General features: G+C 48.5%; 2 protein-coding genes and 3 long non-coding RNA genes across 8 annotated transcripts; 2 read left to right on the top strand and 3 right to left on the bottom strand.

The window, feature by feature from the left end:
* Positions 1-199,219: 199,219 nt before the first annotated feature.
* On the bottom strand, positions 199,220-206,322 carry LOC127493223 (uncharacterized). The gene is made up of 2 exons (XR_007923341.2): positions 205,927-206,322; positions 199,220-199,941 (listed from the first exon to the last, which is right to left on the bottom strand). It is a non-coding gene; the product is annotated as an uncharacterized lncRNA (long non-coding RNA).
* Positions 206,323-250,290: 43,968 nt separating this feature from the next.
* Positions 250,291-312,802, bottom strand: LOC127493224 (uncharacterized). 4 transcript variants are annotated; one of them, XR_011388858.1, is made up of 5 exons: positions 311,279-312,802; positions 300,576-301,188; positions 259,835-259,954; positions 256,575-256,700; positions 250,291-250,844 (listed from the first exon to the last, which is right to left on the bottom strand). It is a non-coding gene; the product is annotated as an uncharacterized lncRNA (long non-coding RNA). The 4 variants fall into 4 exon arrangements; XR_011388856.1 differs by lacking the exon at positions 250,291-250,844 and having other exon boundaries at positions 256,406-256,700; positions 311,279-312,800; XR_007923342.2 differs by lacking the exons at positions 250,291-250,844; positions 300,576-301,188 and having other exon boundaries at positions 256,408-256,700; positions 311,279-312,722.
* Positions 312,803-312,879: 77 nt separating this feature from the next.
* GMDS (GDP-mannose 4,6-dehydratase) lies at positions 312,880-942,308 on the top strand. The gene is made up of 11 exons (XM_051855925.2): positions 312,880-313,106; positions 444,660-444,704; positions 452,201-452,288; positions 453,336-453,445; positions 592,912-593,104; positions 594,360-594,464; positions 624,291-624,418; positions 820,813-820,931; positions 838,911-839,007; positions 941,542-941,610; positions 941,877-942,308. Exons 1-11 carry the CDS (start codon positions 313,005-313,007, stop codon positions 941,937-941,939), a joined length of 1,119 nt encoding a protein of 372 aa, XP_051711885.1. The 5' UTR covers positions 312,880-313,004; the 3' UTR covers positions 941,940-942,308.
* On the top strand, positions 770,281-787,896 carry LOC138849846 (uncharacterized). The gene is made up of 2 exons (XR_011389069.1): positions 770,281-781,895; positions 782,866-787,896. It is a non-coding gene; the product is annotated as an uncharacterized lncRNA (long non-coding RNA).
* A 9,338-nt stretch (positions 942,309-951,646) lies between the features above and the next one.
* FOXC1 (forkhead box C1) lies at positions 951,647-955,865 on the bottom strand. The gene has a single exon (XM_008274294.4). The coding sequence runs from the start codon at positions 955,148-955,150 to the stop codon at positions 953,465-953,467; it is 1,686 nt and encodes a 561-aa protein (XP_008272516.4). The 5' UTR covers positions 955,151-955,865; the 3' UTR covers positions 951,647-953,464.
* Between the last annotated feature and the right edge of the window lie 76,409 nt (positions 955,866-1,032,274).

Here is a 1,032,274-nt window from a genome sequence, read left to right on the forward strand (position 1 = left end):
GCTCACTCCCCAGATGGCTGCAGTGGCTGGGGTTTGGCCACGCTGAAGCCAGGAGCCAGGAGCCTCTTCCAGGTCTCCATGTGGATAGCTGGAACTTGGGTCTTGTTTGCTGCTTTCTCCAGGTGCGTTAGCAGCGAGCTGGATCAGAAGTAGAGCAGCTGGAACTTGAACCTGCACTCATCTGGGATGCTGGCATTGCAGGCACGGCTTTGCCCGCTAGGCCACAGTGCTGGCCACAGTACTTCATTTTTTTTTTTTTTTACAGGCAGAGTGGACAGTGAGAGAGAGAGACAGAGAGAAAGGTCTTCCTTTTTGCCGTTGGTTCACCCTCCAATTGCCGCCGCGGCCGGCGCACCGCACTGATCCGATGGCAGGAGCCAGGTACTTCTCCTGGTCTCCCATGGGGTGCAGGGCCCAAGCACTGGGGCCATCCTCCACTGCACTCCCGGGCCACAGCAGAGAGCTGGCCTGGAAGAGGGGCAACTGGGACAGAATCCGGCGCCCCGACCGGGACTAGAACCTGGTGTGCCGGCGCCGCAAGGTGGAGGATTAGCCGGCCAGTACTTCATTTTTTAAATGAGAAGTGGTTGGTGATTTTTTCAGTTTTAGCTCCTCACTGACTTGGGGGACAACAGGACATCAAGTACAAGTATTAGCATGATTTTGACTCTTTTGGAACATGTAGGATCCCCCCCTCCCATTTTTGGAGGCTTTGTGGAATGCTTATAATCTTATCCATTGGTCATAAAAATGAAAGTGATAAATTTAATTATTTGCTCAGCATATACCAATTTTTGTTATTTGTAAAGTTTGTTTAATAAAGACTTCGGTGAAAGCGGCAGATTCGCACGTCTCACGAATGTAGCTTTCAGAGGCCCTTGCCACAGAGGAGGAGGCGGGATGGAGACTTGCAATAGGACTTGTTGAAAATCCATACAAGGATGGTCCCCGATTTAAGATGGTTCAACTCAGGATTTACCGACTTTATGATGCGCATTCAGTGGAACTCAAACTCGAACTCGGAGTGTTGACCGTGGATTCCCCACGTGCTGCTACGTGGTTGGATCCTCTCTGTCGGTGCCAGACAACGGCACTGAGCTACAGAAGGACACACCTGGTGCTGGGCCGCGCACCGTGCTGCTGAGCCTGGATGCTTGGAGGGGCGCAGGTGGATGTAACGCATCTTCCACTTAGGACATGTCCAGTGTGCGGCGGATCAGGCCGTAACCCGGCCGTAAGTCGGGGTGCATCTGTTTCGTCCTTTCCGGGATTAAACAAGCGCCTTGCCGGTGCCGCGGCTCACTAGGCTAATCCTCTGCCTTGTGGCGCCGGCATACCGGGTTCTAGTCCTGGTCGGGGCGCCGGATTCTGTCCCGGTTGCCCCTCTTCCAGGCCAGCTCTCTGCTGTGGCCCGGGAGTGCAGTGGAGGATGGCCCAAGTGCTTGGGCCCTGCACCCCATGGGAGACCAGGATAAGTACCTGGCTCCTGCCATTGGATCAGCGCGGTGCGCCAGCCGTGGCGGCCATTGGAGGGTGAACCAATGGCAAAGGAAGACCTTTCTCTTTGTCTCTCTCACTGTCCACTCCGCCTGTCAATAAATAAATAAATAAATAAATAAAAAATAATAAAAATAATAAAAAAAAAACAAGCGCCTGGCTGCGGGCTGATGGTTCACCGGACATCGCCATCTGCTGTGCTGTCTGCTGTCTGTTAGTAGGCGGCGTCTGGCCGAGCCTCCTGCTCCGGGGCCTTGCAGACACGCACAGTATAGTGTGTTTCCAGTAGCTCCACAGCAGACAGGGAGAGCTACAGAGGGCCGACTCGGTCACACCACGGCACCGCACCTGCCCTCCCTCTCTCCACCTGGACGCAGGAGACTCGGAGGAGCCCACCCGGCCTCGACCTCGGAGCCTTGGCAGGTGGGCACTGCACCCCCTCGCTCCTCCCCGACCCGGGGTGGGGGCAGAGGTCGCAGAGCGGACATTTTGAAAGTGATTTTCTGTTGCTGAAAAACGTGTGGTTTATCACAGCCCTCCAGAAGTGCCGGATGATTGGGATTACCCCCTTTCTCCTTTCCTGTGTGCCTTCAATTAGCTGAATGAAAGCAAACCCAGGGCTTCAGAACCCAAAATAGCTGGAGAAAAGTGACGCAGATTTCAGCGAGATGAAAGAGTGGAACCCAGAAGCCTAATTAAAAGCAACTGAGCAGCCAGTATTCGATCTGGAGTTTACTCACCTGAAAAAATAAACCAAGGGCTCTAGTGGCTGTGCCGCGGGGCTGCGGGGGGCGGGGGGCTTAGCTGGCCCCGGCGGGTCACATGAAGGCCCGGCCGCGAGGACAGAGCCACTCTGTTCCTTTGCTCTCGGAGTCAGGGGGAGGTCAGCCAGCGCCACCCTGGGGCCCTGTGACAGTAGCCAGCTGAAGCCCTGGCCCGCGGTGGCCAGGACGGCATCCATCCATCCTACAAACACTTCGCCTTTTGTTTGGAGATGGGAACGCGCGCGGGATGGGTTAAACATCACTTCCCACCTCTCCTCGTCCAGGCTTCTCCCTCGGCCCACACCCTGGCTCCTGCCGCCTGCCCCCTGCACCACCTTCCCTAAAAGCAGGGCCCGTTCCGTGCAGGCCGCGGATCGACTGTTTTTCATGGCAAGCGGGATCAAGGACTCACTGAACGGGTTAGCCTCCTCCACCACGCGGCAGCTTCTCTTGGTTTTGCCATAAATCAAGGCCCAAGGTCAGGCAAGAGACGACAGAAATAAACGAGTCCCTCTCCCTTACACTGCATATTTTTAACCTACAAATCAGCTCCCCGAGTGGAATTTGGCAAATAAAAACAGCTTTCACGATCCTTCTCAATGCAATAGCCGTCTTGTCTAAGATTTTATTTGGAGGCCAGAGACAGAACTTAGCCTCATTTTCTTGGCCCTTCATGCGGCTGGGGGAGCCGTCCCTGTTTTTTTTTTCCCTCTCCCAGTTTGCTATTCATTACCTTGGGCAGGGTGGGAGGTGGGGGATGTGGAAAGATGTATATGGTGTCTCCACACAAGTGAAGTGTTCTGTGACTGCCTGGGGAGCAGCCTGTTCCGAGAGCAGACCCTGGACGCTTCCATCTCTGCAGGGGCACGGCTCTCCTGTCTGCTCCCTTTGCCGACGCGGTCTCGTGACCTCCCGTGACCATCAGCACCGGAGATGCACTCCCATTCAGCACGAGAGCGTGGATTCCAGGGGTGCCTCCCGACGGCGCTGCTGCTGTCCTCCCCGACATACGTGGGCCGCACTTTGGGGTCAGCACGGACCTCAACGGTGCCGGGTACTGCAGAGACGCTTCCTCTGAAGTGCGGAAGAGATGGCCCCTACGGGAAGGACCCAGCCTTAACGGAACCCAGTGCACGGACATAGGGACGTTCACCACGCTCCTGAGTTCTGCTCCTTCGTCCTCGTAAAGAGAAGCTGCGGGAGGCCATGGATTTGGATGAGTTCCTGTGCTGGGTCCCAGAGGCCACTCTAACGTGGGGTCGTCCGTGTCCAGCGGAGCTGGTGTGCTTAGGAGTGCACATGTGCATCCCTGGCTGAGTTTAGGGCCCTTACAGCTGCCACGCTTCAGTCAGTGTAACCCCGGCTCATTCCACAGGGAGGCGCTGTAACCACTCAGCTTTTGGCCCCGCCGGGTCTCCTGCCTGGTAGCTTCTTCCCGACCATGCAGTAGGCTGGAGCTCTTGGAGCCCCTTTGGCTCTGGTACCTGTCCTGCCGTTTCCCAACACGAGAGCTCTCAGGGCCGGCATCGTGCAAGAGGCCACCTGCTTGGCCCAGTGATTTTTTTCCTGTTGTCTCTCAGACCTCGTGGGCAGAGTTAATCCGTCCTACGAGGGTCTCCCCATCCAGTCTGCCCAGGAGTTCCCCCTTTGCCCCATGTTGTCCTTACTGTCCGGGCCCAGTCACTCCCTCTGCTCCCGGCACACCAGGTGAGTCTTCTTCCACCAATGCCACTCACTGCCTCGCCGGACACCAAGCCAACGGGGCCGCCCATCCTGGCCTCGACCCCCCACACTGTAAGCTAAGCAAACCTTGCTCTCCTTCCTAGGCTCGCTCGCTGTCTCAGGCATGTTGTTGCAGTCAGGAAAAGCGGAGGGAGACAACTGGCAAGCATCCAGGCGCTCCTGGGAGATGGGACCGTGCACACGTGTTCACTGCCACACCCCAGGACGCAGCCTGGTGCCTGATAAACAGGAAGAGCTCCCTCAGCATTGACTGGCTAGCTTAATGGTCATGACTGTATACAGGGAGTCAGCGTGGTGTGGCTCTGAACCGACTGATCGCTTCTGAAAACTGGGGCAGCAGGTGCGCCGGGGTGATTGTGTGATTCGGTGAAGACAGAGCGGCTCCCGAGGTGCCCTGCGCTTAGGAAGAGCCCCATCAGAAGTGCCGTTTTCAACCTGCACTGTCAGGGGCTAGAGCAGCAGGGGCTACAGGCACTCGGGGAATTGCATGGAACGGAGTGGTCTCCTCCTCCGTGTGCGAAGAGAGCTAAGAGTCGTGGATCAAATGCTCTTAATAACTGGCCACAAAGAACATTCGTCTTAGGATACCGTGGCTTGCAACATGTGGGTCACTGCCTGCTCTGCGCTGCCTCAGCACCACCAAGCTCTTCATACAGACAGGAGAACATGAGGGAGACAAAGACACCGTGCTAAGTACCCATCCTGGGACGAGGACACCGCGGAACAGGCATTTTCGGCTGCACCAGGCACTGAAATGTCCAAACTCCAGCCTACTCTTTTTGGATGGCCTGCGTACCTTATGGCTACCACACAGAACCTGAAAGAAGACAGACAGTGAGATGGAAGGAATGGAAACCAGGACCCGAAGTTCAGGAGTTTCCACTGGAACCAGAATCTGGCAACTGTGGCCCATGGGCTAAATCTGGCCCACCACCTCTCTCTAAATAACGCTTTAGGGAAATGCAGACACGTCCATTTGTCTGTGGATTATCTACACCTATTCTCTCTGTGTGTGTGTCTTTAAGATTTATTTATTTGAAGGGCAAAATGAGAGTGAGAGAAAGAGAGAAAGAGAGAGAGAGAGAGAGAGAGCACTTCTCTCTACTGGTTCACTCCCCAAGTACCAGCAACAGCCAGGACAAGGCCAGGCCCAAGCCAGGGCCCGAGCGCTGCCTTCCCGGCACACTGCAGGAAGCCGGATCACGGGTAAAGCAGCTGGAGTCGCACCAGCCCTGCACAGGGGATGCTGATGTCACACCCAACCTGCCACGGCATAGGGCAGCCCCTCTGACTGCTCTCGAGTGACAGAGCACGTCGCCTAGGAGAGCCTAAAACACTCTGCATCCAACTCCCCGGTGAGAAGAGAGGGGCACGGAACCCCCAGGGCGTCACCCGCTGCAACGTGGCAGGCGGCACAGGGGGCGGCCGGAGGGCCGGGGAAGCAAAACACAGCCTCCACATCTATGATCTTCTCAAGTGTGTGTGTGTGTGTGTGTGTGTCTTAATCTTTCAAAAACTCGGTACACCAGCTCAGGCCAGATAACTCGTTCCCAACAAACGTTTGTTCACAAAAAATCTCTTTGGGGGCCCTCAAGGTTCTCAAAGGCTGCCTTTCCTCTGCTCGGTAAAAACAAACACAAAGAAACCGATTTTCAAAGGCTGTGCGAGGCCTCAGCACCCTAAATCACCGGTCCTGGCCCCCGTTCACAGCCAAGTGGCAGGCCCTGTAATTTAGCTGCAAAACGGCGACGTGAAACCTGACCTTGAGCACACAGAGCTCCCCTTTCAGCTCCGTGGGCCTCTGGGGGACGTTTATGGAAACAGTGCCCCAACACAGTCCAGGCCCTGTGCCACAGGCAGCCGCTCCCTTGCCAAGGCCTGCCCCTCATGCCAAGCTAGGTTTACAGGTTATCACACCCATGCTTCCCCACAGCACCCTCTCCGGCCGTGGTCCCCTCACCATCACAGAAGCAGGAAGGTCTGTGAAGGCAACCAAGGAGAACAGAATGAAAGAGCAAAGGAGTTGAGGAATGAAAGCTTGGGGAACAACCCCTCAGCTTTTATGTTCCTCAACTTTAAAAAAGAGGCCATGCATGGGGCTGGCGCTGCGGCACAGCAGGTAAAGCGGCTGCCTACAATGCTGGCATCCCACAGAGGTGCTGGTTCGAGTTCTGGCTGCTCCACTTCCGATCCAGCTCCCTACTAATGTGCTTGGGAAGGCAGTGGAGGATGGCCCAAGTCCTTGGGCCCCTGAACACACTTGGGAGAGCTAGATGAAGCTCCTGGCTTTGGCCTGGCCCATTTGGGGAGCGAACCAATTGATAGAAGATTCTCTCTTCTCTCTCTCTCTCTCTTCTCCCCACCCTCCTGCCCCATGTCTCTCCCTCTCTCTCTCTAACTCTGCCTTTCAAATAGATAAATCTTATAGGAAAAAAAGAGGTGATGTGCACACTGACTACCCAGAGTCCAAGGCTGCTTGTGGGTTATTTCCTGCCTTTCACGCACTCTGGCTGGGTGTGACCATTTCTTCGCTCAAAGTGACGGTCTGTGATCTGAAATCCCGACCCCCTCCTGGCATGGCACCCCATTACCTGATGCCCTGTTTAGCCCCTCGAGGCTCCTCGCTGTAGTAACTGCTGATGTGGAAAGCACTACCCGTAAACATCGCTCGTAGCTGGCCGGCATCAGGGCTGCTAACCTGGCACAGAGCTCCCCTATCTCCTTAAAAGATAGGTGAATTTCCTGACCAAATCTGTCTGGGGTTTAAGAGCAAGTTTTATTTTTCTTTTTGAAGATTTATTTATGTATTTGAAAGGCAGAATAATAAAGAGAGAGAGGAAGAATCAGAGAGAGAGAGAGAGGGAGAGAAAGAGAGAGAATCTTCCATTCACTGGTTCATTCCTCAAATGACCACAACAGCCAGGGCTGGGTCAGGCTGAAGCCAGGAGCCAAGAATCCCATCTGCGTCTCCCACGTGGGTGCAGGGGCCCAAGCACCCGGGTCATCTTCCGCTGCCTTCCCAGGTGCATGAGCAGGGAGCTGGATCAGGAGCAGAACAGCGGGGACTCAAGTTGGTGCTCCAGTATGGGTGTCAGTGCTACAGGTGGCTGCTAGCCCACTGTGCACAAAGCCAGCCCCTGAGGGACAAGCTCTGATGATCACCCCCAGGCTCACTTCCTTTGCATGAGTGTCAGCAAGAGGAACTCTTGGCGAGGGATTTATCTCCTCGTGTTCACTGCAAGGCCTCTCCATGGACTGAAGACACCGGGCCGGTGTGCGCACTGTCTGGCAAGTGTCCTTCCACTCTGTGAGTGACATTTACCTCTGCCTGTGAGATTTCTAGAATCATCATGCATAATCAGAGCCACTGATGGTTCAGTTCACAGACCCTGACTTCAGTGTTGGTTTCGGAGCGGGCCTTCCACCCACCGAGATTCTACAAATACTTACTGAAATTTCTTCTGCTATTTGTAAGGTTTAAGTCTTGACACTTTATCTCCTTATTCCATCTGGAATTTATTTTGATATTTGGATTAAGGTAAAAAGCTCACTTAATTTTTTCCAGATAAGTAAGTAATGTTCCTGAGATTTCATAATCTTCTCTTTCCCTGCCCGTATGAAATGTCACATTCATCGTCTGCGAAATAATTATATATACTGCTGCCTGTCTCTGGATTTTGTGCACAGCTCCTAAATCCAGGCTGCTTCTTTTTGCAATGATAGAAGCCAGTTTTAATAATAGCATTCTAAATATCAATACATTATATTAAAATAAACTCTCCTCCTTTTCATATATTGCTTTCGATATTTTTAGTTATTCTTCTCTAGTTATTCTTCCAGTTGAAATCTTTTTTAAAAAGACTTATTTATTTGAAAGAATTACAGAGAGAAAGAGGGAGAAGCAGAGTTTTTCCTTCCCCTAGTCCATTCCCTGGATGGCTGCAACAGCCCAGGCTGGGCCAGGCAGAAGCCAGGAGCCAGGAGCTCCTTCTAGGTCTCCATGTGAGTGCAGGGGCCCAAGGACTTGGGCCATCCTCTGCTCCTTTTGCAGGTGCATTAGCAGGGAGCTGGATTGGAAGTGGAGCAGCTGGGACTCGAACCAGCATCCATAGGGAATGCGGGCGATGCAGCAGTGGCTTTACCCACTGCACCACCATGCTGGCCCCCCTCCCGATGAAATTTATCATCAGGTTTTGAAGTTAGAACTTGGCTAGGGGCGTCGTTGAGGCGGCGTTCACACTTCCCACTTGCTGAGGGTAATGTACACGACACACAGGGCTTCCCGCCCACAACATGCTCTACTTTTCCATTTGTCCACTTCCTTTGTTGGCCACTCAATAAAGTTGCTAAGATTTTAAATTTCTAAGGATAGGTCAGCATTGTAGCACAGAGGACTAAGCCGCTGCCTGTGACGCCGGCATCCCATATTGTGTTGTTGTTTTCCAGTCCCAGCTGCTCTGCTTCTGATCCAGCTCCCTGCTAATGCACCTGGGGAGGCAGCACATGATGGCCCAAGTGCTTGGGCCCCTGCATCCCTGTGGAAGACCCAGAGGAAGCTCCTGGCTCCTGAATGTGGCCTGCCCCAGCCCTGGCCATGGTGGGACTTTAAGTGGAAAACACAAAGAGGTTTCCTGATTGGAGAATGTAATGGGGGTTCTTATTGTCAACTTGGCCGGGCTATGGGGCCCAACTTTTGGTGAACCCTAATGCAGAGGCTGCTGTGAGGGTGTTTGTTAGATCTGATTGACATTTCAATTGATAGGCTTTGTATACGCTGATTAGCTTCCCTGATGAGAGTGGGCCTCGTCCAGTCAGGATGTTGAGAGCAGAGGCTGGGGGGCACCCCCTCTCCACTGGACTTGCAACTGCCAGCCTGCCCTGCGGGGCCACACATTCCTATGGGCCAACTCCTTAACATAAAATCTTGCTCTCCTTCAACACACACATGTGCACACACACACACATACACACACTCGTCACCCAGTGTTGCTCACACACTCAGTAAATTCAGTCTCCCTAAAGATTATCCTCCCGCCTCGGTATCACTGACTCGTGCCCTTCCTAAGCCTGCCACTCCAAGATGATTCTTTCGCATCACTGAACTGTGGGAGAATCTTCCTTTTTGTCATTTTCCCCCAGTCTGGCCTGACTTGATGCTACTATGCTGCACACCCAGAAAGAGATGAGTTTGACGATGAACGTGGTAAGATTGAGTGGCAATGCCAGTGGACATGGGGCAGTCGCAGCAGGGGCAGGACCATCTCAGGGACTGGGCCTTGCTCGGGAGGGGTGGGGGCCGCTGTACAGCCTCCACTCCTGCCCGTGGCTGTGCCTCCCATGCAACCGTGAGCGCTCCGCGTCTGCCCGCCTGCGTGCCTGTGAACAGAAGCTGCAATTTATCGTGTGTAGGAGAGATATAGATAATCACTGGGGCCAAAGACGGGCTATGCATATTTCTATTTAGGAAGAAGAGGAAAATACAGGGCCGGTGTTGTGGTGAGTGGGTTAAGCTCGTTCCTCTGACGGTGGCATCCCATATCAGAGCGCCAGTTTTGAGTCCTAGCTGCCCTGCTTCCAATCCAGCTCCCTGCTAATGCACCTGGGAAAGCAGCAGAAGATGGCCAAGTGCTTGGGCCCCTACCGCCCATGTGGGAGACCCCCAGATAGAGTTCCAGGCTCCCGGCTTCAGCTTGGTCAGCTCTGGCCATTTGGGCCATGTGGGGAGTGAACCAGTGGATTGACGATCTCCCTGTCTCTCTGTCTCTCCCTGTCACTCTGCCTATCAAATAAATTAAAATGCATGTTAAAAAAAAAAAAAAGAGGAAAATAAACTTAAAGATCAACCCCACCCAAGGGCAGGGGCTTCAGAGGACGGTGAGAATATGGAGGGCACCAAAGCAGACATCTCCCTTCCAGGACTCCAAAGGGAGGGGTGGGGTGGGCGTGAGCAGGTGGGGAGGCCGGGTGTCCCCATGCACGGCTTGTGCACCTCTACCACTAGGGCCTCCGGGTGCCGCCGGTGCTACGCGCTAACCCTGGGCCGCCTCCTCATGGAGCAAGCACGGTGTGTTTCTAAAAGAGCTGGGTCAAAGCATCCTCAGACAACCATCCTAGCGTCACCACATCCAAGGTGACAGTCCACCTTTTCCCCGCCGCCTTCGGACGCAGGCAGGAAGCGGAAGTGCTCTCTCAGAATGGGAGCAGAGCCGAGGGCTCCTCGCTGCTGGGGGATGAAGTCAGTTTCCAAACCTGGCGGGCGCCCGGCCCCTTCGCGCCCTCCGGGTCCCCTCTGCTCTCCAGGGTGTGTCTCCGGATGCTTTGGAATTTGTTCTATTTCCTTAAGCCAGGGAAGGACCTCCGGATGTTTCCATTCACTTTATTTTAACAGCGTTTTTTTTTTTTTTTTCCTTCTTCTAATGATTTCTTTTTCTGGAGCTATTTCTACGTGAAGGAGCTGTGGCGTAGCGTTGGGAGGAAGCCGTGCGCCTGTGGCCCATTTTCTCCGATTGGTTTCAAGTAAGAAACTGCAGCCTGCCAATTGTCAGGCGAGGGCTGGGATAAGGGGCCCGTGGCTCCAGAAATCCCTAATCCCCCTCTTTCCCACCAAGCCCGGCCCAGGGAGTCTGGCTGCCTTATTAGAAGCGACACAGGAGCTTGTGTTGCCCCAGCACGACACGTCTCCCGATCGCAGTGAAACCACGGCTGCTGTAGCTACTGGTCTAACACCCGTCCCCGAGGCGGGAGGGTCAATCTCAGGAACACGGGACCTGCTCGGGGCTAGCGTCTCAATCTGTTCTGTGCCCCTGTCTCAGAATCCCTGACCCTGGGCAGTTTCCACACAGTTACCGACGCTGGGAAGTTCAAGATCAAGGAGCTAGCTAGGAAGCGTAAGGAGGCAAAAGGGGCGCTGAGCTCATCCTTTTAGGAAGAAGCCGATCCCATCCATGCAGCTGGAGCCCAGGGCCAAGGCACCTCGCACAGCTTCTGCCTCTTAGCACACACGGTGGCCACTCAGTTTCAACCTGGGGAGCCAGCGTTGTGGCACAGCAGGTTAAGCCTCCACCTGCAACACCGGCATCCCCTGTGAGCATCCCTGCATCCACATGGGAAACCCAGATGGAGTTCGGTCTCCTGGTTTCAGCCTGGCTCAGCCCTGACTGTTGTGGCCATCTGGGGAGTAAATCAGCAGGTGGAAGATCGCTCTGTGTGTCTCTGCTTCTCTCTGCAACTCTGCCTTTCATATAAATAAATAAATCTTCATAAAAATAGTTTCAACATGGAGCTGTGGTGGGGATAAGCATTCAAGCAAGCAGCTGCTTCACAGCTTCGCGTGGATCCTTGCAGGTGCACAGAGGCCCCTCTTATAAGGGACCCAAGCTGCCCTTACTTATTTTAATTTTTATTATCTACCGTCATTTTATTTTAAAGACAGAAAGACAGACTCACAGAGAGACAGATCGTCCTTCTATTGGCTCACTCCCCAAATGCCTGTAACCACCAGGGCTGAGCTGGGCCCAAGCAGGGAGCCCAGAACTCCACCCTGATTTTCCACTGGGGATGCAGTGACCCCGGTACTTGAGGCATCCCTGTGGCTTCCCAGGGTGCTCGTCAGCAGGAAGTCGAATCAGAAGCTGAGTAGCAGGAACTCAAACCAGGAGTCCAGTCTGGGATGCGGGCATCTCAATGGTGTCCCAGCTGCTACTCTGAATGCCTGTCCCCAGGCTGAGTTTAATGCTCAGCTGTCACCATCTGGAAATTCTCCACAATGTGAAAACAAGTGGCCCTGGCCGGCGCCGCAGCTCACTAGGATAATCCTATGCCTGCGGCGCCGGCACACCGGGTTCTAGTCCCGGTTGGGGCGCTGGATTCTGTCCCGATTGCTCCTCTTCCAGGCCAGCTCTCTGCTGTGGCCCAGGAGTGCAGTGGAGGATGGCCCAAGTGCTTGGGCCCTGCACCCACACGGGAGACCAGGAGGAAGCACCTGGCTCCTGGCTTTGGATCGGCACAGCATGGGCTGTAGCGGCCATTTGGGGGGTGAACCAACAGAAAAGAAAGACCTTTCTCTCTCTCTCTCTCTCTCTCTCTCTCACTCTGCCTGTCCAAAAAATAGAAAGAAAGAAAACAAGTGGCCCTGAAGATTAGGGAGCCAGCCCCGGGCCTAACTCCTTCTTGTTCCTTGACGCCCTGGTGGATGGCACACACGCAGCGTCTTGAACACCATGGCAGACAGAACTCACAACGATGTACCAGGAAGGGCTAACGTTGGCATCAAGCAGTAGGGAAGACCAATTGCAAAGGCAGCTCCTGGACGTGGGGGGAATGGCCACCACTGCACATTCTCAGGAAAGGGATGAGGGAGCCCTCCGGGGACAGCCCTTGCCAGGGACAAGGTGGAGCGGAGGGAGCGGCTGGGCTGTGTCATCGTGGCCATGCATGTGCAGGGCGCTCGAGGGCTGCCATGGCCTCCTGCCTGCCCAGGGTTCAGGGTAGGCTGCAAGCTCAGTTATCAGACGCCGGCTGCCCCAGGAAGGAGACGTGAGCCCTGGCACGGCGGCTCTTCCGGCTGCGCAGGGCTTCTCAGCAGGCTGATTTTGGCTGCAGAGGTCACTTACAATGTCTTCATGGGTGTGTTGATGGTCGAGACCAGGGAGACACTGTCCAGTGGGTTAGCGGCCGGCGTGCTGCTCCTCAGCCTCCGAGAATGACTGATCCCACACGTCAATCGCAAGAGACGCAACAACCTTGGCTCTAACGTGTGATCCAGACAAGACCAGGGCTGGGCTGATGGTGCGCACGGCTCCCAGCGCTGGGGGAAATGCACCCTGTAGACCAGAATTCGAAGAGGAAGGCAGGAGGACCCCTGTAGACCAGAATTCGAAGAGGAAGGCTGGAGGACCCCTGTAGACCAGAATTCGAAGAGGAAGGCAGGAGGACCCCTGTAGACCAGAATTCGAAGAGGAAGGCAGGAGGACCCCACAGTCCAGGCCACTGCAAGAGGTCAAGTGGGAACAGTAGACGGGCTCCCTTCCAAATCTCCCTACTGGTTTCAGGGACTCGAGGCCAGCCCTGAGCGGGCGGCAGTGCCCCTGGAGTCAGACGAGGCTGGCTCACTCTTAAACGCTGAGCCTACTCTCTGTGAGCAAACTCAGCACCACCCTTCCTTCCTTGGTTGGCCAGAAGGGCCGCTCCCCAGCAGGCATTAGGAGTCTGAAAGAGAAGCATTCCTGTAATTCAGTGGCTGTCGCAGGGTCTGGCACCTGCTCGTGTGGCTTACCTGTGACTTCAGCCATACTCACAACTCACCCCTTAAAGTGTCACATCACGTTGTGATGCAGGGCTTGGCTGCGCCCACCCAACCTGGTGACTTGGTGGATCTGCTAGAACTCAGAGGTGATGGACAGCTCTGCCGTGGGTCACCTGGCAATGCGTTTTGGCACTTGTATTCTACCAGGGCCTAGTAACTCCTCAGGAGTTATTTTCTATGAAAGTATAATCTCTGTCTTCGAATGACATGACCCTGATCCCAAAGGGACTGTTATGGTTCTCCAATCAGGGCTTGTCTTGTATCCCACATGGCATCTTTTCCCACACAGATAGCTTTATACCACGGAGTGTGCCACGTTGTATGGCCAAGTGACAGGGCCACGGCCGTGCACCCCGGTCTGCTCTGCACTCACTCAAAGCTGACAACCCCTTGTGTCCCCTGGGGGAGTAGATTGAACTGTGTCCCCATAAAAGATGTGCCAAGTCTTGACCCCTGGAGCCTGTGGATTTAACATTATTTGGTAATAAGGTCCTTGAGATCCAAGATGAGATCATTCTAGATCACTTAGGGTGGGCCCTAAATCCAGTGACAAAGGTCCATATAAGGGAAAAGAGAGATTTGGAAACAGAACCACACAGTGACAGTGACTGTGAAAGCAGAGGTGGGAGTGATGCTACCACACGCAAGGACCATCAGGAGCCATCTGAAGCTGGCAAGAATCTCTCCCCGCAGGCTTCAACAGGACTGTGCCCTGGGAGCCCCCTCGGTTTTGGACTTCTGGTTCCAGAACTCCAGGAGAACATGCAAGTCCTGTTTTAAGCCACTCTCCCACCACGGCATCATGTGGTCCCTTGTGACAGCAGTTTTAGGAAGCGCTAGACCTGGTCTATAGGCCGAGGATGGGATGTTGTCTACAAACCTCTGACACCTTCTGCTTCCGTGGTAACAGCAGATGTAAGAAACAGTAACGTGTGTTCAACTTTGGAGAGACGTCTTGGCCTGCTCAGCCCCTTCCATGCCTGGGGTTTTCGTGGACGTGAGTGCCCTAGCTCATCATCATCGACTTTATCAGCCCTCGTGTGGAGTGCATGTGTTTCTCCACCATCTTCCCTATAGTCACCCTAGCTGTGTTTCTGCTCGAATTGGCAAGGAGTCCTCAGTACAAGCTTAGACAGCTGTCCAGATGTTCCAGGTGTTCCTAGACTATCTTAGCACAGACCTGCACAGGTATGCCCTTGTCTGTCCCAGAAGAATGTGGATTGTTTCTAATCCTCCTTGAGGAAGGGAAAAGACTGTCAGTGGCCACATGGTCCATCTGCTTTTGCAGAAATACCACATCTGGCACAGCAGCTGGCAATTGGGCCACAGGTTGGTTGGGTTTCTGGGAATCCACTGCCACCTGTCAGGCTCCATCTCATTCTTTGGATGAACAACTGGTGAGTTAAATGGGGAATCGTTTGAGCATGACAGCCCCTACGTCCTCTGCACTTGTAAGGGTGCCGTCCGGCCTGGCCTTCCCCTAGGGCGCACCCTTCTCTCTGATTTCGTCCCCTTGCAGGAGGAAGGGCAGTTTCTGAGACTTGAATTCCACTCTCGCCTCTCTTACTGCTCTTACTTCACACTCAAGCAACCGAGGTGAGAGACGTGCCAGCTATCAAATACGTTCCTTCTAATTTTACGTTCAGGGCTGGGGAAATGGCTGTTGAGGGGTCTGTGCCCAGTGGACTCACGTGACCCGGATCTGAGCCAGGACTCTATCTGTTACATGGTCTCCATGTGCCCGGTGCTATTGAGGTGGGAGAGGAAATTAACAGTAACTTGGATCTTTGTCCAACCTTCCTCAAAATACGTGGGCAGGCCGACTCGCGCATGGTTCAGGTCCCTTTGGAGAAGGATAGGGAGCCATCGCCGATGCTTGCTGGTGTTATAGGTCCTCCCTCTGCAGGCCTGGCCCTCTCCACTCAGCGGACTATGGGCCGGCTCTGGTCTGTGAGCCGGCAAGGGCATCTGCACGGTTTATCAGGGCAGCCATCTCTGCCCGCGCGCTCATCTAGCCTCTGGGTCTGCTGGTTTGTAGACGGAGCCCTCGGTCTCCCTGTCGGCTCTGCCGGGCACACTTGCCTGAGGGGTGTTGTAATCTATCGTCATCTCCGCAGCTGCTTCTCCAGTCCTGGCGCTCCTTGACAACCACGGATCCTGGCCTCTGCTGTGCCGGGGGCCTCCCGCCTGCTGCCATTAGGGAGCCCGGCTCTGAGGCTGCTTCTGCGGAGCCAACCCTGGCCTGTGGAGGAAGGTGCCATGGAGCTTCCCGGGGAAGCCGTGAGAGGTCCTCCGTGCTGCAGAGGACGGAGACGCCTCTGCCGAGGCCCAAGGAGGTCCGCTCCAGCGGGTCCGCTCCAGGAACCTTCCTCACCCCTTCTTCCTTTGTGTGCTGTGGCACCTCTACTTCCGTTGGTGTGGACCACTGCTCACCAGCGCCACCTCTGGGGATGCCATATATCACTACCACTATTGTGTACTAGATAGCACACAATGCTAATTATGTCATCATTGTCACAATAACAATAATTATATGACAATAAAACTTTTAAAATGACATGTAATCAGTGTTAGAACTAACAAATAATGATCATTATATATGATTACGTATGTATAGTATCATACGTGACAATTATGCTATAGCAGATTAAATATAATTACATATTTCATTTCATGACATGTAATTATGTGTATAGTACATTGTATTATACTGCGTTTGTGAAAATTGGCCGAAGCGCTAGTAGAAGCTGTGCCATACGTTACACAGCATTGCACATATTATGCAGTTATGTATTTTAGATTGGATTATAGGATATGTTATGTGCCATTGCCTTTTGTTAGCAGATACTTAGTTGTTAGGAATCAGAGTGTCCCAAGCTCTTAGCAACGAGGGTGGACACCCATCACTTAGCGGGCTGTGCTCTGACACGTGCGTCCTTGGCAGCACTGTTGTGTGTGAATATCACTGAATGCACACTGAAACGGCCACGAGACCACCAGGCCCCGGAATCCGACAGGGCCACAGGGCCACAGGGCCCCCCCGTAGCCTGCTGCTGACCAAGGTTGCTACGTAGCACGTGCTTGTACTTGACTCGGGGAGAGAGTGACCAGAAACTGCATTTGACCTTGGCAGAGTCTATAGGAATTTCAGAAAGTGTTCCCCCAGTTTCCATGAATTTGAGACTGGATCCTGGCAGGAAAACAACGCATTCCCCTACTCTAGGCAAAGCCGGTGCCAGGCAGTTGGGAACACATTTCTGCACATTTTTCCAACACCCTCGTTGGCTCGGGCATTGGCAGCACACGGCTGGGCCGTGACAAACAAATCTGGCAAGCCACAAAGCACAATCTCCCCCCCAACCCAAGGAACACACGATGTCAGGGTTCCCAGTGGCTCCAGCACACGGGGAGGGGAACAGCTCCTCCACAAGGCTCTGAGGGTTGCCTCTCCCAGGCGTCTCATGTTCGGGGTCAAGACGGTAGCTTTTTAGTTTGATTCGTTTTAATTTTCGTGTCTCATCCCACTTACATTTTGCCCAGGCAAATTGCAAAGCTGGGCTTTGTTCTCTCAGCACTCTCTGGCTGGAAGATGGAAAGAGTGGGCAGGAGCTAGCCCGGGGTGAAAGTCAGACGGAGAGCAGACACCAGCGCCGCTGCTAGCTAGCGCTCGCTCTTTAGTTTCTGGGCGCGGTTCTCCGGGACAAGGGAAAGACTGGTTCATTCTAAGCCCACAGATGGCCCTGAATTCCAAACCTGTCTAATACAAGTTGTGCAGGTTTGCCGAATAGTCAAAATGTTGAAACTTCAGTTCTTGGGATGTAAGTCAGGATCCCACACAGCGTTGGCAGGAACACTGCTGTCCCCCCAGTGTCCCCCAGTGTCCCCCAGTGTGGGTGACAGTATGCTTCTCCCTGACTCTCCTCTCTGCGCAGAGGGAAAAGGCATCGGCTTCTGCCCACTACAGAGGAGGCAAACACGGTTCTGGAGCCTGACATCTGTGAAGGCACATGTGAGCCCTTGCCTGCCCTGTCCCTCGCTCACTCTGACCGGCCACTTACACACACAGCACACCTGCCTGCTCCCCTCTCCCACCGACCTGCAGCTCCTAGCGGGTCCACAAATCCAAACGCTGAGTTAGGCTGGAAATCCAGCCTCTCCGAGGGGGGGTGACCCATGACTCTGCATTCTTTGATTGACCTTGTTTTGCTGCAGTTGCTGTGCATTTTAGCAGCAGCATTTGTCATTTTTTTAAAAAAGATTTATCTTATTTACTTACTTGAAAGAGTGGCAGAGTGAGTGAAAGAGAGATAGAGAGATCTTACATCTGTTGCTTCCCTCCCTAAACGACTGCAATGGCCAAGGGCTGTTTGAATCTGAAGCCAGGAGCCAGGAGCTCCTTCCAGGTCTCCCACGTGGATGGCAGAGGCCCAGGTACTCGGGCCGTCTTCCACTGCGTTCCCAGGTGCATTAGCAGAGAGCGGAATTGGAAGCAGAGCAGCTGGGACTTGAACTGGCGCTCGGATGTGAGAGGTCAGTGCTGCAGGCAGTGGTTTAACCCATCACAAGGCCCAGGACTTGCTGTGTGCAACTTCCTTTCTCCCTGCTTCTCTGCTGAAAGCCCAAGCCCCTGGTCTTTCGCTCCACAGGTGCCCAGCTAGCTGTGTCCCATCCAGTGCCTAGCGCGGAAGGGTGGCTGGCTCGTTTCCAACACGTTGGAAACCAGGAGAGAGGCAGACATGGGGATTTAATGCAGTGAGTTGTTGAATTGTGGGGCAATCCTTGTAGCCTTGCCCGGATTCTACACAATGGTGCGTTTTAGAGATAGGAAAATAATAAGGGAAAGATGAATACATCAGGAGAGATAGCATCAGTGCGCTGGCGCTTGGTTAGAACAACAATGGGACAAGCAGGAGCGCTCTGGGAAACCCCGGATCGGAGGCCCAGCTCAGGGTTCCAGGGCTCTGCCTTTAACTTTGCTCTGAGCCGTGACATGATAAGGAATCTTCCAGCGGCTGGTCCCCCTCTCCTGCCCTTAATTCTCTTTTCTTGGTTTCTTTCTCACCTTTACCGTTCGTACTCTACTGTGCCACGGGAATCGGCTTCGGGGTTGTAACTCGGAAGTGCAAGCATCAGAGAAAATCCTCCAGTGGCCGTCACCAAGGTGACAGTCGGGGTCTTACCTGCCACCCTTGGCTTTCCCCTAATGGCTCCTCATGTGGGATCTGCAGCCCTCCACCAAGCAACTGCTGTTTCTGGTCAGCTTTTCTGACGCCTGGTTTTAAATGCCAAGCAACCAGCCTGCATTTCCTTCCCTGAGCTCAGGTTGCTCATCAGCTGCGCCTCCTGGGCAGGCTCCCACCGCCTGCACTGGCACCCGCCTCTTTCTCGGGGCCATGAGTCATCAGCAGAGATAAGGAGGCCCATTCTTCCCCGTCTCCACACACAGACAGACCCCAGGTTTACAAGACGTCCTCGGCTCCCAGTCTCTGGCCAACAGTGTGTGTGTGTGTGTGTACACGTGTGTGGGGGAGGCACAAGCCAGGGCAGAACACAACAGAAATACAGAATCCTCTTCCTTCAAGCACTTACTATTTAGTGGGGGTAGACAAGATGGCCGTAATAATACAGCAAACAAACAGAGGAAAGCTGAAATAGGAGAATAAGAAAAAACATAGCAATGACAACAAGAGTTGAGAGATGATTAATTGCCAAGCATGTTTTGTAAGACATCTTATTCACTCTACAACCTTGTAAGTTAGGAACTATAATTAGTCCTATTTTACAGATACAACAAGTGACTTGGCCCGGATTGTGCACCCACCACACAGAGGTGACAACGGGATCTGGGGTCAGCACTTAGAGCCACTGCCACGCGCTTGCCTTTGCAGTGGCCGCCAGGAGGCAGTGGAGTCAGGAAGTTGCCATTCTGGGCCGAGCAGGTGTCTAGGATGAAGCAATGGGAAATCCCGTGCATTCTGATTTCTGGCTTAGCACTCCTTTTTGAAATTCCTTTTGTTGTACAGTAATTTCAATTTTGTTCTCTCTGAAATCAGGACTTAGAAAGGTCAGAGAAAGAGACGTCTGGAGCCCGATGAACGCCAGCAGTGCTGGGGGCGGATTTGACGTGAAGAAGGGACAATCAAAGGCTCCCCAGGCCCCTGGCTCTGGGTGTCTGGGAGTGTGGCTTTGCTGCCAGAATCAGGAAGAGGAGTGAGTTTGGGGAAGGATGACCTCAGCTGTGGACAATCCGAGGCTGAAGTGACATCAGAGCCAAGTGGAGCAGTGCGGTCAGCAGCCTGGAGCGCAGGGAGGCTCATGGCCACCGAGACAGCCTTGCTGTGTTCTTTCTCTTTATTTCCAAGAAGCTCCATCCTGACGCCGATCCACTTGCTTGGGTTTTTTCCTTCCTTTCTGCTAAAGATGGCCACCAGATTTTTCCAGAACCATCCAGATACTTCCACAACCCCGACACACTTGGAGTCCCGCCGGCACAGCCCTGTCTCCAACACAAGCTTGGTAAAGCCACCCCTCCCGGGGCTGTGCTGCTGACGGCCCGCCAGCAGCTGCAGACTCCCTTGGCATTCTGGGAGGCGGCTGGTGACCGTCGCTATCTGCACACAAGGGACTCCGACTTCTCCAGCTCCAGTCAGGTCTGTGATGATGCACTGTCCAGCAGGGGCTGCTGCCAAATCCAAGCAAACACACGGTGACAGTTTCCCTTCGCAGATAACATTGTGTGTGTGGCTGGCTGCTGGCTGGGAATGTGGAGCCCGTCAGGGCCGCTGAACTCACTCGGAAAACACAGCCCCAGCGTGTGACCGCACAGGCGGCTCTGGCCAGAGGCTGGGACCCAGGCCCTGTGGCGGTGGGAGCTGTGAACACAGCAACTGAAATGTGGGCCCTGTCAAAAACACTTCATCCATTCAGCCTGCAGCCCTCAAGCCCCAGAGGCCCCTGTGGAAGTCTTTCAGGCCTGGGACACCGTGAATGCGCTTCCTGTGTTCCAGGGTCACCCACCGCCCCCTCCAGTCTGGACAAAGCTGGGATTCCTCTTTTGAAAAATGAGTTAGAGAAACACAGTGTTAACAAAATTATTGGGGCTGTTCTTGGGAGTGAGCTCCGGCCCCGGGACCCAACAGACCAGACAGACCAAAATGGAGTCCCTCATGATAAATGTCACACAATCAAAATGAAAACTGTACGTAAAAGCTGTGGCCTGGGACGGTTGCATCCCATATGGATGCTGGTTCAGGTCCTGGCTGTTCTACTTCTGATCCAGCTCTCTCCTAACGACCTGGGAAAGCAGTGGAAGACGGCCCAAGTGCTTGGGCCCTTGCACTCAAATGGGAGACCTGGAAGAAGCTCCTGGCTCCTGGCTTCGGATCAGCCAGCTCAAGCCATTGCAGCCATTTTGGGGAATGAACCAGCAGATGGAGGACTGGTCTTTCTCTCTCACTCTGCCTCTCAAATAAGCAAATCTTTTTTTAAAAAATGAAAACTGTAAGGAAGCAAGTAGACCCTCAAACTTCAGCAGTTTTTCCTGACAACAGGAGACTGCGGCCCACCTGAGTTAACTCAGGAGGGAAACCTTTACAAATGGGTAATGGGAAGCGACCTCAGTTAACCAGCCAGCCGTCCCCCGATTATTCTGCTCCCTTCCCTAACGCCGAGTGCAAGTCCTGGCTGCTCCTCTTCCAATCCAGCTCTCTGCTGTGGCCTGGGAAAGCAGTGGAAGATGGCCCAGGCGCTTGGGCCCCTGCACCCACGTGGGAGATCCGAAAGAAGCTCCTGGCTCTTGGCTTCAGATCAGTCCAGCTCTGGCCGTTGCGGCCATCTGGGGAGTGAACCAGTGTATAGAAGACCTCTCTCTCTCTCCCTCTCTCTCTGCCTCTCCTTCTCTCTGTGTGTAACTGTGACTTTCAAATAAAAAAAAATTTTTTAAAAATCATAAATGGAAGAGTATAAAATTATATTTCTATATATTAAGAACATGTGGTCATTATAGTTAAAATATAGTACAATTATAATTACTAAGAATAAGAAGTACTTCAGAGAAAATATAACAAAATGCACAGGACTTGCATGCTCAAAACTACAAAATCACAATGGAAGAAATCAGAGGCGACCTAAATAGGTGGAGAGACATGCCATGCTCATAGGCTGGACGATACAACATAACTGGAATGTTAATTTCCCCAAATTGATGTACAGGTTGTTGTAGATTGACTGAAGCCCCCAAAGACGTCCAGATGCTAATCCTTGGCATAGGTTCATGTTACTTTACATCCTGAAAGTGACTTTGCACACGTGATTAAGCTAAGGATTTGAGATGGAGAGATTTTCCTGAATTAATCGGTGGACCCAAAATGTAAACACCAGAAAACAGGTTGCCCTTTAAAACCTACAAAAGAAACCGGCCCTGTTGGCACCTTAATTTTATCCCAATGAGGTTGATTTCAGACTTCTGTCTATCAGAACTTTAAGAGAATAAATCTGTGTTTTTTAAGGTATTAAGTTTGTGATAAGTTCTTATAGCATCAGCAAACACAAAAAATCCTTATCAAAATCTTAAAAAAATTTAAATAAGTTGATTCTAAATTTAGATATAAATTTACATGAAAAATAAAAGGGTATGGAATAATAAAAAGCAGTTTTAAAGAGAAAAATCATAATAAATTAATCTACTCAATTGAGTTTTATTATACAGATACAGTAATCAAGGCTGTGTGGTATTGAGACAGACACATAGATCAGTGGAACAGACCAGAAAGCAAAGAAACTAGAAACACATCAGTGCCACCAACAGATATTTAACAAAAGTGAAAAAGCAATTCAGTATGGCAAAGAGGCTTTCAGCAACAGTGCTGCAGCAGCAAGACAAAAATTAAGTGAGCCCTGACCCAGCCTGCGTATTATAGGAAACTAGTCAAGAGTCCACAGCCTTATAAATATGTGTATTATATATAGTCTTATAAATGTATATGTGTATAATATAAAATATGAAATTTGAAGACAAAATAGGGAAGTCTTTGGAAACTAGGGCTAGGCAATCAGTTCTTAGAATTGACACCAAACGGATCATTTATTAAAGAAAAAAGTGATACATTATACTTAACCAAAACTGAAAAATTTTACTAAGTGGAAGCCGTCTTAAGACAGCTTAAGAGAATGGAGAGGCAAATCACAGGCTAGGATAAAATATTAACAAAACACACATCTGACAAAGGACTAGTGTCTACAGAGAGCACTCAAAACTCAGCAGTACGAAAATAAACAAGCCCCTCAGAAAATGAGCAAAAGTCATGAAGAGACATTCCACGGAAGAGGATGCACAGATAGCAAATAAGTCAATGAAAAGATGTTTTATATAGCTAATGACTGGGGAAAACAAATTCAAACCATGAAATATCACCACCCAGCTATCAGAATGGCTAAAATATAAATAGCTACAACACCAAATGCTGGCAGGAATGCAGAGAAATTGCATCATTCATATATTGCTGGCGGCAATGGAAAACTATACAGATGCTTTGGAAAACAGTTTGGCAGACTTTTAAAATCTGAATACAAAACTATCACACAATCCAGCAGTTACAGTCCTGAGCATTTATATGAAAAAAGAGGAAAATTTATGTTTACACAAAGCCTGCACATGAATGCTCATGAAGTTTGTTTATAGTAACCCCAAATTGGAAACAACTTAGATGTCCTCGTGTGGATGAATGGTAAAACAAACCACAGTGCATCTATACCACGGAGTACCACTCAGTAATTACAAAAACAACTATTGACATGTACAACAATCTGGGAGAATCTCTACAGAGCTATAGCAAGAAAAAAAAAAAAAAAAACAGTTCCAAAAAGTTAGCTACTCTGCGACTCCATTTACATGGCAAAGGAATAGATATCTAACTGTGCAGGAGCAACAGGAGGTATCCTGGTGGTTTAGCCCACGTGCTGTATCTGACAGTGTCCATGCAAATATCATGGTTCTAACACTGCACTCTGCTGTGGTTTCCCAAGATGTTACCATAGAGGGGCCATAGGTAAAGGGTGAATAGGAGGGCAATCGCTTACAACTGCAAGCGAATCTACAATTATTCCAAAATTAAAAGTTCAATTAAAACAAACAAGTCAGGATTTCCCATTTCATTCTGACCTGAAAAGACTCTGAAAATCATCATTGCTACCATTTTCATTATGACAAAGCTGGATAAACTGAAATTAACCACTTTTCTTGGACCCATCAGGAAAATGAAGTAGCAGGACGAACTACCACCTCAAAATCTAGAGAAGCAAGTGCTCACAGAGACACATGGCCAGATTTGCTTACAAGAACAAAAGCTGCGTGAGTTGTAAGCCGTCAGGAGCAATTAAACAGGAAGCTGATGAATTACTGGAAGCTGAATTTATCATCAGAGTAAGAAACTCCTGGAGAATCAAGTTTAAGTTGGCCATTACGTTTTTATGGCTTTTACCTCCAAGAACTCCACATTTTGCAAGATGAGGGTCCAGAGGAAAGATCATATAAGGTATAATGCATAAAGGAAGAGATATCATGCTGAAATAATCCCAGAACCTTCTCCAAGGAAAAATGACTTTGTAGGAGCCTTATCCCATATTCCAGAAAGAAATTCTTCCCACTTAAACCTCCTCCAGGTTTTCTGTCTCACCTAAGGTGGAAAAGTATAGTCAACAGGGGTACACAGTACAAATGTAATAAATGAAAATGGTTATAAATATGATAAATATTGACCCAAATATGTCAATGATCATTTCAATTGTAAATGGTCTAAATCTTGTGAGGTTGATTTCTTTTCTGGAGGAAGAGTGTGGTGGGGGCAAGAGGTGCGGAGTCACCACACAGACCTCAGAAGTCAGGTGAAAGCAGGGCTGAGGAAAGCAACCTGCAGACTCATTTATTTCAGTTGGTGCAGCAGCTTATATAGCCAAGGCAGCCAATCCAGTCAAGGGGCGGTCTATGCCCCAACCAAACACACCCTGTTGCCAGGCAGTTTCCGAAGCCATGCAGTCACAGCTTGTTGCCAGGCAGGCTCCATTGTCATGTGGTTTCTAAAATCATCCAATCACAGCCTGTTGCTAGGCAGCTTCTGTTGCCAGTGGCCATCTTGGCATGGCCTTCTCATTCCATCACATTAATAGAACAATTAAAATACAGAGATGATCAAAATAAATTTAAAAACAACCCTCAAATATATGTGGTCTACAAGAAATCCCCACTTGAAATACAAATGTGATTCAGACAGGTGAAAAAAGTATAGGGATATAAAAATATGAAAAAATTTTGAATATGAAATACGGAAAAATTGACTAGAAAATTTTGATTGGTAAGACCAATCAAAATAAAGTCCAAGGACTGTGTGTTCAATCTAGTAGTTAATTCATCAATAAAGATGCCCACATCCCATATTACAGCACCTGGGCTCAACTCCCAGCTCTGACTCCTATCTCAAGCTTCCTGTCAATGCATACTCTGGGAGGCAACTGTAATGGCTCAAATGGTTGGGTTCTTGCCAAATGCATTGGAGACTTAGATGGAGTTCCTGGCTTCCAGCTTTTCTTCCAACTCCCCATGCAGTGCAGACATTTGGAGAGTGATACAGCAGAAGGGAGCTCATTTTCTCTTCCAGCCCCCCAAATAAGAAAAAAATTAAAGAAAGCTCAAGTACTATTATCATTCAAAGAAGCCTTTAAAACAAGGAAGAGTATCAGGGACAGTGAAGAGCATTACATAATGACAAAAGGGTCAATTCGCTAAGAAGACAAAACAACCCTAAAAGCTCATGCACCTAACGGAAGAACATCAAAATACATAGGCAATGGACAGAACTTAAAGAAAAAGGAGTCAAAGCCACCGCTGGATTTGCAGACTTTAATAGTCCTCTACTGGTGATGCATCAAACAAGATGGCAGAGCATCAGTTAGGGTATGGACGACCCAGTACTCCAGTTAACTTTACCTAAATGTCATTTATAGACAATTATATATTTACAGACATTTATAGAAGACTTTACCCACAACAACAGAACCCACATCTGCTCTTAAGCTCACATGGAACATTCACTAAAACAGATGCCATTCTATGCCTTGAGGTATACTCTAACAAGCTGTAGAGAGTAGACACAATGTGAAGTGTGCTCTTAGGCCACAGTAGAAATGCACTGGAAGTAAACAATAGAAAAATAGCTAGAAAATCCCCAAATACTTGAAAATCAATAACAAGTTTATAAATAACTCATGGGTCAAAGAAGAAACTTCAATAGGATTTTAAATTTTAAACTAAATAAAAAAGAATATGAAAACACTACCTCCTAAAATTTGTGAGAGGCAGTGAAGGCAATGCTTAGAGGAAAATTCATAGCAGCAAATCATGCATAATCATACAGTAAAAGAGAAGAAAGTGCTCAGATCAACAAGTTAAATTCCGTCTGTGACAAGTAGAGAAAGAAGTACAAATTAAGCTTACAACCAGTGGAGGAATACTTCCCAACTCATTCTGAGGCCAGCATTGCTCTTATCCCAAAAGAAGATTACAGACCAACATATTATGATGATAGATACAGAAATCCCGAGTACAGTATTAGCAAATCAAACTGGAAGTGTATACAAACAATTATGCACCATGACCAAGTAGGACTTATTGCAGGTACCCAAGACTGGTTCACTATTCAAAGTGCAGTTAATGTAACTCATCATATAAACATGCTTAATCATATGATTATATTATTTAACACAGAAGCGTATCTTATAAAATCCAACATCTATTCATGCTAAAAAAAATCAATAAACTAAAAATAAAAAGAACTTCCCCCTAAGATTAGTACAAAGAAAGAATGTCCTTTCTCACCACTTCCATTCAACATGGTACTAGAAATCCTAGCTAATGCAATATGAGAAGAGAATGAATAAATTATACATACTGGAAACCAAGAAATAAAACATTTTTAAACTCAAATTTTCTTTTAAAAAACACTCCTGAAAGTACTACAAAAATATCCAAGGTCACTGTACAAACAGCCAACAACAAGCAATTAGAAATTGAACATAAGGAAATAACTGCTTTTGATAGCACCAGAAAGGAAATATTTAGATACATCTAACAAAATAGGCACATGCTGTATATAAGAGAAATTATAAATCACTGATGAAATAAATTTTAAAAATTTAATACATGGAAAGATACTCCATATACATGGATTAGAAAACTCAACAGTATTAAGATGCGAATTTTCCACAACTTGATCTACATATTAAATGTAATCTCTATCAAACTCCAGCAAACTATTTTACAGTTAGTGACAAGCACCCTGTAAAATTCATACAGGAAGACAAAAGTCCTAGAATAAAACGCTACTTCTCAAAATAGCCCACGTCATCCAACACGAGAAAAGTGCAAGGTCCTGTCATCTTCAAGAGAAGGCTGAGGAGACGTGTCGCATGGTACACGGGCGGGATTCTGGAACAGAAAAATAGTGTTAGGTAAGAACTAAGGAATTCCGTACAAACTGCGGACTTTGATCAGTTATATTGTCTCAGTATTGATTAATTTTGACAAATATAAGATGTCAATATGGGAGAAATTGGATGTGGGACGTATGGAAGATCTCTGTGCTATCTTCAGAACTTTCCAGGACATTGAAACCGATTCTATAATATAAATATTATTTATAAAGATTTTAAAGTTATTCGTTTTCTGAAAAAGCTAATTGCTTATATTAAATGTCAGCAAATAAGATAGCTTTAAACGGACAGATGATTACATAGTTAATCATAGAAATACCTTCTGTGCAAGTTAACAAATTATCCACTGTCCATCAGTTTAGCTATTTTTCTAAAGATTTATTTATTTATCTGAATGGTGGAGTGACAGACAAAGGGAAAGACAGGTAGAGATTGAGATCTTCCATCTGTTGGTTTACGGCCCAAATGACCTCAACATCTAAGGGCAGGCCAGGCTGAATTCAGGAGACAGGCATTCCATTCGACTGGGTCTCTCCCACGGACAGCAAGGGCCCAAGCACCTGGGCCATCATTCACTGCTCATTAGCAGGGAGCTGGATCAGAAGCGGAACAGCCAGGACGTGAACCATCATTCTGATATGGGTTGCCAGCATCACAGGTGGCGGCTTCACCTGCTGCGCCATAATTCTGGCCCCTATCTATCTTTTTGAGCCTCACCCCCAGCTCAGGCACTACAGTCAGAAATGACCCCTGCCGAAGTTTTTGCAGCTCTGGGTGCCCTGAGTTAAGATGATGCAAGGCCCCTCTTCCTTGAAAAGCCACAGACGTATCGTCCAGCTACACGAATACACACAGTGCTCTAAGCTTGGAGTCTTATCGTTTGGTTTGGCTTTAATATATTGATTGGAATCCCAAACATTTTCAATCTGTGAAGCAAGAGAGCAGAAACCTTAATAACCTCAGGGTATCACACTGGTCCTGACACTCTCTGGTCAACATCCTGGTTACAGAAGGCTGTAGAAATGCTACCGCGGTTCTAAAGAGCCTTTTATTAAAGTGACAGGATCTCCACCTCTTTCCCAGGGTCCTGTTTTTCCCACGTCATGGGAACCCTGAATAGTCAGTGCCTCAGCCCTGGCACTCACATCATGTAGAAGTGTTCTCAAAGCCCTATCCACGGAGTGGACATTTGGCACGGTGGTTAAGACGTCACTTGGGACACCTGCATCCATGTCAGTGCCTGGGTTTGCGTCTCCGCTCGGCTCCCAATTCCAGCTTCCTGCTAGTGCATCCTGTAGGAAGCGACAGGTGATACTTTGAGTACTTGGGACCCTGCCACCCTCATGGGAGGCCTGGATTGAATTCCAGCTCCCAGGTTTGGCCTGGCACATTTCCAGCCAGTAAGGGTGTTGAGGGAGGGAAATAGTGGATAGGAGCTCTCTCTCTCTCTCTCTCTCCCTCTTTCCTTCCCTTCCTCTCTCTCTTTCCCTCCCTCCCTCCCTCCCTCTCTCCCTCCATCTCTGTGCCTCTCAAATAAATAAATATTTCTTTTTTTTTAAGTCCTCTCCTGTGTCAGAACTCAGCAGGGGCCAGGGACAGGCTCAGTTTATTGGACATTTGAGTAAGATTTTGTTTGAACAGTCCCTCTCATTTTTCAGGAAGGAACTCAAAGCCCAGGGGAATAACCAGCACAGCTCTCGGGCGCTCATCACGGCCTTCTTCCCAAGTCCTCATTCAGGATGTCAGGTGGGTAACTTACAATCAGCCTCGGGGCAAGCTTTGCACCATGGGAAAGGGCAAGAGCTGTCAACCAGGATGTTCCCACCCCACCTCGGCCCCTCCAAAAGCCAGCTGTTCAACATGTCCAGCATACCATTGCCAAGGTCCACAGCCAGCGTCACCTGTGGGAAGGAGTTGTGAACTCTGCATTGGAATGACCCCTGTATTGTAGCTGGGGTGAGTTTCCTGAAAGGTAAATCCAGTCCTGTCGTTCACTTGCTCAAAACTCGCAGGATAACATCGTGACTTTGATAGCTTCAAACGGTGCAGGCGCGGTCTCCTGACTCTGAATGGGGTGAGGTGCGGTGGTAACCCCAGCCTCTCTGCTTCTTCATGCCCCACGCTCCCTTTCTGCACAGGTTCTCCTACCATTCTTCAAGTTTGAGCTCTCGCAGTCCATTTGAGCCCTTAAAGACCCAGCAAGTCCTGCTCTGTTGGAAACCATCTTCCTTCCTTTGACCTTGGCTCCTGTAACCACAAAACAGAGTTTTGTGACTTCCTTGTCTTCACCCATTTCCCTCACCCCGGCAAGGTTAATTTACCCCCATTATATACTCTGATAACAACTCTACTTCCCAGTACTCTAGCTATGGCGGTTCCAATCGTACATCCATTCTTGTGATTATTTGATTAATGTGTCTCTCTCCCACGGGAGCAGAGACTGTGTCCAGTTTGCATAGCATAGCGTCACTAGGGCCCAGCACAGAGCCCAGCATCCAATAAATACTCACTCATTTGTGGACTAGATCAATGAGTGAAAGAACTCTCCACTCAACTGTATTCCCATGAGTGACCATGTCCTGTGGGTGGGAACGCAGACTAGCTTAAAGCTGGGGAGAAGACCCTGGAAAAGATGGCTCCCGTTGGGTAGAAAAGCAGAGAACCGGGGCTTTAAGAAACAGGCATACAAGTTTCTGCCTTATTTACAGTGTGTGATTGTATCAAGCCCCAAACATGGAACAGCTCTTGTAGTTCAAGGTGTCAACACGTGACCCGTGTTTCTGGAAACTCACATGCTTTCATTTCTGGTAAAGCTACACTCTTATTTGAGGCTTATCCTGCAATAGCTGATCCACCACAATGTAACGGGAGTAGAAAAGCACCTGATTTTAGAACCACAAACCAAGAGTGAAGCCCACCAGCCTTCCCACAATAGAATCATGGAGCTGGAGCTCCGGTGGGCTTCCTCAGCAGCCCCCGCCCCCGCCCCGCCCCCACGCAAAGCCTGCAGGAGCACAGCCCCGAGCCACTTTTGAGCCCAGGCACAGGCTCTGGAAAATGTACTCTGTGTTCAGTTTACTGACAACAATAATTAATTAGTGCTAAAATGGGAGCCGAAACGCTCTTTGTTTGAGGCTTGTTTCTTCACTCATTTTCCATGTCCCCCAATTAGGCAACACTTGTGGGTGGGAAGTGCTTTTGCTTTAAGGAATTAGTTAAAAATAAAAAGGACCATTTTGCACAGTGCGAGGAGAAGCAGTTCCCCTCCACCCCAACAATCACTTCATACATTCTCATTGCTGTCTGCTGGAATCATTGAAGATTTTGCCAATTGGCAACCACGGGTATGCATTTTTAACTCACTAGGGAGTACAGCAAGGAAAACATTTTTGTAAGGCTGTTTAAAAATTATTTGCAGGGGAAACAATTAAAAAAATGTGTGGCCATTTTCTTGATGTTAAAGAAACGCTCTATCCAACATCCAATTCCAGTGGGCCAACTTTCTCCCGCAAGATTTACGAAGCAGATGCAGCCAAGCAGACAGAAATCTAAATAGTAACATGTTTCACTTTAATAGAAGTTTAATTTAATAAGAATAATACCCAAAATACCCAGACAGCTTTATAGCGCTAGTCATGGTATCCCATTTTCACTGTGGAGCCCTCGGGATGATAAATATGTTCTCGGACCTCACCTCCAGAAGCCGCCTGGTAACCAGCTGTCAGGATGGCTCGGGTTGGGCCTTCAATCTTCCAGAATTCATTGGGAATTCCATTTCCCAACAACCACACAAATGCCGCATCTCCAAGCGGATGCTATGGTCTATTCAGAAATCCCACCTTCTTGTTGCGTAAATCTGAAGTTTGAGAATAATCCCCTGCCTATCCCTACTGACAGCCCACAGCTCGGTTTCAAAGTCTCCCGGCAAAGCTGTGGGAAGGTTTCATTTTCATTGTTCTTGGGGATAGAATATCTAAAAACAGCAGAGACCCTTTATGAAATCACCCATTGAGGGGCCGGTGCTGTGACGTAGCGGGTAAGGCCGCTGCCTGCAGTGCTGGCATCCCACATGGCCGCGGGTTTGAGTCCCGGCTGCTCCACTTCCCATCCAGCTCTCTGCTGTGGCCTGGGAAAGCAGCAGAAGATGGCCCAAGTCCTTGGGCCCCTGCACCCACGTGGGAGACCTGGAAGAAGCTCCTGACTCCTGGCGTTGGATTGGCGCAGCTCCAGCCGTTGCGGCCAGCTGGGGAGTGAACCAGTGGATGGAAGATTCTCTCTCTCTTTCACCCTCTGCCTCTCTCTAACTCTGCCTTTCAAACAAATAAATAAATAAATCTTTAAAAGAAAAAAAAAAGAAAGAAAATTGGGGCAGTCTAGAGGGATGTCAATATTCTAATGTGTGATCGTCTGACTTCCCCTTTATTTTTTAACAGCTATGTATTAGGACCTAGCGTTTGGTCCTGCAGTGTATGCAAATCAGCGGAAGGTGGGTTACACAGTGATTCTTTGACCAAGGGGTGTGCTGTAGCTCACAGTTGGAGCTGAGGAAGTCCGTGTTTGAGCTCCGTCCTTTTTTTTTTCTTCTCTTTTAAAATTTTTTATTTAATTTGAAAGGCAGAGTTACAGAGAGGCAGAGGCAGAGAGAGAGAGAGAGAGAGAGAGAGAGAGAAAGGTCTTCCATCCATCCACTGGTTCACTCCCTAGATGATTGCAATGGCTAGAGCTGGGCCGATCCAAAGCCAGGAGCCAGGAGCTTCTTCTGGGTCTCCCATGCGAGTGCAGGGGCCCAAGCCTGTCTTAACTCTGCATGGATTCACACTTGGGGTGTATCTGCTTCGGGAGGGCACGTTTGTGGCATGTGGTTGTTCCTTGCTTTACATAAGGCCTCAACGACCACCCTTCTGTCTCGGCACCATTTCCTGTAGAGATCAAACACAACCTCAAATCTTTCTCAACACACCGCTCCTGAGAGACACCACCAATTCACCAAAATGAGCTTGACAATAAAATCCACCTACCACTTCCTCATCTATCTAGTTAGATCGTTTAAACAAAACAAAACTAATCACTGGTATTTAAAAAAACAACAGGTATTTTAGGGAAAGAACTTTGTAGTCCATTATTTAAACAAGACAATCATGGTAGGCCTGGCATTGTGGCATAGCAGGTAAAGCTGCCACCTGCAACGCTGGCATCCCATGTGGGCGCCGGTTTGTCCTGGCTGCTCCACTTCCCATCCAGCTCCCTGCTAATGGCCTGGGGAAAGCAGAGGAAGATGGTCCATATGCTTAGGTCCCTGCCGTCCATGCAGGAGACCTGGGTGAAGCTCCTGGCTCCTGCTTTGGCATGACTCAGCTCTGGCTGTCGTGGCCATCTGAGGAGTGAACCAGCGAAGGGAAGATCTTTCTCTTTCTCCTGTCTCTCTCTCCCCTTCCCTCCCCCTCTGTAACTCTGGTAACTCTTCCAAAAAATATATATATTTTAAAAAACCAATCATTCGTTAACTCCTTATATGCCTGCACCATGACTATGTGCTCACTGTGTTTAAGTTGAGCTATTAATAGTCCTTAAAAACCCATGTGAAAGGTGGTCTGCCTTTTCCGCTAGGGTGAACGCTGCAAGCACAGGGCAGTAATGTCACGGATTCTCATTCACTAAGTCAGAAGCATTTCGATGATCCAGAGTTCCTGGAAGGGGAGCTGAGAGCATCCCAAATGCCTACACAGCCCAGCATCCAAGAAATACTCAACTCTTTGCTGACTACACCAATGGGACAAAATCAGGGCTAGCAAAATGCAAGAGTGTGAGGTTGGGCTTCCAAGCACTTTAATTGCAATTAGAACCAGGAGAGCGTTTCAAAGTGCACTTGCTAATCGAAAGTTTATCCAAGCCCGGGAATGCTTCGGTCAGCAAAACTGGACAGGAAAACCTCCTGAGAACAAGCTGTCTCGTAAGATTTCCGTTGCCTGCTGCTCTAGCCGGGCTGAAAATGCCTGCAGGGCAGTCTCTGGAGTGGTGGTTTTGGCACTTCTTCCCCCAGATGCAGCCCAGAAGTGCAGGAGTGCACAGAAATCCAGTGTCCTGGGAGGGGATTTGATTAAATGTTTTCAAACCTCAGGAAAGGGGGAAAATGAGAAAAAAAAAATCAGTTCAGGTAGAGTTCAAGTTTTGGGGTCAAACTTCTGAGACCCCTGGGACTCTTTTGTAGTGAGGCCATTAACTCACTCCTTGAAATTGTACCCCGGAGAGCTTATCAAGAGCAACAGTGCGGCCTCTCAGCGCTGCCCTTTGTTTTGTGTGGTCCGTTTGTCACCGAGTGAACCCAGCATCGCGCGCACACTGAGCCCAGTCACACAGAATCCCGCCTCATCCGGCGGCAGATGGCGTCTCTTTCTCCACACTTCCTCCCCCTTCCCGCTGGAAACCAGAACTTCAGACGGCTGACCCCTGCACAGCTCCGTTTTTCCTGGGGAGACAGCCACGTTTCCAGCTGCTTTTTCACATGGAAACCTTGAAAGGCCCTGGACGACACCACCGCCACCCTCCCAAGATGCTGATGGATGAAGCTGGGAAAAAAACCAGTCCAGGATGTGCTTGCAAACAGCGATTCCGGGGTTTTAACCTCGTGTTGCACCCTCGTGGGGCGGCCATCTTTCTGAATAGAGATCACCTGGGGGCAGGAGTAATCCCAGAAGCCACGGCTAGCGGCGTGGGCACGGCCACCTCACCACCGGCTTCTCCTCTGGGCTCCCAGCTCCTCCCCTGGTTGGGTCCCGTCTCCCAGGGACGGGCCCAAGAGACCTCGATTATTCTTTGCAAAAGAAAGCTCCACATTTCAGACCAGACTTAGAAATTCTTTCCTGTAGCGATTAGATAGTAAATATTTTCAGTGTTGCAGTCTCTGTCACAATCACTAAATCCTGCCATGGAGAAAGCAGCTGGTAACAATGAGCCGACAAATGTGTTCCAGTAAAACTTTATTTATAACAATGGATTTGGCCCATCAGCCAAGCTTGCCCCTCCCTGTTTTGAGGGATTCCATTTCTATCTACTTGTTGTTTCTCAGAAAAAGGAATTGTAATGACAAACGACAATTCCCAAGGATGCCCATGTAACCCTAGACATAGGAATATTCATCTGCGTGGCCAAATACTTGCACATCTAATGTTCTTTTTTTTTTTCTACAGGCAGAGTGGACAGTGAGAGAGAGAGAGAGAGACAGAGAGAAAGGTCTTCCTTTTGCTGTTGGTTCACCCTCCAATGGCCGCCACGGCCGGTGCACTGCACCTATCCGAAGGCAGGAGCCAGGTGCTTCTCCTGGTCTCCCATGGGGTGCAGGGCCCAAGCACTTGGGCCATCCTCCACTGCACTCCCGGGCCACAGCAGAGAGCCGGCCTGGAAGAGGGGCAACTGGGACAGAATCCGGTGCCCCGACCGGGACTAGAACCTGGTGTGCTGGCGCTGCAGGCAGAGGATTAGCCTATTGAGCCGCGGCGCTGGTCACATCTAATGTTCTGAAGGGGACAGGCTTGCGGAGGGAGTGCTTTGGCCACACTGGCACCTGAAGCCCGTAGGCTCCCATCTTGCTGCTTTCTCACCCAGCTCGCTGACGAGTGCTGTTTTCAAAACTTGACCTTGGCAGCAGAGGGGCCACGGGGCAAACATTTGTCATCTGTGGTCTCCAGGGAAATCTCAGTAAAGGATCTCCACTCCCCACCCTCTGCTAGACACAAAACTTCTGCACCCCCCACTCCGACCCACCCATCCGGTGCAGCTGAGCACGGGCGGGACTCCAGGACGTGTCCAGAGCTACCTATCCCAGGCTGGTCCAAGGCCCATCCTGACCCCACTAGGGTCGACCCGCCCCCTCCCTTGCCAGAAATACAAGTGAGAGGGGGTCAATGGGAGGTCAGTACACTGCGCCCTCCTAGCCACGGCAGAGCCTTCATTAGATTAGCATGTGCACGTTGGCCTTGCAGGTGAAATTGATTTATGCCAGGCTTGCAGGCCAGGGGCTGCCCAGGCTGAACCGGCTGTGTGTGGGAAGGCTAGGATTCTTCTGGGGAGAAATTCAATTTGAGCGCGCACCCTTTTCACCTCTGAGGCGAGCCCCGGGGCCACCTGAATCAAAACCAGATGGACTCTGGGGCGTAAAGACAACAAATAGCAGCAGAGCCGAACCCTGCCGGCCCGCGGACCACCGGAGCAAGGGCGCGGCGGCTCCCCGCGCTCCCGGACGCGAAGGAAGGCTCCCAGCTCAGCGCGGAGCGCAGCCTCCACCCTTCTGCTCCCCCCAGCGCCCAGGAACATCGCATCCTCCTAAGCGGTTCTGTGAGCCGGCCCCCGGGCAGCCCCGAGCGCCGTGCCCCTCCTCGCCGGGCCTGGTTTGTTTTGGCAGCTGAGCAGGTGCCCTCCCAGTGCTGAGATCTGAGCTCGCTCCCAGTCAGCGGTGACCCGGAGTCTTGGGTGGCCGCCTTCACACGCGCACTTCCCCCGTCAGCTGATCCATCCGCCACCCACGCACTGGACCGGGCAGAGATTCCTGAAGGAGGGAGCGCCGACCTCCCTTGCCCCCGCCCCCCGCCAACCAGGCCCCCTGGAAGAGCCAGGGCCCAGGGCCGCTTTGGAAATCGCGGGCTCCTGCTTTTTCATAAACAAGGAGGGAGGGGAGCCTTGAAAAACGCGAAGTCTGTGAAACATTAGCTTCCAACTGGTCCTTGAAACGGGACCTGGTAAACACAGGATGGCTTAGATGTCTAGAAGCTTCTCCTAAAACCGCCTTTGAAGACACAAGAGGGATCAGCAGGTTCCTCTTCCGGGACTGGGCATTGCCAGAGGGCATTTCCACCCGATGGCCAAATCTCCGTGTGCAGTCCTGGGTCCCCGACGACACTAAGCAGCCAGCTCCCCTGGTGCAGGGAACACGGCCAGGGAAGCCCCCAGGAAGGTGGGGGCCGTGGTTTCCATTCACTCCAGGCACAAGTCCACCTTTCAGATTAGGGCACAAATCCTGCTCACCGGCCAGCATCTATTTCCACAGTGTTGCCAAGCTCTGACCTTGGTCTTGGTTCTTAGTCATCATGGCATTCCTGCTAGTGGCAGAGTGAGCACTGGGCAGTGGATGAGGGGTAGGCACAGGTGCTGAACCCCTCAGCCAGAGCCCCCTGCTGGGCCTGGCCACCTGCTGTCTGCTTCTCCCAGGAGGCAGGGTGCTGAGGTGCTGAATGGGACGGTGCTGTCTCTCTGCGTGCCCAGTTCACCTCATCACAAGAGGTAAGAGGAACACAGGACCCTACCCACGGTGCATCCTATTTCTCTGTCCCAGACACCAGGTTGTAAGAGATGAGTAAGGGGAACATACTACCTTGCCCACTCCAGCAGAAGGTGCAGGTGTTGCCAGGCAACCGTTGCTAGGCAACCAGGATGCGGGGAGGGGGGAAGCAGGTGCATGAGCAGCATCTCTCCCAGGCAAGGTTTCTGGGGAGCTGGGCCCAGTGCTATGGGTTTCCTTAGAACTGGAGTTGGACAACACTGGAATCATTTTCCAGAACCCGAGTGGGAGTGCCAGGGAGCAGACACTCACAAGTGCATGAACAGACATGCACATACACACACCACACACAGAACACACATTAATGCCTGAGGGATCAGAAATGACACAGCACACTCATCACATATATGCGCACACACACACGCATGCACACACTAGACATATCAAACACAATCTGTATGCAACAGAGCAAATTTCTTAATATCACATTCCATGAACTTTTTTTTTTTTTTTTTTGACAGGCAGAGTGGACAGTGAGAGAGACAGAGAGAAAGGTCTTCCTTTGCCATTGGTTCACCCTCCAATGGCCGCCGCGGCCAGCGCACCGCGCTGATCCAAAGCCAGGAGCCAGGAGCCAGGTGCTTTTCCTGGTCTCCCATGGGGTGCAGGGCCCAAGCACCTGGGCCATCCTCCACTGCACTCCCTGGCCACAGCAGAGAGCTGGCCTGGAAGAGGGGCAACTGGGAAAGAATCCGGCGCCCCAACCGGGACTAGAACCCGGTGTGCCGGCGCCGCTAGGCGGAGGATTAGCCTAGTGAGCCGCGGCGCTGGCCCACATTCCATGAACTTCTTTAAGTACCTTCGTATGGGTACAGCCCGGTTGCAAAGGTTGCTCCCCCAGCTCCGATGTTTAAAATCCCAACACTAGGCGGCACCGCGGCTCAACAGGCTAATCCTCTGCCTAGTGGCGCCGGCACACCGGGTTCTAGTCCCGGTCGGGGCGCCGGATTCTGTCCCGGTTGCCCCTCTTCCAGGCCAGCTCTCTGCTGTGACCTGGGAGTGCAGTGGAGGATGGCCCAAGTGCTTGGGCCCTGCACCCCATGGGAGACCAGGAGAAGCACCTGGCTCCTGCCATCGGATCAGCGCAGTGTGCTGGCCACAGTGCGCTGGCCGCAACGGCCATTGGAGGGTGAACCAGCGACAAAGGAAGACCTTTCTCTCTGTCTCTCTCTCTCACTGTGCACTCTGCCTGTCCAAAAAAAAAAAAAAAAAAAAAAAAAATCCCAACATTAGCCTACGCCCCTCTGAAGTTTCAGATCTCTGTAACTTGTCCTCATAGACCGTTGGGTGCATGGGAGGTAGCAGACAGAGTGAGGAGAGAAGTGGAAAAGCCAGTTAGTGCTGGTCCAGGCGGCTAATGATGACAAACACAAGAATGGGAGGCAAGGTCACATCATCAGGTCAGGTCTCTGCTGACAGCACCAGAGGCTGGGCAAGTTTTAAAGTCCCCCCCCCCCCCATGACTGCATTGTGCCACTGAGTTTAGGCCCACTGGACGGCATGAGTATGAATGGGGCGTCCAGTGGACAGCATGGCAGGCAGGAAGGGACCAGATAAGTGTGAGCATTCGCATGAGGAAAAATCCAATTAGTGACAAATCTCAGAACTCAGTTGGAAATCTGATCTGGGGAACCAGAAGAGACCTACAGAGAGATGCTAGATGATAGATAGATAGATGATAGATAGATAGATAGATAGATAGATGCTAGATATAGATAGAAGCTTAATGGATGATAAATAAATAGATTGATGAGAAGGATTGAAAGATAATAGAAAGATGATTGATATATAGATGATAGCTTAGATGATGGACAAATAAATTGATATCTATGGTAGACATAGGTAGATAGAAGATGATAGATTAATAGCTGTTAGGTATAGATAGAGATGCTCAATTGATGATAAATAGATGATAGATGAGATTAAAACTTGATTAATATTCAGATGATAGATAACTTACAGCATAGATGATGGACAGACAATTCATAGATAGATAAATGATAGAGTGTGGTTGAGTTAGGAGTAACATTTAGCTCTCTTTAATGTCTGAAGTCATGTTCCCAAATTAAAATAAGTTTCTTTGCTTAACTACAAGCAGGAAATGTTAACAGTCCCGGGGAACCACCCTACTTAGGCGACAGAGGGCACCAGCGACCCTACAGCGAGCGAAGAGTGTGCTCACTCAGCTAACCTGCGATTGTTTTTTTTTTTTTAACTTTCCAAAAGAAAGAAAAGGAAGGAGAATGGTAGGGTGGGAGGCGAAAGAAATTCCCTCCTGAAAGTTACAGTAGGACTTACCTAGAAAGCTATAAACCTAGAAAAATGTAAGCCCAACGCTGGTGGCCTGTGTCCTTCCTTAGAGAGCTCTGCAAGTAGCCACATCTAGAAGGCTTTAAGAAGCTGCGTGGAGAGGTGGCTGGTGTGCAGTTTGGACGCCGGCTGAGAGGCCCATAAGTCCACACCCCAATTCCTGGCTTTGAGTCCCAGGCTCTGGCTCCTGATTATAGCTCCCTGCCAGTGTAGACCCGGCCAGGGCTCAGGGAACTGGTGTCTGTCATTCACGTGGGAGGCTTGCACTGAGTTCCCGGCTGCAAGCCTCAGGCTCAGCAAGGGATCACTGTGGACTGTGGGGAGTGAATCAGAGGATGGCAGTGTGCCCCCACCCCTCTGTAACCAAGAGAGGTGATGAGTAGTCATTCCACTACAAATACGTGCAGGAGTAGTTCAAAATGTTCATGGAAGCCCTCATGGAAAATGTAATTAAGCAATAAGTTTACTTGGATGCCAAACTATTTTGAAATCCATACATAGAGGGATCTTCAAAAAGTTCATAGAAAGTTACATTATGAATAAAATGATGCAACAATTTCAGGATTTTTGCACCAAAGGAACGTTCTTTTAATTTTGTTTTGCCATGAACTGCTTGAAGCCCCCTTGTATATCAAAACGTCACTGTGGAGAACTCACACGTACGTAGAAATGCATTTCCAAGAAAGGCAGAGAAAAGAAAGGTGCTGGGAGTCGGACTTCAGCTGAGGGGGGTGAGGCTGGCTGCAGGGGAGGGGTGCTGCCGGGAGCAGGAGAGGAGGGGTCTGTGGACCTCACAGCCCACAGGCCATCAGCCCATTATTTGAAACTCATGGATCAGGTGGTGCTGGGAGAGGTACCATCTGTCAGAAAGCGCTTCAGGTTCATATATATATATATATATGTTTAAGGCTGTGCTTTGCAAAGGTTACAGCTGCCAGCGTCCCTCTGTGGTGGCTGGGCCCGAGTCTGTGTTTTCTGCGCCGCCGCAGGTAGCATTCGCATCGTGCGCTGAGCGCAGTCGGCCTCCAGACCTTGCATTTGCTAGGTGACATTACAGAAACAATTCACCGAAACAGACTCAGATAAGCTAGCCACGTGCTGAACCATGACCCGTGGACTATGCGTGTTTTTTTGTTGTTGCAGATCAAGGTGAGGCCCAGGCAGAGAAACTTGCCAGCAGCCACACGCGTGCTTTATGGAGCTGGACTTGGGGAACTTTGACCTGTATAAGTCCCACCACAGAGCCATCCGGTTTCGTTATTCACAGGGGTGGGCCCTCATTTCACACTCAACTCACAGCGCTGACAATGCTCCCACCTGATTCCCCGCATGTCTCATCTGTGCATGGCACCTTTCTTTTCTTTAAACGAGTCTTTCGCAGCGTTATTGAGAAGAAAAATTCCTAGTTGATATCCTGGTACGTTCTGAAGATGCAGGGTGCAGTAAGGCAGTGAGAGATTCTGGTGATTTAAATGATTCATTTGAGAGCGAGAACTCCACTTGCTGGTCCGCTCCTCCAAGTGCCCAGGGAGGCTGAGACCAGGAGCTGGAAAGAGCACCCAGGTCTCCCCCACGGGTAGGCCAAATGCCCGCCCTTCCACTTTTAAGTTTTAAATCTAAACTGACTGTTGTTATTTTGGTAGAATTACCCCTGTCCCGAATGGTGTACCAGCTACCTCAGCCCTTTGTGTAATCAGGGCGTGTGCGCATGCACACGGCCATATGCATGAGTGCACCCCATTTTCAGGTCGGGTCATTGGTCTTCATGCTGTCTCTATGAGGGTGCTGGAAGCAGCTCAGAGCAGGATTAATGAATGAGGTGCCCAGCTCACAGGGTGCCAGGGAAGCTGAGTGGCAGTGCGGGCGGGAAGAGCCAGTTAGTCACCCGTGGAAGAGGAAGAGGACTGCGGGCAACTTAACCTTAACATCGCGTTCTTTTTTTTTTTTTTAAGATTTATTTATTTATTTGACAGTCACAGTTACACAGAGAGAGAAGGAGAGGCAGAGAGAGAGAGACAGAGAGAGGTCTTCCAACCGCTGGTTCACTCCCCAAATGGCCGCAATGGCTGGAGCTGAGCCGATCTGAAACCAGGAGCCAGGAGCTTCCTCTGGGTCTCCCAGGCCGGTGTAGGGGCTAAGGCACTTGGGCTCTTCCACTGCTTTCCTAGGCCACAGCAGAGAGCGGGATCGGAAGTGGAGCAGCCGGGACTTGAAGCAGCACCCATATGGGATGCCGGCAACGCAGGTAGCAGCTTTACCTGCTATGCCACAGCACTGGTCCCAAAACCTCATTATTTTCAACAGCAAGACTGAAATAATTCCAGCCCTGTTACTGTTACTGTGACTATCAGAAGCTCACAGTTGGAGGAGCTGGCCTTGTGGCGCAGCCCGCTCCACTGCCAGCTGCGAGGCTGGCGTCCTGCGCGGGAGCACCGGCTGGAATCCCGGCAGCTTTCCACTTATGTGCCGGGGAATGCAGCTGAGATCGCCCAAGAACTTGGCCCCTACCAGCCACAGGAGACACACGGATGGAGTTCCAGGCTCCTAGCTTCAGCCTGTTTAGCCTTGGCCATTTGGGCCATGTGGGCAATGAACCAGCAGATGGAAGGTCTCTCTCCCTCTCTCTCTCTCTCACTTTCTCTCTCTTTCTCTGTGTCACTCAGCCTTTCAAATAAATAATTAGTCTTTCTAAAAAAATCATAGTTGGAATATACTTTGTAAACCTCACATTACTAGCCATATGTGTATATAATTATATATCATCATATACACATTTACATATATATTATAATAAATACTTAGATGATACATTTTTATTAATTTGGGGAATTAAGCCACTTCATTTCAGAAGGGCAAATGAATTTTGTGTCTTTGGGACACTCCCCTTGTTAAAAATGTAACTGATTTTTCAATTATTTTCTAAGATTCCCATTGATAAATACAAACCTCAGATACCTCCAACAAAAGCTCATTGTAAGGAAAATGGACACATCATGAACTTGAATCAGCTTCAAATTAACACTAGTTTTTCAAAAACGTGTGGGGTAAGACCACATCGCTGAAGACACATCACTTCCATCTCAGAAGGTGATATCCTAGCTCCTCTCTTTGTTCTTAGCTGATGGAATGAGTGACAGAGAAATTCTCTGTCCTTTCCAGGAAAATTCACGAAATTCAGGAAACTCTAAAAGAGCAGCAAAATGATCACGTGGGCTCGGAGCCTTGGAGCCGAGGCTGCCAGGTTCCTGAGAAACCTGAGTCACCGTGTGGACACGCCCTGAAGGTGAGCTGACGGGAAGGGTGCCCACGCCGGCCTTCTTCTACCTCCACTTGCCGTCCTGAGCGTGGTGCTATTCTTCCAGAAGCCCTTGCTACTTTCTAAGAAACTACTCCAAGAACATAATAAAAAGTGTGGACACGTTTTCCACGCAAAGATACTTATTCACGTGCTTGTCAGCATCACACAAGAGAACACTTGAATATATTTATGCATGCACAGTACAGTCATCAATATGTTTTTTCTAAAAAGAGGTAATTTTTTTCTTTTCTTTTCTTTTTTTTTTTTTTGACAGGCAGAGTTAGACAGTGAGGGAGAGAGAGAGAGAGAGAAAGGTCTTCCTTTTGTTGGTTCACCCCCGAAATGGCCGCTATGGCCAGCGTACTGCGCTGATCCGAAGCCAGGAGCCAGGTGCTTCTCCTGGTCTCCCACGTGGGTGCAGGGCCCAAGGACTTGGGCCATCCTCCACTGCCTTCCCGGGTCACAGCAGAGAGCTGGACTGGAAGAGGAGCAACCGGGACAGAATCCAGCGCCCCGACTGGGAATAGAACCAGGGGTACCGGCGCCACAGGCGGAGGATTAGCCTAGTGAGCCAAGGCGCTGGCCAAGGTAATTGTTAATATGGTAAACATTTCACATTACATTATCAGATGAAAAGGGTAAGACAAAGTCAGGAAAGCAATGATTCTAATTTTATGCATGTATTTGTGCACCAAAAAAAAAAAAAAGGAAAAAATGTGTATACAAATAATAACAACTGCTATCACCAAGTGATGAGGAGGAAACTCAATTCAATTATTGCATTTCACTATATTTTTGTACAATTCCTACCATAATCATATATTACAATTGCAAAAACAAAAAAACAATTTAGGTTTTTTTTTTTTTTTTTTTTTTTTTTTTTTTGTCAAGGAAGTCTTGTCCAAGGTTGTGAGTTCTAGTCTGACTCATTCTGGACAAATTAGCAACATTTCCTGAAAGGTGACTTGTTTGAGTTTTTAAATCCAAAAAATACTGAATGAACTCATTCTGCATGCCAACTGCTACACCAGGAACTTGGGTTTGGGAAAAGGAGCGTAATGGACGAGGCTCCCTCTCAAACAGGGAAGGGGGGGTGTTCTGCTATTGCTTGGGTCACCCCACTGAGCCTCAGCAACTGCGATCGATCATTGCGTAGACGGGAGAAGCAGGGCCGTTTGATTCTCTATTAGAGGCTTTGACTTGGCCACTGTGAATTCCTCCTTCAGTTTCCTGACTTTCGGGCGTCCCCTTTCTGAGTCTTTTGGTCCATTTTAAATGTGCCCTGACAACTGAAAACAGTGGTTTTTTTCCTCTTCATTAAAGATATAGGACGCTTGCATGGACAGTAGAACACCACACTGGCTTATCTGCTGTCAGAAAAAAGTGCATTCACTGGGCACCTGTTACCATTCTGGATGGATCAGCGTTTGACCAATCACAACGGCCGGGATCTTATCCCAAACAGCGCACGAAAGCCGGCCGTAATTGTCCCTGATACTCCCAGTTCTTCACGCTTTTTGCAGTCCAAAAATGATGATGATGATGTGTCATCTGGGTTTATATGATACTTTGCAAAACATTTTCAAGACAGGCTGCTTGCACATCCTACTCGCAGTTCAGAATCAACGTCTCTCACAGAGTTAAAGGTGGCACACAATTGATAACAAGTACCCTCTCCCCCAACTTATTACAAGTTTAAAAGTCTCAAGAACCAGTTAGTATTCAGCAACCCCAGGAAACTAACAAATAAAATCCTTGGGACGAAGCCATGCGACAAATACACTGCATTTAGCAAAGAAGTCTTGCAAACGTTCTCCCTGTGTGTGGTGAGCATTCTTCTTCTGTGTGCAGACCGTCACTCGGGCGCGTCTCCAGCTTTAATTCATCTCAGTCCCTGGGGCTGCGTTAAGAAGCGGAGGCCAGGAGGTCCGAGGGGGGCTCGAGGGTCTGCATTTTCAGAAGACCCAAGCTGACGCCGATGTTGCCGGCCCCTGGGCCACGTTTTCTGAGTAATGAGGATCTGCAGATTTACCTCGTGGAGAGAAATAGTAGCATGAGAGGAAATCCCGAGCTATCAAAATCTTTTTTCAAAAATAAAGAAATCTTTCAGAGCAAAATCACATGGCTCAAGGAGCTCCTGGAGGTGTGCTTCCCGGCAGGGTCCCTGGAAGGTGGAGCGGGTTGAGTCCCGGCTCCAGCCCGTGGGAGTCGAGCTCGTTCCAAGGCCCCGGGGGTGGGAGTCGCCGTGAGCGAGGGAAGACTCTGCGGGCCAGAGCTCTGCAGGTGGGTCGTGCACACAGCCTGTCTTCAAACACACAGGCCAAGGGAGCTCCGGAGAGGGAACACGTTTTGCAAAATTCCATATAAACGTCGGGTGATATTATCATCATCCCCATCGCTATTTCACACACGCACTGGGTCCTGAGGCAGAGTCCTAGTGGGTGTGGGAAGAGACACACGATTCCTATTCCAGAAATCCCTGGATGGGACTGAAGCACTTCACCGACGCGTCTGTGGGCTGGAGGCTTGGGCCGCGGCGCAGGGAAGAGGGCTGCGCGTTCAGGCTCACTCTCGCTCTGTCCCCCAGCCTCCCAGGGCGGGCTTCTCCTGTGCTCCAGCCTCCGCCTGCCTCCCTGTGCTCACCCATGGCTGCCCCGACCTTGCCCGGGCAGGGAGAGCAGCTGAGCTGTGCTGCTGGGCGTTTGTGACCTATGTGAGTTCCCCCGCAGCTTTCATTCAGACTCCCTGTTGGCTCACGCTCCCTGCACATCCTGGAGCGCAAGGCCGAGCAGATCTGCTCATCGCGTCAGCTTTGAAAAGATGAAACAGGGATTTTTAAAAAGGTTTGGTTATGTATTTGAAGGCAGAGTTACAGAGAGAGAGAGAGAGAGTTTCCATTCACTGGTTCACTTTCTCAAATGACAACAGCTAGGACTGGCCAGGCTGAAGCCAGGAGCCAGGAGCTTTCTCCAGTCTCCCACATGGGTGCAGGGCCCAAGCACTTGGGCCATCTAACACTGCCTTTCTCAGGTGCACTAGTAGGGAGCTGGATTAGAAATGGGGCAGCCAGGACTCTAACCAGTGCCCCTATGGGATGCCAGCGCCACAAGAGGCAGCTTTACCTGCTATGCCACAGTGCCAGCCCCTAAAGAGGAATTACAGTTTAGATTTTTAAAAATTTTTTAAAAGATTTATTTACTTATTCGAAAGAGAGAGAGAAATAGAAAAGGATAGACAGAGAGATCTTCTGTCCGCTGGTTCACTCCCCATATGGCCAGAACGGCCAGGGCTGGGCCAGGCAGAAGTCAGGGGCCAGGAGCTTCTTCCAGGTCTCCCGCATGGGGAGCAGGGGCCCAAGGACTTGGGTCATCCGCACTGTGATGTCTGCATTGCAAGCAGCAGCTTAACCTGCTACACTGTAGCACTGGCCCCTAGATTTTTAAAAAATCCATTCTCTGTCTATTTATCTTTCCACATATAATGTGTGTGTATGCATTTATTTTATCCTGCATTTAAATTTTTCATGAGATCAACATGTCTCAGCCTTTGTTGCTACATGTGGATCATGTTATTTTATTCTGTTGCTTTTATCTGTATTGTGAGTTGCACTAATGTGATGTGTCACATGTGGATTTCTGCTGATCTACGCACTTGTCGACCGGCTTCCAATATAAATGATGTTTTCTCAAGAGTGAGAACTCTTTTGTTTGCTTGATTGTCTGATTGAAACTATTCAGAGGATGGAATTATCTTGCTCTTGACAGCTGCCTTGAACTTTATCTGATTGGGTGTATTTTGAGAACTGGGAAGAAGTCATTGGGCCCCCCAGTCCAAGTTCTTATCAGTGAATTGTCAGCTGGAATCAAAATGGATAGAAAATTTCAGACCCAATGTTTAATACAATTGGCTCTAAGAAGTGCACACTCTGGTGTGTCACTCCCTATTTCATATTTATTCAACAACTAGTCACTGACCACTTACTAAGAGCCAGAACCTTGGTTACAGCAGCGAATTAGACATCATCTTGACCCTAAAGATGCTCACGGCCTTTAGGCTGTGTGTGTGCCAACGTGTACATGTCTGTCCCAATGTAGGGGTGTGTGTGTGTGTGTGTGTAGGGACAGCTAGAGTGTTCACAGGGTGGATGGATAAGCAGCCTTCTTGCAGAATGAACCAGAATGTAGCCAGGGAATGCTGAAGAGAAATGAAGGTGCTTCCCTTGGACCACAAGGTAGAACAGAGGCCCATGGTCAGACCGACCCGGAATGAACGTGGCTCTGATTGAGGGGCGGGAGGCCCCGTGGGCATCTGAGCAGAGACCGGGTCACACCCCTCAGGCCCACGTCCCGAGAGAAGCTGCACACCACACCCCACTCACTCGCCTCGGCCACAGTGACAACCCCAGGGGCTTGTCTGCTTGGCGGAGCTGGAAACATCCTGAACTTTGTCTCCACGCCGCTAGTTCCTGCATGGTGCAAGCAAGAGAAGACACAAAGGGACCTGACTGTGGCAGCGGTGGGACACGGGGCAGCTGGCCTCCACGTCCACTCAGACCAGAACGACTTTGTGAACCAGCACTGCGCCTGCCTTCAGTCCGGGACGTGCGGCAGCACTGTGAAGCGTCCTGGAAGAGGCTGCCCACGCCCACAGGGACCCCAGAGCACGCGGGCTTCTGTCCTGCACTCTCCGTGTAGACAGCGATGTGCAACACCCAGTGGGGCTGCCTGGGTGCACTTCCCGGAGCACAGTGACGCAGAGACCCACGGCGTGTGCGATGAAGGAAGCCCAAGACGGCCTCAGAAATGGCCCGGTAGAGGGGGAACGGGGGCAGGAGGGGCCGGCATTGCAGTCCTTGCTAAATTTAATAGGACCAGCCAAGTAAGAGAAGTCATTATGGAGAAAATGTGGAAGCCCAGCCAAGAGTTGGGGTGATGGAAAATTAAATATAGCTGAAACATAAAATTTTACAATATAGGGATTGTAGTATGATTGGATGTCTTTCATAGTTTAAAAATTCAGTTCAATGGACCATCTCTTAGCGCTATCCTGAAAGCTTATATTTTTGATTAAAACCATAAAACCTATCTTAGAGATTCAGGAAAGAGTGTGCATACCTTAAACCCAAACATTCTACCACCTGGGCCACTAGTATTCTCATTTTTCTTCCATCTTTAATTTAATTAAAGCAGCCACGGCCAAGCTGGAATTCTCGGATGTCAACTTTGTGTAGAAAATTCAAAGACATTAGAGACTTTTTTAAAAAAGATTATTTAAGAGTTTTGCACCTAAGATATTTTTTAGAGGATGGAGGCCAGACCCAAACATAATCAAGGGTTTGGAAAAATGACCACGACTATGCCTGGAAGCGACTGGAGGCTAAGTGTGGACTGTCTCCGGCATGGCCCCCGTGGACGGGCTCGTCTGCGGAGGTATGCTGTGGGAGGGAGGCGGGAGGTGGGAGGCGGGCTAGCTTTGAGCCCTGGCTGTGGTCCTCTCCAGATGTCGCTCTGTCCGTTCCCATCTTGTCGCTTTCCTGGGCTCAGACAGAACCACAAGCGCTCCTGTCGCTATACTGGGTTGGAGGATGAGGGAGCGCTGAGGTTCGGAATTACTGACACCAAGATGTCACACTGGAGAGCATCGTGCGTGCTGAACAAGGAGCCCAAAGGAACAAAGAAAAGTAATAAAATAATAATCATGGTTATGAGCTGTTCAGCAAATTTCCCTGATAGATCAAATAATAAAAGTGCTTCTCAAGAAACAGCCACCCAATTGGGAAGGGAAGTCGTGGCCTTCAGTCGGTTCCACGAGCACTCATTGAACCCCTTTGCATTCAAAGCTCTGTGAGAAAGAGCGGAGCGAGGAGAGGCATCCCACACCCACACGGTCACACTGCTGACGGCTCTGTCCCCTCTGCCTCGCTGTACCAGGTGCTCCAGGCATAGACCCCAGGCTGTGAAGTTGTTAGCACAGAGTTCTCACCCCTGAGAGCCCCGTGGCTGTGTGGGGATTGCCTTTCTCCTGCCGCTTTGTGAACCACGTCAACTCGCAGGATGACAGCGTCCATGTGCAGCACGGGGATAGATCTCTGAGATGCACGCGCTCCGTCCGCTCATCTGGGCACGCGAGCAAGAGGAGCAGACCCTGGGGCTGGCACGTGGAACAGTGGGTTAAGCTGCCGCTCAGGACACCAGCATCCCATCTGAGTGCCAGTTTCAGTCCTGGCTACTCCACTCTCATCACAAGCAAATGAAAGATCTCTCTCTCTCTCTCTCTCTCTCTCTTTCTCTCTCTAACTCTGGCTTTCAAATAAATATGTCTTTGAAAATTTTTTTTTAAAAAAGAGGAGCAGACCATGTAGAGAAGACAGAATTTCTAGCAAAAAAAAAAAAATGAAGAGACAAGAATGAGGAAGAAAATTATCAGCCATTTCCTTAGCATTGAACTGTAAGTAACCACAAATAAATTCTGGCATGACACACTTTCGTCTTCTGTAGCTGTCTTATCCCCCATGTACAAGGATACTTCAAAAATTCATAGAAAATGAGACTAAAGGACAAGTTTCTTTTAAAGCTGTTTTTTTAAATCCATGCATATAGTAATCTTCCAAAAGTTCATGGGAAATGCATATCATAAAAAAACTGCATGAACTGCGAAATGCTTTTGAACCCAAGCAACCATCTTTCAATTCCAATTTTCCAAGAACTGTTTAAGGTATCCTTGTACGTTAAACAGAGCTGCAATATTACACCCCCATCAAAAAAAAAAAAAAAAAAAGAATGAAACGCAGTTAAGTTTGAATTTTAAATACAGTTATTCATTCTTTAACCCAAATTCAAACTTTAATGTGTGTTGTGAATTTTATCAGGTAGCTCTAATTAGAAGTTAGGTTTGTATTACTAACTAGGATGTGCCAAGTTCACCAGGGAGTACCCAGCCGAGTGTGTGAGGCAGCCCTCTGCTTCCAGTTCTTTCTGGGTTCCTGTGTTAACTCGGTTCGACTGTTCAAAGCTTTCGTTTTTATCCATCTTTCATTTAAACCAAACATCTGGTTGTTTCTTTGAAGAAGTTTAGTGGCTTTTTTTTTTTTTAGTTTCTACTTAGCTGCCTCTCATTGCTTTTTGTTTTGCATTTGGCCTTTATCAGATTCAAAGTTTCATCCTTGGTCTTATTTTCTGAAACTCCGGGTACTGGTGACCCACGTCAAGGTGCCTCGTGGGAAATCAGAGGCTGTTAATCAGATGGGGCATTACCTAATGCACCCTGGAAAATGACTCATCATTGACTGAAAAGTCTCTGCTGGCAGAGGAACAGCGGACCTGGCCCTGGGAGAACATGACAGCAGTCTCAGCAAGTCTTCGCACAGACACTCGGTGTGACACACGACCTCTCTGAGCAGCGTCCGAGGAGTTAAATTCATCTGGGCGGTCAGAGATCATTGCACGCCTGCAAGCAAGGCACCGTGCTAGGCACGACGGAACGCGAGAGGCTGCTCCTGCTCTCAGAGCTGGGCCATAGCTGTGTGCCCAGCCTGGTGGCTGCCAGCCACGGGTGGCTACTTGAATTTAAGTTAATACACACCACGTGCCCTGCTACCTTCATTTCAAGTACTCAGTGGCCACATGGGGTAGGTGGTGACTGTCAGCGCAGATTGTAGAACGTTTGCAACAACGTCAATGTGTTTTGCTTTTTAAAGAGATTTATTTATTTATTTGAGAGGCAGAGTTACGGGGGGGTGGGCACACGGAGAGAGAAGTCTTTCATATACTGGTTCACTCCCCCAGAAAGCTGCAACAGCCAGTGCTGGGCAAGGCCAAAGACAGGAGCCAAGGAGCTTCTTCGGGGTCTCCCACACGAGTGGCAGGGGCCCAACACTTGGGCCGTTTTCCCTGCTTCCGCAGGGCCATCAGCAGGGAGCTGTATGGGAAGTGCAGCAGCTGGACTCTCTAATTGGCTCCCATGTGGGGTGCTGACACTGCCGGTGGCAGCTACCCACTGCACCACACTGCCAGCCCCCTAGAACACCAGTTCGGCAGTCACACTGGACGCACCCTAGTGCCTCCAGAGCGGTCTCAGCTTTGCATCAATCCTACTCCAGAAGGTCAAGTTGTCCCCCCTGAGACCCACACACACCGGAACGTGCCTGAACCTGCACGGAGCCCCTGTGGGGGGCTGAGGATTCTTACATGAGAAAGGAGCGGTCCTTCCAGACGGCCCTGAGCTGGGAACGCCAAGAACACAGAGAAGAGGGAGCTGTGGGTGACTTCTCATGGAATCGCCTCCCCCAGGAGAACTCTTTCGACACCACCCTCAGCCTTCCAACATCGAATCCACAAAACCTCGGCCTGCAGCAGCTAAGTGGAGAAACACAAGACAAGAAAAGCACAGATAAAGTGCACGCGTTGGTTCTGAAACATGGAACACTTTCAGGAAATCCGAGTTTAGAAATAAAACAGGGGGCCGGTGCCATGGCTCACTTGGTTGGTCCTCTGTCTACGGTGTCAGCATCCCATATGGGTGCCGGATTTTGTCTCCTCTTCCAGTCCAGCTCTCTGCTGTGGCCCGGGAGGGCAGTGGAGGATGGCCCAAGTGCTTGGGCCCTGCACCCCACGGGAGACCAGGAAGAAGTGCCTGGCTCCTGGCTTCGGATCAGCGCAGCGCTTGCCGTGGTGGCCATTTGGGGGGTGAACCAACGGAAAAGGAAGACCTTTCTCTCTGTCTCTCTCTCTCACTGACTGTAACTCTATGTGTCAAATAAATAAATAAATAAATAAAATCTTTCAAAAAAATGAAATAGAAGACTACGATGACTTGATGTGGACTCCCACTTTGCCACCCCTACAGGGAGCTCGACAGCTGCCTGCTGACTCCGCCCCAAGGACACCCGAGACCCTCACCCAGAGAAACAGAGGAAACCTCTCAGGCCCACCCAGCATCCAACCATCACCACCATCTCTTTTGGAAAGATCCATGTTTTTAAAAACATCTGCCGATTTTTCACTAAAGCCAGAACATGAGACATTGAATGTTGTGTATCCCCATAAATATTTCTACACCAAATGAACCAAGCAATAAAGTAAATTTATTAAGCACTCACTGTGTCAGGCATTGCTATAAGAATTTGCCGTGTATTAACTCACTCAACCTCTATCACAACTCTATGGAATGAGTACTAGTATTATTATACATTGCGCCAGCCAATAAGCTATTATAAACACTGATTATGAAAAAGTATCAAGAAAACATGCTGAGTGTGTGATCTCAATTGCATGAGCATGTGAGGTCCAGGAAAGAAAATTTAGAGACAAAATAGATAAGCCGTTGCCGGACTATGGAGAGCGTAGAAAGAAAATGCAGCTGTCTCTTTCTTGCGGGGTCATTAATATTCTTGCAGCTGTTTTTGTACGACTCTGGGAATACATGAATTAAACACTTCAAATGGATCAGGTTTATGGGATGCAAATCATATATTAATAAACAGCCTTAAAAACACGACGATTATGGCTTCATGATCAGGTACAGATCGGGGGATGGAAGTAACTATACATCCAAACGTACTGCAAAAAGTTTGTAAAAGTGAAATTAAAAGATAAGTTTATTTTGGTGCAAAAAAATTAAAAGCCCATTCCTAGTTTTTGCATAATATGCATTTTTCATGAACTTTTTGAAGAGCCTTCAGATGTGTGTGGATTTCAAGGTTTTTTTTTTTTTTTTTTTTTGGCACCAAAATGAACTTCTCTTTTAATTCGATTTCTCCACAATTTTTTTAACATACTCACACACTCATGTTTTAATGTGTTTACAAGAATATTGTTTTGTACGAGTTTTGGTGTAAGGTCACCTCGTTTAAACAAACAGCACATTGACAGGGCATCCCTGTGGAGCGGAGGAGTAGCGTTGGCAAAGCGAGGCCGGGCACTGCCCGGCGCCCTCTGAGCGGGCTGTGACCGCCGCATTCCCTCATTTTGAAAAGAAGGCGGAAGACGCTGCGCTTATTCCGAGCGTGCAGGCCTCTCATCAGGTGGGACGCCCTGGTTCCCTGCGCTGTGTAGAAACCCGCATTAGCAGAGGGGAGTCTGGACGGCGGACGCACAAGGGCCGGCCCGAGCGCTTGGCTCTCCACGCGCCCTTCTCCTCCGCTCCTGGGCTCCGTGATGCTGGAGCCGGGATTGCCAGCCCCGTTCTGCTTCCTCCAGTCGCTCTGTGGTGGGCTGTGCCCACTGCAGAGGCTGGGGTGACCAGAAGACGCGGGCGCGGGGAGAGAAAGCACGGGGCCTTCCTGTTGGCCTCCTGGCGGCTGGCGGCCCTGCTGAGTGCCACCCCAACCACACTTCTGCAACCTGGAAGCCCGCCTGTCTTGCAGCCGCAACCTGAAGCTTTTCCAACACTGGCCGGGCCTGTGTCAAGCCTGCTGGTGCCCCCTCCCTTGTGGAAATGAACTTGAAGATACCGGGAGCAGGAACCCTTAGGGGTGTTTGGACTTTTCTGATCTGAGTCGGATTGAATTCTGCCGCTCCCCTTTCTAATACCTATGTTGGGGTCTAAGCCCCAGCACCTCAGCACGGAGCTGTATTTGTTTTTGTTTTTGTTTTTCTTTTTTTGACAGGCAGAGTGGACAGTGAGAGAGAGACAGAGAGAAAGGTCTTCCTTTGCTGTTGGTTCACCCTCCAATGGCTGCTGTGGCCGGCGCACCGCGCTGATCCAAAGGCAGGAGCCAGGTGCTTCTCCTGGTCTCCCATGGGGTGCAGGGCCCAAGCACTTGGGCCATCCTCCACTGCACTCCCTGGCCACAGCAGAGAGCTGGCCTGGAAGAGGGGCAACTGGGACAGAATCCGGTGCCCCAACCAGGACTGTGTGCCGGTGCCGCAGGTGGAGGATTAGCCTAGTGAGCCGCGGCGCCAGCCTGGAGTTGTATTTGTAAATAGGGTCATAAGAGACGGAATTAATAGTTAAGATGAGGTCATTTAGGTGGACCTGGTCAGTATGGCTGGTGTCCCTGTGAAAAAGGGAGACTGGGCACAGACAGACAGCCAGCGAGAGCGGCTATGTGAAGCTGATGCGTCCATAAGCCACGGGCACCAAAGGTGGCCAGCAGACCACCAGAAGGGATGGGAGGGGCACGGGACAGCCTCACAGCCCTCGGGGAGAGCCAATCCTGCCGATTCCGGCCTCCAGCACCGCGAGGAAATGCCATGCTTAAGCCCCTCAAGTTAACAGTTCATTTGTTAAGTGCTCACGGTGTCAGGCTGTGTTCTGAGAATTTTATATATGCTAAGTCATTTAACCCTCTTATCAGTCCTATGGCGTAGGTATCACCATTACTCACCGTGCCAGTTATTAAGCTACGTAAGCATCAATCATGAAAAAAAATCAAGACCCTTGAAATCAGTATGCAAAGTGAAGGAAGCTGGTCGTACACGGTGTGACTTCCCATCCATGAAGTCAGAAATGACCAGAACTGGCACTCTTAGACACAGCAGATGAGTGGGTGCCACGGCCCGGGGGGCGGGGGTGGAGGGGAAGCATCATTACAGCGGCTCCAGGCAACCGAGTCAGGGTCCTCCTTCCCTCCTTCTGAACTTAGTAATTCTGGCGTCTGCCCTGCAGTCTCTCGATCCCGGGAATTGTATCTGCTGGCTGAAGTGATTGTCTCCGCGATCTCGCTGTTCTTTTTCCATTTAAGTTTCCTAGTGAACAATTTTAGACCAAGCTGAAGCCCCGCGATTTTAAATTCTATCGGCTCAAGTACTTTGTAAACTTTTTTTTTCTGGCTTTATTGAGGCATGATTGACAAATGGAAATTGCAGGATCTGGCGTGGTAGCACAGTGGGTTAAACTGCTGCCTTTGAGGCTGGCATCGCATATGAGTTTTCATATAAGGAAATCAGTGTGGAGGAGTTAAACAACTCGCCCAAAGTCAAAGGGCCCATGTGTGGCTGTAGGAGCCTAACCCAGCACATGGCTGCATCACCACGGACTTGAAATTTGACTAAATTGCTCACTACACATGTATTATATAGGGGAGAATACCCTTTCCTTGCAAATATTTGTAGGAATTGGCATAAGCTCAGGTCCTCCAAGAAGAAAGGTCTCTTTGAGTAAAAGTCGACATTGAAACGACCCCGTTTCTGGCCGGAATGGCCCAGCCGTGTACCTCTGGAGTGCTTGGCCAGTGACTAGGAGTAGCTTGGGGCAAAGCAACCTTGTATGATCACAATGATGAGCTCAAGGGCACTGCTGCTTGAGGCTGTCAGTCAACTGTGCCCCAGCAGATTTTCTTGAAGGAGAAATTTAGGGGAGACATCGCCACGGTTGCCACGTTAATCCACGTCCTCATGCCGCTTAATAGAGAGTAGCTACTCATGGCTCCGGTGGACTCTGCATAAGAGGATTCTAAGAAGGGGGAGGGTATTGGCCCTGGGTGGTTAATTTTTTGTGTCAGCTTGCCTGGGCTACCAGGTGCCTAGATGAAACGCCATGTCTGGAGGTGGCCATTCATTCTTGTGCCCGTGGTGGCCACACCTCTGTCTTGCCTTTAGAAGGCTGCTCTAGGACTGGCTCCTTTTTTTTTTTTTTTTTTTTTTTTTGACAGGCAGAGTGGACAGTGAGAGAGAGAGACAGAGAGAAAGGTCTTCCTTTGCCGTTGGTTCACCCTCCAATGGCCACTGCGGCCAGCACGCTGCGGCCGGCGCACCGCGCTGATCCGATGGCAGGAGCCAGGAGCCAGGTGCTTTTCCTGGTCTCCCATGGGGTGCAGGGCCCAAGCACCTGGGCCATCCTCCACTGCACTCCCTGGCCACAGCAGAGAGCTGGCCTGGAAGAGGGGCAACCGGGACAGAATCCGGCACCCCGACCGGGGCTAGAACCTGGTGTGCCGGCACCGCTAGGCGGAGGATTAGCCTAGTGAGCCGCGGCGCCGGCAGGACTGGCTCCTTCTGAAGGGAATGGGAACAACAATACCCCCAGCGGGCCCCATCTGCACCTCCTTTGTGCTAAGATGGGTCGCTTCGCTGACTGCTATACTCCATGAGGTCCCACACCCGCGGCTCAAGCGTTCTTTAAGCTCCTGGATAGCAGCTGTGGCTGGAGCCTGAAAGCAGGAAAGGGGACCGAAACCCGGAAGAAGCTCCACCCACGTGCAGACATTGGGGCCCAGGATGGAAGGGCTCCAGTGAGAATCTTGCTACCAAGAAACTGATTGGTGTTGTTGAGAAATGGTATAAAACCAATGGCTGAGCACAGCTGTCCACCGTAGGGACACTGGCCACTCGGAGGCAGTGGTAGCTAAACTCTCCTTGGTAAGCTGGAGTTCAAGTACTTAAGCCCACGGTGGTCATCCCATTCATGTGCCCCCTGCATTTGCGTCCAGCAGCCTGCGGCAAAGCTGGTCAGCCGGGACGGGTGGATTCACTTGCCTCACCCTGCGTCCTGTGATTCAAAATCCTAATGCTTTGTGCCTGCTCCAGACATCCTGGTCTTTGGTCTTGCCTTTCTTCTCCTCCCATGCCACTGACCAGCTGGGGAAGCCACTTGTCACTGTCTAGATGACGGCATATTCTCACGTCAGGCCACTTCCCCTTCCACGGAAAGTGGAGGGCCAGGTGTGCCACTCAGCACTCAGCCCACTGGAAGGCTGCTCTCTCGACACTGCCCTCAGAGAAGCCACCAGCCATTTTCTGCTTGCAGTTTCGTACCAAATTGAACCATGTCTAAAACACTCATCCTGTATGTGGACATAGAGGACCCCCACTGGCTGCAGGTATGAGCTGAGGGCCGGAGCTGGACAGCTGTGGGCTCCCTGCACTGGTGGCTTGCTCAGACTTGATCCCAGGTGGATGTCGCCATCTCATGATGGACTACTGCTGGGCCCTTCCAGTATTCTGACTTAGTAGGTCTGATACACGCAGCTGTAGTGGGCATTTACCCCGTGGTTGAGCTTTCCATCTCACCGGAGCCTGGTAACATACCAGGAGCTGTTCTCTTACAGGTGTGCTGCCCTTGGCATGACCCCACGCCAGGACCCCAGGGATACATTCTGGCTCCTCCCCTGGGGCTCACCAGATTCACACAGCAATGACCCCACTGACAACTCCAGCACTACAGAGTCTACCATCTTGGATGGTCCCAGTGCAGGACAGAATGCTTTAGAGTCTGTGCCAGTTTGGGGCTTCCATTCAAAGCTGGCAGCCTCTGATGTCATCCAACACGTGGGCCAGGGCCTAGTCTTAGCGTACGGTGTTGCCTGTGGCGCTGAGAGAGGCCGCCAGGCAGTCGGGACGTGGTAGGTTATCTACAGGGAATCTGCATTCCCCTCTGATCACTGGACATCGCAAAATCTTGCTCATAGGACAGCCCCCCGAATTTTTATGTGGTTCATCTCCTATTCTTGTTTTGGTGCCAAAATTTTGAAATCCATGCATTGGTTTTTCATAGTACGCATTTTTCGGGAAAGTTTTGAAGACCTCTTGTATTTGCAAATGGAGTTGCTACCAGATTGAACATAACGTACAGATGCTACACTCCAGACAGATACAGAAAACAGAAGAATTGTGCGCAAGTTCACAGAGAAAAGCCACAGGGCCAGAGCTAGGACCCTGTTCTTCACGATGTGATGTGCAAGTTTACGAGACCAGCAACGGCTTGTGCGGCGAGCACACAGACACTCAAAACCTCATTCACTATTTCCATCCTTGACTGGGGACCTACCTACCTTTTTTCTTATTGGAGAGATTTTTTCCATCAGGATTTGCCACTCTGATGGTCACTGGCCATTTTTTTTTCCTTTTTAGCAGGAACACTGGCCTTGTCTATGTCCGGTGACAAAATTACCTTGATATAAACCATATGAAAATACCACGAAGCCAAAGGGCAACACTGCTACCTAGAGCATGCTTTGTTGAAAACCATGGGGTTAATATTGTGAAAAACATCTCTTCCTAAGGCTTGCTTTCTCAACACAGGCTACCTGATTCCACTCTGTCCTTTGTGATGGCTCTACCCCAGCAGTCAGGATACTGATTTGTCATTTGATACAATCACCAACTTTAAAAAGGAGAAAGGAGATGAATTTGGATCACATGACATCTGGGGTCTGGTTAGCACTGACCTGGAGGCGGTTCAGAGTCGGGGGTCTCTGCATCCATGGAGAGGGCCCGTCGCCTCAGTCTCTCGGCGCTGGAGAGGTGTCCCAGAGGTGTGGAAAGCTGCCTCTCTCTCATCCCCCCTTTCTCCATCCCGCGCCACAGACTACCTCCCACTCATCAAACACCCACTGCTTTCTTCTGCCAGCAGGAGAGTTATGAGGTGCGGCACACTCGGTAGGCGGTTACCCAGTTGCACTTGAGAATGTTCATTAACTGGAACAGGCTCGTTCTTCCAGGAAAGTCATTGGAACCCGGACTGTGATGACCTCAGGAAATAGAATGAAACAAAGCCATGCAGAAGTGTTCACTTTGCTCCCGAGCAGGGCAGCCCTCTCCCGGGAGAGAGTGGGAGAATCCATGGCCTCGCCTGCCTGTTCCCTTCAGTGTCGCGCGTGGTTGGATCTCAGGGAACCTCAGAGGATTTATCAAAGACCCTTAACTGATCTGTGGGGAGACTGAAGCTGACCAAATTCAAAAGCAAAGCGAAAAACCTAGAACTTCAGCTACCTGGGAGGTTTTATCTAGTGCCCACTTAAAGTTGGAGTGTTTCGGGTCCAGGTAAGGGATACTTTGTGTATAAGACATGGAAGTTGGATGGATGTACAGCCAGATATCCTAATGATAAATGTTGGAAGTATTCTAATAGTCAAAGAAAAACAAAGAGGCAAGGTGAAAACCAAAGTCTGCTTTTAGTGGCCTATGTAAAGCAAGGGCATTCAAGGAGATGACAAAGATCCTTCTAGCTCTGATGCTCTGTTTCCTGATATCCATGATGCATTTAAAAACTTACTAATCGAAATGGAGCATAATATAAGTGCAACGCACTGTGCATCGTTCAAACAGCCAATGCAGGAATATGGTTTGATATTAATGATTTAGACTGCAAACTGTTCCACATATGGGCTTAAAATAATTAGAAATGTTATCCCCTTCAAGTGCGCTGTGCCTCGGCTAATCTGGGTCTTTCTTTCTAAGCCTCAGAATAGCTCCATTTCCAGAAACCTCATTTGAGTTCAGTTTCCCCTCTTGGAGTAAAGTTTTATGGCCGCGAGTGACTCTGAGAAGGACGTCATTATATGTACACACACATACCTACGGGCCATGTTGGAACTTTCGAATTTCAAAGCCAGAACAAAGACTGTTTTGCAGTATAATGACGTATTTACTCGTATTAAAGTGGCAGACATACTAGAATTTTTACAACATTAAAAATGAAATGGGATTTTTTAAACCGCAAATAATTTATAGTCTTCAATATGTCTCAGCTGTGTTAACGCAGCGCCAAGACCAACGATCCAACAGAAAAATGAGCAAAGGGTATGTACAGACAATTCACAGCAAATCAAAATAATTATCTCTTAAACATCAGGAAACATGTGCACCGCACTTACTATAAGATAAATGCAAATTGAAACTATACTGAGAAGTCCTTTATCATAAATCAGATTGGTAAGAATCCAAAGGTGGCTAATACATCCCCTGGCGAGGCCACAGCAGACAGGCGCTCTCAGACACCGCTGGTGGGAGTGGGAGCTGCTGCGGCCCGGCCATCAACATTGCACATGTGTGTTATCCTTCAGCCTTCTGTGACTTTATACTGTACATATACTTGACACATGCGAAACAGCATCTATAAAAGCAGCGTTCTGTATAGTGACAAGCGACTGGAAGCATCCCAAATTTCCATTAATATGGACTATTTAAATATAGCATGATAATCCAGTTATTTTTTTAAAAAACGAAGGGACATTTGGATGAGGAAATACAGCAATGCATGGAAAGCACACACTATCGTCTGTATGAGGCACACCACGAAATGCACACAAGAGCGACATCTGCTAAGTCGACATGAAGTCTGAGGTTTTGGAGCGGACATGCAGTTCTAGCGACACCCAAGTAACAGGCCTTCAGAAAGCAAAATGAGAAGGCAGCAAAAGCTTAGAACAACGTTTGTCACTGATACTCAGCCGCTGCCTTCTGAATATTTGTCCCCAGACATTAATTCAATAGGAGATGTGAATTTGCTACAGAGATGCTTATTTTGGTATGTATAAAGCAGTAAACAAAACAGAAACAGACTAATGGTCAAATACGGGCATGTGGCTGAAACTACACTCAGTGTTCATTCAGTCTAACATCATGTGGCCCCTACAGTCGTTAAAATTATGGAAAAGAATAAAATTCCTCCCAAATGTTAAAAGTAGAACATGCGATCCAGCTTGCTGCTCATGTGTGGGAACACAGCAGAAGGTGGCCCCAGCGCCTGGAGCCCTGCCGCCCACATGGGAGACCCAGCTGGAGGTCCAGGCTCCTGGCTTCGGGCTGGCCCCCGCCTGGCGGTGATGGCCATTGGTGAAGCAGCAGTTGGAATCTCTGTGTCTCCATCTCTCTCTCTCTCACTGTCTCTCTCTCTCTCTCTCTCTGGTGCTCTGCCTTGCAATAAATAAATAAATAAATTTGTCTTTAAAAAAAGGCAGAAACCAGTCATGATTTTCCTGATGCTCTGTTTTGCAATCAATCAATCAATCTGGCTTTAAAAATAAAACAGAATACCAAGCTATATATAAACTGCAGTTAAATCAATGAAAAGTATTTGTTCATAAGGATAATGTAAACCATCAATAATAAAATAATGTAATAATGTAACCATCAATAATTAAAGTGCATTGTTAGAGTAATAGAAAAAATGAAAGGGCTATCCATATAGATATGCAAATATCTCTAGCTATGTAATTCTGTGCAAAAAAAAATGAAAAATTGTGGGATTGTATGTTCATTTTATGTTAAACTGAAAGGACAAATAAGAATGCTTGCTTGGGTTTATTAATATATTTAAAACTCTGGAAAGATGTACAAGAAACAAAGTTTTATGGGAATGAAGCTGATAGCAGAAAGAGGTAGCAGGAAGACATTTAACTGAACACGCTTTCTTACATTTGATTTTGAAAACCATGAGAATGTGTTCCTAATAAAAATATTAAGTATCTTAAAAATAGAATCATTAAGGAATGACTTTGATAAAAAGCTCAAAACTCTCTATAGCTATTTAATTTTGCTTAACCTGAATTTATAATGCAATATCACATACTAAAATCAATAAGCTTTTTATAGCGATTTTGTAAATGTTCTTTTAAAAATTCTCTCTCTTTCTTTCTTTCTTTCTTTCTTTCTTTCTTTCTTTCTTTCTTTCTTTCTTTCTTTCTTTCTTTCTTTTACAGGCAGAGTGGACAGTGAGAGAGAGAGACAGGGAGAAAGGTCTTCCTTTGCCGTTGGTTCACCCTCCAATGGCCGCTGTGGCTGGCAAGCTGCGGCCGGCGCACCACGCTGATCCAAAGCCAGGAGCCAGGTGCTTTTCCTGGTCTCCCATGTGGGCGCAGGGCCCAAGCACTTGGGCCATCCTCCACTGCACTCTCTGGCCACAGCAGAGAGCTGGCCTGGAAGAGGGGCAACCAGGACAGGATCCGGCGCCCCAACTGGGACTAGAACCCAGTGTGCCGGCACCACAGGCGGAGGATTAGCCTATTGAGCCGTGGCACTGGCCAAAAATACTTTTTATTTTTTATTTAGACCTAGAGTTAACAATGACAGAGTCAGTCAAGGTATCACAATAGTCTCCTATCGCAATCTTACAATTGTCTCCCAACCTGACTGCACCTTGCCTTGTCCCAGGCCACTCTCAACTCAGCAACCAGAATCAGCCTGCTAAAAGTGTAAATAACATCATGTCAGTCTTCTCTCAGCATTCCCACGGTTTCCGATGCTGCTCTTAGTAAAACCCTTAGAATGGTCCTAGTAAAGTGGTCCCTGATATGGACACCAGTTCGAGTCCTGGCTGCTCCTCTTCCAATCAGGCTCCCTGCTCAAAGCCTGGGAAAGCAGTGGAAGACGGCCCAAGTGCTTGGGCCCCTGCACCCTCATGGGAAACCCGGATGAAGCTCCTGGCTCTGTTTCTCCCTCTCTCTTTGTAACTCTTTCAAATAAAATAAATCTTTAAAGAAACAAAAAAAAATACAAGAACAAGAAGTAGAAGGAGGAGAGGAAGGAAGGAAGGAAGGAAAGAAGGAAGGGAGGGAGGGAGGGAGGGAGGGAGGGAGGGAGGAAGCAGGCAGGGAGGGACCAGCGAAGTGGTTCCCCAAGTATCAATGTTGCGGCTCAGTAGGTTAAAGCTACTATTATGACCTGGTGTCCCATATCAGAGTGCCGGTTCAAGACCTGGCTGCTCCGCTTCTGATCCAGCTCCCTGCCAACGTGCCTGGGAAAGCAAGGAAGATGGCCCAAGTGCTTGGGCCCCTGCCGCCAACGTGGGAGACCCACATGGAATTCCTGGCTCCTGGCTTCAGCTTGGCTCACATCTTGCTGTTGTAGCCATTTGGGGAGAAAACCAGCAGATGGAAGATCTCTGTCTCTCTCCGTGTCCTGCCCCCCCCCCCATATCATTCTGCTTTTCAAATCTTTACAAACAAGTGACCTTGTGCCACGTATCACTCTTGGCTCCAAATGCACTTTTTCTTTGCCTGCCACATGTCACTGGCGCAGGGTCCTGCTGATATTCTCCTGGCATAGCACCCAGTTGTGTCAGCAGGGAACACTGAAGAGGGGAGTAAAAAAATACCGTGGTCCTCCGTCCAAGCCGTAGCAAAACGCAGGTGGTTCAGATGCAGGCCATCTGCTCCTACAGCCTGCACTTCCATCTTTGTCTTGTTGGTTTGCAGTTGCAGTTAGGCCCTGGGCTAAACTTCTCTCCCAGCTGCTGAGAGTCATTGCCAGCATTATCTAAGAAAAGATACTTAACAAACGTGGGAATCACCCATCTGGATCCTCATTCAGATTGGGCTTTGACAGTTGTCCAAAGAGAAAGCTTTGGGCGGGCACTGCAGTTCAGCCACCACTTGGGAGATCCACATTCCATGCTAGAGTGTTGGTTGGAGTCCTGGAACCTCCGCTTATGACCTAGCTTTCTGCTATTGCATCCTGGGAGGCAGTGGATGATGGCTCAAGGGCTTGGGTCCCTGCCACCTTATAGAAGACCCAGATGGAGTTCTGGGTTCCTGGATTTGGCCTGGCCCAGCCCTGGCTGTTGTAAGCATTTGGGACGTGAACTGAAAACGAAAGATATATATCACAAATAGATACAAATAAACATCTTTTTTTAACAGGGGAAAGCTTCAATGGTTTGCAGCAATTCTGACATGAAGTATTCATCCCTGCTCTCTAGCAGGAAATGACGGGGACTACGCTTCGTGAGCGTGATCGCCACTGGCAGTGTTAATTTAGTAATCTGCTTTACAGTGTTGCTGCGGATTGCTTGCACACTCTGGCTCCCGAAGTCGCAATACTTTCTGAACTGCTTACACAAACTGAGATGGCTACCATGTCACTCGGTGATGCAGTCTCTGGGGACCTGTATACATCATCCACTATAAACCGAGGGGGCACAGGCAGCACACGACTGTACTGACTCAAGTCAAGAAACGGGAGCTCTGCGATCCCCTCCTCCGCTTTGTACCGCTGCTCGAAAGCTTCCTGAGTCAACACAGCACAGGGCCCTGAGATCACACCACCCGGTGTCCACCTGCTTAATAGCTCGCTAAAATCCCCAAGAGAGAACTCCCAATAACTAGCGGACCACAGTAAAACACCATAACACCTGTAACACTCAAATGCTTCCAGTTTTACAAATATATAGACTATAGGGCTAGTGCTATGGCTAGCAGGTAAAGCCACCGCTTGCAGTGCCGGCATCCCATATGGGCGCTGGTTTGAGACCCGGCTGCTCTGCTTCTGATCCTGCTTTCTGCTATGACCTGGGAAAGCAGTAGAAGATGGCCCAAGTCCTTGGGCCCCGGCTCCTGCATGGGAGAATTGGAAGAACTCCTGGCTCCTGGCTTTGGACGGGTGCAGCTCCGGCCATTGTGGCCAAATGGGGAGTGAACCAGTGGATGGAAGACCTCTCTCTCTCTCTCTCTCCCTCTGCCTCTCTTTCTCTCTCTGTGTAGCTCTGACTTTCAAATAAATCTTTAAAAGTATCTTTCTATCTATCTATCTATCTGACTATTTTCTTTATGGGTGCATTTGCAACCAAGTCATCACAAGCTCCGGGACACTAATTTTGTGCAACATATATTTTGGAAGACACCACTGGGCACACCCAAATCCCAGTTCCGAGCGCCCGGGTTTAAGGCCCTGCTTGCTTCAGGGTCCAGTTTCCCACCAAGGGGCAGCGTGGAAGGCAGCGGCGATGGCTCAGGTGCCTGGGTCTCTGTAACCCGGTGACATGGCTGGAGTTCCTAGTTCCTGGCTTGAGCCTTGCCGAACTCCTGGCTGCTGTGGGCATTTGAGGAATGAAGCAGCTACGGGACAGCTCTGTCTGTCTCTCTGCCTTTCAAATAAATATATTAAACAATAAATACTTAAAAAAAAATCTGTGATGTCTTGGCCCAGTCTGACACATCCCAGAATTACTCTGTGATTTGCTCTAATAATTTTTTTTTTTTGACAGAGTTAGACAGCGAGACAGAGAGAAAGGTCTTCCTTCCGTTGGTTCACTCCCCAAATGGCCACAATGGCTGGAGCTGCGCTGATCCGAAGCCAGGTGCCAGGTGCTTCCTCCTGGTCTCCCATGTGGGTGCAGGGCCCAAGCGCTTGGGCCATCCTCCACTGCACTCCCTGGCCACAGCAGAGAGCTGGCCTGGAAGAGGAGCAACTGGGACAGAATTTGGCGCCCCGACAGGGACTAGAACCCGGTGTGCCAGTGCCGCAGGCGGAGGATTAGCCTAGCGAGCCGCGGCACTGGCCCCGCTCTAATAGTTTTGTTTCTTACAATAAAATATTGCCTAGATGAATGAGTCTTTACATCTTCCAAAAAGCAGTGAGGTGGAGATGAGGCTAAAAAGCAGTCCATGAAAGAACAGGTCTTCAAAGAAGGAGGTACCTTTCTCTGAAGGGAGGAGAGAACCTCCACTTTGACTATGACCTTGTCTAAACAAGATAAGAGTCGGAGAACTCAAGGGGCTTCCATAGCCTTGGAAACTCATGACTGGTGCAGAGGGAGATTACTGATGCCATAAACAGGAGTGTCAATTTGTAAAGTCAACAACAGGAGTCACTGTGCACTTACTCCTCATGTAGGATCTCTGTCCTTAATGTGCTGTACATTGAGGCTTAATGCTATAACGAGTACTCAAACAGTATATTTCACTTTGTGTTTCTATGGGTGTGCAAACTGTTGAAATCTTTACTTAATGTATACTAAACTGATCTTCTGTTAAAAAAAAAAAAAAAAGAAGAAGAAGAAATTATCAATTCCCAACTTGACTCTCACTGGGATTAAACATGACAATATGTCTGATCTGATTTCATCATCATTTAAAAAATCGTCTATTATTTTTCACTTTATGTTTCTGTGTGGTTGCAAACTGTTGAAATTTTTACTTAATGTATGCTAAACTGATCTTCTGTATATAAAGAGAATCGAAAATGAAAACAAACAAACAAACAAACAAACAAAAAAAAGCAGTCCATGTCACTTTGCCCTTGCTGGTCTCTGAAGTTCTGTGTTGGTACCTGCCCACCACCGAAGAAAATAAAATCGCCAGGGCCCAAGCCAAAGACGTGTTCACCGAAGTGATATCAACAGGTACGAGATGTCACGCTTTCCCCACTTCTGCATTTTTCCCCATGTGTGCTTTCAAAATTGGCCTGGTGCCTGCAAGCAGCCTGTTTGGTCCCAGAAGTTTCTCCGAGCCCATCCGATCTGCACAGGCAGGCTTGGACTTGGCTGCCTTCACTCGACGAGCGTGCAGGAACGAGCGGCACGGGGCAAGAGTAAAAACGCTAGAAAATCAGTGATGGGCTGTGGGCGTGAGGAGGCAGATGTGAGGCGGCGGTGTGAAGCTGCGGAGTTTACAGCCCAGATGGCCACCCAAGGCCCTGTCCCACTTCCAGCAGCTCACACCGGATCACCAGTGAACCCGTCATCCAAGTTCAAGTGGCCAGCAGCAGCGGGGGGGGGGGGGTGTCTTCCCACTTCTTCAGTGGATAGACCAGGAGTCACAGACAGAAGGTGGAGGCGGGGAGGGGAGGGGGAAGAGGAAGTGATGAAGAGACGCTGAGCGAGGTTCCATCTGCGGTTAGCTGCTCAGCTGCGCAGGCCCCGTGTGCCCTTTGGGTTTGGTTTGTTTTCTCTGGGAGGTTCAAACATGCACACAGAGAGAATCTTCTCTAAAAGTTACTGTCACCAAAATTGAAGGCATTTTCTTTTCTTTTAGAACAAATAGTTGTTATTTGAAAGGCAGAGTGGCAGAGAGAGAGGGAGGGACAGAAAGAGAGAGAGAGCGTCCATGCGCGCCTTCACTGCCCAGTGGTCACAACGTGGAAAATGCCGCGGAGCCAGGAGCTCCATCCGGGTCTTCCACGTGCGTGGTAGGGGCCCAAGGCCTTGGGCCACCGTCCACTGCCTTCTCAGGGAGCTGGATTGGAAGTCGAGCGGCGGGGACTTGAACGGACGCTCATATGGGATGCCAGCAACAAGAGCAGGAGCTCAATCCACTGGGCCACCACGCCAGCCCCTGGAGCCATTATCTGAAATGAGTCCGGGCTTTAAAAAATGATCAGAATGGACCCCAGAATAGGAAAATGTACTCAGACCAATTAACAAAGAATCAAATTATTCACGATCTCCCCACAATGCACTTAACCTGGACAGTTTCACAGATTTTACCAAATCCTAAGGAATATGTCACTCCAGACCTATGTAGCTTGTTATAGAGCACTCAAATTCTTTTCACACAATGGCTATAACACGAGAACAAAACTTTCCAAAAATTATCACATAAAAGATTACGGGCCAATTTTATTTATGGGTACCTATGGGGGAAAACATACAATATGCAAACAAGGGCATATGGCCCCACGCAACGTGCTTTGATCATGTGAAGGGATGAGGGGTGAGGAGGTGTGGTCTCCTGTCCCTCACCCTTGGAGATGCCGCAGACAACGTGTTAGAGACGAGAGACTTGGGGAGGAGTACTCTGGTGTCTGTACTGAGGGGCATTTGTGTCACATTGCTAGAAAGGGACCAGCCCTTACTGGGTGCAGTCAGGGCCCATAGAATACCAGTATTGCAGCAGAATCCGGCTTCAGCTCTCTCTTGCCGCCCACAGCTGAAGGGCAGCAGGCCTCCCCTGGTGAGACAGGGTCTGATTCCTTTCAGATTCGGAGGTTCAGATCTTGCTGAGTTGTCCTGTGGAGGACACAGCCAGCACTGACCCAGGACAGGTGGGTAAGTGTCCCAGCTCCTCCTGTTCCCACCCACCATGGAAAATTCCACCGGTGTTGCCCTTTGGTCAAACCCACAACTGGAGCCCAACCTCCCCGGACACAGAACAGGCCACGAAGTGTGGAGAGTACATCTGAGCTGACGGCCAATGCAGCCCAGCCCAGGCAGGCGCCATCGGCACCCCCGACAGGCTCATCCGACCCCCACAGCGGCGTCGGTCGCTCAGAGACTACACCGCTGAGAGCATTCCAGACACGTCCCCCTGGTGCTTACAGAGTTCGCTCTCTTGCTGGGTGTGAGCTACAGTCACTGGGATGCTGAGGTTCACAACAGAGAACCGGTGCACTCATAGGGCTGCAGAATCACCCAGAACATCTCCAAAAGGAAAAAAAAATTCTTAAAATTCTGATGAAAGCCAGAAAAGCATTTTTAAATAGGGATCTTGTTTAGACACCCCTGAAAATCCATGTTGCAATGATGTGTTCACAAAAGCCAAATCTCACGCTCAGGGCTCAAATAAAATGTTGCTTATGAAAATATTTGTAAAGAACTAGGCACATATAAATTTATATTACTTGCTTATAAATTCCAAAGAAATGCCTTAAGTTACTATTTTATCAAGCAAGTATTTAGTAAGCACCTACCAAGGCCTTAGATATATAAACTTGAAAAGTCCCAGCTTTTCAAAGAATTTACACTGTAATAAACACAGCGTCAGCAAAGCATGGCTTGTGGGCCAAATTGTTTTTATGGTTTTAAACAATTTTTTTAATCCAAAGAATAATATTCCATGACATAAAAAATTATACAAAATGCAAATTTTAGTGTCCATAAACAAAGCCTTATTGGAATGTAGCCACATACTTTGTGTACTCATTGAATATTGCAGGTTCCTGCTATACCGGCAGAGCCGAGTGGTTAAGACAGAGAATATGGGACTGGCGCTGTGACTCAGTGGTTAAACGGCTGTCTGCCTCACCCGGATGCTGGTTCGAGTCCTGGCTGTTCCACTTCTGATCCAGCTCCCTGCTAGTGGCCTGGGAAAGCAGCAGAGGATGACCCAAGTGCTTGGGCCCCTACTCACGCGGAAGACCCAGATGAAGCTCCTGCCTCCTGGCTTCTGCCTGGCCCAGCCCTGGCTGTTGTAGCCATCTGGGGGGTGAACCAGCAGATGGAACACCTCTCTTTCTCTCTCCGTCTCTCCCTATCTTTCTGTAACTCTACATTTCAGATAAATAAATAAACCTTTAAAAAACTATCATCATCTCTATTTGTCTGCTTTTCAAATAAAATGAAAATAAATAGAAGAGGCAATGATTACCCGTGAGTGCAGGGGTGGAGTAGAAGAGCAAGCAAAGGAAGCAAGTTTGCCCTTTAGGAGCTGAGCTATGGACACCACACTGCTCAGGACAGGGACCGCCTCTGGCCAGGGTTTGCCAGTGTTGGTGGTGGGCTGCCCGAGACCCCTGCACACGGCGGTCCATTTTCCCAGTCCTTGCTCGGTTGCTGGATGAAGGATGGCTGCACCTTCTCTGGGTCCTGCTTCTGCCTGTGGCAATGCCTGACTCACTCAGAAACTGGAACCAGGCGGCCTGACGTGCTCTGCTCGCCGGGTGGCCATCCACCGGCTACACTAAATAGACCCTCATAGGACTGGGGCTTTTATGGTTGGAAGTTACTGGAAAAATAAATACTTAAATGAAAAGAAATAACAATTGCAAACCACAGCCTGTTACCTTGTTACAGAAACAGCAAGCGGTATTGGGTTATCCCAGAGCCCGAGGGGGTGACGCTGGGAGCTTCAGGGAAGTCATCTCCTACTCACCGAGGGACTGAGACAAGACGCTAACACCGGACACTCAAGGCAGCCAGGAACAATGGGCCCTTCAGGGTGTGCCCGGGACAGAGAGCTGGATGGAGGCCATGAGGACAGTGCTGCTCCCCCGCTCCAGCGACCACACGAAAGGGGAGGAAGAAGGCCTTGTGCTGACTTGCAGTGGACGAGTGGTTCTGGCACAGACTCGGGTGAGTGTGCCCGGCACTGGCTATGTCCCCACACCATCCGCGTCCCCCGCCTCACCACACCTGATGGTGACGGACGCTGGGGAGAGGGAAAAAGCTCACGCTGAACTACTGGAAGGATTCTCCTGGAGGAACCGAAGCGAAGCCAAGACTTGACGCAGAGACAGGATTCACGTGTGAGCTTCAATCAGAAGGCACTCCGAGGGCTTTGGAGTGTTCCTGGCTGCTACCGGAGCCCCCGAAGGCCAGCCACAGGCGGCCTGGCAGGGGGCTGAGCCCCTGGCCTGCAGCTAAGCCCTGGCCCTGGTCCACACACCTGCTGCCCAAGGTGTTCTAGAACATATCAGCCCAGGACAACTCAGCACAGGGCCCGGTGCATGTCTGTTTTCTGGAAGACATGCCTCCCGTTCAGGCCCCGTGGGGATTATCAAAGGTTGGCTCAGGCTTGCCTGGGCCTTGCCTGAAGGGGACAGCCAACTAGTAGCAGGGATAGCAGGACTAGAGTGTTTTCAGACACATCTAATAGAGGGGATCATTTATTCCCACTGTACAGACAAGACCACTGAGACCCAGAGAGGCCCGGACACCTTAACTAGTAAGGGGTGGAGCCAAGGGAGGGCTGGGTCTTCAATGCCAAGTTCTGAACGTTTCCATGTCTGAGGCTGCCCGAAGACACGCTGGGTGTAAAATCACAGCAATCCAAAGGAGTTCATATGAGAAGTTACTCCCCAAAGAGCGAGATTCTCCTTTAAGGAGGGCAGACTTGACAGCAAGTGAGTAAGTAATAATCAATAATAAATAAATAATAAGGAATCCCACACAGTTCCCGCATCACCAGTCCCTGGCATTGTTTTGATTTTCACTCACCAAACAGGCGAAGCCCCTGCATGGAAAACGCCCCTGTTTCCCATCTTCTCAACAGGGCCCCCCAGTAAGAGAGAGGCAGAGTGCGTAATGTCTCAGTTGGCAGCTGGGATGAGCCTAATTTCCCGTGAGCTGGGGAACGACCTGTGAGCTATTATTAACCTTTTCTTTGGAAATATCTGCAGTGAATGAATTTGCATTTTTAAAATTTCTTTATTTGCTTTGTTTTCATTTAAGCAATTCCATTGGGAACCTCTGTGCTGAAGCAGGTACCGTTTTAGGATTTCCTCGTTTCTTTAAAGCCGTTTGCCTTCTGGGAGTCAAAGAGCCAGGCTAACCTGCACGCTCACCACGAGAAGCTGCAAATACACAGCGACCCATGCACACCATTTACTGAGTGCTTGCTGTCTGGGGACGCCACCAAGCCTTTCTGAGAATTGAACACACTCAATTCCCTCTGCAACTTACGAGGGCATTTTATCACCTCCAATTTTGCAGATGGGAGACCAGACGTTTGCAACTGAGGTTAAGGGACTTGCCCAAGAGCACACAGCTAGCAAGCGGGCAGCCGGAATTCACACTGCTCTCCCTGGCACCAAGCTTTGTGAAGAAAGACTGGCTCTCTGTGCACCTGTACCCAAGGCGGGGCCAACCCTGGGCAAGGCTCCCGATCTCCCCCTTTCTCACCGCCACCAACTGGTTAGGCGCCCTACAACTTTGGGCTGTGTTTTCTTTCCCCCCCCCGGACCTGCCCAGTGAAATCACTTTGCAGGCTGGGCCTGAGGGAATGCAAACGCCCAGCAGGCTTAATGTGTTCCGAGAGATTCTAGAGGACAAAGTCTCTGGGCAGACATCAAAGGCATGGGAGTGGTGGCCGTGGAATTTCAGGCCTCAGTGAGCGGGGGGTGGGGGTGGGGTGGGGGGGTGGGGGGGGTGGGAGGGGAGTAGGAGAGGTAGGAAGATGCAGAGGTCACTCCACAGAGACCGCCCCACGTGGACGGGCCCTGCCCACCTGCAGTGTCCTCGCTCTGCATCACCCACTCCCAAAATGCGGCGAACACAGATGGCTTCCGTAGTCATTAACAAACTCTTACATAGTATCCATCCCACACCGGACGCACTTCTCAGCACTCGGCAACTAGTCATCACCGCTTCCCACTGTTCCCACGGGGTAGGTATCGTCATTCCCATCTTACAGATGTTGATGGGAAAGGTGGCGCGTGAGAAGAGACGGGGGGGGGGGGGCGGGGTAACTCGGAGGCTTGTGGAAGGGAGAGTCGGGTGTCCAGGTGAAGGCATGACGTGAGGGGTGACACTGGCCAACTGACACCTCTGCAGGTGGGACTGCATGCAGAAATGTCTCCTTAAATAACCCCGAAACCACTGAGTGGACCCCTGAGCCGCGGCCACTCCATGGGTTCTCAACTCTGAGCATTCTGCAAAACAATACCGTAAACCCGTAAGACACACGACAAATAGAAACATCATGTGATATACAAACAGCAGAGAAAGGCGCCTGGCCACTGCGGTCAAGAATTACAACAGAGCTGGAAACGCCAAACAATCGGTCACAATAAAGACAAGGAGGCATTTGGCCTCGTGGTTAGATGCTGCTTGCAACATCGCACCCCCTATTAGAGGACCTGGGTTCAAGTTCTAGCTCTTCTCCGGATTCCAGCGTCTCCTACCGCAGACCGTAGGACAGAGCGGTGACGATGACTCCAGTAGCTGGGTCTCCACCGCCCACGTGGGAGACCCGGATGGAGCTCCTGGCTCCTGGCTTCAGCCCCTTGGCTGTCGTGGGCATCTGGGGGAGTGAACCGGTGGATGGGAGCTCTCTCTCTCTCTCTCTGTCTCTCCCCCTCAAATGAAATGAAACAAAATACTAAGAAACCAAAGACACAAGGGAAGTGAGAAGGAAACACGAGGTTCCACGGGGCACAGCCCGGAGAATTCTGTGCTGCCGTGGGAACTGGAAGCGGCCGTCACAGGAGCAGCCTCCCAAGGAAGCAGGCTGCTGGGCCCCGCGAGCTGGGAGAGCCGGGTCGGGCGCTGGCTCCACTTCTCCACGCACCCGGGACAGGAGGGCCGGACCCCGGCCTCCCTGCCAACCCTTCACGCGTGTTCACTCCCAAGCCTGAGGAATTTTTTTGAGAAGCAGTTAAAGAAATGGGTGTTGGTAGAGGTGAGTCCAGGACAGGGCCATGTAGGTTATGGCGTGAGTCCCATTTATCATTTCCCGTGACAGCTTTAATCCTATCGGCGTTCCTCACCCTGCTCATCAGAGAATTTTTTTTTCATGAAAAACAACAAATAGCTCATTTTTGAAGCACTTAGATGCTTTTGCGACTCTGCGAGCATTACGGAAATTGTAAATGATAAGGCAACTAGGAGCCAAGTTTAAGTTTTATGTGACTTTCCGAGAATTCCATAGGATGGGAACCTGACCCTTCGAGAGTTAAAAATGTTGCTAAGAAGGAGAAGCCTCGGTGCACAGGGGCCAGAGCACATTAAATCATCTTGGTGGTGCAATTATCTCCCAGCAAAGATCCAGGGAGAGGAAGGTCAGGCTGGGGGGTCAGCGAGGGATAGTGAGGGAGACTGGGTCATTCTTGTTAAAAATCAAGCAACTGGCTTAATGTATACTGTGGGGACAGGGGAGAAGAGAAGGAGATTTCTCCTTGTCATATGCTGAGCATTCAGAATTCCGCTTGGAGCAAAAGTAATAAGGCATTCTGGGAAAAAAAAAAAAAAACTGGCCATCCAGCATGTCTAAATGCAAACATGTGTGTTCTTTATGTCCTTGCCTCATTTCCACTTCTGTTCACGGGGACTATTTTTATGTGCCTTCTCAGGCCTTTTCGTTCTCACCGGCACAAAAATGTGTCAGGGGCCAGGCACCGTGCCCGTGTTCGCAAGTGCTTTTAGATACCATAAAATACTTCGCGGCTTTTTCTCGGAGGGTGAAGCCCCAGCAAACAGCCCAACAAGAACGTTAATTTACAAGCCTCAGGCTGAAGCATCCAAAGGACCGGAATATTTTGCTGCTGCTAATTTATATCTCTTAGAGTCGTTAAACTGAAAATGAGCCAGGGGGACGTTCCGAAACTGCATTTCTCTCTGTGCAATCCAGGACCAAATGTGGCTCCATCTCGAGGAGCCCGTGCGCTCCCGGCACAGGGGAGCATCCTTGCGGTGGCAGCATTAAAGGTCCTTGCTCCCTACAGAGGCTTTTTCCAAGCAGTGTTGAAAATACGTGACGCTGTGGTGTAGTGGGCTAAGCCTCCGCTTGCAGCGCCAGCATCCCACATGGGCTCTAGTTCCTGTCCCGGCCGCTCCTCTTCTGACCCAGCTCTCTGCTGATGACCTGGGATGGCAGTAAATGACCAAACTGCTTGGGCCCCTGCACCCACTGGGAGACCCGGAAGAAGCTCCTGGCTCTTGGCTTCGGATTGGCGCAGCTCTGGCCGTTGTGGCCATTTGGGGAGGGAACCAGCGGATGGAAGACCTCTCTCTCTGCCTCTCTGTAACTCTGCCTCTCAAATAAATAAGTAAATCTTTTAAAAAAAATACATGAGGTTGATTTAGCCAGGATTAGAGTTTGCTTTTCTTAGAGGAAGAGTGGAAATAAAAACAGTTTCTGCAGTGATGTATACGAAGACATGGATGGCTTTCTAAACTACCACGCCGGGAAAAAGAAACCTTCCCCGCACAAAGTCGACTGTGTGGCTGACCCCATTTACCGGGAGTTCTGGGACAGGCCAGATCGTCTATTCTTGGAAAAAATCAGAAGAATGGGTCATCTGGGTGGAGGAAGGAGAGACTGGCTGGGAGGGACTTCAGGGAACATTCTAGAATGATGGAAATGGTTCATGTCTTGAGAGTTTGGGGTGCACATTTCTCAACATTTAGCAAATAAACACGTGGGATGTACGTTTCGTCCCATGTGAATTTTACCTAAGAGGAAAAGCAACCACCACAGCTTCACACCTACAGAATCCAGTGCCTGGCGCTTGAAGGAGATGGGTGCCCGTGCCTGATACTTACCCTGGAATGCATCTGAGAAATGAGATGGCTCAGCGGGTGAGAGACGCGAGCTGAGGCAGGGTTGGTGAGCTGTCAGGAGGAAAACCTATGGCGTGGGTGTACGGCTGTTCCTGAAAAATCCTCTCTATCCGTTCACGGGGATGCGAAGTCTCTCACCTTCACTCGTCAGGGCCAAGTGCGAGCAGGTGCAGTGAGCCACCAGGCCGGCACACAGCCTCACTGGGACCGTTTCAGACACACCTGACCGTGGGCCTGCCTTGGGCATGGCTCCTCCGCACTCTACAAGGCCAGGCTGAGGGAGCCCAGGGGGTACTTCTCCATTACCTCCAACGGTGTTCAAAGCCCTCACAAAGCCACTCAGAAGCCATGCATGGGGCTGGCGCTGTGGTGTAGCAGGTAAAGCCACTGCCTGCGGCGCCAGCATCCGATATGGGTGCCGGTTCCTGTCCAAGCTACTGCGTTTCCAACCCAGCTCCCTGCTCATGGCCTGGGAAAGACAGTGGAGGAGGGCCCTGGTGCTTGGGCCCTGCCACCCACTTGGAAGACCCAGAGGAAGCTCCTGGCTCCTCCTGGCTTCGGTCTGGTCCAGCACTGGCCTTTGTGGCCACCTGGGGAGTGAGCCAGCAGATGGAAGATCTCTCTCTGTAACTCTGATTTTCAAAATGAATCTTTTTTGTTTTTTTAAAGCCAAATGTACCCCCTTCCTCCAATGTACAGACTCGAGGTTTTGTGCAGCAAAGCATGGATATGAGAGTAAGCTCTGGGCAGTAATTTGAGGGTGGGTGTCTTGGGGCTGAGCCTCCCAGAAAGCTTTTTAAAGAGCAAAGACCCAACAGGCCTACCCTTCCCCCCGTTTCAGCCTTGTGTCCCATTTCCTTCCTTCTTCTGCCTCCCTCCTACCTGGAATACAATTGCAATGCCTGCAAGTGCAGCAGCCATCTTACAACCATGAGGATGGACTTCACATTCCAAGGATGGCAGAGCAGGAAGGCAGATAGAGCCTGGGGGCAGGGGCGGGGGGTAAGGTTGCCTAACAGTTAGCCCTGGGCTGACAGTAATTGCGTGTGGAGTACGAGGGGTCTTCAAAAAATCATGATGGACTATGTGTATGATTGAAAAAAAAAACTGCACGGATCTCAAAAACTGTGCAACAAAATAAGCTTACCATTTATTTTCACCTTCCCTTAACGTTTAGAAGTAGTCTGATAAATGGGAGGATCTCAGCGTCTACCTCCCTCTCCCTTCCCAGCAGATAGTTCCACTTGGTAAGCAAAGCCACAGGGCCCTCCGAAGGCCTGGTGTGTGGGGTGGCTACAGGGGCATCGTGAGGACAGTAGCAGCGACTCTGCCCGGGCACTGGGAGTCACTGGGCAGTCACTTCATTCTGCAGCCACGGCTGCTATGCCCAAGCCCAGGTTCTTAGGCCAGATTTAAAGTTAAGGGTTGGAGCAGAGTGCATTCACACCCCACGAGAACATAAGCAGATACGGATCTGAGCCTTTCTTAGGCTCCCAGCAATGGCTGCCTTCCAGCCCAGGGCATCCGCCAAATGTTCATCTGCTAGACCGTGTGAAAGGACGGGCTCACTGAGCATCGGCTTCGGCGTGCAGGACACTTGAGAAAAGGGTCTTTCAACATCTGACAGCCACCTGTCACCACCTCCTCTGGGTGTGGTTTAAGCCTCTGTCGCCGAGAGAGGTGGCAACACGCACCCAGTGACACGGCAGCAAACAGAGGGAACACAGGCAGCATGCTTGTGTCCACACGGGGAAGTCACTGCACACCTGCTTGCTACACATCCTAGAGAACTTGGCAAACATCTCTCAAGGCCAAAGCTTGTCCCACTGCAGCAACTAACAGCTAACACGATGTGAGTGGCTGTGAGTGTGTACATCTGAAAGTCCCACTCGATCACTTCCATGGTCAAACCTGCTTTCTGCTCAGATCTGTGGCTCAGATGGAAACAGATGGAACAGTATCAGACAAACACCGACTGTTTCGCTTTGGTCCTCCTTTGTGTTTGAAAAGAACAGCTTCTAAAAAAGTAGAAAGCCACACTTCTTTAGCTTTACAGCTCTTTCTCTGCCTTACTTACAAAGTCTGAGACAAGGCCTGTTTGAAGCAGACCCAAGTGAACACGCTAGAACATCTTGGCACTAGGTAGTGACGTTTTGGCTGGTGAGAGCTCTCACGCAACAGCCGTGTTCCCATGACAGTATCACGGAGCTGGAGAGGTCCATATCGGCTAGCGACATGGTAGACCATCGTAAAGTTGGAGAGCGACGCTTGCCTCACGTGCGGGTGGTGACGCTGGCGCAAGCTTGTCCTGTGTACGCACAGCACGGCGACGCACAGGACGTGATAAGTGACGATGCTAACAAGCGACCGTGGTCCTGGGGTGTGCACTTCCCACACTGCGCTCTGTTGTTACTTTGAGTGTGCTCTTACTTACGAAGAAGCTTCCTGCCACCTCGTCCATCTCAAGTTTGCATCTCTTGATGTGTTTGATTCAATCCTGTGTGGTTTTGTTCTTCGGGAGCCTAGAAAACAGTAAGTTGTCCCACGTACAAATGCAATGTCCCCCAGGTGTGTTGTGCCCACCTACAGCACATGATGGTTTGCACAAGATCACCTAATGACTCATTTCTCTCTACCTCTGGTTTATTTTTTTAGCGAAAGAGTTACAAAGAGAGACGAACAGACAAAGAGAGATCTCCCATCTGCTGGTTCATTCCCCAAACAACACGACAGCTGGGGCTGGGCCAGGCTGAAGCCAAGAGCCAGGAACCCCATCAGGTCTCCCATACGGGTGACAAGGGCCATTTTCTCCTGCTTTCCCAGGCTCATTAGCAGAGAGTGGACTCGAACCAGTGCCCATATGGGATGCTGGCATCTCCGGTGGAGGCTTTACCCACCAGGCCACAGCGCCAGCCCCTTGATTGGGATCTTGTTGTGCACTTTGAAAAGTAGCTTCATCAGATCTCAAACCCTTTTCAAGGTAGTCAGAACTATAAATAAATCCCAAGTGGTTTTTTTTTCAGTTTTTGAATCTAATTTTCCCATGCCCTTTTATTGTTTCATTTTTATTTAATTTATTTATTGGTAAGGCAGAGAGAAACAGATAGAAATTTCCCATTCACTTGTCCACTCTTCACAACAGTCAAGGCTGGGCCAGGAGCCAAAAGTCAGGAGCTAGGAGCCCATTCTGGGTATCTCATGCAGGCGGCAACGACCCAAATATTCCAGCCATCACCTGCTGCCCCCTAGGGTGTGCATTGACAGGGGCTGGAATTCGGAGTTGAGCCAGGACTCAGATCCAGGCCCTCTGATCTAGGCTGCAGGGGTCCAGGCAGGACCCTAGCTACTGGACCAAACACCCACTCTACATCCCAAGATAGACAGCGAGTTCTTCCGCCCCACCTCCCCTTCTGACTTGGCCCATGGCGTCCACGGGAAACTGGTCTCCACTGCGTCTGTAAGGATCACTAAGCCACACGTAAGCATTCTCGGCAGTCAAGGTCATGACCCAGGGACCAACGCCTGGGCACCATCAGCCTCGAGCCATTCACAGACGTCTCCATTCTGCCTTCTGTGGAAGCTCCCACGAGTGTCACCAAAATTACTTACAACTAGTCCCGTGTGTAACTCAGAAAGGGCCTTATCCACAGCCCAGAGAGAAGTCCACAAAGGATGACATGTATTCTGTGTGTGTGTGTGTGTGTGTGTGTTCCCCTGGCATACACAGGTTCTTCTCCACCGGGTGTATTTGGTAAATACCTTGGGTAGTTGCTTGCTTTTTTTTTTTTTTAATTCTGCCATCTTACCCTGTGCCTGAAACAACTGTAGGTGCCCAAGAAAGGAAAGCAATTGAGTTGGGAATAGACTGGTTATCAGCACTATATTTTCATGAGAGAGAGGCAAACTGTCGCTCTGCGTATTAGACACGCCAGTGGGCGGGGCCGAGTGCGGTCGCGTCCGTTCCCATTGCGCCTTGGCCGTGGGCTGCCCCTCCTTCGCTCCCGGCTGTGTCTGCGTGTGTGTGTCCTGCAGGGCAGCCAGCCGGTCTCTGCTCCCCTCATCTTCCTGTCATCGGTGACTGGCCTTCATTCTGGCAGCTTGTTGGCTGCAGACGGAGCGCTCCTGACAAATTCTGCAGAGATGAGAACGTAGCCAAGAACTGCTCCTTAGTCAGTTAAAACGTTGCATCCACAATAGCCATCAGCGGGGGAGGGGGTGCTGTGCAGGGCCGTCTGGGTTTCCGGAAGAGTGCAGAGTCAGCCCCTCCTGAAGTCACGCCCTCCATCACAGGACAGGCAGTCTCAGCGTCGCCCACTGTGGCTGTGAGCGATTGCCTGGTGCCTGGGAATCACCTTGACAGCCAAGGCAAATAGGCCAGACCCCAGACACGCCGTCTGGGATCTGAACTGTCCGGAGCAGCCGTCTACCCAAGCTGCTAATTCACAGTGATGCCGACTCACAGGCAAAGCATTGCGACGTCTGCCTCAGCTCCCGAGAGCCTGCCTCTGGTTCCTTGGTGTGTGTTACACGGCGACGGCACGGGCGTGTGTCCTAAGCATCATCCGCTTACGTTACGTGGCGATGAGTTTGTGACTTAAATGCAGGGGGAGGTCGAAACGATTCTCTAAGGCTTTTTGTAGCTCAATTCCCAGTTCGCTGTTCAGTGTGAAACACCAGCTCTTCGTTCTGGTGGGCGTCAGCAGACAGGACTGGTGCTCCTCCAGCCGTGTTTCCCTGGCCGCGATGATTTAGGAATTTTAATAAACTACAATCTGAAAACTCCCAGGACACGTCGTGCTCTTCTAGGGAGAGGACACGAGGACGACTCTCGACCGGGACTGAATTATGTCCTGAAAATCCACAGGCCAGGATGTCAGGAGCCACAGAAATCCCCACGGACCTGGAATCGCCGGCTTCCAGCGCATTTGTAAATTTCATGTAACTTGAGAATGTTCACGCACACACAGAGGACGGAGCACCAGAAAACACAAATCAAGGGGCTTCACCCCAAACTCGAACTTCCACCAAGACGTCTCTGCATAGGGATTCCCGCTGCATTGCTCACACGCTGGGAAAACCGCTGGCGGGCCGTTCCCCGGGCTTCCTTTACGAAACTGCTTCCCAGAAGCTCAGGTGTGCGACATGAATGGCTTGGGTGAAAAGCAGCAGAAATCATGGAGGCGGCAGTGAGCCCGGTGAGCTTGGATTTCTGGATATGTCGGCAGTGGGCATCGTTCAAAGATCTCCCTAAACTTGGAGTTCCCCCACTTGGTGAGGGTCATTTCTCTCAGAGGCCACCAGCATCCAGCTATGCAGAGAGGGGGCTAAAACACTCGGAGAGTAGAAAAATGAAAAAGGAGTTAAATTGCTAGAAAATTAGCAAACCATCCTATGCGGATTGCATTCCTGTCTCTTTGCATTCCTGTCTCTTTTCCTGAATGTGACGCAAAACCAGAGGCTGCCTGTGCCTGGGTGGGCAGACAGTCGCTCAGTGAGTGAGCTCCATGGTGCTTGGGAAGGACCTCGGTCTTCAGCAGCGGGCTCACCCCGGGCGAGGTCAGGCACCGACAGCTCCCTGCTGGAGTCTCTTTTGTTTCTCTTTTATTTGTGTTTTTAACTGGAAGGCAGAAAGAGGGTGAGAGCCCAGAGACAGACTCAGAGAGGTCTTCCATCCACTGGTTCACTCCCCCAAATGCCCATTTCCAACAGCTAGGGCTGGGCCAGGCCGCAGCCAGGAGCCTGGAAGTCAGTCTTTGTCTCCTGCTTGAGTGGCAGAAACGCCAGTACTTGAGCTGTCACCGGCTGCTTCCGAGGGTGTGCGTTAGCAGGAAGCTGGCACTGGATGTGGAGCCAGGACTCGAACCCAGGACTCAGATACAGGATGTGCCCAATACCCACCCCACCCCTGCCAAGTTCTGGAGGATGTGGGGTGCAGGAGTTCATCAGGCAAAGAGAGGAGGAAGCAGCCATCCCCAGGCAGAGGGACCAGCATGGACAAGAAGGTGAGACTGGGGTGGGCCTGCCTTGGTGAGCTGGAGGGGCCGGGGTGTGCCTGGGAAAGAAGGCAGCTGGGACAGCTGGAGCCAGACACGCCAGGGTCGCGGGACCACATCAGCCCCGCGTGTTCCTGAGGACCGGGAGAGCCGCTGCCAGCCTTGTGTGCGTCCCCCACCTTCACTGAGGTTCAACTGACAAGCAAACTGTGTTTCTGGGGTACCATGCGATGCTCTGATACACGCACGCACTGTGAAATGACTGCCACCATCTGTTGACACTGCGTACGTTCAGTTTTGCGAGTGCGACGCCAGGAGTGACACTTCAAGCCACAGAACATCTGGAGGACTCCGTGTGTTAGCCGTCCCTGCTCCCCTCAGGCCTGGAGCTACTGCCCTTCCTGCCCCCACCAGAACCCTGCTGGGAAAGCCACTAGATGCTCAAAACCTGCTTTCTCCATTCCTGGTTGGATCCAGGAATTAGGGCTGTTCGGATCGGCAGAAGCTGATATACGTTGATCTCTTCCACACCTGGGGCTAACTTCCCCCAGGACCAGGAGCTACCCTGCATGGAGAGAGGCTCTCTCTCCTCTTAGTGTGCCTGGTACAGGTTGAACAAGAAACAGTGAGGGCAAAAGAGGGGGCCGGTAGTTTTCAGAGAACACACACCTAGTGCTTTTCCCAGTGACATGACAGCCATCCGTGCACCTGCTGTGCTCTTCCAACTTTGTCTATGCATCCCCTCACCAGCCTCCAGTAATCAACACTCAAGTCAGTCCTACGCGCAGTGTGATAGGTTTAGTATTGCAGAATTTTTTTCAGAGGATCTCACATTCACATAGACTTTACTCTGGAAAGAACTGGGCGTTTGAGGTCTAGGTTGAGCAGGTAATAATTGTTTCCAAGTTTTTGTTTTTGTTTTTTTGAAAAAGGTTTTCAGATAAACAAAACTGTCATTTAGCTACTGACGGTTATTTTTTTGATCAATCTACATTTACAATCCATCGCATTATTCAATCTATTCAAGACAGTGGCTTGTTAGCAGGAAGAACTTACCAGGCTCCAGTGTTTCCTCTCCCTCTTTCTTCATTTATGAGCCCAGGGAAGTCAACCTCTTCGGACCTCAGCGTGTTCATCTGCAGAAAAGGAATAATCATGCTTGGATCTAAAGGACAGTTTTTTAAAGACTACATCTCTATATAAACTCTCTTCAATTTATACCTAAGATGTGTTATTTTATTACTGTATAAATGCAAAGTCTTACTACTGCTAAAACTTTCCAAAAAACTCCTGTGGCTTTGTTAACATCTACTGCATCTTTAAACCACTTGTCTAGGATCTTTTGTGCCATGAGCACGCCTTCCAGCTGGTCACAGAGGCCTGAACTGTCGTTGTATAGAGACTGATGAGTATGGTGTAGGCAGGGACGTGCTCAGACATATACGCAGTGATCCCTCTTTCTGGGAAAAGTATTTTATTTATTTGAAAGGCAAAGTTATAGAGAGACATACAGAGAGAGAGAGATCTATCACTCCCCAAATGGCCGCAACAGTCAGGACTGGACCAGGCCAAAGCCAGGAGCCAGGAACTCCATCTGGGTCTCCCATATTGGTGGCAGCTTTGTGTGCTTCCAAGAACTCAGGCCATCATTTGCAGCTTTCCCAGGTGCAGTAGCAGGCAGCTGGCTGGGAAGTGGAGCAGCTGGGACTTGTAGGCGGTGGCTTAACGCACTGCACCCCAACGCCAGCCCCTAGCTGTGGTCCCTCAGTGAGTCATTGCACATCCTATAGAGCCACGCTCAGTGTCAGAAGCCCCCGACAACGTCACCAAGTGCCAGGCCTGTCCCAAGCTTCCCATCAGTGCCGGCGCTGGACTCCTTTAACAGCTTTTCTCTCCCAAGTCTCTTCTCGCCCTGTGAGCATGCCCCTCAGAGAGATGGCACAACGCTGGAGCCCAGTGGGTGCTGCGGGTGGGCAAGTGTTCTGCCTGCCGCCCACAGTGTCTACACACTGTGCCTGCGCCAAACGCCCCGCGGGAGCTCGCCAGCCCTCCAAGCCTCCCGAGGCAATTCAGATCCCAAACACACGCAACAGGAGAGTCATGCTGCAGACACTGCTGGATGCCTTTCACTCCCAAAATACCACGGCCTGACCACACGCCTTCCTCCCCACAAGGCCAGCAAACCCACAGCTGCTGGGGGCTGCCCTTGGAAGCCACCGGGTGCAGGCCTGCAGCAGGGGGGCGTGACCGAGCTGAAGGCGTGGGAGCTGCGCCCCGCGTGGAACCTGCCCTGGGCTTGGTCTCTCGCTTATCTTCCTGCGCTGCGGGAGGCTCCAGCCCTTTCTCTGAAGGTCTTTGCCGGACCGCAGAACCAGAGCCCTCACCCATCAGATGCCATTGCTATAGCCCCGCCGGCTTAAATCCTGGCCCCACTGGGCTCTCACTCCATGGGAACTGGTAACCCAATGGGCAGATGGTGATTTTTGGACGGGCACTTCTGTTGGCTTTGGAGAAAACTCTCCAGGCTAGCAGTGACAAATAGTTTTCCCTTTGCTCAAAGCCAGAGTTGTGGTTGTTGTTTTTTTGTTTTATTTGGGGGGGGGGGTAATTTGGAAATGGTCAAATTTTCAGATGAATTTTCTCAGAGGGTCCAAAAGGCAACTGCACATGGGAACCATGGTTGTCTGTTCCCAGGGTCCTCAGAGGGACTGATAAGGAGATCGGTGGCATGGTTTGAAAATATTTCCCAGACACCGTGTGTTGGCAACTTAATTTGAAAATATTTCCCAAATACCGTGTGTTGGCAACTTAATACTCCCATTCAAATGGTATGTGGAGGTGGGGACTTCGGGGAGGTGACTGGGTCCCAAAGGGTGTGCCCTCGGGAGTGGGAGGGAGTGGCTGCGTGCCGAAAGAGAGCCTGTCTGGGCCCTTGCTCTTCTCCCCGTGCCGTCTGCCATGGCAGTGCCCAGCAGGAGGGCCTTCCCCAGCTACTGAGCAGGGGCAGAGCCACGCTCTCCCACCTCCCTGCCCCAGACGCGTGGCCATGGAAACTGCTATTGGGCATACACCACTTGCACTCGGGTATTTTGTTATAGCAGCGGGAGAGGGACTAAGATGACGTCAGGTGCAGGTACCACCGACTTCACACTGCTCTGCAGGCCCGAGAAATCGGACTTCTTGGGCGGGTGGGACGCGAGAATGAGCTCCCATCGCTGGGCCTGGACTCCTGCTTTGATGAGCGACCCTGCTGTGCAGCCACGATCTGCGCCGCCTTCCTCCAAGAGGAAGGAACAGCCGTGCACTTCTGCGTCGCGCTGGGCCCTGTGGTTCCTGAGGCTCTACCTGCCTCCCCGTGAAACTGACAGCTCTGCAGGTGGATGGTGGTAGTTACCCGGTCCTGTGAATATACCCTGTGCGTCAGGACTTGAAATAGTCGACTTAAAAAGGATTAAAATGGTACGTTCCATGTGATATGCATCAATATGTCCTATCCTGATTCATTCTCCTGCCACTGGTGTAGAATTCTGTTTTCCTAACAGAAGAAAATTCAACTAATCTTTCCGATCCTCATTAAAATATTCCTGCCCCATTTAGGGGTATCACTTCCTGACGTGCTGTCAAGTGTTTTCTATCCCAATCTCTCTGTCACTCTCTCTCTTTGCCTTTTCACATAGACACACAGGTGCACGAGACTTGTTTTTGGTGGAAAGAGCAACGAAAGAATCATCCACAGACATGGGAGAGAGGAGGGCTGGGCACGTCGGAGGTCTGGAGCTAGCAGCTTTTCGGACAGATGCAAGTGGCTAACCAGGCACCCGCACGCCGCTCCTGAGAAGAGCAGCCCACAGCTCTCAGGTGCTCGGGGCTTGTGCGTCATCCAGGCTTCTCAGGGGGCCACTGAAACTTCTTATTTGCTGCTCAGAAATCCTGCAGAAGCCGTTAGCTTATGTTAATGTCAGGCCACTGAATTCCTTCCTGATGACAGAGCCACTCCGAGGGGCCAACGGCTCACTTCACACCAGGGATGCTCCAAGGAGAGCGACCCGGGGCCAGGCTTTCCCCAAGGGCCCCTCTCAGCCACCCCGCCTCGGTCTCATGGTTTGAGAACTCCTATTGGCACACCCAGGACTTCCTGTCTTGCTTTTGAATTGTGGCGGCTTGAGACCGTCACGGTAGACAGCAGAGGTGGCAGGTCACATCTGAAACCCGCATTCCTGCCCTGACACACGGCAGTCACAGGGGAATTGCTGCAGCCGATTTCCCAGCATGCAGCTTGAGAAACTCTTGACGGAGGGATGGCTTCCCAACAGAACAAACACAGGTGGGATGGGTCACATGCTCACCAGCACTCTTGTCTGGGCAGCTCCTCTGGACCGCACACATCACGAGAGCAGAGCAAATGTACCCATTTGAGAGGTGGGATAACTGAGGCCTCAGGACTGAGGCGTGAAACCCAAGTCCCCATCTCTGAAGCAACGCTTGCTCCCATACGTGCATTTAAGGTGTCTGGGGTTTTCCTGGACAAGCCTAGATGGTTCCTCAAGACACTACTCGACGTTGAGCTACCACACCTGGAGTTAGGGACGCCGCAGAAGGAGCAGGGCTTTCCTCTTCGAGCCCAAGGCAGATGCGGAATGCCACTCGCTCCTCTGTCACGGGGGCACTCGCGGGGTCATTTTGCCCATGACTTCCCTTGATGAAAATACCCCCAGTCGCTGACATGTAGTGAGCACTGAGTGTGGGCAAGCATCGCGTTCTCACAACCACGCCATGAGAGGCCGTTCCCTGATGCGGACTACCGGGAACGGAGCAGGAGGCCCAGGGGCTGGGCAACCTGCCGGGCCTGGCCAGATCTGGAACGCAGAGTGCAGTTTCAAAGCCTGTGTTCTTTTCTTAAGACTTACTCTAGTTCTTTGACAGGCAGAGTGACGGAGAGAGGGTCAGAGAGAGAGAGAAAGAGATCCTACATACACTGGCTCCCTCCCCAGAAGGCTGCAAGGGCCATGGCTGCATCAGGCCAAAGCCAGGAGCTGGGAACTCCACCTGGGTCTCCCACATGAGTGGCAGGGGCCCAAGTACTTGGGGCATCTTCTTCTTTTTTTTTTTTTTTTTTTTTTTTTTTTTGACAGGCAGAGTTAGACAGTGAGAGAGAGAGAGACAGAGAAAGGTCTTCCTTTTTCTGTTGGTTCACCCCCCAAATGGTCGCTACAGCTGGCACACTGCTCTAATCCAAAGCCAGGAGCCAGGTGCTTCTCCTGGTCTCCCATGCGGGTGCAGGGCCCAAGCACCTGGGCCATCCTCCACTGCACTCCCGGGCCACAGCAGAGAGCTGGACTGGAAGAGGAGCAACCGGGACAGAATCCGGCACCCCGACCGGGACTAGAACCCGGTGTGCCAGTGCCTCAAGGCGGAGGATTAGCCTAGTGAGCCGCGGCGCCGGCCAGGGCATCTTCTGATGCTTTCCCAGGTGCATTAACAGAGAACTGGATCCATGGAGTTGCAAGAGGAGACTTAACCCACTGTGCCACAATGCCGGCCCCCAAAGCCTCTATTCTTAACCAGTGTTACACATATGTCAGTTTTATATATGTTTTATAAGCACTCACCATCTCCCATACACAGAAGAGCCTGTTCTATTTCCCCTTCTCATCACATCCTCATTCTCTGTCCAACAACAAAGTGAGGTGAGTAACACACACACACACACACACACACACACCAGGGTCCATCCCGGCAGGGTGAGGGAAGAACGTGACGTGCATCGTATGTGAGCACACCTGCGTGCGCGTGGGTCTCTGTACGGAGCTACAGGTGTAGAGCCAGAGCCGCATCACTTTGCAGGTTATTCTACTCCGGAGACCTCTGCAGTCTGATCTAAACCCCCAGGCAGGGACAGGCAGAGCTGTGGAGACTTGGGGCATGCCTGTCACTCATCAAACCGGTGTGTTGGCCTCTCTTTCTGCTGGCCAGCACCAAACTCGCCCTCAGAGCGCCTTCCAGATAAGCCTCCAGATGCACAGGACGGGCCAGCCCTCGGGTCGCAAGGTGACAAGGAGCAGACGGCCACAGGTGGGCGGGGCAGTGGGTCCTCAGGGAGAGACAACTCCGAGGCCGGAGCGGTGCGCATGCGCCTTCGTGTTCCTGGCGTCCATCGCCATCCCCAGTGCTGTGCGTGTCAGGCATGGGGCGAAGCGGCGGGCACACACGCACGGAGCTTCCGGTGGCCTGCCGCGTCCTATTCTGACTCTGACCTTCGGTGCCTCAAGATCCTGGGTTTCTTTATCCCTTGTGTCAACTTTTGCCCACAAGAGAAGCGTGGAAATTGTGTAAGCCAGGAGTCATCTGAGGTCACCAGGTCCTCTCGGATTCAAATAGAACTGGCCAAGGCTCCTTCCCACATCCTGCGGGAAGTCCAGGGCCCCATCCAAGATTTCTGCACACTCCCTGGGGGTGACATTCCCATGGTCACCTCTTGTTCTCGTTTCCCGTCGGGCTGACCTCCAGATCTCATTCACAGCTCAGCCTCTGGGACACGTCCCTTCTCTCTGCGCCCTGTGTCACCCCAAACCTGGCCGCAGACCTTTTCGCGACTTCTTCACTGAGCTCCGTCTATTTCAGGGCAGACTTTCACTCAAGATTCAAGAAGATGGAGATGGGTGCACCCCTGTGACTCCGGATAAAAAGTCGGGCATCGCTTGTGTCACCTGCAGGCTGCCCTCCCCTGTCGTCTCTGCTGTCCGTGGTGGTGGGAGCACCCCCGCCCCGGCTGGTGTTGTTGCTGCTTTCCGCCCACAGTGCCCTGTTCTTCTCTCCTGCCTCGCACTTTCTCCATTTCTTCATCAGTCCCCAGCCCTCCCGGGCCATGTCCTCATTTTCATCAATGGACACGCCCACGTGTATCTTTTCCTGAGCCGTCAGCTCTCTGTAGGCGAGGGATTCTGCAGGCAGTTAAAGCAACAATTGCTCCCCTGCCTTTGCCAGCAGGACTTGTGATGGCCTTGGCAGAGAGAGGGAGGGAGAGAAATGAGGACGAGTTGGGGTGGACGTAGGGTGAGAGGGTTCTGGCAACTCAGGCCGTGGACCTACAAGTTCCAAGGGGGAGGTGGCCAGACCACACAGCTGGTTTGTAAAATATCAGCAAATGCTTGATGGATGAGGGTCACGGGGAAGTGCTGGGCCAGAAACACATGGAGAAACCAGCCCACCATGCAAGTGCTTACTGCCTGCGGCACACAGCCAGGAAGCTCACTTCCCAGCGCCCCAAGGTCGGGGAGGGCTCCGAGGCCCCAGTGCCCCACTGTGCTGCCAACACCAAGTAGGGGCTGGAAACACCAGCATCCATAGCAGAGTCCCGATCTGAGCCTGATGCTCCGTTTGTGATCCAGCTCCCTGCTAATGCAGCTGAGAAGGCAGCAGAAAGCAGCCCAAGTGCTCAGGCCCCTACCACCCACGTGGGAGACACAGATGGCCCCTGGCTTTGGTGTGGCCCAACCCCAGCCATTGTAGTCATTTGAGGAGTGAGCCAGTGAATGGAAGCCTGATCTCTCTCTCTCTCTCTCTCTCTCTCATTCTGCCTTTCAAATAAATAAATAAATAAATAAGTCTTAAAAAAAAAGGAGGGAAAACAAGACTGCTCACTAGAGGAGACGGAGATGGACAAAACACCAGGCCATCTGAGTACCAGTTTCTTCCCTTGCATTGGCCTCTCTGCTGCCATCATGGAAACTGTGAAGTGAGCAGAGACGTGAGGCCAGCAGCTTCTCCACTCTCATTCTCCTCATTGCTACCCAACACCACAAGCACTCAGCGGGTCTGCATTGGATCAGGCCCTCAATACACTGGACACAGTTGATTGCCTGAGCTCCATCCTCAGTCGCCCCTTCACCTCCTTAGAGGACTCCCGCAGCACCGAGGCATCCACTCCACATACCAGGACATTGTCTCCTGCCCCACTGTCACAGTCCAAGCAAACGTGTCCCCTAAATCCACCTGTTGAAACCAAATCTTCACTGTGATTAATCCCCTGTGGGATAGCATTCATAACCTCTGTGATAGAACAGCCAACGGGCCTCTGGGAGTGTTCCAGTCCTTGTCAGTGGGATTCAGTCCTTACAAAGGAGACCTGAGAGAGACCCTTCCCCTCTTCAGCCACCTGAGGACACAGCCAGAGGCAGCCACCTGTGAAGAAAGTGAGGAGCCACCAGGCAGCAGACCTGCTGGCTCCTTGATCTTGGATTTCCAAGTCATAAATCTGTGTTGTTGACAAGCCACCTGCTTCAAGGTATTTTATTATAGCTGGACTGAGCAGACCAGGACACCCCAGAGGGAATCCCAAGTCACCTCAACCCATCCCGTTTGCCCCATTTGTCCCGGGAGAGACTGGTAAATGAGGGGACCCTGCAAGGGGGCCACCTTTGAGATACTCCCTCTTCTCGGGTGGCAGGTGCTGGAACCTGCAGCTGTTCTGCAGGTGCCCAGAGGGTGCCAGGGCAGGCATGAGGGGAGCCTGGGTCCCCAGCGACAGCTGTTCTGTATGATTATAAATTACAGGCTTGTTCAAGCCAGTCTGAGCCGGAGCTTGATGTTGTTTATGACTGAAAGCAGCTACTAGAGACAGAGTACAAGAAGTGTTTTTGCAGAATACGTATAGATGACCCCAGCGCCTCACAGGTGCAGTGGGAGCACGTTGGGATTGTCATGAGGATCGGTGATGTCTTGCGATGCATGAGACAATTCTGCAGAATCATCAAATCACATTCTGCAAGATTCTAGGATGTTCTGTTGTACGGCCACATAGGGAAGAGGCTTGCGTACAATGCTGTAAATGCCTGGACTTTCTCTCCATCTCACACGTGCCACAACCCCACCTTATCCATGCTTCCACTTGCCAAGGTTTCAGTTACCCATGATTCACCACAGCCCAAAAACATTAAATGGAAGAGTCCACAAATAAACATTCCCATGTTTTAAATGACTTATGTTACAGTATATTGTTATAGCTTTTCTATTTTATTATTAGTTGCTTGCTTCTGTGTGTATACTTTATAAACGAAGCTTTATCTTAGTTACATGGGCACAGGAAAACACACAGGATACACTGGTTTCAGTACTATCTTTGTCTCAGGCATCCACTGGGGGTCCTGGGGCATCCACTGGGGGTCCTGGGGCACCCACTGGAGGTCCTGGGGCACCCACTGGGGGTCCTGGGGCACACTCCTGTAGGTGTAGGAGATCCCCATGAGCTGATGCACAGTTATCACATACACATGAGGACTTTTCTCTTTTTACTGCTGAAATAGTAAGATTTGAGCATCGTGTTTTGGAAAATCAGCTGAATCTTTGCAAAGCTACTCGGTGTATTTGAACCCGAAATACAGCCACGTGTAATTGTTCTCATTGACACTGACCTCATGAGAGAGAGAGAGAGAGAGAGAGCGAGCCCATCTGGCAGTTCACTCCCCAAATGCCCAGCAGCCTGGAACTGCATCCAGGTCTCCATGTCAGTGGCCGGTACCCAAGCACTTGAGCCACCCCTGTCGCCTCCCGAGGTGTGCACGAGCAGGAAGCCGCATCAGGAGTCGGAGCTGGAATTCAGGCACGTGCCAGGCCTGCAGGCACCCCACGCAGCACCTTAAGCTCTACTCCAAACACCCGCCCCCGGCTTTTCCACTGTGTCTCCTAATACAGAACCACCTGGGCACTTAGCAATTGATCATTACATGCATTCTTAAATACGCGTGTAGGTGGGTTGCATTAGCTGTGAATTCCTCCCATGGGACTTTACAGAATAAAGGAGGTGATGGGAGTGATGTTTCTAAAACGGATCAAATTGTTTGAGTCTGCCAACAATGCGTACTTGCATTACCTCCACAAAACTGGGGAGGGAGGCGTCTTGGATCTTGGAGGTGGAGCTGAGAGCCACTAGATCCGAGCATTCATGAGGTCTTTTCCAAACCCCCAGGTTCCACAAAACTGCTCTACTATTAGATGAAACAAAAAATCTTGGGTCTCCCAACCATAAATGGTAGGCAGCTTCCAAAGGTTTATATACTTATTTATATTTTTTATATATAAACAGTACAGATTGGCCCCTTTCAGCTTGAACTTTTACTACAGTATGCTGCATCAAAAGACACTTGGTAAATATTGCCCGATGCAAGAGACGGGGCTTCCGGTGCGTATCTCATGTCGCCGGATTGACCTCTTCCTTAAAGTCAAGATAACTCTGGGGAAATCTGACTGCGGAAAGCACTTTGAGATCCTCCCTACCTGACCCCCCAAATCCGGTCACAGTTACCCCACCCACTCTGCTGCTCTTTGTACTTAGCGATGGCAGTCCCAGAGGCAGTGAGGTAAGGAAGCCCCTGCCTCTGGCTTATGGGAGAGAATCACGTCCTTCAATTCACAGCTCCCGCTGAGTGGCCTTGTGTGGGTAACTGGCAATCAGCCACGGAGGAAGCACGCATGCCACTGAGATGGGCACTGCAACAGCCCAGGGCTTTGGAGTCTTGGGGGACCCAGGTAAGCAGTTGTGAGCACACCGCTGCCCAAGGCGTGAGCTGCTGCCTCCTGCTGAGATGAGCCTGGACCTTGCACAGAGATGAGAGGGCGGCCACTTCTCATTCTTCAAATTTCACTCTGAACCGCAGCTTTCGTATGACTGTTAGAATCGGCCACCCTCTTATCAAGAGACTAAGGATGCATCCTAAAAACCTGACCTCTTCTGGAACAGGTAACAGATCTGTAGAGGGCTAGTGAAAAGGTGAGTTCATGAATAGCGTGTGTGTGTGTGTAAGTGTGTGAGTGTGAGTACGTGTGTGTGACTGTGCGCGTGTGTGTGTAAGTGTGTGTGTCAGAGTGTACGTGTGTGTGACTGTGTGCGTGTGTGTGTGTGTGTGTGTGTGTGTGAAAGCTGGCTGCAAATCAAAGCTAACAAACCCTGGCTTCCTAAATGGCGCGATTGCCGGAGGTTCATGTGCGCTCTCGCTGGATGGGCTTGGCGCGGAGCTTGGTTTCCGTTGGCAGGAGGGAGTTAAGGAAGAAGCCGCCAACAGGGTTTTCAGCCAAGCAGATAATAATCAGCGTGCTCCACCTGAACCTGGTGCCTACACAACCACTGCAGTTAACACCTGGGAGGCTCCAGGACTGGCGGGCAGCAGATGGAAAGATCTGGAGGTGGGAAAAACACGTGGAGGGGCTGGGCCCTCGTTGACAAACAGACTCCGATGGCAGTCCCAGGAGATGAAGTAACCAAGGAGAGCAATCAGAGTGTGCCCCGGGGCACAATTCACACGGAAGAGTCTAGACGCTCTGCAGTCCACAGATCGGTCAGTCGGGGAGAGGGCGTGAGAACAACAGGACGCCGCCCGCAGGGTCCCCTCGCACTCGCCCCTTCTCTCCCCTCTGCCTGCTGTCCCTCGGCCACACTTGGACTCACTGGGAGTTTTCCTGCTCGGCACGCACAGTCCATGCCGCATTAAACCCTCTCCTGGGAAGGGACCTGACGTCAGCTGTTTCCCCCGGCTGGAGTCCCCCGCGCCCACTCAGAGAGCTGCCTGGTGGGAGTCTGCTGTGCTACCCGGGACTCGGCCCGGGAGGACCTGCGGCTCTGCGCAGCCCCGGCCGAGCTGTGCTGACGCTGCCCAGCTGTGAGGCTGACACACTGCGAGGAACCTTCTGGAGCCTTTATGCAGACAGCGGGTGGGCTCCAGCCAAACCGAGCGGCACTGAGCCTGGTTAATAACTAAGGAGACTGTTGTCTTTTGAGGGGGCGGTTAGGGTTGGCGGCAAGGGTCGGGGGAGCCTATGAGCAGTGTGTCTCACTTGCAAGATGGTAGAGGCTTAAAAAGAGAAAAACAGCAAACAAACAAATAAAAAAGAACCCAAATGGTAGAATGGACAAGTAGGATTTGCATGATTTCTGCTCAGAAATACCCCTGGGAATAGAAAACCGGGCTGTCACTGCAGACATCGTGTTTGGAGAACTCAGGGACATGGCGGGGGGTGTTGGGCTGGGTCTGCCAACGGCCCAGGAAGAGTGCCCTGTGTTCGCAGCCAGGCCCAGTGGAAGGAGGAGGCCTTCCCATGCCTGCATATCCACCTGCACAGCTGCCTGTCGGAAGTTTGTGTTTTCATCCTCATAGCCTTAAGACTTGCCTGGGGTGGTTTAATCAGGAAGTCTTTTTTTTTTTTTTTTTTTTTTTTTTTTTTTACAGGCAGAGTGGACAGTGAGAGAGAGAGACAGAGAGAAAGGTCTTTCTTTGCCATTGGTTCACCCTCCAATGGCTGCCACAGCTGGCGTGCTGCAGCCGGCGCGCCGCGCTGATCCGAAGGCAGGAGCCAGGTGCTTTTCCTGGTCTCCCATGGGGTGCAGGGCCCAAGTACTTGGGCCATCCTCCACTGCACTCCCTGGCCACAGCAGAGAGCTGGCCTGGAAGAGGGGCAACCGGGACAGAATCCGGCGCCCGGACCGGGACTAGAATCCAGTGTGCCGGTTCCGCAAGGCGGAGGATTAGCCTAGTGAGCCGCGGCGCCTGCCAGGAAGTCTTTAAAATTCAGAAGATACAGTCTGTTTTCCCTGGACTTCATAAATATAATGTGACTGTAGAAAAAGTGTACCTCCAGAGAGCCATTTGTCAGAGAAAAATAAAAATCTCAGTTATATTCACAACTAGAAATCGTATCGGCCAGGTTTGTTTTTTGAGCACACACATATACAACAGTACTTCAACAAATTCCATTTGTGGGAAAATGGAATTCAAAGATAAGTTTATCTTCATGCAAAACCAATTTAAATCCATGCAGACAGGTCTTCAAAAAGTTCATGGAAATGAATATTCTGAGAAAACTACGTGAATTCATTCTCCATGGACCTTCTGAGATTGTTTCTTATGATTTCATGATTTTCAAGTGGTACGCTCACTACAACATTTATAAAAGAAACACACCAGAGATTTTATTTATGTCATTAACCAATAAGGGGATCTGCACGATGTTGACTTAACACACACGGTGGGTGGGTGGGGCAGTGGCAGTTAGGAAGTTTAAAGGAACCTACATATAGATACAAATTTGTCAATGCCCTTAGGGACACTCACGGATTATATCATCACTGGACACAATTCGGTATTGCGGCAGAGTGGGTTAAGTCGCTGCTTGTAACACCAGCATCCCACACGGGAGTGCAGGTTCAAGTCACACCAGCTCCATTGCCAACCCAACGTCCTGCTAATGCACCCGAAAAGCCAGCAGATGATGCCCCAAGTAGTTGGGCCCCTGCCACCCTGTGGGAGACTCAGACGGAGTTCCTGGCTCTTGGCTTCAACCTGGCCCAGCCCCAGCCATGCAGGCATCTGGGGAGTGAACCAGAAGATGGAAGACCTCAACCTCATTCTCTCTTTTCCCCTCTCTCTCTGCCACTCTACCTTTCAAATAAATAAATATTTCAAAAACTCATTTGCATTACTAAGCAATGGCTTAGAATGGAGAGTTTGAAAATAGTTCATAGACAATGAAAGTCAGGGGTAATCCAGAAGGAGAAGCTACAAGGACACCCACATTTTGGCTCCTTTTAAACTTTCTTTTTTTTTTTTTTTTTAAAGATTTTATTGGCCGGCGCCGTGGCTCAATAGGCTAATCCTCTGCCTTGCGGCGCCGGCACACCGGGTTCTAGTCCCGGTCAGGGCGCCGGATTCTGTCCCAGTTGCCCCTCTTCCAGGCCAGCTCTCTGCTGTGGCCAGGGAGTGCAGTGGAGGATGGCCCAGGTGCTTGGGCCCTGCACCCCATGGGAGACCAGGAAAAGCACCTGGCTCCTGGCTCCTGCCATCGGATCAGCGCGGTGCGCCGGCTGCAGCGGCGGCCATTGGAGGGTGAACCAACGGCAAAGGAAGACCTTTCTCTCTGTCTCTCTCTCTCACTGTCCACTCTGCCTGTCAAAAAAAAAAAAAAAAAGATTTTATTTATTTATTTGAGAGGTAGAGTTACAGACAATGAGAGGGAGACAGAGAGAAAGGTCTTCCTTCCATTGGGTCACTCCCCAAATGGCTGCAATGGTTGGAGCTGCACCGATCTGAAGCCAGGAGCCAGGAGTTTCTTCCAGGACTCCCACGTGGGTGCAGGGGCTCAAGGACTTGGGCCATCTTCTACTGCTTTCCCAGGCCACAGCAGAGAGCGGGATTGGAAGAGAAGCAGCGGGGACTAGAACTGGCGCCCATAGGAAATTACGGCCCCACAGGCAGAGGATTAACCTACTGAGCCACAGTGCTGGCCCCTCATTTTAAACTTTCCAAAAATTTTCTATTATGGGGGTGGTATAGTTTTTAATTGAAATTATGCATTCCTGGTCAAAAGTTACTTATTGTTGGAATAAGAAATGACTGGACCAGCATTGTGGTATAGCCAGTTAAACTACCACCCGTGTTACCAGCATCCCATATGGGCACCAATTTGTGTCCCGGCTGCTCTACCTCTAATCCAGCTCTCTTCTATGGCCTGGGAAAGCAGTAGAGGATGGCCCAAGTGGTTGGGCCCCTGCACTCATGTGGGAGACCTGGAAGAAGCTCCTGGCTCCTGGCTTTAGCCTGGTCCAACCCTGAGTCATTGCAGCCATCTGGGGAGTGAACAGCGAATGGAAGATCTCTTCCTCTCTCTGTGTCTCCCTCTCTGTCTGTCACTCTGACTTCCAAATCAATAAATAAATCTTAAAAAATTAGCTCAACAGTAAGTATTCTGAAATTTTGGTTGTATATCAGTGAATACAAAGAAAACCTGTTCCCATAAATAAGTGGATGGTAGGGAAGGATCTGTTGATGGAATATCACTCCTCAATTCTTTGAACTTCTCCTGAGTATATGCCAAAATTACTTTATTATGAATATTAAATTTATTCTTAATTGCCCAACAGTTTCCAGTCTAATTAAGTCTTATTTTATTTTTACTAAAAGCAAGGAATTAGGAATAATCTGATTTTGCCCTTTCATCGGAATCAGTTACTTTCTTGGGGCCAGCTTTGTGGTATAGTGGATTTGTTTTGTTTTGTTTTGTTTGTTTTTTTTTTTTTTGACAGGTAGAGTGGACAGCGAGAGAGAGAGAGACAGAGAGAAAGGTCTTCCTTTGCCGTTGGTTCACCCTCCAATGGCCGCCACGGCTGGCGTGCTGCAGCCAGCACACCGCGCTGATCCGAAGGCAGGAGCCAGGTGCTTCTCCTGGTCTCCCATGGGGTGCAGGGCCCAAGCACTTGGGCCATCCTCCACTGCACTCCCAGGCCACAGCAGAGAGCTGGACTGGAAGAGAGGCAACCGGGACAGAATCCGGCGCCCTGACCAGGACTAGAACCCGGTGTGCTGGCGCCACAAGGCGGAGGATTAGCCTGTTGAGCCGTGGCACCGGCCAAGCATAGTGGGTTAAGACACTGGCATCCCACATGGGCACCAGTTTGAGTCCCAGTTGTTCCACTTCATGTCCAGCTCCCTGCTAATATGCCTGGGAAAGCAACACAAGATGAAGCTCCTGGCTCCTGGCTTCAGGCAGGCCCAACTCTGGACATTGTAGTCATTTGGGAGTGAACCAGCAGATCTCTCCATTAACAAACGGTACCACAAAACAGCTGTGTGATGAGGAGGTGATCAAAGACGGTGCAGCCAAAATAGATAAAGTTTTTAGAGGCATGTCAGGAAGTGAAGGAGTAAATTTTTTGTTTTAGATTTTGTGATACAGTTCAGCTATTTCACCTCTGTCTTTGCTTAGAGAGCTTAGTAACCATATTACTTCTGTGATGCTATGACATAGATGCTTGGACTTGCTCCTGTTTCTGGACACAAGCTCCTGAAATTCTTAGGATCTCCGGAGTGATGTGTGTCTTTTGTGTGTGAATGAGGTGACCGGGGACCCCTGGACAGCCTCAGGATGGAGGCTGGTTGCCAGAGACGGTGAACCTGTGATGACAGGCTGGGGACTGTCAGTGTCACTGTTGTACACAGGGTCCTCCCCAGGCGCCAGGGTTGACATCTGGGGGTTTCTGGATATCTGAACACACAGAAGCTCCTGGAGCAGGGTGTGCCCCGGGCTCCTCCTCCCATCCGCACCCCACACCTTCCTCCGTCTCCTGCATAGCAACCCCACACCTTCCTCCGTCTGTCTCCTGCATAGCAACCTTTAGAAGGAATGGGCGGATGTGAGTGGCGTGCTCCCCTGAGATCTGTGAGCCACTCTAGCCAAGTGGTCAGGTCCAAGGAGGGGGTTGTGGTGGTGCCAGACAGCGAGGCCTGCCCAGGCCCCAGGCCCCTGACCTTGTTTCGAGAAAGAATTCAGGAGCCAATCCAAGAACAGCAAACAGGGAACAGCAGTGTTTTCCTGAGAAAGGGAAGGTGCTTACTCCACAGACGGACCAAGAGGGCAGTGCCTCCTGCCCTGGAATGTCCTCAGCGGATACTGCTCGTTCGTTTAATGAAAGGGAGGCGTGTTCTAGCGGGGGAGGAACAGTCATGATTCTCCTAGGAAGTGGAGATTCTCTGGGACCGAGCTTCCTCCCCTTTCTACTCCTCCTGTGGCCCCGTGGTTCCCATCATGGCGTAGTTTCGGGGAATCCATTGCTATTGTTGGTTACTTGAGCTGATGTTTCCACATTTTGTCTCCTCTCCTAAGAACCTAGGGTTTTCTTCTGTATTGCGTGCTGGATACTATACCACAAAATTGCTTGTAGCAAAGATAATTTTTATTTTAAAATTTATTTTAAACATTTATTTATTTATTTGAAAGGCAGAGCTACAGAGAAAGAGGAAGAGATGGGGCCGGTGTTGTGGCGTAGAGGGTTGAGCTACTGCCTGCAACACTAGTTCGAGTCTCGGTTGCTCCACTTCCAATCCCGCTCCCTGCTAATGCGACTGGGAAAGCAGCAGAAGGTGGCCCCTGCGCCCGTGTGAGAGACCCAGAAGAAGCTCCTGTGAAGTATCACTGGACCAGGTTCCAGAAGAAAGAGCTGAGCTCAGCTCGTGGGGTCCCCTTTTCCCTGAAGGTATTTGCCTGCTCCCCTGAGAAGAGCTGAGTACTTGAATGAAGCCACTGACTGCCTCCTGGGGATGCAAAGGTGTGTGTGTGTGTGTGTGTGCACCTACACAGGAGTACATGTGTTACACATGGGTGCACACGTGCATCCAGGACACAGCCATTCGGGGCCTCAGATCCAAGTGAGTGAAGATGGGGACAGTCGTAACATTGTCCCTGTGATGGGAGAGCTTCTGTGTGGCTCATGGGTCTGGAGGTTCACAGTACAAGCTCACGCAGGCGCCACTGGTGGGGCCGTGGTGATGGACTTCTTCCTGGCACAGGGCATCACGTGTGTCTCTCTTCATAAAGCGACTGAGATTCATTCATGAGACTCCACCCTAATAACTGGATTCAATCCAGTCACTTTCCGAAGACTGAGCCTCTGGACACCACGACTGGATTAAATTTCCACCTCTTAGTGCCATCAACATGAGACTTTGGGGTTGAATCCCTGTGTTGGCGATGAGGGGGACACGAAGTTCAGGCCATGTTTGTGTGGTTCAGCACCTCCAGGTGTGGTGAAATCATTGTTGCCATCCCACCGTGGACAGGGCTTCCCGGAATGTTCATAAACGTATTCAGCATGACGACCCCAGGTGGCAGTCACAGGGCGTGTTCCTGCTGGCACTGGAAGTGCATGGAGAAGGAAAGAGAAACACACTTTGAAAATGATGGAGTCGGAAGCGAGTCTGGGGGGCTGGCATCGTGGCACAGCGAGCTTAGCTGCCATCTGCAGCACCAGCACCCATACTGGAGCACCTGTTTGAGACCAGATCCCTGCTAATGCGCCTGGGAAGACAGAAGACGGCTCGAGCACTTGGGCGCCTTCACTCTCATGGGAGAGAGACCTCAATGCAGCTCCAGACTCTGGCTTGTGCCTGGACCAGCACGCGCTGTTGTGGCCATTTGGGGAGTGAACCAGTGGATGGAAGAGTCTGTCTCTCTCTTTCTCTCTCTCTCATGCATGCTCTCACTCTTGCTCTAACTCTGCCTTTCAAATAAATAAAATAAATCTTTAAATAAAATAAGTAGTCCTCAAATCTTACAGCTTATAAATGAAAGTTATCCCAAAATTTGACAGCAACACTAAAACTGACAGCCTATTATCAATGAGTTAAAAACTGAAAACAATTTCAAACTATTAGTAAGAAACCAATTGTGATCAATTGTGCTAGAAGAAAGAATTATCTCACCATTCTCTCTAGATAAATATATTCCAAAATGGTGTGCAAAGATATGAAACCAAAAATTATAAGGGAAAAAGGTTGAATGGACAACTAAGTGCTAATCTTATTTTCCCAGATTTTATGCTGTTTGTGGTATTTTGCAGGCTTTGAATATTTGTAACTCATGTGATTTATCATTCTAAACACAAAACCTTATACTCAAATTTGTATGTACACAAGGCCGACACCATGGCTCCCTAGGCTAATCCTCCGCCTGCGGCACTGGCACACCGGGTTCTAGTCCCAGTTGGGGCGCCAGATTCTGCCCCTCTTCCAGTCCAGCTCTCTGCTGTGGCCCGGGAGTGCAGTGGAGGATGGCCCAAGTGCTTGGGCCCTGCACCCCATGGGAGACCAGGAGAAGTACCTGGCTCCTGGCTTTGGATCAGAACAGAACCAACAGAAGGAAGACCTTTCACTCTGTCTCTCTTTCTCACTGTCTAACTCTGCCTATAAAAAAAATTGTATGTACACAAATACTTCAACAATTTTATAGATAGTGCACAATATCTCGTAGTTCTGTTCTCCACAAGTCTTGGGAGTCCCCTTGCATTGTTTTCGAAGAGGGCTCCCAAGGTACGGAGGAGCCAGCGCCTGCCAGCCTAGATCTGAGCGTGTGTGTGAGCAGACTGAAGGCTTCCTCTCACTGCTGCTGCAGTGGAGCCCCCTGGGCTCGTCTAACGTGATTTCACTGCAGTCATCTGTCAGACGAAGGCGTCAGCCTAAACCGTCTAAGGTCTATTGCAGCTCCAAGTCAGTGGCCCTGGGATGCTGTGAACAACAGAGGCAAGACCTAGGAGGGCTGGAGCTACAGCACGGCCTTGAGAAACCACAGGACTTTGTTTGATGAGAAAATGTGGCCCAGAATGAAGGAAAAGCAGAGACAGGACAGCAGAACGGAACGAGGCGGTGACTGAGATTAACCAGGAAGCGTGGACACGCAACAGGATGTGGGCAATCTGGTGAAAGTCCCTGGACAGGACCCTCAGGGAGGGTGGCCAAAGCCAGCTGTGTGACTCTCAACCCAGCTCCACCTCAGTGGTGTGCAACGCTTACCACTGAAGAAAACAGAAGCAATGTCTTTGGTTAGAGCTTTGGAGTGCTGTGGCATTGTCTTTCCCAATTCCCGGAGGTTTGGAGTTGGTGTTTTTGCATAGAAGTAGGCCAGTAAAAGTCAGACTTGGGGGTGGGGGGTGGGGAGAAGTGGTCAGAAGAGTTGGGGATTTTTCTTTTTTTCAGTATGATCAGATGCAGGAGAATGGATGTTTGAGAGCCGCTGGTGTAGATCCGGGTTTGGTGGACAATATTGATTAAGGACCAGAGAGTAAATGTTTCCTTTTTTTAGATTTATTTGTTTATTTGAAAGTCAGAGTTACAGAGAGAGAGAAAGAAAGAGAGAAAGAGAGAGAGAGAGAGAGAGAGAGAGGTCTTCCATCCGCTGGTTCACTCCCCATATGGCTGCAACAGCCAGAGCTGTGCCGATCCGAAGCCAGGAGCCAGGAGCTTCTTCCTGGGAGGCGTTGGTAGTATAGTGGTGAGCATAGCTGCCTTCCAGGAGCTTCTTCCGGGTCTCCCACACAGGTACAACGGCCAGAGCTGTGCCGATCTGAAGCCAGGAGCCAGGAGCTTCTTCCGAGTCTCCCACACAGGTACAGGGGCCCAAGGACTTCTACTGTTTTCCCAGGCCGTAGCAGAGAGCTGGATTGGAACTGGAGCAGCTGGGACTCAAACTGGTGCTCATATGGGATGCCGACGCTGCAGGTGGCGGCTTTACCCGCTACACCACAGCATTGGCCCAAGAGTAAATATTTTCAACTTTGGGGAACTTGTGGTCTCTGCCATAGCTACTCACCTCTACTGTTGGGGTAGATAAATGGCCATGGGTGGTAGCTCAACTAAATCTCTACTGTTGGGGTAGGTAAACGGCCATGAGTGGTGCCCCTAATATGTGGCTCTGTTCCCACACCACAGTAGTGTGGACCCTAGAACTTGATTCCCATACCACGTTCTGTGTTATGAAGCATCCTTTCTTTTGTGCTTGGTAACTACTATAAGATATGAAGACTGGCTGGTGGGCCGTCAGCTCCTTTGGTCACCCCTGGTATGGAGTTGGGTTTGGATTGGAAACCTGGATCTCCTCCAGCCGGATGGGCAGCTTTCGGCAAGTCGCTTAGTCCATGTGTCTCAGTGTCTTCAAATGTGAAATAGGGCACCAGTGCCCGGGACATTGGAATGCTGTTAGCATTAAATGACATTAAACGGCACTCAGCACAGTGAGGTGGTGGCTTCCACATATCTGTGCGTGCGTAGCTCACCTCTCTTGATGGCACACGTCCGAATCATGAGCTGGTTGCAACCCTCTGGTGCAGACCCTGATGCTCGGGTGGTCTTGTTGCCCACCCTCCCCTCTCCTCCAAGAACAGGCAGCAGGTGTTGCCCTTGCTCCTAAAGACGAGACCCCAGGCCCCCGCCGCGGAGGAGGCAGCAGTCGGACACGCCGAGCTGAGCCCTGCTTCCCGGCCGTTGCTCTGCTTGGGTTCTTCCCTGTGTCCTTGGCAACATGCCGCCACCTCGCTCTGACAGCTGACAAACTGATCTGACAGCTGACAGATTAAGTCAGCCCTTCCTAGACAGCTTGGCCTGGGTGGGTCAATAGCATGCTGCTTTCTTCTTCTTTCTTTTTCCTCCTCCTCCTCCTCCTCCTCTTATTTAGGAAAAGTATTTATTTGAGAGAGAGAAAACAAGGGGTGGGGAGAATGTGTTCCCATCCATTGGTCCACTTCCCAAATACCTGCTCCAGCCCCCAGGTAGGGCTGAAAGTGGGAGCTGGAACCCAGCCCGCTCTCCCCGTCGGGTGGCAGGGACCCCATCACGTGAGCCATCCGCCCAGCCTCCCAGGGTCTGCAGCAGCAGGGACCCCATCACGTGAGCCATCCGCCCAGCCTCCCAGGGTCTGCAGCAGCAGGGACCCCATCACGTGAGCCATCCGCCCAGCCTCCCAGGGTCTGCAGCAGCAGGAAGCTGGAGTCAGGAGTGAGCCTGGTAGAAACCCAGGCGCTCTGAAGTGAGATGTGGGGGTCCTAACTGGCGCCTTAGCCACCAGAACAAATGCCCACCCCCTAAGAGCATGCTGTAATTAACAGCATGTAGGACGCCTGTGTGTGACAGCCTCCGCTCACGAAGAGCCGCCCTAGCCTGAGACTGGCTCAGCCCCTGCTGGGGGCAGGGAAGGCGCCACCGAGTGGGAGGAGGGAGCGCGAGGGAGCCTCAGCTGGATTCCTCAGACGGCTCAGACAAGGAGCCAGGGCCGAGCCACAGTGAGGGCCTCCCGGTCCGGGACCCTGCACACTGGAGAGGGTCACACGAGCACCGGGTTCCAGGAAGTGCCCTTTGCCTGCGGCGAACTACTTTCAGAGCCAGGGAGCAAGCTCTGTGTTCCAGAACATTCCTCCTCCCTTCATGCCTCCTCCACAGCCTCCAGCGTAGAACCGCCCCAGCTGTGCTCTTCAAGGCACAATCAACCCCCCCGCCCCGTGGCCCCCGGGGCCCCAGAGGCCAGCGCTGGCTCCAGCACTTCCTGATGCAGGACCTAAGATGCTGGAACACGCTGCCCGGGAACCTCAAGTGTCTGCCTCCAGAAGTCAAGGGACCGTGATGCTGGGACAGGGAGGAGTGAAGTGTTTGTTCACCACTTCCCCAGTCCCTTAAATAAAAGGGACAGAGTCTGACGCAGAATACGGAATTCAAGGGCATGCATTTGGCCTAGGTCTCATCTTTCATGCATCAACGGCACTCCCAGAGGTAGTGGTTGCTGTTCCACTCCCACATGAATCAGTGCAGGCGTGGTGAGGGTCACGAACTTCCCCAAGGCCCCAGCCAGGAAGAAACAGATCCAGAACAATCCAGGGAGGTCAAGCCCAGGTGCGGGAGGTCCAGAGACACTGCCGGAAAGTGGCCGCGCGTGCTTTGTTTTGACCGTCAATCTGCGGCGGCAATTTCTTTTTCCCTGAATTTTCCCTTTGCAAGGCAAGCTTCCCAGAACCGGGCTTCCTCGTCCTTCAGTTACTGCTCAAGACCCTGGATGACACTGTCTTCCATGGAGCCCGTTATCTGGGTTGAAATCTCCGCTTCATGGCGGAGAGTGTCACAGACGGCTCCTTGTGGCCCAGTCCTCAGAGGCAAACGCCCTCCCGCCCCACTCCCCGATTTCTCTCTCTTCACTCCAGCCCTGTCCCCGTCGCCACTCCGAAATCTATTCTGCCTCCTTCCTGCCTGGACCAGGGACAAGCTGAGCTCTCCCCCGTCCCTCTCCAGACACAACAGAGATGAGAAGGCTGCAGCAGGTGGCGTCCATTGGACTGTCTTCCCGGTTAGATTCTCTCCAAGCTGTCCGACGTCTCTCCTCCTTGGAGGAGTTCTGAACGTGCATCGAATCTGCAAACCCGCAGGAAAAGTCAACGAAGGCGGCCAGCTGAGAGCAACTGGCAACCATTTCCCAGAGGCCAGTGCCAGACACGGTCACGAGCCACAGAAACATGGCGGCTCACGGAGGGTAGAGTGGGTTTCTCGTCCCTGCTTCCCTCCTCGGAAGATGACAACAGTGCAGGAGCGCAGGCTGCCATTAGGCCAGAACCCATTCTCCAAATTCCTCACCCTCTTTCTGGATCCTATATGCAGTCTTTCAAACTCTGCGCACTCTGGTATTGACTTCTATCCCCAATCCAGGGAGGAAATCCTACGTTACCACTGGAATTTCCGAGCCCCTTCTCCCCACCGCTCCTTGGCAGCAGGTAGCATGGGTGCGTCCACCTTAAGGAGCCTTGAGGTCTGAAATGACAAGACCCACCTGGGCTAAGACTCCTGTGTCAGTGCCAAACGGCTGGGCGAGAGGAACATACTGCCTCCCACGTGGGCACTTTGCGTGCCAGGGGTGTCCGTGCAGAGCCTGCTCATCACAGGGAGGTCCAGGTGGCAGGATCCGTCCCCGGCCTCCTCCCCTTGCCGCCAGCCCCCCAGGTCCTCGCCGCTGACTCAGCTCCCCCAACTCCCCCGTATATTTTCCTCCCAAGTTTGTCCAAAGGGCCGTGAATAAAAGCTCTCCTTCAGCGTTTCCCTCACGGCCCAGAGAGGGAGCAAGATGAAGGCCCTGCGCCTGTTGGCCCTGCCCGGAGGCCTCCGCCGGGTGTCCCGCTGGCAGCAGGATGACAGATGGCGCCCCTTCCCTTGTGTGCAGGGGTGCTGCCTCGGCCTGATTCCGTCCAGTTAGCAAAACACAGGGAGCGGCCAAGACAAACAGCCGAGGTATGAGAGCTCACAGCCAGCGATCGCCGCCGTGTGAAGCGGCCCCGTGGAACGAGACATCAAGGATGCTGCCTGGAATAGCTTGCATGTCGGACATTCTTTCCCAGTGGAAGCGCGGAGGGAGGGCAGCACCGCGGCCGTGTGGGAGCCTCGGGGGCTGGGGCTGAGGAGGACAGATGACCCCAAGCATCCCCCCCGGGGAGTCGGCGGGCAGTGCCCGTTCCTCGCCCACCCTGTGCCAACGCTCCCTGCCACCCCCATCAAAAACGCACGTGCTATGAATAGATCGTATCAAAAGAGCCCTTGTAGTTATAATCGTTTGCATCTGGCTCAGCACGAGAGGTCTGTGGTGCTGGCCGGGCCGGGGGCAGGCGCGGGACCTCGCGGCAACTGGCAGGCGGACGCTTTAGAGTCTTTAATGCCGTGCTGACACGGAGGATCGGGACAAGATGAATTTTCTGCTCGGGCCCTCAGCGAACGCTGAAACCTGGTCATTAAAAGCCAGATGACAACTGGAACGCCGTAATCCCTGGAAGGAATATTTATTTGGTTTTTAACGTTTTCGGATGAATCTGGTTTGCAGAAAGTGAGGACGGCCAGGAAGTCAGACGATGGCATCATTACATCGAAACCATTATACGTGTGCTAGCCGATTATGTAATCCTATATGGAACCCAGGACCAGAAAGGAGGACCAGCCCCCAGACCCAAGGCTCGTTAGGGCACGCCTCCTCCCACGACTCCATTTGTGGTTGCTGCGCACCCTAAATATTATTAATGGCCCAAAAGGGCCTGGAGCTTGCAAAGCCTGGCCGGTACCATTCCAGCACAGCCCCCGTGAGAGTGAATCGGATGCAGCGGCACTGGGTAGATGACTTTTCTTCGCATTCAGTGTGCTGAATCTGAGGTGATAAAGTAGAAAGAAAAGGACAAACACAGGGCCGGGTGCTTTTCTGAAGCTGCCAGCGAGCTTGCTACAAACACACTTTCTCACCCACGGCCAGCGTGGACATCTCTGCTGGCGGGCAGGTCGCACCTTAGACCCCCGACGTCGACGTGGGACGTCTCCCGCGTGAGCGGAGGGTGCTGGGCACGCGACAGGTAACGCCAGCTCCTCTATACAACGCGGCCAACACTTCCCGCACAGTCTCCCGGTGCTCCCAGCCCACTTCCCTACCTTATTTCTCTTTCCTTTCCAGAACTCCAAGCAAGCATTCTTCTGTGATAATTTTTCTCCTCAAGGAAAATCGATCATTTTTCTGAGTGCACCAGAAACAAGCAGCCCAGTCTGATTTACAGCCCACTCCCTCCCACCAGGACCACCAACCACTGGGCCCTGGGGTGTTCCTAGCTTGTCTGCGGATGGGAACAGGCTCCAGCCGGCAGGGAAGCCTCGCGGCCATTCAGGCGCGTCCACTGTGAGAGCAGTTGCTTGAGTGCGCACGTTTCTGAACACGTGTCAGCCCAGCTAGAAAGTTCATGTTGGAAACGGATGGAAACCATGGCCATGGACGAACTCTCCCTGTCTCTTCTCCATGATCAAGTCCAAAAGAGCAGAGGAAAGGAAGGTCCCCCAGTGTGTGCTGAGCGGACGGGGCGTCAGGGCAGACCATGCATTGAGAGCTGGGAGTGGGTTTTAGGGAGGAGCTGATGTTGGAATTCCATGTCCTGCCCCTACACTGGCTGTTGCCAGCTCCTGTCTCTTCTTTTCATTGTTGGCGAGAGAGGGAGGGTAGAGAGGCTGTGAGAGAGAGAGAGAGAGAGAGAGAGAGAGAGAGATGTCTCATCTGCTGGTTTGCTTCCCCAGTGCCCGCAAAACCCAGAGCTGGGCCGGGCTGAAGCCAGGAGCCAGGAGGATCTCAGTCTGGGTCACCCAGGGTATGCATCAACAGGAACTGGAACTGGGAGCAGAGCTGGAACCCGAACCCAGCACTCCGATGTGGGATGCAGGCAACCCCAGCAAAATCCTAACTGCTGTGCCAAACGCCCATCCTACCAGTTTCTGCCTGATCTCAGGCAGGTGCTGTCTCTCCACCCAACCCCAACCTGTCTCCACCCCCAGCTGCCCCGGCTCATAGTCAACAACCTCTTAGCAAGTTTTAGACTTTGTTGCAGCTTTGATGTGTTTAACAAATATCAAGAAAAGAACTTTTTTAAAACACAAAAAAATCTTACAGCTGCAGTTTTCTTCCAGGGTCATCCTGTGCAAGGAATTCTTTCAGTTTCTTATCTACTTGTCCCTTGTTGACTATGTCAGGAAGAGCAACATGGCCAAGACGGTACCTGAAGCTCATGAGTTGGACAAACACCTGCCCATTTTGTCCTCCAGCCAAAGCTGGGAGTGTGGAAAGCAGGGATGCAGAGGGCGCCCCAGGACGGCGGTGCTCCAGCAGCTCGCCCGTCTCCAGCATGGACACTGTGCCCGCACATGTTTTCTGTCCTGGTTCACATAGGTCCACGCTGCAGCCTTCTCCACACTGCCCCAGGCCTTGGGGGACTGGCAGGTGCAGGCCGCCCCGGTGGGCTCCTTGCTCTGCAGCTTCCTGGTGCCTTTGGCCATGGAGAGCGAGGCCAGGGCATCTGTGCCCCCCCGGTCCCCGTCCTGAGGAGTTATTCCTGGCGGGCTGTGTCCCTGGCAGTGACCTCTCAGGTCTTCTTGGCATGGCCTCCTCCGCAGGACTCTCCCTGCACGGCCCCATAAGCACCAGCAGCCTCGCCCCGTCAGGTGCCGGGTAGAAGGCCCTGGTTAATACCGCAGAATCCCTGCCTCCTGCCGTCAGCTCATCAGCCACCTCCCCCTGCAGTTCCTCTGAGCCACCCCCACACACTGGACCGTCCTGGGGCTCGGGAGGGTTACCCAGGGTTACAGGAAAGGAAGCATCCAGCTGCTCCTGTGTGGTCCTTGCGGATGGACAGGGCTGAGGGATCCTGCTGGAGAGCTCTCGTCACAGTCCTGGGCAGCCTAGCTCCTTGCTCCTGGCTGGCCCTGCGCTGCTGAGCCCTGCTGGCCTCCTGCCTGCAGGACTGGAAGACCAAGGCTGCCCTGCAGAGTGCTGAGTGAGTGATGCCGAAAATGCGCAGCTCCCAGGCCTGATGCATTTTCCACAAAGGAGCCTCAGGTGGACTGGGAGGCAGGCATTACCCACCGCACCCCCTGAGGTCCCCCCAGCCCGTCTCCCCCACTCCAAAGGCAGCCTTGACACCTGCTCTTCACCCGTACTCTGTTCTTCCCGTGTCTGAACCGCCCGCTAGGCACTGTGTGGCGTCGGCCTCCGCTGCCTGACATCACAGCCATGCTGTCGCGTGTTCTAGGAGAGCAGCTGTGTCATTTCCACATGGGGGCTACGGAACACTCTGCAGCCATGGACACACGCACCCCTGCCATGGACACACGCACCCCTGCCGTGGACACACGCACCCCTGCCGTGGACACACGCACCCCTGCCATGGACACACGCACCCCTGCCATGGACACACGCACCCCTGCCTTGTGTCCAGCGGATCGTATGGGTTTGTGCTGCACGGACTGCAGACCCAGTGTTGGGTCTTGGGTCATGCTCATGCTTGGCCCTGGAGATACTGCCAGACAGCTTCTTGGAGGGAGTGTATTGGTCTTCACTTTAGATAGGTTTATCTGTCTAACCCTCTCTTAAGTATATAGGTCTGTTGACCTTTCCTTTAGAATTCGGGGCCGATGAAAGGCCCTGGTTTAAGGCTGTAATGAAGAGGTTTCTTCCCCCCAGGATCCCAGGCAGACGGGGAAACTCTAGCAGAGCTCGTACCAACAGGCAAGTCTGGAGTCTGGGGTCAGGATCAGGACCAGCTTCTCCCCGCCCGCCTGTCCTCAGCCGCATTCACCCCCAGACAGCGCTGCTCAGAGCAGACAGAGAGGAGCTGGGGTGGGGAGGAGAAGGACGGGGATGGAGAGGAGCTGGGGTGGGGAGGAGAAGGACGGACAGTGCACGCAGCCCAGCACAGTGTGGACGGCGGAGCGAACGTGAGAGCGGGCAGAGGAGCAGGGTGGAGTAATTCTGGCCCTGAAGCTGTTGTCTTGTCAGAGTGCACGGCCCTGTGTGCTGGACAGCGAGAGAGGGAGTTTCTCTATCTAAAGCAGCCCCAGAAGAAAGGTGTCTGCTACCCTACACGATCTGCCCCAGAGGAAAGTAAGGCACATCATTCCTGAGGGAACGGGTGGGGCAGGGACACAGAAAGGTCCGGACCCGCTAGGGAACGGTGCGTGGAAAACCACTGCAGAGTCCCCGCCCCCCACCATCAATTAACACTGTTTTATTGAGAGTTACTGATAACCTCTCCACCTAGGAGTTAATCCCTCTTGTTTCATTTTACAGTATAGATAACTCAGTAAGGGTTATTAACATTTTTTTCACAGTTCTAACTCCCTATAATTCTTAGTGCTGCTATAACTGATTATCTCAAATGGAGCAGTTTTAAACTACTACTGGGACAGGCACATTGGGGTAGCAGGTAAAGCCACTGCCTGCAATGCCGGCACCCCATATAGGCGCCAGTTCGAGTCCTTGATGCTCCAGTTCCAATCTAGCTCCTTGCTAACGCACCTGGGGAAGCAGCGGAAGATGGCCCAAGTGCTTGGGTCTCTGCTACCTGCATGGGAGACCAGATGAAGCTCCTGGCTCCTGGCTGCAGATTGGCCCAGCTCTGGCTGTTGAAGCCATTTGGTGAGTGAACCAACAGATGGAAGATCTCTCTCTCTCTCTCTCTAACTCTGCCTTTCAAATAGTAAATAAATAAATCTTTTTGAAAATCAACAAATAATCTCACAATTCTAGAAGCCCGGTTGGCTTCTTTTGGCGGCTCTGGGAGGTCCTGTATGCCAGGTCTCTCGGCTTCCGGTAGTTGCCTGCAATCCTTGTGTTCCTGGAATTGTGGATGCACCATGCCAACCTCTGCCTCTGTCTTCACCTGGTGTCTCCTGGTGTGTGCGTGTCCACATTTCTCTCTTCTTTCAAGGACACTGTCGCTCCCCCTCTTCGCGGAGGAACGACACTAGACCCTGTGCTGTTCTTTTGTCTGCTCGGCCCTTCCCGGGTTTGCTGCTGGTTCTTCCCGGGTTGGCTACCGTCCCTTCCACCTCCGTGGAAGGGCGGTTCCCCCTGCCACTTTCCCCACTTCCGCGGGGGAGTGGCACACCACCGCCGGCCGGCTCTCTCGGGGGCTGCACAGGTGTTCCTTCAGATAGATGTTCCCCTTAGATGTTCCTGGTGCATGTTGTCTCTCTCCTCCTTTATAGTCCTCTTCCACCAATCCCAACTCTGCTACCCACACGCCGAGTACGCTGCTCTCCTCCAATCAGGAGCAGGATCAGCTCCTGCTGTTCATTGGTTGAACTGGAGGCAGCTGTGTAGAAGCTGTTTCCTCCTCTCCCAGCGCCATATTGTGGGAGAGCAGATGCATAGAATAAGTCTTAATTCCAGTAACTTAGTCTAGTCCGAGTTGCTCCCCACAGACACCACTTGGGACACCCCACTCCAAGGTGAGCTCATCTTAAAATCATATGCCAGGGTCTGTTCCCAAAATAAGATCACACTCACATGTTCCACGTGAACATGAGTTACAGATGGGGCATTTTCCAATCCAGGATGCCCCTACATGACCCACCCCCCCACCATGATCCACCTCCCTACATGGTCCACCCCCCCACATGATCCACTCTCTCTACATGATCCACACCCCCACATGATCCACTCTCCCTACATGATCCGCTCTCCCCACATGATCCACACCCCACCATGATCCACTCTCCCTACATGATCCACACCCCAACATGATCCACAACCCTACATGATCTACCCCCCACATGATCCACTCTCTCTACATGATCCACTCTCCCTACATGATCCACACCCCCACATGATCCACCCCCTACATGATCCACCCCCCCACGTGATCCCCCCCCCGACTTCAAGGTCAGCTGCAGAATCCCCCCACAGAGACATGTAGGAGCATAGTTCTTGTTCTTGGGAAGGACTCCGATGTGTGTAATGAGCCTTGAGCTGGACCAAGAATGTGAGCTGGGAGTAGAGAGGAGGCTTTGACCTTGTCTGACACACGCAGCTCTTTCCTCATAACTCAGGGGCAGGAGGACTTGGGTGGGGGGACAGAGGACAGCTGTCGTAATGCTGGCCGGAGTCTCACTGCCCCGAGAAACAGCTCATAAACCTGAGTCAGCAGTGCGCAGCCAAGGGGAACACACAACCTACCCACATCCAGGAAGAAGCAGAGCTCCCCTGTGTTTTAGGAGTCGATCAACAGTGGCAGTGGCACCACAGCTGGGGCCCAGAGCACCCCGCATGGAGGGGAGGGGAGGAGAGCACCTGTGAAGACCCCTCAGACGCTCCACACCGGCTGTCACTGCCTTTGACTTTACTTACTTAAGAGGCCGAGTTACAGGCAGAGAGAGACAGAGAGAGAGAAAGGTCTTCCATCCTCTGGTTCCCTCCCCAAATGGCCACAATGCCGGAGCTGGGCCCATCTGAAGCCAGGAGCCAAGAGTTTCTTCCTCATCTCCCACGTGGGTGCAGGGGCCCAAGCACTTGGATCATCTTCTACTGCTTTCCCAGACCATAGCAGAGAGCTGGGTCAGAAGAGGAGCAGCCAGGACATGAAGCAGTGCGCATATGGGATGCTTCTTCGAAAAGTGGAAGTGATAAAGTGGCAGGCGGGTTAAGGCCTGATGTGATTGCCCCATTAGGAACCTAAAAAGAGGGAGCCTTTGAGATGGGAGGTGTTTCTCTAAGAATTGCACACGGCACAGGAATGAATGATTTTCTGTTTCAAAAACAACACTTGCCAAGGGAAGGTGCCACCTTGGTGGACGCCGAGCCCTGCCAGCTCAGCTGACTCCTGGGTTCTGACCATGTCGCCAAGCTCGTCTCCTCACCTGGGGCTGTCCCAGTGGGCAACGGGCACGTGCTGAGTGCAGGCTGCAGGCTGCAGCTCAGAAAGGAGCACAGGCACACAGGGAAGCCGGCGCGAGGACGGCAGGAAACTCCCACTGTGCGCCTGTCCCTGATCTTGAGGTCGAGCTGCAGCTCACTCACGGGGCACCTGCGGGTGCCGGTACCTGAGAGGGGGATGGGTTACTGCCCTGAGCACCCTCAGACAGCCCACGGTGCACCCGTTTTCACTCCTGCCTTTAGTGTTGGAGGTACTGGCTGGGTCTTGGGTTGGACACCAAATGTGGTTGTTGACATGCGTCCAGAGGCCCTAGCCTCACCCTTAGCTCCTAGAATGCTCACACCATGAGAGACACACAGGGACTCACAGGGGCTGTAGCACCCTCTGGCCAGAACCACCCAGACCCACTCCTGGGTGTCGGTTAATGAGTGGGTGTGGCTGGCCACAGGGTTTAATTGGTTTGCTCTTTGCTTAACTCAGAAAGTTGAATTTGTAGACGTGAGGTGTAATGCTGATACCAGTCCCCTTAATTAATCATTGCTTTCATGGTGTCTTGAGATCTACAGGCTATAAAGGTAAGCTGCCTAAGCTGTGTTTGTGGGGCAGGTGTGGTGGCATAGCAGGTTAAGCCATTGCCTGCAACACTGCATCCCATATCTGAGTGCAGGCGTCGCTCCACTTTCTATCTAGCTCCCTGCCAATGCGCCTGGGAAGGCAGCAGAAAGTAGCCCAGGTGCTTGGGCCCCTGCACCCATGTGGGTGACCCAGAGGGAGTCCCTGGTTCCTGGCTTCAGCCTGGCCCAGCCCCAGCCATTGCAGCCATTTGGGGAGTGAACCAGTAGATGGAAGACCTCTCTCTCTCTCTCTCTGCCTCCCTTTTTCCCTCTTTCTGTTGTCACTCTGCCTTTCAAATAATTTTTTTTAAGAAAAGGATATGTTTGAGAAAGATTATGTCACCTCAAGTTGGAGACAAGTGAAAAATCAAATATAAGCAGCATCCACTTGAAAACAAAATAGGACAAATCAAGCGCTGGAGATGGACACACATGGCCACAGGTTCTGGGGACAGGTGTCCGTGAGGACAGGGTTGAAACCACCAGACCTCTTTTCCCTCTGACCTTTCCCAGAGGGCAGTGCCTGCCAAGCCCGCCCCCTCCGCGGCACCAGTAAGGGCCATATCCTCAGCAAGCAGGGCTCTGGGGACAGAGAAGAAACCCTGGGGACATGCTGGCCCTCAACAGCCCCCAGCAGTCCGAACCGGCGCAGCCCCCGAACTCCAAAACGGCTCTCTCGGGGGCCACGTGTTTACTCTGCTGAATCCCGTGGTTTCCTAATTTCACACCAAGCCAGAAAAAAGGGACAAAGGGCACTGCGAGCCCAGGGCATTCCTGCCATACTTCCCAGCCATCGAGGGCTAGGCAGCATCGGCAATTGTGGGAAAGCCTCTTCTCCGGAGATTTCCTACCCCATTGCTTAAGGACCGCGGTCTGGAGTCCGTGCCTACATGCTAGATAACGCATTCCTGGCGGCCCGCTTGCTTGCATTTCAAAGTTTTCAACAGGGACGCTTCATCCCACAAAACCTGCTCTTTTTTTACTTAGCTCTGGGCTGCCTTGGAGGCCAACAGCTCCAGAAAAGACCTCTCGCCTCCCCTCCCCTCTCCTCCTCTCTCATTCACTCCCATCTCTCCTCTCTCTTCCTCTCTCTCCCTGCCTCTTCCTCTCCCTGAGCCCCGCTCCCCTGCACCACCATCCTGAACTCAGCACCCCTGCAGCGCAGCCCCAGCCCTGAGCGGCTAAGCCCAGAGTGCTCTAAATAGAATGCAGGCGGAAACCACAGAAATGAAGACAATTAGGGTAAATAGGAGCCAGCGAGCAAATCTAGCTAATTTGTATCCATAATATCTGGGAGTGACACAGTCGGCTTCAATCTGAGAGACAGCTTGCACACCACACTTACGTTTCCACGGGGACTGCCTTTTGCTTTTAATTATTGTACCTTAAGAATTCTTGCTGTAATTTGGGGGTTAGCTTGTAGTTCTTGAAGAAGAAAGAAAATCCAGTCCATAAATCCTCCTGGATTCCACTGCTTCCAATAATACGCTTTTGTGGCCAAAGTCACCCTGGCCAGAGGCCGCGGGGGAAGCGGCCGGGGGGACTGGAGGAACGGGGGCGCAGCAAGCATGGCCCCCGCTGGCAGTGGGCTGAATGGAAACTCCTTGGCGAAGAGCCGGCTAAGTAAGACGTGGAAGAAAGGCCTTGAGAATGGAATGCACAGGGACTGCAAAAAGTTCATGGAAACTGATTGAAAGACAAGTTTGTTTGGGTGCAAGAAAAATTGAAATCCATGCATACAAGGGCTCCTCAAAAAGGTAACGGAAAATGTGTTTCATGAAAAAAATAAAAAAGGATACATGGGTTCCGAACATTTTTTGCCGGGGCCATCTCTGCGGCATGGTAGGCTGAGCCTCTCTCTGCCTACAGTGCAGCACCCTGTATGGGCACCGGTTCAAGTCCCGGCTGCTCCTCTTCCGATCCAGCTCTCTGCTATGGCCTGGGAAAGCAGTGGAGGATGGCCCAAGTGCTTGGGCCCCTGTACCCACATGGGAGACCAGGATAAGTACCTGGCTCCTGCCATCGGATCAGCGTAGTGCGCCAGCCGCAGCACGCCGGCCGTGGCGGCCATTGGAGAGTGAACCAACAGCAAAGGAAGACCTTTCTCTCTGTCTCCCTCTCTCACTGTCCACTCTGCCTGTCCAAAAAAAAAAAAAAAATGCACTGTGAAGCTCACCCTGTTATCATTAATTGTTACTCATGGTGGGAGGTGGGGCGAGCCCTTGATCCCACCCAGTTGCACAAGGGCACCCAAGGGACGCCTACAGGTTGTCCTGCACTCCCCCACCCACGCCCACAGCGGAGGAGGGGCTGCAGCCCGAGCCCCCCACTTGGTCGTGTTGCACACTCAGCCGCACTCCCTGGCCAGCAGTGTGCTGTGCCTTTCATTTCATACACTGATGCTTCGACAGTCGTGGTGCCCCTTCCAGGGTCAGCTCTCTCCTAGAGATGGTAAGCAACTCACCTGCAAGTTCATCTTCTAAATCTAGTGTGCACAACCCATCAGCTCCTCTGCTGAGTCTCCCCCCGCACACCGCGGCCCACCTGCCTCCGCCATCCCAGGGCCAGTATTCCAACCAGCTGGCCTTAGCCTGCTGCCCTGCAGAGACCGCAGCAAAGCCTCTTACCTGCTTATCCCCAACCCCGTCTCCTGGCCTACCCTGGGATTACCCCCATGCCCCGCCATGGCCTGTGTGCCCTCTGTGAGTGATGAGCTGTCATGCGCTGATCTGTTGGCCTCCCCACACCAGAATAAGAATAGCACATATAAGCACATTTAATAAGCACAGTAGGCACACAACAGCACATTTAAGGAATGAAACACTGTCCACCTCTCAAATTGACGTGTGTGTGTGTGTGTGTGTGTGCATGAGTGTGATGTGTGAAAACAGGCACTCTCATAGCTGTCGTGGGGATGTTAGCAGCACAGTGTTTTCCAACTCTGTTTGGCAGAGGTATTTGAAGCCTTGCGAATGTACATGAGCTTTGACTAAGCAATTGTACTTTGAGGAATATATCCTGGGGGGGGGGGGATGAAAAGACTCAGTAAAATGATCTTTATGAAAGCATTGTAACAGGAAAAAATCAGAGAAGGGAGGTTGACAGCTGAATTATCTAGTGACGGATGGCTGGGTGAGCGGATCATGGCACACACAGAACAGGGGCTGCCGCCCTGCTGCACTCCCTGGCCACAGCAGAGAGCTGGCCTGGAAGAGGGGCAACCGGGACAGAATCCGGCGCCCCGACCGGGACTAGAACCCGGTGTGCCAGCGCCGCAGGCGGAGGATTAGCCTAGTGAGCTGCGGTGCCAGCCAATGCTCCCATTTTTAGGACCGTTTGCGCCCCTTCAGGCCAGTTGCGAAGGCCTTGGACCCCACGGACAGACATTTCTAGGCCGAAGAACAGGCCCCAAGCTTGCTCAATGTGTCCACTCTTTGGAAGCAAGACTCTCCCAGGGGAGGGCCGTCATCTAGGGCTGATCCAGTCTCGCCTCTGAAAGCAGCAGAGACGACAGCTCGAGGCTTTAAGAAAACCAGGCTGAAGCAAACACAAACAAGCCAGCCCGGTCTGTAAACACGGACATGACAGCCGTTCCTCAAACCGCCCCCGACTCGCTGCAGCCCGACAAGTGAGCAACAGCGCTCCACTCTGTGGCAGGCAGAGGCTGTGGGTGCTGAGTGCAGACAAGTGACAGAGACACGACTCCATCTGCCCAGTGCAGGGCAACTGGGCATCTTCACACCTGATAAGGCATAGCTGCAGGTGAGAACCGAGGCAAGTCCCACTGATGGGCTGTGAAAGTTAAGCCTCAGTGTTCAAATCTGCAAAATGGGAATCATGCTTGGGGGAGATGCTGTGAGAACCACACCCAGGAGGTAGCCAGGCCAATTACACCCCCGCAGTTCTGCGAGGTGCCCCACACCCCACTGAACAAATGCCTGGCGCCTGTCAGGGCAGCCAGATCCAGACTTAGAATCGTGAGGTCCATCGGGCAGTGCTCCAGAGAGCCCCAGGTGCTGGCGGGGCCCTCCTTTGGGGCGTCTGGTCTCCCAGCACTGTGCCCACCATGTGTTTATGAGGTGGAACCGCTTGAGCTGGCTGAAAGGACACTTTGTGATGTGCCCATCATCTATGCTGACCAGGGCCATAGGCCTTCAGGTCTTCACAGCTTAAAAACAAAAAACCCCACAGAGACGGGTTAATGGACAGAGCACCCCTGCACTGGGCCTGGCCCCAGAATCAGATCATGCTCGTGGTTTGTTAGCTTCCGGCGTATGTGCACAGCTAAGGATTTTTAAAGTTTTCTTGTTTATTTGTCTATCTTGCCTTTTGTATATTTTAAGAAGGTTTATTTATTTATTTTTTTTAAAGGCAGAGTGACAAAGAGAGGGAGAGACAAAGAGAGAGAAGGATCTTCCGTCCGCTGGTTCCCTCCGCAAATGACTGCAGTGGCTGGGCTGGGCCAGGCAAAGCTGAGATCCCAGAACTCCATTTGGGTTCCCCTTGTAGGTGGCAGGGACCCAAGCACTTGGGCCATGTTCTGTGCCTTCCCAGGGGCCTCCCTCTCTGTAGCTGTGCCTTTCAAAATAAACAAGCACAAGACACGTACTGGCTGGACCCAAAGGGCCTGAATACAGCAGCTGAGCTGCAGCCAAGCTGGCCAGCGCAGTGAGGCATGGGGGGCCGCAGCAGGGGAGGCGCCCTGAGAGTCAAGGGGGACGGGAAGGACGGTGTTCCATCCAGCAGCCAGGATGCCAGCGGGGGCACCTGCACCGCATTTCGAAGTGCACGGCTTCAGGCCCTGGCTCAGCTCCTGATGCCAGCGTCCTGCTGACGTGCACCCTGGAAGGCAGCAGGTGATGGCCCGGGTGTTTAGGTCCCTGCCCCCACACGGAGAGCCAGACTGAGTTCCATGCTGCTGGCTTAGGCCCTGCCAGGCCCGATGCAGGCATTTAGAGGGTGAACCAACAGATGGCAGCTTCCTCTCTCTCTCGCTCTCTCTCTCTCTCTCCCTGCCTCTCCAATAAATAAACAAACTGTTTTTTAAAAATAGCGAGGATGCAAACGGCAGGTGGAGGAGGAAAAGGCGAGAGTCATCAGAGCATGGTGACATTAAAGCCGACTGTGCGCCGGCGCCGCGGCTCACTAGGCTAATCCTCCGCCTGCCGTGCCGGCACTCTGGGTTCTAGTCCCGGTTGGGGAGCTGGATTCTCTCCCGGTTGCTCCTCTTCCAGTCCAGCTCTCTGCTGTGGCCCGGGAAGGCAGTGCTTGGGCCCTGCACCCGCATGGGAGACCAGGAGGAAGCACCTGGCTCCTGGCTTCGGATCAGTGCGTAGTGGCCATTTGGGGACTGAACCAGCAGAAGGAAGACCTTTCTCTCTGTCTCTCTCTCTCACTGTCTATAACTCTACCTGTCAAAAAAAAAACAAAAACAAAAAAACAAAAACAAACAAAAAAAAAACAAGTGTGCTCATGGAAGCTAAAGGCAGGAGGCGTCGAGGAAAGGGGGTCAACTGCAGAGAGACCACGAGAAGTCTAGAACCCCGAGCTGTAGGCAGGGGAAACGCTGGGCTTTGTGACGTCACAGAGCTGGGCGTGTGGGTGTCTTCAGTGCCTGCGGGACAGGACCAGGACTCAGGATGGTGCCTTCTTGTGCGTCTCACATCTCCTCCGCAGCTTCCGCACCACGGAGAGACCGGGGCCGAGACCGCGCTCAGCGGGCCGGCGGTTGATTCCTCTTGGGAAGATGAGACGGAGTCACCGGGTGGGTCTCCTCACCGATCCTCCCCGAGCCGGCACGCGTCGCGCCCTGGGGCGCAGGAGGAATACCAGCAGTTGCACATTAGGAGCCAAGGATTGAGCTTTCTTTGGAAAACCTTGTTCAGCCCAGGGCCAGCCAGAGCAGGGAAGCCACAGGTCCTCCTGAAGATCCCGACACCCTACAGAGAGACGAGCCCCACCAGGGCAGCCAGGACCTGCGGTGTGGACCGGTGTCCATCTCCATGGGGCCACGGTGGCAAAGCGGCTCTGTCCCGGGAGAATGACGGGGCTGCTCGGTGGCAGACAGTCTGGGCTGGGGTGTGGGCTCGTCTCAAGATGGAGCACCTGTTGTGTGACACCAGCAGCTCTGAACCTAGAGACGGCAGGAGCCCCTGGGAGGATGGGCTGTCCCCCTGCCCTGTGGTGAGAAGCTCCAGCCTCAAGAACACAGAGCTCAGGGCTCAGGGCAATAGAAAACAGGTGACCCCTGTGCCAGACGGTCTGTCGATCAACCAGGCCAACGCACAGTCAGCCCCCCGTGATCACTGCTTGTCGCATCACACGAGATCCATAGCCTTTAAAGCACCACATTAAGTGAGAGGCATTAAGATGAATTGTGGGGGCGATGCAGCGGCCCCAGTGAGGTCGTAAGGTGCAGAGAATGTGGTCAGGGTCTGAAGGGGTGAGTGAGGTTAGACAGGCAGCCTGGTAGGCACCAGCCTTCCAAGTAGGACGTAGGCCTGACCCGAGGCCATGGAACGATCTGGACGCAGGTGGCTGTCATTGCCTGAGATGTCCCACACTTAATCAGGTTCAGCCATTTCCTTTTAAGATGTGAGAATGGGGCTGGCGCCGCGGCTCAATAGGTTAATCTTCCACCTAGCGGCACCGGCACACCAGGTTCTAGTCCCGGTCGGGGCGCCGGATTCTGTCCCGGTTGCCCCTCTTCCAGGCCAGCTCTCCGCTGTGGCCCGGGAAGGCAGTGGAGGATGGCCCGAGTCCTTGGGCCCTGCACCCCATGGGAGACCAGGAGAAGCACCTGGCTCCTGCCTTCGGATCAGCGCGGTGCACCAGTCACAGCGCGCCAGCCGTGGGGGCCATTGGAGGGTGAACCAACGGCAAAAATAGGAAGACCTTTCTCTCTGTCTCCCTCTCTCACTATCCACCCTGCCTGTCAGAAAAAAAAAAAGAAAAAAAAAAAAAAGAAGAAGATGTGAGAATGGAATTCAGAAATGCCATTTGGCTCCCGGGTGTCTCGGGCGAGTTACGCCCAGGGCGAGCTTGCCTGCTGGTGCTTGTCCAGTTCTCGTCACACGGTTTGGGCTTTTGTTCCATTAGAATCCAACAGCATGTTTGAGATTTATTAATTATTATTATTATTATTATGGGCCTCAAATTTTGCTACTTGCATGGAAATCCCCACTATGAGGTTCTTTCTACTTCCCAAGGATGCCGTTCCTGTCAGCTCAGTTCAGAGGTTGGAATTCCGAATGCTCTTGACACGGGGGTGCCAGATACCTGGCGTGGAGGTCTGCAGGGTAGAGATCGGCTTCCAAACCCTGACAAGCAGTGGCTACCAGAAGTACACCTTCCTGGGAGAGGGCGCAGGAGGCCCGGCACCAGCTTCCTGTCTCGGCTCTGCGACCCCATCGCCCCCCTTGTCGTCCCGGCTGTGGTGCAAGTGTTTCCAAATGACCTGAGATGTTTTTCTCTCCTCTGTGTTGTTTGTCTTGAGGTAGACTGGGTGTTAAAGATAAGCCAGGCTTGGAACCAGAGTCGGCACCACATGTGACTAGTCACCAGCCATTTGTGCAAGGAATCCGCTTCACTCCTCCCGTGTCCCAGAGCGCAGCCTGCCCCCACCTCGTCCTCCGCGCCGCCAAGTTCAGTTCTCCGTGGCGCATCCGCCCGTCTGCCCCCAGTGGGGAGTGAATTCAGCGGGGGTCAGGACACTCTGCAGGTGCACAGGGCACTGCTGCACAGCCGGGGGCTCACACTGCTTCCCCTGCCTGCCTCAACTCCCTCTTCGCAGCACGGCCCCCATCTTCAGGGAAAACTCTGCAACCAGCACACATTGGCATCTTTGGCAAGTCAATGGATTCTGGGTGTCTGTTTTCTTACTCATAAGAAAAGGAAGGTGGCAAACACAAGGCAAGCCTTCCCTCCCCATGTCCACGTTCATGGCAGACATCACTAGTCAACCATGTCCCTGAGCTTCAATATGAATGCAGAATCCTTCTCGACCCGTCTCCAGCCAGCCTCTACCAACCGTTATCAGTCTTTTTAATAAAAATCATTTGCCATCCTGGGACTAGGCTTCCCTCTAGATCTGTCTATTGCAGTGTTACATGAGTGCAAGGGTAATATAGCATTCAGAACGTGGGCCAGGCTGACTGAGCCCGACAGATATCCATGTTGTTGTCAACAGTGAATGGAAACTCATCTACTTTTTTTAAAACCATTGCATACTTTCATTTTTAGTAAAATGCCTCTAAGATCAATGATGCAGCTTAATGCTCTTTGAGTAGGACAGTGAAATTTTTATTTTTCTGGTCATATATTTAGAATCTTTTCCCAAATGAGAAGTAGCTTTTTTTTTTTTCCCTGAAAGGCAGAGCAAGAAGAGAAGAAGAGATTTTCCATCTGCTGGTTCACTCCCCGAAATACCTCCAACACCAGTGCTGGCCCAGGCTAAACCCAGGAGCCCAGAATTCCATCCAGGTCTCCCACATGGGTGTCAGAGCTAAGTGCTTGACCATCACCATTGCCTCCCAGGGTGCACAGTAAGCAGGAAGCTGGGTCGGAAGTGGACCAGGCAGAGCTCAAACCAGGCACTTCCTTCTGGGATGTGGGCATCCCTGCTGGCGGCTTAGACACTTCGGCCATCACACCCTCCCCGCGGAAGTAGCTTCTCGTAACAATCATTTCGTGGCTCCAATACTGATGTCCAGTTACATTATCCAAGTCCGTTTTCTTCTTCCCTTTGGAAAATTATACAAAATTTAGAACAATCCGATTAAAGGCAAACAACAACTAAAGACAAATCTGTCCTCTGTGAAATGAACTTAGTAGATCTGGTAGCCCGTGCACTGTAAGAAAGAACAGAATCCTGGGTCGCAAACTCCTGGACCCACCGAGAGGAGCTTTGAGGTGTGGCTCTCAGAGCCGCAGGAAGCCAATGGACCACCTGTGCTTCTGGCTTTGGCCGTTGGTGAGTCTCGCTCTACGAGGCTGTAAACTTCTCCAAGAGGCACTGCTTTACTCATCTCTGAGTCCCGAGAGCCTGGAATGTTGACCAGCAGCCGCTGCAGGTAGGACGGTTTTTGAGTAAATCCTCCATCACTCAGCCTTCCAGAAGCAAGCTTGAATACACACAGGGGTTTGAGAAGGCAGCCCGCCCTCTGGCCGAAAAAGCATCGCCATTGCTGTTTCGCAGCAAACAGATCCCAGGAGCCCTTTCTTTCTCGGGACGCTGTTCCTGGAAAAGTGAGCGGGAACATTGCTTCCGGGCTCCGCTGCAGTTCTGCTGGCTGATCCGATTTGCAGACCTCCAGCGGCATTCGGTGTCCAGAGGCAAGGGGCGGGGAGCTTCTTCTGGAAGAATCGATATCAGATGCTGGGGCCATCCCAGACTCTGGCCCCTGGGCAAAACACATGAACTTGAAATGGCAAACCCCCCAAGAAAGTTCTTTACAACATCTGGGCACCTTATCAGGGATTTATCAGGCTTTCTCCAGTCGATCCAAGCCTCGTTTTAATGAAAATCACCTGTTGATGAACAACCGATGCCAAGAATTTTTCCTGTTCTTCTCCCCCTTCTCCTGCCTCTCCTTCTTTTTCGTCTTCCCTCCCTCTCCCTCTCCCTCCCCAGTTTTCAACTCTGAGAAAGTTAATTCTGAAATAGTGAGCAAGCCCCACCTTTCCATTCCCGTTACGTACGCTGTTATTGTCAAACATCTGTGCTTAGGTTAACCGCTCAGGGTCAACATACTGTAAGTCTAGTGCAGGCTCCATCATCACAGCTTGAACTGTGAGGCTGAATTACCCTTGACTTTTGCAACTGGGTCCTTGGCTAACACAATATAACCTTTCAGTCTTAATTTGCTTAGGTAAGAAAGATTTTCATACATTTTACTGATTTTTAAGCTGGTAATTTTATACCAGTCACGTATTTCAATTAACTAATTTTTATTCTTCTGTACTTGTGCCTCGAGATGACTTAACTCTAGAAATCGCAATTACAAAATTAAAACAAATAACTATATTCCAACAGAGTCCTACCCATGACATAAATCAACAACCTTTGTTCATAGCCTTGGGGAGAAATAATGCTCTCTGAACGATCAAAATGCCATTACCATCACATTATCATATACTGCTTTGCTTTTCTGTTCCACCCTGACTCAGTTGGTATGTTTTGTTTTGTGATTCCTTCATTTGCATGAATAACTTAACATACATTGGCCGCTCAATGAGCCAAAGAAAGAAGGGAGCAGGTGCAGACTAAGTAGGGACACCTGGACCTCAGGACTGCAAGTTCTCAAGGGTGTAAAGACGGAAACTCGAGAGCCCCAATGGCCTGGAAGACAAAAGATGTCAGAGCCTAGAAAGAGAAATTAAAATCCAAGGACCTGGGCAGGCACTGGGCTGGCAGTTAAGACACTTATTAAGATGCCCGTGTCCCTTGTCAGAGTGCCTGGGTTCAATTCCTGGCCTCACTCCCAATCCCAGCTTCCTGCCAATAGGAACCCTAGGAGGCAGTGGTGAGGGCTCAAGTAACTGGGTTCCTGCCAATAATGTGGACGCTTGGATTTAGATCCCAGCTCCTGCTTCTGCCTTGGCCAGCCCAAGCCATTTCAGACATTTGAGGAGTGAGTCAGTGTGGGGAGCAATCCGGACTGGACTAAGTTACTCGAATTAGGACTTATTCTATGCATCTGCTCTCCCACAATATGGCGCTGGGAGAGAAGTAAACAGCTTCCGCACAGCTGCCTCCAGTTCAACCAATTAACTGTAGGACTTGCTCCTGATTGGAGAGCAGCGTACTCAGCCGAGTTGGGATTGGCGGAGGAGGACTATAAAGGAGGAGAGAGACGGCATGCACCAGGAACATCTATGGGGAACATCTAAGGGAACCCGTGCAGCCCCCGAGAGAACCGGCCGGCGGGGTGCCGCTCCCCTGCGGAAGTGGGGAATGCGGCCAGGGGGAACTGCCCTTCCACGGAGGTGGAAGGGATAGTAGCCAACCCGGGAAGAACCAGCAGCAAACCCGGGGAGGGCCGAGCAGACGAAAGAACAGCGCAGGGTTCAGTGTTGCTCCTCCACGAAGAGGGGGAGCGACATAATGGTGCCGTGACTCGGATAGGAAACCTAGCTTGGATAGGAAACCTAGAACGGATAGCAAACTTAGGAGGGAAGAAACGGGAAGAACTGGGAAATTACCGGAGAGAGAGATTAGCAAACAGCCTAGGGAAAAGCCGGACGAAAAAGGAGCCGGAAGAAGCTATTGAAAGCCTAGGCATAGACTCGGATACGGACTACGGGGGGAAGCTGGGAGAAATCTCTAAGGTCGAAAGCGAAAGGGAAAGCTAGAACAAACAGACTCGGACGCGGACTGTGGGGAGAGGCCAGGAGAAATGAGGGAGGAATATCGTTGGAGGAAAGTTTGGGGAAACATACCGGGTAGAGAAAAATGTTAGGGAAATTGAAGCCGCAGGGGGCAGGCCGAGGCGGAGACGAAAGCCACTTTGGGGTTCTCAAGTTAGCCCGGGAATAGGAGGCGAAAAGTTGAAGCCAGAAGCTGAGACGTAAGCCAGATTGGGATCCGTCTGATTAGCCCGGGGAGCAAAGGACGGGAAGCCAAATCGTGGGGCGGAGACGTACGCTGGGTTGAATTCGCCAGGCTAGCCCGGGGAACTTAGATTGAATCCTAGTGGCAGAGACGCAAGCTACGCTGTGTTACTCGCGGAAGCCGCCGCGTGCAGAGAGAGCACGGGGCGTGAATAGATAGGGAACGCTGGCGTAGGCCGTGGTTCAGACGCGAAAGGGTTAAGCGTGGAGACCGCGGACCGCGCAAAGCCGGGAAGCCGCGCAGAGAGGCGCGCGGGCTGAAGCGGCGCAGAGCCGGGAACCCGCCGGCGGGGCGAGGTGCCGGAAAGCCGCAGGGATAAGAGAAACAGAAGTTTGGAAGTGAAGTAAAAGAGAAATAGGAATGTTGGCAGACAGAAGTAAAATGGGAGAAATAGAAATGCCCGGAGATAGAGAAATAGAGAAAAATAAGGCCTCCCCTCAACATGCCAATTAGAAGGCTTGGATTCGGTCTGCCTAATCAAGTGAGGCGATGAGCACCTGCGGGCAGCTAGCAGCTTATGAGCTGCAGGTCACCGAAGATAGGCACGAACCAACACTAATAAGTCTCCCCCACAATAAGGCAATGAGAAGGCTTGGATTCGGTTTGCCTGATAGGTTTTGTAAGTCCCCTGCAGGCAGAGCAGAGCATGCGCTGCAGGGCACCGAACACAGGCATGCATCAGCGCCTAAAAACCTCCTCACAATGGCGAAGAGAGGACCCGGATTCGGTTTTCCTGATTGATAGGACTTGTAAGAGCCTGTGGCAACTCTAGCAAGTAGAGCAGAGTGTGTTCCGCGGGACACCGAAGACAGGCGCGTATCAACGCTAAAAAATAAAAAGAAAGGGGGATCTGTGGGGAGCAATCCGGACTGGACTAAGTTACTCGAATTAGGACTTATTCTATGCATCTGCTCTCCCACAATATGGCGCTGGGAGAGAAGTAAACAGCTTCCGCACAGCTGCCTCCAGTTCAACCAATTAACTGTAGGACTTGCTCCTGATTGGAGAGCAGCGTACTCAGCCGAGTTGGGATTGGCGGAGGAGGACTATAAAGGAGGAGAGAGACGGCATGCACCAGGAACATCTATGGGGAACATCTAAGGGAACCCGTGCAGCCCCCGAGAGAACCGGCCGGCGGGGTGCCGCTCCCCTGCGGAAGTGGGGAATGCGGCCAGGGGGAACTGCCCTTCCACGGAGGTGGAAGGGATAGTAGCCAACCCGGGAAGAACCAGCAGCAAACCCGGGGAGGGCCGAGCAGACGAAAGAACAGCGCAGGGTTCAGTGTTGCTCCTCCACGAAGAGGGGGAGCGACAAGTCAGCAGCAGACAGGAACGCGCTCCCCCTCTTCTCTCTGCTGGGATGGTGATGGGTATCATTGCATATTCGTCCACACCCACAGAACGTCGACCACCAAGAATGAACCCTACTGTAAGCATGGTGGTGGGCGATGACGATGCATGAGAGTCGGCTCACCGGTGGTGACAAGTGTACCACTCTGGTGGGGGATACTGATCGAGGGGGGAGGCTGTGCCTGTGTGAGAGCAGGCAGCACAGAGGAAATTTCTGTACTTTCTACCGGATTTTTCTGTGAACCTAAACTACTCTGAAAAGATAAAAGTCTATTTTTAAAATAAATCTAACATTAGTCTTTCTAACATAGAATAAGCCAAAAACATACAAAAAACAAGTACAGGTACATGTTTAGATAGGAAATGTGACATCGTCTGTACAGTAGGAAAACTCTGTTCAGCAATATGAACTTCACTCACTGTTTCCTGTATTTATTCAATCAATAGTAAGTATTTTTGAGAAGCCAACTGGTCAAGTAAATGTAAAAATGTCCACTGAGTATACGAGTGCATTGAATTTTAGAAATAAGATGAGGAGTGGTGTTCAGAAGACAATTGGAACTCGTGAAGACCTCAGGGTAACAAACGTAAGAGAATATAGGACAGCGGGATTCAGTGTGACCCACCTTCAAGCCTGTAATGAACTCAGTGTGTCCTAACTGATACAGCAGGTGTCGTTATATTTGAAATACTTGGGCCGGCGCCGCGGCTCACTAGGCTAATCCTCCACCTGCAGCGCCGGCACACCGGGTTCTAGTCCCAGTCGGGGTGCCGGATTCTGTCCCGGTCTCCTCTCTTCCAGGCCAGCTCTCTGCTGTGGCCCGGGAGTGCAGTGGAGGATGGCCCAAGTGCTTGGGCCCTGCACCCATGGGAGACCAGGATAAGTACCTGGCTCCTGCCATCGGATCAGCGCGGTGCACAGGCCGCAGTACGCCGGCCGCTGTGGCCATTGGAGGGTGAACCAACAGCAAAGGAAGACCTTTCTCTCTGTCTCTCTCTCTCTCACTGTCCACTCTGCCTGTCAAAAAAAAAATACTATGAGGTGTAGTTTGAGTTTTTCAAAAAAATTATAAAATCCATTAGGTATAGAATTTTTCATTTCTGATCTCTTTTTTGTTTATGTTTCAAGCCATTATATTATCAATATTGTTTTAATGTTCACATTTTTCAAGACTTTTTTTATTTATTTGAAAGTCAGAGTTATAGAGATAGGGAGAGACAGAGAGTTACAGAGAGAGAGAGAGATCTTCCATCTTTTGGTTCAGAGAGAGAAAGAGAGTCTATCTTCTGGTTCACTCCCCAGACAGACACAATGGCCTGGATTGGGCCAGGCGGAAGCCAGGAGTTTCTTCCAGGTCTCCCATGTGGGTTAGCAGGGGCCCAAGCTGTGGGCCATCCTCCTTTGCTTTTCCCAGGCCAATAGCAGGGAGTTGTATTGGAAGTAGGGCAGCCGGGACTCAAACCAGCAGCCATATGGGATGCTGGCATCTCAGGCGGTGGCTTTACCCGCTACACCACAATATCAGCACCTGACATACACAGTTTTTGAATTTAAGCCCTCAGAAGCCTTTTTGGCCACTAACTGCTCCTCAGTAGTACTTCCTTGCTTCCTTGCTTTTATTTATTCTTTTTTTTCAACTTTTATTTAATACATACAAATTTCCAAAGTACAACTTTGGATTATAGCGGCTTTTCCCCCCAATAACCTCCCTCCTACCCGCAACCATCCCGTCTCCCACTCCCTCTCCCATCCCATTCTTCATCAAGATTCATTTTCAATTATCTGTATATACAGAAGATCAACTTGGTATATACTAAGTAAAGATTCAACAGTTTGCACCCACACAGACACACAAAGTATAGAGTACTGTTTGAAGACTATTTTTACCGTTAATTCGCATAGTACAACACATTAAGGACAGAGATCCTGCATGGGGAGCATGTGCACAGTGACTCCTGTTGTTGATTTAACAACTGACATTCTTATTTATGACGTCAGTAATCACTTGAGGCTGTTGTCATGAGCTGCCAAGGCTATGGAAGCCTCTTTCACAAACTCCAATCTTATTTAGACAAGGCCATAGTCAAAGTGGAAATTCTCTCCTCCCTTCAGAGAAAGGTACCTCCTTCTTTGATGGCCCATTCTTTCTACTGGGATCTCACTCACAGAGATCTTTCATTTAGGTCATGTTTTGCCATAGTGTCTTGGCTGTCCATGTCTGAAAAACTCTCAAGGGCTTTTTAACCGGATCCGAATGCCACTAAAGAGTTCAACAAACACAAAGCAAAAAGACCAGAGCTCAGCAGGAACACAGGCAGGGGCCACAAGCAATCAAATGACAAGACGTTAGCTCCACCCATGTACAGGAAACTGGGAGACAGCTGCTGACCGAGCACACGCACACTGATGTAAAGAGACTTGGAGTGGTCTTCTGCAACTGCCACGTGGCCAGCCCTCACGCCCTCCCCGAGCACAGAGCCTGGCTGTTCCGGAGGAGCAGCGCACAGAGCGGCACGCCCCGAGAGAGCTTGGGCATCAGTGCATCAGCGCTGTTGGCAGCTCCTGGCCCCTGCCGCCTCCACCGAGCACAGAAGCTGCACGTTGGGCAGTTACTGACCGGAGTGTGTAATGGGATCCACATTTCCATAGCTTGGATTTAGGGTCCCAGTGTCCGCCTGCAACAGAACAGTGTTCGAATTGGATTTGTACAACCAAATCAGGACTTTCTACCTGCTCCCTGTTTGCGTCATTGGCATATTTTTCTCAATGACACCTGAGCCACCAGGTCAGCATTCATCTTGAGTTCGGCATGATTTTCCCCCACCAGAGGCCAAGCCCCCAAGGGCACAGTCTAAATCAGCCGTGCACTTCTTGACTGGTCCTGACGGTGGGGCACAGGGACTGGGAGGAGGCATTGGAAAGAAGTCTTCTACTCTGAGTCCTGGGAGAGGGGCGGGCATTCCCAGTCACCGTGGAATATTAAGCCATAAAAAAGAAGGAAATCCTCTCATTTGTGGCAACGTGGATGCATGTGGAGAACCTTATGTTACCTGAAAGAAGTCAGGCACAGAAAAGCCAGTCCCTCATGTTCTCTCTCACGTGTGGAATCTAAACACGGACACCTCATGGACACCGCAGAGTAACGGTTCCTGGTGCTGGGAAAGATCAGGTGGGGAGTGGAGCCAGGTTCAAGGGCACAGGTGGGTCGAAGGAGGCCGCTGGAGAGGAGGAGTAAAAGTCCTATAAAGTCCTACAGCACAATAGGGCAATTATGGTTGATAACAACTAACTGCTTATTTCAAAATAGCTCTTAGAGAGGATTTCGAATGCTCCCAAGACAAAGAAATAATAAATATTATTTATTAATAAATATTATTTATTAATAAATACAGCAATTAGTCTTAGATTATCACTACACATTGCATGCATGTATTGAAATGTCACACTTCACCCCATAAATATGTACAATTGGTATTGTCCCATTAAAAGTTTTAACGTTTAAAAAATATTTATTTATTTAATTGAAAGACAGAGAGAGGGAGAGATAGATAAATCTTCCATACACTGGTTCACTCCCCAAATGGCCACAATAGCCAGAGATGGGCCGATCTGAAGCTGGAAGCCAGGAGCTTCTTCTGGGTCTTCCAGGTGGGTGGCAGGGGCCCAAGTACTTGGACCATCCTCTGCTGCTTTCATGGGCGCGTTAAGCAGGGAGCTGGATCAAAGTGGAGCAGCCGGGACTCCCACCGTTGTCCACGTGGGATGCTGGCACTGCAGGCAGGGGCTTTAACCGCTACACCACAGCTCCGCCCCAAAAGTTTTAACCTTTTTTTTTTTTTAAAGAAAGAATGAAGCCTAGAGGCTCAGATAGAGGGGAACATAATTCTTAACTCCTTAGCTTCTCTGGGACAGGATGGACTTCCCATCTTCTCCTCTGGAGGGAAGGACTCCCATTCCCCTCTCTCCAGAGTGGAGACACTTGTTAGTTGGCTGATTTGTGAGGGGACCTCTGCCTCTCCCGGGTGGGTCCTGCTCTGCCGTCCACACCTCTGCCTAGGGCTGCTGGGCAGCTGCCCCTTCTCAAAGCCCTTGTAACTGGGGGCTCCACACTGAGCTTTTCGGATACAGTTGACAGTTTCCCATCCCTGGCCGCCTCCCATCACTGCATCCACTCTCTGGTGAGCGGTGGTGGGGGAAGGCAGAGGGTAGAAATCTGTGTGCCAGAACGGCCTGCTCACAGGGGCAGCCCTGGAGGAAGGACCGGGTGGAGGGTATCTCCGGGAGCTGCCTGTTCTTGTCTCTTGCTTTCTTGCTTTTTCCTATTCGTCCTAACTATACTTACATCCCTGTCCCCACTCTATGCAGTGCACGTCCTGCTGTCAGATTCACTGTCTTCATTCCATTCCCGTGTTTTTAAGCTCGTGTTTATATTTTACAAAGTGTACGTACTTTCACATTATACAAAGTTCAAGTGAGGGGCCGGTGCCGTGGCATAGCGGCTAAAGCATCCGCCTGGACATTGGCATCCCCTGTGGACGCCAGCTCGTGCCTCAGCTGCTCCTCTTCAAATCCAGCTCCCGGCTAACGGCCCGGAGCAAACAACAAAAGATGTCCCAAACGTTTGGGTCCCTGCCACCCGTATGGGAGACCTGCAGGAAGCGTTCGGTTCCTGGCATCAGCCTGGCCCACTGCTAGCCTTCGTGGCCATCTGAGAAGTCAACCACTAGATGGAAGATTTCTCCCCCCACCTCTCTCTGTAACTATGACTTTCAAGGGAATAAATAAATTTTTAAAATAAAGTCTAAGAGTTACAAAGAAAAAGAGTCACAAGATACAATGTCCCCGTGAATTTTCCCTGGCCCCCCAGTCTTACGGTCTCCTCCAAGAACCATTGCCCACAAACGAACATGTGCCAAAGAGCAACCTCAGGGACTCTGCCGTACTGAGGCCCCGCTGCCCGGCACCTCCTCTCCCAGGGACCGGGTTCAGCTGGTTACAGCCCAGTGGCAGAAGAAGCATCCAGAGACCAAATGCAATGTACAAGCCTCTGCTGGCTCTGTGATTCGAATGAACCAAGAATTAAAAGATACTGGTGAGATCACTGTGCACTGTGATTGGCTGTGGGATGAGACTCGGGACTCGCTGTCAGCATCTTCAGGTGGGAGTGGATTCATCTCTCTGCATTCGGGCACCCTCATCTTTTAAAGATATAATCTAAAACCTTCATGAATGAGAGTCCTGAGGTCCCACATTCACTTCAAAATGGTACTGGATGGGAGAGATGAGATCAGGGGAAGGTTGAAACAAGACTGGCCGTGCATGGATAATTGCTGAAGATGGACAATGGTAGCTGGAAGTTTTGCAAGTGCTTACAATTTTCCATAGTAATCCTCTTTTTACAAAAGCACAAAGCTCTGGCTGAGTGTCGTGGGCACTGTATCGAGAGAGCATATTCGTTCTTGCTGTCCGCGCGATCCACAGCGTTGGGCACAGCTGGCAGAGAGGGAGATGTGGCGGCAGGAGTGGGCACACCCTGGGCTGACAAGGGATCAGGGAGCCGAGCGGCCCTGACCCCGTGGAATTGACTTGGCTACTCTCTGCAGCATGCCACGCTGGGTCTTGGGCTCAGATGGAAACCATAAGCGGCATCCTTTGCGGTGACCCCAGCTTTGAGGTTCCTGTCGTTTTATGGCAGGAGCAGGTTCCCACACCCTGGCTTAATGTGAAACATGCACACGCATCGCTCCCGGGATGAGAGCTCGGGAGGCGGCCTTGCTGTGTCCCTGCCCCGGAATGCGGGCGGTCGCAGCAGATGGGGCCGAGCGGGGCTTAGGACTTCGCCCGGGAGTGAAGAGATGATTGGAATATTTACTTTGAAAAGTGGCCTCTGTAGATGGGAAATGATTAATTCACCAGGAGGAATTTTATATTCTACAGGGTAATACCCACAGAAAAGAAAGGGCCTCTTTGAGCAAACCAGATTGAGGAGGTCCCCCTCCGCGTCTGGGTCATTGCAGTGCCTCCCTCCCACGCCCCCGGCTCCAGCCTTTGCAAGGAGGCGCGGGGGAGGGAGCCATGAAGCCCAATTTACCTGCCTGGAAGGTTGTGAATCAGCGAATGACATTGCCACGCAGGTGAAAAGACAACCTTAGATGGGTAAAAAATACTCAGAAATTCATACCTCTTAAAGGCTTAATGCCCAGAATATGAAAAGGATTCCTACAGCTCTACACTGCAAACACAAACACTCCAGTTCTTAAATGGGCAAAAGGCTTGAATCGACTGTTTCTGCAGAGAAGACACACAAGTGGCCACAAAGCATGTGGCAAGGTCTCAGTGCCGCCACTCGCCGGGGAAGGAACTCTGTCGCAGCAGAGCTGGAAACCGTCCCAGAAGGCAGCACCTGGGCCGGCGTGGTGCTGCAGCAGGCTAGGTCACGTCCTGCAACGTTGGCATCCGGATCAGAGCACTGCGTTACGTCCTGGCCATTCTACTTTTTTTTTTTTTGACAGGCAGAGTGGACAGTGAGAGAGAGAGAGACAGAGAGAAAGGTCTTCCTTTTGCCATTGGTTCACCCTCCAATGGCCGCTGCAGCTGGCGTGCTGCAGCCGGCGCACCGCGCTGATCTGAAGGCAGGAGCCAGGTGTTTCTCCTGGTCTCCCATGTGGGTGCAGGGCCCAAGCACTTGGGCCATCCTCCACTGCACTCCCGGGCCACAGCAGAGAGCAGGCCTGGAAGAGGGGCAACCAGGACAGAATCCGGCGCCCCGACTGGGACTAGAACCCGGTGTGCTGGCACTGCAAGGTGGAGGATTAGCCTAGTGAGCCACGTCTTCTGATCCAGCTCCCTGCTAATGCGCCTGGGAAAGCAGCGGAGGATGGCCCAAGGGCCTGGGCCCCTGCACCCACATGGCAGACCCAGAAGAAGCTGCTGGCTCCTGCCTCTGGCCTGGCCTAGCCTGGATGTTGCAGCCATCTGGGGAGTGAACCAGCAAATGGAAGATCAATCTCTCTTTCTCTGTGTCTCCCTCTCTCTGTTTTACTCTACCTTTCAAATAACTAAAATAAAATTGTTCTTTTTTTTAAAGAAACAACACACAGAGACCCTTCCACAAAAAGCTGTCAGCTGTCATCCAGGCCCACCCTGATGTCCACCAACGACGTGGCTGCTGGAGTACATGAGGCTGCCTGTGCCCACTGATGTGGCGTGAGCCCAACCACGCATTCCCAGTCTCCATCAAAGCCCCTACCACCTGTGCGAGCCCAGGTCAGTCTGTGCCCTGGCCCCTGGGCATGGCCAGAGCCGGATTCCAGGTGTCGCCTGCAGTCCTCTGCCAAGGACATAGACCAGCGTGCACAAAACCCAGGTGGTGACCCCCTGGGGAACGCCGACCCTGTAATCTCACTCATCCTCCAATGAGACGGCAGCTAGAGCAGCAGCCACCTCCAGCAAGAGGTCACTTAGGTCCCCCTCAAACAGTGCAGGCTGAGTGGGGCGGAGCCAGAATCCCCCAAGAAGTGCCCGGCACCTTCCCGGGGACCAATCCGGGTGACAGCAGCTGCTGGGCCCTCCGAGGCCACCCTGTCCTTGAGCCTCCAGGGCTGCCCCCTACAGCAGCCCCACAGCCTTCAAGACCCCCAAGTCTCAGCTCTGGTCTTCCTCTGAGCTCTCGTCTTTAACCTAGAGCTCGGACTGCCCCTGAGTGTGTGTCTCTCTAAACTGGACGTCTCGGGGACAGAGGCTAGTGTTCACACGGGCATCATGGCTGTGGCTCGGCACAGGGAGGCACAGAGCTGTCTGTCAAGTGTGTGACGGATGAGTGGGTGAGCAAGTGCATAGCTGGCAGGGCCCTGATACTGGACAACAGAGGTATAACATCACACAGAATGGGGGACACAGCAGCTGCACCCCCACTACGTGTGGACCCTTAGATGACCCCCCATCTATATCCACTGATTTAGCATTTCCTCAAGTGGGTTCACACAGGGCATCCAGTTCCCCCAAATTTCAGACCAAGAATGCCACTCATCCAAGAAGCCCCACCCCCTCACCCCAGTGACTCTTCGCGAGTGACTCCTGGCCGGTCTTGGGCATGCCTGTTCCTGCATGCGCTCTGCGGAGATCCGATTCTAGGAACAAGGTCCTCTCTTGCACGGGTGTGGGTGGCAGGGGTGGGGCGGGGCGGGGCAGTGCCTAGAAGGGCGCTAACTCTTGATTCCATCTCCTCTGCTGTCACGCCAGCTTCTTCAAATACCTCCTTTGTGAGTTCAGTCAGAACCAAAAAAGCGAACCATGCGTTCTCCTTTCCCATGTTCTGAGCATTACATTCGTAAGTGGAAAGCAGGATTGGCCATTGTGTTCCTGCCTTTTCTGGGAAATGTCTGGGAGCCATTTGAATTGCGTATGAAGCACAAATCAAAGAGTTTTCCGGCGCCAGCACGGTGGAGCAGCCGGGTAAGGCTGCCACTTGCGATACCGGCATCCCATAGGAGCGCCAGTTTGAGTCCCAGCTGCTCTACTTCTGATCCAGCTAGGAAAGCAGCGGAACATGGTCCAAGTGTTGCACCCCTACCCTGCACGTGGGAGACCCAGACGGAGCTCCAAGCTCCTGGATTCAGCCTGGCCTGCCCCTGGCTGTTGCACCCATCTGGGGAGTGAACCAGTGGATGAAGATCTCTCTCTCTCTCTCTCTCTCTCTCTCTCTCTCTCTCCAAGTCTGCCTTTCACATAAATGAAAGTTTTTCAAAAGATTTCCCCAAATCAGAGAGGCTTAGCCATAGTGGATTGTCAACACCAATTCCTATATGGATTTAAGTTTGACTCGAAATTTTCCCCTGAGATTACTAAATGCGTCTTGGAGTCCCTGGCCAACTCCACTGGGTATCTTTTGTGCTAATATGGAAACTACAGTCAACTGAACACTTGTTTTCTTTTTAGCAAATGAGCATGTGTTGAAGATTTTTTTTACTATCTAATAAAACCAACACAAAATGAATTTGCTCCAGTGCTTCCTCACCCTTTAAAACTACCAAACCCGCCCCCAGTGGGTGTCATTCTTTACTTGGCTTCCTGCCTGGACCCTAACTAGCTTATCAGCTGGATCACGGCAGGCAGCCCCCGGCCTCCGAGCCTCAGCTGAGAGCGGGTGTCCCTCTGTCTGCCGGTTCCAGGGGTGCCCGTGGTAGGGACGGAGACTGGGACTGGTTTGCGTCCCCAAGAAGACTTGGCCACTGTGGGTATTGCTTTTATAGACTCTGGTTGTTTCAGACTTTATGTTTTTTATTGCATTCCTCTGCAATTCTAGCAGCTGTTTTTGTCAAGAGTCTTAATAAAGTTTGAACTGCTAAATGAACTTTATGGAAATTGGTCACAGAAGTCTATGAGGCTCCTTTCAGAAAACCGGCAGCTAAATTGCCCCTGGGCTCCCTCTCATGCTCACAGTGGTGACAGAAGAAGCCCAACGGGGTGAAGGGAGATGGCTTGACCATCAGTTTCTAAGTAGATTTCCAGACTAGATTTCTAATCTTTTAGCTCTGTTCATGACACTTGTCAGATACACTTGGCTGCAGAACCCAAATTATGAAGATGTTTTAAGAACCCATACAGTCGGCCGGCGCCGTGGCTCACTAGGCTAATCCTCCGCCTAGCGGCGCCGGCACACCAGGTTCTAGTCCCGGTCGGGGCGCCGGATTCTGTCCCGGTTGCCCCTCTTCCAGGCCAGCCCTCTGCTGTGGCCAGGGAGTGCAGTGGAGGATGGCCCAAGTGCTTGGGCCCTGCACCCCATGGGAGACCAGGAAAAGCACCTGGCTCCTGGCTCCTGCCATTGGATTAGCGTGGTGCGCCGGCCGCAGCGGCCATTGGAGGGTGAACCAACGGCAAAGGAAGACCTTTCTCTCTGTCCCTCTCTCTCACTGTCCACTCTGCCTGTCAAAAAAATTAAAATAAAAAAAAAGAACCCATACAGTCAACTCACATTACTGTTTTGCTTTCTTTAAAAATATTTGTTTATGTATTTATTTGAAAGGCAGAGCATCAGAGAGAGAGAGAGAGAGAGAGATAGAGAGAGAGAATTTGCTGGTTCACTCCTTGAAATGGCCACAACAGCCAGGACCTGGGTCAAGCTGAAGCCAGGAGCCAAGAACTCCATCCGGGTCTCCCACAGGGGTAGCAGGGGCCCAAGTGCTTCATCCGTCTTCCACTGCTTTCCCAGGCGTATTCGCAGGAAGCTGGGTCAGAAGTGGAGAAGCTGAGACTGGAACCGGCGCTCAGATACAGGATGTTGGCATTGAGGAGGCATCTTTACCTGCTGGGCCACAGGCAGGCTCTGCTTTCGCTTTATCTCACGATGTTTTCAACTTTATAAATCTAGGAAGAATGAGAGACGTAGTAAAGTTCCTTGGTCTAGCAGAGGGAAATAAAGCACATGGGATACTGTTCGCTTCCCTCTCCTATTGGTTAGTGACACTGAAATATCATTCAGTTTGTGAAGCATATGCATTTGGCCCTGACGTTAACGTGAGTTGACAGTGCCTATAGGAGCCAGTGAGGAACTCAAAACCTGTTATAGACCTGCCTTGAACATGATGGTTTCTCCTCCAGTTCACATGCCAGTGTTATGGAAGAATAATTCCCCAACAGACCAAAACTAACTGTTCGTCTCTCGGAGGTGTGACTTCACACATTTCCATGAATACAGCAGACTCCCAGAGCAATAAAGCGAAGTGTTTCAACAACCCCAGCCAGTGGCTGAGCACCCACCCGCCCACCTTCCTGCACGCTAACGGGTCCTTCTCGGGACATCTCTTTGAAAATTCGTTTTGCCACCCAAAGTGAGAAGTTTTTTGTTTTAAATACATTATTAGCAACACTGCAGCTAGCTGAAATGAAATATTTCTGTATGGGTGACTCAGTGACTCTGGACGAGGCACCCTTGACTTGTAAAGCATACAATGAGGAGGCTGGACAAGACGGCCCCTAGAGACCCTCACCGGGCCACTGCGGGACACAACGAGAATTCCAGGAGACGAGAGCCAAGCTAACGGCGGTCACCTGGGAGGGAGGCGCTGATCCCCGGAGGCGTTCACCAGAGAACAAGCAGACGCGTCCACTGTTGCAGGTGGACACAGTCAGCAGGATGCCCACTCAGGTGCTGGGCCAAGCGCCCCAGCACTGTGCCGTTCACACAGTCTGTGGCTGCAGGGTCAGCCCCGAGTCCAGCTGGCTCTCTAGACACTCTGGACAGCCACACCCGACTTTCATGGGCTTTTGTTCGTCAGAATCTGTCCCAGCCCAACCCGAAGGAGGGGAAATGGAATCATGACGTCACAATGGGACCCTCACCAGAGGCGTTGTGGTTCCGTCCTGGTTACCATCGAGACTCGGAGGGGAGGTCTCTGGATCGGTCTTGCTGTTTACTCAAATGGCCCGATTCCGCACACATCCTGAAGTTCTGATACGCTGAGCCCCGGGCTTCCTGTGGCAGTGGTCACTGAAAATGAGCTTTAGCTGGCCCAGGCTTCCTCTCCCGTCACAAAGCACACAGTTCCCCACAAGGAACAGTGGAGGGCGCTGTTGCACTTGGTGTGCTTCCCCGCACCAGCCTCAGGGCTCTTTCCCATCGTAATGTGAACATGATGTCCAATAATGAAAACAATAACTATACCAACAGCTTTTCCCCAGAAGCGGAGGGCTTCTTTTTCCCAGGGTGTGAACGTGGGCCCCTCTTTGTTGCAAGATAAATGAACGGACTTAAGGTATTGAAAACCACTTTCAGGATGAACGTGGACTCCCAGCCCTGTGAGTTGACGCCTTGGACTACCGTATATTGGGAGTTTCGTTACTGGTCATTGCTCGGCAGTTTGGAGATAATAGAGCAGCAACGAAACTCAGCAAGCAGCAAGGGGAACATCTGGCCGCAATCAGCCGGCCCAGGATCAGGAAACAGGCTGCCTGACAGCGTTTCACAGGGGCGGGAGCCTGGCAGGAGTGATAGAAAGACACACTTTTAAAGCGAGTTGTGACAGCTGAATATTATTTTCAACCGCTGCGCTTTAGATCTGGGCTCGGCACTTCTCTCTTCCCTCCCTGGAGCTGAAACTCCAGGACCCAATTTAATTCCTGCCTTTTCCTTTCCCACACTCTGCCTCGGCATTGCCTTTGCCTCGACAATACCTTTCTTGTAGTTTCTTGCTCACTGGACGCCGCCCTGTGCTGCACAGGTAACTTAATAAATCAGTGTGCGAGGCGAGAGCACGCTTTCGGCAGGCTCGAAGGGCTTACGAGAACAACGAAGGAAGCCTGGCCTCAGCTCAAGCACATTTGCGTGCGCCCCCAGGAGGGGTGCCAGGCGAAACATGGGACGTGCACTTCGATTTGAATTTCAGATAGACAACAAACAGCTCTTGATATAAGCATGTCTCATGTGATATTTGGGATGTATTTGTGCTTTTTTTTTTTAAGACTGTGTGTAATCTGAAATTCAAGTTTAACTGTGTTCCTCAGATTTTATTTGCTAAGCCTGGCAGCCCTAGCCCTTAGACACCAGCGACGCCTGGACTGAGAGCCGCTACAGTCTCCACAGATCTTCCAGGTTGCAAATCCTACGTGTCTGTGTGGCGGGGAAACAGAGGGAAAAGTGTCTGGATTCGCCTACGCCTCGAAACACGCCTGCTCTGTGGCTTTTGACGGAGTCAGGAGACAGACTTTCTTCCCTCCTAACCTGGAGAATACCCTGTCCCCAAAGCCAGATGAGATCGCTGGGCTGATTTAACATTCTCTCTGATGGAACACTCCGCTCAGGGAGTCATGTTTCTGCGAAGCCTGGCTGACAGCTAGCAACAGGACTCGGGCACTGAGTGAGAATCAGCGTAGCTTCTTCCTGCCCAGCCCAGGTAGGAAGCTGGGGGTGGAGCCAGCAGCCCACATCAGGGTCACCCTCACCTGGCACCGGTTCCTCACGCATTCTGCTTTCACTTTGGTCCTCTGAGCGCAATATCCAGCTTTCTAATTTTTTTTTAAATCCCGGGAAGAACCAAGCATGGGCTGGGGGGGTCTTTAGCAAAGAGGGCTTCCGACACGAAAGAGCAAGGGATGACGAGCCAGGCCGTCCCCACAGCCAGGGAAACACGGATTTCAGACAGCGGGCAGCAAAGAAGAGGCGACGTGAAAAGCATCGCCCTCCTGGAGCCCCGGCCATCCGTGCTCCCTAGGGAGCCCGGCACAGCTGGTGAAGATGGCAGAAAGGAATGCTTGGTACCCCACGAGAGCGTACATCGGGATGGCCATCATGGAAAACCACTTGGAGGGTCTTCAAGAATAAAAATGGAGCTACCGCATGGCCCAGCAATGTTTCCTAGAGGAACACTTACCTCCGAGGAATTTGAGGTGGGGCTGTTGAAGCGATGGCTTTGCCCCATGTTTATGGCAGCCTCACAGCAGCCAAGACATGGCGTCAACCTCAGTGCCCACTGACCGATGCATGGGTAGAATGTGACGTACTATGCACAATGGAATGCCGCTCAGCCCAACGAGGAAGGGAAGGCTGTCATCTGTGACACCAGGGATGAACCTGGAGGACAGCATGCTTAGCAAAATAAGGCAGCAAAGCAAGACAAACGCCCCCGATCTCACTTACACGTGGGCTCCAGGGCAATGGAATTCAGAGAGGCGGGCAGCAGCTTGGTGGTTGCCAGGGGTTGGGGTGAGGAGAAGTTGCAGCAATGTTGCTCGAAGGCTACGGATTTTTAGTTAGTTGGGAGAAATAAATGTCTGAGATCTGTTGCTCTGCGTGATGGCTCTAGTAAATAGCAATAGATATTTCAACATGTCTAAGAGTACATTTCAAGATTCCCACCAAAAAAACCTAAGTATACGGGGCGGTAGACATGTGCACCTCATCTACTCAACACACGTTACATACATTTACTACAACATCATGTGTATCCTGCAAATAAATCAAAATCAATGAAAGGAATGAATAAAAACTCACTTAAAGAGAAATTTTACTCTAGGTGCAAAAATATTTTCAATTAAAAAGACAAAATTGTTGATTTTTCTTTAAAAGACGCGCACGTGCACGCACACCAGAGAGCAGCCCATGGCCGGAGAGCAGCAAAGCTGGCTGCCACGGCAGGGGTTGGCCTGGCAGTTGAGATGTCCGCACCCAACACGGGGTAGCCAGGTTCAAAACCCACCCCTGTGTCCCAGGTCCAGCTTCCTGCTCATGCAGGCCCTGGAGGCAGCAGGGATGCGATGGCTGGGTCTCCCCCACCCACGTGGGAGACCCGGATTCAGTTCCCACCTTCCTGCTTCCGGCATTTGGGGAGTGCACCAGAAAACGGGAGCTCTGTCCGTGTCTTTGTGCCTCTCGACTTATACATTTTTAAAAGATTTATTTATTTATTTGAAAGTCAGATTTACACAGAGAGAGGGAGAGGCAGAGAGAGAGAGGTGTTGCACCCACTGGTGGGGTACTCCCCGTATGGCAACGGCCGGCGCTGCGCTGATCTGAAGCCAGGAGCCAGGAGATTCTTCCAGGTCTCCCACATGGGTGCAGGGGCCCAAGGACTTGGGCCATCTTCTACTGCTTTCCCAGGCCACAGCAGAGAGCTGGATTGGAAGTGGAGCAACCAGGACTTGAACCGGAGCCCATATGGGATGCCGGCACTGCAGGCGGCGGCTTTACCCGCTACACCACAGCGCCGGCCCTGACTTACACATCTTTGAAAATTAAAAAACAAAGATAAAAACCTGTTGTTGCTGCCACTAAGCACCCCACCCGAGAGGCATCAACTGGAGCCATCAGGGAATGAGGACTAATCTTCTGAAATCAACTGTCAATTAAACAAAATTGGGTTTATTTGAGCTCAAGACAGTGAGCGAGAACACTGCCTGGACAGAACTACAGAAGGCCAAGGTCAGGAGTGAAGCATTCGTGGCGCTCTGGTCCGGCTGCAGGTTGTGCAAGGCGGGTCACTGAAAGCAAGGGACTTGGCAGCTCCATGAGGCGACTTGAAGCAAGTCTTGTAAGTAGTCTTTGTTCTGATAAACAAGCTTTGCTTACTAGATCTGGGCTGATTTGCCCAGGTGAACAGGGTGGCTTCTCCAATAAGTTGATAGGAAGAAATCCCTAAAGCAAATAGTGAAATTAATTTTTGATTTGCACCCTTATTTTCTCTGGGCAGAATTCCCAGGAAACAAACTACTGGACCACACTGACCCGGGAGGCCTCAGTCTTGTCTTCACAGCGCCACCTCTGGTTGCAGTGGCGCCAGGACACCCGACACTTTCTACAACTTTCCATGTGAGGGTAACACTAGCATTCCCGTTTATTAGTAAGGAAACAAGCCTACAAGATAATTGAGGGATGTGCAAAGCCCTTTGGGATAAACGTTTGGAATTTTCCTGAAAGAGAAAGCCCATTCCTTGTGTAACATGAACGGCCACGGCGGGGAGTTGAAAGGTACTGGTTGACGTCTGTAGCCCTCTGGTTCTAGGAGAATGTGGAAGGTGTGGGGGTTGGGCTCCCACAACCTCTATCCGGAATCTTTCCTGCTTTTGGATGCCCCCTTCAAATTCAGAAGGCCCCAGTTTCTACCCAACAGACGTTGACAGTCCGATTTCTCCACTTGACAACGTAACTCCACGTCTACTCTGCCTACTGGTAGTAAGCGGGATGCTACGGGCACCCTAGGCCCCAGGATCCTTGGCCCCAGCTTGGAGCTCAGGAGGTCGCCCTCCCTGCAGGGTGGGCTTCATGGGAGGCAGGATATGGATGACTGTCACGTTAATTTCCTAAGGAATTAAATGGTCTGAGCACTGTAGCAACTTTCCTTCCCGAGTATAATCCATCAGAAACACGGCCTGGATCATGGTAATAGCAAGTCCCAAATTTTCAAAGTAGGACATGAAATTGTATCTCAGTGACTTCCTCTGACCCAAAAGAAAAATGCAAAGCTGGCCTTACTTGGTTTATCTTCATGTTAATCATGAAGGAGGAGTGTGTTTAAAACACGGAGCAGATTAATGCCATTTTTCAACCTTTCCCTCACAACGTTAGGTGCCTCTTGGACTACAGTGTTTGTTTAAATCATCAGCTCCACTGACCTTACTCTCGATATTTATTATGCTTTGGATGAAATAATATTGTAGGAGTTCCTATTTTTTAAATTCCATACTACCATAAAATATACACTAGATCTATCACTATTTCACCAATCTGTTCATGACTTTGAAATCATAAATGGGTTAACTTCAAACCTTCCTTTTCTGAGAAAAATAAGATAAATTCTTTCTCATTTACTTTGGAAAGTGCTGGTTTCTTTGTTTTAAATATGCAGCTCAGATTTATGTTTTCTTTTAAACAGAATTTTCCATTTGTCTCCTACCTGGCCTAGACAGTCCTCTCCGAAAAACAGCACTGCGTTTGGACAAATGCTGGTATCGCAGATTAAAAGGGGATATAATTTTTATCCGTAACAGAGATTTTCCTTATCTCTTAACAGCAGCAAGAGAATCTGTGCAAAAGGTTTAATAATATCTTTCAGCATATTTCATGATAAAGAAAAATTTTAGCCAGTCACTAACAAATACCTAATATGCTGTTGGACCAAGTAGTGCCCAAAGTAAGCAACCTAAAATTTGCCATTCTTTTTTTTTTTAAATATATTAATTGATTCATTATACTGGGAATATAGCTTATTTATATAGCTAATAAAGCAATGTGAACATAGGTGTGCTATAAATTCATAAATTGTTAGCAACACTAAAGCTAATTGAGATAAATTAGCTGTATTTTGCCTGTTAAGATAAATGATGAGGGGTAGGTATTTGGCTCAGCAGGTAAGACGCTGCTTGAGATGCCTATATCCCATATCAAGTGCCTACGTTCAAGCCCCATTCCTGCTTCTGATTCCAGCTTCCCACTAATGCACACCCTGGGAGGCAGCCGTTGGTGGTCCAAGTGTTTGGGTCCTTCCACCCATGTAGGAGATCTGGACTGAATTCCAGGCTCCTGGCTTCCTCCTGGCCCCACCCCAGCTGCTGTGTGATTTGGGAAGTGAACCCGTGGATGGAAGATCTATGACTTTCTGTATGCCTCCGGCTGGCTGCCTTTCAAATAAATAAAAAAATAAGTAAACACATTCTTAAAACTGTGAACATCTAATTTAAAATCAAATAACCAGAATGGTTGGTAAACCTATTATTTCTCCCCTGTCCAAACAAGAGGAGCTCTTTATGGTTAAATGGAGTCCTAGATTTTGAAACTATGACTAGTGTTACAATAGCAATGCATTGTCACCTTTTAGTCATTTATCATCCTTTAAAGGCATTTCTCTTACAACCTGATACTGCAGATTCAGTGCTCATGTGCTATGTGTATATCTGTGGTTTATGCGTAAAAGGGGGAGCTTTTTAACCACCACTTTGCTCCCCTGCCGCCAAGAACTAATCTTTACTCCATTGGAGGCGCTATAATCCCTGTCGACTTTGAAGATTTGAAAATGTGGAGAAAGACAGTAGTCCCCAAACTCCCACTATTTTTCTTGATTTAAAGCCTAAAGAATGGGCCTAAATTAGAATAAATACAAAATTATTCTACTGGGGCTTGGGTGAGAAAAGAGAAATCTTCAGTCCTGAGCTTGTTTTGCTTAGAACTGCAGTGAGTATATTACTGGCTGAAAGAAAATACTGGCCTGTGGTACTCCCCCTACACGTGACCACACACATCAGCTCATTTTTGTTCAGACTCATTCCCTCACTGAATTATTTGCCCAACAAGCCCTGTCTTAGGGGGTAGGGATATAAAGCTGAGTAATACTCAACTTGAATTTATGCATTCTGCTAACAAGACCACAAACTTTAGAACTCATCAAACAGTAAATGTATCTACACATTCAGAAATACCTAGGGTCTAAGAAGGAAGGTGTCCAGATACTCCTTGATTACAGTGGGGGTTATGTTCAAATGGACCCATCCCAGGTCACAATATCCTCAGTGGGAAATGCATTGACTGCACCTGGTCTCCTCCCGCACCTCCTGGCTCAGCTGCCCGGCACAAGCGGAGCGTCAGTGCTTTCCTCTCGTGACCTCACGGCTGCCTGGAAGCTGCACTTGCTGCACTGCCCAAAGGATCAGGCCTCCCAGTACCAGCCTGGGAAAGACCAAAACTTACAATTCCACATACCATTCCTACTGAATGCATGCAGCTTTCACACCACTGAAAAACTGAAAAATTGTAAATTAGGTCAAACACTATCTCTAGTACTGTTTATAGAAGAGAAAAGACGCAGGTTATTGAGTGACAATGATGATGAATTAGAGCCCAATAACACTGTTTGTCTGTATTGACATTGTCCATTCTTTTGACTAAGCAAACGCACAGTCTACCTCCAGCCAGCCACTAGCTTGTGAACCAATCCGCCTTAAAGCCAATTTGCCAAAATTCAAATTCCATTAAGGAGCGGTGAGATGGTGTCTTGTGGAAGTCAGTTTCTACTTTGATTTTAAGTAGGTATTTCCACCAAGTTTAAGTGCAAATACGCTTTCAAACGGGAATAGGCACGGCTGTAGCTGTTCAGAGCAGTTGCCTTCTCCATTTGTTTTTCTCTCCAGGCACCCTTTGGTTAAAAAGTGCACTTCAACATCGGTGATGTAGTAGGAGTACTTGCAGCTTTGGCAAGCTCGCCGTTCGCCGAGCAGAACTCTGCACTAGCACACCATTTATTTCTGAAATGCTGGCAAAGCTGAAAGAGGCTTTAGCTTCACGAGGGCCAACATTTTTTCCTTAGGACAATTGTCAACACAGGTAAAACAGCTGTGTGCAAATTAAGAGGAATTAGCTATTGAGTCAAATTCCTGTCATGCAGGGATGAGTTTCATTGACTCAGGCGTACCGTATTCTAAAGTTAATAAAAAGCAGTATCTCCCAGATGAGACCCAGGGACACTGATGATAGCATGTGTGTGATCGAGCGTCCATCTGAGAAGGAAGGAGGGAAATCACATCATCGCTAACGAGGCGGCTGCTCCCACTCCTGCTAATGAGGGCCTGGGGCTCTAGCAGTTACGTGGTGGGAGGCAGGTCAACACAGATGGAGATGGGAGGACCAATGATAGCCACATGACCACCAAAAGGGGCGCTGACGTCCAACGTTATTGCCAAACTCACAACGCGGTCTCCATCTTCTCTATGATTTAATAGCTGCAGAGTACGGATATTGTGAGAGACAATTTGGAGGGTTCATGCATAAGTATTGTAAGACGTCCGGGAAAAGAAGTCCCCTCCGCTAACTAAAAAGAAAATACAGCTTTTCCAAACTTTTCACTAGTTGGTCCAGATTTTAAACTTGGCTACTGTCAATGAAGTAAGAATTAATAATGATAACCAGGGTTTGCTTTGTGCCGACGGGTGAGCTATAGGAGAGGGGTGTAGGAAAAAGACAAAGAGAAGAAACAATGAAAGGTCTGGCATGGGAGTGGCTGTAAGAGTATAGGTGACTGCATGCCAGAGAGAGACAAAAATGCAGTCAACAGAACCCCAAAGTTTACTGCTCCGCTTTGTCTTTCACGCCTGTGGAAGCAGTTTGGAATTCTCAGACGACTCTGCTGGGCTAAGCAGCTTAGCTTTCTGTAGAGAGAAGAGAAGCAAGCTGCACTGTGTCCCTAAGAGCCTGGTAGAACAGAAAGACTTTCGGAAGCCCAAGTCCCCGAATACATCCTAACTTCAGTTGGTGATGCCCTCCCCGGGACACATCCCATTAGCTTTGCCTCAACACGTCCATTCCCCGGTTGTAGACAGAGTCCATGGAGCTTCTCTGACCCAGATCCACCAGGGGCTACATCTAGACGCCGGTTTCAATGTGAGAAGTGTTTCCATAAAGGTTTTCAGACCACGACGGGTCAATACTTGACAGTGACTGAGAGCTCTGGCCCACCTACTTAGAAGGATGTGAATTTCAGAAATGGCTGTAGGACAACTGTATTTGCTGTTTTCATTACCACAACAAAATACCTGAGGCAGGCTAACATTATAAAGAAAGGAAGTTTATTTAGCTCACAACTCTGGAAAGTCAGGGTTCTAAAGAGAATTAAACTGGTAGTGAGAGAAAAGAAGAAAATTGATGGGACAGGAAGAAGAAATGGAGGGAGAGCAAGAGAAAGATAGAGAAAAGGCAAGAGGAACAGGCAAAAATGAGCGTTCTGTGTCCAGCAGGGCCCAGTCTTGTTCCCAGCCTGGGCTCTTGGTGGGCCCATAGCTGTTAGGCCCGCCTGGCAGAACCTGGAGTAGTAACACAGAAGCACACGGCACAGTCCACGTTGTCTTATTGTGCTGGGAGCTCTTCGCTTCTGGAAACAGCTGAGTGGGCAAAATGGCACCCTTTCCAGAAATAACACAGTGCGCGTCTGGAGGAAAGACGCTGTGAATCAAGACCCCAGGGCACAGCGAAAGAGGAAAATGGATTTTGGAAAGAAGGAAGGAGAACCGTTTTATGGAAAAATTTCAAATATTTACTAAGGCACAATAATACCATAAACCTCCATGTGCCCAATGTACAGTTTCAATAACACAAGGGTACTCCAGAAAGTTCATGGAAAATAGAATTGAAATGTAAGAGGGGTGTGTGTGTGTGTGTGTGTGTGTGTGGTGTGAAACATTTTTGGGATCCATGCGTAGATTTTTCATAATGTGCATTTCTGGGGATTTTTTGAAGCAGCAGCATCAGGAACACATCACCAAACTGGTTTCACCTGCACCCGTTCCTGGACACCCCCCCACCACCACCACCACTGTGCCGCCCGCCACCACTTCACCCTGCCCCAGCGTCTTGAAGCAAATTCCTGACCTCATACCATTGCCTTCCTACCACTTCAACGTGTAGGAAAAAGACAAAGGATCGTTCTGCTCAGGAAAGCTGCATCTCCACGCCAAGGGAAGTCAAACTTGTAAAAAAGCAAACGAAAAGCTATGAGAGAGGAGGGCGGAAAAGGGATTCAGTGCTAGGAATTCTCAGATGTCTGTAACAGGTGACTCTTTAAATTTGTCCTGAGATTCCATCACACTCCTTTAACCAAAGAAGTCCTGCGGTAGAAATCAGCCAGGGTGCGGGGAAACGAAGCGGACGCTGGCTGAAAACCTGCCGACCCCACAGGGTTAAACATGAAAGAAATATATTGGAGCTGCACTGGGCCGTGGTAACAACACTTTTTAAAATATATGGACCATGACCATATTTTTAAAGTTTGTATTTATTTTGCTTCGTTCCATGAGAAGTAAACTGGGATATTCAGTTATAAAACAGCATTTTATTGCTCCTCGGTCATTCCCCTAGAGAGAAAAATAAAATTTCTTTCCCCCAAAAAAAGTGATAAATGTTTAATGAAACATCTAGACTTTCCTTCTTAAAGGTGTGGTGTGCCTTTAGTGTGTTTTTACAAGCATCTGCTGTCTCCCACCTGAGCCTCGCTGTCGAGGTGTGGGTGTGGAAGAAGAACAAACACTTGCGTCTCCGGAGACAAGATTTACCCTTCAACTTGGTCCCCTCGGGACACAGGATTGCTCATCAAAGGAGAATTCTGCCACTCGGAAGGTTCGTGGATTGCCCCGAAAAAACACCCACTCGGAAACGCCACGTCAGAGTTTGGAATGTCATATTTAGCTCCAATTGCTAGTGAGTCAGAAAAAAGGTAGGTGTAGTGCCCCCACCTCTCTCTCTCTCTCCCTCTCTCTCTCTCTCTCTCTCTCTCTCTCACACACACACACACACACAGAGAGAGAGAGAGAGAGAGAGACACCCCAAAGGTTTTTCCGCATCAGGTGGAATCTGCTTCCAGAGCAGAATGAAATAAACCCCAAAGGCAGGAACCTGTTGCTTAGCACAAGCGAAGACGTCCAAGCCAAAGAGGGAAAACTTGCACAAGGCCGTTCTGGGTTTCACCAAGGCTCAAACCTTCCCCAGTGAGATCCAGGCAGTGGCCCTGCTGACACAGCTGTGCACACACCCGTCCTGTCTCCCGCACTGCGCCTGACGGATGCGAACTCTTATTGTGGGGCTGACGTGGTGCAGCAGCCAGAACCCTGCTTGTGACCCCGCATTCCCTATCAGAGCGCTGCTTCAAGTCCCGGCTGCTCTGCTTCCCAGCCGGCTTCCTGCTAACGCGCCTGGGAAGGCAGCGGGGAGATGGCCGAAGTGCTTGGATCCTTGCCACCCAAAAGGGAGACCCGGATGGAGTTCCTGGCTCCTGGCTCTGGCTTCAGCCTGGCCAGCCCCGTCTGTGGTGGGGAGTGAACCAGATGAAGGAAGATCTCTCCTTCTCTCTCTCTCTCTCTCTCTCTGCCACTTTCAAATAAGTAATCTTTACAAGAAAACTGTCAACGTGACTACCTGTACCACAAATACAAGCTCTAGACTCAAAGTGCGCCTTCCCCCGCCACGCACACACACTTCCCTTTTATTCCCTGCCGTGGCGTTGTTTGCTGCCTTGTGTTTGTACCTCTGGTTTCCATCAGATCAAAGTGAGGGAAGACTGTAAATCTCTGTTCTGTGCAGATCCGGGGCAGCTGGGCCGCGCCCCCCCCCCCCCCAAGGACCACACTGCCAAAGCCACTAGGCAGCCCCGGGTGGGGGCGGGGCGGGCCAGGCTGGGCAGGCGGCCGGAGGAAGGAGACTTTCTTGCCTAGGACCTGTTAACCTGAATGTACTTTCTCTTTCTCGGGTTTGTTTTCTCAGCTGCCGTACACGCTCTGCTCTGGTACCACGAGGGCTGGCGGGAAGCAGCTTCCTGCGAGATCTAAGGGTCCGTTTTAAAGCAGTGGTTTGGAGCCGAGACGAAGGGCGCTCGGTGAGAGCCCTGTGCCCAGTGCTCTCTGTTTTGCTAGTGCGTGGCAAGGCGAGCTGTGCAAACAGCTCGTATTGCACATTCCACCTGTGGCGAAAGCAGACAAGGGCGGCTCTTGAGCCCTTTTTCCGCCTCGATGACTCGTGTCTTCCCACCACTCTCCCTATTCCCCCGTCACCCTATTTTTCTAGCAGACGCGCACGCGCACACACACATACACACACTCATCACCATTCATAACCCCAGGGAAAATATGTCTTTTCCCAAAATACTTCTTCTTTACCATGTCCTGTGACTCACCCGCTTTTCCGCAGGAGCCCCCCGCGCTACGTAGCCGGTAGAAGGCTTGTGACTGCTGGACACTCAAAGAAGGGTTTTATTCAGCCTTTTCCTCCCTGAGCAAACATTAGTGAAGCGGGCCTCCAGGAACCTCGCTCAGAGCACTCCACTGGCGCCCGAGGAAGCGACACTCAGCGGGCGGCCTGAGCAGCACCCCCCCTCCCGTGGGCGTCCAGCCTTGGGCCTCCTCCTTTCATCTCAAATGCAAAATGGTCCTAGAGATTGCAAGGACAAAGAGCCCCCTGCCTGTCCCCTTGTCATGCTCAACCAGCGTGGACAAGAGGAAAACAGCGGAAGGAGAATACAGGAGGTGACACACAGCAGCTTTGCAAAGCCCCTCGTGAGGGGAGGGGCTGAGGAGCCAGGGCCACCTGCCTGCAAGGTGACCGGCTGTCTCTCACAGAGGCAGCAGAGTGACGGCCTTCAGGTGTCCCGAGGGGGAAGTCAAACCCGCCCCACCCAACCAGATCTTGTATTCCGGGGGGCGTCTTCCCGTATTGGAAATGACAGGTGAGTAGGAAGAAATGTCTCCGTGCCTCTGGTGGTCAAGGCTCGGGGACGCACGAAGAAGAGAGAGAGAGAGGCGCCAGGCGGAGAGGGCCGAGACGGGGAGAGGCTGCCGTCGCGGGTGGCCCTGGCTCCACCTGTCAGGACTCGGCTCCCAGAAAGCAGAAGCGGAGGAGAGCGTGCAGTCTTCTGGAAGGAGACCCCCCACCGCATCTCGCCAGACGTTCCGGGTTCACGTGTGGGGAGCGCAACGCGTAGGCTGCGGGAGGCAACCCTGCTCCTTCTCTGCAGGGAGGCGGTCACCGAGGCGGGAGGCCGCAGCGCCTTTGGGAGGATCGCGTTTCGGGAGAGGAGCCAGGAAGAAGGCATCACCTGTTACTCCGCGGAGCCATCCTCTGGAACCTCCTGCTGCGTGTCCCCGACAAGGCGGCAGCGGCCTGCTGGCCTGGGGGCCGTGGGTGCCGAGACGACATAAAGCTCTCCGCAGCTTGTGGTGCCGCTGGTTTTTATGGTAGAGAACGGCACGCCTCAGTGGGGAGACAGGAGAGAAACCGCAGCCGTGCATGCCCTCGGTGCTTCTAATGGTTCATGGTGACTTTATCAAAGCGACCCAGAACAGGGGGGCTGTTTTTGCGGGGCGGGGAGATGGCGTTCTCCCTAAATGAAATATCTGTGTTGGGCAAGCTTCTTGAACTAAAGGTTGGGTGTGTGTCCGAGTGCACAAGTGTCTGTGGCAGAGAGCCAGGCCCCCGCCAGCCACACATCCCGAGGCTGAGACACCATGGGGGTCCCGGCCACTCAGCCCTCTACTCACCGTCCCCTCCCCTCCCCCCTCTGCTTTTCTCCAAGCATCCCTTCCATATACCAGGGGACTTCCAGAAACTTGTGGGGGAAATGGATTTACAAGATCAGTTTAGGGGCTGGCATTGTGGCACAGGGGGTAAAGCCTGCACACAACACCAGCATCCGATCTGAGCACCAGTGTGAGTCCAGGCTGCTCCATTTCCCATCCAGCTCCCTGCTGATGCCCCTGGGAAAGCAGAGCTTGGGCCACTCACATGGGAGACCCAGATGAAGCCCCTGGCTCCTGGCTTTGGGCTGGTCCAGCCCTAGCAGTTGTAGCTATTTGGGGAGTGACCCAGCAGACAGGTGGACGTTCTCTCTCTCTCCCTCTTTTCCTCCCCTGCTCTCTGTCACTCTGCCTTCCAAATAAATAAGCAGATTTTTTTTTAAAGGAGGAAAAAGGGATGTTAACTTTGGAGCAAAACAAGAAAAGAAATCTGTGCACAATGTTTTCTTCTCAAGACACATCTTTCCATGAACTTTTTTGGAGATCCCAACACTGAGGGGCGGGGCCAGGGCGGGGCCGGATCCTGTGTGGAACAAGAAAGATGGATGGGCTGTGGCTCCTGGAAACCCGACCCGGCTGTCGCCTCGTTCTGCATGACTTGCAGGTGATCTGCACAGGCCGGCCAAGACCGGCGCAGACCGGCTGACTGCACCATCCTTCCTCATTCTCATGACACAGGTCAGGGCATGGCAGGTGAAGACAGGGGCAGTGAGTCGAAAATACAGCTTGAAAGGCTCCCTTTCTCTGATTCCCGATCCCCTGACAACGACCCATCCAGTAGGAAGTGTGAGGCTGCTGGGAGGGAGACAAGCTGACGGACGGAGTGAATCAGAGGCTAAACCACAAGCAGGAAGCCAAGGCTGGACCCAGGAGCACGCGGCCGTTGCCAACTTTGAGCCCCGCCCCGAGCCTGCGCTGTCACCAGCTCCTGCTCTCGAAGGGCTTCTGACAGACAAGTGGACAGGCATCTCGATGTTCCCCCGGGGGACTCACCCAACTCCAGAGAGGGAGGCAGGGCACAGGGCAGGACCATCAGCGCCTCCCCCTGCCGGGCACAGCGGCGGGCTCTCCGGCCAGATGCCCTCTGGGAAATCTGGTGGAGCACCAGACACAAGCCTCCTCTTTCTGCTGGAATTGCCAGCTGCACAGGTAACAGGAGGCCAGAGCTCTCAGCAGCGCTCCTGAGAGCAAAGCCAAGAGCGGGAGGCCTGGAGGGCAGAGGTCAAGTGCACACGCCAACACCCTGGAAGGCACTGGGCTTCAGTGATGCCCAAGGTCAATCCAACACTGTTCAGTACATTCCCTGTTTGCCTTCTTCCCGCTTCCGTCACTTGATCAGGCTGGCCCAGGGTTCCTAATCTCAGTGTGCACACAGAGCCATGGGAAAGCATGGGAAAACTGTGAAGCAATTGCAAGGCCTGCCAAAAAAGCAAAGGTTAAGCCTCGTCACATTCCACCGAGCATTAGCGCGGAGAGGCCGGTGCCAAAGCCCGCGGCAGCCGGTCACTCACGAGGCCTTCGCTCAGGGGGGAGGACACGCAGCAGCAGGTGCCTCCCCTCCACGCGCTGCCTTTCAAGTCGAGAGCAAACCACACTATGGCGCAGGTGCAGAGGCAGGGTGGGCCCACCTCACGCTGGGAGAGGACAGCACTCAGAGACTCTGGTGGACGACAGAGAAGGGGAGGAGGAGAGGTGCGACGGAGAGCTCAGGTTCAGGGGCAGCTCAGGTTCCGTGTGCAGCTGTCTGTAGGCCATGCAGGTGGCAGGGTGGACACGGCATGTCCATATAGGAGGACACTTTTCAAAGTTCCTGGAGGTTAAGACACCACTGGCACAGTGGGTAAGACATCACTCAGGATGCAGCATCCTGTACCAGAGGCCCCGGGTTCAAACCCTAGCTCCACTCCCCGTAGCGGCTTCCTGCTAATGCTACCCTGCGAGCAGCAGGGAGGGCTTAAGAAGTTGGGCCTCTGCCACTCACACGGGAGACCTGGAGTGAGTTCCCCACTCCTGACTTCGGCCTGGCCCTGGCTGCTGCAGTCATTTGGGGAAGTGAACTAGAGGATGGAAGGAGCTCTCTCTGTCTCTCTGCCTTTCAAATAAACAAACAAAAAAGTTAAAGTTCATAGAAAAGGCATATTATGAAAACACTGCATGAATTTTAAAATTGTATGCATTAAAGTAAACTTGTCTTTTAATTCCATTTTCCCACAAACTTGTGTGTATTCTCACACAACTCCTAAGGTAGAATGGAGGGGCCTGCGTCATGGTGCAGCGGGATAGGCCGCCAGCAATGCGCCCGGGAAAGCTGTGGAAGACGGCCCAAGTACTTGGACCCCTGCCTCGGCCTGGCCCAGCCTCGGCTGCTGTGGTCATTTGAGGAGTGAACCACAGGATCAAAGATCTCTCTCTCTCCCTCTATAGCTCTCTCTCTTTCTTTCTCTCGCTAACTCCCTTTCTAATAAAATATAAAACAAAATCTTAGAAAAAGATGAGGAGGGATACAGAGGATGGAGATGGCAGGGTTGGAGTCAGTATTTGAGCAATGGGAGCTGGGCTTGGCTGACCTCGGGGGCAGGGATGCGTGAGGCTGCCCAAGGACGAGCACGAGAGAGAAGGACAGCACGGGCAGCCCTTGCGGCACCGTGGCATTTAAAGGGCACAACCAGGGAAAGGGAACAAGGAAGGCAAAGAAAGGATGGCTGAGAAGGAGAGTGGAAATCAGTGGGCAATGTCATGAAGCCAAGCAAGAAAGCATTTCTAGAAATGAGAGCCACTGGCAGCACCAAACACCCAGAAAGGTCAGAAAGTGGGGAAGCTGGGGAACATCCCCCGGATCTGACGGCCCCCTGGAGGGCTTCCGTCATCCGGGTGGCGCAGGTGGAAACCACACCACACAGCAGGCACTGGCCCTCCCAGAAGTGGACATGCTGTCTCTACACAGACTCCAGGGCGGGCAGCACTTAGCACGTTCAGGACAACGACACCGCTTCACATTTGTCTCTGGTCACACCATCAGCTCCTCCAGGCCAGGGACTCTCTTCCTTGGACGCTGTTGACTTAGGGTATAACTTACATCTAGAAAACGTTTACATCCGAAGGGTACAACTCAGTCCATGGCTACATTTGTGTCTACCTGTGTGAGCCTCACCTGGATCTAGGACCCCAGACCCCTATTCCATGACCCTGCTCAGGGGTCACTCTGCTGACCTCTGTCACCACAGATGGGTTTTGTCTGCCTTTGAACTTGATATAAATGGAGGGGCCAGCGATGGGGTACAGTGCGTAAAGCTGTAGCCTGCAACACCAGCATCCCAAATGGGTGCCAGTTTGTGTCCCAGCTGCTCCACTTACAATCCAGTTCCCTGCTAATGGCCTGGGAAAAGCAGCGGAAGATGGTTCAAGTGCTTGGGCCCCTGAACCTATGGAGGTGAGATCCAGGCGAAGCTCCTGGCTCCTAGCTGCAGCCTGGCTGTTGCTGCCATTCGAGGAGTAAACTAGCAGATGAGAGGTCTCTGTCTCTAATTCTGACTTTCAAATAAATAAATAAATCTTGGGGCCGGCGCCGCGGCTCACTAAGCTAATCCTCTGCCTTGCGGTGCCTGCACACCAGGTTCTAGTCCCGGTCGGGGCGCCGGAGTCTGTCCCGGTTGCCCCTCTTCCAGGCCAGCTCTCTGCTGTGGCCAGGGAGTGCAGTGGAGGATGGCCCAAGTGCTTGGGCCCTGCACCCCATGGGAGACCAGGAGAAGCACCTGGCTCCTGCCTTCGGATCAGCGCAGTGCGCCAGCCGCGGCGGCCATTGGAGGGTGAACCAATGGCAAAAGGAAGACCTTTCTCTCTGTCTCTCTCTCTCACTGTCCACTCTGCCTGTCAAAAAATAAATAAATAAATAAATAAATCTTTAATTATATATCTAAATGGCGTCTCAGGCTCTGTATTCCCTGGATATGTCTGCTTGCACTCAACATCTTGTCTGGGTTCGTGCATGTAAGAATTGGTTCCTTTATGTTGCTGTAGATTGAATGAATATGTCACAAACCATGTGTTCATTCTTCTATTGCCTGACACTTGAGTTGCTTCCAGATTGTGGTTGTTAAGAACAGTGTTGGGGGCCAGCACTGTGGCATAGCAGGTAAAGCCGCCGCCTGCAGTGCCAGCATCCCAGGTGGGCGCTGGTTCGAGTCCTGGCTGCTCCATTTCCAATCCAGCTCTCTGCTGTGGCCTGGGAAGGCGGTAGAGGATGGCCCAAGTCCTTGGGCCCATGTGCATGGGAGAACTGAAAGAAGCTTTTGGCGCCTGGCTTCGGATTGGCGCAGCTCTCGCCATTGTGGCCATTTGGGGAGTGAACCAGCGGATGGGAGACTCTCTCTCTCTCTCTCTCTCTCTCTGCCTTTCAAATAAAAATAAATAAATAGATAAATCTTTAAAAAACAAAAATGAACAGTGCTGCTATAAGTACTCTGGTCTGTGTCTTTCAGTGGACACCCAAGAGCCCTAGGTTTGTCCCTTGATCCTTTGTCTGTAGTACTTCTCCCCTATCCAATGTGCATTCAGTACAGGAGATACGTAAGTATTAGTTACCCTTGAAATCATAAGCAATTTTTCAAGAAATCTCTTGTAGGAAGTTACATCTAACGCCATTTAATAAATATCTGTGATATCAAGTCTTTTTTAATCAATTCCCAAGCAATGGTATCAATCAATTTGACCTAAAGAAAGACAAAAGCACAAATAACAAAAGGTATACGCCTTTCTCCTTAAAGAAGGCAACATGATTGAAAATATGCAATTACAATAAATGTGGCAAACACTCTGTAACGAATAAGGCAGAATATAAGGAATTCATTGTCAAGGGAACTCACCAATTAAATCTTCTGTTGTGCCAAAAAATGGGTTGAAACACATAAAGCATACTTCAAAATATTGCTGGGAAATGGTATCAAAGGACAAGTTTATTTTGGTACACAAAAATCTGGGAAGCCCATGCATGGTCTTTTCAAAACATGCATTTTTCATGAACTTTTTGAAGAACCCTCAGACGCATGAATCTCAAAAAATTTCACACCAAAGTAAGCAGAACTTTTAACTGAATTTTCCACGAACTTGTTGAAGTACCCTCATCTCGTACCCTGGGTTGGAAGGGGATCTGGATCAATGTAACTATTCTTACACAACAAGTATGTTCAGGAAGGACCAGGGCCTCAACAGGTGCCCCAAGAATAATATGGCAAGTGCCCCAGGAATAATATGACAAGAAAGTCACTTCACCAATCAGGATGCCAAGTTTTTGTTTTTCTAGTGAGCACCTGCTTCAGTGTTCGCTGGAGAGAAGAAGCCAATGCCATGGGAAAGCCAAGGAAGCCCAAGAAAGTCAGCTTTCATCACAGGGAGAGCTACTCCTGGCTGATGCCAGCACGGCTTGACACTGGTACCACTTCCTCCTCCTCCCCTCTGGGGACAGAATGTGACCACAAGCTTGGCCTAAGCTTGTGAGAAAAGACACGAAATCTCACCTGAAAGAAAGGATAAAAGGAACAGCAAGAGAATATCACTTCTGGTTTGGACTCAAGCCCTTTCCTGCATTCCAGCTCTCCCCTCCTAGCCCCCTGCCCAGCCTTGCACCCTGAGGCATGGATGAAATCCAGCCTTGAACTCAATAGGATTTATTGGTGTTTTCCTAAGTCTCCTCCTTCCCCTTGGAACTCTTTCCAAGGGGTGAGGGGAATGGCCCCCTGCCTACTAGCTTAACACATCAATGCAAAATGACTGCAGAAATCATTTAGGCAGGGGGTGCTGATGAGGGTGAGTTCAAGGCCACTAACCCTCTGAGCAACAGAGGCCAAGTTGAAAAAGACAAGAACACAGAGAAGATGGACCTTTGGAGGCTGGATCTGTCCCAGAGGGACCCAAGGAGTGTGTCTCTTCTCAACAGCCAGCTCCTCGCATTCAGATGTCAGCCTAAACACAATGTTACACTCCTTTGCTCTCTGCCTTAATGAGACGTGAGGGCTTCAGTAGAAAACAAAGTGGGGCCGGCGCCGCGGCTCACTAGGCTAATCCTCCGCCTTGCGGCGCCAGCACACCAGGTTCTAGTCCCGGTCGGGGCGCCGGATTCTGTCCTGGTTGCCCCTCTTCCAGGCCAGCTCTCTGCTGTAGCCAGGGAGTGCAGTGGAGGATGGCCCAAGTGCTTGGGCCCTGCACCCCATGGGAGACCAGGAGAAGTACCTGGCTCCTGCCATCGGATCAGCGCGGTGCGCCAGCCACAGCGGCCATTAGAGGGTGAACCAACGGCAAAGGAAGACCTTTCTCTTTGTCTCTCTCACTGTCCACTCTGCCTGTCAAAAAAAAAAAAAAAAAACACACACACACACACACAAGGTGGGGGTGGAGGAACATTGTCTCACCTTGGTATAAGGCTCTACGAAACTGGCCATGCTGCGGCAGACTAGGGGCTCTGTGGTCTGTTCCCTAGAGATGCAGAGGACAGCTTCACTGGACACTTGTCCCTGGACCAGCAGAAATCCCACTGGGTATTCCCAATGCCAGGGACCCCATTTACACTGGGTGCCCCTGCAGGACAGAATGGAATGAACATTGTGACTGTCAATCTGTTTCCTTCTCAAAATTGGCCTAGTGTCCTGAACCGTGCAGGACACTGCTGGAATTTAGATTGGTCATTTTGTTGTCTTGGTCAACTTACTCAAAAGTGTCAGGGTCACAGTTCCTGTGTTTTGGAGCTTTGAAGATGCACACAAGGACAGTGTAAGCTTTCGGGAGGGAGGGCAGGGAAGAAAGACTGCCAGCAGCAGTGAGAATCAACCTCTGGTCAAGAAATGCTCACCCACATGGGAACCCCAGCTGACACACCCTGCTGCCCATGCCTGCTCTGCAGTCTCTAATGGTCACTACCCGATGGTTTAGTTCTTGACTAAGAATTCACAGAGAATGCTGTAGCTCCAACTAAAAGCTCTCTAAAGGACAAGCACACAACAGGGCAAGAAGTAGATGAATAAATAATTTCTCATTTGACTGAACAGTGCCTGCCCCTTTTCTTTTGTTATCCTCAGTCACATGTGCTCAAGGTCTGTGTCCCAACAAATTAGCCGTATCTTAAGGAAAATATATTTTCTGTTAGCATTAAATAAAGCTCCTGCTTTATGGAGCTCATCTTCAGGGAAGGAAGCAGATTTAAGCTTGATAAAATGTGCTTAATACAATCTGGAAGAGGCTGATGGAGGCTGTGATGAGAGAAAAACAAACCCAGGGAGGGCGATGGAGTGGCAGAATTTAGAGAAAGGTCAGAGTAAGCGCCCTTTGTAGTTAGAAGAAAGTGGGGGGTGGGTAAGGCAGAGCTGGAGGAGGAGCAGTCTCGCTCATGGGAACAGCCAGACAGAAGAACAGCAAGAAGGCAGAGCAGCTGGTGTTGTGCAGCAAAATGAGCGCCAGAAGAAATGAGGGGGAATCTGAATTAACGGGTTGAAATGTCAGTGGGATGGGGGTATTACCGCACCTGGGGATCAGCGAGAAGGTGGTGGGCAGAGACAAATAGACACACAGACAGGCAATAGAGTAAGGAAGAAAGAACCAGCCTGTATACAGCACCTAAGACCACAAAGCGGGGGAGATCACTTAGGCAGAGAGTAAAGCCAGAGACAAAAAGGACCCAGGATCACACCGGGGTGCTCCCCACCACTAGGGTTCAAGTTGGAGGAACAGCAGTCACCAGAGGTTAAAAATTGGTGATCGGAAAGGAAAAAGGAAAACTCGGACAATATGGGACCAAATAATAGTTTTAAAAAATGTGAGAGAGGTTGCAGGGACCAGTGTTGTGGTGCAGTGGGTTAAGCCTCCACCTGCAATGCCAGCATCCCATATGAGTGCTGGTTCAAGTCCCAGTTGCTCTGCTTTCAACCTAGCTCCCTGCTAATATGTCTGGGAAGTGCTTGGGCCCCTACCACCCATACAGGAGACCTAGATGGAGCTTCTGGCTCCTGGTTTTGGCCTGGCCCAATGCTGGCTATTGTGGCCATTTGGGGAATGAACGGGTGGATGAACAATCTATCTTTCTTTCTTTCTTTCCTTCTTTCTTTCTTTCCTTCTTTCGTTCTTTCTTTCTTTCTTTCTTTCTTTCTCTCTCTCTCTCTCTCTCCCTCTCCCTCTCCCTCCCTCTCCCTCTCTCTCCCTCCCTCTCCCTCTCTCTCCCTCTCTCTCCCTCTCTCTCTCTCCCTCTCTCCCTCTCCCTTTCCCTCTCTGTCTCTCTCTCTGTCTCTCTCTCTCTCTCCTTCAAATAAATAAATACATCTTTAAGAAAAGAAGAAGTTACAAAATGAAGGAAATGATGGCCAGAGTAGTGGCACAGCAGGTTAAGCTACTGCCTACAAAGGCCGCGACCCATACTGGAGCCCGATACAAGTCCCAGCTGCTCACCTCTGACCTAGTTCTCTGCTAATGGACCTGAGAAAGCAGCAGGTGCTGGCCTGAATACTTTGTCCACCCACATGGGAGGCCACGATGGAGTTCCTACTCCAGGTCTCAGCCTGGCCCAGCCTGGCCACTGAGATCATTTGGTCATTTAGGGAGTGAACTGGTAGATGGAGCATGCTCTCTCCTCTCTCTCTCTCCCCCCCCCCGTCCCCCCACCACTCTCTTTCAAATAAATAAAACAAACATGGAGGAAATGGAAAATTATACCAAATTGTGTACTTCTTTAACTGTAGTTAGACCTGGATACTTAGCAGAAATTATCCTGAAATGAATACATTGAACCTGGAATTTCAATTAAAAACAACCATCAATCTTGTTGGCATTGATGAAATTGGAGCTTTCTAGGAAAAAATTAGAATTTCTGAAAACTTGGACTTACCAACAACATTTAGAGAATATTTAAAAATGAGATGAGTGGTGATATTGAGGAATGCGATTTTTTTAATATTATAAATGGAACTTGTCATATTTAGAAAACGTGAAAAACCCCATGAGCCAAAATTTTCAAAACAATCAACAAATGATGTTAGAAAACCATACTGGAGTAACAGAAAGACAGATACAAACCATACTGGAGTAACAGAAAGACAGATATAAACCATACTGGAGTAACAGAAAGACAGATATAAACTATACTGGAGTAACAGAAAGACAGATACAAACCATACTGGAGTAACAGAAAGACAGATATATAGGCCAGTGGGATAGAACAGAGAACCAAGCAAGCACTCGCTTATGGAATCGAGGAGTTGTGATGAGGGTGTCCCGATCATTCCGTGCGCAAAGGACAGTCTTTTCCACAAAAGGTGCTAGGAATGTCGCCTCCACAGCAGCAGCATGAAGCTGGGCCCTTACGTTACCACACGTACAAACTGAACTCAAAATTCTTCAAACACCTAAACATAAAACCATGGAACTCTCAGAGGAAAACCAAAGTAAGAATGGAAAAATTGAACTACATCAAAATTTAGAACATCTGTTCATCAAAGGACAAACAATTAACAGAGTAATAAGGCATCCTGTGGAATGGGAAACAATTCTTGCAAATCACGTGAGTGCTAAGAGGTGAGTACGCAGAATGTATAGAGAACTCCTGCAACTCAAGAGCAGGAGAAAACCAAGAACCCATTTAAAAGCAGACGTCTCCAAAGGATGTTCCCAACCAGGGAACAACTGAAAAGATACCTTATCTCACTAATTACTCGGGAGAATCAAATCACAGCTATGATGAGGCAGCCTACGCCCATTAGGATAGTTCCTATCAGGAAAAAAACGTAAAATGGCAAGCGTTGATATAAGGATGTGGAGAAATGAGAATCCTTGTGCACTGTTGGTAAGATTCCAAAAGGATGCAGCCACTTAGAAAACAGTAGGATAATTCCTCAGAAATTTTGAATTACCATTTTCAATTACCAAAAGTGAAAATAGAATTTAAAAAATGGGCTTCCACTCTACACTGAAACGAATCAAAAGGAGGAAGTCAGATACCGATACACCAGTGTTCACTGGTGGAACGTTATAGCAATATTATAGGGGAAACAGCTCAGTGTCCACCAACAGATAAATGGATAAAGAAAATATAATGGGGGGGGGGCGGCACTGTGGCTCACTTGGTTAATCCTCTGCCTGTGGCGCCGGCATCCCATATGGGCACTGGGTTCTAGTCCTGGTTGCCCCTCTTCCAATCCAGCTCTCTGCTTACGACCTGGGAAAGCAGTGGAAGATGGCCCAATTGTTTAGGCCCCTGCACCCACATGGAAGACCCCAAAGAAGCCCCTGGGTCCTGGCTCCAAATCGACTGAGCTCCGGCCATTGTGGCCATTTGGGGAGCAAACCAGTGGATGGAAATCTTTTCTTCCTGTGTCTCCCTCTTTCTGTCTAAACTCTACCTCTAAAATAAATAAATAAATCTCTTTAAAAGAAAGGAAAGAAAATGTAGTATATACATCCAAGAGAATACATATTGTTTTTTTAAAGCTTATTTACTTACCTGACAGAGTGATGGGGCGGGGGTGGGGGGACATCTTTCACCCACTGGTTTACTCCACAAATGGCCGCCAATGGCCAGGGCTGGGAAAATCAGGAGCCCAGAACTCCATCTGGGTCTCTCACATGGATGGCAGGGACCCAAGTCCTTGGGTCGTCATTTGTTGCCTTCACAGACACATCGTCAGGAAGCTGGATCAGAAGTGGAGAAGCCAGGACTCTAACTGGCACTCCAATAGGGGATGGCAGAGTCGCACAACACCAGGCTTGGAACACACAATGTTTGGTCTTAGAAGGAAAGGGGGAGTGTGCACTTGGCCCTCCCCTCTCCAGCAGTCTGGGTTCAACTTCCAGCTCCGGTTCCTGAGTCCAGCTTCCTGTTAATGTAGACCCCTGAAGGCAGCAGCAAGGACTCAAGTGGCTGGGTTCCTGCCACTTGAATTGAGTTCCTGGCTCCTGGCTCCAACCCAGGCGCAGCCTTGGCTGTTGCAGGCATCTGGGGTTGAAAAAGAAGATGGCGGCTCTCTTGCTCTTGCTCTCTGACTCTCAAATAAAACATTTGAATTTTTTGGAAAAAAAAAAGGAATTCCAACATCTATAACATAGATGAACCTTGAGAACATTATGCTAAGTGAATTAAGACAGCCACAGAAAGGACAAAACTACAGGATCCCGCTCATTTGGGGTATCTGGAACAGTGGAAATCATGGAGACAGAAAGCAGAGCGTCTGGTTAACATGGGCTAAGAGAAGGCGATCAGAGGGATTTTGCTGCACGGATGCAGAGCTTCTGTTTTGCAAGGAGAAAGGAATCCTGGAGATGGATGTGGCGATGGCTGCACATGAGAGTGCATCTCACACTGCTGAACCCTACACTTAAAAACGGTTCAAATAGAGACTTGTACATTATGTGTATGTCACCAGAAGGATAAAGAAGGAAATGTCATTCAAGGGTAAAAAGTCCCACTCAAAGTACAAACATACCAGAGGATTTTAATGAAACAGAATAGCAAATGCTCACTGATATCATTTTAGTGTCTATGACATGGATGACTTCATGGTTCCTGACTGCAGGGTCATTGTTTTGCATTTGAGAGGTAAACCAGTGGATGGGTGCTCTCTCTATTTGTCTGTTTCTCTCTCTCAAGTAAACACTTTTTAAATCATCATTGGTTTAACTTTTATGAAGACTCAAAGAAGATATTCATTTGTAATTATCCAAAAGCTATTTAAATACACCTCTTTATGCATTTAAATTCCTATGTGAGGATAGGTTTTCTTCATACACTTCAAACAAAACATTTTACAATATATTGAATTACAATATATATATGAGAATCCAACAGTCTCTGGTAAAGCAAAACACTATAGAGATTTTTCATTTTGGAAAATCTAGTCACTTTTCATAAAATATGTCATTTAGCTCAACATGCAATCAGCATTTTTGTACAAATTATTTTTATATGAGTTAAATATTTTCAAATTTAGTTATTCTGAAGTTTAATATAGTCCATATCTATTCATACATTCCACATGAAGACCAACTCCTTGGGGGTTCTCAATAGTTTTGATGAGTGAAAAGCTGTTCCCAGAAGCATGTCCGGGTTCTTGACGTCATTACAAGAAAGAGTTCTTGGCTGCATCAAGGCTGCGAGGAGCAAGCAAGCCAAGTTTACTGCAGGTGAACAGTGCACGCTCAGGAGAAGGGAAGCAGCCAGGCTCGGCAGAGAGAGCGCCTGCCCCCAGGCTCGGAGGACTCTCCCTGTCTTGCAGCGAGGGGCAGCAGTGTTCATGCCACAGGGAGGAAGGGCCTGGGAATACGGCCGCATTTCCCTGGAATCAGGGTGCCACTGATTTTCTTTCCTAATATGGCCTTTTTTTTTTCTTCCATCAGGGTGATTTTGAGATGGGTCATAACCTCAACCGCCACACTAATGATCTTATAATGAGCTGAGGGTTAATGAAGGAATGATAAGGCTGAGAGTGTGGCTTTTCCTGGGATGTTTGCCAACCCTGTAGTCTTTTTTTTTTTAAGATTTTTATTTATTTATTTGAGAGGTAGAGTTACAGACAGTGAGAGGGAGAGACAGAGACAGAGAGAAAGGTCTTCCGTCCACTGGTTCACTTCCCAGTTGGCTGCAACTGCCAGAGCTGCGCCCATCCGAAGCCAGGAGCCAGGTGCTTCTTCCCTGTCTCCCACATGGGTGCAGGGGCCCAAACACTTGAGCCATCTTCTACTGCTTTTCCAGGCCACAGCAGATAGCTAGATTGGAAGAGGAGCTGCCGGGACTAGAACCGGCGCCCATATGGGATGCCGGCACCACAGGTGGAGAATTAACCTACTGCGCCACGGTGCAGGCCCCTGTAATTTTTGAGTTATCATGATATGCAAAGCCACTGAGCTTCCCAGGACGTCTGACCTCTGCTCATGTCTCCCAGTCTGCCTCTTCTAACGAAGGGGTACCAAGACCAGAAAGCTCGAGAACTACTGACTTGGTGAAGCCTTGCAGAGGTCAAGGCACGGAAGCCTGCTTCCCTGACTCCTCTGTCGCTGAAAGACCACAGCTTTAACTAAGAGAAGTAGGCAGCCCCAGTGTGGGGGCCGGAAGTCGGACACGGCACCGTGGGGCTGAAAGCAAGGGTCCAGGGGCACGCAGACCCGCGGAGCCTTCAGGCAAGGTTCCGATTCTTGCCTCTCCCACGTCCTGGTGGCCCCAGCGCTTCTTGGCTTCTCCCTCTGATTCTGTCTGCATCTTCACCTGGCCTTCTCTCCGTGCGAACTCTCCCGTCTCCTCTCTTTTGGGAGAACACTTGAGATTAGATTAGGGTAAGCAGTGCTTGGTAATTATACTCATCAACTTTTCTTTCATGAAATCTAAATAACGTCAAAAAGGAACCCTTGATTCCTCACATGTGCTTTGTGGCTGCTTTCCCGTCTTTCAGGGGCAAGGGGGTGTGTCTGGAACCCGGCTACGGGGCTCAGCCTGGGACCCATCAAGTCTCAATTACACACCCACAGGGACCCAGCTGTGCCTTTAGGCTCCCGTTTCCTCATCCGTAATCCTAACAGTGGTATGACAGAAGGTGTAACAGTGCCCACCACGTAGGATTGTCATGAGAAGTAACGAATCCAGAGAGAATCACTGACACTTTTACATTGAGATCGCTCACAGTTAACAAGACGACGTGCAGGACAGCTGAGGGAGTCGCTCGCTGGGATTTGCACTGATACCATGGAAATGATGGGCACGGCGGAAGCGTTTCAACCGTCAGCCAAGTCACAGACCCCTGGAATCTGGGCACCTGCGAGGGCTGGAGTATGCTGTGTTCCCTCTGAAAGTCACGTTGAAATCTGATTGGATTGTGATGCTGCCGGAAGGCGGGACTTAACAGGTGCTTAAATCGTTGACTGGATATTCACACCTTCCATGTGGGAATGGCTTAACCCTCACCTGCCTGGGTTAGTTCCTCCAAGATAGGTTTTATTTATTTTTTAAGATTTATTTATTTATTTGGAAGGCAAAGTGATGGTGGTGGGGAGACAAGAGAGAGAGAGATTCCAGCTGCTGGTTCACTCCCCAAATAGTTGCAACAGCCAAAGCTGAGCCTGGCCAAAGCCAGGAGCCAGGAACTCCATCAGGGTCTCCCAGTGAGTAGCAGGGGCCCAAGCACGTGACCATCTTCTGCTGCCTTCCCATGCACATTAGCAGGAAGCTAGATCAGAAGCAGAGCAGCCTGCACTCAATGTGCGATGCTAGCGTAGCAGGCGGGAGCTTCACCTGCTGCACCGCAACGCTGGCCCCCAGAGTGGGTCGGTACACAGCCAGCTTGTCACCTGGTTTGTGTCTTTCTCAAACTCAGCCTAGTACCTTTCCAGCAAGGTATGACAGCATGAGTCCCTGGCCAGATGCACTGCCTGACCCCGAACTCCTAGCCCCTAGAAACATGAGCTGCATAACCTTCTCTCCTTTATAAATCACCCAGCCTCGGTAGTTGCCCATAGTAGCAGAAAGTGGACTGAGACAACACCCAACAAGGCATCCGTTTGCATCAACACAGTGGAAACCACATTTATGGTTCCGAGGTTTCCCGGGGGGGGGGGGGCAGAGGTGCTCCACCCGCCCCTCCCCAGACACATTCCCCACACCCCCAGGCAGCTTCTCTGAACAGTCCCCAAAGTCAGCCGCGTCCCTCTCAGGTTTGCTGCTCCCTCATCAGGCACGGCCTCCCTCTGAAAATGAATAGTATATATTTACGGGGGAAAATGACAGCATGTTTTCTGTGAATAGCTACATCATTTTTATTCCACTTCCCGTTTCTACCATTTGCAGTATTTATAAACTTTTCCATTTGATCCTTTTTTTGGACGGACTGCCCGTTTGGAAAAAGTGGAGGGACAACAGCTAAATAAAATGGAGTGCTTGGGAACCAAGGCTATAAACAGTCTCATCATCACTGCCCTCCTGCCCGAGGGTGCAATCAATGAGCCACGTGGTGGTGGTGGCGACGCAAGGGGCCTGAAGACGAGTCTGTGTGCAGAAGCGCGATGCAGACCCGCACAGGGCAGACAGCACGTGCAACGCGGGGAGCGCTGCTCTTACTCCGCATTCATTCACAGTCGTTCCAGTGTGTGTGTGTGTGTGTGTGTATGTGTGTGAACATCAAACCGGCTGCCCAGAAAACAGAGGCTGGACAACAAAGACTTTAGTAAATTCCCAGAGGAATGCAGAAAACGAAGGCCCTTCAACAGCTGTCTTCAGATTGTCTCTAAGGAACGCATGGTAGCACCCGGCCCTGAGTAGTAGGAGTGGGGAAGCGACAGAAAGCCAGTGCGTGGAGAGCAGCGACTCCAGGCGCTTGTCTCACCAGGGGCCTTGCCGATGGCGTGTTTCTCAAGGCGGTGACTCTCTGTGCCTGGAACAAGTGATTCAGTGCCTTTCCCAGAATGACTTTTCAAGCTGGCTTCTTTGCTGGATGGCAGACCCAACCCATCCATTTATAACATGCTAATTTCAGGGCAGAGTGAAAGCTACTGATGCAAAGCTAGCCCAGAACCAAAATAGAACACACTAATACAGAACGCTTGTGAGCGTTCCTGCGCAAAGCGGCTTCTGGCCAGAAAGTCTTCCCTATAGCTGTGACCCTTCAAAGGAAAATGCCTGATTTTATTGAAATCCCTCTGTGTTACATCACGGGACACAGTTTGATTCCTTTATTGCTTTTTTTTTTTAAATCTTTCTGACCTTTAGGAAGAAAAAAACACCTTTAGAGTTGGCTCCCAACACAGTAAGCACAGAATAACCAATGCCCGGAGCACCCAAGTTAAAATCATGCACTGCCGAGTCACTTGCTCTTCGTAATGTCATTTACTTTTTAAAAGTCCCTCCGTGGCCAGGCCAGGAGTTGCACTTTAGGTGAGAGGACCACGACCTTCCCGGATAACCAGGAGAATGGAGAGGTGTCACGTGGGGTGGGCACCTTGCAGGATGTGCATTGCCCCAGGATCTGAGAACTGGGGGGCACTGAGTGTTATGGCTTAGATGTGATCTATCCCCAAGTGTCCCTGCACTGGCAGCTCAGACCCTGCGATGGTGTTGAGAGGGGGTACATCGCTAAGCCCTGAGGCTCACTGGAAGGTGCTTGGTCCTGGAGGCTCCCCCGTTAGAAGTGACGAGCGCCCTCTCCAGGCGTTGGGACGGGGTCTGTTCCCACAAGAATGGGTTGTTACAGAGTGAGCTGGGCTTTCTTGCTTCACTCCCTGGCCCCTGCTCACTCAGACGCTCCTTCCCCATACACCAGCTGGTCCACCAAGTGCTGACGCAGCCAGGGACTCTCGACAGACACTGGGGCCATGCTGTTTGGACTTTCCAGCCATCAGAATCATGAGCCACATAAACCTCTCTTCCATATAAAGTAGGCAGTCTTGGGTATTCTTTTATAGCAACAGAACGCAGACTATCACTCGGAGCCTTCTCCCTGACCAGCAGAGGCTGCGAAATCACCTTCGGGATGCAGGACAAGCGAGCAGGGCCTTCGAGAGGGCACCGGCCAGTAACCAGCAGGTGTTCGCACACACTCAGGTGCGCTTCTGGAAGGTATACAGACAGCACACGCGCCCCTCTTAGAGTTATTCAAATGAGTAGCATGGAAGTCACAGCAAAGCATTTAGCCCTATTAAGTCAGTGAACCATTTATCACAGAGAAGGGAAGGGAATTGGGGGTTAGCATACTTCTAAGCATTTTATTCAAGGGAGAAAGATGAGGGAAAACACATAATATATCTTAGAACAGTAATGTCCTGTTATTGTTAAAAACTGCTGGGACCTCATTAGAGCCTATGAAAACATCGTCTGTACGTACTGAAAGGTAATAAATCGCCAATCGCCAAAAAAGAAAGTGGGCAAAGGGACGGAGCAGCAAGAGGGGAGAAGGGCGGGGGGAGAGAAAATAAAACCCAAAGGAATATTACCATCTACCTGTTGGGTTTCTCACCAGGCTATGAACCAGGAATTTCCACGTCTGCTGCCAACTGCTTCCCACAGCAACTGTGCGAGCTCAGTGGCTTGATCCCAGTTGGTCAGGTAGGAGGCTGCATTAAATATTTTTAAATAATTATCAATAACTGATCGATTTTATTCTCTCCGAATTTTTCGTGCTATAACCCTCAGTGGTCCCTGCGCCTTCCTCAGACATGGAAATTCCTCTCCGTGAGCTCCATCCTGTGAGCAAAGCTGAGCCAATTCTGAATAACTGCGTAGAGATTAGGCAGCGAGAGTCCAGTTGCTCATTCTGGACTAAGCATTGTCCCTGAAGCCAGGGTTACTGACACACGGCCAAAGAGCATCTCCCAGGCAGATGCCTTCACACGATTACACCATCTGCACAGCTCATTTGTTCTCTCACAGAATTGGAAAGGGGTCCCAGATAATAAGTCACGTTGCCCCAGAGCACAAAGAGAAGCATTACAGCATCAGCAGTGACCCACGTGGGCCGTGCAGACGGGCGGAACTTCCCCCGCGATCACGGGCGCGCACCTCTCAACAGAGCAAAAAGCTCCTGACAGGTACAGAGCACACGAGATTCTGTATTCAGTAAATGTTACCCTTTTTGTCTTTTTTTCTATTAAAAAAAAAACTTCCTCAACTGTCCAATCTGAGTGATGCTGTAAAGCCTTCAACATCTGGATGGCTTTTGCATGTGCAGGGCAAGATATGGTCCACGTCGTTTGTACTTCGTAGTGGTTATTGGCTGTGTTTTAAATACCCGACACTTCTCTGAATAATCACACGCTGCTTTCACAAACTTACCCACTGTATAAAAAGCTACATTATTAAGGCCGGCGCCGCGGCTCACTAGGCTAATCCTCTGCCTTGCGGCGCCGGCACACCAGGTTCTAGTCCCAGTCGGGGCGCCGGAGTCTGTCCCGGTTGCCCCTCTTCCAGGCCAGCTCTCTGCTGTGGCCCGGGAGTGCAGTGGAGGATGGCCCAAGTGCTTGGGCTCTGCACCCCATGGGAGACCAGGAGAAGCACCTGGCTCCTGCCATCGGATCAGCGCGGCCATTGGAGGGTGAACCAACGGCAAAGAAGACCTTTCTCTCTGTCTCTCTCTCTCACTGTCCACTCTGCCTGTCAAAAAAAAAAAAAAAAAAAAAAAAGCTACATTATTAAATAAAGAGCTATGAGTTTCACAAGAGTGACTCCTTCGAACATTTAAACACTGACTGATATCCATGATTAGAATTCTTACAGTTGGTTAAACGGTCCAAGTTTTATTCATGGTTTCAACAAGCAAACTGAGAAGGAGAGGCAGAGGCGGGCGTGGCAGCAGAGTGAGTTAGGCCGCCTCCTGCAGTGCTGGCATCAGCAGCACCTGTGTGTGTCCTGGCTGCTCTGCTCCTCACTAACGCACCTGGGAGAGCACCGAAGGTGGTCATGTGCTTGGGCCCCTGCGCCATGTGGGAGACCAGGATGGAGCTCCAGGCTCCTGGCTTCAGCCTGGCCCAGCTCTGCTGCTGCAGCCATGGGGAATGAACCAGCAAACAGAAGATCTCTCTCTCTCTCTCTCTCTCTCTCTCTCTCTCTCTCTCTCCTTTTCTCTGTGTGTCACTTTGCCTTTCAAATAAATAAATTAAATCTTTCAAAAAATAAAAAGGAGGGACATTACGCCTTTTTACCCTAAAGTAAATTTAAAATATATTATCTCAAAAACTAAAAAATGACAGAAAGAAAGGGAGGGAGAAGGAGAATGGGAGGGGAGGGAGGGAGGAAAAGAATATCATTATGTTCTTAGAATTGTATCTACAAACTATATGGAATCTGTTAAAGCTAATTAAAATTAAAATTAAAAATTTTAAAGAAACAAACGTGTTATCAACCAAAGTGCCTAGGCCTCGGCTTCTTTAGCTTTTCTGGGTCACAGACCCCTGCGACAGTTTGGGGAAACCTACGGATTTTTAAATTCCAAAACTAAAATACAATGAACTACAGAGGAAAGCAAATACATTCCCATATAATTATAAAATATTTGTATGCAATATAGTAATATGTGTTTCCTCACTAGTATATTGAATAACAAGAGGTCAGACGAGTACCATCGTTTCAGAGCAGAGAGCACAAAGGGTCATTGCGAGTCCTCTACGACCCCTGTAAGCAGACGGGGCCGATTTCTCCTGGCGTCACAGTTGCAGGCTCAGGGAACACTGTGGTTGCTGCTTACCTTCGATACAGAAGAAACGCGCAATTTCAGTTCGAGGCTAACCAAAGTCACGCTGTGTGTATTTTCCCCCATACAATTGTATGACGCCTTGGAGACCTGGGTGCCTGGATTGAGAACTCTGGTAGGGCAGGCACTGCGATGTAGCAGGTTGAATTGCCTCTGGGGATGCCTGTATGCCCCATCAGAGTGCTAGTTTGAGTCCCAGCTCCTCCACTTCCAATCCTGCTCCCTGCAAATGCACCTGGGAAGGCAGCAGAAGATGGCCCAAGTGCCACCCACATGAGAGACCAGGATAGAGTTCTAGGCTCCTGGTTTCGGCCTGGCCCAGCTCTGACTGTTTCAGGCCTTTTGGGAGTGAACCAGCATATGACAGCTCACTCACTCTCTCTCTGCCTTTCAAATAAATAAATAATTTTTTAAAAAAATTAAAAAGAGAAACATTATTACAATGACTATAGTATGGATTAGTATACTTATATCTAAATTGGTTCACTAAAAATTTAATTCCATGGATTTAAATGTTTTCCATTATTAGTCTTATCTACATTCTAATTTTTTCTACAAAAAAAACTTCACTCACTTAGCCACAAAAGGCAGGACTGACTTCACAGACCAGCCGTGACTGCAGACGTGAGTTCTGAGAGGAAGACGGCGTTTAGGAGCTTGCAAGGAAAGTGGAACGATGCCAAGTCATCTCCCCAGGCCCTGCTACAGCTGTCCTTGACCCACTGCTTCAAAAGTTCTCCGACCACTGGCTTCCAAAAACCTGACGTGGTTGACCTTCTGTCACCTTAATTATCTTCTTATCGGTATCAGAATGGTGCTTAGCTAGCAGGCTTTATCTTTATTGAATCACCAATTTAAGTTCACTTATTAATTCTTGCTCTGAACAAGGCCTGGGATGGTTTTCTTAAGTCTAAAGCCCTTCGTTTATTTGGGTTATTGCAAAATTTCTCTCTCATCAACCATTAGGATGCATAATACTGGGGCAGGCACTGTGCACAGTGGGTTCATCTAGCAGCTGATGTTTACTGAAGCACAGTTCACACAACAGCCACGCTACGGAATCAACCATGGGTGAGTGGGTTTAAGAACGTGCTGTACACACACAAGGGAATATTACCCATCACGCAGAAGGGATACACTCCTGGCATTTTCAGCCACACGCGTGAACATTGTATGATGTGAAATAAGGCACAGAAAAGACAAATAAACCAACAAAGAATAAACCAAAGATCTCAGAAAGATGATCTCCTTCGGATACACTTCCTGTTCTATTTGCCTTCCACAGTACCGTTCAGGTAAAGATAAACACCACCCGGCTGTTTTTGTGCGGCTTGGTTATCTCCTGTCTCATCCTCCCAGCACTGCAGTTCTCTAAGCACGGTCCTCAGACTGGCTTCTCCGCGTGGGAGCTCGGGAAAACTGGACATTCTCTAGCCCTGTCCCAGACCAGCTGGAGAAGAAACTGCAAGTAGGTGGTGCCACCCGTGTTCTCACACATCCACCCACATCACCACGTGACTCATGCATGTTCAAGTTCGATGACCACCCTCAAGGACTTTACTCTTTATTTCCTGGCACCTGAAGTTAGGATTTTAAGATTGTTAATCATTGAGGATGAAATAAGCAGGAATGAACACTTGCTAGAACAATTTCGTCATGCTCAGACATAATCCACCCTCGGAGTTACCATACACGTGCACTAGCGATGAAGACTGAACGTATTTATTCAATCACGTCACAAGACTAGGATGTAACCGAGAAAAACCACACTTTACCCAATTAATTTACAACATACAAGGAGAAGAACGAGTCATAATAGGGCAATGTTGGACCAGCGTTGTGGCACAGAGCTACCGCCTGCAATGCCAACAGCCTGTAGGGAAGTGCCAGTTCAAGTCCCAGCTGCTCCACTTCCAATCCAGCTCCTTGCTAATGTGCCTGGGAAAGCAGTGGAAGATGTCCCATGTGCTTGGGTCCCTGTCACCCATGTGGGAGACCTAGATGAAGTTCAGGGCTCCTGGCTTTGGCCTGGGCCAGCCCCACCCATTGTGGTCATTTGGAGAGAGAACCAATAGGTGGAAGATTCATTCTCTCTCTCTCTCTGACTTCCAAATAAATAAATCTTTTTTTTAAGCTAGGGAAATGTTTAAGAAGAGAAGTGCTGTGGCTTGGGCGATTTGTTCCCGAAGCTCTGAGTTCTGTGTCCCAGAGGCTTGTTCCCCCACGTGCTGGAGCTGGGATGTTTCAGCGATGGGGACCTAGAAAGAAGTCAGGTCTTGGAGGCCCCACTCTCAGCTGGGATCGACAATGATCTCATGGAATGGATTAATTCTGTAGAGATTGAGTCGTTATAAGACAAGGTCTCAGGTCTCTTTCTCTCTCTCGCTTTCTGTTCCCACCAAATGATCCTGAAAGATCTCTCGTCTCCCACCCACTCCCACCATGCTGTGATAGGGCCAGAGGCTCCCACCAGAGCTTAGCAGCTGCCAGTGCTGGACCTCTAGCACTGTGAGCTAACAAATCCGTTCATTTGATAAAGTACTCAGCCTCAAGTATCTAGCGACAGCCATAGAAAATGGATTAATACAAGGGGGAAGGGTAAGAAAGAGATTCTAGGCAACACTAATTGTTAGCATTAGACAGACGGAGGTTGCTCTGCACAGCAAACATTTGGCTGTCTCCATCCATGCTGGTAACCTGCTGCAGGCAATCGTACACCAGTACATGAATTCCTTTTCTTAAAAAAAAGATTCATCTATTTATTTGAGAGTTTCAGAGAAAGGGAGGGATGGAGGGAGAGAGAGAGCAAGCAAGCTTCCATCTTTTGGTTCACTCCCCAAATGACTGCAACAGCCAGGGTTGAGCCAGACCAGAGCCAGGAGCCAGGAGCTTCAGGGTCTCCCAAGTAGGTGCAGGGGCCCAAGCACCTGAAAATGCCAGGAATGTATCCCTTTTGCATGATGGGTAATATTCCCTTGTGTGTGTACAGTACGTTTTTAAACCCACTCACCCATGCTTTCCCGGGCCACAGCAGGGAGCTGGATTAGAAGTGGAGCAGCCGGAACTAGAAATCCCTCAATGCTCTACCACAAAACATGCGGATTTAACCCAAACGTGCTCTTCCTTTCTTCTTTTTCCTGATAGAATGAAGCAGGTGACCCCTTCTAGTCCAAGGCAGATGCTGGTCCTGGGTGCCAGAGACACTCCTCCCCTGACCACAGGGATTTCCCTACTGTGATTCTTCTCTCTCTCTCTCTCTCCTTTTACTTCACTATTTCCTTCATTAAGGGCTCATGACCACACAGTCATGCACTCCAAAACCCTTCCTCTTTAAACCCTTAGCCCTGAATTTTACCAGCTACTTTAATCCCATCAATATTTGCTACTCTAGTCTAAATCCCCAGTGGTCTCTGTATTGAAAGATCAGATCCACAAGGTTCTATTCAGTAATTCCTTTGTTTTCACCTCCTCATTCCAGCATGTTCTGTGGGGCTTGTTTTTGCTCCCATCTGAAAGGAAGACGGCGTAAACACCACAGCATATCTGCTCACATTTAATTATAAAAATACACAAGAATGAGACAGGCGTTGTGACAGTGGGTTAAGCCACTGCTTACAACACTGGTATCCCACATAGGAGCCCTGGTTTGAGTCCCAGCTGCTACACTTCCAATCCAGCTTTCCAGTTAATGCACCTGAGAGGGCGCAGATGATGGTTCAAGTACTTGGACCCCTGCTATCCATATGGGAGACCTGGATGGGTTTCCAGGCTCCTAGCTTCAGCCTGGTCCAGCCCCAGATGTTGCAGCCTTTTGGAGAGTGAACCAGTGGATGGAAGATTATCTATCTATCTATCTATCTACTCTATCTCTATCTATATCCCCTCTCAGTCTCTGTCTCTGTCTCTCTAACTCCGCCTTTCAAATAAATAAATACATAAGTCTTTAAAAAGTAATACAAAAATGGTCTCCTTTTAGCCATTAGTTTGTTCATTCTTCTGAACCAGTTAAACTTTTTTTTTTTATTTGACAGGTAGAGTTATAGACAGTGAGAGAGAGAGACAGAGAGAAAGGTCTTCCTTCCGTTGGTTCACTCCCCAAATGGCCGCCAAGGCTGGCACTGCGCCGATCCGAAGCCAGGAGCCAGGTGCTTCTTCCTGGTCTCCCATGCGGGTGCAGGGGCCCAAGGACTTGGGCTATCCTGATGTTGCAGTGGTTTCATTCTGAGATGAAGAGCATGGTGGGGGCAAGAGGTGCAGAGTGACCACACAGACCCTGGGAGTCGGGTGAAAGCAGGCCAGAGGCGAGCAGTCCGCAGACTCATTTACTTCAGTTGGTACAGCTGCTTATATAGCCAAGACAGCCAATCCAGTCAAGGGGCAGTTTATGCCCCAACCAATCACAGCCTGTTGCCAGGCAGGCTCTGTTGCCAGGTGGGTTTTAAAGCTGTTCCTGAGTAACTGATGCTCGCTTGCCAGCAGCCATCTTGGCATGGCCTTCTCATTCCACCACATCCTCCACTGTCATCCTGGGCCACAACAGAGAGCTGGACTGGAAGAGGAGCAGCTGGGACTAGAACCTGGCATCCATAGGGGATGCCAGTGCCACAGGCGGAGAATCAACCAAGTGAGCCACGGCACCAGCCCCAGTTAAACTTTAGAACTTGATCTAAAGCTCCCCACGTCCTTCAGCTCTGTCCTGGAGTTCTCTCTCCTCTGTTTCCGAGCTCCGTGCTTCTACTGGTCTCCTCCTGATGGTCTCCCTCCCGTTCCTTCCAAAGGGGAAGCAGTAGGGCAGGAGGAAGGGCAAGGCCCGGGAGGTGCTTAGTTGGCAGGAGTGCCTTCACCTTCTAGTACAGGGGACGTCAAACAGTGCACAGAGAACACCGTGGGCAGCGCGTCAAGTCAGCTGTGAGTCCCCACTCCAGAATCAAAGGGCCTAGGGTGGAATCCTGCCTGCACCTTCCCATCCAGCGTCCTCCCAATGTGCCTCAGAGGCAGAAGGTGACGGCGCGAATACCGGAGCCCCTGCCACCCACATAAGGACCTGGCTGGAGTTCCTGGCTCCCAGTTTTGGACTGGCCCAGCCCCAGCTGTTGCCGGCATTGGGGAGTGAACCAGGAGTTGAAAGATTCTCTCTCTCTCTCTCTCTCTCCCTCTCTCCCCTTCTTGCTCTGTCTTCCAAATTAATAGGAAGGAAAAGATAAACCTTTTTTAAGTTCCTGGAAAAGTGGAATTAATAGAGAAGCATATTTTGGTGTCACACATTTAGAATCCATGCACAGTTTCTTCATGATATAGGAATTCTCCATGAACTTTTGAAACAGCTTCACATGGTGACCCCCTTACCCATGAGAGAGATGTTCCAAGCCCCAGTGGTTGCCTGAAACCACAGATACCACCAAACCCTACTGTACACTGAGTTTTCTACTACACACACGGAGCTATGATAAAGGTTAATTCATAAATTAGGCGAGGAAGAGATGAACAACGGCAATAATGAAAATACAACAATTACAGTAGTACACTGTAATAAACGTTATTTGAATGTGGTCTCTCTTGAAAGAGTCAAGACAAAAATTACTATTTTCAGGCCACAGTTGACCGTGGGTAGCTGAAGCTATGGGAAGTGCGATTGTGGGTCGGGGGTATCACTACATGCAGCACGCTGGTCTTGTGGACATGCAGAACTACTGTTTTCCCGGTGTGTGTGTGGTTCTTCACATTCCTCCTAACTGGCTCTCTCCCAGACAGCCTCTGCTTCCTACTTTAGCCACGAACAACAACCCCTTTACTCCGTGTTCCTGATGGCTGGGTCAACACTGACTCTCTGCTGGGGTCTCTGCACGCAGCCCTAAGACACGATTCCAGACTTCATCTCCACCGGGGAGGTGGACTAGAAGCCCTAGACGGCCTACCCTGCCCACCTCCCCTTCAGAAAAGGAAAATAAATGAAGTCTGGCTAAATGTGAAACAAAAGAAAGTCGTATTTTAATGAATCAATATGCTGGCACTAAAGTGAAGAGTCTATCGGACTTTGCAGCTTGGAACTGTGAGTTTCCAGTTTCAAATTAAGACCTTGAGCCCGGGAGCCATGGAAAGTCAGCAAGATCCAGACCAGCCTTCGCCCAAAACTATGTCCTGAACTCCGATGACCTCTAGTTTCCATTCGAGAGCTGCAGAGTGGCATGAGAAACAGGAAATTAAGCCGTCAGCCCACCCAAGGTGGAGAGACTACCACATAAAGTGAGGCCTATAATGTCTATAGCCCTGGTATAAGGGTAAATGAGAAACAATCCCAGCAAAGAAAGGGAACGCAAGAAACTCGCCTATCTGGAGAAGTCTTAACTACAATCCCCCCGCATATGGGTTTCCAGCCAATACACACTACATTGTGTTTTGAAAAAACACAGACAACTTAACTCAAATGGTTCCCAAGTTGGCCATGCCCCCGGGCAACTGGTAGAAGAAATCTCATATATTCTCAAAAGGAACCCAACCTCAACACGCGTCTCAAAGAATTCCAACAGATAAAGTTTCAAGAAACATAAACACAGAAGGAAACGAGGTACTGTTAAATTCAATTAAGTTTTGCCTAAAATTGCCTGCATGTATATTTGAAGTTAAAGGGGTCTCCGTACATAGTGAACTTAGCCGAACTTGATGTGTAAACAGACTGCAGCCTAACCTGGAAGTATACGCTTGTAACAAGTAGCCAGGTTTTGGCCAATCACAGCAGCTAATCCTCCCGCTAATCAGAAGTTGAAAGCCGCCCAATATGTAACGACGTCAGGCAAAGGCCAACTGCAGCCAACCAGGGTATTTCTGAAGGCCACTTCTTTTTCTCTGGCTGCAACAGTAGCCTGCGCAGGAGGTGAGACAGAACATTCTGAACCTGATTCCTGAGTGATTTCTCTTCTTAGATAAATTCTATTAAGTTGAATTTGTCTAGAATTTTATTTTTAAAAGTACCATGAAGATAAAAGCAGAACATAAATAAACAGAAATCACTCACACACACACATTGTAGATTAGGTCCTCTGGAAGTAGCCACAGGGCCAGAACTTTGGATACAAAATAGTTATTAGGGATCCAGCATTGTGGCACAGCGGGTTAAGTGACCACCTACAACACTGGCATTCCAGATCAGAGCGCCAGGTTTGAATCCTGGCTGCTCCACTTCTGATCCAGCTCCCTGCTAATGTGCCTAAGAAAGCAGTGGGAGACGGCCCAGGTGCTTGTCCCCTGCCACCAGCCTGGGAGACCTGGATGGAGCGCCAAGCTTCTGGCTTCAGCATGATCCAGACCTCCTGTTGTGGCTATTTAGGAAATGAACCAGAAGCTGAAAGATTTCTCCTTTCTCTCTGTGTCACTCTTTCAAATAAATTTTCAAAAAAATCTTTTAAAACATTTATGAGGATTAGTGACTGCAAGGTTAAGCAAAAGGAGAACGGGGACTGCAGTGAAGTTCTGACACAACCTTGTCCAACAAGCAGCAGAGAGCGCGGACGAGAATATGGTTCATCAGTTGTCCTAAACCTGGTCAAAACTGATGCGTCATCGGGGCCCAGTGCAGCCACAGGCAAAGCCGCTCACCAGAGATGGGGGCTGCCAGCTGGCTGCGCGTCTCCCCACAGTCAGACTGGAAGAGTTGGGCATTAGTTCTCTCCTTGAAAAGGACTGGAGGGGCAGGCATTGTGGCACAGCAGGTTAAGCCGCTGCCTGCGATACCACATCTCATATGGGCGCCAGTTCAAGTCCCAGTGCTCCACTTCCAATCCAGCTCCCTACTAACGCACCTGGGAAAGCAGTGGAAGTTGGTCCAAGTGCTTGGGCCTCTGCAACCCATGTGGGAGACGTGGATGGAGTCTGGGCTGCTGGCTTCAGCCCGGCTCAACTGTTAGGCAGGAAGTCAGAAACTGAGCCTATGTGTGTGTGAGAAATCCCGGAAGACCAGCACCTACTGCAGGAGCTCCAGAAGCCCAGCATCTTGCCCTTCAAAGTCCTGCTCAGACCCTGATGACCTTCCAGGGGGTCCTGCCCCTCCTACCTGGCCTGATAAACATCCTTCCTCTAACTGGGACATGCCAGCCGGGCTTCCCCTGTCTGATAACTTCAGGGAAAAACTCAGAAAGTAATTTTTCATATTTACACCCAACAAGTCCTTTGTTCAGGAGAAGAAGGGGGAGGGGGGAGAAAAGGTGGGAAGGCAAGACCCATCCCCTTAGAAGCCCCAGCCTAAATGTGAACTGCGCACTCTCTCTCAGGTCCTGTCTGGAGAGGCGCCCATCCGTTCTTACGGATGTCCCTGCCCTGATAAACCTTGCTACTTTGCTTTCCGCTGCTCTCTGTCTCACGCCTGAATTCTTTCTTGCGCGAAGACAAGGACCCTTTGCTTCTCCGGTAACACGACCAGAACAGCTGTGGCCATTTGGGAAGAGAGCCAGCAGATGGAAGGTCTCTCTGTTTCTCCACCTCTCTCTGTAAGTCTGCATTTCAAATGAGCAAATAAAAATCTTTTTTTTTAAAAAAAAGTATTAGAGATGCATATCCCTGTGTTGAATAGAGAGGTGGATGATTGGTGATAGACAGAAAGAACGAACAGATCAGGAAAATATTTTCAATATAGAAATTCTCAAACAGGTGTGGGCCTTGTGGCACAATGGGATAAGCCACTGTTTGAGTGCCTGGGATCAATTCTCATTTCTGATCCCGCTTCCTGCTCATGTGCACCCCGGGAGGCAGCAGATGGTGGCTCAACCAGTTGGGTCCCTGAGTGCCTGGATGGAGTTCCTGGCTCCTGGCTTCAGCCTAGGCCCTTGCTTATGTGAGGATTTGTGAATGAACCAAAGAATAAAAGATCCTCTCTCTCTCTCTCTCTCTCTCTCTCCCCCTCCCTCCCTTTAAAATAAATAAAACTTTCAAAAAATAAATTATCCAATAGAATATAAAATAAGTATTTTAATGTTTTTAAAAATATTTTATTCTTTTAGAGATCATTTTTGAAAAGAAAGCATTTTAAAATTCTATTTATTTGAGAGGCAGAGAGAGACCTCTCATCTGCTGGTTCGCTTATCAAATGCCCACAGGATCCAGGAACACAATCCAGGTCTCCCACATAGATGACGGGGACCTAATTACTTGAGCCATCATTGCTACCTCTCAGAATCTGCATTGGCAGGAAGCTGGAATCCCAAGTTGGAGTTGGGAACCAAATTCAGATATTTCGATGTGGGACATGGGTATCCCAACCATCATCTTAACCACCAGGCCAAATACTCAGCCCACTTTTAGTTTTGAAATGATCAAGTATATCTGCAAAGAGAAACAAACGTATAAAGTAGAACCTCTAGAAATGAAAATTATAATATCTGAGTTTAAAAATTCATTAGAACTGCTAAATAGCAGATTATGCACAGTGAAAGAAAAAATTACAAAATTAGAAAATAGGTATGAATACAGCTTCCCAAATGCAGCTTGGAGAAAGAAAGAGATGGAAGAGAAAATGAAAAGACGCAACTTGTGTCAGAGTTTGGTAAGAGAGAGAATGAAGAAGTGATACTCAGATAATGACTGAGAACTTCAGTCTCGTTGAAAGACTTAAACTTTCAGATCAAGGAACTCAAATCAATTCCTCGTGGGACAAGAGAAGATAAATCCAAAGGCTGACATATCATAATCTAACTGAAGACCATCAAAGACAAACAGAATGGCTTCAATGCAAGCCAAAAAGAAAAGTCAAAATCCTTCAAAAGGAAGGAATTATAGGAAAGATTAACTTTTTATCAGCAATCACCAAAGCCAAGAGAAAACAGAACCATTTTTCAGCTGAAAGGAAATTACTGTCATCCTAGAACTCCTCATAACATGTCGAATTATTTTTTTAAGAATTAAAATAACCATTTCAGACAAATAAAACAGAGTTTGCCCCAACAGATCCTTATGAGCATAAATGTTAAAGAACACAGGAGTATATTAGCAATTAAGATAAGGCATACAATGTTTGATAATCCTACTGTTAAAAACTTACTTTCCTCAAAAGATACCTTGAAAGGAGTGAACAAACAAGGTCAAGAGTGCAAGAAGATGCTTGCAACACATATAACCCACAATGTCTCTCTTTAATATGTAAAGTGCTGCTACTGATAATTAACAACAAGAGAACCCAGTAGAAAAAATGAGAAAACAACTTGAACAGGCACTTCACACAATAGAGCATTGAAATGGGTAGTCAACATATTTTTAGATACCAAAGTTGACTGGTGATCCAGGAAATGAAAACTAAAAATCACAGAGAGACACCACTACACCAAGTTGTCAAAAATTTTGAAGTCTGCCAAATTTTGAGAATGCCAAATATTGGCTGGGATGAAAAGCCACTGACGCTTTCACACACTGATCTTGGAAGTGTGTGCTGAGAACAGGATGTGACGGAGATAAGAACAGAGGGCTCTCCTCAAATGGGGCGATTCCAGGCCATCATTCTGAAAAGCTTTAGCTGAGACTGAAGGATGAGGAGGAGCTGAGCAGACCCAGTAGTTCCATTCCGAGAACACTCTGTGAAAAAGCCTGAATGGCTCGGCCCGTCTGAGGTACTGGGAGAGTTCATCTGGCTGGGACAACAGAGCAAGCACTGGATTAGGCTGAAGAGGCCAGCAGGGGTCATCCTTGTTTTTTCGACTCTCTACGGACTTTGATTATTATCCTAAGACCCATGGGAAGCCCTGAAAGGGTGTGACAGGCAGATGGCATTATATTTTCATTTTTCCAAGTTGCTCAGGTCAACACTGGGAAAATGGTTTATGTGTGTGTGTGTGTGCACACGTGTGTGCAAGAGATGATACTCAGGTATCTTTCACAGTGGCCCAGGCAATTAATAATGCTAGCACAGCCTAGGGAGAAATAAATTATGAATAATTAGGATGCAATATCAACAGATCTTGGTGATAGTTTGCAGCAGGTGGTGAGGAAGAAAGAAAACATAAAGGAGTGCTACTGGCCTCCGGAGTGAAGCTTGCAAACGCGGCTGCATCGTGACGCCACTCACTCCGGGCACCCTGAAAGGGAGGCAGTGAGTGACGTCACACCTGTTGGTTTTGAAACACTTCTTTGGACGCCAAGGTAGCAGGAGTCAGGAAGGACCCACACGCTGCAGACGCTGGATCCAGGGGTACCGGGTCACGAGAGCAGAGGGTCTGCCTGCATTCAGTGCTGTCAAGTCAACAGGTGAGCACTGGCTCGGTGAGCGTATTTACACCAAGGCAACTGGCAAAGGTGACTTCAGGGCGTGTTTCTTTTTTTCCTTTGGGGAGTTGGTTGACAAACGCAGACCAGCAAACCACTCTCGGGATCACAGAGCAGAAAGTGGCATCAAGGCGGAGAATCTGGGAGCCTGCTTCCCGCAGCGAGAGGTTCTCTCGGCTGCGCTTCATTAAGCAGCAACTCATTTTTCACACACAGCTGACGTTCTTAGCAGGGCACTTGTTCATGCCATGCCCATAAAACCGCCACTCACGGACAGTGAAATGACTGCCAGACGCTTCAGACGGACTGGGGATAATTTTATAAGAAAAAGAGTCTGAAAGAAAAGTTTGTCAAAGAAACCTAATTCTCCTCCTGTCTTTGGCTTTGGTGGTATGGCAAGGAATTTGAAAAAAAAATAGTGGTATGTGTTTGTATGCATGTTCTACTTACTGCCTTGGGGATCATTTGTACCTGCTCCTCGGGAGCCTTGTGGCTGGTGCCAGCACTGCACACCTAGCACCAGGTGGCTGGCCTCGTGCACACCTAGCCCCACCTGACCTTCCATCTAAGCACCAGCAAACAGACACGAGTGAGCTGCCCTGCCAACAGCCTGGATTCTACCCCTGAGCCACGCACTTCCAGGCAGCGCATGGACGCAGAGCGTCAGAGAACACGGCAGCTCAGGAGTCTGACAACCGCAGCGAGATGTGTGGAGCTCATGCTGCTGGGAGCGGGCTCCCAGGGGCTGCAAAGCAGCAGTTGTGCATGGTGCTGGGCGTGCCAGCCGTGGGGCCCCTCCAGAGGTAATAGCTGTAAGGACGGCGATCGGAGCACCTTCCTCTGGCTCAGGACTGTGCACACTCCCCAGCAGTTTCACACACAGTTTCTCATTTGTTTTCTTCCAGCAGCTCTCCAGAGTTGAAAGCGCAGTGTTCTGATCTTCCTCTGTTTAACAAATGAAGTACCTAAGACTTGGAGAGGAGAGCTATGGCTGTACCATTCCAGCCCCTTTAAATTAATGTGGACCACCCAGTCGCACTGTGCGAGCACTGGGTAAAAATCACTCCAAATATTTCCCATTTCTCTACCACCCAACATCTTTTTGTTGGCGTCTCTGATTTCCTAACCTCTCCACCTTCCCCACCAGTCTACCAGTTTGGATTCCAGGAAATGATATATGTGTATTTGCACATATAATGGAATACGCAGTTCCCTATATAATTGTGCTATTAGTAACAGCGTGCATTTTGCCTACTGAAAGCTCTGAAGCAGGCTGCTTCTCTCTAAGACACGAAGTAGGCTTCCAAGGCACATCCATCATATATGTTAACATGTTTAAAACATTCTCTTAAACTAACTTTCTTCTGAATATAAAAATATGTTCACGTAATTAAATTTGGAAAAATAGCTTTCTTCTGATTATAAATATAAGACATTTATTCCTATTGTATAATTTGGAAAATCGGGAATAAATTGTCATATATCATGAATATTCAAGGAAAAACAATTGGTGTAATGGAAATCTCATCAGGACAAATACATAGACGTCCAAGATGGTGAATATCTTAAAAGTACACTCATTAGGGGCTGGCGCTGTGGCGCAGCGGCACAGCGGGCTAAGCTACTGTCTGCAGCACCGGCATCCCATCTGGGCACCGGTTCAAGTCCCAGCTGCTTCACTTTTCATCCAGCTCTCTGCTAAAGGAAAAGCGGCAGAGATGACCCAAGTGCTTGAGCCCCTGGCCCAACCCTAGCTATTACAGCCATTGCGGAGTGAACCTGAGGATGGAAGATCCCTCTGTGTGTGTGGGTGAGGGGTAACTCTACCTTTCAAATACATTAAATAAATGGTTTTTAAAATGTACACTCATCGGAGTATATAAATAATAGTACTTTGTATATAATGAATATTCATACATATACATATGCATATGGACATCTGTTCAGTCTCATCCTACAGACCTTAGGGGATCCCAGGAAGAAGCACCGGAACTTTTAAAATCCATAATGACTTGGCAGTCAGCACCGTCCTTGCCTCCTGGAGTTCACTCCTGTGTAGACCCACCAACCTGAGTAGGGCTGACCTGTGTGGCTGGTAGGATAGCCCAGATACAGCAATAACGAAAAACAATGTGTTCACGTGGAACAGGTGCATGTCCTTGTTCCCTTGCAGATTACACACTCAGAAACACCAGCCTTCGCGTGTGAGGCAGCCCTAACGGCAGGGCTGCCCGTGGTACACATGGCTACTCGGCCCACAGCCGTGGACGTGCGCCATCTTGGAAGCAGATCCTACAGCCCCACTGGAGTCTTCTGAGTACTGCAACCCACGCTGACGTCCTGACAGCAACCCCGCGAGGGACTCTGAGCCAGGACCACCCAGCTGGATCAACTGAGTTCCTGACTCACAGAAGCCGTGAACTACTACACTAGCAGTTGGTTTAAGCCACCAAGGTTTGGAGTAATTTATTATGCAGCAATAGATAACTAACACACTGGCTTTAAACCAGACAACTTAAATCCAGGCTCTGTCACCATCTTGTGAAACACTCTTCATTTGTTATTTAAGCATTCTTTAAAATAGGGCTATTTCATCCATCTCAAAAGAATTGACTTAAAGAATAAAGGGCGTGGGGCTGGTGTTGTGGCACAGTGAGTTAAGCCACCGTTTGTGATGACAGCACCCATACCCGAGTGCTTGTTTTCTCGGCTACTCTGCTTCTAATCCAGCTCCCTGCGAAGGCACCTGGGAAGGCAGCAGAAGACGGCCCAAGGGCTTGGGTCCCTGCCACCCAGGTGGGAGACCAGGAAGGAATTCTGGGCTCCTGGCTTCAACGTGGCTCATATCTGGCTGCTGCAGCCACTTGGGGAGTGAACCAGTAGATGGAAGATCGCTGGATCTGCCACTTATGTCTCTTCTCTGTCTCTCTGTGTGTATTATTCCGTCTTTCAAATAAATAAACAAGCAAATCTATAGGAAATGGAAACAGTGAGGACCGTGCTTGGCACAGAGTTGGAGTCCCTTGGGTGGCCCGTTCAGGCCAGTTTGCCCAGATCTTCCTGGAAGTCAGCACTGAAGACCAGTAGTCCCAGGAAGCATGAGTTGCTTGGCTCTCCCTAGTATTTGCTGTAAACCAGAGGAAGGCGAAAGGTGGCAGTGGCAGTTAGGAAAGCAAACAGACTGGAAGCACGGGGTGGGCCTGAGCCACGCCCTGCTCCCTGCATGAGGCGGGAGATCCTGGCTAAGGACTGCAGCACCACATCCCTGCCACTCAGACACCAGGGTGTGTGCTTCTTCATCTTCCAAGAATGGGACGCAGCCCAGCCCGCACCAGAAACAAGAGCATTGCAGGATAGCTCTCCAGACCCTGGTGAAGGACGTGGAGGTACTGAGTGGGAAATGCAGCCCCACCCATGGTGTCAATGGTCACTCTTCAGTCCAGATCTGACCTCCACGGCCCTCAGCAGGCAGGGTCTCCAGGCAGCCCCAAGTGGGCCACCGGGGCCCAAACACCTTCCAGGCTGAGTCCCCGTCCCAAGGATTCAGCTCCTGGCTCTGCCTGGAGTTCGCCCTCTGGGTCTCCTTACACTCGGTGCAGCCCCACCCATCCACCTGCCTCTCATCAGGTTGATGACGAGGAAAGCCTCTCTACAAAGGTCTGCCGACCCCCAGGACGCTCCCCACAGCACTCAAGGGTGCCCTGGTGACACCACGTCACAGGTCACGTGGCGGGGCCTCCAGGACGGCCTGTGCCCACGCCGAGCGTGACCAGCGCCTGGCGATCTGCTTGAGCGTGGGACTGTTCTTGCTCACCCGTCTCTACTCAGTGCCCACCACAGTGCCTGGCACATCACAGACGCTCCGCAAATGACCCCTGACTGAGCGAACACATGCAGATAGATGCCTTTCATTCCACCACGTTTGGTTTTCCAAAGACTGACATCTGGGAAATGGTACGACCTCCTTTTGCTCCTGGGGAGGGGTCACGGCTTGCAGCAGCTAATGGGCCAACAGAGGGAGGGGACAGCAAAGACCGCAGAGCTCATCCTCCCGCAGGACGCCTGGAGGTGGGCGATGCCTGCAGACAGCACTGGGAGCGCGGGACTCATCAGGCCCGGCGTGGCAATCACTCTTAAAGAGCTCCCTGCCCTCTGTCTACTCCGATTGTTTAGAAGTCAAGGTTAAACTAATGAGTCTTGAGTGAGAGGCCTCACTTTAAAGCCAGTCGGACGCAGGCACGTGATGGGCCTTTTGACGAACTCCAGGGCTCATGGATTCTCCCTAACGGGAGCTTCTGCTCTCAGCTACCACGTTACCCACCCTAGACACGGCCCGGCTGGTCGGGGAGCCTGCGAGCACAGCAGAGATCCATCAGCCGGCAGACGCTGGACTGGCGGAGCTGGAGCGAGCACAGAGCTGCCGTGGAGGCGGGGGGCTCCCGCCTGCGTCTCCTTGGAGACGAGCAGGAGCATGTCTCCCAGAAACCCCATCACCTGCACATCTGGTTTAGTGCTCTCTCTAGCAGCCTGAATGCGGCGGCTCGCTCCTCTCAAAATCACAGGCAGTAGAGGAGGAGGAGGTTTAGCAAACGGACTCTGCTCCATCTGGGAAGCCAGAGGAAAAGAGAAGAGAGACACAGAGGAGGAGGTGGAGGTTTGTGCGGAGGGCAGGGCAGAGCCGGCAGCTGCGGGAGAGCGCCCCGCAGCTCAGGCCGGGAGGCTGACCCGGAAGGCGGGCCCCTGCACGCTCCCATGCTCGCTTCGCTAGGAATCTGCTACTCTGCAGCTCCAATCTGGGAGCCAGCGGCATGCTGCATGTGGCTCTCCGGGACAGCGTCATTGTCGGAGCACATTAAGTGTCAGACTGGAGAGCTGCGGCCGCCTCTGGTGCTCAGAGCACGGAGCTGACGTTGATTGCGTGTGCCTGCGCTTTCCCGTGTGTTCTTTAACATGATCCTTGCAACAGAGCGTTAGGAGGTGCTGTCACCCCTGCTGTATAAATTAGAATCGGCAACTTACGCAAGTGCACACAACGAGGAAGTTGCGGCGTGAGGGTGTGAACCTGGGGCTCCTCCCATCGTCTGTCTCTTGCTGAGAGCCTACCAGCAGGCGCCGACGCCTTAGTTTTTAGACCTCGTTCCGCACAGGGCGGAGTGGCTGTTTCTAGCTCAGTGGAGATTTTGCTGGATCCGTAGCCACCCACAGCAGGTTATTGGTCAGAGCTAGCCACTCTGCTGGACTCTTGCAGTCCTGCCTGCTACTGTGTTGGGATTTAGTGTATTTTCCACAAGGCAGAGCATCAAGGTAACTACATAAAACTCACACTCACTTAGGCCTCTCTCTCTTTTTTTTTTTCTTATTTCGAATTTGAAAATCCCAATCCCCCTCTGCTCACAGGGCCTTGTCTGGAATTAACCAGACAGAGTGATATCCTTACATTGTCGAGCGGGTGCAGAGTTAAGGAAGCGAATTGAATTTACAGGGGTAAGCTTCTCTTGCCAGGAAACTCATCCAGCCGGAGTTGGAAAACCAATCCTCAAGTCTTGGGAATTAATTGGCCCGTTGGCCAAAGCCATCACTCTATCAGCCAATTAAGGTACTTGGAACAAGAGCACACTGTCACTCAGGGCCAGCGCCAACCCCACGACTTTGCCCCTCTGTCTCCAGTGGCTTGAGTGAGTTTCCCTCCTGTCTGCTGGCAGAATCAGAGCTATTAAAGCTCTCCGGGACACAGCTGCCCATGCGCAAGGAAAAAGAAGCCGCAGATAGTTCAGGGAAACTTGAAAAAAGTTTTCAAGGAATGTCCTCAAGGAGTTTGTGCTTTTCTGGAAAGAGACAAAGAGCAGGGGGTTCTGCAGGCCAGCTGCTGGCTTGACATAACGTGGTAGAAGACATGCACCTTCTCACCATCTGTCCGTACACTATGCAGAGGAGCAATGCTGTGGACCTGCGCCAATGCTGCTGTTCCTGTTTTCAATGTCACATGCTGGGGTTGACCACCAGGCACTGGAGAGGCTCCTACAAAGAGCTCACATGACACTGAGTGCAGGTTGGAATCCCGATGGCCTCGTTCTCATCACGAAATCTCGGATTCTTGGGACTTCCATGCTGTCAACCTTGGGTTGCGAAAACATTTCAATGAGAACTATTCCAAACACTTAGCACGTAGCCTGTACTAAGCAAACATTAGTAACTTACTACTGTTCTCTGAAGACTTTTCTAAATCTTCCTTAACTCAGGCAAGGGCTCCTCTCCATTTAAAAAAAAAAAAAAAAGTGGATTGGGCGTTTGGCTTAGCAGTTCAGCCGGGGTTGGGATGCTAGTGTCCCATACTGGAACACCTGAGCTCAGTGCCAGCTCCGGCTTCTGACCCTCACCTCCTGCTAACGCAGACCTCGGGAGGCAGCAGGGATGACTCAAGTAGCTGGGTCTCTGCCCCGACTGGATTTCATTCCCAGCTCCCAGCTGTAACCTAAGCCCAAGCCCAGCCCCAGCCGTTGCAGGCATTTGGGGAGTAAACCAGCAGACAAACACACACACACTTTCTCTCTCTCTCTCTCTCTCTCTCTCTCTCTCTCTCTTGTTCTCACTCTGTCGCTGTCGTTTTTGCTCTCACTCTGTCTCTCTGCCTCTTGAATACACACTTTAAAAAAAAGTATAAAACTGGATACTTCTGTGAACTCCAATTCCTGATAATTATTTTCTAACTTACACCAGTGCCAATCTTAAATTGGAATACGTGGAGACCAAGGGTTGCTCATGAATTGCAGAGTGTGAGGGCTCAGTCGCTTAGGTAAGAAGGCAGGAGTTTCTACTGATACATTACCCGAGAAACAGGGAGCTGGCGCACTGGCAATACATGTTGATCAAACAGAACACTGGAGATGCTCCAATCATTGGAAGAAAAGTGAAGGTGTTTTATGAATTTTATTATCTGGAAATTTTCTTTGGGCTCCCAGAGCCTCTGTAGACAGTGAAGAGAACTCCCCTACAGGATCCATTGGGACAGTGGCCCACAGATGCAATAATAACCAGGCCATGACAGACTCAGCATGTCTGAAGCCAGCCGAACACGCTCCAAGCGACAGTTACCCGCACCCAGGGCTCACTGAAGCAGCAGGCCATCCGCCGGCCGAGCGGTGGTACCACTACACTGTGTGTCGGTGTGGTCTGGTCGCCTGGAACAAAGCGACGCGCGGTGTTCCACAGCCCAAGACGGATCTCATGTTATCCCTGACGGTCACCCAAGATTTAGGACGCTTGGTTTTGTCCAGTAATAGTAGAAGAATGGCTTCCATAATGAGGATTCTTGGAGTAGCCCTGGAATTCTTCTTTTCCAAGCCAAACATGGAGAGTCTTACAGGGAAAAAGTCATCCCTGTCCATTTCGCCCGCGTTCCTTGACTCCCTACCTTCATTAAAATCCTCATCCTAGTCACATTTTCTGATGCTTTCCCTTTCCCCACATCGGCCCTGACCGTCAAACCACTCCTGGTGAAACAGGTGTCCATTCAATCATGTATTTATTGAGTTCCTGAAGTGTAAGTGAAGTGAGTGGGCACAAGGGGACTGCGCTAAAACTGCATGGTGGGAAAACTCATGAGCACTGATAAGCTTCAAGTGCTTAGTGACAAAGCAATTGGTTTACCATGAGGCCAAGTCATGTGCCAAAAACTTTGAGGACCTTAGCAGAAAGGATGGAAAATTCGCTTGTAGGAAAAGCGAGCCAAGAAAGCAGACTGCAAACTGTTAAATCAATCAAAGGGATTCGTGGCTGTGCCAAGCATGTCCATGAACTACAGGTGCTCTGATTGCCTGCTGCCGTGTGCAGCCTCACGCCATGGGGGCCTGGCTGTGCTGCCAAGGCCAGGCTCCTTCCAGCACCTGCTTTGCCCCAGAGGACTCTCCCAGGTGAGCTCTGCATTCTTGCTCCGTCTACTGCACTCCAGTGCTAGGAACGGTCTGTGTGGAGTCAGGGGCCTCACATCCAGATACCAAGGGCAGGTGTCCACCAAGGGGGGACAGGATCCTGTTTGAGAGGACATCACTCAGAATGCCTAAGTCTCACAACAATAAGTTTTAAAGACTTCAGTTTTAAAATTTATTGCAGTTGCAGGTTGAAAACTCATGGATTCCTTCATTAGCATAGAGACAACCGCATTAATTAAAATACCTAATGACGTAATAAAAGTAGGCTGCTACTGTGACCATTGCTGTCGATATCCATGAGTAAAGCACGTGAAACCTGAACTTGAGCAGAAGGCCTGTTCAGTGCTGCCCTTCCAGAGCAGCAAAAGGTCAGGCAAGAGCTCTGTCCGTCTCTCGGCCTCTCTCCCATCCCTCCTGCTGAGAGACTGGTCCAGGCCCTAGGTGCCGGAACTGGGAGGGAAGACAAAAGCAATGATGTCACCTTCATTACCAAACACATGGTGCTAAGAACTCCACTGCGTCTGTTGGTTCATCTATTCCTACTGGTAACTCTATACTGTCTGTGCACCTGCTCCCAATGAAAAGTCTGGGTTTCAGGGTAACTGGCCCCCAGTGAACCAATTTGGGTCCAGAACCGGAGTGACGGCTGTATGGTTCACAGAACAGCCGTTTTATCGATGCCTCTCCAGCTTTAATGTGTACTCAGGTCACTTGGGGGAATGCTGCCAAAATGCAGACAAGTGACCTATCTGGTCTGGATTTAGCCTGAGATTCTGAGTTCCAAGAATGTGGTTGCTGTCGACCTTGGGTCACGCTTCGAGGAGCAAGATGTTACATGGTGCTCCTTCCCCTACGTCCACAAGGATCCCCACAAGTGAGAAAGGGAGGGGAGCAGAGGAGGAAGAGAGAGGAAAAATGCCATCCTTTCTTGTGCAAAACATTCTCCTGTTCCTAATGTCTACACAACAATGCGCAAACCCACAAAGTTTTTTTTTGCCATGATATTTCTTAGCTAAGAACTAAATTCAGGCTCTGTGTATCTGTGTGTCATTTCTTTAGTGGGACACTTTGATTTCAACAGATTGACCCAATTTTGCATGGCTTTTGTGCAATTTTTTTTTTTTTTACAAAAGATTCATTTATTGAAAGTCAGAGTTAGAGAAAAAGAGTTATCTTCTATCTGTTGGTTCACACCCCAGATGGCTGAAATGACCAGCACTGGGCCAGGCCAAAGCCAGGAGCCAGGAGCTCCATCTGGGTCTCCCACATTGGGAGGGGGCCAGGCCATTAGCAGGAATTGGATCAGAAGTGAAGCAGCAGGATACAAACTAATGCCTGCATGGGTTGCCAACGCTACAGGTGGCAGCTGAACCCACTGTGTCACAACACCAGCCTCTTTGTGCAATTTTTTTTAACCAGAAATCCTGCTAGACAAATTCTAGAAGAGTTGTAATGCTGTAATTTTTCATATTAAGAAATCAGCCTCCAGGATTAAGAACTGGTCAGACCCACCCCGCCAGATGAAACCTATGGGTGTGGGAACAGACGGCACCTGCCAGGCCAGAGGACTTGTATGCATTGTTCCACATCACTGTACAGCTGAGGACGGCCCAGAGTCATCCACCAGGGCCTACACTGGCCTTTGGACTCACAGCCCTTCCCCCTGGTACTCTCCCCACCACCACCCTGGAGTTCTTTGGGGACACTTTGTGAAGATGAGTTTCACTCTCATGAAAGCCTCAAGAGTGAAGTTAGGACATGGGGGGACAGGGCAGAGAGATCTGAGATTCCAGCCCCAAGTTGGGGACCAGAAGTAACTCAGGAGCACAGCCACGTGGCTAGGCCTGGACAGCAGCACGCATGACCCGAGTCAGCTTCCTCTCCCTCGTGGACACCCTGTCTCTCCCCACACCCAGAGCTGACAATTGGAAGGTGCCGGGCGTGGACTGTACACCATGAGCTCATCCTTCCGGGAGGAAACAAGAAGTGCAGTGAGGACCACCAAAAGATGTGCTGAGGACGGGGCAAAGACACATGGTATTTTCATCCTGATGTTCCTGGGTCTGTGGCTGGAAATTTTAGGGAGTGACTCTTCCATGAAATTGCCACCAATTCATCCATTCCTTCAGTCCTTCCTGAGTACCTCTATGTACAAGGAATTGTGCTATGTCTTGGGAATATTACTTTTAAGATTTATTTTACTTATCAGAAAGGCAGAATGTCAATGATTCGCTCTCCAAATGGCCACAATGGCTGGGGCTGGATTGGGCAGAAGCCAGGAGCCTGGAACCCCATCCAGAGCCCAAGCACTGAGCCATCTTCCACTACTTTCCCAGGAGCATTAGGAGCGAGCTGGATTGGAGACAGAGCAATCAGGGCTCGAACATGTGCTGCAACATGGGAAACAGAGGTGGGTGTAGCATGGTCCCTGGGCTTAAAGACTTTGGGAAGGAAAACACGCAACAGATAATAGGGGCACGTTATTCTGAGCGCAATGATAAAGGCACGCTTGGAAGCAGGCAGGAACTAGAGAGAGCATTGTTCCCTGAGACCTACCACGTGTTGAGAGCTCCACACACTTTCCTTCAGGGCTTGGCCATCATGTTCACACCACCTCGATCTGGAAGATGAGAGTAGCCCTGAGACACACTGAAGGAAGCCCCAAGGGCTGCTCCTCACTGGAGGCCAAACCTGCCCTGGCTCCTCTGCTGCCTGAGGGGTCCTGCATCCCAGCACATCCCCGCCTGCGCTCTGTTGCAGCTCCGTGCTGGGGAGCTGGGAGCGTTCACTGCATGCCACTATTAAAAACCTCCTAACTCTGCAAATGGGAAATAAGCTGCATGATTTGCAGCAGATTTGTCCAGGTATCACAGCTCCAAGAGATGAGACCCAGATGCACAGCCAGGCCGACCCAGTCCCACATTCGTGCGGTGTTCCCTTCGCAGTTACCTTGTTTGTGTTCTGCTGTGCAGTCCCCAGGAAAGGGCTCGTGACCAGGACTTCCTTGCAAGCACAAGCCACAGCAAGAGCAAACACACAGAAGTAGGAAAAGGCTGTTCCATATCACACACTAAGAAGCATGGAACAGGGGGCCGGCGCTGTGGCATAGTGGACTGGCACCCCATATGGGCATCGGTTTGCGTCCCTGCTGCTTCTCTTTGATCTAGCTCTCTGCTGTGGCCTGGGAAAGCAGTGGAAGATGGCCCAAGTCCTTGGGCCCCTGTACCCACATGGGAGACCCAGAGAAAGCTCCTTGCTCCTGGCTTTGGAGGAGCCCAGCTCCGGCCATTGCGGCCATTTGACAAGTAAACCAACCGATGGAAGATCTTTTTGTCTGTTTGTAACTCTACCTATAAATAAACAAAATCTTTAAAAAAATAAAGAAGCATGTAACAGCATGCACATCTAAGTGACAAGTTGCTCTTGTCACTTAGGCATCAACAGAAGCCACTTACTATAGCACAGCTCCTTGAAATCATTCCCTCCTCACCTTCCTTGTAGGAAGGCTGTTTTTACTCAGATTGGACTTCCGGGTTTTGCCCCACTGATTGGGCTAAGAGATGGAGAGGAGAAAGGCCTTGAGTGCAGGTCCACTTCAGAACTGCAGGAAAGGTGAGATGGGAAGGCAGGAGAGGGTGCAAGCAGAGCCTGCCCTGGGGGAGGGACTGTGAGCAGAAGTGGGGAGCCGCAGGGGAGGGGGACTGGGAATGACAGGAACAAGTAGCCAGAGCGACCTTACATCAGGGATGGATGAAGGAGACTGGAGGACCCTTGCTGTGCACAGTACAAACAAGACCTTTGGTCAAGACCTACCGGGCCTCTCCTGTGCTATTAGAAACCCCCGTGTGCTTCTCCAAGCCCGGCCCCCTACAGGGGCATGGCCTCAGGGCAATTCAGTCCACTTGGGCTGCGCGTTGTTCAGAGCATGCTTTGTCTCCAAGAGACCCCACTCTGCCCCAGGAAAACATACAGTGGAGAAAACCACGTGGCCCGCACTGTCCCTGCGCTCACAGCAGACAGCCAAGGCCACAGGCAACCTCATGGCAGGGCCCAGGCATTTCAGAGAGAAGAGAGAGCACAGGGAACCGTTCACAACCAACCCACATCCAACCCATGGGAGGACTTTGGGGTGGTTCCCTCTTTTTTGGCAATCGCCAATAATGCTCCTAAGAACACTTGGGCACGAAGGTTCTGGGATTCATGTTGTTCACTTCTCTCAGTACATAAGAGTTGAAGTGCAGGGTAGCATAGCATCTCTGTGGCTAAGCGTTTGCACCTGCTCTGCGCTCTCCTCATTCTAGTGAGCTTCTGCCCTCCTCCCTCACAGCTGCTAGGATGCTAAGCCTCCTGAGGGCGGCCACTTGCGTATGTGCTGTTAGCAGAGTTATCTCCAGCATTCGGTATAAATGACTGAACAAATGAGCAGAGACCTGAGAGCAAAACATCCCCTTGCACTTGGGGAGCCCCCATTCAGGACACCTGCAGCACAGGGCACAAAGGCTTAAAGGTGGGTGCTGAGGTTGGAGAGGTAAGAAACAGGTGAACTTGCCAAGGTGGTGAGGACCAATTTTAATAGTAGGCAAGCAGGTTTGCGGGGACGTTTGTCGGCACGTTACAGAATTCCAACTCCAAGGAGCCTAAGCCAGAGACTCTACTGGTTCTCAGGGCTTGAAGTCCAAGGTAAGGGGTGGTTTCACCCTCATGGGATCCAGAGACTGGATGATTCTCTCTCTTTCCCTCTTGCTTCACTCACTCTCTTCCCCCAACACACCTATCCTGTCCCCACCTCCGCACACACATCCTTTGGCTCACTTTCCTGAATTAGTGTCTTCGTGGTTGAGCCATTTCCTTGCAGTAGTAAAAGGTTCAGTGGGAGTTCCCAGATTTTATTCTTCTCCATCAGAGTTCCTGCTTCCCCCCAAAGACCTCTGATGACCCCAGGAAGGTCTGAGTCTTGTCCTAGACATTCCACAGGGACGCTATTCATCCCTTCCAGGAATCAAAGACACCCCCCCAGAACTGCATGGAATGTAGTGATGGGGTACAGGTGTGTGCATGTGTGTGTGAATGTGTGTACATGGGGGAGTGTGCGTGTGTGTTTGAGGCACTAGGTATAGGTGTGGTACATATTCAAGGAATGTGTGCATGAGTGTACTTGGGACATACATACATGTGCATGTAAAGGTACCCTGTATAGCACATGGTTGTGTCTGAAGAGTATGTGCACATGTGTGCATGCATGGGATATGTGTGTGTAGGGATGTGTATGTGCATGATTAGTGTATGCAGGCATGAGAGTACAGGAGTGTGCACACAGACTGTGGATCACGCATGTGCTCGTGTTGGTGTGGAGCTGTGTGTAGGCACGAGTGTATGTGTGTGTGAATGTTGCATGCTTGCAATGGGTGTGCAGGGCAGCATGGGTATGAGTGTGTAGATCTGTGTGTGTAGATAGGGTGTATAGGAGGGTGTGTACAGGCTGTGTGTGTAGGTTGTGAGTGCCTACGTGTGGAAATATGGGTGTGGTTGGATATGTGTATGTGTGTGTGTAGCTTTAGAGTGGGGAGGGGGAGATAGTTTCCAAGAGGGAAAGAGCAGAGTGGGACAGGGACAGGAATGGCCCTTCCAGCCCCATGCAGTAACCTGATCACAGCCGTGCCCAAGGCAGCTCCCGGGTGGGGAGGCAAGAAGGGAGAACAACTCCACTGAGTCAACTCCAGACAAGAATGGAGAGGGGAGGAAACAGGTGGAGGGATTGAGAGGGGGAGAGGGGAGCACCTAGTGACAGGTGTGATGTGAAGCGGGACCTGCAGAAGTCCCAGGGTGCTGGCTCAGGAACTTGGTGTGGCCCCGCATTGCTGATTGAAACAAAGAAGAGTGGGATGGCAGCAGGCTTAGCACATCTGCAAAGGAAACTTTGGTTTCCTTGTTTTGTTATTCTCTTAACACACATTCTGACTTACGTCTGAAAACTGTGATCCGTAAATGACGTCATCAGAGCTGCTGAGAGGACAGACATACAATTCCCTTTTCTTAGAGGCTAGCAGTGAATCACACAGCACAGAAGAACACCCTGGGATGGCACACACACACACACAGTGAAGTTTATTTTTAATACACGAGGATGCTTCAAAATGTTCACAGAAAATGGAGTTAAAAGATAGGCTTCGGGCCAGCGCTGTAGCACAGCAGGTTAATGCCCTAGCCTGAAGCACCAACATCCCATATGGGCGCCGGTTCAAGACCTGGCTGCTCCATTTCACATCCAGCTCTCTGCTATGGCCTGGGAAAACAGTAGAAGATAGCCGAAGTCCTTGGGCCCCTGCACCCATGTGGGAGACCCGGAGGAAGCTCCTGGCTCCTGGCTTCAGGTCGGCACAGCTCTGGCCATTTTGGCCAATTGAGGAGTGAACCATCGGATGGAAGACCTCTCTCTCTCTCTCTCTCTCTCTCTCTCTCTGCCTCTCCTCTCTCTGTGTAACTCTGACTTTCAAATAAATAAATAAATCTTTTTAAAAATAGGCTTAGTTTGGCTCACAACAATTTTGAAAATGCATATTATGGAAAAAAAAACACATGGATTTCAACCATTTTTCCACCAAAATGAACTTGAATTTTATCTCCATTTTCCACTAACTTTTTGACATTCTCTCGTATATGTACACATTTGAACATCTGCATACATGTAATAAAATGAAGTTTCAGGAGTAAAATATTGCCTGCATCACTCCAATGTCTGCCTGCATGAGCACGGGGCCTCCTCTCCCGTGTGCCCCTCCCAGGTATGGCCCTTATCAGGATGCTGGCCATTGAATCTAGGACCCACTCACCCGATCCGGGATGGCCGCCTCATCGTGATCACATCTGCAAAGACCCTGTTGCCTAGCAACGTCACAGTCACAGGCTCCAGGATCAGGGCATGGCATACCTATCTTTTGTCATCCCAGGACAGGTAGATAGACAACAGATAAGAGTTTCATTTATATATATTCGAGTGGTTCAGATTGCACCTAGTGTCCAATTTTATTTTCCCTTCTTTTAGTTCTGTGAGTATCGCAACTTTAGCAACTGTGGCTCACCAGCATTCATTTTACCGTATCAGCTGGGGTCACAAGCTCACAAAGGACTACATTTTTAAAAGATGATTGTCAAACCAGATGCCAGAATGTCACACAACACACCCCGTAATTCAATCCATAAACCCCGGGGGCTGCATGTTTAGGACAGTCTTATCGTGAAAATATTGTGTGTAGCTCCCTGTGGCCTTCCCCAGGCTGGGGTGCACAAAGAGCCCCTCTGCTGTCTGCACGGAACATTCCAGAATCTGGGCAGAACAGACAAGCCCTTGCTTGAAATCTGTGTCCTGCCAAAAAACAGTGTCTGTGCCCACAGTCCCAGGAGCATGCAGGTCCAGGGACACAGCCCGCCACCTGAGGTGTGCCTGTGGAGAAGAGATCTTCAGAGTGTCCTGTCTCTTTAATCTTCCATTCCTTGTTGTGGAATAAATGCTGATATATATATATATATATATATATATATATATGATGAGTTCTTTTGGGGCCAGTGGGAGAAAAATATTTAGGTTTTTTTCTTTTTTTCTCTGTTTAATTTCCAAAATGCAAAGAGTCAGAAGAAAGCTTTCAGGTCTCCTTATATCACAGATTGGCTGGGCAGATGTTTGCTACAGTGGGAGTTGTCGCTCCCCCTCTTCGCGGAGGAACGACACAGGACCCTGCGCTGTTCTTTTGTCTGCTCGGCCCTTCCCGGGTTTGCTGCTGGTCCTTCCCGGGTTGGCTGCCGTCCCTCCACCTCCGTGGAAGGGCGGCTCCCCCTGCCACTTTCCCCACTTCCGCGGGGGAGCGACACACCGCCGGCCGGCTCTCTCGGGGGCTGCTCAGATGTTATCCGGATGTTCCTGGTGCATGTTGTCTCTCTCCTCCTTTATAGTCCTCTTCCACCAATCCCAACTCTGCTACCCACACGCCAAATACGTTGCTCTCCTCCAATCAGGAGCAGGAGCAGCTCCTGCAGGTTATTGGTCGAACTGGAGGCAGCTGTGTAGAAGCTGTTTTCTCCTCTCCCAGCGCCATATTGTGGGAGAGCAGATGCATAGAATAAGTCTTAATTCGAGTATCTTAGTCTAGTCCAAGTTGCTCCCCACAGGAGTGAATTAAATTGCGGTACTGTGGGTATAACACGGCACACCCAGAAGAGAAGAAAGAGTAGAAGATTGTTGGAAAAGTACAAAAGATGGAAAAACCAAAGTTTTTAGTAGGAAAATATTTAAATTAAAATATTTAAATATAGTTAAATATAAGGAATATGTCTTTCATATTAATTGATCGACTGTCTCCATTTGTAACATTTCGTTTTACTCTGACACTGCAAATTATGTGAGTGAGTCTATAAAACAGCTAATAGGCAATGGTGGTTATTTCTGCAAGCTGGCCATATTTCCACCAGTGTGCCAAATTAAAATAGAAATTACCATTTTCACTTGCAGAAAGAGTGAAAGTAAGCCATTACACCTGCTTTGCCAGCCACACTGGAGCACACTTAGCCCAGGTAAGAAGGCAAGCTTACATAGAGCTTCTTTTTTTTTTTTTTTTTTTTTTACAGGCAGAGTGGACAGTGAGAGAGAGAGACAGAGAGAAAGGTCTTCCTTTGCCATTGGTTCACCCTCCAATGGCCGCCGCGGCCGGCATGCTGCAGCCGGCGCACCGCGCTGATCCGATGGCAGGAGCCAGGAGCCAGGTGCTTTTCCTGGTCTCCCATGGGGTGCAGGGCCCAAGCACCTGGGCCATCCTCCACTGCACTCCCTGGCCACAGCAGAGAGCTGGACTGGAAGAGGGGCAACCGGGACAGAATCCGGCGCCCCGACCGGGACTAGAACCCGGTGTGCCGGCGCCGCTAGGCGGAGGATTAGCCTAGTGAGCTGCGGCGCCGGCCACATAGAGCTTCTAATATCTGGCGGTGTCTGATTTGAAAGGTTTTTGTTTCATTTTGTTTTTACTTTGTGTAAATGCTTTTTGGCTTTTAAAATGTGTTTTTACTTTACATATATATATATAATAGTTCAATATTTATTCATGCAGTGACTAACATAACCAAATTATATGAAGAGTTAAGGAAATACTCCACGTGAAAATATTTTTTCCATATCTGGGCTTTTTTCTGAATATATCAGACAGAGAATTTTTTTACTCCAAGAATCTGCATAAGTATATCAACATTTATCTTTTTTTTTTTTTGGTAATTCTGTTGAAATCTTTATTTAAAAAAATCTTGCAATACAGCATTCCTTTGAATAAAAATTCCACTAATGGACCAGAATTACGTAGGAAATAGAATGAGTTAGGACTAGTATTATTCACTTATACTCAGTTTAATACCATATTATTAAATTTTCAGTTCCTATTATTAAGATGGCATTTACATCCTGTTCAACTGCCTGCATTTAAAAAAAAAAAATCTGTTCCTTAAAATTGCGATGCCCAATTGCAGAATAAACTATAATGCTTAGAATCAATTGCTTCTACTACCCAACAAAAATACAAAGTGTAATGTACACGGTAAAGGTTGCAGGGAACAGCTGGGAAATATTGCTCTCTTGATAGAAGTTACCTTAATGTGAAATAATTCCCAAGCCAGAATATCAGCTTTTAAATGTTGCTTTTCTGTCCCCTGGGCAAGATTTTACAATTCTGTGTCTCACCAATAAAAATTACCTCAGTTGTTTATTTACAGTTATTACTGTCAGTTGCCAAACCAATAAAATATATTAACTCTTATTTATCACAAGAAATCTGTGTGGTTTTATAGACATATCTGGTAATTTTTCTATGCATTTTATAGGTCTGTAACCAATACTAAGTCTCTAAACATCTAAGACAGCTTTGCCCTAAGGCCACTGTGTCCCAGCTGCTACATTAAGCGTTAGTCACTACTTATTTTGTAAGATTTTTTAGTGTCATATGGTTTACGACTGTGCATTGAGTTAGTATTCTATGCAGTCATGAGTGGGTGCCTACTAGGTGCCAGGGGCCATGTCAGGTTTGGCAGATAAAAACAAGATCTTAAGGGAGACTCTTGTTTCTTGACCTTGTAGACAGTGCAGTCTGTCAGATACTGAAACGTGAGAAAGGGGCATTGAGGACTGGCCTAAAGCTGCTTCCATTCAGAGTGAACTACAATCTGACCTGATGAATAAACAGCCCATAATCTGCTCTTGTAACAAGTAGCAAAGTCTCCGGCAATCACAAGGTGCCACTGTTCAAACCACGTGGAACTGGGACCGCTTGGCTGTTTCTGTACCTCCCTCTCGTCTTATGTATGTCACTTACTTTTCTCTGGTTGGAAGTGTAGCCTGACCATGAGGCGAGAGGGTATTCGGATTCTTTTTTAGTCTATACTGCTGCCCATTCCTAGATTCACAAATAAAGCCAATTAGCATCTACAAAGCTAGACTGGTTGCAGTCCTGACTTTAACAGGGTTCAGTTGCAAACTTTCACTTTAATGATCATTTTAAGTAAAACACTTTACCCAGGCATTCATTTTGGCCCATTGCCAAAACTGAAAGACAGTCATATTAGGATTTAAAGAACGCTGCGGGGAGTTTCACAATCCAGGTGACAGAATCAGGTCACATCTACAAGGGACTGGGGTGACAGGGTTACTGGCAGCCTAGCTTGTCTGGCATGTACACATAATTACATGATTACATGGATACAAAGTCAAGGACACTCCTCTCCTCGGTGCTAGCTGGATGCGAGTAAGGCATTTATGTTTAAATATAATTGGGCATTTTTATTCAAGACTCACTGAGCAAGTCAATGCTGAACCACTGCTCTTAGAGGAAATACAATCATCAGTCCTCAGTATTCACAGAGGACATGGTGGCAGCACCTGTCTCAGGTACCAAAATCTGTGAATGCTCAAGTCCTTTAATTACTTTGGTTGAGTATTTGCAAATAATGTATACAGTCTCCCTGCATACTTTAAATCGTCTTTAGATTACTTATAATACCAATTCAATGTAAATGTTATGTAAAGAAAATAATGATCTAAAAAAGTCTACACATCTTCAGTTCAGATGTAACTTTTTGTTCAAATATTTTCAATCTATGGTTGCTTCCATCCATGGTCATGGACCCCCATCAATATGGAGGGTTAATTGTATAGGCTTAGGTTCCTGTAAGCAACAGGAACCTCGTTTAATGTACGTTTCTCTTTCAAGATGTCTTCTTTAAGGTATTTCGCTGGTTCATTAGCACTGAGCTCCCAGTCAACAGCACTTAGCTTACACCTGAACGAAGCTTCTCCAACACACACACATTCTCTGTAAGGCACAGCACAGCCTCTCGCACTAACGAACAAAGCATGGGGCATTTCAAACAGAATCCCCAAAAAGGCACAAAAACGCAGGAGACATTCACTCAGCAGGCCACAAAAAGGACACATGTGTGTAGTATTAGAGCTGAGACAAGAAGGCACAGCAGAGGCCGGCGCTTTGGCGCAGCTGGTTAACGCCTTGGCCTGAAGCACCAGCATCCCATATGGGCGCCGGTTCAAGACCTGGCTGCTCCATTTCCCGTCCAGCTCTCTGCTATGGCCTGGGAAAGCAGGGGAAGATGGCCCAAGTGCTTGGGCCCCTGCACCCACATGGGAGACCTAGAGGAAGCTCCTGGCCCCTGGCTTTGGACTGGCGTAGCTCCAGCCATTGCGGCCAATTGGAGAGTAAAACATCGGATGGAAGACCTCTCTCTCTCTCTCTGCCTCTCTTTCTCTGTGTAACTCTGACTTTCAAATAAATAAATAAATCTTTAAAAAAAAAAAAAAAGGCACAGCAGTTGTTCAGCCTCAGCTGGAACCATACACAGCAGACAACTCCAACCTTCTCTTCCACAACGCGCCTCTTGAGTCGCATGTCTAAAGTTCTAAACTGTTTTTCAGTCTTATCAGGATATGCAGACCTGAGTCCATATACATCCTGTTATTGGAGGTTTATCCCTATTTGCAGATGTGTGCTAATGTTCCAAAATCAATATGTTTTTCTATTTCTTATGGTGAATCACCACGTAGTTCAAAACATACTGAAAAACAAGTTCCAAAATCAAAATGGAGTTAAGGAAACAAATGGACTGGGTTTGCCAGTTTGTGGTATGCTCTATACACACCTAGCACTTTCCAGTTGAACTAGAATCAGTTATGGAGCAAAACTGTGCCACACCTCTGAGAACAAATAAAGAGGAGTTAAAAGAGAGGAGAAATGACCACACAAACACAAGAAAAGGGCAAGCCATTTGGGAACAGAGGGGTTGGAGTTGTGGTGGAGAGGGTTAACCTGCTGCCCACAATGCCAGCATCCCATGTTGGAGCGCTGGTTCGAGTCCTGGCTGCTCCGCTTCTGATCCAGCTCCAGGCTGATGCACCTGGGAAACCAGCAGAAGATGGCCCGAGTACTTGCCATCCACATGGGAGATCCAAATGGCGCTCCAAGTTCCTAGCTTCAGCCTGGCCCCATCCTGGACATTGTGTCCATTTGGGGAGTGAATCAGTGATGGAAGATACTACCCCCTCCTCTCTTTTCTCTCTCTCTCTCTCTCTTTCAGTATAACTCTGCCTTTCAGAGAGAGAGAGAGAGAGAGAGAGAGAGAGAAATGAATGAAGGGGTTAATGGATGAGAAAGAGACTTTGTTCATCAAGGATGTGCAAATTATATTTCATGTCAAGTCAAATACTTGAAGAGCCCATGGTGAACAGCTCCTAGCAGTGGGAACATATTTGAAAGGTGTCTAGGTGGACTCTATAGTGGCTCACTAATGTGCTGTCCCATGTGAGTATCCTACTAGGAAATATCAGATGAGACCTCAAATATGGGCTAGATAGATGTGAAATTACTGCCTTGAGAAATCGTATAATTTTCAACATAAACCTCTTTACCCAAGAGTTCACAATGCCAGCTGTCAAAACTAAATAGAAATGATAATAATGATGATAAAAACCAAATTGGTAAGAAAGAAATTTTTAAAAATATCCTTCTGTCAGCTCAAAGAAATTAAAAATTCTTTTTCTCTAGGTTTCACATTCATCTATTTTTTCCCATAAAGTGTCATAGCCCAATAAGTACTTCTACCGTAAAAATCACAAAAATAATTTCTACGCAGTTTTGTTTTCAATCTTGCATTTCTGAAATGAATCCAGAAATTAAACATCGACCACGTGTGTGTGGAGTTCAGATCCTGAACACACACCTTTCAGGGATTTCAGAAACTTCGGCTTTCTTAACCAGAGGCCGTGTGGGTTACCTTTCCCTCTCCTGTTCACCCCTTTCTCTGTAGCAGGAAAATGCATCGCGTAGCAGAGCATTTGCCCCAAACCAATTTTTCCAAGTTTCATGGTCATCATCTTCCCTATTCCTGGAACAGAGCAGTCTTGCACAGTTTGCCAGCAGTAATCCAGACGTGGCTTGCTAGTCACTTCCTAGTCAAGGCTGTCATGCTGACCAATACCTGGTTTCCCACCGCTCAGCCCTGCGGATGGATGTGTGAGTCGGATGCAAGAGAGAAGGGTTTGTGTGCAGCCTCAATTACCAACCCCCGGCTAGTCAGGAGAGACAAGAGTGATTGGGATGATGGTTTTTGTGGGGAGAAAAAATGGAAAATTAGGAAAGCAGGAACTAAATAGGAGACTGGCCACATGTGAAAACACGTCTCTCTCTGCAGGCACCAGGGTGGGGAGCAGCGGGGAGAGGCAGACGGGGCTCAGACGGCGGGGGCCAGCTTTGTCCTTCACCGGCCAGCATTGGCTCACTTCCTGGACCATTCAATCCATCTTCGTTTTCTTGGCAGTTGACGTTTGCCTGCAACAAGGCATTCCTAAAACGATGTGATCCAAGAATGTCTTTTATTTACATTATGATATTCAACACAGCCCTTAACTTAACTCATGTTTCTTAACTCGTGTAAGTAAAGACATATTAAACCGCTCATTTTAACATAAAGCAATATTCTATGCCCTGATCAAAGACCTAACTGTTGCCTTCCTTTTGCCTGGTCAATTTCAGTGTGAAGTACTACCTCCGGGAATTAGTAGTTTCATTTCTGAAAGAAAGAATAAGGAGAGAAGAGTAGGCAGTGAGCCCAGACTTCCAGAAGGACCTGGCTGTCATGTTTAGAATCATCATCCACAGATTCGGTGACCACTTGATTCATCCAGCTGGGTTGCTTTCCTTAGTGTCGTTTTTGTCTCGATTTGGGGACTGCTGAGTGTCAAAGGGTGAATTTCTTCTGTAAAACATTAAATCAACTGTTGGTTCAGAGCAGGGAAACTTTTCTGGCTCAAATTAGACGGACATATCCGTTTATGCATAATTACTGGAGATGTTGGCACTGAAAAAACCCGGTGAAATTATGAGCTTTTTCTTAAAGCTCCAAAGAGAAACACTGTAATATATTTGTTGCCCTCTCTCCTCATGACCTTCACATTCCATAGCCATCATCAGCAAAAATCAGAGACAATGTGTCCATCACATACTCATCCTACATCTGAAAGTGGCAGTCACCACTTTCTGACTGCACGCATGTCTGTGTGTGTGTGTGTGTGTGTGTGTGTGTGAGAGAGAGAGAGAGAGAGAGAGAGAGCGAGAGCACTTTGCTGCATCAGCTATGTCCATGACTTGACAGATTGCTGATCATGCCTCAGCCGTTCTTGTATGTAGGCATATACGTGTGTGTGCGTGTGTGTGTGATACATGTAAACAGACAAGACCTGGGCTTCAGGCGCCTGGTTTGCTTGTCCTGAAGGTTCACTGGCCACCAGCTGGATTGCACTGCTCGGTCTTTCCACTGAGTAAAGCTACTGGGAAAGCCATTCATACCAGCTCTGTGTTTGGAGACGGGAACAAGATACCATAATTCCAGCTCAGCAGAGCATGGCCAGAACAGATGTACATTACCCAGAGTGCAGGAAGGGCATCTGGCCAGGAGCAGCGCATGACGGAGACAGGGAGCTCTTTCTAATTGCCTGGGCACTTTGTGGGGCCTCCCTTCCCCTGAGGGGGCCTGCCAGCCTTACCCCAGCACAGCTAATTAAAGCAGCAGAGGCAGTGCTGTTCAGTTACTCGGCCCCTTACTCCTTTACTCACGTCGCATATATGAAGACCTACTCAGTGCCACACGGAGTGAGCTCTAGAGACACTGCAGTGTCTCACAGGCATGGTCCCTGGCTTCACGAAGCCACAGTTCAAGAGGGAAGAACGGCTGTCAAGCAGTTGATAAATGCGTACTGCAATAAGCAGAGAGCGCTAGGAGACCATTGCATCCCTGTGTAGCGCTGACCTTGTGCTAAATCCTCAGGCCCTCCTGGCACCTGAGATGCAAGATACGCTACGTTAAGTAGAACACTGGCCGTACTGGAGAAATCGTTAAGGAAGGCAGCAGGACAGAGGGCTGCTTGCAACTTCCAATCAAAGGCAGTGGGCGCTAAACTCTGGTCTTCTTCAGAATTCTGTCCTTCCACTGGCTGGATTCATAGCATCGCTTTACGTGCCTACAGTGTGTCAGAGATTCGAAGCACATGGTACGCTGAGTCAGTTACTGGATTTCTCCTTTTTACTTTTTGTCGAGGAGAGCAACGCGCTAACTAAGGTCCATTTCATCTTCGCAGCCATCCTGTAAAACAGACAAAGCCTGGAGCATGTTCTAAAGAGAGAAATGGATATTTTGAGGCTGGTGACTCGCTCAGGTCTATGCAGCTAGAGAGTTGGGGCCCGGGGTCTTCCCCTCTACCAATTCTCTACCTAAGTCATGTGTCAGATTGTATTAGACTGACTACATGCTTGCATAGCATGCCCTGGTTGTTTTTTGATTGTTTGTTTGTTTGTTTGTTTTGACAGCCAGAGTTAGAAAGTGAGAGAGAGAGAGAGACAGAGAGAAAGGTCTTCCTTCCGTTGGTTCACCTCCAAATGGCTGCTACGGCCAGCGCTGCGCTGATCTGAAGCCAGGAGCCTGGTGCTTATCCTGGTCTCCCATGGGGTGCAGGGCCCAAGCACTTGAGCCATCCTCCACTGCACTCCCTGGCCACAGCAGAGAGCTGGACTGGAAGAGGGGCAACCAGGACAGAACTGGCGCCCTAACCAGGACTAGAACCCAGAGTACCGGCGCCACAAACGGAGGATTAGCCTAGTGAGCCGCGGCACCAGCCTACAGTTCCTTGTTTTTAAATGAAGTTGTGCAAGAAAAGATGGAAGAACCAACAAATTAAAACATAGCACTTAAATATGAATTAATGTTTGACATCACTTGGGAGAGGGAGAGATAAACACTCTGTTTTCGCCAGGGACACATGCTGCATTTATTCTACGAATTTATAAGTGAATTTACACTCAACCCTTTTCCCCGTAACTCATGATGGCCTAGGGAGAGGTCAGCGGCTTCTGTCCTGCTACTGTGTTTACAGTCCTGTGGAGCACACACCTGGGCCGCCATACATCTTGCTGCCTGATGCTGTGGAAAGCTCAGTCCCAAACGCATGCACCAAGGCAGAAAGTTGGGTGAAGGTGTAATGCGAGTTTTTCAAAAATAAGGACCTGGTCAGAGCTGTAGGCCTTCAGGTGAGTGCAGCAAGATCCAGGAAAAGGAGTAAAATGGGCTTGGCCTCAGCTGACACCCAGTAGGCTCTATCTATGTGCAGAGCTCACTGTAAAAGACAGTGTTTGTCCTTGAGAACGCATAGCAGGAAAGACAAAAGTCTTACACATGCATATTGCATACGCAATGCTTCTTTAACAGACCCCATGCTCTATCCCAAGTAGTTCTCATTGCAGACAACTAGTGATAGGTCACTTGTCAAACAGTTTTACCAAGTTTAGCCTCAGAGAGTGGCTGGGAAAACTAGGAAAGACATGTTTCAGAGCCAGTGTTGTGGTGGGGCAGGCTAAGCGCCAGCCTGTGAAGTGGGCGTTCTATGTGGGTGCCCATTCGCATCCCAGCTGCTCTCTCGCTTTCTCTTTTACTCTCTCTCTCCCTCTCTCTCTGTAACTGTACCTTTCAAATAAATAAAAATAAATCTTAAAAAAGATATATTCATATGACTATTTATTTGTTTTCTTTTATCATCATCATCAGTATCATCAACTTATTATAGTAAATCAGATAATTTACGTGATGATACTTTTACCACTGACCATTTAAAATATTTTATATGAATTTTCATATGGCTTGTTGATATGAACCCTTACAAGCTGGCAAAGATTTAGGGCCGTTTCAGTGGTTGACTGGATTGACTGTGCTTACAGAACTCCATTAAGCTTGGGGGTGCCTTTTCAATCGCTTGTAGGGCCGTTGTTGTCCACCTCTCAGTACCTCTACATATCCAATAACCTCATTCAATGATATTTTCTCCAAATCTCTTGCCATCTAGTAGGTACTCAATGTATATTACAAGAAGGAATAAATCTTACTGCAGTGTCTCATGTTCCTATGGTTGTGAAGAAAAATAGTCAAGGAACCAGCACACTCACCAGTGTTAAGAATTGTGTTCAAGGCTGGCGCCGCGGCTCACTAGGCTAATCCTCCACCTTGCGGCGCCAGCACACCGGGTTCTAGTCCTGGTCAGGGCGCCGGATTCTGTCCCGGTTGCCCCTCTTCCAGGCCAGCTCTCTGCTGTGGCCAGGGAGTGCAGTGGAGGATGGCCCAAGTACTTGGGCCCTGCACCCCATGGGAGACCAGGAGAAGCACCTGGCTCCTGCCATCGGATCAGCGTGGTGTGCCAGCCACAGCACGCCGGCCGCGGCGGCCATTGGAGGGTGAACCAACGACAAAGGAAGACCTTTTTCTCTGTCTCTCTCTCTCACTGTCCACTCTGCCTGTCAAAAAAATTAAAAAAAAAAAGAATTGTGTTCATTTAAAAGAGGCCCTGGCGTGGGCACTTGGGGCAGAGATTAAGAGACGACTTGGGATGCCTGCATGCTACATCAGAAGCCTTGGGTTTGAGTCCCGACTGCTCCAATTCCAGGTTCCTGCTAACGTGCACCTCGGGAGGTAGCAGACGACGACTCAAGTACTCAGGTCCCTGCCACTCATGTGTGAGGCCCAGACTGAGTTCCTGGCTCCTGACTGGCCAGGCCCATGCCCAGCTTTGCAGACATTTGAGGAGTGAAGCAGCAGATGGAAGAACTTTCCCTCTCTCTCTCTGTCTCCCCCCACTTCTGTGTGTGTGTGTGTGTGTGTGTGTGTGTGTGGCTTCTTTTCAAATAAAATAAGTAAATGAGATACTTCTCATGAGGGCATTGTATAAAATCTATAGGAAGAGTTGCAATAGTGAATACTAAAACTAACCCTGGAAACAATGGGCTAGAGGTCAAGTCTGAGAAACACTGCATATGCTGACCTCTGATAAACAGCACAGGTTCTGAATGTCTTAGAGCAGCAAGCTTGTTTAATCACCTGCTGTGACTTGGATTAGTTTGGGCACCCCCACAAGGCCCATGTGTTAAAAGCTTGGGTCTTATGGTAGTGACACTAAGGCTGGGAACTTAATCAAGTTATGGTGTCCGGAGGTTGGGAAGTCATTCGATGGGCTGGATTGTTAAAGTGATGCCTCCATAACCAAAGCATGAGACGCTACACGGGAGGTACAGAACGTGACGCCCTCTGCTGCCTCAGGACTCTGCCAGCAAGGACACCATCACCACAGGCCCAGCCGATGGGATCACTGGGTCTTAGACTCTGAGCCTCCAAAACTTGAGGCAAAACGAATCTTCCTTCATAAGTAGCATTTTGCTCTAGTGAGAAAGAAGCCAACACAGTCCTTGAAGATGGATTTTTTTTTCTGTCTTTTTGCAGAGAGCCATTCTAATTGAGGTCAGCTAATATCTCATTGTGTGTGTGTGGTTTTTTTTTTTTTTTTTTTTTTTTTTTTTGGACAGGCAGAGTGGACAGTGAGAGAGAGAGACAGAGAGAAAGGTCTTCCTTTGCCGTTGGTTCACCCTCCAATGGCCGCCCTGGCCGGCGCGCTGTGGCTGGCGCACCGCGCTGATCCGAAGGCAGGAGCCAGGTGCTTCTCCTGGTCTCCCATGGGGTGCAGGGCCCAAGCACTTGGGCCATCCTCCACTGCCGTCCTGGCCACAGCAGAGAGCTGGTCTGGAAGAGGGGCAACCAGGACAGAATCCGGCGCCCCGACCGGGACTAGAACCCGGTGTGCCGGCGCCCAGGTGGAGGATTAACCTGTTGAGCCGTGGCACCGGCTGGTGTTTTGTTTTTTATGTTATTTATGAAAGGCAGAGTGACAGAAAGGAGACGAGGGGGAGACAGGGTTATTCTATCCCCAGGTTCACTCCCCAAATGACCACAACAGCCAATGCTAGGACAGGCTGAAGCCAGGAACTCCATTCATGTTTCCTACGTGGGTGACAGTAAGTACTTGAGCCATCACCTGCTACTTCCCAGGCACATTAGCAGGGAGCTGGAGCAGAAGTGCACTAGCCAGTGCTTGAACCAGCACTCCCACATGCGATGCAGGGTGTCCCAAGTAGCAGCTTAGCCCACTGCACCACAACACGGCCCCATGACTGGGGTTTTACACTTCCTTGAGGATTAGGGATGTTGAGAATTTTTTTTATATACCTGTCGGTTATGCGTAGGTCTTATTTTCAGAAATGTCAGTTAGGATATTTTGCCTATTTTAAAATCAAATTATTTGCTAACAAATTCTTGCATGCATGTGGAGAAATGTGAGCCCTTTATACACTGTTAAGGGAATGTAAATTAGTGCAACCAATATGGAAAACAGCATGGAGGTTCTTCCACAAACTAAAAATAGGACAACTTTTCCATCCAGCAATCCCACTCCTGGATATTTACCCGAGGAAAATGAAATCAGCGTGTTGAAGCGATAACTGTGCTCAGATGCACCGCAGCACCTCTCACGAAAACCAAGACAGGGAACCAAACGAAGGGTCCACCAACAGATGAGTGGGTAACGAAAACGTGGCGTACAGACACGATGAAATACTATTCCACAATAAAGGACAGCACAGATGAACCTGGAGCACGGCACGTCAAGCGAAATAAACCAAGGCACCGAAATACAAACAACACGAGCTCACTCACCTGCGGAATCTAGAACTGCTGATCTCATAAAGCACAGAAGACAGAGTGGTGGTTCCAGAAGCCGAGAGGGCAGGGGGGGGGAGAGAAGAGCCTGGTCAAGGGGTACAAAACTAAAGCAACACAGGAGGGATGACGTCCGGCGCTGCACTGCACATCCGCACGCCTATAGTGAGCTGTTCATGTATTTCAAAATTACTAGGAGAGAGGGCTCTGAACATCCAAACCACAAAGAAGCAGTTTGCAGTAATGGGTATGCTAAATATCCTGATTTGATCATTACACGATGCATAACATATAGCGAAACCTTGCACTGTTGTCCCCCATGAACACAGGCAATTATTGCTCATCCATCAAGAATAAAAAGGCCAAGCTTTGGAGCCAGATAAACTTACATGCAAAAAAAAAAAAAATAGAATTGAATCTTCCCTCCTTCCCTCCTCCCTGCCTCTCCAGTCCTCTCCCTGCCGCTCTTTCTGTTTCGGAGCCCCCGGAAGAGTAGGTGAGGAACACTCTTTATTGGGGTAATTCTAAGTCTAACAAACACGGCTTGACAAGTGAAGGGGATGCTACGGAGCAGCTACGCCTTCCTCGCACCCCTTAAAATGCCCACGCGGGAATCTGCTGTCCTTGGTGTGAACAAGACAACCTCGCCTCATACTTAGTGCACGTGAAATGCTTAGCACGGGGCCACACAGAGCCAGGGCTTGCTGAGTATTGTGCACTATTGTCATCACATTCCTCTCATTGTTAATTACTGAGGTCAGCCCCAGGCCATCCTGGGGTGACCCTTCTTTGCAACTGTCAACTGCTGCATGCATTCAGAACAGTCTTCTGGGTGGGGAATAGTTTTGAATCAACAACTGAACTGGCCGCCCCTGGGGCATGCTATTTTTAACACTTTTGAAAATGACCTCTCTTGCTATTACGCGGGTGGGTGGGCAGCTGTTTGCAATTAGAGCCATATATGTGGTCCGCAGGTATGCCAGGTCTGGGGAGGTTGGCTTTCCCCGCGATGTTTTCAAGTCACTCGCTGCCACAGCGCGCTCGGCAGCCAAACCACACCAAATGGAAATGTACTAAAAGCGATGGGCAGAGCGAAGCGCGCCCTGCAAAACAGAGAAGTGACTCACGCTTGTAAAAGATCATTGCCATGGTAATTCTTTACACACACTGCCCGTCTTGGGGAGGGCTGTCAAGGCATTGCCATGAACCCTTTACTGGCCCGTTGTTGAGAATGTTGGCTCTTTTTTTTTTTTTTTTTTTTTTTTTTTAACCATGGCTCTTTTCTCGGTGCGGTCAGCAGACAAGCTGGTGCTGAAAAGAAAGGCCTTCTCAGTCCTGCAGGAAGAAAACCTCCTTCCTTGATTGCCACAAACCACGCTCAGCTGCACGAGGGCAGCCATCAGACAGTGTGTGTGCAGAGATTGTTTTGGGTTTTCTTTTGCTTTGCTTTAAAATCATGAGTGTTTGAAACCAAGAAAATAGTTATATAAGAGATTTCTGGCAAGTATGCCCTTTTTTTCATCATGGCAAAAGCTGTCAAGTCTTAGAATGTGGAAAGAGTGGCTTGGAGAAGTCCTTATTGGCAGCCTCCCGTCCTGAAGCCCGGTGCCCTCACCTCACTGCTCCCTACACCCTTGAGTGCCCGACGTACCCATCCAGCTGCGGTGTGTGTGGTGTGTATGTGTGCTAGATCTGTGTGGTTTATGTGTTTGGGTGCAAGCGGCATGGTATGTAACTGTGTTGGGTGTGCACGAGGGGCGCGTTGCGGGGGTGTACACACAGATGTGGCATGTTGGGTGTGTGTATGCTGGATAAATGGAGAGAGGGTTTTAATGAGGAACGAAGGCTTCCCATCACAAACAGGAAGTATTTCTACCCCAAATAAAAAATGGGACCTCATGTTTACCTCCTGTGCTCTGACACTGCCCGAGCCAAATCTTCGTACTCCTCCCCTATTCACTGCCCCCCCCCACTGTGATGGCAGAACCTGGAATACTAACACCTGCCAATCGACTGAAAGTTGCCAACTGACTTTTCTGTATTTTCCAGAGTCTTCAAAAAGTTCATGGAAAATGCGCGTTATGAAAAATTTTTTTCAAAATATTTTTGCCCCCTAAATACACGGATCTATTGATTCCCCTTTTCTGCAAAAATATTTTTAAATATTTAATTTTTTTCATTTGAAAGGCAGAGTGACAGAAGGAAAGAGAGAGAGAGAGAGACTCTTTCATCCGCTGGTTCACTCACAACTCTAATGGCTGCAACAGCCAGGACTGGTCCAGATTCAAGCCAGGAGTCTGGAACTCCATCTGGGTCTTTCATGTGGATGGCAAGGGCCCAAGCACACAGGCCATCTTCTGCTGCTTTCCCAGGTGCATTAGCACAGAACTGTAGCAGAAGCGGAGCGGGTGAGACTTGAACCAGCTCTCCAATATTGGATGCTGTCGTCACAAGCAGCGGCTTCACTGGCCTGTGCCACGACACTGACCGCTCCAGAAAGTACACCCTTATCTTATGCTTCACTATCCCAAATATGAAAACTGTCCACCTTCTTCTTGTTTAACGACCTCTTACTAACTTGCCACATTCATTGCCCGGGAACAAAGGAGGAAGAAGTGTAGAAGAAAGGGAAGTGGGGAAGAGAGACCTATCAGATAACACAGTGGTTCTCTATGAAGACCGAGAACCGGGAGAGGGCGAAGGCGGCGCGTGTCTGCGGCATGGCCTGCACGCGCACCGCCCGGAAACCCAGAACAATTGCCTGAGTGTCTCTGAGGATAAATGAATTAATGGCTCCAGAACTGTCATCGCCCCCTCACTCACACGTTCTCACCTGTGACAGGCTGGCTGGCCCAGGTTCGCAGGTTCAAAGCCGGCTTTGTATACCCACTCCCTGGTGAAATGCGCTCAGTTTTCCCCACTTGCACATTTTTACATAATTGTTGCATGTTCTTGTGCTTAATGAGAATAACATGACCCTCATGGAAGGAAGCCCCAGGTGTTCTGGAACAGTGGTCTCTCAGATGAGCGCTGTGACGGGGAGACGCCAACACGGGGCACAATGCACTAACACACACCCATGCACAGCCTCCCCTCCGTCCACTCCGCCTGGGCAGAGCCACATCTGATTCTGCCGATTGCCAGTGGACTGGCATCAGTGACGGCGGCAAGAAACTGAGGGCTTGTGCCGTGATGCTGGGTGGCTCATAAATTCCTGTATGAAATAAACTTCCAACCTCTGTTTCCATCTGCCTAGGGATTTAGAGCATATTCAATAGAGTCATTCACAGAATGCTAAAAGGCAAACCCCACAAGCCCAAACGTGTGAAGTGACTTGTCGGGGCGGGGGGGAGGGGGAGTTCAGCATGTTGTGAGGAACCAGAAATCATGCCCTTAGCACCCAGCCTCCAGGGCACCCATCAAGAATGGGAGGGCAGGGGCTGGTGTTGCGGCAACAGGTTAAGCCACCCCCGTGCCACCGGCATCCCATGTGAGCACCTGTTCTAGTCCCAGCTGCTTCACTTTCTATCCAGCTCCACACCAATCCCCCTAGGAAAGCGGAAGAAGATGACCCAAGTGCTTGGGCCCCGCACTTTCGAGGGAGACCCACAGGAAGTTACTGGCTCCTGGCTTCTGCCCGGCCCAGCCTCAGCCATTGCAGCCGTTGCAGCCATTTGGGGAATGAACCACTGGATGGACGATCGCTGTCTCTGTCTCTGTCTCTGTCTCTCTCCCTCAACCCTCTCCGCTTTCTGTAACTCTTTCAAATAAATAAGTAAATCTTTAATAATAATTAAAAAAAAAAACACAAGGGCACACATGATGGAGAGGGAGCTGGCTCAGGGCTACTGGGGGATGGGAAGTCTCTAACAGGGACTCCCCTTAATGAGTCACTTTGAAGCAGACCAGTTAGTGGTGCCGCCTCTCCTGCCCAGCCCTTCCTTTTGCCCACTCGAGGGCAGAGAGAGTTTCTTGATTTGTCCAGAGTAAGGACACACACAACAGTTAAACAGGGTTTGCCCAAACAGATCTCGTTCCTAATGCGTTTCCCCTAAGATAACCAGTCTGCCCAGTAAGATACCCTCTCTCATTTGGGGGCATGTGCACCTCATTGCCTGGATGAGGAGAAGGGAGAGAGTATCAGCAGGAACACTGCGACTTGAAATTAGGCATTTTGAAACTCCTGTGAAATATGCGCGTATGAGTCCGTCTCACCCATAAAAAGAAATATGAGAGCAAAGTTTCCTTCTTTGGGGGAAAGGAGAAACAGGCCAATATATTACAGACTCCGAGCGTAAGAGGGTTTGGCAAATACAGACCAGTCTGTCTGCTTTATTACTCTGGAGGTCGTGTAGGAGCGAGGTGGGTGGGAGAGTGTAACTTCTTCCTGTGCTCCCTCCACACGCGGCGTGGAACTCAGTGTCGGCGGAACCCTAGAAACCAGCGAGCCCAGAGATATTCTCCAGACACGGGGCTGCGCGCTCCAGGCCCAAGGAGAGAGAATGAAAAGGCAGCATCTGCAAACATCACTCAGACATCTGCAACCAGCAAAGCCACAGCTGTTCTCACCCCAGAAGTTCTCTACAAAGAAACCTGCACACATGCTCGGACTTCCGCTGCAAGGTTCCTCCTGTGCTCTGAGTGTAACAGACAGCCTGAAGATCTCAGTCCAGTTCTGATGTCTCCCTGCCCCCGGTTGACCTCGGGGTTCCCTCTCCTGTGGGATCTCACGATTTTCGTCCCCTCGTCACACAAACAAGAGAGGACTTCAAAACGTTGGTAGAAAAATGGAATTAAAAGATAGATTTGAGTTCAACAGAACTCCATCCAGGCCTCCCATGTGGGTGACAGGGACTCAAGGACCTCTATCACGTGCTGCCTCCCAGGGCGCACATAAGCCAGAGCTGGACCAGAGCAGAGGAGTCAGGACTTGAACCGAGCACTCCAAAACAGGACACGGGCAGCCCAAGGGGCCAGTTAAGCCACTGTGCCAACGCCCACTCCTGAAACACCTCTTTTCTGGAGTCTCCTTTCTCGGCTTTTCTCCCCTGAGATTGTTTCCAGCAGACATACAAGAATGTGGAAGATCAAGCAGACTGACGGTCACTTATACAGACCAGAACCCAACTTCAGATACCCACTTGAACACCCTTGAACCCAAGTCTTGAGAAAAATGAACCCCCAAAGTCTAGCTCTGCAAAAACACTGAGTTAGGAACTGTGTCTGATTTATTTTGGGGTCCCTAGTAGGTTTTCAATAAAATACTTTGAGTAATGTCCATTTTTTTCCATACACTGAGAAAAAACCTTTTTTTTAAAAAAAAAAAAAAAGATTTTATGGATTTGAAAGGCAGAATGAGAGAGAAAGGCAGAGGTAAAGAGAGAGGGGGAGAGAGACACAAGGGAGAGGAATCTTCCATCTGCTGGTTCACTCCCCAAATGGCTGCAACAGCCAGGGCTGTGCCAGGCCAAAGCCAGGAGCCAGGAGCTACTGCCAGGTCTCCCACACAGGTGCAGGGGCCCAGGCACTTGGGCTATCCTCCGCTGTCTTCCCAGGCACATCAGCAAGGAGCTGGATCAGAAGCGGGGTGGCCAGGACTCATCTGGATGCTGGTGTCACAGCTTTGACTTAACCCTCTGTGCCACAGCGGCAGCTAGAGAAAAGACCATTATGCAGCATTAACATGTAAATCAGAGAAATTCCGAGTTTGCCTTTGCCAATAAATTGTTCCTTCTCATCTTAGTCTGTTTTGGGCAGCGATAATAAAATACCTGATCTAGGGCGATTTATAAAGAACAGAAATTTATTTCTCACAGTTCTGAAGGCAGGGAAGTCCAAGATCAAAGTGAAAGACATTGGGACTGGCGCTGTGGTGCAATGCCAGCATCCCATGAGTGCACTGGAGGGAGCCCTGGCTGCTCCGCTTCCAATCCAGCTCCCTGCAAATCCCTGGGAAAGCAGCAGAAGACGGTCCAAGTGCTTGGGCCTCTGCCACCCACCCAGGAGACCCGGATAGAGTTCCAGGCTTGCGGCTTCGACCTGGAGGGCCAGGCTGTTGGTGGCCATTTGGGGAATGAATCAGCAGATGGAAGATCTTTTTATCTCTCTGTCTCTCTCTCCCTCTCTTTCTGTCACTCTACTTAAGTAAATCTTAAAAAAATCAGAATAAAGCAAAGGCGTCTGGTGAGGGCCCCTTTCTGCATCCTCATATGGCAGATGCAGCAGGACAGACAGACAGACTAGAGCACCAAATGCCCCCCCGCCAGGCCCTTGCACTCCAACCAAGGCACCTAATCCCACTCACGTGGGAGGATCCCTGTGGCTTCATCGTCCCTTACTGAATCTGGAGCAGACACAGCCCTATCACAGCACCTCTAATTTCGTATCTGGACAAAACATTCAACATTTGGCAGTGCAAAGTGGTCTAAATTCCTCCAGAAACATAAAGCAATTCAGAATCATGGGAACACTCCTCATAACGAGAACTGCCCCAGAGTCTCATATAAATACCCACTCCTGCCATGCACTTTATGAAAGCATTCAGACCAAAAAATATTATCTTAATGGCAATGGTTGAATAAAATAGACATGAGCTTATCCTGTAAGCCACGTTTTTGCAAAAGGCCAGATAACAACTATTTTAGCTTTTGCAGGCCTTTTGGGTTTTGTCACATTTACTCACATGATCAATGAAGCATGAAAGCTCCCATAGTCATGGACTATGTGGCTGTGTTCCAATAATACTTTATTTATAAAAACAGGTGGCAGGCCAGCGCTGTGGTGTAGCAGGTAAATCCGCCACCTGCAGTGTCAGCATCCCATATGGGTGCTGCTTCGAGTCCCGGCTATTCCACCCCTGATCCAGATCTCTGCTATGGCCTGCGAAAGCAGCAGAAAATGGCCCAAGTCCTTGGGCCCCTGCACCCATACGGGAGACCTGGAGGAAGCTCCTGGCTCCTGGCTTCGGATCAGTGCAGCTCCAGCTGTTGCGGCCAGTTGGGTTGTGAATCAGCAATGAAAGACCTCTCTCTCTGCAGGTCCTTCTCTCTCTGTGTAATTTTGACTTTCAAATAAATAAATAAATCTGAAAAAAAAAAAAGCGGCAGCTGGAGTTGGCCCATACACTGTCACTTGCCCATTCTAATCTCAATGACGCATTGAGCCAAGGGACACCTAGACAGTGGCACAGCCAGACAGTGGGACAGAGAAACTTCGCAGCAGTGTGAACAGAAAGAAATGGTAAGAAAACAGTATCAGTTTGCAGAAGATGATAAAATGGTCTTACCAAATAAAAAATGCAAAAGAAAACTGACCTTCAATATGGGCAGGTCTTCAAAAAGTTCATGGGAAATGTGTACTGAGGGGAAAAAACCTGTGCATGGATTTTGAAATTTTTTGTACAGAAAGACACTTATTTTTTAATTCCAGTTTTCCATGAGTGTTTTTGAAGTGTCCTGTTAGTCAATACCGTATTTATGAGAGTGGCGATTTGGGACAGAACCTGTGCCCTTGAAGAACACACAAGTGCAGGAAGTCGATGCATAGCTGTGCGGCATACTTCCGCACTGAAGTGCACAACAAAGGTTATTCAAACACTGGGGAATTCTGTGAGTATTTTTTTTCCTTAATAGAGGTTTGTCCAGATGTTTCTGCAGAGTGTGAACCCCTGGCCTAGATGAAATGTACATTCTCCCAGCCCTCTTCCATATTCAAGAAAGTCGGGCACCAAAAGTACCACTGAAATTTCAAAGGCCAGACTTCAACTCCAGAGTGCCTTCAAATGCACGATTTGTGTGACCACAAAAACAGCTCACCATGTGAAGGGAGTCCTGATGGCAGATCTGATTTCTCGTTGGCCTGTTTGGTTTTGCTTTTCTGAGGGTAGCCAAAGTTTCCTTAGGTTTCAACATTTCACAAAGCATTTCCAGCAACTCAGGGTCTTTTTGGAGAGGAAAAATATGACTCAGTTTGTGAAGCCGAGGCATGTATGCGAGCACGTGTGCACACACACGCGTGTGCCATAAGTAAACAGGCATGTACCGGGACTCTTACGTATGTTGAAAATCCGCCTTTTAAAACCTCAGCTTTCCCAGAGTTTCCAGTTTTGCCGTTAAGCACAGCTTTGGCTGTTGTGGGTCCTTCTGCAAATATTCATTATCAGATCAGGAAAGGTTCTTTCTATTCTGAGTTTTCTGGGAGTTTCCATCCTGAAGGCATTTTGAATTCTGCCCATTTTTTCCCCTTCATCTATCCCTTGATCTTAGCCAGAAGGCTGAGAAGTGATTCCCCTTCCTCTATCAAGATGATGCTATGATTTTTGCCCCCTTTTCCCTAGTAATCTAAAGAGCAACATGATTGAGTCTCAAAAGCAAGCCACTCACCCTAATCCACTGTTGGTGAGAATGCAAACTGGTACAGCCACTATGGAAGTCAGTCTGGAGATTCCTCAGAAACCTTAATATAGCCCTACCACACGACCCAGCCATCCCACTCCTCGGAATTTACCCAAGGGAAATTAAATTGGCAAACAAAAGAGCTACCTGCATCTCAATATTAATTGCAGCTCAATTCACAATAGCTAAGGCATGGAATCAACCTAAATGATCAATGGAAGACTGGATAAAGAAATTATGGGATAATACATAGTGGTAAAAAAAAATATGAAATCCAGTCATTTGCAACAAAACAGAGGAATCTGAAAAAACATTATGCTGAGTGAAATAAGCCAGTCCCAAAGGGACAAATAAGATATGTTCTCCCTGATCTGTGACAAATAACTGAGCACCTAAAGGGTGCTTAATACTTGATACCATTGGTTGAACTCCTTACTTAACACAGAATTATTCTTAGGTGTTTAAATCCAACTGAAAATTGATCTCTGTTAAAAATAAGAGTAGGAATAAGAGAGGGAGGAGATGTACAGTTCGGCACACATTCCCTTGGACTTACCCCTAAGGGTAAAGCTAAAAACTTGCCATGGAACTCCAAATTCCATTACGTTGGCAGGTACCAATGCCATCAGTTTAAGTTCATAACTGATCACAAAGATAGGATTAAGTGTCAAAGGGATCGGGGAATAAGACCAGTGTCTGCTAATAATAATCGATAGAATTAAAAAGGAGAGAAGATCCAACATGGGAAGCAGCATACACAGCAGACTCATAGAATGACACATGCCCTAAACAGCACTCTGACCTCAGAATCAGCCCTTAAGGCATTTGTATCTGGCTAAAAAGCCTGTGAGAGCATTTCAGGCATGGAAAGCCAAAACACTGTGGCAAAAAATGACCTAAATGAAAGATCCCTATGAGTGAAATCCCCGTGGAAAGAAGGGGCCAGCCAAGAAGGAGGTACCTTTCTCTGAAGGGAGAAGAGAACTTTCACTTTTTTTTTTATTTGACAGGTAGATTTATAGACAGTGAGAGAGAGACAGAGAGAAAGGTCTTCCTTCTGTTGGTTCACCCCCCAGATGGCCACTATGGCTGGTGCTCTGTGCCATTCCGAAGCCAGGAGCCAAGTGCTTCCTCCTGGTCTCCCATGTGGGCGCAGGGCCCAAGCACTTGGGCCATCCTCCACTGCCCACCCGGACCACAGCAGAGAGCTGGACTGGAAGAGGAGCAACCAGGACTAGAACCAGCACCTATATGGGATGCCCGTGCCGCAGGTGGAGAATTAACCAAGTGAGCCACAGTGCCTGCCCCTGAGAACTTCCACTTTGATTGCAGCCTGTCTAAAAAAGGTCAGAGTTTGTTAACTCAAGAGGCTTCCACAGCCTTGGCCACTCATGACAAGAGCCTTGGGTAATTACCGACGTCATAAATAAGTGTCAATTGTTAAATCAACAATAGGAGTCACTGTGTACTTGCTCCCCATGTAGGACCTCTGTCCTTAATGTGTTGTACTATGAGAATTAACAGTAAAACTAGTCTTCAAACAGTACTTTATACTTTGTATGTCTGTATGAGTTCAAACTGTTGAAATCTTTACTTAGTATGGAGTTTATCTTCTGTATATAAAGATAATTAAAAGTAAATCTTAAAGAAGAATGGGATGGGACAGGGAGTAGGAGATGGGATGGTTTGTGGGTGGGAAGGTGGGTATGGGTGTAAGAACCGCTATAATCCAAAAGTTGTACTTACAAAATTTATATTTATTAAATAAAATCTTTCTATAAAAATAAAAATTAAAAAAAAATTTAAAAAGCAAGCCACTCTGAATTCCTGGAATAAGCCACTCCTGTTTATACATGGCTGGATTAATTTGCTAACATTTTGTAGGGAATTTGGCATTTTGTAATTGTTCTGTTTTATAATGTCTTTGTCAGGTTTTAAAATTCAGGGTAGGGTCTGGTGTAGCAGGCTAAGCTTCTGCCTGCAGTGCCAGCATCCCATATGGGCGCTGGGTCAAGTCCCAGCAGCTCCTCTTCCGATCCAGCTCTCTGTTATGGCCTAGGAAGGCAGCAGATGATGGCCTAAGCACTTGGGCCCCTGCACCCATGTGGGAGACCCGGAAGAAGCTCCTGGCTCCTGGCTTCGGAACAGCCTGGCTCTGGCCGTTGCGGCCATTTAGGGAATGAACCAGAGGATGGAAGACCTCGCTCTCTCTCTCTCTCTCTCTCTCATCTCCCTCTCTATGCCTGTAACTCTACCTCTCAAATAAGTAAATAAAAATCTTAAAAAAAAAAAAGAAATTCAGGATATACAACACCTAAAAAACAGAAACCATTCTTTTTTTCCTATATTCTAGAAATGTTTATATAGCACTGTTATGGCTTCTCCTTTAAATGCTTAAAAGAATGGACTGGCAAAAACATCCGGGCCCAGTTTTATCTTATGTTAAGATTCTAAGAAGTCATTACTCCATTTATTTCACACTGCAGCCAAAGTCTACACAGCTATAAAGCACAGGCTGGAATGCTCAGACCTCTGAGCACCTCCCCACGCCACCCAGCCCCTCCCGGCCCTCACAGTGTGTGCGACCGGGCCACCTCAGTGCGACACAGCTTCACGGTCAATTCCCCCAGCTCAAGAGGAACCCTAGGCCAGTGGAACAGTTTGCCCAGACAGACTGACCGACATGCTTCCCTCTCGGCTGAACTCTGGGATTCCAATCTTAGGAAGTTACAAGGGACAAGGGCCAGGGCCCCTGCGTCAGCGAAAGGAACCCCACTCCGACAGGGTTGCAAACAACCACAGGGCCTCAGGGCTGATGGAGGGGGCGATTGCTGTGAAGAAGGCTGCCCCACCCCCGCCTCAGTGTGACAACCAAAAATGTTCCCAGACACAGCCAAAGGTTCCCTGGGGGGACCCACTAGGCCCAAGCTGAGAACCACTGTTTTATCTGAAAGGTCACTACTCTTGCTCTCTTGGCAGAGGAACTGGGACATTTGCAGAGTGGACTGTTCTGTCACCCGCTGGCTGTTACACACATGTGAATGACACCTTCGAATATTCTCCTGCAGGGAGGAGCCAGCGCTGTGGCACAACAGGTAAAGACCTGACCTGAAGGGTGGACATCCCATATGGGCACCAGTTTGAGTCCCAGCTGATCCACTACCGATCTAGTTCTCTGCTATGGCCTGGGAAAGCAGTGGAAGATGGCCCAAGTGCTTGGGCCCCTGCACTCACATGGGGGACCTGGAAGAATCTCCTGGTTCCTAGTTCCTGGCTCCTGGCTTCGGATCGGCTCAGCTCTGGCTGTTGCAGTCATTTGGGGAGTGAACCAGTGGATGGAAGATTCTCTCTCTCTCTCTCTCTCTCTCTCTCTCTGGCTCTACCTCTCTCTGTAACTCTGTCTTTCAAGTAAATAAAATAAATCTTAAAAAATTTTTAAAAATTCCTATGAAGGTTTTTTTAAAAGATGTATTTGTTTATTTGAAAGGCAGAGTAACAGAGAGAGGGGGAGAGACACAGAGAGAGATCTTTGATCCGCTGGTCCTTGCCCCAAATGGCTACAATGGCAAGAGTTGGGCCAACCAGAAGCCAAGAGCCTGGAACTCCCTCCCAGTCTCCCACATGGTGACAGGGGCCCAAGTACTTAGATTAACTTCCACTGCTTTCCCAGGCGAATTAGCAGGGAGCTGGACTGGAAGTGGAGCAGCCAGAGCCTGGAAACTGCAGCCAGATGGGATCCCATATGACTGCCAACACTACATGCAACAGCTTAACTTGCTGCCCCACAACACTGGCTCCTCTTAGAAAGATTTTCAAATTAGATACTATAAATCAAATTTCACCAGTGAGTCCAGTTTGAATCCTAGGTATGCCTGTTTTTCAAATGTGCATTTGATTTGATTTGATTTTTTTTTTATTTGACAGATAGAGTTAGATGGTGAGAGAGAGACCGAGAGAGAGACAGAGAGAAAGGTCTTCCTTCCGTTGGTTCACCAACCAAATGGCTGCTACGGCCAGAGCTACGCCAATCTGCAGCCAGGAGACAGGTGCTTCCTCCTGGTCTTCCATGCGGGTGCAAGGCCCAAGCACTTGGGCCGTCCTCTACTGCCTTCCCGGGCCACAGCAGAGAGCTGGAAGAGGAGCAGCTGGGACTAGAACCCGATGCCCATATGGGATGCCAGCGCCGCAGGTGGAGGATTAACCAAGTGAGCCATGGTGCTGGCCCCTCAAATGTGCATTTTAAATACAATAAAAGCTTACATTCACGTATATGGTTCTAAAAGGAATAAAGGTGCTAGTTTAAAAGACCTTCTTTGAAACACTAAGCTGGTTTCAGTATCAAATGTGGTTGGAGAAAAAAAGACACAGAGTTTTGAAGGAGTCCTCTGGAAACATGTATTGTAATTGGGACACAGATGTCAAGGAAACAGCTCTCCGCGCAGAAGAAAGAGCAAGATTGAGAAATAACCAGCCACTGTGTTCTCCACTTTTGCAGAAATGACCAAGGTCACTGGGTTCTTTGCTTCTTAGAAATGACCAAGGTCACTAGTCTTGCTCTCTCAGCAAGGAAATTAGGTCATTTGCAGAGCAAAGCTAAGAAAAAAAAATACAGTCCTAGCTCTCTGGTGGGGGTGGGGTGGGACTGTAATGTTGTGCTATGCTGGTCGTGGGATGTGTGTCACCTGGCAGGGGTATGACCTTGGACCTAGGACTATTCTCTTCTGCTCAGGGCGGTTCCCAAAACGGAGCTCAGTGGAAGACTTTCATCTGTCCCCTGTGGCCGCAGGAGGCCGGAGCACCAGGGTCCTGAACAGAGAAGCTAAGTGGCAGGGTACAGCATGCACCCTAAGGCTCAGCCACATGTTGGACACCAAGTGTAAACGTTCCATCGCTGGATTCTCAGCTTCAGGAAAGCTCGGGCACTGCCTTTGTTGTTGTTGTTGTTGTTTAAGATTTATTTATTTGAAAAGCAGAGTTACAGAGAGAGAAAAGGAGAGAGACAGAGAGAGAGATCTTCCATCCACTGACTCACTCCCCAAATGGCCACAACAGCCAGGACTGGGTCAGGCCAAAGCCAGGAGCCAGAAGCCAGGAGCCAGGAGCATCTTCCAGGTCTCTCACGTGGGTGTAGGGGCCCAAGCACTTGGACCATCCTCCACTGCTTTCCCAGGCGCCCATATGGGATGCTGGTGCCACAGGGGAAGGCTTAGCCCACTACGCCAGAGCACCTGCCCCAAGCCACTCCTTTCATAAAACCCTCACTATTGCTATAGTCATCAGCTGACAGAAGACAAATATTGCTCTCTGCCTAAATACGGTGTGGTGGTTGCCAGATATTTTTGCTTTTTAATTTTTGACTTAATTTGTATTTGAATCATTAGTGCTTGGAATTGATACACGATTCAAAAATTGTAGAGAACAGTTCAAGTTCTTTCCTTCTGCCTTGCTCCTCACTGTCAGTTCCTTCTGCAGAGGCCTTGGGCACTTGCCATTGGCTGACATTCTTCCTCTTTTAATATAAATGGGAGCTCACACTGCAATATGTGGTACACCTTGCATTCTCACTTCCTAACACACCCTGGAGGGCACTCATTTCAGTGCAGTTTCCTGATTTTTTTCCCATAGTGGCAAAGTTTTTGCATCTTTAAAAAAGATTTATTTATTTATTTGAAAGTCAGAGTTACAGAGAGAGACATCTTCCATCTGCTGGTTCACTCCCCAGACGGCAGCAGCAGCCAGGGTTGGGCCAGGCCAAAGCCAGAAGCCAGAAGCCAGGATCTTTTTCTGGGTATCCCCATGAGGGCGGCGGGGTCCAAACACTTGGGCCATCTTCTGCTGCTTTCTCAGGCCACTAGCAGGGAGCTGCATCAGAAATGGGGCAACCGGGTCTGGAACCAGTGCCCATATGGGATGCTGGTGCCACAGACAGCAGCTTTACTCGCTACAGCACAATGCCGGCCCCAGAGTTTTTGCATTTAAATTATTTCCAAGCCTTGGTTATTATAATAATTCATTTTGTAGATATGTTGTTTGTAAGTGTGCAAATAAAGCTTCATATTAAAATCTTTGAAGTGCAATTTCTGGGTCCAGGTGTTTGCAGTGTTGATAAGTAAGAACAAATTGCTCTCAAACAGGAATGACAATCGGTTTACATTCCTGAAAGGAGTAAGACTTCATGTTTAAAAGGATTTTTTCTCCAACAAAGCTGTGGATGCTTTAAAATCTTTGTCAAGCTGAAGGGTGGGAACTGGTGTTCTGAGGAAGGAGCTGGTCATCAGCTGGAAAGGTGGAAGCTGATGGACGTGGCATGGCAGCTCACCGCGCCACTCTGTCCCGGCACAGACTTGAAGCTTTCCAGAGTGAGAAAGCTCGCTTGCAGAGCCGCCTGTTGGTATCTGAGTCCTGTCCTTACCATTTCCCATCTTTCTATTGTGTTGGCGAAATCTTCCCACTGGTTTCTAAGTAGAGATTTAGACAGGGTCGTGTGTCACATAGTGATGGATGTGGTGTGAGGACTGTGTTGTTGGTTGATTTTGTCCCGGTGTGACTACTTACAGTACTCACACAAACCCAGGTGGTGCAAGGCACTCACTGGATCAGGCCTCCTGATGTGATCAGCAGACACAGTCCATCCAGACGGGTGGGTCTGCGGCCAGCTCAATGTGACACACAGTTTTGTCACCACCTCGTCCTGCTAAGTGGGTGCTCACTCAAACTTGTGATCAGGAGGATGTGTAGTAAGTAGATCAGCCAATAACAGTCACTTCTTACCATTGTCAAGTATGGTGAGCTGCACAGACTGTCTATGCCATACTTTTACATAACTGGCAGGGCAGTAGGAGTGCTTCCACCAGCACCACACACACACACACACACACACACACACACACGACACAGTCTTGCTGCGACACAGTGCCCACTTCAATGTCACCAGGCGACAGCTCCTTGTAATCTACGGGACCACTGTGGTACAGGGAGCCCCTCATTGACTGAAATGCAACTACACAGCATGAGACATTACTAGGAAATGAACCCTTTGCTTGTGACACAAGGAAACTTTTAACTTTTCCTACTTTGGTCCTTTGAAAACTTTCAAGATTTTTTTATACATATTTGAATTTAACAATCTCTGTGTTACTACTTCAGAGTTTTGTGTGGTAACTAGAAAGACCTGTCCCACACCAAGACTGTTACAATCTTCTATGCTCTCTTACAGGATTTTCATGGTTTCTTTTTGTTCTTTTGTCTTTGCTTTTCTTTTTACACTTAAAGCTCTGGTAGATCTGCAATGGAGAGGCAGCTAATATGTAAGACAGGGACCCAGTTTTATTCAGATGCTTATCCTGTTATCCCAGCATCATTTATTATAGGATTCATTTATTCATCATTGGTTGTACTTTTATCACATAATGAATTTCCGGAGTTACAAGGGCCTGTTATTAGGGCCAGTGGCTCCCACAGTTTATCGCTAAAACTTGTGACTTGTTTTTTTGACTAGTACCACCAGAACAGTGATAAACAATGATGCTAAGTAGTCATTCCTGTCCTTAACTCTAATGCGAATACCTTGTATTTCTCCATGAACATAATGTTGGCTTGAGATTAAAATAGGTATTTTTATTTTTAGAGGGTGGGAGAGAAGGAGATGGGGTGGGAGAGAGAGAAGAGATAGAGATAGAGAGAGAGAGAGAGAGAGAGAATGAGAATCTCCTATCCACTAGTTTACTCCTCAAATGCTTGCAACAGCCAGGACTATGTCAGCCAGGAACTAATGTTAGCAGCCAAGAACTCAGTCCAGGTCTCCTACATGGGTGGCAGGGACCCAGCTATTTGAATCATCACCACTGCCACTCAGAGTCTGCATGAGCAGGAAGCTGGAATAGGGAGCCAAGGCCAGAAATCAAACCCAGGCATTCCCATGCGGTATGTGGACATCCCCAGTATCGTCATGAGAGTTCAGACAAATGTCTATTCCAGTCTTTTATTTTTTTAAATACCCAGCATTTGCTAATTTCTGAAATAGTCCCCAAATCTTAAACAAATAGAAGTGGTTGTGTGGCCATTACGTTGTCATGGCAGCAGTTGCTGTAACCACTCAGATCCTGGTCCAAAGTGGGTCAGGAGTAAGCATGAGGGCTTTTGCCTCCGGGCGGTCATGCTGGGATCCATGCCCCTCCCATGTACAGCGCTAGCACCATTCCCAGAGCCTCGGGGGCCTCCCAGGGGTCTCTGCATTGGGATGCAGAAAAAGAGAGAGAACATGCAGCAAATTGTGTGCGAGATGTTCTGTGGACCAGGTCTAGAAACAACCAATATCACTTATTTCAAGAACGCCTATCTGCAAGAGAATGTGAGAAACAGTGCCCAGTTTTGTGTTCATGAAGACACAGGGTTCGGTGAATGTATTGCTGTGTCAGTTACTCCTATTAATGACCCACATGTGCACTCTTATGAGTATAAATATGTTGTTTACTGGCTGGGTTATGCCAGTAACCTAGACTGGCCAGGTTATGCTCTTACTAGTGACCCAAACAACCAGTGCAGATTAGAGGAACAGCTCTATTTTGGGCATGGAAAACCAAGACACTGTGTCAAAAAATGTCTTACATGAAGGATCTCTGTGAGTGAGACCCCAGTGGAAAGAAGTGGCCATCAAAGAAGGAGGTACTTTTCTTTGAAAGAAGGAGAGAACCTCTACTTTGTTTATGGCCTTGTCTAAATACTGACAGAGTTTGTGGATTCAAAAGGCTTCCATAGCCTAGGCAGCTCATGTCAAGAGCCTTGGGTGGTCACGGATGTCATACATAAGTGTGTTAATTGTTAAATTAACAACAGGAGTCACTGTGCACTAACTTCCCAGGCAGGACCTCTGTCCTCAATAAGTTGTATTATGAGAGTTAACTGCAAAACTTGTTCTCAGACAGTTTGTGTGTGTGTGTGTGTGTGTATGTGTGAACAGTTGAAATCTTTACTTAGTATAGAGTTGGTCTTCTGTGTACAAAGTTAATTGAAAATGAGTCCTAATGGAGAATGGGACTGGGAATAGGAGAGGGAGGAGGAGGAGGGGCGGGAGTGTGGGTGGGAGGTCGGGTATGGTGGGAAGAATGACTATATTCCTAAAGTTGTACTTATGAAATTTGTATTCATTAAATAAAAGATTTCCTTGGGAAAATAAAAAAGGAACAGCTATGCTCATTTAATGACTCAGGGGCCCACACCTGCTAAGAGACCATCTGATACGTGCTTCCATGATAGCTGCGGCAAGTGCTGTGGTTTGTCTCCTAAAGACCGTGTGCCGGAAGCTTGGTCCTGTATGGTGATACTGAGGTAGGGTCTAGGGCAGGCTTTGGCTAAGGGGTCAAGTCACCACGCGGACGCTTGATCCCGTACTGGAGTACCCAGTTTGGGTGCTAGTCCCTTTGCTTCCAAGACACCTATCCGCTGGTGCATACCCTGGAGACCGCAGACGCTGGCTCAAGTCCTCTGGCCCAAGCCTGCCATTTGGGAGACCTGGCTGGAGTCTGGCCTGGCGCAGCCTTGGCTGCTGTAGGGATTTGGGGAGTGAACCAGAAGATGGTAGATTTCCCTCTGTCTCTTCCTCTGTGTGTCTGCCTGCCTTTTACATAAATTCCAAGTAAGTGAATGAAAAGATTTTTTAAAGAAAGAATAGGGCCTGGTGGAGGGTGATGAGGTCGCGGGGTTCCCACCACCAGAGCACTGATGCTGGTTTTGAGGCGTGGGTCAGCGCTCATGAGAATGAATTGTTGGAAAGCGAGTTTGGCCTCCTCCGTTGACTGCCTCGCCTGCCATCTCCGTGTGAGCTTTTGCCCCCTTCTGCTTCTCCATCATGGTTTTTTTTTTTTTCAGTTTTATTTATGTATTTGAACGCCAGAATTAGATCAGAGAAACAAGGTTGTGAAAAGAGCGAGGCGTGGTGTGGTGCCACCATTTCTTCCTCCTCAGGCTCTGGGCCTCACACAGAACTTCCACCAGAGCCATGCTGGGACAGAGCATTGGGAGGTTCACAACTGCCGAGGTTCGAGGTCCGTAGGAGCCGCGAGGAGGAGGGCCCCGGGTGAATACGTCATGTTCAGCAGAAAACAAGTGGAGGTTGCCAATGACGATGAGTTTGTATTTTGGATCTATATTTGCTGCACCTTCCTTTATAGTGTGATGCTCACTGCTAACAAATAAGGATGCTTTAGGTCACACATTTAACAGATCATGAAGAGCATTTCAATGGGTACAGTCTTCTTGAAAACGGCTCAAACTCTTGAACTAAGTAGATATGTTTGTAAATAAACTTAGGACGTGAATGCTTCATGCCCCTTCTCTGATGTGGGGAATATGATCATTGAGCATGTGCCTACTTTATTATTTGGATAATATTTTTTTTAGATTTTTATTTATTTATTTGACAGGTAAAGTTACAGGCAGTGAGAGAGGGAGACAGAGAGAAAGGTCTTCACTCCTTTGGTTCACTCTCCAAATGGCGCAATGGCCAGAGCTGCGCCAATCCAAAGCCAGGAGCCAGGTGCCTCTTCCTGGTCTCCCATGTGGGTGCAGGGGCCCAGGGACTTGGGCCATCTTCTACTGCTCTCCCAGGCCATAGCAGAGAGCTGGATCGGAAGTGGAGCAACTGGGACTAGAATCAGCGCCCATGTGGGATGACAGCACTGCAGGCAGAGGATTAGCCTAGTGTGCCACGGCGCTGGCCCCTGGATAATATTCTTAGTTCTTTAATCAAGATATTTATGATTTAGCTTATTATATGATCTTAAACTCTGAGATTTTAATTTTTGGTATTTTTTGGATTAAGACATTGTGGGAGATTTATGATATAAAAAAGAAATGCGAAGTTAAAAAAAAAAAAAAAGAAAGGCAGAGTTGCAGAGAGAAAGGAAGAAACAGAGAGAGAGATCTTCCATCCACTGATTCACTTCACAGATGGCCACAATGGCCAAGGCTGGGCCAGGCTGAAGCCAGAATCCAGGAACTCAATCTGGGTCTCCCACATGGGTGGCGGGGGCCCAAGTCCTTAGTGCATCTTCCACTGCTTTCCCAGAAACATTAGGGGAAGCAGCTGGGACTTGAACCTGTTCTCACAGGAGGTGCTGGCATTGAAGGTGGAGACTTACCCTACTGTGCCACAGCACCAGCCCCTCCACCGTGATCTGATGTAGACAGGGTCCTTCAGGATGCCAGCACCATGCTACTCGGACCCTCTACCCTCTAGAATGGCAAACGAAACAAATCTCTTACTGTATAATTTACCCAGCTTTGGATGTTTTGTTATCATAACACAAAAGGAACCACTAACGGAGTTAAGTAAAAGACAAGAAAATCAGACAGCATGTTGACCAAAGCAAGGCAAACAGCATAACTAACCACCAAAGGAAAACTAAATTCAGTTCTTCCGTGAGCTTGTACATGAAGGTACGCTAGATGTTACTGTGAGGTACCACCCCATTCTTCGTGCACAGAGCTACAAATCTGTGTCCTGTGTGATATCCAATCTGTGCTCGCTGTCACACCCAACACATATTCCCTAAGTCAGAAGACACTGAAGCTCGCTCATTCAAGGACAGCAGAAGGAACTGAAGACACTGCTAAAACTTTCACACCACGGTCTGCGCAGAAGGCCACGTCAAGAGCGTCAACCCCCAAGCCACAGAGGCTGTCTACAAGGAACATATCTGTGTTTATTTGCTGTAGAACTAGTAAATCAACCCTTATATACAACTAAACCATTCCAGAAGTCTCCATCCCAGGAACAAAAACGTACTGTGCTAAAGCTTTTATTTCAGTTAGAATCTGTCAAGTGCCCTGCAGAGGCCAAATCTGTTAGCAAAGGTTGAGATTTGTGGAAATTAAATAAAAGAAAGAAAGGAAGAAAAGAAGGAGGAAGGAAGGAAGGAAGGAAGGAAGGAAGGAAGGAAGGAAGGAAGGAAGGAAGGAAGAAAAGAAGGAGGAAGGAAGGAAGGAAGGAAGGGAAAGAAAGAAAGAAAGAGAGAGAGAGAGAGAAAGAAAGAAAGAAAGAAAGAAAGAAAGAAAGAAAGAAAGAAAGAAAGAAAGAAAGAAAAGAAATCCTGTTAGTCCATTTTCAATAGCCTTCTCTTCCCTTTACTTCCTTTATTAGGAGAAAACACGTGTATTCCAGGGATAACAATCAGAAAATATAAATCAACTTTCTCCAGTTCTTAGAATGGGGATCACTTGGAGTCAGTGCTGTGGCACACCGGGTTAAGCAACACCAGTTCAAGTCCCAGCCACTCCACTTCCAATCCAGATCCCTGCTAACATGTCTGGACAAGAGGCAGAGTGTGGTGCAAGTGCTTGGGCCCTGCCACCACATGGGCGATCAGATGGAGTTGCTAGCTCCTAGCCTCGGCCTGGCCCAGTCCCGACAGCTGCAGCCATTTGCGGAATGAACCAGTGGATGGAAGATCTCTTTGGCTCTGTCTTTCCCTGTGTCTGTCACTCTGCCTCTCAAATACATAAAAGGATATCTTTAAAAGAAAATTTTTAAAGAATGTGGGTCATTCACTTTTCTGTTTCAACCATTATTTGAGTTTCTAACCAGCACTTTATTGGCTGTTACGTAGATCAAAACAGGCCGCCAGGAGAGGAGAGTGGAATCTGGGATGGATTATCTTGCAAGGTTTGTCACAAAGTGTGCACGGTGGGTATCTCCAGAGTCGTCATCCCCCATCAGTCACCACTCTCCTCGCTGCCGGCTTTTCGGGGGAATATTTGGATACAGTGACTACTCAGCAGGAGTTTGGGCAGATGATCTGGAGCGAGCTGCTCTGTGGACGCTTGTGCCAAAGAGAGAGGGGAGAGGAAGGCACTCCCCTTGATGTCCGGGGCTCACTTGCTCTTGCCTGCCACGTTCAGCCCTCCTGGTGTGATGTCGTGTGCTCCTTCTGGCATTTATCGAGAACTGCTGTGTGCCAGACTCTGCCAGGTCCTGGGGCCACACAGAAGGCCCAGCAGGGCCCTTCCAAAGACAGGCGCTCAGCAGGCCTCTGCACGGCTCCGTCCTCCATCCACAGGGGTTCCCATCTCCTGGCCTTCTGGGGCTGTGGCTCTAAATCAAGCAAGGACCCTCCTGTTGAGAAAGTCACAATCGGGGAGGAAAATGAATATGGCAATGAGCGCAGCCGGCAGGCACTGCTCTCAGTCCTCTGGGGGTTGCCTCCTTTTTGTTTCCAGATTCAGTCAGAGTGGGCCAGAATCACAAACCTGCACTTTCTTGTCCTCCTGCAACACTCAGGGGTCCAAGATGGCCCCACCACAGACTTCCTTCCTGCTCGGGAAAGCTCCATCGCGGCCTCCCAGCTCTGCTTCCAGTGCTAACACCAAGCCCTCATGTTGCCTTGTCAGTCGTTGCCCATCCCTGCCAGGGTCTGCAGGGTGCCTCAAAAGAGAGGTACTTGGGTGGGCCATGTGGGTCAGCAGGTTAAACTGCCACCTGTGGCGCCAGCATCCTGTTTCCGAGCAGCAGGTTCAAGCCCCAGCTGCTCCACTTCTGATCTAGGACTCTGCTAATGCACCCGGGAGAGCAGCGGAGGATGGCCAAGTAACCTGGGCCCCTGAATCTGGGAGACCAGGATGGTCCTGACGTCAGCCTGGCCCAGCCCTGGCTGTTGTGGCCATTTGGGGAATGAACCAGCTGATGGAAGATTTCTCTCCCTCTCTCTCTCAATCTTTCCTTTCCTCTCTCTCTCAATCTTTCCTTTCCTCTCTCTCTCAATCTTTCCTTTCCTCTCTCTCTCTCTGTCTCTCTCCCTCTCTCTCTCAATCTTTCCTTTCCTCTCTCTCTCAATCTTTCCTTTCCTCTCTCTCTCTCTCTCTCTCCCAAACTCTACCACTCAAAAAAATATAGAGATTTTTTTAAAAAAGAAAAAAGACAGATAGGTGCTCGACTGACTTCTCTGCCACTCTGTCCTCAACCCACAGGGGTGCCCATCACCTGGCCTCCCCCCGGGTGTGGCTCTGAGACATACATGTACCTAAACACCACATGCTACCCCGAGAGTACGCGCCATTTGTAAGTGTAAGTTAAAAATCCAGAAGTAAAGGCTCAGCCTTCCCTCCCTGGATGCTCTTCCGAGGCCTCACTTCCCGGAAGACACCCAGCTTCAGAGCCTTCATGGAACTCACGTGACCCAGGTCTTCCCAGACCTGAGGATTCCCCGGGTGGCTTGGCTGTTTTCCTTTCCAATCCCAGAAATACAAAGGCTGTGTTTCTTCTCCTTTCCGGGGCACTCCTGCCGTGACGAGCCCAAGTCTTTGAACTACCTGGCAAGCAGCACGCCCTTTTCCCAGATGTTCCAGCAGCTCATCTTGTGGTCTTGAATCCGGGCCACAGCTTCGGGTTGTGAAAGCTGCAGATTACACAACACCAAGAGTGGGACTGCTGGGTCAGAGGACAGATGCACACTTTATTTCACCGAGAAAATGATGGTTTTCCAGAAAGGCTTGCGTAGACCAGTGTGCACTCCCATGAGCAACGCCCTGTCTCCCCACATCCTTGTCAATGCGTGAGTCATCCATCCTTCTAATTGTTGCCACTAGGATGGGTGTGAAGTGGTTTCCAGCACTATTATTTCTAGAGCTGGCCTCCTGGTGACATTTAGAATCTGTCTCAGTCATGGACTGGTAGGGATGTTTTCCCCCCAAATTCAAATATTGAAACCCTACCCCCCAGCAAGATGGTCCAAGGAGGTGGGGCCTTTGGTGGGTGATTAGTCATGAGGCTGAAGACCTCCTGATGGGGTTAGCACTCTTATAATAAAAAAAGTGAGAAGAGAGCTTTCTCATTCTCTTTCCCACAACAAGAAGTCAGCTATCTGCTAACCCAGAGGGCCCTCACCAGAACCTGACCACTGCGGCAGCCTGAGCTCCAAGCTCATCTTCAGAACCATTGGAAATAAACGTTTGTCTGCTGCAGTGTGTTCTGTGCTGCAGCCTGACCTAAGACAAGGGTCAGGCCTTAGGGAGTAGCTTGGAGCTAGGCTTCGCCCACGTGCTGCACTGAAAGGGTAACACACGGAAGGTAATCACACGTCCCCCCAAATGTGCCCTTTTCATGCACTCCAGATGCATCATCTTCTGGGTCCTCACAGCCGCGGCATCCAGCGCTCCTCCTGTGTGGGCTAATGAGGACAGCACAAGGAACAGGTGCCATGGAGGATAGGATAGTCGGTGACACAAGGGTAAGCTTTGCACTGAATTCAGCATCAGTTTCACTTTGACGGATGATTTAAATTATCCAGGGCATAGCAGTTAAGACACCACTTGGGGGGCCGCCGCTGTGGTGCAGTGGGTTAACGCCCTGGCCTGAAGCGCTGGCATCCCATATGGGCGCCGGTTCGAGACCTGGCTGCTCCACTTCCTGTCCAGCTCTCTGCTATGGCCCAGGAAAGCAGTAGAAGATGTTCCAAGTCCTTGGGCCCCTGCACCCACGTGGGAGACCCGGAAGAAGCTCCAGGCTCCTGGCTTTGGATTGGCGCAGCTCCAGCCGTTGCGGCCATCTGGGGGAGTAAACCATCGGATGCAAGACCTCTCTCTCTCTCTCTCTCTCTGCCTCTCCTCTCTCTCTCTCTCTGCCTCTCCTCTCTCTTTGTAACTCTTTCAAATAAATAAACATATCTTTAAAAACAAAAGACACCACTTGGATGCCTGCATTCCTTATCAGAGTGCCGGGTTCGAGTCCCAGCTCCACTCCCAATTCCAGCTTCCTGCTGCTGTGACACTGGAGAGGCAGCAAGTGGTGGCGTGGGTGCTTGGGTCCCTGCACCTACGTGGGAGATGCAGACTGAGTTCCTAGCTCCCACTTCAGCCTGGCTGAGTCCCAGGTCTTGTAGGCATTTGGGGAATGAACCAATAAATGGATGGAAAATCAATCTCTCTCTCTCCCTCTCATTCCTCAAATAAATAAATTAAAATAAATTTTGATGTTATTTATTTATTTGAAAAACAGAGTTACAGAGAGAAAAGGAGACACAGACAAAGAAAGAGGTCTTCCATCCACTGGTTCACTCCCCAAATAGCTGCAACAGCCAGGGGCTGGGCCAGGCTGAAGGCAGATCCAGGAACTGCGTTCAGGTTTCCCTCATGGGTGCAAGGGCCCAGGCACTTAGGCCATCTTCCACTGCTTTCCTAGCTGTACCCTATCAGAGTGGAGCAGCCCGGACTCAAACTGGCACTCATATGGGATGCCGGCGCTTCAGGCCACGGCGTTAACTCGCTGCACCACAGCGTCAGCCCCCTAACATGAATTCTAAAAATCAATTATCCAGACCACTGACTTTTCCTTCACCTACATTTATGTACTCATTAATAAATCCTTGTGATACTAGGCCTTTTCCTATGTGCAGGGAATAGAAACAAAGCAGACAACAGAGGGACCTGAGTGACTTGGCTTCTACTGGAGAAGAAAAACGCGACTTTAGTTCACAGCAACGCTGCTGGAAGTACCCTGAGCACCGAGCCTCGGATAGCCTCTGCCCAGCGTACAAGCTGATGTGAAGCCGCTGTGGGCAGCAGGTGCAGCTGGGGTGATGTCTTCATGGCCCAGATGTGGTAGAGCCATGCAGCTGGGAACACAGTGGCTCCCACTCCTCGCCTTCTTACCCTTACCCTCCTCTGATGCCTGGAAGTCCTCAGTGGTCAAGCACGGGCAGGGCCTCAGATTCTCCCAGTGGGCAGCACAGGGTGTCCACCCTCTGCTCCTGCCGGCCTGAGGCCTCTGTTTTCCCTGCATTGTCACGTGGTCTTCCCTCCACAAGCGCCTGTGTCCAAATCTCTTCTCTTTTTTTTTAAGATTTATTATTTATTTGAAAGAATTACAGAGAGGCAGAGAGAGAGAGAGAGAGAGAGAGAGAGATCAATCTTCCATCCTTTGGTTCACTCCCCAGATGGCTGCAATGGCCGGAGTTGCGCCGATCTGAAGCCAGGAGCTTCTTCTGGGTCTCCCATTTGCGTGCAGGGGGCCAAGCACTTGGGCCATCTTCCACTGCTTTCCCAGGCCACAGCAGAGAGCTGGATAAGAAGAGGAGCAGCCAGGACTAGAACCGGCGCCCATGTGGGATGCTGCCACTGGAGGCGGCAGCTTTGCCCTCTACACCACAGCACCTGCCCCAAATCTCACCTCCTTATGAGCACGTGGTCATACTGGATCGGGGCCCAGCCTACAGACTTCATTGTAACTTAATCAGTAAAGATGCTGTCTCTGAATCAGATGGTGCAGAGCACATAATTCCAGCCTCCAGGCAGACACCGCGTGCACATGAAGTTCCACTAAGGCGAGGCCGTCAACTGCCCGAGGAAGGTACACAGCAGGCAGGAACTCACCGGAGCCAACAGCACGTGCGAAAGCAGCTCGCCTGAGCTCTGTCGAGGTTTGCTTCCTCAGGGAGATGGGAGCTCCCTCAGGGAGACGGGCGCAGCCAAGTGCAGCTAATGCCCTTCCCAATTCATACAAGAGAATTCAGTGGAACGTTTTACCAGTGTTTTCTCCAGGTGCTTAGAAGGACTGACCCAGTTTCACATACAGAAGAAGCCCAGTATGGAATGATAAGAGGTTAAAAAAAAGGGGCGGGTGGCTGAGGACTAGTGCTGTGGCCTAGTGGGTTAAACTGCCGTCTGCAGAGCTGGCATCCCATATGGACGCTGGTTCGAGCTCCACTTTGGATCCAACTCCCTGTTAATACCCCTGGGAAGGCAGCGGAAGATGGCCCAAGTGCCTGGGCCCCTGCACCCAGTGGGAGACCCGGAAGAAGCTCCTGGCTTCGGATCAGCTCAGCTTCAGCAGTTGTGAACATTTGGGGAGTGAACCAGTGGATGGAAACACTCACTTTCTCTCTCTCTCTTTCTCTCTCTCTTCCTCTGTAACTCTGCCTTTCAAATATATATATATATATATATATATATATACACATGTATGTATATATATCAAATATACACACACACACATATATATATATATAAACAAAAGGAGGTTAAAAAAAAGTAGGATGAGGGGACTGTAATAGAAAGCTGATGTGGTCAAGGGGCCAGCATTGTGGCACAGCAGGTTAATCTGCCACCTGTGTTGCCAGCATCCTGTGTGAGTGTCAGTTCAAGTCCCGGCTGCTCCACTTCTAGCCCAGCTCCCTGCTAATGCACCTGGGAAAGCAGTAAGATGTCCCTAGTACGTGGGCCCCTGCCTCCCAGAAGGGAGTTCTGGATGGAGTTCCAGGCTCCTGGCTTCAGCCCAACCCAAGTCATTGTGGCTATTTGGGGAGTGAACCAACAAATTGAAGATCTCTCTCTCTCTCTCTGTGTGTGTGTGTGTGTGTGTGTGTTCTCTTTCTGTCACTTTGACTTTCAAATAAATAAAAGTAATCTTAAAGTAAAAGAAAGAAAGTTGATGCATTGATGTGGTCAAAACAGTAGCTAAAAGTTGCTTCAAAATGTATGAAAAAATGGAACTAAAAGATATGTCTATTTTGGTGTAAAAGTATTTTCAAATCCATGCATTTTTCCATACTACACATTTTTCATGAACTTTTCGAAGACCCCTTGTATGCATGGAATTCAAAAAATTTTTTGCACCAAGATAAACTTACCCACTAATTCCATGTTCCCATGTACTTCTGGAAGTTCCCTTCTTGCAGTGGCAAAGTGCAAGGAGCTCTTCAAAGACACCCTGAGGGAGAGTTTTGCGGCATGGCAAGCCCGCGAAGACATGTGCAAGCCCAGAAGCCTAGCCACCCAGGTTGTTCGATGGTCTGGGGGAGGGGGGAGAATGAACCTGAAGTGGGGGCAGGGTCTGTGTTCCAGGTGAAAGAAAGCATTTGTGGATCAATCAGAAACTCAGCAACCCTCTGTCCCCACTTGATAGTTCTGAAGCGCATACTAACTGTGTAAGTACTGGGGCCGGAGCTGTGGCACTGCGGGTTAAAGCCCTAGCCTGAAGCGCCAGCATCCCATATGAGCGCCGGTTCTAGTCCTGGCTGCTCCTCTTCTGATCCAGCTCTCTGCTATGGCCTGGGATAGCAGTAGAAGATGGCCCAAGTCCTTGGGCTCCTGCACCCACATGGGAGACCTGGAGGAAGCTCTTGGATCCTGGCTTCGCGTCGGCACAACTCCGGCTGTCACGGCCAGCTGGGAGTGAACCATAGGATGAAGACCTCTCTCTCTGTAACTCTGTATTTCAAATAAAATAAAATAAATCTTCAAAAACATTAACTGTATTTGTACCACATGCAGCACTATTAAGAATGACGATGACTGGACATAAGCTAAGTATTCTATTTTAGTTTATTTATCTGACAAAGTAAGTGACAGGTGGATAGAAACAGGGTTCTCATCCACTGGAACACTCCACAAATCTGACAAAGCAGGGAGCCAGGAGCTCCATCCTGGTCTCCCACATGGGTGGTGAAAACCTGCCTGAGCCGTCACCACTGCCTCCCAGGGCCTGAAGCGGCAGGAAGCTGGAGTCAGGAGCCAGAACTGAGACTCGATCCCAGGTACTGCAATGTTGGACACAGACCTCCCAAACGCTATGCCAAATGCCTACCTCATAGGGTAAACCTTGACATTTCCTTTTCAACTTTACCCATTTTTTATAAAGATTTATTACTTATTCAAGAGTAAGAGTTACAGGGAGAGACAGAGAGAAAGAGGTCTTCCATCTGCTGGTAACGCCCCAGATGACTGCAGTAGCCACGGGTAGGCCAGGCAGAAGCCAGGAGCCAGGAGATTCATCCAGGTCTCCCACATGGGCAGCAGAAGTCCAAACACTTGGGCCATCTTCCACTGCTTTTCCCAAGCAACTTAATAGTATAGTTTACTACCATGCCTTAAAAATCAAGAAAAAACAACAAATAAAAACTCATGCATTTAAATACTGCAACTTAGCAATAAATAATCCAATCAAAAGTGGTAAAGAGATGGAGCCGGCACTGTGGCGTAGCAGGTAAAGCCACCACCTACAGTGCTGGCATCCCATATGGGTACCGGTTCAAGTCCTGGCTGCTCCACTTCTGATCCAGCTCCCTGCTAATGTGCCTGGGAAAGCAGAAGAAGATGGCCCAAGTGCTTGGGCCTCAGCACCCAAGTAGGAGACCTGGAAGAAGCTCCTGACTCCTGGCTTCAGATCAGCCCAGCTCCAGCCATTGGGGCTGTTTGGGGAGCAAACCAGAAGACAGAAGATTCTCTCTCTCTCTCTCTCTCTCTCTCTCTCTCTGCTTCTGCCTCTGCCTCTCTGTAACTCTGCCCTTCAAATAAATAAAATAAATCTTTTTAAAAAACTGGTAAAGAGTTAACAAATATATTTTCAATGATATCCAAAAGGCTAGGAGTCACGTGAAAAGAGGTTCAGAACCTTAGTCATTAGGGAAATGTAAATCAAAAGCACAATGAGCTACACCTCACAGCCACTAGGCTGGCTTTTAGCAAGTATAAATAAATAGGAACATGACACATAGTCAGCAAGGATGTGGAGAAACTGGGATCCTGGTACGTTGCTGGTAGGAACACAAAATGTGGCAGCTGTTGTGAAATGCAAATGGCTACTCTAAAGCAGAATTAGCATAAGACACAACAGTCTCACTTCTGGACAGATGCCCAAAAAAACTGAAAGCAGACAGTCACTCAGATGCTTGTATACTGATGTCCTTAGCAGCATTAGTCATGTAAAAGGTGGAAAAAACTTAGAGAGAGGGGTTTTTTTTTTTTTTTGGATGATCAAACAATGGATTATTACTCAGCCATATACAGAAACATCATTTTGATACATGCCACAACATGGATCAACATTATGAACAAATCAGACTCCATATTGCATGATGTTACTCATACATTTATGTTAAGTACCTAGAGGAGTCCAATCCGTAGAGACACAAATACAATGGTGTGTTTGGGGGGGTTTTCTGCTGCTTGTTTTGTAAATTTTTTTTTGTTTTGCTTATTGAAAAGACAGAGGCAGAGGGGATCTTGCATCCACTGGCTCACTTACGAAATGCACACAGTAGCTGGGGCTGAGCCAGTCTGAAGCCGGGAGGCTGGAACTCCAAGCTCTGATCCGAGTCTCTCCACTGTGGGGGCCAGGAATCCACGTACTTGATACTCCACCCGATGCCTTCCAGGGTTCACATTAGCAGAAAGCTGGAATCCAGGACTCCAACCAGGCCCTCTGATACAAAATATATCCTAATCCCTGCCCCGGGGAATCACTGTTTAGTGGGTATAGAGTTTCAGTTTTGCAAGACGAAAAAATGAAAAAATTCTGGAGACCAACAGCGGTGATGGTTGCACAATGTGAGTATACTTAATGCCTTGAACTTAACACTTAGAGACGGTTAAAGCAGTCAATTCTAGTTGTGCAATTTTACTACAGATTTTTTTAAAGCTGCTCTCATTGCTTTGTGGCAGAGAAAGGATGGCTGGAAGCAAAGACCTATAGAGAGTGCTGGCGATAGGCTAGGCAGGAAAGAACAGCTTAGACTAGGATTGTGGTGTGGCTGAAGGGATGATGGTGTAGGTTTGTGACACCCCAACATTGCCCATTAAATTATTCCTGAAAATCATATTTACTGTGCAACAACACTAAGAGCTTATTCCCCATTATTTACAAATGAAAAAATAAGTCGTACTATGCTGCATGGCGACCCTTAACCCCTACTTAGTGTCCTAAGACACCACCGCGACACAGTGAAACGTCCGTGTGACTCGTGGAAGTAATCACTACACCGCTAGGATGTGAAATTCTCAGAGCGTCGTTTCCTGATCTCCAAGTCCCTGATTGGACAGTCACACGGTGCATACTGATTTGTAGGTAGTAACATTACAGTCTACATGCCATAACATACATGTTCTGTGTACACAGGCCAGCAAACAGCAATGGATTCATTTGTCAGAAAAAATGCAAGCGGCAGCTTGCAGCGGAAAGGCGGCTTCCTATAGTGAATTCGCCACAAGCAAAGGTCCCGGTGCCTGGGGCACTGGCGGTGCCGGTCTCCTACCGCACTGCTGTGGCCGCCTTGGAAAGGCCTTGAGCTGCTTTGTCACCACGGTGCTGAGCTGCGGAACCTGGACTCTCTTACTTCTGCCTTATTATTTGGATTACTAAATTTCCAAGTCACTTAAGCCCAGAAATGCATACGTATTGGTTTACTTGGTGGTTTTCCAACTGACATTAGCAACATCTTCATGCTACAGTAGACCTCTTAATTTCACTGTCCAAAGTTTCAGTTCCTCACAGTCAATTGTGATATGAAAATGTAACACAGAAAATTCCAGAAATAAATAATTCATATGTTTTAAATTGCACATCGCTCTGGCTAGGATGATGAAATCTCATGCCACCCCATCTGTCCTGACCAGGCTGGACAAGACAGCTCTGCCCCCTATTCTAGCTTCCTGCTAGAATAGCAGGTGACAGCTCAAGAATTAGGGTCCTCACCAGAAGGTGTCATCTGCATCTGTCTACCCATCTGTCAGTCATCTGCCTGTGATATCCATAACTGTGAATGAATATAAGCCAACAAATCAACATAAATACAAATGTTTTTAAAAACAATTTGAGGCCGGCGCCGCGGCTCACTAGGCTAATCCTCCGCCTTGCGGCGCTGGCACACCAGGTTCTAGTCCCGGTCGGGGCGCCGGATTCTGTCCCGGTTGCCCCTCTTCTAGGCCAGCTCTCTGCTGTGGCCAGGGAGTGCAGTGGAGGATGGCCCAGGTGCTTGGGCCCTGCACCCCATGGGAGACCAGGAAAAGCTCCTGGCTCCTGCCATCAGATCAGCGTGGTGCGCTGGCCGCAGCGGCCATTGGAGGGTGAACCAACGGCAAAGGAAGACCTTTCTCTCTGTCTCTCTCTCTCACTGTCCACTCTGCCTGTCAAAAAAAAAAAAAAAATTGAGTCCCTGCCACCTACATGGGAGACCGGATTGAGTTCTTGGCTCCTGGCATCCGTTTGGTATTTGCAGACATTTGGAGAGTGAATCAGTATCTCTCTCTCTCTCTCTCTCTCTCTCTCTCTCTCTCTGTGTGTGTGTGTGTGTGTATGTGTGTGCCCCTCTCTTTTCATCACTCTGCCCTTGAAATAAATAAATAAACTCTAAAAAACCCTGATACCATCATCTTAGTGAGTAACAGTTTGAACTAATGGGTAAAGTAGTACAAATACCAAGCACTCCAACTAGACCTTAACCACTAAGTAAGAAATCCTGGGATATCCTCCAAGAATCTGAAAAAGAGTCCAAGGAGACAGAATTACTGAAAATAAGTTGTGTTGCTTTATGGATAGAAACCAAAATATATTTTAACCCAAAATATTTGATTTGTGTGCTCAGACACACTTTTTGTTATCCGTCCCTAACTTTGTATACTACAAAAGTTATTTTTAAGTTTAAAACTATAATTAAATGTTTTAAAATGTTATACAGCTCTTAGGTTTTTGTTGGGGCTCATTTTTATTTTTTTAACTAGAAGTTTTAAAATCTTCTCTAATAATAAAGATCTGCCTGTCCTTGGGCATATGTGCTACACTTCTAGTTACGTGCAACGTTAAATGTGCACGTGGTATCAGCAGATTCTTCCGCTGTTACAGTTTACTGGATTTCCCAAATCGCCACCCCCACACCACCTCACCGCCACTGTTACTTTTTCGAGGATCCAGCCCATTAGAACTGCACAGATGCTGCTTCTATGTGTTCCTTTCAGGCATCCCCATCGTTTGTAAGTGCTCTGTTCATAAAACGAACACAAGGGGCCAGTGCTGGGGCGTAGCAGGCTAAGCCTCTGCCTGCAGCACCGGCATCCCATGTGGGCTCCGGTTTGAGTCCCGGCTGCCCCACCTCCAATCCAGCATCCCTGCCGATGGCATGGGAAAGCAGTGGAAGATGACCCAAATGCTTGGGCCCCTGCACCCATGTGGGAGACTGGAAGAAGCTCCTGGTTCCTGGCTTTGGATCAGCCCAGCTCTGGCTGTTGCAGCCATCTGGGGAGCGAACCAGCAAATGGAAGACCTCTCTGTCTCTCCCTCTCTCTGTAACTCTGCCTCTCAAAAAAAAAATAAACAAATCTTTTAAAAAACACAAAAATAAACTTAAATGCAGTGATATTACAGAGGTGGTAGAAAAATAGATAGGGTTAAATTCAGTTCCCTGATAATGCACCTGGGAAAGCAGCAGATGATGACCCAAGTACTTGGGACCCCATCACCCACATAGGAGACAAAGATGGAGTTCCTGGCTCCTGGCTCCTGCTTGCTCCAGCCCTGAATGTCATGGGCTTTTGAGAAATGAACCAGTATATGGAAGGTGTGTGTGTGTGTGTGTGTGTGGTGTGTGTGTCACTTCCTCTCCCTTTCTGTCATTGTGCCTTTCAAATAAATAAATAAATTTTTAAAAAGAAAACATTTGGTCAAACTAATTGCCCCAAATGTGTGGTTCAGAACATTTGTTGGGGAGTAAGCATGCGCAGTAGGACATGTACAGATGCAACCCTGTGTGATTCAATCAATGCACACCATTAAAGCCAAGTCCTGTATCAATGAGGAATGAACTGAAAGTACCAAGAATCAGTTTAATTAGGAATTTTAAACTGCCCTTCCACCCAACATTGAATGCCAGCATGAAATATAATTTGTTGATGTGAGTACCACCCTCTTTTCCTGATTTTGTCTCCACCGTGTGTGTTTTAAAAATGAGGGGAGATGTTGGCATAGCCGTTAGGATGCCAGGGAGAGACGCCCACTGCCTCCCACTGGGCGGGCCTGGATTTGTGTCCCAGTTGTGCTCTTGACTCCAGCTTTCTGCCAGTGCACACCCAGGGAGATAGCAGTGGTGGCTCAAGTTCCTGGAAACCTAATACCATGCGGGAGACCTGGTTCTTGCTTCTGCACTGGCCCAGTCCCAGCCATCACGAGCAGGGAGTAAATCGGCAGATGGGAGATTGTATGCGTGTTTGTGTGTGTGTATCTGTCTGTGTGTCTGTATTTCAAACAAATAAATAAATACCCTCAATTTAGAAAGCTGCAGAGACATCATTTAGCCTAACAGCTAAGATGCCAACAACTCATGCCGGAGCACTTGGGTTCTTGACCCAGCTCTAGGTCCTGATTCCAGTTCCTGCTAATGAAGATTCTGGAAGGCAGGAATGATGGCCCAAGTGCTTGGTCCCTGCTACCCACATGGAAGACTTAGATTGTGTTCCTGGCTCCTGACTTCAGCTGGGCTCAGTCCCAGCCCTTGCAGGCATTTGAGGAAAGACCCAGTGGGTAGAAGCTCTCTCTGTGTTACTCTACCTTTCAAATAGGAAAATGTAACTAAAAGTCACATATAAAAGCACATTTATGTGAAAGCTATTAGTAAAAAGGAAAAGAGATTGAACCTTGAAATGATAGTGCCTTGCAGCACCCTGCTGAGTGATTTATGGCGTAATTCTCTAGGAAAGAAATGGGGCCACACAAACAGCCTTCATCCATTGGGCCAGCAGGTGGCGGTGTTGACTGCATTCCAGCACTACCTGGGGTTGGCTGGACCTCATCCTTGTTTTCAAAGAGTAATTCCCAAGAAATACAAATGAGTTCATCTTATCTGTGTTTTGAAACTTTCAAAGATATTGTTCCACCCTATCAGGGACTACTGTGAACTCCCTTTGTAAAGCCTGATGATCCATCTATTTCTCTTGGCCCTGGATCCAGCATTCAGCAGAAGGGATGTGTTTCATTTCCCAGTGTTAGTTAACCTGTGCCTATACTCTTTATCTGTTCCCCAGCTAGAAAAGCACCACTGTTCACCTTGCCCAGGTCAGAGCTCTGGAACTGCGTGGGAATTTTCCTATAAACAGGATACGGGGCAACATGCGCACGAGAAACACAAGTTCGTATTTGGAGTTAGAAACACGGACATGGTCCACAGGCTGCTCTCAGATTATATGCACGCTCCCTCTGGTAATTCACATCGGGACCCTTCCACAATCTCTTTTCATTGTGTCTTCACTTGATGTATCCGTACCTATGGATACTAAATGGAACAATCTCTGACATCAGGACTTGAAATCATGCCAGCGAGAAACTGAAATGGGTCACGTTGTTAGTGACACACTCAGACTCGGAAGTACTGCTGGATGAACTGACTACAACTTTCCTGTTCTTTTTCATTATCAAAGTTTTCAAGTTTGCATTGCTGAGATGCTGGAGGAGTTACTCATCTCTTTCCTAGGGAGTGTGGTTGGCAGCCGTCTCTTAAAGGTTCACAGAGTAAATGTGTCAGGCCGTGGGGGCCAAGAGTTAGGGTCGGGGCACTTACACAGCAGTCTCTCTTAGTCCACGGTTTCACATTCTGTGGTTTCAGTTACCCATTGAAAACAGTAGTTTGCAAATAAAAAACAGTGGTTTGTAAAAGAAAAATTAAATGGAATGTTCTAGAACTAATTCATAGGTTTTTAAATGACTTCCATGACAATACATTGTCATAACTGTTCTATTTTCTTATTAATTATTGTTGTCCATCTCTTACTGTAATTCATAAACTTTAACACGTGTGTGTGTGTGTGTGTGCGTGCGCACGTGCGTGTGGCTAGGAAAAAGCATAGTACATGTAGGGTTCAATACTATCAACAGTCTGACATCACTGGAGGTCCTGGACTGCATCCTTTATGAATAGCGGGACTACTTTATAACCATTTGTAAATGCAAAACCATCCTTAGCTCAAGGCCAGATTTAGCCTGCAGGCCAAAGTTTGTCAGCCAACTCCGGAAGGACAAACTGTCTTGGCTGTTTGTGTATTCTCCCAGCCACGTCTGCAGTGCCAATCGGAAAGGAAGATTCTAACCCTGTGTTATGTCAGAGTTCTCTGACTTGAAGATTTTCCTCTTTAAAGCTACACAAATGAATTTTATACTAATCTTTTATATTTTGAAAATATGTATTATTATCATTAAGAAATAAAAAGTTCTAGACCCAAGTCCCCTTCCTTCCCCCCCGCCAAAAAAAAAGTTGTTCCAATAGACACTCACAAACGAGTTCTTGGGGAGCATGTGGAGAGGTGGAATGACAGGGGGGACCAGCGGACTGTAGGGAAAGCAGCCAGACATCCCCAAAACAAGTGACAGACGTGCCGCACACAACGCAGAGCCCACAGCTGACACGCTGTGGTGAATGCCTTAGAGTATCTTTAAGAACTTGGTGCTTGGCAGTTACTGACAGTAAGGAGGTCACTGCAGGTCAGGACAAAGGCCAGGCCGGTGCCGATGCCTCTCCTCCCTGGAGGTACAAGGGAATGAGGACCTCAGCTGCAGTGCTGACTTAGAGTGCACTGCAAGTGTCAGGTTCACATTGCTTAGCCTGGCAGTTAGCCTGGTGCTTAGCCACAGGGGGCTCAAGTCCCAGCTCTGGCTCCTGACTCCAGCTTCCTGCTTATGCAGATCCTGGGAGGCAACCATGAAGGCACAGGTGGGTCCCTGCCAGCCACGTAGGAGACCTGGATTGAGTTTCCAGCTCCTGGCTTCGCCCTTTGGAGAGTGAAGCAGTGATGGGAACACTCGCTCTGTACCTCTCACTCCCAAAGAAATATAAAGAAAAAAAAAAAAGTTCAGCAGGAAAAAAAATAAAATGAAAAAGGAAAAACATTGGTAAGAATGTCAAGTAATAAAAAGAAAAATCATTAAGAATACAAGATAGAGAGAATGGTTGGGGACATGGAAGGGAGACTGACCCGTGGTGACCCTACCTTCCAAGGCTTCATGGTCATGCTCACATGGCCCTCTAGCGAGAGGGGAGGTCATGGCCCTAGGTCAGCCGGTGTCTAGAACCTTCCCCCAGTCCCAGGATCCACAAGCCCAGGCCCAGGGCAGACCCCCTGGCGAGATACCTGGGGCCACACTAGCAGGAGTGCCCCTTCTGGAATCTGTCCCTTCCAGAAGCACCAGCCCCCAGGGCACCCCACCTCCCTCAGCCTGCAGGGAAGGGACAGCCTCACCTCAGCCGCCTTCTACTGTATTTGGGTAAGCACTAGAGGAGCTAGCGCTGTTACATTTATTTAGGGGAAAATCATGGAATTGGCTAACTGGTGTTGTGGCACCTCTGACCACTATTAATACCTGACTGACAATCAACTTCTGTATGCTGGTTCTCAGTTTTCATTTCAACGAACAAGGACTGTGATTACAGCTAGTGGAATAAAACCTCTTTAAGTATCAAAAATAAAAACCCATAAAGGAACTTGAAGACGCATGTCCATGAGGGCCCAACTGGGCCATGAGGGGCCTTCAGTGCCATCCAGTGTGACCCTCTGATTCACAGATGGGCACAGCACAGCCCAGAGTGTGGCTTGCCTAAGCTCTCCCCAAAGGCACTGGCTATGTGGGATCAAGCTGGAGTCGCGAGCAGACCCAAGACTTGAACCCAGGCACTCCAAAATGGCAAGGATGTCCCAGTTGGGGTCTTAATTGCTGGGGTAAAGCTTGCCTGAGTGCAGCAAGTTTTGAATTCATTCATAGCTTTTTCATACTATGCATTTCCCATGAGCCTTTTGAAGAAACCACCTATGCATGGTTTACAATTTTTTTTGGCACCCAGATGAATGCATCCATTTAATTCCATTTTCCATGAGCTTTTTGACACGCCTTCACATGGCCAGTGTGCTGAGGAGTGAGCGTGCTGGTGCCTGCGGTAGGGCTCACAGAAAGTTGTTTTTCTTTCAGTGGCTGAGTCTGTAATCACAAGATAGAGGGGAAACACAGCCTGACCTGAATGTCTTCTAGGATTGTCCAGACACCTGGTGAAAATGCAAGTTGAGGGATACAACGGTCACTTCCCCAGGCAGGGTATGGCACGAACTGCAGAGAGCAGAGGGGAGGGTGGCTTGGCTCTGTCGGCCTGCAGGTGTCCAGGAAGTAGAACTCTGCCTCCTCTGGGTGGGGACCAGCCCCACCGTGCGTGAGGACCTCTGACGCAGATACAGCACAGCAGCTGTCTCACTGCCTCTGCCCCAGCCGGCCAGCCAGCCTGGAAGTGTTCCCTTCAAAAGGAAGCATCCAGACAGCAGGCATCTCAAGGCTGGGATCTCCCAGCACCAACAGCACAGCAACCCTGTCAACACACAGAGCTGAATGCCTGCGTCGCCTCTACGGAAACATACCAACCTGCCACGTCGTAGTCAAGTCCCCGTTGCTGGCTTTAAGAATTAGGGCTTCTACTCCACAGGTCGCGCTGACTGCTCAAGGGGTTCTGAAGGGGGTCTAAATGTCTGGTGGTGGGAGTCTTCTTCCTACTAAGTCACATGGCCTTGGAGACCGCCACCTCCTTGTTATGCAAGCTCTCTGCTCATCCACTCATTTAATCCAGAAACAAGGAGCATGATGGCTTGTTAATTTTATACTACTTAACTTTTTTCCCATATGAAAGCAGGTAAGTGCCAAAACCATGCCGAAAGCAATGTGTGCGCTGTGCTCTGGAAGGCAGGTCAGAAACATTACCTCCCAGCAGGTGGTCCTCTTCCACAGGGGGCAGGAGCCCACTGCTGCCCACCACGGGAACAGTCGCTCATGCCCCTTGAGACTGGCTCCCAATATTTCGTATCCCCAGACTGGCACTGCCTGGCTCCTTCCAATCACGTGACCTAGCCATTGTCTGGGCCATTCAGAGTCCACCCCAGTATTGTCCAGCTGGGGCTGGCCTGCAAGAGTAGTGTCTTCTTCGGTTGTGGGGTCTTTAAGATGCGAGATTGGTTGGATCTCTTGGGCTCTGTGACAAAGCTTGTTTGGAGTAGAAGAGAGATGCGGGGGGGGGGGGGGGGGGGATGAGAGAGGTCATGAGACCAAAAGAGAGGAGGAGAAAGAGGACAGAGAGGAAACAGAATGAGGCAGAGAGACACGAAGAAAAGAATGAGAGAGGTGGGAGGGGAAAGAGGGAGGAGAGTTGAGAAGAGAGGAGAGAGGAGTGGGGAGGAAGATGTGGGGAAAGGCAAAGGGACAGGGAGATGGGAACGGAGAGAGGAGAGAAAGAGGGAAGAAAGGGAGCGAAGAAGACAAGAGACGGGGAGGTGAACGGGAGAGGATGGAGCAGCCCCAACCACCCTGCCTCCCCCTGTCCTGCCCAGCTGAGCCAACTGATGAAACTTCTGGTTGAGCTGCTGTGACTTGGGATCCAGTCCCTGAGAGCGGAGTCCTGATGAGACCAACTGCTGCAGAGCAGGCCTGCGGCAGCCGCAGCTGGTGCCACGGGACCGGAGAAGGGAGCAAACCTCCCCTCTGTGCATCCCATCCCCAAAAGCCACCTGCCACCTCTGGCCTCGGGGAGGAGAGGCAGGCGCAGGCGCAGGCGCAGGCACCTTGCTGGTCTTTCCTGGGGAATTCCTGAATGAGGGAAGGACCCTGCAGAAGCAAGAAGGCCAGAGGGGCTGGGGCTGGAGCCTGGAGTCGGGGCACTGGTGAGGAGGTGAACCGTCCTCACGAGTCAGCACTGAACTGCTGAGGTCAGTGTTCAAGGACTCGTCACTGTAAGAGGCCTCCTCATCAGAGACCTCATTTTCCATGGTCATCCACGGTCTAAAACGTAGAAAGTTCCAGAAGCTGACCAGTCACGAATTTTTAACTACATGCCATTCTAAGCATCTTGATTAAATCTTGCATCATCCCACTCCACAGCAAATCCACCCACGTGTTGGTCACTTAGCAGCCACCTCGGTCACCGAATCCACTATTAAGGTACTGCAGTGCTTGACATAACAGCGGCCCCAAAGCACAAGACTTGTGATACTGGCAATTCAGATATAAAACCCATGAGAAGCCATAAAGTTCTTCCTTTAAGTGAAAAAGTGAAAGCTCTCTGTTCAGCAGGGAAAGGGAAAGGGAAAAGGTCATGCGCGGAGGCTGCTGAGATCTATGGTGAGGGTGCGTCTTCTACCTGTCAAACTGTGAAGAAGGAAAAAGAAATGTGCAGGACTTTTGCTGCCACACCTCAAACTGCAAAAGTTATAGCTACAATGCACGGTAAGTAAATAAGATGGAAAAGATATTTGATTACAGGATTCAGATTGTCTACAGTTTCAGGAGTTCACTGGGGGTCTTGGAATATATCTTCTAAGGATAAGGGGTGACCACCATATATTAATCAACCCTGATGAGGCTGTTCCCATAATTATCATCTAATGGAAATGGAAATGGAAATGGAAATGTATCAAAATGCAAGACATCTGCTCAGTTGACTACTGGTTTCCCCAATTTTTGTTTCAAATTAAATTTCATGTTGCCAAATATTTAGAGATTTTTTTTCCTCTATTTTTTTTTTTTTTGACAGGCAGAGTTAGACAGTGAGAGAGAGAGACAGAGAGAAAGGTCTTCCTTCCGTTGGTTCACTCTCCTAATGGCCAATACAGCCGGTGCGCTGCGCTGATCCGAAGCCAGGAGCCAGATACTTCCTCCTGGTCTCCCATGCGGGTGCAGCACTTGGGCCATCCTCCACTGCACTCCTGGGCCACAATAGAGAGCTGGCCTGGAAGAGGGGCAACCAGGACAGAATCCAGCACCCCAACCAGGACTAGAACCTGGGGTGCTGGTGCTGCAGGTGGAGGATTAGCCGAGTGAGCCGTGGTGCCGGCCATATTTAGAGATATTTATGTTGGGGTGCTGTATATATCCTACACTAGCTATTGTTGAGAATAATTTATCTGTAATTTGTCTCTACGAAGTTCAGAATGCTCCATTAAATTCTAAAGCAAAGTTTCCCAGGCCTACATTGCTCTGTAATCCTCATTTGAAGCCTGTATCAAACGTAATTTGATTGCCAGAGCAACCCACTTGGCAATGAATAGAGGAGTCCTCCGGAACATGCAGAAGTACACTCACTGGTATGCATCAAACAGTATAATTCCAATTGCAGAGGAGGTCTCTCCCCACCGAATTTGTAGAGGTGGTCCCAGAAGGCTGGAAGGGCCCAAGGGTTACCTGTGGGTTGTTAGAAATACCAACCACCTCCCTGTAGGCTATGTTTACTTCAAGGAAGAGGTTGACCAGAGGGACAGGATTTACTGAGAAGAGTATCTTCCAGCAAGTCATAGGAGTGAAATCTACGTTCACAGTGACTCACCTTGAGTCATTCGGGGTAAGACAGGATATTGGCCATTGTCCTTCTGCAAAGTTTCACTGATCTGAATTGGGGGATTTTTCTGTCTTCATTTTTTGTTCTCTCTGTGTGTGTGTGTGTGTGTGTGTGTGATGGGATGATCTTTTTCCCAGTTATGGACATCCACAAGTATCCTACTGTATAGGTGGGTAGTAAATGAGTGGGTCACCTAGCTGTGTGATCTGCAGGACCACAGCTGACTTGCAATGTAATGTTATTTTTGTTTTAAATTCCTTCTAACATATTCTACCTCTTCCAGGTATTATAGTTCAGCTAAGGGAACAATTCCTTATTCTAATCTGTTTTTAAATTATCTTTCCAATTTCAGGTTCAATTCCATTGGCAAAACAAGATGAAAAGGCTAGAGTTACATCACCATCTTCTCTAATGTTCAATGTTATTCAAAGTCGTTTCTAGCCTAGACCAAAAATGTCCTACAGTTTCATGTTTTTGTTTGAGTGATGAAATTATGCCCCGACAGATTTTTGTTGGAAGCCTTTTGGGTATGGTTTTTAAGAGTCCTGTATTTGGGCCTTTCCTTGACCCTCAGGTTTAATATGTGAAGGCAGACTCTCTGGGGCCTCTTCTGCATCAACCAATCAACTTTTATCATCCAGATCTAGCATCTGAGTTTCTAACCAACTTGTGTACAAGTTGATATAGGTCAGGTAACCTTGGGTCACAGGCCCCCAAATGAATTCTACATTCTTCTGTGAATATTTGCTGGTCTTTTGGGGTGTGATGAAAATCTTTAGTTATAGCTCTTAATTCAGCTCAAGTCCAAGGTTGAAATTCTACAGTTGCCTGCATGCCGGGCTCTTGGGAGGCATAGATAGACTCTTAGAGGCAACTGGCCTTGAGTGGTTATAGGAGGATTCTTTAGACAAGGTAGGGGATGTGAACCAAAGGAAGATGGAGAAGGAGGTGTGAAAGGAAAGACGTCATAAAGGGAAGAGGTCAGGAATGAAAGAGGGAAGAACAGCCAGATACAGGAAAGCCAATGGAGACGAAACAGGGGTGGGAGATTTCTTAGGAAGAGGCTCTTTGTTCTGGCTTAAGTTGGCCCAAATGCTCCTCAGTTTTAGTCAAAGAATACTTCAGTGAAGCAATTTTTGCTTCAGAATTTTATTTGGAGGCCTCTGCGTAACAAACCTCCCCCCATCCCACCCCGGACAAAAAATGACTTTCATTGAGTCTGCGGAATGCTGTTTTCCTTCCTTTCAGATTAACCAGTTTGCTCAAATCAAATGTTTTCTAGAGTAGTCCCTCAAAGATGCGATGATTCCTGATGAAATTACACCATTTAGAGAGAGACTGTGAGATAAGGAGGATACTCAGAGAACGTGTAGGAAGCAGGAGGTTTCCAAGATCAGGGAGAGGATGTAGACTCAGACAACTTCGTGAGACCTGGCGGTAGTCAGTGGGAATGCACGGCTTGTGCGTCTGGCATCTCAGTCCTAGACAGACAGTGAGCCACCTCCAAACGCGGACTCAACAATCTGCTCCTCCTGGAGGCAGACAGCCAGAAAGAACACTGTGGATCAAGCCAGGCAGGCAAGACCTCTCAAGACAGACTGAGAGGGCCGGTGCCGCAGCTCACTAGGCTAATCCTCCACCTTGCGGTGCCGGCACATCGGGTTCTAGTCCCGGTCGGGGCGCCGGATTCTGTCCCAGTTGCCCCTCTTCCAGGCCAGCTCTCTGCTGTGGCCCGGGAGTGCAGTGGAGGATGGCCCAAGTGCTTGGGCCCTGCACCCCATGGGAGACCAGGAGAAGCTCCTGGCTCCTGCCATCGGATCAGCGCGGTGTACCGGCCACTGCGGCCATTGGAGGGTGAACCAACGGTAAAATAAGACCTTTCTCTCTGTCTCTCTCTCTCACTGTCCACTCTGCCTGTCAAAAAAAAAAAAAAAAAAAAAAAAACAGACTGAGAACCCCAGCCAGCTTTATCAGTTGCCTGCAGCAAAACGTGTTCACGTGGATGCCAGTCCAGTGAAAAGTGAGGGTAGCTCAGAAAACAGCCAAGTAGGGCCTGTGCCTGTGTTCTGCCCCTGACTCTCCTTCTTAGGACAAACAACACTTGCTAGACGACACAACACAACACAACTCAGCAAAATGGAAGACAGCAAAGTGGACTGACGAAAGTTGCCCTGATTCCACGAAGGAGGCCAAATTAATGCGAACCACTCCCTGGGTCTTAGAAAGCCCTAGCTGGAGCTGATGTATGGCGTAGCAGGTTAAGCTGCTGCCTGCATCCCATATGGACAACAGTTTGAGTCCCAGTTGCTCCATTTGCAATTCAGCTCCTTGCTGATATCCCTGGGAAAACAGCAGAAGGCGACCCAAGTGCTTGGCCCCTGCCATCCATGTGGGAGACCCGGACAGAGTTCCAGGCTCCCGGCTTTGCCTGGTCCAGCCCTGGCCATTGCATCCATTAGGGGAGTGAAGCGGTGGATGGAAGATCTCTGTCTCTGTATCTCTTTCTCTCTCTTTCTCTGTAACTCTGCTTTTCAAATAAACCAAATAAAGTCTTATGAAATAACAAAAGACCTGAGTGCCAAGCTGAGCATCATTAGTCAAGGAACTTGACACAGAAAGAGCAGAGTTTAGACCCAGAGCTGACTTACCACACTGACAGCAGCAAGTCACAAGGGCCTCTGTGGAGACCAGCCCTAGTCAAAGGCTGGCCTTCATGCAACAGGGAGTGTAGAACATGTCTTACTGGAAGCTCCACTGTAACTGGAAATAAATGAGAACAAAGGCTATTTATTCAGTGTTTTTCATCTCAGGAGAATCAGCCACCACACTTGTGTTTAGGCGGAGACTCAAAGGCAGGCAGAGGGACTGTGAAAGCTTTGTAGTGGAAAACTGAGGCTGTCAGCGCGGGAAAGCGTGAACCAGGTAAGTTGAAGGGGGTCATCCCATTCAGGGCATGTATTAGCTTTTCTCGACTGGTCCTTGGTAGGCAGCAGGGACAAAAGCAGGGAAGCTGCCAGTGACTCATCAAGTCCCAACCATCTGGAGGCAAGAGCTACCGACATGACTACTTGGCTTCCTGGCTGGTGGCTGCAGACTGCTGTCAGAGTTCTGTTTTTATGTCACCAGTCATCCCTTGGAACCCATGGGGCAAGGGTTCCAGGACTCCCTTCCCACCACGGACGCCAAAATCCACAGATGCTCAACTCCCTATTATAAGATGATGCAGTCTTTGTATATAATCTGTACATACTTTTAAAAAAATCTCTAGGAATAACACTTAACACAGTGTGAAAGCTAGTAAGTAGTTATTAAACTTACTATACTGTTTAGAGAATAAGGAAAAATAGTCTAAAATTTTAAGTACAGATACATTTTTGTAAAATATTTCTGATCCCTGGTCAGTTAATCCCATGGAAATGGGGGGCTGGCTGTAGTTTGGCAGTTGTCCACTGCTGTGTTTAGTCTCTCAGCACATGGACTTTAACCCAACAATTCTGCTCCTACATAGAATTATGTACAGTTATGAATGTCAACATTATTTTAATAGAAGAAACACTGAAGGCAACCAAAATGTCCACCTTAAGAGCACAGCCTACAATGGGATATTTCTAAGAGATTTATTTTTTATTTATTTGAAAAGCAGAGTCACAGAGAGGGAGACAGCACTTCTATCCACTGGTCACTCTGCAGATGCCAGCACTGGGCCAGGTCGAAGCCAGAAGCCAGGAGTTTCTTCCAGGTCTCCCATGTGGGTGGCAGGAGCCCAAGCACTTGAGCCATCTTCTGCTGCTTTCCCAGGTGTATTAGCATGGAGCTGGATTGGAAATGGAGCAGCCAGGTCTCAAACCGGCACCCGTGTGGGATGTCAGTGTCACAGGCAGCGGCTTAACCTACTATGCCACAGTGCCGGCCCCTACAGTGGAATATTAAGTCCACATCCTTTTATATGTGTTATCTGAGCTCAGCAGGCAGAGCTCATCACACCGTATCCACTTTCAAGTCCAGCTCCTCTACTGTTCTCCCAGGATTCAGAGCGAATTTAACTTTGTTCTTCTTTGTGTCCTCTTGATAAGCACTGGCCGGTGGGGAATGAAGCACAGGGCACTGTTCCTCTCCAGGAAGATGACAGGCAGTTGTAAAACAAGTTGGCCCCACACTGCCGGCCCACTTCCTGATGAGACAGAAGAAATACAACACAAGTTGTCACACAGAGTAACGTATTTGCAGCGAAGAAGGAGACACGTCAATCATTTCCAAAGCCATGACTGCATGAGAAGCAGAGTCAGGTGTCTTTTATTTGGAGGGGCAACGAATCCATGGGGGAGGGCTTTTCATCAGGTGTGGGATGAGTACAGGTCTACACAGGTGCAATTCAGAAACAGGCCTCAACAGGCTGTGCAATGAGGCTTCATCTGCTCCTGGGGTGGAGACCATATTAGAAATGAAGCAAGGGGTGACCTCTAGGTGACCTCGAGGGTGCTCCCTGGCCACTGTGCAGGTGTTGCTCTGGCAGTCTGGACCAGTCGGGGGGGCGGGGGATTGTGACTGAAAACCTGACAGCTTTGCAGAACATCAAGAGCTTTCAGGGCAAATAGAAATGAGCCACCATAGAGTCTTTGGAGCCGCTCAGGGCATTAGCGAGTGACAAAAGCAGTGCAAAGTTTAAATGTCACCAACAGAACACCCAACTCAGGACATGAGGAAAACTTTATTCCTTGATGGATCTGGACACTAGGCTACATTTACAAAAGAAAAATGAAAGTTAAATCCAAATTAATTAAATAAGATCTTTGACGTATTATCCAAATGAAAGGGTGAGCAGAGAGCAAAGTATTAGAGGACTATCTTGTACCTGCCACTTCGTGGTGCCTGTTTCTGGTTTTTGTTTTTTAACAAACTTTCAAAGCTCTAAAACCTTCCTCAGTCCAAGGGCTATATAAGAACCAGTCACAAGCTATATTTGGGTTCACAGGTGCTAAGAGTAAATGTTCATTGGCTTCTTTCTAAATATGCCATTGTGGAGAAATATCTACGTAAGAATTTGTACCTGTCGTTGGATGGGTATAAAGGATAGTTCAGCCACCTGCTAGTATACCTGAGAAGGAGGAGGATGCCCAAGTGCTTGGGCCCTGCACCCACGTGGGAGACCTGGAGGAAGCTCTGTGCTCCCAGCTTCAGCCTGGCCCAATTTAGGGAGTGAAACAGGAGATGAAAGATCTCTATCTAGCCCTCCCTCTGTCTCTCTGTTAACTCTCCCTTTCAAATAATTTTTTTTAAATCTTAAAAAAAGGATCTTTTCAGGCAAACCAACAGTCTAAGAAAAGAGACTAATGTGACTCCTGAAACTTTGGAATTAGAGTTGTTGACACCCAGATGGCTACGGGCCCAGGGTACCAAGGGATGCTATGTTTCGTGATTGGGACCACATGTTGAAAACTGCTGCTGGGGGATGGGCACCTCCAAGAGCCTTCCCTTGGCTGCATCTTTCAGAATCTTCTCATCACAGGGAGCAAACTCCTAGGCATTCATGCCCCTCCTAGCTGCCAGAGTGTCAGGCGCTGCATAGCTGTCACACGGAAATGTCACCGTCCCACCGACTCTGAGGACAAAAGGAGGGGAATGTTGTCAAGCCATTACACCCTGTAAGAAGCAGCCCTGGAGCAAGAAAACTTCTGACTGAGAGAGAACTGTGTGTACCCTTCCCTGGCAAACGTCCTGGTACTGAAGCCCACTGAGCTGAGCGGGCCAGGAAGTAGTAAGAGGACAGCCCCTGTAACCCGGGCAACCAGTTCAGCAGATGTTTGAACCTCATCCTTTTGTGGTGGGTTCAGTGTGTTGGCCTGTGCCCATTTATCATTGTTTATATCACACTACGTGTGTGTGTGTGTGTGTGTGTGTGTGTGTGTATTTCCCCTGGGGTTAAAGCCTAATTTACTTGTCTGTGGAGTTAACATATCCTAGTCACTTAGATGGGTGCCGCCGAAGCCCCAGCAATTGCTATTATTATTACCATTATTCATAACGCCTGGGATGGGGTGGGCATTCAGTAGGAGCTCAATCAACACTTTCTAAATGAATGAGTAAACAGGCGGCATGTCTCCTGGTCATGAGCCCACTCCTCCAAAGGTTCTTGTAGTTTGCCCACTGCCTTTGTAAGAATGAGTTGGGACAATGCAGACCCTAGGTGACTGGCTTTGGAAGAGTGCCCATGGCAGGAAGAGCCAGAGCCTTCCTCCATCCTAATACCCACCCAGGGGGTTCTTTGAGAGCCAGACAGGTAAGCAACTCCTTCCCAAGGAAAAGATACCCCTTTAGGGTGTAATTGAAGGCAGAGGCCCAGGAAGCCTGCCCACGACTGTGTTCGTGACCTTGCTGCCCTGGACGTGGGTCGTGTTTCCAGTTTAAACAGCCTGGAGGGGAAGAAGGTGGGTGTAGATGGGAGGAAGCAGCAAAGAGAGTGGGACAAATCAGATATTTTCAGAAAGAGGAACACAGCGGAGAGCTGGCTGCAGGACTGTATATGTCCTCTATGAGAAAGTTCTAAAAAACGGAGGAGGAGAAAATGGGACTGGGAACAGAGGGGCTACAGATCCACCGAGCCTGTTGCTCATCAGACACAGGTAGTCAAGAGACCTGAATACATGAGCGTGAGTTCTCCTAATACCTGCACCCAGCCTGACTGAGAGGAGTGGGGCTTTCCCACAGAACACGCCCAGGAGCAATGGGAGGGACTGTAAAACAAGCATGGACATGATGTCTACACTCAACAAACAGGCTAAACTACTGTAAAGAGGTTTTTTTTAAAATAATTTTATTTGCTTATTTGAAAGACAGAGAGAGACAAATAAAGATCTTCTACCTCTGGTTCACTCCCCGTATGCCCACAACATCCAGCGCTGGGCCAGGCTGAAGCCTGGAGCCTGGAACTCACCTGGGTTCCCCACATGGGTAGCAGGAACTCAAGTACTTGCGTAGTCACCTGCCGCCTCCCAGGGCGAGCATCCTCGGGAACTAGAGCAGAGCTGGCACTCAAACCCAAGCACGTTGATCGGTCATCTTTCCCAAGCGGCACCTTAACTGCTGTGCTGGGTGCCCACACTTACCATACATTTTTAATAATAACTATCCAATTTTCCTTAAATAGTACTATTAAAACTCTGCCCAAAGTGATAATTTTTTTAAAAAAAAGATTTATTTTATTTATTTGAAAGTCAGAGTTATGGAGAGAGAGGGAGAGACAGAGAGAAACAAAGGTCTTCCATATACTGGTTCACTCCCCAAGTGCCTACGTTGGCCAGGGCTGAGACAGACCGGAGCCAAGAGCTTCAGCCAGGTCTCCCCCATGGGTGGCAAGTATTTGGGCCATATTCCCTGCTTTTCCCAGACCATTAGCAGGGAGCTGGAGAGAAAGTGGAGCAGGGGCTGGCACTGTGGTGCAGCAGGTTAAAGCCCTGGGCTGAAGCTCCAGCGTCCCATATGGGTGCCAGTTCAAGTCCCGGCAGCTCCGCTTCCAATCCAGCTCTCTGCTGCGGCCTGGAAGGCAGTGGAGGATGGCCCAAGTCCTTGGGCCCCTGCACCCACGTGGGAGACCTGGAGGAGGCTTCTGGTTCCTGGCTTTGGATCAGCTCAGCTCCACCTGTTGCAGCCATTTGGGAAGTGAACCAATGGACAGAAGATCTCTCTCTCTCTCTCTCTTTCTCTGTCTCTACCTCTCTCTGTAACTTTGCCTTTCAAACAAATAAAATAAATCTTTAAAAACAAAAAAGGAAAGTGGAGCAGCCAAGACATGAACCGGAGCCCATATGGAATGCCAGTATCACAGGTAGCGGCTTTACCCACTTTACCAAAAAGCCAGCCCCCAATTATAGTTCTTTTAATAGATTATTTTATTCTGATATCATAGAGGTTCTATAGTACTCGTTAATTTTCTCACTCGTTCATTGAACTTGAGGAGTTGATTTTTGCTCATTTGTCTCTCTCTCTCTCTCAACATTTTGGGGACACCAATTACCTTACCTCTAAGTCACACCAAAGGTCCACGAGATTGTTTATTCTCTTCTCTTTCTTTCTGTTAGTTATATTGCCATTTTTTAAAAATTTGTTTTCAAGATGAAATTTCTATTTGGTTCTCACTAATACTTTTCATTTTTCTTCTGAGAGTGCCTGTTTTCTCATTCATTCCTCATTTTCTTTCACATAATTAAATACAGTTTACAGGCCTTTTTATCAATAATCCCAATGATTTGATCATCTTGAGTGGCTGTCTCCAGAGATTCTCTTTCCGCTGAACATCATGTCTTAGGTCAGGCTGTCATAACAAGTCACCATAGGTAGGGGAGCTTCAACAGCAAATATTTATTTTTCAGAGTTCTGGAGGCCGGGAACTGCAAAATCAAGAAGCTAGCAGGTTTGCTTCCTGGCTGACCGGCAGTCTTCTTCCTGCATCTTCACATGGCAAGAGAAAGAAGCAGTTCCTATTCTCTTCTTATAATGATCCCGTTCATGAGAGCCTTCATCTCCTGACCTAACTACCTCCCAAAGGCCCCACTCCTTGGACGTCAACACACAAATATGAGAAGGACACAAGCATTCTGTCCGCAACACAACGTGAATGCTGCGTCGTGGAGACTCTCGAATCTACAATATTCCTCCTGATGGTCTTCGTTCATTCGCTTACGCCCTTCGCCGGATTCAAGCTGTAGACTCTCTGCTGGGAAGCATTTGGAGTGAGCGGTCATCCACTCTTCCTAGAACCGATAGGGGCTCCCAGAATAAAGGACTGTCAGTACTCAACCAAGGAGAGTCCTGGACAAACTCTGACAGACTGGCCACCTAGCAGCGGCTCCAATTCCAGATGGGTTCTCCTAGTCTTAGCCGCATTGTTTGGAGTCTACTCCACGTGTACACAATGCACACATGTGACCCAGAGACTAGTCAGAGATTGGAGCAGACTTTAAACACAGAATCCTTGCAGGCCAGGTCTTAACCACATCCAGGTTCCTCCAAGAGTACAGGAACAGCACTGCCCTCATGGCATTCTCTTTCGCAGAGGTTCCTGTGACAGAGCCATTCAGGATGTGCAGAACATGAAAGAGCCTGGACCCCCACCCCACACACAGGACAGGGCCTGGACCCCTGACCCCCACACAGGATGGGACCTGGACCTCTGTCCCCGACACAGGACGGGGCTGGACCCCTGCCCCCAACACAGGACGGGGACTGGACCCCCGCCCCGCACACAGGACAGGGCCTGGACCCCTGCCCCCCAACAGGACAGGGCCTGGACCCCTGCCCCCAACACAGGATGGGGCTGGACCCCTGCTCCCCAACAGGACAGGGCCTGGACCCCTGCCCCCCAACAGGATGGGGCCTGGACCCCTGCCCCCAACACAGGATGGGGCTGGACCCCTGCCCCCCAACAGGATGGGGCCTGGACCCCTGCCCCCAACACAGGATGGGGCTGGACCCCTGCTCCCCAACAGGACGGGGCTGGACCCCTGCCCCCGACACAGGACGGGGCCTGGACCCCTGCCCCCCAACAGGATGGGGCCTGGACCCATGCCCCCCAACAGGACAGGGCCTGGACCCCTGCCCCCAACACAGGATGAGGCTGGACCCCTGTCCCCCAACAGGATGGGGCTGGACCCCCGCCCCGACACAGGACGGGGCCTCACCACGCTGATACTTTCAGAAGCAGCAGTTGCCCCTCATACCACCAACACTGAAACAAGCCCAATTGGGCCCTTTTGGACTCTGCAGGCAACAGATCCTTCATTTACAAATTTTCCCTAAGTCTATTTTTTTTTTAAGATTTATTTTATTTATTTGAAAGAGCTGGAGGGAAAGGTAGAGCCAGAGAGAGATTGAGATCTTCCATCCACTGGTTCACTCCCCAAATTACCATTAATGTCCAGAGCTGAGCTGATCTGAAGCCAGGAGCCAGTAGCTTCTTCCAGGTCTCCCATGAAGGTGCAGGGGCCCAAGGTCTTGGGCTGTCTTCCATTGCTTTCCCAGGCCATAACAGAGACTGGATGGGAAGAGGAGCCACCGGGAGTGAAGTTAAGACTCAAACCAGGCACTCTGACGTGGGATGCAGGTGCCCCAAGCCCGAAGTAGCATTTTTACCACTGTGCCAAATGCTGACCCCTGCATTTCTTTTTTAATAAGTACAGTGTTAAGTTTTTTTTTTCTTAAATTCAAAAGGTATTTAACATAACAATCTCTCTCATGTATGTATGTATAGTATGTGTATTTGGTTTTTTGATGTGTTCTTAACTGTTTTAAAAAAGATTTATCTATTTGAAAGGAAGAGTAACAGAGTGAGAGACAGAGACACAGAGATATCTTCCATCTATTGGTTCACTCCCCAAATGGCCACAACAGCCATGGCTGGGCCAGGCCGAAGCCAAGAGTCCAGCGCTCCATCCAGGTCTCCCACATGGTTGGCAGGGACCCAAGTACTTGGGCCATCTTCTGCTATTCTCCCAGGTGCATTAGCAAGAAGCTGAATGGGAAACAGAGCAGCCAGGAATCAAGCCAAATCTAGAATATGGGATGGTAGCGTTTCAAGAAGTGGCTTAACACACTGCATCTCTATACCAGCCCTTGTGTCCTCAGCTTCTAACAGCGTTTCACTGATGTCAGAGAGTGTGGCCTGAGGAATTTCTAATTTAAGTTTTATTGAGGTGTTTTTCATGGCCTATTAGGTAATCAGTTTATATAAATGTTACATGAACATTTTAAAATATTAACTATAAAGCTTAAAGATTTCACAAAAATCTGTTAGAGCTAATAAATGAATTCAGTCTAGTTGCAAGATACAAAAACAACATGCAAAACTATGTTACATTTCTATACAATAACAATGAACAATCTGAAAAGGAAATCAAGAAAAACAACTCCTTTTACAATAGCATACAAAGAAACAAAACTCTTAGGAATTAACATAATCAAAGAGGTGGAAGATGGGGTCAACGTTGTGGTGCAGGGTTAGCTGCTGCTTGCAATGCTACCATCCTGTATTAGAGTGCTTGGTTCAGGTCTTAGCCGCTCTGCTTCCAATGCAACTGAGAGGGCAGCAGAGGATGTTCCAAGTACTTGGGCCCCAGTCACTCACGTGAGGGAACCAGATGGAGTTCCAGTCTCCTGATTTCCACCTGACCCAGCTCTGGCTGTTGTGAACTAGCAGATGGAAGACCGCTCTGTCTCTATTTCTCTCTCTCTCTCTCTCTCTCTCTCCATCACTCTACCATTTAAAATAAATAAATAATTAAATATATAAATAAAACTTTATTTAATGTGAAATCAAAGGAGAGAAAGATGTGTACACTGAAATCTATAAAACACTGCGGAGGAATCAAAGAAAACAAGTAAGTGGGAAGATAGCCCCTGCTCATGGATTGGAACACAATACTGTTAAGAGACCAGTACTACCAAAGCAACTGCAGGGGCTGGAAAAGGTGACGGTCCCTGGGTTGCTCACAGGTTCACCAGAGAAAGGCGTAACAAATTCACTTGGTGACCACTTCATGGCACACAGTCTTCAGCATGCAGAGCTGAAGGCACAAAGCAAGCCACTGGCTATTACACCGAGGAGGAAGTGTAATGAGGAGGCAGGGCAGCTGTGCAGGAATGTGACTGACAAGAAGCGCAGGAGCCACTGGAAACAGACCAGGTGGGAAAGCGCAGATTCACCTCGGCCCCTCTGCTGCAGCCCTTCTCCCTCCCTGGTCTGGGGCGGGGTCCTCTGGAATGAGTCTTGCTTCCCTGATGGCCAGCGGGGATGCAGAAGGGGAGAGACTGGAGTCCTATCTTTAAGCTCCATGGCTGTCTGAGAAGAAGGGGACAGACTGGAGTCCTATCTTTAAGCTCCATGGCTGTCTGAGAAGAAGGGGACAGACTGGAGTCCTATCTTTAAGCTCCATGGCTGTCTGAGAAGAAGGGGCTATGTGGCCCACGACTCACTTTAGGAAAGAGGGATTCCAGTTTCTACGGCTTGTCTTGGCGGAACGTGAGAGTGAAAGACAGGAAGGCCGGAGCAGAGTCGATCAGAGATCTTCATTGTGAGCTATGGTTTTCCAAGCCTTCACAGATGTAAGCCTTATTATAAATCTGCGGCGCGCATTTAGCCTCGCAGTTAAGATACTCGCATTCCACATCAGAGTGCCTGGGTCAGATTCCTGGCTCCACTCCTGACTTCAGCTTCCTGCTAATGCAGACCCTGAAAGGCAGTGGCTCTACTAACTGGTTCCTGCTACCCCTGTGGGAGATGTGCATGGAATTCCCAGCTCCCCGTTTCACCCAGCTCAGTGAGCCAGGGGATAGGAGTTCTCTCTCTGTGTCTGTCTGTCTCTCTGCCTCACAAATTAAAATGAGCTTTTCTTAACTTACTACAAATCTGTTTTATTCAAAACAGTTTGGTACTGGCAGAAGGACAGACCAATTGGCCAAATGAATAGAATTGAGAGAATAGAGGTCCTTAAATGAACCCTTTCATCTATGATCAATGGATATTCAAGGAAGATGTGAAGACCGTTTTTTTGTTGTGAGCAGTGCTTCAAGTTTTTAAAAACCTCTTTCGTTGTAATATTTAATATACAAGGGTTGGCATTGTGGCATATTGGGTTAAGCCACCACCTGCTATGCTGGCATCCCATATGGTTATCCATTCAGGTCCAGGCTGCTCCACTTCCAACCTTGCTCCATTCTAATGTTCCTGGGAAAGCATCAGAGGATGATCCCTGTTCCTGGATCCTGGCTCCTGGCTCCAGTCTGGCCCGGCCTTAGACACTGTGGCCATTTGGGAGTGAACCAGTGAATGGAAGACCTCTTCTCTCTCTCTCTCTCTTTCTCTCCCTCTCTCTTTCTCTCTCTCCCTCTTTCTATAACTCTGCCTTTGAAATAAATAAATAAATATTTAAAAATAAAAAGATATGTCATACAGCAAGCAAATACATACACACACAAAAGTATATGCGGGCTCTTCAAAATGTTTGTGGGAAATGGAACTGAAAGATAATGTGAATATTCTGTGAAAATTCTGAAGCCCTATCACATATGTTTTTCTTATATTAACTCTTGTTTGTTTGTTTGTTTGTTTGTTTCAGTTCAACTGAAAACTAGTATTGTTTACTTTTCCTTCAGATTTATCCAGACATTTACCTCGTTCATTGTTCTTCATTCTTTCCTGCAGGTCTGGGACTATGATCTTTTGCCTGTAGTACATGCATTAACATTTCCTTGATAGGGTCAGCTGAGAGCGAACTCTTGGCTTCCATTTACCTGAAAAAGAATTTTTAAAAACTCATTTAAAAAAACATTTCTTGTTTGTTTTATAACCAGAATTGGCAATTATTTTTTTTTCAGTGTATTGCCTCCTGGTTTAAACTGTTGCTATTGAGAAGTTCAGTTGATAATATTCACTCTAATCAATAATGTTTTGAAAGTAACTCTTCTAAGATGTTGTCTTTGTCTTTCCTCACTTTTATCAATATGTGTTATTTTAATGTGATACTTATTTAAGGCTGGATGAAAATATTTTTTATGTGTAGGCTTCTTGTATTTGTGAATAGGTAGTCCTTAGTTCTAGAATGTTCCTAGACTTCATCTCAAACACTGACTCTCTCATTCTCTTTTTCCACTTCTTTGGAAATCCAGTTAGACATGTTAGAGTTCATTTTATTTTCAATATCTTCTAATCCTTCTTTCATATTTTGCATAAAATTCTGATTAATATTGTAACCTGCATTTCAATTTACTAATTTTCTCTACAGAAAAGTTGAGTCTTCTGTTAAAAATCATCCAGCAAATATTTAAAGTTCAGTTTTCTACCTTTTGTTCTATTTGGTTCTTTTTCAGATTTCCATGGTCACTTTTTATGGGGTTGCATTGTCTGCATACATATTTTTTTCCTTGAAGCATAGTGAAAATGACTGTTTTACAACCTACAGCTGATCATTTCACTACATAAAGTCTTTGCAAGTTTGATTTGCAAACTGAAGTTTCTCTACACTTTTCACCAGTGATACAAGGTATCTGTGTATGCCTCATTATTTTTTATTGTGTGTTAGGCAATGTCCATGAAAAATTATTGGTGCAGATTTTTTTTGAAGGCTGAGATACAGTAATCTCTATCTGGTGCCAGGTTCCAAGTGGCTCTACCAGTCTGGGATCACTTTTATGCTGTTGTTTTTACATTTTAAACAAAGCTACCAAAATATCAATTATATAAAACTTGCTTTTAATTATCAGTTACATAAAACTTGCTTCCTTTACTTAAACATATCAGCGACTTGAGGAAAATGTTTGCAACTCTGTAAGCACCTCCAATGTCAAGATATATAACGTTTTTATCGAGAAATTTCTCATGTCCATTTGAGGTCTTATCTCCCCCACAGTCATCCCCAAAGAGTCACTAATGTGCTCCCTGTCATTACAGATTAGCTGAGACTGCTCTAAAATCGTATGTAAATGCAGTCATGCAATTTGTACTCCTTTGTGTCTACCTACTCTTGTTCAGCACCATATTTTTGAGATCTACCTATGTTGCTAAATGTAGCAGTAACATGTTCTTTTTCTATGCTCAGGAGTAATTCATGATATAAATATGCCAAAATTTATTTATCCATTTACCAGTTCATGGACATTTCAACAGTTTCCCCAGGCCTTGGACATTATGAATGACTCTGAAATACACGATCAACCTTATTCATATAAATGAGCAACTAACAAATGTACATCTTTGTTTTTCTTGGGGATAGAGCTACTGGGTCAGGTGGTAGGTGAAGGACTAGCTTCACAAGAAACTACCACAATGCTTTCCAAAGTAATTCTATAAGAATATACTTGTCGGTTTATTATTCTTCTTCACTCATGCATTCATTTTTCACACACACACACACGCACACAGAAAAGAGCTCTCATCCTCTGTTCAATCCCCAAATGCCTGCAGTGGCCAGAGTCACACAGAATTGAAGCTGGGAGCCAGGATCTCAATCCTACCCCTGAGTAGGTGGCAGGACCCCATACATGTGATCCATAACTTGCTGTTTCCCAGGGTGTACATGAACAGGAAGCCAGAATGGTGAATGGAGCCTGGACTAAAACCCAAGCACTCTGATACAGTATCCAGGAACATCTTAACTATGAGACAAAATGCCTACCAGTAAGTTCACCCTTAAGAAGTTCTGACCATGTAGAAGAAATGTTTATGCTGCACCTTCCTGTTTCTCAGAGGTGGGTATCCCTGCCCTCTAGGATACCTCAGTTCAGTTTCAGAACGAGTTTTCTTATAGATGCCTGGTGAGAGCTCACTGACGATTTACTATAAAGTCTACCCCTTTTCGCCCATTCTTAATTTTCATCCCCTTCTTACACCCATGATAATAGCATTTGCTTTCTGTCACCTGACAAGGGTGTCAGAACCAAGAGTCAAGTTTCCAGAACAGCAAATGCCCTTGGATTCCTGGGAGCTCTGTGCTCTGCTCACCTCCCTGAGCCCCACCCCTTCGATTTTAGACTGCCAATTCCTTACATCTTGGCAGATTTTTGATGACTTCAAGAAAATGTCTTTTATATAAGCATTTTATCCAAAATTTTAAATGGTTTAGAAGTAGTTGGATAATAACTTTAATAATAATAATTTAATAAGAAATGGTTTAGAAGGGTTGGATAATAACTTTTTTTAAAGATTCATTTATTTATTTGAAAGTCAGAGTTACAGAGAGAGAGAGAGAGAGAGAGAGATCTTCTATCCGATGGTTCACTCCCCAATTGGCCGCAATGACCGGAGTTGCGCCAATCCGAAGCCAGGAGCTAGGAGCTTCTTCCAGGTCTCCTGCGCGGATGCAGGGGCCCATCTTCTACAGCTTTCCCAGGCCATAGCAGAGTTGGATCGGAAGAGGAGTAGCCGGGACTAGAACCAGCGCCCATATGGGATGCCAGTGCTTCAGGCCAGGGTGTCAACCCACTGCGCCACAGCGCCAGCCCTGGATAATAACTTAATACATATCAACAATCTGCATTTTTATTTCACTTCCTCTGATATATCGCAGACAGATCTGTTTTATATTCTACTGATGTTTCTAAATTGTTTGAATTTTTATAATGAGTATGCATTCATTTATAATTAGCAAAAATAATAAAGATTTTAAAATTTGAAAAATATTTGGTAATAGTTATTTTTAAATTTTTCTAAAAGTAATCTATGCTTTGGTTTCCTAAAGCATCCTTAGGGAAAACTATGAAAAGTATTTTCCTATTTACTTTTAAAAAGCAAGCTAAACTTTGTAACTTGAAATTTGAAGAGGGGTACAAGCAAGGGTTGGTTACCCAGGGTAGCAGATAAAAAACCAGACTAGTTGTTAAGGGTAGAACTGTGTGCCCCCAATGGTTATGTTGAAGTCCTAAGGTTCCATACCTCAGTCTATGAGCTTATTTGACAATAGAGTCCTTCCAGACAAGATCAAGATGAGGTCATCCATACTGGTGGGCCCTTAATCTGACGGGAGGAGAAAACACAAAGCCGAAGACATACACACAGCAGCACATGAAGGCAGAGAGTGAAGGTTTGCACTCCCTCTCCAAAGGGGATGGGAGAGTCTCCCCAACCAGTGGTGATGGGAAATGTGTGCATCCATAGGGGAAAGAATAAAACTGGATCCTTACCCAACACCACACACAAAAACAAGCTTAAAGTGAACTAGAGGCCTTAAATGTAAGGCCTGCAACTACAAAATTCCTCAAAGGAAATAATGGAAAATCTTCATGACACTGGTTTGGGTAATGATTTCTTTGATACGATATCAAGCAAGAAGACAACAACAGCAAAGACAGTTTAGCGGAATTGTGTCAAACTAAAAAACTCCTGTACAGCTTAGAAAATAATCAACAGAATGAAAAGGCAACCTGCAGATTGGAAGAAAACATTTGCTGCCTTACATTTGATAAGGGGTTACTATTCAAAATATATAAGAACTTCCTAGTAGTCACAGCAAAAACACAAACAACATGGTTAAAATATGGGCAAAAACTTAAAAAAAAAATAACAAGTGTTCCCAAGGATTTGGAGAAATCGGAACACTTGTATATTGTTGGTATAAATGTAAAATGATACCATTACTATGGAAAGCAGCATGGAAGTACCTCAAAAAATTACAATGAATTCCTTATGATCAAGCAAACCCACTGCTTGATATTTATCTCAAAGAATTGAAAATAGGGCCTTGAAATATTTGCACTCCTCTGTTAATTGTAGCATGATTCACAATAGCCAAGACATGGAAAAAACTTAACTGTCCATGATGGATGAACAAAAGGAGAAAGCATGATACTGTATACATATGATGGAATGTTAGTCCTAAGAAAAGAGGAAAATCCTGTCATAGGCTTCAGTATAAGAAACCATTATGGTAAATTAAATAAGCTAGTCACAGAAAGACAGACATTGTTTGACTGTATTTATATAAGGCATCTAATCATTAAGCTCGTAGAAACAGAAAGTAGGATGTTATGCTAGTTGCCAGGGGATGGAAGGATTTGGAAAACAGGGAGTTGCTGTTCAGTGGGCATAAACTTTCATTCGCGCAAGATGAACAGCTGCTACAGACCTGTTGCACAACGTACACATAGTTAGCAGTATTGTGCTGTGCACATAAAAATCTGTTAAAAGGGTAGGCCTCACGTTTTGTGTGCTGTACCACAGTAAAAATGGATTACGAGTGGCAGACATCCAAAAGTTCAACAACTGTTGAGAAGGCTATGAGGAAACAGGTATTCTCTTATATTGCTAATAGGAATACAAAACTGTACATTCTTTATGGATATTTGGCAACATTTAGATATTTTATATACACATTTCCTCTGTACATCCTTTAACCCAACAACTGTGTATAGAACAAATGGTATTTATAGATGTTTAAATTGAAATAGAAATCATATTTTTATTTTTTACATATTTATTTGAAAGGCAAAATGACAGAGAGAGAGAGAGAGACTGAGAGAAAGAAAGAGAGAGAGGCAGAGACAGAGAGAGATATTTTCTATCTGGTGGTTTACCGCACACACACACACACACCCCCAAATGACTGCAACAGCCAGGTCCAGGCCAGGCCGCAGCTGTGAGCCAGAAACCCAACCTTGTTCTCCCACATGTGTGGCAGGGGCCCAAGTATTTTGTCCATCTTCTGCTGCATTAGCAAAAAGCTAATTCAGAAGTGGAGTAACTGGGACTCAAACCAGCACTCCTATATGGGATGTTGGTGTTGCAAGCAGTGACTTAACCTACTGTGCCTTAACACAGGCCCCTAATTGTTATTTTACAGGAGGAAAAATAGTACAGGGGAGATATGGAGAGAAACGAGACAACTGTTTGATACATCTGTGCATGACTTTTCTATTGCTGAGACTGAAGCCATAGACAACAGAGGACCCTGCTTCCCTTAGCTGCGTCACTTACTCACAGCTAATGCTAGTCATTTGCCTGCCTGCTGTGTGGTCACTTGCTATCACATAATAGCTGGCTTTGCTAAATATCTGCTGAGCAGTTTTTCTAGGGTACCTGGTAAAACCAGACACAACTGGCTACGGCCAACATTGCGACAGGTACCAGCACGGATCAACTCAGGCTGTCTGGAGAGTTAAAATGTCGAATGACACATCTCTGATGAAGTCTCAGGGGCCATCTTCAAACACATCAAGTATGCCAAGGCATGATTTGTTAAGGCATGTGCTCTCCGGACTCCTTCACCCTTTCCTCTGCACCTATCATGTTCAGTCACCTAGTTTGTCCACTTACATCCCATTCACCCCAAATCCATAAATTCCCAAACCCGTATCTGAACAAGGAGATTGATTTGGGCTTTAATATTATCTGCCCCTCTCCTGCAATCATAGTAAATTTTCTCTTTCTCAGAAGACGAAATCTATCTTTTACAGTAAGAATGAGCATTGTCTTTCTGTAGAACAAATTACCACAAGCTTAGTGTTTTAAACAACACAACTTACTAGCTTGCAATTCTGGAGGTCAGAAGTCAATAGGACTTACTATTGCTAAAGGTTAAGCTTTTAGAGGCACTGTGGAATCTATTTCCTTACCTTTCTCCGCGTCTATAGACCACCGGCATCTCCTGGCCCCTTCCTCACCTTCAAACCCAGCAACGGTTGATCAAGTCCTTCTCTGCCATCTGTTGGGTTCTTTCCCTTCCATTGCCCAATTCCACTTCTTTTTATTTATTTAAAGGTTTTATTTATTTATTTGAGAGGTAGAGTTACAGACAGAGAGAGGGAGAGACAGAGGGAAAGGTCTTCCATCTGATGGTTCACTCCCCAAATGGTTGCAATGGCCAGAGCTGGGCCCATATGAAGTCAGCAGCCAGGAGCTTCTGGGTCTCTCACTTGGGTGAAGGTGCCCAAGCACTTGAGCCATTTTCCTCTGCTTTTCCAGGCCACAGCAGAGGGGTGGATCGGAAGAGTAGCAGCTGGGACTTGTATGGGTGCCCATATGGGATGCTAGTGCCAGAGGCAGAGGTTTAGCCTACTATGGCACAGTGCCAGCCTCCTCCTCCTCCTCTTCCTCCTCCTCTTCTTCTTCTTTTTTAAGATTTACTTATTTATTTGAAAGAAAGGAAGAGATCTTCCATCCCTTGGTTCACTCCCCAGATGACTGTAAAAGTCAGGATTGGACCAGGCCAATGCCAAAAGTATCATCCAGGTCTCCCACATGGATGGCAGGGATCCAAATACGCCAGCCATCTTCTGCTGCTTTTGCAGGCCATTAGCAGGGAGTGGGATCAGTAGTGGAGCAGCCAGGACATGAACTGGCGCCCACATGGAATGCTTGTGATTTTACCCCTATACCACAGCTCTGGCCACTCAGTTCCACTTTTCAGGAACCTGATGATTACACTGAGATCAGCGGGGTAATGAGGAATAATCTCCCCAATTTAACATGCACTGATGAGCAGTTTTAATTTCACCTACACCCCTAATCCTGCCAGGTAATCACACATATTCATGAGTTCCCGGGATTATGACATAGACATGTTGTGGCACTCTTACTTTGCTTACTACCAAATGGTTTATTTGACTTTGGAATCATCTAATCTTTTACAATATTTTTAAAGGATTTTTAAAATTTATTTTTAATTTTTTTGAAGTTTTTTATTGAGCCCCTGAGTTCTGGATTGCATGTTTTCTTTTTTAAATATGTATGTATTTATTTGAAAGGCAGAGTTACACACACACACAGAGAGAGAGAGAGAGATCTTGCATCTGCTTGTTTACTCCCCAATTGGCCCCAACGGCAGGAGCTGGGTGGGCCTGAAGCCAGGAGCCAGGAACTTCTTCTGGGTCTCCCACATGGTGCATCCTCTTCTGATTTCCCAGGCACATTAGCAAGGAGCTGGATCAGAAGTGGAGCAGCTGGGACTTGAACTGGTTCCTTTATGGGATGCCAGCACTGCAGACAGAAGCTTAACCCTTTATACCAAAGCGCTAGCTCCAGATATTTTTTAAAACCTCCTTAAATTTAAAATAAAATATAACAAATGAAATTAAATGTAAATCTAGTTGGAAATATTAACATCTAGACTGTTCCAAGTCATTTTATTTTATTTTGAATTTGCTTTTTATTTCTTGGAAAGGGAGAAAGAGCTTTCATCTGCTAGTTCACTCCCCAAAAGGCTGCTTCAGCTGGATTAGGCCAGGCCCAAGCCAGGAGCTTGGAATCCATCAGGGTCTCCATGTGGGCAGCAGGGGCCCAAGTCCCTGGGTCATCACGTGCTGCTTCCTATGGTAGACATTAGCAGAATGCTGGAACCACCCATGGAGCTGGGACTGGAATTCAGGCACTCAGATGTGGGATGTGGGTGTCCTGAGTGACATCTTTACTGCTGTGCCAAAGGCCCAGGTGATTCTAAAACACAGTAACATTACATCGTAATGGAATATATCACGAAGAGGGAAAAACCACTACAAAATAATTCAGCTGCTTTCAGTAATACTATGGGTGGTAGCTACTCTTGTGTGTCTTGTTTGGGTTAAAGGAAAGGAGTAATCATGTCATGCTCTAATTATACTTCCCAGTATCCTTAAGAAGCAAGGTTCTCCTGTGTGGAAAATGAGATGTAAGCTCAGAAAGGCTGAGGAAAACCCTGGGGGCCTTATATGCACTGAATGGTCAGCATGCACTCAGAAGGGCTTGGAAACAACAATCAACCCAACAGAAATGAGTCTCCTTCCAGTCTTGACTGCAGTTTCTATACATCATTTCTCATGAAAAAGAAGCAGGGTTTCTTAGGGGAAAAACAGCTGACATCAGACATCAGGTGGGAATATTAAAGATAAGTGTGGAAAGGGAAGCTCAACAGAGGCTGCTTGGATTGTGTCAAAAGTACTCAGGAGCCAGTGTGGAGAGGCCAAAGATGGGACAATTTGATCATCAATAAGAATAATACTAGCAATGAATAAAACATAAAAAACATACCTAAATCTACATATTCAAAAAGATACTCAAAATAATAATCATAAGAAATGATAAAAATACAGTATAATTTTGCAACACTTAATCCATGTAGGTAATGAGAAACACAGGCATCACAGACACATGCATACATTTAGTCAACCACATTTTATGTGCCTCCTTACGCAGAAGGAACATCACACATCTGTCAGGTATTATGCCATATAAAGAATAAAGACCTAATTTATCAAGGCTTTAGATTCAATTGCTACTTTATATTAAGTTCAGAAGATGGGGAATGCTATTAAACCATACCATAGAAACACAGTCAGCAAATTCAAGCTATGGAAAAGTCTATGAGTTGTGCAACCCAGTGTTTCATCCAAAAATTCTACAGAAAAGAAAACAGATGAATGGGAGACTTATAGGTTAAAAGATACTTAACATATGGGGCCAGCATTGTGGTAGAATGGGTAAAACTGCCCCTTGAGATACCAGCGTCCCATATGGGTGCCAGTTCTTGTCCTGGCTCTTCCAGTTCTGATCCAGTTCCCTGCTAATGGCCTGAGAAAGCAGTGAAAGATGGCCCAAGTGCTTGAGTCCCTGCCACCCATGTAGGACACCCAGATGAAGCTCCTGACTCTTGGCTTCAGCCTGGTTCAACTACAGGCTGCTGCAGTCATCTGGGGAATGAACCAGTAGATGGAAGATTCTCTCTAACTCTGACTTTGAAATAAACAAATCAATATATTCTTTAAAAAAATTAAACATTTATATTAACCTATTACCACTGTAGGCCTTGTTTGGAATCTGATTAAATCAAACCGCAAGGGTTCTTATATTTTAGAGATATAGAGATACATAAAAAAAGTAGACTTAAATGATAGAATGTTTTGGATTTTCTTTTAAAAATACAGATAAGAGGAATTAAGTGGGGTGCAGGTGAAGCGAGATCACTCCTGGATGAGAACTGCTGAAACTCTTAGGTCCCTAAGAGTTCTTCACACTATCCTTTGTCTTAGTCACTTTGGCCTCTGTAACAAAATACGACAGATGGAAGGGATTCAACAACAACTGTGTTTCTCATGGTTCTACAGGCTGGGCAGTCCAAGAGCCAAGCACTGACAGACCCACTGCCTGGCGAGGGCTCTGCTCCGGCTTTGTGCACAGCCAGCATCCTCTAACTGAATCCTCACAGGGTGGAGAGACAAAGAGGGAGGCAGAGCTCCAACCCTATCCTGAGGGCTCCACCCCCAGGATCTATCTTTCTCAGAGGCTCCATCTTCAAACAGTGTACCTCACATTGCTGGTTCGGGCTCCCACACACGAATCAGAGCACACACGTGCAGTCCATGGCAACTTATACTTACAGGAATAGAAGGATTAGTAAAGATCGGCCCCGAAGAGAAAAAGCAACACATGTGTTTTGGTTACCTTAATGTCTTCCTTAAGACACAAGCCTCTGACTTAAAGAAACTGAAAGTCTCTTTCTCCTTCTTGTCGTCCTGGACTTCAACGGCAGCTACACGACCATCAGCATACCCAGGCTTCTCTCTTGTTTCTCTGCCATTCTCAACACATGGTTTCCACATCATTGTTCACACTGGTTACTCATAACTCTAGCCATTGATATCCACATTCTAGCCAGTAAGACTCAGGAAAGGGTGAAGAATGGTAGGTCTCTCCTTTCATGACTATAATTAAAAAAAGGATTCTCTACTTTAGGTAAAATGTTCTAAGAACTCATTACCAAGGTGGATAGAGCCCAGAGTCCTGATATCTTGGCTGTCTCTTGCAAAGTGGGAGGTTTCTCACATTTCCACCTTATGGCTAATATTTTCTGGTAGCAATAAAATTGAATTTCACACTTTTTTTTTTCCAATAGTCTTTGCCAGTATGCAGGCAGAAACACACCCTGGTATTCAAATAAAGTAACTTCTGGTGTGTGGAAAATGGCAAGCCTTATCCCATAAAACTTCAGAACTGATCTAAAACTGGTGTAAGAACTCCTAAAGAACTTTTACATCATTAAAAATGGAGTTGAACTATTAAAATGAAAATTTCAAAGACCAGAGATCTTTGACATCGGTGTGTTGATATAGGTAAAGAAGACTCGGCGGTACCACCTTAAGACTGAAATAAAACAAAGTTGATGGTTACGTGTATATCCATGTGTGCTTTTTCCTGGATTCTCATCATCTTTCATTTTCTTGTTCCTGGAAAAGGCGTACTCAACCCGAAGGCTCTTTTTGTAATAAGATCTTTCCAAAGGTCTCTGGTTCAATGGCACTCAATAAATCTGTTAAAATAGTAAAATTGAAAGCAACATTTTTTAAATGCCCCAGAACAATATCCTGTCTCACAAGCTTTAGGATTTGTACTCAAGGAAGAGAATATTTTGTAAAACACCAACAGAGCTCAGTGCAGCGTGCTTCCCAACAGCCCAGAGATTTCCAAAAGCCCACTCCTGGCGAGTAGAGCCAAAACTTTCTGAACAGCACAATGATTAGGTCATTATGGATAATCTGGTCCTTGATCCAGTAGTGATTCTCCACTGTCAACAAGTTGATGATGGGTAGGCTACAAGAAACCATAAAAAAGAAATAAAAGACATTCCAATTCCTTCGAGTGTTGCATACCTCATTATTCTAGGCAAAGATGACACAGCCATCTGTTACAAGTTTTTATCTGAATTTCAGAAGGGCAATAACATGTATGCTACAAGAAATAGAGTATTATACCTATTTGTGGAGAACATACCCTGCTTTCCTTTTTTGGGAAACTTTAACTGAAATCTTTTGTTTCCTTAAAAACTTGAACTTATAGGTTTCTGAGTTGTAAGCCATATTCGTCACTGTGAGGGCCCACTCCTACCCCCACACTTGGAAAAAAGTTGTGCTACAGAGATGCAGAAAGATATCTTGCTGAAACTTCCCTTTTCTAACTATAGCAAACTACCCCCAAAACACAGCTACCATTAACCTTACTCCAAGGAATTCACTGCTAATTCAGCTGCCATGGAAACAGTCTATCCATTACATTGGAATAAAAAACCCAACAGTAGGGCCAGCGGGTTAAGCTTCTGTTTGCAACTCCAGTTCCAATCCAGCTCCCTGCAAATGCACCAGGTAAGGTAGCAGAAGATGACCAAACACTTGGGTCCCTGCCATCCTGGACGTTGCAGCTTTTGTTATATCAAGGCTGTTGTACTTGATAGCAGACATGCTTTACGTATCTGTTCTCTTCATTCTCTCAGGAAACTGCTGTTGGCAGGAACACTTCCTAGTGAGCTCTTCCATCATAATAGGGGAAAACCCTGCTATACCTCATAAAGTCACTTTAAAAACACCTGTCCATTGGGGCCAGCATTGAGGCACAGCTTAAGCTACCACCTGCAACGCCAGATCCCATATCAGAGCAGCAGCTTGAGTCCCAGATGTTCTGTTTCCAATCCATCTCACTGCTAACGTGCCTGGGAAGGCAGAAAAAGATAGCCCAAATACTTGGACACTTGCCACTCATATGGGGGACCTGGATGGAGATCCTGGCTCCTGGCTCCTGGCCTTTTGCCTGGCCCAGCCCTGACTGTTAGAACCATTTGGGGAGTGAACAAGTAGGTGGAAGAGATTTTTTTTTTAAGATTTTATTTACTTGAGAAGCAGAGCTACAGACAGTGATAAGGAGAGACAGAGAAAGGTCTTCCATCCGCTGGTTTACTCCCCAAATGGCTTCAATGGCCAGAGCTGAACCAACCCGAAGCCAGGAGCCAGGACCCTCCTCCGGGCCTCCCATGTGAGTGCAGGGGTCCAAGTGCTTGGGCCATCCTCCATTGCTTTTCCAGGCCTTAGAAGAGCTGGACCAGAAGAGGAGCAGCCAGGACCAGAACTGGGGCCCATATGGGATTTATCTCTGTGTCTCCCTCTCTGTCTTTCGATCTGCCTTTCAAATAAATAAAATAAATCCTAATAATAAATATAGATAATCTGTCCATCACTTTTGGTATCTTAGCTCGGATTACAGGCTAGATTTTACAGCAACTACAAAAGTCTGTGGATTCTCTAGCAAAAGTAGTCATGGACAACTAACTAGCCCTAGCTCTGGTAGAACAAAGTGAAGTATATAGAGTAATTAATGGAATCTGTCACATTTACTTTAACAACAATGTGATCACAGAAAGAGGTCTTGCAAGGATTTATATCCAAGCTAAATGCTTCTATAATTTTGCTAAGAAAGTCTACCAGCTCCCACGATCTGAGAAACAACAGAAAATGCTTTCCCATTCCTTAGATGGATACCATTGTCTTTTTCTAATTATGCTCATCTGAATTGCCAAATGTGTTCCATTCGGAATTCAACATCTCAGAAAAATCATGATCATTCAGGGATCTAGCTACTGTCAGTAACCGATTTTAAAAAAAACCCTTCAGGTTTTTGTGTTGGATCCATTAGATCAGTTAGCCAGAGCTTTTTGTTCCTTTTTGTTCCAGGCCAATAAACCAACTCAGCTCCTTCCACCTCCCATAAAGCTTTGCAGATTAAAATCTCTGAGATGGGAATGACATGGGGGAAACAGGCAGGTAATTAAGTATTAATAAATAAAGCTGAAAGAATTCTTTTCATAATGTCTATGTACCACTGCATTGTAGCTCCACCCCCTTACCTGTCAATCCAGTGTGCCCACTTTCCCATGATGCACCTGTGTCTCACCTGGGATAGGAAGGAAGAGATGCCATGATGGCCATATGGAAGTTAGCCTACACATGGAGGCACCATGAAACTCCCAGAAAGCCTCACACATATAAACTCCATCCCACTTTTATATTCAATTAGGGAATCATCCCCTATTTCATAGAAACAACTTTAGTTTCTTTAATCCATTTTGTTAATTATTACTTTGTGCATATTCTCAAATATGACATTGCAGTCGAAGCCTGGATAATGTAACCAATGTTTCCAATTGTGTCTTATTACAAAGAGAACATATTCTTATTGAGCTTACATATATGGCTATATGGTCATGAAATACCTGCATATTAATCATAGCTTTTTAAAATTATTCTAATAATTCCAATATCTGGCTTTCCTTGGGATCATTTTATTGTCTATGTTTTTCTTTTGTTATTTTTAAATCAGAAGGTATGCTATGCCTAGTAATTTTTCAATGTTAGCAATTGTGTATGAAAATTGTTCGGTATTTTTGATTATTTCATCTACTTTCCAAGAAGGTTTACTTTTTTCTTAGCTAGTAGATAAAGTGGGCAAATACTTTGTTTCACTTAGGTGCTGAGGGGACTTTAGGCTTGGATTAGTTATATATCAACTCTCTTTCTTTGAGCATAGCATATCCAGGTATTCCACCTGAGGATCTATTGCATCCTGACTGCTAAGACTATTCTTCTCGGCACTGAGTGATTATCAATCTTTACTCTACTTTTCAGAGTTTTTGTTTGGTCTCTAGCTGCCATTCCAATTACAACCTGAGAATTCAGGGAATGTCTTGAGAAAAATCCAAGGAGTTTCCCATCTCCATTTTGTTATTAAAAAATCTGGCCTCTAAATCTCTAATTTTATCTTCTGGGGAAGAGAGTGTAGAAGGCTTTACTGGTTGTTCTAACTTCTTTCCAGTTCCTCTGCCTGAATTCTAATTTTTAATTTTTTTTATTTAACAGACAGAGTTAGACAGTGAGAGAGAGAGAGAGAGAGAGAGAGAGAGAAAGGTCTTCCTTCCGTTGGTTCACTCTCCTAATGGCCAATTCGGCCGGTGCACTGTGCTGATCCGAAGCCAGGAGCCAGGTGCTTCCTCCTGGTCTCCCTTGCAGGTGCAGCACTTGGGCCATCCTCCACTGCCCTCCCGGGCCACAGCAGAGAGCTGGACTGGAAGAGGAGCAGCTGGGACTAGAATCCGGCACCCATATGGGATGCTGGCGCTGCAGGCGGAGGATTAACCTAGTGAGCCATAACCTAGTGAGCCATGGCGCTGGCCCGGTGAATTTTTGCTTTTGTATTCTATCCTTGGAACTGAAAACTGTCCTCAGGCAAAAAGGGCTGCATGATTTCAGCTCAGTTCTCTGTGACTCTCCTTTCCCTGGTGTTTTATTCTTTTTGCTTCAGCACTTCTTTGAGGCCTTCATTCTTTTCCAAACATTAAAAAAAATTGAAATGTACTTTTAAAAATTCATGAAAATGGAGTTAAAAGATGTTTATTTTGGTGCAAAAATGTCTGAAATACATAAACAGTTTTTTCATAATATGCATTTTCCATGAACTTTTTGAAGTGCTCTCATAGATGTTGATCTAATTTTGCCAGCTATTCTTGGAGGAAGCATTGTTTAGTCCAAACTATTCCATCCACTTGGAGGGCAGTTATCTTTTTTAAATAGGAATTTTATTACTCTACTCAGCTAGAGTTCCTATTGCCTACAAAATAAAATCCAAACTTTTTTTTAAGATTTATTTTATTTGAAAAAGTGACAGAGTGAAAGGGAGAGACAAAGAAATCTTCCATCCTTTGATTCACTACCCAAATGCCTGTAACAGTCAGGAATGCACCAGGCCAAAACCAAGAGCCAGGAACTCCATCCGGATCTCCCTTGGCAGCATCCCAAATCCTTAGCCCATTTTCCACTGCTGTCCCATGTGCAATGCTACTAAACATCTCGCCCATAATCATAAAGCCATACGTTAGCAGGGAGCTGGATTGGAAGCAGAGCATCTGGGGCTCAAACCAGAGCTCCAATATGGGATGAAGGTAGTACAGGAGACAGCCTACTCCACCGTGCTGCAATGCCAAGTACAGGAGACGGCCTACTCCACCGTGCTGCAGTGCCAGTACAGGAGACGGCCTACTCCACCGTGCTGCAACGCCAAGTACAGGAGACGGCCTACTCCACCGTGCTGCAATGCCAGTACAGGAGACGGCCTACTCCACCGTGCTACAATGCCAAGTACAGGAGACGGCCTACTCCACCGTGCTGCAGTGCCAAGTACAGGAGACGGCCTACTCCACCGTGCTGCAATGCCAACTGCCGAAACCCAAACTCTTCAGCAAGTTACACAATTTCTTTTTTATCACCCAATGCTAGTATGTATTTCTAGCCTGATGTCTTGCATCTCCCTCTCATTTACCCTATAATTCAGTCAAAATGAACTGTTCATCCATCATTTTATACACCATGCTTTTCCATCTTGCTTTTGCACAAATGGCTTGCCAAGAGATTCCCTTTTTTTTCCTCTTCCCAGGTTACTTCTGATCATGAAAGTTCGTCTTAAATGCCATTTCCTCTAAGAAGCTTCTGCCAGTGCTCCTACACAAAGCTAGATATTCCTTCCTTTATATATCTATGCCTGTGCTGTTAACACGTGCTCCACCATCATATACACTAATGCATCTATCTTCTCCAGTAGATTCTGAGATACTTGAATGCAAGTGGATAAAATGATTGCTGATAGCCTCTGTGCTCAGCACGGAGTTTGTCATATAATAAACCCAACTTTAGAAGTCCTCATCAGACACTTACATATTTTTCACCAAGAGTCTTTCTGGGTTTTTATTGCTATTTTTCCCATTTACCCTGCTTATTTTATGGGACTATGCACCTGGATTTCTATATTCCAAGTCCTTGCCCCCACAGAGATCAGAATTCAAAGCTGAGGCATAAATACAGTGCACACGTGAGAACAGGATTTACTTAAAAATGAAAGAGTGACTATACATTTACAATGAGTATAGGCAACTCCACACGGAGAGACAGCTGTTATGGGAGGACCAGCGAGTTGTCTATGAGCAGGGAGTGTGGCAAGAGGCCAGGGAAGGACCAACAGCAAAGGAGAAAAGCCAAAAGGCAAAAGGGCCACCCCTTCGTGTAACAGTCTCTTTTATGGAGGAGGGATGGTCCTCTAACGGAATATATAAACAGAGCAGAGTTTGGGTGGAGGTTAATGTGTACAAAGTTTTCTTGGAGTTTCGTGGTGACTCCATGTGTAGTTTAACTTCCACATGGCCATAATGATATCTTTTCCTTCCTGTTCCTGGATAAAACACAGGTGTATCATGGGAAAGTGGGCATATTGGATTGACAAGTGAGGGGGTGAGGTTACAGTTCAGGGCTCTGCAGAAATTAAGATGAATCTTCTATTTATTCTTCTGTAATCTTCCTGACTGATTGATTCCCCTATATAACTTCCCTCCATAACTAAACATTACTCTAAACATTATATATATATAACATATTATATATAAGCAAGGATGCGGGGAAAAAGGTACCCTAATCCGCAGTTGGTGGGAATGTATACTGGCAAAGCCACTATGGAAAACATTATAAAGATACCCCAAAAATCTGAATATAAGCCTACCATACGACCCAGTCATCCCACGCCTAGGAATTTACCCAAGGGAAATGAAATCAGTAAACAAAAGAGTTATCTACACCTCCATGTTTATTGTACCTCAATTCACAATAGCTAAGACATGGAATCAACCTAAATACTCATGAACCAAAGACTTGATAAAGAAATTATGAGATATGTACACTATGGAATACTACACAGAAGCAAAAAAAATGAAATCTGGTTATTTGCAACAAAATGGATGAATCTGGAAAACATCATGCTTAGTGAAATAAGCCAGTGCCAAAGGGAAAGCTACCCTATGTTTTCCCTGATCTGTGAGGACTAATAGGGCACCTAAAATGACACCTGTAGAAGTGAAATTGACACTTCGAGAAAATATGACTTGAGCTGCCCTTGTCAAGGAACAGTTTCATTTTGTTGTTGTTGTTGTTGTTTCTGTTTATTTTCCTTCATACTATTTGTTGAACTCTTTTACTTAACATTGAGTTAATCTTATGTGTATAAAGTCAATTGAAAGGCGAACTCAAAAGGCTTCCATAGCCTTGGCAACTCATGACAAGAGCCTAGGGAGATTACTGACGCCATAAACAAGAGTGTCAAATTGCTAAGTCAACAACAGGAGTCACTGTGCACTTACTCCTCATGTAGGATCTCTGTCCTTAGTGTGTTGTTCAATGTGAATTAATGCTATAACTAGTAGTCAAACAGTATTTTACACTTTATATTTCTGTGTGGGTGCAAACTGTTGAAATCTCTACTTAATATATACTAAATTGGTCTCCTGTATATAAAGAGAATTGAAAATGAATCTTAGGCCGGCGCCGCGGCTCACTAGGCTAATCCTCCACCTTGCGGTGCCGGCACACCGGGTTCTAGTCCCGGTCGGGGCGCCCGATTCTGTCCCGGTTGCCCCTCTTCCAGGCCAGCTCTCTGCTGTGGCCCGGGAGTGCAGTGGAGGATGGCCCAAGTGCTTGGGCCCTGCACCCCATGGGAGACCAGGAGAAGCACCTGGCTCCTGCCATCGGATCAGCGCAGTGCGCCGGCCGCAGTGCGCTGGCTGCGGCGGCCATTGGAGGGTGAACCAACAGCAAAGGAAGACCTTTCTCTCTGTCTCTCTCTCTCACTGTCCACTCTGCCTGTCAAAAAAATTAAAAAAAAATTTAAAAAAAAAGAAAATGAATCTTGATGTGAATGGAATGGGAGAGGGAACGGGAGATGGGAGGGTTGCGGGTGGGAGGGAAGTTATGTGGGGGGAAAGCCATTGTAATCCATAAGCTGTACTTTGGAAATATATATTTATTAAATAAAAGTGAAAATAAATAAATAAAAGAAAGAAAGAAAATAGATTTCAGTGAAAAATAAGAGTGGGAATAAGAGAGAGATGAGGAAGTTTGTAACCATAAAGCTGTAGAGTTCTACATACATTCCTACAGATTTATTTGTAAGGGTACAGTTTAAAACTTGCCATGAGACCCCAAATATCATTAAGCTGGGTGGTAAAAATGCCATCCTAATTACTAAAGTGACCATATTAAGTGTTAAAGTGACCATATAGATAGGATTAAGTGTTAAAGGGATAATAAAAATAAGATCAAGTGTCTGGTAATAATAGATAGAATTAAAAAGAGAATGTTCCAACATGGGAAGCAGTCCATACATCAGACTCATACAATGACAATCGCTTTAAATAGCACTCTGATCTCAGAATCAGCCCTTAAAGGCATTCTGGTCTGGCTGAAAAGCCCATAAGAGCATTTCAGATATGGAAAGCCAAGATACTATGGCAAAACAATGTCCTACATGACATGGTCTCTGTGAGAGAGACCCCAGTGGAAAGAAGTGGACATCAAAGAAGGATGTACTTTTCTCTGAAGGGAGGAGAGGACTTCCACTTTACTTATGGCCTTGTCTAAATACTGATGGAGTTTGTGGATTCAAAAGACTTCCATAGCCTAGGCAGCTCATGTCAAGAGGCTTGGGTGGTCACTAACATCATGCATAAGACTATTAATTGTATTAACAACAGGAGTCATTGTGCACTAAATCCCCATGCAGGACCTCTGTCCTCATGAGAGTTAACTGTAAAACTCATTCTCAGAGTTTTGTGTGTGTGTGTGTGTGTGTATATGTGTAAATTGTTGAAATCTTTACTTGGTATAGAGTTGGTCTTCTGTGTATAAAGTTAATTGAAAATGAATCTTAATGAAAAATGGGACTGGGAATAGGAGAGTGAGGAGGTGGTGGGTGGGAGTGGGGGTGGGAGGGCAAGTATGGTGGGAAAACTGACTATATTCCTAAAGTTGTACTTATGAAATCTGTATTCATTAAATAAAATGTTTCGAGGAAAATAATAGATGGGGCCAGCATTGTGGCATAATAGGTTAAGCTGCTGCATATGACATGGCATCTCTTATGGGTGCCTGTTTAAGACCTGGCTGCTCCACTTCTGATCCAGCTCCCTGCTAATGATCTTGGAAAAGCAGTGGAAGATAGCCAATTGCTTGGGCCCCTGTCACCCACGTGGGAGACCCAAATGAAGCTTCTGGCTCCTGGCTTCAGCTTGGGCCAGCCCTGGTCATTGTGGCCATCTGAAGAGTGAACCAGCAGATGGAAGATCTCTGTGTGTGTGTCTCTTCCTCTCTATTATGTAACTCTGACTTTCAAATGCAAAAATAAATTGTTTAAAAAATATTTAAAATAGAATTACTGTGGGATTCAGTGATTCTACTTCTGGGTGCACACCACCCTCCAAAATGAAATCAATATCTGAAGAGATATATGCACTCCCATGTTCACTCCAGCATTATTCACAATAGTCACGATATAAAAACAATCTGTTTTTTGATGGATGAATGGATAAAGAATATATATAATATAAATGTGTGTGTATATATATATATATATATAATTTGATCTTAAAAAATTAGGTGATCTTGCCATTTGTAAAAACATAGATGATCCTGGAGGATATTATACTAAATGAAACAAGTCAGTTTATATCTGGAACTAAGAAAGTCAAATACCATAAACATATTAACTATATTTGCTTTGTCACATATTTCTTCATCCACTAATCCACCTTAGTTTTTGATACATTTCAAAGTAAATTTCAGACATTAAGAGACTTTGCTCTCAAGTGTTCAGTATGCATATAAGTTCATGTTTGCAGTTTAATTTCTGATAAAAATAATGTAATACACAAAGCTTTTATGTGTATTCACTGATTTTTAGAAATGAATACATAAGTCGAGCCCAAGTCCCTAGTGAGATACAGACTATTACCATTACTCAAAACATTTTCTCATGCCCTTCCCCAGTCTCCACTTCTCCCAAAAGAAAACACTGTCCCAATTTTCTTCCACCACAGATGAGTTTTTCAGGCACTTATTAATTCATACCAATCTAGACTATTAAGTAGTCTCCTAATTGGTTTCCCTGGCCTGAGTAGGATCGTTCTTGCCTATTACAATTCACCTGGTCTCCAGATGCTACAATAATCTCCTACACCTCCACCTTATCTTGCCACCCCACCTCATCCTGTTTCATAAACTGTCCATTGCCTATGAGAGCCAAGCTGCACGCTTATCAAGACCGTCCCCCAGTGTGGCACCAGTCTATTTTTAGCTTCATCTTCACCACTCCAGAAGCCTAAAACTTTGAACCTCTCTCAAGGCATTATACACCGCCTTGGGGTTAGCGCCTTGAAAATGGAAGTAGTGTTCTAAGCATCTTTTTATCCCCACAGTATGTGAGAATACTGCCTGGCACACACTTGGCAGCCAGTGGTGTTCATGGAATCCATTGATGGTAAATTTTTAAAGGGGGATGAATGAGTCTTTAAGTCTTCGGCACTACCTTGGCATGAACTTGGATTAGTTCTGTGCACTGTGTCTATCCCATAAGAATGTGGTGAGGTAGCTGTGCACAGTTCCCCAAGGGATCCTATAAGGTTTAGGGATCAGAAAAAAAAAGAGAGAGAGACAGTGGATAAGAGGAAGAAGCCTTTGAAAATGTTCGGTTAGGATTCTAAAGTGTAACCCTATGCCACTAATGAGGAGATTGCAATTTTTACTTTTCCAAGCCGGTTTCTGAGTTGTCAAATTAAAGATTAATTTTCTAGTTATAAATATACAGCTTGGAGTGGTGAATTGCAACCTTGGCTGCAGATTAGAAGCACCTGGGGAGCTTTTAAGACCTAGCCGTACTCAGACTCCACCCCCAGAGATCTGATGCCGTTTGTCTGGGGTTCGGCGCAGGCACTGGTGCATTTTTTAGAGCTCCCAGGCGATTTTAGTGTGCAGTCATCATTGCTAGATGAGTGGTTCTTACACAGCTCCACCTCCCATGCATGGTAAGTACATGGGCAAATTTACTGCCACCTGCCTCCCTCTGCAGACCCAGAGGGAAAGGAAAGAGAAAATTCTGAGCCAAGAAGAGAATTAGATTTTTTACCACTCCTGGCAGAGTATGGCATACGTGTACCACGGAGAAGAGAGATGGGTTTTTCTAGCAGCTACAGGCTCTCGGGGAGCTGAGCCGTTACTCTTAGAGTGGGAGGAAGCGTAGGTTAATAGCTGCCAGGCAGGACAAACAGCAACAGTAGGGTTCCTGCCATTCCTACTGCTTCAGATAGTCTGAGACTGGGCAGCTGCATCACAGGGAATGGACTCCAGGGCCAGGGGTAGGAGGTTCTCAAGCAAAAATAACCATCGACCCCTTTAGAATACAGAAGCTGAAGTCCACCAGTGCTTGTATCCCAGACGGAAAGCTGGGGCCTGCTTTACAGAGAGGCCAGAGCAGATTGTGTCGGTCAAGGTTCTCCTTAACAGAAGCTCATGGGGGCTCTCCAGCCTTCCCACTGCATGAGTTAGTGGTTCTGCACATGCCAGTTAAACTGGGGAGAGGGCATGGGGAGAGGGCATCTGTGCTGGACTGCATCGCCCCATTAAGTGAGTTTCCACTCAACAACCAAAAACTCAAAAGCCTCCTGCCCTGTTTCCCCCGTTCCTTCCCTGACACTTCTCAGGCCCTGGTACCTGAACAATGGGCTCAGGCCACAAAGTTGTAGTCCATCTTCAAGTGCCTGTTTTCTTAAAAGAGCAGCCTAGGGCTTAGTCACACAGTTGCAACACAAGGTAAAACCCAACCTGTGGAACCAAAAGAGTGGAACAAAGGCCAGAACTTAAAGGCCGGAGCCCTTTCAGTAGCAAGGGGTCCCTCGAACAAGGCTATCCAGTACTGAAATCCACCTCACTAAACCTAATCACAAACCTCCCATTCCAAGCTCCTACAGTATCAGCTTGCCTCGCCGGAACTTCCACAAGCCAGTTTTTCTTTCCTAAAGCGTAAAACTGCCTCTGGAGCAGCTGGGTCATGAACTGGCTCCCATATGGGATGCCAGCATTACAGGCAGCAGCTTTACCTACTATGCCACAATGCCAGCCTCCCTAGCTGCTCCACTTCTGGTCCAGCGTCCTGATTAAGCTCCTGAGAAGGCAGCAGAATATGGTTAGAGTGCCTGGGGCCCCCTACCCACCTGGGAGACCTGGATGGAGTGCCTGGCTCCTGGCTTCTGCCTGGCCCAGCCCGGGCCATTGTGGCCATTTGGAGAAAGAATCAGTAAATGGTAAATTTCACTCTCTCTCTCTGCTCTAACTCTGCCTTTCAAATAAACCAATCAATTTTTTAAAAAGGTCAAGGCAGAGGTAAAAATACAGTGCACAAATGAAAGCACAGTTTATTTAAAAGAGGAGGAGGCTGAATGTACATTGATGTGTGAGTGTGGGTCATCATACACAGGTGTGCCATGAGCGGGCCAGATGTTACCTATGAGGAGAGAGAGAGAGAGAGAGAGAGAGGGAGGGAGAGAGAGAGAGAAGCATGCCCAAGCAAGGTCAAGAACAAAAGAAGAGCCCACTCCCCATTGTCAGTCTCTTTCATGAGGTAGGGAGTGATGTATTAATGAATGAACAAACTGGGGGTTGAGCCACACCCGGTGCACGGGAGGATTTCTAGGGCTTCTGCGGTGCCTCCATTCTGAGTTTGACTTCCACACGGCCATTGGGGAGTGTCTTCCTCCCTGGTCCTGGATGAGACACAAGTGGATCCTGGGAAGGCAAGTGTACCAAAGAGACAGGTGAGGGGATAGAGCTGCAGTGAGGAGCTGCAGAAATTCTAGCTCATCTACCCCCAAACTAACTCCTTGCCTATTTTCTCCATATCAATTGTGCATTATTTTCCCAGGGAGTTTTCCTGGGATTCCTTAACTTTTGTCACATAAAATCTACTGTCACGTATCCCTTACAACTGTCCTGTCCCAAGACAAAGCCACCACTTTGAATTTCTGCAGTTGATGCCTGATGCTCACCTCTTTCCTCACCTCCTGCAGGTGGGAAGTCTACCTGTGAGAACAAGTAGCTGATTTTCTCTCTCTTTACAAGTTTGTCTTGCGGACTAATTTCTGACCCCTCTCTGGGTGGGACAGGAGGAGCAGGGGCAGCAGGACGTTTTTGCTTCTTTCAGGGTAGCATTGCTCTCTGTAGGTCTGGTAAGAGTTTCAAAGTGTGGTTCCTTATCCACGGTTACCTTGTTGTGGGTGACACGGCCAAAATTCAGATTTCACTCCAGCCTCTGCGCATGCGGCCAGTCCCCTCCAGGTTACTTTGCTGAGTGCCCGCTGTACCCCCAGGCAGCTTTTGGCTTCCCTGCTTATTCTTGTGCAAGCCTTGCATAGCACCCACAGCACCCATTCATGCGTGGCATGCCTTAATGGAATCTGGGAGCACAGACCCCTCTCAACACAGTGGAAATGACTCCTTGATTTCCGTGCCCTAAGGACTCCCACGACAAGCTAAACTCGCACCACTCCCATTCTCTGGTCAAGAGGCAGGAAGAAGCCCGTACTCTGTGTCTCCCAAGCCATAAAGCAGCCTACATTCCGGGGATCCCATCAAAGCTCTGTCTCCTTGGCTTTGGGAGAGCAAAGGCAATATCACTCTGCGCCCACCCCCGCCTCAGCATTTCCACATTGCCAGATTATTAGCGGGCTGTTACCAAGGGCAGGTTCTGAAGGCAACAAAGGCTCACAAACCACTGGTGATTCTCTCCAAAAACCCCTCTCAAGGTTGCTTTCCCTCACTCTTTTGCGATCCTTTGTGCTTTTCACATGGGCAGAGCACTGGGGCTTGTTCTAACCAGTTTTTTGCCCCTGCTCTCTGCATGCCTTGCACAGCCATCTGCCTTGGAGTTCATTCTGACCTACAGTGTCCAAAGGATCCAGGCTATTAGCTACAAGTTCTCTTGGAACGTTCCATTGCCTGCTCTGTGTACTATGACATCTGGGCTGAGGCAAGTGGACTGATGTCTTTTGAGGAAGATGACAGAAGGCAACAGGAAAACAGAACCCACACGGCGAGTAGGACTTGCGCTCCAGTTCGTATGTGATTCTGCTACCAGCAGAGTCCCCGCCTGCAGTCTTTTTCTCAACAGCCTACCTACTCTGAGACTGAATTGAAACTACGCTAATCGCATAGTTTCTCTCAGGAGGCACACGTAGCCCTTTATTCTAAACATAAACCATCTTTTCCAAGACCAATTCTATTCTTCGCCCGTTTCCAGGAAGGAAGGAAGGGCCAGGGTGGGGGCTCCCCAGAGCTACGTGCAGAAGAGGCAAGGCTGCCCTAACACACAGGAAATGCCAAAGTTGAGTGAGCAAAGGCAAGATTTGAGCAGGAAATCTGAGAACCCAAATGTCATGAAGGAGCATTGCCAGGTTATTAGGGGGCTGTTACCAGAGGCAGGCCCTGAAGCAAATACACGAAGCAAAGCAAAAATTCACAACCAATGTGGGGAGCAACTGGGAGCAACTCGGACTAGACTAAGTTACTGGAATTAAGACTTATTCTATGCATCTGCTCTCCCACAATATGGCGTTGAGAAGGGAGAAACAGCTTCTACGCAGCTGCCGCCAGTTCAACCAATAAACAGCAGGACCTGCTCCTGATTGGAGGAGAGCAGCGTACTCGGCGTGTGGGTAGCAGAGTTGGGATTGGTGGAAGAGGACTATAAAGGAGGAGAGAGACAACATGCACGAGGAACATCTAAAGGGAACATCTATCTGAAGGAACACCTGTGCAGCCCCCGAGAGAGCCAGTCGGCGGTGTGCCACTCCCCCGCGGAAGTGGGGAAAGTGGCCAGGGGGAACCGCCCTTCCACGGAGGTGGAAGGGTCGGTAGCCAACCCGGGAAGAACCAGCAGCAAACCCGGGGAGGGCCGAGCAGACAAAAGAACAGCGCAGGGTCCTGTGTCGTTCCTCCACGAAGACGGGGAGCGACAACCAAGAGTCTAAAAGTTGTGTGTGAGAGAGAGAGAGAGAGAGAGAGAAGGAAAATGATGTTTGTGTATTGACAATAATTTAAAGCACTTTTGTGTTTACTATCTGTACCTTAGAAACAATATAAGAACATTATCCTGATATATTTTCAAATATTTTTATTGGTGTTTAGCTGTATCTGTCTCTAATACTGGTCAATGGCATTTCTCTAAATACTTGTTGTATTTGGTATTTTTAATAATTTTGTTTCACAAAATTGCCCACAGTCTTTTTCAAAGTGGTGTTTTGTGGTCAATAGCATTGAGGTCTTATGGAGTCCTTCAGCTGACCTCGGTAAATCATTTTATTTCAAACTGAGAAAAGCTTTCTCCCAGGAGCCTGAGAAATGTGGTAGTCCTAAGCAGAAGCTGAAATGATGGCTATGTTCCATTCCCATCACGTTGGTGTTCACACGAGCAAACGTTTCAGTGCAAGGTGGCCCACAAGTTGGCCCAGCTGCTGGCCTCTCACTGCTCCATCTTCACAGCTTTGGCCTTGCCATGAACTCTAGATCATGAGAGCTCACCTCACCATGATGACACAGAAGTGTCAGCTGTGCCGAGGCCCAGGACTCCCCTGCATTAAAAGCTACAAACTTCCGTGGAGGAGGCAAGATGGCGGAATAGGAAGGGAGCACACTGATAGTCCGGGGAGAGATAGTTTAATAAAAGTGGAGATACTGCAGGTTCAAGGAAGAGTAGGGGAGGAAACAGCAGAAGAAACTCTTCCGGAATGCGTGATTCACAGCGGACCTGCGTGGAGAGTGTGAGAGCCCACAGTTCGGGACACCAGCGGCAGACTCAACACACCAGCGCTGGAACGCGAGGTGAGCTGAACCTCAATAGCCCGAGACACCGGCAGGCAAGCGGAGAGAGGAGACTAGAGGGAACGACCCCCGGGGGGGGGGGGGGGAGTTCACCAGGCTAACTGGAAGAGAGAGAGAGAGAAAATTAAAAAAAAAAAAGGTGACTGGTACGGACACGGGTTTCTCTCTCTCCGCTCACCTCTCAAGGGCGAGCAAGATAAAGAGCAGGCGCCATCTTGGACATACGTCATAAGCAGAGCGACCTCAGGTCCGCACCGGCCCTGAGCCTAGCAGAAAAACCTGACGCTGGGCGGGGCAAATTAACAGGAGATTAGGACCTAGTAAATTTGTGGTGCTACTGAACTGAGACTGTGAAAAAAGAGACGGTGGGGGAGAGAACTCACGGAATTCACGTGAGCACTCTCCAGAGACGCTACAATTCCGTAACTTTGGCAACCCAGTGGGAGACTGAAGGAGAATTTGAGCCCACTCTGAGGGCCGAACAGATTCCCTGTGTGGTCCTTGGGAAAGAGCTTCCGATCTCTGGCTCCTGTGGGTATATCATTTGCCTGCTAACTACCTCCAACTTCGTTCAGCTGTACGGAATTACTTCCCTTTTGAATCAAAAAAAGAAAGAGAGAGAGAGAGAGATTTACCACGCCTAACCTGGGAGTGTCACCTTTGGCACACCAAACAGAGCTCTCAGGCCACACCCATCTCAAGCCCTAAGGCTCCATCAAAAACAGATAGTCCACTTAATCTAGAGTCATAGTATAACAAGAAAAAGCACCACAGTGAAGAAACCAAATATCTCCAATATGCCAAATAACAAACGCAAAAACCGAGGTAATAAAAACAAGGAAGTCACCATGACGCCCTCAAATGAAAAAGACACCCCAATTCAAGATTATGAAGATGATGACATAGAAGAAATGCAAGAAGCAGATCTCAAAAAATTGATAAGAACATTAAGAAGCTCTCAAAAACAAATTCTTGAACTACAGAAATCCTTAATGGACAAGGTAGAAAATCTCTCTCGTGAAAATGAAATATTAAGGAGGAATCAAAATGAAACGAAACAACTAGTACAAGTACAACAGGAAACTGTGATAGTGACTGAAGTGAAGAATTCAATAGATCAAATGAAAAACACAATAGAGAGCCTTACAAACAGAATGGGTGAAGCAGAAGAGAGAATATCGGACTTAGAAGACAGAGAACAGGAAAGGATACAGTCAGACCAAAGAAAAGAAGAGGAAATTAGAAATCTAAAACATATTGTCAGGAATCTTCAGGATACTATTAAAAAAACCAACATTCGGGTTCTAGGAGTTCCTGAAGGCATGGAGAGGGAGAAAGGATTAGAAGGCCTTTTTAGTGAGATATTAGCAGAAAATTTCCCAGGTTTGGAGAAGGACAGAGAAATCCTAGTACAGGAAGCTCACAGAACCCCTAATAAACATGACCAAAAGAGATCCTCACCACGACACGTTGTAATTAAACTCTCCACAGTGAAACATAAAGCAAAGATCCTAAAATGTGCAAGAGAGAAACGTCAGATTACTCTCAGAGGATCTCCAATCAGACTCACAGCTGACTTCTCATCAGAAACTCTACAAGCTAGGAGGGAATGGTGAGATATAGCCCAGGTACTAAGAGAGAAACACTGCCAGCCCAGAATATTATATCCTGCAAAGCTATCATTTGTGAATGAAGGTGAAATAAAGACTTTTCATAGCAAACAGAAATTGAAAGAATTTGTTGCCACTCGTCCAGCCCTGCAAAAGATGCTTAAAGATGTGTTATACACAGAAACACAGAAACACGGTCATCAATATGAAAGAAGGTAAAGGAAGGAAACCTCACAGCAAAAGATCACAGGGAATTCAAAGCATATATTAGAACTTATCTTTGGCAAATGGCAGGGCAAAGTTACCACTTATCATTAGTCACATTGAACGTGAATGGCCTGAACTGTCCAGTTAAAAGACACCGATTGGCTGATTGGGTTAAGGAACAAAACCCATCTATTTGCTGCTTACAAGAAACACATCTTTCCAACAAAGATCCATACAGACTGAAAGTGAAAGGCTGGAAAAAGATATACCATGCCAACAGAAATGAAAAAAGAGCGGGTGTAGCCATCTTAATATCGGACAACATAAACTTTACCACAAAAACTGTTAAGAGAGACAAAGAGGGGCACTACATAATGATTAAGGGATCAATACAACAAGAAGATATAACAATTATCAATGTATATGCACCTAACTACAGGGCACCAGTTTATCTAAAAGATTTGTTAAGGGACTTAAAGGGAGACTTAGACCCCAATACAATAGTACTGGGGGACTTCAATACTCCACTCTCAGAAATAGACAGATCAATAGGACAGAAGATCAACAAGGATAAAGCAGATTTAAACGACACTATAGCCCAAATGGATCTAACAGATATATACAGAACTTTCAATCCTACAGCTAAAGATTTTACATTCTTCTCAGCAGTACATGGAACCTTCTCTAGGATTGACCACATACTAGGCCATAAAGCAAGTCTCAGCAAATTCAAAAGAATTAGAATCATACCATGCAGCTTCTCAGACCATAAAGGAATGAAGTTGGAAATTAGCAACTCAGGAATCCCTAGAGCATACGCAAACACATGGAGATTGAACAACATGCTCCTGAATGAACAATGGGTCATAGAAGAAATCAAAAGAGAAATCAAAAACTTTCTGGAAGTAAATGAGGATAACAGCACAACATACCAAAACTTATGGGATGCAGCAAAAGCAGTGTTAAAAGGAAAGTTTATATCAATAGGTGCCTACATCAAAAAATTGGAAAGGCACCAAATAGATGAGCTTTCAATTCACCTCAAGGATCTAGAAAACCTACAGCAAACCAGACCCAAATCTAGTAGGAGAAGAGAAATAATTAAAATAAGAGAAGAAATCAACAGGATTGAATCAAGAAAAACATTACAAAAAATCAGCCAAATGAAGAGCTGGTTTTTTGAAAAAATAAACAAAATTGACACCCCATTGGCCCAACTAACTAAAAAAAGAAGAGAAAAGACCCAAATCAATAAAATAAGAGATGAAAAAGGAAATGTAACAACAGACACCACAGAAATAAAAAGAATCATCAGAAATTACTACAAGGACTTGTATGCCAGCAAACAGGGAAACCTATCAGAAATGGATAGATTCCTGGACACATGCAACCTACCTAAATTGAACCAGGAAGACATCGAAAACCTAAACAGACCCATAACTGAGACAGAAATTGAAACAGTAATAAAGGCCCTCCCAACAAAGAAAAGCCCTGGACCAGATGGATTCACTGCTGAATTCTACCAGACATTTAAAGAAGAACTAACTCCAATTCTTCTCAAACTATTCAGAACAATCGAAGAAGAGGGAATCCTCCCAAATTCTTTCTATGAAGCCAGCATCACCTTAATTCCTAAGCCAAAGAAAGATGCAGCACTGAAAGAGAATTACAGACCCAATATCCCTGATGAACATAGATGCAAAAATCCTCAATAAAATTCTCGCCAATAGAATGCAACAACACATCAGAACGATCATCCACCCAGACCAAGTGGGATTTATCCCTGGTATGCAGGGATGGTTTAATGTGCGCAAGACAATCAATGTGATACACCACATTAACAGACTGCAGAAGAAAAACCATATGATTATCTCAATAGATGCCGAGAAAGCATTTGATAAAATACAACACCCGTTCATGATGAAAACTCTAAGCAAACTGGGTTTGGAAGGAACATTCCTCAATACAATCAAAGCAATCTATGAAAAACCCACAGCCAACATCCTATTGAATGGGGAAAAGTTGGAAGCATTTCCACTGAGATCTGGGACCAGACAGGGATGTCCACTCTCACCACTGCTATTCAATATAGTTCTGGAGGTTCTAGCCAGAGCTATTAGGCAAGAAAAAGAAATTAAAGGGATACAAATTGGGAAGGAAGAACTCAAACTATCCCTCTTTGCAGATGACATGATTCTTTATTTAGGGGACCCAAAGAACTCTACTAAGAGACTATTGGAATTGGTAGAGTTGGAAACATACCAGGGGATTCCAATTCAATCCCATCAAGGTGGCATGTGCCAATGCCATCTCACTACTCCAAGTGATCAATTTCAGTTCACAATTGATCATAATGAAAGGACTAAGAGTCAAAGGGAGCACATAAACAAGTCTAGTATCTGCTAACACCAACCGATAGAATAAATAAAGGGGAGAGTGATCCAACATGGGAAGTGAGATACTCAGCAGACTCATAGAATGGCGGATGTCCTAAATAGCACTCTGGCCTCAGAATCAGCCCTAAAGGCACTCGGATCTGGCTGAAAAGCCCATGAGAGTATTTCAGGCATGGAAAGCCAAGACACTCTGGCAAAAAGATCTCTGTGAGTGAGATCCCAGTGGAAAGAACAGGTCTTCAAAGAGGGAGGTGCCTTCCTCTGAAGGGAGGAGAGAACCTCCACTTTGACTATGACCGTGTCTAAACAAGATAAGAGTCGGAGAACTCAAGGGGCTTCCATAGCCTTGGAAACTCATAACTGGTGCATAGGGAGATTACTGATGCCATAGACAGGAGTGTCAATTGGTAAAGTCAACAACAGGAGTCACTGTGCACTTACTCCTCATGTAGGATCTCTGTCCTTAACGTGCTGTACACTGAGGCTTAATGCTATAACGAGTACTCAAACAGTATATTTCACTTTGTGTTTCTATGGGGGTACAAACGACTGAAATCTTTACTTAATGTACACTAAACTGATCTTCTGTAAAAAAAAAAAAAGAAATTATCAATTCCCAACTTGACTCTCACTGAGATTAAACATGACAATAGGTCTGATCTGATTTCATCATCATTTAAAAAAAATCATCTATTATTTTTCACTTTATGTTTCTGTGTGGGAGCAAACTGTTGAAATCCTTACTTAATGTACACTAAGCTGATCTTCTGTATATTAAGATAATCGAAAATGAATCTTGATGTGAATGGAAGGTGAGAGGGAGTGGGAAAGGAAAGGGTTACGGGTGGGAGGGACGGTATGGGGGGAAGCCATTGTAATCCATAAGTCGTACTTTGGAAATTTATATTCATTAAATAAAAGTTAAAAAAAAAGCTACAAACTTCCTTCCCTCCCTCCTCCCTCCCTCCCTTCTCCCTCTCTCCCTCCCTCCCTCCTCCCTCCCTCCTTCCTTCCTTTTTAACATTTATTTATTTATTTGAAAGGCAGAATTAGGTAGTGTGAGAGAGAGGAGAGAAATCTATCTGCTGCTTTCCCAGGCACATTAGCAGGGAGCTGAATTGGAAGTGGAGCAGCCAGAATTCAAACCGGTGCCCGTATGGGATGCTGGCACCGCAGGCGGCAGCTTCACCCACTATACCACAGAGCAGGGACCCCGCCCTTTTAAAAAAGGAGATTTAGTATTTATTTGAAAGGGAGCAGCAATAAAGAGGGAGAAACAGACACAGAGAGATCTTTCATCTGCTGGTACTTTCTAAATAGCTACACCAGCCAGGCTGAAGCCAGGAACCAGGAATTGCATCTGGGTTTCCCATGCCATTGGCAGAAACCCAAGTACTTAGGCATCTTCTGCAGTCCTTCCCAGGCACATTAGCAGGAATATTCTTTTGGAAGCACAGTAGCCAAGACTCAAACCAGCACTCTGATCTGGAATGCCAGCATCACAAGCAGCAGTCGAACCCACTGGGCCACAACACCAGCCCCCACAACTTTTTATCTGACTTCCTTCCTCACTCTTTCAGCCTCCCACATGTCCAGGGGATAGCACTAGATGAGAGAAAGATAGTGGGAATCACACATATGATTCTTATTACCACTGGATAGTAAACAGAAAGTGGTAAAATTGTTTATAATGTACTTTAATTCACCATATCCAAAATATTATCATTTGAATATGTAACTTGAATTAGTTTGGGCTGCCACAACAGATTACAGTTACCTGAGTGGCTTGAAAAACAAACATTTATTTCTCACAGTTCTGGAGGGTAGAGGTCTGAGTTCAGAATGCCATTCTGATTGGTCTTGCTAAGGGACCTCTCCTTCCATGGTGGGAAGAGGGCCAGAGAACAGTCTGGGGTCTCTTTTATGAGGGTAATTCAAAAAGTTTGTGGAAAACTGGGGACCAACATTTGGGGCAGCAGTTAAGTCATAGCTGGGGATGTCCATATCCTATTTCAGAGTGCCTGGTTCAAGTCTCAGCCCCTCTGTTTCTGATCCAACTTAATGTGGATCCTGGTTAATGTGGACCCTGGGTGATAGCAGATAATGAATGGCTCAGGTACTTGGGTCCCAGCCACCCACATAGGAGACCTGAATAGTTCCTGGTTCCTGGCTTCAACCTGGCCTAACCCTGGCTATTGTGGGTATTTAGGGAGTGAACCAGTAAATGGAAGATCTCTCTGTGTCTTTCAATTTGGAATTAAAATATATATTTGATTTGGTGTCAAAATTTTTGGAAACCCATACATAATTTTTTATAATATATATTTTCTGTGAACTTGGAAGACTTCCTGTATGCATGAATTTCAAACACTTTTGGTATCAAAATAAACTTATTTTAATTTTCTTTTCTACAAGCATTTTGAAGCATCCATAAAGGCACTAATTCTATTCAAGAGGGATTCCACCCTCCTGGCCTAGTCATCTGCCCAAGATCAAAGGCCCTAATCCTTAATCCCTGCACATTGGGGGTTACAGTTTTTTCTTTCTTTTTAAAAAATATTTATTTATTTATTCATTTGAAAGGCAGAGTTACAGGGAGAGAGAAAGAGAGAGAGAGAGAGAGAGAGAGAGAGAGAGATCTTCCATTTGCTGGGTCACTCTCCAAATGGCTGCAATGTCTGGAGCTGAGCCTATCTGAAGCCAGGAGCCAGGAGCTTCTTTTAGGTCTCCCACATGAGTGCAGAGCCATCTTCTGCTGTTTCCCAGGTGCATTAGTAGGGAGCTAGATTGGGAATGAAGCAGCTGGGACTTGAACTGGCACCCATATGAGGTGCTGGAGGTGCAGGTGGTGGCTTAACCTGCAAAGCCGTGGCACCCACCCCAGGATTCAGGATTTCAACATATGAATCTGGGGGAGGGACATAAACAATATGTCTACAACATAATCAATATAGATATTACTAACGAAATGTTTTTATTTTATATTTAGTCCTCAGACTCAGTGTGTGTTTAACACTTAATAGCACATCTCAATTCACATGAGCCACATTCGGGGTCTGGGAGTTCTAATCGTGGTCCACAGCCCACCACGGGCAGCATTACCTAGAACCTTGTTGGAAATACACAATCTTGGGGCCGGTGTTGTGGTGCAGCACGTTAAGCTGCTGCTTGCAACACACCAGCATCCCATATAGGAGCACCAAGTTAGGTCCCGGCTGCTCCACTTCCAGTCCAGCTCCCTGCTAATCCACCTGGGAAAGCAGAGGAAGATGCCACCATGTATGAGGCCCAGAGAGAGTTCCAGGTTCCAGGCTTTAGGCCTGGCCATTGTGGAATTTGGAGTCTGAATCAGTTTCTCTTTCCTTCTCTCTCTCTCTCTCTCTCTCTCTCTCTCATTCTGTCATTCTATCTTTCAAATAAAAATAAATCTTCACACACACACACACACACACACACGTGCACGCACACACACACACAATGTCAGATGTCATTCAAGACCTACTGGATCAGATTCTGTGGTTTTAACAAGACCCCCAGGTGACATGGCTGCACATTAAAGTTCGAGAAGCTCTGGTCTGAAAAACACAGTCAGCTCTAAATCCCACGTATCTTCCACCTTTTCCCGAGCATCCCTTTTCCTGGTTGGTCTTTCTGAAACTTAGCTTTCTCTGGTGGTGCTGCTCTTCCCTGCTGTGCCCTCACTCCAGGAGCCTAAAAGCAGACGTCCTTTTTGCACCCACGGCTGCTCTTCCTCCGGCCTCTCAAGGCTCTCACGGCTTCGACTCTCAAGTCAGCTGAATACCCACCATCTCATTTGCTCTCTGTTGCTGCCCTTACCTGGCCTTCCAGTCACTGCTGCTCCTTCCTGGCTCTCCATCATTCCATGAATTGCCAACTTCAGCATCCAATGACCCATCCAACGTCCTTATTGTCTACTCAGCACTTGCAACACCAGTATCTCATTGCGGAGCACTGACAAATCCTAGCTGCCCATCTTCTGATCCAGCTCCCTGCTAATATGCCTAGAAAAGCAGTGGATGATGGCCCAAGTATTGGGTCCCTGCCAACCACATGGGAGTCCCAGATGGACTTCCTGGCTCCTGGTTTCAGCCTGGCCAGCCTTGGCTGTTGTGGTCATTTTGGGAGTGAACCAGCAGATGGAAGATCTCTGTCTCTCCCTCCATCTCTCTCTCTTTCTTGTGCTGCCTTTGCCTTTTAAATAAATATATACATTTTTTAAAAGATGTATATCTATTTATTTATTTTTAAAGATTTATTTATTTGAAAGGCAGAGTTACAGAGAGGCAGAGGGGGGGGAGTCTTCCATCCAATGGTTCACTTCTTAAATGGCTATAACAGCCGGAGCTGGGCCAATCTGAAGCCAGGAGCCAGGAGCTTCCTCCGGGTCTCCTACATGGGTGTAGGGGCCCAAATGCTTGGGCCATCTTCCACTGCTTTCCTAGGCCATAGCAGAGAGCTGGATCAGAAGTGGAACACCTGGGACCCAAACCAGCGCCCATATGGGATGCTGGCATTGCAGGCGGCAGCTTTACTCACTACACCACAGTACTGCCCCCAAAAGATGTATATATTTGGACAGAGTTGCAGAGAGAGAGAGAGAGAAATCTTCCACCTGCTGGTCCACTCCTCAGGTGTCCACAACAGCCAGTGAAGGGCCAGCGGAAAGTTAGGAGTGAGGGTCTCCTATGTGGGTGGCAGGGACCAGGGACACAAACACTTGGGTCATCATCCACTGCTTTCCCAGGCCATTACCAGGGACCTGGATCAGAAGCTGAGGAACTGGGACATTAACTGGTGCCTGAATGTAGTTCTGGTGTCATAGGTAACAGATTTACCTGCTACACCACAATGCCAGCCCCAACAACTAAATCTTTAAAAACACATACAAACGAAAGGAACTGTTGGGTCTAGCAATGTCTCTTGACCCAGCTTTCAGGATTGCAATAAGTTCACACCCAATGAATTCTGTATCTTACAGGTATTCCAAGGAATAACAAGGGTTTCACTCTAAGGTTCATTATGATAGTTATAGTTAAGGCTAATTCACTAAACCATATTGTATTTTTCTTCACTAATTTTTAACTTACCTCTCATTCCTGGAAGGTTGGTAACAGAATGGGTCATTTCATTTCACCCTTTAACATTTTTTCATGATATGATTTTTTTTTATCACCACCTAAGTCAGAATGTCACAGGGTTTTCAATTCTGCAATCTGTGATAAGTGTGGAACTGGAGCCAGAGTAGGCACTTGGAGTGCTAACCTGTCCATTTCCTCTTTGCCTCTAATCCCTCCAGAAGGGCGTAGTCTCACTTCTTGCTGAACGCCTGGAAAGACCCATACTGTATTCCCTTGGGAGCCTACTCAACCAGCAAGGCCAGCGCAGGGGAGGGACAAGCACCTTCTCGCCAGCCTTCACCTTCTTTAAATGGACTACAAGTTACATCGGTGTGAGACAGATTAACAAGAGAAAAATATGTTAATCATGTGCATACACACAGGAGTCCCACATAGATATGAGACTTACCGAGGGCCAGATGATCGGAGCTTATAGAGTATCCCAAGCTATACAGACAGGAAAGGGGGTTGAGGGCTTCTCGGGGTCGGTGGTGGAACACATAATGGAGGGTGGGGAGAGAAAAAAAAATGTTATGTTGAATGAAAGTGACTTTTCGATGCAGATAAGAGTCTCCTAGGTGAGAGTGTTCTGTGGAAGTAGCTTTCTTCCTGGTCAGCAAGCTCACTAATGAAAAGTTTCCTTTATGGATGGAAATTTCTCTCTACAGAAGGACAACTGTTCAGAGCCAGTCCTGTGTCCACAGTTTCGCAAATTAACAGCTCAAAATAATCAATATGCCAATAAGGTATATTTTTGGGGTGGTGTGTGTGTGTGTGTGTGTATTCAGGTCTCCCACAGTCATATTTTAGGGTGATGCATCCTGACCGTCAACATCATCAGTATTAACAACTAGGTATCACAATGCATGGAACGCAGTAGGAACTTTTAAAGACTGGCTGAGTGAAAGTTAAATAAGTAAAATATTCTATCAAAATTTAAGTTTGTCTCTTTTGTCTTTCTTGGACTTCTGCAAAAAGAAACCTGCTCAGCATTTTGCCTACAGCCCTGAAATGAAGAGAAAACTAAAGAGGACTCCTCTTCCCTCAACTCAATGATTTTTTTAAAATAAGTTTTAATAGGAGCACTTGGTTTAGTTCTTTATTTTTGCAGTCATTTTGGTGACTAGTCTCTGCATTTTATGCAGGCAGGAGTGAGGACAATAAGCTGAAAAAGCCTTCCAGGAATACGGAGCGGGGACGAAAGAGCATTCTTGACCTTGAATGTCATAATCCAAATGGATTAATTTTTAAGCTACCTCCATAAAACAGAACGACTAGTTAGAAGAGCGGCATTATCTGTTTCTCGTCAAGACCCACTAGGTAAGTATTTACTGAATATCTGCAGTGTGTGCTGGGTGTGTTCAAAAAGTCCAATGCCAGTCCTGAGGAGCTGGTAAAGCCAACGGTGGCCTCCTTTCTCCACAGCCTGAATTTAGATCTGTTTTGGTTTAGCATAACCTAAGAAGGCTTTCCCAGGAAACACCAATTTCTAGCATTTACATTGCCTTGGAGCTTTGAATCAGGAGGTAGAAAAAGGCAGTTAGAGAGGTGTGAAATTTTTTAACTGAGTAAGAGTTTCCATTCACTTTGAATTTTCTCTTTCCGTTTTTTGCTTTTTCATGGTTTTTTTTTCCCCTTTCCTTTTCTCTAAATACCATCAAAGGTTTATACTGAATTCTAAAGAGGTTCCTATACACTTTGCAAATATAAATGGAATTCCCAGCCTGGCAGAGTGGGATGCACGCTACTGTGAGTAAATCCTGTAGAATGCCTGCCCTTTACTTTCTCACTGCCCTTTCTGTGAATTGTTTCCAGGGGTTTTGAAAATGACAGGCAGGAGCTTTTGAAAAGTTGCAATACCCTTTCTTAGACGACACTTTTTTTTTTTTTTTTTTGACAGGCAGAGTGGACAGTGAGAGAGAGAGACAGAGAGAAAGGTCTTCCTTTGCCGTTGGTTAGACGACACTTTTTTTTTTTTTTTTTTTTTTTTGACAGGCAGAGAGGACAGTGAGAGAGAGAGACAGAGAGAAAGGTCTTCCTTTGCCATTGGTTCACCCTCCAATGGCCGCCGCAGCCGGCGCACTGCGCTGATCCGATGGCAGGAGCCAGGAGCCAGGTGCTTTTCCTGGTCTCCCATGGGGTGCAGGGCCCAAGCACCTGGGCCATCCTCCACTGCACTCCCTGGCCACAGCAGAGGGCTGGCCTGGAAGAGGGGCAACCAGGAAAGAATCCGGCGCCCCGACCGGGACTAGAACCCGGTGTGCCGGCGCCGCTAGGCGGAGGATTAGCCTATTGAGCCGCGGCGCCGGCCAAGACGACACATTTTAAAGCACACATTTTTCATATTTTCGATGAGACTCCTCTTCATTTAATGTTATTCACTCAGCACTACTAGTTTTTGAAATCCTGTGGTTTAAAAATGGATAGCTTTCTCCTGCAGACGAGTTTCATGGGTTTTCTCAGGATTGACTTGTGTGACATAAACGAAGCATTAAGGGAAAGTTTCAGAAACATTGTTGGTTGGGAATGTCAACAAACACGAGTGATATTTGGTCCACTCTATGTCTTGGATGATTTAAAGTTATGCTAATAAAAACCAAAAACAGGGGTCAGCATTGCGGTGTAGTGGGTTGAGCTGCCTCCTGCAATGCCGACAATCCTAGATGAGCTACAGTTTGAGTCCTGGCTGCTCCACTTCCGATCTAGCTCCCTGCTAATGCATCTGGAGTGTGCTTGGGTCCCTGCACTGCGTGGGAGACCTGGATGCAGCTCCTGGCTCCTGGCTTTGGCCTGGCCCAGCTCTGGCCTTTGCAGACATTTGGGGAGTGCACCAGTGGATGGAAGACCTCTCTCTGTCTCTCTCTTCCTCCTACGCTACTCTGTACTCTGCCCTGCAAATAAATAAAATCTTAAAAACTGCTCTAAAAAATAAAGTATATATAAAATATATATACTTCATATAAAGTAAATCTGTGACAAAAGTGGAAAGCCACAGAAAGGAGCACTGATTAGAAGAAAGAACCTTCAGAAAGATTTAAAGATCAAATTATGCCAAAATGCAACAGTGTGAAGAAAAAACAAATGAAGATGTGGGAATATATAATTTGTTTTTTTTTTTATTTTCTAGCAAGAATCAATAGGAAATATAAGAAAAAATAAGTTTCAATTCACAAAGGTAACATAGAAATTACAAAAACTTGGCATAAATCTAAGAAGAAAAATATGACTTTATCAAAAATACTTTGAAGTCTTTAATAAATAACAATTCTATAAATATTAATATTAAATGAGTATTTTATATTAATCTACACATTAAATGTTATTCTTCCTCCAAAGCAACAGAAAAATTTCCCAGAGGAAAAAATTTGACAAGAAGATTCTTATTTTTCTTAGAATAGAAAATGCTAATTTCACATAAATACAAATTTTTTAAGACTTATTTATTTGAATGACACACACACACACAGAGACAGACACAGTGAAAGAGCAATATTTTCCATCTGTTGGTTCATTCTTCAAATTGCTACAGCAGCCAGGGCTAGGTCAGGCTGAAGCCAGGAGCCAGGAACTCCATACTGGTCTCCCACGTGGGTTGCAGGGACTCAAGTACTTGAGCCGTCATCTGCTGTTTGTCCAGGCACATTAGCAGGGAGTTGTATCAGAAGTGGAGTAGCCAGGACTTGAACTGGCCCTTTAATATGGGATGCCGCGTCCTAAGTAGTGGTTTAAACTGCTGTGCTATAAATGAAAAGAAATTTGTAAATGAAGTACCATAGTACAGAAAATGTGACAATTTTTTTAAAAAGCTACTACATTAAAAAGAGTTTCAGGGCCAGCATTGTGGTATAGCAGGTAAAACCAGAGATACCAGCATCCCATATGGATACCAGTTAGAATCCAGACTGCTCCACTTCCAAATTTAAATTAGTGGGGCCAGTGCTGTGGTGTAGTAGGTAAAGCCACCACTTGCAGTGCCGGCATCCCTTGTGGGAGCCGGTTTGAGACTCGGCAGCTCCACTTCTGATCCAACTCTCTGCTATGGCCTGGGAGAGCAGGCCCAAATGCTTGGGCCCCTGCACCCACATGGGAGACCCAGGAGCAGCTCCTGCTTCTGGCTTCAGATCTGGAAGATCTCTCTGTCTCTCTCTCTGCCTCTACCTCTGCTTCTCTGTAACTCTGCCTTTCCAATAAATAAATAAGTAAATCTTTAAAAAATTTCAAATTAGTAAGGAATAAATAAAGAGAATGGTTTGAGATATTTGACTATAAACTTGAGAAAAGACACATTTTATTACATTTTATATAAAAATACAAACACATTAGAAATATAGGGGCAGTTCTATAATCTTGCTATGGCAATATCTTTTTAATTAAATTACTAGAAACAAAGCAACGTGCAGAATGACTTAATGCGAGGAAATATTTGTAACATGATCTCTTCAAAGAGTTTATGGAAAATATATATTTTCAAAAAACTGTGCATGTACTTCAAAAGTTTTTTGTACTAAAATAAACATATTTTCCACAAACTGAAGTTCCCTTGTATAAAATGACAGTGTTAATACTAACCTACATAAAGGGCTTCAACAAATCAAATCTTTTTTAAATATATTTTTAAAGACGTATTTACTTACTTGAAAGGTAGAGTTAGAGTTAGAGTTAGAGGTAGAGTTAGAGAGGGAGAGAGAGAATCTTCCATCTGCTAATTCACTCCCCAAATGGCTATAACAGCTGAGGTTGGTCTGGGCTGAAGCCAGAAGCCTTGAACTCTATCCAGGTCTCCCACGTGGGTACAGGGGTCCAAGCATTCAATCTTCCACTGCCTTCTCGGGCACAATTACAGGGAGCTGGATCAGAAGTGGCACTCATATGGGATGTTGGTGTTACAGGTGGCAACTTAACCCACTGCACTACAAGACTGACCTCTCAACAAATCTTCAAGAAGATAAACAGCCTAAGACGAAAGTGGACAACACATATGACAAGGCAATTTAGAGAAAAAGAAATAGAAATGGTGAGAGAACAATTGGGAGAGATAACCAAAAGCATGCAAATTAGAGCAGCGTGCCACTTTCACCATCTGATTTTAAAGAATTCCAAACTGAACAGCCAGTGCTGGGCATGGCTGGACCATCGTGTAAGTGGAAATGTAAACTGTAACTTCCTTTGCTGAAGGCCACTGACACACCCTGGAGTGCAGTACTTGACATATGGTGGGCAAACAGTAATTATTTGTTAACTTAGCAAAGAATTGCTTTCACGAATGAAAGGAGCATGGACTTTGCTTTTAGACAGAGTTGAGTTTCTTTCCTGGCTCTGACATTTATTTACTGAATAACCTTTAAGCAGTTAACCTAACTTCCAACTCCCTTATCTAGAAAATAGAGATAATTCCTACCATGTAGGATTGTGAGAAATACTGAAAACAATACACGCAGTGTTTCTTTCAACGACAGCCAAACTGTAAGAGCTAATATAGAAAAGACTTTCTTTTAGGCCTCATGATTTCCCTGGCAACCCAAGAGAAGTTCCTTTCCTCAAAACTTACTCCGGTTCTTTTTATGTTCTCCTTCTTCCACATAAAGCCAGCTCCACATGTAAGTGCAGTCTGTCCAGATCTGATCTTGTGCTGCCAATTGAGGGTGATGTTCACGACCACATGAGGGCTTCAATAGACTGGCCTGTCATGCGTTGGATTGAGTCCTCGAAGATGATAGACTTGCCTGTCATGCATTGGATTGAGTCCTCGAAGATGATATGTGTCTAACTCATAACTCTGACACCCATAAATGTAGCCTTATTTGGAAATAAGTTGTTTGTAGATGTAATTAAATTTAAATGAGTGGTGTGGACCCCAAATCCAGTATTCTTATAAAACGAGGGAATTTGCACACAAGCACACACAGGGAGAACATCATGTGACCACAGAGACAGATATTGGGGGGGGTATCTCCAAGCTGGAAGAGGTGAGGAAAGTACTGCCCTCGTGCCCTCGGACAGAACCTGCCCTGCTGACATCTTGATATCAGACTTCCGGTTTCCAGAACTGTGAGAAAATGAATGTCTATTTCAAGTCAGGAGTTTGTGGTATTTCTGTAGCGCTGGGGTCTACTACTCACCACAAAAGGTCATTTGACTCCAATTCTGGGCTTGGTAATGATCTGTAGAAAAGACAGAGACAACATCCAGTTTGGGATAATTATGGGTAAATTCCCTAAATTATATTTTTGGTTCTCTCATACCAAGGTAGGCTTAAACAAGGGAAGAATGTTTGTCTTGGCCAATTTGTGCTGGTATAACATAATACTAATGACTGGGTGACTTATAAAAAACATAAATTTATTTCTCTTGGTTCTAGAGACTGCAAAGTCCAAGGTCAAGATGCCAACAGATCCAGTCCTTGGTCCAAGATGTCCTCATATGGAAAAAGACCTTAAGAGAGACAGCCCACATCCCAAAAGCCTTTTTTATTTAAGTATTAATTCATTCATGAGGGCAGAATTCTTGTTACTTAAACATCTCCTTTTAGGCCACAATCCCTATGCTGTTGCATTGGAGATTAAGATTCTAACATTCAAAGTATAGCAATGTTTGAACGTTACATGAGTAAAAATAACAAACAAAACAACATGCTTGTTCTCTCGGGTTGCTTGGTCTCAGTGAGAATAGTTAAAGGGTAAACTTCCAAACAGAAAGTTCTAAAGACCCAACACTTGCCTTGGCAAGGTGTTAGATGACTGTAGATTCCTAGTGACCATTAAACTTCTTCTGCTATTGAAATGGTCATTTGGCCTAGAGGTTAGGCCACTGGTTGGGATGTCCACATCTCATATCAGAATACCTGGATTCAAGTCTTAGCTCCACTCCCAGTTTTCTGCTAATGTTCTCCCTAGGAGGTGGCAGGTGATGGTTTAAGTAGCTGGGTCCCTTTTACCCATAGGAGACCTAGGCTGAGTTCTCAGTTCCCAACTTCAGTCTGGCTCTACCCTGGCCATTGCAGGCATTTGAAGAGTAAATGAACAGATAGCATTTCTGTCTCTCTCTCTCTGTATCTCAAATACATTTTTTAAAAAGCAAATACATTCTTGCACTATGGCTGTCAGTATTTGGTTGCTTGGAGAGAAGTGTCTATAAGAATGCATTGAGGGGCTGGCACTGTGGCACAGTGGCCTCAGTCTGCCTGCAGCACTGGCATCCCTTATGGGTGCAGGTTCGAGTCCCAGCTGCTCCACTTCTGATCCAGCTTCCTGCTAGTGGTCTGGGAAAGCAGTGTGAGATAGCACAAATGCCTCAGCCCCTGCACCCATGTGGGAGGCCCAGAAGCAACTCCTGGTTCCTGGCTTTGGACTGGCCCAGCTCTGGCCATTGTGGCCATTTGGGGAGTGAACTAGTAGATAGAAGACTTTTCTTTCTGTCTCTCTTTCTTTCTGTAACTCTGCCTCTCAAATAAATAAATAAAATCTTAAAAAAAAAATGAGCCATGCCTTCTAGGTTCATGCTAGAGTCCCCATTCCTTGAAGCTGAGCTAGCCTTGTGACTTGCTTTTGATCAACAGAAAGTGACTGTGTTAGTCCATGTTTCATTGCTATTACCAAATATCAGAGGCAGTCTAACTTATAAAGAAAAGAGGTTTATTTTGGCTTACTGTTCTGGTCCATGATCAAGGGGTCAAATCTCGTGACAGTCTTTTTGGCAGAGTTGCAAGGAAGTAGGGGGCATCACATGGCAAAAGACAAGGAATACCACGTGTGCCTGTCTTCTGGTCTCTTTCTCTTCTTAGAAAACCGCTGGTATTTAATCATGAGAACTCTGCCACGGTGACCTTTTCTAATCCTCTTCACCTCCCAAAGGCTCTATCTCTAAACACCATAATTGTATTAACTTTATACCCTCTTAATACCTCACAGTGAGGATTCAGTTTCAACATGTGAATGCTTCAGGGACACAAACCACATCCAGACCACAGCAGTGACTGAAATTACTGCATGACTTCTGAGTTTAGACCATATGGAGCCATTCAGTTTCCACCTGGGGTTGCTGGAATGCTTATTCCTGTAACAATCCAACTACTTATGAGATTCCCACACTGTGATGGAGTTACAGGAAGATAAAGAAATGCTCATGAGGCACGAGGTACAGCAGTTTGAACACCCCGTGGGATGCCTACGTCCCATGCCTGGGGTTGGGTCTCACCTGGGCTTCTGCTTCTGACCCAGCGTCCTGCTAAGATTCCTGGGAGGCAGCAGATGGTGGCCCAAGTGCTTGGGTTCCTGCCAGTCACATGGGAGACCCAGATGGAGTTCTTGGCTCCTGGTTTTGGCGTGGCCTTGTCCCAGCTGTTGTGGGCATATGGGGGCAAACAAGATTTCTTTTTCTCTGTCACTCTGCCTTTTAAGTAAATAAGTAAATCTTAGAGAGGAGAGAGTAAAATGCCCATTCTTGTCCTTGCTTCCCAGTTAGCCCTTCTAAGACTTGAAAAATGTGGATGAAGATGACATCTTGGACTTCTACTTTTTTAAGATTTGTTTATTTATTTTGAAAGTCAGAGATAGAGAAAAAGAGGGAGAGACAGAGAGATGAGAAATCTTTCATCTACTAGTTCACTCCCTAGATGGCTACAATGGCCAGCACTCGGCCTGGTCAAAGCCAGGAGCTTCATCTGGGTCTCCCACAAGGGTGGCAGGGGCCCAAACACTGGACCCATCTTTTCATGCTTTCCCTAGGCCATTAGTGGAATGTTGGGTCAGAAGTAGAGCAGCTGGGACATGAACTGGTGCCTATATAGGATGCTAGTTTTGCAGCCAGTGGCTTTACCCACTATGCCACAGCACTAACCCCTGTCTTGGACTTCTAGATCAGTCAAACCTGTAAATGATTCCAGCTCCAAGTGTCATAAGATTGCAACAAGAAGCATAATCCCAAAAGACAATGTCCCAACTAACTCAGGCAACTACGATGGATAACAACGATAATGTTTTGTTTAAACCATCAAATGTATAGTATTCAGAGAGAAAATGTGATAGGAAGGACTTAGGGTCAATAATTCCCTAGTGTTTATACCTCCCTGAGATCCCCCCATAACTTGCTTTTAACCAACAGAATATGGCAAAGGCAATGAGATGTTAGTCTCTTCATCAGGTCGCGTTGCATAAGGCCCCCATCTTAACTTATTGGATTGAGATTTTCATCACTGTCTTGAGGAAGTGAGTAGTCATGTTGGTCATAGGATGGAACTGCAAGTAGTCTCTAGGACCCAGGGCAGGCCTCTGAGTATTACCAGAAAGCTAAGGCCTTCAGTCTTATATCCATGACAATGAATTCTGCCACTAAGCTAATGAACTTGGAAGCAGATTTTTCCCATCAGACTCCAGATGAGAATCAACTAAGCTGACATCTTGACTGCAGTGATGCGAGAGCCCAAGCAGAGGGCCCAGTTAAGCTGTGACCAGATTTCTGTGTATTGTTAAGACTGTTAAGTCCGTGGTAATTTGTCATACAGCACAGAAAACTAATGCAAGGGGTGAGTATATTTTGCATGAGGAAGGGATGTGAATTGAGTGGCCCAAGAATGATCTGAGACAGAGAGATTTCAAAGCAGGCCACTATCAGCTCCTTCTCTCTCCGTATATTCACGATGCTCCTCACAACAAGGGATGGAACTTAACGCCTTCTCTTTGAGTTTGGACTGGTCTTACAGTTTCTTGACCAAAAGAATGTGATGAGAGTGATGTGCCAGGACTTCAAAGCTAACCACAAGGAGCCTGGCAGTTTCTTCCTTTGTCTTTTAGAATCCGGCCTACGGTGCAGGCACCCTGGGTTCTAGTCCTGGTTGGGGCACCGGATTCTGTCCCAGTTGTTCCTCTTCCAGTCCAGCTCTCTGCTATGGCCCGGGAAGGCAGTGGAGGATGGCCCAAGTGCTTGGGCCCTGCACCCGCATGGGAGACCAGGAGGAAGCACCTGGCTCCTGGCTTCAGATCGGCACAGAGCACCGGCCGTAGTGGCCATTTTGGGGGTGAACCAACGGAAGGAAAACCTTTCTCTCTGTTTCTGTTTCTCTCTAAATCTGCCTGTCCAAAAAAAAAAAAAAAAAATCGTTACTCTTGGTAGATCTGACACCCTGTACTCATGTAAGCTGTCTACTATGCTGAAAGAACCATATGAGGATGCCAGATGAAGAGAGAGGCTTCAGATGAGTCTAGCCTTCAGCCTTTCCCACCAAGGCATCAGCCTGTGAATGAAGCCTTTTTAGACCATATTAGCCACCACTTGAATATCACCAAGTAACCTCAGTTGATTTTTTTTTTTTAATATGACAGGTAGAGTTATAGACAGAGACAGAGAGAAAGGTCTTTCTTCCGTTGGTTCATTCCCCAAATGGCCGCCACGGCCGGTGCTGCACCGATCTGAAGCCAGGAGCAAAGTGCTTCTTCCTGGTCTCCCATGCAGGTGCAGGGCCCAAGCACGTGGGCCATCCTCCACTGCACTCCCGGGCCACAACAGGGAGCTGGACTGGAAGAGGAGCAACCGGGACTAGAACCCGGTGCCCATATGGGATGCCGGCGCCAACCTCAGTTGATGTTTTGAGGGACAGAAAAGCTGCCCAGCAGAGTCCTGCCTAATAACTGATCCATAGAATATGAGCAATTTGTTATACAGCAATCCAGCAGGATCTGGTTGGATCTCAGCCAGGAAAGGCAGCAAGCCATCAGTACTAAGCTAAGGATACTTCCCATTGGAAGTAGGCAGGAGGGACTCGTAGAATCATTCCACCCATCATTTCTTAGTACCTGGAGTTGAATCAACGGTCTGGCCCAGTCCTTCACTGGCTAGGGGAAAGGAATTATACATGGCTCTACACTCACCAGGATTTGCCACCTCATGCTCATTTCCCTGAACATTTGCTGAATACTCATGCATTGGGAGTCAATGTGTGCTAGGATGACTATTTGCTGTGGCAGTCATTTTTTTCCAGGAGCACAACTGATATTGATTTTGCCACTTTCATCTTTGTTGCTTCCTGGAGGAATGTTTTGTCCTCACCTGTGCTGCTTTTTGATGAGGTTCAAGAAAAGTAGTTTTTGTTTTGTTTTGTTTTAGGGTTTACAGTTTGAGAAGTTGGAACAAATTACTCTAGAGCTGCTTCTGAGGATTATCTAAGGAAACCATCCACATTAATATCGACAGTCTGTCTTCTAACAATTAGGACACAACCCAGGATAGAGACCGGATGCTCTTCAGCACTCTCATGTCCTGGGGGAATTCCCTAAGGCTTACCTCCTAGGAATGGACAGAGGCTCTGTCTTGGTGGGAAGGGGGGAGTCATTTTAAAAAAAAAATCATTAGGATTGGCCAGCGCCGAGGCTCACTAGGCTAATCCTCCGCCTTGCGGCGCTGGCACACCGGGTTCTAGTCCCGGTCGAGGTGCCGGATTCCGTCCCAGTTGCCCCTCTTCCAGGCCAGCTCTCTGCTGTGGCCAGGGAGTGCAGTGGAGGATGGCCCAAGTGCTTGGGCCCTGCACCCCATGGGAGACCAGGAGAAGCACCTGGCTCCTGCCTTCAGCTCAGCGCGGTGCACCGGCCACAGCACGCTGGCCGCGGTGGCCATTGGAGGGTGAACCAATGGCAAAGGAAGACCTTTCTCTCTGTCTCTCTCTCTCACTGTCCACTCTGCCTGTCAAAAAAAATTAAAAAAAAAATCATTAGGATCAACATGCTCTTTACTGTTTCTCTAAGGAGGTCTAGCAAATTCTCCAGTGTATAGGATTCAAGGTGCTTGCCTTTATAATCCTAGCTTCCTTTGTTAGCTGTGCAGATTAGGCCCCTAGCCAAGACCTCTTCTAGGCATCAAAGTACTGGAAGGCATATTGGAAGCCATTACTAGTTCAAGTGGACTCAGCCTGGAACAGTTTGAGATTTATGACAGCATCTTGAATATTTTAAACATGTTAGTACAAAACGGTAAGGTTTCTCTGGCAGTAGATGCTTAGAATTAAAATTGAGACCAATATCTTAACCTTGAGGCAATTCTGACATATTATAAGGATCAGACAAGTAGCCAGGAGCTGGAAAGTTTCCAGCGGCACTCAAGGGTGTTTTATTACCTCATCTAATTTAAAGAACAATGTATTACTTCATCTCTAGCATTTTAAGTTACTGTAGATTCACTTTTATTGAGTAAGGCTTTAAGACATGCCACAAAAGGACTGGTGGGCAGGTATTTGTTCTCAAGTCCTGAGAGGAGAAAGCTGAAAATGGGAGCCAAGGCGGACTCAGAGCTTCACATACTGTTTCCTTCTGGATTTGATGCCACTAATGGAAAAACAATTCTGTGTTCCTTGAGAGGAGACTGTAATTAGACAGTACATCAGTGAGTCCAAAGCTTTGCTACCTGGGTTTGTGTGCATTGAGAAATCAAGATTACTAGAATGGAAAACCTTCCCAATGAATAGTTTTTTTTAGCTTGAAATCATTGGTCCAACAGTTGAAAGTTAAAAATCTAAGGAGCTGGAGACAAAGTGACTTTAAGAACACACACACCCTTCTAGAGATAGAAGTAACTGTGGGATCCAGGGCTCAGACTTATTTGTTATATTCCAATTTGTTTGTTATATATTGTTATAGTACCTGAAGGCAGACAGCTGATAAAAAATTAAATGAATGAAGATGTGAGGGAATTAAATGTATTCAGTTATGTTGACTACATAATCACATCATCCAAAGATTTGTCGTGTGTATTCCAAAGTTGAGGAGATAGATTCCATTCTGTTTCTAAAACCCCGTTGCTTCTGTTATGCATTCTAGGGAAACAGATTCATGAAATGTAATTCTATTCCAATGGAAAAACAGGGATGTCAGTTCCTTTGTACCCAACTGAGTTGGAATTTTACAAGGTTTTATTTAAAGATCCAGTGCTTCTATCCTGATTATTTCCTCAACTGGAAAATTGATATAAATCCTGAAGTGAAGGGAAGCTAAAAAGGAGGTGGCCTCTATTTCCCTGTTTGTAGTCTGTTGTGCCAGCCTCTCTCTCTCAACCCTAACGCAGTCCTGTGACCATCTTCTTGGCCTTTAAACTTGAGTTAAGAGTACTGAATCTGAAGTGTGAATCTTGTCCGTATAATCAGGTCAGCATCACCAGTTTCATGGATAAGAGAGCCAATTGGGAAGGCAGAAGGCCAAGGTTTAGAGCTGGACATGGAAATCAGTATAGAAATTTCAAGCAGACATGGATTTATCACAGAAAATTACGTTACAAATCCTTGCAAGAAAACACTTCGGCAGTTTTTAAAGAAAACTAAACATGCAATCACCTAGGACCTAGAAACTACACTCTTTGGCAAAAATAAAACTTAGGTTCGCACACAAAAATGTACACGAATGCTCACGGCAGTTTACTCGCCACAGCCCCAGACTGGAAATAGCCCCCATACGCTTTGGTAAGTGAATGGTTGAACAAACTACGGTACATCCACACCACAGAATACCACTCAACAATAGAAATGAAAGAACTACCAGTACACAGAAGTTGGCTGACTCTCCAGGAGACTTAACCTGAGTGGAAAAAGTCAGTCCCCAACGGCTGCAAAATAATTCTTTTTATGGAAACAGAGGATAGACTGGTGATTTCCAGGGGTTAGGAATGGGGAGGGAGAGGAGTGATAAGGTTATAAAGAACAATATGAGGGGTTGGCACTGTGGTACAGTAGGTTAATCCTCTGCCTGCAGTGCCAGCATCCCATAGGGGTGCTGTTTCTAGTCCTGGCTGCTCCTCTTCTGATCCAGCTCTCTGCTATGGCCTGGGAAAGCAGTAGAAGATGGCCCAAGTGCTTGGGCCCCTGCACCCGTGCGGGAGACCTGGAAGAAGCTACTGGCTCCTGGTTCCAGACTGGCTCAGCTCTAGCCATTGTGGCCATTTGGGGGATGAACCAGTGGATGGAAGACCTTTCTCTCTGTCTCTCCCTCTGTCTGTAACTCTACCACTCAAATAATTAAAAAAAAAAAAAAGATGAGACATCTGTATAGTGTTGGATCTATTCCATATCTTGACTGTGGTGGATGTACAAAACTACACATACAACCGTGTAGAAATAAACATACACACATATACACAACTGAGTACAAAAACTGGGGAAATCTGAATATGATTTTATCAATATCAATATCCTGCTTGTGATATTGTGCTAGTTTTTTAAGATGTGACCATGCCACTTGAGTACAAAGATCAATTTAAAAAAAATCTTTACAAGTAGTGTAGGAATTGGAGTCAGAGGGTCACCACTGGCAGCTGATGTCATGGGCATATCACCATAGCTCTAAGTCAGAATTTAGGAAACTACTCCTGCTGCACTGCTGCCTTCCCAATTGGCTCTCTTATCCATGAAATTGGTGATGATGACCTAAATTGGAGTCTTGCTGCCACAAACGCTACTAGTCAGACCAGAAGTAGAAAGATAATTGCTATTTCACTGCCGCCTGCCAGAGTGTGCAAGCATACATCTCATTGGTAGAACTCAGTTCACTTCTAATATGTCAGATGGAAAATGACCTGGGAAATGTGGGTTTTAGCATATGGAAGGCGAGAAGGCCATAGTATCTAGCATAACTAACCACTAGCCATATGATTCTGTGTGAGTTGATTAATCTTTCTGATCCTCAATTTCCAACTCTATAAAATAGGGTTCATTACCATACTTATCCTACAGACTTGACTGAGATATGATACACTGCCTGGAACTCTTACATGCTTAGCTAATCCATGCTAGTCATTGTCATTGTTTTTCCAATTTGAATTATAGCAAAAGATTAGTAAATGTTCCCTACGTGAAAGGCAAAGAAAAGAAAGATAAAAAAGGAAAGGAGATATTTTGGAGGTGAAGGAAGAGTATTGTTCTTCAATACTGGGCATCTACTCAATGGTAAGAAATGAGAAATAAAGATGTGACAAAAGTTGTTCAGCATTAAAGCACTATTTAGTATGGTTGACCTCCATCCGATCAGAAAACTTGGAGCTGGTGGCCTTCCCCTTTGTCTCCATACTTCATATTATGTTAAGTGAATATGAAAACGCTACGAAAGTCATAAAATTATATACTATTATACCCTCAGACTGCAGCTCCTTGAAAAATATTTGTTCTCTATGTGCCCTCAGAAGGAAGCTGAATATGTTTTGGAATTTAGTGATGTTTGAGGGTGAAGGTAGGAATGTCACCAGTTAGCTACAAAATTTATTTGCTTCCTCTAAAACACACTGTGATTTTATTGAATATTATATCCAAGTATGTGTCAGTTAAATGATATACTTGCTGCCATAAAAAAAAAGATGATTTGAAAGGCAGAGTTACAGAGAGAGATCTTCCATCCATTGGTTCACTCCTCACATGGCCTCAACGCCGGGCTGGGCCAGGCCGAGGCTATAAGCCTGGAACACCATCTGTGTTTCCCAGCTAGGTGGCAGGGGCCTTAGCACTTGGGCCATCTCCGCTGCTTTCTAAAACACATTAGCAGGGAGCGAGAGAGAAAACAGAGCAGCTGGGACTCAAAATGACATCCGTATGGGATGCTAGTGTTATAGGCAGCAGCCCGACCCACTACCCCAAAGCGCAGGCCCCTTGTCATCATTTTTCATTGGCTTTTTATCAACTCCTGGAGCATGCTTCTTCAACTTCAGCACTGCTGACATTGTGGCCTAGATGACTGTTGAGGCAGGCTGTCTGGGGCATCGAAGGACACCGGCCCAGAAATATGGCCTCTACTCACTAGATAACAACAGCACACCTCCAGTTGTGACAACCAAAAATGTATCCAGACATTGTCACACGTTCCCTGGGGGGCAAAATCACCCACGTTTAGAAACTACTCTATCAGAGTAAAACACAATGAGGCCATGGGGCTCCCTACCTTCCAGTAGTAGCCTGTAGATTTCCTTCTAGTTCATGTAATCTTAGCGTGCCTCAGACACGGACTTTAAGTTGCCTGAATAACGCTGGGGAAATAGCGACCAACCCCTCTATCGACCTCCCTTTGCCAAACAAGCGAACAAGAAAACCTTATTTTCCTGGTAGCTGTCTGCTCTGGGCTGATCTGTGCCCTTCTCCCCATTCACACGTTGAAGTCAACCTTGGGTAATTAGAGATAGGCGGTCTAAAGATGTAATGAAATCAAAATGAAGTCATTTGAATATAACTAGAGGCCTTAAGAACAGGAAGCTAGGACACAGCACACACAGGGAGGAGGCCTGTAAACACGAAGATACCTGTTTATAGCCAGGGAGAGAGGCCTCAGAGGCACTCAACCCTGCGGACACTTTGATCTTCTCCAGCCCGCGCGCTGTGGAGAAATAAATCTGTTGTTCAAGCCACCTTTTCTGTGGTACTTTGTTGTGGCAGCCCTGGCAGACCAACAAACTGTCTTCAGGGTTTTCCAGAAAGACACCCTTCATTGTTGAACCATCCAGCCATCTCTGACATAAAGATGTTCAGGCCCTAACAACACTGATCATCTTCCCGTGATCTCTTCCACTGTCCTACTTCCATCCAGGACAGGTGAGCTTCCAGGGTCCAGTGCAGTAAGAGCAGGTCTCAAAGCTATGGAGTAAAAGTGGCGTATCTCCTAAAAACAGCACTCTCTTGACAACTGCTTCTTTGAAAATGCTAAAGCACTCATCGACCTCATTAATTTATGAGATATTTACATGAAAAGAATCACAATTTTATAGATAATCTAATAGATTTCAAAGACCTTCCTTGATTTTAGTGAGTTCCTGTGGTGCTTAGGGTCTCTGTACTCATTACTCCAGGGTGGCCTTCCATTGGCAATAGACATCTTTGCTGTCATTCTTACAGGTGAAGCAGGGTGTGAAACCAGAGGCGACCACCTATGCAGCTAGAGTATTCCTGAGGGCTTTTGGGGAACGGGGGATCTTTGATCTTTTTTCCGATTTTCCGATGTCAGATCTGCAGCACGACCTGCCTGTGGGTCACTGCCCCAGTAACTCAGGTCGCGATCTACTGGGAGGTGGAACAGGAGTCTGTCCGGGCAGGCAGAGCGGCGAAGGCCGGTCGGTTCTCTTCCACACACCTGCTGCTCTCCCAGCGCAGCTGCCAAATGTAAGCCAAATTCGGAAGGCACTGGGACGGGCCGCACCTCGCGTTTAAATTACTCTTTGAAATTTGCCACGTCGAGTTTCTGATTCGTGCGGCTCTTTCGACATTCCGCACGCGGCACACGGGTGGGGCCCGGCCTTGGACTAGTGCACTTCAAATGCACTCTCGGCTGGTTCCAGGCCTGAGGGACACGCCAGGGCCAGAGGGCCCGCCCAGGTGTGCAGTCAGTCACTGCCCACAGCCCTGGCCCGCTCCCAGGCCTTGTAACGCAGCCTTCCTTCAAGCAATGCGACCCAGAGCGAGCCACGCCACAGGACTTGGGTATCCAAGGCCCGCGACGCCCGGAGCGGAACGCAGAGCGTGTGGCCAGCTGCGGGTCCCCTCAGCGTCCTCGGGTGACGCTCGCAGGCCCCGGAGGCGGAGGAGGGCGCAGGACGCGCGGCGGGCGTCTGGGCCGCCGGGGGTCCGCCGGGGGTCCGCCGCCTCCTCCCTCGGGCTCGCCTCCTCCCTCGGGCCGCCCTGCCCCGCTGCCCCGCGCCCCGCAGGCCGCAGGCGCCGCCCTTCCCGCGCGCCGGCCGGCGGGGGGCGTGGCGAGGCGGCCGCGGGGGCGGGGCCTGCCGCCGTCACGGCGCCGACCGACGCGGATGACGCGGCGCCCGCCAGGCCGCAGCCGCGCCGCCGGCCGCCGGGCCCGCCTCGGCCCGCCCCCGGCCCGCCCCGCCGGCCTCCCGGGCGCCCCTGTCAGACTGTGGCGGCCGGCGGCGCGGCGCGCTCTCCACGCCGGCAGCTCCGCGAGGCGGCTCGCGCGCGGCACACCCCCACGTCCCGGCCCGCGCGCCCCGCCCTGCGCTCGGCCCCGCGGCCGCCCGCGGCTCCATGGCACACGCGCCGGCTTGCTGCCCCAGCCCGCGGGGCTCGGGGGACGGCGACACGGGCAAGCCCAGGAAGGTGGCGCTCATCACTGGCATCACCGGCCAGGTGAGTGCGCCGGCGGCGGCGAGCCGGGCCTGCTGCCTCCCGGGCACGTGCGGGCGCACGCCGGGGCTCCGGGAACACGCCCCGGGCGTCCCGGAAGGTGTCCGCCGCCGCGGCCGGGCGGAGAGTGCGGCGGGGGGCGATCGCGGCGGCGGCGCCGGTCCTCTTCCGGGCGGGATGCCTGCCTGCGGACGCGGCGCGCACGCCCGGGCGGGACCACCCGCTCGCACCTGTGCGCCGGTGCCCGGAGCCCGGGAGTGCGCCTGGGTGTCGTTCACTGCAGAGCTGTGCCGGAAGGGAGAAGACCGGTTATCAGTGAAACGAATCTGTGGGGTTGTCTTCGTTACGTCAGCGCTGTGTTACTTGCCGGGCTTAGAAAGCGAGGGAGGGGTCTGCCTGGCTGTTTTGGTTCCCCCTCACCAGATTTCCAGATAAAATGGAGAAAAGAGACTAGTGCCGTGGAGTCACCGCCCAAGAAACGTCAGGAAACCGAGCAGAACTCCTCCAGAGGCTTGTGAGGGCATCTGAACACCTGAGATTCAGGGTCACTCATTTTGAGGTGTGTACACGCAGGCTGCTCTCAAAGAGGCCGGGGTTCACTCCAGAGGAGTTCCTTAGAGCCTCAGGTGGAGCTGGCCTGAGCTTTGGCTCCCATGCAGGCCGAGGGGGACAGTCCCCACCAACAGGCAGGCTCCCCATGCTGCAGGCCGAGGGGGACAGTCCCCACCAACAGGCAGGCTCCCCATGCTGCAGGCGGAGGGTGACAGTCCCCACTTGCAACAGGCAGGCTCCCCATGCTGCAGGCGGAGGGTGACAGTCCCCACTTGGAACAGGCAGGCTCCCCATGCTGCAGGCGGAGGGTGACAGTCCCCACTTGCAACAGGCAGGCTCCCCATGCTGCAGGCCGCGGGGGACAGTCCCCACTTGCAACAGGCAGGCTCCCCATGCTGCAGGCCGAGGGGGACAGTCCCCACTTGCAACAGGCAGGCTCCCCATGCTGCAGGCCGAGGGGGACAGTCCCCACTTGCAACAGGCAGGCTCCCCATGCTGCAGGCCGAGGGGGACAGTCCCCACTTGCAACAGGCAGGCTCCCCGTGCTGCAGGCGGAGGGTGAAAGTCCTCACTTGCAACAGGTAGGCTCCCCATGCTGCAGGCCACGGATGACAGTCCCCGCTTGCAACAGGCAGGCTCCCCATGCTGCAGGCCGCGGGGGACAGTCCCCACTTGCAACAGGCAGGCTCCCCATGCTGCAGGCCGAGGGGGACAGTCCCCACTTGCAACCGGCAGGCTCCCCATGCTGCAGGCCGAGGGGGACAGTCCCCACTTGCAACAGGCAGGCTCCCCGTGCTGCAGGCGGAGGGTGACAGTCCCCACTTGGAACAGGTAGGCTCCCCATGCTGCAGGCCACGGATGACAGTCCCCGCTTGCAACCGGCAGGCTCCCCATGCTGCAGGCCGAGGGGGACAGTCCCCACTTGCAACAGGCAGGCTCCCCATGCTGCAGGCAGAGTGTGACAGTCCCCACTTGGAACAGGCAGGCTCCCCATGCTGCAGGCCGCGGGTGACAGTCCCCACTGGCAACAGGCAGGCACCCCATGCTGCAGGCCGCGGGTGACAGTCCTCACTTGCAACAAGTAGGCTCCCCATGCTGCAGGCCGCGGGGGACAGTCCCCACTTGCAACAGGCAGGCTCTCCATGCTGCAGGCCGCGGGTGACAGTCCTCACTTGCAACAGGCAGGCTCCTCATGCTGCAGGCGGAGGGTGACAGTCCCCGCTTGCAACAGGCAGGCTCCCCATGCTGCAGGCAGAGTGTGACAGTCCCCACTTGCAACAGGCAGGCTCCCCATGCAGCAGGCCAAGGGTGACAGTCCCCACTTGCAACAGGCAGGCTCCCCATGCTGCAGGCCGAGGGTGACAGTCCTCACTTGCAACAGGCAGGCTCCCCATGCTGCAGGCCGCGGGTGACAGTCCTCACTTGCAACAGGCAGGCTCCTCATGCTGCAGGCGGAGGGTGACAGTCCCCACTTGGAACAGGCAGGCTCCCCATGCTGCAGGCGGAGGGTGAAAGTCCTCACTTGCAACAGGTAGGCTCTGGATTATCTCCTGGGGGTGGCAAGTGTAGTGCGGAGGCGGAGGTGATAATCACAGCTGCTATATACTGCACTGGCATAGTCCAGTCAGTCGGTTACTGTTAGCTCATTAGTTGTGGCAACAAACTGCCCGAGGGTGTACTTGCATTGTCTCTGCTTTATAGATGTGGAAATGGAAGCATGGCAGTTTGTGTGATGTCAGACAGCTGAAGTGTCCACGTGGGATTGGAACTTCTGTTAAAGTTGCCTAGCCTTGCAGAAGGATAAGTTGTGGGTGGCAGACACAGTCACAGAATATTAGGCACAGTTTCAGCTACTGGAGGCCTGGTCAATTTCTGGTTTTTCATGTCTCTTGGTTTGCCTATGGCAATTGAAATAGGCAAGTGTTTGAAAACTGGAAAGAGGTTGGTAGGGCAAGGATCTCAGATTAAGGAAGAGAACACCTAAATTCAGGCAGTTAACGCAGGTCACGGCAGCCAGCATAGTGGCTTGGTGGGTTAATCATCTTGTGGTGCAGGCATCATCCCATATCAGAGTGCTAGTTTGACTCCCAGCTACTCTGCTTCCAATCTAGCTTCCTGCTAGTACACATGGGAAGGTAGCGGTTGATGGGCTAAGTTTTGGGGCCCCTGCCACCCACATGGGAGACCTAGATGGAGTTCCTGGCTCTTGATTTTGTCCTGACTGAGACCTGGCTGTTGTGGACATTTGGAGAGTAAACCTGCAGATGGAAGATTCTTTGTCTCTTCCTATCTCTGTCACTCTATCTTTCAAATAAATAAATAGATCTTAAAAATAAAAAAAGAAGGCTTAAGGGCCTATATATTGACCTCTCCTTTTTTTCTATTACTAGGAACCTAAGTGCAGACGATTCATTTTTCCTAATTTCTCAGACTGGCTCTGAAACTCACATGTTTACCAAATTTACATAATCTCTTGAAAGCAGATTTTTTTCAGTATCATCAAGAAATCAGTTAAGATGTTGATGGGCTATATTAGTATGGCTTATAATAATTTAAGTATGAGCCACTGCAAGTAAGAAATCTGACCTTATTTAGACCATTAAAAGTGGTCAACTGGTTGGTACTGAGTGGCCAGAAATGTGTGGATGTGGCCTCTTCCTCTACTTTGTCGGTAGACTGTCCAGGGGAATGTTCTGGAAGCATGCTCAGCATACCATCCCCTGACCGTGATGTTTTCTCTCTCCGCTTCATCCCATCTGTAGATACCTGCTATCTCAGTGTTCATAACTTGCTTCCTAGATCTGTCTTCCGTGCCGTGTCCTTGTTTGACGTTACACTGGCTTCTACAATCCCTGCATTCTTGCTGTCACATAAATAGTTGCTGATGGAGCTTGTTCTATGCTTTTTGTTTCTCTCTTAGGACAGTGACTCCCGACCTGGGTATCAAGGGTCTCTGGAGGACTATGACATTAACATAGAGTCCATTCCTTATTGCACATTTTCTTAATACAACTGGATGAGAAGTTATCCAGCTACCCAGTCTGCTGGGCACTTTATATATAGCCCTGCCTATGAGGCAGGTGTATCTTGTATCCCCATTTTACACCACAGTAAGTGAGCTTAAGTATGTTCTTTGAGCTCATATACCTCATGGTTGGCAGAGCTGAGATCTGAACCCAAGAGTCAGGCTCCAGAGTGGTTGCTCTAAACCATTTTGTTGAGGGCTGGTTTTGTGGTGTAGTAGGTTAATCCTCCCCTGTGGTGCTGGCATCCCATATGGGTGCTGGTTCATGTCCTGGCTGCTTCTCTTCCAATCTAGTTCTCTGCTAACAGCTTGGGACAGCAGTGGAAGATGGCCCAAGTGTTTGGGTCCATCACCCACGTAGGGGGCCAGAGGAAGCCCCTGGCTCCTAGCTTCGAATTGACTGAGCTCTGCCATTGTAGCCATTTAGGGAGTGAACCAGCAGATGGAAGACCTCTCTCTGTCTCTGTAGCTCTGCCTGTCAAATAAATAAATAAATCTTTAAAAAAACATTTTGTTATTCTGTCTGTAGTATTAAGTCACAAGGCAGAGAGAGAGAACTTTTATTCTATAAAGAAACCTCAGATTCAAGGGCCACTGCTCGGCATTTTGGCTGTCAGGGCAAATGTGCCAATGGGCTTAGATGGGTGGTCTCAAATTCCTGCTTGAGAGTAGTTCAGGCAGCCAAGGTACCTCTCTTATGCTTCTTTAGTATGTAAGAGTGTTTCAGAAAGATCATAGAAAAATGGAATTAAAAAGTCAGTTTATGGCTGGCGCCGCGGCTCACTAGGCTAATCCTCCGCCTTGCAGCGCCGGCACACCGGGTTCTAGTCCCGGTCGGGGCGCCGGATTCTGTCCCGGTTGCCCCTCTTCCAGTCCAGCTCTCTGCTGTGGCCCGGGAGTGCAGTGGAGGATGGCCCAGGTGCTTGGGCCCTGCACCCCATGGGAGACCAGGAAAAGCACCTGGCTCCTGGCTCCTGCCATCGGATCAGCGCGGTGCGCCGGCTGCAGCATGCCGGCCGCGGCGGCCATTGGAGGGTGAACCAACGGCAAAGGAAGACCTCTCTGTCTTTCTCTCTCACTGTCCACTCTGCCTGTCAAAAAAAAAAAAAAAAGTCAGTTTATTTGGTGCAGAAAAAAATTAAAATCCACGTATAGTTTTTTCATAATATGCATATGAAATTTTTGAAGTTATACTGTTTACATATTTTTGAAATATATATATACTTCATATGTAAATATTTATATACTTGCATGTACTTTTGGAAGTGTATATGCTTAGGCTTCTTATTCTAGCTTTTTCTTCCTACCTATTCTTTTTTTCAAATATTATTTGTTGATTTATTTTATTTGAAAGGCAGACACATATATATCCAGAATTCTCGTTCTTTGGTGTACTCTCTAAATGGTCATAACAGCCAGGGCTGGGCCAGGTGAAAGTTAGGAGCCGGGCACTCAATCCAGGTCTCCCATGTGGAGGTAGGGGCCCAATTGGGCAAGTCACCTGCTGCCTCTCAAGGTGCATATTAACAGTAAGCTGGAATGGGAAGTGGAGCTGGGACTTGAACCCAGGCCCTCCAGTATGGGATGTGGGCATCCCAAGTGGTATCTTAGCCACTGCACCAAATACCTATCCCTCCTACCTATCCTTCCTCCTACACATTCTTTTTTCCCTGCACTTTTTTATCTACTTACTTTTATTTTTTTGACAGGTAGATAGAGATCTTCCATTTGGTGGTTCACTCCTCAAATATCCACACCAGTTGGGTCTGGGCCAGGCCAAAGCTAGGAGCCTAGAACGCAATCCAGGTCCTCTACCTGGGTAGCAGAGACCCAAGTATTTGACCTATCATCTGCTGCTTTCCAGGTGTGCAGAAGCCTGGAACTGGAAAGAGAGTAGGGACTCTGATACGGGGTGCCATCGTCCCAAGTTACATCTTAACCAGTGTGCCAAATGCCTGCCCTCCTACTCACCTTTTTTTTTTTTTTTTTTTTTTTTTTTTTTTTTAAGATTTTTATTTATTTATTTGGGAGGTAGAGTTGTAGAGTTGCAGAGAGTGAGAGGGAGAGACAGAGAGAAAGGTTTTCCATCTGCTGGTTCACTCCCTAGAAGGCCACAATGGCTGTAACTGGGCTGATCCTAAGCCAGGAGCCAGGCGCTTCTTCTGGGTCTCCAGTGCAGGTGCAGGGGCCCAAGCACTTGGGCCATCTTCTGCTGCTTTCCCAGGCCATAGCAGAGAGCTGGATGGGAAGAGGAGCAGCTGGCACTAGAACTGGCACCCATCTGGGATCCTGGCACCACTGGCAGAGGATTAACCTACTGCGCTACAGCACTCCCTCCCACCCCCACCCCTTGATACAATAGCTGTGAATCCTTTTCCAAAGTCTATACCTTCTTAAATTGCCTTTAAGTAAACCCAGGCTTTGGCTCCCAGGCCCTCTGCCAGCCATCCCCATAGCTCACCTCCATTGTTAATGATGATTGCTGTTCTTTTCTGTACTCACGGAAATGTTCTGGCTGTTCTTTGAATACTCTGGCCTTGTAACTCTCTGGAGTCATTATTTGAGGCTGAATGGACAAGGCTTATTCCTTTTAACTTGACTAAAAGCCTTAGTGTTCTCAGACTTGTCCTGCCAAATGCAGCCTCTTCAGGAACTTCCTTTATGTTTGTGTATATGCAGTCTCTGTTGCTTGCATAGGTCATTTATATATCCTCCTTCTTTCAGATTGTAAACTGCTTTGAAGATAGAAATCTCATTTTCAGCCTGTCACTTCTCTAATGGCTTCACCTAGAGGACTTAAACATTTCGACCTATTTTTCTGTTACCAGAACACATCTTCACTCTGTGTCTGCAGTGTGCAAGTCCTGGTTTGATGCTGGTGTGGATATCAAGAGATGTAAGGCATACTTTCTGCCATTAGGACCTTATAGTCTTCGAAGAGCATAAGACAGTGCACATGAAAACTCAGAACATAAGAAAAATTTAGTTTGGCACAATAATGTTAGGGGTCAGGTGAGTACTTCATCCAGCCTCTGGAAGAAGTCATTGGATGTGAAAATAGAAGATACTTTGTTCTGGATAAAGAGGAGTGTAGAGAGGGGAAGTTTTCAGGGACAGTGAGGACAAATCTATAGTAACAATGGTCAGAAAATGAATGTAAAAAATTATTTGTGTCACTTCTAAAAAGTAGCTTCAAAAAAAAAAACACATCATTGGACAATGATAAAAAAAAAATGAAGACAACCTAGAGATTGCAGTGAGAGCGGTAGAAAGATGGAGATAATATGTCAAGATGCAAAGTGGAGGTTGAGTGCCATCAGTTGCATGCAACATTCAGCTTTGAGCTCTCTGTTGGGATGAAGTAGGTAAGCAAGTGAGGCACCTTATTAATACCAAGCTCTCACAGGGATTTGACTTTTTAATCCAAAACTTAGAACAACACGACAGAAGTTACGTATCTAATAGTAGTTCTTAAGAGAACTGTATTCATATGATACTCCTTGTAACTCCTTGATGATAGGGCAAAGTACGCTAGGGAGCAGCTTTGGAGAACTGAGTGGTTAGAGTGAATAGATTTTTTCCTTTTGTATGTCAGTCACTGTAAGCTGGTCTCTGCCAGGAAAACAGCACATTGGACTGTCGGTCACTTTGTGCTGTGTGTTGGGAAGGGGAATCTTATACTCTGAATGACAGATGTGTTTGCTAGATGGTAGGGTTAATATTGGTATTTAAATGTGAAAGAGTTGACCTGGTAAGGCTCTTCCCACCTGCCAGCAGGCTAAGATTTTCCTAAGGAAGTGGATTTTAGATCTGGTCAGGCATATAAACAAGGGCAAATTCAAGGTTCCAGATTTCTGTGCTGCGAAGCACGGATGTCAACCATTTGTCAAAGAGAGGACCAGCTCGTCACAGTCTGGAGGGTGGGATTCGTAGGTTAGACAAGATGTAGCTAGCTGAGTCTTGCCTAGATGAAGGAGGTGGACCCCTTTGCATACCAAGATCATATTTTGTTTCAGTATTTTTTGATGGCTTCCCCCTCTCCTCCCACTAGTTTCATATGAGCATAGTCTAGCTACTGTAAAGCAACGTGGGCCTTTAAAGAGAGCACATGTAAAATAGATCGCCTGATTTACTAGATTCACATGACTTACACAGATTTCATCATCATCATCTTCTTTTTATGTATTTATTTGAAAGGCAGAGTTACAGAGAGAGAGGAGGAGAAAGAGATTTCTCTCCGCCAGTTCACTTCCCATAGCTGCAATGGCCAGGGCTGGGCAAGGCCACAACCAGGAGTCAGAAGCTGCTTCTGGGTCTCCCATGGGGGCGCAAGGCCTTGGACCATCTTCTGCTGCTTTCCAAGGCACATTAGCAGGGTGCTGAATTAGAATTGGAGCAGCTGAGATTTGAACTGGTGACCATATAGGATGCCGGCACTGTAGTGGTAGCTTAACTTGCTGCCATAGCACCAGCCTCTTATCTTCTTCATTTAAGAATTGATAGAGGGGCCAGTGCTGTGGCATAGTAGGTTAATCCTCCCCCTGTGGCGACAGCATCCCATATGGGCGCCAGTTCTAGTCCCGGCTGCTCCTCTTCCAATCCAGCTCTCTGCTATGGCCTGGGAAAGCAATGGAAGATGGCCCAAGTGCTTGGGCCCCTGCACCCACATGGGAGATCAGGGAGAAGCACCTGGTTCCTGGCTTCGGATCAGCATAGATCTGGCCGGGGCAGCCGTTTGGGGAGTGAACCAATGGAATGAAGACCTTTCTCTCTGTCTATCCCTCTCACTGTCTGTAACTCTACCTCTCAAATAAATAAAATCTTAAAAAAAAAAAAAAAAAGAATTGATAGAAATTGTTAGATAGATGGAATTGTTAGAAAATGGTTGTCAGAGTGGTTTTACTTTCTAATAGATATTCAGTGCTATGATTTGGGTGTTAGTTTGGGTGTCTCCCCAAAGGCCCATATTGAAGACTTGGTCCCCAAAGTATTGTGCTTCTCTCCTAAAAGGGTAGAAATTCAATCTGTTTAGTGGTGTTTAGGGGTGGGGTCTTTGATAAGTGATTAGATTGGGTTAGATTGAGTCATGATGGCTTTACAAGGAGAGATGGACTATTTTCAAAGGCTGCTATGTATTTGAGAGCTGCGTTGCCCTGGGTGTTATTAACATGATCAGCTTGTATGTTCTGGTAGAAATGTGGAATAGTGGTGGATCAATAATGTGGATCAAGGGGGTGAAGGGCTATGTTCTCTGAGGCCTGGCGAATCCCCAGCATTTTCCTCAGTTGTTCTTTGAGCATTTTTACACGTAAGAGAGAAAAATGATTAGAGCATAGTTCCTTTCCCTGCCCATAACCCCATGCTTCTCCTGGAGGGTCCAGAGCAAGTAGCCAGTTCCTGTGATCCTCAGAGGCTGTTGGGTCTTGTCTGGATGGGCAGAAGGCTGCCTGCATGAAATGTAGGCTGGAAAGTCCTGCGAGCACATGGGTAAGTGGATAGTCAAGTGTCCAGTGTGGAGGAGGAAGGCAGTGACCCTACTCCCGCCTCCCTGTCAGGTACTAGCACTTGCTCTGTCCTTAGGTAAGTTAACTTCTTTTTTCTAATGACACTTTCTTTGGAGTACTGTCTGTACTTTTTTTTTTTGACAGGCAGAGTTAGAGAGAGAGAGAGACTGAGAGAAAGGTCTTCCTTTTTCTTTGGTTCACTCCCCAAATGGCCGCCATGGCTGGTGCCCTGTGCTGATCCGAAGCCAGGAGCCAGGTGCTTCTCCTGGTCGCCCATGCGGGTGCAGGGCCCAAGCACTTGGGCCATCCTCCACTGCCTTCCTGGGCTGCAGCAGAGAGCTGGACTAGAAGAGGAGAACCGGGACAGAATCCAGTGCCCCAACCGGAACTAGAACCTGGGGTGCTGGCGCAGCAGGCGGAGGATTAGCCTAGTGAGCCGTGGCAGCGGCCTGTACTTGTTTGAAGTCCAGATTAAATTATCCCTTGGCGACTCAAGTTTCCCCTCTTCTAGATTTTGTTCCTCATTATGAACAGAGAAGGCTGTCTAAGCCTGAAATTTTTTTGTCTTGCAAAAAAGGCTTTTGTCAAATAATTTTGATCTGCTTTTCTTGCAACTTAGTTAACTTTAAAGAGATACTTCCTCCACTTGAGTAGCTTCCCCTCTCTTCTGACAAGCATTGCATTTGGACGGAACGGTTTTTTTATTTCTCACCTTTCTTAGATTTCTAAGTAACAGTTTATTGTTTATTTTAAAAATTTATGTTTATTTTCATTTTGTTTTAAAAGGCAGAGAGAGATATAGATACTGATTGATTGTCCATCCATTGGTTCAACCCCCGAATGCCTACAACAGCTAAGGCTAGGCCAGGGCGAAGCTAGCGGCCTGAAACTTGATCTAGGTCTCCCGTGTGGGTGACGGAGACACAACCACATAAGCCATCACCTGCTGCCTCCCTGGGTGGCATTAGCAGGAAGTTGATGGAATGTGCAGCGGCTTGGATAACCACTCTTGTTTTATTCTTTTTCCCATTTTTAATTTATGTTTTCTCCCAGAAGACATCACATTGTGATGCAAATTATCCTGTTCTAAATAATGGAAGTGTCAGCAATCACAGTTAATGAATTGAGCAAGTGTTTGAGTGCCTATTGTGTGCCAGGCACTGGAAATACACCAGTGAACAAAACACTCAGGTCACCATTCTTGACATTGGTGTTCTAGTGTTTATGATGAGAGTAGTATTTAACAGGTGTTGACTTTGTGTCATGCACTGTTCCAGTGCCTTCCGTGCTCAAACAACAGAACACACCTGTGAGGAGGTTAAGTGTATTGTGTGAAGGTCATGTGAGTCATCGTTTGTAGAACAGATTTCTGGTATAAATCTCAGTAATTTGGTTTCTATTAAGTTTTGGAATTAGTACCAACAAATAAGTTCTGATGAGAGAGAATTGCATATCAAATAAAAAAAAAAGCATTTCCAAGAATGTTTTGCAGCTTTGGAAAGGTGGATTTAGAAATGAAAAAGCTTGCATTAATTACTATGTTACATTCCCCCACCCGTATCTTACTTGTCATGTCATTTACTGTAAATGCATTTAGGTGGTATATTTAGTCAATTCTTTGGAATATTCATGTTCAAGACTGTTCAGCCTGTGGGAAGCCTGGGATCCCTGCCTTGTGGTGTGAAGGCAAAGGAGTTGGGTCTCAAGGCCAACCCGAGTTTGGATCACTGCCCAGCTGCTTACTTCCCTCTGCCAGTTGGAAGGGTAGGTCCTACCCAGTAGAGGAAGTAAGTCTGCCACATAATGGGGCCCTTCGCCCCATTACTGGAATGGATCCTCCCTCCAAGTGATATCAAAATGATAACAGAGAATAATAGATTTCTGACTTCTAGGCTAGAAAGTTGAGTGTTAGAGATATGCTACTTAGCCCTGCTCTGCATGCGCAATCTTATCTGGGAGCAGAAAGTTCCGTGCATTTGTAATCAACACTGAAGCCGTGAAGTACAGGGAGGCCAACAGATTTGCTGTCCCGGTGAGTCTACAGACTCTGTGCACAGCAGATCCCAGAGCTGGTCTTATCTTTAAGAGGATTGCGGACAGTGACTTTCACTCTAAATCTTCCTTGCTGGGATTTGTGGTCCTAAGATGAAAGGGTTGGAATAATTCGAGATGAGAGAGATGTCTTGCGTACTGTCCTACTTGGATCAACAGCCTTTATGTCTTCACATTACATGTAGTTAATTGAAAGCGCTGTGGCCTGAGAGTCAGAGGCTGGAGTTTAACTCCAAATAATTGTGTAATTTTTCCAAGTCAGTTTCTTGACTCTTGTGTGAAGGGTTACATGGTGCTTTCTAATGTCTATTCTGAACCTAAGACTCTGTGACTTTAGGATGGCATACTGCACTATAATTATGCATAAAATAGAAAGTTATGTACATACCTCTATATTTAAGCAGTGGGCTCATTTAATATCCCAGATAGAGTCCATAGGAGAACTTTGTATTAGATGAAATAATTAACTGTTTACTGAATTAAAAATTAAGTGTGTGAACTAAGAAGAAATTCACATGTATATTTTGTCAGAGTTTGTAAGGTTAGAATGTGAAATAGCAGCTGTGTACCTTGGTAGAATATACCAAATAAATGAAGTGATTTTTTTTTTTTAATGAGGAAGGATTTTTGTTTGTTTGTTTCTAGGTGATTTTTTGGTAGAGATATTAAAATATATATGAGCCTAGATTTTATGTAGCTGAAATTGTATTCATTTAGTGGATATTTGTTGAGATTTATCATGTGTTGAGCTGGGTGCTGGGAATACAGCAATGATCAAGACAGACGTGATTTTTATCTTCAAGAAGCAGATTGTTTTGTGGGGGATAAGGAGTTAGATTCTAATATTGCTATGAAAATAATGAATTATTGTATTACAAGATTTATCTTTTATTTTTAAACTTTTATTTAGTAGATATAAATTTCCAAAGTACAGTTTATGGATTGCAATGGCTTCCCCCCCCATAACTTCCCACCCACCCACAACCCTCCCATCTCCTGCTCCCTCTCCCATTCCATTCACATCAAGATTCATTTTCGATTATCTTTATATACAGAAGATCAATTTAGTATATATTAAGTAAAGATTTCATCAGTTTGCCCCCACACGGAACACAAATTGCCAACTACTGCTTGAGCACTAGTCATATCATTAATTCACATTGAACTACGCATTAAGGACAGAGATCCTACATGGGGAGTAAGTGCACAGTGACTCCTGTTGTTGACTTAACAAATTGACACTCTTGTTTAAGGTGTCAGCAATCTCCCCAGGCTCTAGTCATGAGTTGTCAAGGCCATGGAAGCCCTCTGAGCTCGCCGACTTTGATCTTATTTCGACAAGACCATAGTCAAAGTGGAAGCCCTCTCCTCCCTTCAGGGAAAGGTGCCTCCTCCTTTGATGGCCCATTACAAGGTTTATCTTAAAACTTTTCTAGAATGTCATGATTTCATGACATTAGTTGAATGTTTCTTATCATGGAAGTTTCTGGTTACAAATGCCATCTTGTTAAGGGGTTGATTGTGAACGTTGTTACAGGAAGCTGAGCTGCTGATGACCACCAGTATGCTCCTTTATTTTATATAGAGAAATGGTTGGATGCTCTTGTATGTATTCAGTGAAAGCTGTTTAAATCTTCCTGTTTTCATTCTTATTTTCCCATCTTATAAGCTCTGTTTCCAGTTGGAGGCCTTACCAGTTATTTGATCACATATTTACATTCATGTTTATGGAAATGAATAGTAGACCAGGGACAAACCTTTGTGATGATCTAATTTAGAGGGCAGGTCCACTGACAGGTCGTATCTGTCTTTTTGGCTGATCATGGAAGATCTGGAAAACTAGATAAGAGATGTTTAGACTTGAAGCGAGCAGTATGAGGTTAGAGACACTGTAAACACGTGGAGTTTAGTGAGGTATAGCGCAGTGCCAGTGCCCAGCACATGCTGTTTGTGAAATGGTAGTTTTTATTGTTTAGTGTAGATGAAGAGATATGAGAGAAGGATGGAGAAGAGGTGTTGTGGGAATGCGTTGCAGTTGAGTGTGCAGAATGAATGTTAGTACTAAAAGGAAGGAGACAGGAAGCAATGTGCTCAGTTCTACCAACCATTGCTGATGTGAGGTGAAGGAGTGACGCGTACTTGAAGGTGACCCTGTAGGAGAGGAAGCCAGTAAGATGGGAGATGATCCTGTCGGGTGGATTTTCATTAATATTCTTTTTTTTTTTTTTTTTTTTTTGACAGGCAGAGTGGACAGTGAGAGAGAGAGAGACAGAGAGAAAGGTCTTCCTTTGCCGTTGGTTCACCCTCCAATGGCCGCCGCGGCCAGCGCGCTGCTGCCAGTGCACCGCGCTGATCCGATGGCAGGAGCCAGGTGCTTCTCCTGGTCTCCCATGGGGTGCAGCACTTGGGCCATCCTCCACTGCACTCCCTGGCCACAGCAGAGAGCTGGACTGGAAGAGGGGCAACCGGGACAGAATCCGGCACCCTGACCAGTACTAGAACCCAGTGTGCCGGCACCGCTAGGTGGAGGATTAGCCTAGTGAGCCACAGCGCCGGCTCAGTAATATTCTTGGCAGTGGGACTGCAGTAGGCGAAACCTAGCTATTGGCTAGCAGTTTTCCTGCCAAATCTTGTGATACACCATAAATAGTAACTCAAGAGTTTATATGAAGCCACCATTGAGATAACTGCCTTCTAGGATTTTTTTTTTTTTTTTTTTTTTGACAGGCAGAGTGGACAGTGAGAGAGACAGAAAGAAAGGTCTTCCTTTTACTGTTGGTTCACCCTCCAATGGTCGCTGCGGCCAGCGTGCTGCGGCTGGTGCACCGCGCTGATCTGAAGCCGGGAGCCAGGTGCTTCTCCTGATCTCCCATGGGGTGCAGGGCCCAAGCACTTGGGCCATCCTCCACTGCACTCCCGGGCCACAGCAGAGAGCTGGCCTGGAAGAGGGGCAACCGGGACAGAATCCGGCGCCCTGACCGGGACTAGAACCCGGTGTGCGGGCGCTGCAAGGCGGAGGATTAGCCTAGTGAGCCGTGGCGCCGGCCCAGGATGTTGTTTTGATGTTTGGTTATGTAGAAGTGAATTATATGGAGTTGAGGTTAGAGGATTTTTATACATAGAGGCTTTCTTTGCTGAAGAATTTTTGCCTCACTTCTTTCAGACCGTACATTTTGGGGTTTAAAATCATTTATATATGGATTTAGGGGAGTCTTAGACTTTCATCTTAACTTTTTTTAACTTCAAGGGTGAAAAAATGAAGGTACTTACAGAAAAGATTTGTGCTCACCAATTACTCTACACTTGGAAAATTTACCACGAGAGCTTTGTTGTATTGTATGTATGTTAATGCTTAAGCATAGGTTTTGGTTAAAATGTGAATGAATTGCTAGGTCATATTTAACATAAGATGTTCTGTAATTCAAAGTGAAAAAGCCTCTAATTTGTACCTTTGATTTTTTTTTTGGAAATCTAATCATGATTTAACCTCTAATCATGATACAGCTTTCACAAAAGACATTGGTTTTTTACTGTTTCTTTTTTAAAACTGTGTTTTTATACCTGTTCACCTATTCTTTTTTTTTTCTTTTGTCTTAGAGCACTCTCATTTTCTGACTGAACTCTGATACTGCCCACAACAGCTGGGACTGGCCTGGATTGAAGTTAGAAGCTGGAAAACAATCCTGGTTCTCCATGTGGTGGCAGGAACCAAGTCACTTGCGCCATCATTGTTGTCTCCCAGCAGTGTATTAGCATTGTGTTCCTGTATTAGCAGGAAGCAGAATACATTGTATTAGCAATGCATTCCTGTATTAACAGGAAGCTGGTGTCAGGAGCCAGAGCTGAGTATTGAACCTCCTCCAGTTTGGGATGTGGGTGGCTTAATTGCTGGACCAAATGGTGCCTTTTACACCTTTTCTTTAAAAAGGATTAATTGGCCGGCACTGTGGCTCGCTTGGTTAATCCTCCACCTGCGGTGCCAGCATCCCATATGGGCACCGGGTTCTAGTCCTGGTTGCTCCTCCTCTTCCAGTCCAGCTCTATGCTGTGGCCCGGGAGGGCAGTGGAGGATGGCCCAGGTGCTTGGGCCCCTGCACCCACATGGGAGACCAGGAGGAAGCGCCTGGCTCCTGGCTTCAGATTGGCACAGTGCGACGGCCGTAGCGGCCATTTTGGGGGGTGAACCAATGGAAGGAAGACCTTTCTTTCTGTCTCTCTAACGCTGTCTAACTCTGCCTGACAAATATAAAAAAAAAGGATTAATTGGAAATTTGCAGGTATATGCAAGAACTACAAGTGTTTTTTGATGGTGATTATTGATAAACATTGAGTGCGCTAATAGTGTTTTTGGTGGTTAATATTGATAAGGGTAAGCATTTGTAGCTTGTGGTCACATCCCTCAGAATGTGATCTTGATCACAAGGGACCCATAGGTCAGGGCCGGAGTTGTGGTACAGTGGATTAAGCTGTTACTGGCATCCCATGTGAGTGTCAGTTCAAGTCTTAGCTGCTCCACCTCTGATCCAGCTCCCTGCTAATGTGGCTGTGAAAGCAGAGGAAGATGGCTGAAGTGCTTGGACCTCTGCTACCCATGTGGGAGACCTGGATAGAGATCTACTGTCCTGGCTTTGGCCTGGCCCAGCCCCAGCCATTATGGCCATTTGGGGAGTGAACCAGAGGATGGAAGAGCCCTCTTCTCCCTTTCCCTCTGTCACTCTGCCTTTTAAATAAATAATAATAAATAAATAAATCCTAAAAAAAAAAAAAAAAGACCTCTAGGTTGAAATGCAAATATGGAATATTCCCATTTGTGTGAACCTAGTCCAGGAGAAGGACAGTGGGAATTCTGTCGAGAATTGTGGGAAACTTGAGGTTTTGCTTTGCTGATCGCAGAAAGGCACGGCACTCCTGGGTTACTGACAGTTTTAGCACAGCATAGCCAGCTGCATAAATCCCAAGTTTGCAGCAGTCTGTTTGCACGGCATCCTCTTGCCCCCCTCCACCCCAAAGCCCATGAGAGCAACACAGTGGTGGTGGTTGTGCTCATGCGGTGGGTATATACCATAGTTGGGAAGCCTGAGGTTAAGAACTTTTATTTTTAAACTAAGAGGGCTGCTGGTAAACCTACCTGGCCTTTCCTTGAGGGAGCCATCGTCTGTCTTCCTCTGGAAGCAGATCTTCCCTGTCTAGAGAGAGCCACCATCTGCATCGCAAAAGGCTGTGTGCAGATTTCTTGGTAGAGGTGGCACTGAGCAAAAGTTGTCAGTGCTTCTGCTCATACACAAACAGAAATGGGGGACCAACAGAGGTTCCTCTGTGACTGAAACCCAGCGCAGCACGGCTTTCCTCTCACTTCCGCATGCGTTTCCTCGGGGAACTCGAGCTTCGCTTTGAATGCCCTTTTCTTTTGGCATGAAGAACAAAATGATAAGACCTGCACTCAGGTGCCCAGTGTGGCATGGATGAATAGGCATTGCCCCGGGGCGATTTTGTGCTTTGCTGTGTGTATGGAAATGAGTAGTGTAGTAGACTTCCTCTGATGAAACGTTTAGTCCATTCGATCTGATAGCCTGAGTGGGCTCAGCTCAGAAGAATGCTCCTGCAGCCCTGGAGAGCTGCCACATCCACGCTTCCTCTACAGGTGACCCAGTGGGACGACTCCAACTCAGTTGGCCTGCAGGCTTCCTTGCCCCACGGGACTGACTTGTTAAAATGTACCCACTGAGGAGTCATCAGCTTGTTTTATTAATTTTAATGCCCTCTCTTGCTTCATTTTAAACTCATAACTGATTTTATACTCTCTCAACTTCATTTTGATTACTCATTTTGAGAATGTTTATCTTGTGTCTGCCATGTGCTATCAAGGTAAGAAAAGATAGGTCTTTTCAGATTTTCTTAAGGTTCGCTAAGGTCTTGTTTTGATTTTCATTGAATTTGGATATTGTCATTGGAAGATAGTCCAGAATTTTGTATGTATTGTTTGTGTACTCAAGGAATGCTTTTCTCCCACGTAGATGAGGCCAGAGATATGATAGGAAGGAAAATAAAGATTGTGAGAGCTGCGGGTTGACTTGTTGGCTGGGTGAACTAGGGAAGAAATAAGGGCTTTGCTTCATTTATTGAGTTTGTTACTGTGGTTGGCACCAGTGACCTTCACTTTGCTTTTGTCCAAGAGGACAAGGACTGTATTTTACTGCTGTGTCCCTAGTGTAGTACCAAGATATGATGGGCTGTCAATAAGTATTTGTTGAATGACATTTGAAGTTTTGTTTTACATAAAAATCCTGAAGGAAATAGAGTATTAAAAAAAGACTGGAAACGTGAGTGTACAGTCTCCTACTTTAGATCTGCTTTAGAGCAGGATTGAAAAGCTGTAGACCTTGAGCCAAATCCAGGTGCCATCTGTTTTTGTAAATAAAAGTTTTAGGGGAGCATGGCCATACTTACTGGTTTACTTCTTGTGTCTGGCTGCTTCCACGTGGAGTTGGTGAGCTGTAACAGACCACGTGGCTCACAAAGCCAGAAATGTTTGCTGTCTGGCTCTTTGCTGAAAGCGTGTGCCAAGCCTTGCTGGCAGCTGCTCTGCTCCAGTGGACAGTTGGATTGTTATGGATGTAGGTGACACCGCCAAGTGGGAGAGTGTGGAGACAGAAGTAATGAGAGACGGGGGACATGTTTACATCAGGATTGGGAGAGAAGGAAACCTGTTGGGGGTGGAGGTTGGGGGGCAGGGGGAAGGCAGGAAACAGAATACTGAGCGACATCGTGGAATCTGAGGGAGGCCAGAGATGTTTTGTTGGTGGAATACACATAATATTCACCGTTAGTGACACTGGTACATGCACAGGGCTTTTACAGCCATTGCTACCATCTAGTTGTGTAACGTTTCTTTACTCACCCCCAAGTGGAACCCCGTGCCTATTTAGAGTCACTGGCAACCTCTCCCCCTGTTCTGCCCTGTACATCGTCCTGTTCTGGGCATTTCACTTAAATGAATCACAGTATGTGGCTTCGGGGGGTGAAGCAAGGAAAGGTCCCTCTGCCTTCACTCAGCAAAGTTGTGTAGTTTGCTTTCTGTTGCTACAGCGTAACGCCCCAGACTGGGTGTTTTATAAGGAAAAGAGGTGGATTTTTCTTCATGAAAAATCTTCAGTTGCATCTGGTGAGGACCTGTGCTGTTGCATCTGGTAAGGACGTGTGCTGTTGCTTCACGGTCGTGGCGCAGAGGGAAGGGCAAGCAGGTGCCTGGGAAGAGGAAGCAGGAGGAGGCTGAGGAAGCTGACCACTGTCCAGACTCGCTCAGTATGCCGTTAATCTACTTGGGTGCCCCGGCCCCATGACCCCAGTGGTGTCCACTACACTCCACCCCCAGTACTGTCACGTTGAGGAATTAAGCTTCAGTGTGAATTTTGGTGGGGACAAACCGTAGCAACAATTCCTGCAAGGTTCATTGTAAAGTTGGTTGGGAAAAGCTAGACATTAGTCTGACATCTCTTGAGTGCATTCAGGGCTGGGGAGAGTTTTTGTTTTTCCTTTTTTTTTTTTTTTTTTTTTTTTTTAAGATTTTATTTATTTATTTATTTGAGAGGTAGAGTTACAGACAGTGAGAGGGAGAGAGAGAGGTCTTCCGTCTGTTGGTTCACTCCCCAGATGGCCGCAATGGCCAGAGCTGCGCTGATCCGAAGCCAGGGGCCAGGAGCTTCTTCCAGTTCTCCCACGCGGGTGCAGGGGCCCAAGCACTTGGGCCATCTTCTACTGCTTTCCTATGCCACAGCAGAGAGCTGGATTGGAAGAGGAGCAGCCGAGACTAGAACCGGTGCCCATATGGGATGCCGGTGCCGCAGGTGGAGGGCTAACCTACTGTGCCGTAGTGCCGGCCCCAAAGATTTTGTTTTTCATAACAAGGGGAATAGGCTTCTCTGTGTTAGAAGAAAAGGCAGTGGAGAGAGGAATGTGGTTATGGAAGAGGCGGGCTAAGAGAAGGTCACAGGCACTCAGCAGGCACCGAAGAGTCCAGAGGTGGGCAGGCACACCCCGTACCGTGTGGGCCCAGTGGCATGGGAGCTTTCTGTGCTCTGCAGCGTGATTTCGGGTGTTCCTGGTTGTGTAACTTCTTCAAGCTGCACAATAGCTTTTTAAATTTTTTTTATTTATTTGAAAGGCTGAGTTCCAGAGAGGAGGAGAGAGAGAGAGAGATCTATCTGCTGGCTCACTCCCCAAATGGCTGCAACGGCCGGGGCTGGTTCAGGCTGAAGACAGGAGCCCTGAGCTTCTTCCGGGTCTCCAACATGAGTGTGAGGGCTGAAACACGTGGGCCATCTTTTGGTGCTGTCCCAAGGCACATTGACAGGGATTGGGATCAGAAGTGGAGCAGCTGGATCCTGAACCTGCAACTATGTGGGATGTGGCTTAACCTGCTACGCCACGATGCCAGCCCCTGCACAATAGCTGTCATGGTTCTTTGAATCAGTTAAATGCAGACCAGTCTTTAGGGCTTCCAAGTAAGAATTTTAACTGAACAAGGATGGAAAATGACTGTGTGTGATGGTGGGTGAGGGCTGGGCAGGCTGATGACAAACTAGATTTTGAACCCCTTTAGGAAACATGACAATAGATGTGAGTGGGTCATACCGGTGAGGTTGTGAACTGATTAAGGTGGTGTACGTAAATTTCATGGCTAATAAGTGCTGGGAAGTAAAGTGTGTTGTGGTTGGATGCTTTAGAAGTTGCCGTGGGAACTGAGATACGGTCATCTTGCTGGGAGAATGAATGAGCAGGAGTCTTGAGTGTCAGGAGCTCCCAGATTTTTGAATTTTATATAGACTAAACACTAGAGGTTTATATTTGGTGACCAGGGTTTTTTGAAAATGAGATTTCTAAGAGTAGCAAGTTACTACTTGCTGTCATGTTTGTTAATTAAATACAATTTACACACTAAAATGTAAGATGGATGTGCTGCTCTCAGGACAGAATGCTCCGATTATATACATCTAACACTGGAAGGATTTTAGTATCTTTTTCTCTTTTTTTTTTTTTTTTTGGAGAATAGTTCAAAATTGTGCCATCGATTGGCAGTAATCCATAGACTGTATTTGTGAACCTCCAATTCTTAGAACTCACATATGTATTTCCTGGGGGTCGAGATCATGTCTTGTAGCTGTCGTGGCCACTTTCTCCGGACTCCAAGGTGGGACCCGTGATCTCGTGCACCAGTGAGCTAGAGTAGAGCTGAACGTTGGGGCCCAGAGCTGTCTGGATGAATCTGTACTTCGTGATACTGAGCAGCATCAAGTGTGCTTGGCAAGCATTCGTCATATGGTTGAAATTTCGTTTTTTAGCCTCTTTCTTAGGCGTGTAGGGCAGACTCCTGAGGTGGTGTTTATAGCTCACAAAGAATGCCAGCTGGAGCTGGTGGGGTCCGAGTCTCCAGTGAGTCTTTCCCGCTCTGTTTCTGCAGCTGTCCCTCATCTCTGAGTGTGTTTGGAAGCAATATTCAAATTATTATGTAGTTACAGCTTTAACTTGGTGACTTGAAACTGAAATCAAGTTTTGGGGAGTTTCTGAGTGGTAACAGGTGTTGCAGCTTCAAGCCGGTGCCTTACTTGTTGCCCCTTTATGGTGTTGACTGAGGCATTACGCTGGTTTTGTGAGTTATTCAGTCCTGGGCCTGTGGAGCAGGGTGGGGTGTGGGGAGGAAGGGGTGGCAGGAAAAACCACATTAAATCTATTCAGTGAATTTCTCAAAGTAGAGGGGAAGATTTGGGGGGTTTGTTTTGAGGGGAAGTGATAATACATAATGGGTTTTGCAAAGTTTTGCTTTTCTGCTTTTAAAGGTAAACCTTGAAAAGGAGAAATGGGAGTTGAATGAGTATTGAAGTCCCTGTTTTTCCTTTCTTTTAGCTTTTACATAGGCTACAGTGTTTTTTTTTTTTTTATTTCACCCCTATCCATTTTGCTATTTTAACTAATTAAGGGAGTTTTGAATTATTTTAACTTACATAGTATTTTCTTCCCATTGAGTTGTCTTTTAATCTTTACTGATGTTTGAGCATATAGGTTTTAACCTATTTAAACATAATCAAAAGTTTATACTGTTGTCAGGCTGTTATTATGGGAATTTTTATTTTAATTGCTAAAAACAAGGGAGTATTTTAAAAGGAATTCTTTTATCTAGACCAGGAAAATGATTGGGACTCACATGAGAAATCTTAGAAGGTTCTCTTTAAGGGGCACAGTGGTTAGTGCAGGGTTTAGGGTTGGGTCCAGGAAACCTGAAGTTACTATTTAGCTCTTTGAAGGGCTCGGATCACTTAACCTTTGAGTGCTGGTTTTTCTTCTCTTTAAATATACATTTCAGGAAATAGATGTGAATGTATATATATATAAATGGAGAATAAAGGAATGTAAATTTTCCTTTGGCTTTTCTAAGTTAAAATTTGCATTGTGGTATAGTGGAAACTAGCTTTTAGTAGGATACTGACTAATGTGGATGTTTATTTTTATAATTTTTAAGACAAAATTAAGTGTTTCTGTATGTGTGTATTTAAGAGGGACACATGTGGACACGCACATACACAGACTGAGGGAGCGCCCACCCTCCAGATCACCCCCCAAATGCCTGCAGTGCTGGGACTGGGCTGACGCTGAAGCTGAGAGCCAAGAACCTAGTCCAGGTCTCCCACGTGGGCGGAAGGGTCGTAACTGCTCGAGCCTCACCACTGCCTCCGAGGGTGCGCGTTCGCAGGAGGCTGGAGTCAGAGGAAGGTGTGGAGCCCTGGCATGCTGATTGGGACCCAGCTGTGTCTCGACTGTTAGCGCCTGCCCCATGGTGTGGACAGAGTTGAATGTTTGGGTCTGGGGAAGATTGCAGGAGTTAATCTGCTGGTATAGCTCAGCTGTGGGTTCCGCAGAGGGGTCTCCAGAGGAGACTCAGGAGGCTGTAATGGAAGAGGCAGTGGGGCTGTGCCTGGGATCTCGTGGGACACAGCCCCGAGGAAGCAGTGAGGCTCGGGCTCCGTGCAGCAGAGGCACGAGACAGGACAGCCACGTTACAGTGCAGTTTTCCCCAGACAAACCACCAGGCATGTGGTGAAAGATCATCTGTATCACTTGACAGTTTTGTTTTCAAGTTAACTGCAATAGGATTGGATTAATAGGTGAATATTTTATCATGGGGGATTTGGGCAAAGTGCCCATTTCTCATGTCTGAATCCTGGCCTTGAAATTGAAAGAAATCTTCCTAAAGGAAGAACCAAATGAACATTAGTGTGATTGCTGACCTCCGTACTTGGTGCTGCGGTCAGACTTCTGAACCTATCTGCACCCCACGTATCTGTACCAGAAAGTCATAAAATGTTATTTCTACAGGAAGTATGAAAATACATTGCACAATGGCCCTCAGGAAATGGGACAGCGGGAGAACAGAAGGGGCCGATTAGGTCCTCAGCAGTGGCAGCAGAGGCTGGGTCCTCAGGACACACACTGTGGCTGTGTGGAATAGGGAAGAGAGATGACGCAAGCCCTTGGCCCAGCTTCGAGTGACGGCAGGAGGAGGGTCAGCAGCCACTCAGCTGTCAGGCCAGGGGATAGACTCATCCCTGTAGCACACTGGAAGACCAAAGTGGTCTTCTAGGATAATGATGTTGCCCTTTCCGGAGGGCCACTGTGCAAGGTATTTTCATTTGCCATGGTGGGTGGGGAAGGGCTGCTTTAAAAAATTTTTTTAGGGGCTGGTGCCGTGGCACGGTAGGTTAATCCAGCACCTGCGGCGCCGGCATCCCATATGGTTGCCGATCCTAGTCCTGGCTGCCCCTCTTCAAATCCAGCTCTCTGCTGTGGCCTGGGAAAACAGTAGAAGATGGCTCAAGTCCTTGGGCCCCTGCACCCATGTGGGAGACCTAGAAGAATCTCCTGGCTCCTGGCTTCGGATCAGCGCAGCTCTGGCCGATGTGGCCATTTGGGGAGTGAACCAGCAGACAGAAGACCTTTCTCTCCGTCTCTCCCTCTCATTGTAACTCTACCTTCCAAATAAATAAATAACAAATCTATAAAAAAATAAAATTTTTTAAAAAGGCTTATTTATTTGAGAACTAGAGCTCCCATCCACGATGGCCTGGGCTAGACTGGGGCCAAAGCCAGAAGCTGGGAACTCAATCCCGGTCTCCATATGGATGGAGGAAATCTGACTACTTGAGCTGTATCACCATTGCTTCCCAGGGTCTACATTAGCAGGAAGCTGGAATCAGGAGTGAGAGCCAGGAATTGAGCTTAGGCATTCCAATGTGCGATGCAGATGTCTTAATCACCAGGCTAAGTGCCTTCCCCAGCGGGGCTACTTAAAAAAATGCAGTTTGGGACAGTGTTGTGGTGTAGTGAGTAAAGACACTGCCTGTGACACCTTATGGGCGCTGGTTTGGGTCCTGGCCATTCCACTTCCAGTCCAGCTCTCTGCTAATGCACCTGGGAAAGCCGCAGAGGATGGCCCGGGTGCTTGGACCCCTGAACCCACGTGGAAGACCTGGAAGAGGCTCCTGGCTTTGGATCAGCCTTGCTCTAGCCATTGTGACCATTAGAGTGAACCAGCCTATGGAAGATCTCTGTACATTTCTCCTTCTCTGCCTTTCAGATAAATAAATCTTTTTTGAAAATGCAGTTTATTTCTCTTAGAAGAAGTAGTTTTGCCTGTTTAAAAATGGACTGTGGTCAGTGCAGATCATTTAAGGTGTTGGTGAGGTCGGGTTGGAGCGGGCAGTGAACAAGGAGAGGTTATACGGGTAGAGGAAGAAAGAGAGAGGTGGGGAGCCCGGAGTACTTAAGCATAGAAGGGTGGTGTTGGCATTGTAGTCTTCATTTTCCTCTGTAAGTGGATCCTTTTTGATCAGTGATGAGATACCATAAGCATTTGATCTTGAGTGACACTGATGTTGACACAGCCTTGTTTAGTGTACCCAGGAAAGCCGAGCACGCTCGGGCGGGCATCTGCCTTGTTTCTTTTGGATGACTTGAGGCTGTGCAGTGAGGAGGGGTGCGTTTTGTCCAGGTTCAGCACTGAGGGGATGTCTAGGGAGCTGCGGGCTTTCCTGTTTCTTGTATGTTGTGGCTTTCACTGAGGATGTGTGTTGATTCCCCACGTGGCTGAGAAGGGCCACACAGACATGAGACATTGAGACAGGTAGAAGAGTCTGCATTTGGAAAGAAGGTGGTGAGTTCTGGCAGCTGCATGGCGTAGGAAGGCCCTAACCCTGTCTTCTCACTTGCTGTGCAGTCGCGGAGAGTCAGCTGCCCCTTGACCCAGCAGGCTTCTGTGTGGAATAGCCGTTCATTCCAGAACCCCAAGGAACTGAGCCCTGCTCTGTGCTCTCCCCCCGGCCCTTCATTCAGCCCCAGCTGCAGTGAAGGGCTGAGCTCCCCAGTGTGTCCAGTGCAGTCTCTGGTGTTTCCTGCTGACCTGGCTCTCCTCCATTTGTACTCTAGGAAGTACTGAAATTTCCACCAGATCTGTGAGGCCTCTAGATTTGGAGCTCATTCCAAAAGAATGCTTTTCTTTTTGGTGTTTTGACCTTCAATTTCAGTCTAGTCTAAAGAAAAGTTACATTTTTGCAAAATGGGGAGGTTCTCTAAAGCTAGCTGTGATGGTAGTACAGTAGCATCCTTTGGTCAGGTTGAAAGTCTTGGCTGTTCCTTTTTCAGTGGTTTAGAGTGGGGTTTAGACCTTGCTGGGTTTTTTTTTTTTTTTTTTTTTTTTTTTTTTTTTTCATTTGACAGGTAGAGTTACAGACAGTGAGAGAGAGAGAGACAGAGAGAACGGTCTTCCTTCCACTGGTTCACTCTCCAAATGGCCGCTACAGCTGGCGCTGCGCCCATCTGGAGCCAGGAGCCAGGTGCTTCTTCCTGGCCTCCCATGCGGGTGCAAGGCCCAAGCACTTGGGCCATCCTCCACTGCCTTCCCGGGCCACAGCAGAGAGCTGGACCGGAAGAGGAGCAGCCGGGACTAGAACCCAGCGCCCATATGGGATGCACGCGCCGCAGGTGGAAGATTAGCCTAGTGAGCCATGGCGCCGACCCCTAGACCTCGCTGTTTTAAAACATATTCCCTGGTTCGTTCAAAAATGAACTAGGATTGGGTACTGCTTATTTATGGGACAGTGATAATGACCTGAAACAAAACACTCTTTTTGCATAAGATTTATTAAGAATGTTTAAAACCCTAAATGCATATTCACTATAGGAAAATTGGAAAGGAGAAACAACCCACATCCACAATCCCCTGCACTCAGGAGTAATCTGTTGGTGTCACTTTCCCCCACTGTTTGGACTGATTTTTGATTCACTTCACTGTTTTTCAGCAAACACTGAAAATACTGGCCCAGAATTGGGTATCAATCTTGTCGTGGGTCCAGGAGCTTTCCTAAATGGTTTCCTGAGTCGGCTGACTCGAGTAGCTGACTGAGTTCAGGGGACTGACTCTCAGGGACTGAGAACGTCTGGGTGCAGAGGTGGGGAGAACACCCGCCTCAGGAGGTCCTCAGTCACCCTGCCCAGTCACAGCTGTCGCATTTGCTCGAGTGTTTTAGTCCAAATGTGAGCCCTTAAAAACTGTCTCCTGCCATTTTTAGTGAGATAATGTGATTCAGGGGAAATAGAATCAGAGTTGATTACTTTGGACACATTTTAGAAATTCCTGTGATGTGTACTGGATTGTATTTCTGGGCACTCCTGTCCCATTTCTACTTAGCCTGATGGGGAGATTATAGTACCTTTGTTACTAGGAATATTGCTCCTATGTGTTTATCGTTTAGCTTTTGTTAATATGCTCTGTGAAAGCACTTTATTAGCTAAGGTGCTGTGGAGGATAGGATTGTAGGGTAACTTTGCATTGGAATTCAACGTTAATCTAATTTTGACCAATTATTTAAATTATTCAGGGTATAATGTGGTTAATCGCTCCTTGAGGTACCAGCATCCCATATCAAAAGGCCTGGGTTCCAGGTCCAGCTCTGCTCATGATTTCAGCTTCCTGGTGACGTAGACTCTGGGAGACAGCAGGAAGTGGCTCGAGTGCTTGGGTCCCTGGCACCCATGGGTGAAAACTAGATGAGTTCCAGGCCCTTGGCTGTGGCCTGGCCTAGTCCCAACTATTGTGGGTATTTGGAGAGTGAACCAGTGGATGGAAGATCTTTGTGTCTGCATTTCAAATAATAATAATAAAAAAGGCCAAGAAGATATCTTACAAATCTCCTACAGTTCTAACAAATTTTGTCCAAATTTGTGAACTATATTTTGGGGTTCCCCTATAGATGAGACTGTGGTTTCATGGGTTTTAAATTATTTCTACTGCAGATTGGGGAATCTGTACCCAAGGCCAGTTTGAAAAAACTGCAGTATGCTGTTGGTGGTGCTGAGATGGGGTGAAAACTGTGGTGGCCTCTTGTCCTAGGTGGGTTGGACAGAGAGGGCCAGTGCCCAGCTGAAGGCTGAGGCTTTGTGTGGATTTCCCCGCCGAATTCTTCTCTTGAAGGTCTTGTCATGTAGCCATGGTGATGTTAAAAGTCTTGACTGCTAACCTGTGAGTCAGTTGCTTAGAAACTCTCCCTTACATAATTATTTTTCTCTCCCTCTCCTTTTTGTTTTCTCCTTCCCCTCTAGTTTGTTTGTTTTTGTGAAAGATTTATTTATTTCAAATTCATAGCAACAGAGAGAACAAGGGAGGATACAGAGAGAGATCTTCTGTCTGCTGGTTCACCCTCCAAACAACTACAACAGCCAGATCTGGACAAGGCTACAGTCAGGAGCCAGGAACTCCATCTGGGTCTCCCACATGGGAGGCAGGAATCCGAACACTGAGGCCATATCAGGCTTGCCTTCCCAATCCTGCTGCATTAGCAGAAAGCTGGGTTGGAGGACTCAACCCGTCACTGTGATATGGGATGCTGGCTGCATGGTTTAAGTTGGTGAGCCACAACACAGACCCCTCCCTCCCCTCTGTTTCTTCCCTTTTTACCTTTTTTTTTTTTCTTTTTTACTTTTTCCACCCTTTCCCCTTCAGGTTAGGTTAGGTCTTCAGGTTGGAGACGGAACTCCTCGTCACCTGGGGACTGGAATAAGGTGACATGTGAGCTGCAGTGACAGTCTGTGTATTTGGTCAGGAGATTTTATGGAGCAAACAGTGGACTCTTATTTAAATAGTTCTGGAAGGAGCATTACTGGTGTTTGTAGGCCCTGGTCCAGATGGAAACTGACACTTTTGTGACCCACCCTTCTCATTTGACTCTGAAACATTTCCTTATGACTTTGCATTAGGGCTTACTGTCGTCCCCTTCTGATCTCTAGCCTCCTGGGTAATTGAAGTGCTTTCCTACTTCCTTTGTGCTGTGCTGTTGGTCATCAGGGTTGGTCTATAGCAAACACACTGGTCCGGATACAAGGGATCTGGAAAATCCAGGAGTTAGCAAATGATTCATCCTTTGCCCAGAATAGCACCACCGGAGTGAACCTGAGAAGAAGACTGTCCTACAGGGGTGGGAGAAAGTACAAGTTGGAGGGCCAGTTTGTGCTCTTTGTTTAATATGATCAGTTGGATAAAGGGTCATTGTTAACTTCAGTGCAGACACACCTGCATTTGAATCTGCTCTCTGCCTTGAGGGAATTATTCAACTTCTGTGCCTCAGTTTTCTTTTGTGTAAAATGGGGTTAATAGTACTGCCTGCCTCATAGGAGCAGGTTAAGGCACACCGCACCCAGCACTTAATACTCATCAGTGTTTTACTGTGAATGGTCCTTGAATACCTGCCTACCTCGACCCAGCATTCTTTTCCTGAAGACATGCTGTAATTTTACAGGAACATTCAACTAACTCCTCTTTGCGTGCCCAGCTAAAAATGTTTTTATGGAAGTCCTTGATGTTAGTCAGCAAATGCTGTGTTTCAGATTTTTATTTATCAAGATTCGTTCTAAGATATAGTACCAAATTCATACATAAAGTATTTCTGACCCTTGATCTCCTTTTTCCTATAACTGTAAAATTACACATAAAATAGTTTAAAGCAACTTGGTACTCTTTTAGGTAGGAATAAATGTGTTTCTTATATAAGAGCATTAACATTAAAAACTTTTATGTAGGAAACAGTTTGCAACTTGAAAATGGTTTTCAACTTTCTGGCATATTGCCAGAGTTCCCAACATCCTAACTCAGCCGGAAATGCAGGTTGTCTGAGCCTGGAGCCCGGGGTCCCTCATGCTCCCTGGTCAGGGTTCTGTGCAGAGGTCCCTGCGGTGAAAGCTGGTGAGGATGACACACAGTCCCTCGGCAGCGGTGTCAGCAGGGATGGACAGTTTCAAGGGCTCCATAAAGCGTATCTGATAACGTGACAGATTATGTATAGATAGATGCACACACAACAATTTGATGTTAAGGAAGTGTTTTGTGATCGTGGTGCTAGCCTGTCTAAACTGCAGGCCCCTGGGAGGAGCTGATGTTGCGGCTGCAGTTAGGAGGCTAGGCAGTCCGGGAGAAGTGTTTGACTGAGTGGATGGCAGCACCCATGTTATGGAGGGGCATGCACTTCAAGTCTACTGATCCCAGCGCTAATCACATGTAGAAATGACCTTCACGGCAACATGTGGACTGGCGTTTGGCTAAACATCTGGGGACCATTGCCTGGCTACGCTGACAACATAAAATGAGCCATCGCAAGGTCTTCATCTCCGCTGTGTTCATTCCTCTGTGCGCCCCCCACCCCCGCCCTGCTGCTCGGCCTGCACTCAACTCTGAGCTGCCCTGACCTTCCTCACTGTTCCTATCAGCTGGTGTGGTGTTACTGCCTTGCTGGAGCACTCAGGGAGCCAGCTTCTGCCCGGTTCCACATGAAGGGTGCCTGAGTCAGTGGACAGCAGAGAAGTCTGAGCCGGAGGGTCTGGAGAGCTGGAACGGAAGCCGTGGGGGAGAAGACTCCGGACTCACAGACACATCACGGTGTGATCAGCACTCCCCAGGAATCCCAGCTGCGGAGGGCAGGGCAGCCTGGAAGGTGTGGTCTGTTGATGGGTGTGGTCTGCAGGGTATTTGTTACTGGTCTGTGCCAAGATTAGGAGCAGGTTTAGAAGCTTTTGTGGAATGTTGATGTTCCAGTGATACTCACATCTGATCTTTTTTCTCTTAAAGGTTTATTTATTTATTGAAAGGCAGAGTTACAGAGAAACAGAGAGACAGAGAGAGATCTTCCATCCACTGTTTGCTCTCCAAGTGGCTGCAAAAGCCAGGGCTGAGCCAGGTCAAAGTCAGGAGCAAGGGGCTTTGTCTTGGTCTCCCACGTGGGTAGCAGGGTCCCCGTCACCTGGACCACCTTCCGCTGCCTTTTCAGATGCATCAACAGGGAGCTGGATTGGAAATGAAGCAACAGGGACACTAACTGGTGCTGTACAGGATGCTGGTGTTGCAGTGGTGGCTTAACCCCCATGCCACAGCTCACTGCACCACCATGCCAGCCTTTTAAATTCACTATCCATTGTCTTCTACAGAGGAAGTAGGTCATGATGGATTAGAAATTTGAGAACGTTGACAGCAACAGTTAGCTCTTCTCTGCAGACCAGTTGAGGAGCACTGCTTTAGAGGATTCTGTGTAAGACAGCTGTTTAGTACCATCTGTGGGGTGGATCCCATGCTGTCTTCCCGTTTAACATATCGCCCTGTTGACTGCTGGCGTAATGTGAGCGTGCTCTCCAGTTAGAGAATTCTGTAGGGACTCCACTTTGCAGCTCCTGGATTATCTGGCTTTCCATAGATTTTGTGTTATTTTCAAATTTTATAAGTAGCTAATTTAAAATATAAAGATGGAAATGGGTGCACATTTGCTTTCTCAGTGAAGCGGCCTACAGCCAACCTCCCGTATCAGTGCTGGGTTCAATACTTGCCTTTGGCTCCTGACTCCAGCTTCCTTAGCTTCCTGCTCATGTAGACCCTTGGAGGCAGCAGTTGTGTTCCTGCCACCCGAGTGGGAGACCTGGATTGAGTTTCTGGTTCCTGGCTTTGGCTTTGGTTCCAGCCCTGGCTATTACAGGCATTTGAGGGATGAAACCAGTGGAAACAAGCTCTCATGTGCTCATTCTTGCTCTCTCTTTCTCTTTCCCCCTCCCTCCCTCCCTCCCTCTCAAATAAATACTTAAAAGTTTAAATGACAAAGAAGAGTGTTCTGCTGACTTTTTGTTTCATCCCTGCCCCTACTTCCCAGTTTTCTTTTATTGGAGGAGTCACCTTTCTCGCTTCCTTGTGTTACTGCATTTCTGTATCAAAGAGTAGACAGTGGATATACTCCATGTCCTTCAGATAATCTCTGTGCGAACATTCTGAGTTTTGGATAAATATGGGGCAGCAGTGTAGAAGTCGGCTTTGCTGTGCTGATTATGGGATATGGAGCATTTTCTTGTGTTTAAACCAATAGCTGTCTTTTAAATAAGATATGAGGAGGGAAAAAATACAACCTTTTATGTACACTGGCTTATCATTGGGATAGGAGCACTATTCTATACAAACTGCAGAGGTCGGCAAGAATGAGTTGTAGATAGAAGGATATCTTCCCTCTGTGTCATGTCAGCTTCAAGGGGAGGTCTCAGGTTCTTAGTTAGTCTCCACTGTAGCAAGTAGAGAAATGTACCGCAAGGGCCCTAAGTGCTGCCTTGTGGAATACTAACTAATAATTTCAGCCCAGAAGGTTTTTGATGTGGACAGATTATGACCTTGGCTATGTTATAATCTCAGCAAACACCCAGAAAGCATTTGATTCAGAGTTTTGTTTCCATCATTAATTTTCTTGGATTTTTTAAATATTTATTTTATTTGACAGAGTGAAAAAGATCTCCCCCAAACAATTAACTCTATAGTAAGTAAAGATTTCAAAACATTGTATGAAAAAAAAACATGTTCCTCAACAGTTGAGGCAAGGACTATTAAAAGTCATTGCATCTGGAAGTGTTAATTTCACTTCTGTAGATTACCTTTTAGGTGCTCTATTAGTTATCACAGATCAGGGAGAACATATGATATTTAGCCTTTTGGGACTGGCTTATTTCACTCAATATGATGTTTTCCAGGTTCATCCATTTTGTTCCAATTATTGGATTTCATTTTTTTTTTTCTTTACTGTTGTGTAGTATTCCATGGTGTAGATATCCCATAATTTCTTCATCTAATCTTCAGTTGGTGGACATTTAGGCTGATTCTGTATCTTAGCTATTGTGAATCAAGCTGCAGTAAACATGGGGGTACAGATAACTGTTTCACATGCTGATTTCATTTCCCTTGGGTAAATTCCCAGGAGTGGGATGGCTGGGTCATATGGTAGGTCTATATCACATTTCTGAGGTATCTCCATACTGTCTTCCACATTTGGCTGTATCAGTTTACATTTCCACCAACAGTGGATCACCGGCATTTGTTGTTTGTTGATTTCTGTATGAAAGCCATTCTAATGGGGGCGAGGTAAAACCTCATTGTGGTTTTGATTTGCGTTTCCTTGATGGCTAGTGATCCTGAGCATTTTTTCATGTGTCTGTTGGCCATTTCAGTTTCCTCTTTTGAAAAATGCCTGTTCAAGTCCTTTGCCCATTTCTTAATAGGATTGTTTGTTTTGTTGTTTTTGAGTTTCCTGATCTTTTTATATATTCTGGTTATTAATCCTTTATCAGTTGCATAGGTTGCAAATAATTTCTCCCATTCTGCTGGTTGCCTCTTCACTTTGCAGTACAGAAGCTTCTCAATTTGATATATTCCCTTTTGTCAATTTTGACTTTGATTGTCTATGCCTCTGGGGTCTTTGCCAAGAACTCTTTGCTTAAGCCAATGTCTTGCAGGGTTTCCCCAATGTTCTCCAATAATTTGATGGTATTGGGTTGTAGATTTAGGTCTTTAATCCATTTTGAGTGGATTTTTGTGTAAGAGGTAAGGTAGGGTTCTAGTTTCATACTAGACATCCAGTTTTCCCAGCACCATTTGCTGAAGAGACTGTCCTTGCTCCGAGGATCGATTTTAGCTCCTTTGCCAAAGATAAGTTGGTTGTAGATGCTTGGATTATTTTCTGACATTTCTATTCTGTTCCATTGGTCTATCTGTTTTTGTACTGGTACCAGGCTGTTTTGATTATGACTACCCTGTAGTATGTCTTAAAATCTGGTATTGTGATACCTCCTGCTTTGTTTTTATTGTCTAACATTGCTTTAGCTATTTGAGGTCTCCTGTATTTCCATATGAATTTCAGCATCATTTTATGTATGTCTGAGAAGAATATCCTTGGTATTTTGATTGGTGTTGCATTGAATCTATAAATTACTTTTGGTAGTATGGACATTTTGATGATATTGATTCTTCCAATCCATGAACATGGAAGATTTTTCCATTTTTTTTGTACATGTATGTATTCTTCTATTTCTTTCTTTAATATTTTTGTAGCTATCATCGTAGAGATCTTTGACATCCTTGATTAAATTTGTTGTAAGGTATATGATTTTTTTTTTTTGGTAGGTATTGTGAATGTGATTGATCTAAGAAGTTCTTTCTCAGCCATGGCATCGTCTGTGTATACAAAGGCTGTCGATTTTTGAGTGCTGCTTTTATAGCCTTCCACTTTACCAAATTCTTCTATGAGTTCAAATAGTCTCTTGGTGGAATCTTTTGGACCCCCTATATATAGAATCATGTAATCTGCCAATAGGAATAGTTTGATTTCCTTCTTCCCAAATTATATCCCTTTGATTTCTTTTTCTTTCTTAATGGCTCTGGTTAAAACTTACAGGACTATATTGAATAGCAGTGGTGAGAGTGGGCAGACTTGTTTGGTTCCAGATCTCAGTGGGAATGCTTCCAACTTTTCCCCATTCAATAGGATACTGGCTGTGGGTTTGTCATAAATTGCTTTGTTTGTGATGAAGAACGTCCCTTCTGTACCCAATTTGCTTAAACTTTACATCATGAAAGGGTGTTGTATTTTATCAAATATTTTCTCTGCATCTATTGACGCAATCATGTGGTTTTTGTTCTTCAGTTTGTTAATGTGATGCATCACATTGATGGATTTGCATATGTTGAACCATCCCTACATACCTAGGATAAATCCCAATTTTCTCTTCAACGCTGGTATGGAGACTCTTGGCTGGTGGGGTCCTAAGTTGTGTACGTCTTCACCCTCCACGTAGGTCCACTGTATTCCTCCAATTTGTGTAGAATTTCTTCTGCTGTTTTCTCCCTAACCCTTTCCTGAGACTGCATCTTGCGACTTTTTAAAAACTCTCTGCTCCTAGACGTGAGCAGCAGCCTCCCTCCCTTCTCTGCTGTCGTAATCCAATCTGGATATTCTTTCTTCTGCCTCTCTAAGTCTGTGCTTAAGGCTTTCCACCGTATTTTTTATTTGTTCTATTGAATTCTTCATTTCCAATATTTTTTTGATTTCTCTTTAAAATGTCAATTTCATGGAAAAGATTTTCATTCATGTCGTGTGTGGATTTCTTTAGTTAATAATTTGCTTCTGATTACTTCTAAGTCATCCTACAGTCAGTTTTTTGAATTCTGTTTCCAGCATTTCTTCAATCTCTTCATCTTCACATTCTAGTACTGAAGGGTTGTTGTGTTCTTTTGGGCTGTCATGCTGTCTTCCTTAGTCTTGTTTCTTGAATTGCCGACTTATTAGTTGTCATTTGTGGTGATACTTGTTTTATTTTCCTTCTTTTTCCCTGTGATTGTTTTATCTTTGGGCTATGCCTCTGTTGTCAGTGGAGTGTCTGCTCTTTCAGTGAACACCCAGAGGTGTGTGCTGCGCGTGCTCAGGGACCTCTGTCAGTGCTCAGTGTGAGGAGAGTGTCCAAGGTGACACCCAGGTTAGGCATGGTAAATCTCTCTCCTCTTCTTTTTAAGTCAGAGGGGAGGTTGTTCTGCTGTGTTGGCATATTCTCACACTCACCTCCTCTCCTCAAAGGAGACCAGTGCCTGGGCACTAGCTCTAGTCGGTACAGTTTTCATCCACACTGCCACAAGAACCCCACAGAGGATCCGTGCAGTCCTTGGTGTGAACATGTAATAACGACCCTCACCAGGGAATCGAGGAGCCCCGAGCACACGGAGCCGCCCACAGTGACTCCCCAGAGTCCCAGCCACACCCTGCACCCCCCCACACAGCCACAGTGTTCACAGTCCCAGCACACAAGGCTCCCACAGTCACGAGCACCCAGCCCCTGTCAGTGCTCCCACCAGACGCAGGCGTCTCCTCTTGGCTGGCCACTGAGTGTGTGGACATGAGCTGGCACAGATGTCACATTTGTCCAAACTGGGGCCCACCCTCTCTTGGCTAGTAAAGGACTGCGGTGCAGGGGTGCTGGGTGCTCAGAAACAGGCCCCACCTCTCTTCCCCTCTGGGTTGGCAGGTACACTGTCCCAACAGGGCTCCCAGCTGGACACACGCCAGGCTCTCTCCACAGCTTTATTGCCAGTGGCTCCGGCCGCTGCAGTCTGGCCTCACCTCACTCCAAGGCTGGTGCTGAGGTTCTCGGCTGCTGGGGTCCTGAGTCGTGCACATCCACACCTTCCACATGGATCCAGTGTCCCTCTAATTTGTGTGAAGTTTCTTCTGCCATTTTCTCCCTAACTCTTCCCTGAGATTGTACTCTCTCCACTTTTTTTTTTAGCTATTTTCCCCTAGAATAGAGCATTAAGCTCCCTCCCTATTCTGCTATCTTCTCAGCAACCTCTGCAAAAGAGATCTTAATCCATTGTTTCACTCCCCAAATGGCCACAACATCTGGGGTTGCACCAGGCCAAAGCCTGGAGCCGAGAGCTCCACCCGTATCTCTCATGTCAGTGGTAGGGGCCCAAGCACACATGGACCATCTTCTGCTGCTTTCTCAGGCGCATTAGCAGGGAGCTGGATCGGAAGTAGAGCAGCCAGAATTTCAACCAGTGCTTGGGTATAGAATGCTGGCTTGAAAGTGGCTGCTTAACCTGCTGTGCCACAACACCAGCCCCCACTGTTAAAGTTAAAACTAGCTGTTCATGTTTGGAGATACATCCTACAGTGTAGCATGGGTATCTGAAAGCAAGGACTTGTTGAGTAATGGTGGTAGACATTGTTTTGCACACTTAGGTGTTTAAGTGTTTAAACTACATCTTTGAAAGCTCACTACTAATAACTTTGAAGACTAGTTACCGGGAGAAGTATGGCTAATGGAGGGTGCACAGAAGTGCGGAAGTTGGGTGGAAGCAGCAAGGACATACAGAGAGTGTAGGCTCTCCGTCAGACTTTGGACCTTGTGACCTTGAATAAACCTTACCCTCTGTGAACTCAAGTTTCTTAATCTGTTCAGCTCTTAATTGCATGTTGTTGGCATATCGCACAGCCCTCCACAAAGCTGTGGTATTTGTGATCTGAAGTACTTTAAGATATATACACAGGTGTTGGAGTTGAGGCACTGTGGGTGAAGTATCCACTGCCAGCTTCCTGTATCAAGTTCTAGCCACTCTGCTTCCAATCCAGCTCCCCACCAATGTGCCTGGGAGGCAGCAGAAGATGTTCTAAGTGCTTGGACCCCTGCCACTCACAAAGGAGAACCGATGGACCTTTTTCTTTGGCCTGGTCCAGCTTTAGCCATTGTTTCTACTTGAGGAGTGAACCAGTAGTTAGAAAAATCGCTTTCTTTTCTCTTCCACTCCCTCTCTGTTTCTATACAAATAATAAGACATCTGTTTACAAAAGTACACACTAAGGGGGCCGGCCCTGTGGTGTAGCAGGTAAAGTCATTGCCTGCAGTGCCGGCTCCCATATGGGTGCTGGTTCAAGACCTGGCTGCTCCACTTCCAATCCAGCTCCCTGCTATGGCCTGGGAAAGCAGTAGAAGATGGCCCAAGTCCTTGGGCCCCTGCTCGTGTGGGAGACCTGGTAAAAGCTCCTGGCTTTGGATTGGCTCAGCTGTGGCCTTTGCGGGCATTTGGGGAGTGAACCAGCTGATGGAAGACTCCCTCCCTCCCTCCCTCCCTCCCTCCCTCTCTCCAGCCCTGCCTTTCAAATAAATAAATACATCTTTTAAAAAAATACACATTAAAACACATAAAAGATTCAAAGTTACAAATGTCCATGTTTAAATATATTGAAGAATCACCATTTAGATAGGATAGACATTTAAAATTATGTTCATGTCCTGTATTCTCTGAGGTGGATTTAAAGAAAAAGCTCTCACTTTCCGTTCTGGCATGCAAAGTAGGGCACCTTAGTATATCTACAAAATAAGTCATTACTTTCTCTCAAAGATAGGCTCACAATCCAAGAAACGATATAAGATCAAATACTGTGTAATTCCTTGGTGATCTGATCCAAATGGTTTGTCTCATCTTTCACTTCCCATGGGCAGACATATTGCCATCCCTTGCTTTTCCTTATTACAGCTGGGAGGGACTTCCTGTGGATTCTAGGCACAGACAGATGGGATTCGTTTTTGGCATCTACCGCTTTACTTCCTGTCTGTGTTGTCAGGGGTGGGTCCCCTAAGTCTCTTTGCCTTTTTTCCCTTGAGATTCTCACCCCACTTCTGCAGGTAGTGTTAAAGGTTGGGTAAGCAAGAAAAGGTTGCACTGGGCTGGGTGGTGCAGTAGAACAGCCAGAGGGCGAGTGTGGTGAGGCGACGGTGATGTCTCTGTGGGGCTGGGGGCCTCCCCGGGCGCGAGGTGAATGCCCCCTTTGCCAAGCACTTCTCAGCCTCTCTGGAGCCAGAGAGCCTTGGTCATTTTATCTCCAGACCCAGCCAGAGTAGTTCCAGACACCAAGTAACTTGGGAACAGTGCTGCTTGACTTAGTTTTTCTCGAGCAAAGCTCATTTCCTTTGATTCTAAGGATGCCCAGAGCTCTCACTTCTTGTTTGGCTTTGACTGCAGTTAATACAGTGTATCCAGGGCCCTGGGAGGTTTGGGCGCGTGCCCTTGAGCTGGCGACCTGTATGAATGCTCTGAAAGTCCAGGTAGTACCAGGGAAAGCCGTTTTACTCATGATCCCAAACTACCCGGATTTGACACCGCAGCTAAAACACAGAGAGCTTGCGTGTGTAGGCTCTGGTCCTGAGATCTTTGTACCTTTAATCCTCACAAGGGTACTGTTAGCTTATAAGCCATTTGCAACGTTATTTCAAGCATATTGTGATTGCTGTTTAACACAGGATTGGGAGAACTTGCCCAGTAAGAAGCTTATTTCAAAAGTAAGTTCTTGAAATTATGCATGTATCTCTCTGACATCAAACCACAAAAATAAACTCCTCTTAATACTGAAAATATGGTTTTATGTCATATGTAAATATTATGCCATATTATGAAAATATTATACTTTGTTAAAAATATACCAGGGGTTGTATTGTGGGACAACATGGGTTACAGCACCCTGTAGCTTCTGGCAGAGAGTAAGGTGAGGGGAAATCAAATATCCAGAGAGAAGAGGAAGTACAGAGGGAGGGGCCTGTTTGGGGTTGGGTGGTAATTAGGGAAGAGGGGAGTAGGCTGGGTGACAGAGCAGGGGCGAAGCACAAGGCACAGAGGCTGCAGTGGATCACTGAGTATCCCGCCGTGGGCCCCAGAGGCTGCAGTGGATCACTGAGGATCCTGCCGTGGGCCCCAGAGGCTTCAGTGGATCACTGAGAATCCTGACATGGCACAGGAGCTGCAGTGGATCACTGAGAATCCTGACTTGGGCCCCAGAGGCTTCAGTGGATCACTGAGAATCCTGACCTGGGCCCCAGAGGCTGCAGTGGATCACTGAGAATCCTGACATGGCACAGAGGCTGCAGTGGATCACTGAGAATCCTGACATGGCACAGAGGCTGCAGTGGATCACTGAGAATCCTGACATGGCACAGAGGCACTGTTGTCCGATAATCTCTGTCCCTCTGGCTGCTACAGTGAGCTGTTTACTGTTGCTAACAACTCAGAGCAGTGGCACGTCTAGCCCACGTTCCCCGTCCCCCCACCCAGACCAGACCAGAGTGTCCCTGGGGCTCCCTGGCTGGTGCAGGAAGCCCCTTGAACTTGGTGTACTACCTGTGGCGTGGGCCCTGTTGCAGTCTTAAGGACACAGCAGGGGGTGGGCTGTGACCAGGGGAGGCGTTCTGTAGTGACTGCTGAGTTTGATTTCTTTGTAGAGGGTAGGAGTCCTGCCTGGCAGGCTTTTCTGCAGGACGAAAGCCAGGTGAGAAACTGCCCAGGCCCCTTCAGCTACCTCAAAGCAGTCTGGTATACTGGGAGCATACGTGAAATGCACTGTGCAGTGGCTTCTCACAGAGGGGCGTGAAGAACCTCAGTGATCCTTTGTTGCATCCTTAGAACTGGAATGTTTGCATGTGAGAGTTGACTGACTGGACTGAGTTCTGTTTTTTTTTTTTCCTAAACTTTTATTTTTTTTGCTCATTTAATTCAGTTCATTTTAACTGAAGCCTGGCTCTTTTCCTTACACAAAATCTGAATGTGAAATACATGTGGCCAGACATGCTCTCAAGCATGTTCACCCTCACCCACGTTTGTACTCACACGCACACATGTGCACACTCACAGTGTCCATCTCAGTGGTTCACAGGTCTTAGAGGCATGTGTGTGTTCCTCTGGTTAAGGCAGAATCTGTTTTGTGCCAACTTGAGCCAGTGGAGATCATATTTTTGTTAAGCTTTTAAGAATAATTTAGAATAACTTCAAAATCATTTAAGAATAATAAGATTGATTATTATTATCCTTATAGTATTTAAAAACAGGCACATATTTTTAAACTTTTAACAGCATATACTTAGAATTATCTCATGATATAAGTAGCACATGTTGCCTCCTTTGGTGCGGTAAAGACACTGCTTGGGACACCTACATCCAGTGTTGGGGTGCTTAGGTTTGAATCTCATCTCTGTTTCCAGTCCAGCTTTCTGCTAACGCACACCGAGCAGGGGACGACTCATGTGACTGGGTTCCTGCCACCCGTGTGGGACAGTCGGATGCAGTTCCAGGCTTTTGGCTTTGGCCTGACTTAGCTTCAGCTGTTGTGGTCATTGGGAAGTGCATCAGCAGGTGGAAGCTCTGTTTATGTCTCTGACTTGAAAATAAATAAATTGAAAAATCATTGTAGTCCCAAATCAAAAATGATTCAGAGCAGCTTTATTTATTGCATTAAACTTATTAAGAAAATTTTCAGATGTATAGAACAGAAATCATAGGGACCAGCACTGTGGCACAGCAGGTAAAGCTGCCACCTGCAGTGCTGGCATCCCATATGGGTACCCATTCACGTCCAGATCTCCCTCATGGGTAGCAGTGACCCAAGTACTTGAGGCTCCCAGGGGGTGCATTAGCAGGAAGCCAGATCAGAAGTGGAGGACCTGGGTCTTGAACCAGCTTGGTGATATGGGATGTGGGCATCCCAAGCAGTGACTTAACCGCTGCACCAAACACCTGGACCTGGAATTAAATGTTTGCAGGTGAGTGAGTCCGTTGTAGGTTAGGACACTCAGTGCCCTAACCTGTGACCAGGGCAGTCTGTCCATGTGCCTTTTTTGTCCTTTCGATGTAGCCTTGGTAGTTTTTGCTTAGCTGATATCTGGGATGACAAGACCATCCATTCACTTTCCCTGCCCTAAATCTGGAATCAGTTCTTTCCAAGGAGCCCAAGGGTAGGTTTATTTTAATTTTGGAAATTTTTAATGAAAGTTAACACTGTACTTTTAGCGTGCTGTTTCTGTAGAGTTCTCATTTTGGTTGTTACCATGCAGACTAGGGAGTGTTGTCTCTATTTGGCCAGCAAATCTATGATAGCGCCTGTTGATTAAGCTTGAGTTCTAGTTTCCCTCATCCCTGTTCTCAGTGAGGACCCCATGTGCCTGCCTTTAGTCCTCTTATGTGCTTGTCCAACACTCTCCAGTCAGTCTCCAGGTGGGGGTTAGTTAGGGGGGCGCTCCTCCCAGTGGCCACCATACTGGGGCACTGGTCAGGGGTCCAGCTATCTCTTCTTGGCCCATGATTTTGTGTTTTCTCCCACATGTGCTCCTTCCCCACTCCCACCCCATGGCAGGACTCTTTTGTTTACCCTGGTGACAAAATCATTTTGTGTTTTATTTGTTCTTTTCAAAGTGAGTTCATATCAGATATCTTATTTAATTTCTGCAACTGCATTGTCAAGACCATTGGGGTCTGTGTTGTTATTTTCATTTCCCGAATGAAGAAAATTGAAACCCAAAGAGTTTAACGGGCTGAAGGTCCCACCATTAGTGAGTGACAGATTAATGAGCAGCTGGAATTGGAATTTAGAGCTGTAGAGTTTTTCTACCATGTTTCATTGACTCCAGTAAATCATGGTTCACTCCTCCACACTTAGAACATGTTTGAGGCGCTCTTGAGTCAGGGCTGTCTAGAAGGCTCTCGGGAGGGGCGTTTGCCCCTTTCTGGGGAGCATGTGCTGTGGGTTACAGCCTGTGATTTCCGATGCCTTGAACAGAGATTGGCGGTGGGGCCCGCCCTCCCTCGATGGAGTTCTGTAGTGTGGGGTAGTTTGCATTTCCCTGTCCCCAAGATTCTTGAGTCACTTGGAGAAGGAATCAACTTAGGAAAGGGAGGTTGAACAACTGTATGAGCGTTCAGAAGAAACGCTGAGGAAGGATGAATTCTTTTCTTTAAAAATGTTCTAACAGTGGGGTCAGTGTTGTGGCACAGTGGATTGAGCCTGTGCCAGCATCCCTGGTGAGTGTTAGTTCAAGTCCTGACTGCTCCATTTCCAATCCAGCTCCCTGCTAATGCACCTGGGAAAGCCATGGAAGATGTCCCAAGTGCTCTGCACCCATGTGGGAGACCTGGATGGGGTTCCTGGCTCCTGGCTTCCTCTTGGTCCAGCTCCTGCTATTGTGGTCATTTGGAGAGTGAACCAGTGAATAGAATATATCTGTCTCTCCCTCTCACTCTAACTCTGCTTTTCAAATAAATAAAATAAACCTTTAAAAATATTAAACAGTATTTTTTACAGAATTAGGAATTAACTGTCTTTTACTTTCAGGAGGGTGATCATGTGTTCTCATGGTCTGTAGTCTATCTGTGTAGGTATCGCAAGTCCAAGGTGATTGCCAAGCTACTCATAAGTAATAAGCTAAATATTTCTAATTTAGTTTTTTTTTTATAAGATTTTATGTATTTATTTGAGAGGTAGAGTTACAGACAGGTAGAGGGGGAGAGAGAAAGAAGTTCTTCCATCTACTGGTTGCCCCCCGCAAATGGCTGCAATGGCCAGAGGTGAGCCGATCCAAAGCCAGGAACCAGGAGGTTCCTCCGGGTCTCCCTGATGAGTGCAGGGGCCCAAGCGCTTTGGCCATCCTCCACTGCTTTCCTAAGCCACAGCAGAGAACTGGACTGGTAAGCCGGGACTAGAACCGGCATCCATATGGGATGCTGGCTCCGCAGACAGAGGATTAACATACTGAGCCACTCTGCCGGCCCCTCTAATTTAATTTTGTAGTACGTTTGATATAACTGGAAAAGGTGATAACAAAAAGTCAAAGAGTAAAAAGACCTTTGATCACAAAGATTATCATGGATGTTGTCTCAAGAAATTACATTTTTATAGTAGTTTTATAGTTTTTATTCTCTTACCAAACATGAGTTTGGGGCTTTGCCGTTTTCAAAGAATATGCATTCAAGTGTAAACTTTAGTTGTATAAGGAGTTGTCTGTAACTTGTGTTATTATCTAAACATTGTTAATATGTTCTTGCTATCTGTGCTTTTGATTTTCATTGCTTTTTCCTGGCAGACAGAATTCTTTGAAGGTAGTCTGCAAATGCCTGCTATGGAGGCAGCTTTGTCTAAGTTCAGGAGGATTCTGAATCGCTAACATCTTTGTGTGCCTGCCTACTGAAGTCCTGGAGAGAGACCTGCTTGAACTCTAGCTTTCTCAAATAGAAAATAATACTGGGCCACTTAAGGAATTAGTTGAAGTACTGCTATTTTATAATGGAATCCATATGTTTATAAAAAAGTTCATGTCTGAGCTCATGTAACTTTCTTTATCATGTCGCAAAATATCACGTCTAGTTGGCATTTTAGTCAGTTTAATTGCAGAGAAAGATAATAGAGTTTCCAAATTAAAAACTGGTAGATACTGTAATATTATTAAACTACCCACACACTTCTGTATTTGAGTGAACTGTAATTTAAAAGTGAAAGGTTACATTATTAACAATTATTGAGAGTTTTTTTTTAATTTTAGGTGTTTAAACTGGGAAAGTTATAGGAAACTTGTATTTTTTGAATGCTTACATATTATGTCTTGTATAAGTTCCTTCTTTGGCTTACCTGAAAGATTGGAAGTCATTAATTTGATAGCTTTGTTTTCAACTGGAACAAATATTTCATGAGAATTTAGAATTCTGTCATTTTCAATATTCATTTTCACTGATGTCTGCTTCCTAGCCCTAGAGAATAGATGATTTTGGGAATACTGCATTAAAAGTTTTTTTTTTTTTAATTTTTGCTTTACTTATTCTGTGGGAGTTTTAAAAATATTTTCTGCCTTTTTTGAGAAGAAGGTTCTCACTGAAAAGGATAGTGTGGTTTATTTGGGCGTCTTTTGATAGATCCTATTAAAATCATATATAACATATATCTTTCAATTAGTAAATGTCTAAAGTTTAACATGTAAATTAGGGGAACCAGTGCTATGGCGTAGTAGTTAACAGACTGACCACTTCTGTGGTCAGACCTTTATTACACTTTTGTGTAATAAGAGCTAAAGTGCAGCCTTGCATAGTTTCTAACTGGTTACTTTGATGTCATAGTTTGCTTCCTCAAAATGTGGAAAATAGGAAATACATATTTGAAGTAATTTGTACAAATTTAGTATAATTAAAAAAGGAGGGTTAGGCATCTTGTCTGTATAGATGTATAGATATACGAGTGTCACCTTTGTATGTGTCCAGGCTGCCTTGTTTAGGAATTGTGTCATGTTTTCTGCTCAGTATTTGTGTCCTGATTGGTAAGGAGAAGGTGTTGTATCTTCCTTTACCTGGGTCTTGGCTGGACCACTGAGTTCAGGACCCCCTTGTCTTGCCTAAAAGAGGTGAAGTATCTGCCTTAAGCCTCATGTAAACACTGTGGTAAATCATTTGTTATAGCTCTTAGGATTTCCAGCACCCAACCCGGACACACGGTTTTCCAGTGACTGTCTTACTAGAGGTTAAGTAGAAGTTTTTCTTGAATGCACTCCTCTGATTGTGTGTGCATTTGTTTGTTAAAGATACATCATAGGCAGGGTGTGAAGCTTGGCTTTTATGGTTTTACTTGGCACCGACAACCTAGAACAAGTGTGTTGGATCTGCCTTTGAGGCGGGCTTGGCTACCAGACACCTGTCAGTGATGTGAGACTGCTCCCCCTAGAGGAGGACGAGAAGCTAGTTCAGGAGTTAGAGTTGAACCATACAATCTGTGGCTCAGACTTGTCGATTTCCTTAACTAGCAGCATCCACACACCCACTTCCCCAATGTATATTAATTCTGGGCTCAATATGAGACTACCAGTGCACTTTTTGGTCTCCCAAGGATATTCAAAATAAGAACAAACTAGAACAAAAACAACACCTTGCCATATACCAGTACTAAATATTGCCATCATATAAAATTAAATGTATTTATTTTAACACCAGAAAATCACAAAATAATCTCGAAAGTAGAAGAACTTATAGGAAATCTGTGTGTGGAGTTGTCATAGAGGTAACACTATTTTGATTTCTTTCACTTTGTTATGGCCTGGTTAACACTTAATCACTTAATCATGGACCTGTGCTGTTAACAGTGAAGAGGGTGGAGACCTCAGACCACAGTGACCGTGAAGTGATAAGGGGCTTCCAAGCTGACCTAAGTTTGGCTTAGGAAGATCCCTGCTCTTCTTGGGGCAGGCCTGTCTAGGTTGGGCTAATGTCTGTGCCAGTGGCACAGGTTGCCATTGCCCACAACGGTCTTTCTTTTCCTTCAATAAGGATGGAGACAGTGAGTTTTCAGATCGATGTTTCATACTTTTCTTAATGTAGCCCATTCTAGAGGCCTTTGAATTCAGTGAGTGTTGGTTATTTAACAAAAATGTGCAGATTTTAGTTGAAGAAAATAGTAAAAATGGTCTTTCTAAAATTGTGGCTTCTCACATTACCACATCTTGGGCCTGCTATTTTCTACAGCACTTGTATTTCTCTTTGGGTTTTCAGCTGCCCGGAGCTCTTCCACAGTCTGTACTGCATAAATCCCTGGGGAGTCTGATCAAGCATGCGGACAGCTCCCTTGGAGCATCTAAGCTACATGGATGTGACCAGTACCTCCTCTGTGGCCTTGTAAAACTGTGGGGAAGGCCATGCACGCCGTGTGTGCAAGCCTGACTGCTTCTCATGTGGCTGCAAGATGTGCAGAGTGGACCTGGATTAGTAGCTTACATTTTCTGCTCAGTCTTTGTCATCTGCAAAGCTAGGAATGTTGACTGCTGGTAGGCTAAACGCTACAGTTCAGAGGCGATGCATCTGGAAGCACAACAGGTATCCTGAGAATGATGGTGGGTCCTTTCTCACCGGAAAAGGACCCACCTGTCTATCCACCTTTCCCCAAACTCTGCCTCCCCTACCTAGCACATATATATTTGTGAATTATATATGCCTAACCTGCTGGTTCTCAAGACCCTATTTTTGAGGAATGTTCTCAATTTTTTTCTACCCAGAGTGTTTTCTTTGTGTGATGCCCTCTAGTCCTTAAGGAAATTGCTTGTGGCAGTGTTTCCCTTGCACTCTGCCCGGGAGAATCTTCGGATGGACAGGACTGTGATCTCCAGAGGGGAAGAGGAGATTTCATGTCAGAAACATCTTGACGATGGTCTGCTGGTCGCTCTTATTGAGCATCTGTTAGGTGCTTTGAACAAAATGGTTTGAGGAATAACGCAGACAAGCTAATGGGCAATTCAGTCAGGATACAAGTTTTGTAAGTTTGGTCACAGTTCTAAACTCTGTCATTATAGCCCCAATGGTTTTTTCTTATCATGACAGTGGACACTTGGGTAGTTCTGTCCAGTAAAACTTCTGTTGTTCCTCAAGGGTGAATCCCTGTGTTGGTTGGGGTCAGCACATACTGAGGTAGAAGGTGACAGTTCCTGACTTTCATAGCGGTAACTGTGATTCTCATTGAGTTCTGGCAAACATAGATTAGGGAGTGCTGTGTGGGACTTCTGGAGCAGCTGGGGGAGATGTATGTGCCCCGTTTGCCTTCTCCTCCCCACTTCCTGCTTTCTGCTATGTGGATCTGCTGTCTGTAGCTCCAGCGCCAATTTTGGATGACGGTATAACCTGGGGATAGAGGACCAGAAAGATAGAAGTAAGCCTGTTTTCTGATACCTATTTTTTTTTTTTTTGACAGGTAGAGTGGACAGTGAGAGAGACAGAGAAAAAGGTCTTCCTTTGCCGTTGGTTCACCCTCCAATGGCCGCCACGGCTGGCGCGCTGTGGCCGGCGCACCACGCTGATCTGATGGCAGGAGCCAGGTGCTTCTCCTGGTCTCCCATGGGGTGCAGGGCCCAAGCACTTGGGCCATCCTCCACTGCACTCCCGGGCCACAGCAGAGAGCTGGCCTGGAAGAGGGGCAACCGGGACAGAATCCGGCGCCCTGACCGGGACTAGAACCCGGTGTGCCGGTGCCGCTAGGTGGAGGATTAGCCTATTGAGCCGGGGCGCCGGCCCTGATACCTATTTTTTTAAAAGATTTTATTTTATTTATTTGAAAGAGTTACAGAGGTAGAGACAGAGATAGAGGCCTTTCTTCTGCTGGTTCTCTCCCCAGATGTCTGCAATGGCCAGAGCTGCGCCTCTCCAAAGCCAGGAGCTTCTTCCAGGTCCCCCACGTGGTCACAGGGGCCCAAAGACTTGGGCCATCTTCTACTGCTTTCCCAGGCCATAGCAGAGAGCTGGATTGGAAGAGGAGCAGCCTGGACTAGAACCAGTGCTCATATGGGATGCCGGCACTTTAGGCCAGGGCTTTACCCCGCTGCGCCACAGAGCCAGCCCCTCTGATACCTATTTGATCAATAGCCATGGACTGGCCACTGCCAGATTTCATTAACAGGATGTGTATTGTGCTGTGACTGGCTGGACCTGACCCTGAAAGAGGAAGCTTGTGTTTTCATGGTCAGTTTGAGCTTGTGGCAGACTGAGAGTTCTGTCATGGAGTAGACTTTTAGGAGTGCAGGTTTTTTGTTTTTTAATATTTATTTATTGAAAAAGCAGAGTTAGAGGGAGAGGCAGAGAGAGAGAGAGAGAGAAAGAGCAAGTGAACATTTCTGTACATTATTTCACTCCCTGAATGGCTGCATCAGCTGGGGCTGGGCCAGGCCAAAGCCAGGAGCCTGGAACTCAATCCTAGTTTCCTATGTGGGTGACTGAGGCCCAAGTACTTGGGCCATCTTCAGCTGCTTTCCCAGGTGCATGAACAGGAAGCTGGATCAGAAGTGGAGCAAGTAAAATAATCAACCTAAAGTTGATGGGCAGTAGTATATCAAATAAACTGATGCTGTGATCAGAAACCCTTCTTGTCCATACCCACACAAAGGCCCACAGAGCAAACACCTGAAGATTAGACTGAACCATGGAAAGGAGCCAGCAGTTAAGTTGGTGGGGACCAGCGCAGGAGCTGGGAACAAACAGCAGTGTAAGAACTTCTTGGAGAGTTCTGTGTGCAAGGACCACATCCAGTGTCTGCAAGGCCTGTTTAGGTGTTACTCCAATGAGAATTGGGAACAAGTGGCAGGTTTTAACTAGAAGAGGATTAGGATCTGAGTTGTTAATCTACATGGCTGCTATGTGAGAAGATGGTTTGTAAGCGGGCAATAGTGGATAAAGGGAGACCATCAGAGGATGTTATCAGAACTGTCTGATAACTTGGGTTAGAGGGAAAGGTAAGCAGAGGTCAGGTTCAGGACACATTTCAGAGACAGATTGTGTGGAATTTGTTATGGGGTTGGTCTTGAGGTAATTTTTCTGTGAGGGGAGTTTCATATGCAACCACTGGTGGCTTGAGCAGAAGTTGAGTAATAATAGTAGCATTTAGAATCCCAGACTGTACAACTGTGAGTTGGTTAATTCAGCTCAGCTAGATGCTACCAGTTTGGTTTTCACCAAGGCATGTTGGAGAGTCAGCTTTGTCATTTGTAAAATGGTGATCTTAGATTTACCGTGGGGATTACAGGGAAAATTAAATTAGAAAAAATGTTAGTGTTTAGAACAATACCAATCAGATAGTAAATGTTCAATACATATTAGTCATAACTGATTTCCTTTGTCAGACTGCACATACAAAGGATTCCAGTATTAGAAAAAGTTCTTCGCCAATCCATGCGTACTTTAGGTTGATTATTTTACTTGTTTTATTTTATTATTTTGTTTTACATTTTTTTGGTTTATAGATTGATTTTTGTTATAGAAACTGATTATCACTATAGCTTGAGGTCTTGTAGTAACGTTTGTAAGAAGTGACAGACATGGCTCCCAAAACAAGCCTGGATTAAAAAAAAAAAAAAAGTAAAAGAGTGCCCCAGTCAAGCTGTAGGCAGTCTGAGTACTTTGCCTCCTTTGGCAGGAGAATAATGAGACATATTATGTGGTGGTCCTGATTTTCTTCTCCTTTTTTAATAAATTCATTTATTTCAAAAGCAGAGAGAGACACGCACAAAAGAAGAGCACCCTCTGCCCTTTCACTCCCCAAAGCCCATAATAGCTGGGGCCAGACAGTGGTGAAGCTGGGACCTAGGGATTCAACCCATCTGGGTGCAGGGCCCAGTTACCGGAGCCATCACTCTTGTCTCCCAGAGTCTGGCAACTACAGCTGGGTATTAAACCCATGCACTTTGATATAGAAGGAAGGCATCTTAGCTGCCAGTGCCTGGTGTTCTAGCCTGATCCATATCAGTGATAAAGGTACCCTGTCTGCTGAGGTAGGTCTGTTCCTGTGACAATGGTCATGTTTGGTTCTTTGCCACCTGTGATAGCAGCCACTGGCCACACAGAGTTACTGAGCTTGAAATGTGAGTTGGAAAACTAAATAACAGAATTTTAAATTTGATTTTGATTAACTTTTTAAAAATTTGTTTATTTTGAAAGAGTTAGAGAGGAGGAGAGGGGAGAGAAGTCTTGTATCACTGGTTCACACTCCAGATGGTCACAACAGCCAGCGCTGGGCCAGGCCGAAGCCAGGGGCCAGGAGCTTCACCCAGGTCTCCCATGTAGATGCAGGGACCCAAACACTTGGGCCGTCTCCCACTGCTTTTCTCAGAAGGAGCTCGATCAGAAGTGGAGCAGCCAGGAAAGAAACCAGTGCCCAGATGGGATACCAGTGTCACGGGCTTTACCTGCTGTGCCACAGCTTCAGTCCCCTGGTTTTGTGGCTGTTGGATTGGATAGCACAGCTGTAGAGCAGAGGGTCTATAAAAGCAGGAACTTGCCTTTTACTACTGTGACGACATGCCTGGATAACACACGGCATATTAACGTGTCAGTGAAGACTGGTTAAATGAGCAAAAGGATGCCCTTTAATGAAAAGGACATGTGCAGGAAAAAAACAATTGTAGATGTTTGCTATTTTATTGAAGTATTACAGTAATAGTAGGATGAGGAGCACTGAACAAGATTTTGGAGGAAGAAGGAGATGATTTCACAGTGGGCAAGGGTACTGGTGTTTTTTTTTTTTTTTTTTTTAAGATTTATTTTATTTATTTGAATGACAGAGTTAGAGAGAGAGGTAGAGACAGAGAGAGAGAGGTCTTCCACTTGCTGGTTCACTCCCCAAATGACATCAGTGGCCAGAGCTGTGTTGATCTGAAGCCAGGAGTCAGGAGTGTCTTTCGGGTCTCCCACGTGGGTGCAGGGGCCCAACGACTTAGGCCATCTTCTACTGCTTTCCCAGGCCATAGCAGAGAGCTGGATCGGAAGTGGAGCAGCCGGGACTCAGTGCTGTGTCCCTATGGGATGCTGGCACTGCAGGCTGGGGCTTTAACCCAGTGTGCCACAGCGCCGGCCCCAGAAGAGTACTTTTTTTTTTTTTTTTTTTTTTTTTGACAGGCAGAGTGGACAGTGAGAGAGAGAGACAGAGAGAGAAAGGTCTTCCTTTGCCGTTGGTTCACCCTCCAATGGCCGCCGCTGCAGCCGGCGCACCGCGCTGATCCGATGGCAGGAGCCAGGATCCAGGTGCTTTTCCTGGTCTCCCATGGGGTGCAGGGCCCAAGCACCTGGGCCATCCTCCACTGCACTCCCGGGCCACAGCAGAGAGCTGGCCTGGAAGAGGGGCAACCGGGACAGAATCCGGCGCCCCGACCGGGACTAGAACCCGGTGTGCCGGCGCCGCAAGGTGGAGGATTAGCCTATTGAGCCACGGCGCCGGCTCCAGAAGAGTACTTTTTGATACAGAAATTACTTCCACCTGCAGAAAGGCCGACACAAAGGTAGTCAAGGAAGATGCGCTCTGTTGCCGGCCAGTCCACAGTTCTGGCGAGCGGAGCTTGGTCCTGGGTGCTCACTTGGCGCTTAGAGAACCTGCTGTGAAGATAGCCTGTTGAAAGGAAGACAGCCTGAGGTGCTAGTTTTGTAGCTGCCCCAAATGAATTTCCTTAAGAGTTTATGTCATCCACGTTAAAGACTTTATTTTTTTGAAAGTTGTATTGTTTAGAGATACCTGAACTTGGCTTCAGGGGAAATTACACCCTGCTCCCATCCCCTTGGAAAAATGTGAATTGCTGATGTGTGTTGGGCCACAGTAATTTCATCAGATAAGTTGTGTTCTTATAAATCGCATTTGCTTTCCTAAGAAGTTGCGACCTTTCCGTTTCCCACGCCCTGTGTTGTTGTGGAGATGCCTCTTCCCTCCTTGTGTTCTTCAGTCCTGCTACCCTCTGCCTCACCGCAGGTTTGCTACCAAAACGCACTCACCTGTGTAAAACCATGGCACAGTCACTAAGCTAGTTTTTGTTCTTTGCAGGTAAGTTAGAAGCTTTATAAAAAACGCAGTTAATTTTAGAGTTAACCACTTGCTCCATATCATTGCATAAAACATTGTTTTAAAAATCATTTTAAAAAGTTTTGACACATAAAACAAAAATTGTAGCCTAAAATGTCCAACAGTATTCACACTGGGCTCCCACAGTGGGCCTACTGTACTGTGTCTAGAGAAACTTGGCATTTTGTCTAAGAATAAGTCAATAACAGGAACTCCATCATAAACGCTCTGATTTCCTGCTCGTGCACGACTCTCTGCCGCTGACTTCTCTAGGCTGGAGCACACAAGTTTAAATGACAGCTGGCAGCAAAACCTGACAGGGAAGGCAGTATTATTTTTAATTGGGGAATTGTTTTTCATAAATTTCTTTTCTTACATATTCTTTTCCAATTTTACAATCATTTTTCATTTCAAAATTGAATAAATGTCCTCAAAGTGACAGGATAAATTACACTGAGTCCATGAATGTTAACCCCCCCAGCCCCCCGTGCCGTAAAATAACTCCAGCACATAAGCATCAGCCTTTTATTAATTGGACATGCCTTCAAAAATGAGGAAAAGTAATTTATGTTGGCAGTTTGATTAACAGGCTTCCTATGAACATGCATTCCTATCAAGTTAACGAGTAGGAACCCTTCAAGGCACACCAAGAGGAGTTCTTAGGAGCCTTTGAGATGCGCGCAGAGCAGAACCGCCATGGCAGGAGATGCCCGCCCCACCGAGGCGCCTCTGCTGCGTGCTGTGACGGCGCCCTTGGGCGGGCTCCCTCAAGGTGTGGGAGGCCCGCACTGCTCCTCCAGGATTACGCCCACAGGCTGCCGCCCTGCTAGCTTCCGCGGCCACTCCAGCCTCTGTCACTCTAGTCCAGAACCAAGCTTGGCTCATTTCTGTTGGAGCAGGGAGGATGTCAGGGCAGAAGTGGCAGTGAACAGGTGCATGGTGCCGTGTAAGGTTCAGTAGTGCCGTCTGGGCTTCCTTTCTTTCAGATGTAGGCCACAAGTCTAGTCTCTGGACCTGTGAGCTGCTGTGCCTGTTACCTAGTTTCTATCAATTTTCTCATTCTCCTCCTCCCAGACTAAGTGGAACAGGGAGAATTAAGAGGTAGCCAAACAAACATTTGTGTTGGAAGCAGGCATTCAAGCATACCAGTGTCAGAGAAAATTGTATCTGTCTGAAACAAAACAAAACAGAACAACAACAACAAAAAGAAACTGATAACTTGGCAGACAGTGCTAAATGTACATCTTTGCCACCTGGAGACAGCTAGGTGCACTGTCATTTTGCCATAATGTAATTATGTATCTAAGGTTGTACCATTTAGCAGTGATAATAATGGTTGACAGAGATAGCATTGGAGGGACTAAGGGTAGTTACATAGGATCAGTACTGCCAAATTGTCATATCACAGGCAGGCAGAATATTGTGTGGGCTTGTGTATTACGTATACAACCAGAGAAGTCCAAAAGGCTTTCTTCCTGAAACCCTGAAGCCGTTTGCTTTGTTCGGCTTTCCCTCCTGGACTTCGCGCTGGCTTCCTTGCCATGCTGTGAGGCCATGCGCATGCCCCAGGCTCCAGGTCTTTCTCTTGCCTGGATCCTGCTGTGCAGAGCTCTGTCCCTCCACACCTCAGCTCAGCTCTTGCCTCAAGAAGCATGCTCTCCCTCCCCATTCCCTCGCCCAGCTTTGTGTTTCTCTGTAGCAGGTTCATCATCTGACACCTGTATTTGTTTCTTGTCTGTGTCCTTCACATAGATCATAAACTTCCTGTCTAAGGACTTGGGGGTGTTTACCGCTGGAATCTCCACTTGCCCGCATAGTGTCAGACACACAGTAGATCTGCATTCATCGTTCAGTGAGGGAATGCTTGTGTTCTCAGGCCACTTGTACCCAGGCTGAGTCCCCAGACGACAGTGCTCGGCTGTATGACATACAGTCCCAGAACCCTTCTTACCCACTATATTCTGGGATAGCATTTGCTCTGTGGCTTGGGATTTTTACCCTCTGTTTTACAGAAATCCTAATTTTTCAGACTTTTTGTTTCTTCTTTTTTAACAAATATTTTTGTATCTGCTCTGTACCTAGTACTATTTCTAGTTGCTACTGAAAAGCAGGTGAGAGTTCTGCCTAGAAGGAATTTGTATTTGGATGAAGAAAACTGAAATAAATGAAGATAGTTTCCACAAATGATAAACACTGTGAAAGAAATTTTGGGGGTAGGGATGGAACTGGGCTTGGGACTGGGAGATCGCATTAGACTGTTAGCAAGAGGCCTTTTGAGGAGGTAGTATGGGAACCGAAGGTGGAGAGAAGGAGCCAGCAGCTTGAAGGACATGCATCAGGCACTGGAAAGACCTGGCCAGGCGCTGAGTAGCTTGTATTCTGGGAGCAAAAAGAAGGCTAAAATGGCTGAAATACACACAAGGAAGGGGATAGTAAAAATGCCGAAAGACTGGAGCCATCTGAGGGACTGCAAGTAAGCAGGGGGTGGGTTGTGTTGGATTTTGTAGGTCATAGTATCAGGTTTCTGTTTTATTCTAGTTGAAATGGGAAGCCAATAGAATGACATCTGATTTACATTTTATAAAGGTTTCTGGCTGCCTATGAGTTGTTGTGTCAGAGAGTCAATTTATTTTGGGTTCTTGTTAAGGTCTAACAGAGATTTTAGTATAATACTTAATTTTTATTGCCGTCCATAAAACTGGAATCTTTCATTAAATGGTTTTTAGGAAAATCTCAATTAGTGAATAAACAACAGCACGTATTGTGGACATGAAAGTTAAAAACACAGTGAATTAGTTTAAATATTTTTGCCCTTATGACCAATAAGAAATGAACAATGTTGGATTATAAAGTCTTTTATACGGAAGTAGGAAATTGCATTTTCAAATATATGAGGTAGGGAAATGAATGAATGGTTAGAAATTAGGGATTGAATTTTATGAGTATAAAGAACTGTATGTTCTCTCTCCAGGGTAGCAATGACAAATGCTTGGTGTAAGGATTGTGGTGGGTAAGCGGAGCCATTGCCATGCCTGAATTCCTGACTCCGCGAGAGGCCCCCACACTGCCTCTTCCGATTCCGGCCGAGAGTGGCCTTGCCCATGGTCCAGAGGCACTTCTACAGACAGACGCGTATCATCCTGCTGACTCAGGGGCAAGCTCATCCAAGTTCAAAACGCTTGGTTTTTCTTGCACTTGATGAGCAGTCTCATGAGGTGTGGAAGGTAAAATAGCTCTGCTGTTTTGTATTTTTATGCACTCATGATTTGTTTGGTTCTGTAAAATCCTTAGGCCAGTACAATATCAGGTTACTTCCTCCGTCCTTATCTGAAGCTCTGCTTTTCTCGATTGCTCTGTTTCCTCATTTTAAAAAGCGTTTCTGATCCAGTGATCTCTGGAACATGATTAAAAATCCATAGAAGTGTGGACTCTGTGACGAGTTCTCGCATGAATCTACATTTTAGCAGAGAAAACCAGAAGGGAAGCACCAGGTACGCTGGTTTATGGCAGTGCCCTCGAAGCCTCTGAGCATTCATAGCTGCTTGCTTTCCTGTAAGAGGCAGGCAGTGATGGCCACCTGTGAAGAAGGCAGCTGCTTTCTCCCGGAACTACGTATCTGCTCAGGTGTTCTGTGTGCACGTGTGGATATGCTGTCCGGACCTCTCATCATGGACAGGAAGCTTCCTTTTTTTTCCCCTCATTTCTCTCATCTGCCAGTCAATGCAGGCAGTTCCATGGCCCTTCTCATCATCAGTTACTGGGGCTTTGGGGTGCTGTGCATTATTCCTAGGAAGTGGACGGGGATGAGAATGTTTAGAGAGGTTACTTTTGTGCAGTGTCTCCCTAATGATACATGACAGAGCTGGGATTTGAACCCAGGTCTTCTTACTCCAAAGTGTTTTCTTCCCCCAATACGTGTGTTCTGAACAGCTTCTTGAAGAAATGGATGACAGACTGGGGTGAGCTGCCTGATGGCCCTGTGGGATGGGCCACAGGAAGGGTGGCTTCTGTGAGGGGCGCCTGCCTTAGTCCTCCTGCCCTGCTGCAGACCTGGCGGGAAGACGGCACCGCTGTCTCTCAAGGCTGTCTGTCGGGGTGGCACCTGGCATGGCACCACTGTCTCTCAAGGCTGTCCGTCGGGGTGGCACCTGGCATGGCACAACTGTCTCTCAAGGCTGTCTGTCGGGGTGGCACCTGGCATGGCACCGCTGTCTCCCAAGGCTGTCCGTCGGGGTGGCACCTGGCATTGGGAAACAAAAGGCATGCTGTCTTGTAAATTGCAAGGAAAGGGGGTACTGATGTGCACTGAGGAGGACGTGCAGCCCTTGTCTCATTGTTAATTTGTTTACGGCAAGGCCCGAGCATTTTTAGCGCCAGCGCTTGCCCATGCAGGCAGATGGTGCAGGGCCAGGCAGGCTCTTTTACGGGAAATGTCATCGTTTTTATAGACCTGGCCCCTGACGTGGTCAGGTTTAGCAACTCACCCAAGACCACACAGGGAGTGGAGCTGGGGGAACAGCTGGCAACAAAGCCTCCTCCTTCCAGCCAAATGGTCTTTCCCTGAAACTACCTACCTTCCCCAGGAAACTAGTCTTTTAATAGCAGTCCCCGCTCCACCAAGAACCCGGCAGGAGGGTGAAGAGAGGCATGGTGAGAGCCTCCTCTGCACGCAGTGTTTCCACTTGGTGAGCTGAGCTGTGTGGCCTGCAGTCGCTGGGCTGAGTCGGAAGCGTGGATACACGGCTGGGGAGGGGGAGCTGGTGGCACCCCGGCCTGGGACAGCTCCCTGTAAAGTCAGTGGTGGGGAGCGGGCTTGGGATGGATGTGTGTATTTGTAATCACCTTGCCTTGGTTCTTCACAGAAGAGATTGGGGGAATCGCCTCTCCTGGAGGTGCTGTGTCACTGCTGCTGGACCCAGTGCCAGCTCCCCAGCCTGTTGACTGTTAGAAGGTTAACTTGTCCCTGGCTTTTCTTGGCAGGTGTCCATGTAGAATGCACTTTTATGTAGTTGTATGGTGGTCTTTGTGTAACGCACCCTGGTTGTGAGGCTAGTGAGTTTCAGGTCAAAGGCATGCTTTGGGCATACTCTGCCTCATAAACATTTGATCACTTCCCTTTGGAGACTCTTGATGTGCATGTATTTTTTTTTTTTTTTTTAATTTAAAAGTTTCACTTGAGAGGCAGAGTTCGTTCGCATCCACTGGTTCCCTCCCCAGGCTGAAGCTGAGAGCTGGAACTCCCACCTGAGTGGCCATCACTGTTACCTCCCAGGGTCTGAGTCAGCAGGAAGCTGGAGTCCAGGGCTGGAGCCAGATATTAAACCCAGGCTCTTTGAGTAGGACACTCTGATGTGGGCATCTTAACTGATGTCTTAATCACTAGGCCAAACACAAACCCCAGTGGACATAATTTGATGTCAAACAGAATCACAAATATCTGTGTCCTGAAGCCTTCCTCCTGACAACAGGTTGCCTGCCTCTTATTTAGCTTTTTTCTGTTTTCTAACCAGTGTGTCTGAATACCTACTCCCATTCTTCTGACAGTAACGGCTATGTCCTTTAGTAGTTAAGCTCACTCTGTCCTGAGCTGCCTGAAACTAGGTAGATGGTGCATAAGCCAGGTAAGCCTGTCATGGAATCTGTAGCACCTTTGAACTTGTTTTGGATTCATTGTTGAGTGCAGGCATCAAACACTGTTGAAAAAACAAGACATTCCAGAGTCCTGCTCTGGGTGAGTTTCAGGAGTGCCTACTGTGCTTAGTAAAGTCAGCTTTTATGAATGCTTTCAAGTGGAACCTTGCCTTGCACTCCATTACTGCGTTTTGGTAAATGTAAATTCTCTCTGGGTTTGGCACCCAAAGTAAACACGTGGAGTCGGATTCAAGGTTGCGTCCATAGCACAAGGTGTTTATCAGTGCAGTGAGGGAAATAAGCCACCAGGTGGCTCAAGTATATAGCATCTGTGTTTTTTAGTCCTTGATAATTACACTTAAACTTTGCAGTTGCTTTGTACTTGAGAGATACCATTTACTATGAACCCATTGTAAAGACTTAACACCACTTTAGAAGTTTATATTACTTTATGTCTCCATTCTTTAGGAAATAAAGAAGAGATACACAATGCCTAAATAATCAACATGTAAATGCACTTACTCCCCCAGAATTTAAAAAAGTTACTTGATTTCATGAAAAGTAAGTTGTTATATAGCTTCCCACTTAGATGAGGAGGAAGCCTAAATGCTGAAGTATTTGCTTTATGGTGGAGTATGTGTGCAGCAGAGTTCAGTTATTCCGGTTCCCCTTAGCACACTGAGACTCACTACCTTAATTTTGCTTCTCATACTTCTTACTCTCAATCACAGTCTCTGGAATTTGAATTTTTTTTTCCTGAGAAGCTCAAGATATAGTGGAAAATATAACACTTCAAAAATTTAATGTCCAGTTTCCTGTTTATCTAGGTCATTTTGCTTCAAAATTGTCAGTCATTACTATTATTTCTGTTACAGAAGAGGAAAAAGGAAAAGAGAGTAACACTTAAATTGTTTTTTTCCTTTTATGCTAATTCTAGTTAAATTTTAGTTAAAGATTTTGCCAGAGAAAAGATGAAATGTTTTTAAGAACATGTTTTAAAATTACGATTTTATTTATCCTTGTTAACTCCATGTTCGTATAATTACCTCAGAAAGGAAACCAAGATCTTTACTGATTGAGTTAAAAGTAAAGCTTTCTTTTTAGTGAAGTAGATGCTGATAATGCCAAAGACTCTCTAAGGAGTGATTGTGGCCAACAGAATAGCATTTCTTGAAAATTGCTCCTGGACTTGGCCAGAGGTTGCGTTGCTGCGTCTGACAGGCGCGGTGCACATGCAGTCCACTGTGCCGACCGCCCCTTTGCATGTGGTTCGCCAAGTGGTGATCAAGGCCTTCAACAACAGATCTTTGTTAACATCTTGATTTTTGTCAGAGATTGATGTGATTTTAATGAACTGTTTCTGTTTGTGAATTGTGTGTTGCCTCTCTCTCATAATTACAAAAATAAAACAACTTAAAAGAGTGTGTATGTGTGTTTGTACTTTTATTCCTAGTATCTTTTATTTATATTGGTGGCTTCGTATAAAAATGGATTCATTTTGTCATAATGATAAAGGAATTAGTTTTATGATGTAAAACTTGTTCATTAGTAAAGTAAGGAAGCAATAAAGAGGTAGAATATGCTTGTAGGTATAATCTGGTATTGTAATACTTTCAGCTGTTATGTATGTTTCTCAAGTGTAAACCCCTGTGTCTGTGTGTGTGTGTGTGTTCATGTGTGCGAACACACATTCCTTGAGGAATTGACCTTTAAGAATCATGAAACATGCAAGTATTTCTCCCATATTCTTCGCTGTTAATTCTTCACAAGTTTTTCAAACATTTTTGCAATGTGAATATTTTCATGCCGTTCATTCCTGCTTTAAAATCCATTCTAGTTTATTTGCTGCTTCAAAGATTACGATGAACTTAAAAATCACACTTTGCAGTCAGAAAGAACTCTAGTGTGGAAGGCAGAAGCACTTTGATCAACAGCTGCGTTCCTTCCACTCTATGAAAGCAGAGCAAATTGCTGATGGGTCTGGGCTTCAGGCGGGATTTCCTGCACGTGGGAGCCACCTAACGTGACCCACATCATGCTGGGTTGAGAAAGACAGGCAATGTAGATAATGCCTTCTTCTCTGTGCCACTGTCACTACGCTTCCACTGCTCAGGAGTCCTTGTGGCTGTGTTGTATTATTCACCACCTTTATGAAATGCGTGGATAACAGAACTACACACATAAGGAAAAAAAGCCCTTTGTTTTTATTATGAGAAAAAAAGGAAATGAAAAGAAAGCTGTTTGTCTCGGGCACTCGTGTTTCCAGTGCAGACGCTGTGGCACTCGCGCGTTACAGGAAGTGCTGAGGCCTGCACCTCATCACGGTCATCTCTGGTGATTTCGGCAGGTGCACATCGCAGTACGCAGAGTGGACAGTGAGAGAGAGAGACAGAGAGAAAGGTCTTCCTTTGCCGTTGGTTCACCCTCCAATGGCCACCGCTATGGCTGGTGCACCGCGCTGATCCAATGGCAGGAGCCAGGTGCTTCTCCTGGTCTCCCATGGGGTGCAGAGCCCAAGCACTTGGGCCATCCTCCACTGCACTCCCGGGCCACAGCAGAGAGCTGGCCTGGAAGAGGGGCAACCGGGACAGAATCCGGCGCCCTGACCGGGACTAGAACCCGGTGTGCCGGCGCCGCAAGGTGGAGGATTAGCCTAGTGAGCTGCGGCGCCGGCCGAATTAGTAGTCTTTCTAAAAACATAATCCTTTAAAACACATATGTACTTTGTGCCCATGTGGAAAGCAAGTTGGGGTCTAGGCTAGGATGCAGGCAGATTTTATACCCATGGAATATATGGGACTTGAGGAAGTCATGAGGAATGCGGAAGAAACTGTGGCTGTGTGGACTGTCTCAGGCGTTGTGGGACCTCTAGCGTTCCTGGTGTCCAGTCTACCCTATGCTAGGAGCATTGTCCAGTGATGTGACAACCAAAATGCTGCACCAACTCCCAGTACCCTCCTCAGGCCCACCCTGGCTTAGCACATCACTCAGCTGTGCTCAGGCAGCACCATGTTGAGAACCATCCGCGTGGCAGGGGTGCCGGGCACTGTGAAGTTGAGGGTGACGGTCACTTATTTCCTTCCCCGAGAGCACAGTCTTGTGTGCAGGAAAACACATGTGCTACGTCAGGGAGAGTGAGGTGGTGTGGCTGCAGCCGAGTTCCAGAAAAAACACCTGTCAGTCATTTCAAAGATGAGCTGTTTTCCTCCTGCCAGTGCGCTCTCTCCTCTGTTGCCACACTTCCTTGGGATCCTGGCCAAGAGGAAGCTGCCCTCTAGACGCACTGGGTGGGAATTCTAGCTCTGCCCCTTGTGAGACGTGAGACCCTGTGCGAAAGCTTGACTTGTCCAGGCCTTGGTGTGCTCATCTCTGGAAGTTTGGATCATGGTATTACTTACATAATGGGATCATTGTGAGAATTAGATAAGATAGTGAAGACAGTACATCATCATTCACAGTGAGTGTTTAAAAGGCATCCTTTAAGTGTTTGTGAACAAAACAATAAAACAGACACTAAACTTCAACAGTAAACTACCTTTGCCCTGTTATTGGAAACATTTAAATAATAAATCTTTGGTTTGCAGTGTCCGATTCCCATCCATTCTTGCCGTTTTTTTCTCAACTCTGATTATGCTTTTTCAGAAATAAAATACAAAATTTAATAAGCACTTTCAATTTTGAACTCTTAATAAAAGTTACAGCTTGAGTGAGTATCCCATTGGCTAAGTTGCCTTCTTGAGCTTTAATGACAGGCGTAGGTGAGCAAGAAGTCCATTGAAACACATGCTGGAATTAGTGATGTCTGTAAAAGGTTCAGACTTGATTATCCGAGCTGTGCCATAATCCTACCATACTCCATCATTTCAGACAAAAGAGCAGCTCGCTGTGCATTGTCATCAACCCGGTAGTGTGGAGTCGTGAGCTGTCTTGGTCACAAAAAGTTTTAGTAGAATTGATCTTTGTGTTGTAGTAGTGGGTGCTTGCAGACTTGGGCCATCAGTTATGTAGCAGAATATCAAAGCCGTTCCCCATAACCAGTGGAATACAGACTGAGAAGTGATTATTTTCAGATGTGAAAGTGTGTTTCCAACCCTCCAGAGAGGTGTAGTTTCACATTCTGTAAATGCCATCAAAGTGAATATACTCTGAAAGTATATTCAGAACCAGAAAGGCAGGAGATTATGAAGTGCAAAGTGAGCAGAGCACTGAGGGCAGTGGCTCCCACTCTGCTTCTAAGTGATCTGCATTCCTGGGCGCCGTCCAACATCTAAGTCAGAGTTTCTTGGGGCGGGGCCTGGAAGTCATTGCTTTGAGCAGGTTCCCCTGTTGATTCTGATAATCATAAGGATTTGGGAATCCCCATTGTGGGTTGCAAAATAAATACTCCAAAGAGAAGATTCTCCTGCATTTCTAGTTGCTCATTTGATCTGTCTACCTGGATGCTCTCCCTAAACCTCGGCGCCAACACAGGCAAAATAAAATACTCAGAATCCTGACCTCCCCGTTGTTCCCTCACCTGAGTCCTAGTTCTGTGGTTTGCCTGACGCGTCTGCCTCTTACCCCGGCTCAAAACTTTTGAACTTTCCTGCTGCCTTTCCCCCCAGGACCAGTCAGTTGCCATGTGTTCTGTCTCTTTGATTTTTCTAATAGATCCTACCTACCCCTTTTCTGTCCATGTTTTCATGAACTACTTGGGTTTTGCATTTTCATTGATTTCACTGGGTTTAGCCTTCCCCACCAGTTCACGTAACTAGGATATTTGTCTCTTAGAGTGGCATACTGGTACTGAGTTGAACTTTAGCCGAGCAGCCTAGCCCTACTGTGCTGTCATCCCAGTTCTGTCTTCTCTCTGTGTTGCAAGCTTTGGCCATTGACTGTCCTCGTCCCCTGCCTTGCCTTTCTCAGCTACGTCCCCTGCTGCTTCCCGGCACGGCATCCTGCTGCCCATGGCTCTCCTGTCATTCCTCTGACTCCACTCAGCGGGTGTCCTGAGAAAGGTTTCCTGGTCTCTCCTCTGAATCTCTGCCACTGTTACAGTAGGTTATTGGCTTATCCTCATGGCTGGAAGTTGAACTTCTTGTCTTCTTGATACTCCTGCAGCATTTGGTGAGGGACCTCAGCCATTGCAGGTGGAACAATACCATTTTTTAATTTTGAGGACTGAAATATCTGGAAACTAATCTCTCGTTGCAAAGAATAAGAATTAAAACCTCTTAATGCTTTGTCCTACATCAGTAATGAATCCATCCTTATCAAAAGAGCATTTTTTGTTTTTATTTTTTTTTCAAGATTTTAAAAGTATTTATTTGAAAGAGTTACACACACACAGCGAGAGACAGACAAAGAGATCTTCTATCTGCTACTTCGCTCCCCAGATGGCTCCAAGAGCTGGATCTTGTGGACCAGGCCGGAGCCACGAGCCAGGAGCTCCATCTGGGTCTCCCACATGGGTGCAGGGATCCTAACACTTGGGCTGTCTTCTGCTTTTCCCAGGCCATTAGCAGGGAGCTGGATCAGAAGTGGAGCAGCTGGGAGTTGAACCGGTGCCCATATGGGATGCCATCACTGCAGGTGGTGGCTTTACCCACTACGCCACAATGCCACCTCATTGTTTTTAATATAAAGAAGTCGATTATGTGACCAGCACAGGGTAGTTTTAGGCATCTTAGAAAAGGTAGCCTTGAAGCCTGAAAAGAACCTTCATAATACTCTTTTTGTAGCAGGTTTAAATTATTCAGCTTTGAAGATTTTAAATAGAAAGGCTAAGATAATTTGACCGTTTATGGGATTCAGCCAAGTTGAGCTTTGTCTGACGAGTGAATTTTGGACATTTAGGTAAAATAATCAAATCCCTGCTGCGGTTGTCTCTAGTGTACTAGCCTTGCGCACTCTTATTATGCCCTCTGTTCAATTCCCGCTCTTGGGTGGAGGTGGCTGTGTGGCCTCCGACTGTGTGACAGGCTGTCTCCTGGAATGGAAGGGACGGGCTCGTCAGGAATTCAGGGACCTGCATTGTGTGCTGATCATTCGTGTGCTGAGCTGAAGCCTTTCCAAGGAGCCTGAACACTTCACTTTTCCGCTTTCCTGGGAAAAGGACTTGAGTGTGTTGTTTTCTAGGATTTGAGAGGCAAGAATTGAGTAGTGATCCTGAAATGAGAGGACTGGCTTGAACCCACAGTTTTCTGCTCTTTAAGTAATTGACTGTATTGAAAATCTTTTAATAGCAGTCACTTGAATAAAACATTTTCAACTTGAAGGTCCATTGCTCATTCCCTCCTAATGTGGATACCATGTTTTATATTGTCCATTTTAATAAAGGAAAGGCAGATACAAATCATAGCCCAGGATTTAAGTCGTCTTGGTTTACTTGTTTGACGTGTCATTAGGCAGAGGTTTCTGAACCTCGTGTTAGACCCCAGAGTTCCCTTCTGAAGAATGGACATAGTGGTGGTGCTGCCCTCACAGGATAGGGTCTCATCCCTAATTAAATGACACGATGTGTAGCTGGTGTCCTGTCTCTGATAACACGTGTGTTTTCTAAGTGGAATGCTGTGAGCCGTTTTCTGTGCTTCCTCCACTCTACATTTTGTCTAAGAGTTGGTGCTGCTCCAAGGAGTAGCTTAGGTCTACTTGGATGAGAGTCAAGCTTGTGACTGTGACTAATTGGGCCACAGGTAAATCAGATCCAGAGAACTATGAATGATTGTTGGCTGATAGACAAAAGAATGAAGCTTGTTTCCCAGGCCTGTCACAGTCTTGCTAGTGACTGTTGATTCCTCCAAGACCAGTGGGGTGAGATGAAGAAGTGGAACCTGCGTGAGGCCCTTCTTTGACCTGAGACAGGAGTGCTTTCCCGGTGACTAGACGAAGGCCTCTTCTTCATCCCCACAGCTTGAAGGACCACCCACCCATTTCTTTTGTGAACTTGTGTGGTGAGGGAAGAATCTCTCTGGTCCCAAACGATGTCGGTGAAGCAGACATGGTGCAGAGTACAAGGAAAGATGTGATTGCCTGCATGTAGGATGTTTTAATGACCTGGCAACGTTTGTAAAGCATTTATTGTGCTTAAACGTAGAGTATCAGCAGTTTAATGGGAGGCTTCGCTTCACTTTCAGTTGAAAGTCTCAGCCTTATCAACACCTTATTTCACATGTACATGGATGTAGATAATATACATGTGTATGTACAGGTGAAATGTGGCAAATACCAAATAAAGACCATCTTACGTGCTCATTTGGTTGAAGACACCAACAACTAGAGAGTATTAGTGCGCATCAGGTCCTCATCTTGCTTAGTCAGATCTTGATAAGCGAAACTCTGTAGGCGGTTGTGTGGTTTTTTAGGCGCTGCTTGACAGAATGGATTTTTTCCCTTCAGTTAATAAACAAACCTAAACAATGATCTTCAGTGTGTATTGGAGCACATGCATGCAGGCAGCTGGAAGGGACATCAAATTCAGAGATCAAGTGTTTCTAGCAGGATTGATTTACTATGGGAAGGGTAGCCTACACATGGTTTTTGTAGAAGTAGCTGTAGGGACTTGTTACAGATTCCCCCTCCCTCCAGGTTGTTTCAGATATTTGAGTGTTTTAATGGAAACCTTTAAACAGTGCCCTTGGCCTTATTTTGGGAACTGGCTAAATTGAATAGATAGATTTATGCCAGGTCCCGTTAATTGGCAATTTTGCTGTTTTTAAGGGATAGGCACAGTCCTTGATTGCAGTAGCATAACATTTAAGTGATTTTTGAATTCTTGCACAAGCAATATTCTAATAACACCACACAATAAAACATGACAATGGCCCCTTTAAGGTTTAAAAATAAGCAGCTTCCATTTCCCTGCATTTTTCTTCTTGTTTCTGTTCATATGTACATTCGGTTTTTACATGGCCAAGTCCACTGGTTCTTAGCGCAAAGTGAGCTGTTTCACCGGGACCACCTGGCAGCTTTGATGGCTGCTGCTTGGTGACTTGGATGCCAGCCAACTTTGGAGCTCATTGGTGAGAATATGAACACTACATGTAACAGATTAAAATTTGAGAAATATGTTAATTTGTTCAGTTTTTGAAAAATTGTTACTAAGTATCTCTGGTTCTGTTTTCTCACCTTCAAGATGGGAACAGTAATATGGAGAGTCTGGGGGGATGGCAAGCTGGAATTAATATTTCTTTAAAAATTTATTTGAAAGGCAGAGATAGGGAGAGGGAGAGAAAGAGATGGAGAGAGGAAGAGAGAGAGAAAAGAGCTTTTCCATCCACTGGTTCACTCCCGACATGGACCCAACAGCCAAGGACAGGCCAGGCTGGAGCCAGGAGCCAGGAGCTCCAACCGGATTTCTCACAGAGGTGGCAGTGTTTCAGTCACTTGGACTTGTTCTCTGCTGCTCTCTCGGCATACCAGCAGGTAGTTGGATTGGAAGTGGAGCAGCTGGGACTTGAATTGGTGTCCGTGTGGGATGCCAGCATCCAGGCAGATGCCTACCTGACTGTATTACTACAATGCAGGCCCCCAGTGTGTGTGTGTGTGTGTGTGTGTGTGTGTGTGTGTATTTAAATTTTATTCATTTATTTTCATTTTATTTGAAAGACATATGGAGGGAGATTTTCCATCTACTGGCTCACTCTCCTCATGCTCACAGCATTCATTGCTGGCTCAGGGTGAGGCCAGGGGGGACTGGACTGCCATCTGGGTTGTCCACATTGGTGGTAGGGACCCACGTACTTGAGCCATCATCTTCTGCCTCTCATGTTGTGCATTAATGGGAAGCTGGACTGGAATCTGGGTACCTGGGACTTGAACCAGGCGTTGTGATAATGGGATGTGGGTATCCCAAGCAACCACTTAACCCCTGTGCTAAACCCTTACCCTCACAATAAGTTTTGAATGGAACCTCATTTTTAGTCACGAGCTGATGAGGCCTAGGGAAATTTCGGTTTTCTGTTTAATAAACATGATGTAACCTTGGCCGTAGTGTGGCAAAGCTGAGGCGCTGATTCTGTCATGGGAGAAATTCTGAGTGTTTTAATGGTTCTTCTGGGATATGGGTAAAGGAGATTGCACGCAGGGTAGAATAATGCCAGCAGGACAGACGTAGTGCACACCTAGGCAGGGAGTTGAGGAAATGAGTAAAATAATGTAGTGCTGTTAGTTGTTGGCTCTTGACAGTGATGGGAGGTGTTTAATTCTTCCACATTGTTGGATCCTCAAGGTTAGTGTCTGCCTATGGACACTGACTTAGAAGTAATTAATTATTTCTAGTCAAAATATTTGATCATTGTAGAGTATAAAGGTTTACAATGAAATGAGTGTAGTGTTTTTGAGGAATAAATGGTGGTGCACATGACCTTCAGGAGTACCCTGCTTTATCAGATCTGCCAGTGTGCAGTACCAGGCATGATCTGTAGGAGGGCATTGTTGTGATTTTTGACATCAAATTAAAAAAAAAAAAACAAAAACTAAAGTTAGGACTTCAGTGATAAACCCCCCTTTCTTTCATTCCTCTCTGGCTGGATGCACTCTTAGTTAAGTGTTGACCAATTTTCAGAACCCAGTTCAAATCTAGCTTTCTCTGTGGGACTTGACCAACAAACAACCTACCCTCTGTAGGCCCACCCCATCAAAAGTGAGCTTTGTGAGAGCAGGGAGCTAGTCCGTTCCTCATCACCACAGTTGCTTCCAGTGCACAGACCACCAGCACGCAAAGGAGCTGTGACGCGAGGGTGTGCTCTGTGACGTGAGGAGAGGCCGGTGGTGCCTCCTGGAGCAGCTGCTGACGGTTGTGCTGGGCTCTCAGTGGCTCACAGTGGCATGAACAGGAAAGGAGAGACTGACAGTAATGGGTTAGAGAAATTTTTGACCATTGATGCTGGTGTTTTAAATCTCGGACTTCCATTTGGTATTTTTTTTTTTAAATTTCATTTTTTAAAGAAATATTTTTTTTCTGTATTTTTACAAAGTAATTGTTCTGTGATTGGGAATGCAAAAAGTGATCCTTCATCACAGATGGTTTGAGAAGAGTGACAGGCTGGTGATTGAATGGTCAGTGTTTATTCAGGCAGACCTCTGTGAAGGTCTGAAATCTAAAGACGTGGAAGCCCTCCCCAGGCAGCACACGCAAGGTCAACCCTGTCAGGCGGCAGGAAGCCTGATGTGTTCTCGGAAGGGAAGAGGCTCAGAACATAGTGGGTTAGGAGTCTTAAGGTGGGTGGTGGGTTGGCAAAGGCCAGTTCCTCTAGGGGCTTATTGATGGGTCATGACCTAGGGATTCCATAAACAACACTGTACACAATGTCGATGGAATAGAAGTGATGTGATCTTACAGATTAAGAACACTTGTGCCATCTGTGAATTTTGGGGGGTTGAGAATTGAAGAACGTGTACCAGTTAGGGAGCTGTTGCAGTAGTCAGCCCTGGGTGATGGGGGACAGGACATGAGTATAGGCAGGGGAAATGGAGAAAAGTGGACCAATCTGTGTGATGCTTTGAAATGGAACCAATAGGCCTTGCTGCTGATGGACTGGCTTCTGGGAGTGGAAGAAAGGAGTCAAGGACGAGCCCTGTTTGTCTTGGTCATTTAGATGAATGGAGGTGCCGTTTACTGAGTAGAAACAAACACGTTTGGAGGAGAAAGGTGGGTGGGAAACATACTAGCTTCTTTCCCATCCTCTGTATGTTTTTTAAGGATCCTTTCAGAGGTGGAATTTCATGGGTCTGTCTTAGGTCCTGTTACACATGACTGGGAGAGGAAATACCTAATGGACAGGCTGGAGGCTTGGAGGAGTCTCCAGCTGGTTCCAGTGGTTTAAAAACATCGGAGAAAGAAAGAAATCTTGTTTATCAAATATTTTGGAAGCTCTCAGAAAAATTCTTTGGAATTAACAGGAGGATTTGTTCACATTAGCCATTATTTGTTCCAAGTGGCATCCTGCTCTGTGTTTATTTAGGCACGATTATGTCTCAGCTCATTCCACAGAGGTTGAGTTTACTCGAGTGGAAAAGTATAGATGGGTATATCGGGCCGCCGTGTTTACACAGTTTTTCTTTTCTTAAGGCATTGAGAGGAAAAGTAGATATTGCAACTTCTCATACTGCTTTTTAAATCCCCAACTTTATTCTTCAAACCATTTTTATGTTTATTGGCTAACATAATTTTTCTCAGTATATTCACAAGATGAAAAGATAAGATTTATTATTACGCTAGGGAGTCCCGCCCTGGAGCGGGCCCCCAGGTTGGGAGGACAACTGAGAGAACACATTAGTTCTGGTGGATACTTTTCTCTGCAGCATTAGTGGCTCTCCAGAATTAAGCAGGTGTTTTTTATGTGGCCTGAGCCTTGTAAGGTAAGATCATGACCTTCTTCTTGTGTTTCCCTGAGAAGGGGTCCTTTGATATTTTGAAATAGGCCCGGTCTTTGCACAGTCTCAGATATCTCCCCTTGTATCAGTAGCCTGTTTGGTCACCCCTCTGGTTTTCTTTGATTCCCTCCTCCTTCCCTGAGCAGTCCTAAGTACGCCAGTTGCCGTTACTGGGGCCAGGGAGCCAGAACTGCTTAATTAATCCACTTGCAGTTAACCTGTGCTTATGACTGTTAAGATACTGAGCTGTAATAATGTATCTTTTTCCGCTTCACTATGATCAAATGAGTGAATGATCTTACATTTCATTTAAATACTGTGATTTCATTTTACTTACTTTGGCAGTATCCCCATCCATTTGTGCTGCTTTATGATAGACTGGGTCATTTATAAATAGCAGAAATTTATTTCTTGAGGTTCTGGAGGCTGGGGGTTCTAAGGCACTGGCAGTGCTGGTGTCTGGTGAGGGCTGCTCTCTGCTCCAAGTTGGCTCCGTATTGCAGGGTCCTCGTGTGGTAGAGGTGAAGCCGCTTTTCTGAGGGCATCAAGTCACTGATGAGGGTAGAGCAGAGGAGGGAGGAGGTGTCAGGTGAAAGGGCAGGCAGGCACCCAGCACTTCCCAGAAGGCCCCTCTCTCAACCTCGTCATAGTGGAGACCGAGTCTTAGCGTGAATTCTGGTGGACACAGCAAGCAGCCAATCATAATTTCAAGACTGAGTTCCCGCAAGTGATTTTTTTTTTTTTGTTTTGCTTTGCATGAGTCTTTCGTACTCTCTGGGGACCTTGATACTGCAGCTTCTTGAAATCAAGTTTTAAAGATCCTTTGCAGGTTTTTATTTTGAAGGCCACCTGCCTCTTTCTGGAAAGGAGATTCCTAGGGTTTAGGTTGTATGAGATGTGTGCCGTGTTTTGCCCTCCTTACAGCGCTTTGCTACATGTGCCGCGGTGTCTTGCATCTGTTTCTCCTCGTTTGGGCCAGATGATAGTGTTCTCGAAGGCAGAAAGCATTCCTCCTTTTTATATTCCATGTGGAAAATGAAATGGCCTCTTGCACAAAGTAGTTATTCAAGAACGAGTATTGAGAGAGCTCCATTTAATCCTGATAACAGCACCTCTATTTTCCCATACTTACTCGTGGTATGCAGTATTTTTTAACAAAGAATGTTTCCGGGGACATGTTTTGGCATCTGAACATCATTGCTGTTCGAAGTCAGGGATTGTGGGTGCTAAATTATTGGAAAAGGGGAATTCTATGCAAATTATAGGAAATCTATGCAAATTCTAGGAAATCCTGATTTGTAATGCTACCTCATCGTCCCGTCGTTCTCGTCTTCACAGCTACTATTCCCAACCTATTCTCTGACCCAGCCTTTTCAGATTTTGCCACAGACCCATCCCTTTTCCCGAAGAATCTTCTTGGTTGACATTGAGCCCATCCCCAGGTGAGTCACCTTTACCTCCCTGCATCTCTGTGGTTTGATGATCCCTCCCTCACTTAATCTCTTCCTTCCCAAGACTGGCCCTGCCAGCTGTGTTCCTTTTTTTTTTTTTTTTTTTTTTTTTGACAGGCAGAGTTAGACAGTGAGTGAGAGAGACAGAGAGAGAGAAACAGAGAGAAAGGTCTTCCTTTTTCCATTGGTTCACTCCCCAAATGGCCACCTCAGCCGGCGCTGCGCCGATCCGAAGCCAGGAGCCAGGTGCTTCCTCCTGGGCTCCCATGGGGTGCAGGGCCCAAGCACCTGGGCCATCCTCCACTGCACTCCCTGGCCACAGCAGAGAGCTGGACTGGAAGAGGAGCAACCGGGACAGAATCCGGCGCTCCGACCGGGACTAGAACCCGGTGTGCCAGTGCTGCAGGTGGAGGATTAGCCTAGTGAGCCGCGGCGCTGGCCCAGCTGTGTTCTTGATACCGAAGACTTTTCAGGGGACCCTTTCCTTATTTTGTGCCCTTTCCTTTTGCTCTTTTCCCTACCTGCTTACAGGTTTTCCTAAAAGGTGAGACTTCCTCGACTCTCCTAGCTACTTACGTTGCTTTCATAATCCCCTGCTTGTCCTGATGGCAGCTCTCATGAGGTGCCCCCTCTGTGCCAGCTTCCACAGGACCCTCCCCTGATCCTCCACGCATGGTAGCAGTGCGCAGGGAGTCCCACATGACCCTCCCCTGTTCCTCCACACATGGCAGTGTGCAGGGAGTCCCACATGACCCTCCCCCGTTCCTCCACACATGGTAGCAGTGCGCAGGGAGTCCCACATGACCCTCCCCCGTTCCCCCACGCATGGTAGCAGTGCGCAGGGAGTCCCACATGACCCTCCCTGTTCCTCCACGCATGGTAGCAGTGTGCAGGGAGTCCCACATGACCCTCCCCCGTTCCTCCACACATGGTAGCAGTGCGCAGGGAGTCCCACATGACCCTCCCCCGTTCCCCCACGCATGGTAGCAGTGCGCAGGGAGTCCCACATGACCCTCCCTGTTCCTCCACGCATGGTAGCAGTGTGCAGGGAGTCCCACATGACCCTCCCCCGTTCCTCCACACATGGTAGCAGTGTGCAGGGAGTCCCACATGACCCTCCCCCGTTCCTCCACACATGGTAGCAGTGCGCAGGGAGTCCCACATGACCCTCCCCCGTTCCCCCACGCATGGTAGCAGTGCGCAGGGAGTCCCACATGACCCTCCCTGTTCCTCCACGCATGGTAGCAGTGTGCAGGGAGTCCCACATGACCCTCCCCCGTTCCTCCACACATGGTAGCAGTGCGCAGGGAGTCCCACATGACCCTCCCCCGTTCCCCCACGCATGGTAGCAGTGCGCAGGGAGTCCCACATGACCCTCCCTGTTCCTCCACGCATGGTAGCAGTGTGCAGGGAGTCCCACATGACCCTCCCCCGTTCCCCCACGCATGGTAGCAGTGTGCAGGGAGTCCCACATGACCCTCCCCCGTTCCTCCATACATGGTAGCCAGTGTGCAGGGAGTCCCACATGACCCTCCCCCATTCCTCCACACATGGTAGCAGTGCGCAGGGAGTCCCACATGACCCTCCCCCGTTCCCCCACGCATGGTAGCAGTGCGCAGGGAGTCCCACATGACCCTCCCTGTTCCTCCACGCATGGTAGCAGTGTGCAGGGAGTCCCACATGACCCTCCCCCGTTCCCCCACGCATGGTAGCAGTGTGCAGGGAGTCCCACATGACCCTCCCCCGTTCCCCCACGCATGGTAGCCGGTGTGCAGGGAGTCCCACATGACCCTCCCCCGTTCCTCCATACATGGTAGCCGGTGTGCAGGGAGTCCCACATGACCCTCCCCCGTTCCTCCATACATGGTATCAGTGTGCAGGGAGTCCCACATGACCCTCCCCCGTTCCTCCACACATGGTAGCCGGTGTGCAGGGAGTCCCACATGACCCCCCCCCCCGTTCCTCCACGCATGGTAGCAGTGTGCAGGGAGTCCCACATGACCCTCCCCCGTTCCTCCACACATGGTAGCAGTGTGCGGGGAGTCCCACATGACCCTCCCCCGTTCCTCCACGCATGGTAGCAGTGTGCAGGGAGTCCCAGTGCTGGGAGTTGTGCTTTGTGGGGAAGGAGGAGGCCTTCTGCAGTTCCTCTGGGACAACCCCTACTTGACTCCCTGGAGTAGTCCAGAGTGGGCTCTGAGTGGGGTTCTTTAGGCAGATACTGTGTTAAAACTCCATGCTTGAATCTTGATGAACGGAGCCCACTTCGCAGATGCAGTGCAGAAAAGTAAAATCATCCTGCTGAAGTCAGAGCCAAACCTTTAACTTCATTTTATTTTATTATATATTTTTTTATTTTTTATTTTTATTTTTTTGACAGGCAGAGTGGACAGTGAGAGAGAGAGACAGAGAGAAAGGTCTTCCTTTGCCGTTGGTTCACCCTCCAATGGCCGCCGCGGTCGGCGCGCTGCGGCCGGCACACCGCGCTGATCCGATGGCAGGAGCCAGGAGCCAGGTGCTTTTCCTGGTCTCCCATGGGGTGCAGGGCCCAAGCACCTGGGCCATCCTCCACTGCACTCCCTGGCCACAGCAGAGAGCTGGCCTGGAAGAGGGGCAACCGGGACAGAATCCGGCACCCCAACCGGGACTAGAACCCGGTGTGCCGGCGCCGCTAGGCGGAGGATTAGCCTAGTGAGCCGCGGCGCCGGCCCAAACCTTTAACTTCAAAGTCTGTGTTTAAGCATTGTTGCATTGCCTTAAGTGCTGGGATTCTTTCAACTGAAATGTAAAATTGTAAGACACAGCATTTGGCTGTTTGGCTTAGTGGTCGTAATGCCCTTGTCCCGTGTTAGAGTGCCTGGGTCTGAGTCCTGGCTCTGCTGCCAATTCCAGCTTCCTCTCACTGTGAGCCCTGAGAAGCAGCAGCGATGGCTCAAGTCGTTGAGTTCTTGCTGCCGTTGTGGGAGCCCTAGGTTGAGTTCCTGGTGCCCAGCCCCAGCCACTGTGGGCACTGGGGGGATGAATAAGCAGTTAGGAGGTCTGTCTGTGTGCTTCTTTCTCTCTCTGCCTCTCTAAAAGACTATTAAAAATTCAGTTAATATGTTTAAGAAAACTGCTGATAAGTAGTTCATCAGTAGAGTGAATCAGATTCTATCTGGTTTTGATGCCATTTGTCAATTAGCAGTCATGGAGTTTGCATCCTGGATGGCTGACGTGGGGAGGCAGTCGTCCCTGGCTATGGAGTGGGAAGCTGATGACTTCATAGCGTGCCTGGCTCTCATTGTGTCTGTGGCCTTCAGCCACTTGAGGACAGATCGAGCATCTGGGTTGCAGGGCTCTTCGGTGTGCAGGTCCTGTACACAAGCAGCTCGCCTCTGTTCATCAGTAAAATGTGGATGACAAGAGTGCAATTTTATAAAATGGGGATGGTGATAGTGCTCTAAACTCATAGGGTTGTCTGTGAATTGATGAGCTAGTATGTTTAAAGTGCTTATAACACATTTTAGTGTTAACAATAAAAATAATTATTACTTTTTAAAAAATATTTATTTATTTATTTGAAAGCCAGAGTTACAGAGAGGAGAGGCAGAGAGTCTTCCATCTGATGATTCACTCCCCAATTGGCTGCAATGGCTGGAGCTGCGCCTATCAGAAGCCAGGAGCTTCTTCCTGGTCTTCCATGTGGGTGCAGGGGCCCAAGGCCTTGAGCCATCTTCTACTGCTTTCCCAGGCCATAGCAGAGAGCGGGATTGGAAGTGGAGCAGCCAGGTCTCGAACAGGCGGCCATATGGGATGCCGGCTTCAGGCCAGGGCGTTAACCCGCTTGGCCACAGTGCTGGCCTCCTAAAAATAATTATTACTGTTAATTGAGACTTACTGGAAATATATTCTTAAACTTTTATTTTATATATTTGAGAGTCAGACAGACACACACGAGTATACAGACCCAGACAGAGAGCACTCCTGGTTCACTCCCAGATGCCCAAGAGCTGGAAACTCAACCCATCCAGTTCTTTCAAATGAGTGGCAGGTTCCAACTACTTGAGCCATCGCCTGCTGGCTCCCAGGGCGTGTACATTATAAAGAAACTTGAATTGGGAGCACAGCTGAGACTTGAACCTAGCACTTCCATACGGCATGTGGGTATCTCAACCAGTGTCTTAACTGCTAGGTCAAAGTCTTGCCCCTTGGTGCTTTTTAAAAAGTATATTGGAAAGCATTTACTCATTTTATCCCCCAAGCCTTTTTAGGTACATTGTGTGTGTGTGTGTGTGTGTGTGTGTGTGTGTATTTTGAGAGTTGGGAACTTTGATGTCTAGCATCTTAGCACAGTATGTTGAATGCATAAAATGCTCAATAAATATTTATTAGATGGATGATACTACCCAAGATTGTGTGACTGGTTAGTGTTACTTGGGAGTCTATTATTCATTTGTGACCTGGTCTGAAGTCTTATAATCCTACTTAGTAATTATCGTGTGTTAGGATCTGGGGTGGGAATCCTGACTTGGCCCTTGGCTGGGCTGGCTGTATGACTTTGGTCCTGTGGGGGAACATGCTGTGCTCCTGGGTTCACTGGCAATGTCACCTGCCCTTCCTGGTCCTTAGGATGAGAGGAAGTATGACCTAGTTCCTGACATGCTCAGATGTTTGAGTGTGGGGAGCAACTCGGACTATACTGTTACTGGAATTAAGACTTATTCTATGCATCTGCTCTCCCACAATATGACGCTGGGAGAGGAGAAAACAGCTTCTACACAGCTGCCTCCAGTTCAGCCAATAAACTGTAGGACTTGCTCCTGATTGGAGGAGAGCAGCGTACTCGGCGTGTGGGCAGCCGAGTTAGGATTGGCGGAGGAGGACTATAAAGGAGGAGAGAGACGGCATGCACCAGGAACATCTAAGGGGAACATCTAAGGGAACACCTGTGCAGCCCCCGAGAGAGCCGGCCGGCGGTGTGCCGCTCCCCTGCGGAAGTGGGGAATGTGGCAGGGGAACCGCCCTTCCACGGAGGTGGAAGGGACAGTAGCCAACCCGGGAAGAACCAGCAGCAAACCCGGGGAGGGCCGAGCAGACGAAAGAACAGTGCAGGGTCCAGTGTCGTTCCTCCACGAAGAGGGGGAGCGACATAATGGTGCCGTGACTCGGATAGGAAACCTAGGACGGATAGGAAACTTAGGAGGGAAGAAACGGGAAGAAGTGGGAAAATACCAGAGAGAGAGACTAGCAAACAGCCTAGGGAAAAGCCGGACGAAAAAGGTGCCGGAAGAAGCTATTGAAAGCCTAGGCATAGACTCAGATACGGACTACGGGGGGAAGCTGGGAGAAATCTCTAAGGGCGAAAGCGAAAGTGAAAGCTAGAACAAACAGACTTGGATACGGACTGTGGGGAGAAGCCAGGAGAAATGAGGGAGGAGTATTGTTGGAGGAAAGCTTGGGGAAACATACCGGGTAGAGAAAAATGTTAGGGAAATTGAAGTCGCGGGGGGCAGGCCGAGGCGGAGACGAAAGCCACTTTGGGATTCTCAAGTTAGCCCGGGAGCGGAAACGTGAGCTGGGTTGAATTCGCCAGGTTAGCCCGGGGAACTTAGATTGAATACTAGTGGCGGAGACGTGAGCTGGGGCTGTGTGACTCGCGGAGGCTGCCGTGCGCAGAGAGAGCGTGCGGGGCACAAGTAGATAGGGAACGCGGGGCTAGTGAGAGACCACGGAGTGTGCGCGCGAAGCCGAGCCGCGCAGAGCCGCGAAGCCGCGCAGATAAGAGAAGCGGGCTGAAGCGGCTCAGCCGGGAAGCCGCCGAGAAGCAGCCTCGGGGCGGGCGCCGGGAAGCCGCAGGGATAAGAGAAACAGAAGTTTAGAAGTAAAATGAGAGAAATGGGAATGTTGGTAGACAGACGTAAAATGGGAGAGATAGGAATGCCTGGAGATATAGAGAAAAATAAAGCCTCCCCTCAACATGGCAATGAGAGAGCTTGGATTCGGTCTGCCTGATTAGTGAGGCGATGAGCACCTGCGGGCGGCTAGCAGCTTATGCGCCGCAGGTCACCGAAGACAGGCACGTTATTAACATCAATAGTCTCCCCACAATACCGCAATGAGAAGGCTTGGATTCGGTCTGCCTGATCAGTAAGGCGGTAAGCACCAGCAGGCAGCTTGACCAGAGTATGAGCTGCAGGTCACCGAAGATAGGCACGAATCAACACCAATAGGCCTCCCCACAATATGGCAATGAGAAGGCTTGGATTCGGTCTGCCTGATTAGTAAGGCGGTAAGCACCAGCAGGCGGCTCGACCAGAGTATGAGCCGCAGGTCACCGAAGACAGGCACGCATCAGCGCCTAAAAACCTCCTCACAACATGGCGAAGAGAGGACCCGGATTCGGTTTGCCTGATTGATAGGACTTGTAAGAACCTGTGGCAACTCTAGCAAGTAGAGCAGAGTGTGTGCCGCGGGACACCGAAGACAGGCGCGTATCAACGCCAAAAAATAAAAAGAAAGGGGGATCTGTGGGGAGCAACTCGGACTATACTGTTACTGGAATTAAGACTTATTCTATGCATCTGCTCTCCCACAATATGGCGCTGGGAGAGGAGAAAACAGTTTCTACACAGCTGCCTCCAGTTCAGCCAATAAACTGTAGGACTTGCTCCTGATTGGAGGAGAGCAGCGTACTCGGCGTGTGGGCAGCCGAGTTAGGATTGGCGGAGGAGGACTATAAAGGAGGAGAGAGACGGTATGCACCAGGAACATCTAAGGGGAACATCTAAGGGAACACCTGTGCAGCCCCCGAGAGAGCCGGCCGGCGGTGTGCCGCTCCCCTGCGGAAGTGGGGAATGTGGCAGGGGAACCGCCCTTCCACGGAGGTGGAAGGGACAGTAGCCAACCCGGGAAGAACCAGCAGCAAACCCGGGGAGGGCCGAGCAGACGAAAGAACAGTGCAGGGTCCAGTGTCGTTCCTCCACGAAGAGGGGGAGCGACATTTGAGGAGTGGTCCCTATTCCTAAATCTAAAGAAATGTTAGCGTAAGATTCAATGGATGTGGGAACCAACTGTTTTATAATCTCTGAACACAGGACTTGTTTCCTTTATTAAAACCACTGATGCAGGATTTCACAGATATTTTCCTTTATTCTTTGTTATCAGATCAACTATCAACTGTAACCCCTATGAGGAACCAGAACAATTAATTTTGCCTGTGTAACTGATGTAAAATAGAACTTCCTGTTTGCATTTCATCTCCAATTAATGCCCACTCTGTTAGAATTAATTGCACTAAGAAAATTGGGTATGTATTAAACTGTCTTCTGTGTCCCCAGTGTCTAACCTTGTGACTTTCTCTGCCTTGGTGCTTTCTTTCTGTGCCCTGTAAAAACATGGAAGCGTCTGGTGTTGGTTAATGTTATCAGTTCATCAGCTGGGTGCAGGTGGCTTAAACTGGTTCATTCTGAAGCATGTTGTCTTAAAAACAGATTTGTGCTTGAACTTCTTACTGAGACTGAAAAATCTCTACCATTCCTCCTCTTCTGTTTTTGGATCAACTGTGGCTCTTAATGAGCAAGTAGGCAGGGCAGTTTTGTTTGTGGGTTTAATAATGATAGGCTTTAAGGTTATAGGTTTCCTTTGGAGTGTATCTGATTGTATTTTCTAAGCATTGATAAGTAGTATTGTAATTTAAAAAAACCCTGTAATTGCAGATTTCTTTTTAAAGTAATGAATTATGTAGACTAGTATTTTAGTTTCTAGTTATTTTTATTTAAAATTAGCCACTAATTTTATTGCTTTGGAAATTGAGAATATGACTGTGCAGTGTATGTTTCTTTGGAATTTTCTGCGTTTTTCTTTGTGGTCTAATACATGATTGTGAATACTTAAACGGAAGATACATTGTTTCAGTTTGAGTGCAGAGCTTGCTACAGATTCTTTAGCTGGATCAATTATGGATCCCCTGTGCTTTTGATTTCTCTGGTGGAATGGGTCAGAGTGAGAGGCCTGCACGCCTCTAAATGCTAGGATTTTAGGGGATCAGTTTTCCATGCACTTTAATAATTTTTGCTTTTTTATCTTTTCAATGCAATGCTACTTGATACAAATTTATGATTATTAAAAGATAATTATTTTTCTACTTAGTACTTTTGCCTTACATTCTTGTTTTAATATTGCCACTCTTTTATTTTTATTTGCTATTGTGATCTGGTTGCTCTGATAGATATCTTATTTTTCTCCCTCATTCTGAGAGATTTTGTCCTTAATAGAGGGGTGTTAAATTCATTGATTAATGATTATCCTAGCAGATAAGGTTAGACATACTTTTGCCTTCTTATTTCTTGTTTTCATGTATTCTTGCTTTGTTTCGTTTTTTTTTTTTTGGGGGGGGGCATGGTCTTGTGTACTGTTTTTGATGTCTTCTCTGGTGTTTGCAAGGTACCAGTTTTAAATTCTGCTCTCTGAGAAATCACCTCGGACTTGGCTGCCAGGTGAGTTGTTCATCTGCCCTGTGTGTGTTGACTTTGCCCTTCACTGCTTTCAGTGTGGGCCTAAATTCTTCTGCAGTTTGTTTCCCTCCTTGTTTCAGCACCTCCCATTTTACATTATCCCGTGACATCTTCTTTTTTTATGGCTGTGTACACCTTTTTCATAGTCAGTCAAATGAGGATATTGAGTTTACTGATGCTTCTTCGTCTGCCCTGTTGATTGTTTCAGATCCCACAGTCCTGAATCTGTAGGATGGTTAGTGTGTTTTCTCCCCATGTGTGCTAGCCGTACACCTGCAGGGCGCTGTTTTTGTTAGTTTTATTCTGTCTTCATCAAATCTGAATATACTTAGTATTTCTTGATGACACAAATATAAATTAGACTGTTTGCTGGATGTTGAGTGTTCTCTCTTGATTCCATCTAGTTTACTGTTGGTGTGTCTGTCCTTTCTGGTGCTTGCTTGTTTGTCAGGACAGTTATTTTTGTCACTTTCTGTTGCCTTCCTAGGTAGGAATAGAGTTGAAAGTGTCCAGGGACTGCATTCCACACTGACTATGGGGAGACAGCATGGTGGAATGGGAGAGCCCTGAGACATCTGCCATGTTTAGTTTGTTGTGAAAGAGAACTGGATTAATCCTTTTAGGTCTGTTTGAGTAGGAGACTGCTGGAGGCCAAGGAGCGGCTGTGCTTTTGATGCAGGTGTTTCTAGTACCTGAAGTCAGCTTGCCCTTGGGCCTACCTCTGAGCTGGTGTTTCTCCCACACCTGTGTCAGAGTGACCAGATGACACGGTTCAAGCCCAGATTACCAGGCCCTACCCCAAGCCTAACGGATCAGCATCTGGGAGCTGGGGAGCCAGGAGTGTAGAGTGTGGGGCCTAGACCACACACACACACACACACACACACACACAGAGAGAGAGAGGGAGAGAGAGAAAGTGAAAGAGAGAGAGAACCTCCTGTCTGCTGGTTCCCTCCCCAAATGCTAGTAGTGGATGGGGCTCTGTTGGTGCCAGGCTGGGAACTCAGGGAAGGTGCAGCCAGGAGCCAGAGTTGGAAGCTGAGCCCAGATACTCTGAAGTGGGGGTGTGGGTGCATTAATCATCAGTGCATTAACCTCCAGACCAAACACCTGCCCATGGACTGTATAGTTTAATCACTATCTTTTTAACTCTTTATAATTGAAAATAGAGTAATATAAAAATAGAATATGGTTATAAATTCTATGTACTCATCATTTCTCTAGCTTCTTTTTTTTTTAAAGATTTATTTATTTGAAAGTCAGTTACACAGAGAGGCAGAGAGAGAGAGAGAGAGAGAGAGGTCTTCCATCTGATGGGTCACTCCCCAATTGGCCACAACAGCCAGAGCTGTGCTGATCTGAAGCCAGGAGCCAGGAGCCAGGAGCTTCCTCTGGGTCTCCCATGTGGGTGTAGGGGCCCAAGGACTTGGCCTATATTCTACTGCTTTCCCAGGCCATAGCAGAGAGCTGGATCGGAAGAGGAGCAGCTGGGACTAGAACCCGTGCCCATATGGGATGCCGGTGCTTCAGGCCAGGGCGTTAACCTGCTGTGCCCCAGTGCTGGCCCCTCTCTAGCTTATAATACATGGCTTTTCCCATTTAATTATACCCACCCAGCCTACTATTTTTTCTCTACTCTGGATTATTTTGAAGCTAATTCCAGATTTCATGTTTATTTCATTTGTAAATATTAGCTTATATGTCTTTAAGAGATAAGAGCAGGGTCTGGTGCTGGGGTGCAGTGGGTAAAGCTGTGGCCTGTAGTACCAGCATCCCATATGGGCACCAGTTCGAGTCCTCTTCCAATCTGGCTCTCTGCTGTGGCCTGGGAAAGCAGTGGAAGATGGCCCAAGTGCTTAGGGCCCTGCACCCACATGGGAGACCTGGAAGAAGCTCCTGGCATCTGGCTTCAGATGGGTGCAGCTCCAGCCGTTGTGGCCATCTGGGGAGTGAACCAGCAGACAGGAGACCTCTCCCCACCCCACCTCTCTGTAACTCCACCTTTCAAATAAAAAAAAATAAATCTTTTAAAAAAAAAAAAAAGAGAGAGAGATAAGAACACTGTAAAAAAAGGTCTGATACCATTTATCATGCCTAAAAATGTAATAGTCCCTTAATCTTGTGAAGTACCCATCAGTGTTTGCATTTTTGTGGCTATCTCATTCCTGTGTCATAGCGGATTCGATTTAGAGATTGGATTCCTCATCATTGCTTTCTGTTTGCTGTTTTGTTTCTCTGTGAAATCAAATCTGTTGTTTCATAGAGTTTCCCATATCTACAGTTCCCTGTGGTATCACTGAATATGTCCTTATGTTCCTGTAAATTGGTGGTCAGATCAGAATTGGTTTCCTTTTTTCCCCTCAAGAAAACTGAAACGATGCCGTGTTATGCTCCGTCCAGAGGGGTATAGTGTTGGGTCATCTTGTTGTCGTGTTTCAGCCAGCAGAGTTCATGTCCAGATCTATTAGTTCGTTAGAGGTTGCAAATAATGACGTTTCAATTATCTCATCCCTTCTTGATGGATTAAAGTTCTGTTAAAACACAGAAGGAACTTCTGATCATCTGTTTGGTGACCATAAATCACTTTTGTACAGGAAAGATGGAATAATTGCTTGATTCTTTTACTTGCCCGTTTTCCGTTGAAGGAGGTGGTTTCCCAGTGTGGTAGTTTGCTCGAGCTGGAGCGGTGCTGAGGGCCACACACTGGACAGCATAAACCACGGAAGCGTGTAACCCCGTGGTGCTGCAGCCTGGAACCAGGTGAGGGTGCCAGGAGGCTTGGTTCTTTTGAAACCTCTCTCCCTGTCTGCAGATGGCTTCTCGCTGTGTCTTCACATGGTCTCCCTCTGGGTGTGGGTGTGATGGTCTCTCCTTGTAAAGACAGTCATTTAGGAGTAGGTACACCCTATAAGACCTCATTTAACTGTAGTCACCTCTTTAAAGGCTCTGTCTCCAAATAAGTCACATTCTGAGGCATGAGGGGTCAAGATCGTATGAATTTTGAGGTGGCCCTGGTTCATTCTAGGACATCAAGCTTCTGATAAAGGTGGAATTTTTTAAGCAAAATCATGTTCTTGTTTGGCCACTTGAGAGCCCATTTAGGTTGCTCCTAAGACCTTCAGTGCAACCCTGTTCTTGGGTAGCTTTCTAGCTTCTGGGAATGGCAGGATGTGCTTGGTCTATCTCGCTGCTCCAGACCTGCATTAGACACTTCTTCCAGGAATCCTGGCTTCTTTCAGGGGTTATGGTGCCAGAGGACTCTTAAGTCCACTAATCTTGGAAACTCTTGCCACGATGTGGGAGGTGCTGTGGTAGACTAAGAGTGTGGACTCTGGAGACTCCTATCGCTCAGCTGCAGCCTGGCCCCATTACTTACAAGCTGTTTGGCCTTGGGCGAGCCACCTAAATGCTCTGTGCCTCAATTTCATCACCGACCCTGCTTCATCGTGTATCACCTCCACAAAGGCAAGCACTTCGTATTGTTTCCAGCTGTGCTTTCAGAATTTAGGACAAAGCCTGGCAGGAAGTTGGTACTTGGTAAGTATTTATTATAGAACAGCTCTGTGAACTGACAACGATATTAGTACCTTCTTTCTAGGGTAATGTGATACTTGTGGATAATGCTTATGAAATGTTTATAGCTGTCAAGAATTATGAAGGATCTGAGATTTTAATCTACTTTAAAACTAAGTATTGTGGGGGCTGACACTGTGCTACAGCAGTTACAGCCACCACCTGTGATGCTATCACATAATGCCATATTGGTGCCGGTTCCAGCCCTGGCTGTTCCACTTCTGATCCAGCTCCCTGCTAATGATCTGGGAAGAACAGCAAAGGATGGCCAGTCCCTGGGCCCCTGCACCCTTGTGGGAGACTGGGAACGAAGCTTCTGGCTCCTGGCTCCTGACTAGCCCAGCCTGGGCTGTTGCTGCCATTCAGGGAGTGAACCAGCAGATGGAGAATCAATCAATCAATCAATCAATCTCTCTCTCTAACTCAAGTAAATAAATCTTTATATCCAAAAACAAAAAACAAACAAAAAATCCTAAGTATCAAGAGAAGACATGAGACTCTGCAGTCAGAGACTTTTATTACTTACATCTGTAGCCAAAGAAAGGATCACATTTTCTTGCTCTCATTTCTGGAGCCCCAATTCTCACAGGAGAACATGACGATGACAAGGTGAGAGCTGTGTGAACAGTCAGAAACAGGCTCTATTACTCATAGCAGTAGCCATAGTGAGAGTAACACATTTTCTTGTTCTCATTTCTTGAGCTGCAATTCTCATTTGATGATGATAAGGTATGATCTGTTTATACAGTGAGCTGGGCTCCAGGAGAGGAATCCTGTGCTTGGGGAACCCACATCTTTATAATGAACCATAAATAAACTTACTCCAGAGGGAGTTGCTTTATTTTCTAAAACTGTTCACTGTGTCAACAACATCCTTGGTCAGATAAAATCCTGTTTTTATACAATATATCATTCTACCAGGTAAACGGAAGTAAGCTATTTCAAAATATAGAAAGAAAAAAATTCTTGAAAATATAGTTTGGGACAATCAGTACTTCTGTTTATAAGATGTGCAGAATAGTGAGGGACTCATACGGAATTGTTCCCCAGCAGATGGTACTCATGGACACAGTTAAGAAATATTGGTCCTTATAGTATTGGTGGTGATTACGTTATCCCCATTTTTCCAACCTAAACATACGATATCCTGTGTCTCTTGAATCCCTTCTTTTGTTGATTCTTGGATGTGTATTTTGTGATTTCTGGCACATTCATGATAGCATGTGTCAGTTTTGATTCTTTGATTTTCAGATTTTAAGTAGTGGTTTATTCCTGTTTTAAAAATGTGTATTTATTTTTTTTAAAGATTTTATTTGAAAGAGTTACACAGAGAGAGAAGGAGAGAGAAGGAGAGAGAGAGAGAGAGAGAGAGAGGTCTTCCATCCACTGGTTCACTCCCTGACTGGCTGCAGTGGCTGGAGCTGCGCCGATCTGGAGCCAGGAGCTTCCTCTGGGTCTTCCCATGGAGGTGCAGGGGCCCAAGGATTTGGGCCATCTTCTACTGCTTTCCCAGGCCACAGCAGAGGAAGAGTAGCAGCTGGGACACAAACTGGTGCTCATATGGGATGCCAGCACTGCAGGTGGTGGCTTTACCCACTATGCCACAGCACTGCCCCCCCCCCCAATTTTTATTTATTTACTTATTTATTTTTAAAGATTTATTTTATTTATTTGAAAGTCAGAGTTAGAGAGGTAGATCCAGAGAGAGGGAGAGAGAGAGAGAGGTCTTCCATCCGCTGGTTCACTCCCCGAATGCCACCAGAGGGTAGATCTGAACTGGTCCAGTTACGGCTTAGTGATCGGGTTCCTGCTGTGGCCACGTGGGAGACCTGGATACTGTTCCTGGTGGCTTTGGCCAGGGCTTTTCTTGGCAGCTGGGAAATGGACCAGTGGATAAGAGTGCTCACGTTTGCATGTATTCTGTCTCTCTGCCTCTCGATTAAGTAAATAAAAATTAAATATTAAACAGATCTTGACAAATACTTTATGAATGTAAAAGGAAAATTAAGTAATTTTCAGTAGCCTCTGCTTTCCTAGAAGACTTAAAATGGTACTGGTTTTTCCTTTCCTCTCCTCTCCTCTCCTCTCCTCTCCTCTCCTCTCCTCTCCTCTCCTCTCCTCTCCTCTCCTCTCCTCTCCTCTCCTCTCCTCTCCTCTCCTCTCCTCTCCTCTCCTCTCCTCTCCTCTCCTCTCCTCTCCTCTCCTCTCCTCTCTTTTCTTTCTTTCTTTCTTTCTTTCTTTCTTTCTTTCTTTCTTTCTTTCTTTCTTTCTTTCTTTCTTTCTTTCTTTCTTTCTTTCTTGTTGTTATAACTTGATACTACAGTGTTGTTGAGTGGTCTGTTTCTTATGGAGATGTCTGTTTTTTTATATTAAGTAGACTTTTGGTTAACCATTTTTAGAATCATGGTCACTTCATTATTTAGTTTCATTATTTTTCAGTCTATTTTCTGATTTTTAACTTGTACCTGGTTTCTGTTGAGTGAGTTAAACTCTGTCTATAGTTGAGGTTATTCTAGATATTAAGAAGGTGAGTGAATTTTAGAATTTTTTCTCCTAGAAAGTTAATTGCAGAGTCTAAAGTAAAATCCGTAGATATTTTTTCCCTGAATTTTACTATCTTTCTTCAAATATTCTTTCTACATGCTCTTTTAGTGTTTACATGGTCTGGTTCCTTTTATATAGACTCTGGTAGGTAGCAGGGATGACTTGTCGAGCTAATATCGTGTTGAGCTAATATATTGATAGCACTTAAAAGACGTTAATATTTTTGTTCTTTTGTGACTAAAAACTTAGACATACATAAAAATTGGGAGTGGATTTTTTCCTTTAAATATTCAGAAGTGGAGTTCCTTTTAATAACTTTGACCTTGCCCACAGTGCATGTTTTAAATTTATATTTAGAAACAAAGTCCTTATTTGGCATCGCCTTTGCCCCACTCCGGGAGTTTCTTTTAGAATAAGCAGCTGATGTGTTCTGGCTAGTATTTGAAGAATGTGACTGATTCATTCAGCTTCAGAAAGCACAGGCAAAGGAAAGAGAAAAGCATGGTAGAAATCCAAATGTGTGGTTTAAGAGATGAAAGCATTGTTGGGACTTCTTCTACAGAGTGTCCTTCTCCTAATACATAAATACAATGTGCTAGATATTTAATATTTATTTGTCATTCCGTAGGTTCCGAATTGACATCCGATATCCAAACTATGTAAACTTTTCTGGCTGCACATTTGAGGCTCGCTTTGTGCTGTAGAGAAGACGGCTTTGCTTGCCCCCAGCCTCTTCTCTCTGCTTACGTAGCTCAGGTCTTGGAATAGCACAGCTGAAGCTGTCACGGGTGAAGGAAAGTTTAGGTTTTGGATACCAAGAGGGTCCTTCAAAAAGTCTGTGGAAAATAGCATGAAAAAAAACCTTATTTTGTTGCAAGAAAGTTGGAAATCCATGCCCAGTTTTTCATAATATGCATTTTCCATGAACTTTTTGAAGTCTCCTCATATTATGATAAATAGCAAGTTTTGTGTTCTACCCACTCTGCTGCTTGCAAAACCTCAGAGAGCTCAGAGGGCTTGGAAAGAATGGGAATGTGACTGCTTGTGTATTCCACTGCAGTAGCAGGAGGAGGAAGAAGAGCAGGCGAATGTTGAGAACCTGAGATGGCAGAGGCACCTGGAGAAGTTTGTCCCTCCTTAGTGCAGAAGCAGAGCAGAGTGGGGCATGCCCGGCTTCCTGCCTCAGCTTTGTCCAAGGCACACCTGAAAGGGACTTTGGAATTCTGGGCTCTGTGGTCATCTCATCATTGACTTGCTCATTCAAGAAATACTTAGTAACTGCCTGCGCTGTAAGTCCAATAATTGTGTTGGGCACTGGAAGTGTGATGAGAACAAAAAAGAATATTGTTCCTGAGGAATTAACACACGGATGATGAGACCCACATGTGTGCACTTACTAGCGTGCTGAAATTGAAGTCTATGTAATTTGTGGTGGGAGCGTGGCGATAAGAACGGCCAGGAGAATTCTCGGAGGAGGAATGTGTGGACAGAGTCCTTTTCAGGCAGGGCTAGCTGGAGCCAGGCATTCTACGTGGAGGCTACATATAAAGCCATGAAAGAGCATGTTACATGTGGTGGCGGGGCAGAGGTTGGGTGCAGTGGTAAAGGCGTTGTACGTCTTCCTGTAACACTAAGGTTTGCTTTTGTAGGGGACCTGCAAGGGTGAAGAGGAGACTGACTGTGATCACATTTGAATTTTGAAAGGTTATGTTGGTAGATCTGTTACTGGAGAAATGCAGGGTTCTTGTCTTCGTGCAAGAAAGAATTCAGGCATGAGACAGAGTAGTGGAAAGTAAAAGGTAGCAAAGTTTATTAGGGTAGAGACATCCGCACGAACGGATGGACACCTCTCCAGACAGGACCTGGGAGAGAGTGCAGTTACTCTGACTGGAGCGGGGGAGGCGAGGTTACGTGGTTGAGTGCAGAGATTGCACCTGACCAGGCAGGCGGGTGGCTCAGCAGAGAGGCCGAGGGCTCAGCCCGCTGTCTGGTTGAGGCCTGGTGGGGGGTTTTTAAGGAGATGGGTCTCTGTCTTCACACATCTCCTCCTGAAACAAAGGATTTTATGGCTGTAAATATTAAGAAGCTCCTATCTGAGTTTTCCCTTGAAGGTATCAGACAGGAGGAAGCCTAGCTGGCGCCATCCTGGGTTCAGAGGAAGGGTGAGCAGGACCCCTAGAGAATGGGGATCCGGAGCAGGGTGTTTGAAATGCAGATACTGGGCTGCATCTGGGAGACTGTGGAAGATTATCAGGCAGAAGGGGACCCCCACCTGGCAGGTTATCAGGTAGAAGGGGCAGGGCAGGACGCGAATACCGGGCTGCCCCTGAAACATTATCGGGATGACTTTGAGATGCAGATGCATATGCTGGACATGGCCTGTCACACACACATAAGCTCATGTCTGACTTCCTACCTAACAGATCCTGCTCTGGCGAGCGAGGAATTGGAGTGGGAATGTAGACGTCAGTAAGGAGACTACTGGACTGGTTCCGTTCAGGGATCATGAGTAGCTAGGTGGGTCATTGTAGAGAAGATAATGAAGTGGGTGTGGTGAGTATGGAGGCGACAGCACAGATAAAATTGGAGGGCATAAAAGGGTGCATGGAAGATGCCTCTGTCGTTTTGCCTTGAGTGGCTGGGTGGGTATCAGTGGAAATGCTGCCAAAGTGTCCAAGCTTGAAGATAGGCGTGAAAAAATGTCCATTGAATTAGGCGGCGAGGAAGTCATGGCAAAGTCACTGAAACGGGAAGGCGTGGTAATTCCGACATGATTTAAAATTTCTTGGGAGAAAGATGTCACAGGAATACTGGGCAGTTGTGATGATGCAAATGGAATCAGATTATCTTTACTTGTGGAGTCAGCAGTCTGCATTGGGATTGTCCTTGGCGTGTCTCAGCTGCCTGAGATCAGGAACACAGACTGTAAATGAGAGGCTGAAGAAGAAAGAATGGGACGTCAGGGCTGGTATTTTGTCCTGGGGATGTGGCAGGCTGGCAAGATGGTGGGTGTAGGAACCAGAACAGTCACCTGTAGCCACATCTTTCAGAAGAAAAGCCTGAGGCCTGCTGAGAAGCAGTTTGCCGGAGCAGAGAGAACACTGCTTTTGGAGGGAGCTGTATCTCTGGCCTTGCTGCTTGCTGGTTCCGTGACCCGGGAATGCTGTTCGAACGTCTTTGTCCGCAGGAATTTTACCCTCGTGTTCCTGATGAAGGAGTTACTAGCAGCTGTGTGTGGGAAGGAAGCAGTAGTATGAAGTGTAGGGTGTAAAGTCAGTTCTGAATTTGAATTTTAGATTTGGATAATTTCCTTGAAGTCTCTGAGCCTGTTTTTTAATCGTAAAATGAGATCCTCACAGGCTGTTAGAAACCTTAAACTAAAAGAAATAATTGTAATGTTTTCTAGTATAGGGCCTCACACAGAATCACAGCACAGGAACTGGCAGCCATTTGTTACGTTGCCACTATTTTTACTGTAGGTCTCTGGGAATAGTCGGTACTTTCTTTCCCTAAGAGTTTGGGTCAGTTCCTTTCTAGAGTCTCAGTAAGGTATGTCTAGAAACTCACTTGCTCTCGTTTACCCAGCCTAGCCCTCAGGGTGCCTCTCCGGGTGAGCACTGTCTTTAGTTCCTGCTGGTGTTCTGGGTGTCTCGGAATGCTCACATCCTATTTTTTAGCACTTGTTTCTCACTACTATCACATCCTTGTTGCAGTTGCACAGTTAAACATCCATGTTTCTTGTCTTTGATATTTTCTGCCTTTCTGTCTCTTTATGAGACATTTTGAATGATTTCTTTAAACATAGGCTTTAATTCCTTTTTTCTTCTAAACTCTGTCAAGTCTACTGTTAAATTCTCCATGAGTTTTTAATTTAATTTTTATTTTTTAAAAGATTTATTTATATATTTGAAAGGCAGAGTTGGAGAGGGGAGAGACAGAGAAAGAGAAACCTTCCAGCTGCTATTTCACGCCTCAAATGGCTTGCAGTGGCCAGAGCTGTGCCAGAGCCAAGCCAGGAGCTTCTTCTGGGTCTCCCATGTGGGTGGCAGGGCCCAAGGACTTGGGCCATTTTCTGCTGCTTTCCCAGGTGCACTAGCAGAGAGCTGGATTGGAAGTGGAGCAGCTGGGACTTGAACCGGTAACCATGGGATATTGGCATTGCAAGTGGCAGCTTTACCTGCTATGCCATGATGCCTGCCCAAGTTTTAATTTCAATGACCATATATTTTCATGTGTTTTCTTTTTTTCCATGTGTTTTTATTTCCTGATGTATTTGTTTCATTATGAATCTGGTTCCTTTGTCTTGTGTGTGTGTGTGTATTTTAAAGTGCCTTGGAGAATGTTCTGTTGTTTGTTATTTATTTTGTGAGCTGACATTCTTTTATGCAACCAAGCATGCTTGGTACTTTTAAAAAAAAATTTACTTATTCATTTTATTGAGAGATAAAGAGAGAAAGATAGACAGGGCTGCCATCTGTTGGTTCATTTCCCGATAGAGGTCATAGTCTGAAGCCGTGAGCTCGATTCAGGTCTCTCTGATAGGAAGGTTTTGATGATGCTTGGGACATTGAACCCCTAAATTCTGGTGAGCCTTCTATGCTGGTTAGCATGGCCTCTACAGCCTTCTCCTTTGAGAAAATTAAAGAAAACTGGAAGGGCCCCCTGCAGGCAATTGTTTTGTGAGATAATGAGTTTTTTCAGGACTGACCACTACTACCTTTTTGGTTTCTAGACCAATAACTTCATCTTCCGTTGAAGTACAAAGTGTGCTCTGTGAGGAAGTGCACCGTATTCTGAAAGAACAATTTGAGTTTTCTAGCCCACATAGAAATCTGGGGAGCATGTTTGGGAAGGGATATGAAAAGAGAGGGATAATGGTAGAAGGAACGTGAAGTTGAATCAGGCTGAATTTATTGACTGAGGCTCACTAAGCAGAGATTCCACATTTAATGTGGCAGCTCAGGGGGTTAGAAAAAGCAGTGATTTTTTTGTTTGTTTGAAACATAGACCAAAAGGTGGCCGATGAGTTAGAAATGATGGAATTGCCTTAGTTTACTGTAGAGGAAAGGATTGAAATTATTAGAGGGGATTTGTCAATTGTGACCAACTCATCCATTCTGGGAATGTCCAGAAAACACACTTTTCAAAAACAGATTCACCTGGGGCCAGTGCTGTGGTGTAGTAGGTTGATCCTCCACCTGCAGCGCCGGCATCCCTTATGGGCCCTGGTTCTGGTCCCGGCTGCTTCTCTTCCAATCCAGCTCTCTGCTATGGCCTGGGAAAGCAGTAGAAGATGGCCCAAGTCCTTGGGCCCCTGCACCCGTGTGGGAGACCAGAGGAAGCTCCTGCCTTCTGGCTTGGGATCGGTGCAGCTTCGGCCATTGCAGCCATCTGGGAAGTGAACCAGCAGGTGGAAGACCTCTCTCTCTGTCTCTACCTGTCTCTGTAACTCTGTCTTTCAAATAAATAAAATAAGTCTTTAAAAAACAAAAACAAAAACAAAACAGATTTCCCTGTGCTGGGACCCCCCCAGCGTCCCTGGAGAGCTCTGTAATCACTGTTTTCTATAGGCCAAGCCTTACAGTGGGAACTGCAGTCACTGAGGTGAGACGTCTGAATGCACTGGGAGTAGTGGAGTTGAGATGGCAGAGGCTAAGTGATGTCACTCAACCATCAAAGGCAAGACAGTACAGGACATCAGAGTTAAAGGACAATAAAAGTAATCTGATATGTGGAAACCCACGGTGTTGACTAGTGGCTATGGTATTCCTAGAAGGGAAATACATAGAACTACTAAAGCAAAAGAAGCAGTCAGACATTTTGGGGATTACTGGATGCCTCTTCTGAGTCAATACTAATTCCAGAACAAAGACATCACTGTTGTCTACTGGTCAGAGTAGGGGCTTACGGATGTCAGGTGCTCAGTGGAGTTCTAGCTTAGTTCTGACTCAAAATAAGCCCATTGGTTCCTGAACAGATTCTTTGGTCATTTCTGTCTAACTGGAATAGACATACAGAGCAACTGGCAGAATCCCCACGCTGGTTCCTTGACCTGTGGAGGAGGACTGTTGTATTGGGCAAGGGCACTAGAACTGCCTCTACCTACGAAATAGTAAACCGAAAACAATACTGCATGCCTGGAGTGACTTGGAGATTAATGCCACCCTCAAGAACTTAAAGGACTCGGGTGTGGTGATTCCCACCATATCCCCATTTGACGTATCCCCCGTGTGTGCTTTGTAGAGGCAAATAGATCTGTGGAGTCACAGTGGATTACCATTAGCTGAACCAGATCATGACTGCGTTTGCGGCTGCTGTTCCAGTTATGGTTTCATTGCTTGAAGCAGATGAACACATTTCCTAGAACCTGACATAACTGCAAATGCATTTTTCTTTATCCCTGGCAATAAGGCTCACCTGAAGCAGTTTGCCTTCAGTCAGTCAGGCCAGCGTTGTCCCTGCACTACCTTACCTTGGGCCAGCATTGTCCCTGCACTACCTTACCTCAGGCCAGCATTGTCCCTGCATTGTCCCTGCACTATCTTACAGACTCTCCAGTCTGTGTCACAATTAGTTCACAGGGATCTTGATCACCTTTTCCTTCTGCAAGATACAACATTGGTTCATTGTGTTGATGATGCTGTGTTAATTGGACCATAGTAAGCAAGTGGTAGCAACTACTCTACAGAGTTATTGGTGAGACACACATTAGAGGGTGTAAAATAAAAAAAAATCCTGCTGAAATTCAGGGGCTTTCTAGGTCAGTGAAATTTCGCTGGGTCCAGTGTTGTGGAGGAGTGTCCAAATGTTCTTTCAAAGGTGAACCACACAAGCTATAACTCACAACCAAGAAAGTGTCACAACACCTAGAATCCCTCTGTGGACCTTGGAGGCAACATGTTCCTCATTTGGCTTGTCGCTCAGGATTTACTGAAAGGCTGCCAGTTCTAAGGGGGGCCCAGAACAGGAGAGCTAGGCCGCTCTGCAGTCGCTCTGCCAATTAAGTCATGTGACCGGCAGATCCAGTGGCGCTTGAGGTGTCACTGGCAGACAGGGAGGCTATTCAGAACCTTTGGTAGGACCACAGGGGTGAACTAGGATTTTGGGGCAAAGTCCAGTCATCCTCAGTGGGTAAGAGTCTGCTGCTGGGCCTTGTAGAAACTGAACACTTGGGGCTGGTGCCGTGGTGCAGTGGGTAAAGCTGCCGCCTGCGGTGCTGGCATCCCATGTGGGTGCTGGTTCGAGTTCTGGCTGCTCCACTTCCGATCCAGCTCTCTGCTATGGCCTGGGAAGGCAGTAGAGATGGCCCAAGTGCTTGAACCCCTGCACCCACATCGATCACCTGGGGGAGACTCCTGGCTCCTGGCTTCAGATCGGCTCAGCTTTGGCCATTGTGGCCATCTGGGGAATGAACCAGTGGATAGAAGACCTGTTCTCTCTCTCTCTGCCTCTGCCTCTGCCTCTGCCTCTGCCTCTCTATAACTCTACCTTAACTTTGGGCTACCAAGTTACCATGAGCTGTCCATCATGAACTGGGTGTTAACTGACCCAGCAAACCACAGAGTTGAGCATTCATAGCAGCATCCATCATCAAATGAAATGGTAGTCTTAAATGCCCTAAATAGCACTCTGGCCTCAGGCTCAGCCCTTAAGGCATTTGGATCTGGCTGAAAAGCCCATGAGAGCATTTCAGGCATGCAAAGCCAAGACACTGTGGCAAAAAATATCCTACATGAAGGATCTCTGTGAGTGAGACCCCAGTGGAAAGAAGGGGCCATCAAAGAAGGAGGTACTTTTCTCTGAAGGGAGCAGAGAACTTACACTTTGTTTGTGGCCCTGTCTAAATACTCACGGAGTTTGTGAACTCAAGAGGCTCCCATAGCCTTGGCAGCTCATGTCAGGAGCCTTGGGTGATCATTGACATCATAAATAAGAGTGCCAATTGTTAAATCAACAACAGGATTCACTGTGCACTTACTCCCCATGTAGGACCTCTGTCTTTAATGAGTTTTTCTATGAGAATTAACAGTAAAACTAGTCTTCAAACAGTACTCTATACGTTGTGTCTTTGTGGGTGTAAATTGTGGAAATCTTTACTTAATATAGAGTTGGTCTTCTGTATATAAAGTTAATTAAAATGAATCTTAATGAAGAATGGGATGGGAGAGGGAGTAGGAGGTGGGGTGGGAGGGCAGGTATGGGGGGGAGAACTGATATATTCCTGAAGTTGTACCTATGGAATTTGTACTTATTAAATAAAAGCTTTCTTAAAAAAAAAGAAATGGTAGTCGTTCTGTCTCTGGCAATCTCAGCAAGAGAAGCCACTGCCGTGTTTGCATGCCCACAGTCTGTGGTCATGTGTGACTGCTCCAGCTTCCTGATCAGAGGAACAGGCTGATCTGCAGCATGGATCCCAATAACCTGAAGGCCCACAACCCCTTCTGCTACAGTGGGCTGATCCACTGCAAGACTGTGGTTGAGGAGACCTTGGCTAACAGGAAGGGTGTCATGGTTGTCATGAGGTGTAAGCCAGCCATCTCCCACATGTGGAACACCATCAACAAGAATGCTCAGGCCACCTTCAGCAGCATCAGGCACAGGATTTCCAAGGACAAGCACGTGGCTGCCATCCACAGAGCCAGTGATGGTGAAGAGGAAGCACACCGAACCCATCAAGACCTAGCCCCAAAGCAATGAAGAGGCAGGCTTGTCTCAAAAAAGAAAAGGTAATAAAGAAAGAGAGAGAGAGATGGCAGATGCATGATTGGGCCTGAGTAGGCCCTGAGGATAAAAGCACGTTACATGAAGAAGTGACCCAGATGCAGCCAGTCCCTTTTCCTGTGTGCTGCCTTCCCTGCTCACACTGACGGCCTGCTGGGGAGTTTCCTGTAACCTCTGACAGCACTATAGTGTCCTTTCTGGAACATCTCTGAATGTCATTAGCAAGGAAGATCTTCCCATCGGGTCGATGGAGGTACATCAAAGAAGGATGTACTTTCTCTGATGAGCATGCCACCGGACTGATCACTTTGCTTGGAAAGACAAATGGCCAGCTGTGGTGGAATGAGAAGGTAAAAAGGTCATGCCAAGATGGCCAGGCAGTTTCTGAAACCATCCAATCACAGCCTGTTGTCAGTCAGGCTGTGTTGTCATGTGGTTTCCGAAGCCATCCAATCACGGCCTGTTGCCAGGCAGATTCTGTTGTTTTCAGTGGCCATCTTGGCATGACCTTTTCACCTCAGTGGCCATCTTGGCATGACCTTTCACCTTCTCATTCCACCACAGCCAGCTACACAATTATGTACTGATTCGTGGGTAATGACCATTGGTTTGACTTAATAGCAAGGGACTTGAAAGGAACTTGATTGGAAAACTGATGGCATGGAAATTGGAGAAGTATATGGTCAGTTGTCTTTGGGCAAAAAAGGTGAAGATATTTGTGTCCCCTGTGAATGTCCACAAAAGGGTGACCTCAGCAGAGGAGGGTTTTAATACTGAAGTGGACAGGGTGACCCATTCTGTGGTACCAGCCAGTCTCTTTCCCCAGCCACCCCTGATATCACCCTATAGGCTCATGAACAAAGTGTCCATGGTGACGGGGATGGAGGTAATGCATGTGTCCAGCAACACACATTTTCACTAACCAAAGCTCGTCTGACTGTAGCCTCTGTGAGTCTACAGTCTGCAGTCTGCCAGCAGCAGCAGAGACCAATACTGATTTCCTGATATGGCACTGTTCCCCAGGGTGATCAGCCAGCTACGTGGTGGCAGGTTGATTACATTGGACCACTTCCATCATGAAAAGGACAGCACTTGCGTTCTTCCTGGCTTAGATACATATCCTAGATACAGATTTGCCTTCCCTTCACGTGATGCTTCTGCCAAAACTGTATTTGTGGGCTAACAGAATGTCTTGTCCATCATCATGGTATGCCATAGACCTTTAGGTCTGGTCAGGGAACCCATGATAGCCAGTAGCAGTGGGCCCAAGATACAGAATTTATGATCTTAACACGTTCCCTGCTGTCTTGACAGGTAGCTTCATAGAATGGTGGAATGGCCTTTGGCAGATGAGATTACAGTGCCAGTTAGATGATAATACCTTGTATGACTGGGGAGAGTTTCTGCAGAAGGCTGTATGTGCCTTTTTTTTTTTTTTGACATGCAGAGTTAGACAGTGAGAGACAGACAGAGAGAAAGGTCTTCCTTCCGTTGGTTCACCTCCCAAAGGGCTGCTGTGGCCTGCGTGCTGCGCCTATCTGAAGCCAGGAGCTAGGTGCCAGGTGCTTCCTCCTGGTCTCCCATGCAGGTGCAGGGCCCAAGCACTTGGGCCTCCTCCACTGCCCTCCTGGGCCACAGCAGAGAGCTGGACTGGAAGAGAAGCAACCGGGACTAGAACCCTGGGTGCCGGTGCTGCAGACGGAGGATTAGCCTAGTGAGCTGCGGTGCCGACGGCTGTATGTGCTTTCAATCAGCATTCTCTAGGGTACTGATTCTCAACATGCCTGAATCATGGGATGGGAACAGGAGTGGCATCTTTGGCTGCTACCTCTAGTGACCCATTAGCAAGCTTTTGCTTTCTGTGCTTACGATTCTGTGCTTTGCTGACCTAGAGGTCTTAGTTCCAAAAAGAGGGATGCTTGTGCTAGGAGATACAGCAATGATTCTACCTAATTGGGAGTTAAGACTGCTGCCCAACCAGTTTGGACTCTGCAAAGCAATGGGCAAAGAGGGCAGTTGGGGTGCTGTTAGAGTGACAGTTCCAACTGTGAAGGAAACTGGACCAGCCGTCCACAGTGCAGGTAAGGAAGGGAAGTTTTGGAACAGAGGCGATGTTTCAGAACATCTCTTCGTATTTCCACTTCCAGAGATTAAGATCAGTGGGAAATGATCCAACCCGATTCAGGCAGGACTGTGAGTCACCCGGATCTTCAGGAAGGAAGGTTGAGTCACACTACCAGATAAAGAATCACAGGCAGCTGAGGTCCTTAATGAAGGCAAAGGGGGCACAGACTGGATGGTAGTAGAATGCAGTTATCACAGATACCAATTATGGCCATGTGTCCAGGGACAGTGACAAAACAGACACATAGATGCGTGTGCACACACACACACTTTTCCCCTTGCCTCGGTCTGAGTCCCGGCTTCCTGCTGATTGCGCCCTGGGAAGCACAGGTGCTGGCTCAGATGCTTAGGTCCCTCCTGTGTGAGACTGGATGGAGTCCTGGGCTCCTGGCTTAGCTCTGGCTGTTGTGGGCATTTGGGGAATAAACCATCAGATGGAAGAATTCGCTCTGTCTCTTGCACTCTATTTTATGTCTATATGAAATATCTTTGTTTTCTTTCTTGTCTTATTCCCTTGTCACATAAGATGTATTGAGTTTGTATTACACTGTTCAGTTAATGCCAGTTTTCTACCATCCTGTTTAATTTATGGGATAGTAGGGACAAGAGTAGTATAATTCAAGGACTTTGGCCTGAAGGTTAGTACAGTTTTAGCATGTAGCATATTTTTATCATGTTAGGCAGACTTATGACCTTGCTTTTGCCTTTACTTACAGATTGAGTGTGGAAATGAATATAGGTGCCAGTGGGGTATTGGTGTAAATGTTTGATGTTAATTTTACATGTCAGCTTGACTAGGTCATGGGGGCTTCTGGTCATGTGGTCAGAGACTTCTCTGGATGTGTCTGAGGGTGTTTCTGGGTGAGATGTTAACCTCTGATTCAGTGACTGAAGAAAGCAGGTGCAGTGCACTCCCTGACAGGAGTAGGCCTTGTCAGTCTGCTGAAGGCCTGACTCACAGGAAGTGGGAACTCCTCCTGCCTGATTGCCTTGACCTGGGACGTGGCTTTTTTTCCCTTCCTTTGTACTCCAACTGAAACAATGGAGTCTCAATCCTGCCTGCCTTTGGACTGAAACTTGTACCACTTGGCTAAGTCCCCATCATGCCACCTTCAGGTGTTGGGACTTCCTAACCTCCGTAATCACTTGAGCCAGTTCTTTGTGATAAGCTCTTGTCTCACACACACGTGCGCCCACACTGGCACCCTCTGTTGGTCCTGCTGTCTCCAGAGAACCAACCCTAGCTTTTTAGTGCTTGCTCCTCCTGGACTCTAGAACAGCTGGAGAATCCCACAGGATGTAGGTAGGCTCGGTCGTCTGGCCTTGCATTGGTGATTCTTCTTCCACCGTGGTTTCAGGGCAAATAACAGGATTTCGTGCATTTCCCTTCGCTGGTGGGAAGGGTTTAAAATCCTTGTTCACTGTTAGGACAATCATTGCCATCAGGCCTGCACAGCATCAGTAGTATACAACTAGCCTCTAAGATGTGCAGCTTCATTGACATCTCAAGAGCTTGCCCAGCATCTCCTAGGGCTGTTCCAGTCAGCGTTGTGCCAGGATGAATGGGACCCTCAGCCTTCTAAACTGGTGGGCTGGTGCCCCTGCATAGTCATGGAGCAGAGAGGGTGATAGGGGTGACTGTGGTGGCCCTAGAATTTGCAAGTGGGGGGAGAGCTCAGTGCCGCCCCCACCCCAGAGCAGTGCAGATCGGAAGACATAAGCATCACTGTCTGTCTCCTCTCAGCCCAGGGCCGTGTCTTAGATGTGACGTGTGTCATGGCTCTTGGATCTGGTCGTGTAGCAAGGAACCAGGAAGACTGTGTGTGTGTGTGTCACGAAAACCTGGTACATTTGATTCTATCATTTGAACCAGGAATACTATTACAACGTTAAGTGTGACTATTTGAGGTATGAAGTTTAAAATTTCAAACCATGAATATATGACTGTGAATAAAATAAAAATAAGGTCTCCTTTTTGCTGTTAGTAATTGATTTCTGCTTGCTCTTAGTAGATAAGCAGTTCTACATCCCAGAGGTTTAAAAAAAATTATGGGAAGGAACTTTGAAACAGATACCTGTTATTTAATTTGAACTACAGAAACAACAGTCTTATTTTGTGGAACCCTAGTGTTTCATGGAGGAGAGCTTGGGAAGCACTGAGCTAAGCAGTTCTTATTTACCAGTGTCAAGACTAGCCTTCTCATGGAAAGCCAAGAATTGTGGCAAAAGAAAAAAAAATGACCTAAATGAAATATCTCTGTGAGTGAGATCCCAGCGGAAAGAATGGGCCATCAAAGAAGGAGGTACCTTTCTCTGAAGGGAGGAGAGAACTTCCACTTTGATTATGGCCTTGTCTAAATAAGATCGGAGTTTGTGAACTCAAGAGGCTTCCGTAGCCTTGGCAGCTCATGGCAAGAGCCTCGGGTGATTACTGACGCCATAAACAAGAGTGTCAATTGTTAAATCAACAACAGGAGTCACTGTGCACCTACTCCCCATGCAGGATCTCTGTCCTTAATGTGTTATACTATGTGAAGTAACGGTATAACTAGTACTCAAGCAGTACTTTATACTTTGTTTCTGTGTGGATGCAAACTGTTGAAATCTTTACTTAGTATATACTAAGTTGATCTTCTGTATATAAAGATAATTGAAAATGAATCTTGATGAAGAATGGGATGGGAGAGGGAGTGGGAGAGGGGATGGTTGCGGGTGGGAGGGAGGTTATGGGGGGAAAAACTACTATAACCCAAAAGTTGTACTTTGGAAATTTGTATGTATTAAATAAAAGTTAAAAAAAAATAGACTAGCCTTCTGACACTGTGAGGTACCACAGCTCCCAAGGTCACGTAGCCTGGGCCAGGAGTGTAACGAGGATCCAGGTGTCCACACGGTTGGTCAGGTGGTGTTTTAGCTTCTTAGAAATTGGACTGCTTTTGTTTTCAAAAATAGGCACTGGAATGTATATCCTGGTGTAGCTCTGAGGCCAGTTTAGTCTCGAGATTTTGCCTATGAAAGCAGTGACCTTATCAGGCACAGTTTCCTGTGTCATTAAGATGTTCCTTGGCAGAATATTATTTTTCTTGGTGAATATATTGTGGTATAAAACACACACAGAGAGCCAGCTCTGTTTTCCCTGAGTGAATTAGCTGCATTGTAGCTTATCTGCGGGAAATCTTGCTTTTGAGTTTATTGACAGTGACTCCTGTCATGAGTGACTTGCTTGGATGAGATCTTGGCTTTCTCTCCTTTTATTCTGATTTTTAGCAGCCTGAGTCACAGCCAGGTAGTCCTTTGGAACTGAGCTCGTAGCCCTTCTTTGTAATACAGGAACAGTTTGGGAAATAGTAACTCTGCTGTGGGTGCTTTGGTTTCTGTGTTGAGTCTTTTATCTCTTTACCAGCTGTACCTCACTTCTTATTTTGTCCCAGAGAAGTTGGTCTTGATGGTGTGGACCTAATTAACTAAATTTCTATTCCAGGTTCTTGTTTCCCTTCCACAGAGGTACGAAGTCAAAGCAGATGTGTGTGTGTGTGTGTGTAAATGAGAATGTGATTTATTTAACAGAGAGAGAATAAACATACATTCACACATATGTATGGGCCAGGTTGAATCTAAGAGTCAGGAACTCAATCTGAGTTTCCTAAGTGGGTGATGGGGACCCAGCTAGTTGAGCCATCTCTACTACCTCCCAAGGTCCATACTGGCAGGAAGCTGGAGTCAGGAGCCGTGAATCAAGCCCAGGGACTCTTAGATGGGATGTGGGCATCTTAACAACTAAATGATGAGTCTTGATGGAACCAGCCATATTTGTCAAAAACAGCTCAGGCTACCGCACTGCCTCCAGCACCGTAGGGAATTCTTTGCCATGGACATGCAGTGGGAGGAGTCACCGTTTATGCCAGTTGGCAAAGGACAGTAGTGAGCCTATTTGGATGTACTGGTTTGAGTGAAGTTTAAGGGAGCAGTTGGAAAGGGTTTGCTAAGCCCCCATCCTGCCTCTCCTAGTACTGAAGAGAAATCAGAGTGCCTGTCATGGTGGCAGTCAGATGGCCGGCCGACAGCCAAGGGGGTTTGTGCTAAGCAGTGAGCCGTTTTGATTGGTGATTCGTGCCCAGGGTGGAAGTCCCTATGTGGAGGTCCCCTGAAACACTGTCAACTCTAACTGAGGGAAGTGCCATTTTATTTTGGCATCTAGATGGTATTTATTTGAAGTTAATTGGAAATTCTGTGTCACAAGTCTTACTTTATGTTTGTGTTGCATACTCACTGTCCTCCAGAAAGTGTTTTCTTGCTATGAAAGAGCCCCTCCCACTGGAGTGATTTGAATGTCAGCTGAGGCAGCGTGTCGGTTTCTCTTTCCATTATGTACACATATAAGTTTTTTTGGCTGTTGTTATTTTTTCCTCTAACATTCCTAGTAGTGTGAAGAGAAAATAAAAGTTGGAACCAGCAAGGAGATGAAAAGGCCACTGAGGGAGGTGAACACGAGAGAATGGTGCTTTCATGAGAAGCAAGCTGTTGATGTGGTTGGGGTGGAGTGGGTTTGTTTTTGTTTTCAGCTACCATCTCAGAGACAATGGTGAATCAGAAGTGTATCAGGCAGACAGGTTTTAATGCCCATTTCTAAACAGAGATGTCTCTCCTAGATACACAGGAGAGGCTAACATAGACCATCTGTATTTGTTCTGCTTCTCATTTTACCCTTGCGGAATGAAGGAATCCTGCACAATGGTGCCAGCATTAGTTTAGGCTGAAACACATAACTGTATTGGGTAATAAAGGAATTTAAGAATTCCTGTTTTTTTCCTGTGGCTTGCTTTCACAAAGCAGGCTAATGGTGAAATATTTTTGCAAGTGTTCTCATTCATCTCTGTCTGATGCAAGATGCCTAGTGCTCCGCGGTTTTCTAATTACTGAAGCCCTAGCTTCTTTGGAAAGTTTCTCCTCTGTAGATCCCCTGTTGGCAGCAGGAATGTTTACTCACGTGATGAGGGAGCACTGGCATCTCTGGGCTGGTCTAGGCAACATCTGGATGCTGAGATTAGCTGCGGAATGGGTGATCTTTTATATCTGGGTCAGCAGACCCTGGTCAGTGGGTTGAGACATAGATTTCTTTCCTGGCTCACTTACAGTGGATCTGAGGCTGGTAGCTCACATTCCAGCACAAGATGAATATATCATAATGCCCACACTCAGAAGAGAAAGAATGTGGATGCACCGAGTGCCTGTTGCAAGCGAGGTCTCTCGAGAACCTGGCTGCCCAGTGGTCTACAGATGAGCTGTGTCCCCTGGGCCAGAGGAACTTGTAGTCTCTGGGCCCAGTCTAGTCCTATGGCGTTTGAACTTGCTCTGAATAAAGGATCAGATAGTCTGGATGCATGGCAAAGTTTGAGCAGCTCTGCTTCAGAACATGGGTCTGCAAGGACACCTGGACAGGGCTGCACAGCAGCCAGAGGTGGATTTCTAGAGAGTCCAGCAGTCATGCAGTCCTCCTCACAGAGGCTAAGTCCTCTGGAGTGTGAAGCTCATTGTATGCATAGCTAAGGTTCTCACTTCCTTTTGTATTTTGTTAAATACAATCACTGTAAAATAGTAAAGATAGATGGTTGTAGATAACATTTTCATTGCTAAGAACAAATATCCTCATGATTTGATGTTATTTGCATCGTGTTGCATTGGGTATATAAAGCCTCATTTAAAGGCGTGTGTTGGCTGTTTTGAAGTTGTCAACCTTTATCAAATACTTAACATAGAGGATATGAGACAACGTGTGCTTTGAAGGAGAGCCCCATGTATGGCTTGGGAAACGTATTAAGAATAAAGTATGATGACATATGGTATGAGCTGAAAAACAATGAATGTAAGATAATTCTTTAAGGTCAGGGATTGGACTTAACCATATGAAGTGGCAGGGAACTATAGATAGGGACCCGTGTTTGGTTGGGATGCCCGCATCCCGTATCCTGAGATTGCTTCCAACTCTAGTCCTTATTCTCACTTCCCACTAATGTGCTACTTGGATGGCAGCAGGCGATGACTCAAGCAGGTCCCGCCACTGTGTCACTGCCACCCATATCGGAGTCCTAGACTGAGCTCCTAATCACACGCTGGCCTGGGGCCATGGTAGGCATTTGAGAAGTCTACCATTGGAAGTTTTCTCTTTCCAATCAGTCTGTCTCTCTTCCTCTCAAAGAAGCAAATGAAAATTATAGATAACTATCAAAAAGTGACTGTTTCATATAGTTTAACTTACTATATTACTTTTTTGGAGTAGACTAGTTTGGTCTAAGCTAAACCTCTCTATTTTTATATCTCTTCAGTAAGACACTTTTATTGAACTTGCCTTTATCCAGATAAAATTCAGCACACATTGTGTCTGGTCAGAAGTTGTGGTTATTGGTAATTAATAGTTGGGAAAATCCAGATTTTACCCTGATCACTCATATTATTTCATCTGCATGGATATATATTGTTATAATTATTAATCTAGTACTATAAACTTTAGAATTAGTCAAGAGAACAAGTTTTGGGTGGCACCAGACAATGAATGTCTGGAAGCCGGTGGACTAAGTTTAGGTGGAAAAAAAGCTTTTACTGAATTTGAGTTGGAAAAGAGTTAGTGCATACTTGTGGTTACTGCCTTTCTTTCCTATTTTGTGTGCCAAAATCCAAATTATGGATCCTAACCACTTCCCAGTATCTTAATTTAATTTTGAATATGAGTGCTGTTTGAGCATTATTTTTATATATTAGTTAATGTAAATTATTAATAGCAATTTGAACAGAAAAATTTTAACATGTTATTTTGAAAAATATTTGAAAAGTATTTCCCAAATAGGATTGCTGTATGTGTTCACAAACCATTTAAGTCCAGAAAAATGTGCACTGGGCCAGCAGCTTAAGAAGAAAATCTAAATATACTTCATGGTTCTTTCCACTTTTGTGTCTAAAATCTACCAGGAAATACAAGTCTTTTTATTTAAATTTTCAGTAAATGTGATTGTGACTTGGAATTGTGTCTTTGGGAAGAGTAGTTAGGGAATGGTTCATATAAGAACATAAAAAGGAGCCTTACTACGTCTCTTTTTATAATGAAAGTGTTGCATGGACAAGACAAAAATCAAACTGGAACCAGTCTTTCTCATCACACTTGTTGCTCGGTCTCTCTCCTCTCTTCAGAGTATAGTTTCTGGGGCTTCTTGTCAGGAATATTTATATTTATATGTATATATATATTATTTGAAAATGTTATACATGAGGTCTTCAAAAATTCATAGAAAAGGCATATTATGAAAACTGTGCTTGGATTTCAAAATTGTTTTGCACCAATGTAACCATCTTTTAATTCAGTTTTTCCCACAAAAATTTTTGAAATATGCTTATGTTTTACAGAGAGTCTTAATAAACATCCTTGTTCAAGCACATTTATGTTATTTGTCATACATTTTTTAGTACATTTAGTGTAAAATTCTAAGCAGTGGAATTGTTGGGGCTGAGAGCGTGTAAGCTTCCAAATTGTTCCCTAGAAGTATCTGTACTTTAGCATATGTAGCATATGAAAGCACTTTGTCACAGTAGGGTTTATGTAACTTAATAGCTTTTGTCAGTCCAGTAGGTAAAATGTATGCTATCTCATTTTGTTGTGAATTTATTTCATTTTGAATAGCGATCATAAATCTCTTTGCATATGTATTTGTTTATAAGTATGTTTATATGTATGTTCATCAACTGCCATTTTTCATATTGGACTTTATTTTTCTTATAGAAATATTCACTGTATTTGTAGATATTACTTTTGTTACATGGAAGATAATTTTCTCTTCATGTTTGCCTTTTGCTTTATAACTATTTGGTATTTTGGGGGCCATACAGAAGATTTTAGTATTCCTCTAGTCAGTCAAATTGTCAATTATAATCTCCATATTTTGTGTCCTGGTTAAGATATTCTCTGTTCTAAGAGTGTTAATACACTTATCCAGGATTTTTCTAGTGGTTATGGTTTCATTTTTAACTTTTGTTTTTGTCTAAATTAATTTTGGTGTAGACAATGAGGTAGACCTATCGATTTTTTTTTTTCCTAAAATTCTTTTTCCTGACCATCATTTGTTGAGTAATCCATGTTTTTCTCTATTGGTTGAAAGATTCTTATATTACTTTCCTGTATGTATTTGGGATTGTGTCTAGGTTTTGATTGCATCATTGATGTTGCAATAATGATTATATTTTCATAATACATAATTTTCATGACCAATATTCTATCCTTATTATTAATCTTTTTGGAGGATTTAGGCTATTCTTGCATGTTTATATGACTCATGTATAATTTTGTCACCTTCTGTCCACACCCCTGTTATTTGTCATTTAGTCAGATTTAAGGTTAATTAGGTTAAGATGGATGTCTTTATAACACTGAATTTTCTAATGTCAGGGTAAGGGTATTCTTTCAGTAGTTCACAGCATTTTCTGTTGATGTCTCAGAAGAGCTGGTTCCTGTTAATGGGAACTATTTTAGGTGCTCACATGTTGCCGCTGTAGGAAAAGGATGTTTTCCCTCAGTATAATTTTCTTAACTGCTATTATTTTTAAATTAGAAGGTTCTTGATTTTGGGTAATTATTTTGTAACCATTCAACTTAGCACATTTTTAGGTATAGTTTTATCGTTTACAGAATGAAAGTTTTTTGGTGGCTAATAGCAGCAACTGATTCTAAGTCTTTCCAAATTAGACAGTAAAGTTTCTTGAGTTAAATTTGACTTTGAACAGCGTTTACAGAAAAATACTCTTTGAATTTAGTTTTTTGCTAATAAAGGGACTATAACCATCATTCTTAAATAAGGCCAAATTATAAGGAAACAAGAACTGTGGACTTAAGTATATATCTACTACATTAGAGAACTGTCTACATTGTGGTATTGACCTTGTGCATGGCCTTCATTCTGGTAGGATTTCTACCAGAGGATATGAACTTGAACATGAAAATTTAATTGAGATCAGCAATGCCACTTTGATCAGTAGTCTCAAAACTATTGGTAAAGTCACGAGAAGTATTTTAAGAGATACATTTAACATTAGTCATTAAAATTTATTTCTTCCTTTTCTTAATATTTATTTATTTATTTGAAAGGCAGAATTACAGAAAGGCAGAGGCAGAGAGAGAGAAAGAGAGAGAGAGGTCTTCCATCCCCTGGTTCACTTCCCAGATGGCTGCAATGGTGGGAGTGGCGCCGATCCGAAGCCAGGAGCTTCTTCCAGATCTGCTGTGTGGGTGCAGGGGCCCAAGGATTGGGTCATCTTCTACTGCTTTCCCAGGCCATAGCAGAGAGCTAGGTCAAAAGTGAAGCAGCCAGGACATGAACCAGTACCCATAAGGGATGCCAGCACCACAGGTGACAGCTTTACCTGCTACGCCACAGCACTGGCCCCAAAAAGTATTTATTTCTAATTTACTTTAGGAAAAAGTTGTAAACTCAATTTCTAACCTGTGTTTTTTGTGGCTACATTTGTTTAGAACAAGATAAGTAAAGACAATTTAATGAAAAATATAAAAACAGTATACAAAAAGACAAGGTTGAGAAATGGATTGAAATATGGAAAACCTAGTTTTAGATTAATATTAAAGACAGCGATCAAGAGCAGTTTTCTGTGTATTTAAATAGTTGAAGTGCTTAGTAAATGGTAACATTGGTGATTACATGAACAGATTTTATATATTACCTGATACCTCCATTACTACCAGAAATCATCTTCCAGGTGTTGTATCAAAGAAATTATGCAGTTTACTTATACCAGAATATGTAGCTAGGAAGTGGCTATCTTGCACACTTATTGTAAACCTTATTTAATTAGAAGTCACTCTGATTCACTCATGTATATGTGGGAGAATTATTTTTCAAAGTTGTGCTTGTCTTTGGGGATCTTCAATGAAGGTAAAATGAAGTATTTTAAAACTAACTTTACCTAGACAAATACATAAAAAAATACACTATCCTAAGATATCACTGGCAAATTCAGGCACCTCCAAGGGAAATTTGCCTGTGTAAAAACATTTCAATCATATTCACATTCAAAATGTATAAATATCCAAAGTACCTGAAGCTGTGAGCTTTAACTATGATCTGTATGCATTTCGGCAGATTAGAAAGCGATGGCTTATGCTAGGTACCACCTAATTAAAGATCAGGGGTATTGATAGCGCTTAAAATCTTAGTCATCCAAAACACTTTAAATGTGCTGAATGGTTAGAACTCAGTTTGTGGCCAGTATCTACAAAGTTTGCAGAAGCATGCAGTCTCTTGAATGTTTTTTTCCAATAAGTATGCATTCTTAATCCCAAACAATTGCTTATTGTAAATGGAAATGATTTTAGAGAAAATTGTGTAGTTTCAGGCCTGATTTAATAGATGAAAAAACTGAAACCAAGAGGAAGAAAGTGATTTTCCTGTAGGACAGTGAAGTAAAAGGTGACTCCAGTCTGATCCTGGAGTCCATATCCCTGGAGATTCCATGGAGACTGCTTGTAGTGGGGGGAGAAGTAGACCTTGGAGGTGGAACTGTCCCACTTGATGAAAATTTGAATTGTTCACCTTAATCAGAAGATGTTAGTTTTTTGCTGTCATCTTGGTGAGTTCTCACCACTGTTAAGGTGTTCTTGTTCTCAGATGAAAATCATCTAACAAGTGCCTGTCATCCCTTGTGATATGTGCTGTGTGGAATGAGTGTTTTTTTTTTTTTTTTTGGACAGAAATAATAAGATACAAACTGTAATAGTACTGTAGCATGGCAGTATTTGTCTTGAGCACGTTGCTGTTCATAATAAATAAATTCAGGGCTCAACCTACTTAGCAAACCAAGACAGAGGATCTTCTAAGTATTTTTTGTCATTTGCACGATATAAGGTTATTTTCAGATAGTTGAAAACAGTAGAAGATGAAGAAAAGAAACAGAAGACTTCCAAACCCCAAACCGAGGCTGGGTTCTGCCGTGTGTACTCAGTCTCCCCACAGCTTGTAAAGTCAGTTAAATATAGTCACAGTTGGGTTCTGCGGACCAGCAAATAGGAAAAGAAGGGAAGGCTGGAGGCGTGTTGGAGAAATACACTTCAAAGTAATTTATTTTGACGCTTTTTAAAGGCTTCTTTGTAAATGCACTTTTAAATAGTGGTTCTGTTTCCTTGAATCCACGCAAGAGCATAAAATAGGCTGGATTCAGGAGAACTGGCGTGGGAATGTTTGCAGCCCCGTTACTGCTTGTGTTGGGACAGCTGCTCTGCCCTGCTCTGCTCTGCACGGTTTCTTTTAATGGGCCTGAATTCAGGTGGCTGAGAAAGCCGTTCTGCGGTAGAAGGGTACATAATCCTTATGTGCTTGTTTATTGTGTGCGCCTGTTCATCAGAGTCTTGTGGTGGTTAAATTGTCCACCTTTTGGTTCCCAAACAGAAGGAAATATATAAATGGCCCAATACTTGCCAGCAATTTGGTTAAAAAGTAAAAAGGTCACACCTTGTTCTCTTCACATCTGCTCTAATGAAATCAGCTAAACTGATGATCTCTTCAAACCAAACCGCTGGCTCTTCAATGCTTACTTTTCACCAATCAGAAAATAACTGTCTGCTTTCAGCCTGTTAGTGAGTTCTCAGATAAATCCCTTAGCACCTGATCTGTCCAAGGTAACTTTAGCAAGCAAGAAGACAGTTGTGGTTTTTGTTCTTCTTGCTGTATTTTATACTGTCAAGGTCTTGGTCTACTTATTGGTGAAGAATTAGATTTACTTGCTCTCCAGGGCCCTTTCCACGTCTGTTCTTGTGATTCACAGCGGTTGTTCCCTGGTTCTGGGGAAGCCCCGCGGAGGCGCTCCTGAGTCAAGCCAGCAGTCAAGCCAGCAGTTACACACCTTGTTATCTACTCTGTTGCTACTGCTACACATGTGTAAGTGGGGCTCTGAGATTCAGTCTTCAAGTAGCACAGCTTCCGAAGTCCCAGACATTCAGAAAGCTGATACAACACACCAGGTCTGATAACAGGGCTTGGAGCACCCCGGCTGTCCACACTACCAACTTCTTAGATGGGAACACAAACCCAGAGGCCAGAGGATGCTTTTAAGTCTCGTATTTATACTTTGCTGCCCTACTTAGGACTCCGAAGTGCATGTTGAATCACTGAATAGATCCATTAACTAGAGGTTTTCACACTACAAATCTGAATGTACCACACTCGGCTTAGTCACACCAGCATTTAATTTATTTTGGATCAGCCCCTCTAGCAAGGAACTTAAGGTTTTACTACTCTGAAAATGCTTTTGAAACGTTATTTACCCTGTTGCTCACTCAACATCTGACAAAAATGTGAAAGTGCTTCCAGGAATAGTAAAAATGTGTTTCAAAACACTGGACTGAAACAGGGAGTTTAAGTCTATGGTATGGGTGTCCCACTTTGAGAATGTCTAATATACAACAACCTTTACAGAGGATTTCACACAGGATTCTTTTAAGCGGGGAATACTCCTAACATATTTCAAATGTGAGTCAATATATAAATATTTTGTTAAAGGCAACTTGTCAGCAACACATCTATTTCATTATGCATAAAATGTAACTACTTTTAGTCTCTAAGTTGCTGAATTATCTAGTATGCTCCCGGGAGTTGCTCTCAATCTAAAGCATTTACTGCACTTGGATACATTTTTATGTTTTTTGGAGAATCTCAGAGACAAGTTCTGTGTTTTGTAGCATGACAAGCATTGTAAGGATCTCATTAAGAAATGAATCTCTGTAAAAAATGTAAGATTGTTGCTATTCTCATTTGATGGATGTTGATGGCATTTATGTGGGGAGGGAAGGGACAAATTGATAAATGTAGGGGATTCTTGAGTGAGGGTCTGGGAACGATGCAGAGGTTTCCAATGTTTTAATGCCAGACTAGAGATAATTAATGCCAAGATTTCAAAATTATAGCAATCTGATGTCTAGGTCTTTCTTCCCCATTTGGAATATTATCAAAATAGCCTTTTGGACCAAGTTACTGGAAACTTTAGGTTCCGAGTCTCATGCATGTCTTCTGGGCTGGCACCCAACGTCACGTACCACTGAAATTAGGGACTCTCAGCATGTGTGTGAGTGGCGGGAAGCTGGTATTGGTTTCCTGCTCTTGGCAGAGCCAGCAGTGTCAGAGGTTTAAATGATTACCATTTTGATTATCTTCATGATTTGTTTCAGACCATCACTTTCACATTTTGGCCAACTGGTAACTTTTTTTAGGTTTCATCAAAACCAAGGTTTTCTGAATAGTCCTGTTTTTCCCATCACAACAGAATACTGCCTGTGACTTTAAAATATTCTAAAGAAATTGGAAAACAGACTGGATCAGGGTAGGTCAGATGGGACTCCCTTTGCTCCTACCTGTGTCCTTCCGTGTCATTCCCTGGTAGACCGCATCTATCAGTGGCTTTCCTCTCCTGTTCTAGGTCTTCAAAATATTGTCTCATTCTTCGGAGACTCTCCCTATTAACCATGTTAACTGTGTTCCATACAGAGGGAAGGTAGAATTAACAGCTGTGTAGAGGAAGGCATTTTAGGGAAAGATGGTGGATACATACTTTCTTATATTGTAGGAACCTATTTTTTTTTAGTTGAAGAACCGAAGAGAAAGCACGCATTGGTATTTTAAAGGTATTGGGGGAGGATGAGATGTTTGAGTATACAAAAATGTGAAAGAACGAAATAAGTTAATTGCAGTAGTACACATGAAGGAGCCATGAAGCTTGGCCTTTCCTGCTATTATCACAGAATCACAGAGCTTTAGAGCTACTGGGGCTATTAGAGATGATTTGATTTAATTAAATTCTAGTCTTACTAGCCACAGATTGCCTTCTGGACATTTTCGTGTAAGTATTTTGTTAATGCCTGAAATTCAGATGCCTAAGGGTTACTGTCATCATTCTTACCCAGCAGCTTTCGCAGTGTGTCCTGTTGTAGTCACGTTGACTCTAGCCTTGTTCTTGCCTCTTCTCTGTTGGCATTGCTCATGCTTTACGTGTTTGTGGTCACTACCTTCGTTTAGGATTGGAACCCCTTCATGTGTCTTGAGAAGACGTCTTCATCTTAGGGTGTGAGCGTCTCCTGTGCTGGAAGACGGTCAGCTGTTGTCCCCTGGCCCCGTGTGTCCGCTTGCAGCCCCACCAGCAGCCTGTCAGCCTTGCTAGCTAGTCTTTGTTAAGTAATTGGTTTTGTTAGTGTTTACACTTTGGCTACTCCAGTAGATGTAAAATGTTACATCATTTTGGTTTTGATTTGAATTTCCCTGTTAGCTGATGAAACACTGAGTATCTTTCACATGACTGCCAGTTTGTTTTATCTTCCACAGCTCATACCTTTGCCAGCCCATCTAATAGGGTGTCTTTTTAAAGCTGATATTTAGGACTTCTTCATACACTCTGTGTACTAAATGCTTCAGTTGTATAGGAGGGGACTTCAAAAAGTTCATGGAAAATGGAATTAGAAGCCCATTTTGGTGGAAACATTTGAAATCCATGCGTAATTGTTCAGAATTTGCATTTTTCCATGGGACTCTTGAAGACCCCTTCCATGTGCTTAGACTGTACTTAATAGCCCACTGGGAAGCTGAGCTAAGATGCAGTTCACTTTGTCATTATTCATCTAATTGAGAATCGGGGACGCTCGCTCTGGTGCCGTGAGCCCAGCCTTACCCGCGTCTCCATCCTCTGCTGTGCGCTCCCAGAGGCCTGGCCACATCAGGGCACTTGCAGCTAGCTGGAATGCCAGCTTGCTTTTCTGTGGGTCAGTTCCTTTGCCTGGAAAACCCTTCCTCCATCTATATCCTCGTGCAAGTTCCCGCTTTTCCCTTGTCACCTGCTGCCTTCTTTGTAGATTCTCCTCTGACTTTCCTGGTGTGTTCACAGGAGCCAACTTCGTTCCTGGCTCCTGTGCTGTGCCAGTCTCCAGGCTGGTGATGCAGCAGGCCCGGTGATGGAAGGCTTGAAGTCGTATAGTCTAGTGTGCTTGTGTTTTTTTTTTTTTCATTTTCTTTCTATATTTTGATATTCTGATACCTTAAAAGCCTTTTTGGCTGTGTATACTACCCTCCAGGGGCTAGGCAGTTCCTAGAGATAGCCAGGGATTAGTTGGAGAGCAGGCTTTTGATGTCCAAAGTAACCAATCCCAAGCCAACCCCCCTGTTTCTGGCCCCTGCACACTCCCAGGAGGCAGTATTCCTACTTGTTTTAATCACTCCTGGTCAAGTATTAGAGACCACCCCTGCAGCCCAAAGCCCACAGAAGCTATTTAGATGAGGCAGTCCTAAACTGTTCACCTTGCCCTGCCTTGCCTTCCCTAGAAACCCCAATGCAGGCTGCTGCTGCTTCTGTCTCTGACCACCCAGAGGCTTCCAAGTGGCCCTGCTGGCACGCCTGCCTCCGGTCTCCAGGACCTGTGAGGGTCACACACTTTGTCTTCCTGAGCCTTTCTTGTGACTTCTTTGGCACCTGACTGCCCAGGTGAACACAGAATGTCTGGTTTTGTTTGGCTTTTAAAGGTTTATTTATTTATGTGAAAGAGTTAGAACGACAAACTTCCACCTGCTGGTTCACTCCTGAAATGGCTGCAGTGGTTGAGACTGTGCCAGGCCAAAGCCAAAAGCCTGGCGCTCCATCTGGGTCTCACGTGGGTGCAGGGGAAACTTCCACTGCTGTCCCAGATGCACCAGCAGGGAACTGGACTGGGAGTCGGGCAGCCAGGACTGGAGCCGGCGCCCATGTGGGATGCCAGCGTGACTGGAGGTGGCTCAGCCTGCTAGGCTGCAGTGCCGACCCCACAATGCTTGGTTTTGAGTCTTCCTTCTTCCTAGCTGTGCCACCTGGCTTCACCCTCAGATTTTTCCGCATCTTTAAAATTGAATTTACAGGACCCTACATATAGGGTTGTTCATAAATCTAATGCTTAGAAAATATTTTGATCAGTGTTGTTTGTGGTAAATATTGCCTATTATTTTTATTACTGTTATTACATATATTAATGGTCATGACTCTAATCTTCCACACTACCATTTCTTTTTTTATTATATATTTTTATTTATCTATCTTTTTATTTGACAGGTAGAGATATAGACAGTGAGAGAGAGAGACAGAGAGAAAGGTCTTCCTTCCGTTGGTTCACTCCCCAATTGGCCGCCATGACTGGCGCTGTGCCGATCCAAAGCCAGGAGCCAGGAGCTTCTTCCAGGTCTCCCGTGTGGGTGCAGGGGCCCAAGGACTTGGATCATCTGCTGCTGCTTTCCCAGCCACAGCAGAGAGCTGGACTGGAAGAGGAGCAGCCGGGACTAGAACCTGGTGTCCATATGGGATGCTGGTGTTACAGGCGGAGGATTAACCAAGTGAGCCACAGCACCGGCCCCCACATTACCATTTGTGGAAGTGTAGCTATAGGTAGCTATAACCCTAGCACCTAGAACACCTAGAAATGACACATGAATGAATTTGGCAAGAGAGAATTGAAGCTAGGATATGAAGTGCTGGCAGTAAAACATTTGTTTTTAAAGACTTTTAAAAATGTTATTCATTTCCATTTTATTTGAAAGGCAGAGAGACAGAAATCTTGTAGCCATGGTTCACTCCTCAAATGCCACACAGTTGGGCTGGGTAAGGCTGAATCTGTGAACTTGGATCTCAATCCAGGTTTTCCACTTAGGTGGTAGGGGCCCAACTGCTTGAGCCATCACCTGCTGCCCCCTGGGGTGAGCAGTAGCAGGAAGCTGGATCAGAAGCAGAGCTAAAAGGCAAACCCAGACTCTCCAGTGTGTGACGCAGGCACTTGCAAGCAGCAGCTTAACCACGCACCAAGCACCTGCTGCGGCTGAGGCTTTTGAGAATGGGGGTGACGGCTAATGAAAGGCGGTAGGTTTCCCGAGATGGGCCTGGGCAATGCTGGTTGAGGCAGCCTCTGGAATTATGGGATTGAAACTCAGTGAGCATGCAAGGGAGGGCTAGTCAGGTGGTTCAGGAAGAGGGGCCTGCCTGTGTGAAGCTCAGAACGGGTGGCTGAGGACCTCAGAGAGTCTGGTGTGGTGCTGGGCAGCAGAGCTCTGGGGAGCCCCAGACCTGGGGGCTCTCTCCTGCACACCTCCCCCTGCCCTGCCTCTTTGCAGTGCCACTCCTAATCCCCCTGGGCCCCATGTTGTTCTGTTGGAGCTGTGGTGACACAGTTCCAGGGCATACACAGTAACCGTTGATTGGCTCGCAGTCCTGGAGGCTGGCTTCCCCTGGGGACTGTGAGCGAGGGCGAATCCGTGCGTCTCCCCTGGGTTCTGGTGGTTTGTTGACAGCACTTGGTGTCACTGGGTTTGTAGAAGCATACCCCTGATTCCTGATGCCACCTTCCCAGGTGTTCTCCCTGCCCTTGGTATAAGGACACCAGTCACAGTGGAGCCAGGCGCACCCTACTCCCGTGTGACCTCATTGTAGCTAGCTACGTTTGCAACAGCCTTGTCTCCAAATAAGGCCACATTCTGAGTTACTGGGGGTCAGGACTTCAACCATATGAATTTTCAGGAGGACACAGTTCAGCCTATAACAGGTTCTCCTTTTGCCTGACATTGTTAGGTTTTTAAAAAATAGCCCCTTCTAATGTGAACATAAACTTACTCTCCTTTGTGTTAAGGCCTAGGGACAAAAACATAAAATTGAAACTGGCTTGTAGTAAACGTGCAGTAAAACTCAGATAATAAGGTCTTTGTTCAGGTGCCATGAGTTACCTCCACCTTATAAGAAAACACAAGTGCTCATTGTTGGGCATTAGCCTATTGGACACTTGCTGCCAAGTGGATATTATTAGCCTGAGACCAGTGGGACCCAAGTGTGTGCTATGGGAGGTAGGTTAGAGAGAGGAGAAACAAGATGTGGGGGTGGGTGAGGAGGGAAGGAGAAAGGGAGGGAGAGAGAGCAAGAAAGAGAACGAGAGAAGGAGAGGAAAAGGGTGGAGAGGAGAGAGCGTGAATGAGAGTGCACACACAACCAAATCCAAACCCAGACTTCCTGGCAAGTAATTAGCGTTTGCAGAAGGTGCTGAGCTGGCAGCCTGGGAGGCTGTGGTACCACAGTGTGTGGCTGCTGGCCCTCTGTGGCCACATAGCCAGTGTGTGGCTGCTGGCCCTCTCTGGCCACATGGCCAGTATTTAGACAGTGGCTTCCAGCCCACCTGGTCATCCTGCCTTTCTATCCTGTGGCTTCCCAAGCTGAGGACCTGTTGTCAATTAAAATGAACAGTGCTGAAGTGTCACTAATTCCTCCTGCATGTGCGTTCGCCTGCTCAGAATCCATATTGCACTGCAGGCCGCGTTAACAGGTTTATGGAGGCTCAGATTCCGCCGGCGGACGCCCACCTGTAGGCTCACAAGCTGGCGGTGGTTCTGGTGAGCCAGTGCGTGTGCTGCGCAGGTTATTAAATATTTTGAAGTTCACCCCTAGTTTAACACAATATTTTTTTTCACTCAGTTATTATTTCAGCTCTGTGATGTGTGTGTGTGTGTGTGTGTGACAGACATATCTTTGGCCAGTTCAGTGCATCACATATTGGCGTTGAAGGAAGTTGCTCTGTTTCTGGGCCGGCGCCCCTTGTGCTGTAGCTCTTCTCCCCCTGCCACACCCCAGCTGCTTGTTCCCCTGTCTGCACAAGAACCTCCAGATCAGCAAGGTGCTTCCTGCAGGTGTAGATGTCCAAGGACAACTCAGGGTGAGCTGGGTTGTTTCACTTTGGGCCTGTTTACATGGTCTGTGTTTTATTCCTCCCCTTATTGAAACTTTATTTCCCCTTTGAATGTTGTTCCCCAGGGACTCTACTTTCATTCCCTTGTGCCGCTTCTCACTTGTTGCCTTCAAAGAGCTGGTGTTGTTGGGGCGGGGGTGGGGGGTGGTACAGTATTGTTGGCTCAGCTGCTCATGTGAAGGTACCCGAAGAAGTACCTTCTGCCACTCTGAAGCCACCCCAAATCCTGGGTCACCCCAAGTGGTCAGCTTCTTGCAACATTTCTAAAAACCTTCACTTGCTCTGTTGTCTGAATAAAGTTCAGGCTTATTAGCTTGAATTACATGCCGTCCAGAATATATCTGGGTCTGGCCAAAAAGCCCGTGAGAGTTTCTCAGGCATGGAAAGCCAAGACACTGTGGCAAAAAATGACCTAAATTTAACATCTCTGTGAGTGAGATCCCAGCGGAAAGGACGGGCCATCAAAGAAGGAGGTACCTTTCTCTGAAGGGAGGAGAGAACTTCCACTTTGACTATGGCCTTGTCTAAATAAGATAGGAGTTGGCGAACTCAAGCGGCTTCCGTAGCCTTGGCAGCTCATGGCAAGAGCCTAGGGAGATTACTGACGCCATAAATAAGAATGTCAGTTGTTAAATCCACCACGGGAGTCACTGTGCACCTGCTCCCCATGCAGGATCTCTGTCCTTAATGTGGTATACTATGTGAATTAACGGTATAACTAGTACTCAAGCAGTACTTTATACTTTATGTTTCTGTGTGGATGCAAACTGTTGAAATCTTTACTTAGTATATACTAAGTTGATCTTCTGTATATAAAGATAATTGAAAATGAATCTTGATGAAGAATGGGATGGGAGAGGGAGTGGGAGAGGGGATGGTTTGCGGGTGGGAGGGTGGTCATGGGGGAAAACCACTATAATCCGAAAGTTATGCTTATGAAATTTATATTTATTAAATAAAAGTTTTCTTAAAAAAAAAAAGAGTGTGTCTTGGGTCAGGATTTTCTAGAATTTGCTGGAAGACTCGGTATGCCAGATGCTAGCAGTGTTGGCTTCGACCGCCATTCCAGCCTCTCGGGCCTGAGTAGACTGGGCAGTACGCACGGCTTCCCCACCTGGTGATGGGAAGGCCGTCTCCACGCAGAGGTTCTGGGAAGACCTGTGGTAGCTGTGAGTTTCCTCTGCCAGCTGAGCAAACGGCGTGCAGTGGGAATGGGTTTCTCCTCTCGTGGTTCTGAAGTCCAGAATCAAATCAGCGGTTGCAGGGTCGCGCTCTGATCTCCCGCTGCAGCCTCTGGAGACAGCTGGCATCCCTTGGCTGGGACTACTCCGCCCAGTCTCCGCCTCTGTGGTCACATGCCCCGCCTCTGTCCAGGTGGCCTCTCCTGCTGCCCCCTCTGATTGCATGCTGGGCCTGCCCATCTAGCCCTGTGCAGGATCCTCCATCACATCTGCGAACGGTGTCCAGTGAAGTGGTTCCCCCATAGTCATGGGGGTACAGCCCAGCGCCTCCAAGACGTGCTGTGACTTGGACCTATAGGTTTTTAAAAAAGTACAGGTACATGCCTGTGATAACTATGTTTGGCTTACAAATAAGGAAATGTAAGAGGTTGACAATGATAATTAATAATAGAACAGTTATAATGAAAGCTAATACAAATCATAGGGATTTGTTCTCTCAAAATGTCTTACTGTACTGTAGATCTTAGCAACCTCATTATGTGATGGTTTGCTTTGTTTATCAACTTAAGATTGTTCATCTTTTCACTTAAAGGAAGCACTTGCGAATTCCCAGCATCACAACACCTGTGTTTTACCATTATTAAGTAACATAAAGGTGAAATGAACATAAGCACTACAGTGCAGTTATAGTCTGTGTGATAATCAGGAAGGCTACTGAGTGGGTAGCGAGTGGGCAGCTTATTCAGTGTGGATGTATCGGCAAAGGGATGGTTCACATTCCTGGCTCAGAACACTGTACAGTTGAAAATTTATGAATTGTTTATTTCTGGAATTTTCCATGTAATTTTTTTTTGGGTAGAGTTAACTGTGTGTAACTGAGACAAAGGGAAGCAAAGCTGTGGGTAAGGGAGAATCACTGTACAGGTCACAGCCACAGATTCCAGGGACAAGGATGTGGCCATATGGCTGGGGTCATTATTTAGCCTGAGGGAGGGGGAGGGAGAAGGAGAGACAAGCAAGCTCCCATCTGCTGGTTCATTCCCCAGATGCCTGTAATGGCCAGCACTGTGCTGGGCCAGGTCTGGAAGCCTGGAACACAGCTCAGGTCTCCCATGTGTGTGGGCCAGATCGAGTTACTTGAGCCGTGCACTGCTGCCGCTCCGTGTTCGCATTAGGAGGGAATTGGTGTGAGCAGCTAGAGCTAAGGGTCGGACCTAGGCACTCTGATGTGAGATGGAGACTCCTGGCCAGCAGCTTCAACGCTAGGCACATGCCCGCCTGGCTTCCTTCTGTAATTGCACAGTTGTTTGGTTTATATGTATGAACACCTTCTGCTTCTCTAGCATCGTGTCTTATCAAACCGAGTGTCTTTGTTGAACTTTTGACAGTGTGGGATGGTAGGAGGCTTTGGGATCAGGCTTTCTTTGTTGAAGCCCTGGCTTCCCAGGTAATGGTTGTGAAATTTAGGTAACTTGCTTAATTGCGTCTGCCCAAATTTCATTGTCTGTGAGATGAGGACAGTTAAAGTGAATGTGATTATTTAGAGCTGTGAGACTTACATGAATTGATCAACTAAACAGCTAGGGATATAGCCTATTGCTATAAAAGTCCACAAATGGTAGCTGAAAGCTGTATATGGCAAAGGGGCAATTAAAAGTGGATGATGCAACTGAGGAACTATATTTTAAAAGGGGAACCAATGCAAAATATGATCATGTTAGGCATGATTTTCTGCCTTTTTTTCTGCTAAAGAAGAGTTATTTATTTGAAAGGCAGAATGACAGAAAAGGAGACACACACACACACAGAGGGGGGGGGAGAGAGAGAGAGAAGGAGGAAGGGAAGGAGGGAGGGAGGGAATCTTCCATTTGCTTGATTCACTGCTTCAGATGCGGGCAACACCTAGGGCTGGGTCAGGCCAAAACCAAGAGCCAGGAACTCCATCCAGGTCTCACACGTGGGTGGCAGGAACCCAAGTACTTGGACTATCATCTGCTCCTCCTAGGAGCGTTCACAAGGATCTGCACTGGAAGCACCAGGTAGTCAGAACACGAACCAGGCATTCCGAGTACTGGAGGTGGGCATCCCACATGTGACTTAATGTGCTGTGCCACAATGCCTACCCATAATTTTCTGGCTTTGTAAGGCCTACAGTAACAATACCATACGGAAACACATTGATCTGTTAGTGCTGACTGGTTCATTCAGTTTGTGTAATGTTTTCCTATATGCTAACATTGTAGTGAGTGTATTTGAGTATTTTATGGAGACAGTGTGACTTCACAGTGACACACGTGCATTACTGCTGGTAATTAGATTGAAGCATTCTTTAAGTAACTTAATTCTTTAAGTTTATTTAACAAATAATTATGGACAGATTTTAAAACTTCAGTGGATGACTGCAGAACTAAGTACATGGAGAAACTAGTGCTATGATCACAGCAGTGGAAAGGAAGAGAGAATGCAGATTATGTGATGCATGGCATTTGCAGTTTCTGTGCTAGAATGAAACAAAAAGGGACAATAAAGACATTTTCAACAATTCCATAATGGATTTGATTAGAAGTTTCCTCTCAGATGTCAACAAAGATTTGATGCAGTTATACACCTGAAATCTGAATTTAATGTCCAAAACATTTTCTATTTTTAATAGAGTATGAGCTTGTAACTTTGGCCATCTGTAAAGTAGCATGGATTCATGTACAGAAGAGGAAACCATTTTTAAATGGAGAGAAGCAAAAGAAATTATTTCTGAATACAATCTTAGTAAATTATGAGAAAAGATAATACATTTCACAAAACCTTGAAGGTATTTACATTACAAAATAATTGCCAATAGTCTTTCAGGCTTTCCTAATGATACTGAAGATAAATTGGTATGTGATTGGAAAAACTTCAAGTATTTTTCTTTAGTTTTAGGTAAGTTCCACCATATATGATTTCCTGTCTAGCTGACACTTTAGACACTTTATTTCAAAGGATGTGGAAATTAATACAGCAGTATTGTGGAGCCAGCGTCGTGGTGCAGTGGGTTAAGCTGCTGTCTGGAGTTCAAGTCCTGACTGTTCCGTGTCTGATCCGCTTCTTGCTAACGCACCTTGGAGGGTATCAGTTGATGGAACAACTACTTAGGGTCCTGCCCAATCTTGTCGGACACATGGATGGACTTTCTGGCACCACTTCAGCCTGACCCAGTTGTGGCCATTTTGACCAATTGCTGAGTGAACCAATGAATAGAAAACTTTCTTTCTCCAAAATATATATATATATATATAGTGTAAATTTGTACCTAATTAACAGCATAGGTATTTTTGAATGTTTTATGCATTTTAAAGAATTTCAGGTGGATATGAAAAAATTAATTTGTTTTATGACAGTTCTTCAACAAAGTTAGGTCAAGTGTCTGCAGTCACTGGAGATTAAAACACAATGCTGGTGCTTCTCTCATTGCTTCCTTTGTAACCTGAAGCAGACTCCATGAGAATTATCACTGAAACGGTGAGGATGGGTCTGTCTCCATGTGCACACCCTGGCGTCTTTGACAGGTTAGAGACTGGCTGAAGGACAGGACAGGCGAGGCCAAGGTCTTGTGCTCCTGGCCAGCTGTAATGTTGCTCTGACATATCATCTTCAGTTATTTCTTGAAACCTAAGGAATAGTTGCAAAATATTCAGTACTTAAAAAGCAAGCATGGCAGTGTGGTTCACTTTTTCTCACTGAGATCATACTGCTTTTGACTGAGCTAAATTTGGAGCTCTGAAGAAAGGGAAAAAAGACTAATTTGTGACTTAACTAGTCAAGTCTCGGAATTTATGTTGGAATTGAAAATTTCTTAATACAGGTCACTAATTACTGATTTTATACGTATTTCTAACATGAATCAATCTCCAAAAGATTTTGGAGTAACTAAGTTGGCTACACAAACTAGCTGGAATTTAAAGAACATTGTGTTGATGTTGGTAACTTTAAGTTGCTTTCTCATTTATGCAAACACTCCCTTGAATTTTATGTTAATGCTAACGACACAAGGGTTACTTAGATCGTTTAACTTCAACTGATGTGGATTTGAAACATATGCTTTTGCTTTAAAATCAAACCAGTTCTTATAAACAGAAGTGAACCAAGTTTGTCAATCTATATGCAAAGATGAAAGAAAAATGATGTTTCTGAGTGCTCAATTCAGTTATTGGAAAACATTTAAGTATTTTTTATACAACTTGGATGCATGAATCTACACTTCAATTGTCAGTCCTATAAAATCTAAATATAAGTAAAATATTTCTGCTGAAAATTTAACTTGAATTGAGATGTGCTCCAAGTGTTTAATACTGAGATTTGAAGACTTTAATATAAATGAGGATGTAAAATTTCTCAATTTTTAAATTAACATGTTCTGGTTATTTTGGGGTTACATCAACTTTTTCTTTTTACCTTCATACTTCTGGCTAATAGAAAATTTAAGGATTACACATATGGTCAAATTATATTTTTGTTGGCTACCACAGACCAAAAACATTGTGAATATACAGTGGATTGATGTTAGCATTAATGTTATTGCAAGGTGATGATGATGATGTACTGTTTCCTGGGCCTCCAGCCTCACTTTAGATTCCTTAAGGGCGGGAAAGGTACCTTGTCCTCAGCTTTATTTACCACACCACATTGCCTGGTGCTTTAGTTATTAAGGCATGTTTATTAGTTGAGTGATTGCCCTAGAATCTGCCTTTTTTTTTTTTTTTTTTTTTTTTTTGACAGGCAGAGTGGACAGTGAGAGAGAGAGACAGAGAGAAAGGTCTTCCTTTGCCGTTGGTTCACCCTCCAATGGCCGCAGCTGCAGCCGGCGCACCGCGCTGATCCGATGGCAGGAGCCAGGATCCAGGTGCTTTTCCTGGTCTCCCATGGGGTGCAGGGCCCAAGCACCTGGGCCATCCTCCACTGCACTCCCTGGCCATAGCAGAGAGCTGGACTGGAAGAGGGGCAACCGGGACAGAATCCGGTGCCCCGACCGGGACTAGAACCCGGTGTGCCGGCGCCGCAAGGTGGAGGATTAGCCTATTGAGCCACGGCGCCGGCCCAGAATCTGCTTTTAACGTCCCAAGAATTGAACTATATATATTTTTTTAACCTCAGGATAAAAATACAGAAATCACGCTAAGCGAGCCCACCTCTCTCCCACACACTCAGTCACTCACTTGCTCATGTATACATGCACATGCAGTTGCAACTGAAGGATTAATTTAAGCAGTAATTTTAATGGTAGCTTATTACAGGGGTAGTTGATGATAATTAAGCTTAAAGATTATTTTACCCTAAATTTTATTTAAGTTCTTATATAAATTTACTAGTTGATTAAAAAGTTTTTCAAAAGCTGCTATAGCATCTTGTTTTTGTAGAAACATTTTTATTTTGATTGAGGGAGGAAATATTGTAGAATAGTGTTATAGCTACAGTTAAATAAGTTCCATATCTGGCCAAATTCTCTAATTAGCTCTTGACCTTGAACAAGGGATTTAAACTTTCTAAACTTGAATTTTCTAACCTGAAAACGTGAGGATACTGTCAGCTGTATCACCAGGGTGTTGTGAAATATAAATGGGGAAAATGTCTTAGAGTCCTTAGTAACCTTCAGGACTTACAAGAATGTCAGGTGAAGTGATTTTGTTAGAAACAGTAACAAAAACTTTGAGAACCACATTATAATGTAAGGTGGAGTCACCCATGTCTGTAAAAAGAGGACAGCATACCTGCGCTGTCCAAATCTATGAATCATATCAGATACCTCCAAAAGTGTGAATACCGGGAGAGACCAGAGCTGTAGAACAGAAGCAGCTGTGAGGCACTCAAGTGGTTACGAGATCTGACCAGAGGTGTCTGTGGGCAGGCTAGACTGAACCAGCAACACCTGCTTTTCCTCTGCAGCCCTAACGTTTAGGCTCACCTCTCATTACGGCAGGACATTGTTCTCATTTGGAGGAACCCACCTCTCTGATAGAATTCTGGTCTTTTTTTTTTTTTTTTTTTTTGACAGGCAGAGTGGACAGTGAGAGAGAGAGAGAGAGAGAGAGAGAGAAAGGTCTTCCTTTTTCCGTTGGTTCACCCCACAATGGCTGCTGCGGCCAACGTGCTGCGGCCGGCGCACTGCGCTGATCCGAAGGCAGGAGCCAGGTGCTTCTCCTGGTCTCCCATGGGGTGCAGGGCCCAAGCACCTGGGCCATCCTCCACCGCACTCCCTGGCCACAGCAGAGAGCTGGCCTGGAAGAGGGGCAACGAGGACAGACTCCGGCGCCCCGACCGGGACTAGAACCTGGTGTGCCGGCAACGCAGGCGGAGGATTAGCCTAGTGAGCCGCGGTCTTTTTCTTAGTGGGATCTTGAAGGTGTTTCCTACAGTCGCACTGAGTCAGGATTTGCAGAAGTTTGTGGGGGGTGAGTGCTAAGCCCTCACTGCTGTTGTTGAAAGAAAGCAAAACAACAAAATAAAAAGCAACAGAAGCACTGCTCCTGCAGGTTCAAGCTGTCGTCTTGGTGTCTCACAAAGGCTTAGTGTATGTTACCTGCTGTGTTTGTGTTGGAGCCGAGCTGTCTGGAAACACACATGGATCCCGCAGCCCGTCAGGCCATGCAGGAGCTCGAATGCATGAGACGTATATTTCACCTGTGTGCTCCCTCCCCACGTGGGTTGGACACCTCTCGGTGACAGAACCCTGATAGGAGGGTGCTTCAGAAAATTCATGGGAAGTGAAAGTCAAAGGTAAGCTTATGTTGGTGCAAACAACGTTGAAGTCCATACAGTTTTTTCATAATACACCTTTTTGGTGAGCGTTTGAACGCTCTTCAGTGTAGCATGAGAGAGCTCTCCCGGCCTGTAACGTGGCGTTCTGCCCTCAGCCTGCGCCCAGCTGCCGCGCCACAGTGGAATTGCCGTCTCTGTCCCCGCTAGGGGCTTCGCTGCACTTCCTCTGTCCTAGACTCTCAGTACTGATTAGCCTTAGTGGTTGTTGGTTTTATGACCTGCAGCTTTCTAGGGGGGTGCTTCAGAATTTCTGCATTTATATACGTGTGATTGAATTTCATCTGTCTTTGAGTGTTTTTTAGTCATTCAAATCGTGGTGGCAAACTTGTCCCTTCTTGGACGCACGATGTTTCCTGAGTGGCAGGGACCTCCTAGCTGGAGAGCAGATCTGAAATGCACCCAGAAGCTGGCAAGTGACGGTTGTTAGGATATGTACATGTCTTCAAGAACAGTCCTAACTATATCATGCCAATTAGTTTGATCCTTGAAATGAATTGGATTAAAAAGAGGTAGATGATTTATAGATAAATTCTGACTGTAACTGACAGTGACATTTTAGTAGCAATCTGTTGTAAAATGGGGAGAGGTATAATCATCAATATTTGTGTATTCTTATTCTTACGGCCTTTTTAAGTTACACTCCAGTTTTTTTTTTTTTTTTTTTTTTTTTTTTTTTTTTTTTTAGGATTTATTTTATTTATTTGAAAGAGTTACAGAGGGAGGTGGAGACAAGAGAGAGTGGTCTTGCATCTGCTGGTTCACTCCCCAGATGGCCTTTACAACCAGGACTGAGCCACACCAGAGTCAGGAGGTTCTTCCAGGTCTCTCACATGGGTGCAGGGACGAAGCACTTGGGCCAGACTGCTCCTGTCCCAGGGCATAGCAGGGAGCTGGATCGGAAGTGGAGCAGCCAGAACTCCAGCTGGTGCCCACAATGGGTGCTGGCCCCGGCCTTTCTTTTTCATTTTCATCTATTTGAAAGGCGGGGTGGGGGGGTAGGTAGAGAGGGAGGGAGGGAGGAGAGAAGAGGGATCTACCTTCCATCTGCTGGTTTACTCCAGGCTAAAAGCAGGACCGGTCACTCCATCTGGGTCTCCTCCGTGGGCCGCAGGGGCCCAAGCACTGGAGCCATCAACTGCTGTCTCCCTGGATGCGTCAGCAGAGAGCTGGATCCGAATTGGAGGTGCTGGGGCTCAGACAGATGCTCTGATATGGCACATGGACTCCCCAAGTGCTAGCTTAACCTGCACCGCAACACCTGCCCCCTTATGGCCTTTTAAAAGCTATGAACAAAAGGACATTTGTTTTGTCCTCTGCTGTAGCTAGGACAAAATCATAAACACAAATGCAGAAGGAAATGTTAATAAATCAGGTAAATACTAAGATTTCATAACTCCTCTTTTCAGTACAGTTTTTTTCTCTCAAATTTAAAGTTTTTCATTAAGCATGGCCTTGAGAACTAGACAAAGTACAGCTCTGTTTTAGAGTACCTGCAAAAAAATCATTTCCTCTATAAATCACTTGAGTGATTAGAACTACGTAATCATATACTTTGCAGAGAAACAGCCTTTAAGTGTATGGACTGTCACTTTGAGAGAGAGTGAGAAAGGGGAAAGGGAAGGGAGAGGAACTCTTTAAAATTTTTTTCATTTTTGTATAGTTTAGCTGTCGATTGCAAAGGGATTATTATTTAAGCATGAAGTTTACTGGTAACTTGTTATTCGCTTCCTCACAGATCTGTACAAGTCTTTATCAATGTATTTGGATCCCCGAAGTATAGAACTTGGAGATAGTATGTTGTTCCACACTTGAAAGGCATTATTCATACCAGCATTGAGCTGGCCAGTTAGGCAGCCCTCTAAAAGGATTTTGACAGGGATATGCGTCTTGTGTTCCCCCGTTTCCCCCACCCTTGATTTCGTGCTCACGTGTGCTGATTTATTTCCCCAGGGCACCGTGCCATCCAGCGTAGAAGAGGCCAGTGCGGTAGCGGTGCATGCGCCTCCTCCATCCCCAAAGCCTTGCCACCCTCCATCCTGACTCGTGTGTCTGCTGCTGTTCCCTGACAGCAGGGCGCTTTGATGAGCTGCAGTTTACCTGCTGACTGTGCTCATCCTGTCCACGTGTGGGGGTGCTGAGGCATGCGAAATCTGGAGGTCCTGGCCAGTGTGGAAGCATGATCCTGTCTAGACCAGGAAATGCCTGGCTGCCCAGATATTTCTCTGAGCAATAGGGCAGGGACGGTATCTTTTACTTCCTTCCTGTCCTTCTCCATTCCAAAACACCTCTGGCCCAAGTTGGTGTTAGATAGTCACTAATCCATCTCACTTTCCATTGTTAGTAAAATCTAGAGAAACTGAATTTTATGTTAAAATATCTTTAGGTCCATCACTGTGTAGTGATTTATCCTATTGAAGTGATTGCTGGAAAAAAAGTTAAAATGCAATTTGTAAAATTAAAAGTGTGTAAATGTTTGCTTGACCTAACTATTAAACTTGGGCAGGTTAGTACCAATTTGCCTCAGTTTCCCAAGTAGAGATCATAATAATACCAACTATGTAGGATTATCCTGAAGATTTGAAAAGCAAATGAATGTAGAAGACTAGAACATGCCTGGCATGTGTGTGCCGAGGGCTGTGGATTATTGCTGTGACCATCGGGTCACAGTAGGGTTATGTTTTCCCTCTGAAGAATCAGAAGTATGGCAAGAGTTCGAGAGGGGACTGGACACAAACAGATGCAAACTAAAGGACTGGCTTATTGTTAAAAAGGAAGAAAGCCTGTGCGGTGCGGTGTGGTATACCATGGGTGTATTTTATTCCTATGAAGATGAGCAGGCAGATGTGTCTGTGTGTGATTAAGCCTCCCAGCACACAGATCACTGTTAGTCTGTGCCTGTGGATTTGTTTTGAAACTTTTCAAACTTCAGGGGTTGTGTGTGTGTGGGTGTGTGTTGTATGTGTGTGAGAGAGAGAGTATGTGTGTATGCATGTGTGTGGTCAGTCATTTAATTAAAAATTATCTTTCCATTCTTTCTTTACTGCTTTTTACCTTTTACTGCTTCCTCTTTTTTTTTTAAATATTTTATTTGTTTTCTTGAAAGTCAGAGTTACAGAGAGGCAGAGGCAGAGAAGAGGTCTTCGATCTACTGGTTCACTCCCCAGATGGCCACAATGGCTGGAGCTGCGCTGATCAGAAGCCAGGTGCTTCTTCCGAGTCTTTAATGCAGGTGCAGGAGCCCAAGGACTTGGGCCATCTTCTACTGCTTTCCCAGGCCATCGAGAGAGCTGGATCGAAGTGGAATAGCTGGGACTCAAACCGGTACCCGTATAGGATGCTGGCACTGCAAGCTGCGGCTTTACCTTTGAGTGACTCATGGGAAATGAACATTTCTAAGTTTTGTATATGTTCTAGATACTTAGAAGATCAAAACCAATTGGCAAAACACAGCTTACTAGAAAAATGGGTGAAGAGTCTACAAGGTTGGGCCGGTGTTGTGGCATTGTGGTTAAGCCACTGCCCACAACTCAGGCATCCATCCCATATGGGTGCTGGTTGGAGTCCCGGCTGCTCCACTTCCAGTCCGGCTCCCTGCTGTGGCCTGGAAAAGCAGCAGAAGATGCCCCCAGTGCTTGGGCCCCTGCACCCACGTGGGAGACCTGGAGGAGCTCCTGGCCTCTGACTTTGGCCTGGCCCAGCCCTGGACATTGCAGCCATTGCAGCCATTTGGGGAGTGAACCAAGGGATGGATGAAGGATGTCTTTCTGTCTCTCCCCCAACTCTTCTATAGCTCCGCCTTTCAAATAAATAAAAGGAAATCTTAAAAAATATGTAAAAGGTAAGAATAAATAATTCCCTGAAGGAATAATGTTTATAAAGACAAAAAACTCTTAAGTATTGATAGTAGTCAAAAACTTATATATGAATTTTTTAACCTGTTAAATTGGGAAAATATTTTAAAATTGGCCTTTTAGGTTATTTCTTGCCTCTGGTATTTTTATTTGTACTTTTTTTTTTTTTTTTTTTTTTTACTGACTGTGGACACAGACTTCACTGCTATGCCCTTTGCATAGCAGAAAAGTTCTGGGTCACGGTGGGCCAGTGAGGCCTGGGAGTCTGGCCTCCTCCTGGACACTGCCCCTCACCCTCACTGTCCCCCTCCCCTGGCCTCCTCACTGTCCCCCCTCCCCTGGCCTCCTCCTGGAACACTGCCCCTCACCCTCACTGCCCCCTCCCCTGGCCTCCTCCTGGAACACTGCCCCTCACCCTCACTGGCCCCCTCCCTGGCCTCCTCCTGGAACACTGCCCCTCACCCTCACTGCCCCCTCCCTGGCCTCCTCCTGGAATACTGCCCCTCCACCCTCACTGTCCCCTCCCCTGGCCTCCTCCTGGAATACTGCCCCTCACCCTCACTGGCCCCTCCCCTGGCCTCCTGGAACACTGCCCCTCACCCTCACTGGCCCCTCTCCTGGCCTCCTCCTGGAACACTGCCCCTCACCCTCACTGTCCCCCCTCCCCTGGCCTCCTGGACACTGCCCTCCACCCTCACTGCCCCCTCCCCTGGCCTCCTCCTGGAACACTGCCCCTCACCCTCACTGGCCCCCCTCCCTGGCCTCCTGGAACACTGCCCCTCACCCTCACTGTCCCCCTCCCCTGGCCTCCTCCTGGAACACTGCCCCTCACCCTCACTGGCCCCCCTCCCTGGCCTCCTGGAACACTGCCCCTCACCCTCACTGTCCCCCTCCCCTGGCCTCCTCCTGGAACACTGCCCCTCACCCTCACTGGCCCCCCTCCCTGGCCTCCTGGACACTGCCCCTCACCCTCACTGTCCCCCCTCCCCTGGCCTCCTCCTGGAACACAGCCCCTCACCCTCACTGGCCCCCCTCCCTGGCCTCCTGGAACACTGCCCCTCACCCTCACTGTCCCCCTCCCCTGGCCTCCTCCTGGAACACTGCCCCTCACCCTCACTGGCCCCCCTCCCTGGCCTCCTGGACACTGCCCCTCACCCTCACTGTCCCCCCTCCCCTGGCCTCCTCCTGGAACACAGCCCCTCACCCTCACTGGCCCCCCTCCCTGGCCTCCTGGAACACTGCCCCTCACCCTCACTGTCCCCCTCCCCTGGCCTCCTCCTGGAACACTGCCCCTCACCCTCACTGGCCCCCCTCCCTGGCCTCCTGGAACACTGCCCCTCACCCTCACTGTCCCCCTCCCCTGGCCTCCTCCTGGAACACTGCCCCTCACCCTCACTGCCCCCTCCCCTGGCCTCCTCCTGGAACACTGCCCCTCACCCTCACTGCCCCCTCCCTGGCCTCCTCCTGGAACACTGCCCCTCACCCTCACTGCCCCCTCCCTGGCCTCCTCCTGGAACACTGCCCCTCACCCTCACTGCCCCCCTCCCCTGGCCTCCTCCTGGACACTGCCCCTCACCCTCACTGTCCCCCCTCCCCTGGCCTCCTGGAACACTGCCCCTCACCCTCACTGCCCCCTCCCTGGCCTCCTCCTGGAACACTGCCCCTCACCCTCACTGTCCCCCCTCCCCTGGCCTCCTCCTGGAACACTGCCCTCACCCTCACTGTCCCCCCTCCCCTGGCCTCCTCCTGGAACACTGCCCCTCACCCTCACTGTCCGCCCTCCCTGGCCTCCTGGACACTGCCCCTCACCCTCACTGCCCCCTCCCCTGGCCTCCTGGAACACTGCCCCTCACCCTCACTGCCCCCCTCCCCTGGCCTCCTGGACACTGCCCTCCACCCTCACTGTCCCCCTTCCCCTGGCCTCCTCCTGGACACTGCCCCTCACCCTCACTGCCCCCCTCCCCTGGCCTCCTCCTGGACACTGCCCCTCACCCTCACTGTCCCCCCTCCCCTAGCCTCCTGGAACACTGCCCCTCACCCTCACTGGCCCCCTCCCTGGGAGCTTCTGCACTTGGCTGCTCTCATTGCTTCAGGCCTGCTTGGGACTCCCAGCTCCCAGGAAGGGCAGGCATGGTTATGTAAAGGGTAACTTAGCGCTGGGCACAATCAGCTCTTTCTTATTCCAAGGTGGTTGACCTTTGGGGGGGTCCTTCTCCTCCTCTTTACCTCCTTTCTCCTCAGGGCAGCTTCCCTGGAGAGTGATTGTAACACTGCAGTGGGGAGGTGTTTTACGTGTGAGGATGCCTCTTTCCTGGCTGTCCATCCCTGGGCTGATGATCGACCCTGCTTGAACTGCACTCTGCTGATCCACTCGTGCATTTTGCTTGGTTCTCCATTGCACTTGTCGTCCGGTGTCTTTGGTTTAGGTGTTCAATATTTTTTTAGTGTGAATTCTGAGGTCTGGAAGTCTGGAGACCTGTTTTTTTTTGTTTTGTTTTGGGGATTGGGGGTGCTGGTTGGCTACTTCCTAGCTGCGTAACTGTACACTAACCATTTTAACTTTTTGAATCTCAATTTCCTGATATGTAAAATGAGAGCTTTGGATTAATTAATCCCCATGGTCTCTTGAATCCTGAGTCTGACAGAGATTTTACCGAGTGATTTGTATTACAAAGGAGCCAGGTGTAAATGATTTTCAGACCTAGTCTGTCTCTGGATTCATCTCACCACAGTGGTTAAGTGATTGGAAGTTTTTGTTCTGATACAAAACAGCATCCTCTGTAATCACTGAGGTGTTTGTCTTTCTCTTGCTGGAGATGGAGATTATCTTGATATTGTAATTATGATTAGCTGCAAAGATGCCTTTTCTTAAGAGTAATTAGAATACCTGCAGTGAAAGAGCTTGAAACGCAGTGCAAATGAGAGCTTTCGCTTCCTGTAGAAGGGCGTTCTGGTGCCAGCAGCTGAGGTGATGTGGACAAAGAGACCCATTTTATTAGTGGCAGGGTTTCTTCAGCCCAGCAGTACTTATCTTATCCTGTTCAGAGAAGCTGCCAAACAGTGCTAAAGCAGAAACATACAATACGATTTAGCACGCAGTTCAGAGGGGCCAGCTTCTCAGATTGCATGTAAGAAAGGTCCCTTTTTCAGTTGTCCATCTGGGTTGTCGTGCAGCCATGTTGAGAGAAGAGCCACCCCTCCCTCGTGGCTGCAGGGAGGTGTGGTGGGTGGTGGGTGGTGGGTGGTGGGTGGCGGGTGGCGGGGGAGGGATGTTTGTGGGGTCCCATCATGCCTTTTGCAGCCATCTCCACTGAGAAGGGGGAACCTTTCTGTGTTTCCCTCACCTTTTTGTAGATGTGAAGTCTTCAGTCGTTTACAATAGTCAGCATAGGAATCTATTTCTGGAATTATGCTTCATTTTTTTTTTTTTGTGATTCTGGGACATTTCTGAGTATTCCATGAAAAGTGAGAGGTTTCCCCTTCCTGAGTAATGGGATAGGTGTCAGGTATACCCAAACCCTCCCCTTTTGGACCCCGGACAGGGACTTGGCTGCTCAGCTCCGCAGCCTGACATCCGTCCACCACCACGCCAAGTCCACCTACAGACCACATTGCACCACTCAGGGGCGGTGCACGTGGCCAGCACCAAGACCTGGGAAGTTCCAGGCACTGTGTCTTCTGACTCTGGAGAGCTCTAAAATTACATGACTTTTCTGGGTTTGGGTCACTTGATTAAAACTGGAAACACTGTTTAATCCTCAAAACACCCTGTAATGGAAAATGGCTACATCAGGTTGATTTGAAAATGAACCCTTTATGGTCTTGTATTATTCGTTAGGTTTTGACATGTTTGGGTAGCTCCCAGGTAGAAGAGGGTGAGGAAGGAGAGCCTTCCCCTGATTCAGAATAATGGACAATTGGATTCCAGTCCTGGGATCAGCTAAAACTAGTGTGTGTGTTAGGCAGACACTGTACCTCAGTTGTCCAAGATGCCAAGTGACTGCTTAGCTTCCTAGTCAGTTCTTATGAGAATAAGAAAATATTTCTGTGTTTTGAAAATGTTAAAGCTACGGCAATCGCTTTAAAAACTGTGACATTAAATATGAAATAGATACCTTCAGTAGCCTTCTGTAAAATCAGATGTAAAAGCCTCACAGTCGGATACTCTCTCCAGTTAATACGCTTTCTGTAACGAGGCTGGAGTGTATAGCAGACGGATTGTGTTCGTAGTGAACAGACTGGAGGTGGAGTATGCCTGTGCCTTGATTCCAGAGGAGGCAAGTGGCAGGCGTTAATGTGAGTTGCAGGTTCTCAGCTGCTGTGACCTCTCAGTCATGCCTCTGGTTGGAACGGTCTCTATCAGCCCGTGCTGCACGGGGTGGAAACCGCCATCCCTCTGGCTTGGTGGATGTCTGCTGCTTAGATACTGTGTCTCCCCTGAGTCCCCCAGGAGCCCGGGGAGAGGGGAGGGGGAGGCAGGCGGGGCTCCCTGGGCCAGAGACCAGGAGCCCTCGCTCGGCTCCCTTCCCACTCATTGTGCAGCCCCGGCCCTATCACTCGCGAGGCCTGGCAAGGAAGCGAGGAGGAAGCAAGTGCCCCTGCTGGTTCAGAATGTTCCAGTGTGGTTGGAAAGTCTGAGAAGCGGCCTGGGTGAGAAGAACAAGACCTTATTGACAGGGTTCAGTCCTGGTCAGGTCTGCTTCGCGTCAGCTTTCTACGTAATCGCCGCTCTTCCCACTCCAGGGACCTCTAGCTCAGTCACCTCTGCCTTTCTTCTTTCTTCTTTCTTTCTTTCTTTCTTTTCTTTTTTTTTTAACATTCTATGCAACTATGTGGTAGAACACAAAGTGTTTTAACCTTTTATTCCAAGAGAATTAAAAACTGTGAAAAGTGTGCTGTTGTCTGCTTGAAAACAGCACTACAACAAGACCTTCCAGTATGCTCACCTCCCATCCAGTTACTTTCATCGCCAGCGTGTTTCCAGTGTGCTGTTTTCTCATTGATTGTTCTAGTTTTTCTGATGGCCGAGTAGGCCGGCCTGGCTTGTCCTGGTCTACATTGGTCGGCCTCGTTATCTGACTTAGTTTGCTTGTTGGGTATGTAAAAAGCATGTGAGAGTGGGGTGGAAAGAAACACGCAAACCCTCTCTCTCCCTCTCCACGTGAGAGTCGGCAAGCCCGAGTCTTTATGTCAAGAAGTCCGAGAACATCTGCTGGAGGTTTTAATGAACCACAAAATGTGCCCCGTATGCCTCCCCTTGTCAGCCTGCCTGGACTTAGGGAGGCTTCTGCATCAGTGTAGTGAACACTTGCGTGGCAGCCCTGTCACTTCAGGACCCTTAGCGGTGTCTCCAGTTCCAGCTTTGGGTCATGTTAATAATGAGGCTTGCTTCATTTTTCTTTTTTCCTGGGATAGCTAGTAGGAGCTTTTGAAGCTCAAAGGAATATTTAAAATTTTTCAAACTAAAAGGAACTAAAGAAAACCCAAACATCCCACAACTACTTTTTTCTAAAAAAGATTTATTTATTTATTTTATTTTAAAGGCAGAGTGACAGGGAGAAACAGGGAGAGAGAATGCACATGAGTGCTTCTGTTCATTGGTTCACTCCCCAAATGGCCACTATAGCTAGACCTGGGCCACACTGAAACTAAGAGCCAAGAACTCTATCGTGTTCTCCCCTGGGGGGACCAGAGCCCAAGGAGTTGAGCCATCCTCCACTTCCTTCCCACTGCATTAGCAGGAAGCTGGTTCAGAAGCAGAGTAGCTGGGACTGGAACCAGCACTCCTACATGGGCTGCTGGTGTCACAGCTTAATCCATTGTGCCACGACACTGGCTCCAGATACCTTGCTCTTAAGTTGGGATTTAGCCACATGATTTAAAACCAAAACACATGAAGTCCTTACTGCTTTATAAACCATGAACATCTTCCCCTTCCTCAGAGTTCACAAGTGTAGGCAGGGATAACAGTACAGGTCCCTTCCCTTCACCTGAAACCTCTAGGCCCTTCAGTGACTGCAGAGTCTCTGGGTTAGTGCCAGTCCTGCCAGTGCCCACGAGTCCAGCCCTCCCCTGCCACAGCACTCACTTTCCCCTCTGTGCCCCTGGTCTTCACTCCACGCTGGAGTGTTTCATTGTCAGGGTGCCCCAGCTCCCATCTCCTCTCCCCAGAAATCCCACTTCTGTGAGTGCTTCCCTGGATTTCTGGTTTATCTTCCTGTAGCCTGAGGGCATTCTGCAGAGCACGCATATTTTGCGTATTTCACACAGCCAATAATTGGCAAAACCTGACCCCACGTCCACGTGATTCAGGAGCTCTGCGTTCTGTTGCCTCGTATTACTTCTCTGGATTTCAGTGTCTTCTGTCTTCTGTGGGCTTGCAGTGGAATACTGTCAGTGAAAATGCTCTGTGAACAGTGTAATGTCAAGCCATGTTTACCATCATTGTTTTGACTTATTTATTTATTTCATTTATTTTGATTGCTTTGGTCCTTGCTTTAATTTCATGTAGCTTTTCAAAATATTACACAAAAAGGGAGGCCAGGAGAGACAGAGATTCCACCTGCTGGTTCACTTCCCGACTGCCCCCAGCAGTAGGGCTGGGCGAGGCCAAAGCCCAAGACCCAGGAACTCAGTCCAGGCCCCCGACATGGTGGCAGGGACCCAGTTATCTGCTGCCTCCCGGGGTGCGCACTGACAGCCGGCTGGAATCAGGAGCGGAGCTGGCACCGAACCCAGGCCGTTCTGCATGGGACGTGAGCGTCGCAAACAGCATCTTTAATCGTTACACCAAATGCTTGCTCTTCATGTAGCCTCTTAAATGTGTTTCTCAAAACTCTCAGTCTAGGCCCCTTGTCTTTCCAGTCATGAGGGATCTGACGTTGTCCAATTTTCCTTCTCTTCCCAGGATGGCTCGTACTTGGCCGAATTCCTGCTGGAGAAAGGCTACGAGGTGAGTGGCTCTGGGAGAGCACAGGGGTGGGTGGCCAGGTGCAGGGGCCCTGAGCTTCCTTTGCTGGGTGCTTCTTTATGCATCCTCCGTGGAAACTCTGATAACAGCTCAGAATGGGGAAGAGAATTCCGGGGGCTTGTGACCCTGTGGACTCCCTGTGCTGTGTATCTGCTGGCCAGCACGGGGGCTCCCCTGCTGCTGGAGCTCGGCCGCTCTGCACGCTCCCCTCCCTGCGTTCCCTGATAAGGCGGCAGCATGTGCAGGCCCGAGCTGTAACGTTATTAGAGTTAATTTATGATGTAATGTGTTACATAAAAAAGCCCCACTCGCAGTGAAGTCACTTAATTCGGAAATTGCACACAGCAATAAAAACCAAACTGATCTTTGGCAAGCTTGCCTGAAAAATTTACACCTGGAGGCTTTTGCTTTCTAATAAGCAGTCTTATATTTTATGGAGCTAAAACTTCTAGGTTTGCTGCTGCTGCTGTTGTATTTTTCTCCTCTTTTTCCTTCAACATCTTCTCTTTTCCTTGAAAGAAACAAGGATTCTGTTTATTAAACTAAGTGTAGTCAGTCAGTGTGTACAGTTTACAGTTTTTTCATTTTTAAAAAGATTTACTTATTTGAAAGTCGGAGTTGCACAGAGAGATCTTCCACTGGGTGACACCCCAAATGGCTGGAGCCTTTCAAATAAATAAACAAAAAGAAATTATGAGGGCAGATTTTGTTTTGCTCCGAAGAGACAGTAGAGGGCTCAGCTGGCAGATTATAGTAATGGGAGGACACCAAGATTGACCAGAGAAGTTAGGTTTGGGAATGAGGTTGTAAACTGACTGACAGACAGAAATATGCTTGACAATGCAGTGGTCAGGACAGAGCCACACAGCATAAGACATGAGCCTTCCTCAGCGCCAGGGAAGAGGTGAGCTGTGTACAGAAAGTGGGAGTGAAAGGGTGTTTATCTGTAGTGTGTCCAGTTTTCATAAGCTGCTGTCCCCAGTTTAAGAGTCTGGTGTAATTGGAGAATGGACTGTTAAGCTCTTAAAGGAGATCTGATGGTCACACAGGGTTTACCTTGTGCCTTGGTCAAAGTCAGTGTTGGAGTGATTTTTCAGTTTGGCAGCACTGGGAAATTGTCTGAGTTCTCAGCCACAGCACCTGGTTACTGGAGGCCACAAGCAAAAGCATAGAGTACTAGATGCTGCAGTAGGTGAGAAGGGCAGACCTGCCGCTCAGGAGGCCACCAGCAGCGATTTCTGATGAGGACAAACTTGTAACTCAGTAGGTGCTGGACCCCTGGGTGCATCGGAAGCACCAAGAGGCCCTGGGAAGACGCAGGGTGGACCACGGGTGTCTTCTCTGCCCATCCCAGCAGTTGTTGGTGCTGCTTGCCTGGGTACCCCCGGCAGAGCGCTCTGGGAGCCGGGCTCCAGGGAGTGAGGGACTGGCTCAGTCCCACCGTGAAGCCAGCAGGGTGCCTTAAGATATTTTAGATTTGGGGGGCCTTGCTTCTCTAAGCGTCTCATCATTTGGAAGCTAGTCTTTGTATAAGGAATATCACTAAGCTCAGAAACAACTGCAGACAACATAGTTTGAGGCAGTAAGATGCAAACCATGAATAAAGGGACATGGTGAAGAGGAGACGTGATGTTTTCCTTGGAAACAAGGACTAGCAGTGGCAGGGAGCCTGGGCCGTGATGCGGGGCAGCGCTTGCCGTCTGCAGCAGCACCCACTGCAGGGAGCCCAGAGCCAGGGGCGGGGGTGACGGTGCCACGGTGCAGGCACAGTTCACTGTGCCCCATTATTTCCTCTCTAGTCAGAAAAGCAAAGTGGAAGTAGAAAAGGCTTTGCTAACCTTAAGGAAACATTAACATTTGTGAATGACTTGAAGAGGAATAACATATTAACAGACTGATGAGTTATGGTTAATTATCTTGTGTGATTCCTGAAGCTAATGTGGCCACTGAAATTTATGCATCTGATGTTCTGATCATTTAAAGTGAAGAAGCAGAGGATTACTTTATCCCCAGTCCAGTTTTCATTGTGAAGACCCTCTGTTTAAAGTTACATTTTAAAAAAATATTTATTTATTTGAAAGGCAGAGTTACAGAGAGAGGGGCAGAGGTATTGAGAGAGAGAGAGAGAGAGATCGATTGATCTTCCATTCTCTGGTTCACTCTTCAAATGGTTGCAGTGGCCAGTACTGGGCCAGGCCAAAGCCAGGAGCCAGGAACTTCCTCTGGGTCTTCCACGTGGATGGCAGCAGCCCAAGTACTTGGATCATCTTCCACTGCTTTACCAGGTGCATAATCAGGGAGCTAGCAGGATCGAAAGTAAAGCAGCAAGGACTTGAACTGCTTCCCATATGGGATGCTGGCAGTGCAGGCTGCAGCTTAACCCACTGCAGCACAATGCCAGCCCCAAAATTATGCTTTTTATTGTTGCTTGTTTTTTGAATTTTGCTCAAGATTAAACATTACAGAAAGCAGAAAGAGAACATTCATTCATTCTTTATTTGGTACCCACAGATGCCATCTCATAATGGGAAAACGGGAATAATAGATTTTTCTTGGAAATATCATCCTGTAAATACTTCATTTACTTAATTCCACACCAGCTAAACCTTAAAAGTCATTTTCCTTTTGACCAGCACAGAGCAAGTGAGTGGAACAGATGGTCCAGCTCACAATGGTGTGGGACTCTGGGACTCAGATGCTGACTGGCCTCCTCCTTTTCTTTTTTTATTTTTATTTTAATTAATTTATGTATTTGAAAGGCAGAGAGACGCAGAAACGTGTACCTCTCTGGATCACTTTTCAAGTGTGCGTGTTAGTGCTCATCTGACCCTTGGTGGCTGTGTGGTCCTGAACAAGCGACTCACCCTTCTAAGACTCAGTTCTCTGGTGCCGAAACGGAGCTGGGGAGCACATGTCTCCCATCGTTTGTCCTGAGGGTTAGCTGAGATGTTCCCTGGAAAACACTTAGCCAGTGGCACTTTGTGGGATCCACGTGACTGCCTGACGTGGTGGCGTCTGAGTGGCACAGAATCGGATGCTGACAAGTGGGAGCAGTAGTCCAACTGACCAATTAGCATGACTGAAAGAGCCGTACACGTTCCTTCTTGGGATGGGGAAGAAGAAAGGTCCACAGAAGCGAGGCTGTTTGTGGAAGCAGGTTCTGGTTTCAGGGCCATTGTAAGCAGGTAGGCAATAATGGAAAGCCAGAGAGTAAAAGGCAGGCTTGAACCCTTTCAAAACTGAGATTTATCTGGGAATGTATATCAACAGTAGGTAGGTGCATAATCAGGGAGCTAGCAGGATCGAAAGTAAAGTGCTAACAGGCGCAGCAGGTTAACGCCCGAAGAGCCGGCATCCCATATGGGCGCTGGTTGAAGACCCGGCTGCTCCACTTCCAGTCCAGCTCTCTGCTCTGGCCTGGAAAAGCAGTAGAAGATGGCCCAAGTCCTTGGGCCCCTGCACCCGTGTGGGAGACCTGGAGGAAGTTCCTGGCTCCTGGCTTCAGATCAGTGTAGCTCCAGCGTTGTGGCCGCCTGGGGAGTGAACCATCGGATGGAAGACCTCTCTCTCTCTCTCTCTCTCTCTCTCTCTCTTCCTCTGCTCTCTCTGTGTAATTCTTATTTTCAAATAAATAAATCTTTTAAAAAATTAGGTAAACTGTGGGTTTCCTTTCCAGGAAAGTAGCTGTGCTCACCTCTTTTGAATAGACATGAGATACAGGAATTGTTCAGTTATCCCTGGGAGTTCCTACAGTACTTTCTTGACTATGAACTATTTTTTTCCTGGGTTGTTTGTTGCTTATCTCGCAAGCCTTGGTACTTTGATTTGAGAAAGGACAAGCTACTTTTTGTGGGTTTTGTTTTGCAGCTACCCTGAGTGTCAGCGGGACTGGCTGGCCGTGTGGCCCGTTAGCGCCCCATCTCCACCCCCACTAGCCAGCTGTGTGATCTCAGGCAGTGCCCTCCTCTGTGGAGCAGGAATGATAATGTTAAGTTTATTGTGAAGATTAAGTGGTTCAATACCCATTGAACCCAGTGCCTGGCATTTTATCACTGCTCTGTACATGTTAGCTTTTGGTATTGTTTAGATAATCTTTACTTTTCAGAAGGTAAGTGACGTTAACTATCCCTGGAAGGTATCCTTTCCTGCAAGAGAAATGTTAACATTAAAGAATTTGAAGGGGCCACCGCCGCAGCTCACTAGGCTAATCCTCCACCTTGCGGCACCGGCACACTGGGTTCTAGTCCCAGTCGGGGCGCCGGATTCTGTCCCGGTTGCCCCTCTTCCAGGCCAGCTCTCTGCTGTGGCCCAGGAAGGCAGTGGAGGATGGCCCAGGTACTTGGGCCCTGCACCCCATGGGAGACCAGGATAAGCACCTGGCTCCTGGCTTCAGATCAGCGCGGTGTGCTGGCCGCAGTGCGCCGGCCGTGGTGGCCATTGGAGGGTGAACCAACGGCAAAGGAAGACCTTTCTCTCTGTCTCTCTCTCTCATTGTCTAACTCTGCCTGTCAAAAAAAAAATAATAATTTGAAGTCCAATATTGATGATTTTCTGTTTTTCTGATTTTAATAAGTAATGAAGTATTTCTCTGTTATATTGCTTAAGTCAAGTCTCAGCTTTGAAGTGAAACTTGTTTTGTTCTGACATCCAGAGAAAATGAAAGTTTTCCTTTTCATCACCTACTTAAATGGGACGTGAAATCTGTTTGTCAAAACACTCATTTCCATTTAAGACCTTAGTTTTTCAGAACTGTATTTTGCTTTGAACTGTAATTTCATAATAATTTTGATTAAGTTTATATAAGGTCAGATTCAGCTCATTTATCTTTTCAGCTTGGTTTCCTACCCCTCCTCTCTTTTTCTCCAAAAATCCTTGTACAAACAAACAAAACAAGCTCTAGCTATATCCCTTCTGTAAAGAGAAAGCTGCTAATCTCAAATTCTTAACTACATTATGCAGTTTGCACACATTTTGGCTTGTCTTAAAGTTTGTATTTCACCTGTCTCAGAAAAAGACAGACTCAGCTTTCATTAGCTCTTGGAATAATACCTGTTGTCATGGACTCAGCGTTTGGCAGCCTGCTCTTTCCCTGTATACATGTATTGAAAGTTGGGCGTGAGGGGAAATTAAAACTTTTTTTATTAAAAACAAAACTAGTGTGCTTCATGCTTTTGGTTTGTAAGCGTGACATTAAGGTCCTATGCTTCTGACTTGCTGTGACTTTGCTTTTCACACTGAATTCATCACGATCACTTAATATTTTTATCAAAACCTTTATTGTTTTGTGGAACTTTTGTTTTCCCTTTATTTTTTATTTAAGGTATTTATTAATACATTAGATTCCAAGGGTCACAGCAAATGTGTGAAATTACCAACAACACAGTTCTCATCCATTCTCGTGTTAATGTGACATTAATACAAAGTACGATTCAATGTAGTTCATAGATACAATTAGAATAATACAGTGATACTTCCTTTCTCTCTCTCTGTTTTTCTATAAAATGTATTTGTACTTATAAATTGCTTTTCTGTAGGGTTTTTTTTTTTTAATTTTTCTGAATGGCAGCAAACTCTCATCTACTGATTTACTCTTCAAATGCCTGTAAAAGCTGGGGCCAAGGCCAGGAGACAAGAACTCAATCCAGATCTCCCACATAGGTGTCAGAGACCCCTCTGCTTGAGCCCTCTCCTGGGGTCTGCCCTGGTGGGAAGCTAGAATCAGGAGTGGAACTGGGACTTGCACCCAGGCTTGCTGACGTGGACACGGGCAGCTTAACCGCTAAAGATCCACCTTTCCTTAGGTTTTTGACTGTTAGAATATGTGAATTTTCTAGAATCCAGTAACTAGGAGAAGATAGCCTAAGTAGTAATAATAATATTCTTTTCATCATCCAAGGTAAATTTTCTCTTTTTAGAAAATAGATATTCCTCTCTATCCAATAAAGCAAAGCATGTACATTTGAGAAATTTGTATTTCAGAAATAATTTAGGCGGTAAACACCAGTTTTGCTGTGTTTAAGTATATATATGAAATTTCTTTTTCTCATTAAAATTTATTATAAGCAGATTTTTCTTTAGAATTAAGTAGCAACCTGAAAAATTGGAGCCCAGGAAGTAGAATAAATTCTGGTCTGAATATTAGTGTTATTTTCTCCATTTTTAAATTAAGAAATGAATATGTATAGCCAAATTTCAATTTAATGTTTCCTAGACTTTTAATATTAGCCTCTAAAATGGCAAGCAAGTTTGCAATGTTCTCTTCTTAAAATATTTTCATGTTTACCAGCCTCTTTTGGGTTTCGTTCTTTTGGAAAATAGTGTTGATGAGTGCTTTTCTCTTTGGCTAAAACAGCCAACCATCAGAATTATTAATGTGGGTGTGCTGCGCCTTTTGCAGAAGTCAGTTCCTCATGTGTGCCGCATAAAGTGACGATGCCACTTCTTTCTGTTTGAAAGAAGGTCTTATGTGCTTGTAATTTCCCCCTTGCATTTGGAACACTTGAGTCATGCCAAGGATTAATTTTAGTTTGAAATAGACAGAAAATGATTGAGTTAAAATATAGAAGTGTATTCAGCTGCAAACGAACTTACCCAATGTTAGAAGGAACACGTCTAAAATAAGTCACGGATTAAAACTGCCACCAGTAGAACTGGAACTTGGGTAGCTGGTGACATAAGCTGATGTGGGCGTTGGCAGCACAGAGGGAGCAGTCTTGACACAAGGAAGTGGGACTAGGTCTGGAACAATTTCCCTTGTGTATCACACACAAATAGTCTTTTCTTCAGTATCAGACAGGTATGCATTCCTGTTCCAACCACTTTCTCTCTCTCCTACTTACCATGGTTAACTCAAGATTTAACTACAAAAAAATAGAGTCCTCTCTTCATCTAAGTTTTCTTCAAGTCTGATAACCAGTAGGATGTGTGCATCTTTTCCCTAACCTGATGCTGTTAGCCTTCTGACTTTTCCATACAGCTGCGTGATAGCAGCTGCCTTCTGATTATGTCTGTGCCCCAGAATACAACGTGTTCAAGCACTGGGGACGTGGGAGAAGTGGCTGCCTGTGCCTTGCGTTCATCAGGCCACAAAGCTGTTCCGATGCAGCCTCCCGCCGTCTGTCTGCAGTTTCAAATCAAGGAGATATTTTTGTCAGCAGCAGGGCTGTAAGTGTCTGTGTTTGGAAAAGCAGACGTGAATATCTACAGCTAAGCGTGCAGTCACGTAATTATCTGGTACTTTTGTGGAGATTGGCCATAAAACCACCCAGGAAAGGAAGAGGTAGAGTGATGGTAGCTGGTGGGTAGTGGTTGAGCAGGAAATATGCAATTGAACTGTATGTAGTAATTTTAACAATAATGTTTATAAATTATAGTTTTCCACAAAGCTAGACATTAACAAAAGAATGTTTGATTTTTCTTTTTAATCCTCATTGCATGTTTATGATTTACTTTTGTCTTTCTACACTGCACCAACTCAGGTCCATGGGATTGTGCGGCGATCCAGTTCCTTCAATACAGGTCGGATTGAGCACCTGTACAAGAACCCCCAGGCTCATATTGAAGGAAGTGAGTGATTTTCTTTTTCTGCCATCTCTTTCCGTGACTTCGTATCTTTAGAGATGTTTTCAAATGTCATTTTTCTCAAAGTCTATCAAGTCACAATTACTTACCCATGAGTTACTGTAGTGAATGTGGCTTGCGTGCTTTGAAAGCCTGCGTTGTCGTTTGCTGCCCTAGGCTGTGGTGTCATCTTGGTTTGGCTGTTAGCAGGGTATTGTGTAGGTGACTCAGACAGACCAAGGGCAGACATGCCTTTGATCACCCTCCTCCAGGTGTCCCTGTCCCCTCCAGTAAAAGCAGGTCCCTCCTTTCTTTTAACATTTGGTCCAGTTAAACAGTCACTGTTATCCGTGCTGTACAGATATCTTCAGAAGGTGTACACATTATTACAAGGTTTTCTTTTTCTGAATCTCCCTGTTCTGTAACACAGCTTACACCCTGGAGCCCAAATGTGTGTTAATTGGGTAACATCTGTTATTATGTTAAGATTTTTTTAAAAGTTCGTGTGAGTTTACCCCTACAAATCCTTTACAGATGTAGGCAACATGTGCAAATTTCTTTTTTCTTTATAGCTTCTTTTATTTATTTATTTATTTAATTTGGAAGGCCGAGTTAGAGACAAAGGTGCGAGAGAGAGAATGAGAGAGAATCTTTTGTCCTTTGGTTCTCTCCCCAACTGGCTGCAACAGCAGGCTGACGCCAGGAGCCTGGAACTCCATCTGTGTCTCCCACGTGGGTGGCAGGGGCCTAAGCACTCGGGTATCCTCCACTGCTTTCCCAGGTGCATTAGCAGGGAGCTGGTTGAGAAGTAGAGCAGCCAGGACTTGAACTGGTGCTCACGTGGGGTGGCAACATCACAGGGGACAGTTTAACCCGTTGTGCCCCAACACCCACCCCACTCTATGGTCTCCTTAAAGGTGACAGTATCCTTTGCTGCCTTAGAACCATTTCTATTTTGACCCTAGTTTAAAATTCATATAAAATTTTAGATATTTAAAAAATTGAGCTTATGTCACTTTGTTCTATGTAACGGTGTGTTTTTGAATTCTAAAGACATGAAGTTGCACTATGGTGACCTCACTGACAGTACCTGCCTTGTGAAGATCATTAATGAAGTAAAACCCACAGAGATCTATAACCTCGGAGCCCAGAGCCACGTCAAAGTAAGCCATTTTCACGATCATGATTCCTCTGGCTGTGTTCCTGCCATGTCTGTGCTTCGCAACCACTGAGCGTGGCCTTCAGGGTTAGTTGGTAGCGTTCGTCTATTTTGGGTTGTTCCTACAGACATGAGCCCTGACTGGACGTGTTTCCTGCCATTTCAGATTACATTGTGAATGAAGTGTTTTGTTACAATTTTGGAAGGGGTAACTAAGTAATATTTCCATTTTAATACTAATTTTTAGTATTGGCTGCGTTATCAGCTGGGAGAGTACTGTTTTCAGACCCAATAAGATATTAAAATAAGTTGAATTGATTTTTTTTTCTATTGTGAATGGTTGTCATTATTGGCAAAAAAAGTCCTTTTTAGCCTCTTTTCTTCCTCAGGTATATAGGAAGTGTTGATTTCTTTCATTTTGTTCAGGTTTTCTGGTAGTCTGTTCATTTTACTTCAGTTCTTTCTTGAATGAATCCCGGTAGACCTGGGAAGGCCAGGGATTCAGTGGCTGCTCCTGCTGCTCACCTGAGTGAATGAAATCTGAAGCCAGGGGTGATACGAATTCTGCTCGGACACTTATTCAGTCATGGTAGTTAGTAGAGCTTAGAAATAAAAGCAAATAACTGAGTTTAAAAAGCCAAAAAAAAAAAAAAAGTCCAGAAAAATCTATCAGCAATACTTGCTGTTAAGTGAACAGTACGCGGTTTTGTTTCAGAAAGTATTTACTGTGATTTTCTGTTCCTCCCTGTCGCCGACTTTGCGTGGAATAGAAGCCGTGTGTCTTTTCATAGACCTCTGCTGGTTTAAAGAGGTGTCATTAAGTAGGTGCATGGCAACCAGGTGAATATGGTGAGAGAGACATGCGAGAAGCTCAAGCTTATGGTTGATAGCAGATTGAAAACTGGTTGTCTGCATAATGCATTTTTCTCTTAAGTGTTAACCTTGAAGGAGAACCACACACTGGTCATTAAAGACACCATGTATCTGCCTATGCCATCAGAAAAACAAACAAGCAAACAAAAAACCCCTCTTAATCTCCAAGGGTTCTCTTCTATATCTGGGCTGAAAGTCTGCCGTGTGGAAGTGTCGGAGTCTGGGTTGGAGCGGAGCTCATTGTCACTCTGTGTTTCCCGTTTCTCCTGCGCGTGGCTGTCTGTCTTCTTTCAACAGCAGTGACCCCCTCATCCCGGGATTGAAGATGTAGCTTCTCCTGACTGAGGCCGTGTCTTCCACGCGGTGATCCACTGAGCTGCTTCTTGGCCAGCTGTGAGAGTGTCTTCCAGACGAAACAGGATGCTTCGTAACGAACACTCTGTGACTCAGTTTCCTTAAGATTAAGAAGTCCCCTTTGTGATCGTGCAGACTGTCACCTCCGGCAGCTACAAACTGGCATGGCGGGAGGATGCGGTGCACTGTAGGAAGGCTTTCCCTTTCATTTTAGTGTTCAGCGGGCTGGTCCTTTCCTTTCTCCAAAACACATTGGTGACTCAGTAGGTTACATTTCTTTCTAGTTGCAGTGAGCATAATAGCATTGGTTATTATTCCAGAGACTGGTAAAGTGCTGTAAGTAATGGAAAATTTAAGAGATTGAGTTGATTCCTCCTAGGTTGCTGTGTATGTCTAGCTTATTTTACTTTTATCATTTTTTGGCTGCATGTCCTAAAGGTCGGTTAGCAGGCATAAATGATGCTCATGTGAGAATTTTGGTTTGTCACGTATGTTAGTCTCTCTGCAAGTATTTATTGAGTGCATACTTCCTACGAGGTTCTCATGCATGCTACAGTGGAGGACACAAAGTGTGTGGAGGGTTGCAATGTTGCCCGTTAGTGGCAGCGGTTTGTGGCAAGTAGAGGCTGGCCTGATGCCTTGACTGTTTGATAGAGGGTGAGAAAGAACTTCTTTCTGAGGGGTTGTGGAGGTTTCCAGGAGGAATTCACATCGAATCTGGTCCTGGAGTAGAAGAAGGACATGGACAGACAGAGTGGGAAACTGAGATTTGAGATGGAGCTGGTAACCTAAGCCGAGAATTGGATGTGAGAAACCTTGGGCTGTGTTTGCCATGTGATGCGCATTCTGGGTTCGCTGAGCAGGAAGGATGTCAGGAGAAGCGGGAGGTAAGGCTGAGCCGTAAGTGGGCTACACCCAGGCAGCTGCTGCATCACCGGAATAGGAAAGGAGTGCATTCAAAGACGAGGTTAGAGGTTAGCATCTAGAGAGAGGGCTTGAGAAAAGATGCAGAGCTGTGGGATGATGGTGGCATTGGAAACGGGGAGGAGGAAGACGGGGGCACCTGGTGGAGCTGACTCCTCTGTGCGCTCATGTGGTTTCCAAGGAGTTGCTGCAGTGGGGTCAGTGTGCCATGCCCAGGGAAGCGGGTAGTTGATGGGGCCACAGCGCTAGGCATTTGAGGAGGGACTGCTGCAGCAGGGTAAAGAGAGTGCGACGTTCTTTTTGGACACCTTTTACTGTCAGTACTTGTTCCTTCAGGTAAAACTGGTCATGAGGTAGTTTAAAATACATGTGATGTTGAGAGAGATTTGGGGTACAGAGCGGTAAATCCAGGTTTTGGAGTTCTCGAGGTGCCAAGTAGAAGACTGAAGGTTAAACTTTGGGGACATGCCTGTGGCTAGAGGGTGGTAGGAGAAAGAGGAGGGCTGATGACAGGGACAGAGGAGATGGGGTGGTGGTGGGTGGCAGTGTGTCACAGAAGTAAGGGGGGGTGGGGTGATGGGTCCAGGCAGAGGTCACAGGCCTTCGCGGTTGGGCTCCAGAGAATTTGCAGCTTTTAAAAAGAGCATATTGGTACTGGGACAGAGGAGAGCGCCAGCGTGTGGAGGGCTTAGAAGCTGAGCAGTCCCAAGTGGAATGCACATTGGATTCTTTTCTAGAATGATGAGAAAACATGATGGATAAAGCTTAAGTCAGCATCTCCCGTCGATGGCTGGTCCTCTCCCGGTATCTCTGATTCCTTGGTGCAGGGTGAGGTCTGAGGCTTGCGTTTCTAGTATGTGTCTAGATAGTGCTGCCCCGACCTAGGGACCCCCCTTTGAGAACCACTGCTTTATTCTCTGGGTTTTGTAAATTGATTTATGCATATAAAATACAGGCCTCCACCACATTCCCCTTGGAGCTTCTTCATTCAGTATATCAACTTTTGAGTTTGATCTATAATAGTCTTGTTGTTTGCCAGTTAATGGCTGTGTGAGCTCTTGATGCACACGGCTGCATATACAGTCACGAATGATGAGAATGGCAGGAATCTGAAGAGAACCTGACAGATGCTTGTCCCAGAGTTCTTCACAGTCAGAAGTTGCTCTTTGTCCGCAGCCAAGTGCGTATTCTGAGAGAATAAATACTTCTGGGATCCTCCCAGCACTTTAGAGAAGCAGTATGAGTATTGGCCGTTTTTAGCATGTCCTTTAAAATTCCATGTTTTATGCCACTATTTATGCTTGACCTAGATGTAGACGGTAGATGCTCAGTCACGGAAAGAGTGGTGTGGGAAGGGGACTGGGCTGGTGGCACCGACTGTTCACCTGCCTGCCCGCTGAGTGAGCGCTGCTGGGCCCTCTGACCTTTCACGGTTCAGCATATTGCTTCCAATTGGTTGCCTCTGTCAGGAGCATCTTGTTAGGGTAACAGGATGGAAAACACACTCTATTCTTTTTAATTAACTTCTTTGTACCAGTCAGCTTTGTAAGATTTAGTGTATTCATAGACAGTAGTTTTTTTCTTAAAGGAAGAAGTTCTTTTCTGACAGTGGAATGCTTACAATAAGAGTAATTCAAATACATTTCTTATTGTTTGGTGCTTCGTTTGACAAAAGGTTCTAATATTAGCACATTTTGCATTCAGTTTTGAATCCGTGACTTGTAGACTGGACATTGTTTGTGTTGGCATCTCTTCGGGAGGGATAAAGTCTTCTATCACTCTCACTTCCAGTTAATTTGATGTGGGCTATGGTATGCTAAAAGTAAGGAAAATAAAATAATAGGAAGTTGGTCTGGTTTCCTGTAGGAAACCAATGGAGATGAAATTGGTTCTTGGAATAAGCCCACAGCAGTCTGGGAAGTCCTGACTGAAGACATTTTTCTGAATCATAAACAGAAAAATTATGACTCATGAAATAGGTCACTGAGAGGCTGATTTGATCTTATGTGGGAGAAAGTGAGAGATGACTGAAATGTGCTAGTTATTAAAAGCACCTAGACCTTGCTTGATGACATCATATAAGCAGGAACAAATTATTCAGCAAGTACTGCCGCCCATTTTGTTGAAGAAAATGTTTTAAGAGTCTTTCTTTTTTGCTGTTGTTTTTAATCTCTTAACTGTGTAAATAATCGTGTTTCTTATCTGTTCCACATTCATTACTGTCGTGGTCTTGGGTTTGCCCACTATTTCTCCCAGCTTTCCTGATAATTTCGCATCGCTCTTGAAGCTGTGGTGTTCGGTAAGATTTTTTACAGTGCATTACTTACCCTTTGTCTCAGTGTCATGTTGAAGTTGCTCTGAGTTTTTTATAAGAAATGAGAATTATGTAGTTGTGGAATGTTAGAGCTGGAAGGAACGTTCAGAATAACGTAGGTTTTATTTTTACAAATGAAGTCACCTATACGGAGCCAGCCGTCTGGTTATTGGGCAGTCTGGGATTGGGACTTCGGTCTGCACATTCTGTAACTGAAAGATCGTTTGAGGAAGGGACCCTCTCTAGTGCCCTCGAGTACTGCTGACACCTCACCTTGCTTCCTGCGTCCCCTCGTGTCTGGGGGCTCTTCCCGAGCTCATTTCCCCCCCCCCCCCCCCCGTGTCTTTAGTGGACCCAGACAGTCACTTGCTCTTCTCTTCATGGTTTTGAGAAGGATTTTCAAATCTGTGCTCAGTGTTTTCTTCACCTTTCTCTTATCCAGTTCGAGTAACTCTATGCTTTCTAACCCTATAATTATCTTTATTATTGTTCCTTTTGGTTCTCTATGTTGTTTAATTTTGTTTCGCGTCTTCACGTCGGTTCGGAGGCCCCAGTGCCCACGAGGTGAACTGGGATTTCCTCACAGCTGTGCAGGACCAGTTAGCAGATTCTGAACGTGGAAGCCCAAGGAGGCTGAACCTAAACAGCCCTCACGGCAGGACCGGCCGCTCAGGAAGCTAGCCACGAAGCAGGGCTGCACGGGGGCCAGGGTGTGAGTGTGCCGGTGGCCATGCACAACTTAGTATCACCGAGAGGCGAAACAGAAAAGCCAGTCCCGGGAGTGAAGTTGGGAATAAAAACAGGCATGGGAATTAAACCGCTGGCCCCTGGGAAAAGGCCTGAGTAATTTAATGACCATGTTAAAAAATCGTCATCTCCAGTGGTATGTGTGTGTGTGTGTGTGTTTTCCTCACAGTTGTGAGAATTGAAATTTATAGCTTGATAGCTAGCTCCATATTCTACCCAAGGGAGCCTGAACCTCCTGTGGCAACTGTAATTGAGGAGAGGGTGGTGGGTGACTCCATGCATTGGGAGACTTGCGTTATGGTGGGGAAGGGCAGGTGCCTATAGCTGAACATCTGGTTAGTGCCTGACTAACCCAATTATAGAACAAAACAAAATTGCAACAGCGTGACCCTTTACCGTGTAATTATAGCGAGGGTAGGGGGCGGCCCATTAAAAACCCAGAGCAAACAGCAGAGATGCACTGTCCTCAAGCTCTTGCTCATTTTGTGTTTATCTTGGCCCCTGGGGAGCCTGGTGGGGTGGCGTCAGAGGAGCAGGAGAATGAGGAGTGGGCAGGGAGCGCAGCTGTTGCTGTGGTGGGTGGGTCAGCGCCTGGCTCTCCAGCCCCCACAGCGGCGTGGCGGAGCTCAGCGTGGTCACATCACTGGGTGTGAGCACTCAGCTCCCTTCCCACCCCCACTGCCACCTTTCACCAGGCTGTGCCCACAGGACATGGTGGGGAGACCCGGGGCAGGGGGAAGGGATGTTTTCATGAGAAGCTGTAGTACAGGCCAAGCCTCTCAAATCAGGGGTGTGCCTCGGAATTCTGGGATGTGTCTCACGTCCAGGTCCCCCCAGTGCGAGGGGTTTTCCCTGGCATCCAGTCCTGGGCAGGTCACACATCAGCTGTGTGACCTTGGCGGAGCACTCAGCCCTTCCTCCCGCTTCCATTTTCTCATCTGTGCAGTGAGCTCCTGCCTCTGCTTGGGGTTGCTCGGCATGGCTTTCCGCCGACACTCTGCCCAGTCCTTCACCCACCCTGTGCCCACAGCTGTGCCCAGACTTGACTCAGGTGGCAGATTCTCACTGATGCCCTCCTAAACATTCCATTTGCAGCGGAAGCTCTGCTGGGGTGGTGGCACCCTCTGCCCTCCCGAGGAGCAGGCATTGGCTACCCTACCTCCCCACCCCCAATCCCATGTGTTCTCTGCTCACAGCTTTGGCTAACAGGAGGCAGATCACCCCGAGAACCGGGAGGGTGCACCGCGGTCTCATGGCCAGTTACTGCTCCTTCTGCCTGGGTGAAAGCTGCTGGTTGCCTTAGCTGCTGTTTAAAATCATGTGCAGGAATGCTTTTCTCCTTCAAACACCTCTAATTCCTGCCACTGCAATGTTAGCTTCTTGTGATGTAAGGGGGAAATGATGGTTACGGCCTTTGTTTTTTATTACATGGGCCATAGAATTCTGAGGTGGCAGAGGTCTTGGCGGTGAGCCGGCTCAAGCCCTTCTTGTACAGTGCCTCCCTGGCACTGCCAGCTGATGAGCAGCCAAGCTCTGTCCAGCCCAGGAATCAGCTCTGTGGCCACTCAGTTCCCCTGTCCTGCTTAACTAAGAGAGGAGAATTAAGGGAAGAAAGGTGGGGTTGAACTCTGAGAGCAAGAGACCACAGAAATCTGATGTTTGAAGGTTTACCCACCATTGCCTACAGTGAAACAAAATTTCAGTATGCAGGAGGTTGAAGTTACAAACACTTTTTCCTTGCTAGAGGCAACTGGTTATAATTAATATCATATGAGAAGTGTTTGCATAGCTAGGAGGAACTCCTAAATACAGCAGTGCAAGGTGCAATGTTCAGCACATCAGTGATACTAAATAAAATTTATGTATAGGGAAAGTAGAAATCCACAGTACTAACTCATCAAGAATGGTAACTCTTTTTTTTGGTTAGGATTGTACAATTAGATTCAATATTTTTTAGGTTGAGTGCCTGTACTATATTAGTAGATAATTAAGTTTCCTTTAAACTCTGTGAGGATAATAATTGTTGCCACTCATGGAATCAGAAGAATTGTTAGTTTTATAATTAGAATGAGCAGTTTGCTCCTATCTGTATAATTTTTTAAAGAATTTGCCAGCCGGCGCTGCAGCTTACTAGGCTAATCCTCCGCCTTGCGGCGCCGGCACACCGGGTTCTGGTCCCAGTTGGGGCGCCAAATTCTGTCCCGGTTGCCCCTCTTCCAGGCCAGCTCTCTGCTGTGGCCAGGGAAGTGCAGTGGAGGATGGCCCAAGTGCTTGGGCCCTGCACCCCATGGGAGACCAGGAGAAGTACCTGGCTCCTGCCATCAGATCAGCGCGGTGTGCTGGCCGTGGCGGCCATTGGAGGGTGAACCAATGGCAAAGGAAGACCTTTCTCTCTGTCTCTCTCTCTCTCTCACTGTCCACTCTGCCTGTCAAAAAAAAAAAAAAAAAAAATTTGCCAAGTCAGTTTTATTATTATAAATATTAACAAACCTGTTTTCTAATATTTAAAAATACTGCTTTAGTTCTACAAATCCATTTTTATCCATAATAAATTATAATTCCAAATGGGTCTCCTAAGGTAATTTGCTTTTTTAAATAAATACATAAATTGAAATAGCTTATACTCAGATATTAAGAGATTTAAAATTTTTATATTTAATTCTTAGATGTGTTCGAAGCAACATAAAATCCCTTTAGTTTGTTATCAAATTATGAGTGTTGAAATAATAAGGATTTCTTATGAACAGACTGCTTTACTTGGTAAAGAGCAGTGTGTACAAGTTTGAGAACCTGAGGGTCGGCTGGGCGGGTCTGCCCTCAGACCTTGCCTCTGTGTGGATGGCTGCTGGCTGCCTCGTGTCTGTACGAGGACAGTGTCTGCTCTGGAAGACGGGCTCCCTGGCGGCTCTCAGCGCCCTTCATCTGCAGCAGAGAGGCAGCGGGTGAGACAGAGCTTGGTGCTCAACAGGCGTTGTGTTTGCTTTGGTTCTGTTCCTTCTGATCAGCCCTGCTATCCCCTCCCCTGTGCAGGGACAGCCCATAATATTTAATACAGTTGGTTACCACTGTAGTTTAAGGGCAAAACTGCATCATAAAACTTTTTCCATTTTATAATTTAATATTCCTATCTACAGAGTGTAAACTTCACTGGTGTAAACTAATAAAAGTACAGCTCGCTGGTTCCCACGGTTCTTGGGAAGAAGTTAGCATGTTTGCATCTTCTATGCATGAAGGTGGGTGGGAGTGTGCTTTGTTGGTGGGTCCCTGTGTGTCATCTGGCGCAAATTCTTCCTTGGAGCCTGTTTCAGATTTGAGCAATTGAATTCAAATCTAAACCACCTAAAAAGTCCTTTATAGTCCATTAAGTATTTATGTGAGAGAGAACACTCTATGAAAGTTCTCCTCTCCCTGTTCAGACAGAGTGTTCTGTTTTATTAGATCTAGGTGGTATTGTAATTTTGATAACAGCTAATAATGTTTGGAATTTTGCTTATAATTGGTGGACCACACAAAGGTATGTTTGTTGGATTTTGCACTCTTAATTTACTCACAATAGTAGCTTGTTTATTATATAAAATCTAAAGTAGTATTAATTAGTATTACAACAATTATTTTCTAGGTATGAAGTTCCAGTTTATGCAAACAGTTTGAGGTTTTAGTGCATTTATAAACACAAATGGTGAACAGTTAGTAAGTCAATAAATGTACTATATGTGAGGCTTTTTGTTTATGCTTTTAATGATGAATGAAAATGGTTTTTAGGATTTCCTCTTTTAGAATATGTGATTTGCATAAATTAATATGCAGATATAAATAATACCTTGTTTCAAAGTGTAGTTAGATGTATTTCCATCATCTCCAGCTGTATGTAAATTTAAGAAATTAAACTTTCATAATTTCTCTTTTTAAAAGATCTAACAACTTGGTGTTGAGTGCAATCTTTATCCTTTTAGGGCAAATAGAATTTATAAAATTTATTTTGTTAAAGTTGGCTCCTTAGAGTTGTTATGGTTAAGGAAATTAAATCCTTTCTAGTCCAGAGAAATTTAATGCTTAAGAAGACTCTTTTCTATTAATTCTTACTGTAAATCATTAATTGGATACCTTACCAGTGCTAGCAAGAAATAAATTATAAGAAAATTGTTTTAATGTATCAGATTTGTTTTTTGTAAATATGTCTAACATCTAAGATAAGTAGGATTCATTGTTACTCTTTTTAAGACAGTTACATTATATATATATAGAGTTTAGGGTGGTTAATTAAAAAAATTCACAATGAATTTGAATTTATTTACAAGAAGTTATGCTTCAAGGCTTGGTTTGGCACTTTACACTATGTTGACGAAGATCATCCTGAGAGTAACAGACTGAGAATGCCTTAGAAAGTCTTGCATTTTGAAAGATGAGCTCAGCTTGTGTATGCTTGTAGCGCTGGTGATGGAGAACTTTGTGTTGGGTGCTGTGATGCAGCTGTAAATGGCTGACTGGCGGAGGGAGGCAAAGTTTGAGCTTCTTGTTTTGTTTGGTGTATCCGGGTAAGGCCTTTTTCCGAGTCTCCTCTCTGCTCCCGTCCCCATACATTTTCTTGCTACCAATGTTTTTTAAGTGAAAAGTCTTTTAGAAGTTAGTGATATTGACACAATGAAGTTTTATGGGACATTCTTCAGAACTGTTGCCACATCGCTAGTGCTGTGGATTAGTCGTGGGGTGGCGGAGAGAACAGAATTCCTGGGTTTGTTTTAACGTTGCCCCGTGGCTCACCCTGGAATGGTTTTCAGTTTGTTTTCTTGACACTGACATTTGTCAGGACAGTTCGGAGCCAGCGCGGCCAGTGCCACCAGGAGGCCAGGAGACTCCTGAGCTTGGTCTGATGGATTGCTCCATCTTTCCCAGGGAAGAAGTGTTTGGGAGTTTGACAGACGTTCGTTGATTATTATATCACGATTTTTGATGTTTAAGTAATATGAGTAGATAATATTTTTATCTGTTTACTCTATGTTAAATATTATGACAGTGTTTTGGCTTACTGCTGTTTTGTCCTATTATTTGGCCCAGATAGTTAGATTACAGTTTTGCAAAAATTGTTTGCTTGAATGACTTAATATTTTAGCTTTTCTTGTTACTTTTCCTTTGCTGTGGTAACTCCATCAAAATCACCATTTCGAGTACAATAATGAGTCAACAGTAGTGGTGGTCTTCAGGTTAGCAAAGTTGCTCACAGAGAAGGAAGTGGGAACTCCTGATAGGCCCCTGCACTCCGGGGAAGAGCCACTTCCCCGCAGCCGCGGCCTCTCTGCCTAGATGACAGCCAGAACTGTCCCTGGGACCCAGGGGAAGCCTCTGGGGCCTGGGAGCGTGTTGTGCTCTTTTGCACACATAGATGGCAGCAGAGTGTTACGGACACAGGAGATCGGTCTTGTAGTTACAGTGAAAGATGAGTGACAACGCGAACTGACTTCCATCAGTGGAGCTGCCTGTGTCGTGTAGTTAAGCATAAAATAAGAAAGAAAGCTACTATTGATAACATGAGAGTGTAGGAGGAGGAAGAAGGCATGAGACGCTAGAATACACTGAATTTCTGGACAAATCCCAGGTGGGAAAGCTTAATCTTTTAAGGTATGTCACCCACTCCTAAAAGATGATTGAAATCAGCTAAGATAATATGCATGTCAAAATAAAGAGACAGCGAAGGGCTGAGGGCGGCAGGGCAAGAGGGAGGTAAAAGAGAAACCATACACAAGTTGCAGCGGCAAGTAATGGCCTGCTGCCTGTGGGTACTGTAGCATTTGGCCTGCATGTCTCCTTTTTAGTTAAGCAAGTTACAAAGAGGAAATGTCAGTCCACGAATCAGGCAAACATTCCATGGGAACATTTGCTCAAATGTCAGCATTTTAGAAAATAGAACTGCAGTCTATTATGGCCCAGTCCCTGGGCTGGATTTGCTGTTAAATGCACAAGTACAAATGTATTTCTTCAGAATGCGTTTGCAATTAGCGAGTCACTTTATGTCTTAATTAGCATTCCTAAATAATGACATAATTACCATAAAAGATGACAGCCATCATTATAATTAATATTTAATATGTGTCTGTTTCTGAAGACCTTTCTGTGGCTTCTCACAAATTTTCAGGGTAATTTTCAAGTTTCAGAGAATTGCAGTTGGTGAAATCTCAGACATGAGGATCTAATGAAGTGGAATCCAAGTTATTAGAATCTGAGGAATGGAAGTGGGTTGTAAAAAAGCGATTTGTAGCGTGTCCTGAACAATCGAATCACCTCGGTGTCTCACACTTACAAACATCATCAGGGCTTCCTAATGCCACTCAAGTCACGCGAATGTTGTTCAGGAAAACATTTCCCCTCCCCTTTATGTTTTTTCTGATCTACTCTCAGGCGAGTTAGTACCACAGACTAATCTCTGTGTCACGAACTTGATTCTAAAGGTGTGTAGAACAACTTGCTTAAATGCAGTATCTGGCAAGTCTCTCTTATGACAGCAACTTATTTCTCACATAATTATTTTCTTAGTAAATCTGATATCTTAACAACCCCTTCCCTCATTTCTGAGTTCAAAAAATAACACTTAATATAATTTATTTCTCATACTTAATAAAGGCTTACTTGAGAGTATATTGCCGTTCACCCCCAAGCTGCTTCCACCAAATGAGGTTAGAAGGGACTGTGGTTTGAAGGGTGGAAGGTGGTTTCCAGCATCATTTGCTGTGTACTGTAATGGGCCTCAATGTTGCTTTAATGGAGCGTAAAACATTCTGGCAGCCGCCTGTTACTTATTAATGACTGAATGGCTCTGCTGCGACATATATCAGGAGGAAAAAATATTTGTGCACATATATGTATAGTTTTTCTGTGTTAATCTGTTGTGTTAACTTCCATTTGAATGCACAGATAGGTCTGTGTTGCCCTAACTTTTTTAGTAGCATGGGCTGTGTGGACACAAGAACTCAGCAAAACTTGATTTCTAAATGTGTAATTCTTTTATAATTTTGCAAGGTTTTGATCTAATTAATTGGATGGAATTTTATGAGGTAAATTTACACCATCATACGTCTCTGGAAGCCAAGTATGAAATGTTCAAGTTAGTCACAACTATGCCTATGCAGATTTCTCTGCAAGTCTTTAGTGAAATATCACATATGTTTGTTTAAGGGGCTTCAGATCAGCCTTTGCTGTTTGAAAACAACTTTTAGCCAGAATATGGTATGCTTTGTGGGTTCTGCATACTTCTCCACTTTCAGCCCCTCTTTGGCAGTTAGTTGCAGACACTGTGCTTTTCTTAATGGGACAGTATCAAGCAGGTTATTTATGTGACTTTTCCGTTGCCAGAGTTTTCATGAAAAGGACAGTATTGCAACACCACTTCCTCCAACTGCTTGATTTCAAAAGAATCATGTCTCCAAGTAGGCAAATCTAAGTGATTTCTGTTGCTTACTGACAGAAGAACATTGTTTTAAAACGTAAAAAAAGTCAATATATTGATTTTTTTGATTTTATCACTGGCACACTGATTATCTTTGAGAGTACTTTGTAACTATTCTGAATAAGTAATTTAATACTGAATGATTACTATAGTGTTTCAATTTGTTTATAATCTTTAAAATGGACTTTTAAAAAGGATACATTTTATAAACAATTTTGATGCTCTTTTCAAATTAGAAAAATATTTTGTGTGAGTTTTGGAGGACACTGATAGTTGATTAACATCTTATAACCAATTTTAAATATGGTGATTGTACATTTCTTTACATAACCAAATCTTACAAAATCTTAGACTTTAAATTTTTTCTGCTATAATAGCTTACTTAAGTAATATTTGCCTATTTATTTTTCTCAGTAATTTTAAGTTTCTTGTAATAATTAAGTAGAATTCATTTGATCAATAAAAGTATGTGCTGTATTGTTTGGAATTATACTATCAAAATACTTGTACTTATAATTCTTGCCTTTTCTTTCTTATTATGCCCAGTTTCTGTTTGTTTTTATCTTAAATCTGAAATTTGGAATTTGAAATTTGAAAATATATAAACATTTTAAAATATTTAAGTTGATAGATGAGGGAGACTGTGATCATAAAGTATATTTTCTCTTACAGCCATTGTTTTCCATGAAGTACTAATGCTCCGTGGAAAAATTACTATCAGTGCCCCCAAGGCTATTTTTTTAAACAGGATACATCTTAATTTCAGGATTGGATTCTGAACTGCATGAATGAATAGCCAGTGTTTGCTCTCCTTGAGCAGTGATTTCACATAGATTTGATGTGCCCTCCCATCTCGCAGGAAATTCTTCCATGTCTTTTGCTTGTGCATGCTCGCTTGCTCTCTGCCTCTCTTCCTGCCTCTTTTCTCTCTCAGTTTCTTACCAATGATTGTAGTTATCAAGTTGAAGCATCTTTTCTGATGAGGAGTCTTGGTGGTGCAACCTTGTTGGCACAGGATTCAGAGGCTAATCCATAAAATAGTTACAGTCTCCAAAGTGTGACATTAGTTGTCTTTTTTTTTTTTTTTTTAGATTTTCTTTTCACAAGCTCACTGAATTTTTTTCTTTCTTTTTTTTTTGGGTTGGTTTTTATTTTTTGAATGTATTCTTCCATGCTAATTCTGAAATAATTTATAGATACATTTGTTTGGTAAAAGATATGTTTTACCTGACAACAAAAATATCCTAGTGAGAGAGTTTTAATCATAAACCAGTAAAAATTCATTCTTTTAATAATATAGCATAAATTCATACTAATTAATGCTTTCAGTAAGAACTTCCTAGTAAAATTCTAACACTTAAATACCATCCCTTCTTTAAAAAAGAAATCTCAATGTCAGCTCATATATTTATGAAATACTTAATAGAAATACTACAGGTTAATTGTATTTTTTGTATTAAAAATAGAAGTTGCCAAAGTTTTGACGTATCTTACTCATTTTCTTGCATTCTTACAGAAAATACCAGTGCAGTTGTAAGCTTTTAGTGAGATCAGTTCCCTGGATGAGAGTTGCATTTCTGTGTGTGGAACAGCAACTCTAATGTGCTGGGATTTGATGCTTGTCTTTACTTCTCAGGGACATTGTACTCCCCCACTGTAGGAATCTTCATTCCAGATGTTAACACATGACATTTGTGTAGTCTCCTGTCACGTGTTTGAGTTTTTAATATTAGCTCTATGATCAAATGTTATATATGGCATCTTGATTTCACAGTGATAGAGATTTTGTTATTGTCATCTGTATTAGTCACATTTAAATGAAAGACATTTATTTGCTGCCACATGTCAAATCCCTCAGTGAATATTCTGTAGTTTATTTTAATTGCATCATGACTTTGGACCTTTACAAACAGAGCCTCATAAAGTTAAATAAAATAACGTTTCATATGTAGATATCTTAATGAAATATCAGTATAGTGATGATAATGTCAATTGCTATAATATTTTAGGACATTAGAAGAACATAGTGTGGCTGACTTCTTAAAATTCACGAGCTGTTTATCTCCAAGGAGTATGTAATAAATCCAAAAAATAACTAAAAGTTCGACACTTGAACTAAGGATTTCACTACATTGATAATGTATACACATTTATTTAACCCAGTTTAATTGTATAAGTACTCTGATCTAAGCCTCATTTACTTACATCTTGTGACCATTATATTGAAATGTAGAACTTACTGAATACTAGCATGGTGCATTTTTTCTTTATGATGAGAAATATAAGGAGTTAAATTTGTCAGAGATTTTATAATGATGCAAAACAAAATTTGTGAACAAAGGGCATAACCTCTCAGGCCTCAGTCTCCTCATGTATAAAATGGGTGCGAGACTTTGGAAAGTGGGGTAATGTTGCAGTATATACTCTCTTAAATCTTTTCAACCCTAATGTTCTATGATTCTGTGTTGTTTTGAAGTGGTATTATACTTTTCTATATAAATTATGTATCTTGTCTAATGTAAACATATGTGTAATAAGATCTAAGAATAAAGAGGTCAGTCTTTTACAATCTATACTCTTTAAGAAGAATAAATCGACCAATTTTAGTATATAATGGGTTTCTCAAGAGATATTTAATATTCTTTTTAAAAGTAGGCTCATACCTTTTGAAAAAATTAATGCAAAATAGTGGAAACGCTGGGATGGAAAAATCTCTATGCCCTGTTTTGTCAGAAAGCACAAATTAAAGTTGAATGCTCTATAAGCCATTGGTCACACTGTTACCGTAAGAATATTTTATCTAGAGAAAGTTAGCACACGAATATTTTCTAGTAAATAGAAATTTAAATGGATAGGTTGGTTTTCTGAATAATACATGCTGACTTTTCTAAAGGATAAATACATAAATGTACATTTCCACAAATTGAATCTGAGGCATATAAATAAATTTAGATGACAGTGTTAATTTGTTTCTACATTTAGCTTTCTTTAAAGGTTTTGTTTTCATTTCTTGGAGTTTACATACAAGTGCAGTAGAATCTACTGTGTCCCAAATTGGCTTATTAGAGAAAAAACACAAACGAATCTGTTTTCATGCTGTAAGTATATTGAATATGCAGATTTTGATCGTAGAAACCATGCTTCTAAATATGATAAGTAACTCTGATTCAGATATAGCTTTCCAGAAATTTGTATTTAATTAATTGTTGTTGTTTTGTTTCAGGAGAAAGCTGTTTGTTTGGAAAATGAATTATGTTTCAGTCATAGATTTGATTTGTAGGCTAGTAGACCAGAATTGGCAGCTCTGTTGAAATGTTTGCTAGATGAGAGTTTATAACGTGAAACACAGGGGTCAAATGTAGATGGTGATTTTAGAGAGCGAAAAGTGAAAGCTTTAAAAATGTGTCTTTAAGAGATAATATAATTTCCCTAGCACATCCTATATTCATGGGGGCGGGGATTACAAGTTTTAATTTCCAAGTTGTCTATTTTTTGATAATTTTAAAATTTAAATGATGCATTATTGTTTATCCCTAGAATTTATAAAAGTAAAAAATACTTCATACAAAAAGTCTTTCCCTCTTAAGTATAATTGTATTTAACTAAGTGAAAGATTCCAGAATTAACTAGCACAGATCCAGTTATTTTTAAGTAATTCAATTCCATTTTGAATTTAGTAGCATTAAGGTGGCAAACTTGTTCCTAAGTTATTTTTTTTAAAGTTTATCAGAGGTATTTTAACCCCATTAAGGCATTCCGAAGATATTCACTGTGAGCTTTTATAAAAAGTAGTATGGAAATTTTAAAAGTCTTATGTAGGAATTGCTGTAAGTATAACTAAAATAGTAATGCAAAAATTACATTTTTCCCACATTTCTTCAATAAAATTTCCGTAGAATTTAGTAATTTGTTTCTGAATGAAGTTGTAAGTTAACATATAAATCCTTGGATGAGTTTTTCTCCTGTACTATCTACAATAAAAACAAAAAAGATTACTTGGTATAAATTTTCATTCTTTGAGGACCAATCATAAAAACCTATATGTAATTTCCTTAGTATCCTACTTTAGTTTTTCAATACTGTTTTGAAGTATTCATTCACCTTTTACCTTGTGTTCTTACGCTTTTGGAAGCTTATTGAATGTTTTTTAATCTATGGTACTAAGTATAGAAAGTTCCTGGAAATTGACATGCATTGTAATCAATGCAGCAGTTCTTTCACAGGCTCCTTGTGTTGTCACTCCTCTTGACAGTGTAGACTGGGACCCGCCTTCTCACAGCTGCAAGAGCCTGGTCTGATTCCTCCATCTTGGGCTGGATAACTAAGCCTGCAAGAATTCAAACTCCTCAGCCTGCGTTAGCCTAGGTCGGACAGCTCGGTTACAGGGGCAAAGCTGAGGCCAGAGTGAAGGCTTTCTTACCTGCTCTACTCAGAGCCAAGTCTCGCCTGCCCATTGCCTCGCGCTGGCTTTGTCAAAGCGTGACATGGATGGATTGCTTGGAATTCTTTCAGAGCGTTTGCTGTGTAATAATGACGGCAAGATCTCAGGCATGTGTCAGGGGCCACTGATACGTGTTGTGACAGCAGTTGCAGGGTGGAGAGGTGAATTTATTACTAATAAAACATTACAACTCTTATATTTAAAGCCAAACATAATTTACATTCGGTTTCACCCCTCACCGTTGTACCTGTCCATTTTTGATTTAAGCTCTGGCCCTCTTTCTCTGCCCAGAGGCATTCATCCTGTTCCTGGCCATCCCCCACATGGCCACCTTCTCAGTAGACAGATAGGTGGTAATGGGAGGTGGCAGGGGGCTTTGACTAGAACCATCTGTTTCACTCTCTCTCAAGAACAATAGACCAGGCACTGTTCTGTAGGGGCTTGCGTATACACTTATCTGCAATAATAATGTGTAAAAATACAAAGTTTTCAGATTCCAAAAATTAAGTGGTTTGTAATAGCCTCTTTTGAACTACTGAATACTCTTGTAATTCTCTTGTTCATTTATTACCTGGAACTTGCCAACTGTTATGTTTTATTTTTCCTTTTCCTTTCTTTATGTTTTCATACACCATGCATCATCAAGATCAGTGAAATTCACATTATTAATGCTTATACATTATATATGCAAATCTCTAAAACATTCATGGAAAGTATGTATTAAGAAGCTATGCAGGAGCCAGCGTCATGGCTTACTTGGTTCATCCTCTGCCTGCAGCACTGGCATCCCATGTTGGCGCCGGTTTCTAGTCCCAGTTGCTCCTCTTCCAGTCCAGCTCTCTTCTGTGGCCTGGGAAGGCAGTGGAGGATGGCCCAAGTGCTTGGGCCCCTGCACCCGCATGGGAGACCAGGAGGAAGCACCTGGCTCCTGGCTTCGGATTGGCGTAGCTCTGGCCGAAATGGCCATTTGGGGAGTGAACCAACAGAAGGAAGACCTTTCTCTCTGTCTCTCTCTCTCACTGCCTAACTCTATCTGTGAAATTAAAAAAAAAAAAACAAAAAAAAAAAAAAACTATGCATGGATTCCAAGATTTTTCTATACCATAGTAAACTTACCTTTTAATTCTGTTTTTCCATTAACTTTTTGAAGTACCCTTGTATTTGTCTTTACTATCTTTTAAAAAGACAACTTATTCCTTGACTCTTAAATATATGGACTTTTCTTACCGTGAAATTTGCAATCGCTAACTTAAGTAGTTGTGAGTGTGTGTGTGTGTGTGTGTAGACACACAGATACAACCAAATGTAAGTTGCTGTTGGATTTTTAGATCAGGTGCTCCTTGTGGCGTATTTGGGGTTTTAAGGAGCTAACTGCACTTTGGAACCGTAACCCATCTGTTTGACCTCTGGGAACCTCCCTTTTTGGCACAGGTCTGGAGATGCGTTGACTATTCCCAGGCTACTGTTTTTTCCCCTTGCTTTTGATTTCTTAAAGTTAGCAAGTAATATGTGAATTCCGTAGCTAACGAACCTATTGAAATATTTGTTAGAACTGACTGTACACCACTCGTCATGATTTTGAATTGCATTCGATCCACTAACAGTGATTGCTCAACTTAGGATTTTCCTTAAAATGGTGAACCATTGGTGTGAGTTCCCTGCATAGTTTGCTTCAAGTTTTTTATTGCTGCAGTAGATACGCCGAATGTGGACCATGCAGCTCAAAGTTGTGTGCCTTTTTTTTTAATAAAACAAATTCCAGAAAGAAAATAAAAAGTGTGTGTGTGTGTGTGTGTGTAGTTTGGAAATCATGTAAAATATCTCTCTATATGGGTATTACCCTCTTTATGATAACTAGATATCTAAAAATCTTGATTTAGAAAACAGTGATCATTTTAAACTATAAAATGAATATTTATTCGTTTCAGAATTCTTTTTACTCCACTTTTTACTGTTTGTTAAGGTCTACTGTTTTAACTCTTCAAATTGGAGGAGGGTGTTAATTATATTTCTGATTAATAATGAGAGTCAAACTAACTTTGTTGGTTAATTAGCATTCTAGACGTTCCTTTCTGTGAAATGCCTTTTCCTATCGCCTTTTTCTAAATTGCTGATTTGTAGGAATTCCTATTAATCTTTTATCAATTATACGTGTTGCAAATACATTCTTTCAGTTTGTTGCTTCTGTGCTAGCTTTGCCTGTGGTGTCCTTCACAGAACATAAGTATTAAATCCCACCCCCTCCTTTTTTGGTGGAGCTCTATGGGACTTGTTTGAGAAAGCCTAACATAGTCTCCATGCTTCCTGGGGATCTTTTAACTTCTGTAAAAGTTCTTGAGCAACCCATTAGCTATGTTATTGAAAGGATGCATTTGTATACTGGATTAACTTAGTCCAAAGGACCTCCACATTTCCTTCCAATTCTATACTATTTTTTAAAGATTTTTTCATTTATTTTGAAAAACGGAGTGGGACATCTTCCATCCACTGATTCATTTTCCAATTGGCTGTCCAGGTCTCCCTTGTGGGTGGCAGGAGCCCTAGCACTTGGGCCATCTTCTGCTTTTTCAGGCACAACCTTCCCTGATACAACCTTTTATTCTCTTTCCTTATTTATCAAGCTTTAAGCTTTATTTAGAGTGTCATTTATATTGCTGTTCAGTTAATGGTTGATTTTTTTCTCTGCTATCTTAAATGCTGGATCAGAAGGGGAGCAGCTGGGACTTGAATGGGTGATGCCAGTGTCGCAAGTGGTGGTTTTACCTTCTGTGTGCCACAGTGCTCGCCCTTCCACTCTACAATTCTAAGATTCTGTTATGTTAGATCAGTTAAACATAAGGTATAATATGTATACCATATTTGCATTAAACAAGCTGCATTTCACCAATTCTACACTAATCTTCAGATTTATCTACCATCAGGAAAAAATAAGCTTTAGTAATTAAACTGTATGACAAATTCTTTCTCACTACTTAGATTCTTTTTCTTTTATTCTCATTCATAAACTCATTTAGATTTATTGAGATATATTTGTATCATGTCAAAAGCAGATGAATTAATGAATTAATTGCTTGGCAAGAATATATGGAATTGTAAGCATTCCTCCAGTGAAGATATTTACTCGAGTATATACCAACTTTGTGCTGTATTGTGTATTTTATTTCCTCTCTGTGTGTGATAGCTTCATAGTGTCATTAGACTTAAGGTGTGCAATACCTGCAGTATACACTGTTTAGCTGAAGTAGCGGGAGCAGTGCTTCTGCCTCCTGGTCGGGGATTGGCAGCTGCAGCATGATCACCCCCTGGCTGACCATGACTGTAAGGTACAACCCAGTTTCAAAGATAATTAGAATGTGAGAAAATGCTTCCTGTAGAATGTATGACATGTTATAAAGCAATAGACATCTGCTACAGGCTTTCCAAATTACCAAAGGAAATAAGTGTGTTTCTGATTGTCATTGAGAAAAAACTCCATTGAGTCCTATTTTCAGGGTTGGTGTGGTTGTGCCTCTGATACTGTGTGTCAGCTGGCTTTACAAATCGTGGGTTCTGGCAGCAGGAGGAGCTTTTGCAGGTGTCTAGTTCCTGTCCTTTCTATAGCGCAGAAGTCTTTTCTGTAGCCCCCCGAATGCATTTGGAGTTCACTTGTGCTGCTGTCTGATTACTCACCCCAGTCGCGCAGTGGACTGCCTCTGCTAGCGACTCACTCAGCGCTTGGCTGCTCTCCGGGAGGAAAGATCTTTGTCTCAGACCCACGTCTTTTTCTTTCTTATCTCTGTGCCGCTGACTCCAGCTCTCCCTGACCACAAACTACACCAGAGCTCTACTTTCTTTGTTGTATAGCTTCTACTTATAAGTTTGAATATGCCCTTACATCTGCTGCACGTGCGTAGGTTATTAGCATCCTTTGTAGAATGCGGTGCTGAGTGTGGCACATTCTTAGTGTGCTGTTTAGGATTGCATTTGCTTAAGGTGCTGACGATTAAAATGCCCACTTTCCCCCTCAGATATCAGCCCATTAGCTATTTCCTTTAGCTCCGCTTTCATGGTTTAATATTGGAACTTAGTAGATGACTTCAAATTTGTCCTTATTAAATTTTCAACTTGTGAATACAAGTTAAATTTTTCCATTCTATGGATATTAAACAAATAAAAAACATTGTTAGTTATTTAGTGTCGAACAGAATTGTGATGATTTCCTGCTTTATCATTTTCTGGTGTGCACAGAGTGTTTAAAGGGCGTGTGACCGCCTCACTGACGCATATGTCCTGTGAGACAGACTGCAGGAGAGGGTCCTCGTTGCGTCCTGTAGATCTTCGTGTGGGCACGTGTATTGATGTTGGTCTTAAGCTGCCATTGGGAGTGGCCACGTAGCCAGTTTAGAATCTCTTCAGTTCCTCACAAGGACCTACATTTCATTATCCTGTCTGTAAGAATATCATGAAGAGATTTACTGAGACTTCAAGGTTGTTGGGAAATTGTCACAGGATCGTTTCTTCAGAAATTTTTTCCACTGTAAAGCATTGCATCCTATTTGAGATCTTCCTCAAATTTTATATGGAATTTTGTTTTTAAATTACAAAAGTAGCATGCATAACATTAATGTAAATTTGTAAAACCAAAAAAGGTTACCTAAAATTGTAACACTGAAACCTTTGTTTTGTTAAGGTTTTTTTTGTTTTGTTTTCTTTGTAGCCTGTTTTTAAAATGTTTTAAATGTTTTTGGCAAACACATATATATCATAATCCATCTTCAATTGTTACTGTTTTTAGAATTAAATTTTTATAAAATAATTTTTTGCATAGCAACATTTCAATGGCTGTCTAATGAGTCTTTCATCTTGAAGAATTATGCAGAATAACGATTTTTTAAAACTTCCATTTAAATTGAACATTGTAATTAAAACATTTTCTAATACATTTTTCTTATTTGTATCCTCTTTATGGTAGATGCTGTCCTGGTCCCTAATGATTATAACTAGTATAACCAGTGTTGGGCGTTAGGTGGGATCTGTGCTGATCAATGAAATGCTCTGGGTGTTTCTTTTAAAAGACAGATTCATATTGTTGTTTTTAGTCATTTTTTCTTATTTTACAAAAAAGTAGAATACACAGTACAAAAAAGTCTTTGTGCTGTTTATTTGTATGTTTTTCAAGTATTCCTTCTATTTTTTTGAAATATGAGAATATTTTGTGGTCTTGGAGGCCCATTTTTTAAAGTAGAGATTTCTAAAAATCTAACAAGAATGACTTAGTTTAAATATGTTTGGACTTAATTCTCACTCCATTAATTTGCTTATATCTGGAAAGATAGGTCACATTGGAAATATTTGATCTGGTTGTGAGACTGTAGGTTTCCTGCTTTGCCTAACTGATAATTTTGGCATAGTTCAATGAGCAGATTCAAAATACAGTCAAGAATATAGCATAATGAGCAATTTTTGTTTCATAAGTTTGTAATCTGATAACTGTTGACTTAATGCATATACCTCTTTGTATTTCCTGATAACCTTTTATTATCTTTCCTTATCTATCAAACTTTGAACTTGATTTAGAATATCATTTATATTGATATTCAATCAATGGTTTTTTTCTCTGCTAACTTAAATGTCGCACTTATATCTGTGGAGTTTCTGGATGACCCTTTTGTCATCCAGAGAAATGCCCTGGGTTCTTATTTTTTGTAAGTGTATGTTCATAGTACTTTTTAAAGGATATCAGTGACAGAGCATCGTCCTCTATGTTCACTTCTAAGTGTGGCCTTACACGTGTCCCTACATTATCGAGTACTGTGGAATCTCTGTGTTTTAAAAAGTTGTCTAACCTGATTCTGCATCTGACATATGAATGTTATTTGCATTGCAAAATGCATCTGCCCTGTATAACATGATAGGGTACTACATAGGTGCTAAGAATAGAAAGATAGTCTCTTATCTTCTGTTATACTTTAATGTAGGCAAACATTGTGACAGAAGAGCACAGACAGAAGATTGTGGAAAGAGCTATGTTTGAGCTAGAGGGATAATAGTTATATTTTACCAGGTGGTCAGGGAATGGGACTGATTCAGAAGGAACAACTCAGCATGGTTGTGTGACTGTCCACGGGCACCCAGTAAAGATGGACAAACGCACTGTGAGAGAGCACTGTAACTAGTCGTCCACCATAGCTGCTTGTCCATCCTCCAGCCAGCTGAGCTTGGGTGTGTTTTCTATCCATTGTTTCCAGCTGTTCTCTTGGGAACCCATGTAAAACAAACCCAATTATTTTGTTACATTTCTACTCTCCAAATATTTGGAAAGGATTATTCTCCTTGTGTTGATACTCCATCCCTCAGTGCTGGCCCTACTGCCTCCATTCAAGGTCATAGCACTCTATTTCCTGTACTTGTTCTTCCCATTATGTGGATTCGGGGTCCCCTAACTCTGGTTTGCCCACCACATCCCATTGGTTTTTACCCCTCTTAAAGGTGTGGTGCTCAGAATTAAACACCTTACAGTAGGTGTGACGTGACTGGTGTAGAAAGAAAGAAGACAGTCATTTTCTTTTTCTAGTGACTAAATTTCGGTTTTTTAGGCTAAGTTTGTGAAACCCTGTTTTGGTGACCATATCAAATTGTCCCACTGTCCAGTAACATTAAATCTGCTTAAATTGGACTTAGAGGCTAGGGTTACTTGACATTTATTGAGATCCTGGTAGTCCAAAGAGAACTAGAGAGAATTTGAGTACCTGGTGATGGAAACTGCAAGAACTGAGTTCATTTCTCCTGAAGAGTTTAAATGTGTTTTGATGGGTTGAACTTGTTAAATGTATGAGCCTGTATTATACAGCTAATGGTATTTTGGATCTCCTTTTGATATGTATTGGTTTCACATCTATCCAAACATCTGGTGAGGATATTTCAGACCACATTGGGTTTTCTATCAGCATACTTTAAACGTAAGCAATTCCAACTAAACATTATGAAGTCTTCTGTACTGTAAACCAAGAAGCAATTTAGTTGGCAACTCGAAAGTGGAATGTCAAATGAAAATGAAATGAGATAGATTCCCCCCGGAGGCAGTCCACACTGTACACCCTAAAGGGATGGGTGCTGATATTGTACATAAAGTGTGCTTTTATAAAAAGCCTGGAATTTCCAAATATTTATCATGGCAGTGTTTTGTACTTAAATCACATAATGAATATAGTGTCATTTTTCCTTTTAGTTCTGTTGGGTTGATAGTTTGAACTATTAAGTGATGAGACTTTGAAACATCAACTAAATCATTCTTTGATACTGTAAAGCATATATTTCCCTTCGGTTATGGGGGAGTTGTTCACATTATTTCTTGCCATTATAAACATAGTAAGAGTTCACATATTTTTAAATGCTTGTTTTAATTTGAACTGCTATCAGTGTAAATCAAAGTATTATTCTAACAACTTCTGATTTTTATGTCACTATAATTAAGATTGAGAAACAAGGTTTTTCTTGTTGTTCTAACTTGTGATTGGAATTCTAGAAGGCAATGCAGAATAGGTCATTTCATAAGCCTCTGGGTTTTTAAAATCTATTCCTGTTCGGGTTCAATAGCAATTTGAAACTAAGAGATTTGTCGATGTTTAGGATGCACATCATTAGGAGTATTTTCTGTGTGTTCATTGGTTGCTGGCCTAACAAAACAGTTTTTACCAGTAAGTAACTTTGTAACAATCACAAAATATGTCAGTCTCAGCTTTGCAAATACTTGTGTGTTAAGTCTAGGAATGTCTAGTCCTTGTTCCCCTTCTTATTGGCAGCAGATTTGGGACCAGATATTTCCTTAATTGACCGCGGCACTTTTTGTGCATACAGATTTGAATTCATCGTTTTGTTCCGTATCCAGGAATATTCTAAGCTAGATTATTTGGATCAAATCTATTGAAAACAACTAAAAACAGGATATAAAATCTTTCAAATTCCCTTAAAGTAATTGAAGAACTAACAAGATAGACATTATCAGGCAAATATGGGAAAGTAGGGAGCTGAGCCACATTTTCAGGCCACCTTGATCCCCAGGGTATTTGCCCATTTGGCAAATTGATCTTCGTTTTAACAGCCCTGTGTGATGACAGGGACAGAATCAGAGAGGTATCTGCTTAGGTTGAGGGTAAATTAAAAACCCTCTCTTTGTCCCAGAGGGTTTCAAAGGAAAATTATTTTGGTACTAAGCCACACAAGGGTGGAGGGAGATTCCTGAGAAGGTGTAACCACAAGCCAATCCTTAAGCATATAGTAATCCAAATAAATATTTCTTGGGGAGTCCAGAAAGCTTTAAGCCCAGGATTCTGTTACAGGAGTTCAGGAACTTGTTGAACTCCTAGGTTCATGACACAGCTAACAAAATTACTCTCTGGAGGAAGTAGCTACAAATAAGACCCGGGAATAATTTTTCAAAACAATGAGCAGCACATAGTAAAAAATAACCTGGCACTCAAGGAAAACAGTTTCAGATGAGAGCCCTTCTCAGAATCTTTCCCTTGCCTCATCTGCTGCCTTTCTTTTCCCTTCTCTTCTTTTCCTGCTTTCTGCACTCGCTCCATTTTTACAGCCATCTGTTGTATTTCCTCTGAAAAGCTATCCTCTGTAGACTCTCAGAGCATTCATTTTCCACCCCCAGTATTGTTCTGGTGAGGTCCTTCCTCATAATCTCACAGTAGGCTATTGTTAGAGCCTTCTCGTTGACTTTAACTTTGTTTTTTCTTCCCAAATTTGATAGTAAATCATGTTCACACTAATTAAGCCCCTTCTCACAACCCTTCAGAAATTTCTCTGTGAAAATTACTAATTATGACAATTGATTTCCTGTGATCTGGCCTCAACTAAAAGGGCTGAAGTATGGCCGGTGCTGCGGCTCACTTGGCTATTCCTCCACCTGCAGTGCCAGCACCCTGGGTTCTAGTCCCGGTTGGGGCACCAGATTCTGTCCTGGTTGCTCCTCTTCCAGTCCAGCTCTCTGCTGTGGCCTGGGAAGGCAGTGGAGGATGGCCCAAGTGCTTGGGCCCTGCACCCCATGGGAGACCAGGAGGAAGCGCTTGGCTCCTGGCTTCAGATTGGCGAAGCGCCAACTGTGGTGGCCATTTGGGGGGGGTGAACCAACGGAAGGAAGACCTTTCTCTCTGTCTCTGTCTCTCTCTCTCTCTCACTGTCTAACTCTGCCTGTCCAAAAACAAAAGGGGGGGGGGGCTGAAATATTGCAAGCTGGAGCAATGGTTGGCAGACACTTATGTATGTGATTCTGTATTACATACTTGAATAATTCTGTATTACAAACTTATCTGTGAACTATGTTAAGAATGGAAGTTCATTTCTTTTGTCTTAGTATTATCATTGACATTTCATGTAGTGACTTGCACATAATAGCTGCCCAGTGAAGGTTCACTGAGTGAATTGAAGACTAGGAGACAGCAGGTAACTTTCCTGTCAGCCGCCTCCCGGGGCACAGGTTGTGTCTTATCAAGGGTAAAGGAAAAAAGGCCTGCTCTGACGTGCCAGCTGTCTCACGGTGACTGTCTTCCGCCTTTCCATGTCTCGGTGTGTCACCAGGGCCTTAGAACGATGCCTCGGATCAGCTGTCTTGGTTTGGGCTCCCTTGGCAGTAGGATCAGGCCAACAAGTGGTGCCAGCATGGCCGTGCTTAGGGAATGGCGTGAGGCCTGGATTGTCTTTTCTTGCCGGGTGGAGTTTTCCATCGCTAGAATTGTTTGTGATTAGAAATTACCAGTTTTCTCTATGTATAATTTCCAGAACCAGTAATAATGTCCATTAAAGCAAAACATATAGGAATTTTGAATCTTATAAAAGAGAAAAACCAGGGACCTGTTTGTTTTAGATAGCCCAAAGATCTTAACTCAGAAGAATGCATGAGTTATCTGGCAGAATGAGGTAGATAGGAGGGTCCTAAATTCACTAATGCCCCCTGGTTAGCAGAACATTTTTCTTGCCTTTGTCTTTATGCCGGTTTTTCTCCTGCCTTTGTCTTTATGCCGGTTGTATGATACAGGCAAAGCAGATTTCTAGTATTGCCATTTTACAGGCAAGTTAATGTCTATCCAGTTTTTCTTTTTGCAAATGAGTCAATTAGGTCGTTTCTATAAGTGTTAACTAACACCTACCATATCTCACATACTCCAGTTTTAGCTGTATTTTTTTCTGATTCCCACTGCTGTCACTAATCTAGCCTTTCTTTCTTCCACGAGATTCTTATTCGTCGTCTATTTCTCACTTTGGCTTCCTTCTTAGCCACATTGCTTCTCTTTGCTCCAGTTTTGAGTAGATGGCAACACTTTGCAGACAAATTAAATAGATGGAGTCTGAATTACTTTTTAATTTTGTTCTTGCAAGATTAGAAAACATAAAATTCTTAATTTTGCCAACAAAATGAGTCATGATGTCAATAATATACTAAGGACATGAAATTTGGGCATTGTAAATATTCTTTCTTGATTATAGAGATCTCACTCAATCTAAGTTTTGGCAAAAATAAAAACTTCTTGGATGTTGATAATATTAAAGAACAAATAGGGACAATTTGTCAAGTCTTGGGGTAGTTAAAAGCCCAAGACTTGTTTTCAAGTTACATAGGGGAGGCAGTAGCCCTCTGGGAATCCTAAAGTTGCCTATAGCTTGCTGCTGATAGATGACAGCTCATTTAGCATAGCATTGTTGAGTACCAGTTGTTTTTTTTTTTGGGGGGGGGGGGGCTACTGGGGATAAACACAGCAATCTGCTCTTTAAATTGAAAAGTGAAGATGAGATTGTGGGTTCAAGTGCAAATTTATTCTTTTCTCTTGGAGATTTTATTAGTGAGACTTATTGCTGCTAAGATTAAATTTAGAAAGAATTTATGGATACCCAGAGATTGATTTTACCAATATTGGCTAACGCACTGCTAATTGTAACTTGTTATATTCACAAGGCCAAATTCTTCAACTTGAGAAAATAAATCTACAATTTAGATGGCAGGAATAAAGGAATAGTACCTATATATTTTTTCATGTATAAATGAAATAATTTTAAGTTCTTCAAATAGCATTCTAAGGGTGGGCTGTTGGTTTATTAAATGTCCTGTTGTTCAGGGGTTGAACCATGACGTCTTTCCTTGTTACTCCAGTGTGTCCTCTCACAGCTCTGAGGATTCCCTCAAGCCACTGCATTCTGTGGTGGCATCAGTATTGCTGAAAGCACAACACCAAACGTGTGCCTGTAGTGGGAGTGGAAAAGCCTTTTGGAGGCTCAGGCCCTCGGATCCTCATAAATTACATCTGGGGTAATAATTCTTTAGTATTTTAGCTCAACATTTCAACAAGTTTTTTATGTTAATATTTTATTTGGAGCAATATTGTGATTTTCCAAGTGATTTCTCTTATGGAAACTCTTGAGTCTGTGAAAGACACAGACAAATATTTCAGAGCTTTTTTATTGCTCCAGACAGCAGCAAACACATGGCAACAATAACGTACTCAAAGGAAAACTATTATAGTCAGCCTGAACATTCTTCGTCAAAGCCCTTCTTTCATAATCTTGGCCATAAAGGGCCTGGAAATACATACTACCACCTCTTCATTGTGTAATTTTCTGCCAGCACACAGCCCAGAAGGGAAATAAAACACATTTAACTGATGTGCACAAGCAGAATAAAGTCTATCAACAACTTTCTGGAGAGTGTCTATCATTGAATTGAGAAGTATGTAAATGCTGGGAACAGCTCTCTCCTCTGCCGGGACGTCCGGAAGAACCTGAGGTCACGGCAGCACAGCATGTGGGGAAGGAAGAGCAGCTCCGTGCCTGGCTACTCGCCCGGTTTCAAGGGAGGCACCACCTGTGTGTACCTGGAAAGCTGTGCATCTCAGTCATATGTGTGTGTTCTATTAAAGTGACAAGAGCCTGGCTACGCGGGCCCTAATCTTCTGGTGTGTGAGACTGGGTGTGTGTGGAGTTTTCTTCGAACAAAAGAAGTGTTGCTTCCAGTGGAGGGATGAAAAGTGGGAAGAGAGCTCCGGTAGGATTTTCGTAGATTCTGCCGGCACACAGGAAGTTACTCCTTCCAGGTGCACAGACACTGGGTGAGTGGTATTACACAGACTGCTTCAGATGCTTGGCTGGTGAAGCGTTCTCCTAGGTGTCTTTGGAATAACGTTCATGTTCATGCGGGCGGGCTATCCGAAGCCTTAGGGCGATAGCAACCTCACTGTGGGCCACACTCTGCTAAGAATTGCATGCACTCCCGTGTATATAGCCATTTCTTTCGATATGTAGTATATTTCTTATTTTATTGATGAAGAGGCAAGCAGAGAGACTTCCTAAGTGTCATAGGGCCCCAGAAAATGAATACGGGGAGAACCAGGGTTTGAATACAGGTCTAATTCCAAGATGTCTAAACTCTGTTTTTTCTCCTGATGAGACTGACATGTAAAAAAGTAAGAGAAGTTGCAGGAGCATATGACTGCTCAAAATATTTTAAGGTAAGGAGCATGGACATATAATTGAAGGATAATGTTCTTAATTCAAAGAATAATAATGGAATCAAAATTATGTACTTGACTTAGAAAACAAGCTTGATTGATACGTCACGTTAGAAATCCTCAGGTGATTGAGAAAAGAAGGAAGAGAACAGTGAGAACAGTGGAACGCCTGTTACAGACACCTGGGAGAAAGAGAAGATATGGGATCCTGTTGCAAAGGTCTGTCAGCTAAGAAAAATAGTTTTTTCCTGCTTTCAGGGCAGAAGGAATACTTTCATAAATTCAAGGATCCCCATGACTTTGGTTCAGTGTGGTTGAGAAGAGGCAAACTCTTCTAATTGTGCATGTGTTCAGGGTGTTTTCCTAGGCTTCATTTGCTTTGCCTTGTGAAAACTGGTGTAACCTTGAAAAATGATAGGGTTGCTAAATTTTGTCCTGACTGCTGAATTGGGTTGTGGTTTTATATCACTAATTGCAAAACTGGTTCTTTCATTTTAGTGGTGTTACAAAGTCCCTGATGGAGAGAATGGCCCCCTCTGGTTTGCTCTAACTATATGTAAACCAACCCTCTTACTTCTGGAAAGTTGAACTCGAGAATTTTATTTGGATTATTATATTATAGCTACTTGCTGTGAAATGAAGGGTAATTGACTAATCTAGGATCTGGGAGCTATTTTAGAGATTGGAAAATTGGATCTCTGTCTGCTCCTTGAACAAATAAGCAGCTTCTCAAATGTGAGCCCCACCAGTTGAGGCAAAAGGGTGTGTTTACCAGGCTGCCTCCTGAGTGTCAGTTTGTTATACTCTGTATAATTTAGAACATCTCTCCTCTCCCTCAAATCCCCAAACCTAGAAATGTGGATATCTCTGCATTACAGGTATAAGGATATGGAAGCACATGTGCTTGTGTGAAAGATGTCTGTATCGGTGAAGGAGAAGGTTAGGTTATGTATGCTCAAGTGTAACTTTTGGAATCTGACTTGGAACTGTAGCCAGGACAGTGAGTTTGGCACAATATTTTACATATAGAGAGTACTTGATGAAATCTGTGTTAATTTGCTTTCCTCTATGCAGAACTGTCCTTGAGACATGTAATTATGACTGACTTGACTCATGATTCATTGTATCTTGAACACTGTTTAGTTTAGTTTTGTTGATTCTTTCTATTCAAAATAATTTCCATTAATGTGAGATGTTGGAAGGCCTACTCCCCAATTAACTGGAATATCTTGGTAAAAATAGAGTTCTACTTGAGTATATCTGTCAGGAGTTAATAGCAAATGATAAATACACTATAATTTTAAAATTACTTGATGATGGACTTGCATAATAAGCTGTAGTTAGGTTAAGAATACTCAAATGGTGTGGAGACTTTGGAGACAGATCAGGGACTTTATTGTAAAGTCAAGGGGAAATTAGCTTTCTGAGGGTATGACCTTCAGTTTTTAACAGTCCAGAAGGTGTTTGGTCCATCAAAGCAATTAGAATTGATGTGTCAGGAGAGATGTGTGACTGATACTCCAAAGAGGTGTTTTTCAGTGAGAATGAGTATTAGATTTGATACCTGTTTCCTACATTGATGTTTTGTATCTGATTTTTATGTTCATTTCATTTACTTTTGTAATCCATTAGGATAACTTAGGTGTTCCTCTTTTCCCTTTTTTCTTTTTATTAGGACTTCTGCACACATTTGAAGAGTAGCAGATTCTACTTTGAGCAGTTAGTGTAGATGGGCGTGCTGGGCTCCTCCGGGGTTCATGCTGTCTGGATGAGTACATAAAGGAGGTACAACTAAGGAAGAGACTAGCATGGCAAGCGTGGCACTGGAGTGAAGTCTGTATTTGTTAATCTTGTGTTAAATCAAAGCCACAGTGCTGGAGCTTCAACCCAACTCTGCTTTCTGAGCCCCAATTTAGCAAGTGATCTGGAGAAATTATACTTTGGGAACTACCTGCCTTGTGTGTTTTATAAATGATGATGTTTTGTGTGATTTTAAGAAAATAATTACAAAAAATCGAATTGAGGTTTTTGAAGACACCTTGCTATAACAAATGATTTGGTATGATTCCATGGCACTAAAATGCTGTGGAACTGTAAGAAAGTCTATTATCCACTTTGAGGATCAATTTTATTATCTGTCAGACAAGGATATGAGATGAGATCAAATTTTCAAGTTTTTTTTTATTGCAACCCGCTATATGAAATAAATTTTATAAAGAATTCCAATGCACACTATGTATATACATTAAAAATTTTGCAAAGTAATACACATTCTTCCACTATGCAGTATATTCTTTAAGTGTCATTCACCAAGTCGATTTCATGACCCTCACACCTTTACTTTTGGTTTGAAAAACAATAAATTAGATGCTCTGAGATGACTCTTTCAATTTTAGTTACAAATTTAAAAATTGACCTACAGGATTCAATGTTACTACTGGTGAGGAAACAGAAACAGCAAGTTGAGTGTGTGGTGATGAAGAGCTGCAGCCCTCCTCCCCCATCACAGGAGGCCTGGCGAGGCCTGGCTGGTGCACTCCCACAGTTCCTGTGGCGCCGACCCTGGCCACCAGCACGCTGTGCTCTCCCCACCTTCTGCTGAGTGTGCCTTGGTATTTGGGTGCCCCATGCCTTGGCGCTGAAGTCATCAGGATGAAAAGCCAGAGCAGAATGGCAGAATGATCAGGAGAGAGGGGAGATGTGAATCTTTTACTACCTTCATTTTCTGTGATCTTGAAAAGAAAATATTTGAACTAGCCCAGGGGAAGTGGCTAGTGAATGAAACCTTTGATAAATGCTAACGAAATAGAGTTCTTGGAAAGCACATGGAATTTCTGTTCTTGAGTTTGTGTGAGTGTGTGATGTGTGTGTGTGTGTGTGTGTGTGTGTTTATGCTGGGTAGGGAACACATTGTATCATGTCTTCTGATACCATTACTTTTCTTTAGCTTGAATGTTGGTACTCTGGTGTGTGTGTGTACTATTTCCTTCCTAGGTGGGAAGAACAGTAGAAGTAGTTTTCTGTAAAAACAATGAAGTTGTTTGCCACCATGGCTAAATTTGCTGAAATGTGTGACAGATGTGAGTCTGAACTGGATGTTGGGTTAGTCTCACTACATTCTGCCTGCTTGACCTGCTCCTGGGAGTCAGATACTTCCGAAGTGGATGGTACTTGAGAGCCCTGCATTAAAAAGGGGGGGGGGATTTATTTAATTATTTAAAAGACAGAGTTAGAAAGAGAGAGAGAGAGAGAGAGAGAATGAATATCTTCTATCCACTGGTTCATTCCCCCAAATGGCCACAATGGCCAGGGCTGGGCTAGGCTGAAGCCAGGAGCCAGGAACTTCTCCTGGGTCTCCCACTTGGGTGTAGGGGCCCAAGTCCTTGGGCCATCTTCCACTGCTTTCCCAGGCACATTAGCAGGAGCTGGATTGGAAGTTGAGCAGTTGGAACATGAACCTATACCCACATGGGATGCCTGCATTGCAAGCAGCAGCTTTACACACTAGGCCACGACGCTGGCCTGAGAGCCCTGCTTTGTGGATGTCATTTTCCTTGGAGAGGAAGAGGAGCAATCTGAGGAATAAGCATTTCAGTTTTGGAATTCCAGGGACCTCAACAGAGCAGATAGAAACGATGGGCCGTTCACCTGCCCTGAATGATTCATAATAAATATCCTCTAAAAAGAGGGCATGGCCCAGAACAGCCTTACACTGTTGGAGCCCATGAGAATGAGAGGTACGCCATGGCAGTGTGGAGTGTGGTCTGTGGCCTGTGGTGTCTGGGGTTGTGGTCTTCGTGCTAAAACCCTAGAATTCTTGGCCCTTGAGTAAGCTGTAGGGCTAGTTGATGAATCTGAATGAGCAGGTTAGGGGAAGGCCTTAGCGGGGACCTTGCAGCACAGAGGGAAAGGATCATCCGCAGTTGGTCTGAGGGACCCATAGAAGAGGGGCCGATGCCCACAGCAGCAAGTGTGTTGTCTGAGTGTTCCTGAGAAGGGGTGAGCTTGCCTCCTGAGTCGCAGGGACTGAAACCAGCATGCCAGTTACTTGCACGCAGCCAGAGTCGGCCTTCATGGAGTTCCTAGGGCCTGCTTTCTGTTCTAATTACATTTTTTCTTTTTCCTGCACATAAGTCCTGATTTTAATCATTATCTTTTTTCATCCTTCAGAAGCTTGAAAACCAGAACGTAAGTTTCTTGCTCAGAGTCTGACAGCCTACAGTTAGTACACTTTATAGAAATTTAATGCTCCTATTATTTGATTGAGCCATATAAATTCTAATTTCATAGTTCCTAAATAGTTGAATATCAGTATGATTGTTCAGCCTAACAACTTACCTAGGATCAGATACCTAGGACCTGATAAAAGTGATATTCTGTTCAGTTTTGTTGCCCCTTTGGCCCATCTTTTACTTTTTTTTACATTTTTAAAATTTATCTTGACAGGTAGAGTTATAGACAGTGAGAGAGAGACAGAAAGGTCTTCCTCCCGCTGGTTCCATCTTTTACTTTTTCCCATTCTTCTTTCCTGCTTTCTTTGTAGAATTTACCCCATTTTAAACAGTTACTAGATGGATGGTGTACCACAGCCAAAAACTGTCTCATTATGACAGTGCATTCTAGGTTTGCACCAAAAATTAGAAAAACAGGTCAAAAGGGACATTTGGTCCATATAATTATTTTTTGAATAAATGACTATTAACGGATCGCCAAGGAATGGGTGATTTCAACATTGGAATGTTTGGATTAGACAGTGTAATTATTTCTAAAGTATATTTACTGAAATTTTTAAAAAATTAATTAACTTTATTTGAAAGGCAGAGAGCAAGAGAGACAGAGATCGTCCATTCACTCATTAACTCCCCCAAAGCCAGAGCTGGGTGTGGCAGGGGACTCATTCTAGGTCTCCTGTGTGAGTGGCAGGAACTCACCTGCAGCCATCATCCATCGCCGCCTAGCTTCTTCATTAGCACGAAGCTGGAATTGATGGCAGAGCCAGGACTCCAACTCTGAAACTCGATAGGGGTGCAGGCGTTTAAGTGGTGTCTCAACTGGTATGCCAAATGCTTGGCTCTACTGAGGCCTTTTTTTTAATTACTAAACATTTTTAGGATTGGAATCTGAAAATATTTGACGGACACCAAATGGTAAGATTAAAAACCAGCCTTGTAAGCAGAATGCCAGTTTTCGAATGTGTGCCCTTCCCGTGTGTCTGCTGAGTGACTGCCTCCTATCCTGCCCTCGGGTGCTGCGGCCCAGCAGGAGCCACAGTGATGGAGAGTCATTATGTATGCTTAGAAGCAAAGGTGCCTCCCCCAGCCCAGGGCCGTTCCCAAGGTGCTCTGGTGCGTTTCAGCACAGGAGTGGCATGGGCAGAAATTAGTGAGGGTTGCGGCAGGTGGGAGCTGTATTAATTTTCCCTGTGCACTGACTGTCTAATCAAAACATTCCAATGTTGAAAACAAAACCGTTAGTTGGTATTTCTAGGGAGAGTCATTGAGCCTGAGGTGGATAAAAAGAATATGTGTAAAAGGAAAACAGAATATTGATGCAGCATATCTGAACCTGGGATAGATAAAGGTCACACACTCATCTAATTTAAGCAGATAGAAATTCACAGATGTGTTTGTGATTTTACCAGCTACAGCCATTTCAGATACTGAAATGGCACCTGGAACAGGAAGATAGGGTTCAGATTAGACTGCAGTGAGTAACAGGGAGAATGTTGTTATTTTAGCAGCTCACAGATACCTCATTGTGTTTGCCTCTGCTAAATCCTGATGAAGTGATCTTGAAAGAGTGATGCCTGTTGTTCTTGGCTGTTATTGATTTTGTTCCACGCAGTGTGAAGGATCTACTGCTTGTCCTAAAATGATGAAATTGAAACAAGATTGATTTTGGATGACTTCCAGTATCTTTCCTTAAAGTTCAGTTTGCAGAAATTGGTCACTTGAAAACAAAACCATAGCTCCCACAATCCATACCCTGCTGGTACGAACCAGAGTTTACAGTTTGTGCTCCTAATATCTTGGAGAGAATTGGAAACAATAGAATATTTTGGAGCTATAATACTTCGTGTTTGATCAGTTCTATTAAAAAAAAATGTAGGCAAACAGCCATAGATGTCCTAAAGCTCCGTAGGTACTTAGTGTTCTTCCAGTGAGTCGTGAATAGTAATTGTTGGAACCTTGAGGAGTTACAGTGTTTGGCGTGGAGGAAGCTTCTCCCCTTACTCTTTTAGATTTGGAAGATGTAAGTTGTGGACACAAAATAAGCTGCTTTTTAAATAAGTTAATAGTGGCTTTGTTCTATGACATGGATTTCCTATTATGTAAAGAAAATGTGAAATATACAGTGTGTTCATGGCCAAACACACACACAGACACATGACACATACAGAGAGACACATGACACATACAGAGACACCTGACACGTGCACAGGCACATGCAGCCATGCAGATATACCCTCACAATGTTCAAGTCCTCGTACGTGGCATCAGCCTCGACTCATATCTGTTTCCTCGTTGGTAAACAGCTCTTCTGTATGTTGACAGCAGACTTTACCATCATTTTTAGTTTTTTTCTTGGCAACCTTGATGGCAGTGTTTGCATTTTAAAGATGAAGAAAATGAGGCTGGGTGTGTGCTGAGAACTCCAAGGTCACACTAAAGCAGCGGACACCGGCGTGAGTGTCTCCCGATGGAGCTGTCTCTGCGTTGGTCTAAGTGCTCGGCATTACTTGGCATCTTGTTGTCTCGCAGATTTGCTGTATGTCAGTTTGCAGAGCTGAATGAGATGTGGGGTTTGAGATTTAAAAGTTGGCTTCTTTTTGTAGATGTAAGGTACCCATTTGCCCTTGTTTTTGCTAAGTTTTCAGTTTAATTGTTGAGGAAGATGAAATGCTTATTTTTTGCTAGAGACACAGCCTCTGGCACATCTTACACAGGAGGTTTTCAAAAAAGTTCGTGGAAAATGTATATTATGAAAAATTATGCATGGATTTCAAATTATTTTGTACCAAAATAAGCTTAACATTTAATTCCACTTTCCATTAACTTTTTGAAGATTGCATACACCATATTCTTTTTGTTTCATTCCCTGATTCATCACTTTTGGGTTATACAAACATATGTAACATTGTGTTTGTCATCAAGAATTTCATTATCTACCAGGGCAGATGGTTTGAAGGAAAGGAGTAATTGAGTGTCCCACTCAGGCCTAAAGCTTGTTGCCCTTATGCTAATGGAATAAAAGGGATATGTTAAAATTTCTTAGTTGAATTCAGCATACCACTGTTCTGTGAATGGGGGTATGGAAAGCAGTGAGGACAGCTTACCATGCCAGCACGCTGTATTTTAGGAAGTTCTGACTGGGCTGCTGTTGATCCTTGGGTGGGCAGGATTTGAGCTGTGTAGTGCTGGTTTTGACCGCGGTCGTGTCTCGGATGGTGGGCGGTGGTGCACACCTGCTGGAGAACCTGCGTCTCCAGAGCAGCTGTGTGTGTGTGTGGACAGTGCTCAGGGCTGCCCTGCTTGGTGCGAATGTGTATTTTGGGTGAAGGAGCCATTTTTGGAGTAAGGGCATGACTTCCGTGGGTAGGCAAGTGAGGAGACTTCACACAGGAGTAGCTGTAGTTTGTGGTGGTCGGAGATGAGTACAGATTTCACAGCCGAGAACTGACCAGTTTTCCACAAGGTGCTGTTCTGTGACGCGCACTCTGATAGGGACGCTTTGGCTGCATCTTTTTCAGAAATTGGAAGGAGAACAGCACAAGGAGCAGGCGTGGGAAAGGTAGGGGAGATGCAGTAAGTGTGGCTCTGAGAAGCCATGGTTGGGAATTCCTGGGTCCCACAGATACTGATGAGGTCAAATGAATCAGAACTGAATAGAACCTCCAGATGAGAGTCATATGGGTATTCATAGCCGTCTTTGGAGGTCATATGCCTTTTGTCCTGTTGTATTCTCAGTATTGGTAATAATGTGTGTAAACACACAAGTACATGAAGGTAGTGTATTTTGTAACTTCATCATATTGCTAGATCTTAAAGGATATATTACTATGTGATAAATTTTCTTTTCAAAATATGTTGATAATAGTTTTTCAGGAATGTCATGTGAATAAACTCACAGAACCTTCCTCTCTCCCCACCAGCAAAGGTGTAATGTAATTAAGATTCAGATCTTTCAGTTACCATAATATTTCAAAAATAACTACACAGTTTGAGCATGGGTCTACAGGTCTTTCAGATTCTCCCTGGGCAGTCTCTTTTTTATCATCAAAAGGCAGTGTTTTCTCTTTCTACTATTAATAATAAAAGCTTTAAAAAATTTCACAGGGGAAAAAAAGAAGAGGCGGTGTGGGGAGGGACCTGGAGCACAGCCCTCCCGCAAGCTTCCCTGGGTCCAGAGCTGAGTGCTCTTTCTACATGAGTGCTCGGTGTACCTGGACGAGTGTGTAACGTTTTATATGTGTGCACAATAGGATGGGAAAAGAGTCTAGAAGTTACAGACTCCTTATGTTTGTGCACAAAACTAGGAGTGGCAAAGGTATACTTTCTGCTTTCTCTATAAAATATCTTAATTATATAGCATTTAAAATATATTACTAGGTATGAAAGTGCCTATTGCTGAATTGTTGGTAATGGGATTAAAATCACCATTTTTATGGATTAATTTGCTAAGATGGGACTTTATTTTAAAAAGTATGAGAGGCTAACCTGGGAACAGTTGCCTGCCACTTGTTAAAATATAGAAGTACTGCAGCCTTCATAGTAATCATGTTAAGAGATTGTATAATTGAAAAGGGTTGTGTACATGTAATCTCTTTCATCTGGTTCAAGCTGGATCACAGTGTCTTGACAAGAGTAACCATTTCCCTGTGTATCTTAAAAACACCTTAACAACATACAATAAAAATACAAAATTTTAAAATAAAAAAAAGTGACTTCTTCTTATAGATGAGTTGAGTAGGTAAGTATTTTACTCCCAAAGGTTCCTGCAGTGCCTTGTATTTGTAAGTTTTGTGTGAATTGCTTTTGTCTACAGTAGTATTGGGTATTTTTGATTACTGGCCTTCTACTTTGTATGCAGCCTTTGCTTTCAATAGATACTTGTGGTACATTTGTGCCTGGGATGCTTACTCGTAAGTCTCAATTCTGGAGTAAACAGTGAATGATGTTCCTCCCTTTAAAATATTTGCAGGGCATCCTAACGTCTGGCCTCCTCCCTTTCGTGAACACCTCCTCCCTTCTGGCGTCTCCCAAGGCCGCCCCCCCCACCCCCCACTCCCGCTGTGCCCCTGAGCCTTCGCGCAGCATGCGTGGGTCCAGGGTCCCCCTTAATCCTGCACTTGTGTGGCCTGACAGCTTTTTAGCTTTCTAAATCACCATGCCACCCTGAAATAGTGCACGTGAAGCCCGGTCTTTAACACTTTGACTGCTATCCTCTCCCCTTCGCTGGTCGTGGGGAGCCTTGAGACTAGCAATGTCTGGTGTCACGGTTTTCCTTTGCTTGTTTTGGAGAAGCGTTTAAGTCACTTGCTTGATGATGTGCTTAGTCTCCCCGCCCACTCTGAAGCCCAGAGAAGTGAAACAACATCACAGCTGCCTTCTCTTAAGAGCCATGAATTTATAATTTTATTTTGCTGGTTTTGCTTTTCTCCTCATCTGTTTATTATGAGATTTGTATCAATCTGTCATCAAATCAGCATCTTAGGGGCTGGCGCCGCGGCTCAATAGGTTAATCTTCCACCTTGCGGCACCGGCACACCGGGTTCTGGTCCCGGTCAGGGCGCCGGATTCTGTCCCGGTTGCCCCTCTTCCAGGCCAGCTCTCTGCTGTGGCCCGGGAGTGCAGTGGAGGATGGCCCAAGTGCTTGGGCCCTGCACCCCATGGGAGACCAGGAGAAGCACCTGGCTCCTGCCATGGGATCAGCACAGTGCGCCGGCCGCAGCGTGCCAGCCGTGGCGGCCATTGGAGGGTGAACTAACGGCAAAAGGAAGACCTTTCTCTCTGTCTCTGTCTCTCTCTCTCTCTCTCTCTCTCTCACTGTCCACTCTGCCTGTCAAAAAAAAAAAAAAAAACAAAAAAACAAACAAAAAAAAAAAACCACACAAAACAAAACCCAGCATCTTAGGCATGTTTAATGACAGTTGTGTACACTCAGATTTTACTGTTTGTGCTTTCTTGTCTGCTTAGCTGCCTCAGGGCTCTAAGTAGGGCTTCAGAGGAGGTTCAGGTAGTAGGGCACAGTGGTTCAGATGGTGGTGTCTGGAGCCAGATGGCCTGGCCCAAACTCTGCTTCTGCACCTGCTGGGTTCTCAGACTTTGAGCAAACTCCTTGACCGATATGTGCCTCAGTTTTTTTTTTTAAAGATTTTATTTATTTATTGGAAAGTTAGAGTTACACAGAGAGAGAGAGAGAGGGAAGGGTAGAGAGAGAGAGAGGTCTTCCATCCGATGGTTCACTCCCCAATTGGCCACAATGGCTGGAGCTGCGCCTGTCTGAAGCCAGGAGCTTCTTCCGGGTCTCCCACATGGGTGCAGGGGCCCAAGGACTTGGTCCATCTTCTACTGCTTTTCCAGGCCATAGCAGAGAGCTGGATTAGAAGTGGAGCAGCCAGGACTTGAACCGGTGCCCATATGGGATGCCAGCACTGCAGGCAGCAGTTTTACCCACTACGCCACAGCACTGCTCCCCCTCCCTTTTTATAAATAACATGGAATAACAGCAGACACTTCATTTGGGTCCTTGTGATGTTCGCAGGATTAGCATACAATGGGGGTGGAATAGGGTGGCATTCCTGAAGAATCAGCCAAGAGGAAGTCAGCCTGCCCTGTTCTCGTGCCCAGCCCAGGACTCTGGTGAGGAAGTGCCCCCAAGTGACTTGGCCAGAATGGAGCAACCCAGAGGGGCCCAGGAATGGACTGGGGAGGGTGCTGTGCCATCCTGGTTGGGGAAGGACTCCCTTCAGATGGATGGGGCATCTCCTGTGCCCAGCCCCAGGGAGGAAAACAATGGGAAGGAATTCAGCAAGTGTGAGTGTGGGTGGCCCAGATGTGTGCTTCTCTCTGCTCCTCCTCCCCACCTCCTTCCACTTAGGTCTCTTACAAACCTTCTCTTGGCCTGGTTATTTCCTACCCTCATTTCCAAAATACATTCTTTAAATTTTTTTCAAAATGTAAAATTACAGTAATTTCATGTATACAGTTGATTATTGAGTGATGGTTAATTATTTAAAATCTAGAATACTGAGGTGTAGGTCCCTATATCTGAATTGCCTTTTTTTGTGTTGATTGGTATTGGCTTTTCAGGTGATGGAAAATAGGAGGTCCACCTTTGTAGTTTGAAAATCATTTCATTAGATGCCATTTGTTGATGTTTTAAATTTGTAAGGTATCTTTTCCACATGGTCTGTAATTAATTATTCATTCTTGATATCTTTATTTGTAGTTCACCTATTTATATAACTCAATTTGTCCATCACCTGGACATGTAGCTATACTAATAACATCTGTTAATTCATGACTATTTTTGACCAGCAATGTTAGGGGCATTTAGTTTTATTTATTGCTATTCTTTTTAACTGCTTAGAGTATTTCTAACCTTCAAATAGCTTTCTCCAGCTTGTTCTTTCAACACGTTTGACATGCAACAAAAGTGACTTTTGTCTTGTTGTGGAAGCGGGCCAAATTGTTTGACATGCTGACAGGTGGGATATTATTTAGGGCTGCTGAGACACTGGCCTGCACAAGTGCTTTGTTCCCTGCAGATTGTGTTTTGACTTGTACGTTTCTGACAGCCATTGTGGCCGCAGCCTCCTTTATTGAGCTCAGAGCATGCCTGCAAGAGCTAGGCCTATAAAGGTTTTAACTACAGTGTTAGCAGTTTTTAAACATTTTATATATTTGTAGTTATTATGGTTTTACTTTAGTATTAGTGTTACACTTGAGTGTGTAGTTCGGTTTGGTTTTATTTGTTTTTACATAGTTTCCCATTATGAGAAACACAACCACTGTGTTTATGGTTATGAATATTTGTGCTTTTTGGATCCTTGTCCCAAGTGTAGGCTGCTTTGACAAGCATTTGTTTACAAAATGAAAAATAAAGCAGATCTCTCTCCGCTCTGGTGAAGGAACCCTTAAGAAATTAAGCTCTTCCCTTTGCTCGTGGTGTATCTTGACTACCAGAACTATCAGTGTGCTAATACAGCAGGAAGTAAGATAGAAATGTCCTGCTGATCCCAACTTTAAGGTGGGATAAGATATTCCGCAGAGGTGGTGATTTGTCTTTTCTGCCTTCCAATAAAATATATTTATCCAATACTTTTTAAATGTCAGGCCCAGTGCCACGCATGGGGAAGGTAGCAGCAGAGCACAGAGTTCCTGGCTCCTGGGGCTTGGGCCCTGAAGCTTGTATCTGCTCCTTACTGGAACAGATGCTGAGTTTATAGAACCTGGCCAGAAGCAGATTTCGAAGCAAGCTGCTGGTACAGATGGCCACTCTTTGGCAAGGAAGGGCTGTGTGTCCTGGATGGCACTTCCGCCCCGGCAGTGGAGAAGGAGCTAACAGGATCCTCACTGTATGGGTGAGTGAGCTAAGGCTCAGGAAAATTAATTTTTCCCAAATCGCAGAACTACTGTTGGGAATTGGAAAACTCCAGTCTATTTTTTACCAGGTGATCTTTTTTATTATTACTCATTCTCTCTCAATGTAGGTTTTTAAACTAATGCTATTAATTTTTTCTTAAGGTGGACTCAAAGCATTGAGATTTAAAACTTGGTGATTTGGATCATTTACAAAGAAAATTGTTGTTTTTGTAAACTGATTTTTTAAAAAATGAATAAAGGAGGAGAGCCCTTAAAGTATTACCAGCCATGTGTTTTCCAGTGTAGCTTATGTACGTGTTCACCAAAAGCAAGAGTGCTTTTTTCTACTTTCCTTCAGGGTGATAATCTGCCACGGTTCTTGAGATCTCCGCACACATCTCTCTCAGTCCTAGTGACCCTGAGTTTGTGGACATTTTTTCAGTTTTCTTCATAAACAGCAAATATTCCAGGTTGCCAATATAAAACCGTGCCCCCTATATTTATAATTGTGTTTTTGAATTGGACCTCTTCATGTAGTTCTGTGAGGTTTCCTGATATAAAGATACAGGTTCTGCATCCATGGATTCAGCCAGTCGCTGATTGAAAGTATTTAAAATGTTATGTATTGGCCGGCGCCGCGGCTCACTAGGCTAATCCTCCGCCTTGCGGCGCCGGCACACCGGGTTCTAGTCCTGCTCGGGGCGCTGGATTCTGTCCTGGTTGCCCCTCTTCCAGGCCAGCTCTCTGCTGTGGCCCGGGAGTGCAGTGGAGGATGGCCCAAGTGCTTGGGCCCTGCACCCCATGGGAGACCAGGAGAAGCACCTGGCTCCTGACATCGGATCAGCATGGTGCGCCGACCGCAGCGCACTGGCCGCGGCGGCCATTGGAGGGTGAACCAACGGCAAAAGGAAGACCTTTCTCTCTGTCTCTCTCTCTCACTATCCACTCTGCCTGTCAAAAAATAAATAAATAAATAAATAAAATGTTGTGCATTAAACAAGTGCAGACTTTTCTTCCTAGTCACTATCCCCTGAAGGATTTACATTGCATTTACATTGTAATAGGTATTAGAATTAACCTAGAGATGTTTAAAGTATGAGAGAGGATGTTTGCAGGTTCTGTGCAAATACCAGGCCACTTTACACAAGGGATTTGAGCCTCCAGGGACCTGGGGATCTGGAACCAATCAAGACAGACCCTGAAGGCAGGCTGTGTGTTTGCTGGAAGGGGGACTGCAGGACTTCAGGAGCTGGCGGGGCAGGGTGCCCCCTCCAGTGCTGGACGTGGAGGCTCCTCTCGGCTCAGCAGAGGCTTCCCCTCTGGTGACCACAGATGGGAAAATTGCTTTGGGGCCAGCTGCAGGGAGTAGTGCTGGCGGGATGCTTGCTCTGGTTTCTTATGCTGATCTAGGCATAATTGTGGTCAAAAAAATATTGAGTGAATGATTAACATATAGGTCTCGATTTTATTCAGCTGCCAAACTCTTAGCACTAGGAAATAATCCAAGCCAAGTACCTTGCAGTGGCTTAGGATTTCAGGTTTTAAAGTCAAAATTCATAGCTATGAAAACATTTGAAAGCTTTTAATGTATTGTAAAGATAAAGAATGAGTAGTGAGATAGAATTTAAGTCAACACACATATTTCTTCCCCTGTCCTCTTGTCTTCTATTGTTTTATTAGAGGTTGTAATAAGCATCTGTAATAATCATCCCTGCAGAGGTAGCTTCAAATGATGTGGGCTGGTAACCACTTAAGATCTTTAATACTGCTCAGTATAAAATGTCATTTTCATTCTGCGAAAGAGTAGCACTCTACACTAGGGGATAGATTTTGGGAAATTATTAATTCACTTTAAAGTGTTTCCCTCTGTTTCCAAAATACCCTAATGATTTCGTAGTTGATGACCTTCATCTGAGAGGCATCAGGTTCCGGAATACAGGGTGTGAGTGAGGATGGGCGGGGAAGGCAGAGAACCAGCAGTTGACCAGTTCCATGGGGTCTGTAGGGTTTGGCTCCACCCTTCCTGCCCATCCCCTCCATCTGGGACTCACCCACTCTGGACCTCAGCCACCCTGATTGGTTTTTTCCTGACTCTGGGACTCAGCCCTGGAGGCAGGCCGTCACGGCTAGCTTCCTGCGTTTGGGCATCTCTCAGAGGACACCTTCCCAGCGAGGTGTTTCCCACCTGTTTGACGTGCAGTCTTGTCTTCACCTAGCCCCTTCTCTGCTTTAGCCCTTGTCTCTGCCTAGCATTCTGCCTTTTTTTTTTTTTTTTTTTTTTTTTGCTTACTTAACATTGCTCAGGGGCAGACGCTGTGGTGTAGCAGGCAAAGCTGCCACCTGTGGTGCCTGCATCCCATATGGGCACCAGTTCAAGTCCTGGCTGCTCCACTTCACATCCAGCTCTCTGCTATGGCCTGGAAAGCAGTAGAAGATGGACCAAGTCCTTGGGCCCCTGCACCCACGTGGGAGACCTGGAAGAAACTCCTGGCTCCTTGCTTCGGATCGGCTGAGCTCCAGCTATTGTGGCCATGTGGGGAATGAACCAGCGGATGGAAGACTCTCTCTCTCTCTCTCTGCCTCTGCCTCTCTGTAACTTTGCCTTTCAAATAAATAAATAAATCTTTAAAGAAAAAAGAAAAAAAATAATCTTGGTCAGCCTCCCTCTTCCCCTGCTGCAGGACGGGGTGCAGGAGGCAGGGGTCTTGTCTCTGCAGACCCTAGAGTGGTGTGCAGGAGGGAGCACTCCTAGAGTGGTGTGCAGGAGGGAGCACTCCCTGCAGTGGTGTGCAGGAGGGAGCACTCCCTGGAGTGGTGTGCAGGAGGGAGCACTCCCTAGAGTGGTGTGCAGGAGGGAGCACTCCCTGCAGTGGTGTGCGGGAGGGAGCACTCCCTGGAGTGGTGTGCGGGAGGGAGCACTCCCTAGAGAGGTGTGCGGGAGGGAGCACTCCCTGGAGTGGTGTGCAGGAGGGAGCACTCCCTGGAGTGGTGTGCAGGAGGGAGCACTCCCTGGAGTGGTGTGCGGGAGGGAGCACTCCCTAGAGAGGTGTGCAGGAGGGAGCACTCCCTGGAGTGGTGTGCAGGAGGGAGCACTCCCTGGAGTGGTGTGCCAGCCCAGGGAGGACTGTGCTCTTCACCGTGCTCAGGAGTCCCCTCAGGAGGACTGCAGGAGGATGTTTTGTGTAATCACAGAAGCGGAACCCGGCTTCACTTAGTTTTGCTGTTTTCAACTGTCTGTCAAGAACCTGGAAATGGAAGGGGTGCTTCTCGTTGGGGAACCGAGAAGGAAAGTTGTCAGGGAGCCCTGGTGGGCAGGACGCCTAATGCCCGCTCACGGGACACCGGTGTGTACCCCAGTCTGTTTTATATCAGTTGCATCACCTCTGGGCGTCCTGACGAAAGAGAACAGTGTAGAAAAAAGGAAGACGGTGCAATGGATAAAGGAGATGGGCTTACAGGATGCTGCTTCACAAAGCTCACGAGGAAATGGAAGTACAAGATAAGTTTAATTCCATGCACAGCTTCTTAATAACATACACTTTCCACGAACTTTTTGAAGATCCCCCTCCTATTTATTGGTATATTCTTTTGTTATTTTATTTTGAAGATGTAGTTGTATTATTTATTTTCATTTCACCTACAAAAGCTTATTTTATAAATTAAACATTCCAAAACCCAGACTCTAGTCCCAGTGCTGAAAATGGGACACTTCTATTTTCATGTTATAGAAAGTCCGTACTTGGTACTATACATTGGTTTTCAGGATAACACTTCTGAGCTTTATGTTATCAGAATTATTTATGATACATTTGGGGTTGATAAATTTACAGAATACTCAAGGATGAAATACATTTTTCCCTTTAGGACTTGAACAGTAGTGCATTTTTAAGACTTGACACACAAAGAATTGGTTTTCTAGAATATCTTAAGGAAGGAGATAATGAGCACTATGAATAAAATGATGAAATATTTTATAATAATCTAAGTGGTCAGATTCTCAAGCTGTCTCAAATTCAAAGAAAACATTCGTTCTAATAACTTGCATGCTTCAGATACACTTAGCTCTTTGTTGGGTTCGTAAGGAAATTCTGGGCAGGGCAGTTGCTTAACAGACATACTGCCAGCGAGTAGCGCTGACACGCAGGACCTGTAAAACTGCTCTGCACTGTGTGAGTGCCTCCGTCCTGGTGGACAGAATGGATGCGGCTGGAGGCTCCCCCTCTGCTTCCGGTGCGCCTTTGGTTTCTACACTGGGACTGTGAAAACCAGATGTGTTTCTCTTTAGTTGGTTGGTTTCTACTTGAATTTCCAAGCTTGGACTTCCGTGGCTTCTGCTGCAGACACTGCTCCCTCCCTCCTCTTCCCTTCCTAGAAGCCCTGGATGTGGTGGCTGGCAATGCTCGCGGACATCATTGGTGATACGGAACGTCCTGCCCCTCAAGATGCTCCTTTCCATCGCTTTCAAAGTTCTACCTCCGTTATAAACAAATCTTGCCTGCCTTTACCTTTTACCTTGAGAATTTCTTTTTTAAAAAAAATTATTTATTTGAAAGAGTTACATGGAGAGAGAAGGAGAGGAAGAGAGAGAGAGAGAGAGAGAGAGAGGTCTTCCATCCGCTGGTTCACTCCTCAGATGGCCGCAACGGCCGGAGCTCTGCCGATCGGAAGCCAGGAGCCAGGAACTTCTTCCAGGTCTCCCACGTGGGTTCATGGGCCCAAGGACTTGGTCCATCTTCCACTGCTTTCCCAGGCTGTAGCAGAGAGCTTGATGTGAAGTGTAGCAGCCGGGTCTCAAACCAGTGCCCACATGGGATACCAGCTGCACCACAGCGCTGGCCCCTGGAATTTCTTAAAAACTAAATGTCTCTTTTACCGAGTTCTTCCTGGATGCATCAGCATAGGTAACATAATAATGATAATTTCTGCAGGTTAAATCTCGCTGGCCTTCTCTGCAGTCGTGTGCACGCTGGATTGAGAGCCGGCCAATAACTATGCTGGTCCTTAGTGAAACCCGAGGCTTCTGGACCTGACCTTGCTTTTGGTGTGGCATCCTGACATAATTCACAAACCAGGTGCCGCTCAGCGGTGCGCAGAGGGTGGAATGGCTGTCCTTCCTCATTTCGAAAGTGGCTTGTGGTTATAGACAGCTGTGGTGCCATTAGCTTCTTCGGGGTAGTCAGTGTCATACTGTTGACATGTTGGGCTTCAGTTAATTAAAGTCTCTTTTTTCTTTTTCCTGTTTGTATACCAATAAACCCACCCCATCATCATCTTATACTCTTGGAAGCTTTCTGTGTGTTTTATTTACTTTTTCTCTGGATTGGTATTTTAGTCTCTTTATATTTATTTTCATTAAATGTACTAGATAATGACCTTGGTAGCAGCACCTTTTTAGGAACATCATTCGTCTTTCTTACCAGCCTTGCTTTCTAGTGTCATAGCTTTGAAACACTTGATCTGAGATTGCTATAAAGATTGAGTGTAAGGAGGCTGAAGGTGGCACTGTGGCGTACCCCAAAGTGCCTGTAAGACCTGTGTCACACAGTATGCTGCCTATGAATATGTGACTGTTTACACTGGAATTTCAATGAACTGAACTTAAATGAAATTAGAAATGTAGTTCCTGAGCTGCACAGCGTTGATGGGGAAATTTGTTAATGCAGAAGGTTCTACTGGACAGTGTGGCTCTAGTTTGCTGTTGACGCCTTGTTACTCTGAAATGTGAAAGGCTGCCCTGAATTGCTTTTCCGTATTCCCCCACACTGATTCCTCTTCATTTTGCCATGGCAGATGATTAAAATGACACATTTTATTTGAAGGAATCAGACAAGTTTTAACAGAGGATACATAATTTAATTTGTGTGATGGAGCATGAGTGTGATTCTGGGAATAGTATTTGGTCTTACCTACTTCCTGGGAAAGCTGGGTAATAACACTACCCAGTAGTGATGACAGTAGGATAGAGGTGTGTGAGGTTTAGAGATATTCCTGAAAAAGGAATTCAGCACAGACACACAAAATAGTGTTGCAGATAAGAGGTGTGAATTGGAGCAAGAGTGTTCATTCAGCACTTGTGCTTGTTGCGTTTATGTTGTGTCCTGGCACTGAGCTGTACATAGCGGTCACGATTGTGGGTCTGTCCTGGGGGCTCCGTGGTGAGTGGGCAGACTCACGCGGAAGCACACCACTGCAGTTTGCTATGTACTGTGACTGAGACAGTGGCCTGGGAAGGCATTACCGGGAGGTAATTCCAGTGTCTGTCACAGAGATGGGGATGCGTCCTTCAGGGCACTTTGTTTCACTTCCCACACCTTGCTGAGAACTGCCCATGCTTCAGTTATCCCACCACATAGTAAATGTTCAGTGGTAATGGTCCCTTTGTGAACAAAACAAAACCCCAAATTCTCTTTCTCAGCATCCCAGTTAGACAAACAATACATTTTTATTTGTAAACATACAATGATGTTAACGTCAGAATACTTTGATTGGTATACAGCCAGCTCTTTGTTATCTGGGTGTAGATCACAGGTGGAATACTAAAGAGTATGACTATCAAAACCAAGGCTGAGCAGTCTTCAAGGCTGGCTTCAGGCCGGAGTCCCTGTTAGAGCTTAACAGCAGTGCATTGTGGGATTCCAGCCCTGGGGATTCTCACTGCGTCCGGGGTGATTTCCTGGCTTCTGAGTTTTTTCCAAGTTCCTGAAGTGATTCTGATGGGCATAATCCATGGTGTCTTGTGTGGAATTTTGTAATAAATAGTGGGTGCCACTTCTTGTCTGCTGTGACGTGGAGTGGCTTCCTCCTTTAGCCACCAGAGCCTGACAGTTGGCTTGTGCAGATTTGAATCCTGGGGCACTGGTGGTCCATTAAAGTTAGTAGATTTCAGGGCTGAAGAAGAACCAAGGCGCTGACATGTGGTGGGTGGTAAGAGCTCTGCAGCTAGGTTGCCTATCTTGACTCCTTCCTCACCATTTATTACCTCTTTTGATTTTGGCCGCTTTTTTTGAGTCTCAGTTACTTCATCTGAAAAAAATGCAGAAAATCGTTTCAGGACTTTGTGAAGATTAAAGAGTTAATATATGTGCTTTATGTAATTGATTATAAAATATAACTTGTTAGCTCTTTTTTGAAAGCTTTTATTTAATAAATATAAATTTCACAGGTACAGCTTTAGGAATATAGTAGTTCTTCCCCCCATGCCCGCCCTCCCACGCCCACTCCTGTCCCACCTCCTACTCCCTCTCCCCTCCCATTCTTCATTAAGACTCATTTTTAATTATCTTTATATACAGAAATACAGTTCCATTTTAAGTAAAGATTTCAACAGTTTGTACCCGTACACACACACATAAAGTACTGTTTAAAGACTAGTTTTACCATTAATTCTTATAATAGACAGAGGTCCTACATGGGGAGCAAGTGCACAGTGAGTCCTGTTGTTAATTTAACAGTTAACACTCTTATTTATGATGTCAGTGATCACCCGAGGCTCTTATCATGAGCTGCCAAGGCTACGGAAGCCTTTTGAGTCCATAAACTCTGTCACAATGTCTTGGCTTTCCATGCTCTGTTGTCAGCTCTGAAATCAGGGGTGACATATAAGCCATAGAACCTTCTGGTTCAGTTACCAACATTTTTATTTCCTTATGGTGCATAAAATAAGGGTATATCTTAGAATTGATAATGATTTTAGATTCATTTATTTTGTAAAATGTCAGTGATCACAGGTATTAGTTTTTATTTTGTTTCAATGAAATGGAATGCCTTAGTCTCGTCTTTGTATTTAAGGATTGTGATGAAGATATAATTTGAAACCACTATTGGTTGTTTTCTGTGTGCAAGAGACAATGCTAAACATTTAATTTTCATTACAGAGTAATAATAGGAATTCTAAAAAAAATTATTTTATTTTATTTGAAAGGCAGAGTTACAGAGAGGCAGAGGCAGAGAGAGTAAGATCTTCCATCTGCTGGTTCACTTCCCAAATGGCCAGAGCTGGGCCACTCCGAAGCCAGGAGCCAGGAGCCTTTTCTGGGTCTCCCACATGGGTGGCAGAGGCCCAAGGACTTGGGCCATCTTCTGCTGCTTTCCCAGGTGCATCAGCAGGGAGGTTGATCAGAAGTGGCGCAGTCGGGACTTGAACCCTGAGGCCCATGTGGGATTCCAGCCCTGCAGTTGGCAGCTTTACCTGCTATGCCACAGCCCTTGTAGCAAGTATTTTTAAGATAATGATTTTGGCTGGCGCCGTGGCTCACTTGGCTAATCCTCCGCCTGTGGCGCTGGCACACTGGGTTCTAGTCCTGGTTGCTCCTCTTCCAGTCCCGCTCTCTGCTGTGGCCCGGGAGTGCAGTGGAGGATGGCCCAAGTGCTTGTGCCCTAAACCTGCATGGGAGACCGGGAGAAAAAAAGCACCTGGTTCCTGGCTTCGGATCAGCGTGGTGCGCCGGCTGCAGCGGCCATTGGGGGGTGAACCAATGGAAAAAGGAAGACCTTTCTGTCTCTCTCTCTCACTGTCCACTCTGCCTGTCAAAAAAAAAAAAAAAAAAAAAAAAAAAAAAAGATAATGATTTTGATTTTGAGGGAGCTAAAACACTCTCAAAACTAAGATTCAAACGCATTTGACTCCAAAACCCAGCCTGTTAACCACTATAATAAACTATACTGAGTTTCCTATACTTGTATTTAATCTGCATATCTGTGCATAATCCCCAGGGTGTGTTAGTTCTTTTTAGGTAAAATGGTAAGAAACATGTAAATTAAGGGAAAACCTAAGTTGGTGTTCCATTCCGTAAACAACTTAGTCCTGTGCTGGCATGACCGCCTCTGTAGCTGAGAGGAGAAAAGTTTGAGGGAAGAGAAAATGATTGGACATCCTTGAGGCAAGACCTGGACTGCACAGACACCAGAGGTATCCTCCCCAGACGTGACAGCATGGAGGAAAGCTGTGAGTGTCAGGCAGTAAACAGTGGACAACCGACCATGAGGGAGTTGTCTCAACTGCTGTTTCCAGTAGTTTGATGGATGTGCCCCGCTGAGGTCTTCTTTGTTTCTATCCTGCTTGTGGTTTGCTGGCCTTTATGAATCCATGAGTTTATTAATTTTATACTATAAAGGAGATGCATTTCTTCTGTTCCTCTTTTTTTTCTTTCTTTCTTTAGGGAAGCCCACTTCCAGGCAGTGTTGCATCATAGGTCCCTAAGGTATTTTCATTCTGCTCAAAGAATTTTCCTCCTGATCTCTAGACCCCGTGGTTTCTGCTGCTCAGTCTGTAACTTGACTTTCCTGTGTCCTCACCAGTCAGCAGCCAGGCCCCTCACCTGCCAGACAGTGTGTTCTTAGTGTGCCACTTCTTACATGAGGGTAGTTCACAAAGGTCTTGGACTTGAAAGATAAGTTTGTTTTGGTGCAAAAATTTTGAAACCTATAGTTTTTTTCAGTATGATTTTTCCAGTTCTAGAGTTTTATTTGGTTGTTTTTTTTTTTAAATAATAGCTTTTATTTCTCCGATACTGTTTTTTCTCATGAGAATATTATCTTGTATGTCCTTGCTGGGGGTCACGGTAGCTGCCTGAAAATCCTTATCTGCTAATTTCAGGGTCATTTCAGGGTCATTTCAGGGTCAGTTGTTGTTGATGGTCTTGTCTTTTGAGAATGGATCATGTTTTCTTTTCTGGATTCTGTTACATTCCTCCCAACAATGTCAACTTTTTGCTGTTTTGTGAAAAAAAAAAAAATAATAATTTAAGTGGCTCAAGCTACAGACTCCGTTCTCTGGGTTGTAGGTCAAATCACACCTCAGTTGTTTCAGATTCAGCCTGGTTTTCAGGAAGCTGGATTCAGGTAGAATTCATGGGGTTTATGCCTCATCGCCTGTCCTCCTCTTTTCTGGGAGGTGTGTTATTGCCAACATCACTTCCACAGCAACAGTTGCCCTAAGCTGTGTCTTTTTTTTTTTTTTTAAGGGGTGGGGTGAGAAGTGTTGGGCAGGTGTTCTTCAAGAGGGTAAGACATAAATTTTCACTTGGAAGTTCTGGTACATGTGGGAGTCTATTGAATGAATCAGTAGGAAATTCACCCGGAGTTACTCCATTATCTTTATTCCAAGTATCACCTCTTCTCCATATACCCTCTGCTTTAGGATTCTCTTAAATGTCTTTTGGTGGTTGTTTTTTGTGTTGTTTAGTTTATTTTAGATGTCTTCATGGTTTATAGTTATATGAGAGCAGTACATAAAACAGACTTTTTCCCCCTCACTTTGAAAGAAGATTCTTCCAGGCTGCTTCCTCCTTCATAGCTACAGATTGTTTGTGAAGGTTGATGTATTCTGTTGAAGACCAATGGCATTTCTACTTCTGGACATGGTAGAATGGAAACATGTAGCTCTTGTGTCATGGTCCATGAGAACTGAATATTCTCTTGAGATACTTTTGCACCTTTCATGTGTGTGATTTATTCTGGATTTTGAATGAGCATATTGCATTTCTTATAGAAATTAGATTATTTTCTTTGATATATTGAAACATTTGATATGCTAATAGATAAAGTGTACTCTTTCACACATCATTGCATAAGCTTTGACTTGTTCAAGTAATTCAATGAAGGGGGCATACGTACAAGTAATTCATCCTAATGTAAATTATACAGATAATCAGAGGGAAAGTAAATTCTGATTTTCTTTAATAATTACCCAAGTATTTATTTACGTAAAATTAATTATTAGTTCATATTCATTAACAGAAGTATTTTGTCTTGAGTTTTTCTCTGATTATTTTATAATTAAAAATATTTTTACAAGATCTTTTTTGTATTTTATGTTTATTTATTTAAAGGCTGGGTGACAGTGTCAGAGAGGGAGAGACACAGAGGGAGAGATATGACATCCATTGATTCATTCCCAGATGCACACACAATAGGGAGGGCTGGACCAGGCCAAAGCCAAGAACCAGGAACTCCGTCCCAGTCTCCCACATGGGTGGCAGAAACCCAAGCAGTTGGGCCGTCCTCCGCTGCCTCGCAGCTGCATTCGTAGGAAGCTGGATCGGAAGGGGAGTGGCCAGGGCTAGAGTCAGTCACTCCAGTGTGACAGCTCACCCTGCTGCACCACAGTGCTTACCCATGCTAGAGTTTTGTATCAATGTGATCAATATCATATTTCTCAAAATCAGGTGCTGTGAATTTGTAGTCTGTTAAGTACCTTGTTAGGTTAGAATTTAAATCTGATTTCCCTTGATATGAACTATGATTATGATACAAGTATTTTATATAAATATAAAAATTAGATAACTGAGGATGTGGAAGTTACCAGGAAATATTCAAAATTAAAGCCTCCAAGCTTAAATTTCTAAATATTTTGGATATATGTATATCAATGTTTTGGTAAAAGGTAAAAATTGTATTTTCTTGTAAAGATTCAGTTTTTGAAATGATCTTTTCTTCAGCAATCACTTATTTAAAATCAGGGAATAAGAATCAAAAAATGGTGTAAAAGCATGCATTAGGTGCAAGGAGCAGGAAACCCAGCCGGAAGTCTCCTAAGCAGTCATATTTTTACTCTTTCAGTCTATTCTATGTATTTCCTGACCATCTGGGAAAGTGAATACAACAACAAAATCAGGACACTGGCTGCCATCAATGATGGGCGAATGAGACAGAGACTGTTGTTGTTACACACAGGTTTAGATACCAACGATTTTTCAGTTCTTTGAAAGAGCAGTATTCTCTCCCTCATGTAGGACTTTGCCATCGCTGTGTAGAATTTTTCAAAAATATTATTTGAAAGGCAGAATGAAAGAGAAGGAGGGAGGGAGGGAGATCAAGAGAGATCTTCTGTCCACTGGATCACTCCCCAAGTGGTTGCAATAGGCTGGGCTGAGTAAGGCTGGAACCAGGACCAGGGACTCTTCATCCTGATCCTCTACATGAGTTGCATGGGCCCCAGTACTTTGAACTTCTCCTTCTGCTTTCTCAGTACATTAACAGGACAGTGAATCAGAAGCAGAGTAACTAGCACTCTAACCAGCACTCTTGATGTCAGAGTCCCAAGTGTTGGTTTAACCTGTGCCACATGTGGCCCCAGTGTGTGGAATTTTACCCCCCTCTACTTAGCAGACTGTTTTGTACCCTTTAATTCCCATCTTAGAGATAACTTGTTTAGGAAAATCTTCTTGAAGATTGAGAAAAATGGATGCCTTTAACAGTACCACTATAGGTAAAAAGGTATATTTTATATCCTTATGATAAAGACTTAATGCCCAGAAAGAGATAACAATTCTAAATTGTTTTGCATTTGCCAAACTAGCACCGAACTATATAAAGCAGTAGTTGACTGAACTAAAAGGCAAAGGGTAGAAATTGCAATCATAGCAGGAAGTTTTTTGCCTAATTTTGTTAGTAACCGTGGAAGGCAGACAAATAAGCATAGAAAATATGGAAGAATTGAACATGATTATAATTAGGTCAAGTTATATGGCATCAGTCTTTCACATGTTTTCTTAGGGAATATCAAAGCAGGCATTCCTCCCAGACTTGTTTTATGAGACACTAGTTTCGACAGTTTGTCAGTGCATGTTGGTTGACAAGAGTGTTGATATAAAGGACTTTACATATCAGTCTGTCTTGTGATCCCTTGTACTAAGAAAAACTCCTGTGATCCAAAGCCAGCAATATATAACATTAACTAAATGACTTTCTACCAGGAATGCAAGGATGGTTTAACATTTTAAATTCAATTAGCATATTTTACCACAATATTTAAATAAAGGACAAAAATCCTATGATTCTTTTACCAGGACAGAAAATTATTTGTTAATAAGGCAACTTAAAAAATCTGCTATATATAAATTGGTTTTCTACTGCTGCTGCAAGAAATTATGACAAATTGTGGCTTGAAGCAACAGAAATTTATTTTCTTGCAGTTCTGGAGATCAGAAATCCAAAGCAGGTGGCAGTGAGATAGTCAAGGTGTTAGCACAATTGTTGCTTCTGGGGCGTCTGTGGGAGAGTTGATTTCCTTGCCTTTTTTTTTGACAGGCAGAGTGGACAGTAAGAGAGAGAGAGAGAGAGAGAGACAGAGAGAAAGGTCTTCCTTTGCCGTTGGTTCACCCTCCAATGGCCGCCACGGCCGGCGCACCGTGCTGATCCGAAGCCAGGAGCCAGGTACTTCTCCTGGTCTCCCATGCAGGTGCAGGGCCCAAGCACTTGGGCCATCCTCCACTGCACTCCCGGGCCACAGCAGAGAGCTGGCCTGGAAGAGGGGCAACCGGGACAGAATCCGGCGCCCCGACCAGGACTAGAACCCGGTGTGCCGGCGCTGCAGGCAGAGGATTAGCCTATTGAGCTGCGGCGCTGGCCTATTTCCTTGCTTTTTATAGTTTCAAGGGGCCACCTGAGTTCCTTGGCTCATGGCCCTACATCACCCCAACCTCTGCTTCTGCCATCACAATGCCTTCTCTGACTCTGACCCTCTTGCCTCCCTTTTTCCTATGAAAGGATGCTAGTGATTACAGTGGGCCCACCTGGGTAATCAAGGACAAACTTACCATCTCAAGATCTTTAATTCAGTCATACACAATGCCCCTTTTGCAGTTGGAACACTTGCACAGGACCCGAGGATTAGGAGGACATGGGCATCTCAGGTTGGGCATTAGTTTGCCTAGCATAGTATAGCCGTTCTAGGCTGCACAGCCTACTGTGGCAGCAGGTAGAAAGTATACAAATACTGTTTTGCTGGACTATGTACTTAGAGTGAGACAAGGTTGCTTGCTAACACCATATGGATTCTAATGGAGGACATATTCAGCGCAGGTAGGCAAATAGGTAGGGAGATAGACAAGTAAAATATAATCCTGAGAAGGAAGGAATCTCTCTTATTATTTTCAGATAAATGTGATTGTAGACAAAGGGAATTCCAAAAGAATACTATAAATAAATTATTAGAATTAATAAACAATTTCAGGAATTAAGAACGCAAGCTCCCATAACCAAACACTATAGACTGGGAGGCTTAAGGAACAGAAGTTTCGTTGGCACAGTTCTGGAGACTGGAAGTCACCTGAGAAGGCAGATTCCTCTCTTCCTGGCCTGAAAGCGAGACAAGAAGAAAGAGCGCACCCTGTGGCCTGTCTCCCTGTGGGGTCATAATTCCATCACAGGGTCTCACCCTCTCACCTCATCAGACCCTACTTACCCCCCAGACAGCCCATTTACAATTATCATCATGTTGATATTTTTTGAGAGGAGACACTCAGTCCTCAGTAGATATGTTGTTGCTGGATACAAAGTCCATGCAGTGAACAGAATCATTGTGTTTCTATACAGCTGAAACAAACTGTTAAGACTTCATTCATAATGGCATAAACTATCAAATAAATGTATTGAAAAATAAGCAAGTTCACAATAGGAAGAAGTGTTGAGAGGGAATCTTAGGAGGCCTAAGCCAAAGAAGTAATACCTTGGCAAGAGGTAGGAAGATTCAATCTCACTGAAATGTAGATTGTCCCCTGATTCATCTATGCCAGAGGGAGAGGATCTTTTAAGATTATTTGGACATTTATAACATCTTTCACATGCCATACGAAATCATCAACTTAAAAATTAGCCTGCTATAGATTTATTGAATTTTTTTAAAAAATTGTTTTATTTATTTGAAAGAGTTAGAGAGAGAGGTAGATCCAGAGAGAAAGAGGTCTTCCATCTGCTGGTCCACTCCCCATTTGGCCGCAACGGCCAGAGCTGAGCCAATCCAAAGCCAGGAGCAAGGAGCTTCCTCCGGGTCTCCCACGTGGGTGCAGGGGCCCAGGGACTTGGGCCGGCCATCTTCTACTGCTCTCCCAGGCCATAGCAGGGAGCTGGATTGGAAGTGGAGCAGCTGGGACTAGAACTGGCACCCATAAGGGATGCCTGCGCTTCAGGCCAAGGCTTTAACCTGCTGTACCACAGTGCTGGCCCCAGTTTATTGAATTTTGAGTCCTACCTGCTATTTGGCAGGGGCCAGACCAAATGATTTTGCAGGTGCTACATCTATTGCTTGGCTATATGGGAAAAAACTTGTTCTGTATGTAACAATTGTATATAGAGTGTAGTTTTAAGTTTGAAAGACAAAATAATCTCTTAGAATATGCAACACTGAAGTATTTTCATAACCTAAAGGTACAAAAAGTTTTTTTTATACAGGACAGAAGAAGGTTAACCAGATTCATTGTTTGATCTTTTTGGATTGAACGATTGTTCTCCTGTTGGCCACCAGATACTATTAGCAAGTGAGAGTGTGTAAACCTGAAGGATGGTCATTAACTTCTTGGATACTAGTTTTAAGAGTGTTTATATCATGCACTTGTAGTACCTCTAGACAGGAATAGAAGCATTGAGAAAACAGTGATACAGCTGTATTGGAACATATCTTGAATGAAATTCCAGTTATCAAATTTTGATACCCAATTTTCTAAAGCTAGATATAGTTGTAATTACAGAATTTTCTTTTTTTTAAGATTTATTTTTATTTATTTAAAAGAGTTACAGAGACGGGAGGAGGACAGGGAGAGGGAGTGGGAGAGGGAGGGGGAGAGAGAGTGTGAGAGAGAGAGAATCGATCTTCCATCTGCTGGTCCATTCCCCAGATGTTGCACTGGCCAGGTGGGAACCAGGAGGCTGGAACTCATCTGGATCCCCTCCATGGGTGCAGGGCTCCAGGTGCTGGTGCATTCTGCGGCTTTCTCAGGCACACTGGCAGGGAGGTCGACTGGAGGCTGAGCAGCTAGGACCAGGAAGAGGCACTCATGTAGCGTGTTGGATCTGCCACAATACTTGCCCAGGTTTTCTTCACAGGGTAACTGCATTATTAAAAACATGCAATGCATGTAATCTTACTTTATGTAATTTCATTCTTAGAATTTGTGTGAATTATTTGAATATAATTCTATTTTTAAAAAAAATCATGCCCTGCACTTGGCTGTTTTAGAAGAACCCCATAATAGATCTTCTAAGCCAAAGATCTTCGTGTGACCCCAGTAACCAAACCCTCTTTCTCATTCCTGCAGTTTACTGTTTTGTGAAGTTACTTTGGTTAACCCAGTTTGTAAGGAAGCTGCCAGGGTTGTGTGCTCACAGCTGTTAATATAACTGGAACCATGCAAGGCAGCCTGAAGAGAGTTGCCGGAAGATTGGTGTGCTGATGGATTATATCAAGTGTCAATTATAATAAGACTATAATCTAGAGTGTGAATTGGGGATTGGTTTTAGCATATATTCAGACTGCTTCTGGTTTTTTAGTATCTGGAATGTGTCCAAACAAAACGAAGAAGTGAAATTTGTATTGAGTATAGTCAGAATTTCTGGCAATCCTGCTGTATGTGTGAGCATATGCGTGTGCTGCACACATTCAGGAGTACATATGAGTAGCAAAATATTTTGGCTTGAATATAGACCTAATTCCTCAGACCAGTGTCCAATCAAGGATTATGATGGCTTTGGGGATGCTTTGAGTCTTGCAGTCACTGTGCGTATTTCTGTTATCACTCTGTCCCAACAAGCTCGAAACATGAATGTGTTGGAAATTGAACAGACTAGTGCTGCTTTATTCAAGTAATACACAAATATAGGAACCTGGAGGTTGGAGTAGCCTCTGACAGTATGTAAATTCAGTGAACATCATGGAGGAAGTTCTTATTTTTCGGTAATGAAGATAGCAAGTTGTAAATGTGTTATCACTTAGATTTAATTATTGGCTATTTTCCATAATGATCTAGTTATTCCATGTGAAGATCAACATGAAAATTGGACCCCACAAACGTACTTTCAGAAATCTTGAACTTTAATCATTTGATCATACAAATTTTACGAAACAATTTGGTCTAGCTTTGCAGAGTTTATAATTTTCAAAAAGAAAACTGTCTTAATGTATGTGTATTGGGGCTGTTGCTCTGGCTCAGGAGGTTAAGTTGCTGCCTTCAATGCCAGCGCTCCTTGTTGGTGTGCCAGTTCAAGTCCTGGTATCTACTTCAGCTCTGTGCTGAAGTGCCTGGGAAAGCAGCAGCAGATGGCCCAACGACTTGGGCCCCTGCCACCCATGTGGGAGATCCAGTTGGTAGCCTGGCTCCTGGCTTGTGGCCATTTGTGGCCATTTGGGGAGTGACCCATCTGATGTTTTTCTCTCTGTCTCTTCACTCTTCTGTCTCTGTAAGTCTGCCTTTCAAATAAATCTTTAAAAAAATTTAAATATATGCGTATTTTTCTGAATGAACCATAGTCTTAAACCATGCCTAGTGATGTTATAGTGAGTTCTTAGAAAATGGAATTGGTTGAAATCAAACTCATGGTAAAAGATATTTAACCAGGGGCCGACGCTCTGGCAAAGCAGGTTAAAGATGGGCCTGCAGCGCTGGCCTCCCATGACAGCACTGGTTCAAGGCCCGGCTGCTCCTCTTCTGATCCAGCTCTCTGCTGTGGCCTGGAAAGCAGCAGTGGAAGATGGCCCAACTCCTTGGGCTCCCGGACCAGTGTGGCAACGTGGAGGAAGCTCCTGGCTCCTGGCTTCCGATCAGCTCAGCTCTAGCCATTGCGGTAATTTGGGGAGTGAACCAGCCGATGGAAGACCTCTCTCTCTGGGTCTACCGCTCTGTGTAACTCTGTCTTTCAAATGAATAAAATAAATCTTTATATATATATATATATATATATATATATATATATATATATATATTTAACTGGAATTTTTCTGACCAGGATTGGCTCTCTTTTATTTCAGAATTCCATCATGATGACATTTAAGATTACTCTAGAAAAGGCTGATTAAATTCACCTGTCCCAGTACCACATACTCTGACCTCTCTCAAAAAATCACCACCAATTGTAGTTAAGTTATAAAAAACAACATGTCTTTCACTTTTTGAGTGCAAAAAAATATAGGAACTCCAAAAACTAATTATTTAGACCTTCACAGTACCATTACAATGATAAATCATGCAGAAATTTTATCATTAAATATGAAAGGATAATAATTGATGGTTAATTATGCAATTCCAGCATAAAGGAATCTTCCAAAATAGAGGAGAGGATTAATAAGTATACAAGCATTAACAATGATGCAGAAATAGTTGAATTAATAAAATACAGTTATCGATTAAGAAAAAGCCAAGAAATGAATATCAAATAATATTAGAAATGAGAAATGAAATATCTTTCAGTGAGGATAATTTTCTGAATGGAGGGATTTTTAATATAACATGATAGAAGGTGTTGAAAATTAGTGAAAGGAAGGTTTCAGGACACTAAATTATTACAGTGGACTCAAGCAAATGTGAACAGACGTGATCACATAAGTAACAGCTGGGAAGAATTAGTAACAAGTCCTGGAAGGCTGTTTCTCTAGATGATTTTGTATGGCCTTACTAGGTGATTTTGTGGCATTTAATTTTTGGAAAGCTTTGAAGGAGGTGAGATGGTTCCTAATTGAATTGTGTAGTTAGCAAAAGCCTGAAAAATGCACAAAATAAAAATTCTCAAAGGTGAGAGACTATCTGAAATCATCAACTCGCATATTCAACTGTGAACTGCTTGAAATGTTTTCATTAAAAAGGTCTTTCCAGTGTGCTCCTGATACTGTCCTGTCCTGAAGCAGGTCTACTTTTCATCTCCCAGGTAAGGTGTGCATTGGCAATGCTCATAGAAGTAGAGTGTGAGCAGCATGTGATGCACAGTTTTGTAGTAGCCATGTGAAAAAATCAAAAAGACACAATTTTAACATATTTTATTTCACCCTGATGGTCCAGAACACTGCTTACTATGGCACTGGCCACATGGCAAGTGCTCACTGCCACCCACAGCCGGGGCTCAGTGCCGGGCACTCAGGGGCAAGCTGCTGGGTGCGGCGCCACACACCTGCTCTGCTTGCAGCTCTGCGCGGCACCAGCGCCCCAGGCTTTTCTCTCGCTCCCTGCAGCTCATCCAGACTGCTGAGCTCACTAGAAAAGCAGCCAAGGTGCATGAGGCGTCCTCAGTCCTTTTTTCCTAAGATTGCTTCTATTAGCAAAGGCTTGTAGGAGTACTGTGAGGGTACAGAGACGGAGCCAGGCGAGGAGTCACCGAGGAGCCCAGCCAGCCCTGTGTGCAGGGTTTCTTAGCCTCCTTGGACTGAGGTGCTCGGTGACGTCAGTAAACTTGGGCTTGCTGCAGTACCCCTTTGTCTTGAGGTCCACCTTTGGACCCATGAGACTGGTCAAATACCAGAGAACTCAAGATTCAAGTCAGTTCTGTTCTGTCCTACCCTGTCCTGTCCTAAATGTTGTCTTTATTAATATTGCAGTGAGCCAAAGGAATTTATACTAAGTATCACAAGTGATTGAGTTAGCAAGGTGATGGCTAGTGGTGACCTAATGGTATTTGGGAAGGCGTATGCAAACGATGTAAGGAAAGATTCAAGTGAGAAGTAAGTACAGTCATCATCAGTTGGATTTGTAGTTACCCCTGACTTTAAAAAAAAAAAAAAAAACTAAATTCTCTGTGTTTATGATTAATTTTGAAAATGATGAGGGATTTGAATCTGATGGGCCAGCCTTTCTCAAAATAGGTTCTGAAGACCACCTACATGTTTTCAACCAGACTTTTAAAATTGAAATCTCAACTATCAGTCCCCATAAATCTCTTTCAGAAGAAGTTTCCTGTGTAGTTCTTCTGGTGCGGAGAAGAAGCGTGTGAAGGCGACTCTGGCCACAGCACAGAGGATGGATGGGGAGCGGGGGTCAAGGGCACAGTTCAGGTCCGATGGGGAGGAAGGAGTGGCTTTGAGAGGTTCAGAGGAGGAGCCCAGAGAGGCCAAGGCTGGGTCAGCTGTTGGGCACTGAGAGGAAGAGGAAAGTCTGGGATGTTCCCCATCCATTGCAGATAATTTCTACTGTTGATCTTTCTGTAATTTTGAATATTTTAAATTATTGACTGTTCAAGGTAAGGATTGTTTTAAGTTAAGGAAACAGATGGGAGCACTCAGAAAAGTAACATGCAAACAAGTCAAGTTTTTAAATTTTCTTTTACAACCTCATCTAAAATTATGTCATTTTGCCACGCTTTTCCACTGTTGCTTTATCTGCTGCAGACAGTTGAAAAGTATCTCACTCACTGATCGGGGTTTTGACCCAGACTTTAGGGGCTCTCTCTTCCATTGAGGTGATTCCCCGGAGTGCGGTGGAACACATGTGCTGTGTACCCCTGCTCCTGGACATGGGTATGTTTTTGCAGAAGGTTTTCTTTACATGCCTTGTCTTCAGTTTTGTCTGCACTGTTAGTACAGCATCCTTTCTGCCACTCTTACCCGAAACTTGGAGACCAGCTTCCGCATCTGTCTGTTTTTACAGTCGCACTACAATGTAAAGTTGATATGTGAAAAAACGCATCAGCTGGTGTTCAACCCCTGAGCTGCACTGCATTGCTGACCCCACACCCCCCTGCCCTCTGCTCTCCCTGACTCTGTCTCTCCCTTCTCCCTACTTTTCTTTCAGGCCTAAGGATGGGAGGGTGAGGATCAGGGATTAGATCAACTGTCTTTAGTGCTTGTTAAGGGATATTGTTTTAAAGTTGAAACAGTTGAGTGGTTTGTTTGCTTTAAGCCCTATCAAAATGGCCTTGGTGTCAAAATAGCTCAGTAAAAATGTCTAAGGCAAAATAGTTTAATTAAATGGTCTGCGATAAATGTCATGGGCGCTGTTATTGTTACTTGTGGTCCATTAGTTCACACTCCATTCTGTAAGCTACCAAAATAGTCACATTCTCTTGTGATTGAATTTTCTCATACAGTAGATTTTTTTTGGCTTACATATTACAGCACAGTAGGTGTTCATTTCTGTAATCTGTTTTTTAACCTTATACAGCGTACTTTGCACTTACTAGAAATTCTGTTTTTGCAGGCACACATACAAATGTGCATTTTTGCATACATGTACACATGCACTTGTACATGATACAGCATACTTTTGAGCATCCACCAGCTTTCCACCTTAAAACGATGGAGCAGAAGTTCACAAGTGAAGTTTCCTCTGAAGGGAAGAAAAAGTAAGATTCAAGGCTGAGGCCCTTATAGCAAGAGAGAGAGATCAAAAACAAAAACAAGCATACAGTCTTACCTGAGGTGGGAGGCTTCAGAAATGAATACCCAAAGAAGCAGTGAAATCTGTATATTTTTATGCCAAATTTGATGAAGAAGTGGACAGTTGCCGAGGAAGGTGATGGAGGAGGAGGAGTATGGTCTGATACCAAGACACGGGGGCAGAGGGGCGGGCTTGGCAGCCTGTTTGTTCAGATTCTCCCAGGAAGCCTGCTCTTCACTTCAGGGCTTAGGGAAGGTGCCTCTGGATCGAGTGCTTGTGACCTGCTTCAGGGAAGAGGACAGAGGGAAGATGAGAGTGACCTTTTTGCCTCTGTTGTCTTTGCACTATGGCTTAGTGTGCCCTCTCATGTCATGTACACATGTATGGCCTAGCACGCCCTCTCATGTCATGTACACACATGTATGGCCTAGCATGCCCTCTCATGTCATGTACACACATGTATGACCTAGCATGCCCTCTCATGTCATGTACACATGTATGGCCTAGCATGCCCTCTCGTGTCATGTACACACATGTATGGCCTAGCACACCCTCTTGTGTCATGTACACATGTATGGCCTAGTGTGCCCTCTCGTGTCATGTACACATGTATGGCCTAGCACGCCCTCTCATGTCATGTACACATGTATGGCCTAGCACGCCCTCTTGTGTCATGTGCACATGTATGGCCTAGCGTGCCCTCTCATGTCATGTACACACATGTATGGCCTAGCGTGCCCTCTCGTGTCATGTACACATGTATGGCCTAGTGTGCCCTCTCATGTCATGTACACATGCATGGCCTAGCGTGCCCTCTCGTGTCATGTACACATGTATGGCCTAGTGTGCCCTCTCGTGTCATGTACACATGTATGGCCTAGTGTGCCCTCTCGTGTCATGTACACATGTATGGCCTAGCGTGCCCTCTCATGTCATGTACACATGCATGGCCTAGCGTACCCTCTCATGTCATGTACACATGCATGGCCTAGCGTGCCCTCTCATGTCATGTACACATGTATGGCCTAGCACGCCCTCTCATGTCATGTACACATGTATGGCCTAGCACGCCCTCTCATGTCATGTACACATGTATGGCCTAATGTGCCCTCTCGTGTCATGTACACATGCATGGCCTAGTGTGCCCTCTCGTGTCATGTACACATGTATGGCCTAGCACGCCCTCTCGTGTCATGTACACATGCATGGCCTAGCGTGCCCTCTCATGTCATGTACACATGTATGGCCTAGTGTGCCCTCTCGTGTCATGTACACATGTATGGCCTAGCACACCCTCTTGTGTCATGTACACATGCATGGCCTAGCGTACCCTCTCGTGTCATGTACACATGCATGGCCTAGTGTGCCCTCTCGTGTCATGTACACATGTATGGCCGAGCACGCCCTCTCATGTCATGTACACATGTATGGCCTAGCACGCCCTCTCGTGTCATGCACACATGTATGGCCTAGCGTGCCCTCTCGTGTCATGTACACATGCATGGCCTAGCGTGCCCTCTCGTGTCATGTACACATGTATGGCCTAGCACGCCCTCTCGTGTCATGTACACATGTATGGCCTAGTGTGCCCTCTCGTGTCATGTACACATGTATGGCCTAGCGTGCCCTCTCGTGTCATGTACACATGTATGGCCTAGCGTGCCCTCTCGTGTCATGTACACATGCATGGCCTAGTGTGCCCTCCCACTTGGTCTGTTTCCTGCTGCTGTAACTGAGCAGCACAGACCAGGAAAATGAAGTCGGTAGCAGTTTCTTTGGCTTGCGGTCTGGAAGCTGCAAGGTCTGAGATCGAGGGCCACGTCCGGTGAGGGCCTCCTTGCTGCATCGTGACTTGATGTCAAGGAAGTTTGCTTTTATAGCAAAGTCACTTTTTTTCATTTTTATTTTTTGACAGGCAGAGAGAAAGGTCTTCTTTTGCCGTTGGTTCACCCTCCAATGGCTGCTGCGGCCGGCGCACCGCGCTGATCCGATGGCAGGAGCCAGGTGCCCCTCCTGGTCTCCCATGGGGTGCAGGGCCCAAGCACATGGGCCATCCTCCACTGCACTCCCGGGCCACAGCAGAGAGCTGGCCTGGAAGAGGGGCAACCGGGACAGAATCCGGCACCCCGACCTGGACTAGAACCCAGTGTGCCGGCGCCGCAGGCAGAGGATTAGCCTGGTGAGCCGCTGCACCAGCCAAGCAAAGTCACTTTTGCAATAACTAGCCCACTCCATTCTTGGGCCTGGAACCTCCACTCTACTCATCTCTCCTAGGTCCTGCGTCTGAGTCCCATCACAGTGGCAGTGGCATTTCAGTAGGTGTCTTGGGTGTGGAAACCACCCTGGGCCCTGGGCTCAGAGAAGGTGTGCTAGGAGGATCTGAACTCCACCGCCCCACGAGTCTTCTCAGAGGAAGCACTCACCAGGGCTGGTGTGGACGCAGGTCCCCTGCCGCTGCCTTTCAGTGACAGTGCACAGGTGCGTAGGAGGTGAAACTCCAAATGAACTATAGGGTGTTTTTTAAAATTTTTTTGTCCTTTAAATTTAATTTTGTTGCTGAGAGTTGGAGGAAAGCATCTGCGCGTGTGCTGCTCAGCGGTCAGGGAGTCGATGAACATATGCATGGGCAGAGCTTTCGTAACGCGGAACTTCTTGTAGGACTTTGAATTGGGAGATACTTTTGAGAAAAGTTATATGAAGAGGTGTTTTCAAAAACGTGTGCTTGTTTTCCTGAATGAGCAGCATGCTGCTTTGCCATGGCACAGGACTGGCCGTGTTGCTGGCTGAAGGAACGCTGCGGCGTGCGTGCCCAGTGGCGGGGGGGACCCGTGGTGAATGCCGGTGCCGCCGCCGGGAATGCGCAGGCTCCCCGAGGCGAGCGTGCCTGGGCTCCTGAGAGCTGGCCTTTGCGGCTGTCTCCGCACCTCCTGCCAGCATGGCTCGCTTATCAAAGCACTCTATCAGTGGGGACGGGATGTGGGCTGCCCACGTCGCTTAGCTTTAGCTTCCAGCTCCAGTCTGTCAGCAAGCAGCTGCTTTCCAGCATGTGGGCCCTGAGCTGCGCAGCCGATGCTGGGGCTGGGGACAAAGCCAGCTTTGTGTCAGGAGTGGCCGGGAGGGGCCGAGCGGCAGTGAAAAGTGTGCGCTCAGCTTCAGGCTTTAATTTATAAGGGTTCTGTGGTGAGCCCGGGCCCCCCTCCCCCTCTTGATTTCAGGGTTCAAGGTTAACGTTCACAGAATGGCTCGCCCAGGCAGGTCAACTCTAGACAGATTGTGGTACGCAGTGGTTAAAGCATTCCTTGTAAGCCACCATTGTGCTGTGGCTGCCATTTTCTTTTCCTTCTCACTCTCTTGTCTTCAGTTTCTCGTTGTCTTTCTGCCTTCATTTCAGGCTGCTCTATAAATAATGTGCAAGTCGCCAGCAACTGTTAGGTCTTGGTAGTCAGGAAGGCCAGCTGTGGTATCTGTAAGCACTAGAGAGCAGCAGAACCAAGTCCCACGCAGTCGGTTTCTTTAGTCAGAACGTCTTGGAACTCTGTTGCATCATATATGTGTCATTTAGCGTTGTAGGCATCGAGGCTGTCACAGCTGCTCAGGTCCCCTGCTCTGAGCTCTGAGCACGAAGCACGCTTGTACCTCTGCCTGTCTGAGCTCACACTTACCTAAAGCCAGAGTTTCTTTTTTTGCCCCCAGCCCTGCTGGTGGAAGCCCCCGTCCTGGGGCCGAGGTCGAGCAGAGCCCCCGTGGGGTGGCCTGTGAAGGGTGTGCAGTGCGGCCAGCCTGTTTCCGTGGGAATGGTTTATTTGAAGGCTGTTGTTGCCATAGCTTAATACAGCTTTTTGACTGACTGCACAGAGTAAGAAATCAGTCTGATTGGCCTCCTTTTTGGCTCGTTTGTAATTCTCTTCGAGGACTCTCATTTCTTTCCTACCCTCTTTGTTTTTTGTTTGTTTGTTTTAGCAAAAATCAGTGTTTGAAGGGCACCTGTGGCAAGGACTGAGGTGTGAGGGTGCCGTTGAACGGCACATTCAGGCAGATGAGAGCATGAAGTGTGTTAAGTGTGGGCAGGCAGGCCCTGGGCTGACCGGCCCATGTCCCTAGCTGTGCAGGTGGGGACGGTCCTGCCCGGAAGATCCTGCCAGCAGTCCTGGTGCTGCTCTTCCCCTCGTATCCCATTCAGCTCATCCCACCTCGGTGCGGCTCTGCCTCCACAAAGAACTCTAGGCGGAACAGAAGTAAAACCGAGGCATTTGGTGACTCCTTACTAAATGTTTTACTCTTGGAAGTGTATTTTACGGCTCACTGTGCCGTGAGGTGAGCTGGGCCACGTGAATGTGGGGAATACTGCCTGCTGGCAAGCTTCATGGTATATGCCGGCACATCTCACTGGAGCAGCTTGCCTCTTGGTTTGCATTTATTTTCCTGTTGAATGCTCTTCATAGGAGGACTCTTACCCTCAGTGTATCCTGTTTTTACTGTAGGAGGCGCAGAGTCACCAATTGGGATGTACAGTCCTGTCGTTCAACATTCCTTTGCCTGCAGCTCTGCTTATTGGATAGAGAAAACCCCACAGTGGGCAGGCCTGGGAATATCTGTGTTCTGGGTGTGGACAGCCGGAGCCTGGGGCAGTCAGCATGTGAGTTCTAAGGGTCCCGGAGACAGATCTTCCCACGCCGGGCAGAGCTTAGCTTTCAGGACGACAGTACACAGCAAGATTCTGAAAAGCAGTGGTGACTTAATTTAGTGAACTTATTAAAGAATCATTAAACTGGTTTATTCCTGGGATGTGCATTTATGACAGAAACCTTCATAATCTGTTAGGTTTATACATGTAGATACTTACCCAGCCAAGTCCTAACTTATCAACACCTTGTTATCTTGAATGCTTCACACAGAAGGGTCATAAATCCTCCTTAAAAGGGCTTTATTTCACCATTTAATTAAGTCTCCCTGATTTCCTCCATTGACTTTAAAAGGGAGTTCAGGGTTGAGCTGATTTTCATTAGACACACAAATTCTTACATTAAATTAAAGTTGGGTGACAGGAAAACACCATCGTCTAATTCTTAGTGGCACAATTAATTGAAGACTGAGAGTCCCCAAGGCCCGGCAGGCCCACGCCCTGAGATTTTTCACAGAAAGAGGGTTTCTGAATACTTTCTTACTGCATTGTTCTGCGTAGTGTTTTCTGTTTCCTAGAGAATGCTACTATGAGCAGTAACGTTGGCATACTTGGCAAAACTCGAGCTAAAGTGTAACCTATTACGATGAGTGTGATGGGGTTACAGAAGTAGATAAGCAGCTTAATGAAATTTCAAGAACAAAAAATGAATAAAATGTAAAATAGAAAGGAAGCGTCGTTTGAGGCACAGATATGGGAGGTAAGAGTAGCGGGCAATTCCTTGGGAAATGAAGATCACTCCTTGGCTGGATTGGCCTTGGAGAGTGGATAAGCTTTGAACTTTGGACAGAGAAGGGCATCCAGGCAGGTTGAGCTCTGCATTTGAAGTCACCAGGGCGTACTGGGCCTGTTTGCTGAGGGCTGGCCTGTTACGGTGAGGCCTGTCCTCCACGTGGCGTAACCTGCTTGAGACACTGGACGGCGGCCAAAAGGACCGTTGTCCCCAGGGATTGGGGGCCCCTGCTGCTGGACACGCAGGCTCTGTTGCTCAGGTGGAGGCGGTCTGCAGAAGCCAGGCTGGAGATGGACTAGCAGGTCCCCGACGCGTCCAGCGTGGAAGCGCTTTCCGTTGTCGACTCGACATCCTCAGCCTGCACTTGCCTCCTCGTGGTCTCCAGTTGATCGCCTGACTTTGGGCAGAATGTCCTGCTTCTCGGCAGGAAGAAGTACCCGGATTCTCACTCCTGTTTTTGCATTTGATTGTTTGAGTACTGTGTGTTGCATGTCTGGGCGAGACTGTGAGAGTGAAAAACACAAGTAACATCTTAGTGGTCCGTGATCGTCCAGACCTCCTTGAAGTGTCTTGAACACCCCAGACAGCTGCTGTGGATCATGGCCAACTGTGGCAAACTCTGGCCTGTGGGCCAAACACAACTCCGAGGAAGAATGGGTGTTACCGTTTTTTAAACAGCTTTATGAACATATAATTCACCCACCAAGCAGTTCTTCCAGTTAAAGGGTAAAACTCAATAGCTTTTAGTGTATTTACAGGGTTGTATAGCTTTGGACACAGTGAACTCCAGCACATTGTCGTCAAGCCCGGAGAGAAACCCCATAGCCTGGAACATTCCCTCTCCAAGCTGTCCCACCCCCTCAGCCCCTGGAACCACTAATGTACTCTGTGGAGCCGCCCATCCTGGACATGTCCTGTAAATGCAGCCATACTGTATGGCATCTTCTGTGACTGGTAGCTGTTACGGTTTCAAGGGTTATAAAGGAAAAGCAGCAAAGAGTAATATACAACAGAGTGGGTAGATAGTCTGGAAAACTTAAAATATTTACTGCCTGGCCCTTAACAGAATAGGTATGCTGATTCCTGTTAAAGAAAATCACTGCACATTTTGTATGGGAAATATATGTTTAATGGGTGCCTCCACATATACACAAAGGTGTGTGTGTATGTGTATGTGTGTGTGTGTGTATGTGTGGATACATACATATTTTTATATATACATAGATTTATAAATTATATACCTGTAATCCTATACCAGTGTATTTTGTCTGTTAAAAAGCATTCAACTCAAAAATTAAAATGGATGAGATAAAAATTAATAGAAAAGTTGAAATATTTTTTCCAAACTTTTAGGACTATTGGGTACCTCTCAAGAAGTATATATTCTGCTCCGGGCCAGCGATTCTAAAATAGTTATTTATAATGAGGCAGTATTAGAAATATCTTAACATTCATCAAAAAATATGTGAATTCATTGAAACAGACTGTCTAGAGATTGAACCCAGGGATCTGTGTTTTTTTTTTTTTTTTTTTTTTTTAAAGCAAGGTTTATTTAAGTTAGAGACCTCCAGCCAGAGTTGCCAGGAGGAAAAACCCAAAGGGGCTGATGGTGCTGGGATTTTTAACACAGTTTTGGGGAAGAAGCTGCACATCGGGACAACCCCATCAGAATACCTGATTCTTAGTCTTTACTGGTTCTGGCTTGCTCACGAAGGAACAGGAGAGCGGTGAGGAGGCAGGGGCGCCTGATGCGTCTCCCGGTGACCTGGGAGCTCAGACGCAGCCGCCACTTCTCGCTGTTCTGGGAGAATGGGGGTTCCTAAGAATGGGCAGACACTTTCGACTTCGCAAAAGACAACTTGTGGGGGAAGCGAGCATTTTGCACCCTCCATTTCTTTCTTTCTTTCTCTTTTTTTAAAAAATTAATTTATTTATTTGAAAGAGTTACACAGAGAGAGAAGGAGGGGCGGGGGGTGTCTTCTATCGATAGTTCACTCCCCAATTAGCCGCACCGGCCGGAGCTGCGCTGAAGCCAGGAGCCAGGAGATTCTTCCAGGTCTCCCACGCAGGTGCAGGGGCCTAGCGACTTGGGCCATCTTCTACTGCTTTCCCAGGCCATAGCAGAGAGCTGGATTGGAAATGGAGCAGCCGGGTCTCGAACCAGTTTCCTTATGGGATGCTGGGCCACAGTGCGCTGTCCATTTCTACCAGAACCACCCGACTGAGTAGCTGCAAAGTAGGGACCAGCTGCCAAGACAGGGTTTAGCAGGAGGTGCCTCTCGAGGGGGACGCAGTGCCAGCTTGCAGATGCTGCTTCCACGGAGGTTTCATGTGTGTGGCTGTCTAGAATAGGAATCTGTGTTTTAGTAGTTACCCCCGGTGATCCCAGTGTGCAGTCTTACTAGGAACCATCCTCTGTACCTGTAGGATGTCAGAGATCACATACAGTAATGCACATCAGAGGGCAGATGACACAATCAAAGCAGAAGCAGTGACACCTGATTGTTGATTCCCTTAAGAAATCAATTTCCAGAAGCCTTTTACAAAGGTTTAAGAGATCGGGGAGGCGGGGGGGGGGGGGGGGCTGCACTGTGGCATAGTGGGTAAAGCCACTGCCTGTAGTGCTGGAATCCCATAAGGGCACCGGTTTGAGTCCTGGCTGCTCTACTTCCAATCCAGCTCTCTGCTATGGCCTGGGAAAGCAGTGAAAGGTGGCCCAAGTGCTTGGGCCCCTGCATGCACAGGGGAGACCCCAAAGAATCTCCTGGCTTTGGATCGGCGCAGCTCCAGCTGTCACAGCCATCTGGTAAGTGAATCAGCTGATGGAAGACCTCTCTCTCTCTGCCTCTGCCTCTCTGTAACTCTGCCTTGCAAATAAATAAATAAATCTTAAAAAAAAAAAAAAAAAGTGATCTTGGGGCCAGTGTTGGTTCAGCAGGTTAGGCCAATGCCTGCAGTTCCAGCATACCATATGAGTACCAGTTTGAGTCCTGGTTGCTCCACTTCCAGTCCAGCTCCTGGCTAATGTGCTTGGGAAAGCAGCAGATGATGGCCCAAGTACCTGAGTTCCTGCACCTGCATTGGACACCCAGATGAAACTTCTGGCTCCTGGTGTCAGCCTGGCCCGTCCCATGCTATTGCATCCATTTGGGGAGTAAACCAGTGGTTGGAAGTTATTCATTCTCTCAATCTCTCCCTCTCACCCTCTCTCAATCTCTCCCTCTCTCCCTCTCCTTCTCTCCATCTCCCTCCCTCCCTCCCTCCCTCCTTCCCTCTTCCCATCCCTCCTTCTCTCTGCCTCTTCCCTCTCTCTCTCTCTAATTCTGCCTTTCAAATAAATAAATAAATAAATAAATCTTTTTTAAAAAAAGATAAAGAGAGGGATCTTTTGGTTTGGTGATAAAATGGAAAATATATTCCATGCCTGACCACTTTCAATTTGTATGTTTTCCAGAAACCCTAGAAAGATTTCCTTGGGCCCTAGAACAAAAACAATTGAACACCACCTCATCCATCAAATAGTACAATAAATGTTTGAGGGAAATATTGCTCTGGCTTATCAATTTAAGAACAGTATACTGTGGGGCTGGTGCTGGAGCGTAGCGACTTAAATTGCTGCCTACAGTGCCAGTATCCCATATGGGTGCCAGTCAAGTCCCAGCTGTTCCACTTCCAATCCAGCTCCCTGTAATACATCTGGGAAAGCAGCAGAAGATGGCCCAGTTATTTGGGCCGCTGTACCCATGTGGAAGACCTGGAAGAAGCTCCTGGCTCCTGGCTTCTGTCTGACCCAGGCCCAGCTATTGCGGCCACTGGGGGGGAGTGAACCAGTGGATGGAAGGCCCCCCTCAGCTCCTCATCTTGTCTCTCTCTCTCCCTCTCTCTCCCTCTCTCTCCCTCTCTCTCCCTCTCTCTCCCTCTCTCTCCCTCTCTCTCCCTCTCTCTCTCTCTCTCTCTCTCTCTCTCTCTCTCTCTCTCTCTCTCTGTCTCCCTCTCTGCCTCCCTCTCTGTCTCCCTCTTTGTAACTCTGCCTTTCAAATAAATAAAATTTTTAAAAAAGTATAACATAATACTTTGGGAACTTCTCATTGAGTTCTTTACTCTTAATCATATGGTTGAGTTTGTGGTATCTTTCAGTAATTGTTATTCAATGATTAATGAATCATTGAATTGTTGGTTCAGTGATTATGCAGTTAATATTCCATTGGTCATATGGTTTGGCTCAAACTACAAATGAAGGACGTATCAACTTAAAATAATCTAGAAATAGAAACTACTTGAATTGCAAATACTTCATTCTTTTCTTTTTCTGCATCGTGATAATTCATTCAACTATTCGCCTGATTTTACACACTTTTTTCTTTGAATAAATGCCAGTAACTTTGTTTAATCACACATTACATGGTTTTTATTACATTTTATTTGCATTTTATGTCTTTTAGGTTAAGATTTTTTAATGAAATTTTAGAAGTCCCAAATTAGTGTCAGATTTTTTTCTTTGCACCGTCTTAGACTCAGAGCAATCAATGAATTCTACAGCAAATCAGTAAGAGGAACTATACTGTGTCTGTAAACATGATTTGTATTCCAAATGTTGCCTCTGTGACTGTGAATAAAATTTCAGATAGCTAGGAATTTGCAGTTTTATAATGAAGAATGTAGATACTATTAATAATTATGTTGTTGGTTAAATGGGATTTCTGTAAGCAAGTTACTTTCTTTGCGTGTGTGCATGTGTGTGTGCGTGCACATTCATAAACCTTCTAATGGCAGGGACCCTTGATTTGTTCTCTGATATACACCAAGACACCTAAAATAATACCTTCCACAAAGTAGGCACTCAATAATTATTAAATGAATGGATGGATTCCAGACTTCCTCTTGAAAAAGATTTAAGGAGACTTAATGATTGTGAGGGTACATTCAGTATGTCAAGACAAAATAAATTTAATGTTGGTAAAGAAGAAAATGAGGCAATGGGAAAGTATAAGTAGAAAAGTAAGATGGTACTAAGAATGATATAAATATACACAGTGCATACATGAAGCTCTGCAGATTTCCCAAAAAGGGTTGCAGATTTGGCCCTGAGATTTCCAGCTGTACAGGATTCTGTATCAGGAAGATAAAAGGCAATTTAGATTTACTGTCTCTTAAGGCATCCTTGACCTGGGCCACTTTCCTTTCAAATGCTTGACATTGATCACAGAGACTGAAGAATAGCCGCAGGTCTCCAGTACACGCCCATCACCGACGCCAGGAGAACTGTCCCCAGCGTACGTCTCCCAGATGATGAACTAGCAGCAGCCACGTCACAGGTGAAGGACAACTGAGCACTGTCTCCTGCTGGGGTTGCATTCCACCCTTTGAACTTGAGAGGTCCTCACATCTGCACTTGTTCTTTGTGGATATTTATGTCTGTACATTTTCAATAGTGAGTTCTGATTACACAGTTGTATATTTTATTTTTTAAAGATTTATTTATTTATTTGAAAGGCAGAGTTACAGAGAGGCAGAGGCAGAGAGAGAGAGGTCTTCTATCGGCTAGTTCACTCCCCAAATGGCCACAGCTGCTGGAGCTGTATCGATCTGATGCCAGGAGCCAGGAGCTTCCTCCGGATCTTCCACGTGGGTGCAGGGGCCCAAGCACTTGGGCCATCTTCTACTGCTTTCCTAGGCCATAGCAGAGAGCGGGATCCAAAGTGGAGCACCAGGTCTTGAACCGGTGCCCATATGGGATGCTGGCACTGCAGGCTGTAGCTTTATCCACTACGCCACCACTCAGGCCCCAACCGTGTATTTTCAATATAATTTAAAAATGGAAGAAATTAGGCAGTGATAAAAATTGACTAATAATTTTTTCCTAAAGCACTTCACCAAAATGTTCGCTATATATTCACACTTGAAAAAGGCCCGGAAGTGATGACCACGGCTCTGCTGTTTTCTAATGCTGTGACTTGGCCGTCAGCACTCAGAAACCTCGAGAGAGCAGGTGAAGCATGTGAGTGCCGACGTCTCCGCGGCGCGCTCTGCCGCCTGCTCCCCGGCCTGCACACCAGTCCAGTGATTTCCTCCCTCTGCCTTGCTTTTCCAAAACCTGGGTGTCCTCGCAGGTTTTTTGTTTTGGTTTTCATTTTTCCTCAGTGTAACCGTTTTGGTCACCCTACGGAAGGTTGTATTGGGCTCCCACTCCAACAGGCACACCCCCACACCCCACTCACCACTCACCAAGCATTCTGTTTCGTCATCTCCTTGGTGTCTTTCTCTCCTGTTATCAAGTTAAGGCCATCAGGACGTGCGTGTGCACCTGCCACACCCTCAGTCCCCAGAAGAGCAGGCACACAGACGCGGTTAGGGCATTTGTTGAAAGAGGATTTCTTGCTTTTGAGGAATCTTGAGCATTGAGCCTGGTGGCGTTCATTCCTGGGTGGAGATCACGCACAGAGAGAGCTCTCGCCGTGTCTCCTCCGCGGAGCTTGTTGGAAATGCAAGACCAGGGTGTGTGTTTGCATAGGGGGATGTTTCACATGTGACCTTGGGGAGTCACCCAGCCTGCACCTGCCCTACCTCACTAGTTTACATGCTTGCCTCAGGAGACATTTGAATTCGTGACTCTAGTACAGAGAGGAATGTGGTCATTTTTACGTGTGAGAGGGTTAACGTAGTAATAATCGGTTTTGTTTATAATAAAGCAACTGGAGACAGTCCTTGTTGTTGTCTTGGTGTTCAGTCAGGAGGATGATCCTCATGTTCCGTGGTTTCCACATCTTAGTGAAATGCTGGCTTTATATTTCTGTGTCTCCAAGCAGGACGTTTCAATCTGCAGTCTATTCACTTTTTAGTGGACCACTTTATGGTGGCTTTACTATGTTTGTCTAATGTGCACGGTCTTGTTTGGAGCCAATACGTATTTTGGCAAGTGTACTGCTTTTTAAAAATATCTATTACCTTCACCATCAGAAAGTAATAGTTCCAAAGGAGCTGTTACATTGAATTTTATAAATTCTTCTCTGCACACATGTCATTGATCCCCAGAGAAGAGTGAGAGCCTGAGACTTATTGTGGTCAAGTCTGTTGTACAAATGCATGCTGCGGATCCTTGGGAAACTTTACAGAAGAAAGCATTTTGTATGCATTTATATATGGAACAAGGTCCCTGTAAAGTAGAAATTGCCGCAATATTTGAAGTTGTGTGCCCCCTCTTAACCTCGCCCTGCACATGCCCAGATGCTGAAGTCAGGACAGTGGAATATCCTTAAGGTACTTTATAAAGACCAAGTTTATGTGCCTCAGTCATCTCTTTCTCAGCTTTCCAGCTTCGCACTTTGGGCACAGGTATTCATTCCCACGTACCACCCACACATATACGTTAAGCAGATACGGGTGTCTGTATATTCTGATTCACTCTCTATCTTGACGTGATCTTTTAAAGAAATCTAGGCAGGCTGTGGCCGGTGCTGTGGTGCTGTGGGTTAATCTGCTGTCTGCAGTGCCAGCATCCCATATGGACACGAGTTCATGTCCCAGCTGCTCCACTTGCAATTCAGCTGCCTGCTAATGTGCCTGGGAAAGCAGTGGAAGCTGTCTCAAGTTCTCATGCCCCTGCACCAATGTGAGAGACCTGGAGGAGGTGCCTGGCTCCTGGCATTGGCCTGGCGCAGCCCTGGCTGTTGTGTCCATTAGGAGAGTGAAGATGGAAGATGGAAGATCTATTTCTCCCTCTGTCTACCTGTGTGTGTGTGTGTGTGTGTCTGTGTGTCTGTGTAACTCTGCCTTTCAAAAAAACACATAAATCTTTTAAAAAATCCAGAAAGTGGCCAGTGCTGTGGCTCACTAGGCTAATCCTCCACCTGCGGCGCTGGCACCCAGGGTTCTAGTCCCGGTTGGGGTGCCGGATTCTGTCCCGGTTGCCCCTCTTCCAGTCCAGCTCTCTGCTGTGGCCCGGGAGTGCAGTGGAGGATGGCCCAAGTGCTTGGGCCCTGCACCCCATGGGAGACTGGGAGGAAGCACCTGGCTCCTGGCTTCGGATTGGCGCAGTGCACCAGCTGTAGCGGCCATTTGAGGGGTGAACCAACGAAAGGAAGACCTTTCTCTCTATCTCTCTGTCTCACTGTCTAACTCTGCCTGTCAAAAAAAAAAAAAAAAAATCCAGAAAGGCAGAGACTCTTGGGGAAGAAAGTTGCAGTGGCTCCCAAGTGTGAGACTTCTAGCCTGGTGGACAGAGAGTGCCATTTGAGTGATGGGGATTGTCTGAACTTACGTGTGGGCACCCCTCAGGTCTGTCTGTACTGTCCCCACAGCACTCAGCATCTTATAGACAGAAAGAGTCGGTTGGTTGACAAAGCTTGTCCTCTGTTTTGTAGAAGAGGTTTTACTAGGACTACAATAAAATTCTTACAAGGTCCAGAGCATAGAAAATAGTAGCATTCCGTGATGCCCATTCACACCCAAATGTGACGTGCAGAGAGACACAACAATTAAACTCATATTTAAAGTAAAGTGGCTTCTTTGAAATGTTCCTTAGCAGTACTTGGTGGTTGAAGTTCTAGATAAATGTGTTAAGATACATTTTTTTGGAGTAGCACACAAAACTTCATCCTGCAGGATGTCGGCCTGGATTCCTCCAGAACACAATCCAATGTTATTTTTATAGTAAAAGAGAGGCTTGAAGCAGACCTTCCAGAATGAACCATGTGTCCTCCAGGCTTGGAAAGTTTGCCACTTTCACTATGAGGAGAGGTGGGGCAAGACTGCAGGTGCAGTTGGTAAACTGCCCCCCTTCATCACGGGGCAATTCTTGGAGATTATCAGTATCCTGGACGATTTGGGGGGATTTTTGCCAGGTATGTGATGTATCTGCTTTTGCGTGTCTGTCTTTTGAGGTGCTATGAAACAGGCACATGTCCCGAGTCTTTATCAGGAGGCCGTGAGAGGCAAAGTGAGGGGAAGTGGAGGCAGGGAGAGTTGACAAATTGGACAGTCCTTTGCTGAGAACTTACAAAAGGTTAGGATTCATTTTCTTAAAAAAATTATTTATTTATTTGAGAGGCAGACTTAAAGACACAGAGAGAGAGGGACAGAGAGAGAGAGAGAGCGCTTCCATCTGCTGGATCACTCCCCAGATGGTTCTAACTGCCGGAGCTGGACCCATCAGAAGCCAGGAGCCAGGAGCTTCTTCCAGGTGTCCCAGGGGTGTGCAGGGGCCAGTGCAGCTGGGCCATCCTCCACTGCTTTCCCAGGCTGTTAGCTGGGAGCTGGTTTGGAAGTGGAGCAGCTGGGACGTGAACTGGTGCCCATATGGGAGGCCAGCGCCACACATACAAGCTTGACCTACTGCGCCACAGTGCCAGCCCCTGTGGTTCATTTTAATGCAGTTAAAAAATATGTGATCATGTTTATGTGAGGGTGCGTCAAACAGTTTGTGGAAAGTACAATTAAAAGATACACTTATTTTGTGCAAAAAATGTTGGAATTCATGCATACATGAATTCAAACAGTTCAAAACGTCATGAAAATGTATATTATATAAAAACTGTGCTTAGATTTTGAAAATTGTTATACCAAAATAAACTTCTAATTTCATTTTCCGTGGGTGTTTTATTGACGTTTTTAAAAAGTATTTGAGGCCAATGCCACGGCTCACCAGGCTAATCCTCCACCTAGCGGCACCGGCACACCGGGTTCTAGTCCTGGTCGGGGCGCGGGATTCTGTCCCGGTTGCCCCTCTTCCAGGCCAGCTCTCTGCTGTGGCCAGGGAGTGCAGTGGAGGATGGCCCAAGTGCTTGGGCCCTGCACCCCATGGGAGACCAAGAGAAGCACCTGGCTCCTGGCTTCAGATCAGCGCGGTGCGCCGGCCGCAGCACGCCAGCCGTGGCGGCCATTGGGGGGTGAACCAACTGCAAAAGGAAGACCTTTCTCTCTGTTTCTCTCTCTCACTGTCCACTCTGCCTGTCAAAAAAAAAAAAAAAAAAAAAGTATTTGAGAGGCCGGCGCCGCGGCTCACTAGGCTAATCCTCCACCTGCAGCGCTGGCACACCGGGTTCTAGTCCCGGTCGGGGCGCCAGATTCTGTCCCGGTTGCCCCTCTTCCAGGGCAGCTCTCTGCTGTGGCCAGGGAGTGCAGTGGAGGATGGCCCAAGTGCTTGGGCCCTGCACCCCATGGGAGACCAGGAGAAGCACCTGGCTCCTGGCTTTGGATTGGCGCAGTGCCAGCCGTAGCGGCCATTTGTGGGGTGAACCAACAGAAGGAAGGCCTTTCTCTCTGTCTCTCTCACTGTCTAACTATGCCTGCCAAAAAAAAAGTTGTTAAAAAGTATTTGAGAAACAGAGACGGAGCTCCTCATCCACTGGCTCAGCCTGAAAGCATCCACCGGTGCAGAGCTGGAAGCCGGAAGCGCCGTTCAGGTCTCCCACGTGAGCGGCAGGAACTCAGCTACTTGAACTACTTGTGCCTGCACGGATCTGTGCTGGCAGGAAACCAGAGTCAGAGGCTGGAACTGGGCACTGAACGCAGGAGCTCAGATCAGAACGCAGGTGCCTCAACTGGCCTCTTGATACAAGGCTCAACCACCTGTCACTCCACGAGCTTTTTGAAATGCCCACCATTTGGGTGAGAGACTGAGGGGCAGATGGACACATATGGAAGAAGTCAAAAGACTGTAGCCAAAATTAAGTAATATTTGAGTATTGACTGGATTTATTTTCTGTTTTGTAAGGGCTCACGCTTTAACCAAATGCTTTACTGTTCTTAAAACATTTAAAAATAGTTCATATAACTATTTTTTAAAGTATGGTAAAGGTTTTAAGAAGTCTCTTCCTTCTTATTCCCTCTGGTTAAAAAAAAAATTGCACAGCAAAGCCATCTATCTTGTATAATTATCCTTATAAACTTCTGAAGTATGCTTGTCTCCCAAAAACATTATTGGCGTTGAGCCTGGCATGGAGTCATCACACCAGTAATTACAGCTCTTAACTGGAATAGAGTCGTCAGTATTTACTAGACTCCATTATGAACACATAAATCATTCAGTAAAACGGCAAGTGGACACATTACTCGTCATTTTGTTTATGTCAGGCATTCTCTGCAGGTATTCAACATGAAAGCCAGCGCAGTCAGGCTCTTTTTGTGGACTGTGCTTATCGTTAATAGAAAGCAGCATGTGTGCATCCTGCAAGCCCATTTCCTTATTTAAAGCGGGCATCCTTCCTCTCCTGAGAGGTGCTTCCTCTTCTGTTCCAGGGCTGCAGACCAGGCCTTTGTGAACTCCTAGAGGCACATCCCTTCCAAATGACCTTTTGTCCCGAGCCACTAAGATGTATTGTTTCGTCCACTCAGAATTACATGGGGTGTCCTAGGAATTTTTGTTTTGGTTAATTGAATTTGGAAGTGTGTCATTTTTTTCCTGTTACAACGTGTAAATGAAAGTGTAGTCAGATTGACTTTGGAATTCTGGTAGCTGAGATAATTGCAGAGGGTAAATGATTTAGGGTTTAAAGATATACTTACTTTTTCTCAACTCGGAGAATCTTGAAACATATCTAACTTTAATTAAGTGATCTTCTTATCTGCCTTCTTTTCCTCTTAATAAGGGTGTTTTACACCCATGTCCTACACTAAGCAACCTTATCTGTACTAATTATGCTAAACAGAACGAGACTGCTTGCTTGAACGAAAGGATTTATTTTACACTTAGATATTTGCGAGTTGTAGATTCTAAAGCTGAATCTATTGAAACACGTTTTGTTTTACAAGTTAGACTTTTATGTTTGGGCTCTTGTATAGGAGCTATCCTAAAGGGTGTTCTTTTGTCAGGAATTACTTGCTTTTCTTTAAAGATTTGGTCAAAGAATGATAGATGTTAGAATTTTTAAGAGTCCAAAAGTGTAGTAGAAAAGAATAAATGGTAATGAGTATATATACTGTATCATGTTATAAAGCCCGTTTGGTTAATATGACAAAAACCATCAATTTCCCTCTCCATGGTCAGATCACGCAGATAATTTTCTGAAGTATTTAGTTGTCCCTATAAATCTGCCTCTAATAGGAACTGTTTTCATAAACTTTGTGACATGAATTTGTGGCCTCTTGTTATGCCTGAATAATGATATGCCATTTATCCTGTTTTCCATGAGCTGTCTTGTACTCTGCCATTTTCTTACTTCCTTACATGTGTTTCTGGAAGAACCTTTGTTAGCTTTTAGTTGCCATGTTCAGAAACTGGGGAGTTTTGTCGTTGGTCCTTCTCACTAATAATGCTGAATGTGGTGCTATTGTGTCCAGTGTTCCGTTCTTGTTCCAGACCCTCCACTTTTCTCTGGTATTTACTGTGTCCTTAGAAGAATTTACCCTCCATTTTTGCCTATCATGTATCCAACTAAAAATGATTTCTAGTCCCTTGCCTTTTAAGAAATTATCTTAGCCCCTTTCTCAGCATACTGAAAAACTAATAACAATAATGTAACAACAACAACAACAACACCCAGGCCCCGCAGCCTCTGTGTGCTCCTCTCTCCAGATAGGGCTGCCTGTCTCTCCTAGTCCCTCCGGCTGGTCTCCCGGTCAGCTGAGCTCACTGACTGGTCTCCTGGCTCAGCATTTGCTTGCACCCTTGCTGCTGCCTCTGGGCTTGTTCAGGGCAAACCATCCCCACCCCCCACCCCCTACACGAGGCCCTCAGCTTCTGAAGTGGAGAGAGGGTGGCTTTCCATGCAAACATTTCAGAATACCTTCTCTTGCTTCATGCTGTGTTCGCCTCTGGTTTGAATTCCTAGTTGTCATTACATTTTGTGCTTATAGGTGTGTTAATATGTACACCATAATTTCTAGGGGACTTTTTGGGTTAAGTTTTCTTTGGTCTTATTGCCATCTTCTTGTATGATCCCTGTCCTTCCTTGGAAAAATGTATTTACTTCATTTCCTGTTTCCTGATGCCATCTGGGAATTAGTGCAGAGCCCTCCAAGCAGACAATATTCAGTGCACTAATGAAGAGGTTACATTTGTGGACAAAGTAGCCCCTTCAGACTTGATTAATACGCACTAGTTCCTCACTCTCCTTTTGCCAGGTAGCTGACTGCATCATCTGCAGACTGGGTTCTGTGAATCTCACTTTGCTGTTTTCATAGGTGTTATCTAAACCAGTCACTGGGGGGCGGGGGGGGGGGATACTGAGAGTGGCTGTGAGCAGTTTAAGAAATGTTAATTCTAAAACTAAACATTCTGCTGATAATTTGTATTGAGGTTCATAAGACAGCTCAGATGCTGTTGGTTTTGAATGTCATGTTTTCATGTGCTAGGAAAAGTGGTCTGTTCGTTAAACTTTAACATTTTTTAACAATTTTTAAAACTTAAATTTTTTTTTTAATATGAAAGGCATAGAGACAAAGAGACAGGGAGACAGAGATCTTCCATATGCTGGTTCGCTCGCCAGGTTCATTCAACACCAAGCCAAAGCCAGGAGCCCGGAGCTCAATCCAGATGTCCCATGTGGGTGACATACTCAAGCATTTGAGTCATTATTTGCTGTTTCCCAGTGTGTCCGTTGACAGAAGGCTGGGCTTGAACCAGGGACCCTGATACAGGATACAGGCAGCGCAGGCAGCCACTTAGCCACTGTGCCACATTCCTGTCCCTAAACTTCCCTACTGTCTTATATATAAGTCGCCAAGCTCTTTCTGCCTGACTCCATCTTTGAGAAACTTCATATCCTTGTTTTCCACGTGGTTAAGCCTCTGAAAGTACTGAAGACCCTCGTAAGAGGACTGAGTGCAGAACGCCCGGAGCTGGTAAAAGGGCAAGGAGGGGTTCTCTGGGAGCCACGTGTGGTGGGGCTGCTCAAGGTCAGAGTGAGAAACGTGGGGGGGCTTCCATGCCATGAGGCAGCGCCACAGGCCAGAAGGCCAGGCGTCTGCCTTGGGACCAGGTGGCAGCACTTGGGTCTCCCTCTGCCTTGTAGCTACTGTTTTTGATGGGTAGGTATTGAACCATCATGACTGGTCTGAGAATTAAACATCTTACATTTAAAAAAAGATGAGTATTTCAAAAAAATGTGCTAAGTGATCTTAAAATTAAACAGTTATTTTTTTCATGCTAAGAAATTCTAAGAAGCACATAGCAGTTAAAAACCTTTTTAAAAATATCTATATAAAATATCCTAGAGTAAGGGAGAACTTGATAATGTGACATGTGAGTGATAAAACCATCTAATTTACACAGCTGAGTATTCATTCAAGCAAATACCATTTCCCATGTAGGTTTAGGAAATAATCATCCCTTTTTAGGAAAAAAAAATCATCGTGTGTTCTCCAGACACTGGCCACGCAGTTTGAAGTGTGTGCTAAGATTGCCAGAGGCCATCTGGACATCTGGCTGCACGGTGCACGTCTTTATCCACTCCTGTGTGGACCCAAAGGCGAGCGTACAAGTAGAAAGTGCTTTCTTCCCATTATTCAGATAGCACTAAAGTTCCCCTTACTGGGCTAATCATAGCAGATACAGTGTTGTGACGTGAGTGCTTGAATACTTCTTCGAGTACCGACAGAAGGAAAATCTCATGTGTGTTTGTGCACCTGTGCTGAGACTTTTGCATGTTTCCCTGAGCCAGGCATGGTGGCACAGCAGACTAAGCCTCTGCTTGGGATGTCTGCATCACGTACGCGAGTGCTGGTTGGAGTCCTAGCACCTGCGCTTCCAATCCAGCTTCCTGCTCATGAATCCTGGGAGGCCACAGATGATGGCTCGAATGCTTGGGGCCACCAGGTGGGAGACAGGGTGAAGTTCTGGGCTCCTCTCTTTCGTCTGGCCCAGCCGTGGTGTTGCAGGCGTTTGGGGAATGAACCAGCAGATGGAAGATTTCTTTGTATCTCCATTGTGTCTGTCTCCATCTCTCTCTTTCCATCACTCTGTCTTTCAAGTAATTGACAATACATATATAAAAATAAATAAATATTTCTGGTAGGTTCTAAGTTCTTGATACAGCCATTTTATCCTGATTATTTAACAGACATTCATTAAATATTTATTAAACAGAAAAACACATTCATATATCTCATCAACATCAGATTTAGAAAACTAAACTAATAGTTTTGATTTTTGAATTCTTTCCATATCTTTTTATGTCAGATCTAATTTATGGAATTAAAAACATGTGAATACAAATAGAAACACGTCTTTTAATAAAAATAAAAGAATTTTAATATTATCTACTTTCTTTGGGTCATTTTCCCTCCAGTGAGTGTTAAGTTTATTTATTTTAGTACTTTTTTTGTAATGATTACATTGAAGATTCTAATAATCCTACAAAGTATTAAAAATCTTTATCATTTTGAATTTATTTTTCCATGTTGCATGATTAGAGTATCTTGCTGGTAGATGGTTTTACCAGTATTTAGAATACTTTTTAAATTCCTGATAATACTGAAATATAAAGTGAAAAAAGTCTGATATTGTTAAACAAGCTTTGTAACTAGTTGCCTGGGAATTTCTTTTCTACTGTTAATTAATATTTTCAACCACCAAATGTCCTTTTGCTTTCAGTGTATATTTAAAAACAATAAATAGTTTTTTAAAAAATATTTATTTATTTATTTGAAATTCAGAGTTACACAGAGAAGGGGGGGTAGAGAGAGAGAGAGAGAGAGAGAGAGAGATAGAGATGTCTTCCATCTGCTGGTTCACTCCCCAGATAGCCGCAACAGCCGGAGCTGTGACAATCCAAAGCTAGGAGCCAGGAGTCTCCTCCATGTCTCCCATGCCGGTGCAGAGGCCCAAGGACTTGGGCTGTCCTCTACTGCTTTCCCAGTCCATAGCAGAGAGCTAGATAAGGAAGTGGAGCAGCTAGGACTTGAACCGGTGCCCATATGGGATGCCAGCCCTGCAGGTAGTGGCTTTAACCACTACACCACTGTACCAGCCCCAATAAATAGATTTTAAATTTCAATTTTATTATCTTTTTATAGGGAATTAGTATATTTACACTTATCATTTTTTATAAATAGGTACTTATGCCTGAGTTGTTAATTTGTATTTTTGCTTTTTTTTAATTTCTTTTTTCCTTCCTTTGGTTGGTTTGATTGAGTTTTCTGTTTCCTCCAGTTGGTTCAGAATTTATACTTTGTATGTTGTTTTCATTCTGCTATATTTTCATGTTCATACCTTATGAAGTGTGGTTCTCATTGCCTACATACTACACTTTAATTCCAATCTGCTGCTGCCCATAATTCAATTTATTGTTTTTCAGTAATTTCTACTCTGTTTACATATCTTTCAAATCGTTGTTTTGCTGTTTTTTTGCAATATGGCTAGTGACTTTTTAGACTTAGCTATATATGGTGACCAGTCTGTTTACTCTGCTCACCATTATTTTCTTCCGTTCTGCTCCTGCTTCTTGAGTTGCACTTCCTTCTTCTACAGTATGTCCTTTACAGATAGTTGTGGTACAGATGTGTGTTATAAACTCCTTACCTTTGTCTGAAAGTATGTTGCCGTACTTTTGAATGGTAGTTTGGCTAGTTACAAAATTCCGAATTGGCACCAGTTTCTCTTAGCAATGTGAAAATATTTGTATTGCATTTTCTCTTGCTATCTATTTTAGCTGTTTTGTGTAATTGCTACTCCTTTGCAAGTTGTCTCTCTTCTCTCTTTGTAAGATTCTTTTCCTCTTTGATTTTTATCATTACCATGGATTAATCTTGGGTGGAGTACCATGTCTTCCTTTAATCTGAGTGCTTATGGTTTCCTACGGTCCTGGAAGATTCTCAGCTATTATGTCAGTGACTCACCTTTTATCTCTTTCCTGTGTGACTTCAGTTAGGCACATTTTGAAGTCCCAGCCTCCCTTCTGTGTCTTTTAAGATTCTTTTTGTCTATTTTTAACTCTTTGGGCTTTCTGCGTGCTGTTCTCAGTTCTGTCTCTCAGATCGTCATTCATTGATTTGTTAGGCTATGTCTTACCTACTATTCAACTTGTCCTTTGATGCCTTTGTTATTTTAGTAACTGAAGTTTCTAGGTAGCACATTTTTCAGTCACCTTCTCTTACCTTTTTGAGTATTTCAAATAGGATATTTGAGAGTCCTCCATATTCTCCTGTTTCAGTCTTCAGAGTATACATTCCTCTGTGTGTTGCATCTCTGTGCTTTCTGTGAAAACCTTGCCAAGCCCCAGAAAAAGGTTCACCAGGTTAAAACCAATGTTTTGTTTGTTTGCTTGTTGACTTCTGAAGACTGTAGAACATAACAGCTTACGCAATAAATATGGTTTAAAAGAAAAGTTCTATGTTCTTGTGGCTTGTGACAACTCTAATGAGTGACACATTTTAAAGAAGTTCAATATGCAAAAACTGTGGGAGAAAACTTACTCTAAAATCTAAATAAAATGAATTTTAATTAAATAACATAAAAACATGTTCAGGTAGTTACTGCTGTTTTAAATGTCAGTGTATTTCACATGTCAGTTTGAGGATAGTTCTTGGTGTCATGTAAAATGAAGTTTATGTCAGCTCTCTGCAAAGTTGCTACTGGGAACACAGTTTGACCACCATTTACTTAGATTCCAGGACCCACATCAATGTTGCCTAAACCTTTTTTCCCTAGGAGACCCCAGATCTTTATCTTTAAGGAAATAATAGAATTCAACTATAAATAGTTTTTAAAGCCCTCTATTGATATATGAATTTAAATTGAACAATTTTTCTGTTAAAAGGGTTCATTTGAAAGGTGGACTGACAAAGAGAATGGGAGAGAGAGAGACAGAGAGAGAGAGAGTTCTCTCCCCTAAAGGCCCCCAACAGCCAGATGTGAGCCAGGCTGAAGCCAGGGGCCAGGAACTTTATTGATGTCTCCCACATGGGTGGCAGGGACATAAGTACACAGGCCATTGTCTGCTGCCTTCCTATGTACATTAGCAGGAAGTTGGATCGAAAGTGAAGTAGCCAGGGCTTGAACCAGTGCTTCAGTATGTGCTGTGGACGTTGCAAGTGGTGGCTTAGCCCACTGTGCAACAATGCTGGCCTGAAACAAACAATTCTTGAAAGACAAGTACCGTAATAGGTGTATTATTCCTTAGATTGAAAGCTTGTTAGAATTTTGGATTTTTCTTTGTGTGCTTTGAGCTCAAATACTGTGTGGCCAGGTTACTTCCTAATCCACTGGTTTCTAAATTATTTACATATAAAGTAAAATTTACCTCTTTTTGCGATGTTGTCCTCCTGTTTAGTCAAATGCACAGTGAAGACACTGAAGTCCAAAAGTACACATTTTATTCTAAAAGCTTTCTATGCACCAACACCTAGGTGTATATATAATGGGATGTAGCTAGAAGTTCAGTTTTGTGCTGTGTTATGAGTACTGATTATTTTTATTTTGTAATGTGCATTATTGCTAGCAGGTTTCACATGTAATCTCATTTGTGCTTTCCCTCCTTCCTTTCTTAAAATGTAAATCTTTAAAAATTATGGCAGACTTAGTATTATTTTTAATGTACAGTTTCACTATGCTACTGTTTTTCTTATGCATCCCACAAATGCAAAAGAAGGCCTGAAAACTGCCACAAAGCTGTCACTTGACTTTTTTTTTCCCCCCTTTGGGCAGGGAGTGGACAGTGAGAGAGAGAGACAGAGAGAAAGGTCTTCCTTTGCCGTTGATTCACCCTCCTATGGCCGCCGCGGCCGGCGCGCCACGCTGATCCAATGGCAAGAGCCAGGTACTTCTCCTGGTCTCCCATGGGGTGCAGGGCCCAAGCACTTGGCCATCCTCCACTGCACTCCCGGGCCACAGCAGAGAGCTGGCCTGGAAGAGGGGCAACCGGGACAGAATCTGGAGCCCCGACCGGGACTAGAACCCGGTGTGCCGGCGCTGCAAGGCGGAGGATTAGCCTAGTGAGCCGCGGCGCCGGCTTGTCACTTGACTTTTAAAGTATGTGTAGATGCTCGTTAGGAATCCAGAACCCCTGTTTCTGTGCTGTGCCCTATATCCACCTGTTGACATTGAAAGCCTTGAAGATTTGTCCTCAATACTCTTGCAGATCTATTTTCTTTGAAATTTCCCCCAGACCTCTCTCCTTATGAAGTTTTGTTTAAATGTTACTTCCCTTTGGCTTCTTCGGCATGTCCACCTGGCATGCATCTTCCTGGTTCGGATGGTTTCCCTGTGTTGTCTGTGCCATCTTGCCTTCCTGGTCCTTCTGTTGCCCTCCTGGTCCTCGGGAGCCCCTCAGACTGTGCCGCTCGGGAGTCAGTATGAAGATTCCCTCCCTCATCCTCGAGCCCAGCTCTTCTTTAACAGGACCACACATCGGGAGTCAGTGTGAAGATTCCCTCCCTCCCTCATCCTCGAGCCCAGCTCTTCTTTAATAGGACCACACAAAAGCCCTTTGCAGTCGGACTTGCTGTGCTGGCGGTTTGATGCTGTTGAGGATGCAGCGGCCAAGTCTTACTGAGACTGCCATTTGCAGCCCGTGAATGAAGACCAAGCAGCTAAGAAGACAAGCTCCTTGCCCCCCGCCAGGGCAGCGGAATGTGCATTTTAGTGTCACCGGACACAGTGGCAGGAGGTCGGGATGGGTGTGCATGGTGCCGAGGGGAGATGGTTCTGTGAGCAGGTGGGGGTGGGGACTTACTTGGAATGTCGTTAATGGGTATAACCTGTCCAAGAAGCTGATTAAGTTCAGTACTTTATGTCTAGCATTTGAGGAGTTAAGGTTGTTCAGACAACATCTGGAGACTAAGAGAGCATAAATATTTTCCTAATTTATATTAGCTTCTGGCTCCTTTATTTTGTATTTACTGTTTTCAGTATTGACTCCTCAAGGTTTTGGATAAGCCTGTAAGTATTTGTTCCATGACTCTTGATTATTAGGAAGAAGACGCTGGTTCTCTCAGTGTTAATGCACGATTTTGGTGGTCCTAGACCACTACAGCTAAGCGTCAGCTCCTGATTACAGTTTTTACTTCAGCCTTAGGTGGCTGTCTCTTCTCTCTGGCATTCTAAATCGCAGGCCCAATAGATAGAGGCTCAGCATTTGGCTCCTAGGAGTGACCTGGTTTAGACAGACCGGAAAATAGCCGCTAGCTGGGCTGCTGGTTCACTGATGGCCCTTGTCAAACACTTGGACAGATGATTCATCACGTGGAATCACTAGGAGCAGAAACCTGCCAATTTGTAGAACCTGACTCCTCCTAATCAGAGTGAGGAACAGGATGTTGAGTTCCTGCTCTGCACCTGATTAAAGCCAAATGCAGGAGGAGCCGCCGGGAGGAGGAGGAAGCGCAAGACCGTCTCAGCTGGGGGTGGAACAGCTACAGAAATTTAGAGGAAAATGATTTTTAAAAAAACCTTCCACATTTGTTTTATTTTCCAGATATGCTTAGAAGATAAGCACATAGGCAGTCTCAAGTTCTACATTTTTTTAAAGTAACATTCCGTGTGCTATTTAAGGGAAACAATAAATCTATTGATGTATGGTTTAAGCAAAGTTTCTTCCTTTGCAAGTAGATGTGTTATTTTCAGATAATTCTGTATTGTTCTAATTTTACCAAATTCTCCCTTTAGGTATTTGTAACTGTTAAAATAACAGCCGCTCTCTTCACTTATGTTAATAATTTTTATGGTGCTTTTTTTTGTACAATTAAGGGCTCTCTGATTTTGATTCTTTTTAAAAAAGAATATACATCTGGGTCCATTGTACTTTCCTCCTGATTTAAGACAGCACTTCAGAGAGTTCATGGAAAATGGAATTAAAAGATAAGCTTATTCTGGGATAAAATTTTTTAAATCCATGTATATTAGAGGACTTCAAGAAGTTTATGCAAAATGCTTATTACACTTTCAACAGATCGATTTTATCTCAATACTGCTTGATTATACTGTTTGATATATGAATTTTATAAATATGTTTAGATACAACTTAGGTCATGGAATCATCTAATTATAGTCTTTTTAAAAAATATTTATGTATTTGAAAGGGTTACAGAGAGAAAGATATAGAGAGAGGTCTTCCCATCCACTGGTTCATCCCCCACCCCCACCCTCAGTGGCCGCAACAGCTGGGCCTGGGCCAGGCTGAAACTAGGAGCCAGGAGCTTCTTTTAGGTCTCTCATGTGGGTGCAGGGGCCTGAGCACTTGGGCCAACTTCCTCTGCCTTCCCAGGTGCAGCAGCAGGGAGCCAGATCTGAAGTGGAGCAGCTGGGACTCGTATGGTATGCTGGTGCTACAGGCAGCAGCTTAACCCGTTACACCACAGTGCTGGCTCTTATCTAATTCTATTCTAAAATCTTTATAGTAATCCTTTAAGTTTAAGACAGATTATGTGTCAGGTTTACTTATATACAGATGGTTAAAATTAATATTGTGAAAAAATGAAAGTGGTACAAAACTGTAGCTGACAGTTAAATGAGGAAACCAGACCACTGCAAAGGATTTTATGGGTGATAAGCAGCGTAGGGAAGGCTATGGATGCATGGCAGGAACGATACTATGCATTAAGTTAAACATCTTAAATTTAAATATTATGTTGTTTTTATAGCTTTATTTGTTTATTTATTTATTTATTTGAAAGGTGGAAGAGAGGGAGAGGGAGAGAGAGAGAAAGAGCATCCATGTGCTGGTTCACTCCACAAATGGCCACAACAGCCAGGTCTGGTTCAGGCTGAAGCCAGGAGCCTGGAACCAACCTCCGCTTGTGTGGCAGGGGCTCGTGTCCTTGGGCCGTCAATGTTGCCCTCCTAGGTGCCTCAGCAGGGGGTTGTAACGGAAGCAGAGCGGCTGGGCACTCAGGGGGTGCTAGTGTCGCAAGTAGCGGCTCAACTCCTGAGCCTCAATCCTGGCCCCCAGTTTTTGTTTTTTAAAAAATATTTATTTATTTATTTTAGAAGTCAGAGTTAGAGAAAGACACACACACACACACACACACACACAGATCTTCCATCCATTGGTTCACTCTCCAGATGGCTACAACAGCCTGTGTTGGGCCAGGCTAACGCTAGGAGCTTCATCTGATTCTCCCACATGAGTGGCAGGGACCCAGGCCCTTGGGCCATCTTGCACTGCTTTCCCAAGCCATTAGTAGGGAGCTGGATTGAATGTGAAGCAGCCAGGTCATGGGCGGGCGCCCACATAGGATGCCCACAAAGCAGGTGATAGCTTTTACCTGCTACACCACAATGCTGACCACTTCCTATCTTTATTTATAAACACAAGAGAGATAAGCTTAATTATTTATCAAGTGTATCTTCAGCATAAAGCAGTTTTATTCAGCAGTGTTTGAATAATGACCTAGTGATAGTATAGCTCATGGTTAGCTTCAGATTTTTCCAAAAGTAGGGATGCCTCTTTTACCTGTTATATCGGGGACCTCAAGCTTTGCTGTGATGGCCCTGGTGGACTTCACATAGAACCTCCTGTTTGTGTGTGTTGCCTGGGAGCCTGTGTGTGTAGTCACTGTCCCCTGGAGTGATTTTGCTCTGCTGCCACCCTTACAAGTACACACCCTCTTCCTTCACAAAACTGTTTCCTGATATCCTTAATGGGAAGTAACAAATTATTTTCCATATTCAAAAGATATTTTGTTTGTGCCTTTCTTCTTACTGGCGTTTAAATAACTTTCGTACTTCTTTGAAAATCGCTGGGTTCTTTAAGGGATACACTTTCTAACTCACTGTTGACACATGATTCAGCTCCAGTGTCTTTATAAGTTTGTGCTCAATAAATATTTATGGAAATAATGAATGCATAAATGAATCAATATAATAAATACCAAAAGTGTCATTTGTTCCTGTCGTGCCCTTTTTATTGCGTGTGTTTCAGTTTGTAATCTCAGGGTTGGTGTAGCATGTGATGATCCTGAACTGAGTGATAAAGAAAACACCACACAAGAATAAAGAGCTTATTCAGGCAATTTGTATGTGGAATCCCAGACCAGAACTGGCAGGTGATCTGGTTAGAAGCTGTAGCAGGATTTTTCTGCCTAGGGCAGTAGATGCAGGAAAGATTTATACCTTTTCTACTTTTTTCTTCCTTCTTCCCTCCCTCTCTCTCTTTCTTTTCCTCCCTCCCTCCCTCCTTCCTTCTTTCCCTCCTTCCCTCCTTCCATATGGGAGCCAGTTCTAGTCCCGGTTGCTTCTCTTCCAGTCCAGCTCTCTGCTGTGGCCCAGGAGGGCAGTGGAAGATGGCCCAAGTGCTTGGGCCCTACACCCGCATGGGAGACCAGGAGGAAGCACCTGGCTCCTGGCTTCAGATCGGCGCAGCGCAGGCCATAGCGGCCATTTTGGGGGTGAACCAATGGAAGGAAGACCTTTCTCTCTCTCTCTCTGTCTATAACTCTACCTGTCAAGTAAATTAAAAAAAAAAAAAAGATTAACTTGTCTGTTTGAAAGGCAGAGTTAGAGAGAGAGAGAGAGAGAGAGGTGTCTTCCATCTGCTGGTTCACTCCCCAGATGGCCACAATGGCTGGAGCTGCGCCAATCTAAAGCCAGGAGCCAGGGCCGGCGCTGCGGCTCACTAGGCTAATCCTCCGCCTAGCGGCGCCGGCACACCGGGTTCTAGTCCCGGTCGGGGCGCCGGATTCTGTCCCGGTTGCCCCTCTTCCAGGCCAGCTCTCTGCTGTGGCCAGGGAGTGCAGTGGAGGATGGCCCAGGTGCTTGGGCCCTGCACCCCATGGGAGACCAGGAAAAGCACCTGGCTCCTGGCTCCTGCCATCGGATCAGCGCAGTGCGCTGGCCGCAGCGCTCCGGCCGCGGCGTCCATTGGAGGGTGAACCAACGGCAAAGGAAGACCTTTCTCTCTGTCTCTCTCTCTCACTGTCTACTCTGCCTGTCCAAAAAAATAAAAAAAATAAAAAAAAATAAAGCCAGGAGCCAGGAGCTTCTTCCAGGTCTCCTATTCAGGTTCAGGGGCCCAAAGACTTGGGCCATCTTCTACTGCTTTCCCAGGCCATAGCAGAGAGCTATATTGGAAGTGGAGCAGCTATATGGGATGCCAGCACCGCAGGTGGTGGCTTTACCCACTATGCCACAGCGCCAGCCCTGGTACCTTTTCAAATTTAATGGTGAGAAAGGGAGTCCTGCTGGCTTTTCTGATGTTATTAGGAAGACTTTTAGTGGCACTTGGGCTTTAATGACCAGGGAGTGGTGTCAGCTAAGCTGGCAGGTGATCAGTACCCTCCCAAGGTACGGGGCAAATCAAGAGGAAAGGGTGACACAGGACAGCTTCTCTATGGTTTGCTGTCACACGTGTGTTCCTTTACCCCACAGCACCGGCCCCTCCTGCCATTTTAAATATGGAATTACAAATTGTTTACCTAGAATGTTCTAGGCCAGTGCTGTTTTGGACTAACAATTCAATCTCATTTACTGTTATATTAAATTCCATTATTAATCCAGGTATAATAAAATTTTGAATATTGCATATATTCGGTTTCTTGCATATACAGCCACAAACAGTTTTATTTGTTCCTTTCCAATCTGTATGTCATTAATTAATTATTTATTGTTGGCTAGGATAGCTAGCAAAATACTGAATTAAAGTAGTTAGAGGTAGGCCGGCGCCGTGGCTCACTAGGCTAATCCTCCACCTTGCGGCGCCAGCACACCGGGTTCTAGTCCCGGTCGGGGCGCCAGATTCTGTCCCGGTTGCCCCTCTTCCAGGCCAGCTCTCTGCTGTGGCCAGGGAGTGCAGTGGAGGATGGCCCAAGTGCTTGGGCCCTGCACCCCATGGGAGACCAGGATAAGTACCTGGCTCCTGGCTTCGGATCAGCGCGGTGCGCCGGCCGTGGCGGCCATTGGAGGGTGAACCAACGGCAAAGGAAGACCTTTCTCTCTGCCGCTCTCTCTCACTGTCCACTCTGCCTGTCAAAAAAATAAAATAAAATAAAGTAGTTAGAGGTCTTTGCTTCATTTCTGGTCTTAGAGTGAAATTATTCAACCTTTCATCATTTTGATATTAGTAGGTTTTTTTAAGATTATTTATTTATTTATTTGACAGGTCGAGTTAGAGAGAGAGAGAATAGTAGGTTTTTTTTTTTTTTTTCAGATTTATTTATTTGAAAGTCCGAGTTACATAGAAAGAGAAGGAGAAGCAGAGAGAGAGGTCTTCTATCTGCTGGTTCATCCTTAACTGGCTGCAATGGCCAGAGCTGTACCCATCCGAAGCCAGGAGCTTCTTCCAGGTCTCCCACATGGGTGCAGGGGCCCAAGCACTTGGGCCATCTTCCACTACTTTCCCAGGCCATAGCAGAGAGCTGGATCGAAGTGGAGCAGCCAGGACTCAAACTGGCACCCATATATAGGATGCTGCTGGCAATGCAGGCGGTGGCTTTATCTGCTACGCCATAGTACCGGCCCCAGTAGGTTTTTTATTATTGCCAATAACCAAGTTCTGAGAGAATTTCTTTCTAGTTTGTAGAAAAATTTATTAAAATGTAGGATGAGTATTAAATGTTCTCCAATTCCTTTTTTGCATCTATTAAGAATTTTGAATGGTTTGCTTTTTTTTTTTAAAAATCTGTTTATATGGCGCATTGATTGATGTTAAACTAAACTTACATTCCTGGGATAAATTCCTTTTGGTCCAGATGTAGTATCCTTGTTACATATTTTGGATTCAGTGTGGTAATATTTTGTTTAGACTTGGGAATATATTCATGAAAGATTTGAGTTTGTACTGTTCTTTTAATGTCTGTCTGCTTTTGATTTTGCTCACCTAATAACATGAATTGGGAAATGTATCCTCTTCCTCCTCCCTGTGAAATATTTTATGTGAGATTTTTATTGTTTCTTCCATAAATATAATATGGAATTCACCAGTTAAGCCATTAACTCCAAAACTTGGAGATGTTTTTCTGATTGTTTTTAAATTGTTCTTGAGAAAGTCCTGGTCATTTATGACTTTCAGGGCTGTCTTTAACATTTGTAAGATCTGCAGGCCATTTGTAATCCTTCATTTCTGTTATCAGTTATTCTGTGTCTTTTCCCTGCTTACTCCCTCCTGATGTTTATTAATTTTATTGATCTTTTCAGTGAGATAACTTTGGCTTTATGGCTTTTTTTTTGTTATTTATTTCTTTTCCTGGTCAGTAATTTCAGCATTTATCTTTATTTCTTTTCATCAGCATATTTGGGGATTAATTTGTCTTTTTTCTGGTTTCTAGTTTCTTGAGGTGAAAACGCAGCTTATTTGTTTTGGGTCTTTCTACTCTTTATATATGGCATCTAAAACTATAGATTAATTTCCCAGTGCCACTTTACCTGATTCAAAATTTGGATGTGTTTGTGTTTTAATTTTCCATCAGTTTAAAATATATTCTAATATCTCTTATGATACCCTCTTTGACCAAAGATTTATTTAGAAATATGTTCTTTGCATTCCAAATTCTTGTGTATTTCCTAGAAATTAGTTTTTATGGTTTGTATCTTTGTTGTGCTTAGGTAATATTTTCTGTGTTATTTTGATCCTTTTAAGTTTATAGAGACAAAATTTTGGAGCACCCCACAGGCTGTCAGTAAGTAAGCATTTTGTAAAGAGTGTGTAGTTTTCTGCTGTTACACGTAGTGTTTGTAGAGTGACCATTAGTCCTTTCCTGTTCCCTTGCTTAGCAGTTACTAATAAACAGAGATACTCAGTAACGACTCTGAATTTGATTATTTCTGCTTTTAGCAGTGGCAGGTTTCACGTCATATGTCTTGAGCTCTGTTACTAGGCACATGCAGATTTCTGATCATTATGCCCTCTTATTAATTGTCTGCTTTCTCACTGTGCCATGGCCATCTCCATCTTTAGTAATATTCATCAATTATTCTTTGTTTCCATTCTGGTTCGTTGTCTGCTATTAATGTTGATACCCAACTTTCTTCTTTTTGTAACTAGTAGGCTTTTTTGTAACATCTTTGAAAGAATTGGACAAATCATGCGGAGTTCTCACATGTAATCCCCCTGTCTAGAAGTTTCCTCGTTTGTCGCCATCATTAGTGCCCTGTATCTGTTACAATTAAGGAACCCATACTGAGATTTTATAATTAACTGAAGTCCATAGTTGATACTAGTGTTCAGTCTGTGTGTTTGACAACTGCATCATGTCAGCGTTCCACCATTATAGTATCATCCAGAACAGTTTCACTAATCTGAAAATACTCCGCTCTTTGTATATCCCCTGACCCTTGGTGCTCACTATTTTCACTGCTTCAGTAGTTTTGCCTTTTCCAGAGTCGTATGGTGAGTCATGTACTCTGTGGCCATTTCAGACTAGCTTCTTTGATGAAGCAATATGATTTAAGATTTCTCCAATCTTTCCCTGTCTTGAGAATGCACTTGCTTTTTATTGCTGAATAATATTCCACTGTGTGGATGTCCATCCTTTGTCAATTAACCTATAAAAGACATCTTGACATCTCTGATGCTTCCCATTTTTGTGATTCAGCAGAAAGCTGAACCGGAAGCAGAGTAGCTGAGGCTCAGACTGACACGCTGATATGGGATGGTGGTGGCACTGCAAACAGGGGCTTAACCTGCTGTGCCACAACACAGCCCCCTTTTATTACCGTTTGAAGCTCCTGGGATCAGTAGTGATTACTTCTGTTTCCTTTATCATGTTGGTATTTTCTGTCCTATATTTCTTTTAGAATGTTTGGCTGCAGGCTTAATAATTTCATTGCTCTTTTCCTAAGAACTAGTTCCTGATTTCATTGATTTTCTGTTTTTAATGTCATTAATTTCTTCTCTAATTTTTATTATTTTATTCCCTTTGTTTGCTTTTGGTGTATATTGGCTTTTTTTTCTCTACTTTTCTAACATTGAAGCTTACTTTTTTTTATTTTAGATATTACCTGTTTACTAATATTGCACTGAATTTAAATTTTTATAAATTTAGAATTTCATAATTTAAAATTTTGTAAAATTATAAATTTTCCTCTGAGCATTGCTTTCATTGCATTTCACAGATTTTGATACATTGTCTTTTTATTTTCATTGATTGAGAGGTTTTTTTTAAAGCTTTATCTATTATTCTGAAAATCTGAGTTAGAGAGGGAGGAAGATAGAGACAGGGAGGGAGGGAGAGAGAAGAGAAAGAAAAAGAGAGAGAGAGAGAGAGAGAGAGAATCTTGTACCACTGGTTCATTCCACAGATGGCTGTAATGGCCAGCGCAGAGCTAGGATGAAGCTAGGATGAGAGCCAGGAGTCAGGAGCTTCATCCAGGTCTCCCACATGGGTGCAGGGGCCCAAACACCTTCTTTCCCAAGTCATAAACAGGGATTTGGATCCGAAGTGGAGCAGCTGGGACTTAAACCATCACCCACATGGGATGCCAGCGTCTCAGGCAGCGGCTCTACCCTCTCAACTGTAAAGCTGGCCCCAATTAAGATTACTTCAATATTTCTCTTAATACTTCTTTGACATATTTATTAGTTAGAAGTACATATGATGTTTAATCTCCAAATATCTTCTTTTTCAGAAATATTTTCGTTTTATTTAAAAGTCAAAGGGTGTGTGTGGGTGGTTCTTCCATCCACTCCTTCACTCCTCAAATGCCCACAATAGCCCGGGTGGGCAGGCCAAAGGCAAGGTCCTGGGACTCAGCCTAGGTTTCCCATGAGTACAGGGACCATCGCCCTCTTGCCTGCCTGGATGCTTGTCGGCAGGAGCTGGGGTTGGCAGTGGGGCTGGGATCGAACGCAGGACTTCTGTGGGATGTGAGGGTCCACGCAGCATCTCGGCAGCCGCACTAAATGCCCAGACCAGCTCCAGACACTTTGTAAAGTTAGTTTCACTGAAGCACACTTTGATTTCTGTTCTTTTGGACTTGTTGAGGTTTATTTGTGAACCTAGATATGATCTTGCGGTAGATATTTTGTGTGAGACAGAAGTGAATGATTCTTCCACCTGCTGGAGAAAGTGTCCTGTAGCTGTCAGCTCCTTCTGGTTGGTTGCTGAAGTTTTCTTCGGTTCTGCCTGTGCTGCGTGCAGTCTCTGGGTGAGTGAGTTACTTACAGAGGGGCGTGTCTTCAAAGCTGGTAGTGGGTCTGTTTCACTCGGCTTGCAGTTCATGCCCGAGATTTATCACTCTTTGGTTGCTCCATACTTGTTACAGATTGTTATGTCTTCTGGGAGAATTCATCCCAAATTTCTGACCTAGATCATTTTCCATCTCTGAAGAAATTCTTTTAAATTCCATGCCAGGCCATTCTGCTGCTAACAGATTTCCTCCGTTTTGATCATCTGAGAAAGTCCTTATTTTTCTTGTAGGGGAGTAATTTTGCTGTCTGTAAAATTTTAGGTTGTCAGATTTTTTCTTTCAACACGAAATATTTCACTGCTTGTGTGGTTTCTGACAAGAAGCTTCTTTCAAGGTTTTGTCTTTGTCTTTGGTTTTCTGCAATTGAAATATGACGTGCCTGAGTATAATCTCTCTTTATATTTGTCCTCAATGTTATTCTCTGAGCTTCCTTAATTTTTATTTGGAATTCATACTGAGTTTGGAGAACTTTCAGTCGTGACGGCTCCTCACATTTCTTCTGCACAGGCCCTTCCTCTTTCTTCTGCTGGTACTTCCACGGCATGTGTGCGGCGCCTGCTGTGGCTGTCCCGCAGTTCTTGGTACCTCCACGGCGTGTATGCGGCGCCTGCTGTGACTGTCCCACAGTTCTTGGTACCTCCACGGCGTGTATGCGGCGCCTGCTCTGACTGTCCCACAGTTCTTGGTACTTGCACGGCATGTGTGTGGCGCCTGCTGTGGCTGTCCCGCAGTTGTTGGTACCTCCACGGCATGTATGCGGCACCTGCTGTGACTGTCCCACAGTTCCTGGTACTTCCACGGCATGTATGCGGCGCCTGCTGTGGCTGTCCCGCAGTTCTTGGAGACTATGTTGCATTTATTTCGCTCCTTTTTTCCTTGTACTTCAGGTTGGGATTTTTCTGTTGACCTGACTTTAAGCTCACTGCTTGTTTCTGGTTATTTCAAGGGCATTTCTGTTACAGTATTTTGACTGACAGGATTCCTTTTCATTCTTCTCCTGTCTTTGGAAATCTGTTTCATTTCTCTTGCTTACATTCCCTGCCTGTCCCTGTATGTTGTCTGCATGAAAACTCTTGATATATTAATCATGTTATTTTAGATCCTATTTGATATTTCAGAAATCTGTGTTCTTGCGTGAATTTGCCTCTAGTGCTTGCTTTGCTTCTTTAGAAAGTTTTTCTTGCTGTTTTAGTACTTTGTCATTTTTCATTGCAAGCTGGACATGATATATCAAGTAACAGAAACTGGGAGGTTGGGTTTTAATACAAAGTTTTTTGTTGATCTGACCATGAGGGGCTGTGGGCGGTGGTTCCAGAGGACTGAGTGTCCTCTGCCTTCTTTGTTCTTCCCCTCTTGTCTTTGGGGCTCCCTGAGAACTCCTTCTTGAATAGTCTGTGGCTTATTGCTTTTCAGTTGTAATGCACTCTTCTTATACCGACTCTCTGCTGATGTGTTGGTAAGATGTTGTGCAAGGGAAGTGGTCTATAATCTGACGATTAACTCTCATTTTAAAATACAGGGATCTCTTTTTTCTTTAAAAAAAGATTTATTTATTTGAAAGAGTTAAAAGGAGAGAGGAAGGGAGGAGAAGAAGGTGGAAGAGGAGGAGGAGGAGAGAGAGAGATCGATCTTCCATCTGCTGGTTCATTCCCCAGATGGCCACTAATGCCAGGATGCCAGGAGCCAAGACCTTCTTCTCAGTCTCCCATGTGGGTGGCAGGGGCCCAGGCACTTGAACCATCCTCCACTGCTTTTCCCGGGCCATTAGCAGGAAGCGGGATCAGAAGTGGAGCAACCGGGGCATGAATGGGAGGTGCCCACATGGGTGGTGGTGTCTCAGGCAGCTGTTTACCCGCTGAGCCACGGCTCCAGCCCAGGGCTGACGTTCTGGCCTGTGGCCTTGACAAGTGCAGTTTCTTAGCAGTGTTTGTTTTCTCCTACATGGAAGACAGGAATCCAAGCAGAGGGGAGGCTAGAGTGGGGTACCATTCCACTGGCTCACAAAATACTGCTGAATGCTTTCCCTGAGAAGGCAGGTTTCGCTGAGACCAGAATACTCGGTGTACATAGTCCCTGACGGACATGAGTCAGCCTAGGATCTTTGACTTCACAGGGATGTGGACGCGATGCTCATTCAGTAGAAAACGCACTTCTAATTTTGATCTGTTCTTGGGTGATGTGCAGTCTGATTCTCTCTTGTGATGCTGGACAGAGACAGCAAGCTATCACCCTCACCATCAGCAGTCCAGTGCCCCGAGTTGCTGCTAAGCTAGGATGTCGGGTAGCTTAGGTGTCCGAGATGCAGTTTGGACTTCGGATGCTTTCCACTTTGAAGGATCTGTCAGCCTGAACCCCGTTGGAAGGTGAAGACTGTTGTTCAAAGTGGTTACTCTTTCCCTTCCCTTCACTATCACAAGATGGAATTTTTCTCTGATCTTCACCATAAGAATTTCAAGGAGTTTCTGACGATAAAGATCTCAGAAGTGTGGGTACCACTGTAGGGGCTGCTAGGACATTTTAAGTCCAGCGCTAGTACATACTCAACCTGCAGCAGTTCACCAAAATTACCATTTGAGTTTTCCTGGTGCTTTATGGTTCCCATGTTTCTGCTTCAGGTTAGCCTATCTCAGCTGCAATTCTCTGTATTCACCCATCTCTATGGATTTTAGGGCATTGGCTTACTCTGTGGCCTCATTTTTCTGATGGAACTAAGAAAAGTCTTTGGTTTTCTTTAGCTTTTCTCATATGAGAACATGGATGTTGATTTCCAAGCTCTTTAAGTCTTGGAGAAAGCTGACACCAACTAGCTTTCTTTTGATTTGTGTTTGCAAGATGAAACTCTGACTCTTCTTTATGTTTTAAAAAGTTTTATTTATTTATTCTTGTTTATTTAAGAGAGAGAGAGAGATCTCCTATCTGCTGATTCACTCTCCAAATACCTACACAGCTGGATCAGGCTTAAGCCGAGAGGCCCGAATGCAATCTGGGTCTTCCACATGGGTGGCAGGGACCCACGTTCTTGAGCCATCAACCTGCTGCTACCTAGGGTGCACATTAGCAGGAAGCTAGATTGGAAACAGAGGAGCCAGGACTCAAGCACCCATTGTGGGATGCACCACACCTGCACCCACATCCCTTTACTTCTAATCTATCTCTGTCTTTATCCTTTAGGTAAGTTTCACATTAAAAATATATGTGTATAATTGGGTCTTTCAGTGTTATCTAGTCTGACAGTTTCTTTTAATTGAAGTATTAGGCCATTTGTTTAATGTAATTACTCATCTGGTTAGTTTAAGTCCCTTAAATCTTTTATTTTCCTGCATTATTTGGGTTGAATTTGGTATTTTTAAAGCATCCTTTTAAATTGCTATCTTATTTTTCTATAGTTTAATTTTTTATAATTGCTCTAAATTTTATAATATATGCATGCATCTTATTACTCTCTTCATGTAAACAATATATACTACTTACCATATAATGTGAGAAATTGTATATTTTTATTTCCTCATTTTGTCTTTATTCTGTTATTTCCATAGATTTTATTTCCACATGTTTTTAACAATATATATATATATTTTTTGACAGGCAGAGTGGACAGTGAGAGAAAGAGAGAGAGAAAGGTCTTCCTTTGCTATTGGTTCACCCTCCAATGGCCGCCGCGGCAGGCGCACCGCGCTGATCTGAAGGCAGGAGCCAGGTGCTTCTCCTGGTCTCCCATGGGGTGCAGGGCCCAAGCACCTGGGCCATCCTCCACTGCACTCCCTGGCCACAGCAGAGAGCTGGCCTGGGAGAGGGGCAACCGGGACAGAATCCGGCGCCCCGACCGGGACTAGAACCTGGTGTACCGGCGCCGCAGGCGGAGGATTAGCCTAGTGAGCCACGGCACTGGCCAACAAAATATTTTTAAGATTTATTTATTTACTTATTTGAGTGGCAGAGACAGAGGGAAGAAGGGAGGAGGAGCAGGAGGAGCTCCCATGTGCCGGGTCGCTTTCCAGATGCGTACAGTCGCCCCAGATCAGAGGACTGAAACTGGGAGCTAGGAACTGAACCCGAGTCTTCCACAGGGTGGCAGCTGGCACCTGCTCCCTCCCACGTGTGCTTCAGCAGGAAGGTAGAATTGGGAGAGGAGCCAGGCTGTGAACCCGGGCACTCAGACAGGGGCTGTGGGTGTCCCAAGTGATGGCTTGACTTCTAGGTCAAATTTGCCACTCACTCCATATTTTTGCTCTAAACATTTTTAATGAAAATTTTATATGATAAAAAAACAAATTTCCCCACTTGTTTGTTATTTCTGACATCCTTCCTTTCACTGAACAGTTATATTTTATGTAGAATCTACCTGTTCCCAGTGACTTTTCTGAGCAATTTTTTTTCTGAATCTAAATCTTCATTTTTCCTTCTTTTATAAAGATTATTTGCAGTGGACATGGACTATTATGGACTTTTATCCTTCCAGTTGGCTGGCATTGTGGCATGGTGGGTAAAGCTGTTGCCTGTCATGCTGGCATCCCACTTGGCTGCCAGTTCTAATCCCAGCTGCTCCACTTCCAATCCAGCTCCCTGTTAATGGCCTGGGAAAAACAGCAGCAGATGACTCACATGTGTGGTCCCTGCTACCCATATGTGAGACCTGGAAGAAGCTCTGGGCTTCAGCCTGGCCTATTGCCGGCCATCTGGAGAGTGAACTAGTGGATGAAGATCTTTCTCTCTCTCTCTCTCCGTCTCTCCCTCTGTCTCTGTGATCTTTCCCAATCAATCAATCAATCTTATTTAAAGTGTTCTCTTTATTATACTCTGTTTTATATTGCTATCTCCAATGATTCTTTTCTTTGTTTCCCATAGGTCCCTTTCCCTTTGTTTATGACATTTTCTGTGTGTTACTACAAATTACTGGCTTACCGTAATTGGCTTCTGATTTGCTATTTGATTTTCTTGGTGTTTAGCTGAATGATTATAGTCTGCCAAGTTATGACCATTTTCTGCCGTTACATCTTGAACTGTTTTTCTACCTTGTATGTTAGATCATTGAATGTTTTTCCCTTTATTATTGAGGCAGTGTTCAAAATAAACAAGGGAGTACAGTAACATGTATTTTTCAGTACTTTGTAGAATTACGCTAAGGCAGATGAAGACCCCATTCTTAGTTTTCCATTACTAATTGACATCAGCAACTTTTATCAAATTCTAATACTGATTTTCCCTCTCCCTATTTAGTATCTTCTGTTTACCAGTTTTTGTCTACTGTATTTCTGATTTTTTGGTTCAGAGTAAATTTTTGCTGCTGCATTTATTTCTTAATTAGACCTGACTTACCCCCCCTTGAACACATGCATGTCTTCTATAAGAACTTCACTGTCCTTTGAAATTAAACCAGAGATTACCAGGCTTTGCGTGAAATCCTCTGTAAATGCTCTATTTCCCTTTCTCTCCGACTCATTTTCTTCTGCCCTCCTTCCTTGCTGGATGCCTTCTCTTGGTTTCTAGCTGACGTGTCTTAGAAGACGAGAGGCTTCATGTAGCTCTGTTCCTGATTGAATCAGAGTCAGTCTCTCTCTCTCTGCCTTTCAAATCTTGTTTTAGAACCTGTCTCCTTTATTCATTCTTCTATTTCAAAAATATAAAAATTGGGATTCCTTTTGGAAAATTAGAACCAGAAAATCCTTTGGACCCTCTGAAGTTGTTACTTGTCCTTTTCTTGAAATGTGAAAGCTAGAAAAATAACTTGCTTTTGCTGTTATTTCAGGAGATTAAACTTAACATATGCAGGACAGAGATCAGTTTTGTAGTTGGTTCCCATGGTATGTCATTACTTGGATTTTGACCTGTTAATTTCTCTCTCCATATATATATATATGTATATATATATATATACACAGCTATATGAAATACATAATTTACATGTATAGTGTATTTTAATAATTAATACAATATATATTTTCTCTATATGGTACATGCATATATATGCACACATGAATCGATGATTTTAAAATCACTGTGGCCACACAATGAAATAGGTTTCTTATTTTCAATGAAAAATAAGAAAAAGTTGTGGAAATTCTGGCCGTCGAGAGGGAGAAAGCTGTCTGTTAGCTGGTCGATGTCTGTGTGCAGCCCTGGCCTTTGGATGATTCGTGAGCACTCAGCTACAGCACAGTGAGGAACCTGTGTACAGTGAGTGCTGCAGGCAGGACGGAGCTGTCCTGCGCTCAGGCCCAGCGCATTTGTGAGACAGACCCCGCCCGCTTTCTGAGAGGCTGTCCTGCGCTCAGAACCGCAGGGTGTCGAGTCGGCAGTCTTGGATTCTAGTCTGGCTTTGCTTGCAGTTAGTTACATAGAGGACCTGAGACCCTTGAAGTGCAGCTCTCTACGCCGTTGGTCCTCCAGCTTGTCCACGCTCTGAACACAGTGTTTTATGCAGCTGTATCCTTCAGGTGGCTGGTTTCACAGGTCTAGCGTGGGACTTGGGAAGCTTTATACAGATTATACAGATAAAAGAAATCAGTGAAGAGGTGCCCTTTCACTATTGAGAGTTCGGGCCTCATCTTCCCCACAGTGTCCTTGAATGTTGGTGAGTGTGCTGTCCTCAGGGTGTGTGAATGCAGGTTTGGGGACTTTGGAGGGAAAATGTGACTGGTCCACCAAAAGAACGGAAAACGAATCTCACGAGTTTTCTCCTCTAAATTAGATTAATAGTATCTACCACACTGGATTGTTTTAAAGATTAAGTGGATATAAAATAATGATTAATGACAGTAGTAACAGCTAGTACTTGTGCCTTGCTTCCTGTTTTATTTCTACAAACTCAGTTACCAATTAGACACCTTGGAGTAGATAAGATAGAAAGCTAAATCCAAAACCTGAAGATGAATGGCCTGTTAGGGTTTGTAACCAACAAGATCTGTGCCTTGGAGTGCAGGAGGAGAAGTCTGCGAAAGATCTGTGCCTGCACCGTCGCCAGAGGGGAGATGTCTTCCTGCCGGATCCCCAGCGCTGGTCCCAGGCGGCGGACAGCGGCCCGCGGGCTGTGTGGGCCCTGCCAGCGCGACTGCAGGCAGGACTCACAAGCCAGTCAGTCTGTAACAGGCTCTTTTTTTTTTTTTTTGGACAGACAGAGTGGACAGTGAGAGAGAGAGAGAGAGAAAGGTCTTCCTTTGCCGTTGGTTCACACTTCAATGGCCGCCGTGGCCGGCACACCACGCTGATCCGATGGCAGGAGCCAGGTGCTTCCATGGGGTGCAGGGCCCAAGCACCTGGGCCATCCTCCACTGCACTCCCTGGCCACAGCAGAGAGCTGGCCTGGAAGAGGGGCAACCGGGACAGAATCCGGCATCCCGACCGGGACTAGAACCCGGTGTGCCGGCGCCGCAAGGCAGAAGATTCAGGCTCATTTTTAACTTCATAATTTTGTATGGCCTAAAAGGGGTGTTATAAATATCCCTTGGCAGAAAAGGGTTCCCTGCCCTAGCTCTGGCTGACCTGAGATGCATTGAGGATGAAAACTGCTTTTTGTCTTGTGAATGAGCCCTTTTCTGTGTTCCTGGCCTATAGACATGGCTTGAAGAAAATGCTGCCTGAGTTCTTAACAGTTAGCATGTTGTCGTCCTGGCTGTCAGTGACTGACCATGAACTTATGCTGGGCTGCTCACGCGGGGCGGGGCTGAGTATACTTGGAAGAGGCACTGGGGATGTAGTGATGACGCCGTCACTAGATCACCTCACCCCAAAGTGCACTCCATAACATGACTGCATAGTCAGTGAAGGAGAAGGGCCCTCATTCAGTACCAGAGGTATTTACTGAGATACAAATCAAAGTTTTATGTTTTTGCTGTTTTAAAGGTTAAAATCAGTGAAAGAAACAAAACCATTTTCTTATATTCATTAAAGTGATGTTTAAAATATTTACCTGCTGAAATGTGGTGCCAAGAAAATGTTTCTGCCTTGTGAAGAATTGGTGTACCCTCATAAACAATGGCAAAGGTGATAGAGCTAACTTAATTCCTAAATTTTATCTCTAGAGTACAATAGGGTAATATTAAAAATATTTTAAGGAGTTTTTTGGAAGTACATGAAGTAAAAATTATAAATGTTAAAATATTTTCAAAGAAAGACAATAAAGTGAGCTCATAGTATATTTCCATTGTAATATACAGTAATATCTCATTTTGATGATTAGTTTATATGAGTACTGGAAAATAGTGATGGGCAAGCCAAGTAGAATGATGCTGAACAGTGTTCTTTCAGTTACACGTGAATAAAACCATACAAATAACGTACCACTCGCTTTATTTACTTGTCAATGCATATTCTGTCCTGTGACAGTTGCTGAGGACTGTGTTACTGTGAGTAGAGACTAGAACTCGGCAGTTTCTCCTTCACCTCTGGAGCCGTGGGTTTGATGATTTCTGTAGTTCTGGCAGCACAGCTGGGTGAGCGGAGCTGAGGCAGTGGCCATGCTTGGCTGGAGCTGCGAAGGCGGCTGGTGTGGAGACGCGGACTTAAAGGTCACCGTGACTCTTCAGTGACAGAAGGTGAAGACGTCAGTCTGAGAGCGAGTTCTGTGGGAACAGCGGGGAATTAGTGTGTCGTGGTGAAAAGAGCCTCGCCAGGCGTGACCAGAGGAGTAGCAGGATCTTTAGGCCTCCCAGGCCCAGGGACATCAGAAGCAGGAAGGTATCTCCAGAAGCGTGGCGCCGTCTCCTTCTTCATCACATGCATTCCCAGGGAGGACCACGTGTGCTGAGGGTCCAGCTGAGTCTGGAAGTGCAGCAGTCAGTGTTGGCCAGTCAGTGTCTCCGTGCTTCTCTCCAAGAGGCTGAACAGGCTGGATACAAGAATAGAGAAGGCAAACGGTTAGGCTTAAATTGTATTAATGGAAGATCAAGAGGGTGAGGTATTGGTCTTGATAGATGAGTAAAATGACAGACTATGGGATTTCAGTTTTACTCATTTTTACTAAGATTTCTGATAGAAAATAAGCCAGTAAAAGCTAAAAGTGTTCAACTAGATTTCACATGTCAAAATGTCAGCTGATTTAGGATATAACTCTAGTCTCTGTCTATTCCAGGACACATAAATTTGTCTCTACGTTTCCCTCTCAGAGTTGAAATCATAAAGGAGCAATTGTTTCTGGGGGGCCAGTGGCCAGTGAAGCCTGGTTCTGACTGGGGTTTTCTTACCTCCAGCTCGGACCATATGATTGAATTCCCCGAATCCTAGTGACACTTAACATCCTACATGAGGCCTTGTATTTTGAGGTAATTTAAAACCTTATTAATCCAGGCCCCATTGAGTCGGGATTTGAGCTATTCCAGACACAAGTCTTATTAAAACTCACCATAACAGTCTCTGAAAAAAGTTCCACTAAGCAAACTAATAGTGCAAACAAGATTTTAGCAAGAATGTTCAAACTACTTAAAACAGGACTTTGTTTATAAGTACCCTTAAGTACTTCTTAAGTATTTGAGAAGCTCCCACTTACTTATAAACTATCTATACACTCATTGCAAAACTCACCCTTATCTGGTTATTAAGTCCTTGCATTGATAATGCCCAAGATTTTATTAGTTTCATTCCAGTTGCTGAATTATATAGTTTTCAGCAGCTAATGTCAAACAATGTTTTGAAGCACAATATTAAATCCAAACATCAGAAATCCACTTAAACTTGCTTAAAATGAGGGTCTGCCTTTGTACTCCCTACTACTTTATCCCACAGTTCTTACTTCTATCACTTCTGCTCTCTTTCCAGTTATTTTTAAAGAGTTGGGTGGTGCTTCTTTTAAAAAGGTGGTTTTTTTTTTTTTTGAATTTTCATTTATTTGAAAGATAAAGAGTGCACTCTTCTATCCGTTGATTCACTTCCCAAATGCCTACAACAGCCAAGACTGGGCCAGGTTAATGCCAGGAGCCCAGAATTCCATCCTGGTTTTCCCATGTTGAGTGGCGGGGGCCACATGGGTCATCACCTGCTGCCTCCCAGGGTGCATTAGCAGGCAGCAGAGAAGCTGGATCTCAAAGTGACATTGAAGTGGGATGTGGGGCATCTCAAGCATCAACTTAGCCTGCTGAGCCACAACACCTGCCTCTCCCTGCTGTTTTTTATTTGTTTTTAAAGATTCATTTGTTTATTTGAAAAAGTTACAGAGAGAGGGGGAGAGGACAAGAAGAGAGAGATCTTCTGTCTGCTGGTAAACTCCCCCAGGGTTGGGCCAGGTTGAAGCAAAGAGCCAGGAGCTTCACCTGGGTCTCCAACAGGGTGGCAGGTCCCAGGCCCCTGGGCCGTCCGCTGCTTTCCCTGCGCTTTAGCAGGCAGCTGGATTGGAACTGGAGCTGCTGGACTCCACCCAGCGCCCACATGGAACAGCAGCGTCACAGGCAGTGGCTTCAACTGTTAAGCACAACCCCAGCCCCTCTGCACGCGGCTTTGAGGAATGTCAGCGGATAAAGTGCTCATGATTTCTTTCCCATTTCCTTACTGACTGTACCAGAAGTCTGGAAATCGGGTATCAACCATGAGGCCTGTTGAGAGTCCAGAAGGCTCCAGTCAATAAGAATATCAGGTCATTCCTGGAGGGTAACAGCTTCATATCAATGCCCCCGTGTCTCACGGCTCCTGGACTGTCAGAGTTCTCGGTATCATATCTGATATCATCTAGAAGGATTTAATATGAGAAAACCTTTTAATTTTTAAATTAGTTATAAATTACTAAGTGTACTGTAAAATTTGAAAAATGGCCAAATTCTGCTCTCAAATGTGGAGGTGCTTTGAAGTAGTTAACAGGCAGCTATTTTATGAGCGGGATGAAAGTAGAGGCCCTTGGTGGCCTCCAGCTTGTGGTTCCTCCCGAGCCTCTCCCAGAAACCGTGCTCGGGAAACGTTGCCGTTTTACATCTTCCTGGCCTTTTAGGGAGGGGGTGTTCTTTGACTAGCAAATGCTTTCTGCATTGTTGATCCAGGGATGAGTTGCCCTGTAGCCTTTTAGTAACGGGCACACTCTAAGAGGTTTAATAAATTACTTTAAGTATAAAGATAGACTCCCACATTAATTTTTGGTTCAGTGACTTCCAAATGCTTTGTGTTCTCTCAAAAAGAAAGGCCTTTGTGGCAGCCACGGAAAATTTAATTAGTGTATAGTGCAGGGTGTTATCCAAACATTCCATCAGGCCTTAATTTAACATGTGGTAGATGTCTACATGTCAAAACATAAATACCTACATTGGCTGTTTACCAGAAATTTAGGTCAAAGTAATCTTCATGGACAAAGATAGGGCTGGAAAAGGGATCCTAGTGAACAGGATTTTGATACAAGAAGCAGCTTTAGATGAAGCCTGGGTCTGGGGTCCTGCTTTCCCTGGCCTTCGGTGTTAGTAAGTCTTGGTGTTTTCCCTCTGCATTGCAAGAGAGGTTTCAAAATCCAGGAACTTGCTCAGCTCTGTTTTATGGTGATTGGAAATTGTAAGGCAGACATTTTTTGAAGGAAAATGAGCAGTCCCGTGCAGCTCCTCCCTCCTAGCAAACCTTACTCCAAGAATTACACGTGAAGTTTGCAAGAACGCTCGAGCTGGCCATTAGTTTGAAAGTGCTTTGACTTTGAATTTTAAGTAAATTATTTTACTTAGAGTTTCCCAGTTTCCAAAATTGAAATAACATGTGTCTTTTCCTCAAAGGAATATAAAGGATATTAATAAGATAACATCTAAAACCTCAATAGGTTTCCCATGCTGCCTAAATAATATGGTACCATCATAATCCGTCAGCATCATCATCATCATCATGGCTTTCTGTGTACTACATTAATTATGACTAAGCAGTGATTCATTCATCCCAGGGTTGGATTCTGATTTCCCTCTGATATTCCTTAACCAGAATGTCAGCTTAGGAAGTACACACTTGTGGAAGATGGTCCTGTGTTAGCTAAGGTTCTGCGTGCCTGGACATGTTAAATGTATTCTGATTGCTTTCCTGAGTTTGGGTAGTTAGAAAATAGGATCAGAACAATCCTAGATTTTTAAAATAATGTGTACAACAAGAACTTTTCCATATCCAGGAAAGAGTGATAGATTTCTGTGGTAGCATTTTAGGGTACTAATTTGTGAAAACAAGAATAATCTATTGAGTTTGGGATCCATTTTAGATATAATTATTTCAAGGTGCTACACATTCAACAAGGAGATGTTGAATTAAAAATTTTATTCTCTAAGTGTCATGCTTATGATTTCTGTTAAACTATGTAAAAAAATTCTCTTGGGGCTGATGTGGTGTAGTGGGTAAAGCCACTGCCTATGAGGCTGGCATTCCATAGGGGCACAGATTCGAGTCCTAGCTGCTCTTCTACCAGTCCAGCTCCCTGCTAATGCATGTAAGAGAGCAGCGGAGGATGCCTCAAGTGCCTGGGCCTCTGCACTCACATGGGAGACCTAGAAAAGGCTCCTGGCTCCTGGCTTCAGCCTGGAGCAGCCCTGGCTGTTGTGGTCATCTGGGGAATCAGCAGATAAAAGATCTCTCTCTGTTTCTGTCTCTCTCTGTAACTCTGCCTTTCAGATAAATAAATCTTTTAAAAAATTCTCTTATGTGTGGATTTTGAGCTCAGAAGACTGTGATGTAGTTTGAAATGATTATGAAAAAGAGCAGTTTTACCTTGAACCTTCTTTAGCATTGAAGTTTCTAAAGCTGGTGTCAGGCAGGAGTTCATAACAAGATATTTGCAAGTTAAGGAGTAAGTAAGAGTGACATTGAAAGAATTGTTCAAATTGATGCCTTTTCATTATATAACTTATGAGTTTCTAAAAGATCTCTCAGTGGTAAGGAAACAAAATTCTGTGGAAAACCTGGAATTTGGGTCGGTATCTGACAGTGTTTCCATTTCTAACTCAGTCTCCGTATCCGTCATCCATCCCGGCTAATCTCCACGTCTTTCGCCAGCTGCTCTACAGTTTTGGATGGTTACGTATCACCTTCCAACAAGGCAGAAGAGCTGTGAGGGCAGGGACACTGTCCTTTTTTGTCACCACAGTTGAACGTGTGGTAGGCACTCAGCACTGTTTGGTTCCAGGAGATGGTGGAGGGAAAATATGTCGTCCTAGAGCTTTGTATAAATCCAGTTTTCCCATCAACACCATTTTAGACAAACATTTTCAAGAGCCAATTTTCAGTAGGATTCTTGTTACTTAGTACCGTGCTCTTCCTTTAGGAGACCATTGAAGAATGTTGTTCGTGGGCCAGTGCTGTGGAGCAGCTAGTTAAGCTCCCATTTGCAGTGCCAGCATCCCACCTTGGAGCGCTGGTTCAAGTCCCAGCTTCTGATCCAGGTCCCTGCTAGGGCGCCGGGGCAGCAGTGAAAGATGGTGAAGGTACTCGGGCCCCTCACCCCTGTGGGAGAGCAGGATGAATTCCCTACCTCCTTGCTTTGGACTGGCTCAGACCTGGCCTTTGTGGCTATTCGGGGACTGAAGCAGTACATGGAAGATCTGTCTCTGTCTTTAAAACCACAAAACACGTTATCCAGCCTACAAATTGGTAAGCCAAAATTTTTTAAAAATGGAAACGCTGAAAACATAGGACAAAGGCGCAGGCATTGTGGTGCAGTGGATTGAGCCTCTGCTTGAGATGTCCGCACCCCGTGTTGGAGTGGTGGCTCCTCAGCCTCCCGTCTGGCTTCCTGTTAGTGTACCTGGGAAGGCAGAGATGATGGTCTAAGTACACGGCTTCCTACCACCCCTGTAGGAGACTGAAATAGGGTTCTGGGCTCCTGGCTTTGGCCTGGCCTTGTCCAGCCCTGGTCATTGCAACCATGTGGGGCGTGAACCAGCAGATGGTCTCCCTCTCTGTAACTTTTCCTTTCAAATAAATGAATAAATTTTTTTTAAAGTAAGGCTGCTGCATTCAGGTCCATTTAAGCTGTATATGTAGTATCGGGTTAAGGTTCCTGCTCCGTTTGTTGGAAAGACTTCATTGGTTAGTGTTGTCACCCTAATTGCAAATCAGTTCATCACAGACACATAGGCTTCTTTCTGGACTCTCAGTTCCAATTCATTTATTTTTGTATCAAGTCCTTATGCCAGTACGGCCAGCACTTTATTGATTAATGTTATTTGCTTAGTAAATTCAGATTTTGTGAACTTTGACTCTTCCAGTTTTGTTTTTTTTTAATTGTCTTGGCTATTCTGGATGCTTTGTGGTTCCATATGAATCTTCTCAGGGGGTTATCAGTTTCAAAGATTGAATGCAAGAACTACTACTGAAAAGCTGCTTAAAGAAAACACAGGAGTAAGTCTTCAGAATCTTGGATTTATCAATGGATTTTTAAAAAATGTATTTGTTTATTTGAGAGTTGGAGTTACAGAGAGAGGGAGAAACCTAGAGAAAGGTCTTCCATCCACTGCTTCATTTCCCAAATAGCCACAATGGCTGGAGCTGAGCCGACCCAAGAGTTGTCCTGAGCACTGGATGAATTAACATAGAGTTCCGAGAGCGAGGCCTGGCGTGTGGTCAGCATTCTGTCACCCAGGACTCCTACTGCCTGACTTACTGTGGATTGCTTGCCCCACCCCCCCCAGCTTGCCCCTTCTCCGTTGTTCGGTGCCTCTTCGTGGCCTGCTCATTTTATGCAGGGAGGTGTAAACTGAGCTGTGCTGGGGGTTAACAAGGACCCTGTCACCGAAGTTGAGGAAGCCTCATTTTGCTCTCACTGGGGGTGCCTTGCCCACCAAATGGTCAGTGGGGCTGAACTCCACAGGAGTCCCCAGGCCAAAAGGTGTCCTTCCCCTCCAGGTGTTCAAGCTTGGAACAGACAGGGAGGCCATGGCCCCGCTAGGAAGACACCACAGGGTATGCGGTTTCTGCATACTGATGATTTGTATCCAACACAGAGATCCTAGAACCAGGAAGTCGTCACATTTCTAAGAAACCCAGCAGCAGCTGTAACTTCATTAACAAGTAACATCAGCTTTGCTTTTTTCCACCAGTTTCTCTCTCTCCACCCTGTCTCTGTTGCATCTGTCAGAGCAGTCTGCGCAGGAAGCAAGGGGAGAATCGTTAGGGACGAAGCACTGGCCCACTGGGGAGTACTGTGGCTTGGCCCTCCCCTCTCCACGTGAGAGTGCGTGGGCGTCAGAAGACTTACCTGGGAAAGCTGGCATTGCTCCCACCTTCTGCCTCCGCCTCCTCGGCCCGGTGGTGGAAATGCGGACAGGGTAGCGCTGGGCTCATGGGTTGCCTGTGTCCAGTGGGAACTGTCGCCAGCAGGGAGCGAGGCTGGAAGGTATGCAGAGGTGGGGGTCAGCAGGTGTCTCCCATGTACACCATCTGCTGCACAGCCCCCGTGCCCCAGGTGTTCAGTGAGCTGCCCTCTCAGGTGTCACCCTGTTTCTCCATTGGCTGTGTTGAACAGTCAGGTCGCTGCTTTTACAGACATTCGGGCTTCTGGAGGTTTGCCTGGTGACTTCTTGTGAGGCTTCTGCCTCTGCCTGCGTTGAGGTGGTACTCTGCGATTATTTTGGCCTGATCACTCTGATCATACATGCATTATAGTATCCAAGAAGTCTTCAATTTTGCTTTGACTATGCCCATCTCTTTTTCCTAGGTTTGCTGCTGATGTTTTTCTTAATTTTATGTCGCTTTGGTAATTTCAGTATGATGTCTGTAAAGTAGGAGAGGTAAATGAGAATGATCCCTTTCTTTAAAGTTCAATTTTTTCTGTGCCCTTGAATACTGTCTCCTCCGTGTGTCCCTCCCCTGGCCTGCTCAGTCAAGGTCTGGCTCATCTTGAAGGCCACCTTCTCCTGGAGCCCCAGCCCCAGTGCATGCTCACCGTCTCAGACCCCAGAGTTCTAGTTGTGCATCAGACAGATTGCATTTTGGGTATGAGTGTCCCAGATACATCAGGGTTTCCTTAATGGCAAAGTGTGTGCTTTATTCATCTCTCTGTTCCCAAGTGCTGCGTGGAACCTGACCAACATAAATGTGCCATAAATGTTTGTTGCTGTGAGTTGTGATTACTTACTTTCCTGATACTTGGTAAAAATCATAAACTTTCAAATTAGGGAATATTTAGCATATCTGGAACACCACGAATTATTTTCAGATGTGGCAGTAATGTCACCTAAGAGTATAGCCTTCTGCTTCTACACACTAACTGTATACCATTGCTATATCCATATTTGTGTTGGTTGAGGAGATAGTTGGAAAAGCATGTGGTTATGAAAATGCCTGTGTGTGTTTGGAGGCATGATAATCGTGACTTGTGTTGTGTAAAAAGAAGAAGGCGTTGTGAGTTTCTGTCTTGAGAGCCAAGGGATTTGAGTACAAACGCAGTGCAGGCCAGTCACTCGTGTGACTTCTGAAACCAGCCCTCGGAGTCCTCCTTCACCACTGCTGCTCCGGAACACGTGCCGCGCGGTTCTTTCCTGTCTCTCACGGAGTGCAGAATGGTTTTGAGCCAGGATCTTGGGGTTACCGTGACAGGTAGGAGGCCGGGAATGGGAGGTGTGGTGTGGATGATCAGAGATGGCCAGCGCTTCGTGGAGCAGTGATGTTCCTGTCAGTCTCACTGGCCTGGAGAAATTACAGGAAAATGGCAGCTGGAGTCAATTTTGAAAAAAAGAATCCACTCAGATTTGACACACAATTAATGGTGACTCTGGATTTTAAAAGTGAAAAGTTCCTTTTGAACTTAATAAACCTCTTTACCCATGTTACCCTTTTCTTTTGAGAGAAAGAACCATTAAAAATTGAGATCTGGTGAAGCAAGTTAAAGGAATACTCTTAGGTTAGTTAACACTTACAAAATTTTCATTTGAGAATGAAGGACAAAGAAAGAAATAATGCAATATGGTTCTAAAGAGATGGCTGTCAAACATCCCCTCAGTGTTTTTCTGCCTTGTGGGAAGGTCGGAGATGCTGCACTTAGGGAGTCCACGGACCAGGGTGGGGTCTTACATTACAACAGTGTAATACCAGAAACGATAGAGGGGGCCAGGGCTGTGGCGTAGCGTGCTAAGCCTCCTCCTGTGGCACCAGCATCCCATATGGATGCCGGTTCAAGTCCCAGCTGCTCCACTTCTGATCCAGCTCTCTGCTAATGAGCCTGGGAAAGCAGCAGAAGATGACCCAAGTGCTTGGGCCCTTGTACCCACAGGGAGTCCTGGAAGAAGCCCCTGTCCAGGCTGTGTCTTGGCTCTGCCCTGGCTGTTACGGACACTTCGGGAGTGAACCAGCAGATAGATCTCTACTCTCTGTCTCCCCCTCTCTCTGTAACTCTGACTTTCAAGCAGACAGGTTCTGTGTGCTGTGGGAGGTGGAAAAGCCCTCCTTTAGGCCCAGGGGATCGGGAGTGCTGGGTCAGAGGTAGAAGAGGCTGTGGGTGATAGGGCCTTATTGAGCACAAAGTTGACTGTAATAGAGGTTGATAGCATTGGAAGTTCCTAGGGACGAAGCTTTTCAGGAATAAGCCATACAAAGCCCTGTCTGGGTCAGGAATGTGCCTGTGTGTTGTGTTGAGGGATAGCAGGTAGGCTGGCATGGATGGACAGCAGGGAGGCTTGGCGTGAGACATGCAGTGGGGATGGAGGAGACTTGAGGTTTGAGGTGGGAGCCAGGGAGCCAGGTGGCAAGAGTGATGTCATTTCTTCAGATGAGGGCACGGGTAGTGAGGTGTGGAAGGGTCAGCAGGTCAGGTAAATGAGATTGCAGACAAACTGGGACCGGAGAGCTTGCAGGGTCCAGGTGAAAGGCCTGTCTGTTGCTTACTGGGAGTCTGGAGCCCCGCTGGGGGTGCTGGGCTAGAAACACGTCTTGGGAACCCTCAGAAGCTTGGGATGGATGGAGCCATCCTGGTGGTAGAAGCAGAGCATGAGAAGAGAGGGCCAGAGTGCAATCTCAAGAGCTCTGGTTTCCTGGGGCTGCTGTGATAATCCCACACACTGCTTGACCTGCACAGAGGAAGTTCATGGTCACATCGTTCTGGAGGTTGGGGTAGGCAGGGTCATGTTCCCTGTGAAGCCTGCAGGGGATGCTTTCTTGCCTCTTCCTGGCTCCTGGGCTTTGCCGGCAATCTTGGGCATCTCTTTCCCTGCAACTGCATGACTGTGGTCTCTGCTCTTGTCACCACGTGGTGTCTCTCACTGTGTCTGCTTTCCTTGTCTCATAAATCATAGTTGATTAGGGGCCCAACCTGTTTCTTTCTTACTGTGCCAAATGCCTTGTTACAAAAAGATCACATTTGAGGTTCTGGGGGTTAGGACTCCATTCCATCTTTTGAGAGGTGACAGTTCAGCCCCCAAAATTAGGAAATGCAGAAGAAGCAGAAGACCTACCAGAGCCGTGGAAGAAAACAGAGAAAGAACGATCCAAAGTCACAGAACAGTTTGGCCAAAAGAAGTCACGAGGGCGGAGGGAAGATCCCAAGGATGTTCCGAGCATGCAGTCAGGAAGTAGTGTTGGCTTTGGCAGTTGGGACTGTCACTGGTCACCTTCCCAAGGGCCGGGTCACAGGAGGCCAGCAGCTGCTGGTGGTGTAGAAGAGAACCAGAAACGAACTCTGTTCTTTTTAAGGTATTTAGTGATGAAACACAGCAAAGATAAGCTGGAGTGAGCAGAGCAGGCGTGTTCAAGGGAAGGAGGTGGGGCCAGGGCATGTGTGTGAGGCCAGAGGAGGAAGTGGAAGGAGGCAGAGCCCAGGAGGCTGGCTCAGGGCGCAGGTTGGTCCTGCAAAGGAGCAGGGACGGGGCAGGCGGGGGAGGCCTAGGGCAGTCCCTGAGTGGACTAAGGCCTTGGAGAAAACCTGGATGTGATCGCCGGGTGGGGGTGGGGTTGTGTTCTGCAGGCCAGTGAGGGAAGTGGGACAGGGCAGGAGCAGGGACAGAGGTGCCAGGGAGCCCAGAAGGGAGCTAATGGAAACCACTGAGGGGATGAAGTGCCCTGCACACTGCTCCATTGACAGTGACGTCTGGGAGTGCACAGTGCTCACGTAGGCCGCTGCCTTGGCAGCCAGGCAGGCAGAGCAGAGGCATAAACAGAAACAACTGTTTGAGGCTGAGATGTGTTGGGGCTCCGCTCCAGTTAGTAAGAATGTATGTTAATTGGTTGGCCAGCAGGGAGCCAGCCAGATTACCAAAAGAAGTAAAGACAGAATTTGAGCAAAAGGTTGAATCTGGGGAATTCAACCTCCCCAGCCGCCATCCCCTCTCCCTCAGCCCCCTCCCCCCTGCCCCCTGCCCCCTACTGCGCCTCAGAGGGGTCAGAGTGGGGGGTGGAGAGAAGGGGCTCAGCAGGACAGAATGGGATGGCGGATGGCGGTGGTGAGCAGTCCTCCAGCCCTCCCTGTGGAGACCCTGACAGTTGCCTTGTAGGGTGGGTACTGTTAGCGTCGAGGAAACTGAGACAGAAGGGCTCAGTGATGTGTCCAAAATGTCACAGCTGCTAGAGTAGAACTGGGCCTCGGCCCGGGCTTGTGTCTTTACCAGTGTTTCTCTCCAAACAGGGAGGGCAGCCCTAGCTTGGACAGGGATGTGAAGGGTGACTGATTGTCCAGATGAGGAGGCCACGGAGTGTGGGAGTAGGGAGGAAGGGTTTGAAGGTAGTGCAGCAGGCTGTAACACTGTGTGGGTGATGTGGAGAGAACCAGCTGTGCCTGGGGCCGTGCAGCCGTGGGCAGCAGCTCTGAGCAGTCCGCGTGAACACACTGGGAATGCTAACCCGTGGAGTGTGGTGTTTGTGCAAGCTAAGAAGTGATGGGCTGCAGGGAAAGAGAGCTCCTGGGATCAAGAATGTGTGTTGAAAAGATGCTGGTTTTGACAAGAAAACCAGTGAAAAGCTGCCCCCCGCTTTTCAGGTTTCCAGATGCTCACAGAATTCCTTGTCACCCCACACTAGGCCTGGAAGAACCCTTTAAACCCTCCCAACACTGAAGAGCTGAGCTGCACAGGGACGGTGGAATCACACAATGGAGACCTTGGTATTTAGAGGGAAGAATTTAAAACTCACCTTGAAATCTGTACGAAAGTACCGGTAGCCTCAGAACAAAAACAGATCTTGGCAACCACTTGCGGACATGTATATTTTATGTCCAAAAAGGAAGAAACTAGGTCGGAGGGAAATCTAGGAGGTGTCTGCGTAATGGCCCTAAGATAAGGTGTGTCGGTAGTTTCGGGAAAGGCCCTGGTGAAGCCACGTGTGTGCTCTCCCGCTAGGTACCCTTCCCTGTACATTCTCTGAGCTAAGATGTACGTGAAAAAAGACCTTCATTTTTATTATGCAATGTGTAAGGGAGTCTCAAGGACTTTGCTGAGTAGTTAAGCTCCATTACAGATCGCAGGGCAGGACAATGCATTGGCCATGCTTTACCGCAGGGAAAGCAGAGGTGGAGGCGTGAAGTCAGAGAAGCTGCTCCTGGTACACAGCCCACTCCCGCGCCAGGCTCCTGCGTTCAGTTCCCTTCCTATAATCCTTGATTCCAGTAAGTGCATTCGTGTTCGTCCTTTCTCCACTCACTTAAAAGTGTTGCCAGCTGCCCCATTTGTAACCCTAGGGTGGTTGATGGGGGCTCACAGTTATCAGAAGGCAGGACAGAGAGCCATGGTGTGTGACAGAGGTTTGCCTCTCCTGCAAGGAAGCCACAGCAAGGCTGACTTGTCCTGTGCCTGCTGATGGAGAACCACTGGTGTCGCAAGGCCGCAAGTGCTGGTCTCCACCGTGCTCGTCAGCCATCTCTGCCTCATTGTGACCCTGCTGCATGTGCCCCATGCCCACGGCTCTCACTCACCTTTTCTTTCCTTCCTTCCTCCCTTCCTCCCTTCCTTCCTCTTTATTCAAATGTCCAGACAGAAATGAAAGTTTTTTAATTTTTTTTATTTGACAGATAGAGTTAGAGACAGAGAGAGACAGAGAGAAAGGTCTTCCCTTCCATTGGTTCACTCCCCAAATGGCCGCCACGGCAGGCATGCTGCGCCGATCCCAAGCCAGGAGCCAGGTGCTTCCTCCTGGTCTCCCACGCGGGTGCAGGGCCCAAGCACTTGGGCCATCCTCCACTGCCCTCCCAGGCCACAGCAGAGAGCTGGACTGGAAGAGGAGCAGCTGGGACTAGAACCCGGTGCCCATATGGGATGGAGGTGCCGCAGGCGGAGGATTAACCAAGTGAGTCACCGTGCTGGACCCTCTTACTCACTTTTCAAAGTTAGAGATCTTCCATCCGCTGGTTCACTCCCCAAATGGCTGCAGTGGCCAAAGCTGGATCAGGCCAAAGCCAGGAGCCAGGAGCTTTATCCGTGTCTCCCACAAGGATGGAAGGGGCTCAAGCACCTGGACGTTCTGTGCTGCTTCCCAGGCCATTGGCAGGGAGCTGGATTAAAACCGAGCAGCCAGGACTTGAACTGGCACCCAGATACGGGATGTTGTTGCAGGCGATGGTTTAACCTCCAGCGCTGCAGTGCAGGCCCTGGTATTTTCTACCATGAACTAATGCAGAGAGTATACACAATATGTATGGCATTTTAATTCCTCTCTGGTCTGTGTATGACCTAAAAACAGGAAGGAAACAGTTTTAGTTCTGCACATCAGGTTTTTTAAAATGTCAGATTTTGCCAATTTCAGCAGTGTAAATAAGGAAGAATTAGCCTCAAATATGCTAGCATGTTTGGCATTGGTGTTCACCTGTGTCTTCTTAAATAGCTCTCTGTTTCCCTGGGAATTCTTAAACGCCTGCATGGACTCTGCATACCCTTGGGGGTCTCTGCACAGCCAGGCATGGGCGTGCCCCTGGGGGTCTCTGCACAGCCAGGCATGGGCGTGCCCCTTGATTTCTTTCCTTCTTTGATCCTTTACAAGGATCCCCTTCCTTCTTCATCTTTTCTGTTCTCGTCCTTTGTCCGTCACGCATTTAACCTTACGCTGGACTGCAGTGAGGCCTGAGCTGCTACTGCCCTTGTGGTTTGTCATGGGTCAGCACTGAGGCTGAGGCATCCTTGGTAAAGAGAGAGCATTCCCAAGTATTTCTGTAGTCCTAATAGCTTTGCATAATGAAGATGGCTGAATTGTATGATTTCTGCTCTGTTTTAGGTAGTAGGGCAGCGTTTTAGAAATACAGAGAGAGAGTACATAGATACCTCTACTATGACCTTTGGTTATTCAGAAAAGCAATTCACTTCCTCACCAAGTATCTTCCTACTGAAGTCATTGCTGGGGCGTGGAAGTAGCTGACTGGGAGTCTCCCTTGCGCACATTAGCTGAGGAAGACGAGGACCAGCAGCTTCATCAGCACAGCTCCTACCCTCACCTGGGGTCTCATCACGGCCAGCACCCTCTGCCTCCTGCCCTACCCTCACCTGGGGTCTCATCACGGCCAGCTCCCTCCTGCCTCCTGCCCTACCCTCACCTGGGGTCTCATCACGGCCAGCTCCCTCTGCCTCCTGCCCTACCCTCACCTGGGGTCTCATCACGGCCATCACCCTCCTGCCTCCTGCCCTACCCTCACCTGGGGTCTCATCACGGCCAGCTCCCTCCTGCCCTACTGCCACCTGAGGTCTCATCAGGGCCAGCACCCTCCTGCCTCCTGCCCTACCCTCACCTGGGGTCTCATCACAGCCAGCACCCTCCTGCCTCCTGCTCTACTGTCACCTGGGGTCTCCATGATGGCCAGCACCCTCCTGCCTCCTGCCCTACCCTCACCTGGGGTCTCCATGACGGCCATTACCCTCTGCCTCCTGCCCTCCCTCCCCTGTTGGCTGTGCCAGGACCCCTGAAGAAGCATCAGCACCCCACACCCATTGTTTTCTCGGCACTCAGCAAAGTCTACACAGAGTCTCCTGGACCCTCACAAGTTTGCAAAGTGAACTTTTCTAAGTATGAAGTGTCACTCACAGTCATGTGTGAGGTGTGAAAGCAAACCTGAATGTCTCCATTCTCCCTTGGCCTTCACACAGCAGCCTGGCCATTTCAGTGCACGTGTAACCCCTCTTCCACCGCAGCCTCTTTCCCCCTCTCTCTGCCCCTCTTCCTCACACCACAGCAAGCCTGTTTCTTAGCACCTGGATTCTAATTACTCAACTCTATGCACTTCTCATCCATTTTGGTTACATAAGACTTCTTAACAAATACTGCATTAACCACAGCCACTGGATTGTGACTTGTAGGCTTTGCCTGAGGCCCCCGGTCCCCTTGCCCTTTCACTGCCCTTCTGTGTGACAGAGCACACTGATGAGCTCCGGTCCCACTCTCAGGAGCGTTCTGAGCGTGCGCCCCTCTCAGTCCTTGCTGAGCCTTGTGGCCCTTCCTGTCCTCCGTGTCACTCTTCACAAGGACGGCTTGTGCAGGTTCTTTGTTGTTCACCTGTGTTGTCTGCTTCTTATCCCTTCCTCAAAGCTAGTCAACAAGTATTTAAAATATTTCAAAAATCTGTTTCTCACTTTACAGCCTTGATTTATTTTTTGAATATTGATCACCTTTAAGACTGTCCATGCAGTCATTAAACTCTCATTGCATATTCATGAGGCTTATTATTAAGCACGTAGCACATGGCTTTCTTGCAGATGGCATGTGTGTAGCTGTGTTCCTACATGGAAGCCATGCTTTCAGGGGATGAGTGGGGAGCCCTGGACGTGGAGCCCTCCCGAGAGGGCGTGACCAGCGAGCTCTTTCATCCTCAGGAGAGGAGAGGAGGGTGGGATGGGCCTGGATGGGGCACTGCAGTGCAGATGCACTGTCGCCACAGCTTCTCCCTTTAGAGGCTGCCGTTGCGTGTTTATGTAGCTGCGTTCTGAATCACAGAGGCTTCTCTGAGAACCAAGCCACTGTTTCAGTATTGCGTCTGTGAGGAAATATACACTGAATTATGGAAAACCGTCCTAAAAGTATACTCTGAGAGCCAGCCTGATCACAAACCAGAGCCATCCTGCTTTTGGAGAAGTGAAGCACCGTGTTGGTATTCCACTGCACAGAAAAGTTAGGCTGCCAGCTCTGCATGTGTGACTCGAGGTGTAGAAAATGTCGTGTGTCACAAACGATTTTCTTGTGCAGGACGCATGTGGCATGTGTGAAGAGCAGTGGTGGGGATGGTGGTGGTGGGGTTCGTTCCCTGTGTTATTTTTTTCCCGCGTGCTAATCCCAGCTCCACTGCTTATTAGCTGCGACCACAGGCAAGTTCCTTAATTGCTGTGAGCTTCAGTTTTTCCAGATGTAAAATAGATATAATAGCAGTCCTGACTCACAGACTTGTCACGATGCTTACATGCTGCGGTGCTGGTGACGCGCTTGGCCCGGTGCCTGGCACATGGCCGTCCTCAGACGCTCACAGCCACTGGGACTCGTGCTGCAGCTGCTGCTCCTTCTGCGCCTGCAACGTCTCTATCATTGCTTTCAACTCTTGTCCGGCGAAGCCTCCTCTTACTCACCAGTCAGTCCAGCAGCCCATTTGCATTCCCTGCTTCTCTCCTTTGTCTGTGTCTCCTCGTTGAACTAATATATTCTACGTCTTTATGAGGTCTAGTTTCTCCCCCATTCCAGGGAGTGAGCTCTCAGAGCAGGAGTTTGGGCTTGCTCAGCTCACTGCCGTATCCTGGTGCCTACAGCAGAGCCAGGGACTTGAGAGGCGCTCTGTGCGTGCACGTTCCCTGGGGGACGTGTGTGACACTGTCATTGGATTGTTTCTCAAGTACTGTAAGTAAGTACACCCAAAGCAAAAATGAAAGTCAAATACAACGAGAGAGAATGCCATACCAATCAGACACTACAACTTTCAATGAGGTTGAAATTTCGACTGTTTTTTAAATGTATGCATATAAATAGGAACAAAAAAAAAAGGAGTTAAAAAAGGGCTTTGAAAATTCCTTTCCCACATTTAGTCTCCATCTTCTAGTTTCCCTTGACACAAATAAGGAAAAAATGGATGGGCTATCTTCTTACATCTCCATGCTAATGCTCTCTGGTGATTTCTCAAGTCCCTTTCTGCTCCTTAATTTCTGAGTAGCAGTGAAACTTGGAGCACAGCTGGGTCTGGCTTGTGTAAACAAGCTGGGAATCGCGCCCTGTCGCTCACAGGGAGGGTGCCACGCTGCCTCAGACAGCAGAGCCTTCTCTGGATCAGCTGCGGGTTTACTGTGCCTCTGCAGTGTGAAACACAATAGTGCTTAAAGCATCTGCTTTGAAAAAGTGTCCTCTATTGCTGCTTTGATTATTCACCATCTTTCCTCCTTTCTTCCTCTACCCCTCCCCCTTTACTCTCAAATTCTGTGCAGTTTAAAGCTAAAAATGTTTTGAATAATGGCTTGGAGATTATCCTGAAAGATAAATGGCTTTTACCAAATATCCCTGACAGCTCCCCAGACCATTAAATTAATAGCAATGAAGGGAGAGATAAGCAAAACTAATGGCAAGATTAAAGTTTTGTGACAGAGGTTTAGAGTCGTCGTGATTCTGGTGGTCTCGGGAGATCACTCCTGCACTCCTTGGCTGGCTTTCACGACGCAGTGTTCATTTATGTAGTCTACCTTCCTGCGGAAGTCTGAAGGCTGGCTGGTAGTACAACTGTGTGATTATGTGGCACCGCATTCTTGGGAACTGAAGACGACTTTCTTAGTGACTCAGTTCTTCATGTGATTTTTGTTCTCCTTAAGGTCGTGAAAGACTGGGTTTCAAAGGGAAAGCCACAGGGAGTCACTGACGCTGTTCACGAATTCAGGGCCTGGGTGATTGTTGGTAGTAAGTTCAGAGCCTCACTGGGTTTCCCTCTGGCGCCGTGCAGCGTGCCCGTGTTGGCAGTGGTGGAAGTGTGCTCTTTCCATGTCATACCTTGGTGCTTGTCTGGGTAGTTAATCTCGGCAGAACCAAGAGCAGTTCCAGTTAGGGAAAGCAGGTGACAACATCTCATTGGACACTGGCAAATTTTCAGGGAAAGGGTGCCCACATCCCATATTGGAGTGCCCTTTGAATCTCGGCCACTTAGCTCTGATCCAGCTTCCTGCTAGTGGGCTCCCTGGGAGGCAGCAGGTGATACAGCTCAGGTACTTGGGTCCCTACCACCCATGTGAGAGACTCAGAGTTCCGAGGTCCTAGCATCAGCCTGGGCCAGCCTTGGCTGTTGTGGCCATTTAGGGAGTGAACCAGCAGGTGGAAGACCTCTCTCCTTTTCTCTCCCGTCCCACCCCCTCCCCACCACCCTCGCTGCCTTTAAAATACAATGAAAATAAATAAAATTTTAAGATAAAATTTTTTTTTTTTTTTTTTAATTTTTGACAGGCAGAGTGGACAGTGAGAGAGAGAGACAGAGAGAAAGGTCTTCCATTGCCGTTGGTTCACCCTCCAATGGCCGCCGCGGCCGGCGCGCTGCGGCCGGCGCACCGCGCTGATCCGATGGCAGGAGCCAGGAGCCAGGTGCTTTTCCTGGTCTCCCATGGGGTGCAGGGCCCAAGCACCTGGGCCAACCTCCACTGCACTCCCTGGCCACAGCAGAGGGCTGGCCTGGAAGAGGGGCAACCGGGACAGAATCCGGCGCCCCGACCGGGACTAGAACCCGGTGTGCCGGCGCCGCTAGGCGGAGGATTAGCCTAGTGAGCCGCGGCGACGGCCAAGATAAAATTTAAAAGACATTTAAAAAAAAAAAAACTTCTAAGAAAGACCATAACTTCAGTCATTTTTAATAGCACAAAGAAAATCCACAGGTTATTTGTGATTTAAGACCTCATCTAATTGTAATAAATCTTAAGGGAAAGTGATGTTCTGTTGAATAAAAGAAATGTTGCAGCTTGAAATTATGGGCACTCACTAGTTTTCAGGTCATTCATTTTTCAAGCTGTCATAAACGTACGGTCGTACCAAACTAACCTTTGTGCATCGTGAGGTCTTGGAGGAACAAAGGGGTTCTCCTTGTAATACAGAAATGTGCCTTCCTCAGGTACAGAGGCAAGTTCTGACCCGCCCGTCTCCTTCCAAGGCAGCTTTCAGGATTTGTCCATTTCCGCCACTTTTCGGTTCTGGAGGATCTTTGACTGCCGGTCATGCTTCCTCTGCTCTCCTTCCACTAAATCCCATCTGCATTCCGGCGGTGGAAGCACCGCTGACGCTGTGCTGGTGTGGAGGCCTGATGCCCGTCCTCAGGACAGCACCCATTCTTTCGGCGCCTGTCCTTGCTGTGAGGTTTCCAGGTGCGTTTTCTAAAGGCCTCCTTGCAGCGTGGGTTTTGATGCCTGATACAGTTTATTTCCGGATTTTCACTCGATTCTTTCTCAAGTCCGTTCTTGCTTCATTCTGACCTGCTGTAAGAAGAAAGCTCCCTCCTTCTTCCCAGCTGGTGTTATTCCCCCCTCGGTCTCTTGAGAGACGTTTTCAAGTCATTCTCAGAATGCGCTCTTGTTTTCATGTCCTCCGAAGTACGTTCTTCCTGCCGCTGTAGATCTCGTTGGCTCTCTTTCTTACCATTATGTTTTTAATAAAAGTTTTGGTTTGCAAACCTGTGCTAAGCAGGAGCCCGCGCTCCCCTCCCCCCCTTATCCCACGCTGTTAGTGGTTTTGTGGTTGCCACCACCCAGCCTCTGGATATCCTAGCCCAGAGCCAGGTATGCGCTGGTGGCTTAGGGTTTCCAGCCGGCGCTGATGTGGGGAATTTCGCAGGTCTGTTCCGCGCGTGGACAGCACTGAACCCGCGGCGGATTCTCAGATGAAGCCCCGTCTGTTGTAGACATTCAGCTTTATAGGAAAGTGAACACAAAGTCATAATTTAAGCTTTCGTCAGAAGCAGCCTTTTATGTCTCCCTTCATGGCCTGAGAGATTCTGCCCCAGCCCTGGATTTGAAGCGGCAAGCCTAGCTGAAGGCCCCTCTCCACAAGGTGCTTTTGGTGCCATAGTCCGGCTGCTTGCCGGATCTCGTGTTCCGCCGCTGCCAGTCCTAGCCTTGCAGCCCAACAGGTTTGTGACATCCACTTCACTTACCGTTCTGTTTCTGTCGCTGTGTCCTCTTAAGCGTCATAGTTGCAGCGCTTAGCGCAGCAGCAGTGTGGAGTTGTGGCCTAAAAGATGACCACATGTTTACCAAGTTGACTCGAATTGTTTATGCTAAGTAAGGTATTTGAACTTTATCTGTAAGCTCTGGGGAGCCATTACACTTTCAGAAGGGTGAGCCCTGATTAGATGTTACATTTGAAAATGGTGGTGGTGGCAGTGTGGAGGGTGGCGTGTAGAAGGGCCAGGTGAGTGCCAGGAGAACTGTGGTCTCCAGGGCAGAGCGTCATGCGTTCTCCACGGCGTTAGGGAGGCAGGTTTATGAAGGACACCAGGGCTACCAGGAGCAGGTGCAGCACGTGGGCAGTGCCCCGGCGTTGGCCTTGCGTCCTCGCCTCACAGGAGCAGGTGCAGCACGTGGGCAGTGCCCCGGCGTTGGCCCTGCGTCCTCGCCTCACAGCCACCCTCAGGCTGGCCTGCCTTGCAGTCGTGCTTCTCTTCGTGTTATGATTTTGGGTAGAATATTGGACGCTGCTTTTCCTTGCTTCTCCTGGTCCTCAGATTAACATTTTATAAAAACTTGTGTGTGCTTTCCTCAGTTACATAGAAGAATCAGAATTAGAAAGGACTTTAATACATAGATGAAAGAAGCTGAGGCTAAGAGATGCTGGTTCCTTGGCCTGTTGGTTATTGACAAAATAAGGGCTACAGCCTGAGAGTTTTAGTTAATTGGCATAAATAACTTCCTGTGTCAGTTTCTTCTTGTTTCTCATTCATCAGTCTTACGTACGCAGGCATCTTTTCCCGTGCCCAGTGGAATTACTGTCATGGCAAATTAGAATTGTGCTGCCTGTGAGAACTCACAGGTTCTAACTCTTTGCAGGTTTTTTTTCTCAGCTGCAACTTGGATAGTGATTATTCTCCCTCTTTACTTTGCAATTAATTTTTTTTCTCATTTCCTCTGCTTGCCTACAGTGCTGTAGGTACAGACATCATTCTCGTCCACCCCCTCATTCTCACAGCGGTTCTCAGATCCCAAGGAAGTAGACATTCACCTGCACTGCAGCCGTGCAGCCAGGAGCAGTGTTCACAGTAGAGTTAGATGAGCATCCTGTCCAGCGTGACCCGTGTTTTCCCGTAAACCTAAAGTGTGTATTATACAACAGTTCCGATGTGAACAGGCTGGAAAACACGGCATTCCTATTTTCCATTTTGAAAATACATGAAAAATACCTTATTGTGTACCTTTTGTTGCTGGAGAATGATTCCGCTTTAAAAATAGTTGTGAGTAAACATTAATGGTGGCAGCTTTGACAGTGATACTGAATTATTAATCATGCTTCCCTCTTAGAGTATGCTTTCATGTTCGCTGCCCAGTGGCCCTGTCCTGGGCCTACTTAGAGTATGCTTTCATGTTCGCTGCCCAGTGGCCCTGTCCTGGGCCTACTTAGAGTATGCTTTCATGTTTGCTGCCCAGTGGCCCTGTCCTGGGCCTGCACTGAGTATGCTTTCATGTTTGCTGCCCAGTGGCCCTGTCCTGGGCCTGCACTGAGTATGCTTTCATGTTTGCTGCCCAGTGGCCCTGTCCTGGGCCTGCACTGAGTATGCTTTCATGTTTGCTGCCCAGTGGCCCTGTCCTGGGCCTGCACTGAGTATGCTTTCATGTTTGCTGCCCAGTGGCCCTGTCCTGGGCCTGCACTGAGTATGCTTTCATGTTTGCTGCCCAGTGGCCCTGTCCTGGGCCTACTTAGAGTATGCTTTCATGTTTGCTGCCCTGTCCTGGGCCTGCTTAGAGTATGCTTTCATGTTTGCTGCCCAGTGGCCCTGTCCTGGGCCTGCACTGAGTTTGTTAACTTCATTGCCTGCTGCTCTGGGAATGATTCCTCATTGGATTCAAGAACATGGAATTCAGACAAGGCGGCCAGGAAAGGAGCTGTGCGCAGTCAGTCTTCTCCGGAGAGAACCGCCACTTTGGGTGGGAATCTTCTGCTCTTGTGTTTTCCATGCCTTGAGAAATTTTGCTGGCTGCCTGTTATGTGCCAGGCGCTGGGCTAGATGCAAAAGGGTGAGCAAGGTGGGGCTTCTTAACCTTGACCCTGAAATTCGTGGTGCTGTGGATGGTGCATGTCAAACCCATTGCCCTTCAGATATCACTCAGTCGACAGCAGACTTAGGGTTTATTCGTTTACTGTTGAATCAGACTTCATCGAAGGGTTTGTCTTCATTCAAGTCTTCTGGGCTCTTACTGAGCTGGTTTATGGTCTTTCTGGCCACATCCTTTATTGTTTTACAAAACACATTAGTCATCATACCCGCTTCCTGGCCTAGAGTTCACAAATCTGCGAAGTGTAACTTTTTAACCCTGTCTGTACGCACCAGGGGCTCTGCTGCCCGGAATGCTTTCCTGGTGCTGCAGGTATCCTTCCAGTCTGGGGCCTGACCGACAGTCTGCGACCTGCATCTCGTGGCCACCCACCGTGCAAGAACCAGGGCTTCTACACAGGGACAAGGCTTTCTGCTACGCTTGTCCTGTGCTTTGTGCTCAGACTCCACATCTTCCTGACCTTGTAACATCGAACCAAAACCTGATGTCTTCAGGAGACTTTGAGATCTTACAGTTAATTATTCCTAATTTCACATTCCTGTTTTCTGGAAAAACAGAAGGACCTTTAGAGATTTGCAGTATACTCCCTTTCCCAGATTGTTTTTAAAACATTAAATGAGAACTATCCTTAAACTAACCACAGATAGAATCTATTCTTTTTTTTTTTTTTAAGATTTATGTATTTGAAAAGGCAGAGTGACAGGGAGAGATTGTCCATCTGCAGATTCACTCCCCAGATGGCAGCAACTGGCTGGGGCTGGGTCAAGCCAAAGCCAGGAGCCTGAGCTCCATCCAGGTCTCCCACACAGGTGCAGGAGCGCAGGCCCTTGGGCCGTCTTCCACTGCTTCCCAGGAGCTTAGCAGGGACTGGGTAGGAGGTGGAGCCGCCAGGACTCGACCCAGGGCTCGCTGGATGTTGGAGCTGCGGCGGCAGCTTAGCCCAGCACACCACATTGCCCACCCAGGGTCCACTCGTGTGCTTTTATTCCTGCTTTTGATTGATTGTTGTGGTGGGGGTGTGCTGGGGGTGGAGCAGGGAGCGTGCTGTTCACAGTTAGGAGATGGGATGCTCTGCCCATGCCAGAGTAACCGTGAGTCCATCCATCTTTGCTTCCACTTTGTTGTAGCGTTTGCCCAGCCTCTGACAATCCAGTGAGTTAAATCCATGGGTTTCTCCTTCACTCTTCCTTGCCCAGGTGTTCATTTATCCCTTGAAAATTTTGCAAAAATGGGCCAGGCAGTGTCAGCTCTCACAAAGCTGCTTTCCTTTCTGCCGTGACATTGTCTGTGTATTGATTCTGACCACTGCCATAGCTTGTGTTAGATTTTTCTTTATAAAAACACAATCCAACAACAGCCTGGTGATTTGATTTCCCCTCCAGTATGACTGTCAGCTGCATTTTCATGGACTGAAGTTACATTAGCAATCTGCTCAACTGTCTCTCATGACTTCCTGCATGCCAATCAGTCTTAGTGATTTATGTTTATTTTAGTTTGTTTGTTAGATCTAGAGTAGCTGGAATTTATCACTATTTCTACTTATTAGTTTCACATAGCTTCAGAAAATTAGAACCCTATCCCCCCCTACCCCCACCCCCCCCACACCGAATCTTCCACAGCAAACAGAGGATGCTCAGGGCCATGTGTGCCAAGCCTGCACATCCCTGCTGGGCTGCCCCTGCCAGCAGCTGCCAGCAGTCGTCTTTGTCTGTTTGCTCTTCTTAGTGACTCTGGGTTCCTGTTCTTGAACTCTGCCTTGTTCTTTCTTGAGCTCATTTTAATTTTATTCCATTTCGATGAATGCATCTTTTTCTGTTTTCTCTCTATTGTCTGACATTTTTGCCACACAATTCTTACTGGTTTTTGAGTCTTATTTTCTTTCCAAGGGTTGCAGTAACATATTTTCAACAAAGCATCAGGTATCTCATGAGGGGTTACTTGTCTTTAAAAACTCCTTATACATTCCTCCTGCAACTTAGATATTTTCCTTAATATTCCTCCTAAAATTGATTCACACGCTCTTTTTAGAATAGAAAGACCAACACAAATGCAGGCGTGAGGGCGGGAGACGACTTACCGTGCACATGATGTGACATTGCGCTGGCCACTCTTGTGGTTTACTCATAAACAGTCGCATATGCCAGCTGGCATTTGGGGTTGAGAGCTCCCTAAATCGAGTGCTTTGCCCTGCCGAGGAGCTGTATCTCAGTCTCTGTCTTCATGAACACGCACGCCCTGTGAGAGCCGAGACCTCTGTCATTGCAGACTTACGCCCCATTGGAGCTCTCAGACTCGTTGACCGAAGAATGCTTAGCTGCTCAGATGCCACGTAAGACTGTTCCTACGTTATTGAATGTGTAGTAGTGGCGACTCTAAATGTAACTGTAGTAGTTCTAAAAGGAAATTGAAGTTTGATAACAATGAAGACTTTTTGGGGTATTTGCTGTGTTTCAGTTCCTTTATACAAAACAAGTAGCTTTTCATTATTCTGCCTGTAGTAAGAGCACCCCAAGTTACTACTGTAGTCTAAGTAGTAACTGGTAGCAGACATTCGGTCCTGTAGCCATTTTGGGGTTATCTTCAATAAATATTTTTAATCCCATGGTTTAGTACTGTGAAACTCTTGGCTGAGTATTCCTGATATAATGTGTTCCCCCTGTTCATTGCTGTGCCATCGCCCTCTGCCAACAGTTTGGGGAATGCTCTCTTGTCGTGGTCCACGTGTGATCATGATAATTCAGATTAATGCTACAAGAATTATGAAGTGCAGTCACTTTGATTTTTGTGTACTCTCAGAGCTCTTGTGTTGGGAAGTCACAGCAAACTTAGGCACTTTAGATTCTTTGCTGAGGGGATCCGTAGTCTATGCATTGTGTCAGACCACGGAATGATGGATTAGATGACAGTCATGCTTTGTATTACGTACCTCCAAAACCGAAAACTGCTGAGGAGAGCTTGTGAATGTGGCTGGATGCGGGTTCTTAGAGAAGGTCAGCAGCTTTTCTTCTTTAAGCACTTTCAAAAATACTGAAACTGTCACCAGCACTCAGTAGAGCAGACGTCGTCGCCTCTCTGCCGTGGACTCTCTCAGCAGCCTGGTGAAGCCTGTGCGAATATTGTCTGAATAATGTTTGCAAAAGTACAAGACAAAACTCTTGGGGTCACAAAGGACACTGATTCTGTTATTCATATATTTAAAAGCCAGCTTGGTGACACAGTAATGCACCTTCACATACTATAGCACAATCCCTGGAGGTGGGCTTTCACCACCTGAATCTCCTTTTTTTTTTTTTTTTTTTTTTTAAGATTTTATTTAGAGAGGGAGGGGCTGTACAGTTTGGCACATGCTCACTCAGACTTACCCCTAATGGTAGAGCTAGAAATGGGCCAAGGGATTCCAATTCAAATCCCATCAAGGTGGCATGTGCCAATGCCGTCTTTCTAGTCAAAGTGATCAGTTTCAATTCATAATTGATCATAATGTTAGGATTAAGTGTCAAAGGGATCACATAAGCAAGACTAGTGTCTGCTAATACTAACTGATAGAATTAAAAAAGAGAGATTGATCCACCATGGGAAGCGGGATACACAGCAGACTTATAGAATGGCAGATGTCCTAAACAGCACTCTGGCCTCAGAATCAGTCCTTAAGGCATTCGGATCCAGCTAAAAAGACCATGAGAGTTTCTCAGACATTGAAAGCCAAGACACTGTGGGAAAAAAAAAAAAATGACCTACATGAAAGATCTCTGTGAGTAAGATCCCAGCAGAAAGAACGGGCCATCAAAGAAGGAGGTACCTTTCTCTGAAGGGAGTAGAGAACTTCCACTTTGACTATGGCCTTGTCTAAATAAGATCGGAGTTTGTGAACTCAAGAGGCTTCCATAGCCTTGGCAGCTCATGACAAGAGCCTCGGGTGATTACTGACGCCATAAACAAGAGTGTCAGTTGTTAAATCAACAACAGGAGTCACTGTGCACCTACTCCCCATGCAGGATCTCTGTCCTTAATGTGCTGTACTATGGGAATTAATGCTATAACTAGTACTCAAATAGTGCTTTATACTTTGTGTGTCTATGTGGATGCAAACTGTTGAAATCTTTACTTAATATATACTAAGTTGATCTTCTGTATATAAAGATAGTTGAAAATGAATCTTGATGAAGAATGGGATGGGAGAGGGAGTGGGAGAGGGGATGATTGTGGGTGGGAGGGAGGTTATTGGGGAGAAAAGCCGCTATAATCCAAAAGTTGTACTTTGGAAATTTATATGTATTAAATAAAAGTTGAAAAAAATGTACCTTAGAAGAAATAAAAAAAATATTTTATTTATTTCAGAGGTAGAGTTACAGACAGTGAGAGGGAGAGACAGAGAGAAAGGTCTTCATTCCATTGGTTCACTCTCCAAATGGCTGCAACGGCCAGAGCTGCGCCAATCCAAAGCCATGAACCAGGTGCTTCTTCCCAGTCTCCCATGCAGGTGCAGGGGCCCAAACACTTGGGCCATCTTCTAGTGCTTTCCCAGGCCACAGCAGAGAGCTGGATGGGAAGAGGAGCAGGTGGGATTAGAACTGGTGCCCATATGGGATGCCGGTGCCACAGGCGGAGGATTAACCTTTTGCACCACAGTGCTGGCCCCTCACCTCCTGAATTTCTAAGTGGTGATGGGCACCAGTGACACTCTGAGTCTCCTGTAACAACTCCATACCTCAGTGTTACATGGGTATCGTCTGTATCGATAACAAGGTCACTGTTGCTACTGAGGAGAGTGGCTTAAATTTAAAATTGAGAGGAATCTAAAATTTCAGATAGAATTCAGTAAAATTAAAGGTAATATTTTTCCTGAAATTCCATCCCTGGCCCCTGGTGGATTCTTGGGTTAGTATGATTTAATTCATAGTTAATTCCATTACATAAGCAGACTTGTTACATTTGCTTATCTGTAAAGAATCTCTATGAATCATGTTCTAGAAAAATTTCATAGTTACTTCCGGTGCAATTTTCTCATATGGAAGTCTTGGCAGATTATACTGTGTTCATCAGCAGCTGATATATATCTGTACAGTGAACAGAGAAAAGATGTCTGATGTGGCTAACTTGTAACAATTGTAGCCACAAAGTGTTTTTAAGTTAAGATTTTCTACGGAAAATAGGTTTAGTGGGTTTCAAACTCAATTAAAACAAATTAATATTGTTTTAAGTTTAGTATTTGTTTTGACTGAGAAAGTGAGAAAAGACTTTAAGAAATGGGACCAGAAATTCTTAGAGCATATGGAAAGTGGTGAGGACTTGGGCCAGAGTTACCACTGGAGAGAGGCGAATGGACCCCTAAGATTTGAGAACCCAGGATTCTCAGGCTCAAGGAACGCCGCTGGGGAAGCTGACCTTGCTTCTGGAGCCAGTAATGAGAAGAGGCAGCAGATCTGGTGAGGTGTTAGAGCAGGGTGGCCTTCCCCAGCAGGCTTCCGCCTCTTGAAGAACCACAGCAGCCTTTATCTTTTGTGCTCTGCTTTTAGGAAAACAGACAAGGCAGTGTGGATTGCAGGGACTGCCAAAGTCGTTATGGGGGTGGGGGTTTGCGGAGTGTGGCTTTGTCCTGTGAGAGCAGGGTTCTGATTGCCTGTGAGAGCCCTTCCTTACTTTATTGTAAAATGCTTAATGGAAGCTACATCTTAATTTACCTTTGTGCATACAAAGGCAAACCGTGATAACCCGTTTGTTTGGTCTGCCTAGAATTCATCACTCTGGTAGAGTAACTCCCTTGTGGTTATTTCAAACTGTGATTATAAAAGTTTTTGAATAAAAATTTAATTGCAGAAGAATAAAGACAAGTTATACACAGTTGGGTTTGTGGGTGTGAAGAATGGAAGTTTCTGAATGACAGAGTTGGACCTGTGGGTACCAGGCCAGGGGCACCTAGCCTGTGGCTGAGACTAGCTTACGGTAAGCGGCCCTCTGCTGCAGGGCTGTGGGCGGCCCCCAGTGCTCACTGAACGAGCAGAGCGTAACTGGCATGACAGTTCCAGAAGAGCTGCTGCTCACGTGCACTCAAGTGTGGGCCTCTGCGGCCCCCACGTGGAGCCAGTGCCTTTCCTCCTTCAGCTCGCGCCGGCTCTCCCTCGCCCATTTCCACTTCCTCGTGTGGCCTTCTCCTCTGTGAGCCCGTTGTCGCTGTCTGGCCTCCTGTAAAGCTCTAGGCCCTGCCCTTACCCCAGCGCTGGCATCCTCTGGAGCTCTTCACAGGCTGTCTAGCCTCCAGAGTGCGGCAGGTGAGCAGCGCCTTGGGAAGGCGCGGTGCTGTTCCTTCTCACTCTTGTCTTTCCTGTGCTCAGGGCTTGTCACCTGCACTGCCCGCTCTCTGAATGCCCTCCCTGCCCGCCGCACTAGGCCCGCACCTGCTGGCTTGTGCCTGCCCTGCAGAGACAGATTTGCATCTGCCCCAGGCGCTAAGTGAACGTCAGCTCTGCCGGGCTCCTGCTAAGGGGGAAAGAGTGATTCAGGATGGAAAGTCATGTTTTATTGTTGCTCGCGCTGATTAATAACTTTCACTCACAGAGGAGTAGTAAACAGTGCAGCTGCTTGTGTGGTCTCAGGCGTTGCCAGCTCGCTGGTATCGGGTGCTTCCTTACGCTTCTGTGAAATTGACTGTTAAGGAAGCATTTTCCTGGGCTGTGGTTGTCTTTTACCACATTACTGCTTCTGCAGACAGATCTCTTTTTCTGAGACGGCATTTGCAGTCTGGGAAGCTTTGACTCATTCATTGGTATTTTAAAAATGGAATTTTTTCCATATATAAAGTCTATTCCATTATTAATGGTATAATGTGGTCATTGAGGAATTATATGTCTAAACTTCAAACTTAATGCACCTTATTCATTCGGGTAGTATTTCTTGAATCCCTTCTTTGGATGGAACTCTGCTAAGAAATAGGAACTTGGAGGAAAAGAAAGAGAAACAAAACCCCTGTCCTTGTGTAGCTCGCTTCCTGACTAGACCGAGGACGTGGCGGAACCTGACCAGTGCTCTGCCAGCCCGGGGAGGGAACCACGGCAGCCTGGTCCAGGGAGGAAGCAGCGGAGGGAGCCACAGACAGGAAGTTGTGAGCAGAGGGAAGAGCTAGCCCCCAGGCCCCGAGGTGGCGCTGGTGTTGAGGCAGGGAGGGAGCGAGGCTGGAGCATGGTGGCCGCACCACTGAGCCCTAAGGGAAGGGAGAGGTCAGCAGCATGTGCCACTGCTGGCCCATCTTTGAATTCCTCCTGGATTCTCGTTTTGCCAGAAAAGCCCTCCGGCCGCATTCATCAGTCTCTTAGGAAACTTAGTTCTGCTGTGCTTTGAACATGTTCTTCTCACCAAAACTGTTACTCAGACACATTGCTCCAGTTCACGTCTAGAGGTATTGACATTATTAGACTAGTTAAATCCATATTTTCCTTGATTTATTACAAACACACGGAAACTTCTTTTCCAATGGCCTTGCATTAGAAGCACTTCAGGTGAGTGTGGACGTCCATGGCCCACTGGGGCATCTCACAGTGACCAGGTGGAGTCGTCAGAGCCCCGCGCCCGTGGAGCTGACAGTCCAGTCTGCAAGGGCTCAGGGTGCTTCGATTCCTTTCCGTTTGCCTCAGCTGTAGTTTTCAGTAGATTTCAGAACTGAAATGCTCTTTGGTCAGTCTTTTGAGTCAAGAGTCCACTGTGTGAGGACCAAGAGTGAGGGCACATGGAGCAGTTCCAGGACACCCCACAGCCTGGAGCCACCTGATGATGAGAGCCATCATCTCTGCCTGGACCCCCAAGTTGAAATCTCAGACTACGGCTTGGCACAGTGCTGCTCTGCCAGGCTTCCCCCCAGGAGCAGGAGGACTAGGTGGGGTGCCGCTGCCTGAGGGAGTCAGGTCTCAGGTGGGAAGGAGCTGGAACACTCAGAAGCCCCTAGTGGGGGAGTTGTGAGCCGCCTCCCCTCCCGCCGAGCGCTCCTCTGTGGTCTCGGGCTTGGGAGCTGGAGTGTTGTGTGCTGGGCTTCTTGGTTAAAGAATCAAGCGTGTGACGTTTCTGACCTCCAGCATCCCCTTGAACGGTTGATCCATTCATTAGGATGTGAAATGCTGCGGCCACCGCTGCATGCCCACGTTGATGCCTCCCTCCTGGGAGCTGTGTTTTCCTGTCGTTGTCCCTGTCCTGCTTGGTTAGGAGGTCCTCTGTTCAGCTCTCATGCAGCTGTAGCTGCAGTGACTAAGAGGAAGAAAGAATGTTGCAAGTATTATTTGCTGTGAGGCCTAGCTCAGGCGTCCATTGTGGCGGTGTGATCTGATTTTTAAAAGGTCTGTAACTTGCATTCCAATCTGTAGACTGTGCAGCACCCATATCTAGGTCCTCTGCAGTCTCTTTAGGGAACCATTCCTTATTTTCTGTTTGTTTCTCAAAAGGCTGTGATGTGCCACTCATAAAAAAAATAAGGGTAATTATTTGGGCATGTTTGAATATGTCTTTGAATCTTGATAAGAGCAATCTGCTTTATATTTGAACATAAATATACTGTTCTACGTGGAATTTGAATCCCCTGATTCCTCAAGACCTTACCCCGTCCTCTGTGACTGCCCTGGTGGTGTCCCATGGACGAATGTCCTCACATGGCCTGGGGATATTTCAGGGACCAGCTGCCCCCGCCGCTCCTCATCATTTAGGGTCCAGGCTGCTGCTTGGCATGGTGTAGCTATCGAGACCTGTGTCCTCATTGCTATGGTAAAGCTACGACACTTGTGTAGCTCTGTCTTGTCCTCTAAAATTTTGCCCATCATTGCAATACGAGTGATTATCAAGTTTCTGTAATTCTAATAGCCTGTGATCTTTTCTACTAGTTGTCGTTGATATTTGTATATTTGACATTTAAAGTCCTGTTTACTTTACATGCTGTCTTCATTCGTTCAGCCCGTGTCATGCCAAGCACTGTTTCAGGCGTGGGAGACTGTGCTGAAAGCAAGATAAGACTCAGCCCTCACACAGCTTCCGTTTTAATGCGGGAGACAGAGAGATAATAAATAAGTAACACCTAAAATAAAAACATTAAGAAGAAGGAGAAGTGACGAAGTGCCACAGGCTAAAGGGGCGTGAAAAGACGGAGATGACAGCACTGGGATTTTTTAGAGGGAGAACCAGATCTGACAGGGAGGAGCGGGTGAGGAGCTCATGGACGGGGCAGCAGCCAGCAAGCAAGCCGGCACCATCTTGGAAGCCACTGTGACAACCAGGAAAGGCGGGATCATCAGGGAGGAGAGAGGGCGGTACCTGTCGGCCATGTGGGGAGAAGCCGGGGTGGTAGTTCCCCTGTGTGGTGGAAGGGTAAACAGAGCATTAACTATGAGCATATTTTGAAAAGGTCATTGAAAAGTGAAATGAAAAGGTAAGTTTATTTTGGTTAAAAAAAAAAGTTTTCATATATCTTATGTGTACTTCGGCTAGGCCGAAGCCAGGAGCCCCAAGCTTCCCCTGGGTCTCCCACATTGGTGGCAGGGGCCCAGGCACTTGGGCCATCTCCGGCTGCTTTCCCAGGCACAATAGCAGGGAACTGGATAAGAAGTGGACCAGCACCCGTATGGGATGCCAGCATCCACGTGGCGGCTTACCCTACTATACCACGATGCCAGCCCCTTACATGAACTTTTTGAAGATCCTTCAAAAGCATGAATTTCCAAGTGTTTTAAATCAAAATTTATCTTTCACTTCCATTTACCACAAACATATTGAAGTGCCCTCGTATGATGCCAAAAGCACAAGTGACGAGAGAAAGATAAATTGGACATTTTGGCTTCATAGCACACAATTAATAATGGGAGGAAAAATAGAATTATATATCTAAGAGCTTGTGTCCAGAATAAATAAAATACGTTTGCAGCTCTATTAAAACGACAAATAGTCCAATTTAAAAATGGGCTAAATATCCAAATGTGCACTTCCCAAGGAAGATACATAAACGGCCCATACGCAGTGGAAAGATGCTCAGCATTGTGTCATAGGAGAACGCCTGTCAGAACCGCGATAGGGCACCACTTCACACCAGGGCGGACCGCAGCGGGTGGTGGGCGTGTGCAGAGAGCAGACCTTGTGTGTGGCCGGAGAGCCTGGTGTAGAATGGCGCCCCCACTGGGAACGCAGTCTGGCAGTTCCTCAGAACGTGGAACAGAGCGCTGCCACGTGATGCGCGCCACCCGGGCGTACGTCCACGAGAAAGGAGCGCGTGGAAAGTGCCAGAAGCCAGCCGTGGGGACTGCACTGGTACGAAGCGTCCAGGGCAGGGAGGTGATTCCGGTCAGCAAGCAGAGGAGCCGGGGCCTGGGGAGTGACCAGTAGCTTATACAGGCTGCTCTCAGGGGTGAAGAAAGCGTTCTTGGAACTAGATGGTGATGATGGTTACATAATGTCGTGAATGTATTAAAAACCATGGAATCGTAAACTTTAAAAGGGGAAATTTTATGGTATGTAAATTATACATCAATAAACTGTTATTAAAAAGGAATAAAATGGTACCAAGTTTGCTTTATTAGCTTTGAAAGGTTATGGGTGAAACACATGTTCTTCTTTTTAATTTTGTTGCTACCACATGAGCTTAATTCCTAGGCCTGAGTGGCTGAGCTCAGTGGTCTGAGTCAAGTCTCCGGGCACAGTCACCCCACTCCTGAAATACTGTGTGGATGGACGAGGCCACAGCTTCTGCTCAGGGAACACTCGGGACAGGCAGTAACCAAGGCCACTCAGATGGCAGTGAGGAAACCAGTGACAAAGACTGTCCGTTCAGTTATTTGAGGAGATTTAGTATTGGTTAATTTGTTTATTGTGTGCAGCATAATTTAAGAAAAAAAGTATGTTAATAGTTAGTTTTTTAAAATAGTGTACAGACCTGTAAAATATGTACGCATTTCACAGCACCTTCTTGGAAGTTGTTGAATTCGTACATACTTTAGCATCTTCTTGTCTGTGCCTCAAAAAGTAAAAGACTGATCGGCTACAGTCATTCTTGTGTATGAACTTAAAATAGAAAATGAAACAATCCCCCTAAAAAAATCAACTGTAGGGGCCAGCGTCGTGGTGCCGTAGGTTAATCCTGCGCCTGCGGCACCGGCATCCCATATGGGCACCAGTTCAAGTCCCGGCTGCCCCTTTTCCGGTCTAGCTCTCTGCTATGGCCTGGGAAAGCAGTAGAAGGCAGCCCAAGTGCTTGGGCCCCTGCACCCGCATGGGAGACCCAGAAGAATCTCCTGGCTTCTGGCTTCGGATCAGCACAGCTCCAGCCGTTGTGGCCATTTGGGGAGTGAAACAACAGAAGGAAGACTCCTCTCTCTGTCTTTCTCTCTCACTGTCTGTAACTCTATCTCTCAAATAAATAAAGAAAAATCTTTTTTTAAAAAATCAGCTGTGTTCTCAAACTGATGTCTTTTTGTAAAACACCAATTAGGATCTAGTGACAGTGGAAATTTCCTGGGCTCCTCTCCCGAGCGCTCAGTGCAGTGAGAATTTTTCAGGAATGCACGCAGATGACTCTGTGGCACAGGCTTTTGTCCCATGATGAACTGTGTCCTGAGGACTCTGGCCTAGAATGAGGAGGCGCTTTAGGGTGGTTAAAGTGTTCTTCACAGAGGGTAATTAGTGGGCAGTAAGATATTTCCCAGCCGTTTGATAGTAGAAATAGGTATGACCTGGACTCCTACCCTGGCTGGCAGGTACTACTGCTTCCTCACCAAGATGCCGTCTCCCAGTGTGTGAACCCGGAGCCCCTGTCTCCCTCACGCTTGCTCTCTTCCTGCAGATTTCCTTCGACTTAGCCGAGTACACCGCAGATGTGGACGGGGTTGGCACATTGCGGCTGCTGGATGCCATTAAGACCTGTGGCCTCATCAACTCCGTGAAGTTCTACCAAGCTTCGACAAGCGAGCTGTACGGGAAAGTGCAAGAGATACCGCAGAAGGAGACCACCCCCTTCTATCCTCGGTCGCCCTACGGTGAGCACACAGCGTTCTCCGTGGACGCAAGGGAGTGTGTTTCTGCTTTCATTCTGTTCGTGTCTCTCGGCTGAAGTCATCTGAGTGTGAGATGAACACTGGGCTAGACTGCAGTGACCAGACTTGTTGAGAAGCATGCCTTCATCCGCTGCTGACTACAAGTATTTGCCATTGCCCCCAGGGAGAATTACCACCTCGCTTCACCAGTCCCTGTTCATTCAGCCCTCCTGTGCAGATCACTTGAAAAGGAAAATTAGACCTAACAGGGTTCTTTTTTTCTGAACTATTGTGAGATTTACTGAAGTGATAAGGCTTCTGAGATTCTTTTTTTTATTTCCTTGATGAAAGCTCCCCTGAGCACACTCTTGAAAAAAATTAAGCCTATCACATGTAATATTATATAAGCCTATCACATAATATATTATATGTAAGCCTATCACATATATTATATATAAGCCTATCACATGTAATATAATATATATAGGCCTATCACATGTATTATATGTAAGCCTATCACATGTAATATATGTAAGTCTATCACATGTAATATTATATAAGCCTATCACATATAATATATTATATATAAGCCTATCACATGTACTATATTATATGTAAGCCTATCACATGTACTATATTATATGTAAGTCTATCACATGTAATATTATATAAGCCTATCACATGTAATACATGTAAGCCTATCATATGTATATATTATATGTAAGCCTATCACATGTAATATTATATAAGCCTATCACATATATTATATGTAAGCCTATCACATGTAATATATGTAAGCCTACCACATGTAATATATTATATGTAAGCCTATCACATGTAATATAGTATATGTAAGCCTATCACATGTAATATATCTGCAATGAGAATACTCATGAAGGACTTCAGTGATGCAAGTTCACAGTAGTTTGAATGTTAGGATCCTCAATTTTTTCTTTAAGTCCTTAAAACTAAAATAAAAGGCACCGCAGGCTTGCTGTATTATGTACACTACAGCGAATCGATTAGATTCTGAAAGGACGAACTGTGGGAATTACAAAAGCAAGACAGTCTTAACTGTTTCCTTGTGAGCTGATTCGCTGCCAGGGTGACCTTTACTGTGTCATTAGCCTTTGATTTTTTCTATTTTGATATATTGTAAATTCTAATTTTTAGAAGTTATTTCTTGTTTGAATTGAGTGAAAAAAAAACACTGTCTTTTATAATAAAATTCATTTGCTTTTAAAAATTATTCCAATAGGGGCAGCAAAACTCTATGCTTATTGGATTGTGGTGAACTTCCGCGAAGCATATAATCTCTTTGCAGTGAATGGCATTCTCTTCAATCATGAGAGCCCCAGAAGAGGTTAGTAAATGTGTGATTTGAAAGGAGCTTTTAGGATTCTAACCCCACAACAAAAGTTATATGTATCTTCCGTGTATGTATTGTGGACTGAAATTTTCTACATCTGTTTCTAACTCTTATGAATGTCAGAAGGGGTGAATGAAGAGATTTAAGTCCAGCCTTGATGTTCATTAAATGTGTGTGTGTGTGTATGGGGGGTATGTGAACGAGGGTATTCAACATGAAAAACTGAACTGTGTTCTGATTTTGCCATTTTCTTTAGTAGGTCTTACCAAACATGTTTTCCACTGAGGTGTTAAGAGGTTTCTGTATGAATGTAAGGAATTAGTTGTAATTCATTGGTTCTTTCTGGAGATCATTCCTAGTCATATAGATTCAACTTATAAAATCTGAATTATTTTTTATTTTTAGTCCGTTGAATTATAAACTATTTTTACTTTACTTTACCTTCCATTAAGCAGACATCCAGAAGGTACTATGCTCCTAGGCTGTATTCAAAAACAAATTGGAAACACTTCTTGTATTTAGAAGTGTTGTCCATTTTCCCCAGAAAAGTGTGTTGTTATTGCGTTGGCTTGATGCCTTTCCATAGTTGCTGTTGAGCCTGCTACCTCTTGCTAGCTCTTCATGCTTAGCATTTTGATTTCAAATGAGCAAATGTGTACCTGCAGCGTTACTTCTGATTTACTGAAGCATGAGAAATATTTACAAAGTATATGCAGCCTTACAAAGCAGTTTTATTAAATTTAACTATCATTCAGCCTTCTAGTCTGAGAGCAAATGAGACATCCATCCAGTGTTAAAAGTTGTTTTGTGCTCTGCAGCTAGTCATGTTGATGTGACTGCATAGCCACCTAATTAACCCAGCCAGTCATGAAGAAAGATTTAAGTGACAGGTTTATTAAGGCATCTTTAGCGTCAGTACACTTTTATTTTATAATTGCTTGCATTAAAAGTTCCCATGATGGACTCTCGAGCACGGGGGCCCTGTCTGGGTGATGTTTGTGGTCAGGGAGGAAGATCTTGGTTAGCCTGGCCTCAGCATCTGGCGTGCGGGACCCCCAAGGACTGCGTTCAGTGAACGGCAGTCCCTGCCTCTTTCCTCGCAAATGGGTCTGTTCACATTGTTTGAGTTTCTGAGTACTACCCCCCTCCACTTTCTACCTGCAAAAAACTAAATACAAAGTGCTTATTATGGACCTGGTTAAGATGAGGGGAAGCATTCTTGGTTGTGGAGTAAAAGGATAAATTTAATTATGACTTCCTTCCCAGTCCCCTACTGGTGTCCTTATAATGAGAATAAATTTTTGTCTTTTTCAATGTTAATGATTTTCTTTTCCTAAAAACATTATTTACAAACAAATACTGATTCTTTATTTAAAAGTTGAGAATACAGGAAGAAAAGAGAAAGTTTAACCCCTCAGACTAAATCCCAGTCATCACCAGACCCTCTGTTAACGTTCCTTCAGAATCTCCCACGTATCTTCAGACGTGAAAAGAGAGTTATCCTGGATGTGTTTTTCTGCAGCTTAGGGCCTCTCTTCAATATCCGTTAAACACTTGAAATGGCAGCATATACCATTTTGTCTTATTGTATATCCAGAAATCAATTGTATCACATTTTCCACTTCATTTCTATAACCAAATAATGAAAAAGCTCAATACTTTGGTAAAGTATCTAGTACTAAATATTTATAGAATTGTTCAAAATTTGAAAATTGGGCCAGTGCTGTAGCATAGTAGACTAAGCCTTCGCCTGTAGCACTGGCATCCCATATGGGCACCAGTTTGTGTCCCAGCTGCTCCTCTTCCGATCTAGTTCTCTACTATAGCCTGGGAAAGCAATGAAAGATGGCCCAGCACCCGCATTGGAGACACAGAAGAAGCTCCTGGCTCCTGGCTTCAGATCGGCACAGCTCCAGCCATTGCAGTATTTGGGGAGGGAACCAGTGGATAGAAGACCTTTCTCTCTGTCTCTCCCCTGTAACTCTGCCTCTCAAGTAAATAAATAAAATCTTTTTAAAAAATTGAAAATTACAGATGGACTTTTGTGGATATTTTATTTATTTTAAAGGCAGAATGGGGGTGGGGGTGGGGGGGAGAGGGAGGAGAGAGAGGATGAGAATCTGCCATCTGCTGGTTCCCTCCTCACACAGCCACTGAAGCCAGAAGCCAGGAGCTTCTTCCTGTTGTCCCAGGTGGGTGCAGGGACCCAAGGACTTGGGCCAGCTTCTGCATTAGCAGGAGCTGGATCAGAAGTGGAGCAGCCGGAACTGGAACTGGTGCCCATATGGAATGCCAGTGTTGCAAACAGTAGCTTAACCCCCTGCCACAACGCTGGAAAGATGGTTATTTAGCTTGGTGGTCAAGATGCCAGTGGAGATGCCTGTGTCCCAGACCACAGTGCCAGGATTCAGTCTCCAGTCCTGCCAGTGCAGGCCCTGGGGGCCAGCACTGCTGTCCACACCGGAGACCACATTGAGGTCTCAGCACCAGCCTGCAGCCCCAGCTGGGGGCCACTGAGGACATTTGGGGAATGAAACATTGCATGACATCTCTGTGTGTCTGTCTCTGTCTCTGTCTCTTTCTCTTCCTTGCCAAATAAATAAATAAGAAACCTTGAAACTTATTTTTCAAATTAGATTAAACTGGCAAATTCCTTAATTGGTAGGACTGTGTTGTATTCTTAAATCTCCAGTTTCTGAAGTACTAGGTAGCTGCTAATAAGCCTGCAGTAAATACCTTTCAGTGAATGGATAAAACTTTGCTGCCTTGAGAGGCCTGTGTCTGGCCTAGAGGTAGAGATGCCAGTAGGTTGCCGTGTGCGAGGGTTCAGTTCCCAGCTCTGGTTTCTGGTTCCAGCTTTCTGCCACTGCAGGTGCGGGCAGATGGTGTGATGGCTCAGGTAATTGGGTTTCTACCACCCAAAGGGAAACCGGATTGAGTTCCCAGCTCCTGGATCCAGCCTGGGGTCCAGTTATTTTGGACATTTGGGAAGTGAACCAGTGAATGGGAGCTTTTTCTGTCTCTGCTGGGCCAAAGCTGGGAGCCTGGAATTACTGACAGAGACCCAAGTGGTTACACCATCATCTGCTGACTCCCAGGATGTGTGTCAGGAGGAAGCTGGATTGGCAGTGGAGTAGCTGGGGCTTGAACCAGGCTCTCTGATACGGAACACAGGTGTCTGAAGTGGCGACTGAATTGCAGTGCCAAGTGCTGAACCCTGCGGTAGAGTTTTAAGTAAATATTGTTTTATTGACTTTATACATATACAAATTAAAGCTAACTATTTTGAGGTGAAGATTCAATCTGATGTCTTTTAATAAACAGGTAAAATTAATTTTCAGTTCATCTTAATTTGTACACCTACAACTTGCCATGATATGTTAAGTGACTTTGCTTTCTAAAATTGGTTGAGTATTTATACATCAGTCCTCTCGTGCGCTGTAATCACAGGGTGAAAAACACTGTTTTTTTAAGATGGTCCAGGGGTAAACCTCAACCTAGTCCAAGGTATACAATCCGAAATGCCCAATTAGTCCAAGTTAATGTAGTGTTTAGGGATTACACACTTTTTCCCAGTGAAAAATAATTGGCATGATCTCTTTTGTTTGCATGAGTAACATTCTATGATAATTTCTGACTTTAAAAAGTGTGGAAGATTTTTTTTAAATATAAAGATATTCTAAACAAAAGGTTGACAAGCATTGGCTCATGAACCAAATCCTGCCCAGAGGCCTGTTTCTGTAAATAGAGCTTTATTGGAACGTAGCCAGACTCATTTGTGTACATACTGCCTATGGCTGCTTTCACACTGCCGAGTCCTAGAACCTGCAAAACCTAAAATCTTTACAGTCTGGGCCTTTAAGAGAGGAGCTGTTGGCCCAAGAATGTCCAGCTGGGTTTATTGTGGGTTTTTCCCAGTGTGGCAAGGTAGTCTTTTAGAAACATTTTCAGGGGTCAGCGTTGTGGCGAAGTGGGTAAAGCCTCTGCCTGCAGCGTTGGCATTCCAGTGGGCAATGCTTTGTGTCCCAGCTGCTCCACTTCCTACCCAGCTCCTTGCTACTGCATTGGGAAAGCAGTGGAGGGTGACCTAAGTACTTGGTTCCCTCCTACCCACGTAAGAGACCTGAAAGAAATTCTTCACTCCTGGCTCTGACCTGGCCATTATGGCCGTTTTGGGAGTGGAAAATCTCTGTCTCTGTCTCTTTCCCTCTCTCTGCCTTTTCAAATAAATAATGAATCTTAAAAAAAAAAAAAAAAAAAAAAAGATTTCCATCAAAGATAATGGACAAAGAGTTGAGAGTGATGAATCCTGCAGCAGATTTCCTGAAGTCAGCTGAGGCCCCGCGTGTTGTCCTTCGCTGCTATCCTGGAGTGACTGAGTGCTCTCAAGGAAGGAGACTTGTCAGTGAGGTGCGGAACCCAGCAAGCTGGTTAGCTGCCAGGGTCTGACATGGTTCGCCACAGCAACCCAGCTCCTGAGTTCTGACAGCTTTGTTTCGGACTCTCATGTGTGTCTTTTCTTTATTCTAAACTTTCTTGCTTCCTGTTTTCTCTCTCTTCCCTCCTCTCCTCTCCTCTCCTCTCCTCTCCTCTCCTCTCCTCTCCTCTCCTCTCCTCTCCTCTCCTCTCCTCTCTCTCTCTCTCTCTCTCTTCTCTCTCTCTCTTTCTCCTCTCTCTCTCTCCTCTCTCTCACCTCTCTCCGTCTCCTCTCTCTCTCTTCTCTCTCTCCTCTCTGCACTCTCCTCTCTTCTCTCTCCCTCTCTCGCCTCTCTCTCTCTCTCTCTCTCCTTTCTCTCTCTCTCTCCCCCTCCCCTCTCCCCTCTCTCCTCTCCCTCTCTCTTCTCCCTCTCTCCCCTCTACTCTCTCTCCTCTCTGCACTCTCCTCTCTCCCTCTCTCGCCTCTCTCTCTCCTTTCTCTCTCTCCTCTCTCTCTCCTCTCTCCCTCTCTCGCCTCTCTCTTGCCTTTCTCTCTCTCTCTCTCCCCTCTCTCTCCTCTCTCCCCTCTCTCTCCTCTCTCTCTTTTCTCTCCTCTCTCTCCTCTCTCTCTCCTCTCTCTCTCTCCTCTTTCTCTTCTCTCTCCTCTCTCCTCTCTCTCTCCTCTCTCCTCTCTCTCTCCTCTCTCTCTTCTCTCTCTCTTCTCTCTCCTCTCTCTCCTCTCTCTCTCTCCTCTCTCTCCTCTCTCTCTCTTCTCTCTCTCTCTCCTCTCTCTTCGCTTAATTTGAGAGAGAAAGCAAGCTCTGACCCACCATGTTGTTCCCCAGATGTGTGCAGGGTTGTGAAGCCTGGAGGTTGGAACTCTCAATTTGTGCTCTCATGTGGGTAGCAGGAACCCAACTGTTGGAGCCATCACCACTGCTTCCTAGGGTCTCATTAGCAGGAAGCTGGGGCCAGGAGCCGGGACTAGATATTGAGCCCAGGCACAATATGGGATCTAGGCATCTGAAATGTTTATCTATAAACTCCTGCCTGTTTTTCTTTTAATTTAAAGACTTGCTTTATTTAGGTTTTCACTTTAAATATTTTTGTTTTGTTATGAGAACTTTTACTATATCTAGAGAAAGAATCAACTGTGGTTATCATAAAATAAAATCTAGGAAATCATTGATCTAATTTGTAAAGACAATAATTCAGTTTAGCCTGTTTGTCTCAATCAGCCATCTGGTCAGTCTTATGGTGGAAGTGAGATGATTGATACATTCTTGCTTTAGGTTTGCTTTTTATAAAGTGAAGGCACTTTAGTAATATGCAAAATGTAAATGAATAATGGTTAGAATTTTAGAATCATAAAGTATGAAAGTGTTAGCTTGTTTTGTGAATGACTTTCTATATCTTGACGCTCTCAGATATTAACAAGAAGCTTTTCGTTAATAAGCACTCCAGTTTGTTGAAAATATATCCAATTTTTAAAGATAAGTGTTTTATTTCATGAATAGCTTGCACAAAACTATCTGTATCTGAAAAACTTTTTCTTATACTCTTTCTCCACACTTGAAATTCTGTATCTATCTGGCTGTTTCATTTGCATATCTCTACACTTTTATTTACATAAATACACTATTCTGTTCGCCACAAATAGTATTGGTGATAACTTTCTACTGGAAATTGCTGATTTTTATATTTTCCATTTAAAAAAAAAAGGTTTTATTTATTATCTAGTGTCATTTAGTTTCTGTGAAGAAATCTACATGTACAAACTTTTTTTGCTATTGTTGCTAAATTTGAAACACAAAACAGTTAATAAGACTGTGATGTCTTATGCGAGTTAAACTATGGGAAGAATACTCAGATTTTTATTTACTGTGATATAGCTCATGAATACTAGAAATTCTTTCAAATATATTATCAATAATCTATTTCTTAAAAGATTTATTTATTTATTTGAAAGTCATAGTTACACAGAGAGAGAAGGAGAGGCGGTGCGGGGGGGGTCTTCCATCAATAGTTCACTCCCCAGTTGGCTACAACAGCCAGAGCTGTGCCAATCCAAAGCCTGGAGCCAGGAGCTTCTTCCAGGTTTCCCACGCAGGTGCAGGGGCCCAAGGACCTGAGCCATCTTCTACTGCTTTCCCAGCCATAGCAGAGAGCTGGATCGCAAGTGGAGCAGCCGGGAATTGAACTGGAACCCATATGGGATGCTGGCACTGCAGGTGGCGGCTTTACCCACTGTGCCACAGTGCTGTCCCCAATAATCTACTCTTCATTTTAAAGTAATTCTCCCAATTGGAACATTAAAAGCAAGCTAATAATATTTCTAATTCTTTTTTAAAAAAGATTTATTTATTTGAAGGGCAGAGTTTCAGAGAGGCAGAGACATAGACAGAGAGAGACAGACAGAGAGAGACAGAGAGAGAGGTCTTCTATCCACTGGTTCACTCCCAACATGGCCGCAACAGCTGGAGCTGTGCCAAGCTGAAGGCAGGAGCCAGGAGCTTCTTCCATGTCTCCCACGTGGGTGTAGGGGCCTGAGCACTGGTGCCATCTTTTGCTTTCCCAGGCCATAACAGAGAGCTGAATCGGAAGTGGGGCAGCTGGATCTCAAACTGGTGCCCATAAGGGATGCCAGCACTGCAGGTGGCAGCTTTCTCCCACTACACCGCAATGCTAGCCCCTGTAATTAATTCTGATTCTTTATTTCATTAGAATGTAAAATAAGATTATCCAGTGTTCATTACGTGAGTAATTTAACCAGGTTGCCGATTACATCTTAATTTTCAACATATTGCTATGCTGTAAATAAAATTTGGTGACCTTTGAAAAATTATAAATAATTCAAGTATATCCCAAATGAAATTACATATTTTTCAAGATAATTGAGAGACATCCAAAAATAGAAATAGAACCTAGCTTCTTGTTTCAGAAGATTACAGTAAGATTAAATGACTAGAATAAACCCGATTTCCTGACTTTGATGACTGTGGCCATCGTTACTAAGCGGTGATCTACACACTGAATGTTCTAGTGGGTCTTCAGTTTGCAAGCTGCGTGGGGACTTGAGCCTTAAGCGTCCACAGCTGAGGAGTGGCCGAGGGCTCTGGGCGACTTCCCAGGCTGGCTCATGCAGGAGAAAGGCTGGGCCTGGAGTGTGCTTGGCCACAGCTCTCTGCTGCCTCGTGTGGGCACTCGAGGGCACTGCAGAGGGCTCCCGCTCCGAAGACACCATCTTGGCAGAGCAGGAGGCACACTTATGGTTTCCAGTCCTCCGGTGAGGCTGTTTTTCTCCAGGTTGACTCATGTCCATCTTTCGGTCATTAGGAACGTCTGGGCAGCGCAGGGACTGCTGCTGTAGGGCTGACTGAGGTGGTGAGGTCTGGCTTTGGAAATCCACCTCGTGGGCCATTAGTTTACCAGCAGTGAGTCACGGAAGTGATTGGCTTCATCCCTGGATACCTCTGGCCTGACTAAGACATCACGCTCTGTGTCGACAGTGTGTTTCTTCCATTCTCCTCCCACTCTTCTCTCTCCCTCTCTCTCTGTCTCTCGTTTAAGTGTTTAAGAATAGGATGTTGATTCAGCTCTGGACGAAGCCTTCCCTCTTCCCAGTAGGGCGTCTCATTCTCTTTCTCATTCCACCTTCGCTTCGCTCCCAGCCCCGCTCTGCTCCCCTGCTGCCTCTGGACTGTGGTCCCTTGTGGCCTGCTCCCGCCAGGAGCTCCTCCGTGGCTGGACGCTGTTTTCTCTGGAATTCGGCGAGAGCCTAGTGGGCACCACAGTGCCCCTGGCGTGTGTGCACCTTTGTGCTTCATTCCCAGTCGAGAAGTCAGAATCAGAGTAACCTGGCTTTTATCATCATCATCAAACATTTCAACAGCATAAAGGATTATACCCTTCATCTTCTTTATTATATTTGATTTAGTAGTTCAGTACTTTCAGAGACAATTTTTACTTCGTTGTTCTTATTACTTTTCTTTATGTGTATATTGAAACCCATACATCTGTTTATTCTGTTTTTCCTGTGTGTTTAAAAATGCATACTAACCCATTAGATGCTATTCTTTCCTTGGGAGAACTCTTGGGGGACCCCCAGTTCACATCCACCTGTGTTCATTCCCTCAAAATACTCTCTCAAGATGAAGCAGAAAGGATTGGGAAGCTCACTCCATCCCCGTTTTTAGTCAGTGAAGAAGTGGAAGCAGTCTGAGACTATTGCCTGCAAAGTCCTAAACCCAGCCAATGCCAGCGCTGAGACTGGGGTAGTCCTGCAGGACAGGTGTGAACATTGTTCTCGGTTGTGGGAATAGCATATCTGTGAATCTGAGAGTTGGCACTGGGCAGGAGCAACCCCTGTGAGTCAGAACGGGGCGTGTGGTGAAGCTGGATATTTAAGGCCTCAGCCACTCTTACCTTTTATAAAAGACATTAATTAGTTTTGATAACAGCAGTATTCCTTTCTGATGTTTAGCAGAAATAGTCACAGTGCAACAGTGAGAGTTTTCTAATAATAAAATGTGTAGTGCAACTAACTTGCTTTGGGTATCATCAAACTTTGGCAATGAGAAGAATAAGAAATAATGACAAATACATTTAAAAAAACCACATTGCAATAAGAAGTAACTACTGAAAGTAAACACATAATTAACAGTTTGAGACTGTCACAAATGGATGATATGCCACCATTGTTTAGATATTGGGCCATTTTTTAGAAGATACAGCACATTCCTCTAACTGTGGATTCATAAGGAACCATATATATCTGTCTAAAAGCAGTATTCACCCGAGAGAATCTCATAGTTTCAGGTTCAGGAACTTGAGGTTCTGCATTTTAGTTTGGAACATTGTTTTTAGTTTCTAAGTTTTGCTTCATAAAATACCTAAATGCATTTATTGTCATGATTTTAATCTCCAGAATTTTAAAACTAATTAATGTAGAAATTACCCACATCACAGTAAAGGTTTAGGTAATTTTTTTCCTTTGTTTTTTCTAACGATTGTTCTTTGTTGTAAAAATGAGAACCATTCAGCTGGGCACGAGGAGGCTAAGGGGCGAGGAGGGGATGAGTGTGCCCCATGTGGCAAAGTCTGGAGATGCTTCCAGCCCACAGTGGGGAAGGGGTTGCTACAGGCATCAGTAGACAGAGGCTGGGGACACTGCTGAACATCCCACATTGGACAGCACGATGACCAGCCCAGCACACGATGTCGACAGTGGTGAGGATGAGAAACCCTGCTCTAGAATTAACCAAGGGTTGTCTCCGAATCCGGGTGAATGTCACCTATCAGAATGGGATCTCATTTTTCTTTACATGTCACTTTTATTTTTCCACTAAATCCTTCCTAGAGCTTTAGCAAATATTTACCCGAACACAGGAAAAAAATCATTCTGATTAGTAGTACTCCAGGGAAGGTCTCAGCCCTAGGTCTTCTGGTCTCCAGGTGAGAGCCAGTTTAGGGCACCCATAGAGCAGGGCTGGCAGTTGGAGACCGTCTTAATCAGATCTGCCACCCACTGCTCCACAGAACCGTGTCGCTCACTTCCAAAGTCAGGGAGCATGTTTACTTTGGTTATTAGTTCTAACAAGAACAGATCCTTTCCTTGGGGATAAGCTGTGGAGTCCATGTTTTGGCTTTGATATGAAATAAGCATTAAAAGAGATTGGAGTTTATGTTTCAGCGTGTAAGATTATAGTAATATCTCTGTGACAGGTTCACTGTATATGAGATTTTTCCTTTAGAATTATTAGAATTCATATATATTTCAGTGTTTTAGGAAGTAATATAATGTGTGACACAAATAACTAACTTATTTTTATTTAATCACATTAGGCAGAAAGCATTCTCTCTATGTATAAACTATATAGATATATATGCATAGTATATGTATAAATAAAGTAATATTTCAGAATATTACTTAGTATTTGCCATTGTGACCAGCAAATTCAAATCAAGCAGTTATAGATGAATCAAGAAACAAGTGAGCCAATACCAAACAACTCAATATTTTATTTATATTTCTATCTATCAAAGGTGCCTTGTGGTTTCTTTAGATGAGCATCAGTGTCATAACTCACCGAAAAAAACTCAGTTGCCTATTGTGAAGTCTAGGGATGAAGTAATCCCTGTTTGAGTTCAGCAGAGCATCATGGATTTTACACAATGCCATGTTGTGTGTTCGTAAATGGTGAGATTGTTGACCATTACCCCTGGGCCCACCAGGTTCTGGGTGGCCTTTCTGGTTGGGGCAGAAAGTGACATCATGTGGTTTACCATCGCATTTGTAGACTATGACACTTCACAGATGACATTTATCCTTGGCGCTCGCAGCGCTGTCTGGTCCATGTTATTCTGTGTGGAGAGATGAGGTATAATTGCTTAAACATGAAAGACACTTGAAGCAATACTTGGTCTAGTGGAGGTGGTTATTACCACCAAACAGAATGGATTCCCTGTCACCTACTGAGGTGAGACTTTGGGGGTTGTTAAATAGAATTCAAGGATATTTTTCAATGTTTCATAATTTACGTGGCATCGGCATTGGAAGCCAAAACCAACAACTGTCTTTATCTCATGCAACACAACTTCCCACACATAGCCAGCCAGTGTAACAGAACGTGGCTAGGCACCAGCTGTGTGCACTGAGTCAGATAGCTCGGTCTGCAGATTCCTCATCTGCACGTGGAGCAGGGGCCCTGCGCACCTGCTCGGAGCATCCTGAGAAGCACTGTGCAGACACGTGGGATAAAGATCAAGACGGTGCCCGTAGACTGAGCATGTGTTGCCTTGTCCTTCCTCTTTTCTTCCCTGTACCCGTGTTTTCCTCGCTGAATCCTTGAGCGCTGGTTCCTTTACCCTACCCTTCCCAGGTGAGAGACCCTATTGGAGCCAGTTGTTTTAGTGGGTTTCTTGTGGCTACAGGTGTTACTGAGAGAGTGAGGCATGAATGCAACAGAGCTGGCCAACTGCAGAGCCTCTCAACTGAAAACTGAGAACATGTTGGTGATGTTGGCTGGTGACCGGGGGAGGCCTGGGGACCTCCCTGACTTCAGAAGGATAAAATGTAGCTGATGTTGAAGAGAAGCTACAGTCGTAGGAAAAGCCTTTTACATGTGAGATTCTGGCAGGAAAACCACTTAACATCGGAGTTAGGAAGTCAGAAAATATGAATGAAGGGATTATGGGTAAATACCAAAGGCCTATGAAAGACCCTTGAGAAAATTAATGAAACCCTCATGTATTTTTAAAAATGATTCATGTATTTTTATTAATGGTCCTATGAAAATCTTACATGAAGTACTAACGTTTTGCCAAATAAAATTACAAACCAGAAAACACCCACTTTACATTTTGGCTGTGCTAATAACAAACACATAGGTGCAAAAAAATACATTTTATTAGATAAATTGCACATTATTTCAAAAGAACATTTTGTATTTTCTTCAGAATTTTTTAGTTTAAGTCAGAAGTTTCTTTTTCACCATTTGTTACAAAATTCTGTTGCCCTCTCAGTTGGTTCAGGTAAGAATCAGATGTATTCAGCTGCGTGGATTGAGTCTAGTTCTGCCACTTCAGATGAGTGACTGTTGACCAGGTTCTCAACTTCTGAGCCTCAGCCTTCTCATCTGTAAAGTCAGATAATAAAAGTTTTCACTTAGGGCTGTTCTGAGCTAAAGAAAATAGCAACCAGCATGTTGGTTCTATTCCACTACCACTGATGTCCTACCTGGAGAAGTGGGTTCTATTTGCACCACCTTACAATTTAAAATGTAATAATAAAATAAATAAAGGGGTAGATGGCTTGTTTTCCTGAGCACTTTGGAGCTAAGCATTCAGAGGTAGGTGAGTGATAATTCCAGTAGATAACACCCAGTAAGGTAGTTCATAGGATATTGGGCATGAAATGTTAGAGGCTGATGGTCTGCCCCCTGTGCTTTGTGGGATGTTTAATTCCCAGTTATCGTTATGTAGAGGTTAGTGGTATGGAGAGAGTCTAAGGATCAGTGGAGTAAACAGAATGTGCAGAATCGTATGTTCAAGCAGACGTCTGCTCTTGTCTTCTCCCGCTAGTGAAGTTGCAGATTTCTTAGAAGGTGCCGGAAGCTGAGAGTATAAGTCATTAACCCGTGAGGGAACGCGATCCGGCAGTGCAAACACCGTCGGATTACAAGGGTTCCCTCCTGGCCGTGAGAAAGGTGACTTTCTCACCTTTCCCCAGTGGGATGGGGGAGCCCCTGTGCCCACAGGAGGAAAACTAGGTAGCGGCACAGGGGAGACGCTCCTCCTGGCCCACAGCCCTCTGAACGATCCTAGCAGGTCATTTGTGCCAGGGAGCAGTTCTTTTCTAAGAAGGGAGCGGCATTTCTCAGACAAGCACAGATTAATTTTATTGGAGGAAGACCAAGTTATGTATGGTTAAGGGCCTTGGTACCAGTACGTCCCCGTCTGGGAGACCACAGACTAGGCATGCCCAGAAGATGTTGAGGAAGGCTTCCTAAAGCTGAGGACACAGGGAATTATTCCTTCCAGCCCTATTCTAGGACAGGGACACACATGCAGAGAATACAGTCTACCCGTGTGTGGCGGGCAGGAGAATGAAATAATGCACATCTTGGAAAGTGGACGAGCTTGCTTCTCTGTTCCGTGAGCAGAACTTGGACAGCCCTGAATGCTGCTGTGTTGATGACGACTCATGATTATGAAAATGCGATTGCTTTTGTGGGCTGGGTTTGGAGTGGGGGTGCAGGGGTTGTGCGCTCCCCGGAGCTCAAGAGGGAACAGACTGCCCAGGGCCCCCCGAGCACCCCTGGGGCTGGGGCTGCTGCGACTGCTCACTGTGGGATGGGACCTGGTGGGTCTGTGGTGGCTCTGCCTGCCACCCAGTCCTCCCTCCCCACAGCCTGCAGCCACGTCCCCAAAGCCTCTGCTCGGTTGTTCTCAGCCTGTTCCTTTTTCCTGTCTGCTTCTAAGTGCTTCTAAAAGTTGAAGTTTAGACACAGATCCCTCTTGAGAAGTTGGGTGCTCCTGAGCCATCAGTTCACATTTATAAAAACCTGTCCTCTGATAGGACTGTTAGTGGTATTTTTTATAAAAAAGATGACACAGCAGCTTACCTTCAGTTTTTCCTGGCCATGTGGTAGGCACTGTTCTCTCTCATCTCTTTTAATTCTAATAATAAAGCTATTAGGTAGATACGATTATGTCTGTTTTATAGGTGGGGAGACAGGAGTTTAGAGAGCTTAAACTACCTTTCCAAAGTAAGCCAAGAGTTTAGGATTTGAACCCACACGCTTGCCTCCAGCACCACGCAGCCAGCCATCCGTGACATCACTCAGCTCCTACGCTGGCTGCTCATCTACCCTGCTTGTTTTCCAAGATCAGCTTCGTCCATCATCTCCCTTTCTTATCCTCTAATCGTTCCTGAAGACATTTATTCCTGTTTGGCATTTTGCTGGTTCTTCTTTCCTTTCTGGTTTTTTGTTTTAAAAATGTTTTTATATTTTTTTAAAATTTGAAATAGGGGGCTAGACACACACACACACACACACACACACACACAGAGGGACAGAGAGAGAGAGAGAGAGAGAGAGAGAGAGATATCAATCTTCCAGCTACTGGCTCACTTCCCAAATGTCTACATCAGCTGGGGCAGACCCAGGGCAGATCCAGGAGCCAGAAACTCCATCCAGGTCTCCTTTGTGGGTGAAAAGGACAAAGTACTTGTGCCGTCACCGCTGCCTCCCAGGGTGTGCAGCAGCAAGAGAGTGCGTCAGCGAGGAGGTGACACTCCAGCCCAGGCCTTCTGATACGCAGGGGTCCCAAGAGGCAGTTTAACCCTCTGTGCCACAATGCTTGCCCCTCCTGTTTTTTTTTTTTTTTCTGGGTTTGCTAAATCCTAAATTTGATTAGTGAAATATGGAAGCAAATCTTTGACCTGAGTTTTGTCACATAGTTAACATAAAATCTGAGACCAAAGGCTGGCGTTGTGGCACAGCAGGTTAAGCCGCTGCCTGTGACTCCAGCATCCCATAAAGGTGCTGGTTTGAGACCCTGTTGCTGCACTTCTGACCCATCTCCCTGTTAAAGTGCATGGGGAAGCAGTGGAAGAGGGCCCAAATACTTGAGTCCCTGCACTCACGTGGGAGAACCAGAAAACGCTCCAGGCTCCTGGCTTCATCCTGGCGTAGCCCTGCTGTTTGGCAGCCATTTGGGGAGTGAACCAGCAGATGGAAGACCTCCCTTCTGTCTCTTCACTCCAGCTCTGCCTTTCAAATTAAAAAAAAAATCCTTAAGAAAAAAAAATCCTGCGACTAAACTCTGCTTTACCTCAGTTTGTTTACTTTCAGAAACCACGCTTCATCGTGTTACGAGTTTTAGAGGCTGTCCAGTGAGTACTGTGTCAGTGATACTGCTGAATGACAAATATCCCCATTTTTTCATAATTCTTTATATGGTTTGTCTTATGTGACTGTTAATTTTGCTTTTTGTGGTCTTATTGACAGTTTGTTCCTAGCTGATTTGAAGAGTATTGGGTTTTGCAGCTCACAGACATTGCTTTTTACAAATTACATAAGGGCCACTGGAACCTCTGTGTGGACTCTAACATTCAAGACGGTTTTCCTAGGACCAAGAGGAGTCTTTTGGTGCACTAGTTTACCTCCTTGCCGGCAGTGATCTGGTGTCAACAGGGCTTACACACTCTCGTGTGGCACCCACCACATGCTCTCATGCTCAGTAGCTGTTCTTTAGAAAATCAGCCTGTGCCTTGCTTCCTCCCATCCCGTGCTGCTTCCTGTGTGCTCACCAGTCTCCTCTGTGCAAACCCCAGAGAGCTGGGGGACCTCCAGGAGGCGGGGACATTACTGAAGGAGAGCACAGGGGTGGAGCAGAGAAGTCACAGTTCCCTTCCCTTGGTGTTGCACGTGGACCCCGTAGCAGCAGTCGTGTCAAGGCTCGCTGACAGACACAGTGCCTGGAAATCACCCTTTGTTCCTAATATGCTCTTGCACTTGGAGTCTGACCCTTCTTGAAAACCTGTTTGAAGTTGAAATGCAGTATTCGTGACAGCGATGACAGCGGAGGCAAGGTTACTCACTCCCCTGGGCTGGCAGCATTCGTCCTCATTGTTTTCAGGGTCTGGCGTGTGGAAGAGCAGAACCTGTCCTGAGAGCCAAGTGAGACGACTGTGCAAGCCTGCACACTTGCCTCATTTTCTAGATCGCTGCCTTGTCTGGTTTTCTGTCAGATGAGAATTGGAAGTGAAGACTTGAGAGGATTGTCTTGCTCTGCAGCCTTTGCGCAGGGATGGCTAAAAGCCAGTACTGTTGTGTTAAAGTCTCTTTGAACACTGGATTTGTGTTTCATAAATGTCCCTACATTCCTTAGTCCAGATGTGCGCTAGAGAAGTCCGCACTGAGAGGCCTGGGTATCACTGTTGTCATCCGTAAAGCAGCTCCTGTATCAGTTCTGAGATGCAGCCGAGTCTAGTAAAGGATGGAAATAAGGCGTCCTTTTTTTTTTTTTAAAACGCTGAAGTCTTTTCTACAAAATGGAGTTACTTTCAAAAGATGAGACTCGTATTTCTACGATATCCCTGTGAGTTTTCATGGGGCGTGTTGAAATTGACGCTCTCCCCTGACATCCTTTCTGTTAGGAACCTTCTTTCCCCTACCTCTTACTGTGAGGGTAATGCAGCAGAGCGCTCCCTACAACAGGAGGGCGGAGCAGACGCTCAGATGTCGGAGGAGAGACGGCCGGTGGTGCAGGGCCAAGGCACCCCTGTGCTCCAGCATCATGTTGGAGCGCTGGTTCCAGTCCCGGCTGCTCTGCTGCCAGGCCGGCTTCCCTGCTCCCCGTGCTGGAGGCAGGATGGGGCTCCGGCTCCTGTCTTCTGCCTGGCCCAGCCCTGGCTGTTGTGGCTGTGTTCTCTTCCTCTCGAATTCAAGCCTCCCAAACTCACCCTCTTCCCTGCCTTTCGGCAAAAGCCCTCAGAAGGCTGGTCTGTGCTCTCAAAGCCTGCCTGCACTGCTCTGGTGCCGGGTCCCTCGGACGTGCGCATTCTCCCAAAGCTGTCCCGTCCCAGGCCCCCGCTACCTTAGCCGCCCTGCCTCCTGGCTCTGTCCTTCCTCCGCAGTTGCCGTGGTTACTCCCTGGGACTGGCTTCCCGCATTTTAGGATCCTGCTGCGTTCCTGCTGCACTCTGGCCTCCCTGATTTCTGCTTTCCAGTCTTCCTATGCTCGCCCTCTGTCTGACCTCCGGACGTGGTAGTGTTTGTGGATTTGTTTCTTGCTCACTTCCCTCTCTTGGTGGTCTCAGGACTTGAAACGCCATCCACACGGATGACTCCCAAATGTGGGCTTTCCGCCTAGACCCCGCTCAGAGGCCAGGATCCCAGAGCCACTCTGGCCCCATGTGGAGGCTCCCTAGTCTCATCATGACGTAAATACCTCGTGGTCAGTAGTCCTTGAGTCTTCCCCGCGTCCCTTGTACCAAAGGAACAGAAAGCGTCACGCAGTGCACCTGTGGAGCCGGGGCAGCTTCTCCCGAGAACATAGTTTTGACTTGGTGGCTGTTCTTGTTTGGCCATGGGTCTCAGCTGCGGCACTGATGTCTCCCCAGCAGGAGGTTGGGGAGGTTATAATGTCTGAGGGGGTGTTGCTGGCATCTAGTGGGTAAAAGGTCAGGATGCACCTTATACCCCCACAAAAAGTGGAAGCGTTATCCAGCCCCACAAGTCAGCAGTGCCCAAGTTGAGAAGCTCTGAGATAAGGATTTGTGAGTTTCAGTTGTCAGTCAGTGGGAAATGCACTAAAATGCCTGGTTGCAGATAGCAAAGTAGTTTGAGCATTTCTCTTTAAACACATATTTGTAAATACTTGCCAAAAGGCGGAAGCTGTCCCCGACAAACGCACATTGTGAATTGTCCTCTTTCAAGCCTGCGATTCCTGTAAGCGTGCCTGCTGGATTCTGAGTACCTGCAGTTAAATAGTGTTGCTCTTGGCAGGGCTCGGTGAGCAAATGAGCTATGATCTCTCTGATCTCAGTGGTCTGCTCAGTCAGCCGCGACCTTCTACGTGTCTCCTCTTTCTACACCCTGTCTGCACTGAGCCACGGCCCAGGCACTTCTCAGTGGGGTGGCCAGAGATTACCACAGGGGAAAAATGCAGGGCCCCACAGCGGAGGTTCATGTGGGGTTCAGAATAAATTGGAATGAATTCTGTTTTGCAATGAATATCGTCCAAACTGTCTTTGTACTTTATCTAACTCCAAAAAAAATCTTTAAATCAAGAACTTTTGGAAGAAGTATTGGGCAATGGAACAGAATTTCTATTACAGAAATTGTGGTTACTTCAAATACTATCTGGCTACATTTTACATGTGTATATGCATTTGAATACACAGTCATGCACACATACAAACAGCAAAAATTGCTACACACACAGAGTTGCGTTGCTTCTTAGGAGTTAGTATAATTTGAGAGCCATGAAAATATACCCTTGAAAAAGTAGTAATTTTGTGGATGAGCAGCAGAACTGTCCCTGGTAGAACTTTGTACACTTTTCCTAGCGCGTCTTCCCCTACTTCCACTGTTTAATAGGATGCCAACTATTTCATTGTCTTTAAAAACAAAATTCTCTATTGAAGTAATACGTGTGAGAAAGATTGTGACTTAGTAGCTGATAAAATTATTTAATTTCAGCAAGTGTGCCACTATCCGTTGTCTAAAAGGCAATTCCAGTATCGTTTAATGCTGGTAATTTAAGGTGTTTGTTTTATACATTTCATCCATTCTTTTCTGCTAGCTGTTGTTTTAGAAGATATTTGAATACAGGGATATTATATTAAGACGAGATAGAAGAAAGTTGAACAAGGATTATGTTAAACTACAGGCCTACACACATGATGTGAGGACCAGACAAGGACAAAGCCAGGAAATGGAGACCCTGGCTATGAGTCTGTCTGGGCCCCTCCTGCTGGGGCCCCTGCAGCCACCCCATCACCTGTCCCTGCAGGAAGGGAGGTGTGGGCGATGAGGAGGGACCATGGAGACAAGAGATCTGATGGCTCCGAATTTCTTAAAAAAAAAAATAGTTTGCCTTGGATGTGAAAAACAAAATCATTAAGCATAACTTATTTTAGTGAGGCAAAATTGGAGGTTAATACGTATATTTTTATATGCTTATACTCATGGTACACATATATTCCACATAAAATACAATGTAAAACTGAATGTTTTCTGACTGTCTAAAGTGAAAATTAAAATAAATACGTGTCAGCGTGGCACAATTACTCACATTACATCCAGATGTGCGGAGAAAATGCAGTTTCTTTATTTCTCGAGGTCCCTCGTCATCTTTCTGACAGTTCCTTCCTGCTGGTAGAAGGGGAGCCTTGGCATGCCAACGTGGTACCCCCCATGGCCACTTGCTGAGAGATGGCGACTGTCCAGGCCTGCAGGGAGGGCCGGCAGCATGGCAGAGCAGCAGACCCTCACTGGCGTGGGGATCCTGGAAGGGCAGGACCTCAGGGTCAGTATCCCTGGTGCCCAGGGGAAGCAGACTCTCGCCCTGTTAGGGGGAAACCATCATTTGCATGAATGTCCTCTGGTCTCCTGCAGTCCAGACTGTTCAATATAAACCTTTAGCAAGTGGACAAAGAAACAAATCACCATCAGTCACAGTCAGCAGAAATAATAAATAAGAAATTAGTCCCCCAGGACTTCCAAGTACTGCTATGATCGTATTCAGGAGATAGAATTACGAAAACACATAGAGATAAAGTGATAAATCACAAAACAATGAGCAAGCCACAGAGTTTTAAAATGTCCTGGCAGGTTTGAAGACATCATGGTGAGTGAAATAAGCTGGACACAGGAAGACAGATACCACATGTTCCTCCTCGTATGTGGGAGCTGAAGTTAAACCAACAACAGCAACAGCAAAACAAAAAAAAATAAAACCAAAACCAAAAAGAAAAAAACATGCCTGTGTGTGTCGGTATTGCTGAAAATATAGCTGTATGAAATTTTATTTTATATCTTTGTCACACCTATGGTTAAGAGTGTTATACTACTGTGGTTTTAATGATCTGTGATTATTTTAAAATTTACTGTATTTGGATGAAATGGTTGTTTTTCCATTCAGGTACTGTTGAATGTAGCTGTGTCTACATTCCCACTAAACTAAGGGTCTTCTTGCTTTTTACTTGTTAAACTTCTTATTTGGTGAAGTTTTGAGCCTTTTTATTATAATGTAAATTTAAAATATATTATCTCAAAAACTAAAAAAAAATACAGAAAGAAAAGAAGGAAAAAGGATGGGAGGGAAAAAAGGAGAGGGAAGAAGGGAATATTATATTTTTAGGATTGTCCCTACAAACCGTATTGAATCCATTAAAAACTAATTAAAATAAAAATGAAAAAGTATTAGTGAACTTTAGAAATGCAAAAAATAATTATTATTTAAGTGAATGACTTAAGTATTAAATAAGATTGCTGAGGGAAGATCAGATGAGTCTAAGGAACTTACCCAAGATTGTGGAGAAAAAAAAAACATTGGAAGACAAATGGAGGAAGTGGGGCCGGCGCCCTGGTGTAGTGGGTGAAGCCTCTGCCTGCGGCGCCGGCATCCCATATGGGCCCGGTTTATGTCCCGGCTGCTCCTCTTCTGACCACTTCTCCACTAATGGCCTGGGAAATCAGTGGAAGATGGCCCAGATGCTTGGGCCCCTGCACCCACGTGGGAGACCCGGATGAAGCTCCTGGCTCCTGGCTTTGGATCAACCCAGCTGCGGCCATGGCGGCCATATGGGGAGTGAAACAGCAGATGGAAGACCTTTCTCTCTGTCTTTCCCTCTGTCTGTAACTCTGCCTCTCAAATAAACAAACAAATCTTAAAAATAAAAGACCTACTTTAAAAAAAAAATGAGGAAATGTAGCATTCTCAGGAGAAAACAGAGTGAGAGGTAGTATTTAAAGAGAAAGCTGCTTTGACAAGTCCGGTCTAGATGAAGTAGCCCCTGCGGGAGAAACCCTGTGAGCACTGAGCAGGAAGCAGTGTCTGAGACCCTGGATGGACACTTCGCTTCAGCAGAGAGCAGAGGGCATCGCGACAGCAGCAACATTACCTATAAAGGACTGGCAGTGCGACCCGCGGCAGTCGCCTCTAGCGCATACTGGAAACCAGGGGACAGTGGGCAGATGCCAACAGCATGAAAAAGAAAGTCATTTCACCCTGGAATTGTGCTCTTAGCAAAACTGTCTTTCAGATAGGAGCTAGATAATTTCTCTGCATTAAAGGAACATCGAAAGAATGCATTTTAAGAGGGCAGCCTATACTAGAAGAAAGACACAAAAAAGAATGATGAGAAGTGAAATTGATAAACGCAGGGACACACATAGCACAGCGTGTCTGGTCCAAACTTATGAATCTACGCGTGAGTGCTTTCTGAAGAAAGCGACCCAGGCTGTTCACTTGAGGCAAACTCACCAGCAAGCTAAAAGGAGGGAAAACTTATTCATCACCTGTAAGCTCATTTTCTGAAAGCGGAGACCCTGTTTGACACTGTGCTCATGAACGCTATATGAATCACACTTGTGTTGATATTTAAGTAGTGCATTCCCCATTTCTGTTTTATCACATATCTTAAGTATTCTGACCCTTGATTCTAGGAGTGGGTTGAGTGGTAGCCCAGAAGAAAAATGTTCGCTTCCTAATTTCTGAAACCTGTGAATGTGACCACCTTGGAAAAAGAATCTGCAAATATAATTAAGTTCAGGATTCGGATGAAAAGATCCTGCTGGACTATCAGGTTAGGCCTTAAACCCGGTGAGGCGTGTCCTCATGGGAAACAGGAGTGAAGACAGCAGCGTGCAGAGAAGGCGGAAGTCCGTGTGAGGCCGGAGGCACAGAATCGCTGGATGCAGCTGTGTGTCAGGGAGAGAGGTTTCTGCCGCTGCAGCTCGCGGGAGCCTGGCCCTGCTGGGGTTCAGACTGCCAGCCTCCAAGAGCATGAAACTAACATGTTTGCTGTTTTCAGCCCCCTAATTGGTGGTAGTTTGTTTTGGTAGCCATAGGAAATTAACACACTCCTGAAAGATTAATTTATACCAACATCCTCCAACCCAGATTTTAAGCTTGAAAAGAGTTCAGTGTCTGCTCTAACAAAGTGTTGAAACTAGTCTTTCTGGGAATGCCACATCCCTGGGATCTCTTCAAGATGGCATCAAGGTAAAAGTGACACAGGTGTGGCTTGTTTGGCCTTGTTCTGGCCGAGGGGCATCTAGTGTCCTCAGGCTTACGTGGGACCCTCTGAGTGCCTCCTGGCATGGGCTGCAGAGTTGCTGCTCGGAGCTGTCCCCTTTCCTGGTGGCCACAGAGGAGGAACTGGGCCCAGGCCTGCCTCTCCCTGGCGGCTGCTGCTAGCAGAATTCACAGGCTTCTCTGTCCTGAGGCTCCTGGGGGAGTCAGCCTCACGCCAGGTGGTCTACCCCCAGCCCTAACTACAGGGCACCTTTTCTCCACCTCTGGACCACTCCCAGGCCGTGGGACGGGCCTGCCGACCCTCTTGCCACTACTCGTGACTTGTGGGTTTCTTACTTCCTTGGCTAGCGTATCCTGATTCAGCTGCCCGACGCCTACGTAGGTGGCTTCTAAGGGGAGCTCTTCAGATTCTCAGGTACGAAACAGGGTGAAGGTTTTTCTGCATGCTGTCTTACTCTGTAGGCTTGTGCCCGAAGAGGAAAACGGAAATGCCAACAGCTCGCCTGTCCCCACTCTGCTCAGGTCCACCTGGGAGCCTCTCCTTTGGGAGGACCCCAGGCCATGCACCTGCCCTTCGACACCCACAGGGCATCACCTGTGAAGGAACTGGCGGCTGTGACAGGCTTGACCCTTGATAGGTAAAGCGATTTAGGAAACTTGCTCTCGGTGAACGTCGCTGTTTTGAATTTCCCGTGCAGCCCTTTCGGCCGTTCCTCACCCCGGGCTTCCCATGGAGAAGGGCGTGTGAAGAGGAATCGAAAGCAAGAAAGACCTTATTATTTTAAAAGATTTATCGTGTTAAAAATGTCCAGGATGGCAAGAATTTATAACTAATGAAAGTACTTTGTGCTGGTGCAGTGTCCTGCAGCCTCTGAAATGTGGTCCTCATTTGGGCTTTAGAGGAGATTATGATCTCATTCCATAGAAATGACAACTGAGAACTTCAAACACCTCTTGAGGATGCTAGCCCTGATAAAGCAGCGGGATCACCAGTCACTGGTGTGCTCTGGCAGTCCTGCCCCTGCGTTCTGCCTCGGATGCCTCCGCTTTGTCTCTGCTTGCACAGTGAAGGTGGCCCTCTCGCCCTGCCAGCCCACGCTCGCAATCAGAGCTCTGGGGTTTCCCTTGCACACGGGGGCTTGCTTTCCCTTTATTTCTCGGAGGCCAGCTTTGGATTTAAAGGAATAGTAATAGTAAGATTGTATCCAGCGTTCATTGGTGTTTCTCATGTTGTCTATGTCTGCTGTGTTGCCTGAACAGAAGTCCAGTTCTTGTTACTTTACCAGTGTTAGCCAAACTCATGATTATCAACCTTGGAACCGATGTTTGGACTGAAAACTTTCCTAACTGCTATCTGCTTATGAATCCGCATTTGTGTGGGCACTTTGTTCTCCCGAGGTGGAGCAGCCTGACTCCAGGAGTGCTGATGATGGGTGCTTCTCTATGTGCGAATCCACTGGCCTGCTTTTGGCGTTAGTTGTTTATTTACATCAGTTTTCCTTCTCAGACTGTCAAAATCAGAGAATTAAGAGACATAGTCATAAAAGAGCTAAGAGATCTGAACTGAAACTTAATTACAGATACCATTAGCATTTTAAAGTCATAATTATAATAATGATTAACTTTTATTGTATATTAACTAATCATATTACCTGGCTTTTCTGGTTTAAACATCAAACCTACGTGTTAAGTGCTGTTACCATCCTTGTTTTACAAACAGGGACATGGGGATCATCTTTATGTTTTGCAGTGATTTGTGTTCTATAGCATCACTCCAGCTACATTAATGTGACCTGTGGTTTGGTGTGGCAGATATTAATGTACAAGTAGTTTACGGACAAGACCGTAACTTCAGAGCTGTACGGTGGTTTGTGCAAGATAAAGCAGGTGGTAGCTAAGAGAGCAGGCCTTCCTTCAGTCCTTCAGGCAAACTTTTCTTAGTCCTCTTCCCATCAAGGGTCTTGGAGTTCAAGACTCTTAGAAAGCACGTGTGTGTTTAAAATAATCATCGGGGTTCTGTTGTCCACAAGTGTCCCACTTGACAATCATGAACGTCACTTCCTGTGAGGAAGCACATGCTGCCGCACACTGTGGGCTGGGGAGAGCAGCCCGAGGCGGAGAGCGGCTGAGGCAGGCTGGGGCACCCTGGGCTGCTTGTTCCCTGGGGGCTGTGCTGAGGCTCTCGTGCCTCTCCGTCTACCTGTGCATCTGGGGTGATGGGACAAAGTGACCTCTTACATCCTGTGACTTTATACTGCTCTGTTCTAAAAACACAGCTTTGTGAAATGAAGCAGGAGAAATGAGAGTGAATTCAATAAACAACAAATCATAAGTTTCTTCCAAAAACCAACTAATAACACATGGTTGCAAAAAGGTTTAAAATTAATCTGAGAGTGCAATTAAGAAAACAAACTGGGAACAAATTTAACAAAGGAGATGCATACTTTCTTCTAAGAACTACTAAACACTGTTGAAAGAAATTTATAAAGTCCTGAAGGAAATGGATAGACATCCGGTGTTCGTGGGTCAGAAGATGTAATACTTGTAGGACAGAAGCAGTCTTCATATTGATCTAGAAGTTCAGCATAGTTCCTATCAATAATCCCATTTGGTGTTTTTGCGGAAATCAAGAAACTGATCCTAATATGTGGCAATTCAGGGGTTAGGGGATAGCTAAAACAAGCTTTAAGAAGAACAAAGTTGAAACACTCATACTTCTTGATTTTAAAACTAGCCACAAAACTGTAGTAATCATATACAGTGAGTCGTCATCTAGTGAGTCTGTGTGGGCCGCGCTTGAAGGACAGATGTGTAGATCAACAGGATAGAATCAGGGGTGAGTGTCTACCACAGCAGTTACGTTGCTGCGTGAGATGCCACGTCCCGTCAGGGTGCCTGGCCTGTGTCTGCGTTGCTCTGCCATTGATTCGTCTTCCTGAACACCTAGGAGGCAGCAGATGATAGCCCAAGGACTCGGGTCCCTGCCACATATCTGGGAGACCCGAATGGAGTTCCAGGCTCCTGGCTTCCACGTGGGCCAGTCCTGACTGCTACAGACATTTAGAGAGTAGGATAGCAGATGGGAGACATCTCTGTGTCTCTATGCCTTTGTCATAAAATTAATTTTTTTTAAAGTATAGAATTTAAAATCAGGGGCTGGCACTGTAGCACAGCGAGTTAATGCCTCTGCCTAAAGTGCCAGCATCCCATATGGACGCCAGTTCGAATCCTGGCTGCTCCACTTTTGATCCAGCTCTCTGCTATGGCCTGGGAGAGCAGTAGAAGATGGCCCAAGTCTTTGGGGCCCTGCACCCACCTGGGAGTCCTGGCTTCAGCTCAGTTCTTGCCATAGTGGTCATTTAGGGAGTGAATCAGTGGATGGAAGATCTCTGCCTCTCTCTGTAACTCTGTCTTCCAAATAAATAACATAAATCCTTTAAAAAAAGAATTTAAAGTCATAAATTACATTTGTGATTAATTTGTCAAAGGTAGCAAGACAACTCAGTGGAGAAAGAATAACTTTTTCAACAAATAGTGCCAAGATACCTGTATGTCCACATGCAAATGAATTTGGATTCTTTCATCACTCTGTAAGCAAAATTTAACTTACAGTGGATCAAGGATCCAAATATAGGAACAAAACCTATGACATTCATAAAAGAGAACGTAGGAGCCACTCTTTAAGACCTTTGGTTAGACAAACCCATTTGAATATAGCACCAAAATTATAGACGACAAAACAAAGAAATTGGACTTCAACAAAATTAAAGACTTTCTGTGCTTCAAATGGCATTTTGAATAAAGTGATAAAACTACCTTTAGAATGAGAGAAAATATTTGTAAATCCTATTTCTGATAAGAGATGTGGATCCAGAATATGTAAAAAACTCCTATAACTGCCTAATAAAGACATGTGACCCAGTTGGAAAACAGGCACAGGATCTGAATGGACATTTCTGCAAAGAAGGTAACAACTCACCAGTAACACACGGGGAGACAGATGCTTGAGATCGCTGGGTCCCCCAAGGCATTCCAGGAGACACTCCCCAGGACAGCTGCAGTCACAAGGGTGTAAGCAGTGTCGGGAGAATGTGGAGAGACTGGAACCTGTGCCGCTGCTGGTGAGAATGCAAGGTGGCATGGCTCCTTTGGGAAGCAGTCTACAGATCCTGCATAAGTTAAATAGAGTTACCAGAGGACCCAGGGAGTCTAGGTGTATACCCAAAAGAAATTAAAGCAAGTCTGCAAGAACACTTGGGCCTGAATGTTCAGAGCAGCGTTGTTCACCATAGCCTAAAGAAGGAAAGACCCAAGTGTTTGCTGATGAAGGGATAAATCGATGTGCTCTGTCCCTACAACCAAGTATTATTTAGCCAGCAGAAGGAGTCATAATAATAAATAAATATTGGCTGGCGCCGCGGCTCACTAGGCTAATCCTCCACCTGCAGTGCCGGTACCCTGGGGTTCTAGTCCCCGTTGGGGCGCTGGTTTCTGTCCCGGTTCTCCTCTTCCAGGCCAGCTCTCTGCTGTGGCCCAGGAGGGCAGTGGAGGATGGCCCAAGTCCTTGGGCCCTGCACCCGCATGGGAGACCAGGAGAAGTACCTGGTTCCTGGCTTTAGATTGGCGCAGCGCGCTGGCCATAGCAGCCATTTGAGGGATGAACCAACAGAAGGAAGACCTTTCTCTCTGTCTCTCTCTCTCACTGTCTAACTCTGCCTGTCAATAATAATAATAATAAAATAAATATTATTTAGCCAGTAGAAGGAGTAATAATTAATAACTATTATTTAGCTAGGAGAAGGAATGATGTCTCCTTTCAGCCACGAAGTGGATAAGCTTGAAAATGTTATGCTAAGGGAACGAAGCCTGTCCCAAAAGACCACAGACTGTGTGGTTCCATCTATATGAGTGTCCAGCACAGGTAATCCATAGCAACAGGAGTTGATCGGTGGCCTAGTTTTGGGGCATGGGGAAGAAATAGCTAGGGACTGTGAGGGGCACCGGGGTTCTTTTGGAGGTTATAAAAGTACTCTTAAAATTCATTGTGGGTGATGACCATAGAACTCTTAATATACTAAGTGCTATCCAAGTGTAGACTAAATGGGTGAGATGTATGATGTGTGAGTTATATCTCAAGATAGCTGTTCCAAATAATAGCATGTAAAATCAAAATTTTAAGAACTAGAAATTTTGACTAATTATCCAAGATAACTTCTGGACCCAGACAAGAATGGATATGCAGTTCTAGCGTGACACTCAGAATCCTGGTACTGTAAGAACCTGAGCATTGTAATTACATAGATCTCTGAATCCCGTTTTAGAGTGGCCCAATTCCGTAGTCTCTGAATCTCAGCTGCTTCATGTACAAAATCAGGATGTTAGTACTTCGTCCTTGGGTTGCTCCGGAAACTCAATGAGTTCCCCATGTAAAGAGCTCAGCGCAGTGCTGACGGTGACAGCCGTCGTGAGATGGCCATCATCCTGGGATTGCGGTGAAGGTTGGAAGAGAAGGACACTGCCCTGTCCTTGCAAGTGCCGCTCCTTCTGCCCGGAGTGCCACCCCAACCTGAACCCCCTCCCAGGCCTCACCAGGACACTCAGTGCTGGCTCCTTTCCTGGTGAGCACTTAAACCAAGTCTGGTCACTGAGATGCAGGCCCCGACCGCATCCCCCCTCACACGCCTGTCTTTCATTAGTCCTCAGGACTGGTCTGTCAGCCTGCCTTCCACCCTGTGTGCCGCCCGAGGGGCTGCTGCTTGTGTGTCCAGCTCAGCGTGTGGTCGGCTAAGCACAGGGTCAGTACTAGTTAAAGGCAGGTAAGTAGTTTGGCAGCGTCAGACACTTCTGTTTGACTCCTAAACTTTAGTTTATTGGTCAGCAGGAAAATCAGGACAGTTCTGTACTGAGAACTTTGTCTAATACTTCGACATCACTAGGTAATGAATATACTTTGAGATCATAGAAGAGCCCTGAGTCTGGAAGACACACATCAAAAATCCGGAGTTTAGTTATAAATTTAAATTTGCCATGAGTTCATAAAAAATAGAAAATTTAAAACTCTTGTCATAGATTTAGAATAATTTTTCTAATAATTATATCTTTATTTTGAAAGGTTTTGTTGTCATTTTTTAAAAGATTTTATCTATTTGAGAGGTAGAGTTGCAGCAAGAGGGAGAAACGGAGAGATCTGCCAACAACTGGTTCATTCCCCGAAAGACAACCGCAGTGACTGGAGCCGAACCCAGCCAAAACTGGGAGCAGGGGCCTCTCCCATCCTCCCACGTGGGTGCAGGGGCCCAAGCACTTGGGCCATCTTCCACTGCTTTCCCAGGCCATAGCAGAGAGCAGGATCAGAAGTGGAGCAGCCAGGATATGAACCAGCGCCCATATGGGATGCCTGCGCTGCAGACTGAAGCTTAGCCTATGATGCCATAGTGCTGGCCCCAAAAGGCTGTTTTAAATCTCCATGTGGCTTATTAACTGCCATGAAAAGTTGAAACTTTGATTTCTTTATGAATCACTAAGGGAAATTGAGGATTTGGATTTCTGGAAATTGAGAATTTGGATTTTTTTTAATGATATGGCATTGATATAAATCTGTATACCAAGTTATGTAGTAAGTGAATCTGTGTTTCAACGTGCAGTAGGCCGTATTCTTGCCAAAACTTAGAAAACGTATTTAGAAATATTCTCCTTATTCCTGTGCCGGTTCTCCGGGAGCTGAGGCTTTCATCATATTTGTCTCTCTGCCTCATCTGCAGAAGTGCAGAGTTACTGCTGTGTGATAAGCGATCATACTCATGTCTCTTACCTTGCAGGGAGCCGTTGCTTACTGGTTCAAGTGTGTGTTCCTGCCTTGAACATCTGTCATTAAGTGTTCTCTGATAACCTTGCCTCGATACAGGGGCTTACATAAAGTTGTCTCAGAGCATCTTTAAATTTGGTCATTGTCTTTTGGAAGTAGGTATGGGATGGGTGTTGTGGCACAGCAGGTTAAGCCGTTTCTTAGGACACCATATTCCCTATTGTCATGCCACTTGGAGTCCTGGCTACTCTGCTTCTGACCCACCTTCCTGCTAATGCACCAGTAATGGCAGCAGAAAATGGCCACCCACTGGGGGACCTGGGTGTGGAGCTCCTTGCCCCTGGCGTCAGCCTGGCCCCATCCTGGCCCTATCCTGCTGTTGCTGCCGTCTGGGAAGTGAACCAGTGGCTGGAATCAATCAATCTCTGTCTCTGTCTCTGTCTCTGTCTCTGTCTCTCTTTCTCTCTCTCTTTTTCTGTTACTCGGCCTTTCAAATAAATAAAACAAATAAATCTTGAAAAAAAAAGTAGAAAGTGTCATTAAACACTAGAGAACATGAAAACAATTTCAGAGCTTTCTTCCGCTTACGGCACCTTTCATCCAATCATTCCAGAATGCTTACGGAGGACTGCGCGCCCTTCTGTGGGTAACTGAAACAGTGGGCAGGAGCCACGGCAGCGAGCGCAGGGCAGGACACCTTTCCCTTCGGAGCCAGGTCCTGCTTTGTGTTTGGGTGGTTGTGCAGATTTTTAAGCAAGAATGATCACTTGTTTTGTTAAGAAAAAGGCAGCCAAATAAATTTCTTTTTTGTTTCCTTTAACTAGTTCTGCCCTGTGAACTAAGTTACTTTCTCCCTCCTCTCCCCACAGACCCCAAAATAGCTTTATTAACAGGAATATATGATGTTTGTGTTCTTAAAAAAAAATCAGGGTGGTCTTAGATGTCTGTCTTCCATTCTGGCATTTCCTTTTATACAACTCTTTTGAATTTTCTGTTTAAAAACTGGCATTCCAATAGCTTTTCTTTGGCCTGATGCCTGGGTTGCATATTGAAGGAGCGAATTAGGAATGTTGAGACATCCCCCAAAGAAAAATGTCTGTTATGAGAGGAGAGCTGATGTGACACTTAGAATTAGGACTTCTTAACTTTTCTAAATGACAGTTAATGATCTTTTCTCTTTCTCTCTTTTTTTTTTTCTTTCTAATATTTTGAAGGGGATTGAGAGGAATGAAAGAATTGCCCAGAGGCCAAGATTGGATTTGGTTCACCAAACTGTTAAATGTCAAATGTACTCCACTGATAATACATCTTTTGTCTCTTTTTAGGAGCTAATTTTGTTACTCGAAAAATTAGCCGGTCGGTAGCTAAAATTTACCTTGGACAACTGGAATGTTTCAGTTTGGGAAATCTGGATGCCAAACGAGATTGGGGCCATGCCAAGGACTATGTGGAGGTAGGAACTGATTCATTACATTCTTAAAAGTACTGTGTCAGTTGATGTTGAAATGCCAGCCTCTCGTGAAAACGCGTGGCCTGGAGGTGGTGGCACACAAGCTAATGCCGGCATGTTCTAAGTCATGGCACTTTCACTTTAAGACACAGTTCTTCAGGAGTTGCATGTAGCTCACTGATTGTTGCTTGAACAGGGAAATCTTTTACAAGTGTTCATTTAATTGTTTAAGACACAGGTGTTGATCAGTACTTCGGATGATGGATGGGTAACTGAAAAAATGTTTGAATCGTGGGCTTTGCTTTCGAGGTTCCTACCTAACCCATCCCCCTTTGTTGCACTTTGTCCTTCCTGCCCAGTAGTCACATCGCAGGACGTGCTTCATGGAAGATACTAATTCTATGTAGTTTCCATTTGTAGAATCAAAGACCTTCAGATTTGCAAAATTATTCCATTACATTCGCTAGGGGTGATGTTACTGCGGGACTTTTCGCTTCTGCCGCTGAGGCCGGTTTATCCCTCTGCGTACTTCTTACCCCGCATACCTGTGAACTGTGTCCATCAAATAGAGACAGGTACCGAGATCCTGAGAATGGTGCTGTGACAAACAGTGGATGTAGCTAAAGGGAAACCCAGACTGTGATTCTTGGGATTCCTAGACAAGGTGGGGGCTTGGGTTCACGTGCGTGTGGTGTGAGTGTGCTTTGCCCTGACTAGCGTGCTTTCAAATCTGCGTGTTAGTTCTGTGGTCTCTCAAGAAGGATCGCGGCGGTGACCATGTCCATCTCCCTGGAGTCCTGGTCCGAGAGCTCCTGTGCTGTGTACCTGCCTCTGTTCCGAATGACGGCTGACTGGGGAGCAGGTCCAGCTCCCTTGTTCATTGATGGAACTGCGCAAGCAGCTTGAGCATCTGCGAGAGTGAACAAATAGTTGGCTTGCTAAGGCAGAGGTTCGGTTCCACCGTGTCTTTGTCTTGCTAAGGCAGAGGTTCGGTTCGACCGTGTCTTTGTTTTTGTTCGTAACAATTAAAGCTGCGTGTGTGCTTGAGCACTTAATACTAATTAATATGAGCACAAAATCACTTCTGATTTTAAATTTTGAACAGAGTAACATTTATATCTTTTAAATATGCTTTTCTAAATTAAAGTTACAGGAAACATTTTATGACAATAGTCCTTGGATATATTTTAAGAATTTTATATCAAAAAAGGTTGATACTGCTAGAAATTATTAAGAAAGTGGAGAAAGGGAACTGATGGCAGAAGCTGACTTTTGGTCTAGTCTAAGTAGCTTGACCTACAGAGAAATGTGAGACAAGTTGCTAAGAGTGAGCGTGTTGTTTTCTCAGTCATCCCATTTTAGCAGAGTCTTCACACCACCTGTACATGCTTAGAGTTGTGTAGAAAGCTATGTAGGTATCCCTCACTATCCAAACCCGTCTTCAGATTCAAGCCCAAACAGATTAACTTTCTACTTTTTTGATTGATTGATTGATTGTTGCTTGGGCAATAAGGACGTTTGTGTTTGTGTTGAGCTCAGCAACCACATAGATTTTGATTGTGAGGGAAATGTTGTGTCCCAGTGTTGCTAGTGCGTGTCATGGGTTATGTTCTTTTCTTCTTTATGCTTTGTATATTTCCCATGTTATTTGAAATCAACGCATGTTAACTTTGCGCTGGGGCGTGGGGTGAGAATAACATTTAAAAAATAAATTTAAAAATCCAGCCGAAGTGATTGGGACTGTGAAGTAGGCACAGAGGTGATGAGAAAGGCTTGTGTGAGCCCCTGCTCCTGCTGGCACCTTCCTCCCCAGACGTGAGGGCTGGCCCTGCTGCCGGAATAGCCCAGATCTTGGCACAAAGGGCCTACATTTGTGTTCATATAAAAGGAAACATTTTGGTGCAAATATTTGAAAAAGGTTGTCCCACATGAAGTCATTTTCGTAAGTGCCTGACAAGATGATGTCTGCACAGCACGCCCAGGAGGCGAAAGACCGCACAGGAGTGAGGCACTCGGGCCCTTCCACAGAACGTGGAGTTGCCGGGGGGGTCCGCAGGGGGCGGTGCACACACTTGAAGGGAATTCATTGTCCTTGGCACCAGACTTGCTCTGTCCCGTGAAACCAGTGGGTTCTGTGGATGCAGCGTTCTCTGGGTTCTAATGGCAACATATGTTGATGATTGATGGAAGAAACATTTTACAGCCCTCATTTATGTGTTCCGGAAGAAATCTAAATGTCTTGATTTCTAAAAAGGTACCATTATTAAGTAAGAATTCATGACTTCGCTACTCTCCATTTTGAGAATTATTGCCATTCCTTGAGATTCCAATGAATGAAGTTCTCTCAGAGATTTATGATTAACAGTAAATTTTTGGCTAGTTAAATCATCAGTCACAAAAATGAAAAAAAGAGAAGCTTTGTTTGAAAGACACGTGCATCCTGATACTATAATCAACTTTAGAATAAAGTGCTTGCAAATACAGATAAAACAACCCATAAAAATGTCTCACTTGTGCACATTTAATTGTGTAATCCTTCTCATTTATACCCAAAAATACTGGTGTATATTTTGGTTAAGTGACTTATACTTTTTTACTTGCAGATGAATTTTTATTTGTAGGTAAATTTTCCTGACTAGTTTGCTGGCAGACGGGGTGTGGCGCTCCCGGCCATGCCAGAGAATCACTCCCCAGCCTTAGACAGGTTATGGTATCTCAGTTTACCCAGAAGGACAAAGCAACATCCTGTAAAAAATGAGCACTACTGTGAGATGTACACACACACACACACACACACACACACGGAGCGTGCCTCGGTCTTGTAAACATTGTTGCAACAACTTGTACAAAGTCATTTCCTGTTGCTGATAATAATTCATTAACATCACTTACAATTTTGCTTCATAGATCAAAATGTTTTAAAATTCAAATAGCTAAGAAGTATTTCAACCTGAAATGAACAAAGAATATAAAAACTATATTAAATTGTATTGCACTTCAGAATCAATAAGTCACAGGCAGTTACATATTTTCCAGTCTTTTATTAAGTATAGAATGGAGTAAATTTGAGTATGATCACCACCCATTTACCCATCACCAGATTCTGTATTAGTATCTTCAAATACTGTTGCAAGTTTAAAAAAATTACTATTTAAGTCATTATTGTAGTGCTAATGGCTCACAGTTGTAAATATCAATTTATAGAAACACAAGGTAGCAAAAAGTTCAATTCAAACTTGTACAATATTTTTATCTGATTAAATATTCTTTTAGTTTGTATTAATATAAAGAGAACAGGTATCATGTATTCATAGATTGGGAGAAGCCATACTTCTCCCCCTCCTTCCTTTCTTGCCATCTTTTCATTTAATTTTTGCAACAGCATACTTTTAATTTACTTTGTAATCACAGGCTTAATGTACCACCAACCATAATGTTCAGCAGGTAAAAAGTGCAAAGACCTTTGTTCACAGGAATATCAAAAAGGACTATAAAATAATCAAATTATAAGATGCCAGTTTCTTTCTTACACTTTTTCTATATTCCATATTTACTAGCGCATATCAGAGAAAACATGTTTGTCTTTTTGTGACTCACTTATTTCACTAAGCATAATGGTCTCCAGTTGCATCTACTTCATTGCAAGACAGGATTTCATTATTTTTTATGGCTGAAGAGTATTCCATAATGCACATGCACCACATTTTCTTTAGTCATCCCTTGATGAAAATCTGGGAGAATTCCATGTCTTAGTTATTGTGTACATGAAGGCACGAGGAACTCATCATGTGCCGATTTCTTTTCCTCTGGGTCAGTTCCCAGGAGTGGGATGGCTGGGTCACATGGTAGATTTCTTTGCAAATTTCTGAGGAATCTCCATGTTGTTTTACATATGCTTGTCTCTGTCGCAGCCTGTTTTCCTGCCTCCTTTCTTCATTTGCGTTGAAACAGCTCCTGGTCCTCATGAAAACATACTGGGGGCTCGCAGCACGCGTTCGGGCAGACTCGAGCCGCCAGCTTCCAGCAGAGGAGCACTGTGCCTGCTCAGTGTCCTCGTGCACTCGGCGGATCTGGAGCTCCGGCCACCAGGCAGGCGTGTAGGCTTCTGCCAAAGCTGGCGAGACTAAAAACAGGCTGTACTGACAAAGTCAAGCAGGTTTCTTAATCATAGGATCAAGTTCTCACAACTCGTGATAAAATTATGATATATGAATGTGTACTATTATCAGGTAAGATTGGTAGATTTCCCAAACTTATTGCCCTGGGAACCCTTTTTTTAAAAAAAATTTCATTTATTTATTTGAAAGGCAGAGTTAGAGAGAGAGAGACACAGATCTTTGATCCCACTTTCATGAATGTCTAGAACACAGCAATAGCCAGAAAATACTGAGCGTTAAGTTCATTGGTAAGGGCCAGACCAGTTGTATCCTCACGCTTTCACCACACCTAAGGAGGTCACTTGCTTTGGGGACACACAGGTAGTCAAGAACACTGAGTCCCTGCTTTGTGGAGGGCTCAGCAGAAGCCATTCATAGACTGGTGAGAGGCTTTCCTGCCCAGGCCTGGCCACGCAGGTCCACAGGCAGCCCTGGGCGTCACCTTGTTTGCAGCAGGCTTTGAAGGTCACCAGGAGCAAAGACCGGATAACAGTCAAGCTGTTCTTCGAATCAGAATTACTGAATGGTGGACACTTTTTCCATGCCAGAGGCTTTTACATAGGCTGTCATGTGTAACAGGCGCAACACTCCTGAAAGGCAGGCAGTACAGCACATCTTCACTGTGCAGGTGGAGGAGACAGAGGGCTTCAGTGATTGTTCAAAGTCATGGCCAGAAAAGGTGAGTGAAGCCAGCACTCCAGCCCAGAAGGATGCCTGAGCCGTGCTCATTGATGCTGATGTAAGGAAACTGGGGTTGGAAGCAGCAGGACGTGGGTAATCTTCCACTTGCGGAGAGACAGAAAATTCAGCTTTGCTTCCTTTTTCCTTCCTGCCTTTATGATCCAAGGAGAGGAGAAACATCAGATCTTACAAACCCATGGTGCTGTGTGTATCAGGCAAAGGTGCTAAGGGTGTGTCTGGGCAACATGTGTGCTGAGATTTGCATCCCCCTCTGTCCCTTGTCCTCTGACCAAGCTGATGAGCCTTCATTACAGCTGATACCGAGGCCTGTGGGAAACCTGGGAGCCCTTGGCCGACAGATGTAGACCGAACAGAGCTGGGAAGAACTGACCACTGTCCCCACCCTTTCTTCCCTGTCCGTCAGTTTGCTGCTAGCATTTTGCATCCTGTGTTGTGCGAATCTGCAAGGAACAGATACCATTTAAATTTCTGAAACTTTTTGCTTACAGCAAGTTCGTCATCATCAACAAACTGTGTGTGTGTGTGTGTGTGCACGTGCGCGCGCCCAGGGAGGAGCAAATAAAAGTAGCATCTTCTTGTGTTTCATTTATTTCAAGTGTTACTGATGCCCAAGTCCATTCTTTGGCGAGGTCTCCTCTACCTGATAGGGTAAGGCTGTGTTTGTATTATAAAGTGCCCTCGGTTCACAAAGAGGAGCTCAGCTTACCAGCATCATTCCTGCCTTTGTGATCCACTGGGAGGTGACAATGCCTGCAGAGTTCCCAGGGGTGTTTACTAGGAGACCTGTTCGAATAGAATCCCTGTGACTTGAGGTCAGTAATGGGTTTGTACTCACCCTGGGGGCCTCATCCTTGCTTGGAAGAAAAATATATCAGCGCCTCCTCCTTCAATGTGCTACAATACTCACTGCTGTTTTATTTTGACTTCTTATTGACCAGTGACTGTTGCTTTAATTGGAGAGAGAAATCTCCTAACCTTCTGGAGGTTATTCAGAAAATAGTCGAAATGATTAAGTAGACTCCTTTACCTGCATTGAGAAGAACAGGCTGGGTTCTGTGTTCAACAAACCAAACATTAGAAAGGCAACCCAAGGACCTAACTGAATGCGGAAGAGGAAAGAACGGCCATTTTTGTAGACACAAAAAAAGTTTGTCCAGTTTCCAGTATCTTTGCAACCTAAAATGTTTGGACTGAGCAACCTGTTCCTGTTCCAAAGGAGTGAAGAGAAACTATCTCTGTGAGCTGCCTGTGGAAAGTGTTCATAGTCGTCCTCAGTCTCCATGGGAAACTGGCTCTAGAGTCCCTACAGATACCAAAATCCGCAGGTGCTCAGTGGCCTACAGTGTGCACGTAACCTCCACTGTTCTCCTGTACGTCTAGATCATCTCCAGGTTACTCAAAACCAAACACAAGGTAAACGCTGTGTAAATGGTTGGTATCTTGTATTTTTTCAAGAACAAGAAAAAAGTGCCTCCAGGTTCGCTGCAGACGCAGGGTTGCCCCCTGCTTGCTTTCTGTCCCAGCTGGCTGGACCCGTGGCTGGAGCACCGTGGACAGAAAGGGCCAGCTGAGCCACAAATGCAAGTGACCGTGGTCCCTTTGCTTCCTTTGTGTCCTGTCATCTGCGGTTGTTCCTTCCATGATTTACAGCAATTTTTTAAAAGATTTTTTATTTCTTTGACAGGTAGAGTTACAGACAGTGAGAGAGAGAGAGACAGAGAGAAAGGTCTTCCTTCCATTGGTTCACCCCTCAATGGCTGCTATGGCCGGAGCTGCATGGATTTGAAGCCAGGAGCCAGGAGCTTCCTCCTGGTCTCCCATGCAGGTTCAGGCGCCCAAGCACCTGGGCCATCCTCCACTGCCCTCCTAGGCCACAGCAGGGAGCTGGCCTGGAAGAGGAGCAACCAGGACAGAATCAGCACCCATATGGGATGCCGGCACCGCAGGCGGAGGATTAACCTAGTGCGCCACAGCACTGGCCCCAGCAAATTTTTAACTTCTCAGTGTATTGTTTGAAATAAGCCACAAAAAATGGAAAAATTCATAAGTGGGTATTTCATCTGGTCAGATCTTTGCGTGATTGGGAATGACATCACAGCCGTAGCTGTGCCCCAGGTCAGAAACAGTAAGCCTTGATTAACCATTGTGCTAACAGAAGACACCCATGTGATCCATATTTCAAGGACAAGGTATTCATTGAGTGTCCATCCACAGATAATGTAGAAAAATGAGGGCTATTTTCAGCTTGGTTCTAAACATATAAAATTGGACATGTGAGAAGAAAAGCAGTTCTCGGCAAGTCCGTGTGTGTGTGTGTGTGTGTGTGTGTGTACAGAGGTGAAAATGCACGTGGAATGGAGTTGCAGGTTCTGTAGGCACAGGCCCTGTGGACGTGTATTATGAAATTGTGTTAATGCCGTTTGGTCCTAATAGGTAGCAATTAACCACATTAAAGTGGAAGCTTGTTCCCCACCCTTCAGTCACTCCCACTGAGTCAAGTGTCATCCTACGTTGTGGATCGTGAAGAGCTCTTGTAGCTAAGAAGGTCGCAGCTCTAATGCTGAGAATAAACGACTGGGAGAACAACATTGAGATGGTGCTTTTCCCGCTTAGCTTACTTGCTGGGAATTGCCATCTGAAGACGGTGCTAGATGACTCTCTTCCCACTTGGTTTACTTTCTGCACTCTTTTACATTCCCCGAGTTCATGAGACCCTGCAGGCTCCCTCCTTCCTCCCAGCTGGGCTTCCGGGTTGGCCCTTCCTCTTCCTCTCCGAGCTCGGTCCTCCTGCTCCCGCTGCCCCCACCCTGCTCCTCAGCCAGCTCCTCTTTCACTGGTGTCTCCCACTTTACGTCGGTTTCCACCCATGAATAAAAGCTGACTTTAATTTTAATGACAGGACCATTCATATGATATAGTTATAATTGCCTCATAAAATATGACATCACCTACATTCAGTGATGATTTTGCTTACAGATGGTATATATTCAATGCTTCCTCCTTACACAAATGCACTCTGGAAAAGGCAGAAGGTATTTGGGATCAAAGCAGCCTCCTTGTGTTCCTTGTCCGCAAACACCATACGTTATTCTTGCTCTTTCCTGCTTAGTACTTGCTATAAAACGTCTCTTCTGCTTATTCTTTCTGAATGAATCCTAGCAGTGAAGCCTCAAAAAATTCTTCTTACTCTTTGGTCTTAGATAAAGAAAAAAATGTGTGATCGCCTCTGTGAGTGTTCTGTCATTTGCATTTTTAAGATCTGTTCTTTTCCCTACCTGTTGACTTCAAGAACACTAGGATAATTGGTGCTTTTTGTAGCCAGTTTGATCCTGAAATCTCGAGTTCATGTCGTGGTGATCTGTCCCACTCGGCGATGACCAGACCACTGGTCTGGATATGGAATAGGTATGACAGGAAACAGGAGAAGCTATGGTGCAGAAATAGGATGTTTGACACTTTGGCTAGTAACTTAATTCCAGGACCTCCTGTCCTGTGGGTTATTGCAGTTAAAGAATATACAAAAGCCACGGTTGGGAGCCAGAGCTCTTGCTCTGGTTAAAGCCACAGCCTGCAGCACCCGCATCCTGTAGGGCACCGATTCAGGTCCCAGCTGCTGCACTTCCCATCCAGCTCCCTCTACTGTGCCTGGAAAAGCAGTGGAGGATGGCTCAAATGCTTGAACCCCTAAACCCATGTGGGAGACCAGATGAAGCTCCTGAATTCTGGCTTTGGCCTGGCCTGGCCAGGTCCAGCCCTGGTCATTGTGGCCATTTGGGGAGTCAACCAGCAGATGGAAGATCTTTCTCTCTGTGTCTCCTTCTATCTCTAAATCTGCCTCTCAAATAAATAAATAAATCTTTAAAAAAAAAAAAAAAAGCCACTGTCCTCTTGAATCCAATTTCCAGAGAGTTTCCTGTGTTGCTTCAGAAACTGTGCAAGTAGCTAAATATGCCACAAAGGGAAAAAGAATTTGGAAAACAGTTAAGTGAAGGTCCCCTTTTTATTTTAGAAAAGAAAAAGAATTAAACTACCACTAAGCCCAGCTAATCCATAAGTTTAGTTTTATAGAAGCAGAATTATCTAAAGGCAAAGCTGAGAAATCCTTTGAGAAATTGTCTTTGTGTTGTTGGTTGAAACCTCATATGGAAATTATTAGTAAAGTTGTCAGAGACAGAGATGAAATTACTCCTTATAGCTTCCCTAAGTCGTCTCAGAGTTAGGTGAATTACTCACATCACTTGGGCTGCTTTCTCCCTCTACGTAGAGAATGGCTGGGCTTAACCCATCACTGTTCATTACTTCAAGCAGAACCTGTAAGGCAGGAGACTCCGCGGGTGAAGGCCGGCCCGGGGACCCTGGGCTGGGATGTTGCTAGCTACCTGGTGCGTCTCTTCAAGGAAGCTCTTTGTCTCAAGGCCTTGCACATGGCAGTGGTCCAGTGAGTACCCGAGTTCACGCTCCCTACCTGACCGTTTCTTTACACAGTTGGCACAATGAAATGCGTCTATACGAAATGTGTTTTGTTCCCATCAGAACATGTTTTCTTTACATACCCAAAGAGATTTCCCCGAGCGTGCTTGTCCCAGCCGCCTTGTGCTGTGATGGATTCGTTGTATTCCAGGAAAATGTTCTCGGTCATGTTGCTCTCCGGATGGAGACAGTCCTGAAGGAAGCCAAGGCGTGGCCATGTGTTCGCAGCTGGTCAGCTTCTCATTGATCTCTGGGCTTTCCTAATTTTGACTTTAGTCCTGTTTTTCAAAAGGAGGATATCTGAGCAGGTACAGCCACAGAAAGAATGACCTAGTGGCCCTGATTTACAAAACAGCATTTCACAGTCACAAAAGTGGCACCAGTGCAGAGACCAGGTGCATCGCCAGCAGCTCATCCGGGTCTGTCTGTCCGAGCGTGATCACTCAGTTTCCTCAACAGTCTCCTTTTTAGAAGATCCGTCTAGTAGCTGCCCGAGTTCCAGCTCAGGCTCTGTTGGTAGGGAGAAGCTTCCGGCTCCTCCCCTCCCCGTCCTGCATCCCAGTCCCCAGGATATGCCTGCAGAAATTAGAAGAGCATGCTTTCTAACAATGGGGTTTTTGTTCTTCACCACATGTAAAATTTTACACAAAGATTCTCGTAGGAAATTCTTTGACCGTAGCTGTAGAAAAACTGCTACTCCAGCAGTACTCTCTATCTTGTGTGTGGGTGCAGTCTGTTGAATCTTTACTTAGTGTATACTAAGTTGATCTTCTGTATATAAAGATAATTGAAATGAATCTTGATGAAGAGTGGAATGCGAGAGGGAGTGGGAGATGGGATGGCTGCAGGTGGGAGGGAGGTTATGGGGGGAAAAGCCACAACAACACAAAAGTTGTACTTTGTAAATTTATATTTATTAAGTAAAAAAAGAAAAACTTTGCAAACTGTGCAGGAAAAAGAACAAAAAAGCATCCTGTAGTATCACTTCAGGGTCTTGCGTTGTGATTTCGTTTCCTCCTGGCTGCATCCACCCATGAGTTTAGAGGATGGGCTGAGTCCCAGGTCTGTGTCCAGGCTTTGCCTCAGAGAGCAGAGCAGCTGTGTGGGCACCTGTGCTAGAGGGGCCGGGGTGCATTCTGGGAAGGTGACCGTGACCTCCTGCCCTGTGCACCGTCTACCACCACATCCACAAGAAGCAGGCAGTCCCCTGAGGTGGAACAGCTGTGCCTTCCTCCTCACACCAGCAGGAAGCAACCAGGAACCCAAGCACTGTAAGGTTTCCTGGTTTTTCTTTCTCTTTTTTTTAAGATTTTATTTTATGTATTTGAAAACCAGAGTTACATAGAGAAGGAGGGGGAGAAAAAGAGGTCTTCCATCTGCAGTTCACTCCCCAATTGGCCACAACGGCCAGAGCTGTGCCAATCCGAAGTCAGGAGCCAAGAGCTTCTTCCAGGTCTCCCACACGGGTGCAGGGGCCCAAGGACTTGGGCCATCTTCTACTGCTTTCCCAGGCCACAGCAGAGAGCTGGATCGGAAGTGGGGCAGCCAGGACTCGAACTGGTGCCCATAAGAGATGCCGGCACTGCAGAAGGCAGCTTTACCCGCCACACTACAGCACTGGCCCCCATGTTTTTTCTTAAAATTACTCGCTGATTTTCACTGAATCTTAAATTTCAAGTTCAAAAACAAAATATAAAACCTTTGCTAACACCCAGAAGGTCATCATCTTATATTTGTATAAAGCTTTGTATCATTTGCTTGTTTGGATCTGATGCCCCCGCGGAGAGGAGAGCAGGAATCACAACTGTGGTTCTCAGAGGGAAGGGCTGCCTGCACCCTCCCGGACGTCCCTCGCCTCTGCCCTGTGCTTGGTGCTTAGCCGTTCCTGAGAGGCACTGAAGCCTCACTAAATGTGGACTAGTTAGCAAACATAAGCATCTCACTGAGAATTACAAGTAAGCGAGTGTTTCCGTTGCTGGCCTTGTACGCTTTCTCCTCGCCCGGTGAAACAAGTCCGGTGGGGCCCTGGGAAGGAAGCCGTGAACCTCGGAGGGGCCGGGAGAGTCTACATCCTGTGTCCTGACAGGAGACGTCCTCTGCAGTGCGTGGTGGTGTCCGGGTTGTACATGGCACAGTGTGAAGGAGTCAGCCTCTTCATGCGGAAATACAAGTTCAACAGAAATCACTTCACTTGTTCCTTATCTTCGGAAACACTGAAGTCAGAAGTTTGAAGAAGTGGCAGAAGGCTTTGCATTGCATCGCCTTCGTCAGCGGTGGCTGTAGCTTCATGGTAGTTAACTATCTGCTCGGGCCTTTGGGAAACTAAAGCATTGTTGACCAGTCTGGGCCAAATGAGTCATCCATTAGAATTATCCCCAATGAATTACAGGTTTGCGTGTTTAATTGCGCGTGGTGTAAGGCTTTGGGATGTTAGAAGTCTAGTGGCGCTCAAAAAATTACATTAGCTTGGTTTAGTAAGGTCTTCACTAGCTCCCCTGACCCTCCTCCCTCTCTCCCTCCCCTCCCCTTCTGCGTTTAGCTCCACTCCCTGCCGTCTCCAGTCTGCCCCCTCCCAGGCAGCAGGAATGGGGTGGCATTAAAGCTCTCTGGAAGAGTCTGCGCCAGGCTGGCGGCATCCTGAGCATCAGGCTGTGACTCTGTCCAGGGCAGGGTCCCTGAGAGCTGGGTGAACCCCTGATGGTGCGCCCCTTTCGCAGGGTGCCGGGTGCGCACCGGCCACTGTGCGGCCAGCGTTCCGCCGTGGGCTGCTCTTCCTTCCTTTTCCCCGCAGCTGTGTTTTCCACGTGGAATGCAATAGCAGAAACATCCCAAGCATGAAGCAGCAGCTACGTGAAAGCCACGATTATAGTCGAGTCATGGTAAAGCATGACACGGCAGTTTTCTCAGCACCGCGAAGGCCACCAGGGGTCCTCTGGGAGGAGGCTGGGGGGCCTGAGTGGCAGGCGCCCTGCAGCCCGGAGTGGGCCTGCGTTTGCAACCGGCTTGAATTGGCAGTTGTTGCTTTCTAGCAAAAGCCTCCCTGAATCTGAAAATTACCCAGTTAGCCTTTATTTTCAAATGTGAGACCTTGCAGAGTGCTGAAAACGTGTCAGACTCCTTGACCCTCCGCAGCCCTGTAAGAGCAGCGCAGGCCTCCCGTTCTTCCCCTCGCCCGCAAGGCCTGCAGAGATGACACCCCAGAGTTTGCCTCCGGTGGGGCCTCCTCTGTGCTCCTGTTACTCAGGGCCCTGCGCTGTGGTGTTCTGTCCGCCTCCTGCCCCACTACCTGTCCTCACTGCGGAGGAAGGCCAGTGTTGGGGGCCTGGCGTTCCAGCCCCTGGGCAGAGCTCATCTGGGCCTGCCTGCCGGGGGAGCTCTCTGCTGCAGCTGCCCTCACCCCCACTGGAGTTTGGCTGCACTCAGCCGCTTGCTTCTCAAAGTTCTGCTCTCCTGCTGGGCTGCGCTCTGAGCTGCCTCCCAGGGGCCTTTTTCTCAGGGCCTAACCTCTTTTTACCCTCCTCCTCCAGACACTTAACTGAAGAATTGGCCTTTTCCCATGCAGCCTAGGCCCTTTATTTACATCCCTGCGGGCCTCTGCCAGAATTCTCTGGCTGACTTGTACCACGTCTGACCTTGCTGACCCCCTGTTGTAACCCTGAGCTCCCCCTCACGGTGACTTGATCGTTGGGTACTTGGTGTGTGTTCACTGGATGAGTACCTGGCAGTGCAAGAACCTCCTACTAGATCAGCCTCATTGATTCATTTCGTTCTGCATCAGACAGACAGAGCCATTCATTATCCAGAGAGATAACTGACTCCCAAACAAAGCTGATACAGCTAGGTTGTGACGTGCCTTGTTCCCCTTCCACTCCGGTGCGGTGCAGTGTCAGGACCCAGGAACCTCTGCACGGTGTGCTGTGCTCGGTCATCCCGTCCCTTCACGCATCAGTCAGGGTACAGGCAGTCTCCATGCAGCTCACAGGTGCCAGGGCTGGCCTCTCTGGGGTTACCCCAGCCCTTCTGTGATTCCAAGGAGACGGCAGCCCCAGCAGTGCTGGGAGGGAGGGGTAGGCTGGGTCGCAGCATTGAGGCCACCGCATCCCTGAGCCGGAACCTGCTGTGGCCCTTCTGGCAGAAGGGAGGTCAGGCAGCCAGCCGCGGAGCACCTGACGCAATTGGGGGAGAGCAAGGCAGCGTGTCTGGGCGCCTGCGGTGTGGGATTGGCCTGGGGAACCCGGGTCCTGCAGTGTCTAGCGCTAGTGGTGGACTGAGTGAGCCCGAGCACAGCCTGTTCCCCCAGAAGCAGCCCAGACTGCTGTGTCAGGTGCCGTCCCGCGTGTGGACTTCACGCAGTTGTGAATAACCACGTTTAGCCGGATGCGTGCGGAGCCAGAGTGTATACTCTGTGGTTACTTCAGACTCTGTATTCAAAGGTTCACCTAAAAAAAAAAGTTTTTACGATAGTTCACAGATGTTCCTTGTAATACAAATCATGCTGTTGGCGTCCACGTTCTTGCAGTAGTGCCTGAAAGAGCTCAGTGGCTTTTCCCGGCAGGCAGAGCGTTCAGATGGCTAGGACGGATCTGCTGTGTTGCTTGTTCTTCTTTGCCCCACATCCACGTACTGATCTAGGTGGGACCGTGATGCACATCGAAACGTGTCTCATTTAGAAGGCGCTCGCTGCTTGTCAGTTTTCTGTGTTACCATATCTGCATTTTTGTGCTTGACCTATTAGTACATTTTTGGCTTTATAAAGGGGAAAAAAAGTGCTTCCCTCAGCACAACCATCTGGCTTCGTTTCCTGTTCCCCAGCCACTCCATGTGCACTCCAGCGAGGCCACCCCTGCGGTTTTCTGAGTGCTGTTGTTACACTGGTGGTCCTCGAACTCAACTGCAATGATGGAAAACTTATACTGTAGGCTGCTTTCAAGTCTAAAGTTTCCAAGGTGGAAAAATACATATTATTGTCATTTTTGACATAGTATATTTTTTCCCTGTAGCTGGAATATAGTCTTTTAAAAAGAATTGCACCACACTATTCATTGAGGAAGAAAACTTGCTTCTAAAATTGCTCTTAGATAGTGAGCCACCAGATTTCCGTGAAGGAAACTGAGGCCACCGGGCACAGAGTCAGTTCACGCTCACCAGACACAGGCTTTCTTATAGGGTTGGATGACAGCAGTCACGGAGCGAGGTAGCAAAACCTGACGACCGTGAGCAAGCCGTGTGGCGGAAGGGCTGTGCGCGGTCATGCTTGGCGTGAGCGGGTTGGGGTGAAACTCTGAAAGGGAGTTTCTGATGCTGCTTGGGGGTTCAGAGCTGCAGAGAGGATGTCTCGCCACTGGACCTCTGTCCACCACGGTGTGCATGCAAGACTGACATGCTGTGTTTTTATGGTGTGACACTCCACAGATTTTTGAAAACTTCCAGACCAACAGCGTACCTACTTTGCTTTTTAGGAAATCCTACATTTTAATGCAACATGTTTGTTCTTAGAAACAAGCATCAAAAGAATTTTGTTGGTACACTCTATTTTGTTTTTTTTTTCCCCCTCTCTGTGCATGTCCCACAGACAGCTGAAATATACAAGCTTTAGAGAAAGGAACACTCCCTATTTTGAGGGTACTTCAAGAATTCCATGAGAAAAACGATTTAAAAATAAGTTTATTTTGGTGCAAAAATATTTGAAATCCATGCCTAGTTTTTCATAATATGTATTTTTCATGAGCTCTGTCATGAGTGCTCGTGTGTGTTTTCATTAGCCAGTGGGTACTACACCCTGCCTTTGGATGATACTGCGCTGTAGAGCTGTTTGTATTAAAAATGTCCAGATCTCACTGCATAAGATGATAAATGTAAAGTGCCCGACCCATTGCCTGTCGTACAGGAAGAATTCTAAAACCTTTGGGCCCTCTTCCCAGTCCTTTGATTAGCTCACTTCTTGTTAGTGGTCAGGAATGATAAACCCTCAAGTGAAGGACTATGCAGCTTTATTTCTCTCCTTACTTTGAGAAAGTTTTAAAAATGTAACCTTAGACTTAACCATTTTGCATGATGGGTTTAAAGACTTTTCCAGAAACTCCACACCAGCAGATTCCACGATCTGAGGTGTTTGCTCCCATGCAGCCTGCCAGTCCGTGGTCCCTCCTAGACCCTGCTTAGTCCACATGCCACTTGAAGGTGTGCAAAAGTCGAAGGGAATGCTCATTTTTAATTTTAAGAGGAAGGAAAAAAGTTTTAAAAAATTGAGGCTAATAAAAGTTAATGAGGAACATTTAAATCCTTTAATGGTTCAATTTATGTTGCAAGTCAGCATGGTTAATGCCATTATTATATGCGTGTGGCTACATCCTCTCTCTGCTATAATTCTTTCCCCTTGAAATTGAGCCAGCACAACAGGGAAGGCATATCACACTCATGTGATTTCTCTTCATTCTTTTTGACAAATTCCATGGTTTTTTTTTTTTTTTTGAATGAGAGAAAGAGCAGGCACAAGGAAATTAAAATATAAAGGTCTGTTTTCTCTGTCCCCTCCCCCTTCTTGACAGATTACTGAATAAAACATGGTTATCAGCAGAGTGACCATTTCTAATAGTCTCTTTGTGCTTAAAAATTTATTTTGGGATGGGAAACATTCCCTAAACCCAGAGGGTACACTTAATATGCCAGTTTTCATTTGAGAAGAATTACTTTTCAGTTGTAGGTGTTTTGGGATGTAGCCTGACTCAACATCCAGTATTAATGGTCCAAAGATAGAACCACTGAACTTTCTGACTGGCCTTCTTTGGGAGACATTAGCATGTCCCTTGAGACGGTTTTCCCAGCTCTGGTTACGCCACTCGGCATGTAGGGAAAGCTTATTGCTTTCAGAAGCCCTGCTCTTGGATGGCCCCGTCTGTTACCCACATCAAATGCACGGTGCTTGTTGCTGTTTCCTTTGCATTAGAAATGTACTGGGGCGCCGGCGCTGTGGTGTAGCGGGTAAAGCCGCTGCCTGCAGTGCCGGCATCCTACATAGTCTCCAGTTCGAGTCCCGGCTGCTCCACTTCCAATCCAGCTCTCTGCTGTGTCCTGGGAAAGCAGTAGAAGATGGCCCAAGTCCTTGGGCCCCTGCACCCGTGTGGGAGACCTGGAAGAAGCTCTTGGCTCCTGGCCGTTGCGGCCACTGGGGAGTGAACCATCAGCTGGAAGACTCCTCTCTCTCTCTCTCTCCCTCTCTCTCTGCCTCTGCCTCTCTGTAACTCTGCCTTTCAAATAAATAAATAACTAAATATTAAAAAAAAAAAGAAAGAAATGTACTGGACCCTCAGTGTGTCCCTGAGTGTAGAGTCCAGGCCACGGGGACGCATCAGACCACTGAGAGAGCTTCTTTACTCCCCGGGTGCACAAATAAGCCGCACTGTTCTCAGGCAGCAGCCGCAAAGGTGAAGAAATGATTCTCAGTAATGTGAGTGAGGGAACTTTTGTGTGATGTGTTTAATTGATAAGTGCCCTTTAGTTTCCAGACATTCTTCTTAAAGCACAACACCAGTTTCTTTATAGCAGTTTAAAAAAGTTACTACTTGGGGGCTGGCGTTGTGGCGCAATGGGTGAATCCACTACCTGTCCCTGTGGGCACTGGCTCGTGTCTTGGCTGCCCCACTGGTGGTCCAGCTCCCTGCTCATGTTCCCTGGGAAGAGAAGATGCCCAGGTGTCTGGGCCCCTGCACCCACATGGGATGCCTGGAGGAAGCTCCTGGCTCCTGGCTTCAGACCGCTGCGGCCATCTGGGGAGTGAACCAGCAGATGGAAGAGTCTCTCCTCCCCACCACTTCCCTCTTTCTGTGTATAAACTACCTTTCAAATAAATAAGTAAATCTTAAAAAAAAAAAAAAAAGTTAGTACTTATCCAGAGAAAAGCCTGTACCATTTATTTCTTAAGTTATTAACTTCATCACTTGTTTTTGTTAGAGATAAATTCTATTGGTGTACATATACTTGTGGAATTTATCTCTACACATGGAACATTAAATCTTATTTTAATTATTTATTTACTTGAGAGACAGAGAGAGTAAACTTCTACTTGTTCACTCCCTACCTGCCTGTGAAGATCTGATTGAGTAGGACCAGAGCCGGGAGCTGGGGTTGTGGTCTAGGACCTCCAGGCAGGGGACAGAAAAAATGACTTGCGCCGTTACCACTGCCTCCCAGGGTGTGCATTGTCAGGAAGCCCGAGGCAGGAGGCAGAGCTGGGCTAGAGCCAGGTGCTCGAGTGTGGGGTGCAGAAGCGTGCGTCACTGGGTCAGCACACGGGTTCTGCGACCTTAAATCTCCGCCTGTGTCCTCTCGTCTGAAGTCTGCCGGTGAGGACGTCTGACTGGCTGAGCGGAGGTCCCTGCCTGCTGACGAGCCTCTCTCTTGTGTTTGGGGTCCTCTGCCTGGGCTGCTACTTCCCAAGCTCCAACAAATCACTTTATTACAGCGCGTCTTAATTTTCTTGGCTCCAAGGAAAAGGCTAGCGTTTTGCATAGATTAAGATTCATAATCTGAGACTGTAATTCCAGCTTAGTAAGCCCATTTTCCATATTGTCTAGTGCAAAATGTGTGCTGTATGTAAATATCTGCCAACAACAAAACGCAGTGTTCTGTGATGCAGAGCGTGGCTTTGCGTTTTTACATTGTGCTGTCCATGAGTGACAGGAGTCACTTACGCAGCTCAGTGCCGTCTTTTTTTGCTTTTCCATTTTCATCAGTTACTTGGGGCTAGTTTAAGCTAATATTTCTGCTTACATACCGGAGTAAAAGGTGCTATAGGGAACAGTGCCGAGTAGACATAATTCAAGCTACACATACAAACCATTTAAATTTTTCTAGTAATCAAACTAAAAAAAGTAAAAAGAAACAGGTTATATTTATTTTAATAACATAGTGTTTACTTCAGTTAATCACAAATATTATCATTTAAACATATAAAAATACTGTTGAATTACTGAGACATGTCACATTCTTTTTTATGAGGGGGGGGTCCCAAGTCTTCAAAATCCATTGTGCCTTGAGCACTTCACAGCCCACCTGCTCTCATGTCAGCCCCGTTTCAGGTCGTGTTGCCAGCTTGCACCTGCCCTAGCGAACCTCGAAACTAGCCATGGGATTCGGCCTCCCACACAGAGCTGGATACTCTAAACCCAGCACCCGGGCAGCTGGGAGAGCAGCAATCCAGGGTGCTTGGTGCTGCAGTCTTTTTGCACAGCACTAGATGATCGTGTGACTTCGTGCCTCAGGGACGCCCCCTTTGTCCCCAGGGATGGACCCAGCCATACCATCCGTCACGCTGCAGGGGCAAGCAGAAGGCTCTTCCTAGACTCCTCCCAGAGGTTCTGGTGTGGCTGCTGGCAGCACACACTCAGAGAGACACCTCTACCTTCCCTGACCACAGATTGCCCCAGGGGAAAAGAGCCCACAGGGATCACAGTGAGTGGCTGCCAGTTTTAAAAGTTGATTTATTTATTTGAAAGGCAGAGTTACAGAGAGGGAGAGGCAGAGAGAGAGCGAGCGAGCGAGCGAGCACACTTCCATCCCCTGGTTTACTCCCCAAATGACCACAATGGCCAGGGCTGAGCTAGGCCAAGCCAGGAGCCAGGAACTTCTTCTGGGTCTCTAAAATGGTTTGCAGGGGCCCAAGGACTTGGGCCATCTTCCACTGCTTTCCCAGGCTATAGCAGGGAGGTGAAGGACCCAAGAAAGCATCCAGTTGTTGACACAAGAGTACCTGTGAGAACAGAGAATATGCTTTTGATCTTTGATTTAGGTGGATAGGGTGTTTATAGCTCTGTTCTCTTTTTTTTTTTTTTTTTTTTTTTTTTTTTTTGACAGAGTGGACAGTGAGAGAGAGAGACAGAGAGAAAGGTCTTCCTTTGCCGTTGGTTCACCCTCCAATGGCCGCCGTGGCCGGCGCGCTGTGGCCGGCGCACCGCGCTGATCCGAAGGCAGGAGCCAGGTGCTTCTCCTGGTCTCCCATGGGGTGCAGGGCCCAAGCACTTGGGCCATCCTCCACTGCACTCCTGGGCCACAGCAGAGAGCTGGCCTGGAAGAGGGGCAACCGGGATAGAATCCGGCGCCCCGACCGGGACTAGAACCCGGTGTGCCGGCGCTGCAAGGCGGAGGATTAGCCTAGTGAGCCGCGGCGCTGGCCAGCTGTGTTCTTGCAGGCTGGTAATTCAGACATAAGCAGAGCCTCAGGTGTCGGGTGGAGTTCTGTAGAAACTTAAAGTTCTGCTGGGAAGTGAGATCCACTGCATTGTGGGTAGCATTTGCATTGCCCATTTGTGTGTGGCTTATCCCACTAAATTTTGAAGATTGCCAGAGTTCACTGGTTACAAAAACCAGAATATCTGTTTAAAAGGAACTTCCTCAGTGTTTATGCTATTCTCACGTTATTCTTAGTGGCCACGATTTGAATGAGTTGAAGACTTCCAACGGTACTGGTGTGACTGATGTCCTGGAGTTTCGGGTGGCTCCCATGTCTTCCTTCTGTTTACTGGGTAGCATCTTTGTTCTCAGGATCTCAGCGTCCTTATTCTAGTGCGGGAGATGCTCTAATGCCCTAAGGGCTGATGGGCCTTTGGCATCAGGTGTGAGTCAGTGGCAAACCTGAGAGTTTACCCCAGGACTCCCGACTCTGGGATTTCTGTGCTAATCTTTGGTGATTTAAGAACGTGCAGAAACAGAATCCGATAGCCCGTTCCAGAGCGTGTCCGGCTTCTGGGAGCAGTCAGCCTTGGGAAGGTCTGTGCTTCTCCTTGTCTCCTGCAGTCCTGGCGATGACATCTGAGGATCAGAGTGGGGAAACAAGTGTGGCCTAGTGCCGATTTTCTTTCCATGGCGTTTTGTTCCTTTGTCAGCTGGAACGGTTTCAGTTAAAAATGGTGCCCTCCTTATGGAAGTTTATATCAGAATCCAAATTCTGTATCTCTCAAAGAAATTTGATTCTAATATTTTTTACCAAGAGAAATTGAGAACAAAACAATTCAACCTTTGTAAAGCACTTGGCAAAGAATAGCCGTAGGTTCAGCTTCTGAGTGTAAAAGATGAGAACAGGTATGGTTCACTTATTGATCGGTTTCTGTCTGTACTATATAGGTAGCCAGCTTCACTGCTCTCCACCTCGCATTACTTTGCAGCCTTGCTTGTGCCTTTGTGAAATGCGTGCCCCTGCAGACCAGGCCCAGCCCACCGCCCAGGAAAGAAACCAGCTTTGAATAGGATAGTCCTTCTCTGAGGTCCCGAATGAGCTGCCCAGCCTCAGGTCCTGCCACGGTGCTGGCAGTTGCATTCACATTTGTCATGGGTGCCGCTCCCTCAGCAGCTTTCCTTAGGGGCAGCCCTTCCACGTGGGCCTGGAAAGACACTCAGGGGAGGCCTTCTGTTTCCACGTGAATGTGGCAGGTGGCTGGGACTCGACACCGCCTGGGCCTGCCTTCCCAAAGACACCTGCACACGTGTGCACAGACACCCAGTAGGGCCATTTTCACACACCTGCGCGCACAGCTGTGTGTCGGCACTACATGCAGGTGCACAAAGCCCCCAACCTGCAGTCATGGCAGCTTGTGTCCTCAGTACCAGGACCCTCCCACGTTGACTGTGGTAAGAGCTGTATCACCTTTCCCTGTGGCGCTCACAACAGCTCTGCAGAATAAGCACTGACCCAGTTGCCCCAGAATAGGGGTTCGGCTTGGTTAAGTGGCTTGTCCGCTGCATGGGCAGGTCAGCGGCCATGATGGAGGCGAGGCTGTGTGAAGCCACTGGCAGGTCTCACGCTGCATTTTCGTAGCAGCGCCACCTCCATCTTTCTGGCCTTCTTGTTGCTTGTCCTGAATTTCCCTTCTTCCTTTGGCAGCTCATTTCCCCCCACCATTGTGTCCATGTTAGGGAACCCAGCTTTGCCTCTAAGGATTGTTGACATTTGTCAATCTCTGTCAGCCGCATGCTCCTTGTGACACTGGGGACAGGCTCATCCATGCTGTCTAGTCTATCAGCACCCTGGGGAGGGAGTCGGAGTTGCTGGGATGGCGCTCGGGTGCAGGCACATCTCCCTAGGTCCAGGCATGGCTGCAAAGAGGCAGTGGGCATGAACTTGTCATCTCTGACCTGGCCAGCTGCAGAGTTGTGGGCACACTGGGCTGGGTGTGGGGTCACCATGCTGAGGGCCCCCACTCAAGGATCAGGCAGCACGTTGTCAAGGCCACAGCCCAAAGAGCCTGCCCAGAACAGAAACAAATAACGTCATTAAGTGGATTGACCCTTTTTGTCTTTGTTTAAACAAATAACTGTCTTCTTTTGACTTACTCTGTCTGCCTAAAAAGTAGAAATCTGCCTATATTTAATGAACTAAAAGTTGGGGGTATTGTGAAGGAGGAGAAGTGACCAGGCGGACTTCCCCAAGACAACTCCTAGGAAGGAGGGGCCCTGCCCAGCGCAGCCCCGGAATGCAAATGAGAGCCCTGGTCCATGTGAATGCACCCTGGGGATTCATCCTTGTTCGGGGGAAGGCTGAGCCCTGAGCCCCCACTGCCTGGCAGCCGGCAGTTTCAGGAATCTCTCTCTTCTCTCTCCCCGCTCCCATGTTTGCATTTATTTTATTTCATACAATTTCAGGCTATTTGCATCTCAGGTCTTAGGAACGGCTTCTTCCGAGGCCATTCTCCGAACGCTTGCCCCGCGGCCCTCGGAAGTCTGGAGGTCCTGTCCTGACACCACGTGCTCGACATTCAACAGCGCTTTTCTGTTCCGAGCCGGCCCTCCTCCCCAAGGCTGAAATAAATCACAGTTGGTTGAGACCCAGTCGCAATAAATCAAGACCTGTCCAGAACTGGAGCCTGCCCAGTCAAAATGTCATAGCTTGGCTTTCACTGAGGATTAATTAAAGGCCTGATATAAAGCCCAGATGTGCTGCAGCAGAGTAGCAAGCTGCCTGGTGGCTGCGTCTCCCCAGGTTTCTGCCCACCCAAGAATATGGAGGAGGACAGGAAAGGCATCCAGGGGAGGGAGGCGCCCATCAGCACGTCTGGGCGGACTTTATCTAGTTCGCAGAAAACAGGACAAGCTTTCCAGCAAGACCAAAAAAAAAAAAAAAAAAAAATTCTGTCTTTGTCAGGCTATGTGCATACCACGTTTAAGTGGAAGGAAACATAATAGACCAGAAGTCGTGTTTTAATTGAGAAGACAAAAACAAAATGAACCAAGTCTAGGAGCTATCGTTTTCTTTCCTTTTGTAAATGTAGTGACATTAATGCCTGGTTTGCACTGAACTTGTAAATTTTTTAGAGCAAAGCAGCTGTGTAGATAAAATGTCTTTGAGATGTTTTTAATTCACAGAAGAGGTGACTCAGAGAGCCTTCGCATTAGGATTAGCTCTCAGTGCTACCTTTAGTTCTACATAATTCTGCATTGCCACCAAAAAAGAGTACTTGATAAAATTCCCATTGGACAAATCTATGTTAAAATGAATATGCAACACGAAGTAGTTCTCCGTATGTACAAAGTACCACATTTGAAATAGAAACCAGATACGGCTTATAATTCAAAACCTACAGAGTGCCCATGTTGTTGTATGCCTTTAAGCTTAAAATGTACCACTATTTGTAGAAATTCGATTCTGAAGTTGGAAAAATAAAGACATCAAAGACTAATATTTCAATAATATTTTCTTAATGTAATATGTATACTTTTTCCTTACTGAACTTCTGGAAATCAGTCACTTAGTAACTTTTTAAACAGAATAAAGTGAATCTCCTGATCACTCTGCAATCTGTAATGGGTAATTGATGCTAATGAGAATATTTTGATAGGAAAATTATGACTGTGGGTATGGGAGCTTACTATTTTATGTAGCATGTCTTTATCAGTAACATTAAACCTTTTTCTAAAGTAAGATTTGTTTATTTGAAGTGCAGAGCAACATGGTAGGGGTGGGGGTGGAGAGAGCGAGAGCGAAAGCTAGAGAGAGAGAGCGCGCGGGAACGCTCTTCCATCCACTGGTTCACTCCCCAGACGGCCACAACAACAAGGGCAGGTCTCCTCCGTGGTGCAGGGCCCGGTGCAGGTGCCACCGCCTGCTGCCTTCCCAGGTGCTTCAGCAGGGCGCTGGAGCCAAGTGAAGCAGATGAGCTTGTGTGGGGTGCTCTGTCGAGCTGTGGTGTGGGGTGCTGGGGTTGCACGTGGCAGACTAACCCACTGCACCACAATGCTAGCCACTCACATTGAACTTTTGTCAGTGGAAAATTCAGCTTTTCTCAGAATAACGTATTTCCTCACAATGTTATATTGATATTTAGATTATAGATTTGGCGACTTAGGTTTTTACGAACTTAAAAAATGAGCTAGCATCCTTGTTAAACAGATGTAAGGGAAATATTGTGGTTTAACTTGATTCACCTGAATGTTTTATCTAATATTTGAACCCAGATACTTAAATGCGCAACCATATCTACTTATAAAAGTTTTTTTTTTAATCTGTTGGACTTTTAGTAGCCACATTAAAAGTGGTCATATACAGCTTAATGTTTTTATGCCGTAACCTGCTTGTTTTGTGGTTGAAGTAGCCATTTAAATAGGCACTAAAACACTTGTGCTCCGTCTCAGAAACAGCAGTCTCCGCTGTTACCCAGACGGTCTCCTCTGTGTTTCTAATGAGGTTGTAGGAATGTAGATCAGCTGGGGCTAAGGATGTAGCAGTATGGTATCTTGTTTTCTACAGTCTCTTCTCAACTACTTTCTGCTTATTTTGGCCAAAATCTAGGAAGAAAAAAAAATGCCACAAATTTATGTTTCCGTGACTCCAGATAAGTCATATTCTCAGGACTGCCATGTCATGCTTTATTGCTTAGTCCATAACTTTTACAGTTACCATTGCCTTTTATTCTGTATTTTAATTTTAATAGCACCAAGTAGGCTTGAACGCCCTGGGGTACTGTGTCTCCAGAGAAAGGACTGGGTTTGAGGACTCAGGAAACTTAGAGAAATGCGCCATCTCCATTGCCCATTTTAAATAGTTTTTCATATTCAGCTCCCAGTGTGCATGTTTAGTTAAATGCGTCTGGAACTGTGAACTGAGTCCGACAGATAACAGAGGATGTGCTGTTTCTCCCGGATTTCTGTCCCATTAGGCTGCGTTTGGATTTCAGTTCTGAAGTATTTTTACCTTTAAATAAGCTGCATCCTTTCCCCACTGAGCCCAGCACTCCAGTAGCCCTGTCTATCTTGTCTATCAGCGCATTGCTTCTCAGGGCAAGAACAGAGTAGTTCATTCTTTTTTTAGTCAGATTTACAAAGAGAGAAGGGGGGAGGGGAAGCAGAGGGGGAGAGATCGTCCATCTGCTGGCTCATTCCCCAGATGGCTGCATCCACCAGCGCTGGGCCAAGCAGAACCGGGAAGTAGCCAGAAGTGTCATCTGGGTCTCCCATGTGGGTGGCAGGGGCCCAAACACTCGAGCTGCTCTCTGTCACTTAACCCAGGCCATTAGCAGGGAGCCAGTACAGAAACTGGCGCCCACAAGGGCTGCAGGTGTCACAGGCCGAGGCTTCTCCCGGCATGCCACCGCGCTGGCCGCTGTTCTTTGCTTCCGTGTCTAACTCAGCGCGTCCGGCCTGACTGAATGGGCAAAGACTGGCATGTGTCAGGTGCGCCACTGCCACGCGTAGTATCAGAGGCCCCTGCAGATTTCTTCTACAGCCCTTCAGGACCTGCCGGCTGGAAGAGCCCCAGGATTCCCGGGGCCATGGCGTGATGTCGGAGGATGCATCAGATCAGTCTGCAGAAACAGTGGCATAGGAGCCTAAGGAGTTATAGCAGTTCCCGAAAATAAGTAGCCTGACTCCTAGAATAATCCCAGATGTCTCTCTCTGTTTTCTTTCTGTGTTTCTTAATAACACTGAGGTGAAAAGCTGTCTTCACAGTCCTTGGTGTAGTTTTGATAAATCTGAGAACATGCACTCTTCTTTTTTTTTTTTTTTTTTTGGACAGGCAGAGTGGACAGTGAGAGAGAGAGAGAGAGAGAGAAAGGTCTTCCTTTGCTGTTGGTTCACCTTCCAATGGCCCGCCGGCCAGCTCCTGCCTCAGGCGCTGATCCGGAGGCAGGAGCCAGGTGCTTCTCCTGGTCTCCCATGGGGTGCAGGGCCCAAGCACTCGGGCCATCCTCCACTGCACTCCCTGGCCACAGCAGAGAGCTGGCCTGGAAGAGGGGCAACCGGGACAGAATCCGGCGCCCCGACCGTGACTAGAACCCGGTGTGCCGGCGCCGCTAGGCGTAGGATTAGCCTGTTGAGCCACGGCACCGGCCAGAGCATGCACGCTTACAAGTAACACTACCTCTGCTAGCACGGACATTGTATTACTAAGCACAAGTCATAACACTTGAAGGCTCAGAAAAGACTAACAGCTTGCTGGAGTCAAAAATCCAAGTTCTGTTTCACAATTAGAGGGAAAAGTATCCTGATTGTCACAGACCATCTACAGCTGGGAGTATTGTACCCCCCCACCCCCACCCTGCTTAAAGGAAGGGCCTCAAACCTGGCTTGTCCCCTGGGGGCTGAGGGCGGGGGGTGGGGTGCCAGATACTAGGGAACCAGCATCTCTGGCTCTGAGGGCCTGCCTGGGCTCTGTTGTGAGTGCTTTGTCCCTTACTAGTCTTGATGGTTGGAGAAGACACACATTCGCATTGCTTGCTACCAAGTGTACGGGAGGTGGCCCAGGAAGGGACAGACAACGGTGGGTGTAGCTGATTGCTCCCTAGCACACCAGACAGTTAGAATGTGCTGACGCGGTGGACTTGGCAGAAGCACTGGGGACGTGCAGAGCGGGTGTTTGGGAGTTAAGGCAGCCTGCGTTTTCGTAGTGGAACGTGAAGGTGAACTTAGCAGTTGTCTCCTCTGACTGGACGTGGCAATGAAGGCCGAAAGAAGTCAGTGACTTCTCCAGTGTTGTGCAGCCAGAACTGAGTGCCATCAGCCTTCCTACACGGTTCCCAGGCCGCCTGCTAGAGTCACGTGATGTGAAAGATCAGTAGGAGCTGGCCATAAAAATCTCGTGGTACTCCAGGCCGTGTTCTCATAATATGCAAGGGTACTTCAAAAAGTTCATGGAAAAATGGAGTTAAAGATAAGTTTATTTTGGTGCAAAAAATACTGGTTTTTCCATAGTATGCATTTTCATGAGCTTCTAAAGAACTCTGTATACTTTGTAATTTGTGTAGTATAATTCAGTAGTGATTATCTTGAAATCTTTATGGTTTATGAAATTTGACATCGTATTTACCAGCATCTTTTTTTTTTTAAGATTCTATTTATTTTCTTGAAAGTCAGAGTTAGAGTCATAGACAGGATTTTCCATCTGCTGGTTCACTCCCTAAATGACCACAATGGAAGGGCTGAGCCAGGCTGAAGCCGGGAGCCAGGAACATCATCTTGGTCTAACACATGGATGGCAAGGGTGCAAGTACCTGGGCTGCTTCCACTGCTTTCTCATGTGTATTAGCAGGAAACAACTAAGACGTGAACCAGAACCTGTGGGTGATGCTCACGTCACAGGGAGCCGCTTAACCTACTGCGCCACAACACCGGCCCCAGCATGGGTTACTCATGAATACAGCTTTCAAAATAATTTCTATTTATTTCATTTACTTGAAAAGAGTAGAGAGAGAGCAAGAACAAGAGCAGCCTTCCATCTTCTGGTTCACTCACAGCAAGCCAGGGCTGGACCAGGCCGGAGCCCAGAGACACCATCTGCTCCTGAGGTGGGCTCTAGCAGGAGGCTGGGGTCCAGAGCGGAGACAGAAGTCGAGCCCAGGCCCTCGAGTACGGGGTGGGGGTGTCCCGCATGGTGTCTCGACCACCGCACCAAACGTTCTCCCCTGTGAACGCTTCCCTCTCAAAGTCCAGGAAACGCCTGTAAAGAAGATTTGCTTGCTGCTCTGTGTGGTGTGCTAAACTAGAAGACATCCTAGTGTCTCCCCTTCCTGCACTGCATGACGGGAGTGTGAGATGGTTAACCTTCAGCGCCAGCTACGCAGGAGCGGCTGCTGTATGGGTCCTGGAGCCCCACCTGCCCCAGGTGGGAGCCCTGGGGCCTTCCCCCAGCAAGCCCAGGCCCTTGCTGCCTCTTGAAGAAGACTCAGGGCCTGTCCTTCGGCACAGATCGGTCCCTGCTCCTCAGTGCTGTCTTTGCTAGGGAAAGGACTGTCCCCACAGAAGGGAGACCGGCCTGAACCTGAAAGGTTCGGGAACTCTTGGGGGGGCGTTGTGCGGACTTCGTCCAGTGACGGGTGACGCAGCGCCTGTCACGGGGCTGCATGTGCCTTTGGGAGTGACCGTGCTCTTTTGCCCTTCTCCTCGCTGCTAACCCCCCACTGATGCTGTCTTCAGCAAAGATTAGGGCGTGTTTACCAAGCAGTCTGAGCTAAGGTTCTACCGAAGCCTTAGGAGGTTGTTTTTTGGCTTTGAAATTTAATATTTTTATAGTGAACTTATTAAACGTTCTACTTTATTCCATCATTTCCTGGAGTGGCCCAAGGGCTTTCCCTCTTGGTTCAGTGCAGCTTTGGCACCAGGCGGTCCTGGTGAAGGTCTTCTTTCTTAGATGGAGGCTGCTCCTTAAGATGCTCATAGGTCACCTTTGTCCTACTTCGCCACATCCAGCACTGTAGCCCTGCTCATTTTACTTCCCCTTGACATAGCCTGCATGCATGGAAACCATAGTTTTACATTTTTTCCCAGCAATAAAGTTGGATATTATTAGTTGTGCCAGTGTCTCATACTGGATCAAAGCGTTCGGGAAGATCAAAACTGTGATAACATTCAAGTCTGGCACTATGAGAACTTGGAGAATAAAAACAGCAAAAAATGACTCTGATTCTTGACCATGTGCCCTGCGTCTTCACCACAGCCGTCTCTCCAGCTCCTGAGACAGGAAGGATAGGTGGGTGGAGATGGGACGAAGGAGGAGGCTTTCCTTCTGACTCCGTTCTCCATTGCTGTCAACAGCGAGCTTAGCGGAGAGGAGCAGGATGAGGAATGTGAAGGCCCACGCAGCCCTGTTATGTCCATGGTCAGCAGCTCTCTTCACTCGTGGTGTTTATCATGACTGTAATTAATGCAAGATGATACAATCTGCAATGATCTTTCTTGTGCTCTGCATCATAAAGTCCGTTAGGGCAGGGGCCATGTCTGTGTCGTTCATCCAAAATCCCCAGCTGCTGGCACACTTGCTGGCTCAGCACAGGCTGCCTGCAATATCTCTCAGCCAGAGAATGAAGGCATTTGATTTTCACAGCACCTTCCCTTAAGTGCAGCTCTCCTAGGAAGTGGCTCCGATCTCCCACTGGGCACCTTATTTGCAGCCTCCCATTGCATCCTGCTCCTGATCTTGTAAATCTCAGAACCCTCAAGTCAAGGTATTCAGAGTCCTCCCTGCTGCAGTGTAAGGTTCCAGAGGGCTCAGCCTGTCTGACCTTGATTACTGAGCCCTTAGTGACTTAGGGACACGTTAATGCCTCTAGACAAAGAGGGCGGGTGCTGTTCATTCTTTCTTTTTTTAAAAGATTTATTTATTTATTTGCAAGAGCTACAGGGGGTGAGGGGTCTTGCATCTGCTGGTTCACTCTCCAGATGGCACCGTGGCTGGGGCCGGGCCAGGCCGAAGCCAGGAGCCAGAATCCAGGAGCTTCATCTGGGTCTCCCGTGTGGGTGGCAGGAGCCCAAGCACTTGAGCCATCTCCCTCTGGTTTTCCCAGGCGTGTTAGCAGGGAGCTGGATCAGAAGTCGAGCAGCCAGGACAAGAAGAGGTACCCGCTACATCACCACACTGGCCCCAAAGGCTGCTGTTCTGTTCTTTTGCCCATTTTATAGATAAGGAGGCTAGCTCTTGGGGAGAGGATGGGCTAGGTGCAAGCCGGAGGTGGGAGGGAGCCATCCCTGGCCCTCGTCTGCTCACAGCCGTCCTCCCCCCACCCCGACTTGACTGCTCGGAGGAAGGCAGCTCCCGCCCCATGAGGCACGTCTTCGGCCTCGGGAAAGTGACTCTGGGGTTACGGGGTAGCAGTGACGCCGATGTCCCCTTCATGTCCCGCAAAGAGATGACAGCCCCACAGGAAGTCCTCGTTTGCCTGAATGGCCTGTGTGCTACCCGCTCCTAGGACTTCCTGGTACTCCGCGTTCCTCTGGGGGTTCCCAGACAGAACACTCCCTGTGAAGATCTGAGGCCATCATTCCTCTTCTCCCCCAGACAGAGCTGCTGTGCAGGTGCGGGATCCCTACACCGTGCCCACGTCTGGACATGTCCATCAGGAGAGCTCTCTCCTCTGCAGAGCTCCTCAAGGGAGGGTGCCCTGGCTGTCACAGGCTCTCGTCACCTGCTGGAAACAGCAGCACCGAGGAGTGCAGCCTCCTTGGGAGTAGACTTGATGCTGACTTTCTGGACTGCACACCTTCAGGCAGTTGTCATTCACTCATTCACCAGGCACTGTGGGGATCTGCTGTTTGAGAGGCAGCCCTGCCTTCAGGAGCTCGGCATCTAGCGGGGGGCATTGAGGTGGCAGTACAGCAAACACAGCAGCAAGCACAGTGCTTACGGGAGCATCTCAGAGGGCCTCTGGGAGGCCTGGAAAGGAGCTCTTGATGGGGTCAGGTCTGGGGGAAGTCCAAGGAGGCCTTAGCCAAGAGCTAGAGGATAGAGATTTTAACCTTGACTTTGTCTCCGTTTAACAAGGTAACTTTGTTTTATTTATTTATTTATTATTTTATTTTTTGTCAGAGTGGACAGTGAGAGAGAGAGACAGAGAGAAAGGTCTTCCTTTGCCGTTGGTTCACCCTCCAATGGCTGCCATGGCCAGTGCACCGCGCTGATCCGAAACCAGGAGCCAGGTGCTTCTCCTGGTCTCCCATGGGGTGCAGGGCCCAAGCACTTGGGCCATCCTCCACTGCACTCCCTGGCCACAGCAGAAAGCTGGCCTGGAAGAGGGGCAAGCGGGACTAGAACCCGGTGTGCCGGCACCAGTAGGCGTAGGATTAGCCTGTTGAGCCGCAGCGCCGGCCACGAGGTAACTTTGGAAACAAAAGTTATTCATACCTATGAGCGTGAGTCTCCTGAACTAGGTAATTTCTAAAATATATTGCAGTTGTTACTCATTTTAAAAAAAATAGAGAGAGGCTGGTGCTGTGGCTCAGTAGGCTAATCCTCCGCCTGCGGCGCCGGCACACCGGGTTCTAGCCCCGGTAGGGGCACTGGATTCTGTCCCAGTTGCCCCTCTTCCAGGCCAGCTCTCTGCTGTGGCCCGGGAGTGCAGTGGAGGATGGCCCAAGTGCTTGGGCCCTGCACCCCATGGGAGACCAGGAGAAGCACCTGGCTCCTGGCTTCGGATCAGCGTGGTGTGCTGGCCACAGCGGCCATTGGGGGGTGAACCAACGGAAAGGGAAGACCTTTCTCTCTGTCTCTCTCTCACTGTCCACTCTGCCTGTCAAAAAAAAAAAAAAATAGGTTTCCCCTCCGCTGGTTTACTCCCCAAATGCCTGCAGTAGCCAGGGCTGGGCCAGTCTGAAGCCAGGAACCAAGAACTCAATCTAGGTCTCTACCGTGGGTGGGAGTACCCACATACCACCACCTGCTGCCACCCAGGGTGGGAGTTACAGGGAGCTGGAGTCGAGTACAGAGCCTGGACCTGAACGCAACACTCTGATATGAAATGCAGGCTTCCCCAGGACCTCCCATTCTAACTTTCAAAATCCTAAATAGCTTAATTTAGAGGGCTTCCTCCTTTAGTAAGTTTTGTTTGGAAAGAAGCAAGGGAAAAGGCTTTGAGGATACCTTGGGAGGCGGGTCTGTCACCCAGTGGTGAGCCCCAAGCAGAAGGGGGGGGCAGGTGGTGCCCAGTAGGTGTGCAAGCTGCAGGGCTGGCTCTGCACTGAAACCACTCTGTCGTGGTGTGGGAACGTCTGGGTATAAGGCTGCCTAGGGATTGCTTGGTATTGGACAGGCTGAGAACGAGGCTCCTGAGTTCAGAGAACCAATACCAGGGCTGGCACCCCGGGTTCTAGTCCCGGTTGGGGCACCAGATTCTGTCCCGGTTGCCCCTCTTCCAGGCCAGCTCTCTGCTGTGGCCAGGGAGTGCAGTGGAGGATGGCCCAAGTGCTTGGGCCCTGCACCCCATGGGAGACCAGGAGGGGCACCTGGCTCCTGGCTTCGGATCAGCGCAGTGCGCCGGCCGCAGCGGCCATCGGGGGGTGAACCAACAGAAAAGGAAGACCTTTGTCTCTGTCTCTCTCTCTCTCTCTCACTGTCCACTCTGCCTGTCAAAAAAAAAAAAAAAAAAAGAAAGAAAGAAAACAAAAGAGAAAAGAAGGCCTCATGCCATAAGAATTGCTTACCAGACTTGACTTGCAATAAGGCAGTTTACTGAAGGTGTTCTACTTTGACAGTTCGAGGCCTAGTGCCCTGAGAGACTCCTGGGACCTGTGGTCTGGTGGCCCGTGCGCTTTTCATATGCTGGCACACGTGTGCCGCGTGAGGTGGTTGCAGTGCAGGACACGCGCTCATCTTCTCTGTGCGTGTTGGTGGCTCGCAGCTCTTAGCTGAAACCCAGCAGCTGCTCGAACGCTCCTGCCCCCGCATGGCGCTGTCTTCCCAGCAGTCTGCTTTTTTGTCGCGACAGATGCAGTTTGCCCTCTGTCCCTCCTGCAGGAAAGACTTACCTGGATTCTCACCCGAATCCATGGCCATTCTGTAACCTAGGACATCCCCCAGTACATTGCCGAAAATTTGCATCTCTCTAATGCTCGGTTGGAAGCAATCATTAGAGTTTCAACATTGGGACCAATAAATAGTTTTATGATAAATATATGTTGCATTTGAACATGCAGATTACACAGGAACCCAAGTTTGGTTGTATATGATTATTTTTAAATAAGTGACTTTGATAAATCACAGTATTTAAAAATTAGAAACCCACACTTACATAACACTTGCCTCCTTTATAAAAAATAATTTGTGCAGTAACATAGGCACATTGTACATGATTCAAACAGTTTTCCATTCATGTTCAAGAGGTCAGAAGTTCAGTTTCTAAAATTTCAACTTTAATATGGTGTTTGGTTTTACTTTTTTCTTTTTTTTTTTCTTACAAGTAGAACACATGTTTCTTCATTGTGTTTTAAATATATTAGCAGTACAGTTGCCCCTTGAGTCCATATATGCTGTGTTTTTAGGCACTTTCATCATTTTAGTCAGAGCTGTAAAGAAAAAAGCTTTAAAGCTTTTCTCATGGATAAGCATGTCTGAAGTTAAGTCAATATGCCATTTTAAACGAAATATATTATATGAAATTCATACAACTTTTGAGAAAATTCCAAACATGAGGTAGCTGGGTAAAATAGAAGATTACTTTACTAAATCACCTTTCCTCTATATATTTTCAAAAATTAACACAAGATATATGCAATTATGTTACTTTTATACCCTTTTTAAAAAGAATAAATATAACATAAGTATCTACTGCCCCTGAAAAATTCAAGCTCAGTGTAAGAATAAAACTTGGGTCCAGTGCTGTGGCATAGCAGGTAAAGCCTCCACCTGCAGTGCTGGCATCCCATGTGGGTGCTGGTTCGAGTCCCAGCTGCTTCACTTCTGATCCAGCTCTCTGCTGTGGCCTGGGAAAGCAGTGGAAGATGGCCCAAGTCCTTGGGCCACTGCACCCAAGTGAGAGACCTGGAAGAAGCCCCTGGCTCCTGGCTTTAGATTGGCACAGCTCTGGCTGTTGCAGCTAATTGGGGAGTGAACCAGAGGATGGAGGACCTCTCTCCTTCTCTCTGTGCAACTCTGACTTTCAAGTAAATAAATAAATCTTAAAAAAAAAAAAAAGAAAGAAAATGCCTTTAAAAAAAAGAATCAAGCTATGAGAATAATTTCTTAGTTTCTTCTTGAATTTTTATACTTGGATTTGAATTTTTTTCACACTTCATAAACAAGTTATAGACGCAGGGGCAGAGAAAAGTATTTGTATCTTCTGTCAGATTATTTCATGATCTATTTAATTAATATTTGAAGGGCAGAGAGACAGATTCAAGCAGAGATCTTCCATCCTCTGGTTCGCTCCCCAAATGCCCACAATATCTGGGGCTGGGCCAGATGGAAGTCCGGAGCCTGACACTTAATCCAGGTCTCTCGTGTGTGGCAGAGACTCAGGCACTTAAGCCATCGCCTGCTGCCTCCCAGGAAGCTGGAAGGGGTAGCAGAGCCAGGCCTGGAACCCTGTATGTAAGCTCCAGTATGGCAGTGGGTGTCCTGAGTGGTGTCTGCTGTACCCAAAGCCCACCGCACTTAGGATCATGTTACATGCAATAAGATTTAAAGGAACACTACTAAAACTAACTTGGAATTTTAATCTGTTATGCGTTACTGTCTGTTCTGCAGAGAAAACCACTGAGTCACTTTGCTGCAAGGTTGTTTTAATGCATTGTAATTATGGACTGTAGGGTGTTGGCAATGTTAGTCCCAGTCAGCGTTGATTTTCAAAACTCTGCCTTTGTCGCTCCCCCTCTTCATGGAGGAACGACACAGGACCCTGCGCTGTTCTTTCGTCTGCTCGGCCCTCCCCGGGTTTGCTGCTGGTTCTTCCCGGGTTGGCTACTATCCCTTCCACCTCCGTGGAAGGGCGGTTCCCCCTGCCACATTCCCCACTTCCGCGGGGGAGCGGCATACCGCCGGCCGGCTCTCTGGGGGCTGCACAGGTGTTCCCTCAGATGTTCCCCTTAGATGTTCCTGGTGCATGCCGTCTCTCTCCTCCTTTATAGTCCTCCTCCGCCAATCCTAACTCGGCTGCCCACACGCCGAGTACGCTGTTCTCCAATCAGGAGCAAGTCCTACAGTTTATTGGTTGAACTGGAGGCAGCTGTGCAGAAGCTGTTTACTTCTCTCCCAGTGCCATATTGTGGGAGAGCAGATGCATAGAATAAGTCTTAATTCCAGTAACTCAGTCTAGTCCGGATTGCTCCCCACAGATCCCCCTTTCTTTTTATTTTTGGCGTTGATACGCGCCTGTCTTCGGTGCCCCGTAGCACACACTCTGCTCTGCTTGCTAGAGTTGCCACAGGTTCTTACAAGTCCTATCAATCAGGCAAACCGAATCCGGGTCCTCTCTTCGCCATGTTGTGAGGAGGTTTTTAGGCGCTGATGCGTGCCTGTGTTCGGTGACCTGCGGCTCATACTCTGGTCGAGCCGCCTGCTGGCGCTTACCGCCTTAATCAGGCAGACTGAATCCAAGCTTTCTCATTGCCGTATTGTGGGGGAGACTTATTAGTGTTGGTTCGTGCCTATCTTCGGTGACCTGCGGCGCATAAGCTGCTAGCCGCCGCAGGTGCTCATCGCCTCACTTAATCAGGCAGACCGAATCCAAGCTCTCACATTGTAGTGTTGAGGAGAGGCCTTTCTATTTCTCTATTTCTCTATCTCCGGGCATTCCTATTTCTCCCATTTTACTTCTATCTTCCAGCATTCCTATTTCTCTCATTTTACTTCTAAACTTCTGTTTCTCTTATCCCCGCAGCTTCCCGGCGCCTCGCCCTGCCGGCAGCTTCCCGGCTCTGCGCCGCTTCAGCCAGCGCCTCTCTCATCTGCGCGGCTCGGCTTTGCGCGCACACTCCGCGGTCTCCGCGCTAGCCCCGCGTTCCCTATGTACTTGAGCCCCGCACGCTCTGTCTGCGCGCGGCAGCCTCCGCGAGTCACACAGCGTGGCTTACGTGTCCGCCACTAGCATTCAATCTAAGTTCCCCGGGCTAGCCTGGCGAATTCAACCCAGCTTACGTCTCCGCCCCACGATTTGGCTTCCCGTCCTTTGCTCCCCGGGCTAATCAGACGGATCCCAACCTGGCTTACGTTTCAGCTTCTGGTTTCAACTTTTCGCCCCCTATTCCCGGGCTAACTTGAGAATACCAAAGTGGCTTTCGTTTCCGCCTTGGCCTGCCCCCCACGGCTTCAATTTCCCTAACATTTTTCTCTACCCGGTATGTTTCCCCAAGCTTTCCTCCAACAATACTCCTCCCTCATTTCTCCTGGCCTCTCCCCACAGTCCGCATCCGAGTCTGTTTGTCTAGCTTTCACTTTCGCTTTCGACCTTAGAGATTTCTCCCAGCTTCCCCCCGTAGTCCGTATCCGAGTCTATGCCTAGGCTTTCAATAGCTTCTTCCGGCACCTTTATCATCCGGCTTTTCCCTAGACTGTTTGCTAGTCTCTCTCTCCGGTATTTTCCCAGTTCTTCCCATTTCTTCCCTCCTAAGTTTCCTATCCGTCCTAGGTTTCCTATCCGAGTCACGGCACCATTATGTCGCTCCCCCTCTTCATGGAGGAACGACACAGGACCCTGCGCTGTTCTTTCGTCTGCTCGGCCCTCCCCGGGTTTGCTGCTGGTTCTTCCCGGGTTGGCTACTGTCCCTTCCACCTCCGTGGAAGGGCGGTTCCCCCTGGCCACTTTCCCCACTTCCGCGGGGGAGCAGCACACCGCCGGCCGGCTCTCTGGGGCCTGCACAGGTGTTCCTTCAGCTAGATGTTCCCCTTAGATGTTCCTGGTGCATGCCGTCTCTCTCCTCCTTTATAGTCCTCCTCCGCCAATCCTAACTCGGCTGCCCACACGCCGAGTACGCTGTTCTCCAATCAGGAGCAGGTCCTACAGTTTATTGGTTGATCTGGAGGCAGCTGCGTAGAAGCTGTTTTCTCCTCTCCCAGCACCATATTGTGGGAGAGCAGATGCATAGAATAAGTCTTAATTCCAGTAACTCAGTCTAGTCCGGATTGCTCCCCACATGCCTTCTCTATCAAATCCTGCCCTTTCGTAATGGCTCATCCAGGGGGATGTGTCCCCTTCACAGATAGATCCTGACTTCTCTGGCAGCTGGGGAAGGTTTCAGAACATGCCCCTTCCCGTGTATTGGTCTGCACGTGGGTCCCCGTTTGCCTCCTGCCTCCTCAGGAGGTCCCACGCTCTAGGGTTTGGGGAACCCCCTCCCCTACTCACTTTCCCAGGGTGTGCGCTTTAAGAGAGCTCGGATCCCTGTGATTTGTGGCCACGTAACCCGAGATTTTCAACGTGACCTCTGGGGAACACTAGGTGGGAAGGTGGCTCAGACGGTCTAGTTCTGTCCTGGGATCTCAGTATCCCAGATGGCTCTCAGGAAGTGCTCCCTTCAGACCCCCTGCCAAGGGCACTGGCTTCCGAGGCTGTGTGCTGAAGCCCAGACCCCTGGCCTGGCCGCACTGCGCCTTCCAGCCTTCCTTTCACGATTCTCCGTGTGCCTTGCTCATGACAACGTTCCGACGCCCCTGCACGAGCGATGTTCTTCTTCCAGACTCGAGTGGCCTGTTACAGCATCACCTCCTGATCTGCGGCCATCGCTTCTGCCTCCCTCCCCACCAGCCTTTGTTCTAGAGAGGAAGAGTGCAGTCTGAGTTATCCTCATGCCTTCCAGGGTTTTACATAACTGGTGCGTGACTAGAGGTGTCCTTGTAGCCTTGACCATCTATTGGGGAGTAAATGCTGAGAACTGGTCCGAAGCGTGTGTGACATGGTAACTGCCTTCATGGTAGGGCTGACAGAATCAGCAGACAAAATTCTATGGTACTAGTTAAAGCTGATTCGCCAATCAACACATAATTTTTAGTATAAATGTGTCCCAAACTCTATGTGAAAATATTTATACTAAAAACTTAGTCGCTATGTATCTGAAATTCAAACTTAACTGGGTACCCTGCATTGTATTTGGTGCCTCTATCTTGTGGCCTTGATGAAAGTGGTGTCAGGCTTGTTCTGCTGCCAAAGATGTTGCCCCATGGACTGGCTGTAAACTTTAGGTTTGTGGTGTTTGATCAAGACGCAAATGATCTGGCCAGATGTGACACCCGACCTTGTTGTTAACAGATAACACCCCAGCAGAAGCTAGCTGGACGGCGTCTTCATCAGCTCCTCAGTGCGGCTCTGCCCCCTCCTGAGCACCGGCCGGGCAGATGGAGAAGTGGGTGGGCGGGCGGTGCACACCCCGGGCAAGATCCTTGAGGCGGGCAGCAGGCAGCCGACAGTGACTGAGTGTGGCGAGCACCCTGTGGGAGCGGCTCAGCCCTGGGAAACCTTCTGCAGCCTCCCGATTCCAGATACAGCGCACGGGAGGGCAGAGCGGGAACCCGCCGCGGATCGCATGACGTGATGACGATGCTGATGCACCAAGGCCCAGCCCTAGACAGATGTGTGGGTGATTCCAGTGGGGTGAGGGGAGTCCTGGGCTGCTGATCTGAAGCGCAGTGCCCTTGAGCCCTCCCTCCGCGCTCAGCCTCCTCACCACGTGCCCTTAAACGTAGCCCCAGCTCCTCACGGACCCCCTGCCCGCCCACACAGCGGACTCCCGCGTGCTCCTCTCTGCTGGCTGCTGGGCTCCTCTTACTTGGCTTATTTGCATTCGGCCGCGTTCTTTCCTGCGTTCCTGACCTTCCTTGCTCTCTCAGTCTGCCTGTCTGCCTTCCCATCCAGGGGCACCTACCGAGCCCTGGGCCGGTGGGCTCTGTTCTCAGCACCAGGGACACTCGCTGGATGAGCCGGCCCAGGTTGCTCCTTCCGAGGGCTTGCAGTATAATGAGAGGACGCACACAGCCAGACCCGGTACGGCCCGCGCTTTAGAGGCAGGAGGCTCCGGTCGCTACTCGTCTGACAGTTCATGAAAGCAGAGAGCCAGGGCGAGCATCTTCCGCAGAGGCAGACCCGAATCGGAACGGACTGGGCTGCTTTGAGGGATGGAGAGTAGGCCATGGTTTCAGGAGCAGAGTAGAGGAGGAAGCTGCGGCAGAATGAGGTTGGGAGAAGAGTGGAGAGGGCAGGCTGCGTCTGGGTAAGGCGTTTCCGTTTTACAGCCTAGTGGGACACTAGGTGGGCCTGCAGGTAGCTGTTGCAGTGTCTACTTCCTCCTTGTTCTGGGTGACAGCATGCCTGATTTTGAGTCCTGTTGCAGCCTCCCAGGACTAAAACCAGCCTTCCTTGTCCCCAGGCAGAGGGGTGTGGCTGTAGGCAAACTCTGACCAGGCCAGCAGGATATAAGCTCAAGGGCCAGGTGACAGCTTCCAGGAAACCTCATCAAGTGCTCTCTGCTGCCGCTTTTTCAGTCTTTGCTCTTGCTTGCTCTATGGAATGTGGATGTGATGGTCGGAGCTCTAGCAGCTGTGCTGCACCATGGGAACATAGGAGCCCTTTCTAGGAATAGTAGAGCAATGAGAGAGATAGAATCTTGGTTTCTGACAGCACCATGCATGTGAGCGGCCCACTTAGCTCCACACTGCTCACTCACATTTGGGTATCTTCTGTGTGGGAGCATGAATGCTAACTTAAGACAGGTGTTTTATTTTTACTTCACAGCAGAACCCACACCTGGCAGACAGAGGCCAGCTGAAGGATTTTAGGCAGAGCTGTTGGGATTGTGTTTCTTCTTTATGAAGGTGACTGTTACTTCCAGAAGGGCAGGCTGCCCCAGGAGGCCGCAGTGGAGCCGGCAGATAACAGCAGAGACCGACGTAAGGCACCGCAGAGGTGACGTGGAGGTCGGGGAGGGTGGACCTGATGAAGCATTGAGCAGAGCCGTGAGGGACGAGCTGGCAGGATGTTTCTGATGCGCGGAGATGCAGGGAGATAAGGGAATAGAATGCTTCACCTTGGACGTGCGGGTTCAGCTTCCTGCTACACCTCCTGAGGTTCTGTAATGCCAGCGCCTCCCCTGTTATCCGCGTACGTCTCGGTCGCTCATTTGCATTCTTCACTACGAGCTACATTCCTTTGAACTGTCCTTTAAGGCTGGCAGTATTGGCAGCTTGTCAAGATCCCCAAACCAGAGGAGACAAAACTTAGACGCAAACCAAGGCTGACCCCGCTCTCCACCCTACCCTGAACTCCATTTCCAGGATTCCATCCTTGGCCCCAGTTATAGGTTAATTACCTCTCCTCCCCGCCCCCACCCCCATTCATGTGGCAAAGTCCTAACCCTGAGTGCCTGGGAATGTGACCTCTTTGGAGGTGAGGTCTTTAAAGGGGTGATTAAGTTAAAATGAGACCATTAGGGTAGGGGCTGGTGTCCTTATGAGAAGAGGAGGGGACAGCAGGGTGCTGCCCACTGGAAAAGACCGCGGAGGACATAGGGGGTGGCCGTCTCGGGGTGGCCAAGAGGAGAGGCCTCAGGAGAAACTGACACGTTGGCACTTGGATCTTGGACTTCCAGCCTCCAGGACAGTGAGGGGTCTCTGTGTGTGAGCCCCCAGTGCGCGGTGCGTGGTTTGGCAGCTCCAACAGACTGACACAGCCCTCTTGACTTGTGTGCTGCCTGGACAGAGCCCAGCCCGTGGCTTCAACCAGCGTATGCTGAGCGCGTGTGCTGACCTCTCGCTCCTGCTGCCTGCCCCCCCCCACCTGCCACCTTTGTTCCTGTGCCCACCCTGTGCGTAAGCTGACCTACAGCCCCGGTAAAGCCCGCATCTCCCTGTTTCCTCCTCTGGCCATCACCTGTGGTTCGGAACCCTGTTGTCTACCTGGAAGAAGCCTCCCGTCCTGTGTGCACTTAGTGGTGTCTGTGGGTCACACTTCGATGGCACGAAATCTCTGCCACCATTCCAGACACGGTGCTGCTGGTTTATCTCCGCGTGCAGGCTTCCCCACGATGGCGGTGATATGTCACGTACAAACACCTTCACCGAATGGCTCTCCTTCCCTGTCTTCCGTTGCCTCCTGCCCTCCACACCTCCCCTCGCCAGCCCAACCCACGCAGCGCACTGGGGAGTCCCTGGCTCCTGCACTCCTCCCTGCCTCCTCATTCTGAAACGCCCGCTGCCTCCACCCGCCCCGTCCGCCCTGATGGCCACGAGGACACAAAGCCCCGAGGGCAGCCCTCGTCCTGTCCTCTCCTCGTTCTCCCCACTTGGTCTTCAGTCGTTGCCAAGAATTTTGTGGAGGGGCACAGTGCTTCCGTGGGGACATCTGGCGATGTCTGGAGACGTTGTCTGTCGCAGCTGGGAATGGGAGGTCTGCCCATCCGGTGGGGTGAAGCCAGCGAGGCTGCGAACCATCCTCCAATACACAGGAAGACGCACCGTGACCCCGCCCTAAATGTCAGCTCAGGGTGAGCATCCTTGATCCAGGAGTCCAGACTGCGCGGAAGCCCACAACCGTGTGCGTGCCGACATGACTCCACAAGTGGACAGTTCCCCCGCGGAGCTCGTGTGACAGATGGCACTCAACACGCGGGCGCCTGAAACTGTTACGTGGAATCACCTGTGGGCTGGGTGTATAAGGCGCATGTGAAACACAAATGAACTTCATGTTTAGACTGGGGTCCTGTCTCCAGGATATCTCATCATATATATTCAGATACTTCAAAATCTGAAATCCAGGGCCCATGCACAGCTGTGTTAAAGCCCCAGCCTGCAGTGCAGGCATCCCATACGGGTGCCAGTTCAAGTCCCGGCTTCTCTACTTCCGATCCAACTCTCTGCTATGGCCTGGGAAAGCGGTACAAGATGACCCAAGTGCTTGGGCTCCTGCACCCTCATGGGAGACCTGGAAGAAGCTCCCGGCTCCTGGCTTCAGATCAGCTCAGCTCTGGCCATTGCAACCATGTGGGGAGTGAATCACCAGATGGAAGACCTCCCTCTCCCTCTCCCTCTCCCTCTCCCTCTCCCTCTCCCTCTCCCTCCTCCCTCCTCCCTCCTCCCTCCTCCCTCCTCCCTCCTCCCTCTGACTCTTTCAAATAAATCTTTTTTTAAAAAAAATTCTGAAATCCAGAAACACTTCTGGTCCCAAGCATTTTGGATAAGGGTACTCAATCTGTAGCACCAATTTTGAGAAATTCCATCTTAGCTTCCATCCGTTGGGGAATTGTCCTCCGATCCAAGCTCCCTGCTCTCCCGCCTCTGCTGTGCCTTTCTTACTTTCCCCCATCCCTTGCTGGGGTGTACTCCTTAGCGTCAGCAGCCATGCCTGCTGGGGCCTGCAGTGTGGCTCAGTAAGTACAGTGGAGGAGAAGAAGGGATGAAGAGGCGGAGGACACTAATGGCACGTGTTGCTTCTTGACATTCTCAGCGCTGCGTCTGGTAGTGCTGATGAGAAACACAGAGAGGGGGCCCGGAGGGGAGTAAACTGAAACCGTGCAAGCAGCTGTAGGCCAGTGTGCCGGTTCTGAACAGATGTACTGGCGTGCAAGTTCATTTTATTGCTCACTTCCAGTTCTTGTTAACTCGAAGGTACGTAGGTGAGGTGAGAGGAATGATTATGAGAGCACTGAGACCCAGCAGAAGGATGATTGTAATGTCTGTGATAGCTCTGTCCAGTGCAGCGACCGCTGGCCACAGGCACTGCTGAGCTCCTGGAGCGTGGCGAGTGCAACTGACCAGCACACATCTTAGTTTCCTTCGTTTTGATTGATGTAAACTTAAGTGGTTGCCTGTGCTCGTTGGTCACCATACTCTAATGGACAGTGCAGGCCTGAGGTCTGATTTTAGGCTGACCCACTGTAAAAGGTGGTCTGGTCCATGTTTTGGTAACCTCGTGGCTCATTTTGGGCAGAGAAAAATGATACCTAACACGAAGGTTTAAAAACCAGAGATGCCGTGGAGCGACAGGGCCCAGTGTCGTGAGTTACTCAGGAGTTCCTGGTGGCCAGAAGGCAGGCCCAGCAGGACGGTGGTTGAGCGTGATGCTGACACCCAGACACTCCCCAGCACGCGCACATCCGCCCGTGCAGCCAGAGCACCCGCACGCTACCCCTGCCGCTCAGCGCGTTGCAAGAACGCCCGGACCCTTTCTTTAGCCTCTTCTTTGTTTTTGTTTTTGAACAGGTTCGGAATGTGCCAAGTTCAGATGGGAGTGAATTGAAACTAATTCTAGAAGAGATCAAAATGTTAACAAAGTTTAGAGCCAATTGGGGACAAAAAGGACATTTTTTGTTTGGGATTTACTTTGTGGAATATGGTTTTTTGAGTAAGATTTTCAATTGGCGATAAAGTAAAATCTCATACCTCAACCAGAAATACTTACTGCTTGCCTGCTGTTATCACACAAGTGTCAGTAGGCACTAGGGGCGTGTTGAAGAGAACTGTTGGCCCAACCCCTAAACTCCACAGAGTTCAGACTTTTGCAAAACATGACTTAAAAATACGGTTTGGTTGTTGTTGCTATACTCTTTCTGATGCTTCTGGCCTGTGGTATTTGGTACATGTGTACTCCTGCACTGGATATCTGATTGTAGAAATAAAACAATAGATGTAACAATTTCTACGTCAAAAAATTTTGGTGAAACTAAGATAAACACTCATTATTATCACTTTGAAATTTTCAAGAAGATGCTGAGGTATATTTGAGACACTTAATAGCATTTTCTATTCCTATTTTATTAATGTTTTCATGTTGGATGTTTTAATATTAAAATTTAATGGTTGTTAAGACTAGGAAAATTTTTCCACAAGTAGATTATTTTAATAGGACAGAATGTCCTATAAAGTGCCTGCGGTATATTAAATATATCTCCAAGATAAAAACTCTGTAGCTGCCATCCTTTCAAAAAATTTTTTTAAATTTACTTTCATTTTTATTTGAGCTACAGAGATTCTCTATCCCCTGGTTCACTTCCAAATGCCTGCAACAGCCAGGACTAAGGCAGGCCAAAGACAGGAGCCCTAAACTCAACCTAGGTCTCCCATGCGTGTGGCTGGGACCGAAGAACTTTAGCTGTCTCACCTGCTGCCTTCTAGGGTCCAGGTTATCAGGAAGGTGGATCCAAAGTAGAGGAACCAGCGCTCGAATTGGGCCCTCTGGTATGGGCTGTGGGCGTTGCAGGTGGCAACTCAGCCACCGCACCAAGCACCGGCCCTGTGCCCGGCTTCTTCCAGCGGAGTTCCCCGTGGCTTTTCCCAGAATAGTAGTAAGATCAGATTAGAAGTGTGAGTAAAATATTATTTCAGTCAATTAAAGCATTAGCCTCATAAATTGATCAATAATTTTTCAAGAATATGATAGGTCAGGATTTCTTTTCATTTTGTAGAAGAAAAATGCGATAGCCAAGATGAAAAGACATGTTTATTTTTGTGTCAGGTATTCTGTGATTAGTTAATTGAGTATTTTCGTCAGTTGGAGTGACCTCTTGTCTCTGGGCTGCTGTTGACTTTCCCAGTGTGCCTCCAGCCTTCTGATTGCACTAAGAGAAACCAGATTGCCCTGGGCCACCTCTGCCGGTCTTATCTGACTCAGGAGTGACTCCCTCCAGGGGCGTGCCCCCGGGCAGGGAGTAAGCCCAAAGATCTCTGTTTTGGGAAAGGTTCATGGCAGGTCAACTATTTTTCAGTGTATTTTTTAAAGGTTTGGTCGAGCTAATTTAATTTCTTATGTTCATTAATTCCTCTCCTTCCACCTCCACCCCCCTTTGAATAAACGGCCTTCACACGAATCCAATTTAGCGTCAATGCACCTTATTCACACTGCCTTTTATTGCAAGCCGCGGTCCAGCCAGCTGTGAGGTTGCCCGGCTGCCTCAGGTTTCCCGATTTAGCTCTGGAACTGATTTTAGCATGGCAAAAACTTTTCCCTGGCCAATTGGGAAAACAGGATTCAATTTGTGAAGAGAACCCAAAATGGCACCTGAGACTGAGGGGATGGAGGCGGCTGGAACCGGGGAGGGAGGCGTGGAGAGCCCGGGAGCAGCATGGCTCTTCTCCTATGCTCCCCCAGTGCCCGAGGAGGGGGGCAGCGGAAGCGGAAAAGCCAGTGTTTAACCTTGCACTTCTGTCACCCTCCTTGGGACGTCTCTTCTTGGCGGGCCCAGTTTCCTGACAGAACTGCTAGGAACAAGGGGCCAGTGTGGTGGTCTGCTCAGGCAGCTGGGGGCACAGGTGGCAGTGGCCAGGCGAGGCCCAGTGTCCCTCCCTGGGAGCGGCCGTAGGCGGGGAGACCGCGGCTGTGAGAATGCATGGCCAATCAAGGTAGGCCTGGGCATCCACTGCGCACATTTGCATGGCTGGGGTGAAAAATAGTGGCAGTTCCTCTGGACAAACACCATGGAACCTAAAGCCACCTGCTAAATGTGGGTCTGCCTATTATAGCCGAAAGTTATTTGTGGGTAATACGCACACAGTGTTAAAAGGTCAATTAAAAGTGGGTTTATTGTGGGCGTTGGTTGGCGATATGTTGTTGAATCCAGAGGCAGACTCTGGATTCCCTGGGCCGATTGATTTCACCGCTGGGGAGAGGAAGTATTTCCGTGTGTCGGAGCTGATGTTTCTCCTTGCTTTCTTTTTTTTAAGATTTATTTTATTTATTTGAAAGAATTACAGAGAGAGGTAAAGACAGAGAGAGAGAGGTCTTCCATCCGTTGGTTCAGTCCCCAGCTGGCCGCAATAAGCCAGGAGCCAGGAGCTTCTTCTGGGTCTCCCACGCAGGTGCAGGTTGGGCCATCTTGTACTGCTTTCCCAGGCTATAGCAGAAAGCTGGATTGGAAGAGGAGCAGCTGGGACTAGAACCTGCGCCCATATGGGATGCCAGTGCTTCTGGCTAGGGCCTGAAGTGCCAGCCCCCTTGCTTTCTTTTCTCTTTGGGTGTCCACTTGAGTCCCTCCCAGGAGAAAAATAAGAATGACTTTAGATATGAGTACGCTTTAAAAGTAGATTTTACCTGTATCTCTCTTCTGTTGCTTCTGTCACAGGAGGTTTGTGAGATCAAAATAAAAAGCTTACAAATCATTGTTTTTCCAAAAGACTAAAGACTAGATACCTTCAGAAGTTAACCATGACCACTAACAGCCCATGTTTTGCCGTGTCACTAGGACATAACGGCTGAGTGTTGATGGGAAGTCGGCCACTCCAGCATTTGGAAGGGACGTGCCGTTCTTATGTCCCTCAGATGCAATCCCCTGTCACCCTAGTCCTGTGGTTCGCGGACTTTTTGAATGACTAGAAGTGTTGTTAAAACACTCATTTACCCCCAGAGATTCTCTTCTAGTATGTCTGAATGGAACCCAGCCTGCATTTTTTTCAACAAGCTCTCTGGCAATGCTAATACCCCTGTAGTTCTGCTGCAACATTTGGAGAACTTCTGTCCTAGCTGTTGGTCTTCATCTGACCCAACAACAAGGAAGTCATAGCCAAGTTTTAGAAATTAACCTCTCTGGCTAAATTATAGGATCAAATGTTTACACTAAGTTGACAATTTTTTAAAAAATGTATGTTCTTAAAATTTGTTTTATTCATTTGAGAGGCAGAGGAAGAGAGCTAGCTCCCATCTACCAATTTACTTCCCAGATGCCCACAGTGGCTGAGGCTGGGTCAGGCCCAGGCTGGGAGCTGGGAGTCTCTCCCGATCTCCCATGCGTGTGGGTGATAGGAACCCAACTGCCTGCACAGTGCTGCTGTCTCCTAGGGCCTGTATCATCAGGAAGCTGAAATGAGGATCGGAGCCAGGGCTGTGGCTCAGTTCTCTGGTGCATGATGTAGGCATCATAACCGTTAGGCTAAATGCCCGCCCTGGCAATTTCTTTAAAATAACTGGGAAGTTTTCCAATCCTGACGGACTTCTAACGTGTTTACACATGACCACAATCTAGTGCAGAAGTCCAGGGATCAGGCTAAGAACCTGAGCGGGCTCTTGCACAGACACGTGTAGCACCAGTTTGTTTCCTGTGCCATCCGTGACCATCAGAGGTCCACACCGTGAGAGCAGGTGTGTGACAGCTCAGGACGCCAAGTTCCGTGGAAACGGATTCTCAGCTCTCCTGAAGGCAGCAGTGGCAGGGATTTGATTCAGTACAGAGACAGTGAAGATGGAAAGGGAAAGATCAGTGAAAGCAGTTTGCAGAAATGAGAACCACATGATGTGACGAGTGGCCGTGCATGGAGATGAAGGAAAGTATCAAAGCTGAGTGCATGTTTCTGACCGGGAGACTAGACCACGATGCTACTGATTTTAAAAAACTCACACATGGCTTTGGGAAAGAAAGGGAGGCTTGACTTTTAAAACATGAGCCCGTAAATTTGTGGTTGACTGGTTTTTAACAAGGGTACCAAGACAAATCAGTGGGGGAAGAACTTCGCACCACATATAAAATTACCTCAGAATGAACTCTACGTGTGTCACAGCGACATTCTTAGAAGAAAACACAGGGGAATGTTTTCCTGACCTTCAGTTAGGCAGAGCCTTCTTTTATATTATTTTTTAAAAGATGTGTTTATTTTATTTGAAAGGCAGAACTGTGGGGGTGAGGGAGAGCGAGAGTGAGGGAGGGAGGGAGAGAGAGAGATCTTCTGTCCACTGGTTCGCTCTTCAAATGGCTGCAATGGCCAGCACTGGGACAGGCTGAAGCCAGGAGCCAGGAGCCTCTTCCAGGTCTGCCACTTCGATGCAGGGCCCAAGCACTTGGACCATCTTCTGCTGCTTTCCCAGGCACATTAGCAGGGAGCTGGATTGGAAGCAGAATAGCCCGAAATCAAACCAGTGCCCATATGGGTTTGCCGGGGCTGCCAGTGGCAGCTTAACCAGCTACATCATAGCACCAAGCACAAGCCACCAAAGAAAACAACAGATAACTTGGGCTGTTCGTCTAAGAAACTGTTGTACCTCATAGGACACCGTCAAGAAAGTGAAACAGTAGCCTGCAGGATGGGAGAAATTACTTACAAATCATGGAGCTGATAAGGGGCTACCTAGCATTATATAAGAAGAACTCATGCATCTGAATAATGAAAAAAACTAAATTAGAAATAGGCAAAGGATTTGAATAGACAGTTTCCAAAGAAGGTATTCGGATGACCAATAAGCATGAGAAGGAATGCTCACCAGCCTCGGCGTTAGGGAAAGAAGTGCACATTGAAACCACGGTGGAGCACACATACTGCTTCACACCCACTGGGACGGTTGTGGTAAAAAAGACCGACCACTGCGAGTACTGGCGAGGAGGTGGAGGAGTTGGAACCCTCATATACTGGGAGCGTTAAGTAGCTCAGCCACTTCCTGACACGGTGTGGCAGTGTCTCAAGATGTTCAAGGTAGGTGCACACCTGAGAGCAATGGAAAGCACAAGTCCACACAGAAACCCACATAGTGCTCGCAGCAGCACACCAGGGCCAAAATGTGGGGCTTTGGGTAGAATACTATCCATCAGCTAATGAAGGGATTAATAAAATGTAGTGCCTCCATTCAGTATCATATTGTGTTCATCCATATACAAAATGAAGTACTGATGTATGCTGTAACATGGGTTAACTTTGAAAATATGGTGAAGATAGACCCAGAAGGCAACACGTTGGATGATTCTACTTACATAAATGTGCAGAGTTAGAAAGTCCATAGAGCTCCAGAGTAGATTAGTCATTGCTGGGAGCTGAGTGTAGAGATGTGGAATGACTGCTAATGGGGAAGAGGTGTTTTTGTTTTTGTTTTTTTTGAGGTGGTGAACTGTTCTAAGATTGTACAACTCTTGACTGTACTAAAATCTGTAGAATTGTACGTTGTAAAACAGGGTGAATTTTATGGTATATGAATTATATCTCAATATTTTTAAGAGCAGTAACAATGTGAATCTCAAGAAGCCGAGATTACATGCAAAGGCCAGGTCCAGGGGATGTGTTGGGGACTAGGGACCATGCGAAGCTCCCTGCACAGAGGAGTAGGTGGAGCCATGGAGGTAAGTCACAGAACAGTGACACTGTTTGGATGTAGCACCTGGGAGCCCAGGCTTCAAGAGAAGACTGGTGTGGGATGGTGGAGGGGAGTGGTGATGGGAGTGTGGCAGTGGAGAGGCAGGGCCGTGGGTGCCTGCTTGGGCCTCCGAGTGTTCTGGTACAGCCGCCCAAGAGTGAGTGGGAAAAGAAGTAGCTGAGCACTGAGGAAGGTTTTGTTGTTGAAGCTGATAATGACTTTGTTTAGACAGGGTGAATCCTAAACGGAGAGGCAGAGAAACCGAGTCAGAAGAGATGGATTAGTGATAATGCAGGCAGAATAGGAATCTTCTCCTGAAAATTGAGACAGAATAAAATTCTGGATCCACATACTACAGACCTTTCATACTCTCACCTCCAGCCATGTTGTCTGCCACTCTAAGTAGGAGAAGCCTTCAGAAAGTTCTCGGGAAATGTGCACTAGGAAAAAGCTACGTGTAGATTGCAATAGTTTGTGTACAAAGTATCTTGTAATTCCATTTTCCATAAATTTTTTGAAGCAGCCTCCTGTGTTCTCATCTGGAAACTGGTTAATAATACCTATTTGTGGGGCTGCCACTGTGCCATAGAGGGTAAAGCCACCACCTGCAATGCTGGCATCCCATATGGGCGCCGGTTCAGTCCCAGCTGCTCCACTTCCAATCCAGCTCTCTGCTATGGCCTGGGAAAGCAAGAGAAGATGGCCCAAGTCTTTCGGACCCTGCATCTGCATGGGAGACCTGGAAGAAGCTCCTGGCTCCTGGCTCCTGGCTTCGGATCAGTGCAGCTCTGGCCATTGCAGCCAGTTGGGGAGTGAACTGGCAGATGGGAGACCTCTCTGCCTCTCTCTCTGCTTCTCCTTTTCTCTCTGTGTAACTGTGACTTTCAAATAAATAAATAAATCTTTAAGAAAAATAAGAGGCCAGCGCTGAGGCTCACAAGGCTAATTCTCCGCCTGCGGCGCCGGCACTCCGGCCGGGTTCTAGTCCCATTTGGGGTGCTGGTTCTGTCCCGGTTGTTCCTCTTCCAGGCCAGCTCTCTGCTGTGACCCGGGAGTGCAGTGGAGGATGGCCCGGGTCCTTGGGCCCTGCACCTGCATGGGAGACAGGAGAAGCACCTGGCTCCTGGCTTCAGATTGGTGCAGAGCGCTGGCCGTAGCAGCCATTTGAGGGGTGAACCAAGGGAAGGAAGACCTTTCTCACTGTGTAACTTAACTCTGCCTGTCAAAAAAAAAAAAAAAAAAGAAAAAGAAAGAAAAAGAAAAAGAAAGAAAGAAAAGATATATTTGCCAAGGTATGGTTTTTAAAAAAAAATAAACCTTTGGAATCCACTTGTGCACAAACAAAAAGTATATTTACTTTCATTGTATTTGAAAGGCAGAGACACAGAGACCAATGAATTTTTCACCCGCTGATTCACTCCCCAATGCCTGCCACAGCCAAGACTGAGCCAAGCTGAAGTCAGGAGGCCAGAACTCAATCTGGCCGCCTGTCTGGGTGGCAGGGACCTGAGGATTTGAGCCATCACCAGCGGCCTCTCAGGGTGCACACCAGCAGGATGTTGGAATTGGAAGCAGAGCTCGGACTGGAACCCAGACACTAATAGAGGCGCAGATCCCATGTGCCGTCTTAGCCACTGTGCCAAACACCCGCCCCGTATTTGTAAGGTCTTTGTTAGGATTATTAAAAAGGTCTTGTTAAATAATGTAGTTGCTGACTAATTGGCAAGGAACAAGATCCCAGAATAGAGCCTCTTGGTGTCTAACCCCGGGCAAGTTACTTACCCTTTCTGCACCTCTGTTTTCTCATTCTTGGTTGCTAAGATGAGTAAATAAGAAAAATGCATCTGAGTACGGAGTAGTAGTAAGAGTAGCTGTGCTCCTTTTACTATTACTGCTCTGAGTGACAATGCCAAGAACAAGCAAAAAAAAGAAGCTGTAACATTTTCCCAGTTGTTAATGAGAGCTATGCAGTTTCATCAATTATTTAATTTAAAGCTAAAACCTAGTATGGTAAATACCATTTGCTAAAAACAATCAGATCTTATCTGTCCATGAAGTAGCCAGAGGTATTAACACTGACTTGGAAATTGGTCTTGCTTCCTTCAGTCACTGGTACTGAAAAGTACAATAAAATAAATATTTTTGTTCCTGATTGAAAAAAACAGTGCCGGTAACTACAATGAAGAGAAGTGATCATTGTTTACCTCCCAGTTTCTGGCTCAGAGTAGGGTGACTAGCAGTCCAGCAGTTCATTTTCTTTCTGAGGGCGCCATTAATGAAGTAACGCTCGGATGTATAGGCCTCTGTCAATGAACTGTCTTAATAAAGAAAACCTACTTGCATTTGTAACAGCAGGGTCTCTAATTTATGCTTACCTTTCCATTTCTGATAATGTGATGAAGTTACTTGATTTATCGCACAGTAAAATCTGTGCGATTCCTGGTCATTATCATTTTTCCATTGATATTTTAGTGCTTGTTACAGTAAAATTCCAACAGAATTACACAACTGAGAAAGAATGATTTGATAGGTCCTAAAAGTATATATACCCTAATGGATTTCTGATGGAGATTGAACTTGATGGCAGTATACTAAGTTCTTGAAGCTGGAAATTAATGTTATATTTTTAGGGGACATTCTTGGCATTGCTTTTACCTTTTGGGAGGAGGGGAGGAACATCATAACTTTTCTCCTTTTTCTCAAATGGCCGAGCAGGACATTTTTTATAAATTGCAGAAACATTCAGCTTGAGTAGCACGCTGTGATTCCCAGGTCCTCACTTCACTCACCCCGCCCTCCACGTTTCTCAGGCAGCAGTCATCAGAGCCGTCTGTGTCGTGCTGCCCAGTGGGTTCAGAGGTCGCCTTTGTCTGGGCATGAGGAACAGGGGGCGGGGGGAACCGGCCCGTCTGCCTGCGGCTGGACATGGTGTGGTGTCCCTGGCCAGCTGACCAGTGCTGGGTCTACACGAGGGCTGTGGCTGCTCTCTGCAGACCCAGGGGGCAACAGCCTTGCCCGGGGACTGTCGGGTAGGGAGTATGTGAGAGGACAGAAAGCACAAGAGAGTGTTGTGGAGGAAGCAGGAGCCGTCAGCGGACAAGGTGGACTCCGTGTGTGCTTGCACACCTGTGGCGCCTCTGAGGCCAGGTTCGTGAGCTGCACATGGCGTTTTAACACCGAGCAAACACCACTTTGTCCCGCTGCCCTTGCAGTCCCGGGCAATGTCACTTCAGATGTAGCCCACCATTTGTCTTCCTCTTCCGTGGTATGAGAAAGTGACGTGAAGTTCAGATTAAACACTTCACTTCTTTACTCGGATTTGTGGACACATTAATTTGATATATGATGAAGATAAACAAGCAGAACCAGAGAGTGAGTGGGAGAATCCACTTATTCTAAGATAGCTTTTCTTTTTCAACTTCAAAATGAGAAATAATTGTATTTATCTCTGGAGCGTGGAGATAACTAGGCTGTAAATTCATTGCCATGCGGGCTTTTCTAATAAATTACAGAGTTTTACTCTTTTCCAAAATCAGAAGTCCAATGTGGCATCTGTGGGTCAAGTGCTGAGAGCCTTCCGACCCTATTTCTTTATAACAAGGGCTTTATCCCCTTCAACTCATAAATTATTTGAAACATCCTTTTAACTTCTCAGCGGAGAGGTGCCAGATTGCTTAAATATTTCCTGTTTTATCAGCGTTCTACATTCATTTTTCACTCACTTCAGTGCTGTTTCGTCCTGGAGTTAAAGCAGCGTTTAGCATTGAGTAGAGGGCTTATAGATAAATGATAGAACTTTGTGACTTGCACAGTTAAATCTTGGGCCACTGCCACTAGATAAATAACTTACTTCTATTCAGGCAGTTTAGGAGTGATCAGCCACGAGGTTGAGCAGCTCAGGGCACTGTAGCCTAATGCACTTTTTAATGAGTAGATCATTGCTAACTGCTGTGCTCATAATTTAACTCCTTTGTAATATACTGCCCACGGGTTATGCCCCTAAAAAGCAAGTGAGGTGCCCCTCAGGGCCAGAAGGGGACTGGGCACATTTCCAAATGAGCATGACACTGGTGTGAACCAATGGATTATTTGCATTCCTCTGCTTCAGTTATCACTTAATGGCCGCAGGCTCTGATGGCAAGCCTGCGGGCTGCATTATGTTAGCCTCAAAAAGAAACGTGAATATCTGCCATGTTTTCACATTCCCCACCATATTTGGTAAATCGTACTGACTTAGCCCCTCAAGGGCTGCCAAGAGTCCTGTTGGCAAGAATGCCACTTTGGTGAAGACATAGCTGACCACCCGTCCTATTTGTAGACTTTCCCTGGTTGGCGCTGCCTCATGTCCTTCCCTGGAACTCGGGGATCTGTGCTTCTTATTAAATGGGATCATCTGAGTTATATATAAATCTCCCTCCTATATCATGTGTTCCTTTGTTGGCAGTGTTTTGATGTTTGGATAATTTCCCCAAAGGAAGTTCTCAACAGTTAAGTTTAATGAATGGTTATATTGATCTGCTTTTCACATAGATATTTGATTAGGTGCTTAGGTCCAGTAGATGGGAAAAGTAAGAGACATGAGATGGAAGGAAAAGGACCATAATTCCAGTTCCTATATGAGTTTGATTGTGGCTCCTTTTTCTTAAATCAAGGCTCTCACTCTAATTTTAATTCCATTAAATCAAAGTCTTTGCTACATGAAAATTGAATACCAAATACTACTTAGGTGGTCATGTTCCAACCATCAGTTCTAACTGAACTGGCTTTAAAATGAGGCAATATATTTTATAATAATTGAAGAATATTTAGTTTTGATTAAATAAACATGTCATATATTTGAGTTTTATGAATTTTATTTGGTTAATAATAAAACATAAAACCTACAGGATCAAGTTCTTTTTTGGTTCAAGTTAACATTAAAATTGAAATGTTGATAGTTCAGTGATGAAGCTTTTTTTTTTTTAATCTCTTGGCATTGTATACAAAATAATTTGAACATATTTAGGTACAAAGAAATACTCTCTCTAGAGATCACAAGAGCTGACTTGTAGTCACAGACCTACTCTGTAAACATGTGTGCCTGGGCAAATTATTATTTATTTTTTCCAGTAAGACAGGGTTATAGTGATAGATCATATCTGAGAATCTTTCTGCTTTTAAATCTGTGAATTTGTAATGCATGTGGAATGTTCTTTTGTTATTTAAATTCATTTTAAAAGAGACCTCATTCAATTGTTTTCTTATTCTGTATCAACTTTTAAAATGCATTGGTCAGTATATAAGAACTTTGAGATCGGTGGACAATTATCATTTCCATAACTTTGTGACTTTAAGAAATGAAAGTCTCATAATTACTAGCATTTCTTACTAATGTCACACATTGCCTGTGTGTGAAACCAGTGATCCTTTCCTCTAGTATTGGCTTGGACTATAACTGCCAGTGTAGCTACTGTTTTATGAACTCTTATGCAGAACCAGGCTACATTAAATACAGTATTTCACCTAATCCTTACAACAATCCCTCATGATAGATATTCTCAGCTCTGCCTAACAGCTGGAATAAACTGGAGCTAAGCCTGAAAGGTGCAGGGGAGTTCTGAGCTGGATAACCCGTTTTTTTTTTCCCTTTTATATCATGTCCTTGTCCTTCCAGATCCATTCTCGGGTATCATCAGATAATGGCTTAAAGGAACATGGCAAAGAATCTGAAGATCCTCTTGCAGCCGTACTACTACTACTAAGTGATTGGCAGCAAGAACCGTGTTAGGATTTTCTTGGTCACTGACTCCCTGTGAGGTGTTGCTAAGGATGTTGGATTTCTTATAGGTAGAGTCAGTTTTTTCCCACCTCCTAAAGCCATATGGAGAGTCCCTCATTTCATTATTTTTCTCTCTTCATTTTAGTGGGCCTTATGTCATGATCATTCTAATTGCGATATACGGAGCCTTTGTCATCCTGTCCTGAGAGTGATTATGCTTGGTTTATTTCATCCCAGGCTTTTATTGGCGTTGTAGAGTATATGTATATGCTAATGTGTACACACACACATTCACACACACCTATCGTCATGTGGAGTCGACTAAACTTGGGATGTTTTGTTATAAACAATATTCATATTCCTAAGCAATGTTATACACATTTCCATTAAATAAACCAATTAATAGCTCTTTGGGTAACCACACCAAGAGTCTTGTGCATGAGTTTTTTCCACTTCCGGTTCCTAGGGACCACGGGCTGTAAAGAATTCTCAGCCCCCTGCTGCCTGGCAAATGAACTTAATTTAGACGGCATGAGCTGTGTGCTGCCGGTCAGAAACGCCCCCACGGTTTGCAAGTTATTGCCGTCCTTGGCTGATTTAGGAAAGAAGTTCTAAAAATAAAGTACCATAAACAAACTGATTTAATTGTGTATTCAAAAAATAATCATCTTGATTATCTTTGTGGAAGAAGGTTCATTGACATAGGACTGTATCTGGGAGAAAAATTCCATTGACTTTTATTGTAGCTTGCAAGATTCTGACTCGCACTGCTATCTGTGGTTCTGGGAGGTTTTGTCCGCCTCCGTCCCACTGCTAATTCTTACCAGAGCTCTCGCTGACTGCTGCGGGCTTGCCAGGGCTTGAGTGATGGCTTTCGCTTCAACCCGCTGTGCATCTTGCAGGAAAGCAGATGCTCTTGATCACTGGAGTAATTTGAATCCTGTTATTTCCAGTAAACTCAGTAGGATTTCTGGGATGAGAGTTGGAGCAGTACTGTTGAAAAACCAAGATGAGAGATGAGAAGTTTGCTGAAGAACAGAGCAGGCAGTTTGGGGGCAGGGGGTAGAGCCACTCGTGTCATTTACCTGGCTGTGGTCTCAGAGGCAGCCTCACAGTTTTAAGCAGGATTCCTGCTTTCTTGAGATTCCCTGTTTTGATACATCAGTGTTGCCCCTGCAAAGCTGCATGGCAGGCGCTTACGTTGGTGCCCGTCACGCAGCTGATCAATTCACTTTACCTAAACCCCTATTCAGCTTTCTTTCTTCCTAGAAAGTAAATCATGTTTTTAAAAGATTTATTTTTATTTATTTGAAATACAGAGTTACAGAGAGAGACAGAACAAGAGAGAGAAGTCTTGCATCTGCTGGTTTACTCCCTAAATGACCACAGTGGCCAGAGCTGAGCTGATTTGAAGCCAGAAGCCAGGAGCTTCTTCCAGGTCTCCCACGCAGGTGCAGGGGCCCAAAGACTTGGGCCATCTTCTCCTGCTTTCCCAGGCCACAGCAGAGAGCTGGATGGGAAGTGGTGCCGCCAGGACTTGAATCAGCGCCCACATGGGATGCTGGCGCTATGGGCCAGGCTTTAACCTGCTGCAGCGCAGCACCAGTCCCAGTAAATCATTTTAATTTCTACACTCTCTCTCATTTTAATCAGGGGAACTTTTTTTTTTATTCTTTTGGTCTTAACAGTTTGATTTTCAAGACAAAGGCATGGGCTGCGATGGGTTAAAATACAGTGTGGGTGCTTTCCTCTGTGTTCTGGGTATAGATCCCAAGTTTATTATCCTTATCACTGGTTATATTTGTATTCAGGAAAAGGCTGCTTTTAAATTGTATTTAGTCGTCTAAATTTTCATATGCCTCCTTTTCCTCCTGTTTTTAAATTGATAAGAGAAGGCTATCTTTACTGAGAAAAAATATTTTCTGTTTCCATCTCAGAAATTTGCTTCAAGGAATGGCTCTACCTTTGGTGCAGTCTAACATTTTCACAATAAAAATATTTCTTTTTTAATTCTTAATCTTTATTGATTTATGTTTCCATATTTCATCAATTATCTGTATTCTGGTTTAACTTTTTTGTATTAAGTGCCTATCTCTATCCAACCATGATACATTGATTAACTTATCTCAGATTCACCTGAGCACAGAGACTACCATTGGGAGGAAGTGTTGGAGGTTTCCAGCTGGTTGTGGGCATCACTTCTGCCACTGAAACTTATCTTTGTTTCTGAGTATTTTTGAAGTCTGTTAATGTAAGTTATTTGGAATTGAGAAAATAGCAGGGCCAACCATATTGCCTTCTGCATTTGCATTCAAAGATGCCATGTAAGTGCATACTTTCTGCCTGCCCTGGCAGAAGTAACCGACTCTAGCAGCTACTTGGATGTTAATCAAAATGGCCAGGATCCAAAGTAATGCACTTGCACTGTTAGAGAAAGCGAGAGGTCTAAGAAATATGCGTGAAACAAGAGTAGTTAGCTCCCCACTTTGCCCAGTTGTTTTCTAAAGTTTCTCGTAACGGTAAAATATTTATGCAGTCTCTCTTTCCTCTCTTGTTCACTTCCACGCTGTGTTAGCTGTGCTTAAGAATACACATCATCATTTACTGTTACTCACTCTTCTCCACATATCAACTTGAACTGAATGTTGAATATAAAGTCACTTCACTATCTTTCCTCTCACAAGCTCCTCACAGTCTCATGTGGAGTGAGTTCATACCTTCTTAATGTGAAATAAGTGGCTCCTGTCTAAACCTTTGACTACAGTGCCGTGCTCAGAACCCTAGAAAGGCTGTCCTACTGATGTCTCTAGTGACTTTCCATCACTTGGAACACTGTCCAACATCTCATACGCAATATTGAGATAGATAGCACAGTGCAAAGGCAGTTTTTAGAAAAGTGTTAGAATAAAGCAGATTTCTGAATTTAAAAACTAAAGCCACCTGTTACGTGGTTGATCTGGCATGAGTCAGGGGCTCAGTCTGTTAATTTGTATACAAATAATAGGAATTTCATTGCTTACAGATAAAAATGAGAGAACAAATAGACTGAAAAGGAATATACTTTTATTATCTCATTATTTACAATGCTTTGGTAACATGCTGAGAAGTCAGGATAAATTTTTGTTTATAAGAAATATTGACTTTTACTTTGACATGAGCATACCCATGTTGGCCGTGAAGTTTCCTGGCCCTGCCGATCTCCCTTAGCAGGTCTGTATCTTTTCATTTCAAAGGTTTCTGAGAAATCGCACTGCCTTACTTGGTAGCTCATTTAAGTCTTGTCCCTCTAATAGTCAAGAAGGCCTTCTCACATCTAAATGTTTTGCTGTATTTTTTTTTAACTTTTATTAAATGAATATAAATTTCCAAAGTACGATTTATGGATTACAATGGCTTCCCCCCCATACCGTCCCTCCCACCCACTACCCTCCCCTTTCCCACTCCCTCTCCCCTTCCATTCACATCAAGATTCATTTTCGATTATCTTAATATACAGAAGATCAGCTTAGTATACATTAAGTAAGGATTTCAACAGTTTGCTCCCACACAGAAACATAAAGTGAAAAATAATAGATGATTTTTTTTAAATGATGATGAAATCAGATCAGACCTATTGTCATGTTTAATCCCAGTGAGAGTCAAGTTGGGAGTTGAGAATTTTTTTTTTTTTTTTTTTTTTTACAGAGGATCAGTTTAGTATGCATTAAGTAAAGATTTCAACAGTTTGCACCCCCATAGAAACACAAAGTGAAATATATTGTTTGAGTACTCGTTATAGCATTAAATCTCAATGCACAGCACATTAAGGACAGAGATCCTACATGAGGAGTAAGTGCACAGTGACTCCTGTTGTTGACTTTACCAATTGACACTCCTGTCTATGGCATCAGTAATCTCCCTATGCTCCAGTCATGAGTTTCCAAGGCTATGGAAGCCCCCTGAGTTCTCCGATTCTTATCTTGTTTAAACAAGGTCATAGTCAAAGTGGAGGTTCTCTCCTCCCTTCAGAGAAAGGTACCTCCTTCTTTGAAGACCTGTTCTTTCCACTGAGATCTCACTCACAGAGATCTTTTGCCAGAGTGTCTTGGCTTTCCATGCCTGAAATACTCTCATGGGCTTTTCAGCCAGATCCAAATGCCTTTAGGGCCGATTCTGAGGCCAGAGTGCTATTTAGGACATCTGCCATTCTATGAGTCTGCTGAGTATCTCACTTCCCATGTTGGATCACTCTCCCCTTTATTTATTCTATCGGTTAGTGTTAGCAGGTACTAGACTTGTTTATGTGCTCCCTTTGACTCTTAGTCCTTTCATTATGATCAATTGTGAACTGAAATTGATCACTTGGAATAGTGAGATGGCATTGGTACATGCCACCTTGTTTTGCTGTATTTTATACTCAGTTCCTGTTTAAATGGAAGACAGCATGTTGGTTTTATTTCTCGTGTGTACAATGCGCTTTTGGAAGTAATCCTTGAATTCTTTTTCCCTTTATCTTCATTCAGAAATGTTTAAAATTATTTATTTAGCAAATATTCCCTGAGTGCCTGCCGTGGTTTTGCACTGTGGATGGGTGACATGAGTATGACAGAGCCTCCTGCCTCGTGGGCCGTCATGTATAAAGACACACACTCACTAACGCCAGTGATGGCACCCGGCCCAGGTATACTCAGAAAAAGCTAAGGCTGTGTCAACCCTACTTCTGTAATTTGCTTTCTTGTGCATATGTCTACTGGGAATGTAGTCATTCTGTTACATTGTATTCTTAAGGGCTGTTTTCCCTGTATCACATCACTTACCCGGTTCTCTTAGATTCCATAGAAAATACACTGTATTCATTTATACTTCAGTTTGTATTTCTGTGGGTTAAATATCGATTGACAGCATGAACCTGTACATTTGAATTTTGTATCTCACACTTCTGTAAATGCAACTTTGTATTCTTTAAAAAAATTTATTTATTTGAAAGAGTTACAGCAAGAGGGAGAGTGCGAAAGAGATAGAGATCTTCCATCCTCTGGTTCACGTCCCAAAGTGCTGCAATAGCTGAGGCTGGGCCAAAGCCAGGAGCCAGGAACTTCTTCCAGGTCTCCCATATGAATGGCAGTGTCCCGAGCACTTGGGCCATCTTCCACTCTTTTCCCCAGACCATTAGCAGGGATCTGGATCAGAAGTAGAGCAGCTGGGACTCGAACCTATGCCCACATGGGATGCCAGTGCCGCAGGCAGCAGCTTTATGCGCTCCGCTGCAGAGCTGGCCCCTGCAACTTTGTTCTTTCACACAAGCAGAGTCCCTTGTGTCCAGCAGGAATGTTAGAGCCTTGCCCTGCAGGAACGACGTCACGTGTTCACCTCTGTACACCCCGTGGCACAGCTGCAGAGCCAAGAGGTCTGCCATGGGTGCTGGCAGCGCTGCTGAGAGTTAACATAGCACGTAATCCATAGTACAAAGGGAACGGTGTCTCTGGGGACTATTTAGGTAGATCATATAGCCTCACTTAAAGAGCTTATATTTCTGCATATAATTATATGTTGTATCCACTTGCAGTGGAGATGTAGCCAGTCACGTGGCCAGGAGAGCTGAAGAGAGCGCATAGACGTGGCTAACCTCTAAATCATAAACGTTTGCTCCAAACAGAAATATTTTGACTATAGAGTTTGTGTAATTCTACCCCCTAAAACTACGCATCCCTCAGAAAATGTAATTCCCCTAAACTGCACATCCTAGGATATGCGTGACAAAGGTCCCTCGTGCCAGGGGGCTGAAGTTGGTAGCGCTTTAATCTCAGTATGTGACAAAGCACCTACTGCATACGCCTCAGGTGTCCTCTTGGCCCTTCAGAGCGCACGTTTGTGTAGCGTATGGGGTCTGAGAAGGAAAGGCGGGCCTGCCAGCGCAGCGTGCACCTTCAGTCCTTCCCTTTTTTGGTCCCTTTTACTTCTCTCACAACAATGCTGCAGTCACCCGGAATCCGCTGTGACCTGAGACCACGCTTCCTGGGTTCCAGCTGCGAGACCTAAGCAACGTTCATGATTCCAGTCTGACAGGCAAGGGGACTTTGGTGGGGCAACACTGCAGGGGGAGGAAGGTCTCTGGGCCCAGCAGCACCTCAGGAACCCGGTGACGAGCTGACTCGGAGAAGGGTGCGGTCCTGCCACAAAGTAGTGCTAGCCCTGCAGCCAGCGCCAGGGCAGCTTTCCCACAGTCCCTTCTCCTGGGGTGCCATTTCCAGAAGGCTTTTCCAGGGACCAGCTGCACTCAGCAGTGCCCACAGGAGCGCGAGTTAGCATTGCGTGGAGGGCCCTCGGGAAGGGAGAGGGACCAAGACCGCAGAGTGGAGGAGTTCGCCGCGAGCCGGGCATGCGCCAGGTCACCTGCTCCAACCTGCTTTGTTCACCACCAGGGCACCACGGCCTCCCAACAGCCTGCGCTCAGGTTTGTTGCTTTAACAAATCACCACGTTTGTTTTCAGAGTCCAGTTGTTAACGTCACGGGGATTAGGTTAAAGAATGTATAAAACAATAAATGATCGCTCATGTTTCACTTCAAACACCTTTTCTCATCACATTCAGCTTCTGGATGTGACAGAAAGCGTGGTCATTCGTTGTCCTTAGCCTCGCTAGCACAGGATTCTTTTTATTTTTCCAATGAAGATAAAATAGGAAACTTCATCATTTATGCTCACATAGTTTGTAATGTTAATAACAATGTGGTATTCTTATTTTAAGCAGATTTTACTTTGTCAAGTGTACTTTGATATAATATTTGACAAATAAAAATTGTGAAAATCATTATTCTACAAGGATAAAAACACTGAACGCCCTGGATACTATAATCTGACAATTAATACTTTGAATCTACTTATGTAATTTTGGTGTTTAAAGGTTTTCAGACAGTAATAGAACGTTGTGGGTCTTATTGTGAATATGTGTGTGTGTGGTAATTAAATGACTGAAATTTTTCCAAGGTACATTTTGTGGCAGTTTATGTATTTAAAAATCTTTTTATTATTAACACTCATAAATTGTATGGATGCTTAGTCTTCTAGTCTCTGTGTATGTACACACACACATGTGGGTTTGTAAATAATAAATAGGAAAAGAATATATAAAATATGTCCATTATTCAAATATTTTCTATAATTAAAATCTGAAACAAACATTAAAATCGACATTTTCTTAAATTAATTCAAATCTACTAACTTCAAAGAGCTTCTTTGAATAGAACTGTATTGAATATTCTTAGACTATTTTATAGGTTAGTGTTCTTTTTATTTTGAGTTTTATGTGCCCAAGAATAGGAAACCTCAAATGAGACTCATTCACATGTTTTCCAAATGCGAAGAAACAAAACACATTCTAAGCCAACTGAATATGTAAACATTTAGGAATGTGGACAACTCGGTCAAATGACTACAAATGTTTAATTTACCAAATTAGTTACACATACATACCTAAAATAACATTAAAATATTTCCAAATATTGGGGTTTTCCTGCTCACGTTGTATAAAACAATTTTACTCTATACTTTCCACCGTATCTTTGACATCGGTGTCTCTGTTACCACGTGACCCCTTTGTGACCCATGTGTTCTCCAGAGCACATTTCCACGTGGGGCTTTTTGCGTCGTTGCTGGTGCTGCCACAGGAAAGTTTATTCCAAGCCAGTGTCTTCAGGGCATAACGAGGGCATCTGCTATTTCAGATGTAGAAGCAGATTCATGGTGCCCCTCACCCCCTAATGCTTGGCTCTTTAATGTGACTTTTCCTAAAAGGTTGCTGATGTCAAACTGTTAATAATTGTGGAGTCATGCCAGTGATAATTACAGCTAAATGCTTGTCTCCTGTTTTCAGTGGATCCTCTCCCGTGGCCTCGAGCGTGGAAACTAGAATGGATGGATGCCACTTCGAGCTGGTACCCAAGACAGAACGCTTGGGATTTTGTTAGCACTTGAATTTAGGGTGTATTTTTGCTAAAGACTATAAAGCAGGGAGAGATTTGAAAGTTTAAACCACAACTTAAAAGAAATGTCCACCTCTCCGCTGTTCTTCCTGTTACTCCTGTTGGGGACTTTCACATTTCTTTTATTAAGCTTTACTTTGTGATCAAAATCAGAAACTTGGGATTCTGTCGAGCCAAGGTGACAAACGAAAACTCAGGTCCAGAACTGAGTGACTCCTCGCGCCAGAGGCCGGGTGGCTGTGCAGCCCTCTTAGGTGGGTGCCTCCGAGCTTGCTGTCTCTGGGAGGCTGGTGCCTGCGAGCTCCCATGGGCCCCTCCTCCTGCTCCCTGGGCCTCCTGCCGGCTGTAATTGCAGCCTGGCTCTAATACAGCTGTGCTATTGGGGAATGAAAAATGCACAAGCACTTGATTGTTCCCTGTGAATAAAGCAAGTGTGGTGCGGGAGGATCCAGTGAGTTCCGGCGGCGGCTGGGACTTGGGAAGAGGTCGACACTTGTCTTTCCTGGGTAAATCGTGGCCCCATCTGAACAAGGCAAGGCGTTGTGTTTTCCTGCTGTCACCAACCTCTCCTGTCAATTAAGCTTGTCTTTCACCAAGCTGGCTGTGCTGGGGTACTTGAAACCACAGATAAAGAGGTGGGACCTTTACCACTTAAAAGTAACTATGCAGCTGTGGTGTTTGGGGTCCCTCAGCTTTTTATACAGTAAATATCTTCAGTCTCCTGCCAGTGCCAGCCCTTCTGTCTGCGTGCTAGCGTCTTCAGCACTGCCTGAATATGTGGACAAAGAAAGATTGCTGAGCACATCGGCTGTCACTTCACCCCGCAGTGTCTAAACCTGCCGTGTGCACCGTTCCCGGAGAGAGGGTAGTCCCAGGGTAGGCATCCCTCGGGGGAGCTGTTGTGCCAAACGCCGTTTCTGTAGTTCGGTTGTGGCCTTGCACTCTTCTTCCAAAGGTGGGGCAGGATGGCTGCTGGTGGAATGAAGGAAGCGGATTTGGATCCAGCCTCAGTGAACATTTTCCTCAGGAAAAGTGCGAGAGGAGGTCAGAGAGCAAAGCACCCTCTGCCGTGCACAGTGCACGTCGCAGGGCGTAATCGTGATCCCCGGGGACTGGGGCAAAGAGCCCTTTTTGTTGTCAAAGCACCTGCCCAACGTTTAGTCAACTCTAACATCCCTGTGCGGGACAGTCTTATTGTATTCTCATTGGCCGTAGAGACACCAGGATGAGGGTTGGAGGGAGCAGCCACCAAGGCCATCTGTCCCCAGCTCTGTGTGTCTGTCCCAGGGAGCAACAGCACAGACTGTGGCAGTGGAGGGGGCTCCAGCCATCCCACTGCCTCCCACTGGTTGCTCCTGTGCTCCGTGGCTGCTCACAACAGCGAAGCGCAGGCTGAAAACACGTAAACAGCTGCCGGGGGCTGGGGGCCGCAGTGAAACAGGATAGGCGGCCAGGCTCTTGACGGCCATATGTGCTGTGTAATGCTTGTCATCTCAAGTGAGTCATTGAAGGGCTCCCCTTAATGGGGCTTTGAAGTGCCGGGACAGCTTGAGCGCATCTATAAATTGCCACAAACAGCCCTCTGACTGAGTTAGCTAATTGCTTGCTCTTTGACTTATTAGGATCAACTGAGTTAAATAATTTGTCACATGTGCGGCTCGTAATAAATAATGTGGCTAGCCCGTTTGCGAGCTGTTTTGGTGATATATGGTGCCCCTTTTGGATGTTGTCACATGGCGCTAGCACAGGGGGGATGTTTGATCCCTCGGACTATCATAGCCTTGCAGAAAGAGCAAGTTCCGACAGGGCAGTTGGGAAAAAATGTTAAAAGGGGTCTAGTTACGAACAAATGCCTTCGCCTCTTTAACTTTTCCATACAGCATTAATCATCATTTTTCCTGAATATTAGGCACATAGATCTCACATCATGCAAGTCATAAGTATTAAATGGTGACAGTTAATATGGACTGAGTTGTGACGCTTACAAAACTGTCTGTTCCCTTTGTGAAGATCAGCTGTCCCTGGCTGGCCAGCCTGGGGCTGTGTGCCGGTCAGCTCAGCACTGCGTTCAGGCCTCTGTTTGCATTGTGGGTGTTACACTGTGGGCGTTGTGGGCTCCGAGTAGAAGCCAGAGACAGATAGGAGCCTGGATAAGGCAGATTAATTCCTAAGAGGGGATTCAGGAAGATAATTGTCCAGTCAGAAGGGCGGGAGGATGCTTTGCTGCCTAGCAATTAGAAGTAATTGTCTCATCTTCGCAAGGATGACCTGGGCCTGAAGGTGCTCCAGCTTCACACCGAGTGGGGCTGGCTGGCTCCAGTGTCCACGTGGTGTACTTGTCCCCATTCAGAAAGAAAAGGAAAGAAAGGCAAAGAGCTTGCCATGTTGTTAATCTAGGCACTATTTTTGTGGGAAGTGTTATTATATGACTAATGAGAAAAGAATTGAGCTCTTTGTAACTTTTGAAGTCTTCACAAGAATACATCGTAACTGACTTTCCTTATTAGCTAATATAATAGCAAGCTTAGAACAGCAATTTTATCGCATTTAGCGTGGAACAAATATGTCTAAAACCAAGGCTGTTATGTTTCTCTTCTACAGAATTAGTGGGTGAGCTGTTTCGCATTTTCGTGAAGTAATTTCTGTCACAAAAGAGGACAGGCAAAGTCCAGCTTAGTGAGGTTGCTCGCAGCTTCTCATTTGAGGCAGTGTCGTTTATAATTATTTATTTGGCTGTGCTCTCCAAAGCATTCAATTCAAATAATTACAGTAGCCTTAACTAATACTTTTTGTGGCAGTTTGTAAAATTAAAATACTGTGTTCTCTGGATATGTCACTTTAAAAAGAATTTTTTTGCTATTTTCTCTAATGACCTATTCTTTTTCTCTCTCTGACTGTATTTACTTAGGGCTTTAATATATCTCTACGCTTGCACATTATCACGGAGACAACAGGCAGTAAAAATGCCAGAAAGCCTCAAACAGTGAGGCTGGGAAGTCACAAACAGGTCCCAGCTGGAGGGCCCCCCCCCAGCTCTCCCACCCTCCTTTCTGGCCAGCCCTCTTAACCCAGGGTACTTGTTAACTGTCCTTGTGGCTGTTCTTAGTAATTAGATAATGGTTTAAGTGTGTGTGCTGGGGGCCAGCTAGGGGTATAGACGGTTGTGCTTGGTGTGGACAGGAGAGGCACTCTCTTGTTGGAGGAAGCTGCTCAAACCCTGGTTTGTTTCATATGCAAAGTAGGCAGTATCTGCCATAGACCCAGACCTTCCTCTGCCAAGGAAGCAGGCAACATTAGTAGTTCCTGGACCTTGTCCATGTTTATATTTGCTTAGATAAGCTAATTGGTTGGTAAAATACATCACTTCTGCCTATGAGAAGTGATATCAAGAAAATTAAAGTTTTACTTAATCTGTCCTCATTTAACTAATAGTATGTCTTTTGCAACTGTTTTAAATACTGTTCCTCAATGACTTCTTAAACTCAGTAGGTGTGTCTTGGGTGTAACGAGAATAATTATTCTATTAAAAGCAGTGTGTGTAAAGAGGAGTGTATCTGAAGATATTTATCTTGAAGTAACTGGCAGTGAACTAAATGTTTCCTTCCCTTAAAAGACAAAATGTGCTGAGGCTGTACTCACACAGCTAGCATGAGGCTTCGTAACTCCCCAGCAAAAGTGCCCGTGAGCGTCTGGCTGTGTGGGGGTGGTTGTAGGTGGGAGAAGAGGTTGAGGTTGTGGAGTGATTGGTGCAGGTATATATTCTCTTCTGAGGGCGGAGGGTGTAGTGGTTGTGGACAGTCCAAGCTGCATGAAGGACCCAAGCTTAGTTACTCTCATGGAAGAGCTGTTGGCACCGAAGGCCTTGTTCTCTGCTCCGTGGTCCTTCGACAGGGCAGACTGGGAAGAGAATGGCAGTGTGCTTCTCAGTACAAACCTGCCCTACGCTGTGGGGGTGTCAGCCAGCACCGAGGAGCAGCAGGGAGAGAAAGAAACCAGCACTCACTGCACTGCCTGTTGATTCCCAAGGAGAAGCTGCAGCCGAGTGGCCGCTCCGTGAAGCAGAGGTGGAACACTTCCAAATCAGGTGCCCAAGATGGGCTAGCGAGCTGCGTGCTGCTTGTGTGGCCTTGCTCTCGTCTCTGCCCAGAAAAGCAGGCACCAGATGTGACCTGTGGGACTGCAGACACTACTTCCCAGGGAATAGGGTGCAAGAGAGCAGCAGGTGCACGTGGCCTTGGCCAGCACCCCCCCCGTGGGCAGAAGACCCCTCTCCTGGGCACACACCTGCTGTGCCAGTGTGTGAGGACGCGTTCAAGAAGCCAGTCTCCCTGTGCTCGTGACAGTGGCGCATCTTGAGAGCAGGGGAGGGGGCGGTGGGGGCAGGAGGCCTCAGGCCAACCCAGCGTTCCATTCCAGCACCGGGTTCTATGCTGATTCCTCTTTCTGTGAATCACTAGGTTTTTCCAAAAGAAACGGAACGTTTTTTCTGTCTCTCTGCATTTCTGCCCTTTAATTTCCTCCCCTACCGAGAAGCAGAGGTGAACTGGTCACAGGCTCGTCATTGTTCCCAACCGTGGCGGAAGGGTGAGGCCTGGCGCTCACACAGATCTGCAGTTCCCCTGATCCCTAAGTACCAGACGCGCACCAGATCCCCGAGCCCCTGGCTTGTGCCAGCCTGAAGTCTGCAGTCGCTGCTCTTAGAAGAGTGGCACGTGACATCTCTGCTTTGCTCTCTAAACCCTGGGTCTGCCTTGCCCAGGACAGCTCCCCGGGCCACATGTGGCCCGGCCCCTCCCCCACTCCAGCCCGCCCTGGACTGTGATGGCGGCCTGTGCCTCCTTTTTAGAGATGCCATTTAAAAGGCAAAACAGAGCCAACAACAAAAGAGCGCCTCGGAACACACCTTTGAGATGTTCCAGTCGTGTTGCGTGGTGCCCGTGGGTGAGTTTGTGCTGCTGCCACCAGAGAAAACCACTCCTGAAGAACCAGTGCTTTTCTTTTGTCAGAGCCTGTGACCTACAGAACCCGAGCTCCCCACCTCCGTGGCTCACCGGCTTTAATCATCTTCCTCGGAGCCCTGGCACCTTTCCCTCCGATGTCCCAGGAAGGGCCAGGCCAGATCCCTGTTTAGTACTTCTTGTGTACTTTATTATTTCAGTTGTAGGTAATCACATTTTCAGATGTCTTAGACTATTTTTAGAAGGAAAGTAGATATGAAGTGTGTGAGTAATTAATCTAAAGGTGAGCATCTTAAACTTAAAACATACATAGTCTACTCCTGATTTCAAGTAATATACAAATATGCTTTATATGACTGTGATTTGTGCAGTTACTTTACCTGGGGCTTGGGCCTCTGGATTCGTGATCCTGATACTAACTTCTGTGTGGCACAGAGCTGCTAAATACTTGCTGTGACCCTTGTGGCACAGCATACTGCAAAGAGCCCTGAACTTGAATTCAGAGATTCAGCAGTGAATCCCAACTCTGCTACTTTTGATCACTAAAAAAATGCATCATCTATAAAGTTCTTGCACTCAGAGGGATTGTCAAATGAGTTAAGAAACGCAAAAATGCCTTCCTTGGTGATTTGTGAAACTGTGGCTCTGTTTCCTCTCTTCTGTTCCTCTCCCCGAGTTAGAGGGATCTGGTGATGAAGTGTCCGTGTCGCTGCGCCCTCCCCAGAGTGACCTCATCAGTAGAGAAGCACTTCTGAGGTGGCCTTTAGCAAAGGCTGAGGGATGCACTTGGTGTCCGGACAGAGAGGGAAGTTCATGGTTAGGACCCTGTGTCCCTGGGACTGTCTCAGGGGAAAACATCCACGCACAGACCAGAGGGACACCTGCTGATCACAGGGCTCTGTGTTCCTCGCACCTCCCCAGATCCCACTGCCTTTTATCAGTATTTCTGAATGCGTGTTTTCTTCATAGTTTCACCTCTCGGCCAGTTTTAACATCGATTCGGGTTTGTTTTCTTTTGATTTGCTGACTTATTTTTATTACACATCTTAGTCATGCTTTGATTAATTCCAAATTACCTGGGCAACAGAGGGAAACTTTCTCTCACCCCCTTGCTCACTGCTGACCCCTGTGGGGCCCATCCTGTACCCTGTATGGTGAGCGTCCCAGGCTCCATTTTGGGGCTGCGGACATGAAGTTTGATGGTGTTAGCATGTGAAGTGTCCTGTTGGTCTGTATCCAGTGTGGTAAAATCCAGATGAATGGGTTCTGGATTTGTCAAAATCACTGCTTCATATTTGTCTGCAAACTCTTATCAAATTTGTCCAACATATTGATAATATTTTTAAGCTCTGGTCTATTTGCTTGTATTGTGTTACCTAGAGTAATGGAAGTAAAACATATTGGTTAACATTTCTTGGGGTGAGTTGGACCCTGTTTTAAAACTAAGATTATTTTATGAGACTTATCCACTTTTTTGGAGTATTCCTTATTTAATGCTATTAGCATATCCTTTAAGAAAATGCAGTATGTGTACATTTTAGCTTTAAAAATCATAATTTATCATAGAGTTCAAAGCAGTTTTTCATTTATTGAAGATTTTACCAGAATTAAAATACTCAGAAGGGAACACAAACAATCTCTGTAATTATTTTTATGTAAATTGGGAAAATTGCCTAAATATATTCATGCAGTTTGTCAGAAGCATAATTTTTACAAATTATGAAAGGGAACACCAGTTCTTTTGCCTTTTTTGTTGACAAAATTCAGGAAACAGTGATGCATTATAAACAAAGCAGTGTTCGCTTTGTCCTTCAGTGAGTGGTGCTGTGCTGGGGAATTTGCCTTCCCAGAGGGTCGGGGCGGGGCTTCCACCCCTGCTGGCGGAGCGGCCCTGGGGACTGGGTGAGTCCCACAGGTGCTGCAGCCTGCCACCGAGGTCTTTAGCCAAACGCAGTTCCTTGCACCGCCTTTCCAGGAATTAAAAATAAAACCTGCATACTCCAATTACTCATTAAAAAAAAAAAAAAAAAACTAAATATGTTCTTTTTCCTGCTCTCAGCAGGCTTAATTGTTGAGCTTCAGTTGGCAATTCAGAGTGACCCATTGAACTGGCTGCTGGTCGGGGCAAACGGAGAGCCACCCCTTTAATAAATAGAGAACCAAGGACCAGCAGCAGAACTGGTCCGCACCCCTGGCTACCTGCTTTCTGTATGGCGCTCAGTAGCTCCAACCACTTAACGTTTTTAAGCCATTTTCCCCTCTGTAATGTAAACTCTGTGAAGCTCAGGCCTTTTTAAAATGTATACCCTTCACTAAGTAAGCCCGACACAATCCAATCTTTGTTCTCTGTAGCATTGCAAATTCATGTATGTATATACACTCACGCACTGTCGCACTGTCTAATATTTATCTGGTCTGGAATAAGCATTAATCTTTAATTACTATATAAACATTTTAAACAGGTGTGGAATAACTGCACTCTCAAAAATGCAGTGTTTATCTCCTCCCCGCTTGATGGCAGCGACCCCACCGCCTGACAGCTTTCACCGCCCTGCGCTGGAGCTGGAAACTGAGAGGCAGTGGGTGAAGGGCAAAGAAATGCCCCAAATCCCACATGAATCAAAAATTTCCAGTTATAAATTATGCACCACCATAACATCCTTTACCACAGTTTGCCAGCCAGGAATTGAGTTTGGGGTAGTTTATAGCAGAAAAATGTGTTTTTCTATCTTGGTGGAGGTGGCTGGGCAGGGGGCGGGTGGGGTGCGGGATAGAGGTTGTGTATATATGCATGCTTTTTTTTTTTTTTTTTTTTTTTTTTTGCTTCCTGTGGATTGCACACTCTCAGCCGACTTTTCTCCGGGCTGTGCACGGAGCCTGTGGTGTGAGGAGATATAAAGCAGCATTTTTCTAACTGCCTTTGAAAACAATGAGGGTTCTGTTAACAAGAGCCCAGACCTCTGCAGACTGCCTCCCTGGTTGGAATGACTGGTGGAGCCCAGGTTCAAAGCCATTGGCCTCCAAGTGCTTTAATTCAGCATTATTTTTGCTTCTCTAACCTCGTTTTTTTTTTTTCTTTCTTTCTTCCTTTTTACTTTTTTAAAAAATACTTAAACCTTCTGAGGTCTCCTTGTTTGGAAGGAACTGAGCGGTGACTTTTTATAATTAGATTAAAGTAAATCAAATGAAGACTTGGATATTTTTTAATGTCATTTAATCTCCTTCTCTACCACCATGGATTTTATCACCCTAGTTTAATTTATTGTAAAATTTTATCCTTTTTTTTTTTTTTTTGCCTACTACTAGGTTTTCCAGTTTGGAAAAAATAAAAGACAACAGGTATTTTCAACAGTCTTTGCCTTTCCCTGAAATAAAACTTACGCCACTTAGTTGTCATATTCCTAGTACTTTTTCTGCTATTGCAAATCTCCCAGGCCGCAGGAGAGAAAAACGAGATGGAAAGTAAGAGGTGCTGTGATCAAGCCCAACGTGGAAGAGAAGGTTCGAGAGAAGCCCACGAGCGAGCTGTACTCCCTGCAGAAAGCAGTTCACGTCCGTGGTTTGCCGACTGATTAAGTTAGCATGTTTTGGCCAACTTCAGCGGCTGACCCTGGAGAGGGAGCCTGAGCAGTGGCCCCGTGGAGCACGTTTGGGCTCCACAGTCACAGCTGACACAGTCCTCCTTGTTCCAGCAGCATCTGTTGTCTTCCCTGTGAGGTTTGAGAATCAGATATGAAAACAGAGCTGAGGGAATGGTGAATGCAGGCTGTGCTTGCGTGCGGCAGTCACTGCCGTGCTGGGGGTAGGACGGGGAGCAGGTCGGGAGGCAGCCGCCCCTCAGAGCTCAGCATCTGACAAGCCTGCTTTGCACTGGGCCGGGGAGATCAGGTTTCCAATTTGTTAGGCTGCAGGCATTGGGCTGGTGCGCTGATGGGTCTGGTTCTGATTTTTAAGTGGTGTTAAAAAGGTCAGGGTTCACATTTTTCCCATTTTATCCCGGGTTCATCCCCAGCAAATCTGCCTTTGCCACTCGTAGTCAGCACCGCTAGGTGAAGGCTTTGCTGCCTCCCGGACGTGTGCGAGCACCCACTGCACAAGTGGACCCGGTGTGAGCAGTTGTGAGCAGGAGAGCGATCATTGCAACAGCCAGTTACTAAGGATTTTCAACTTTGAAAATAGGAGTTGAGTGCTGTTTTCTTAATTCATTTTTCCTGTGTCACAGTTCCTTCAGTGTGTACTTCTGCTTTGCAAAGTCCTATTAGGAACAGAATTAGGTAAAAATAGGTATTGAAATCGTCTTTTTTTCTAATACAGAGGTTAACAATAGCTTCCCAAATTCCTGCTTTTGAAAAGTTTAATTCAAATGTCACCCCTGTATAGTAACAACAATAAGTAATAAGAAATGCATAGTCTTTTGATATTTATATTTTATTTCCTTGGGGTTGTTTTTGAACTGATAATAAATTCGTGCATTATTTAATTTTGTAAAGAGTTAAAGTTTTTAAAATAAAACATTAGGACCTACCTCTTCTTTTACCAGCTAAAAGTGGCCATTTTTTTTTCTTGCTGGTTTATTGGCTAACTTGTTTGAAACAGGTTCTTAAATGACACATGCTATAAAATATATGTCATCAAACTTGTATATTTTTAATTTTTGACATAGATAGGTGATAACTTGAAAGTTTGGTGACGAGATAAACAGGATAAATTTGAAAATAAGTCTGTGGAATGTTTGCATTTTATTGATATATAATTTGTAGCAGTGGCAAGACGCAGTGATTCATAAATTATCAAACTGCTGCACTGTTTAGACAGTGTGTTAAGATGTTCTCACTGTATGAGTTGAAGCAAACATAAACCTATCTAAATCTTTAAAGGTAAATTTAATTTAAAAGAAGCTTCCAGAAGATGTCAGAAACTTCAAAATTACTAATAACAGAATAAAATATTTTATTTGTATGCTTTAAAAAATAGCTAACCAGGTACTTCATATCAATTTAGAGGTGTTGAATAAAATTACTAGGTGGCTTTCCCGTATTTATGTTGGAAAACACACACACAGCGTCTTTCTGTGTTTAGAAGTCCTGTATAAGGAATTAATATGTGGACACATTCCATAAACTTGAAGGTTTCACAGCCAAGCATCTGTGGGTGCTGCTTCCAGTCTCCCTCTGTTTACGCACAAAAATGTGCTTAGATAGGAAAACTCACCCTCTAAGGTGAACTGCTGGAGCATTGCGGGAGTTTTTCCTACATTAGAAGAAACTAGTGGTCCTGTGATTTTAGCACGTCCTGGGAGCTGATTGATAGTGCCAATGTCAGGATCCTCTCGGGCTTCCTGACGGTCACACAATCCCAAAAAAGCCACTGGAGCAGCAGGTAGTGGTCAGATGGCTTGACTTTCGTGTTTAAAATCAGGCCTTTTCTTTCTTCATCCTATTTTGCAGAGTAAAAAGGCAAGCATTATTTCTTACCTGTTACAAAGTAGGATAATCTAATTCGTTTAGTTTCTGAACAGTTCTTCACATAATGAATTATCTATACGTTCAGAATTTAACTTCTCTCACTTTAGGAATGTTTTTCAAATTTTTGTCTAAGTTGCGTTGTGCAGGTTTTATGTAATGGAAGAGAGAATGCCTCTTGGAAAGACTCTAACAGCATTGCAAACACTATACACACAAAAGTAATGGCTCTGCAACACTAGGCTTCAAATTATGCCCCTTATTCATCCTAAAAAAGACTATAGCTCATGGTGCAAATTAATGTGAAGTCCATATTATTTTTTTTTTTGGTCTAGGGAAATTGTAGATGACTAAAACGTTAGGGGCTTTCAAGTGAAGCTGACCAGGTTCTCACCCGGGATGTCGCTGAGTGCAGCTGGGGAAGACTTTGGCAAACACTAATCAGCACAAGCTCTGGCGCTGGGAAGTGTGGCCATCACAGACTCTCCGTAAGAGCCTGGTGTCTGCAAACCTTGTTCTGGCTGATAGAAACATTTTCTTGAGACTCGCGCTTGGCACATTCAGCAAGGCTTTCTGACAGCTCACTGTGCTGCCCAGCGGTAGGAGAGCAGTGGCGTGGGCTGGGGATGCTGTGGTCCTGGGAGCCTGCAGCTGGGCCAGCAGGACCCCTTGTCCTTTCCAGTTGCCTCTTGTTCAAGGCGTATTTATGTAAAGGGAGAACCATTGTTTTAGTGTAAAATATTAAGCAAAATAACTTTTATTTCTATTTCAATACTGCTGGATCACCCACTGCCTCTAAAATAAATAAATGACCTTAAATCATCAAACAAGACATTATTTTTATTGGTCTGGTTTTTGAAGGATGAGAAGTCCGGGGGTAGAAGCGTCTGTTCTTTGCTCATCATTTTCTCTGTTCCTGTTCAAGTTGCTTTCTGAAAGTGTACCTAACACAGACGGCTGGGAAAGTGGTGGGCACGGGTGTGCTCTCTGAAGCTCTTTTCTCATTTTAAGTTTTGTGTGATTTCGTGGTTCTTGGCTCCTAAAGTTAACAATACCTGCTCTTCAGTGTGGATTTTAGCATAGATAATTTTCAGTGTAATAGATGAGGTGCATTTTGTCCTTGAAATCGAGTGAAGTCGGACAGTGTCAGCTCCGAGAGGACTCATGTGCGTCTGTTCAAATGCTCTCACGTCGGCTGCCCTGGAGAGAGAGCCCTGATGCACGGTGGGCGGCTGAGAGGAGGACGGGCCACTCAGCCTACTGCCCTGTGCCCCTTGGGAGACCTCCTGGTTTCTTCTCCCTCGTTCCAGTGGAGAAGGAGCAGTGATGACCTTTAGCCGCTGACATTTCTGCTTCGTGCCCTGAACTCTGAGGAATTTGATCAGCCCTGCAGGCTGGTATTCCCCCGGGAGCAGGCCCTCCCCTGCCCCCACCCAGGGGCTTCCCCCAGCGCCTGTGTGGTCAGGTGACACCTCCCTGCCCGCCCAGGTTCTTCCCAGCTCCTGCGTGTTCATCATGCACACGTTCTGTTCTGTTAAATGTGTTTCCTCATCCCTTCTCTTTTTGCACCTGTGTCCTCTGAGGGTGAACACAGCTCCGCGCTGGAATGGGGCCGGGGGCAGACATCAGTCTGGCTTCAGCCTCTCTGTTCGCTGAAGGTGCTTTCACTTGTGTGTCTTTCCCCCTCCAGGTGATTCATAAAACTTTCCTCCAGCGGTGTAGCTCGGAAGCAGACGTCCTGTGTAGTTTAACAGTGCACTCCCTGGAAGGCAGAGAAAAGACAGGTCTTGTTTCTGTGAATTATGCTCTTGGATTAGGCAGCCGGGACGGTGGGCTCCGGGCCAGGCGGTGTGGATGCGCGTGTGCTGCTCGTGGACCAGCCGTTGGTGCAGCAGGATGCGGAACGGCGCTTGCCTGTGTCTGCGATCATCAGAGCCCAAATGCTTGGAGCCTTGTCTCCTTCCCATCAGTGTTCAGGTGCTGTGTGACAGCGAGTCGGGGCCTCTCACTTAACCTCACACAAGTGCCATTTGGGGTTGCTTTCCTCCTCCGGTTCCTACATACCAAGTCGGAGGACCAGGCCCACTCCTCCGTCGAGGCTGAGAACCCGAGAGGATGCTTGTACCACTCTTTCTGCACCGTTAGGTATTAGTGGAAAGAAACTGGTTTTGTTTCAAGTCAGGTTCACTGAAGGATAACGCATGTATTTAATTCACCTTTTTTCGTATACATTTCCGTGAGTTTTAAAACTGTGGGAGTGGACATAGCTTAGTGTCCCACTTCGGAGTGTCTGCGTTTAAGTCCCGGCTCCGGCTCCTGCCTCCCGTCTCCTGCTGATGCTGATCCCGGGAGGCAGCAGCGGTGGCTCCGGTCCGTGGGTTCCAGCTCCCAGCGTTGGGCTCAGCCTTGCGCCAGCCATTGTAAGCACCTGGGCAGCAAATTAGGGGAACAGGCTGCCCACCCCCACTCTCAAATAAACAAATAACAATGTCGGAAACAAAAACCCAAACTGCATGTAGTTATGTACACAGCACCATAATCAGGATACAGAGCTATACAGTCCCCCCCCTTCTCCCTCCAGCTTTAAAAACTCTGTTCTCTGCTCCTACGATTTCTTTTTTTATAGAATATCATGTAAGCAGAATTCTAGGGTAGGTAAGTCTGGTTTCCCTGAATTAGCGTGCAACATTGGAGATCCATCCACGGTGTTTTACACATCAGTAGTTCACTCCTCTCTTATTGCGGAGTGGGCATCTGCCGTACCGATCAACTGCTCTTAAATGAAAAAAATTAGAGAGTGTTATAACATTTTGCTTTATATCAAATTATTTGTATTCCCAGTGTTTTAAATTATCTACAATTAAAGTCTGAGATAAAATGATTAGCTTTGAATGCTTGCATTCCTCTTGTAATACCATTACATAGGGTTCTGTTTTTGTTTTTGTTTTATTTTTTCTCTCGTGCTCATTACAATATGAAGTATGGGTAGTGCATCACAAGACAGTGTTGCATAAATATTATGAAGAAATTATGAGTGGATCAAAAATAATTTTGCACAAAAATAAGCGTATATTCTAATTCCATTTTCCACAAACTTTGTGAAATATCCTCATATAGGTCAGTCTGTATTATAGGCTTCTAGTCCAGTTATGTTAAAGTAGGATTTTCTAGTCTTGCAAATGGTCCGTAAATGTTATCTTCTTCAGATGAGGACTAAGTGAATGTGTTTGAAGGCATTGATGAGTGAGTTATGCTTTCCTTCAGACACAGTCCATAATTCAGGTGTGGCTGGTCCCAGGGCCTCCCAGACCACCTGGTCCGTCCCTGAGTGTGCGTTGGGAAGCCCGGTGAACGCCACAGTGGCTCTGGCCTGCATCCTTAGGCTGGGCAGTCCAGCCCTCCTGCCTCGGTTTCTGTAGTGAGTCCTGGCGCTCCCTTGCTCTTCCTTCTCCTCTCCTGATCTTTGGACAGAGTATCCAGAAACAAGGGCTTTAGAATCATTTCCACTTGGCTTGAAAAAATCAGAGCGAGAAAAGCAGAGATTTGACATTCAGCATCGAGTAAGGCTGGAACTCAAGGTAATTAAATCCATTTCATTGCACTTTGATGGCCATTACAGCTAAAATGTGCCATTTCATACCAAATTAATTTATTAAATTAATGTTTTTCACCAAACACACTACAGGCTACCCTAATCTGACCTACCTAAGAAGGTTTTTGTTTAATGTGTTTTCTATCATGAGCTGGCGCCGCGCCGCGGCTCACTAGGCTAATCCTCCACCTTGCGGCGCCGGCACACCGGGTTCTAGTCCCAGTCGGGGCACCGGATTCTGTCCCGGTTGCCCCTCTTCCAGGCCAGCTCTCTGCTGTGGCCAGGAAGGCAGTGGAGGATGGCCCAAGTGCTTGGGCCCTGCACCCCATGGGAGACCAGGAGAAGCACCTGGCTCCTGGCTTCAGATCAGCGCGGTGTGCCAGCCACAGCGCGCCGGCCAGGGCGGCCATTGGAGGGTGAACCAACGGCAAAGGAAGACCTTTCTCTCTGTCTCTCTCTCTCACTGTCCACTCTGCCTGTCAAAAAAAAAAAAAAAAAAAAAAACAAAAAAAAACCATTTTAATAAATAGCTGGTAGAGGGCCATTGTGCAAACAGGGAATTGGAAGATACCATTTCTGCCGGCAGCACTAAAACAGCGTCAGGCTGCTGGTTGGGATCCTGCTATCTGCTAAGGTATCATCTGTGCCATCAGTCTGTAGGTGACCGGCTGCGTCATGGGCTTGGGTGCTGCTCAGGCCGCACTGCCAGGGAGCCTGGGATAGGCTGAAGTGCCATCATCGTGCAGGACTCGGGATAAGGTGCGTCGAGTGCAGACCTGGAGGGCAGACTTTGTCTTCTCGGACCTGAACATCTGACCACAGTGCTTCTGATGTCATTCTAGCCCTGTGCAAAAACAAACAAACAAAAACAACGGCAAAGAACAGCCCACTGACATATGGCCAACTTCTTCCCTTTAGTGTAGACTGCCAGGGCTTGTAAACATTAAAAATTCTCTTTTAAAAAGTTGAATAGATTTTTAACCTCCCATGTAGACAGAAAGAAAATTGAGTTCTTAGATCAACTGTGATCCTTAGTTAGTGATCCCAGGAAAGCTTGCAGGAATGTAAAGATGTTTCTTTCTACTTGACAGAATCATCGTGGGAGCTAACAACACATTGATTCTGGGTATCAGAAAAAAAGCATTTGACTTCTCTGTCTTTCACATACACATTTCTTTTTATGTTTCCATCTCTCTTCAGTAATATATAGTGCACTTCTTGGCGAAAATGACAACCAAAGAAAGTAATTGGAAATAAGTAAAATTTAAACCAAATACTAGTGTGAAGTGGTAGGGAAAAAATGAAATGGAAATCTAGTGACAAGCAGAGCATTGTTATTGAAAGGTTTTGGAAAAAAGCCTCTTTCACTTTGCTGGCCCAGTTAGGAAGTTAGCCCTGGTAGAAAGCCATACAGCTGCACACAATCTAAAGTCAGGTTAACAGCATATTTGGTGCGTTTATAACTTCCCTAGGGCATTTTAACATTAAAAATAGTGATTGTTAACCCGGTCCATCTGAACTTAAATATGAGCTTACTTTGCAAGAAATGAGGGGTAACGTCTAAGCACTTTTCTCTAGATTTTATTATTCTTTTAAGATTTTACATTATGGCTCCTTTTTGTCTTTATGTTTTATTCAGATACTGTAATAATTGGATGTAAGACTCAAGTCTCAGCAGTATAACTTTCTTACATAGTGTGACATGGATCTTCATAGAAACACTTTGCTCTCACATGGAGTGACACTGGTCTTCATAAATACACACACCTCGCTGTTACAGGGTGTGACAGATAAGTTCATAAGTATAACACAAGCTTATGATGGATATGCCAATACTTGGAATTAGCCCAGTGGGTTTTCCGGGGTGGGGATTACAGACAGCTGCCTTGGTGTGCTTGGATAATAGCCACAGAAGTGCACTTCCTAACCGGCAGTGGCAACTGCTCTGCTGTCACCGTGGTTAGCTGAAGCTCTCTGTGCTGACGACTTTTATTAATAAAACAAAGAGGTTTGCATGTGGACCACGGCAAATACATTTCATTATATCCTTGGTAATGCAAAAACAAAACAAAACAAAACAAGAAGGTGGAGAGGTCCATCTTCTCAAGGCTTAGAGACCTTGCATTCTGTGTAGACGTACATTATTTCATCTTAAGAGGCATCCTGATTAAAAGCACTCAGGAACACTTTCCACTTTGGGCCCTACTGTGCCCCCGAAGCCAGAGAGCCGAGGGTACTGGCATGGACAGCTACCGGCCCAGCATAAGTACAGCACAGAGTTTGCTGTCTTCCTCCATCCCCAGGCCTTATGTGTTGTTCATGGGCACTAGAAGCTGTTACCTAAATAATCCTGCTCTTCTCATTATAATGGCTAGAACTAAAATCGGCACACACACTGTTGAGTGATCTCGTGAAATATGGAAACAGCAGGACCCAGTCACATTCCCCACAGTGATGTCTGCACCATTGCCAAGACCCAGTCCTGATCATACTTCATAACGTGGCAATGGAGTCCATATTTTCTGTGACAAAGCCTTGTGGCCATCTCGAGGACTCATTTAATGGCAGGGTTTGGTGCCCTCCTGAGTGCAGGGCGCACTCATTGCCTCTGGGAAGCGTGGTAAACTGAGACGCGGCTCTGCTTTCTGAGGTTGCATTCCTCTGTCTCTCAGGTGCTGAATTCAGTTAGAAACTCATGAACACACAAGGCATCTCTCCAGGAATGACTCTTAATATTTTTGCCCTTTCTGTCTATGGAACACAGGAACTCATGTCCCTGGCTTCCAGGAGAGACCGAAGGAGTGAGTCTGTTCACGTCCACGTAGCTCCGTGGGAGGGACGTGGTTGCTCACGGTGCACAACGTCTAGGAAGGAGCATCTGAGCTGTGTGTGGCCTGGCAAGGAGCTCTTCTCAGCTAGCCGTCGGGTCCAGGAAGGAGCCTCTGCGTGTTGAACTTGCTTGGAAGTAGAAGGCTTTCCTCGGTTGCATCTTGTCCAAAAGAGTTACAGCTGTCATGCCCTGGGCAGCGTGCCAGCATAGCCTGCTTTGAGCGAAGCTAGGGCATCCCACGGTAGAGGGGGGAATGGACTGCAGCTGCAGACTATCACGATGCAAATTGGGCAGACAGGCTAGCTCTTAGTGCCTTGAAGAGCTGATGTCCACATCAGTGGCCGAGTCTGCGCTCCATACTGTGGCTACTGTGCTCGGGACTAGGAGTTTGCTGATGTATGGACACAAACAGAGAGTATAGGTGCTGAGTTGTGAGTCGAGATAGATACAGGCAGCCTCTTGCAGGCAGGTTAGGGGCAGTCATGTGGGACGTGGCAGCAGGCCCAGGTGAAGTACGGAAGTTTTCATTTTCAGCGACTTTATTCACCATGGTCGGGAGTTGCTAATAGTTCAGGAATTTTAAACACACATACACCACCATGATCACCGTCACCACCACCAACTAGCATATTTTGGCCTTACTACCATACTTCCAAAATAAAAACTGACCCCTTGAGGCAGTCTGTATACTTTCCAAGGAAGTCTAGATTCCCCCAAATATTCAAGAGTTCATTGTTCAGCCTTTCAGAATTCTGGAAGATGTTAAAAATATTGTGAGGAGGCCGGCGCCATGGCTCAATAGGCTAATCCTCCACTTTGTGGCACCGGCACACCAGGTTCTAGTCCCGGTCAGGGCGCCGGATTCTGTCCCAATTGCCCCTCTTCCAGGCCAGCTCTCTGCTGTGGCCAGGGAGTGCAGAGGAGGATGGCCCAAGTGCTTGGGCCCTGCACCTCATGGGAGACCAGGAGAAGCACCTGGCTCCTGGCTTCAGATCAGCGTGGTGCGCCGGCTGCAGCACACTGGCCGCGGCGGCCATTGGAGGGTGAACCAACGGCAAAAGGAAGACCTTTCTCTCTCTCTCTCTCTCTCTCTCTCTCACTGTCCACTCTGCCTGTCAAAAATAAAAAAATTCAAAAAATTAAAAAAAATATTGTGAGGAGATTTTGGAGCTGAGGGATTGGACAAACATAGAGTGTTAGGAGTATATCTCACTAAATCCAATCTCATGCTCCCTGGACCTCCACATAATGTCCACACATGCATCTGTCCATCCACCCATGGACGTGTGTGTGTGAACATTACCACGTGATAGAAAGAAAGGAGAAGCGTACGCAATACAGTCGCTAAAAATTGTTAAGAAGATAAAATTCCACTTTCAAATGTTCCCATTTCTGGAAGGATGAATTTGTGTGTATTTTTTCTTGAAAAATACTGTTTCTTTGATAGTCTGCTATCTGGAATCTTGCTTTCAGACTATAGTTTGGTAACCAAAATAATCCTTTTTGGCTTGATCCACTTGATAGTTTTGCACAAGAGGTGATGCCTTAGTTCCTTTTCCTCTGATGTTGGACATCGTTTGCCACGCGCTCGTGACAGCTGTCTATCATGTACTGCCTCGATCCTAAAGGGTGGTGCCAGCCGTCTCTGAACTTGTGAATGCTGAGTTCTGTCATGGTCTCCTCTGGAGTAGAACTCTGGTCTGTTGAGGGTTAACCGATAGAGCTTTGCCCAGCCTCTAGCTCCCTGCTCTTTTATTCACTCTGCTCAGTGCACCTTCTTCTCAGTGATGAAGGTAAGTCGAAATGTAAGTCACCAGCATCTGCCGCCTGATGCATGGTTTGAGCAAAGGGCAGCACCTGGGGAAGACGCTGGCGCTGATGGCTAAGGACAGGCGAGGGCTTTCCTGTGAGTGTCCTCAGCCTGTGCCTTCCCACGGTCGGCCACGGCAGCACCGAGAGCGCCGACCGAGCGCTCTCCACACAGGTGCGTGGACCTTATAGCTGATTAATGGGTTAAGTACGAGATGTGGCTATTTATGGATGTGTCACAGGTAAGCAGAGTGAATGCAGAATGGTTTGTAAATGCCAGACGAGTCCCTCAGGGACATGAGGCACTTTGAATTTTCCTAGACAGTCCAATACGCGGGCCCCATGGCCTTTCCCCCTCTCTCAGCAAACAAAAAACAGCCATCTGCTCCTGGCAGCTATGCACTTCACACCTTCCTTTTCTTCCTGGTTCCTGAGGACCTCGCGCCTCTGAAGAAGTTTCCCTTTAGCAAGAAAGTGTGACAATGAAGGAAATAGCCACACGGAGTTGGAAGTGGCCGTCAGCTGTTGTGTTTGGAGTTTTACAACAAAATCCATGTCTTTAGGTCTGAAGTCCCGATTCGGCACATGGTACTTTTGCCCTTGATTTCTGCAAAACAGTGCTGTCTAGGTAGCCTCATCCACGCACAGACACACGTGTTCGTCTTTCTCTAGATTTTTGAAAATCACATATCTGTAGATGGGAAACGAATATACATTGAAAATACGAATTTTAAGATAAGCACATTTTCCAGTTTCACAGAGTAAAATAGTTTCTGCTACCACATTGTGCCTAGGTGTGAATTTTTACAACTGAAATATTAATCCTCGAAAAGAGATTTTTTTATAATGGAAATGCTGACACAACCTCAGCTGCCCTGCTTCAAATGGCATCGTTATACTATTCCTCTCTTGACCATGTCCGTGTTCTGAGAACAGTGGCGACATTGTCTGCCTCTGAGTAGCACTGAAGGATCTGGGGGTGAGGGAAGGATTTGGCACTGATATCAGAGTGGGGGAAATAACTCGAAATAAAAAATACACCTTGCATGCTTGACTCATTCATTCAGCTCAGGGAATTTTTTTAAAGTGAATAAGGAGATTGATCCACGTAAGACTTGTATGTTCCACCACATATGGGTAAATCAGACCATAATATTGACTTTGGTCACATCTTCCAGCTATCTGAACTGGATCCTGAACTACTAAAATGATTGCCCAATCATGAGTGTTCACATGAAGAAACTAATTACTTCACTGTAGTCTAACTTAATTTTTTGAAAGTTGTGGTAGAGTCTGTGGCTCTGAACAGCCAGTATGGTCAGCTGGAGGCAAAGGTTTTTGCCCGTACACACTGCCATGGGAATGCTCACACACCCAGCCTTACCTTCGTGTGATCCTGAGAGCCCCTCGCTTCGAGGCACTCTTCTGTTTTGTGCTTAGAGTTGGCACTATTGCGTGTCTCGGATCCTTTTTAGTTTCTTGTGCATACCTGGTGAGGAGAAAAGAAAAAAGTGGAAGGAATTATCCTAGTAAGGTCTACTCACGTTCTTCTTCCTCTTAACAAGGGCAGAAATGAGAACATTCTCCAAGTGATAGACAGACGTGAAGGCTGATCCCACTGCCCACTCTCTTTGTACCATCCCAGGGGACAGAAAAACAGTACAATGTAGTTAGTAGTAAAAGTCAAGAGGAAAAAATAAAAAATAGAAAAATGACCTGCTGAATTATCAAAGCAGGAATTAGATGGAAACATAACTTCTTTTTAAAAAAAAAATTTATTTAAAAGGCAGAGTGACAGCATGTGAGGAGAGAGAGAGAGAGAGAAAGAGAAAGAGTAATGTGTATCTGCTGGTTCACTCTCCCAATGGCCCCAAAGGCAGGTCCGGGCCAGGCCGAAGCCAGGAGCCGGAACTGCATCTGGGTCTCCCGTGTGGGTGGCGAAGACCCGAGTACTTGGGCCATCTGCTGCTGCCTTCACAGCTCCGTTAGCAGGAACCTGAATTGGAAGTGGAACAGCTGTCCTCACACCAGTACTCACGATGCTGCAAGCCTCCACTTAACCCGCTGTGCCACATGCTGCACCTGTTTTCCCTTCTGAAGGAAGGGACTAGCTTGTGGAAAGTATAATCGTGAAATATTCCTTTTATACTGGTTTCCTGTTGGGCACAGGACAAAAATGTTATCACTGTGTTTAGCATAGAACTACAGTTTGCCCATATACTTTTTTTTAAAAAAAGATTTATTTGTGTATTTGAAAGGTAGCATGAAAGGAAGAGAAAGAGGAAGATCTTCATCTCTTGGTCACTCCCGGTTGGCTGTAATAGCTGGGGCTGAAATAGCCCTTGGCCTGGATCTTGTCCGCTGCTTCTCAGACGCATTAGGGAGCTCGCTCGGAACTGGAGCAGCGGGGACTTGAACCGGTGCCCCAGCGTGGGATGCTGGCATCCCGCCAGCTGCTCACTCCTCCCCTGTGCAACTGGCCTCCCATATTCGCGTTGCTTGTTAAGCATAATGCTTTTATTGTTAGGGAAAGTGCACTTGAAAAGTGGTGACTGAGAAAAGAAACCACTGGTGAAATGATCACCTCAGGGTCTTAGCAGGCGTCATCCGCATGGTTCCCATCCCTCCGCCACTGAGGACTGCAGCTCGGGGCAGTGCCCAATGCACGCTGGGTCTCCCCCTGCTGCTGTTGCTGCTGTGTCCCCATGCTGCTTCCAGGGCTGCCGTGGGTGGCGTGACTTGTCAGGGCAGCCACCGTGGCCCAGAGCAGAGCAGGTGGCCCTATCCGGAAACCCGTTCTGGCATCTTTGTTTTCGGGAGAGGCAAGGAGTGATTCAGCGTCTGGGGGCTGCTCTTGCTGTGTGTCGCCCGCTGCGGCCAGGCGTGGGGACAGCGGCACCATGGGTTCTAGATGTGGCCCGGTGATGCAGGAGACGCACGTGTTTGAGTGCCTGGGGTTGCTCAGCGGGCTCTCCTTTTTCTCACGTGAGAGCGTCCATCTCCCCTAATAAAAGGCGTGTGTTCTGAATAGGGAGCACGTCACCTCCGGTTGCCACGAAATCTCATGCTCTGGGGACCCTTCTCTGTTCTTTCTTGACTCTCCTGAGAAACCCGGGGCTTAGTGTGAACTCGGTGACTGCCTTGTTCGTCCGGCCACGGTCACTCGTGAAACACCCACGTTCTGCCAGTCGGCGTGGGGCCCGCTGTGCAATGCGTGTGTTTTCAGACAATCAGCAGCCCAGGCAAGAAGCAAACTCCTGCCTCAGAGCACCCAGTTTAATAAAGTGTGTTACTTCCAGTAACCCTCTAATATGAGTGTAATATTACATTGTTTGCCAGATGCGCTTAAGTATTTAAATGCGTAAATGCTATCAGCAAACACCTAAAGCTTGTTTCCTGCTGCAGTCAAGGTCTCTTCTCTGCCATACAACTTCCACATTAATAATAATTAAAAGGTTAGAAGACAGCTTTAATTACAGCTAATCACTCAGCCTTTCCCCTCATTGTTTGGAACAACACACACGTTTTCTAAATATCTTAAGCAGAGTGTCTTAATGTTCCACTCTTTTTTTTTTTTTTTTTAAGTTTATCTAATGTGTAAGAAAGAGCATTTGATTGATGGGACATCCCCGTCCACAGCCCCTCCAGTAAATCTCTCAAAGTCCTTAACCTTGTGCAGCCTGCTCGATAGAGCATTTGCTGTTGTTTATAGTCTGTTATCCCTGGGATTGGCTTTCCGTGTAATAAAGTACTAAAAATCTCGTTGAGTAGGATCAACTTGGGTGTTCTGCGGTTTGCATGGTGGTTGTTATGCCTAATTCCCACAGCAGAGAGGGGAGTTAGAAGGAGCATCATAAAGAACAAAAGTCAGTGGGTTGCCAGCTGAGTAAGCCTGCCCTGTGAGCAGGTTTGGGTAATAGCAATATTTCTAAAAGGGAGGGCAATGACACTTAAGTGAGGTTGGTCTTAGGAAGCAGTTGCAGGTCTGGATCCAATAATGTATCATTGACTGCGTCTGGAATAGATCGCCGGATAAATTGAGTGAACCCTCACCCTGCTGGGAGCTTTTCTGCTGTGTGCTCCGTGCTTATTAGCCTCCTAGCCCTCGTTTGACCCCGTTCCCTTTTTAAATTAATGCATCTCCAATTCCCTAATCTTGACTTTTTTTTTAATCTCATGTTTCTTTGTTTCCACCCAATTTGAGGAAATAGCTGAAGAGTTTTCAACTGTTCACCCAGAGGCAAAATTAACAGGTGCATCCAGGGTTATGGTAAGGCTCATCAAATGCACTGAAGGCCTGGCCCATTTCCAGTTCTGGTAAACAAGCCAGCATTGTAAATTAATTGAAAACTGACAAAGATAAAAAGCAGTATTTAGTGCCTTAGATACAAGTTTCGCTGTGCACAGGCAGAAGAGCCTTGCTCACTGTGACACATATTTTGACACTTTTGTCCAGGGTAATGACTTTCTAATGAACAGAACCGGGCTAACAGACATTGAGGCTCACCCCAACAGAGGCCGCCCCCGACACAGTCTGGGAATGTATTTACATCCGATAGCAGCTTGGCACAAGGAACGAACTATTCAGAAGTCTGGCCATCTGTTTGCTGCCAGTTTATGCCTTTATTTGGAGGTAGTGGGTAGATGGCCCATGAGCCTGCCTGAGGAGTGTTAGGGAGAAGATGCACCAGGCGACAGAAGACACCTCTGCCTTCTACAGTGGAGCACGGGGGATCGCTTACACTGTAGGGCAGCAAATGGTATTTTACGTGCAGTGAAAGTCTTTAGGTACAAAAGCTCTTTAAGACCTAACTTCCTTGTTGTGAAAAACGAACTTCTTATTTTGCAAAGAACACCCACTTTTTCTGAGCAATTCTAGCTCCACGAAAGAGTTTTGAAAAGTTCTTTGTTAGAAAGGGATTGCAAAACTGTGGCGTCGTGCTACTGATGGTGTTGCTGTTTTATATAACGTGGCAAAGAGCTTCAGACTGTTGGTTCTTTGGGCATAATCGGGTAATTCTTAAAGCACACTTTGTGGAATGAGGAGGCTGTACTGAAGGTTTAGGAAGGTCAAGTTCAGGGAAACGCTGCAGCAACAGGAACTCTAGGGTTTGTTTTTGCAATGACAGAATGACTCATTCCATATAACTTGAGAACAGTCACTGGGTATCCCTAAGTCATTCACAAATGAAAAACCTTCACGTTTTCTGTGCTTATTGGTAAGTTAACAATTTCTCCTGGGTTTTGAAGAGTAAAAGAAGTGTTATTTGCCTCTTTAGGCTGTGTCACTTCCTGTAAGCATTGTGCTGGGCGGGCCATTCATTGTATTCCAGTGTGCTGTGCGCTCATGAGCAGTGTGGCCGGTCCACTTGTCGTGTGAAGCCACGTGGCCTGCACGTCCCAGTGGTTGTGCTCCCTCGTGAGCCCGCAGTGTTCTGTCACCGGGCTCTGCTCCTGGACATGCAGCACTGTTTCAGGGATTTGCTGTCATTTGTTCACCATCTGGAGGGGCCTCCAGTGTGCTTTCTGCGTGACAAGCATTTGCCTAGCGATGGAGCGGTGATCGACTGAATTACAGAAGCAGCACACTTAGAACCCGCGCTTACAGCTCTCGGCCAGTCGTCTCAGTCCATGGCGGTGTTGCCCGCGAGGGACAGCTGACAATGTCTGGGGTCAGTTCTGTTGTAACTGGGAGATCGCCGCGGCAGCCAGGGGTGGGAGCCACGGGCATCCACTGGGCGGAGGCCGGGGATGCTGCCAAACACGCTGCGGGCACGGGCCGCCCTGCAGCCCCCACAGAGGCTCCCCAGCGCCAGGTGTCGATAAAGTGCTGCCCTGGGGGTGGGCGTTTAGCCAAGCAGTGAAGGTGCCCATGTCCTGGGTCTGATACTTGGCTTTGGCGCCTGACTCCAGCTTCCTGCCAGTGCAGACCCTGGCAAGCGGTGGTGTTGGCTCAAGTGACTGGGTTTTTGCCACTCACGTGGGAGAACTGGCCTGAGTTGCTGGCTCCCAACTTCAGCCCAGCCCCGGCTGTTGCAGGCATTTGGAGAGTTGTGGGGAGCAACTGGGAGCAACTCGGACTAGACTAAGTTACTGGAATTAAGACTTATTCTATGCATCTGCTCTCCCACAATATGGCTCTGGGAGAGGAGGAAACAGCTTCTACGCAGCTGCCTCTTGCCAACTTGAGTGCTGACCTCCAGGAGCTGATCCTGCTCCTGATTGGAGGAGAGCAGCGTACTCGGCGTGTGGGCAGCCGAGTTAGGATTGGCGGAGGAGGACTATAAAGGAGGAGAGAGACGGCATGCACCAGGAACATCTAAGGGGAACATCTATCCGAATAACACCTGTGCAGCCCCCGAGAGAGCCGGCTGGCGGTGTGCCGCTCCCCCGTGGAAGTGGGGAATGTGGCAGGGGGAACTGCCCTTCCACGGAGGTGGAAGGGATAGTAGCCAACCCGGGAAGAACCAGCAGCAAACCCGGGGAGGGCCGAGCAGACGAAAGAACAGCGCAGGGTCCTGTGTCGTTCCTCCACGAAGAGGGGGAGCGACAGAGAGTGAACCAGGAGATGGAAGCTCTCACTTCCTCTCTGTCCTCCCTGCCCCAACTCCTGCCACCAGCTCCTCTCCCTCTCAAACAGGTGAATAAAAATTGCTAAAATTAAAATAGAAACTGTGGTACCGAGACAACATAAGACCTCAGCCCTCTGACGGTCGTTTCCACGCCCCGTGCCCCTGGGTACAAGCAGCCATGTGCACTCTCGGTAATTCGACATTTCTGTCTCCAGCCCAGGCTTCTCTCTCTCTCTCTCTCTCTGCGTCAGGCCCTGTGCAGCCCTGTCCTCTGGACACTCCCACCCCAGTATGTCAGCAGCTGTCTCGTAGGGCATCCGAAGTCGAGTTCACCATCTTCCCCAAACATTTCATGCACTGTTTTCCTGGTCACATGATTAGCATTTTGAAAAACCAACATTTGTTCAATCCAATTGTGTAAGTGACCAAAGTGGAGAGTAGTCCACGCCAAGGAGGGCACCAGCAGTTCAGAGAAGGAAGTGCATCCTGCTGAAGGGCAGGACAGAGTCTGGTGCCATTGGGTGAGACACGAAGGGCGAGTAGCATCCTGACACCGTCGTGGGCTCTTGAGGGAAACCCGTGAGCACAGGCCGGGAGGCTGGGAGACGGGGCTGGGAGCGAGGCCGTGATGGAGCGCCGACTCAGGCCTTGTGTGCTGAAGGGAAGCCATATGCGATGAAATGGGCCTGGCGCGGAGAACCGTGTAGACTGGAGGTTGACGGGAGCTGTGGAGAATTAAGCTGATAGCAGTGGCAAGACCACCCACCGTCTTCCTCCTCCCTCTTTCAGATGCCATTGCAGATCCTCAGAGAGGCCTCCCCGGCACCTGCGTGTGGCTGAATGGCCTGCCCCACACGGTGGGGGCTTTACACTTCTCTTCCAAAGATCGATTGTCTTAAAGCTGTGTGCTCCAGCCATGTCTCTCTTGGTTCTACCCAAATGCCCAGGCCAGCACAAGTCAGCATTTCAGCCTTGGTTGACATAGATGTTGCCTAGGTAGACACAGTAGAATTCTCCACCTAATTCATATTGACAGAAAGTAAAAGGATGAATTAAGAATAACTCAGAGGTTTTAAGCCCGCCTAACTTTGTGGGACATGTGGCGAGTTAGAAATATTAACAGGACACAAACTCCATTTTGGATGTGCTGGGACCAAAGTGCTGGTTGGTGTCAGGAGAGATTTAGCTAGCCTGGGAGACGTGGAAGAAAAGAAGGGATGCAGGCTTAGAAGGGAAAATGCGCTAACAAGGACGTATGTAAAAGCCCGAGACAGACTGAGCGGGTTCCACTGTCTGGGCTCCTGAACCCGTCGAGGGTGAAGAAGCTGGTGTCGCCTGCATCACCTGTCTCCCTGCCCTCTGTGTTTCTTCAAGAGCATCTGCCTCTCCCAGTGAACGGTACACAGAACGGCTTATTAAACTCATCTGGAGGGCCAGGATGATTCATCTGCTTTTTTGACAGGCAGAGTTAGACAGTGAGAGAGATACAGAGAGAAAGGCCTTCCTTCCGTTGGTTCACCCACCAAATGGCTGCTATGGCCAGCGCTGTGCCAATCCGAAGCCAGGAGCCAGGTGCTTCTCCTGGTCTCCTATATGGATGCAGGGCCCTAGCATCTGGGCCATCCTCCACTGCCTTCCCGGGCCACAGCAGAGAGCTGGATTGGAAGAGGAGCAACCAGGACATAACTGGCGCCCCAACTGGGACTAGAACCCAGAGTGCCAGCGCCGCAGGCAGAGGATTAGCCTAGTGAGCCATGGCGCCGGCCTCATCTGCTTTCTTGCTTTTCTGAAAGTCTCACCCACTTCACAGCTTGAAGTTGCACCAAAGTTTTTGTTTTCTGGCTTTAGTACAGTTCACACTGATACATCTTTTTTTTTTTTTTTTAGATTTATTTATTTATTTGAAAGTCAGAATTACACAGAGAGAGGAGAGGCAGAGAGAACGAGAGAGAGAGAGAGAGGTCTTCCATCTGCTGGTTCACTTGCCAATTGGCCGCAACAGCCATAGCTGCACCCATCCGAAGCCAGGAGCCTGGAGCTTCTTCCGGGTCTCCCATGTGGGTGCTGGGGCCCAAGGCCTTGGGCCATCTTCTACTGCTTTCCCAGGCCATAGCAGAGAGCTGGATCGGAAGTGGAGCAGCCAGGTCTCGAACCGGCGCCCATATGGGATCCCAGCGCTTCATGCCAAGGCATTAACCCACTGCACCACAGCGCCAGCCCCAGTTTGATACATCTTAAAAGATACATGTTGTTAAGTGTTCTAAGTTTCCATTTTAAAAGATTGATTATTTATTAGAAAGAATTACAGAGTACTAGGGAAAGACAGAGAGAGATCTTCCATCTGCTGGTTTACTCCCTTGATGGCTGCACCAGACAGGGCAGAGCCAGGCGGGAGCCAGGAGCTTCATCTGGGTCTCCCATATGGGTGGCAGGGGCTGGAACATTTGGTCCATTGTCCACCGCTTTTCCCAGGCCATTAGCAGAGAGCTGGATGGGAAGCGGAAGAGCCAGGTCACAGGCTGTGGTTGTAGCCTGTCCATCACAACCGCGGCCCCAGTGTTCTAAGTTAAAAAGTCTGCTGGGTGCCTTCCGGGAGTTTGTATAGCACATCTCAAACTTTCCATCTCGGGGGAAGCGTGTCCCCTCCCTCCCCGCACGTGCCCTGCCTGGCCCAGCCCTAGTTTTCCAGACGGCAGGTCCAGTGAGGTTTGCAGCCTTGGGTTTGAGAGACCGTAAAGCATCTCCGCTGTGTCCCAGACTCCTGGGGCTTTCCCATCTCACCTTCCCTCCGAGGAGCGCGGTACGGCGGCTTCGTTAGTTCTGTTCCTTTGCTTTAGTTTTGAGTATTTCTGAGATGGAAGCAGCTTAGAAATCATGGCGTCTGCACCCCTGGCCTGACTGCCCCACTCAGGTTGGCAAGCAGAGCCCAGGACGCACGGCTCCCCCAGAGCCCAGTGCAGATCTGCTCGTCCATGCCATCATGCATTCCTGTATTACTGTGCGGAGTGACGGCATGCAGAACGTGAACTGTGAAGAACATGTTAAAATCAACATGAACCCTCGGAGAAGGTCTCCTGCGTGAGATATGCCTGCAGTGTGTAAGCATGAGGAGGTCAGCCAGTAAACAGAAGCAGGCCAGAGGACTATCTTACCATGACCATCTGTGTGCACCTTCTGCGAGATCTGTGTCTTTGTGTATGTGTGTGTGTTGTGTGTATGCATGTATGTGTGCCTATGTTCCTCATTGATGTAGGGGAGAATCTAGGCACTCTTTCCTTCCATTTTAAAAGCGTAAGTACGGTCTTGAATAGGGGATAATAAACCATGAGCATGAAATCCATTACACTCCGTGCCATTAGCTCAGCCTGTGACCTTAGAGAAGTCACTTATTTTACTTTTAATGTATAATCGAGAAATCATTACAGTCAGATGATGACATTGACAAATTGCCTCAACTCAGATGTAAAATGCTGTGTGACATGAAAACAATTTGTCTTGCCATTATTTCAGATGTTTCTACTTTTCGTCTGTAACCAGAGTCACATTTCATAGTAAGTTTGAACATGAGCAAAATATTAAAAATACATGATTTAAATGCTTTGAGCTTTAGCAACATTTACTGACTGGTACAGTAAAACCTAAAGTTTTCTTCCAAGGCCATTTCATTTAGTCATTATCCATTCATAGAAAGACATATTACCATTAAGATTACAAATAGAACTCGCTGTGGTTAATTTCTTCCACTTAAACGAAGTTGTCTGAGAAAGAAGCTAACCTATTTATAAAAGTATGTATTTGGACATGGGCCAGAAGTTATTTTGAAATGTACTTTCTTATGTGAGTGCTACTAAAGTCGCTAGATAGATATAGTACAGGCAGCTTGTACGTTGCTTTTCTTTGCCATAGTTGCAGACCAAAATATTTTAAACAACAAAAAAGGACCCTGCTGACATCCGATTTTTTTCAACATTCCTCAACAAAACACGTTTAGGGGGTTATATTTCTTGGGACAAAGTTTCGAGATATTTTTTCTAAAAATGAAGGGTATTTGTCATTGATTTCAGGAAAAGCTACAGCTACATGTAAAAATTGTGCCACGCATTAAGTTTTAAAATCCAAGCTACCTGCAAAGAATGGCATGCCAAGAACTTCAGGTTTCATCGGACTTGGGTAAAAACCAAGGTTGTCTGCTGTGATCATGACTTCTGCTTTTCTCTTTTTAAATTTCCTGTGCCGTTTAATAACTGTACCTATAAATGGGGTCCATGCTGTTTTGAGACAGACAGGCATGGGTGGGATTCAAGTCAGGGCAAGTGTATGCCACTCAGAGTTTGTCCTTGCTTGTGGCCATCCCAGAATACGCAGCAGTGTAGCTGCAGCCACTCCCCTGTGCAGCGGACACCAGAATCACTTCTCCCATGCAACTGTGACTTGTACCTAGTGACCACCTCTCCCCTCCCCTGCTCAGCACTCAACAAGACTCACTGTCTTTTGTTGTGAGAAAAATGCATGCCACTTCAGGGTTTTTGTTTGGTTGGTTGGTGGTGTTTTTATTTATTTATTTATTTTTTTAGGTAATATATTGCACTGGAAAAAAAATGGAGATTTAGAGACAATTTGCTTGAACCCCATCTCTGTCATTCATTTTTATTTATTTTTTTTAAAGATTTATTGATTTATTTGAAAGTCAGATTTACAGAGAGTGAAGGAGAGGCAGAGAGAGAGAGTTCATTCTTCCATCCACTGGTTCACTCCCCAACTGGCCGCAACAGCCAGAGCTGCGCTGATCTGAAGCCAGGAGCCAGGAGCTTCCTCCAGGTACCCCATGCAGGCACAGGGGCCCAAGGACCCAGGCCATCCTCCACTGCCTCCCAGGCCATAGCAGAGAGCTGGATCGGAAGTGGAGCAGCCGGGACACGAACCAGCGCCCATATGGGATGCCGGCACTGCAGGCGGTGGCCCCAACCACTACGCCACAGCGCCGACCCCCCATCTGTCATTTAAGCAGTTGCGGGCCTTTGAGATTCTTTCCTAGTACAGGAGTCCAGGAACCCAAAAGGGCTGATGGATGTCTGCTTTGACCCACGGGTCTGACCTGCTTTATGTAGAAATGGCCCTTCCTGTTGGCACACAACTCCTGCCCCTCTGACAGAGCCCCTGGGGTGTGGGCAGTGACACGGGCCATGGGTGTGTGGCTCAGAATCTGCTGTCATCTGCGACACAGGAGAACTCAGCCATCCAGGAGAAGGCGTCCATATTTTCCCATTAAAAACACAGTGTTAGCCTCTGTCACTCATTGCAGTCTTTGAGTGCAAGAAATATTGGGCAAGAAATTAGGATATCTTTAACTTCAGAGTAACAGAAAAGTGCAAGCAAGTTGGCTGTGACCATAAGAAGTCCGTTGATACCCAAGGTTTCCTTTAGGGCTCTCCTGTCGGATGATGCAGAATCATCCAAGGACATGGTCGGTCTCTCCCTCCCCCCCTCCCCCTCCCCCTCTTCTCTCTCTCTGCTGTCCACAGGCTGATCCCCATCCTGGCTAGGAGCAGTCCCGGCTACGTTCTTCTCCAGAGGGACTTCCTGAAATCCTTAGCAGGCATCCTGGCCCCATCTCCCGGGGCTAGAGTCGGGTCCTGTACCCACACCTGAGCCGTTTGCTATCAGATGAGTAGGCTGACTCGCATGGTCCTAGTCTAGAGCTGGGGCAGCCACCTGGAGTCGCACTGGTAAGGATGAACAACCATACTGTCATGGACTTCCCTTAGCAGGAGGAGGCAGAATGCACTCTGGCCACCTCAGCAAAGCCACTGCGATGACTTCTTGGAGGAAGAGGTTTTTCATGCTGACTTTGAAGAGCAAATAGAGCTAGGAAAAGATAAGAAAGAGATTTTAAGTGGGTGGAATGGCATCCACAGCCAGTTCAGAAGTGCAGAATAGCGTGGGCTTGTGGAGGGGGCCGTGAGGGTGTGACTGTAGAGAATGCTGGGGGAATGGCAGACGAGTCCGGGGGGGACTCGGAGCACATCACCCGACGTGAACATCGTTCCAGTTCACAGGAGGGCCCAGACCATGTGTGAGGAAGGTTCTGAATCAAGACAATGGCAGGAAAATATGGAGGACGTGCTATGTAGAGGAATACTTCTCAGGTAGCCTTGTAGGACTTCCTGGCTGCCAGACAGTGAGGGAGTGAGGAGAAAGGAATCAGGTGCATGGGTCCTCCAGCCATGGTGACACAGGTGACCCCCGGTGTCAGTGTCCTTTCTTGTCTCTCTCTCGTTCGCTCAGTCTCATCTCTTTCTCGCATACACAGCACTACATCCATACCTGTGTGGTCAGAGGTAATTTCCATGGAAGTGACATTGCAACTAAAATAGGGACATAGGCAAAATGCTGATAAATTGTGATCTTCCCCATCCTAGTGGTAACAGCCTCCCCCTTCCCCAATTTCTGATAAACATGTCTTACTTAGTTATATAAAAAACAGGAATCAGAGTGTGTGGGGGGTGGGGGGAGAAAGAGAGAATCTTCTATCCACAAAGAGGGAGGGAGAGAGAAATCTTCTATCCACAGATTCATACCCCAAAAGCCTGCAACAGCCCAGGTCTCCATCTGGGTCTCCCATGTGGGTGGCCAGGACCCAAGTACCTGAACCATCACCTGCTGCCTCCCAGGGGGCACATTGGCAGGAAGCTGGATTGGAAGTGGAGACAAAACTGGTGCCCAGACACCCTGACATGGGATGTGGGTGTCCCATGTGGTAGCTTAACCTGCTGCACCACAAATGCCCACCCCTAAAATATTTTAAATAAGTGGCTCATTTTTTTAAAAAAAATGACTTGGTGATTTGTAACTAGCCGAGATACTTGTCTTTATTAAGACAGAATCATTTCAAAAACTTCCACGTTTGGTTGTCAGCTTCTTTTGAATTTTTTGAGTTTTATGCCAGTTTCACTTTGTTGTTATAGTTTGGAAGGAAAAGAACTGTTTTGCAGTATCACATTTCTTACAAATGACTGAAATATGCTTAGTCAACCTCCTCCCTGAGAAGGTTCACCTCTGAACCAGAATCAACTGAAAACAACGCCTCAAAATGTTCCGGGATGTTCTAAAAGCAAGGGATTGCAGGACAGGGCTCCATTTTATTTTTAGCACGTCCGTCCACATTTTAGCATTCCCTACAGAGAAATGCCCACGGCTTACCGGCCTTGCTCCTTCACTGCCTTGGATCTTTTTACACTGCTGAGGCGTCAGGCAGCAGTTTGAGATGAATTTAAAGTGTACAGCTTGCTCAGTCTCTTCTGTATACTCCTGGCCAGTGAGTCAGCCTTGAGCAGATGTGATCCATTTCAGCACGCGCTGCTCTCTGTAACGAGTGTTAGGTGCGCGGCATCGCCTGCAGGGTGACCTGACGCAGCCACGCTCCAGCCTCGCACAGCAACACCTGGCTGCTGGCGGCCAGTTCCCGGGAGCACCGAGCTACCCAACCCCAGCACCGCTCACTGTGATGACACTCAAGACCTCACACGCAGGCTATCCTGCGGCTTTTTCTTTTTCTTTCTTCTTTAAGTCCAGCTGATTCGCAGGCCTGTTTGGGCTGCTTGCAGGAAACAGGGCTATAGGTCAGCTGGCCACCAGAGCCCGAGCGTCCACTCCAGCCTTCTTGGAAGTGCAGCGACCCAGACTGTAGTTTCCCAAGGTAGCCAAAGATGAGCATCTGGCCCTGGTTTAGACTGGGCTCATGGGCTCCGCACTAGCAGCGAATGCCTCTCCTGCTCTCTCTCTCCGCTGGGCTGGGTGGGGAGATCAGCTCTGAGCGCTTCCGTTTTCCTGCCTCTGCCTTCCTCGGTCCCAGTAACAGCTGTGTGTTTCCTCTGTAAGTGGTTCTTGGGACTGCTGTGCTTACTGGACACCCTTCAAGAAGTCGCTGAGAACCTACTGTGTGCTGGTCACGCTGTGTGTGTCCTGGAAGTGGCTGGGGCAGGCAGAACGGGAGGGTGGAGGTGCACCGTCCAGGTGTGAGGTCCTGCGAAATCTCAATGAAACAGTGTCCATTCATCTTTCCAAGTTGAGTATTGTCTAATCAGGGCCTTTTGCCCAAGTGTTTGGAGTAAAATACGGTTCTAAAATCCTAGCGTCTGAAGAGGACTTGTGTGTGGGAAAACGTAGCTCCTACACCCTGCTGCCTAGCACAACTGGGGAAGTTTCAGGAATACATCTGGCACCTCCTACTGCAACAGAGTTGATTTCAAACAAACAAGTGAAAACGGTTCCCCAAATACTCCTTTCCTGACCCTACGCCGAAAGCACCAGCGTGGAGCAGCGTGTCCCCTGGGTCCCCGTGACCCCCAGCCTGGGAGCCCACCCCTCCTCGCGTGGGCAAGTGCCTGGCGACAAGTGCTTTCAGCTGTGCCTGACAGCGCTCACTGCAGAACAGCTGACTTGACTTCCAGTTCCAGGGTGAAAATCACAACATCAGTTGGAAAAGTGCATCTGACGTGGGATTGACCAGAGTGGTCAGATGATGGATCGGAGACATACTTGAAGGGATAATTGTACACAACCCGTTTAAAAGCTGGTAAATATTTAAAGGTCAGGGGTTAAATGTCAAAGCCACAGCACTTGGGCTCAGCTCCATAAAGTATCAAGAATGACTCCTAATTAAATCCAGGGTATATTTCACCAAAGGGAAATAAATTTGACAGCTAACAACCAATACTGGATTACCACCTTATAGAGGTTAGGGATCATGCTAGTAATTGCAGGCGGCTTACAGTGTGTAACCCAGTACTAATCCAGAGGATGCTTGCTTACGGTTACAGATGAGCATGCCACAAGGAGTCAAGTCTGTGAACCCAAAATAAGTATGACCGAAAGGCATGGCTGAGTCCCCTGGCTCCTTTTTTTTGTTTAAAAATAAATGCCCTGTGGCTGTGGCAGAGCAAATCACTAAAACAAATGTATTCAAAAGACATGTTCCCTTGTTCTCTCAAGCTGAGAATTTTCTGTGATTAATCATTGCCAACCGGCGCTATAGCCAAGTATGAAAATAGATGGATTAGATATCCAGACCAGTCCGGCAGATTGAAGGCAGAAAAGTGCCAGCCAGGGGTATAGTGGTCCCTTGCCTAGTCACACACTTGTCATACTCAGGTGACGTGCAGGGTTTTACTTCAGCTCAACCTGCTTAGGTAGGTGTAATTGGGACGCTACCGTAGATGCTCCTCCTCAGGGGAAAAGCTGTTTACCTTGAGATGAGATAGACCCTGTGAGCACTAAGCAAACAGAGTAATTGTAATATTTTAATAGCTATGTTTACATGCAGATCTTGAGATTATTTCCGCATTAGGTGATTTATAGGGCTATATTAAGTAAATCACACTTGGAATGCTATTCCAAAGAATGAGTCAGAAAATACTGCCATCTCCCCTTTCTCCTTTCACAAGAAACCTCGGGAGAGCGAGAGACAGAATAGGAGTTCCAACCCTCCCCACACGAATCTTAACGATCATCAAGAAATCGTCTCATTTAAGTTAGCATTTCAGCTAAATTTTTGATATTTTATTACCATTGCTTTGTCTGTTTATAGTAAAATCGTCTAAACTGAAATTTCATGGAGATAAATTTTTGTAGAAGAAGAAGGAAAAAAAAAATAGCCAAAGCCCTTATGGGCAACCTCGTCATCCCTAATACTCCGGCTTCTCCAGGCTGAACTAATTACTGCATAATCTTTACTTGAGGTATTGGTTAAATCAATTAAGTTGTTAGGCGTAATTTCAATAATACTAGTGTTTGAGAGAACGACATAGCAAACATGATTCGCCTTAATTAGACTTTTAAATTCAGGGCCCTATCTAAGTCTGCAGCCAAGTGCTCTATTTTAAATCTCTCTGCATTCATTTAGTTGTAAAGGGAAATTTTTTAATATGTCTGGCTCTAAGTAATTAGTTTGCAAATTTGTAATGTGAGATGCTGTAGTGCTGAGCAGGGGAAGGAGAGCCGAGCCTCCTCCCTTTTCGTTTTATTAGCTTTTCCTGTGTCTGGAGACTTCCTGCAAGGACACAGCATTCCTTTAAGGTCAACTCGTGGGAGGTTTGCACCCACAGCGTCAAATGCCTTCAGTCAGGTACCTGCCACTGACCCTCCTCCACCTTTTGCTCCTAACGGGGGACAAAGCCAGCCCTGCGTTTGTTTCTTTGCCAAGGCTTTCAGAGCACTTGGTGGGCAGCAGAGCCTGAGCTGGGTGCCCCCAGCTCTCTCCTGTGTCTCCTTCCTCTCTAAGCAGTAGATGCCGAGCTGCAGATGCTGTCCAGACCTGTGGGAAAGTGCACAGGGCCCCCGCCGTTCACCCTGGCTTTCCCACTCACTGGGGCAGGAAGGCTTCCTTAGCAGGAAGGAATACTGGGATGTGGCTTTAACTCTTTGGCTCCTCCAGCAGCCAGTTCAGATGCCGAAGCTCTCTCCCTCCTGAGAAGTTCCCAGCAGCTTCCTTTATCAAGAAGAGCGTTCTTCCTGAGGCTTTCCTGCCCACAGAAAATTCAGGTTTGCCATGGGCCCTGCCAGGCTCATCCGCACCGAGCAGTGCTGCTGAGCATTGCCTCTGCTGATAACAGACTAGGAAGCCGAAGGTCACATCGTATTGGAATGTCTGAGTGCTGAATAAAATGTCGCCTGCAATTCTATGGTAACTTGCTATGGGTAATGAGAGAAATCTGTGCCACTTCCATTAGAAAAGATAGATATCTGCCTCCACCCACTCCTTGCCCTTTTGTAAATGCGCAGAAATCACCACAATAATGACAGGCAATCATAGCAAACCTTTAGAAACCTTAGCCTTTCTCAGGCTTATCTTATCCTTTGAATCTTATCATCTGAACCTGTGGTGAGCCCAAACAGGTACAATATTTCTCCAAGGTAAAATATTTCTACACTTTTTAATGCAATTTACATTTTACTTTTTTAAATCTTACAGTGATGCATTTGAACATTCTGAAAATTAAACTTTGTATGAACATAATTGCAAGGGTTAGCGGAAATTGAACAAATGAAATATAAAGACTTCCACTTCCTGTATATGAATTTTTAGCCTTTCCCCAAACTTTCTCTATTGTAAACTTAAAACAAAGTCTTATCAGCGAGGAACATGGAGTAGCAGCTGGACACCATTAAATCCCTCTGTCTCAGCTATTCTTCTTCATTACCTTTTTCCTGACAGCTCTGGCTCTGCACAGAAAATGTAACTTTGTGATAGAGATTTATGGGATTCAGGTGTCCTGCATCTGAGGGGGAGCTCGGTGCACAAAAATGAGGGCTTTGCAAGAACCCAGAGAATTTTGTAAGGAGAAAAGGGTGAACTCGACAAAATTCAGTGAAGAAAAAAAATACTTTTATGTAACCAGTTCATCAGTCACTTTAACCCAAGCTCCCTTTTCTAGGGTGTTTTCATAATAAGATTATATTTCTGCAAGCTACAATACTAATTTCCTTCCACTGAAGGACTTTCGCTGTTGTACTGTGCAGTACCCAACAGCACTCACCAGGTGCTCCGTGAGTCAGTGAGACCCTGAAGTGTGTCTGCCCAGCAGTGTAACAGGCAACCCTGGGGCAGACATCCAGCCAGAAGCACAGATTGGGCCAGGCAGTGCAGGCGCTCGCTCGGCCTAGCACAGCAGCATGGCAGCTGGGAAGTTGGTGGGGAGGTCCTAACCCACATAGGACAGGCTCTGAGCCTTTAATTGGGCCGACACTGGCTCTCGTATGTCAAAGTCTGAGTTCAGATTTACGCATTTTTCTTCACTGACACAACAGAACCACTGAGCAGAGAGACTTGGAGGAGGCATCCGTCAGGCTGGATAGGGTCCTAAGGCAATCAAGAAGCGTATGTAAAACAAGTGATAGGAAAAGCTGGCCCTCTTGAAACTGAATTGAAAACCTCTTCTTTCCGTGATGTGATGTTTTTTAACCATAGTGTCATATTTTAGAGAATTGTTGTTTAAAAAAAAAGCACGTCTTAACATGCAGTCTTATTCATGGATCCTCACAATGATATTCGTGACGGCCTAGCCGCACTTACCTGATTCACAAATACAGAAGAAAGAGGGGCGGGGAGCTGCAAACTTACAAAACATGAATTCATGAAGCCTGAAAAGGCAGAATCTGCTGTGGTCATTTTCCGGTGAATGTTCTTAGATTCGTTATTTCATGGTGACACTGTCTCTTTTTATTTTTGTTTTTTTTGTTTCACGTTATTTTCTGTAAGAGAAAAAAACAAATTCCCTTACCTTGACGTCCACAACTCCTCCCAGAGCACACTGCTGCCCTCCTGCTTAGGGGCTGAGAACGGAGACCCTGCCTTGGATTCCGCCCTGCCTCGGCGCAGCTGCCTCCACCCTGTGTGTTCCCAGCGGGCTGTCCACGCCCGGAACTGACTGCTTGTGCCCCTCAACCAGTGTGGGAGTCATGTCCTGGGAGAGAAGTTCCCGTCTCTGCTGCCTGGCCTGGGCTCTGTGCCCTTCCTGCCCCCACACTGCAGCGGGCAGTGTCCCCTCGGTCTCCCCCACTTTCCCCTCCCATTCAGCAGAAGGCACAAGGACTTTCACCCCTGACATACCAGGAGCCACACACCGGTAAGTGGCAGAATCTGTGTAGGACCTCACGTCTTTCAGACTGAAACCTTTGCTGTCATAGCAGTTTCAAGATGGCCTAGCCCCTTACTCAGGAGCATCGAAACTCACCGGTTAGTTTGACCCCTGGCCACACACCACCATGAGTGCCCGTCAGCTGTGCGGTAGCGAATGGCCAGCCAGGAACATTATAAGCTCCTAGTGAGTTGTGGTGACCTTAAAATGCTCTCCCCACTCCACTTGGTACCTAGGGAGTACCAGCAGTAGGCACCCAATAAATACTAGTTAAAAAATACAGACGGACGCAGTGCTGCTTACAGTAGGTGAGGATAGGCTTGGAGTCGGCATCAGACTCAAGAATCAAAACAGCCAAGCTTAAGGGACTGGAAATACTTCTGTGGATGCATGGAGAAGACGCAGGGCAAGTTTCAAACGTCACAGAGCATTTTTATTTTTATTTAGGAAGTGAGGGGGGAGAAAGCCAATGTTCATCAATAGAGGACTAATTAATGTCTGGATAAAAAATAAGCTATGAGCCATCTGTAATATGGTTTTCCTGTAGCTATAGAAAAGTATAAGGACATGTCCATGAAACTGAAACACCTCTGAGAGATGTGCAGTTGAGAAAGCAAGATCAGAATAGAGGGTGTGGCACAGTGTGAAAAAGCTGAGGGGGAGGGGATACACTGGTACTGTGCTTTCCTGGTTGGGAGGGGAAGGAGACTGTGCAGACAGGGTTCTCCGGGACTGGATGGAGACAGTGCAGTCAGTACCCTGTTCATTTTCGAGGCTTTCACTGTCTGAACACAATGTCTGATTTTTAAAAGTGAAGCATTGTGGAATTATTGCATATGATCTAGTTTAATAAGAAATCACCCTTCAATCAAGTCTCGGTAAAAACCTGTGATCAAATTAAAAGCATATTAAAAACCAAACGCTGGTGCTCAGGCCAAGTCTTAGAAAAGCACTGCAAATAAAGGGTGGTGTTGTGTTCTGCTTAATGAAAGAGGAGGAGGTGCCGACTGTCTATGGAGACGCCAGGCTGTGGGAAAGATGGATCCCAACTGGAGCCTGGGACAGAGATGTATCGGGGTGCCGCTGACGTGGGCGGCCCCGGGATCTCAGAGCCACTGCTGGGAAAACACAGCACCACAGGTCTGCTCCGTCGGCCGGAGGGAATTAGTGTCTTCAAATAGCCTGGCTTCTTGTTCCCACCACCCAGAATCTCTGTTAGATTTAAACGTCTTTCAACCTCCAGTGGACCTTTAATGGAACCTTGTAGAATCTCTTTCATTTTCTTGCTAATTGGTGAAATTAATATCAGCTGGTTTAATTGCAAACCTGCCAAGCCGTTTTAACATGCAAACTGGAATTTTCCGTGTTTCAAGTTTTAAAAACTTGAAAAATACTAATCCTTAGCAAATTCTACTGAGTTTTTTGGTACATTTTAGCCAAAACCCAAGCTCTGCCTTGATGATTCCGTTAGGGTTGTTTAAACATCTCTTCACTTTTGAAGAAGGGTAATGGCATTGTTCTGAGGACTTGATGCAGTGTGCACACTGTGGTTTTAGGGAGAGCTTCTTTCTCATTCAGATGTTCACCGGGAATAAAGAGCAGCCAACTACCAGCTTCTTAATCTACTTTGTTTATTTGATGAGTGACTTTGGTGTTAATTTCTGGCTCCCCAAGTTACCTTACTCTTGAATAATGAAAAATGTTCAGCTCTCTACCCTTTCATCTGAAAATTGTTTTTTAAACACCCTTGGCTATGGTTTTAAACTTTGCTGGGGGAGCTGGGTCATCCCAAGTATGTGTGGGGTGTGAAGGTTTGTTCTGTGCACAGAGATTTGTCAGGAGTCTAAACATTTCTCTCTCAAGTAATTTACCGTTTAATTACATTGTGGTAGGTTCCTGCAGGAAGGGGAGGAGAAGAGAAGGGAAGAAAAGGCAGGGGAAAAATGTGTGTGTGTGTGTGTGTGTGTGTGTGAATGTGTATGGCATTCAGGATTTAGATTTCACCTTATAAAGTTTTTATTACGGGGTCCTCCTCCCCTCGTTGTGCCATGAAACAGTGACTCACTCGGCTCAGTCTCTGAGGACAGATGCTGTTCTCATGTTTTATCCTGACACCTCGGAGATGAGCTTTCCATGTGAAGCCAGCGAGGACACTCGATGCGGCCAGTGTTATTCTGGGGCCTCCCTGTGCTGGGAGTCACTGACACATGCAGTTTTGGCAGCGAAGCCCAGCAGGAGGTGACATTTGGCCGATTCCCCTGCTGATTAATGTGCCTGAGGGTCTATGCCACTCTTTGCCCCTTTCCAGCGTGTTAGTTATAAAAAAGGAGGCTTTCATAGGCTCCGTGGCCGGGCGAGCTGGGCACAGGGCCAGCGGCGCCAGCAATTTTCCGTCCTTTGTATGAGTGATCAGAGGCCAGCCCCAAGAAACTGACAGTGGTTGCACTCAGCTCTCCTAATGATCTTCAGTAGCCGAAGACTTCCTTCCGCGTGCGGCCTGAACGTCTTTGCTGGGGAAATGTGTGATTTGGAAAGTTGCCACCGAGACATGGCCAGATAAAGTTCATTGTGTGCCTCACACCTCCTGGTCCCCAGCAGACGAAGCCCGGCTTAAAAAAGGGAAAATGAGAAGTTCATTCTCACATTAAAGGCTTTCTGCAAATGTGCTTTCTGAAATGTAAGGGCCTCCTTTTGGTAGTTCCTTTCTCTCTCTCTCTCCCTCTCTCTTTTTAAAAAGATTGATTGATTGATTGTTTGATTGATTTGAAAGTCAGACTTAAAGAGGAGAGACAGAGATCTTCCATCCGCTGGTTCAGTCCCCAGATGACCACAGTGGAAACCAGGAGCATCTTCCAGGTCTCCCACATGGGTGGCAGAGGCCCAAGCACTTGGGCCATCTTCCACTGCTTCTCCCAGGTGCATTAGCAGGGAGCTGGATTGGAAGTGGAGCAGCCAGGACTAGAACCGACATCCATATGGGATGCCAGCACCGCAGGCATTGGCTTTGCCCACTGTGCCACGACGCAGGTTCCTGGTTCCTTTCATGGCTGAGTGTTAACATTCACAATTCCCCTGGTATACTGTTTGTAAGATGAGGACCGCGTGGCTTTCTCTTCCCTTCCCTTTTCCTTTTCACTCTCTCTCTTTCGTCCTCCACTTCCAGTCCCGAACATCCGACTGTGCTTGTGTAGCCTGCACGCGAGGCAGTGGGTGGCTGTCAGTATGCCTGCGTGTCCTTCCAGACAGAACGGACAGGACGGCCGTCAGCGCTTCCACCTAGGGTGAAAACGCCACGGAAATTAACCTCCAGTCAACCTGTGGGAGGTGGAGGTTGTCATGCGTTTATTACATTCCTGAGGCCATTTTCAAAGCTACTTTGTGATTATTTGTTCTGAGACAGATCGTCTGTGACCATGAAGAAAGTCTCCCTTAGAATTATTTATTTAGAAAAACTCCCAGACGTGGAGATAGAACTGGGGAGGGTGAACGTTGCTACCCTGTGCCCTTGTGCCCTGGCTGTGTGGAGACCTTGTTGGCGTGGGCTTGAATTCGGCTGCCACAAACCAAACATCTAATTCTTCAGTGTGTTGGCCTGCCTTGGCAAATATCTCTAGAAGCAAGCTTCAACTCCTCAAATAATCCCTGGAGGTGTTTAAAGAGCGTTCAAGATTTCATTGAAAGCCCAAGAAGGTTAGGAACACCTTTGTTCAGATGAATCCTCAGAAAGCTAGAATTAAGAGACTTTCTTTTGACTACAACCGGAATGAGCATTATACAGTGCTTGTTTTTATTCTAGTAAATCCTGCTTCCTTAAAAGCTGCCTCTGGGATTTGTAATTCTCGCTGATGCGTGCTCTTCCCTTGTCCCTGTGCAAAAATATTAATAATAATAAAAACTTTATATCCAAACCTGAAATACTTAAAAGAAATTGAAATGAGCTTCTCCCAAGCGTGTTGCGGTTCACGGGGCTTCTCCTTCACCCGCCCTGGAAAGCTCTGGAGAAACTGAGACATGCCCATGGGTCAGCTCCCGCCTTCCTGCCTCCATCAGCCATCACATTCAGCAGGAGAGCCCGGCGCTGCATTCCAAAATGCAGGAGTGTGGCGTTAGGGGTGGGGGCCGTCAGCCTAATGTGCTGGAGGCCAGTGGAATGAGCTAGAGGGAAGAAAGCCTTTAGCTTCCCCCTAATCCTGTAATGATAGTCAGGAAACAGATTACTGATGGCCTAACAGAGCAACTGCTGGCTCCTTCTCCTCTGGAAACATTAGATCTGCATCTGTATTGGCCAAGTAAAGCCAACAGGGTCACCACTTGGATGTTGTAGAATTGCTTTTAAAAATCAATGAAAAATTGGCCAGCGCCACGGCTCACTAGGCTAATCCTCCGCCTTGCGGCGCCGGCACACCGGGTTCTAGTCCGGGTTGGGGCGCCGGCTTGTGTCCCGGTTGCCCCTCTTCCAGGCCAGCTCTCTGCTGTGGCCAGGGAGTGCAGTGGAGGATGGCCCAAGTGCTTGGGCCCTGCACCCCATGGGAGACCAGGAGAAGCACCTGGCTCCTGCCATCGGATCAGTGCGGTGCGCCGGCCACAGCAGCCATTGGAGGGTGAACCAACGGCAAAAGGAAGACCTTTCTCTCTGTCTCTCTCTCTCACTGTCCACTCTGCCTGTCAAAAAAAAAAAAAATCGATGAAAAATTGGAATGCATCTGGCAAATGGTTTTCTAGAGAAGAGTGAACGGGCTGCGTTCTCTGGAGGGTGGGGGCACGGTCACAGCAGACGTGCTCTCAGAGGCTGGAACACCTCCCAGCGCAAGAGGCTCGACTGGATGCTCAAGCATGGCAGGGTCTCTGTGTCTCTGTGTGACTCTTCAAGAGAGAAAAACTACATTCGTATCAGACGACGTTAGCATCTTCCTGATAATAATTATCAAATACAGACCTCTCCACAGGTATCTAGTTTGTCATTTTCATTTGTGTTCTAGGCAAAAATAACTGTGTCAAAACATACTTATTGGATTTTTTTAAACTAGGAAAGTTTTACCTTTGCTAAATTAGAAATATTCATTTCTTAGGCATTTCTTCTGTCTCCCCTTCTTTTCCTTATTCCTGAACACACAGGGAACCTGACATTGTGGTTGATTGTGGGGAGTATACAGCTAAATAAGTGTATTCCCTCGTTAAGATGTTTAGCGTTCTCCACTGATGGCGATTTCTGGGGACATTTTTGGTTGCACTGCCTGGGGGCATATCCTTGACCCCTAGGAGCAGGGGCTGCTGAGGCCCCTAAAATGCCAAGGGTGGCCTCCACAGGGAAAAATGGAGTCAACGCCAACACCGATCCTGCAGAGGCCAAGGAGCCGTGACCTCCAGCAGCTCTGGGGAGCAGAGGTCACCTGGTACAGGCAGTGTGCTCCGTCTGCCTCTTCCTAAGGGCAGGCCCTGCTGGCCACCTGATTCCGAGCACCTAAAAGATGGCCAGAGTGACTGAGTAACTGAATCTAAATGTATTTTAATTAAATCACTAGGGCTCCCATATTGGACAATGAAGGTACGCGTGAGTTAACCAGGATCCCAGCTCCATGTAGTTTAACCCTTAAAACTGAGGCATGAGAGAGTTATGGGGACAGAGAGACCTGAGCAAGGGCCAGGCAACGGGTGGCTTCCTAGGACACGGCACGCGAGAGGTGATTCCTGAGCTGACGCCTGAGGAATGTGAAAGCACCATGCATGCCTGTGTATGAAGCGGCTTGAAAATAAAGTCCTGTGAGATGATCCCGTCTGCCCCATGTCTACTTGTAACGTTTACTTCTTTCAGGTTAGTCATGCAAGTATTTAAGATCACACACAAGGAGGCTTCAAAAAGTTCGTGGAGAATTTACATGAAGATTTCATTCAATTTCTCCCTGACTTTTTTGAAACCTCCTTGTGTGTGTACAGACACACACATACACACACACGCACATGCCTATTATATATATATATTAGAAATGTGTATCTGCCAGCACTACTGCTCAATAGGCTAATCATCCGCCTGTGGTGCTGGCACACCGGGTTCTAGTCCCGGTCAGGGCACCGGATTCTGTCCCGGTTGCTCCTCTTCCAGTCCAGCTCTCTGCTGTGGCCCGGGAGTGCAGTGGAGGATGGCCCAGGTCCTTGGGCCCTGCACCCCATGGGAGACCAGGAGAAGCACCTGGCTCCTGCCTTCCGATCAGCACGGTGCACCGGCCGCAGCATGCCAGCCGCAGCGGCCGTTGGAGGGTGAACCAACGGAAAAAAAAGGAAGACCTTTCTCTCTGTCTCTCTCTCTCTCACTGTCCACTCTGCCTGTCAAAAAAAAAAAAATAAATAAAAGAAAAAAAATAAAAAAATAAATGTATATCTACATTTTTTTCCGATCTCATATTTTATGAACCAATTTTTTTCCGCTCTTTGATTTCACCTTTGGTGTAGCTGCTCCTTGCCATCACTGAGTCCCTGAGTCATCCACAGATTTTTCTAGAACACATTGTCTTGCTTCCTTCCAAGCTGTTTGACACCTACTACTTTTCATCTCTGAGTACAATGCTGTTCTTGGAAAATTTATTCCATATTTTAGGTATCTGTTTATGTAACACTGGGTTAGTTTTTTTCCTTTTACTCTTTACAAGTGTGTGTGTGTGGGGGGGGGTGGGTGTAGAGATCCCTGAAATCTCTGTGATAACTACCTTCTGTAATGTTTTTTAAGTTGATTTAAAAAAAAAAAGATTTATTTGTTTATTTGAAAGTCAGAGAGAGAAAGAGAGGTGGGGGGAGAGAAAGAGGTATTCCATCTACTGGTTTATCCCCCAAATAGCCACACCTGCTGGTTCTGAGCCAGGCCAAAGTCAGGAGCCAGAACTGCATCTGGGTCTCTCACATGGGTGCATGTGCTTTCCCGGGCACATTAGCAGGGAGCTGGATCGGAAGTGGAGCAGCTGGGACTCGAACTGGCGCCCATATGAGATGCCGGCGTCACAGGCTGCGGCTTTACCCGCTACACCACAACACTGTCCCCCCAAGTTGATTTTTTTAAAGATTTATTTATTTATTTGAAAGTCAGAGCTACACAGAGAGGGAAGGAGAGGCAGAGAGAGAGAGAAAGGTCTTCCATTGGTTCACTCCCCAGCGGGCCGCAGCGGCCAGAGCTGCACTGATCTGGAGCCAGGAGCTTCTTTGGGGTTTCCCACGCAGGTGCAGGGGCCCAGGGACTTAGGCCATCTCCTACTGCTTTCCCAGACCATAGCAAAGAGCTGGATTGGAAGTGGAGCAGCTGGGACTCGAACCAGTACCCATTTGGGAATTCCAGCACTGCAGGCAGTGGCTTTACCCACTACACCACAGCACCGACCTCCCACGTTGATTTTTAATGCATTCATCTAACATTTACAGTTATGAGTTCACATCTTCAGGACTGCGTGCTACATTTTTCTTTAATTTTCTTGCCTCCTTTGCTGCGGATTCTGTCAGTCCACCTCTGTACTGGCATTCAGAAGTAATGTTGAGTAAGGTCTTAGAGAATGCTGAGCAGAGGCCCCACCATGTGAGAGGTCTCTTGTAAGGGTTTAAAGATGGGTTAGGACTCCAGTTTGAGAAAGGGGGCAAGCACCTCCACTTGTTTCTCCTAGTTCCTTAGGCTGTGCTACAAAGATAGGAAAAGAGTAAAAGATTTATTATAGCCATAATGTTAAAAAAAAAAGAGGAGCATATGAAGGATTTTGCCTAATTTCTGGAAGACAGGAGAGGTCAAAGAGTTGTAATAGGCCATGCAGCAGAGAGGCTGTGGTTTACATCAGCATCTCCACCTTCCGTGTGTTCGTGAGTCACCTGGCGTCGGGACTGCGCGGCTCTGACAAGGATTCCAGATGAACGGAAGATGCTGCTGTTCCAAAGTCCACATGTTGAGCCCTAGAAACCCCGGAAGAGGTGGAGAGGACGCCTGTGTGCGCAGAGAACACTGGGAGTTAACGCAAGGCACAAAAATCCTTTCGGATCTGCTCTTGGGGGTTAAGTGAGGCTCTGTCTGTGAAAGGCCTGGGTGTAAAATCGGAAGACCTTTCTCTGCAGTGGCTGAGCAGATTCTCTGGCAGCACTCGCCCAGCTGGGTGGCTGGGAGTCCCAGAACTAAGCATCCAAGCTCTGGTCTCTAGCCGACTCCCACTCGCCATAAAGCAGCCGTGCCCATCATCCCAGCTTAGATGGGGCTCCCCTTTCATCGTGTCTCACTCCATTCAGGAGGAGCCTGCCTGCCCACACAAAGATTGATTGTTAACCAAAGTAACGAGGTCCCTGGCTGGGGCCAAGAGAGCGCTTGAATATTAAAAATGTAATTGCTAAAGTAATTTTTTCAAGAAAAAGGTAGGTAGATAAATAAGCTAACACAGTGCCACATCATGCTAACGAGGAAATCCCGTGAAAGGTGAAAGGCGTGAGGGACAACCCTGGGAGGTCCCGTTTCTGGCTGAAAGGCACAGGAGACGAATCCCCAGAGCCTTCAGAGGCCGTGAGCCCTGGCTGAGGGAGGGCCTGGGAAAGCTGACGAAGATGGATGAGAACAGCCCTTCCGCATACTCTGCTGTGACATTCCAGGAGCCCAAGAATAAAGGGGAGGCCAGAATAGTAAACACGGGTCAGCCACGCCAGACGAGAGTCAGGCTGCCACCAGGACTTCCTGTGAGCAGCAGTGGATGCTAAAAACGGACTTCAATAAGGCCATCAAAATTCTGAGAGAAAATTATGTTTGATCAAGTGTCCCTGATGCAGCCACACTGTCGTTCTATGGAAGGCTGGCGTTAGCTTTGAACTGTCCTGCTCCTGTAACCCGTAATTCCAGCAAAATAGGGAGGGAACCCAAAAGCAGAAATGTGTAATACAGCAAGTGGTAGTGGTAGACATCTGATGAGAAGAAGCCCGGTCTGGAATTCAAGCCCGTGAACTGATTCGCTCAGATTAGGACGGAGTAGCTTGGTTCCAAGAGAAGACTGCCTTTGAAAAGCCTGGCATGAACTTGAAGCAACAGATAAACAGAGTAAGATAATGAATAACAGAAGGGATGCAGTGATGTTTTATCACTTTCTAAACAAAAAACCATCAGAGAAACAGAAAACCCAAGATAGTTATGATCCAATTATTTGGTAAACTGAAAGATGACTCACTTTTTAAAACTTTTTGTTTGAGAAAATTTCATACACACAGAATGAGGCGATAGAGCGGACTGTGTCCATCGCCCAGCGTCAGCTGTCTGTGAGTTCCGACCGGTCTGGCTTCATTTGTGCCCTGCCCTGCGCTTTGCTTCATGTGTTGTTCTGAAACAGACTCCAAGCCTGGGATTTTACATGACGTCAGTGTTGGCAGTGTTCCCATCTGGACGGGACAGGTGACAGGAGGTATCATCAGATCACACAAAGTGGCTCCATTCTGAGAGCACTACTTGCGTGGCTGTTATAACACAAAATTGCTTTTTGGTTTCGAGTGTTGAGAGCCAACCTGTGAGAAAGCAAGGACAACTGGTTATGAGAACAGAACGGAATGAGGATGGCAGTGGGCCGGGCAGTAACATCGCGACCTTTGTGGTGTTTTCTGAAGCTGCCACTCCTTTGTTGGGAAAGGTTGTTGTCCTGATGTCTCCTGTTAGGAACCTGGGCACTCATCTAGGGAAGACAGTCTATTATTTGTGCTTTGAAATCGGTTTCATTAAATTATTTTTAATTTTACTACACATCCCTGAGTCATTTACAGCTATTCTAATCACACGCCTGGGCTTAGCTGTATAGAAACCTTTATTCCCTTGGTTATTTTGAGTCTGTGAGTCTTGAGTAGAATTCTAAATTCACCGGCTTGAGGGGCATAGCTAGGCCCAGATTGGAGGCCATGTACTTCCTCTTGCACTCTAGGAAGTGTATCCAGCTGTGAGGATGGCTCTGAATAGACTTAGGCTTGCTTCTTATAATTTCCAGACATGAACATTGCGAGTCAGCTAAAGACTGAATGCATCCCACTGGATTCACATGGCTACGCAGTTCAAAACGATTGTTCTGAGACACACTCCATTATCACACACTTTTGCCAAAGACCAGAATTAGGGGAAATGTAAATGAATACTTCCTGTAATACTTGTAAACACTTCTGAAAGATTATTAATACTGATACATGGAAACTCCTGAGACACTCTCATGATATCTGCAAAATTAAAAATCCAGTGTGTCCTTATTGATTTAGCACGTGAGGAAGTTTCCAGTTCATGGAATGCTGTCTGTGATGTTACACAGAAAAGGTCAGGCTTCCATATCACTCTGTATACGGAAACCGGAGGAGCGTGAGCGCAGATACAGGTAAATAGCCACCAGAATACCAAGTTCAAGTGGACCTTGTCAGATTAAATGAAGGGTATTTTCTCATCTATCACCCGAGTTTCTTATGGAAAGTCAGTTACCAAGTGTTTGCGTTTATTACATTACTTGATCCTCACTCTGACTCTGTGAAAGAGATAGAAAAAGTGGTCCTAGTCCATTTTATTGATGAAGAAAGTAAGATTTCAAAAGGTTGAGTGGCCAGCTTTCGGATGCAGGGCTAGTAAATGGCAGATTGGACACCAAATCCTTACGTTTTTCTTTTTCATTGCATTTTCTATGTATGCTATAGATATTTTTTGTGGTTGCCTTGAAGGTTTCATTGAAGTTTTAATCTAGTTTGAATTTATATCAGTTTAACTTTAACGCCCACCCCCTTTCCATTGTGGATGTCACAGACTGTCTTTATGTGTGATGTGCCCATATACACATATTAATAACTGTTTTTAATGTACTTGTATTTTATATCATGTAAAAAATAAAAAGTAGGGTTACAAACCAAAATTATAGTAATACAGGTTGAGCATTCTAAAGTCTCAAAAATTCAAAATCCAAAATGCTCTAAAATTCTAAAGCTCATGTTAGTTTGTTCATGCACAAAATTAGTGAAAATATTAAACATAAATGAAGTATATGTTGTAGCTGTGTAGCCCGTTCCCAAGAGAGATTGTTGTATACATACAAATATTCCAAAACTCAAAAGGATCCAAAATCAAAATCATTTATCCCAAGCGTTTCAGATAAGGGATACTCAGCCTATACCAGCTTTTGTAGTGACTTACGTACTTACCTCACTGGAGGTGTTATGTGTTCACGTGCCTGTGAGTTACCGTCTAGTTCTCTTTCATTTCAGTGGGAGAGACTTCCTGTAGTACTGCTTGTAGGATAAAGTCGAGCGGTAATGAACTTCCGTAGCTTTTGCTTACCTAGGAATGTCTTAATTTCTCCCTCATTTTAAAGATTTTGGCTGACAAGGGTTTTTCCTTCAGCACTTTGAATGTATCAACCATTGGGCCTTCTGGCCTCCAAGCTATTTGATGAGAAATTAACTGATATCTTGGTGAGGGTCCTTGTGCGTGAGGAGTCAGCTCTGTTGTGATGCTCCCATGATTCTCTTTCGTCTCTGAGTAGTTCTCTTTGAGTGTATCCTACTTGTTCATTGCATTTTTCGAATTTATGAAGTGTTTCAACAGATTTTAGTTTCAAGCTGTTATTTCTTAAGATACTCTTTCTGGCCCTTTTCCTCTGTGTTTCTTCTGAGATTCCCAGAAGATATATGTTGATCCACTTGATGGATGGTGTCTCAGAGATCCCTTAGGCTTTATTCACTTTTCTCTGTTTTTTTTTTTTTTGAAATTCAATAATTATTATCTGTATTCAATTTTGCTGATTTTTCCACTTGCCCAAATCTGCTTTTGATTTATCTGTTGTATTTTTCATTTCAGTTATTACATTTTTCAACTCCAGATTTTCTTTTTGGTTCTTTTTCAAATTTCTCTTATCTTTTTTGATAGTTTCATTCTGTTCATGTAGGATCTTCCTGGTTTTGTCCCAACTTCCTTTAGATCGTTATCTTTAAGACAGTTGTGTAGTCCAGGAAACCCAAAGTATTTTTTTCCTTTGAGTGGATCATGCTTTTTGTTTCTTGCATGTCTTGCCTTGGTTTTTGTTTGTTTGTTTTGTTAAATCTTACCATATTGCTCACTTTGGAAATCAGATTCTCCTTCTCTCCCAGGATTTTCTGAGTTTTATAGGAGGTATCTGGGCCAGGGGCCATCTTGAGGGGAAAGCTCGAGGCCTCTGGACGTCTCTCCTAGCCCGTGCCTTTCCTGGGTGGGCACAGTGGCTCTCTAAGCCCCTACATATGCAGTTATAGTTGCACAGCCAGAGAAACAGGAGCAGTTCTTTTGAATCCCATTGAAGTTATTTAGCCAGTGGCAGCTGAAAGAATGGCCACAAATGGCACAAATTCTTATCTTTTAATGAAAGTAACTTATAAGATTGTTACAGCTTAGAAATTTTGTCATAGGACTTTTCTTTTCCAAGTCATAAAATATACTGTCAAGGAGCTAGTATGTGGTCAGTAGATATTTGTTAAATTATAGCAAACACTTATTTTACAGTCTTGCTTTTCTACATGTTAGGTTTCTACACTAAATGATTTCCGATAGCAATCTGAAGGTAATACAGGGCCTCAGAGAATTCTTAGTAAGACCTCAGAATTTAAAATGCAGTCAGTGTTATGTATAATTAAAGTCAGTCTATTTTCAACATTTTAGAGTTTAATACTAGCTTTAAATCATCTATACAAAGGATTTGCTTAGTATGTTAACAAATTAAATAAAGTGCAAATAATGGATATCTAAAACATTTCATTCATTCACCTTCGGTCAGTTAAGCCAATTTTTAAAGTTATTTGTTTTCCATTTGGAAGTCTGATGTTTATTTTACTTGTTTATTTGAGAGACACACACAGAGACAGAGCTCCTGTCCACTGGTTCACTCCTCAGTGCCCACAGCAACCAGTCCTGGGCCAGGGCTGACACCAGGAATGAGGTGCAAATTCATGAATGAGTTTCTGGCCAACTCTTGACTTCCGCCAGGTCCTGCTGTAGCTGTGGCAGGTATCTGACCAATAGCTGGAATCAACAGATGGAAGAGTTCCGTCTGTCTCTCGGCCTTTCATATAAACTAAAACAAATTTAACAGTGTGCACATATGCAGGAAATGTGACTAATTCATGTAGATTGGGGGAGGGGACATAGTTGAAAATGAGCCACAGAGGGAAGTGTGAATGATGATGTAGAAAGTGTTGACTTGTGCACCTGAATTCACTGGCTGTGCACACAGCCCTGGGGCATCCGTCCATCCGTCACGTCACTTGGAAATGCACTATGTGTTCAGGGAAGGTAACAGGAGTCCCAGCCCCTGCATTTGTGCAGCCTGACTGCCCTGGACAGGGGGACAAGCAGGCAAGATCGGCAGCCAGTGGAAGTCAGGAGTCTTTTTTTTTTTTTTTTGGCAGGCAGAATTAGACAGTGAGAGAGAAACAGAGAGAAAGGTCTTCCTTCCGTTGGTTCACCCCCAAAATGGCTGCTATGGCCGGCACACTGCGCCGATCTGCAGCCAGGAGCCAGGTACTTCTCCTGGTCTCCCTTGCGGGTGCAGGGCCCAAGGACCTGGGCCATCCTCCGCTGCCCTCCTGGGCCACAGCAGAGAGCTGGACTGGAAGAGGAGAACCAAGACAGAATCCAGCACCCCAACTGGGACTAGAACCCAGTGTGCCGACACCACATGCGGAGGATTAGCCTAGTGAGCCGCGGTGCCGGCCGGAAGTCAGGAGTCTTGAACCACCAGAACGGCAGTGGGAGCAGATGTGAGTGCTGTGGTGAGGCCTGCACATGGTGCCTGATGGGAGTTGCTGGGTGAGGGAGAGAGGAGAGTCTGGGACGGCGGAGGACCGTAGTCGCCTGACCATGTAGGAGACGCAGGAGGAGCTGCTTTCTCAGAGGGAGGCAGGTGGTGGGACAGGCCCAGGTGTGCAGTGCTGGTGATGCTGGGAAGACCCCAGGGCAGGTGTTCCATGAGGCTCCTGCAGACGGCCAGCCTAGTGTGGAAAGAGTCACGAACAGCTTTCAGTGGACATTTTAGATTCTTATCCCAAAATGCGCACATCAATTCATACATTTTAGCATAATTTCAGAAATCTGATGGACCCTCCGAAGTCCATTCATAGACTTTCTGTCCCTGTGTTAGAGGTCCGCAGGCTAGAAACGCAGATATTTGAAGCCAAAGTGGTGGGTGAATTTGCTGAAAAACAGCATGGAAGAGGAAAAGGAAGGAAGATAAGCCCCCAGCTTTAGGAAATGCCAGAGTTCAGGTGCCAGGAAGAAGAGGGGCTATGCAGGAAGAGGGAGAGGAACCCGTGGCGGTACAGCGTCCTGGGAGCCCCAGGGCGTCCTCATGGGAGGCTGCGGTCTCTGTGTCTGTGCAGGTGCCACTGGGAAGGTGCTGTGAGAAACCCGTGAGCCCTGACAGGGACACAGTTACTGCTGCTACTATCCTTGCCACGCGTGCAGAGCGCCGTGTGCGAAGGTTTGGTGATGAGAGACGAGATAGCAGAGAATTTCATGTCAAAACATATAGTGGGTATGTCTCGTAATTCCTGACGGGTGCGGACAGGGGGATAATCAGTTAATAGACATGTCTGGTGCTGTGTTAGGTTCTAGAGGGCATTTCAATATAAAAATGAGATAGTTTTATGTATTTTCTACAAATAAGCAATTGTTATTTATGAATGAATTTTGTCAAAGATGTTCCACTACTTGTAGAATCCATACCAAATCTTTTTAGTGAGATCTAAATTTAAAAATTATAAAAAGCCACTGAAAATGAGAGGATGTTTGGAAAGAAGGAAATCCTGTGGTATAAAAGACCCAAATATGTAGTATTTCCACCATGGTGTAACTAGGTTGAAGTATGTTTTTTTCCCATCACATTTTGTATTGTGGGGAAAACCCGTTTATTTCTTCTCCCAGACGTCTGCATATCAGGGAAATATTTATAGACACATGCACACACATACTTTTTGCTTTGTAGATTATTTTACATTATAGGTCATTTTTGAAATTAACAGTACAACTTAGCATTTAATATGAGAAAGCGAATCTTCAAGAATATAAATAAATTTCAGACCTGCTTCTGTTTTTTGGTATCCATATGTTCATGACAAAACCCTAAAGATAACACATAATTCTTTTTTCCTTTGTTCTCTTCCACTTCTTGGAATGTTAAATGTTAAGTAATTTTCTGCATAATTTTGCTCATCAAGAAATGTACCATTTTTTTGGAATCATCTCATATATGATTTGTTTTCATGACTCCTTTCTGCTCCTTGAGTTTGTTGGATTATTACTGCATTGGAGATTCTATATGTATTTTCTCCTTTTTCTGACTTAAGAAACTTACTTCCTGTGAAAATAATCAGAGTCGTGTGAAGACTACCAGGAATACATGACCTAAATCTTACCCCAATACTTCTCAGAATGACGAGTTTCTTAATGTATTTCGGCTTTTCCAAGCCATCACATACTTTAAAATACAGCTATGGCTTTGAATTTCCAAATGCATTCACATTAAATAATTGTCTAATGTTGATATTTTTAAATGGGAAAGTATGAGCGGGTTAGAAGGCCCGCTTTTCTCCACGTGTCCTCCAGTTTGTGGCGTGTGGCACCACTTCACTAAGCAGAACTCAATGAACAAGAAGTCAGTTGTCAGAGCTGTCTGTTTCCTGGTAGTTTACCCGCCAGAAACTGACATCTGAGAACGGCACTTGAAGGAAAACAAAGAGCTTTACAGTATTTTTTTTTCTTTTCAGGAAAACACACAGAAGCTAATTTTAGCTTCTTGATCAAATTGACCCAGCCTTTAACCCTGGCCAGCGTTACCACAACACACTTCCAATAGACAATAGTTTGCATACCAGCCTCACACTGGAAACAGATGTGCATGCAGAATTGGCCTTGCTTTCCCCTCCCAAGACTGAGCCTGCCACTGGCGTTAAAGCGAAAATGTGGCCCTTCCCTAATTGGTACAAAATAGGTCTTCTTTCAAACTGCAGGCTCCACGCTTTCTAGACTTCTTAAAAAATTTATTATGTCACAGTTATGTTTTGACCAGAGTTTCAAAATATCATTCACTAGAGAAACATCTCTTGGCTTCAGCGTGATTTTTATCCTAGAGGAAAAAAAAAAAAAAAAAAAAAAAGAAAGAAATTGTTAGCAGCTGCGCTATTCATGAGTGATGGTTACACAGTTTATATATTAAAACGTTTGGAATGCGAACAATTACCTCTTTTACTTTCTCACCAAGTCTCCTATGGTTTATACAAACTGCATTTTTATTGCCAAAGAAATGTCAGTCTCCCCCTCCTCATCCCTACCAGCCCTGGCCTGGCAGGGCGCGATCCCTAAGCCCGCAGCAGCCGGCTGTCCCCAGGCCACCAGCCACTGCCGAATGCAGGCTCCCGGCTCCAAAGGAACTAGGAAGGCGTCCTTACTTCAGGGTAATTTGGCATAAGCTCTTCTCAGGACCTTCGGGGAGACACTAGCTTCTGAAATGCTAGAGTGTTTCTGGTTTTTGCCCGAAAACAAGAAACAAATGTCTGTTCCTTGAGCAATGAGAAAGAATGCTCCCGGTCTCATGGCTGCAGTAATTGCTTCCCTAAAGATATCCTCTCGCTCGGGAGCGCTGTAAGTGGGTGTAATGTGTCCAGATACAGAAGCCATGCGCGTAAGACACAGTGAGGCGGCACTTTTCAATACCTTCCATAATATTAAAAATTAAAGTGAAATCCCTGTTCTGAATACAAAGTCTGCCACTTCTCTGAAGTCACAAAGCGACTTAATGACCACTGGATCCAGACTGGAACCCCCCATGCTCACGAGCAGAGCCGCCCGGTGCCCAGGCACCAGAGGTGTGCACATCCATAAAGCGGACGGGCCAAGAAGTGGTCATTGATGGTTCGTGCTTGTAAAATAGGAACTTTGTAGAGCTACGGACTGTCAACCACGGAGTGTCCTGTGAACTAGAGTATTTAGCAGAATTTTAGAAATTAATGTATTCTCCCACATATTAATGTATTGCTTCCCTTCCTTAAAACATTCACCTCTTTCTAAAAATACTATGGACACTGCTTATCCCTCTAGGTGGGTTGTTTAAAATTTATATTGAGGGTCAAGCGTTTGACTTGGCAGTTGATAACCTACTTGGACAGCTGCAATGCATATGGAGATTCCTGGGTCTGAGTCCAGGCTCCGCCCCCCCCTCCCTGCTGATGTGCACCCGCCCGAGGAGGCAGGAGGAGATGGCTCAGTTGGGTCCCTGCCCCCACGTGCAAGACCTGGATTGAGTGCCAGGCTCCCAGGTTTGACACGGCCCAGCCCCGGCTGTCGAGAGCATCTGGGTGGTGAATGAGCAGATGTGATCTCTCTTTCTCTCTTTGCCTTCTGAACAAATAAAACGATACAATTTAAATTTAATTTTAGGATTCTATTTAGAATTAAAATATATCTGTATGGCATTTGCATGGACTTCCAGGAAGTAAATAGATCTTGGACTGTTGTAACAACCCCTAATTACTTGTTAAATCTAAATGCAATATTGTTTTAATTTTATAGAGTACTTGCAATATTTGGTCAGATATTCCTACCAAAATATCATTATGTGACTTAGTAATCAATACCTACATTTTAACTTTGGGGAGGGAATTTAAATTATTTTCCTGGAATGTTTGACTGCCAAAATGGGAAAATTATCATTGGATTTTGATTGTGGAATCCAGTGGTTTTTTTTTGGTGTATTTTTTTTACCAGAGGATAAGATTCTTTATTCACATTTTAGTTTTCCATAATAAAGTTCCTGCCTTTTCTTTCAGTAACACAATGAATGGCAGAAAACTACTCTCACTATACTCCCCGTTTACAATTCATATCAAATATGTTTCTAAGATTTTCAGTTTCATTTCATTAAGGCTGAGTCAAAGAGATGTAGCTTTCATGATAGCAGCTGCTGCAGAAATGTATCATAAAATGCTGGTTGTGTTGTCGAAGAGCATTCGTATTAGCACCAGATAGAAATTCTGGGTGGTGTTTGAGAAAACTTCAAAAAGTTCACAGAAAATGAAATGTAAAGATTTGTTTGTTTTAGTGCAAAACAGGCTGAAATTGATGTGTAGTTTTTTCATCATATGTATTTTACATGAGCTTGTTGAAGTCCCTTTGTATGTGTTTATTGTGCAGATTGCAAAAAAAAAAAAAAAAAAATCAGTGCTCAAAATTATAGTATTGGGCTGGCGCCGCGGCTCACTTGGCTAATCCTCCACCTGCGGCGCCGGCACCCCGGGTTCTAGTCCCAGTTGGGGCACCGGATTCTGTCCCGGTTTCCCCTCTTCCAGTCCAGCTCTCTGCTGTGGCCTGGGACGGCAGTGGAGGATGGCCCAGGTGCTTGGGCCCTGCACCGGCTTGGGAGACCAGGAGAAGCACTTGGCTCCTGGCTTTGGATCGGCGCAGCGCCAGCCTCAGCGGCCATTTGGGAGGTGAACCAACGGAAGGAAGACCTTTCTCTTTGTCTCTCTCTCTCTCACTGTCTAACTCTGCCTGTCAAAAAAAATTATAGTATTACTTCCACTTAGCATGGAAATTCCTAATTTGCATCACCCTGTTTCATTTTCTTTAATGTTTTCACCATCTCAGCTGAGGGATCAGGTGAACATTACCCCTGATGCATCTACCTGTCATACTCTGTCCCCGTGAGCCCCTAAGCATGGATTTCCAAATAGATACAAAGAAGTGACTTTCAGGATACTGATCTCTTCCAGGTGGCCTTCCTGTTATGACAACTTACAGCCTGATACTTTCCACATAAAATAGTGCAATCTGTGAAATAAATCCATCTTGAGTTTATTGAAATAAATACCAACTGACTGCAAGAACAACACCAGGGCCTTACCCACATGAACTCTGTTTCTCTCAGTGGCCCTGCAAGATGAGTGATGTTCTTATTTTGAGGCAAAGAGAGGTGAAGTGATTAACCCACATTCACAAAACTGATAAGCAGGAAATCTGGTTGTGTTTTTTTTTTTTTTTTTTAACAGGAATCATATTGATGGTGGTGGTGGTTTTTGAAAAGCAGAGGGACAACAGAGACCTTACATCTGCTGTCCACTCCCCAAATGCCCGCAACATCCAGGGCTGGGCCGGGACAAAGTCAGGAACTGGAAACTCAGTGCAAGTCTCCGGCAGGAGTGGCAGGGACCCAGTGACTTGACTCGTCCCTGTCGCCGCCCAGGGTGTTCACTAACAGGAAGCTGGAATGGCGGACGCAGCCTGGGCTTGAAACTAGGACTCAAACCCCGCTGCTCCTCCCTGCGATGTAGACACCCCAAGCAGTGTCTCAGACTTCTGTGCCGAATTTCTGCTCTAAGATTTAGGCTCTCTGCCTAACTCCAAGATGGAAAATACCCCACTATCTTGATGACCCGGTTTGTGTGTATGCATATTATAGAAATGATAGTTATTTACGTGTGTGTCTGTGTGTATATTTTTTCTAATCTTTTTCTCCAGGGAAGTCTCCCACTTGCTCAAAGGAGAATCCTTTTATTTTTTGAGAAACTTAACTTTTAATTGTTAGAACAATCCTTGATATGCTAATTTTTCTTAATCAGCGGTACCTTGTCTTAGCTAGCATATTTTAATTTACTCAATTAAGTTCCCCAGAAATGTTACAGATCCAATAGTAGCGTCATTTTCGGTAGCATTACCGCTCGTTTTCATGCATCCATGTGCAGTCCAACTCTGTATTCACGTTTGTCAGTCTCTGTCGTTTCTCTAGAGCTCTGAGGGGCTGGTGGTTATGAGGCGTGCTTTAGAGACTGCTGCAAAAGCTGTCTTGTGGATTCATTGTTTCCTGTATTTTGTAAGCTTTTCACAGCATGATAGCTCACTTCTCCTTTAGCAAAAGAAGGAAAGAAAGAAAAACACGTGCGGTGATCTCCTTTACGAAGCAGCAGGATCCCGACCTGGGCTCCTGCTTCTCCTGCTCACCAGGCCTTTTCCTTCCCCCAGAGGTGCAGGCTCTCGGATACGGAGAGTGTCAGGGTGATTAGCAGGCTGAGGTGCCCGCCAGCCGCGGGGTCCCCCTGCCCCCGTGTCGTAGGAGCCGCGTGCCCTCATGAGCGCAGAAGCAATTACGTTGTTTGTTCTGCTCCAGAGTAAATGGCCGACTGAGCACTGGTTTGTACTTTTATATGTTTTTATGGTTAATGTTTTCAGTGACCCATGTTATCAAGTAAACCATAACTACTTTTGTAAGCATGTTACAGTAGTAAAGCAAAACTGTATATTCCTCGATATTTATATCACTTCACTCAAACCCTCGGAGAAAAACTTAAAAAAAAAGAAAAAGAAAACTATTTCTTCCCAAACATTTCAGTTAGAAACTCACTTTCAGATCCTTGGCAGTCTTGTGTATAGGCTTTCTGACGTGATTGTTGAATAACATGTTATTATACGTGGGGGAAGAATAGTTCTTTTGTTGGCTGCGTTACGTTTTGTGGTGAAATTGGAGAAAACAAATCATTAAGGAAGTCTATTTTGGTTCAAGACATTACACACTTATGACGAGTCTGTTTTTTAACCTTGCCAAGTTGAAAGAAAATGCAGACCCATTTGTATTGGAACAGGAAGGCATGTTCTAGATTGCAATCTATCGGTAGCATCGTGTGTGTGTGTGTGTGTGTGTGTGTGTAAGAGAGAGAGAGCGCGCGCGAGCGCGAAGTACTAAAAAGCATGTAAATACCAGATTTTATATAGTCATGCCACTTTTCTTAGTTATGGTCACTGCTAATTTACTAATGGCCAATTTTCTAGATACCACTTTAGAGAAAAGAAAAATATGTTTTCTAGATGAAATGTTGAACCTCCTCCCCCGACTCGCTTTCTTCTGGCACTTCCCCGACTCTTCCAAAGCTCTGCCACCCCGCCACTGAAACTCCCATCCAAGCAGGTCCCCTGGTCAGAGGAACAGACTTCCACGGCTTTACACACCCCGTGCCTGTGCGTGTCCCTTTGTTGCGGTTTGTGAGCAGAGGGAGAGATATGAAAAGAAACGTGGAGGACCTTTCAGAAGTTCACAGAAAATGGAATGAAAAGATGTTTACTTAGCAGCAAAAAAATTTTAAAGTCATGTGTACTTTTTGTAATATGCATTTTCCGTGACCTTTTTTGAAGACCCCTTATACACTAGAGGTGAAGAAAGCCTATTAACTCTACACGTATGCATTTTTCGATTCATTAGGGTAACAGTGTTACCTTTACGTTAGCAGCCACAGTCTGCCTCCTGGTGACGTCTGTGCTCTAGCAGAGGGTGCTGTTACTGTATCTGTCTGGACTAGAGTTGGTGCTTTGGGAGGGCGCCAGGGTGTAGTCCTCAGAGAGCACCTTTGCTTAGGAGGGAGACACGAGTGGGATGCAGTCCCAGCCCAAGCGTTACCTGATGTGATTCAAGGTAGCTAAGTCGGCTCAGTTTCCTTACCCATGAGTCATGAAAATATCATTTGCATAAGGTGATACAGTGATGAATACAGGTAATTACAGCTGCTAGCACACCACAGAGCTTCCATCAATGCCACCTGGAATGTTGCCAGGCACATAGTAGGCCCTCATAAGTACTGAGGGGGTGGGCCAATGAATGTGTGCATTCCCTTCCTCCGGCCCAGTCCTACTGCGTGCAGGGCAAGATCCAGGCCTCCCCGCGTGCTGCTCAGCACCCCCACCCCCGGGGGTGGGGAACCTGCGCATTCTCCTTCGTTCGTTCCTCACTGCACACAGCCAGGATAGCTGTGGGAAATACATTTGGTATCATAAAGGAAAATTTTTTTTCTCCCCCAGCTGAAGTTATTTCTGCTTCCTCTTTATTTTGTAATATTCTGTTAGCCTAAATGTGGAGGAATGAAAACAAGGCTTGACATCAGTGTAAGGTGTACAGCAGGCAAAGAGCCATCAAAAACAGCTGAAGTCATTATTACATGCTGTGTATAGAACAGATCTTTCCTCCTACTATTGGGGTTTGTTGTCAAGAGAGAGACAGAGAGACTATTAGAAGGTTCATCCTTTGCCCTCTGCGAATGAAGTGGGTTTATTTATGAAACTCCTGCTTGAACAACCTGATTCTTTTTAGAGAAGCATGTTTGAAAGCATGTGGCCCATCACCTAAAGAAAAACAAATATTCAGACTCATTTTCGTTTCATTTTCCAAGAAATGGATTGCTTGATTACTTGAGGTCGTCCTCACGTGTGGCAGGTTCCCTGCAAGTCTCTGGAACTGTTGCCCTTGACCAGGTGCCCCTCTGAGCGCAGTGAGGCCAGGAACCCCAGCAGCCTCCGCGCCGCCTGTGGTAGCACAGAGAGGGGTGCTGGGATGTTCCGCCACAACCGTTCCTCTCTGAAGACAGTTGAGCGTTTGCTTTGTGAACATTTGCTTAGGTTGTGGCAAATAATACCTTGTTCAGGTAAAAATGTTATTTGCAGGGCTGCCTGGTCCTCTGAGCCTGACTGATTGCTCTCAGTTGCTGACCTGCTTTCTTAGGACAGATAGTCCGCACATTGGGAAAAAATTCTGAATGATCTGAAGCACTTCCACACACAGAGGAGCCCAGCTTTCTGTGTTAGACGTGTACTGCGTGCAGGGGCTTAACCCGCTGCAGAATGGATTTCATCTTGAAGAGGGATATTTTATCACATGTCCATGTTCATTTTGTCTTAGAATTTATAGTATTTTATTCATACCTATAATATTCCTGATTGTGACCTGTTTTGCACGTTTGATTTAAAATAGTCACTTTTCTTTTCTTAGTACCTCAGTTAAATACAGAACTGTGCATTCTGTCATTTTTATTTGGAATCTGAAATAAAAGGAAATTTTACAAAATCATGGTATAAATGCTGGTAGTTTACCTGGTTTTTGTATACAGAATTTTATAGGCTGAGTCATCGAATAGAATTGTGTAAGTTGATTTTTCGGGGTAGGTGTTCGGCACAGTGGTGGAGGTGCCACCTGGGATGCCTGTGTCACATGTCAAAGTGCCTGGGGTTCCAGTCACAGCCCCAGTTGCACACACTGGGAGGCAGATCAAGTAGCTGAGTCCTTGATACCCACATAGGAGACTTGGATTGAGTTCCAGGCTCCTGGTTCTGACCTATCCCAGCCCCAGCAGTTGCCAACATTTGCGTGAACGAGGGTATGAGAGATCTCGCTGTGTCTCTCTGCCTTTCAAATAAATAAGTGAATTTTGAATATATATGTGTGTGAATGTATATATATATATATGTGAATACATATAGCTTCAAAAGATTTAATGTAGTCGAATGTGAATATACAACTTTAAATTGTCTTTAATCGAGTATGCATATCACATTCATGTGATATTTCTTTATAAAAATATAAAGTGCCTCCATATTGAATCGATTCAGAATTCTTTGGACTGTGGACGTTAAGTTGCTCTTCTCTGTTCATTCTTACATTTTGAAAGTCTGCAGGATATCCCACACATGTTTAAGTTGCTCTTCTCTGTTCATTCTTACACTATGAAAGTCTGCAGGATGTCCCACACATGTTTAAGTTGCTCTTCTCTGTTCATTCTTACATTATGAAAGTCTGCAGGATATCCCACACATGTTTAAAGTGCTCTTCTGCCTCATATGGCACATCTACAAACCTAGAAAATGCAGCTTGGGTGGTCCCTGAATGTGCCAAAAGCGGCTACGCTCTTCTTACCCCGCCTCTGTTTACCCTTATCTTGGGTATCGCTGTGGAAAACACTGTAAGAGTTCTCACAGTCCTGGTAGTCTTACTGATCCCGCCATGTATGCCTCTCTCAGACAGGAAGGGGCAAAGGCATTCTAGCCATGCTCCTTTGAGTGGGGACGCTTTTTCCTGTTGTGAAGCGAGTTCCTGTCTGCTGGGGCCGACGCCTCCCCCGTCTGCTCACCGCTCGCTGCCCTGTAGCCACGGGGGGATTTAATCAGACTCACAGGCTTGAACGGACACTCGCGTTGGGTTTAAAATTATGTGCTCAGCCTTGATGTTTCTTATCAACTTGCCTGAATCTGCTGAGATGAAAATGGAAATGAAAAGGCTGCAGATCGCCCGAGAGCCTGGGCTTCGTTCGCAGCAAAGCACAGCTGCCCCGATGTCCGATTTTCAAAATGTCCTCCATGGAGCAATTAGGTTTTCTAGTTTGTTCTCTGCATTTCTTCACAGAGAAGCTGAATATCGCTGTGTATCATAAACAATGCATGCATTTATCCTGCGATCCCTCTCCCCAGTGTTTAAATGTCCAGTTACTAAGTAGTAGGATGAACCAGTCTGTGTTCAGTGGACTTGCACTAGGGAAACTGCGAAAGGAACTTCTGTGTGCGGTCACACGTGAAGAGCACGGTTGGAAGAGGCATCCCCGCTGGAGGAGAAGCCGATGACCTGCTCCTCACTGCCTGCAGATCTTAAGTGCCTCATGGGGATGCCGTAATCCTTGGAAGGCTGCTTTGCTTAAACCTTTGGAGCCCTCTCTGTTTTCTCAACCGTACGTTATTAGCTATCTAGAACGAATTACTCCCGGGGCACCGCTGTGGGGATTTCTTGATTCCCTGTGTCTCCTGGGACATCATGTGGAGTTTTCAGATGAAAAGGGAAGCCCAAAAATGTCCTCTCTTTCCTCATCAGACGAAGATACGACTGGCGCAGAAGAGCAGTTTCTGAATAACCTCGGTGAGGCTGCGAGCTCTGGGTCTCCCTTCTGAGCCTCCCTGTAAAGCACCGCTAGGATGATCAGCATAGAAGCAAGTGGCTTTGATTCTTTCCCAAGATTCTTAAAAACTTCACTGATTCTTGACACTCTCACCTTAGAAGCTCACAGCCACGGAGAATTATCAGAAAGCCAGGAACGCTCCGGCAAAGTCATGTTGTGCTCCCAGAATCCAAGAATCCTAGAATCCTAGAAGCCAAGAAATTTAGAGTACTTTTCCCCCCTCAGAACAGAAGGGGAGTCTCCTCCCCCGTGAATCTGAGAATCCGTGCCAGCAGGTCCCAGCCACGTGGGGGCTGCGGGTTCTCGAGCCCTGCCTTGGAGCTCCTAGTTCAGGCGATGGAGGCTGGCGGTGGAATCCTACCTGTTCTCCGGTCCTCAGCCCCACGCCTGCTGCTGCAGGAGCTTAGTATCCATCATCTCTTCTGTCCTGCCTGCCCCTCTCTGCTCCTCTCCCTTTTCTCTCCCTTTCCTCTGCCTTTTCTCCCTCAAATCTAACTCCTGAATTTCCCAGAAGGTTCTATAGCTGCCAACACTGGGGCCCTGTGGATCTCTCTGCTTCTCCAAATCCATCTTCAGCTGCAGCAGGTCTAGAGCCCTCAGTAAGTCACCACCTGGCCCTGACTTACCCTCTGCTCGCGTGCTTTTCCCAGCAGTCACCCTCTCACTTACTCTGTGTGTTCAGTCCTGTGTGCCTGCCTGGACTGCACAGCCTGCCTCTGGCCTATGAACTCCTCTGCATTCTGTAAAATCCTCAGCTAAAATTCTACCTCCAGGAGCACTGCTCCAGCCCTCATTTTGCACCATTCAAAACTAATTCCTCCCCCTTCTGCACTTCTGTAGCATTAAGCTATATTTTACCATCCATCGCATCTCAATTATAATTCTCTTCCCCTGCTTGATACATACAGCAAAAAGATATCATTATTTATATATATCCAGGAATGTACCTAGACCATAGCAGATGCACAATAAATATTAGTTGGAGCTTCCAATTCTAAAATTATAGAAGCCAAACTTTTTTTTTGACATTTAAAAAGCAAGATTTATTAGAGTCAAAGACCTCCAGCCAGAGTGGCAGGGAGGGGGGCCCAAGAGAGGAAAAACCCTAAAGGGCTGGTGGTAGGGGGTTTTTAAGTACAGTTTTGGAGAAGAAATTGTCAATCAATAAGGGGGGGACAAACCCAACACAAGACCTGATTTACAGCCCTTTATCTTGTCTAGCTTGCTCATGAGAAAACAGAAGAACCATCACAAGGGTGGGATACCTAATTTGTTTTCACAATTAACTGGGTGCTCAGAAGAGTGGGGTCGCCACTCCCTTGCTATTCTCATGATAAGTTTGGAAGCTCCCAAGGGGTGGGCTGGCAGGCACTTCTGACCTTGCTAAGGATAACGTTTGGGAGGAATATTTTCCACCCTCAGTTTCCAGACTGCCTATTAACCCGTGACTCCTCACATTCCCCTCTCGAGAAGAATGGACCCTGACTTCTGTTAGGGCACCTGGGCGATGATCGCTCTGGTTGCTGAATGCTGAAAAGGAGCATCATGGGGAACAGGAGTCAAGACAGGGTTCCAGGAAGAGGGGGCTTCTCCAGGGGGACGCAGTGCCAGCTTGCAGAAACTGCTTCCATCCAGGGTTTCCTGTGCATGGCCACCTAGAATTTCACTGTTTCAAGTCTGGAGAAAATGAATCTAAGAAGCAGTTGAAATTCACAGGATCTAAAACAAAGGACAGAGAGGACCTAAGAAAGGTCCTGTCTAAACCACAAGCAAGTTTTCCCATTGAGAGGCAAATAGAAACAGATGGAAGGGGCCTGATAACAATCAGGTGGGCTTTAAGACCTTGCCAGTTACCAGGCCCAGACCTATCTAACTCTTCACATGGGGTACATCATAAGGTAGATGTGACCCTCATTAAGAAAGGCACCCTGTTGACTTCCATTACCTAGCTGGCCTGAGAGGAGTGCTGGCCAGGTGAAGGCAGGTGGCATCTCTAACAGGAAATTCACAGTTCTGCCTGCAATGTTCCTGACCCTACTTGGATATAAGACTTTTTAGCTTAGAATGAACAAGGCCTGTGGCTCTGACCTGGAGTCCTTTGACTCTAGGGCAGAAGCAAAACATTTTAAAATTAGGTACTGGAGGGTCTGGCACTGTGGCACAGTGGGTTAAAGCCCTGGCCTGCAGTGCTGGCAGCCCTTATGGGCACCAGTCCAAGTCTTGCCTGCCCCACTTCCAATCCATGTCCCAGCTAATGTGCCTGGGAAAGCAGCAGAGGATGGTCCAAGTGCTTGGGCCCTTGTACCCATGTGGGAGACCCAGAAGAAGCTCCTGATTCCATGCTCTTGGCTTCAGCCTGGCCCACCCCCATCACTGTGGCCATTTAGGGAGTGAACTAGCAGTTGGAAGACCTCTCTCTCTCTATATATATATATGTGTGTGTGTGTGTGTGTGTGTGTGTCTTTCTGTAACTCTGCCTTTCAAATAAATAAAAAAAATTAGGTACTTAATTTCCAGTGGATTTGTATTAGATAGACCAAGAGAATTATATGGACCTGGCCCATGCTTTAATGGACCCCCAGATATCCTCAGAGAAAGGCAGATGACAAAACAGGAATAATCACATATGTTGTGTCACTGCCACTAACCAGCACCTACTGTGTGCAGTCCTGGTGCAACACTGGCAGCATTTGCACCTTGTGACGCACAAAGATTGTCCCATGGGTGCTTGACTGCTGGTTGTAACAGGAAGTAGGACACCTCCTTCCAGGAAGTCCCCAAGAACATATGGAGTTCTTTGGTGAAAAATAAAAGGCTTGGAGAGTGAAAAAATTTTTAGTTATTATACAAAAAAGTTTATCTACTAAAGATATATAAAAATAGAATAATCTACTATAATTAAAACCAGTGCTCATTTCTTTCATTTTTTCAAGTTTTAAAAAGTTATTTATTTATTCATTTGAAAGGCAGAATGACAAAGAGACAGAGATCTTCCTTGCATTGCCTTACTCCCCAAGTGACTGTAACACCCCAGCCTGGGCCAGGCCTGTGCCATGAGCCCGTAAATCCATTCCAGATCTCCCGCATGGGTGGAAGGAGCCCAAGCACTTGCGTCGTCTTCTGTTGCTCTCCCAGGCACATTAGCGGGAAGCTGAAATAGGAAGAGGAGCAGCCAGGACTGGAACTGGCGCTCCTCTATGGGATATGGGGCTCCCAAGTGGCTTACCCTGCTGCATCACAACACTGGCCCCTCAAAAGTGTTTTTAATCACCTGCTTTGTGCAAGATTATAGAGTTGATGTGAGTACCATAAACATGAATAAAACAGCTGGTGATGCTAGCCTACTTCATGGCATCATACCAAATACTAGAGCAGATCTCAGATGATGTGCCCTTACATGGCTTCTGCCACCAAGAACATAATTTCAAAAAGTCCATGGAAAATGGAATTAAAAGATAAGTCTATTTTGCTGTAAATTTTTTTAAAAATCCATTCAAGGTGTTTTCATGAAATGTACATTTTTTTTTAGTATATATTTGATCACTTCTCGGCCTTTTGGCTAAGATCAAGTGTAGTATTTATTTATTTGAGAGGCAGAGTTACAGAGAGAGGGAGAGACAGAGAGAGAGGTCTTCCATCCGCTGGTTCACTCCCCAAATGGCTGCAATGGCCAAAGGTTGGGCCGATCTGAAACCAGGAGCCAGGAGCTTCTTCCAGGTCTCCCGTGTGGGTGCAGGGGCCCAGGCACTTGGGCCATCTGCTGCTGCTTTCCCAGGCCACAGCAGGGAGCTGGATTGGAAGTGGAGCAGCCGGGACTGGGACCTGTGCCCATATGGAAAGCAGGCACCGCAGGCTAAAGCTTAGCCTTCTACACCACAGTGCTGGCCTTGAAATGCATTCTCCAGGAGCTTTTTGAAGACCTCTCATATTTGTCTTTGGCAAAGGCAAAAAATTGTAAATAATTATGTTATCATTCCACACGGCAAGGGAAGTGAGAGTTTATCTTGCACAGCAATCTCTCTGCAGTCAGAGACTGAAAGAAAGTTTTGAAGGTTGGCCTCTCTACACCAGACAGAGCAGTCAGCAAGGTTCTACTTCACGCTGTCAGAATCTCCCCCAGTCATCACAGACCCCTCCAGAGTACTGAGGGACAGGGACCACCATGATGAAAGGGCAGAGGGCAAACAAAACGTGTAAGCTTTTCCCATTGACATAGAAAATATCATAATAGCTATGGTGATATGCATGAGGACCCTTCAAAGAGTTTTCAGAAAAAAATGGAATTAAAAGGTTAAGTTCAGGGTTGGGTGTTCTGGCACGGCAGGTTAAGATGCCTGTTGCGCCGCCCATGTCCCAGATCCGAGCACCAGTTCCAGTACTGGCTGCTCCACTTCCCATCCAGCTTCCTGCAAGTCAGAAGTTCTTAGCTCCTGGAATTCCTCCTGGGCTAGCCCTGGCTGTTGCAGGCATCTCTCTCTAGCACTCTGTCTTACAAAGAAAGAAAGAAATGGCCGGCGCCGCGGCTCACTAGGCTAATCCTCCACCTGCGGCGCTGGCACCCGGGTTCTAGTGCTGGTTGGGGCGCCGGATTCTGTCCCTGTTGCCCCTCTTCCAGGCCAGCTCTCTGCTGTGGCCCGGGAGTGCAGTGGAGGATGGCCCAAGTGCTTGGGCCCTGCACCCCATGGGAGACCAGGAGGAAATACCTGGCTCCTGGCATGCCGGCCGTAGTGGCCATTGGGGGGGTGAACCAACGGAAAAAGGACGACCTTTCTCTCTCTCTCTCTCTCTCTCTCTCTCTCTCACTAACTCTGCCTGTCCAAAAAAAAAAAAGAAAGAAAGAAAAGAAAGAAAGAAAGAAATACTTTATAAAAAGTAAGCATATTTTGGTGCAAAACATTTTTATACCATGCATAGATTTTTATAATACATGTTTTCCATTAACTTCTTAAAGACCCCCCCTTACAGGCATAGATTTCAAATATTTTGCATCAAAATTAAGTTACCTTTTAAATCCATTTCCATGACTTTTTTTAAAGTCCCCCCATTTGGTTTCCATGGTTGTGTTATTTAAAACCCAAACATGCAGCTGCATCGTGGCATAGCAGGTAAGGCTGCCCTGCAATGCCTACACCCCTGTGGACACCGTATCCCATATGGGCGCCAGTTCCAGTCCCAGCTGCTCCTCTTCCGATCCAGCTCTCTGCTATGGCCTGGGAAAGCAGTGGAAGATGGCCCAAGTGCTTGGGCCCCTGCACCCACGTGGGAGACCCCCCAAGAAGCTCCTGACTTCGGCCTGTCCCAGCCTTGGCTGTTGTGGCCATCTGGAGGGTGAACCAGGTGATAGAAGATTCTCTCTCTCTCTCTCTCTTCTCTCTCTCTCTCTCTCTTCTCTCTCTCTCTCTCTCAGTGTGTGTGTGTAATTATTTCAAATAAATAAATCTTTAAAAGACAAAGAGCCAACCATGCTTAACTTTGACCATTAAATGGTATTAAAATAAAATTAGCCGCAGTCCTGAAAGAATAGTCTTTCTAAATGCCAGTCTGGTCTTGACATCGGCCTGCTTGCCTGCAGGGTGAGGTTCACCATCTCCTGGGGCTGAAGAAACCGCCCCCGGTTGCTGCCCCCCACCCTTCCCTGCTGTTCCCGGTCGGACTCTTCATGCTTCGTCTCCTACCCCATTCCATCCGCCAGGGACACTGTGGCCCGGCCTGTTTCCTCGCCTGCCCGCCTGTCTGCAGCTGGGCTGGGGCCTCTGGTGTGCTCTGTCCTGTGCCACAGGCACTGCCCTGTGCAGCGCTCAGGACACACTGTGACAAGCTGATGGAACCAGCTCCCTGTCCTCCTCCTCCGAGGAGCTCTGCCTGGGAAGGGCAGGCCATGTCCTCGTCTGTTTGTTTGTTTGTTTTAAGATTTATTTATTTATTTGAAAGTCAGAGTTACACAGAGAGAGGAGGAGAGACAGATCTTCCATCCGCTGGTTCACTCCCCAATTGGCTGCAACAGCTGGAGCTGTGTGGATCTGAAGCCAGGATCCAGGAGCTTCTTCTGGGTCTCCTGTGCAGGGGCCCAAGCACTTGGGCCATCTGCTGCTGCTTTCCCAGGCCACAGCAGAGAGCTGGATGGGAAGAGGAGCAGCTGGGACTGGAACTGGTGCCCACTGGGATGCTGGCACTGCAGGTGGTGGCTTTACCCGCTATGCCACAGTGCTGGCCCCAGGCTATGTCCTCTTAATTTCTATACCCCTTCCACTGGCCCAGGAATTAGCACACAACTGCCTGGTATGTTTTAGCTGCATGAATGAGACAGCTATTAGCCACATTTAAAAATTAATGTCAGTTACCTAAAATAAAAAAACAAACAACTTTTGAGGTTTATATCAGTGATACCTATTAGATACCATTATGTACCCTTTGATGTATTCAAATAAGATGGGAAATGTGAAATATATTTCAAGATGTAGCCACCAGGTGATGGTTCAGTTATTTTATGCATTACTGCACTAGGTCCCCAAGTGATCCATAAATGGTTGTTGCTTTACTTTCCTTCCATTCCCCTAAAAGAGAAAAGGTTCTCTTTAATCCTGATCTGTTCATAGAATTTCAGAATTCTTTCACTAGCCCTCTTCTTTGTCACTAGTTCTTTAATTTACACATTGGGCTGGCTGGTTCCTGTTACTTGGCCTACAAATCTGTCCTATGTCATCTCCTTTGAGTAATTTATAACCTCCATAAAATGCCACGTAGAGGCACTTTTTTTTTTTTTACATTTTTGAGTAATGGCGAGAAAGAATTGCCCTGGGAATCAAAAATCCAATGAGTCATAGATTATTTTGTTATTTATGACCAGAGAGTGGTCATTGACAATATTTGGCAATTTTACAGCTCTGAACCTAGGCTATTGTGCTTTAGAAGGTAATTTATTAAGCAAATAAAACTCTTCCTGGTAATGGGTTCTGTTAAATCTGGGGGACCACGTGAGCTCCAGGCTAATACAGCTGTGGACTTTCATGGTAGCCACATGCGTCTCGCATGTCTGGACACTCGTGTTTTACACTTACTTCATAGTTTTATTTATTCAGTTGCCTTTATATATATTCTTCACTGGATTCCAACCAGCCCTTTCGATTTAAGAAGTCACCAGCCTTGAGTAGAAAGGGACAGGCCTGGAGAAAATAAAATGAATTGGTGTTGAAAAAAATAAGAACCCCCCTTTGGTTAGATACGACGTGCAGTAAACCCAGGCCGTAAAGAAGCACCAGATGTGTTCGCAGAAAATGCCCAAGTAAATCATCTTGGGAACAAAAAAGAGGAGGACTGAAAGTGTTCTTGAACACACCTGATGGAGAGAGAGATGTGCTCGTCGATGCAGAGATAATGCGTGTGTGTGTATGTAGATGCACAGTTGCATGTAGCACAAAGAACGGGCACTGGTGCAAACCAGCATGAGGAGGCTGAGGATCTCTGTGTGCATTCGTGTCAGTATATCTTGTGATGTTGGCTTCCGCTTAGTAATTAGTGGAATTCCAGTCATCCTCGCTGTTCACTGTATTGGAGGAAAGAAAAATCTCAAAATCCTCAACAAAGTAAGCTGATCTTTTGCTAAATAGTAACACGAGGCAGCTCTGTCGTGTGATGCTTTTTTAAAGCTAGACATGAGCCTCCGTAGTGGCCATGTCCATGTGTAATTGAACGGCACATCTGGGATCAGAGAAATCCACTTACATACTGAACGTGAAACATTCTCGAAAAGTTGGGAATGAGCTCATTCTCCACGTGCTGTTCAGCAAGAAAATTTCAAGGATGTTTCTCCCTTGAAAGTTCGATTCTAGATGTCACCCTAGCGATCTACTCTAGAAATAATCGATTCCGCCTCACTGTAGTCACTGCCTCGTGTCGGTATAGAACAGAGATGAGCAAGCACGTCTTCAGCGTGTGTGGCAGCAGTGGCAATAGTAACAATTAGAAGGGAAGAGAGCTGGTTGTGTGGCCATCAGGCCTGACCTTGAGTTCAGCCCAGCCCCGTTCAGGCTCCCACTGCCACTTCTCTGTTAGAACTTCCCGTTGACTCGTGTGCCTCCATGATGGAACTCTCCGGAAGGCTCCTTGCCCTGTGTTGTGCCAGCTGTAGGTGTGTAGCGCTGAAGGCAGGGCCAAGCAGCAGCCGGGCGCTTGACTGCATGAACAAGCTCCTCCCGCCTGCCTACTTGGCCCCAGATTCCCGGGACTAACATGGTCCTCAGCTGGAAAACCACTGGGCTCTTAGCTTTTTTTTTTTCCAAGTATTATTACTCATTTCTAATTCTCTTTGTAGCCAAGAAGCAAAGCCGGCTAGTTATTTGCCGGGTAAATATTTTCTCCCAAGTCTGGGAGCTGCCTTTCCAGTTTAGATGAGCACTTTTCAATTGTCTTCACATCCAGTTTATCCTTTTTTCTTGGATGGTCAGTGGTTTTTATGTCCTCTTTAGGGAGTCTTGGCCTTTCCTTCACAGTTTTGGCTTCCACTTTTATGCCAGCCTGCACCTTGAACTCCTTCTGAGCGTGGCCTGAGGTAGGGGCAGAGCTTCCTTCCTCTTTGGGTGGACACCCAGCTGCAACACCTTCCTCTCCCCTTGAATTGCTCTGCTACCTTTGCTACCTTCTTTGAGCCATGAATTCTTCTAATGAATTTAATGAGTTCTTGGTAGGAGCATTGTCAAAACAGGGGTGAAAAACAGACACCGTTCTTGCCCCCACAGGGGAGTAAAAGACAGTCATTGTAAGCATAAAATAATCCCACTGCTTCTCAGGAAGTCTGTGAACTTTCACAAATGAGATATTGTGACTATAACAATTATGATTGGAAAATGCGCTTCCAAAGCAGGCCAGTTGCCGCTGCCCCTCCCCCACACTGAAACTTGCTGTCTAAATGAAAACCAGTATTCAGACTGGAGTGATACCAGCAGGAGAGGGTCTCTGTAATTCGTGAGGCTGCAGTGGTTGAACAGTGAGATTTCTTTGTCCTGAACCTGACAACGTGTGTCCAGACTGAATAGCAGCTATCAACTCAATGAGAGATTCGTTAGCTGAACCCTGGAGTTGAGTGGTATTTATGGTCCTATTTTTTTTTAACTTTTATTTAATAAATATAAATTTCCAGAATACAGCTTATGGATTACAGTGGCTCCCCCCCCCATAACTTCCCTCCCACCTGCAACCCTCCCATCTCCCACTCCCTCTCCCATTCCATCCACATCAAGATTCAATAGCATTAATTCACAATGTACAACACATTAAGGACAGAGATCCTACATGGGAAATAAGTGCACAGTGACTCCTGTTGTTGACTTAACAAATTGACACTCATGTTTATGGCGTCAGTAATCACCCTAGGCTCTTGTCATGAGTTGCCAAGGCTATGGAAGCCTTTTGAGTTCGCCAACTCCGATCTTATTTACACAAGGTCATAGTCAAAGAGCAAGTTCTCTCCTCCCTTCATGAAATCAGAGAAGACCCCCTAAAATCTACACAAAAATGTGGCCCTTTTGAGTTCCCCAGAAGTGCTATCTGGGGTGCCACATATGCTACCGGAATTTGGGGTGCCATACAATTTTACCACGGGCTTATTACTAAACCCCCAATATTAGTAAGCCTAAGAGGATTCTTGCCTAATATTTAGAGAAGAATTCTAAATACCGGCACAGATAAATGAGGTAGCATGGTACATTTTAAGCTTTTATTTAGTAAGAAAGATGCATGGGAGAGTGAGAGCTTTATTTAAGAAAGAGAGGTGAATAGGGGTTCATACCGAGCACCAGGAACCAGCCATGTGGATGAGCATCTAGGCCAGGAAGGCTGGGCTACAGCAAGCCCCCTCCTAGCAAGAGGCCAGGGAAGAAGACAGGGCTGCACCACACCGTGTCCCGGCTTTTAACCCACTTCCAAAGGGGAGTGGTTAATTAACCTGATTGGCTGGTGGACGCCCAGGTGTGGCGAGGTAGGAGCATGAGGGACATGCTCACAGGGACGTGGTAAAGGCATCAGGTAGGGACATGAGGTCACACAGCGGCGTGGTGAAGGTGTGGTCTTCCAGTCCACAAATCTAATCAATTTTAGCCTGTATGCCTGCCTACTTCATTCAGAGAAAGGTACCTCCTTCTTTGATGGCCCATTATTTCCACTAGGATCTCACTCACAGAGATCTTTCATTTAGGTCTGGTTGTTGTGTGTGTGTGTGTGTTTGCCCCAGTGTCTTGGCTTTCCATGCCTAAAATACTCTCATGGGCTCTTCAGCCAGATCCAAATGCCTTAAGGGCTGATTCTGAGGCCAGAGTGCTGTTTATGACATCTGCCATTCTATGAGTCCGCTGTATATCCTGCTTCCCATGTTGGATCGTTCTCTCTTTATTTTATTCTACCAGTTAGTATTAGCAGACACTAGTCTTGTTTATGTGATCCCTTTTACTCTTAATCCTATCGTTATGATCAATTGTGAACTGAAATTGATCACTTTGACTAGTGAGATGGCACTGGTACATGCCACCTTGATGGGATTGTATTGGAATCCCCTGGCACGTTTCTAACTCCACCATTTGGAGCAAGTCCGATTGAGCATGTCCCAAATCGTACGTCTCCTCCCTCTCTTATTCCCACTCTTACATTTAACAGGAATCACTTTTCAGTTAAATTTAAACATCTAAGAATAATTGTGTGTTAATTACAGAGTTCAACCAATAGTATTAAGTAGAACAAAAAAATACTAAAAGGGATAAAGTATTAAGTTGTTCATCAACAGTCAAGACAAGGGCTGATCAAGTCACTGTTTCTCATAGTGTCCATTTCACTTCAACAGGTTTCCTATTTGGTGCTAGGTTAGTTGTCACCGATCAGGGAGAACATATGATATTTGTCCCCTTGGGACTGGCTTAATTCACTCAGCATGATGTTTTCCAGATTCCTTCATTTTGTTGCAAATGACTGGATTACATTGTTTTTTACTGCTGTATAGTGTTCTGTAGAGTACATGTCCCAAAATTTCTTTATCCAGTCTACTGTTGATGGGCATTTAGGTTGATTCCAGGTCTTAGCTATTGTGAATTGAGCTGCAATAAACATTAAGGTGCAAACTGCTTTTTTGTTTCCCAATTTAATTTCCTTAGGGTAAATCCCAAGGAGTGGGATGGCTGGGTTGTATGGTAGGGTTATATCCAGGTCTCTGAGGAATCTCCAGACTGACTTCCATAGTGGCTTTACCAGTTTGCATTCCCACCAACAGTGGTTCTATTTTTGAAGGATGACCATTGCCTAAATAAAACCCTATGCTTCAATGATAGGTGTCAGTGTGCGAAAATACCAACAGACCTTAGCTGTTTTGAACTGTAAGAAAGAATACTGAAAGTCTAACCTGCGGATCCGGATCTCTGCATCACTGACAGACACTAATGGTTCCAGAGCGGGAGATTCTTATGAATGGAGTAGGAGATCGTATTTCCAGAACACTAACCTGTTTGCTTATGAAGAGGGTCTACCTGACTCGGGTTGCTGCTAACATCGGGTGCGCCTGTGCCTGCAAATACATACGGTCTTCTCCGACAGTGAATGGAGCGCTCATGCTCACATTGAGAGTCTCTCTGACTTAAATTACATTGTCAGCACAAACCTCGACCTGAGGACGTCTGCTGCTTGAATCTAAAACTAAGCTCTTAAGTTATAAGAGCTTTCAGTAGTATTCAGTATTCTGAGTAGACTATGATAAGCCAATACGAGGACATTACTTTTTAACCAGGAATACTGTCTTCCAGACCCCTCCCTGCCATGTGAGAGGGACTGCTTCGGATGTGGAGCAGAGCTGGTTACCTGGATGTTCTCGGACATACGTCTATCTGTGCTTTCGCTTCAGCTGAAGCCGCAGAGTAGAGCAGCCTCAAACTGGAAACAACCTAAATACCCTGTGTTTTGGTCTCAAAATCTCTCTTACGCTCTTAAAATTTATTGAGAATCCCAAAGCAGTTTTGCTTCTTTGGGTGGTATCTGTCAATCATATTAGCAAATAAAACTGTGGCTTTTAAAATATATTTACCAATTTTCTTTAAAAATAGCATGGTAACATAAGTAACATGTTTTTATGAAAAATAACTCTATGAGTCTCTTCCGAAAGCAGTCAGTGAGAAGAGTGGCATTGCTTCACACTTTGAAAATCTCATTAATGTCTGGATTAATGAAAGACAGTGGGTTTTCTTTTTGCTTCAGGATTCAGTCTCTTGTAATGTCACAAGTCAGGTGGCGCCTAAGCATTCCTGTGCACTGGTGAAAGACTGGGAGGCCCAGAGGAAGGACCAGTGCACCAGTAGTTTCTCTCATGCAGACCGACTGGAAGAGTCTCAGGGACCTCCAGGGGTCCCCAAGCCCTCCTGTGCTGCCCTGTGCTACTGGGTTCTGTGTGACCTCCATGAGAGTACCATATGCCCTGAACACCGTGCGAATGTGGTTCTCAACCATACATCTTGATACATTTTTATGTGGATTCTTGCCACTCAGAAAAGTTTCCAAATATAGATTAAACACCATAGGAAAAGCTAAAATAAAGCTTAAATACCAGACCACTTCTTATATTAGTGCTTAATGAACTCAAAGAGGTCAGCATCGCAGCTTCTCAAAGAACCAGTGAACTGGTTAAGTTTCCTGCTGGGATCTAACAGTATAAAAACAGACCTGTGTGTTCTGAGACCAAAGAGAGACCATCAGCTCCCACACTGGGAAGTCAGGAGAGGAAGCTGAAGCTGTAGCACAGAGCCACCCGACTGCTTTAGAAAACTGGCCGTGGGACAACCTGGAGACCCATGTTTTCCTCAAACAGAAGCCCCGATTCTGCTGAGCGCTTAGGAAACTTGCACTGAGTGCGCGAGTCTGCACCCTGAGGTCTGGAGGAGATGACCTCAGCCTGGAGAATCGATGGGCAGTGCGTGTCAGCCGCCATCCTAAACGGTCGTGCAATGAGGAACTGTAGGGGAACACGAAACAGAGCCAGCACCTTTCTCCATGTAAAACTGCCTATTGTAAGGACTGGATGTGAGTTCTCCGAGCCCTTCCTTGTGTACTTTGAAATGAGCGTGGCTGCAGCGTGGTCGTTAGAGATGTAGGTGCTGTGTGTAGCAAGGAGCTTGTCCCTGGTGGCAGCAGCTCGCGGGCGCAGCGCTCACTGAGGTTCTGGTCCCTGCCACAGTCAGCCCAGGCGTGACAAGAGGAAGAGGTGGCAGAGGCCACGTTCCTGGTGCCGGGGTTTGCGCCTCCGAGATGGCACAGGTGGCCCTGGGTGCCCTGTGGCATCGAGCCCCACCGGCTGCCTGTGATTGACGGGAAATGCGTGACACGCGCAAAGCTTCTATTAGAACCAAGTCAGTGTGCGAAAGGTTAAACCTTCCAAGTAGCCAGCAAGCACTGGCCAGTTGTTTCAAGGGTTTCTATTGTTTCTGCTGTGTTAAAGCTAATGAATTTATGAATCAAATTGACCATAAAGCATTTAAAGAATGAAAACAATAGAGAATATGGCAAAGTAATGATTAAAATTCTGTCTTGAACGTGAGTAGTCATTGCATGCCTGTAATCTGTGTTCTGGTGAGCGGTAAAGTTTTACCTTTCATTTGATTGAAACCCCCAGGATTCTGGCAACTCCTTCAAAATATGTAGTAACACTCCAAGACACTAAATTACACCTGTGAGCTTAAGGCAGCAAAAATAATTTACTGACCTTATCCACCCCTTCAGTTGCAGCTAACTCTTTACTGTATATTTCCTGCCCGGCAAGTGTGGGGAGAGTCGTGTTTTACTTCTGAGTCTCTCCTCCACTCTCTCCCACCTCATTTCCCCTCGGTGTAACCGAATACTTTCAGCAACTGGAGGCCCAAACAGTCTTGTTAACTTAAAAGTTTGCCTGCAGATTTATTGAGCCGGCGGAGTTAAACAGGGCAAGTGTTGATCAACACCTCTCAGGTATTTCTTTAATTATTGGCCTGGCATCTCTGGGGCCTAATAAAAAATCTGCACTGTGAGTTAGTAATAAAGTCAGTATTTTATTTATTTATTATTTACTTATTTATTTATGCAGGACAGCATTTTTTTTTTTTTTTGGTTTTCTTTTCCCTAAGGGGAGGCACTACCTTCTGCCATAAATTGTAGCTACAGCCTTGATAATACTGTGGTTGGACAATAAAGTCTCAAGGGCTACTCACTGAAAGAGATTAAACTGTAATTAAGCTACGCCATGAGTAAGGAGAGACGGAAAAAAAGAAAAAAAATTGTGGTTTTCATAAAGCAGAAAAGAAATGCATTGACTGGTGTTTACAGCCCAGAGACCTTTTTTTTTTTTTTTTTTGCCTTTCTTGACTACAAAACAGTCTTATTTTTAGCCAGCCAAGGTTTTTGCAGAAATGCCATATCAATCCCACAGTTCTGTTCTCTGCAGTAATTGCACTAAGCTGGTCCCGAATCAGCAGTGAGTAACCGAAGGCAGGGGACACATTTCTCAAACACACAGTGCCGATGAAATTTGCCATAACACTATGAATTATGTCCACTGCCTGCGTGAAGTTCCACCTAATGGGAAAAAGAAGTTAACTAGATCTTAATTGAACATACAGCTACATAATATCCTTTTGTTTAGGCTCAAAAATGGATTTTTTTAAACCTCCTTATCAGTGCAGCTATTAAATATTGTGGCTCTCCGGCTATCAGTCTCCGATCAGCACAGTTAGTGCATTTTACCTTCCAAGGAAGTGCACTCTGAGCCAGCTGGAGCACGAGAAATGTAGGAGCTGGAGAAAGTCGTAATTGAAACAGGCGACTGCCTCGGCACAGACAGGAAATAAAAGGAAGACTGGCCCTCCAGCGGATTAAATTAGATGTTTCAAATTCAGACAGTATCAGGAAAAAGAAGACTTATGTTAGAGGGGAAAAGGTAACAGTAAGCTCATTCAGCTGGGCGCCCTCCTCCTCCCATAACACATGTTTTCGCTGGAATCTCACCGTGCCGCCCTGTAGGGCAGGCTCGCTGGCCTCCCCACTTCCAAACAACGGCTGGGCAGGTCCCTGTGTCAGTGTCACACTATCCCTTCCCTCCCGCCTGCCCTCTCCCTCTCAGAGGCCTTTGGTATTCTGTTTCCATAAATTAGGCGTGAAATTATGTTGGGCTGAGGATACATGATTTCAGCTGTTTTATAGTTGGAAAGGAAAATCTTTTAGACCTAAAGCAAAAACATTTTTTTAAATATACTTCCTGCCTATTAGTTTGAGATATGCTTATTATAGAAAATGCTTACTTTGTAGAATTTTTTTCTTCCTTTTTGATCTCACAGAGTTCTGTCTTGTCCTTCAGTTCTAGGAACATTTATTGAGTACCGACTATATACAGGGCCCTGGGCTGACTGCTGGTGTCTCTACATACTTGTATGTTCTTTGAGACAGTGTCGATGTCTGTACAGTTCCAATTCTTACGTATAGGCTTATACCTTTGTTCAGGGATTTTAGGAAGCAGTTTTTATGTGTACTGAAACTGTCAGAGTTTTTTTTCCCCTATTTATGTGGAACTGCGTCTCAGTTTTGTGATTTAAGCAAATATGGCCCTAACGGCTTAAATGTCCAATTCCAAAGTTTGTTCCTGGCAATGCTGAGACGCTGCTTTTTAAGGTTAGTGCCTTGGCATGGCAGCATCCAGTGTCATTTGTGTCTGAGGGGTGAGGTGTTCTCTGGAACACACCGCAGAATTCAACAAGCTTAGAGCTTCTCCATTGTCCCCGCGTGCAGACTCGCTGCCCACTGCAGCAAGTGGCCAGGATTCCAGGCGAACAGGTTGCAATGCCTGTCTTGCCTCCCCTCCACGGCTCTCGGTGAGCACAAGGCGCAGTCGTGGAGAAATGTGACCCTTCTGCCCGAGACTGCCAGCCACACCTGGGCCTCATTTACTCAGGTGTGCTCGGGGCTTCGGCTTCTTGAATTAAGCCCTGGGAAAATTCCCATGCAAACATCTGCTCCGTGTGCCTGCCTCTCGGATGGGAGTGAGGAGGGCGGGGAGTGCGTCCTGTGAGTGGGTTCTGCATGGAAAACGTGTGGGTTGCTTCCACTCCAGCTGGACAGCTTTACACGGCCATAAACCTTTACTGCTGCCTTAAGGTTCTGCTCAGAGGGTACGGATCTGTAATATTCAGGGCCCAGCAAGACTGCTCCTAATTACTTATCTACTGAGGAGCTACCAGGATCGGCAACGGGAGCGGCAGCAAAACTGTGTGCTCAGTACTGCCGTCTGTGAAGAGCAGAGCTGGCGTGTTCAGAACTCGGTGGAACACGCTGCAGGTGTGTGCCTGTGCCCACCCCCCCGGGGCCACCGCGCAGTGCTTCCTCAGAGAAAGGGGACATCTGCGTTCGTGAAAGGCCACTGCAGCGTGGGCCTCAGGGAACCAGGACATCCGCAGGGACTGATTGCCAAGCGCAGGGCGGGCTGATCTGACCCCTCGGTCTCCCAGTCAGGTTGAACTGTCCCAGGGAGTGCTTGGGAGCAGAGGGTGTCCCTGCAGCACCACTGTCTGGGAGCAAGGGTGAAGAGGCGGCTGCCCCTGCCCAGGTCTGTCACGGCCGCAGCCCTCAGGGCACACCCTGCATGCCCCAGCCACCCCCGAGCTCCTGTCTGCATCAGGTCCTTCCCAGGGGTTTGCTCCAGCACCTGGGGATCCTGGCTGTGACTCTGCTGGTGGAGGCCCAGGCCTCTGGGTGTGCATTCACACAGAGAACCCCCTCTGTTGGCTGCAGCTTCTGGTATGGCCAGGCCTGGGGCCTGGGGGTGATGGTGTTGTACCCTGCGGAAGTGGGCACTGGCAGGACACCCAGAGAAGGCATCTCCTTTTGGCCTCACAGCAGTGCTCCTAAGAAAAGTGGTCCTCATCTCCCGCTTCCTGCAAGTGAGTGAACAGAGACTTGGACAGTCCCATATCAGTGCAGCCTGTATTTAAAGTTACTAGGAGTCACACCCAGAATTGTCACGTTGAAAGCCTCTTGTCATGTGTCACATTGCTGAACCAGACCTGGCTGACTCTGAAAGTCGGTTTCGTTTCAGTGGCCAGCCACCGAGTGGGCATCCCCAGGCAGCCCCAGTGAAGATGGGAGGGAGGGAGGTGAAGGTCAGCCCCAAGTGCGGGGACATTTGGTCACTCTCCTCTCTGGCTGCTGACCCTCCTTCCTAAAGCAAAGTTCAGGATCTCTGAGATCATCTCAACCAGTGATTTTTACCTTAAAAAAAATGACACTAAGGTGTTAATGACCTTATAGCTTAACCCTTGCAGAGCTTGTTAATCAAAATAATCTCTAGCTGATAGAAATAGATGGGGCACCATTTGATGTACTGGATGGGTTTTCTTCCTATTCAAAGAGGGAGCCCCCAAACTGGCATACCTAGGAATGAAGGAGGTAACCTTAAAGTCAACAGTTTAGCACGAAAGGCATAGCATAGGCGTGTGTCCAAGAATCACCTTTCTGGGAGTCTGTCTCCAGCCCCAGCCCCCCAGCCAATCTCTCCTTTCCATGTTAGGGTCACGTGACTTCTGTTCTAGACTGTGACAGAGTTGGGAAGGAGAACAAGAGCCCCCCTGCCTTCTGTGTTCTATTTTGATAGTAATGGAGCCCTTCAGACTTAAAAGCACAGCTCGATCATCGTCTTCCTATTTTTTTATAAAAGGACTCCCATTGGAGGTATCACAATTAGAAAGTGAAAACTAGACCGGAGGAAAGGAGCTGAAGCGCACTCGGGCTGAGAGCCGTGGGACACCTCACCCTGTCTCAGACCGGGTGCTGGAGCTGCGTGTGCCTCAACCTCTGTGTCTGCCCCTCACTCCTCCCACTGGGGAGTAAGTGCGATCAACCTGCAGTGCTAAAGAGAATCCATTTTTAATTTTCTGCAGACGGAGGGGAAGAAGGAGGGATGCAGACTGTCCTGCAGTGGGAGGGGCTGGGCCCGGGCACCCACCCTGCACCTGCTCTCTTCACTGCCAGTCCCCATTCCTCCTCTTCCTGCTGGCTCCTGTCCCTTCTGTCCCTCATCATTGACCTGCAAGATGTCCTGGGGCTTGGTAGGAGTAAAGGTTTTTAAAAGCTTGTTTTTACAAAATGAGCAGTGGTGATTGAAATGCCTCTTTGCTGGCTCATAAAGTATTGGCTGAGCCCAAAACACCGTGCGCACGACAAAAGTTAATGTAGGGCTTTCTGAGCTATTTGTGCCCAGCTTCCTGCCTTCCTAAATTCCTATGGCTGCTTCCCGTAAGTCAGAGGCATGTTTTGAAGCAGGCAGAATGCAGGTTTGTGTTGCCACTGATGTGTCACAGCCTGCAGTTCACACCCCCAGCGTAGGTGTCAACAAACTGTCTCGTACTCTCCAACGGTGCACGGTGCCAAAACCAGAAAATGGGATCTGGTTGCAAGGAGGGCGCTGGCGGAGCCGAGCTCGACAGAGCTGGGTTCTGTGGATACCGAGGGGACATCCTCCCGGAGGGCTCCCGGACTCCCCATACTCCAAGGGAAGGGATGCTTCCTGTGGACAGCGGTGGGAGGCTGGCTCCAGGGAGGTGTTGAAGCCCCCTGATCTATAGGAGGCTCCTCACGCACGTTCCAGCTGCAGGAAAGGCTGGGTGCTGTCCCAGAGCCTCCCACACAGACGCTCGGTGGTTCTACAGGTTCCGCCCTTAGTCCCTAACAAAAACTAAGCACAGAAAGATTATCGTAATGCGTCTTTTACAAGTCTGGTTTCTTTTAAAACTGCCCATTACAGTCACTTATGTGAAAGTGGTAACAGTGTGGAGCTGCATTCTGCAATGATAACTGCTAAATCCTTACAGCATTTCTCTTAAGATGGAAGCATGTGTGTGCGTCTGTCTGAACGCTGAACAATTAAAAGTAAACTCATAAATCAAAACCTAGGCAAGGTTGATTTTCAATAGCCAGTCACACTTAGAGAAATTTCTAGAATTATAGAATGAATGCTTGTCTGAACCTGGTCCCAACTGAGATGGAAACGAACCCGGGGAAAACGTGAACACTCTGTCCTTTCACTACTGTCTTAAGAACTGCAGGAGGGTGTTTTGCAGGAGTGCTTTGGAGTATATAAAACCAGGAAATAGCTAAGTGACATTCCTAGCCTTAGACCAGAAAAAGTGAGTCAGAGCCCAAGCCAGTGAGAGCTCCCCGCCTGTCACTGCAGCACAAGTGCCCTGACACGTTAGCAGCTCTGGGCTGGTATGCGCCAGAGCTGGAGTCCCCCAAGCAGTGCTCACAGGGCCCCTCAATTGCACAGCTGGCCCTGGATTCTGTGTGAAAGGTGTCACTTGTAGCAGAACTGCAGAAAATCAGCTCTGGAACCACGCTTCTGGGTTCCGGAGCTGGCGCTGTCACTTCCCAGCTCTGCAGTGCCGGGCCAGTCCGTCAGGTCGTTTGTGCCTGCATTTCTCCCTGCACAGAATGAGCACAGTGAGGGTGCTTGCTTCATGGGGTGCCAGTGAGGAGGCAAACACAGGGATGGATGTCAAATGCTTGAAGCCGCGGAAACTTCACAGTGGATCTGTGATGGCAGTGACGACGACACGTTGACCTGCACTTGACACCGTGTTTTTGTATCACACAAATCAGAACCTCACAAAATACTTCCTCAAAAAGCAGCTGTCATCTCATAGACAGCCGGCACAGAGGCAAGTCTGTTGCAATATTTGGGAACTGAACTACAGAGGGAAGTGGAAGAATTCTTTCTCCTCCCTCATCCCAGCTACACCTGTGCTTTCATCGTCACTGGCTCTGAAGTTTAAACCATCCTTCAGCCTGGCACTCGTTTGTGTGCAGTGACACCACTGGTCCCCTGTCGGGAGCCATGTGACTCGACGTCCGTCCTCGGGAGCAGAATGGCCTTCTTCCACGTGAGTGTGAGTGAATCCCTACACATCCCTGCGGTGAGCGAGCAGCGCCGAGGCAGGGAGAACCCTGCGCTCTGCTCGCCACGAACACCAAGTGAGCGTCTGCGTGGAAAACAGTTTGTTATTTTTAACTGAAGTGAGGGAGCAAGTCAGTAAATTGTCATGCGGCGAAGGAACACATACACATAGGAGTTAAATATTTCAAAACTGAAATAAAATTTGAGGGTTGTGATTTGAGAAGTTATATTATCCCAAAGAAATTTTCCCAAACAACATCAAATCTGAAACCCCAAACATGGTTGATTGTTAAGAGCATTTGGGGAGCTTTATAAAATTACGGGTTCCTAGACCCCTCTCCTGCTTACCTAATTGCAGTCTGCAGGAACAAGGCCTGAGAATTTGTATTTTTTTAAAGCACCACAAGGGATTCAAAATACACACAGTAAGAGTGTGGAGGATAAACAGGGTCGGCTTCATTTTTCGTTCTATTCTTTTTGAAGATCTATCTTACTGAAAAATGGCTGTTTCCATACATCTTCCCTATATACTTTTTTCCCTACACATCTTCCTGTGTAAGATCAAGTGCCCAGGGACCCCCGATTTCTGTGCACCCACAAGGAGGACCTTGAGGCTGGGTGGCCTTCCGGAACCAGCACTCCAGGTCTGCTCCTCATGGCCCTGCTGGGACCTGTGACGACTGTCCTAGAGATCTGATGATGGGTAGAGGAAGAGGGGGACTGGCCAGGCCGCGTCCTCAGCCCTGTCGCTCCTCTGGCCGTTGGTGACATTCTGAGTGTGCTGAAGGTCGAGGACCCTGAGTGAGTGCACTGCTCTCAGAACGTGGACGTCTAGCTTTACACGGTCCTAATATCACAAAGTGCTTCCACCATTGAAGCAGTTCACGTGAACTTTGTGTTTTCACAGAATTAATCTTTTAATTTTAATTGGATTCAAGGCATAGGGCCTATGGATTTGTCCATGTATCACTGCCTGGGTGTTTTTAAATGTGTAAATTTTCTTTTTTTAGTTGTTAAGATTTATTTATTTATTTGAAAGGCAGAGTTACAGAGAGGCAGAGGCAGAGAGAGAGAGAGCAAGGTCTTCCATCCGCTGGTTCACTCACCAAATGGCCGCAACCACTGGAGCTGCACTGATCCAAAGCCAGGAGCCAGGAGCTTCCTCCAGGTCTCCCATGCAGGTGCAGGGGTTCAAGGACGTGGGCCATCTTCTACAGCTTTCCCAGGCCATAGCAGAGAGCTGAATTGCAAGTGGAGCAGCCGGGACTTGAACCGGTGCCCTATGGGATGCTGGCACTGCAGGTGGCATCTTTACCTGCTATGCCACAGTGCTGTCCCCAAATGTACAAATGTTCATTCTACTTTTAATTGTTCTATAATAAGGAAATATAATGTATGAGGTATGTGTAGATTCTCTTATAATTAATTTAAATATCTTTTATTCTTAAATAACTTTGCCTTTTTTTCCTAAGAGTTTCATTTTCTTATTTTTAAAGACTTACTTATTTGAAAGGCAGAGTGATGGAGATAGAGTGGGGAGAGAGGCAAAGTGGGAGGGGGAGAGGGGGGAGTGAGTCGGGGTGGGGGGAGAATCTTCCACCTTTTGGTTCACTTTCAAATGCCCCGATAGCTGGGGCTGGAACAGGCGGCAGCAAGGAGCCAGGAACTCCATCCAGGTCTGCCACGTGGGTGGCAGGGACTCAAGCACTTCAGCCGTCTCCTGCTGCCTCCGGGTGCGTTAGCAGAGAGCTGGGTCCGAAGCAGACCGACCAGGACTTGGACGGACTCTCTGATAAAGATGTTGGTGCGACAAGTGGCATCTTAACCCTCTGTACTGCAACACCAGCACCATTTTTTAATTTAAACATCTTTATGCATATATGTAATTTTGATGCCTTAAAGGTTGATGCCTTATAGGAATACTCTGAATTCCATGAAACATAAAACATGAAAATTCCATAAAAAAAGTCTGCCTCAGAGTTCAGAGTCTTTGGTTTGCATATAGAAATCTGAACATGAAAATGCCTTCATTGTAGACGATTTAGTGATATTGTTAACATCTGAATACTTGTAATCTAGATTGGGACATTTTCAACTCCTTTTCAAATTTTCAAAGACATGTCATTCTAGGAGTGAGAATGACATGTCCCAAATGTACATATATATGCATATATATATATGCAAACATATATAAAGATCCTTTCACTAAACAATGTGTATAGATACCAACCTATAAAATGATTTTCAAGCTATTGTTGATCTTCAGAGTTGATGGGAATTTTAGAAAATGATGTTTGTTTATTTTTTTTAAAGATTTATTTTATTTATTTGAAAGAGTTACAGAGAGAGGTAGAGACAGAGAGAGAGGTCTTCCATCTGCTGGTTCACTCCCCAGATGGCCATAACGGCCGGAGCTGCGCCGATCCGAAGCCAGGAGCCAGGAGCCAGGAGCCAGGAGCCAGGAGCTCTTCCGGGTCTCCCACATGGGTGCAGGAGCCCTAGCACTTGGGCCATCTTGTACTGCTTTCCCAGGCTATAGCAGAGAGCGTTATCAGAAGAGGAGCAGCCGGGACTAGAACCAGCACCCATATGGGATGCCGGCGCTTCAGGCCAGGGCTTCAATCCACTGTGCCACAGCACCGGCCCCAAAAATGGTGTTTAATCATCTGTTCGATCCAGGAAAACAACATTAATCCTGTTCTTCTATGAGGTCAAACAGAGGCCACGTTCTCCTAGGGCTGTTGCATTTCCTGCAGCTTCTCCTGGGCACCAGATTTGACCTTGAATTCTGTCCTTAGACCTAGAACTGTTACAGTTGGCCGTTCCGTGATTGCACTCAGGTCTCCATAAAATACCAGTTTCCTTTCCCTGTGATTTTTGCTGACATAGGTATGTCTTTGTTTATTTAAACATTTCCCCCGCCTCAGCAGTTTATGTGGAACGACAGATTTCCAAGTTTTTTTCTCAATGAAATGGTCGTAGAAAATATCTTAGATTGAGAAATCCTTCGGGTAGATATTACTATAAAGAAATAGAATTGAGAATGTTATGTAGTTGTGGAAATATCTGTAAATTTATCATAAAGAAAGAACCTGCTGGGTTTTGGTGTATCACTGAGTGGCCGGCAAATCCTTTCTCAGACATTAGGAGAAATTTCTAGCTGCTGTATTTTGTTGTTGTCTCTCATTAAACATGCCTCAATGGGCCAATGGTCTACTGTTCCACCTTTTGTTTAGAAGTATCTCTCTCTGGCCCTTGTCCATTGTAAACCAAACCATTCCCATGTAAGCGTGACAGTCTAGAGACTCTGTCCTGCTAGACCCAAGCATCTCTTCATTTTTGGTCCCAGTCTGTCAAAGTTTCTGCCCCTTTAAGTCTTGGACATTTGGGAGACGCTCTGAGACTTGAAATATACTGGCTGAGAATTTGTGTGCCTTCAAGAATATGAAGCAAAATGAGAATCCCAGAACCCAGGTGACCATAAAATTGCACAGCATGAAGGGAAAGGACAGCAATCATCCCCAGGGGGACATTCACATCCTTTGGCATTTTAACTAGGAAGATTAGCTGCCTTCAGCATACACTGTACCTGTCACCTCTCACGTGCGGCACCAGCCTTCACCCAGGGCGGGTGGGAGGCAACCAGGCGTCCTGGAGTTCACGCCGTCACTTGACACAGGGCAGACTCAGCAAGTCTGTGGATATCCTAAGATCCTAAGTTGGATTTTCATTTCATGAACTTCTAGAAAGAAGCTTATAGTTTGGTACCCTGGTTCAGATCTAATAGAAAGATACATGGACATTTATCTGCATGTCTGGATTTCTTGTAAGTGTGCTGTTATCAGGCAGAACTGTGAATTTCATCTTAACTCCTATCTGTATCCCTAGCACAGCCTCATGGGTTCCTAAGGCCAGCCAGGGGGGGGAAATGCACAGTCTTACTGGGATGGAGTCTGCGATTACTCTAGAACACAGGACATCTAGACTTCCATAATGACCCAGGGAAAAGCCCCCCAGTGCCCCTGGGGGGAACCTGAAGAAGTTAATTGTTGGAACTGGAAGAGGTCACTATTGAAGTGAGAGAGGATACAGAAGGGGCATCAAGAAAGGGATGAAAATTAAAGATGCAGGAAGTAGAAATATATTGAAGAGTGAAAGTGTCTAATGAGAATCTCATAATGAGAGGATTCAAAATAGAAGGGAATTATCAAGTGGATATTTCAAGAAAACTCCCCCAAAACAAAGACCATGAGTCTTGCGATGGCAGAGACTGTGTGAGTGTTCAGGTCGGGAGAAGCAATAAAGGCCTCGAAATCTTAGCAATGATTTTTCAGGACTTTTCATCTGAAATGTTATGCCCAGTCAGAATATTACCCACATTTCACACGTCACCATTGTTAAAGTCGTTATTGTTACTTTTCTGAGAAAGCTACCCACACTATACCACACTAAACGCGAGGAATAATCCAGGAAAGAGAAAAGCATAGTGCTCGGGAGTAGGGGCCGCAACACAGAGGGGGTCGGGGGTTCTCAGGATGACAGCAGAGGAGCTGCCAGGACGAGAAGCAGCAGGTCCAAGTGCAAGTCCAGCAACTGTGGGGAAAGTGGAGGGCATCAGGGGCGAGGGCTTTGGCAAGTGGGGGATGGGATGGGAGGCGCTCAGGGAGCTGCTGACTGAGGGCATGGGAAGTTGTACTGAGATACATTGTGTGGGGGGTTGGAGTGAAATACACAGTTGGAACTGGAGTGGATGCACGGAGAAAACTAATCAAATGAAAAAACAAACCAAGAGTTATTAAGTCTTGTGGGGAGAGCGGTTGGGTTTTTAAATGAAGGAACAAAATCATGGTGCACTGGTTGATTGAGTGAATAATATTTACCTAGAATTTAACAGTGGCTAACTATGAATATAGATTGAACCAAAATAGAGAAATAATTATAGAGAGGAAATGAGCCTTTTCAGAAACAATGTAAATATGCAAAAACTCCTTTGGTGCTGCAGGAGGAAGTCAACAGCTTACTCAGGAAGTAATAGTACAGACACGCCCTGCAGCAAAATCTCAGACGTGTTGAAAGGGCACCGTCAAGGCCTGCGCATCCCACGTGGGTGCCGGTTCGAGTCCCGGCTGCTCCACTTCCCATCCAGCTTCCTGCTAATGCACCTAGGAAAGCAGTAGGAGATGGCCCAAGTGCTTGGGCCCCTGCACCCGTGTGAGAGACCCAGAAGAAGCTCCTGGCTCCTGGCTTCAGATCTGTTCAGCTCCGGTCACTGCGGCCATTTGGGGAGTGAACCAGGGCATGGAATATTTCTCTCTCTCTCTCTCTCTGTCTCTCTGTCTCTCTCTCTCTCTCTCTCTGTAACTCTTTCAAATAAATAAAATAAACCTTAAAAAAAAGGGGGACTCTGGAGGGTCTTAGGCGGGAAGGGCCGGGAACCAGGGATTTCTGGGTTTTGTGGGAAGTCTTTTCACACGATTTTACTTTCTGCATTATTTACGTGTAATATTTTGATTAGTTTAAAAATAATTTAAAAGCCGGCATACTTTAATCATGTGTTGTAGACAGTAGTAAAGATAAAAAATATGTTTAACTTCCATATATTCTACAAACAGGAACAGAAAATAAGATGCTAATTTATGGAGAAAGAAGATGAAAGAGAAACCAATTGTTTTCTCTCTCTTTTTCTTTAAGGATTTATTTATTTATTTGAAAGGCAGAGTTACAGAGAGACAGAGGCAGAAAGAGAGGTCTTCCATCTGCTGGTTCACTCCCTAGAAGGCCGCAGCGGCCGGAGCTAGGCTGATCCCAAGCCAGGAGCCAGGAGCTTCCTCCAGGTCTCCCACGCGGGTGCAGGGGCCCAAGCACTTGGGCCATCTTCTGCTGCTTTCCCAGGCCACAGCAGAGAGCTGGGTCGGAAGTGGAGCAGCCAGGTGCACATGAGGGATGCCACCACTTACGGTGGTGGCTTTACCTGCTACACCACAACACTGGCTCCTAAGCCAATTGCTTTCTGATTGTTGCTGAAAACAAACTCCCCCAAATCTAGAGGCTGTAACCCACATGGCTGTGGATGGAATTGAGGCTCCAGCTCCTGACGTGGTCTGGAGAAGGGCACTCTGGGGGGTGACTGGGTCTGGATGCGGTCCTGAGGGTGGGGCCCCCGATGAGGAGGCCGAGACACCAGTGCTCTGCTGCAAACCCCGCCAGGGGAGGACAAGATGAGGAGGCAGCCACACCAGAAAATGGTGATCCTGGCACCATGATCTTGGAATTTTGACCTCCAGAACTATGAGAAAATAAGTTGTGTTTCAGACAGCAGGACGAGGTGTCTGTCGTTTTTACTTCTCTGCAAGTGGAAAGTCCAGATGGATCTTACAGACGGACATCACGGCTCAGCAGAGCTGCCTCCCTGAAGGCTCTGAGGGAGAATCTGGCTTCCCAGCCTCCATAGGCTGCTCACACTCCTTGGCCTGTGGCCCCTTCCTCCATCTGCAGAGCCCACCGCCGTCCTCTGCTGCGGCCATCACTCACCTGTCTGGCTGCTCCCACCCTCCCCTCCTGCTCACAGCCCTGTGGTGGCACTGGGCCCCCAAGCAGCATCTCCTCAACTCCAGATCCTTGGGGGGCCTTTTTCAGGCTACCACAAAGAGGGAAAGAGGCAGGAGCAGAGCTTGTCTCGCTGCATCTCAGTGTCAGGATTGCGGTCAGATGAAAATCCAAGTTCGATTTCCATTATAACTACTACTGAAAGCCTTAATATTTTGGAGAATTTTGAAACTTCATACAGAATTTGCCCTGTGAAATTATTAGAGATAAGCCAATGGCAGTTAGGACCTTAGCTGCCAGAGACAAGCCAATCGAATTTGAAAACTAGCTCCATTACTTTCTACGTAGAATTCGCTAAGTTACTTAGGTTTGCTCATTTGTAAAACAGAAAATAGGGTGCACCTCATCAGGTGCTGTGAAAGCATGCCTGACTGACGCATGTGAGGGTCAGTGACTGCGCTCTGTTCACTGCTGCTAATCCTGGCTCTTCAGTGCTTTGTCTTGATTAATCCGAAGCCTGAAAGTTTACTCCTGAGCTGCCCCACTAGACTGAGGCCATTTATGAATGGAATTGTGCAGCAAGCAGAATTGGTGAGATTATTGACAAAGCAAGGTGTTCTGGATGACCTTGAAAAAGAAACATTTTATGAAAACTGATAAGAACTTCAGTAGTAGCAAATGTAAATTCACATTGAAGAACAGAAGATTTTATCGTTATAAATGTGACTGGATCACAAATAATTTTTATGTTAGACACTAATAAATACAAGTGTGGTATTTTTCAGGCAGGATTGAGATTCTGTGCTGCTTTTTAAATTGTGAGCATGATACTGAGTTATGTTATCAGCAGTAAGACACAGTAGAAAACAATTTCTACCTCCAGTTATGTCCTACTTGAATAATAAAGAATTTTACTGATCTTTGTCCTGGTTCCTGGGAAGGAGACAAAATAAATCCTCGGATTTCTCCCGTGGTAGGAGTGTCTCTGTTCTCCATGGTGGATCCCTGGATGGTTTCAGCTTGGTACCAGGCATGCAAGGAGGACCTGCCTGCTTAGTGGGTCACGGCGTGGAGCCGTGTGAGGTCAGCCCCACCCCCTGGCAATTGAGTTTAACCACATGTTTCAATCAATCATGCCTCAGTAATGAAACCCTGATAGAAACTTTGACGTGATGCACGGTGCAGCCTCATGGTTGGTGCACACAGAGATGTGGTAGGAGGGTGATGTGTCAGGAGCACACACAAGCTTCCCCTGTGGAACCCTCCCGGACTGTGCCCCACTGTCCTGAGCTGTATTCTTGTAATAAAACTGTCGTCGTATGTGTAGCACATTCCTGAGTTCTCTGAGTCATTCTAGTGAATTATCGACCTGAGAGGGTCACAGAGGCCCCAGGATTTGTGGCCAGTTGGTTAACAGTGCAGGTGGCTTCTGGCCCCTTGGCTTTGTGGCTGCTGCCCAGAGTGGAGGCTGGCTTGATGGGAGTCTGCCTCGCAATCTGTGTCTTGGACACTGACTTGTGCGGTTTGCATCAGCACTGCCCGAGTGCATCGAGGGCAGTGACCGGCCATTCAGAAATGTACAGCAGTTCATTAAAGTCAAGTGTGTGGTGCTGGGAAGCGTGGAGTATGTTACCTGAATTACGGAGTGCTAGGTTCCGTGAGCAGCACGGGAGCCCGATGCCAGCATCTGAACTTGGAGACGGCTCAGCTGGAAGGGCGCCCTGCATTAAGAGTTCTGTAGGGAGGAGAATCCTGAGCGGATCTCCGATTCCCTTCTCTGAAGGGACGTGAGCGTGCTGTGCCTCCCTCACTGCTGCTGGTTAAATATCAGCTCTTCGCTGCCTTCCCCAGTCAGAAACCCTAGGATAGAGACCACGCCTGTGACCCTACTGCGCCTGCTTCTTAGGAATCAGTAAAAGAAAGCCCCCAAATGAGACCGGTCTTGTGCTGCTCTCCCCTGCACACACACACACACACACACACAGACTGTTTAAGAAATTGAAGAAGCCAGTGTAGTGCACGGCATACATAAAGCATTCTTTATCTGTGTAACTCACTCTGGAGCCCTGGCGCCTGCCCCGTTTCTCCACCTCCCTGGTCTGAACTCTGGATCGCCCTCCCCACTGTGGCCTTGGTCGGCTCCTGGTCCCTGCCTCTGTCTCCCTTGCTGTGACTCATGGTTTCCTCTCTGTGCCTGCTGCTGCCTTGCTTGCCAAGCCTTTCCTCACTGCCTGTTCTAACCTCTGTGCATTAATATTCCCACTTGACATCTGGGCGCCTGAGACAGAGGGCAAGCAACCTGCCAAGGTTGCATGGTGAGCCTGTGGCAGGGCTGGGCTTTCCCCCGTCTCCCAGGCTGCCTTCCACCAACCCGGCCTCCCTCACCAGGTGCGACTCTGCAGGGCAGTCTGCTCCACGCTCTGCTTTTAGAAATGATTCATCAGGCCCCAAAACTTCGGGGTTAAAAAGTCTGCAAGAGCATGTGTGTGTCCCACAAAAATGCATTCCAAATACAATGCTCTTTTCACTCTCCTCCTTTCCAGCAGATTCTGAATGGTTTTAAGACCACGTCTGTTGTAGAGTCTGGAAGCTCTGCTTGGTATCCAGGAAAACATCTCGACACCTTGTCCACATTGGAAACATCTCGAGTATTCAGGGCTGGCTCTCCTTCCATTCTCCTTCCTGCCCTTTCTTCCTTCTGATCGAGAGTTCCCAGGTTAATTTTGTTGCCCCCCCCCCCCCTTAAAAGAGTCAAATCAACCGATGCTTAAAAAACAAATGCGAAGGACATTTCCAGATCTGTTTTTCTTCCTTACGGTAAGAGTGAATTCCTGTTAATGGCAGCGGGATCTGAGGCCGGTCGGGAAGGGCCCCCCGTGTTCCGAGATGGACTTATCACTTGGTTAGCAGCTGGATTTATGTGGAGGCTCGTTAAATAAAACAGCAGTGGCAGCTCCCTTCTGCTGGAGGACACTTGGGGGTGCAGTACCTGCATTCGCCAGTCTTAGTTGGTCTTTTATACTTTGTTTTATGTCTCTCTCATTTTTCTGACTGTTCTTAACATTCTTTGACCTCACGGTGCTTTTATTATTGTTTTTATGACTACTCTAAGAATGATAACTCAAGGGTCTGATTTATGTGATGGGAACTTGGCCAAGGGGGAGATTAGGGCACACCCCCAAAACATGCAGTAAACGTTCAAGTCTATTAGCCTTTCGTCTTTACTGAGTGGGAAACTTTCATTTTGTTTTAGCACACGTGAGGTTGGAGAGTCGGGAATAACTGCAGGTTGTGTTTGCTGGTGGGCCCACTCCAGTGGGTGCTGGAGCAAGTGGACTGCCAGGAGATATCTTAGTGCATCCGTAGCTCAGACATCACAAGTTGGTGATCGGTTCATTCGATTCCTCTGTTTTTTTTTAACCATTGATAATCATTCTTGCGGTGTTTTATTTAATTTCCAATGTAATGACAATTTAAAATGATTAAATTGCCACAGATGATTGCCACGTGTTCTTAATTGTAGTTGTTTCACTGTGTGACTGTCTCATTTGAGAGATGCCAGACTCCTGCTGTCTCAATGGATGCTGGTCTTCCAGGGGGCGGGGCAGCTCTCAGCTTCTGCTGTGCTCAGTCGACAGGAAGAGCCCTGCCCAGTTCCTCCTCCTGGAACCCACCAGCCCGAGTGGACATGCAACGCAGTCTGTCCGTGAGCCCGAGATGCTGAGGTCCCTCTCTGGCCCACGAAGCCTCTGCTCTGTGTGCCCTGGCCATGGACTGAGCCAGGCTGTCCTGAGTCCCTGGACTTCAGCCCGGGAGGCTCGAGTCCTCTTGTTGGACTCTGCTTCCGACACTGCTCACCCTCGCCCTGGGCTCTGCACCAGCTGACGCCTTTGGCTGAGCTGTCTTTCTGGGCCACCGTTGTCAGCCTCGCTGAGGCCTGTACTGTTCTATCGTTTCACCTTGGTGGGGGCAGCCTGTGCCAGAGAGGTAGTCTGGCCTTGAGCATGGCTAGAGGAACTTTCTGAGACTTTCGCGGTCTCCAGTGCTGATACGGCTCTGGCGGCACGCTGGAATAGCGGCACGCTGGTTCAAGTGGGTTTCTCCGTATCCAGCGTCTCCCTCATTGGCTAATATCTCAGCTCTGTGGCTCTGAGCCTTGTCTGCTGGACCCCTGCACCTCCGTCTTCAGCACTTGCGTGTTAAGCAGGGGTCACAACCTTTCAGGAGCCCCCAGGGATGCACAGCTTGGTCCAGGCTCTGGGACAGACCATAGCTGTGAAAGCGGCCACGGCCTGTGTGCGGTTGCACCTGCTGCTCCAGTCAGGGAGTGGAGCCTCTGTGCCCTGCCTGGACTGCAGGAGGGCTTGTGCCTGCCTCAGGAGAGACTGGGGCGGTGGCTGTGCCCAGCCAAGCTCGTGACGGGCAGTGCAGGGTTGCTTCCTTGTGAGGTTAGCCCGCATGGAGAGGGCTGCATGGAAAGGACCTGGGGCTGCCAGCCGGCACTCAGCGCTCCAGACGTGGGAGCGAGCCATCTTTCTAGTGAGTTCAGCCGCCAGCCTCACTGTCTTCCAGCTCAGGCCCCAGACAACAACTCTTCCCACACTGCCATCCCACAGAACTCGGGGTGGAAACCGGCCACTCAGCCACAGTGACTGTAACATTCTCTAGAGGACGATCCTCCACACACCTGCCTCACCGGGTGTGGGTCAGAGCTGTGCCCTGCACACATGCTGTCCTCACGTCACGCACCTGCCAGTGCCCCCAGCAGTGAAGCTGCCGGGGCCACACACTGCTGAACGTGAGCTGTGTGAGCACCAAGCCAGGGCTGATGATGCCGGTCAGTACTGGCTCTGGGGAACATCCAGGGACTTCACAGTGAGCGCGTCACTTCCCCTGCGTGGTGGGAGTGAACATGGAGGTCTGCCTCCTGCAGAGCCACGCTGTGCAGAGCAGAGTGCAAGCAGCACTTCTGGGCCTTCCCTCTGTTTTCCTGCTCACCGGCTGGAAGTGAAGGTCTCTAAGCTCCCTGGGGACACAGAGATCCATCGGTTGACAAGACACAGAGACCACCTTTCAATACCCAGTCGGCTGGAGGAGCGCAAGGCAGTGAGGAAGCTGCACTGGGCTAGAATTCTCCCTCGGGGCAGATGTTTGCATTTGTCAGTTTCAGACGCTGCTCGGCCATCTGCATCCCACAATGGGTTTAACTGTGCCAGGTTCAAGTCCTGGCTCGACTCCTGACTCCAGCTTACTACTGGTGCACACCCTGAAGGGCGGCAGGAGATGGCTCAAGTACTTCACCCCTGCCACCCACACGAAGACCTGGGTTGGTGTTCTGAGAGCCTGCTTGGCTTGGTCCAGTCCTAGCTGTTGTGGGCATTTGAGGAGTGAAACAGCCAATGGAAGATACTCCCCTCCCTCCCTTCCCCTTCCTCTCTAACTCTTTCTCTGCCTTTCAAAAAAATGCAGTAAATAAGCAAACTTCAAACTTCTCCATCTAGCACTATAGCCACTAACCAGATGTGGCTATCAGGCACTTGAAATGCAGCTGTTCTAGGTTAGCTTAATGTGTTGTAAATGTGAAATACACACTATTTAAAAGTGTGCCCCTCCCAAGAATGTAAAGTATCTCATTGATAATTATTTAAGTGTATTATAAGTTGAAATGATAATGTTTTTGGATATATTAAGTTAAGTAACATTGTTGAAAGTCATTCAACCTATGTCTTTTCATTTTTCTGATGTGGCTATTAGAAAACACTTTTTAAAATTTCTGCTTATTTTCATCTACATGCGAGGCAGACCTAGAGAGAGAGAGAGAGAGAGAGAGAGAGAGAGAGAGAAATCTCTTCCATCGACTGGTCCACTCCCCAAATGCCCATGACAGCCAGAGCTAGGCAGGTTGAGGCCGGAGCCGTCTCCACGTGGGTAGCCATCTCCTGCTGCCTCCCAAAATGCACTAGCAGGAAGCTGGATCGGAAGTGGGACAAGCAAGTCTCCTGTTGGCATGTCAGTATGGGACGCAGGCGACGACACCTGCCCCACAGAAAATTTAATGTCACGTATGTGATTAACAGTGTATTTTTGGTGGACAGAGCCTTGTGAAGACATTGTGCCTTTAGGGCATGCACTACTGGAGCAAATACAGTTGTGCTATTCAGAAACATACCATTGTGTGGTCTCCACAAACCTAAAACATTCGGCTGTTTCCTTAGAAATTGGCTTTTTCTGATGAGATGCTATTCACATTGTTAAAATTTCAAAACTAAGCATTTTGAGCCCCAGTTTTTCTGTGCTGTCACTCAGAGGAAGTTCAAAGCACCATCACGGCATCCAGTGGGCACAGCCACAGGGAAGCAATGCAGCCTCTTGGTTCGACCTATTGCAATAGTGTATGACATATGACCTCAGCTGATAAAATGATTTTTTTCTTGCTACTTGTTAGGATTTTTTTAACCCAACATCTGTAGCTTTTTTTTTATATATACTTAATGCTAAAGATTTAGAGTGCAAATAAAAACATTTTAATCTTGTTTTTCAATTATAAGCCATCTGGACGTGTTATGGCCAGACAGAGAACTTCATGATTTATATCCGGAGCGCTGCTTGCCTAATATAGCTCTCGACTGGAATATCATAGCTCGACTTCTTGGGACTAGGAGGTATTACTGTGGCTTTATCCAGCACATTTTTATGTTGAGCCTCACCTTATTACACTAAAAAGTCATCTTTTATGCTCTTCTAGAGAAAAATGTATATCATAACCCACATTATTTTCTATTGAAGCGACCCTGGAATGCTGTCTGAGCAGGCTGTCTCCGCCCTGCGTGCCCTCTGCGCAGCGCCGTCCACGTCCAGCGAGTCCTGCGCTGCATTGTGCGGTTCGTGCCCTGCGCTGCAGTGGCTCAGCCTGCAGATCCGCACTGGGGCAGAGGATGCAGCCAGTCTGCTCCACACGTCACACCAAGGAGACGTGTCCTCCCCAGTCTGGAGACCAGGAACCATGCTCCTCGGAAGCACTGGAGCGCGGCGTGTTCCTTTCTTTTCTGTAGTCTCTGGAGGTGGCGAGAGGTGGCCGTCCTGGGACAGCAGTGAACCCAGACGTGTCCATCCCCCGTCTGCTCCTCCAGATGCCTCCGCGTCTCCTCGTCACACCCCTCTCTGTCCTAGGCTCTGCCCTGACCTCTGCCAGACCCAGCGCTGCTGTCCCTCCGGCCCAGTCTAGTCTCTCCTTTCTGTACCAGCCAGTCCTAGGGTCAGGCATCTGAATGTCCTGGACAGGGCAGGTGGAGGGAGGGCTGGGAAGACACAGATGAATTTTTCTGGTCTCTGTCATGTACCGTTACTCCCAGAAAAAAAAAATAGCATAAGGACATTATAAATAGCCTGCCTGTAACATAGAACCCACGGTCATTACAGCAGGTTTAACTTCCTGATGTTTTGCTTATCTTCATGCCTCACTAAAGCTGAGAGGTTCTCATGGCTTTTTTTTTTTTTCCACGCTGGCCCATCGTGCCTAGCATCCTACACAAGATTGCGCATCCAGGGCTGGCATAGGCCCCGGGGGACAGGGCGGGGCCATATAAGCCACCCAGGCTGCCTTAACGTCCGAACATCTTTTCTGTCCTTAAGCACCCAGGCGCTCGAGGCCTTCAGTGTGCATCGTTGAGGCTCGTTGACCTGGGCGAGTGAGCCAGTCGTCATCAGATTCCTCTATTCTGTGCAGTCTTCCGTAGTCACAAAACTGCCACCTCTCCAAGTGGCCACGCTGTGTTCCTCCCAGAAGCTTCATCATTATCCATCGCAGGACCAGGAGAAACTAACATAGTGCAATACGCACGTCCATGATTTCGACCAGCAAGCTTTATGCAGATGTGGTATTCCAAAGAGTACGACAGTGGTCCCTCCTTTAGGATGTATGGATCCTGACTTCAGTATTTAGCGTTCGTCTGATATTTACTGAGTTGGACATCAGGAATATAATGGTCAAGAAAGCACTCTGCCTGCCTCAGGGGACGTGTCACTTTATGGGAACTACTCCCATAAACTCAGAGCCAGTCAAGATACTAGCTTCCGGAAGGAGTTACACCGGCACCCGTGCAGGCTCACAGGTGAGATTCTTGAGGGAAGGGATGTCAGAGCGCCCTGAGCTGAGTGATGCCGTCGTGTCTGGGAATCAAAGAATCTTGGGTCCCAGTCCAGTTCCGCAGTTACTCCTCCAGCGAAAAGACGGTTCCTGACCTCTCCGACCCTCTTCTGCAGTGTTCTGCAGTGTAGACAGTGTGTGGGTGTGGGTAGCGCTTGGCACACTGCAGGCTTCTCGTGAAATCACTTTAGAAGTATTCTGGTTCTTTGTGGTCTACATTGCCATTTCACCCTGGTTCGTTCCTAATGTTTGTCTTTGCCAAGATTAAGCTAAGCTCAGGAAGCTCTGAGAATCAGACAGGTTAGCCATGCGCCGCCATTGGGACCCAGGGACTCTTGCTACAAAGCGTTCATCCTCTGGGTGACACACAGTTGTCTTTGATGTGATCCCATTTGCTCTAAATTCAGATTTTATTGGTCCTAACAAAGTTGTCTTAAGGCTTGGACTTGAAAGATATTATTAGAAGTTGAAGAATTTGGAGCTTTTATGGGCTTTGGTGAGATAATAAAAAAGTTACTGATTTGTCCTTGCTCAAATAGGAAAATTAATGTTTACAAAACTGGGATTTCAGCTTTGCTTGGTGATGTGTGACTCTTCCAGCCTGGGTTGGGTGTACTGGTTTGGGTGTTTTGTTTGTCTTCTTGTTTTTTAGAATACATGTAGCAGGGTCGTTTGCTAGAAATTTCTTTTGGGCTAAGTTGAAGTAAGGAAGTAAATGAAAGAATTGGACCAGATTCTGTGAGTCTGGAATAAACTGGGCCAAATTCTTTTTCCCCCCATGCAATTTCAATAGAATTCCATTGAATTAATTTTACTCCTAATAAAATCGGTTGCATTTCCAGCCTGCCCAAGACTCTCGGATCCTTTCGATCCAAACACAACAGCCCGCTGCTGTGCAGTCTGTTGAAGCTGGCGGCGAGGCGCAGGCGCTGGGATTCGTGTTTGAAGTCTGCCTGTTCCACCCCTGCTCATCAGGACTTCTGGACAGCTGGGGTTCTCTGAAAATCAGCTTTTGGCACCCCCTCTTCACTTCCCCCCCCCCCCAGAGAAAGAGAAAAGGGAAAGTTGTGGGAGAAGACTGTGCCACTCCTAAGTTATTGTTCCTACAAAACTATAAAATTGTAAAAAGGGCCCCATGCCCATTCAGAATATTGGAATCTGGTGACTCATCTGTCAGTGCTAAGCTGAAAAGAAAGGAAGTTATGACCAGCGGGGCTCACTCCAAAGATATGCGGAGCGGGTGTTATTCTCCCAGCCAGAATCCGCTAGGCTTCGGGTCCACGTGGAACAGATACCACCCGGTCTGACATGAGGTGACCCAGCCTGAGGAAGGACAGCAGAGGGCACCAGGCCCTGGAGCGTGCCCGCCACCTGCGGACACTGACCCCACGTGAGGCGGAGTGGTGGCCAAGCCCTCAAGGAGACTCTGTGGACCAGGGGCTAGGAGCTCACGTCACAGCTGGAGCGCGCAGTCCCAGCAACCCAGCCCAGAGAGCAGACCCAACGAGGGGCCGGAAGCTGAGTGACAGCACGGCCGATGCAGGCGAGGAGTGGCGGACGCCGCAGGCGCACCATGAAGGCAGGGCTTGGGCAGGCAGGAAACACCCCTGAGTGAGGGCCTCCTTGGTTCTCTGAAACAAGGGAACTGAGGCTTGATTGTTTAACGTTTATTTATTTGAAAGGCAGAGTGACAGAGAGAAAGGGAGAGACGGAGAGAGAGATCTGTTCACGGGGCCAGTCCCTACATACCTGCAACAGCCTGGGCTAAGCCAGACCAAAGCCAGGCATCCAGAACTCCATCCGGGTCTCCGGCGTGGGTGGCCGGGGCCTGAGTGTTGGGTCAGCGTTCACTGCTTCCCGGGAGCATGAGCAGGGAGCTGGACTGGAAGTGTGGTGTAGCCGAGACTCAAACTGGCGCTCCAGTACGGGGTGCGGGTGTCCCCAGCGACAGCTCCGTCTGCGGTGCCCAAGGCTGCTTTCTTCCCGTCCACTGGCTGAGACCTTCCCCCGACCAGCAGGCTGTCATAGTGCCTTCTCCCATTCCTGCGTCTCGCAAATCACATGGCTTTCCCACTTCAGACAGGGCCTGTGGGTTTGACGATCACAGATGGGTTTTTTGGTCCAGCTTACAGCAGTAGCAGAGAAAAACTCAACTTGCCACAGATGATTCTTCAAACCCAAACCGTGTTCAGAATGAGATGTGAAAGGAAAAAAGAAAAATCTGGTTCTGTTTTTTTTTTTTTTTTAATTTAAATTCCATTTCCTTGGTGTGATGGCTTTACATTGAGATGTGAAAAAAAAAATGATTTGAGACAGATGCAGTGTGGCAGTGTCTACTCCACGTCAGCCAGCCCCACGGGCTTTGTGCCTGTAAGTCCCATGTCTCAGAGGAGGCCCTCGGATGAAGTAGAAATGTCACCTGAGCCTGTAGTAATGCCAGCCAAGACCCTCTCTGAGGCCAGTGTCTCAGTGAGTAGTGGGACTGCTGTCATGGCACAAGCGACACATGCACCTGGGGGTGGGGTGGGGGGGCAGGTGACAGCTTGGATAGGGTCTGTCCCCTGGAGGTTCGTGTGCTGGATGGACTGGTGGTGCTGAGGGCGTGGAGCCCTTAAGAGGCGGGGCCGAGTGCCAGGTCATCAGGTCCTGGGGGCCCCCCTTGGGAATGGGTGGGCGTGAGAGCAAGTTGTCAGGAAGAGGACAAGCCTGACCCAGGCGCCCTTGTCCTGGGCTCACATAGGTGAGAGTTCTCCCGCCGCACACAGCTGAGTCCCTCCGCCCATCTCCATCATGCAGGGCACCACTGGGGCCCCTCACCAGGACGTGAGCACACTGCTGTTTGGATCCCGCAGCCACCAGAACTGAGCGACAAGTGAACCTCTTTTCATGTGTTCCCTAGCAGCTGGAGGTGGTGACAGTGTCAGGGCCAGAGGAACAGCGGCAGGGTGGCCCAGGGAAGGCAGGGTGGCCAAGAGAAGGCAGGGTGGCCCAGGGAAGGCAGGGTGGACGCCCGGCCCTCTGTCATGATTCTCACTCTCACAGGCTGGGCAGCAGGCGGGCTGGGGCGTGATTTCTCACCATCTGAAGACCCCAGGAAGCCGAGGGCCACCTGCACCACAGAACGGCAGCCGGTGCCACCGTTTGCTGGGAGTATTCTGTCTCCAGCCGTGCTGACAGACTCCAGGGTCCGACCCGGCACAAGCCCCATTTCAGAGATGCGGAGTCTGGGCCTCAGAGAAGGAGTGCCTCGTCCAAAGTCACGTGCTTCCAGGTGACTGGAAATCATTCCTTTGAGAACATAAATTTGCACTCGTGCACTTGTGTGCCAAACACTGCGAATGCCTCTGCTCGTCTGCACCAGGCCAGCTCCGACTTGGAGTCCCACTATGTGCACTCTGGCCGTGAACCAAGCGAGGCAGAACTGTCCGCGGAGTGTGACCGTCTCCCCAGAGCAGGCCTGATGCTACAGCTGCAGGGCTGTCTGCCCCCCGGAGCTCTGAGCAATTAAGGTGCAGATGCTTAGTTCAGTTAAGGACGAAATCAAATTTAGCCCACGGTTTTTGTATTTCTTGTCTTTCAAGGAGATTGGCAGGTGTTCCTCAGAGGCCCTTGGGCAGCTCTTTGCTTTTTTTTTTTTTTTTTTTTTTTTTTTTTTTAAATTTTGACAAATAGAGTTAGATAGAGAGAGACAGAGAGAAAGGTCTTCCTTCCATTGGTTCACCCCCCAAATGGCCGTCACGGCCAGCGCTGGGCCGATCTGAAGCCAGGAGCCAGGTGCTTATCCTGGTCTCCCATGGGGTGCAGGGCCCAAGCACTTGGGCCATCCTCCACTGCACTCCTGGGCCACAGCAGAGAGCTGGACTGGAAGAGGAGCAACCAGGACTAGAACCGGCGCCCATATGGGATGTCGGCACCGCAGGTGGAGGATTAACCAAGTGAGCCACAGCGCCCGCCCCGTCTGCTGTTTTCAGGGTGGAGGAGACGGCAGGGCACTGGCGCTAGTCTTCTGTCAGAGGCCGCCCCTTTTCACACAGGCAGGTACTCCTGGAGGGGCGTCTCCACGGGGGCCAGGTGCACTGTCTCTCTGCACAACTGCAGACTTGGTCAAGAACTTCCCTCCAGAATCATCGTCTCTAGAAGCTTCTCTGGTCCTGGACGGTGCCACACACCATAGTAAAAGTGAGCTTTCGTCTTGGGTTGCATTTGGGAGGGAGTTGGAGGGAGATGGCCCGGGTAGCGACAGTCCTAGGCTGCTAACTCACCTGACGGGCTCTGGGCCTGGCTGGATCACCCAGAAGCAGAGGGAGCACTTGTAGCTCCCCCTACGCGTGCAGCAGACTGTTGGCCGGACCATGGGGAGTGTTCAGAGCTGGCACAGGGGGCCCTGGAGGCTGAGGCGCCCAAGTCTTGCACAGAAAGGCCCCATGTGTGACCTCTGGAGAACGGCCATTTGTCACTGTGCCCAGAGGGGTGGGGGTGGAGGCCGGGCACCTCTGGCCTAATTTGCAGAGCCCAGCTCTTTCCTCTTGAGAGCCCCACCGCACCCCCTTTCTCACCTCCTCCCGCGCCCCACAGCCAGGGCTGGTCCAGGGAGCAGCCTGGGAGGCCCCCGAGGTGACAGCTCAGGCCTTTGAAGGACCAGGCCCTGCAATAAGAAACCCGAACTGGGAGGGCAACAGGGGTGTTGGGGTTGGAAAAACATTTGCAGGCGCTTTCCTGCTGTAAGAGAAAAAACAAGAAGATCGGAGGGGCCGAGTCCTGGCCGCGGTGCTGGTGCAGCCGTGGCCCACGCCGGCCAGGCCGCTGCCGTCGCCACGCTTTGAGGTCTGAGCTGCAAACGTCAGCAGGCGTTTTCCTGGCTGCCAGCAAGGGAAAGTTGCCTCCAGTGACAGACAAAAATAATGGATCTGGGGCAAGTCTAGGCCTTCAGAGGTTACAGTGGAAATTAATGAAGGACCACATTGACTAATGTTACTCTAATCCTGCAGTTTAGGGCATTGGGCTGAATTTCTGTTTTATGGCATGTTTTACAAACTAACCGATTTTAGATCTTGGAACACTGCAGACTGGAGTAGGTTCCAGGTCAGGAAGCCTGCCCCCTCCTCCCGAATTCCAGTCCTGGGCCACTCCTCGGTGTGGTGCCTGCTGCTCCACTCGCCAGCTATCTCCACTGACCCCTTCACATCAGCTCATTTATCTTTCAGGTGTTATAACAATCGACTTCAATCAGTATTCCATTATCCTAAACAGGCAATTATCCACATTGTCACTTTTGCATTTGCTCTTTTGACCCAGGGGTCACAGAGGCCCTAGTGTAACAGAATCCAGCAAAATTATTCCCTTACCTGTCATATAAATAGTCATCCCGGCAAAATGAGACCCAGGAGGGCTTTTCCGGAGGTGTTGAGAAGGCCAGTCTAACTCGATCCTTTATTCAGCTCTTTAAGGAATGCAGCACTGTTTTGGCACTCTATCAAAATAAAACAAAGTTCCATTTTTCAGCTTCTTTTTTTAATGCGTGCACCCCTGAGCTTACAAATACTTCTTTGTGGGCCCTCTTTATTGAAATTTCCATTCAGCTCTTCCATCTGTTAGCTGTGTTTACCTCTATTTCGAGGGAAAGAATTCAGCATTTCACCTTTATTTGGGGGTGGAGGTCATAAAACTGTCTGGATTATTTCAGCTATATTTATACCAAATTTAATATTGCTTCTTTAACAGGTTTAAGGCTTTTAATTCCCTGGTCCATTATTCACAGTACGCAGTCTGAGGGGAGCAGTTTGTGTTTTAGAAGGAGGAAGGCACTTCCCTCTGGACAGTCTTCCTCATTCCTCCCAGAGAGGGAAGCCATCCCCGCAAGTGCCTCTCACCCAGGGAACATCTTCACTAAACCTGTCTCCTGTCCCCCGCACACGGCTGCCGAGTGCACAGTCTTGCGTCTCAGGAGCGGGGACTGGCTCAGCGACACCTGTTTTCCTAGAAGTGTTGACGTCCTGTGACCTTGGAAAGCTCTTCTGACTGATGGAGTAAGACCCACTGTTGAAGTGGGGTCTCCCACATGCGGCTGCGGGGTGTGTGTGTGTGTGTGTGTGTGTGTGTATTTTAAGTTTCTCAAAACCAATTGACTTCAGCCTTCAGCAATATATTTGGGGATGTACTAGGAAGAAATGTAGAAATAACATAAAATAAAAATGCACATAGATTTTTTTTAGGTTCTACACATTGCTCCTGATGGCGTAAGCTTTCAGGAAGCGCACGGGAGAGTGGGCAGTCAGCCCCCGGGCTGGAGAGGAGCTGTGTGATCCCTTAGCACAGTGACACATCTGATCCCACATCTTCTGCCACCTGTTTCGAAGGTGTTGTGGGAAATTCCTGTGCAGTGCCTGGCCCTCGGAGGTGTTCCCCAGCAGTGGGCTTTCCTCACAGTGGTGTTACGCCAAATTTTCCTGGCTGGAAGGTGCTGAGAATGTGTGTGAAGCCGCTGGGTGCCGCCCCTGTGGTCGTCCGACACCTCCCCTGCCATCTGTGGCCGGTGGCCGGGTCACCGCCTGCATGTGTTCCTGTCACCCCTGCATTTGCTGCAGCCTGGGCCACAGCCCGGAGGACTTCGCAGACCCTGATGGGAGGAGCATCGCTCACCCCCGCGTATCTACGTTTGCCTTGGCTTCGCGGTCGTTCGGGCCGCGTGTGTTGACTGCCTGGATAGCGGAGGGCTGCGGCAGGAATTCAGGGTTTGGCTCAGTGGAGGTTTCAGTGCTGTAGCTCTGGGTGGCTCCCGAGGTCCCACATACTTGACTCTCAGGCAGTGCCAGCAGTGCCCCAGCGTCAGCTCATTGTCCTCCTTTCTTATGGTTCAGGAGTGTGGCCCTGGTCCTGGCGTGTGGTCAGCTGAATGGTTATGGTTTTCAGCATGCAGACAGCATACAGGCGCAGGGACTGAGTCCCAAGTCTGACCAGTTTACTTCCCTGAATACCCACGTTACTCCAAGATGGTGGCTGAAAGACATGCCATATCGCCTAGCACAGTTGGGACCACACGACCCCACGCATCTCCTGGAAATAAACTTTCTTTTTCACTGTAATGACAGAAAAGCAATACACATTCGTTCTAGGAAATTTAGAGAAGTTGAAGAGAAAAAAACCGTCACATGGACGTAGCCATCTCTTGCTCATGTGTTTTAAGAATTGTAGGAGGCTGGCGCTACAGCTCACTAGGCTAATCCTCCGCCTGTGGCGCCAGCACACTGGGTTCTAGTCCCGGTCGGGGCGCCGGATTCTGTCCCAGTTGCCCCTCTTCCAGGCCAGCTCTCTGCTGTGGCCCGGGAGTGCAGTGGAGGATGGCCCAGGTCCTTGGGCCCTGTACCCGCGTGGGAGACCAGGAGGAAGCACCTGGCTCCTGGCTTTAAATAAATAAATAAGTCTTAAAAATAAAAGAAATCATAAATAAACTCAGGGAGCAGGAGTGAGGGCCTTCCAAAGAGAATTTTTTTTTTTTACAGGTAGAGTTAGAGACAGAGAGACAGAGAGAAAGGTCTTCCTTCCGTTGGTTCACCCCCTTAATGGCCGCTACGACCAGCGCTGCACCGATCCGAAGCCAGGAGCCAGGTGCTTCCTCCCGGTCTCCCATGCGGGTGTAGGGCCCAAGCACTTGGGCCATCCTCCACTGCACTCCCTGGCGACAGCAGAGAGCTGGACTGGAAGAGGGGCAACCAGGACTAGTACCCAGCACCCCAACTGGGACTAGAACCCAGTGTGCCGACACTGCAGGCGGAGGATTAGCCAAGTGAGCCGGAGCGCCAGCCAATTTCTCTGCATTCTAAAGCACACCATCGTGAACTGTAAACACACAGGTTTCTAGGGGAGGAAAAAAAAGATGAGCTCCTTTTCTCTCATTTCACAGCACCATGAAGAACGCCTGGTAAGATACTGCCTCCTACTTCATGGCCTGCAGAAGTTCACAGAAAATGCATATTATGGAAAAAAAATCTGCATAGATTTAAACATTTTCCACACCAAAGTAAATGTGCCCTTTAATTCCATTTTTTTGCCACTCTCTTCCTGGAGCAGGTCCAGCCATACATCCCTCTATATACACAGGCTTCAAAGTGATGTCCTTTGATCTCTGTTTACTTAAGGTCAAGGAAGCTGCAAAGTATAATGGGTTCAGGGATGTCCCGTTTGGGTGGCATTCTCGTTTGGCCTTCTCATAGACATCTTGAATTTGGGTACTTTGAGTGATTCTCTTGCATGTGACAGTAAAGCAGATTATAAATATCAATTTTCAACCAAGTAAAAAGACAGCTTTTCCTAATGCATGCAAAGATGCCCTTTCAGCCAGCAGCTGGCCCATGTAATGGTGGTGGTTGTGCAGTGCTGGTCTCGGCCCCTCACTGGTCACCAGAGGCTGTGCTGGAAGACGGGAGGATGTTGTAGAACTGAAGCAGGTGAGACATGGGGGCCACTGCAGTTGCCCATAAAACTTCCCACTTTCAGCCAGGGCTTAGCTTATTAGCAAAATTCCCTGGGGCCAGCACTGTGGCTCACTTGCTGCACTGGCATCCCATATGGGCGCCAGTTCCAGTCCAGCTCTCTGCTGTGGCTTGGGAGGGCAGTGGAGGATGGCCCAGGTGTTTGGGCTCCTGCACCTGCATGGGAGACCAGGAAGAGGCTCCAGGCTCCTGGCTCCTGGCTTTGGATCAGTGCAGCGCCGGCCGTGGTGGCCATTTGGGGAGTGAACCAACGGAAGGAAGACCTTTCTCTCTGTCTGTCTCTCTGTCTATAACTCTACCTGTTAAAAAAAAAAAATTCTCTTTGGAAGGCCCTCACTCCTGCTCCCTGAGTTTATTTATGATTTCTTTTATTTTTAAAATATTTATTTATTTAAAGATTTATTCATTTTATTTGAAAGGTAGAGTTAAAGAAAGAGAGGGAGCGTCACAAAGAGATCTTCCATCCGTTGGTTCACTCCTAAGTCAGACACGGCTGGGGCTGGGCTGGGCTGAAGCCAGGAGCTTCATCCCGGTCTCCCACGTGGGTACAGGGCCAAGGGACCTGGGCCATCTTCCGCTTCCAGCAGGGAGCTGGATCGGAAGTAGAGCAGTTGGGACTCAAACCGGCACCCGTATGGGAAGCAAGCGTTGCAGCAGGTGGCTCACCTGGCGAGGCCACAACCCCGGCCCGTATGATTGCTTTTCTTAGCAGTCATGTTAGGTTCCAGGTTTCAGTAAGGAGGCGTCTCTGACAGGCTTGTCCTTTGGAAGACCAGAGGATGCAGAGGGGCTCAACCTGACAAGTCCCTTGTGCCCTGCTCCCGCCACCAGGAATCGCTGGTTATTTGGTCCCAAGGGCCCGGCTTTCCTCTGAGCAGCTGCTGAGCCCTCGATCTATAGTCTGCTAAGGTCTTCTGAGCCCCTGCAAGGCTGCGTGCCCCTGAGCTAGTCAGAGGGCCAGGTAGCATAAAGATTACTGCGGTGACAGACTATGAGCTCTCCCTGCTTTATGAGCACAAAGGAAAACTTGGGGAAGCTGTTCACTTTTCTGGCGTGGGTCAGCTCATTTCTCCCCTGACATGAGCGAGCATGCCTTTCTGAACCAGAACTTGCTGCACATATGTTTTCAATGTGACCACAGCCTGAACATCTTTCCTAGACATTCGCTGAGACAGAAGGACAGCGTGTGTGCGTTTGGGCTCGCGCGTCTGTGTCTGCACATTTACACACAGCCATCATCGGGGATGCTGATGGGCCCTAATCCACTCTAATAACGTAGTGAGAGATTGCATCATGTTCTGTTTTACAAAATACGAAAACTCTCTGCAGCTGTGAAGGAATAACCCTCATAATTCATCCGAGGGCCTGCCTCTCCTACTTGCGGGGCCCACGCCATATCTCATCTCAACTCGTTGCTCTGTGTGTCCTGCACAGACGCAGCGAGACCGCATGATCGATGCTGTGGAACAAGGATGTTACTGCCACAAGCGGGGGAGGTGAAACCCCGCGACGTGTGAGTGATGAGGCTCCAGTGAGTTAAGAAGACAGTATATCTCTCCACACCAGATAATATACCGTCCCTGATCCCGCGGCTGTATTTACACAGCTCTGGGAGGAGACGAGGGGAGTAGGATTCTTAGGGTTTTCATTCATTTATTTATAAGGCCTTATCTCCGGGGCGCTCAGTGCTCTTTGGGAATTTTGTAAGCAGCAACGATGGCCATGCCACCTTCTTTCAAGATTTTCTTCAGTTAATATTGAAGACGTCAGGCCGGCGCCGTAGCTCACTAGGCTAATCCTCCGCTTTGTGGCGCCGGCACACAGGGTTCTAGTCCCGGTCAGGGTGCCGGATTCTGTCCCGGTTGCCCCTCTTCCAGGCCAGCTCTCTGCTGTGGCCCGGGAGTGCAGTGGAGGATGGCCCTGGGCCCTGCACCCCATGGGAGACCAGGAGAAGTACCTGGCTCCTGCCATCGGATCAGCATGGTGCGCTGGCCGCAGCACACTGGCCGCAGCGGCCATTGGAGGGTGAACCAACGGCAAAGGAAGACCTTCCTCTCTGTCTCTCTCTCTCACTGTCAACTCTGCCTGTGCAAAAAAAAAAAAAAAAAAAAAATTGAAGACGTCGTTCCACTGTGTGTTTCAAATAGCGCTGCAATTTGAACTACTGCTCAAAAATGCAGCTCGGCTGCCAGGTTCCAAAGATGAACAGTTTATCGGGGTTTGAACTTTTGGCCAATAGTAACTGTTTGAAGGCTAAGATACTCACAACACTGTTAATGGGTTTGATATTTCTTGACAACAGTCCCGCATCCTTTCCTGTTAAACTCTCCTCCGTGCTTCCCAGGGAAACGGAGGTCCCGATGAACTCCTTCCTTCTGGGTACCTGCCTGGTTGCTCGCTCCTCATATTCTCTCTAGAAGAATGGGATGGGGGAGGGGTGGGCATTGCGGCTTCTTGGGACACCCATATATCCTATATCAGAATATCTGAGACGGAGTATTGCCTCCACTTCTAATCCAGTTTCCTGCGAGACAGGAATGGGCCTGCGAGGCAGTGGATGACGGCCTAAGTGCTTGAATCCCTGTCACCCACAGAGGAGACCAGATGGAATTCCTGGCTTCAGGCTTCCCTGGCCTCCTGGCTTCAGCTGCTGCAGGCATTTGGAGAGTGAACCTGTGGATGGAGGATTTCTCATCTCCTCTCTGTCTCTCCCTTTTAAAATAAATAAGAAGAACAAAGTAGTTAGAACTGGTGTGTTAGGTGAGCCTAGCGGAGAATTGAGCCAGTCCATCCAGTAGCGGTCTAAGCTGCTCAGCACGAGCTCCCAGTCCTCGAGAGTGAATGTCTCACTTCTCTGTCCATGCGGCAGGGCTGTCACACCATGAACACTCAGATCTGCCTCCGACGCACACCGCCGCACTGCCGGCAGCCCCCTTGCTCATCTGCACTGCTCTCTGTCTATTGTAATTCCCAGACGTCGGAGCTCTTTCATGGAACAGTGTGGTACAAATGCCTGTTTCACGCCCAGGGGGTTGATGTTGATTGCCAGATGTCTCTGCGCAGTGGACGGAACTTTCAGTAAGAATCTTGCTGAAAGAAGAAAGGGCTGTTAGAGGGGGGATTACTTCAATGGATGCTAATACTTTCAAGAGATACTATAACTGTTGACAGAGACCTTGGATAACCCACATAGCAAGACGTTTCTCTCATATACTGTACTCCCCCTCCTCTGCCTTTCTCTCACTCACTCAGAGATTTACTTATTTATTTGAAAGGCGGAGTGAAACAAGCAGAAACCCCCAATTTGGCATCGCTGTCCTCTGAATCTCTGTGCCACCTTTTTCCGTTTTAATGTGAGAGTTGAGTATCGTTTGTCAGATGTTTAAGCGTCTCCCAGGATTCTGTCGCAGTATGGAAATTCTTTGATGTCCTCCTTTGCATTTGAAAGTTGCCTTTTCTGTTATGCCCTTGCCTTGTTTTTTACTACAGATGGAAAGAAAAGACTTGGAACTTATGTGCATCCGATTTTCTCCACACATACTACAAGGACTTCCTAATTATAAACATTTTTTCTTTTTTTAGCACATTCCTTCCTTGTTCCTCCCTCAGGAGCTAAAAGGAAAAGAGCATTGCTCTTCTGGGATTTATTTCATTTGAAAGAAAGAGGGGCGTGGAGGGGGGGAGAGAGAGGGATCTGCCATCCACTGGTTCGCTCCTCAAATGCCCATAACAGCCTCGACTGGGTCAGGCCAGAGCCAGGAACCAGGAGCTCCACCTGGGTCTCCCACGTGAGTGGCAGGGACCCGACACGTGACCTGCTGTGTTGCAGGGTGTGTGCATCAGCAGGACACTGGAATCAGAGACGAGCTGGAGACCAGATCCAGGCACCCCAGTGTGGAATACAAGCATCATAACTGCTATGCAGAACGCCCGTGTGCTGCTGTGCCGAATGTCCACCCCAGCCCTGTGCGTTGGGTTTTGAGTGTGATCAGAGTTGTCTCCTTCCGCGTCATCGTTCTCACAGCAGTAACTGGGAACAGCGGAGTGCCTAGGAGTGTGTGCTTTGATCGGCTGTGGCGCTGTTTTCACACGTAGCTTTCTTCCAGCCCCACGAGCCTGACCCTCAGTAAAGCTGCAGTCGTGGTTGGAAGTCATCCAGTGCCTTTGCCTACTCTTCGTTTTCTTCTCTATACTTTTACTTTTTCCCGAGATTGATTTCTTCCTTATACATCCACAGATAGCTCCTCTTCTTTCCCTTTTCTTGACTGTTGACAGTGTTTGTAGAGTTGGACTCAAACGTGGTACCGTAGGGCAGATACGGGCAGCACAGGGCACCGTCCATGTCTCCCTTCTACTCCTGTGTGATCTGGCGCCTGGATGAACATGTCCGTTGTTTTTCCACAAGTGAAAGAAACAATAAGACCTGCACATTTAACTCAAAGCTCTTTCTTTAATGCTGTCTTTAATGAAAAATGCCAAATTATGTATATATGTAATTTTTATTTTAAGATTTATTTACTTCGCCGGCACCGCGGCTCAATAGGCTAATCCTCCGCCTTGCGGTGCCGGCACACCGGGTTCTAATCCCGGTCGGGGCGCCGGATTCTGTCCCGGTTGCCCCTCCTCCAGGCCAGCTCTCTGCTGTGGCCCGGGAGTGCAGTGGAGGATGGCCCAGGTGCTTGGGCCCTGCACCCCATGGGAGACCAGGAGAAGCACCTGGCTCCTGCCTTCGGATCAGCGTGGTGTGCCGGCCACGGCAGCCATTGGAGGGTGAACCAACGGCAAAGGAAGACCTTTCTCTCTGTCTCTCTCTCTCACTGTCCACTCTGCCTGTCAAAAAAAAAAAAAAAAAAAAAAGGTTTATTTACTTATTTGAAAGAGTTATAGAGAGAACACAGAGAGGCCTTCCACCCATTGATTCACTGCCCAAATGGCTGCAGTGGCCAGGCCGAAGCCAGGAGCCAGTTCCAGGTCTCCCATACGGGCGCAGGGGCCCAAGGACTTGGGCCATCTTCTGCTGCTTTCTCAGGCCACAGCAGAGAGCTGGATCAGAAGTGGAGCAGCCGGGACTCAAATCAACACCCATATGGGATGCCGGCGCTGCAGACAGTGGCTTAACCCGCTGCACCACATTGCCAGCTCCCAGATCTCTGTCTGAAGGATCAAATGACATATTGTGAGAATGTTTTGCAAAAGCACCACAGCACTACGTAACCATAGGATATTTGTATCTAATCTAGCCAGATCTAAATGACATCATTAGTGTGGATTATCCCAGACGCCTGTTGTGGGCTCTTGACACTCATTTTCTCCTTGGGTTCTTTTTAAACCTGCGGGAGAGGCGTTGCTGTCCCCCAGTCGTTAAGTAAGAGTTGGGGTTTCTAGGCCCGCCTTCTCCCCACCACCTCTCCCTGCAGTGTTGCTTAGGAAGAGCAGACGAGAGCAGCTCCCAGCGCAGCCATTTCCAGTGGACCTGAGCACAGCTGGTTTGCCTTGCAGCCAGCATGCTCCAGAGTAGCCCGGGTTTCAGGCTGAGGTGTCTCAGATCCAAGAAAATATGTTTGTGTGCCAGGGAGAGAATGTGTCTTAGCATGTAAGGAACAAGCGGGTTTCAGAGGGACTGTCTTATAAATAGTTCACTTATTTAATTTAATTTGCTTTGTTGATCTATACTGTGAAACAAATAAAGAACTATATACGAAGCTTAGTATTTTGCATGGATCAAAATGTCTGAGACTGCCTGAAAAATGAAAAAAAAAGCACTCTGCATAAAATCACAGGCAAAGCTCCATGCTACGCTGTCTAGCAGGTGCTTCTTTGATTAGTGCTTGGAAGTTTAATTTTTTATTGGGTATTCATTCTATTAGTTTGCATTTTTGGGTATTTGATAGCATTCCATGAAAAAAAAACCACAACATTTTAAATAATCAGCATGCTTCTGCCATCCGCCTGTACGTTGCACGAGGGGTCGTCTCTGAAAATGCCTTCAGAGCGGCTGCGCGGATGCTTTCCACAGACTGGGATTCACCAGTCTTCTGCCCTCATCAAGCAGACATCTGTGGATGCGTCTGATAAGTTCTCTGACATCTCGCTTTCTTTCCTGGTATGAATTTTCCCTTTCCCCCTCCATGGTTGGCTCTGAAAACAGGAAGGCAAGTTTGACTTCATAAAACCAACAGCTAAAATTTGCACCGTGGTTTCCCGTTCACAAAGCAGGCACTGTTCCCCCTCACGGTGTCTCTCCCTGTACCGTGGGGTCATGCCCAAGGACGCCGGGTCACCTGGAGGAAACCGGCACCCCGAGGCGCTCCGGGTTGCCCGTATCTGCAGTTTCACCCTCCAGCTGCCTGGGGCCGGGTTCTCTGCTGCCAGACCGTCTCCGATATTTCTTGTGTCCCACACAGCTTTGCGTACCAAGCCTTAATCTGGGCTTTCAGGAGACACATGGGAGGTGGAAGTGTGAATGAGTGAGGGGTCGTGGAGGTTGCAGCCTTATCGCTGTCAGTCAGAAGTTCCTACCTCGGTGTGAAGATGTCTGTGAATCGCCTGAAATCTTGGACCCAACGTGTCCTTGTGCAGCCTCACGCATGTGTGTGTTTTCCAGGGAAGAAAGTGTCCTCCTTATCAGGTCCCCACAGGGGTTCATGACCCCAGGAAGTTAATATCCTGCCTTAAACGAAGCATTCAGAGGGCAACACGTGCTTTAAGATTTCGTTTTAGCATTCATTACAAAAGACAGAAATCATCCGAAAGTCAGATGTAACCTGTTTCCATGGAGGATATCACCATTTTGTGTCCGAGCTAACTGAGTTTGATTTGCTAGAACTTAACACTGCTGGGTTCAAGCCTGGACCTCAGGCTTCCTCTTGGCCGGTCACCAGAGCAGTTCTGTGGCCATGTGGCTCCCTGATCCTTCCCCTCCCCCCACCACACCCACAGTCCTGCCGTCTGGAGAATGCCCCAGATGAGTGAGAATAAAAGCAAGGCCATGGGCCCAGAGCTGTGCTGTAGCAGGTAAAAGCTTCTGCCTGCAGGGCCAGCATCCCATATGGGTGCCAGTTCAAGACCTGGCTGCTCCACTTCTGATCCAGCTCCCTGCTTCCAGTGGAAAGCAGTGGCAGGTGGCCCAAGTGCCTGGGCCCCTGCTACCCGTATGAGAGACCTGGAAGAGACTCCTGGCTCCTAGCTTTGCATAGCCCAGCCCTGGCCATTGCAGCCATCTGGGGAGTGAACCAGCAGATGGAAGATCTCCGTCCGTCTCTCTTTCTCTCTGCCTTTCAAATAAATAAATAAATCTTTGAAAAATGTTAAAAAAAAAAAAAAAGACAAGCAAGGGCAGTCAATTCCATCTCTGTATTTCTTGTCCAGTTTCTGGGTGAAGATGATGTGGATTTAGCACAGAAGTGACTCAGCATAATCTAAAGTCCCAACATTTGACATTTAACACTTCCATTCACCCATCAGTCAGAATTCTGCCACACTGGCTGTTTCTTTTTCTTCCTTGTTTTTAAAGATTTATTTATTGGAAAGGCAGAATGACGGTGGGGGAGGGAGACAGATCTTCCATCTACTGGTTCACTCCCCACATGCCTGCAATAGCCAGAGCCAGACCAGCCTGAAGCCAGGAGCCAGGAGCTTCCTCTGGATCGCCCACACGGGTGCAGGGCTCCATGCACCTGGGCCGTCCCCCACTGCCTCTCCAGGCACAGTTACAGGGCTGGATTGGAAGCCACCGAGCAGCTGGGACTAGACTCAGCGCTGGGCTGTGGGTGCTGCATTGCAAGTGGCACGTTGACCTGCCGTGCCACAGCACTGGCCCCACACTGCGGGCTTTGAGAGCAGGATCCACTTTCTCTGTATCTCCACGAACCTGGTGCTGCGCACTGTGTGTGTTCCGTGTCCGTCATCGTGAAGCCTGAATGAGCTCATTTGGGGGCCTGCTACACAGAATCATGCAATCAAAATGGAGGACTTGTTGGAATTCATTAGTTTAGTGGACGGCCTAGTTTCCAGTGGAGTATGCTAGCCAATAATGTCCTCACTGAGTAACTTCGCTGTCTGTGGAATGTAGTGAAATCAGAGTAAGCCGTTACGCCTCATCCTAGGCACATTATTCTGCCTCGTTCTCTTACAGTAGTCAAGGAATCCAAAATGGAAAATGTCTAAAAAGAGTACAAAAGTGAGAGATACAGACATGACTGTTGCAGTCTGTAAGCTGTCATTGGGTAGATAATAGTTTTAGTAGTCATGAAATGCAATTGTAAAAACTGTGAGTATTCAAAATAAGCAAGATGTTCAGAATCAAAGCGAAGCCCGTTCTGGGCCGGTAGCTGGACACTGATTCCTCAAAGAGCTCTCGGGCTCACCGAGGCCTGAACTCGGCCGTGTTACCTGCTCTCTCTCGTCAGCAGCTGGTTGCACTGATAACTTCCCTGGAGCTGTCCTTCCAGTTACATTTTTTAGAAGCAAATGATAAAATCATCATCCTTGTACTTTCTGAACAAATCTCATTCATTATACTGCTATCATAAATATTTACAGTGTATTCTTTCAAATATTTGCAGATATAATAGAAAGCATGTCTCCTTGACATTCTATGCCTTACTAAATTGACATTAGATATTCCCGTGTTTACACACATACATATGGTTAATGACTCATGTTACCTATTAAGGTTTCCTGTTTCCTGATTTAAAAGATGTTTAAAGGCCAAAGTACTGAATGTTTATTTTTGCCCTCTGGATCTTCTGCTTCATATAGCAACACAAAAACAGGCTACAGACTTATTTTAACTCCACCAAACCCACTTTTCACCTTTTATTATGACACGAAGGTTTGGTCAGCTGAGGTCAAGTTGTGCATGTAACATAGCTGGCGTTATCGTCAGTGAACTGTCACAAAGAGGAAAGTCAAAACATAAACACTGGACATCTCTACAGCAGCTTAGAGCTGGGATTAACTCGGATCGCCCAGTCTTCTGCTTTTAATGAAATTCTCTCCCTTGTATTTTCATGTTTGGGAGAGCGTCCAAAGTTATCTCATGCTAATTTAGTTAGGCAGTGCCCTCCGGGGATGTCACAAGCTTCCATGACCCCTCCAGAGGGAGACTCTGCGACGGGATGAGGGGAATTAAACATTCCTAAGAAATTGGAAAGGAGCAACCCCCAGAGACTTTGCAGAGCAACTCGCTGCAGACTCGGCGGCCAGACTCAAGTCACCCTCTCAGCGCGGGCTTGACGTCTCTCTCAGCCCTGTCCGCCGTGACTCAGAGGTCAGCCCGGGGACTGGGGAGAGGTGGCGGCGAGAGTGGATTCTCAGGGAGGGCCGGCTGCGGCACGCTCTGTTTTTGTCGTCTGTCGCTATCTGAAGTGCCTTCGGAAAGATGGACTGAGCCTCAGGTTGCTTGGCTGTCTTCTCCCCTGAACCCCAAATTCACTGCATAGGAACTGTCTCCCCGACTTCTCAAATACTGGGTCCCCAGATTCTTGACCGCTGACACGCGTCAGGGTTGTTGCTGTTTTCATGGTGCGGGGCCTCCGTGCCTAATCATCCCGTAATTACATTAGCTGTCTCACGGAGGATGTCTCCCCTTGTGCGCTTGATGAAATCGGGGGTGGCGGGAGGCTGGGAAATGTGTTTCCGGTTTTAAAATCGTACTCCCTTGGTGGCTTGTATTTCCTACATGAAGAATTTCAGGAAACAAAGAGAACAAGAGTATTATTAAATACCGAGTCTATCTTGCAGATAAATTGAAGAAGCCACGTTGTCTAGTTTGCTCGTTTGTCTTTCTACAGAACTGAATTTAAATGAGTTCCGTGTGCCCCAAGGCGACATTGTGAGAAGCGGGTTTGGGGACTCTGCTCCAGCGTCCTCAGGGGAGAATAACTCCTGTAGAGGAGCCCCTTAGGCCCATGCGTGCTGGGCATGCGTGCTGGGCGGGCCTGCCCTGCATGTCTGGCTCAGTGGCTGGCCTTGGTCAGTGCAGGCAGTGTGTCAGCCAGCAGCTAACATTGTTGGCAAGCCAGATGTGCGGCACCCCTGAGTAACAAGGAGATCCAGTGTGTGCACATCCCCACGTGGGAACAGGCTGCTGGACTGCCCGAGGGCCCGGGGGGCAGGCCGCCTGAGGTGCGCCCACCGGGCCTCGAGGCTCTGGGGTGATGGGCCTCCGCAGACCCTTGTCCTATTGCCAGTGCTCAGAGAAGTCACTTTGCAAAGTCAGGCACTCTGGTTGCTGGAAAGGCAGATCCTTCTGGTTTCCCAGTAAAAGCAGATCTGTAAACACAGCACTCATTTCTTCCCTGGCTGCCACGGGGCCTCCCGCAGTCCTCCGAGGCAACACAGGGAGAAGCGTGGCCTAGAAGATGAAGATGTGGGTTCTTGGGCCGAGCACCTGTTGGGACCCTCGTCTCCTTCTCTCTCAACCCCAGTGAACCTGCCAGCTCTGGAGAACTCTGAGAGCTTTTTCCCCAATTCCATGTCCAGTGACTCAGTACACCTCAGCCGTAAGCCTCTTACTGCCTCTGGTTTCTCTGTCCACACTAACAGTAATAATAATACTATCATGGCATCCCGCATTGTGGTGCCCTTAGAAAGTGTGGCATTTAGCAGCCCTGGGGCAGAGACTCCCTGGTAAAGAGACTCGTTCTGCACTCCACAGACGGAGCATCCCGTCACACATGGTTTCCAGGAAGTGCAGCCAGTGTGACCACAGTTCAACAGGACATTGGCAGTTGATGTCCTAAGTACGGGAATTCACCACGGGGCCAGGCGCGCTCAACAGTTCCTGGACAAGAAGACTCTGAGGTCCCCGGCCCTCGGCGTCAGGGCTGCAAGAGGGAGCAGGGCCCTTGGTGAATCCTGAGAACCCCCTTACTCCCTGCTGTCTCCTCCACCTTTCCCCAGCGTGCAGGAGTGGCAGGGCTCGGAGAGGCGAGGAGAGAATCAGGCACAGGGTGTGCTTGCATGGAGCTGCTTATCAAAGCTAAGCGTCTGCCATTTCATTCGGTCGGGTGGACTGGGTGGAAAACTGGCACAGAGACCAGGAAATTTGCTGTCTGTTCCATCCCATTGTGACCCCGCTGCAGGTCAGTCCTCCACGCGTGTCTCGGTTTCTGCATCTGTAAAACCCAACAACGAAATGCTTGTGATTCGCAAGAAACCCCAGGGAAATTCTTCTGCGAGTGAGTGTCTTGGTGGGGGCTGCTGCTGTCTGGCACCTTCTTATCTGCTCCAGGGCTTTCTCAGACCACAGCCTCCTGGCCGCCTGTTAATGGGTTGTGTTCCCACCTAACCTTGTTAACACCATCCCCAGCCCGAGGAAGAGAGACGTGGTGGAGCTGGGAGCTCCTCATGCCAAAGCAAACAATAAAGTTTGGAAACACTTAGACCAAGATAATTAGAAAAATGATGTTGAAGAAAGGATGGCATTAGAATCACTGTTATGCCTGAGTTAGAATCCGGTTCCAAAAAGCACAATCTCCTGTTAGCCGATCTGCTTGAGAAGAGGAGTGCGTGCGCGTGCGTGCGTGTGTGCGTGCGTGTGTGCGTGTGTGCGTGCGTGTGCGTGTGCGTGTGTGTGTGTGTTTAAAGCTTGATTGAGTTTTGTGCTTTAAAAGAGTTTGTTTAAATCCTCTGATCACTCCTTTGCTTGAGGCTCTACTGAGGGGTCTTTATTCCTCACTGAGAAGTTGTGTTGGGAATAAAAAAAAAACCTTGCCAACAGCTGTTTACTGCTGAGAACACTATTAAACAAAGACGTGCTGTTGAACAATAATTAATTAATTAAGCTAAATATTCAGAAGAAAGACGGCTCCTGTGAAATGCCAACCTATATAAGAAAACTCGTTCTCGAAAGGGCAGAAACCCAGGCGTTAGACAAATACGTAAACTGCCAGGATTTTTATGCTCTTTCAAAACTTGAATGTAACTGACCTATTTTGAGCAGAGAATTGGAAAGTCTTAAGGGTAGAAATGTTGAGAGCGCAGATTCCATTCTCAAATACATTTGTAAAACGAACGGGTGCTCTGGGAAGCACCGTGTTTTTATGTCTGGTATGATAGCGGCTCGCGGAATTATCGCATCCTATCTCGGCGACAGCTCCAGAGTGCGCTGATCTCCCCGCATTAACACGGCATTTCCTCCAATAATATTATCATTCAGAACAGCAGCACCATTTTGTTGTCACAGAGTTCTTCCAGTCTGTTATCTGATGGGAGACCTAACACCTGTAACCTGTGTAAGAAAACTAAGTGTGAAATAAGGACGTTGTCCCCAGCGAGGCCCCCAGCCTGTGCGTGGGCTGGGCCTGCTCAGCAGGGCCTAGGACTTGGAACTGAAGTGCAAGTAATTTTCACCACATCACATTTAAACCATCCCTTTATCGTTGTCTGTTTCCTGTAAAAATACCTCATTTGGAAAGGCAAATAAACATCATTCAAGAAGTCCATGGAAAACAGGATTGAAAAATAACCTTATCTTGGTGCCAAAACAGTTGAAATCCATGCATATAAAAGGTTTTCGAAAAGTTCGTGAAAATGTGTATTAGAAAAAAAAATATGCAGGGATTTCCAGATCTTTTTTGCACCATAATAAATGTATGTCTTCATTCCATTTTCCAGGAGTAGTTTGAAGTGGGCTCACGCATGCCCTTCCCCTCTTGCTCCGTGACTCTCGGCTCCCCTGTCCTTCTCCACGGGTTTTCATTCTGAGTGCTTTCACGCCCACGCTCGTAACCCACCTCCAGCTTTACATGGTTGTCCCCTGTGCTGTCTGAACGTCTGAGTGTGATCACAGAGAGGTTCCAGGTTAAGCTGCCGGCACTGTTTTTCCTGCTGGGAATGAGATCATTTCGAAGAAACACACACACGCACACACACACACACACACACACCCGTCTTCCTCAGTCCTTCGCTCTGGACCTGCAGTCCCAGCAGTGCCCGGATGAGCTGAACCCCAGAAGCAGGCAGGCCCACGGCTCTTTTCCTCCTGGGGACCCTCTCAGCTCCCTGCATTGCGTTCTCAGCAGGTGGCGCTGTTTCCCCCAAGTGAGCTGCACAACTGTGCCCCCCACGTGGGGGACACTGTTCGTTCCAGGGAGGGGACACCCAGGCGCATCACCCTTCCTCTCCCTAGTCCTTGGAAAGTTCTAACCAAAGCTAATGCAGAGCGGAAGACAGAAAAGAGTTGTGCAAACCAAGCAGCCTGTTCTCGCTGCCTTGTGGTGTGCCCTTTGTGCCGCCGTGAGGACTTCCATGTCCCGTTGTCACTCTGCAGACCTGCAGCCCACTCACTGTCAGAAACACAATACTTGCTTTTCTTATGTTTTGCATCCCTGTTTGTCCTGGAGTCACTCACACACATAGCAATCTGTGAAACTAAAAAGAAAGGAAGGGGCAATTGTGTAGCTGTCACGCGGTCAAGTGTGTTCATTCTCACACCGACTGCCCTCTTTAATGTCCGTCCACAGGCCATCTGCAGGCCCAGCCTGATAGCGAGCAGAGCGTGCTGGGAGTGGGGATTTATCACTTGGCAGTCAGCTGGCTCTCGGGGAGACAGTGGGGCTTTATCTCCAAACCCTTGGAGAATTGATTTACCGAATGTTTCTCTTAGAGACTGCATTCTCTGGTTCTCCAGCCCACTTGCATAGTCTCTCATCAGACTCAGAACTGAATTTGGTCTTTTTCATTTTGGGTCAGGAGGGTACATTCTAGAAGACAGAACAGTGGAGCTATCACGCCTCTGGACGCCACCGCGGCCCACACACGCCAGCACTGCAGAGCACCCCCCAGGTCTCTGTCACCCACCTTGCTCTTCCCCTCGGAGACCTCGGCTTTCCGAGTAGTAGAAGCGGGAGCTGACCGCTGAGCAGGAAATGTGAGTCCCATTCCTCTTAGAGGGCAGTGAAAGCACACTCGGTATTCTGCCTGCGTGCGTGCCCGTCCCTTCACACGAGCAGCTTTTTAAAATAAAAGTTTATGGGTTTCGGAGTCAGCGTTCAATAGCCGTTCTTTGATGTTACCCATTTACAAGTATAAGCAAACTGATCCACGTTCCCTGGGGTCTGGAAGCAGGGGTAGGCGGGGGCCCAGTTACAACTCGGTGTTGCCATCGATCGGCTGGAGGCTTTCTGAGTGCCACACCGTGACAGCACCCTCGGGGTGGCAGCAGCCGTGAACGCGAGTGTGGGGCGTCGGAGCTTCCTGCCACAGCCCAGCACCTCGCCGTCCTCAAGGACGGGGCCGCCCGCAGCCGCCTTTCCGTAAACACCACCCTCAAAGCGCTCTGAAAGAACGAATCCCAGATGCTCCCCGCGCCAAGCGTTGCGTCACGCGCGCCGTGTGATCAATAAGAACATTGTGGTGGTGATTTCATAGCCGATGAAGTGAGGTGCCTGCAAGCCCACACTTGACTTGAAGGGCTGGTCTGGCTGCTCGTGGGGCGGTGAGCGCAGGTCCCCACCGCGGCCTGGGGCTGGCCCTTCAGTTTCGAAGTGAGTAAGCCTCGGAGGAGCCCGCGCCTCTGGGAAAGGCATTTCATCTCTTGAGGCAGGACCAGGGAGGGCACGACTTGCCCCCACTTCCGAGCCTGCATTTCACTCGCTGGCTGGGACGCCCGCAGACAGTCCTAGGCAATGGAGCGTCCAGTGAGGAGACGTTAGAGAGGCAGAGCTTAACAGCTGCCCACCGGTGCCCGGCTCACCGTGGACACACGCCGCGTCCTGGGCTTGCCGTGATTGTCCTGTGTCATTTTATACTGCCTTTTACTTCACGTCCGGGACTTCCAAGTTCCTCGTAGCTTCTGTATTCCTCCTTGCAAACTTTCTGTTTCATTTTGTGGAAAGCGTATTCTTAGCGCTGAAATGTAGTTTTGTTGCCCCTGACACTGCTTTTAATTTCACTGATTGCAGGGTAAATAAATCATTGTGTACTCGAGAAAAAAAAAAAAAAACACTGGCAGGAAAGCAGACTGTGTTAAATAAAGACTCTTGCTTTTCATTGCTGGTGAGATTTCCCAACCGAAGCTTTGCTTCGCCTCTGGCTAACATCTGAAGATCAGCAGTAAAGCTCTATGCAAATACTTTCATGTATTAAAAGAACAATATTTTGACACTCATTGACACAAGCACAAAAATACAACACTAAATTAGTGTTCAGGAAAACAATGAAGACTCTGTTCATTCATATGAAATGAATGTGAAAAATGTGGTGTTGTAGTAACAGAAAGGTTGCTCCTCAGAGCCCAGCCCTCAGTGCTGCCCGCATGACACGATTCCCGCGCCGCGCACGCCGCGCGCTAGCAGGAAGGTTGATTTCTGTGAGCCGTCCGGGGAGTTACCGATTCCCGAGAGGCTGCTGAACATCGCCACAACCAAACAAGTACCTGTTCATTCTCCAGGCTTCTCTAAAGGTTACTTTAAGATGTTTTTTGGATATTTTTGAGTTTTCAAATACTTGATAAGCTGAATATTTGAAACTGTTAATTCATGATAGGCTTGCTTTTCTAAATTTCACCTACAGCAATATAGACAATAAATTAAAAAAAAAAAACCTCCCTTGACCATCTGTGTGTTACAAATAATTGATTTCTAGGAGCACTCTAGTCTTAGAGAATACAAAAGAGCTTTTTGTTTGGTTTCAGGAGTGAGGACTGATGCTTATGGGGGAGGGACTTTCTCTAAAATATTGTTTGTATAAAAATGCGTGTGAATTCCTTTCCTCCCGTGTCCTCTGCTCCATTATGACCGTTGCAGGCGATGCTTTCTTAAAAGTGACTGGCTTCCCTCCGGGTCCGTGTGGATCCCACACTTTGCAGGGCCAACACCCAGCATCACAGTCTTGGGCGGCCCGAGCCGGGAGGATGCTTGGCAGCCCCAAGGACAAAGCTCCTGCTCCGTTCAGCGGGGGGTGTTTCTGTTTCGTGAGCAACACGTAAGGGAATTACGACTCCATCTCACTCTATCCAGGCTTGTCTGTCAGAGTACTGAGTCAGAGAACTTCTAACGCGACATCCTGATTTTTCCGAATAATGGAATAAGGACGCTGGAGAGAAAGAAACACCTGTGCAAAGTCTCAGTGAGCCGGAGGGAGCGCCAGCTTCCGCATGCCCAAGATGGCACATGTCCCAGCCCACCATCTTCAGAGGAGCCGCATTGGACGTCTGCAGTGCCAGGGGCCACAGGGGCCCTGGACTGGGGGGACGCTGATGAGGGCTCCCTGGCCTGCCCCCCTCCTGCCCTCTACCAGCCCCTGGGTCTCCCTCGGGGTCCTGCCTTGACCCCATCAGCACCCAGCGCAGAGCCAGACGGGTCTGGTGCCCCCACCTCACAGGTCTCTTTTGGTCTCCAGCTGTTTCTCTCCATGCTTGCTGGCGTAAGGAGCAGAAACCTCCTGGAGCAGCTCTGGTAAACGGCACTTATCCTGAGGAGCCCCAGATACTCCCCAGGAACGGGGGCTGAGTTCTCTCCTCCGCGTCTGTGCGTCTCTCCCTGCACTCCGCTCAAGCCTGCGAGCGCTCTCTTCCCTGTCTTCTACCCGCAGGGTCTCCTCTGTGCCTGACCCTGCTAGCCTCCCTTAGTGTGGCCAGGAACCAGGCTCACCGCCCCAGGGCTCTGCACTGCCCTGAGTGCTCAGCCTGTGTCTCCTGCCATAAATGTCTTGGAGACTCTGGCCCCGTTATGTGGGGTCTCCATCCACTGAAAGGGGGCTGGAGCAGGGGGCCGGGAGGTGACAGGTCACCTGGTTAATGCACAGCTGACTTGATTGGCTCGTCCCGCTGGAGTGGTAGGTGGGACAGTCTTCTTTGGCAGGGTACCCCCCAGAGCCCCATGTTCCAGAAATTCTTTCTCAAGTTGGCCTTTCAAAACCCCTTTCTCAGGTAGTCCATGGGCCAGGCACAGTGTCTACCTTGTGTCTCCCAGTGTGGACTATCCGTGGACCCCAGCCCAGCACCGACTCCACGTGGGCTCTTCACCGACACGTGAAGCCACAGAAATCCCTGTCACTCCTCCGAGCCTCCATTTGTAACAGGGTTCCTGTAGGGGAACGCACTCCATGATGCAGCCAGGAGGGAAATGCGTGTGGGCGCCGTGGGATGGGAAGAGCCGCAGCAGCGGGGCCTCTGAGGGGTGCGACTGCCGCGGCCCCTTCTCCCCGGGTCCAGTTGCTTCATCTTTCAGATGCGCTGACCTGAGTGAGAACCTCTCTGAGGCTATAACATTCTGTTGCCGTAACACAGTCAGGATTTAATTCGCCCACCCCGTCTGCCTCCCCTCCCCATGCCCTTCACGGGTGCGAGAGTTTGGGCACAGAGATGAACTGGACTCTCCCAGGCACCAAGAACCCTCTGAAGCTGCTTCATCACCAGCACGTCCCACGTCCAGCCCTTTACGTTGTTGGCTAAACTAACCTTTGAAACGGCCCCAGGAGGTCGGAGTCTCCCGTTACTTAGGCTTGGAGAGAAGCTGCCCAGTAAGCAGTGCGGCTGAGCTGCAACCCCGCTGGTCTGACCCAGGTTCCCAGAGCAGCAGCCGCACGTCCCAGGCCTGTTGAGTCAGAAACTTAGGCCTGGAGGGGCCCCGCCATGTGTGTTCTCACCTTCCAGATCATTCTGATGCTTGCTACAATGTGAGAGCCCCTGCCTCCTCCCTTCAGCACATTGCACCAAGCCCGTAAATGCTCCCTGGGTGTTCACGCCCATCCAGCTGGGAGCGGGTGTGTGCTGTGCCTGTCCATTTGTGGCTGCATGCGGCAGGCTCTCCAACCTCAGTGCCGTGGATGGGGGGCCAGTGTGCCCCCCTCACCACGGACGGAATCGCAGCAGGAGGTGGGAGGAGAGGGTGGATGGGGAGCCAGTGTGCCCCCTCACCACGGACGGAATCGCAGCAGGAGGTGGGAGGAGAGGGTGGATGGGGAGCCCGTGTGCCCCCTCACCACGGACGGAATCGCAGCAGGAGGTGGGAGGAGAGGGTGGATGGGGAGCCAGTGTGCCCCCCTCACCACGGACGGAATCGCAGCAGGAGGTGGGAGGCGAGGCGGCTGCTCCTCCACGTGTGCCATGGAGGAGCTCACGTGGCCTCCTCCGTGGCGCCTCAGTGGCCTGCTGGCAGGTTTAGCAGGTGGGAGCAGGGTAGCGAGTCACCTAGTACGGTCGCACTCCTTCCTTAACACAAGGCTGGCTTGCTTTGCCCTGCACTGCCCAGCGTGAGACGCTGGCTTCGCGTGCCTTCTGAGTACATCTGAATCGAGACGTCCTGTAAGTACTGGACTGCAGAGACTGGCATACGAGGGGCTGAATAATATTTAATATCAAATGATAACATGCTGGATATATTGGGTTAAATTACATTAAAGTTCACGTCAATGTGTGGCTTATATTGCATTTCTGTTAGCACCGGCTTAGACAAATCTTGTCAGGTTCTGTCTCTGCTTTAATTCGTACAATATGGTGGATATACACTTTTCATTTACTGTTTTTTATTATTATTTTTATTTATTTGAAAGACAGAGTTACAAGGAGAGGTAGAGCCAGAGAGAGAAAGAGGTCTTCCATCTGCTGGTTCACTCCCCAGTTGGCTATAATGGCTGGAGCTGTGCCAATCCTAAGCCAGGAACCAGGAGCTTCTTCCAGATCTCCCACACAAGTGTAGGAGCCCAAGCATTTGGGTCATCTTCTACTGATTTCCCAGGCCACAGAAGAAAGCTGGATTGGAAATGGAGCAGCCAGGACTAGAACCCGTGTCCATATGAGATGCCGGCACCGCAGGCGGCAGCTTTAACCCACTGCGCCACAGCACCGGCCCCATCATGTACTGTTAACACTGGAACAGAGAGACCGGTGGCAAAGCTGGGGTCAGCCAGCAGTTGGATTTCCAAGGCCAGAGTCAGACCAAGAGGTTGAATTGGGGGGTCATGATGGGCTTGAAGGACAGGGTCGTAGAAAGGTCAGAGCTGGCTTCCTAGGAAGAGGTTTGGGCAGCATAGCCAGGAACCAACAATAAGGAGATGGATGAGCAGGTGGCCATTAGTGTCAAGAAACTTCCTCCTGCGAACCCAGGCCTCTGAGCCAGGGACTAATTCTAGAATGGCTTACCTGGGTATTTGAGTGGGAGCAGATAATTGGAAACACCTGGCTGAGGTAGGTGGCTGGGCACGCTCCAGGAAACCACCGCTTCTGGGAAGGGTGTTGTGACAGTGGTGACGTCAGGGCCAAGTTACAGCAGTTGTGAAGGTGTAGTGACCTGAAAGCCAGCTGCCAGTGGCAGTCTGCGGATTATTTTTGCTCTCACATAAATCTTTCACTGCATGGTGTTAAAGATAGTCAGAAACTTCACACAGAAGCTGCAAGATGAGGCAATAATGCTTGTATTAAAGGACGAATGTAGTTAATTCCACTGCTATATTGAAACAGTCAGCTGACCTTGAACCCATCACAGGTGTCCTCTCTGTTTGAATTTGGGCTGCCCTGTAACCCATAGTATGCAAAACTAGTCACAATGGCTAGCTTCCAGGCCAAAGCCCATGTTTGCCTTCTTGGAAGGCAAACCGTGTGAAAACGCTTGGGCTGGACTTAGGAGAGGGGAGACATCAGGTCAGGGGAGAATGGCGTACAGAGCAGAGCAGGGGCGGGTGTGAAGTGGCCAACACAGCCCAGTCAGACCCCATGGCCAACATGGCAGGAAGCAGAGATGAACCTGGTCTCCGAAGCCTTCCCGAATTTCTGACCCACAAGACTATGAGCAATTCAGAAGGTGTAGCCACTAAGTGTGGGGATGGGTTATTAAGCAACGATGGAGGAGGGAACAACTTATATTTGTACGTACATTTTTATTAAGATTATCTTATGTATTATTTACATGGTGGCATAACTTTGGAATACACGTAACTACTGAAGATAATTCTGTATTCAAAATATACTGTATCAGGTTATTCAGGTTTAAACCTTGTATTTGGGATGTCATACTTAAAAATGAATGTGTAGGGGCTGGCATCCTGGGATAACGGGTAAAGCTGCCACCCTAGACGCTGGCATCCCATAAGGGTGCTGGTTCCTGTCCCAGCTGTTCCACTTCCAGCTGAGCTCTCTGCTAATGGCCTGGAAAAACCAGCAGATGATGACCCAAGTTCTTGGGCCCCTGCGCCCATGTGGGAGACATGGATGAAGCTCCTGGCTCCTCGATTCGGCCTGGCCATTGGGACCATCTGGGGACTGAACTGATAGGTGGAAAATCTCCCTCTCCCTCCTCCTCCCCCTCCCCCTCTCTGTCTCTCCCTTTCTTTCTGTAATTCTGACATTCAAACAAGTAAATAAATCCTTTTTAAAAAAACGAATATGCAGAGAACACATTTTTTAAAGTATTTATTCAGTTGAGATGCAGAGATCTCCCATCTGCTGATTCTCTCTCCAATGCCCACCATGGCCAGGGCTGAGGATGGGAGCCAGAGAGCTATCCAGGACTCCACTGCTGCTCCTCAGCGTGTGTGTGAGCAGGAACTGGAGTCAGGGCTGCCCTGGGAATCAGACACAGGTGTGGGACGCAAACTTCCTTCCCAGGCCCGACCCCTGCCCTGAGTGATACCATTGTTAAAGGAGTGACCAACCTTCCGAAATCAAGAAGAATAAAACTTAAAAATTAAAAAAAAAAACTTCATCCTACAGTAACCATGAAATTGGCCATGACTTGAATTTCAAGATATTGAGAATTTGAGACAGGTGCCATGAAATTGGAGAAAAAAATGAGAGAGAATGCTAAGAAGCTACTTAGAGGCTGTGGCTTATGTTCAAAATAGTCGGATTCCTGAAAGGCCCTGGGGGAGGGGGGGGCAGTGAGGCAGGAAGGTGTGCCGGAGGGGAAGGCAGTTCCCTGGGGGTCTGGGCCTCCTAGCTGAGGAGCGCTGCGGGCTGTGACCCCAGGTGGAGGCCGAGGGAAAGCAGCGATGGGGGATAGCGCCACAGCGGCCCTGTGACTTCCGGGCCACTTTTTGTGCCCCATTCCCAGCAACATGCTGAGAAGTCCTGGCAGCCGCGGCCTGGTACTAAGGAAGTGAGCTTGGCGAGAGGCTTCGTCGCATTGAGGCTGCAGGCTGCCCCACCTGTGCACTCTCCTCCTTTGGTAGGAGCCAGCGGGGTGGCGTAGCAGGTAAAGCTGCTGCCTGCGGCACCGACATCCCACATGGGCGCGGGTTTGAGTCCCAGCTGCTCCGCTTCCCATCCAGCTCTCTGCTATGGCCTGGGGAAGTAGCAGAAAATGGCCCAAGTCCTGGGGCCCCTGCACCTAGGTGGGAGACCCAGAAGAAACTCCTGGCTCCTGGCTTCGGATCGGTGCAGCTTCAGCCATTGCAGCCATGTTTGCGGAGTGAACCAGTGGATAGAAGATGTTTCTCTCTCTCTCTTTGCCTCTGCTTCGCTGTAACTCTGCCTTTCAAATAAATAAATCTTTAAAAAAAAAAAAAAAAAAGGGTTGTTTGGTAAACAGCCAGCCTTGTTCACAAATAATTGTGATTGGAAAGGTGCTCCCCTAACCTGTGCCTGGGTGAAAGCAGGGAGACGAGGTGAGTCTCACACGCCCGGAGCATCCTTCAGAGGAAACCCAGAGCGGAGCTCCGGAGGAATCAGGCAGCAAAGGCCACAGATGTCGGCTCGAAGCAGCGGTGGGCTCCGTCCCTGAGGCTGGGGTTGGCGCCGTCTTACCCACGCGTTTCCCTGTTGTCCATGGCTGTTCTGTGCTACCCTAGCGGAGCTGCGTAGTTTGAGCAGAGACCATGTGGATCACCACCCTGAAGTACTCACTGTCTAAGCCATCCAGAAACATGCTGGCTGTGCTCCTGGCTTCGATAGAGTGACTGAAAGAGAGAAAGAAGCAAGCTGGCCAGGATCCAGAAATACAGAAAAGAAAAAGAAAATCATTACAGACACTGAAGTCACATTTGTAGGAAAATTTAAAATGAATGTTATTAAAAACAATCAGATGAATGTGCAGGAGAAAAGCCCATAAAAATAACATGGGAAAAAACAAACAGAAAAGTGATTAGATAGGAGATGGTAAATATAAGAATATGGGACAAAACAGATACAACCTATGCATAATTGGTGTGCCTAAAAATAAAATAGAAAAATAAGATATATTCCAAGATAAATAGAAAAACTAGAATCTGCATATGAAAGAGGAGATGATTTTCCAGAAAAATTGATTCAGAAAGATTAATCCAGACTATGAATTTTTAGATTTTTGCAGTTTTTTTTATTTTCTTTAATTTTCTTTAAGTTATATAAGTTTCATGTATTTCATATATACAGATTTAACATTGTTTCTTAGAGAAGAGGGAAATGAACCCCAACTGTGGAATTTTTGGACTGGTGTGCCTGGCTGAAGGGCAAAGAAAAGTTTTAGATAGCCCTTTCTTTCAGTATATATAGTGTCAATATATATATATTCAATGATATATAATCAATATATATCTGTATATATTCAATTATATATCAACATATGTAAATCAATATCTATTCACTATGTATGTCAATGTAGAATATATGTTAACAACAAAAAAAAGGAAGAGGAGGAAGAAGCAAGAGCTGTTAGGCTTTCTAAATCGTACTGTAGTGAGATAGTGGGTAAAGCCACTGCCTGCAATACCAGCGTCCCATTTGGGTGCTGGTTTGAGTCCCCATTGCTCCACTTCCAATCCAGTTCCCTGACAATGGCCTGGGAAAAGCAGCAGAAGATGGCCCAAGTGTTAGGCCCTTGCCCCCACATGGGAAATCCAGTTGCAGCACCTGGCTCCTGGCTTTGGTCTGGCCCAGGCCTGGCTGTTGCAACCATCTATCTGGGTAGTGAACCAACAGATGGAAGATCTCTCTGTGTGTCTCTTCCTCTCTCCCTGCAACGCTGACTTTCAAATAAACAAATCTTAAAAAAAACAGCATTATTATTAAAATATGTTGTATTATTTTCAGTTATTTGATTAATTTTTATCTAATTATTTTTTCCTAAAAAGTGTTTTTATATCTTTAAAGTAACTGAAGGGGCCGACATTGTGTCATAGCAGGTTAAGTCACTGCCTGTAACACCAGCATCCCATATGGATGCTGGTTTGAGAGCTGGCTGCTCCACTTGCAATCCAGCTCCCTGCTAATGTGCCTAGGAAAGCAGTGGAAGATGGCCCACCCTGCACCCATGTGGGAGACTTGGAAGAAGTAATTGGCTCCTGGCTCCTAGCTTTGGCCTGGTACAGCCCCAGCTTTTGTGGGCATTTGGGGAGCGAATCAGTGGATAGAAGATCTCTCTCCCTCTGTCTCTCTGTCTCCCTCTCCCTCTCTCTATAACCCTGCCTTTCAAATAAATAAAAAATAAATCTCTTAAAAAATAACTGAAGCATTACACATGTATACATGTATCAAAATTTAACACAGCACTCCATAAATATGTACAGTTTATATATTAAAATATTTTTTATTTTTATTTTTTAAAGATTTATTTATTTGAAACTCAGAGTTAGAGAGAGAGAGACAGATCTTTCATCTGCTGGTTCACTCCCCAAATGGCTGCAGTAAGGCCAGGCCGAAGCCAGGAACCAGGAGCCAGTTTCTTCCTCCAGGTCTCCCACATGGGTGGCAAGGGCCCAAGGACTTGGACCCTCTGCTGCTGCTTTCTGAGGTGCATAAGCAGGGAGCTGGGTCAGAAGTGGGGCAGCTGGGTCTTAAACCAGCACCCAAATGGGATGCTGGCATCGCAGTTTGCAGCTTTACCCACTATGTCACAACATCAGCCCCTAAAAATAATTTATTTTGAAGATTTATTTATTTATTTGAAAGAGTTACACAGAGAAAGAAGGAGAAGCAGAGAGGATGGGGGGTCTTCCATCCTCTGGTTCACTCCCCACTTAGCTGCAACGGCCGGAGCTGCACTGATCCGAAGCCAGGGCCAGAATCTTCTTCCGGGTCTCCTATGTGGGTGCAGGGGCCCAAGGACTTGGGCCAGCTTCTGCTGCTTTTCCAAGCCATAGCAGAGCACTAGATAGGAAGTGGAGCAGCCAGTACTCGAACTGGTGCCCATATGGGGTGCCAGCACTGCAAGGGTGGCTTTACCTGCTACACCACAGCACTGGCCCCCTTAAAAATAATTTTTACCAGATGATTTGAAGGGACTAAACTTTGTGGTTTTCTTCCTTACTCCTTCCTTCCTTCCTTCCTCTTTCTTTCTTCTTCTTTCCTTCTTTCTCTCTTTCTTTCTCTCTTTCTTTCTCTCTGTCTCTCTCTGTCTCTTTCTCTCTTTCTCTCTCTCTTTCTCTTTCTTTGTTTCTTGGCAGTGAAGTAGAGAGAGAGACACAGTCAGACAGAGTTCTCCATCTGCTGGTTCACCCCCTGCAGCAGGCCAAACCAGGATCTGGAACTCAGCTCAGGTCTCCTGGGTGGGTGGCAAGGACCCGACTACGTGGGCTGTCACTGCTGACTCCCAGGGAGCGCATTAGCAGGAGGCTGGAATAGGAAGCAGAGCTAGGACTTGAACCCACACTCTCCAGTAGGGGGAGCAGGCATCCCGACCTGTGGCTTGACAGCCGCACCAAACACCCACCCCCAGACTTTGTTTTTATGCTATTTGATTTTAATATTATTTTATTAACTGAATATCGGGCCATCATCATGAAAACAGCCACTGAATAAAGCTTCAAGATAAAATGTGTGAATCCACACTTGCATACTTTTGAACCTGATATCTGTGTAGTGAAAAATTCCCATGATTTTTATTATAATTATTTCCTACTCTCTCCTCTACAGTAAATAAATATGTGTATCCGAGTGTAGTCCTGTTTTACAGTTTTCAAGACAGTAGCAAATAAAGCACAAAAGCACAAGGCTGCGAAAGCAGCAGTCAGATCCACGTAGTTAAACATAACCTTGATTAACAAATCTTGTTATTCATGGATGCCAGCTCAGTTAATAAGTGTCTGTGGCTTGGATACTGAACTGGAGGTTAATGCAAGGTAGAAGCAATGGTCGAATCCAGGTTTTTAAGACAAACACAGCTCACACACCAGAAGGCATGCATGGAATCAGGTGTAGTCGGCCAGCTGTGGTGATGTGCACTGGGTGTTCTCCTCCAGTGGCGCAGCTGTGAACAGCCACCAGAGCTGGCATCTCACCAAGCCCCTGGAACCAGCGCGTCCCACGCACCCAAAAGGGCCACTTCCTCATTCACCAAGGGATGGTCGAGAGGAGACTGTGACAGAAGGACGCCTTGTATTGGAAAGTTTTTACATGAGGTTTTGTTTTGACCTCTCTGGATTAGATGTGGGGCGCAGGTGGGCTGGTGATACAGGTCCGAGGGAGTGTGTGTCCAGGACACAGAGCTGACACCCAGCTCATCCTGGCCAGCCGGTGTCAGCGGTGCAGTAGATTCTCAACTTCAAGTCCCTTCTGCACAGAGTGAATGAGCCGTGATTTGAAAACTGCATTGTTCTTTGCCTCCAAGGGACATTTTTGTAAGAATCTGGAGCTCTGGTACACTCTTTAAGTGTGGGATGGGTTAAAAGGCAGATGATTGTTCTTATTTTGGCGCATGCTGGGAGCCAGCTCAGCACTGAGAGTGAGCGAGTGAGGACGGGTCCGTCCCGTCGTGGAGGCACGAGAGAATGTGGGAAGCTCCGCCGTCCTCCCCTGTTCCTTCAGAGGAGGGAGGGAGGGCTGACCTCCAGGCTGTCCCTGGAATCGGGGCCCTGGAGTGCGGCCCGGCCGTGTCATGGGTCGTGTGGCCCCGCATGTGCACCGGAAGGTGAGAGCGCGTGAACTTTTGCCTCAGTTGTGCCATCCATCAGGGAACAAATGGAGCAGATCCACGTGTGCAGCGAGGGGCTGGGTCCTCCCCACACAGGGGCCTTTGTCTCCCGGCCAGGCCCCGGGTCACGATGGACGCACTCGGCCCCAGCTCTGTGGCGAGTTACTAACCCATTATCACACCAGAACACGGGATCATTTATCTTCTAATCCAGAGTGTCACCTGTTCTTCATTTACCAGTCAATAAGCATTCATTATGCTCAGTGGAAATTTAAACACAGCCCTCTGCCTCTGTTAAAACCAGTAAACTATTCAGCAATAACAAATAAATCTGGAGTTGTATACCCTTTCCCGCCCCATTCCCAGACTGCGGTCTGGTACAATATGAACGCTGGAGGAAATGCCTGGGAATTGATAGGTCAAAGGCCACCGATAGTCTGATGGCAAAGGAAAGAGCAGATTCTTGGCCCTGGCTCCGGCGAAAGCCAGAGGCTGCCACTGATGCCGGTTCCTGCCGGGAACACAGCACGCACCAGGGGACCTGCGCCTGTATGCGGAGCGACGGGGCTGCACACAGCAGCTGTGCTTCCTCGCATTTTTACCGAGACCTTGTTTTCTTTCACAGGCTAAAAATAGGAATTTCTGAAGACCACGGTAGCACAGCAGAGTGTTTCCAAAGAAATAAAATCAGCTGAGGGGTCCTTAAAGACCTAGTGGAAGTTTTATTTTTAGAATGGTAATTCAAGGCAAACACATTTAAGCGTATTTACCCCGTTAGTTCTAATGCCTCAGACAAGTGTTCAGATAGGAATTCTAGCCAGAAGCCTAATTTAAATTTTCCTAAAAATTCTGAAAGTATTTGACAAAAGCCAAAGCAAGTGTGTGTGTGTGTGTGTGTGTGCGCGCCTGCTCTGGGATGCACATGTACACCCTGAGTGCAGGTGATAAGGGAAGGTCGGCTTAGCTGGGAGGGTGGCCAGAGGGCAGGCTTGGGCCCAGTGGAGTCACCACACCAGGGGCTGTTGATCACAGGAAAACCCAGGGGCCAGCAGGAATCCACTCCAACAGCTAAACTGCAAACCCCGATACAGGCCCCAGACACGGTCATTATGCTCAGACAGATGACAGGAGAGAGCTTCCGGGCGCGGGTACCTGACAGGCAGGCACAGACCACAGAGAGCCAGTTCCGCCAGCAGGCCTCTGCTTGTGTGGGGGGGCCTCCGCACCCATTCCAAAAAGGCACCTCTCTGAGAACCTCGTGACAGACGGTGCTGGGCTGTGAGGGCCCCGCCCCTCCTCAGCCTCCAGATTTCATAGTAGCAGGGGGGCTCCCAAGCCGTATAGACCCCTCTGCTGTGTGTGGCCTCCCCAAAACAGAGGAGTTTGTGTTTTGTGCCTTTAAAACGTGGATCAAGCTCTAGTAGCAGTGGTCATAGCAGAACACTTGAAAAGTGCCGTCTATGACTCAGTACGCCGTGATCCCCAATGCAGACTGAAACTGCAGGGATTCCATTAATGTGAACAAAACTGCCTCCTGGCCGCAGGGTTTCGTCTGTCAGTGACCTTAGGGCGTGCAGCTTGCCACACCTGGCTGGCATGCCAGGGCTCCATGCGAAATTACTCCCAAGTCTCATCCTTGGAACAAGAAGATGACTTAAAACCACCTTGTGATAGACCAAAAATGCAGACATGTCCAGGAGAAATAACTTAAGGGAAAGAGTTAACAGTTTAATGTATTTTTTAGAACGTTGCCACAAATTCAAATGAGTAAGAGGGATTAAGGAGTTTAGATGGTGTTTCCTAAGAGAAAACAGGCTGGCTAATGGATCAGCAGCCTGTCTTCCAGCTTGTCTAATAGCTTCTATGGAGACACCAAGCAAAAGGAGTTTTCGAACATGAGTTCAGAGCCATGGCGTCGAGGACTGTCTTAGAATGAAATGCCTATTCTTTCTCCCTGTTTTATATTGAGAAATGGATGGGAATGATTAAAAAAAAAGGATTTTTCTTTTGGCTAGGGTCTTTATTTATTTTTTTAAGATTTATTTATTTGGAAGGCAGAGAGACAGAGAGGTATCTTCCATCCACTGGTTCACTCTCCAAATAGCTGCAACAGCTAGAGCTGGGCCAGGCCAATGCCAGAAACCAGAAACTCCATCCGGGTCTCCCACGTGGTTGGCGGTGGCTCAAACACTAGGGCCATCGTCCACTGCCTTCCCGGGCCTGTTAGCAGGGAGCTGGATCAGAAGTGGAGAAGCCAGGACTTGAACTAGTGCTCATAGGGAATGCTGGAGTTGCTAATGTGACTTAACCCACTGGGCCATGATGCCAGCCCGTTTAAAGATAAATGTGCGTGGTAGATTCAAGCTACATTGATTTTTTTAAAAGTCTGTATCTCTCCCGTGCAATTCCAGGCCATAGAAACTGTGGACCTCTATGCTGCTAAGAGAAGTTCTTCTGATGCAGGGAGCCAGGTTGTGTCATTTGCTTTTGGGTTTTGGACATGTGACTGTGTTCTGGCTCCGCCGGCCTCCTGGTGGCTACTGAGAAAGGGACCCTGCGATGCAGCCAAAGTGGGAGGTGGAGCATTGGCCTCCAGATGCTGCCTGGTGAACCCCTTCACTCTGGTGCACTTTGTCAGGGCCTGCAGACAACTTGTGAAAAACAGCAGTGCTTTTTATTACCTGGTTGTTTTTCCACCACTGAGTCTTACTTTGCTTTTCGACTGCTAAATGTTCAAGTTTATTACTAAGAAATTAAGCACAACTTTGGGGGACAAATCATTTTTCCCTGCCCGTCTGTGATGTGAAGGGAAACGCGACGGCGCTTGCAGATGCGCCTCCTGCAGCTCTACTTCTGAAAGGGTTGTTCACCTCAGATAGCACATTGCTCTGAGCTGTGGCCCCAGGCCCTGTGGCAGAGAATCTCCGGGCAGTGAAAGATAAAGATCCTCACAGAGGCCACGCCTCCGCGCCTGGAGCCAGGCGTCCAGACCACGCTGTTCCCAGGAGGATTCTGACGCACTTTCGCGTTTGCGATCCGTTGCTGCAGCGGCTGGAATGGTGCCCTTTGCGGCGCGCATGTCCTCATCCAGCCGTGCCCACCTGGGAGCGCTGTGTTTCCGAGGGGGCCGCTGAGTGTGCCTCTCACCAGGGTGTACCTCTCTCTGTCTCTCTAGGCTATGTGGCTGATGTTGCAGAATGATGAGCCAGAGGACTTTGTCATAGCCACCGGGGAAGTCCACAGTGTCCGCGAGTTCGTGGAGAAGTCGTTTATGCACATTGGGAAAACCATCGTGTGAGTACACGGGCAAGGTCACGGCTGGTGGGCGTGCACGTGTGTGTGTGCTCTTCCACCTCACGGTGTTGTTTCCTTTTGCTTGTACGTTCTTACACCACCGCCTGGAGCTCCGCACCCACCCTCACTTCGCTGCCTGTGAGGTATTTGTCAAGGTCCAAACCAAGTCTTTCCACACCTTTCATTGTTCCTATCGCTTAAATTTTGTTATTTTTATTTACTTTCACATTTCATTTTTGCTCATCATAAGGAAACCATCTTTACAGTTGCTAATCTTACGCTGACCAGATCGATGTGATGACGTTACATAATCATTATAATACTTTCACTTTCTAGTTTTAAAATTTGAAATCATCAAAAACTTACAGAAAAGCTTCAAATACAAACCATTTTCCTTTCTCTGAACCATCGACCCTAAGTTGTGACCTGTTGCTGCGTCACCCTGAACTTACAAGCAGTAGTGCTCTCCCACATAAATGCAACACGGCCGTCACACCCGGGAAGTTCACAGTGCAAATGGCTGTCACCCAGGCCTCAGCTTCTGCTGGAGTTTTGGCAGTTGAACCAGTGATTTACTTTGTACCAAAACCGTCTGGTTTCTACTCCTTCATTTACTCCTTGCATTACACAAGGTGTGAAATCAGATTTTCATTGGAATATTTGAGGGACTTCTGGAAAATCCTTCTTTATAGCTGAAGAATTCGTGCTTTTTTTTTTGGTAATTTTCTTTATTGTGATAAATCATAGACTGACATAAAATTTACCAGCTTAGCCATTTTAAGAGTGTACAATTGAATGACATTAAGCACATTGGCAATGCTATACAACATTTAACTCTGTTTCCATCACATTTAACATTTCCATCACCCAAACGGAAACTCTGTGCCGACCGAATAACAGCAGCTCATCCCCTCACCCCGGTTCCTGGCGGCCTCTACTCTGCCCGTGCCTATTGTAGGCAGCTTGTGTAAGTGCAGTCATGCCCTGTGGTGCTTTTGTGCTGTGCCATATTTGCTTTATTTTGGTTAGCATGATGTTGTCAGAGTTCATCCATGTTACAGCATTTCGCTGTTTTTTTTTTTTTAAAAGACTGAATAATTTGGACATTAATTCGTTCTGTTTCTCTGCTCTTCCCCCGTTCCCTGGGACTCCCATTCACATTAGGTTGCTGTATAATCGTCCCTCAGGTCACTGGAACTAGGCTCTATCCCACCAGTCGATTTCTTTGTATACATCAGCTTGGATCATTTCTGTTATTATGTCTACAGGTTCACTCATCTTCTCAATGCTAGCGCTGAGTTCTCCACTCGAGATACTTTTCATCTCTAGAAGTCCCATCTGATTCTCCTGGGGTGGGGGGAACCAGATGGAACTTCTAAGGATGAAAGTCCAGATTTTCCCCGCATTTTATGAAGATAATACAGACACAGATCCAAGAGTCATAATAAACCCCAGGCAGAATAAAGACGAGCAGTCACACCGGTACACCTCAGAATCAGAATACTAAAGGTAAATGTCAGAAAACCTTAGGGGCAAGAAGAGAAGAACGATGATTCTTTAGGGAAGAACAAAAATAAGAAAGTTTTTTGTCAGCAAATATGCAAAGCAACATCTTTCTACTGCTACAGAAACCTACAACCTAGAATTCTATGCCCAGGAAAAATATGTTTTAAGTAGACATGAATTAAAGACTTTTTCAGATTAAAAAAAAAAAAAAACAAGCAAATGACTCTGACATGATTCATTGCCAGCAAGCATTCAGATAAAAGGAAAATGATACCAGAATGACAGAATGACAGCAGTTTGAGACTTGGATCTGTACAGAGAAATGCACAGCAAGATAAATAATAAATAGGTAGGAAAATAGAAAATGTTTTCCATTCATTTCTAAATTTCCTTAAAAGATAATTGAGTATTTAAAAATAATATGTTGTGGCATTTCTGATACTGTATATATGAATCCTATGATGAGAGTAGCACAAAGTACGGGACAGACGTTTAGCCATTATATTGTTGTGAGCTTCTTCCATTAGACGTTAGTGTAGGATTACTTGGAGAAAGATTCCAGTGAGTTAAAGAGCGTCCTGTGAACTCCAGAGCTGTACGAAAACAAGTGGAAGAATAGCGGTGAGCCAGTGGTGGGTGCGGACGGAATCCCCAGTGTCCAAACAGAAAGGAAGCCGGAAAAGGAGGAGCGGGAGCAGATGCAGATGGGACAGCCGCGTTGATAACTGCATCAGTGGTAAAAGCTCTGTGTGTTTTAAGGAGATGGGCTTGATGAAAAAGCCAAGTGCTGTCTAAAGAGACCAGCTTAAATATAAGCAGACAGATTAAAAATAAAAAGATGAAAATATAAAACATGCAACACCAGTCATAAGAGAGCCGGAGAGGCTGTATCGTAGGAGACAAATTAGACTCCAGAACTTGCAAGAAATCAGAAGTCATCTCATCGTGTGAAAGGGGTCAACTGAACATGAAGACAGAGCAACTTCATGTATGTTCTGCTTAGTGGAAGAAGCCGGAGAAAAGAGGGCATATGCTGCATGACTCCATGTGCAGGCTATCTAGAAAAGACTAAGCTGGTCAGTGTTTCCCGGAGCTTGATCAGGGTGAGGGGCCTTTTGCACACGAATGATGCTCCATGTGTCAGCCTGGGAGATGCACCGTAAACGTGAAGTGAGCAGCTTAGGAGGGCACAGGGAGGCTGTGGGGTGATGGGAGTGGTTGATGTCTGATGGTGGTGGTGGTCTCCTGAGTGCTTGCCTTCTTCAAACTCGTCAGACTGCATCCTGATTGTAGACTGTGTTGGTTCCGAATCACCGCCGTCTGCCTGGTGCTTTGTAATGAAAGCAGCAGGAAACAAGGAGCCTTGGTGGTCACCATCAAGGACATGTTCAAGTCAGTTTGATCAAGTTTTACACCTATTAAAAATAATACAGAGGAGGAGTTTAAATCACATGATATGACAGCATCAAATTGGAAATAAAAAGGGAGATACAGGTTTCGATTTGTTATGGGAATCTAAAACTCCATAAAAATATACTTCCAAAAGATGAAAGGAAAACACACCAAAAATGTGATGATGGTAGTTTAATATGGGGGCATCCTGGGTAACTTTTACTTTTCTGCCCTATGGTTTTCTCTGTTTCCCAAAATTCTGTGGTGAACTTGTATGCTTTTGTTGTAGGAAACCACTTTAAATGCAATTTTAAACATTTGAGATTGTCTTATCAACGAATCCCCAAGTTAGACTCTTTGGAAAACTGTCTGTCCCTTTCCCATTGCCCAGTATTGGGAGTAATGTACTGATGTTTCCAGTCACTGAGTCGCCGTCTGTCCCATGGCCCCAGAGACCCAGTGCCTGTTTTTGTCCTCACATAGTGTTTCCCAGATGGGGATGCTATTTGAGAAGATGTTGATAAAGCCTTCAATGGCTGCTTCGTGTGCAAACGGCTGCATGTCGTAACCTCTCTTGGAGAATCATCAAGCTGTACGTGAAACATGAATTAATTTCCTGTTCAGACTTGTCCCACCTCTGAGATATCTCACCATATATCCGCCAATGTCCCAAAATCCAAAAAGATCTGAACCCTGGAACACTTCTGAACTTTAGCATTTTGGATAAAGGACGCTCAACCCATAGTTTATGTAAAAGCGTAAACTTGGTTCCCCAGGCCAGATGGCTTTGTGAATGTGGTCTACACTTTAGGTTTCATTGTTCCTTCCAGTCTCCTTCCTCTGACTCTTCCCCGGCCCCACACATCAGCATTCCAATCTCAGCTGGAAGAGGAGCAGGAAGCCACAGGCAGCGCCAGGAGCCCCCAGCTGCAGCTGTGCGCTACTGAGGGGCGAGCAGCGTCCTCACAGGCAGCAAGCTGGCAGAAAGGAGCAAACACATGAGGCTCTGAACAGATCTCCGAAGGCCAAGGACAGCATTGGCCCCGCTTCAGGGAGGCGTGGTTTTGAGGAGCTTAAGGAATCCAGGAGCCCCTGCTTATTGCTCCCCAAGGTTGCAGTGACCTGCAGTCTGAAATGGGACAAGGAAGATTCCAGAAATAGGGAATTCATAACCTTTAAATTCTCCATTCTGGCCGGCGCCGCGGCTCACTAGGCTAATCCTCCGTCTTGTGGCGCTGCCACACCGGGTTCTAGTCCCGGTTGGGGCACCGGATTCTGTCCCGGTTGCCCCTCTTCCAGGCCAGCTCTCTGCTGTGGCCCGGGAGTGCAGTGGAGGATGGCCCAAGTACTTGGGCCCTGCACCCCATGGGAGACCAGGAGAAGCTCCTGGCTCCTGGCTCCTGCCTTCGGATAGGCGCGGTGCGCCGGCAGCAACGCGCTGGCCGCGGCGGCCATTGGAGGGTGAACCAACGGCAAAAGGAAGACCTTTCTCGCTCTCTCTCTCACTGTCCACTCTGCCTGTAAAAATAAATAAATAAATTAATTAATTAATTCACCATTCTGAGTAGCATGGTGGAATCTTGCACTGTACTCCAGCGCACCTTGGATGTACAACATTCCTGCGTCCCACATGTACAGATGGTACGTGCCATCCAGCCTCTGCACCCCTACACACCGCTAACTACCCCTCTGTGCACGTCCATCCCGTGCGCCTGCTCACCCTCACTCACAGAGCAGCTGCCGTGGTCATCAGATCCGCAGTGCTTGTCTTCAAGTCACCCGTATTTTACTTAATAATAGCCCCAAACTGCACATACAATTTTGTCACAACGTATTGTTTTACTTGTTTTATTATTGGTTATCATTGGTAATTTCCTACTATGCCTGCATTGTAAATTAAACTTTACCACATGTATGTGTGTACAGGAAAAGAGCATCATATTTAGGGTTTGGCACTGTGTGGCTTCAGGCATCCCCCAGGGGTCTTGGAAAACTTTCCCCGCAGAGAAGGTGGGGGGTGCTGTACCGCTCCCCTCTTCCGAGGACACTACATTAATTACTTCATCAGTCACCCATCCTCCTCTGAGCACAGTGTGGCATTACTGCATGGCTAAGCGCAGAAGTCCAGTGCCACTCTTCCTGGACAGGAATCCCAGCTTTGCAACTGTAGGGCACTTACTTATTCTCTCTCTGTCTCCATTTTCTCACCTATGAAATGGAGATAACAGGGAAGCAGTGAGGATGAAGTGGATTTTTACATATATGCAAAGCACCCAAAGCAGTGTCTCCCACAGCCTAAGCCCAGTGTATTTACTGCTAACGACGTGGGTGATTGGGGACAGCGTCTGTGTCCAGTGATCCTCTCTGCACCAGGCATGGAGCTGGAGTGTAGAAGAGATATCCGGAGCCTTGTCCTGTGGCCGGGGGGAGCACCATGTGGTGGGCAGCCCCAGGCAAATCCAGAGTTCGAGTGGGCGTGGAGCAAGGTCCTGCCCAAAAGCAGAGTGTGCGTACAGAAGAAAGTGAAGCCGTGCAAGGCTGGTGCTCCCGTCACACGAGGCGTCCAGCCAGCGTGAGCCCAGGAGCAGCCAGGAGCCCTCTGCAGCCTGGTTCCAGTGGGGTCCTGTCACACCAGACAGGAGACCGAGGCACAGAGAAATGCGGGCCCTCCCCCAGTCATCCGTGAGCGGGTGGCAGAGCCAGGATCTGAACTGAGCGTTTTCCGACTCAAGAGGCCCGTGTATGGTGCACTTTTCGTCTTTCTTGTCTTGATATTTGCCCTGAAAACAGACCCAGGCCTGCATGCCTGTGGGAAAGGGAAGCCCCAGCCAAACGTCAGCTAAACTTTGGCTTCTGAGCTTTCAAGAATCCAAATTTTGATTTGAAGGGGTTTTTCAAGGGTAATTTTCACTATTTGCAATTTTGGTCTTACGCTCTATCCCTGGAAACAAACTCCCGCCTAAACCACAGCATCTCTGAGTTCCTTGAGCACCTCCTGCCCTTGTGGGCCTGCAGCTGTAAGCAATTGTGATGGGGCTGGCACAGACTTCTCATTCCCACCGAGACCTCACCGCTCACAACAGCTGCCCACAATAGGTGCTCTGTGGAAACATAATTGAGCCCAAATGGATCTCCCCAAAGCCAACGTGGCCAGAAAGTCCTTGCAAGAAATGCCTGTTGTCCCTGGGATTCATGGTTGGCATCACTCGCTGTGGCATGCTGGGGCAGCTACAAGAAAGACAGCCTTAGAGGGCTACGGAGGCTGCCCTACCACAAGGGGATGGGAGGGACCTGAATTTATCCAAGGGCCTAGAGAGGGAGAGGAGGGTGGATTCAAGACAGACTCAGAACCAGTGGGACGTGGTGAGCAGTCGGCTGCGGAGGGTGAAGGAGAGCGAAGCTTTCCGGCTCCCTTAGTAGTTGGACTAAGTCAGACGCAAAGCTTTCTGCCCTCTGAGAGTTTGCACCTGCTGTGTGCTTTGTGCTTAAAGGAGGATCTGATTTAGTGCATCCTCTTCGCTTCTGAACTTTCTGTGCAGCCTCTTCTTACGTGACTCCCTTCTCAGACGCGCCGTCAGTATCTGGAGCAGCCTCGCGTTAGTTCTAATTCCCGCCGCCCCACCGTTTCTGCTAGTGCTCACTGAAAGGGCCTGACACACACGTCGCATCTATATATTTAGGGCCAACACAGACATTCTCTCTGGAAGTCTTTGACGTCCTTTGAGTAATTTTTTTCTTTGAACTTACTGGGAAGCAGTGCATTAGTTTGAACTTGGGTTAATAGAAGACACTCGGGGGAGCAGATCGGTACCACGTGCAGTCCTGATAAAGTTCAAGGTCATGGGATTCTCACGAGGTCGTCTGTGTCGAGAAGCAACTCGGGACCGCCGCTGGTCTTCTGGGAGCACTGGGGGAGGGGAGACGGGGGCTTGGTGATTTGGAGGAGGCTGCTCGTTGGGGCTCTTGTTTGCGTTCTGTTGTCTCACTTTCCCTTCAAGTGGTGTGAAAAGGAAGCACTTGTCTCCTACAATTAAGATGGTAGTAGGATAAACCGAACAGGTGACTACTTGCCTTGGCTAATTTTCTGTCATTAATCTCGTTCAGTTTGGAGAAGAGCGTGGTAAGATTAGCCTGCAAGCACGTGAGACTCCGCACCGGCCGTGCACATCCCTGCCCTGACCGGGGGCCGTTCCCTGGGTGGCATCGCTGGAGCCTGGGCTGAGCCTGAGCCTGAGCCTTGGGAGTAGGGTGGAAAGCCAGTGGCGTTCATCTGCTCTCTGTCACTGTAACAAGACACCCGAGGCTGGGTAACCCAGAGGAAGAGAGGGGTTTACTTAGCTCATAGTTGTGGAGCCCAGGATTATGGCTCCAGCCTCCCTCTCAGCTCCCGTGGGGGCCCCACCATCACAACGGTGGCAGAGATCGAATCTCAGGCGGGAAGCCAGGATGTGGGAGGGGTCAGGTTCATTTATTTGCCAACAACCTTCTCAGGAAAACCAGCTTAATCCCTGCAGAACAGTGCCCCTCATGGCCTTCTAGTGCGTGCCACCACTGCTTAACATCACTGCACTGGGGACCGAGCTCCAAACACATAGCCCCAGTGAACGCAGACGCTAGAGTGGGAACCAGGTGTCCCTGTGGTCACTCCTCAAGACGCCGCTGAGACCGTAACTGTGAGAGTGCACGTGCTGGACCTGTGGCTGCGTTAGGTTGTGCCGTGGGGAAACAGATCCTCCTAACCTGGCATTGCTGATGAGCAGAATGGGTCCAAGATGCGCATCTGCGGAGGGGGAATGGCAGAAGGAAAACCCCTGTGCTCCGTGGTGTCCTCTGTAGGGAAGGGGCAGACCTTGGAATGTGCTGTTTTAGACCAGCCACCTCAGCCCTCTGATGACTGTAACGCCCACCTCCGTGACCTGCTTGATGTCCGCCTTCGTCAAGTGGAATCTGTGGAGGCTGCGTGGTGAAAATGTAATTCACCTTTTTCATCATCACCTGGATCTGCTGTTTGAAACGTCAGTCACAGTGAGGAAGAGCTGGTAGAAAAGCCTGCTCCTCAGTGGGGTACACTGACACCGGCATCCCACGCAAGAACCAGCTCGAGTTCTAGCTGCTCCACTTCCGATCCAGAGCCCTGCTAACGAGCCTGGGAGAGCGACAGAGGATGGCCCACGTGCATGGTTCCCTGCCACCCCGTGGAGACCAGAATGGAGCTCCAGGCTGCTGACTTCAGCCTGGCCCAGCCCTGGCCATTGCAGCCACTTGGGGAGTGAAGCAGCGGATGAAAGACCTCTTACTCTGTCTCTCCCCCTCTCTCTCCATAACTCTGCCTTTCAAGTCAATAAAACAATTCTTTGGGACTTTAATAGACTCAGGCCTTCCCCTCCCACAGTCAGACCCCTCCCACATCCTGGCTTCCCGCCTGAGTATCCACATTCTATTTGGTTGTAATAGTGACTGGACTTTTCATGTAAGCTTACATTACCGTTTAAAGGGGATGTCCTACCTCTCTCCCCCACTTTACCCCCTCTCTCTCTTCCTTGGAAATCTAAGCCCTGTATCAATTATATTTATAAATATCCAAAATACTTGGTTTTTATTTTTCACTCATGAAACCAAAATGCTGCAGCCCTCTGTGCTCTGTGCCTTGTTGGAGCAGCAGGCCTCGCTGGCACGCACCGTTCTCGTCTGAGCGCCTGTGCTGTGGAGCATGCGGCGACTTCACTGCATTCATGTGCAGGTGCTGTAGTTCGCCAGGTCAGCCCCAGTTCTTAACAAAGGAGCCATGAGGTTCTCAGGACTGCCACCTTTACGATGACCTAACTGAACAGGCAGCACAGAAGCTAAACAAATGTGCTCTCTGCCCGGCTCATTTCCTCTCAAGCCAAACTCATCAGAGAGAATCAAGACTTTGTTTTGCCCTTGCGAAGTTAGGCTGTAATTGACTCACAGAAGGCATTGTATGCGAACGCGTGTGCAGCGCTGATGGCGCTGTGCACTTTGTCACAGCAGTACAGAAGAAGGCCCTGTGAGCAGGCGTGAGGCTGGCCCCTGCCCAGGTGTGAGATCTGGGCAGGTGAGAGAAGAGGGAAAGCATCCCAGGTGGGTGGGACGGGTGAGAGAGGCATGGAGGCAGGAGGCAGTGAGTTACATGTGGGCGCTAGGCAAGCTGATATGCCAGGTTGGACTGGCCTGACCACATTGGGCCTATCAAGAGATACCTGCTCCCACGAGTCCCTCTGCTTCCCCTGGCCACTTCCCACTCATCCCTTGGGTCTTTGCTCAGACATCCGCCCTCTGACCAACGCCCTCCCCTCAACCAAGTCTGCGCCGGGTGCCTGCCCCATGCTCTGACTGTGCCCTCTCTGTCTCCTGCCACCTGTCATTCATAGATTGTGGCAGCCACCAGACTCCATGAGGACAGAAACTATGCCTATGTCCTCAGCACCTGGCTTAGCTTAGTGGCTGGGACCTCATGGATGCTCAGTGGAGATGGGGCAGTGCGGGGTGTGAGGCAGGGAAATGGACAGATCTGGTTGTGCAAGTGGAGGTAGAGCTGCGGAGCCCAGGTCTGTGGCTGAGACCCCGTAGGGAGCTGGGGCCCAGTCCTTCAAGCCCAGCCTCCTCACTGTGCCCTGAAGAAAGGCCTCACATTTTGCTTTCTCCTGAAAAGCAGGAAAAGCTCCATCCACATCCTTTGGTGTGAGGGGCCAGTAGTGTGCACACCCCAGGCAGGTTAAAAAAAAAAATGCAGCTGGTAGCTAGAGCAGGTGCAGCAATCCACATAAAGGCTGTGTTGCAGCACTCGGACTCCTTGAGAGACTAACAGCGCATTTGGAAATCCTTTTAGTGCCATCCTGACGGACAAGGAGAGCCATCTCTGGCCTTTATTCCTGTTTTGGGATTTTTGTTGTTGTTGTTGTTAAGATTTTTGTATTTGAAAGAGTTACAGAGGAGGAGAGACAAGGAGAGAGATCTTCTGTCTGCTGCTTCACTCCCCAAATGGCCTCAACAGCCAGGGCTGGACCTGGCCAAAACCTGGAGCCTGGAGCTCCATCTGGGTGTCCCACGTGGGTGGCAGTGGCCCGAGCATTCGGCCTGTCCTTCCCAGGTGCACTAGCAGGGACCCGGATCAGAAGCGGAGCAGCCAGGACTCGAACCAACACTCACATGGGATTGCAGGCAGCGGCTTAAACCACAGTGCCCACAGCACTGGCCCCTGTTTTTGGATTTCCTGAGCTTCCTACCAAAGTAGGTGCCCCGCACCAGGATTCTCCAGTGGATTCAGCATCCCGTCTGATTCCACGAGAAGGCGATCTGGATGTCAGGCTGCTGTACTGACTATTTCTCCGTGTGCTGATACAAAGAAGCAAGCAAGGGAAATGCTGGCCAGTTGAAAATTCTTCCTGGAAGTCATGTTTGGGGAGAGCCTCCCCATGGAAATGACAGAACCCTGTTAAGAGAGCACCACACCCATCAGCTCATTCCAGCCGTGGGAAATGGAGGTGTTGTCGGAGCCCGAGCCAGGACGATACTGCCGGGGAGCCTGCTCTGCAGTCTGGGCTGCAGCACCCCTTCCCTGTGTGGCCCTCTGGAAATGGCTCAGCTCTCTACGCTTCTTGTTCCCCGTTTATGAACTGCAGATCACACCACCTGCCTGAGTGTGGGTGGGAGTCAGCATCCATCAGGGCCCATGATATGGAGGCCCCAGAATAAACGCAGGTGGAATCTTAAGATGTGCCTACCACGTGAACAGCTGCACAGTGGATTTTAATTTTACATTTTTCGTTGGCATTGACTAGTCATTAACTGCAGTGGCTCATCTTGGTTTACTGCTGCCAAAACTCCCTTACTTAAGAACAATTATTACCGCTAATAAAGCTAAAGTGGAAGAATTTTGAGCAGGGTGCAGGCAGACCAGTCTCCGTGTCCACGGCAGTGTGCCCAGCCGAGCACCCTGGATATGCGTGGTCTTCCATCGGGGCTGAGCTCTGGCTTGCCAGGATCACACAGACTCCTTCTCCGTGGCATGGAGGGCCGCCTGTGGGGGGCTGGCCTGCTGTGGTCTGCTTCCTGCAATTCTACTTTTCCTTTGTGATTGGCTGTGGATTCCATTACTCCAGCACTGAACTCTAATTTTACAGGAGTTGTCCCAAAGCCCAGCGAGATCTCCCCCTCTGGTGGCCTGCCTCCTCTGCCTCTCCCTGATCCCCGGCTAGCTCTGTTCCTCCGTGCAGTCTGTGGGCCTTGTCCATCTAGAATCCACATTGCTCTGCTCTGGCACATTGTCTTGATTTGTTTCAAATAATTATTTGCGGGGCTGGTGCTGTGGCACAGAAGCTTAAACTTCTGCCTACAGTCCCAGCATCTCATATGGGCACTGGTTTGAGTCCTGGCTGAGCCACTTCCAGTCCATCTCTCTAGTGTGCCTGGGAAAGCAGTGGAAGATGGCCCAAGTGCTCGGGCTCCTGTGCCCAAGTGGGAGACCTACAAGAAGCTCCTGGCTCCTGGATTTAGATCAGCACAGCTCTGGCCATTGTGGCCATCTGGGGAGTGAACCAACAAGTTGAAGACCTCTTCCCACCCTCCCGCCCACACATACTCTCTATCTTTCTCTTTCTCTTTCTCTTTCTCTTTCTCTTTCTCTTTCTCTTTCTCTTTCTCTTTCTCTTTCTCTTTCTCTTTCTCTTTCTCTTTCTCTCTTTCTCTCTTTCTCTTTCTCTCTTTCTCTCTTTCTCTCTCTTTCTCTTGCCTTTTCTCTGTATCTCTGCATTTCAAATAAATAAATAAATCTTCTTAAAAAAAGATAATTACTTGCTGTGCTGTCTTCCTCTGTTCTCTTCCTAGAAATCCTGTTGTCCTAATCTACTCTCCCAGCTGATGACTTTGGCATTTACTCCGTGTTTCCACACGACACGCTGTGATTGCTGGTTTGTCACAGTTCCCACAGGTGCTATCCATCAGCCTACCCTTACCCAAAATGAGGGTTTTGCTCTTTTGCTCCCATACCCCTCCCTCCACGGGTCTTCCTGCTCTGCTCTTGGTTTCACGTTTGGTTGGTTTAGTGTGCAGTGTCGCGTTACCACGTTGCTGCCGCTGCTGCTGCCTCTCCATGTAGGCATTGTTTGTTTGCCGTAGAGCCCTGGGATGTTGTCTTCCTCTGTTTGCTTCATTTTTAAGGCCTTTGTCCCTAACTTTTCCCTAAACTCTACCCTGGCCATCCGAAGCACCTCTCAAGGCCTTGAGACCCCAGAGGGGTTTCGGTCTGGATTCTTGGCAGTGTCTCTCTGGAAGTTTCTGGCTACGTGGCGGGGCCAGCTCCAGCCATCATCCGGCAGGCTCTTCTGAGGTGTCCTTAGTCACCCCTCTGAGCTGGAGCTCCTGAGCCCTGGCACAATCTTAGTTTCTTCTGTGGGACTGGTACATGAGACACAAAGATTTTGTGTTCAGATACTTCTGAAAATATCTTTAGTCTACCATGAAAACGAACCATGTAGCAATGTGTATTTCCAGACTAGAAGTAATCTTCCCGGCCTCCCACACGGGTGCAGGGGCCCAAGGACCTGGGCCGTAGCAGAGAGCTGGATCGCAAGTGGAGCAGCCGGGATCGGAACTGGTGCCCATACGGGATGCCGGCACTGCAGGCGGCGGCTTTACCTGCTGTGCCACAGCGCTGGCCGTAAAGGCATTACCTTTTAACTGCAGGGTTGCTGTGAGATGTCAGGAACCACTTGGGGACTCCCAGTGGCATTGGTTCTGTCTGGAAGGTGGCTCAGGCCTCCTCCTGGCCCTGAGACCTGATGTGTGTGTGTGTTGGGGGGGGGGGGTCTTGATCCATCCGTTGTTTGTGACATCCTCTCGGTCTGGAGATACTTGTGCGTCTGCTCTGATGATTTTTCCCCATTAATTTTAGGACAACTATTTTCTCTGCTCCGTTTTCTGTACTCGCTTCTTGGAAATCCTGTGACACTGGCCTCCTGAGCACTTGCCTTCTGATTTTCTGTGTTCACATCTTTTTGCTGTACTCTCTGACATTTTTCCTCTGCTCTGAAAAAAATCTCATCTCAACTTTGAATGTAATTATCCTTCTTTTATGTCATATCCTGTTCTTGTTTCTCTGATATCTTTCCTTATCTCTCTGGAGATTATTAACAGTGATACTTCAGTTTGTTCCATTTTTTTCTTTAGTTCTTTTCCCCCTCTGGTACTTTTTACTTTTTTTTTTCCTTAATTTTCCCAATTAATTTGTTTTGGCTTCTGTCGTGTGCGTGGTTTTCTGCACATACGTGTCTGGTAATCCTGAGTTTTCTGCCTGTGTTTCAATGTGAAGACCTCAAGAGTGAGCTTGGAGTTTTGGGACCAAAGGATGCCGTGAGGCCCGTGTCCTTACGGGGAGGAGCCCGGGTGAGCCCTGGCCTCGGCGATTCTCCTGAGTGGCCCTGTGAGGTCCTCCGATCGGGACGCAGCCAGCCAGCTCCGAGGGTGCCTCGTCAGCTAAGCCTCGGCAAGGCTGCCGTCGTCTGACTCCCCCCTGCTTGCAGCGTGGTGCCCGCCCTGCAGGGACCTGTGACCTCCAGTCCCACCGCCCGGGAAAGTGAGGCAGCTGCCAAGTGATGAGGACCGGGGAGGCCCTGGCCTCCGAGGAGACGCTAATCAGCCCTCCCTTCCTGAGCTGGCAGGGGCTTCCGCGAGTGTGAGCCGAGCCCAGGCCCAGCCCTGCCCCCGCTGCCGGCCCAGGACACCCCTCCCGGGCCTCCGCGAAGTCCCCAGACCCCTCTGCCTCCGTCCCAGCTGCCGATTCTGGTTTCTCTTTCCTGTTCGTATGGCCCTTGTCGGGTTTATTTCTGTTTTGAAAGGAGTCTGGGGAAGGAGCAAAATCGTGTGCAAACTGCCGCCTTTATCCAGAAGCTGAGGCCAGCGCTGTTGTCATTCACTGAAATCCAGCCACCGCCGCCTCACATCTGCACCCTAACAAGACAGCTCTTCCCAAAAACTGTTCTCGAGAGCTTTTGTGATATTCGGGTCACAACAGGAGTTCGTCGCTCTCCTGGCCCTTAGCTCTAACTGTCCCCTAAACTTGACTTATTTGCCTGACTTTGCTTTTGATGTTCCTAGCTGAGTAGATTCTCTTAGCATCTCATCTTGCCGTATTGCGCTCCGCTCTCTCACTGTCCAGCACTCCCTATCCCTGCTTAATGCTTATCAGGGGCCAATAATTTATTTTAAAAAGGAGCCCTACAGGGTCCCTGACGGGTGAGCTGTTGATCTAAGTTAGTAGGGAGTCGTTCCTATTTGTTAGCCAAGCCCTCTGCTCGCTGTCAAGCCACCGTCATTTCCTCTCCGTAACACTGCCACTCTCCTTTGAGTCATGAGAGTGCCTGTTGGGGCAAGTTCGCTGTTACCTTTTGCTTGTTAATACAAGTGTCTCGTGTATTGTTGTAACTGAATGCTTTTGGCCCTTAGCCGAAACTTTTGCTTACTGCCCTCATGCAGACCTGGTGCAAATTAGAAAGTTGGTTTTTGCCAACTGGGTTCTGTTTTGAGCCATTTCCTGGTTCCATTTGATTGCTCAGTGGCTATATTAATTACAGAGGGCAACGCCATGCCCTTAGAGCCCGTGTGACTGTAGCAAGCATTTTCGAGATGGCGGCTCCGCAGACGGTGTTCAGACAGCAGCGAGAGAGGCTTGCTGGGAGCTCCTACCTGTAAGTGCCAAGGAAGCTCCAAACCCAGGTCTGACTCGCAGACTGGATTTAGCCAGTCCTTTCAAGGGGGACCATCCCCCTCCCATCTCCCACGTCAGCCTGTGTGTGTGACTGGCAAAGCAATCAAAGAGAATCTGCCGCAGACAGCCATGCAGCGCGTTGATATACACAGGAATTAAATGTTTGCCTTTGGTCGAAGGTGAAGAGATACCGCTGACCTGGTCGGCTAACGCAGGGCTAGGCAGGCCGAACCCCAGCCGAGGTCTGTTTCTTTACTGTCCTTGGGATGAGGGGTGGGAAAAGAAAAAAGGAGTTGATATGGAAGGAAAAGAGGAGATGAGGAAGGCAAAGATGGAGAGCTCAGGGAAGAGGAGTGCACGGCGAGACTGCGTGAGATCTTTGAAGCCGAAGGTTTTTGTGCTCTGGCTGTCTACGGAAAGAGGGTGCAAACCCCTGGTCTTCAGACCCCGCTGTCTTGGCCTCATTCAGTTCCCGACCACATACTCACTCTGAAGTCTGGGGAGACGGGCTGATAGTTTTAATTTCACTATAGATACATAGATTTGAATCACCAGTTCCCGGGTCTGTGACTCTGAAAGGAATGACCAGCGTGTAGGACAGTGGAGTGTGTGTGTGCATGGAAGACGAAACAGCCAGTGACCAATGGAGAGCTGCACTCAGGGTGCCCAGGGCCGCTCCGGCGTGGGTGGAGACGCTGCCCCGGCCGTCTGTGGCACCTGCTGCTCCTCAGCAAGTCTGAAATGGGGACAGATAAAGTGAAAGCAGGCCTGCGAAATGCAAGTACCCTTTTATGTGCTGAAAGCCTAGCCAAAAAGAGGGCTCCACTTAAACCATGAACATTAGAATCGAATGTGTACACGTGGAAACAGTCCTAGCGTGATGCTTTGTCCTCCCTTGCTGTGGGTGTTAGTCGAGATTTGACCTTTACCTGTAAGAGACGTACAAGGGTCACCTGTACCTTAGGTTATCTGGCTGTAAAACGTTTTCAGTCTTCATGCTCCAGGACTTCCACATTCCGTTTCCAGGCAACGTGCCAGAAGTTTAGCTCTGCCCCCACCACTCCCTTGCTCTGACATTCCCATCACTATCTCCACTGTTAAATTGATCTTGTCAACATTACTGGAAAAAACAAGCAAACAAACAAATTAACTACCAAATACCCCTTTTTAAGATAATGAGTCTGTGAGAGTTACGGGATATGATGGGTTGAGAGTTGGGGATTGCTCGGTTTGCTGTGCTGTCATGCTCACACTGTGGTGGGACATTGATTACATTTGACAACTTCAGCCCAGTAATAAGCTGATTATTCCGGCAGCAGTGAAATAGTCCCGATACTGTCAGGAAGTGAACGTTCAGGTGATTAATCAGAACCGAAGCTTGGGAGACCAGTGTATGTCTCAGTACTCGAACTACCCCCGGCCTTGATGGACGTTGAAGAGTCGTCTTCTTGGCACCTGGGACTCTCATCGTCGGGTACCCATTGAGTGCTCCGTTCTCCCCTTTCATCTCACTGTGGCTCTAATGCCACATGCACAACTGTGCTGTGTTCACAGGATTCACCTCCAGCTCATAAGACAAACTCATTCTAAGATGAACGCTGAAGGGCAGCCGTCGTAAGCCCGGCAAGGCTGCCACCTGCAACACAATCATTCCACATGGGTGCCAGTTCCTGTCCCAGCTGCTCCATTTCCGATCTAGCTCCCTGCTAATGCACCTGGGAAAGAGCAGAGGATGGCCCAAGTGCTTGGGCCCCTGCCACCCATGCAGGAGACCTGGATGAAGCTCCTGGTTCCTGGTTTTGGCCTGGCCCAGCCCTGGCCAGTGTGGCCATCTGGGGAGTGAACCAGTAGATGGAAGATTCTGTCTCTTTCTCTCTGTAACTCTGTCTTTCAAATAAGTAAATCTTTAAAAAAAATAGCATTGAAGTCAGGCTTTTTAATTTCCTAATTTAAAAAATGCATCTATAAAAATAAGTAAGTTAAACTATATAGTATGGTCTGTTGTTTGAACATTAGATTGTGGAAATCCAGAGGTCAACCATGTAAAAAAGGCAAACCTAAAATTGAGAAGTAGAATTTTAGCAAGAAGTTGGCCTTGAAGCTGCCGAGCTTATTGTCGCTCCCCCTCTTCATGGAGGAACGACACTAAACCCTGCCTAGGCTTCATATCCGAGTCACGGCACCATTATGTCGCTCCCCGTCTTCGTGGAGGAGCGACACAGGACCCTGCGCTGTTCTTTCGCCTGCTCGGCCCTCCCCGGGTTTGCTGCTGGTTCTTCCCGGGTTGGCTACTGTCCCTTCCACCTCCGTGGAAGGGCAGTTCCCCCTGGCCACATTCCCCACTTCCGCAGGGGAGCGGCACACCGCCGGCCGGCTCTCTCGGGGGCTGCACAGGTGTTCCCCTTAGGTGTTCCCCTTAGATGTTCCTGGTGCATGCCGTCTCTCTCCTCCTTTATAGTCCTCCTCCGCCAATCCTAACTCGGCTGCCCACACGCCGAGTACGCTGCTCTCCAATCAGGAGCAAGTCCTACAGTTTATTGGTTGAACTGGAGGCAGCTGCGTAGAAGCTGTTTTCTCCTCTCCCAGCGCCATATTGTGGGAGAGCAGATGCATAGAATAAGTCTTAATTCCAGTAACTTAGTCTAGTCCGGATTGCTCCCCACACTTATGATGTGTAGGGTGGACGTGAGAAAAACTGACAGACCCTCACAGCGGTCAACCGTGGATGTGAGGGAAGGCAACCAGAGTCCAGATCCGACTCCAGCCAAGTCACAGCGAGATGCCGACGCACCCTGTCCAAGCAGGAAACGAACAATCAGTGGTGCTCTTTTGGGGAAGTTTAATCCTCTGAGATTTACTAATGAGGCCCACGCTGTCTGGGAAGCACAGCGCAACTTAGACACAAAGCGGGGTGAATGAGTGGTTGATTAAGGCAGAAACTTGGGTGTCGACCTGCATGGATGCTGCATTATCTCTAAAGCTACTAACAGAAGAAAAAATACAAAGAAGGGGAAGAGAAAAGACTTTATTTATCTTAATTGATTTTATCTAGAATAGTCTAAAGAAGTGTAAAATGTTTGAAATCCCTTCGAGTGGCCCGATTCCTTTGCGGGCTAATCTGTTCATGTCTAAAGTCTTATTGCTGAATGCATCATGCTTTTCTTAGAAAGAAAGGGGGGTTGAAAAACTGCCCTTTGAAAATATCGCGAAAGGCTTTGAAAGTCACTGTTGCTCTAATAATAGGTGAGTGGCCGCCTGTAGCTAATGAGCTCACACACACCCTTGCTGGGGCCGTCCTGGGGACTGCAGCTGCTCCCAGCAATTAGGAGCTGATTAAGTGTTTATCTTCTTTACAGGTGGGAAGGAAAGAATGAAAATGAAGTGGGCAGATGCAAAGAAACCGGCAAAGTTCACGTGACTGTGGATCTCAAATACTACCGACCTACTGAAGTGGTAAGAACGCGCGCCGCCCAGTTCAAGGCCACACTTGGCAGGCCTGGTGGGAGAATGCTCTCACCCAGTGCCTGCTGCCAACCTTCCGAGCGCCCAGTGCAGCTCTCTGGCATCCTGCTGCAGGCATTTCCCAGTCGAGAACATGGCAAATCAAACTCGAGATATCGTGTTCAGCACAAAATCTGTTGCTCGCTGAAGGACGGCCGGGTAAATCACATCCAAGGAAATCTTTGGTTTCAAGAAGTGGAGACACAGCTCTCCTCCTCGTGTTGGGTTCCTGTTCTCTGGCTGATCCTTGATGGGACCTGCAGGGTCTCTGGGGTCTGGAGGACCCGCCTCCCTCTTAGCTGTGCCTGTCAGCATTCACACCCACCCACACGTGAGCACACACACCACTAAGCCCTAAACAGTCTCCCAGACATGTCTTTAGCAACTCAGCTCTGGTTTCGGCTCCTCCTTGAAGTCTTTTCTTGGTCCATATTCCAACATCACTGAAATTTCTACTTCCTTTGTAGTGTCTGCTACCCATGATTCTAGCACCTAATTCTAAATGAGTAGAAAAGTCACTTGTCTACATGCCTTTCCTACCTGACCAAGCTGGGAGTGCGTCAAAGACACGGAGCGTCTTATACTGTAACAAATAGGTGCTTGATAAATAGCGACTGATTGGTCGATGGTAGAAGGGTGGGTGAGCTGTAGATTGTCCAAACATCTTCCTTCCCTAACTTTATGAAAATGTCTGGCTTGGTGTTGCCCCTCCGATGTTGTCTACCCTCATTAACGGTTACAAAACTGAAGGTGCGAAGTGCACCCAGAGAGAGCAGAAGGCAGTGTCTGAGAGAGACGCTCCGATGTGCTGGCTAGCGCACCCGGTGAGCCTCGCTGAGAGTGGAATCCTTTGGAAGCCCTTTTGCTGGTCTCGAAGCAATTCCCATACATCGCGTGGCCTGTAGGGATTAGGGAAGCCCCGGGAAGACAGACTGAAAGTGCGTGTGTCATGAGTGACCACCCTTGCAAGTGTGTTCTTTCATGCCCAAGAAAGAGCTGTATTTCATGTACTCTTGGACGCAGGAGGAAATCAGAAGGAGAGGAAGTAGCAGTGCTTGGGAGAGCTGGGCTGTGCAGTCGGCATTGTCCCGGGCAGGGCGTGGCCGGCCCGACACAGCGAGCGATTGTTCCCAGCGCTAATGGAGAGTGGGTGTGCCCAGGAGAGGATGTGCCGGGTCCCTGGGGGAGGAAGATACCGGCCTGCTCTCTGGGCTGCTGACACAGCAAGGACTGCCCCCGCCGGGCCGGCTTCACTCCGTTTGTTTCGTGGTCCTGACACCTTTTTGTGGAACATCGCACAAGCCACGTATGTGGACAGACATGTCTGTGCTTACAAACAAAAATGATTGTCTCAGAGTGGAAGGCCCGCGAAGCCGACTGAGACTTCAATTCCTACAGCAACCTCAAGCGTGGCTCCTTCTAGACAGCAAAGCAGTTTCAAAAGCTAGGAAGTCATTAAGAACGGCTTGTCTGTCATTCTGACTTAGGCAAGGTACGGGATTGATAAGGGCAGAGAACAAAAGCGGTGGCTGGACAGGAAAAGGACCCTGGGCCTAACAAGACCGCTCTTGAATCCCAATCAGCCCCTTTCCTGCTGGGACACACACCCCTCCCCTGCCTTTGTTCATGCAGATGCTATCATCATACCTGTTCTGCAGCTCTGTTGACACCAGCATTGTTTGAATGTGAGAGTGGTGTCTGATTTCATGTGCCTGCTCCTCTCTCCAGGATCCCCTTTACGCCCCATTCTGGATCTTGAACTGCGCCTCATCTCGAGGCCCGCACGCCCCTCCCGCCCAGGCTGTATTCATTCTCTGCCCTCTTCTTGAGCAGCTTGTCTTGCTGAGCTTCTAACCTCACTCCTCAGAACAACAAGTTTTCCTAAAGCTTGGATCAGCGTGGCAGGCTTCTGCTAAGTAGCCTCGGGGGGTGAGACTCTTCCCACTGAAAGGGGACCAGCTCTGCTCTGGAGCCTTTGCTTAGGTGTGGGGGCCTGGCAGCCAGCAGCGTCCCACCCTCGGTTACCTGAGTCCGGTGAAGCGCCCGGTTTCTCGGACGTTTGTCAGCACGTAGGTAGGGAGACGTGGAATCGTTCACGTCTAAACCGTATCCTTCCTGCCCGGGGTTTCCTTCCATTCTTCCAGGATCTGTGAAAGTTTGCTCTCCTGATCCACTTCCACCAGCCGCCCACCCCTCCTCCCAGATCCTCAGCACACGGGGCCGGGGCAGCAAGAGCACACACGGCCTCCCCTGAGAGTCAGAGGGTGCCCGGATGACCGACAGGAAAGAGGAAAATGCTGTCTGGAAAACTGGGAGGGGAAAAAAAAGGAAAAAGCTGTGAGGACGTAGCAGGCCTCAGAACAGCGGTGTCCCAGAGCAGAACTCGAGGTTGTTTTTTGGGTAAGGCTCAGACTAGCCTGAAGAAAGCCAACTTAGCCGAGGCAGGTACTGACTTGAGAGAGGCTGCTGATCTCTCCCTGCACAGTCGCTCCCGCGTGCCGACCGCTGTCCTCCCTCCCTGCCGTAACCACCGGAACCCGGCGTGCGTTCCCTTGAAGGTCCTTGTCCTGGACAAAGGACTGCAGCCTGCAGGGAGCGCGGGGCCAAGCCAGGCCTGCTCCTGGTGCTCTGCCTAAGGTGTGTCACAGTTCTGCTGCTCCAGGGAGTGGATCCTGGACATGCAACTGTGAACTTCTCGCTGCCCCCTGAATTCCACTGTTTGCAGATGGCGTGTCAATCCTCGAGTTCTCTGCTGCGTCAGATTTCTGCCCGTGTGTCGCTCTCTGTGCTCACAGCGACACTTAGGTTCACTGTATCATGCACTCATTCCTGGAGAGGAGATGGTATTGTGCTCAGATCTGGGCCCCTGGGCCAGGCTTGGCTGAGTTCAAAACCTGTCAGTGACTGGCTGTGTGACCTTAGGCAGGTTGCTTAAGCTCTCAGTGCCTGTTTTCTCAGCTTCAAAAATGGAGTTAATAATACAGCTTCTTTCAAAGAATTGTTGGAGAATTTACAGAGTCAGTTATACAGTGTCTGACACGTAGTAAACCCTCAGTATCGGTGCTGCGCTTGTTACTTATTTAAGCACTCGCTAATTATTTATCAAGCACAGTACTAGAACCCAGGGGATACAATGATGAACAAGAGAGACACGGTTCCTGCCCTCATGGAGGTTGGAGACATAGAGGTGATACCGGTTCCTGGAATCTGGCACCTCTGGAAAAGCGGAATAACTTCATCAGTGGATGATACAGATGAGCCATTTCAGAGTTCATAACAAGGGATAATGGAGGTTCCAGCAAGTAGTAATCTGTAAATGGATTTTTTAATGTGTGTGTTATCTTGGTTTTCATCTTTCCTTTTTTCCCTCATGTTTCAGCAGCTATTTAGTGGTATGGAGATAATTGCATAACTATGAGAAAATTGATATTGACCCATTACTTAATTTTTTAAAAAACCACAAAGATGTCTTCTTTTTATTTGAGAATTTTTAACTTGGAAAACTTACAAAGGAAGGAATAATGAAATATTCATCTTATGCCAAATTTTTAACCAGACCAAATAGTCAATCCACTTTATAAAAAAAAAAAAAAAGGCATCTTTATATTACAAAGCACCTGAGGAATAGGCTGGAGACACATTTACAGACCAAAATCAAGTATTTTTCATGAAGAGCATCTTGGCTTCAACTCGACTGATACAGTTTTTTCCTTACTATATCACTGTCTCTTACCTTCATTTTTTTAGTCATTTTCCATGTATTTCTAATGTCCTCCGTTGTATCTGAGTTTTATTTACTTAAACTATTTATTCCTAATCTTTATAGGTATTAGAAAAAATCAGGGGTTGAAATCTAGAACTAAGAAAGCAGTAGCTTCAAAGAAGTGCAACCAGCTAGTTCCAACAGCACCTCCCTCTCCTGATCAAATTTCCATACGCTGTGGGACTGTCCCTGCCACCAGCACCCCTCCCAAGCTTTTCCTATTATTTTTCTGTAAACGCTGTTAAGTTAAACGGCCTGTAATTGCTTGCTCTATCTCTTAGCCCTGTTCAGAATAATGATGTGTGACACTGTCCAGAGCCCAGGAACCCAAGCTGTCACCGAGCACTTGAAATACCAGTCAGCGCTCCCCCCGGCTCTGCCCCCGTGTATTAGGGGGTGAAAAGCCCTCGGTGTGTTCGCCAGCCTGGCCTTTTGTCCTGAAACCGCCCCCCTCGTCTCCTCGGTGTGTTCGCCAGCCTGGCCTTTTGTCCTGAAACCGCCCCCCTCGTCTCCCGTGGCTGTTCTCACCACCTCCTCACACTTCCCCTCGCGAAGCAGGAAATTAGATACTCCCGGCTCTAGCCGCTGGCCCGCTGCAGCTCCGTTAGCTCTCCGGCCACCTCACCCGTCCTGATCCCTCTGACCTCCGAAGCTCCGCTCCTCCCGCCACTTCTGCTCTTTGTTCGTTCCTCTGATGGTGGGAGCTGGGATCAGAGGATGGCGAGAGAGCAGCTGCAGGGCTGGTGCCTTTCTGCCCACACTGCGGGGCCTGGAGAAGAAGCTGGGCTGAAGCCTGGCAGGGTCCCTTCCGATGTTACTGTCCCAGCATCCTCCGCGTCCTAACTGCCAGGCCGCAGTGGGGTGGGCTGCCTGACCATTGTGTTGTATAAGTGGTCTGTATCTCTCAATCACTGTTTATGTATGTAAGCCCCTCTCGGGCCACACATACTCATCTTTACACCTTCCTTAATCACCTTGGCCTCCTGCCCTTTCCCTTCTTTGGACTTCGCCAAGAGAGCTCTAAGTCTCCATCTCTCTAGTTGGTTCTCTGCTATTTCACTGTGTTTTCTATACACCGCAGGCTTCCAGCCAAAGCCCCCAGGGGACATAGAGCGGTCCTCTTACGGCCTGTGAGCCCTTGCTTGCTGTCCCCAGCGAGAGCATCTCCTATCTAAGGAAACAGTAACCTGGACTGACGGCAATGCTCTCGACTTCCTCCCATTTTCTCCTGAAGGTTCTTTTCTTACGACCATACTCGCATGACAGTGCTGTCATTAGACTCAGAAACCTATATATTAGCGAGATACCTTTCCTGACCTCAAAATGTTTTTCTATATTTTCCTTAAGCCTCTCAGGTGTCTTTAATGTAGATGTTTTCATTACTTGCACCAAGAGAGGATTCCTCTAAAAGCTGTACCTTTTTTCCAAAAAGCTGTCCAAGTGGGGACCGTCCTCAGCTACAGTCACATGTTGACCCCTCCACGTCTACAGAATAATTTCCGAAACCTCAGACATTTGTTGTGGCTTTTGCAGCCGCTTTCCTTAGGAACAATGAGTAGTTGAGCTTAGCTTCTATCTGAACGAGCCCTGATGGCGGTCACCCGGAGTGTAGCGTTGCTTGTGCGAGACCCATCGCTGATATGATGGCGTGTTCCATCTCTGTTTTCATCTCCAGTCAATGAATCTTGGATTCCGGAATTTTCAAAATCCCTATTGGGTGTGTGTGTGTGTGTGTGTGTGTTAACAGTGTACTTCCTGTTTTGTTAAGTCCGATTTGTCTTCTAAAATAATTTTCACTAAGAATCTCTGTTCACGGGCATCTCATGGACGGTACTTCCCTGACCCCGTGCTGCCTTACGTTGCCGGTGAGTCTGACGGTTCCTTACCGGTTGGGTTTTTTCATTGTTCACTCAGCAGTAGTTGCTCTCCAGAACCAGATATTCTGAATCCACCAAAGTGTTGGCCAAGTAGCCGCCTTTTTCTCACCCTGGATGCCTCCTCTTGCTTCACTCCCCACCCCCTCGCTCACTCCAGGCTGGTTTCTTCACTCACTGTTGCATGTGCTAGCAAAGTTGAGAGCTCCCCGTGTGCCTGTGTCATAGGCCCCAACGCCACAGCCCTGCGCTGATGGCCCTCCTTCCTCCCTTGGCGGCCCCCATCTCCCTTCTGCACGTGTGTGGTTCACATGCGTGGCCTGCCATTAAATGCCTGCTCCGTTCAGCTGCGGTTCAGCAGTAGAAGCTATCCTTGATATCAAAGTCCAGTGTGCACAGTTTGTAAAATTCTAGAATGAAATCTCCAGGCTCCTGGACAAGTCAGATGTACACTCTTTCATGAAAACCTGGTAAAAGAACATCTCAACTAAAAGTTAGTAGGTGTGGAGGTATTAAAAGTCTCTCCAGTTTTTAGGATTCATTACAGGAATGCATGTACATTTAAAATAAAATTCTAATTGACCTTCAGCTTCTCAGAAATATATAAGTACATACACATAAAATATAAGACTGAGTTCTTATTGATTCAGTTGAAACAGAATGCTTATTATATTTCTTACCATGAAAATCTAACACTGATGACAGCTGACAAAAATGGATTAGATGAGGTTCTTGTCTGATGGTGACTCCCAGCCAGATGACCATGGAGTGAGGGGCCAGCTGTGAAGCTCCGGGAACAGTGCAGGACAGTAAAGGCTGGAGAAACAGTGAGAGGTGCCAGGACCTGGCAGAGATGGAGAGCAGAGGATCAGGGCTTGGACAGGACAGGGATGTAGCGAAGCCCGGCTGAGGGGGCCCCTGAGGATGATGGGTGGTGGGGAGGTGATGATGCCATAACCCCCATCAGAGACCTAGGGAGAGCACTGGGTTTGCAGGGGAGGTGGTGGGGAGTTCTGTTACAGTCATGGAGCCTGGAGCCGTCATGTTGCAACATAGAAGAGGCAGATGGAGGCCTGGTGTAGAGGAAGAGGTCAGGCATAAGAGGTGAGAGTTGACGCCTTGAGAAGAGCTCCCAAATAAAGCATTTCTTGGGGGAAAGAAGAGCCAGGCAAACCTGAATTCCACCACGTAGGCCTCAGAAGCACATTTTGACAAAATGGGTTAATAATTCATGGAAGTCACAAAGCAAGCCCTCGTATCCAAGAGCCATCGGGCAAAACTAAAGTGTCTCCCACCCTGAGTGATGACCCCTGCCTGCACAGCCTCTGTCAGCATTCCAGGGACCCATGCCGAGGCCTGGGAGGTGATGGCCACGCCTCTGTGCAGGCACTCAGTGTCAGAGGCGAGCAGAGACACCATGTCAAATTGATGCGTTCCGAAGTCAGGTCACAAGGAATTTCAGAATTCTTAAAGATGAAAGGGCTTATGTAAGTATAAGGTACTTTGTGCTACATATTATTGTTTTTATTACTGTCATCATCATTAATTATTATCATTATCATCATATATGCCTGTGAACTCGTTGGTTATCAAAAGGCATCTTCTGGGGCAGGCATTTGACCCAGCGATGAAGACACGGGTTAGGACACCTGCATCCATTCCGGAGGACCTGGGTTCGATACCTGGCTCTGGCCCCTGATTCCAGCTCCCTGCTGATGGGGACCTTGGGAGGCAGTGACAGTGACTCAAGTGGTTGGATACCTGCCACCCAAGGAGGAGACTGGACTGAGTTCCTGCTCCCGGCTCCACTCCCACCCCCAGCAATGAGAGCATTTAGATAGCCATCCAGCAGATGAGAGCTCTGTGTGTGTGTGCTTCTGTGTGTGTTGCTGTCTCTCTTTCTCTCTCTTTCTTTTCTCTGTGTGTTGCTCAAATAAATAAAAATTTTTAAAAAGACATCCTCTGAAAGAGTACTTCGGGCTTTTCAACTCCTAGTATTTTCTTTTGTTAAATATTTAACTTTCCTTTGTACCTAGATAGCTTCATGCAGAAAAAAGTCTTTTCCTACTTAGTACTGCCAGCTCTGTACTTTAAATATATGTGTGTGTTTGTGTGTGTGTGTGTGTATTTAAAAGCACAAGTGAGAGAGAGAGATCTTCTATCCAATGCTCCATTCCTCAGATGGCTACAACAGCCGGAGCTGAACCAGGAACTCCATCTGAGTCTCCCATGTGGGTGGTAGGAGCCCCCGTATTTGAGCCATAATTTACGGCTTCCCAGGAACATTAGTAGGGAGCTGGATCAGAAGCAGCAGAACCAGGCCACAGCAGCACTCCGATGTGGCAAGGGGGCGTCCCAAGCAGTGGCTCATCTCGCTGTGCCACCATGCCTACCCCAAGCTGTGTACTGCCTGATCTGGCGGCAGGAATGGGTGCCAGGGACGTACTGGCTTCTGTTGCTGCCTGAGTCGTGTGTCCCAGGGGCTACAACAGGCCCTGACATCTCCCAGATTCTGTGGTGACTCTAAAAATGTCCACGTCCCCAGCGGGCCAGAGAGCAGCTGCCAAGGAAACAGCGTGAGTGCCATCCGCAGGCCTCCCCCCAACCCCAGGTGGCTTCCTGCGAAAGCTTCCCTTTGTGCCTACTCTGCAGAGCCACCGGGGTGTCACTTTGTTAATGTTTTATTTTATTTATTTGAAAGAGAGAACTCCCATATACACTGGTTCACTCCCCAGATGGACAAATCTTAGACAGCATAAGGGTGAGGCCAGGAGCCAGGAACTCAATTCGGGTCTCCCATGTGGGTGGCAGGGACCCAGCTACTTGAGTCACCACCACCTGCTGCCTCCCAGGGTGCGTGTCAGCAGGAAGCTGGGCTCGGTGCAGCGCCGGGACTGTAGCCCAGGCTCTCTGACGTGGGTGCGGCCGTCCATCAGCGTAACTGCTGCTCAGACACAGCCCTGGGTGTCTCTTATAGTCTCAAATCTGCGTTGCTTTTCTATTGCTTCCACAACAGATTACCACGTAGCTGGTGGCTGAAACCCCCCAGAGTTATCATCTTATAGATGTGGAGGGCGGATGCACCCGGGGCAACAGTCAGGGTGCGGATGGCGCTGCATTCTTTCTTCGGGGGTTCTTGGAGTACTGAGTGAAGTCAGCACTTGGAGCCGTGGCCACACCAGTGTCTTCTGTCACTCAGGAAGTGTGTTGTTATTCACGTCGACTCTGGCTCATCATGCACGCTCTAAAGACCTGCTGGGCACACGGCAGCTGGAAGTGAGGGCGGATCCCACGGAAGTGTGAGGTTTCTATGGGCGGGGGAGACTTCCCACCTGCGGCAGGAAGTGCTGTGGCAATGAACCAGCAGCAGGTACAGAGGTGGCTGGCTGGCACTGTCAGATCAAAGGTCAGGCCCAGCCGGGGGGCCGGTGGGAACGAGTCTGGCGTGGACCATGCCTGCCTCTCGGCCTGCAGCACTCGCCTTCCCTGCACCTGCCCGTGCAGCCACACGGCTTCTCCTCCTCTCCTTTGACCTTTTCTTCCTCAACTTTTCTTCCTTTACTTTGGCCTCCTCTTTTCTCCTCTTGTCTCTTCTTGCTGCCAGGAGTCTAAGACCAGCCTTGTGTCCCCTTTAAACTGCACACGGCCGTTCCTCATGGGGACCACAAGCCTTTTTTTGCAGTGGCTGCCCTCTGACCCCTGATGGGCTCGTGTTCAGGCGGTGGTCCCCCAACCATTCCATTGTGTTTGAGACAGATTCTAACACAGTTCTCAGCTGTTTTAGTAATTAAAAGGCAGAGTCTAGAGTAGGGCAGCTGTGGGGAGCAACCCGGACTAGACTAAGTTACTGGAATTAAGACTTATTCTATGCATCTGCTCTCCCACAATATGGCGCTGGGAGAGAAGTAAACAGCTTCCGCACAGCTGCCTCCAGTTCAACTAATAAACTGTAGGACTTGCTCCTGATTGGAGGAGAGCAGCGTACTCGGCGTGTGGGCAGCCGAGTTGGGATTGGCGGAGGAGGACTATAAAGGAGGAGAGAGACGGCATGCACCAGGAACATCTAAGGGGAACATCTAAGGGAACACCTGTGCAGCCCCCAGAGAGCCGGCCGGTGGTGTGCCGCTCCCCTGCGGAAGTGGGGAATGTGGCCAGGGGGAACTGCCCTTCCACGGAGGTGGAAGGGATAGTAGCCAACCCGGGAAGAACCAGCAGCAAACCCGGGGAGGGCCGAGCAGACGAAAGAACAGCGCAGGGTCCTGTGTTGCTCCTCCACGAAGAGGGGGAGCGACATAATGGTGCCGTGACTCGGATATGAAGCCTAGGCAGGGCTTAGTGTCGTTCCCCCACGAAGACGGGGAGCGACATAATGGTGCCGTGACTCGGATATGAAGTCTAGGCAGGGCTTAGTGTCGTTCCTCCACGAAGAGGGGGAGCGACATAATGGTGCCGTGACTCGGATAGGAAACCTAGGACGGATAGCAAACTTAGGAGGGAAGAAACGGGAAGAAACGGGAAGAATTGGGAAAATATCGGAGAGAGAGACTAGCAAACAGCCTAGGGAAAATACCGGAGAGAGAGACTAGCAAACAGCCTAGGGAAAAGCCGGACGAAAAAGGGTGCCAGAAGAAGCTATTGAAAGCCTAGGCATAGATTCAGATACGGACTACGGGGGGAAGCTGGGAGAAATCTCTAAGGTCAAAAGCGAAAGTGAAAGCTAGAACAAACAGACTCGGATGCGGACTGTGGGGAGAGGCCAGGAGAAATGAGGGAGGAATATTGTTGGAAGAAAACTTAGGGAAACATACCGGGTAGAGAAAAATGTCAGGGAAATTGAAGCCGCGGGGGGCAGGCCAAGGCGGATACGAAAGCCACTTTGGGATTCTCAAGTTAGCCCGGGAATGGGGGGCGAAAAGTTGAAACCAGAAGCTGAAACGTAAGCCAGATTGGGATCCGTCTGATTAGCCCGGGGAGCAAAGGACGGGAAGCCAAATCGTGGGGCGGAGACGTAAGCTGGGTTGAATTCGCCAGGCTAGCCCGGGGAACTTAGATTGAATGCTAGTGGTGGACACGTAAGCTACGCTGTGTTACTCGCGGAAGCCGCCGCGTGCAGAGAGAGCACGGGGCGTGAATAGATAGGGAACGGGGCTGGCATGAGGCCGTGGTGCAGACGCGAGGGGCGTGGAGACCGCGGAGCGCGCGAAGCCAAGCCGCGCAAAGCCGGGAAGCTGCGCAGATGAGAGAGGCGCGGGCTGAAGCGGCTCAGCCGGGAAGCCGCCGAGAAGTAGCCTCGGGGCGGGCAGCGGGAAGCTGCAAGGATAAGAGAAACAGAAGTTTTAGAAGTAAAATGAGAGAAATAGGAATGCTGGAAGATAGAAGTAAAATGGGAGAAATAGGAATGCCCGGAGATAGAGAAATAGAGAAAGGCCTCCCCACAACACAGCAATGAGAGAGCTTGGATTCGGTCTGCCTGATTAGGGCGATAAGCACCAGCAGGCAGCTCGACCAGAGTATGAGCTGCAGGTCACCGAAGATAGGCACGAATCAACACCAATAAGCCTCCCCACAATATGGTAATGAGAAGGCTTGGATTCGGTTTGCCTGATAGGGCTTGTAAGCACCTGCAGGCGGTTCTAGCAGAGCAGAGCATGCGCTGCAGGGCACCGAACACAGGCACGCATCAGCGCCTAAAAACCTCCTCACAACATGGCGAAGAGAGGACCCGGATTCGGTTTGCCTGATTGATAGGACTTGTAAGAACCTGTGGGCAACTCTAGCAAGCAGAGCAGAGTGTGTGCCACGGGGCACCGAAGACAGGCGCGTATCAACGCCAAAAAATAAAAAGAAAGGGGGATCTGTGGGGAGCAACCCGGACTAGACTAAGTTACTGGAATTAAGACTTACTCTATGCATCTGCTCTCCCACAATATGGCGCTGGGAGAGAAGTAAACAGCTTCCGCACAGCTGCCTCCAGTTCAACTAATAAACTGTAGGACTTGCTCCTGATTGGAGGAGAGCAGCGTACTCGGCGTGTGGGCAGCCGAGTTGGGATTGGCGGAGGAGGACTATAAAGGAGGAGAGAGACGGCATGCACCAGGAACATCTAAGGGGAACATCTAGCTGAAGGAACACCTGTGCAGCCCCCGAGAAAGCCGGCCGGCGGTGTGCCGCTCCCCTGCGGAAGTGGGGAATGTGGCCAGGGGGAACTGCCCTTCCACGGAGGTGGAAGGGATAGTAGCCAACCCGGGAAGAACCAGCAGCAAACCCGGGGAGGGCCGAGCAGACGAAAGAACAGCGCAGGGTCCTGTGTTGCTCCTCCACGAAGAGGGGGAGTGACAGGCAGCCCTTACTTTCCCAAGAGATTTGTCTGTATTAGAAGCAGGGGTCTTTACCAGTCATTCCAAGAACATCAAGCTAAAGGTATTTTTTCTGCTATTTCATCATGAAATGTTTCCCTGTTTTATAGGAACTTTGTTGAGGATGAAATTGATGTGTAAAAGCGTTTTTTTAAAAAAGATTTATTTATGTATTTGAAAGGCAGAGTTACAGAGAGAGGGAGCGACAGAGAGATAAGAGATCTTCCATCTGCTGGGTCACTCCCCTATTGGCTGCACCAACCAGGGCTGCACCAGCCAGGAACGCCAGGAGCTGGAAGCTTCATCCAGGTGTCCCACATGAGTGGCAGGGGCCCAAGTGCTTGGGCCACCTTCTGCTGCCTTCCCAGACCCATTAGCAGGGAGTTGGATGGGAAGTGGAGCCACCTGGACTTGAACAGGTGCTTATGTGGATGCCAGTGTCACAAGTGGTAGCTTAACTCACTGCACCACAATGCAGGCCTCAGAAGGATTTCTTAATGGCATTAGAGAAACACTGTACAGGCTGGCACCGTGGCTCACTAGGCTAATCCTCCGCCTGTGGCACCGGTACCCCGGGTTCTAGTCCTGGTTGGGGCGCCAGAGTCTGTCCCAGTTGCTCCTCTTCCAGTCCAGCTCTCTGCTGTGGCCCGGGAGGGCAGTGGAGGATGGCCCAAGTGCTTGGGCCCTGCACCCCATGGGACACCAGGAGGAAGCACCTGGCTTCTGGCTTCGGATCGGCGCAGCGCGCCAGCCATAGCAGCCATTTGGGGAGTGAACCAACGGAAGGACCTTTCTCTCTGTCTCTCTCTCTTTCTCTCTCTCTCTCTCTCTCACTGTCTAACTCTGCCTGAAAAAAAAAAAAAAGAAAGAAAGAAAGAAAGAAAAAAAGAAAGAAAGAAAGAAAGAGAAAAACACTGTACATTTTAACTTCAGATTGTTTCTATTATTTTTTGAAAATTGGGGCCGGCATTGTGGCATAGTGGGTAAAGCCATCTCTTGCAATGCCAGCATCCCATAGGTGTGCTGGTTGGAGTCTCCACTGCTCCACTTCTAAGCCAGCTCCTTGCTAATGTGCCTGGAAAGGCAGTGGAAGATGATCCAAGTGCTTGGGCCCCTGCAACCACATGGGAGACCCAGAAGAAGCTCCTGGCTTCTGGCTTCGGACTTACCCAACCCTAGCCATTGTGGCCGTTTGAGGAGTGAACCAGCAGATGGAAGATCTCTCTCTCTCTCTCCCTCTCTCTCTGTCTAACTCTGCCTTTCAAATAAATAAATAAATTTCTTTTTTTTTTAAAAAAAGGTCATCAGGGAAGATGTGCCTAGCATCATCACCTAAAACCAGCTGTTTGAATTTTTAGAAATATAACAAGTTTTCCCTCATGTAAATTAATGAGATGTTGAAATTAATAAAATACATTTGTTTCTGAATCAGTTTTAGTTTTGGAAGATAAAAAAGTGCTGTATTTCCTTACTGAAATTCTAAAACATAAAAATATAGTGATGATTTGAATTGGTCCCACTGGCTTGCATTATAAGTTAAAATCTGTAAGTCTCACACCTTTTATTCCCAACTCTGGCCTCTGTGCTTCCTCTCAAAGCTCCAAACCTCTGCTGACTTCTGCTTTCCCTCGTGACGGGGCATGGGTTGTCTCCCCGCCAGTCCCAGTGGCCACCTTCGTGGAGCTGAGGAACTGACCGCTTCAAGGCCCTGGGAAGCCTGACCCCTTCCAGGCAGAGCCGCTGCTCTCCTCCTGAAGCGTTGGTCCCACCGGATCGCGCCACGTCGCGCCACATCATCCACCCGGGAGCTTGTGGGCAGGAATGCCAGCGGATGGGCACGCAGTGGGGTAGCAAGGAGCAGGTGTAGGCGTGCATCACCAGAGAATCATCCTTGTGCCGCCCAGCCAGCACAGGTCTAACCAAGGCCACTGAAGCCAGTGTATCAAACTGTAATAACTAAATTTCAAATGGCAAAATAATAGCAGCCTTCCTTTTTTTCTTTCCTGTTCACTATTTTATGATGAGTGTCAAGTTCATTCACAGCTCATGCTTGTACGTCCAATCCTTCAAAAAAATTACTTCATGTCTGTCCCATTAGTTCTCTTATCCCTCTGCACTGGTTTTCATTCTTAGTTCCTCATGGATTTGCTGATGCCCCGTTCTGTTCTGAAACTCTTGTGTTCATTGGTTCTTCTGATTCCCAGCTTCTCTCCCGGAACTTTCTTTTTTGTTCTACCCCAGCCGTCTCACACCTGCCCAAATGCCCCAGAGTGCTTTCCTGGCTCCTGTCTGTCGGGAGAGCTCGTGGTGGTGCCATCACAGCCCACCCGCTCTTTAGACCCCTCTGAACGACAGTTCCCTGACATGCACGTGGTGTGGTGTGCACATGTGGGACCCCTCACAGTGCCTTTGAAGTCCTTGAGGACCCCAGCAAGAACACTGCATACGCGCCGGGCACCTCAGTTGCTTCTCTGTGCAGAAAGTACACCTGCCAGACCAAGGCTTTCCCACACTGTGTGCCATGAGCTGGCCCATTGGAGGCAGTTGCTTTCCTTTTCCCCACTCAGACTTCCCGTGGACCTGGTGGTCTAGCCTGAGACACTCATTGTGCCTCTAGCTTTGTCCAGCATCCACGTGCAAGCTAGCTCAGTTGAAACATGAGAAGCAAGTACCGACCGGGGAATGGCTGACCTGCTTTGTCTCTTCTGGAGCCAAAGTGCACCGAAACCCAGCGGTGTGTAACCAGTTCCTTTCCGCATTTGCATCTTCAGAGTTCTTCTTCTCTTCTTGTGTTGCTTTGTTTATTTTTTTATCTATTTGAGAGGCAGAGAAACAGAGAGAGGGTGAGATGGACAAAGCGAGATCTCCCATATGCTGATTCACTCTCAAATGCCTGCAACAGGCAGGGGCCAAAGCCAGGACCTGGGAACTCAGTCTCAGTCCCCTGGGGTGCAGGAACCCAGTCACTGAGCCATGGGTACTGCCTCCCGGGGTCTGCAAGTGCAGGAGGCCGCAGTCAGGCGACAGCAGTCGAACCCAAGCACCGGGGCAAGGGATGTGTGCATCTGTGCTGCTTGGCCAAACACCTGCTCCCTGGTTTGGGGTTTTTGGCTTTTTTCCTTTTTATGTGATTGTATGAGATAAGTGGTAGCCGTTTAGAACATTTCTTGGATTTCTGAAATAAGTGTTGGACCTGTAGAGATTCCCCAGTGAGGTTCCTGATGGCTTCCTCTTTGCACTTCCATTGTGGTGGGAAAATTCACCGTAATGCAAAGAACAGGCTTTTGGTATACTTTCTAAAACTAGTATCTAAAATACAGGTTTTCTTTAATCCTTTGTCTCCTCCACGAAGAGAAATGGTCTGATGGAGTGTGGCTCTTTTACTAAAAGCATCAGCTTATGGTGAGGATGGGAAAAAAAAAAACAGAACTCCAGGGGTCCATGGGTCAGGTGAGTGTGAAACAGAAAGGGGAATGCAGGTGAAAGACAGTGGTGCCTTCTCCTCTGCGCGCCCTGTGCTTGGTTCTGCAGAACTGAGACCAGAGCAGTTTGGCACATCCACGCAAGGCGGCGCATGGGGTAGGGAACTCCTTGGATCCCAAGCCTGTTTTTCTATTGGCGAGATGAAATACTATCTTCATGAATCAGCACCTCCCACTTGTCTCAAAGGTGGGATGGCTGTTGATGCCAGTGCATTGTCTCCTCTTTCAGCTGGCAAGGCGGGCAGTGGGAGGCAGCCACAGGGAGGAGACGCTGAACAAACAACACGGGGCACCGGCTCCTCGTGTGCGTAGGCAGGTGGTGGGTGCCGGGAGCGGCCGGGGCCTGTGCCCAGTCGTCACATGTGGTGCTGAGCAACCACTGACTGCTTCCAGAAAGGAGGTGAAAAGATAGCACAGCCTGGAGTCCGGCGGAGAACTGGGGCGTTTCCCACAGGGCCAGCCGTGGCACGGAGAGCGGTTCTCACCGGGGTTTCCTTGCACACACTGATGAAAAGGCTAGATTGTGCTCACCCCACCAGTCTTTTGTCCCTGGAGAGCGTCCACTGTGGGTCTGCTGTCAGTGGCTGGCTTTGTGCGGTCTTGCACTACACGCTCCCCTCCTTTGGATGGACATGCATGGACAGCCAGGACGTCTGCACCTGCCCCACGTCCCTGTCCACCCATCAACGTTTATCAGACTTTCTGCCTCACTCCCTCCCAACCGAATCGTATAAGTCCTGTTTTGCTACCAATCTCGGTTGAAGTCCAAACCTGACACCCCATCATCTCCAGAAGTGGCCCCCTTGCCTTTCCTGCCTGTCAGAACGCTGCTGTGTTCTTTTCAAGAGTTCGACCGTTTTCTTCCTTCTTTCCCAGCTTTATGCTTCTCTTCTACATTTGAACTGAAGTTCTGACACTCGTCCTTTGTAAGCAGCGTCAGTGACTCCACAGTGAAGCGTGTATTTGATTTAAAACACACGTTGACGGCGAGTCACTTATTCCTTCTGCATCTTCCAGTGTGTGATTGATATTTTTCAGGCAGTGTTAGCCAGAGGGAATATGTTAGGAATGTGGTTTTTGCAGTCACTGTGGTTTATGTAAAGCATTGGCAACAATACTAGTTAAATCGTCTGAAGGAAACCAGGGAAAGCGCTCAAGCCGACATAATTGGGAGTTAAGGTAGAACTCAGCAGCTGAAAGTCTCACCTGTGGCTATCTGCATCTCCAGCGTGTGCATCACCGCAGTTTCCCTGTCTCCTAAATGAAGGATGATGGTGCTAAACTTCACAAAAGTGGTGGGAGGTTAAATTGGTATTTGTGCAACGTGTTGAGATCTTACAATTAGAGATACCAATTATTGCAAGCTGATGTGATTGCTATCAAAGAGAAGGGCTCCCCAGACAAAGAGTCTGGGCTACTCTGAGTTGCCCAGCATCTTCTCTGTCTGCCATAAAGCACCAGTCTCCTGCAGTTTGCGCTCTTGGTCCTGGAGTCTCCTTCCAAGTTCTGAAGAGGGTGAAAGTAGTTCACAGTCCCGCCGTCCCAAACAGAGGAAGCGTGTGTGCTCATGGCGAGAGCTCAGGTGAGGGGCACGTGCTGCTCCCCACAGCCGCCATTCAGACACACACGTCCCATCAGCCATGGATTCATTGTCTCGCTGCACCCATCCCAGGATGCTAGCAGAGGAATCTGCCCCGCTCTGCTCGGAACCTGACCCACAAGGTCGTGGTCCAGAAGAGCAAACAGCCAAGGGGTCTTAGAGACAAAGACAAGCTGATAGCCTCGAGACAAGCAAGGTGGATCCAAAAAAAATGCTGCTGTGTGCGGTGTGTCTGATGGTGGCTGAGGAACACCCCCAGGCCTCGGGCCACGCTTACGCACTCCTCAGGCCAAGCTTCCCACGGATGTGTCTCACGGAGACTGGCAACGTCAGAGCTGTTGTGCATGGACAGATTTCTTGAGTGTTCTTGGAGAAGTGACGAGAAACACATTTCTCTCCAGGTAGCACTAATCTCTAGCAGAATAGCGAGCGTGTTTTGTTAAGGTGGTTACCCTGGTCTGTGATTCTTAAGCCTGATGCATCAGACTCATTGAAGAAGTGGTTAAAAATACACCTGTTTAGGGGCTGGTGTTGTGGTGCAGTGGGTTAAGCTGTGGCCTATGCTTCCAGCATCCTGATGCCAGTTCGAGTCCCAAATGCTCCACTTCTGATTCAGCTCCCTGCTAATGAGCCTGGGAAAACAACAGAGGATGCTCCAATTACTTGAGCCCCTACTAGCCCTGTGAGAGACCCAGATGGAGTTCCAGGCTCCTGGCTTTGGCCTGGCATAGCCCTGGCCGTGTGGCCATGTGGGGAGTAGAGCAGCAGATGGAAGGTCTTTCTGTATCTCCCCGTCTTTCTGTAACTCTGCCTCTTGAATAAATAATGAAATAAGTCTTAAAACACACACAAAACAAATACACCTATTGAAAGTATCGGTCAGGGAGCTGGCGCTGTGCTGTAGTAGGTTAAAGCCCCGGCCTGCAGGACTGGCGTCCCATATGGGTGCTGGTTGCAGTCCTGGCTGTTCTACTTCCCATCCAGCTTCCTGCTAATGTGCCTGGGAAGGCAGTGGAGAATGGCCCATGTGCTTCCGACCCTACATCCACATGGGAGACCCAGAAGAAGCTCCTGGCTCCTGGCTTTGGCCTGGCGAAGCCCCAGCCGATGTGGCCATGTGGGGAGTGAACCAGTGGATGGAAGACTTCTGTCTCTACCTCTCTCTGTGACTCTGCCTTTCAAATAAATAAAATAATTATTCAAAAGCGAAGTATCAGTCTGTGGAGCGGAGGTCCCTGGAAATGGGGGACTTTGTGGGGACCTCGGGGCAGCCGGCTTTGAGCTAGCTGAGTGTGGCCGCGGCAGCTGCATCTGGGCCTGCAGGCAGGCGGTGAGGAAGACAGTTACGCTGTCACCCCTGTTTAGTTTCGTGATCCTCCCTGAGAAGCAGACGGAGGTGGTGCTCCCCCGGGAAGCCTTCTCAGCACAGCGTTGTGTGTGAGTGTAGGGAGCCGCCACTCCGCCATGCCTTTCCGGTCGCCCGTTCTGTGCCGCGTTCCTGCCTGGCTGGCAGGGTCCTTGCTCAGGCGTGTTTGTTCCCTCCATGCCCCCTGTGAGGGGACCCCTCGCTGGTGCAAGTTCTGATGTGTGGTGAACCCCCCCCTCACAGCCTGCAGCTATACCTCCACACACTTCCACGGGTGCTCCGGAAGAGCCTGACTTTAGCCCTCCCCCATCGAACACCCGGCGGGAGGGCGTTCCTGGAACCTCCAGAGTTTGTGCCCGGATAACCTTGGCTTCTGTACTTCCACCCTCGGGGAGCTCCAGACGGGGAGGAACAGCAGGCACGGGGCCACGTCCTGAGGGGTCGCGTCCAGCGGCTGCACACGTGTGAGTCTGGGCTGCTGTGCAGCACGCCACTGCTGAGGCTGTGTCGTGTGCCACACCAGGTGCAGGGCGGTGGCTGCTGAGTGTTTGAAGAGAGAATGAATTCACAGGTCCCTGCGAAGAGAAAATGCGGGATCGCTTCTCACTGTTTTAGGCAGCTGTCACTCAGGTGATTGGTTTTCCTTGCCACGGCGATGATGCTGGGAGCTCAGCCCCCATGGGCACATGCACAGAGACGGGTATCCTTTGCAGTCTGGGGAAGGGCGGCCATACAGAGACAGCGCACTGACCCCCCATGGAAGTAAACAGCTCCTTCCCCGCCGGTGCTGACAAGCAGTGCGTGTTGGAGGCCTCCAGCCATAGCACGGCCCTCACTCCAGGGACTCGCAGTATCACAACAATTTTCTCTTTCTTTCTTTTTTATTTATTTATTTATTTAGTTTTATTTGAAAGACAGAGTTACAGAGAGAGGTAGAGACAGAGAGAGAGGTCTTCCACCCACTGGTTCACTCCCCAGATGGCCGCAATAGCCAGAGCTGCTTTGATCTGAAGCCAGGAGATTCCTCCGGGTCTCCCACGTGGGTGCAGGGGACCAAGCACTACTGCTTTCCCAGGCCATAGCACAGAGCTGGGTCAGAAGAGGAGCAGCTGGGACTAGAATAGGCGCCCGTATGGGATGCCAGCGCTTCAGGCCAGGGCTTTAACCTGCTGCACCACAGCGCCAGACCCATAACAGCTTTCTTATGATCTGAAGCCACTTACATGGAGCATACTTGTACAGCTGGGGATTTCATGTCATCATTTCATATACGTATGTAATTTTTACTGTCCATTTCCAGAAATATTTCTGCAGTTAAGCCAAATGCTGCCATACAAAATGAAAACTGGGTTCTCAGGGCCTCTGCCCTGGCTGAGTGGGGCAGGTTCACCTCTGAAAGGCCACGTTCGTTGAGAGAAGAGCCATTTTCCTCTTCCCCGAATCCCCAGTCCTTGCTTTGAAACTAGCAACGTGCTGGGCCTCTGGCCCTGGCCGAGCTGCTGGCCTCAGCCGCCGTCCTGGGGGTGCGAGGCGTCAGCTGCGCTCCCCTCTGCTTCTGCAGCACACAGCCTCGTGGCATCTCTTCCAGCTGCCCACACGTTCTCTTCGCCATCATTTCACGTGGGGATCCTGGGCCTCCAGGAGCCAGCGCCCCTTGCCCAGGGCAGCAGTGCCGTAGTGGCACAGCCGGTTTGCAGCCTGTGCTTCCCCAGCGCCCTCTGTCCCTCTCCTCCGCGGTCATGTGCCCCGGGTCACCCAGAAACTTTGCCCTTCTACCCGCTGGCCCGCAGGGACACCGGCTCCCTGTGTCTTTGCGGTGGGCCTCTCGGCTGGGGCGCTGACTCAGTAAACGTCTTCCCCTGCCTTTCCCAGCACAGCGTGAGAGTGGGCGTGGGAGTGGGCGTGGGAGGCCCACCGTGGCATCCGGGGACCTAAACCTGTCCTGCCTACCTGTGCCGCTGGGGCAGTGGGACCTGCTCTCAGATGGCCGGGCGCTCCCCTCCCCCGCCCACCCCCACCACTGAGGCACCAGTCTTGGAGCCTCTGAGGAAGTATCCAGGAGTGGCAGGTGTCAGGGCCCAGCTCGGGAGTATCCCACGTGACCGGCCAAGGCTTCCTGTCCTGCTGGCATGTGGCGGGCACACATGCACTCACATGGGAAGCTGTTGTGGTTTCCAGGCAGATGGGCCGCCCCCATCCTGTGCCTCACCCCTGGACAGCGCCGTGGGCGGGCGGGCTGTGGAGCAGGCCTTTGAGAACATTGCCCTCTCCTACTCCTCTCAACCCCTCGTGGCCGTTCGGCCTGTCATTAAAGCTCTCCCTCCCCCGTGAGCCCCAGAAGTGTTGTTAAGCAATGCATAGGTGGACGTGTGGACAGATATTTATAAAAATCAGAATCTTTGCAGCCTGTGTTTTGACCTCGAAACCTTCTGGCTTGGGTTTGCTTTCCTAAAGTCACATAAAAAGTATGATTAGCAGCAGCGTGGTTCTGGCGGGAATGCTGGAGATGTAATTTTAATTCCTTCTATTCCCAACCAATAATAATATTGAAATTTTGGGTAAACAACATTTGAGAGGTACTGAAACTTGAGATCCATTTAACTGCTAAAATACTACCCTGTTATCCACAAACCACCAGTTATAAATGTTTCCATGCCCAGTTCAGTTGACAGCAAGAGAATCTGGAAAACTATAAGCTAAGAATCAGTAAGAGATGCCAACTGCTTCCTCATCTGCCCTAAAATATTGGCACCAGGGTTTGCCTTTAAGATCACTTCCTGTGGGTCTAGAGGCCTGTCAGACAGCGTAACATCCAACCGAAGGGGATAAGTGGGCATCAGGCTTCCAGCTGGCCCGACGGCAGAGGAGCCGTCGCAGACGCCTGCACAGGCAGGCAGTTAGCCCAGAAGTGAAGGTGCCCCCTCCCACATCAGTGCCCGGGTTGGGTACCCAGCCTGTGCTCCTGACTCCCGCTTCCTGCCAGTGCAGACCCTGGGAGGCAGTGCTGATGGCTCACGGGTTGGGTGCTTGCCACCCCATGGGAGACCCGGATTAAGTTCCCAGCTCCTGGCTCCTGGTTTTGGCCCAGATCAGTCCCTGCTGTTCCAGGCATTTAGGGTGAACTGGCCAAAGGCAGTGTTCTTTCACTCTGGCTGTCTCCTCTCTCTCTTTCTGGGTGTCTCTCTCTATCTCTCAAATACATTTTTATAATTGATTTCATTCAGACTGTAGAATAACTTGGGAAAATGTCTGAGCTAAAATATTTAGTGTAAAGGGAAGTTTAAAAATGTTACACACAGGGGCCTGCATTTGGCGTAGCCACCGCATGCAATGCTGGCATCCCGTACTGGTGCTGGTTTGTGTCCCAGCTACTCCATTTCCAATCATGCTCCCTGCTCATGGCCTGGGCTCTGCACCAGTGTGGGAAATCTGGAAGAAACTCCTGGCTCCCAGCTTCGGCCTGGCCCTTCCCTGGCCATTGCAGCCATCTGGGGAATGAACCAGTGGATGGAAGATTCTCTCTCTCTCTCTCTAACTCTGACTTTCTAAATAAATCTTTTTAAAAATGTTACAAGCACTCTGGTCCCAGCCATATAAGCAAACCTGTGCATGGAAGAAAAAGCTGCAAGGAAATCATCGTCCATCACATTCTTCAGAGACCCCTCCTGCCCAGGCCCCGTTCCTGCAGAGCCATCACTGGTGACGTCTCACCACAGGCCCGTGAGGGTGCTCTCCCCACCACTGTTCAGGGCTTTCAAAACGTTCATTAATGAACCTGTGTCGCAATAGGGTGAAAACAAAAAGCTAGGAAGCATATTCTTTGGGCCTCGGTGTTGCTGTCAGCAGTTGGAGTAAAGAAAGGCGGGAGGAGGGAGGCATGTGTCCTCCGTGGCGCTCAGGTTCCAACAAGTAGGAGGCAGGTCCTGCAGGCTCCCCTTGACTCGCCCTGCCCCAGCCGCCCGCAGCTCCCGGCGGGCACCTGGCCTCCGGAGCATCTCTCCAGTGCGTCGCTGGTGTTCTTGCCCCAGCGTCATCAGCCGAGATGCCGCCGGACGACCTCGCAGCTCTGACCCTCTGCTTCGCAGCTTGCTGACCCCAGACACGTCCATTCTTGCAGGGGCCTTCCTGCCACACCGCCCACCCTCCCAGCGCTGCCTGCCTCCCACAACTGTGACTCGTCACTGTCACTCCCACCCTTCCAAGTTCCTAGACTCTCCTTGAGCTCTCCCCTAGCCCACAGACCTCAGGATGGGGGAGGCCTTCCCTCCTCTGCCCCCTGCGACACCTGTGCTCACCGCCCTGTGAGCTCTCTCTGCAGTCTCTGATCCGTCTTCCCACAGTCCAGAGAGCTCAGGGGAAATGGAAACCTGTCTCATCACTCATCCGTTCACAGCACCGGGCCTGAGCTGACGCAGAGCCTCTTAGAGTCTGTCTCTCTGTCCTTTACTGTGAATCTCCAGATGGTTGATGATGAGGTGCTGGAGGTAATCAGAAAGATGGGGACAGGGCAACCACAAGTTCCCTGTCCAGCCACTCGGATGCAGTGCCAGGGGCGGTCTAACCTGGGACTGTTGGGCAGGTGTCACCCTGGCCCCCTTTCCTTTCTGCCAGCAAAAGCATCTCAATTCCACACACCCCTCAAAGGCTTTGCAGAGACTGTGCACCTGAGTTCTAATTGCTGGTTCGTGTGTCTGTTTTTACCACTGTATTTTAAGCTCTGTAAGTATAGGGAACATGTTTTGTTCCATTTGCATCCCCAGTGCCTTGCTGACATGCAGTAAGCTATCAATACTTAACCCATGGAATTGAACTTCAGCAGTCATCACTTGGTCTTTCAGTGGCATTTTGAAGTTACCGAGAACAAGACATCAAGTCACTCGGCTGTTAATGTCAGCAGCTTCTGTGTGGGCTTTGTCCAGCATTTAATCAAAAATGATATTGTCATTAAATGCTTTACTGATGCCAAAAGCATTGAATAATCCAGTTGTAAAGATACTTTCTAGGTAGAGTAAGTGTGTAATCAGCCATCTCCCCGAACAGTAGCACAAAGGCTGGCACAAACCAGGTGGCCCTGATGTTAGCCCGCCGGGGAGCCCCGTGCCGGTAGGGACAGTGTCTCTTCCTTTGCTTCTGTCTGCTTCTCTGCTCACTCATGGAGACAGCAGCAGGTTCCAGTCGGTGGCATTTGCAGGGGACAGGCTGTGTCCGTGGCACCATGTGCCCAATGCTCCCTGTGCCTTCGGCCCCTCCACCGTCAGCCTGGCAGCACACAGCGGGCATTTTTACCCTCTCCGTTCCTCCCTTCCACCCTCTTCCTTTCTGGGGTGTTCCTCTGCTTTCTCGAACTCCATTCTGGTTGGTCTGGTCGCCTTCAGCCTCTTCCTCCAACACTTGAGCTACTGTGCTGACCTGGCTCCTGCACAGGCACCCTCTTCCCGCCTGCTGCGTGGCTGTGACCCTGCAGAGCCCGTGTGACTCTGCCAGCCTTCAGAATCCGACGTGCTCCCTGCATCAGGCCCGGCAGTCGCTTCCTGCCCCTCGAGTCCCTGGGTCTTCACTCGGGCAGATCCCACTCCTGGAATGCTCGCTATCCTTGGGATCACTCGGTTGCATTTACAGCCCATGTTACCTGATCCGGTCCTGTAGATAACCTTCTGTTGTTGACTAATTGTATCTTCGGTGTTGATCTGGTCCCCTTAGCAAAAATGTCAACTTGTTGGGAGGCACGAACCACGTCGTGTCTTGCTGTTGTGTCTTCCACGGTGCCTGACTGTGGCAGACAAATAGGTGTGAATGTGGTGATTGAGGAGCCTTAGAAAGTCAGGGTGTACAGACTTCCAGAAGGACGCATCTGGCGTGCAAGGGCCACCTTCTCAGATTCGTTTTGACAAGAATAAGGAAAAGAGAGATGCGATGACGTGAAGTCCTGAGCGTGGATCTGAACTCCACGTTGCAGCAGAGACAGGCAGACAGCACTGCACGTGCAGGGAGCTTGGCCCTGTGTGCCCAGCATGGAGAGTGCAGTCCAGGTAACGTGGTGCCCAGGAGGAGACTGCCTCCGTCTTGGTCACCAGGTGCTTTGGGGACAAGGCCTCGACAGTTGTGCTGACCCACAACGTCCAGGGACCACGGCCAGCGTATTACCCCACTGCCGTCTTGGGATTCTGTGTGTATACAAAGCAGTTTTGAACGGACTTCCACCTGGTACAGAAAAAAGCAATATACAAAGCAACTTAAGTTTGTTTTTTAATCAAAGTCTCTGCTTGAGCTACAGACCCCGCGGTGTGACAGGGCGTGTTTGGGTATGTCCTATTATCTCTTTATTGGAACTGGAGATAGGAGAAGTGAACACAGATAGCAACTGCCTGCCTTGAGAGTATTTACAAACTGAAACATCTGCTTTTCTTGAGGAAGAGAGAGAGAGGAGGCCAGAGGCTGGGAAGGAGAGAGAGGAGAGAGCGTGAACAGCCTGCCCCCGAAGCCCTGCCAGCTCTGTCTTATCACAAGGACAGTGCCATCACAGACATGACACACGCACCTTCCTCACTCTGCCGAAGGAAGACTTCAGCTCCGTCCACCAGCTCTGACCACTGCGGCTCTACCTCAGGGCCTGCATGCCGGTTGGCACTGCCACTTGTCTGCCCATAGTGGCTCTGGTCCAGCTTCTGGAGACAGTGACCTGGAACACAAAACCCGGCAGGCTTAAGTCAACACAGCTGGCCATGTCTCTCAGGGTGGACTGTGGTAGAGTTGTTGTGAGATGAAGAGGTCCTTCCTAGGGAAGGCGTGTCTCCAGATCTAGGTTAGTGTGACCAGAGGGGCCAGGAGGCTGCGTGGTTCCACGTTCTGGAGCTCTGAGACCCTGAGTGTCTACAGCTAAGTGCATGCACCTGGAAAAACCAAAAAACCCTTCCCTGGAAGCACTGGCCACTGGTAGGCACCACCCTGGTCAACCAGCTGGAAGACCACCGTAGCTCAGAGCCCTGCGAGGACAGAGCCAGTGCACTCAGGGGTCTGCCCAGAGTCGCCTCTCTCTCTCTCTCTCCCTCTCCCCCCTACCCCTGGAGAGGCAGAAAGACAGAATTCCCATCCACTGATTCATTTCCCCAAAACCCACAACAGCTGGGGCTGGGCCAGGCCAGAGCTGGGAGCCAGGAACTCAACCTGGTTCTCCCATGGTGGTGGCAGGGACCTAACCACCTCAGCCATCACCTGCTGCCTCCCCAGGTGACTGAGCAGGAAGCTGGAATCGGAGTGGAGCCGGGACTCGAACCCGGCCACTCTGATATGCACGCATCCCAAGCAGCATTTTATCCATCAGGCCAGACATGCGCCCCGAGTGCTGGGCTTATCAGGCTTCTTTCTCTACCTTCTGAACCACCCGCTCCCTCCCCACCAGCACACACAGTCAAGTCACAAAGCATCGCCAGAATCAGTGCTGCGAGGAAGGGCCCAGCGCGTTCAGCTCTGGGGTGGACAAAGATATTTGCAGTCAGTCAGATTTGGGCTAGGAGAGCAGAATGCACTCAGTGATTTGAGCCTGGCCCCACCACCGGCTCAATGTGTTTCTCTGGCTTTTCTCTGAGCATAAAACCAAGGAGCCGTCCTGGAGTCGCTGTCTCCCTAAACGTTTTGTATCGGATGGTCCCCGGCAGGGCCTGGCGCAGCTGCTCCTTTACAACAAGGGAGACTCAGGTGACTGCAGAACGTGAGCTCGTGCCGGCCTGCTGATGAAACAGCCTGGACCGCGGTGTGCTGTGGCGCCTTTCTCTGGAGTCTCTCCAGTGTCGAGTCCAGTGGGACCCAGGAGGGCCACGCACCGCTGCTGAGGGACCCCTCACACCCTGGTCTCAGGGGCATGGACGTCTGACACCTCACAGCATCCTGGCTGTCTGCGCAGGGCAGGCTCGTCTGCTGTGCCCCAGCAGCAGAACGTGTTTGCCCCAGAAACAAGTGTGCGTCTCACTGGCTGCAGTGAACAAAAGTCACTTATCCTACGGAATTTGCCGTGAATTCGCAGAAACGAAAGACACCCTTACAGAGGTATGGAACGGCGGAAGTTTGGCTATAAATAAGCTTACTACTTACGATTAATAATTACATAGAATTTGAAAGTAATTAGAACTCTGCCCCCAGGAACCTTCGATCTGCTCGCCCAATGTATGTAAATAGAATACAGTGCATTATTTTTAATTCTGTTATCACCAGCCAGGATGTTAGTTCCTCAGAAATTGCACATATACCCTCTCTGATGCGCTGCTTTCTCTGTTCGCTCCTGGCCCCGGGGCGTGGTTGCTCCGTGGTGGGATGGGGGTGACTGCCCCCCGGCAGGCGAGCTGCAGGTGCTGTGCGTGAGGAGGGGCCGCAGGCAGCGAGGGGCAGACTGGCAAGGGGACAGCAGAGTGGCTGCGGTGAAAGAGCTTCTCACTTTCTGTGAGAAGTAGTGTCCTGTGCGTACTGTGGGGCAGGCACCCCCTGAAAGGTGAGCCCCACTTTTTAGTCATACAGTTTACGGGAGGGACAGGAGGCCACTGGGTATTTATAAACCCAAGCTTCATACGAGTATCATTTATCCCTCGGGACAGAACCTCCTCCGCCACGCACAGGGGAAGTGATGGAGTGTGTAAGGAGGGAGGGAGGAGGGAAGGGGAAAATGGGTCTAATAAAGGAACAGACCGTATATGCGGGGAGGGGGCTCTCAGGCCGCCACGCCCTTGACTCCCGAGAGCTCCCTGAAGGTGGACTTTGAGAGAACGGCTGGGCTGTCCTGGGTGGCGTCACCAGCCTGAGCTGGCTGCCTGGGGTTTTGTGCTGGCCGTTCTGATGTACGGCCAGGATGAGTTCCGGCTGACCCTTCCCCTGACTCCTGCCACCTTTTGCCAGTTATCCTTGAAAGTACAGCCAGGGTCATAGGTTTCCACAGGGAAGGCTGGCCTGCATCTGGAGCCCCGCTCAGCCCGGAGCCCCTGCTGTGGCAAGAGGAGGCACAGTGGCCTGTCTCCTGGCACTCACTCATCTCCCTTGTCCTCCATGCACCACAGGCGTCCACCGCAGAGTTCAAGTCCACAGGACCCCAGCCCTAACAGGCACTGCTTTGCTGCGTTGCCATCTTCCCACACCAGCGCCCCATGCCCAGGCAGTCTCCAAGGCATCCTTCCATGGCCCCCATAAGATGCGAAGGGACGCAGGATCCTTTCTGTGCCGTGCTGACTCTGCAGAGTGCCTGGGAGCCTCAAACCCAGGTTTGCCCTGCGCACCCCTAGGGAGGAGGAACACTGTGCAGAAACGCGTGCTGTGGTTCGGGAAACTTGCTGCAGGTGCCCTTCCCTCCTGCCCTACGTGGTGCTGGGAGCCTCATTCGAAAGGCACATAAAATTCCGATTTCCTCCCAGTGACTTTTGTGACCATATGAAAATGGAATGGAATGAGTGGAGTTTTTTTTTTTTTTTCCAGCAAACGTAATAATAAAAGTCAGAAGGAGATCGTCCAAAGCGTAGCTGAGAATAAAAGTGAGTTTCTTCAGTGACAGAAGGAACTCTGTGTGCAGGAGAACTGGAGAGCATGAATGCCCCCTTCCTGCACTGTGTGCACGGTGATGTTTTCACCGCAGCATGAAACACGAGGTAGCTCAATTTAACTGGGAGCTTCGCGGTGAGTCTGAACAGAGGGACAGAATGGGTCAGCGGGGGAGACAGTGTTGGAGGGGGTTTGGATGGCTGAGTGGCCTCCCTTGTGGGAGAAGAATGCAAAATGATCTAACTTCTGTAGGTTTTTGACCAAAGCGTGACCTGTTGCAGGGCTGCCACCCGGGCCTGGCCCGTGCAGGCGAGGTGCTGCGGCCTCTGTACCCCGGCAGGCGTGCGTGTCTCCTTAGCTGGTGCTGCCCTGTGAGCCCTGTGGTTGAGAGGAAGATGCCCACCACGAGGGCTCCCCCCGTCCTAACCCCAGCACCTGGGATAGGAATCCTGAGATGGGGAGGTGGGTCTGGGTCACCTGGGTGGGCCCCGGCTCCACCACAGGGGCCCTGCAGGAGGAGGGCAGAGAGGTGAGGACGGCAGCGGGGTCGCGTGATGCGAGGAAGGCGCTGGAAGCCAAGAGGTGTGAGCTTCTTCTGGAAGCCGTCAGGCAGGGGACAGTCTCGCGCAGAGCACATAGAGGGAGCCAGCCGTGCCCAGAGCCCCCGAGGGTAACCTGGGCTGTTTCAGGCCCCTGAGCTTGGAGTCATTTGTTCAGGCACTGTCTTCTCTGGGTCTCGCCCATCTCTCCTACCACTCAGCGTCCCTCCCTGAAGTGGGGCCCTCCCCAGTCCCCCTGCTGGGGGCCCAAGGCTCTGTCGCCTGGAAGCACCCCCACCCTACCTCCCCGCTCCTACGCCCCTCGTCTCCCCTCCTTTCCTTCCCCTCCCTGGCTCCTTTTTCCAGTTGGCACGCAGCCTTCCCCTCTGTCTTGTGTTTCTTCCCGGGCCAGGCCCTGGGTGGAAGAGCAGTGCAGGAGCACAGGAGGCCACACCCCAGTGGCGTCTCTGGCTCCAGGCGAGTGCTGTGTAGCCGTACCTAGAGATGGGACGCCGGGTTAGGCAGGTGCATGGAGCCCGGGGAGCGTTTGGGTGCTCGGAACATTTGCTGAAGCTCTGGGCTGCTCCCTCGGTGCCGTGTGAAAATGGAGCTGGGCGTTTGGTCACGCCGGGAGCGTGCGCCTGGAATCCTGGTGGCACCGCCGATCCAGAGTCCTTGTGGAATTCCCATTTGGCCAGGTGACAAGGCAGCATTCACAATCCTAAGGAGGGACTTATCTACTCCTTCCTGAGGAAGCAGGCACCCGACCAAGAAAAAACCGGAAACCAAGCCCAGGGTGCCCGAGCCACGGCACCGCCAGCCTGCACTGCCTGTCCCAGGAGCTGTGCTAAAGGCACAGGGCCGCCGGGCTGTACCGGCCTAAGCACTGTCCCTTCCGTTTGCCCCAAATCAGCCCATCTCCTTCCCCTGTGGAGGAGCTCAGGGACCCCAGGTTGTTTTTTTTTTAAAAAAAAAAAAAAAAAAAAAAAAACATTTATTTATTTGAAAGAGTTACAGAGAGAGGGAGAGTCAGAGAGAGAAAGAGAGGTCTTCCATCCCTGGTTCACTCCCCAAATGGCCCCAACGGCCAGGGCTGGGCCGGGCAGAAACCAGAAGCCAGGAGCTGCCTCTGGGTCTCCCACGCATGGGTGCAGGGGCCCAAGGACTTGGGGTGTCCTCCGCTGCTTTCCCAGGCTATAGCAGGGAGCTGGATGGGAGTCGCAGGCGTAGGCTTAACCTGCTGGGCCATAATGCCAGCCCCAGTCCCGGAGATGAAAAGACGCTCCCAGAAAATGTTCAGCTCTTCCTGGGGACAGAAGAAAGACCGCTGAGGTTTGCAGGCAGAGCAGGCGTTGCTCATATCACGCGTGCTGTGTTTGTCTCCCAGTGGGGCAGGGCAGTTCAGGGACGGCGAGTTTGCCTCTGAGAGGTCTCCATTCTGACTTCGTAGGTGCTGCCCGCCCAGCCCAGTGCTTTTCTCACGCATAATTTGTGTAAATAGTGCAGCGTATGTGTACGTGTGTATATACACAGAGCTCAAGTGTACATTAACCAAGATAAACTGTGTCCGCCAGGGCTTTCATCTCCCCGGGAGGCTGTGACTGCTGGAGTCAGCACCCGAGTGCAGCTGAGGGAAGGCTGGGTTCTGGTGTTGGGGCTGGGGGAGCCCCTCTTGGCGCACCCCTTTCCTACTGGAGCGCATGCGTCAACAGCACTCACATGTGGCTGCTGCGCCGCAGTGGGCTTGCCACCTCTCTCGGCAGTGCGTCGCCCTCTGGAGACACTTTGCACTCGATAATCCCCAAATCCTGCTAAATCTCTGTGGGACGAGGGAGCAGGAAGCGCTGTCACCACACTTCCCCAGGTCAGTCTGAGCAGTCACAAGTGGAGCCAGGTGCAGATGGCTCAGGGGAAGACGTCACCTCCCATGCATGGTCATTGTCTTAATTCTCCTTGGCATGCGGTCCGACTCCTACCTGGGATCCAGATTAGTGGTTCTCAGACCCGAGTGAGCGCAACAGTCACCCAGAGGGCTCGGCAGAGCCCAGTTTCCTGGGCCTCATCCCCGCCGTTGGTGACTCACAAGGCGTGGCTTGCTGCTGTCAAATTTGTTTTTCTAATAAATTCTCAGGTGATTCTGATGCTGCTCGCCAGGCTTGGGGCCTCACCCTCAGAGCCGCTGGGGGGAACCTGGGCTGCCACGGCCCAGGCCCTTCCCTTGTTTTCCATCGAGGAACAGCTTCTGAGAGGTAGGCTGGTGCTTTGTGCCCTTGCACGAGGGCAGTGGCTGGCCTGAGAGGGCGACCCGCTGCCCCGGTTCACTCAGGACAGCCAGGTTCCCGGGACACAAGGGTTTGAGTGCTGATACCGGAGGGGTCCTGGGCAGACGAGAGCCGTCAGCTTCCCAAAGCGCTGTGCAGCATCGCCGGTGTCAGGCTCTGGCCAGGAGCTTACACACGGGCCCCCACCCACCCACTGGAAGTGCGACCCTTGGGTTTCATAGGGTCCTTGCACTCGGGGTGACACCTGCCAGCACGGCACATCGGTGATGGTCAGAGACGCAATTGCAGCTCCTGAGGAGTGTGGAGGAACCACAGCCACCTGCCGCACGCTGGCTGGTGGCCCTCAGGCTGCCATGGTCTTACAGCTGCTGGGCCCTGCTCTGTGTCTGCACCAGCCTGCTTTGTTGCCACTGCCTTCCTGCCTTTCAGAACTGGATGCCCAAAGATGCCATTATTTACCCCAGGGTCACAGGTCTTGCAAGGGGCAGAGCCAGGGGCTAAACCCGTACCGTGACCACATTCAGTCTACCTTTTTTTCTTATAAGCACCTGTTCCTCCAGCCACTCGCCTTGTTTAGCATGGTCCGGTGGTGCTGAGCTGTTCTAGGGGGAAGGCAGTGGACTTGCTTGCCGTCACGATGCCTGGGCTCTGGTCCTGCTGCCGCCAGCTGCTGTCTGTATAACACGCATCAGTCACTCTTTAGCCCTCTGAGCCGCCCTTTCCTCCTCTGTGGGATGGGCACGATGTCTGCTCTGCCTTCTGCCGTAGCTTCATTTCGCAGAGGAACAGAAGTGGAGTTCGTGAAGCTGTCAGTAACCTGTCACGGTGCTATCCAAATGTGTATGCACTTATCAAACCTCCTGTTCTTCCAAAAGAAAGATTTGACAGATCAACCTGAGGAGTATTTACTTAAGTGGAGGAGAAACCGTGCAACTAAAGTAGCCAAAATTAGCAAAGAACAGCAGAAAGCCCCCAGAGGGGGAAATGGTTCCTCGGGCGACTTTACAAGGATTAGCGACTTGGGCGACCCGTTCCAGGGGCGGAGGCCAGGGGGCCGGCCTGCTGCAGGACTGCTGCTCTCGGGAAACGTTCTCACGCAAGACACAGTCGCAGGTGCGTGCAGGAGGCTGGACCGGGCTGCGGCTCGGTGTCAAAGGCCTCATTCCCTTTCTTTTCTTTTCTTTTCCTTCCCTTCCCTTCCCTTCCCTTCCCTTCCCTTCCCTTCCCTTCCCTTCCCTTCCCTTCCCTTCCCTTCCCTTCCCTTCCCTTCCCTTTCCTTTCCTTTCTTTTCTTTTTTTTAAGAAAAAAGTGGACAGTGAGAGAGACAGAGAGAAAGGTCTTCCTTTGCCGTTGGTTCACCCTCCAATGGCCGCTGCGACTGGCGCGCTGTGGCCGGCCGGTGCACCGCGCTGATCCGATGGCAGGAGCCAGGTACTTATCCTGGTCTCCCATGGGATGCGGGGCCCAGGCACTTGGGCCATCCTCCACTGCACTCCCTGGCCACAGCAGAGAGCTGGCCTGGAAGAGGGGCAACCGGGACAGAATCCGGCGCCCTGACCGGGACTAGAACCCGGTGTGCCGGCGCCGCAAGGCGGAGGATTAGCCTGGTGAGCCGCGGCACCGGCCTCATTCCCTTTCTTTACAGTTATCTTCTTTTTGCTTAGAACACGGGGAACCGAGAGTGCCCGACCAGCATCATGGAGCGGAACCCCCTCTGTACATTCCTCTTTCTGCCTCGCCCGCACTGCTTCTCCTGCATTCCTTCTGTGCACGCGTAGCCTCAGCCATGCACGCGTCGTAGTCAAAACTGGTGCTTGTGGGTTCAACCGGGTCCGCCCGTCCTCCTGCAGCGTGGGTTTTTCTCATCGAAGCGTCAGCTGCAGGGAGACAGAGAAGTGTGATGGTCTTCAGCGGGCCTCGCCTGTGTGGGGAGCCCTCGGCTTCATCCCAGCCCTGGTTGTTCGCAAGCCTGACTTGTAGGTCGCAGGCTCTGAATTCGAGGCGGGAGAAGAACTCGGGGGACTCAGAAGAGAAGACCCTGGCATCTCAGAGTGACAGGGCAAGGGCTCGTGGGGACTCTGCCACTTGTCATGGCCATGCGTGTGATGCCCATGTCAAAAAGCGAGTGGCGTGTCAGATATTGTCCACTACTGCTCAAGCAAGCCCTCTGTAGTCACCACATCCCATGCTCAGAACAGTCTGTCCCCTGAGGGTCCCCACCCCTGCCTTTCTGAAGTCGGATGCCCAATGGATCCACTCACATTACAGTCGCACGGCTCTGCCGGGATGGTAGCCGTCTTTGCATTAGGACGACTGTACTCGGCAGGGGTCCTGCTGAGGTGGGCTCTCCTCAGGAGTTAGAATTCCTCCCATGCTTTCGGTGCTGCTTTGGGTGGCAGAAGGGTCAGAGATGGACTCACGGCGGAGGGAGGTTGAGAACCCTTACCACAAGTAAGTGGGAGCCCAGCCTTTCCGCCTGCTCCCTGCCACTGGGCCTGGTGACGCCACGGAGGGGAGCCGTCCCAGCATTCCCCGTGGGCTGCACCTGTCAGTCTCGGTGCACGACCAGTCTCTCACTCCTGTCCCAAGAAAGTTTTTTTTAATTATTCTCTGAAGGAAGTATCAGTCTGCTCTCTGTTTTTCACTCAAAAGAAGGACAGCATTAAATACGAAAACAAGCAGGATTTCTATAGGAAGTGGCACCTCCTTCTACAGGTGTGGTATGGGACAAGTCCTTATTCCAAGAGCATTAGACAATCGCACTTGCAAAAGTGTGCCTTGGTGGCTTCTTCCCGTACTTGAACTAGGTAGGAATTTGTAAAACAGCAGATACTTTCCACGCGAACACACCGATGTCCTATTTTAAAGCTGGGTCAGTACCTCACTAACTACGCTTTGTGTTACGGTAACATTCAGGGGGTAGCTGTTCATTCCCCAGAGGGTGGGCACTTGGGAAATTCACTGACCCTCTTTCTACCACCCACCAAAAGCATCTCTAACTCCCAGAGTACGCTCAGGAATACACACATGTGTGTGCACATGTGTGAGGTTAATATGCCGTTAGCAAGACATGCATTTGTTTTTAATGTAGTAAAATTGGTTGCTTGAACAAGCACATAAGGAATCAGCAAGAGCCTGGCACTACCACTCACTAAGTCATCGTGGAAGCATCAGCTCCTCGCTGAGTCGCCATCTCTACGTTTGGAGAAGTAGGTCGCAATGCACATCTTTCAGAGTTACTGAAAAGCTCAAACGCAGCAATGGCACACCAAGCAGGTGCCTGGCAGGCAGAACTGTACCACGTCTCTGATTTTAGGATGCAGATCTTTTCACTTTTGCCAGTGAGCTCCGTCCTGAAATCCGTGGCCCTGTGCTATACTTTAATGGGCAGGTGTTTTCTTTCCTGGGGGAAGATAAAATAACGGTGCCTCTCACAGTGAGACATCTTAGAATCAGTGAAACAGAGCAGTTGCCACCATTGTGCTTTCCCGAGGCATCGGAGAAGGAAGCAGGCACTCAGGTGTTTCGGTCACGCTCCCATTGCTGCAACACTGCTTTGTTCTCAAGTGCAGCCGTTGGAGACTGGTCTCCACTCTCAGCCCTGTCGCTCACTGGCTCTGGAACCCTGGGCAAGCGACTCGACTCTCCAAGCCAGTTTTCTCCTGTGTACAATGGGAATAATAGGGTTCACTTGGTGATGTAATATACAAACCCCAGATATCTGGGAGGTACGTAGTACGTGCTCAGTGAATGAGAAGGGGTGAAACAGGCTAGTCGCCGTGCCTGCTAGGAACGAGGCTTGATCCTTTGCCATTTTAATCTTCCTGAAATAAACAAAAGCCACTCAAAATCAGCCCTTACTGAGGTGCTGGCCACACTGAGTGACAGCAAAGACCAAGCCTGGAAGTCATCCCCTTCCAGCCAGGGTGGAGTGACAGGGACTGGCTCTACCCTCCTGGACAGGCCGCTGGTCAGTGCCTACCGGGCAGCAGAAGCTGGGAAACAGCAGGTGAGCCCACCTGCTGCCCCAGCTGACCGCCAAAGGGCTAACAAGACACAGGCCAGGAATGAGTCTGACGGAGGCTGCGGACGCTCTAGGAAGAGAGGACGGAGAGGAGAGCTGGGGAGGCTGGGGCGAGGGGGTTGGGACTGAGCGGGGGGATAGCACGAGTGAGCTGAAGATCTGCCCAGACCCCTGGACTCTCCAGGCAGTGCCAGGCAGCACGCTCTTGAGAGACTCCCTAAGGCTGGGAAGGCCACCCAGAAGGACTGGACGGCACAGTGCTGAGTGCCACACAGGGCTGAAACGGGGCCTGTTCCTGCCAGCCGGACTGGGAAAGCTCAAAATCCACAGGGCATTAGCGAGAACTCTCACAAGGGTCTCGCCTCTGCCACAGGGATTTATTAGTCCTGGATCGGGCACTCTTCCACACCTGCCACTCAAGTCATGAAAGGAAGACCCAAAAGGATCACACTGCTGCCAAGGAACTCAGCTGTGCCCCAGCAAAGTTCAAGTATGCGTAGGCATCACAAAAATATCTACCACCCCACTAGATAAATCTCACAATTATGGCATTTAATCAAAAATTACCAAGCTTGCAAAGAAACAGGGGAATATGTCTCCCGACGATGAGAACAGGGACCAATCTGGGCAGGCACTGGGCTGGCAGCTACGATGCCCCCGGGACACTCTCAACCCATATTGGAGCACCTGGGTTCAAGTCCTGGCTCCAGCTTCCTGCCAATGAGCACCCCAGACAGTGGCTCAAGGACTTGGGTCCCTGTCACTCATGTGACAGACCTAGACTGAGTTCCTGGCTGTGACTTGACACAGCCCAAGCTTTTTTTAAAAATTATTCATTTGAAAGACAGAGGGACAGAGAGAGGGGCATACAGAAAAGTCTTCCATCCATTGGTTCACTCCCAAAATGGCCACAACAGCTGGGACTGGGACAGGCTGAAGCTGGGAGCCAGGAATTTGATCCTGGCCTCCCACATGGGTAGAAGGGCCCAGGCACTTGTACCTTCATCCACTGGCTCCCAGGTGCATAAGCAGGAGGCTGGATTGGAAGCAGAGTAGCCAGGACTGGAACTGGCACTCTGATATGGGAAGCCACGCATGGCAAGTGGTGGCTTAACCTGCTGTGCCAGAACACCCAACTCCAGCCTCGCTTTTGGGGAGTGAAACAATGCATGAGAGCTCAGTTGCTCTCATCTGTGTCTGCCCTTCAAATAAATGAAAAGAAATAAATACAAACTTGGGAGGAAAGGAACCAATCAGAACCAACACAGAACTGACACTGATGTTAGAATTAGTGGCATAGAACAGAAACAAATTTTTAGAGCCCTGTTCCATACCTTAAGAAAGTCGTGTAGGAGGACTATGAAGAATATGCTCAGGCCAGCACTGTGGAGCAGTGGGCTAAGCCGCCGCCTGCAGTGCCGGCATCCCATGTAGGCTCTGGTTCAAGTCCCGGCTGCTCCTCTTCTGATCCAGCTCTCTGCTGTGGCCTGGGAAAGCAGCAGAGGATGGCCCAAGTCCTTGGGCCCCTGTCCCCACATGGGAGACCCAGAAGAAGCCTCTGGCTCCTGGCTTTAGGTTGGTTCAGCTCTGACTGTTGCAGCCACCTGGGGAGTGAACCAGCAGATGGAGGACCTCTCTCTCTGTCTCTGAGTCTGCTTCTCAAATAAATAGATAAAATCCTGAAAAAAAAAAGATGAATGTGCTCAAATTGAACTTAGGGAGATGAAATGCATGATGTCTGCCATGAAGATGATATTGGGTAGAGTTCGTGGCATATTAGACAATGCAGAAGAAATGGTTAGCAAATCCATAGACATCACGATAAGAATTAACCGAAGTGAAATACAGGAAAAAAGAATTCTCCAACGAACGACCGGATCCATTCTGGGAAGCAACCTCCCGTGTGTGTGGTTGGTGTCCCCAGGACAGAAAAGATGTTCGAACAAGTCAGGACTGAAGTTTTTCCAAATTTCACAAAAACTATAACCACAAAGCTCCAAGAAGCGTATCAGAGCTCAGACACAAGAGTTGTGAAGAAAGCTGCCCCGAGGGACGTCACAGTCAAACAGCGCGAAACCAGCGATGGGGAAAGTAAAAGGCAGCCAGAGAGAGAGTGTGATCCTAACCCAGGGACACAGACCGGGTGGCGGCTCTTCACTGTGTGTCAAGTCGTGTACCTTAAGCGAGTCGGTGTCAAAACTGCACCTGTACAGTTAGGTTCCATGTGACCTGTGCACTCAACATTAAGGCAGCCTTTAACAAAGACCGGGGTAAGGCATCTGGATCTCCAAGATGATCTCTTTCAAGGAAGTGATGCTCACTTTAGGTGCGTGTGAAATCATGTGCCAGTTTTATTTTGTTTTGCACAATCCATCTTGGTCCCTGATGGCTGTGTTCCATAGGTCACCTACATGTGTTTCAACCTGGTTCCATGCTGTTAGAAGCCAGTCTGAATATTCATTTTTTTAAAGATTTATTTCATTTATTGGAAAGGCAGAGTTACAGAGAGAAAGAGGGAGAGAGAGATCTTCCATCCGCTGGTTCACTCCCCAAAACGGCTGCAGTGGCTGAGGCTGGGCCAGGCTGAAGCCAGAAGGCAGGAGCTTCATCCATGTCTTCCACCTGGGTGCAGGGGCCCAAGGACCTGAGCCATCTGCTGCTGCTCTCCCAGGCACATGAGCAGGGAGCTGGATCAGAAGTGGAGCAGCCGGGACTCAAACCAGCACCCGCATAGGATGACAGCATTGTATGTTAACATGTATTGTTAAGCAGTGGTTTAACCCATTATGCCACAATGCCAGCCCTTTGAATATTCATTTAAAATTAGGCCAGGCATGGCCCACTTGCCTTAAGGAAATCACAGATCCTAACTTTATTACAACATTCTAGAAGATCCTTAGGAAGCCCTCATTTGCATGATACTGCAGTGTACAAATCCTGTGCCCTAGGAGCTCGCAGTCCAAGACAACCCTGGAATCAGACTTCAGACAACAGAGAGGCGAGGCGGATGAAACGTGCACTGTGCAGTTTGGGGACACAAAAGCAAAAAGCAGATCTGCGTGTCAGTGAGTGGTGATTCCACCACTGAGTCTCGGGTTCACCTGGGCAGGCATCCCGGCATGTATGTGCTCCTAGTACTGCATGGCCTACGTTAGAAGGCACAGGTGTACCTGGTTCAAACGGGCACCGTGTTGAGCAAGGCATGGCTATTTCAGTTCTCCTTTGGTTGTGAATGAGGGGGAGTGTCCTGATTGCTCCACTGATGGATGGCATTAGTCATGGGACAGGTCATTCCAAGAATAAAATGTGGCTTTATAATAGCTAGTGAAAGCTTTCAATATTCATGGGAGGCAGTTTGAAAGCCCTACACGTCCCTAGTTTTATAGGCTCCCTTGGCCCATGTTTGCAGAAGCAGGCGTGGGGCAAAGCGAGAGGAAGAGGAGGGAAGTGGTTGGTGAATCCTCCCATGATGGTACTCAGCCGAGTGTGAACCGTGGGATCCCACCCAGGCCGTCCCCCGCACCACTACCGTGGTTACAGCAGCTGCACCTGCCACAGCCCACGGCTCGGCGTGATAGGAGGTGTCCGTGAAATGGGCTGCTGGCGCGGGTGTCCGAGCGTCCTTTGTAATGCAGCCCTCGAAAGCAGGCCACTTTGTAAGAAAGTCCCCTTTACAGCGGTCGTACGCGTGCACGTTCCTCTGTGCTGACGGTAGGTGAGCCCCGGGTAGGTGGCAGTTTGCTGCCGCCCTCAGACTTGTTTCCGTTTCCGCTTCTGTGTCCACGCGGAAAGCCGATTTAAAACTCATGCCAGAAGCTGGAGAAGGTGTCACCACAGCACTGCACGTCTCTCAAGGCCGTGCTGGCTGTGTGGACAGAGTGCTGCTTTGTGCCATCCTGGTGCCCAGTGAAGGTTCTCTCCAGTATCTTGAACATTAGCTCAGCCGCGTGTGGGGTAGGAAGCCCCCAGGCCAGCCCTCCCTTTGTGGCTGGCGTTTCAGGTTGAGAGCTGCAGCAGATTCGTGGGTCAGCTGCACGTGTGCCCTGAAGGACAAGGACAGGTTTCAGAAGAGCCACCGAGAGTGCGGGAAGTGGCAACGCACAGGCCTTCGACGGGGAGGGCGCCGGGGGCGCTGGGCGAGGCCCTGGCACTTCAGAGAGGGGCCCCTGTGCCCCTGGCGTGCGTCCCCTCCTCCTCTCTCCATCTGCACCGTGGTCACACCTGCCTTCCAGAGTCGCTGAGAGGGCGGGGGGCGGAGCAGGCCTGACACGGCAAACGCAGTGACGGTCTCACTGGTCCCCGCTGCCTCCCCGCTCACCCCGCACTGTTACCCCTCAGCAGTCTGCCTGCGTGCCCTTGGAAGTAAATCCCGAACCCAGCTGCCTCCCTCCCCTCCATCCCGACCCGCTGGGCCCCTGTCCTCCCTGCAGTGTGTCCGGAGGCGTCCCCACAGCCCATGCTCAGCACAGAAGCCCAAGTGCCACTGTGAAGATGAAGGGAGACCACGTTTCCTCACACGCAGAACCCCCCACCCCCAGGAGAAATCCAAGTGCTTCCCACAGCCCCCGCCTTCTCCAGGACCTGATCCTGCCCACTCACCCCGCCCCCCCCCACCCGCCTCTCTCCAGCCTTTCCCCTCAGGGCACCCACACCGGCCCCTCCCCTCAGCCTCTGTGTCCGAGGACCACTGCGGAAGCGCCCCTGGCTCCCACCCTTTGCCCCCTGTTTGTACCCCCTCCCTGCCACAGCATCAGCAGTGTGCATTAGGTGCACAGTGGCCGCCTGGTTGCCGTCTGGGGCACCCGAGGCGGAGGCCCTCGGTGCAGCCAGGTGGATGACGGGTGCCTGTACGGCCCCGTACCCTGTCAGTGCAGAGGCCTGGAATGCAGCGGAAAGAGTTCCGGGCTGAAGCTCCGCCCACCTGGGGCCTGAGTGCAAGTCCTGACCTCCATACTTATGACCTGGCTGGCGCTGGGCGATACCTGGACCTGTGGCATATGCCTGGTTCTCCTTCCTGTGGGACGGAGGCTCCCCGGGCCTGCGCACAGGGCGAGAGCCTCTGTGTGGCAAGTGTGGCCCAGCCGTCCGCCGTGGCCCTGATGGGCAGGAGCTGAAGCTTGGGCTACTTGGTGTTGTGTCGGTACGCGGAGAGGCTACTGAGGTGTGCAAGCACCCCTCTCTGGGCCTTCACAGCTGTCCCGGAAACCGGCACCACCGTGATTCGGTCTAAAACGGGCTGGACTCCAGGGCTCCCCAGGATTCCAGACACGGTTATCCTCTTACTCTGAGTCAACATTTGGGGTGGAGGAAGCGAGGTTTTGCAGTATTTCAACAGAGGGCGCTGCTGGTAGCTCTTATCTGACTATAAAGAATAAATGTAAGCTCACTAATTTCAGTAATCTCTATCAAAAAAAAAAAAAACCCACTTACTGTATCCTGAAATGATCCATTAATTTGTGTACCATCTTACCAGTGCCTCCCTTGTCCACTTGTACAACACCCCTGGCCTGGACGCAAGGGGCAGCTCAGCTTCCAAAGCGGCCTGTCTTAGCGTGTGGCACACTGTCACCCAGCGCTGTCATAGCAAATATGCCAAAATGCCTCACTGTCTTAGAGGATGAGACGAGCTCGTTCGCTTCGAAGTCCGGCCCACTCTGGCTCTGGGGGACCTGTTTCTCTGTTCCATGTGGATACAGATGTTTGCTTGCATACCGAGGGAAGCACTGTGATTAATCAGTGGGCACAGAGAGAAGACGCATGCCTGCCAGTCTAAGGAGATCCCACTGACGCCCAGTCATCGCGTCGTCCACCCCTGACCAGCGTTTCCAGCTGGGCTTCCAGCAAGATCCTTGTAATTACGCAGCCATGCACTTGCTTCTGGGTGTGGCTTCCCTGACTGCATACTTAAGCGCAGATTACAAATATTTGGCAGGATTCCTCCCTCTGTGGGAACCAGACAAGTCATAACACCAGCCGCGCACTGCACACTGCCGTGCAGGAAGGAGCGGCGTCCTCTCGGGTTTCAGAGTGCAGAGCCTGAGAAACTGGCGGCTCTGGCAGCCCCGAGCGGGTGCGGAAGGAGCGTCACAGACTCGTCTCTTTCTCTGCCACCAGCTCCACGCGAGACCTACGGCCAACCAGAACCCGCCAGAAAGCCCCCTAGGTGGGGTAACTTACATCAGGACATGCCTCTTTGTCCCCTGCTCTGCGGCAGGATCACCCTGATTTTGGGGAAAGAGAAATTAAGGGTGGAATGCTATTTGAGAACTTGCTGATAAGCGTCAGAAGACAATCGCAGATTGTTAGCTTTTAGGAAACGTTGTTAGCAGAGCCACGGGGTGTTGAGTGAAGCAGCCGTCCTCTGCCCTAAAACTTGAGCCTGCAGCTCCCACCCCACGCCCTGCGGACCCCTTGCCATCTTCCTCACTGCTGAACCTCCCACCCACAGCCCTGCCGCAGCCCACCTCCGTGCAGGGCAGAGAGCTGGACGCTGGCTGGCTGAAGTCAGGGTCCGGCAGCAGCCGCAGGCGAGGAGTGCGAGAGTGCTTCACAGGTTTCATGGAAAAGCAGAATAGCGAGGTTTATTCTGGTGCAAAACGAAGTTGCAATCCATGCAAGACTGTTTTCATGGTGTGCATTCCGTGAACTTTCTGATGCCTCCACCCTGCATGCATAGACTGCCATTTTTTTTTTTTTTTTGCCCCAGAATAGGCTTTTTAATTGTTTTCCACAAACTCCTTTTTGAAGTATTTGTGTATATTGTCCAGCGGCCTTTTATTTACATTTTCTAGATTGAACACCCTTTTGGAAGCAGTCACTACTAAGTCACGTAGGAACTATACTGCTTGTGTAGTAGAAGACCCTCCTGGCACCACTTTCTATGTAAGCGTCTCGAGGTGCCTGGCATGGTCTCAGCACCTTTTTTTTTTTTTTTTCCGAGGTAAACAATTTTAAAAGAGTAATTTTAAAGATCAGAAGTACTTGAAGGAGAAAACCAACACCTAGGGCTCCGATCAGTGTGGCTTCGGGGACAGGTAGCATTGACACAGAAGGCCCAGGGAGGGAGGCGTCACCACTCGCTGTGTTCATACACTCACCTGGTGGCTGGTTTAACCCCCGGCTTTAATGAGGTGTGATTTCTTTAAGATAAAAATCACCCACTCTCAGGGTGTTGGCAACATACACAGTTGCCCCCGCGTCACCGCCACTAATATCCAGAAGCCGTCCGGCACCCGTAAGAGTTCTCCCTCCCGTCGGCTCCAGGCTCCCCACCCTGCGCCCCTCTGTGTAGGCACTGCAACTGTGTTGCGTACATGGAATCGTTCCTGTGTGCTTTTGTGTTTGGCCCCGAGTCTCAGGCTCTTGAGTGCCTCTGTCCTTCACCCCTTTCCCCGCTGAGCAGTGCCCCGTGTAGTCACTTGGCTCGCTTCCTCTTGGGGTGACCGGGCGTTGCTGCTGTGGACGTCCACGTACGAGGTTTCTGTGCTTGTAAACTCTCGTTCCTCCTGGCTCAGCGCTTGCGAATGGGAGTTCTTCCTCCTACGGGAAATAGGTTGTGTGTGTGTGTATATTTATTTATTTGAAAGAGTTACACAGAGAAAAGAAGAGACAGAGGATATATATATGGAGAGAGAGAGAGAGATCGTCCATCTGCTGGTTCACTCCCCAGATGGCCCCTACAGCCAGGGCTGGCCAGGCTGGAGATCCAGAAGCTCCACCTGGGTCTCACATGGGTGCAGGGCCGAGCACTCTGGCCGTGGCACAGCAGCAGGCATAGCAGAAGTGGAGCAGCCAGAACGCTCATGGGCCCCCATATGGGTGCTGGTGCCGCAAGACGGCGGCTTAACCCACTGCACCACAGCGCCAGCTCCAGGGAGTGTATCTGTAACCCTGAGACATAGCCACACTGGTTTCCAGAGTGGCTGTGTTCTTTTGCATTCCCATCAGCAGCCCGCGAGGCTTCCGGTCGTCCGCATCCTGCTGTTTCTGTATTATCCCCGCTGGACCTCACACTGCTGTTGTTCCTTTCTGATGGCTGGGGAAACTGAGGCCCGAAGAGAAGCAAAGTACACAGGTGACACATGGCTGATGCCCAACCCCGCCATCCTCCTGGTACAGAACTTACTGTACCTAACGTCAGGAAGCGTCTGTTAATAATCCAGAGGGTTTTAGGACAGGTGCAGTATGATTCGTTACCTGTCAAAAGCCAAGAACCTATTGCTTCATCTCACAAGTTTTAAATGAGGTTGGACATATACAAAAGCATTTTTTTTTTCATTAACTGAAAAACAAGTTCAGGAGAAACACGAGTAAGATAGGAACAACCCTCATGGCACAAGCTTTCTCCTCGCCCCATTTCTGCATGGCAGTCGCATCCGCTTTCCTGAAGCCGGGAGAAAATCTGGCACCATGGCCAGGATTCCCGGGCCTTCAGCCTCAGCCGGCCTGCCGGAACCGCTGGGGTTAACGTAACTTCTCCTTTGTGACGGGGCTTAAGGCAGACATCCTAAGACCTTTAAAACTAGACCCAACAAAGGGGTAAAACGTGCTCTGGGAACCAACCCCAAAGAGCCAGAGGGAAGGATGTGGCCCCCAAATGTTGGTCTCCAGCCCACCCGGAGGTCTCAACTTGGGGGCCCCACCTCTGTACCCCACTGGACCAAGGAGATGTTTGCTTCCCTTAATTTAAATGCTAGCAGATTTCACAAGAAATGATTTCTATTTCTAAAAAAAAAAAAAAAAGTGATCACCGTGAGCATTTCCTTGCTGATGTCCTCTGCTTGCTGGCCTGGTGCGATGTGGTGCGATGGGCACACCGGGACCCCTATCTCCACGGGTGGCAAAGGTGCCGCCAGAGCTGCCCAAGGGTGGAAACCCGGATTCCCTGCTTCTGAGTCTTCGTGAGCCTGTTCAGAAATGCCACCAGCTTGGCCCCCTCTGGCCGCCGCGAGCTGGGGTGGAGGGTGCCGGGGAGGCCGGGGGAAGGAGCTCACATGGGCTTCCCGGCGCTGCTGGCACTCCCCTGTCTCAAGGGCGGCGGGATAGAAAGTGTACACAGACCTACTAGGACATCGACTCCTTTTCTCTTCCTCTTTCTCTTAAACTAAATTATAGAAAATAAAATAAATGAGTGCCGTCATCACTCTCAGCTGCAGCTGCTTGGGAAGGTAAAATGTAGGTGGTTAGCAAAGAAAAAGAGTATTTTGGAAAAAAGAATATTTCTTTTTTATTTTTATTTTTGATAGGCAGAGTTAGAGAGAGAGAGACAGAGAGAAAGGTCTTCCTTTTCTGTTGATTCACCCCCCCAATATGGCCGCTATGGCCAGCACTGCACCGATCCGAAGGCAGGAGCCAGGTGCTTCTCCTGGTCTCCCATGGGGTGCAGGGCCCAAGCACTTGGGCCATCCTCCACTGCTTTCCCGGCTACAGCAGAGAGCTGGCCTGGAAGAGGAGCAACCAGGACAGAACCCGGGGTGCCGGTGCCGCAGGCGGAGGATTAGCCTAGTGAGCCGCGGTGCCCACCTGAGAAAAAGAGTATTTCATAAACCCAGACATACAGAGTACTAAAGGCTGGAGCTTGTAAGTAGAGGGGCCATAACCTGCAGCTGGGTTTCCTTTATTTTTTTAATTAATTAATGTATTTGAAAGGCAGAGTTACAGAGGCAGAGGCAGAAAGAGAGAGGTCTTCCATCTGCTGGTTCACTCCCCAGATGCCCACAATGGCAAAGCTGCACCAATCCGAAGCCAGGAGCCAGGGCTTCTTCTGGGTCTCCCACGCGGGTGCTTGGGCCATCTTCTACTGCTTTCCCAGGCCACAGCAGAGAGCTGGATTGGAAGTGGAACAGCCAGGACTCAAAGCAGAACCCACATGGGATGCTGGCACGCAGGTGGCAGCTTTACCCGCTATGCCACAGTGCCAGCCCCTGCAGCCTGGTTCTCTAAGTCTAAATATCTGTGTATTTAAAAAAAATAAAAAGGAGAAACAGAAATTTCTACATTGAGATGCTAAAGAGTTTTTTAAAAACCAAGTGAACTTCCTTCTCTTATTCACCTTCCAGCACATTACTGTGATGGTGGGGAAGATCAGAAGGGCTGGTGGGAACTGATTGCCCCACACTCCAGCACCTAGGACCCTGGGCCCCTGCACGCCACCTGCTCTGGGCTCCAGCCCTCTGTGGCAGCTGCAGGCTGCTGCTTTGTGTGCCCAGATCTGCCGCCTGACCCCTTTCAGCCTGTGCCCCGCTCTGTTCTCCCTCCTTGGCCTTTTTGCAATTTTTCACAACTTCGGATTCTGAACACCATAGGGCTGCTTCCTTCCCGTGCTGCTAGTACACAGCAGACTGAGATAAGTAACTCAGCCAACCATTTGACGGCGTCTGCAGTGTGATGTCATGCAGGCCAGGCAGGCAGAAGCCTTTGCCATAGTCTGACAAGTACCAGCATGTCTGGGTGGCAGCTGGCAGGTGGCTGTGCACAGGCACATTTCTCTGCTGTGTGGACACACACATCCTGTACCAATCCCCTCTCTGGGGTGAATGTGTAGGTGGGCACACAGGGGGATGAGTTTGTGTCTGTAGCTGTGGATGAGTATACTTGTGCAGTGTGTGTATGGATAGGTTGTACACGTGTGAATGCATGAGAGAGAGAACATGTGTGTATGTTGCTTCTTTATTTTTAGCTCCCCCTTCCAAGGAAGCAACAGTAAATGCAAAATGCCACAGAGAACAAACCCAGGATTAAATTATTTCTGACCTGCTTATGTGACTTCCTTCAGAAAACATGATCCAAGGAAGTTCATCATAAAGGCAGCCCTTTTAGCCACTTAGATCAGGTTCAGAAATGACAAGCACTCTTGGGAACCCGCTGTGTGCCAGACCCTGTCACAGTAAGACACTTTTGTGGGTAGTTGGCCCAGTGGGGTACATCTTAGGGTAAAGGTGGTTATTGGAGAAGGCTTTGTGTGGCTCTCACAGCTCAGGAGACACAGTGGAACACATACCGCCAGTGATGCTTTGCCTTACCAAGCCCCTGACACAGGATCTCAGAGGACCTGGTGGCCATGACTTCATGTGTCCTGGTCCAGCTCCCGAGGTAGGGAGGCCAGGAGGCAGGTGCCTTCCCCAGTGTACAGTCTGGGCTTAGCGTCTGGCCTGAGCCTAGGTCACATGGCTCTTCGGAAGTGGCAGGTATGAGAGCAGAAGGATTCTGGTCGTGAGGGTTGAGAGTCCCAAACATTTGAGGCCTGATTTGGGTCAGAGCCCGATTTGTTCACTGAGGCCGCCCTCCTGCCTGTCCTGTTCATCGACCTGACTGCCCAGAACCGTGTCTTGGTGCTTTGGAGACGCTGGAAGGATCGAGGTGAAGGAAGGGCGTATATGTTGAAGATCTGTGCTGGCCACAGAGAAATGCCTCGTGCCTGGAGTCCGTCCCTGAGGCCCAGTGCCCTCGGCCTGGTGACTACACGGATGTGAGAAGCAGTGTGTTCTCCGAGGCAGCAGGAGCTCCTCTGTGTGGAGACCTACAGAGTCCGTGTGATTTCAGCTTGTGCCACTTCTCCTGATGTGTGAAGTCGAAGACTGCTTGAAATTAATAACCAATCTGACAGATACGTCCGCAGTATCGCTAGGATTTGTCCATGCTGTGGCATCCAAGAACAATATATTCCATTGTCAGCCTTTTATTTTGTTTTCTTTCCTTTTTTTTCTCCCTTGTCTCCAGGAGACCAATTAATTGTTCAAAGGTAATATATAGAGGAGATTTCAAGAGCATTTACTTTGGCACAGTCCCTGCCCCTTTGTGGTCTGGCTGACAGTGGAGCTAAAATTTGTTTTGTAATGACTGTTCCAGTTGGACTGGAATCCCTTTGAAGTTCCTGCAGTTTGCTGTTGTGAGAGCTCAAGATATTATTTGACTGCAATAAAACACTCTCTGTGTATTATCAAAATATGGCGCACACCGAACTGTAGCAACTTGCAGTGACCCGGCTCCCCATTGGTGGTGCCCTCCACGAGTGGCCCATGGGACGCACAAAGGTGAGCCTCTCTCTGCATCCGTGTAGTGTTCAGTCCTTCCTCCAAGGAGCGTTCACGGATCTGAACCCCTTGTACGGTCGGCAGCGGCAAGAGTGGCGAGCAGGGAGCCGGCCTGTACAGAGTGGCATTAGCCAGGGCATCCGTGCCCTGCCTGTTCATTAAGAGAAAGCACCGTGCCAGTTGTCGTAAGGTTCAGCTGCTCAGCTCTTGCTTCAGCTGACCTAAATTATTTAATGATGTTGTCACTTCTAAATAAATATAGCCATTGTCCTGGCCTCTATTTATATTTTAAAACTCTTTCCCACCCACCGCCATGGCCTGGAACAATCCATATTCCTCAGTAGAGAAGGTGTCACAAGGCTTTCGGCTCGGGCTTGGGTCAGTGCCCAAGTCAAGCTGCACATAGGAGCAGGGGCTGCTCCAGGACGTAGCTCTCCAGCGCATCAGGTGGAAGTATCGGACAGCCACTGCCTGCTGCCCACCTGGAGGCACAAGCGAAGTGGGTCTCCCTTGATTATTCAGAGAGTGCACATATACAGGGGGTGAGACTTCTGAGAAGCAGTTTTGTCTAGGGCTGTGTTGGTGAGTGGCTCCCATTCAACCAAAGTGTGATTTTGCTGTCAGAATCATGTTCCAGAATGTGGCATGGCTGGTCCTTGTTTAAGACAAATAATGAGCTGGCGCCGCGGCTCACTAGGCTAATCCTCCACCTTGCGGCGCCGGCACACTGGGTTCTAGTCCCGGTTGGGGCGCCGGATTCTGTCCCGGTTGCTCCTCTTCCAGGCCAGCTCTCTGCTGTGGCCCGGGAGTGCAGTGGAGGATGGCCCAAGTGCTTGGGCCCTGCACCCCATGGGAGACCAGGAGAAGCACCTGGCTCCTGCCTTCAGATCAGCGCGGTGCGCCGGCCGCAGCGTGCCAGCCGTAGTGGCCATTGGAGGGTGAACCAACGGCAAAAGGAAGACCTTTCTCTCTGTCTCTCTCTCTCACTGTCCACTCTGCCTGTCAAAAAAAAATTTAAAAAATTAAGACAAATAATGATGTCCTTGCAGTGCTGAGCAGGCCAGCTGACCAGGCTGTGTTCCATTCTTCATGTAAATGAAAATATTTAAAGTAGAGTGTTCTTTGAATGATAACTGGAATGTTCACACACACACACACACACACACATATATGTTTGGCACAAGGAACTCGTCCTTACAGGAATTTATAAATGTGGGAAGATAATGACAAAATTTATTTTACTTTTACCTCTGACTGAAACTTCAGTTAAAATGTTCTCCATGGCGCCCTGTCTTGATTTTGCTACGTTCCCTGCCTTACGTGTCATCTTTCCATACTTGATCTTAGTCACATTTAGTTCAGGAGAAAAAGAAATGAAAAATCCATTCAGAAGCCGGCATTTGGCATAGTGATTAAAATGCTCCTTGGGACGCCCACATCCCCATCTGAAGGGCTGGGCTCAAGTCCCGGCTCCACTCCAGTTCTAGCTTTCTGCGAATGCACACCCTGGGAGGCAGCAGGTGATGGCTGGAGTGGTTGGGTCCCTGCAACCCACATGGGAGACCTAGATAGAATTCCTGGCTTCAGCCTAGCCCAGCCCCCATTGTTGTAGACACTTGGAGAGTGAACTAATGGATAGATCTCTCCCCCTACCTGCTGCCACCTTTCAAATTAATTAATTTTTTTTTTTAAATCCGCTGAATTCATTGCTAGTTCCAACCCAACATGCAAGCAGTGAGGAATTTCTCACTCCACCATCACAAGAAGAAGAAAGCTTAACAAACTGAAAATCAGTCACTCTGCCTAGGCCCATTAGGGAGTCAAGGTCACAGGGCAAAGTGCTCTCCTCAAAATTAAGAGATAGCTAAATGCAAAGAATCACAGCTTACTTGGAGCAGAAGCTGCCGCTGGAGCCAACAAGGTGCAGACAACTAATGACTGCAAACCGAAATTCCTGGGGCCCCAGCCTCAGGGCCCCAGGCTTGCATGAGTTTTATCAGCTGTTAGGTTGTCAGGGTATAAAGATTAAAAACATCCCCCGTGCTTGTGGCAAAGGGGAGGGTTAAGTAGCCCTTCGGAAATGCACCCTGAACATCTCTTCTCCTAAACAAAGGCTTCTCTCGGCAGAAACTGTGTCATGAAGGAAGGGGAACCCGACTCTGGCCCTAACTAGCCCCCTTGTCTCCCTGCACGTGGGGAGGAAGAAAGCCTAGCAGTGCGTGCGGGGTCACAGCCCTGGCAGAGACACTAAAATCGTGAGAATGAATCACAGACTCCATTCGCCACATACCTGACCCCTGCATCAGCAGCGTTCCCACATAACAACAGCGGATCCTGCCTAACGAAATGCAAGGATCCGACTCTGTTTAAGGATGAGCATCCAGGGAAATCCAAAGACAAAAGGGGAAACAACACAAGGACACTGGAGGAAATCGTAACCTCTAAACACAGCTGCACCAAACAGGGAGGAGAGAGGGAGAGAGAGAGAGGGAGTGCACTTCCATCCTCTGGTTCAATTCCCAAATGCCCACGACGGCAGGGGTTGGGCCAGGAGATGCCAGGAGCCTGGGATTCCAGCTGGGTCTTCCACGTGGGCAGAGACCCAGCTACCTGCACCATCCCAGCGGATGCAGTAGCAAGCATTGGAATAGGAAGTGGAGCCAGGGGGAGCCAGGACTTGAACACAGGCATTCCAATATGGGATGAGGAACCTCAAGTGTATTTAACCACTGTGGCAGACTCCCATAAATTTTGCTCTTTTTTTTAAAGATTGTATTTTAACTTATTTATTTGAGAAGTAGAGTTACCGACAGAAAGAGGGAGAGACAGGGAGAGAGGTCTTCCATCCGTTGGTTCAATTCCCAAATGGCTTCAATGGCCAGAGCTGGGCTGATCTGAAACCAGGATCCAAGAGCTTCTTCCAGGTCTCCCATGCATGTGCAGGGGCCCAAGCACTTAGGCCATCCTCCACTGCTTTCCAGGCCATTAGCAGAGAGCTGGATCGGAAGAGGGGCAGCTGGGACGTGAACCGGCGCCCATGTGGGATGCCAGCGCGGCAGGCAGAGGCTTAGCCTATTGTGCCACAGTGCCAGCCTGCCTCACATGACGCTCTGTTGTTAGGTGGGCACGTGGTAAGGATTGTTATGATTCCTAGAGGCTAATTCATCCCTTTAGCACTATGCAGTGCCCTTCTTTATTCCTAAGAACTTTCTGCTCCCTTTCTGAAATTTATGCAACTACCCCGGTTTTCTTTGGATTGGTGGTAGCATCTATCCATGAAGTGTTGTCCATACCTTTTCTTTCAGTCTATTTGTGTCATTAAAGTGGCTTTCTTTTTTTCTGCCTCTGTCTCTCCCTCTCTTTCAAATAAATTAAAATGAACTTTTAAATAATTACCTAAGGTTACCAGTTATTTCCTTGGAATTAGCAAAGGCACTAGGGTGAGAGAGGCTTTTAATACCGAGCTTAACTCTACAAAATGATGCAGAACAGATAGAGCACTAAGTGGAAACAGATACATCCCTATTGCTGCAGGCTTCAACAACCTTTTATCAGTGATGGACACAACCACCAGGCAGAAAATAAGTAAGGATATAGTAGGAGTGGTTGCCACGTGTTCCTAATCAACTTTTATAGTATAATTCACCCAACGTCAGTAGAATACACGTTCTTCTCCATCTCACATGGAATAGTCACTAACAAAGATGGCATTCAACATCCTGAGATGCACTTAACAAATGTAGAAGAATAGAAGTCATCTATCCTGTGCTGTCAGACCATAAAGTAATTAAACTGGAAGTGAGTGACAGAAAAGCGACTGGAAACTAAAAAAGATTGATTGAATCATAGATTTCTAAGCAATGCAGTACTGTTAAGGAGGAATGAAAAGAGAAGTCACAGCCTGGGAGAAAACCTGCAAAGTAGTTATCTGATGAAGGACTGGTGTCCACAATTTATGAAGAAGGCTGAAAACTCGATATCAAGCAAATGAACAACCCAGTTTAAAAATGAGCGAAAGACCTTACAGACACCTCATCAAAAAGATACACAGCTGGCAAGAAAGCATGTGAAAGATGCCCGGCACCTTTTGGCAGCAGGGAATTACAAACTGAAACAAGATACCACTACAAGATGATTAGCATGGCAGAAACGCGGACCCCTGGCGGCCCCCGACGCGACCAGAACGTGGAGCAGTAGGAACGCTCCCTCCTTGTGGGTGGGAACGCGGTCAATACTGCCGCTTTGGAGGAATGTTTGCAGTTACGTGCAAAAGTAAACATAGTTTGACCACGCAATCCAGCTAGGCTGCTGGGTATTTACTCAATTAAGTTGAAAATCACACCCACATAAGGACCCGCATGCGGATGTTTCAGCGGCTTTATTCATGATCAGCAAGAGCTGGAAGCAGGCAGCATGTTCTGCGGCAGGTGGACGAATGAACTACGTGCGTTCATTATATGACTTGGCAATAACGAGTAACAAGCTCTCAAACCACAGAGAGCCGTGCGGACCTCACAGGCCTGTCGCCAAATGAACGAGGCCGGGCTGTGACGGCTGCACACTGAATGATTCCTACTCTCTGACATCTAGAACCAGCAAAACTACAGAGAGAGTTGACACTGGTGGTTGACGTGGGTCCAGGGAGAGGGAAGAATGAATACGAAGGACACAGGAGAGGGGGCCGGCGCTGTGGCGCAGCGGGTTAAAGCCCCAGCCTGCGGCGCCGGCATCCCACATGGGCGCCAGTTCGAGTCCCTGCTGCTCCTCTTCCAATCCAGCTCTCTGCTATGGCCTGAGAAAGCAGTAGAGGATGACCCAGGTCTTTGGGCCCTGGCACCCATGTGGGAAACCTGAAAGAAGTGCCTGGCTCCCGACTTAGGATTGGCTCAGCTCCTGCCGTTGCAGCCATTTGGGGGGGGTGGGCCAGTGAATGGAAGACCTCTCTCTCTCTCTCTCTCTCTCTCTCTACCTCTCTCTGTAACTCTTTCAAATAAATAAAAATAAATCTTAGAAAAAAAAAGACCACAGGGGTTCTCTGTGACACTGACCGGCACGCTGTCAGAACCCACAGGACTGTACTGCAGGGGGACCCTAGGGAGAGCCGTGGAGTGGAGTATCATCCACTGTATCAAACATGCTCTCTCCTGCAGGTGTTAGTAAGAGGGGACCTTGTGCAGGCCACAGGAAAGGGATATGTGGGCACTCGTACTGCCTGGTATGATTTCTCTGTAAAGCTAAAAACTAAGTCTCCCTTTAAAGAGTAAATCCTTTGGTAACCCGAGGAAAAGCTAGAGAAACAAAGAGTCTTATCATGCCAGAAAAACAGTGAGGAGGGGAGAAGGGATCTGGCCATGCCCTGGTAACTTGGCCCAGTCATCTGCGGAACCAAGCAGCCGTGGGTGTGTGGGTGTGTGCAGGTGTCAGCGTGCCAGGGGTGAGCAGAGCGGACAGCCCGAGAGGTCAGAGAGAAAACAGTCGGTATTAGTGATGGCCTGAAACCCTAAACCTCATGTGTTCTCACCAAAGTTCAAGCCACTGGTGGGCCTGCTTGATCCTCTGCCAGCTGCTGTTGGCTGATGGATGGTTTGTTTCATGCTGTGTTTGAAAATATGGAATTAGGACTTGGGTGGTGTGTTCCAAATCCCCCGAAATGCTTGGCTGGGGCAGTGGAGAGCACAGAGCCAGCCATTAGTTGTTTTTTTTTTTTTTTTTTTTTTTTGTCCTGAGATGGATTTATTTATTTGAAAGGCGGAGTGACAAGAGAGAGGGAGAGAGATCTTCCATCCACAGACAACCACAATGTCTGGGGCTGGGCTGAAATCAGGAGCCAAGAACTCTATCCAGGTCTTCCAGGTGGGTGGCAGAGGCCCAAGTACTTGGGCCATCGTTGCTGCCTTCCCAAATTCATCAGCAGGGAGATGGATCAGAAGTGGAGCAGCCAGGACCCAAATTGGCACTCCTGTATGGGAGGTTGGTGTCCCAGTGGCAGCTTAACCTGCCGCACCACGACACTGTCCCAGTGTTGGGACGACAGAAGCCGGCCTGGACGTCCTTAGCTTCCTGAAGAAGGCAGCGTGAGGGCACGTAAACGGGAAAGGAACTCACCCCAGAAATTGGTGTCACCCCTGCTACAACAGCAGAGTCCCACCTTCTGTGAAGTTGCTCCTCCTGGTGATGGAGTGGCTCGCTCTGCTGCCCGGGAACCGCCACAGCCTGGCTTTCCCGCCTCCTCTTACCCGATCTTAGAATCCTCCCTCAGCATCAGTGCTCCTTAAGGAAGCCGGGCATGTGGAGTGCCTCTTTGCACACTAACACTGAAGATCTAGACTGGCACAGAGAATGTTAAGATGTGCAGCTAGAATTTCCAGGAATTCCCAGAGTACTGCAGGAGCCGCACAGAGCGCTTGGTGTATTTTAATTTATACATACTTCCACACAGGCCACCTGATTTTTTAAAATCTTTGTCTATTTACAGCCTTAATTTTTTTTTGACAGGCAGAGTTAGACAGAGAGAGAGAGACAGAAAGAACTTCCTTCCGTTGGTTCACCCCCCAAATGACGGTATGATCGGTGCACTGTGCTGATCGGAAGCCAGGAGCCAGGTGCTTCTCCTGGTCTCCCATGCGGGTGCAGGGCCCAAGCACTTGGGCCATCCTCCACTGCCTTCCCAGGCCACAGCAGAGAGCTGGACTGGAAGAGGAGCAACCAGGACAGAATCCGGCGCCCCAACTGGGACTAGAACCCAGGGTGCCAGCACCGCAGGCAGAGGATTAGCCTAGTGAGCCACAGTACCAGCCAATATGGCCTTAATTTTTATTGCTAATGTATTTTATTTGAAGGCAGAGAGACAGAGATTTCCCATCTGCCCATGTGCTCTCTAAATGCCCACAACAGCCAGGACCAGACCAGGGTCCCAGAACTCGATCCACGTCTCCCATGTGGGTACCTGAGCCGAGCCATTACCTGCTGCTTCCCCAGGTGCATGCCATTAGCAGGAAGCTGGAATTGGAAACAGAGTCATGACTGGAACACAGGCACCCTGATGTTGGGTGCAGGCATCCCAAATTATGTCCTAACCACGGCACCAATGCTTGCCCCAAAGGCGCCTTAATTCCTTGTTCAAGGACTGCGTCTAGCAGTCACTCAGCTGCCCCCACCTTGCTTCCTCTTCCACTCCATGTCCATCCCAGCCTCCCACCACCCCTTGCCGTGTGTTCCTCTCCCACCCACCGTCTTGCCATTCAGTCCTCTCTCATCATGACCTGGACACCAGACCACCTCTGTGTCTTGGGAAAACAGCTTAGTAATGTCTTCATGTTTACCAAAACCTCTCAAATTACCCGGCATCCACCGTCCCTTAAGCCAGACCAGAATGTGGTTGTCCGAGTAACTCCCAGTCATCGTCTAATTCAGATCATTCTTGTAGAAGGACAGGGGGCAAGTGTGCAGTCGTATTGGATCTGTCACTTTGCCTCTTTTTAGTTCACTTTGTATATTTAGGAACGCACAAAATGCTTGCCTCTCAAGTCATCGGAGTATCACTAACTCACAATACCCTAATTAGAAGTAGCCGACTGGGTGGCGTGGGGTGTGAGAGATGGTGTCTTTGGCCTGCTCGCAGGCCGGCCATTCACTTCCGGGTCATGGTGCTGTTTCCCAACAGGAAAGCTGTCTGCAGTCATGCTTGCTCTGAGCAGGGCACCGAGTGAGAAGCAGGCTTGGAAGCACATGCAGCAACATGACTGTGCCTATAAACTCATCACCGAGAGCGGTAAACCTGCCACCAGGCTCGGGCGCGCTGGCATCTCGGTCGGTCACAGGTTGCTGAGAAGAGGGTGCTCAGGACGGGTGATTGACACCTTGGAGCAGTCACATAGTTCTGGGGCCTTGGTCGGGTCCCGTGGTTTGCAGGGGAGCTGCGGGGGATCTTGGCCCACGTCGGTGCGCCCGGCCTGCTCAAGCCCCCCACTGTTGCTGGGAGGCGAGCCACAGGCTCCAGCTTCCTTGTCTAGAATTTCCAGAAGCCCTGCAGCCGTCCGCTGACAGCAGAACTGCAAGCGCAGGGCCGCCCTGGCCAGCGGGGGAAGAGGAACAACTTGTAAGAGGCGTGGTTCATTGAAACCAGCCTCAGAGCAAGAGTCTTCTTGTTTTCCGAGTGAAGACGCATTTTTTTAAGACGTACCAGGTACTCACCCCAGGCCATGGTTTGACCTGCAGATGACTCCGGCTTTTGGAAGCGTGGAATGCAGAATGAAAACTAAAAATATAGCTGAAGACAAAAGACATGAGGAGATGATTATCTCTCTAGTACTACCGAACTGTTCACTTAGGAAGAATGTGTTTAGAAAATAGAGGGCTATTCACTTTCTCACGTTTTAAATGTCTCTTTCAATTTTCAAAAAATTTATTTGAGAGACAGAGACCGAGAGCTCCCAGCCACTGGTTCACTCCCCCCAATACCCTCAACAGCTGAGGCCGAGCTGGGTGGGGGCGGGAGCCGGAAACACGGTCCGGGTCTCCCAAGTGAGTGGTGGGAACCCAATTACTTCGGCATCACTGCTGCCTCCCAGGACGTGCACGGCTGGACGCGGGTCTGGAGCTGCAGCTGCGAATCGAGCCCAGGTACCCCCAGTGGGACGCAGGCATCTGAGTTGCCGGGCCAAATCCTGCTCCCTCGAATGTCTTCCTAAATTATGGAACCATGAGAAAATAGCCCAGCTTTTCATGTTAGTGTGTTCTTCTGTATTTTGTCCCAGTGTAGAGAAACCAATCCCATTTAAATGTTTGAGCTCTTCACTAGGTAAGAAAAACAAACCATCAGTCGCCAGTCACAATGCCTCAGAACACAACTCCCTCACTGCGGCGAGCGGTACAGGTGTCCCTGGTCACCAAATCTCAGACTCACTCCTCACTTATAGTTCAGTGGAAGACAAACAGCAACACTTGCTTCTGAATTGGCTCTAATGGAGGCAAGAAAAGTATTACTCTTGAGATACACAAGTGTTACTCGAGTAATAACAAGCATGACCTGTGTGCAGAGATACCATGCATCCTTTCTCGCCTGTCTTCATTGCAGACACTTGACACCCACTCTCTCCATGGTCCCTGGAGGCTGGTGTGTGGGGCTTGGGTGGTGTCATGCATTTGCACCACTCCCTTTCTCGCCCGATCCTTCCAGGACACCTGATGAGTCTAAAAACATTGTTCAAGGTCTTCCCTCCCTGTGACAGCGATTCCTGTGAAACCCGCCAAGCCTCCATTCCCTGGGAGTCCTTTGTGGTCCTTGCAGTCCCATGTCCGTCGTGGGAAAGGTGGTGACCGCTGCTGGTGTCTAGCCTCTCCCTCTCCTGGAGGCTCCGGAACTCACTGTGATGACCTCCTCTGCAACACCCCCACTTTAGTGGTGACGCATACGATGCGTGTTGGTTCTTTTGATATACGTCACAGAGGAAGGTGTTGTCCGTAGAGATGTTTCATAGGTTTGTTAAGTCCCAGACTGAGAAGAGCCATAAAGAAGCTGGATTCTGAAGTGCACCCCAGAGAGAGATGGGCCCTGGAAGCGTAGACCCCAAAGGACCCCGAGGTTCTGTGTCCTCTGCAGGACACACTTGCATGTGGGGGCTTTGCCCCACGCCCCCGTTTCTATAGCCACGCCCTCGTTTCCATAGCCACGCCTACACCCAGCCTTCCCTTGGCCTCCTTCAGTACCTTCCCCACACCCTGTGAAGTGAGTGTCTTTCTGGTCTGCTCTGAACACAAGAATTAGAATTCTTGGCTGGCACCGCGGCTCACTAGGCTAATCCTCTGCCTGTGGCGCCGGCACCCCGGGTTCTAGTCCCAGTTGGGATGCTGGTTCTAGTCCCGCTTGCTCCTCTTCCAGTCCAGCTCTCTGCTGTGGCCCGGGAAGGCAGTGGAGGATGGCCCAAGTGCTTGGGCCCTGCACCCGTGTGGGAGACCAGGAGGAACCACCTGGCTCCTGGCTTCAGATCATGCGGCGCCGGCCATAGCAGCCATTTGGGGGGTGAACCAACAGAAAAAGGAAGACCTTTCTCTCTCTCTCTCTCTCTCTCTCTCTCTCTCTCTCTCACTTTCACTGTCTAACTCTGCCTGACCAAAAAAATAAATAAAAAAATAAATAAAAAAAAAAAGAATTCTTTCCATCAGGCTGGCCAGACATTTGACAGCGTTCTCTTAGGCTCTGCAGTTGTAGTGGTTCCCCGCTAGGTGCCCAGGACCGATCCTTTCACTGGTTCCGGTGTTGTGTCGGGTCCAGTGTGAAACCCCTTTATGGCAACTTTGTTCTCCTGAAATGGTTCCCTGATGCTTGTTTGATCTGGTAAAATCAGACGATGTGTCGGCGTGTCTAATTACACATCCTTACCTACATTCTAAGAAACTCGTATCTAAGAAATTTGCATCATTTTCCCCCCTTGAATGTGGAATGTTTGGGTGCTTGGTGTCCTTTTCTCTCTTATGTCCCTTAAAATATTTACATGGTCTACCTGTTGTTTTTCAATTTATCATTCAAAGGGTTTTTTTTTTTTTTTAACCTTACTAACAAGACATTTGTCAAAATAATTTGCATAAAAGTTTATAGATCTTATAGTCATTCATTGGTCCTGTTTCTGCCTATTATTGGAAACTAAGCCACCAAGTGACTAAATAATCCTTTTATCTGGGGAGGGGGGAGGGAACACTACCAAGGTTAATCTTCTCTTCTGAAACAGCTCTACACTGAAGTATATTTATTTACAAAACATAAACAGACTCCCAGGTTTTATAGATCACCCAAGTTTCGTGCATTTGAAATGTGAACAAGTGACAATGTGTTGGTCACTTCCTTCATTCATCCTGGGCGGTGTGCCCTGCCAGACCCTCCTGAAGGGTCAGCCTCGTGCTGACGTGGGAGGGCGTAGGACGGCGTTGGCTGAGCTGCTGGAGTGGGGAGAGGCCCCCACCGTCTCTAGCAGGCAGCTTCACGGGGATGCTAAATACGTTCACTTCCTCTTAAAACCTCCAAGTCACTGATAAGTGACACGCTTTTTTTTTTCCCATCTTTTACTAGAATGGCCACCTTAGAGTAAACATTTGAGAAAGAAGAGAAAAAAACTAATAAAAATATGTCACTTTAAAAAATACAAAAGTGTTTCAGATCAACTCCTACCCATTCCTAAGCTGCCATTACACCAGTGAGTCTTCAGAAAGCCCTGTCACCATCAATTTTTCATTTTTAAAGGATTTTAATTCTTTCAGCATGTTCATATGGTTTTATAAAGCCCCAGATACCCGGCAAATCCCCTTGGTGTTGTAAGACAAGATTGCTGTTAAAAAATGTTTAGGCTCAGTCAGCTTCTTCTCACCGCTGACTTCACGAGGGGCCCTGGGAAATGGTGTTTATACTAAGCTTAAATTGATAGGGCAAGTTTAATGCAATTGGGTCAAAGGTACAACTGCTTAGCTGGTCTCATCAACCACTCAGGTTTCAGCCTGGGTTTATAAAGAGAGGTCTGCAGTGATAACATCTGGCTGCTCCAGCCTGGCCGCGTTTTGCCTACTATGATTGAACGGAATTTAATGGCACTGAGGCAATTTCGTTCTTGACTTATGGTACCAGATAGATAAGGCAAAATGGCAGACTTTGATCAGCCATGCAGCAGTCCGATGAACAGACCCTCTTCTTCCATCCGCACCCGCCGTTATCCTTGAAGACAGCCGTCCTCCCGAGTCAATGGCGGGGGCCTGGCCTGAGTGCAGCTGTGACCCGGGCCGTGGCAGGCTTTGGTGTTGCTCATGTCGCCAAGCCCATGACTCTGAGAACGTCCAAGGGTCTTCTGCCCAACACAGAGAACCCGTCTGGGGGGCGGGGGGAGGGTGTGCTCCACACATTGCTTTGACCCAGCCTGGAGAGTTGATTACATCAGTGCTGGACAGAAAGCGAAGAGAAGGCCCGGGTCCTAGTGACTTCCTGCCATTGAAGAAAAGGGAGGAAGAAGTTCCCAGTGCCCCACCTCCTGCCTTTGTTCAGTTAGTGCCTCGCAGGTACAAGGATACTGTGACCTTGAGGCCCGAAAGTCAACTCTAAACCCTCTGGGAGATGCCTGCTGCACAAGCTCTCTCGCGAGGGACCGACTCAGATCCTACCCCCAGCATCTCAAGGACCCTTCGTATCCCGCACCACCATCACAGGAAAAGCTGCCCGTGTACGGATAAACGCATGTTGCTTCTGACTTTGAAAAGTCTCCTGCCTTTACCTTTGGATCATTGACTGTCCGTGTAACGTCTTTCTAAATTTGGGAAAACTTCCTTTTAATGTAAGTACGTAGATAGGCAAACTCTTAAGCAGAAGTTTAGCTCCCGGGTACCATGAGGCCAAGAAAGTGGATAGAGGGTCAGTTCTCTGATGCCCAGCAGCTACCATGTGGAGGTGTCCTTGCTTTTGGTGCCTCTGCAGAACTGAGGGGAGAGGAGCCCCAGCCCAGCAGGTCCGTGGGGTGCAATGAGGCAGGCACAGTGGTGCAGGGGAGAGGACTTGGACAAGGGTTAGACCCTATCGCTAGCATCCCACAGCTAATGGACCCTCTGGGGCTCACAAATGCTTTGTTCCTCTATCCACAACATGAGACCAAAGCCGCACCTAGCCTCCAACTGCATACTTCTCCCTGCGGCTCGAGAATCCAAAGCGGGGCCAGCGTTGTGGTGTAGTGAGTAAAGCCGCCGCCTGTGACACCAGCATCCCATATGGGCGCTGCTTCGAGTCCCAACTGCTCCACTTCTGATCCAGCTCCCTGCTAATGGCCTGAGAAGGCAGTGAAAGATGGCTTGGGTCCCTGCTGCCCATGTGGGAAACCTGGAGGTAGCTTCTGGCTCCTGGCTTTGGCCTGGCCCAGCCCTGGCTGTGGCAGCCATCTGGGGAGTGAACCAATGGATAAAAGATTTCTCTGTCTCTCCGTCCCTCTCTGTAACTCTTTCAAATAAATAGATAAATCTTGCCGAGAGAGAGAGAGAGAGAGAGAATGAATCCAAAGTGATATATGCGAAAGCCCCAGCCCTACTGAGTGAAGTGTCATAATTGCTGCTCCAGTGGTGGTCCAGCTAGCTGAACCCTGTTCACTTGACCAGAAGTCAGGGTTAACTTTTCTAAGTCATGAAAATTGGAAATGGGGTCCACAGAGGGAAGTATTCCACCTATGATGGGATTCAGTGTGATATACCAAATCCAAACACACCATGGGTTTGGGCCATATCCCAGAAGGGCATGATCCCAAACACCATAATCCCGAAGATTAAAATCCCTGAAGCATAAAATCCCAAAAACATCATTCTGGGAAAAAATAATTTTAAAAATTCTCTAAACTACTACATTTATTTTCATTTTTGAAGGGGAACTTATTAGAGAAACATGTAGAAAAATGGCAGAGCATATAGGACATTTTACAAAATAAAATAGTAGTATGCATACTTCTGCAAACACACACTGAGGTCTGCTAACGACAGCCGGTGAGCGTAAGAGTTAGTGGACAGAGCACATTCACAAAGAAGTTGGCCGGAAAGCGAACGTGTGAACGCACGTCACTCTGGTTGGTAACTGCGCACCCAGAGTGGTCACTGCTCGTCTGAAGTTCCGTGGTGGAAAACCTGTGTTTCGGGGAGTTCCATCAGAAACCACAGGACAAGCGAGGAAGGGAGGGAATAGCATCCTGTTCTGAGAATTGTATCTACAGAGCACATGGACTCTGTTAAAACTAACTAAAAACTAAAACTAAAAAAAAAGAAAGCCCAGCACAGCCCTCGCACAGCGCAGCCGCCCCGCTCTGGTACAAGTGCAGAGGCACAGGAAGGAACGCTCCCACTCACCGGGGAAGTTTCAGCATTTGATGTACAGGGCCCAGAGGCCACGCTGTGATAATGCACTTTGGGGGGAAAAAAAAAAAAAAAAAAAAAAACAAAAACAGAAAGCAAAAAGTCTTTATGTGAAGGTGATACCCATAATATAGCATAGCGAATTGTAAAAGATCAGGCTGACAAGTTCAAATAGCGGGAGGGAGACAAGTTCCAGAGTGGAGGGGTGGGGGGACAGCGGTGAAGCCCCTACATGGGACGCCAGCCTCCCACAGCAGAACGCCAGCTTGGGTCCCTGCTGCTCTGCCTCCTGTCCGGCTTCCCACACACCTGGGAGGCAGCTGGTGACGGCTCAAGTACCTGGGCTCCTGCCACCCGTGTGGGAGACCAGGATGGAGAGCCTGGCTCAGACCTAGCTTATGTGGGCATGTGGGGAGTAGACCAGAAGGTGGAAGATCTCTCTCTCTCTCTCTCTCACTGTGCCTGTTGAACAAATCAATCAATTTTTAAAAATGAAATAAAACCCGAGGGCCGCTGCTGCATGTCCTGGCGTCGCCAGTCTGTGGTCCTGCAGTTCCGACGTACCAGGCAGCGGTTGAAAGCTATCCCAGCTCTCGGAGAGCAAGCCACCTGATGGATTTAGTTTTCCCCAGGCCCTTGGCCAGATGCACAGTGCCTGCCCACACTGAGGGCAAGCTGTTCCCCACCTGTGCCGCTCGGACTCACAACATTCATCTCTGGCAGCACACTCACAGACACACCCGAGGTAATGCTGCACCAGGTTTCCACGTATTCAGTCTCCCCAGCAGGATGCGAGTGTCCTGCCTGCACCCGAAAACCCGTAGTCCCCTCCCCAGAATTCTGCTTTGAATCCCTCTTACGCAGACTTTCTTCCACTGGAAATTTTTCAGGATTTCAGCTTTCGGGATTCCAACTTCTGGAATTTTAGTCTTTTGAGATTATAAATTTAGAGATTTTAGAGGTTCTATCTGTAATTTTTTAAATTTTTAACTGATACATTGAAGTTGTACGTATTTTGGGGGTAGGCATTTGACATGGTGGCTCGGATGCCACCTGGGACATTCACATTTCATATGAGAACATCTGGGTTCAAGTTCCGGCTGCACTCCTGACTCCAGCTTCCCGCTAGTGTGCACCCTGGGAGGCAGCAGGGAAGGCTCGGGTGCTGGGTCCCTGCTGCCAGGGGGAGACCTGGATCGAGTTTCAGGCTCCTGGTTTTGGCTTGGCCCAGCCCTGGCTGTTGCAGGCATTTGGGGAGTGAACCAGTAAATGGGAAATAACTCTCTCTCTCCTCTCTCTCTCTCTCTCCTTCCCTCCCTCAAATAAATACAATTCTAAAAAAGTTATTTGCACATATTTATGTGGTGCCCTGTGCTATTCCTGTACAGGTATGCACTACACAATGTCCAATCAGGGTAGGCATTCATATCTCCTCAAACATTTAACATTTCTTTGTAGTGAAAACATTCAAAGTCCTTTCTTCTAGTTTTTTTTAGGGGGCTGGGGGGTGGGAATCTACAGAGCGTTATGTCCATAGTCATCCTGCTTTGCGATAAGACCTCGGAACGTCTTACTCCTGACTTAGTACCTGCTAGTCAACCTTTCCCCACCGCTCCCTCCTGTACTCGCCCCAGCCTCTGGTAACTTCTACGAGGCCAACTCTTAGATTCCACATGAGTGAGGTCAGGCGGCGCTCGTCTTTCTGTGCTTCGCTGATTTCACTCGAGATAATGAGCTCCAGTTGCCTGCATGCCGTTGCACGTGACAAGATCCGCCCCCTTGGTTGTGACTGAATCGTATCCCATTGTGGACGTGCGCCACGTCGTCTTTGTCCATTATCAGTTGGCGGGTGGTTAGGTTGTTTCCATTCCTTGGCTGTTGTGAATAGTGCTTCAGTAAACGTGGGAGTACAGACGCTTCTTTGACAGACTGGGTTTTATTACTGTGGACACATACCCAGTAGTGGCATGGCTGGATCACAGTTTTAGTTTTTTGAGGAACCGCCATGCTGTTCTCCGTAATGGCGCTACTGGTTGAACTCCCACCAGCCAACTGGACAGGGCAAGGTTCCCTTCTCTGCACACGCTCTTCAACACATGCTATCTTCTCGTCTTTTTAATAATAGCCACTCTACCTGGAGTGAGGTGGTAGCTCATTACGCTTTTGATTTGCATTTCCCTGATGATTAGTGGTGTTGAGCATTTTTCACATACCTGAGGGGCATTTGTATATCTTCCTTTGAAATGTCCGCTTATGTGCACTGCCCACTTTTTATAGGATTATTTTACCTGTGGTGTAGAGTGTTAGTTCCATATATACTCTGGTTATTAAGCCCTTGTCGCCTGTACAACCACAGATGTTCTCTCCTGTTCTGTAGGCTGTGTCTTCACTCTTTAGTCGCCTGTACAACCACAGATGTTCTCTCCTGTTCTGTAGACTGTGTCTTCACTCTGTTGTCTGTACAACCACAGATGTCCTCTCCTGTTCTGTAGACTGTGTCTTCACTCTGTTGTCTACAACCACAGATGTCCTCTCCTGTTCTGTAGACTGTGTCTTCACTCTGTTGTCTACAACCACAGATGTCCTCTCCTGTTCTGTAGGCTGTGTCTTCACTCTGTTGTCTACAACCACAGATGTCCTCTCCTGTTCTGTAGGCTGTGTCTTCACTCTGTTGTCTACAACCACAGATGTCCTCTCCTGTTCTGTAGGCTGTGTCTTCACTCTGTTGTCTGTACAACCACAGATGTTCTCTCCTGTTCTGTAGGCTGTGCCTTCACTCTGTTGTCTACAACCACAGATGTCCTCTCCTGTTCTGTAGGCTGTGTCTTCACTCTGTTTTCACCTGTACAACCACAGATGTCCTCTCCTGTTCTGTAGGCTGTGTCTTCCTCTGTTGTCGCCTGTACAACCACAGATGTCCTCTCCTGTTCTGTAGGCTGTGTCTTCCTCTGTTGTTGCCTGTACAACCACAGATGTCCTCTCCTGTTCTGTAGGCTGTGTCTTCCTCTGTTGTCGCCTGTACAACCACAGATGTCCTCTCCTGTTCTGTAGGCTGTGTCTTCACTCTGTTGTCTACAACCACAGATGTCCTCTCCTGTCCTGTAGGCTGTGCCTTCACTCTGTTGTCTACACCCACAGATGTCCTCTCCTGTTCTGTAGGCTGTGTCTTCACTCTGTTGTCTGTACAACCACAGATGTTCTCTCCTGTTCTGTAGGCTGTGCCTTCACTCTGTTGTCTACAACCACAGATGTCCTCTCCTGTTCTGTAGGCTGTGTCTTCACTCTGTGGTTGTAGTACAACCACAGATGTCCTCTCCTGTTCTGTAGGCTGTGTCTTCACTCTGTTGTCTACAACCACAGATGTCCTCTCCTGTTCTGTAGGCTGTGCCTTCACTCTGTTGTCTACACCCACAGATGTCCTCTCCTGTTCTGTAGGCTGTGTCTTCACTCTGTTGTCGCCTGTACAACCACAGATGTTCTCTCCTGTTCTGTAGGCTGTGCCTTCACTCTGTTGTCTACAACCACAGATGTCCTCTCCTGTTCTGTAGGCTGTGTCTTCACCCTGTTTTCACCTGTACAACCACAGATGTCCTCTCCTGTTCTGTAGGCTATGTCTTCCTCTGTTGTCGCCTGTACAACCACAGATGTCCTCTCCTGTTCTGTAGGCTGTGTCTTCACTCTGTTGTCTGTACAACCACAGATGTCCTCTCCTGTCCTGTAGGCTGTGTCTTCACTCTGTTGTCGCCTGTACAACCACAGATGTCCTCTCCTGTTCTGTAGGCTGTGTCTTCACTCTGTTGTCTGCACAACCACAGATGTTCTCTCCTGTCCTGTAGGCTGTGTCTTCACTCTGTTGTCGCCTGTACAACCACAGATGTCCTCTCCTGTTCTGTAGGCTGTGTCTTCCTCTGTTGTCGCCTGTACAACCACAGATGTTCTCTCCTGTTCTGTAGGCTGTGTCTTCCTCTGTTGTCTACAACCACAGATGTCCTCTCCTGTTCTGTAGTCTGTGTCTTCACTCTGTTGTTGTCTGTACAACCACAGATGTCCTCTCCTGTTCTGTAGGCTGTGTCTTCACTCTGTTGTCTGTACAACCACAGATGTTCTCTCCTGTTCTGTAGGCTGTGCCTTCACTCTGTTGTCTACAACCACAGATGTCCTCTCCTGTTCTGTAGGCTGTGTCTTCACTCTGTGGTTGTAGTACAACCACAGATGTCGTCTCCTGTTCTGTAGGCTGTTCTTCACTCTGTTGATTGCTTCCTTTGCTGTGCAGAAGCTCTTCAGTTTGATGGAATCCCTTTTGTCTATTTTTGCTTTTGTTTCCTGTGCTTTTGGGGTCTGATCCAAAAATCTCCTTGCCTGCTCTGGGGTTCTGAAGCATCTGCCCTATGTTTTTTCCTAGTGCTTCCGAAATTCCAGGACTTGCATTCAGGTCTTCAGCCCATCCTGAGTTGCTTTTTGCGCATGGTGGGAGATGGGAGGAGGGGGTTCATTTTATGCTCCTGCCTGTGCAAACCTAGTTTCTCCAGAGCCATCCCCCGAACCGCCTGCCTTCTCTCCAGTGTGTGTCCTCAGCACCTTTGTCAGGGATCCGTGTCTGCAGCTGCTCGGGTTTGCCCCCAGGGCCCTACTCTGCTCGACCGTCAGCCTGTGGGGTTATGGCATCCAGGATTATGAATGACCCTGCGAACAGATATATTAAGATGACCTTTGTGTTTCTTTGTGTTCAGTAGGATTTTTCTCACAGAGCAGGCCCCTTTGTCGCATGTAAGACGTGATTTATGCACACACTGTGCCATTGTGGGGCTGCTGCCCCGTGTGAAGCAGGCATCTTTACGTGCCATCCTGGCAGCAGTGGGCGGCCTCCAGGGGACACCAGCACGGTCCTCTGCCTGCGTCTAGTGAGAGAGGAAAACCAAAACCTCAGAGACGGCAGCAAATCTTTGTGCCCTGTGCTCGCTCTTGTCAGATGCTCGTTCTTACCCTAGAGGAGAGGTAGGACAAAGGAACGTACAGAACAAACCAGAGAGAAGTCTGTTTCCCGTTGCACTAGCAAGCCAAGCGTCTGTCTCCCTTCTCTTTTTACGTGAATATCTTATTGTCACGTTTGATTCCTGGGCTGGCCTGTTACAGCTCCTACATAGACTTGCAACCCTCTAAAGTAATGGAGATTCTACATTTTGTGCCCCTGAAAGAATAAGCCACTTTCGAATACAGTGGTCCATGATACACTGCCAGCTGCCAAGGGCGTGAGTCGTGTCGGTCCCAGGGAGCTGGAGACGTGCAAGGCCAGCTGCATCTGTTATTCACACAGCACATGTGTCGCGTGCAGGGATCCCGATGGACACTGCCACAGGGAAGTCTTCTCGTCTTGCAGTTAGGGTGACTTTAGCTTCAGTTTCAAAGTGTCATTATTGCCCTGTACTGTGGGTATCCGTGATGTTAAAATATATATATATTGTGTGTGTGTGTGTGTGTGTGTGTGTACAGAGCCCCAAATGTGCAGGTTCCACTGGGATACACTCACTAGAATTTTCCAAATTAAATATTGGCTTTTCCCCCTAATTTTCAGGCCAGAACTTGGGTGAGCAGGGAACAGTTTACACAAGGCTCTACCACTGGACGTGGCAGAGTCCAGGTAAATCCTTCCTTGTCAGCATGGCTCAAAGTGGAAAGAGCACTGCTTCCACCCTCTTCATACGGTGTCCATGGCTGCCGAACACACTGGGTCAAGAGCTGTGCAGAGGAAGGGCTGTTGGGTCAGCTTCAGCCCCTCTAAGGAGAAACGACTCCTTTGTGTTGGGAGGAAAACGCCCGGTCCCGTGTGGGTGAGGAAGCTCTGAGAGACCTCAGCCTCACTCCTGGTGACCCAAGACCGTGGGCTCAGGAGCAGCGCCCCCGGGGGTCCCGGAAACCACGGATGAGCCAGACTGCCATTGGATTTGACCAAAGGCTGACTTAAGCTTCAAGTGGCAAAGAGCAGATTCTTGATCTTTAAAAAAAATAATAAAATAAAAACAAAATTTTATACAGTGGTAAGCCCCAAGTTTGTGCTTCTGTCAAATAAGCAAGAAAATGTGGGGCAGATTTTTTTCAGCTTTTTTTTTTAAGTCAAGGCATTTCCCCTGGCTCACATTAACATAAACCTATACAGTCCATGGGACTGCTCGGGTTTTCCAGCCAGCACCGTGAAAGAGCCACGGCAATGTGGCAATGCGCCGGCCAGAGACTGACCCTCACCAGGGCACCCCGTCTTCCTGGAGACCACCCTCAAACCCACTGCACCTGAGCTGCACTTCTTCGTGTGGGAGCTTTAATCCTGAGATCCAGTTGCCCACATCCACTGTGCCAGAACTCAGACTCGGTGCTGTCTCATTTTATTTATTTTTATTTATTTTTTTATTTTTTGACAGGCAGAGTGGACAGTGAGAGAGAGACAGAGAGAAAGGTCTTCCTTTGCCGTTGGTTCACCCTCCAATGGCCACCACAGCTGGCGCGCTGCGGCTAGTGCACCGCGCTGATCCGATGGCAGGAGCCAGGTGCTTCTCCTGGTCTCCCATGGGGTGCAGGGCCCAAGCACCTGGGTCATCCTCCACTGCACTCCCGGGCCACAGCAGAGAGCTGGCCTGGAAGAGGGGCAACCGGGACAGAATCTAGCACCCCGACCGGGACTAGAACCTGGTGTGCCAGCGCTGCAAGGCGGAGGATTAGCCTAGTGAGCCATGGCGCCGGCCGCTGTCTCATTTTCAAGGTGGTTCCCGACTCTGTGCAGACAGCTTTCTGTAACGCCCCTGCCCTCCTGCCCGGGACAGTGTGGGATGCACTCATCACCATCCAGACCAGCACTGACTGCACACTGACCACTGTTCCCTCCTCTTCCCACTCCTGAGATGGGGGGAAACCAGGTGATGGTCATAGGAGGAGCCAGTTTGAAGGTTAAATGAGGGAAGATTGCGAAGTCCCTGGTGCACTACCCCAGGGCCATCAGCCCTGACAGTGTGCCTGCCACGGGATCTCACTCAGTTCTCGGGTACCTCCTCTCTTTCCCCGGCGTGGGTTTCGTTTCTGATGACCCTCAGGTGATAAACTCCTCCTGTGTAGATTTCCTCGGTTGGTCCTTTTCCTTCTCCCTCAAGCCCACTGGCTGGGGCAGCCGACTGTCCAGCTGCCTGGGCCACCTGGCCTTTCCCCCACTACCTCTTGTCAGTCAGTGGGTGTCCCTAGGCCACAGGCAGTGCCTCGGCAAGGGGCCCACGCCTCCTCGCCCTGCAGCTGCACCGTCCTGAGACTGAGTAATGTATAAAGAAGAGATATTTACTGCTTGCAGGTCTGGGGGCTGGGACATCTGCTGGCTGACGGGGACTCGCTGACGAATCCTGGGGCTCCCTTTTATAACACAGCCACTCCCTCCGCCACCCGTCGATTCATGAGTGGATTCCTCCATTCACAAGGTCTCGGCCTCTCCTGGTCACCTCCCAATTGTCCCACCTACAAATACCATTAAAGTTTGACTTTGGCGGTGATGTCTGCAACTTTGGACAAATTCTGGATGGCGAACATTAAATCCGTAGCCGGGATCAATCAGCAGTGCGTCTCCCCTCTCTCTCCCAGACTCTTACTCTGTCCCCAGGGTTAGCAGGTGACGGAGGGAAGTGACGGACCTGGTGCATAGCCTGGGGGCCTGCCCCCTCTGACGGCTCCTCAGCGGGTCTCCTGCAGCCACAGGCCCTGCTTGCTCCAGGCAGCAAGGGCTGGGGCCCGGTGAACCTGCTGACCCCGCCACAGCCTGCCTGTGTGCGCGCGTTGGATCAGGTGCTTCTAATTTATGCTCCCAGACCCACTCTGTGCTTGTTGTGTGGCCTCAAGCAAGCCACTTAACCTGTCTGTTTCCTTCTGTGTCAAGTGGAGATAATCATACTTAACGACATCACAGGGGTGTAGTGCATATTAATTAATTAATGTTTGCAAGGTGCTTTGAAGATGCAGAGCTGCCCGAGTGTCCAAGTGAGTTCTGATGATAGTCCTTGCTGTGTTATTAGAGCCTTCCCGGCTTCCTGGACCAGCACTCACTGATTACAGCTAGGATCTAATAGCACCTGCTGTGCCATCCACTTGGGGATCTGAGGCACTGCCCATGAGAATTGAACCCAAATGGATTTATAATTTGAAAAAGATGTCATCGAGGCTGGGCCCGTCCTCAGAGCCAGTCACAGGGCTCCCTCGCAATTTTCCAGAAGCCGGGAGAGCTGCGTCTTGGTATAAGCTGCGAAGGGGCTTGTGGCAATTGCTTTCATGTTTATGTGGTGCTGCTCAGAGAGAGACTGGAAACTGCTTGCTGGGCCTGCAGTCTCCCCCGGCCATATCTCGGGGTCGGGGTGGGGGAAATGGGGGCCACAGGGTGCGCCCAGCGCTGATTTATTTACAAGCCCAGGGAACTGTGCTGGGAAGAACGGGATCTCTACTGTAGTTGTCTTCCGAGCAGCTCCCTGAAAGGCCCAGGTGCTGTGGGTGGATACTCTCTGCCAGCCCTCTGGTGTGGCCATGTCCATCCTGCAAAGACGGCAGAGTGTGATCTGGATTGGAGATTTGCTCGTATCTCACAAGCCAGATGGGTAGAATTCAAGTAGCCAGCTCACAGTGAGAACAGAGATTCCTCCCCAAACCTTGTAGCCAAATGGCTCTTCCCCAGTTGATCTCAGAGTGGAACGCAGTGGACTGGTGCCAGCTTTGATCATCCTTGAGCGGAGGACACCTCACTGACGTGTGACTCTTGCACCTGCTGCCCCTTGTCACAGTCATGTCTCCGACTGGACTTGGCCCACACGGTCACCTTTTCATACTGTGTCTGCAGGGCTTCCCAAGTTTCAAAAGGCTGACATGGTTTTCTTACTTCTGGGTGCCTTGTGACGTTTTTGTTTTCTCTGGGTGCTGCACGCTATAAGCCTCAAGCCAGTCTGCCGTCTCTTGGGAGTTTTGCATGAAGAATTAACTCCCAGCGCTGAAGTCCCCCCTGGGCTTTACCTTTAACTTGGCGCGTGGAATGGTGACTTGTCCTGCCTGCCTGTGATGGTCACTGCAGATACGATTCACAGGACTCTCCAGGCGTGCTTTCCCCTGCGTACAAACCCACCAGCCGTCCTTTTCTTCAGGGGGCCTCGTGTGCAGGGACCTGGGCCTGGGGAGCAACGTGCCACCCATCGGGGCACGCGGTCACGCAAACTCTGCTCTTAGCGCCCCAGTCTGCGCCAGCGAGACTTCTTCCAAGGGGTGCCACACAGAGCCCCAGTCTGAAGATGGCTCCCTTCTTTTGGTTAATGTGTGTTAACTCATTAGGGAAAGAAACTGAGTTTAAAACGAATGTTACTGCGATTTTAACAAGTGGATGTCACATAACAATGGTGGTCATCTTTTCCCTCAAAGCTGTCTTTGGCTTCCTGAATCAGTCTTTTTGAAGTAGTTCAGTATTCTTAAAGGCCCTTTGAGGTATAGGATGATAGAGTGAAAAGTGGCCACTGTCTTAGCCAGATCCGTGTTAGCTGGAACCGTAACTGGCTTTGGAGAAGGACCAGTGAGATAGCAATCTCTCCTTGCTGACGCCTCGGTGCACCTGCCCACTGGCCACCCTTGGACTTTCTGTCGCCCACCTGCCAGTCTGATCCCCAAGCAGCCCCTCCTTTCCTGTACCTATCTGGACAGACCTGGGTGTTGTTCCCTGGGACAGTGCCTAAATCACACTGAGCCAGTCACCCAGGCTGTGGCTGAGAGGTTTACCAGGAGTCAGGGCTGGCATTATGTCAAACCTGGGACACCAGCATGCCTCCCGTATGGACACCAGTTCAAGTCCAAGCCTCTGCACTTCCTGCTAATGCACCTGGGAAAGCAGCAGAAGATGGCCCCAGTACTTGGGCCCCTGCACCCAGCAGGGAGACCGGGATGGAGTCCCAGGCTCCTGGCTTCAGCCTGGCCAGGCATCAGCCATTGCAGCCATCTGGGAAGTGAACCAGCGGATGAAAGAGCTCTCAGGCTGTCACCCACTCTCTCCTGCTCTCTGTGTCACTTTGCCTTTCAAATGAACAAAAACAATTTTTTTTCACAAAAAAAATGGTCACGGGAGAGGCCCCTCACAGGCTTTTGATGGCCTGAAACATGTGCTCTGGTTAAACCAGCTGTCTTCATGAGGTCTTGCTGGGGTAAGAGTGTTCTAAGGTTGATTTAGGACTTCTTGGTAAAGGTACTACAGACTATTGTACAGCTGAAATGGTATGTAAGACGTACCACGAGGGGCTGGCGCCGTGGCTCACTTGGCTAATCCTCCATCTGCAGTGCCGGCATCCCATATGGGCGCCGGATTCTGTCCTGGTTGCTCCTCTTCCAGTCCAGCTCTCTGCTGTGGCCTGGGAAGGCAGTGGAGGATGGCCCAAGTGCTTGGGCCCTGTACCCACATCTCATGGGAGACCAGGACGAAGCACCTGGCTCCTGGCTTCGGATCAGCACAGCGCCGGCTGTAGCGGCCATTTGGGGAGTGAACCAATGGAAGGAAGACCTTTCTCTCTGTCTCTCTCTCTCACTGTCTAACTCTGTCAAATAAAAAATAAAAATAAAAAAGACATACCACGCTATGTAAGACGTGCAACAGAAAAACTGTGAGCAGAAAATCCTGCTCCCAGAGCGCGCTCATGTACACGGTCCACAGCCCGCCAGCCCCCTCCCCGCAGTGCCCCCTGAGCCCCTCTGAGCCCAGGCAGACATCTGATGGAGAGGGAGAGTTTGCCCTCCACTCACCTCACGGTGCCTGTGATGCATGGTCACCTCCGCCCAGCCTCAGCTGGGAGCCAAATGGGCTGCACCCTCCTAGTGGGTCCTAGTAGGAAAGCTCAACAGAGGGAGGCTTAGATACATTGTAGCTTCAGCTTGGGAACCAGGGGCTGGGCAACAGCTGGGCAATGATGGGTGTGTTGTCTCCACAGCCTCCTACAGAGACAGTGTCGGGTGTCACACCTCCCCTGTGCAGGGCACAGGCACCGTCCCGGCTGAAGAGCAAACGGCCCTCAGCACAGCATCTTGTCACTTAGAATTCAGGGGCACGTTTTCTGGATAATCATTCAGGAGTCCGTTTGCGAACGCACACCTCTCCCAGTCCTAGCCTCTGAGCTGTTCCGTGAGAATGCTCCAGAACACTGGCTGGCCTCAACACCAAGGAAGTGCACCCCCCACCCACCCCGCAGCCCGCCAGCCGCTGTCCACAGAGCTTACCTCCGAGTCTAAAAAGGGAGGGGCCTTTTCCTCTAGCTGTGTGGGTTTTACTTAGGTATTTATCTGTGTCTTTGGCCAAGTCCTTTGCTACAAGGAGCTGTGCAGACCAGAGGCGCACTGTGCCGCTGGGTGCAGGGAGGGAGGCAGGGGTGCGTGCGCCGGGCGCCGGGGGAGGGAGGCAGGGGTGCGTGCGCTGGGCGCCGGCCGTCTGCTATCATCTCGGATGGAAACATCCACAGCGCCTGTGCCTGCTGCTCCTGCAGGAATACGCAGGACAGGAAATCTGGTCTCGCTTGGCGAACCCGAGTCGTGAAGGAGCCCGGTGAATACCAGTTAATAAGTGCCTCGGTCTGTTTTTAACAATGGAGGGTATCAGTGTCCCGCTTGAAAGCATTCCTAAGCTAGTCGACGTTGTAAAATAATACAGAAAACCGACGTTTTTATTGGGACACGAGTTGCCACATAGCAGTTATCTGCTGGCTCATCTGGTTTTTATGATCCACGATGTAGCTGTCATATTGAGACCAGCCCAGCCGTCCTCCCCAGCTCAGCCTCTCCCATTTCAGCACCTGCCCGAGTGCATAAGCGCCAAAGCTAATGGGCTCTGTCTGCAGGCCTGGCTCGCCACCAGCCCTGCCCGCCCTCTCACCCTCCCTCTACCCCTTCACACCTCATCTCCGCTTTGCCTGGGGAACAACACCCGTGAAGCAGAGACTCCACGATGCCCACGGGGCCCCTGGTGATAAACCTGACGCTTGAGGTCTCGGCGCAAGGATTTCCCGCTCAGACCCCATCCACCAGCTGAGAGCCGGTGGGTGTCCTGTGGGAAGGCAGTTCCTTCCAGGAGCCCCACTCTCAGAGGGCCCCTCTACAGCTGCACAGGGCAGGGGTCCTGAGCGAGGTGAGGGGCCTCCGGGGGCCCCCCAGCCCCCAAGCAGGCCTCCAGCCCAGGGCTGTGGGAGGCCGCACTGCAGCCTGTCCTTGTGGCTTCCTGGTGAGGGGCCTGGTGAAGGGGTCCCCAGCCCTTCTCCGACACAGCAGGTGGGGGGACCTCAGTAGTGTCCAGGTTGCAGCTGGGAGCCAACCCCAGATCCGGAGGCTTCAGACTGAGGTTTCCAGCTGCGGGCAGTCCTGCCCGGCCGTCTGTACTGTTCTGCGAAGCTCTTTGCAGGCGTGGTCTCACGTGAGCCTGAATCTGGGATTGGTGGCAGCAAATCTTGCTGGGACGCAGGACCAGAGAACAGAGTAGGGCATAAAACTGAACAAACTGCTTCCTCACTGACAAGCAAAGGGTGGACCTGGGTCTCACCCAGCCACTTCGGTGGCAGCCCGCCGTGGAGGCCATGGCCGTCTCCTCCGAGGCACCCCAGCCCCACCTGCCACCTGCAGGCTGCCAGAGTTGAGACTCAAGAAGCCGGAGCTCGCAGAGACCGTAGCAGCCACCTCGCCAAAGCCCAAGCCCCAGGCACAGGAGGCCTCAGACTCCCGAGGCATTTTGTTTTCTGTTGTACTAAGTTGTGGGTCACACCATCTGAAAAACTGGCCATGTTTGTCTTGGAAAATTAAGTTTATTCATTAAGAAAACTAACTTGCATGAATAAGTGAGAAAGAAGAAATTCAAACTAACGCATCTGGCCGACATCCTGGAGCCTGGGCCGGAGAGGCAGCCGAGCCGCCTGCTGCCACTGCCCAGCCCTTGGCCAAGCCTCTCGCCTCCCTTGGTCCCAGCCCCCTCCTCTGTGCCCAGCGAGGGTGTGCCTGAGAGGGGATCCCAGCTCTGAGGACTTGGTCATTACCATAAGCCAGGGGGCGTCACAAAGTTTGTGGAAAATGCAATGAAAGAAAAGTATGCATGAATTTCAAACGTTGCTTCCATTTTTCCAGAAACTTCTAAATATCCGTATGTAAGTCACATTCAGCACAATATAAAACCCTGAGGTGGTGGGTCTGGGGGGTATATGTGTGTGTATATGGAAATTCATTATGTTCCTTCTGTAGCTGTGTAAAAGGTGCTAAAGGCTTTAACCTTAGGAAAATTCAGTGTAAATATTTTGCATAAGGAAATGGTTTTCAATTTTAAAATTATATATACAGAACAATACAACATGACATTTTTTAACAAGTAGCCTCAGAAATTTAAGCAAAGAATAATCCTGCACTTTTGTTTTTAAGATTTATTTACTTATTTGAAAGGCAGAGTTAGAGAGAAAGGAGGGAGAGAGAGAGAGGAGAAAAAAAATTTTTAAAACACACATTTGTCATCACCAAAGAGAGAGATCTTTAGGTAAAAATAATAAAGCCCCATGCTGCACAGATAATGCAGATAGTTCCAGTAATCTGATCAATAGGCAAAAGGCAAGCGCTGAGGGTCTGCAGCCCCTCTCGTTCATTTTCGTTGCTGGAGTTTCGTGTTCACTTCTCTGTGTGGGATGACTAAACCGGATGGTGACAGAGATGCTAAGCCGGCATTTACACAGCCCCGCCCCGCTCAGCCTCGGGAGCGGACGAATTCTCAGCTGGGATCAGCTGCTCTTGTCTCTTTGCTGTCTGTGGTTTAGGGTTTTCTGGGCATCTGCAGGGGTCCCGACCTTCAGGTGGCAGCTACCTCGGGCTCGTCTCCTTGGCTTCCCTTCTCTTCATCGCCATCCTCCCCGGGCTGTCTTTGGGAGGAAGGCCTTTGAGAATTGTGGTCTGTAACCCCGACACATAGCTCCTGTCTCCCCGCTCTACCTCGTTCTCCTGCACCCTGGCTCTCCGTACCTCCTACCACTTTACCCTGCACATGAGGGTTGAGATACCGTGGTCCATGCTCGTAGGAGGGCAGCCAAGGGAGCCTTGGCTGGCGTGGCTGGGCCTGGTCCCTCCTTCCTGTCCCCACTCTTACTCTGGGAGTTAGCTGGCTGCTGTGTGGGTAGCAGCTATGATGGCCGCAGGCTGGTGCGTGCTGGCCGCGGTCTGCGTGCACTGGAGCTCCGCCCAGCCTGTAGCTTTCGCTGCCTCTGCACCCTTTTCTCCCAACCCTGTCCAACCCCACAGTCTCCATCTCCTGTGCCGTGAAGGTGCTTCCTGGGTTACTCTTCTTTGTGCCAGTCTGGAGTACAAATGTGCCTTTTCTCTTGTCACTCCTGTTGGTGAAACCATATCCCTTGCCTACACAGAACCACTTCACAGTTCCCCAAACATTCCTTGCTGTGAGCCTCTGTATCTTACCCCCACCCCAACCCCACCAGGTACTGCTGATGTGAGGCCGCCTGGGCCGCCACTCCCTGAGCCACGGCCTGTGGCGCTGGCCTTGGTGCCGTGGCACTCAGGTCATCCTGCCACCAATCCAGCTGCCTGCACTTTAAAGACAAAATACAAGTCAAATCATTAAGATCATTGAGTTCCCATGATGCAACCTGCTGTGTGTCCGGTTGTTAACAATACAGTTATGGTTCAGATACCCACTACAAAAAAGTAGCTCTAGTTTAACACATTTTTAAATGCGTTTATTTGAAAAAGCAAAGTGTTGCAGACAGAGGGAGAGACAGAGAAATATTCCATCCGCTGGTTTGCTGCCCAAATGGCCACAATGGCCAGCGATGTGCCAGGCTGAAGTCAGGAGCCAAGAAGTCTATCCAGGTCTCCCGCGTGGGCACAGAGGCCCAGGTACTTGGGCCTCAGCAGGGAGCTGGGCTGGAAGCTGAGCAGCCCCTGGACCCAGCGCTGCAGTATGGATGACAGGGCTGCGGGTGGGGGCTTATCCTCTGCACCGCAGTGCTGGCCCCCCGTGGAACACTTTTTCAAAAATGTCTCTTTTAAGAAGATACCATTTTTAAGTTTTTTTTAGATACTTTTTTTAAAAAAGAGTAATGATTTATGTATTTTAAGTCAAGTGTTGATGCAATATTTTTTAAAATATTTAAACATGTAACAGAAAATTTGCATCTTAGCAATATAGCTTAGTAACTTTCAGTACCTTCAGTGTTGTGAAGTCATCTAGAAGTCTTCCATCTTGAAAAACTGAAACCCCACACCTCAAACAGTAACTTAACCTTCCTCTGCCCTGGCAACCACCAGTCTAAGTAACTCATGTATGTGGAACCACAGGGCATTCGTCCTTTGTGGGAAGTACATTTCACACAGGTGTATCTGTGTCAGACACAAGTGTATCTATGTTACACACAGGTGTATCTATGTTAGACACAGGTGTATCTATGTTAGACACAGGTGTATCTAAGACACAGGTGTATCTGTGTCAGACACAGGTATATCTATGTTACACACAGGTGTATCTAAGACACAGGTGTATCTGTGTCAGACACAGGTATATCTATGTTACACACAGGTATATCCGTGTTAGACACAGGTCTATCTATGTTAGGCACAGGTATATCCGTGTTAGACACAGGTATATCTATGTTACACACAGGTATATCCGTGTTAGACACAGGTATATCTATGTTAGGCACAGGTATATCTATGTAACACACAGGTATATCTATGTTAGGCATAGGTATATCTATGTTACACACAGGTATATCCGTGTTAGACACAGGTCTATCTGTGTTAGACACAGGTGTATCTGTGTTAGGCACAGGTATATCCGTGTTAGACACAGGTGTATCTATGTAACACACAGGTCTATCTACGTTAGGCATAGGTATATCTGTGTTAGACACAGGTGTATCTATGTTAGACACAGGTGTATCCATGTTATACACTGGTCTATCTGTGTTAGACACTGGTCTATCCGTGTTAGACACAGGTGTATCCGTGTTAGACACAGGTGTGTCTGTATTGTAGCCATGGCAGTTTCTTCTCAGTGAAGCTGAGTGATAATCCTCTGTACACACACCACATCTTTACCCCTTCACTGATGAACACCTGCATTGTCGACGCCTCCATGTTTGGGCTGCTTTGAATAATGCTGCTATAAATGCGAATGTTCAAGTATCTGTTTGAGATGCAGCTTTCAGTTCTTTTGGTCATAAACTAAGAAAATGGAATTGCTGGCTGTACGGGGATCCCTGTTTCCCATAGTGGCTGCACAGACGTAAGTTCCCAGCAGTGTTGCTCCGGGATCTGTTTTCCCTGCCTCCTCACCACATCTGCTGTTTGATAGCGGCCTGGACGCGGGAGCGAGCACTCACTGTGATTCTGATTTGCATTTCCTGATGTTCAGCATCTCTTCATCAGCTAGTTGTTCATTTGCATATCTTCTTTAGAGAAATGTCGAATCAAGTCTTTCCCCAGTTTTTAATCAAGTTATTCTTTGTTGTGGTTGAGTTGTAGGGGTTTTGATCTATTTTAATGTCAACCCCTTATCAGTTTTCTCCCACTCGTTAAGTTGCCTTTCACTCTGGATTGTATCCTTTGATGCACAGTTTTTGGTTTTGGTGTTGTCCAGTTCACTGGTGTTTATGTTTGGTACCTGTGCTGTTGGTGTCACATCCGAGAAGTCACGGCTAAATCTACCGTCCTGAACCTCTCCCCCGCATTCCATCTGAGAGGTTTATAGCTCCACACCTTACGTCTAGGTCTCTGACCCGGTTTAGCACTTGTGTGTGGTGTAAGGTGGGAGTCCAGCTTCATTCTCTTGCTTGTGGATGTCCAGAAACCAGTTGGTGCTGTTTGTGAGGGTTTGTTTCCAGGCTGTCCATTCCATCCATTGGTCTCTGTGTCTGTGTTTATTTCAGCGCCACACTGTTTTGATTATTGTGTCTTTGTAGTGAGTTTTGAATTCAGAAAGCTTGAGACCGTCAGTTTATCCTTCTTCAAGATTGCTTTGGGGATCCGCACCCTTGACATTCCATGTGAGGATGAGTTCTGTTTCTGCCACCAGAAAGAACTTCAGGGATTTTGGAAGGGCTTTGGCTGAATGTGCAGCTCAACAGTAGCGGCCTCCCGGCTCAGGAACGCAGGACGCCTTTCCATTTGTGTCTTGTGCATTCATTTTTGAAATGAATCATCTTTGGTTGTGGAAAAAAGAAAGCTTTTTTTTTTTTCTAAAACAGCTTATGATTTAGTTTAAAAAACAGGAGAAATTATAGGCAAAGGCATAAACAGGAGTTGATGCGTGTGTCCTGGGGCCAGGCCATGGGTGCTAGAGGAAGGAGGTGTGTCTCGGTCCCCTGGAAGGCTGCCCAGTGTTAGGACCCACGGTAGACTGACAGGAGGGGCACAAGCCCGCTGAGCAGTGGTCGGCAACCCAGGCGAGGGCAAGCGGCCTGGAATACAAAAGAATACAAGCGGCAGAATACAAAAGACCGAGGCAGGCGACTGGAGTGGAGAAAGAAGAGCCGGGTAGCATGCAGGTGTGCAGAAGCCGGCACGCATCCGGCCAGCAGAAGAAAGATGACTAGCGGCGCACAGACAGGAAGGACACCTGAAATGCTGTCTGAGCCGGACAGAAGTCCAGGCTGTGGACCATGCTCTGTGACTGTTTCGGCTGCTCGCTTCTCCCAGTTGTACGAAGCCAAAGCTTAGATTGACATTCCCAGGCTCTGCGTCACTGTCAGCAAATAGGAACCAGGCAAGGGGCTCCGTTCCCAGCGAGTGCAGGGTGCAGGGCGGCCAGTTTGTGTGCAATATTCGTCGTTTTTGTTTTTTGTTTTTTTTTTCTCTAACAGCTACTTAGAAAACTGGGCACTTGTGCAGTTACGCATGCAGAACAGGCAGGAAGAATGGACACCGTCATTTAACAAGCGCCAGGGCTGGGGCTTTCTTGTGTGTGCTTTTGTTTATACCCATACAGCTCTGCACACTGGGGCTCCCCGCCTCCACCCAGAGAAGTCAGCACAGAGACCTTGGGGAAACCTTAGAAACTGGACAGTGACACCTGTGTGACGCCACCCAAAGGCGCATTTCTACGTCCACTGCTCTCGAAGCAGAGACGGGGCATCTGGCTGGCCTCAGCCGAAGCTGTAGGTTCCTACTTCCGGGACAAGACAGAAAATTGCGTTCCAGGCCCTGGAGAGAGACCCCTGACGATCTTGTACTTACAGGAGCTTGTTATGTGCGTGGTGTGGCTGTAGACCTGGTGACGTGAGTCCCAGAAATGGAGGTTCACAGGGTGTCTGAGGAGGGAGTTCTAGGAGAACACCTGCCTCCCTTCTCTGACCCTTGCCTGAGGTCAGGAAGCGCTAATCCCAGGACCCCCTGCACGGGCTGGCACGTGAGACACACCCTGCTCCCCGAGGCCGGCCTGACTCCTGGAGTTGGTCGTTGAGTTCCTCTAAGCTGCAGGACAAGTAGCTGAAGACAGCGAGGTTTGTGTCAGCACTGCCTATGGACACAGAGGGCCAAGGCTGCCTGGCCTGATGAGGTCTGAGCACGGCACTCACTGCGCTCCTGAGGGTGAGACAGCACAGCCGGCATCCGTCAGGCCGGCTGCTCTGCTCCAAGGGGAAGGTGTGCCTGCTGATCCTCAGCGTGGTCAGCCCCTGCAGGGCCCAAGCCAGTCAGTCCCCTGCCTCTCCAGCGGAGCAGCCCGCCTCTCCGGAGAAGCACGGCACTGCTGCCGCTATCTCACCCGTCTGTCCATTTCCTTCTCAGTCTAACAAGACCATGATCCCTCCTTGAAGTGTTTAGTTGGTATACAGTAAGAGTCAAGAGGCTTTTGCCTGTGTGCTTGGTAATTAAAATGAAGTTAAGAATTGGTAGGAGAAACCTAGGAGTGGTTCTGATTCTGCTTGGTCGCTGACAGATGGTGGCATTCTCCACGCACTGTCCCTAAATGGGTGCTGCTGTAACTGGCTGCCTCATGGACACACGTGGCAGGGTCCCCGGTGTTTCCTAAAGAAAAGAAATGAGCGCGGTGGGTTCATTCTTGACATGGAGCTGGAAGGGCCATGTGCTAAAATCTGCAAGGCTCGTGGCCACCGTGACCCTGAAAAGCTCTTTGTGCTCCCAGTGCGGTTGCTGCCATTTTTAACACCAGTGCCCGTGAACTGGATGAGGAGAGAGGCTGTATGCAGAGCTGTGCTGCGGAGACCGGTCTCTGCGGCCAAAGCCAGCCCTGCCGCCTTGGAGCCAAGGAAGCAGCCCCGCGGAAGCTGGTGCTTGCGAGGTCACATGGCCAGGTGCTCACTCAGGAAGTGACCTTGAAAAGACAGCCCAGGGATTCGCTGGCCAAGAGACCGGCCAGAAGGTTCCACCTGCTCTTTTTAAGAGTCTGTGGCCGATGGATTTGGAAAGCTCAGTGAAACCAGGCGCTGGTCGCCCACAGAAAGGAACAAGACGTGTTATTTTAAGAAAATAAGAGTCCTTGGGAGCATGGTGTCCGGGGGACATCCCTGAAGCAGAGGAAAATGTCTTTATTGGAGAAGGAAACGAAGAGCTGATTTGGGAAGAACTTGGGGTAGCTGGCGTTGTGTTGAGAATGAGTCGGACCGCAGCACAGAGCGGACATGTCCTTTAGCCTACACACACAGATGTAGTAACCAGGGCAAGGACACTTGGACCTCTTGCGTTGTGCCTTGTGTAATGTGCTTTTGGGTTGCCAGGTGCAGCAGTGGAGGATGTCAGCTCGTCCAGGGCGTCTGCGTGTTAGGGATGTGCTGGAAAACTAATGTGATCAGGTGTGCTCGGAAGGAGCCTGGACACACAGAGTTGCGGGCGTTTTTAACACTCTTGGCATAAACGTAATGTCTGAACTCTGGAGACTGAGAAATTATCAGATATTCTGACCTCCAGGCTGAGTTTTACCATCTGTTAAGAAGGCTTCACATCACCTGCTTGAAACTCAGGTTGACCGAGTTTGCATGGCGAGATCCTGTAAACCCCAAGAGAGTAGGAGCTCCATTTCTCACCGGTCCCCAGGTGTGTTTCCTGAGAGTCTGTTGTAGTGCTGTTCTAAAGCAGGACGCTGGTGCCCAGAGACGGTGTCCTCCACCTCGCGAACCCCAGCTTCACGGCAAGTGATTTGTAACATCACCCAGAACCTAGCATGGACGGAGTACTTTTTAGAAAGTACATGTGTATTTTTTTTTAAGATTTATTCATTATTTGAAGGTCAGAGTTACACAGAGAGAGAAGGAGAAGCAGAGAGAGAGACAGAGAGAGAGAGAGAGAACGAGCGAGCAGTCTTCCATCCACTGGTTCACTCCTCAATTGGCCACAACAGCTGGAGCTGCACTGATCCAAAGCCAGGAGCCAGGAGCTTCCTCTGGGTCTCCCACATGGGTGCAGGGGCCCAAGGACTTGGGCCATCTTCTACTGCTCTCCCAGGCCATAGCAGAGAGCTGGATCAGAAGTGGAGCACCTGGGTCTTGAACCAGAGTCCATATGGGATGCCAGCACTGCAGACAGCGGCTTTACCCACTACGCCACAGCGCTGGCCTCCAGTACAAGTGTATTTCTAAAAGTTCATGGAAAATAGAATTAAAAGATAAGTTTGCTTAGGTATAAAAAAAAGTTGAGATCCATGCATGCATAGTTTCTCCATAATACACATTCCTTCCATGAACTTTTTTATGATCCTTAAAATGCATGGATGTCAGAAGTTTTTGGCACCAAAATAAGTTTACCTTTAAATTCTGCTTCCCACAGACGTTTTGAGTACCCTTAGATGTCAGTTCACACTTTCTGAAGCACAGCTACATTTGCATTTTAGGAGGTTGGCATTAGAATAAGCTCATGCTCTATTCCTGGCTGTATATCCTGTTACCCTTGCAACCACTATATCTGGAAATTCAGAGCAATAAATTCAAATAAGAGCTCTCAGTAGAAGACTGTTTGTGTTTGAGATCCTTTATCAGCAAGGTCTCTGTGACAGCCAGCACAGAATAATCAAACAGGAGGCAGCCAGCCAGTAATCACAATATTTTTTCACTCAGGGCAATAAAACAGCTATTTTGCAAAAGTGATTTCATTTCCAATTGGTAGTAGTTGCAGTGTCTCATGAGTTAGGAGTGGCAATTAGCTAGATGACCTGTGAATCAAAGTATCACGAAATTAATACAGATTTGACAGTTCTGTTTGCAAAGCTGCCTTGAATTTCTGTTGAGATGGCAAGAGGAAATTTTAATTTCGTATTCCTAGCATGTGTTCTGTAACAGCAAGGATTAAGGATTTGCCAGATGGATGCGCGTCCCGTGTTTCTCTTGTGAATTATAGTAGCGTCTTGCTGCTAGTTGTGAAATTAAGTCAGACCTTACGGAGCAGCCCCTGGTAGTGATGTAAAAAGGACCATCAAGGCTTCCTGTGCTGTCAGACACAGCCGCACACGCAGCAGATCAGCGGGCGCTCAGAAGGCACACCGAGGCTCTGAAGGAAGGCCTCCTTCTCGAGGAGCAGGTGCTGAGATGTCCCCTAGGCTGGGGAAGCAGGATTCCCTCCCGCTGACTGCTCCTCGGCCACACAGGACAAGCAGGCTGCCTCTGCGGTCCCTGCTAGAGACTCGTGGGGAGATCCTGAAGACAGGAGGATGCAGCAAGCCATCACCCAGATTACACAGCCCGGCCTCGCCTCATCCGACGGGGGAAACTGCTTTCAACAGAGTGTGGCCATTTCTTCAAAAGACAGGCAGAACAGCTGCTAGGTGCTGGGCGGGGTGGGTGCCAAGTGCAGAACACCTGACCACTCTTGCCCAGGGGGTCTGCCTGAGACAGGCTGGGGGAGGCTGGCAGGTGCTGCCCCGGCCCTGCCACAGGACCCAGGACCTGGGAAGGAGCAGGCACTCAATCAATGCTTCTTCCTTTTTTTTTTTTTTTTTTTTGACAGGCAAAGTGGACAGTGAGAGAGACAGAGAGAAAGGTCTTCCTTTGCCATTGGTTCACCCTCCAATGGCCACAGCGGCTGGTGCGCTGCGGCCGGCGCACTGTGCTGATCTGATGGCAAGAGCCAGGTGCTTCTCCTGGTCTCCCATGGGGTGCAGGGCCCAAGCACTTGGGCCATCCTCCACTGCACTCCCTGGCCACAGCAGAGAGCTGGTCTGGAAGAGGGGCAACCGGGACAGAATCCGGCGCCCCAACCAGGACTAGAACCCGGCGTGCCAGTGCCGCAAGGCGGAGGATTAGTGAGCCGCGGCGCCGGCCTCAATCAATGCTTCTTCAGTGAGCATCTAAATACACAGAGGTGGAGGTGTTTGAAAGTCAGAGAGAGAAAGAGAGAGAGAGAGAGATCTTCTGTCCTCTGGTTCACTCCCCAGATGGCTGCTACAGCCGGAGCTGGGCTGGTCTGAAGCCAGGAGCTTCCTCTGAGTCTCCTTCATGGTTGCAGGAGCCCAAGCTCTTGGGCCATCCTCCACTCCTTTCCCAGGCACATTAACAGGGAACTGGATCAGAAATGGAGCGGCCGGGACTTGAACCAGTGCCCATGTGGAGTGCTGGCACCACAGGTGGTAGCTTTACCTGCTACACCACAGTGATGGCCCCGAAGTTCGGATTTCACTTGGCAAATAATCACGGATCCTGACTAGGGACACATCACAGAAGAGCTGGCGTGGGGGAGGCACCGGCCTGTGAAGGAGGAAGGTTCTGTCTTCGTGCAAGGGCCTGAGAGAGAACCTGGGCCACAGAGGTGGCAAGGGGCGCAGGCAGCAAAGGCTGGTGCGAAAGGTTCTGGTGAGCCGTGCGGGCAGAATGCGGAAGGAGCTGCAGGCGACCACGCTTTCCAGCCCGGAGACGGGGTGGGAGCAGCGGGCGATGGTACCAACCTCTGGAGAGAAAGCAGGTGAATTTAGTTGGGGAAAGTAATCGGCTTTGGCTTCTATGCCTCTGTCCATTCAGCAAATACCCACCACCGAGGGCCTGGAGGACAGCGGTGCCCAAGATGGACAGGCCAGGCCTCCGTGGTGCGTGCCGTGGGGGAGGGGCAGCAGTGAGGGGACACAGGAACTGGCAGGACTGTTACAGAGTGAGCAAGTGCAGCCCTGGGCAGAGAAGCAGGTGGTAGGCAGAGGGACCCCTTCCAGGGAGCGCCCTGTAGGCTCGTGGTGTGGAGGCGCCAGTGGTGTTCATGGCAGCAGGCAAGAGGGCAGGGTAAACGCAGGCCTGGCACCGAGCCGAAGAGGGAGGTCTCCGGCAGAGATGGTGCCTGCCGCACATAAGCACCGCGGGCAGGAGGGGCTGCCCTGGAAAGCCCGCAGAGACCAGGAGCAGGACCCTGCGCCCCGAGAGTGGCAGGAAGCGCAAGGATGCGCTAGGGGACAGCAGGCAAGGGCAGCTTAAAGAAGGAATACGGACGAGGAGGGCTCCGAGCTCGGGCACCACCCAGAGGACAGACTTTCCTGAGGCACGCGGGGCCCCCCGAGGACAAGCATCTCCCAGGACTGGAGCTGCGGCCAATGCAGGTGCCGTGCTGGGCAAGGCGGAGGGTACACAGCAAGGACCAAGTGCCAGGTCTGCTGTAGGGTCAGGCCTCAGGGCCTTGAGGGGCGGGGGCGGGGACAGCTAGGCCTGGACCTCTCTCCAGGGAGAGCGTCTCCAGGGAGAGGACCCTGAAAGTTCAGTTTGCCTCATCTATGCCAGGAGGTCCCAGGAGGGAATTGGAAGCAAGTGCAGTTGGGGTCGGGGAGGCCAGGGGAGGCCAGCTGCACTGTGGTCAGCTGTGTTTCATTTCAGCAGAAAGCCGTGTTTCCTTCTAATGCCTGTCTATGTCCAACACGGGCTGAGTCCCAGGGACACAAAGCTGAATGCACTGTCCCTGTCCTTGGGACACTTGAGATCCGAGTCTGGAATGTTCTTCCTGAGGCTGTTCCGGATCCTTGCTAGGAGCCCCGGCAAGAGAAGAGCAGTTGGACAGACAAAGGAGGAGTGGGCCGGCTCCGCTGGACTCCCACCCTGGCAGCAGGTGGCCAGGGGACACTGTAAACTCCCCAAGGAGCCCTCACAAGCAGCCGTTTCAAAACAGGGTGGGGAACGGAAGTGACAGGAAGACAAGGAAAAGCCCAGTGAGGAGGGGGACCACAGGAGGAGTAACGTGAAGGGGTGGGCCGAGACCTGAGCCCACCCCTGGACGCTCTGACTTCCTGTTGGACGCAGTGAGACAAACCTCCTGGTCCCAGCTTCTCTGGCCATAGACACAAAAAACAGATGACAGAGGTAGCCGAGTGTTACCCCGTGGTCTCATAAACACATTGTGGCGATGGCTCAGGACGATGGGCACAGAGGGCTGTCCAGGCCAGAGGACAAAGAACAGGTTGACTTGAGGAGCAGAGAGAACTGGGCAGGAATTTTGAAGGAGGAGTCCAGTCTCCCCTACAAACCCCGAGGTTGCAGGCAGACCAGAGTAACAGCCACAGAACTGATGGCTTGGAGGGGGCTGGCGGAGTGGAACAGTCAGCTGTCACGGGACATGGAGCTTGCTCCGTGCTCCCCCATCTGAGGACCGAGACTCAGGTGGAGAGGAGGCCTGGGTGGAAGTGAAAGAGCCAGACACACTTCCTGAGCTGGGGACTGCCAGGAAAGGGTCGGGAAATCCGAAGGAGCCGGCTGCACGGGGGCCTCTCTGGGGTTCCGGGGAACTTCTCCACGTGTTTGGAGGGTTGGGGTCGCAGGGGAGTGTGCAGGAGGGTCCCCATTCCCCAGGAACGAGGGCAGGCCAGGTGCCAAGGGCTGACCAGTATCACAGAGCCCTTACTGTAAGTTAGTTGAATGCTTCAGACGGGAAGGAGAGAGGGGAGTGGGAGAAACAGCACCCAGAGACACGGCCAGAGACACGGCCACGCCCAGGTGTGCTCACCTGCCCAGGTAGCTAATGGGCCTTCTCCACATCTTCCCCTGTACCTGCCTCCATGCTCCACCTCGCCCAGCGCTCAGCACTGCGTCACCTGATAGGATCAAAGTGGCCTTTCCGGTTCTGCTGCAGGCCAAGGCCGGGTGCACTTGCTGGGCTGCAAAGCACCCTCGCCTTCCGTGAGGTGTTTCCCACCTGTGACAGCAGGAAGAAGCAGCTGTTTCCCTGAAAGGCTTACTCCACTCCCTGGCCCAGGCGGCGCCTCCTCATGGTGCCTTCCGAGCCCATTCTCTCTGTTTTTCTGTGCCAAGCTGGTGACGGTGACAAAGGTCATCTTCAGGGGACATACAAATAGTTTCTGACCTCATCCCCCCGTGTTCGTGCTCGGCGCTATAATGGAACACCTGTGCCTGGGTAATGTGTAAAGGAACGAGCCGTATCTTGGCCCACAGTTCTGCAAGTCCAAGAGCAGGGTGCTGCCATCTGCCTGGGCTCTGGTGAGGGTCACGTGCTGCAGGAACTCAGGGCAGAACGCAGGAGGGAGCCAGGGCACACGTGGAAGAGAGGCAGGGACAAAGGAACTGACCTGCCACTCTGACGAGGACTTGTCCCATCTCCTAGGACAGGCCTGGCTTCTTCCTGCTCCCAACACCACCGCACTGGCAACCACGGGAGTTTCAACATGAGTTTTTGCAAGAGCAAACCATGGCACCCAGGAACCCCGGGGTGCCCAGGAATGGGACAAGGACTACCCGAGTCCCACATGCCCTTGGGCCTGCAGGCCAGGCCAGTGTGGCCAGGATGTCCTGAAATGAGTGACATCTGATTGGCAGCTTTTGAGTGGCTACAGTTTCCCCAAGGGAATCTCAGCCCACCTGCAGGCAGAGGGCCTGCCGGGAGCCCAGAGGACGGACTATGCCCAGGGCCGTTTCTGGACAAAGCCTTAAGTCCACACCCTCAGCTGCCCGCCTCCCTCACCAGCCCCACTCTGAAAGTCAGCTTCCAGCCAGCTGGAATTGAGCTCTCCCAGTCAACAGGCAATCTGGAATCCCAACCGAAGTCTCCGACCCTAAGTCCCACGTGCGTCCACCCGGGAACTGTCTAAATCCATCAGAGAGGTGGAGGAGGAGGAAGAATGTTCTGGGCTTCAGAGAACTGCCTGCCTAAGGAGAGGGCAGTCACAGATGGCTGGAATTCAGGCTTCACACAGGGGAGCGCTGGTGATGACTTGTGGAGTGACTGCCAAGGACCTGAGGGCCCATCCCAGGGACCACACTTGGCCCGCTAGGCCCTGATCGAGCCCTGAAGCCACACCCAGTGCCAGCCGCCTCCCTGACCTCTGATCTTTGTCACTGATTAATGATAAAACTGGGGTGCAGGGAGCTTCGGAAGGTAGGCAGAACTGGCATCCGGCTGAGGTCTGACTCCAGCTAGCACTAACGGCCATGTGCCGGGATCCCCAACCAGCAGGAGGGGAAGAGTTCCACGCCCTGCCTGGCCACCTCCGTCTCCACCTCTTCCATGCCCGTGAGTGGCTGCCTCTGTGTCCAGGCTGCCCTGGCCTTGCTCTTCGGCCGTCCGCCTCCTGCTCGCTCCTCCTGGTCCAGCTCCAGGAGCTTCTACTCGGAGAGACACTTCGCAAGTCCCCGGCCTCAGGGGACTGTGAACCCCTCCTCTGTGCAGCACAAGCCCACACCTTTCCCGGGGGAACATCTTAGGCGAGTCAGCCCGTTGCTTCCTCCTGCGAGTGTGTGAGTGGCACGCGTGGCCTGGGGCACTGGTCAGGCTCACCCCAGGGTGGTCTCCCTCCTCGTGCTCCTCCCTGAGCCTTAGCACTCTCCCACGCCCTCCACTCATTCCAACCCCTTTGTTACTCCCTGCTCTCTGTCATGCACCCTGTGTGTGGCACATATCAGGTATCGGTGCCTGCTTGTAGCTCCCCACCACTGACCCTGAGCTCCTGGGGGCCAGGAGTTTATGGCCATTGAGTGCACACATGATGAATGTGGCCGGAATTCAATGAGAAAATATAAGCGGAAGTTCTGTTTTTAATGGGAAAGTGCTACGCGGCTGTTACTTTTGTTAGTGTCGTTGCTACTGTTGCTACCACGCTGAGAATTCAAGCTGTCCCTGTGTCTCCCGCTCTCACTCTCCAAACTCAAGAACAGGGCAGGCTGGGGTGAAGTCTTTGGCTGCCTTGTGTTCCCAGACTGCTTCTGCTCATATCCAGATGCACCAAATCTGGTGACGTGGTCTGCTCACTCTCTGCACCCTGAAAACTGAAGAGATGCGCACCCAGGGTCATCATCATGTTTCTTTCAGTGGGCCCGTGACCGTGGCGTAAGGCCCAGGCCAGCCTCTGTGGTCCTGGAAATCAGAGTTCTCATAGGAAGGGCTGTCCTGATGGGGTCAGGTACCCAGCCAAGGCCCATTGCCGTGTCAGGCAGCTCTGAGTGTCCCCCGCAGAATCTGCCGCAAAGCCCAGTTCTGCCCAAGCAAGTCCCCTGGGCGCTTCATGGCCTCCTGGTGCCTGGGAGGTGTAGACAGGGGAGAATCCTTCCATGGGCAAGAGCACCATGCCCCCCCCCCCCAGGCCTTTGTTTGAGCTCCTCCTTAACATCAAGTCCAGGTTCACGACCGCTCCTGAGGGCACTTGAGGAATCAGGGGTTGCTTTGAGAAAGCTCATTCATCAGTTTGGCCAAATCAGAGATGCTTTTCCTCCAAGGTTCCCTGTGTATAACAGTTCATCTCCAGTGGAGAAAAGCCAGGCGAGGCTCTGCTGCACAGTCCAGGCGGCCTCGAGCTTCCCCGCGGTGTGTGGGCGCGCTCAGTGCAGGAGGCCGTCTCTCGACCTGCCCCCCGTAACCCTAAGGCTTCCTTCCAACCTCTCTCTGCCCCGATGTAGCCCAGGCACAGGGCCTCAGCAGCAGCACTCGTGCCTCTGGGGGAAGCGTCTCTGAGACGGAACGTGCTCTCTCTGCTCTGCTTTGGTCTTCGCCACTCTTCTCTTTCCCGGGCACACGCGCCGTCCTCATCTAGGCTGTACGTGTTGTGGTGAGTGCCTGGCTTTGCATGTGCCTCACCGCGGAGGGAAGACCCCTGAGGGAGGCAGTGCAGATTAGCAAGTGATCCACCTCGTCTTTGGAGCCTGAGTGACAGCAGGCAAGTTACCCAGCCTCCCAGAGCCAGTGGCCTTCCTGGCAGGTTCAGCAGTGTGGAGCATGCCACGGGGAGGTCCTACGACAGTGGCGTGGTTAGTGCTGGCTCCGAAGGATCCTCAACACCGCCACCCCGAAACCTGGAAGCATCCCGAACAGCTGGGGGTGGGGGGTAGTGGGTGTGACTTGCCGCCCGCTGCAGAGGGAGCCTCGGGTGCCCACCTCTGGAGGACAGCTCCTGCCCCAGCGCCCTCTCCAGTACATGATGCTCCTTGGTTGGGATTTGCGTCCCTGGGGACCGCGTTGCCCCTGTGTGCTGCTGTGTATTATCCAGGCGCTTCGGTGATGTGCTGTGCCAAGGGCAGGGAGGCCCAGGAGACTGCACTCCGCCGCGGGGCGAGCTCACCTTGTCACGGGCAATAGCCGGATGCCGGCAGGGAGCCGACTGGGCACAGAGGCTCCTGACTCCAGGCCCCGCACCTCTGCGTGGGAAGGCCTTTTGCAGGCATCTGACCTGAGCCCCACTGCTGGCCCAGGCTTCGTGGTGGGCTCCGCGCAGACAGCGCTCGTGAGGAGGCCTGTCTGGGGTAAGGCATGCTGGCTGGGCCCTAAGGAACTAGTTCTCACCCCCTTGCCGTGGAAGCACACCTGGCATCCTGGGAGCCACTCCCTGCGACAAGCCCAGCTCTGTGTTTACACATCTCCTGGCTGTGGAGTGCACGCTCCTGGGCCGCAGTGCATAGCACCTCACAGCTCTATGGAGCCGTGACTGGTGTTAGGTAAGGACGTGATGCCAGGTCCCCAGGCCTGGAGCTGGCCCGAGGCAGACAGCACGGGATCACCGCCACTCCCCATTTGGAGCAGGCCTGTGGGAGGCTTGATGAGACAGCTCAGGGATCAGACTTGCACGGATGCACTGGTGGTACGAGGAGGTGCCTGTGGGGCAGCGGGTGGCCCCTCTTGTAGGCCGATGGTGTCAGGCCAGGCTCTGAGCTCCCAACCTGGGGCTTCCGCTGCCTATGGGGTCTGTGTTGGCACAACCTCTGGGAACGCTCACAGCAGCCAGAGGGGTGATGGGGCTGTGTCTGCTCCCTGGAGTCTTTGGTCCTATAAAGAGTCTTTGAGCTACACTCCTGCAGGTGTAGCCGGAAAATGGAGTGAAAGTAGCTTCGGACCGGAGTCCAGCCTCCATTTTTGCCACCCTTCAAACCTGCGTGGGCATCTATGTTCCCTGAGACTCAGGAGCCCCCGGACGTCTGTGCTCTCCCGAGACAGACTCCCTCCAGCGCCCGCAGCTTCTTGTAGGACTGACGGGGCCAGAACTCTGGATCCGCCCGGCATGGCGCCGCCTCCTTCCCTCTCCTGCCGCTCACAGAGCACACTGTGTCCAGCAAAGAAGAGGTCTGGGTGGCTCTCAGTCAAACTCCTGAACAAGAGAAGCCCTGGGAGGGGCAGATGTTCCTGGAATGGACTCCGTGTGGCCTGGGGAGCTCACCCCCTATTTCCTGTGACGTTGAAGGGTCCCCGTCCCCCTTGTTGTTAGAGACAATGCCACAGGAGCCCACTCCTCTGAAGTACAACGTAGGGAAAGTGCCGTGTGAGAAAAGACTTCCAGCTGAAGAGCGGTGTCCTACAGACAGACCTAGAGCCAACCACACACGTGGCACAGGCCGTGTAATGATGCATTTGTTTATTCGAAAGACAGAATGTCAGAGAGAAAAGGAGGAAGGGAGTAAGTGAATGAGACAGATTGATCTTTCATCTGCTGGTTCTCCCCCCAAATGGCCACTACCCCCAAGGCTGGGCCGGACCAAAACCAGGAGCCAGGAGCTCCATCCAGGTCTCCCACATGGGTGGCAGGGGCCCAAACACGTGGGCCGTCCTCCGCTGCTTTCCCAGGTGCATCAGCAGGGAGCTGGCCCTAGGGAGAGGCAGCCAGGAGGATGGGGTGTCTTGTCTAGAGCAGTGACCTAACCTGCTGTCGCACAGCGCCGGCCCCAAGGTGTGATTTTCATGTCCCTGCAATCAGTGATTTCTCACTTCTGCATGGAGCTGCACTTCCCGAAGCATTTTCACACGCACTTTAGTGTTGCTTTAGGAAGCCGGCAGAGTAGGAACCACACTTGCTTTATCTTGGGCCGCCGTGCACTGGGCCTTGTCAGCGAGGCCGGCGCGGAGGCAAACAAAGCACCTGCCAAGGGTTACTGTGCAGAGTGTCACACTTGGAGCCCCCACCACAGCTTTCATCAAAGCCAACCTGATTATTTTCCACTGCATTTTCCTGAGAGGATGTTATGATTTTCTAGATGTTTGGTGGCTGGCGATAAATCAGGCTTTTATGATGTCATGTGAAAGGCCACCTCCTGGACTTCCTCCTGCTGCAGGCCAGAGGATAAAAGTGGGCCGTGGAGGTGGGGGCGCAGTGGACACGGCTTAACCCTTTCCTCGCTGGTCCCGAGGCTCGGCTGAAGCTGGCCACAGACTGGGGTCCTGGAAGAAGGCGAGCTGCTCCCCTCGGCCTTCCTGTCTCAAGAACACGGGTGGGACACGTGCAGATGGGGCCGAGTCCAGCAGACCCTCTCGCTTGAGAATCTGCGGCATCTGATCAGGAGTCACAGCCAGAACGCGCGCTCCATGAAGTGATGGGAGAGGTCGTAGGTGACTCTTAGAAAAGTCGTCTTTTCAAAGGCTCCCTGTTTTATAATCCTGAAAATGAAAGGTTTCTTGAAAGGGAGGAAGCGTGGGATGGCAGCGAGGCGGTGGTGAAAGGTCACGCTCACACGTGGCCCCAGCATTGTGAAGCCGTACAATGCCCTGGAAGGCAATGAAAAGCTTCTCACCGGAGCCAGAATGCAGTGCTCTGTGAATCCTCTCTCCCCGCCCCACTCCAGTCCACCTGCACGTTCTTTTCTGCTCGGTCTCCCAAATAGCTCCCGAGGCCTCCGTGCGCCCCCAGCCGCACTGTCGTGCAGGCACCGCCGTCTCGCCCTCGCCTGTGGCTGGGTCTCCTCGCTGGCCTCCTCTCCCGTCCTTGCCAATAGCGCAGCCACAGTCGTCCTGGAAAACCTCCATCAGGGTGTTTGCTGCCAGTGCTCAGAGCAAAACCCAGACCCCGTGCTCCCTGTACCAGGCCGGCAGCAGGCTGAGAGCAAAGCAGGTTCTTTCTCTGAAGGTGAGTGCGCCCTTTATCCGAGGCATGGCCACAGAAGGACACACGCATGCCCACAGAGAGCTGCAGCTCGGGGGTCCATAGCCACTCCAGCCAGCAGGAAGCAAGGCTGGGCAGGATCTGAGGCCTTCGTGTGGCCGGAAGAGGGACTGCCTTTCCACTGCACACGCAGGGGCGCCCACTTGGCAACGGCAGGTCCCTGCTCCCCGGGCGGCCTCTGCGCAGCCCTGCCCTCATCCCTGCGGGAGGGGCCAGATGTCTCTAGATTGGGTGGTGCAGACACATCAAAGAGTGGCAGGTTTTTTTTAGGAGAGGGGAGTTTCCATTAGAGTGGAGGCTTGTGAAGCAAAAATAACTCGTCACCTTTTAAAAATACACACCAAGAAGTCGGTCCCAAGCTGCCTTTCAAAACTGCACCGACACCAGCAAGTCGGCCTCTTGTCCACGGCAGGTTGAGCCAGGCGGCTGTTCACCTGTGGTCCTCGGGCTGCAGAGACTCTAAGGGGTCATCAGGGGCTGTAGAGAGTGACGTCGGGTGACGAACTGGCTGAGGCAGCTGCCACTCTCCAGCCTGAGCGCAGGCTCCTCCTGCCCTTGCCCCCGTGTCCATGCACAGCAGCCCCCCCGGCCCCCCAGAGCTGGCGTGCCCCTCCCTTAAGGCCTCTGCACCTCTGGGTCTCCCTGGACCTCGTACCCGGATGGTCACGTGACCAACACCCGCGCGGGCCAGCCACCTCCACAGCCGCCTTCCTCTTTGTACTCATCCTGGGCATTCCTCCGCCTCTCCCCACTGGAACATAAGCTCCAGGACAGGGCTGGGGCTGGGGCTGGGGCTTGTTTGTTGTCGCTTCCCGCAGTGCCTAAAGGAGCGTTTGGCAGCAAAGAAGCAAGAACGTGAAATGTTTGTCATAACTGGAGAAAGGCAGAAAAAAGACATTCTTCAAAGGCTGTGGCAAAAAGAAATAAATAAGAGACTTCTCGCATCAGTTTGGTGCGAAAGTGTTGAAATCCAGGCCTAGCTTTCTCCATGACCCCCTCCTAGAAAATCCTGCAGACGCTGGCTACAGTGGCTCAGAAGATAATGGCCTCAAGCGGAGGGAGCTGAGTGGGGGTGCAGGGGAGAAGGAGCACACATCAGGGGCCTGCGCCATGGCGCACTAGGTTAATCCTCCGCCTGCGGCACCAGCATCCCATATGGGCGCTGGTTCTAGTCCTGGTTGCTCCTCTTCCAGTCTAGCTCTATGCTGTGGCCCGGGAAGGCAGTGAAGGATGGCCCAGGTGCTTGGGCCCCTGCACCCTCATGAGAGACCAGGAAGAAGCACCTGGCTCCTGGCTTCATATTGGCGCAGCTCCGGCCATTGTGGCTATTTGGGGAGTGAACAAATGAAAGGAAGACCTTTCTCTCTCTCTCTCTCTCTCTCTGTGTGTGTGTGTGTGTGTGTGTGTGTGTCTCTAACTCTGCCTGTCAAATAAATAAATAAATAATCTTAAAAAACAATCATTACAACAGTCCTGCAAGGTGGGCAGTGTTGACCCATTGTATGGGTTTGAAACTTGAGGCTCAGAGGTTAAGAAACCACTGAGTGGTGGAGCCACAATATGAATCCAGATCTTGCCAGAGATGTCTCTGTGTTGGTGTTGGCGTCTTCAGAATTTTTTAATTGAGGACAATTCACAGGCAGCGAAACGCATCGCCGTTAACTGTGCAGCTTGCTCGGAGCTTCACGGCGCATGCAGTCTTGTCACCTGCACGCCCAGCACCACAAAGTCCCTGGGTGCCTCCTCCCTGGTCTCACTTCCATCTGCCCGGTGGAGAGCCGCACGTACGCTGACTCAGGCGGCGGGTGTTCCTCTGTCCCCCTCATCCGGCATGACAGCCAGCTCAGATTTCTGTGCGTTGACACAGTCTTCCCAGAGACCGCCCTGCCACCCAGATCTCTGTAGCACAGAGGAGATTGCTTGTGACCGCACTTTCCATGTAGAGTTCGTTCTATGCAGCGTCGTGACTGATGGACTAAGACTCAGAAATCTGACATTAATCAAGCTGTTTGATCTACATATCTCTGTAGATGTGTTCAGGTGTAGGACCCTCATGAAGATGTGAAAGAAAGAACCCCGGGTAACCACGTAGGACGGGTAGGCAGCAGCTGGTAAAACCCTACCTGACAATAAGATGCCGAATTAGTGACAAGTAAGCCTTAGAGAGGCTAAGAGCCATCGAAATGCTTAACCCTTCTCTGTGCCTCTCACAAAAGTTGCTGACAAAGTGTCATGATTGTTGCCTTAAGTATAAAGTTGTCAAAAAAGAAAACAGAATTGCAAGAATTTGGATGTGGTCAGTTGTCTGGTTCACCCCGGAGGTTTTAGGAAACACTGAAGGATGCGAGGGTGACCTGGCCGCGACATCTGTCACCCCGCTGATCGCCAGGGTTTGTTTGGCTGATCTGGCCGGCTGGGTGGTGTCCCCTTCCTCCCTCACTGCTCCGTGTGCTTGGTCGAAGGGGACCATCCTCCCCGCTGGGGGAGGACCGGTCTTGGGTCCAGGGTCTAAGAGTAGCTGCGCCCCCCTCTAGAACCTCCAACCAGGCTCTCAAGAAACACTGCAGGGAGGAGTGTGTGAATGAGTGTGCACCTGAATGATGCTGTGGGTTGAGGGCTGGTGGGCGGTGGACGGAGGATGGATGGATGGATGACTGAGGTGCGGTTTGTTGAGTTGGAGGACCTACTATGTCTGTAAGTTGAGGACAGCCCCGGAGGGGAGAAAGGTGTGTACTTAGGGAACCAGCGTTAATTCCAATTCTCTTTCGATACTGCTGTTTGAAGTGGGGGTGGCGGGCCTATTCTGAGGGGTGGGCAGGATTCAGCCGCCTTCGTCCTGTGCGGTTCGGGATGCCCTGTGGCCTAGGCGGCGGCCCAGATGCCAGGGTGCAGGCCGCAGATACGCCGCGTGGCAGCGCTGGGCTCTGCCTTCGCGACACTGTGCACAGGACTTTCATCTTTGGGAAGGAGGCCGCCTGGGACAGATAGCAGATCTGTTGAGTTGCACCTTGAACGTGATTGTCCTGAGGTGTAATTGGCTGACGCCTGTCAAGTGCAGTCAGGATGGAAAGTCGTGCGTGGCAGAAGAAGAGCAGCCCGCGCCTGGTGTCCCAAGCGCCACTTGCCAATTATGTCACAAGAGGCCTTAATCGGCCCACTTAGAACTGCTTTATCTCCTTTCCTCGGGGCTTGCGCCACCTCCCACCAGCACGGGCGAATCTCCACCCCCTGCATCCACTCATTACCAGGAACCAGTAATTTCTTTGGAAGATGGCACCGTGGCCCTTTGAAGCCAGGAATGCTGAGGTCGCTCGCTCGGCTGTTATCTCTCTGTCACAAAGCGGCCCCTGAATTAGAGCTGTGAGTCAGCCAGCGCCACTGCCAGTCGGCGGGGCAGCAGGCAGGGCAGAGGGAGGCGAGCGAGAGGGTCCCCGGCTTTCCGTGTGGGGATGCCATCGAGAAACAGAGCTAGCCGAAAAAGGAGAATTCTGCAGTGCCGATCACAGATGCAGAACAGGTGCGGAGAGCCACCTGCCTCACGATGCGTGTGGTGAGAGACGCCATCCCCAGGGGCTCATGGGCTTATTTTCTTTATTTTTTAAAAAAGATTTTATTCATTTGAGAGGTATAGTTACAGACAGTGAGAGAGAGAGACAGAGAGAAAGGTCTTCCGTCAGCTGGTTCACTCCCCAAATGGCCGCAACGGCCAGAGCTGCACCAATCCAAAGCCAGGAGCTTCTTCTGGGTCTCCCATGCGGGTACAGGGGCCCTAGGACTTGGGCCATCCTCCACCGCTTTCCCAGGCCATAGCAGAGAGCTGGATCAGAAGTGGAGCAGCTGGGACTCAAACCGGCACCCGTATGGGATGCTGGCACCGCAGGCAGAGGATTGACCTACTGCGCCACAGTGCCAGCCCCACTTATTTTCTTTAAAGCATCCTGCTGGCCCCCTTACCTGGGAGGCAGCTTCCCCAAAACTCCCAGGCACAGCTGCTGAGAAGTGCAGTGTTCCTGGGGTGGACCCTGCTCTGAGCGTGCCCCTTCCTCTGTCCAGCCAAAGGCCAGACAGCTGGCAGACAGGTGGTGAGAGAGATCTCTGAGCTGCTGTCCAGAGGGAGGAGCTGAGCCTCAGTGTGGCACAGGTGGCACCGAGCACATGTCCCCCCCATGGAGGAGCCACCCCCCCATGCCCTCACCTCCACATGTCTCAAGCATGTCAGCATGGAAGACCTTTGTCCAGGATATTTAACATTTTACTTATTTGTTTATTTAAGAGGTAGAGTTACACAGAGAGAGAGGGAGAGACCATCCACTGGTTCACTCCCCAAATGGCTGCACGTGGCAGAGCTGAGTCGATCCGAAGCCAGGAACCAGGAGCTTCTTCCAGGTCTCCCAAGCACGTGCAGGGGCCCAGCTGGGACTCTCCTTTTAAAGGGAAATGAATATGCTTCAATCCTGCATTTCCCTTAAATATGGCTGCCTCCATAGAGGCGACTGGTTCCAAGACCACCTCCCCTCAAACAGCAAAATCTGTAGGTACGCAAGTGCCTTATAGAGAACACAGAGTGGGCCAGCGCTGTGGCGTAGTATGTTAAGCATCCACCTGTGGCACCGGTATCCCATATGGGTGCTGGTTCGAGTCCCAGCTGCTCCACTTCTGATCCAGCTCTCTGCTGTGGCCTGGGAAAGCAGTAGAAGATGGCCCAAGTGCTTGGGCCCCTGCACTGGCCTGGGAGACCTGGAAGAGGCTCCTGGCTCCTGGCTTCAGATTGGCCCAGCCCTGGCCATTGCAGCCATTTGGGGAGTGAACCAGCAGATGGAAGACCTCTCTCTCTCTCTCTCTCCTCTCTCTCTCTCTCTCTCTCTGCCTCTCCCTCTGTAACTCTGCCTCTCAAGTAAGTAAATGAATCTTGAAAGAAAGAAAGCGCAGTGTTTGCATGGAGCCGCATGCATTCTCCTGTGTGCTCACATCATCTCTGGACTGCTCACTGCCGAATCCAGTGGCAACACCGTGGGAACGGTCGTACTGCACTGTTCAGGGAATAATGACACGGGAAAAAGCCTGCACATGTTCAGTACAGACATAATTTTTTTCCCAATATTTTCTCTCTGCAGTTGGTTGAATCCACAGATGTAGAACCTGCAGGCACTACGGTCCCAGCTGTACTTGTGTTGTTTCTGTTCTTGTACTAACCATATTTCAGAAATATAATTGGGGCTGGTGCTGTGACACAGCAGGCTAAGCTGCCACCTGCGATGTCAGCGTCCCATATGAGTGTTGTTTTAAGTCCCAGCTACTCCGCCTCCCATCAAGCTCGCTGCTAACGTGCCTGGGAGAGCAACGGGAGATGGCCCAAGTGCTTGTGCCCCTGCCAGCCAAGTGGGAGACCCAGACGGAGTTGCAGGCTCCCAGCTTCAGCCCAGCCCAGCCCAGCCCTCGAGGCCATTTAGGGAGTGAACCAGCAGGTATACGCTCTCTCTGTGTGTCTCTCCCTCTTTCTCTGTAACTCTGCCTTTCAAGTAAATAAACACATCTTTAATTCACATGAAGGAAAAACAGGTAGGCAGTACCGCCAGTGCTGCTTTTTTAACCATGCGTATGCCTTGCTAACAAGTAGACATGAGAGGAAGACAGCGCCCTCGTTCACTTTCCAGGGAAGCCGCCGTGCCAGCGGCCTGTGGCCCTTTGTGTCTGCAGCACCCATGAACGTGGAGATATTTCTTTCCCTTTGTTCAGTGCCTCTTAAGAGCTGCTGATCCCAGATGACAAATTCCACCCATTGACAAGAAGCAGTCCCAGCCCTGCGCAGTGACTCCAAGGAGGGAGCGCTCACAGGCTCTGGAGGGTCCTGGGCGTCACCCGGAGGCTCCAGGCCACCAGGGGACGGTGTGAGTGTCCGGCAGTGGTCTGTACCCAAGGCGCAGGGGCTCTGTGCTGACTGCCCCCCGGGGCCTCTGCCCGCTCCACTTTATCTCCACTGCTCCTGGCTCTCGCTGACTGCATTTCCCCAAGGTGGCCCAAGCATTGTTTGAGCTCTGACGGCATTCTGTCAGCCCTGCTGATGGACAGTCCCCCTGAGCCCCGCTTCCTGAGCAGACGAGAGGGCCTGCTGTTTTCTTCTTGTCTCTTATCACCCCTTGTCATTAAAAGAGAGGCCTGGCTTCCACTGCCATTCGTGCTGATGGGCGGCAGAAAGGGGACCGCCAGGAAACGCTGCTCCTCGCTGCTCGGGGTCTGCTTTCTCTCGGGGAAGAATTCACCCCAAGGACAAATCTGTGAGCGAACGAGCGGAAGCTGCCCCGTGAAGGAGGCCGTGCACAGCACTTCAGGAAGTCCACGGAAAACGCAGTTCTCTGGGCGCACACGGTTCTGAAGTCCAGGCACGAGAGGTCTTCAGAGAGTTCGTGGGAAATGCACCTCGTGGACACCTCTCGTGCCTGGCTTTCACAGTGATGGGCTCGTGGCCGAATCCCCCTCTCTCCCACAGCCTGGAGTCTGGGGGAGCTTGCAGACTTCGATTTTTTGCTTTTTCTCCACCTCGGGGACGCCGCTCTTGAACCTGGACTGCAGTGTGCTGTGCTTTTCTGCTGAGCTGGTTTCTTCTTAAAGCCTGCCCCCCCCCCCCCCAGCAGTTTTGTTTGTTCGTCTGTTTTTGCTCTTGTTTTCATCAGCTTCACTTCACTCCCAGAGTAAACTCCCCTGCTCACTCGCCATTAGCATAAAGTTAGATCAAGAACCAAATTCACTGGCAGCCTTGTGCTCCCTTGGAACTCGAGCTGTTCCTCTGTTTTGCTTTTCTAAGAAAAGTAGAAGGGAAAAATGAGCACCGAGTGCCACTCACAGCTCCGTGTCTCGCGTTCCTGAAGATGTGTAAGGGGGCTCTCACCGGGCCTGCTCTGCGCACCTTCGTATTCACGGCACTCCAGTCAGTTTCTTTCAAAATGTACGTTAGAATTTTAGCAGCATCCTGCCTGAAAGATCGCACACTCTTAAAATGTCTCCCCACGAAACACATGTCCTTTTGCAAAAACCTGTTGAGGAAACAAACAGTATCCATAACTGGAACTCAGAATTAAAATGTCCCCCAAGCAAAGTCACAGCAGTGTGGCTGTGAGCTTGGATGCAATGCATGTATGAGCACTGCCCACCCTGGTTCTAGGGAGGCGGTGGGGGGCATTTAACATGGAGAGGAATGATCCAGAGAAGGTGGGGGGAGAAAGGAAACCAAGCAGTGCCATGTAAGGATGGGGTGTCCCCTTGATGGAGTCAGAGGTGCCCCAGAGCCTTGAGGGCAGGGCACTGGGGTTCGGGGAGAAGATAATGGCAGAGTACGATTCTCTCTCCTTTTCTGGATTTTCCCTTAACTACTCTGAGCTCAGGAACCGGCTTAATGGCTTTTCCAGGATTTGGCCTGGCGCTTTATCAGTCCACTACAACAAGAACATGAGCCAGGAAAGCCTGCAAAATCGCTGCAGCAAAACATGCGCTCCCCGCCACGCTGCCCCGTGCAGCTCAAGACCGCGAGCCCCGAGCCCGCGCCGAGCCCTGAGCCCTCCGGGTCCCGGCCTGGATGCCCCAGCAAGAGGACGACTCCTGAGAGCCAGACGAACAAACAGCAGCGGGGGGAGTCGCACAGGGACGCCCCTCCCTGCTCACGCTGCCTGGCCGCCGTGAAATGCTCAGTTAAACCTAATTGAACTTGACAATAATAAATTACAGATTGGAACTGTATAGTTCACCTGAGGAACGGCGAGGAAAGCAGCGAGGACACACCAGCAGCCAGGGCTCGAGAAAGGCCTGAGCACACGGAGCGGCCTCCGCTGTGTCGTGTCCCGAGTTTCATTGTCTCTTGTTTTCCCCAGGAATGCTCCAGACCACCCAGGGCACAAAGTCCTTCTTGGAAACTGAACATCAAATCATCACGTTAATTCGGCTTTTCCCCCACTAAGCCGACACAGAAAGAAGGAGCTGAGCTGGCAGGGTGGCAGAACAGAGCGGGAGAGAGCAGGCCCTAGTGCCGGGGGCTTGAGGAAGGTCAGGTTGTAGAGGCAGTGGGACACCAAAGGGGTCCATGCTGGGGTCTTCCCGCACAGCCCCCCAGGCCCGAAGGCACCTCACCTGCAGAAGTGCCCCCCCCGCGCTGCCCGGGCCCCTGTGGGGTGCCCTGCACTCTTGGCCACAGTGGCACAGTGGGAAGAGGTAAGGAGTTAAGTGCAGCCCACGCTGGACGTCCTCATCTGGCCTCAGAAGCTGGTTGGGGCACAAGCGCGGGGGTCCTGTGGCGGCTCAGTAGCAGCTGGCATGGGGCACGCTGTTCTGTCCTGATGGGCCCTCATCCTTTTCCCTCCCAAAGTCTCTTGGTCTAATTAAATTTCAGGGAGACAGAGCCTTGGCAGAGGTTAAAGGAAGCTGCTAGACTGCAGTGCAGGAGCTGGGCTCAAAACTAAATCGGGAAGTTTGACTGGGCGCGTCTCTGGTTTCAATGGAATACTTTCACAGCGTATGGTAGCAATGTCTGTTTCTAAGCTTTTGAAACCCATTTTTCTTTTTCCTTAATTGTAGTTCCTGGGTTGTTTTTATATTATGAGCTACTTGTAGGAAAATACAGGAAACGTAATTACAATACAAAGCTCTCTTTCCCAAGCCTACTGAGATCGCTGGAAGCCAAACCGTGTTTTAGGGTTTTGCTAACTGTAGGTTCACAGCCATGCGTTGCATCCTATGCTGCGCTGGTTGATTTACGGCCAGTGTGATGTGATTAAACAATAACCATGTTTCTCTCCAAGCCCTGGAGTTGCTATAGGATGGGGGCGGGGGGCGGGGGGTGGTGGCCTGGCCCGGCTGCTTCGTGGCTCTACACTGGGGAAGAAGAATGAGTAACTTTGTGTGACGCTGATAGTAAAATGGAAGCATTGTAGAAGCATAGACAAGTTTATTTAGGGAAAGGAAAGAGAAATAAATTACTTGGCTTGTTTTCCCACTTACATGGCAACTCCGTGTCGCGCTGTGTTAAGACCACCAGCCACTAATTTTTGTATCCTGCAGAACCTGGCCGTGGACTCTGGGGCCGGCAGAAGTAACTCCTGGCACTCTTATTAACACAGCCCCCCGGGGAGGAAATCACTGCTTCGGGGCATTGTGAAATGCCCGGCCTCTGGAAGCAGTCCGCCAGCCATCCGTGCTGGGCACACGCAGAACCCACGCGGCCGGCGGTGGCTGAGGCTGAGCCGTGGGGGGACACCAGGCGGCCCGGCCGAGCAGGCTGAGGCTGAGCCGTGGGGGGACACCAGGCGGCCCGGCCGAGCAGGGCCTTGCCACCCCGACCCGGAGCACGGCCCGTGCCCGCCAAGCGCCAGGGCAGCCCGCGGAAAGCAAGCAGGAGGGGCTTGCGCGGGAAGGGCCGGAGTGCTTGCGTGGCCGCGGGACGTGCGCAGGCACCCTCGTGGCCGTGTGCGGGGACTGCTGATGACTGTGTCTGTCTAGGGGGAAAGCTCCTTGCTTGCCTCGCTTACAAACACGGTGTCTCTCGAAGTCTTTGTCTCCTTTCTTGTCTCCAACTCATCTTCGAATCCCCACCTCCATCTGCATCTCAGCGTTGAGAGACCCGCGTAATAAAGACACAGGCGCGGGAGGGCTGGGCTGGGGGACCCGTCTCTGCCTGTCTTTCTCTCTTCTGAGCAGGCTTCTTTCCCAGGAAGCCTCTTAGGGCGATGGAAACGAGCCGCCCCGTGTGCCTAAAACCCTGCGCGAAGCCCTGATGCGCTGTGTGGGCCACGCAGAGGGGGCAGACCCCGTGAGTCCTGGCCCCCTGCTTTCCCGCCGTGACAAGGCCTGGTGGGACGGGACGGGACGCTCGCGACTCAGGCGAGGGGCAGCCCCAGCCTGCTGTCCTGAGAATGAACCCGATCCTCCGCGGAGCTGCTGGGAGCGCGGCTGCAGACTGCGGGCTGCAGGTACTGCCGCGCGCAACTTCGGTTTCGGTTTATAGGGCGCGTGGGCGTGCTGGAGGCAGCGTGAACCCGGAGCAGCTCAGCCGCCGCCCGGGAAGAGCCGCGCTCGGCCGCCAGCGCGGGAGCCCACACCCACGCCTCCCTTAGAAACAGGGGTGCTCTCCTCCCGCCGCCAAGGACCGGGGCCCCGGGGCCCGAGCCTGGCGCCTGCACGCTCCGAGGCCCGCCCCCGCGTGGCCAGCGGCTTCGGGTAGGAGGAGGCGGAGAGTACCCGGCCCCGGGGCGCAGTGCGCGCCCGCCCCGCAGCGGGAGCCGAGTCCCGGGGTGCGCCCAGAAAGGGCAGCCGTCCGGAACAGTGCTCCAGCGAGCGTCGCTGACGACCAATGCGAGCTACAAAAAGCCATTCAGAGTGGATGGGACGCGGTGCGGAGGGGCGGGGGCCGCCTCGGGACGTGGCCTGAGCGGACGTCCGGAGCGGGCGCGCGGGCGCACGGCTGCGGGGCCGTGGGGCTCCCCGGGGCTCGCCGCCCCATCCCACGCCAGCTTCTCCCCTTTCTCCGCAGGACTTTCTGCAGGGAGACTGCACCAAAGCGAAACAGAAGCTGAACTGGAAGCCCCGCGTCGCTTTTGATGTAAGTGTCGCCGGGCATGGGGGACTCAGCTGGCAGTAGGGGCCGGGCGCGGCCGCCGGGCGCCCCGGGGCTGCGAGGCGGCGGCTCTCGGGGCGAGGCCAGGCCGGTGCCCGCGGCGCCCGAGGCCAGCAGGGCGGGGGAGAGGGCGGAGGCGGCCCCGGGCGGCGGGCGGGTGCTGCCAGGCCTCTGCTGGGCCGCCACCCGCGGTCGGGGTGTCGCCGCGGAGGGTGGCAGAAGTCCCGCCCACCCCGTGTCTCGGAGCGCAGGAGCTGGTGAAGGAGATGGTGTACGCCGACGTGGAGCTCATGCGGACCAACCCCAACGCCTGAGCGCGGCCACGGAGCGCAGCGCCGCCCCCGCCCAGGCCCGCGGACCCCCGCGTGCGGGCGGCGGGTGCCGGCGGCCAGGGTGGTGGTGCAGAACCCCGCGGGCTCCCGGCGCCCCTCCCCGCCCCTGCGCTGCCCCCACGGGCTGGGGCGGGGACCCCGAGATTTGTAGCAGCCGGGAAATGCCACTCCCGGGGTTGGGGACCTGCTTGGCCTTTGTCGAAGCTTCTGGGTTGGGTCTTGGGTAATCGGAGACGTTTGAATCACATTCACGTTACTTGAAATTATGTCGCCAGACACCTCAAATTGTGGGGCCTTCGAATTGTTTTTCCTCTTTCCTTAATAAAAAAATGGCCTTTCTACGAACCAGCACCCAGAGTCGCTGTGTTTTCTGCATGGTAAAGCGGCTGTAAGGGACCCCAAAACAAAAACACCAAAAGTCACACCTCGGAATAAACCGGTTTATTCTGGCTTATTCTGGCCTGGCTGAGAAGACCCCCGCCAGGCCTGAGCCGGCTGGAGAGCAGCCTGCCCCCCTCTGCAGCCTGTAATTAGCCCCCTCCTGCCCACCACCCACCGAGCAGCCCCCAGCCCTAGAAGGGGGCCAGAAGAAGAGCCCGGAAGGGCAGTGCTGCCGGGAGGCCCCCCGCCCTGGGCGGCCAAGGCCTCGGAGCCCACGCCTGCCCTGTGGCCTAGGATCTCGCACAGGGCTGCTGCCCTGCCTCTCCTCACTGGAATTCTGATCCAATCAGCCAACCAATAGATAGTAAGTGCCAGATGCATGCCAGAGAGCCGGCTCCACACCTGGGCTGCGTCAGCATTCACTAGGAGTTAAATTGAAGGCCCAGCCCGGGGTCCCGGGATCTGGCCTCACCGAGAGCATCATTTAGGTGGCTCGAGGACCCCCGAGTCCGCTCTGTGCTCCTGTTCAGCTACAGGTAGGCACAGGACGCCCCAGGCAGCAGGCCGGGGTTGGCGTGCAGGTGCACACACCTCTGCTGAAATACAGCATTCTGCCCTACGACAAATTAGGTCAGGGCTCTCCGGCTCCCCCTCACTCTCCTTCCAAGCAAAATAAAATAAAACTTTATAGCAAATGGAATTCCAGCCTCTGCACATGCGTGTCTGAGTGCGGGTGAAGTATTTCTGAATCCGTTCACCGGCAGGTTTATGATCTGGGGGAGGACCGAGACTCCAACGGCTGGCGCAGGAGAGAGGGCTCTTTGTGTGGCTGCCCCAGTCGCCCTGAACCAGGCTGGCCAAGATCACCGAGCAGAACTGGGGTGGCCCCGGCTGCCTCCCCCGGTCCTCAGAAGCTGCCCCCCAAAACGCTCCCAGCACCTACCTAGGCAGGGTGCTAACTGGAAGCGGATGGCCCTGAGAAGCTGGGCCCACAGGATGGGCACACACACAACCTGCTCACACGCAGACACAAAGACGCCAGCGTGCCAGCCGGCCCTGTCACACACACACAACCTGCTCACACGCAGACACAAAGACGCCAGCGTGCCAGCCGGCCCTGTCACACACACATGCTCACACGCAGACACAAAGACGCCAGCGTGCCAGCCGGCCCTGTCACACACACATGCTCACACGCAGACACAAAGACGCCAGCGTGCCAGCCAGCACACTCACACATGCTCACACGCAGACACACACACAGACACCAGCATGCCAGCTGACCCTGTCACACACACACACACGTGTTCACACACACATGCACACAGACACCAGCATCCTGGCCAACACACTGTCACATGCAGCCCCACAGACACCACGCCAGCTGATACTGTCTTACACACATACACGCTCACAGATGTACAGACACCAGCATGCAGGCTGACACACACACATGTGCTCATACAGACGCACAAAGACAAAGGGTACCAGCTGATACTGTCACACACACAGACACAACCACATGTGCTCACAGACACTAGCATACCGGCTATACACTGTCACACACACACACACACATGCTCACACACAGACGCACACAGACACCAGCATGCAGGCTGACACACTCACACACACGTGCTCACACAGATGCAGAGACACTAGGGTACCAGCTGATACTGTCACACACACACAAACACATGTGCTCACAGACACTAGCATACCGGCTATACACTGTCACACACACACACGCTCACACACAGACGCACACAGAGAGACACCAGCATGCAGGCTGACACACACACACATGCTCACACAGATGCACAGAGACACCAGGGTACCAGCTGATACTGTCACACACACACGTGCTCACAGATACTAGCATACCAGCTATGCATTGTCACGCTCACACACACACACACACACGGACACACGCAGAGAGACACCAGTGTGCCGGCTGATGCACTGTCACACACACTCAAAACACAAACAGTTTGCCGATCTCACCAACTGCGTTCCCTCGAGCCCTGCCTGATGGACAGACCACCCGAACCTCTCTCCCACACCTGAGAGAGACCACTCCTGGGGCCGCTGGGGCTGGGGGTGGGCGACGGGGGCATTCTACCCAGTGTTTAGCGGCATGTTAGCCCAAAGCCATAATAAGCTGTTCGGTGTGAGGGCCAGGAGGGTCTAGGCAGGGGTTTGAATCAACTCCAGCTCTCAATGGGGACTGCGGCATCGATTTTTGAAGGAAACAAATAGAGATATTTGGTTGCAGCCTCTGTTCCTGTACCTCAGTGTGAGAGCTCACTGGCTTCCTGGCTCTGTGTGTGTGTGTGCTTGTCTGTGTGTGTGCAAACAAAAGGAACATTCCTGCAGAATTTCCTTTAAGATGACTCTTGTTAAAAGGCTTTTTCTTTAACCTCAATTTCAGTGAACTTATTTTTTTCTGCTCTGCGTTGTGTTATAAGCATCTTCCATCTTTGTGTGTGTTAGTAAAAACTAAAGAAAGTTAAACCCAGGGTTGTCCACCAAACGAGGGGCAGGGGACACGGACCCTCAGGCCACCCAGCCAACTCCCTTCCCCCTGACCTTCCTGCGGGAGCCCCCGCTCTGGGCTGGCTGCTGCCTCTTGTTGTTCAGGGGTCACTGGTGAGCCTGGCCCCACACCATAAACCTGTCACACCTCCGCAGCCGCGAGCCCCCAAGCAGGCTGCGGCACGGTCAGGCCTGTGCCTGAGTGCCTGGGAAAGGAGAGCTAAGGTGGTTCCACTGGGAGCCCGACTGCAGCTCTGGGTGGGGTGCCAGGGGAGATGGGGGGCGGTACCCCCCCAATGCGGGCACTGCTCCTGGCTCCTCTTGCTTCCCTTTCAGGACCTTCCCCAACCACCACCAACCCCACGGAAACCGCTGGCCGGCAGCTGTGAGCCGCTGACCAGCGTTATGGAGCAGGGGAATTTCCTTTTAAAATGATAACCCTCGAGGTACGGCTGCCAAGGCGTCTCCAAACCCTCCTCACCCCCACGTCTCGAAGAACCCCAGGCATCTGCGTCCGAGAAGGTCCGAGGTCACAGGTCATCTGTTTTCCCAGACCTGCTTCCCAACTTTCACAGGACACTGTGGCGGGCACTCGCACGTGCCACCTGCACCGCTCCAAACCCCGTGCGGCTCTGTCGCCGGCGGCCCAGCAGTGGGCACACAAGGCGGCTCCGGGCGGGCGGCTCCACGGGCCCGGCTTCTCGCCATCCTCAGTGTCCACCCAGGCAGGGTCTGGGCCTCTCCCGGAAGTCGGAGCCTGAGGCCTTCCTCGCTGCCTTCCCCGCGCGCATCTCCCGGGTGCGCGCCTTCGGGGTTACTACTCTTGGGTGGACTCTGCCCAGGGTCCGGTCGGGCCCCACTGGGCCGGAGCGTTAGGAGTTCGCGCTCTGTCCGGCAGGGCCCCACCGCTCCTCTTCCTCCTCCTCCTCCCCCTCAGCTGCGAGGCCGACGACCGCGGCCTGACCCCAGGCCCCACTACCGATGGCCCGGGCTCCCGCCCTTCCTCAGGGTCAGGGGTCACACACAAGGGACGCCCCATTCCCAGCAGCCCCTTTGATCTCCGAATCCGGGAGCCAAGGTGCCCGCACGGGGGGCGCAGTCGGCGTGCACGGGCACCACGGCGGCTACCCAGGCCTCGCCTGGCCCGCGTGCCCCGCGCCCTGGCTCTGCCACCTCGGGATGGGACTCTCGGGTCCAAGCTTCGACCTTGAAGGAGGGGGCGCAGATCGCGCGCACATGCGCCGGGCGCGCACCCCGGGCCTGGGCGAGCTGCGCAGTGCACGTGTGCGGGAACCCGCGCAGCGCGCTCTCCTACCCCGCCGCCCTGCGAGACAGCGCTGTGGTGCGTGAAGAGACCCTCACCAGGGGGCTCTGGGCGCACACAGGGTCCAGGCCAAAACACGCGAGCGAGGGAGGCGAGCTGGTGAGCCGGCGAGAGCAACTGAACTCGGGGCTGCTCCGTTCCCCGCCGCTCCCGAGGCGGCCCCGGGCTCCAGCCGGCCCGGGAGGAAACCGCGCAGCCCGGGGCCCGGGCTGGCGTGGCGGGCCTCGGGCGAGGGAATGTATATTTGGAAGGGGTCAGGACCTCGGCTGGAGTCTGGCTTTTTATGGCGAGGAAGCCGACTGGGAAGGGCCTCTGGCAAGGCTTTCCTGTTGTGCCACTTGTCCCCGGCAGCGCACGCCTGCACGGGGAGGGCGGGCGGCCCTTTCCCCGCGTCTCCGAGGACCGGGCCCTGGGGTCGCGGCCCGCCCGGGAGCCGGCTGGCAGACGCGGGAGAAGGTCACGTTTCCCTCGGTCACTGGGTTCCCGGGCAGTCTGCGGAGCCCGACGGGAGTGGGGCCCCCTGGAATCGAGCCGCGACGCAGGCCCTGCGCCCTCTCTGGGACTTCCTCGCACCCAAACTGCCCCAGGCTGCGGGATCCGCAGAGAGGCCGCCTCCTCCCGATCCCCCTCCGGGACGCCTCCTTGGGGAGAGGCCGGCAGCGCCCGTCTTGCCCCGCCTTAGCCCACGCTCCTGGCGCCGCGACCCGCCCCGCAGCGGTGCGGCCCAGCCTAGGCCGCGACTGGCCTTTGAGTGAGAAGAAAAAAAAAAAAAAAACCTCTGCAATGGCAAGCAGGGCCCCAACCCCGGGCTCCGCGGCCTCCGGACAGCCCCGCGGCCAGCCGCCACCGCGCGCGCGTGACCCCGGCTGCGGGACACGGCCGGGCTCCCTGCGCGCAGTCGGGGCCGCGGGTTTTGGCCTTTCCGCTACGGGCACATTGGAAAACAATGCGAGCACACCGCGCCCTGGGCTCGGTCCGCACTGCCGGGGTCATTAGCAAGGCTCGGGCCCAGCCGCCGCCGGGGGCTGCGACCCGCTTTTATGCTGAAGGAAACGCGGAAGCCTTAAGAGTTAATGGCGCTCAATGCGTCGGTTTTCCTGCCTTTTCTCTGGAGTAGCCACAGGAGGGGGCTCACTCTGTCCCCCTGCCCCCCTCCTATCTCCGTATCCAAGTTGTTCCCAGAGCTTCCCAGTGAACCCCTCACTCCCTACCTCCCAAGGCCCCTCCGCGCCCCTCGCCGAGCCGGCCCCGCTCTCCTGGGGCCTGTGGGGGGTCCCAGCAGCCAGGGTGGGCGCTGGGCTTCAGGACTCCCAGTCCCTTCGCCCCTCCGTGCCCACCCAGGTCGCCCCTGGCAGTGTTGACTTAAGGGTGCAAACGGGCAGCCCAGCCAGCGCCCTTCGTGGGACAGGGCACGCGATCTGCTCCCACAGAGCAGCAGGCGGGGCTGCGGGGCCGCGGGGGCCGCGGGGCCCAGGGCAGGCCAGCGAAGGCCGACGCTCCTTGGGAGAAAAGAGGGAGGCACCGTTGGGAAAGGCCGGCGGACCTGGAGACGCACCACTGAGGCTTCCGAGGGTCACCTGCGGCCCCCAGGCAGCCCGAGTGGGAGCTGGAAGCAATGCTGGACCCTGAGACCGAACAGCCCCGGCTCAGAGCGGGGCGGCTGCACACGCAAGAAAAGCACAGGCCCCACTGCATCTCCTGGAACACGCGCTCAATGTGCTACAGATTTAAAACCAGTGAGGGAAAAAATCAGGTAAACACCACCAAAAAATAATACAGAACAGAGGGTTTCCCTGGAGCCACGGGGAGACGGGAGAGCCGCGCAAGGGTTGTGCCTTCTGCTCCCTGCGCGTGTTCTGGTTTCCAACAAGGCGGACATGGTACACCTTGCTCAATTTTCCACTCCTAATCAGGTCGAGCCCGCCAGTGGAGAGGCGGCTTTCATTCTCCCGAATGGGTTTTGGAGCTGGGATTCATTTAACTCAGTTCCCTTCCCAACTGGACCTGGCCCTGGAATGTGCCAGTCCTCTCCCTCGGTGGGGGTGGGGGCCCCAGGTCTGCCCCAGGCCTGGGCATAAGCTTGGGGTCCTGGCCACATCCGGCCTCCCCCCCCAGAACGCTGAGTGGAGGGGTCGTGGAAGAAGCCAGCAGAGGTGCATGCTGGAGTGGGGACATCTGGGAGAAACGTCCTGGCCCCAAGGCCCTCTGCGGGGGGCAGACGGAAGAAGGGGGGGGGCACAGAGACAAAGAGAAAGGAGGAGATGAGACCAAAGGCAAACAGGAGAACAGAATCGGGCCCACCAAAGGCAGAGCCCCAGATGGGAATGAAGGCCAGTTTGGAGGGCAGGGAGAATGCCTTCACTCAAAGCTCTTCGCAGGGGGTTTTCGGCTGTGTTAGAGACCAGAACAGATCCCAGAGAAGTGGGCTCTCTGGAGCCGGCGCTTCGGGCTCCACTGTCTGCATACAGTAGCCCCTCTTGTTGGGAGCCCCCGTGTGTGCTCCTGGCCCCTCAGCCTGCGGCTGCTTCTCTTCCCTCACCCCAGTCTCTGCTCGGCCCACGTGGAATCCTCGGCGGTGCTGCCCGGCCAGCTGTACTACTTGGCCACCATCAATCTTGCCCCTAGCCGACAGCTGTTTATGGACCAGGTGGGAAGGGCTAATGGCTCCCCAGTCCAGCCACGAAATACAGCAGAGAGGAGTTCCGTCGGGACCGGCGGCAGGAGACTCGGAGCTTGCTCAGTGGAACCCCTCTCTCGCAGCTCTGAGCCGTGGCGTGGGGTGGAAGGAAACTAATAGTGCCACTGTCAGCCTTGGAGAACACCGGTGGCAGTGCCCCAGGCCTGGATCAACCGGGGGCGCCTCTTGTGCCTCCCAGGCCACACCGCCTGAAGCAGCAAAAGTTTCCGGCCTCTAAGCTTTTGGACCAGTAAGAACAAAACCAATGGCCCTTACACCTTGAAAACCAGCCCCCAAGTGAGCAGGGCACCAGGAGAGACAGAGGCTCTATCCCCCACTTCTCACCTCTCAGAGTTAGGGGCAGCCCAACAGAACCGTGAGGCACTCCAGGGTCCAGATCCCCCGGTTCTCAGCTGACAGGAGGTGGCCCAGTGCACACAGGCCCCCAGCACAGCTGAGCCTTATCGCTTCGCAAACATCGATTCCCAGGGACACAACCCGTGTGGGATGACAGATTGTCTAATGCGCGCTTGTTTGCACACAGGCTGGTGGAAAAGCGCAGCTAACAACAGAACCTGGAAAACAGCTCTCGCTCCCAGCACACACGCCATGCGCCAGAATGCAAGATTTGATATGGCAGGCACCATGCTGGCATTTGCGTGTGTACGGCATAAATTGCTAAGAAAATAAACGTGCCCCCTTCGACAGAAAGGACAAAATGCTCGTTCTGCAGAGGCTGCATTCAAATTTAGCCAATTCCCCCGCCCGGGGGTCCTGCCTGCTATCACGGGCTAATTCAAAATGTAGCGGCTATTAGTTCAAATATCACGGAGTTTCCTATAGACTAATGCACAGAGAAATTAGCCTCATTGCGGGGGAGAGGGGCTTGGGGAAGGGGCAAATCAAACTGGCAAACCACCGAGGTAGGAGTAGTTCCCGGTTAAATAAGCCTGGCACCACGGGGATTTTCCGAAGCTGGAGACGGGAATCCAAAAGCTGGAGTATGGAGGGCAGAAAACCGTGGAGATTGAACGATCCGCGGAAGGAGCAGGCTCCCCCGTCCTCGCACGCAATCCCGCGGACAGCTCGTGGCAGCTGCAGGACACAGACACGCGGATTTCACACGCGAGGAGGGTGGAAAACAGTCGTGCAGTTTGCTCGGACAAGGAAGAGGGCGCGCTCAGGGGCCACGGAAGCCAGCTCCGCACTCCCACCCGGCTCCTTCCCACTCTCTGCGACCGGGGGAGCCCGCGCGGCCCACGCCGCACCCCGGCGGGCCCCGGTTCTTTCCCTCGCCCTGTTCCACTCAGGAACAGGACGCGCGCGCTGCCGCCCCCTCTCTGACCCAGCTTCGAAGCCCCCGCGACGCAGCCCTCGGGGATGCGTAGCCCCCATGAGGGAGATGGTGGAGCTGATCACGGCCTGGCCAGGCCTGGCCCGGGGCTGGCTGCGGCCGCTGAGCCCTCGGGGCCAGGGGAGCGGGCGGAGAGGGTCGCGGGCACGTTAACCCGCAGCGCTTGAGCCCGCCGCGCGCCCACAGGCCTGGCGCATGCATCAGGCAGAGCGACTCCCCGCATGGCTACTGCCAAGTGATTTGTGGCCTCTGTAAACCGACCTCACACACCGCGCAGGGTTATGGCAGCCGTGCCGGGGAGGCCATCGCCCCCCCCCACACACACACAGCGCTGGCCGGGCGGGACAGGTCCCGTGCGGGCGCGGCCGAGCTGCGGGGTGGTCCCGCGGACGCTCAGCTCCAGGCCCCGAGGCTGCGGGGCGCGCTGTCACCCGTGAGCAATGAGGTGCCTCTGACCTTTCCACCCCGCCCGGGTTCCTCAAACGCACGTGCGTCTTCAAAACAAAGGCGGCGAGCTGGGAGGAAACGGGAGCGCGGTGGGGCCGGGCGGAGCCGCGGGGAGAGAGCTGCGAGCGGGCGCCGCTGGGGCCCCCGGGGCGCTTCTCCCGGCTCGCCGGCCTCGGCCCCCGCACCCTCGCGCGCGCCTGCTCCGTGCGGCCTTCCGCTCGGCGCGCTCTGCCCGGCACCCCGAGCCGGCCCGCCACGAACGCGTCCAGCCTAATGCGGATTTTCTCCTGCAAGTCGCCGACTCCGGGAGGAGGCCGCCGAGACGCCTGCGGGGACCCGGGGAGGGCGGCGGCCGGGCGGGGGAGGCGGGGGCGCCCCACGCACCCGGGAGGCGGGCAATTACAGCTAATTAGCTGCGGAGCGTTCCTGTCCGGGAGCGGCGTCTGGGAGGCCCGCGTCGGGGCTGTGCGCGCCTCGCAGGGCCCGCGGCCCTGGAGAGCCGCCCCAGCTGGGAAAGTCTGGTCCGAGCCGCGGGGCTCCGCTCGCCACCCCAGCCCTGGCCCCCGGACAAGTCGAGAACGGTCCCGTCTCCGGCCGCCGGGGCCTCCAGGCCTCGGGCACGGGCTCGTGGCCCACCTGCCGCCGCCGACCTTCCGGGGGCGGGGAGGAGAGGCCCAGGACGGCCCGGCTCCGCGGGCCGCCGAGACCCTTTGTCCGCGCGCGCCGCTGCGCCTGGCCGGCTCCCTCTAGTGCAGCAAAGCGCCGACCCCACGACGCGTGCCCACGGCGTCTTTACCTGCACGCGGGGCTGCCCCGGACAGCCCTAGGCCTGCGGCCCTGACGGAGCGCACGGCGAGGCCGAGCCCCGCCGCGGGCCCCGCGAGGCGCCCGCGCCGCCGCCGTCTTCCCCGGCTGCTGGGTGCCGACTCTGGGGGAGGGGGCCGAGCGAATCAGAGGCCACGGAACGCAGGTTTTGACTGAAATTAGAGCGTGTTTATTTGCAGCAATCCTTTAACAATGATCAGATTTTGACAAGCGACAGCAATTACTGCCTAAGTGTTGCCTCCAGATAGGAGCGGCAGATAGGAAAGTGTATTATCTGGGAAACAAACGGAAAGGCCCGGGACGGCGCTAATCAAATCGCCATCTCCCCAAGTCTGATTGACAGGGCAGATCACCCTCAGATAATGAATTTATTACATTTCCTGGGTTATTTACAAAAGGCGGGGGGGGGGGGAGGGCCAATCCGGATTGCCCCCTAGGTTTAACTGTAAATTAACAAGAAAAATTGGTTCGAGAAAAATAAACCACCCTAGACTGAAACGCTGTGCTCTCCTTCCTTGTTACTGCTTTCCATCTTAAAAAAAAAAATTGTTCTATGAACATAGCTTCTAAAATAGTTTCCCAGAGATTAAATATCCCTTTGCAACCCACAGTATGTCTTTTTTTTTCTTTAAAAAAAAAAAAACAATCCTTCTATGCAGTACATGAAGGATTATAAAAGTGGATGGCTTATATACATACATTTTAAAACTCGGTTTTGCCTCTTACAACAGACTGAAATTAATAGGAATAAAAGACATCTACTGGGCACTCGGCTCCCGAGGCTGCGGACTATGCATGGCAATTGTACGTGGGACATACGGGCCAAACATCCTTGTGTGTGCGTGGCTGGAGGCACACCTGCATCTCGCCACGCACGGGCGTCACTGTGGCAAAGGCTGCTGCTGATCCAGCGGCTGGAGCTTCCCGCATCATGTTCTGTCATCACTGTATTTGTTTATATGCCAGCTCAGATCTGTTTAGGAAATTATCGTTTCACTAGCCACAAAAAAATAAAAATAAAAAAAGGCAAGCTGACTATACAATACATTTGCAGAAGATGCTGCAGAAAGAAAAAAAAAAAAACTAAACAAAAAGACTTCCGTGAAATTTGACTTGGACTAGTCAGAGGGTTTCTGCATTTTTTCCCTTCTCCAGAGATTTAGGTGGAGAATAGGTAACTTCTAGTGTAGTCTCTGCTTAATATTTTTGTAATAATTAAAGCTATATTAAAGTATCCAGACATATAGGTCTCATTCGAACTGAATGGCAATTTATTAATAAACAAACAAGGATGAATATGTTCAACAAAAAAAGAAAAGATGATAGAATAAGATTAATACAGTTTCCCTTTTTTATATAATGAGAATAAAGGCACAATTTCAGGTTTCAGGCACTTTCACGTCAGGTTTTGGAAACACTTTGTGGCGTTTGGTCCACGACATCCAACTACAAATTAAAAATAAATTACTATGTTGCAATTTACATTTTAAAACAAGTCCTTGAATAAAAAGCAAGCGATTCTGCTCTACCGGGACTCTCGCCCTCCTCTCGACAGAGGGTAAAAAATGGCTATCTTACAGGTGAGAAGGGCAGGCGGCCCGAGAGGGAGCGAGAGGGAGAGGAGGAGAGCGAGGAGGGACTTACGTGCGACGTGCAGGGACACTGTCCGTGGCCTCGCTACAGCACGGCGCACGCTCTGGCTTACTTAGACAAGGCACAGTGGAGGAGGTGGCTCTCAATTACTCGCTTAAGAAAACAGTTTTTTTTTTTTTTTTTCTCGGAGCTGGTGAGTGGAACTTCTGGAAGGACTGAAGCCGGTACGGTGACGATTTCTCAAGTTTTAGGAATTGCATTATTTTTATTTTATTTTATTTTTTTTTAGTTTCGATTTTGCATTGACGGGTTCTTTGGGGCCGTGACTGCTTCGGGGTTCGCCCCCGAGGTGCGGGAGAGCCGGGCGGGCGTCAGAACTTGCTGCAGTCGTAGACGAACGCCCCGGACGTGCGGTACAGCGACTGGCCGGAGGGGAAGGCCATCTGACAGCTACTGTTCCCGTTCACGGGCGAGTTGTTCAGGCCGAGCCGCTGCGACTCGAACATCTCCCGCACCGAGTGAAAGTTCTGCTGCTGGCCCGGGTAGCCCGCGGCCGCCGCCGCCGCCGCGGCGCTCGCCAGGTGGCCCAGGTCTCCGCCCGCCTGGTTCAGGTACCACGAGGGCAGGCGGCCCTGGTGGGCCGCGGCGTGGTGGCCGGCCTCTTGGCCGCCCCCGCCGTGGCTCAGGGACGCCGAGCTGCTGCTGGTGACCGGAGGCAGAGAGTAGTCGGGCAGGGGGTCCTCCACGGCCGAGCCGCCCGCGCCCCCGGGCGCGCCCTGCAGGTGGCCGCCGCGCTCGCCGGCCGCGTACAGGCTCATGGCCTGCAGGTTGCAGTGGTAGGTCCCCGCGCCGCCCGCGCCGCCGCCGCCGCCCGCGCCCCCCGCGCCGCCGCCGCCGCCGCCCGCACCGCCGCCGCCCGCGCCCGCGCCGCCCGCGCCGGAGCTCTGGCTGCAGGGGGAGCTGTAGAGGGAGCTCTGGCCCGGCGAGTAGGCGCCGAGCGCCAGCGGGGGTGCGATGCCCGCGCGCGACGACGCGGCCGCCGCCGAGGCCAGCAGGCCAGGGCCCAGCTCGCCGGCCGCGCCCTGCGGCGACCCCCGCAGCGACGTCATGATGTTGTCCACGCTGAAGCCCTGGCTGTGGTGCGGCGGCGGCGCGGGGGGCGCGGGGGGCGCGGGCGGCGCGGGCGGCGGCGCGGGCTCGGCACCGTCGAGGCTCAGCGGCCGCGCCGCCGCCAGGCTGCCCGGCGGGCTGCTCCCGCTCGACAGGGAGCTACTGCTGCTGTCGGGGCTCTCGATTTTGGGCACCGCGGCGGCGGCGGCGGCCGGGGACAGGGGCTGGGGCGGCGAGGGGCACGTACCGTTCTCCGTCTTGATGTCCTGGATGCGCACGGGCGGCGGCTGCGGGCCGGGCGCGGCGCCCTCCGTCTGCTCCGGCGGCGCGGGCGCGGGCGCGGGCTGGCGGCCCGGCGGCGGCGGCGGCTCCTTGAGGTGCAGCCGGTCCTTCTCCTCCTTGTCTTTCACCGCGTCCTTTTTCTTGAAGCGCCGCCGCCGCCGCAGGAAGCTGCCGTTCTCGAACATGTTGTACGAGTCCGGGTCCAGCGTCCAGTAGCTGCCCTTGCCCGGCTTCTTGTCGTCGCGCGGCACCTTGACGAAGCACTCGTTGAGCGAGAGGTTGTGGCGGATGCTGTTCTGCCAGCCCTGCTTGTTGTCCCGGTAGAAGGGGAAGCGGTCCATGATGAACTGGTAGATGCCGTTGAGGGTGATCTTCTTGTCCGGCGCGTTCTGGATGGCCATGGTGATGAGCGCGATGTAGCTGTAGGGCGGCTTCACCATGTCCTTGGGCTGCGGCTGCGGTGTGTAGGGCCCGTAGGCGCGCGCCATGCCGCCCGGGTACTGCTCGGCGTGCGCCGGGTGCGAGTACACGCTCATGGGGGCCGGCATGGCGGTGTAGCCGCCCCCGGCCGCCGCGGCCGCCGCGCGGTAGTAGCTCTGCTCGCCGCCGAGGTAGGGCACCACTCCCAGGGAGTTGGGGCTGGACACGGAGTAGCGCGCCTGCATGGCCCCCGCTGGCCGCTGCTGTCGCCGCCGCCGCCGCCGCCGCCGCGCGCCGCCCCCCACCCCCGCTCGGGCCGGGCCGCGCCGCGCCGGCCGCCGAGTGCGAGTCCGGGCCCCGCCGCCGCGCTGCGTCCGGCGCGGCCGCCCGCCCGAGGCCCCGCGGCCTCTCCCCGCGCTTGCTGGGGGCTCCTCGGGCGCCGCCGGACACCTCGGCACCCGCGCCGGTCGCCGGGGAGGGCTCGCTGCAAGTGGAGATGGCCGGACGAGGACGCGGTCAGCCGCCTCGGAGGAACTCGCGGAGCCACTTCCAGGCGCGAGCCGGCGGGGGGAGAGGAGAGCCGAGAATCAGCGGCGAGAAGGCGCCCTCCTCGCCAGCCTGCCTGCGCCTTCCAGGAGAGACTCTGTCCCGAGCTGCCGGCGAAGGCGGCCAAATAACCAGGGGCGGCGGGCGGGGGGTGGGGGGCCGCGCGCCGGCCGCCTGCCCGGGCCCCGCGTCACCTCTTTGCAGTCTCTCGCGCGCCGGCCGCTTAAGGAAGCATTGGGAAAAACTTCTGAACTTTTGAGCATCCGTCACCCAGCCCAGGACTTTTTTACGCAGTTACATTTTTTTTTTCCGGGCAGCGGAGCCCCGCCCCGCTACGGCGGCCACAGCCAATGGCAGGGCGAGAACCGCCTCTGAATGAGCTGGAGGCCGAGCCCCACCGGCCCGCGCCCCGCGGCCGGAGGACCGCGGGGCTGACCACACGCGCGCCGGCCGCCCGGGCCCCGCGCCCGCGCCCCTGCCCGCGCGCCCCTGCCCGAGCCGTAGCCGGTGCGCTCCCCGCGCCCGCCAGCCCGCCTGCGCGCCAGCCCGCCCGCCGCCGGCGCCCCGCGCCGCCCCTCAGCCCCGGCCTTCCTCCGGACGCCCATTGTTGGCGCAAACTTCCTGGGTCCTCCTGGACCCCCCGCAGACCCTTCCTCGCTTCGTCGCTGCGGGCTGAGACCCCGCGCCCGCCTCGCGCCAGCTCTCTGGCGTCTCCGCCCGGCGCCGGGGTACCCCGGGCCTCTCGGCGTCCACTGCGCGCGTCCCGTCCTCTCCTTCCTGCCCCCGCCCCCACCCGGCCTCCAGTCTCTCTCGGTTCACGGACGTCTCCGCTTTTGCCCTACCTGGAGCCAGGCACAAAGGGCCTGATTCGGAGCGCTCGGCCCCACAGCCCTGCTTGTTTCCGGGGGTGGGGTGGGGGTGGGGAGCTGCTCTCGCCTCGCCTCGCCCCTGCCTGGACACTTCTCCGGCCGAAATAAGGGTAGGGGGTCCAGTGCCCTTCTGGGAGCTCCGGAAGGTGCTTCGCCCCGGTCGGCTGGGCCCGCCCCGCTCTGGGGCTCGCGGTGGCTCTTGGCCTCCCGTGGGTGCGGGCAGCGCAGGCTGCTGGAGCCCCGCGCCCTCTCTGCACGCTCGCGGGCTCCTAGGTGAGGGGTTCTACCCGCTCGCCACGCACCGCCCCCTCTTGTCCGCCGGCCACGTTTCGGCTCAGAGGAGGGGTCAGGCTGCGGCGGGCTGTGTGACATTAGCAGGTCTGATGACAAAAAGCAAACCAGTAGGTCCAAGAGCTGAGCGCTTCTCCAAGGCCACACTCTGTCCGCACGCGCGAGCTGCGGGCTTCCAGAGATAACGGGTACGTGTGGGGGCCGTGGTCACGATCACACCTGCGGGGTGGCCCAGAGATTGTGGGAGAAGCCACGCGGAAGGCCCCCCACTCTTTTGGCCTACTTGCAATCTCTGGGTGTCTGGACCGGGCTGGAAAGAAAGCAAGCGAAGAGAGAAACAGCAGGAGGAGGGCTGGGCCTCCCTCTGCCCCCAGCGACTCCGACCGAACGCGAGGCCCTTCGTTCGCAGCGCCGGGAAGGGGCCGCTGCGTGCGCGCCAAGCGTGGAACACTAATGCCCCCCTGGCTTCGCCATCCTTAACCCAAGTACAGGCCGTCCTGTCATGGGCTCCTTTTGGCTCCCTCACTTTGGCGAGAGAATTCTAATTGCGACTTCACGTGTCAGGCGTGAAGACGCGGACGAGTGTGACAGGCAGAGAACAATTTGAAAAATAATTGCATGCCCAAATGGACATTTCGTGGGCGTGGGGGGAGAGGAGGACCTGGCTTTGCGGGGGGGGGGATTGCCAAGAGGATCCGAATGGGGAGGCTGTCGCCTGCTAGGCTTCCGGGCTCTGGGGCCGGCCAGCTGTGCGCAAGGCCAAATCCCCGGGGTGGGTTGAAAGAAACACCAGGTCGGTCAGCAGGGACAGTCAGTATCTGTTCCTGGGGACTTTTAGGTGAGGTGAAAAAAAATGAATCCGTTTCCAACCCCCGAGTCCCGCACCCAGAAGGACTCAGCGACCCTCTTGACCGAGGCTTGGAGCAGAGACGTTTGGTGAATTCGCTCTCGAAGCTGCGTCTGCACGGCTAGCCGTGTGCGCAGAGGAACGCAGCGATTGTGGTCGCGTGGGTTCCCCCGGCCTCGCGCTCCGCCGGCTCCCGCAGCCCGCAGCCCACCGTCCCTGCGTCGGCCCAGGGTTAGGGCTTTGCGCATTCGACAGCTGCGGGGTTCTCGGCTCTGCGCTGCGGGTATAAAAACTGCCTCTGTGAAATTAGTATCTGGCTTTGCGGAAAAATAAATGGCGGGGTGCAGCGTTATACAAGATCAACTTTCCACTGCTCTAGCGTCTGGATATGGGCCAGGAAAAGATATTTGCTTTTGTGCTTTATAAGTCTACTCGGAAGCCAGCCTCCCGTAAACGGTTTGATTGTATTTCAAGCACTTTGCCTATTTTCTCGGTGCTGGTGGAGGTATTTGAACATGGAGACGCAGACACGGTGTCTTGGGGAGAACAGGTTAAAGCTTTAATTTTCACCGTAAAGATTTCGATGCCCCTTTTCTGCTGCTCGGCGTGTCCCGCACAGCGCTCCACTCCGTTGGCAGACGAGCCCCCGCGCGACCCCCGCGCTTCGTTTCTGACTTCCCGTCCACTTGCAACCCCAAGGCCCCGCCGGCGACCGCGGTAAATGGACGTTTGATGGAACGTTTGGTCGGCGCGCGCTCCGCCCCCCCACCCACCTCGTCCCCTCCCGGGCCCCCCGGGCGGGGTGACGAAGTCCGGGCCCACCGAGGGGCTCTGGGCTCTGAGGCGGGGGTGTGACGTCACCGCGGGGTTCACAACAAGGCCTCCCCGGGCCCCTCCTGCGGAAACTCACCAGGAAGCGGGGACGTGGCGGGCGCTCCGGGAAATGCGCGGGCAGGGGGTCGCGGTGACGCCGCAGGAATGTGTGTGTGGCGTGGGGGGGGGGGGCGGGTAGAGGGTGCCCTAGCAAGAGTAATCACGAGCCAGGAGCTCTCCTCGTCTCCCCAGATCAAGTACAGGCAGTGCGGGTTGAGGGGCGGACCCCCGAGTCCAGAAAGTCGCTTGCGAGGGGCGTGAGCCCAACCCGCGCCACGCAGACTTCCCCGCGCTGCCAGAGACCCACGGGGAAACTTTCAGGGTCGCCCGCAGCGACCCCCTCTCCGCCCGAATTCCGGCTTCTCCGCCCGTTGAGGCTTGTGGTTCAGCCCGGGAAAGCGACCCGTCGGGGGTGCGGGGAGCGGGCTGGGGGCTGCGGGCTTGGGAGGTGTGTGCGCGCGGCGAGCCGGGCGGTCAGGCCCGCGGCCCAGCGCCTGCCCCTCTGCGGCGGGGACGCCAGGGGAAGATGAAGGCAGCCACCCCGACAGCGCGGCTCCAGCAGCTGCAGCGAGGTCCGTCTGGGGGAAGCCTTTGAACCATTTGGAGAATTGTCTCGGTCTCCATTTGGCCTCGGCCTTGGAGGCCGGAGGCCCAGGGCCGGGGGGCATCTCCGAGCGCCACGCCCCGTTATTCGTTTCCGAGCCGGCCGGCCGGAGCGTCTCGTTCGTCCTCGTCCTCGGTGTGGCTTCCTCGCGGACGGACGGACGGAGCGGGCGGGGGCCTAGCGTCCGGGTGGCCCCTGCCCCGGGCGGATCGGCTTCCTCTGCTGTCGGCTTTGTTCCCGCAGCGCCTCCGATTCTGCCCCCTCCTTAGCGGAAAAATAATTCCTACCTAGCACAAACGAAAAGAACGTTTGTTTTTCGATTGTGTCACCGCCACAGCGCCCCGCACCGCCTGTGCGCGCGATGGAATGAACCCCAACAGTGTCCTCTTAAGGGACACCCCCCCACACGCACACCGGGAGGGGTAACTTCTCATCACCCTCCGAGGGCCCGCAAGGATGCGGGAGCCTCTGCCTGCCGTATCGCTCGCCCCGCGGCCAGCCCACCTGTCGCTTCTGTGCGAGAAATGGAACTTGCGACATTCAGAGCTGAGCCGAGCGGCTGGAAGTCGCCGCGGGGCGCGAGGCTTCACCCTTAGGGCCTGGCCACAGCAGGCTCCTTGTCCAAGAGGTAGACGAAGATCCGAACCGTCACCCTTCCCTAATAACGTGAGAAAGATACAATGTGGACACGGGTGGGCGACTGGAGAGGGACGCGTGGTGCGTTCTCCTCCATTCCGGTCCCCCAGCAGCCCCGCGGGTCAGCTGCCGCACTTTAGGGCCTCGAAGGGCGTAGGGCCCCATCGCCCCGCACACTCGCTCACAGGGGACGCGCGCCACGCAGGGCCGGCGAGTCCCCAGGCTCCCTCTAGACAAGCAGAGCCAGAGACGCGGGGTGCGGGCGGCGCCGGCCGTCGGAGGGGGAGCAGGGTCGAGGCTGGCGCCTTCCCCGGGCCAGAGCGGAAAGCGCGCGCGCGCTTTTCCCGCATGAACGCGCCTCGGTCGTGGGTGTCTGGAGGAAAGGCTCTGAACCACAGCACCCACCCACAGACACGGCCGGGGCCGCAGGGGCGGCGAGGTCGGCAGCACCTGGCAGGCGGCTGGCTCCTCTCCGGTCGCCGGCCCCGCACCGCGCGGCCCCGCGCTCCGAGGCTGCGGCGAGCCCTGCCTCCCGAGGGCCACCTCCCGAGGGTGCCGTCGGCCCCTCCACGTTCCCGGAGGGCCTCAGCTCTGCGACCGTCCAGCCACTGCCCCTCACCTGGCCCCGCGTGGCCGCGCGAGGACGCACGGCTGGGCCTGGTGTGTATTAAAACGACGCGGTCGGCCGCGCACCCTGGACCTTGCGGGGCAGCAACTGCGGGACCCTGGGCAGGAGCCGGGCGGTGGCCCCGTTTTCACAAGGCCAGCACCTGGTTCGGGGTAGCTAGCCGGCGTTCCTGGAGGGCACGAGGGTCGACGCGGAGTCTCCGCCTGGCCCCGGTGGCCCTGTGGCCCGGCGCCCCTCCCGTCCCTCAAAGGCTTCCCCGCGGGCGCAGGCGGAGAAAGGGACAGTGTGGAAGCCCGCAGACCTCTCGGCCCACCCGGGCTGGGCTGGGGCACGCAGACCTCGTAGCCAGTGCCTGCAGCCCCTAGGGCGCGGGACCCTGCGCCCGCTCTGCGCGCGGGTGCCGGGCACTGCGTGTGCTGCGAGCGCCCCCTGCCGTCCCGGCTGCGCCTGTGCGACCGCGACCCGCTCGGGCCCGTTCCTTGGGCAGCGCCGGTTTTGGGGAGGACCCTCCGTGGGGTCGCCGGAGCGAGACCCCGAAGGGCCTGGCTTCTTGTTCTGGCACGCTCCGACTCTCCTCTCCCCAGGGTCTCTTGGAGGGACCTCTTCAGGCTGATGGCGCGGGCGAGGGACGTCCTGAGGCCGGAGGTGTCTTGGGACTCGGGCTCTGGGCCACCGGCTGCGCGTTCCTTGCAGGCGGCCCCTTTAATTGTTGTGCACACTACAGAGAGCGAGGCTGCTTCGTCGTCGAGTGAATTACGCCCTGGGAGATGCCAAGGAATGCATTCACTGGCAAGCAGGACTGCCAATAAAAGTTGCAAATGAAGACTGCTGGTTTCCAGGAAAATGTACTTCTGTTTTTTTCACCACTCCTTCGTCTTAATTAAAAAAAAAAAAAAAAAAAAAAAAAGCCAGAACCTCCAAACAACCGGCTCAGAGAACTGGCCCAGTGGCACGCACGGATGGGAACCGAGAGGGCGCGCGCACACTGACGCTGCTGCGCCCGCGTTCACGTGCGGGAAGCTGCCTGCGGATCTGCGCTGTGCACGTGGAAGTGGGAGAGGAGACTGTGGTCCACGGAGAGGCGCGTTCCACCGGGCAGGGGGTAGGCGAACAGGTGCTCCCCCTTCCTCAGCTATGCGAAGGCGCTGTGCTAAGTTCAGGCAACAGAACAGCTTTTCCCCAAAGTCTCTTGCACAGAGACCTGACTTGGAGCTAGAACACGCTTTCCCGCCACCAGGGCCCCAGCTTCTGCCTCTCGGAGCTTGCGTTTAGCGCAGAGCGAGTACGAGAAGCGAGTGTGGGTAGCAGGCTGCTTGCCCAGCGGAGAAACAGGTCAGCACGTGATGATACTGGGCCAGGGGCAGGGAGCCCCCGCGGTTCCGCACAGGCTGCAAGGAACGCGGCGTTGAATCCGCCCGTGCTGCTGTCTGCGTTTGGCGCAAGAAGACAAGGAAGACTCCATTTTGCTCTGCAATGTCTCATTGGATCTGCCATGTCGTTTACGATGAGATGCGTCATGTACGCGCCATCAAGAGGGAAAATAAGTTGGATTAGTCAACGTTTTGGGTGGAAAATCCCATCTCTTTCAGATAAAGTGCGTTTGTCAGACCCGCGGTGCCTCTGCTGCTCTAGTTAATCAACAGGTCGGTGAAGGCCTTCTGCGTGCCTGGCTTGCGTGCGGGTATATCTACACCCGTGCTGGTGTCCTGTGAATACAGCACACGGGCACTGACCGCACAGTCACATGTGGCCCGGGGGTCATGTCTGAGTACCGGCACCTTGCCTGGGAACCCTCCCCGCCCTTCAAGAACACGAGCAGGGCCTGGAAGACAGATACACAGGCCCACAGTGGGGGCCAGGGCGGAGGGCCCCAGGGCAGAGGGCCCCAGGGAGGCCCTAAGCTCAGCCAGGCCACCGCAGGGCTCTGTCCTCCCAGCAGGTCCTGGCCCTGGAGGGGGAGCATCCCCTCGGTGGCGCGGGGGGCACGGCGGGGCGCCCCAGCCCCGGGCCAGCCCCGGAGAGGTTGCGGGGGTCACCCTGCTCTCCGCAAGAGCAGCCGGTGCGGGCGTCCTCTGCTGGCATCCTGAGGCCGGGCTGTGTTTAGTCTGCCTCGCTGACCTCCTTCCTGAACAGATGGGAAGAGGAAACCATTGTCCCAGCCATACCCTGGCCCCATCCATCATTCTCTCACCTACTGTCCCCAGCACGGCACAGGGCTCAGTGGCTGTTCAGTGGGGGCCGGGTCACCGGGAGAGTCCCCACCCCCTGCTCCGGGCTCTCTAGCACAAAGGTTGACAATAAAGCAGGCCCCAGATTAGATAAGGTTGAATTAGGCTTTCATAAGGTGCCAGGCTCGGGTGCAAGTGTGCGCTTCTTGTTCCTTGTTTTCATGGCCACCACTCTGTGACTTGCCGGGGACAGGACCCCCTCACTGCTGGTCAAGAAGGAGCCAGGTTGTGGTGGGGCCTAGCTGGCCATGCAGAGCTGCGGTGCCCCTGTGCGTGCTGACGCGCCACAGCGCCTGGTGCACGGTGAGAAATGCCATCCTGAGTTTTTGCTATCAAAGGTGATCTGTTCGGCGTGTTTGTTTGGGTGAGGAACGCGTCCAAAGGCAGGCAGACGTGTCGCTGGAGAAATGTGTTGGCAGGCATTTTGCATAATAGGAAAACAGCTGGGGCCACAGCTCACTCTGCTGCCATGAGCTGGACACATTGTCTGCTTTGGAAGCGGCTTATTTTATGGTAAACATCGCAGGCGGCGGTGCCGACTGGTTTCTTTTTTTTTTTTTCGGGGGGGGGGGAGGGATGAGCACAGATTCACTCGAGCTCCCAGGCTGGGTCTCTTCCCAGCGTCGCTGGCTGTCCTAGAAGGAATGGCCGTCACATTTCCGTTCTCAAGTGAAGCTTGGACAGGGGCTCCGTGTCCTCCACCGGTTGACCCAGTCTGAGTTTCCCGCGAGGGGTATCCAGGCGGCTGGCTCTTCTTGCCTCTGGCCGGCGTGTGTGCGTCAGCTTCCCGGTGCTCTCCACGGCTGTGCTGACGGCGGGGAGACGCAGGCTATCAGCGGCCGCTGACATGGGCTATAAATCTCCGAGCGCTGGAATCCCACCGCGCCCAAGTTTTCCCAGGGAGCTCAGAATGCAGATCGGAGTCGGAGTGTGGGACGCAGGTCAAGGGCTGGACTCACAGCTCTTGGTGTCCCTTTACAAACACACGGCGCTCACCTGCCTGGATCTGCTTGCCCAGCAGTGGCACAGATACTGGACAGGTGTCGACGTTGGGTGGAAACCTAAAAATGATGGCTACGGGATTTGTTCCTTCTCTCGGGAAAAGCTCAGTGGGTTTTGAACTGTCCACTCTAATGCACATCTCTGTGAATTCGATTCACCCTCTCCCACTCTGCTCTGCACCTGGCCAGTTAGGATTATTTTAAAAATCTTTAAAGTTAAATGGTGTCAGGGGAAGAGAGGAGAGACTGGAGGTAGAGTCAGACCAGAGATCAAATCGAGTCCCAAATTGTGATGTGTAATTTTTTTTAAGCTTAGACCACCTTCTTTTAGAAGGTCTGACTGTGCTGATGAGTGCTCTCATTTAAAAGTTGGTTAACTTAATTATTTGAGAAGTGGAGAGACACCATGCACCTACCAGCTCACGCTGCAAAAGCCACAACAGTGCCCCCTAGGGGGTCTATTCAGGAGCTGGACGCTCCACCCAGTCTCCCACCTCCCTGGCAGGGACCCAATTACCTGCGGCCTTCAGGGTCCTGCTGCGTGGGTAGGCACCTGGAGGCAGGAGTCGGAGCTGGGAATGGGGCTTTGCATTTTTTTCTTTTCTCCCTCTTCTCTCTCTCTCTCTCTCTCTCTCTCTCTCTCTTTCTCTCTCTCCCCCCTCGGCAGGTACAGGACTATAGTTCAAGCATGTCTCCTGTTTGTGCCATTTTTATTTTTAAGGCTATCTGAACTCTCTAACGCTGCGAATTGTTTTTCTACCACCTTGTCCTTCACGACGGGCACTGTCCTGGGGAGAGGGGGGCACAGGCCTCGACCACAGCCTGCTGGGCTGGGCAGTGTGGGCCCCCACAGAGCGCCTGGCCTGGGCCTGGGCCGCAGTGCCTGCTCCTAGGGCTGCTGCCACGTCCTCGCCAGGAGCCAGGACCAGGAGCCTGCAAGCCGCGTGCGTACAAAGGGGCAGGAAGTTTGGGGCTTCTTCTTGGCAGATAAAGCACGTGTGCAAGGCCGTCCCGGGATGACGAAACCCTCCCCTCTTAGGGCAGAGGCAGGGGGGAGGTGTGGGCCACTTGTGGGGGGCTCAGGGCTCAGCTCCCCAGCACATCCTCACGCTGTTGGCGGGCGTGGGCGGTCCCCAGGAATGGTGCCATCTGCAGGCACAGCCGTGCGTCTGCACACACACACCCTGTCCCTGGGGAAGGCCAGGCTCCCAGATGATAGACGGGGTGAGCGCGGGCAGGGTGCTTGTAGGGGTGGGGAGTGGGAGTGACTGCTCCCAGCTGTGTCATCCCCAAGCAAACGCCACAGAGAAATGAGAGCTGCTCCCATCGATGACTGGGAGTGCGGCCACAGCTGGAGGACCGGCGCTGCCAGTCGGGCTCAGGGAGCTTGGCTGTGCTCGGTTCACCCGTTTCCAAAGGAGAGAATACAGCGTCCCTAACTGAACTCGAAGTTAGAGGGGCTGGCATTGAGGCTCAGTGGGTTAAGCTGCCACCCTATGGGTGCCCGTTTGAGTCCTGGCTGCTCCATTTCTGACCCAGCTCCCTGCTAATACACCTGGGAAGGCAGCAGAGGGTGGCCTAATGGCTTGGGCCCCTGCCACCCACGCGGGAGACCAGGGCGGAGTTCCAGGCTCCAGGCTTCTGTAGCCATCTGGGGAGTGACCCAGTGGATGGATGGAATCTCTCTCTCTCTCGCTGTGTAACTTTCAAATAAACAGATCTTTTTATAAGATAATGAACTACTTAGAGCTGACCACATGTCCATTCTAAAGTCTCATTGTATCAAAGTATCAAGGCACAAGACTGGGAAAGAGCACCTGATTTGGACGCAGACTTGCAGAAACTGGGGACTGCGGCTGGTGGCTGGAGTGAGGGCGGAGCACCGTGCAAGCGTGGCTTTGCAGTGTGAGTGTGCAGGCTGCCAGATCACAGAGCAGAATAGGGAAACCCCATGTGCAGTGTGAGACACAGGGTTGTTTTGGGCAGGGGAGAGCTGGGTCCGGGGGTAGGGAGGAGAGGTGTGGAGCTGGGTCCGGGTGTAGGGAGGAGAGGTGTGGACAGCCCCAGGTAACCTGGAGAGGAAGACATCAGCAAGGGCTAAAGAGGAAGGCTCAGCCAATCTCAGCACCAGGCTTGGGTTTCAGCTAAGCCCTTTATCTCCCCTCTGCTCTGATGTTATCACCGGGAGAAAATGGTCAATCGTCTAAATAACACACGCGGATTCACAAAATGAAGGTGCTGAGTAGGGGCCATAGCTTGAGGCGAGTATTGATTTCTGTCACCATGGATGAATCTTATCTCCCAGGCCTGTCACCAGGGCAGTGCAGAGGCTGGGCAGGGAAGGGGCGGGGCGGTGGTGAGGGCTGGCTGCTGGGTCCCACTGTGTGTGCAGTGTGTGTTGCGGGTGTGCACATGCGGGAGGTGTGTGTGCATGCATGTGTGGTGGTGTGTGCACAGCATGGGCACGTGTATGGTGTGTACACCTGCCCGGATATGCGGTGAGCTTGTGCCGTGTGCGTACGGTGTGTGTGCCGTGGGCACCTGCGCATGTGGGTGGTGTGTGCGCCTGTGCGTGTGTATATGTGGCACCTGCACCGATATGCGATGTGTGCGCACCTTTGAGCTTGTGCGTAGGGTGTGTGTGCCGTGTGCACCTGCGCGTGTGGGAGGCGTGTGCGCACGCTCGCCTGTGAGCCTCCCACGCAGCTCGGAAAGGTTTTCCCGGGGCTTGTCCGTGGCCTGGAGCAGCGCAGGGTCTGGAAACGGGAACCGAGAGCAGCACCGGGATCCAGCCACGCCCCAGGGCGGCGAGGACGGCTGTCGTGGACGCTCCTGCAGCCCCGGCGAGCGGTCAGGTCCCATGTCCCACGCCGCCTGCGCGTCTGCAGCTGTGAGCCAAGGCTTTACGGACTTTTCTGCACTGGGTCCTCTCGCGAGTCTCCGTACACTACGACAGGGCCTGAGTTTTGCAGACTGGACGCCGGACACGAGTCCTAACTGAAGTGGTTTCCACTCTTGCCGCTTCGCGTGGGCTTTTATTCCCGGGAAGCCGGGCCGGGCTGCGGTGGAGCTCTGGCGCCACCTAGTGGCCGAGCGGCAGACGCGCACGTCACGGTCCCGCCGGACCCGGGCGGCTTCGCACCTGCAAGGTGAGCTGTTTGCCAGGGACGCTCCGTGTGCTTGCAGGGCGCGCCACTGGAGCGCGGGGCGTGCACCGCACGGGCTTTCATGACCGGCCCCGAGAGTGCATCCGCCTCGCCGAGGAGAGGAGCAGCTGGGTGACATGGGGTCAGACTGGAGTTTGCTTTGCTGGGTCTCTTTCCCATGGGTGGGCTGCTTTGCCCCGCGTGAACTCGGATTCTTTTGCTTTGCACTTTGTCCTCCAGTTCCAAATCCAGAACGCGCCCAGGAGAGGCCCCGGGGCCAGGACAGGGTCAGAACATGTGCTCAGGGGCCACACGGTTCTGCAGACACACCCGGGGCTGTGTGCATCCCACCTGGGCTCACCACCTCCACCAATTCTGAGCGCTCGGCAGCCCCTCCTCAGGGAAGACCCCTGACCCCAGAGGTCCCTTTTGTAGGTGCACTGTGGGCAGTTTCAGGTGTGTGGGGGGATGAGGGAGGGAGGCTGGGGGAGGCTGGGGGAGGGAGCACAGCCCTTGCTCACCAAGTGCAGGCTCTGGAGGAGCGAGGGGGTGAGGGAGGGTCCCAGGGAGTGGTCTTGGGCAGAGACCTTCCAGAGCAGTGGGTTGCCAGGCTACCTCATAAGGTGGAGTTGAGGGGCTGGCGTGTGGGTGCTGTGCACACGGCACAGCAGGTTACGGAGCTGCCGCAACACTGAGCTGAGACGCCGGCTCCCCACATGAGCACCAGCGCGAGTCCCGGCTGCTCCACTTCTGACCCGGCTCCCTGCTGATGCACCTGGGACAGCAGCAGAGGGGCCAGGTGCCTGGGCCCCTGCACCCACCAGGGAGAGCCGAGTGGAGTTCCTAGCTCGTGGCTTTGGGCTGGCTGTTTCAGCCATCTGGGGAGTGACCCAGTGGATGGAAGATGTCTCTGTCTCTCTGTAACTCTGTCTGTCAAATAGATTCATCATTTCCAAAAAAGCGAAATTAAAAAATACACTTGTTTTGATGCAAAAAAAAAAAAAAAAAAAAAAAAAGAGAGAGAAAAATCCGAGAGAGTCACAGAGCATGCGTCCTAGAAGACTGGTCGGATTTCCCCAGTGAGCTAGGAGTTGTGTTCCCTGAAACTGCCAGACCCAGGCAGCTGCTTGGAAATCTATGGGAGGCAGGGGGCCCAGGCACAGATGTCACCGCCACGTCCCAGGGCAGAGGGGCTCTCAGCCCACACAGGGGTCCCAGGGCAGAAGGGCACTCTCAGCCCGCACAGGGCTGGGTGTCCCTGAATCACGGTGGCCCTGGGCCCGAGGACCAGCTGCCGGGGAGCTGTGCAGCACAGGCCACCCCTACCGGCCACCCTGCGGAGGAGCCGCAGCCCACGGGGGATGCCTGCTGTGTCCTCCGGCTTCCCTGGCAGCCTGCGAGTCCGATGCACCTCCTAAGCATCCAGCCGTTGGAGAGACCTCAGATCCGGTTCCCACAGCTCCTGGGGGCTGTGGGAGGCTCTCCTCCGTCTCTGAGCACGGAGGCCTCTGTGGGCCTCTGGTCCGCTCAGGGGCACCACTCAGGGCCCTGGTGTGTGGCGGGTTGACCAGGTGGCCCTGTCACCCGCTCAGCCCTTCCTTTTCTCCTTGATTGGCTGCAGCACACACCTCGGGGGAGGAGAGGCTGTCACCTCCTGCCAGCGCCTGGCCAGCGGGAGGAAAATGGCGGCAGTGACTGCGGGTGAGCAGAGCACAGCTAATTCAGTCTCCCCCCCAGCGGCAGGCTTGGGAGGGCTTTCAGGGTGCCCATTCCGATGTTTCATTCTTTTTTGTAACGTGCATTCGTTTGAAGGGCAGAGCTATCGGGAGAAAGGAAGACACAGAGCTTTCTGTCTGCTGGTTCACTCCCCAAATGGCTGCAATGGCCATGGCTGGGTCAGGCCGAGGCCAGGAGCCTGGACTCCATCCGGGTCCCCCCACTTGGCAGGGGCTCAAGTACTCTTGGCCACCTCTGCTGCCTTCCCAGGTGCATTATCAGGGAGCTGGATCGGAAGTGGAGCAGCCGGGCCTCGAACCAGCTCTCAGATATGGGATGCTGGGCTCACAGGTGACGGCTTAACCTGCTGCGCCACAATACGGGGTCCTCCAGGAGTTGCAGCTGGCCAGGCATCGGCACTGTGGCCTCAGTCAGACCCCAAAGAGCTTGTAAGCCATGGAGCCAGCTTGTCCCACGGAGCTCCGGCCGGGCGGGAGGACTTCCTGGGAGCCACATTAGCGCATGAGATGTCCTCGCCCTCTCGCTCTCCTCCCTTTGTCTGGGGCTCAATGGACCCCAGCCAGCGCGGCGCGACAAGTCTCACCAGCCAGCTGAGCCTGTAGGGAAGGGGCTCGTTGTAGGGGGGACGCCCCTGGGTGTGGGAGGCGCAGGCGCGGGCATCTGGAGCCCCAGGGGCGTGGGACCTCCCGCAGCCTCTCGCCGCCCAGGTATTGCCTGAGTGAAGTTACATAAAAAGCCTTTATGAGCTGGGGCGAGCGTATGTGTTCTGGAAGAACATAAAGTCATTGTCTTCTGCGTCGAGAACGCCCCCTGCCTGGTCTCGGCTCCGAGGGCAGGTTTCCCACGGGCTCCCACGGGCTCCCACGGCTCCCTGCAGATGACGGAAGCCCACCCGTCTGGAGAAAGCAGGAGGCTTTCTCTCCTGCCCGTGGCTCTTCGGAAAGGGTCCCTGGGGAGCCCTGTGGTTCTGGGGTCTCCTTGCTGCCTGGGCGTTTGCAATCGTGCGCACCGGCCGGTGTACCTGCTAAACCACAGGGGGCCCGTGGCTGTCACGTGGCCACGCCGGGCCCGGCCCCTGCTCCTGTGTGACTGTCACCTTGCTGGGAGAGGTCGGGGTGAGCTTGGCCGACTTCCTTGCGGCAAGCGTCCCCAACAAGCAAGCAGATTTGTCTCGTGGGCGACGTGAGTGTCCTGGAGGCGGATTAAACAGCTGCAAGAAAGCTAGTCACCGGGTTCGTCTACACTCGCCAGCAATTTCTTTCTTGGCCAGACAGTCCGTTTTTGTGCCTTTGTCTGGCTTTTTTTTTTTTTTAATGACAGCAAAATGAAAACAACTTTTTTTTTGTTAGCGCGCGCTCTCTCTCTCTCTTTCTCTCTCTCTCTCTCTCTCTCTCTCTCTCTCTCTCACACACACACACACACACACACATGAGTCTGCATTCACACCAGGAACTACACACATTGGCTCTAAGCCCCTCACCCTGGAATCCGCTTCTGTCTGAGCTACAGATGGAGGCAGAAAGCCCGCAGTGCCCCGCTTAGGCGATCTCCTTGCCCAGGGCGATTCTCCCCTTTCCTTTGTCACGGCTTTCTTTTAGCCCCTGGAGAAGCGACGGGGTCGGGGTCGGCTTTCCCAGCCACGGGTGGGGCGGGCGCCGAGGGCACTTACCTGAGCACCTCCGTGCCCTCCCAGGCTAGAGGGGCAGAGAGAACGGGCTCTGGGGCTCCTTTGCTTCGGCCAAGAGCTGGATACCAAGCCCTCAGGTTCGCTGCAGGGTCCCCCTCCCTGCGGTCAGCCGGGGCTGGGGGCTGGAAGCAGCCTCAGAGGGGCTTCCCGGGAGCTCGCTCTTCTGCTGGATGAGGGCGGGAGACCGAGCCGTGCCCGTTTTCTCGTACCCATGGTGCGTGTGTGCACGCACGCGTGTGTGAGCAAGCCAGGCAAAGCCCCCTGTGAATTATTTCCCTCCTCGCAAACTCGGCCCAGCCTTCGAAATCGCCCAAGGACCTTTTCATGAGTTCAAAGGAAATATGTGCTATTTCGGGCTCTGAACCTATCTCTGTAGCTGCAGAATTTTCCCAGCACGTCCCGTGCAGGCTGCACCCCGGGGGGAGGGGAGCCAGCCACGAGTGCTCTCTTTGCTGTATGCTTCCCACTGGACAGACTTTAAAAATCAGACCGGCCCGGCCGTGGCCTGCTGTTCGTGGGCTGAGTCTAGAGAGGCATGGATTTCTTTTTAAAAGAGCCCAGGATGAAGTCGCCGGGGTGTGTGTGTGTGTGTGTGTGTGCACACTGTGGCAGCCACAGCCTCCACGTGGCTGAACGGTGACCACGTAACTTGCCCTTGAGTATTCTCTGTGTGGGTCAGCCAGCTCTCTCAGCTTCCTGGCAGCTGTGGTGGACTTGACTATGCCGTCGGTGACGTGGCCGGGGACCAGTGCGAGGTTAGGTTATGGTGGGCCAGGGAGGGACCCCCTGGATCTGCAGAGCAGAGAGCGGAGTTGCCATGTGAGAAACACTGGGGGATGAGGCAGACTCCCTTCTCTAAGGCAGCTTGAAATTAGCTGTGCCTTAGTGCTTCCTGGTGCGTGGAGGGTACTTGTCCAGCAGATGCTGAACTGTTGGATAGTACCAACCTCTGTGTGTGCATATACTGGTTTTTTGTCTTTATCCTCATACCTATGAGAAAGTTTAACTTATAAATTTGGCACAGTAAAAAATGAATGACAATAACAAATAATAAAATGGAACAGTTATAAGATACTACATATTAGTTATTTAAACCTTAGGAACTATTTCTGGAATTTTCCAAGTAATAACACAGCACCATGACTGGATGTGGGTAACTGAACCACAGAAAGAAAAACCATGGCGGGGGGGGGGGGGCGCTGTTCTTGATCATTGTGATTTTTTTTAAAAAGATGTATTTGTTTGAAAGGTGAAGCGGCACAGAGAGATCAAGAGGGGGAGCGAGGGAGAGCTTCCGTCTGCTGGTTCCGCCCACGGAGAAGCCATCCGGGTCTCCCACGTTTGGGGGGCAGGGGCTCTCGTACCTGAGCCATCAGCAGCTGCTTCTCAGGTGTGTTAGCAGGGAGCTGGATCAGAGCAGAACAGGTGTGACGCACACGATGGTCCCAGGTGGGATGCAGGGACCCCCAGTGGTGGCTGAACCCGCCGCTCCACAGTGCCCGCCCCTCCATCCTCCTGACGTGTCGCAGACACAGCGGGTCTCGACTTAGGATGAGCCCAGGAAAGGGCCCTGACGTACCGCCGCAGGCTGCCTGCGTGAATTAAACGTTGCCCTCCAGGGCGTCCTGTGGTTGTTTCAACCAAGAAGGGAACAACGTTCTTTCCTGAAGGGGGAGCAGGGGGAGGGCGGCTCGCGCAGTGCTGCGTCGGCCCTGCAGCTGCGAGGCAGGCGGTGGGGTTCCCCGGGGGGCTGCGAAGCCTGCTGCTGACTCCCTGGCATAGCTGCGTCTCAAGGTTTGTATTCTTGTGGTCCCTAGATGCACTCTTACCCTTGCTCACCTTTGTTAACAGAAAAAACTGACACCAGTTAAATTCAACAAAACTCCCACGAACAAGAAAAAGATTCTGGTATAGAGCAGCTGAGCAGACCAGAGACAGCTGGTGAGGCCCCACGCTGCTCCAGGAGCAGGCTCCTGCTTACAGCCTGGGACCAGACTCACAGACTCAACCTGATTGGCGCAGTTGGCGCTTGCCTTCTATGGCCCTGTTTGGGCATCCTCCAGCCTCTGATTGGTTAGAAGTTGGGCTGCGATGATTGGCTGAGGCTCAGTTGCCTGCTTTGCAGGGTTACTGTTAGAGTAGGTTGCAATTAGCTTAGGCGTCAAGCGAGGGTACATTTTGCCTGGAGAGAGGCCACTTTGGGCCAAACTTCATCACCCAAGTGTGGACTTAAACGTAGGCCGAGTTTGCTTCAGCTGAACACCTCTCTGTTCAGCCTCCTGTGGTGTTTTCTTGAAGACAGCTGCCCACACGCCATGGTGCCTTCTCGTGTGGTGCTGGAATGGCGTTGCGAGCACAGAATTCGCCATAATGAAGGAAGCCTCCGGGGTGCCTTCGCGGGGAAACCCAGCCTCTGGTGGCGCGTTCATCAGGGGGTCAACATATACCCCGTGAGACGTGTGTTTCTGCTGCACGGTACCTTGTGTAGTGACCGGTGTTGTGACACAGCCAGTTAAACACTGCCTGCGACGCCAGCTTCCCATATCAGCATGATGAGTCGAATCCCAGCCACTCCACTTCCCATCCAGCTCCCTGCTAATGTACCTGGGAAAGCAGCGGAAGATGGCCAAGTGCTTGGGCCCTGCACCCGCGTAGGAGACCCGGATGGAGCTCCTGGCTCCTGGCTCCAGCCTGACCCAGTCCTGGCTGTTGTAGCCACTTGGGCAGTGAACCAGCAATTGGAAGCTCTCGCTCTCTCCTCTCTCCTTCTCTGTCAAAGCCTTCCAAGTAAACACACACACACAAAGATACACACACACAAAGATACACACACACACAAGATACACACACACAAGATACACACACACGGTACACACACACGATACACACACGCACAAGATACACACACAAGATACACACACACACAAGATACACACACACAAGATACACACACACAAGATACACACACACCACAAGATACACACACACGATACACACACAAGATACACACACACAAGATACACACACACCACAAGATACACACACGATACACACACAAGATACACACACACAAGATACACACACACACGAGATACACACACACAAGATACACACACACAAGAGACACACACACACAAGATACACACACCACAAGATACACACACACACACCACAAGATACACACACACACACCACAAGATACACACACACAAGATACACACACACCACAAGATACACACACACACAAGATACACACACACAAGATATACACACACAAGATACACACACAAGAGATACACACACATAAGATACACACACACAAGAGACACACACACACAAGATACACACACAAGAGATACACACACACAAGATACACACACACAAGAGACACACATACAAGAGATACACACACACAAGAGACACACACACAAGAGACACACACACAAGAGACACACAAGATACACACACACAAGATATACACACACAAGATACACACACAAGAGATACACACACACAAGATACACACACAAGAGACACACACAAGATACACACACACAACATACACACAAGAGACACACACACAAGATACACACACAAGATACGCACACACAAGATACACACACACAAGATACACACACACACAAGACACACACACACAAGAGACACACACACAAGATACACACACAAGAGACACACACATAAGATACACACACAAGAGACACACACACAAGAGACACACACAAGAGACACACACAAGGTACACACACACAAGATACACACACACGATACACACACACACGATACACACACACAAGACACACACACACAGATAGCCTATTTAACGCACGTTGTCTAGGCAGCACCACTGAACAACAGCCCAGCTCACACCCCAGTTGTTGCACAGGCACATGCAGCCTTCCCCATGGGGACACCAGCCTGGTCAGCACTGTGACTGGGACCCTTTTGCCCCTAGAAGCGAAGCCCCCACCAGAGAGGCAAGAGTGGGGCGCTCCCATTCTGCACCAAGGATGGCTGCCTACAGCGTGGGAGCGTCAGCAGGCGGGGCGAGCGTGGCTCTGTTCAGCCGGGGTCGCCCCGGACACGCCTCAGTTTCTCTCTGCTTCACCGTTTTGACTGCCATGCACACGGCGAGTGTCTACATATGAGTGTCTGCAGGTGTACAGCTAGGGGGAGACAGACCCCTCGCTGTCTCAGGTGCGTGGCTTGGTGGCCTTGTCTCAGGGCAGACAGGGCTGTCGTGTCCTGCAGGGGACGTGCGCCATGAATGGGGCACTGAGTTGCAAGTAGGAGAAACTCCCAGGCACCTTTCTTTGATCTTGTTTTCCATGGCACACCGACAGCGCCTCACCCTCAGCTACCAGATGCAGATGTCTCAGGAGGGGCTGGGCAGGCGCTGAACCCCGCTGAACCCAACCGGGCTCGGTCCTGCTCTTGTAATTCCTGCTGTTGAAATACTGCGGCTTTCTTTCTCCCTCCCCGTTTCTCACATGGGTAATGTCACATGCGTGGCAGCCAGATAACAACAATGTGTTGTAAAAGTTGCCCCACGGGTGGGCGTTAGGTACAGCGGTGAAGTCACCACTCGGGACACCCACATCCCGCCTCAGAGCGCCTGGTTTGAATCCCACCGACTCTTCCAGTCCAGCTACCTGCTGGTGGGTACCCTGCAAGGCAGCAGGGAGTGGCCCAGGTACCTGAGCTCCGGCCACGTACGTGGAAGACCTGCAGGGAGCTCTGGACTCCTGGCTTCCACTGGCTCAGCTAATGAGACTTAGCCCCGTCCCAGTGGACAGAAAGTCTGGCATTTACAATTAATAGCAATAATCGCAGCTGGCATCTCAGATGCCCACTCTATGCCAGGCTTTGTGTCTTCACCCTGTGCGCAGCTCCCACAGTGCCGGCGGTGTTTGGGACAGAGGATTTTTTTTGGATGGCGCTGACTCTAATTGTTGGGGGTTAGATGGCAGTGTTTATGAAGACGTCTCTGGCGTCTGCCTGGTAGGAGCGTGGGCACCACAGCTTTATTGCCCGTTTGTGATTGCAACACTGGGCAGCGTCTGCCTGTTTGCTCAGTAGCTGGCCCAGAACAGACGCTCAACGAGTGTTTGCTAAACAAATACTGATGACGAGGGAAAGAAATCGCTATTGACGACTCAGCGAAACACAGCGGCAGTGAGGTCACTTTTATATTCTTAGTTTTTAGAAGGAGTTTTCTTTATTTGTTCATTTGGAGAGCAAATAACGTGCCAAGTAGAAGTGGAGAATTGAGTCAGGGTCATCGGCTGGATCAAGCCAACGGCGCGCGTTTCTGTGCGTTGTCAGGATTTGGGGTCCTTTGTTACCAGGAATGTGGCCTTCACTATTCCAGTTCACTTTGTGTATTTGCAGGTGTTCTAGAACATTCCAGACTCTTACCATGAGCACAGTGGCAAAGGCACGCCTGTGCTGTCAGGTTCTGTAGAAAGCCGTGGCGTGGGATCCTGGGTAGGCCCCATGGATCCTACCACGGATTCCACGTGGGGGACTCGGCTCTCAGGTGTGTGCATGGGTTTTTCTGGAAAGCCGTCCGTGCGGGGTATTTCCGTAAAGGGCACCCGGGCTCAGCTCACGGACGCCTTCCTGAGCTGCAGTCCTGCGGCTGCCAAGCCCTGCGTCTCGGCCCTGGGCCCGGTGCCTGAGTAAAGAGAGGGAACCAGCGTTCCCCGGTGTCCACAGGAGCAGACAGGTTTGTCCCAGTGATCTCTGCAGCCTCTCTCCCCGCTCCTTGATCCACTCGCTCGGCTCCTTGGGGCTGAGACCTTCTTGTCTGGGGCGGGGCCACGTCTGCCCAGAGGTGAATTTCTCTGGAGGATTTCTGCCAGAGCTAGCAAGCCCTTCTTGAGTCAATGAAAAGAGAAATTCTTCATGTGAGCTGGTCAGCTCCAGTTTTCCAGTTATGCAAAACTTAGCCCAGCAAACGAAGAGATGTTTTCCCTCCCGCTCTCATTTTCTGTCTCTCACACCCAATACACACACACTGATACTCTGACACACACTCAGTACACACACACACCGATGCACTTGCACACACTGCACACCCACTGCAGATCATCACGTTCTCTCGCACACCTGGCACACACACAGACCCATCCAGCGCACCCTGACACACAGCACCTGCGCTGTCAGTCTGGCCCACGCCAGCCCTGAGCCTAGGGGGCTTCCACCCCTTGGGGGAACGGGAGTGCTCTCTGCTTGGTTCAGTGGGAAGGGGGAAGTGGAGGAGTAAGGAGTAAATCAGAGGACTGTGACCGTTGCACACGCGTGAAACCTCAGTGCGAAAGGGCCCACGACGGGCCTCACTTGGGCCACAGTAGGAGCGGCAGCCGCGCCCTGGGCCTGTCATTCACGGCTTCTGCTAGAGAGGCAAGCAGGGTGGGGTGCCGCCCTGGGCCCTCCAGCATCCTCTCTCCTATCTGGAAGAATCTAAGTCGGCCTCCACCGTCTGCTCTTTGCCACTTCCTGTCTAGTTACAGAGGATCTGAGTTGTTACCCCGGTAGGAAGTGAACACTGTTGGAAGTCAGAGGGGTGGGCAGCATTTGGAGCCGGAGTGATGTTAGGCAGACACTCGAGGGCCTCCTGGTGGGACCCGGTCGCCCACACACCTTCCATGTCACGCGCTCGCTGCCCCAGGAGCAGTGGCCATGTTCCCTGGGCACAGCTGAGCTGGCCTCCACCTGTTCGGTGACTTCCAGGCGGCAGAGCCGTGGTTCTGGGAGAGCGGGAACCAGGGCTGACGGCTTTCTGCAACCCAGAGGTCTCTCCTGAAGCGCCTGAGTGACAGCTGACCCGGGGGAACGGCGTCTCTGAGTCTGTACATTCTCTGTGGGTTAGTTTATCATCCGGTGCGCTTTTGTGAAACACCGGTCAGGGGAGGGGCACGGACAGAGAATTTGGGAGGAGAAGTCGAAGAAGAGAGTACAAATTTGACCAGATTTGTTCCGGGCCACCTGGCTGGAGGGGCAGGGCGCTCACACAGGACTCAGAGGCGGCGAGAGATTTTCCTGCCTTCAGGAAGCGGGTGCCTGATGGGTCCCTGGGGGGCATGGTGGAGAGCTAAGAAGGCAGAGAATGGCCTGAGCCAAGGTCAGCCCCGGGGGCCGGGGAGTCGCGGGGCCTCTGCAGCTGGAACTCCGCAGCTAGAGCTATGTCAGACCTCTGTCCTGTGGCAGCCCTTGAACGTGCAGCTCCTGCAGACGGCCCTTGAACCTCAGCTCCCCGAGGAGAGCACCCAACCCCCAAGACAGCCCTTCAACCACAGCTCCCCAACAGCAGGCACCTCCCCAGCCTGGTGCCCGACGCTGTCCTTCTGGCTGCATGTGCTTTTCACGAACGGTTTTCTTGTCTTCCAAGCTGTGTCTTTTAACCTGATCTCACCTGCATGGATGTGCACAGCAGGGTGTCCAGGTTGGGGTTGGGGGAGGCGGGGGTGTTTCTCCTGGCCATTGCCTGAGCCTCCACCCCAACACCTCATGCCCTGGGCAGTAAGGCCGTCGCGAGCAGTGTCGCACAGGCAGCTGAACTGTGCAGTCTCTGTTTTCACACCAGACACCAGCCCTTGGGAGATGAGTTTCAGTAGGACCCCCGAGTTTCCTGTGCACATTTCAGGTGTCTGAAACCCATCAGCTTTTCTCCTTTTGAAGAGAGCTCCGATTAATGGCGGCAGTGCGTGTGGCCTGCTGGCATGTGGGTGGCTTGGGAGGGTGTGGCTCTGTGTGGGGCTAGGTTTTTGGACGAGACCCATCTGGAGCAGGGCTCCTCCTCTCCCTTGTACAGCAGCCAACATTCTTCGCTGTTGATTTTCTCACCTCCAGATTTGATTGAATGGGCTGAGAGACGGAGCGCACCCAGAGGCAGCAGGGAGCGGCCGGGTAGTGTCCCCACAAGCCGAGCCGCGTGGGAGAGCTCAGGGCAACCAGAGCAAACCTCCTTCTTCCATTCACTTGGGAAAAAAAGGGAGGGGTGGATTTGCTCTGCACTGTTGGGGTGACTTCTGCACCTGGACCAAATTTGCCAGGTAGGCACTCGGTTCATTATTTTGCAGAGTTTAAAAGAGCTGACCCAGGTTATACAGGACATCGTGGATCACAAGTTCTGACAATCCAAAATAAATTTCAAAGTAAGCATCGCCAACATTCACCAAAAAATCAGAAGAGGGGACGTTTGTTTGGCCCAGTGGTTAAGCCACCACTTGGGACGCCTGTGTCCCCTATCAGAGTGGCTGGGCTCGGGTCCCGGCTCTGCTCTGGATTCTAGCTTCCGGCTGATGCAGACCCTGGGAGGCAAAAATCAGAAGGAGTTGTTGATGACTTTCTTTTCCTTTTAAACTAAATCTGTGTTTGAGCAGGCCACACACGCCCACAGCTTGCCTTACCTTATTACCATCTAGGTCCACACTTGAACCTGCCCCAGTGCAGCTACCCTGGTATTTTGTGAGGAGGTAGGAGGGGACGTGTGCATTCATTATGGAAGCACAGCGAAAGCTTTTATCTGTTTATTTTTAGAGATCTATTTATTTGACACACAGAGTGACGGAGATCTTCCATCTACTGCTTTGTGCCCAAGATGGCTGCAACAGCCAGGAGCCTGGAGCACCCTCCAGGTCTGCTTTGGGGGTGGCAGGAGCCCAAGGGCTTGGGCCATCTTCTGCTACCTTCCCAGGCCCACTGGCAGGGAGCTGGATTGTAAACGGAGAAACTGGGACTAGACCTGAGTTTGAATACGGGATCCTGGCACCACAAGTGGCAACTTAACCCACTGCACCACAATGCTGGCCTCAAGGAGAAAGCTTTTTAAAATTCTTTCTTCTTTTCCTGCCTTTTTCCACCTGCCTTTGTGTCTTGTTGCTCTCTCCTGGTACATAGGACGCTCCCTGCAGAGCAGCTCGGGGTTCTGGTCTATGCCGAGGTTTGTTCAGGCAGCTCTCTACAGCTGCTGCTGCCAGCTTTGGCTGTCAGAAGGACTCCGTGGAGTGGGCTGGGCATGAGTCGTCACGTCGGTCAGCAGGAATCTGCAGTGGGTGAACTCCCACAGTTGGGCTGCTGGATCAAGGGTGCTGCGTTTATAGTTTAGCTGGGTATACAGTCCCTCTCTCGGAGCTTTGCCACTTGGCCCTTCTGCCAGCCATGCCTGAGAGTGAGTACCCATTCTCTCACCACCTTGCCAGTGAGTTGACAGTTTTAGAGTTTTGCCAATCCCCTTAATGAGAAAGGTTATCTCCATGTCATTAAATTTGAATTTAGTGTGAGATTGCACACTCTTCATATATTCCTACTTTTTTTTTCTTTTGCCAACTTTTCTATTAGATTGTTGGCATTTTTCTTTTGATTTAATAGAGATTCTTTAAGTATTAGGAGGACGAACCCTGGTCCATGGTTTATAAGTATTTTTTCCAGTTTGTCATTTGTCTTGATTTTGTAAAGGTGAATTTGTTTCCTGCTGTCGTGAATAAATCAATCAGTTCATCTGTTCACCCCTGAAATGCAAAAATTTATCACCACAATCACCTCATTTATGTGTGTGGATGACTGCACACACGGGGTACTGACCGTGTTTCTTTAAAGCAATGGATTTCAGCATTCCATCCTAAAGTTAGGACATCATTTTCTTACCCAAGGAAATTCACATGGTTCCGTACCAACATCTAATATCTAACATCTACTATCTAACGTTTTTTCCATAAATACGTTTTGTTAAAAAATGTTTAGATGAACCAGCGTCTCAGTCTTTTTTGTGTGATTACTACATTTATGAGTGTTAGTTAAAAAGAACGGCATCTGCCCTTGAGTTTTCCTAGTACTTTTAAAATTTTATTTATTTATTTATTTATTTTTAAATTTATTTGACAGGTAGAGTTATAGAGAGAGAGAGAGAGAGAGACAGAGAGAAAGGTCTTCCTTCTGTTGGTTCACCCCCCAAATGGCCGCCACGGCCAGCGCCATGCTGATCCAAAGCCAGGAGCCAGGTGCTTCCTCCTGGTCTCCCATGCGGGGGCAGGTGCTCAAGCACCTGGGCCATCTTCCACTGCCCTCCTGGGCCACAGCAGAGAGCTGGACTGGAAGAGGAGCAACCGGGACTAGAACTTGGCGCCCATATGGGATGCCGGCACTGCAGGTGGAGGATTAACCAAGTGAGCCACAGCGCCGGCCCCTAGTGCTATTTTTTTTTAAAGATTTATTTATTTGAAAGGCAGATTTATGGGGGGGTAGGGGAAGATACAGAAAGAGAGAGAGAGAGAGATCTTTCATCTGCTGGTTCACTCTCCAAATGGCCGCAACAGTTGGAGCTTGGCTGATCCAAAGCCAGGAGCCAGGAGCCAGGAGCTTCCTCTGATTCTCCCACGCGGGTGCAGGGGCCTGAGCACTTGGGGCATGTCCTGCTGCTTTCCCAGGCCACAGCTGGGAGCTGGATCGGAAGTGGAGCAGCTGGGACTTCAACCGGTGCCTGTGACCTGCTAGGCTCCAGTGCTGGCCCCTTTCCTAGTGCTTTGTTGTGCTCTCATTTTCTTTTATATATATATATTTAAAGATTTATTTTATTTATTTGAAAGAGCTACAGAGCGAGGTAGAGACAGAGAGAGAGGTCTTCCATCCGCTGGCTCACTCCCCAGATGGCTGCAAAGGCAGCAGCTGTGCCGATCCGAAGCCAGGAGCCAGGAGCTTCTTCTGGGTCTCCCACGTGGGTGCAGGGCCCAAGCACTTGGGCCATCCTCCACTGCTTTCCCAGGCCACAGCAGAGAGCTGGATCGGAAGAGGAGCAGCCAGGACTAGAACTGGCATCCATATGGGATGCCAGCACTTCAGGCCAGGGTGTTAACCCGCTACGCCATGGTGCTGGCCCTCATTTTCTTTTTTTCTTTTCTTTTCTTTTCTTTTTTTTTTTTTTTTTTGACAGGCATAGTGGACAGTGTGAGAGAGAAACAGAGAGAAAGGTCTTCCTTTTGCTGTTGGTTCACCCTCCAGTGGCCAGCGCGCTGTGGCTGGCGCACTGCGCTGATCCGATGGCAGGAGCCAGGTGCTTCTCCTGGTCTCCCATGGGGTGCAGGGCCCAAGCACTTGGGCCATCCTCCACTGCACTCCCGGGCCACAGCAGAGAGCTGGCCTGGAAGAGGGGCAACCAGGACAGAATCCGGTGCCCCGACCGGAACTAGAACCCGGTGTGCCGGCGCTGCAAGGCGGAGGATTAGCTTAGTGAGCCGCGGCACTGGCCTCTTTTCTTTCTTTTTTTAAAAAGATTTATTTATTTACTTGAAAGTCAGAGTTACACAGCAAGAGGAAGAAACAGAGAGAGGAAGAGAGACAGAGAGATCTTCCATCTGTTGATTCATTCACCAGATGGCTGCAACAGCCAGCACTGGGCCAGACCGAAGCCAGGAGCCACATCCGGGTCTCCCACATGGGTGGCAGGTGCCCAAGGATCCTTCCTTGAGCTGCATTGCCTGTTACTGTAAGAAACACACACAGTTGCAAAACTGTAGTGGGAAGTTGCTGCCACTTCTAGCTTCGGAATCAACCTCTGGGGGCCAGTGTTGTGATGTAGCAGGTAGAGCTGCCACCGCCTTCCACACCTACATTTCGTATGGTCACCCGTTCCAGTCCCAGCTGCTCCACTTCCATCCCAGCTCCCTGCTAATGGGCTGGGAAAAGCAGTGGAAGATGGCCTGGGGCTGGCGCTGTGGGTAGCAGTAAAGCCGCCACCTGCAGTGCCAGCATCATATGTGGGTACCACTTTGAGTCCCAGCTGCTCTGTTTCCAATCCAGCTCCCTGCTAGTGCACCTGGGAAAGCAGCTGAAGATGGCCCAAGTTCCTGGACCCCTGCACCCACGTGGGAGACCCAGATGGAGTTTTAGGATCCTGGCTTTGGCCTGGCCTAGCCCTGGCCCTTTCGGCCTCTTGGGGAGTGAACCAGCAGGTGGACAGTCTCTCCCTCTCTCTCTCTCCAACTCTGCCTTTTAAATAAATAAACATTTAAAAAGAGAGAAGAAAATAAATGGCTGAAATCAGAGTGAGCTCAGGGACTGCCAGCCTGGGCACTGCTTCTGCCAGGAGGGTCATCCCTAACAGAGGGCGAGTCTGGCCGGTAGGAAGGGGCTAGTGGTTACTTTGCTCATCCCAGGACGGGCAGGCCACTGCCAGGGGCCCTGGAAGCTGCAAGTTATAAATCTGCTATCACTGCTCCAGCCAAGACCCAGGTGCGACCTGCGGCAGCCCGGGCCTCCGTCTTCTTCCCGGACGGGGCGTGCTGATTCTTTTTAGGCCATTTTTGCCCCAGTGGACTGGACTTGGAGACACTTCCCTTGGTGTTTCACACCGTTGACCTCTCCCATTGCTGAAGACTTCGAAAACCCAGAACTCAACTTTGTGGCTTCTTTCTGGAAGGCTTCCAAGGTCTCCATGTTGCTCTGAACTTGGGGTACTCCGACTCTGGTCTCCTTATGGGGCTGGCCTGAGGTTGGGGTCTGCAGAATAATGGAAGCCTTGTTACCTCTGCAGCCCACCGTGTCTTCACTCTGTGTGCACCCAGCGTCTAATACTTAAAAATCCTCCCTGTGCCTGTATCACACCGAGCGTTTGTGTGGACTTTGCTGTTCTTGGGTGCACCTGGCTTTCCTCCCATCCTCTTCCTGCGGTTTCTCTATCTCTACTGCAAGAACAGCAATTAATGAGCCGTCCTGGGGCCTGTCTGCTTCCCAGGAGGCCTTGTGGCGCTCAGAGGTGTGTCCGTCCCCGGCCAAGTTGCGTCTAACTTGGGGATCTCCTCTCAGCCTGGGGGATGACACACCTCAGGCCAAGAGCTCTGTGTCTATTGAGGCTGCAAAAACTCTCTGGGAATTCGAAAGAGTGAATTCTGATCTAGATTCCAGAGAGGGAGAAAGAGAGCGCGAAAGACCGTGAGTGAGAACGCTCTTGCCTGTGGCGTAGGAGGCAGAGCCATTTGCTATCCCTATCGCATCAGTTTCCCATCCTCTCTCCCAGTATCAGCTGATTGCTTTTTCTGTCTCTCGTAAATTACAAGATAGAATCATGGCGTCCCAGTGTTGAAAGCCACGAGGGACTACGTTAGGGACCAGGCGTCTGAGTGCTGAGGGCTTGTGAGTGGACACTGCTGGACAGGAGCAGAACCCTCGAAGCACTTGCGCTCCAGTAGCTAAAAGCTCAGTGAATCACTTTATGTTTCTGTGTGGGAGCAAACTGTTGAAATCCTTACTTAAGGTATACTAAGCTGATCTTCTGTATATTAAGATAATCGAAAATGAATCTTGATGTGAATGGAAGGGGAGAGGGAGTGGGAAGGGGGAGGGTTGTGGGTGGGAGGGACGGTATGGGGGGGAAAGCCATTGTAACCCATGAGTCGTACTTTGGAAATTTATATTCATTTAATAAAAGATAAAAAAAAAAAAAAACAAAAAAAACTCAGTGAATCCGAACGGAAGCGAGAACTCCCTGGGAGTTTCCCCCAGCGTCTCATCTTCAGTTTACAGAGAGGGAATGTGTGTGAGTTTTTTTTTTTTTTTTTTCTGTGCATGGCCACCAAGTTTAAGCTCATCTTACCTAGCCTAGCCTTTGGGGAAAAGACTGTGGTCAAAATCAGACTGATTCACCAACAGATTTATGGTCTGTTCAAAGTCCACGTAAGAAATGGAAAGAAGCTGGTGTGTGACAACAGCAGGATTTATTTGGTATGAGATGGTTGCCATAGAGGGATTCCGTACCGTTTGTTGGCTACGCGGCTTTTGTGGCCGTGGGATTGTTGCCAGGCGGCGCTATTGCTCTTGGAGAGGTGGCGGGTACCCCACTCAACTATCAGTTGTGCTTGCGTGCGTCAGAGCTTCCAGCAAATCCGGGCGGAGAGCAGGGTGGCAGCTGTCCCCGGGACATGCCCCATGCTGCCCCCGCTCCTTCCTCCTGCTCCCTTGCCTGGCCTTTGCTGAGTTGTTCAAAGCCAGGATTTTCCATAGACAGCAGTAAGGCACAAATGTGAAGGCAAATCCCACTGCTGCCTTTGAGGCCAGGGGGCGCCATACCTCCGCGGTAGCTCCCATTGCCCATCTCGGGGCTCCCGCCTGCTCTGGGTGGGGGTCTGGCCTGCTCCTTCCTCCCAGGGACACTGGACATGACCTGTGCTCGTCATTCTCTTTGTCTCTGCTGCCACAGTTGATCCTGGGTCTGAAGACCACGAGGGGGAAGAAACTGTGCCGGGCTTCTCGGCCACCGCCCGTCTTCCCTGACAGCCCACCTGGGACTCTCTTCCTTGTTTGGGACTTCTGCTCGAGCCCTGGGTCCTTTCAAATGCCAGGAGGGCTGGGGGATGGACGCAGCAAAGGGCCTGGCTGTGGCTGGGGGCAGGGGGCTCTGAGACTGCACAGCCGGCCTTGATGAGTGACGGCAAACAAGTTTGTTCCCAAGTCACAAAGTTAGCCTGTGGTGGACAGGGGCTCCTGCAGCCCGGAACAGGCCAGGGGCCGCGGAGACGCCACACTCTGGATTCAAGGCCCTGCTACAGGCCCCAGGGGAGTGGTGGGCAGTGAGTGTCTCAGGTCTTTGTCCATCCCAGAGGGATTGGCTAGCAGGAGCTGGACGGGCAGCTGACCAAGAGGAGCAGCAGAGTGAGAGAGAGCCGTAGCGGCGCTGTGGAGTGGGGGTGTGGGTGGCCGTCGGGGAGCCCCTGAATGGGACCGCTGATCTCCCTTGTTTGCTCTTTGCTTATGAGGGTACTGCAGAAGAAGTTTGCAGACAATTATTTTGGAGTCAAATAAAATGAAATCCATGCATACAGCAGACTCGGAAAGTTCATGGAAAAATGGGTCTTGGGAAAAAACTTCTTAGCACTCAAATAAACTTATCTTTTAATTTCAATTTCCATGAGTTTCTGGAAGTCTTCCTCTATTTGTTTCTCAAGCATAGTTGAGAAGACATTGGAAAGAATTTTCTCATAGAACTCTGAAGTCTTCGAGAATCTTCGCATCTCAGTTGCTGTGCCGTGAGCGTACAGAGGATGTCCTGCTTGTCCCGGGGTGGAGTTCTGAAGCTTGGAAGCTCTGGCAGCCTCCCCGGTGGCTGTGCGGTGTGGTGATGGAACGGACTGCCTGGCGGGCAGGTGCTCCGTCCCTTACGTTGGGGACCCCAGTGTGGCTTTGTCTCCCGATTGCTGGGGAGATGGGAAGCAGGATTCCTAAGAGGGATGTCTTGGAGTAATGGCAACTGATGTAGCACGCCCAGAAAACCGGAAATGGCCGAGAGCCAGACAAGACCATCGGGGCACCAGTTTTCTCTCAATTCCTGGCACCAGCAAGACACACACTACCTAGACGTTCTAGAAGGCGTCATCCTTTTAAGTCCTGCAGTGAAGTTACTCTCTGAGCACTGATGGAGTCGCACCTGCTCGCTCTCTCCATTTATTGCCAGGACTGGCTGCTCTGCAGGTCATTTCATAAGCTGACTCTAAAGAAACATGCATCAAAGCTCCTAGCTTCCTGTTAAGATGGTACCACGGTAGAACTCTAGAGTGAAGAGTTCATCAGGAACAGGCGTGAGAGCAGTTGCACAAGTCCAGTTGTGTGCGGCTCAGCAGCGGGGCAAAAGTGGTGCGTCGTCAGGCGCCAACGTCACAGTACTCATGCACACCCAAGTGGTACAGCCTTCCACGCACCGAGCTCAGGTGACACCAGGCTGCAGATGTGTGCGGCGTGTTCCTGTACTGACCACTGCAGGCGCTGGAGCACACGGAGGGTATGGCGTACCTGCCTAAACAGAGAAGAGGGGCAGGAAACACTCTTAGCAATGACATTTCAGCTGCATTATAATCTTACAGGACCACCGTTGCGTGTGTGAAGCGTCATTGACCAAAGGGGCACTAGACCGTTCATGACGGCACTGTGGGAGTTGTGAGGCTGGTGATGCGGCACAGAGGCTAAGCTTGGGATGCTGGCATCCCTTATCAGACCACGGGCTCCCGTCCTGCCTGCTCTGCCTCTGAGCCAGCCCCTGCCTGGGATTGCAACTGAGGATGGCCCACGTCCTTGGGTCCCTGCCACCCATGTGGGAGACTAGGACGAGTTCCTGGCTTCTGGCTTCAGCCTGGCTCAGCCTTGGCTGTTGTGGCCATCTGGGGAGTGAACCAACAGGTGGAAGATCTCTCTCTGACACTGTCTTTCAAATAATCAAATACATAAATCTTAACACAAAGACAGTGTGAAGGAGATTGCACGTGTGGGCATTGATTTGCACTTGGTGCTTTCAGGAGTCTTAGTGGAGCTCCCAGCTGGACGCAGTCTCTGTGCTATGCGGTGATCTCGCTACCCTGAGACCCTCGGCTTCAGCCCTGTGCCCTGACTAGGTTCTCCAAGGTCATGACCTTTCAGCAGCTTGGATCAGAGCTCAAAACTAAAAGCAAAGCTTTCATTTCCTTTCCTGGGGGGCCAGAAGTTTGGGGAGAACAGCTGGTGGGTGGCTCCCTGGTCCCCCACTTGTGGCAGACTTCGCCGCAGAAGCCGTGTGCGTCATGCAGCCGTCCTTTTTTTTTTTTTCCATTTTTCTAGAGAGTTATTTGAAAGGCAGAGTTACAGAGAGAGAGGGAGGGAGAGAGAGAGAAAGATCGATCATCCGTCTGCTGGTTCACTGCCCAGATGACCACAATGGCCAGAGCTGGGCCAGTACAGAGCCAGGAGCTTCCTCCGGGTCTCCCGTGTGGGTGCAGGGGCCCAAGCACTTGGCCATCTTCCACTGCTTTCCCAGGTGCATTAGTAGGGAGCTGGATTAGAAAAAGAGCAGTGGGGACTTGAACCAGTGCCCACATGGGATGCCAGCACTGCAGGCTGCAGCTTTGCCCACTGCACCACACTGCCAGCCCCAGGGAGCAGCCTCATTCCCCATGGGGGCCATCTTCGCCTGCATGGCTGAGTGCGGTGAGAAAATAGCTCAGAGTAAAGCATTCAGGTTTGCAGTGCAGGATAAGAGAACCTTGGGAGTGGTCGGGCCCCTTCTTTTGTGCAGAGGAGCAGAGGGAGGTGGAGACCCTGGGTCCGTGGCCTCCGTGGGCCTGTGGGGGAAGCCAGGGGACGGGTGGTGGGCTCCTGGCTCCGAGGTGCTTGGGGACCTTGGGCTGTCTTCCTGAAGGAGCAGAGTGGTGGCCTGGGCCACGTGGCTTTCCCTGCGAGCACACCGTCCCCCAGGCGCCTTCTCCTTTGCTCTCTTGCTCACAGCCTGAGCCGCGCAGGAGATGTCAGGGGCTTGTGTTTTCTCAAAACCAGACTTGGGCTTTGAAAGCTGTCCTGGGGGAGCTCTGGGCCGTGGTCTGCACTAGCCATGAGGTGACGCAGCTCCTGGGCTGACAAAGAGCCTGGGAACGGGGAGGCTGTGAGTTTTATAGTCCCCGCTCGCCTCCCTCCAGGGCTGTTAAGGGCCTGGGTTCCCACACCTCCAGAAAGGGGGCAGCGCCAGGGGCCCAGGGAGGGCTGCAGGCTCCTGCGTTGGTGGGTGGCCGGCGGCCGGGTGGGGCCGCAGGGCGCGCCCAGGGCCTTGTCCGCACTGCCCTGAGCAGTAGGGCAGGGTTCAGGTGGGGATGCACTCAGGACGGGCTGGTGGAGCAGGAGCCCAGGGGCCTGAGTTGCTGCCAGCTACCATGATGGACACTTCAAGGCGCAGGAAGTGGGGACCGACAGTGCGCACGGAGGCCAGGTCACCCCTCTCTGTGTTTTCCAGACACTTACAAGACCCTCGGAACAACCCTGCAGCAAAGGCGCTGCAGGAGCTCTTTCGCAGATGAGAAGCCTGAGTCGGGCAGAGCTAGTAAAGGCCAGGAATTGGCCCCAGGCCCCTTGGAGCCAGAGGGCCTAGCATTTCCCTTCCTCAAGCCATCCCAGAATGCTCGGAAGCAGAACCCGACCGCAAGCTGATAAGGGAACCTGTCACGCATAGCGGGAGCGTCCCCGGAGATCTGAGCTGTGGTCCTCAGGGGATGGGCCTGCGTCATCGGCCACCACTGCCGTCAGCATGCCGCCCGGTGTGAGGAGCGAGGCCTGTGACGGGAGGGACCTACGGGAGTGAGGATTACTCAGATTGGACTGTCCCTGTTCCGGGGTTAGTCCAGGATCAAGGACGGGCAAGAACTGGGACCAGCTGGCCCAAGGTCGCTTCACTCCAGCTTACTTTTCATTTATTATTATTATTACTGATACGATCTCTGGTGTTTATTTGAAAGGCAGAGTTACAGAGTTTTGTGGGGGGGGGGGGGATCTTCCATCTGCTGGCTCACTTCCCAAATGGCCGAAACAGCCAGGGCTGGGCCAGACCAAAGCCGGGATTCTGAACACGTTCTGGGTCTCCCGTGTGGGGACGGGGCCCAAGCACTTGGGTCATCTTCTGCTGCTTTCCCCAGCTCATTTCAGGGAACCAGACTGGAGGTGGAGCAGCACCCGGGTCACGAACCTGTGCCGGTGTGGGGTGCTGGCATTGGCTGCAGGTGGAGGCTCAACCAGCTGTGCCACCGCGCAGCCGCTGGCTTATTTCTGATTTGTTTTGTGCTTTAAATTTTTTTTATCCCTTTATTTTATTTTATTTTATTTTTGACAGGCATTTTTATCCCTTTGTTTTTAAAATATTTGAAATGTACAGAAAGAAACAGAGATCTTCCATCTGCTGGTTCACTCTTCAAAATTCCTGCAACAACCAAGACCAGGCCAGGCTGAAGCCCGGAGTCAGGAATCGATCCGGGCCTCCCAAGTGGGTGGCAGGGACGCAGGTGCTTGAACCATCACCTGCGCTTTCCCAGCCTGTGCACTAGCAGGAAGCTTACTTGGAAGCAGAGGAGCTGGGACTCGAACCAGGCACTCTGACAGGGCTGTGGGTGTCTCAGAGGTTTAACCTCTGTGCCAAATGCCTGCCCCTCTGGTCTGCTCTTGAAGCAGGAATTTGCAATGAAGAGGAGAGAGATGAACAGGGGTGGAGAGGCCGCCCCCACGCATCTCAGCCATGCCGGCGCACCCTCATCTTGGCAGGGGCACAGCGGGTGTTGTCTCGAAGTCTGGGGGGTCAGGGACTGTGCACTTTGCTGCTTCTGTTTGCAGTCAGGTTGGCCCCGGAAGCTGCAGGGTCACCCCTAGAGGGCAGCACTTGGGCTCCTCAGCGAGGCCCCTGCCCTGAGCCCGCTGTGGGGGTGTGGGGGGGTCTCCCTGGAGTCAGCGCTGGGCCGCCTCCCTCTGCGGGGCCCCCCAGGCTCCCTCTGATGTCTCGGGGTTTTCCAGGAGCGGGTCTGGCCATGCCCAGCCAGAGGAAGCAGCCGGCCAGCCCCAGGTCAGACTGGCTCTGCAGAAGCACTTTGCTGGATCCACGTGGTATTTCCAAACTTTTTTTTTTTTTGAAAAGCAGGAATTTTAAATTTACAGCCTGGGTTTCCAGCTTCTGTTCGCAGAGCCAGGAGACCTGGCAGGACTGCACCTGCAGGCCCCGTGACAGTGTGGCGGGAAGTCCCCGCTAAGCTGGTGAGGGGTCTGCAGATGGTGCCCAACCGGGAAGGGGGCAGCAGCAGGAGCGCCTGTGGCCGCTGTGCGTGCCTCTGCCTCTGTGGGGAGCTGGGCTTGCTGGCCCGTCTGAAGCGGGTCTCTTAGATGTTCGCATTCTAAGATAGTACCTCCGCTCACCACGCCAACTCCCCATGATGATCCAACCACAGCGCTGTGCCACCTTGAATAAGAGGGGGCATAGTGTGGTCAGGCTCACGTCAAGCTTTGGCCATTCCTTTGTCTCTCGTGGGCTCCTGTTGGTCAAGTCAGGTTTGGGAACCCATCAGGTGGAGTGTGTGACGTTTCTGGGTTGTGGTGAACTCAGGTGAACGCCACCCTCCTCGCCGTGCCCTTTCCTCTCCGCACCTCCCTCGGTGGGGACTGGCGTCTGTGTGGGGTCCAGGGACGTGACTTGTGTGAGCTCCCGGGCCGAGGGCTCCCCGGTGTGTTCTCCCCGCTGATGACGAGGCAAGTCTGGATCCAGAGCTGCTGTGCTGTGCCTGCGCCCCCAGCGTCGCTGTGTTGCAAGCTTCATCCCCAGACTCACATGTTGATGGCGTTTGGAGGCGGGGCCTTGGGGGGATGACGAGGGTTAGATGGAGGCATGAGCGTGGGGCCCCCAGCGCAGTGCCGAAACTGTAAGGGAGAGGACGGGAGAGCTCAGCCTGCACGTTCTGTGCAACCTCAGCATCATCCCATGATGCCCTCTGCCAGGGGATGACTCGGCAGTAAAGGCCTCAGCAGGTGCTAAGCAGGGGCCGTGCCTTGGACCGCTAGGCCTCCAGAGCCTGCGCCGGTTCCTGTCTCCTCCCCTCCTCCTCCTCCTCGTTCTCATCCTTCTCCTCCTCGTTCTCATCCTCCTCCTCCTTTTTTTTAAAAGATTTATTTTATTTATTTGAAAGAGTTACCCAGCTTCTTAATACTGTAAAACAAGCCATTCCAAACTCACAGCATAAAACAGTGGTTGTATGTGCTGGTAGGTTCCAGGGTGAGAGCCTGCACGGCCACAGCAGGGACGGCTGCACGCTGTCTGGTGCCCCAGGGGGCAGCTGGGGATGGTTTGCATGGCTGGGTCAGCGTGTGGCGTGGGCTTCCCCCCAGCATGGAGGCCTCGGGTGGCCAGGCTTCCCGCAAGATGGCGGAGGCTGCAGGGCCAGTTGTCCCTGAACAAGCAGCATCTGTGTTCTGATGGGCGCGGCGTCTTATGATCAGGTTTTGCAACTATTTTTTTTTTCAAAGAAAAAGCATATTCTAATACAGCTGGGTGCTCAATGAAAGGACGCAGTTTTTCATGAGTACTCTTCCCTGAGAATCATTTTGCCTAAATGAGCTCACACGGGGGCCGGCATGGTGGCAAACAGGATAAGCTGTTGCTTGTGACACTGGCATCCCCCATCAGAATGCTGGTTGGAGTCCTGGCTGCTCTGGTTCAGAACCAGCTTCCTGCCAACAAGCCTGGGAAGGCTGCAAAGGACGGCCTGAGTGCTTGTGCCCCTGTCACCCACACAGGAGAGCCGGGTGGAGTCCTGGCTTTCAGCTGTGATCTGGCCCCACCCCAGCTGTTGGGGCTATGTGGGAAGTAAATCAGAGATGGCAGATTCTCTCTCTCTCAGATACATAAATTAACAAACAACAAATGAGCACACACAATTGATTTGCTTGTGGAACGGTGGTATGAGGAACTCCGTCTGTTCCCATTACTGATGACAATTATTTTAAAAATACTCAGGCAGTCGCCGGCGCCGCGGCTCACTAGGCTAATCCTCCGCCTTGCGGCACTGGCACACCGGGTTCTAGTCCCGGTCGGGGCGCTGGATTCTGTCCCGGTTGCCCCTCTTCCAGGCCAGCTCTCTGCTGTGGCCTGGGAGTGCAGTGGAGGATGGCCCAAGTGCTTGGGCCCTGCACCCCATGGGGGACCAGGAGAAGCACCTGGCTCCTGCCATCAGATCAGCGCGGTGCGCCAGGTGCAGCGAACCGGCCGCGGCGGCCATTGGAGGGTGAACCAACGGCAAAGGAAGACCTTTCTCTCTGTCTCTCTCTCTCACTGTCCACTCTGCCTGTCAAAAATAAAAAATAAAAAAAAAATACTCAGGCAGTTAAAAATCTCTGGACATTGTACCAAGAGCAGAGGTAGGTTAACAAGTATTTTTTCAAGAAACTCGACGAAAGCTTAGTCGGATGAGCCAGTCGACGGCACTCAAGCCTCGGCGTGCTCCCCCAGCAGCTCAGTGCGACAGCAGCTGCACTGTGGCTGGTGTGGCCAGGCAGCAGGGCTTCCCCAGCCCCCGTCACAGGCAGCAGTGTCTCTGCAGGAGTGTGTCTCGTCCCTCCAGTGCTGGGTGGAATCGCTCAATCCCAGGTGAGTGCGGCTGGGCCAGGGGCTCCTGCAGCTCCCGTCACGGAGGGGACGCTCTGCCTTGAGAGGGCAGCTAGGAATGCTGGGGCCCCAGCAGCCGCCTCCCAGCTCAGCCACGGGCCGGAAGTCCCAGGCGTGGGGAGGCGAGGTGCCCGCCTCTGCCCGACATGCTGCTGACAGAGACGAGAGAGCCGTGTCACCAGCCCCAAGCAGAGACGCCTGCTTAGCTGGAGAGGTGGGCCTTCAGACAGAGAGCGCTGAAGCTCTCCCCAGATGAATTCATTTTATTTAGAACAGAGTGTCGGGGGGCGGGGAGGCTTAAGCCCAAGGGAGCACTCTAAACAATGGAGAGTTGGTGGTTAGCCATGAAGACAGGGCTGGCGGTTCCACCAGGACACACGCGACACCGTAGCCCAGCTAAGAACTCTTCCTGGGCTAAAAGCAAAACAACCCAACCCCCCAGAAACTGCTCCTTCAAAGGGGCCTAAGAGTGACTGAGACTGTGAAACAATTTATAGATCAGGAATAGCAAAACAGAGCCATCAGCAGGCAATTAGTAGGGCCAGCAACTGGGTGTTAGAGCTGCAGAGGCAGACAGCTAACACATAGACCGGGCGAAGAAGCCGTGAAAGGAACCCCCAGATCGTGCCATCCCGGGGTGACTGCCCAGGTGCAAGGCTGCGCTGTCTGAGCTTCCCTCCTGAAGGTCAGCTGGCAGCAGTCACGGTGACGGGTCGGGGCGGCGCCGTGGGTGAAGCCACCTCTTGCGATGCCAGCACGCCCTGGGAGTGCCGGCGAGGCCTGTGTGGCCTGCTCCCACCCAGCTCCCTGCTCACGCTCCTGGGAAGTAGTGGAAGATGGCCAGAGTGCTCGGGAGTCCCAGATGGGATTCCTGGATCCTGGCTCTGGCCTGGCCAACCCTGGTCACGGCTGCCGTCTGGGGAGTGAACCAACAGATGGAAGTCTCTCTCTCTCTCTCAATAACTCTGCATTTCCAATAATAAACCCTTTTTGAAAAGAATAACAGTAACAACAGTGATGATCCCCACAGAGAGGGGAAAATCGACGTCCTGAGTTGCTGTAATGAATTATCTGAGATATCCAGTTTCAACCAAAAACTGTGAGACATGAGACAGAGAGAACCATGTGATCGTACCCAGGGTGGAAAAGCAGATAAGAGTTCTGTCGGTCAGAGGATCCAGACTCCAGGCCTCACGGACGAAGGTCTCGAAGCAGCTGTCACAATTAAAGAACTGAAAGGAACCTTACTCAAGGAAGCAAAGGTAGATCGGATGGTGCTGCCTCATCAACTAGAGAAAATCATTCAGGAGATGGAAACTCTAAAAAAAATCCAGGTGGAAGTTCTGGAATTGAAAAGTACAGTGACTGGGCCGGCGCCGCGGCTCACTAGGCTAATCCTCCGCCTTGCGGCACCGGCACACCAGGTTCTAGTCCCGGTCAGGGCGCCGGATTCTGTCCCGGTTGCCCCTCTTCCAGGCCAGCTCTCTGCTGTGGCCCAGGAGTGTAGTGGAGGATGGCCCAAGTGCTTGGGCCCTGCACCCCATGGGAGACCAGGAGAGGCACCTGGCTCCTGCCATTGGGCGGTGCGCCGGCCACAGCGCGCCAGCTGTGGCGGCCATTGGAGGGTGAACCAATGGCAGAGGAAGACCTTAAGACCTTTCTTTCTGTCTCTCTCTCTGTCCACTCTGCCTGTCAAAAAAAAACAAAAAAAAAAAAAAAACAAAAAAAAAAAAACAAAAAGAAAAGTAACTAACATGAAAAATTTACTAGAGGAATTCAGCAGCAGAAAAAGAATTCGTAAGCTTGAAGACAGATTAATACACATTGATCATCTGAAATACAGAGGAGGGAAATGAACAAAAATGAATAGAATTTCAGAGAAATGTGGGAAAACCATAGAGGGCGCTCACATACATGGTGATTATAAAAGAAGCTGCTGCCTGCCACACCAGCGTCCCTTTTGGGCACTGGGTCAGCTCCCAGCTGCTCCACTTTGTATCTAGCACCCTGCTAATGTGCCTGGGAAGTACTGGGTCGCCTGCCTTCTGGATGGAGTGCCAGGATCCTGGTTTTGGTCTGGTCCAGCCCTGGCTGTTGTGGCCATCTGGGGAGTGAACCAGCAGATGGAAGATTCTCTGTCTTTCTTCCTCTGTAACTCTATCTTTCAAATAGATAAATAAATCTTTTTAAAAAGGCTATGGCAGATATTAAGGGAGTCAAGAATTAAAAATAGAGAAAGTGAACCAATCCAAAGTTACTTTGAAAAGATCAACACAATTGACCCCAGCTCAGTCAACCATGGACAAAGGAGAAAACCCAAGCTACTAAAATCCTGAATGAAAGAAGAGACAGCACCACTGGTCTGACAAATAAAAAGCATTATGAAAGAGTATTGTAACAATTATAACCTAACAGAGCTGATGACTTATTTCTAGGAAGTTCAAATTATTAAGCTGACCCGAGCAGGAACAGATAACGTGAATGATCCAGCAAAAGGCAAAGAGGTTGAATCAGCAACGTAAACGCTTCCATCTCAGTGGCCCGGGTTCCGGCGCTGTGACGCAGCAGGTTAAGCCAAGCTTGTGGATGGCAGCACCCCCTCCAGCTGGTTAAATTCTGCCCCCCCCAGCTTCTCGTCCAGCTCCCCGATACTGTGCTGGGAAGACAGCGTATGATGACCCACATACCTGGGTCCCTGCCGCCCACGTGGAGCCCAGGATGGTGTTCTTGGCTCCTGGCTTTGGCCTGGCCCAGCCCCAGTTGTTGTAGGCATTTGGGAGATGAACCAGTGTATGGAACATATCTCTGTCTCTCGTTCTGTCATTCTTTCAAATAAATAAAAATCAATAAATCTGTAAAAAAAGAAATCAAGAGAATAATTATGTGTATTATAGCCTCAAAAACAACAAAATACTTAGGAATAAATTCAGAAACAAAGCAAAAAGTCTTACATACTAAAATTAAGAACTATGGACAGGGGCCGGCGCCGCGGCTCACTAGGCTAATCCTCCGCCTAGCGGCGCCGGCACACCGGGTTCTAGTCCCGGTCGGGGCACCGGATTCTGTCCCGGTTGCCCCTCTTCCAAGCCAGCCCTCTGCTGTGGCCAGGGAGTGCAGTGGAGGATGGCCCAGGTGCTTGGGCCCTGCACCCCATGGGAGACCAGGAAAAGCACCTGGCTCCTGGCACCTGCCATCGGATCAGCGCGGTGCGCCGGCCGCAGCGCGCTGGCCGCGGCGGCCATTGGAGGGTGAACCAACGGCAAAGGAAGACCTTTCTCTCTGTCTCTCTCTCTCACTGTCCACTCTGCCTGTCAAGAAAAAATAAAAAAAAAAAAAAAAAAAAAAAAAAAAAAAAAAAAAGAACTATGGACAGGAACTTGGTGTAGTGTTTGAGACTTGGCCTGGGTGCCTGCCTTCAGTACTGGAGCACTGGGTTTGACTCCCAGCTCTTCTTCTTCTTCTTTTGAAACTTTATTTAAGGAATACAAACTTCATGCATTTCATATGTACAAATTTGGGACCATGGTGATTCTTCCCACCCTTCCTCCCTCACGCCCATACTCCTCCTCTCTCTCTGATTTCCGTTGTTATTTTTTACAAAGATCTATTTGCAATTGACTTTACACTCATAAGATTAACCCTGCACTAAGTAGAGTTCACTAGATAGTATGAAGAAAAAACAAACATGTGGGCACTGCAGGTGGCGGCTTTACCTGCTGAGCCACAGCCCCCCAGCCCCCAGCCCCCAGCTCTGCTTCTGACTCCAGCTTCCTGCTCCTGCACACTCTGGGAGGCGTCAGGTGAAGGCTCAGGCTGGGTCCTGCCACCCACGTAGGAGACCCACGCTGGGTCGCAGGCTCCAGCTGCAGCCTGGCTCAGCCTGGCTCAGCCTCAGCTGCTGTAGGCGGTCGGGGGAGGGAACCAGTGGCTGGGAGATCTCTGTTAGTCTGCCTCTCTGCCTTTCAAATAAAATTAATAATTGAAAAGTTTTAAAAACTAAAAACAGTTATTGGAATAGATACATTGACATTATTATGTTTAGCAATTAAGATTTAATACCCACCAAGAGGAGTCAAAGCATTTTGTATCCTAATCCCAGTCGACTTGTTTATAGAAATTGATAAGCTGATTGTCAAGTTCATAGGGAAACAAAGAACCTAGAATAATGAAGACATTCTTGAGAGGACATTTCCTGATTTAGATCTCACCACAGGGGTGCAGTAATTAAGTGCAGTATGGGCGTGAGGATGGATTTACAGATTAACAGAGCAGGACTGACAGACCAGAAATATGCCATCAGACTTAGGGCTAATTGGTTTTCAGTGAGTGTCGAGACAATCCCATGTGGGCAAGAACAGGCATTTAAACAAAGGGTGCTGAGATAACTGGGTATCCACGTGTGAAAGGGTGAAGCTGGGTCCTGTATCGTTCTGTTTTCTGTTACAGTAACAAAATGCCAGAGGCTGAGTCCTTTCTAAGCAAAGACCTTTATTTCCGTGACAGTTTGGGGTCAGGAGTCTGAGAGTGAGTGACTGCGTCTGTCTGGCTTCTGGTGAGAGCCCCTTGGCCGTTGGAGCATGGCAAAGGCGTCGTGGCGGGAATGCAACATGGAACAACCATACGGTGATAGGAAGCCAGAGGGAGTCAGGAACCTGGTTTCCCCTGCTCTTTTATTACAGCGTGCTCTTGGGAGAACTAGCTTACTCCACGAGACCAGCCTTCACCCCTTCCCAGAACGATGCCCCTGCGACCTACTAACCACCCACTAGGTGATCCGCCCCCTGTACCACCCCACTGAGGACCAGCTGCCAGGCAGGAACTCCTGGGGGACACAGCCAAACCAGACCCAAACCGTAGCAGACCCTTCTTCTCACCACGCACAGATATGAAAGCCAATGTAATCAGACCTAAGAACTAAAACTATTCAGCTGTTAGACAAACCTTCATCTTGAGTGGGGCAGAGAGTTTAGGTATGACACGAACAGCACAAGCAGCAACAGGAAAAATAGATCCATTGGATGTCGTAAAAATTAAAAATTCATGTGCCTCAAAGGATACCCCCCAAAAAGTGGGCTGGCGTTGGGGCGTAGTGGGCAAGCTGCTGCCTGGGACTCTGGCGTGAGTGCCCGTTCGTGTCCTGGCTGCTCCACTTCCAGCCCAGCTCCTTGCCAATGGCCTGAGGAAAGCAGGGAAAATGGCCCAAGTCCTTGGGCCCCTGCACCCACGTGGGAGACCCAGAGGAGGCTCCTGGCTCCTGGCTTTGGATCAGCACAGCTCCAGCTATTGCAGTCGTTTGGGGAGTGAACCAGTGGATGGAAGGCCTCTCTCTCTCTCAACTCTGCCTTTCAATAAATAAATAAATCTTCAAAAAAATAAAGTCAATATATTTAACACAACTGAGCTATATACACTTAAAAAAGGATAAGTGTCACTCCCCCTCTTTGTGGAGGAGCAACACTAAACCCTGTGCTGTTCTTTTGTCTGTTCGGCCCTCCCCGGGTTTGCTGCTGGTTCTTCCCGGGTTGGCTACCGTCCCTTCCACCTCCGTGGAAGGGAGGTTCCCCCTGGCCACTTTCCCCACTTCCGCGGGGGAGCGGCACACCGCCGGCCGGCTCTCCCGGGGGCTGCTCAGGTGTTCCTTCAGATAGATGTTCCTGGTGCATGTTGTCTCTCTCCTCCTTTATAGTCCTCTTCCACCAATCCCAACTCTGCTACCCACACGCCGAGTATGCTGCTCTCCTCCAATCAGGAGCAGGTCCTGCTGTTTATTGGTTGAACTGGAGGCAGCTGTGTAGAAGCTGTTTCCTCCTCTCCCAGCGCCATATTGTGGGAGAGCAGATGCATAGAATAAGTCTTAATTCCAGTAACAGTCTAGTCCGAGTTGCTCCCAGTTGCTCCCCACAGATAAGGTGTTGAATTTCGTGTGTATTTTACCACGATTAGAGGAAAAGTCCACACTGATGGATGATGCTACAGGTGGCTGCCCGTGGAAACGGAATGCTAGGTAATGCAGAGCCCGTCTAAGACAGCTCCTGTGATATGACTGTGTATTACGAAATGCCCAGAACAGGCAAATCCAGGAGACAGAAGGTGCATTAGTTGTCCCCGAGCCTGGGAGCAGGACTGAGCTGCAGGGAAGTGATGTTGACAGCAAACAGGCCTGAGCTGCTTGCGCAGAGAGGAAACACTCCGGCACTGCTTCGGTGATGCCTTCAGGACTGTGGATGGTACATCGTTCATTAGCGGGTTGCGTAGTGTATCTCAGTGGCGCTGTTCCATGACACTGGGCTGGCGGTGTGCTGCAGGAGTTGAACCACCACCGTGATGCTGTATCCTGCACCGGAGCACCAGCTCCGGTACAGAAAGCTCCCTGCTAGTGTGCCCAAGAAGGCAGCGGAGAACGGCCCAAGTGCTTGGGCCTGCTCCCCGTGTGGGAGACCTGGGTGGAGTTCCAGGCTCCGGCTTCAGCTTGGCCCAGCTCCCAGCCGTTGTGACCATTTGGGGAGTGAGCCAGCGCATGGAAGATTCTTCTCTCTCCCTGTTTCTCTCTCTCCCCCTCTCTAACCGCATTTCAGATTACCAAATAAATCTTTTTTTTTTTTTTTAAAAAAGCTTTATAATGGGGTTCGATGGAATTCTTACATTAAAGATTAAGATAGACACAGAGGAGGCCTGACATGATTTCTTCTTAAGAGAGAAGTTAGCTGGCACGTTTGGGAAAGTTCCCGCAGACAGTATCAACGCGGCTTATGATGCCGGGGAAGGGCGGACAGGTTTTGATTCTTCTGCTTTTGCTCAGGAAAGGGGAGAGAACCGCTGCTTCCCTGAGAGAGTGGTTCAGGGCGTCACCAGCGAGGTGTTTCCTCACGCCCAGGGCTGGCGAGCCGGCACCCATCTCAGCAACACTGGCCTCCAGCAGGCCGTCTGCGTCCCTTCCAGCACCCCCAGAGACTTCATGTTTCTCTCCATGGTCACTGGTCACTGCTTTGGCTTTTCTTTTTTCTTTTCTTTTTTTTTTTTTACAGGCAGAGTTAGAGAGAGAGAGAGGGAGAGAGAGAGAGAGGAAGGTCTTCCTTCCGTTGGTTCACCCCCTAAATGGCCACTACAGCTGGCGTGCTGCGCCGATCTGAATCCAGGAGCCAGGTGCTTCCTCCTGGTCTCCCATGCGGGTACAGGGCCCAAGCACTTGGGCCATCCTCCACTGCACTCCCTGGCCACAGTAGAGAGCTGGACTGGAAGAGGAGCAACTGGGACAGAACTGGCGCCCGGACCAGGACTAGAACCTGGGGTGCTGGCACCACAGGCAGAGGATTAGCCTAGTGAGCCATGGCACCGGCTGTAGATACAATTCTAAGAACATAATGATATTCCCTTCCTCCCTCCCTCCCCTCCCATTCTCCCACACGGGTGCAGGGGCCCAAGGACCTGGACCATCCTCCACTGCTTTCCCAGGTCATAGCAGAGAGCTGGATCAGAAGTGGAGCAGCCGGGACTTGAACCAGTGCCTGTATGGGATGCCAGCACTGCAGGTGGCGCCTTTACCCATTATGCCACATGGCTGGCCCCAAGACTAGCATTCTAAGTGTAGACACATGGAAGGTGCAGAACAGATAACGGAAAAAGTGACAGCGTGCACACACACACGCGTGTGAACATGGGTTGCCCCAGGTAGGGAGACACCTGTTGTGAGTGGGTTAGAGGATTGCCCGGAGGGAGAGGCTGTGGCAGAGGGAGGGGGGCACCTGTGCAGCACCTCTGACTGTGGGCCCTGCAAAACCGAGAGAGGGCCTCGCCTGACGTTGGCCCCTTCTACGAGGTAGAGGGTGGTGCCTCTATGAGTGAGGCCACGTGGAGGTTAATACCTGTCTCTTCATGGCACCCACCCCCCACGTCCCTGGTGAAGGAGATGAGTCCCAGCTGAGGGCCACTAAGATGGACGAGAGGGAAGAGAGTTACTTGGGGGCGGGAGGCTTGCAGGTACTTCCAACCCACACAGACCTACCTAGCTGGCTGCCTGTTTACCCCTCATCACTTTGGGCTGGTTTCACGCAATTGCCAGAAACTCTGTTGGCTTCTCTTCACCCCAGCCTAATGGCTCTGTTTGGACACAGGAAAGAAAATGGCCACGTGATGGCTGGCTTGCCTTGACAGGTTCTCAGTCTGCGTTGGTGCGTCTGTCCGGGACTCTCAGTGGCAGGACTGTGACAATGTGGCATTTCAGGATGCAGCAGAAGCCTGGGCCCATCACGTCTTCTGCGTTAAGCTCACGTTGTTCTGTTTTTTGTCACAACTCCCTTGGTTTTCCCCTACGCGTCGTTCAAACACGGGAGGGAGAACACAGCACGTCTCGGAGTGACCCAGCGCGGGCGAGAGTGTGTCACGTGGGCTTGCCTGAATGCGTGGCAACAGGAGCGTGCACCGGCTCTGGGGGCTAAAGGGCCAGGTTGTAGTGGACATGGTTGGCTGACTCCTCAGAACTTGTCCTCTGCTTCTCTCCTTTTAACAGGACCGCCATGTTTTCAAGAGCAAACCTTCCTTTGGGGCTACCTCACACCCCAGAGGAAGCTCATTGCCTCCTTTACTCCCCGGAGTGAATCCAACTAGTCTAAGTGTGATTTCGTCTCTATTGCCAGTGATTTGGTTACAGAAAATGTGGGCGGTTCCATGGCTTGGGATGGATGGATTCTTTTATTTTTATTTATTTGCAAGTTAGAGTTACAGAGAGAGAGGGAGGGACAGAGATCTTCCATCCCCAGATGGTTCACTCCCCACATGGCTGCAATGGCTGGGGCTTCGGCCAAGCCGAAGTCAGGAGTCAGGAGCTTTTTCCAGATCTCTTAGACGGTTGCAGGAGCCCAAGTACTCGGGGCGTCTGCTGCTGCTTTCCCAGGAGTATTAGCAGGGAGCTGGATCAGAGTGGAGCAGCCGGGACTCGAATCGGTGCCTGTGTGGGTTGCTGGGCCACAGGCAGCAGTTTAACCTGCTATGCCACAACCGCAGCCCAGGATGGATGGATGCTTGACACTGCCTGTGCATGTGGGACGTTCACATTGGAGAAAACTGGAAAAAGACAGTTACACGGTTTTCCAATTTATTTTCCAAAGCAGTATCAGAAGCTGAATAGTGTTTACTTTTTAAAAACAAACTTAAAAATTACTTTAAAAATGTATCTTTATGTATTTGAAAAGGAGAGAGAGAGAGAGAATGAGAATACCTCACCAGCTGGTTCACTCCCAAATGCCTGCAACAGCTGAAGCTGGGTCAGGGCAAAGCCAGGAGCCAGGAATGCAGTTTGGGTCTCCTCCATGTCAGGGACCCCAGTACTTGAGCTGTCACCTGCTCCCTCCCAGGGTGCGCCTTGGCAGGAGGCTGGTGAGGAGAGTGGAATCAGGACTCTAATCCAAACCCTCTAATATGGGATGAAGGCGGCCCAAGCAGTGGCTTAACCACTGCACCGAACCCCGCCCCAGAACAGGGCTCTCTTTAAGATGTTGGCATAAGATGCCACAGGTGGCCTCTCAGGGCAAAGTGTATCTTGGTCGTCCCTGTGAAAGTGAATAAGGCCTCATTGTGATTTGGGTGTTGGATCCCTTTCCAGCCCAGAGTGCCGTAAATCAGGGCCCTGGAGTGGCTTGGCTCTTGGGCTCCACCCAAGGTAACAGTGGAGCTCTGTCTCCAGAACTGAATTGCATATTTAGCTCAAGTCAGCCTGGGGAGTGATCGCTTTTCTCTGGCATTATGTCTTCATTTCCCCTATAATTCATCTGAACAGGAATTTCTGTGGCTTGAGCCAAGAAATAGCAGCCCGTTCACTTTCACAAAAGCTCCTGGATGGCCAGTCTTTGAGAACGGGCCCTGCTGGTGTTTGAGCTCTATGCCCGTCAGTATTTCCTTCTCGGATGAATGAAAAGTTTCATACTTTCATCCCTTCCCTGAGCAAACAGTCACTGAGCACTTGCTATTTTAGGCAGTGTGTTGGGTGTTTGGGAGAGGAGACAAGACCTGCATCTCACGGGTCCTTCCCCAGAGAGCCGTGAGCAGCCTTTAGCTCCCAGCGTGTGCTCACCAGGACAATGCCCCTGGCTGTCCGTGGAAGCACTGTTTGTTGTGCAAAAGGGGAAAACCAAGCCAGCTGTCCTTCAAGATAATTTACTCATATTCTAGAATATTATATAACAGTTGAAATAAATGAAAATAGGTACATATTACGCCATGGATGAATCTAAAAAACCCATCAGTAATAAAGCAACTGCCATGAAGGTACACATGACCTGATATCACTTATGTAAACAGAGACAATACGTTCAGTGATAGAACCTTTTTTTTTTTTAACATAGGACACTTGCACATTTTTGGAGTACAGTGCAATATTTCCACAAATGTAAGCAGCATAAATCGGTCAAATCAGGCAGTTGCTTTTTCCATTTTCTTGTCTTTTCTTTATGTTTGGAGCCTGGAATCAATCTGAAGTTAAAATAGTGATTACTGCTATCTGCCCTCCCCTTCCCAGGGTGAGGGGAGATAGAGGGAGATTGGATAAGCAGTAGCAAAACACAGAAATAATGAATTCCAGCGCTGGCCAGCACAGTGGGAGCACTGTGTAGCATGCACATCTGTACTGGAGTAGAGTATAGTTCACAATAGTGTATCTTTATCAGGAGTTCAAGATATGAAATAAGAGAAAAAAACATGCTTTAAGATTGTCATTTCTGGGGCTGGTGCTGTGGTGTAGTGGGTAAAGCCGCTGCCTGCAGTGCCGGCATCCCATATGGGTACTGGTTCAAAACCCAGCTGCTCCACTTCTGACCCAGCTCTCTGCTATGGCCTGGGAAAGCAGTGGAAGATGGCCCAAGTGCTTGGGCCCCTGCACCCACGTGGGAGACCTGGAAGAAGCTCCTGGCTTTGGATCAGCACAGCTCCAGCCACTGCAGTCATTTGGGGAGCGAACCAGCAGATGGAAAATCTCCCCCCCCTCTGTCTCTCTCTCCCTCTCTCTCTCTGTCTCTCCCTCTCTCTCTGTCTCTCTCTCTCCCTCTCTCTCTCTGTCTCTCCCTCTCTCTCTGTCTCTCTGTCCCTCTCTCTCTCCCTCTCTCTCTGTCTCTCTCTCTCCCTCTCTCTCTGTCTTTGTCTCCCTCTCTGTCTCTCTCTCTCTGTCCCTCTCTCTCTCCCCCTCTCTGTCTCTCTGTCTCTCTCCCTCTCTCTGTCTCTCCCTCTCTCTCTCTGTCTCTCTCTGTCTCTCCCTCTCTCTGTCTGTCTCTGTCTCTCTGTCTCTCTCTCTGTCTCTCTCTGTCTCTCCCTCTCTCTCTGTCTCTCTCTCTCTCTCTGTCTCTCTCTCCCTCTCTCTCTATCTCTGTCTCTCTGTCTCTCTCTCTCTATGTGTCTCTCTCTCTGTGTCTCTCTCTCCCTCTCTCCCTCTGCCTCTGCCTCTCTGTAACTCTGCCTTTCAAATGAATAAATAAATAAATCTTTTTTAAAAAGACCATCATTTCCTCTGGGAAGGAAGCAGTGAGGGAAGCGTAGGGCTCACCTTCCAGTGACGTTATCTGAAGGGAGAGGAGGCTGGGGCTGAGTGCGTGGTGCCACAGTCAAGGCTGCAGTTGGGACACCTGGCCCGTCAGAATACCTGACTTCAGCTCCTGCTGATGCACACCCTGGGGACACAGGCGAGGCTTCAGGCCCCCCAGTCTCTGCCAGCCACTCAGAAGACCCTGCTGGAGTTCAGGCTCCTGGCTTCAGCTTGGCCCAGTCTTGGCTGTTGTGGATATTTGCAGGAATAAACCAGTGGATGAAAGATCGGTCGATCTATCTACCTACCTATGTATCTGTCTGTCTATCTATCTATCCATCCATCTATCTCTCTCTCTCTCTCTGCTTTTCAAATAAGTAATAATAAATAAATAAAACCTTTTTAAAAGAAGGATGAAGTCAGTTCAACCAAAAAGACTTAATTTTGGTGGTGATTACTGAAGTGTCAGTTATATATATTTTCTGTATGAAACACTTTATAACCGAAACCACACTTAAATTAAAAAAAAAAAAAAAACACCCAGAGGCGTGATCCGTGCCTAGCTCACATGTGAGAGGCAGAGGAGCAAGCTAATAGAGGTTTGATAAGTGCTGATAAGGGATGACAGGCTCCTGACAGCTCAGCCCGAGGGCGTGGGAGGGTCTCCCGGCACAGAGATGACGTTTGCTTGGGGTGCTGAAAAGTAGCTCGGGACCAGGGGCACACTCTGGGAGGAAGGGTCCGGCGAGGAGCAGAGCCACAGGTGCTAATTCTGCAGTGCCAGGCTGCTAAGGCCACTACTGAACACTCGCCGTGGACATGTCCTCTGCCCATCTTCCTAACAGCCTCTGAGGCAGGCGCCACTGTTCCTGTCTGACAAATGAAGTAACAGAGGCGACGCAGCTTGCTCAGCTCACGGGCTGTGGGTCCCCAGTGATCCCTGCCAGGCTCTGCGTTAGGTTCGCTAGTAGCCGCTTTGTAGCGCTTCGGGGTAAGCTGCTGCTTGCGCTGCTGGCGTCCCGCATTGGAGTGCTGCTTCACGGGACCCTGTCACCCAGTGGGAACCCAGGATGGAATTCCTGGCTCCTGGCTTTGGCCTGGGTCCACATCTGGCTGTTGTGGGCATTTGGGGAGTGAGCCAGCCGATGGAAAATCTCTTTCTCTCTCTCTGTCTCTAATGCTCTCTCTGTCTCTTTGTCTTTCAGATAAATGAACACATCTTTCAAAACAAGAACAGATTTTTGCACTCTTTCCATGACACCGTGAGAGAGCACCTGTAACCCCCCTACCCCCCAAGGAAGCTGACAGAGGACCGGGTGCCTTCTCAAGGGAAAAGCAAATGATCTGGCCAAACAGTCTCAGAAAAGGAGATGGTGACTGTCACCAGGACCCAGAGCTAGCCCTCCATGACACAGAGCACAGGCGACATCCATGACTGTCACCAGGACCCAGAGCTAGCCATCCATGACACAGCGTACAGGCGACGTCCAGTGACTGTCACCAGGACCCAGAGCTAGCCCTCCATGACACAGGGCATAGGCGACATTGCAGTGACTGTCACCAGGACCCGGAGCTAGCCCTCCATGACACAGAGCACAGGGGACATCCAGTGACTGTCACCAGGACCCAGAGCTAGCCCTCCATGACACAGAGCACAGGCGACGTCCAGTGACTGTCACCAGGACCCGGAGCTAGCCCTCCATGACACAGCGCACAGGCGACGTCCAGTGACTCCAGTGTTCAATGCATGGAAAGCAGCATAGCACTGCACCAGGTTTCCACAACAAATGAATTTCAAGGAAAAGGAGAGGGAAACGAGGTTGAAAATTACCTGGGAGACAGACCAGCTGAGTGTAGAGCATGGACTCTGAACCTGACTTGATCAGATCGCGGAAAGAAATGATGGAAGGAATAGGGGAATTTGAATATTGATTGGATATTTGATCATGTTAAGCAATTTCTGATTTTTTTAAAGATTTTACTTACTTATCTGAGAGGTAGAGTTACAGACAGTGAGAGTAAGACACAGAGAGAAGACCTTCCTCCCGCTGGTTCACTCCCCAAATGGTCACAAGGGCCAGAGCTGTGCCGACCCGATGTCAGGAGCCAGGAACTTCTTCCTGGTCTCCCATGTGGGTGCAGGGGCTCAAGGACTTGGGCCATCCTCTACTGCTTTCCCAGGCCACAGCAGAGAGCTGGATCGGAAGAGGAGCAGCCAGGACTAGAACCAGTACCCATATGGGATGCCAGCGCTGCAGGCAGAGGATTAACCTACTGTACCACAGCGCTGGCCCCCAATTTCTGGCTTTTTAAAAGGTAGAATAATTATGAAATACCTGTTGAAATATTTATTTATTTATTTTATTTTTAAAAAGATTTATTTATTTAAAAGGCAGAGTGACAGAGAGAGAGAGAGAGACAGACAGACAGAGAGCAGTATTTTCCATCTACTGGTTCACTCCTCAAATGGCTGCAATGACTGGGGCTGTGCCAGGCCCAAGCCAGGAGCCTAGAGCTCCGTCCAGGTCTCCCACATGGCTGGCAGAGGTCTAAGCACTTGAGCCATCTTTCGCTGCCTGTCCACTTGCATTATCAGGAAGCTGGGTGGGAATCCAAATAGCTGGTCTCCAGCCAGCACTCTGATACGGGATGCCAGGGTCATACAGGTGGCTTACGCACTGCACGACAGTACCAGCCCCTTGTTTAATTATTCTAAAAAGTGGGGAGACAGAGGTTCAGACAGAGACAGATCTCTCCTCTCTGCTGGTTCTCTCCCCAGATGCCTGCCACAGCCAAGGTTGGGCCAGGCTGAAGCCAGGAGCTGGAAATTCAATCCAGATCCTCCACATGGGTGGCAGGGACTCAGCCAGTTGCACCATCACCTGCTGCCTCCCAAGGTGTGCAGTAACACGAAGCTGCAGTTGGAGTGGGGCCAGAGCTTGAACCCAGTGTATGGGATGTGGACCTCCCAAGCAGTCTTACTCGATGTGCCAAGTGCCTGACCCTTTTAAACCTTCTTTTCTGTTCGAAATTTAGTTTTTTGTTTTGTGTTGTTTTTAAATTTTTTAAATAGTTATTTATTTATTTGAAGGCAGAGTTACAGAGAGGCAGAGGCAAAGTGGGTTGGAGGTCTTCCATCCTCTGGTTCACTCCTCAATTGGCCACAATGGCCGAAGCTGGGCCCATCCAAAGCCAGGAGCCAGGAGCTTCCTCTGGGTCTCCCACACGGGTGCAGGGGCCCAAGGACCTGAACCATCTTCTTCTGCTTTCCCAGGCTATAGCAGAGAGCTGGATCGGAAGAGGAACAGCCGGGACTAGAACCAGCACCCATATGGGATGCCAGCACTGCAGGCGGTGGCTTTACCCACTTTGTCACAGCACTGGCCCCTTTTGTTTAGTTTTTAAATAAATCAGATGGCGGAGGAGTGAAAGCTTCATTTCATTGGCATTATTGTCTAGGAATGGGAAATCTTTTTGTTACATGTCATTGTAAAGTTTAAATCTTTCAAGTGTACAAATGATAACTCCCTCATTTTTCATTTGTCAGACTTAAATATTTCATGATACACTTAGACTTAGTTTAGCCTGAGATACATGTTGAAATGTTTGATTGTGAGTTGATATATTGTTTGAGTTTATAACTTGATTGTAGAGCTCTTTACTGACAAATCATTGTAAACAAGTATCAAATATGAACTAAACTTTAAAAACGCCTGTATTTTAGGGAGTGGGCGTGCAGCGTAGAAGCTGAGACGTTTGTGTCCCACATCAGAGTGTCTGATAACTCTCAGCTCCATTTTCTGACTTTGCAGACTGGGAGGCAGTGGTGATGGCTCAAGTAACTGGGTCCCTGCCACCCTCGGGGGAGTCTGGGGTGTGTTCCTGGATCCTGGTTCTAGCCCCTGCACAGCCCCAGCCATTGCAGACCTCTGGGAAGTAAGCCAGTTGATGGGAGCTCGCTCGCTCGCTCTGTCACAAACACAAATACAAACCCAACATCTTTTCCCATGCTGGTGCTCTATGCCTTTGTAACTATTGTTGTCATTTTACATTTTTTTTTTTTTGACAGACAGAGTGGATAGTGGGAGAGAGAGACAGAGAGAAAGGTCTTCCTTTTGCCATTGGTTCACCTTCCAATGGCCGCCACGGCTGGCGTGCTGCGGCTGGCACACCGCGCCTATCTGAAGTCAGGAGCCAGGTGCTTTTCCTGGTCTCCCATGCGGGTGCAGGGCCCAAGCACTTGGGCCATCCTCCACTGCACTCCCTGGCCACAGCAGAGAGCTGGCCTGGAAGAGGAGCAACCAGGACAGAATCCGGCGCCCCGAACGGGACTAGAACCTGGTGTGCCGGTGCCGCTAGGTGGAGGATTAGCCTAGTGAGCCGCTGTCATTTTACATTTACTGAATGCTGATTGCCTATGGGCCTGATGGACAAATAAGGTTCCTGACTAATGAATTGGAGGGAGTGATTAAAGGGCAACAGGTCAGTGGTCAAGTAAAAGAGGCTTGGGTTGAATGCCTGGGCTGCTTGACCTTGGCTGCTCCCGTCTTTAAGCCTCCATGAGCTTGGGTGGAAAATGGAGACAACAGCAGCCCCTGCCTCCCAGGAGTTTTGTGAGTGGGTTCACATGACAGTGCATGCCCAGTGCAGAGAGCTGGCTCTGCAGGCCCTAGCTCTTGTTAATTCCCGCGATCCCTGTGTGCGTTCCAGAGAGAACAGAGCCATCCTGGGACAGTAGCGAGAGAACGGAACCTGTGCTCCAGGCTTCCGGTTTATCCGAACTGAGATGCAGATCACTGTGTGGACAGATCACTCTTGTTGGAGGCTCAAGTGCAGTAGTGAGGTGAGATTCCAGGCCCCGCAGCTCTCTCCTAAAGCAGCAGCCAGCCGCGCCAAGCCTGCATGTCCTTCAAAGTTGATGTCTGTTTAACATGATTTTCCACGGGCTTCAGGGCAGGACATTAAACGTTTGTCTCTGAAACCCATGGAAAGAGGGACTTCAAACATGCACGGACTCATATGTGTTAGGTAACAGTCAAGGCACTTTCAGTAACACATACTTGTGTTTGTTGCCAACTTTTATTTTTGATTAAGAGAACTGAAGGCTGTTTGCTTTGAAAAAGAGAATATGTTGGGGCCAGCATCGTGGTATAGTAGGTAAAGCTGCCGCCTGCAATGCCGGCATCCTAAACAGGTGCCAACTTGTGTCCCAGCCGCTCCACTTCTAATCCAGATCTCTGCTGTGGCCTGGGAAAGCAGTAGAAGATGGCCCAAGTGCTTGGGCCCCTGCACCCATGTGGGAGACCTGGAAGAAGCTCCTGGCTCCTGGCTTCAGATCGGCCTAGGTCCAGCCTTGTGGCCATTTGGGGAGTGAACTAGCAGATGCAAGGCCTTCCTCTCTGTCTCTCTGTAGCTCTACCTCTCAAATCAATAAAATCTTTTTTTTTTTTAAATGTGCAAAATGAATCAGGACTTTGGCTTATCAGGAAAGGCCTCCTTGGTCATTTGTGACTTTTGAAGAAAATCACCTGTGATTTTCAAAGGTTTTTCTGGACTTTCTTTTTCAAGATGAAATTATGGAAGAAGCAGGAAACGACTGTTTCCATGATGTCTTGTGAAGGAGAACATATTTCAGGATGGACAATTCCTGCAATGGTCTGAGTATACAGGTTCTGTTGGCTTTTCCATCTGGGGGGACTTTTCTTGGGAATTTTTAACCAAAGATTCCTTAGGGCCTTCCTTCCCCTCACTATGTACAACGTGGCCAATGATGGGTATGCTTAGGGTGCTCACAAATGCAGCTGCTGTCACTTACGGCCAGAAAGTGTGTCTTTTACTATCTGCGTGAGTCCCGAGGATCCGCTGTTAAAGGCAGCACTGCGTAGAGGAGGAGCAAGGAAGCCACGTTCCAGATCAGGAAACTTCCCAACTGTGTCTTAGCTCTCAATCCTAAATGTCAACTCAGGGGCACGTCTAAGTTGCTAGAGGAAGTGTCGGTTGTACGTGAAGAATATTAACTGCTGGAAGTGGCACATTGAATTGATCCACTAGCTTGATTTGGCTTTTTCTTTAGTTTTGTAGAATATATTGGAAGGCAGATGGTTGTGTCAATTGCCAAATATTGTCTCTCTTAATTTTCTAAATAATTTGGCACTGCTGTCAGTGTTGGGCGGTGCAGCTCACTGACCAGCACAGCCACTTCTGAGTAAGGCAGGGCCACGCTGAAGAAAGTGGGGACTAGAATGTCAGGTAAAGGGATACGCATCACGTGTTCTCCGGTACTTTCTCGTGTATCTGAGCCATCACACGTAATATTTGTTTTGGAATGACACGTCTTCACTTGGTCTCCCTTTGGAAAGTTTTCCTTGAAAAGTGCTGGTGAGTTTCCTTCTCTAACAATTTTGCCTTCAACAGTACTGGAAGCCTGGAACATCAGCCTGGTTCCCACGGGAGTGCAGGGCACGCCGTGTGTAGCAGGAAGCTGGAATTGGGAAAGGGGCTGGGACTTGAACCCAGGCACTCTGATAGGATGCGGGTGGCCCAAGTGGTGTCTTGACCACTGTACCAAATGTCTACCCCTCGCAAATTTATTTCTCATCCTTACCTGCCACTGCACTGGGCCAGATGGAAAGTCTACAGTTGCCAAACCCAGAGATACCTCAGGAAATGTGGGTAGCAGTGCCAGGACCCATCCCTAGGGGGCGCTGTTGCCGCCCACCGGGGTTCTCACACCAGTAGGCACCTGCCTATTGGAGAAGACCAAGCCACACCAGAGGCTTGTTCCAGGCCCTAGGTTTCCTGGAAGGAGTGAAAAACAGCCATCTAGCTTTCCTGCCAATCTCCAAGGGTTTAGTGGGAAGAGGAGAAAGAAAGAAGGGAAAAATAAGTGGTTTGAAAAACAAGGGAGTGAGAGTTTGTGCCTTCTGCCATGCCAGCCTAAACTTCAATTAAGTCCTTATCTGCCTTGCTAAGGTCAAAGTACTTTTTACAGAGACGAAGAAGGGCACCATGTAATGATTTAAGGGCTCAATTCAACAAGAAGATGTGACTTTAACAAATGTATATGCGTCACAATACCAGACTTCAAGACACACTACATGACAGTTATAATCAAAACAGCCTGGTGCTGGAGCAAACAGACATGCAGACCAATGGAACAGAAGAGATTCCAGAAATCAATCCACACATCTACAACCAATTTATTTTTGACAAAGGAGCTAAAATCAGTCCCTGGAGCAAGTGGTGCTGGAAAAATTGACTCTCTACATGCAGAAGTATGAAACTAGACCCCTACCTTACACCTTACACAGAAGTCCACTCAAAATGAATCAAAGACCTAAATCTACAACCCCATACCATCAAATTACTAGAGAACATTGGGGAAACTCTGCAAGATGTTGGCATAGGCAAACCTCTTGGAAAAGATCCCAGACAGGCAGTCAAAGCCAAAGTTGACAAATGGGATTACATCTGGCTGTGCAGCTTCTGCACTGCGAAAGAAACACTCAGAGAGGGACGAGGAGACCCCCGGAATGGGAGAAAATATTTGCAAACTACAAAACTGATAAAGGGTTAATATTTGGAACGTATAAAGAGCTCAAGAAATTCAACAACAATAAGCAAAACAAACAATCCAGTTAAGAAATGGGAAAGGACTTACACAGGCATTTTTCAGGAGAGGAAATTCAAAGGCCAAAAGCCACTTGAAAAAATACTCAGGGTCACTGGCCCTCAGGGAAATGTAAATCAGATCCACAATGAGTTTCGCCTTCCCCGGGTTAGGATGGCTTTGTGGGGCTGGCGCTGTGGCTGCGTAGATGAAGCCTCCGCCTGAGCGCCAGCACGCAGATGAGTGCCATTCCTGTCCCGGCTGCTCCACTTCCCGTTCAGCTCCCTGCTAATGCACCTGGGAAAGCAGTGGAGGACGGCCCAGTGCCTGGGCCCCTGCACCCACATGGGAGACCTAGAAGAAGCTCCTGGCTCCTGGCTTCAGATCAGCCCAGCTCCAGCCATTGCAGCCACTTGGGGAGTGAACCAGCGGATGGAAGACCTCTCTCTCTCTCTCTCTCTCTCTCTGCCTCTGCCTCTGTAACATCCACCTTTCAAATAAATAAACACATCTTAAAAAAGAAACAGGAAGGAAGGAAGGAAGGGGGAGGGATGGTGGGAGGAAAGTATTATATTAGAATTCTATGAACTACATGAAATCTGATCCTTTATATTAATGAAAAGTGAATTATTCAAATACATAATCTGTCCTAAAATAAATAAATAAATAAATAAATGGGAAAAACCATAGTACTTTTTACTTGGTATGAAACGCTTCCCAGTGGAAGCTCTGTGACTCAGGTTGTGAAACCGGTTAATGTTGGTAGATCGCCCGAGAACCAGTACCAGGTGTCTCATCTAAAATGAGCTCATCTAAAAATGTCTTCAAGGAGGGGATCCCTGCAGATGAATTTTTCCAAGGGGGGAGCTTCCTGCTGGCCAAGAAGAGTGATTCGTGTCTTCTAGATCCACGTGTGGTGACTTTGGGAAAGGAAGGGCAAGGAGCGTTACCTGGGCTACTGCTCAGGCTTCCTTGCAGAGGACAGCATTCAGTCCAGCTGGTTTAAGTAGAATGGATTCAGGACAGGCTATTAAGTGGTTTACAGACATTTTGGGGGAGGCTGAAGAATCAGATTTCAGGTTGATCTTTTAAGAATATTAGCCAGAGTCAACCTGGAGAACTAACGCATCTCTGATTCAGCAGACACTCACCAGACTGGGACATGGTGGGCATGGGTGCTAGCCCCAGCACCCCGCACCTGCCCTGATGGAGGTGCTGTCCTAACAGAGTGCACCCTTGAGCCAGCGTGCACAAGGAGACTGCTGCTAGTGCCGCTGGCTCCCACACCCTGCCGCATTGGATGCAGTCCACACCAGCAAAGTGGTTTCTGTGCGTGGTGCTTTTTAACGCCCCACAAGCCGGTGCCCAGACCCGCAAGCTCTCTGCATGCATCCAGGGACACACTAGATGGCTTCGTGAGGGTGCTTGTCAGCAGTCTTAGACACAGGCTTGCCTAGTCTTGCAGGAAAGCTCCTGAGTAGGGGAACCACAATCAGCACGCAGCCCTAGAGGCCGGCAAGTCGGGGAAACGCAGCAGAGCTCTGAGTGTCTCATCTCTGATGGCCAGGACAGCACCGGCGCTGGGAACACATCGGCACGGCGCCGGCTGCTTCAGTTCGCGGTGCACGTCCTCCCCGGTGACTCAGGGCCTGTAGGCGTCCTCCTCCTGGTTTGCACTTTCCAGTGTCCACGATTCCTCCTCCTCGATGCGTACTGTCCGCCGTGTCCACGCCCTGCTCAGTGTTCTGTGTGCCATTGTTGGTCTCTCATGACCAAGTTATGCATTACATCTGTGTGAGACACCCAATATACAAGATACAGGGAGTGGTGGAAAGCGACAGAAATTGGCCATGGCAGTGAAAAGAAGGGAAGCTAATGCTACTGTTTTCATTTTTCCAAGACGTGTGTGTCGGAGGCTGGCTCTTTCTCCTCACAGCGCCCCATCTTGTAAGGCGAGCGAGGTCTTTGTTCCGAGAGGCCCCATTTCTGCACGGCCTTTCCTGTACTGTGATGCTGCAGTCTTCCACTGGCTTCTTTTTTATTTATTTTTTACAGGCAGAGTGGACAGTGAGAGGGAGAGACAGGTCTTCCTTTGCCGTTGGTTCACCCTCCAATGGCTGCCGTGGCCGGCGCGCTGTGGCCGGCGCACCGCGCTGATCCGAAGGCAGGAGCCAGGTGCTTCTCCTGGTCTCCCATGGGGTGCAGGGCCCAAGCACTTGGGCCATCCTCCACTGCACTCCTGGGCCACAGCAGAGAGCTGGACTGGAAGAGGGGCAACAGGGACAGAATCTGGCGCCTCAACTGGGACTAGAACCTGGTGTGCCGGTGCTGCAGGCGGAGGATTAGCCTAGTGAGCCGCGGCGCCGGCCCTCCACTGGTTTCTGTGGTTAGACACGGCCTTGGCTGTGATTTAGGCGTCTGCTGGTGCCCTCCGCATCCTGACACTTTAAGCGTTGTTACGTTTCTGGAGGTCCAAGTGGAAACGCTGCTGGCATTGTGGCCTGAGGGTCCTGCCCTGGACTTCTCTCGAAACCGGCAGCCTCATGGGCTGTGGAGAAGACGGCCAGGGCTGCACACTCGCGTGTGCCTGGAGGTCTCCCAAGGCAAAGGGTTGCGTCAAGCACCAGAGCTCCTCATCAACATGAGGGAGTGCAAGGTGCAGGGAGAGGCCTGCCCACTCCCATTCTGTAGGGGAGCAGGTCCTTGAATTCTTTTTCTTTTAATTTATTTTTATTTATTTGAAAGACAGAGTTACAGAGAGAGGGAGAGACAGAGAGGTCTTCCATCCGCTGGTTCACTCCCCAGATGGCCACAATGGCCGGAGCTGAGCCGATCTGAAGCCAGGAGCCAGGAGCTTCTTCCAGGTTCTCCCAGGTGGGTGCAGGGGCCCAAGGACCCAGACCATCCTCTACTGCTTTCCCAGGCCACAGCAGAGAACTGGATTGGAAGAGGAGCAGCTGGGACTAGAACCGGTGCCCATATGGGATGCCAGCACTTCAGGCCAGGGCTTTAACCGTTGCACCATGGTGCCGGCCCCGATCCTTGAATTCTTGCGTGAGGTGACATTCCTCTGTCTGGCACACATCTAGGCACCTAGGGTCCTTGTTCCTGATCACTAGACTCAATAAGAATGGATAACACCAGGGCTGGTGTGGTGGTGACATGCATTAAAATTGCTGCCTGCAATGCCGGCATCCCATATGGGCGCTGGTTCAGGTCCCGGCTGCTCCTCTCCCGATCTAACTCTCTGCTAGTGTGCCTGGGAAAGCAGCGGAGGATGGCCTAGGTGCTCGGGTCCCTGTATCCACATGGGAGACCTGGAAGAAGCTCCTGGTTCCTGCCTTCGGCTGGCCCAACCCTGGCTGTTGCAAGCATTTGGGGAGTGAACCAGCGGATAGAGATCTGTCTTGCTCTCTGTAACTCTGCCTTTCAAGTAAATAAAATAAATCTGTAAAAAAAAAGGAATGGATAGCATCATTGTGGTGGACAGCACAAGAGTGTCCTCTGGGACGGTGACATGGCCGTGGCACTCAGCACCGCAAGAAGAGATAGTTGTAGGTCAGGACAGCCGGCTAGCAACAACTTAGTGATGCATGAAGGTAACTGCAAACCGGTAAACACCCTGTTAAATTATTTGCGCGGATTCAGTCTGTGGCTTCTGAAAACTGCTGTGGCCGCTTAGTGCCACGGTACGTGAGGGGAAGAAGAAAATAGCGCCTGGGTTCCGCGCCAGCTCTGGCTCCTGGCTCCAGCTTCCTGCTGTTGCAGACCGTGGGAGGCAGTGGGGATAGCACAAGTAGATGGTTCCTGACACCCACATGGAAGAGCGGGATTGAACTGGCTCCTGGCTTTGGCCTGGTCCAGCCCTAGCTGTTGTGGAGTGAACCCACAGATGGGCACTCTCTTCTCAAATAATTTTTTTAAAGATTTATTTTATTTATTTGAAAGGCAGAGTTACACAGAGAGGTAGAGAAAGAGAGAGAGGTCTTCCATCCGCTGGTTCACTCCCCAAATGGCTGCAATGGCTGGAGCAGAGCCGGTCTGAAGCCAGGAGCCAGGAGCCAGGAGCCAGGAGCCAGGAGCCAGGAGCCAGGAGCTTCTTCCAGGTCTCCCACACGGGTGCAGGGGCCCAAGGACTTAGGCCATCTTCCACTGCTTTCCCAGGCCACAGCAGAGAGCTGGATTGGAAGTGGAGCAGCCGGGACTTGACCCAGCACCCATATGGGATGCTGGCATTGCAGGCCGGGCCTTTAACCTGCTACATCACAGTGTCGGCCCCTCGAGTAAATTTTTAAAAAGGGGGAATGTATGAGGAGCTGTTAGCCTATTACATTTACAAGGTCGTCGTTGCAAATTTCACCTAAAAGTGTGACACAGTGCTCCTCCATGTTCATGGAGACCTTGGAGAGAAGGACTTGGGAGCTCTTGGTGACTCTGCCCAGAACTTACAGAGTGACGTCTGTGACAAAATCATATGGAACTTCCAGAAAAATATTCGCAGGACCTAAGCATTGTAGTGGCATGCTATTGACCACGGTCCACTTTAAAAATATTTGAATAATCTCTTCTGGGACATTTGAAACATTTTTGGCTTTCTTTTGACATACATCTCCAGTCTACTTTTTCCTTAGGATTCTGTAAGAATATACTTCTCGAAGGCCGGCGCCGCGGCTCACTAGGCTAATCCTCCGCCTTGCAGCGCCGGCACACCGGGTTCTAGTGCCGGTCGGGGCACTGGATTCTGTCCCAGTTGCCCCTCTTCCAGGCCAGCTCTCTGCTGTGACCCGGGAGTGCAGTGGAGGATGGCCCAAGTGCTTGGGCCCTGCACCCCATGGGAGACCAGGAGAAGTACCTGGCTCCTGCCATCGGATCAGCGCGGTGTGCTGGCCGCAGCGGCCATTGGAGGGTGAACCAACGGCAAAGGAAGACCTTTCTCTCTGTCTCTCTCTCTCACTGTCCACTCTGCCTGTCAAAAAAAAAAAAAAAGAGTATACTTCTCGGGCAGGGTGGGGCTATGACCTACAGCTTGACTGAGACACCATTCAGGTGCTGCACAGTGCACACACTTCACATGTATGATTCAGGCGAGGGTGTGACACCGCATGTTGAGCCACTGCTTGGGAGGCCTGCGTTCCAGACCAGAGCGCCGGTTCGAGTCCTGGCTGCTCTGCTTCTGATCCGGATCCCTGCCAGTGCGCCTGGGGAGCTGCAGGTGCCGGTGATTCCGGTACTTGGGTCCCTGCCACCCACACGGGAGAGCCCGAGGAAGTCCCTGGCTTCTGCCTGCGGCTCGGCCCAGCCCAGTTCAGCCTGTGGAGACCATCTGGGGAGTAACCCAGTGTGTCTCTCCCTCTCGCTCTACCACTCTGCCTTTCGACTAGATCAAATCCTAAGCAATAAAGGGTACACTTCGGTGGCATTCAGCATGTCCCAGAGCTGTACCTCCGCGGACGTTACGCATTTTAGAACATTTCGTCTCAGAAGCAAACTTGCACCCCTTTGCCATCACCCTGAAATTCCCCCTCCTCCTCCTCTCCTCCTCCCCCTCTCCTCCTCCTCCTCCTCCTCTCCTCCTCCTCCTCCGATGCTAAGCACTTCGTCTCTGAAGCGCCCCCTATCCCGGAAATTGCATTTAAAGGGAATCCTAAGTGTCCATTACAGCTGGCTTCAGTCAGTGTAGTGTTTTCAAGGCTCATCCTCGATTTATGCTTAGAAAATTTGTTGATCAGTTTTTTCTGCAACCAAAAATGACTGTGAATTGAAACTGCAAAACGTTCTCTTTCCTGTAACGGGAAGACTTTAGGAGTTCCAAATATTTTCCAGGTTGCCTCATCATTACAATGGTTGTTATCGTCCGCAGCTCTTGAAATAGCCCGACTCGGTCCTAACGTTGCTAAAACACCGCGGCGTGCCCAGCGGCAAAGAGCACGGTGTGATGGAAATGCACTGCTTTCAGGGGTGGGGACTCTGTTCCTGCCAAGGGACCACGGGCACTGATAACACCATTCACCGGCCATACAAAATCGCCAGCTTAAAATGAGCCTGGCTCTGCAGGCTCCCTACTTCTTGGGCTTCGTAGATAATCGCTGCTAAAAATCCTGACCGCAGGCTAAGCGGGTGGGAGCGGGAGAGGTCTTGTTGCGGAAGAGCCGGTCGATTCTTGCAGGGCTCTCCTGTTCCGTTCTCTACATCTCTTGGGACCTCTTCCCCAGGTTCTCGCAGGACTCCCTCCAAGTGGATGCCTGCTCTGACGGCCCTCAAAGGATGTCAGAGACGAGAGTGGCATTCTCTCACCACCTCACTCTGCGAGGGTCTCGGTTCAGAACATCCCAGTGCAGGCCCAAAGCTGTTCCTCGAAGCAAGTCCCTTCCTAAACAGCTATCTCCACGGGACAGGGAAGGTGGAGGGGCGGGGCGGATGGCGCTTTCGGTGACTCTTTCTGGGTTGGGGATCTGAGGGTTTGGAAATGTTGTAGTTAGTCGAGGAAGGCTGAGGGCTTTCTTGCATTCAAGTGCATCCCCGAGGCAAGAGTCCGTGCGGAGGGGAGCCCGTGCAGATACGTTGCTTTACAGCTGTCTAAGCACCGCTTGAGCCAGCAGTGCCAGGACCCCTGGGCTCGGGTGTCCCTTCCTTGTGGTCTTTTTTTTTTTTTTTTTTTTTTTGACAGGCAGAGTGGACAGTGAGAGAGAGAGACAGAGAGAAAGGTCTTCCTTTGCCGTTGGTTCGCCCTCCAATGGCCGCCATGGCCGGTGCGCTGGGGCTGGCGCACCGCGCTGATCCGATGGCGGGAGCCAGGTACTTCTCCTGGTCTCCCATGGGGTGCAGGGCCCAAGCACTTAGGCCATCCTCCACTGTACTCCCGGGCCACAGCAGAGAGCTGGCCTGGAAGAGGGACAACCGGGACAGAATCTGGCGCCCCGACCAGGACTAGAACCCGGTGTGCGGGTGCCGCAAGGTGGAGGATTAGCCTAGTGAGCCGCGGCGCCGGCCCCCTAGTTGTCTTTTGCTATGAGCGCTTCTGATACCAGTCCCAGTACTGGTTAGGGTTCAGTCGCAGAGCCGGACCCCTTCTTGGTGTTTGAGTGGAAAAGGGATTTGTTACTGGATATTAAATAGCTTGTGGAGGTACAGGGAGGGTGAGCACGCAGGCTCTCTGGCCTGAGCTCCCCAGGGCGGTCCTGGAACCCCTGCCGTGGGCTGTTCTCTGAGCAGAGAGTTCTGACAACGTGGGGAGCTGCTCGGGGCTGTGGCTTCAGACCAGCACCCCACTGCCGTGAGCCAGTGGTGCGCCGATTTCTGGCCACGGTGCACAGGGACCGGGGCTTCAGAGAGCACCAGGGCGCCCTGCCCGCAGCGCCGGGAGGTGGAGCAACCTGGCAGATGGGGAGGCGCCGAGATTCTCTGTAGTAAGTGAACGTGGGAAACGGGAAGGATGACAAGAGGGTGAATGTTGTCTGAGCTTGCGGCGCGCGAGGAGGCTTCCTGAGCAGCTGGGATGGGGAGCACCAGGGCGGGGCTCAGTTTTGCCCGTGCAGGCAACCGGGACCCAAAGCGCCCAAGGTGTGGGCCCGGAGCAGGACAGCCGTGGGAGGGAGGCACGCGGAGGGAGGCTTCCGGCCCTCAGTGTTTCCAGATTCCCTGCGAGGCCACTTCACGCTGCTCCACAGGCCGTAAGCACCACGGGGCGGAATTCTGTTTTCTCCCCCTCTGTCCCCAGCAGGGAGAACAGGGCCTGGTGCCGACCGGCTGCTCCGTAAAGACAGACAGTGCCCGGTCCGGGATGCCGCGGCGTTCAGTAGACCTCGTGCTGGAATGTTTAGCTTGGGCCTTTCTCGGGCTAGCGCGGTGTGGTCCTGTCTGGCGGCGCTTGGCAGTGGCAGTGAGCACGGCTCACAGGCGGCCTGTGGTCGTGGAGGGAAAACCATCAGCATCCGCAGTTGCTGAGCCAAGACGCATGGAGGCTCCGTGGGCTTTAATGCGTTTTCCACGTAGGATACTTTTGACTTAGGATGGACTTACTGGCCCGTGACTTCGTCATGAGTGAGGCCCACTTGTATTGAATTCCTGCAGAGAAATAATGGGTTGGGAACAAGAACCCGATGGGTTGATAGGGCCTCTGGGAAGATTTTTCTGTGTCTGAGACACCCAGCATGGTGGTTAAGGTAAAGCTAAGTCTCAGGGAGGTAAAGTTAAGTTGTGTTGAAAAAGCGTAAGATTGAGAGAGAAGGAGACACAGGTGTTTCCCTCGCCAGACCGACACGGACTTCTCCTGGCATCAAAATGAAGGTCACGATGACACCATCAGCCTTTAAGAGAATGGGCTCAACACAGCCTCATGTGGCAAGTGCTTACCGAGTGCTAGGTTCTGTGCTGGGTGCTCACCGTGTGCTAGGTTCTGTGCCAGGTGCTCACCGTGTGCTAGGTTCTGTACTGGGTGCTCACCGTGTGCTAGGGTCTGTGTGGGTGCTCACTGTGTGCTAGGTTCTGTACTGGGTGCTCACCGTGTGCTAGGTTCTGTGCTGGGTGCTCACCGTGTGCTAGGTTCTGTGTGGGTACTCACCGTGTGCTAGGTTCTGTGCTGGGTGCTCACTGTGTGCTCGGTTCTGTGCCAGGTGCTCACTGTGTGCTAGGTTCTGTACTGGGTGCTCACTGTGTGCTAGGTCTGTACTGGGTGCTCACCGTGTGCTAGGTTCCGTGCTGGGTGCTCACCGTGTGCTAGGTTCTGTACTGGGTGCTCACTGTGTGCTAGGTTCTGTGCCAGGTGCTCACCGTGTGCTAGGTTCTGTGCCAGGTGCTCACTGTGTGCTAGGTTCTGTGCCGGGTGCTTACCAAGTGCTAGGTTCTCTACTGGGTGCTCACCGTGTGCTAGGGTCTGTGTGGGTGCTCACCGTGTGCTAGGTTCTGTACTGGGTGCTCACGGTGTGCTAGGTTCTGTGCTGGGTGCTCACGGTGTGCTAGGTTCTGTACTGGTGCTCACCGTGTGCTAGGTTCTGTGCTGGGACCTTACCAAGTGCTAGGTTCTCTACTGGGTGCTTACCGAGTGCTAGGTTCTGTACTGGTGCTCACGGTGTCCTAGGTTCTGTGCCGGGTGCTCACTGTGTACTAGGTTCTATACTGGGTGTTCACTGTGTGCTAAGTACTATACTGGTACTCACCGTGTGCTAGGTTCCGTGCTGGGTGATTACCATGTGCTAGGTTCTGTGCTGGTGCTCACTGTGTGCTAGGTTCTGTGCTGGGTGCTCACTGTGTGCTAGGTTCCGTGCTGGGTGCTCACTGTGTGCTAGGTTCTATACTGGGTACTCACAGTGTGCTAGGTTCTATACTGGGTACTCACCATGTGCTAGGTCTATGCTGGGTGTTCACTGTGTGCTAGGTTCTATACTGGTGTTCACTTTGTGCTAGGTTCTGTGCTGGTGCTCACCATGTGCTAGGTTCCGTGCTGGGTGCTCACTGTGTGCTAGGTTCTGTGCTGGGAGTTCACTGTGTGCTAGGTTCTATACTGGTGTTCACTTTGTACTAGGTTCCGTGCTGGTGCTCACCATGTGCTAGGTTCTGTGCCGGGTGCTCACTGTGTGCTAGGTTCTGTGTGGGTGCTCACCGTGTGCTAGGTTCTGTGCTGGGTGCTCACCGTGTGCTAGGTTGTATACTGGGTGCTCACCGTGTGCTAGGTTCCATACTGGGTGCTCACCGTGTACTAGGCTCTGTGTGGGTGCTCGGCCCCCCTGACCTCAGCACGCCCCGCAGGATCTCCTGAGGTGGATTCGCTTTTCCTGTTACAGACGAGCTAACTGCATCTCAGAGCAGCAGCGCGCGGGCCCAGTCACTGGGTTAGATCCAGCTGAATTTTGACTCAAGCCAGTGAAGACCGCTGGGGTCTGGACACCTGGACTAGAGGCTCAGCTGCCCGGGACCCGCCCCTGCCCACACAGAGCTCTGTGCTGCTGGCCGCTGGGTGTGCGTGGGAGCGACTGTGTCCCAGGCAGGTGACCCCCTTCTGCTTGTCAGTCTTTCTTTCCTGCTCCGGCAGCCACGGCGCAGGGTGTGAGCTCCAGTGCTGTGGCCGCAGCCAGTGGAGCCACGGTCACCCTGGGTGGGGGGATGGCAGAGAGCAGCCCTGGCCACCATGCGGGACACCGCGTGAGCAAGAGTCATGTGCACACGCGTGCGCACACACACACACACCACACACACATACACCACACACCACACACACCACACACCACACACACACACACCACACACCACACACACACACCACACACCACACACACCATACACAGACACCACACACCACACACACACACCACACACACACACCACACACACACACCACACACACACACCACACACACACCACACACACCACACACCACACACACACCACTCACACCACACACAGACACCACACACACAGCACACACACACACCACACACACACACCACACACCACTCACACCACACACAGACACCATACACACAGCACACACACACCACACACACCACACACACACACACACCACACACACACCACACACACCACACACACACCACACACACCACACACACACCACACACACAGACACCACACACACAGCACACACACACACCACACACACACACCACACACCACTCACACCACACACAGACACCATACACACAGCACACACACACCACACACACCACACACACACACACACCACACACACACCACACACACCACACACACACCACACACACCACACACACACCACACACACCACACACACACCACACACACAGACACCACACACACCACACACAGACACCACACACACCGCACACACACCACACACCACACACACACACCACACACACACACCACACACCACACACACCACACACACCACACACACACCACACACACCACACACACACACACCACACACCACACACACACACACCACACACACACCACACACCACACACACCACACACACACCACACACACCACACACACACCACACACACCACACACACCACCCACACCACCCACACCACACACACCACACACACACACACCACACACAGACACCACACACACCACACACAGACACCACACACACACCACACACACACACCACACACACACACACCACACACCACACACACACACCACACACACACCACACACCACACACACCACACACACACCACACACACACCACACACACCACACACACCACCCACACACACATCACACACCACACACACACACACACCACACACACACCACACACCACACACACACCACACACACCACACACACACCACACACACCACCCACACACACACCACACACCACACACACACACACACCACACACACACCACACACCACACACACCACACACACACCACACACACCACACACACACCACACACACCACACACACCACCCACACCACCCACACCACACACACACACACCACACACACACCACACACACCACACACAGACACCACACACACACCACACACACACACCACACACACACACACCACACACCACACACACACACACCACACACACACCACACACACCACACACACACCACCCACACACACACCACACACCACACACACCACACACACACACACCACACACACACCACACACACCACCCACACCACCCACACCACACACACACCACACACACACACCACACACCACACACACCACACACACACACACCACACACACACCACACACACCACACACACCACCCACACCACATACACACACCACACACCACACACACCACATACACACACCACACACCACACACACCACACACCACACACACCACACACCACACACCACACACACACACCACACACCACACACACCACACACACACCACACACACACCACACACACATACACACACCACACACCACACACACCACATACACACACCACACACACACTACACACACACCACACACACACCACACACACACACCACACACACACCCCACACACCACACACACCACACACACACCACACACACACCACACACACATACCACACACACACCACACACACACGGGCAAGCGCTGGGATCCTGCGATTGTTTGCTTCCGTCAGATAACCCACTCACTTTGACTAATGCACTCAGTCAGCTCTAGTCCTCTGGGTCTCAGTTACCATCGTACAGTGGTGACGATGACAGCCGCTGGCCCGCTGTGTGGAGACAGCTAAAGGAGACGGGGGGGAGACAGGTCCTCTTGGGTCTCCCCGAGAGCCATCTACCATCTAGCTGAATGACTTACTCTACTCAGAAAATAGCATCGTGTGTTCCAGGTCCTGATGCTGCCACTGCAGATTTGATGAGAAAGAATCAGAACTGGAGTTGCCAAGGGCTCCTGTGGCTTTGAGCATCAATGCGCAAGCCTCCTTCAAGGTCAGGGGTACATCACCTCGAGGAGGTTCTGCAGGTACATGGACTTCGCCTCCCTCTACCTGTGCGACACACAGCACGGCACGTGAGGAGCAGTCCATGAGCGCCCTGTGGGTTATTAACTGTGAGTGCAGGCGTGGCTAGAGTGGAAGAAATTTCTAGTACTCCCCAGTATTGCCGTTCCATCCTTCTTGGACATGAGGGAGGACGGTCTTTTTCCAACCTTCCAGAGCCTTCTGTTGGCTGTGAGATGTGAGTGTGTTGCCCAGGTCACTGCTGGGTGGAGGCACTGAAGAGCTGCCACGAGATCCACGCTCGTGCCCTGGAGCGGTGGACTCGGGGATGTGTGAGGAGCTGGCCGTGACCTCAGATGGTGGAACTGTGTCATCCTGAGTCTGACCGAGGTGAAAAACGTGTTCTCCAGCCACCAGCTGTGGACAAGCAGCGCAGGCAGGAGATCAGTCATCGTTTTGGAGCTGGACACGGAGACTGGGGACCGGGGGGTGGTTTCCTACCGCAAAGTCAGTTTCACCTGACCAATGCCACTGGGAATGAGGAAGATGGCAGCACAGACCTCTGGACTGGGGTCACTGGGGGAACCATGGCTTCAGTCTCCCCGGGCTGCATCAGTAAATGAAGGGAATGGAGCTAGATTTCTCAGTCATCTCATGATTCTAATAGTCTCTCTCTGTCTCTCTCTCTCCATTTACCCCATCACTCTTTCTCTCTCCTTCCCTCTTTCCCAACCTTCCATCCACTCATCCACCCACCCATCCATCCACCCATCAACCCATCCACCCATCCACCCACCATCCACCCACCCATCCATCCACCCACCCATCCACCCATCCACCTACTCACCCATCCATCCACCCACCCATCCACCCATCCACCTACTCACCCATCCATCCATCCACCCATCCACCCATCCACCTACTCACCCATCCATCCATCCACCCATCCATCCACCCATCCACCCACCCACCCACCCATCCACCCATCCACCCATCCATCCATCCACCCATCCACCCAACCACCCACCCATCCACCCACCCATCCATCTACCCATCCACCTACTCACCCATCCATCCACCCACCCATCCATCCATCCACCCATCTACCCATCCACCCACCTACCCATCCATCCACCCACCCATCCATCCACCCATCCACCTACTCACCCATCCATCCACCCACCCACCCATCCACCCACCCACCCATCCACCCATCCACCCATCCATCCATCCACCCATCCACCCAACCACCCACCCATCCACCCACCCATCCATCCACCCATCCATCTATCCACCCATCCACCCACCCATCCACCCACCCATCCATCCATCCATCCACCCATCCACCTACCCATCCATCCATCCACCCACCCATCCACTCACCCATCCACCCACCCATCCATCCATCTACCCACCCATCCACCCACCCATCCATCCACCCATCCATCCATCCACCCACCCATCCACCCACCCATCCACCCACCCATCCATCCATCCATCCACCCATCCACCCATCCATCCACCCATCCATCCATCCACCCACCCATCCACCCATCCATCCATCCACCCATCCACCCACCCATCCATCCACTCATCCATCCACCCATCCATTCACCTACTCACCCACCCATCCACCCACCCATCCATCCACCCACCCATCCACCCATCCACCCACCCATCCACCTAATCACCCATCCATCCACCCATCCACCCACCCATCCATTCACCCACCATCCACCCATCCACCTACTCACCCATCCATCCACCCATCCACCCATCCACCCACCCATCCACCCATCCACCCACCCATCCACCTACTCACCCATCCATCCACCCATCCACCCATCCATCCACCCATCCATTCACCCACCCATCCACCCATCCATTCACCCACCCATCCACCCATCCACCCACCCACCCATCCATCCATCCACCCACCCATCCATCCATCCATCTACCCATCCACCCATCCATCCATCTATCCATCCATCCACTCACCCTTCTACCCACTCACTTATCTTTCTTTCTTTTTTTCATCTATTTTAGTCTAGAGATTAAAACTAATAACCAAGTAAACCACAAAATTCAACTCTTGCAGTTCCCTTACCAGGTAGGTCAAAGTTAGTTTGAAACAGGAGAGCAAACTTTGTCAGGCCTTTTCCCAATGACACGATTTACGAGATGAAGAAGAAGCAGGCATTTCACTCTGAAAAATCTTTCTGTTTCTGTGGATGGCCTTGTTCCATCTTTGTTTTGCACACGGAGAGCATTAAATAAAGAACTCTTGAATTTGGGTCAAACAGCTGGGAAAGGCATCTAAGCAAACATATTCTAATCAAAATAGTTTTGCTCCTCTTCTTACATCAGTGCAGGGAATCAGGAAGAGACTTCCTCTGGCTGGAAACTCAATTCCCGACAGGTGGAGCAGGAGGGGTAGGAACCTGGAGAAAAAATCACCAACCGAGTGACAGGGCAACCTCGGAGTGAGAGGCTCCATCCAGGAGGGAGGTGCACGCAGGAAAATGAGAATAAGATTTACAGGAGAAATTTACTCCTCGCAGGCCAAGATCGGTGGGGACTCCTGGTTGTAATTCAGGAAGGAATCTGGCAAGGAAAACACAGCTCTTATGTGGTGGGAGGGACAGAGGGCCACAGGCTACGATTCTGGGTGAGGAGGAATCCCCAGACGGCAGGGGAATTTTGCTGTGTGTTATCAGGTAATAGATCATGTTGTACTTGGAGCCACAGCTGGGAAGACGGAGGTTTATTGGAAAACTGGCCAGATATTCTGCGCCACCAGTGCCAACAGCCCTCTCGTTTTTTCTGTTAAGAGTTGGCCCCACTGTGTATGCCACAGTAGTGGCAACTTCAACAGCGGAGTTTTTATGTTGTCACAGGGTCCAGATCCAGGCACTTGTGCGCTGCTACGGCAGCCTCACAGGTCAGCAGAGACCCAAGTCCCTTAGACCTTGCAGATCCTGCATTTGCAGTGTTTGCTCCAGAGTGGCAGATGGATCTCCTGCCATTACATCTGGATTCCAGACAGCAGGGAGAGGGAACCATGAAAGTGCAAAATGGCCTTGCTACCCAAGTGAAGGAACTCCCTTTAAGAACCACGCCCCCAGGTCCACCAGCCCTGCCTCACTGGCTGGAACGGAGCTCTTGGCAATGCTGCGATGTAAGGAGGGGTAGTGAGTGTGGTTTGGGTTTGGCCGTGCCACCACCACCAGTATCACCCGGGTTCTATGACTCAGGGAGTGGGGGGCTAGGCTGTCCTGAAGGATCGAGAGCTCTGCCACAGGGCTTTTCCATCTGCCGTCTGCGAGGTGGCTGCTGAGTCTGGGTTTGTACCCAGGCAGTGCGAGGCCTGCCAGGTGCTCATTGGAGAAGGTGGTCCGTTGGTTCTAACTCCGAAGTTTGTCCTCAAGTAGTTTCCTATGTGGAGCAGTGCTTCCGGAGGCTGTTCTGGCGAGGCCTGGTTCCACGGGCTGGCAGCAGCTGTCAGTGACGTGATTCCAGAAAACAACTCCAGTGACCAATTTTAAACAGATTCCCGCCAAGACTTTAATAAATGAAAGTTCTCTGTGACTGGGGCTGGCTTTTTGGGTACTTGAACTACGACACTGAGAGAAGCTACTTACGAAGGGAGAAGGCTTCTTTTGGCTCGTGGTGTTGGGGTTCGCAGTCCGAGATGCGTGGCCTCATCTGTCTGGTGGCTGGTGGGGACGGCAGTGGCAGAGTGTGTGCAGCAGAGCCGTCACGTGTGGTCAGGAAGCAAGAGGAGAGATGGACACACATCCTTCCTCTGCCGTCTGTGTGTGTGTCCTCGGCCAGCCTTTAGGCATGGCCTCCACAAGGGCGGCCGAATCCCACTCAGTCCTCTCCAAGCTCCAGCCTCAGACAGTGTGGCTGAATTAAGTTTCATCCTTCAGAAATGTGTAGTTTATTTTTATCTGCTTGAAAAGGAGAGAGACAGAGAGACAGAGAGCATCGACCTTCCATCCTCTGGGTCAATCCCCAGGTGGCCACAAGAGCCAGGGCCAGGCCGGGTGGAAGCCAGGAGCCTGGGACTGCATCCGGGTCTCCCACAGGGGTGGCAGGGGCCGTCAGCTTCTCCCTCCCAGTATGCATTAGTAAGAAGCTGATCCGAAGCTGAGGAGCGAGGGCTCGGACCGGCACTCCGATGTGAGATGTTGGCATCCCAAGTGGTGGCTTAACCCACTGAGTCACAGTACCCACCCCAAGCTCCATCCTTAATCCGTCAACCACTAGTCCACAAAAGACTTTTGCATGAGCTTGGGCAGCCAGGTCCTGCTCGGACCCTCAGAGTGGCTCTCCAGGGGCAGCGTCTTCCTGCACCACTTGATCAGCAGAGAGCTTTCCCTGAGCATTCCTGGAAGTCTTGCCCCCTGGAGCACCGCTTATGAAATGCCCTGGGGAGAAGCACTGCGCGCCCATGACCTTCTGATGGCCTTGAAAAGTGCAGGGGCCCAGGTCTTTCGTGGTCTTTGTTTCTTTGCCCTACGGTGTTGCTTAGGGTATTGCGAACAACGGATGACAGGGAGCTCAGTCTGTTTGCTAATTGCTGCTAGTTAAGGAGGTGGCTGATCATCTACTAAGGGATTTATAGAGAGAATTCCCCTCCGTGATACAGACGGAGTGGATGCCGCATGGCGGAGGAGGGACCCTGCCACACCTGCACCGCCTCCTTTCCCTTCCTACCTTTTGTGCGCCAGCCTGTGGCTTCCACCTCGTTCCACCCTGGGAGTCTGCCTGCACGGTGTGAGTGTCCCCCAGCAGCTCCATGAAACAGGAGGTGAAGTCAGTCATTGACAGCTCTCTCCTTCCTCTGTCACCCTCTGCACACGGACCCCAGCGCAGGCCGGAACGCTCAGCGTCTCTAACAGGCTCGTCCTCCACAGAATTAGCATCAGGCAGGGGACTGGGGGGTCCTGACACCTGTGTAAGCCTTGGCTATGGCTCTGCTCACTTGGGAAGTGCGAGGAAGATGACGCTCGTTTTGCTTTATTGTTTAAAGATTTATGAAGGGCGCGTGTGGTGGGGAGAATCACTATATTCCTTAAGTTGTACTTATGAAATTTGTACTCATTAGATAAAAGCTTTCTTTATGTATTTGAAAGGCAGAATGGCAGAGAGAGAGGGAGAGACAGAGAGATCTTCCATTCACTGGGCCACTCCCCAGATAGCCACAGCAGTTAAGGCTGGGTCATGCCACAGCCAGGAGGGTAGAGCTCCATCTGGGTCTCCCACGTGGGTGGCAGGCGCCCAGCACTTGGGCCATCTTCTGCTCGATTCCCAGGTGCATTGGCAGGGAGCTGGATCAGAAGTGGAGCGGCTGGGACTTGAACCAGCACTCATATGGGTTGCTGCATCGCAGGTGGTGGCTTAACTCGCGGGGCCAGACTCTGTTTGGACGTGAGGTGGTGGCCGGGGGCTGGGGGAGAGGGATGGATGGGGAGTTAGCATTTAGTAGGTGCCGAGTTTGGGAAGATGAGAAAGTTCTCAAGGTGGGTGGTGATGATGGCTATGCCACCACGTAAATGCCACTGAATTACTTGCTGAAATGGTTAAGTTGGTAAATTGTGTTTTGCAACAAAAACCACCCACTTTTTAAAGACTCCTCTCTTTTCTGCAAAGGGGGAGAGTACAGCTGGGATCTCGGCAGGCTCCTGGGAAAAGAGGCCCAGTTTCCAGTGGAGGGTCCGGGCAGCGCTTCCCTGCAGGCTGCTGTGTCTCTGTGTCTCTTGCTCCCTGGGACGGCTGTGGAGCAGGGCTCCTGCTCTCCACCCCTCGCCCATGCCCCGCACTGTGGCGGGGTTGCAGTCACCTGTGATGTTAGGGGCCCAGGGGAAGGTTGATTAGACTCAGCTGGGTACAGGGATCAGGGCGTAGAGGGATTTGAACTTCTGGGAGAGAATTCTCCTGCCTATTTAATTCAGGTTAAAAATGTTAAAGTACTGAGCTGGCCAATTAAGCACATCCCTGAGGAACTGGCCAAAGAAGCCTTTGTATCCATGGCCTCCGAGTCGATGACCATGCCAAAAATGGCTGTCTCTGTGGTTTGGAGACTGAACCTGTAATGCAAGGGTAGGGCCCAGCCTCTCTGTCTCCCTTGGCCCACAGTGTCATCGCCTGTCCGTTATCCAAAGGAATTCTCTGACTAGAGGGAGTTGCTGGCCCAACCAAGTTCTCCCATCTGGGTACATACCGGGCCCAACCCTGCTTAGCTTCGGAGATCAGACAAGATCGGGTGCATTCGGGGTGGTATGGCCATAGAGCCAACAAGGTTCTAGTCACTGCACATGAGAAGTCATTTGCTTCTCCCATCGAGAAAACCCTTGTTGGCCAGTGTTCTTGGGGGGGGGGGTGACAGTGCCTGAAACTTTTTTTTAAAGAATTGTTTTTATTTATTTGAAAGACAGAGTTATAAAGAGAGGTAGAGCCAGAGAGGAAGAGAGAGAGGTCTTCCATTTTGCTGGTTCACTCCCCAAATGACCGAAATGGCCAGAGCTGAGCTGATCTGAAGCCAGGAGCCAGGAGCTTCTTCTGGGTCTCCCACGCAGGTGCAGGGGCCCAAGAACTTGGGCCATCCTCCACTGCTTTCCCAGGTCATAGCAGAGAGCTGGATGGGAAGTGGAGCAGCTGGGACTTGAACCGGTGCCGATATGGGATGCCAGCACTGCAGGCTGGGCTCTAACCCGCTGTGCCTCAGTGCCGGCCCCTGAAACTCTTAGAACAAAGTCTAAGTTGTATTTTTCAATGCAGCAGAGTGTGTGGATGTGGGGAGTACTTCACATTAGCTGGCTTAAATCCTTCTATTGGGAACATCTGCTGAATTTAACATGGTGGAGGCTGAACTTGGGCTAAGTGGAATGACACTGGCCTTGACGTGCACTGACCATCTCAATGCAGTGACACACATGGAAGCATTTGTCCCTCTTCCTCTGCATGGAGTGGACAGATCTGCAGCAGGAGATCCACCCTGGGGAGTACCCACAATGCAGTGCGTGCACAGTGACGAGGCCACGTCTTCTCTGGAACAGTCTAGAAGTCCTGGAAACCTTGAAGGACATACGGTTTCTTTCTTTCTTTCTTTTTTTTTTTTTTAAGATTTTTGTAATGATTTGTTTTATTTTTTTGAGTTATGATTGCTGCCAAAGTGACTTTTTTCTCTATATTTTCTTTTCTTTTTTTTTTTTTTTGACAGGCAGAGTGGACAGTGAGAGAGAGAGAGACAGAGAGAAAGGTCTTCCTTTTGCTGTTGGTTCACCCCCCAATGGCCGCCACAGCTGGCACATTGTGCTGATCCGAAGGCAGGAGCCAGGTGCTTCTCCTGGTCTCCCATGGGGTGCAGGGCCCAAGCACCTGGGCCATCCTCCACTGCACTCCCGGGCCACAGCAGAAAGCTGGCCTGGAAGAGGAGCAACCGGGACAGAATCCGGCGCCCCGACCGGGACTAGAACCCGGTGTGCTGGCGCCGCTAGGCGGAGGATTAGCCTAGTGAGCTGTGGCGCTGGCTGGACATGTGGTTTCAACATTGAAACCGTGGCATGAAGTGAGCCTGCTTTCTCCGTTGACTTGTCCGGGCTCCTTTCTGATGTTGCTGGTTTGTAGGACCTCAGCCAGGACCTAGCTGAGACCCGGGGAGCTGTCTGGGACCCTGCTGGTCTTACATAAGGAAAATCATTCGGACCATTCTTGTTGGAGCCCAGCATGCTTCCCCGGTATTCCAGATCTCTGGCTCTGACAAGAATCTTACCCAGGGACCTTGAGATGATGAGCGCAGACACAAGTGGGCCTGCGCGGGATGTCCAGGCCGGCCGCGACGCCTGCGCGTGTGTCCTTGCCTTTGTGATGTCCAGGCCCTTGAAGCAACATCGGAGGGAGCTCCGTTGCAAGGAAGGGCCTGGAAAGCTGGAGCCCACAGGGGCCGTGAGGCTGGAGCACAGCTGAGTGTAGCACTCCCCACAGCACCAGCTCCAGGGAAGTTGGTCTTTCCTACCGCAGAAAGTAGACACCTGGTGTCCAGCAAGTTTGAGAAAGGACTTTTTTTTTGACAGGCAGAGTTAGACAGTGAGAGAGAGAGACAGAGAGAAAGGTCTTCCTTCCGTTGGTTCACCCCCCAAATGGCCACTACGGCTGGTGCGCTGCACTGACCCAAAGCCAGGAGCTAGGTGTTTCCTCCTGGTCTCCCATGGGGTGCAGGGCCCAAGGACCTGGGCCATCCTCCACTGCACTCCCGGGCCACAGCAGGGACTTTTTAGTGTGTGTTTGTTTATTTTCGTCTACTGGAAAGGCAGAGAGAGAAAAAAGAAGGGAGCGATGGCGGGGGGACATCTTGCATCTACTGGTTCATTCGCCAAATGCACACAACAGCCAGGGCTGGGCCAGGGCTGGGCAAGACTGACGCCAGGAACCAGAAACTCCATCCGGGTCTCCTGCGTGGGTGGCAGGGGTCCAAGGCCGAGCCGTCATCTGCTGCCTCCCGGGATGTGCTAGCAGGAACCTGATGGGAAGCAGGGTGGCCCGTTCTTGAGCTGGCCCTCGTCTGTTGGTGCTCGTCTTTGGATGCCGGCACTCCCAAGCAGCAGCTGCGCCTGCTGCCCCACAGTGCCAACCCCGGGAAAGGGTGTTTCGAGCCCCTACATTGGGAGATGCTTTGTCTGGGCCGGATTGTCGATGGCTGCTGGATGGATGCAGCCCAAGAGGGCTCTGACGAGAGCCTGCTACCAGCTGGGGAAGCTCTTCTCGGAA

Source organism: Oryctolagus cuniculus, chromosome 5 (assembly GCF_964237555.1).
Source record: "Oryctolagus cuniculus chromosome 5, mOryCun1.1, whole genome shotgun sequence".
Lineage (NCBI taxonomy): Eukaryota > Metazoa > Chordata > Mammalia > Lagomorpha > Leporidae > Oryctolagus > Oryctolagus cuniculus.

Coding starts and splice junctions, on each gene's coding strand:
- GMDS (XM_051855925.2), top strand. CDS start 313,005: ATGGCACACGCGCCGGCTTGCTGCCCCAGCCCGCGGGGCTCGGGGGAC. Junction 593,105..594,359: donor CTATCCTCGGTCGCCCTACG/GTGAGCACACAG, acceptor TTATTCCAATAG/GGGCAGCAAAACTCTATGCT. Junction 624,419..820,812: donor ATGCCAAGGACTATGTGGAG/GTAGGAACTGAT, acceptor CTGTCTCTCTAG/GCTATGTGGCTGATGTTGCA.
- FOXC1 (XM_008274294.4), bottom strand. CDS start 955,150: ATGCAGGCGCGCTACTCCGTGTCCAGCCCCAACTCCCTGGGAGTGGTG.